General features: G+C 32.9%; 35 protein-coding genes, 4 long non-coding RNA genes and 13 other non-coding genes across 82 annotated transcripts; 25 read left to right on the top strand and 27 right to left on the bottom strand.

Moving 5' to 3' along the window:
• Positions 1-67,722: 67,722 nt before the first annotated feature.
• LOC116774433 (leucine-rich repeat-containing protein 24-like) lies at positions 67,723-86,410 on the bottom strand. The gene is made up of 2 exons (XM_032667163.2): positions 86,285-86,410; positions 67,723-69,855 (listed from the first exon to the last, which is right to left on the bottom strand). Exon 2 carries the CDS (start codon positions 69,834-69,836, stop codon positions 68,091-68,093), a length of 1,746 nt encoding a protein of 581 aa, XP_032523054.2. The 5' UTR covers positions 69,837-69,855; positions 86,285-86,410; the 3' UTR covers positions 67,723-68,090.
• Positions 86,411-155,775: 69,365 nt separating this feature from the next.
• Positions 155,776-157,003, top strand: LOC116774459 (uncharacterized). Its single transcript, XM_032667200.2, has 4 exons — positions 155,776-155,863; positions 155,927-156,084; positions 156,282-156,407; positions 156,818-157,003. Exons 1-4 carry the CDS (start codon positions 155,794-155,796, stop codon positions 156,905-156,907), a joined length of 444 nt encoding a protein of 147 aa, XP_032523091.2. The 5' UTR covers positions 155,776-155,793; the 3' UTR covers positions 156,908-157,003.
• Positions 157,004-172,583: 15,580 nt separating this feature from the next.
• LOC116774424 (leucine-rich repeat-containing protein 24-like) lies at positions 172,584-191,567 on the bottom strand. The gene is made up of 2 exons (XM_032667153.2): positions 191,469-191,567; positions 172,584-174,921 (listed from the first exon to the last, which is right to left on the bottom strand). Exon 2 carries the CDS (start codon positions 174,884-174,886, stop codon positions 173,114-173,116), a length of 1,773 nt encoding a protein of 590 aa, XP_032523044.2. The 5' UTR covers positions 174,887-174,921; positions 191,469-191,567; the 3' UTR covers positions 172,584-173,113.
• A 185,282-nt stretch (positions 191,568-376,849) lies between these two features.
• Positions 376,850-376,922, bottom strand: Trnaa-agc (transfer RNA alanine (anticodon AGC)). The gene has a single exon. It is a non-coding gene; the product is annotated as a tRNA-Ala (tRNA).
• Positions 376,923-379,351: 2,429 nt separating this feature from the next.
• On the bottom strand, positions 379,352-379,424 carry Trnaa-agc (transfer RNA alanine (anticodon AGC)). The gene has a single exon. It is a non-coding gene; the product is annotated as a tRNA-Ala (tRNA).
• A 2,883-nt stretch (positions 379,425-382,307) lies between these two features.
• Trnaa-agc (transfer RNA alanine (anticodon AGC)) lies at positions 382,308-382,380 on the bottom strand. Its single transcript has one exon. It is a non-coding gene; the product is annotated as a tRNA-Ala (tRNA).
• Positions 382,381-386,185: 3,805 nt separating this feature from the next.
• Trnaa-agc (transfer RNA alanine (anticodon AGC)) lies at positions 386,186-386,258 on the bottom strand. Its single transcript has one exon. It is a non-coding gene; the product is annotated as a tRNA-Ala (tRNA).
• A 7,646-nt stretch (positions 386,259-393,904) lies between these two features.
• Positions 393,905-393,977, top strand: Trnaa-agc (transfer RNA alanine (anticodon AGC)). Its single transcript has one exon. It is a non-coding gene; the product is annotated as a tRNA-Ala (tRNA).
• Positions 393,978-395,404: 1,427 nt separating this feature from the next.
• Trnaa-agc (transfer RNA alanine (anticodon AGC)) lies at positions 395,405-395,477 on the bottom strand. Its single transcript has one exon. It is a non-coding gene; the product is annotated as a tRNA-Ala (tRNA).
• Positions 395,478-451,200: 55,723 nt separating this feature from the next.
• Positions 451,201-461,964, top strand: LOC116774326 (ubinuclein-1). Of its 3 annotated transcripts, none has more exons than XM_032667027.2 (17): positions 451,201-451,459; positions 452,941-453,042; positions 453,539-453,646; positions 454,140-454,238; positions 454,866-455,000; positions 455,251-455,338; positions 455,602-455,713; positions 455,838-455,966; positions 456,245-456,378; positions 456,958-457,081; positions 457,888-457,968; positions 458,229-458,459; positions 459,089-460,007; positions 460,251-460,308; positions 460,516-460,564; positions 461,024-461,082; positions 461,159-461,964. In XM_032667027.2, exons 1-16 carry the CDS (start codon positions 451,301-451,303, stop codon positions 461,058-461,060), a joined length of 2,565 nt encoding a protein of 854 aa, XP_032522918.2. In that variant the 5' UTR covers positions 451,201-451,300; the 3' UTR covers positions 461,061-461,082; positions 461,159-461,964. The 3 variants fall into 3 exon arrangements, with proteins under 3 accessions (XP_032522918.2, XP_032522917.2, XP_032522919.2); XM_032667026.2 differs by having other exon boundaries at positions 460,513-460,564; XM_032667028.2 differs by lacking the exon at positions 460,516-460,564.
• A 178-nt stretch (positions 461,965-462,142) lies between these two features.
• Positions 462,143-500,590, bottom strand: LOC116774506 (protein Fe65 homolog). Of its 5 annotated transcripts, none has more exons than XM_061524779.1 (13): positions 500,427-500,590; positions 493,387-493,544; positions 476,724-476,865; positions 470,166-470,204; positions 469,705-469,919; positions 469,301-469,541; positions 468,866-469,058; positions 468,261-468,388; positions 467,400-467,593; positions 466,956-467,158; positions 466,103-466,279; positions 465,165-465,358; positions 462,143-464,646 (listed from the first exon to the last, which is right to left on the bottom strand). In XM_061524779.1, exons 2-12 carry the CDS (start codon positions 493,511-493,513, stop codon positions 465,173-465,175), a joined length of 1,845 nt encoding a protein of 614 aa, XP_061380763.1. In that variant the 5' UTR covers positions 493,514-493,544; positions 500,427-500,590; the 3' UTR covers positions 462,143-464,646; positions 465,165-465,172. The 5 variants fall into 5 exon arrangements, with proteins under 5 accessions (XP_061380763.1, XP_061380764.1, XP_061380766.1 ...); XM_061524780.1 differs by lacking the exons at positions 493,387-493,544; positions 500,427-500,590 and adding exons at positions 479,511-479,583; positions 484,826-484,934; XM_061524782.1 differs by lacking the exons at positions 493,387-493,544; positions 500,427-500,590 and adding exons at positions 479,511-479,583; positions 484,778-484,928.
• Positions 500,591-502,604: 2,014 nt separating this feature from the next.
• LOC116774337 (uncharacterized) lies at positions 502,605-569,646 on the bottom strand. Of its 5 annotated transcripts, XM_032667040.2 has the most exons (10): positions 569,241-569,646; positions 534,933-534,991; positions 531,675-531,784; positions 531,311-531,440; positions 529,717-529,840; positions 519,589-519,702; positions 507,210-507,345; positions 506,785-506,900; positions 506,430-506,529; positions 502,605-506,314 (listed from the first exon to the last, which is right to left on the bottom strand). In XM_032667040.2, the coding sequence occupies exons 3-10, from the start codon at positions 531,766-531,768 to the stop codon at positions 503,118-503,120; spliced, it is 4,011 nt and encodes a 1,336-aa protein (XP_032522931.2). In that variant the 5' UTR covers positions 531,769-531,784; positions 534,933-534,991; positions 569,241-569,646; the 3' UTR covers positions 502,605-503,117. The 5 variants fall into 5 exon arrangements, with proteins under 5 accessions (XP_032522931.2, XP_061380911.1, XP_061380909.1 ...); XM_061524927.1 differs by lacking the exons at positions 529,717-529,840; positions 531,311-531,440; positions 531,675-531,784; positions 534,933-534,991; positions 569,241-569,646 and adding exons at positions 521,023-521,166; positions 525,872-525,966; XM_061524925.1 differs by lacking the exons at positions 529,717-529,840; positions 531,311-531,440; positions 531,675-531,784; positions 534,933-534,991; positions 569,241-569,646 and adding an exon at positions 524,508-524,597.
• Positions 566,604-567,494, top strand: LOC133319688 (uncharacterized). The gene is made up of 2 exons (XR_009753230.1): positions 566,604-566,661; positions 567,302-567,494. It is a non-coding gene; the product is annotated as an uncharacterized LOC133319688 (long non-coding RNA).
• A 201-nt stretch (positions 569,647-569,847) lies between the features above and the next one.
• On the bottom strand, positions 569,848-571,436 carry LOC116774338 (endoplasmic reticulum-Golgi intermediate compartment protein 2). Of its 2 annotated transcripts, XM_032667045.2 has the most exons (2): positions 571,244-571,381; positions 569,848-571,167 (listed from the first exon to the last, which is right to left on the bottom strand). In XM_032667045.2, exon 2 carries the CDS (start codon positions 571,142-571,144, stop codon positions 570,194-570,196), a length of 951 nt encoding a protein of 316 aa, XP_032522936.1. In that variant the 5' UTR covers positions 571,145-571,167; positions 571,244-571,381; the 3' UTR covers positions 569,848-570,193. The 2 variants fall into 2 exon arrangements, with proteins under 2 accessions (XP_032522936.1, XP_032522935.1); XM_032667044.2 differs by having other exon boundaries at positions 569,848-571,436.
• A 311-nt stretch (positions 571,437-571,747) lies between these two features.
• Positions 571,748-577,530, top strand: LOC116774405 (uncharacterized). 2 transcript variants are annotated; one of them, XM_032667132.2, is made up of 4 exons: positions 571,748-571,951; positions 573,897-574,042; positions 574,586-574,787; positions 576,136-577,530. In XM_032667132.2, the coding sequence occupies exons 1-4, from the start codon at positions 571,844-571,846 to the stop codon at positions 576,226-576,228; spliced, it is 549 nt and encodes a 182-aa protein (XP_032523023.1). In that variant the 5' UTR covers positions 571,748-571,843; the 3' UTR covers positions 576,229-577,530. The 2 variants fall into 2 exon arrangements, with proteins under 2 accessions (XP_032523023.1, XP_061380867.1); XM_061524883.1 differs by lacking the exon at positions 571,748-571,951 and adding an exon at positions 571,994-572,260.
• Positions 577,531-578,352: 822 nt separating this feature from the next.
• Positions 578,353-579,792, top strand: LOC116774437 (uncharacterized). The gene is made up of 5 exons (XM_061524908.1): positions 578,353-578,519; positions 578,762-578,909; positions 579,000-579,123; positions 579,268-579,453; positions 579,571-579,792. Exons 1-5 carry the CDS (start codon positions 578,449-578,451, stop codon positions 579,735-579,737), a joined length of 696 nt encoding a protein of 231 aa, XP_061380892.1. The 5' UTR covers positions 578,353-578,448; the 3' UTR covers positions 579,738-579,792.
• Positions 579,793-579,917: 125 nt separating this feature from the next.
• Positions 579,918-584,072, top strand: LOC116774347 (uncharacterized). Of its 2 annotated transcripts, none has more exons than XM_032667054.2 (6): positions 579,918-580,131; positions 580,678-580,825; positions 582,855-582,959; positions 583,063-583,183; positions 583,451-583,636; positions 583,919-584,072. In XM_032667054.2, the coding sequence occupies exons 1-6, from the start codon at positions 580,040-580,042 to the stop codon at positions 584,017-584,019; spliced, it is 753 nt and encodes a 250-aa protein (XP_032522945.1). In that variant the 5' UTR covers positions 579,918-580,039; the 3' UTR covers positions 584,020-584,072. The 2 variants fall into 2 exon arrangements, with proteins under 2 accessions (XP_032522945.1, XP_061380810.1); XM_061524826.1 differs by having other exon boundaries at positions 580,070-580,131; positions 580,665-580,825.
• A 94-nt stretch (positions 584,073-584,166) lies between these two features.
• On the bottom strand, positions 584,167-610,917 carry LOC116774346 (rho GTPase-activating protein 6). 2 transcript variants are annotated; one of them, XM_032667052.2, is made up of 13 exons: positions 609,139-610,917; positions 605,219-605,375; positions 599,247-599,360; positions 595,079-595,206; positions 589,245-589,412; positions 587,980-588,130; positions 587,363-587,585; positions 586,728-586,895; positions 586,430-586,534; positions 586,078-586,161; positions 585,530-585,623; positions 584,822-585,024; positions 584,167-584,502 (listed from the first exon to the last, which is right to left on the bottom strand). In XM_032667052.2, the coding sequence occupies exons 1-13, from the start codon at positions 610,756-610,758 to the stop codon at positions 584,259-584,261; spliced, it is 3,459 nt and encodes a 1,152-aa protein (XP_032522943.1). In that variant the 5' UTR covers positions 610,759-610,917; the 3' UTR covers positions 584,167-584,258. The 2 variants fall into 2 exon arrangements, with proteins under 2 accessions (XP_032522943.1, XP_032522942.1); XM_032667051.2 differs by having other exon boundaries at positions 586,078-586,164; positions 609,139-610,916.
• A 2,371-nt stretch (positions 610,918-613,288) lies between these two features.
• On the bottom strand, positions 613,289-635,298 carry LOC133319660 (uncharacterized). 2 transcript variants are annotated; one of them, XR_009753207.1, is made up of 3 exons: positions 635,139-635,298; positions 616,685-616,992; positions 613,289-613,765 (listed from the first exon to the last, which is right to left on the bottom strand). It is a non-coding gene; the product is annotated as an uncharacterized LOC133319660 (long non-coding RNA). The 2 variants fall into 2 exon arrangements; XR_009753208.1 differs by lacking the exon at positions 613,289-613,765 and adding an exon at positions 616,493-616,515.
• Positions 624,843-628,438, top strand: LOC133319670 (uncharacterized). The gene is made up of 3 exons (XR_009753217.1): positions 624,843-625,008; positions 627,240-627,435; positions 627,507-628,438. It is a non-coding gene; the product is annotated as an uncharacterized LOC133319670 (long non-coding RNA).
• A 2,412-nt stretch (positions 635,299-637,710) lies between the features above and the next one.
• On the bottom strand, positions 637,711-642,352 carry LOC116774494 (uncharacterized). The gene is made up of 6 exons (XM_032667245.2): positions 641,987-642,352; positions 641,802-641,871; positions 641,305-641,410; positions 640,043-640,240; positions 638,143-638,355; positions 637,711-637,871 (listed from the first exon to the last, which is right to left on the bottom strand). Exons 1-5 carry the CDS (start codon positions 642,046-642,048, stop codon positions 638,144-638,146), a joined length of 648 nt encoding a protein of 215 aa, XP_032523136.2. The 5' UTR covers positions 642,049-642,352; the 3' UTR covers positions 637,711-637,871; position 638,143.
• A 2,775-nt stretch (positions 642,353-645,127) lies between these two features.
• Positions 645,128-679,966, bottom strand: LOC116774447 (cytokine-like nuclear factor N-PAC). 3 transcript variants are annotated; one of them, XM_032667181.2, is made up of 12 exons: positions 679,869-679,966; positions 679,744-679,780; positions 679,261-679,343; positions 676,095-676,221; positions 675,806-675,952; positions 670,115-670,315; positions 669,699-669,872; positions 647,133-647,243; positions 646,531-646,674; positions 646,315-646,441; positions 645,815-645,994; positions 645,128-645,380 (listed from the first exon to the last, which is right to left on the bottom strand). In XM_032667181.2, exons 1-12 carry the CDS (start codon positions 679,901-679,903, stop codon positions 645,181-645,183), a joined length of 1,566 nt encoding a protein of 521 aa, XP_032523072.1. In that variant the 5' UTR covers positions 679,904-679,966; the 3' UTR covers positions 645,128-645,180. The 3 variants fall into 3 exon arrangements, with proteins under 3 accessions (XP_032523072.1, XP_032523073.1, XP_032523074.1); XM_032667182.2 differs by having other exon boundaries at positions 646,318-646,441; positions 679,869-679,949; XM_032667183.2 differs by having other exon boundaries at positions 670,115-670,294; positions 679,869-679,949.
• Positions 661,455-665,900, top strand: LOC133319698 (leucine-rich repeat and immunoglobulin-like domain-containing nogo receptor-interacting protein 3). Of its 2 annotated transcripts, none has more exons than XM_061524948.1 (5): positions 661,455-661,784; positions 662,647-664,335; positions 664,415-664,562; positions 664,649-664,801; positions 664,919-665,900. In XM_061524948.1, the coding sequence occupies exons 2-5, from the start codon at positions 662,675-662,677 to the stop codon at positions 665,477-665,479; spliced, it is 2,523 nt and encodes an 840-aa protein (XP_061380932.1). In that variant the 5' UTR covers positions 661,455-661,784; positions 662,647-662,674; the 3' UTR covers positions 665,480-665,900. The 2 variants fall into 2 exon arrangements, with proteins under 2 accessions (XP_061380932.1, XP_061380933.1); XM_061524949.1 differs by having other exon boundaries at positions 661,498-661,784; positions 664,649-664,789.
• Positions 679,967-682,936: 2,970 nt separating the features above from the next.
• On the top strand, positions 682,937-689,876 carry LOC116774304 (uncharacterized). Its single transcript, XM_032666999.2, has 12 exons — positions 682,937-683,124; positions 683,203-684,062; positions 684,518-684,612; positions 684,854-684,981; positions 685,086-685,339; positions 685,813-685,973; positions 686,415-686,592; positions 686,793-687,042; positions 687,384-687,543; positions 688,057-688,145; positions 689,389-689,535; positions 689,720-689,876. The coding sequence occupies exons 1-12, from the start codon at positions 683,013-683,015 to the stop codon at positions 689,833-689,835; spliced, it is 2,550 nt and encodes an 849-aa protein (XP_032522890.2). The 5' UTR covers positions 682,937-683,012; the 3' UTR covers positions 689,836-689,876.
• A 31-nt stretch (positions 689,877-689,907) lies between these two features.
• LOC116774305 (protein YIPF2) lies at positions 689,908-691,741 on the bottom strand. The gene is made up of 4 exons (XM_032667001.2): positions 691,431-691,741; positions 691,117-691,295; positions 690,804-691,004; positions 689,908-690,469 (listed from the first exon to the last, which is right to left on the bottom strand). Exons 1-4 carry the CDS (start codon positions 691,615-691,617, stop codon positions 690,146-690,148), a joined length of 891 nt encoding a protein of 296 aa, XP_032522892.1. The 5' UTR covers positions 691,618-691,741; the 3' UTR covers positions 689,908-690,145.
• Positions 691,742-692,305: 564 nt separating this feature from the next.
• Positions 692,306-704,253, top strand: LOC116774457 (pre-mRNA cleavage complex 2 protein Pcf11). Of its 2 annotated transcripts, none has more exons than XM_032667198.2 (16): positions 692,306-692,543; positions 692,627-692,841; positions 693,675-693,800; positions 693,871-694,023; positions 694,307-694,474; positions 694,692-694,826; positions 695,432-696,104; positions 697,634-697,787; positions 698,205-698,506; positions 698,585-700,123; positions 700,211-700,550; positions 700,937-701,163; positions 701,548-701,777; positions 702,078-702,233; positions 702,491-702,665; positions 703,043-704,253. In XM_032667198.2, the coding sequence occupies exons 2-16, from the start codon at positions 692,689-692,691 to the stop codon at positions 703,402-703,404; spliced, it is 4,893 nt and encodes a 1,630-aa protein (XP_032523089.2). In that variant the 5' UTR covers positions 692,306-692,543; positions 692,627-692,688; the 3' UTR covers positions 703,405-704,253. The 2 variants fall into 2 exon arrangements, with proteins under 2 accessions (XP_032523089.2, XP_032523087.2); XM_032667196.2 differs by having other exon boundaries at positions 693,871-694,047.
• A 66-nt stretch (positions 704,254-704,319) lies between these two features.
• Positions 704,320-706,268, bottom strand: LOC116774458 (probable asparagine--tRNA ligase, mitochondrial). The gene is made up of 3 exons (XM_032667199.2): positions 706,062-706,268; positions 704,974-705,981; positions 704,320-704,648 (listed from the first exon to the last, which is right to left on the bottom strand). Exons 1-3 carry the CDS (start codon positions 706,176-706,178, stop codon positions 704,391-704,393), a joined length of 1,383 nt encoding a protein of 460 aa, XP_032523090.2. The 5' UTR covers positions 706,179-706,268; the 3' UTR covers positions 704,320-704,390.
• A 1,908-nt stretch (positions 706,269-708,176) lies between these two features.
• LOC116774376 (Krueppel homolog 2) lies at positions 708,177-713,978 on the top strand. Its single transcript, XM_032667094.2, has 6 exons — positions 708,177-708,334; positions 709,571-709,734; positions 711,232-711,416; positions 712,588-712,655; positions 712,734-712,867; positions 713,063-713,978. Exons 2-6 carry the CDS (start codon positions 709,574-709,576, stop codon positions 713,286-713,288), a joined length of 774 nt encoding a protein of 257 aa, XP_032522985.1. The 5' UTR covers positions 708,177-708,334; positions 709,571-709,573; the 3' UTR covers positions 713,289-713,978.
• A 3,048-nt stretch (positions 713,979-717,026) lies between these two features.
• Positions 717,027-719,024, bottom strand: LOC116774410 (small ribosomal subunit protein uS3). The gene is made up of 4 exons (XM_032667138.2): positions 718,899-719,024; positions 718,303-718,606; positions 717,900-718,120; positions 717,027-717,237 (listed from the first exon to the last, which is right to left on the bottom strand). The coding sequence occupies exons 1-4, from the start codon at positions 718,929-718,931 to the stop codon at positions 717,058-717,060; spliced, it is 738 nt and encodes a 245-aa protein (XP_032523029.1). The 5' UTR covers positions 718,932-719,024; the 3' UTR covers positions 717,027-717,057.
• A 3,025-nt stretch (positions 719,025-722,049) lies between these two features.
• Positions 722,050-939,252, bottom strand: LOC116774284 (neurobeachin). The gene is given in 56 exon segments (XM_061524874.1): positions 722,050-722,936; positions 723,081-723,232; positions 723,852-724,045; positions 724,544-724,677; positions 724,784-724,913; positions 725,326-725,487; positions 725,769-725,901; positions 726,210-726,313; positions 726,692-726,898; positions 727,441-727,660; positions 727,772-727,891; positions 730,087-730,227; positions 730,393-730,505; positions 736,120-736,235; positions 757,815-757,917; positions 758,421-758,538; positions 813,701-813,837; positions 814,128-814,260; positions 814,573-814,732; positions 814,954-815,096; positions 815,350-815,585; positions 815,750-815,920; positions 815,923-815,941; positions 816,117-816,214; positions 816,721-816,829; positions 816,936-817,046; positions 818,057-818,113; positions 818,372-818,533; positions 819,053-819,141; positions 820,808-820,958; positions 821,032-821,139; positions 822,649-822,735; positions 823,656-823,835; positions 824,210-824,374; positions 825,230-825,375; positions 826,063-827,635; positions 827,731-828,047; positions 828,181-828,371; positions 828,458-828,561; positions 828,635-828,721; positions 829,046-829,188; positions 829,389-829,611; positions 830,995-831,208; positions 834,802-834,944; positions 835,152-835,292; positions 839,992-840,099; positions 840,318-840,611; positions 840,793-840,939; positions 842,853-842,973; positions 843,078-843,203; positions 845,743-845,864; positions 855,725-855,820; positions 857,328-857,428; positions 866,774-866,900; positions 876,300-876,404; positions 939,019-939,252. Coding segments are annotated over 56 exon segments (9,402 nt in total). The 5' UTR covers positions 939,238-939,252; the 3' UTR covers positions 722,050-722,845.
• Positions 732,408-757,017, top strand: LOC116774285 (facilitated trehalose transporter Tret1-2 homolog). 2 transcript variants are annotated; one of them, XM_032666963.2, is made up of 5 exons: positions 732,408-732,592; positions 747,515-747,608; positions 753,831-753,960; positions 754,855-755,040; positions 755,295-757,017. In XM_032666963.2, exons 1-5 carry the CDS (start codon positions 732,561-732,563, stop codon positions 756,431-756,433), a joined length of 1,581 nt encoding a protein of 526 aa, XP_032522854.2. In that variant the 5' UTR covers positions 732,408-732,560; the 3' UTR covers positions 756,434-757,017. The 2 variants fall into 2 exon arrangements, with proteins under 2 accessions (XP_032522854.2, XP_032522855.2); XM_032666964.2 differs by lacking the exon at positions 732,408-732,592 and adding an exon at positions 743,021-743,404.
• Positions 769,609-771,111, top strand: LOC116774287 (protein mab-21). Its single transcript, XM_032666966.2, has one exon. The coding sequence runs from the start codon at positions 769,685-769,687 to the stop codon at positions 770,780-770,782; it is 1,098 nt and encodes a 365-aa protein (XP_032522857.1). The 5' UTR covers positions 769,609-769,684; the 3' UTR covers positions 770,783-771,111.
• On the top strand, positions 854,342-854,414 carry Trnaa-agc (transfer RNA alanine (anticodon AGC)). The gene has a single exon. It is a non-coding gene; the product is annotated as a tRNA-Ala (tRNA).
• On the bottom strand, positions 859,805-859,877 carry Trnaa-agc (transfer RNA alanine (anticodon AGC)). Its single transcript has one exon. It is a non-coding gene; the product is annotated as a tRNA-Ala (tRNA).
• Positions 862,543-862,615, bottom strand: Trnaa-agc (transfer RNA alanine (anticodon AGC)). The gene has a single exon. It is a non-coding gene; the product is annotated as a tRNA-Ala (tRNA).
• On the bottom strand, positions 863,209-863,281 carry Trnaa-agc (transfer RNA alanine (anticodon AGC)). The gene has a single exon. It is a non-coding gene; the product is annotated as a tRNA-Ala (tRNA).
• Positions 865,109-865,181, top strand: Trnaa-agc (transfer RNA alanine (anticodon AGC)). Its single transcript has one exon. It is a non-coding gene; the product is annotated as a tRNA-Ala (tRNA).
• Positions 939,253-952,066: 12,814 nt separating the features above from the next.
• On the top strand, positions 952,067-952,139 carry Trnaa-agc (transfer RNA alanine (anticodon AGC)). The gene has a single exon. It is a non-coding gene; the product is annotated as a tRNA-Ala (tRNA).
• Positions 952,140-954,561: 2,422 nt separating this feature from the next.
• Positions 954,562-954,634, top strand: Trnaa-agc (transfer RNA alanine (anticodon AGC)). The gene has a single exon. It is a non-coding gene; the product is annotated as a tRNA-Ala (tRNA).
• A 44,878-nt stretch (positions 954,635-999,512) lies between these two features.
• On the top strand, positions 999,513-1,004,656 carry LOC116774310 (septin-2). Its single transcript, XM_032667005.2, has 9 exons — positions 999,513-999,631; positions 999,964-1,000,081; positions 1,000,391-1,000,533; positions 1,000,671-1,000,857; positions 1,001,458-1,001,576; positions 1,001,807-1,001,999; positions 1,002,427-1,002,590; positions 1,002,997-1,003,134; positions 1,003,477-1,004,656. The coding sequence occupies exons 1-9, from the start codon at positions 999,599-999,601 to the stop codon at positions 1,003,642-1,003,644; spliced, it is 1,263 nt and encodes a 420-aa protein (XP_032522896.1). The 5' UTR covers positions 999,513-999,598; the 3' UTR covers positions 1,003,645-1,004,656.
• Positions 1,004,657-1,007,805: 3,149 nt separating this feature from the next.
• Positions 1,007,806-1,045,620, bottom strand: LOC116774233 (GAS2-like protein 3). Of its 3 annotated transcripts, none has more exons than XM_032666887.2 (10): positions 1,045,432-1,045,620; positions 1,028,519-1,028,560; positions 1,018,800-1,019,192; positions 1,012,047-1,012,171; positions 1,011,601-1,011,742; positions 1,010,512-1,010,713; positions 1,010,378-1,010,421; positions 1,010,188-1,010,300; positions 1,009,979-1,010,107; positions 1,007,806-1,009,872 (listed from the first exon to the last, which is right to left on the bottom strand). In XM_032666887.2, the coding sequence occupies exons 3-10, from the start codon at positions 1,019,176-1,019,178 to the stop codon at positions 1,008,832-1,008,834; spliced, it is 2,175 nt and encodes a 724-aa protein (XP_032522778.1). In that variant the 5' UTR covers positions 1,019,179-1,019,192; positions 1,028,519-1,028,560; positions 1,045,432-1,045,620; the 3' UTR covers positions 1,007,806-1,008,831. The 3 variants fall into 3 exon arrangements, with proteins under 3 accessions (XP_032522778.1, XP_032522779.1, XP_032522780.1); XM_032666888.2 differs by lacking the exon at positions 1,045,432-1,045,620 and adding an exon at positions 1,033,055-1,033,322; XM_032666889.2 differs by lacking the exon at positions 1,028,519-1,028,560.
• LOC116774234 (uncharacterized) lies at positions 1,013,802-1,033,712 on the top strand. The gene is made up of 2 exons (XM_061524938.1): positions 1,013,802-1,013,939; positions 1,033,318-1,033,712. The coding sequence occupies exons 1-2, from the start codon at positions 1,013,852-1,013,854 to the stop codon at positions 1,033,539-1,033,541; spliced, it is 312 nt and encodes a 103-aa protein (XP_061380922.1). The 5' UTR covers positions 1,013,802-1,013,851; the 3' UTR covers positions 1,033,542-1,033,712.
• Positions 1,037,683-1,043,423, top strand: LOC133319696 (uncharacterized). Its single transcript, XR_009753240.1, has 5 exons — positions 1,037,683-1,037,898; positions 1,039,216-1,039,383; positions 1,040,388-1,040,536; positions 1,041,815-1,042,874; positions 1,042,985-1,043,423. It is a non-coding gene; the product is annotated as an uncharacterized LOC133319696 (long non-coding RNA).
• Positions 1,045,621-1,053,328: 7,708 nt separating the features above from the next.
• On the top strand, positions 1,053,329-1,058,025 carry LOC116774321 (eukaryotic translation initiation factor 2D). Of its 4 annotated transcripts, none has more exons than XM_032667019.2 (12): positions 1,053,329-1,053,521; positions 1,053,607-1,053,865; positions 1,054,179-1,054,342; positions 1,054,571-1,054,706; positions 1,054,914-1,055,073; positions 1,055,402-1,055,525; positions 1,055,693-1,055,789; positions 1,056,266-1,056,483; positions 1,056,553-1,056,694; positions 1,056,918-1,057,094; positions 1,057,380-1,057,523; positions 1,057,880-1,058,025. In XM_032667019.2, the coding sequence occupies exons 1-12, from the start codon at positions 1,053,466-1,053,468 to the stop codon at positions 1,057,970-1,057,972; spliced, it is 1,770 nt and encodes a 589-aa protein (XP_032522910.2). In that variant the 5' UTR covers positions 1,053,329-1,053,465; the 3' UTR covers positions 1,057,973-1,058,025. The 4 variants fall into 4 exon arrangements, with proteins under 4 accessions (XP_032522910.2, XP_032522911.2, XP_032522912.2 ...); XM_032667020.2 differs by having other exon boundaries at positions 1,053,330-1,053,521; positions 1,056,942-1,057,094; XM_032667021.2 differs by having other exon boundaries at positions 1,053,375-1,053,525.
• A 13-nt stretch (positions 1,058,026-1,058,038) lies between these two features.
• Positions 1,058,039-1,060,614, bottom strand: LOC116774319 (uncharacterized). The gene has a single exon (XM_032667018.2). It carries the CDS (start codon positions 1,060,497-1,060,499, stop codon positions 1,058,568-1,058,570), a length of 1,932 nt encoding a protein of 643 aa, XP_032522909.2. The 5' UTR covers positions 1,060,500-1,060,614; the 3' UTR covers positions 1,058,039-1,058,567.
• A 2,929-nt stretch (positions 1,060,615-1,063,543) lies between these two features.
• LOC116774270 (kinesin-like protein Klp68D) lies at positions 1,063,544-1,081,883 on the bottom strand. Of its 2 annotated transcripts, XM_032666941.2 has the most exons (12): positions 1,081,829-1,081,872; positions 1,081,491-1,081,685; positions 1,078,344-1,078,430; positions 1,077,162-1,077,287; positions 1,074,319-1,074,591; positions 1,071,398-1,071,591; positions 1,066,345-1,066,509; positions 1,066,101-1,066,237; positions 1,065,862-1,066,017; positions 1,065,453-1,065,774; positions 1,064,935-1,065,376; positions 1,063,544-1,064,865 (listed from the first exon to the last, which is right to left on the bottom strand). In XM_032666941.2, the coding sequence occupies exons 2-12, from the start codon at positions 1,081,593-1,081,595 to the stop codon at positions 1,064,752-1,064,754; spliced, it is 2,121 nt and encodes a 706-aa protein (XP_032522832.1). In that variant the 5' UTR covers positions 1,081,596-1,081,685; positions 1,081,829-1,081,872; the 3' UTR covers positions 1,063,544-1,064,751. The 2 variants fall into 2 exon arrangements, with proteins under 2 accessions (XP_032522832.1, XP_032522833.1); XM_032666942.2 differs by lacking the exon at positions 1,078,344-1,078,430 and having other exon boundaries at positions 1,081,491-1,081,883.
• A 218-nt stretch (positions 1,081,884-1,082,101) lies between these two features.
• Positions 1,082,102-1,085,891, top strand: LOC116774277 (vacuolar protein sorting-associated protein 26C). Its single transcript, XM_032666949.2, has 7 exons — positions 1,082,102-1,082,394; positions 1,082,477-1,082,620; positions 1,082,751-1,082,993; positions 1,083,327-1,083,485; positions 1,083,646-1,083,742; positions 1,083,935-1,084,060; positions 1,084,559-1,085,891. The coding sequence occupies exons 1-7, from the start codon at positions 1,082,338-1,082,340 to the stop codon at positions 1,084,642-1,084,644; spliced, it is 912 nt and encodes a 303-aa protein (XP_032522840.1). The 5' UTR covers positions 1,082,102-1,082,337; the 3' UTR covers positions 1,084,645-1,085,891.
• Positions 1,085,406-1,089,284, bottom strand: LOC116774275 (protein cereblon-like). 3 transcript variants are annotated; one of them, XM_032666947.2, is made up of 8 exons: positions 1,089,090-1,089,283; positions 1,088,893-1,088,984; positions 1,087,912-1,088,111; positions 1,087,622-1,087,792; positions 1,087,438-1,087,536; positions 1,087,245-1,087,369; positions 1,087,035-1,087,174; positions 1,085,406-1,086,953 (listed from the first exon to the last, which is right to left on the bottom strand). In XM_032666947.2, the coding sequence occupies exons 1-8, from the start codon at positions 1,089,100-1,089,102 to the stop codon at positions 1,086,540-1,086,542; spliced, it is 1,254 nt and encodes a 417-aa protein (XP_032522838.2). In that variant the 5' UTR covers positions 1,089,103-1,089,283; the 3' UTR covers positions 1,085,406-1,086,539. The 3 variants fall into 3 exon arrangements, with proteins under 3 accessions (XP_032522838.2, XP_032522837.2, XP_061380861.1); XM_032666946.2 differs by having other exon boundaries at positions 1,087,035-1,087,369; positions 1,089,090-1,089,284; XM_061524877.1 differs by lacking the exons at positions 1,088,893-1,088,984; positions 1,089,090-1,089,283 and having other exon boundaries at positions 1,087,035-1,087,369; positions 1,087,438-1,087,792; positions 1,087,912-1,088,047.
• Positions 1,089,285-1,089,471: 187 nt separating this feature from the next.
• Positions 1,089,472-1,102,348, top strand: LOC116774274 (transmembrane protein 131). Its single transcript, XM_061524878.1, is given in 20 exon segments — positions 1,089,472-1,089,714; positions 1,090,260-1,090,303; positions 1,090,635-1,090,835; positions 1,094,042-1,094,155; positions 1,094,239-1,094,546; positions 1,094,633-1,094,762; positions 1,094,852-1,094,987; positions 1,095,212-1,095,304; positions 1,095,385-1,095,538; positions 1,095,608-1,095,728; positions 1,095,838-1,096,014; positions 1,096,083-1,096,451; positions 1,096,523-1,096,629; positions 1,096,695-1,096,816; positions 1,097,524-1,097,869; positions 1,097,946-1,098,188; positions 1,098,263-1,098,624; positions 1,098,824-1,099,378; positions 1,099,381-1,100,016; positions 1,100,959-1,102,348. Coding segments are annotated over 20 exon segments (4,515 nt in total). The 5' UTR covers positions 1,089,472-1,089,620; the 3' UTR covers positions 1,101,162-1,102,348.
• A 209-nt stretch (positions 1,102,349-1,102,557) lies between these two features.
• On the bottom strand, positions 1,102,558-1,103,566 carry LOC116774278 (thioredoxin-like protein 4A). Its single transcript, XM_032666950.2, has 3 exons — positions 1,103,338-1,103,566; positions 1,103,110-1,103,246; positions 1,102,558-1,103,034 (listed from the first exon to the last, which is right to left on the bottom strand). The coding sequence occupies exons 1-3, from the start codon at positions 1,103,413-1,103,415 to the stop codon at positions 1,102,821-1,102,823; spliced, it is 429 nt and encodes a 142-aa protein (XP_032522841.1). The 5' UTR covers positions 1,103,416-1,103,566; the 3' UTR covers positions 1,102,558-1,102,820.
• Positions 1,103,567-1,107,512: 3,946 nt separating this feature from the next.
• On the top strand, positions 1,107,513-1,109,539 carry LOC116774360 (uncharacterized). Of its 3 annotated transcripts, none has more exons than XM_061524865.1 (3): positions 1,107,513-1,107,671; positions 1,108,008-1,108,115; positions 1,108,206-1,109,539. In XM_061524865.1, the coding sequence occupies exons 2-3, from the start codon at positions 1,108,026-1,108,028 to the stop codon at positions 1,108,506-1,108,508; spliced, it is 393 nt and encodes a 130-aa protein (XP_061380849.1). In that variant the 5' UTR covers positions 1,107,513-1,107,671; positions 1,108,008-1,108,025; the 3' UTR covers positions 1,108,509-1,109,539. The 3 variants fall into 3 exon arrangements, with proteins under 3 accessions (XP_061380849.1, XP_032522962.1, XP_032522963.1); XM_032667071.2 differs by having other exon boundaries at positions 1,107,515-1,107,778; XM_032667072.2 differs by lacking the exon at positions 1,107,513-1,107,671 and having other exon boundaries at positions 1,107,828-1,108,115.
• Positions 1,109,540-1,110,823: 1,284 nt separating this feature from the next.
• Positions 1,110,824-1,141,856, bottom strand: LOC116774359 (lutropin-choriogonadotropic hormone receptor). Its single transcript, XM_032667070.2, has 17 exons — positions 1,141,412-1,141,856; positions 1,133,255-1,133,326; positions 1,132,745-1,132,876; positions 1,128,409-1,128,552; positions 1,127,698-1,127,769; positions 1,123,131-1,123,202; positions 1,118,398-1,118,466; positions 1,118,153-1,118,293; positions 1,116,958-1,117,098; positions 1,116,505-1,116,570; positions 1,115,882-1,116,025; positions 1,114,353-1,114,424; positions 1,113,787-1,113,913; positions 1,113,415-1,113,613; positions 1,113,206-1,113,319; positions 1,112,934-1,113,128; positions 1,110,824-1,112,818 (listed from the first exon to the last, which is right to left on the bottom strand). Exons 1-17 carry the CDS (start codon positions 1,141,609-1,141,611, stop codon positions 1,111,419-1,111,421), a joined length of 3,360 nt encoding a protein of 1,119 aa, XP_032522961.1. The 5' UTR covers positions 1,141,612-1,141,856; the 3' UTR covers positions 1,110,824-1,111,418.
• Between the last annotated feature and the right edge of the window lie 11,577 nt (positions 1,141,857-1,153,433).

Below are 1,153,433 nucleotides of genomic sequence, written 5' to 3'. Positions count from 1 at the left end.
ACTTTTCAAGCTGGTCTGATTTTGATCACGAACTGAAAAGTGGTTAGAGCTATGTATATTTTCGACTAGACATACTAATATCAATGTTATTTGGTATGGATTAACTATTTTTTTTAAAAACACTACAGACAAATATTGCTATATTATTATTAATCACTGGCTTCCTTAATACGCAAAACAATTTAAGTTTTAGATTTTTTAAGTATGTAGGTAAAATTTAATATAATATGAAATATTTTTTTTATTTTTCATATTTTTTTGTTTCTTTGTTTATATTAAATTCATTTTAAATGATTACTTATTGTATTGCAATGATTCTGGTCATAAATAAAGTATATAAAAAAACTAAATCGTTTATTCTGATCCATGTCACAAGGATAGCACAGTCATAACAGTCTCCTTTTAAATAAAACCTTGACTTTCAGAATATTTTATGAAGTTACGTTCATGTTTAGTGCATCATTGTTGAAATAAGAGGATGCACGTATAAATTTAGCATATCTAAAGTCTGATGTTAATTCGATTTTTTTGTGTTTATATGTAGGTTTCATTTGTTATTTAATTATGAGTCCGGTCGTTGAAAGAGCATCATTAAGAGCACAAAGCCGAGCTCCTGCCGGATACAGTACGAGCTGTGTTCTTTATTTACACAAAAGAATAGTTTCTTTTCGCTATATTGCAGCGTCATTTTCATTGTTATTTCAAATGTTTTTTTCTCCTGTAATTAGTGACATGGGTATATTTAATAATCACAATTTTTCATTATTATCCTCAGCCATGGAATATAATCATCATTAAAAAAATATTTATTTTCATTTTTTTAATTCTTTTATTGGGACAAAATAAATTGTTTTTTAAAATATTTATCACCATGTCAAATTTGTAGCGTTAGCAAATGAGTAAAAAGTGAGACGGAGCTTGTAAACTTTATGTAAATAACATAAGAATTTTTATTCTGTACTTAACTCGCCTTTAATCGTATAAGTGAGTTTAACCACACTTCTATTCTAGGTCTTATAATGATTTCTATGTATAAACATAAGTGTATACATATAATAAATTATTTTCATTTTATAATAAAATGTGTTTAATACAGAAAATACATTTCTTAAATTTTGTATAGGCCTAAACTTTTTGGACAAGTCTTTTCATATAACATGTGTACCCGAACACATTTGACCTCTTATAACGATTTGCTTTACGTCGTTAATTAGTGCTATCATTAGCCTTATGTCCACACGTCCACATGTCTACGCGTCCACACGTCCACACTTCCACAGGTCCACACGTCCATACGTCTACAAGTCCACACTTCCACACATCCACACGTCCACACGTCCACACGTCCACACTTCCACAATTCCACACGGCCAAATTTCCACACGTCCACACTTCCACACTTCCACACGTCCAAATTTCCACACGTTCACACTTCCACACGTGCACACGTCCACATGTCCACACGTCCACACTTCCACACATCCATACGTCTACACGTCCACACGTTTACAAGTCCACACATCTACACGTCCACACGTCCACACGACCACACGTCCACACTTCCACACTTCCACACCCCCAAACCACCATACGTCCACACGTCCACACCCCACACCCCCACCCCCACACGTCTACAAGTCCACACGTCCACACAAATTAACAAAGGTATTAACCAAGGTTTTAACCAAGTATTAAAGCAAGTATCAATTTATAACCCACATATTCTCCGAACGAATTCGAAATTCATTTTGAAAAATAGTATTACGGTTCGATGTCATATATAAGATGATGGATCATATTAGAGTACATGTAATGCTATACATCGGGAATGGCTTTAGATGCACTTCTATTTTCATGACAACAATATTTGAGACGATGTCGAGCTCAATTCCATATTGATAAATAAAAGTCACATTCGTTTTCTTAAAAAATCTATGAGAATAATGATTTTTTATGGACATTTTTGACAAAGTTATGAAAAATAATTCTTTGAAAGCTAAAACTATATATTAATATGGTTACAGCGCCATAACTCATCGTGACTTTAGAGTGTATATTTCATACGGCATACTCAAAGTAAAGTTCCGCAGGTAATGGGTGAAGTTACTTCACATTCAGTGAGAACTGTATAATTGTATATCTCGCATAAATAAATGAAGTACATGTAAAAATACAACGATCATTACATTAATGTATTATTTGATTCATAGTCATCTGTTTAAGTGTGGTAATTAACTCCTGTTTCAAGATTCCTACTATAACCGCAGTAATTTTCAGAAACTAAATATGAATATCTGGATTGTGTTTTGAAAATTGTTAGGCCATATTCACTGTCAAATGAAAGTAAACGAATTAATCTATTTTTACAAAGTATTTTATAGTTCTGGGTATTAAACAAGTACTGTGTAATGATTTATTACTCAATTAAGACTAAAAAACTAACAAAACGAATTATTTAGAAGAGCTGTAGAAAGAAGTTTTAAACTATGAAAGTTTAATCTACGTTTCATGTTTTGTAATAAACTTAGCGACTTCCTAATTAGTTGTTAGTATTTCATAATTTTTGCTTTTCATGGGACCAAAAACTTATATCAATACAAGATCGTGAAAACTCTTAACAAAAATTTTAAATTTCAAGTTACTGAAAATTTTCATCTTACAACCATCAAGCTTATGAAATAACCAGGGCCATAGATATTGACTATCAAATAACGTGGTCATTATCGTTACAAATGAAATTCTAAAGATAATGAATGCAAACATTTGTCAAACACACCAAATTATTATTTGCCCAATAAATTATTGTCGATTTGTCAACGTTACATTGAAATTCGTTTGTCATCCATATTCAATAGTTAGAATTGTAATAGAATAGAATAGAATTCTGAATTCGATCCAAATTCAAACATTAAATTTGAATAAAAAACTTGTAAACGACGATATCATTAATTGTAAATTTATTTGAATATGTGGATATATAAAAATATTTTATTGTGTCTCGCAGTTAGAAAATCCAAATGGATAAATAAAGCTTTATGATTTTTTTTTCCAGGGATTATTTAAATTTATGCTTCGTATAAACCGTTCAGTCAATTCATTTTTTTTAATCAAATTATTTTATGTGAAACTTTAGGTAGCTCTTGAAATAGTACTAACAGTACTATATCGTTAAAAAGCGATTATTTTATTTCTTACTTTTTATATGTTTTTATCATATGTGATAAGAATGTAAAATTATAAAAAAATGTTATAACACATTTGTTTATTAATAAAATTTTATAATTGCCGTATGATTTCGCAAAAGAAATAAAAAATTATATAATGTTTACGATTTTATTAATATATATTTTACGCAGGGATATTTTCATTGTTTTTCAGAAATAGAGAAACATTTTTATTTGATTTTGAATAAAGTATTGAATTAAAAACTAAATTCTCTAGAAGACTGTTTTGTCATTCAAACAAACTTTCGTACAAAATTTTACTACAAACAATCAAATTTAAACATAAAATAGAAAGATTTGACAATACAATATGAATCATTAACACGTAAGAAGAAGCCATTACATTTAATTGCTCTTAGAAAGAAGACCAGAAGAACTTTTTACATAAAAATATTACCCACTATTTTTGCTATTAATTTAATAAATATAACATAAAAGTAAAAACAATTCAAATTTATAACTCTAAACTGTGATCATTTAAATTTATCGTAAAATTAAATCTTAAATATAAACGAGAGATTAAACGCACTCAGAAAACATACGATCGATTAATCTATCATACCAACGTTACGAATGAAAGGAGAGGCCTGATCTACATTACGACTGTTTATTTGTAGTTCCCCCCCTGCTCTTACAGATACTTACACAAAATATACTTATATTTTAAGTGTAGTGTAAATGACTAATCACACTTTTACTACTTATTTCATTCCTTACAGACGCTTTTGACCTATTTGGCCGCATTTCGACTAATAAAAATGTACAAATATTGCATATACATCCTTAGACATATTTTTATAATAAAATTGGTAATTTTGCAATGAACATAGCGTCTTTTGGTTTTTATTTAATATTACCAAGCATTTTTATACGCAACAGAAACGCTACGATATTATTGAAGTAACCACATTGCTGTAAACCTTTATTGTTACGTACAATGGAAGCATTTTTGCTATTGTAATTTTTAGACACATTCCATCCATCTTTGAGAAAGAGCGTGTGCCTGAATTAGAAAATAGCTGTACTTGACAATAGATAAAGGGCAACACTTTCTCATTTTTTACTCCATGATAAATCAATCGGAGAAAATGTTAATAATATTATATTTGTTATGCGTTTTTGTACATGAAAATATTCTAAAAATAGCAAACATAACATCACGCTGATTTACTTATACATATACTATTTTTATTGCAACATGGTTAAGGAAAATCTAGTTAAATGAAAATGTAACGTAACGAAGTGGAGTAATATGTTTTCTGAATATATAAATATTTGGTAAAACTTTATGAGATGCTTATATTTTTTTTTATTTTATTTAAGGTTGAAACTCTTTGTAAAAAAACCTTAATAGTAAAGCTTTAGTAAGAGATATGTGTAATAGAAATAAAAAGTTTTGATATATTTTTTCAGTCTAGTAGTTTATTTACTCCGTTTATAGTAAATATTATGCAAACGGTGGATTTTATGCTATATAAATATTTACCGGATAGCCAAATTCACATATAGAAAATAAGTAACAGTAATGTTTTCATCTGTTGGTAGTTTCGAAATTATAATTTAATAGATAAACAGAATTGTTTTTCTTATAAATATTACGATATGACACAAATGTCACTTGTAGTTCTGAATGTTAATTCATACTATTAAAATCAACTGAAGTGTATGATCAATACATTATTATGGTTAATTGGCCTCAATTCATCAGGTTTGTAAGGCTGTCTACTCAGTTTGATATAGTTGCTAATAGCATTCAATATATGGCAAGGTGCTTCTCCCATAACATCCGCGTGAATTGAATCACTCAAAGTTGTCTACAAATTCTATTCTCTATAACAAATAAATGTGATAGTAGCATTCCTAATATGTTATTTAAACTGAAAAAATCATATTTCGAAAATATTTATTTGGAAAACGAATATTTTTAAACGAATGTTACATAATAAATACATATCTATGAAATTACTTAATAAAAAAAATCGACTGAAAATTTAACATATTTGGAAAGTATTGAATATATAATCTACTAGAAATAATATAAAACTAATATAAAACAATAATATAACGTTTTACTGACACATAAAAAGAAACTTAACCACATTTTTTTTTTAAACAGTAGTCCGATAAAAAACTTCTTTTTAATGTTAAAGATAGGAACTTGTAAATGAAATAGTGGAAGCTGGAATATAAATCTCTTATAAATCATTCTCGTTTTCATAAAAATTCCTCTCGCAACTTCGATGTCCTCATCTCTATGGTTAAATTGAGAGACCCAATATATATATAATATATAGCTACTTGTACCCCATAAATAAAAGTGTTTCGTCCTATATGAACCCATAAAGGGGACGACGTTATGCCCAGTTATTTTTTATGTCTTTCCTATTCAATAAATATATATCTCGACTTTTGGAGGTTCTTTATTATAGGTGCTTTGGATTAAAAAGCGGTAAACAAATGGGTGCTTTAGAAAACCCTTTTTGAGGGTTGGGTGAAATACAATTCTTCTAAAAGATACCTTTTAAAAGGCTGGTCAGGTTGTTCTTAATAACAATAACGTGATTTTTTTCGCTTTGAAGACGTGTAATAGAAATGTTTGTAGAATTATTCTTTTAGCGATATTAAAATCATGTTCTTGAATTGAACTTAATTAATTTACATAATAAAAAAAATGTTAGAAGCCGAAATGTTAAGGGGGAGTTAATACGCGAGAAGATAACCAAATATAATTTCAAGATATTTTTTTTCATATTATAGTATGAAATCTATAATAAGCACATCGGAGCGTTTACCTTTTATTTATTTAGTTAAAAACTATGAATGGTTAAATTAATCAGGCGTTACCTGCATAACCACCGTAGCATGCCACCAATTATATTAACTGGCAACCGGAGGTTCCAGGAAAACTACGAAACTGACTTATATATATATTATAATAAAAATTACATTTTAAAACTTATAACCTATACCTATACCTATACCTATACCTAAGACTACATGATTGCCCCAATGTAAGGATAGCAATACCATTCCATTGCTTGTGTGGTATCAGGAAACTTCTGGTTCACACGGCTTGGTACTCGTTCCGCAGCAACGTAACTCGTAATATGATATTTTATCCATACAACGATGTTGCCCACCCGATGTTCATTTGTTTTATAAGATGTAGCGCGTACGTAACACACCTCTGCAATTGCAGTAACAACAACGAGTATCGGTTGGTATAAATAGTGGCGAGGATACAGATTAAAAACTTCCTCACTCGAGCCGTTGCTGGGATCTGATCTTTTCGAAATAAAGGATTCGTCAAATCGTCGCCGTGGTTGCCTTCAATAGCCTGACGATTATCAAGAACAAAGGCATTTGTGACGTCAGTAATGTTCACGTCACTCTTACTAAAAACAAAGAAGTATTTCTAAATCCGAAAAGTATAATAATTCTGATCTTAGACGTATGCTCAAAATTTTATTACAGTATAAATTTCAATCACTGATTGAAACATTAACATTATAAAACGATTTAACGGTTGCTTACGCGAATGACTGAAAATGTAAATATTATATGATCAGCTATCACAAGCTGAGCTCAGCGCTTGCGAGCATTTACTTTATCCCTACCCCACGGCCGGCTGTTATATGATGCTCAAAAAAAATAAAGTCGTAGTAATAAAAGTTTCACTTCAATAAATAATGTATAGGTTCCTTCCGTTAATTTAACAAAACATCTATAAAAATCTATATCAATGTATGCACTAAAGCAAAGAGCTTTATTTGGTCTTTGAATCGATTGAAGCAAGATTCAAATAAGCAATTCGATAATGTGATAGCTAGCATGTTGCTTATTATAAAATAAGCCTGAAATACAACCTTCTATTCCGACAAATTATTTATCATTACTTACCAGTCCCCCCCCTATTTTAATCAAAAAATCTTATCGTTTAAAATATTTTTTTGCATAAAAGTTAATTATATTCATATTTAAATGAAACTAGTGTTATTCGGATTTACTACGCGGATTTTATTATTTAAAAAACTACATAATCCCGACGTTTCGGTTACTTTGCAGCAACCGTGATCACGGGCAGACGAGGTTGAGACGGTTGAGACGAGACGAGTTCACGGTTGCTGCAAAGTAACAGAAACGTCGGGATTATGTAGTTTTTTAAATAATAAAATCCGCGTAGTAAATCTGAATAACACTACTTTCATTTAAATGAATACTCGCGAAAATCTTAGATCTCATTATATTCATATTTTTTTTGTTTCAGGGACTCTGTAGTTTGCTTCTCGGTCATAAAAATACCCTTTAATTGTATTTGATAAATGCTCTGACTAGGCGCTAGTATAAAAAAATATTGTAATAATAGTAGTAGATTATGGCATATTAAAATAAAAATATGTTCGCACTCATACACTCCACACATAAAATAAATAATTCTAAAACAAAGCACTGAAAACAATAAGAGAGTCTCTCATTTGTGAAAGCAAATTGAGTTTTGCTAAATAAATGTATACTGAAAAGAAAATGACATGCATTGTTGCCGGGCGCTAAAACCCCAAAACGTATGGGGACACCCTCGATACATATCAATGCATATTCATGGGGTTGCGACAATCAAAAGCCTTTTTCCATTGTTTCCTACGCATCCATTACAATGGAGACACAAAGATGTATAAAGTTTCAAATATTTTTTTTTATTCTTGGCAATCAGATATATCGGTAAAGTTTAGGATTAAAATATTACCTTATATTAAAATATTATTAATATGAAGAAAACGACAGAGACTCTATTTATGCTGTTTGCAATAGACAACAAGAAAATGACTCCTCCATTTAAAGAACTATTATTAGATAAAAATGATCTAAATTATATTTTTATAAAACTTTTTTAATTTAATAATTATTTCACAGTGGATTGTGAAGCAAAAATAAAAGGTATATAAACAAATACTTTCAAATTTTTCATTTTATATAAATATGAAACTGAATTTATTTCATATGATGTATTCTAAGTGGAAAAATGATACTTACTACGGTAAATTTAGAGTGAAGTACTTTCCGAATCAAATTTATTAGAATTCGCTACATGACATCACCGTGTGTAGTAACCAACATGGCCCACAAAATACAAGACAAATTGCGCTATTTGTTCGCGATTGCGCGATACGTGGCTTGAAATGAACAATGGCTTGTGGAAAAACGAAACCGTATATAAATTATAATGGGCGTAATCTCCACTATGACGTCGTTTTGAACAAGGTTTTTATCAAACAGTCAGATAATCACGTAATAAAACGAAATAAAACTGGCATCTGTTGGTTAAATTTTTCATATTCTACTTTAATTTATTTTCCTGATGGTGTTAAAATAAAGATGGTTTGAAGTTTTGAAACATTTATACTTAACAACGTTTATTTCAATGTCTCGTATATCACGTAATCTAGTGAAAATATGCGAAAATTATTCTAACGCAAAATTATTTTAGTATACCTTTAATATACAGGTTTAGTACTACACACCGTCAAGACTTACATCATATATCCATCAGTATGTTTACAAATATTATATTATGGATGCTTCATATGAATATCTGGTCTGTTCATCCGAAACACATTATGGTGATGACGCTGCAATCGCTCACGTGAACCTAATATGCCATTACAATTCCACATACCAGTCATTCGATTTTGATTGATAATTTAAGTTAAAAAAGATTAGAGATTTGTGTGTATAACGAAGTCTTTGATTAAAAATGCCGTATGGACTTAGCATCATTTAACACTGAATTATCTACCTACCACAAAGTTATTAAATATATTTTTTTGCATTTCTGCCTACTTCTTAATCTTTTCTCTGTTACATTTAAACTTCTTTTTAATTTTAAAACAGCAAAGAGCTTGGTAAAGTAGCAATATTAATAATACTTTCCACACTAATATGAAAAAAGAAACCGAGATTATTAGTGTCGTCTTGTAACTTAAGCCGTCCCAATAACTTCTAGACCATAATAGCTGTCAATATACGACACCGGCCATAACTCAGAGACATGGATTCCCGTACAGCCTTAACACATGATATACCAAGGTAGTTTGAATTACAATAAGGTAATATATTCCATGTTTTTCCATCAGTGTCCAACTTTGTAAACAACAACAAAATCCACCATACCCGTTCTTCCTGGTTCATTCTCTAATCATAGCAAAGTATAACACAAACAAAACAACAGTTATAAAGTATAATAAAATTTCTATATTGAATAATAAAATAAAAATAATATAATGTATAAATCATTCTCTTTGAGAACATGAGCCCATAGAGGATAGTGTTGCGAGTTTATTTCAACTGAATTGAAGTTGATTTTATCAGCTGCTCAGTTTTCCTCGGACTTGAGCTCTTCAATATATTGTGTTAAATCATGTGTGGAAGTGAAACGTAGAAAAAATATTAGTTGACAAAATTTAGCTTTTATATTTTTTTTTTCTAAAACTGCTCTTAAAGCTTTGAAAGCACTTAGCGTATATCTTTAAGTAAACTACTGTGAAACAACTGCCACCAATAACTTTAGTTTATACTTGTTATTGTTAGTCATTTGTTTAGAATATAATGTTTAGAATATTTTTGGTAACAATTTTTAAATGCAAGTTTTAAATTTATATTATTTGCTTGTACATTGCATTTTTTTAAATTTGACTTGACCGTTCTTCCATTACTTTTATCAAAACATTTTGTATGTGATTTAAACAATGAGTAATATGTTACACTTGGCACTTTAAGGGATGAACAGAAAATTGACCTCCGGAGTATTTAAGGTACATAGAGAATTTTACATAATATTAGCGCGTACTTGATTTATATGAGCTTGCCAAGTTAACTTAGAATTCAATAGAACGCTTAAATACTTTTTTTATATCAATGTATAATAATTCAGCCAAAGATTTTCAAAGGGACAAGTGAGAAATAGTCTATGGGATATGTTTATCTAATAATGTTAAATCCTTTGAATTACCAATGGCTATTTACTATTAATTATTATCACCTTAACAGAATACTAATATAATTAATGTTCATGTATATTGATTATGCACGTATCAGAAATTATTACGTCACTAATATTAGAAGTGATATTACGATATAGTTGTAAAATAAAATCATCAAAATAACTATTTTATTTCATAAAATTTTTATATTAATTACACGAATATTTTATTAATTACAATGTAGAGAAATGTTATTGTAATTCTTATATTTTTAGTGGGGCGTAAAAGGGAACACTTAATGTTTGATTTTTAGAAAAGCGAGGTAATAAATGTCACGTGTATAAGTAATAACACGTGTCCTTTTAAGGTGCTTTCGTACAAATAGGAGCAAGGGTCTAAGAGACCGTTGTAGATAATGCGTTCGTTCCGGTGCGAGGTTCCAAAAGATACTATTATGTCACTCCGGGTCACGTTTTCCTGGAAACTTTTAGTGGAAAATCCCCAATTGAAACCTCCTAAATCACTATGGGTTAAATTATATATTTTTTTCAACGTATAGTTTAATTATTAGGGTGTTTATAAACCGATGAAATACACTAAGCCATATCGTACTCTTATTTTGTGCCTCAACTGTTCTATGTACGATAGTAAATTTATTTCCTTAAAATAATATCAATAGTTGTTGTAATGGACACTAAAAACACAGTGTAAAAAAATATTTGTACACAAGAAATGTTTCCTTAATTTTATATCGCTTCAGTTAAGGAGATGAAAATTTCAATATAAACATAAATTCTCGTAAACAAACAAAACATGACAACTAACATGGGTCACCATAAATCATTTTAATGGTGCTTGTGTTCTTTTTCAGATACTATTATTTAAAAAAAAAACTTACGACTATTTAGTAGTTTCTTGTGAAATTGGTTACTTTTTTCTAGATCAAATGATTTAAAGGGAAATAAATTTATTCGGATTTAAGCGACGAATTGTTTACAAATGGATGCAATGTCACTTACATTTGAAATGGGAATAATTAGTTTTTATAGTTATAAATACACGTTAATACTAATAGGTCAAAAAGTTTTGTTTTTGTTACTATCGATACAGTGCAGGTGCTAATACAGTGAACTTTTCTCCTTTCCTTTGTAATTATTTAAGATTTCCAATGTTTTTTTTCTAAAGGTTTCAAGTTTCAATACAAAAAATATCGCAAATAACTTAATGTTAGAACAAACATCATAAAACTGAAAAATTTTATAGGCGATGAAAAATTATATATATTTTTATTTGTCAAATAAAATTATAACTTGCTGACGGAATTAAAGCTACATTTTCACCTATCGTAAATCGTTTTTAAAGTATAAAAGTTTTTAATGTTATTTTGCATAGTTAACTATGAATTTATTTTCTTAACAATCGTATTAAAAGTATAAAATTATGAAATTGTATGAAAACAAACAAGAAGTGAAGAAAAAATTATCAGATTTATTATTAAAACATAAAGATGACATAACAAATAGTGGAATAATATTAAATTATATTCTGAATATACGATATTGTACGACAATATAAAGCTAAAAATGATATTATACATAAAGCTCTTTAAAAATATTTAGTCGTAAATATTCTATTATTTTCGTAATCTAAGATGAATGTTATTAAAAATTGTTTGTTTACTCTCGCGGACCATCCATCATCCGGATGATTAATGACACGTTGGAAATTATCGAACTTATCGTTAATTCGACACAGCTGTAAGAATCAATATTAGGAGCATAATTATTTTGACTAATATTTAATATTGCTTAAAATAAATATAGACAAAACACCTTTTACATTATGGTAATATTTATTGTGAGTATAAAAATCTAGTGTTAGTAGAATAAATAAAACGAGCTTTTTGTTACTTATATTTTATTCGATTAAGTACAGTGCTTTGTCAATAATTATAGCAAATCCAATACTATTGTTCACCAGCTGTTAAGAAGTCGCAGTAAGTTTTTTAGCCGATCGAATCGTCAACACGTGTTCTAACGCTTTTCATTTTAAACATTCCTTGATTTAATTTCTAAGTTACTTAATATATTTTTTGTACTTCAATAATTCTTAACAAATACGACTTTTTATGTATGTGTGTGTTAATGCATTAAATATTATTCGAGGTAATCCATATTACGGCTTATGAGAAGACCGGATGTTTTTTTTTTTTTATATTTTTGATAATTTATCTAGTGTTTATTGATTTTTATTAAGGCCGATAAGGATTTTATTATATTTATGTATGACGATATAGCTGTAATAGATAATATCATACTATAAGATTACTTGATTTTGCTTCCTTAGTATTTATATCAGTTATTTGATTAATAAATAGGTTATATAAAATGTGACCTATATGTTTATCAAAAATATATACTTAATTTTGTTAAATTTTTAATATATAAGACAATGTATGCACTTTTTCTTATGAAAATATAATTTCATTTATAAACATCATAATAATAATTAATACTATCCTAAGACTTGAAAATTCAAAAATATACTTGTCAGAAGAGATTTTCACAAAATGAATTTACTTCTGTCTTTCTTCTTCTTAGCTTTCCTGGAATATCTAGGTAATACTGAAAATTTGGCTCAAGTTGATACAATTTAACCGAATGTCGTAAGTTGCGATTCTGCTGATAACGTGTATTTCCTAATCCTTACAAAGCAGTGGAAACGGAAGTCAACATAAGCCATATTGCTTGAGTTTGTAGAATATTATCTTAACAGACATTTGTCGAATTGTAGCAATACAAAGCGGTACAAATAATGTAACATGTTTTCCTTAACATTGAGTTTATATTAAGCAGATATTTTAATTGATATCAAGTAATAATATTTACTAAGAAAAATATATAAATTTGCATCAAAAATATTATTTGAAAAATACAATCAATAAACTTGAAATTCATCAATAGTTCAATTCATATCAGTAAAATAATGAAATGCCCTCAAGCGAACTAAATTTGATGAATTGAAAAAATATTTTTCAGTTAAATTATTTAAGAAGACAGAAGGTTATTATTTTTAATTTTACTATGAATAAAAAGAAATAAATTGTGATTGTTTTCTGTAGAGCGTTTTTAGTAATTTTTAACTCTTGCAAACCACATTATTTGCAGTTAATTTATTTATATTGTAATAGTTTATTTACAGAGTAAGTTATATACGATTGATTGCGGGTTCGGTGTTTTATATAATAAAATAGATAATCATATTATTTAGGTGATTGCGGTAAAAATTATCTGTCATTAATCAACGCTTTCTATTTTGTAAAATTTCTGGTTACATTTCTTTTAGTTGATTGAACTATGATAGAAAATAATTCATGAAGTTTTTAATGATTCTGTTATTCTAAAAATATTTACAACCATTGAAAACGTTGCCGATTTCTTGTACAGTTTTATTTTGTTATTTGTTTTTTCATATTTTATATGTATAATGAAGTTTTACATATATGTACCAAACAAACAAATTAAACTTTCTTTAGTGACAAATAGACTTTTATATTAAAAACTACATTAATTAATTATAGGGACAATAGTCAGTCTCTGGATTGAATCAGTCATATTAATCAATTTATTGTGAACACCTTTCATACTATCATTTACTTTACAAAGTGTCTTTTTTGTTACCGTATAAAAGAAAACTCGAACGTTTTTATAATTATGTTTTTATTATACAAAGTTGGCAAGTAAAATTCTAACCAGATCTGGATTTGCATTGAACTTCTTAGTACCATTAAAACTATAACTGAAATAAGCTCAGTTTTAATTGTATAGTTAGTTGCTACAAGCAGAAAGAACAAAAACAACAGTTTGCGGTTCATAAGTTAATAGTATTTTCACGAATATCTTATTAAAATGGTCTATTGGATTATTAGACAGGTTGTTAATATGGAACGACATTTAAAAGTCAAAAATATATAAGCAATATAATCACAAAAGCACATTTACAATGGCATTTTTCGGAAGTTTTATAAAACTGAAATTCGGAATGTTGACATTATTAAAATTTTCTCATTATTTTAACAAGTTCTATTTTCATCTGTTACGTCAAAACATTTTTTTATTAAAAAGTATAATAAAAATTTAGGATAAAAAATAAATATATATTTTTTATGATTCTAAACTATGAATAACGAACCGAAAAATACTGTGTATTATATTCTTAGTCTACTATATTTACTTACAAATAGATCGTTCTCTGTTGTAACAAGTGGCGCATCCGTGCCGTACTAATTATAATAAGTATACTATAATCCTAAAAAATATTTATAGTAAATTTATGTACCTATATATTTTTTTCTCAAGACAATCCATATGTACTGTTTTAATCTATTTTATTTTGAAATACGAAAGTTTTGCTACAGATAATAAATGTTAAAGATATAATAACAACAAATTGATGTATGTTTCAAATTTAGTGACTGTTAAAATAAAATACATTGTAATGCAATTTATTTGATATAGTCGAAACAGTTGACTTCATCAAAGTTCATGCATATGCAATCTTTGACATCGTAACAATTATTATATAACATAGATCACAAATATGTACTTTTTGTGATGAAAAAATTATATGAATTTATTATGGTGGTAATAATAAAAATATTAAAATATTGTTAATTTATTAAAACAGGATATTTTATTTAATTCCGTTATATGTATGTTAATAGTTTTCATGTAAAATAGACTTAAATGAAAGCAATGTATTACACTTGATCATTTATTTTACTCTAATATATATATATATATAAAATAGATTTAATGATGTTTATCTTATATGATCTCATATGAAGAAATGGTCCATCACAAAAACATGGTCTTCCCGAATTCCCGTTTGTATATACATATGTATGTCTTATTGACCGCTCAGAAATTTATTGTTAAGGAGTCAACATTGGTCACAGAATAAAGATTGTGGCGAATTTTAGATCACTGTGAATAGTATTTGTACAAGACAATTACATTATTTTCATTTTATGTTATTTATAATTTAATTAATTTCCTTCACACACTAGACTTTTACATGGGGGAAAATTGCAAATTGTGGTTTACTTTATAGAAACATGAAATTATGCCGAACCTTGACAAATTGCTGGTCTTTTTGATATAAAATATCCATAAAATGTTGTTCTTCAAATTTTTACGATATTAAAAAGCCTATTTGGAAACTGCATCTCAGGACCGCCTTAAACTTAAATGAAGAAACTCTAAGCGAAATGTAATGATTACCTCTGTTCTCGTGACAGCAAATCTGTTTTACTCTGATGAGGAAATCACAGAGTTAAAACAACTTAAAACTTGCTTCTTAGATAAACAAGTTGTCACAAACTTTAATAGAAAGACAGTTAATATACAATTTTAAATCATAAGTCACACTGGTATTTATTTTTAAAGCATTTTTGTATGTATTAATATTAATACTACAAGGATTTAATTTACATTAAAAAACCATCAAAAACTAGAAAAAACTTCTTTGTTTCAAATTTCCTCAAGGGGATAACATATTCTTACGTATATCTGTGCATTAAAAGGTTCGCGGTTTCTTTACCGACTAATTAAAAAGGCTGGGTTAGGGAAATTGCTAACATTACTGTTACAACAGACCATTATTACCTCTTGTTTAATACGTACAATATCATTATATTTCTTATACCCTGTATGAGGAAACGTTGTCCTTAATTGCTTTTACTTCCTTGTTATTACAAACCGTTTTATGAAGGTTACATTATATTTTTGTGAAAAATGTTTCAGATATTTTACTTCGAAAATGAATTGAATTTAATATGATATGCATTTTGAGAATTAAACTTATATTGCATTATTACTATTTTTACAGATGTATCAAAAGATTTTTTATGATTCCTTGAAAAAATATGGCTGATCCAACAGGCTGATGTGGTTAAAAAATCATTCGAAATGATTCGTCAAAGTTTTATTAATGTTTTTGAATATCCAAAATGAAAGTTATTTACTAAGCAGCTGACTTCATTTTCTTTTTAGGGATAACGTTATGTTAAAATTTTATGCGCAATTTCCATCTTTCAACTGTGGAGGTAGGCACCATCCTTTTGCGTTTACAATCAGGAAAGTAAGACATTTATCAGACGTGAATACAGCTCGACTTGTTTATTCAAAAGAATTTTGTTTGCTAGAGATTTTATAAAGAAATCAGTATTGTTACGATATATATGTATATTATTGAAGCATTTCAAAAATAACCATTTAAAGTGTTCTATTCGAATCCGGCCTAAAATCTAATTAGAAAAATAATATGGATCTAATTCTATGCTATGGTCAAGAGCAGGTAAATACCTAAGAAAATTAAAAATTTTATATATTATTCACTATACTTAATATGCTATACTATACTGAAATTAGATTTGAATATTGTCATTCGAAGTGGTTGTACACGTTTATTTTATTGAACTATACCCTTAGTACATGATATTAATTGACCGTAATATCAGACTGTATCGAAATAAAAAGGAGAGTTTTACTTTTTCTACATTCTGAGAGCATTAATATAACTTAGATAAAGTTTTTAGATGTTTTACTGGCATGCATAAATTTGAATCTCAGAAATTTCTATACTATACTTACTTTTTGCAGTATTTTTTTTTTCTTTGTGTTTAAGTAAAAAGAGTTGTATTGTTTTTTCTCTTAGAGTTAATATCTATGTCAAAGGCCGGGTACATGAAAACTTTGTGATCGTCTATAAATACTTTTTCATCGAAATTGTTATATCGTTACGACATGTGACTGGTTATATTTACACTTTAATAAGATATTTAACCTCTTTTCAAAGACCAAATTTCCTGTGAGTTTCAGTCGGATATGATTTAAAAAAGAAACTTCTTTGCCGTTTCGCTTATCAATCAAATGCCGATACCAGGTAGCGTTCGTAGAGTTGTGAATTTATTATTCGTTTCCATTTGCATACGATATTTTTAGAATGAAAAAATTACTGATCGTTTTCTTTATGCACTGAAATATATTCAATGAGCTCTTTTCCCGGATGTTATCTTAAAAACATTCTCAAACTTATGTGAAATTCTATCAAAGGGAAACGTAATAATTCATTTCTCTTCGAGCTTAAAAAATGATACGATTGAATTTAAAAAAAAACCTTTTAAACATTCTCTCTGAGCTGTTGAAGCAGCGTTCGATTACGTTTCGTTTCCATTTAAAATTATGCTACGTTCTAGTACTCGATTTAAATATTCAATCAATTGTAAATAAAAAAAAAATATCAGGAAATTAAGCGATGAATTCACACGATCACGATTTTTTGCCGTCTCATTAGAATGCAAAGGGCCTCTTAGGGGCGGACTTTAGTCATTTCTCAAAATCACAAAATATATATACATATAAACGTGTCACTCGCATACACACGAACGTGATTTATTTTACGTTTCTGGGTGTTTTTACTGCAATGAATACATTATTTATCGTTTATATTTGTATGGTAGTTGTTTGAAAAGATTCTATTCAAATTCAAGTACAAAACGAGACTTGGAGTTAAATTTTATTAAACACATTTAACAAAGTGAATTAGAATCTCAAAGAATGTTAGTATTTCGTTCCAAAATTCTCGATTTCATGAAGTTTATAACATAAAGTGTAAATAACACTAACATTTATGGCATAACCTTAAAGTTAATACTCGTATCGTACATTGCTTATTGTTTCATTATTTCAGTACACACGAAGGTTGCTACAAACATTCGTTTATTTTAAATTATATCGCTGAAATTTAATAAAAATCATACGGGTTGCAAGAAATCGCATAATAAATTGTCCCTCATGTATCAAGAGTCGCTGGAATCTAAAAGAAAAATTCCATTGTTTTATTAAATTTCAAGTTTACGGCTTAGTTTATTGGAACATATATTTGGGATTTTATGTTACAAGTACGCCGTAATAAAAGGTATAATATACGGTTGAATTGAATCGCGGGATTTACGTTTTTCAATAAAATTTTGGTTGTTCATATCGCGACACGCTTTCAGGTATTAGACTGAAGATTATTTTTTTAAAGTATGACATTGAGAAAGACGCTGTACACGTAGTAATATTTGTTTCCTCAATCAAAATGTTATGGATTTTCAGCTCTATACACACTAAATAGTTCTCTACACTATGTCAGTAGTAAACGTTAACCTTGCAAAGCTTAACTACAATTGTAAAGATTCTCAACATTGATCATTAAAACACACTATTTAAAGACATTTACTGGACCACATCCAACTGTAGTTTCAAGTTCGTCTATAAATACGAGAAACTCAATAGAAGTAAATGAGAACACCAAAAGTCAGAGTTAAGTTAGAATAAGCGAGTTTTAAGTTGCTGAGAATCGCGATTGCTGTAATGTCTAAGATAAAAGCGGCTGCCATTTATTACATTTATATATACAAAGAGTTATATTGCTTACTATTTCACATTGCTTATTTATTTATTAAGATATTAAATTTATTACATACAAAATCTATATTAGATTTAGTCTTATTCCTAGGTTTTATTTTGTTATTTATGTTATTTCTAAATATGATCAATGAAAAATCCTAGCTGTCATTAACTATCTTCTATAACAATTTTCCTGACCAGGATATTACTGTCCTGTTCGAGAAGATTAATGTAAAAAAAATACAATTGTTAGTGGAAGATTTTGTTCTAGATTTAGCTGCGTGCAATAATATTTTCGAAAATTCTTCTAAGTACAAGGGTGACGATGTATTTGGATGGAATACGGGGGATTGAGGGACCGTGTGTTTTAATTATATCAGGAAATGAATCATTACAAATACTGAAAGCCATGCCTTAACGAAGTACAATAGCCTCTGCAATAAGGAACAAATATAATTCAGCCTCTGTCTTGCGACGTGACACAAGTTTTACGCCCTGTGGAATCTGTTTTCGTTGAACTTAAATTAGGTAGCTTAACCAATTTGTGATTCTTTGATCAAATTCAAATTGCTATTGAATGTTTCATCAGTTAAGTTTAATTTTAATATCCTCTTGAATAAAATGTGTTTTGGATATCTTTATAATTAATTTATTAAATATAATTTATCATAATAATAATTTTAAATTATTTATAGTCATTTAATATAATAGTTATCTCGGTTTTTATGAATATGAAAGTATTTAAAATGTTCTGAAAAAGATATAATAGGTACATTTATTTATTTCACATTAAAGTTAACAACATTGTTCCTGTATTTCAATTCGAACAAACAATCGGACATCCAATTTGTGCTTTTAACAAAGCAAAGTCAATACGAATTTCAAATAGACCTTCGATATGGGCGTATAATGGACACATTGTAACCCACGCGACTCGTTTTAAACGTTCAACAAAAATGATCAATTTGAAAGGGAATAGCGTTTGTTGCCTAATTTAATATATGCTCTAAATTCTATGTCGTTGTGATTTCACTTGCGTTATTTTAATAGTTATAACTCTGTGAAATTATATTTTATATTAACGTTTATAAAAAAAAAATGTGTAAGATAATTCAAGAAATCTGTTTCATTTATCGTTGAATGTTAAATTATAGAAAACATGAAGCATCGTTTGTTTGGTAAACTAAAAACACAGACACTTCACACATAAAAGTTATTCATTCATTCCTTCGAATGATTTGTATTTATTGTCTCATAAGAAACAGTAATATTCTATATATACAAAAAATACTTATATACATATATACACATATATATATATCAACTGACATATCTTTTTTTTTTATTTGTAGCAATATATATATACTTTTAAAATGTAATCTCCTTTGCATAGAAGACACATTACAATACAAAGATTTGTTGCGGTTTCAGCTAATTGAATAACATAATTGATTGTATAGATGTGAAACGTAAGTAATCCCACAGATGTCTTGAAGATCACGTCTGCTAACGAAGAGTGATTTATGATAGCAAATAGAGAAATTTGTAAACAAAACAAGCTTATACTATCTCAATTCATCTTTTCGTCTTTTAATTTCATTATAGACAAAAACATATCTAGCAATTAGGATATTTAATTATCGGTTCGATTAAAACCTCTTTTAAGTTATTTTTAATGTGATATTATAAATAATTCTCAGTATTTAATTTGGAATAAACAGCAATTTTTCCTATCTCGAGCTCTTGTATCCATTTCAATGCTCTTATATCTTTTTTATTAAATATTTTTTACCTTTTGTTTCTTAATATTTTTATTAAACAATAAATAATAATATTTTAAACGAATAACACAATGAAAATGAATGAAAGTTTGTAGCAAAATTACTTAAATAAAGATATTGTTTTACAATCAGTAATCGTTTCAAATTCATACATTAAGTGTAATCTGAGAAGAGGCGAAAGTTGAGAGGAATTCCATTAAGAAATTGAATTATTTCCAAACAAAATCAGAACCGGTTTTCTTACTGTCCTATCCTGCTTGTAATTATGTAAATTCAAATGAACTTCAAAGTACAACCTTAAGGGAAATTGTGATTCTGTTGATTAGTTGTCATAAGTTTATTTATATACGTATCTTTTAGTTAATATGAAGAGGCAAAATGACTACAGTCAATGACGAACATATATTAAAGACGATTAATTTAATTTCAAAGGTAATTTTGAAGATAAAGTGTACGAAAATTCATTATATAATTTAAATTATGCATGTTTTGACCATTTAGATTATTTGTAATATAAAAATTAAATTATAGGTAAAGCCGCCTTTAATAAAAAAAAAATTACAAATTACTTGCCTAAGTTACACAGAGGAGATACAGAATAGCTGTGTATTAATTTCAAAACCACCAAAAAAAATTAGCAAAAACGTCGGTCCTCAGCGCGTTACGATCCAGTAACGTCGCTGTGAGGAAATAAGCACGGTTTTGCCAACGAAATAACGTAGTGAAATTTATCAGAGTTTTCTCATTAAAGTGCGCTAGCCTAAAACAAAAATTCAACCTGTAAGCATGCTCCAGATTTGTTTTATTTTACGTTTTTAGCCGCGACACTCACTCGCTTAAAAATTTGAATCTCTTTTTCCATGCAGCAAAAAGGAGCTTTTTTAAACTTAAAATATTTTTTTTGTTAATTTTCAGCAAATATTGAAAACTACTATAATATATTAGAAATGTACTCTCAATTACGCTATTGTAGTCTGATGAGTCTAATTTGTATCATGAATACCACTTAAAATGCATAGGTTTTCATGTAATAAATTGCAGTGGGTTGGATATATATGACTTATTGCAATATCATAGTGCATTACTGACCTCGCAAATGATTTAGTTCGTGATTTTCGTCTGCCTTTTGAGGGTTTGAAGAACACCTCGTAAAACTTTTGAGGAATCCTATATTTCGAAGAGGTCCGATCGCCTCGCCTCTATATTTTATATCAACCAATATTCCTTGTGACTGCTCTTGCACAGGTGGCTACGCAGGTGGTTATGCAGGTGACAACTGATAATTTTAAGCATCCATAATTATTAATTACGTCAATAAATGTATTCGCTCCAATCGATATACTATTTTTAAAAGTAATGATTATATATCTGTAACTCTAAACATTTCAATTTAAAATATTGTAAATCTATACATTTTTGTAAAAACGCGAAATTGCAAGTTTCTTTATAAATACAATATTCCACGGAATATATTTTGTATGTTCTCTTTACATGTTTGATCACACAAACAATTCAGTTTCAGTCTCATTCTGTTTTCCCTATAAGGGCAGATTTAAATTTTTCAAACAAGCAATTTTGGGATGCCCATTAGAAAGGTCTGTGCATTTAATTCCAAATTTTTGTTGGCAAGAACCATTACAAATCATACACATACATAATAAAACAAGGCTATTTATCTGGAAAACCTCGGTATAATAAGAGTGGCTATAATAAAAATTTATAGGCAATTTGCCGAAGAAATACAGCCCTGTTCAGTCTTTTGTGTTTTGCTAATGAAAGAATTTTTCTTTAAGGACACTGGTTGTAGTAATTCACATTAAGTTCTTAGAAAATGGTTTGTCGTAATTGGTGTAGGGATGTTCCAGCTGGTTAATGTAAGTAAATGCTTATATTTTAAGCAATTTTTTTCATAAAATGTGATGGGTGGTATTTAAGTCATAGTTTCGGTGTCCGTTCTTGTTTTGAAATGTTTTTACCATTGGTATATCTTATAATAACTATTACACAGTATATCACCATTAGTATTAGGTATTAGATGATTATTATTATAATCGAGCTCTCTATTAAAAACAAACATATTATGTTGCTTAAACATAATACTATGAGATATTCAATTGTTTTCTACATTTTTTATCGAATGCTCGTTTTCTATATATGTTTTGCTATAAATATAAGAACAACTTATTATGCAAAATATATATTTTTTTGCATTTAGTTCGTATAAATATGGATTAAAAACTTTTGATAAAGAAATATTTTTCGCAACTTTACAGTTTTTGAGAATAAAATGCGAAATAACTGAAAAATCACAAGTAAAATGTTATTTTTATTAAATTCAAATGTGTTTAAATTAAGTTGGGTGTTTAAATCACAAATTATGTGAGGACTCTGCTGTATTGGGTTAAAATTCATATTTATGTATAGATTTTGGCTAGGAAACATTTAAGTTCCTTATATAGTTTAATTTCCGTAAGTTTTCAAGAAAAATTGTAGAGATGTATGAAATTTATAGTTTTTCGAGTTTGTTTAGAAAAAAAAGTCTGGCATTTTAATTCAAATTGTGAATATGGTATAAAAATATTATATTTACTACTTCAATTTGAAAGACTTTTACTTCAAGATATTCGACTTCTGAATTCAATTGTTTTATTAATTAAACTATCATGCCATTTTCACCTTTGGGGAAGTTATTAATCACTTTCTTCCGACCCTAAGTGGTAGTCCAAAAGGCATAGTTCTGTCTACATTTAGCTGATTTCACCCAACAGAGTATATCTACTGATCAGTTTAACTATCAACCACTTTTAGTATAATACTTAACAACAACACTGTTTTACCAATCACGGCTAGCAAAGATGAGGAGGAAGAGCATGGAAGCAGACTTACCACAGTTGATGACATACTCTGGACCATCCATCTACAATGCCAGAGAGAAAGATCAGCACCTTACTATATTCTAAAAATAGGAACTCTATCCGTTCCTCGACTTCCTCCAACGAACCCTGGACCGAGATGGATAACCGATGCTTCATGCTCTTGGCAAATACTGTGGAAGAACAAAAAATCATTCTTGGTAACCTTGATCCCCAGAAGATCTATAGGAAACACAACTAGTGTTACTCCAAATGTCGCATTCGCAAACATCCCTTTCCCTACAGTTTTGAGAGCTGCGTTTCGTCCGATGAGTGGGAAAGCCGGTTGTCCTTTCCTGTTTCCCAACCTTTCTTACCCCCTTTCCTTTTCTCTCCCTCTCCCACTTTTTCCTCCACCTCTTCCCTAATCGAGGGGGCAACACATCTGCAAATCTATGTTGCGGGTGTCCATGGGCGACGGCGGTACCTCCATCAGGTAGGCTGTCTGTTCGGTTGCACCCTTTTAGCATAAAAAATATATATATATATATATATATATAATTATTTACTCATGAAACCAACCCACACCGAGTGTTAGGTCATAGTAAACATTAAAAATATTTAATATATTGTATGATTGTAAAAAATTTGGCTTTGATCGAGGCCGTGAAAAATTCGTTTTAATACGAATTTTGTGCAGAAATATTACTTTTTCGGAAAGTTTCCGACTATCGATAATGTAAGCAGAAACTATGTCAAATCTATTTCCGTAAGATTTAAACTTGATACAATGAGAAAATAAATATACATAAACATATACAATATATGTTTTTAACATCTTTAAATAGTCACTTTTATACTTGTTGAATATCAGCTTATATATAGTATTAGGATAAGCTCCTTGGCTATTTCCTCTTATAAATTAAATTTCAACTACCCGCACAACTTGCAGCTTAACCCAAGTAAGCTGGTATCAGGTTAACTTCGTATAATATTTCGTTGGCTGGTATAATTCTGATAATATTGTAATGATAGTTCATATATTCAGTACACTTTCCACAAGATAATTTCTTAAACCGGATAAACTTAATATCATTATTCAATCATAAATTATATTAAATATGAAATTACTTTAAACGCTTTATTGAAAAATTGATTATATGAAAGCTTAGTAATAAAATTTTCCCAACACAGTACCGCCCGCAACATAGTACACTGCACTATGTATGTAAGTGCATCGAAATGTTCGCAGTAAATTTTTGTGTGATTTTTACGACGACCGTAGTGACTGTTAGGACGTGTGAAACAGATTTTAGCTCTAGTAGCTGAAAAGAGATCAAACAACGAGGTTTGAAAAGAAATCAATATTACATTTACGGGCATATTTTATTTAAAGTCCATACTTTAAATAATGGAAAATGTTTTTTTGGTTTGTTTATACAGAAATGATAATATGAATATTCTATATTTCTAATAACAGCGTTTAGAACAAAACGTTTTGTTATTGTTCACAATTATAAAATAGCACCTAACAGGCTAGCAACTGTAAGATGACAATAACAAAAAGAAAATAAGGTTTTATTTCCAACTGTTTCAAACAATCAATCATAGTTTAGATTACTATTAATTAACTTGAATAAGAAATATTTACCTGGTAAAATCCAATTAGTACGGCAAAATAATTTGTGCGAAAAATAATAATATTTTTTTTTGTATATTCTAATTTATATTTTATGTATTTAAATTACATTAGAGACCTCATTATTTAGCAACAATGTAATAAGTATTATTATAAATAAATAGATTTCAATAAATAATTAATAAGTGTGATTTAGTCTCACTAATAATACTATTAATCTGGGGAAAATATTTCAGTAAAGTTCTAGGTGAGACAAACACAATAAAATACCGCTAGTCCGATTGTGAAACATAAAATTTAATACACTTCGATTTAAATTCGAATTTCCAACTTCATAAAATAAGTACCAATAAATGAGCTTTTAAACACCTCGGTAATTGTTTACATTTATACTAGCCATATTAAAGTTATTAATTTATTTTACTATATTGTACAAAATATATGAAACCTAAATAAAAAAATTAAGATATACTTTTGAGTATGTTATTATTATTTTTTAAGCACACTGTGGAACAAATAATGTACAATCTTAAAAGTATCTTAAACCAAAATAAATAATTTATGGCGTTTTAAGGTTTACGTTGGAATTGAATTTTACGGCGTTACCGGAAAGATTTAATGGCGCAGTATACAAATACAGATAATAAAAGCTAAAAGGTCTACATTCGTACAGCCAGAATGGCGACAATAAAAATTGATCAACAATTTATAGTATAACATTATATGTGTACTTCAATTGTTTTTATTTGTTGTGGAAGTGACTGTGATCATGTTTAGTTACACATTAATCGTTCAGCATTACTATTTAAAGAGAAAAGAAGCTAAAAACATATAAGGAGGCAATTTTTTTTTAATGTTAGGTACATATATAAACTATTGATTGATTGTAATCTAGAAATAGCTACTAGAAATCGTTTATTACATAAATATAAAATTAAATGTATTAAAATAAAATAGATTAAAATACTTTATAAAATTAAGGCACTAGTTAAATAATTTTTATATATCTTATACCCAAATTTTATTAAGAAGAAAACTTTTCTGTTTATTGTATTGTAAATTGAAACGAATTGAATATATTTATATATAGAAACAAGGTAAGAATTGACTTTTTAAAAAATAACATTCGATACAATTCCACTGCAAATTTATTAAATTTACACAAAAATAAAAACAATTCTAAATGAATAACTTTCAACTATCTTGATTTAAACTAATCGTTAAATGAAATCCGAATATAATACAATCGAAAGATTTAAACACACTTCGAAAATCTACTAACGACTAAACTATCACACCAACGCGCGTTACGAACGAAAAAAGAGCCCTGATGTCCTCTGACAACGGCTTATATGTCGTTTGAGTCTCTCCTACCCTCTCATATTCCTACATTGATTCTCTTCTACCCTCTCATATTCCTACACGGCCTTTCCTGACATGAGCACGTCCCCGGGCTCCTTTGTGTTTAACTTTCTTGACGTCCAAAACGTAGTATTAGCACCAAGGGCAGGAAATTCTTTTCATTCGCACTAGACGTATTCAGTTTTGAATGTCTTGACATTCCAGACGGGCTTGATTGCGGCTCAGTCCCCTCCACAGGCAGGTCAACCTCCGGAGGCAAGTTGGCGTCATGACACAACTCTTCTCCCTCATTGTCTATGTCTGAAATTGAGAAATATAACGGCAGAAATCTTTTCGATTTTTGATTTAACTCAACAGTAACATCATGGTTAACGTCAATGTAAAGTGAGCTAAACAAACATAGCCCACACAAAGTGGTTGTAAAACATCCCAATAACCAACCACTTGGGGCGGGACTTGTCGGAAGATCGCCCCCTCACACCTCGTCAGAGACCCACAAGGAATTGCTTGAGGCATGACTTGGTGTGTGTGTGAAGGTTATTATAAAAACATGTTCCAAAACATACCATCTGATACAGGCAATGTTGGCCGACCAACATCCCATAAATAAACTCATGATCTTTTACAACCACAGCTCGATACACAACTCACTATCAAAGTCAAGCTTCCAAACATACTAAATTAATTCCTAACCAAGAGACTAGATTCTCAGGATAACGTATCCGATGCACTCCAAGATAAACAATTATCACAGAATCAGCCTCCTACCGAGATAACCAGCCCGATGCACTCCAAGGCAAACGGTTATCCCAACCTAAGCGTCCCCTCCGGGATAACCGGCCCGATGCACTCCAAGGCAATCGGTTATCCCAGACACAACACCACTTCTAGGACAACCGGGCCCGATGCACTCCAAGGCAAACGGTTGTCCCAGGCACAGCGCCACTTCTGGCATAGCCTGTCCGATGCACTCCAAGACAGCTATCCCAGACCCAGAGATCTAACCTCTAATACAGCGTGTCCGATACACTCCAAGACAAACGCTCACATCGTAACAAGTAACTCATGTCTCCTCGCTTTAACCCCAATACATTTAGAGATTTGTGTCAAAACAAAATTAAAATAAATAACACAATGGGATTAAGTTTCAATAAAATCTCAAAAGGAGTTTTAGTCAAAATTTCAGGCAGAATAAGGCAAATACCTCACCATCAAAGAAAGCAGAACACACATCGGGAGTCCATTCTCACTTCCACGGGACCATATATTCCGCAGCTGCTCGAGTCGATTTGCCATATGAGCCAGCTAACATCTGCAGCTCATATCGGCAGTGTGATAGTGTCTTCATAACCCGGTATGGTCCCCGCATACATGAGTCCAGCTTCCTTGTTGACTGAGCCACCTTGCTAACAAAAACTAAGGAATTTAGTTCAAAAGAGTGAGCTGTTTACGTCTCTAGTTAGCATAGGCATCTTGACGAGTTTAGTTGGCACGAAGGAGTTTAGATGCCCTCTGACGACTCATTTGACGAAGGACTTCTCGATTACCACTTGAGCCTTCAACAGTAACGTCTCGTATCAAACTACGTATGAGCGGTGTGGCAGCTTCAGCACCTATAAGCAGGTTTAAAGCAGAATATTGAGTTGTCTTGCGTTTTGTTATGTTTAGGATCAGCTGTAACCTCAACAAAACAGCTGGCCAAGTCCTTGACCCAATTAATAAAATCAGTGCTTTGAAACATTGAAACATGCGTCCCCGATCAGTGACAATTATTTTGGAGTTCCAAAGAGAGACACCATGGTAGTGAAGTGTTGCTTTAGTTCGTCAGTGTCTTGTCGGAACATGGGATACAATAAACAAAATTTTGAAAACGCGTCTATAATAATAAGTACATGACGGTGACCGTCAGTTTCTGGTAGGGGGCCCAAGGTGTCCATATGGACTGCCTCAAATGCTACGTCTGGTTTTCTCCCATGAATGAATGAGCCGTGAAAGAGCACGAGCTACCTTTTATGAGAAAGGCAAACCAAACAATGGGAAATGTATTTTTTTTTCTTTGCAAATGTTCTCAACCCTGGGAACTAAAAGTGTTTTGTTATCAAGTCTACAGTTTTATCAACCCCTTGATGATCATGTTCGTCGTGAAAATACACATAAGACAGTCTATGGCCTTTTGGAATATAACAACAAAAATTAGGATTTTCACCAATAGGTGAGAGCTTGACTTAAAGGATGTCATAACGACTGAGGTTTAACTGCCCATTCACCAGTTTTTGTTTTAGAGAGTGAGTTTTCTCGTCAGAAGCCTGAGCAACTTGCGCCCAATTTAGCGGTCTTTTAATGGTACATAAGTTAACCGGATTGCGGCTAAGATAATCTGCATGGGACAAAAAACAACCTTTTCTATATTCCAGGTTAGAATCGAATTCTTGGAGGTATACCCACCACCGAGCCACCCTTGGCAACAAGTCTTTCTTACGTTGGGTAAGTTTTAACGCGTTACAGTCAGTAACCACGATGAAGTGTGCAACCACAAGATAATGCCTGAAATACTCTAATACCTTAATCACTGCCAGCGTCTTCAGTTCGTACGAGTGCTACTTCCTCTCAGCCCCCTGAGTGAGTCTACTACAATAAGGCAGTACTCGTTTACGATTTCCCTTATGCACTCTCATCATGACGACTCCGTAACCAATCGAGCTCGCATCTGTGTAGTATTTCTATTGGCAGCGTAGGATCATAAATGGCGAGTACTGGCTCACTTGTAAGACAATCTATGATGTAGTCACGAGCGGCCTGTTTTTCAGCACCTCAATGAAAGTTAATTTTTAGTAAGTGCCGCTATGCAAGCAGCCCTTTGGGCAAACCCAACTATATACCGCCTAAAATAGCTAGCTAACCCCAGAAATTGCCTTACTTACTTAAGATTTTTTTTGTTCGGCTGAATCAATTAAGGCCCGCACTTTCTGACGACTTGGCCTATCCTGACCTTTACTAATCGTACGACCCAGGTATTCAATAGTGGTAGCTAAAAACGAGCATTCCTTTATTATTTGCTTTTCAAGCAAATCTGTTATTATGTCACGACCACGGATCGTTTCAGCGTGTGAGAGTTGATATGACCGATTATACACAGGAATGCTGGATTTAAGTTTAATTGACATGCTACCTATGTTTACGGTTGATGTAGCAGTTCCCGTAATCAAGTACCGAGAGAATTCATTAATTATCCTCTTAGTAACCCTCTCTAAATAGTTAGTTACCTACCAGAGGTGTATCAATTGTCATCGAAACATCAGACTGAACACATCACCATTAATTCATAAAATATGTGCATGATTCGAGCCTAGATAACTTAACGCCCTCACTATTTGATAAACTCCCTGATAACCGTTCGATTTTGGGTCTCTTACTACACAAAGCTTCTTTTTGCCCCAACTGCCCACAGAAAAAGCACCTGATATCACTCAGATTACGTTTACGTGAATACTCCAGAGATCGTCTATCTGTCGTAACGTTTCACAATTCCGAACGCGAGTATAGTTGTCTCGAAACACTAATTGTATTTGGTTTAACATAGATTGAAAAGAATTCGACTAAATCATTCGGAAATAGTTTAGCATTTGTCGCCGTAGCCCTAATATTTGGATCAATGACACTGCGAATAATTATAACCGAAATAAGCTCCTCATCGAGTCCTTGCACTATACGTAAGCAAAGTATCGACCGGCGTACATATTACGCGTACATTGGATAGTGATCGGAATTCTTAGACATAACTTCAAACAATATTCCAGCAAAATCTGGTACTTCAGGACATAAAGGTTTGAATTCTTTCTTAGAATTGGTCCAACTACGGTAGCTAGACACCCATTTATTGAGCCAAGATTTCGCATCCCCTAACAAACAATTTCCTATTCGTGAAAGGCATTCTAAATCATTCCAATTGTTTAAAACTTTCGCGCAATCAATTTGTATGCACTAATCGTCAAAATTGTGTAGATTTGGGTCAAAGTTCGAAATATAGTAATACCGAGATTTTTCAGCCGTACTAATTGATCTGATGGCACTAGCAATGCAATCGGTAACACTCGCCTGTACTAATTCCAACGGTATACCCGCGTCGCCTACTTGTCGTGATCGAGCGAGGTCTCGGATCCTGATGATGATAACATTCTGAATGGTAGCTTCACATCAAGTCACATGCGTCGGAGAAACCAGATGCCCTATCGACGATAATTCACGCATTCTATAGGGTACACGACGATCGGAAATGCGAGATATATCGCGGACGCGCGTTGGTGTCTGCAACTGTCGTGATGACTGCCTATTACAAACGCTACCGGGCGTCAAACCTTTGTAACGCAATTCCTCATAGTCGTGTGAATTCACCGACGCGCGGTGCGGCATGGACGAAGCCCTTGTTTTCGCCTCTAACGTTTTAAGACGAGACATCATTGCCTCCATATCAAGTCTCAACATGTTATTCTCATCAAAGGATTACTCACGGGAACTATTACCCTGACTCTAGCTACGATCACGACGAGGATTACTATCAAGACCACTGCGGCCACAATTGCGTTCACGTTCAGACATTTTAGTAACAAAATAAAATAATTAAATAAGTATGATCGCTAGAAATTAACGTATCAACAAACAAACGCAATAAAAGCTTACTCACCGCTTAATCAAAGTAATTAACACAAATTAATATTCTCGATAATAACGTAACACGATATTTAAAATAACTCAGTGTCTAAAAAAAAGTTATAAAGAAATATTTAATAAAACACAAAAAAAAATAATGTGTGGGTAAATTGAAATAACAAGGCCTTACCAAACGGGGTTCTCAAGGTACGTATCCCACTTCTGATCTTAGAAACAAGGTAAGAATTGACTTTTTAAAAAATAACATTCGATACAATTCCACTTTAAATTTATTAAATTTACACAAAAATAAAAACAATTCTAAATGAATAACTTTCAACTATCTTGATTTAAACTAATCGTTAAATGAAATCCGAATATAATACAATCGAAAGATTTAAACACACTTCGAAAATCTACTAACGACTAAACTATCACACCAACGCGCGTTACGAACGAAAAAAGAGCCCTGATGTCCTCTGACAACGGCTTATATGTCGTTTGAGTCTCTCCTACCCTCTCATATTCCTACATTGATTCTCTTCTACCCTCTCATATTCCTACAATATATATATATATATATATATATATATTTATTTTTATAACATAAAAACGTGAGTATGAAAACCAGTAAACAATGCAAAGCAACAACTTCATTCTTCAAAATATGTAAAATAATTATATGAGGATTTTAAACACTGTTCTGAATGTTGAACTGTGGGGAGGTCACGTATTAAAAGTCGCGTATGGCGAGTTGGTTTTACGTTTATTTCTATGCGGAAATTCAAATTCATTTACGGTTTTTCAGAAGAAGAACGTGGAGAAAAACATATGACAAATATGATTTGTGAGATGAAGAATGTAATATCGCTTGAAAATGCTACATTATGCAACTATTTGCATAATCTTCTTTTCATTTTAACACATGATTAGTGAAACAGGTTATTCTACGACAATAATAATAACATGAAATAGAAATACAGTAATCAATTATAGTAACTAGGTATTTTGCTAAAATCATTACACATTTTAAAGCATCCAGTAATTTCATAGTTATGTTTCTCTTATTAAAAATTACATAATATAATTGTATTTAAGAGAGATGCTAAGAGGTTTCGTCTCATTTAAAACGACTGCCCGGAGAGTCGGGCTGACGCTGGAAAGACAGTTGACGCTGGAAAGACAGATGGCGCTGGAAAGACAGATGACTGCTGGAAAGACAGCCGAGGGCAACGGCCTAGCAAGCCCAGCCCGGGATTTACGAAGCTAAAAGTCCTATTAAGAAAAATACCCCTAGGACAGTCCGAGAGGGGGGGCGAAAGATCTGTCCACCGGTCGATGTAAACGGCGAAAACGGCGCGAATACGGATTTGAAATGCCCTACGTGCGGGAAAAATTACAAGAGACGAGCCTGGTACATTAAACATCTAAAAACACATAATGGTGTTGAAGCACGACAATCGTCGGTAAGTTCTTCAACTTTCACTGCGGATAGAGTTGACCCTCATGTATCCCATGGTGAACCATTAACTGGAAACTACCAGGAGTCCATCGACATCCGGACACGTCTTAGCATTCCAAACATGAAACAATCGACTTGGAAAGTTCATGACGACAATTTAGCGGACCTGTTAGAGCATCCGGCTCGAAGCAGGAATTGAACTCGCGAGTAGAAACTTTCCAAAATACTATTTACGACTACTTTAACGAGCAATATCCACCTCGAAATCATTACGCTCGCAAAAATAAAGACAATTCTTTCAAGATAAAAATGAGGAGGAAAAAACGGGAATTAATAAAAAATCTACGTATAGCCAAAGCCCTAGGCGACAATCACCTTAGTCATCAACTAGCTAGGGCGTTAAGATCGATTCTAAAATTAATTCAAGGAATATCGGCGCAAACCGCAGAAAATCGCGATAATTTTGACCGGGCAAAACAGGAAGTAGATTTTGATAAAAACCCTTTTGAGTATTCGAAAACCATTTTTAAGAAAGAACGCGGACAGCTTCTCTTGACCAATGAACAAATTTACGATCATTTTAAGAGCACATACGAAGTGCCTAAAAGTGTAAGACTCTATGCGGATCCCAACGAACAAAAACCTGGAATTCCTCGTTTCGATTTCCACGGCATTCCACCAACGCTAGATGAGATAAGTATTCAGATAAAGAAAAAATCGTCTAAATCTGCGCCGGGACCCGATGGTATCCCATATATAGTCTTTAAAAAATGTCCATCGGTTCGTAAACATCTCACACATATATACGATAAAATCTGGTCAAGGAAGCAAATCCCGGAGTGCTTCGGGAAAGCAATTTTTGTCCTCATTCCCAAAAAAGATCGAGTCACAGATCCAAAAGATACTAGACCGATAGCCTTAACAAATACTATATCCAAAATCTTTTTCTCAGTTCTACAAACGAGAATGACGCGATTCATGCTGAGCAACAGGTATTTTAGGCCAAATCACCAGAAAGGGTTTTTACCCGGAATCTCTGGATGCCTAGAACACAACACTTTGTTGTCGGAGAGTTTAAAAGATGCTAGGAAAAGCGAGAGGCAAATTACAGTTTGTTGGATAGACTTAGAGAATGCGTTCGGGTCGATACAACACGAATTGATGCTATTCGCGCTGAGATGGTACAACTTTCCGCCCCTAGTTACTGATATGATCGCGTCGTATTACTCAAAATTAAAGTTTTCTATAACAACTAAAGAAGGCCATTCAAAAACTTTTAGTTACAATGTAGGACTATTTCAAGGTTGCTGTTTGTCTCCAATTGTATTTAATATTGTAATTAACATCTTAGTAGATAAATTAACCAGCAACGAGAAAAAATGGGGGTATCGGTTCAAGTTTAATAATAAATACACGGAATCCATTTTAGCCTTCGCTGACGATCTCGCAATACTGACACGTAACCCCAAACACTGTCAAGTACTATTAGATGAAGTGGATAGATTCTGTGAGTGGACTGATGGATTGAGGACAAAACCAAGTAAATGTCACTGTCTGTGTCTCGGTAGGCGGAGTACAAGACACACCTCATACGATCCGGGATTATCGTTAGGCGGTCAATGCATTTCTACGGTTACAGAAAATGCACCATTTAAATTTCTCGGTCGGAAGATTGATAATATAGGTCGTACTCCATCTTTGGAAGGTATAGTAGATAGCTTTTTGAACGATCTCAACAAGGTAGATAGCCAACAGATCAGTAACGTTAAAAAAGCTTGGATCTACGATAATTATCTAACTTCACGTTTAAATTGGCCTTTCCTCGTTTATGATTTTAATAAAACCCTTTTGTCAAAGTTAGATGCAGGCGTCATAAAGATGTTGAAGTTGTGGCTCGGGCTCGCGCTAACGGCTGATTCATCGGCTTTATTTAGGGATCGCAATAGTTTTGGGATGAGTCTAAAAAGGCCATCGGAGCTCTATAAACACCTGAGAGTTTCCAAGAGGTACATCTTGGGGAAATCCCAGGATGACGTCGTTACATCGCTCCCAAAAGACAAAGATGCCCCAGAGCTAGAGTCAAGGCTTCAATTCCACAAGCAGTTTATGATAGGAGCGCAAAGTAACAGAGTAGGGTTAGGATCAAGTAGGAAGGTCCAAGATACGGATATATTGAAGTCTTTTATTCGACAAGACGAGAATGATAAATATAAGATCCATGCAATAAGTTTAGAAATGCAGAACGAGTGGTTAGACATAGGAGATTTTTGCATCCCATTAGCACTAAAATGGCGCACCTTAATCCATGATTGGTCGCCAGCATTGCTAAAATTCTATCTCAATGCGTTCCAGATGACTCTCCCAGATCAGAGTAATTTAGTAAGATGGGGTAAAGGTACCGAAAAGACTTGCTATATCTGTGGGAAGGCAGTTGGAACTGCTAGGCATTTGTTAGTGGGATGTAGGGTACTCCTCGATAGCGGTCAATACTCGCGTCGTCACGATAGGGTTCTGGAAATCATACGTGAAGCGGTTAGTCTTTCGGTAGCCAGAGCGCAAAAAGGAATAACCACAAACGAGCGATCAGTAGGTTTTGTGAGAGAGGGCATTAGGACTATAAAAACAAATGTCAAGCCTTACTCCATTCTTAAAGCGGCTACGGATTGGACTATAATGATGGATACGTGTGAAAAACAATACAAAATCCCCGGGGATATTTGTGCGTCGGCTTCCAGACCGGACATATTCATGTATTCGCGAATCTTAAAGCGCGTTGTGATGATAGAGCTTACGGTTCCTTGGGAAACCAACATCCCCAAAGACCATACCATCAAGGTCAACAAATATTACGAGCTCACAAACGAACTCACTCGAAATAGGTTCGTCGTGGATTTATACGCGGTAGAAGTGGGAGCGAGAGGTATAACGGCTAAATCTCTCTACAACCTACTAAAAGACTTAGGCCTGTCCAGAACTCACATCAATTTGTTCTTGGAACGTACTTCGAAGGCAGCCCTAGTAGGTTCTTTTCAAATATGGTTAGGTAGGGAGAGGAGCTTGGACAGTGGAGGTGAGCGTTTAACGCGCGTTAGTTAGGGGCCCCTTAAACCTACACCTGGGTCGCAAGTCCCAGGCACTGTTGAAGCTCCACTCCCTGCAACGCAATGGACCCGGCACCCGCACGGTGAATCCATTGAATGCTAAGAGGTTTCGTCTCTTAGGGAGTACACAATTAAAATGAATCTATGCTTTCCGGATATACTATTTTATTGTTAAGTTTTTCTGACATTTCGATTACTCTAAGATAGTTTGTTCGATGGAAAAATTATGTTTCTTTCATCTCGTCTGCCTTAAATCATGAATGCTGCAAAGGAACCTAAACCTCGGAAGCGTATAGTTTTAAAATAATAAAAACGCGCAGTATGTCTATAAATCTAAGTTTAATTTAAATGAATACTCCTGAAAATCATTAATTAATTGGTAGATGCAACATTTTACTCTGAATAAAGAGAATATTTGGAATTGTCAAATTATTATGTATTAATATATATCATATAAAATCTTACTATCGAGACAGCTTCCAATATGGCTCTACCGTCCCATAAAAGAGACATTTATTATTTATCAACACAAATTCTTTGGAAAATATATCCTAAAACAGTTTATCTGGTCACGTTAAACTAATCCTGAAAGGTGTGGATATTTCAAGAAGGTTTGTCCACTGTTTTGAAATATTTATGAGATCAATGTAAGTGTGCGGCGCGATCTCAGTGAATGGATAGAAAAAGGAAAACACATAAATTACTAGATTTCTTTCACGCATTTCCCGAGAATCTTTTTATATAATCGTCCAAAGTGTATTTACACTTGAATTATATATAAACTTCGTTACTGTTTATAATTAAGAAGACTTTGTAGCATTGCAATAATTAAAAACGATTAAATGTTTGAATAAATCCAACAAACTATTTCTACCTCATATCACCGAGCAACTCGTCATCGGCAGAGAGTCTGTTTTCAAAACTTGCCACGTTTTGGCACGCCAAAACAAAAATGGTCACGCACACTGCTGTTTCATAAGAGTTTTTAAGTGGTAGAGTAATTAGTAGAGTAATCTGGGATCAAGTAACTACAGCTCGAACAGGGGCTGGCTCGACTGGGGAAGTACTGCCTTCTCACAGAAGATCGGCGTGAAGTAGTCTTTAATGGCTGCGTTTCGCCCGATGAGTGAGAGAGCCGACTGCCCTTTCCCTATTTCCACTCTTTCCTGCCCTTTCCTTATTCCCACGCCTACCTCTACTTAAAAAATCAAGGTTGATAACGCATCCGAAACAGAGATGTTGCGGATGTTGCGACGGTGACTACTGCCCATCAAGTAGGCCGTCTGGTCGTTTATCATCTTTCACAAAAAAAAAAATATTTTTGTCCTGTGTACATAAATCGTTTTATATAAACTCCTTAATGCAATTTTCCTGAAGAACCACAATGTGACAACCTTTAAGAGAGGTGTAAAAAGGCGTTTGAAGGAGAGTACGTTGTTCCTCCCGGTGTTGGACTTGTTTTATGTTAGGATGAGTTAATGTCAGTCGATTAATAGGAAGTAGAAAAAAACTGTTTTTTTTTTTTTTAAATAAAATATCAATCCATATATCTAAACTGTATTCCATTTCTAGGAAACATTACTTAAAATGGTTTATACTAATATTCAAAAAACTGTCACTAACAAAAAAGTGCCAACTGTCCGTTTGTAATTTACTAAGCATTTTAACAGTTTTAGCCTTTTGTAATAGAGATACGCTTTTTGATATAGCTACCCAGTTAACACAATGCAAACAAACTTAAGTTATCGATGGCACCAATGTATCGATATTACGGGTAATATATCTATAAATATATAAAATTCATAATTTATCGACAGTAATAGAATCGATAGCCCACATGCCACAGGTTCGAGTACTGAGAAACATTGGTTTTTACATATTTCAACGTTGTTGATATTTTACAGGAAATACCAATAGAATTTGTTTCATTCAACTTAATTAAATACTTGAATGTATAAATTTATTTAAAACTCCCTTATGCTAGTATATGGACTGTGTCATGTCTGCTTATGCTAGTATGCGACTGTGTATGACATTGTGTTCTGTTATGAATTATGTTTGTCAAATCATAATTCCGTGGCTTGACCAACGTGATAAGCATTGATAATAATGATGTGTAACATTGACAATTTAACAAGCCTTGGTTTATGAATAACGTAATCGAAAACAGTTATGAAACTTATATCTTTTTTATTTATATGGCATCATTGTTTTTACAAAAAATAAATTTAAATTTCAAAATTACTTTAGACCATTTTATAAATGTATATTTTAGAAATAAGGACGAAGGAAAAATAGTATCCGAATAGTTTACATATTATATACATTTAAAAAAAAAAAATAATTGCAGCTAGACCGTACCAATAAAAACAAAAGCTACCGACATAGATCCTGGGTCGTGCAGAAGAATCAAACAGATTTTTTTTTATGTAATCTTAAATACTTTATTTAGATTATAGCATTGTCGTGTCAAGATTAGCTGATGTTTACAACAAATACAAAATAAATAATTTATAAATGGAATTATTCCTTATATATAGACTTTTTTAACATTGCTATTTTTGAAAAAGACTTTTCACGTCATAATACCAAACAGTGTATTTTCTCAAATAACAACTTTTGTAAATTTAATCATTCGTAAATATATATTTTACGCAGTTGTGGTTAATTTTTTATCAATTAACTCATTTTCTAGTGTTTTTTTTTATATTTACACTTAAATAAAATCAAATTGGGATAGTAAGAAAATTTATTAAAGTAATGCGAATTTGAAGAACATGTCACTTAAAAGTGATTTTCATACAAAATACATTTTATATTTTATATTTTATTTAAATATTTTATATTTTATTTCAATATTTTTGTAAATTAAAAAACAAAATCATTTATAATGTTTACATATTAAAGTATTTAGAAGTTATTATACCTTACGTTAAACTGTTTGTCTACGATGAGATGACCTCTAAGTAAAACTTTTGATAAAGAGCATAACTTGTAATACCTGGATTACAAAAGTTTAGTCCTAATACTTTTTGTTTTCCCAAAATCTTTGTTATATCAAAATTCTGTTAAATGGATAAAGGTAACAAATTGTGGTTAGATCAATAAGTAATACGAGGCAATTAATAATTCACAGAATAGGAGAACAACATTATATAGTTTTTATGTCAATAATTAGTGAAGTAGCAAAGTATATTTACTATTGTTACAGATGCGTTGGCAGCTTTGTTTTAGCAGGAGAAATCTAAACACTCTACTACTGCTTTTCAAATACCCTTTTTTTACTTCAAGGGAATAACTGAAAAGGGTTTATTTACAACATCCTGGCTGTGCGTAGAAAGAAGGACCAGATATACGTACTATTTTTCAATTAAAGTATCCAAAAAATGTCAATAATATTCAACCTTAAGGTAGCAAGGTGCATAGAGTGCAATGGTAGATTCATGACGATTTCACAATTTTATACACAGTGCAGCAAATAAGTTTTGTGGATACAGGTGATCTCCGAAAGCAGTTGAGTTAGACCCTAGTCTAAAGTACAGTTATAAATTGGGTTCCCTGCTTACTCTGTGGTGTGTTATCCTAGCCAATTATAAACATGAGTGTTGAAAAGCGCTTATGATCTAAATTATTGCCCTGGGAAGTAACTGAACTGTAAAACCTGTAGCTGTCCAAATCAAAAAATTCGATTGATTTCATTGCACGCATTGGTTAAAAAAAATAGCAGCCTATGACAGCAGGTGTTGACCAGTGGTCATAAATGGCTGTAGCGCTTCAGGTACCTCTCTCTCTCTCTCTCTCCGTAGCCGCTTTTAGCTTCTCGTGACGGCATTTGTGTCTGTCGCGAGTGGCTCTTGCGCTGCGATACTAAGTTCTACCATTTTCGATTACACATATATGTCTACATTAAGCTAACTCCTCATTTATCAGCTGTATTTGAATTTTTTAAACGATCACTTAAAAATTAAATGCAAAACTATAGCTTTCAGGTCCATATATGTATTATTTGATATAAGAGATTTATTAATATATCCAATATTGTATTGTATAAATATAGAATAGAAAACAAAAGGAAAAAAAAGTATGTATATTTGTTATTTATTTTAAAAGTTATAATATTATAGAGAATTTATGTTTAAAGAAGAGTTTAGATTATGAAGAAAAAGTTAACAATAAATTCACTTAATTGAATAAGAAACTATACACTTTTCGTTTCATTTTTTATATTTTCTCTATCGACCACAAGGACCAATAGTGTATAATTTTTACTTTTAGGCAAGGTAAAAATTAATTTAAAAATATGACTCGTAACCATCTAATATAAATATATGTAATATAAATGTAAGAGCTATTTGAAATTAGGTAATAGTTAAGCTCTGAACAAGCTGTTAAAGCTATTATAACTATGCTTGCTTAAATAGTATGGATGTGGCTCCAGAGACAACGGTAATTACTTTAACTTCTGAGATTCTCACAATAATGCGCTTTTACATTTTACTTCAATTACTTTATTTTGAATTGGTTTTGGTTACATAGAGTTTTTTTAACTATTTATTGTGAGGTCTAATAGGCGATAGCCTCTTACACCAATTGAAATTTTTAAAATAGTGTAACCTATCTATGAAAAAGTAGACCGATAGTTCATATTGATTAAGGGACAGTTATAAACACATTCACATACATAATGGTGAGTAGGTTATTTTATTCTTATAACCGCAAAAAATTAAGTATTAATAAATATAATCCTTTAATAGTTATTTAAATATCATTGATAATTATTTGACATGCAACGTCTCTCTTATATAATGTTTAATTAAAAATTTGATAACGATAATAGATTTGTGGGAAAGCTAAAAAAATAATACGTTTTTAATTAATCGATGAAATATTCTACGATGCTCTCATTAATTTCCGATAAACTTGTTAAGAATAAATTCGATCATCGCCTAATTTCAAAATAATTTAAAAAGGTTTAGCCTTGGCATCGTCATGACGTGGACAATTATTGCTGATGATAAATATCTCGGAGGTGTCATTCCCAGTGTTCTTAGCACGAGGCTTATCCTGTGACTTTTGTGGTGTTATAAGTAGTGATCAAGTAAGATCCAGCTCATCTGCCCTTTTCGATATAAAGCCGCTATTTGGCAATTCAAATAAAGTGTTACGGTAATGTTATATAGAATTTTATTTTCATTTAAACAACTTCACCGTTAATTTACAAACGATGACATAATATAGGGTTTTCCATTAAGGGCGCTTGATCTTTGAAATGCAAAAAAAAATACATGTAGGAAAGATATTTGCGAAATTTTTTATTTGGAAGGTCTATCGACCCCATTATGTATGGAATATGACATCATTCAAATGACCGCCACGGCTTCGGTTGGTGGCGCGCACACGAAAGGTCCAATTTTCGATGACTCTGGCGCACAAATCGGGCTGTATTTGATCGATGGCGTGGCGTATGTTGACTTTGAGGGCATCGGTGGTTTGCGGCTTGTTGGCATAGACCTGCGACTTAAGAAAACCCCACAAGAAAAAGTCCAGCGGGGTCAAATCGCACGATCTCGGTGGCCAGTTCACGTCGCCTCCGCGCGAGATGACCATGTCCAGAAATTGCTCGTGCAGAACTTCCATCGTAGCGTGTGCTGTGTGGCACGTAGCGCCGTCCTGTTGAAACCACATGTTGTCCAGATCCATATTCTCGATTTCAGGCTAAAAGAAGTTGGTTATCATCGACCGGTATCGCTCACCATTGACGGTGACGGCCACACCATTATCGTTTTCGAAAAAATACGGACCAATCACGCCTCCGGCCCAAAATCCGCACCAAACAGTCACTTTCTGCGGGTGCATTGCCACTTGGAGAACCTCGTGTGGATTGGTCTCGTCCCAAATACGGCAATTTTGCTTGTTGACATAGCCATTCATCCAAAAATGCGCCTCGTCGCTGAAGATGATTTTTTTGCCAAAATCGGCGTCAACTTCCAACTGCTCTAATGCCCAGTCAGCGAACACACGGCGCTGTCTATGGTCATTAACCTTGAGCTCTTGGGTCAGCTGGATCTTGTACGGGTGCAGGCTCAAGTCACAACGCAAAATTCGCCAAGTTGTCGTCTGCGAAAGGCCGAGTTCCTGTGCGCGACGCGGAATTGACTGCCGCGGGTTTTCGAGGACACTGTCGCGCACAGCGGCGATATTCTCGGTAGATCTCGCGTTACGTTGACGCACGGGAACCGGCTGATTGTTAACTGACCCGGTTGACTCGAATTTGTCCACCAATCGACGGATAGTCGACTCGGCAGGACGATCATCGCGACCGTAAAACGGGCGAAGTGCGCGGAACGTTGCTCGAACTGAAGACCCATTTTCATAAAACAATTTTATGATTTGCACGTGCTGCTCGACACTGTAACCTGCCATGGTAGTTTGGGAGGACGGAATGAATATAACACACTGCATTTGACAGCTGTCACTCAAACAACATGGCCGCAATCAGCTGTCAAAGTTCAAGCGTCCCTATTGGAAAACCCCATATTATCTACGTCAATAAAGTTTATAACAAATTAAATATTACCTAACTGTATGAAAATCCACCAATTCTTTTTTCTGAATAAATTTAATTCGGATTTTATATACAGATGTCACATACGAAATTATTTAAATTGACTGACAGTATAATATTTAACCACAGAGTAACAAATCATTAATATTTAGTTATCAAGGTTCATCAGTTTAATATGATTTAAAGAGCAAAAAAATATTCAGTATTTTTTTATTAAATAAAATTAATGTTCACTTCTCGACAATATTTAAATTGTGGTAACTTTTCTTATTTATTTTATTCTCAAGGTAAGTTGATTAAGATTATAGACTAAGTAAATTTTATAAGGAATTATTTGTATATACCAACTACACAAATAATGTAGAATTTGTTTGAATTTCTTATAATAAAAAAGTTTTTAATAGTTTTTATTTAACTAGCAATGTATGTACGAATGTATATGTATGTTTGTTCAGGTGAAATGTTTGAACACAATTTCGAAGTAGATATCTTTAACCAATTGAGCTGAAATGTTTTATACACTTTTAGTTAGGATGACAGTACATGATAAGATATGTGACATCATTCTAACTCCAATATGGCGGACCATCCAAGGTGACGGAATAGATATTTTTAATAATGAGATCTAAGACTTTCGCGAGTTTTATTCATCATCGGGCACATCTCGTCTGCCCTTGACCACGGTGGCTGAAAAGTAACCGAAACGTCGGGAGTGTGAAGTTTTTTACAAAAATAAAGCACTTAGTATATCCGAAAAATATTAGTTTCATTTAAATAAATATTTTAATGCATTTCTCACTATGGATATCAGATGAAAGGGTTTGTTGGAAAAATAAAAATAAGAGTAACTGGAAAAATAATATGGCATCATTTTAAATTCAATAGGGCGGGATCATCCAAGATAGAGGAATAGCTATTTTAAATGTTCTTCTAAAATGTGGCTATAAATATGACAAAGGATAGTCTAGTAGCTTGTACTCGAAACACTGACGTCTAAGATCTAGAAGGCATTATACCATTCGTTATAAACAATCTAAGGAGCTAAAAATATTCATTAAACTCAAGGCGATGTTGGGTTCTAATATATTATTTACTAAGGCTTAAATCTCTTTTCTGTTGGTCAAGCATACGAGCCCTTAAGTAGGGTAAAATATTAGAAAATATTCTTATTGCAGAGTTGCACTGTTCGTCCAGATTCGTCCAAATTGTCCAGCAAACGACCTTGAAACAATGACGCGTTGAATGAGGTGAAGCGACTGAAAGACTTAGCGACAACTAAAAAATTATTTAAAAGTAAAAAAACACTTTTCTACAAAAAGCTTTTATTAAAACGTTCCTAAAGATGAAAATACATTTGTCGTTAAAAAAGTATCTATCAACTAATAACCTTATTACATACAATTTATATGGTAGTAAAAGTTCATCGCGCGATTTTTGCATAAACTAGTACCAATTTAATTATGCAAATTGCTCTGCTATGTTTATTATATTTTCAATTTCAATTTAATTAAATACTGATAGGTAATTAAACTTCGGGACAACCTGATATGATCATATAAATTGTACATAATGAGGCAATAAGTCGATAGTCGAAACTTTTAAGAGAAAATTTATTTTACTGAATATTTTTTTCATTTATGATTACATAGAAAAATATACTTTACGTATAAAATAAAGAAATAAAATGTAAATAAGTAAATAAAATTATAAACAATAACATTTTCTCGTACATTAAATTGAGCGACTTCTTTTTGTTATCTGTATTTTGATAAACACTATATAATGTACAAAATAAAAAAAAATAAGTGGTCCTTTTTATTGGTAGAGCCAGATAGGAACTTTGTAGACTTCGCTTTGTTATTTTATAATATCTCACATAATACAGTTTGAAAAACCATTTTATGTATAAAAATATCTCTTTTATTATATTTTGATGTGAAATAAAGCGCAAAAATATATTATTCTATTAGTGATCATATACATATTATTACTGACATTGTTGATTACGAAGCCACTAGAAACATTAAGAATATACATACATACTGTATGCTTTATGACTTCTTTTGCAAAGAGGGAGTGTCAGACTCTTACTGACTTCTACCCCCTCGTTCCTTCTCCTTCTCCCAGCCAGGCCACGGTACATCATTGTGCTTACACCTGCAACTCTGCTAACCTACTGTACTGAAATTACTTGAGCCGTTAGACATTTTTGTATTAAATATATCACATAATTATCTTGGACTATTAGAATTCTGTAAGCAACTCTATCACTTTATTTATTTTCACATAAATCGTGGTGATTATGACACAAACCAACATCTTTATCTCGTCGTCCCGTGATTTCGGTTAATGGAAAGTAGTCGAAACGACGGATGAAATATATTGTAATAGGATCAAATAGTAAATTCAAAAACCATGGATTTTTTTTCCATAACCCCAACTATGACAGCAGTATATATACTGATTATGCATATAGAAAATACATGTATATATTAAGTCAATATGTGATCTAAAAGAGAGTAAATTATAAATGGGAATGGCGTCAATACTCAATAGTCCTTGGTTTAAATTAAACGAGGATGAGAAAAATGTCAAATAAATCCAATTGGCATATGCTATACGGGTCAGAAAATAAATGTAAGAGAAAGTTGAGATGAAATTTTAGGTTTCCGAAACTACCATTAAAATAAAGTATTACCCACAATCCGATATTAATCTTATTATTCGCCTACAAAATCACAAGTAACATTTTTAAAAACTGTTCTAAATAAAATCTTAAATATCCTTTTTCGGTATAAAGCAATGTTCTATAGTCTCATCTTGCTTTATGCGTTAGAGTTTTTAAAAATAGTATAGACCTTTTAGAAAGTAGTTTAATTGGAAAATAAATAAGTGATGTATTTTGTGTTTGAAAGAGCTTCTCCAAATTTTTTAATAAGAAAACAAACAACAACTTTTGTTTTATTGTGGCATAACTTCGTCTAAATATTTTGTAAAATTCGGTGACTATAGTAGAACAAGAGGTCGTGTCGAACATTAATTCAATATTTATATAGGTCGTACCAACACGCAAATGTGCAAAATTTTTATGGGAAATGTTTTTTAACAAAACTACTTGCATGTTTCGAAAACATCGTAAAATAAAAATAAAATGTTATACTATACAAAAATGCAACCACATGCCATCTCTATTATAAATGTTAAAAGGTATAATAAATGAACATGATTTCTCAATTACAAGTTAATTTTAAAGTTTTTTGCGGATAAAATAAACTTGTTAATATACTTTTATGATCTAAAAAGTAACTAAAAATCTAACATTGGATATGTGAATTAATTCATGTTCATTTTATAATGAAAAACAATAGCGAGGATAAATTTGTTTTTCTACTTTGTCATTTATATAAAGGTAATTTATTAATGACTTTATAAAGGTAAATACATTATTTAAAATCTTAGAGGATACTTTATTCCATACAATTAGGATAAAAGTTTTAATTTATATTTTTCTATACAATACATACGAATGATTTTGTCAAAGAAATGTAATGAAATAAACATTGAGCTGAACGTATTCTTTTTTTTTTAATAATCAAAGGAGTACTTATTTCTATGAACAAATAATGACATTTTTAAAATCACTTGTTATGAATAAAAATCACCAGATCATATTAAATAAAAATTTGTTAATAAATATAATTAAGTAACTTATCCATATAATATTCTTTAAGAAAACTTATCCTAAGTCACTGAGTGCAAAGTTATGAAGCAAAGTTATCCAGTGGTGAACCTGATTTTAGGATGAAAGTAAAAGTTTTTAACACAAGGGGAAGGATTCTCTCGCATGCTTCAAATCTTAAATCTTGTTGTGATTTTCAGTGAAGTCGTTTTTAACCGACGACAGAATTGTTTATGTATTTAAACTTTATTGCACTATTTGCACTTATCATAATTATAATCTAAATTATGTTTATATTTTTTTTGTGTTACTTTAGACTGTAAGTATAATATTTTTTTGTTTTCATAATTAAATTTATTGTTTTTAAAAATATTCAACGCTGTACATTAAATGATACATAAAAGCAACCAGACTTATCCAGCATTATACGTTAAGCTTCGCGTGGGTTTGAAAGGAGTAAATTTCAACTAATTTATTGCTGACTCTACAAACTTTGAATATTTTCGCTGATAACTGTGCTTAATGACGCATTAACTTGTAAACTTTAGTGAATGTGTGAGGCACAAGTTACAGAATAAACACGTAATATAAATGCTGCACATTATTTTCTTGTTTAATACTGAATATCTAATTTCTAATATCTGAATCGAGTAGAATCACCAAATTACTCATCACGATCTCTTTCCCATCTCAACTAACACTACATCCCTCAGTCAATACATTTTGATTGAGGGATGTCTTCAAACAATAATTTTTAAGTACTAACAAATTTTGTACGTGATTCAAAAGTGACGGATTCGCTTACAATGTCTTCAAAGTATTAAATAAAATTAGGTAATTGATTAAGCTGATTTAAAGAAAGAGCAAGAAATGGCAAATGTATTAATCCTTTCAAATTTGGTTGGGTAGGGAGAGGTGCTTGGACAGTTGAGGTGAGCGTTTAACGCGCGTTAGTTAGGGGCCCCTTAAATCTACACCTGGGTCGCAAGTCCCAGGCACTGTTGAGGCTCCTCTCCCTGCAACGCCATGGACCCGGCATCCGCACGGTGAATCCATTGAATGCTAAGAAGTTTCGTCTCTTTATATATAATTTAGAATAGTATTAAGTTTATGATTAAGTACTTTCTAATTTAGTTTTAAAAGGGATAACTGGGTTCATATTAATTATTTTCCCCATAAAAAGTATCATTGTTTAAGATTATCAAGAAATTTATCAGTATTCGATTTTAATTACATACTAACAATAAATAATTTATTTAAAATCGCTACACCCTTGTGTTTTGTATACTTTAAGTAATTTTACAATGTGAATTAGACATTTCAAGTAGCAAAAGATTTAACAACACAAAGTGGTATCATTTTATCAAGAAACGATTTCATTTGTTAATGGTTGTCTGCCAAAGTAAACGGTAGACTATGTACAGATGTTAAATTAGACAATATCTTTTCAGTTTACGTTATAAAATTAATTTAACATTATATTTATATAGGAAAAAGCTTTTATAATAATGAGATCTAAGACTTTCGCGAGTTTTATTCATTTAAATGAACTAATATATTTTCGGATATACTACGCGGATTTTTATTATTAAATAATTTCAGCTTTAATAATTTAAAGTTAAATTTTAAATACCAAATTATTTAATGAGAATACACTGATATTTTTAGCTACTGACGATACTTATTTTTCTATACATATATTATTATAAATATAAACGATTACTATGTACATATGTATAAACCATACAATTTATTTAAGAGAAGCTTTTTAATCTAATTTACGTTAAATAAAGATTTTTTAAATGACAGGCTAAATAACTGATGTCATTACACAAACAAGAGCATTATTGATTATAATCAATAATGATCTTATCTTATGTTATTATCGTATAGAAAATTCGAATAGAAATCGAATCGAATAGAAGTCGAAAAATCAAATAAAAAATCGAATAGAAGAGAATACCACCATAGGAATACAATTTACGAGTCAAATAAAATGAGACCATTTTTTTTTTATTAAAATAATTTTCTTTAGAACATTCATTAATAGTTTAAATATTTACATATCTTCTGTTAAATTGTTAATTTGTACCAGACTGTATAGTTAGTTGGATATTTCAAATGCATTCTGCAGTACCCGTCATTTATCAGTGTCACTATTAAAATCACAAACATCCCGTATATCACTTCGCACTATAGTTCCCCTTTATATTTTGTTACGTATTTTTTTGGATTCTATAAAAAAAAAATTCCATTTCAAAAAATATTAAGTGCTTCAACTTTAAAAATAATGTGAATTGAATGTCACATAGTTAGCGATACTAATATCAATTTGATATTAATTAATACAATATATTAATTAATAAAAAACAGTTTAACAGATAAATAAAATGTAACCTAACCTTAGAACCTTAGCGCTTAAGTAACCTTAGAACTTTGGCTGCCAATAAAATACACGTTTTTCCCCCTTGTTTCAAGATATTCTTGGAAAACGGTTTTAAAAGGGCTACAAAAGTAAAGTTTTTGTAAAAAGCACAAAGATTACAATTTTTAAATTAAAAAAAATTACATTGTTTTATTTTATATTATTATTAAATTATAAACAAAATTTCATTTTTTCATTTTAAAGATTTTATAAAATCTGCAAAGGTTTTTGTTAGTAATGCTATATATAGCTGCACCCAAGGGTTGCTGTATTGTTATTGATTCAGATATCGTAAAGTTCGATATAAGTAATATTAAGTTTACTACGAGTTTTAACTGAGGAACTCACAATTTTATACATCTGTAACTCACTGATGTGTAATCCGTTATAATATACCTACAAATTGTTGTCAGAAACAGACGTGATCTCGGATTATAATATCACTCGTAATTCATTGTATGTTTAACATAGTTATTTGCTGTCTTCAATAAAAAAAACGCTTAAGTTGTGATGATGATTGAAACATCTGTAAACTTTGAACAAAAATACCCTTTAATATATTTTGCTCTGTTACTATTTTTATTTAGTTACTAGCTTTTGCTCGCGACTTCGTCCGCGTGGACGTCAGAGTACTTTTCTGCCATTACAGTCAGTGAACAAGAACTGCACTTCATGGTTAAATCCATGTAGTTTCGGGATCGGGATTTGGATTGGGATAAAAGTTAAAGAAAAACACTACAGCCACTGAATCTGAACACATCTTCATGGTTACAATGTATAATTTCGGGGTCGGGGTCAGGATTGGGATTGGTCTCGGAATCGGTATAAAAGATAACCTATGTCCTTCTCCAGAGTTCCATCTTTATACCAAAATTTATGAAAATCGGTTCAGGGGTTTAGGCGTGAATAGGTAGCAGACAGACAGACAGAGTGACTTTCGACTGTAATATTAGGAGGGATATCAAATAATTCACTGAATTTGCTTTGCGTTGATTAAACATCATAATCAAGGGTTTTGTTAATTAGTATCGCATATAAAAAAGAAAAATCTAAATGACTTTTACATAAAATAAAATTTTAATTAATAAATAACTTAATGCAGTTCCGTTACTAATTATTCTTTATAACATACGACTTTATACATATTTTTATTACGAGTTTTTTTTTATTGTTAATTGTTTTCTGTTGCGATGTCTTTAGAGAGTACACATTTAAATTCCTTATTATGGACTAGCTGAAGTTGTCTAAAACTTTCTGATATCGGTTAGAACAAAGGGGTCAAACGGTCAGTTAAAAACGTAGAATAATGAAAATCATTACACATAATTCAATAATAATATATTTTTAATCGTATTCCGTTTTAGTTTTACGAAGAATTTAAAACCCATTTGAAATCGGCTGTTTACTTTCTGAATCATAAATAGCTTTTAACGGCAGCTTTGACTTTGCTCTGCGTTTGATGTTTATTATCGTTCTTACTTATGTATGGAACTAAATGTAGCAAATATATTATACGAATTCTAACCACAAATACAAACTTTCATAAACTACTTCAGGAGCTAATTGCGGAATTAAATAACATACACATGCCTTATTTAAAAAAAAATCTAATGTAATCTAGCAAGATAGCTCATAACTATTTAAAATCATGTCTAAACTCTTTGAAGGGACTCTTTTTGAGTGCAAAATAACTTTAGGAATATTGAACAACGATTAAGAATTTACCATAAATATGATGATAAATAAGTTTTAATTCAGTGTTTTCTTAACTGTCACAACTGTTAATATATAAAAATAATGTAGGGCATTGTAAATTTCTACTAAAATGTAATTTTCTTACAAAGACGTATTTCAATGCTCGATTACACAAATACATTTAAAGCTAGAATCGTTTCCACACCCACTCGGCCACTACAGTCGACATAAAAATCACACAAAAATTTATTACCAGCGTTAAAGTGCATTCAGATTGCATTGTTCACTATGTTGCGGACAGTACTATGTTGTGCCAAAGCTTTTATTGCTTGTTTTCAACATTTAAAGTTTACTTAATTAAGTTTTGTTTGTTGTGAGAGCAAAAAAAAATATTTTATATCAAATTGATATTCCTGAGGTACCAATACCATTTAAATAAAATGCACAAGTATATATGTGTATGTATACACACACACACACACACACATATGTATATATATGTTTTGTTCAATTTTATCATCTTAAATATTTTATAAGTTATTACAACAATATACAATTAATGTTAATTTTTTTATTAAATCGCATTATTTTACCTACTATACAAACTGTACTTTTATAGCTCTTTTTTCAAATAAAGTAATATTTAAGTACCATTCATTAACTGTTAATATTTCTTAACGTAGATGAATTCAAAATATAACTATTAAGCTCATTATTTATCTTATCTCAATATATAATATGTATTATAAGAAAAACAACTTAAATCAATCAATATCAGTTACTTATTTTTAATTCATTTATATTAATTTTATTTTGTTTTATCAAATCTCTATTTCAATACGTGAAGAAGGTACAAATAGAAGAAATTCTCACAATTTAAGACTAAGCACCATTTATAGATACCTCTGTGACCCTCTTTGATACCTCTGTGACCCGACAAAAAAATTAATGAATGTCATTTTAGTCAAAAAATTAATGGATCACATTCCTTTATATTTTAAAAATATAGAAAATACTACTTTGAGGAAATTGATAATTTTCATAAAAAACCTAATTTTTATCTTTTAGTTTTCCATATTATAGTTTTGTAGGAAAATTTTTGAAAGAAGAATTTCCTACCATGAATAAAATCCTTTTTAAGAATCACTATATCCGGATTAAACATGATGAAAATACCTTAACATTGCCTTAAAATCTGAATAAATCTTTTGTAATTTTTTAATTTGCACGTATTCTGAATTACTAATTGAAAGTATATTTTTTTAATTTATTTCTTATGGATAGTTAATCTTTGATAATATTTTCGGGGACAATAGGTATTTTTCATTAAATAAATTCAACTTATTTTTCTGAAATACACTATTTTATACAGAGATGAAACCTCTGAACATTCCATGTGTTCACCGAGCGGATGCCGGCTAACTGTTCGAAGATTGAACTGATGTTAGTTCTGGACAGGCCCAAGTCTTTTAGGAGCACAAACAAATAGAGTTGTGCTCCTATCTTAAACTGCTTATGGAATTGTAGTCTTGACTACGGCTCTGGGGTATCTTTGTCTTTTGGGAGTGATGTAACGACGTCATCATGAGATTTCCCCAGGATATGTCTCTTGGAAACCATTAGATGTTTATGGAGCTCCGATGGCCTTTTCAGACTCATCCCAAAACTATTCCGATCCCTGAATAATGCTGAAGAATCAGCCGACAGCATGAGCCTGAGCCACAACTTAAACACCTTTATACGCTAGACAAAATAATTACTATTGTTTTTATTTTTATTATATGAAACAAATATGATTAAAAATCAATAGATAAATTCTGTGTAGTTATTATCAAACTAAAATTTGCTAGTTATTTCTTACCTTATGTAGTTAAAAAGTTAGTTAGTCAAAGCAACAAACATCCTAAAACAATATATAATATTAGAAAGCAAAATGCTATAAAAAGAACACAATTTCCTATTACAAAGTTCCAGAAACATAAAATATCCTATGTAAATGTTAATATTTTTTATGAATTTCAACGGACCGTAAAATTGTATGTGAGTAGTTTCAAACTTCTATGTTTGTTCCATTTAACCATATTTTTAGAAGAGTTGACTTGATTAATATTTGCTACTTGTATTTGAATTATTTAATATTTATTATATTTACAAATGGGAGAAAAATATATGAAAAATAATGTATTATATATATACATATTTCAATAAAAATTTTTCGTATTATAGATATAATTTTAAATTATTATAACTAGCATAAATTATATTATTTTTAATCTATCAGTTAATTCATCAGAGAAAAATAGATTTCTATTAGAAAATGCACTAATTTTCTTAATTTTCATTGCAGCCTACTCATTTTATAATGGCAATTTGGTAAATAATTTGCATTTTATTTTGATCGAATAATTTTTAACGAAAAATTTATTAACTTAATCTGTAGAAGTTGCCGATTAGAAAGGTGATTAGATATTAAAAAATTGTATATATTTACTCAGGAATTAAATAAGATTATTGTAAAGTAAATAAAAATTGTGTTCTTTTATCTACACTTCATTGGATGTTTAGTTGATTTTTGTGCAGTTATTTAGAATTTATTATTAGGTAGGTTAAGTTAAAAATAGTATTTAAGTGTAACGATCTTTTTTGCTTCTTATTTCCTATGTTCCCATGTTGTTTGTTTTGAAGTTTTTTTTTTTATTTACATATAACAATAATATCAAAATTATAACCTGTATTAAATTAATCATTAAAGCAGACTTCTACGTTTTGTATAACTAAGAAAAACAGGCCTTAATATAATACGTAATTAGCAAGATGCGAAAAGTTGTATAAGCAGTGTTTCTGTAACAAATTGCCATTATTTTTTTATTATGGCCACTCTTTAAAGGCAAAGAGGTTTTTAAGGCGCTTACACATTTCTTTCGTAGATTGTGTACAAAAACTGTTAAAGGATATTGTTTACATTACGTTAAGGATTGTATTTTTATATTAAATGAGTTATAAAATGGCCCTATTAATATGATCGTTTACACAAAAAAATATTCTAGGAGTAGTTTTAAGGCAGATGTGACATTTTCATCTGGAATTAATATGTGGACAGAAACAAAGTCGATTTTAATGAAAATGTTTATAATTAAGGATTTTCTTGGCTGTTGCTAAAGGATCTTGTATTTTAATGTAAGTTTGTTCATTAACCCGTTGTTAGTCTTTTTTTTTACAAATTACATGTTTGTAAAATTTTAGAAGTGAGTGAATTTCTTTAACGTCATCATTCACTTTTGATGAATGGAATCATAGGCAAAAACTTACTTAGTGTAAACGATTACTTCCTACGAAAAAGCCTGAAAGCGTTTGATAACATTTATATTTAAATGAACTACACAAAATATTTGGTGGTTTTATATGTAGTCAGTTCATTAAAGTAATGATTCAGTCATATATACTCCTTTTCTATTAATGTGGTTTAGAAATACTTAAAGAAACGATAAAATCAAATGATTAAAACATAACCAAAAGTATTCTTACGTAATAGTTACTGTGCCGGACATGTTAACGTTTGTAAAATCGTATAATTTGTTTATCAAAATTCATACTTACATAAAATATTACTAAGCGTAACGAGTTTAATGGTTCATAATAAAGTGATAGTATTGGAAATAAAAATCAATGACTATAAGAAGCCAGTTCTTTGTACAATTGTTTTTTCAATTTAAAAGTGATTTCTTCTAAGTTTTTTATTCCTACAGCTCGTATAATCTCATCGACGTTAGTTTATAAACGAATAATATTAAAAAGGACTATTTTTTATTTGTTTAGTTTTATTTAGAAGTTTTATGAATATTTCGAATGATTTAAATGAAACCAACATTTTTGAGGTTACTACGCGTATTTTATTATTTTAAAAATTACATACTCCCGACATTTCGGTATATTTTCAGCAACCGTGATCACCCCAACCGTCATCATCTCGTCTGCCCGTGATCACGTCTGATACAAAGTAACCGAAACGTCGGGAGTATATAGTTTTTAAAATAATAAAATGCACGTAGTAATACGAAAAATATTAGTTTCATTTATATGAATACTCGCGGAAGTCTTAGATGTCATTATTTCGAACAAACCTTTATCCACATATTTATCTTAAGGATTCAATATAACATCAGTATCTCGAATTGCGACGTGATATTTTTATATGTAAAAGAAAAATTTTTGAGTTCAAATTTCCGAGTTCATAACATGTCTATGAATTTTTAAATCTAAACAAATCATTTGAATTGCAATTCAATTGTTCAGTTAAAGTTTTTATTTAAAAAATGGGTAATGATAGCAATTTCTGATGTAGAACTGCTTTAATCGAGACAATTAATAATTTTTTCATGAAAAAGCAATAGATCTTTATACATTTTTTAAATTATTTTGCAAACACTGCCACGTTACTCAATTTATTAAAACCATTTTTTTTAACAATTATTTTTTATTTATAATATTATTGCTTAAAGAAATATTATTAAGTTGATTGAATTAAAATACATTTACCGTCCCATGCAAGAATTATCTGATCGTATTAAGTAACGCTTGAAAAAAATTTTTGGATTCATTAAAAGTTAGGTTTCCGTCTCGGATTAAGCACAAGACGACAACATGCGAATAGGGGTATTTTCATTAAAGTCGGGGAAATTATTTCTATGGAGATGGTAATAATAATTAACGATCGTCTTAAAACTACGTTTACGAGGGTTCTGACGCTTCTAGCACTCGAAAGGCCTCAAAACAAACTCCTCTGTACCATAGAACTTAATATGTGTTATATAGCAAATTTTAATGCTTGCTCGTTTACTTTGTTATTACCGCTGACATAATATGAAAATTACACTTTGTGGAACTGGCCATTTTGAACCGAAGTAATGTAGCGTATGGTTAAATTCAATATTTTTATTATAGGCTTGTGTAGTTTTATTTCGGAGTAAGTGATTTATTTGTTTGTTTCAATGTGAGCTTATTAATAAAATATTAAATGATATATCAGTTATCTGAGAATTTGACTTGTATCTTAAAAAGGAGACAGACATAAAAATACTAATGTTTAGTGCGAGGAAGATACTTCGAAAAGGAAGCTATATACATATTTGGTGTCGATTCTTTGATTAACAAATTGTTTATGACATAGACAGCATACGGGGTGTTCATACAAACACAATTTTTATTTTTATTATAAATTTCTTTTTTTTTTCAAATAGGAAAATAACATCCTATACATATTGACATCGATAGCATCTTATTTATTTTCAACTATTGTATCAAAGAAATGTTTGATAAATATTATATAAATATATAATAGTTTATTTACTTAAAACAATAAATGTAAAAAAAAAACTTATTTGAAACAAATAAAACCAATAACCACGGTATTACATAGATTTTATTCATTACAAGCTACGTGTAAATATTCGTTTGGACATGTTTACAACTCAAACGTCAGATTTGAATTTACAATTGGATTCCGCCGTTATTTACTTCCATATGATGATTGGTTGTGGACATCTACATGTGCTACTGTAAATTGATTTCCGAAATTATCAATCAATTATTTGAAATAGGTCTTTCATATCTCTCTTAAAATCACCTTTAAAAATGTTGACATCGTAAAATAGGAAGGGATTTTAAATAGGATTTTTCAAATTAAATAGTGATCATTAATTAATTTTAACAAACAAGGAGTTTTTAATAATGCCTTGATTTTTGTTCCACGACATACATATGTATATAAAGCATAAGTTCCACAGACATTCATTAGAGGTCATTTTAGTATTTTGCTTCGTTGACAAACTAGAAAGAAAAAATACCAAAAATTATTAATATGTAGTCTAGACAATTAATCGGAATTAATTATCTAAGTAATGAACTTCTAAAATTATGTAAAAGGTAAAAAAAATGTAATAATGTTTTAGGTTAGTTTTTTTTCAGGATTTTGTGCACTTACATAACAATCTAAACAGTAATTTCACAGACACAAAGTAAATTAAAACTAAAGTAGAAAAAGTTTCAATTTAAGTAAAACATTATAAATCAAATTAAGATTTCCCTTAAATTAAAATTCAAATAAAAATATAAAATGGGAAAATAAAAAAAACATTGGCACTAACAGCATTTGTTAATGGATTTAATACTTCTCAATCGCATTGACAATTACTTTTTATTTAAATGCAGTTTCATTTAAATATCATTCTTAATTTGATTCAATGTTATTTTTCTGTTTTTATGGTAAGTTACATTTTTTTATAGCAATCGCTTAGAAGAATTCTTAGAAAAACAATATTAAAGCTACACTTTTGTAATCCAGGTGTTATAAGTTGGGCAGTTTATCACAAGTTTCCTCATTAGCGGTCATCTCCTGGGCGCTATTCGTTATATTTAGCACGTATAAGGCTATATCAAGTTATAATAGCTTCTAAATATTTTTTGTTGTGATATATGTCCAATATTATCTATAAGGAATTTCTGTTATTTATTTAATTCCCTTCTCTTTTCCTAATTCTTTTATCTCTACATTGCGTCAACTTCGTTGTTTATGAATAGTTTTTAATTATTGTTGCACAAAATTTAACTAAGGACCTTTTCTTATATATCATAAAGAGCTTATAACATAGAGCAGATATGTAGAGATATTTTAGTTAAAATATAAATTTATTCACATACATTTTTGTCCTTTCATTCTATATGAAATTGAGATTACGTCATTACGATCAAGAGTCATTGCTTTAATAGTTTCAATACCAGTGGTAATTTCAACAGCATTTTCACATTAGCAGATTAAGATATTTCGTATTATTATAAACCGCCGCGTATTAAAAAACCTTGTACAGATATTTTCAATCACGAATCTATTATAGAAATATAAAGAAACATAACGTGTTTACTGATTAGTAGTTCATAACTCAGAATATGCAATAATACTTTATTATTTATAAAAGCGAAGATAGAAAAAGTACTCTCACGTGTTTAGTGCTTCATGAACATTAGAATTTTATTTGTGGTAGGTTCATCCAGCTCGATGTTTTAGGAAAAACTACTTTGATTTTGATATTGGCTATCATTTTTTATTTTCAAACGACGAGGTGACGGTAGGACAAAATCAAAAACGACACAATATAGTTGATACTTACACAACGGTAGGTTATTCGTTCTACTTTGTAATATTTTTTATGGATTATTTTTAAATCTTACAATCCAAACTATACACAGAAGTATTTAATTTTATCCTTTTACAATTTTTCTTTAAATTTACTTAAGATTATACAGAATTCTAGTGAAAGAGATAACGTACGATCCACCCATACGTTATAACGAACAAACTTCCAACTTTTATTGCAGCTCTTTATCTTTAAGGACTATCACAGTTTAAACTGACGATCTTTTAAATTGCTCCTATCTTGTTTAAACTTCTCCAAGCACACAAAAGGTGAATTAGGTTTATATTTCATTTACGTACTTAGTTCTCTCCTTGTTTATTTCATTATACCTCGAGCATCGTATATTATTATTTTTATATACAAACTATACATATGTACCTTTTGAAGCAAATAATAAAGTTATGAGTATATATTAGTACTAGTTTTTTAACAAAAAAATTAATTTCGTGAAAAATAAAATTCGTCGACAGAGTGTGTACAAACTTTGAACTTTGATAAAGGTTGCTTGAAGTAAATACATATATAAAAATAATTCCACGTCCATTGCGTCGCTTAAGTTACCTTTCAAATATTCACCAATAATATAGAATTTGTCTGATTTTTCTTCACGTCCAAAATACTCAATCAATTGAAATGAAATTGGAAGTACGCCGTCTTAGATACAAATTATTGTAACATGTACTTGATTTGATGAGTTTTCTACAATTATAAAGATTGCTATCTCTTTTTATTTTGTGAAAATTCCAAACATAAAAAAATAATAATTCGAATGAGAGACATGTTTAAAATATCGTCCGTTTTAGTTTCAAAATTCCACCTTAGACTTTTAAATGTAATCGAAATATTAATTATCAAAGTTGATAATGATCTCGAAGTATTAATTTAAATACGAAATTCCGTCGCTAAGAGGATTATATAAGTGATTTAATTTTTGAGGTGAACCCGGTATTTATAAGTCGATATCATTATTGAGACTGAAATGCATTCACCGAAATGATAAGAGAGGATTGCATAATATAAGCGATCTTTTCCTTTATTAATTGATCCGGTAATTTTTATTAAAATTTTCTTCTATATTTTTTACTTATTGTAATTTGTCTCCCATAAAAATTACACATTTATTTACCTTCCTCAAATGCAATAAGTACGAGATTTGCGAATTAGGGAACAGAGTTACAGGTAAGAACTAGTATAAAAACATAATACAAATTCCTTGCAGCTAGTTAAACAGGGGGAGGGAAAGGAGTCTTTGTAATTTCTTTTAGCCTTTGATAGAATTAATGCTTTGAGCCGATACCGTTTAATGGTGTGTGAATTACAATCAATCGTTTTATAAGAGCAAACTTACTTTTTCTCCGACTTTTATTTGCCACGCCACATATGACCCTTATAATACTTTTATGACATTTACACCATATCAATTACATCCAAGATAATATACTATTTCTTGTTTACTTTTATTTCTAAAATTAAACTTTGTAAAGGGATAATCGCTCGGAAGAGCATATGTGAATGGTTTGTAATAGATGACCAACTAGTATTTACATTTTTCTCATTTGTGCTGGTGTTTTATGGCATAATGTGTGATATGATTTAAATAAAATAAATATGTGTGATGTGATCTAAATACTCATTGTACTTAGTTTTTAATATGTCTATGGCTTTCACATTAAAACATTTGGTATCTTGTTTATTATTTATTTACAATAGTAATTCCTATTTTCTAATGATAAAGTTAAGTTTAAAAAATAGTTAAAGTTTTATTTAACTTTTGGTTTCAACATAATATATAAAATTTTTGTAAGAATGAGTGAATTTGATTGATCGTTTTTATTTTAAGCTCCTTACAGTTTATATATTTTCAAAATTTTTGTAAATTTTAAATAATACATTTTGTACTATCTATAAAAACTGACCCAAGTCAAAACAACCTTCCATTGGTCGCTTATATCATTGTGAAGATCCATACAAGTGTAAACACAAAAGAGAAACACATTCAGCCGTTATGGTACGATTGATTACAATTCACACGCCGTTAAACACGGCTTAGCGCATTAACACTATCTGCAGCCCAAATGGAGGAGGGTCCTTCCCAATTTTAGTGAGTAGAACCCTTACGTTTCTCATAGCACTAAGGAAACGATCACCAAGCATAAAGTATTTTCTTTTTTATTTTGTTTTTCTGTCTCTTAGTTATTTAATTGGTGATATGGTTAAAGATGTCTTTAATCTCATTGAGATCCAATGCGAGATGAAATAATGATTGTCAAATGTCAATGTGACGATACAATCAAGATTGTAATGTGTGTATTTTTGAGCTTTTATTTTTACAAATTATTTTAGGTGACAAATTATTTAGATATTATACAAAGGAAGTCAGAGGTGATTGTGTCATAATATTTTATTTATTTCTTGTATAATTTTATGAAAACTTCAAACAGTCAAAAACATAATTTTTGGGACCAGCTTTTATTATTTTGTCACATAGAATAAACAATAACTGTTACATAATTCACATCTATTGAAAGGAAGATAAGCCGAGACAATAACTCAAATTTCATCCGATAAACTCATTCAATGTCCTCACCCATTCGCTTCCAAAGAAACGTGCGAAGATTACGAGCTATGTGCCAACGGACCCGCGTTACTTGGACACCCCAAGGTCAAACAGGTTCACGACCTTAAAGTTACAATCCATAAAGATCGATACGGTTCAGAGGCCAAAAATGTTATATAAATTATTTTCTGCAACATACCGACATTATCAAACGTTTGGTTTCAACATTATCCAGCTATTATCCGACGGAGCATAAGCGAAAAATAATAGAAGCGTGTTTTCATCAAAAACATTTTATGAGAAAATGATGTGTGAGCTCAACCATTTTATAAAAGTTTATCCGTGACTTATTGAGATGCGTTTAATTTGAGATAGATTTTCAATAGCTACAGTTGTTGACGGCCGTTCCTGTGTTGAGTCTAGTCTCGTTAATGTTTTTTCTGTTACAAATGTTGTTTTATTTCTTCTCGGATGTGTAGTATAAACATTTACTTCGAAATTAGGGCAAACGGAGATAAAAGTAGACAAAATATAATGATTGTGTTGTTTTCTATAGTCACTTTTATTGTCTGTATATTTTTAGGGATCGGAATTTTGTTGAATATGCAAAACATTGGATTCCTTCTATTGCGTTAGCAGTTTTGTTTGTTAAGAATAAATTTATAAAATAAATAGGTTATGTGTGTTAGTATCGGTAATGAATTATTTTATAAAGTTTTAAATAAATATTAGTAAAGTTGATTTTTCCATAGATATTTAAAAGAGTAATGAAATACTCTAACATTTTTTTAAATTGAAATCTATAGCAATATTATCGAATTCAAGAAATTTTTAAACTTAACATAAAATAATATTATAAAAATCCTATATACTATAAAAATATAGTTACATAATATATGCATATTATGTAGTAAATCGATGAAAATTTTATCTTCTATATTTTGTTGAAAAAACTTTGCCATTATGGTATTTGGTGTCAACAGAAAACATTAAAATTCAATGATTCATAGTATAAGCTTATGCTGAACTAAGAATAAATTCTTCTTTGATTACAACATGAAAGGGAAGTTCTTAAAAAACTAAAAAAATATCCAACCTAGGAGTTACTCTATATCAAAATTAAGTATTACACCTTACAAAAATAACATACTAAAGAAAAAAAAACTTTTATTTATTGCATATTTAAAGTTAATACGATTCACAATTTTATAAACAATAGTAATAAAAAAGTAATGATGAGAATAACCAATAGTATTAAAGGTTATAATAGTGTAATTGATAAATCGAATTGACAGTTTAAAATTCAATAATGTATCAAGAAGAACGAGATGGTATGCAAGAACCCCTCTTATTTGAGGGTGAAGGCCTTCTCCAGACTTTTCCATTTTTCTCCATCTTTAGCAATTGCCATCCAGTATTTAAAATATAGTATTATTAATATGTTATTTTCCCAACGAATTATCGGTCTTCCTTTCCTTCTAATACCTGCGGGTTCCTGCCATACTGTCAGTATTGAAGTCCAGCAATCACCGCTCATCCTTGGTACATGGCCTGAGCATCGTCACTTTAATTTCTATGAGAAATTAAGTGTATCTGTGAATTTAGTTTTTTCGCATGAAATTGTGTGGGATTTTTGGTATTTTTCTCTCATTTGAAATACTTTTCTCAATGCTTAGTTGGCAAGATCTGATTTTGTTTCTGACGTGTAGCATGCATTTCCACGTTTGACAACCGTAGGTAATAGAAGGAAACAGGCAAGCATCTATTATTTCCTTCTTTAAAGTCATAGGCATGGTTCCTTTCAGTAATTCTTTAAGACTCCAAAATGTTTACCATGCGCCTGTGATTCTTCTTTCAACTTCTAATTTATTGTTTGTTTTTCAAAGAAAACTTGTTTGCCTAGATGGATGTAGCTATTTATGTATTTCAAAGCTTTCTCGTCGAGATATATTGGCTGTTGGTTAGAATTTTTGTTTTATTTAAATTCATTTTCAAACCTATTTCGTTTCTCAAATTTTTCAAAGAGTGTATCACTATTTCTATCTCTTTAGCTTTCCGAATAGAAGAATAAAGTCTTCGGCAAATCTGAGATGGCTCATAAATTTATAATTAATGTTAAGTCCAATTCTTTCCCAATTTAGTTTATTGAATACCATCTTTAGTACCGCTATAAAAATTCTTAGAAAAGCACGTCGCCTTGCCTCACCCCTCTCATTTTGGACACCGGTGGTCTTATCGTTTCAAGTTTAACTTTGCTTGTGCAATTGTTGTAAATATACTTTATAACAACGATATATTAATGTCCAACATGTTATGAGCTTAAGGCGGTCCATATAGAATATTGTCGGTTTGTGTCGAAGGCTCTCTGATAATTGATGAACACGACATATAGTGGTTTCTCGTATTCACTATATTTTAAGAAAAAAATTTTCGATTGCGTGGATCTGATCCCTTTTAGAATATCCGCTTCTCGCTCAATGGTATCTAATTAACAAGCACATATGACTCAGAAAAATCACATTGATACTTGCCAGCTTTCGAACCCGTACCCGCATGAACAAGAGGCGGGCCCCATAACCTACTGGTCACCACGACAAAATACTCCTTACTATCTTACTAATCCTCTTTTAGATAATTGATGAAAATTATATTTTTATAGAGTGCTGGGCTTGACAATCATAAAGTTTTCTGTACTTCTACTCATAGTGATTTCTTCTACTAATTGTTACTCAGCAGACTTAAATACTGTTGCATTGTATTGAATCTAAAATATTAAATAGAGATACCATTTTGAAGACAAAAGATTACAAAAAAATATATATTACCTTTGGCCTATAATAATAAAATCCTAAAACAGAATGATAGTTATAATTCACTATTAAAACGTTACCAAACTACTTCAATGTCCAATCATAGAAATTGAATTGATTTGTGTTTCCTTCTTAGTATTGTGAATGGTAGGTTTTATAATACAAATTAGTTAAGTAGGCTTGGACCGGCGATCCCGAAGTACAATTCAAGAAGTCCTATAAAATAAACACATTTTAATTAAAGATTTACTAGGACTAGCATAGACTGAATTGCCCCAATCTACAGAATGATAAGTACTAGTGCATAAACATTTATTTAAAAAACTAGCTTAGCTGCATATATGATGACAAAACGATATTTCTATAGATGACTTTGCAAACGATTTTTTTTCTGTATTTAACGTTTCGTTATTCATAATTGTTATATTCATAGTATTGTTCTTTATTATCAGTGATTTGCTGTTAAGATCAAATATGTTTTTATTATTATTTAATTAGTTATACTTTTTAATTAGCTATTTAGTTATAAAGTATTATTTTTTTTTACTTAAGTTTCTTAATTGAAGTTGAACATACAAAATGTGCATGCATATTGAGTTAGTCTTCAAGTGGGATTAACAACTTTTTAATTTTAAATAAGGCACCAAAATAATCTACGTGCACATAAATTTTTAAATAAAAAAATATTACTTTTCTTTGTATGATTGTGTTGTTTCGATCAGTTAAATGACATGTAAAGTTCTCTCTTACAAAAACACACATCCGAAAAGTTTTAAACTATAAATGGAAACAAATATCGTATTATTTTTCTGTAGTATGTTAAATAAATATTGAAACATGTGTTGGACCGGAGCTGCAATGTATTGAATACGTGGACGCATTTCAAGATGAGATAAATCGGAAGATACTTGTGTAGATAGTTGTGTAGATAAACGTAATTCTAATAGCTGCTGATTGTACATTTACTGTTCAGAGAGATTCATAATTTTGAATATACTTCCATTGCTGAGTATTATTTAAGAAAGGTAGATTTTGCATTCGATCAATATTTCTATATTTCTTTATTCATGTCCTATTTGAACCTGAAATAATATACTTAGTTATATGATTTATAAATTTATAAACTTTGATACCCTGCAAAATGGTTCTCTCATAATTTCTCCCACATTTGGCATTTCAAAGCGAATTCCAAAAGATAAAAAATATAAAATGTATCTTATTTCTTCATCGCTGTTTTCTTTTTCAAATGACGAAATATAAAAAAGAGAATGAATAAATAAATTCAAATATATTTGAATATTTCCAAAGACAAAATAATATAAAGATATCGAACACAGTTAGTTATAACAAAAATAGTCTCTAATTTGTCTAACAATAACATAAATCCAGCTCTTACACTAACTTAGGACATGGTCCATAAAGTTCTCTAAAAGACGGAAGATCTAGATGTAGGTCTCAAACGAACCTTAATTTATGTCCTCTGGGAAAATTCTGATGTTAGATCTTTTCCTACGTGAGGTTTTCGAAAATAATTATAAAATATATATTATTTAAGTAACTTACGTAACATTAAAATCATAACAAGCTTCATCGTCATACTTTTGTAGTTAAAAGTTTCTTTAAGGTTTTTTATTTTCAAATTAATGAGTATTCGAAATTTCTAGCTCAATTAGATATGTGGTTTACATAAGAAGTCAATTTATACTCTCATTTTTAAAATACTTTATTCATTATTATAATATTTTTGTACCAACTGCACGTATTAAGTTATATAACCTGTAGTTGTACATACAAGAAAAACAATGTAATAACAACAACTTTTTATTAACAGCCAGTATTTATTTAAATTTAACTGTAAATGTTTATCTTCGTCGCTTAACTCGATTACATCTTTCTCAGTATTGCACTAGGGAACGCAAGACAGTGAGATAGCGACTGCAGAAACTATGAACAAATTGACTTTGATAAATGATTCTATTTGGTTAACATCCGAATTCTAGTGGTGATAACTTTGTGCAGTTTCATGCTGTATTCTACTTTTCTACTGAGTTTATGAGGATAGATTGTTGTCTGATAATTAAATCTTCGTTGCGTTAAACATGTTTTTGTTAAACCCTATTCAATTACACGCATTTTCTCGACGATGAGGCTCTAGCAACAATTTTTTAAATAAAGTTTTATAAAAAAATAATATTTTATTTTATAATAACATTAGTGAATAAAAGCTGTATTTAAAATTAAGATGCTATAATATTTCCTCCTCCTTGACACTACATAAAGAAATTCGTTTACTTTCCTTTTCACAGAATATCATTATACGTAAGCTTGATTCGAATTGACGGAACGAAAGCTATTACTCTTATATATTTAGAAGAGTATAACTTACTCTACGAGGCATACTTAAAACAAGAGATAGTGACTTTACTTGTTTTAAATCTTCAATTCAAATTAAAGTCTTCTATTAAGATTTAGGTATTCTTGATACAAACAGTAAAGTAGGTGTTATGTTATGTTATACTTCAAGAAGTAGGACAAAGAAATAGTAAAAATCAATATTTTTGTTTTAAATGAAACTAATATTATTCGGATACACTGTGCGTGTTTTATTTTTGTTAAAAACTACATACTCCCGACGTTTCGGTTACTTTTCAGCAACCGTGATCACCGGCAGACGAGATCACGTCTGAGTTTTTAACAAAAATAAAACACGCGTAGTATATAAGAATAATATTAGTTTTATTTAAATGAATAAAATTCACGAAAGTCTTAGATCTCATTATTTTTGTTTTATCATAATTCTAGTAACGAAAATATATTTTAATTATAAAATTATGTATACTTTTGAAACGAGTAAAGAATAATCCTTAATCACGTTTTTGGACTTTTAATTTACCTTAAACTGTTGTAATTAAGTGAAGTACTTATTTATATACGTTTGATGTCTGATAGTTAAATAATGTCATTGTAAAAACAAATTCTAAATAAGTTACAGACTTGAGTAAAACGTGTGAAATGAAATAATTATGAGTATAAAACTTTTGATATCGTAAAAGTATATACATATACGGATTATCTCCAATTATCTGGACATATAATGTCAATATTTGACAAACATGTATTTGAAGCAAAACAACAATATAATAGTTGTTATAAAAACGTTTATATTACTTATATAAACTTTATTTTATATAATAACATTATGATTTTTATTTTGTCAGAACATTTATGTTTACTTTGCAATTAAAAATTATTTTTAACTGTTAATACAATAAAATTGTATAGTATTTTTGTAACAAATGTGTTAAATAAATCACGTCGAGGTCACCACTGTGTTTAATCTATAGCACCTTATTTGGTAAGCGTCAAATAACAAGACTACATTAGCAAGACTCCATTTAATTGAGTGTCTATTAGTGTACTGAATAATAAAATCAAATGACATAGTATTTATACTAGGCATACAAACATCACACGATTACTCTGTGATAAAAGATGGAAAATATTTTTATTCATATCACTTCGATTAATTTACTTAGTTTTTAAAAACCCTCATGTTTTAAGATAAATAAAAATATAAATACGACGGACAAGTTTTTCATCATCATCATCATAATCAGCCTATCTGAGCAAAAGCCTCTTCTCACATGGAGAGGTTAGAGCATTAAACACCACGCTTGCTCAAGACGGGTTGGCGATTTCAATCTTATAATTTGAAATTATAAGACCAGGTTTCCTTGCGATTTTTTCCTTCACCATCTGTCAGTGGTGTCTTAATATTCTAAGAAAGTACATATGACTCAGAAAAGATCACATTAGCACTTGCCAGGTTTCGAAACAGCGCCCTCATGTATGAGAGGCGGGCCTTTAACCTCCAGGCCACCACGACGTATAAGTTATTATTTATCTAACACAAATGTTATTTTGCAACTGAATCTGACAATATATATGTATGTATGTATATCAAAACAAAATTTCCTTATATTTTAATAATGGAAATTTAATGTTTAGGAATGTGAATCGTTTTATAAGTGTGAGTGTACATTGTTTGGAGTAAAAAACAAATTGCTTGTATTAATAACATAAAACTAATAAAAAAAATATACATTGTTTTCAACAATGATATCAATATTTATTCTATAGATTAATGTTGAGTAAATATAATGTAAGTAAATAAAGTTAATTTGAAAGTAACTCTGTATGTTACTATTTGATTAATTCATTTTAATTTCATATTTGCGTTCATATTTTAGTATTTGTTCAAAATATGATTGATTACTATATATTTGTTTATTTAAATGTTTTCAAAAGTGGCTCCGTCGGGACTTTTTCATACATGGATGAATATTAAAATGAGGTTAAAAAAAGTGAGATTAAAAAACTAATGCTTGTAAATTTTATAATATAATAACGAAGAGCCTAGTATTTTGTTTTAAGAACTAAAAAAGTCATGTCACGTCCAAACCGTTTAGACCCAAATCATTCAGATTTGTAATGCGTAATCTCCCAGCATTTCTACAATCTCATTCCCAAAATATTCTACGAGTTTTTTTTGTTCTGACTATGTTTTGCTTCACTTTTTCCATTTTCCAGCTGTCCTATTAGTCTGTTTTTCTCATTTTCGAATATAAGACAAGACGTTTTTATTTTGCTTACAAGAAAATATCAGTTTCTTGGAAACGTGAATCTGTTGTTTTGCAATAACTGTGTTGTAAACTTGTATTCAAGTGTTATTTATAATTTTATGGATTCTTTACTATAATTTAAATCAAGATTTATTTCTTTAATTTTTATATCTATTCTAAGTTTCGAATGAGATCCTTATTTTTCTGATTTTATTGTAATAAATAAAGAGACAAAAAAACCATTTTGAATATATATATGTAAACATTATAATAGCAAAATATATTATATTTTTAAATAATTTAAGTCGAAATCAAAATATATATTTAAAAATCATGTGATAACCTGACTTGTCGACATTGTTTTAATCATACCTTATAAGTTATTAATGAATCCACTCAAGTCGCATTTAAGTTAGTAGTCTTAGTACTTTAAGCAGTTATTTGTTGATGGTTGTTTAAGAACTAGCCATTAACTCCTCATGGTTTAGTTTGAGATTGCTAATATATTTAAATATTATTTATGCTAAAGATTTTTTAGAGTAATATGAAGCTGTGCTTGATGTTTAAATATTATTTAAAATCAAATGTCATTTTAATTTTATTGTTTAAATTAATTTCAGAAAGGCAAATTGTTCTCAGTTCGATTTACTTATATATAATTCAATAAAAGGATTCAAATGTTTGTAAAATTTTTATTGTTCCTTGCGTCAAAGTTAAAGCAATCATGATTGGTTTAGAGGCTTACATTAAGTTAACTATTTACAGTAATATATATAAACTATTTTATTAACTTAGTTAAAATTTGCACATAGTAAAAAAACACAAGTTATAAACAAGCGTTGATATGTTTACAAAAATTTTAATTGCATTTATATTTCGTTATAATAAATTTTCGTTCAATAATAAAATTAAAATATTAATAATTATTTTATTATTAAAATTATAATTAATTGTTTTTTTTTAATTATATGCAATTACTAAATTGTTAAAGTTTTAAAAATTGTCTAATACTCTATAGATAAACTGGTTATCACTATTATAATTTTCTAAAGGGCGGTGAATTCAGTAGAAAATTTTGACATAGGAGTTGCTATAGATTCTTTCAGATTCTTATCGCCTTTAGCTCCTGGCAAAGACCAAGTTGAACTGCCAGTGGCTGTTACTCTAGGGCCCATATTATCATATGGTGATTTCAAAAAGCAAGTTCTACTACGTCTTGGTAAGGTTGAGCCGCCACTGAGAAGGTCCGGATATTCCTTATTGTGTCCGGTAACTTGTACCGATATAAAAATATTACCATAAGGGGCTGGTATTGCAAATTCTGCTGGTGGAGGTGGAAATGGCCCAGAAGGTGCTTCTATAGTTATCTGAACCGGTTCTAAGCATCTTTGAGTATCTTCACTTTCCATGGACATGGACCTATCAAACATTTCAAAACCGTAGGAAGATCCCATCTCCGCGCTTGTTCGGTCACAACTTACAGCTAATGATGTATCTAATAGCTTTTTTTCTTGATCTGTAAAACTTCTACTAGGAGGTACTCTTCGGCGTTTTATTTTCCAACAAAAACATGCGGCTAAAAATCCAGTAAAAGCCATTGCAAATACTGCACCGATGGCTATAAAAAACTTTGTATAATCAGGTGCACTGCGAGCAGTAGCAGTTCTTGCTTTAGGTAGGAATAAAGTTAAATATGCATTAGCTTCTCCTGCAGGACTTTTTGCATTACACCGCCACTCACCGGCCAAGTCACTTGTAACGTTACTTATTGATACGTTAAACCATTGCGAACTTTTATTTATAAAGTCATCAATGTATTCATCAAAGTGTTCAAAACTATGTTTATAGATAAAAACTTCACTATCACTATATGTTTTATTAACTATTTCAGAATGACGAAAGGACCACGTCACTGTCGGTTTTGGATCACCCCGGACAAAGCAACCAAAATTTATATCCGCTCCAGTCTCAGTCCTTATTACAGAAGGACTAGATAAAGCTGAGGGTGGACAAACCATGTCACCTTCACTGATATCTAACCATGACATGTGTGCCTTTTTCTCTGGTCCAGTACAAAATACCTCTTCGTTACCAAGATTACTCCTAACAAACCACTTATGGAACTCTCTAAGCCTACAATCACAAAACCACGGATTGTCTGACAACATTAAAGTTTTTAACAAAGGTAAGTTGAATGTATCATGATGAAGATATGAAAGTAAGTTTTGATGTACGTGTACAGTTTCTAGAGCCCGCAGGTTGACAAAGGCAAAGGGATGAACTTTGCGAAGTCGACATCTCGAAAGTTCTAGTTTCTTTAAATGTTGCAATGTCGGGAATTGCTCTGCGACTAATTTACTCAACGGGTTGTCATTAAGTACGAGTAGCCTTAGTCGCTCGTTTCCTTTAAAAGTGTCAGGTGAAAGTTCTGTTAGGTAATTCCTTGACAGGTCTAATTCGATTAAAATGCGCAGTTCTCTGAAAGCATTTTGATGCAAGTACTTCAAGTTTGTTAAACTCAAATTCAATCTTTGTAAATTTAATAATTCTATTTTTGCAAAAGCGTCTTCCTGGAGCTCTAATAAGGTATTTCCGTGTAAATCTAGTACTTGTATATCTGTGGCCAAGTGTGGTAGTTTTGTTAGTCCGGCTGAAACGCATGATGCCGTTTTTTTTCCTGATGACCATTTGCAATTGCAGCTTGTGATATTTCCACAATTCAGCCAATCGCTCTCTGAGGGATTCACTAGAACTGCAAACAAGATTCCCCAACATAGTTCACGAATGCCCATTTCATATCAGTTGATTTACCTGAAACAATGAAATCTGTATAAATATTTTAAATTATGTACATAGATAACTTATATTGTGTTTTTATTTTATAAAATGTGCTAAAGCACATATTGTATATATTAAAAGCAACATATAAGTACATTCTCTTATGTTAATTCAAATAATTACATAAAGAAGGCAATTTTTTGTTTTATACGTCGGGCTGAATTATTGCGAGACTTAATTAATTAAGATCTTTATATTAATTTAGGAGGATTTATCATCAACAATAAATCCAAAGTTAGCACTTTAATATATTTTTTAGTATAAATGATAATATTTTTCTATTATGTAACATAAAACAACTTTTAAATTCGTCCCTACACTTAGTTTTAGTCAAATGTTCGACTACCGTGAAAATGTAACAATACACATATAATAATCTATTTGATTTCATATCAATTAATATTATGGATTTTTATTGTTATATTCAGGAAGATACTCGTCATTAATGTACGTATGCTGTTTTTATTTTTACACCTATTTTTACATTTATGTATTGGTTTTATTCATTCTTGCGATTTCCAATAAAGATTGTTTTATATTTGTACGATGTTAGAACTTTTTAGGTTTTCTCTATTGCCATGAGATATATTGCACCATTTAAGTTGGATTTAAACATCAGAATGGCTACACTAGACACTTAAATCCAACGTCACAGTAAGTTTGTGCTGAATTTCGTAACATCCACAAAGCTTCATAAGTAGAAAACGTGAGTTGCTACCTACTTGCATACGTTACTTCTTGTGGGCAAGCTGAACCATTGTGGTTATTTACATTTCTTTTATACATAAACAACAGTGACAAAAAATTCTCAGTAACCGAATCTTTCATACCCCCACCGTTGCCATCGTAATCATGATGGATCTTTAGCACCCGTTTTAAAACCAAACGAAACAGTTCGGTCCCTTGTCCAACTTCGTTATGTTAAATGCAAGAACGTGCCATAATATTACATGTTAAAATTTTACCTTAACATGTTGTGTTATATGAAATAATGAACGAATAGTAAGAATCCTTTTTTGATTTGTTCCAAACCTTTTTTACAATATACTTGTAGTTTTTACTTAGTGTGACATCTACTGATATATGTTATAGAAATAAGAGTAAAAGAATCCAAAATATCATAAGTAAGAAAAGAGTTAAGGCTGCAAAGAATTATTTAAATTAAACGATAAATATAATATAATATTTTTATAATTTTTATATGTCAAAGGCGGCAAATGAGCAGACGGTCTACTTAGTGAAAGGTAGTCACCGTCACCTAATAAGATTTGCAACATAAGGGATGTTGCGGGTGCGTTGCCGACTTTGTTTGTGGAAGAGGGAGAGGAAAGGGTGGGAAAAGAGAAAAGACAGGAAAGAGGGGGAAAATGGAAAGGTCACCTTGTTCTTTTACTCATCGGACAAAACGCAGCTTGTAAAGACTACTTCATGACGATTTTTTGTGAGAGGGTGCTGCTTTCCCATTGACCCAGCTCATGTTTGAGCTGTAGTATCTTGACTGCAGTTAGGCTCTTCCACCTCCAAAAAGCTATTATTGTAGCTATTTTCATAAGATTTTTGTTTTTTTTTTATTGATAACGCTAAACTTATTATCCGAAACTATTTAAGTATTTTTACGAAACATACATGTTCCTACTCTTAATATACGAAGTGTGAAAGGTATATGGATGTGAGAATAGTTTATCAACTAATTTCTTTGACATGGTTTCTATGGTCCAGTAAAGTTAATTTCCTTTACCAAATGTAAAAGGTTTCTACGTATCAACTCGTTAACATAAATGGGTTCAGTACTATCTGGAGAGCGTGTTGAATAGCCGGAAGTTATATTTTGTTGGCCAAAGTGTATCTGGTTCTAAAGTTGTGTCATTAAAGTCCTGTTTTCAAATATAGTTTGGTATAAACCAACTAAGGGGCCCTCAGGGAAAGTAAAGTCTACGTTCTATCTATCCGGTATCTATCGGGAACAAAAGAAACTTATATTACCGACACTCCCGCCGTCACAAAGGTAAAAATTGTTTGCCAATACATATCTCTGTATGACTGAGATTCCGTATTTTGATTTATCTTTATTTGCAATTCCTTTTATTGATAATATTGAAACTGAACATATTAAAAACCAATTTTTATTTTTATTTCTGTCTTCCTACATATTATGATTTTAAATTTATTAAAAAAGGAAAGTATTATTCCTATTGTTATAAATTAAATATTAGATAATTACGTTTGCTCACAAAGGATGGTTTTGTGGCTTACAGTATTTTACAAGCCTTTGATGCTTACTTTAATTAAAGTTTAACATATTTCTACGATATTGGTAACTTATTTTTTCTTTGTAAAAACATTTTTTTTTATATTTACAAATCTTTTAAACATAAATGTGATCTTTTTGCCACTATGAAATATATCCTACCATTTTATTCAATTTTGAACTTTGTCAGAATGTGCACACCTTACACTTTAAACAAGAACTATTAAACGGTTGTGGAAATAGTGCATTTTATTTAATAAAATATAAGAAAATACAATATGAAGAACATATCGAAATAAACATGCTTATAAAATGAATATTCATCATAACATATATTTATTTGTAAATATATATTTTAAATGTACTCGTATTGTTAAGATAAAGCTAAATACATAATGATGATTTATCATAAAATGTTGTAGAATGTTGCACTTTAATGCAATAGTGTTGTAATTTCAGTGTAGACACTAACTAAATTCATTAATACGTGGTTAGGAGCGGACGGTGTGATATATATTTTAAGGGTGACGGGTCGCGCAATTAGGCTGCCATGAGACGTGACAATCCGCTTATTATAATTACAGTTGGTCAACATATTAAACACAGTGCATTATACCAGAGTAAGTTATTTGTTGATGATTTCATGATATTTCAAAGTTGATAATCATTTTATAAAACGAACTGCACGACGTTTTTTCGTTTCATAAATAATTTTATTTCATTTTAATTATATTTCACAAGTTTATTGCCGATTGAATGGAATCGTAAGAGCAGATGAGGTTACATATAATAAAAAGATTTGTAATGAAACGTGTCCAAATTATATATGGAATAAAAATAGTATGAGTTCTTTTCAAGACAAATTTTGAATGATTAGATGAAATACGTACATTGAGTTAATTACTTTATATCTTGATTTGCATAGTTCATAAATCACATTAAAAGGTTGTGAAGAATTTTGTTACATATTTCAATATAAAATGTGATTTAAATAATTGTTCCCTCAATTGCAACGTTATCTGATGACATTTGAATAATTTAAACGTTTATATGAGATAATAAAGACATTGTTTTATGCTAAAATTATATGTTTTAATTTGAAACTTATTTGTTTCATTGTGTTTGGTTATTTACGTAATATGTTCTTTGTAATTTTATATAACTTTTCAACTCACATTGTGTCTAAGCACGTTTAGACAAACTTAATATTCTCTTCCTTAATTTTAGTTGAAACATTTTCTACACAAGGGAAATTTTAAGTTAGTTAAGTCTTATATGGGAATTTCTTTTAACGTATAATGAATTTCATAACAGATATTAGAAAGGCCTTGATTTGCTGGTGTATAATTTCTTAAAAAAATAAAAACAAAGATTTTTAAAGTATCAATATTAATGTGGCTTTGTTACAAACGTGTCTTACAATGAACAAATACGTAAATTATAATCAACAAATGAAAGACAATGCTTAATAATAGTGAGATTTATGCTACGATAAAAGGATGCAGGACTCTCATCACCATAATATTTGCATCAAGTAGCCCTGTCCAACCATTAATGAAATTAGATGACGGTAACTCCAAAATTCTACAGCATTACTGACGCTGAGTGAATCCACAAACTGAGAACTAAAAGTGGCTTTGATCATTTTAGTAAAGGGTACTCAGCTCTATTTAACTTTTCACTGAATTCATATTACTTACAGGAGAAATGTAAAATTTTTATCTAACCTAATTAATTCATTACCACTACACTTAAAAATTATACTAATAATAGGAATATTTTTATTAATGTTCGTTTTTTAAGGTTTTTTTTTAGCAGCACGTATACGGTTTCATACGATTATACCGATTGAGTCCACTTGTCCTCTAACCCTGAACTGGCACACGGGTCGGGCGTCGTGTTACAGAGAAGCGTTTATAATTGGATACAGCAGTCAATTCCAAACCATAATGACGTTACGACTATCACACTCAGCTAGCCTTAGACTTAACCAGACAACCGCACTCAGCTAATAGTAGATTAATCTTCGTAACATGGAAAGAATAGATAAAACAATTTGTAACAATTGAATAACATGTATATTTTTTGGCTACCGTGAAAATATATATTTTTTAATCTTAATCATATTGACATAATCCTTTTTCTTTGTTCTAAATCATAATTTATGTCCTGGTGGTGGGCGTGATTCTATGATACTTAATTATAAGTCATAAGGGAAGTAGCTTTGGTTGGTCACTCGAGGACCTCCTGTCTAAGAGTCACGTTGAAACGTTCTATAGTGTTTTTGTATGAGCATAAGCTACAAAAAAGTAGCATAGAAATAAAAATTTTGAATCATTGCCTCTAAGAAAGTTTCTTTCGTCTATTATAATTATTATGTTCTCAGTATGACCGTAAAGCCATATAAAAGAACTAATACATCATAAACGAAACATAAGTAACAGCGACCATAAAATGAGTGATTACGCAGTTAGTAATTTTAGGACATTTTTATTGTCGTATATTTATTACAGAATTAATGGTATATCATAAAGATATACAGATATGACAACACTTTTGGGAACATACATATAAAACTTTACTTTGACACAGACAGCGACATAATGATGCAATATTTTCCAACAAAACACACAACCACTATAATATAGAAGTATTTATATGTCATTTGCCAAAATACCGCATGTGTTCAGCACTTTTATAGCTCCCATTATATGAAGATCAGTTGGTGGACATAATCAAAAAGCTTTTCGTTCTTCCGACTATACAATTAATTATGCAGCGGTGTGGATAATGGGCGAAAATTTAATTCAGGGTCAATCTTTTATCAAACGAATATTAAATTGATTATTATATTTATAACATATTTAAACGTATTTTTTTTAGGTTGACATCTGGTTTTGTTGTCCAAGAAATTCTGGGGATGTAGCAAGAAAATTAATAATTTAATTATTACGTCTATTAAAACACATTGAATAAATTGTACCTGTTTCAAAGCATAGTGTTATGATACTAAAATATCTGCAATATCTTTACTCAACTGATTAGACTAGCCCGGTGGCAGTAGCGCTCCTACTGAGAAAAGAAATGGTCTTTCCTTCTCACAGTGAATATTAAACAAAAAAGGTATAAGGGCGTTTCATACATTGTTAAATATCTCTAAAATTTAATTACTACACCAACTTCAAAGGAAACGCTGGACCAAATGATATTAACGTTCAAGATTCGCGATTGGCTTGTCGCCAGCCGTTCTCAGCCGCACTGCCGCATATGCTTGATATATTTTTAGAAAGTCCTCATATATCCTGAGACACTAATACAAAATGAAATTCAATGGATTTATGACTAACCTTCAGTTATTCATAATTTTAACAATTTTTTTAAGTCTTTGGTCTGGTTTCATATCACATTATATCTTTACTGTTTTTTTCAGGAGAAAGTATTTTTAACATTTAAAGTATGTTTTACTTCAATATCCAATAGAAAGATCTTTCATTTTCAAGTCAAGTCCCGTAGTCATTCTGATATTTAAACTTAGACATTATTAATATTACTTTTTTGTACTTAAGGTAACAGTCGTACATATAATTGTCATATTCCACTGAATTTTGTATTTATAAAATAAATAGGATGCTTTCAATGAAAATATTTTGTAGCAACGAATCATCAGTCCCCTTCAAACTTACTCTGTAAATAAGAAGTTGTGACTGTAATAAGAGCGTGTTCAACAATGCTCTGCCGAAGTGCTTACGCGGTTAAAAGGCTTAAGCGATCTCAAGTATACTCCAAATAGGTTAAAATGCAAAGTCAGCGCCAGATTATACAGTGTGGTATTCTACAAAAATGTTAAGTGTTTCTCTTGAATTTAATAATTTTCTAACAAAACAGCAACAGTCTCAACCTTTCGCGCTATACTTATAAGTTATTGTAAGCTTATAAGTTTATAATCAGTCAAGTCATAACAGCATTGTAGTGAAACATTCAAATAGTTTTAACACAACATTGCTAATGGAAATTTTGCATAAAATCTCCAAAATAGGGTATCAAATAAGTCTAAAGTTGTTATGAAGAAGTATCGCTATTAATATCGTTTCATTTCAGCCGCTTTAAGTTACAAAGCAATCTATTGAATACGACCGTCAAGAAAACAGTAGACTTAAAGTTGTAATAATAATTAATGAGACTGAAGTCTTTTCATCAATTATTAAATTGCATTAGCAAGAATGCATTTTATATAAAACATAAATATTTTACAGCAAACAACTTTGAAAACATGTTAAGCTACGACTTTTCATATCAAAAGCACTCTCTACTTCCAACTTTGTAAATAACTATTTATGCCTCGAGAAAACTTCGCTTATTCATTTATATTATGGTCATAATGTAAAACAGAGAAGAATAATGGACTTGCATTTTTTATACTTACTTTGGTTGGACGAAGCTGTTAAAGTTTTAATATGTTTTATGATTACTTGAGGTTTTTTTCACCTTTTGTCTTTATATAATTATAAATCGTAACAGCTTTTTTCTCTTTAAATCCTTATCTTTATATATAAAAAGTGGAAAAAATTTATGGCCTACCGTGGAAAAGTAGCGTAAATATTTAATATGGAAAATTTACGCTAAGGATATTTTATTAATGTTGTGAAATTATTACAAGTATTTAACATTTGTCATAAATACTTATTGCCTAATTTAGATATTTTGCTTACCCTTTTTTTTCAACTAGACTATTTGAATTTGAAAAATAATTACAAGGTTAAATTTTGCAAGGAACAGTGAAATAATTTTTAAACACTAAGCGCACATCGCGTATGGTTAACGATTAATGCATCTATTTGAATTGAACATTTATCAGCATTTACTGCAACATACTGTGGAAGATGCATGTTGAATTAGAGCCCACATGGAGTCATTATAATTACCGTTGACTGAACACAGACCGGTGTCGTTATTTGCTGAGTAATTCAAATCTATGGCTAATTTTCATCCACACACCTTAAGTAGAAATTGTAGTTTAATCATGTGATAACAACAATACCTCCTATTTTGCATTTAGGTAAAAAAAAATATTTTTAAAAAATAATTGTCCTCAACTGGTCCTTTAAATATACATGAAGATAAAATGAGTGTTCTTTGACAATGTGCACACATCACAGTCTTCACATTATATAACAGATAAGTAGGAAAGTACAGAAACAAAATGTCTTGTGAATCTAAAAGAATATTTGCGAACAGAAAACTTGGCAGCGACTCGAAAAGGTAAGAGACATAATACTTTGGATCAAAGCATCAAATAAAGTACTGCAAAAATAGACAAAAAACAAAAAGCATATGAAATTACGATTCGGTAAGTACTTTTGATATTTCGTCGAACTTAAAAAAATATTGTTTTAAATTTGTTAAAAAATAATTCTAATAAATTTGTCTTATTAGTGTCACAATTTTTTTATAACTTAAGCTGAACCATCTTAGTATATTGAAGTTAAAGGTATGCGATTTTTAATTATCATAAAGAATTTTTGAGTTATATACTCTTAATATGTGTCTGTACCTTAAATTAGTATTTACAGATTAAAGGCGAAGCTGCAGGCAAAACAGCTAGTTATGTATATGAAAAACGTTTGTGTTAAAGTATACGATAAGAACTTGTACTAACAGCAACGCGTGTATTATAATTATATAATTCTGTATATTTGGCATAATAGTCAAAACTTCTAAGAAATTCCTAAATACTTCTTTTAAATCAATAAGTAACCATATATTTCTATTAACTTTTTAACTATTAATGTGTCAAACAAAGCTGAAAATCAATTAACTATTACGAATTCCATGTCAATACTCAGAAATCGACACTATTGTGGTCGTAAACTTAGGCAAGACGCCAAGACGCGCTGGTTTTACTTTAAGGTGACTTTATTATTTAAATAGATGGCTTGATTTTATTAAGAAAATTTTCTTCCATATTGTTACCGTGACTTATAGACTTAATTAGCTTCATTTGATATTAAAATTCAACTCTGTCGGTACACATAACATGTATTGAAATATTTAGACATATTTAAATTTTATCTCCTGAGTCTGTTCCCGGTTCTTCCCATTTAAACTTGTATGTTCAAATTTTATACCGAATTATACATATCAAAAGGACAAACGATATTTATTTATCAATATACTCGTTTAAAATCTGGGTAACGATAGGTTTGATTAGATTTTGTAGATAGATTGGTTGTTAGTACAAAAAGATTCCAAAGCTGGCCTAAAAACGATCATGTTTTTGTCAAAATGAATTAAAGTTATACAGAGCGTCTGGTTGGTACTGTTTACATCGACACTATTTTAGGCTTCCATACAAACACTGCAAAGGTCAGTGACCGACATTATATTCTCGACGGAGACAGATTTACGACTCCAACTCGGGAATTTCAATGTTTGTGTAAGAAAATTTCCAAGTTACGTATTTGTAAATGTAATTTTATTTCTTTCTGTGTGACTTATTTATCACTATGGTTTTGGGTTTAAGAAACGGCATAAAATTTTATTACATACAAATAAAAATCATTGACATTTTTTATATCATTGTTTAATGTATAACACTATTCCTGTTAACCAAAAAAAAGCAATTGCGTTAATGTTTTATTCAGATGAAATCAATAGGTCGTCCCTGACAGCAGTGCGATGAGATCAAAGTAGGGTGAAGCAACCGCTATTAATTAGGGGATTCCTTTGCAGTCTTGCAATCTGTCTTGCTACGTTTCTAAAGACAGGAAGGTCTTACAGTAACGGCTAACAGACTGAAACTGGAAGACGGAACTGAAATAGTTAATGGCTTGAATTACACTGTTGTTTGTGTAGGTGACTTTAAAATTTATTATACGTTTTGAAAATTATTATATGAATTTAAAAATATATAAATAGAAAGTATACTGCAACTTTTTATGTAAATTCTTCTTATCTACACATATACAAAAAATAAAAACATATACATATGGGATCAAGGATTTCAAAAAGCTCATAATATGTCAGTTAATGTATGAAGATAGACAAGTTATTTTCCAGTTATTTTATTAGAAGAATAGCAAGACGAAATATCTTATTCAGTAAAAAACATTCAAATGATTACAAATTATTTCATTTTAAAATTTCCATTTACTTTTCAAATTAATATAATATATATAACAGTTAAGACCGTAAAACTGCTCCTTTAAGTTTAAAATGCAATTCAATAAACAGAATTGCTCAAAAATTTAACAACTACTGTTATATTTATATATATAAGAAATAAATAAGAATCATTGTTATAGGGTAAGCCAGACAAGTAACTTCCATTCATGCTTAGCTAATCAAACTTCATGATAATATACCTTGTAATAAATTTTCAAATTTAATTTTAAATTTTTCAATGAAACAAGGACGTTAAATTTGTATCACTCATAACAAACAACATATAAATGAACAACGTCGCAATGCTCAGTGGAACTGCAGTGTCTAACAAAAACAGGGTCGCTTAGATGGAAAATGTAACAGATGTAAATACGAGAATCTTGACACGTGCGCTACGGAATAAGATAGCATTGTTAATTAACTATACAACGAATTTACCCTAATTTATCACGTTGATATAATGAATGGAAGCTTACTATTTATGTTGGTTATCTGTTTTGAAACATAAATATCTATTAGGTTGAAATGAGAGGGAAAGTTGTGACCTTTTATCAAACGTAAATTGACAACTAAACTGTAATTTTTTTTTATTTCTTTTTAAACAAATACCTACCAATAATCAGCGCAATTGATATTTAAAATAAAATAAACTTTGTGACTTTTGCGATTAATACAATCGACGACAAAATTACCAAAAAAATCTCTTTGTACTAGATAATTAAGTCACGAATCGTTATATGCATTATAGTGTAGTTGAATAGATATGTTGCATTTAATTGAAGTGAAATTGTTAAAGAATTATCAATTGATCTTTTAATTATTATTTCATATGGATTTTGTATGAATTAAACATATTTGTATTAATGCTTGGCCACAAAGAAAAATTTATTTAAAACTGACTAAAATTGAAAGTTGCATCTTGTAAAGCCTTGAGTTCGGTGTTTTATATTTTTACTCCGCCATTTTATGGTTCTAGTTTTCTGTACATTACAAAACACGATTTGGTAAACAACATTACACATTGATTTTCATGGTATAAGTGCATTCGGTGAGCGACAAGCAAAATATAATTTCCTTATAATATCCGTACAACAACGGAAAGTCCTGTAATTATTCCTCTTAAAAAAACATGACTTTTAACCCCAGGATCTCGATACAATCCTCACTACTGGCGTTATAGACATTATACTATACTATCATATAAATTAAATAAAGATCAAACTGGTAAGTAGAATCAGCGGTTTTATAGAAATGGCGAGGTAATAATTCTTAATCTGCTATCAGACTGTCTTAACCCCCAGATTTAGTTATTTATAAATCTATATCTGTCAAAAGATGCCTACTTTTTTCATCTTTTACATTTAGGCGCAAAATTTACTAAATAGTTTCGGTGTTTTCTAATGCAAATAAATTTATGCCTATTAAAATTACGTATATTTTTTTGGTAATTTTTCAGTTTATGAGTAATTGGTGTAAGTTAGTATATTGTAGTTAAAAACAACAAAATAATTTACAAACCATACATCTTTTCATATATTTTGATTTAAAACTGGTTTAATGGTTATTGGAAAGGTATTGTGATAAAAACTTGGCTCGTTTTTTATAAAATTCAATATTCAGATCAATGAACATGAATTTTCAATTATGACAACAAACTACACTATTCTACTTAGTCTAAACTCAATTCGAAAGAATACTGTAAACTGAAAATTAATGCCATAAATTTTTCTAGTAAAGTAATCATTTGCTCCATTTTTTTAAATTTATATAATCTTACTTCACTCCACAAAATTAAATGAAAGTGAAATCAAGGAATAGTTAAGTTACAATCGGTCTGAATAATTAAAATGCTACATTAAAATTTACAAATCCTTATTTTGTAAAATTAGCTCGACTTTTATTTTTGATACATATCAAAAACAATGATTTAACGATAGTTTATTTTTATATTATTAAATTGAAGAATGTATTATTTGGCGTCAAAAATTTTCGTCTATCTATAACATGCGGAGTAGTGAAATAAAAGGCGTTTGGCAAAGTACCTAAAACCTAGCGGCGCCAATAGCTCGCAACAGCTAACCGTGAAATATTTACATTTTCACTTATTTATGCTTATGCTCAACGGTATTTCTTTGTTTGTGTCAATGAACAAAATAATTAGTGCTCAGTTTTATGCGTCCAATATCTGTTAATTTTATTTTATATTTTCTACTACAATAGGACATAATTTATAAATAATCGTTGTTCTGTTTTAATTTATAAAGAAAAGTGAAGACATAATATTAATACTCTAAAGTAGAGACATAAAAGAATTATTAATAGATACTCTAAAGAAAATATTTTTATTTTAATGGCTAGGAAGCAAAAGCTTAACTTGAAAGATGCTTTTATACAACAAAATAACTTTTTATATCGCTTTTATGTTTATTAATACGCAATTTGTTATATGTACTATTTGAGTATGGTTGTGGTCAACGGTTAAATTGAAAGATGGTTACAGAAAGCAAAATATTTCCTTTTACCTGTAGTTTTATTATTTTTTTATAAACATGAAAAGTGTTGTTGATATCTCAAAAGCGTTTCCCTCTTGTAGAAGATTTCTATGAAAGATTGTCTTATGTGCATTCCAATTGCTCGTAGTTTTACTCTTATAAGAAGTTTGGATCCAGAGATTGAGAAATTTCGTAGGCTTTGTCGGGAAAACTTTGGCCTGGATGTCATGGAGATTGTATTCTTGGAGTTGATGAAAAACCTCCCTCGCTTTTGTTAATAACTGACTATCGGAGAAATCCTTTACTGTGATGAATACACCAAACTACAAGGTGAGACTTCTAAATCGTTTAAGCTATTAAGGTACAACACAATACAACAACAACAACACAATATACATACAATAATATGAATACATGAAACAATGAAGTTAAAAAAATATATTACCATAAATTTTATTTTCCTGTATGATAGAAAATATATTAATTATAAAGAAACACATGTATTCTATTTACTTGTAAATGTTTGATGACAATAAATTGGAAGTTGTGAGTTAAATTAAAAATGTGTTTATCATGCCATCAATCTCTTCGCAATTAAAAAATAATTGGTTCAGTTTCGTATTCGGACAACTTTCGATTTTACGGTTGATCGAGTATGCATTTATTTCAAAAAAATACAAGGAGGCGTTTTATTGGACGTTATTAAAACATCTGAAATTAAAAAAACAGAATACTCAGCTCAAAAATTATTAAATTTCATTTAGTTTTAAATGAAAAATAAAATTTTGAAACATAATTTTATGTTAAGGTCTATTAGGAACTCCCAACATATTTATTTACCGACCTTTATATACTCGTACTGTGTATGAAATATTGTTGTATTTAAAGATTAATTAAAATTGTATTTTAAATTAATTTTTGTTTTTTTAAATTTTTAATCTGTGTAGTAGAAAGTATATTAAATATTTAATACTGAAACAAAACGTAAATTCAGCGAATTTTGCAATGCAGTTTGCAAATATCCACAATTGTTTTTCCTACATAGCTCTTTTCCTTTTATAAGACAAAATCGCCTTTTATCAGTAAATTCGAGTTCTAGAGTCCTTTTTTGGGCTAATTTATGATTAAAAACCAAATAACGACAAAACTGGAGAGTATAAAACGTATAAAAAGTATGTTCATGTAATTGCTTTAAACGAGTGTACTAATTACAGCTTAGCTTTGAGCTTGGATTTGAATCGTATGTGAGGTAGCGTTTTTGTGATACATTTTTTCGTGTTCATGTAATCAGCTCTCTAAGGAATTAAATGTTTACAAGACAGTAAACATGTTTGAGAAAAAAATATTCACTTAAAATTTATATGATAAATTTATATTATAATTTTATTTTTATAAGAATAGGTACTTAGAACTATTTCTCCAAGATTTTTATAATAATAAATTATTTAGAATTTTTGTTTTGTTACATTTAGAATCATGCCCCTTATTGATATATATTTTATAAGTAAATATTAATGACATAACATATAACCTTTACTGTACAGATAATACGTAGATATTAAGTATTGTCAGACCTAAAATAATAATTCACTATAATAAAGAGAGAGAACTATCACCTCGACGCCACCAGAACAAATATTTGCCCTCAGTAAATTATCTATCCCCTGACACTATATTGCGGGGAACACGCTTGGTCGATGATTTTAATTAAAATCAACTTTGTACGGTTAAATTGAGCAAAGGTTTATAATTTGTAACAGATGTGACCTTTTCATTGAAAATTAACATAGATACATTACACTTTCATGCAAATGAGTTTTGAATTATTAATTTTATTTACTTTTATTAATTTCAGGCAATTAAAATAATTTCATAAAATATTGTAATAATTTCAATATTAAATGTTTCATTTATGTACTTAACTGGAGTGCAATTAACCGACGACTCTGGTGATTTCTTACTTGTTAAATAATAAATAATGTATGTTATTTAAAACATAAAAATAACATTTTAATATATATATTGTAAAAAGTCAATAACTTTGAAGAATTTGTTTATAAAAATACTTAATTACTATTACTATTAATTATTTCATAGTATCGCTTAGAGTTAGTTCCGTAATTTACTTAAGTCCTAATGTCAATCCAGCCAATTGTTGCCGTCTAGTGAAAGCGTAGTTGACGTTTCCGGTTAACACCTTCAATATGTGCCTTATATGAAATGAATTTAAACCCCAACTAAGTTTGAATCTTTAGAATCACATCCCAAATGTGCCGGATCAAGTTCGACTCTGGGCCAAAAGCCTCACTAAAACTAAATTTTACACGACAAGTTTTCCTTCGCCACGATCCAATGTCAGGACTTCATCTGTATCCGAGAATTTTGTAACTCCCGACTTTGAGATTTTATGCTTTGCATTGCTTTTATATTTTTTTAAGTGGGTTGTTAAAGAAAGCTGAGTTGACTAATGTCTGAAGTTGGTAATGTCTTAACTTTAAAAAGCGTTGCTCTAACAAAAAACGTCTTTTTCATTCCTCCTGCTTATTTACAGCGATGAAAAAGATATTGTTGCGCGTTCTTTATACATAACTTAACACCTAAAACCACTACACAAAACAGTAGACTTAGAAAATTATAAATATGACAATATTTTGAGTTTTTAATTTTATATTTTATCGACATAATAAATTGAATAATGATTTTAAATGGAAATATTTAGAACAAATGACACACTACGTGATAAAAATTTTTTTACGTGTCAAATCAATCAGTTAATAATAAATGACACGTTGCATATACAAACGGTTGTATTTGTATCATTTGAAAGCAAATCCATTTGATTTTTCAGTCCTTCATTCGCCCACATCCGTTTTAGGTAATCGGTAATTCAATATTTTTTATTCCTTTTATAATTACCAGTCGTAATTAACAATCCTATTTCGACTCCTAAATGGGATTATGGCTGATTTATGCAAATGGCAGTGGAGGCTTTAACCGTCTCCCCCAGTTTGAAAGTACGTGACCTTAAGCAGACAGAAGTTACTCGTATTGTCCCATTTATTAATATTATAATGCTGCCAAAGATTCATTTTTCGTGCTTTGTTAGAAGAATATTATAACCTAGTGAGCTTTGTATTTTTTTTTTCATATAACATAATTTGAGTTGCATAAACCTTTAAACAACGATTTCGTTTTGCTTCATTTTATTTTTAGTCTCCACATACGTTCATTTAGTTTCCCATGTCTTATAATAATTTAACATTTTGAAATTGATTTGCATTCAGGAATTCCCTCGTAATTAAAAAAAGATATTTGTAAAATCTAAGTTTTTAGATAAACTACACCTATTCATTCGTTATTTTAAAAAGTGGTGGTATAATGTTGAATAATAACAATCTATATTAAAAAAAAATATTGGATCGATAGAATCTTAAGTGCATACGTATAGTCTTATCTATTCACTTTTCTTATTTAACAAATACAAACCAATATATAAAGCTATATTTTTATCGTTTACTCCTGAAAGGGTATATTCTTTTGTTGTACGATTAGCCCAATCAGAATGAGTACAATGAAAATAATGAGGTTCACGAATAAAAAATATTGCTGTTAACGAGTAAACAGAAACTAAAAGAACTGTTGCAAATGCCATGTAGTCTTTAGGCGGAACTTGCTCAATATTTGAGTTCACATAATTTTGTATAAACAAACATTTTTTATATTTATCATTTGTATTTATATTTCCTTGTTCGGTAATCAAGGGGCCGTTTAAGTATCTACCGCTGTTAAGTTTGAGTTCAGCGTTTTTAATTTGTTCCGCAATTTCTCAGCCACTCGGCACGACTTAAAGTGTCATTGGAAATACTTGAGCAACAATAATTAAATGCTGCGGAGTGTTGATTTTAAAGTAATAGTGTTTGTCAGGAAAAATACAGAATAATTTTTTTTAATATTAATGAGTACATATTTCATTCATATTTCGGAATAATACATAAGAAATTCCTTTAAAAAAAAACCTGCCAAAAGGCTGTCGTATTTAAAATCCGCAAATTAATTAATTGGAGTCTTATTCCTTTAAATGAGAGCACGGATCATAATCTCAGAATAACAACATTTTTCAAAAGGTAACTATTTTATCTATCTGATTACATTTTATTTATAGTCGTGGATTACAGTACTGTTTCGATATGGTATGGTATGATTCTGAATGAATTATTAATCTTGAAAAATAAAACAGAATAAGATGAGATAATCTTCATGAGAATAAACGACATAACAAAAAATATCTATATTCTGTATATTTTCTAAAATAGAATATTTCATGACATTATTATGAATTTTTTTCTTATTATTTCATTAAAGTTGACTTTTTATATTATGTTTGTTAAGTAATTATCAATTTGATTTATAACCAAACGCTATGTAGCTTTTTAATACAAAAATTAATACAAAGGTTCATTCCGCTTTTACCACAAATATAAAATTTATAATATTAACTTACTTTTTCACTCCTCTCATAATCCAAAAGGCACAACGCATGTTTGAAATCACTCTATGAAGGTTTAAGCACGCTCCGTAGACGCGCGCACTCGCTACGACAGCTCGCGGCAATCTGCTACAGAAATAGCTTAGCCGTTTCCGATTCGCACAATAGTCTAGCCGTTTCGGTGATACGCAGGTATTATGTTAATGTTCCATTTATGAGAGTGATGCATTAAATCGTTTTGAAAAGAGATTATGGATCTAAATGACTTTCTGGATTTTAATGTATGGCGTTTTAAACGATACGCATACAATATAAATATTTAATAACGAGGTTCTTTTTTATACTATAAAGAATTCTGTAGTTTTATGGAATATAATATATATTTTTTGCTTTTAATAAAACATACTAATAGGATTTCACATTTATAAAGATCACAGTGAACAATATCTTAAGGAATTATAAGCAATAAAAACTGATTGTTTGCTTGGAAGTATAAAATAAAACACAGTTTAAATTGACATCAAACGACTCATCTGGAGCGCTTCAACATCTAAAGAAGTCTAAGTTAACGCCAAGCATCAAACACAATAAACAATAGATCGCTGTGTACATTCTTTAGAACGCTTTTTCTTCATTTTTAAAGTGAGATGTTTTGTTTCTAACTGAAATTTTCCTAGCGATATTAAACAGTTACTTTACGACATTATAGTTTTTTTCCTTTCCGTATTTATGACAATATGCGTAGAGTATTCATTGATAGATAATGTAGTGTAGAGTTATCTTCATAAACAACATCACAAAATATATAGTCACGTATATATATACATTTATACACAATTGATACGTTTTTTGCAATAGTGTAATTATACATATTAAATAATTAATAATAGTAAAATTTTTACCGTCACGTACTTTTTCAATTACATTATTTTTTTAGTTCAATAAAAGACATATTTGTTTAAAAAGAACAAGCAAGTGGTGGTTAATGGAATCCTTTGTTATAATTATTGAGGTCACAGAGGTTGAGAACGATATTGTTATAAAAATAGTGTCATATACACAGCTCACTCAAACCGCTATGGCACTATCCATGCAAGTGTCAGGCCTCATTTAGAAAGTATATATGAAAAAACGACGACTACTACGAGTATAACGAGAATATATTTTGCCTTGATATAATGGCATTTTAAAATGTACGACGCAAACAATTTGCTTTTTACTATAAAACTTATATAGTAAGTGAAAACGAATACTTAATATCATGCTTTATTTTTTAATCCATATAATTAAATTACTTTTTCGTGACATTGTCTTGGATGTACGTAGCATTAAGAAACCGATTTATCGTAAGTAGAAGCCGATAATCTTCTTAGTTTCAGGGTAAACTTAGAAACGTATTTGTTTTTCTATTTTTTAAACAACATAACTAAGTAATACCAGTCATCTATTTTAAATATTTAAATTTAAATGTAAACGCTTTATTGGGATGCAATACGTTCATTACCCTTCGGAATAAATAGTTAATTAGATTGTGGTTAATTAAAATGCAATTACTGTACTCCACTTGTCGGTCCTGATTCCTTATTCTCTTTAATCACGATCCTATTTCAAATTGAGGTTCTTTTTGGGCGAAGGCTTCATTTTTATAGCAAATTCCATACATAAAAGTAAAAGGATAAGTAGTACACTGTTTACAAAGAAATATATAAATACTCACATTTACGTATCATTTGTTATTTTAAAAAATACGACGGTTTGGTCGAAATTCCCTTCATCAATTACACCTCGCGCACTGCGGGTTGCAGTGACTAATCACTGCGACTAAAAGTGCGGTGGGCGAGCACGTGTTTGCATTGCGACCGCAGTCATTAAAGATAGATGTTCATTATATCATTATTAATTTAACTGTGGATTTAATGTGTAAAATTTCAAATATTTCTCCTTATTAGATATTGACGAGAACACATTAAAATTAAACAATCTAAACCTGTTAGTTTGAATGAATGATAAATGAAAATTCTTATCTGAGTTTATTTAATACTATACACAAAAATATCTTATGATGAATCACAAACGGTGACCGAATAAAATATCTAAAATACAGAATTACAATTATTTCTACAAGAATATTTAAATTGTTTAAACCTATACCCGACAATATAAGATTTATTTTTACCACGGGCCAAAAGATGTTACGTCTCACAAAAAAACTAATTTTAAGGATATTTAAATAAACATTTTCTAAAACAAAGAAGAGGCTGAGTTTAAATACAGAATTATATTCAACGGAAAAACTTAGTCCCAATGGAGAAAGCTCAGACCTCTAAATTATTCTATTTTAAAACGTTTTATTCTCTTCACGGTTGCTTGTTACAAACATAGTTATATTTTACCGTTCAAGCGTAAAGAGTAAATAGTCTCTAAATGTAGAAAGTGTTTATATCCTAAAGTTATTCTCACTAATATTATAAATGAAAAGGCTGTTTATCTTTGCCTTTCTCTAAGCTATTGAACAAACTATAATAATATTAAAATATACATAATAAATATCAAAAACATGTTAGAAGTCTAAACATAGAATATACAGGAAATTAATCTAAGTTTTCAATAATATTTTTTTTCACCTGTTAGTTAAATTGGCGAAAATATATTTATATGTATAGTAACTTTTATGTGTGTAGATTTCCCATATAAAAGAGTAACATATTATTTCTAAATTCTTTTCTAGGTAAAAAAATAGTTTTGTGTGTTTGATTAATTTATCTTTTTATTCATGTAAAGTCATTTGAAGGCATTCTTTATGGGGAAAATATTATGAAGACCTTAATCATTAAGTGACGTGTGAAGCCCTACCTTTGCGAAACGAGGTGATACATTGAAAATCGTTCACAATGTACGTTACAATCACAAACGAGTTAAATCTCATAAAAGAGCATCTTAAAACATGTTCTATACATTGAACATGAGAGTTGAAATTTGAATAAAGTAATTCGGTTGGTTTGTTACGAAAAAAATGGTAGGGACATTCAATAAAAATCGGTTTTTATTCCAGTTAACAATTTTGCCAGCTAAGTTGAACGAAAAAGTTGATTTGATGGCTATGAACCTAGAGAAAAGCTGTAATGAAATCTGAAATAAAGAATTGTTATTAGAAAATGTGAAAGTAATGAAGTAAAAACCTTGTCAGTGCAATCAAGTCTTATATTTGAATATAAGAATATATATCTTCTTAGCAAAAAAAAATATAAGGTACAGGAATAAGAAGAAATACGCTAACATAGGATCTACTATCAATATAATGATTACATTCAAGTTAGCCTTTCCTTAACTTCAACCACGGATTTTACAGTTCAGTAATATTCAAACTGTAATTTGAGTATAGACTAATATATAATCTAACTAACTTAACAAGCTTTATAAAAATAATTTTATGAGTTTTTACATTATTTAATATGCAAATATTTTCAAATTATAATTACTGAAATATAAACTAGGACTCACCTAGTATGTCTCCTGTTAGCTCATTTATTTTAAGGAATACTAGTTAATATATTACTAAAGTATTATGTTCTAAAAAACTCATAAATTAATAAACCCAGTATCATTATCACAACCCGAATGTTATTAATCTAGGGTAAGATTAATATTCAAACGGTTTTCGGTAAAGTCTTTTCTAATCTGACCGACTACGCTTCACGAATGACCCGAATAAGGTTGTGTTAAATTTAACTTCCTCTCGTTAAATGACCGATGATTTGTGAAATTCGATAAACTTTGTTAAAAAAATTATTTTGGAATAATTTTGTCGTTTGATATTTTCATATTGGAATTTAAAAGTCTTTGTGACATATTTATTCTTAAAAAAAATAAAATCCTTTTTGTATGTAAATGACAAAGGTACAACTAAGCTCTCAAAAGAATCACTCTAGACCCGCGTCATTATTAAGCCGGATAAGGAAAAAAAAATCTTAATTAAATATTTCCATTCTGACAAATGATTAAAGGTACCGGAAAAATATGATATAGAAATGGATATAGTCATTTATAAAGATTTACTTGGTTTCTTAAAATCACTGAATTTCTTTAGGTCTGAACATAATTAAACATGGAACCATATAGTATTAGTGGAGGCTATCTGGAGATAACGTTCATTAACGCTAACGTTTGAATTTAATGGTAAAAATATAAATATTTAAAGATTAACGTGACTCAATGTATGAAATGAAGCAGATTATCGTTTATACTGGTGTATTCCTTAATACGTGAAACATCGAGGTGTTTAAACAGAAAATATGTGTGTGGAGGGGGCGCTCATTACAATGCAGGATTGCTAGAAGTCTACAAGACGATGACTTTTGGGGTAAAAATAAGAAATTGTCCGGCCAAACACTATGAGATAAAATTTATATACAGAACATAATGCATGATGGAGGTAAATCTTAGAAGCTGAAGTGTTCCTGCTAACAGCAATAACGGCGTTTTTGTTCTGGACTTACCAGTCTGTAATGTAGCGGAGGATGTAAATAGCACTTTGTTTATTAAAATAAAAAAAAATATCCACTAAATAGTCTGATCTTATTCTATGTATAATTAATATATAATCCGATTACATTATTTCATTAAAATCAATATAAATCACTCAGGTTACAAAGCGATGTATATATTTTCAGGTCACTTAGATTGATATCTGCGTGTTGTTCTATATTTAATTTCGCTGGAGATCAGCAGGAGAGAATGTTCTGAGAGATTTATTATGTTTGATAGACATTTTAATATGTTTTGAAATGTAATTTAATATCATATATATTGAAATAAAAACAAAATTGAATATGTTGGTGTTTTGAAACAGGCAACCATTTTCTTATTCATTTTGCATGTTTACAATTAAATAATGATAAGGTATATCTTCAAGAAGGTACACAAATCCCCTGAGGAAAAAAAATGTTTACTTACCACCTTTAAACAAAGTCACGTGCTGTTATAATTTAAAAATCAAGAGGTAAGTCATTCAAGAGATAAAAGGACACGTTAGTAAAACTATGTGGCTAAAATGAATTTCTGTTTAAAAGTATATGTTACGTTCCGTATTTTAGGAGGGTAGGTGTGGTTTCGATTTAAGATAAGAATCATTTATATAATTCCATAATATCTGTATTTGTATAAAACTTGAATATTGGAGAGGAAACGTGAAAACGAACATATGTCTTTCACTGACATGTATAATTTTGTAAATCTTTTTTTAAATTATATAATAAATTTTTATGTGAAAATTAATATAAGTTGGTTTCTCATTATGATTGAAAATTTCATATAAATATGAGGATCAAAAAGACGCGACAGATGCAAGATAAAATTAAACATACTATACAATAACGCAAAAAAAAAATATTGCTTTCATTTCATACATCGAAAGCGAGCGACAATTCGATGACGGTAACACGATTATGGTTGCATGATTTTAGCCTTACGTCACAAAATAAAACGTCGGTGTCAAACAAGCGTATGAAACGCTGGATATTCAGTGGTCACTTTTAGTCGCGTTTTCCGACTTTATTCGTAAAGGTAGGTTTGACTCTGATTTCTTAAACGCTGTACTCCATTCTTGACACAAAGATTAAACAAAAAGTATAAATTAATTACAGACAATATAAATAGTAAATCTAAATAATCGATGGAAGCTATTTAACACGTTTTGTTGTAATACTATTTAATAACTTATAATATAAATCCGCAAAGACCAATATAATAAATAAATACAGCGGCTTTGGAGACATCTCTGTTTTATAAATTATTTACGGAACCCTGGCTCGGGGGAAATCTTTGTAGTGGGACAACCTTAAAAGTTTATTTATTCATCTTTGGATGAGATTATATCAAAATCAATAACTCAGTCGACTTAGGATTTCGATGTTATTTACTTTCTATGAAACGTAAAGATGACGACAGTAATTTATCACATATTTTATGGAATATAATTTAACATTTTATTTATGTTCAGAATAAACAGTTGTTTCGCTATCATAAGGTTACTGTATAATACTAACAAACCAAGTAACGTTCATAGGTGTAATAGTTTAATTTATTCAGTTCACCGTGTTTTCAGTTGTTTTCAGTTGTTTTCAGCAGTGGCTGGGAGAATAACGGAAAGGTATCTAATTACACTTTTTGAAAATATCATAGTTCTACAAACTGGCGCGTATGGAAACCCTAATATTAAATTAATATATGGAAATCCTGCTTTATTATAATTGGATTTAAATCTCATAATATAAAACAATTTAATTTGTTTGATTTTACTTTGCAAACATGCTTTTACAGTTTAACATTGCAGTAAGAACTGAAATAATTCTTTTGGTTATATTATATTGATATCTGAGACTAAAAAAATCGGGAACAAAAAACAGGTAATGGACAACCAAAATGGTAACTTTCTCAAATAGACAGTATTTTTAATAAAAATGCAATATTTTATGTACTTCAAATACAACCGTCTTGTTAAAGACTTCTTAGATAAAATATTTTTTTATTTCTTTTCATTTACTTTCGATCTAGTGTAGCAATAATTTAATTGAATTTTGCTTAAATATTAGACAGGAGTAAGTAATTTGAAACAGAAATTCCTTCAGCTATTTTTTCAAGACATTTACGTTGTGATGCTACTTCATGTCGTCTTCAAATCCCAAAGGTTTTTTCTACTTAATATATTCTTATCTTCAAGTAACCTTTTGTATTTCATCAGTTGCTATTCAGAATATTGTCAATAATTTTATCTGGTTACTCGGATAATCCGAACGGGAATTTATGTGTCATAATGTGTATTGTAGAAACCACGCAGCATCGATGTGAATTACTATATAAATAAATATGATGTACAGATGTATACAGGAACCAACCATGTATTATACTTATTGTTGGGGACCCACGTCTCAAGGGAAATCTCTATAGTGGGACAGTGTGAAACTGTTATATATTAACCTTACTTTTGAAGTTTTATCTTAAGACATTTTACCACCGATGCATAACAAATTAAAAAGAAATATGAAATCGGCACCATTGAATAAGAATCGCTGAGAAGATAGTATGTTTTTAAAAAGGCATAGGTGAAGTTAAACCTTTTATTCGAACCTAGTTCACTTAAAATTTATATATATATTCTGTTTCTTTACTTCCTTAACGTATTTTAACGAAAAAAAAATTAAAATTTACCGTCATTATTTAAGAATTTTGTATTGTGTTATACAGGAACTTGTATTATAAAAAAAAAAATCGAAAAGATATATAATAACAGTATAGAATTTAAACAAATTTGGAATGAGCTGAAATAATATAATGTTACACGCAGCTTCATTTCTAACAGAAGTTATAATAATATGTTCTGTTGAATTGTACAAATACGTAATAATTTATTCCCATTAAAATATAATTGCATGTAGTAACTTTTAATAGGACCTTTTTCAAGTTAAAAGAGTTAATAATGACAGTGGTTAACGGCATCATGTATGTAGTCTAATGCATAAAGTTTTAATGGTCGAGAGAGGGACATTGAGTGCTTTAGGTGTTTTTAAAACTATTCTACTTGTGCAACGTTAGTTCAAAATATCCTTCCTCAATAATACTACTTGTGTTATGAGATTGAAAAAACCATATTATTAATTTTGGGCCTAAAAGTTTTGGTGTTTTCATGAAAGACTACAGTAATTTCAATTAATCGATTGGAATAATATATAGACAAGTAAAATGTGTAAGTATATTGATGATATTCAATAACCTTTTGTTCACAATTTAGTACAATTTTATTTAAGTATTTATACATATAAATTATAATAAAAAATATTAACATTTTAGTTATTTAATAAACAAAATTACTGAAAAGTATTAATATGTGTGTTTGTGGCCAATTTTAACGCGTGATCGTAGCAGATACGAATATTAACCTTTTAATTTAAATACGAATATTTTAAAGGTAAAATCGAATATGGGTTGGCTCGACCGGGGAAGTCCCACCTTTTCACAGAAGATCGGCTCGAAGTAGCCTTTAATGGCTGCGTTTTGTCTGATGAGTGAGCGAGCCGGTTGCCCTTTCCCTATTCCCACCTTTCCCTAACATTCCCTTGTTCCCACCCTTCCCTATTCCTAAAAAACAAGGTCGGCAATGCATCCGCAACAGAGATATTGCGGATGTCCATGGGCGACGGTGGCTACTGCCCACCAAGTAGGCCGTGTGCTCGTTTGCCACGTTTAGCATAAAAAAAAACCTATTTTTTTCATTCTTGTTGTGGTGAGACGAAATGCATAGAATAGAAATCGAAAATATAAAATATTACTGACATTTAAATTTGCATTATTTATTAATATATATATTTATTATAGCGGGGGCAACATGTTAGCGCAACGTCATTTAAAGCCATTATAAGGGATAGTTGTTTGATAATTATCTTACTTTAGAGGGTAGATGTGACATAATCAATATCACGGCGTTAGGGATTTCTTTAACAAAATTATTGATCGTTGTATAATTTGTATTAAGTAAATGTTAATTCTTATCGTGATTTGTAATATGTGAAGATTAGTCATCCTGTAAGCCTTAGTAAAACGAAGACTTAAGTAGTAACCAATTATATTATGAAATTGTAATATAAAGATTGGATAGTTTAATGTTTGCGTTTATTTGAACGACTAAGATTATTCGCCGTAATTTAATATTTAAAATTAATAGAATAAATGTAATGACTTCACAAAAACCATTTATATTTGGAGACTTTGGCGGAAGAGACAGTAGTGTGAGAGCCATCCAGGAGGAAGATAATCTAATTGCAAGTGCAATCTTACTTAAGTCTGAAATAAAGTAGTGGAAGTTATTGTGAGTGTTTTATTAGTTGAATGGAAAATGAATAAGCCGACTGTTGAAAATAGTGAGAGAGACATGGTGTTCGACAGATACTGTTCTCCGTTTATGGGTTCAAGGTAAGTAGATACGTCCTATCTAAAAAGCTACCATCTTTACTAGTTCAGTAAGATTCTACATTGACCTCGATATTTAAAAAAATATACATTTTTTTATAACAATGTTTAATCTAGGAATTCATGTAATTCAAATGACATTTAAGCAATATAAAAGGGTTAACTTTATAAAGAAAACGTCTTCTCGATATCTTTTCCGTAAAACTAAAATTCTAAACTGCTGGTAAATTTACTCTTCTTTTAACGTGTCTGTGAATATTTAAACTGGGTTTAAAATAGAGGTATTTTTGATTTTAGATTCAATCATATTTATTGGACATTGTACTGGTCTTTAAAGAGGGTAAGTGGTCTCATATAAAATATATATATATAATTAACTTACATCCTTATTTTGTGTAAATTTTTAAAGTTCTTTTAAAAATTGTTATTCAGGTATTATGCTCATTTGTTATTCTGAAAACGCAAGCATTTGCTAAAAAACAATTTGACCTTATTAAAGAAATCGTAGCGTTTGCATAAATACTCCTTTGTTTAGTTATAATATTTAAATATATTTCTTAATAGAGAACTAGACTGGTATAGCACTTAATGTTTTTGCACTTTACAAAAACACATTTTTATTTCGTTTTTAAATAAGCATATAACACGATTAGCATAAATATTATTTGTGATATACAGACAAATAAAAACTAAGATAACACTTACCTTAATTTAAAATTAAAATTTAATTTCATGCTCTTAATTTCATTCTCTTTAAATGAAAGAAAGAGTTCTGCCTTGTTTTTACTAAAGGTTATTGTCATTATTCAAAAAAAAAGATAAATCATTCTTAATTCTAGCGTTTGTAGCTTTAGATGCTATTTAAATAAAATTTAGATAAACGTTTATCTGTGACTCAATTTTTATAGGACATTTGATAAGATCTGTGTGAAATTTGGCATAGAAATGAATTCAAACGTCATGTATTATACCGAAAAGTAAAAATGTATGTTCTCATATCTCCTCCAAGGCAAAGAACGTCTCGGAGTTATAAGAATTTTTATTCATCCCCGGGGAAATCTTTATAGTAGAACATAGTTTCATTTGAGTAGCGATCTATCTTTTAGGCTCTTCGGACTTGTTATCTATGACAAATAGTTTAAAAAACGGATGCGCTAATCATGTTTTTGCTCATTATTAAATTGTGTAATATTATGAAAATTATCATATCTATAACATTTCATTGAATGGTCTGAATTAAATGAAGAGAACTGGGCGTTTGAATAATTCATGTCGTGAGTGTTTTTGTCTGAAGATACTATAGAACTTTACTTTCTTATATAATAAAACTAAAGTTTAAATTTATTCCTAAATCATCCAGAATGAAATAGAGTAGCAATAGTAGCTAATAAAATCCTTTCCGTTTACGTTGACATATTTTAACTCTCAACAGTATTCATTTTGATATAATAATGAATAATTTACCGGACTAACTGGATGCGAGCTCTGTACTTGAACCTTTTTGAACTATAGCTATTTGAACTGATTGCAGTCATCGAAGTTTTTTGTAAGACAAACATTTAAAAGTTTTGAAAACAACTTGTAAACATGTCTCAAGAGTGTTATTTTTAGCTAATTCTTTAATAGATTTAAAGTTTTACAAATTATTAATTACTGAAAGGACCCTTTCGAAGGTAGTATTCATTTCTTTCTATGGATTGAAACAGTTTAACTTGTTAGTATAATTTATAAATACCAGAAAAAGTACTCCTTGTATCTTAAACTGCCTTAAATTTTTTTCTTGAATTTTTTTTAAATGTCTTAATTTGGAAAGTTTGCAATAGTTTTGTATGAATGTAATAATATGTGAAAAAAAAAAATGCTTTTTCAATGATGTTTGCTACTTGAACGGCCATCAATTGTTTAGATTTAGTTAGGTATGTGCTATGATGTTTTGATAACAACTTTGTAATTTTTTAATATTTCTCAAAATGTAGTCCATAAATTTTTTAATACGAAATTTGAAAGCGTGTTATCGGAAATATTCTGAAGATTTGTTTTGTGGACTAAACTTAAACACATTATGAATATTTTTAATACCAGCACAGGGAATCAAAATTCCTAAAATATGTCTGATATTTTCACATTTTTTAGCCTAAGTTAACCAATTTGTTGAAGATCAGGTGTTGCAATGACATTTACTATAACTACAGAACACTATTCCTATTGGTTTTTGTGCTCTGAAGAACAAGTGCACGTAATAATAATGAAGGCATATTTATTTATTACACGCAACAATTAACATTTTGCTTTTTATAAATACAATAATTTATAAACACTTCCTTGCAGTCTTACTCATTATCAATACATAGTGCTTTTTAAAAAATCAAAATAACATGACAGTAATTATGATCTAAAAGTTAAAATTTATAAAATATAAAGAACATGAAAAGATAATATAATTAATTTGTGTCAACAAAAAAACCACGAAATCATTAACGTACGATCAAGTATCATTAAAACAGAAATTATTTTTTTATTATAATAATTAAATAAGATTCGTTCGAGTTTTGCTGGAAAAGGAACAACACAATTATAAAATTTGTTCTTGATAACCTTGTCCACAAATCAAACATTTCTAATTACATGAATTGGAGAACGAGTTTATTATATATTCCACACGTAAAGACACATGACTGTCTGTGTCAAAAGTTATAATTGTTTAAATTATCACGTCCCATTTAAATTATAAACAAATTGAAATATGTTATGTGCTTGTTTATAAAAAAAATTATAAAGTATATAACAAGTACGTAACGACTATAATTTAATACTACTAATTCACTCAAAAAATACTTGAAAGGGTAAAATATATATAGGACTATTTTTATAAAATATTAAAAAAAAATTAATAGGTAAATTATTAGATTTCATCGTGACCTCATTACCTATGAATATATCTGCTGGAAGCATTGAATATTAAATTATGCCATACATTTAATGTTATTTCAAATATACTGCTAACGGTCTTATACATTACAGGACTGTCAGTAAACTTAATATTTTCAATTTGAATTACGAAGTAATTTTATTATAATAGAAATAGTGATACCATTATGATCAAGATGTTGTTTCTCGGCACGATACTTTATTATAAATGAAATCGATCTCCGTACAGCCGCAAGCAATGTTGTATCTCAATTAAATAAAATATAATCATAAACGTAATTTAAAACTACATAAGCTGTGATATAATGTTACATAGATTATTTTTATTTAACGTTTAAAATTTTAACATTAACAATATGTAATCGCATGCTGGTACTTTATTCAAAAAATCCCACAACCCAATATCATTTATGACAACCATAAGCTGTCCCCTGTCGCGTTGAGTGACCTTATAGAGAATTATTAATCACGAGACCTCTGCTGTCATATATAACCCTTGTTTGTTTATATGGGTACCAATTTTTCGTTCTTGTCCCCTTAAGAGTATTCATTATCAGCTTGCGAGAGAGTGAAGATGAAAAACTGATTTAGAATAAAAGAATTATACTCGTCTTCTTTTTAAAGGATAATCCGAAAATGATAAAATTTTATGAAATATAATAATGACTATTATATTATATGTTGATTGTTCTTATTTTATTTATAGGTTATTTATCAAGATCTTCGTTGATAAATTAATAACAAAATTAGAAATGGAATATAAATAAAGCAATCCACTGGAAATTTAGTTTTTTTTATAAATCTTTAAAATTAAAAATATATATAGTGAGTCCTTCAAGTAAAACTAGAGTTTCGGATATACTACGCCTTTTTATTCTTTTAAAACCGACACTCCCGACGTTTCGGTTCCTTTGCAGCAACCGTGATCAGGGGAAGACGAGAAGAATTTGCATAAAAAAAACTTTTAAAATGTGTACGAAACTCTCAGTTTAATTTAAATGAAAACAGGCGAAAATCTTAGATGTCTTTATAAAGTGACTTGTTTTTAAAGGACATGTAAAATATTGGAACAATAGTAATTTAATATTCTCTTACAGGTGTATCTACGGACATAATTTTTTGTAAAATTAATTAACTTTTCGGACATCCTCGTAGGTTGTGAGAATTTTTTGTTTTATAGTAAAAATAAAGATGTAAAAGTTTGGATGTATGCCAGATTTATGCTTGCATATAAAAATATGCAGAAATATTTCATAGCCAGAAATAACTTATAAGGAAATTCGTATTTTAAGTTAATGCGGTAAGTTTTTTTTTTTTGTTAGTATCGATATCTATTCGCAGTTAACTTTGTATTTGTGCGATATTTCACATTTTTCTATAGTATGTTGTAAAAAAACAAATTCAATTATTTATAATAACAACATTGTAAATATAATAAACGTATGTGGTTAAAAAAAAAGATAATTTTTTAAAACTCGATCATAAGTTTGGGAAAAGGTATTTTTGTCGTTTCATACCGAGCGTAAAATTAAAAAAAAAGATAGGGTTGTAAGTTAATTACGATCATTTATAAATCGCTGCCTATCGATGGAACGTTTTAACCTCTTGTAATAAGGTTTGTGAGGTGATAAAACATACCATCACATCGGTCATGTCATAACTAAGTATGAGCGAAGATTTCTTTTAATTGCAAGGGGTTATCATAACTAAATCAGTTCGGATCCTAGAAGGGTTGTTTTGTATTGCATGGAACTGTTTTGTATGGATTCATTGAATTAATTTAACCTAATCCCTTCTTAGATATCCGCAATCCTGCTTTCATCGACACCGCCAATTCAGTAAATTTGCTATCTACTAGTGCTTTCAGTGTACATGCAAAAGCTATGCCACGAATTGTATGATATGATATATCATTTATTTTATGTTAAAAAATAATAGATTTTTTAATAAATTATTAAGTTCATTTCATAATACGTCTTTATGTATTAGCTAATTATAATGTTTTCAATATATACGAACATATATAAGGTAGTGTTGTTTCTTTATTGATTTGGCTATTTTAAAGTTATTTTTAATTTCATATTACAATCATATGTCCTGTATCATTAGGGTCACTTTTTAAACCAATGAATATATTTTATTTATATTATAAATAACACGTAACGGTATTATTAACTTTATTGAAAAATAAAAAAAAAAAATATAATAAACACAGGAATTACAAAGAACCGGAATTGATTCAATAAAATTTAAAATATAAATATGTAAAGGTGTGCTAAATCATAAAAATGCTTAGGTTTCCTTAAGATCGTCTTACAACAGGTGAAACGAAACTAAGTTGTTGAAGCTCAGGTGTTGTTGTGTCATTTATTACGAGTAAACAGCGCTACCGCTATTAGCTATAATGGCTTTCGTACTCTGAAGAACGAGTGCAGGTTATAATTCTGTTGGGTTATAACAGATACTTTTAAAATAAATACTGATAATGATAATATGTATCTAACTCCTTTCTAAACAAACTCTTAAGAACCTTTTCACTTTACAGTTTCATAACAATGAATACACCGAAGTTATTTATTTTTTACTTCGAATGCATGAATCGGGTTGTTTTTATTATTCATATTAGGATGATTTTTTTTTCATTGCTTATTTGTCAAATTTTTTTACTCTCTTGTACTTAAAACCTTAAAATATATATCGGCGCTATCAGCATTAATGACGGATGCAACATGAAAATAACTTGAGGCTGTCATCAGTTACTATAAAAATCTGTTGGTATTCATGATCTTTTTTAAAAGTAAAATGAAATCAAAGACTTTTTAAAAGTAGAATAGAACTGTCTGAATTTAATTATAAATACAACGTTTGAAAAACGGCGGCGAAGTTTAGTAGGTGCGGACCATTGAAGAATGTGAATAATACGTGGAATCTTTGAGAAATACAAGAATATTTAGAAAAATTTAAGGTTAATTTTGAAACATTGTGATACGTACTTTAAGAAATGATATTAGTGACGTCAGCAATGCCACCGTCTCGGTCTTTAAAAAAATCGAATTTATATTAATACGAATATAACAAAAAATATTGAAAATCTTGAAACTATGTTCTACAAATAACAATAGCAATGCACAGGTATGAGTATTAAATTTTGGTTGCAAAATATATAGGAATCTTATTTCGTACAAAGTCACTGAAATGGAAATAGATGACATTTTCAGAAAAGATTTTCTCATATAAGCTTAAAAAAAACTACATTTGATACATGCAGATGAATGATAAGAAATTCCCTATGACATAAAATGTATAAAAAAAAACTGATAAGTTTAATTATATATAAAATTCTGTTTATTCACTCATGAGGAAAGGCATTAAGTTTTCATCTCGGTCATTCTTTTGATTTAAATTTTAATAGGATACTCGGTAACTCGGGAATCACAAACTTCCTGATAAAGCCTCTTTTCTTAATTAAGTTTGTTAATGACACAACTTTCAAGTGATTTTGCTCCCAGTTAAGTGTTTGTATTTCTTTGTTATTTATAAAGTATTGCTTTGTGTATTTAAGTTATTTTGTAAAGTAGCACTCAATATAATTAGTAAGTTTGGAAGTATTTGAACGATATGTATTGCCTCGGAAGGTGATAAATTATCTAGAACATTGTTTTAATATCTAATTAACAATGACTTTTCTTCCATGTAATAAATGTATAATTAAGTTTAGTCGAAAACACTGTTAATTAATAAATCAAGTTTTTATACCAAGAAAGAAGTGTTGTACATTACAATATTTGTATGCTCTAAAAGACACTCGGAAGCTCATAGAATTATGATTGTTATCGATAATAAAGAAAATATTACGGCCCTTGTAATAATTCACATTTCATAATTATTCCAATGAAGGTACGACTGCACGGGAGGTTTTGCGAAAACTACTTACATTTTTAAACGGAAGTCACCGTATTGAAAGTTAGCTCGATAAAATATTTTACCGTGTACTTGAATTCAAAACGTTCTTGCTCCTTATAGATTATAGATGTTGGCATAAACTTTCATACACCGATCTATGAAGGAACGTCTTATACTTTAAAATGAACACGGAAATACAATACTTTTAAAATGATTAACATTTATATGTAGAACAATTTTGTTCTGTTTAAAAATCCATGGACTTAAATATTTCAATTATTCAATTAAAAATTTACTCACAAACACCAATTAAATAATAGTAATAATAAAATGTGTTTTTAATAACCGCAAAGCTATACAAATAATTTGAATATCGTAAAATTGCGGTTTTAGCAACCAATTTCATTGCATACTCTTGTGTATTATGAAAACAAAGCATCCACAAAAGTTTTAAATTGTTGCATATTTTCATTATTCGTAATACATTTTTGTTTAAATTGAATTTCCTTAAATAATTTTAAACTCTATTTATATATTTATTTTCAATATTTAAAAAGGATTTCATTCTTAATAGGTTAATCTGTATTATATATATTACTAAAGATTATATATTTTTTTGGTAATATAGAGACAAGAAAGGAGAAGGCAATTCAGCTGAATAGAGTGAAGTCCAGTAGTGGACTAGGAAGTTGAATGATGACGATGATGCTGCATTTAGGATTTATATATATCCCCGTACATAGTATGTCTTACCACATCAATGTAAATTGCTACCACAACTATCTACGCAATAAGATATTAGTCAAAGATTATATATGTTTTATGTAATACACATGACAATGTCGACGACCGTCTAGAGGTAATGTTGGAAAAAAAGTTCAGTTGCACATTGCACATCAATACTTATTGAATAACTTATCTTTAAACTTTTATCATATATTATTCATTGTTAGTTTATTTCTCTTTTTTGCACTCGTATACAAATGTCGTAAAAATGGAGAGCTTAATGCGAAGATCCGTTCTCTACCTTATCCTTACACTAAGAAAGATTTTTTAACTACTGCTAAAACGTTCCAGAGCCGTATAGCTGTTATAATAAACGAGGCGGAAAAAAATTCAAATTGAATGAAAAGTAATTTCAATCATAAAATGCTTGAAGATCAAAGATGGCTGTTATAACATTCAAAGCAAACAGAAAATCTGCATTTTAAATAAATAGGAGTATAATATTTCATTTTGAATAAAAATCAAAAGTAAACTAGTATATTACCAATTATTAAGTATGATTGACAAGCAAGAACCCAGCTAAAATTGGTGGATGAGAAACAGGCAAACATTTTACTAATAAGCTATAGAGAGAAGCAAACTTAATGTCAAAAAATCGATAATCGTGAAAGCGTGATAATCTATAAAACCAGAAATAAAAAAAGAGCTTTTGATGTTGTACAGAAAATAAAAAGGATCACATAGAGTTGGGCTGGGTACACCAAAGGAGGTCATGACAAGTGAAATAAGAGAGTAACATGGCGGTAACCCTGTGATGGTAAAAGAAAGAGGCAGACAAAGAAAAGGTGGGACGATATAATAAGTGACAGAAATGATGTGGAAGTAGAAAGATAAGTAAGAAGTCTAGAAAGATCACACTTGGAGAGATTAGAGTAGGCTTTCGCTGACTGGCAAATAGATAGCAGTTTAAAATATTAGTTAAGTCTTACTTGAGCTTTAGAATAATGTTATTAGGTTAGGTTGACCTGATTTAGAGCGATCATTGTTTATATTATTTTCTAAGCATTTATATTCTAATAAATATAATTAATAAGTCTTGTGATTAAAGAACAAATTCCATTGTCTAGAGCCTTCGTTCCACTGACTAGTGGTCACGTAGACTCTTGTATCACGTTCCGCCTACTCAGTGACTTTGCGGAAGTAAATTTTCTTTTAGGAGTCTCTTTCAGCCAAACCATTACAATTGCAACGTGCAAAGTCATGTAGTTTTAAAGCAAATTCATAATATTTATTTATTTGAGTCTTGAATTTTGACTTTAACAATACTTGCAGCGTCCCTTACTATTTATTATCATAATTAATGTCATCGCAAATATATTTATACAGTAAGCGTATCTTATACTTACAACTCTTTTAACATGTAACTGTAGTATATTTAATACTATAAAATGTATGGGAAATCTAAAGTGAAGTTGAAAAACAAAAGTGTGCATGTAAACATTATAATCATGCAAGTTTTTTCATCTCTGGAATTATATCGTAAATATTTTTTCAACAATAGAAGTGTTATTGTAACATATTCTTATCTAAATATCCAAAGTATCAAGGCTATATTATAATTTTTATAACCAATTTACGTTATGAGATCTCAGACGTTTGCGCCTATTCATTTAAATGAAACCAATATTTTAACATACTCCCGACGTTTTGTTACTTTGCGGCAACCGTGATCACGGGCAGACGAGATGTGAAGATACGCTTAGTATAATCCGAAAAATATTAGTTTCCCCAATTTACGTTTTCTAACAAAATATTTCACAGCATTAATACTTGCCAATGCCGGTTAAGGTGCAAGTTAAATCCTAAAAGTTTCCCTCAAATTTTAATATTGTTTAACTCTTGTGTGTTGCTATAGTTGTTTTTGTTATTTTATTGTCATATGTTTATAATAAATTTCATTTTCCATTCAGCTTCAGTTTGTGGCCATTGTTATATTGTTTGGAAGATATTGTCATTATGCGATATTGTTATTTATATATACAATAGCTCTTAAAGTAATATTATTTTCCTTGTTTTCTCCATATTTTTATTTATTGTGACTTTTTTATATTTGACATTCCTTATTGTGAAGTAATATTTCGAGTAGTGTAAAAATCTTATGTTTAAGGTTCCGTAGCCAAAAGGTAAAACGGGCCCGGGCCCCTAATATTAGAACTTCCCTAGCCGTTAATCAACCAATACTTAAAATTCGCACACCAATATATACGTATATTTTTCGCTGTTTCATAAATACTGGAAGTGATGTGAGCTGAAACTATATAATATTTTGATTTTGTTTCTTTTCTTTCTTGTCATTTTATGGAAAAATGTTGCCGAGTTCCATATTTTTCTTACGAATAAAACGACTTTTGGCAAACATGTTTTATTTTTATGTCAAAATTTTATACATTTAGCGTTTTGTTGAAAATAATTAGTGGGGAGAAATCAAAGGCATAGTAACATGTATTAATTAAAGTTCACAAACGAAAAGATATACAATCATAAAGTGATAAATTCTGAAACAGTTGTGAACAGTTCATAAATTGAGATAAAATTCCTATTTATTTATACTTTATTGTAGAAAATACAATAGTAGATATTTTAGTTAAAAAGTCCAAGGAAAAAAAAAGCGGTCGCCTTATAGCCCCAAGGCAATATCAAACAAGTCCAGAGCTAGTTGTTAACATAAAATTATAATTAGGCACACACAACAATATATATAAATACGACTATATAGACAACGAAATAATGACAAATATCAATAAAAGTTGTTTAGTTAAATTTATCATTTTTTTTGTATCTCAGACGAAAATATATTTATCAACGTAAATTGTCTTTACCAAATTACTGACAATATCTTCCGGGCAATATGGAAAGTAATGGCGTTGAATGAAAGATGAATGGATGGAAGAATTTGTTCTAGATCTCACTGTTTTTTTTCATATATGTAATTACATTGCAGTTGTGAATTGTGAAAAAAATATTTTCAATGATATCACAAATAATAACTTTATTTGTGATATCATTGAAAATATTTTTTTTCAATGAAGTGTAGATTTTATTAATAAATAGGTTTATTAAATGAATTAATGAATGCGGATTCCCAAACATACAATAAACTTAGCGTTGAACGCGAGCCAAAATTAGAGCCTCGGGGACTAGAAACTTTAGATGGGTTTATTGAACTTTTGATCTTGTAGATAGAAAAATCGGGATTCAGTAATGGTGTTTGGGAATGTGATATCTTTCAATAAATTGTATTTAAAAATATTATAATAATTACCTATAGTATAAGAACAATATACGCATATATCGTAACAGGTTTTTTAAAGATATTAAAAATCATTCCTTCAAGTATCCATGAATTTTCCTAAAAGAATAATGTTATGTACATCCTACAAATAATGTAGCATAAACACTGTGGAACAAACAATAAGTTGGTAGTTTAAATAATTTAGGAGATATAATTGTAATTTCGATTTTGATTGAGTTTTATTTTGGATTATGACGAAAGAATAAATTCTTTGATGAAAACTCAAACATGGATGGGTGATTGATAAAGCCACACATGAGGCGGTAGAAGTCGGTACGCTCACAGACCATCTTATTCATTGATATAACAAACTCTTATAGTAAGGTACACTCAATAATAGCTTATATTTTAGCAGAGAAGAGTTCATGGAACAACTTTCACCCTAGGATAAACCTCGTTCAACTTAACAGGATGCAATTATAACTCAGAGTTTATATTTCAAAACGCTTGTCTGGTTAATATTTTGTTATAAAATTAATTAAAATATATTTTTAATTTATTTTATCGTTCATCAATATATCATTAGCCCAAAAATCGGAAATTATTTAAACAACGATTGAAACTATAATCACATTTCTATGGATCTGCCATCAGTTAGTTTCATATAAGATAATTTTGGAAACACAAAGGTAACGGAACAAGAATTTGGACTGTCGTCCATAGTAAGTTCGAAAAAAGTGATTTATTATTTTTTTATTGACTTCCATCTAGAGGAAAATGAAAGTTTATATCTATAGAAAACATTATTTCTTACTTTTAAAAATATTGTAAACGCTTCGTGGATAAAACTGCGATGGGAAAACCTAATTAACCCTTACTAATTTTCATAAATTTGTATTTCTTTTTTTATGTCAGAGGAGGCAAAGAAGCAGATGGCCTACCTGATGGAAGGTAGTCACCGTCACCCAGGGACGCCTGCAACATAAGGGTTGTTGCAGATGTGGTGACTACCTTGGTTTGGGTTGAGGGAGGGGAAAGGTTGGAAAAAGGGAAATCGCAGGAAAGGAGAGGAAAGGGAAAGTGCAACCGGCTCTCTGTCATCGGTCAAAAGAAGCCATTAAAGACTGCTTCATGCCGACCTTCTGTGAGGGGGTGATTCTTCCCTGGTCGCGCCAGTCTATATTCGAGCTGTAGTGACTAGATCACAGCTAGGCTCTACCACTTTAAAACAAAAATACAACTATAACACAACTTAAAAGTCGTTGTTTTGATAATAGGTTGTATTTAACTTACAATATTTGTCTTACTTGTATATTCTATTAATGTTATAGGAAAAAAGAATATTCTCAATAAGTAAATACATTATACTAAAGTAGTGTATCACATTAAAAAATAAAAGACTATTCTAATCAAATCAAATGCAACATTAACCTCATTATGTAGGACTCAATTGACGAATATTTTATGATGTACTCGTATGGGTAAAGGAGATCTTTCTAGTAAAAAGCAAAAAAGACACTAAATTTGTGTCTTAATTCTAAAATCGACGAAAACGTGTTATATTCATGTCTATCCTATTAATTTAATAACATATTAAATTGAGTTTATGTAAATTTGAAATTTAATCTATCCTTATGTCTAAAAACTCTACCGGCACATTTAATAAAAAATATATTTTTCTATTACTTAAATTAAAATGTAAACAGATAATATAAAATAAACAATTCTTTATTCTATATTTCCTATTTTCTACCATTCATTTAATTATGAAAACATCATTGTACAATTTATCAGTGGTAGCATCTTTATTATGTTCTTTCTATACTGCAAAGTTAAAAAAATGTTGTTTTGGACTTCCGTAAGATAACCTGATAGATAACCCCGATAGATAACGCCTTTATTTCCATATGATAGTATATTTAATAGATAGATATATTTATGAAATATTAAATTCAAACATTCATATTTCTGAAACGCTATTAACTCTAGTAATATTAGAAATCAATTAACTATAGACTTGGAAGCAAATAAATCTTTATATTATTGTGCCTTATTTTACATTAAGCATCATAACAATATTTTGTAGAAAATCCTTTTTTCTTCTTTTGAGAATGGCCGCTGATATAAAAATCTCACAAATCACACTACAACCATAACAACTATCTTTACCTGAGCTTTTTCCCGAGGGTCTACCACCTTTGCAAACGATGAAAGAGGTCGAGTCCACAGTATCTGAATGTACAGGGGAAGAGTCAAGATATTTCAATTCTCTCTACCGACCAGTTATCTCCTCCCATAAAGTTATGTTCCTATTATGTTAGCTATTGCAATTAGAAAAAAAAAAACATCTTTACTTCAATTAAGCAGATGACTGTCAAATATAACCTGGAATCACTTGATCAGAAATATAAAATCTAATGTATATGGCAATATTTTTCTCATTAACAAAACCTCAAGACAAAGTCAATGTGTGCTGCTTGCAGTCCGAGTACTGCTTTATAAAATTAATAATTTTTTGCCTTAGATGATAAAAAACAAGACGACTGACAAACACTTTCATCTCATGTACCCGTGTTCTGAGACCATAGTTACCAGTGTACCATAGTATCTGAAAAGCAAGAAAAACGTCAGTTAAAACTTAGAAAAATAAAAATATTCGTGAAGTTAATTTAAAAACAAAATTTGTATTTTTAAAGAAAGCTTATTTTAAATATAAAAATTAATCATAATTATTTTTCAAAGCCTTGCTAACTACACTTAAACAAATAAACATGACCCAAACTATATGTAAATGGGATATAAAAACAATGTTGCTGCATGTTGGGTCTCAGAAAAACTTAATTAAGCAGGTTAACCTGTTGTTTCAGCGCGGATAACATTGAGCTTTAAAAGTTAATGTTATTTGCGTTCTTTGGTTCTAATTAAGCAATTGTGGTGAATCAACAGCTTTTTACAAGAACGAATGAGATCAAAAAGTTGATGCTTTTAAGATAATTTGTTTTATAGTTATTATACTTTAATAAATTTACTACATAACATAAAGTGCAAGATTATATAATGTGATTATATATAAAATAATTATAAAACAAATTATCTTAAAATTATGTAGTAATTGTATTTCTTGTGGAACTGGATATCTATATCACCCAATACATATGCATTATGTATATGTCACAATACATTATTAAAATAAGTCTTTTTTTCTGAAAATCAAATAATTTATCACAACGAAGAGAACTAACTAAGAAAGAAGAACGTAAAACATTAATATTTCAATGCTTTATAATAAAATAGTACAATATTAATTTCATGACTAAATATTATCAGCGAGAACTTAACGTATCATATGTATTTTAATGATAATCGAACGATTCTGAATAGTTTAAAATCTTGAAATTAAGGCATTAATTTTCATGAAGTGCTAAATAGCACGATTTTAAAGAGTGGGCTGAAAATAGTGAGTTATATAAATTCTTATCCAACCCTTAATTCAGAGGGCTAATAGGCCAATAACTATATTATAATACTTTACTGAATTTAACTTTTAAATTATTGTTGAGTATTGTGAATTGTTCATTGTATACTTTTATTTTATGAGCAAACCTAAATTGAAGAATTATCGAAGACCGAGGGAATATTTGTATGGACACTATATTGTTAACATTTTATTTTACTAACGTAGCGTTCTGTTAGTATGTCTCCGAAAAAAATACCAGATACTTGATGTTTAAAACCAACTCTTCTTACTCCGGCCCCTAGATGGGACAGAGGGCGTCCACAGTACCTTTCGGTCTTGAGCTTCGCCTTTTATGTCGCTCTAAGTCTTTTCGATGTTTTCAGCCTCTCCAATGATCGTCCGTTGCCAGGTCTGCTTAGGGCGGCCACGTTTTAGCTTTCCTTGGGGTGGCCAGTCTAGGGTTTGCTTGGTATGTGATATAACACCATACAGTTAGGTGCTTGTATTATATTTATATTTTCTTCATAACTTTATTTTCCATTTGTGTTTCCCGTTTTGTAATACATGATCTTTCATATAATTTTGTTTCTATTCAACTACTTGTCCCTCGTTCTACAAAGGCAAATTATTTGTTAATGTACTTTAATTTTACGAAAGCCCTGTTCTAAACCTTTATCGAATCTTGTGGCTTAACTTTACTTATTTACGGTTGTAAAGTTTCGGTGGGCGCCTCTATAACGTACATTCTTTTGGAAACTCTCGGAAAATTTGCAATTAGTTTTGTGGCACATGATTTGTAATACTTTATCTTTTTTAACCAAACACAATAGAAGTAAATTTTGTATTAATATGTAGGAGGTGGCTGTAAAATAAAAAAAAAAAAAAATATGAACTTTCACATAAAATGTATGTACAAAAGCTAATATTTTAATATTATAATTTCTTACGACGTCTTGAGATAAACGATATATGTATATAAGAAAAATTATTAATAAAAACAACAAGTCAACAGCAGCTTGTCATGTAAGATATATAAATGGTATAATAAAAGAATATTCATTCTGAATGTTATATTTAAATTGTATGAAAAAGAAACCAACGAAAGGAACGACTATATCCGAATTTCCTTTAAGACCTATATTGAAAATTATATGTATGATTAAATATAATAAATATTATTTTATAAGTTCAGTCAAAAATGCTTTGATTCAAATTTAATTCAACTTCTTTGAAATACAAGACAAAAATTAAGAGTGTTGAATTCTTGGTTAGTTAATATGTAAGTCTCTTCTCTTATCTCTTCTCTTATAGACCAAATCAAATATATATACATTCAAAAGGTATAAAGAGTACTAAGCTGCTTGGATGACACAATTGAGTCATTCAGTAAATATAGTTCGTACAATCACCCAAAGTAATGACTCGAATTTGTTTTTCAAAGCAATTGACTTTTTTTCATTAAAGCTCCAATCCCAGAGTAATTGGATTTTAGTTTTAATCACAAAACCTTTTTTTAAATTTATAGTGGTTAAAGGAAATACTACTGGTAATGTGTAAAAAGGATTTTTCGTTTTTTTCTGTTTTCCGCTTTAAAACAGTAATATCGATGTCCATTATTTTAATTATATAATAAGTTAATAAAATAAATATTTTGTCACTATATAAAAACAATAATTTAAGATAAATATCTTAGTTGGTTCGATCTTTAGTAAAGAGAATCAATATTATTTAGTAATTATTAAGTTAAATTTGATTCTTAATCAGCATATAAACATAATAGAAATTAAGTCACGAAAAACTATGATCAACATATGACTCAAGGTCACAATTTTTTTTAAATTTTGTTCTGTGTCTCAGGACAATTTTCTATTAATTATAGCAGTACAATGCGAAAATAATCGTTTTAATGATTAAACTGTCTTACATAGCACGTTTGAATTTGTTAAATTTGGTAACATTTTGCATGATATTTGATTTCTATTACAAATCTATAATGAATGTAATCTAATTAGAATGGTTTGTTTTCGTTTAACAAATAAAGACTCGCATGTAAATCTCATAGACTATCAATAGACTATTGCACAATCTATCTCGTGGACTATTGCACAAACTTTCAATTACAGCAAGTACTTAATAATGTTGTATTTGCACTAGCAATAATTGTCAAACTATTGACATTAAATTGTTTAAATAAATTATGGTTTTAGAATTGCATTTACGATCTAAAAAGGTATATAGAGCGAAAAACAGAAAATTTATAAAAGGATTGGCATATAAATAAATTCTTCTTAGCTTGAAAATTTTCTACTATGTTAGCCTGTTGCCATTTTAACTTAAGCCTTCATTGAACTTTTTTTACACAAAACAAATACTAAACAAAGTCTCCAACTATATTGGTTATCAACTACTATCTCTATTAAAAAACAATTTGAATATAAACTTGCTGAATTTAAAAAGGTTTTCTCTTGTGTAGTTAAAATTTATTTTATACCCTTAAGTTTTGTAATAAAATTTATAAAAGTTAATTAAATTTGAATAATATTATTTTTGATTTGTTCAGAATCGTTGAAGTTCAGATACATAAGACATATTTTTGTTACAAAAAAATTAATTTAAATCAAACACATTCATTTCTTTATAGAAGTGTATAAACCTTTCAAATATGCTGTTGTTTTAAAAATAAATTGAAATTTTTAACAAGTTCTAATTAGTATAAAATACATAATCTTTGAAGCTAAATTAAATATTTACGTTGTGAGTATGATTATGGATGTTTTAATACTTAGGCTTTAAATATTTATGATAAGTGTTAATGTTCTTTTATTAAAATCTATCCTGACTGCATTTTAAACTTGAGTTAATGGTTTTATTCAGTAATATCGAATATTACCTTTACTTATATTTAGTTTTTTTATTTTATGTAGAACAATGTCCTCCAAAAGTTTAAGATTGCCTTAATACTATTAGTTTTACACACCTTTAAAAATATTGATCTGAAAATACACAATAAAACTAGTTTATAATTTCAATTTCAACCCCTAAGAATATATGAAGAAGTTTAAAACAAGGAGGAAAGTTTTCCAACTTTACTGAATTCAATTAAAAGTCCGCTTTTGTTTTTCACATCGCCATACTCATTCATGTTTAATACGATATTAAAAGAAAATTTAAACGACTTGAGTTTTATGAACTATCTCATTTTCAACATTTCTTATTTTGGTCACTTACATCTTTAAAAATTTTGTCTGAGCCTTATTTCCTACAATATAACGAATAATCTATATTATGTATAGTAATTTTCATTGTTATATAAGTATTAAATTTTACGGTTAAAAAACTCCGGAAAGCATAATGATAACTAAGATTATTAGGAGTACACATTTATAATGAAACTACGATTTTCCCATAACTACTAGGTTTTTTATTTTATATTAAATTTTCTCGACGCTTCCTTACCTACAGCAACCGTGATCACAGGCAGATGAGATAAAGAGTCCGTCTGTTAGTCTTGTTATTTGTCGTTTACTGCCAACAATTTCTCAATTTTCTTAAGTACTACTCTGAATTCACGCAGAAAGTTCTGTCTGATAACTCTTGAGATTGTTTTGTGTGCGGATATGGGATTTTATATTCTTGATGAGGGGATTCCAGCTGTAAGATAATTGCCTGATATGTTCTCTATTGAAATTAGGACATGTTTTTTATTCCAATATCCTCGGATTAATTTTTGTATGTACCCGTCTTAGCGAGCGGGATCTGTGGTTTGTCAAACGGTGTGTGCACAGTGGCTTTTGTTGTGCATTGTGGACATCTATCCACTGTGTCACACTGCGGACTTCGACGCACGCCTATGTTTTATATTTTAAATATGTTCTTTGACCCTTTTATTGATAAATTCATTATTTTTAACAAATGTTTAACAAACAAATCATAATCAAGTTCATATAAACTTCGTTTTTGTAAAGGAATAGTACTCTTAATCGGTATCAAGAATTGGCGCACTTATTTTTTTTGGTTTATTGTATTTGAATACGACACTTAACTGCCCATAACATGGTGACATCTTAACAGGGGAAAATTAAAATACTATCACTATGTATGTCATTTATAAAGTCATTTAAAGGGAGTAACGATGGAATTTTGTAAGCCTCAAACCCAAATATTAACCTAATAGGCTTCAAACCTAAAAGTTTTATCAAAAGTATAATTCACCCCAAACAAAACAACGTCATCAATATACATAAAATTTTGTAAATTATATTTAGTTTGGTTTAATGTTATTAGAATACGTAACAAATTTCGTGTTAATAGTATTTTATATTCTATTAGGACGTCTTTATAATTAGCATAAAAACTGTACAGACTTGTTTTAGACATCACGTTTTATAAATAAATTTGAAACAAATAATATCAACAGCGCAGATAACATTTACATTTAAAAATAACAGCGTTAAAGCTATCCTGTTTATTGCAATGTTAATTTATCCCGTTACAATTTATTTACGCGTATCAAACTATACCCTTGGGGTTTTATCAATATTAATTGGAGATATATAGGTATATATATTTCGTAACCATTCAGCGGAAATAAAGAAAAACGTTATGACAATTAACACCAATTAATGCATCCATGCACAAAAAACACATATGTAATAAATATGTATATTTTATAATATATATTCTTTATGATAAAGGGGGGAAAACGAGTAGATAGCCTACCTGATGGGGGTAGTACCGTCACCCATGGACCTACGCAAAATAATTTTGCGGATGCGTTGCCACCCTTGTTTGGGGAATAAAGAGAAGAAAGGTTGGGAAAAGAAAAAGATGGAAAAAAGGAAAGGGCAACCGGCTCTCTCACTCATCGGACAAAACGCAACCATTAAAAACTGCTTCACGTCGACCTTCTGTGAGAGGGTGGTACTTCCCCGGTTGAGCCAGCTCATGTTCGAGCTGCAGGAATTTGACCACCATAATAATATTGCCATTATCTCATTAAACTATGAATTTGGACCTCGATCGACGAGTTGATGACAACGATTATGTTCAAAGTTAAATAACTTAATATATTTTTATTCATCATATATTTTTTAAATACAGTAATAACGATTATTGCCATTTAAATAATCTATTTTTGTTTTATGTCATTTAAACAATATAGTTAATTTATATTATTATATAAATGATGTCACGAAGTAACGAACGCTATACAAGGTACCTGGACCGCTGCCAAAATACTTCTTAAGGTACCTTGAAGATTAGATTAATTTTATCACAGCGGTATTTTGAGCACTCTTGTCGACTCTGTGGCCTTAAATTTACCTACCGCTTTTAATGATATAATTTGGTTTTGTATATTTTAAATTATGAAGGCGTTATTGAAACTAAATTCTGCGCTGGTTGCTCTTGGTTGCTTAAAGGTTTTTATCTAATTTCTTGATTTTAGGAAACCATGCAACAAAATGAAGCCTATTTTTCCATCCATACAGCTGTGTGCTTATAAAAAACTTTTAAATTTGAAATACTAATAGGATTATCTTTATACCGTTTCAGTCTGTTTAAAAAATGTATTTATAAATCGCCTGTTTATTTTAATCCGCAATGCATTAGAAATTTTTTCTTGAATCAACCGTATATTTGGTAGACTTTGTGTAAATAAACATACAGGCGTAAGTGTCAGCCCGAATAAGCACACTAAATGTAAATTCAAATAAACTATGCTGAATGCGGGGTTTGTGAAAAACTTAATTATCCAGAGTCTGGCCGCTGTCCTCTCTCAGATAATATAAAGTGTTAAAAGTTAATTTTGTTGTTTTCTTTGCTTTTAATCAAGTAATTGTATCTTTTCAGAACATACGTTTTCACAATGTTTACGAAGAATGACTTTGTTTATATTTCTCTGTAAATTATAGGAGAGACAAATGAAAAACAAAATTCTTTGTACCATCTGAATTGTAATTAAAGCAAAGCCAACTATAGTTAGCAGTTCTCGCTTTTTTGAGAGTAAGCATTATACATCTCATAAAATTTCTTGACAAGCTATACTAATACGATTCACAGTACTTGCTTTATAACATTTAGATTCAAAAATAAGATTACTGAATGGTGTTTAACTGATTCAGACAATGTTAATATTTAAATAAATAAATTATAGGCTGTGCTTTATTTCATTGTTTTATTTTTTGTTTTCATGCATTAATGGTTTTTCGCTACTATATAAATATAGATAAGAGTGTATTCAATACGAGTATATTTATGTATAAATAAGAGTATTTTCAATGTTCATTTTTGATTAGTTTGCGATGTGTTATACAAATGCTGTAATAGAGTCACATTATCTAAGATGTTTTTTCATTATTTGATATTATTTTTAAATATACCGGCGCTGTTCCTACGATAAATAAATTAATATAAATTATATGGAAATCACATTTGTCTTAACTTGAAAGTGCGCAGTTTTGCACCATCATTAAAAAAGGCAGTATGTTATTTTAGATTTTTGATGTTTAAGGCTTAAGGAAGATGAATAGTAATGAGTTTTACTCATCCCAGGTATTATTAAAACTCAAGATTGGTCCCCGAAATGTGGGAGAAAATTAATACATTTTATCCTTTAACTTTATTCATTTATCCATTAATTTAAATGTTTTTGGACTGATTTCTATTTATTCAGATAAATAGGTCTGGCCTTATTGTTGTCTGGTTACAGTTGAATATTATATTCGTTTCGTTCTTGGTTGGTTGGTTGTTATAAATATGGCCTTCATTTGTTTTGTTTTTGTTTCTCGGTTTTAATTTTATTATAATTTAATTTCTATTGTAAATGTATCATATTGTTTTTGTTATCGGTGGAGAAAAAAAAACTGTGAACATTGTATATAAAATATAGTCGTAATATTGGCCAAATGTTCATATGTTTGTAGGAATAAAATGGAGCTATCAATTTAATTATGTAAATTCCACGGAAGTCAGAATGAGTCGAAGTCAGAATGAGTTAGACTGGTATGGGTTTAATTTACACATACTGATGCTAAGACAACTAGTACGGGGACTAGGACTAGCGCGAGGACTTTAATTCTGTGTCATTTGAACTTATCTAAGGTATTACACAGTAAGATATCGTTGAAAATGTATTAGTAATATATACCAGCATTTTCTAGAATGATTCCTTGTATTATTATTATTTTTTTTGATTCATTCCTCTTTTGCTTAAAACATAATTTGTAATGAAAAATGTAAAATTAGTACAAATAAAAAGAATCTAAAAAACTTTAAAATACACTATAGGATTTTCTATGGCAGGTCATACAAATAACATTTATATTAAGGTTTCAGAAGAAGTAGAATTTTCATTTACTTAAAGACATAATTATTTCTTGTTCTTTGTTTCTTAAATAAATTTCATTACTGTGTAATTCATTCCTGCTGTACTGAAATAAGAACTCGCTAGTAAAAATTCTGAATTGTTTCTTAGATGTTAACGCAAAAATTTTAAAAGAAAAGACAACAATTATGACGTAATAAAAACGTTTTAGTACCTTAAACGTCGGGTCTTAGGTAGTTAAGGACGTTTTTTAAAGATAATTTGATAATTCTCCAAGACTCAGCAATTTTGATCCTTAATAGCCTATTGCCCTAAATTAGGTTAAAAACTATATGTTTTTATATTTATATAAGTAAAAATAACGCTATTCGAGGTTGTTCATAATGAAAATAGTAATTAAACTTTCTTATTTTTTAGTCACATTAAATACTATTGACATAGAACAACTTTAAAAATATTGAATAACTTCGATGTTGACTCTGCGGTATTTGTTTTATGTTTAAAAGTAGTTGTTTAGATTATTTACAAGCTATATATAACGGCGCCAGTTTCTGATGTGTCGGTCGGAAAAAGACCTAATTACCTATTGTTCACAGACTGCTACATTTGCGTTGTGTTAATGTAGGACGCCTTACAAAGTGCCTTTGTTGTCGTAGAAGAAACAGATAAGTGCATTAGATAATATCTTCATTACTTGTTAAATAAGTTTAAATCTGGCGATTGATTTGACTAAACAATTAAAGAATTGGAAACAATTTTTTTCACTAAATATGTAAATAATAATATGCACTGATCAATGTAATAAATTATAAGGGTAAGTAAGTATATACATACTATTAAGTGTACAAAATAAGCCAGAAAACAAATCACATTGGCTATTTTATTAAAAAATATATCTCAAAGACCTCTTGATTTTGTTATATTTTCATGATTAATGTATTCATATTTTTCTTTATTTGAATAATATCATTACCTTATACATCTCTTCAATATATTTTGTAAAAATTTATTTCAAAACTCAAATCCACTTGTTCACGAGTGAAATTGAAGACGGATATTCAATAGAAAATTTCGTGTTCTTTTCGTGATGTGGTGATCACTGGATATTAAAAATATAATATGGTCAAACAAGTTTATTTATGTTTCCATTTAAACATATTCTATACAATCTAACCTGCCTCCCAGTTAGAATAAAAACTGTCTGATGACATATATATGTAAGTTATTTCATTAAGAAAAAAGACTTACTTGAAAAATATTACCATTTCATCGTGTACATGAAAGTAATACGAAATATTTTTTGTTGATTTTTGTTTTTCATGTATAACTTATTAGAATTCGTGATAGAGATGCAATGATATTATAAATAGAGATAAGGAAATTTAAAAATTACGTGAAAGCGTTCATAAATGATCACGGAATTTAGATTCTCTCAATTTTTAAAATTCAGTATGTTGGTGGTATCTTTTGAAGCTGTTATTTATAATGGATATCTATTTTGTATTAACAGTCAAAATATCTGAATAAAACGTTAATTATCCTCGTAATATTTAATCTTAGAAGTAAACTCTTATCATTATCTGTATACAAAGAAAAAAAAACTGAATAAAAATAATCAATAACTATCTACACTACTTAAAAATATATACATAAATATTTATGCTTACATCGTAAAAGGTTTAAATATATATAAAAATACAATGCGTTGAGCAAAAGATAAATCAATTACGTAAAAAAAAAATATATAACATTAATTTTAATGATAAAAAAATATTTATTTTTCACTATCATCCAATGTATGTTTAATTTTCACAACGTTTCAAAAACAGTTTATCATTTAAAGCCTACTTTATCCTATGTATTTATAAGCCCCGAGAGCACAACTAAATTGGGTGTTAATTGGCTTAAATACACCGGTTAGCTATAAACAATAACAACTGCAGGGGTAAACCAATATGAAATTGTTATTTTTAAGTTATTTTTATTTGGTCAAAGTAAACTTTATACCGATGATTTATTTTACGCTATAAAAGGCTGGCAGTGAAACTGGCTTGATAAAAGTTAAGTCCAAATATATGTTAAAGCATGCAAAAACTAGGAAGTATTAGGAATTCAATTTAGTACATAAATTTAAACAGCTAGTGTGTAAAATTTATTGAATCAGACACAAAACAATAACTTTAAGATTTAAATGTATTCTTTAAAATATATTGTTTAATAATTCTTTAAAATACAGAGATTATCAGTGTCAGTGTCATTATTTTAGTTATTTTTTTCTATGCCTTTAAAAAATATATATTGATTTAATCCCACAAATGCTTTTTTACGTGAAGCTTTTCTTATAAAATCATTCTTAAAAATACTCATAATATATAAGGACTTTATACATGTATCTTAGTTATTGTAAGTAAAAAGCAATATAGACCATTATAAAGGAAGTAATATAAACAACAGAATTAAATCTCTAAACCAACGATGATGACTGCTTTTCTTATGATCCGTGGCTAATGTGTTACAGAATTTAACTCAAATATAATAGTGATAAACAGATTATAGCAACTACATTGTAAGTATTGCCACAATTATAATGAGTAAGCATGTGATCGCGGTCAGAGTGACCTGGCCGAAACGTCACACAAGGCCAATCTATACATTAAACAACATTGAAGCGAAGCTTAACAGGTTTTAACTTAAAGCATACGAAATAACACACAATCAAATAAGCCTTTGCAGAAATTTTTGTTCTTTTTGTTGCAACTCTAATCTTGGGAAAGGTTGAACAATTTTGACAGGAGGTAATTTTCACGTAGGTTACATATATGGTACTTCTTAGGCGTCATATAAATTAGACTATACTTTGACCGACTTCAACAACAAAACAGTTCCAAATTCGACTAAATGTTTGTTACGCTGCTTATTACTCGTTGCATTGAAGATCGATTTTCAAAACTTTTTCATGGAAGAGATATTGCTTTAAGATAGTCAATAGGTCCTCGGGTAAATCGATTGGTGCAATCGCTTAAAGACCTTTATCTCAAAGGAGTTTAATATAATAAATCTTGTGAACCGATTGATATGCGGATTATTTAATTTAAAGTCGCGTTTAGAAGCGGTATTTGTATTGTTTTTTATTAAAATTAGTTTAGCCATTAGCCGTTTTCAAGATAAAAATGATGGAAGTGTGGAAAACGATTGAATATTTACCCATAATATTCAATATCACCGCTCTACTGGGATAAAACTATGGAGGGCTGATAAAAGTATGAGTGGATTGTTCACAATAATTTTGGAGAATCACAGAGTAGAGCTCTGGATGCATCTTTAATATTCCTAGAGTTCCCTTTAGATTCCCTCAAAAGTCAAAGAAGACCACCGTGAGTTTTATTGGTATTGTATGGCTCTTTCCGGCACGTGACATCGCCTTGTACTAAAGACGCCTACATAAAAATTTAAAAGCAACGAATTTGCTTTTAACACTGGTAAACAATATAAAGTGATTTCACTTTATTATATAAATCAATACATTTAGATAAGCTTGTGATTGAAAATTCAAGAATTCTCATTAAACTGCTCAACCCAACTGCGCATGGCTCAGTTGGGTTGGAAAGATTTTTTGAGATTCGTTTGAGAGATATAAGTAGCGAGTTCCCAATTTATAACATATGTTCGGAAGTATTGTTTCTTTGATTAAAACAGACGATATATCTAGTTATCACGGATGAAAACTTATTGCTTAGCAACAAAAAGAGCAAATTGGTTCTATACGAAATTTTGACACTGTTTTTAGGAAATAAATAATATTTTGTGAAAATATAAGTTCCTTTTGAAAACAGGTAATTTATATCTCGAATAAAACTAGAATGATTTTTGCCGGTTTTGCTGTACTAGCTGAATGGAGATTTTAAGCACGGATAGATAAATTATATAATAATCTTGAGGAAAAAAAATATTTTACCTTTATAACAAAACAATTTTGAAATTCATTATTAATATTGAGTGATTGTCGTCATTTCTTATTTAATATCTTAGAATTCGTATTGACAACAGAAATGAAACATTTTTGTGTTGTAAGGTTATTTAAGAATTTTGTAGTAATTTATTTAAGAACTTTGTATATTATTATTAAAACTAAACTTTAACGCTGTTGTTTTAAGTTTTAAGTTTACTGCATGAAAATTATATAACTTCGAAGTTTTATGTTTTAAATTAAAACGTCAAAGGTATTTTGGTATTTTGTGAGGTTCATAAAACTAACGTAGAATAAAAAAATAATATAACAACATATTACTTAAATGTTAAAACTAATTCGCTTAGGGAAAACTTAAGACACTTTGTCTATAATGTAATAAATTGTTTTTTTTCATTACTTTTTTTGGGGAGAGGTTCTTTTGGCAAATACATATGCTGTAAATACATTTTAAGGTATCCTATTTATTAGAAAAAAAACATCATTACAGAGCGCAGTAAAGGGTTTTTTTAATTGAATTAATACTAGAATTATAATGAAAACGAAAATAAAATAGAATCTTATCGTAGAGTAAGACATATGTTTATAAGAAATGTATGCATAATATATTGTACTATTGTTTGCTTTACTAATGAAATACTCGTTTATCATCACGAGGGCAGTTGACATTTGATGACAAACTGTCACAAATTAGTTGCGAAGGTAATAAATATTTAATGTATAATGAATGTGATTATGAAAAGGCTCTGATTGCCTGGAAACAGTAATCATCACGGAAGCTTTGACGGCATTAAGTGATAGTGTGAATGGGGATTAAATAAGTGAGATAAATCGATAATACTATACAAAGTGATACATAGTTATATAATTATTGCCAGTCGTCATAATATAAGGAAACTGTGAACAATGTTAAGCTTTTATAAAGCCATTGCAATAGTCATTCCTTAAGAACGATCTCCAATAGTAGAGTGATAATTTAATAGATTCCTCGGCTTTAAGTATTTGATGCGTATTATAAAGTGTCTTATATTTATATTATTAGGTTTTAAAGCAGTACTAAAGTAATCGCTTGAATTATTAAATACCGAATGGAAAAAATAGATTTGGATTATGTTGATATGAAGAACATTTAGAACTTTAACTTTTTTAATATGGCGTAAAATTTTAGTGGGACTTAAGCAGATTTTAATTTTCATTCAAACTTAATAGTAACCAATAAACTGAAGAAGCTTTTAAAATCATAAATTAGCCTCGTTGTAATGCTGAAACTGTTTATTTTGTTAGATCTAGGTATAATAAAAATTCCATTACTTTTATGTTACCAAATCTATTTTTTAATAAAAATATGTATTCAAAAATATCAAAAATTCTTATCTAGTTAAATATAAACCCGCTAATATTACTTAAAAAAAAAAACAACAGAATGACAAGAAAATTTTCCAATATTAAATAATTAATTATCGATCCACAAAGTTTGTATAGCTTGTAATTTGTGTCAGTCGCTGATTGTATAATGACAGACAAGTGACATTTATCTTTAGTATAACGTGCGGTAACGTAAATCGGACAAATACATTTACTAATATTCACTAAAATTAAATATATTACTTATACATAACCATTATAATTAATTTTTCTTAACATTATTCAATAATATGAAATAAATATCCTAAATTTAATTATTCAATTTAAGTTTTTTTATTTTATTTTACGATTTATTTTTTGACACAATTTTAAACATATTTTAATCTTTACTATTATATTTATAAAAGAGATTATGGAAAGCTCTCAGAACGAAAAATTTTATTTAAATTAAAATATCATTTATAAGCTAACAGGCACAGGACTTTTAGTTAGAAAATAATATTAAAAGTGACGTTCAAATATCTATTAATATTTTTATACATTTTCCAGGTATTTCTGAAAAAAAAAAAATAGATTACTATTATAACAAAGAAATGTAAATGTATATACCTATGTTTCTGTGTATAATGCAAAACATTTCCTTAACAATTTCATTTACATGAAGTCGCCTACTTTACTTCTTGTTTTTTTCTTTTAAATTCAGCTAAAATTTAAGACATTAAATTTTTTTATCAAAAAGAATTTCGATTCGTTCAGTATTGGGAACGTCATAAAATGTGTAGCATTGTATGGGGTTTTCCAATAGGGACGCTTGAACTTTGACAGCTGATTGCGGCCATGTTGTTTGAGTGACAGCTGTCAAATGCAGTGTGTTATATTCATTCCGTCCTCCCAAACCACCATGGCAGGTTACAGTGTCGAGCAGCACGTGCAAATCATAAAATTGTTTTATGAAAATGGGTCTTCAGTTCGAGCAACGTTCCGCGCACTTCGCCCGTTTTACGGTCGCGATGATCGTCCTGCCGAGTCGACTATCCGTCGATTGGTGGACAAATTCGAGTCAACCGGGTCAGTTAACAATCAGCCGGTTCCCGTGCGTCAACGTAACGCGAGATCTGCCGAGAATATCGCCGCTGTGCGCGACAGTGTCCTCGAAAACCCGCGGCAGTCAATTCCGCGTCGCGCACAGGAACTCGGCCTTTCGCAGACGACAACTTGGCGAATTTTGCGTTGTGGCTTGAGCCTGCACCCGTACAAGATCCAGCTGACCCAAGAGCTCAAGGTTAATGACCATAGGCAGCGCCGTGTGTTCGCTGACTGGGCATTAGAGCAGTTGGAAGTTGACGCCGATTTTGGCAAAAAAATCATCTTCAGCGACGAGGCGCATTTTTGGATGAATGGCTATGTCAACAAGCAAAATTGCCGTATTTGGGACGAGACCAATCCACACGAGGTTCACCAAGTGGCAATGCACCCGCAGAAAGTGACTGTTTGGTGCGGATTTTGGGCCGGAGGCGTGATTGGTCCGTATTTTTTCGAAAACGATAATGGTGTGGCCGTCACCGTCAATGGTGAGCGATACCGGTCGATGATAACCAACTTCTTTTGGCCTGAAATCGAGAATATGGATCTGGACAACATGTGGTTTCAACAGGACGGCGCTACGTGCCACACAGCACACGCTACGATGGAAGTTCTGCATGAGCAAGCGCCCTTAATGGAAAACCCTATATTATAGTGTTTGTGGGTGTTAGTATTATATTGGTATGCGTATTATATTATAGTATTTATGTACAAAGTATCGGGAGCATCGTGATATGTATACAGGTTTTTTCCCTGTCTTTTATTTTTAGTTAAAGTATTATATTTTAAACTGAGTTTTTATGGCCCTGCGATGCTAGAGTAATAAAACCACGGTCATGTTATGACGCTTAAGATTTTTGTAAATTGTCTTATTCTTCGCCATCTGTTATTTTATTACTGTTGCCATTAGCGGGTTAGTTAGATAGGGATAGCCGATGGTCCTAGAAGAGGCAAGGTTGGGTCTCGACCTTTGAAAAAAGGCGAAATAAGTTAATTCCTAAATATTAACTCAAGCAGATAGTTGTATGAAAATTATCTCTTGTAATAAATTTATTTTAAGGAAAAAATTTATAGAACTGAATTACCTTTAACCTTACTATATAAACCCGATAATACATTTGTGTTGGTTAATAAAAAAAAGTTATACGTTTTTCTTACTTTTTTATAGCTACTGATAACTTTAATTGTAGATAACCACAGAAACTCGTACTTAGAAACAAGCCCTTAAGTACCGGCCAGCATCCACAATGAAAGGGTTCTTCTGTAAGTTATGAAGGACTACTTAGAGACTAAAGTACCCTAACAATCAGCAAAGTTTGCGCCATGTTCATTCCGTCCCTTTATTCCTGATTTACAGTGATAAGGAAATATTAATTTTGTTGTATCCTTTTATTCCTATTACATATCGCCACGATTATAGTGAATAATTTAATTGGTAAATTGGTGAAATACAATGATAAATATCATACAATAACAGCCGATGGCAAGCTGTTAATTTAGAAATATATATTTTATACACGAACTAGTATAAACATGATATAAAAAATAAATATTTGACATTACTTGGCTTTTTCTTTATTGTTGTCACTAAAATTGAGCCTCTTATTAATTAAGAAGAAATTTTACTAGCCGAATAACATCAAGGTTATTTATACGATAAATCTTTTACTCGTGAGACTCGTGCTCAAAAAGTAATCTTAAATAACATTCGTTAAAAAATCTTATTATTATTTTGTTTATGAAAAAAATCATCTTAATTATAATTTTGTAAATATTAGAACAAATTACAATTACAGTTTTCTTTTATTTTATTTTTGTAAGTATGCAAAATAAAATGTTTTGTGGGGGTTAACTAACAAAAGATGTCATGCAATTAGTTCAAGGGTTCATACTGACCAGAACTAGTAAGTTTGTTAAGAACATCCTGATTAACATAACAAGAGATTTAAGTTCACTGTGCTAACTCCACTTCGTTGTCCGGGAAAACTTTCAGGCAACTAACTGGGTCCTACGGAGTCTCTCGCTAGTATAGCGGAAATGTTGAAACACTGCCTTGCAATGAGCTTTCTGTTTAAAGAAACCACCCAATAATAAGAGTATGTTTGTTCCAGAGTTGGAGAAAAAATAATCATTTTCTGTATTTGTTACGTGGACAACTATAATATTCTTAAAGAAAATGACCTCAAATCGATTGTAAATTAATTCATAACTTTTCGATCATAACAAATTATCAATAAAGTGAACCCATAAAAATAAACAAAAGAATTATAAGGCGATTTGATGAGTTAGTTCATGAATGTTCTACTTAACGACAGTCAGAGAGCGTTGCTTTAGACAATTATTTTGCCGCTGACCAAAAACCCCCCGACAGCATTCAATATGATTACACATTGATTCAATGCTAGGTCCTCGGTGTAGACTCCTAGGAGTTTTTGGGGTGTCGACCAAATTTTGCACAGTGCTAGGCTTTGGACATATTAGATAATTTGCACAATATAACTTCTGGTTTTCAAGACTCAGGTGATCCTAATGCATTGATCAGTCGCGTGGTCTCTTACGCATTTAACACAACGCTTGCGTGTGTTTAGGAGAATCTCTGCAAGTTGACATACAATTGATATGTGATATTATCCTGGGGAGACCTGGATAGTTCGCAAAAGCTTTCTATTTAGAATTTTTTCCCTACAGGGAGTTGATCGTGACGTATTAACGTTTTGTGGCGAGTTCTGAGTACTTTCATTGGAAGCACTGAAGGTCCTATTTTTTTTTGCGGATCTTAACTTTTTGGTTATCTTTACTGATTGACCCTAATTTTAATTTGATCCAATATAAAGGGCCTTTTGTATGTAGATTTTTGGAGGCTATTATGGGTGTTGGTGCGGTGTTGAGTGACGGAGCAAGTACGCACAAACCCAGATGTATGCGACGAAGCTATATCGGTAGATGAGACTTTTATCTTCGGCGGTGCTGCCTCAGTGTCTGAGCTATCGATCGGATGCCATAAGCGGGCACGACAAGTCCCATTGTGCGTTTTGTATAGGAGGAGATCAAGGAAGCCCGGATATCCGTGTCGAAGGACGCAGGTTTTGTTGATAGGCATTATTTGTTAAATGCTTCAATAACCTGGGGATAAAAGTAGTGCTAATACATATAATACTTTTCAAAAGTTCAATTATTTTTTAATTTCAATAACTTTAGATAGTCCATTGCGGCACTAATTTAATTTTATTATATTACATTAGTTTATAATGCAAGGTATCTTTGTCGATACCACTTTTAATGAACTGGTGCCTTTTAAAAATATAAATTATAAAATGCATTTAAACATTATTAAACAATAAAAGTTAAATTCTTATTATTAATATTTTGTACTTCTATTTTCATTGATGTTAATATAATTTAGACCCTCAGATATATTTTCAAGTTTAGTTGAAGTAATTGTTATATAAACGAGCTTTTCTGCACTCCGACAACTAAAATTTGCATAAAAGCATTGACGCTCCAACCTTATCATTTTTACTTCACTTGTGTTTGATATCAATTATGCTATAGAAATCTTGATACTAGTTCGTAAAAATGCAATTTTCGTTTTCCTCAGAAACAATAATTATATGGGCGCATTCATTTAAATTTTTCAGAATTTAGAATATTGAAATATTAAGAATAAAAATCTTTTTGAAGATAAATAAATAAGATTATTTTTAAGTAGTTATATTTTGATTAAACAACAAATGTCTATGATTTTCCATTTATTTGTTGTTTAAACTTTGTTTTCACGTTAAATGTTGAAAGGTTTATTTAATTATTTCTTTTTAACAACTATGTTTACAGAGTCGTAATTTTATATTTATATATAAATTTAGTTTTTTCACTTAGGTTAGTGTTGATATGTAAGTCGACTTCAAAAAACTTAATTTTGAAGGCCTAAAAAACTTAAATTAAAATATACTCTAAGATTGATCGTGTTAATAAAGGAGGCAAAAATATCAGTACAATGCTTTTAAAACCCTGGCTTTTATAACAACTGAGTTATTGAATTAATTCATCTCCTAAAAAGGTTCAAGAACTGTTTCTACGAAAATTAAAAATTGTGTGACATCTGGTTTTTATTTTCCAGCGAGACACAGAAATGGTGCTTCTTTTATGCTTTTGCTTTTTAATGTCAACAGGATCTTACTTTAAGCAATACCATAATTTTATTAGATATAAATTTTTATATATAACAGATATTAAATTTACTTTATAAACGAGTTGCTGCAAAAATATATATATTTATTGACTAATATCTCATATGCAGATCAAAAGAGAACAACATTAAGTAAATCAATGTAATACTTAGGTATCTACTTACCTTGTAAGCAGAAAAGAAATAGAAAAAATTAAGCTGTACACAGTTTTAAATGATTAATTGCATTTTAACATATGAGGTCTATTCTTTGATCAGGAAAACAGTCTGGAGTAAATAGTAGATGAACTGAATTGAAATGAATAAACACTGAGTATACTTCCATATGGTCTAATAAAATTGCTTAGATAGTTAAAAAGCAACTATTAAATAAGCGTTATTTCCATAAGAGCGCCTAAAGGAATGACATACCAAAAGCGACATGGTATGTCGCAGTTTGCAAGATTTGTGATAGCAATATACATATCATCAAGAGGATCGTTTGTTTGGTTGCTACAGTATAGTATTAAAAATATCTCGGAATAGTTTAAGAATCTAAACATAATACTTTTATCGAACTTAACGAAGTTTTTATTTAACAGAAAAAAGTTCGCCTATGTGGATAAGTATGAAATTTATCGAAAATAAGATATCGTAGTGTATAATTAAAACTACAAACTCCCAATGTTTCGGTTACTTTGTAGCAACCGTGTTCACGGGCAGACGAGATGAGAATAGTATTATAATAAAATACGCGTAGCATAATCCGAAAAACATTAGTTTTACTGAAATGAATACTCGCGAAAGTCTTTTATCCTAATTATCTAATTGTCATTTAAGTATAAAATTATATATTTTATGTATTAATAAATTTAATCACCAACAGCAACTTTAAACTACATACATTACACACACGATGATGTGTTGTCCGAACGCAATATATAATTTTTTAATATTCAAATATTAATTTAAGCCTGAAATTCCGGAAAACGTAAGGTTAATTTTAATTAAGAATTTTTTATCACAACGCTTTGTTGAAATTATTTCTCTAGAGTTACTCTGCAAACATTTTCGCAAACATAATACTACATACCCACATAAATTTAAACTTCATTTTGTTAACGCCAATTCTCCGAACCTTTTCTAATATAGCACTACAGTAGTTATTGTTATTAGTTACTTACTTTAAGTGTTGCTATAGAGAAATCTAGTAACTTGTCCTTTGTAAAAATATACTCGGTGCACTAAACAATTGTTTGTGTGTATACTTGCTTCATTTGCTACATTTATTCTTATATTGAACGATTATAAATTTCTTAATATATCACAAAAATAACTTATAAAAAGCAATAAATAATTTATATCACATATTAGATATTACGTTTCACACCATATATAAGCTAGAATGACGTCCTACAATTTACGACATCAATCACGTCATGTGTAAACTTATGACTGCCATAAGCAACATATCGCGTTTTAGCTTCCCATTTCATTTTAGTATGCTATATGTATTAATACTATGATATGATTCAGTAGCAAAACTTTTATTAGCAGTTCAAACTAAATTATTTGGACGAGTTATAAGTAATATATATACGTTGTAAGTTATACGTGTATATATAGGTATAAATTAAAAATTAAATGGATAGAATTGTAAACTTATTTTGATAAAATTAACAGGTAGAACCTGAAATAATAGTTGAGAAAAATAATAATAGATGGTCGAATTTGGTAGTGATTATGAACGATTATGAGCAACCGATTCACAGGGTTTGGTACTCGTATGTTGTCAGATAAAGCTGTATTCCGATACGCCAACATTTTTGATGTTCCTTGGTCATGAAAAATAGGGTATTCGGAAGACCACTGCCCCACGAGCCTACCGCTATCAGTGGAGAACCCGATTAGTGAATCTGAAGTGAAGTTTAATCAAAGTGTATACAATCCCCGGGGAACTTTATTACCAAGTGGTTTAGAAGCTACTAACACAGCGGACTCTTGAGGCGTATGCCGCGCGAATGAATCGGTTATACCCAATTCCCGTAACGTCATATGTGTTGCAAAATTGTTGCGATTATTGTACTTTATATATGACACAAAAAGCGTCTCATTCTCCAGAAACACAGTGATGTAATCACAAAACGGCGAAATAGTTAACATTATGAGACTTAGAAAAAAATATATAGATACTAAAAAAGTGTAACTGTCTTTCTTAATCACCATTAGATAAGTTCGGTGAAGCATTTCTTTCTATATAAAATTTGTAATGTTTATTTGTCCACCCATTTATAATAATTATTATTTAACGTTTTTCTATTTTCATATTTTCTAATTTTATTTTTCCATTATGTTCAGAATTCTGAATTCTGTTTGTCATTATAAACAGACACATTAATCGTCTAGTATATTATTTTTTACTAAGTTCTTTTTATTTTATAAAGACTTAGAGTTTGTTTAGGTATAAGTGATTTTAGTGAATTTTTCGTGAATTCTCTTAATAATTTTGTGTTTTCTATTTAATAATCAAATATTCTGGGAAAACGCCTAGAAAATGTGTTACTTTTTACAAATAGTTACAGATGTAATATGAACGAAGTGTAAAACCGTTGGCATTTAAGATTTGAAATACATTTACTAAAATTTATTTTCTAGGATAGCTCATGCACAAAAAAAAAATCCTGTAAGTATTTATAAATATTTTGTTTAATCCATAAAACCGGTATTTATTTATATGTCTTCTCTAATTACTTTTTCTATTGTTTTTATACTTTCCCTTCCTGTAAAGCATTGCATAAACCCCTCGTCCAACCGCTCTGAATTTAACGGATATAACCGATCTATAAACTATTACGGTACACCGCGCCTAGTGCTAAGACTTTCAAATAGTTTCATGTGTGTAGTAATGGTTCTGCCAACTATGTTGCTATCTAGCTGATCGACATAATATTGAACTTGGCGAGTGTCGCTATTGAAAACATAAAATATTATAAGAGCGTTACCGCTTCATCGAAGGTATCGTGAAGAAGCTTCGAGAGGTGCTCATGCTCTTTGCGGATCTCCTGTAATACTAAAATAAGTACATCGGCCTCGCTCCAACTAATACAATAAAGGAAACTGAAAATTTAGCTGTTGTCATGGTGGATGAACTGGTGCAGTTCCTCCGGTCTATGGTGGTTTGTTCAAGAGGAGATTAGGACTTGTCTGTGTGAGAAGCTCAACGTTAAGCTAATCCACACTGCACCCTGCACCAGTCACCCCCCTGCAAAACTTCCCTTATATCCGATATTTCGATTGCCTGATGAGTGTTATGGCTGACTGCTTAATCTAAGCCAGCTAATCGTGAACCAGATGTCGCTCCAGCTCCAACCCCGCCCCTTTCTACTCCAACCCCCACTCAGCAAGCCACCCTCTCCTCTACCGCCACAAGATGTGTTTTTAAAGGCTTTCCGGAAGATTGTACGGGCATCTTACTCCACCACAATATTGAAGTCAGCCACTATACTGACACATAATTCATTTTCCGCTTTAGACGTGGAAAAAAATCGCGACTCATATTTATATGTTCTATAAGAAAATACTTTTATCTACCATGACATAATCAAAACGGAGAGAACCCGCCAGGATTACTAGAGATCTCAGCGATTTTACTAGAAGAGTTCTCCCCTTTCTTCCATTACTAGACGTTTCTGAATTCCAGAGATGAGCTATGAAAATTAATTAACAAAACTGAACAAAGGTATTAAAAGACATAATAAAAGACTAACAAAGTGATGAAGTGCTCAAAACCTTACGATCAAAATCTATCAATCCAGATAAACTTTTTGTTTAAGGCCTAGGAATTCAAATGGATCCGCACAAAGCTTTGAGTAGTCAGCTTCTTTAAAAAATTGAGAAAATATGTTGAAATAATTCTAAAACTAGAAATGGAGTAGAAACGTTTAATTAAGTATTTATTTAGCTAACTGCAAAGTGTAGATTTTAGATAATAAAAAGGTGAAAAGTATACCTATCAAACCATAGTTATTTATACATCTATGATAGGAAAACTTAATTAAATTTTTCGTATATATTGTATAGAAACACTCTTGTGCATTTTCACCATTTGTTTTATTTCCGTTGAGTAAAAATTTTAGGTGATGAGGTCTCACGGTAAGAAACATAAAATAATAAATAACATAAAAAATATAATTGTTTTAACTAGCCTGCACTACTCGGGAATTACTCTATTTGTAAAGAAAATAAAAGTAATTACGGGTGTATTTTAAACGATGAAGATATCGGAATCCTATCATTCTTTAAATAATCTCTCTAAACGCTATCAGAAGCGTCCATCTTGAGTTTTATCCATCGCTTAACAATCTTATTAGTTATTTATTATAAATTGAGAAGTCTGCTCAACACTTGAGAAGTCTTTTACAAGGTAAAACTGTTTTGTTTAAAAATGAAACAGGTCACACATATAAATAACAAAAACAAGTCAATTATAACGTTAAGCCAACATTACGACTATATTTATCATAATATCTTCTCGTGACCCTGTACCAAAAACTTAAAAGATTGTTAATTGAATCAATAATGAAATTCCAACAGTAGTTCTACGTAAGTTTAATTCTTGCATCTGAGAGTTTTAGGAATGTGTTTTTTAATAAACCGCTCGTTACTGAATTCTGTCCCGAGGGATGTAGGATGTAAAATTCCTTTTAACATTATTAAAATTTTTCAGTTTGTCATTTAATAATTGTCTATATTTTTATTTTTCATTGATCACGTACAAAAAAAACTTCATTATAATATATATAATTAGACATTTGTTGTTACATTATATAGTAAAATAAGCTTTGTTAGATTTTAGTCATCATATTAGGTTTCTTACTTTGAAATAGCAACCGTTGAAATCCTGTCGGCCCTTCATACCATATATGGACAACTAGCAAATTTTGATTACTTTAGAGGTTAAATCACAAGTAACATATTATTTTAGATTGAACAAATAAGATTGAAGAGAGGCTTTTTCGATATAATGTGATTATTTTTATTTATGTTGACTTTCTATGCTAAAGAAACGTTTTTAAAGTAATAGTCTGAAAGTTTTCAAAAAAAGTTATTTGCCTATACATTTTTAATGGTGGGCCTACTGGTCAAATATGGCAATAAGAATGTCATTATGATTGGAACCTTTATAACACAAAGTCGGTCGTTAGAGACGAATATCAATTATTTGACGTTTGTGTATTTCCAATTTGCTTAAAACAAAATTTTGACATTTAATAGACAATTAATGGAATAATAAAATAACAAACATATAGTAAAAAGAAGCCGAAGCTAGTCCTTATGACATCACCTATCTTGTAGTGAAAGTCCCATCAAAATCAGTCCAGCCGTTCTAGAGATAAGTCAAAACAAAAAAAAACAAAACAGACAGACAATTTTTTTTTTTTATGTATTTATCGTGTGTACTTTAATAGGGGTTTAATGAAAAACTATGTACTGATGGGATGTGGGTCATATTTATTTATTTTGTTTATGTATATATACATCATCATCACATTAACTTTCATAGATTTGGACAAAGAATTGTCTTTCAAGCCATTATAAGGTGTTGTACAATGTTTTATAACCTAACAATTTTATATGTGCACGTAACGCTTAAAATCTATTTCATCTTGAAACCTACATAATCTGTTTTTCGAAAGGGTCATGAGGCTATAAAACTTTTTTAATTCACTATAGTCCTCTGAAATATCTAAGAACCCGTTTGTCTTTAACTTCAGTGACACTTCAAACTTTAAATAATGAAAATATTCTAAGTCTAATTCTGTACAGAGCTTATCCTAGGCTCAGTTTAAACTTTGATCATTTCATTTAAGTTAGCCTTGCGAGGTCTATACGATTAGAACATATGAAACAAAAGTTTACTGGGTTCACTAGACTTTTTAATTAAAAATTGTTCAATATTAAAATTTAAATAATAAAAAAAAATATGATATGTACCGTTAGGTACAAAATTGTTTTGTGTTTTTAATACAGTCTTATATTATTCTAACTTTTAACAAAACTTGTACATATAGAACGTACAAAATAAATGGACCACGAAGGAAAAATAAAATTTTGCAGCATAAATTCGACATCTGCGTTTATGTATAAATTCTTTTTAGTCTTTTATTAGAAGTTATTACTTAGTTTATAAAGCATTTTAATCACCAATATATAAGTACGCATTATAAATATTAGCACCATCGTATTTAAACGATGCTGTCAAAATGAAGAAGTAAATAGAATGAGAGATACAATTATCCGTTTCCAGGAAAGGAATTTTTACATATAAAACGGTGTTTTACAACAATCTCATACATTGTAATATATTAAAAGACAATAATAATATTACCTTTCTATCCGACGTTTTAATTTTATCAGATTGATTGCTTGATTGCCTGAATGAAATGTTGTAACATAAACACTCCCTATAATTTTGTAATATTTATGTGTTGTATCAAACGTGTACAGTGGATATTGTATGTAACACGCTGTTATTGTTCAAAATATTCTTATATCATTAAGAGAAAGGTTTCTAGGTTAGATGATACGTAGCAAATTAACCTGTTTGAAATGTAATTGTGTAAGTATATAATGTAAATTACCTATGTAACTTAAACACATACACTTACACAGAATCGTTAATATTGTCTAGGTTCAATTTTGCTATTTGTTTTAATTAAGTTTTAGAAAATTAATGTGTACTAAGTTTATCGGAAACAAAACTAATTCTGAGCTTTGTGTTACTTTAACTTTGACATCTCATTTAAGTTAGCCTTTGGTTTATAAGGTTAAAACCCCAATCCAGAGTTAACAGGTAATTAGAATTATCGCATATAAATCACCCTCGTTAAACCGATTTTGAAACCGCTTAGGGAGTGGAAGAAAGAGATAGTGATAGTTTTTCAGCTTCTCTTCCCTTTTGGTAATAAGTTTAATTCTTCAGGAGTAAACAAAATGGTTGAAATTTAAGTTCAGTGAACAATCTGTATCAATAGGTAACGGATACAACTTCTCATATGTTGCTATGGACTTATATGTTACCGTGGGTCCTAAATTATATCTGTAAGTGAACAATTAATACAATTTTCAGTTGATAAACCATGTCATTTGAAGTTTGATGTCCTGATGATTTGGAGAAAGTTGAGAAACTATATTGGTACAATTATTTTTGGTGAAAACAATAATAATATGATGTAACAGCATTGAACATCTGTTGAAGACCAGTACCATTTTCCCAATACGTATCATATCCTATTAAAGTATTTGGACATGGGGTATAAAATTAGTATTATTGTAATGACAGTGATTGCCTCTTGCCTCTTTGTGAAAATAGAACTATTTGTCTACAACACTGAGTAGAGACTATTTAGAGGCACGTCAATATGTAGTTTATGTGTTTTGCTAGATATTTATATAAGTATGCGCTTGCTCGCATTGCATATTTTACTTTTGTAGATACGTATCAAATCGTGAAGTATTTTTAAAAAAACTCCAGTATTGGGGTAATCAATTGATCTATATAGATTCATAAATGGTAATTTTTTTTAGGTAAACAAATAGGTTATCCAAAATTTCCATCTTTCATTTGATAACGGGACATTCGAAATAAATATGGCCTTTGTGTCAAGAAAGAAATCATGACGATACAAACACAAAATGTTATAAACCCGCCTTTCGTTTAAAGAGATAAAATCATTTTGCCTCCCTTACCTATTAAATTAAAGCTTATGGGCAATATGTGATACTCGTAGCATTAGGCTGCTGTAAAAATGATCTTAGTAAATTAAAAAGGCCGGATATTACGAGGAACGTAGTATGTAGGATGTAGTGATACGATTCATTATCTCCACAACTATTTAGTTAATTTTTCTGAAAATTTTATGTCGTATATACTTACAAAGAGAACTTTTTCATCAGGACTTAAAACTTATGGAAGACAGATGATGAATCCCATTAGGTGAGAGGCGGCAACCTCGGTCGTCGACATTGTTGCTATTAGATAGACAAAGTCATATCGTGGACTGATTTGTAGAGTTGGGTATTTTGTCTGATGAAGCCGTATGGAGGAAATATCTGAAAAGGTTTCTTATGATTTGAGCCCAGTATACACCAAGTCAATTTTTTTTTGTTAGGTAGCGGAATCTGAAGTTGATCCATTAGTTAATCCACTGATCTTCCGCAGTGTATAATCATAGGGCTCCATGGCTCCGATTGACGACCTATTGACTATATCGGGGGGAGGGGGTGGAGGGACGAGCGTTCCAAAACTCTTCAAATCAAGCCACAAATGGCACAGTGAGTATAGCTATATTTTTTGGGCTTTAATAAGACGGTCTTGTTCAACTTCCAACTTTCATATTTACTGTTCAATCTATGAATAAATTTAAAGGTTGCGAAAAAAAAAGTAAGTTTAGAGATCGGTTACTCATCAACATCAGAATTCGGCATATTTTTCTTGCCAGTTCATCATTAAGCGGCTAAGTAATCTTAGCTTCCTTTTTTAGCGGAACCTCAGACCATGGCTTACAAATGAGGAGTTCCTTATGTACCTAGGTTACACACTTGTACAACATTGTTTAATGCGTTGAAAATGTGAATATATTAGTAATGACATCTGCTAAATTATGATTTTGATGGTCGACAGTGGATGCAGTAAAACCAAAATTTAAATGAATAAATTTAGTTATAAAACTAAATTACAATTAATAGGTTCGACTATCTTCACATGTCTGTTCACATGGAACTGCTGAGTAAACCCGTATAGATTGACCATTTTACTTAGAAATTATAGCGCAACCTGAGCTTACACCGTAATTCTCTTATTATTTAACTGAATATCACGATAATACTGTCGCGTAACAGCGATCTAATTCCTTCACTTTAAAGTTGCCAATATTTCTACCTTCTGGTTGATGGTAGGCTCAAGTGCCGAGAAATTATTTATATAATTCATGCTAGTGTTTACCGATGCCACAGCGATGGACAAGAGACGACTCCCTTATTTGAAAATCTCAATGATGCCATGGATGGGACCTTCCTTCAGTACCTTTCAGTATAGATGGTCTTTTTGGGAGGCTTTAATAACCAGCATCAAGACAGAGAACTAAGCCCCCTATTTCGCTTATCTCTGAGTCTTTCTCAGCTGGTAAAGAAGCAACAATGAAATTGAATGTAGATACCCAATCGCTTGGCAACAGATCCAAACTGAAACCCTTTTAAAGTCTCATTCACAACCTTTGATCACTGTCTGATTAAGTTTGTGTCGATATTTTTTCTGCCTGATCACAAGCTTCATTTAGAAAGGTAAATGTGGCGGTATAAGTGAGCAAATTAGGATGAGTTGTGACATTTTTTTGCATCTTACCCTTGGTGGCAGGCGTTGCAATTCTTTATTCCCTTTACTCACATACTAACTAGGGGTAGAGTTCGCCCATGGTTCACAGATCAGTGTAGTAAAGCTGCCAACCACAAGTATGTGTTGTGTGTTTCCTTCCTGCTTCAGTTTCCGATAGTAAAGCTTGCAAGTTCATAGCCAAATATGTGCAAATCCTCACTCCTTTGGGTAAACGTGCTGTGGCCTTAATTGATTCAGAAAAGAAGAAATCAATACTGCTCCTTTGTCTTATCTCCCCAAATTCTATCTTGACCGCAGCTTTTGCACACCACGTTCTTTATATATTACCGATATATTACTGCAGTTCCTTTATTACATCCCCATTATAGATAATCAGTTACTGAAAGCTTGTTACTCGTATTAAACTCATAGTTCTAAATTCATATGCACCCGAGTTGTTTCCTGTTTTGATACTATTATACGGCCTTTCTCTAATAACTGGTATGGTGCCAAAATGATGGAAGCTTGCCAACTTTATACCTGTGCCCAAGAAAGGGAGCCCTATATAAAAATATAAGGGGAAACGGAACTCAAGAAAGGGAGCCCTATATAGACCCTGTTAATTATCATTCAATATCAATTACTGAACTGGAATTACTGAATTTGGTTTGGATTTTGTGAAAAGGCATGCAAAAAAGCTTATTGGTGACTACCACTTGGTTAAAACCATTATAATCTACCTTGACATATGCCTAAAACAATCAGCTTCTCAATGTTTTATAGGATACACTTATGAAATTGTGCGCAAGAGTTAGGATAACAACTTGCACATTGTGCCTGCATCCTTTCGTTGTATATTTTCCCCTAGTTATCACTGAGTGATAGGCTTCCTCTTTTCTTGGATTGAAGGATTTGGACAACTTTACCACAGCTGTATTTCCTTCCAGTTATAATTATCGTTTCTTCAAGATAACAGAGAATCAGCTGTTATTATGATAGCGCTTTCAAAACATTAAACATAATAAACGTAACAATATAACCGTACATAAGCAAGTAAGTCAAAATTTGTGATTCAAATTAGAAATATATATCAGGAATTGAAGCACCGTTATTAGTTTTAGTTGTGTGAACACAAAAACTGTTCTAGACTTGTATAATTAAATTTATTATTTCAAAGTCCTATAAATTAGTAAAAATTTTAAATATCACATTCATTTATAACGAATTCAGCTTTAGTATACATGAGGAGATAAACTATTGTGTCACTGTAATCGTTGAACAGAACTGAAGTTGTCAATTTCGACAAACATTGCCGACATGTCACTTTAGTAAGACAATAGTTTTCTCTTGTTGTCTTGAGACACATATACTCGTAGCGTAGGCACTCTTATTACAAGTTCACGTTGTTTACTTAATACTGATAGTTTTAACGTGTTGAATTTTATATTAATACATTCCATGATTTATAGTGGTATTTATTAGAAATATTGTTAAGGTTATTAGAAATATTGTCAACCTTATATTCAGGAACACGTATAACTAAATGACAAATTAGCTTTTAAAACAAGACAATAGATAATTTTGAAATGTCTTTAAATTAAATGAAATCGATATCAAAACAAAATAGTTATCAAAATAAATAAAACGTAAATTTATACGCAAGTATGATATAAATATAATCTCGTATTCAATTTGCAAGCCATTTATCGCAATTGCAACAACTGTATTTTTCTTATCTGCTGTAATACATCACGTTTGAAAATTCCCGAAGTGGCAATCAATATACTATGGCACCGGTCCAAGTGTAAAGCGAGTGAGTCATAATTCAAAGGATATCGCGCCTCTAAAGCGTATCAGCGCCGCTTTACACTTTGTCAGAACGATTTAGTTTATATCAATGAGTTTTATAATAATTTTAACATAATTATACTCTTCATTGTTGTGTATCATTTGATTTTTTTGTTAAATATTTATTGTAAAAACGATGTCACATATTATATCACTTTGATAATTATTTATAATATCTTTAGTATTTCTTTTCACTTCAATAATAAAATTGTTTTAATGATCAAAATTGACTTAAAGTAATAATAATTTTTCTTTGAAAATTTTTTAAAACTTTGTAGTAAGTGTAAAAATTGTAGTAAGTGAATGAAGTCGCTTTTTTTTTCTTTACGGGAAAGAAAAAAAAAATACCTCGAAAATTTCCATTCCCAAGGACATTATTTTGTAAAGATTACATCAGATATGACTTTCCAATAAAATGCCGTTTTAATTTAATATAAGTGTTCGTTTGTCTTGCTTAGTTTCAAACTTTACCTGCTACCGCAAATTTATCAAGTCTGAACATAAGCTTAGTCTATTTTGCTATGTATTGGTTTTAAGGTGAACGAACTCTTGTAAGAGACAATAATCGAACATTAATAGCGTAATGAAAGTTTATTGAACAGACATGTATATAAACGGTATACTGTATTGGAAAAAAAAAACACTTTTATTCTACGAAATCTAAATATATACATTTATTTCATACTTAGTTTTATAAAGTTATTTAAATATTTTTAAATCATAAATTGTTTTCAATCTGATGATCTGTATGTTAATCTGATCGATTCCATAAAGCTCGTTCTTAAACCTCAGTGTTACATTAACTCAAAAGAGTCGATATACTCCAGCGATACTAAAATCACGATATTCTCGCCACTTAGCGTGTAATTACGTAGCGTAGTTAACCTTTAATTATCTTGATGGCGGCCATATTTGCGCGACACAGCATAAATTTTGTATCACCACCTGCGATCAAACGAGCGAGGCGATTAGTCAAGCTAAAATAAAGTCACCGTCAACTTTAACGGTGTTGCTGTTTTTTTTAAGTTCAGAACTGTCGTTTATCTGAAATGATTTTACAATATAGTATGTACTTTTTAATTCCTTGGCAACGATTTGACAATATTATTATTGAATCTATAAAAAATTCATACTACGACATATACATTTTACATTTTATTGACATAGTCTGGTTAAGGATCCGTCGGTGATAGCAATCAAACTAATTTTTCTATCTATTAAATTATCAAAATATTTAGTCACATTATTTTTAGCTCTTTCAATCAATTTTAATCATAAAAATAATAATCTTTGCTTGGTAATCATCAGAGACCCCTTTTAGGTTTTATGGAAATAGTGTAATTTAAACAAATGTGATTATATCTCTGTGACAATGCATTGCTTAATACAAAATTGAATCATGTCAGTTGAAACAAATTTCCCAATTGTGATGCAACATTGATACGCAGTACTAGAAAAGGCACTATCGTAACTTATTAACTCAAACTTTGTTAGATATTTTCATAAATAAATTACATAATTTTGAATGGAAAATGAAATACATGAATACATAAATTTATAAATCAAATATTTTAAGATGAAACAGTCACAATAACATATATTTTGTATGAAATAGAGTTATATTATTATTACGAATACATTAGTGAAAAACTTTTAGATAAAGTAGTATATGTCACATACATTTATTTATTTTTATAGCGATGTTACATGCTAGTTCTCATTTCCTGATCACAATCGATGTTTTCCGATACATTTGACATCTCAGGATATGTAAGTTTAAAATTATATGACATTTTGAAAAGTTAAATGCGTCGTGAGAGGCATTATTAAATATTTTATGGCACTTCATTATTGCTTTGTTTACAGAAATAAAAATTCGATATATTAAATTGTATCCATTTGTCCCAAGAGATTAGAATTAGATTGGATTAGATAAGATTATAGTACTGTGATTATAGAATATAAAAAATTAAGAAAGGAAACGGGACGAAACTTTTCAGCATTCCATAGGTTCACCGTGCCTATCCGGGGTCCATCGCGTTACAGGGAGCGGAGCTTCAACAGTATATATACTTAGTTATCGTAAATATAATAGTAAATAAATATATGTAAGATACCATAGAAGAAGTGTCCTTTGAAGCATAATCATAAGAAATCTTCTAATTTCTACTTCTCGTCGATGTCTGCATTTTTTCTCCTGTTTTTCTTACAATTTTTTTCTAATAACATATTTTCTGAAGTTTAGGTGTTTCCATGAGAGGATTATTAATTCTTTTTACATGCTTTTATTAAGCTTCACGTTTATGTATGTATGTTTGTTGACCCATTTTAAACGGACCGATTTCGCTCAAATTTTGTAGGCTTATCAGGGACCGGTGGCAAATTAATACCTCGTAGAAATTATATCAATTTCATCATTAGGATTGCCAGGATCATCATATCATATCATACAAAGATCCTTTACATGAGAGTGAAAGAGATAGAGCATGCTCCCTCACGCGCTATTGTATTTGTTGGTAAGCTACATAGCTACATTATCAGCAGTATAAAATCAAAAACTTCTGGTAAGGAGAATTTTATATTTAATTTAAAAGTGACTGAGCTGATACTAACTTAATCGCAATAATTACAAAAAATTTGCTAAATTACTAAATAGCAATAATTACTAAAAATATGCTTTTCTAATTAACCCAACTAAAAAGTAAAAAATAATCTTTAACATTAATAATAACAGTGAGCGGAAAATATTAGTATTGTTACGAGAAAAGCATGGGGCCCTTTGTACCATATCTTTCATACTATTTTTGAACTATTACTTTTTTCATAAGATTAGTGTTGATGACAATCTTGAGATTTTATTGTGATTGTGTTATTTAATTTATAGTGAAACTAAAATTGTTTTGTAAGTAAAACCATACAATTTAATTTTAATTTTGCATGTATGCAGCAATATATGTATATTTTTTTCATACGAGGATTATTTACGGAACCAGTGGGCTCCAAGGCAGTACTAGTAGGTTCGTTTCAAATTCGATTCGGTAGAAAGAGGAGTTTGAACAGTGAAGGTGAGCGTTGAAAGCTCGTTAGATAGGGGACCCTTAAACCTACACCTGGGTAACAAGTCCCAGGCAGTGTTAAAGCTCCTCTCCCTGTAACGCGACGGACCCGGTGCCCACACAGTAAATTCATGGAATACTGAGAAGTTTTCGTCCCGCCGGTTTCTAGTTTCAGCCCGAGACACCGAAACTTTCTTCGTTACTAAATCTAAAATTGAGGTTTTGGATTCAGTGAATAAATATTGGCATTTAGAAGAGAAAAGATGTTAATAAACTTATTGATTAGTTTAAGGTTTGAAGTAACCAAGCACGATTACATAAGCAATGAACAAATTTTTACTACACTTTCTACTTTATGGACGAAGCTGAATCTGACATCCGTAACCGAGCGAACCTAGCCACGCTCTTAGATTATATTGTAATAAGAAATAATATACACGCGTAAATGTTGCAATTCCTAGTTTCATTGTCGTAAAAAAAAAACATTTTACAGAAGTCATAAAAATTAAAATTATAATTATTCTTTACATTTTGCTTTAGAATAAAGAAATTAAAAATGGCGCATCTTCCAATATTTTTATGGTGATTTTGTACTGTTGTATATCCAAATCAAGTGTTAGTAAATTCAAAAATTTTGCAGTTAATAACTCTGATAATTAAGTGGACAAAACCTGCAGATTCAAAGATTTATCAAAAGTTTAGGTAAATAGCTTCCTTAGCATTCATAGCCAGGCTATAGACTTTGCCTTGAGGCAATATAATTTTCCTTTAATTAAAATAGCACTCTCCTACACAAATATCTTAAAGGATAATATTTTTCGGTTGTTATTTTGTACATTAATTAATAAGCATAAAGACTCCTTTTTATGTTCCCTTAAATTATTTTTTAAAGATTAAGCATTGAGGATAGACCAGTAGGAATTTAAATAAAAATTGATACGATTACAATTTAAAGCTTCTACTATTTAAACTTAACTAACATGAAAAAGATGGGTAACTAGAGCATTATATTAATTTTTGTAGTCATGTCCGATAATACACAATACATCTAAGGATTCCACGTGATGATTAAAAATAATGCTTTCTTTGCACCTAGAAGATTAGTTTTAGTTTATTATTTTCAAATAAAAAAAGTACCAATCTTTTCACCTCGGTCTCAATTGCCTCTAGGCGCATCTATAGGAGTAATTAACAAACGATGTAATACAAACTTCTAAAACAACTTTACTTTGTACTCATTGTTGATTTTGTTAATAACTTTACCAGTTCAGTATTCCCTGATAGAATGATAATATTTATATAAAATGTTAGTTTTAATTCCGACTTAAGAAAATTATTAGGTTAATTGAATAATTATTGAAAGTTTGAATTAATATTAATTAAAATTATGAATAAATCATGGATTTTTTAATTACTTTTAAACTAATTTTATACAAACGTCACTTTGTATTTCCTTTATTCTAATGAAAATTTTTAATCAATTTCATTGTAACAATATGTTCCTGGAACTGGAGTGATCTAAACGTAAGCTTTGAAATCCGTTCAATTGATTTATTCTAAAATATTTTGATATTCCTCAAGTATACACGTTCAAAGCAAGTTATAAATTAGGTAGCCAGGACACCTGACGCTTTAAGATATTAATTACCAGACTTTAATAATTAAAGGTATTAAATTCGCTTCATTCAGTGGAAACTTGGGACATTATTGTGCCTAACTATGCCATTGGCCCTTTCTGTTGTGATATAATCTCACTTGGTTTTAAACGTTTTACAAAATTAAAATATTCGTAAAATTAAGTGTAAATTAATATCGTTATTATTGTCATTTGTAATTAATGGTTTATTTCAAAAAAAGATTTCAAAACTTTAAGGCCAGGTGTTACGTAAGGTATAATTTTTTACGACGACACGATATAAATTGATATATATTTTTGTTTTACCCAATAATTCTTAATATTATAACTCAGGACACTAGAATACTAAAAATCGTCCTTACTTTAGAGCAATAAATAAATAAAATCATTCAAATAACTATTATCGATTAACCAATTACGAATTACTCAAAAACAAAAGTATATAATTTGAATATGATTTACATTTCAACATAATATATTCGTATCACGCATTTCACTGTAAAATTAATTAATCTGGAAGCCTTCTTTAACCCCGAGTTTAGATTTCCTGGTGATATACATCAATATTTCAATTACCTCTTCATTTTCACGTCGACATAATGAAAGCCATGAGCTAGCGAATAACACGGCTTAATTCGACCTAATTGAAATTCACAGTGGCGACCTCTAGTGTACTATTCCGTACTTGTTTATATGTATTGCATAGTGATGCGGGTGGAATCTATTGTTTTTCAGTTATATATAAAAATGAAAGTGACTGCCTAAAGGGTTTTCACTATCGATAGTCTTAGTATTTATCTACTTATTATTGATAATAAAGAGAAAGGGTTGAGGTACTTTTAACTGTTTTATATAAAATTGGAAATCTAAAACTTAAATTTTCATACAATATTAAAGTAAGGAATTACGCATAGTTCAGTAACAAGAGCTCAAGTCAACTCGAATATTTTTGGTTATAAAACTATTAAAAAAAAAATAACATTTCACATAAATAAATTGTATTAATAAAAAAATTTATCGTTAAAATATTGAAAGAATTTTATTTTCAAGTGAATAGAATTATCTTGAAAAACAATAAAGAAGCTGCGTGGAATATATTTTGTATTATATACTACGTGTGTTGAGTGTTCAATTTAAGTATTATTTTGTTCTCAGCATTTTCTTTCCATTTTTATTTCTACCGAGTTTACTGAGCATTGAAATTATCTTATCTAGAGCTCAATATATTTCATGTTAGAAATCCGTGAGCTGTTACTCAAAATACATTCTTGAGTTTTAAAGAAAAATTAACGGCTTAATTCAGGTAGAGCTTATAAATTTAACAACGTATATATTTTTATAATACAGTGAACAATACCATTTTTGTTCAACTAATACCTAATGTAATATTTGTTTTTCTTGATATTTGTTTTACAAGAGTTCCATATGTTCGTTTAATCTACAAAAACAATAGACGGAACATAGTCTACAAACTGGTAAACATATTCCCTTTTCGATTGTTCTGGATTCATGCCAGAATTTATTGATTCCACTATGTCGGCTCAAATATGACTCGGAAGAATAAGGTATGAATATGAAAGCCTCTCAAAAGCATTCGTCTTAAATATTTTGTATCTTAAAATAAATTTTCATAGATACATTAAATTTTAAATTATGTTTAAATTAATTTTATTGTTATTCATTTATAATTTTAGATTATTATGCGGATAATATTTAAAATAATCACGAATTATTCCTTGATATTTATTTAGTATCGTAAGAGATAAATTTGTTGCAATTAAATTATTTATTATACTTTTTGCTGTGTAGGATGAGTAGGGAGCCTCAATTAGTTGGGTATAGATACTATTATTGAGACTAAATGTGATTATCTGAACATATTACTTCATTCACATTCAAGCTTCAACTTGAACGACACAGAATATTCATGAGGCGTTCGACGTTGGACAAGTAATGAAATTTATTCAAAAAAACAGTGCCCTTTCATAGCACACTTTAAGCAGTTTACGTATTTGTTATAGTAAAAATTTTAAATTAACTAACATACCGCCAAGGTCGTCTGTCTTATATCCATAGATAGACTAATATTTTCTAAAATTCTATGCTTTTATTTATAAAGAATAATATATATTACATGTTTATACATTACTACATAGTATGTAACCTTTTGCCAATTAGTTACCTGGTCGGTACTGCAAAAATAGACGTGTGAAGTCCACAGGGGTAATTTATTTATAACCTCATCTCAGTACTGCGTTGTTTTTAATATCTTCGTTGTGTAAATAAACAGGTTTTTGAGCTTGTAAAACTAAGTATATATTTTAAACGTGTCCGTTGTAATTAAATTGCAACAACTTTATTTATTTTAACTTGTACTGAAAATAATGGTAACACTTCAAAAACTTTCAAATCATGACAGTTCACTGTAAATAAAATAATGTACATGATTTAAATTGCTGTAAAGAGCAGTGATTACCTATTTTAATTGTAGGGTTTATTCCCCACATTCTCGGTATCTATTAATTATACTTTTATTATAATGTTTTTTTTTATACTGTAATCTGGAATAACATATACATGAAATATAAAAATACAATCACTCCCGAATCTCGTTGAAGCAAACGATACTTTGAATTTCACTGCCTGTGATTTTAACACCAAAATTACAGTATAGCCATTCTCATACATATCGTCATGCAAAATTATTATTAATTGTAAATTATTATTCTCAACTTTTGCCATATTTTTATCTTTGCTTTATTAATTCAGATAAGATAAATACCGCCAAAACGTCAATGTACTTTAAAATTTTGTAAGATATATTAAATTCCGATTCCTAAACCAGATTCTTATCTTCAGAAAATATTCACATAAATAAAATATATATATATAAACGTAACACAAATAGAATACTTCCAATATAAGTTCTTTTTAACAGAAACTTTAATCCAATGTAATATTTCGATCACTTAAATGAAAGGAACTGATTCTATTTCGATTGCAATATTCAAATGTAACAAACTAAATAAAAATGTTAAGTAGTTATATAATAATTAATAACTAAATACCTTTTGCCTAACACTCCAAAATAAGGAAAAATAATTGTTTCTGTGAAACAGATGTAATTTAAATCATAAATCAAGTTTCAAGCTATTACCTGTAACATCAGTGGACGAGAATTGAGATAAAACGTACAAAAGGATTATTCTCGCTAGGTTTTCAGTGTGTTCGCTCACACGTCCAGACTACCTGTTACACCGGTTGTTTTGAAACTAACATTATTTTTTATATATGAAAATAATATTTTAAAATTAATAATTTCATACCTCAAGTAATGGGCTGGCGAACCATATTCATTATATTAAATTTAATAAATACATGTTATGGATTTTGAATTAATTTATTATAATGAAAAAGGTAACATATTTTTTTAGAATAACATTTTTTATTTTTGTTATGTTTATAAACTTGGACGTTGTAATAAACATCCAGAGGACGGGCCGCAACAAAATGTCCACACCCTCTATTACTGGGGTACCGTGATGACGTCATTACAGCGGTTGAAAACAGTTATGGCCCATTTGCCTTATATTTGCTTACCTAAGGATAACACAACCCTACTGAGAACCCACTGGACACTCAAATGAATACATGTTTCAGTTAAATGTTTTTTTGATCTGAATCTTAATGACATTATTTAAGAACTATGAAAATAAACGCGATGATTTGTATGTTTTAAATTAATTGCTTCAAAAAACACAGTTTTGTGTTAATTAATAAGCGTTTTTCTTTTGTTTTGGGGCAGGCACTGACTTCAAAAAATCCTTAATTGGTATATCAAAGTGAGTTTATTTAATACATAGGTATTAAATTGAAGTTTGTTTTATGACATAAAATAAATCATGATAATGTTTAATACTATTTAAATGAAACTAACATTTCGGATAGACTACGCGAATTTTATTATTTTAAAACTACATAATCCTGACGCTTCAAGAATGTATTTTGAAACAAACTCGCGAAAGTCTGAGATCTCGTTATTTTTAATACTAAGTATAGCTACAAAATATCAAACAATAATTTGTTTCCGAAATTGGTAATCATTGAACCTAACATCAAACATCAAATGAGTCGATGCATTTCAGTAATTTCTTTAGAATACATGAGAGAAGAGTAAGTTATATTCAGAGGTGGATAACCAACCGACTTACAGAAAGGATGTATCTGGTAAATAGGAAGATAACATAGGAAAGTAACGAATAAATTCAAAAATTTACCTTAGAACTACGGAATAGTACAAATAAGTATTGGAAAACAAATGATTTACTATGTGCTTGAACTATTTAAACAGAAAACATATATCTCATTTCCGTGACCCCATTGCAAAGGTTGCAAATACTGTAATCGCCTTCCCAGCATTTTAAAAAGCGTTGATAAAATATGATCAATTACATGACATGTTACGAAATAAATATCCAAACGACGATAACCTTATAGCAAAATTAATCGAAACACAATAGTAAAATCCAAATATATACTTCTGTTTAAATATGTAGTTCTAATAAAAAACTGACATAACAATACTATAAATAATTATTAATAAAATATTAGCTTAGTCAAGAATATTATGTTTCTCTTCTATATTAAGTTAATATATTAGTGGATATTGGAGATCTTACTTAAGGTGTTATTTCGCGTCCCTTAACAAGACATATAGTGTAACTCTGATAGCTGAGGGTGTAGTACTAAGTAGAACTAAATATTAAATGAAAAATTTAATTCATTTAGCAAATAATACCATAACATTTGTATAATTGATAATCAATAAATATATTTTCGATGTAATATTTTTATATTATAAATATATTTTTTGTTCTTGAATGAAGCGAGCGGTACTCTGTACTGGCCATACAGGTTATTCATTCGCAGAGATGATTTCGGCAACCGAATTTCCGATCAAGTCGAGGTTTATTTTGTTCGATAGTCCAGTTACATGGGGTGTTTTTTATAGAAAAAATGAGATCGAACCACTAATTTCAATTTTATGCCCGGAAAACGGAACCCATTTCCAATAAACGCTTCAGTACCAAAAAGCTGAGGTCACTTCACTCAACTAGCCCCGAGAGTTTTTTTTCGAGAGCCGAGATAGAAAAATGCGAAGGCACATCTCCTAGTTTACTTTCAGAGTACTTTTCTTTAAAAAAAAGATAAAACTTTTATGCTTTCTCGTTTTCATATTGGTTAAATTAATTAATGACTCTCAAGACTTCCCGTATTGTGTCCAATGGTCAGGCCATATAAGCATCGACGATGTCTGAAGACATCGCCAACACCACTTTGCCATGCGACATGTTCTTCACCTGCTCATTACCGTTCATGGTGGACCCTTCCCGGCGGTATTCAAATATTTAAATATAGCCTATGTTCGACCCAAAATTTTTCTAAATGGTCTGCAAGATGAGCTGCCACCACAGACGTCAACAGCTGTAGCGGACTGCTAGCAGTGAACCCCTTTGGTGCTGCCGAGTTTTTCGACATTGACTCTTAGCTCTTAGCTTCGGGTATAATAAACTGATATGTTATGCCCTGCATCTCGGCCTCGGCATTTCCTCGCCCAAAGCCGTCACCTTATCGTGGTGTAGAGGCTTTCCGACTCGGATGATCCCCAGGGGTATACCGGAAGGTCTTACCATAACGTAGTGGCCAGGGTTGAGGGCTAGGGTTGAGAACTAGGGTTGAGGGTTGAGTGACTCATTGGTGTTTTAAGTTGGGTGATGTAAGTTCCTCGGTTCTCATTTACTGTTGCTTCGTTCACAGGGTCGATATACTGGGAACCAGGTTCTTACTTTAATGTCCCAGGTTTCACGTGTGTTTTGTGCTGTTTACTGTTATATGTACCTAATAAAGTGTTTATTGATACAGTTATTATAGAACAAAACTCTATTATTCGTATCATTATGAGCAAATGCTAAAGTTGACACAAACGAAACAATAAATATAGAACAATAGCACCTATCTCAGTACTTGAAATTCTCAATAAACAAATTTGAATTTTATGGCATATACAACCAAAGAATTCTCAAAGGGAAGTTATTTATCATATGTAATATTTATTGGAAAAATATAAAATTTATTGGCAGTTATTCAAAAAGCGCAACTGCGGGTATCGGAAAGTGGCAATAGAAATTTGAATATGAACAATACTATAAAATATTATTTAATACTAACATTTTTGTTGGAAAAAAATATTTAACAGTCGTAAAGTTTTATATTCGGGTCATAGATAACGCATACGGTCGTTTTTGTATAATTTGGCTGGTGATTAAAATTTTGGTTTGGATATTTTACCATTTATATACAATATAATTTTATTTTTATATATCTAAAGTGGAATATAATTATTTTTATAATTTTATATTTTTAATAGTACTTACATATGTATAATATAAGTAATGTAGAGAATTATATAGATAATCTAAACATACTGATGAGGCTTTTTAAGGTAAAACTAAATCCTTTTTACCAAAAATGTCAAAAGGATTTTAAATGTCTTTTACATTCAAAACTAATTTCTAGTGCTTCACTGTCTTACTGAATATCTTTAAAATTAAACTCTTAAATTAGATAAATTTATCAAGAATAAAACATTAATAGGTTAGTTTTTAGTTTATTTTTTAAAATTCATGTATTTCAGGATTAAACATGTCTTTTCATTGGTCCACAATTTGCAGCAAAATTTTCGTATGAAAATTAAACTAAGTAGTCCTACTTTCAGAACCCAGACTAAGAGTATACGATATAAAGCATGGGCATTGGTAAGATAAACTACTTGGAAACAACTCCGTTAGTGTTTATGATGATATGTATACTAACTTCGTCTTGAATATGGTATATTATTTTTATACTCTGTAAAGTAGAATGTATTTAGTATAATTTATAAAATTTTAAAGAAATAAAGCCATACTATGAAAACAAATTTTACTTTATAAGGAAAAAAAAACAATAATAAAGTCATTAGAAATATTTACATGTATTTTTTTGTTAACGTTAACATAATTTTTAAGAGTTATTAATAGGTAAAGTTATAAGAGTATATCACACTTTAGCCAAAAAATGGTTGATTAATTAGCTAACTGGTAACGTTTAGCTCGATATGGCAGATGGCTTGATATGGCAGACTAGATAAGTTTAAGAACAGGTGTTACCACATTCAGTTGTCATAGCTTTCAAAGCTTCTATATAAAGATTTAAGAGAAGTCGTTTCATAACATAAAACAATTTACATAATATAAAATCCTATTGAGGGAAATATTACTCTAAATATAAGCATATAATATATATATACACGGCAAAAATACGGTCTTCATTTTTATACCTTATAAATACATTTAATTGTTTTCTGTACAGTCTAGTGTAGCACCTTCACATATAAAAGAGGTTGTTGTTTCTTTTAATATTTTACAGGCCAAGAAAAAGGGACTGTATTTGCTAGCTATGTACATATGCAACCGAAGGCCAGAATAGGGGTTCCAGAGAAACTGTTTGCCTGAGGAATTTCCCGCATTTTAACACAAAGTTTTCGTAATTATGTCTTGTTGGAAACCTTGGATTAAGAGCACGGCATCAGTGACGTCACGTTTATAATAATTGTGTTTACACCGTGTTGTCTGGGCGATGGTCAATAATTTTTAACTAGAATTTGGGGCATGCGTAGGTTGTAATAAAAGGAAAGTTTTAGGAACTAAAAAATTATTTCTACTAAAATATTCCTTTTAATATGAATGGACACTTCTAGTTGAAGTTTCCATTCATAGTTATTTTGTACACAGTTGAACAAAGTTCAATTCCAATCTTTGCTACAACCCTATGAATCCACGTCGTCTAGTACATATTTTTGTTTTAATTCCTAACCAACCGAAATCATCAATCGTTTCCTATATGATTTTATTGTATTATTTTTTACTGAGTTAGAATTATCAATAGGTCAAATAATTTGAAATTAAATATATGTATCTTTTTTGTATTCTTTGAAATTAGCACAACTTACAAGCTATCATATAGCTATTGAGATGACCTAAAAAAGTAAGCAGATGTCTCCATATAAAAAAGGGGTAGGAAGCAAATATTTATTAAATATATGCATATATTATTACACTATTTACACCATGACTCAACCCATGTTTGTGGGGGGAAAATAAACAACAAATCAATTTCATACCACATTCCAATTTAACATGACTATTATTGATGGAGAGCTTTCAGGGACCTGGCACCGGAGCGAGTTCACAATATATTATGTACATACATATGACATTGATGCAGGAAGTATTTGAAGGGATGGATGAAAGATGTAGGTAATAATTCTGTTAATAAATATACGATTGTATTTAATTGTACGTATTAAATGAATACAAGTATTTTCAAATAATATTTATTATTGACGAATAATATGAAGAGTAAAGTGAACAGAAACAATGTCAAAGGTAAGGCTAAATCAAATGGACTTATATTACCATATTACCTTAGCTACGGGGGCCGAGCTTGTTAGTGATATTTATGGCATTCTCAACTTTCTTACAAAGGGCGTAGTGAGCATATTTCTCTGTAAGGCTTTCTTTATGGTAATTGCCTTTTCAGCTCCTAAATATTGTTCTTACTAAGATGTTTCTAAGTAGGTTGATTATTTTATCTTTCATCCGTACCTGGCGAATTCCAAGAAATTAATGAATTAAAGAATAGATTACATCTAAAGAGACATTAAAATATATCCTCTATAAAAAAATGTGTATTTTATTCTTATATAACATAAAGATTAGACGTTTCATTACACAATTTGTTCCATTACGATTGTTTTCGAAAATATTTACCAATCGGAAGATTATTTCTATTTAATAAAGTATCAATTACACTAGAGAATTTGAAGGTTAAAAAATGTTGTAATTTGGAAATTATTTAATACAAATGACGATCATTAGCAATACAGGAAGTTGTAAAATTGTATATCCTTTATCATACAGTGATATTTAGTCATGTTTTATGAAATTTTTTATTATCTGTTATATATGTAATCATTTGGAAATTATATTTCACTGTACTAGCAAATATTATATGTTTTTTTTAAGTTTTTCAAAATTTCTAATTACTGTCAAATAGAAGCAAATGTTAGTTTTGTTTGAAAATCTTAAATTACCTCAAACAATTCTTTGTTTTGATGTAAAGATACGGTCCCAAAAGATACATTTGCAGTTACTCAGGGGTGCGATTAAACAAAAATATGCTTCACAAAGATTGTGCGAATTTATTTTATAAATTTTGTATTTAAGTATTAATGGTGATACAATTTTATTTTTAATTTTGTTTTATTGTTACAACAAATAGAATTCTCAGCCAACAGTATATTTTAATTGCGTTCTAAGGATATGTGCAGCATTATAGGAACTCGATATCATATTCATAAAAATCCTAGATGAACAAGTACTGAACGTAACATTTAAAAGTAACCACGTTATAAATGACTCAATAAGCTTTGTGCACAACGAATACGTTAATGGTATCATATCTTTGAAAAAACAATTTTCATTATAAGGTCTTGAATAAAAAACCTTGGTCAGAACTCCAGGTATCTTTAATAGGACGTCAATGAAGAAGTTTCATTCTGAATATTTGAAAAATTTCTTATTTATACTTGAGTTTCCAGACAATATTTTATTTATAAGATAATTATGCATTCAGGGTAATCTATAATCAACTTTTAGTGCATAAAACTATCATGAAAATCCTGTAATGTTTTAAAAACCACGCCTTTTCCGTAACGACTCTGATAAAAACATATTGAAATAGCTGTCTTGAAGAACGTGATCCTTTTTTCGCTTACTATTAAGACACTATCCTAACTAGATTCAGGCTACAGACCTCTCTACACCTAGGACTCCAAACCCATAATTTATTGAAAGCTGTTTTAACAGTAGCACCAATCCGTTTCCCCGTTCCCATACCAAATTGCTGTGAACTTGGACACAGCTCAGGCAGCAAAGTCCAGCACTTCTCACGTCAACAGCTTTATAACGGATAAAATGGTAAAATAGACAGGAAACATTATGTTGTCCCTTAGGAATTCTGCGAACTCTAATGCGAAATTAGAGATTTATCAACAAAATATCTATCTGCTGATTACTTTGTCTAACAATTTCTGAAAAATACTCTGAAGGATTCTTTAAACAGTAAAAAGAGTCCCTAACTAACAGTTTGGCTTGAGAGCCAGATGTTGAAGTGTCTATTAAGTGCACCTTTTAACGGAAAATGTTATTTAGAGGCAATCGGGCAAAAAACATAATATGACAGGGGCACTCAACTCAAATGTTACAAAAGCGAGCTATAAAGCCAACACTACGACATAATTTACAAGCTGTTAGAAATAAAAGTATCTTATATAGATCAAACTCCAAAAGGGATTTTATACTCTTTATTCACGAGCGACATTCCAGTATCCTAAATACAAAGTCCTAAATACCTCTCCTCGTATGATACCGCATTTCAAACATCAATATCCTCAGTTTATTTAATTACTAGCATTCCAAAAGCATATAATTGCTGAAAAGAGTACCGCAGTCTTTTTTGGCATTCAAAAGAGACCCATAAAATTGTACGATCGTCCTATTCCTTGGTTAAGTAGAGCCAAGTTTCTCGAAATCACTCTTGATAGTTTCCTCACCCTTAATCTACATATAGAGATAGCTTTTTAAGCTGTTTATACATTTAATCTGCGGTAACAAATAGATGAATCTTGAAAATAAAACTGCAGTAACTACAAAATAAATTCATACACTTAGCAATAAACACACCCTGACACATTTGAACTCAAGTAGAAAGTTGGACACCCATTCTCCAAAGGAATCTCCAACTACCTGTGATATCGTATTATTACCCACTAGATGTTAAAGTAGCTGGCAGTACTTTGGCACCTATTTGTTACTAGACACTAGAGGTTCTGAACACGAAGACTCGTATGTGTGATGATAAAATATTGACACACAATATTTATCCCCCTACACATAACTATACAATCATGACGCTAATACCAGCGAAAACGAGTTCATAATTTATAGATGTCATTCCGACGTTCTATTTTTTAATGCTTTTACAACACCAAATATCACCCTCCCTCCAATATCATCCTAAGCCAAGCTTCGACCTCTTGGGAGGGTTATCTCCCGAACCTTTGAAGTCTGAATTTTAAAAGTAAGTCCCAAAAGGACCACTCAGTGTCCAGTCCAATGATGCTGTTAGAGCCAATTTAGATAACTTCTATTCAAGTTTTATAATTAATGAAATAGAGTCAAACTTAAAATAAAATTTTGCTATCTTAGAAAATTTTTTAATTATATATACTGCCAAATAAATAAGAAGAAGATAAGAATCTTATTGCGAAAATACTCTCTAATCGAAAATTTTCAGCTGGACTCACTTTGATCTCCCACTCTGAAACATTCAGATATAACAAGAGGTAACGAAGGCAGAAGATATTTAGTTTCTTCACTCTTCCACAAAAAAAAGAAACATCTAAAATCTTTGTCGACGCATTCAATTTTATTTAATGACTTTTTAATAAGTTATAAAATGTTTTATAACATATTCTCATGAAAAATCAGTGATTATTATATTATGAGACAGTTGTATATTAATTAAATCTCGTTTAGACAGACAAAGAAATACTTCTTCCCTTCTTACACAAAACAAATGTGAGTTGAATCAATTCATTTATATTGCCTTTTAATTACCCCGGCTCTTGTTAAGCTTGATTTAAATCTAATCCATTAGATTTAACTTCCCGCTATCAAGCCTATTTGATGCCAATCGGCGGAATAATTAGCCGTTTAAATGTTATTTCAAATACAAAAACCAAACAAATTTTTATAAGGGCGATATTATAATATCTAATTTATTTAATAAAGAATAAGTGAATAGATACGTTTAAATTTAGCCTTATAAAATTGACTAACAAAAATTTTCAACATCTATAAAATATAACAAAAAATTACTTTATTCAGTGTACGAGTACATTGGCAAACAGGCTTATATACAAATAGTTTTACCCAGACCTTTGCTATATTATGCTATAGCTACGTCCAATTACAATTTCATACATTTTTAATATGAGTGGAATTGGGTGGGATAAAAGTAATCCACAAGTGAAACGGACCATTAAATTTATATTAAAACATCAATTTAATTAAACTTATATCTAGTTCCAATATCTAATGTATGTTAAAGTCAAAGTTGGTAAAAAATATAATTTCTCAAAAATAATCGTATTATATGTCGTAATGAATTTGTATGGAGTTCACCCATACGTGAAATTATCTCCGGAGAGATTTTATCTTTGGACTGGTAGCTTTGAATGTTAGTATTTTGACCGCGATAAAACTGTGAGAACGTTTGAAATGACTTACACTGTGGCACGGTTTTTATGCTTATTATTTTTAACAAGCACCATTTTAGCAGGAGATAAGGGTAAGATTTAAAACTGAATTGTCATTATTTAACCGCTTTTAAACCAATTTTATAAATTTTTAGATAGTCCTATCTATGCGGTAGTGCACAAGACTCTTTCAATGACAGCGAGGTCTTGCATGGTCAGTGCGAATGCAAGCGAAGTCGATTTGGAACCTCTCCGTGAAGATCCGCCTTTTCCCGAGAAATCTGCGTGTATTTTAAACTGCCTTTTAGAAAAAGTAAATGATACAAAATTTTGTGAGCGAGATTTTTACTAAAGTTCGGTTCAAATATGATTTTTTGTAGTTATGTTTTAGTTAGTAGGCTCAAGTTTAAAATAAAATCTAAATTGAATATTTAAAAAAAATATTTATTTAAGTTTGGACAATCTTTTTCCTTTTACAAAATATACTTCTTTTATATGTTTTTTTTTAAGATAAATATCGTCAAAAGTGGAAAGTTCTCCAAATCCGGGTTCATGACAACAATTAGTCCACTTGTTTTCACAAATAAAAAGAAGATGGATCATATGAAAACTGTTTCTGAGAACTGTGATAAAGAGGTATAATAAATTTTATCTTTGTCCTGAAATTGCATTTCAGTTTAATTGAGTTCGTTAAGAAATGTTCCAAATTTGAGCTATTTTATAATATTTATATGAAATAAAGAAATGTTCATAAAATATTTTTGTGAATACTGCTGAAAATCAACCTAAAGTTTTTTTTTTTTTTTTAAAGCTTTATTGTTTATGTTTAAATTAGGCTATATATGATTAAATTAGACTACCTACATAGGAATTGTTAAAAATATCACCTATTTCGGTTTTGTACATTTTGCAAATTGTTTTGTTCCAGGAAAAATATACACACATATATATCTATATACTCGTATATATGTTTCTTACTGTACGGTATTATTATTTAGAAAATATACATATTTTAATACTATTCTTATGAAAATTTTCATTTTCAGGTAAACCACGACGTGTCTTCATGCGAACTGGCAAATGAAATAACATCATGCATTTACAAATACGCACCCGAATTACATTTCAAAAATTGATGCAAAAATTTGTTGATCATATAATTAAATTATTATTACTTTTTGTTTTATTGCGTTTTGAAAATTCAAACAGAGGAAAACAAACTAATCAGTTTTACGCAGTTAACATTTTTTTTTACGTTTGTATCCTATAATATAATAAAATTCATAAGTATACAAATATCAGAGTTGCTAAAATTCACAAATTCCAAAATGTTTTCCCTACTTTTATTATGAATGAGAAAGGTTATATGAGTGATTGAATGCGATGATGAATTAGTAATCCAAAAAAAAAATATTAAAGGGCTTATTTATGTTATATTTTTTAACTCATTGTTTAAGCACAGGTTTCTATATAACTTAAGAACTAAGAGCTTTTGTGATTTTTACAAATATTACTTCTACGTGACATCAAATGGATAATGGGAAATATTAACAAATTCATATTTTTCTGTCCATTTTTATTTTCCTTGATTCATTAATTTTATAAGTAACATCATACAGATATTTTTAAACACATTATATTTCTATCACCAGATGATTTAATTTAAAATTTGAGGGTTTATTTACTTCGTTAAACTAGCATATTGAAGTAAATGGTATTTTTAAATAATTTATAGATCATGGACAGTAATATAAAAAAAAATCTTGGTGTATTAAAAATAGGATATACTCATTTATTAAAAAAATGGGCGTAATAAGTGATAATTAAAAAGTTACTGTAGAGTCAATATTTATGTACAATTGATGCTGTTGCCGATTTTAAAATCGGAGAGTCTCAGTTTATCTTCATTATATTACCAATATAATATCCCTATCACCGTAGATTCCAAACTAAAATTAACACTTGTGATCCTCATATAAGGAACGAAATTCATTCATGTTTAGTTTATATATATATTGTAACTTCCAACTTCAGCTGACAAATATATGACTTAATCAATGGACTAGTTCTATACTAGTTTGTGGCTAAAGGAAGTTGGGATCGATCTTATATGAAGAATAGAAATACTACACATACCTAACATGTAAATATTTTACGATAAGAAATGAAAAGAATTAAAAAATAATCCATCATAACACATGTGATGACTCGTATCTATTAATAAATTATTTTATTAAGAAAACAATTAAACCTTACGGTGCTTATGAAGGTTGCCCTTATTAATGTTTTCCAACCAAATTGCAATTTCATATCACGCGCTCCCTTTTTATACTATCTTTCTGGTATTTCTTAAAGCGGAAAATTTTGAAAGGTTCTGAAAAATAATTTTCAATTTTTTTTTTTTCGTCAATTCTGACTTTTGGCACAATATTTATCACACAACAAAATTAATATTAAAGCATAGATGTAAGCTAATGTTACTGAAATTACAGTACAATTATGTAGAGATATAAAAGTAGTAATAACACTATTTAGTATAGTTTTTTTAGGCATAATAAAGTTTTACCATCTTTTTATTGCTTACAGATTTGTTATTGCGAAATAAAGTTAAGATATAAATTCATAAACAACTTAAAGCAATGGTAAACTATATCTCTGCCACCAAAAGTGACCTGAAATACGTAACCAAGGAATAGATAGAAAACGTTTTTAAATTCAAAATTATATCGGGTTTAAATTTTTTCCAATGGAAAGAAATATTTCGCGAAATACACCAACGAAATCCAAAAATCCAGATACAGGATGACTGTAACATCACTTACAATTAATGAAAGTGCAACCATAGCTCTATTAATGCCAACTCTACCGTTCAATAAAAGTCGCAATTCGTTAACAAATACTCCCAAGTATGACATCGAATGTTGCGCTATTTTTCTTTATCCGTGAAATTTCGACAGCATTGTAGGAAACTAAAAATAGTATTTCAAAAACATAAAAGGCTTAATTCGTTTTAATGTAAAAGTCACTACAAAAGATAATATTTTAAGTGAATTAGAGCTTTTGAGGAAAATTTGTAGCAGTGGAAAATTCATAGCACAAATGTCTATATGCGGTTTAGTTTCAAAATAAGAAATTTCATCAAAATAGATGCCATTCTTGTTGTATTTCTATGACCACTAAAAATTTTATAATTTTTCGTGCTTTGATATATAGGTAAAAGAATTAACAATGCTAAGTTGATACAGAAGAAAAACTGCGGAAAATTAACATAATATAAAATATTAAATTACAATTTCTCATAAACCTTTGACAACTTGTAAGAACAATACTTGTCAATAGGCGACAACGAGGGATAAAAACGAGGTCTTACAGGATTACATGTAAATTTCATTTACGATGAAGATAATATTTATGTAAATGGTACGCGTGACAGTTATAAGTCAGGTGTGAGGTAGGTTTTGAGTGTTTCCATTACACAGTACAAATTAAGGGTAACATCAATCACGCTTTATATTTCGTTTATATATGTTGTAAGACCAAAAGTGATTTAACTTATAGAACATTTCAAAATTCTAAATAAATATTAAAAAATGACCATGTTATTTATTTAAAAATATATGATTCTACCTACATAGACTTGTAAGTTAAATATGATATGGAATATTTTTTTATTTTGGCAATGAAAACTTACACGAAGATTGAAAGCATATTATAGGGTCACGTATTTTATTATGCCAAAAAACAAAGAAGTCATCTACAAAGGGATGTAAGGCGTAAAAATAATTTTATGAAACTTTATGACACATCGGTGAGTCACTTCAGCTTTGGCTCGGCTTAAAATTACGTCATTGTATTTTCTTACAAAAATTTTACGCAACTAAATTTAATTTTGCTTAAAAAAAAATATTTATAGATGATATTTTTACAACTTATTTTAGTTAAGTATTATTAATGTCAAATATAACGACCGAGTGTAAGAGTTAACTATATACATAATAATACATTATTACCCTAAAGCTATTTAAAGGAGTCTAATAATATTTTTTCCGAAAACACATTGAAAGTCCAAGAAAAATGGATATCTTAAGACGTATTATATATTCCTAGAAATTCTTAAATTATATGTGGTTTTGCCCATTGTGAATACAATATTTTAGAATGAAATCTTATTTTCCTTCACGCCTGACATTTTCTGGGAAAAGCGTGAAAATAAAGAGCGTTTTATAAACCTGCATATCATTTATTATTACTGGAAACACGCAATACAGCTCCCCGACCGCTATCACCACGTTGCCCAATGTATTGAAATTCATTTTATTATAGACAGGGTGTATACACAGTATTATATACACAAGATTATTATATCTGTGTGAGTTTTATATCTGTGTTTGTCGGATGATGAGAAAAAAAGAGAGTAAAAAAAAATCGTTAGACTATTTTTTGCTTCATAGAAGGTACCTGATACATTTTATGTATTAATAATTAAATAATTCACATATGCATGTCTGTAAATTAAATTGAAATAGCTTTAGATTTAATCATAAATTTTATAGGAAAACCTCTTAAAATTTTCTTTCAATTCGTATGTTTTGAATGTCACATTTTGTATTTATAAAGAAATACTTCTAAGGACCTACAGTGTGAGCTATTTTGCTTTTATTCCCACATATACCACTTAGGATTAGAGCCGGTATAAAATTCCTCTGTAATGTCACTTGCGACGATATAATGTACAAAAGCTAAGTTTAAAATCGAGTTCTTAAATTCTTTTTATATGTCTCTACTTCTTTGTATACAAAAATTTAACTAACTCTTACGAATTGCAATCGATGAACATTTTTTTTTAAATTCACAAAATAGCCCCTGAAAAACTAAATAAAACTTGTAATTTTATAAATATACATTGATGGTTTTTTTTTTTATATTTTGTAATTTATTTAAAAAATACCATAAAACAACTTCTTTCGTTATACTCAACCAGATAACATCACTTGCATAAAATATTTATGTAATAATGTAACAACATTGAAATAACAACAATTAAGAATATAACAAAATATCAACATAAAGAGCGAATCAAAAATATCTAATATGTGGTGAAAGAGAATTGGTATTGAAATTAGAAACCTTAAAATGCGGTATACATTACACTTAAAATATTTATCGTATTCAAATCTACTTAATGTTTATGCAAACGGCGGAAGTTTAAATATTGAACACTTAATAAATAAAGAGAAAAAAATATATACCCGAATAAAAAAAATAACTTATCTTTCAACTGCATTTATCAAAGATTTTAGGGCAACCAGTACTTCCAAGAGACCAGACTATTCATACAAATCTGCTCAACAGCTACTAGAGTAACAGGACTTCATACAATCACTTAATAGCCAGTTCTGAAAGGGGACAGTGAGAATAACAGATACGGTCTTTATAATGGTTTTAAGGATTTTATCAATCAATTTCAAGTGAAAAAAATATATAGATTACACAGAACTGTATTTTTTTTAAAAAATACTGTAATTTGTAATACGAATTTATGAAGTTATCGATAACAGTACAGTTGAATTCAGAATAGTTTAAAATTAGAGGGTTACAAGGACTTTCACAATACTTTCACACTAATTTTTTTACCCACTTTTATTTCTGTCTTTCAATAGAATGAGACGAAACCTCTTAGCATTCAATGGATTCACCGTGAGGGTGCCGGGTCCATCTCGTTGCAGGGAGAGGACTTTCGACCCAGGTGTAGGATTCAGGGGCCCTTATCTAACGCGCGTTAAATGCTCATTTCCACCGTCCAAGCTCCTCTCTTTACCTAATCAAATTTTAAAAGAACCTACTAGGGTTGCCTTCACAGTACGTTCCAAGAATAAATTGATATGAGTTCTGGAAGGGCCCAAGTCTTTTAATAGGTTGTAGAGAGTTTTAGCCGTTATACCTCTCGCTCCCATTTCTACCGCGTACAAATCCACGACGAATCTATTTATAGTGAGTTCCTTAGTGAGGTCGTAATATTTATTGACCTTGATGGCATGGCCTTTGGGGATGTTGGTTTCCCAAGAACCGTAAGCTCTATCATCACAACTCGTTTTAAAATTCGCGAATACATAAATATGTCTGGTCTGGAGGCCGACGCATATATATGCTCTAGGATTTTGTTTTGTTTCTCATCCGTATCCGTCATTATAGTCATTTATATTTAAAAAAAAACTTTTTTAATAATAAAAATTATTTATTGAAATTAAATTTAATAAAATGAGTTGGTTACGTTAGGTTAATATTTTTTTGATTGCATTCAATTATTTATAAAAATTAAAAAATCATGTATCACGTTTATAAGCTTAATTAAGTATTAATAAAAAGATTCATAATTCATTAAAATGTTACTGGTATTCGTTATAATCATTATCATTAACATTGCGGCAGCTAAAGTATCCTGAAGAACGCTTCCTGGACCCTCATAATGCGAAAGTGTGAATCTCAGTAGCGCAAATAGGTAGGAGTTCCAAAAAAATATATTAACATTTTCACAAGATATTATGTAAATATTATTTCTACAAAATATCCAACAAATATTTCTTTTTCTGAATAACTAAACAAAGTTTTATTATGGAACTCTATTAAAGAGAAAATACACATTTATTGCGAATAAAAAAAAAATCTTACCCCAAACTCAATATTAGCTAGTAAAAAAAGTGCTTGATGAGTAATAAGATTCAGCGTCGAATTATTATCAAACGGATTATATCTTTGTTTGCACTCTTAGAAAATAGAAAAACAAACTCCACTAACTGTAACAATAGATTAAATTTCGAGTTTAATTTCTTCCTCAAGAATTTTAACCAATATATTAACGTTTTACCTAAATATTAAGCATGATATTAATTTACGCCATCCGATGCTAAGAATCCACCAGCTACAGGTGGGTATTGCAATATCCAAGTATGCATGTGATTTGTATCTGTGACTAAACAAGAGCTTCATTCAGATTGAAATAGTATCAAGATGTATCAATTGTCATATCGGCAGGTTAATAACCAGGTTAGTACTTATTATAATTAAAATTTAATGAACAAGAAAATCATTTCAATAGTGCACAACATGTATAATTATAGGTAGGTCACAATTATATAAAACGCAGGTTATTGGTATTAACGTATTTAATCAAACATCACCTATCGTTATATATTTAAGTTAGTACGAGTAGGTATATTTTTCTATTTTGAGGTAAACCTGAAAAAGTCAAACATAAAGTACTGATTATGTTTTCGTTTAAAAAAGAAATATTATTCGCAATTTAAAATATATTTTTTAAAAGTACCAGTAATCTAGTTGAAAACTATTTATACAAGATAAAACTGCGTTTCTAATCATTATAAAATTTCATATTTTTTTTATTTTTAAACGTGACACAAGTGACGTTATGGTTGTTTTTATAAACCTCAATATATATATATATTATGTGTATGACCCTAAGTGCTACTCGTTACGCATTTCAAATATTAATTTAATTAAACTAAATTAGTTTTTCAAATCTGTATTGTTTCCATAACAGAACATTTCTTTTCATTGATTAAAATATAAAATATAAATGCAATAATTGTACACTTGAGGTTAATGATCCAGTTAAGTATCAAGCTTCAAGAGAAGTGATCTCAATACACGTCAACGATTTGACCTGTAAATATGTCATGGAAATCGAGGCTTCCATCTCGATGTTCTCGTAATTGATACAAAGATATTAATTAAGTTAAGTACAGTACTTAATATGTGATTTATTTAAAAACAAAGTTTTTTTTAATTATTACAAAGCAGAAGCTGGGTGCAAAAAAAAACTATAAGTAATCCATTTAGATTACTTTTTTTCCCTCATTATTATTTTACATTTAATGACGAATACTAACAATTTATTATTTGTATTAGACATACTACTGTTGTTAAGATAACTAACTCATCATTTTACTGCTACTTCGTTTTTTTGTTTCAACTTAGATACGGCGGTAAAATTAAAAACACGAAAATAAAGACTTGAAAAACTATATATTTTTTTATTAAATACAATGTGCGATAAGAGTATAAAGGTAAATATATTTTTAATAAAAAAAAAAACACAAGTGCATGTTAAATTGTGATCCTTTTTAAGCGATACTTTTTATAATTCATAGGTCACTGAATTTCAACATTTTTTGATATATTTTTTTAAAATTTTTATGTACTTTCTCATTGTTTGGATTTCGGTACCTTTTTTTGAAGCATTTTAAGCAATAACATCAATAAAAAATCAATTATTTGGAGTTTGTCACACTTTTAAAATGATAAACTTCATTTAAAAATCACCATAACAGCGAATTTTCATGCGATATTCTGAGGTCAAACTTCATTCTGTTGGATCGATTTATTACAACGTTGCATTGGAAATTGAAATGACTACTAGTACTCACGTTTGTTATCAAAAATAAAAATAGGAAAAAAATTAAAAAATATTTTTTTAAGATATCTTTCAATAAAATGAAACGTTTTGCCCAAAATTACATATAAATAAAAAATGTTATAGAGTCCGATTATAACTTGAAATATATATTTAATTACTAATATAAGTAAAACTATTAATAGTATTCACTCAATTTTTGTTTTGCACGTTAATAAACTGTATTTTTTCTATTCAGAACTTTACAACCACACATCTATTTTAATTTAGAGTGAACTCAAAGCATGTCACATGTAATTCACATCCGAGTCACATTTTACACTTAACCTGAATGTAAAATAGCGTAGAATTTTGTGAGTTGTAGACAAGAATATACTGTAATGACAGACGGGTTATGTACAGATGAAAAAATCGTATGTAGTTCTTCGCGTAATGAGACACCTAGGAAGATAATGTTTACGAGCTTTACTAGGAAACATTATAACATTTTTATAGTAAAAATATAGTACCACCATTATAAGCGTGAATTCGGACGGTTGCATCTTTGTATTTTAATAACTTTAATATATAAACAACATTAAAAGAATTGTTCTTTTGTTAAATATGAAGCAACAGTTTGAAACCTTAACAACATTTTTTTTAAGTTATAAAAGAGTTTTTATAGATTTTATTCCAGAAGAGAGTACGGTGAATATGGGACACGTTGAAAAGATGTTTTAATGGCAGACAACTAGAACGGTGAGAGATAAAAATATAATTGTCATTTTAATGACCGCTCAAGTGGAACTAGGAAGTGTTCTGGCTTACTCATATGCCCGAAGAGCCAGTATTGGAAGTTACTCCGAGTTTATAGTTTTTAAGACAAATCCAATGTTGGCTGAACATTGACTAGCGATAGCCTGTAGACCCATTCCATGTATAATTGTTGTAAACTAATAAGCTACTGAGTTATATTGATCGAATTCCTCCGCAATTGTGGGCCCTAAAAAACGTATTCTGCTGCAACGAATTACTTTTAAGTTAGTCTTATGCATAAACTTTTTTTATAACATTCAACTATATGTTAGTGACAACCATGTTTTAAGATCGTGACATCTTATCAAGATGTCCCTTGTTGTTCACATATGCTGAGTTAACTTCATAAAAATAAATAAGTGTATAAATTTCAACTGACACATTACAGTTTAATTATAACTGCTCTTTAAGATACATATACGGCTAGAGTCACATTCGACATTTGATAGTTCAAATTCATATTAATTGTTTTGATGCATATATAATGACAGTAGTAGTTTAGCGTCAACAACTTTCAAGTAAAAATTATTTATTTTATAATTGAATTTACTTAAGTTTTTGTTTTTGTTAAGTCCATAGTGAGAACTCGAATTATGTTTTTGTTTCTTCATCAACTTAATGAATAAATAGATATGTGAGGCGATATCTATTTAGTTCTCAATTAATAAATACAAGGTGTCTGAAGTAATAACAAATAAGAGTACTTATAAAAAACTCATCTCAACCTCATTATCTATTGCTCTCACCTCCTGCCTTTGATACCACAATCTCACTTAGGGAGTACAGATTAATTAGATCTTTTACTTATATTATTATTTTTATGGCAGTAATGTATTTTTTTAAATGTAATAAGCTAATTTTATTACAAAAAAAAAAACAATTTTCTTTTGCCTAGCTGTATTACAAATACGTGATAAGGGCCAGAACATTCTTTTAATGTGGCCGAATGAAGTGGTCGAGATGAAGTGATATTCAAATTTTATATTTTACCAATAACTTCAATAAAATTTCAGAGCGAAGAAGTTGAACAACAAATTGCTTTTTTTTATAAGCGCGTTGACAGCGAAATGAGAGGGTAGAAAATAACTTTTCTCATTTCGTAGCTGCGAAAACGGTATTGCTAAAAAACGGTTAAATCAAAAGAGTTCTAACAAATCTAAATGTGAACAATAAGTTTCAGCAGTCGAAAGGTTTTTGATTCAAATATATTATATTATACTTCAAGATAAAGCATCAAGTTTATCAAGGTATTAAGAGGGGCTCATTTCTCGTTCCAAGAATTCATGCCCACTTAAACAGATTAAAGAATTTTTTATGCTCATACGATTTCAGTCACAATCAAATGAAAGTTATACTTAATGAATGAAAATCACAAAATAATTCACCCCACTAATTGATTTTTTTTTTATTCTTAATTTTAATGTCTACGTCAATAATAAAAAATGTTGAATATAATTTTTCAAAAACTATTCTGAAATGATAGATATAGTGGAGAAAAAGGTAGAGTAACTTAGTTTATTTTAAATACTGTTTAATTCATTTATTTCTAATTGAAAAAATTAAAACACTTAGTATATAATCTACCTTATGGGACTGCCACAATTGTTTCGTGAAAATATAGCATTCGGCAAAGATCTATATGGAAGGTACATACAAGTAACTACGATCACATCACTTGTGGAGTTAAACAAATTGTTTGCTTAAGTTCTAAATTCGCTTACATGAAGCTTCCATTTTTCCCAGTTAATTTTTTTTTAAATATTTCTGTGGATTGTAGATTTCTTAAATGTTTATCAAATATATTGCTATAATTAAAACAAGGTTACCAGGATAAAAACAATCTTTATCTAATATCTGTATAAAAACACGACACACACACTTAAAAAAACACGTCTTTAGCTACGTTTGGTTAGTTGAGAGTGTAGCGTAAAAGCATCAGTTCCTTTCCAAAATGACATAAGATTAAGATTCGATCAAGTTCTTCACGCATGTTAACATTAACTTTTAATGACAATAAATTTGTAGAGTTTTTTAATGAACAAAATTTAGTTACTAAGTAACATAAGTCTATACTCTCCGCCTTGAATTGTAGGTCGTGAAAAGTTTTTTGATTGGTCGCTTATAATTACCATTTATTATATTACTGTTATGCATATTTTTCAAATAATGTTTTGAGATCTGATGGTATTATTATATGTGATTATAATTTAATTATTCTTGTAAAATTATTGTACGTTATATAATATTTTTTAAATAGTTTTCTACGTATATACGATTGCAACAAACTGGCCTCCACATTTGGTTTAAGTAAATATACAGACTGTTTCGAAATCAGACAGAGATTGAATAAGTGTAGGAGAAAGGCTTTTATCGAAACCATTATGTGAATGCGAGGAGTATTTAACGTCCATGAGATTATTTACACAAACAGCTTAAAATTGGTAAGAGGTGATACGTCGCTATATGCAAGGTATTATGATAAATGTACCATTTCTTAGATTAAATGGGATCTGCTATCTTAATTAAAGTATTTAAAAAATATTTGAGACGATACTTTAAGATACTTAATAGCTAAAGATTGATTCGTGTTTCACATATTATCTTGGAGTCTCACTTCAGTTTACATATTTTCTCGTGATATCTTTTTCCCATACATATGTACAAGTATATTAATCAATCATATTGCTTTAAAATACGCTAAAACAAATAAAAGCATTCGATCTTTTTAATTTAAGTCTATTATACTTCTGAATAAAATATTATCAATATGTCAAGAACATTTACTCATTCATCAAAGTTACTAACGGGTACTCGAATACATCATTAAAAGTTTTCAATTCGATAACGTCTTGTAACAATGACTTCCTGTTAATCTTATAAGTTCTTATTTATATCATATTAAGTTATTGCCATGCCAGGGTGATATATAAGATCAAATTATACGTAAAATGGAACGGAAAGAGATTGAATTAATTGTAAAACAATTTGTTAAGAGTATTTCATTTTGCACGGAATCACGTCTTTTAGTTTGAGGATAAATTTTGTACATTGAAAATAACTTTTTTTATTGTTAACAACACTTGGCAATATTAAAGGATATATGTCTTGTGAATTAGTTTCATATATGTTTTCTTTCCATGTGTTTACGCTCACACACCACATGAGTCTAGCCTGAACACGAAGACTAAAATGTTGCCAGAGTATAAGTTAAAATTTTTAACTTTAAAGAAGTACATAATATAGTATTCGTATTCTTCATCAAAAAATTACATTGTAACTTATGGCTCTATAATACAAAAATAATTTCTTTCATTAATAAAAATGCTGTATTATATGAGAACAAGATTTTGAACGAAGAGGTTATATATGTATGTGTAAGCTATAAAAATAATACCATAACTTAAACACGAGTTTAATTTGTAAAAATATTAATAAAATGTTTGTGTAAACTCACATTCACTTGAGTCAAGGTTTATATAGGTACATAATGTTTTTTAAATTTTTATAAAAATTTACAAATTAGCATATTATTAGGTACATTTGACTCACGTTCGGTGAAGTAAGACAATGTTTAAAAAGTACGACATTACTCAAACAGGTCTCAGACTTATGTAGTGTTATATCTATTTTATTTCTAATTTATAACAGGTTAAATTTTTTTATGTATTAAAAAAATTTTAATGCTTTCATTTAAAAAAATATTCACATCATTCCTTTTCGTAGTAGAAATATATAACGATACTGTCAGCACGTGAATGAGAACTCATCATATTCCACAGTGGCTCTTCATATAATGAGGCTAATGAGACCACCTATGAAGAGCTTGTCAAAGTTTCAAAACAATATTCAGTTACAAATAAATATAAATGAAAGATAAACAATACTTAAAACTCAATAATAAGGGTAATAAAGTAGTTCGAAAATACTACAATATATAATAATATAGATTTCTTATGTTAAGTACCTAGTTACTTCTACTGATTTTTAATAGAAATACTTCTGGTTTAATAGCAAAAAATTATTACACCAGATCCATAAAAAGCAAATCCATTTCTGCTTTTTCGTTTTAACTATGAAACATAGTTTAAAATAATTGATTGAAAGCTACGAGGAAATACGTTGTTTTATTCCGTCTTCAAAGACCGATAATTGTAATAAAATCCCAAAGAACAGAAGGAAAACAACGAAATCCCTATTTTATATACGTATTGACAGTGAAATGGGAAAAGCAAAAACGATTGCTTGAACTTTTCTCATTCCGTAACCTATTACGAGCTATTCAACCCTTGGCCTAAATAACAAAAATAAAAAAAAAACTTTATGAAAATAAATGCTTTCCCATATTGGCCTCATTTTAAACTAAAAATGTTAAATTAGAATAAAAAAATGCATACTCTGTATATTCTCCATATTCGCTTCTTGGGGTTTATAAAAACCTGCATTAACAAAATTTTTAATTTTTTATTCTCATGTGCCTCATTTTTAACGTTCCTGTCCTCCTTGCGATAAATGGGATAGTCAAAAGAGCGAAACATACAATATCGAAATAAGCTTTTTCTTGTTAAATATTATATGACAACTTATAAAGGAATTTTCATTATTGGAATAAACCTGCAACGAACATTCGAACTCGGATAGACACGTGACGCCCAAGGGCAGGTGAAGTTGTTGGCTTAGTGTAAAAGCATTATTCCGTTCCAAAAATAACTGTTTAAAAATCTAACGAATATAAGTATATAAAGTACTTGGTTTGATTCATTACGGTTTAATTTACATTAAAATTTTAGATAAATGTATGTGTATTTTGAAAATCTTCATCAAAGTCATTCCAAAGAAAACCAAAACATTATAATCTCTTGATTTTTTCAAAATCCTTGATTCAATGTTGATAAAATAAAATATAGGGTACAATATTATTTTAGGTAACTATAGAAATGTGATCTGTCAAATAAAAAATAAATTAAAATTTATACTTAAAAAAATTCGCCTGATCAAGTAGGGCCTGGAAATATTTAATTGTTATTTTACATAGATTTTGTGTGGATATAATAAAAATAAAATCATAAAAATATAAGAATTATTCTTAATTCTTAAATATAGATTTAAAGGACCATTCTCCAAACAATAAAAATTAATTATAAATTACTAAACTTACAGATGATTAAAAATTAATTATTATTATTATTTATAACACATAAATTAATAAAACTAAATTTAAATTAATTTTTCTTCTTAATGGAGCGAGATTGATATATGCAGTAGAGGATTTTGAATGAAGCCAGAAATTGCCTACTCCGCGGACAACTTAAGTGACACATTTAAGGCTTAGTTGCTTACCGTGCGCTATTTCCATACAAAATGCAAGACGCCAACGTCATTCAGAACACGATGAGACTCTCTTCACATGCACGCTGCTTATCAGTGGCAATACTTGAGATAAAGATTTTTCAACAATATTCAGAAAATTCTATACGTAACATTCTCATGTGAAAATATATGAATTGTATTTTATATCTCATTGCACAGCGAACACTAAACGTAATATTGTTCGATCAAATCTTCAGTACTTGTAAGTCCTTCAAGGTACTTTGAATGTATAAATACGAATGATTAGAAACAAATGAGTTTTAAGAAGATATTAAAACGAAGTTAAGTCCCTTGTTATTTGTCGTTGTTTATATTTTCAAATATACGTTATTGCAATCTGATATAATTTTAGAAAAAATACCTTCATGAGACTTCACGAACGTTGAATTCTCACCCCTAAAAACTATGTGTTCAATGCAGAAAATACTTTATTTCATTTCTTAATGACTCAGAAAAAGATTTGTAACAGCGTGAGAATTTCACTGATATAAATATATATATTTATAATAACGGTCATCTCTTTATTTGTTAATGTACAATATTAGGAACTGATTTCAGATTGTTCATAATTTTAAATTGCTTTTGAATGTGCCCAAGGCTTAGATCAGATATCAATGTATAGTTCTTAGCATATAGTTGTTTCCATTTTATGTGTGTAACTTATATCATGTGTCAACTAAAACTTGTACAGTATATGTGTATTATACGTATATAACATAATATTGAAATAGTTTCTTGAAACATTATTTAGCAGTTTTTTGAATTCGCTACTTTTACTGGTGTTATACAGGTATTTAGCCAGTCTATGAATTTGTGAAATATATATATATATATAATTTACAATTGTTTGTTTGTAATCACTGGAACTTACATTATAGTTATTCAATTATTATGTAGATATAAATAAAATAATCTTAAGACCAAATTTACTATAAGTTCATATCTTTTCTAAACAATTTTAAAACGTTATCTTACTTTTATGAAAGAACATTCATAACTCACTTAAGTTTAAGCCTAAATGCGTTTTTTATGTCTTTCAATTTCATAAAAGCGTATGTTGAGCTTAAGTTGTTTTGGTACGCTTTGGTGAAAGGTCTACAGCCGAAATAACTTTTAGGTCTGACCCAATCGCTACCATCATTACTTTCCAAATTATTAAAGTTAGGTACAAAATGTTTGAAGTGCAATGAAAGCGATTCAAGAATCTCATTACAAATGATGGTGTAATCTAAAATTTATCAAAATGTATGAAGTATTCAACGCTTTATGTGATTATTCGTTTATATTGAATGATATTATTCTTAGTTCTTTATTGTACGTTTAATTTTATGTTGTTGATATACAGTAATGTAATGATAATATTAGGACTGTAATTAAGATTATACTTTATTGTTCACTCATATTCTTGGACTATAATCTATCATCATTTTAATAGTAGACATGATAAGTGAAATATGACTGTAATAAATTTAGAAACGACAAAAGAAAATGATATATTACAGAAAGAGGTTCCGATGTTAAACTGAATTGGATCCGGGTTAAAGGATAATTAATAGGGAAAATTTGTAAATCACGTAAAGTAGGTCAAAGATTACTACGGATTCAAGGACTATGGAGAAACAGAATGCACTTACCATAATTGTGCGCATTGCGTAACAAGACACCAGAAATACAGTATAGCCTAATTATTTTGAAGTCTTTCATACTCCATAAAATGTTGTTTATGTTAAACCTTTTATATACTTAATGGATTTTCGCATATAAATAGTCCAGAAAAAATTGTTGAGGGTAAAGTACTGCATCCAACAAACATATTGGGGTTTAGATGCTAATAAAACATAATTAGTTTCATTAATCGTAATGATTTTAAACATACGTAATAATAAAAAAAAATGGCTATTCTATAATTTTACGAATATCCTACAACATTAAGATGATTTTTGTTAAAATATGCGCATAATAAGACTATGTAATAATGAAAAATAGATTTTTGCTGTTTAAGTAACCACTAGTAACCAGAATGAATCAGAAATTCCCTTGAATAGAACGCCACATAATTAAAAATAAAATCACTATAAAAATACCACAAAGATTTTGTTTAAATTATGATTAATTTATCATCTGATTATGATTTATTATGTGATGATGATTATTAATATTAGCATGTAGCTTTCAAAAGTATACATTAAAATTTCCAAGGATATAATAAAACATAAAAAGAATTGTAATGTGATTGTTTTATTCGTACAATATTTGCTTTTAAATAAAACGTTCAGAAGCTATCATTTATCTATGAAATACATAGCTATAAACAGTCGTACTTAAAGTTGTTAAAATACAATGAGGATGAAAATAAGACAAAGAGGTCAGTCTTATATTTGGGAAGTTTGTAAACATGACTAAACAGTATTTACAAAAGTTGGGAAGACACATACGCGAAGTCATAAAAGGAACATCTAGTAAAGAAATCAGTAGACTAAATGCTTTTTAAATTTAAAGTCCAAAATTCTTGTAGCACATCAAACTCTGTAATATACATTTCCCCCGAATATGATAACAATCTTACGTATTTAAATCTCACAAGATGTCTCACATCGTTCACACACGCACTATTTACATTTTTCTTTTAAATCACATTAAAATTATCGTATTACAAATACAATAAAATTTGGAAAAAGTCTAATTGACTTAAAAAGTTTTAGGTACTAGGTCACCTCAAATTTGCAGCGTCTAGTACCAGAGGCCTTTGCTAAAGTGAAACAAATTCTGGTGGTGGTGGAGGTAACGTCAGGACTGGGGTTTCCGTTTGTTCAGCTGCATCTGTTGAAGCACCAGGTAAAGACCAAGTCGAACTTCCTGTTGCTGTAACTCTCGGACCCATGTTGTCGTATGCTGGTGCTGTACAGCATGTTCTACTTCTTCGAGGTAACGTAGTACCACCGCTTAACAAATCGGGATATTTTGCTGGTTCACTCCTTCCAGATACTTGGACAGAAATAAAGATATTGCCGTAAGGAACTGGAACTGCAAATTCGGCTGGTGGCGGTGGGAATGCACCTGGTGTGCCTTCAATTGTAATATGAACAGGATCAAAACTACACCCTCTCGGATGGTCATCAACAGACAATGATCTTTCAGTAAGTTCAAAATCACACGGTGAAGCCATATCAGCAATGGAACGGTCGCAACTAATTACAACAGATGCATCTATTAACCGCTTTTCTTGATCCATAAAACTTCGACTAGATGGAACTGTTCTTTTTCTCAAGTGCCAGCAAGCTATAGCTGCTATAAATCCTAATGTCGCTAAAGCTCCTAAAGCTCCAAAAACCACTCCTAATAATTGCGGTATACCTGGAGCAGTTCGAGCTGTAGCTGTTTGTGATCGAGGCAAAACAAGGCTTATTACTGCTCTAGCTTCTCCCGCTACACTATTGGCAATACACGTCCATTCTCCAGCTGCATTTGAAGTCACATTTAATAAAGTAATATTCACCCATCTAGCGCTACCCGCAACTCGATCAAGGGTTTCATCATTTTCTTCGATAATGGTATCTGTTTCCTCAATATCGCAATCGATAGTACTGTTATGAATTTCCACACCATCTAAAAGCCAAGTAACTGAAGGCTTTGGAATTCCATGGACCCAACAACCAAAAGAAGCAGCTAGACCTACCTCTGCTCTAACAACCAGTGTGCTTGATTTGATTTCAGGAGGGCAAGCCATTATATCACTAGGCACGTTTCTCCATTTGTTTCCAGATTGAGATGAAGGCTCCACACATACTAATTCTTCTGTGCCTAAAGTGCTATCCAAAAACCAATCCTTAAATTCGCGCAATCGGCAATCACAACGCCATGGGTTGCCAGATAAAAACATAGTCTTTAAAGCTGGCAAAGATACAGGCTGGAAAGTAGCCAGTTGTAGGAATGTTAATTGGTTTCTTCGTAAGTCTATCGTCTCTAAAGATTTTAAATTGCGCAAGGCGTTGGTTTGAATTTGTCTTAATCTGCACCCATCTAACATAAGCATCCGCAAATGGGGAAGCGGTGGAAACTGGTTCGTGAATAAAACTGTTAATGGATTGTTACTCAATACCACTTGACGTAATCTCTCGTTACCTCTGAATATATTCCGTGGCAATATCGCCAAATCGTTATCAGCTAAATCAACTTCTATTAATATCCTTAATTCTAAAAAAGCATCTGCGTGTATAGATCTAAGTTTAGTTGCTCGTAAATTTATCCTTTGTAAATTAAGGAGCCCAATATTCGAAAAAACTTCTTGTGGTAGATTTCTTAACGGGTTGTCATGTAAATCCAGTACTTGGATATCTGAAGAAAGAGATGGTGGGCGGCGTAAGTCACTGGATGCACACGTGGCCGTTTTCTTTCCCGAGGACCACTTGCAACGACAGGTCACAATGTGGGCGCAATCAAGCCAATCACTGGCCGTCCTTGCGGTGCACGTTGTGAAGATAACTATCCAATACCACCTGGCCCAAGAGACGCGCATACTCATCTCATTTCGGATTAGTGTTTACAACTGCTCTTTGCCTGAAACAACAAACATTTTATATCGGATTAATAAGTGGAAAACTAAATCTTAATTTATTTTTGACTTGAACTTAAACTAAACGCTATAATTTTGTAATCAATTATTTTTCTACGTTTTATATTTCAATTCAGATAATTTAAAAATATTATAGTATTTTAGAAGACGTTATAACATAAAACTAAATTTACAATCTCTATAGAGCCAGATTCATTTTTTTATTTTGACAAACGGGTATACCGTTTCTCCCATGCGGCGTAGAATTCTGTCAAGATTAGAGGGATTAATGGTTGGGAACTATTTGTCTTGTCCACTTGCTTCCAAACTCAAAATTCCTTGACGTATTTAACATATCAATTTGAATTGCACAAATGTTTATAGAACTAAATACACAAATTTTATGATTCACGATTTTATCTGTGCTTGTTGATAACCTTTTTAAAATGAGCTTACAAAGTACATTACTTATTTATTTTATAATTTATATACATGTAACAGACATCTAGAAGATGTTACATAAAAGCTATCCCTGAAGATTAAAATTTTAGCTCCAAAAAAATGTGCTGAATCTAAAACATTTATCTTTGTACTCGTGAAGAATACTAAAAGAAACGTATAAAAAGGTTTTGTGGTACAAATAAAAATGGGATTTTTATATTAAGAGGCTAATATTATGTATAGAATGCAACAAAAAGATACATTATAGTTTGTAATTTATTTAGCATATTCTCATTTCAATTCATTTTTTAATGAATTATATATATTTTTAAATTTATGTATATTTGGACTCTAAATTTGAAAACAGGAGTTTATTTTTAGTTATAATACTATGTAGATAACTAATTTCAATTGAAGTACATATTATTATAAAACATAAAAATCCTGATAATCAATATTTTAGTTTGGTGTGAATTAAAAATTTGTTTAAACTAAATTTTTAGCTTAAAATACGAGAAATAAACAAATAAATTTCACTGTATACAAATTTTATATCAATACTCTTTCAACCATTTATTAAATTCAATATATTTGTGATTTGTTAAGATTTTTTAAATTTGGTTAACTCGAATTATGCATTTTAATTCTAAAAATGCATTCCTATAGTTTATATAAGATCCTACAAGTTATTCAATAAATTTCTGGAAATTGAAACGTTGTCTCCTTAGTATTTGATTTATTTACTACACTCGAAAAATTTTTATCGTGAATTCTTAATACATTTTTGCTACGAGGTCATAAGCACATTTTTAGTTTGTCTTATGTAACCGCGACTGCTTTATCTATTTATTTAATTTAAATTTTTACGGTTGAATTTAACGCTATTCAAAGAAATTTTCTACAAATATTGACGAATATAGAAAAATCCGAGGAAGTTTATATTTTTATTTTTGTTATTCCTTATAACACAAATAATCAAAAACAATTTCAGGTGTAAACAAATGATTTCACATAATATGTATGAGAATTTTTTGTAGCTAAAGCTATAGTTACACAATAATAAAAACGCGTAGTATCCAAAAATCATAGTTTATTTTTTTTTCCTAAGTTTTAGAATATAAAAAATTTTGACAAACAAATATTTGTATAAAATTTTATGTAAAAAGATAAGCATAGATTTACCTTACACAATTATTAGAAATGTAAGTGTTTGATGTAAATTACTTTTCTATACATTTTAATATTTTCTGTCGAGCAAGACCATTTTGTAATAATTATGTACGTACATATATAATACATGTGCTATAAAATATACTTATAAGTATCCAAATCATTTGGAAGAATTTACATTATTAAGTACCAGATAAAAAAAAATACTATTTTTAAATTCCACTAGAAAAATATTTCTGGATTTTAATTCACTTTGAAACATTTCAACTTAGTTACAAACGTGACTTGATATATTAGCTAAGTTGTTGAAATACGTGGTTTTGCAAGTGAGAAGTAAAGTTTTACAGAATAAATACGGCTTAAAGTAAAAAGTATTTAAAAGACTCTTATACCCGCTCTATCCTTTTGCGACAATTTTTTAATAATTTCACTCGCTTAGAAAATTTTTAACTTTAAATATCAACTTTTTGCCTGCTTCAAGTTAGCTTTAAGAGTAAGTATAAAATTTTATTGCATAATTTAAAAGAAACTCATGGTAACAATATTATTTAATACATTTTATCAATTATAGTATTTGATTTGTAATTTGTTTCGACATGCTTTTAATATGTGATATAATTTTGATTGTAGACTAGCTGAAAAAGAACAACGGTATTTTATTTCTTGTAAACGGAACATTTCAAATACATTCGATGCTTCAAAAGGCTTTAAATTATCGTCAACATTTACACTTAAATCGTTTTTTGCCAATACGATTAAAATATTTCAAAAATATTGATATAAAACAAATTTCATAAATGTTACACTTATTTCAAAGAATTTTTGAAATGACCTCAAATGACCTCGGAATTTTTAACTCATGAAACCTGTGAAAAAAGCGTTAAGTGAAGCGGGGTCAGGTAACTGCCATTGAATTTGCAGTAACTTAGATGTTCAATTCAGAAAGAGCCGAGTTTTCATATCGAGGACGTGTTAAGTAATACAAATTTACAGTGAATTGTATTTAAGATATATGATGGAATGAAATTAAGATCTTGTTTGCCATTGAGGTTAATCGCAAGATTTCAGACCAATTTAGTCTACTAATAGTAAGGAATCTCAAACATTTTTGTACAGTTGTTTAAAAACAATATAATCTTTCTTACTATTTTAGTATTACAATCTCGAGGTTTACAAATTGCTTGAGAAGCTCTAAGTGTTTCTTGTCTACCGACTCTTTACTTGTGATTTAATATTTTTTTACCATTGCCTGCTCTTAATGAAATGTTGTTTCATAAAAATATTTCTTCTTCTTATACATTAAAAAAGAAAAACAATAATATAAAAAGGGTATTTCTAATTTAATGATTTCGTCTTTATCGTATAAACAGTGATAAATTTTAGACAGTTAAAATTAATTATTGACGGAAAAAGATAAATGTTACTTTGCTACCTAAATTCATTAAAGTGCCTAAAATAACTGTAGTAATTAGTAACCCGAAAAGGAGTAAATTCTTTTGGATAAAAACCACATGGTCCTGAAAGAAATGTGTGGAAAGGTTCTTCGCCAAAATGATAAGTAATGGTTCGGTAGAGTAATATTTCATTGTCATTCTTCGGATAGATTTTTTTCTAACTTTTTTTCTTCTTGATTTTGAACACTTATAACAAAATTAGAAAATAAATCTCATGTCAGCTATCAAAAGAGTTTTGTTTATGATTAAAATTAGAAAGACTTTGTGAACGTTTAATGATGCGTCAAACACGAGACAGATTTTAATTGAAGTCCAGATTTAGACTGTGATGTTGTTAGGCTATTTTTATAACCATATTCCTTGTATTTCATTATACGAGCACGACATAGTGGCCAATGTCTCACTTTAATGAAGCCACATGCCCGTTTTTATTTCATCCTTTGATTTGTAAGAATGATAAATTGTTTTTGAATGGATGGTATAATACTAAATATCTTGAAATAAGATTTATAACACACGAATGTAATTTGTTTTTTGTATTATGTATGTATGTATTGTATCCAAGTGTTACAAGAAAATAATCACACGGACTTTTTGGTGTCGTGAAGGAGCGACATTCCCGAATAAATATTTTCATAGAAGACCATGTCCAAATTCCGTTTTATATGAATTTTATTGATATGTTATTTTATAAATTGACTTTACAATGATTTCCGCATACCGCATTTGTCTGTTGCGCAATCTCTAATGCGTATAGAATTAGTTCTGCTGGCATTACGCCACGCTATTCCGAGCGTTGACCCCTTTCCTGTTCCTTCCTAGAAACAATGAATATCAGGAGTGCAAAAATTTTTTCGTTTTCGCACTTCTGCAACTATATTAATCAACGATCTAAAGTTACTAAGTGCTTTAATTTTTCCTGGACTCTTTTTGTTAGAAAGTTTCATAACTACTTTATTGTTACAGCATTGTTTTTTGTATCAAAATCTTTAATGAAATTTAGAGAATTTCTTAGAATTTGCTATCACGGTTTTTTAAATGATCCATCAATTGGGCAGACAGCCATTAGTTTGTACTGACTTTCCAGCAACATTCTCAGTAAAGGTATTCCCATAGCTTCAAACTTGCAGAATACACCCCTTAGGCTATTACACACAGGAGTATTATGAAAGTTTATGTCTCCATTAACGATTTACTGTTAATACTTTACCTAGCATTTTGAATTTTACTTAGTAATGTTTTATGTTGTCTTGGTATTTAATACAGTTATTGAAAATGAAATTTCACATATGTTTATATTATATCGGAAACAACGTAAAAAATTAAATATAAAATCCAATTAAAAATCTAACGAAAACTATATATTTTTATAAATTATGAACGTTAGAGTTACGTACAACGAAGAGAGAAAAGGCGAGTTAACTTGAATACAATAATCTTCTTTGCCTTTTCATTTAAAACCTTTAGCCTCAATGCTTTTAAAAATACAGCTGAGGCTCTAATTCGGTGAAGGTCATTGATTCATTATTTAAAGTCATTCCATTCTTTTTAACTTCCACCTTTTTAAGCGTTTAACGAATAATACATTTGTAAGGTAACTACTTATTTAAATGAGTCCCCTTTGTTCGGGATTTCTCTCTAAATTTCCACTGCGAAGTGCAAAAACACCGCAAAGGTCGCTTATGAAAGAACCGACTACCAATTTCCCTTTCATAAGTTCATTCCACTTTGAACGTTGAAGTTATTTAAGATATTTTTCGAAAGTTAAAATGGTTTGAATTGTTATATAAATGTAGTATGTATATAAATAAATATAACCAAATAAGCTCATTAGCTACAAAAATAATTGTCATTGAAGGTCGAATATAATAAGTAGTTAATGAAAAACTGATATATACAGTTTAATTTTATATTATAAGATAACAATATTATTGTAATATAATGTGAGATATGAAAGTATTTATTTAGCACAAGAAAATTGTGCTTCAATGTCTCTCGAACGGATTATATTCATAATAAATATTATATATGCATGTAACAAAACTTACACACATTTATGATTATTTAATTGTCTTGATGTTACTCATAACTTTGTTACAGATTGTTTTTTTAGTCATTAACTTTTGTGAAATTTTCAGTTTACTTTTTTTGCATTATGTTGGATACGATTCATTTATTTATAAAATAATGTTTAAATACTCATTGAAGCACAAACATTTACTATCTTGTAAATAGTTTACATTTTGTACAAAAATCTTCCATCATATCAATCTCGTCAACTGTAACATTCCCTAACAAATAAATCACAGGAGAATTTAATAAAACATTATTGCAGTTTTTATTGCTCTGACGCCAACCATCAAAGTGGATTTACTTTACTCATTTTTACTCTTTAATTATATCCACTTTAAAAATCGTTGATGAAATTGTTTCTCACGCCTTTCATTGAACTTGTCAAACATGAAAATGATACACATTCATTTCTGATATACAATGTCGTTTTCGTTATACGTGTTTTATTTTGGTGATATAAATTTTTATTTTGTTATAAATATAAAGTATACCCTTTACGTACTTTTGAGATTTCAGCGGAAAATCGTATTTTTTGTTGGCATTTCTTCACTTCAGACAGAACTGAAATTTTATATCCCAAAGTGTGGAACATGGATAGTTTTTTAAGCTTTTGTTTGTCCATCCAAACAACATGTCACACCGCGTACTTGTCACTTCAGCGTGCATTTAAATAGATACAGAATCTAGCACGATTCATATTGCGTGAATGAATAAGAATACAAATATTCCATTCACAACATTAAGGGAGTAAATGACCGAATAGAATACAAAGAAGCTTTATTTCACTGAATAATATTTCGTTTTCCTGTTCCAAGAAATACTGTTATCTGCTTGTTTATGTTCAATAAATTTTGGACAAACAACTCAGATCTTTGTACCAATTATTTTTATTCGATTTTATTTCGACGCATCATTCTGTGATGAGGTTTTATCAAACTTGTGAATTGTCATCAATATTTTCTTATCTGTGATTGAATGAGGAATGTGTATGCACTTTGAGCGAGAGGTTCCGGCTATTTTCATGCACATGTGTATATTTGGATTTATATTAAAAATATTTAACTGATTCAGTGTTTGAAATATAATACAATAGATATAGTTTTGGATATTGATAAAAATAACTATATTTTTTTCATGTTCAATTGAGTGCAGAAATTGTTGTAAAGAAGTCGTGGTGGCCTGGAGGTTAAAGGCCCGCCTCTCATACGTGAGGGCGCGGGTTCGAAACCTGGCAAGTACCAAGTTATATGTACTTTCTAAGAACATCAAGACACCAATGCCTGACGGTGAAGGAAATCATCGTGACGAAACCTGGTGTTATAATTTCAAATGATAAGATTGAAATCGACAACTCGTCTTGAGCAAGCGTGGTGATCAATGCTCTAACCTTTTCCATGTTAGAAGAAGCCTTTTCTCAGCAGAGAGCTCCGATAGGCTGATGATGATAATGATGATGATTATCGTAATAGAATAGAAGTAGTTATATATAGGAGTGTTTTTATTAAAAAAAAAGAATAATTTTTCACTTTGTTACAAAGATTATAAATGTGACTACATTTTTTAAGGTTTATTTGATAGGTGCTTAATTCTAGAAACTATTTCCCTTGCGATGGTTAGTAATCTGATACTACTGTTAGGGCAATCAGTGTGAATACTTTCCAAAAAGGCTACTACGACTACATTAGAGATCCTCTATAAAGTTTTTATTTATTATACTAATTATTTACAGTTACTTCCCCTTCATTTTCTTTACTTTATAAGGTTATCACCAAACACTAAACTTTTTCAGTATCACAAAAATACTATTGTGAGTTTTGAAGGATGAAATTTATCTTGGTAATTTTTACTCTACGTACTCGTATACATGGTATTAGGTACATATATTGAAGACCCGCGGTAACTTTAGTTGGAATATTGAGATAAGGTGTTCCTAAAACTTTTTCACTTTTCCTCTAAAGATTAAGTTTATTTCTTTTATTTGTGCCTTATCTTGACCCCGTCTTTCTGATCCGATCACTTGGTACGTAGCCAAACTTTCATGGGTCGTTTTTCGAACATAAATGCCACTGAACCGTTTGATCCTTCAAATAAAGTACAAGGCTTAAATTTTATTTTGTACTGACAACTTGGCACTGAAAGCGTTGTATTTTAATTTTTGAGTAACTGGTTTCTTGTTTGAACAGGTTTTCCTGGAAAATTTAAGCAATCCTGAAACCTTTGATCGTTTATAATTAATACTATTGTATTATTGATATTCCTATTGTTCTAGTCTCTATACATGACATCCCACGTAAGTCACTAATATAAAGCAACTATTTTGATACACACATATAATATAATATAATATATTATTATTTAATTTACTAACCTCCGAAATATATAGCATTAAGGTAGTGGATATTTGTTAACAATTTGTCACAATTTAATCGAGTGGGTAATTTAAACTTATGATTGTGTATAAAGAGATAGTTATTGTCAGGATACATACAGTGGTTAGTAATCACAGAGGCTCTGACAGGATAAAGTGATAGTTTTTGTGTTAGAATTGCATCGGTGATTTTAATCGATTTTCATCAAAGTGATATATAGTAATTGTTAAAAGTTATAAAACAATAAAATGGTGAACGAATATAAGGATTTTATTTGGCCAATCGAACACTTGTAAAAGTTTATTGAAGAATTTAAAAGAATTTTCTCTACATTGAAGGTGAGTGAAGGACTATTCTCCAGGTCTTTGTTATTTAATTTCATTAGGTACCCCTATTTTTGAGTTTCTGGCCTAGCTCGATCGTACTGTGGTCATACGTATGCGCAAAAACGGTAATAATATCCCGGAATTCGCACGTATACCTATTAAAATATCACAAATACATTGATTTACAAAAGCATATTACCTATTAGTCAAGGGATATGAACGTAGCGTGCTTAACAACATCGTTTCAAATCTACAACTCTCAAGAACCCTTACCGTAATAAAAATAAAAAAGGTCTCTCATCTACTAAAAATATAACTAATTTAGTTCACAGCTTATTTTTACAAGTAAATATCATATCAATTTCATGTAATTTTCATTTCCAAGCTATTTATATCCAAAAATAAAGCATTCCTTCACTTATACGCGCTTTCATAAGATTAACCCACAATCAAACCAATATAATTTTAAACAGTACAAATAAAGCATTATTATTTGCACAAATTAATTGAAATTTAATGGATTTAAACCAACACTACACACTAATTTACAAAGCACTCATCGATTTTGTGGTTTCGGAGCACAAACAGAGCTGATATTAGTTCCGTTAGGGAATTGGCTGAATCTTAGTTTAAGACATTAAAATCTCTCTTTATCAATCAATTACTCTAGACTTTACCGTTTTTATTATGGCGTTACTATGTTTAAATTAAAAAAAATCTTATCAAACAGCGTTCAGATACAGCGGCTCAGTTTTATGAAATAGCTGTTTTATTCATAATTTAACTCTAGTATCAATGAAATGGTTAATTTATGTGAGAATCGTTTTATATTCAAACTAATTTTAGACGCGTAACTTACTCACCCGCTAGATAAAACAAAAATATTCGTTTAGTAGCTATTAATTTTTAACTTTTCATAACAATTGTAGTATGAGGTCAACTAATTTGAAATTTAAATATTTTATTTCGTCCACATTTCGAAATATAACGGAAAAATATGCTTCTTTACTTTTCTAAAGCTTTGTTTAAAAATATTCTCTTAAAGTTTCATAAAAGTGACCTACAAATGTAAACATTCAAACAAACGATTGCAAGGCATTGTAATAAAGTTAGTACAACTTCAACATTGCAAACAGAACTAGCTTGTTGCAAGCCAAATAGACTCATATACAGCCATTTTCATATCTTATTATTATATTTATGGCATTCGATGAGGAAAAATAAGTATATTCTGATTACATGGGTACTTTAAATTGCAATATTAATGCGGATATAAAATCCTAGAAATACGTACAAAAAGATTTTTGTAACTAACGCATTTTATAATATAATATTTTTATAGATTTTTAATTATAAAATAATTGTGAACAATGGAATAATACTTGTACTAACACTACCACTGAGAAATGATCAGTTTGTAAAATTGAAGTAATTTAAACTATGTCTTGTAATTATAGGAACCGTGGATTATGATTCGATTCTTGCAATTTATTAAAACTATTTTTTTCCTATAAATCTATTAAATTTTTTAATATGTCATAATCAGAAATATGAAATGCCTAGAGATATTCATTGGAATTGCAGCGAACTTATTTCTCTCAGTACTGCCTATTTTGCGACATTCTTTATTCAATTTGCATTTCAAAGGCATATTTTCACTACAAATAGTTTGGCCCCTATAACATCTCTTTTTAGACTGAGTAGTTCGTAGACACTGTTTTGTACTAATCATGTTATTGAAGCCCGATGTAAAACTATGGGGATGTCGTGTGTGTTTGTTTTTAGCATCGTAACCCTAAATGGATCGATGGGTTTCCATGGAATTTATTTCCTTTGAAAGTCAGTTTACTTGCGATGGTTTTAGCTTTGTTTAGTTAACATTAGTCCAGAAGTAAAAGAGTTTCAGCTATTTTAGAAAATAATAGGTCAGATTTTTTCCTAAACTTAATGTTAAATGAAATTAAAAATATATTTTTTAAATTTAATATAATTTTATTATTATTACTATATTTATTATATTATTAAGCTGTTTGTTATATAATCACGATACATCAGATTTTATAAAACTAAACACTTGAGATGTAAGACATCTGTTTAATTCAATACTTTAAATAAACACCTGTCAAAACCATATTCTCTTGAAGTTTCGTTTTCAGCCATGACCTATTTCCTCTCTTCTATTTCGGACGCAATACGCATCAAAATTAGCGGTTTCACTGTGATTCTTGTAAACAAAGTTTGTATATTAGTTTAAGAGTATTTTTAAGCGGTCATTAACGGCCGCTGAGTATCGAGAACCGAGTACTTCTTTTATTAAAAGGATACAATATGTACATAGAGTTTTTGAGTTTTATAAAAGGAGTCTATGGATATGTACAATATTTATGACATGTACAATATACAAACAATGCCTTCCCTATAACAGTAATTAAATTTTTATCATCACAATATTGAAATACGTATTACATAGAAAACATGTATAAGTCGTTGTATTTGACGATTTTATTCCCTTTACGTATCCTTATTGGTTGGAATTTTTGAGAAGTTATAGTATGGAATTATTGTTACAGTTTCTTTACTTTGGTATACATTAAGTATACATATTTGTATATATATCTATATCTCTAACTAATAACTCTTATACTATATGAAGTAAGAATGGAATTAAAGAAAAAAATTACATATTCGGAAAAAAATATTTTATTAAATATAACAGAATTGAGTTATCTAAAGACCATAGTATTTTGCGAATATTAAATCTAAGGACTTGACAGAGAAATAACTCTGTCAATAAAGTGTCTCGACTTCATATATTTCGTAAAGTATTCTCTTGAAATATCCCATAAAAGTCACCACAGTTTAAAAAACAAAAGTAATTTTGCGTTTTATTAAGCTTCCTTATTAGAGCATCAAGATTGAAGATTGAAGATTATAGCACACTTATTAAAATTTTGACAACTTCCATTGGACCAACAACATTAAAGTTTTCGTCTAAATATTTTTTATACCATAAACGTACATTATATACTTTTCAATTAAAAATAAAAACCTGAAATTCTCTTAACATTCATAAAGTAAAATATTTTCCAGTGGATTAAAATTCTCTTTACTTCTTAAACGAAATAATTTTTAACTTAATGTGTAGCGGATAGCATGGAATGCATGGAAATTTTCGTGCAGATCTTTATACAAAATATTCACTATTCACATTGAAGTTTCAGTGTTTTTGAGTGGTACTGTTGTTTAATTATACTTTTATACATTCGGAATGTACATTATACATTCGTATAGTGGAAGACTCACTTACTCATAAATTTCTTTTAATTTCGAAAAGAGTTTTCATATTTTAGTGTGTTTTATAATCTGGTTATGATTAGACGAATGTGTTGTCGAAAAAAATAATATTTATATGATATTACCAATCGAAAATCTTGCAACATATACGAGTGAAGCGAAAATTTTTGCAGTTAAATTCTTTAATATTTATGATATATATATATATATATAATTTTACCTTTTTGGAACTTTTTCTATACTCATATTTGATAGTTAGTATGAGGTTTCTTTTTTGATCTCCAGAATACTTTTTCTTATATAAAGTCTCACGTAAAAGAACTAATAACGAGAAAACTTTTATTAGAACTGTCTTTCTTATGCGGTTTCTTCTATAACTTTTTGTGTATATTTTATAATTGATAATAAAGTATTTTTAATTCACCATTGAATATGAATTGAAGTGTCAGACTGAAATTAATTTTTTTTTTAATAAAATCCACAAAAAACGCAAAATTTAAAACGCTTATTAATTTATAAATAAATTTATTTAATAAATAAACTGATAAAATAATATATGGATTTTTCTGACATAAAACGTGCAATGAAGGCATGTTATTACTGTAAGTAATAATATTAAATCAATTATTTACATGTTACGATAACAAGATGATTTATTTCTCTTCCCAAACATTCATTTTTTATAGATTTATTATATATATTTTCAATGCTTCATTACAAAAGTAATAAATGCTGTAATTGAAATTTCAAACCAAACTTTTCATAAGATTTGCCAATACAAATTTTACTGTATGTCTCTTATTCGGTGGCTTCCTGAAGGGTTAGTTTAATGCCATTTTTATTTGTATTGATTTCATTGAAGTATTTTTTATACGAAATTTATCAGTAAATTTTTCGTACATTCTTTTATTTAGTTCACCACAAGACTAGATAATATGATCTGATCGTTGGTTGTATGATAGCTGGATTGTTTTGTATAAAACAAAAATACTGTAGCTAATACATACAGGAATACCCTTCTTCTTCTTATTCATTAATACATTTTATTTCGAAGGTTAATTTCCCAAAGGACCAAGTCCATCAGCCGTGATAAATTATTTGAGTTGCATCGTCTTATTATGTAAGGCCAATCAGTCGACCAGCCTCTTACTTAACTAACAATTAAGTTAACAAACGATTTGATTCTTACCTAATTAAAATATGTAAATTAAAATTTTATTATGTTTATAATTTTATAACTGTTAATAAAGGTTTTGTAAAAAATATTTAGAATAAAACTATTTTGTAATACTAATCTTAATCTAGAATTATTTTTGTACAAAAAATAAATTAACACGTAATTACACTTCTAATCTCTTCGTCATGTGAAAATCGTTTATTTTTCCAAAGAAGTTGTTTTAAGATTAACTCGTGATTTCAAAAATTTTCAACTTCAAGCACTATATCACATAACGTTCTTTCAACTCTCAATTATATTTGAACATATTTCTAATAAAAAAGGCGTAGGTCGCTGAGCTTAAAAAAAGTTGAAACGCTAAAAAAGACTAAGACATAAGAGAATTCTCTTCCCAACCGAGAAAACAGTAACAATATATGAGATAATAAATTCAGTTATAACTTTTTATTCACGTACTCAAAAGTAATTTTGAAATATTAAGGCAACCTGATTTGGCATTTTTTTTATTATGACACCTAAACAATAATTCTATGTTACAACATTCGATCGATGTTTAAACTAGAGCTGTTTTTATTAATTTAATTTTCAACATTTTTTAGTAACTAAATAATTTTGATAATGAAATTCGTTCCGTTATAAATTAAGTCTGAAATTAATATGATCCTTGAAAACGGTACGTGATCAGTGTGTTAATATTAATTTGTTATGGATAGTATTAAATTCTTATATAACAATTATTTACAGTGAACTCAAAGAGAGATCAAATGTGACGTAAATGATGACATCACTGTCGGTAATTAATTATAAATACTTGTTTTATGAGAAGATCTTGAGCAAACAGATCATATTATTTTGCCTTACAAATTGCCTGAGGATTTCGTTTCTAGAATTAATGGTGGCGTAATAATCTCAGTGTTAAGTTAATTAATTTATTAAATATACAATTTATTTTATGTTATAAAAACTTATAATTAAAATTAAATTTATTTTATCACTTTTATTTAAAAGTTTTGTATGTCCTTAGCACACATTTTCAAACTTTATTTAAAAATATATAAACGGTGTTAGTAAAAAAAAAATTTCAAAAATGTCACACTTTGTTGGTCTTTCTATGTCATAAAAATATGAAAATAGGAGCGTTGTCACGACAATGAGCCAAGAAAATGGTATATTATCTCATGATATGTATAAAACTATAATAAGAAACAATTTTATTTATCCCCCGAATGTTTGACACCAGTCGATTCAATTCCTTCTACGATCCCCAATAAAAGTTTCAGGTTAGATTATACCTGCTAGGTTGCAAGTTACATCATTTTTACTTTTTGAGCTAAAAGGTACAAAAAACTATTTTTTTTTTTTACGAAAGAATATATTTTTTATTTATAATAAAAGTTCAATCTTATACACAGTAAATAGATATTTAATTCTCTTAAAAACATCCAAATTATATTAAATAACGAGTTCTTGATATTTATATCATTATACGGAATGTTATTTAGAAAAAGATATTTTTTCAAATAAATAAATTTAATGAAATAAATGGGCTTCTATTTTTATATACACGAACATGAAATCTATAACAGTCTCGTTACGTGTTCTATGTGAATAAATATATTTAACAAGATTTTCCATCAGAACCTAAATAAGTGGAAAAATGCGTTATGAAAGATAATCTAAGCTAAGATTAAACGAAAAAAGGGTATCAGTTAGACGAAAAATGCTCGAAGATGTTATTTGCAAATGGGACAGTATTTTGAGTTACGAATTTAAGTTGAAGATAGCTATTAAGAAATGTATATCATGTCATGTGTGAGAGATTTCCAGAGAGTCGACGGACTGTATCTAGACACGAAGTCCTTTATTATAAGTAATTAATTAATACTGTACAGGAACACGATATTAATGTAAAATTTCAGTAATAATGTATTCTATTCATGAACATATGGACAAACGCTCCTTGATTAATTTTATGTAATTCAACTAACAGCACCCTCCCAGTATTTGTTAGTTTTGTTTTATCATAATAAACACTATCTCATTATTATATATTATTTTTAGTAACCTAAATAAAAATTCCACAATCCTGGACAGGAGCTATTTGTGAGTCCGTTAATATACGGGATTATACAAGGATACAAAGTCTCTGTAAGCTTTATTGCGCTCTACAGCGCTGCAAAGCTGATGTGATTCACAAAGTTTTCGACGAACACTTATGTCTTAACTGAAACACGGACCGTCTTAATGTTTCCTTTTGTAATGTTTTATAATATTAAAATATAGTCGAAATATTTTATAAAGATTAACTTTTGCTACAACTTTAATGTTAGGTTGTTTGTATATAAGAATATCAATTTAAATATTCAGTATTCTGGCCGATTCATGAATTTTATTTCATATGTTAAAATATTTTTATTATTTATTTTACTCATTATTATTGTACATTGACGATTTCTTTTTTATTCTACTGTAAGATTGAATACTTTTACTATCATTGCTAAGGCTACTTATCATTTAAAAGGCATATATTTGACGTTAATATTGGCTCCGCAATCTTTTTTAACCAAACATCTCAAAGCTTAACATTAGATATACAATATTCAGATACAGTGAAACAAAAATGACTTTAAAATTGAAATGGATTTTTTTTTAAATATAAAAATGTTAACAAAAATTCTCCATTGAATAACTAAAGTTGATTCCGATTAAAACTTCTGCCATTTGACTGACCAATTTTTAGTGAATATGAATTTATTAAACATTTCCAGTAATTGATGTTTTCATATTTGATTTCAGATCAGAGCTTACGGGTTGTTCACTTAATATTTCGCACATTTAGAAATCTCTATGACCGGTTTTATTTTGATTTTAATTATTTTTTTCGAACTTTTATTAATACTATTTAATATAAAATCTCTGTAATACTATAGAACTCTTTTTGTAGTATTATTACTATATAAAAAATTAAGACATTTACACACACATGGTAAAATTCTTCCATTCTTCGAGTAGACAACGTTCAACCAACAAAATAATGTTTTAAGTTTAATACGAGATGAAGGTAATTTTTTTTAAACACCGAGTTGAAGAAGCCTTAAATAATAAATAACAAATCTTAATTTATTAAATTTATTCTTAAAATTAAATTAATTCCAGAAATATTAAACTGTATTTTGTTTTTTTTTCATGATTTAACTTCTCCGTGTAATGTTATGTCGGCACTTTTTTTTAAATGTTTAAACGTTTCATCAACCTACATGCAACCTTATATTTATTATTTATTTTAAAATTTTAAATTCCACGTCAACACTTACTTAAATTTTCTTAAATATTCATGTTTTATGATTAAACAACCCAATGAATTTTTCATTTCAAGCTTATTCTATTCTCTTGAATAAAAAATTCCGTTATATTAAAGATAACCCTTTGTTTCGTATCGTATTGTACTTCGTACTTGGCTCGTTTTGTAAAACCCTTTGAATACAGCGAATATTATTACTTTTTATTACAAATTTATTTCATTATTTTCACAATTTATCAATAACATGGACCTAATTATTTTGTAGGATACATAATATTATTGGTTCTTAATGGCTATGAAAAAAATATCGAAATTTTTATTTATAGGACTTATTAACTTATTAAATTTACGAGACTCTTAAGAGGCTTAGCTCTGAGCTTGAAATGAGGAACGTAAGCAAAAATTCTGCTACTTAACTTCGATGAAATTTAACATATTTTCAGAATAATGTAAGAAAAAAGTTTAATTCGGGTAAAGCATTTCTAGTTGAAAATTAATGACATCATTAGTAATAAATACAATGTTGTTTATTAGTGATTGATATTAATGTTTATGAATTATTTGAGATAACCTATTGTTATATTAGTTAACGTTCTTTTTTTTTAAATTTTAATTAATAAAAAAAAATTGCGAGTAAAAATGTTGTAAATATATTAGTGCCTAAATATATTAGTGTGTATATTAAATACTTATTAATAATTAAATACAGCGTTTTCAAGCGTATAGTTTTCCAGAGATTTATTCTTATCAGATAAAAACTATATTCTGCTTAAGATATTATAAATAAAATGAAAATAAATAAATTGAAACTGAATTAATTTTATACAACTATTATTTAAATATTCGGATTTTATTATAATTAATTAATTTAAATAAATTATTGTTTGTAAAGTTTCGTAAACTTTTTCTGATGATAAAAAAAAATTAAACTTATAATAATAACTTACCATGTACGGAACGTATTCCAAAAATTACACAACACACACACAGCACATCACTATCGTATCCCGGGATCCGGGAGGACGCTCGAGCGCCGCGGCGGCTGGACAGCGTATGCCGGGATTGCCGGGATTCCCCCCGCCCCAGGAAATAATTCACTTTGCGCATTGCATGAAATGCATGTAGCTGATTGTTTTCCAAATCCCAGGTAATACGTTTTAGAAGATTTAATTTTAATTTATTTTAAATAAGTTTTTTTATTATTTATTTAACAATAATTGTTTTTAAGGTTGCCCCGTAATGTATAAGTATATAAAAGTATAAAATAACAAAAAAATCCTAAAAAAAATTGAACGTTAATATTTATATATTAACTAAAAGAACATATTAAAAATATATAAAAGAAATAGTAATATAATATATGTAGCAAAGAATCAACAAGAATGTCCCTTTATTTAACTTAACTGTTATTCTTATTAAGCTAGCTTAACACCCTAGGTGTTTATTTGGAATGAGTGTAATGAGTCTTAATTAAAAAGAACGTGAATTAGGAAGGAAGAAATTAAAACGTGCTGATCTCTTTAATTTTGCAAGACTATGTTAATACGATGATAAAGATTTATTGCCACATAGGTCCTTTGTTAATCTGTATGTGTTAGTTACATAACGTCCAGCTACGTCCATTGCTTGGCTAAAAGATTCTAATAACAGAGGTATTCATATTACTCTGAAGTTCAAGCTCAGGAATACGGCTTAGAATAATATAAAATCAAATCAAATATCTCTAGTTGTCCATTAATTGAGAGTATTATTTCACAAAATATTCGTTTGACGTAAATAATATTAGCAACTTAAAATCCCAACACTTTCATCTCCAAATATAAATCATAATTCCTTTCGTCTCTGAAGCACATCAAAGGTTTCAAACAAATTGGAAACAGAGGCGAAACGAGTTAATTTTCTTTGATTAACATTATCTTTTTATGTTTTTTTTTAATTTACAACGCACAACATTCTTGATGAGCAATTTCTGAGAAAAAAGGTAGCATAGTTTTGAAAAGTTCTTTTTCTACTTTTAGGAAGCTCTAACTTTTTATACACAATTTTATTTAATAAAAAGTTATTAATATCACTATTTTCTTTGAAGTATGTGCAATACAATATTTTTTTCCATGGAAAGTGGAAAGTGGAAACGAGATGTAACTGTGTGTCAGTTGGCTTTGTTATTTAGCATCCACCGCCAACGATTTCTTAATTTTCTGGCGTACCGCTCTGGATACCGGCAGAATGCGCTTACGGTGTCACGAGATCCTGCGGTGTGGTCTGGGACATGGTTTATCAAACCGAATGTAGTGGCCTGGTTTGTCCATTGTATGTTCACAAACTGCTGATTTCGCCGCGCGCCTATTTTTAATGTCTGAGATGTTCCTTCACCCTTGTACCAATGCTCCTCTTTGCCTGTCCAGTGTATGACAAGCCACAGTCACAATCGAGTTTATATACACCTACTTGTTGTAAATTAATAAATTTATATTGAAATTAAAAAACATCCCAATTTCAATAGAGAAGATGGCTGGAATCTATCCAGCACCTGAGACCCCTTCCTTAAAAATAGAAAATCCCATGTCCTTAACCAGGCCGCAGGACCTCGTGAAACCGAAAGCGTATTCTGCCGGACATTCTGACAGACATTTACAACTCGTTTGCCTGTGATCACGGTGCTGTAAAGTAACTGAAATGTCGGGAGTATGTAATTTTTAAAATAATATTATACGCGTAGTAATCCGAAAACTATTAGTTTCATTTAAATGAATAATCGCGAAAGTCTTAGATCTGTGTATGTTTCTCTGTAATGTAATTTAATATATTTCTCAATAACACGCAGAAAAAAGTGGTTACCTAACTACATTTTACAAACTAGATATATTACAGTTTGTTGTAATAACAAATTACGATTTCGTACGTCAGTGCCCGTTAACCAAAAATCACGGAAAAACGAGAAATAAACTGATAAATAAATCTTTTGCTGTAACAGAGTCCTAAACGAGTTTGAATCAGACAAATGAACGCTCTGACTGTATCAGTACATGTAGGAAGGAAGGTTTTAACAGATACAATAAATAAAAGGTAGTATTTTGTCGGAGCGAAATTTTTAGTTATTTTTAGGATTGGAAAAGTGCCAATTCCGTTTTGATAGTTGCCGACAATGGATTTTACGTTCAGCCTTCTGTTGAATATAAAATTGCGATAAATGTTACAAATGTGGATCTACTAAATCTAAATGTTTTTGTGGATGACGTCTTACTAAACAAATTTTATGAGTTATTGCCTGATGAGTTATTGTAAGTAGAATTTTATATTAACTTTTTTATTATATTTTCAATCAGTAAAAATATTTATGGCATGGCACAATCGGGAAACTAAATCAACTTTATAAATATATGAACCTTTTTGTGCAGCCTCTTAGTTCTTGGAAGATATAATAATAACATAGTTCATATTACATTTAATTTCTGAAATCTAAGTTAACCATTATCTTCCGATGTTAGCGATCATAACTGGAACCGTCTTGCGTCTTGACGTGATTCCCTCTGAGAATCGAGATGATTTTAAATGTAAATTTTACTGCTGAAATGTTGGAAGACAGCCAATATTACTCAATTAGAAATGAATTATACATTTTTTATTGCAATATAAAATCCTTATTTCATTATACTATTAATATTATTAATGTGAAAGTTTGAATTATACAGATTTTTTATAATAGCACAAAAAAAACCTTACCATGCTGTAATAATAGCACTTGATTGTAAGATTTTGTCATCCATAGAAAATCTTCAATGTCACATTACCAAGGACCTTTTACTTTAAGACTGGTATTGGTACTGGTGATTAATTAAATATTTTTTAACAAAAAGTAACAGAACAGTGGATGATAAAAAACCTATTTCTTAACATATTCATTAATTTTTTTTATTGTTTTCTCGAGATAAAATACCCAGTTGAAAACAATCATTTTAAAATATTTCTCTTTCTGATTGTATCTTTAGAATCATCAGGATAAGGGATTATCGGAACTTTCACTGGTTGATAGAAGAGCATATCGGCATATCAGTGTGTCTAAGGTTAATTTTATTTGGTTAAAAATAAACTTGCAATATCGATTGGTGTCGTACTTGATATTAACAATAACGTGCTTAAGAAAAAATAATATCGAATGGCATATTACATCTATTTTAGCTTAAAACAAAACGTTACTATTGTGTTTTCAAGCATTACTCTGAATCAATGACCGAATATTTAACTTATTAAGTATATATTATTTTTATTGGTATTATAGCGCGATACAGTCTTCAACTTCTAGAAGGAGAGTTCCCTGTTAGTAAGCCAACGCCGTGTAGTAAAATTTCTGTAAATCCTAACTCCTTTGGCTAAACGTAATGGGACTGCTATCAATACAACTCAAGGGCTATCTGGTATCAAAGATAGTTAAGTAAAATTACTAGTCACTCAGTATTTTATAGAATACAGTTTGAAGAATCTCTATCCTTTCCTCATACTTTTATAGGCTTCTTTCTTACACAAGCATAGCAATGGGTTTAAACATTTTGCCTGTTTCATTCAAATTGTAATTATAATTTGGATGTCTTCGATGCTAGACTGAAAATATTGTTACTGAGATAGTATCTTCATGATCTGCGACTTCGTTTTAGGTAGAACGACATCGAATCATTATAAAGTTATATATATAAAAAAATTCTAATTTTATATTTATTCTACTTCATGAATCTATTGAATTTAAAAATGAAAAATATATGATTGTTATTCAAAACTAAAAAAAAAAATACAAAATAAATGTGTTGACAAAAAGCAAGTGAATTTAATGTATATCAATACTAATACCACGAAAGTATATGGGAAGTCAGCAAGTATAACGGGATCGAATAGAAAATATAAACAACAAAAAACTGTATAGTAATGCAATTTTGTAGACGATAGAACTATAATAAGGACTAAGACAGGCCTTAGTCAATAAAATATACGACAATGGAAATTGACATTTAATAAATACCAATAAAGTTCATATTTCTATACTACTTCCATAATTTTATACAATTTATGTATGCGAGGAATAGGCAAAAGGTCTTTTACATGTCAATGAATATTGCGGTTGCCATTATTCGGGTTAGGACCCGCCTAAAGATTTCATTAATCATATTAATTCTAGTGTATAAAATTTAATCTGAATTAACATGATTGGCAAAAATATAATTATTACCTTAATATCAATTATAAAAAATATATTATTTAAATATGTTGTATAGTAAATAATATAATATAACAAGGAAATTAAATTATAAAGATTTGCAAAATATTTTTACTGCTCGACATCTTATCGTGATTGTAACTCAACATTATATAATATGTAAGGTTTATCAAATTGTATTTATATTAACTTTTCTCAAAAAACAAAGTCACTTGTGTTTAAGGAATAAATACATTATTAATATATTTTTACTCTAAATATTTCTTTATAATTCTATATGATCCTACCTTATACTACGGGAGGACGGTTGTGGTTAAATAGAAGTCACCGGTGGACCCACCTAGTAAAATACAACCCGATCTAATGGAGTGTCACAAGAATCACGTGAAGCATGCTTCCGAAATACTTTGGTGACGTTACCTTTAAACAACTTCCACAGTAATAGAAGCGTCTCGTGTGGCTAAAGGAACAAGTCTCAGGTTAGTAAGATAATGTAATATTGAAAGCATACCTTCCTCAGAGCAAAACCAGTCCTGTCGCAATTTTTCAAACTTTGAAAGATTATCTAACTGGCTAGAAGAAAGCCTGTTCGGGCTTTTAAATGTTTACAGTGGTCTCCACAAAAAGGTTTACGAGGTAAAACGGTGCAGGTAATCGAAACTCTTACGGTACAGCTTTGACAATATCAAGCTTCATCTACCAGTTATTTTTCCCTTCAAAATCTTTTAAATATCTTCTAACTCGTCAAACGCATCTTACGTGCTTTTTTACTTGGAAGAAAAGTGAAAGTTCGGTTTCATACCCTTAGGGACTGAATTAAATCCTGCATAATCACTTAAATCAGATATTAAGTGAGATGTTAGAAGTTCCCTTATCAATAGAATAAATTTAATAGCCATCGAAACAGTATATGCCCTTCCAAACGCTGTTTTCACTCCATTATGCAGCAGTATTTACAGAAAGATATTTCAATAGATTTGCAAAAAAAAACATCTATTTTTATTTAATTTTTTTTTCATAAATTCCGCTCAAACACAAAATAAAACAGTTTTCTAGAGACCTTGATATTATTCAGCAACTTTATTTAAATGCTCATCGTCAGCATGAATAAAAGATAAATATCTCACCGTATACTTCAACCTTACACTCAAAGAAGCGGCGATAAATAGTGTGGGGTTCATTGTTTTACCTACACCTATTAAATTGTTAGTACTCATCGATACATAATTTAACAGTCGCATTTTGATTGTAAACCAATATAAATTAGATAAATCAAACATAATAGGAGCAGTTTTGTGGGATGACAAATAATCAATAAGAACCTGGAATTTTGGCACACCGTAACTTTGTACTGCCAACTTTACTAGCAATATATAATGTCCGTATTATATAAATTTTAAAATTTTCTAAGACCAACACTTTATATTCAGATATGATTCTAGCATTTTTACTATCATTAAGGTTTGACGGTATCTAAAAAACCATAAGCGCATATTATCTAGTTACATAAACTTACCTTCTTGTTTTTGGGTAGTTGGAATGATTTGTTATATCGTACAAAATTAATGAACGAATGAATTGTACATTAAATCTTTCCCGGAGAAGGCAGGAACCCAGGAGGAAATTGATTTAGTATTATGCCTCTATTTAGTACTATGCTTCTACGAATTTCGAACCACAATTCCACTAGGTTACGTGTTAATTTTACCCTCCATACTTTTTGCCAACATATTATTATCTCTGTAGAACGGTCATTGAGAATAGTCATTGGGTATTTTACATTTAATTAATTGCTTTATCCTTCCTGTAATTTGAAATGTCAATAATATTTTAAATTAACGATGAAAAGGAAGGGTTTTTTAAGTAAAGTTCTGTATGACTAATAAATGTTGATGTTTTTCGTGAACATTTAAAGTAAATATTTTTTTTAATAATGTTTATATTTAATATCTTTTCTGATCATGTAATATTTTACTCTTAATTTTAGTTTTTATGACGTACACTATTAACATTGTAGGTATTAATAAACTTATTCACTTTATCCTATTGCATACAAAACATTTTAATACATGAATAGTCACAATTAATTTTGTTAAGGTAGTTTTTAATCTTATAAAATTACTATAAAATAGTCCCGAAAAACTCTAATCCTAGAGAATGAAGCCTGTAAAATTGGTTAAATTTTTGATATCATTTTTGTGCTAAAACACTTGAGTAAAAAATTTGTAAACCACACAATTTAGTAAACATTGTTATGAAAAGTTTCTATTAAGTAAAAAAAATATAGCAAAGAGAAAAAAATCTTATGTTTCTATTAGACTAAGTTGTTTTTAAATTTATGCTATAATTCATTTCGAAAAAGAATGTCTTTCAAAAATAAGACGTTTCGTTTCCTTCCCTTTTGCTATTAAATGACCTCAAACATCAATAAATTTGCTACTTAAGGAACGAGCTGAAATACCCTCAAGTCGGTCAAAAGTCAAAGACCCTTTTACAGTCCATTTAATGATTACGACAAAAGTATCGAACCGTTGAAGACATAATATTCAAACGCACTTGGATTACTTCGATGATTATTTTCTACTGAATTTTTTTACCAAAAGGGATTTTATTAATGAATAAATTATCCTACAAAATAATAAATCTTAATAATCTTAGATCACAAAATAATATAGGTAAAATTAAGTTATGACGTACATCTTTGGTTGTTTTCTCCCTTAATGTTGGTAAAAAAAATAAAAGTTCTGTAATTAGTTTTGAGTTTTAAGGACTCACAGATAGAAAAAATGTTTGTGCATACTCATTACGCTTGTATACTCTTCATAAAATTTCTGCTTTCACGAAAATTTTTCTTAAACACGATACATTTTTTTATTCATCATAAATCTTTTCACTTTAAGTTACTTTTCATTTATTAATATTGTTAAGAATATTAACATATTTATTAAAGATGGATAAGTGCAAACCAACAAGTACCTCTATAGATAAAATTAGGGGAGTTCAAGTTACCTAATTTAGGTTACGTGCGTGCACTATCAACTAATTAATTCTGCGACAGTCGCTCGTTATGGTTGCCTTGTTGAGGTGAAGGACTCTTGAAGAATATTTTACACGTCAATGTTATATATATATATAAATAAAGTACGTTTATTAAATTTAATTTACTTTTTCTTTATTTTAAGTTTTTATATATACTTTGACTTTGACTACATGCGTCATGAAACAAAGTAAAAAAAGGAAATTTTGTGTAAATTTGTAACACCATAAAAGTTCCTTGTAAAAAAAAAGCTCTTAAAAAAGACTATCATAAAAAAAAAAAACAATAAATATGGTAATATTTTCACTCCTCAAAGAAAGTTCCATACAAAACTCATTTCAATGTCTCTAATAAGAATGAATTTAGTCAAATTTCGTTAAATGCATATTAAACATAATAGAGAGTGGTTTCAATCCATGCAGTTCAATCTCTGATTGACATTCAATCAGAGTTAAAACCTCTAGACTTCATTGGACTCACTCTAAACTGGACTATCAACCTATATATAAAATACAAACATCATGCGTAGCCATTATACGAATCATAAACGTGGCGTCTCAAGGTTGCTCTCACAACAGATCGTCAGATCAATAAGAGCATAGTAGAGACTTTCTTTATTTTTCTATTGTTTCCTAGGGAAATAAACTACGTAATGAGAAATCCCGCAGATAAGAAAATATTAAATATTAATTCGTAAATGAAATCAGTAAATGTGGTTTTATCTCAATATGTTCTCTATCTTCCTTAGGTGATTTAAATGAGGTTGCTTATGTGTCCAAAAAAAATGTAATTCGCTTTATGATAGTCATAAAGTCATCTAAGGTAAATTCTAAGTTAGTTTTATGTATTGAAGCATATTTCAATTTACCATTTATACTTTTTTTATTAAACACATTTTTCTCAAATTGCTTTAATCATTGTTCTTTTAGTCAGAGTGACAAAATATTTTATGTTATATTTTCTAAAATATTAACACACTGAAATTGAAAAATGTCGCTGTAATTTGATTACATACAAATTTTAGGTAATATTCTATGTTAATAACGAATATAATGATATAATAATTTACTAAAGCACTGCAAATAATCATAAAGAATAATTTATTTCTTTTACAAAATAGACGACTGTTTTTTAGACTCTTTACTCTTTGAAATAAGAATCATAATGAATACTACATTTATCATACATACATATATTAACATTATTTAATAAAGGATACAAAGAACAAGAATGGAGATATAATTGAAAATGAAAATAAAATAAAAACTTAAGCTATGATTACACGAAAAGAGAAAATAGTACAGAAATGAATAAATATCATTTAAATTTATTTTTCTATCACACTATACAACTTAAAAGTTACACAACGTGAGCTACGTATGAGGTTTGCCGACTAATTAATTGCACTACAAACTCTTGCCACCGAGTTGAGAAGTGCTCCATAAATTGTGTGAACCGCAAGCTTTTAACATGACTTCATTTCTTTTACATTTTTTGTCATAATATATTTTTTTATTTGCTCTTATTATTACCATATTTTTTGTTTTTATTTGATTGAAACGAAGTGGGTAAGCTTAACCTATTCTTGTTATACTATAGTTCTTTCACAACATCACAAGATTACTGTAAAAAAAAACCTTCAATATTATATTCATTGTTATAAATTTAAAATACTGTACAACTAATTAAAATCAACATTAAATATTATAGTTTTGACTATTTACGAGTTTATTTGAAGTGTTTCGGCTATTACTTGCGTTATTTAGTATATGTGGGTAGGCGTGGATTATTGGGTAGAAAGACGGTATTTGTATAAAAACAAGTATGGCAAAATAATTTCAGACAATATCATTAATTACTAATACTTAATTAAAGAACAAGGCGATCTTTCTTTTGAGAATTTTTTATTTTGTTAACAATATATGATTTAACAAAGTTTTGAAGTTTTCTTGATTCGATGAAATGGACTTATTTAAAATTTATAGTACTTTTTAAACTAAATACATAAACATTTTTTAAAAACTTTATTAAGATGAAACTAGTATTGTTCGGATTTACTACGCGGATTTTATTATTTAAAAACTACATAATCCCGACGTTTCGGTTACTTTGCAGCAACCGTGATCACGGGCAGACGACGAGGTGTCGTGATCACGGTTGCTGCAAAGTAACCGAAACGTCGGGATTATGTAGTTTTTAAATAATAAAATCCGCGTAGTAAATCCGAACAATACTAGTTTCATTTAAATGAATACTCGCGAAAATCTTAGATCTCATTAACTTTATTAAGATTAATATAATTCGTTGTACTTTGTCTTTATATGAGCGTTAAATTAATGAATTTTTTACGAACGCTGAAATTTATGAAATTTTAATCAATATTGAGTAAAATCAATTACTTACTCAATATCGATCATAAAACAAACAGAACACAATTAATCTGTATCTTGAATCGTAATTGGTGTTCGGTTTATACGATTTCTGTAATAATCTAGGTTATATAATAGGTACATAAATTTTAGTAGCTATACGCCAATTAAAATATAAAAAACTGTTATTGTATTATAATTTAATAAAACAGTTCAAGGCTGAAAATGGATGGATGGATCACTTTTTGTATAGTTTTGCATTTTCGTCGTCGTCTTTAAATGGACCGTATTAAAAACTTTGAATTCAAATTGATTTTAGACGATGACTCTTTCTAAATAGTTATAGAAAAAATATTTGTTTGGTATCTTGCCTAAAAGGATTTTGCAATATGCATATATCTCAGATTGGTGATAGTAAATTATTTTTTTGTCATGTAGGTATGGCTAGTTATTTGTAGTAAACTATTTATCTTCTAATTCATTTTGTCTATCCCAGCGTGCTCATTTTACATTAATAAAATGTTTTTAAGAAAAGTATATTAAATACAAAAATGTTACAAATAAGACTTATAACTTTAAAAATTTTAATTAACCAAGATTATCCTTATATTGTTAGTTATGTATACATATCAGATTGTTAGCTGTGCTCTTCGTCATTACATTTAATGTTTATGGCTCCTAATTGTTTCAAAAGGTGAAATAGAATAATATTGTCTTCCAGTAAATCTTAAAATAAAACAATGAACATAATTAATATATATAAGCAAGATTCTTAGTTACTTTTCTTGAACATACATATGTACATTTTATTTTATAAAAAGCATTGTTTTATATTGTCAACGTTACTTGAGATTGTATCAAAAAAAAATATGTTAAACAAAATTACGTAAATGTCTTAAAATTATATGTAATAAATTCTTCGGTTTTAGAAATTTTGATTTAAAACTTCGCAAGTTGTTATTTATGACTAATTTAGAATACGAATTCATCTGCGTCAGCTTAGAAAATTGAATCCAGTTATTAAGTTACGTCATTAGAATAGAAACGTTAGCAATCCTTTGTAATAATTTAGGTTAAATATGAAGCCTTTGCTTACAAGTTATCTGTATGAACACAGTTTAGACTTCTCATACAAGTAATCTATTACTCTTTACATTATTCGAATAACAAATCGTTTATTTCCTTTGTTTTACGCGAATATATATAAATGTAACATTTTTTTGTTGTTTACTTAGAATAGACACTATTTTTATATTTAATCTAAATGTGTTCTATTCTTAATCGCATAAATAATAATATTTTCAACAAATGACTAATTGTTAACGAAAGTGCAAATATCAAGTTATGTTCGTACACTAAACCTATATATATTGTTTATGTGACAACATTGCAGAACTGTTGGTATGTTTATTTTGTAACTTATGTATTTCTTCTCCTATAATAACGCAAACACCTTTTATTTGTATCAGTCTTGTTTGAAAACATTTTGTGGTAAACAAAGGCGTCGAATAGACACGACATTACAGATACATTAACTTATATTATTGCATTACCGTAAAGAGACGGAATGAAAGCAAGTTTACAGTATAAAGGAAGGATTTCTGTGGTACAAATCCTTGGGGTAAAGTAAATCCACTGATCCCGGTAATGCCGCGTGACGTCGAGATATTTCAAGCGACAGGTGCCAGGAGACAACGAGCTCATTGACAATTTCTTTGCTGTTAACACCAAAATTTCATGCTTATTAAAATTTCCAGACAAAGTAAAATCATCCTGGATAAAATCTCATTTCAGTATAGAATTTTTTCGTCTAGGTCTAATATTTAGCCAAAATGTATGTCTAATTTTCATTTATTTGGACGCACGGTAAAGTGCTTATCGCCCAATGTGTATATCTTTTTACGTTGAAAGTTTTAAACATCTCATGGCGGAAGGAGTAAGATCAGTGATATTCCTTATAATGTTCTTTAAGGATGTCTCTTTAAAGATACTACTGAGCGCACGCGTCAAGCTCAAGGGGTAGACGTTAGCAAACAAAATCCCAAAAAATCCAGTATAGCGAAGTTCCAAGCAAGGAAAAAGAAAATATTTTTAATAGGTTGTTACAACATAAGGTTTCTTGTCTAAAGATTTCAGTAGAATGTTTAGGACTCAAAAATAAATACATTTTATAGAGGAGCGGCGTAAATTCAGTTGATGGTGCCCATCACTTACATCACCAATGTATGTAATGGGCGTTGCTGTTTAATAGAAGCGATATGAGTCGTTAAATTAGATATTGATTATATATATTTTTTTAATTTACTTAGTAAATTACATCGAATCATTTCGTACAGAAAAATCATCAACGAAAATTTAAGTAACAATTTAACATGATGTAAAAAGGCTTTCACTCCTTCAAAACCGTGGTGGCTCTACTTTTCTATTAATTTGGCTGGGATTCCCAATATTTCATTTACTTAATAGACAGTTTAATTTAGTGACATCATTATTTTTTTTGCATTTATCTTAATATTTGTTACTTTGAAATTTATGAAATAACAAAGGACTTCCAGTTTTAGGAGAAGAAGATCGACTACGTTTCAAAGAATTGATTTTAAGTGACATTTGTTATATATTTTTTATTATTATAATCACTAAAAATATTTTCAATTTTTGGCTTATTATAAAAAAGTATGTGTTCAATCTTATGGCAGTGGAACTTAGAGATCCTTACGACCTTATTAGAACCTTCTCTTGCTTAATGAAATAGGACATCAGGTCATATGACAAAAGAGAAAGAAGCGTTATTGGCCTTTTTTTGTGAAAAAGTGTTTCTTGAATCTTAATATAAATTTTATAATCTTAATAAATATGCCTGTTTTGAAATCAAACTATTCCTGGGATGGTGCGGTTACCAATTCGGCTTAATTTTTACCAACAATTAGATGTAATGATAGTTAATCGCTTTCCAGTCCGTATTAAAAAAATATTTTCATCTGGTTTTTAATCTAATAAGGTACTAGACATACATATATTATAAATTATTTAATATCAAACATATAAATTTCTTATATTCAAACATCGTTATACAAATAAATTATTATGATTTTTCTATATAACACTTACCAAATGTTCTGCTCAATCAGCACTAGGTTGATATGATGATTAAATGCATTGAAAACACACTCGGTTTTACTATTTTCTTTTTTTGCTAATTAATTTCAATAGTATTTGACGAAATAGTTGAACAGTAAAGAAAATTTAAAGGTAGGTAAAGTTAAGATATCACCATAATTAAAACAATGTTTCTTTATCACCTTCAAAATTTTCCTTAATATTATCCACATACTACATAGTACATACTGTCAAAGTATTTCTTGTGAGATGTTTCATATCTCTTAACATTATCTTTACTGACAGAGTTCGACTAACTTCGTTTACTTTACGCATTCGGTTACTTCAAAAAGGACTTTTTCAATGAGCTAATTACCTGAAGCGTTCTGATATTCTCATTATAAATATTACATTTACATTCATTTAAATGTATTAAAGAAGATATTTTTATGATATACTAGATTTTACCCTAAACTTTGTCGACTTAAACTACTTCGAACTAAAGAGTGCGTGTTTAAACCTACACGTTTCTGTCGTTTATGGCAAATTACTTCACACAAAATACAACCGTTATATTTTGTTCCTTCGGTAACTGTACGGAATGTTGGTATTATTCCCAGCCTACATGTTACTTTCCAAAAAGAACTATACAATTTTATAGTTTCATTATATATATGTCCATAGAATAGTAACATGTAAAAAAAATTGCATTTAGAATATAAGTAATGATTAAATTTAACTAACTACTAATAAATGTTCTGAGCTTAAAGGAGAACTATTGCATTATAGACGAAATCGATAAAAGCAATGGTATTAAAAAAAAAACTTTGTGGTCACTTTAAGAGGAAAAATATCTTTTCTGGATCTTTAATAAAGTATAAGCGTCACTTTTAATTTGGAACTGTTGACGGTATTAAGACCTTTTAGAAACTATAGCAGTTAAGACAAAGCAGTTAACGTTTGCGGAAAGTTGTAAAAATAGTTTAAGAACTGTATAGTTTTTATTTTTAAATTCTTTATAATTTTTAAATGATTTTAAATATATTTCATTTATGTATATGTTTTATCAGAGTTAGTTATAAAAATATCTCCTTAAAACTTTGAAAAAAAATTGTAAATTTCAATATAGACATGTCTTGAGTTCATTAATGATCTAAAGTTCATGTTTATTTCATTTTCCTTAAAACTTTTATCGGTTGTCTACACGCTTTCAATTCATTCCCAATAATTGATGATCTCAAAAGAAAAACGATGTTCCCAATTCGAGTAACGAAATACATGCGGTTTACTATTTTATGGTTTTATGATGAAGTGGCTATGCCACTGAGTTCATCTCAGGTGTGACAATTTGAAATAAAATAAATAAAATCCTTGTGTTATAAATCAAGTATAAGAATATTGTCTTTACTACTTATTTTATTAAATAATTATCTCGTAGAACCTTGATTGCAGTTAGAATATATTGCTTTGATTACCAATCAACCTTTGATGTTCACTCGTAGTCCAATTGTTTCAGCACTGATTTTATAGCACTGTTCGAGAATTTTCATCATGATTTTGGCCTAAAATTTATAGTAAATATAAGGGTTATCTTATGGATTTGCTATAACAACACTCTTACGGTAGATGGACCTCACATAGTGACTCGGATCGAATAACTTTAATCATGTCTTTACTATAGTTTACTAAAATTATAGAAAAAATATTTTAGTCACTTTAAAGAGTCTAGCTTACTAATTCGACTGTGCCATTGACTTTTTCAAGTACAAAAAATTGCCCTATTTTATACTCGTATATTAATAACCCAATTTTTGAACAACAAATTTGTGTGAAAAGTAAAGCTAACAATAAATGCCTCTAAATGTAAAAACAATGCTTTAATGTGAAGCAGCTTTGTGGATTTTGGGCGACTATTACAGCTTTGTTTTTCAAACGACTTCATAATTGAAACCCTTTGGATATATCAAATTTCAAGATTCACGTGGTTTTGATGTTAATTAAGGGAATATACTGGGATTTCAATTTATAATGAACGTTACGATACGACGTAGTGTAGATGTAGATAAATTACTAAAATTATGAAAAATAAGTTCATTGATTGCTAATTTATTTTTACAGGAACTGTTACTGCGGTGTTTGAGTACTTTGAGCTACACTTGCACTTTATCAATACAGCGGCACATAATAAAACCTTATCGACTTCAATTTCAAATACTATTTGATTTTATAAAATGAAAAATATTTCCTGAGGACATCTACCAAAACGTTTCCAGCCTAAGCTCAACATCAGAAAGTAGTGGGCGTTGTAATCAAATAATATTTCATATTCGTCATGGCTTTTCTTCATCGCTACAACGCGTCGTGCGTGTTGTCATTAGAAACACAACATGAATTTCGCAATGTGGACGTTTTACTGTGGTCACAACGCCTTGTGAGCTATTTTTCCATTCACTGAGCGTTGTCGATCTTTGAGCGTAACATATATATGGGGCGCTTAGTAGCACTTAGCTCTTTCAACATTCTGCATCGGGACCTCAATCAATTGCTTCTTGTTGTAAATTTTCTTCAATCCTTAAATTTACGATTTAAGCTTCTTTTGTTTAATGTACATGAAATGATAAAATATGGTAATGTCTTTTATATCTCTTTACTATGTTTATAAACATATTAGTAATTAAAATAATAATAGGTTTGACCGTGTAATACAATTAATTAAGTTGTTATATGTTTCCATAGGGTCATATAACTATACCATAAATTTACAGAGTCAGAGACTAAACATTTAATGTTGAAATATTTTTCATATATCAAGCATCGTAATAATTTTATTCAAATTATTTTTTGTTATGCTTAGATACAATCATTTATTGTTTGATTTTTTTCAATCACAATAGTTCTCGGTATAGTAATGAATGCTATGAAACTTAACTTAACTAAACAAATATTCCTTAACTTACTTAACTACACAAATATTCCTTAACTTACTTAACTTAACTTAACTAAACAAATATTCCTTCTAGACTACAAATCTGTGCAAAAAATAATCTGTGAAATGAACCAACGTGAATAACGCTTAGAAGGCTGTTGCTGGGTATAACTTATAATAACTCATAATATTCGAGGAACGGTCGATTCCTTAATTGAGTCTATTATTGCGATCAGCATTTCCGTTGTAACGTCAAATGCTATTATTTCCTTTAAATTGACAGTAACTTTTGAAAGTGCCGTAAAATTTAATTTTGAGAATTTGGACTTTGTCACTGTGTTACAATTCAGAACGTCCCCGCTTCTAGTTTCTCGGTTATCATAATTATTTTAATAAATATATATTACTTTATCACGTTGCATTGCCTTAAGATATTCTATAACATACCTTAGAATGCACGTCACTGAGAATTCCTATCTTTGAGACACGATAAAAATAATTTTAGGTTATTTTTTATACAATAAAATAGAATATAAAGTTGTGAAGAAAAAATACATAATTGAAATAACGTTAAATTGAGAGGCGATTACAGATAAAAATCCATAAAAACAGTTTCAGATTTTATAGGAAGAAAAAAGAATGTATTTTATTAAAAAAATTGTATACACCATTATCATGCTTAGGATTGTGGTGATCATAAATCTTTCTTATGCATATTTTTACTTTCAAGTGTGATTTTCCACAACCACACTATGTCAGTGAAAATACATTCCAGACATCTCTAATACCCTAATATTTTAATTGCTTTAATGAGACACTATAAACAACACAGTAAGCTGTGCAGCAACATAAATTTGTGTCTCCGTGTTAAGACGCTAAAAGTAATATTTCTTCTCTCGTAATTATCGGCCTTAAATCAATATTTTAATAATTGTTAAAAACTTTCATTAGCGATTAGCGCTGCCTTTCCGACTATAAAAGGCCGAACCAAACTATTATACGCGACAAAATTAATAGTACTATAAAAAAGAAGAGTCCTTCAACAGATGCAGGGGTAAATTTTGCTGTTATCTCATAATATAGATGTTGTTGTAATGCTGTATATAATATGTCCAAGTGTACCTTTCAAAGAAACCTAATTTGTCTTTCGTTTTCGTATGGCCCTTTTAGAACGACACCATGACATTTAATAGACGAGATAGTAGATTGCTCTCAAGTGCTCTTAGATATTTTAAGGACCGGCAAATGTTACAGATAATATTTTAAATATTGCCTTTCATCTTTATTGAGTTCTCTAGACTGATGTTACAAAATAGAAATTTAACGAAATATCTAATATTATACCTTTAGCTATTTCTATTTGAATTTTCCCAGTTTATGATCTCCGTTTATCGAACATTGTAAATGATTGTAAATTATATTATAATAACAAGAAAATTTAATTTACATTTATATCACTATCACTTCTGAATGTGAATAATGTCAAATTATTAATAACATTACACATACGATGAATGTTTGAAAAAGATTAAAAATCTGTACTTTTTTTATTATATATAAATTCTATATACTATGTATTTTGTTAGATAGCACAAATTCGATTAACTTTTCTCGAATGAATTCTTTATCATCATCTTAATTTGAACTGATTTTATCTCGTCAATTTTAGTTTCGATTTAAAAGTTTTTTTTTTTACTTCATTTTAATTTTTCTTTATTTATACCACGAAAGAAATATGGTAAATAATTTTTTATAATAATTGATATTACAAAGGCGATAATCATTACTATTTTTAATATTTTAAGAAATTAATATGTAGATATGTTTGTTTATACACAATATATGATGTCAGTTTTTATTAATAGTTTTGTTATTTCGTGAATAAATGAATGCAAAAAAATTTCAAAAGCATTTTAGTCATTTATACTATTAAAGACTCAAGTTCAGAATTGGATCAGTCTCGTAGATATAGGAAAAAATATATTTATAAAGTTACAAGTATAAACAGAATAATTAAAAAATAATAATTTGTCTAAAAACCAGTGTATAAAAAATGAAGTCTTATAGAAACCAATCTAGATAATACATTAATAAAAAACGGAAGATTAAAATATTTTTAATTCATACAAAGAATTTCTTATAATTTAGGAACTGAAGATAATTGATAACGGGTGCAGCCGTCGAAACGATAATAAATCGTCGAGAATTCAATTTTAAACTATGTAGTTGAATTGCAAATTATTTCGTGCCACTGAAATATTTCGATTTTAAAATAGAAAAGCCGATTAATTAATGAATTAAAGCGATTTTTATGTTATACAAAGTTAGAGTTAAATATCATCGAAATATAATAGTAGTTTTTTTCAATACACATTCTCAAAGTTACATCAAATCAATGTATGCGATATTAAATATTTTTATTGTTTTTTCTATCGTAAATTCAATCGTATGTCATCTAAAAAAAATATGTAAATGTTCATTTCGAATTCTACAATCTAAATATAATGAAAATGTAACGAATCGCTGTCTGTACAAAAAGTATATGAGAAAAATTAATGAGCCTTTATGAACGAAAATAGAACTCAAAATTTGTTGTTAAAATTTTTGTCCGTTTCTTTGTCTATGCGTTTGTTTATGTAAATCTCAGAAATGGATTAACCGATTAAAATGTGTTATTCACTACTATGTTATAGTAAATTTCAATTAATAAAAAAGGAATTCCAATTTAAAGACTTACGTCGAAAATTTAATTAGTTAAAATAATTGAATAACATAATGACAGCCTTACATTTATTTTTTGTCTGTTCGGTAGCATTGACTGAAACTTTACTTCATAATAAATTATGGTTATAAATTAATTATAATGAAATACAGTGGTTAATCTTTGGAAAATTGATTACCAATGTAAGTTGACCTTCGATTTCTATAATCAAACACACCATATACATATAGAGCTCAGTTCAGGCTGGACATTTGTAGCTTTGTACATAAAGCGTTGTGTACATAAAACGAGAGCAAATGTCGAGTCGAGCCGCTTCCTTTATAGTCCTTAATTATTCGTATATTGTATGTATTAGATATATGATAATTTGTTTTGAAATAAGTTTAAGATGTCTTAAAAGATCATCTCCATATAATAAAAGAAACGGAACGCTGACTGTAATATAAATATCAATATTTAAATTAAAATATGAGGCTTTCAGTGGGTTTGTCTCGTGTTATCAATCCTATCAGCCTGTACTCTTTGATGTCCATTGGCCATACCTCTAATATCGTGTATAGAGAAGCAATATCCTAAAGTAATACCAAAACGACTGTGCTTACAATACAAAATAAACAAGAAGATTTAACAAAAAATGCTAACCAAAGTCACTTTTTACAGGCAGACAAAGTTGTGGGTCTAGCTAGCTATAAAATAAAAATTTAATAATAAAATAAAGTGGATATTTGTACAAAGAGTTACAGTGGCACGATTTATATGTTTTATTGTATAAAAGAAACATAAAACAAAACAAGTTATAAGATTACAATTTTATTTTCTGTTATACATTTAATATTTTGTATGAAATTTTCATTAGCCGTCTAGACGATTCCATACCATACACATTAATTAATGAGTATAACATAAACTTAGCAGCTTTCATAAAGAAAAATGTTTTACGTTTCAGAAATGTATAATTTTATAGACATTTTAATAAATAATTTATCAAAAACATATTTATGTGTTTCTAATAATGAAATAAACAATGTCGAAAGTTGTAAAGACAGCATTATAGTATATTTCCGACTATTATTTTGACACAATTATTTATTGGTGTGATATTAATGTATGGTTTTATTTAATTGTGACACTAATAACAGCTCCTATTTTCATTGTATTTAAATAAGTCTTTTACGTTATTTACATACAACCAGAGCAAACCATTATTAAAATTAAACTATGTTTTTCGGATACCTACGCTATTTCATCATTTTATTCAGCACTATCAACGAGTGTGAGCTTCTTCTATATTGAGTTTTAAGGTTTATGATTGTGTCCTATTGATTTTAGACTGGGGTTACTTTAGTTTTCAAGCCTTATTCTAGCCATATAGGAATGACGTCATAATGTTAAAACGAAATACAAAATTTCCGGTCAAACCGTTAGAGTTATCTGCTTTAAAGTTAAGGTACAGGTTTCATTCATACAAACATACATACATACATTCAAAATGAAATAAAAGCCTTTCAAAAGAGCATTATTCCACTGCTATCGTATTACACTTAACGTTAAATTCAATTTGAATTAAGATTCACAATTAACATATTCAAATTTTAAGCAACACTGTTATTTTAAATTAATGTCTTGGAATGCGGAAAATGGCTACAGTATGGACCATATTATACCGTCGGTGAGAAAATAAATGTAAAACATAAAATAGAATTGATTTCTGGAGTCATGGCCAGAAACTTAGTACTCGTAACGATTTATAAGAGGTAAAGGAAAACAAATAAGTTTGTTTGTTGTTGCTAAATTATTTTACATAAATGTTTTTCGTTTAAGGTGAGAATGTTTTCATTAAAGAAAGAAGAGCATAGTTGTAATAAAACATTACATATCAAACTTCACCTTTTTCAAAAATAACAAAACAGATATTTGATTTCATCTTATAATATATGAGTATGGGATAGACAGTGGTAGAAAAAATATTTCCCCCAACAGATGTTACTACGTTATTTATATTTTTTCCAGATAATAATAAAAAATTAGGATTTAGATGTTTTTTTCCTCGACCAGTAAGAGAGCAATATGACTTACATGTTTGATTTATATATGTTTTAGTGTTCTGTGATAAATTTTCATTTTTTGTAAACTTTTTATTTTGAAACTTTTTGCAGCTTATTCATATAAACTTGAAAATCTTATTAACGTTTCAGAACGGATACAATAGAATCGTAATCTAAGGAATGGTTGATAACTTAATTGGACTAATTTATGGGATCTGTGCTTCCATTATAACGTAAATTGCTATTATTCCATACAAATTGACAGTAACTTTTATAAGTACCGGCAAATTACATTTGGAAATTTTGGGATTTCTGTCTCTCTTAATTTTAAGCGAGAAATGTAACTTGTATGTTGAACATTAACCGTTATAATTAAGTTATGTCCTATACATATGATTTACAATATATCTACAATATATCTTTAATATAGGCTTTTTACATTTCAGTTTGTAATCAAAACCAGAAATCCCGTGATTATCTCGTTTGGAAATTCCGCTCAAGTATTTTATTTGCGATTTTCTGTAGTTTCATAAATAGTTGTGATAATATATATTGTTTTAACTTTAGGGTAACAATACATGGAAAAATATCATATGTTAACACTAACTTAAATTATACTGAACAAGACGATCCAATTAAACTGAGATCTTTCAAAAATGGAAAAAATGTTATTGCTGCTCCTTTCTATTGAGGTTGCCATATCACTCTTGGTTTCTCGATCGCGGCCTGTTATTTTACTCCTACCCAACGGCGGGCAGTAACGCGACATGCGAAAGTTGAACGATAAAATTTCACGCGATGCATTTAATATTTTGTTTTAATCAAAAATCACCATTATTTTCAATATTTACATAATGAAAAATTTTTTTATACTTCACTTTTAATTATTTCAAAAATTGTTAAGGGATAATCAAAGGCATAACAGATACAAAAGTTTGAAGCATAAATATGGGGTTTGAACGTGACAACATTTAATCGCTATAGATATGAAAATCTTAAAAAATATTTGTTCCTCGAATTAATAACGTTTTACTGGTTTCGTGTAGGAAGCAAGACTAAAAGTCATATACATTAGTACATGTAACTAAACTTTCCTTAACCTGTCCTGTAACAAGTTTTCCAAGTTACATAAACATCCGAACAATAATAATATTACAAAATCAATATATACATATATATTTAGAAAAATATATTAAAAAAAGTTTCAGTAACTGGAACATCAATTAATTACGTGTACATGAAAGTTACAAAATATTTTTTTACAAAAAATACTCTTGAATTTCGATAAAACTTCAGTTGAATAAATTTATTACTGATTGACGAATATTATTCAATATAAAATATAGAAAATCATGTGTTCAAAGAAAAGTGTGTCTATTCCCAGGGGATTTTATTAAGAAGACTATTTAAACTTTTGAAGATGACATCAACGGAAAATTTGATAAAAAGAAAGGAAAGGTGTTTGAAAATGGTAAAGATAAAGAAGAAAACTTCATTATTACATAGTGAACATTTAGTATAGAACTCTATATGTATTTCATTCACCACCTTATAGATTTAATTTAACTTGCAAAATTTTTTATTTTATTTTAACTGTCGCTACAGACTTTTAAAAACAGATTTATTCATAATTTTTTTGGCCAATTCTGAACAAAAATTTATAAATGACTTTACTTAGCGTTTTTGAAATTGATAATATTAAACACATCATAGAGAAAAAAACAGAAGAGCTAAATATTCTTCCTATTGATTATATCAATAGCGTCAGTTCAATGGTATATTATGAAACTTAAAAGATTACTAACTAAAAAACGAATTTGCAATCATTGTACGATCATCGTAGCATTGTATGACCATTGAAGCCAAGAAAACATATCGATCGTTTCGTATTACAATTTTAACTGCTCTATTTCTGTGAACGTTTTTCATTTCCTAGGCCCTGGAGTTTGATCAGCTTTATAATCTTCATAGAAATGTCCTGGAAGATAAATAGACTTTAACGGAATTAAAAAGTAGAAGAATTGAAATAATTAGAACTTCGGAGTTCCACAGTGCTTTTACTTCGATAAGACTATGAGTAGAAAATCTCTAGACTTCAAGTAGAAGTGATTATTGCTGTAATTACTTTTAAAATAATCCTGCAGGCTGCCAAATTTATTTAATGGTAGTTAGGTATTTTAGTCTTATATCTATTATTTGAGTAGGTGATTGCGATGAAAATTATAGATTTATTATATACACACAAACACACGCATATGTATTATATATTACAACGTAATTGTAGGTAGATTATATTCTTTAACTAGATAGCATTACAGATGTGTCCTAACCTTACCTTTTTCTGTTTCTACTGTGAAGAAGTTGCCAGAATTCATTCAATAAAGTACTTCCAGCTGTAATCCGTGCAGTTACTCATGCGAATGTTATACATATAGTAGCATCAATAATTCCGTATACTAAATTGCATTTCCATGTCTGTTGTCCGAGGACTTGATAATTAAAATATTCCTTACATTATTCCATTTCGGAGAAAAGTTGTTGGTGTTGTAAGTCGTTTGATACAAAATTGAACCTACGTTTATTGGAAGGGAATTAATACTATCTTTTGAAATATAATATCGTTTGCAATGTTTTACGAATATTCTATTTAATATTTTGCACTAAATCCTACTAATATGTATTATGAATGTGAAAGTTTGTGAGAATTATGGATCTATTATATAAAAACATTGGTGTTTGTTCCTCTTTCACGCAAAACCTTCGAACCGGATTTTGATGAAAGTTATCGAAAATGGAGCTTTAATTTAGACTTTAATTTATCCCGAAATTTTGTGTAGTTACCTCAAACAAGACAAGATAGTTGAATTGTGTTTGAAGTGACGTGACTTGGACTGCGGACGTTGCTATCGGCTGGATATCATATCTATTGTAATATTAATATTAATACATTAAATAATTTTCTCTCGATGTTCTTGCGAAGTCAAAAACATATACTTATGAACTTGTGTTTGATAAAAAATATAGTAAAAATAATTAAGTAAACGCTCTTGTTTCAACATCTTTATTAATATTACTGTAAATATTTTATCTAAAGGAAAATCAAGGTAAAGTGACATAAAATTAAGACTCGATCATCAATATAATTTTTTAATCTTTTGCCAACACTTGTATATCAAAAAAACTTAACAATTTTAGATGCAAAGAATATCCTGTCTTACAAAATTTTATGTACTTTTACAATTTCAGTGAGCTATTGTGTGTTTAAAGCAAAACTTTTTATTAAATTTTTCTAGAACTTTATGACAGCAAGTCTTATGCTTTTTATACCCAGAGAATATAAACAGAAGCTTGATGTCTACAAAAATTATATTATTTCTTTATTTAATAAAACATTCTCTTATAAACGTTGCGGTTAAACGACACTTGCTTAGGATAAATGACACTTTTATTTCTTTTGTTATAAGATTAAAAGAGGACACCCACATCCACAACGTATATCGCCAAAAGTTGCAATGATTGTTACTTACGCAGTTCACATTAAATGTACCGTAAAAGGACCTTTGACTTTTAACAGACTTATAGGGATCCGAGATCCTTCCTTCCCATCGATGCTTGAGGTCACGCACGAGTACCTACAAATTTTCCAAATGGTTTTAAATTCAACTCACATATTTTATTTTTTTTAAGGTATTTTAAATATTATTCTTCACAACATAAACATTAATAATGATTTAAAAAAATCCTAAATTTTTAATTTACGATATATACTCAGCTGATTATAGAATACACTAAGTATTGAGTATAAATTCTATATCTGTAATAAATATTCAAGGTCAATTAGTATCAATTAAATATTCCGCGTAAGTTTAAATCAAAATTTTGCAAATAAATATTTTAAAAAGTTTTAAAGGATTTTTAAATGAAATTTTTTTTATCAATGCATCTATTATTGCTTTAAAATTATTTTTAATCAAATCACAAAAATAGTTAACATTTCAATAAATTACGAAACATGTTACGAAACATTTCAAATAATGGAATGATTGAAACTCGACATAAAGGCATACATTATTTCGGATCTCGAATGTGACATTTTACTTTAAATGAGAACATATAATAAATTTCAATTCAAATCCTTTCCACCATTTTCATGTTATTTTTAAATATGTTTGATTTGAACTAACTTTATTAACGTTCTGTCTTATAATATCTAGAATATATATTCAAATGTCATTGACTATCCCGATAGCTTTAACTCTTAACCTGAATAAATTTGTTTCAATTTAATTATTTTGTTGAATATAGTAGGAAAAACTCGGACTTAACTATTATTAAACAGATAATTGTATGGATAATTGAATAAATTAATATCAATATATAAATTAATATAAATATTTCTTATTGCGATGCATTTGTAACAATATAAAGATCGTGACTTTAACGGCTTCATTAAATGAATATATAGACTCGCAATTTAAGCATCATTATATATTATTACAAAATAATTATCAACTCAAGTAACAGCCTACAAATTTCAATATAGTTTTCAGCAATGACATTACTATAAGGTTCGAAGAATAATCGAAAATATTCTATTTAGATAATAAACGTGTATTTAATTATTTAAATCTGTTACAAGTGTTAGTTTAAATAGATGGTTTTAATGTTTAAATTAAGTTTTCTTAAGCTTTCTTTCCTATATGATACGTAAGCGTTTCTGGTCAGAGCTTTGAGTCACATACAGAGAATAATCGATATGCTCGGTTCTTTTAATTATAGTGAAAACTCAGTGACGCTGTCGAATGTTTTTGATTATAGGTAGGTAAATCCTTATTTAAAATTATGTATTGAATATCGATAGAGTAGCTTAACGTTTATGCTCCTTTATTCGTGACTACTCCACGACTTTAATAATTATCTCATTATTGGATAAGGCTTATTTAGAATTATTTTTTAAACATTTTAGTATTTTGCTGTCTTTTTTTATATAAGATATAAGGGGGGTTCTAAAAAAAAGCGATTTGGTCTGAACACAAAACGAAAAGGACGCAGTACATAATAAAATGAATAAAACGAGTATTAAAAGTAATTTGTTTAAAGTTTAACTAAATATGCAATTTTTAACTTCAACAATTAATTATGACATATGGGAAAAATAACTAAAAAGGATATAATGAAATTATGCAAAAATATAAAATGCAAACTGCAAAACGTTGTCTAGTTGTATATGATTTTTTTATGCTAAAATACCTAATGGAGGTAGTTACCGTCGCCCATGGACTTCCGTGACATAGTTTAGCGGATGCGTTGCCACTCTTGATTGGGGAAGAGGGAGAGGAAATGGTGGGAAAAGGGAAAAGACAGGAAAGGATGGGAAGAAGAAAAGGGCAGAAAAGGGTGGTAAAATGTAAAGGGCACTCGGCATCCTCACTCATCAGACTAAACGCAGCCGTTAAAGGCTACTCTACGCCGATCTTCTTTGAGACGGTGGCACTTCTCCAGTCGAGCCAACCCATATTCGAGCTGCAATAACTTGACCACAGCTAGGCACTACCACGTTGTTTTACAGAAATTAGGATATTTCACTTTATCTGAAGACAAATTCAACAAATTATTATAAGACTAAAAATATATGGCATGAATTTGTTATACAATATCTTTCAGTTATGTTACATTTATCTGTCAAAATATACGTAGTGGACATAATGAAATGTCGCATACTCGCAGATATTAAACTTGGTAAGAATTAACTGGCCCGTTAAGTTAAGGAAGCAAGTTTAAACGGGAATCAATTAATCGCGGTCTCAATGTGGCCGATCGTAAAACGGGCTTAATACAATTAATTCTTAGTCTAACTTGATCTTGGGTTTAGGCGGTAACAGTGTTTTGTATTCGTGTATATATAGGTCACTGGAACAACATGGTTTAATATAGCTAAAAAGACGTTAGCTTAAAAAGAATTCAAATAAAAATTATCATACTCGTAATACATGAAGTAATATTTAGCAATAAATGTTTATTTCAATTTCTAAAAATATTTCTCGTTTGTGAAGACAATCATATACGTTCATGATTTAATAAAAAAAATATGAAACCAAATATATATATATATATATATAATATTTATACGAGTATATTCTAAAACATTGAGAAAGTTAGAAGATACTCGTGTGTAAATACAAACACTTCTAAGGTAGCCCTAGTAGATTCGTTTTGGTTAGGTAGAGAGAGGAGCTTGGACGATGGAGGTGAGCTTTTAGCGCGCGTTGTACCTTAAACTTACATCAGGGTCAGAAGACCCAGGCACTGTTGAAGCTCCTCTTCCTGCAACGCGATGGACCCGGCACCCGCACAGTGAGTCCATGGTATGCTGAAGTTTCGTCTCTAAAGAAAGCAGTATTGGGATCAACGAAGATTTTTTCCAGATGAACAATTCTTTTAGTTTTTATATTAAGCGCTAGATGAATAATGTATTTATTATTAATTGCAAATTGCAAACGTAAATAGCATTACTTACTATTTAAGCATTTAATGTTTTGGTTTTAATAATTTGTATATACAATATAAAAAATAATTATTTATTAGTGACATTACTGTCATTCGATTCAAGTCTTATTTATAATTGTAATTTAGTTATTTTTGGAGTGATTAAGAAAGAAGATCTGTAGTCCTAAATTAAATTTCTAACGAAATGATCACGAAAATTTCTTCATTTTATATTTTACGCACATGATTGCATCGAGTGTAAGTTTTCGTAAATTGAAATTACATGTTATTTTTCATCAAGCAATAATTATAGAGAGATAAAAAGTTAAAATCAAAGTTTCGTCCAAAAATAATAGAAACTAGAGAGGACATGTTTAATTTAATTAAGTATTATAAATTTAAAATAACAAAGTTTTTAATTTAATTGCGTATGGCAACAAAGCATAGGTCAGATTTAAATTTAGCTTCCATCCGTAAAATATTTTAGTAGCTGCGTTAAGATATATTTTATACTTATACAAATAAGAACACTAAAAATTAAAAAGTTATTGCTAAAATAATTTTTTAGTTGGAATAATTTGGGATAATAAAATATAACAAACAGCCAAACTGAAAAATTTAGTTCATATTTACAAGAAAGTAATTTTTTCATATTACTTTCTTGTAAATATGAACTTAATTTAAAATTCGTGTTCATCCGAAAAGTCACTCTTTTTAAAAATCCTTTCACAGATACTATTATCGGGTGTTATTTTAGGTTTTTTAATACAACTTTTTGATCCTATCAAACCAAGATCGTCTTTACTTAAAGTAACACATCCCTTTTACGACACGCAATCGACAACAAAATCTTTCAATTTTTTTGAGAATCACATTTACCATAAAATTTTGCAAAGTAATATAAATATACATAATTTTATAAATAAACCTTGAAATATGTCTTTTATATACGTACTTTTTAGTAAATTAATAACCAGCTGTTTTCGTAATGTAATAATAGAGGCGCAATTTCTATAGGTATGCAGTGATAACTTATAATATGTTTTTAGTGCAAAACTTAAGACATTATAAAATATTTCTATGCTATAATTTCTGAAGATGCAACAATTTAATAAAAATATTCTAGTTGAAACTTCTCGTACTTCATCAACAAATAATATTATCTCAAAATAAAACGATTAAACTTTGATACGTTTCTATATTTTATTTGACGACAAAAACGACACATTTATTTTAATTTGAAAATCCGTTTAAGAATTCTGTAAAGCTGTTCTGTAACTTGTAAGCAATATAAATAACGCATGGTATTCTGGCACTGGTTTTGTTATAACTGTGAATAAAATCGAGACAGCCGCTGTTGTATGGCATATTATAATTTATGAATTTTCATGAAATTTTGAATTTTGAATAATAGAAACTTTTTATACGACATGACACCTTGCAGGTCAAAATTAAAATACAAAATTGTTTTTCGTGCTACCTGGGAAACGTCACGCTAATATGATGTGGATTAGTTTTTCATTGTCGTTATTAAATTTTCTTTTAAAATTTTTGTAATAAAAAGATAATGAACATGAAATATTATTCCATAATTTATTCTATTTTTATGGTGATAAAAGTAAATAATGGTTTTGTAATGTAAACTTTGAGGCTTTGAAAGCCCTATTTTAATTTGAACCTGTCATTTTCCTGATATTTATGATGTTATTTTTAAATTAAATTCTTTAAACATACAAATTAAGTTGGGCCTCTTAAATAAGAATACCTTAATATTAATATAAGTAAAGAAAGAAAAAAGAATATCATAATAAGTACATCACAAATGCAATGAGAACAGAGACGCGATTGGCGACTGAAACGCAATTGGATATTTGTAAATGCCATTTATCGTCATCGGGATTTTCACTAAAAGTATTACCTAATACTAAAACTAATACTAAAACCCTAACAAAACACTTAAACATTTTATAAAAATGTACCGATCTTTTCTATTATTATTTGAAATGAACAGCACTAGTACATCTGTTTCCATAAATAATAATCTAACCCTTTTAGTCCATTGTATACTTACGAAAAAATTATAAATTTTTTTCAGAATGTGCAACATAATTTTAACTACGGTTTTTATAAGTTAAACAAGAAAAATAATTTCAATGATTTGTTTTAGTACATGAAAATTAATTTGTATTGAGTACCGCCGACCAAATTCAATACCCGAATAATTTTATTAGTGCAATTAATTGACTATACGATGCTGTTAAAAGAATATTTGCTTATATTGAAACGTGGTACTTAAGTAAGGTATTTAATAGATATTTAAAAGTTTATAAGATATTTTATAGATCAATGGAAGCAGCAGTTTTCTTTTTTTTAATATAGCCATATTACGTCATAATCATTAAAACAGGAAAAATTTTGATGATATCTGACCTTGAAAACAGCAGCTACAAAGGAACCGACGTCAGGATTATGTTGTCATAAAGTAATAAAAACGTTATTCGAAAGCCTTACTTTCATTTAAAGGTGCAAATATATTTTGATGACCATATTTTAAATGGCGAAAATGAAAAGTAAAAAATCGTTTAATATTTTTTTTTCTTAATATGAACTTATTCAGGAATGACATATTGTGGTTGTTTTATAATTATGCAATAATTTATTATGGTTTATTTTATTTTGTTTGTTTGTTACAATTGATAGAACTCTAATTTTTAATTTAGCTAAATCCTATCAGAAAAAGTACGTTTTTATTTATTTTAAAGAATGAACAAAACAACACATTACCTCCAATTCATTATGTCTTATTTGTCCAATAAGTATTGTTATTCATGGACAAAAGGGTACATAGCATTTAGTAAATAAAACAAACATTTTATACTATCCCAGTTAAACTACAGATTTGGAAGGATGAGACGAATCTGTTCCCTGGCAATGAGTTAAATATCCCTCAGGGGAAACTCTCAATCTATCCATTATTATTCTTGGGGTGTTTTGCTATCCTACCCTTATGTCATCTTTCCCCCATACTTACAACGTTTAACACGGTGCCGGGTGCGGCAAGATATTATCTGGATTATACTATTTGATGTTATCTGATCTCGTGCAATAAAACAATATTCTATGCAAAAACATTATGATTTTATTTTAAATAATTTTCTTTGTTTTCGCTTTAACAACAGACTTACAGTACGAGATTAAACTATTAAAATTTTCAATGAATAGTATAATATAGTAATAAATAGGTACCTCAATAACGGTTAAACCTTTTGCAACTGTCAGCAAATAATTTAAATAATGACAAAAATAAAAATAAAAAATTCAGCAATCTTTTCGAAATCTTAAGATATAAAATATATGGTTTTGAACTAATAAAGGTACAAAATTTTCATACCTCTATAGATATGAAGGTAATTTTAGATTGTGTTGTGTGATCAAACATCGTTAATCTTTACTGAAACCTTTAATATATACCTTGCTATAAATTTTATGTTCTACTTTATTCTAAATGAACTATTAAAAATCGCTGTATTTTTTTTTTACTTTAATATTTGTGCTATTTATAGTTATGCAAAACTTTCATTCTTCTGAATTTCTTTCTCATAAATGTAGGATTCGTGTATGGTGTTTCCGCTACGCCATATGACGTTTTCCCATGCTTCCAAAGGATATAAATCATAAAAGGGGAATGATGTATGGGTTTCTAAAACAAACTATTCATTATACGTATTGCAACATTTTAATTCATATAATATAAGAAACACGCGTGCTTAAGGTTTAAAGATCATTTCAAATTTTTTCAACTAGCAAAATTATGGGACGTTATATTTTAGTCTTTTATAAATTATTCTCTGTTTAATAATATACAGTTACATTTTCACATCTACAAAAATGAATCTACGCTGAAAATAGAAAACAAAATTACACTGACCTTTGACATATATATATATAAATCTGAAAAAGGTGATTATTAAACTGATATTTGTTAAGATTAAAAAAATAACACATAGACATATATCAAAAGCGAACGTGGTCCAAGAGTTTTCCATTCGATGGAGCAAGGAAATATATTCATATAAATTTTATTTATAAATAAACAAGTAGTGTGAAACCACCAAGACAAATAGTATGAAACCACTATTTCCTGGCCTTTGATATCAGTTATTACACATGAATACATCGAATAAATAAAGCATTATTGAGGAGAAATAACAATTTAATGTTAAATTTTTCATTTAAAATATATGCAATTATCAAGCTAGCCTTCTTGATGCGGTCTGTTTGAAAGCGACTGTGTGGCCTGATACAATCAAAATAAAAAATATACAAAAATTTATACTTTTGGTATCGAATTTTAATTTCAATATTATATAACTATTAATAAGTACATGTAATAAATTTTAAAGCCACAAATCAAGTGTCAGTTTTGATTTATAACAATAAACAATAAATATATATAACTTTGCCGTTTACATTCCTATAACAAATTTGTAAGAACAGTTGTACAAAATCATCTGTCAGATAGAAAAAACTAAAATTTTATAATCACACTAAATGTCAATAACAAAAGACACTAACGACTTTTTTTTATTAATCAAGAATGCGGTATGAGCAATATTCTACTTGCTATGAGTTACTTCATATTAAATTCAAAATATACGAACAAGTTTTTTTTATTCTTTCGGTAATATTTTTAAGAGATGACATTGATTACCTAATACTGAAATCTAATTGGTTACACATTTGTCTCATAAGTTGTATTTTATTAGTGAAAGAAAAACGTTCTGATTAATACTAATTATTCTTGAGATCTAAGACTTTCGCGAGTCATTTAAATAAAACTAATATTTTTCGGATTTTACTACGCGAATTTTATAACTTTAAAAACTCAAACACATCTCGTCTGTCCGTGATCACGGTTGCTGAAAAGTAACGGAAACGTCGGGGAAAGTAATAAAATTCGCGTAGTAAAATCCGAAAAATATTAGTTTTACTTATTATTCTTCTTAAGACTTCAACTTACTTTACTTATTTAATTCGGTTTGGTTGAGTTCTGTCGTTATGAATAGACACTACGAAGAAATAATAACTTTAAATAATGTAAAATTTTCTATTTTTCGAAAGTAAATAGTACGAAAATATCCTAAACTTCTTTTGTATTAAAGATTTTACCAAAAAAAAGGCATATATTTTTCTCCGAGCGAGAATTAGTTGGTCTTAAAACCAAGCGACTGTGAAGTTGTAAAGTTTGTTTTATTTGTGTGGAAACTAGAATAAAAATTTATTTTTTACACGTAAGTTCCTAAAATCTAATATACTATATTTCCATTTTCGTAGTTACGTTTTATAAATGCTTATAATTTTTTTTTTATTCTTAAAAGCAATAATATTTAAAGCTGACAACAATAACTACTTCCATAAATAAGAAAATCATCTGTCTCGATACCTTTTAGATTGATTGACGTCACTTTATTGAACATATTGTTGAACACATGTTCTTCTTATAAACACAGAAGGTGTTTAAGAGTTATAATAAAAGTAAATATGTAAATAAGTGGGATTAAAAAAATCCTAGTCCAGCCTTTAATGATTGTTTTTCATTCACTCGGATACCTTTTGTATAAATTAATTAAAGAATAATTGAAACTTTTTCTTATTTAATGAAAATATGAATTCAGTTATGGGATGAAGAATTGTTGCTCATATATAACCTTAACATTAAATTGTATGAAATTCAATCGAATGAAAACTACCATTGTTAAAAACGTTTCTGAAGTAAAAAAATATGTTTTGAGTCTTCAATTAGTGATATTATTTTATTCCTCATAAAATCAAATAATCTCCCCATTAACTAATGCTTTAAGTACATTTTTGAATGTTTTTGAGATTTACCAGTAGTTAAAAAAATTACAGGAAGGATATAAGATTTTTTGTTACTGAAAACTGCTCAGATAAATTTTACAGGAAAATATCTTTAAATTTTTTATTACAAAACCTGGTCATTTTGGTCAATATCTTAAAATTACCTTAAAATTTTAAACAACTATAAATTTCAAACGAAATAATATAGTATGTAAGAACACAATATTTACTACCAATGATGGAGAAGTCGGTTACAATTTCTCAGATAAATTTTATTCATTAAATTTAAACTCACCCACCGTGTACATATTTGATGAAACGATAAAGAATATTTGAAATACAATGCATTCACGATCTAGGGTTTTGCGTTACAAGTATAAAAAAAATATAATCTTAGTATTGTTAAAGGACTAGTACGAGTATATTTTACAGATAAACATTATATTAATGATTTCGATTAAAAATCAAATATTTATTTCCATGAAATTATAATACTGATTAAGTTTTTCATATATTTCGGAGGAAAAATATATTGCAATAAAGTAAAAAAGTTCTAAAATAAATAATAATATTCTGGTTCCTTACTAATAATAATGTTGTGGTTCCTTATGGTTCTTGGGAAACCGACATGCCCAAAGACCATGCCATCAAGGTCAATAAGTATTACGAGCTCACTAAGGAACTCACTCGAAATAGTTTCTTCGTGGATTTGTATGCGGTAGGAGTGGGAGCTAGAGGTATGACGGCAAAATCTCTCTACAACCTACTAAAATACCTGGGCCTGTCTAGAACTAATATCAATTCATTCTGAGAACGTACTTCCAAGGCAGCCCTAGAAGTTTCTTTTCAAATTTGGTTAGGTAGAGAGAGGAGCTTGAACGGCGGAGGTTAGCGTTTAACGCGCGCTATAGAGGAGCCACTTAAACCTACTCCTGGGTCACAAGTCCCAGGTACTGTTGAAGCTCCTCTCCCTGCAACGGGATGGACCCGGCATCCACACGGTGAATCTATTGAATGCTAAGAGGTTTTCTCTCGTCTGTCATTACGACTTTCAAGATTTTTACAAGTAAAAACCACACCCGTGGTATTAAGAGAAATATTTGTATCAATTTATCTAAAGATACATAAACATATTCTTACACTTTAGTTTCTTTCGATACTTTAAAAGCTCTGGACGTTTAGCTTATATTTAATGCAAAATTGAATTAAATATATTTTGAATCGTCACAAGATATTTTTTTTTCTTGATATCGTGTTCAAATCGGAATATATAAAGAAAACTTATATACATAGTGAAATAAAAATAGTTTTCGTTTTCAAATCAAGTAAGTATAACCCACAGCCTTCAGGGTTTTAAGCATTTACGAGTCTGATGTATTAAATTTGACATAGCTAATATTATGATATAAAATAGATTTCTGTGATTTTAGTAAATCAAGGATAAAAAGCAGATATATTCCAGAAGTTTATTTTGCTAGATACAAATATGACACCCACACACACACACACACAAACGCATACACACATACACACACACATACACACAACTCCTACACTTCACTTACAAGCGTAGTAATAATTTTCTGAATCCTGTCTGCTAACAATTAATCGATGTCCACGATACAGGCCTAGCCTAGTGTGGATATCAACGTTTACTGTAAATTGCCTTGTAAAGCGTTTTGTTGAAGTTAGAAGTTTAGTGAAATGAAACTAAAGACAATCGTAGAAACTGTAAAAACATTCGTAATTCAATAAAAAAAGTGTGAGCTTATATCAAGTATCAGACAACAGGTGTTTGACTGAGCAAAGGGACATTTTCAGCTGGAGCAAGAGTGAAATCGAAAATTAAACGCTATTATTACTTCTTACAAATTGTGTTCTGTTTCATTGCATCTTAACAACTTACAAAATTAATTCTATCTCACATTTCCACAAATATATAAGAACTGCAACTAATATATATTTAGAGAATACGTTAAAAATGAATTGCTAATGTTATTTTCTTTACAACTTATATATAACATACATTAAAAAAGGTATACACTATAAAATTTCCGAAATTATTATATAATTAAAAAGAACACAATATTTTTAAAAACAAGGTGGTATAGAATCCAGCTTTAAAACCAATAAAGAACTGTCAATCTAAAATTTAAATTTGATAACACGTAACTGAAGCTTTTATATTTTTATTTTGTACTAATTATTTTCTTTTAATATTTGAAACAGGATTTGTTATAAAAGGTATCAGTCAAATCATTTATCTAAATTTGACAATAAAATTGACGAAATCTCCATTCATTTCATTTATTCACCGTGCAAGTGCTGGGTTCATCCCGTTGCAGGGAGAGGAACTTCAGCAGAGCCTGGGACTTTCGACCCAAGAGTAGGTTTATGGGACTCCTACCTAACGTTAAACGCTCACCTCCACCGTTCAAGCTCCACTCTCTACCTAACCAAATTTGAAAAGAAACTACTAGGGCTGTCTTCAACACACTTTCCAAGAATGAACTGATCTTAGTTCTTGACAGGCCCAAGTCTAATAGTAGGTTGTAGAAAGATTGGGCTATTATACCTCTCGCTCCTACTTCTACCTTAAATTTATAACGAACCTCTTCTTATTGAGTTCGTTAGTGAGCTCGTAATACTTGTAGACCTTGATGGCATGGTCTTTCTGGATATTGGTTTCCCAAGTTCCCGTAAGCTCTACTATCATAACGCTCTTTAAAATTGGGGAATATAAAAATATGTCGGATCTGGACATCAACACAAAAAATATCCTCTCGGGTTTATATCGCTTCTCATACGTATCCATCACTATAGTGCAATTCAAAGGCGTTTCAAGAATAGAATAAGGCTTGACGTTTGATTTTGTAGGCCCAATGCCCTCTCTCACTAAACGTATTAACAGCTTGTTTGTGGTTATGTCTCTGCGCTCCTGCTACTGATAGACTAACCGTTTCACGTATGATTTCTGAAACCTAATTCTAAGTACAATAAAAAAATTAGGTACGTACTTCGAAAACATAATTAATGGTAGACATTATTTTTTTTAATGGAATTATTATGTGGAATCAATTTTTAAACATACAAGCCATATACCTACAGAACAAACATAAAAAATCTCCTTCATTATATAGTACGCTAATTTTCAAGTTACTTAATTATTTTATCAATTCTTTTATTTGACTATTGAATCTCGTAACATTTAGAATTTAAAGCCGTGAAAAATTTATAAAAAGAAATCAATTTATTTCTTTAGCTTGCTCTGTTTAAATATTTAAACGAATTCAATTTCTGTTTTATTTGTATTGAATTTGTTATTTTTGTAGGATAACTTTTGTTTGATTGACAAATATTTCCAATGCTTTCAAATATTTTCCTGGTATTGCCTCCATAAGGCTTCCTTCCTTATGAATGGCTTTTGATTTAAGTAGTTACTTAGTAATCTAAAATTCTCGAAGACCACGGTTTTGTGGAATCAATAGCTTAATGTAACCTCCCTAAGGAAATTATCTATCGATCCTCATATATTGCCTCTTAAATTTTATACTTATAGTACCGAAGATTAGTATCTAATAGGTTAGATCTATTCTAGCACGAGTTACGGAACCGCAATATGAATATTTATCAGTATTAAAAATGTGGACTGAATCTGGTCCTAAAATAATATGGGTCTATTCAAAATTACATATTGAATGTTGTCTTACTTATATTGCAAAACTTTGCTCGGCGACATTTTTATTACCCCGGAATGTTATATAATTTTTTCCGTTTTTTTTTCAAGCCAAATTCTATAATTTTAAGCTATTGAATAGTTCTTTTATAAAAGATCCGGCAAGAAAACGCCTCCCTGTTTTGCTCATTAGAACTGGCGGCGGATTAGTTTTAAACTGCATGGTATTTCGTCTCGAGACTAAAAAACATCCGAAATCACGACAACCATTATGGATACAAAATAAACGACAATAATGAAGAGGTTTGTAAACTTTTAGAACATGTACGCCTCCAACACAGGAAAATAAGCATAGAAAATAAAATAAAAAATAAGAGTGCTGAAGCACTTTCTCTTAAGGAAGTAAAATAAATGTCTTATTATATGCACACCATCACGAATATTTTATACATACAAATTACAAAATACTTACGAATTTTCTGTTTACTGTTGAATTATTTTTTTAATAAAATACAAAATATGTCCGTATGTAATTACTTTTGTTTTCATTATCTAATCATTTTTATTGTTTTCATTCTGCTTATCATTTTTTAATTCACTAACTCCACTTCAGCAGTTCACATAATCTGACTTTGTTCGCAGTAACCTGATTGTCAGTTATGTGAAAACACGATGTAGGGTAACGCAAATGTTTACTTTGGCAGACAAGTATGCCAGACTTGTTTATGCTTACCTAGTTAGTCAGTTAATTGGAATTTTATTTAGCATATCTCATTTGTAAACAAAAACCTCAAACTTGTAGTCTCTTTCAATTGTGTGACAAAGTTTAATTATATTCAACAGAACGACTCAAATTTGTGTATAGGTTTTGTAAAATATGTTCTTTGAAGTTTAAAATATATAAAATGTCTTTCAATTAATAGATGAAAGGATATCGTAATAAAATATACAAAATGTATTATTCATAAAATATTATTTAGTATTCTACTCTTTAAGATATTAGCAATAATAAATAATATGAGTATCATTTAATAATTTTGAATTTAAACTTTTCGTTAAGCATAAGTGAAGTTATTAATTTCTCCTTAACGTTTCCTAGTAAAGCCTATAGTGTAGAAGTCTTAAGTTATTTGTGGTTTATTATCAATGTTTGTCATGAACCAGAATATTTTATATCATCTCAACTATCTACCTACTGGTTGTCATTGATAAAGAAATGAAAAAATATTCCGTTCAATACCATCTTGACATAGTCCATAGTCAAAACATTTTTTGTTTAATCAAGTTAAAAACTTTTGCTGTAAAAACATACTACGCTCATTCTTCTTGCATCGGGAAGTCGTCCAACATTTCGCTACTAGGGCACAATAAATAAACTCCACTGAAAAAGGTTGACAGATATTTTAAGCTTCAAAGTAAATTTCGTTACTTTTATTTTTAAATTAACAAATTGTCCCTCGTATAATTTCAGCGGTAAATCTACTTCTTTCCTCGCTGGAAGTAACAGAAAGAAATTTCTAATTAAGAAGTTTAAAACAACATCATGAAAATTAAATTTATAGTTCTATGTTTTCTGTTCTTCGTCAAACCTAATTAAGTTATAATAATTTAGTATACGATACTCTTATTTTTTATAATTATTGTTCTGAATTATTTTTCCTGTAATATTATTCGGAAAAGTAAAATTAAATTGACTTCTGAGTAAATTATTACCTGTACTAAAAATGTTTACAAGCACACAATAATGTGAAATAAGAAGAAATTTATATATTCTCTAAATTGCTATATTAATAATAGTACAATGAATGGCTATATTCATACTTGTAGTAATATTAATCATTTGGTTATATTACAGTTATCAAATTTTTGTTTTTCAATGTACTTAATCAATACATGCAGTGAGAAAAAAAATATCTAGCCAGTTATAAGAAACTATTATTATTCGGATTTTAACGCGTATTTTATTTAAAAAAAAAAACTACATACTCCCCACGTTTCTGTTACTTTGCAGCGGACCGACGAGATCACGAGCAGACGAGATGTGATTCACATAGTAGTAGTAGTTTAGTTAAAATAATAAAATACGCGTCGTAATCCGAACAATATTAGTTTCATTTAAATGAATACTCGCGAAAATCTTAGATGTCGTTAATATCTAGCCGGTTTTGTAACAAAATTTCAAATTGAAAGAAATAGGTATTTCAAAATTGTTCTCAAAAAACTTGAGTTCATTCAAATATATAAATTCGAAATTCAAAATATAATGTACACAGAGGAAATTAGGAAAATTAAGAGAAAATTATTATAAAAGTCGTGTTGGCCTGGAGTTTAAAGGCCTGCCTCACATACGCGATGGGCGAGGGTTCGAAACATGGCAAGTACCAATGTGATCTCTTCCGAGTCATATGTACTTTCTAAGAGTATTTAGACACCACTGACGGACGATGAAGAAAAACATCGTGAGGAAACTAGATCTTATAATTTCAAATTATAAGATTTAAATCGCCACCCGTCTTGAGCAAGCGTGGTGATTAATGCTCTAACCTTCTCCATGTGAGAAGAGGCCTTTTCTCAGCAAGGGGCTCCGATAGGCTGACGATGACGATGATGATTTATTATATTATATAAAAAAAAATAACATCAATTAGTTGGTAAAGAATTACCTATGTATCGATGAAGCCAATATTATCTTCCGCTAAGTTTGCATTTCAACTTTAGCAACGCTTATGAATACGCTGAACTACTTGGTATATTCGGCTTACTAAGCCGACAAAGGTACTAGTACGTAACGTCAAACAAATTATAGCTGTATTATCTCCATTACGCAGAAGATTAGCCAGATATATTCCAATGTTCTCATTATAACAAACATATTTAATGTAGGAATTGATTTTAGTTACATTCAAAATGTAAACTATTTTTGTTTTAAATGAATATAATAATTTACGTATTACGTTTAACATGTTGAAACCTTGAAACGTAAATCCGATATCCAATTTAATGAAGATAAAATGTATTAATAATATTCAGTAATAGCGTGCCGCTATTCGTGATTTGAATATTTGATGATATTATTCAACGGGAGCTTGTTTGCTTCTAGAACTATTTCCTTTCAGAATATGTATTTTACAACATATCTATTTCTAATCAGGAATTAAGTTAGTAATATGTAGTACTAGTGGCTTTACCGGTAGCGGTAACAGAAGTAGAATTAGGCTTATCCTTGTAGTTTATGTGCAAAGACTGAGAGACTGAGAGACATTTCCAACCCAAGGGTGCTTTTAAATAGCTAGATGTGGACAACTTGAAGGGAACGACTGGGACAGTAAAACTCTGAAGCAATATTCAGAAACCTCTTCTTCTTGGCGAAAATGGCATGGCTTTTTTTTCTGGTGGGGTCTGATATTCTATGTTTTAAGCGGTTTCCCTAACTTTGTATTCTAACAGAACGTTTTAAGAGAGGCAAATAGGCAGACGAGTCAGATTTTTTTGTCATCGCTTCGGAAAATATCAAATGTATTGTTCTCCAGCACGATATTTTCAGGTAACAATGATGAGAATGATAAAATTATTTTACTATTCAAATTAATTCCTTTCATATTTTATTATAATTAAACTTTAAATTTTTGAATCTGTATTTATTATGACTATAATTGTGGGAAACAATTGATTGTCAATTAAGAATCATCAATTATTTAAAGCCGACTATATTATAATTCTGTGGCACATCCGTAAATATAAATCACGTGGTCGGCGATCATTAAAACCCTGCCGTGTCTAAATGATGATTAACAAATTAACCTTTAGTATTAATATTTTTATTATGTTTTAGATAAGCAGATTACATTTCTTAGAAATATTTTTGTGTGTATCTTTTTGGTAGCTACAATTGCTTGTTCTAGTATTCTTAGTTTGAAAATAATTCCGTTTAAAGCTGTTACTCGTAAACGTTTATCAATAATATTTTATAAGTATATACATAAATTTAAGTTTAGTTGTATGATAAGAAAATCAGGAATTAAATAAAAAAAATAGAGTAAAATTATTAAAGCTAAATATTGTCATTCATTGGTAGAATCTAATCCTGAAATTATCTTAAAATATTTAGTCCCAATTTAATACTTTTAATATAAGTAAACAAATATTTGTTAATAAATTTTAAAGAGTTATCTATAATGTTTGGGATTTAAAACTTCCATTCGCGTCTCATATCATCAGTTTTTTTTAAGCAATGTAAAAGTTGGTAATCACGAAAAACTTACATTTGCTTTTTTCGTATTACATATAATTAGTGTTGCAATGCTGCCTAAATAACATATGCTTACATGCGTTATCTTAAGATGTGATAAGAAGATATAAATCCTTTTATCGCAGCACTATGTCTTAAGTATCCCTCAGGGGATCTCCTCAATCGTTACATGGCGTGTGTTTACCATGATGTAATGCCACCCCGCTTATCTTTTATCTTATATTATATCCTACGATTCTCCTATTGATGGAATCTAAAGTTGGGCTAAAGTTCTGTATAACAATATATTTTTATTGATTTTATATAACAATAGTATAATTTTTTTAATTAACAGTTTTGATATATTGAAATATAAAATCTCATAGAAAAAAATAATTGAATAGCGTCACCCTCATATAAAATAGCTCCATTATATTTATATTAAAAAAAACTACAAATTTTATTGTATTTTCAATTTTAAAAAATCTTAATCTCCTTTATATCGTCTCAGATCTAAAAAATCTAAAAGATTGAGGAAATTATTTAGACTTGTATTCAAGATATCGAGATAATTAACTTCTACTTCCAAACAGAACTCTAACACGCTGACATTCAATGCTATTCTTTGAAACTAAATCTGAAGTTTCCATTTACTTTAGAAGTAATGATGAAAAATAAATGCTGTTCTCTGGCAGTTAATAATCTTATTTTTCATATCTGTCACCAATGATGTCTCAATGCTGGAACACTCATTGATTCGAAAATTCTCATGGTCTTATCCCTGAAACGGAGGGAGGAGACGCCCGGTTGTCGACTATGCGACGACCAACCCGAGGACACGGTACAGCATACGTTGGAGCACCGCCGTATCCTCAGGGTAGCCATCGGCGTCGGCGACCTCTCGCGTTCGGCTTTACTTCAGGCCATGGTGCGGAGCAAGGGGCACTGGGAAGCTGCCTCCTCCTTCTGCGAAGCAGTCATGCTAGCTAAGGAGGATGCGGAGCGCATGAGGGAACGATCCTCCTCACGCCCTAGACACCACAGCGGACGCTCCAGGCGTTGGGGATCGCGAAATGATCTCCAGCCACCGTAAGTGCGGGTCTGCGGATGGCGAGCAAGGGTAGCTTGTCGCCCGATCAGAACCAGACCTAAGCGTACGGCGCGTGGCGTACCGCGCGCGCCTCAAAGAGACATCTGACCACCACAGATGGGGCCCTGGAGCCGTTGCCAAGCCGGGTTGCGGGTGCAAGCAAAATGATGTACCGCGGCCTGGCTCGGAGCAGGAGAAGGTACGGGGGGGTTTTTAGTCAGTAAGAGTCTGACACTCCCTCTTGCCCCACCCAGGACAAGAGGGGTCATATGATGATTTTTCCCTTTATAAAAAAATCCTGAACAGTTATCACTACAATATATATATAATATACTTATTGCATTAAAAAAATGTTTGATACACCATTTAAACCCGGATGTTTTATTTTATATGAAATAAATGCATCAATATTCTGAACGATTGAATGCTACAAACAATTTTTTCAAAAAAAAAAAAAATAAGATGAACAAGTATTTAGAAAGAATATCATAATATGAACTAAAGCTTAAGAAGTCTTAATATGAATTGATTGTTAAGTACTCTGTTGCGGTAACCCGATTTCCAATTATGCGAAAACTTTGTAAAGGTGAAAGCAAATGTTTTGATTTACACACATCGAAGCTTCGTTACCCCACTTCATTTGTATAACGATATATCAAAGTGACTACTTAAATAATTACCAAACTTTAAATACAATGGAATAATGATGATATTGACACGATAAAAAATACATAATACAAAATAAATTTTCATATAATTGTAATTTTTATTGACTACAAAAAAACTTGTAAAGTGATTTTTTATATGTTATTTAATCTTTTTCTGCGATATAAGAAAACCGAGCAATCCGCTTGTTTTTGTATACGGTAAATGAGAATTTTTTGGTGCCTTTAATACAGTTAATGCTTTTAAAGAATAATTTACAATTTCTCTTCCTTTTATATGGAGTTCAAAGCACGTTTGTTTTAAATGTTATCTTCTTAGATTTTTTATGACCTTCAACATAATATATAGCAAGTTTAATCAGCATTATTTAAGACTGCATTGATTAAAACTGAAACTAATATTTTTCGGATTACTATGCGTATTTTTTTTTTTAAACTACATACTCCCGACGTTTTGTTTACTTTACAGCAACCGTGATTACTGGCAGACGAGATGTGAACTGATGTCTTTAAAATAATAAAATACGCGTTGTAATCCCAAAAATATTAGTTTCATTTAAATGAATATTCGCGAAAATCTTAGATATCATTGATTAGAAGTTTCAGTTTCTACTAAAGGTAAATATATTCACGTGTCATTAAAAAAGGTTTTGGCTAAAACGTAGATGAACAGCAAAGTAAGTGTAATAAAAATAACGATACTGTTTTCTTGATTAACATACAGAATCCAAAAAACTGCTGTGTTTATTGTAAGCTAAAGTATCTGATAATTTTTTGTCCCTTCTCTTGTTAGATATATAAGTTATTTTTTTATTATTTTAGTGTGATAATTTTATAGCAAAAGACATAAACTCGATTAATGATATCACTGAGAACGCATTGCACTTAAAGCCTTTAAGGCACTTTATTCAGAATGCCTAATCCATTTTTTATGCTTATTATAATAAACGATTTACTTAAATAAGAAAAGTTTTAAAATATGAATATTAACAGGTTATAACCCATTATATAATAAGTTATGTTTGTTACGTTATTTTTTAATTTGTTATACAAGAAAACCTAATTTCACTGACACTGTAACGAAGCACGAAATGCACTGCTCTAGTATAATTTTTATTATGTAAATGCGTCGTAAGCACCAGCTGCTGTTGTACGCTACCATTAAATGACACAAGAATACATTTTAGTACTACAAAAATAAAATAAGAGTAAAAAAGGAAAATTACATTACGAATTTATAAGAAAAATTTATTAAATATTTAGCCGAAATATTAAGTATCATATTATAACAAAATGGTAAAATAAACACATTCTTTTTTTAACTAGTTGATAATTTATAATATTAAAATTTCTATACTCTCGATCAAATTGATAGAAAAAAAAATTACAATATTAATAATTATATAATTTAAACCGAAAATAATAATTTAATACATATTATTTTTACCGTCTCCTGAGAATGCCTAAGAACCCATTACTTAATGCAGTAGAAGATATTTCTTACCAGATTTAAGGGAAGATTGATTACTGACTCCATTAAAACTCTAAAATGGATACATCTGCGAATAAACGTTTAAATTTAGTACTTAATTTAATTGCTTGTGCATTTAATATTCTTTAAGGTCATACATCGTTTGTGGAATTTAGAGATCATATTTTTTTCAAGAACACTTATAAATTTATGAGTACTGGAAGCAAAGTTGGATCAAAGAGTATGATTTTATATTGTATTTTTCCTTCTTTTACGTTTTAAAACAAAAATACCCAGAAACAATCCATCTCAAAACAAAATTTTGTTAGCAAAAAAGTAAATACAAAAAAAAGAAATTAAATTTTCGAGGTGTTTCTTGAACGATATTTTAAAGCTCGTAATTAAGAATCTCTCTTCGTTAGCTCCGTCCACTAAATCAGTAGATTTACAGCTTGAATTATAAGAGGGGCCACTTTTTTCACTAGGTTAACAAATTATTTCACTCCCTTGTTAATTTCCAATGTTATCCTAGCTGCACTTAAATATGCTTTTTTTATAATTTAAACGTCCAGTCTCTTTAATAGTATTATAAATTTAGAATACATTTTAATGAAAGTCTACAAGTCAAAAATATTAAGCTGTTTATCTAGGAGATGCTATTAAGTTGTTTTGGCAATATGCGCAGCAGTGGGAAGTCTAGTCTTTGCCTAGTCTTGACTGAAATGCGCGTCAGCCTAATGTCATTATAAAATTGTCAATGAGCATGAGCACTACAAGCTGCTTCAGGAATCTTTTACATTTTCTTGTGATAATTTTCTCTTTACTCTTGAAAAATTTGTTACAGTATCTTTGGTGAAGATTATATGAATCATGATTGGTCTTTTTCACATATTTATATATATATATTTAACTAAGCTAACTTACTTAATTTACATTCACTATATTCTTTTTCGGTGACTATAGTCCTATTATTATAGACCTATTATATGAATTTTGTTTCTTTATCGCTTTTACACAAATTATCTTGAATCTTTATGTATAAATGTTTTATTTAAATGAAATATTTTCAGTATTTTTTTGTAGAAAATCAGAGAATTCTGCTTTTACAATGACTCTGAAAATAACAGAATGAAATGAAAAATTTTACTGTTAAAGATTTAGTTTTTCAATTTTCTGGACCAATTTCTCAATTTCAAATTTCCAAAAAAAAAAAAAATAAATAAATAAGAAATCAAGGATTCATTATATTTTCAAGGGAATTTAAAACAATGTCGTGTTTATTGCCAACAAACGCTTACAACGTTCGTTGGCAATTCATAAGGCAAAAAGCGTTAAAGCAAAAAGCATACACCACCATCTCAACTCATTGACGGTGACCAATGATTAGGCACCTTGAGATATATATGTTTGAAGAATACCAATAAGATTATTAATTTTTTATTTCAAATAAGACTACTCTTTTTATATATCTCTCAACAGAAAGTCCTCAATCAAAGATATTCATACAAAAGCTGAAAAAAATTGTCCTAATCTAACTAAACTGTCTGAATTTATAAAACCCATAACATATTATGATTACCTGATAGTATAAGTACAAGCCATCAGGAATAGGTGGTAGAGCCCAGCCGTGGTCAAATAACTACGGCTCGAACATGGGCTGGCTCGACCGGGGAAGTACCACCCTCTCACAGAAAACCGGCGTGAAGTAGTCATTAATGACTGCGTTTCGTCAGATGAGTGAGAGAGCCGGTTTCCCTTTCCCTATTTCCACCCTTTCAGTCATTTCCTTATTCCCACCCCTCCCTTTTCCTCAACAACTAAGGTTGGCAACGCATCCGCAACATCTATATTGCAGATATCCATGGGCAATGGTGACTTATGCCCATCAAGTAGGCCGTCTGCTCGTTTGCCAACTTGTAGTTAAAATAAGGAATAAGGTGTAATTTTATATGTATTTACATATATGTTTATATTATATACTATACAAATTCCCCAAAACCTTCATAACTTCATACCCGTTCCGAGGATGCTGTAATATCAACAATAGATAGGCTCATTGAGTTAATTTGGTTTTCCAACACAATATTGAAGTTCTGTATATATAACGTAAAGAAGAAACAAATCAATACACATATATATAATTCATAGTTAAATAATTGATGTATGTTAAAAAATGTTGTGAAAATGATTTTGTTTCGATCTGTTTTTATAAAAAAATAATTTTGTAATCAAGTAAATTGAAACTCTCTTTCTTCTATTCCTACTGTTTTATTAAAAGCAAAAAGGAACGAATGCTACAGGTTTTTGAGAACTGGAACCAGATATTTATGTTTCTGTTAAAACTAAAAGCAAGTTCAGTATATTCAAACTGTTCGAACATCGATCAATGACATTGACAATGTTGGCGACGGACGGACGTGTAGACAAATATGAGCGCATAATATGGTGCTTTCCTAAAATGTATTGTCACAGATATATATTGCAAGGTACTACAATGAAGTCGCTTATTTCTTGAGCTATATTTTAAAACTATTTCATGTTAATTTGAGGTTCACTGTATGAATAATATGATAGATATTTTTTGAAAATGAAAATAAGCTGAAAATAAGCTTTGTTGAGCTTGATTCTAACATAACATAAAGTTAGTTCCATCGGCTGTTTGTATTGTCTGCAAAACAGCCTTGATGTTTGTGGCTTCTAGGCTCGAGGAATTAGAGAAAATAACTTTCGATTTCTATTGTATTCTAACAATGGAATATTCATCTAGTCAAAGAAATTGGTATTTGGAAATATAGATAGGAATATCTGATTCGTTATTTAATTATTAGTATTAAAAAGAAACAACTGAAATAAAAGGCTCTTTATTAAAAGCTAGTTTAAGTTATTTGTCTAAGACATGTTTTGTATATATGGCTAGTGAGTGGCGTGAAATATATTTTTAAATAATTAGAACAATATATAAAAATATTAAATATACATTTTATGTTATGAGTACATTTAATAAAAGTAATAAAAATTGCAAGTATCGAGAAACCACTAAGAGTGATTGTTTCAAGGTAAAACTTATGTAAGTAGTTCTCGCAATGATTTTTTAAATAAGATATCTAATAAAATAGTACCATGATTCATCTACTGTGCTTCCTGGATTCAATAAGATATCACCTATTCGATTCGGAAACAGTTTTCAAAACTGTGAAATTTAGGAGCAATTAGTTTTACGACAGATTTTAGTTTTTACATTCATGAATGTAATTAAACTTTACATGCGTAGTGTTCGTGCTTATCAGGAAACGACTTGGACGTTTTCTAATATTATATAATCATAATTAAAAGTAGAAAATTTTAAAATTTTGCCATTGTTACTGACTTCTTTTTAAGTAATGCGGATGTTAGCCACAGATTTAATGCAACGTGGTCAATGTGGCGAGTTTTCATGAGTACTTTGTGTCACTAGCTTGCCCATCTTATTGGGGTAAACTCTAAAGTACATCTATAGGATCAGACAGGTTTAAGAAGCTTATAAAAGGTACCTATAATATTAATAATTAAAATTCAGTTTCAAAATATGTGCAATAAAAACAAAATACCAAGGACAGAAAAGGAAAATATTTTAATAAATATTGAACATTTTAATAATCAGAAAGAGATAGTTTAAGCACTTGTCGATGGTTATTTTAATACTGTAATTTTGCTGAAATAATTAAGGTCCAATATTTGTGTTTCATATATTTTAAAGGCATCAGAAATACATTATCAGTGATATCTGTTTCATTATATAAGCAGAAATTTTATAAACTCATATAATTGATACATTTAAAAATCATAAAAAAAATACTTGTTTAAAACGACAATTTAAGGTATTAAATAAATATTAATTGTAACTATAGCATACATTCTGGTCATGGATTATCACCAGTTTTGTAATATTAATATTATTTTTGACTGTATAGAAGGCCATAATATTGAATATCGGATAGTATCGACCCATCCAACAGAGTCATGCAGCGAACTTATTCGTAGGGTTCGGGTGTTTTGTCTGGTCAATCTGTATGAAACATGAATCTCAATAGTTGCATCGAGATTTTAGCCAAATACGATTAAACCCCCTCTGGTTTTGAATATTTTGTTGGATTAACATTTGAAGACCTCCTTTAACTTCTATGCACTCTTTCAAAATTGATTTTTTTTACAGTTTTTGTCCTTTATCTCACTCAAAGTGTAACTTACAAAATTCAAGTCTCTGTACTTTTGTCGTGCTAGTACCCACATCTAGAGACTAATAAGCCTTATTTTCTTTTTTTGGAGCAGATGCAGATTCGACATCCTGTGACAGGGTATACTTTCAAATGTATTTTTTTACAACCTTGAATACCAAAAATTCTCAACAATCTTGATGGTGGTGAATATTGGTGTGGAGAAAACAATCTATGTATGTGTTTACCGAGAACACAGAGGTCACTAAGATACAGCTTGTTTATTTGAACACCTTTGTGAGGATTTGTATGTGGTTCAACTATTGTATCCTTCAGCTACACTTTTTAAGAGACTTAACATAATAAATACTGTTTATTTTAATATATTTAAGCAGACTGACGTTGACGTTGATAGAAAAACGTGGAATTTTCTCTTGTACTTTAGCTTACATGAGTTAAAAGTATATAGCTACCAGATTGCCAGATGTGGAGGATGACAAGGACATGTAACTTCTGTTGACAATAGATTTACCATCAATATCTATGCCCACTAAGATCCTCCAACCACTGCCAGTCGCAATTTATACCGTCATATATAATTTGGTCTTATTCGTTTAAAAACAAACCAAGGCTCAAAACCCCAAAAAACATGTTCATAAATAATAACATTACAAAAAATATATAAAAACAATTGTTTAAAAAAGGAGAAACGTTTTCAGGCAAGCACGCAATCATAGTATTTATTTACACAATATTTTCTTTCTCTATTAGTTTCACAAAAGTCGACAATCGTTTCTATAAATTAACCTTTTGTGTTTAATATCTAATAATGTCCACCATTCAAACGTATAAGAGCTGCTTGTTGAAAAGGAATTAATGAATACTAAATAAGGCTTTCAAACATCAAGCCAGTTTCAATTCTCAATCAATTGTTAATCTAACACAATTTATGTGCGGTGGAGTCTTTAAGATTTAGAATTTAGGTAGAAGTTTTAAAGCACTAAAACTTTGTTAGGATTAAGTTATGAAAACAAACGAGTTTCCAAAGTAGAATAAAACCTCATGCTTAATTTTAATTTCAGAAAACATTTTCCTTGAAATATGACTTGTAGGTAATTCTTGTAACACAACTTCGTACTAAAAATTAAGAAAAACCAAAACACATATACGACATCCATAATGATCTCGCTTCGTTATAACGCGTATTATAACGAGCACAAAAACATTTGCCCAAGTGTGTCCCGTTCTGTTTTATTTTATGATTTTTTGAGACGTACATACATACGAATAACGTGTCAATTGATATTTTTATTCAAAGATTTATTTTTTAGGTAAGGTTTTTATTTTAAATACAAGAATAGTAAACGTAGTCAGATGAATTATAAAACTTACTTAGCGAGGTTCCGTTTATAAAATTTTAAAATAAACTCAAACTAAAATATAATCGAAACTATCGCAAGCTATTCCAGAGACATAACATTTTACTATCTTATTGAGAGAACACTAATAATGATTGCAAAGAAGTTGGGTCTTATAGAGAAAGATAAAGATAAGTATTTGATAGTTTTTGGTGAAGATCTTCTGAGTCATATATTTATTATAATATTATTCCAAAAAAATCCATACTTTATTCACATGTTAAGAAAGTTTTGTATGAACACTTGCAAATAATAGACTATGAAACGTCAAATATTAATTTATTGGTATTGAAATATTAAAAAAAATAATCTAATCTATGATTTGATATTAATAAAAACTTTTATAACAAATGTTTCTTCAACCGAACGCTGTAGAGTTTATATTGAAGAAAATGTATATAAATTTTCTATGGAAAATTTGAAATGACAGAATTGACAGTTTAATGATATCGCATATCGAATCATTGTTACGAATTAAGTATGGGAATCATTATTATTTTATTTTATTTTTAATTCGTATAAAAAGTTAATGAAAGAAGACTTTCTAGTGAACTTATGAATATTGAAAAAGCCTCCAAGTATACATCGGTATAAACAAAGTCACCTATTGACAATCGACTAAATATTTATCGTTATTACCTACACGATTCAAAATAATAGTGAAACATTTGTGATGAATAAGACAATTTTGACTGTAAGAACTTTCATTTATATTTCTTACATAATATGAAATTTTAACGATTAAAGTGAAATGGTGGGTAAAAATACTTTATTTGTTCACACTTTAATAAGATGAAGGAACTTCAGAATTACGTGTCAATCAGTTTTATTAAATAATCTTAATTTTATTGGTAATATATTTTTTTAATTTTAATGAAGCTATTGCTATTTAAATTTTTATTTATAGTTAACAGTTAACAACAACTACAACTTGTGGCCTTAGACCAGTTGTGTCTTTCTACACATTAACAACTTGAAATCTTTATGTCATGTATTTTTCAGATTGGACCTTTTAAAAAATATAAGAGTCGCTTAAATTATTTAAAGACTTATTTGAAGGTTTTATATTCTTTGATAATTATTTTAGATGTTAATCATAAAATTTATTTATATATTATACTTTACAAATTCTTGAATTTTTCTTTGTATATAAAATGCTTAATTTTAAATTTCCATAAACTTGTGCTCATTTTACTTCACTTTAAGATAATAATATTATAAAATAAATAAGATTTTTTATTTAATTTGAAAAGTTAAATATATATATAAACCTTTAAATTCTTATGACTTTTTCAATCGCAAATCGCCTCTGAGTTCTAATTGGATCAGACGTCAATCTCCTGGTAAATCAGGTTAGCGGTGCAGTCGACGAATACTAAGTGATACGTTTTACCCAACATTTTCCCTTCTAAAGTAATCACTTCGGATTCAGGAAATTTATCTTTTTTTTTACTAAATGTGCTCGTATTTTAATAATTTTTTTTTTATATATTTTCTTAGTTTTACTTGTAAATTAAAGTTACTTTAAAAAAAAATTCAAGTGGTCTGTTAGTCTTTCCACTGTTATCGAGTAATTCGATATAAATTTTAATTTCAATTGGATATTGCTTGACTTGGGCTTGAGCTTGAATTGAGCTGTAGGTTATGAAAGCACAATCTCAGTAACAGCCTATGGATTCTTGCCTTATGGACACCCAAAACGGACAGGGATGCAAGTATGATGATAAAAAGAAGAGGTCGGAATGAAAGCGTCAAATTCCTACGGAACCACTCCAAAACGTAATTTTCCTTAAGAAGACTGAGAGCCTGGCTACTTTAAGCCTGTGCTCAAGGCTGACTAAATTCATTTTAACTTAGTTGTGGTTACTAGTAAGCCTTTTTGTACCTCCCTCTATTTAGTCCAAATCAGTTAGTTGACTTTTGACAGGTCCTTCCCAAATGTCACAGAAATATTCCAAAGACGATGGGACTAGTGCTTTTTTTAGACAAAGACGCTATCTCAGCGTGTAATTCTGTTATACTTTTGCATTCCTTGATAATTTAGATGTATTTTATCATTTCTTTCAGTGAAAGAGGCACAAAGGGTCAATTTAGGCATTTACAGAGGTTGAGTAGTTTTACACAGATTTTTTGGAGATGTTTACACAGATATGTGGTCAAAAAGTCGTTTACTAAAATTCCTTTTTTTTTGCGTTAGAATTGCGTTATCGGCGTGAAATATTTTAATAATAAAAGAGCAAGTTACGGTGGCGCTTACAAAAAATATATTTTTTTTTACTGAATATTGAAATAAACTAAATATTGTCATATATATGTTTTTTTTTGTCCTTGACCCATTTTTTTAAATTGCGATGTGAATAATACGAAATAACGCTCGCACGAGTTTATGAATATCAATGCCGTAAAAGGATTAATAGCAATGACGTTGCAAAAATTATAAATTATTACCAGATATCACGGCACAGATAAAACATTGTAACCTTGAATTTCAGGCAAATCACTTTATTTAATAATTCATAAAGTGAAAAAATTCAAAATTATTTTATTAAAATATTTATGGAATCAAGTTTAATTAAAATTATAAAAATATATATAGATAATAGGAAAGTTTATTTGGTAGTACAACGTACATTATTGATCAAAAGTGTATATAGAATTGTCTATTTGTCTATCACATTTATTGCAATATTAATATAGAAAATATGTACTAGAAAAGTTTTTCTATGGTACTTACATCGTAATAAAGATAGACGTGGATCCTGCAAAAAGATTTATTCCACCATTCATAGTAGTGTTAATATAATTGACAAGTGTTGCCTTGTGACAATGGTCACAGCATTAATGATAGTTTTTAACTTTCCTAGCTACATTATTTAAAATTTTAATAAGAGTTTGCTAAGCTATTCGTACTTCTTTAATTACTTTGGATTTAAATAATTAACATTGTAAACACAAATATTTTAAAAGGAATTAGTGATATATAAAAAAATAAATTTATAAATAATAGTGGTATGATATAATTTTCATATCAAAACATCATTTATTTCCTTTAAAAGGTACGTTTACCGTATTTTGTATACACTTGTGTGTGTGACATTTTTTTCTATTGTTACCCTTACGTGATTGGTAAAAAATATTTACTTGTGGACAAGTTAGAAGGAATTGATCATATACAAAGGAAAATGTAAGCATTTTACCGAAATCTGGAAATTGAAACTTTTACACTTGAATACGCTGGCTTTTAGCCAGACAATATGCTGCAATAATAGAAGTAGGGAAATCCCTTACGTTGCCTGACATAGCTTTTGAATGTAAAGGCTTACTTAAGCTTAGGATAATAATTATACTAAACTCAAAAAATACTGAATATTTAAATAAGACAAATTTGGTTGACGTATATGTATGTACATATGTGACTGATAAAATAAAAGTAAAATAAAACAAAATTTTGTAGATCTTATATGTCTATTATATTGTTAATTTGAATAAAATTATTAACAAGTATAGAGTTGGGATAACAGATAGACTATTTTTGCTGCAGATAGTAAGAACTTCAAACGTATTCTATATATCTAGTATTGGACAGTGCTAAAGAATTTTAATATTTTTTGCAATTTTCGCGAACAATTCGTAGCTTTTTTCAGTCAAATTAAAATCTTATGGTAATTTTTTATGTTATAACACTGATGTTCTTCTGTATTCAGACTTCATACATCAGTCAAATCTATCCAGAGAGCAACACTCGCAAGCGACCTAAGTCGATGGACATTCATCACAGCCAGAAGCAGACATCGGAGGAATATACAATTACATACGGACATACATATATGTGATAATAGAAAAAAAATACGATTATTTATAAATTATTTGACATTTTTTATATCTTCATAAGTATTAAGTATTAATAGTAATTTTTTATCGACTTAAAAAACAACCGTTTTTTCTATTCAACTTGTTTTTTTTATAAATAAATATTACTTCTTTCCTTTACATTAAAAAAAAAAAATTCTTTACGTTACTCGATTTAAATGTATTTTAATATTACATATCACATTTTATTATTCTTGTTTCGCTTATGTTAAAACGTACTGAACCACTTTATTTACTAAATTGGCCGCCTGTGTGTTCTGTAAACTGGAAGTGGCGTATGTGGTTTTGCACGTGATGAATCTAGGCAAATGTCTGTCATTGTCCGCTGGATTTATAACAATGGGATATTAACCCAGTCTATGTCGCTTGGTATTTGTGTCCATTGCTCTGTATATTTAAACAACTTGATTTATGTCAGATGGTTAAATAGTAATGTAAAGCTTCTGGTTAGTTTTAACTAAATTTTATTAGCTTAAATAATTATATAATAAGTTTTTTTTTTAAATTGGTGTCTAAAATAAGGCAATAAAATGTCCTTTGATTTAACTTTTCTTGTCAATATAAAATATTATCAATCCACGCGAAACAATTTTTTAAATTTCAACTGCTAAAAAAGAGTTTAAAATATTCAGTCCAAAGGTGATTACTTAGCCCTCGTTAAAAGTTTAAACTTCCAACGCCAATCTCAATGGCGCTACAAGTGAAAAAATGTTTGCGGTTCCATTCATTGCAAACTGCGAAATAGAAATATCATGCACTGTTTTGTTTTGAATGAAAATGTAAAACTGATGCGAATTAGACAATTGGTATGGGCTTTAATAGCACTTTTAATAATGGCTTCTTTAGATAAAACTAAATTAATAAAAATATTTATGAATAGTGTGTGTGTGTGTTGTATGTGTATTGTGTTTATTATCAAAGAATACTGAAATAGCGTTTGCCTTTTCCATAGTAACTGCAAAATTTTGCTTGTTATTGTTATTTAATTAAAAATCAAAAGCTTTTGAGATATAATGGCTTTTGTTTATATGAATTTATAGTCAATTGTTTGACTTTTTAACATGACATGATGACATGACATGACATTTAAAAATATAGTATAAATATAATTAATTAGTCGCTCCGAACAGGATTCGAACATCCAACCTCCGATATAACACGATCTTGCTAATTGAGCTATCCTAGTTAGATCCAAGACGGTGGATGAGTAATTCTTCCGTGGACTTTCTTACTTACTATTTCTTATTACTATGAGAAAACAGATGACAATCACTTATTTTCTTAACAAAGTTATATCTTGAAAAGGAGACATTCCCTGCCCACTATTTCAGCCTGATGTGAGTCCAATGGACTTTTTATTTTGGGGCTACCTCTAGCCTAAAGTCGACGAAACAAATCCGCGGTCAATTGATGAACTAAAAAAAAATATCAGGCGAAAAATGTCGAGCATGTCCGAGCCTACTTGTCGTGCAGAGATAGAAATTTTAGTCATAGGAAGAAAGAAAGAAATTGCCCCGAAAGAAATGTAGCACGTTTAGATGAAGTAATTAAATTATTAAACAATAAAAAAAAATTATATTGGGCATAGCTTTTTTATAGTTTTTTTTTTTCAGTTTAAAGGACTTATGGGACACCAGTATGTAGCGGGTGAAAGAAACATGGAATACATTTTCTATTTATATTTAAACTTCGGGTTAACATTTAAATGGAGTTATATTAAAAATGTACTGACAGTAAAAATTGCATAAAACGTTATTATAAACAATCTTATCACTAAATGTTTATTAATTTAGTTTTGCATTTATATACTTTTTTACACAATTACCAACTTAATCTAAGATCGGTATTCGTCACCTCATAAGAAAGCGTTGTAGCAAACAAAGAGTAATTCAGCGTAATGTCCAGAATTCATTTTGAAAGTTTCTCAATGCGACAAGTTTCGACCATTCACCCTTAATCCTCGAATTTCGAGTCTGGGGGCATGAAATTGAAACTTTTGGTATCTAACAACAAGAGCCTGCAAATATCCAAGATTAAGTTAAGCCAGCAAGAAAAGTTCTTCGCCTTTTCACCCACACTTTGAAGATTAACTAAGTCGGAATAGTTTGATTTCATTTTAATATCATTAGTTTTAAAAAGCATTTTCATTTAAAGTGAATTTACTTTATTATTACCTAATTATTTTAAAACCCATGTATATAAAATGATTTAAAAGAGGCAGGACCAGATTTTTTGTATGACATTGAATTAAGCATTGGCCACGGTACCGAGAATTTATTATGAAAATTTTTGTACAATAATATAGGATTTCAAAACTACCTGGAGATATAAAACTTTTTTAAACATATTGGAAAGGGTGCTTATGTATATAGTACTATATTATGTATAAATACATATTATATGATTTTGGTTGCGGGTAAGGCGGTCCCGAAGTTTCTATATATATACGGCAACTATTATAAAGCCAGCATATAAATCTCGTGGTTACGACAGTTTCATCGGATTACACGAGATTTCAATATTAAAACTGTTGTTAAAATTTGATATTAATAGAAATGAATGAAAAAAACTAAAAGAAATGAATCCATTCTGCAAGTTGTTGCAATGGGAAACTGCACTTCCCATTCTCTAGTATTCAAAGTTTTGGTTATCAACAAAATTTATGTAGTCCATTAACATCGACTAGACATACAATTGCGAGATCCTTCTTCTTTTTTAACAGCGGTTAAAATTATCGTTACATTAAAATATAAGACGCAAAATATTTTGAGAAGGGTCAAGTCTAATACAGCACGTTAAAATAAGTCGTTTGAATATCACAAATTAATGTTAAATGTAATCATCTAGTGAAGAGGCATCACTAACACTATCAATCAAATAAACACCATTTAAAATAAAATTATGTTTTCAAGAATATTTTTATTAGTTCATAAATTTATTAAGTAATCAAAACGTCGGTAATACGTGAAAAAAATTATGAAATCGAGTAGTTATCCGAAAAAACATTTTTTTTATTTTTTAATATGTACTCGCCAAAAAAATCTTAGATGTATTGCATATCCTGATACGAAACTTCTGAGCATTCCACGGATTCACCGTGCAGGTCCGGTTCCACCGCGTCGCAGGGAGAGGGGCTTTAATAGTGCCCGGGACTTATAACCAAAATATAACGTATAAGGGCCGCTTTAAATACTCCATCGTTCAAATCCTCTTTCTTCCTAACCAAATTTGTAACAAACCTACCAGGGCTGCTTCAAAGTACGTTCTAAGTATGAATTGATTTTAGTTCTGAACAGGCCATTTTAGTTCTGAACATGAAGTCTTTTAGTAGGTTGTAGAGAGATTTAAATATAATATCTCGCGCTCCCACTTCTACTACATACACATTTACAACAACCTATTCCTAATGAGATCGTTTGTGAGCTCGTAATACTTATTGACATTGATGGCATGGTCTGTGAGGATGTTGGATTCCCAAGGCACCGTTAGCTCTATTAACACAACGCTCTTTAAAATTCGCGAATACAAAAATATATCTGGTCTAGTCGCTGACGCACAAATATCCTCTGGGAATTTTTTAACATTTCATTATTTTGTGAATTATTTAGTTATTTAGTAATAGTATATAAATTATGGTAATTAACTTATCTTAAAAGAAGTACAAGGATTGTTCTTATTTAAAATATTAAATAGTATTATGTTAGATATTTATTAAATAATTAACGGAACATAAAATCATATTATCTGGGTGTATTATCATATAATTATAATTTAATATGCTAACATACCAATAAACTTGAGATATCCTATTAAATTAAGCAGTCAATATTAAATCTATTTTAAGAACTTATTAGCATAATGATTATCACGTGTATGTATGCATGTCTCATTTTTTGTTCAAACATTTATATAATATACACTAAACGGTTATTTAAGTGAGGTATAAATATAATTATCACTAAGGGACTCAGTTTCAATATAATAATTCTAATTTTATATAAAACAATTAGCAAAAATACTGTATTATCTTTTTCTGTGTGATGGTTATGTGTAAAGTGTCTTTTATTAGCCTACTTGTATTTAAGACAATAAACACAATAGAATCTATTTTAATATACGTAAGTACTTTCAACATTGATAAATAATCTAATAATGTTCAATCAATGTTTGTCACAAAAATAAAAACACATAAAATAAATCGTTGTGTTAAATATAAAGAAGAAACTTTTTTCATAAATTTAAAGCATTAACATAGAATTTGTGCTCACAAACAGTAATAAAGCTAGTTAGTTGAAGTGTCTGTTTGGACGCGCTTTAGAGTTTTCAAAGCTTACTTTACTTAAAGTTAAGGTTTTCTAGTCGCTTCTAATATCTCACTGGTTACGGACTTAGACACACCAAAGTGGGTTTATCCGTTAGAGGTATTGTTCTCTCAGTAATTCGAGAAAAAATTGTATCAACCGTCGCTTAACTTTTTTTTTATTAATTTATTTCAAAAAAACCTCTTTATCTGTTGATGAAAGATATGATGCTACTCAACTAAGCAGATAGAAAGCCAGTCTGTCATTATTATTGATGAATAATCAGTAATTGTAACAGATACTTCATATGGTACGGTAAAAAGTGTTACATAGGGATTTCAACTCATCTCATTTCAATTAAAATGTCCTATTTACATGAAAAAATAAATATATTTCCCATTTAATTTTAGCACGTTTTCCTTAAAATGAAAGCTGTCTCTATACTTACTTATCTTGATTATCAAAAAATTTCCAATCGTCGTAGATGGTTCCCACTTACGAGCTCAAGCGTCTTATTTCGAATACAATAATGAAAATCAATATACATGTAAACTATCTCTTAGAGGCATCTTCTCGAGTCGATTTGTTAACCTGTTGATTTCCAGCGCTTTCTAAAACTATACAACAATTTGTGATCATTTCTTCCCTCTGAACCCGTATTATTCGATTAATTTTTAAACTTATAAAATTGAATAGCATTAAATTTATTAAATTAAGATGCTTATACTGAACATATGTAGGTATACAATATATACAAATGTTCAACATGTACGTAATATAGTTCAGCAATATATTTAAAAAACCTTTTAGACTCCAATACGACTTATATTCTCTAAATATTATATAAATTATAATAAAACCGTCCCCGATATGTTATTACCATACATATTTTAAATAAAAGTCTATTCGATTACACCAATATTAAATTAGGAATTGATTTACCGTGAAAATGTAATTAATTTATCTCATATATAATCAATTCATAAAATATATTTATAAAAGCATTTACGTCTTTTATTTTGTTATAATTAATAGTATCATGATAAACACTATTAACATCCCAAAGCAATATCTCACTCTAATAAACTCTTGCTTATTAAAAAAAAACAAAAACAATAACTACAATATTCACATTTTATAACAATTACTTCATATTAATTCATACGTTTAAACACAGTTAACATTTAATTTAACACATTTATTTGATCCGCTCCACCCGCCTCGGTTGAAGCTTAAATATTTAATTTCAACCTATTACTCTTTTATTTTATTTTCACGTGGAATTCATTTTTCCTTTGTATATTTCATGAGTCTGATATTCATTAAAGCATCATCAATCACAGAATACACCTTAACGGTTTTTATTTTCTAAGTAATTTAGCAAAGATGAATAAACCTAACCAGAATAATTTTCTTTTAAATTTGTGAAACAAACAGAAAGTAAAACATAAGGATTTAAATAAAACGAATGTATGGAAAAATGTCCTTATTTTAAATTCTATTGAAATAACTTTCAACGAGAAAATGCAATCTTATATTATATATGTTTCTATTGCAAGGATTTTTATATACATCAAGAGACAATATAGAGATACAAACAATTCCTAAAGTCTTTGTCTCTGGGTTTGTTTTTCATTCCGGGTTTTCCGAGACATAACTATCATTGTTTTGTCCAAAAGTAAAATTTAATATTCTAAATAAGGCATTTTTTTATATACATAGGTGAAGAGAACCTTCTCACAATAATGATAAGGTATTTGTATTGAGTTACCATATAACGAAAATGTTTATCACATGCGCACTAACTACTGATATCTAATACTTTGGGATTACATATTTAAATAAAACAAAATTTTCTCGGAATTATTGCTTAAAATTTTACAAAACTTAATTTAATGTCAAGTAAACGTGATCACGAGGAAACTAAATAAAAGTGTCTGTCAAGTAGTGTTGTTTTTTGTCATCTACCGCCTACGATTTGATCTTTCCCTTGCGTGCTATTCTGCATGCATATAGAATGCTTTATGTGAATCTTGAAATCTAGTGTTGTGATAACAAACAGGAAATTTTATATCTTCAATAAGGGGATCCTAGGCATTAGATGACTGCCATCTTCAATATTGAAATCTGGTGTTTTTATAATTTCAATGACCTCACGGAATAGTGTCTCTATATATCGGTGTTCAAGTGCGATGATCCTTTGTTTGTAAAAAGTATGTAATTGCTTGGCCTGTCCACTGTCTCTTCATACAGTGCTAACTTCCATAAAATAAGTTCCTTGACAATATAATATTGCTCCTCGTCGTTGTCTGTGCGACAGGCAACAGTTAGAGTCAAGTTTGAATTCTCTAGCTTGTTTTAAAGGAGTGGTTCTCTTAATTAGACTAAAGAATTGGCTCGCTTTTGCTGGGATGTCAAATTTGTCTAATTAACAGATTCTTCAAGATGTTGCCTATTTTGCTAGTAACTCCACTCATATACAGTAATAAGGTAGGTTTTCGCTCAGCTTGTGGTGTTTGCGACACTAGCGATGCAAAGGTAGTTTGTTAATGGGAAGCAAAATAAATTAAACTTTATTAATTAATAATTATTGCAACACTTATTTATATACCTCAAATGTTAAATTCGAAAAATCGTTGTACTTTCTGAATAATAGACGAATAAATTAATTATATTCTTTGCCTTCTTCCACTTTTAATTTAATGAATAATTTTATAAATAAACGTTGAAGGTGAATACTAACACAACAAAAGAAAATTAGTTTTCTTATATCTAAACTTAGCAACTATGTTACATAAGTAGAATTCAAATCCAAAGGCTTAATACACTCGCTCTTTATACACCAGGATATTCACATGAATAATAAATATATTTTATTTTTGTCGAGGCCTTCCTTTGAGATAACCAGGGACGTTGCTAGATATGGGAGTGAACAAATGCTTTTGATGTGCTATTTCCGTTTAATATGTCTTTTCTTATGAGTTGTGCTAGCAAAAATAATAAATAAATATTTATATTTTATATAAAAAATACCTAAATGTACATACGCAAGGTTCACTTCTATTACGTTTCAGAGTATTGTGTAAATAATATTAACCGTTTCCCACAATATTATTCCTTTAATTTTGAATCTTTCAACTATTTTTTGAACAAATACTTGTTAAAACAACAACAGTCCTTATTGTATTTATAGATCAATTTAAATGTAAACACTCAATTTATAAAAATTGGGAACAATTTCAACAATGCTACAGTTACCAAATAATACGCTGAAAATTAACTCAACTACGTTTCAGAATTGCTTGACTTTTTAAACCTAGGTCAAAAACTTTACGAAAACATTTGACGTTGGCTAGTTGTTTATTTATTTTATATTCAGCTATAACACTGTGAATGTTTGAACCTGGCAATTACTTTATACGCCTCATTATTTCCTTTTAAATAAAAGTTCTTTGTGTCATGGCGTTAATGATCGTATATTTTAGATTATACCTTAATGACAATAAATAAGAAATTACTTCTTATTACCGAAAAACGTGGAGTGCCCAGCAATAACGACAAATACTAATTTTCCCTTTTTCGTGCGTAACTTTTAATGGAATAATGTAGCACAGTTTATGAGTTTTCTCGTAACAACTTGTTGGATAAAGTTTTAATTTACTGTCGCCCTGTAAATTGCAAATTTACGGTAATTAATAGAATATTAAATGAAAACGTAGTCCGCTCTTATGTCTCCGCTCAGGCTAATCTAGGGTTGGGGGGACTTTTTTACTATTTGCAGATTGATATGACGTGTTTTTAATAAAATAGACTCTAAATCAACCTGTCCCTTTTTCAAATTATTTTTTTCAATTTATTCAGTTATTTTATTCTTTGTTTTGAAACAGTTAGACTTTTTAATTTCATTGACAATAAAATACATGATGTTTATGACTTACAAAACACTTTCGACTCTTTCTTATTATATATTTTTATAATTAATTTTTAATATGGATTTCCCGAGTTCAGTAATGCAAGTTGATTTTTACTTTTACTAAGAAAATTTATAGGACTTGTTAAAGAAATATTTTTGAAGCAATTTAAAAACACACAAACTTTAGTTATCTAAAATTAGAATATACAACAAATGGCTGGTTTTGCAAGATATTCTGATTTTGTGCAACTCAACAACGTTGTCCCATTTTGGTTACAAGCTACACAGACTTATGCTGTCTCCTGTGAGAAAGTAATACCTGCTTGTCTAACTTAACTAAATATAAGCCGCAGTCCATTTACAAAGGCAAGGCTTAACAAAATAAAACAAGCCGATATTTACTACCATTTGTAACAGAAATAAAGAGAGTCGTCATGTATCGTAGAAGGTAGGGGAGTGGTGATGAGAATGATTATTTATAAGAGTATGTTTAGTTAAAATTATTCATTATTATAGGGCAATTGCCAATACTCTATCGATTTACGAGGGAGCTGCACTGTTTTAAGTGTTCTTCTTGTAACTAAATTAATAGATTTCTGTTATAAGTACTCAAAGCCATTAACTATATGTATAAGCATACTGTTAAGGACAACTTATGGGAAAACAACAAAATATCTATATACTGTTTTATGACATAATAATTTAGGGGCTTGTTGATCTTTTGGACATTTATCAATTCAATATTGGTTTAAAATAAGGTAACATAAATAATTCTTGTTACACAAGTACTATTTTAGCCTTTGATTGTTATTATTAATATTTATGTCTAAGAAATGGGTCACGAATGTAATCCAATTACAGTATACTATTACTTACCACCGACTTTTTCCTTCTTAGATTTTACGTTAATATTCTTTACGTATTTATCGCAACATTCCCAAAGTTACATCTAAATAACAAAGATTTTGTTCTCGAGCTCGACACACAACAATATTTTTTTACAATACTTAAATCGATCGTCAGAGGAAACATCAACAAAGTTTCCATAAATAATCACATACAATAAATATTCCAAGTAATTCTTAATTGTTTGACGTCTCATTGAGTTTTGATTCGTACAAATGAATTATCAACAAAACAGCATTACAATACATCGAATACCGTATAATTCGCATAATTAAATCATTTAACGTAATCATTCCTCTAACATTTCAAAGAACGTTGTAATGGCTGTCAGATAACAAAACAAATTTTGTGGAACGGTTACGAGTCAAATGATTTACGAGATGGCTTTTAAATGAAAGTGAATTCAGAAGGGGACAAAGGGCTAATTATTACCCTTTGAAGGCACTTTAGTAAGTTCCGGGGTATTTTTAATTGTCTTTATTATTCTATTCTTTTTCATAATTGTTCTATTGCGGAGCTACTGACTTGCTTCTTGATTTTATTATCCTGACACCTTTGGAACTTTGGTTTCATAATTCACGTTCATTTCCACTAGTATCGTTAGCGTTTTTTATAGGATTTTTTATTTTATTTTATGTAGTATAATGCCATATGAGGAAGTCAGTCTCAAGACAGGTTATTTTAGAGCACGTTACGTTGTAGTCACGAAAACATTGATGTCATTGATTGATTAGAGAAATAAGTGGTGGGAGGAATGGGTTTATGTGAGTGAGTTAGGTTGACAAAATCCTTGGGCTTTCGCTTTCATTGAATGTAATTGCAATGAGCTTTACGCTGGTCTTCTGTAAGAGTATTTTACAACAATAATCAAGTCGAGATCCAAATATTTCAACCACTTTCAGAAATACCAAGGAGTTAAAGGTTTAAGAACCAAACTTTCAATAAAGAATAATATAATAAGTTAATTTTATATTACATCACAGTTTAAATTATGTATCTAACATATTTTTAATATTTTATTTTAATTTTCTAACTAACAGAAGTTACGTCATAAGCAACTTTGAGCTTCCTTGTTCATGCGATACGAGGACATAAAGTGCTTATACTGTAAAGAATATGTCATGGCATCTTGCTTTATTACGTAATCTAGGTAAAGAGATGCAGGTTACCTGTGAAGATCTGATGAATTAATATAGAATTAATTTAAATGAAACTAATATATTTCGGATATACTACGCGGATTTTATTATTTTAAAACTACATAATCCTGACGTTTCAGTTACTTTTCAGCAACCGTGACCACGGGCAGATGAGATAATATAATCCGCGTAGTATATCCGAAAATATATTAGTTTCATTTAAATGAATAAAACTCGCGAAAGTCTTAGATCTCATTAATATATAATTTCTTTCTTTAACATATACATGTATAATAATAAAAGTATAACACAGTTGAGTATATTCAATATTAAATTTAAATAGTGCAACTTCATAATTAATTCAGTAACATTATTGCATAATATATTTTGTTATCATTTCACTCCTAACGATGTATTGACTGAAATTTTGCTTTGAATTGGACATGTAATTAAAATATCCCTTTGGTGTTACTTATTTGAATACTTTTTTTTATAGTTTCAGTCTTTAATTTATGTTTACAAAAATATTATCTAACTTCTACCAGATTTACTTCTCCTACACTAATTTGTTCAAAGTAAACTAGTTGGCAACAGTTTTATTCTGCTAGTTGCATGTACATTATAATATTTTGATTTTGAAATCTCTGATACTGCTCCTGATTAATGATTTTATTGGGTAATTTTTTTATTCCCTTACTTTTTTTTTATTGAAAAATATAAATTTACTCGTAACATACAAACATAATCACTAGAAAACTGTTATTAATATAAAAGTATTGTAATAAAAAATCATTTTACTCATTACAAAAAAAAAAATCTCCTACTATTAGAGTGATAAATTTAATTATACTAATAATAAAATTATAGACAGAATATGCAAGCATTTACATCCATATGTTGCCTTTATGAACTTTGCATTCTTAATTTGGGTTAGACTTTTTAATTAGGCTAAACTTGTTTCTAACAGCAATTGGTTGCGTTTGATTTTCCGCTGTATTATGCATGTCTGTTATCAGGTTAGATATACGTGGGACGAATACACATATGTGTCCAGAACTGGTGGTGAACTCAAACATTTGAGGTACCCATACTATATACTACACATTGGGAAATTTTCTAAGATGGTTATATGGTATGTATTGCACCACTGCAAGTATAATACGATCACCAATTGAATGCCTTAACAAAGCTGTTAGCATTAGAGAGACGAAACCTCTTAGCATTCAATGGATTCACCATGCGGTTGCTGGGTCCGTTGTAAAGAGAGGAGCTTCAACAGCGACTGGGACTTGCGACCCAGGTGTAGGTTTAAAGAGCCCTATCTAACGAGCGTTAAACGCTCACCTCCACCATCCAAGCTCATCTCTACCTAACCAAGTTTGAACAGAACCTACTAGGGCTGCCTTCGAAGTACGTTAGATTAGAAGATATAACTGTTTTTTTACGTATATAAGTTTATTTAAAGTAAAATTACCCCCTATCATTACTTTTAGATTATTCTTATTTTCTGCTAATATTTCACATTTTATTGCTGCTTTATGACATTGTACACAAATATGACATAACAATAAATTACAAAGTAAATATTTTTATTTTCGTACAATTCATGTGGAATCCACTTCTCGGCACTATACTTTATCTCTAAGGACGTGTTTTATGTCACACGTACGAGAGAAAACATAGTAATCTGTATTCGAGCAAGCTTCTATTAAAAGTATTTTTACACTACTGTACAAGGAACTGAGCGGTCAAACAAGAAATTTTAAAAATATATAATATATTTTATGTCATTATAGAATATAAATGTTAATCGAAACGAATTAAATTCGATCCAAGCTATGACCTATTTATTGAAATAAAATATTCTTTCAGCTGACATCGAGTATACAAGGAAAAATAATAAAAAAAAACTGATAGTCATAGAATTTTTATAACTACCTCAATATTGATTTAAAAACAAAATGATATACAAAAAACAATTCGACAGAATATGTGCTTGTGTGTACCCAATTATAACGTCCACTATGAAACACCATTTTCAAAGAAAACACTCAAGATTTTACGATTTTCTACATTTACCGGTCGATGAAATAATAATGCTCCGGCATTGTTGTTTGTGATACACAAGAATGTATTTCAAAATTCTGTATATTCAGTCAACTTTACTAAAAAAGTAAATGTATCATTTTAGATCTTTACTTTTAAGCTGAAAGCCGTTAAAAGATGTTATAGATATTATTGGGACTGATTACAGCTTAATATTTTCTCTCTCTCTCTCTATATATATATATATATATATATATTATATATAAAGTTATGATTTCACCTTTTTTTCTCCCATATGTCCTGTAACTTCTTTATTCGCACTTGTATAAATTAGTTTGTAATAATACTGGACAACTAAAGGCCTACTAAGCCGTGGCTTGTTTACAATTTTAGTAAACTCTACATTAATATTTAAAACAGATCATAAGGTAACCTCTAACTAGAACTACCCTTTCCCAAAGAGACTTAAAATTCAAACTTATTGCATTGTAATATAAAACTTATGAAATTAGGTTAATTATTCCATTAAACGTTGTGAAAGAACTTAAGTTTTAGTTGTTCCAAGTATCACAAAACAAATTAATGTACTTATTTTTCTAATTTTTAATTTACGCCTTCTATATCATCTGTAAGGACTTCAGACTTTTTGTACATTTATTAAGTCCGGAGCTAAAATTAATACAAATCTTCGTTATATGTTCTAATTTAATTAATGCATGGAATTGATATAAATGATATATTATTAAATAACCAAATCCTCACTAACATGTAAGTAAGTTGCTGAAAAGTCAAAACTTTTGTCAATACTTTATATGAATTAGAACGTTTTCGTTGAAATTGGGAGCTGTGAATCGCAAATAATTTATTTTCAATTAATAAGAAACCTCTATACATCAAAAGTAAATGTTATACAACATGCGAACATATTTTGCGTTTTGGCAGATCGCAAAATTTAATTATCAAAATGGTTTAATTAATTTTATTTCTTAATTGGTTTTAGAAGCTTAAAGCCCTAGATGTATAATTTTATATGATTAAAATCAGACCAATTTTTTTGATTATAAACCATTTTCTCTGTATATTACTCATGTTATTAAAAATATTATGAAACGTTAACATTCAGGCTTAGATGTCTCCAGTAATTAACGAAAAGTTCAATTTATATTTCAATTATGTTCACAAAAAAATAATTAATAATAACATTGTAAAACATATTTTATAACTTCTATTACAATCTGCGTGTAAGCGAAGCTCAATCAACCGACGACATTTACTTACAACCGCAACGAGAACAATTTTACGATGAAACAAAATTTTTTTCGGCAGGTCAATTTTTTCTTTCATTTATTTCGAAATACTATCGTAGTTTATTCTGAAATCGGAAAAAATACTTTAATACACAACTTGTAAACTGTATATGAATTGGTTGCATTGAATACAAATCCTTTTATAAAGAAGTCAGTAATTGTAAGAAAGTGAATGTTAATGCATATTAACATAAATATATCCTATTTACATATTATTTACATAAACAATTAAGACTGCGATGAAACTAATTAAAAAAAATATTTAAATTATTTTGCATTCTATACGTAATTGGTTATCAGTTATTCATTCGTATTTTATTATACTCAAGTATATTTAAAAAAACACAAGGAACAAAACTGATAGAATAATTGTTTAATGCTATAACAATACTCTTATAGATCTTAAGGGAGAGGAAAATATAGTGTGACTGCTAAATAGCACAAAAACATAAGAGGTACTATAAATAGTTTAATACGCTGGGTGAAAATAAGTTGCCGGGGTTACCTGTGAAGTTACCCGTGAATATGACTTTTAAGAAACCCCATCTTGTTGCTCTTGGCTAAAATCTCGGGAGGTTTTCCACTTCGCGAAACATCTTTAGGTGAACTGGGAAGGGGGTCACGGTATCGAAAATAAAAAAGATAATTAATTATTGAAGATCTGCAGCATAAAATTATATGATGGAAAAAATGAAAATATAGAAGAGAAAAGGAGAGCTGACGGCATTTGGGGAACGTCAGCAGTGACTGAGATACGGTGTTCACCGACATAGATTTGCTTCTTCTATTTATATAGCTAAATAAGGACCAGGGATGCTTTAATTGGATGGGCCAAAGAGGAGCATACTTCTCCAACGTCTTTACAATTGATATATATTCCTAAGGAACCATGCCACATTTGTTATAACAGCAACCTAAGCAAATTTGATAAAATAAGCTAAGAAACTATTATATCTAGATATTGTTGAGTTCTATTGATATAACACTACGGATACTATTTTGATCGGATGATGTAAGCTACGGCTTACATCATCCGATCAAAATACAACGACCACTCTATTTCAAGATCAGCATTGTCTCCAGATACCAACACGTTACCTTGCCGTAACAAACACTTCACGATGCAACTTAATTTTATCCAAACAATAACAATGTTTTACGTAACAAGAAAGAATATCAGCCGTTTAGAGGAATTATCACATTGTTTTTTATTTCATTTGACAAATCATGGGTAAGCAAAATCTTGCTTCTAGATTTCGTTTCAAAACTTCTTAATATATAGAAAGCAGCTAATGCTGGTGCCATAAAAGTGGATAACACAAATGACTGAAAGCTATTAAACTGGAACGCAACATGAAACGTTGGACTTATAGCCTGAATTATAAAATACAAATTGTTTGGAAATTATTCTATAATACAATTGTAAAATTGTTTCAGCTCTTGAATTGAGTAATTATCTGCTTTCTAAATTTTATATAATTGTATGAATCCATGGTTTTCGGAAATGCTACACGATTTATATTATTACAATATTATCTCTTACTACACGGGAACCGTGAACACGTGCACCTGTATTTCGGTTACTTTTATTTCATCTGTAATAGAGGATTCTTTAAACATCCAGAAGGTGTCCTATTAAGTATTTTTCCAATATTTAGCCTTGGGCATACGGGTACGCGACCCCGGATCCTCGAGCCACCACTTTCATACCTTTATCTTCAGTCCATGAAAGTGGTGTCCTGTACCTCCCCCCATTCCCCTTCCTATCCTCTTTCCCTCATTCTCTATCTTTTCTTTTCCTGGTTTTACCCGTAAAACGGGGTTTTGGAGGTCAGACGGCAGTCGCTTCGTTAAAACCACTCCTCGCCACTTACATGGTTGACAACGTTAAGCGATTGGGTACGGCTAGGGCGTCGCCGATAAACGACGCGCAGGCACATCATCCTACACCTGCGATAAGTGGGCAAGGGCTACCGTGTCAAGTATGGGCACGGCTAATGACGTCAGTACCCTAACGGAAACTCCGCTTTGCAACGTGGAATATTGGCTTTCTAACCGAACGATGCAGGTGGTTTTGTTTATGGTCGCCGCAATGCAGAGGGAGAGAATATTCTCAGAACCTGTATGGCATCTGACTTAGCCGTCGTGAACACGTTGTTCCAAAAGACTCCGCAGCACCTTATCACGTATAAGAGCGGGTCCCACTCAACCCAAATAGATTATCTGCTGATCAGACGGTATTATATCGGCAAGGTGACTAACTTTAAAGTTATTCCTAGTGAAAGCCTGACGGCCCAACATCGTCTTTTGTCGTGGACTATGCCGTCACCCCGAAAAAGAATGTAGCCGAAAAACGACTGCGACCGCAGAATACCGCCCAAGCTCAAGGGACTAATATACAAGAGCATAATCCGACCGGTTCTCTTATATGGCAGCGAATGTTGGCCAACACTGTCCAGGCACACTCAGGAGCTTCACGTCACGGAGATGAAGATGCTGAGGTGGATGTGTGGCGTTACGCGGGCTGACCGTATACGTAACACATTTGTCCGAGGTAGTCTTGGAGTATATACATAAAAAACTTTCAAGTAGATAAAAAAAGATGACATCCTTGATAATTGAAAAGTTACGAAAAATATATAAAATAAAATGTATATTTTTAGATTGTACTGGAATACATAATTTGATCTGATTCTTATTTTTAAATCGATGTTTCGTGTAATTTGCTGTAATTATATCCGAGGTAAGATAAGAAAATGTCTGTCTATCGTATTTTTTGACATCAGCCCTTTTAACGTTAAAAATATAATAATTTTTATTATGAGTATTTCATTTTATGTTTAGGAGTACATTTCTAAAACATTATATGGAGTTAGAATATTCGACTTCGCATAAATCATAGTCTTGATCCAGTCACTAATCTAAGATATACATTCCATTTATTTCAAGTTTGCGATATTCAGCAAGTTGTTGCTAAGATTTAGATTTTTATCACAAAATTTCAAATAAATATTTACATTGATATAAGATTCATATTTATTAATTATAAAAAAGTTTTAATATATGCAAAATTTCACTTCAAACTTTTTATTTCTAAAACATAAAATTACAAGTTAATTTTAAAACACATGAAACGTACCATCACAGCTTTACGATCAACACTCTAATAAATATTCTACGAGAAAAGAGTAATTTTGTAAATGAGAACCTTAAATTGCTTACATTGTTTCAATCTGCTTGTATCTGTTTACATTCATAATTATATTGTTGCTTCAAATAGATCGTAAAATAATGTAAATTCTTTGTAAACAGCGATTAAACGAAAATGTTACAATTCAATTAGTATCATTAAGGTTTAAGATTTTTTTTGCTTTTCATACTTATTTCCTCATAAACAAAGTCATAATTCTCAAGTTGGCGTTTGTTTATTAGATGTCAGGTAAATTTAATTTTTAATGCTTTTCACTTGTCTTTCAGCCCTTACTGTATTTTGAATTTTTTCAATTTCAGATTAGTTTATGATTGTGTACTGAAGAATAAATAAGAGTAGGTACTGCATTTGAAACATATTTTTAATTATAATTATATAACAACTTAATATATTTCGTAATGTAATATTTTTGTAAGTGACTTTAGTAAAAACTACAATATTGAAATTTTTACTCCAGCAAATTTCGCGAATCAACAAACGAGTTACACGGTTCAACAATTTGTTTTAAATCTCAACACACACTCGGAGTAACGCCCGAATTGAAAACATAAATTTAAGTATTTGTTATCTACAAACAAAATACAAACATTCATTCGACATGGCTTGATGTAAAATAATCTTTTAAGTTTTTTCTTATATTACTACTCGTAGTTTTAGAACAAATACGGTAGGTAACTATAAGACATGATATATTTATTTATATAGTTGTATATAATATATTAAACAACACTTTTTATATTGAATTCAAATCATCATTTTATAATTCGACACTTATTACAAAACGTTATAATGATGCCAAAGCCGATATTATATTTATATGATTGTGTTTTCCTCATTAACATCATATTAAGTCGAATACTTGAAAAAAGTTGCAATAAAAAAATTGTACTAAAGGTCATATGTATTTAAATGCCGTATTCAATAATCTTAACCATCATATACAATTTGATTTTTAATAATAAAAAAACGCGGTATAATTTATTTGTTTGAAATTTATATTATATTGCTATATAAATAGAATGTTAGGAAATAGTTCATATTTAAATTTGGTTCCTGAAAAAACGATTTGCTGTGATGGAAGATAACAAAATACATCTGCTGAAAAAATATTGAATTTTTTACGAAAATTGTACGTGGTCGTGAGCAAATATCGACACTAGATAGAGCTTCATTTTATTACAAACCGTGTTTGTATGAGAAATTTGAATATTTTTATTCTGTTTTCATATTTCAAGAGTTTCTTTATATAATGAAAAATAATATACCCCATATAATTTAAGACAATAATATGGATAATATTATTATAAAAATATTTTTTATATTTTTCTTCTTTACTGCCTCCTATATAAAAAGAGGCATTGCTCGTATTTTCTCGTAGAAATTAATGGTGCCATCGAGCCCCTGAAAGGCTTCGAGGCCTGTTTGCTTCTAAAGGTTTCGAGATGGCCATTCCACAATTGAAGAGTGGCATGTAGAGAAAACAAACACGGAGCAAGTTATTGAATAACTTTTTATCAACAAATTTTCTACCACTGTCAACAATGCGTAATGAAAATTTAAATCTAAGTGAAAATTGAATTGAGTAGGGACCAACAGAGTTTTTACATTTACTTATAGTTAGTTTTTTTTTTTGTTTAAAAAAAATATTTTATTGTTTATTCATTTAACATTAACATACTTCGAATTGCAATGGCACTGATACATTTAAAAAAGCATTATACTTAACAGAAGCAATATATTTTCTAATAATACAGCCTGTAGTAGAAAAATATTTTTTTATACTAAAATAAATTATTGTATTTCAATATTGCCATCCAAAACCAAATATCTATTTATTTTTTATCTTATCTTCTAGAATAATTTTTAATTTAATTACGCGTTATAATATGTTTTATATTTTTCATTACTAATACACGTTATACTTGTATTTGGATACGTCATGTTCGTTCGTTATCATAATTAAGTTGTAGTGGTGTAGTTTTCCCAGTTCGCAGTCATATCTGAATTTGAATGTAACTAACAATTAACAAAACATTGGTGTAGTGCTAAAATAAAATGAACAATTTCTATAGAAAAAATGGCACATGAATAAAATTTATAACTACTAAAAAAAAGGAAGTATAAAAACGCGTGCTTTAAAAAAATTACTTCTGCTGTTTTATTGAATTTTGTTTCAGAATTATTTTAGTCGTGGGATATAAAACACATGTTATAATGGACTTAAAAGTAACGCTTTCACATAAATTTAGTTTAAATATATTAATTATGAAAAATTATGAATAAATTACGATAAAAGAGTTAAGATGCTATTTCGAATCTTCTACAGGTATTTCGTATTCGTACTGTTCATAAAATACTGCCCCAATAACAACAAGAATTCTTTGTCGTAGAAGTAATATTAAAATTAGAATACGCAAGTTGTAATAATTTTTAGAATAATATGTATTTAAATTAAATTTCATACAATAAATGAAATAAATTTAATAAACACTAAATGTAATACTTTTTTTAAGGTGCAGACACTTTATCTATACGGAACATTTTAACCATTATTCATACAAGCTCATTTTTTCTAAACACATATTTTATAATTAACTTTCAAAATTAGAAAATATTGTGACTTAAAATAATTATCAATGAAAGATATTATCAAATACACAATAAAATATCTGCGTACAACCAGAGCGGTACGCTAGGAAGTTAAGAAATCGTTAGCGGTAGATGACAAACAACAAGACTAGCTGACAGTCAATTTAATCTCGTCGGCCCGTGATCACGATATCTCGAAAGAACCGAAGCTTCGGGGTTATGTGTTCATAAAATAATAAAAACACGTAGTATTAAATGAAAACCTTAGTTTCATTTAAAAGAGAGAGCGATGTTGCGGCATCCAAGCTCTCTTTCTTGAGATCGTGCAGGGTCGCTTCCGGAAATTTTGTCGTTCTAGAATCTGTCCTGAGCTCCATTAATGATTATACCGCGCCTATTTAGTGAATTATTTTTCTAGTTCCAGCTCTTCCTGAAGGACGTATTGACTTTCCACTCTCCAGGTCCTCCAAGTCAGAAGACTCGGGTTAGTGGGTTTGATTACGGACGGTGGGCCGGTCGCCTCTAATCAGCCTTAGACCGAATCGTAATTCTCACTGAAAGTTACCGAGGGTGGTGCCGCGAGAAAAAGACCTCTCGGGTCCTGGCCGCATAGAGTTTTGGGAACCCTCATGAGGTTAACCCTCAGGGCTTAATGGCGAGTAAAACACATTCCTTTGACTTACCTCTAAAAGCGGAGGAAAGTGGCCAAATGCTTTCTGGGATATTAAAAAGGGAAAGTCACTTTATATTTACTCATATTTTTAAAAAGTAAATACATGAACATTTTATTTAAAAGTCACCTACCCTTATGGGCTTCACAAATCATTTCTCAATGGAAGAACTAGGTGTATATAGAGATCTCAGTAAATGATAACAGATATCTGTATCATTAAATTATTCTTATGAAGGTTAGATGATAGATTTTTTTTTTATTTATATAGAATTTTGATTTAAATACAGAGTATGGATAGAAATCTTAAACTCATCATAAAACAATTAACTTCCAGATTAAATATGATAATGTCCCTATAACTAATTTGAAATTCGTCTTTGAAAGAAGAATAAATTCTAAATAGGACAAAAGGCTTATAATTGCCCTTTGAAAACAATTTCTTAGCTTCCGGGACTAATTTGAATCGGTTCCATTGTTACGATCCTTCTAATCCCTTTCTGTTCTGCACTTGGACAACAATGATTGTAGTACTATGCTTTATAACAAAATATAAATAAATCAAGACAATGATTAAATTTAAATAACGACATTATAAAGTGTAATCCTTCGTCGTTTACTTCTTTTCTTATATTTTATTCTCTTGTGATTGATAATAACACAACATACAATAATCGTGTGAATGATATTGACATCTTGAGCTAGTTTTCCACCCTGTCATTACAGGGTTCAATAGTATAAATCGACCTGTTTCTAGTGCTTAACGTATAAAGATCATAAGATGGACCTGACAAATTACTACCAATAAGAAAAAATATTTACAATTATAAATTTTTAGCCAAGAAATTAAATCGAAAACAAAATATCTAACAAAAATAAATAAAGTCAATAGTAGTGTCATTATTTTCTAACCCTGGAGAAGTATCAAGGTAGCCTGTTATAGAAATTTTACGATAAACAATTATATGAAAAGATGTGTATTATTTTAATGAACAAAATGGTGAACCACAAAGAGGTCTATAATCGTATCTCATTTATATATCTTCACGTATCGATATTCGTATGGCATTATGGCAGAAATTGAAGCCCACGTAACGATATCTAAAGAATTCACAAAAACCTTCGTTTTTTAGATAGGGAAGATTAAGGGATAGTCTGAGAGCCAAAATCGCAATAAATCCAATATATTGTGAAGCGATTCCAATTAAATTCAGAGTTAATTAATGCGTGCAAGCGAAAGTTATTTAACAGAATTAATGCCATCTACTGATGCGCTTGCAAGTTACTTTGGACCTATAGTGACGGGAGCTGCTTTTTAATTATCTGCGAGAATAATAATCAAATTAGACATTAATTAATTATTGAATTTTATATACTATAATTGTTCTAAGTCATTTTGTTATTTTGTTTTTAATAAAAAAATTATATTATAAAAAGGCATTAATATTTCACCAAAAATTTTTAGAGATTAATTTTTGTTCTTTGGAAAATAAATAAATAAATTGGATAGTAATCAATTTAAGAATACCAATAGTATTCTAGTTATATTAAGTGCATGAAACCACATTGGAAAACTCTTGTAAAATATGTATTATAATAAGACTTTTATATTATATTATATTCCAAACAGTTTTACAATATACCTGTACAATTTTTACGAATATAAGTGATGTAGTCACCCGTAGAAAATACTTTTTTATTCGAATAATAAATAGTTAAGGTACAAGTAAATTCTGTTTTCCATATAATGAGACTGTTTTTAAATTATAAGTTTTATAAACGTGAAATTTAAATTAACAGTTTGTATATACATCCCCTTGTAAATAATCAAAATATTTTGAGAGCTTTAACTATTTTTATGATAATGACGTCAACTCGGTAACGAAACTAAAATTAAATTCGTCCAAAAAAAGATAACATGTATTAAGAAAAAATACGATATATTAATAATCTGCAGTAACATATTTTTGAATATAATATTCATTCAACTTGATAAAGATTGCATACCAAAAGATATCCAGATAGTTTTATGTAATCACTATTGGTCTTGGACAAACGTGATAGGATATAGAAGATTGAAAATTCTCTGATCAAAATTGGAATGTATATGAAAATTCAAACGCGTTTGGATCTAAAGTAAATATTGAAATTGGAAACGATTGTTCTGTTACAAAAAAAAAAAAAACTTTACAATACAATTTTGTGTACAGGAAACAGATCTTTTTATATGAATGTTATTCCATATGCAAAAAAATTTGTTAAGCAATATGTCTTGAATCCAATACCTTTTAAGGACACATACATTCTTAATATCCTTAATGACTAAATAAAGTAATGTTAATAAATCTGTGTATAAATAATATATTTATTGGAAATGTTCAAATATTCCGAACCACAAAAAACTGCTATCGATTGTTCATAATTTGATACGCTTTTGGGTACGATGTACATTTAAATTTGAAAAGGATCGAATTTCGATTAAAATTATTTTATTATTTAAATTTCTATTATTCATGAAAATTACAATAGTATAAGTTCCGTAATCAAATGAAAATCAGCTATCGAAGTTTGCACGTAGTATTAGCATCGAATTTATCTCTGAAAACCATCAAAAATAAAAGTCAATGTTTATATTGACTTAATTAAAATAAAAACTAAAAGTAAGCATTTCAAATCATAGTCTTATCGAGAAATTGTAAGAGAAATAAATAAATAAATATTATGGCTATAATTAAACGACGCAACATGGCTTATAACATGTTGCCTCCGAGACATTACAAGTCTCGCAACAAAAATCCCTTTGACGCAAGATGCGCACACATCCGAAAATTTTAGCGTAATAACAAGATAAGAGCGATATCGTATATTGCTGAAAAGTAAACAAAATAACGAAAAGATTAAATTTAATTTTAAACAGTAACAGGAGAAACATAGTTAAATTAAGTAATTTCCTAATGTTAAGTAACCTTGATAAAAATTATCATACTTAATAGTGCTATTATTTATAAATTCGTTTATGATACGAATAATGACTTAATTAAACAATATCATCCAAATCGTATAAGTCTTGACTGATCACAGCCTGGTATTAATTCCAAAAAGTTATAAGGAATTCTTATATATGTATACTATACAGCTATATAAGTGTTACAACTGACTCCTCGTGTGACATACATATGTCACCTTCCCACCGTCTAGATGGGATGTGATCTCAAGTCTCCTTATAGCATTTATCATTTTATTTCATCTTGAAGGCATTTAAATGTTAGACATTGAATACTTTATATGAAAACAAGAATATAGAATTTTATAATTTGGTAATGATATTTTTTGTTCTATATTGTGTTCTTGTAAATCTTTCTTGAAGTTTCCAATAGATTCAATTTCTGTTAATGTTATATGTACATATATAATATTATTTTAAATACATTAATTACTTATACTCATATCTAAATCAATGTTCAATGCTTTCAAACTTCCTTTACTAAAATGATTAATTTAAGTTAGCTTTGTGATTCTATAGTGTAAGGCTTTAACATTTTATCCAAAACGGACTATAAGAATCTAAATACCACGAGGTAGCGTTTTATTACATAACTCAACGTTGGTGAATTCGCCAAAATAGCGCTGCGGATAAACTTTACCAGCAGTATTTATGCAGACTCCGCTAAATTCAATATAAAGTATAAAAAATCTTGTAGAATTTTATGTCAATATAAGTAGGATTCCTGGTCATATTATGGTAATAATAAGGTTATATTACTAGTTAAGAAATTGTTAATTTATTTTAAAAACATTTTTAGTCAAAGTTGCATCCGTGAAAAGGAAAATGAGATCACATCATTGAAATTAAATAAACACAAACAGTTCATAACACAAGCCAGTATATGTTGAAGATATCGTTTTATTGTCATGGCCAGACATTGTACGTAGTTGGGTTCTCTGGGTTCTGCCAATTCTGTTGTTGCCAAAAAGACTACTAGGCTTTAAGAATAGTATTATCTTTAATTAGGGAGCGGATGAACTATAAATTCGGCTTCTTCATATAAAAGTTTCTAAAAGCGTCCCGACTTTTTTAAGTAAAAAAGTAGTAATGCCACAGACGAACCAGTAAAAATATAAACTGAAGCATTGACTGTAAGTGAATTCTATAATCCGAAATAATAAGTGTTACACCACATTATCATATATTCGTTTTTATATCTTTAGAACAGTTTGTAAGCTAATATAAAAGTGAAATTAAAGAATATACTAGTGGGGTAACACTGTTGTCTTATTTACTTTAATACCTTAAATGTTTACGACTCTAATGTTTGTTAAAGGTTATGGAGAGCTGTCATTTATGCGATATATGTGTAATACGAGCATAATTGCAACTTTACAATACCATGTAAAATGCCATGTTTTTTTATATTTGCAGTTATTTTTATCTTCACGTATGCCTGTTTGTGAATCAAGTGTTTTTATATAGACATACTATTTAGAATTATATAAAGAAAAGGATTAAAAATGTTTCATAAAATGTCTTGACATAAGAAATTGAAATAGGTAGTGTATTATACTTTAAATAATTTACTCCATACCTATTTCTATATCTTTTTTATAGATAGTATCAGTATGTCACAGGAAATAATTATAAATACAGATACTAAAGTTATTTACAACAAATTCCCAATTTATTAAATAGGCGATTATTTTGAATGAGTAATACATCAAAATAACAGTGTAACATTTATAATTGTTTACGATTATACATTATTTATATGCTAACGAACAATTAATTAGAAAATAAACACCACTTACATAACCGCTCATAATGTGACAAGCCTTCGGGTAATTAGACCGTGATTGTCATTTGTTACGTTACTGTAATATATATTTGTTGAAAATGATTATATGAAAAAACATTTCAAAGTTTGCCTCAATTTTATTTAATAATTAATTATGTAATGATTTAAGTGGCTCTTTTTTTAATGACGTCGAAAATAACAGTAAGTCTGTATACTTTGTTGCTCAGACAATAACGTCGAAAACGGCCTGTCTTTTATCGATGGTTCATATGAATATCTGATGAAGTGGTCGATATTATTATAAACAGAAAAAATTGTTCTTATAAGACACAGTGTGACTTGAAAACATAAGCAATATACGAATTTCAACATAGTAACGAATAATTAGAAAAACTTTCACGCAAGATACGAGATGGATAAAATATTAAAGTTTTATATTCTTATTGCTTCATTTCCAAACCTTTTTAATAAAATAATTCTGTTCCATATAGATAACTATGAACTATTTAAAAAAATATTTGTAACATATAATATCAAAGTAAGGAAAGAAACCTATCAGTTTTAACTTTATTTAATGTTTTATTATGTAAAAAAATACAGAGATACAGAAAGAGCTTTTATTTTTACTTGTCGTGTTTGGTTACTGTGAATGTAAAGTTAACAAAGTTAGTAATTTTATGTAAAACTATTTAAGAGGAACGTTGAAACATGTTTTTTTCGTTGCCTAACGTTTTAAGCATTCATTCTAAAAGTTATTTCTGGACTGACTTGATTGTAATTTTTATGGATTTTATATACTTTGATATGCTTAAATTTAAATGTATTTAGTAGTAGTATTAATGAAAAAATAAGACAAACCTACATTCAATTTTGCAACTTTTAACCTAGTATGCTTACTGTATATTAGCTATAGAAAATCGAAGTAAATTAAACGCCAGTAAGAGTAGGTAAATCAGTTTCGCAGAGAAACAGGCAAGCCAGTTATAAATTCTCAACTAAATCTTTTCGATAAAATAGTGCATTGAAGGTGGAATGCAATTGGTAGTTACTAAAAAAATTAAATTATGTAGACGATTAACGCGTATTTAATATTTCAATACGTAGTAAATTATTAAGAGAGCATTGCAAATGGTCATTTGTTAGGATCATATCGACTATTAAAAACTCTAAGCTGTTGCTGGAATAATACTTTTCCTTTTCATAATTTATAAATATTTTAAATTAAAAATGTTAACAATAAATTACACATTTTGAAACATAAAAAACAAAACTTAAAACATATGTTTAATTAACACTTCTTATAATTTATTGCCAACTATCATTAAAATGTAATATCTCTTTTGAAGTTTGGCTACGTGTATATAAATAATTAAGAATCAAAGTAACATGTAGAAGGTAAAGAGTTCATAATGAAATTTTTCATAATGTAAGACATGAAATAATATTAGAGAGGAATTGAAATTTTTGTTCAAAAATTGAGAAAGCCGTAGCCAACATTTACATCTTAATATAAGTCTTATTTGACAATGTTCTATATTGAAAGAAATTACTTCAATAAAATATCAGTAGAAGTTGTAGATCAAAAAAATACCACTAAAATTTAGTAACACTTCTTTTTTGGTTAGGAAAAATGGTAATAAGCAAATAATCTTCATATTTGAAATGTTTTGCAATTTCAATGTAAAAGAATACAGTTGCCAGTTTAATAAATATTATGATATATATTTAAATACTTTATAATTTAACCCTTAAAATATTCTTACTTCAGTCCCTGACTTCATTATCGTTTTCAAAGAAAAACGATCCACCTTCCACGAAATAATTCGCAACGAAATTAGAAAGTATGATTAAAAATATAACTTCCAAGTTACCAACCGAGTTCTTTGGTTTTTGTGACTGATTTTTTAATACGAAATATTATTTTTATTTAAAGAAACACTTTATTCTTTATTTATATTGTAGATTAAAAAAAATGATATGAATATGATGAAAATAGTAATTTTAATATTTCCAATAGTATAAAATTTTACAAAACGAATGTAATCTGATATATATTTCAGCTCGACAGTATGTTTACTAAGATGTAAACATTCGTAGTCCCACACGTCCATCGTGCATATTGCATGAGGTGCGGAAGCATGCAACACCCGTTCAAATAACCCCTAAGACTCGTTATGTTTGCATTGTAGAAATTCCAGTTCATACAACTTAAGATAAATAAGGAATATAAAATTTTTGGCCGAAATTCTTGCTGAAAATGAAAGAAATATTAAAAAAGGAAAAGTTTTTAAGGCTCCTGATAACATAAAGAATACTCTAATGTTTGTATACTCTTAAAAATCTTATTTTTATCATTGAACTTCATTGTCGTGGGCCAACTTTTCCTATATAAAGTCTAACTTATGTGACATTGTTTCTTATATAATAATTGTTATATACATTGTTTTATTTGTTCTTTTTAACACTAACTTTAACTTTAGATAATTTTCTGTAACGTGATTATCACAGTCAATTTATTATGGATGGGACATTGGTATACAACATAGGCTACATAGACATTTGTATTATGTTGTAGTGTTTACTTTAAATAATAGTTGAAACAACACATTTTTGCCTATTATGCCATTAAATATATGTGGGATAGATAATTTCAACAGGTACGTACTGACTCTACCGTCACACCTGTGCTGCAAACAACTGTTAAATTGACTAAGTCCGAAGGTTTTTTGTCAATCATCTGGATAAGAAATCTGAAAGCACTTACAGGGTGACGGATGATGCATCACTCATTATTTGCCTCAAACTTTATGAAACAGACTAGAGTATTTTTTTACAAACTTAACAACAAAAGAAAGGCCGGTGAGTTATCATGAGTTTAGATTCAAATACTAAGTCCTTGCATAGGAAAGCAGAATTATCCAGTCATTTTTCTAAGAGTGAACTTGCTACCTAGGAGAAGTTATAAAATAAAAACATAAATAGTTAATTAGAAGGGTTAGGGTTTAAAAAAAAAAACTTTCCAATAGCTTTCTGGCTGGTTTGATAATCTGACGAGTTGCCTGAACTGACTGATTATGAAAACCAACTTCTTTATAACCACGAACTTATAAGGGCTTAAAAGATACTGAAAAAAGATAATAATCATAAAATAAGTTAATACTTAATAATCATACATAATAATCTAATAAAAGGTTTACTGATAATATTAGTGACAGATGAAATTACGACACTTCGTGAGGTAAATGCCCACCTCATAAGGGTAGTGTTTATATGCAATACATTAAGAAGTATAAAATACTAGCAGCCCTAGTAACTTGGATTCAAATTTGGTAAGACATTTACAATTACAATTTGGCGAAACAAAACTTCTCAGAATTCCAAGAATTCATCGTGCGGGTATCAGGTCTATCGTATTTAACTTTGGGTTACAAAAATTTTATCACACTTCTGGTTTCCTCGCTAAAACGGATGACTTCACGTTCTATTTCTTCTTTGCTACGATCTTTACAATTCTAATTTTCCTATCTCATTTGAGAAAAGTTACTTTTTTTCGGCTCCAAATTTCACATAACCTGAATTTTCGATCGAGCTATGGCAATCTTTAGTAACGACTATTTTCCATTTACATTTTTTTTATTTTTATTTTGATATGACATCATTGCGGAACGACCTCCCAGAAACATTTTTTATATATTTTTTTACTCTATCTCGCACTTAATGAACACCAGTCAATTGAGGTTGTCCAGAAAGGATTTCTTCTGAATATGAGACCATCTATGTATGCTATTTACGTGGGTAGTTTTTATTTGGATCAAGTTATTCTTATATGCAATACAGTATTCATATAAACAGAAGTAAAAAATCAAGGTTTCTACGAGAAAAAGTTGACTTTTAAAAATTACTTTCGATCGAGTTTGGTTAAGCTCTCACTCGCGAATAATTGCTCAACCCTGTCATCAAAAAGATTCTGTCAGCAAGCAATTTTGATACCATAGCATAATGACAGAAACATTGCTACAAGGGATTTAGCAATGTTTATATTTTTAAAGTAAAATGGTAATATATTCTTTTGCACAACATCAAGATTGTCCATTTTTTTGTTTTCGAAATATATTTAATACTTTTTTTGTCTTGTAAACCATTTATAACACATGCCTGGGGTTTTCATACTCTTGTTGGTTCAAAAATTCTAAAAACAATTTTATTTCATATATGACTATAAACATGAGTGAAATACACCACATTTGTTGCAGGTAATATAAAATATATATACAGGATTTTTTGTTTTTGTCAGGAACGTATGATTTAAAATTATTAGTTTTCTATTATTTAATAATACGAAACAAATGTTTCGTGGGTTGTTGTTTACGTGTTTAAATATTAATACTATTTACCTCTCGTTACCTCTTCAGCCCACATATTCATCACACAAATTCACAATCACTGTTTCTAATTACACGCTGGCTTGTCACATAATTAGCGGTCATGTAATGGGCGTTTATAAATACAATTCTGAAAACTTATATCTTGTTCAAACAGCTAGTATAAATAAATATCAATAAAGTTAATCTTATCCAATCTTAAATTTAAATAATTAAATCTTTTCATATCTTATAACTTAGAAAAAGATATTTTTAAAATATTTTCGAAATTTTGTCTTAGTTATGCTATCAAGGCATGTTTTGATTATTAATAACTTAAAAAAATACAAAACCCGCTCATTTAATACTAAATAAAATATACCAATGTCAAATAGACAATTAAAATTAAAACCTGACGCTGTGAGCTGAATTCATACATCGCACATTCAGAATATTAGAATTGTTAACTTTTAAATTTGATATTCATTAGAAATGAAATATTATTCAAGCAAGTAATTCGGAGCGCTACTATTAAGGCTCAAAATTAATTAGAACTATTGCCAAGGCAATAAAGACTTACAGAAAAATTTATTAGCCAACTATTACTAGACTCGGAGGCTGAAGAGGATTAGTTAAGAGCTTTCTAATTACATTAAAATCAATAACTGTCTGGTGAGAATGATAATGTAAATAAAAATATTAGTATATATTTTCGGAACGAATTTTTAGATCTTTGTTATCATATATACCTACATTTAAAAGTCGAATATCTCAGTTAGATCTGATATTTATTAGTAATAGGTTTATTTTACCTCATTAGGTATAACTATTTTTTCGCTTCATTTATAAACTTTTTATTTATTTCTATGAATATAATATGAATTTTTAATTCATTATCTGCAAGTTGTGCTCGAAACTTTCGAATACTGAAACATATTTTTCTCTTTTCAAACAAACATTTCCCTTTCATGACATTTTATTTCGTGTCATCCCGTTTGATTTCTTTTTATTTCCGTTTCATTCTGTTATTTATTTCAATCAATACGATAATTGAGTGTTCGGTTTTCGTTGATATTTTTTCTACAATCATAAATTGTTATAATTTTCTATAATTTTGGTTGTAAGTTCCATAAAAAGTATAGTATGTATATATTTAACTATACATACCTAATACACTAAGGTAACTGACATACATTAATTCTCGAGGTGTTGAGAATTAGGTCCTCAACCTCATTTCCGTTTTAAAATAAACCGTCTAACCTTTGCAAGAATAATTAGAAGATGGAAAGATACAGTGTAATAAACCCCGTGACCTTACTTAGCTCTCAAGCCAGCTATGTTTGTTTAGGCGTGCGTGGTAACGTCAATATTTGTAGTGAAATTGTTACAGTTTTGTACTTTAGCTAGGAACTGTTATTTGTTTATTATATTAACAACATAATGTATATGGAGAGTTCGGGCTAGAGAACCTTAGAGTTGAAAAAAGCTCTCCCAGTTGTAAACATATCTATTTAAATAATCCATATCAATAATAGGACCTTATGACTTTTCTACCTTCTTTGCAAGTAAGATAAAAACAAAATGCTTTATTAAATCTAACATAAAACTTGTTAGTAAAGAAGTATGTTTTTTTATATTGCTTTAAGTGAACAGTCAGACCTTATTTTCTGAAAGGAAATTGAAACTTATAATTTAATGGATGATTCTCTGAAAACTTTTTAAAACTCTATAGAAAAACCACTGATATAGACAGAACGAAAGCTGTTTTTTGAAACCCTTTATACGCTCAATTGATTTAATTGCAGGACCCTGTAATCAAAAGGGTGCCATGAGGAGCATTCCGCTTCTGATTACATAGCGTAATGACAGAATCACCAATTCGGACAGACTGCGGTTTGTATCTTTTGTGGCAATGAGTGTTGGCCAGTTTTTCATGTGGGCTAGGACAGCTATTCTGATTTTTTGATTTTATCTGAACTAATTATATAATATTTTTGAGAATATGAGCAATGAGCAATAAGCACCAATCTTGTAATTGAAATTTTAATATTCCACTCCCATAGATTATAATAAATATTAAAAAAAATAGTTACTTTTAATAGCAATATTTTCTATAAAGATTAATCTTAAGTTAAAATAAAATTATCTGTATGCTGTGTGTAATTCTTGATTGCGTAAATGGAATTTATAAAGATATTCCTATTTCTCATCAAATATTTTAAGGTAAAAAAATGTTCAGATTTCATTTTCAAATTATGAGTAGTATAAAATTTTATTACCGAAGTTTTAATATTGTTGTCATTCACATATTCTTTTACTTGACACTATTTCGATTATAATTTTGACAGGTTGATCTCTATATTATAGGGATTTGTGTCACATCATAATCACGCCTTTATCACTGTGGTGTAATGTTACTTTATATTGAAAGACTCATGTTATTGAAAAACAATATGTTGGATATTAAATATTTTCAGTTCATTGCAGTTAGAGTTAATTGAAAAGCAACTTTAAAAAGATATTGAACTTTGTGGATCTCAAACATAGATAGGTACTGCTGAATTATAAATTAGAAATCATATCATATTCTTTCTAATTTAACATTCACGAACGTAAGTTAGGACATTTTCAAATAAACCGAATTGTATGAGACAAATGCATTGTTATTAGAATTTTTAAATCATAGAAAGTTTGACATTGTTTCTTTTACTAAAATTAAATAAACCGATGTTTTTATCCTTCAATATGAAGGTTCAGTTTAATTTTTAAATAATCCAGTTAAAATGATTTAGAAACAGAAAGATTTATTGAAAAATTTAATGATGTTTTTTTAAGTACCATAATTTCATGATGGAACTTCTCACTCGAATCATTCACAGTTTTGATTCAAATGGGAAGAATTGTCTCATTTGAATCTAAACTTTAATATTTATAAGATAAGGGACATTTAAAAAGCGTTTATTTAACTTATTAACAAAATTTATAATAATAACAACGCTAATTCCGTGGTAAAGACGATAAAACAATTGATAGCAATTTTGCTTCAATAGAGTATACATGCACGTTCAATTAATTCACTACATTAATGAATATCGTTTAATAATTTATTGTAGCAATTTAATTATTATAAAAACATCACAATTGTACGTGTTATGTTAATCGCGTTATACAAAGACCATTCCAATCACAATAACGCGTGGGTCAGCACACACATCCGAAACGGACGTAAAATGTAAATCTACCCACTATCATAAATTACGATTTCCTTAACAAGACGTCAAGTGAATTCGCTTTGAATTACGACTGTGTATAAATCTTCATTATTGTTCTCGTAACAAAAAATGGATCGTTTCTCCAATAAACTTTTTTAACATTATTGGAATACCGTTATACATCTTCAAAAAGTGTGCATGAAGTGCATTTGTAAATATTATTCGCGAGTTTTATTACTTTTTCGAGTGCACATAATAAAATTATGACTTACCAATGTTTCGGATCCAGACTACATGTGATTATACATTTTAACAGACGTTTCGACTACTTTGCTGAAACTGTGATCACGGGTACACGAAAGGTAAGTGAAAGTATTTTTTGATTTAATGAAACTTATAAGAATTATGTGCGCATGTTACAGCTTATTCTATCACATAAAGGCAAATAAAATGCTAGCGGATAATTGCATGCCTCGATCAGGATATAATAAAAAACGTGTTCAGTCAATTTTTTTTCTATAAAATCAAAAATTTGTTTTTTCATTTCCTTTCATTATCATATTAAAAAATAATTAGTTATTTTAGATACATTTTTTTTATAAATAAATGAACATTATTATTTAAAAGACATCGAGTACATTAAATTGTTATCTTCTGCCATCCGAAATAAACTTAAGTTAACTTAGTTTTTCTTAATTCATTTACTTACTCTTACCTATGGATACGTTAAGGACCACTCAACAGTTATATCTAGGGATTCCATCTTATTTACATATTTATTTTTGTCTAGAAAATATTTTATCAAAGGATAAGTAGCCTCAAAGGAAATTGGAAGCCTACTTGGTATATTCCTTTAAGTTCAAAAGACAGCAAATTACATTATTGGAAACGAAATAAATGTTTTTTTGTATTTTGCATTTAATTTGAATAAGGTGTATGTTTGTGTCTTAATGATACCTCGATATTGAAGTGGCTGATTAGAATATTTCATGCATCGATAAAAATAAGCTTAAAATTTTATGTTTCTTTATCCATTAACGTTATACACAAAAGGCGAGCTAATGATAATATGCGTTCTCTACCACCTCATATTTTGTATTTGCGGTAGCAAAAATTGATATGCCTGATAAATCTTTGTTATTAAAATACTATTCAATATAAAAGAATAAAATTTTATAATATTTATAACACTGACACATAATGCAAGAACACTTTCCTTTTTTCATAGATTAACAGTACCGGCATAAATTTTGTTAGCAGTATTAAAAGATATTTCAATAGCAAGTGTATGCCATTAAAAACACATTAGGTTCGCAAAACGTCGGGGTCTTATAGGTCATTAACTTAACTTGTGTATTGCGGTAAGGTTTTGAACAAACAACGCCGGGACACAAAATGAAAAGAGGTAGTTATTTGTATCCCAGGCTAATATTCATTAGTCGCTTTCATTTATGGAGTGAATGTCCTTTATGAAGACGGTTTTTCTGATTAAATTGTTCGTTTTATAAAAGGGTTATGTGTCGAAGTGCTAAAATTGTCCAGAATATATCACCTTTTTGTCCTGAATAATTAAGAAAAGAATTGTATTGTGACAATAATAAAATTAACTTTGATCTCTAGTTTAAGATTCATAAGTTTTTTTTCGGTTAACGTTCAAGTAAAAATTATTATTAATTTACGTAATAATTGATTTAGATTCAGTCTGACTCTAGAATAAAACATTGTTTTCAGAATTAACGAAACATCATCATAGTTCCTTTATATGGAACTAAAATTTGAATAATGAATATATTTAGACGACAAAAAATACTCAGATACCAGCAGAATTCTAATTAATCACTAAAGAATATCAAATTTGGATTTTAATTGAATGGTGTTTATCAAAATTTCACTCGAAAAATATGTGACGAAAAACGAGTACTATAACTTATAATGATGGTTCTGGAAATCATAGGTAAAGTGGTCAGTCTTTCGGTAGCTAGAGCGTAACGGGAAATGACCACAAACGAGCGATCAGTAGGTTTTGTGAGACAAGACACTAGGGCTATAAAATCAAACGTCAAGCCTTACCTTATATCCTTAAGCAACTTCGGATTGGACTATAATGATGCCTACGTATGAGAAACAATTCCAAATCTCAGGGATATTTGTGTATCGGCCTCCGGGTCGCGTTGTGATAATAGAGCTTACGGTTCTTTGGGAAACCAACATTCCCAAAGACCATCAAGGTCAATAAATATTACGAGCTCACTAACGAACTCACTAGAAATAGGTTCGCCGTATATTTGTACGCGGTAGAAGTGGGAGCGAAAGGTATAACGACTAAATCTCTCTAAAACCTACGAAAAGACTTGGGCCTGCCAGAACTCATATCAATTCATTCTTGGAACGTACTTCGAAGACAGCCCTAGTAGGTTATTTTAAAATTTGGTTAGGTAGGAAGCGAAGCTTGGAGGATGAAAGTGAGCGTTTAACGCGCGTTAGATAGGGGCCCTTTAAACATACACTTGAGTTGCAAGTCCCAGGCACTGGTAAAGCTCTTTTCCCTGCAACGCGATGGACCCGGCACCCGTACCTTAAATCCATTGAATGCTAAGAGGTTTTGTCTCGGATTGATTGACAAAAATTTTTTTTTTTTATAAAAAACAAAATTCATTGCAATTTTAAAATAAAACAATGCTTAAAATATAAAAGGCAGTCTTATAATGCAGCAAAGATGTTTAATAGTGTGTTATAATAAATCTTAACAACGTATTAGGTCAGCTATAAAATACTTTAACTTAAAAACTATTTCCTTTAAAATTCAGTGCACAACGAAGTCCTAGAGTCCATCAGAAACACATCAGAATTATGACGTCTATTATATAGAAATAGGATCTGATTTAGATGTTCTGGTGGATTTCCATAGATAAATATTTCATTGGTATAACAGTCCTATTAAAATAATATATAAAATGAACTCATGTAATGTTAACAATAAATAAATTCTTTTTAAAGTGCTAAAGAGTTATGATTAGAAGTGGTTAATGATATCTATGATTTTCACATGTACAAATTTATATGAAACTAAGATTTTCGAATACTACGCATTTATTTACCATGATCACGATTGCCGTATAGGAACGGAAACGTCGGGAACATGTAGATATATAATAATAAATTAATAGTTTCATTTCCAAGTGGTTATATTTACAGCAATAAGCTGAATTCCATTGTTGTCTGTAGATATTTTTATATAAAATAGCAACAGGTACTGATTATTCTACTTGAATTTTCGTTAATTTATTAGTTAGGGTCCATTGTCTCTGCGAACATACACAAACATACACACATGCACAAGCTCGCTTTAGTACGTTGTTGAAGCACATATTCACGTTAGGTAAATTTAAAATATCTTGAATTTTAAGATGATCGGTACAAAATATATTTTTTAAATGAATCAATCTAAAATAATCAGGAAGGCAACCTAATTCAAGAGGCGACTAATTTACTGGGAGTTTGAGTCATAGCTACGATAATAACATCAAACAGACCACCATAAATAAGGCATGTTCAGCGACAAAGGGTTATTTTCATAAAGCAGTAACTATATTTATTAAACACATTACAATGATGTACCCTAAATTCTACTGCTCGTGTCAATATACATTTTAGTTTTCATTAAATTTAGTATTAATTTATATTAAGTAACGAAATAATGAAAAGGGGAATGAGAAATAAAACTTGTTATTACTTTTTTTTTGTTTTTGCTTATAGTTTTTTTTTTTTGATGAGTCCCTACTTTACTCAGTTTACTCAAAATATATGATAAAAATAATTCCACTTCCAGAAGCTTTACCTTGTGGAAGGTTCTTAATAAAGGTAGTTCTTTTAAAAAAAAAAAAACTAAAGCATAAATGTAACTTAGACTTAAAAAGACGGCGTTTCTTTACAAACTGTTTTACTACATTTGGTTATTCCAAATTTTACCTGTAATAATTTGGCAATCAATCAAAAATGCAAAATTTTTAATAAGAAAAGAAAATAGTTATATTATAGTAATCATCTACATTTTTTGTGTATACACAGTTTTAACGAAAACGATGCCATGAAAATAGTCTATGAAAGTGTAAAAAAAAAAATTTTACACAAAAAAATTTTTTTCTCAAACGATTTATTAGTAAACCAATTTATCGGATTTTTAGTGCAATCTTGGTGATGTACCTGAAATGTTTGTAGTATCTATTTTCTGATTGATTTTGAATTTAAAAAAATTGCAGAGGAGGACAAACAAAAGATCTTTTGGTGATTATCTCGTAACTGAAAGGGTTCTATTACGAGCTAATCACCAAAAGATCTCTGAAACCTTGGGTTTTGACTATACAAGCAAAGATCGGGGTACTGACATTGAAAACTAAAAGTTTTTTTGAAATGTTTAAAATAAAATGCACATATTTCTTAACAGTATATTTCGTATTTATCCTTGTTTGGATTAAAAATATTTTTTAAACTATTCGATAATTTACTGGTAAATTACAATAATTTAACTATTGTATAAGATAAAAAAAATCCAATCCTTTTGAATTAAGAACTATAACGGCTCAAAGATTTTATATTTCTTATTCTGTAACAGTACAGAACATCTAAATATTATCATTTAATTATGTAATAAGATCAACTTTCTTTAATGTTAAATACACATTGCTAGACATTTGCTATTATATTCAATTCCTTTAATCTATTTACTTTTAACACTATAATTTATTAACTTCAGTCTTATTTTCGTTATGGTGTATCTCGCATATGTACAATTCAAAAGGTTTCATTACTAAAGCCTTTGAAATTGACACAAGAAATTAATGTCCTTAAATATAAAGCTACGTCTTACCCAAAATCGTATTAAGAGACCCGAACTCAGCTTAAGATGATAAAATGATATCAAATGCTTATTTTCATTGAAATGACAAATTGAAATTGTTTGAGAACAGCTATAAAAACGGTATATTCCTTGTTAGCGCGTTAACCTTCAAAAAGTTATGACTGAACTGTAATGGTTACAATGTTTTTATTCTGGTCTCATTTTTATAAAGCTAGATAGATGTTTATCTGTTTCATATATTGCGAAATTTAATTTAACTTCGATCATTTCTATTAAGATATTTTAATTTTGAGTTGGGGCTTTTAATTAATAAAAGCTAATCTATGAACAAGAAATGATACTATTTGTATCGAAGTTCGTCTGAGGAAAATAGATAGCTGGAATTAACTTTGAACCTCTTTAGTATACCAAAGTTCGATTAAAATTTTAAGCGTTTCAGCAATAGTTTCCTGCATCGGGTTAAAGTTGTAATACTTAACCATAAATTTATTAAATATTGTTTATTTAAAGTTTAAAGTAACACAATATTTGTACAAATTTCCCTTTAACATAATTCTGTACCTTCTACTTCTTTTTATCGAATATGGAAATTTATCGACACGGAAAATTTTCAGAAAGTAAACGACTCAGGCATTATATTTGTAGAAGAAGTTTTTTTCAATTTAAAAGACGGCCTAGATGTTTAAACACAATAAGAAGATTGAAAGTTTGATTTATCTCACAAATAAATAAATCACAGGTTTATTCTTAACACTAATATCTCGTGGGCGTCTTTGAGTGTTACTTCAATGATTTATAAAACGAAGAGAAAATCTCGAGGACTTTTATCGTTGCGATGTTCACAAATTGACAAATAACTTTAGTTAGTTATTAATGCATTGTGTTGTTTCAAACAGGAATTATTCACTTAAGCTCTTCATAAAATATAACTACAATCAAAAACATATGCAAGGTGTTTAAAAGTACTGGTTTATTTCAGTATCTCAAAACAGGATCACATTTTTATGTTTTGATAACGATAACCGATCTTTTAATAAAATGAAATTGCTTTGTTTACTATATCTCTGAAAATATCTTTGAGCGTCATTAAATAAGTCACTCATCCTTACTGAGTTTGTCCGACATAAAACAAAGAGATTATGAAACCATTTATAACAAATATAACTTTCTTACAATTTCTTATTTACCGTTAAACAACTTTTTCTTTGTCCTGGAAAAACTACAAATCTCTCGGATGTCTGCTACCAAGTTGGAAACTACTGAGTAATTGTTGTTTCTATGATAAAATATTAACTTTCTGTTCTGCTGTTTCTTTTGTGGGCATGATATCATTGTTTTAAATAATTTGTGTATAAAATTATACAAATATATTAACATCGTATAAATTTTTAAATAAATATTTATTTTGACACTCGAATTTAATCTGTGGCTTAATAGATTTTTCATAATATTAAATTATATTTTCGTTAAAAGTAATCGTTTTATTCAGTAACAGTATACAGCAAGGTCCATTCGTCTATACAATGGCCGAGCTGTGACAGGTGATCAATGGACCTGCCGTTTATGAGCGGCCACTCGTTATATAAATACGAAAGTTAAAAAAAACCTACATTACAAAGCCTTTACATAAAATGATTGTCTTAAAGGTAACACACTGTTCATAAAAGTATCAAGCTTTGGTTTTCCTCGGCTTACGAATATTTAATATTAATTATTTTAAAATAAATCACGAAATTCGACCAGATTGACTTTTTAGTTTACTTTTGTCGCCTGCTTTGTGTGTACATATTTGAGTTCGTTTCGGGTTATTACCTATTGCAAAAAAAAAAAACAAAAAGTCTGTATTGAATTTTGGATTATAAATAAAATTTTGTGCTCTCAGGCAACTCGAATGTTGACTGTGTTATAGTTATCTTAGACCGAAACAACTTTTAACAGGGTAGTTAAATCTAAATGACGTAGAGTGTAATTTGATTGAGCTTATAAATGTCAATCACAACTGCTGAAGGAAAAAAAATCACAAAATTTATAACATTAAAAAAAAAACAAATGCATTCAGAACACCGCAAGGAAACTGGTTATCAAATTAAAAAAAAAACACATTAAACAGGCACACTTATGCGCGCACACAGACATCGTCCTTAAACTTACTCTTACAATTATAAAACATTCGTACTTCGTGATATCTTTGAACAGATTCTATATATTAATACTTGACTACTTCAACAACTATTCAACTTCATTTCCACCTTCACACGGGTGAAATGAGACTCAAGCAACAACCAGTCGAAATTTAAAAAATCCATTTCCGAAGATCTTGTTGAGCTAGTGAATAAACAGTAATAAACAGCACGATAGTTTAAAAGATCTATGAAGTTGTAGCTTTTAAATAAATGATAAAGATAAAAATTTGCATTCCGAAAATAAACAATCTGTAACTCAAGTATGCCACAGAGCATGAAACTTTTTCACTAACATTCTAATCTTTCATATTATTCACAATAGGTATGTTTTTTTATTTCATAAGTAAGTATTAAAATATAAATAGTTTTGATACAAATACGTTTATAATCATTAAAAGAAATATACATAAGTAAAACATGTCGCAAACGTAAAGTCTGATATAACGCTAACAGTGTAGTGCGGTCGTAATGCCCGTGGCAGATAAATACTACTTAATTGAAAATTGCGGGAACACTAAATAGTACAGGCTGGCTGTGTGCTCTTTAATATCTTATATTTAGTATTCTAATATTATCGTCTAACAAAATATTTAAATGTATTTTTTTATAAAACTCTTAAACTTTGTCTGATTTTGCTGACTACTTAAATATGAAATATTATTAATTCGTTCTTACTAGTAATATTAGTTTATGTTCTATCATTATAAAAGTAAACAATATTTTTCAGTTTATAAAGGAATTAACCTATAATGGGCTGCAGAGTTGCAGGTCTTTGTACGCTTGATCTGTCCACATACTCTTATCTCACCACTTCTGAGCTTAGTAAAATCACTATCGCCAGTGTAGGTAAATAAAGGTATGGTATAAAATTAAAGCGTAAGCGTTTTGGTGACAATTTTCATATGAATTATTTACAACAAAATTTTTTATGAAGAAAAATTGGGTTTCTGCTACCAATTATGAATCATTTGATACTAAAATTGTGTTCTATGTATTGTAACTACGGGAGCAAATGTAAAATTGTATGAAAATCAACAGAACTACAGGATGTTCATTTTATGTAAAAAAAATAAAAATGTAATATCTCATCCACAGTTTTCCATTCTAAAATATACTATACAAGGCATTGTACGTATTTAAAAAATAAATACAATTATTTTAGTGAAGACCACTTGCAACTGTTCTGGACGAAATAGCTCGTTGCAAGCAAATGTATGTACTCGTCATCATTTCACTTAACCATATTGAAACTAATGTTAGAACCAGATTTTGCAATAACATATCGGAACACAAAAAATTGTAAAATCTAAACGAGTAAAAGAGATAAATGACGAGAAAGACGGAAAAAGTCAATACACATTTAAAATTCACCTAAGCTAATGTCTGATCATAAAACATGAACACAAAACTTTTCAAAAAGCCTGAAATGTATGGTAAATTACCTTATAAGAAACATATTTAGTAGCATATTGAAATTAAATTGCTTAATATATTTTTAATTCTTTCAAGAATCTGTCTAGACATATTTTAATTGCCGAGTATGGACTAAAATAAACCTTGTTATTTTTTAGTACCATTTTAAAAAATATATTTAGACAAATTTTTAAAATCGAATCACAAACCTTACGTTTTAAATACATATGTTATTATAAAAAACACAAATGATCAAAATATAAAAAAATTATTATCAAAAAACTTTACTATAATATATATATATATTTGATATGACATATATCTTTCATGTATTTAATTAACAAAGATTCCAATATTATGTAGAAAGATAACAGCATTTACGCCTCACTCTCGTCGTTTCACGGCGCGGAGTAGAAATTAATTAGAAGAGGTTGGCAAACTTGGCCGTAGTTTCGCTTATTGGGCTCTAAGCGAAAATATATGACGTCAGAGCTGCGGGTGATATCATCTTTGTAAACATATATAAGGTATCATGAAAATAGTGTTCAGCGTTTGGATAAGGTAATATTGCATTTTCCTTGAGCTTATTGCATAATATAATGTGAATCATGAGATATGTTAACTCTTAGGTAGAAGAATAATTTACAAACCATATTTATTCTAAAACAAAAAATGGTTTATTGGACACCAAAAATATAGTTAATTAATTGACTGTAAAATTGTACCTTAAGCTACAGTTAAAGTCACAACGTACGACATTTCAAAGAATTTCTATTTGTCCCTTTTATAAAAAAAGGCTCACTTTTATTATTTTTATTCACATTTTTTGCAAGGTTTTGTTATAGGCTGTATAGTTTATACCAAACCATACATTTTTATAAAAACATTGTATGTTTGTTTTTATTAAATCAGACAATAAAATTTTCTTATTGAATTCTATTTTAAACGTTTATTGGATAAAATCAATGTGACAAGAAATTGCAAACAAACCAACTTCCACATTTAAAATTTTACGCACTTTGGTAATGATAAACAAATTGTTAAATTTAACATTCGAAGATTGTGACTAGAAAGTATTCACTTCACCAGTACATTTAAAAACACCTTTTCTTTAGTCCCTGCTAGCCACAAAATCCGTGTTGGCCAATAAAAGCAATTGCACTACGAAAAAGCACCACAGAAAGTTAGCCACAAACAACTCTATGGCTATTTAGTTGGGATATAACAGAAATAGTCAGGGATAGTCACAGTGAGTGAGTGTTTTGTATTTCTATAGCGTATCTAAAGTAACCAGGCACCATTAACAATGTGGGATGAAACCGGAGCACTATGACATAGCGATTAATTATGCTTTTTACTTTACATGACATTCCAATGCAGTCCTATTGAGGACTTATTTTATATATGAATATATTTTATTGTAAACAGTACTTCATCAATTTAAATACATTATAGGATATGTTACATATTATGATAAGGTTTTTTTGTATTTTTCTCTGAAATAGTATATACACTAGAATATTATGCAATATATATCTTGTTTTTATAACTTTTCATAGTTTCAGCAATTCGCTCCTCTTGTGAATGTAAACACATACAGCTCAGTGTCGCAGGGTGAAACCGTGAATGTAATGAACTAATGATGCTGACGCATTCCTCGTTACCGGCTACTGCCAGCCGCCGTAAGACGAAGTGGTTGTGACTTTTGAAATGGAACTAAAAAGAATCTTTCTCTGTGCGGTAGAAGTGTCTTTTAGAATTTTCAAGCTTTTAATGTGGGGGTGTTTGCGCATATGAGAGTGTTTTTATTCAAGGAATATTCCTATTTATAACTACGACAGCAAATAATATTCTTAAATAATAATATTACAATTACTGTAGTGTGTTAAAGAGAAATATAAAAATAGTATGCACGTTTAATAATATCTTTATATTCGTAATATTTTTCTATTACCTTTCTTAATTCCAGTGAATAGAGAAATTAGAAGCCTTTTTGAAATTGAAAAGTATTCATCTCAATACTGCTTTTACTGAGTAACGATCCTATTTAGTATTGCTAATCGTATTCAAAATCTCATAAAATTCTGCAGATTTTGTGCAGGAATAGGATCTAATAAAGAGAAAATACGGGCAATTAATATGAAGTTATTTTCTTTAAAAAACCGTTAATCCGTTACTTATAATAGTAGTCAATTAATATTTTGAAAATTTTACACAGTTAAAAATATGACCAAATTTAGAACATTTCTTGTTTGAATTTCATTTAATGTTTTTGTAGTTTTTTAAACATTTAATTACACTTAAACTAAATTAAATTTAAACTCGTATGAAATTAAAAAAAAATCAATTACATCAAAATAATTCAAAATATCCGTTTCGAAATTTTAAGTCCGAATTTTGCAAGATTTCTTTAGTTTCGCATGATCTCAGGTTAGAAGCAAAAAGTGAAAATAAAATTAAGGTAGGATAGATAATTCCGTATCATCCCGAGGTTCTGTTGGTAGTCATTATGGTAATTTTATAGAAAACTTTCACGTACCGCTCCATTTTATAACAACACAAAGTTCATCCCGTTAAAAAGCATTTCATTATTATTAAACATATTTTTTATACATATAATTAATAATAATTTAGGTCTTTCATTATTCATTGCTGAATATAAACTCATTAACATTTATTTTTAATTTTATTAAAAGATAACGATATAAAATATAGCTTCACGTTTGTGTTGTAAAGAGTTAAGTGGAAATACATGACCGTACTTATATAAATAAATATTTTAAATCTAATATCTAGATACACATGTTTCGATACTTGCATGGGCAGTGTGTATGGTCCCTTGGAGCTTAACGTGCCTGATCGCTCTCTTAAGGTATATTCAACAGCTCATTAATCGGGACATCTTTAAGAAACGCTGACTGAACTAAACTACAAGAGCCTTGGAGCCATTAGCGGGGCTATATATTATGAAATTACCTTAAATATATTATATGATTATTAAATAAAATAATGAGTAGTATACGCAATAATTTAGTTAGTAATAATTTCCTTCAGTGCCTTATCGTTAGCCTCAAATATGAACGTCAATACGTGGTACTCGTATATGTTTTTTTCATATAGACTTCTATCTGTTTTCTCTTAATGGCATAAATACGTTCAGTCACTGACTATCGCACCCCCATACACTAACTTTATTGGGTTTATATGTTCCATGACATTGGTTTATAGGTTGGCAGAAAATTATCAAGTTTCAAGTCTTCCCTTGGAACATTTGTAATGTTGTATTTCAGTTAAAAAGGTATTAAATGAATAAATTCATTGATAAACATATCATTTTCATCTAAAAATTAATAAATAATGTAGAAATTTTATTTGTTATGGAAAGGTGTAAAAAGATAATAAATAATTTTCATGGCTCCATTAATGTCATTGAACGCCGCTGACGATGCTCTATTGATGACCCAGAAAGCTTACGATGTCAAGACTCGTACAGTGTGCCATCTTATTTGTAAAAAAGATGCTTTGTACAGAATTTCAACCTAGTTTTAAAACAAATTTAAAGTCATGCACAAATATTTTGTTATGTAATTTAATATAGATTTCATAGAAAAGATTTGTAAAGTCTTGGTTACCAATTTATTATTAATATAGATTAAATATTAAAAAGTATACAAATTAAAGATCATTTAATGTAAAAATCATAAAATGTATTGATTACTTCTATTATAATAATTCAGACCTTCGTTTATTGTTTGCTGAGGTAACCCAGGGAAAATGGCGGTAAGAAGTTTTTTGTGTCTAAAGGTAATTCCTTTGTGAATCTTGATATATTCGGCGAATATATATAATAATATTGAGTAAATGTTGTCTTTTAACTTATTCCGTAAAAGGTTAATTTTGTTTATTTTCTGTATCTCCGCGTATGTTAAAAATGTAGCTGTTACAAAATAGATGGATCGTGTTTCTGTAATTTTGTTAGGTAATATTTTTTAAAAGCAATCTTGAACAGAGAATGTTTCCCTTGCGTTTAATATTCGTCTCATTAGCCATAATTTCATACGTGGAGGCATTTTACTGTTAGAATTCCTACCATATTTCAACTTCCGAGAGATCTTTCAGATTACTTTATGTGCAAGTCTCAGGTTTCAGCGAAAAAAACACTGAATTTATAACTTAATTTTTCTTTTTACGTTTTTTCAATTAGCGATTCTAACTATTAATAATGTAATTAAAATGAAAATAAATTTATAAAAAAATTTTGGAGTTCTGCAATTTTTAATAAAATCATTTGTATCGAATTAAGTATTTCGTATTTAACTTTGCTTATATTAAAATGAAAAAAAAAATTTTAACATTCAACATGATCATGATTACCTCTAGTAATAAAATCTGAAAATAATACAATTTTCATGTGAATAAATATTACAATAACATCATTCGCTATCTTTCGTGTTTCAAACCATTCACTTTCTGCCAGTGTTTGAGAAGATAATTTTCTTCTTAATAAGCCCGCTGTTGAATGTTCTATTTAATTGGACCATTGGAACGTGTGTGAAGTGACGGCGCCAGAAACAAATATACCTGTTTTATAAATGAAAAGTTTTATTAAATTTATTTCACATTATCAACACATATTAACATTACTAACACAGTCGCCGACATCGGAAGTAGGCAGCTCTACACCTCCAGAAGGTGACGTTGAGGGTGACTCCTAAATTTTTGGATTTTTGTTTTGCCAAGTATTGGGGAGTTCGTAATTGTTAATTTGTCTATTAGGAGTGCAGAAATGGCAATTTATAGGGAAGACAACTGTAGTTATCTTTTCAGGACTTGTCTTTTTCCTCCATCTTTTAAATTTGAAACTATCCAAGATGGGTTGGTATATAAGGTACCGGGATATCGCTTGCAAATGACGAGTCTAGAAGTTAGCCCTGAAGGACCCCGGCCTTTATAGGATGAAGAGAAGGAAGGGTACCTTCCACAAGATAGTGGAGAGAGCGACTTGACACACTTAGTTCAAATCGCTTTTAAATTCAGCCACTGTGCCAGGTATTGTAAAAGATTACACCACATCAAAAAAGATTGCGCTTGTCAAATGAAATCCTCTACTATATAGTCCCCCGATAATGTGCTCCTTTAAGCAATGCACTGGATGGACCCCCAGCCTTCAGCTTCAAATCCTAACTGTTCGGCCGAAATGATTCCATTTCTTGCTGTTGTCTGGCCAAGACGCTCCTTTCGTAGATTTTTGTTTGATTGCTTAGCAGACTAATCGACCGGTAGCTGCTCAATATCTTCACCGATTAATCCAGTTTATAAACCTATTACAATGGATCCTAAATTGAAGAATATCAGGGCTAATTAATAGATAATTTTTACCTTTTTGTGGTACAATTAGGACCCTTTGGTTATTAGGGGTTAAGTTCGATGAATTTACATATATGTCACTTCTGATAAAGACTTTTTTTTTAATCGCGGCGTCTATCAGCAGTTGTCGCAGCGTTTGTCTCTAAGCTGTGTACTTATCGATTTCAGATATGTAAGTGACGCAAGTCAAATGATTTTGGCTTGAAGCGCACTGGCTCTATTTACTGACCGCCGGGTATTCTTCTGTCTCTTGGTCAACGATGATCATCTCGTTAGTCCGTGATCACGGTTGCTGTAGAGCAATTAAAATGTCGGAAAAATGTAAAATATAATAGTAAAACTGCGTAGTATATGTAAAAAATTTAGTTTAATTTTCATGGTGTAACCGCGAACATCTCTGATAGCTTAAGTTGCAAGTTACTTTTTTTGTAAACAAGCTAGATTTATATTATAACTAGGCACCAGCATCGGCTTCGCACTGGCTCTTTACAGAAAATATAAAACAGTCTATTTAATTTTGAGAATTATTAAACTTATATTATGAAAACTTTCAAATGGTACACCCGATTTAAATGATTTCAAAACTAATTTACAGACACTGATGTAGGGTCGAAAACGAAGTAATTTATTTATTTTTACGTAAATAGCTTTCCAATAAACGCTTTAGGAATGCCAATTTTTAAAAGTTGTAAAATGGATATAGTATGTTATCCTTAAGGTATAGACATATGCCACCGCGGACTTTTCTGTAGGCCTATATAAGATACACAATTCCACCATATATTATTTTGTTATATCTCAAAGACTTTAGACATCGTTTTATAAATAAATATCGTTAATATACACACAAGTAAATACATAAACTTAAAAAATTATATACTAAAACCTTCCTCGAGAATCACGCTATCGAGTGGTGATACCTGTTTGATAATCGGTGCAGTAGTTTTTCCGTTTATCGCGAACAGATAGACGGGCGGACGCGGAGAGGGACTTAGTTTTATAATATGTATTGATTGATGATTTTAGTACATACATATGTATATATACATATATCATTGTAATATTAATTTTGTACCTCAATTTCAAATGCCTTTATAAATTATCATATAAAAAATGACCTCTATTTTATGTAAGTAAATTTCCTATATTTATGTTCATAATAAAAAATTTGAAGTGAGTATATGTAATTGAGATTTGTAAGAGAATAAAATACCCACCTGGCTCAGAATAGATCGGCCTGAAGTGCTGTGGTGGCAAGAGAAGCTTACCATGATCACGTCTCTCAGCCATGACAATACAACGCAAGAGAGAAAAGAACAAAATTACTTTTTATTTTTGATAATTACAATATAAACAAGTGTAATACAAACTTTACCCCTGTTAATAATTCTATTCTTTTATAAATTTATATATATATATCTAGCAAAACAACATCACAAAGCATCATCTTAAGAAGTCTGTTTTTTCTAGACCCTATAATCTTTTATACTTTGTTTTAAATCGAATGTTATTTTGGTTTAATAATTTAGCACTCATATTTTAAAAAAATTTACTTCCAAAATGTCTCCTGTATCCTGAAATTAAAGACCAAACTCCGCTCCAGTATGCGTACGGTATATGTGGCGATTATTTTGGTTTTCTGATGTGGAACCATTTTATAAATTTTATACGTCACGACTACGATAGTCCCTCGTTCCACCGAGCTAACTTTATCATTAAAATTCTCAAATTTTGGTCGTATGAAAATGGAAACCAAATGATCCCAGCTCAAGGTTTATTTTCGAATAAAAGTAGAAAAGCGTTCAAAGTTAGGAAATTGACTTTTACGCGGATATTCAGAGCATCTATTAGAGCAAGGTTTTAGTTTCATGGTTTTGACCTCATTCAAAAGTTAAATAACAATGTTTGAACTTGTTTCATTGTAAAACTTTAAAGATGTTTCACTTCACGACGCTTCATTACTTCTTGGGTTTGTTGATTTCTAAATATTTTTTATATAAAAGATTTTTATGCCGTTATAAGAAATTATCGCCTTTATTGATTTGTGAAAATCTACTTTCTAAAATAAAAAAAAATTCCTGATAACTTACAGGCGAATGAATTACACAGCTAAAGTTCAGACGCAAACATAGGCCCATTTTTCATTTTATATTCTGAAATGCAAATTAATCAACAATATTTTCTTGTCTCAAATTGTCAACATTTTTTAAATTAATTAATCCTGCTCTATGTTTTTCTTCTTCAATACTCAAAGTCGTTTAATATTTCTACAAAAAAAAAAATATTAAAATACGTGTTTTAAGACAACATCAATTAAGTAAGTTATTGTTGCTCGAAAAAATATGGACAAAACACATCGCGTCCAACTGATTTTTCGTTTTATATCTTATTCAAATTTCTAAATAAAAGCTTTTTATTTTGAAACCTTAGTAAGGTGGTAGAGCCTAGCTGTGATCAAGTTGCTGCATCTCGACATGTATTGGCTCGACCGGGGAACTACCACCCTCTCACAGAAGATCGGAGTGAAGTAGTCTTTAATGGCTGCGTTTAATCCGATGTGTGAGAGAGCCGGTTGCCCTTTTCCTTTTCCCACCCTTTCCTGCCCTTTCCCTTTTTCTATCCTTTCCTCTCCCACTTCTCTAATGAATGGTGCCAACGCATCCGCAAAATAATGTTGCAGATGTGCATGGGCGATGGTAACTACCACCATCAGTTAGGCCGTCTACTCGTTTTTCCCCTATAGCATAAAAAAACTTAGCCAAAATTGTATATATGTAGAAAGCGAAACCTTCACCTGTTTTCAAGAATTTCATTTCATAAAGTTTTTTACACCAGACCCCAATCACAAAAATGTAATTCATATAATCCCATCAAATATACGTAACCTATTTACTCATAGGACTTTCTTTTACGAGCCAAAGTTCTGTATTTGGCTGTCGTAAATAACAACCACAAAAAAAAGAGATTAATCAGGTATTGGAATTGAATGATCTGGTAACATAACATGGGAAAGTAATAAGAAACATTATATCACCGAATGGTTCTCAGAGCTATTTTCACATTCATGTATTTCAGATACCATTATAATTTTACTAATAATATAATTTGATTTACCTAGAATTTTATAAAGTGACAAAAAATAACATCCGACTGATAACCGAATGAATAATTGAAAATTTCTTTAATTTTCGACTTCTTGTCAATAACGCGGTTATATTTTAATTTCATTAATTTTGTTCTTGAATTAATATTGTCTTGCTGCAGAACTGTACATTTATTTTAAGCAATGATCTGATCATATTCATGTATGCAATGTTTATTGTTTAATATAATATTATTAAGTGTATGACAAAAAAGAATCTTTTTAACTGAAAGACTTTGCTCGCCTAAATATATCATTTTTACGTATTTTATTTTCGAGGAACGTAAGTAAGTTTGTAATATAAGCAAATCATAAAAATTGACTTAAATGTTATGTCAAGGATAGCTTTCATTAACTCTTAATTTAAATACTTATACATGCTTGGGGTGAAAATTTGTTAGCTGAATAATAATAAAATGCTCAATATTAGTAAATATGGTACTATGGACTATATGTAGGCTATATTATCTATTAACAGAACATTTTCGACTCGTTATATCAATATCATTAGTCTAGGTTATCGCCCCGTACTTGACATAGGCCTCTCCATTGTCAACGCCCGATTTTGTGCCTCAGGATATAATAATTACCGCAAAGTTAATGAAATGCCGACTAAAATGTACTTTCTATACCGTAACTTGGCTTATAACATGTATAATCATGTTAATGAGTGTGATGTGTATTGGTGTCAATGATTTATAATGTCAGAACTTTGCCTTATTGCCTTTTTCCAATTTGTTTACCACACTTGTTTACCATGAATGCATATTTCAAATCTTTGTAAATATTATACATTTCATTCTATAATAAAGCACCTGAATCCCGAATGTAACATTGACTTCCTCATGGAAGTGAAAGTTGAGTTGTATTTGAAACAATAAGGATGAAGAATTGTCGCCCCGGACTGGCACTGTAAAATTTTAGGTTGTTTACCGGTGTGTTTGTTGAAAATAACTTTAATAACAATATTTTATTTATCAAATTAATTTTATATACAATAAAACTATCATTTTTGAAGCCTTTAATAATATTATAATTCAATTTGGAATAGCATCATGACATATTTTTTCAGTATGTCATGTATGATCTTTAGTTACTTCTCTTAATACATGAAAGCTTGTTTCCTTATATCGACTAATATTTTGAAAGGATTTTCAAGCCAATAAAATAAATTATGATTAAATGAATGAATTTTACAAGAAAGAAATTTTTGAAGGTATTCTAACTTATTACAGTTTGTACTATGTACATGAAAAAAAAGTCTATGCAACATAACTTATATACATTTAAATATTCAGTGTTCGTTTATTTTTGTTGAATGAAGAGGAAAATAGAATTATACTTTTCCTTGAGAAAGTTAGAGAGACTTCATTTCTTTCCTCGCTGAAATTGTTGACACCAACTTTTTCTAGGACATATTCTAAGTATTTGTAAAATTTCATATCTAATAAATTATTTTTGTTTAAAATAATAATAGATCATCTAAATAAAAAATATATCACCATGATTCACTCGGTTTAATATTATTTAGTTTTGTTGTACGAAAATAATTTTGTTTAATTTAATAAGATCCTCGGTAAGTTTATTACGGGAACATGATACACATTAATTCACTTGTTTAACATATCAAAACACTTTAATGAATTTATTACGAGCTAGATATAAACAATATCAAATAGAATAAATAATATAAAATTAAAACGATATTAGTTTTATTGTACTTAGAACAACTATTACAATATTATGTCATTTATAAATAGTATTTTCTGATCCAACTAATATACTATTATCATATTAGGGTAAGTAACAGTATAGTTGTGAGGTGACGTAACCCATTTTTATTTGAGATTAAATAAAGCAATTTTTCTTAATACACAATCAAAAGTTATGAGAGGATTGTATAAAAAAAACTTTACATATAAATAACTAATGCTTTGACATCTCTGCTAGATGTTATAAATTCATTTTACAGCCATTCCTGTTTTTCTTGTCTGGTTTTCTTTCTAACGTTTTCATCTACGGCTGATTTATATTTTTAAATTTTTTCCAAGGCGTCGTATATTTTTAAAAGTTCAATTGAAAACATATCACAGAGTAACACCGGCGGTGGAATGAAACGAGTTTGAACGTGTGATTCAATTAGACCGCAGCAACGGAGAGCTATTGAAAAGAGTTTAGAAATACTGAAAACACAAAACTATATGTGAAGTGTGAAAGTGAAAAATTGGAGAGAACATGTAACAAAAAAAAAAACCTTTCATTCAAGTCAAAAGGAATATCCACGTTTGTTTCAAAGTAGTGTTATAATTATACAAAAAAAAGTGAGAAATAAGAACGTAATTGTATTATACATAAAACTTATTAATTATTAAGTCTCTCGTTTGCATATCTTAAGTCTGAAATAGCTTTTAGTCGTTATAATATACCCAGTTTTATTTTTCAAAATGTATATAAAGCATATTTTATCAAAAACCCTTGCTTAATTGTTGTTCGTTTAATGTAATTTTTGGTCATAGAGTTTCTAAAATAAAATATAGCTATTAGTAGTAAATTAGAAATTTTTAATAATATTTTTATCAAGAATAAATAATTTATTCCAAATGTTTTACAAAGAAAATTAAGTTGAGCTTCTAAAATTTTGTATTAAAATATTATTTTTGAAGAATATTTCGAGTCAATCTAAATTGAATATTAATTTTAGTCATTTTTTTATTTAATTTATGAAGCGATCTGTAAAACGATAGCAGTTGTAATAATATATATTACTTATAATATATTAATCACCATAGATCTACTATTTACTGACTTCTTTAATCTAGAATTCCTGAAAAACATCAGTATTTCAGAAATTCTACTAGTACAGTTATTTAGTTCATTAAAAAAAAATATCCCGTTATATTAAAGACTGGGCAATAATATATATATGTATATATCGGATTTATTACAAATTCATTATTTTAAAGACAGGACGCCAGCCTCGCTGACGTCACTAATGTCACTTGTTTCAGTACGTTCCAGATATTTTAAAATGAAACTTCAATTCTTCTAAATGTTCTTGTATTTCTCGAAGGTTCTTCATAATCATAAATCTTTATGCTCCGCACTCGCTAAACTCTGCAGTCCGCTGTCGTGCGTCCAGGCGTCATATTTATACCAGAATTCAAACATAGTTCTATTCTCTTTGATTTCGTTTTACTTTTAACAATAGTAACGACGACCAATAAGTTGTTATAATAATTGATGCCAGTTATTTCCATGTTGCATCCGTCATTGCAGCTGCTTGCGCCGATATATATAAGTGTCCAATTTTATTAAGTGCAGATAACGTTCTTTTAGTAGAATTTACGATAAGCTATACTGAAGATCTTTGATTCTATCAAACTGTACAATGTATGTACATATGTAACGGGTCAGGACTTCGTGGATCCTGATATTGTAAAATCGTCAAGCTATATTCTCATGTTAAAAAAGTTCACGTTTCATCGTTTCAACGAAACAACTATTCGAAATTCAAATGAAATAGATCGTACAAAAGGAGGTTCATCCTTTTTTCTCTGTATTAATATCTGAATAGCGGAACGGATTTCGAAAAAAAAAATAAACAGTCTATCATCTTTTATCCAAACAATTTGTTCAAAATCGCAAAGCTAAGCTACTAAAGAACTGTTATGAGTGTTACAACATCGAACTATATAAAAATATCCAATACTTTTATAATTGTTGGGTTTTAATTGTTTTTTTTTTCAATTTTCAAAGTGAATCAGTTCTATATCTTTCCGGGCACTGTCTTCTAGTACTCCAATTTTTAATGATTTATTTAAGTACATATATATACACGTAATATATAACGTTCATACATAGCTATTAGTAGAAACGAAATATTGTATATTTAGATAATTTCGTAACTGTTACTAGAAATATTTTTTTCGTATGTAAAGTTTATGTCCGTGTGAAAGCGAATGTAACTATTTCTAAATAAATGCCAATAAATATATTTTTTATATTAATGTGTAATAACGGTCAAAAGTGCCATTAATTTTCAAATTTGACGCTTTATACCCATTTACTAAAATTGTTGGCAGACTTAGTTGCTGCAAAGTAACCGAAACGCCGGGAGTATGTTGCTAAATCCGAAAAATACAAGTTTTATTTCAATGAATACTGTCGCAAATCTTAAATAACCTTAGACTTAGGGTAGGATAAAAAAAAAAGATTTAAACATTTGTTTTTAACTTCAATACTATTATATTGAAGTTAAAAACAAATGTTCTATTTCAATTGATACTTAAATTATGTCATTGTCTGTTTTTTTTTTAAATTTGAGGAAATAAAATAATTTTTTTTTTTTTTTTAATTTTGTGGCCAAGATCCAAGAATTGTTTGAATACTAAGGATGGAAAAAAATTGCACGACAAAATTACAAAATAACCACATAACCACAATAAATGGACAAGGAAAAGATATTAAATTATTAAATAATTGAAGATTTTTTTTTTGTTTTTTTTTTAACATTTTTTAATAAACTGTCAACACCAATAAGTAATTTATTGAAAATAATGAAATACTCACTGATTGGATTTTTAAACACATTTTATTACGACGCTTGTAATAATTTTTAATGAATACGTGAATGAACTTCTAAATTATGTTTTAGATAATGCTTCCCATTTTCAGTGGATTTAAAACAGGGATTACAAAGACTGACAAATATTTTAACAACTAAACAATATTAGTTTTTAATTAATCTAAGTCCAATTATATTCTGTTTTGTTTTTGAATCTCTCATTAAAGAACTTAAATAACATTTAATATAATAAAAGGCGATGTATTTAAACTTCTAGTCTACACTAATTTAACAGCAGTTAGATGAATAACAATTTTGTTAAAATTAATTATAAAAAATATTTTATTACAGAAAAAAATAAAAAATATATGGCATTAAAAGTGCGTTTAGAATTCTCGTTTTTGGTACTTTCAAATTATGTATAAGATTTTTGAATTTTTTACAAATGCGTAAGCAAAAAAAAAATCTTAGCACTTCACATCCCCCGAGTGAGGTAAGCAAAATTGGAACATTACAACACATCGCTTTTATTCATTTAAATATTCAAGAGGCTCGGCGTTTGCGGAGAATCCATAATACACTTTATTTTTTATATAACTTGCTTGTACTAGACAAAACGTGGAAACAGAAATATTTTATATAACAAAGTGAGGCTTAGTAATTGGCATGCAACAGCACAAAAAATCAGACACGTTGAACTGTTGGTATCTGTTAAATGTCATAACTTGTTTTTCAGTTTCTATTCTGCCGTCTTATTTTGCTAGTATGCCACATTTTCTTTATTCTATAAATTCTTCTGATACTAGTGACATCCTTTCAATAATCTTTCACTTTACAAAGTTACAAAGTAGGTTATTAAGATCTATTCTGCAAAGTTATGAAGTAAGTTATTAGAATCCCGGAGGACGTCACGATTCAATATAAAGTCGCTAGATCTTTCTCTTTTATTTTTAGTCTTCGCTGTATATAAATATCAATTTTACATTTTTTTTTACAAAACAACCAATAATCTTATAATTTTCTAAAAATCGGTCCGTCGTTTACAGGGTAATAAAATTACTCAAAAAAAAAAATAATAACATTTCTATATACTTTAGCCATGAAAAATCAGCACAGCTAGAGAGTAACAATTTCAAAAAACCTGACTGGGATTATCACTAAAAAAAATATACATAAATAAGTACACGATTTAGTAAAAAAATAAGAAATTACTTTATATTTCAAATAAAATTACTTTAATGCAGTTAGAGTTTCATAATTTCAGCCTGTAGAAGTTATTAAGATTTGTACTTAATAGTATGTAGTTATATAATTTTCTCCCTTTAACCACATCTTAAATAACTTCGGTTCAGACGTCACGTCAAATACAGAGCTAGGAACACAAATACCAGGTGGGTAAATCCCATTGTTATAAACCACGCAAACAATAGGCGTTTTCCTTAATACGTCTTGTACCTACTAGCTGAGCTATAAATGGACATCACAGACTAGAATCTAAATAGTACGTAAAATATACCAAAGCTATAAAATTCATTATCCAAACGATATTAACCTTGTTTTAACTCGACAAGCGGTCGTTTCCGTAATATAATCTCAGTACAATTCCTTTTTGAACTAATTTAATTCTAAATTATTTTTTCAGTTTTTCAATACTAGAAATAGTTTTAATTTATTTAGGCTGAATACTTAACAATAACTTTTATGGAGGCACCATATTAGACTCATAAAAAAAATACTTTTTTGAGCTAACATGAACATATAATATTAAATATAAATTAAAATTATAATATAGATTAAAAAAGACTTATATATATATGTAAATATTGGACATTACTATCACATGCAGAAAACAAAGAAGTTTTTGAAGATTTTAAAAATAATTCTCTACTATAGTTACATAAAAAAAAAGAAAAATCAAATCACAGTAAAAGATTTCACTTAGAAACCACTCGTCGACTCCGCCGCTAAACTGCTTTACCGGAAGATTGACGTCTGATCTCATTAGAGCTCTGAGACGAATCGCAATTGCAAGGATTCACCTTTCATGTTATTTATGTGTTTTATGGTTGCACAAACATTCTTTCAGTCCACTTTTATTATAACTATTGTTATTCTATAATGCACAGCAACTTACAAGAATAAAAAAATACAATATCTAAAAATAATAGGTGTAATAATAGCTGTATTGTTAATTAATAGGGAATTAAGACAGGCAACTTTTGTTCTATATAACATTTATATTATTGCCGTAGATGACGGTAACTTACTGGATGATGATTTTAAGGACAAAATATTACTGCACATCACTTCAGCCGCTCCCCAAAAAACTACACGAATTGAACTGAATAGGTAAATCAATATATGCGAATCTATTGAATTCTCTGATAAATAGAAAAATTCGAACTCAGATATAATTCTCTTGACGATGTTTTGAAAACTCAACTTTATTTTATTTTCACTCATTTTAATTAAGGACTTACTACGCTAACGTTATCAATTATATTAGGGAGAACAGAGTTTGCTAAATAAAATTATACTGGTAACGAAAATGTCACACTTCTTATTAAACTCGGAGATTCACAGGATTTACTGGTAAGTTGTATAATGTATTGAATTGAAAAATAATGTGTGACCCAGTTAAAAACCCATGTAAATACACTAAAAGTAGAAGTTTTGACAAAAATAAAAGAATCTAAAAAATCTAGCAAGATTATATACAGTAATCTACTCATAATCTAACGTCCTGCGTAAAGTAATTTATTCTCTATTCTAATCAACTCTGGCATTAGGTCTTCTACGTTTTTACCTGTTATTACTTATCAATGGGCGAATGTAGCATATTGAGGTAACTTAATTTCCTTATAATTATACATTTAAATTTAGAATACACTGTAGATTATCATAAAATTTAATTTAATTGTCAACAATTCCCTTTGTTCTTCGCTTTACTTTGACATCTATTTCTTAGTTAGACTAACATGATTATTCAACTCGAATACTATTTTAACATCATATTGTTCTAAAGATTTTATAGCATCATTGTAATGTAATGCATCCTCAATATCTATTTTACCTGTTATGCTTTTTATTAAGGAATCCAAGCCATTTGCAAGAACTTTTTTGGCAACATTTTGTTGCAAAGACCTTAGTTCATCTAAAACTTTTAGAAAATATAGAAAGAAAATCCTATTGAAGATAATAAAATAGCAATTTTTTTGGTACTAAAATTGGTTTGAAGAACATTTAATAGAGTAATTAAACGTTTTACTTTGTCCTTTTAACAGTCTAATTGAAAATATTGCAGGAAATCATCGTGGTGAGTCTAACGTCTTATCGCTCCAAGTTTATATAGCAGTATTAAAGGTTCATGATCTAAACTCCCAAGTTTTATCTCTTGAGGGTACGTCACGTGGATCACGTTGATCACCATGGGGTCAACAATACCGGTATTAGCCCGTAGCAACTGTTTAGGACTCATTTCAGTGGGGATTTAGGTACGGAGCCACGTTGTTTAGAGATATAGATAAATACCTACTTTTATCTGAGTATTCGGTGAGAGTATCTGAATCTGATTATATTGACCAATATATATCTACAATAAAGATTGGTAAATCAAATAAAACCTCATATTGTGGATAATAGAGTTGCCTGCAGTTTGCTAACTATTTGCAAGGAGTTTTCTAATAAAGACTTGTTGATGGGGTGAACCTTCAGGTCCACGATTTTTATTCTGTTATTCTGTTTTTAATAAAAGCAATGTTGATTTCGAGGGTTCTTCAATCTTTAAAGATGTCATACACTTTTCCATATTCTCTTTTTGCTTTATTATATATTATTGTAATAAATGTTGTTTCATATTTCCATTTCTGAACAATCTTTAGAATCAAAATGTCCGTTGAACAAATCAAAGAACCTACATCTGGGAAAACGATAAGTGATGTTAATGTAAACTACGCACTTGTACTATACCATGGACAACAGTGCTGGAAATAAAATATTCCATTCTTTCGTAATAGTGTCTGTAATGACATTTACGCAAATCGATGGATCGTGTGACAAAAAGCATTACGTCCCTCCATGGATAGGATGCGAAAATTCTCGCAAACTTGAACTTACTAAGCGCGTCTCGATGTAGACCAGAGCTGGGTCAAAACAGCAAAAAGGCGATTTGAAGGACACCTGATGACAGCCTGGGTGGGAAGTTAGTAGAATATGAAATCAGTACAATGTAGTTCAATACTATAATAGTCTCTTGGAAGTATCTGAAAAGATTATTGACTTTAGTGTTTCCACTATGAGACCTATGCAAATACGCATAATCTGAGTCATCTAGACAATCCTAAATAATTGACCAACATACGGCCAGCAGTGTATCGTTTCATAAGGTTGCCCTGAACTCCATGCCAAGGAAATGTTCTCCAACATTCCAAAAGGATTAACACTACACCTATTGACATCTCGATAGAGGGAAAGCTATGATTAACAAAAGAGAAACCGACTCTCCAACTCCTAAGACAACACGTATTGCAAAACGCTACTTCATGTCGATTTCCTGTGAGAGGGTGGTACTTCCCCGATCGATCCCAATACAAGCCGTCGCCTAGGAGCAAATTTATTACGGTTAGGCTTTACTAATCAAAAAAAATCTGAAAATATAACATATTCAATTAAATTTATTACCTGTTATCAAGATAATACAATGGATTTTATTCATTTATTTTGCCTGAAATCTAATAACATCCAAATATCAGAGGATATAAAAAATTAAGCTATATTTTTTATAAATTCATAGAGAATAATGGGAATCACTTTATTCCTGTTACATTTTTCACAGTGAAATTTATTATTGACGTATATTTTCTACCGTTTTAAAGTTGTTTGCAATGATTTAATTGGTACTTGAATGTATTATGTTCAATAACTAGCAAAATCTTAACATCCTTGTTTTCTTCTTAGACTAATGCATGGAAATAAAAATCTTTATTGATTATTTTCATACAAGTTCTGTTTAGCTATTATTGTGTATTGAAAAAGGCTTTTACTATAAATTTAGAATAACATCCCAAGTAAAAAAAGTTAAATAAAGCATATAACATTGTGAAAAATGATCAGTGATATAGTTACGAAAAGGTAAGTCAACTTTTATTCAACATTTCCCACTGAAGATCGAAATAATGTAAGTTTAAATTAAAACAGGGTATATGAAATATTTTAATATATTTGACTTTTTGTAAAATCAATAGCTTCCACATATCTCTTGAAGAATAGTCTTAACCAAAAAAAATAATAATAATTTAAATATCGAATATATTACGCTACCGTAACGTATGAGAACGAATTTTCATTTCATCTTTGCCACATCCTTTTTCCCAGGTACTTAAGTTACTTAAGTGTATAAGTTGACCATGCAAACTCGAGCTGAGGCTACTTACATTATAAGCGGTTTTATAGACCGTAAAAGCCTTATATATAAAAACCATAATTGCTTGTAAATTCTATTAGCAATAGAACACAAATGTAATGATTAATATTATATCAGACAAAGACGGTCCACCACTTCGAAACGTAAGTTTAAATTCGTATCATCATCGGTATAAATCGAAATTCAAGGATTAAATTTACAGCATTTATATATTTTTATACCTCATTATACAATCACAGGTAATATGGATGATACTAGTTGTAACTACAATTGTATTAAAATTTATTAAAATGATTTGTCCAACATATGTACTCTAACATATAATATTCATTACATATAAGCCGACTCAATTCATTCTATATTTTTATAAAATAAAAAATATACATAATATTTTTTTGTAATACTGTTGATTAGTTACATTTTTTGGGGACCGTAAAATATTTTGATATAATTTCAGTTTTGCAATATATTTTTTTAAACGGTAATGGATATAACCAATGAAATCATTAAGCAAAATTATGTTTTATCGATTTTCTGGTAACAAGTAAAGATTCTAACAAGTTATGCATTTCTAATAATGTGAAATTGAATCAAATTTACAGTTGTATTATTAACACTTGGCATTTATTTCTTTGATTGTTACAATGATATCATAGTTCATTTTGTATAGATATATTCGCTGTCTTGAAACAAGAATTATTTTATAGAACCTGCATACAAGTCTTGCAAGAGTCAAAATTTATTTAGCTCGATAAATTAGTTATAATTTTACTAATCGAAATTGCAAGAAATAAACAGAGTAAGTAAAGTAATTAAAAATAAACCTATGCCTATTTCGCTTCATTATAAAAGGATACTTTGTATTAAAAGTATTTTCAGTGATAAAGAGCATATTATGGAAACGAGATTCATCTCTGTGGATTATTTACTACAACACGACTGGGGACGGCAAACGGCATGTCATAGAAGTTTTCCGGCTCAGATTCGGTTGGTTAGTTAGTTTTCAACGACAATGCCCAGCTCCCTTGCTTCTGACTATTTCATTTACCACTCCACTGCTCTTAGTAAAATATATAGCGTATATTTTAAATATAACGACAGTTGTTTATAATAATATTTTTACTTTCAATTACATACAATAATAAAATGAATTGTTTGAACAGTTTTTTTTTATGGAATTAGTTGTGTTTTTTCTAGAGCTTTACTTCAATATTTTCAATCATAATAAGTATTCTAAAAAACAATTTTTTACTTATTGCAAGAGTTATTTCACGGTAACATGACGGAATCTCAACAAATTCTTTAAAAGTCATCGCAGAGTAATTAGTTGATTTTAAAATTTTATTGTATTCGTTTAAGTTCGTACTTCTGTACTTCTGTATAAGTGACAGGTATTGTTTGTTGAGTTAGTAGCGGTAACGCATTGGAGTTAAAGGCCACACATCATGATGCTCCTCTATTTTATTAACAGCTTCTACTATTAATCGTTTCTTCTCTTTATCATTTGTACACCAACGATCACCAACTATAATAACAAATCGACGGATTTAGCTTTATGTTAAGAAAAAAATTTGTAATGTAAAAAAAAAAAAAAATTTTTTAATTATAAATATAGTTAAGAAAAAAGTTATATAGTACATGCTGATATCTCTGTGATGTAAATTACGGTATAAAGGTTATTCCTAACCAAACTCAGGTATTGTTATCGCCAGGGATAAATTGCTGCACCGCATCAAAAGGTCTTAGGTTTTACCTACGTCAAATTTTTTATAGCGTAACTATATTTTTTTTTTTGTGATCAAGAAGCGAACGTAAGTATAATGTTTGACAAATATTTATTCTTGATAACCCATATTAATGAAGTTAGTGGATTGTTGTTCGGTAAAATTGTTCAATATATCAAAAAATTTTACATCCACTTCTTGACTATGCCGATATATTTTATGTTACATTAACAAAAAATAATAGAACAAGCTTAAAAGGTTTAAGTTAATGTATTTTTCCCATAAGGTCTTGTGGCCCAATTTTGAACTAATCTCAAATTTTCAACTTCTTTGTCTTCTTTATTCTGTCCTATTTAGCCCTAAAAGTCGTAAGAAATAATTCTTCCTAATGGTTTTCATATGCTCTCTCTGGTAGTTTCTTGCCAATGAACCAAACTATCAAATATAAAAAAAAAACAGTCGTATAGCTGTTTTATTTGAACTATAATTACATAAACATACATGAATTCACATTTATTTATTTATATATAGTCCTAACATTCTAACATTTAAACTAGTAGGCTGAACGTAATACGCCTAAAATTTCTTTTAGCCAATCAAATTTCACATAACTATCTTAACTGTTAAAGCAGAAGAGAAATATATAATGTAAGTGACTTGTCAATATTTGAGTTAAATAAATAAATGTCGAAAACATTTTCAAATTGTCGCAACGGCGAATAAAACAATATTCATTACACAGAAGCTACAAAAGTCCCTTGTTAAATAAAGGCCAGCACAAGGGAAATACGAGAGTAGATGATGTGTTATTCAAACCCTTTTTAATTTAAAAAGTTAGGAGTGTCCGTGGCAAGTGTACGAAGATCACCGTGTAATTACGACAGTTATTTGAATGGGCCGTCAATTTAATGCGGGAGAAATTAAGGCTCACATGAACTTTGTTTTTTTTTAAAACCATATTTACATATTTAATTTATGAGACAAATAATGTTAAACTTTTTTTTTAATGCCTAATAAATTGTTATTATAATTGTAGAACTTAAAATATATTCGTTTATTGATTTGAAACTCAAAGAATGAAACGAAATGAAGTGTCCATAAAAACGAAAGACTATTGCACTTTTTCTTAAGATTTTGAGATAACTTAGGTTGTTATATTAAAAGTTAGAAATTATTATTATGCATAACATGGAACTATTTATAAAATCTCTATTTCAGTTATAGTAACATAATGACACATAAATACTAAACTTTGCTCGCGACTTACCACAAGACATAACATAAGCTTGAAAGCATCAACGCAACAACGCTCCGTACATTCTGTCATGCCATTCACTCCTTACCGTGATTCCAGCAGTTAAAGCTATTAGGAACTTTCCAGTAAGATGTTATTATAAAACATATCAAAAGAATTTGTTTTGCATTTATTCGAAAAGAGGATTTATATAATAGAAGTGAAGAGAAATAGCAACGTTAGCTACACACGGACGGCCGAAGAAAAACAAATTGCTACTAAATTAAATGTATTAATAAAAAATTTACTTATCCTTAATTACGACCTATTAAGGCTGTGCACCACAAATACAATGGTTGACATTATATAATGATGAATAAAATTCATAGCTTGTCATGTAGCATTTCCTATAAATAGATAATTTTTTCGTCTTATGATATCCTGTATTGGTTGACATATTGTATTACTATGATAAACACTTATAAGAAATAACGTATTTCCAGCCTCATAGATATATGAACATTGCTTCTATCTACAGAAATCTATTTAGACTGTCTTCTGTGGGAACATGTTTACGTTACTAAAATAATACAACGGAAAAAAAAGTACTACTAAGACTTTAAAATTTCAGATATATAATAAATATTACCTTACAAAAGGATATTATTATTTTAGGTAAACATATTATTTGGAACTTAAAGTATATATTCTTTCATCCATCAAAACTCTTACCAATCGGTATGACGTTCCAAGATCAATTTTATGATTAACTTACGAAGTTCTTTAATACAAGACTATGTCGTAAACCCGGTACAAAAACCATCACGAAGATTACGTAGCATTTCAAATTATGGATGCCTTTGAGCGAAAGTATAATATGAAGACTATAGAACAAGTTAACTTTGCTTATTATGTTATTAAAATATATTAAGTTTTTTATGAAGTAAATGGTAAGGATTAGATATAGGAAACATTATTAAAAGTAAAGGTTTTTAAGTCTGGTTCAAAGGTTTTGCACGAAATAAAACTAGACAAAAACCCATTTAAAAATTAAAAAACCGATATTTTTTCGATTCATTCAATGTTAACAGCAAACTGTAGCGTGGGTCACAGTTCATTGTAATCGACTCTTTACTTTTAAAATTAATATCAATGACATCTCGCTGGAGTAGCCAATATGAAAACGGTTTAGTTTTTCATTAAAATTATTATTTATTTATTAAATCATATTTTAAAACGTATTCATACTTTGACGATAAATGTAATAGAAAATTTAAGACAAGATAAGAAACAAATCATACAGTAAAAAAAAAACATAATTTTATTCTCACAAAATTCTAGTTTCTAAACTTGAAATTTTATATAAGCTTTCCTGTTCTTTACAATAGGTTAATGTTTGGAGAAAACCATCCCTTTTCTTCCATATACTTTCAGATCATCTTTAATAAATATTCGTGTAACGTCACCTGTATTTTTAGTTTTATGTTGGGAATTTTTTTGTGGTTATTAAATTTTATAATTTGATTTTCTTAAAGAGGAAAATATACACTCGTAGTTCATATGAACAAAGCTTCCTTATTATTTACATTTACTCTCTCGAAGTACTGGTAGTATTTAAGATTAAATATTAAATTCGTTAACTTAAAGTTATCCCTTGTCAATTATTCTTGAAGGCGGTCGAAGTGGAAAATCGTATTTTTCCGTATGTAATCCTATGTCTCCCTCGACCTCTGTTGGTGACTTTGATTGATGTCCATAGACTTTACTTGCCCACGAGATTTGCCCTTTTCACCGATTATTTCTACAAAGGTATTAAGTTTCCAAACACCCAACAAAAGCATTCATTTAATGTAGGTGTTTTATGAATTTGATTATTTCTTTTAAATTTTTTTACGTATTTAATAAATAAATGCTCGTTTTTTTTTACTTCTAAATTATGGATGTAAATAAATACATTGAAATTCTTGCTAACATTTTGGTGTCTTGATTCAGTAATGTTCTATTTCTCACAAGAATATAAATTCCTACTCATAAGTACCAATGTAAGCATAAAAGCCACCTAGAATATTGAGGCATATTTGATCTACGACACTTAACAGCCACACCCAATTGTAAATCCGCTAATTCGAAATACTTTATCACGTACATTTCTATTCAATTTGTTATATTTATTATGCTGACAAATTAATTACATTTTGATCCCAATATTCTATACCACAGACCTTACAGATATTTAAAAAAGATTCATTCTCATTTTTTTTTGTTCTCTACTTATATTTATTAATACGTGCTTTATACCCATTACTTAATTTATGACTATCTCCACCAATAAGATACTGATAAAAAAAAATATTTTTAAATAGAACTTTTTTTTTTTCTTTAAATAATATATATATAAAAAAGGACTTGACGTATATTTCCAATTGATTTAATTTAAAACTACTGCCCTAAAAGGTTGAAGTATTAATTTTATACGAACAATCATTTTAAAATTTCAATTTAAAACATTTTATACTTTCATTTATTTAAGTCCGTCAAAAACGTATTTATAAAATTCGTTTCATTTCAGAGCGAAAACTGATCTAATTCACGATCGAGACTTCAAATAATCTAATTATATTATTTTAGTAAAATTGTGTATGTTATTCTCACTTTCGTAATAAAAGTACCTTTATTGTGACAAACAAACGACTTAGAATGAAATAAAATTCAAATGAGCTAAAGAAGTTTCTACGCTTCGCGGAAAATTTTTCTTTGGTGCAATCTAAGAGTTTGAGTTTGATTGCACCTCGGAATATTAAAGAACTGAACTCTTTCATACTTTAACAACATAAATCAGTAGAGAGAATAATGTAAGGGGCCAAGTATGATTACATAGTGACTCTTTATATGTTTAACGAAATAAATATTTTTAACATCTTCAGTAGCATTAAATCATGAATGTGTTCATAGTTTATGACTTAAAAAGACCAAATACATTACGGTAATTTTAATATGTGCGACAAGAAGTGTATTTGACTACAGATAAGATATCTCAACGCCCATCAGAATACAAAATTCCTACCTCTCAACCACCGTTCCAGAAGAGATCTGGTTGTATCAGCTTATCTTATACTTGGTTACTTAATAAAAGGAAAGTTTTATAAATGTAATTAAGATATTTTATTAACATATTGTAACATTATTTTTTGGGTTTCACTGTTAATTTTTCATTAATTTCTATTGCTTTTTTTTATTTGTTCTTTATGACCTCCATCTTCATAGTCCTTAAATAACTCTTCATCACTCTTTCAAACTATCACCGCAACTCAAATGCTGTAATTACTAAAGCAATATGTACTTCGGTTAAATTAAAATTGAAAAAGTCAATAAGTTAAAAGAAAACTATGTATATTTGACAACATTAAACAACAGGTATATTTTTTATATTTTATTTATTGTGGTTTGTAAAGCCTACATATTATCTGAATCCTAATAAATAAGTATAAGAATAGTGGTAAGTTAAAGTTTCAATTAATTACTTATTTATAATTTAATTTAATTCGTGTTTACTCGCAATATTCACATTATATTAAACAAATTAAATTCATTTCACGATATGTAAATAATATAATTGTTTAAAATGAATAAAATTCTTTGAAATGTAATATGAACCAAACATGAAGGGATATTAAAAATAGCGATGGTATAGTATTTTACGTAAATTTCATAGTAAGAGGGAACTCATTTTTAGTCTCGTTACGTTTCTGACAGGTTAATATACTATATAAGCAAATATTTGTACATTTAAAATTATTTACGGAATAGTTAATTCCTTTAAAACTAATTCGTGTTGCCTTTTTATTTTTAAGACTATTTGAGTTTATGTATAAACATATCTCAATATATGACGGCGTTAAAATTTTTAGTATAAAAATAATATAAAATATAGGTACTGTGACACCCAAGTTTTACTTAAAATTTTCCTCTGGAGACTTATATAACGTAGGTTTAAATTAAAAACACTGTGAGTGAAATATTTTACGCGACCCTTTTGTAATATCAATTACTTAAATATTTACGTTGCAGAAATTTTTTAATTAAATAAAGATATTGCTTAAGAATATCACGAATATATATATATTTATATATATTTCATATATATATATATATATACATATATTTCATTTCATTTCATTAGTCCATACCTCATAATGTAATATGGCACGTTATTTAAACCTATAACTATTAAGTGTGAGGTCTATTTCTGTAACTTAATGTGATTTTTATTTTTAATCTGTATTTAATATAACGATTAAAATCTCTACAATTGTATGAGGCAATTTCATACTTTATTCTCCCGATTTGCATACTTAGTTTCTAAACACCACAGTATTTTTCTATAAATTCACATTCTCTTGAATAAAGTCATTTCATACAAGCAATCGTTTCATACAAGTCAGACCGTAACAGCTCCTAAGATCTCAATAGAAATAATACATGAATGTCAAATAGCAATAAAATATCTGAAAAGACCTTAATAGTTACATTGTAGTTATAATTAAAATATGACAAAAAACAATGCGGCTAGTTTTAGTACTTGCTTTATATATTAACAACCGACATGATAATACATGCCTACAATCTTATATACAAAATTCTCGTATCACAATGTTCGTTCCCGTACTCCTCCGAAACGACTTGACCGATTCTCATGAAATTTTGTGAGCATATTGAGTAGGTCTGAGAATCGGCCATCATCAATTTTTCATACCCCGTAGTGATAAGGGGTGTTAACCCTTAAACTTTTTTAAATATTTTTGAAAGTTTTTTTTTTTTATAACGTGGCATCAAAAAATACATACAACCCTGATTTTTTTTTATCACCAACCCCTATTTTTTATGTATATGTAAACACAATACGGGTGTATGTTTGTTTTGGCTTATATCTAAAATGGCTGAACCGCGTTTAACGGGACTTATTGGCAAGTAGCTGATGTAGTAAAAAGTAACTTAAGGTACATGTTTCAAGATCCCGAATGACCATCCCGAAATTATAACGCGCGAGTGGGAGGCAGGGCGTATAAGGGACTTTAAAGTTTTGTCATAGTTTCTTATTATTTTTCTTACGCAGACGTAGTCGCGGCTAGTATCATATAAATGTATGTACGATTTTAATTATGAGAAACAAAGAACTCTGGATCAGAAATGAACTTTACGATGTGGTTTACAAAGTTATTTTTACAGAGAATAGATATTTTTCACTTTTCCTGCGGGATGCGATTAAGCGAATATACATTTATTAGTATTAATTCAGTTCGAGATAAACACACATCATTTACAACTTTATTATTTAAAATTTACTATTATTTAAATTTTATTCACATAGCAGCGAGTTAAATTGCAAATAAAACAAATTGAGCTTTATTATCCATATTATAGCTTACATACGTATTATTTATTTTATAATTTATTAGTTGACAATATTGCGCATTAAAACGACAGCTTACGAGTAAAAAATAACACAAATATCCTAACTTAGGAAATATTATTTAGCGTTATGATAAATTTATTAAAATTTGGTTCAATATTTCTACGCTCAAGAATGCAATATACTGCTATGTTTTTAATTACACCCTTGACTCCTAATCTGACTATATCCTAAAGCATAACTTACAAAATAAGTCTTCCAAGGCCAAGCTAAAAAATTTTCTGCTTCACAATTTTAACGGAATGGAGTGGCATTGACTGGAGGAGAAGCAGTATTAATTGATTAGTTTATGGTGTTATTTCCTTACACGACTGATCAGCCAATCTATTGAACTAATTTTGATTAGAAATTTACGATATATTGTTTATTTTTATTTGTTGTGTTTACGGAATACTTCTACTACTGCCTTGTTTCCCTGAAAAAAATAGAAGCATGGAAACAGCAGACTCAAATATAAAATATTACTCTAAAATCATTGAAAGGAATATTGAAGAATATATTATTGACTTTTTTTACAACTAAATAATACCTTAATAGTTACAAAAACTGTACCACATCACAAATGATGATCCCAACAATTTTTTCTTGGCTATATGGAGGCTTAGAAAACTACATTAAAAAGTAAATTTTAACAAATTTATTTAACTTCTTCGAGTATATTTATTATTATAGTAAAACTGATCTACTTTAAATTATATTCTAGCTTCTTCTACTACAAATGATACTACGTTTTTTATTAAGTTACTTATTAAGCTAAGACAATTCGGTTACCGTCTTCGTCACGTAAGACGCTTTTAATTACTATAGATTTTCGAATTTGAGTAAATTTCCTACATTATTAGGTATTATTTATTACTATTATGGTTATTATCCTTAAAACAAAGCTTACTTAAAAATTACTTTTACTATCGTTGTTCTATATTAAATGGAATTCAGAATTTTATATGTCTCTCTCTCAGTTACATTCACCCTTGCAACATTGTTATCTCAAAACGTTACTTGATAATGAAATAACTATTTCTGTAACGCAGCCAAATTAATTAAATTATCCACTTAATATCATGTAAATAAAAAAAAATTATACACAGCATAAAATTGATTAAAAATTTTCGATTTTCAGATCAATTTACAAATTAATACACATCTGATTACAGCAATATTAATTACAGAGAAGCAAACAAAACTACCCTTGTAAAATGATGTCAAACAAGGGATTTACAGAAGTTAAAACGTAGTGTTAAGAACTTTCATAATTAAAAAATATAGAAATGTTTATATGTTGTAAGTATAAAGATCAACCTGCAATTTTGATAGTTATCTTAATACCGCAAACATTTGATGCAAAACAATATGTCTTTATATAATTATGATAGATGCTTGCTATTATTGTATTTACGTGTACAACTTGATAAGAAATGCAAAACAGGATTTATTTATGTGAAATGAATAGTTTAAATATTGTTACATTCCTACGGGTGTTCATACACAAAACTTGTACCAGGTTTGTCTTTTAAATAACGTCTATGAGTTTATTTCAAAAAAAAAAGATAGAGAAAAGTAATTGTTAAATAGTAAAAATGCAATGATTTAAATTCGCATGTTGCTATTTTGTTTCTGCAAAAATTTTTTTTAAAAATAAGGTAACAGTGTGTTTTTTTTTTATATTGAAATAAAATTTGTAATAATTAGGTAAATAAAAACTTTTTATGTCTTTATATTTCTTATATTCCTTTGGTTTTATGCGTAGCACAGAATTCTCAGGTAACTTGGCACGCTAATATAAATTAAGTAAACTCTAAAATTATCAAAACTAACTTAACTTCTCTTACTTAACTCCGGAAATTTATATCCTGTGTACCACTTAAGTGAATGGCATAATCCAAATATCACTATTTGAAAGATAAATAGACTTAAGAGAGAGTACATAAGAAGGTAATTTTGAGAAAGTGTCTTTTAGTAAAATTTAAGACATGCAAATATCACAAAATAAATTTATTAAACTTTTTCCAGTCTACATTATATCTATCGCAAAAAAATTGAGATTTTAGAACTTACACATCTATTAGAAAACATATTACGAAAAAAAAAAATCAAATCATATTTATAACAAAAACACACACCAAACAAATGAAAACTGAACTTAACTTCAAAGATGACCTAACCATGAATTAAAAGAGTTGATTTTGTTTAGGAAATAATCTGAAAAAGTCTAAAAAAATATATAAAAAATTGCAATACCTCCTGTATTCGATGCATTTACATTAAATAAAACTAAAGTCTTTGATCCCATTATGCTTTCATAACAGTTCAAGTGAATCTTAACCGACATGTAATTAAAAGTAATAAAAAAATATATATAAATGGCAAATTGTAAATAACGATATGTAATTAAAAACTAAAGCCTTTGAAATGTTTTAAATTTAATCATGATTTTGATCATATTTCGTAAGAGGTATGCAATTGGTCAATTACTATGTTTTTAAGGTATTTTTTATTAGCCTTTACACAAACAGCACAAACTCATTCTGCTAAAAGTAACACTATTGAACAAATCCATTCGGGTTTGTGGATACAATATTTTTATTTTATTGAAAGCTTAAAACTGCCGAAGAAGAATATTCACTATACACACACATATACACTACACTAATCTAAGGGGCTTAAATAAGAGATTAACTATCCTTTTTCACGCAACAAAGAATATCTATGGCAAATATATGTGAAATTTGCGAACACTAAATCTGTTGGTTTCTCAGGCTTAGAAATATAAATATTAGATTTTTTTTTGTAATATGTTTTCTAATACACATGTAAGTTCTTAGTCTGTATAAACTTGTGGAAAATATTTTTGTGTCTATTCAACCGCATTTTTTTTTGCGATAGATATAATGTAGACTTGAAAAAGTTCAATAAATTTATTTTGTGATACATCTCTTGCATCTTAATATTTATTTCTAATCAAATATTTACATTTTATTTTATAAGGAAATAAAAATAAAAGTTTTGCTTATTAGGTGTCATTGTAATAATATAATATTACCAAATATTATTTTCGTCTTACAAATAGTTAAAATAAATTAAAAATCAAGAAACAGCAAAATGACATCCATCGAAGAGGCAATTTACCGTGTACGTAATGTCGGTAATTTTTTTTGAAATAAATGGTCATGTCCAATTATAGGTATTGTAAGATTTGTTACATGTAATATGATATTATTTTAGGTACATGTATATATAATAAATTAGAAAGTAAACTGTGGCACATACAAAACCTCGTCTGGAGTTTCATGGACTAATACATATGTTGTAAATGTATATAGGACTCATATTTATATACGTTCTAAAATGTCCCGAAGCATGAAATTATAGATGGATGGTTTATAAAAAAAAAATTAACAATGAGCTAACTTCTTGAACTTTTGTTTTCTATAAAAGGTTTCAGTATAACTATTTTTTATAGAGGGAACGCTCAGAATACGTGAGCTTATAACAGTTTAAAAAGATCTTGGAATAAATAAAACACATATACATAACAGCATCATAATAGCGATCACGCCATATGAGAGGTCATATATATTTAAAATTTTCTTAAAGTCATCTGTGTTCACATAAATACGTACTAGGATACATAAAAATCTAAATTAATCACATTGTAAAGATAATATTGATATTTTAACTATAGTCGTATTGAATTTTCATTTGAAAAAACATTAAGTATCCACAGATGTTATATCGTGAATAAGGCAACTCATTTTAGCTAAAATATTAATTGAAATTACATTGCACTTACATTATGTAAATTTATAATAATCGAAGTGCTTTAATCTAAATAACGTATTAGATGGCTACAATTATATTATTAATTACAATATACGCTATATTACGTTCATCAACACTGGGTATGCAGCTAATATTACATCTACGTCATCATATGTATGACTTTTATAACTAAAAAGAATCTATTTTCTATTAAAAACTAACATTATGATCGTATTTTGAAGTTAGTTTTGAAATTCGTAAGCGTCTATAAGCGCGTACAAATAATTTTACAAACATACTAATAATTTATTTATATCAAAATTTCTCATGGCGTATGTTTGAAAAACAATATTTATTTAGATTGCAGATACATATATTATAAACTTTACCTTATTTTAGACTGTGGAGATTATTCACTGGTTTCTATTTCTAGATCTGTTGACAACATGATTCACTCAATAAGGCCGTGTAGTCGTCCTTACCCGTAACCTTCTAGTTTTCTTTACTATGTGGGAAAGACTTAGCCTCAAACCGAATTACCGTGCCTCTCACCTAGTACGTTATAAAGAAACAGACTGTCTTAATGGTTAACATTGAAAATGTTATAAAGACCAAATGTGCTGAAAGATACGGAAGTTGAGTTACATCAGGAACCTTATTCAGATGTTGAAAAAGTATGATTGTCTTCTGTTGTTAGGCTACACAACTTTGTCCACAACAATATCAGTAAGATATATAAGGAGTACAGATCACTAAAGTTAGAAGTAAGTTAGGTTAAGAGGACTACTTATATGTATATAATTACTTACTTATATGTATATTATTATAGCAATACCATTGTATTACTTGTGTGGTATCAGGAATCTTCTGGTTCACACGACTTGGTACTCGTTCCGTGGAGTCAGCGGCGTCACTCGTAATATGATATTTTATCCATACAACGATGTTAGCCCGGCGATGTTCATTTATTTTTTTTAATGTTCCGCCTACGTAACAAACGTGAAAATATTATGAAGTATAATAACTAAATGAAAAGAAAACATAAAAGCATTTCCAATTAGCAGCACAGCGAATAACACATTAATTGTGAAAAGATACAAGAGTCCGTTGTAAACTAAGGCACAGCACAAAGATACACAAATACAAAAGTAAATAATATATTACTCAGAGGTTTTTAATTTCACATGTTAGGTGTGCCTGTTTATGGCAAATGTGCAAAGAGTAACAAGTAGTTTTGCTTGTTACTTAAATTAATATAGGAGGCATCTACTTTCATATGAACTTTACTTATTTTTAATTGAATTATAAATTATATTCTAACGTCAAAAAAACTTGGATCTACGATAATTACCCAACATCATGTTTGAATTGCCTTCCCTCGTCTATGATTTTAATAAAACCCTTTTGTCAAAGTTAGATGCAAGCGTCATAAAGGTGTTAAAGTTATTGGCTCGGGTATTGAAATATATGGCTATCAGCTGATTCGTCTGCTTTATTCAATGATCGCAATAGTTTTGGGATGAATCTAAAAAGGCCATCAGAACTGTATAAACCCCTAAGAGTTTCCAAGAGATCCTTATTATCCTGGGGAAATTCCATGATAACGTCGTTACATGACTCCCAAAAAAATGATGCTCCAGAGTTAGAGTTTCGACTTTAATTCCATGAACATGATAGGAATATGATAGTAGCACAAAGTAACAGAGTAGGGTTAGGATCAAGTAAGAAGGCCAACGATAAGGATATATTGAAGTCTTTTATTCGGCAAGTCAAGAATGCTACATAGAAGATCTATGCAATGAGTTTAGAAATTTAGACCGAGAGGCTAGAAATAGATTTTTTTTTTTGCATCCCATTGGTACAAAAAGAGCGCACATTAATTCATGATTGGTTGCCAGCACTAGTAAAACTTTATATCAATGCGTTCCAAATGGCTCTCCCATATCAGAATAATTTAGTAAGATAGGGTAAAGGTGCCGAAAAAAATTGCTATATTTGTGGGGATGCAGTCAAACCTGTGAAGCATTTGCTGGTGGGATAAGGCAGACCTGAATACGAACGAACGAAGTCACTAAAAATAATTTCGCCGTAAACTTTAGTACTTTGAAAGAGGTATAAATTTTATATGGAATTTATATGGGGGAGATAAGATCTAAGAAAAGGAAAAAGCTAAGTTTCTTTCAATATTGTCATTCATATATTCCGACGTGTTTAAAAATTTAAAATTAAAATTAATTAAAATAATAATTTTATTTAATTATTTTTATACAATTTATTGGAAATCTCTAACTATTTGTTTTCCATAACATAATCATCGCATTTGAAAAATTTCTATGAGTTAGGTTATCTCAACATTACACAGAATTATTATTTTATTTTTTTTTATTCGTTAACTATATTTATTGGAGCAGTGATGCAAGAGATAACAGCAATTTAAAAAAATATAGTATGATATTTAATATACCGACATATTTTTCGATGAAATTCGAATTTGTCTGTATGTGGTGTATGTGTCTGTGTGTGTGTGTGTTAGTAATTTTTTGTATGCCACTAAGCTCTCAAAAAGGCCGATCTCTTTGATGCGATTTTAACAATAGTAAGTTACTACCTGGAATTATTCTTGACTCTAGTTAGTTAATATCTTTCCAACGTGAATATGAGTATCAGCTCTTACCAAAATTATGTAAGTGTTGTTGTCGTATGATTTCTTGATTAAGTGCATCACGCGTGCGATTATAATCGTTAAATGACAATAAATCGTAGGGACTCAACCACAAATATCAATCAATATACTAAAAACTATTAGATTTAAGGCAACTAACCTCACTTTAATCAAATTAGAGGAAAAACAAACAAATTGCAATGTTTTCTTCTATTCGAAATTTCTAGAAGTTTCATCGTTTGTGATGAAAATATCTTGAATTTAGATAAAGTACACTCGTGATAGCAAATGTTATTTCTAATTATTCCGAGTATCCGAAGCCCTACTGCCCCTTGCCCAAACTATCCACTCCTATAAATCCTCTTAATAATCCTAAAAGCTTAAGGGCAACAGGTCACTTTCAGTAACACCTCTAGATGATTAATGACTGAAACATATATTATTTAATAAACTTTGTTTACAAACTAACATCGCAAGGTAGATCGTCAAACTATCTTCTATCTAACTCACATACCTAACAAAATTTCCAGTTAAATTCATGTATAATATAAAAAAAAATTATACATCATTACACTAATCATATATACTACAGAATTTCTAAACAATTTTGTAAGAAATGTTTTCTCTTCGAACAGAATTAATTCTTTATAACAATATTTGAATGTAACAATAAAATAATATATATTAAGATTCCTTTATTTCATTTTCTTTACGGATGTTTTCAAGTAACTTATCAATATCAAAAATAAATAGCTAAGGGCTAAAAAACATCTTATAACATGGGTTCGTGACAAAAAATATTCTATCTATTCTATTCTATTCTTTATATTTATTGTCTGTCTCTTGGGATCAGTGAAATTAAAATAATGCGAATAATATGTAGTGACGGTGTACTGCAAAATTTATTATACTAACTAAAATAACAGTTGTATAACTAAAAGAAATGTTATTTTAATACATGTCTGGCTGTTTTTATTGACGATAATCATAGTTTTTAGTTTCAAAATAACATACTATAGTATGAAATGATTTATGTTCCGATTTAATTTAGAAAATACGGAGGTGATTTTGTTTGAGTTGGGGGTCAAATTGCAGAGAAAATCGGTCCAGGCATTCGTCCGCGACTCTGGACGCAGGTCGCGTTTGTTAAGCATTAACCCCAATAACGGATATCATCGCCGAGCAAGTTTTACTGTAGGCACTACCAACCGTCCCTGAAAAAACCAAGACAATCATTTCCAAGTTCCGCAATCAATATGAGCAACATTAGGCCTTGCCAGTTAATAACAGACCAATGTTCGATACTATGACAAATGCACTGTCGCCATTATTTGTCAAGCGCAACCATCAACCATCCAACAAATCAATGTAGGGAGGACCGGACTCCTGAAATTCATTATGAGCTTTCGCTTCAGAGACCACTCCACGAACGAGGTACGAAATGGCATAACAGAAGGCCGGCCTTATCCGATGGTCCAACCTATTAGAGGCAGGTAACCATCCGCAAGGTGACCACTAGATGACCCCAAGATTCAACCAACCATTCACCACTGCTATACTAACTACCCAAAGAAGTAACCATCCTAATCTAAACCTGCATAAAAAAATTAACCAGCCCTGTGATCCAAAAAACACAACTTCCACATCCAAACCAATGGACAAAACGTCACCGAAATTTACTTCCCCCCTAGCATAGTTACATACAAAAACTCTCATTTATGGATCAAAATTCAGCATAACCGCATTATTATGTTTAAATATAAGTATACTATTTGAGCCAGCCCAAATCGCTGTCTATGGATAGCAGCTTGGCTGCTATCGGAAAATACTTCACGGACATAGTTTTTATATTATTTTGTTTCAAGGTGAGATAATGAAAGCACTAAAACGAATCTGGTATGTAATTAATTAAATGTCTGTATAGAAACGATTGTTAGTTTTTGTACCTTAAAGTAAATACAAAAGTGTATAAGAATGTGAGCACATTTTCAGTGAAATAAATACGAAGAGGGAACTCAGAATTTATCGAAATCTTCCTCTCGGCACTAAGATAATAAAGTTTATTAGAAAACTTAAAAAATATTTCTACATTCGTATTGAATAATGTGTATAACAAAAACAATAAATGTGTGAGGTTTAATAATCTGTTGTCAATCAATCAATCAATTTAGCTTATCACTATACTCTAATGAACGTAGGCCTATGATATTACATGTTAATTTAATTACTTTACACATCATCGTTTCAAACGTCATATTACACTGGACCAAACTAAGTACTTTTGTTTCATGTCCACTTATACAAACTTAGAACGATTTTCCTAATCAAAATCGACACAATACGTGCCAAGGTTTTTATTTGCGTCTAATTTCATATCAATGGCTGGGAAGCTGCAGATTTTTAAAACTAACAGACAGGGTCGTAGTATAAAATATGTTTTGCCTAAAACTTTGTTCAAGTTGCAATGGTAAGTAAGTTTAAATTAAATAAAAATACATATAATTAGAGGTATTATCATTCTTGGAACGTACGTCGAAGGCAGCTCTAGCAGGTTCATTTCAAATCTGGTTAGGTAGAGAGAGGAGCTTGACAGTGGAGGTGAGCGTTTAACGCGCATTAGATAGGGGCCCCTTAAACCTACACCTGGGTCGCAAGTCCCAGGCATTGTCGAAGCTCCTCTCCCTGCAACGCGATGGACCCGGCACCCGCACGGTGAATCCATGGAATGCTGAGAGATTTCGTCTCAGTAGGAAACTGAACCTAATTTTGGTACAAGCATCTGTGGATCTTACGTAAGACAAAGGTTCAAACATAAAATTTGAACGATGTAAGGTTTATGACGAAAGTGCATAAATTTAAATAATTTATTAGATGGCTGTATTCAAATTATTATCATTTATGATCTACCCGACGTTGTTTTAGTAGCTGCATTGTTTATTAACACTGGATATGGAGCTGATATTTCATACATTTATGTTATCATTTACATGTACGATTCTAATAACTGGAAACAATTTATTCTTGATTCAAAATAGACTTTATGTGCATCTGTTTAAAGTCACGTTTTGTTTGTAGAATTATACTTAACTAAAGCATTAGTTATATCAACATTTCAGCTCAGTGTGGTTGAAACAACAATATGTATGTATCACATTCATTGCAAAGACACCTTTACTGGAATACTCAATTATTTAAAATTCACTTTAGCTTCAGTAACGATATGTAATGTTAAATTTCCATAGATTCTTTCATTGATTTTATATCAACTTTTTGGAATTAAAGAAAAAATATCAATTCATTATTTAAATGAAATATTATGAAGATTGAATTGCTCTGTAACGTATTTTTCTGATTTTAAGGTCTTTCAATGTTTTACATAAACAGTTTCTTACAACTATGGGAGTTTTAGAGTAACTTTTAGTTGAAGAGATTGTGATTAAAAATATGTGTAAAGAAACTAACGATAAATTATTTATTTTCTACTAAAAACTATAAAAATTGTGCAACTGTATAATAACCATTGCATCTTATGTTCATTTTCTTTAAAATTTCATATTTTGTTACATATTTTTTTTTTTATTTATTTAAAGTAGACTTTGAATGATTCTATCTTTTTTGATGATTCTGTCATTGTCAGCTATTTTTCAACGTTTTGATATAATGCAATATTTGTAGAGACTTCTTGGATATCTTCTATATTAATTCATATACCACTTAGCAGCCTCTACTTGAAATGTTTTATCTTATGACAATTGCACATAATTTATAATACGAGTACTATGTGTTCTTACTTCTGTGTGTATATGCTGTTTAACGTAAAATTTACATTCCATGAAAACTTTCTATCTATCAGTCAACTCAGTTTAAGTTTGCATCTTCACACTGTAAAGGCCCTACAATTTCTTATTCAATAACTTACATTAATACTATAATTTACGAAGATTTATGAATAAAAAACTTTTTACCTTTTATATGAATCATGACTTTTTTTTTTTTTTGGTAACGACGGGAAATCTTCTGAAAGACTTCCGACCGAGGGGGAACCCGGTCGGGGTATGTGGGATTTTTACCCACTAAAACCACCTCGACGTTCTCGGCGCAGTGCGTAAGCTAGTGTAACGGGGACGGCCTGCCATTCATCCGTTCACTACGCACGAGCCCCTAAAAGGGGACTCCGCCTTCGGTAGGAGAGGTGGGCCCCACCCACACCCCCCTTCCTTCTCCAAGAACTGCCTGCCAGAACGTAAGGCCTGCAGCTCTCCATTTGCCTGGATCATCGGGCATCGGATTACCCCTCCGACACCCGCAGGCTCCTCTCACTGGGGAGGCATTCGGCGGGCATAAGCCCGCTGCCTACGACCCAGCCTACGTCGGCGCATCGGCGCCGAGGAGGGATCACCTTCCCTCCCCCTTTCGGCAGTCTCCTTCCGCGAGATGACAACCTCACAGAAAGAGACCACCGCCGCCCAGGCCCTCTCACTACCTACCATAGCCTTGACTACGGCCGGCAGCGAAAGGTCAGCGCCAACTTCGGTGATTAGTTGGCGACGCTCCGCTTCCCACGAAGGGCACTCCGCTAATGTATGGTCGGGCGTATCATCCACGCAACTGCAATGGTGACACGCCGCCGTCGGCTCTCTTCCGACTATGTAGCACAGATACCGCCCGAAGCTACCGTGCCCCGAGAGGATCTGCACCAGCCGGAAGGTCAAGGAACCGTGTCGGCGGTCCACCCACTCCTTGAGGAGCGGTCGAATCGCCTCCACGGTGCGCAACCCGGCCACTGGCTCGGAGAGCCGCCGCCTCCATCGACGGAGTAGCTCCTCGTGTGCGGAGCGTCGCCAACCATCCACCGGATCCCAGGGCGGATTCACACCCTGGGATCGAGCTCGTGCGCGCCACTGGTGCACCTCCGCCAGAACTTGGGCGACCAAGTGCCAGGGAGGCGTCCCAGCGAGCACGCAAGCTGCCTCGTGGGAGACCGTGCGGTATCCACGCACCACTCTCAAAGCCATGACGCGCTGCGCTCTGTGCAGCGACGCCACGTTCGGCCTCGAGAGGGCACCGGCCCACATTGGTGCTCCGTACAGCGCCATCGAACGCAACACGCCGGTGTACAAGCGCCGGCATGTCGCGCTTGGACCACCGAGATTAGGTAGAAGCCTTCCGAGAGCGTTCGCCATATATATGAATCATGACTATACCAACTTGGACTAAGCATACGGAGCACAAATGTCAAGTCTCCACGTATAGTCACAAGCTGAAGGTAGGGCGTACTATTTTATTTAAATTTGATACATAAAGCAATCGATTCCTTAGCCCGTGAAAATATCATTATAACTTATTAACATTTTTGATAAACCAGAAAAAATATGTTAGCAATGTTTGAGTTAAATAAACTTGTAATTATGGCAGTAACTTGTACTGGACAAAATTAGACCGACAAAAATTAAGGATCAAATTAACTTTGGCGTTGCTTAGCATAATTAGATACGTTTAAATCATCACACAAGAAATTAAAAATATATGACGATCGATAATGCTACTAAATAAAACATATTTTAAATGTAACAGCTATAATTGCTTCTCTTAAAAAAAATTAATACGGACATTGTAAAGGTACAGTTTATGTCAGCTCTTTTAAATTCATTTATTTTATAATGTTTGAATACTTTTGATAGCCTGTTGATATTTCGAGGGAGATTGCCGAAGAACCGACATCACAACTGTTCAAAAGCTAATCTTTCGTAAAATAATCAAACAATATTTTAACATAAATATGTTCTAAAATTGTATTGGAATCTGCTTCCCTCATTCAATTTCTCTGAAACACCTGTAGATATATCGTATATTATGGTTAAACTTTGGAAAATACACTCAAGTTCATCTAACACGAGTTATAGTATTAAAGCTAATACTATAAAGTATACACATATGTAACTAATAATTTGTAAATTTATACAAAATCTTGAAACCTTTCTAACTATCCAGAACGCAATGAACCCCTTAGAGACTTCAGTTTTTTTATATATACATACCTTTTATATATGTACCTAATTATTAAAAACTAACTTAAAAAAAAGGTAATTGTAATATCGCTGTCTTTATGTTTTTATCTTTAGTTTTTACTGAGACACGAAGAAACTGTTGACAAATAATAAATAAACGACATTATACAAAGATCTCATAGCTTTGAAATTTAATTTCATTTAAATTGCAATCATAATTTGTAACATAAATGATATATTAACAAAAAATACCTATGAACAAAAAGTATTTTTTTTTATTTATTTAAGGCTAAGCTCCGTAATATAATATTATAAAGAATGCGTAAGATTTTTTCTCTGAAGTAGATATAATACGAGTAATTTGTTTTTAATTTTTTTTTTCTGTACATTCTGAAAGTTAAAAAATAGTATATTTAAAAAAAAATTACGATTCTAAAAATAGTGGAAGTATATGTAATATAAAATAATAAAAAAAATACATTTTTTTTTCATCGATCAATTTTTTTTATAATAAAATATACTTATATATTTGGTAGGTCCCTCTAATTTTATTAGAAGTTTTAAATATGCGTAAAATTAAACTCATCTAAATTTAAACAAATTGTGACAAAAGGATAAGGGTTTTGTGTCTCTGACGGTTGAATGCCGGTCACGTGGGATGGGATCATACGTTTTTTTAATTAATGTAATTCCTTTTATCTCACCAATTCATAAATATCATTAAGACATATTAATACAAGTGTCGATCGTAAAATTTTAAATTTAAACGATGATGTTTACGTTGAATTCATCTAAATGCATGATATTTAGGATTACAAGTTTGAAATAATTAATTTACTTGCCGATTTTGCATGAATTGTTTACACAAAAGGACTCATTTTTAAATTTGGTACACGTGTTTTTAGACTGAAATTTACAAATCAATAATAGTAATGACATTATACCAGTTCATTGTTTAAAGTCAAACTGAATTAAAATCGTAATTTAAATATTAAGATACATAAACATACCACTTTTTGTCTCCGATTTTGTTTTACAAATAATTTTTTTTACAATTATATCTATAAATAAATAAATATGTATTCTATAAAAATTGTAATCCCACTTGTTTACTTTAAATATTTTATAAAAAGTTTTTCAAATTTAAGGTTTCATTACTTCGGTCTCTTTGAAGTAAAACTTGAGTTTCCTTTTATAACGATCTGACGGAGAAAAATAATTACGTTAATTTTTTTTTATGTGTGAAATTAAAAAATGCAATTTGTTCCTTTATTCGACTCGAATAGACTAGACTCGAATATAATTAATAGTTTATTTTGAGTTCAATAGTAGTATAGAAATGTTCGATAGAAATTTTCGATATTAAGCGACAATGCATACAAATACTAAATAAATGACTGAAGAATCTTCACGGAGTGACGTTTCACATGGGTGTCACAATGTCACGATAGTATAATTCATATTTATTTTCAGTAATGTAATCCACTTCTAATACATTTTACACATGAAATAGCTTTATTCACGTCTTCTCCGTGTAATGTTTGACTGTGTTATATTCCAAGTAGATCCTTTCTTCAATTTCATAAAAAAGGGATATGAAGTTTTTGATTCGCATATTAATATGGCGATTTTATTATAAAAGTGTAATAATTCTTAAATTTTGTCATTATGTTAATGTTAACAATTAAACAGGAAATAAAAGGGATACATTAATATTCTTTCCTGAAACAAATACCTGCCAGAAAACAAATATATTTGATATTGGATTATTAAAAAAAAATTAAAACTTTTTTTTCTGACTTATGTCATAAGTAAAAAGGGATTTTTAATATAAATTCCCACGCTAAAGTGATGGTAGCTCAAAGTCAATGTAAATCATTGTAACCCTGGCAATTTTGTTACTTAAATAAAAAATACCTTTTGTTTAATTAATATAATTACTTGATTAAATACATAGAATTTGGTACATTGTATTAACATTTCTTTCATTCTTGAATAATAATAACTAAATTTTTTTTTCTCGGTGTATAACCATAACATAGACTGCCAGCACAGTTATAACATTAAGCACTATCATGCTAACTCATATGTTCCATGGTTCCAGTTCTTGGTTCATGGTTCTAGTATGTTGTCTTTTGTAGCTTTACGCAGAATAAGTCTAAATATTTGACTTTCTCTTTATGGTTTATCCCATAGTCTGATTTTACAGATATAGATCCTTCCTCAGAGAACGTCATGGTATCAATTCCACTCTTGAAACTTCTGGATCAGGTTAACTTGGAGGGAGAAGCTAAGGTAAATCGTGATAATTTCAGACTTCTGCCAGTCTTAAAAAAGAAATCCTACATGATATTCAACTATACTATATAGATATGTCTAATGTTAGTCGCAAAAAGTTTAATTGATTTTTTAAAATTAATTGAGTATTCTTCAAATGACATAGATCCTCGTACATTGAAGCAGTAGTTTACCGTTCGAACGAGTAATGTGGACCAGTGGAGCCAGAAGTCGGCGAAGTTTCTGTTCGTACAACTTTAATTCAATTCGGTCGGGACCCACTAAACTTTCAGACTAGTAAATAGAAGTCTCCTACGGGTATCGAATTTCAATATTAGTTTACCGACCATTTCTTTTTGTAGTCAATCAAATTCAAATGATTGTATGTCTATTTTTAACACAATGTGTATTACATATACATTGTGTTAATCATGTACTATTAAATTACCGCGAGTAAATACGTTCATGGCTAATAAATAAACCTATTGTTTGACTATTCATCTGATTTAGAATAGCGTACTTATTTGAGAGTACATGAATTGTGAGGTGGTAATTAATATGAAATTAGGATCAAATCGACGACACTCATCGTGGAGTATTTTGGTTATAATATAAATTAACCTATTGTGCGTTACATATGGTATAGTGTAGTAGACGATCTTTGATTAATACTTTTCATAATAACTATTGTGATTAAAAAAATATATCTAAAGTATAAGCAACATTGTACAATAGTTTAAAGGATTCGTAGGGAATCCTTAATAATAGGAAAATCACACGTCAATCCGGGAAAAAGCTATATATAGCACCTGTACAAAGGCTATATATAGCACCTATAGCATTTCTCACATTTTAGTGCCTAAACTGATTACAAGGAAGTTTTATGTAGAAGAATTCCTTACAAATCACTTTGGCTATATATTATATGCATTATAATCCGTGTTAGAGATTTTTAAATCATTGCCTAATGGTGCGGAATATACGTATGTAAGGTAAAATCCGTTGCTTAGTAAGTGTCATAATAACTCAAAGTATGAATACTTTTTTGCAATGGTCTCATCAATATTTATGTTCCTACACTTGACTAAACTGGACTCTTAAGAGAAAGATTTACTATCTGCAAAGTTTTTTAATAAAATCGGATATTTTATACTTCAAGCGCTTAAAACACTTAACTTATTTAGAGCGACGATGACTAGTTCTTATTAACCAAAAACTAAATTTATGATTCATCTCTTCACGAAAAATCTTTGCATGACTTCTGTAAACATTTTAATAATGTCAAATAAATTATTAAATAGTAAAAGTAAAAAAAGAGAGCGGATTATGATTAGTTGTCCAAAGAATAATATTTTCCGTATTTCTTTATTAACATAATTTTTTTTTAGGATTCAAAGACAAAAGAATTCGGGTAAAAATAATTCGTGTTCTTAAAGGAAAATAATTATATAATTAATTTTTTATATTAAAAAAATAAGTAAAAAAAAATTAATACCTGCAGCGAATATGTGTGTACATATATAACTGGCACAAGGTGCAATGCATTACAAAAATGCTTAGAAATATTCAAGAAAACGCTATATGGCTTACTTTAAGCTCATCTCACAACAGCTTGAGATATTGTTGGAGTAATGGTTGGTGGAATTTAGATAAATTATTGTTATTTATAACTTTTAGTTTTTAAAACTATAAGATTACTTTGTTTCAGTCACGTGTTAATAGAGTATTAGGCAGTAATATATCTAGTTTATAAGTGCTAACGATGTACTCAAAATGCGTAGACGATTCAATTTATCATAAGATTCTGGACAAAAGATTTCAATCATTAGTAGTATTCAACCAAATAAAATTATATCCTTTTAATGGAATATAAAAAATAAGAAATATATTTATTTATTAATATTATTAAGTATAAATAAGATGAAAGTAAAATATTAAAGTTATAAAAACGAAAATAAATGTAAACGTAATAATTTTTAATATTTTCCCAAACTTTGACATAATTTTATTTCTATAATAAAAAAATAAAATGATTTGTATCGCTATCAGATGCTCTACTGAAATCACAAAAGGATTGTGTGATAATTTGACTTTAATGGATTTATTTTTTTATTTATTACTTATAGAATTACGTTTTCTACTATTATCATTAATATTTATTTCACTCTTTGTCCGTCAACAAAGAAATGTAAGTTCTTCTACAACGTTGACTGCCTTCGGATTAAAAAAAACCGAGCCTTACTTTTTGTTTTCAATAGAGTATTACAGAAATTATACTTAGGATTTCTCTTTTCTACACTCCATAAAAGTTTTTGAAGGTTGTGATTTATATATTATTATGTAATATTATTTTAACTGGTAATTAATTAAAAATATGTATACATGTATATCATTATGTCCACTGCATTTACCGTGATGTGGAAATACAAACCATACTTTCCGAACAAACAATTCAAAACGAGTTTTTGTAATCAAGTGTTAAATTAAAAAGTTTACTCTCGGGAATGAAATTATGAGAGTTTTTATTAAAAGCGGCCTACATAAAATATTTGACGTGACGGAAGCCTCTAATTTAAACAACCTCCGAGAAAATCAAATATAACTCAAATAGATGTGCTGTGAAACATTTTGAATTTATTCAATTTCACAAACCAAATGTGTGTTAAACGAGAATGAAAACTTTTTGTTTTATGCAAATTAGTTTCCAACGTTTATATTATGCAAATAAAATAAGTGTCAAAAATATATAGATTTAGTACACAACCTTAATTTAAATATAAAAACGCTATGGGTCAAAATTTATAAGCAATACAACATATTGCATAAATATTTTATTATCGTATTTTACATGTTTACCGGACGTGTCGCTGACTGATTAGCAACGCGTGGTAGACGAAATTAAAGTGGCTGTAATTTAGTCTTGCTATTTGTCATCTTCTGCTAACGATTTCTTAAATTTCTCTCCTACAGCTTTGAATGCACGCGGAAAGCGTTGCGCCTAGAGATCTGATTATGTGATTACAATCATGGGACTTTGTTTATTTGTGAGGATATTTCAGACGCTAGAAAATTAATATAGCCAACTTTTTTATTAAAATTAAGATTATCTTTATACAAAAAAATTTGCTGTCATGAATGAAGATATGTGATTTGTCAAAACGGATATAATACACGGAGCCAATCTCGACACACATCTATTTCCTATATCTGAGTTAATATGTTCTTAGTACCAATGCTCATCTTGGTTTACCTGGTTTATGGCAAACCACAGTCAAAATTACTTTTATAGATGTACATATGTTTGTCTACTTGTTGTAGAAATAATGATGCTTTGAACTGGTTTCATGTTGTTTATATATTATTATAATTGACACAGACTTCAAGACGTTACCTTTTCTGGCAGTAACTCCATCCATACAGAATATTATGGCTGGTTGTTACTTTAGGTGACTTGTAGTGGTTTTTGGGAACCTCTTGAGGCACGGGCAGGTTAATGATTGTGTGAAACATACAAAATAATTGTTTTGTGGTAAGTTTTCTTTTACACTTTTGTGCGCCAAATTTTATATTTACAAATAATAATTAGTTTGAATTTCTTCAGCGTTCCTTGGAAGACTTGGTGATCTATAAGATTTTTCACTAATTTCTATGTAGTTGGTTTTCGAAATTATGTTACTTGAAATTTCCAACAATTTATATATATATATATATATATTTATATATAATATTTCGATTTAGAATACGAAAAATTCGAAATATACTTGGTATATAGTCCTATAGTCCGCAAGGTAATGCTAGTCATCACCCGAAGTATCGTGAACGGTAAGACGAACACTTGTCAATGTCACCTAGTTTGTCATCGAACTCCACCAGGGTCAAATAGTTGAATTGTTTGTTAGGTATCCAACAATATCATATCGAGTAAAAAGGTTATTTATAATGTAAACCTTTTTTCTCAGATAAAAGAACCACAAAAACAGTACTAAGCACATAAAGTGTAAAAAAATCAAATTAAAACTATCATAACTTCAGGGATATAAATTATTTAAGACAACTATAAAAATACAATTTTATTATCTACTTCTAATACTTTTGACTACCTGAAATACTTAAAAACTGTTGGTACATTTACTTTTATGTTTAAAAAAATGTGAAGTCATTTGACACTTACACATATATATCAGATTACACAAGACTAATTGCGATAATAACTACATACATACATGTGAATTGACTATACACAACCTGAAATTAGATATTAGGGACATAAACCTCATTTCCGTCGGAGATTGATTGAGTTTAAATTACAAATATTGTGTAAGATTTATCGATTGATAATTATATAATCTAAAGTCTAAGCAATACTCATTTGATTTGGAATTCAATTATTGTACTAATTTTCAAAAAATTCCGGCTGTCCACAAATTAATTTGACGACAATAAAAAAATTGGTTTTGCACACAGATGATATTTATTTATTTATTTTTTGGGAAAAAATACAGCTTATATGACAATAAATTATTCCGGTAGGGTAGAAACAATTTGCCAGAACAGTTTCCACAGTTATTTTGTCATGGAGTGTATTATACCTTACATTAGAAATAATACTAATAGTAATAAAAAAAAAAACAAATAAAGCGAGAATATTAAAAGCAAGTAGTATCAAACATTTAATTTACTACAATAATCATTTATAAAGGTAACGAAAGAAAAATAAAAACAATAAAGTTATATATACAATAATAATGATGAAAAGAAGTACATCTGAATCTTATTTTACATTATATTATTAAGGATTGTTCTTTAAACTACAATTAAAATTAGAGATATTCAGATTGAAAATTTCAATGTTATAATACAAATCATTATAATTATTACAGGAAATGACACAATATATACATATATGTATATATATATAAATATATATTGTGAAACTGCCTTAATTAAATTCATATTTCGAAATATTTATGTATTTCTCTCCAGTAGTATATAATATTGATCGTAACAGAATCACCACTGTTCAAAGTCGTGTCGCCAAAACGAAATGACGTCTGCTCTCAGCGTCTCCTTCACCTTGAAGTCCCCATGTAACAAAGCTCTGGATAGTTGTGGACACTGGGGTAGATAAAAAATTATATGCTAGTATCTACGAATCATACAGCCGTGAACAAGATTCAACTCAATTATTCGAATATCGTAGTGAGGCTATACATGTTCCCCAACCTTGGTAGACCTTTACACACATTGTCTTTTTGCAAAACTTTATTGCTACCATTATAAGTATCTGATTCCATATAAACTAATGAATCATCCTGGGAGAAAATTGCGGATTTTAACGTTGGAATAAGTCTATTTTGTCTTCGAAAACCCATTCAATACCTCACATTAGAAAAGAAAAAAACATTGTTATCTTCTCTTCTTTCCCAAAATTTACACTATGACCATAAAATTTCAAACCACTGCTCTTAACTGACTTTGCCTTACTAATAATCAGTTATTAAGTAAACACACGTGGCCAGGTAGTATACCAGCCATAGAGGTCAAAGCTTCTATTTGGACACAATTATGCCATCTCTCCTCCTGTCGATAAAGTGGATAAACTTTGTAAGCATGCCATAACCATAACTAAAAATGGAAACCCTGACGATCTCTCTTATTACGATCTGATTTTAATTATTATCAGTGCACTCTATCCCTCTTATATTAATCACACACATCGCAGTGTAACTCGAAAAGATCTACTAAAATCTTCTAGAATCTAGGGTACATCACATATTTATGAATATAAGCGTAGAGAACCACGCTGAAACTTTATCAGTTCAATGTCATGGTTTGAAATCTTGCTACAATTTTACTTACCAGCAGATGAGAAGAGAGTCAAGCACGATCCATTTTTAATTTTTTAAAGTAATATATTATGGAATTGTTTTATTTGGCATCATATTGGTCTATATACTGTAATATATTCCTTGAACAGGCGCATAAGATATAATATTTTTATAAATTAATTCCACATATTAATGAAATTGTTTCAACAAACACTTTTTTGTAATTCAATATACTACAACAATAAAGATAGGTTGATATATGATGATAGGATGTTTACTTAGTCTTAACAAGATAGATAAAATTTGGACATAAAAATAGTTCCATCTCGCAAATTTAAGTGACATTTTTAGAGTTGGCGGTGCCCCAGTTTTAAATCTGCTTCGTATGTCAAAATATTTTGCTATTAGAAAAGACTGAATGAAATTGAAAAACATCAAAACAAAGTAAAGGACAATTTAAATAATATATTTTTTTAAACTAGCATTTTCATTTATATATTTATACTTTTTAAGCATGTACTTAATTTTTTAACACACTTTCCCTAGCCGATTTCTGCGATGGACAGGTAATGATTTTTGCATTCGAAATAATTTATACACTCAATATGTATATCGGTATATAAGAAAGAGGTTTCTGATAGATTAATAAAGTCCTATTTTTTATGGATTTTTTGTTTATGAAGGATTAAAATAATTACGTTTTAAAATATTTAAATTTTCATATCCCAGATATTGAAAAATCTTATTTTTAGTGATGGCGTCAAGATGAAACAAATGTTTAGGATAAACACTTCTTAATAAATTTTCTTTTAACAAATATGAGATCTACTTAATTTTTCTACCTGGAAAATGCATTAGTTATGGCGTCATCTGGCATTGCTACGCTGATGTAGGTTGAACCGCACATTCTACATTCAACACCCTGCTGACAATTATCACTAATATTTATAACAGTGCCTGCAGTGTTTCTAAACAGAACAAGATAGGAAACTATTATATAGATAGGAACTATTCATCAATATTCTGAGACGAAATCATATGTGACAAAAGACGTCCGGGCGAGCAATGGATACGACATTCATTTATGGGTAAAAGCGTTTAAAGCGAGGAATACATCATGACAAAAAAAAGTTTCCCTGAAAGGCCACCAATTGGCCAACTAAAAAACGAAAAATATTTTGTTTATTTTTAAGACTAATGCGCTGACGAAAATATACTACTCGTTCTATACTCATCTCAGTTTATAAGAAATTATTCACTTTCTTGCATTTTTTTTATTCTTTCAACCTGTCTTGACTACTACTTCAAAAATGGTGTTGAAAGCAGGTTATTCTAATATTATTTAACGACCTCTGAATACCCCAAACTTTGCAATTGCACTCGGTTTTTGGTAAAATTAATAAAAACTTTGATATTTTAAAATAAAATAGGCAGCGGTTGTGCTATCGGAGAAGATAAATTGGATTTCTCAAAGTCTTCTGATGCTATCGAATTTACTATTCCCATTTCCGACATATGTAACTTTTGCAATAACTAGTCATAAATCACAAGGTCAAACTTTGAATATTGACTTACATTTGAGCACGTGATGACATGTGCGACTCGTGCGAAGTCGAATCAGGTCGCTAGTAAATTACAATAAATGATTCGCTTATTAAATAGAAATTGTTAGTAATTATTTATATACCCACATTTCTAAGTTTCATTTACTGAAAAACAGATAAAAAATCGATTTTTTTGAGTCAAATTAACAAATTTTTTCCACCAAAAAATGTTTAAATCAAGGGGATATCAAAATTGTCCGCATTTCGTTCGCGTTTTTTTTTATAAATCTTTATCACAGCGCGAACAATGCTCGCTCGTTTATCTCCAATATTTGACAGCTCGGTATTGGGTTATTTGTACTATTATTAATAATTTTCTACCTTTAATCTATTGGACATAACAGCATATCCGTTAAAATGTCGGTTGGCAGACTATAAAGGAAACCTGATATTATATATACACAAATATCGCTTTTTGAGACAAATAAGAATTGAATTACAATTCCTAAATTCCCGATTGTCACTATGTGTTATATGTTTGAGAGAGATATTAAAAAGTCCAGTAGAAGTGCGAACAGCATGAATGTAGGTTTTATTTTGAAGAAGATTTTTTTTAATGAGTTGCTATTATTGAAATAAAATTTATAAAACACAGAACTTGTCTATAAATTAAGAATAACCCAGTCATAATAAGTTAAAAAATCTTCAAACAATTCAAATAGATCTTTCAAATCGCAGAGATTGTAAATTTTTTAATCACATTCCGATGATGTATTGTTAGCTTCCTAACCCTTCTATACTATTTTGGTTTATTCAAACTAGACTTCTTACTAAATCGTTATAAAAACGTATCATAACGAAACATTTAAATGGGCAACATGATGTTACTTATACCATTATAAAGATATGTATCTTTGTAAGTTCCAAACTGCCATTATCATAATAATACTGAATACAATACAATATTTTTTATGCATTTTTTAATAATATTTTAAATCGGGTCGTGTATTTATTAATCGTCATATAGAACTACCAATTATTGATCTTATAATTACCGTTATATTATAACGATTTACGAAATTAAATATCATTAGTATGATTCCGTGAAAAGAAATTATTATTGGTTCATTTAATAATTTTCATAAAACTAGTAAATTCTTAACTCAATTCTCTCAAGATTTGCAGACCAATTTCCTTTCGACCGCAAACCGCGCTCCAAGATTAAAACTTCATTTGCACAAAGGTTGGATGGGTTACCTGTAAGTTATAGCGGAGTTTATTTTAAATTAATGATTTCTAAGATTTGGAATCGTTCATAAACATTAATTCGTGATATAATTTCTTAAAGACAAATATTCTATTGCATTATTTATTTATATAGATTGTTATTAGATCGTCATTTATAAAAAAACCAATCCTGTGATATTACGTTTGCATGTTTGGATAACGATCAGAATGTTATCTGACACAAAAAAAAAACACTGGAATATGAATAGAAAAAAATTAAAAAATCAGAAAGTAAAAATATTTTTTTGCTATCAAAAAATCGCCTGTAGTTGTACCTTACCTCTCAGAAGGTTATTCCGCGAGACGATCTCTTAACAGTGAGACAGCGGATATTTTTTTAATTGCATAAGGTGTTCACTTTTGTAAAATTTTTCATATTTACCATTGGTAATTACAAAAGAAAAAAAACACATAAATAGTAATAATTAATCTCAGTAACGGTCATTTTAGTATAATGTTATTTGTGATAACATAACCACAGTGTACTAAACCATTTACAAATTTAGTAATTTGCTGTCAGTTAAATAGTTATTATACAGACATTAATGAAGAAAATATCAATAATAAAACAGATTTACTTACTTACTCTTAAAGTAGCACTACTCATATATTACAATGTCGTGGTATTATTATTTAATCGCTCGGTAAATGTGGAGAGTCGTAAAATCTGTATGTATTTATTTAAATTATCGAGACCAAGGAAACAAACTATAACACTTACGGGAAGATAATTCGTTGATCGTAATAAATTTTCGAGTTATTCTATATAAAAGATATAAAGTATATTAATTTTATGACATTTAACTGGAGATGGCATGTGTGAGACACTTAATCGTGTCATCATGCGCCATAAATGCTTTACATCATTTTGAAAAAGAGCTGTTACTCTTACATTTTTAGACCAATACAAACCTGAACCCGGTTTTCAAGTAAAAGTATCGGTTGTACCGTTCAAGAAATAGGTATGTTGAGACAGACATAAATAAACACACATGCACATACGCACACACACGCACCGACATCTATTTCAAACTTATATGTTCTTTTGTCTTGTTTCGGGGTTTAAAAATACAAATCAAAATTATTAGTAAATTATTTCAGCCAGTGTCGTCAGTGTGTCCTTACACTCCGGAATTAATTACCGAATCCGCATTGCCATAAAGCAGACAATCCAACGTTTGGAGCGTTAGAAAACAAAAGAAGCTAAAGAAGTTCCGGTTTTTAAACTTGAAAGTTGGCTACAATATCAATGATTCATCCCAAAATAACCTTAATCTTAATGGAAATACTTTATCAACACTTTGATAATTTGACAAAATCGGATGTGTGACATTGAGACAATTAAATAAAATTATAATATTGAGTAATCAAATTGTTTTTTTTTTTTATAAAATTTATATTATTTGGTAAATTAATTGCGAATTCTAATTAACTTCTAAAAATAATTATTTTACTTATCTTCCTCTTATTCAATGTTCGGATGCTCGATCCTAATGCTTGGTAAAAATTTAGGCTTTTTTTATTTCTATCAACTTCCAATGGTAAAGATTGTGTTAATTTGTTGAGAGTATAACAGTGTCACTACGGATCACAAGTCTCATTAGCAATAAAGCTATAATTGTTTAAGATACATCTATATATTTTAGTAAGAGCTTGTTGTAAATAACATGAAAGTGTCCGGTCAATAATAAGTTATTGGCAATAAAAGTCGCATTGTAAAGAATAGTGGGTTAACGATTCTGAAATAAAATTCCCACCAGTTAGACTAATGTCAAATATTTTTTGTATTGCTTTAAAAAATTTCTACCTATTCCAACAATGGATGGTCTCAAACTTCGCTAGATATATGTACTTTTTGTAAAATAAAAAACGTTATTTTGTATACCGATTCCTCTCTAGGTCCAAAAACTATTTCTCATCTTCAAACAAGTCATATTTTCATCAGAAATTTCAATACTGTTATACTTTTATTTTATTAGAATTAAATTATTTTTCTTTTAAATATAAAGAATATTGTAAGAATAATATAAAAATAAAATAACTTTAATTTCTAAGACATATTGCTTTTGTAATTCCTATAAACAGTATGTGTTTTTTATTTAATTCTTGAGACCTATCAATAGTACCATTCCTTTGGAACGAGCGGGAGTATACAAACTCGATTGTGACAAACAAAGAGGAGCATCGGTACAAAGGTGAAGGAACATCTCAGACATTAGAAATAGGCGTTCCTCGAAGTCAGCAGTGTCGTCGAACATACAATAGACAAACCAAGCCACTACATTAGGTTTGATAAACCACAAATCCTCCCTCGTGAAGACAGGTACATACCTAGATAAATCTATTGAAATTAAAAAACATCCCAATTTCAATAGAGAAGATTGCTGAAATCTAACCAACACCTGGGACCCCCTCCTTAAAAATATAAAATCCCATGTCCGTGACCATACAGCAGGACCTCATAACACCGTAACTGCATTCTGCCGGCATCCAGAGCCGTACGCCAGGAAATTAAGAAATCGATGGCGGTAGATGATAAATAACAGGACCAACTGACAGATATTCACATCTCTGCCCGTGATCACGGTTGCTGAAAAGTAACCGAAAAGTTGGGATTATGTAGTTATAATAATAAAATTCGCGTAGCAAATGCGAAAAATATTAGTTTTATTTTTATATTAAACCAGACACGGGTATTATATTTATCTATTAAAAAAAAAAACATTTTAAAATTTTTTTTTGTTGAATATATTTCTATAACAATTAATCACAAGAACACAAATAAACTTTTATTTTTGTCATAATTGAGGAACTGCTTGCTAATACTTCGTTATGTCTGGTCACAATATTTTTAAAATAAAATTAAAATTTCACTGTCAAACTATAAACAGATTAACAAATACAAATGACACGCGACATTTCGAAGGTTGTGCAAATCTTGCTTGTGTCCATGAATTATTCATTTCCATATCTTCTACAAAAAAAAAATATGTCTTTTGTGAAATGATGCCGTGGAAATTAACTTACGGTGACAAATAAAATTAGACTTTACATAATGTTCTCATGTAACTAGTTTCAAAATATTTACCGATGTTTAGATGCACCATTCTCTAATTGCTTCTTGGAATTTGATTGAATAGTCTGCCAAGAGCAACGCCTCAGTGTACCGTCAGGGTGACCGACGGGATTATGTGGTTAAGGCAAATACTAAGCTACTGAGAAATCTCGTTTTCTATATCATAACTATCTTCTTTTAAATGCCCACGCATAAAACAACTTTTGCAAAAATACATTAGTATTCTTTCATTTCAAGAAAAAAGAAAATGCAGCAAAAATATTTTGTGTAACACTATATAATATTATTGATTATTAATAGATGATGATTAAAAAATAATTAAACTTGTACTAGTACAATAAAACAGTAACTTTTACAGTAGTGTATGTATGCTTCCTTGTAATGTTCACATCTCTTATCTTGAAATGACATCAAGTGTGAATGCATTAAAACAAAATGGTCTCGCTTTAATCGCTGGGAATGTGAATATGTATAACTATTATAGCATGGAATTAAAGCTAAAAGTAACTTGCATCACTTTATGGTAAACTTAATTATAACGGTCTTAACACATCAGTGTGCTTAATGTTTTCTGTTAGAGTGTTCTGCGTGCATCCGCAACGTTGTTCTAGAAAATTAAGAGAGAAATTCTCATCTATCTTCAACATCGGCGCGAGTCTGGAAACAATTCGGCTATTGTAGCGTTAATTCAATAAGAATTACTAACTAAACTACATAGTAAAAAGCCAATACGAAAAAATAAAATACCAAGTTATAATATCAAACAATACGTATTATGTATAAAAGTAAAGAAATAAATAGAATTGCAACTATTTTATGTATTATGTGGCAGTCGAATATTTGGAGACCAGTACTGCTGTGATGGCGTGGGCGTAGAGTGGGCGTTGCGGTATAATACAAGGTCGTATTTTTATATCCTGATTAAATAATAGGTTATGACTAGACGTCGCAATTCAAAAATTATGTAGAAAACTCTTATATTACAGAGTATCTTTATGGAATAACGAATATTTTCAACGCTTGATATTACCTAACAACCGACGAAATCTTTACCTCGAAGTATCAGTAATCCTAAATGGAATTCGTTTATCGATTGGCCATGGTCCATTAGGTTTCTCTTACATCAATACCCGATGAATAATCTTGAGACAGAGAAATGTAGACTTTCATTGTTATAAAAAGTCTTAACAGTATACAATAATTGCTTCGTTAGTGTGAATGAAGAACTTTGTGAATTGTGATCTGTTAATCGAATGACACTAAGATAACAAACAATTAGTCGTCCAGCTACGATTAACATTATTAATGTTATATTAGTTTTTCCGATCATTGCTCTTTTAGATACAAGCAAAGGAAAATTTTTAGAGAACCCTAACAGGAAATGTAACAGATACACAAAAAAATCTATTTTTAATCAATTATAAAATTTTCTTATCATTATTATTTATTACCTCATAGGAAATAGTAATCAATATTAGGTAGGTCCTTATGTTTTCCACTTTGATCACAAGTTTTTCCTCTTTGGTTAGGAATTTCAATTCCAAATGTATATCACTGTGGTCGCATGCATTTGTTTTCAAAAACCGTTATCCATAGATTTTTCCATATGTGTTTTTTTCTTTCCTGCACTCAGATTGCGAAATGGAAAATTTAAAATATCGAATTTTTTAGTTCGTGTTATGTTAGGTTTTAATTTCAAAAATCATATTCTAACGTAATATACCTACCTACATATGTACATCACGTGTTTGTAGTCGAATATATTATAGTCTATCCCCGTTTACGGTGCATTAAATACCTGAGAAGTCGGCAGCTGGAATGCCAGGAATGTCACATATTCATAACATTGTGCGGATACCGCATGCACTTCCTGTTAGTCTACAAAGCTAAGTTATATATATTGCGGTTGGCGTATCGCTTCACAAATTGTAATATGCACAATTAATTACATACACTAATACAAAAAATTATATAACTTTAATTTTCTTTGGTAGAAAATCTGTTGATAGTAATTAAACAATTGACTCTCTTTTTGCGTATTTATTATAACAGTCTTATTTTTTTCATGTTTTTCTTTGGATAATTAATTATTTTGTTACAAGATAAAAATTAAAGAACAGATTTAAGTCAGCTTACGTCAAGGTTTCCTTGTTTACCTACCAACTCATAAAATAGAAAATTTTCTGTTACAATTAATATTAATTCTTGTTGTCATGTCTCTTATATTTAACAAAACGTGGAAACGAAATTTATAATATATTATTAAAAATTAAAAAAAAAATCTTTCCAAATAACATTTAAAAAGGCAAACTACATCTGTATGCAAACTATTATTTAATTTCGAGGGTAGGTATAACAAAATTCCCTTACAAAAATTTTTAAATGAACTAACATCCGCATTAGCATTATAAAAATTTAGAAAGATCCCGTTTTTTTAATTAAATTTATGTATTCATTCAATTTTATTAAATTTTCAGTTTTAATAACCTTTTAAAATCCAAATCACGATCACATAAAAATGCAAAAATATTCTGATAGCCTTACATTACAGTGTTTTCTACAAATTTATCGGCGACGGGAATGAAGTCGCGAACATGACGTTAGCTATAAAATGGATATTTTTATGTTTGCATTCGTCTAATAAATTCTGAGGTTTTATTGAATATTCAGCACTTATAAAGGTCATTAATTAGTACTAATGCACTGCATTATTATTTCTCTTATGCATTAGAGCTACGGACCTGTGTATAAAGGGCAAATCAATTTAAATTTAAACATTAGTTACATACCAAAATTAATTTACACACATATATATATATATATATATGTATATTGTATTGTATTTTTTTTTTCATTTTATTAAAGTCTTATAAATAAAAATATCATATTAGAATTTGAAACAGGACGGTCAACTCGTTCAATTTACATAAACATGGGACGGGATATGCTTTAGTTTTAAACAGACGTTTCGTTTCTATTCACCTGCAGTGGGCTTACCATATTTTACACTGCAGTTCTCTCACAACCATCTCGACATTCTAAACCTTGATATTAATGTAATAAGAATCATTTTAAACACGTGCCAGTTTAATTACGATAAATACAACATTGTAGTGAATTTTGGTTTAACATTTAGTCCTATTTACCAACTGCTATATTGCTGTTTGGAGTTCAAATACTTAGGAAATAAGGTAAGAAAATTAACTTCATTATATTCCATTTTTTGAAGCGAAAGCTAAAACTGAACATAACTCAGATAATTTGTAATAAAGCTTTTTCAATATCAACATTTTTCGTCAAAAAATACGATTATAAAATTTGGTTCCATAATGAAATGTTATTTTTTTGATCAAAATATGTTTTTTAAAATATGTTCCCTTAAAATAACGATGCTCAAAATTCACAGCCTTTATAATTAATTATATAGGCTATAAATTAATAGCGATCTCTCAATATGAATACAAAAACAAACTAAGAATATATTTGACTATAATGCCAGCTGTTCGTTTTATAAGATATCTTAATTTTTTTTTTCTTGTAAATATATAAATAAATATTGATATTATTGTTTGCTAATATTGATATGCTTGTTACGTACGCGCAACATATTAAAAAATAAATGAGCAACGCCGGGGCAACATCGTTGTATGGATAAAATATCATATAACGAGTGACGCCGCTGACTCCGCGGAACGTACGCCAAGCCTTATAAAACAGAAGATTCCTGATACAACACAAGCAATGGAATGGGATTGCTATCCTACCATCGCACTATGGGAAAGCCCCATACAAGGCCGTCTCAAAACCGTTTCACGTGAAAGTCGTTGTTATGGAGTAACTCAATTAATTAATTTAGTCTTATAAATAAGCTTTCTTTTCTTTATTTTTTAATTATTTTTTGCTAACAATAATGTATATATCAAGGCATCAAAGCTAACTCATGTTCAATGATGTGATTTTGGCAGAATATATTACTACGATTCAACGTCACATTACTCGAAAGTTTTTTATATAAATGTATAAGTGTTATACATTGTTGAAATGCTTATAATCTCCTCGTAACGTTTCTTTAATAACATTATGTATACCAAATAAATAAATTAAAATTAACCCATATAGTTTAAGATGGTATAATTTTCGAGTTCCTTTTTTTAATGACACTTACCCGTTTGCCGCTGTTTGCCGATGACGAGATATTTATTGTATTACGATATCTTTACATTAGTTTACAAAAGGAGAAAAAAAATTGCGCCTTGCGCCTTTTCTGTCACGGTGCCAAAACATATTTTTTAAAGTTTTGTTTTTGAAATAAATTAATAAACGTAATTTTCAAAATTATAATTTTTTTATTTAAACCATATACTTTCACGTATATGTGCGTAAAATTACAGATCACTTTGTTTTGAAATTATTGAGATACGGAGTTTTGAGACGAAACATGCGCGATTTTTCCATAGTGCATCGGGGAAATCATGTAGTCTTATTTTTAGGTATAGGTTATAAGTTTTAATATGTATTTTTTTTTCATTATTATAATATACATATAAGTAAGTTTGGTAGTTTTCGTGGAACCTCTGGTTGCCACCCTATATCATTTGTTTATATCTAAGTAGCTTATATTTTTCAACGTAATATTTATAATCTCTTGTTGTTTTACTTCGAGCTCTTAACTTAATTGATAAAAACGTAAAGTAAAAACATTCTTTAATATTAATTTCATGGATTTCTAAGCACATATAATCCTGTGATAACAAAATTTAATCAAATTGAGTAACAGGGAAATACGGTACACGTTCGCCATGATCTACGCAAAACAAGGTTTATTGTCAAATTCACGACATTTATAGGCCATTTTCACACCACAAACCGCAATCTTGGATTGAAACATAATTAACACAAAGCAGTATTTAAGAAAATAACTAAAGATGGGATTTTTCAAATAATAATTTGAAAGAAAAATTAAAGATCTTTGTGATTCCTGGGATCGGAATATATTTTATCTACAATTTGAGTTATTCTTTTAAACAATTCTAGGAAAGCATCTTAGTATATTACAGTGTGCTAACATTACAGCATTGTTCTTTTTAAATGAAATTTATACTTTTAGAAATCAATTTTGTACTGTAGTAATTATTGTATATTTTAATTTAATTACTGGTTAGATTTAACCGAGATTTATAACCTGAATCATAATAATAAATAGTTTACATAACTCGATGAAGACGTGCATTTTTTTTTAAAGTTCAACAGATAAATAAGAATTGTCAAAATATTATTCAGATCTTCAAAGACAAATAATAAAATAACGAATTAATTTCAGACTAACGTTATACTAATAACACTTTTAAATTATGTTTTTTTTTGTGTAATTAAATGTAAAATGATAATTTTTATAAAATGTCTACTTAATGTTCTAGCAGTAAGAAAGAAGAAACATTTAAAAAAACTGTGACTCTATAGCTTGATCTATTCTTACACAAACATACATTTATATTTAACCTACAAGTATACAAAAATATTCTTTGTCCCGGATTCATCCTCACAATACAATATTATATTTTCATGCCTTCGCTTTTTTACAAGCAAATAACATCACCAAATTGCCGGGAACATCAAAGTAGAGACACTGTGACGTTGTAGAAAATAAAAATGGTAATAAGAAAATGTTGAAAATGGAAATTACTTAAATTCGTATAATCATTTCTCAACAGCAATAGTAAATTTAAAAACAGAAATAAGATACATAAAATAAATCTTATGCATACGATAGAATATTTATTTAACATGTACAATAATCTCGAAACATTTCAATTGTGGCATTTTTAATTGAATTAAGAAAAATAATAAAAAAATATTTAATTAAGCTTTCATTTGCATCTTTAACTTTTTAATGTGAACCTTCTAATGCGACTTCCAACATGGTTGCGTTAAAAATTCAACGCTTCTGGTAAGGGGAACATAAAAAGACGGAGTGAGAATAAATGGGTGGGTCTATTTTGAATTGTAGGCAATGTTTATAAAGTTTTTCTTAAAGAAGCAATATGAGTGTTCACTATAAATTGATTTCTACCCCTTCCTATTTTCACGTCCACATTACGAAGTTTCAATTTTTCTTCGCGGAGGGTCTCCACGCACTATTTTTTATATTCTAATAGTTACCTAAATAAATTGGTCGGAAAATGTGTAATTTAGAAACTATGATATTGATATCTAAAGTATTTTAAATCACATACAATACTCACCACTGATTATTATGTGGTATTTTTTTTTTATAACTAGTACATAAATAGGTTATCCTAAATATTATTAGGCTGTACGTTATCTAGGTAGAGCCTTCATATAATTTATCAGCGGCGCCAAGAATATATTAAGGTAGACGTTTTTACTACAAAAAAAATATTCTCATTTTTTAATTTCGATATAGAATAAAACCCGTCAAGTGCGAGTCGCGGTCGCGCACAAGTGGTTCCGTATCATTGTCTATACAAACGAGCAAAGAATTCATATTTGGGATATAGAAGACCTTATAATATTTAATCTTTGAAATTTTGTCACTGTTAGTATTTTTAAAAGTTTCCCGTTTTATGATTTAGGTACGGAACCTTAAAAGATAATTTTGTCTTACAAACTTACTGAGAAATTTATTTTTTTATGAATTATTCTTATTTAGTTAACGGAAAATCAGCTGTTCAATATCAGCATAATGTACTTTGCGACGTGTAAACTATATTAAAACAAGATTTGCACACCTTCGAGAACAAAATAGCTTTAGTTGGAACATTCAATGACTAAGATTTTTTTACATCTGTAATAACTGAATGATATTAAATGATATACAACATAAAATCAGAATAAAATTAGTTTCCAGAACGGAGTAGAAAAACGAGTTCATAATTGTTTTTATACTTTGATGTGATTATCAAAAGTAACGCGAAATCATTGGAAAAAACCTCTTGTAATATATATAAAGGGTTAGGAACCGTTTATAAATAAAGGTGCTGTGTCGACATACGAAATACAGGAGAATCATGTTATGTCGGCAAGTGGTACACACACACATATACAGTACACACAGATACAAAACTAATGAATGTCTCATAGTAATCAAAAACATATGAGACTTGTTTCTACTTTAATTCCTATAAAAGTTTACACGGAACAAATATATATATATATATATATATATATATTTGTTCCATTAGCAACCTGAGAAATAAAAGGGAAAGTTTTTACTGAATAAGTAAGTAGCCCCGTGTTCTCACTTTACTTAAAGTGAGACCACGGGGTTATTATTATTTTAAAAAGCAATTTTTCTTCCTCATTGATGTGAAGTCAAAAAGTGAGTATATACATGATATCGTTTTACAAATAGTAATAGTATTTCATCTTCATAATTTACGTATTTTATTTAAAGTTTAATAAATAAAAGTAAACTTATAAAATATTGGATAAAACATAAAATAAATATGGAAAAGTGTCTCTTAATAAAAGTTTTTAGTAGTATTATTCTATCAGTGAGTGAAAATTTAAAACGCATTATTCAGTATTCTGATACAGCATAATAGTTATTAGTTAGAAAGTAATCAGTTAGAAGAGGTAACCGTGATCACGGGCAGACGAGATGAAAAACATATTTTCAATAAGTAGTACATCCGAAAATATTAGTTTAAGTGGATCGTTATAATTGCCTTTTTTACTTGTATAGTTACAAAATTTACGCCAAAAAAGGCTAACAGGTAATGTATTAAATATCAAATAAAGGAAGCACTTCATCAAACATTTTATTCCACTGATCGTTGGTAAACTAACTTTGTTGTGATCGTATTTATGAGTTAACTTGTTTATAGTAACTTAAATTGTTTGACAGAAAGAAATGTGCAAACCGAAATATTTCGGTCCTATTTAGCAGTCTTGCGAAAAGTCAAAATGGACAAAAACGAGTGAGTTCAGAAAATAAAATCCCAAGTCTATCTAGTTAGACGTCCGAGAAATATTTATGTCAACGACTGAAAAATTCAAAGCTACAAATTTGAAAGCCTTAAAGCGCACGCTGTGTGACCAAAGCTTTAGAATACAAGCGTCAGTCGATGAATATGTACTAAAATTCACTTTAGATCTTAAGAATATACTTTACATATATAATTTAATATGTGGAGGAAAAAACCAATAGTTTTTTTCTATATAAAATTGTGCAAAACTATGTGGTCCAATTTCCTCCGTGACTAAAATATTGTATTAAAAATATCCGAATTTTAAACCACGTTACTGGTAAACAAGCATACGGCCTGGGTGATGTACAGCGGTCACCGTGCCTGTATGACGCCGGCCACTAGGAGTGTTATTTCGCACGTTTGCAACCGTATTGTTTCTTTGAGTTTTAAAATTAATTCTTGCCATACTTACACATAAAATAATAATATATTTTTTCAATCTTATAGGCAATGCGTTATACAATTACTGAATTTTAATGAAAATTCTTTAGGTACCTCATTCCCTGGAATAATTTCAGCTGCTATGCTTTTATTATAGACCGTAAGAGCTTTATGTTGGTTATTCGAACAAATTTATTCTGAACAATAAATTACCGGTAATATCTAACATCACTTAACTATTCTCAACCTTTTATAAACACAACACACTAGCGTTATGTAATTTTTTGTAGTTCTATTAAATTGTATCAGTCTGTTACAACCTAATAAATACCGCGACAGCCACGGCCGTTTTGTTGAAAACTAACTATCAAAACTTTCGCACATTGGTAAAATTAAGATTTATAGATATTCTTATACACTTACAATATATTGCAAGTTTAGTGCTCGTTCTCTTGAGTATTTAACAGCCAAATTGGCTATGTTACGAAATATTGTTTTTGGTACCACCATTTATTATATTTAAAAATATTTAACTATAAATTACCCACATTACTTTATTTTGCAATATTGGTTAAGATTAAAAACGTTTCACTATTTCGTTTCTAAATGTTTTGAAAACAAAAGGAAAAAGCTTAATTCGATTTGTCTATAATAATCATTTAATGTTATAACTTCAGAAACTTGTAAGTATTATTTCATTGATTACATTATTTAAATTTGTAAGTTTTATACTTTTTTATAACATTTATGCTTGTACATATAAGATTTTGAATGAACCGATTTTCGAGTTCCGTATGTTTTGAAGACATCCTTCATTGCAGTACAATAAACCGAGATAAACTTGGGTTTAGCAATGGTCCAACGAGCTTCCATTGTTACGCAGTTAAATCGGAAATGCCTGAACCTCGAGCTAATGCGATCCGCTCAAAACGGACTCCAATTATATGACACAGAATGCTCTCAAAGCCAAGTGTGGCCAAAGTGAGAAAATCGTTTCACCTACATCCATTCAATGAACGAAAAGCAATAAAAACTATGACTACTTGTAGATCTACTGACAGAACATTTACGTGCTGGAATATTTACGAGTTGGATGTATTCTCTTTCAGCTGAGAAAGAAAACGTTATTAACAGACATGACAGAACGTTATCAGCTCTATATTTATATTATTCCAATATAACTTTTTAACACAATTATACAAAACAGTGTACTAAGTACAAGTGAATTCCGTAAAGTCCGTAATGCCGCAGATGTTCGGACAAACGGACTTTCTAAATTAAAAAGGGTTTGAATAACATATTATCCACCCTTGTATTTCCGACGGCGCTAATTTTGTTTAAAAGTTGCTTTTTGTCGCTTGAATTGCGCTTGATTTTGTGGCCTAAACCGGATCTATTGTCCTTATTTTGCATCAGTGAATTGTATTTATATGTTACACTCATATTACTCTACCATTTTTTACCAACACAATTTTTTAGACGAAACTTTAAAATTATATGATCTTATATAAACACTTTACTTAAAAAATATATTGCAATAGTTTTGTTTTTTTCTTTTGGTAGCAATGTTTTTTTTCTGGGATAAGATTTTGCAAAATCACCAATAAATATTTGAACAATCTTATATTTATAACTGCCATATATATGTTACATAGTAAATATAAATAACCTGTTTAATTAACAACCTTCAGACAGAGTTAACATGATTTAAAAAAAATCGAAATCAACGTATTCTCAAAGATCAAACTTAATCAGACAAACAAAATTTGAAAACGAAACATTATAATTAAATAACATTAAATTTAATGTTTTTTTAAGAAATTTAATAAGCAATGAGAAAATGTTAAACACAGGCACTTTAATTTTTTGTAGTGTAAATTTAATTATTAGAATAAAGTATTACCAGAAAAATATTATATCCATATTATTTTTTCAGAAATAAAACATGTCTTTTGTACGATTTCAATTAAAAAGAATTGCTTAAATATTTTTTAAGCTTCTTCATTATCTACGTCGTATTTTCTTTTAATTTCCCGGCAAGGTGTCGAGAATAAAATGGTAAGCATTTTCTATACTATGAAAAGGATTTACATAAAACGTTAACAAAATGTCTCGACTTATATAATATCAAGGTCTTTTCGTTCACATAATTAGATTATTATAAGGGTTGAATAAAAAACTACAATATTCAATTGTATTAATATACCGGGAACCGGGAAAAGTTCTATAAATATAACTGTAAAACTTTGTTATTTTTTCTCAATCAAACAACTTGGTGGTAATTATAAATTTATTACAAGATTTATGTTACTTTGTATTGAACAAGACAAGGGAATAATTACTGAAAACCAAGATACAACTCACGTTGTATAATCTCTGAAATTCAATATTGGAATCTGAAACAAGACGGTCAACTCGAGCAATTTACATATACATTGCTCGGGTAAGCTTTAGTCTTCAACAAGCGTTTCATTTCTATCCACCTGCAGTCATAGTATATTAACAAATTTAAAATTAAACCTTAATTTTTCGTTCCGAACGTTCACAACCTTAACGCTAATAAAATAAAGACCATTGTTAAAGAAATTTAATTCATCTATGAACTATATAAAGTGGTAAAGAATTTCAGTGTGACTACATAACAGTGATTTTGTGACATTTCTGCTGGATGCAACAAGACTCTGTTGTGTTGCGAATAAGGTATAATTTCGTGTGAGAAATGGTAATAAAGATAACTAACGTCTGCTCTGGAAAAGACGAGCGAGATAGTGGCGAGCCAACAGCGTGGTCAAAGGCGTTACAGTCGTCAATTTACATTTTAGAAATCCCTAAAATAATGCTATTATTTTGAAATGCATATAAATTTGGTTTATAAATTTGTGAGAAATCTTTAATAGCGCTTTTAATGTTTTTTTGTTTTATAGTTATTTATAGAGTCTAGGATAATCAAAATGATTTATCAAAATGCAAACGTAGAGACATTAAAGAGGCAGGTACCTATCATATTCCATACAGTATCTACTATTCAACAAATTAAATTTATTATTTATAAATAATTTAAATAAAAACTAATACAAATATGCACCAGTCATATTAACAAACGTGCCATAAACTCCTTAAAGTTTTTTATACTACTTAATGAAGATAAAATGAAATCAATTAATAATTAATTAAGTATGATTTGTACAATATGATTTATAGTAAAATTTAATTACTTATTTACAACCTCAAAATAGACTTACTTTGATTTATTTATTTTAGAGGATCAACATAAAAGAATAGTTCTGAAAATTATGTGATATTTAAGAGTAAGTCATTACTAATTAGTATGCAGGTTGTTACAAATAGCTGTTTTATAACTCATTTCCATTACTGATAATATGATAATTACTTTTTTTAATATATCTGCCTGTTATACAATATACATATGTACATAGTTACAGAAATATTGATTTGATTGTACATTGAAAAAATTTTGGTAATACTGCCTTATTTTATAAATTAAGTTCTCGACCGCGAAAGTGTTCTTCAAAGAATTTCTTAATTGATCGATAAGTTTTGGTACCGTATATTTTAATCTTCTCGTTTTTTTAGTCATACTTTTCAGTATTATAATGCATGTATTTGTTTTATTTTTATTATGTCGAAATATTTATATATGTATATATACATAAAGAAAATATGTTTGTCTTTGTGTAGTTTAATTTTCTACTAGTTTCACTGCTTATACAAGGGAACGTCATAATGATTACATTCTATTGATGTATTCAGTCTGCGTCATGTACGAAGAGTGTTGTTTTGTGGGCTTCGATTTGGAATGGTGCTTATATAGATCAGTTTAGTTTTGCTTGTGCTTAAAACAAAGTTACATTAGAGACCATTTCAAAAGATAGGTACAAATCAGTTTGAAATCCAACGCTGGCTTTCTTTATAATGTGTCTGACAGAAATGAGACATATGTCGTCAGTGAATTGAAATATTTCACTTGGTTTAATATATATGTATATATATCTCATTGTTAGAACCTCTCTGTAATTGTTTTTTGTTTTATTTGTCAGCATTGCTCTAACGAAATATGTCTTACGCTTCTAATTTCAGCAATAATATATCTTTATTCTTATCCAAAAGGTAACAGAATTCTTCTAAAATCGCACAAACTGTTGATGAATACTGTGTTAATTTACTATCAATAGATGTGCATTACGTTTGCTATTCTGTTTAATAGATGTATGTGGGAGAATAAACTTTGAAATAATATTCAATATTTTGTTGTAAATTAAAGCTTTATAGTTTTTATTTTAATAATTTATATTTATGAATGATTAACATTAAATTTTCTTGTATAATTAGGGGAATTTGTCTTAAAAAAATGTTCTACGTTTAGAACAGGGATAATTATTCTTAACCAAACTAAAAACATCAGTTCGTCTGACTGTTTGAGTGTAATTTTTTTTTAAATTTTAACACCTTCCTCTTGCTGGTTTAAAATAAAAATTTAAAATATAAATAGAGCCGAAACCTCTTAGCATTCAATGGATTCACTTTGCGGGTGCCTGGTCCATCGCGAAACTTATATACATTAATAAAAAAAAATGTCGTATATTATATTTAAATTAAGTAAATCGCCTCTTAAATATTATATAAAGAATAAATGAAGGCTTATCTAAATTAAGAAAAATCATCCTCCTCCTGAAACGAGACTTGATAGTAGGGAACTAGAAAATGCGTAAACGCATAAAAATAAAATAGGCACCATATCTTTAAAAAAAATTACAATAATTACTAAGAATTCCGATATTTTGATAGTCCTGTCAATTGACTTCTTCCAATTAGTTTTGAAATAAGTTTTGAACGTACTACAATTATGTTAGATAATGTAATAATATATCTATCTATATTTGAGTTGACATGTGACATAGTTTTAAAAAAGTAAATTATTTTGCTTTTTACGAAAGATCTTTTATCACAGCGCATGTAATCAGAGCGTATCCTTCCAGCACTTGTACCAAAGACCTAGTTGTTTTCTTACCCGTTGAATAGCTTATTGCTTTGTACTCTATTTAAACATACTTTTTCTTTTCTCGCTTCTATTCTTGATTATAGTCTTCGCTTTCTCGACGGTGCCACGTTTGTATCCTTTGTGAGCTTAATAAAAACAGCGTTCTTAACTTTCAATTATTAATTTGTTGCAATTTTTCACATTTAATTAATTTTATACATATTTTTTTTTCTTTCTTATGAAATGTAAAATAATAATAACTATAATAAACCAATCATATTTCTTTATTAAATACTTTGTATTCAAATACTTGCAATAAACTAAGTAACGTCCCATCACAGTAAAGAATTAGTATTTGCTACACAATAATTGAATTAGCATAATATAGTTAAGTTAACACATATGATGGGGCTCGTAAAAATATATTAAAAACAAAAATCCTTCCAAAGTTATTTATCAATCCATCAAGTCTTATCAATGATGAATAACGCTTCTGAGAGCATTTTCCTGATTAACTTATGTTAAAAGTCATTGAATTTATTCAAGAGAAGCAAAGTCGTGAGAGTATAAAAATCCATTAAGAAGATTAAATGGATTTCGGGAATATGACTCACGTACGAGCAATTTGTGTATGAAGGTACGAACATATTAATAAAATTATAAGAACCTGACATTGGAATTACTCGTATATTAAAGATATAGTAAACAAAATAATCTAATGCAGTGAACTGCCTCTACAAACCCATTTGTATGTCAAATTGTTGCTTGTCATTTTAATTTATAAAGTTTTTTGTACTTTCCTGTCCTTATCTGTGTCTCTGTCTAGATTTTTCTTCCCAAAAAAAGTAAAGAGATATCAAACAATTCGATATTATTATCGTAATAAAATCAAAGCAACAAACTTATTACAATGTATATTACATATTTATTTACTTTTTAAATATTTAAATGAAAGCAATATAAATTTGTAACAACATATTCTTACTAACAAACCTGTGGAAAGTGAACAAAAAAACTCGTTTATAAGGATTACATGAATTTATCAATAATGAGATTAAGATTTTCGCGAGTTTTATTCATTTAAATGAAACTAAAAACTACAACTAAAAGTTACAACTGAAACTACAACAACTAAAAGTTACAACTGAAACTTATAGCAAGAAACAATGTCTCTTAATAATAAAACGTTAATATATATTATAATATCGTGATTTGGATGACACAGTCAATTAAAAGATTTATTAGTGTTTATGTAAGGGAAGAAAAAACATTTAAAACTATTAATTTAAAATTTCGACTAAAAATATCACAATTTAAATAAATATGATCTATTTTACAAGATCTTTCATTGCAAACAGTTTCAGCCGATGATAATCCACAATATTTGCTGTTTGTGTATGACACGTGAAGAAAATTATATTATTCTTTACACACATATATATAGTCTAGAGTGCTGACAGTACGTATTAATTAGGGTCGCTCGTGCAACGATGACCTGATGGTTCAGCAGTGTCATCGTTTGCCCAATAGGTATTACATGTAATGTGCTAAGCATAACTGGGATCGCAGCATCAGCAATCGCCATATGACATATAAATATATTAACCTGACCTTGACATACATGACCTTTATATAGCAGACAAAATTTCCATATAACTTAACAAAACAAAAACTTTATCCTTTACTCGTTTTAGTTTGATATAACTAGTTTAAAAGCTTTATTGAAACTAATTCCAAATTCTGTCGCCTTTCTTCTGTGAAAGTGTTACACAGAACACAAGATAATATTAAATCTTCTAAGATACTGTTAAATATATGTTATGTATATATCAATGATTAAGTAAAAAAATGTGTATTGATCACAGCCATCAGTATACAAAACAAAATTTGTAATATTAGAGAGAGAAACTTGGATAGTGGAGGTGAGCGTTTAACGCGCGTTAAACCTACACCTGCGTTTCAAGTCCCAGGCACTCTTGAAGCTCCTCTCCCTGCAACGCGATGGACCCGGCACCCGCACGGTGAATCCATGGAATACAGAGAAGTCTCGTCTCATATTATGAACAGTATTAATACTTTTTAATTATAAATACTTAAAATCACAATCACCACAAATGTATTCAGAGAAATTTATATAAAACCAAATTGACTAATACTTTTTAGTTAAATAAAATACTAGTCAATGATCAACTGATGTCAACGACTTGGGTCACGTTTTTTAATAAATTAACAGTGTTTTCATATGTGCAAGAAAACACACAGAACTGAACAAGTAGTGAGTGCTTATAAAAATTATTGTGTTTTAATTTATTTTTGTGTCTATATTAAATGAGCGTATTTAAATATTTTTTTAAATGATGACCCAGTATCTTTGTAACAAGGCTTATACTTGTACAACTGCAGAAGCGTATCTTTTATAGAATGCAATATAATTATATTTTTAGCTTATTTGGTTTCTTTCTTCTATTTCTTCGATTGAAATGAATAAGATACAATATGTTTAGTATCCAATATTATTTAGTAATGTATCATCATCATCATCAGCCTATCGGTGCCCAGTGCTGAGCAAAGGCCTCACAAGGAGAATGTTGGAGCATTAATCACCACACTTGCGCAAGGCGGATTGGCGATTTCAAAGTTATAATTCGAAATTATAAGTCCAGGTTTCCTCACGATGATTTCCTTCACCGTCTGTCAGTGGTGTCTAAATACTGTTAGAAAGTACATATGACTAATAAAAATCACATTGGTACTTGCCAGGTTTCGAACCCGCGCCCTCATGTATGAGAGGCGGGCTTTTAACCACCAGGCCACTACGACTTCATAACATAAGTTTATGATTCTTAATAAGGGCACAATTATTCGTAGTCACTGAATATATTTTATTCCCATTCATTCTGTATTACTTTTAATTTGATTTTTTTTTATCAAAATTAAAATTGTAAATGCGTCCAACAATTATAAATCTAATGAAATAAGACTTTCGTTTCATTTAAATTATTTATATATTTCTATGCCATTATTTATCAAAGATAATTTTAACCTAACATATGTGTAAAGTATACACTGCCTTTTGTGTTAACGAAATCTTAATATTGAAGAACGATTTGCGGTTATTCGATAATTGGAAACCGGCAAACCTCACAGGAGCTGGATTATTTAAATATATTGAGTAATTCAAGAGCTAAAATTAAAACCATGCTTGAGTTTTGGTTGACCTCGATTCAAAGCAATGAAATATAGATATGCAGATTTTAAGACGTCTTTATAGTTAATATTTTAGCAAATTTGTTATGACATACAAAATATAATTTAAAAAAAATTATTCATAAAGAAGAAATTTAAATTTATGGTGATATTATACTAAATAATTTCGGTATGAATTTTATATATGATGTTTGCTGATATTTGCTCTTTAATATTTGCAACTTAACCGCTGAATGGATTTAATAATGAATTCATAATATACCTACGTTTGATTTCTAGAGAGAGTCCTAAGGTAATAGTAATGTTAAAATTTGTCTTGTTCATGATAGGGACTTTTTAGGGAATCTGTGAGGAAAGCAAAAAAATAAGCTCAGAATTGAGTTACACACTTACAAAGACGCAGGCTGGTGTGATTCAAAACTGGACATTATTAATGAACTATGAACATGATAATTAAGTAAAATGATAAGTATAATTTAAAGTATAAACATTATTTTACTACAAATAAAAAAAAAGCAAGTACATTGAATTTGTTACAGTCTTAAGAAATTCTTTTTAACGATTAATATCCTAATTCAAGTAGTACGTGATATTTTTGTTTACATATGATGTAACTAAATCGCTCTCCCAGCTGTAAATTAATTGCAATAAACAACGATTTCCTTGAATACTTGCGTTAAAAAATTTAATTTTCTATGAAATTAAGGACGATAATGTCCTACCAAACAGTATTTTATGAAAAAAAGAGTTAGTATTTCCATTACAAACTATATGTATGTAACGATAAAATAAATCAACATTGTTTAATACTAAATGCATTTATTATTTACATATTAGAGATTGATAAGTAAACAAATTCAATGTCATTTCAAAATTAATCATGTCCCCTATAACTCAATACCGAACTGTCAAATATCGGAGATAAACGAGCGAGCATTGTTTGTGAAATTCATTGTGATAAGGATTTATAAAAAACACGAACAGAATACAGGCGATTTTAATATCCCGTCGGTATAAGCATTTTGTGGCACTTTTAGGATTATTATTCAATAGCTTTAACCCAATTTTTGTCCGAATAAATCTTCCATAATATGGGAATTTGTATACACTGTAAGAGGCGAAACCTTTCAGCATTCCATGGATTCACCGTGCGGGTGCTGGGTCCATCGCGTTGCAGGGAGAGGAACTTCAACAGTGCCTGGGACTTGCGACCCAGGTGTAGGTTTAAGGGACCCCCATCTTACGCGCGTTAAACGGTCACCTCCACTGTCCAAGCTCCTCTCTCTACCTAACTAAATTTGAAACGAACCTACTAGGGCTGCCTTCGACACTTCGACTTTCCAAGAATGAACTGATGTTAGTTCTTGACAGGCCTTCTCTTCATTTAGTTAATATAAAGTTACGAATGCTAGAAATAATAAAGTTTTTTTTTATACACTACAAAAATGTTAAACCGAAACTAAACTTCTTTGGACAATAGCTTTTTCTTTTCACACGTCGCGTCGCTGGCGAACAAGTTCCATTCGCTGACTGGTTTCATAAATAATTCTTAATTTTATACTTTGTTGTTTCACATGAAACACGCAGTATATAAGCTCAGTACAAAAATGTTTGTCGCAAAATATCAAACCAAAGATCATAAAACCCGTAAGTGTAGGTGTATAATTTGCAAAGAATTTGTGACAGCCAAACCACATACCATCGCCAAGGACTTTGGCAGACACGAAATGAAACCTTTCTTATTATATTTAACCTTAATGTTAGGCAAGATAATAGTATCGAGTGTTGATAATTTATGAAGCTAAAATAACAAAGGCAAAACCGCTAACTACTTGTGAAAACTTATATTAAAAAACCATCCATTCAAATATAGACATTTGTATTTATAATATAAAAGTTTTAGTACTTTATCACGTTTTTTGCATCAACTGTATTTCTAAGAGGTCTCGTCTACTAATATGCATATAACATTTTCATCAACGTGTGAATAGTCTAAGTTTCTTGAAGTGGAAAGTTCCTGCTCGTTTAAGTTGCCATACCACTAGTCTAAGTATGTTTACAGAGTATCGTAAAGCTAACTGTGTGCCTGACATGACTTTGCATATTCCTCACCTTACAGTGTCGGTAATGAGGAAGAGTTGTAGAGAAACACTGTTCTAATATCATTTTCTTACAATTCTAGATTAATTCCTTTTAAATTACTTAAATTCTATTAAGCGCGTCTAAGTTACAACAAAAAGACACTCATTTTTCTCAAGAATGCCTTTTGAATTTCAACTGAAACTCTATACTCTACTTAGACCAAAATATCTGTTCTGTGTTCTTTAATCCATCCAAATACATATTCTTATCGAGGAGATGAATTTAAGTTCATTGACATAATAAAACTGAACCAACATTACAAATTAGTACTCAAGACTCCGGATATCACATATCAGACTTTAAGACTTTCAGCTATGGATTCTATTTCTTCGGATATATCGTACCTTTACTATAATGTGTTGCGTGCAAAAAGGTGATTATATATCTTGGCGATTCAAAGTTCGTCTCTGAAATAATCGAATTTATCTCATCGAAAGATGAGATGTAGGTTTACTTTTTTAATCTATCATTTGTTTATACTAGTTAGTGTTTTAGCTGTGCATGTAAAAAGTACATAACATAAATAAAAAATACAAATAATATATCTTAATACATGAATTATTTCCTAGCATATGGCATAACGTCTTATTATCAAAGGAAGCACAGACTTGACAAATTTTTCATCATGAGAAAAAAAATCTTAGAATAGTTATATCGTTTGAAAACGGTAACACAGTGATATAAATACTTTTGTCTTTTATAACAGTTATTTATGCAAATTATAGATCTAATAATATATCATATATGTACATATATACTGTAATATATTACATATACTATAATAGCTTATAAATTACCAACTTCACCATTATATGAGCTGCTAATAACAGTTCACAGCATGCAAGCACTTATACCTTACAATTACTGACTTTACAAAAAAATATATAAAACTTAATAGCCATGAAAAACTCGTATCAATGAAAATAGAATGATTTAATAACATTACATACCCAGAATACCTTTCTTTTTTGAAGGTGTATCATATAAATTGGGCGCGCTGCCCTTTTAATATTCATAACGCATAAAATTTTTTACAATCTAATTTGTTTTTTATTTTTAGTAGGGTTCGAGTACCACAATGGTTCAAATTAAGTTTTCACAAAAATATTTTTGGTATTCTTCTTATCTTTGGTTCGTGATATCTCAATGTAAATGACGAAGATGGGAATTACGTGAATAAGTAAAACGGTGCTTCTATAGTTAACGCTTAAAAACTCGTCCTTACTAAATGTTTCCAAGTGGCAATCTCCATTTTATTATTTATTACGTAGAATTTTTTATTAGCTAGCTGTAATTAGACAGACCAATTATTTCTGCCAAATGAAGTCGAGCAGAAAGCATAGTCTTAATATCATATATATTATTCTTAATTATAATAAATGTTTTTGAACAATTCACAGGTACAATTTGTTACTTTACTTGTACTCGAAAATGAACTATTCCATGAGGGATAATATGTTACTGAGACCCTTTTTAATTTAAAATTTAGATTACGGAGCGAAAACAATTTGGTCATTTTTGTTAATTAAATGCATCGCAATGGGATCACCGGTCCAAAATAACTTTTAGGGATGATTTGTGACGTTTAATATTTTTGAGTAACGAATAATTGATAAGGGAGTTAACATTAAAAACTATTTTTTTTTAAACCTTAACATTACAAATTCAGTCACTCTAAAGTGAGGGCCGTTTAAATTTTTTTAAGCATTAAAGAACCGAAATAAAAAAAAAATATTATAATAAAGAGTATTGCTGATATATATTCATCATCATCATCAGCCTATAGTAGTCCACTGCTGAACATAGGCCTCTCCAATTGCACGCCACTGAGATCTATTTTCGGCCACTCGCATCCAGCTCCTGCCAGCCATCTTGCGCAAATCGTCACTCCACCTTGCCTGAGGACGTCCTACACTACGTTTGCCGAGACGCGGTCTCCACTCAAGAACTCGTTTACCCCAACGGTTGTCGGTTCTGCGGCTAATATGGCCAGCCCACTGCCACCTTAGCTTGCTTATCCGGTGGACTATGTCGATGACCTTGGTTCTCTGCCGAATCACCTCATTTATGATACGATCCCTCAGAGAAACGCCGAGCATAGCCCTTTCCATAGCTCGTTGAGCGACTTTGAGTTGGTGAACTAGCCGTACCGTTAGTGTCTACGTTTCGGCACCGTAAGTCATTAGGTAGGACGCACTGATTGAAGACTTTTGTCTTTAGGCATTGTGGTATCGACGATTTACTTATAAAATCAATTACACTTGTGTTTTTCGGATAAATTTTTAAGAAAATCCAAATTTCACATTATTTATATGGTTTTAAAACAAGAACAGTAAATGTTTCTAAATATGAGTTTATTAAGATAATATAGAATTAAATAAAACAGAAGTGTCAACAATATTGCACAAATATTTAGATCAAATACAAAGAATTGATATAAAGTTACTCATTACTAAACTTTCATAAGTTTAGAATTATTTTTTTCAGTTATAATTTTATCATTTTAAATATAGAAGATCTTGACTATTTACATTAATTGTTTGGACAGTACTTTACCAAACTACAGAACTCAAAGCACCTAATAAGTCAATAATATTTGAGGTAACTTTTGTTATTACCTATTTATTTATGAAACCGTGGGGGCCTGGAGGTTAAGGCCCGCCTCTAGTGCATGACGGTGCGGGTTCGAAAACCGGCGGGTACCAATGTGTTTTCTTAAATTATATGTACTTTCTAAGAGTATTTGGATACCACTGACAGGTGGTGAAGAAAAACATCTCGAAGAAACCTGGATTTTATAATTTCAAATTAAAAGTTTGAAATCGCCAATCCACCTTGAGTAAGCGTGGTGATTAATACTCTAATCTTCTCCATGTGAGAAGAGGCCTTTGCTCAGCAGTGTGTACACGGTAATGAAAGTTCACCATATTATATTAATATTACCCTAATTGTTCAGTTACCAGAATTTATGGTTTGGTAATCAAATGTTCTAGGCACGTAATTTACCACTTGTAACATAAACCGCTTAATAAAATAAATAAGTAAATAAAAGTGCCTCTACTTATATGAATTGAAATTAAATTTATAGGAAATAACATATTTAAAAATAGTGAAACTTTTATTTAACGTTATTTGATGACATACAATACTTCAAAACTTTAAACTATTATTATTAATTAGTTTCTTTCTAATCTAAATTATCTCTAAGTAATATAAATTACATTTAGACTAAAGTTACAAGAGTGATACTGTCTTTTTTAATTATTCTCTTTTCAACGCCGTAATATTATTTCCTGTTTAGCGAAACAAGGTACATACAAAAAAAAATATTATTAAAAAAATTTCACACATTATTATCAACAAATTTGTTAAGTTGATTTTGTTCTTATAGTGTAATACCAGTTTTATTTAAGAGGTAAATATTTTTAAAATTCTCAATACGCTTCAACCATCAATTTATTATTATATTAAAATCACTCTATAACAGTATAACGCAATATGGTATACATCGGATTTATTACAAATTCATTGTTTTAAAAACAGGACGCCAGCCTCGCTGACGTCACTAATGTCACTTATTTCAGTACGTTCCAGATATTTTAATTTGAAACTTCAATTCTTCTAAATGTTCTCGTATTTCTCGAAGGTTCTTCATAATCACATTCTTTATGATTCGCACTCGCTGAACTCTGCAGTCCGCCGTCGTGCGTCCAGACGTCATATTTATACCAGAATTCAAACAGTTCTATTCTCTTTGATTTCGTTTTACTTTTAACAATAGTTACGACGACCAATAAGTTGTTATAATAATTGATGCCAGCCTTGAGTTATTTTCATGTTGCATCCGTCATTGAAGCTGCTTGCGCCGATATATATTTTCAATCATTTCACAGTACAATTTAGATGTTATTGAGAACCTGACAGTTCGTAATTTAGTCTCAGTTTTGCATACAGAATTCATGTTACATAACTCAGTTGACACTTCTGGTGTAAAACAATAAAGCAGAGACCAAACGCTTAGAATTTTAATCTCTATTTTTACTCGTATTACAGAAATATGAACTTTAATTTGTGATGCATAGCAAATAAAATTCTATGATTGCAGATAAAAAAATCGATATTACGAAAATTGTAGAATAAATTTGTTAATTTTTCCTTCCTCTCTTAAAGAATTATGTATTAGAACTAAATAATATGTTACATTTCAAGAAAACCTACTTCCTCTTTATCAGATTTAAACGTTGCTTAATTCTACTTCAGTTTTTCTTTGTCTTTACTTATAATATTACTTCACGATACCTTCCCAATTTCTGTTGTAAAAAGACCAAATCAATGGCTCAGTCTATCTACAATTGAATAACAATCGTAGTGGTTAAGACCATTAAAAATTTTATATTCAGTATCTTACAAAATGTCGTCTAGTTTATTACCTATAAGGAACATCTGTTCTCGAAGTTCGGATGATTAGTAAAGTTGAATCATTTAATGTATCCTTTGGATCACTATCATTCTAAGCTTACTGTTCTATAAGCGACTTTTAATTCCGCGGTTTAACTTTTCTTCTCAATTTAACGTCAATATTCTAGTTCAAAATGCCATGAAACTTTAGTCATCAAAGATTTTTCATTTTTGAAATAATTAATTAAAAAATGTTATTTATAGATTACATTCTAAGACGAATGCCTTTTATAAGTAAGTATTCAAATTTCAATTTCTTGTAAGATTTAGTAGGTTTATGTAATATTTTTGTGCTTTATAATAGTTTATAACAGAATACTGTTATTATAACTTCATTTCACTATAAAGTACAAGAAATATATGTCATCTTTTCTATGTATCCCTATTATTGCTATTTAATAAAATATATAATAAATCGGTTCCTTAGTTTCTGTACGATTAAAATTAATATATATATTAATTAATATACAAATTGAATAATAAGAAAGATGTAATATGCCAACAATTCACATATGCCTCATTGTATGTAATATTCAATATGCATGATGGCGAGAAGGCTGAGGAGCTCGTTCTTATATTGTATGTTAGCTAATACAAAATTAAAAAGGTTACAGAACTTGAACTATCTTGAATATAGTGTCCTACTAGGTAAATATATCATTCGTCTTTTTTAATGTAAACTTATCGTAAGATCTATTTAAATATTCTTCACGATTACTGAAGGGAGGCGCAGAGACTTAACTTTAGTTTTCGTGACTTCTTATTCAGACTCTTCGCTCGGAGAAAGTGTCTACCTAGAGTTTAATTTTCGACCTTTCTTTAAGTTTATCTTTAAAATTTAACAGAAAGGCTTTTTTCTAGTGACAAAGTTCCTGGGATAACGTAAGAACTGAAATAAAATTCATTAAAGAGGGAATGGAAACTTTATGGATAATATTTATTTAAAAAAGAAACGACTTCTTAAATAAATATTCGTACTAAATAATAATAAAACAGACTTCAAAAAAGCCTATTATTCTTCGGGAATGATCTAAGTCCGTGAAGAGTATTAATTTATGCTTTCTTAGACTGAAATTAAAATAGCATAATATATCTATATATTCATTTATTTAATATACCTAATACATTTCAACCTATCTTTTATTGTAACAATTTGACTGTAGCTTATTTATTCGCACGAGTGACAAGGTCAGTATCAAATTCTAGCAGAATATCGACATAAAGATATTATGACACTGTGATTCTTCTGAAAAACAAGAGTGAGATTCTTTCCTTTTATTCTGCTCTTCTTCTTAGAGTATCAATTACTTTCGGACGTTTGACAAATCACAGAAATTCCTAAGATACCAATGCAACGATTCAGCATTGGCTGCAGAGCACCTGAACACCGGTCAAGCCAGCGACACACAAACATTTACTATCAATTGTTATTGTCGTTATTTAAATAGACAACGAATTCCGAATCAAGATATTTACGAATTTACAAATATCAAAGTAACAAAACAGGCTAGCATCACCTTAAAAACATTTCATTACATGTTTCTGTTAAAAACCAGTGTAAATTTTTACGTTAAGGAAGTTTTTTATGGAGAACGAATTGTAGACCTCAACTTATCACCTTTGTGGGTGCGTATTTACATGTACATATTTACCAGTCTCATGATATTCTCACTAATTATCGATGGATTCACAATGTAAGTGACTTATTTATCCCTCATATTAATGCTCAAGGCTGGAAACAGGTTATTAAACCTAAACAGATACTAAAGAGTAATTCTTTACATATTCAGGAACCGACATGTTTAGAAGTGTCTAATGTAACTTGTTTTATATTGAAACTCTTGAAGAATATTTATTAATAGAAGCCTGCGTCTTGTTGAATTTAACCTGCAAAGATCAGAATTGTTGTATTAATAATTATATTATATAGCAAAAGTGGATATTAAACGTTTGTTCGTTAATTGGCCCCCTTAAGTAACAATACCATTGTATTGAAAATCAAGCTCGCATATTATATAACATTGAAAGAGATATTTTCATCTCATATTAAAATATAGGATCTTGAATGAAGTAAATTACCTCACTTACCTTTTTTTTTTTTTTTGATGACGCAGGGAAACTCTTTTTACGAGCCGTCTAACCGGCCTTGGTGGGGCCGGATAGGATGTGTGAGACTCGGCCTGGGCAGGCCCCTACTCACTAAAACCACTGCGAAAGCCATCGGCCGCTATGTTGGTGCACCCCGGATCTGTCAGCAACAGGGCACACCAGCGACTGGCCGGTCCTGGCAAAGACCGGACTTACTCCCTCAGAGAAAGGGGGCGATCCCGGCAATTAGGATCGCCCCGACGACGCCGGGCTTTCACAGGAGCCGGGTTACCAGCCCGACCCCAGCCCGGAGTGTAGGGGCGCTATTGGAGGCGTTGCAAATATCGCCTCCGGCGCACCCCCGTCCGTCGTCTGCGGAGGGAGGGTGCATCAGCCGCATCCTCCCTTTCCCGCTCAGATGCCTCCTTCGTGGACATGACCGTCTCACAGAAGGAGGACACCGCCAGCCAGGACCTGTCACTCTCAAGCATCTTCTCCGCGATACTCGAAAGCGACAAGTCCACTCCGCCGAGAGCCGCCACAAGGTCTTGGCGCTGCGCAGCCCATCTCGGGCACACCTCGAGGGTGTGCTGGGCCGAGTCCACCGCAGCTCCGCACTCATGACAGCCACTCCCCGGCTCTCTCCTGGCCGTCCGACACAAGTAATCACCAAAGCACCCGTGCCCGGTGAAGACCTGCGTCAGACGGAAAGTGAGGGGTTTGCGTTTCCGCCTCATCCAACGCTCTAGGACCGGACGGAGCGCTGCCGTTGTACGTTTACCGTACGGCTGGCCCGCCAGGTCCTCCCCCCACTCCCGCATAAGACGTGACTCCCCCTGCCGGCGAACCGCCCGGATCTCCTCTGATGAAGGGTTCTCTCCGAGAGCCCTCCTACCCGAGACGTAGGAGAACACCTCGGCGAGAACCGACGCCACAAGATCCCAAGGCGGATCGCCGGCAAGAGCCGTCGCTGCGGCCCCCCTAACCACCCTCACCGCGGGTGCCCTTTGCGCCGAGCGCAGTAGGGCCTTGACCCCGCGGCTCATCGGGCGGTCAGCCCAAACGGGAGCACCGTACGTGGCTATACTACGACAGACCCCAGAGTATAGCCGCCTGCAAGCTGCGCTGGGTCCTCCGAGGTTCGGGAGGAATTTCCCCAGCGCACCTGCCGTCCTCATGACCTTCGGCCCCAACTCCCTGAAATGGGGCACGAAGGTCCACCCTCCGTCAAGGGTGAGCCCCAGGTATTTCATGGTCGGGCTCACCCTGACCCTCCCTCCTCCTATGAGGAGGGTGGCACCCGGCGGGGGTCCTTTCCGCCCAGTCCCGCGGAAGAGGAGGGCTTCGGTTTTGTTGATTCTGACCCGAAGCCCCAACCTCTCTATGCGGCTGATCACGAGGTCAGTTCCGACCTCGGCCAGCCGCGCCGCCTCCTTGTAGCTCCGTCCCCGGGATAAGACGAGGGTGTCATCTGCATAGCAAATGACACCCATCCCGGGGAGGAGGCGACTCCGCAGAACCCAGTCGTATCCGACATTCCACAGGACAGGTCCCAAGACCGAACCCTGTGGAACGCCGTTTTCGACTGTCCACCACTCTATGGACCCCCTCCGGTTCTCGATTGCCACCCTCCTCTGGGAGAGGTAGTCGCCTATCAGCCTCCTCAGATACAGGGGCACTCCGAAGTACTCGAGTGCTACCTGTATCGCGCTATGTGGGAGGCTGTTGAAGGCGTTGGCGATGTCCAACGACACCGCCAACACTACCTCTCCTCCGCGTTCCGCCTCTTCCGTCACCACCCTCAGGCGTTTGAGGGCATCGACGGTCGACCGGCGGGCTCGGAACCCGAACTGGGACTCTGACAGTCCCGGGCCCGAGCCTTCCTCCAGGTGCCGAACGAGACGGGTGGCCATTGTCTTCTCCAGGGCCTTCCCCGCCTCGTTCAGCACAACCACCGGTCGCACCGCCGAAGCCGAGTCCGGAGGCCGGCTGCCTTTTGGGAGTAGGCAAAGCCGGCCTTCCTTCCAGGCCCTCGGGAACTGCCCGGACCTCAGACAGAGGTCGAACAGCTCCCTGAGGGCTCCCCCGAGGTGCACCAGGGAGAGAGCGAGAACTCTCCCGTGCACCCCGTCCGGACCCGGTGCGCTCTTCTTACTCTGGAGGCGAGCCAGAATCGCCTCCATTTCAGACTCCGTGACGGTGGGCGGAACGCGGTCGCCCTCTTCCAGCGTCGGCCGGGCCATTCTGGGGGGAGTGAATCCCGCAGGAGCATCGGGGAAGAGTTCCCCGACGATCCCCTCAGAGCAGCCGGCTGGAGCACCTCCGTGATGGGGGCCGACTGGGCGCAGATTTTATTCCGCGCCCGTTTGTATGGTCGGCCCCAAGGATCTCGGTCGAGACCCTCCACCAGCTCCAGCCAGGCTGCCTCCTTGGCCTGGCAGATGGCCTGCTGCAGGATCAACTTTTTCGCCACGTAGATCCTGTACAGCCGGCCATCTCGCTCCTCGTCCTGGGGGCGGCGTCGCCTGCTCCGGGTGTATGCCCCCCTGGCCCCGTTGCAGGCGACCCGGAGGTCGGAGATGTTGTCCGACCACCAGTACACCGCTCCCCGCGGGGGGGGACGTCCTACGGGGGGGCAGCGCCGCTCTGCAGACGTTTTGGAGAACGTATTCAAAGCGACTAGCCCCTTCATCCACCCCCAACTCCTCACTCTCCGGGAGGCTCCAGCGGCCGACAACGGCCGCTTCTTCAGCCAATTCCCGGTTGAGCTTTGACAGCGCCCAACGCGGGAACCGACTTCTCTCCCGGGGCGACGAGGAATTCGACGCTGGACTCCGGCGACCGGCAGGAGAAGCAGACACTTCGAACCGTATGTAGCTCACTTACCTAACCTTACCCTGCCTATTATTACTATTTATTATTTCTCGAAAGTTCTAACTAACTCTATATATCTTTCTATCGAAACATTTCTATTCTGATACCTTTATTTCTAAACCAGTACCGTTTTAAAGGTCCGTCCATCGAGAACTATATTTTATAACAACTTCAAAATTAAAGAATATGATATAAAAGGTACTATGATCGAATATCCGTACTGACAAATCTTGGTTAGTAAAACATCTTGTATAGTTAGTCCTTGCTGATTTTCTATAACAAGCATGATGTTCTAAGGAATAATTATTTGATTTGCGTTTCGTTATTTTGAGTTTAGGTTTTTTTCATAATACATAATACTTTATGGCATTTTATTACATATTTTTTATAAGAGCTCGAATACAGTATAGTAAGTAATAGTAAATACTTTGTTTAATTTTATGAAGTTCTTGGTAACCAATTTCGATTACCAACACCCGCCCCCCTTCCCAATTTTGCAAATGACTAAAATAATATATTAATTCAACATAATTCAAATAACTGTACTCATGCAAACCCAGATAACAGGAATATATAACATTAAATAATAAAGGTTGAAATTTATCAGACCGCTTTCAGTACGTTTGCGGTTTTTGACCACAGTACGCATCACGCAGCCTTTTAACAGTCAATTATACTATTATTGGGATTATTGCAACGTAAAAAATTTTTGTTATAATTAATGTGTTTAATAATATAAAATCTGATTAACCTATTTAAAATTTGTACTAGAGTATTTATTTATTGTCGATTTTAATTACATTAATATTATATACTAGCTGTGCCCTGCCACGCTCTGCTGTGAACGACAAAAGGTATGTTTTATTTAATTTTAATTTCTCAATACTTTTGTATATACAATTTTTTTTCCCATTGTTCGTGTTTTTTGGCTATATATAGGCTCTCTGGTTTTTCGATACGGGAACACGTAACATACGATTGTCCTTGTGAAAAGCAATCCACATCTAGACCACATGTTTTTAAAGATTGACTTTGAGCTTTGGTAATTGTGACTGCGAACGCCAATATAATTGTGAATCTTTTAAATTGAAATGGTGTATCGGTAGGGATCATGGGAATTCGAGGAGCGAGGACATCTTCACCTTTGAAAGGCCCCGTTAAAATTTCCTCACTCTCACTACGTAGGTCATTAATTTTTTTTCAGTGGTGTTGCAGAGTTGTGGCTGTTAATGGCGCATTCAGGGCTATGTTAGTATCGTGAAAAATAGATAAAAACAATCCTCGAAGCGCATTGTATATTGTGTCAAAATTTCAGCTGAGTCGGTGCAGAACATTTTGAGCTTTTGAAGTATATACAAACAAACTTAACATTTATATATGTATATATATAAATTATTATGTCAAGAATAAATTTTCATTTACTTATTTGTAATGTAATATTACTTGACGATTTTACTATTACATATATAAGTATATATACCCGTGAACGTGACGTTTGCTCTGTCTTTGGACAGGGATGTAAGAAGGCTCTGTCAGCGTTAATAATTGTTGTGTCACTACGTAAATCCTGGATCATTTTAAATATATATTAGAGATATACTGCAATATATAAATTTTAAAAATATAGTTGAATATCATCCTAAAGCGTTGACTATTTTAATGAAGCGAACGTTAAAACTGTAAAATTACGAAAAACAAATCTTATTACAAATTAATTACATCATTTGCATCCTTCAAAAATTTGTTAGTGTTGTGAAAAAATATTAATTATACATTTATAAATCATATGTACTAATAAGGCATTTGTGTCTGTAACAAAAAATAATTCATCTAGTATCATTATAGGCATCACAAAGATCGTTACATAACACAAACTCTGTTTTTTAAACTTTTTTATATATATATTTGCTACTTCATATAACTATGGCAAAACAAATGTCCCTCAACAACAAAAAAAACTAATAAGAAAGCTATCATCGGTAATTAGATACTAACGTAAAAGGGAAGAACATGAAAACATCTGAGAGACAAACATTATTAAATAATATATAATTATAGTATTATTTTCTTGATGATAAATAATAATAATAATAATCGTAATAGTGATAAATTTATTATGAAACTTGTATTTTCGGAATACTTCGGTATTTTATTATTTTTAAGAACTACACACTCCCGACGTTTCGTTTACTTTGCAGCCACCCTGATCACCAGCTGACGAGATGTGAATGTCTGTCGGTTGGTCTTGTTATTTATCATCTACCGCCAACAATTTCTTAATTTTCCAGCGTACGGCTCTGGATCAACGATAGTCCGTGGATTCGTGTGACGTTGCTGATCAAGTATACATATATCAATGCATTACATCAAAGTAATCAGATAATACATAACTTATAAATATTGGAAATAATTATAATACAAGTTTAACTTAATTTTTTAGGTCACGTTTAAAACCATAACACTTAGAGTATTTCATTTACACTATTAGTAATAGTAATCATAGCAATGTTTAACAGCTTGAGTTTAAATCGAATGACGTGATTACAAGGTATTAGGCTTGTGATGAATGATGATGACATCAGATAATGTGTATTATACCGTTAACGAGTTAAACGCGTTTTGATTACTGTTTCACATTCAGTTTATGATTAATGGTACCATTTAAGTTACGTCAGACTGTACGTGTTCTAGATTTTGTTTCTCAATAATGCACAGCATATATTAATGGTTTGTTGTACTTTCAACAGAGATCAATTTAAGTCTTATGGTTCTTCGAGGTGTTGTATACGATACTAACAATACAGTTATTTAAGGAAAATGTTTTTTTTTCCGAACTTGAATATCGTTTGTGTTCATTAAATGTTAGAAATAAATTTAGGCAGAACTTCCACTTAGATGTTTATTGCTCCACAAATCGTAACAGAATCCCCTGTCTAGCACTTACATCCTATTTATAATATTCAAAGGTAACATATTTAGGTTAGGGTAACCTATAACATCATACAGAGGGCGCTAGTTCACTATCATAAGAATTCCCAATAAATATCAGAATATAAATAACGTTAAGCTTAGAATTATAAACTACAGCACATTTAAAATTATTATAAATAATTATTACTAACAATAACTAATAGTCGAAATAAGGCGAATAAATTAATGGACTCGGGGATCAAACCCGATACCTCTCGCTTAGTAAGAAAGCGCTCTACCATCTGTATGATCTTTATTTGTTTGAGAGTTTAAGTTTGAATTATAAGTAGAGTTTTATATTGTAATTTGAAATAAAAATAAGTCTCCACAGGCCAGGTTCGTCATACGTAATTCAACACTATTTCACATATATAAATTATGTATCCGAAGCGAAAGTAACTTGCATAGATTCAGTAGATTCATACGAATAGCTGAGTTCAAATTGCTTGTGAATTATTGAACAACATACTCTTTAATTAATGTAATAATAACAGCAAATGTTTAGTTTATCCAAAACATACATACGTGTGATTAAATTAAGGACATGCATGAAATCAGGTAAGGCATGTTTACAATCCAAAATGTCAGAAGAAGAGGGTCCGGGATTATGTGACGTCACTACATAATCCCCATCAAGTGAGATAGGTTTGTTTTTTAATTAGAATTTGTAAAATATGTTCATTCTACATTAAAAATAAAAAAAACTAAATTCTGAATAAAAACTTTGTCGTGACTATTTTTGTTCTATAGTCAAATTTGTCTAAAGCAACAAATGTGTAAATAAGATATTGAAGTCCATGAACATTGAAGAAACTTAACGAAAACACTCAAATCATCACAATTTAAAATTGAAACCTTCTATGAATATATTAATAAAACGAGGTACATTTCACACAAAAATCTTAATGTGCAATAATATTCATCAATAAAATATTTTTCGATCCTGTTTTTAGAGTGAAATTATAATTTTATTTTAAATTTTTCTTTAATCTGTCTTCATGCATTTACATTAATGTGTCGCCAAAACAAATTCAAACTCCAACAAAAAAACGTTAACAAGAGTATTAAACGATTTAATTATGCAAGATTATTAAATATAAATATTCAAATAAATAACTTTTTTCACTGATATACAGCACGCTGACTTTTTTACAAAAACATAGAGTTGTTATACTAATACACCTGAATATGTAGACATTTTAAAGATCATTATTTTTTATTTAAATAAAAATTACCATAGAATGAATTTCCTGAAAATAGTCGGAGTGAAATAGCTCAAAGTAATGGTTCCAGGAATTTTTATTTAATTCCTAAAGGTTTTACTTGAAACGTACTATTTTTCTGTCATAACAGAATATTAAAGTTCCATTTTATAAATGTATATTCTTATTTATTAAAAAGTGATAAAAATATTCTATACTAAGTTAAAGTAACAATTTGGAACGTACAGGTCAGGTACAAACTTTTTTGTAGAAGACAAAGATGATAGACATTGGTTGATTCAGTAAGAAAGTTATAATAAAATACCGATATTTTACTATCACAATCTTGTGTAAAAGAATCTCTTTAATATTACTTGCTTTTATATAAAGCTTGGAGAATGTAGTTTTATTGATATAAAGTATGAAGTAATTAATTTTTTTTAGTACTTTAAGAAAAACTTAGAATAATTTCATTGAGAAATCTCGCATGTTTTATGCAAAAATAACATAATTAAAAAGTGCAATTTGTTTCTTGTGATAGCAATAAAGCTATAACAACAACAAAGACCCAATTCCGCTGAACAAACTCGCTGGATTTCGTTCTACTTTAATGCTCTAAGATAATTTCGTAGCTTCAACGTTTGCGGCTGCGTTTTATGAGGCAAATAAAATTATTTACCAAATCTAACTTTATATACCAATATTTGGTGAAATCGTAGAAGTAAATCTTCAATTTTAAATCCTTATTCAAAACTGATTCGTGGAATTCCTATGCGGTCTCAAAGAATAACTTTCGTTAAAATATAACTGCAAAATTTTCGATTGGTTTTTGAATTTGTTAGTAAATAACTGACAATTTCTCTGAAAATATCAATCTATAACTATTTATAAAACGTCGTTTTAAGGAAAAAACATTTTAGTGTAAAAAAAAATTACCACACATCCTCGCTAGTAAAATGAAGTTTTTCATATCACAAAGTCATTGTTACACTTTCGTGAATTGCAAACTCGCACGATTAGCTCGTATAATAACTTGTTTTGAGCTGAATTTGAGAAATTTCACGGCAACATATTTTCGAGTTATTCTTTGGTGAAGGAACTTTCCTATAAAGATAGACATAAATGCTATTTAAAATTTCAGTTAATTCACTTTACTAAAATAGAAAAACAATCACAAATTTCGATCAAAATAAAAACGTATTTTTACTGATATTAAAAAATATTGATTTTCGATTTACATTATCCAAAACTTTTTTCGTTATAAATACGGTGTCGCAGAAATGAGTTTATAGTGTCATATAAAGTGATTTAACGGGCAAATAAATTTTTCACTTAACTCAAGAGATTGATTCGATTTTGATAGGGATTGATACCTAAAAACATTGTGTAATAAGAGGGGTGAGATTTTGAGAACCTTCCCTACAACAGAATTTCTCTGTTGACTGAAAAGAGAAAAAAGTAGAACTTACGAGACTGTGACGGATATAGAGACCGTTCTTTAAAAAAAAATTATTGTCATCAATAAGAATTTGAATAAATCCTGCAAAAATAAGATAGGCACTGATAAATTATAGCAACTTTAAGGATGAAGATGATGAAAATGCAATAATAATGTAATATTATTATAAATGCATTATTCTTGGCTTCAGTAAATTGCATTAACTATATGTTGCTGTAATACAGCGTGCAAATTTCATATGCTAACTATGTAAAACACGAGCATGTTTTATATGATATGATAGCAGCGTGGATTGGAGGGATTCAAAGCAAGATACTTTATCTATTTATTCACTAAAACATAGTCCACTAGTAACAGATATATAATACTCACCAGTAAGGATTCGATTCAGGTTAGTTATGTTAGTTTAAGGAAAAAATAAATATTTTATCACTGTTTCAACCAATATGGAAACATTAAAATATTACAACTCAGCTAATATTATTATAAAACGAACTACTTTACAAAAAAGTAATATCACATCAAACCCGGTACCCCTCGCTGACCTTATCTGCAGTCTCATATATGAAAGATAACAATTTTATTAATTTGCTATTATATTGATTGTTTATTTATTATACATCTGTTTCAATATATATAAAATATATACTGTCTTTTTCTAGAACTCAAAGACAATATTTAAATAAACAACATTACCATAATATAACGGTTGAAACTCTGCACCCTAAGTTAATGCAGTCTGAGTTAATATATTTACAAATAAATAGATACTAGGTGAAGTGTTAATTAATATTATGTAACCTGGAGCTAAAAGCTCTAGCTAGCTATATAGATAAAATGGGAAATTTTATTTAAAAAATCTTTAAAAAAGTATGACTATTTTGAGGTATATATTACAATCAATAATAATAATTAATTTATTGCTATAATTAGCTGAATAAATTAGTTTGTACAAATATATCCATAAGCATCACGTATGCTTACAAAAACAGGTAAGACATGTTTACAATTGATGTGACAGAAGAGGGTTTGGGATTATTTAACGTCACACCATATAATCCTGCTCAAATGAAATAGGTTTTTATAATTAGAATTTGTGAAACATGTTTCATACATAATAAATATATATATATACATACAAGGGAAATGTTATAAATGGGAAAATATTAGCAACTATACTGTCAACTCCCTTTTTTTAACGTTTGAAGAACGCAATGCTATACCCCCCTCGGCCAATCGTCATGACAACAGGTTCAACACCTACTCTCACAATGAAATCACTTTCTGACTAACTATAACTAAGCAAAAGTCGCTGAATAGAAACAAATCAAAAGAAAATATATAGAAAAAATTTATGTTGTATTTTATAAAATTCTTATGCTTCTGCAGAATGTAATAGTCATCTATTTATATTGGTCATTTTCAGTTCTCTAAGAAAAACTAAAACCAAATTTAATTTCTAATTATTCTCGAATTCTTATCTAACAATACGTATAAATAAAATTTAAATATATTTCTTGTGTGACGTAGATGTTAATGTTTATTATTTCAAACATTTGTCTTGTACAATTTTTTTATAGTAAAGACATGAAATCTTCTATCCAGGTGACCTATCCAACCTATTGAGCTGCGAGTACGTTGTTTTCGTTCATTAATTTGATTACAAAGACTAACCTTACGCTTTTCTGAATAATTAATGTCAAACCGTAAGTTGTGATATTTCTTTTGAATAATCTTTAAAGTTTTGTTTACTATAATTGTAAACTAAATCAATGTTTCAATCAAATCAATGTTTATCAGTGTGTCCAATTGTTTTCTTACTCCTTTAAACATCCCCTTGAAACACGTGTCCTTGCGATCGACCCTGTACCACGTTCTCCGGTATCATCAGCTTTGTAAATATGTCGACAGTTGTGCGTAATTTTTAATTATCCTAGAATGAAACTCAGTAAGTCTGTTTGAAGATTATCTCAAGTGACCCACAAATAACCACCGCTGTGTCTAGCTAGTATTTAGTATAGTTCTGGATAACTTTCTAAATTATGACTAATCTTAATTAAACAGTTGTAAACAGCTGTAAATGGGATTTAGCTAGATATTTTAAGATCTACTTCTTCTCTAGCGTCGCCAGAGTCTTTCCAAACTCGTCGTGGTCATTACGTATCAGTGACCCGCTGCACAAATCGCCGCCACTCCTCACTGATTTCTACCTTTTTGGCACATTGGTGCAAGATGTCCGGAGCCGCTCTGATCTGGTTTCATCTCATCTTTGTCCTTCCTCGTGGTATGGTCCCTCTATTATCCACTGTAACCAAGCGCCCTATAGATTAAGCCATGATATTTTAAGATATTATTCTTAAATGTATAACTTCTTTATTATACATATATCGTAAATAATTCAAATTAGGTTAGTTTTTAACCAACTCAAACCGCGCTACAGGAACGCTTTTGCACGCTAGTGACCATATACTCCGCCGAGTATAAATATAAAAGTACATTAAAATGATAATAAAGATTGACAAAGACGTTACATATATAAACCACATATGTAAGTAATGAATACAATGTATGCTCTCAGTAAATTGTCATAAAATTTTAGGGTCATTTCAATAAGAAAACATCTAAGACTACAAATAATAATTATTATTTGTTGCCATTAATTAGGATAAACCTTACATTGAAGCTAATAAAATTTGGAAGATTTTATTTCAGCTAATTTTCTGTCTATAATCACTCAAATTGCCAGTATATAAACAATATTTTGCTTATTATATTTTTCTGTTTGTTTGTCTTCTTAAAAATGGTGCGAATTACCTTTGACTTTTTTGTAGCTTCCATGAAAACCAGAATATTATGAAGTAAAGCAATTCATATACACTGCTGTCCAAGCAATGTTAGAGCGCTTCTTTGTAAAGTATAATTCAATTTGCCTTACTTTTTAAATATGGGAAGGTTATTTTAAATATCGCTTTGCCATTTTTTTAATATCATAAATTTTATATCAATGATTCACTATTTCAATACGGCGGTGTGACTATTTGAGAAACGTGGCCGGAAGCGGTTAAGTGCTCACTACCCAGCACCGTTGCCACACTTTGTGGAGACTTGAAAGACTTGATTGATTGACTATCATGGTATAAACTCTAGACATATATAAAATAACTTGCAAAATTTTTCTATATCAAATAGAAAAACAAATATATCATTACTTATCACTAGCAAAGGGGACAACTTATAAGTATCTAAAAAAAAAATATTAACATGAGATAAAGTTGTAATTAAGAACTGTATTGAAAAAAAAAAACATAATATTTAATAAAAATAAAATAATGAACATCTACAATATATAAATATTTGTATAAACTTGTATATTGCTTTCTTAATTCCTAATGATAAAGAAACGCGTTGAATTAGGAATAAGATAAATCTCAAAAATTTCATATCGAATATTTTTTTAATCCCGAATTAAATCTACCTTCAGATGTGATTCGTTTTAAACTATATTTTTCTCAAATAGGAAATTTCATAACTAGGAATAGTAATACAAAATTGTTAATTCATTTATATAACATTATAAAGGACCAGTCCTGAACGCTATCCATCTTTTTAAATATTATCCGTTGTCAGTTTTTTAATGAGATCGTGCTGTTTTGTCTGCAAAGTGTATTCAACGCTTTAAAATATTTAGTTGGGTGTTTTTCATAAAAATGTATTTTTTGTTAGAAATAATAGTAGTCTACAATTTTTATATATATATAAAAATATGATTAAAGTGTAGGTATTTTATTTTAAGGAAAATTTACCTTGATAACATTAATAATTCATCTTCAATTTTTCAGATAAAACCTTTTGTTAATATACATTTTATAAATTGTAACATCGAAATTTTTGCCTTAGAGTTACCTTAAACCTTTCATCTTAAGCAAAAAACGTATATTGGAGGCGCCGGGTATCGATCCCGGTACCTCTCGCATGCTAAGCGAGCGCTCTACCATCTGAGCTACGCCCCCGTATATGAAAAACCATGTAGAATTTCTACCTTTTACAGATTAAATTTTTAAATGAATTCAATGGAATTTGTATAAATACACAAATATATTATCTGCTTTGTGGTCTGATCCGAGAATTGGAATAATATTATGGCATTACTTTATAAGTACCTTAGATAAAGATTGATCAATAGTCAATTTGGAGGCTTTGAAAAAATTACAGTATTGCACACAAATCTATCAATTAAAAGTTATCTTTTAGTACACAAACACTAGTTAGAAAATCATCTTATGCTCCTTGGTCTTCTGTTTGTCCTGTCATCGAATATATACATATGTGGTCTATACTTTTGTATTGTCTGGGCCTCGGGTATCAGCTTCTGAAGTTCGGCAGTGTTGTGCTTCTAACAAGTTCGTAATCACTTTCGCATCTTATCTTATTAATATGTACTCTTTAGTCGAACTAATTGTTGTCATAAAATTGTAATTTTTGTATCTTATTTCGACTAAATAGCGGTAGACCGACACTCCACAGTCGTAGACGGTAAACGCGTTTTCTCAGTGTTAGCCTATTTTACCCTTAGATTAAATAATGATGCATATTAATTTTAAGGTTATGTTATTATATAATATCAGAGACAATACTAGTAGAGCAATGGATAAGCATGTAAGAGGTACCTGGAACGAAATCCGACGCCTCAATCCTATTCATATATATAAATAACTAGCTAAACAAAGTTAATTAATTAAATATTAAAAATTATTACTACTAAATCTATTAGAATTTAAAAATGTAAGCATGACAAAGTTGTGCAAGCTCACAGAACTAAGAGTACAACTTTTGACAATTCTAAATTAATTGATAAATGATTTACTTGAACAATGATATCTCAACCAGCGCTTTAAACATCAGTTTGCAAAGTTCGCCGGTTTACTGAAATTACTAACTCAGTAAAATATATTTGAAAACGTATCTGGACTTAAGAATCCTCCGATATTGTAAATCTTATTTTCTTTAAAGTACCAGTGAATATTTAAAAGACCTCCTTGTGTCACGTATCTATTGATTTGCCAACCAAGATCTACGTGTCATTATGTAAACCGCTTTACAATAAAATTACTTTATCACATGTTACTAATCTTTTAACCATATCTGATATCAAATCCAGTTGTTTCTCTTTATGAACGGTATTCCAAAAGCTGGAAGGTAATTTGATTATCGTTAGATTAGTAACCATACAAGTAACCATTTAAGCGCATTAACGAAAGTAAACTGATTAAATAAATAATGTTAAAAGCAATAAAAACTTTTTGATTTTGAACCATAACTTAACAAAAATCTTTGTTAATTTTGAAATTTAAGTATTTCACTAAAGTTCTTAAATGATATAACTTAAAGTAAGGAAGGAACAGCAGTTCCGAAGTAAAATCAAACTTCAAACCGTGGATCTAAATAAACTTGGAAACGTTTATCTAAATATTTCAACACAGTCGTAATATTTGCTTTATCCCGGTTAGACTCATCTTTATTTAAGTTATATCAAGTGACACACACATTCAAGTTATTAAAGTAGTCTGAAAATTACAGTGGATTAATATATTTTAAGGTGGGAACACAATTATTTCTTTGATCTTTTAATATCCCTTATTAAATGAAAAATATATACGAACTATAAAAATGGGCAATTGATTTTTGGGATCGTTTAAATTTGATTTTTCATTTGAAAATTTCTTTAGATTTAAAGACACCTTTTTTGTTCAGGATTGCATGCAACATTTGGATATAATATAAAAGATTCCTAACCAAACAATCTACAAAATCACTCAACCTACTATTTTATGATTTCCTTACCTTCGATTCATCACGTCAACTAGCGTGTATACATGTGTTAGTAATGAACTGAACATAAAACATTTTAATAGCCTAAGCAAACATCATCTTTATAGTTAAGTATTGTATTCTTCATTGTTCACAATAGAAACATATGTTCTGCTTCTTATCCCACAATGGTTTAAATCCATTTATATCATATGACGGATATTATGAACGCAAATCAAAGCAAGTATCAAACACTCACATCATTGAAAACGAAGTACAGAGAATTTATTCTTAAATGTTCTAATATTTGTCCATCCATAACCCACTCTTTAATAGCATCATTCTTATCGATTACACTAAAGTTATCTGTATGAGCTTTAAATAAATAAACTACATATAAATACGAGGTTCAATTAGACTATTGACTTTGCTTGTTGTGCTTTATCAAAAATAACACTTTTCCTACCGTTTTTAAATGAGACGAAACCTCTTAGCAGTCTATGGAATCACCGTGCGCGTGCCGGGTCCATCTTATCTTATTTATTATCACTTTTTTTATAGGAAATTCGATCTAGTGATATTAAATTTCGGAATGCTTACATTAGAATGTTAATTTTTATCAAAATATATTTGGAGGCGCCGGGTATCGATCCCGGTACCTCTCGCATGCTAAGCGAGCGCTCTACCATCTGAGCTACGCCCCCATGTTTGAAAAGTAACGTAAATTTGTTAATTTTATATCACTGTTATATTTTTCGTTTATATTGTCGGGCCGACTTAAAAATCCGGTTGTTATAATGAGTTTGTTTAATACTCTAACAATTAATTAAACTTTCATGTTCCCAACATAATATATAAAATTAACATTATTATTATAATGAAAATAAAAATTGTATGAAAAATCCTACACAAAATAATATTTTTTTAATGCGACTCGCCTCTTACCTGATATCTTGGTTACCGGTGAGCAGGAATTTAAGCCAATGTTGGAATAAAAGTATAAGGTGACAAGAAAAGATATGTTGTAGAATAATTAAACAAGAGAAACTTTGAATGTTCTGTTAATGAAGGACAAACTGACGTGTGAAAGGTTTGAACTGTAGGGATATTTAATAAAAAGAGATACATGACTTATGACAAGAAAAATACTAATTTTCTAATTATTTATAACGAAAGATATGTGAGTTGAGATAGGAGGAAGAATAGAGGAAATGATTACGTAATTTTTTCCCTCTATTCTTTAGATGATGATGGCTGATAGAAAAATAGAGATAAAAACACGTTGTAATACATTCAAAAGAAAAGTCTACCTACTACAAGTATATGAGTAAATTTAGTGGCAATATTCAATTATGGTTTACGAGTCACATGTCTATTTTTTGTTTTGATTATTTGTTCTAAATCCAAAACAAAAATTAAAATATATAACTAATTCGCGAATTTCAAAGCGCGTTGTACTAATAGAGCTGATGGCTCCTAAGGAAACCAACATCCCCGAAGACAACGCTCAACAAACTCATTGAATTTTGTTTTAGTTCAACACTGAGATAAGTCCACTGCTCTTGTTTTAGCGGCTGCATTTTATGATCCGAATATTAATATCTTGCAGTCTCCAACTTTATATTTCAATGTCTGACGACGTTTACGAGGTTAGTTATTTAAATTTCTATTATTTTAATAGCCTACTATTTCTTCTAAAATATACGTCTCTAAGAATCTTAAATTTCCAATTAGTTAGAATATGGATGTGTTCGGGAAACTCATACAATTTTTAATTTTCAAGCATTACGAAGGACGCGGATTTTTTTTCTAGTTATGCTGAAATATTCCACCGTTACTATTTTAGACTTCAATAAATAACAAACTTCAACGAATAGATCCTAAAATAATATGAATGAAGCTGAGTATTAGGAATTTTCATTTCAACCAGATTTGAGATAACATTTTTCTAAACTTATTATAAAAAAATAACAATTTGTTAAACGAATTATATAAGTAATATTCTCAATCATACTTATAATAACATTAAACAATTTAAACCTTACATTAATATGCATATGTCAGTAATTTTAATAAGTTTGTAATTCATAGAAGTAAAAGAAAAAAGTGTATAGGCAAAAAACAACCGATACAATTTAATACATGCAGATTTTCCTGTCATTCAAACTTAATATATCATAAAATATGTAAGTTATAATAAGACTATTAAATTTCATAAACGAATATTGAAAGGCATCGCTTGAAATAAGATATTAAGTTTATAAACTCAAACTAGGAGAGGTTTATTTAAATATCTCAGCGCAATCTTGTGATATTTGCTGTTTCGCTGAGATTCATCTTTATTTAAGCAAAGTACTATTGAAGATATTACTGGTTCCTAACCGTGGCTGCGTTCGTATACAGCGTGTGATCTTACACAATGTTAATTCTTTCTGTTTCCTGCATGGTTATTAACTTAATAAAACATCAGGATTGGCCAAAATCTTTAGCTACTTATGTTTTTCGCCTTGTTTCCAATACATTCAATGAATTGAAGAGGATGGGGTTTTCATAAGTGACCAAAGTGACTCACATCGAATATTTTGCTGTACGTGTCGCAAATACATTCCAGTAATAGTGTACTCATTCTTTTCTTGAAGACAGTACCCATATTGTAAGAGTTGAATAAAAAACATACACAATCAAAATCCCTGACTTTGCGCATGAAGAAAGAGGACGCATGTTACTTCGTACTTTTGCAAAATGCTGAGTTTCTTTATAACTGGTTTAATCTTGGACTCAATGAAACGCCCAAAGTTAATAGTTAAGGACGTCTCCAATAGACTTCTCTTGCCCGTAGAAAGACATGCTTATTTTGTGGTGGCGTTGGATTTCACAATGTGTGCACCGCCCTATTCGAGACTGCTTTTAGTAAGGAAATGACACGCTCTAGTATAGTGATTTTTTTTAACTTTCTTTGATCCCTGTTGACCCATGAGCTGGAATGGCACCATGCCCTTCCTGTGTTATGATCTACGTTATCCTCAACGTCAGACATTATTAGGCTGTTTATGTGCAGCAAAAATAGATTTACGAAACTCGCAGCAACCCCGCAAGGAGCCCGCTGTTGATCGCCACTGTTTCAGATAAACACGTAACGTTATTTACTAATTCAATATTTTAAAGTACTTGTCTTCAACGAAATGTTTCTATTATTTTATTACAACTCAGTGAGCGGTTTTTAAATGAGATAGGAACTTATTATTTCTAAGATGTTTTTAACAATTTAACAAAACAAATGTTAATTTCCCTTTATATAAACCGTTTATATATATATATATAGCTATCCTTAGTCAACTTTTATAGTAGTATTCCTTGTAACATAAAGTTACATATACAATATTTAGTAATTTCAGTTAAAAAGTTTTGTTAAAATAAGGATCTTAATCTCATATAAATATATGAAGTGGGGCAAGAGATAGTATATTTTATTTTACAGTTTTACCTTATAACTTTAAATTTTTAACAAAAGCGTAATAGTCCTGATATTTAGGAATGCTTACCTAAGAATTACCTTAGACCTTTCAAATTAAGCAAAAGGGTATTTTTGGAGGCGCCGGGTATCGATCCCGGTACCTCTCGCATGCTAAGCGAGCGCTCTACCATCTGAGCTACGCCCCCTTGAAGTAGTTTTATATTACAATCAATTACAATGTAGTCAAAAGAGTTATTTAACTAAATTTAATTTAAATCACACAATAAAACGCTACATAATCACATCAATTGATTTCTGACTGCATAGTCAAGATTATTTTTGATTATTAGTTTTTATTTGAGCAACCTATGTATCGAATATAAAAAAACGCTGCAATAGGATAGAGACATTAAATTTAAATGCAAGTCACATCTACTAAGTGACAGTCACATTTTAAATTTTAAACATAAACTATTTCACCCATGTACTGTTTGCTGTATATAGCGTCAATATTTTTTTTTAATTGTACTCGCCTTTAGTGTTCTTTGATACACTATGTTTAGTAAAATAATATTAATGTGAAGTGAAGTGAAGTGAAATAGAAGTATGAAATAAAAAAATAAAGTCTTGTAATAAAGTTAAAACCAGAAAGCTAAGAAAGTGTACGTGAATACAATCTTCCAGATGAGACAGTGCAATTTAATTAAAAACAGACTTATAGCACGTTTAAAATTAGTACTGATTTAATTATATATAATGTAATAAAATGAGCAATTTGTTGTTAGTAACAGCAATTAAGCTATGTCTACATAAATGACAAACATAACACAATTACGCTCAATAAACTGACTGAATCTTCTTTAACTTTATGACTCTTAGATAATTTAGAAGTTTTAATTTTTGCGGCTGCGTTTTATGAGTTAAATATATAAATTTAATAAACTATAACCTTAAATGTCAATATATGTGTTACTAAAAAAATAACCACTTAGATTTGTTGTCTTGTTTAAGACATGACATGTTATTCATCAAGAGCCTTCATGGAATCCTTTTCATGTAAATTATTATAATAAAAATTAATGCCTACCTAAAAAATCTTGATTGTTTTGTACGTTACTTTGCTCATATCTCTCAAAGTGCTTCAGAATCTTAGCTTATACACGTTTCACTTTACTATCATTACAATGCAATGGCACCTATTAGGGATTTGATGATCTTGCAACAGTTATTTTAACAGGAGAATATGTGATTATTCAAGCATGACTTCAGCTGAAATGCTTACTGCAATTCATAACCATACTTGCCAGCGAGCTGAAGCTTTTGCTAGATTTGCTAAAATATTACAACGCTATTATAAGACCTTAGTAAATTACAAACTTTCCAAAATTATCTCAATAAATATACGAGTTTGAGTTCAACATTAGAATAACACTCCAATCAAATTTCAGATTAGCTTAGCATATATTTGTGATACTGAAATAACAATGTATTATATAAAAGTATAGAAATTTATTTTATTTTGATAAGACTTTGACTTTGACTTTTATTATGATAAGACTGTTAATAAGATTAATATGTGACGAAATTCAGCATTCAATTCAGCATTCCATGGATTCACCTTACGGGTGCCGGGTCCTTAGCGTTGCAGGGAGAGGAGCTTCAACAGTGCCTCAATGTGCCTTCAACAGTTCAACGGTATAGGTTTAAGAGGCTCCTATCTAACGCGCATAAAACGCTCACCTCCACTGTCAAAGCTCCTCTCTCAACCTTATAACATACAGAAATTTATAAAAAACATCTTCAGTATCTGTCGATAAGTTTGATGAAAACATTACTCATAAAATGTGTTCAATCAAAAAAATTAAAGAAGATATTCTCTTTTATAACTACTATTGTAATTACGTATACCATTTACTTTATCTTGAAACATAACATTATGATCTTAACATTAATATGAAAAGGATAATATATAAATATTCGTATAGGAATGTTATGTTCGCACAGATTGAAATAACAGTGAAGAAACAGTTCATACAATCGAATTTGAAATCGTTTATCTTAATAACTCAGAGCAATCTTGTGATGTTTACCACATTTGGTTTACACTACTCTTTATTTAAGAAATGTTGGGACGAAAGAAAGAGATCGCTCTTAGATACCAAAACTTCCTATTCAAACGCGTTCAGTTTTCCATATCATTAATTTTCAAATAACACATCACAATTGTACAAAATCAATTTTTCCATATGTAATAATAAACTTAATAAAAGGACTAGTATGCGGCTTTGACAAGTCTGAGTTACTCGCACAGGATATTTAAATGTACTTAGAGGTGCTTGAATATATTGATATAAGAGCGAAGCCACGGGGCGTTGACATAATATTTAAATTATAATGCCAATATTTTATTAGATTAACAAAAATATATATTATCTTAATTCCTAACAATGTCATGTAGTGGGTCTCACAAGAAACAAATTTCTTGACAATTTTTCTCCATGAGAAGTTTCTTTAAACATTCATTTATTTAAAACGGTTACAAAAACTACTTATTAATATGATTTTTTAAACTTTCTCCTAATTTCATTTATAACTTTACCTCAAATTTAAATTAAAAACTTAAATTAAATTATTTAAAAAGATTATTTACTTATAATAAGATTATATGGATCTAATTAAAACACTATGTTTCATTTCTTGTAATTATTCGAGTTCAATATTTTTTAATGATATCGGGCTTTAAAATTTATGTTTGTATATATTTTTTACTAACTGTGCCCGCGATTTTGTTCGCGTAGAAAAAGTACCTTGCTACAAAATTTCTTCATATACAATGTTAGAAGTCGTATTAGCAGTTTCAGTGAGTATAAACAGGCTTCGTGCATTGCTCATCCGAGATAAAGCTAAATATAACTCTCCTTGAGAAAAACAGGGCATTCGCAGATCTACACCAATACAACTCATGGTTTGTCCCTCGAAAATTAGTACATTAATTAAATACAACATGTCATTATTTAACCCATTAAGTGTTCAGTGCAAGTAACTTTACACAAGTTTGGTTCAAAGTAGTTTACAAATATTCCCATGGGAATGAGGCCTTTTTCCGCGGTAAAAGGTACCCTAAATGTGCATCAGGTGATCAGCAACCCCCATATAAAATTTTATTGAAATCCGTCTGGTAGTTTTTAAGTTATAAGTGAACAACAGACAGACAGACAGACAAAATTTTCAAAAATCATAATTTTGGCATCTGTTTCTTTTAGGAATGCCCCTATAGGAATTTATTTTCAATGTACAGAATTGACCCCGTGAACGATTTTATTATATGTAATAGATTTTTACTATAAACGGTTTTCATATTAATCTATGTTGAATTTCTGTTATGGTTCAATGAAGCTTCATTTCCCCTTTTTTGATAAAATACCAACAAATAATTAAAAAAAAATCTGTTGTTCCGTGACACTTTATGCTCAGGATTGGAAGGGAAAAAAATATATGAAATACAGGCTTCACATTTCATTTATTTTGATACTTGCAGAGAATATACGAAAAATTATTATTATTTTGAATTGAAAAGTTCATTATTATAAAAAAAAATTGTATCCTATAACTTAGTACAGTTCTAAACTCTTTCTCTAGTCAAAAAACTGTAATATATATTTTCTTAACCACAAAAGGTTCAATCTCAAACAAAGAACAAAACAAAAGTACTACACAATATTAAGTAAATTATCACAGCATATTAACAAATAAGTCTTATAAAACTAAAGGATTACATAATCAAAGTTTATTTTAACAAGTTATCAGAGCAAAAGCAAATTAACCAGACAAACGAGTACAGCTTTCACTAGTAAGTAAAAAATGTGTGCGCTGCTACTTATATAAGCGATTTACCCCCCACTGGTTCTTCTTTTTAGTCTTTAGGTATCTGTTTATCCAAAGAAATAGACTGCTCTAAGTATGTGTATTTATTTTAGAATATGAGCATGCATATAATTTAAAAAAATAGTTTGGAGGCGCCGGGTATCGATCCCGGTACCTCTCGCATGCTAAGCGAGCGCTCTACCATCTGAGCTACGCCCCCTCTGATAAAAACTTTAAAAAGCCTTTTTAGATTTTAAAATATATAATATCTTAGTTTAACATAAATATATGATATGTAATACAAATCAGGAATGTTTTATAGTTTTTCTTATTACGAAAGCTTTTTTGTCCTCATCAAGTTTAGTACGTTCACTATAAGTAATATATCCTAATGATGTACATCCAATAATTGTAAGTCATAACATGAATACTCTCAATAGCATATCAATATACCAAACAGTTGAATGATAGTTTGTTTGTTTCTCTACATATAACTATTAAATCACAATTTTTCTCACCCCACTTTCCTGGATTTTTAATAATGGATATTACTCGCTATATTAAATAAATACAACGATATGAATGATATAGTATTAAATAGAAAATCTATTTCATGTAATACTAAAATCAATTTCAAATGCATGTTAAATGTTTCCTTGGAAAGCATCTGGAATTCACATACCATTTCTCGGTATTGTAAATTAAACCTTCGATTCCAATACAAATTGTTATTATAAAACAATTCTCTGAATTGATTGCTTCACTTTGTTGTACTGTGTCGTGTATTTCGTAACATCGTAAATGGATATATGTGGATAGATAAATATATATATGTATGTATATATAACGTGACTTTGAGCAACAGGTCGCTTGTATCTTACTGATCTAGCAATAAGCAATACTTTACAATAGAATTTTTTTACAAACAAGAATATGTATGTATTTCTTTTTTTATATAATGCACTATGTTATACTTCGTCAGATTAATAAAATTGAAAATTTATTCTCATTAGTTACGTTGCGGTTGTGGACCACATCACACGGGATATTGAGAGATAATTAATTTTTTGAATATATCAATATATATATTTTCATGGAGATAATAGAAAATAATTAATTTTTATATAGTACTTTAATAGACAATTATAAAACTGATAGCGTATATTCATATTTAATTCGTACGGTTTATAAAATATTACTATATAATAAATAGTGATTTGTAACTCATGAAACGGCCGTGTGTAAGTAACGACATGGCCTCAATTTACACGTTAATGAATTTACACAGATGTTGCAATACTGATGTCTTCATTTTAATCAAAAGAACATTATTTAAAAATATTTAAATTAGAATTGACGTACGAGTATGTGACAACTTTCAAGAAAACTTCCTTTAACACGTATTAAGGAAATAGTTCCCTAATTTTAATGTCCATTAATTTTAATGCTAAATTATATTTAAATATATGTTCAAAGTAATTGCTTTTACTCAAAACAATAATAAAATTATTTCTTAAATGATATTAAAAAAAACAGATTACGTAATGATATGCATAGTGACATCCTTGAAAAGTAAAAAAAAATATAACATTCGCTAGGTCCAACCCAAAGTATACGAATGCATCATAATAAAGACCATAACTTTCCTCATTAAAAACCTCTGAAGGTTGTATAAATTAATGAGAATCACTTGACTTTATGTTATTTAATAAAGTGGCCGCAAAATATGGATAATGAATGAGGGTGTATTAAAACATGAAACAGGTTTTTACAACGTTTTTATTAACATCTTTTGTTATATTTTAATGGCTTGTACTTAACAGCTCTCCCCAAACTGTTTTATAAATTATTTAAAAGAATTCTTTTATTTATTACAGACGTGAGTAGAATAAACAAATTGTAATTATTATTCAAATAAACGAACGTCCCCATCTCACGTGTCGGGGATTACATCCTGTGACGTCATATGTAATCCCCAAACCTTCTGTCTGCATTGTAAACATTTTCCTGTTTGACTAAAATAGCACAAATAAGATACTACAAACATAAGTATAATAAATTTTCACGTGCATATTTATAACTTAGCTAACCAATTCTTACATTCCATCAAGACCAAATGATCCACGTCCTTGACAAAAAGACCGTTGACGAAATATCAATAGAATTTTACGTTTTTATACAACATAGATGTTGAAATATATTAAATTAGAAAGAATAGTACTAGTTGATAAATATTGTATTAAAATTGTAAAACATATTATTGTATAATACTTAGAATTAATATTTTTCTACTTCTTTTCTTAGGTTTGGGACCTCAATGACTAAAATTAATTTAAAAGTTCTTTTGTGTTTACATATTAAGAATACATTATTTGATGAAGATGCGCATACTAATAATCTAAAAAAATTGTTCAAAATCTATTCGCTTTACAACCCCATGACTACCTCGAAGCTTTCCAAGTTTAACATAATTTTAAATTAAGTTAATTACGTTTAATAGGTAGAAAAATTAAAAAAAATACATTCGTATTTTATTAAAGTAAGTTATTTCATTAAGTTTGTCCTATTAACAAATTCAAAAAACTTGTTTTGGTACACTGAATAATTATATGTGAACAATGTATATATAATTTTTATATACTCTTCTTCAATACAACCTTAAATACTTATAACTATATTGCTTTGTTTTGAGTTTAGCTATGTAACCGTACAGACAAATACAAATTTAAAAAAATTATACTGGCCATATCGATAATAAGTTATCAGACTTTAGATCTGTCACACTTTATCGTGACTTCTCTAACGATTATATATATATATATATATACCCCCCTATCCATATATCGGATTTATTACCATTACGTTGCTATTTAATTGAGTGACGTCAGCATAACCGACGTCACAATATTCTAAGTTCTTCATTATCGTCTGGGTCTCAGGCCTTTAGGTTTAACGAATACTTCGTTTGGAAGGGTTCTAATCCCTGCAACAGCTCGAGCGACAATTTTCTTAATCTGCTACCTCGCCTCTATTTATGCAAACCAACACTCATTCTTATAACTCCACTTACAGAAGTGCCAACGCAGGTGATTGTGCAGCTGACACCTGATAATTTTAACCATCCGTAATTATTAATTACATAAATAAAAGGTATTCGCTTGGACATATAGATATAATTAGTCCGAAATATTGATATAAGGGAAATGATTGCATACTTACATAATAATTTATTCCAACATCTAAATATAAAATCACAATAAGTCAACCAAAATTTTATTGCTTTACCAAAATTTCTTAACCCACGTAAGATCTTCTTAATGTGAAGTACCTAACGTTTTCTTTATATAAGTCTGTGTTCCCTTTTTTAAAACGGCACTTGATCGCCCTAATTTGCTTTGACCATAAAACAATTTTGATTTTAATTAGCATTTCATTAACAAAGTGGGTATAAAATTATAAAATGTTTCCGTTGAAAATATTACGTTATTACTGATAATTATTATTTTCGATAATGTTTATATGGATAAATAATGAGCGCTGGAGTGAAAATATATATTATTAATTAAAAAAGAAAAAATAATGTATTTTTTTCTACAAAATAATGAGCGTTTTAATGTAGAGATAGTAACAACTGTTTGGAACAACCCCATGTATGCTATATTCATTATGTTCAGTTGCCATATCATGAGGTAATTAATTTATGAGTCTGAAAAAGTAGGTTACGATACTTCAAAACTTAAGTTTCCATCATTTTTATTTTATAACAAGCAAAAGATCTCGACATTTTAATATATTTGAAGTACATTAAGTAATACTGCAATTGTTATATTAAATTATAAAAAATAATTGCTTTCTCTCGAAAAAGGATGCAATAAAGAGTGGCTGGAATGGCTATATTGTTTGCGGGAATCGCGTTTCTTTGTTGAGGCGAAGTAATATTTAAAAATATATAGTGTTCTCTGCGTCCGTATATAAATTGTTGACTGTAAAATAAATAAAGGGCTTAAAATTAAACTGTTTAAGAAGATTTCACGCCGTTGTAATCTGAAATTATCCTTGGTATTTTATGAAGAAAATTTGCTTGTAAACTAACTTTAAACAAAGCTTTTGAACAAAGATAAGCTTCCTGTGTTCAAAAGCTCGTCGGATTAATAGTGACTGAGTTTGCTGAACAACCGATAGTAACTTATAAGAAAAATAAATTAGGTATCAAAATAATATTTGAAACTTAACTGTGTCAATGATAATATAGATATTTAATAATATTTACATAGTTTAATAATTATAAAAAATAACTATAGCTTATTTGGATATTATAAAATCTACACAACATCTAGATGGTAATAACCATTTTCACATATTTCTATACTGCATCAATCAAGTTCAAAGAAAGTGATAATTGAGAAAACAAAGTGAAATATAAAAAAAGCATATAATTTTATTAACATCTTTTCCTACATTGTTATGTTGGCTCACATTAAAACTTTCTTAAATAAAAAGGATAATACTAATACTATAATTTTACAAATATTTTTAAATCGTTTACTGGAATATATTTTTTCTCATTCTGCTCCCGCGTATTGGATTACATTTTATTAATACCGACATTTCAATTACTTTCCCGTGATCATGTTCTCGGGAAAACGAAATTAGAGATTCTTACTTCTGTATCTATAATTTAATCCTTAAAATATGAAAATATTATATTTTTAACAATTATTACCGACTCAGCGACATATTAATATCGATGTCATTTTAGACACACCGATAGGAATTGGCCAGGTCAAGGTCTTAGGGCTTTTTTCTGGAAAATTGTTTTCATTAGAATTAGTCCCAGAGCCTTAAAGAAGATAAGAAACATATGTTTCTTTATATAGCTACGACGAACGAATTATATCCTAACCTTCGAATGACAATTTTCTCGTTTTTTAACTTTGGCCTTGCAGTCATCCAAGACAATCCTGTAAAAGATTTTACAAGACATAGCTTTCGCCACTATTTTATACATGGCTTCGACCTTTGATAGAGTATAAAAGAAATAACCACGAACCAATTATCAAAAGGTTTTGTGAGAGAAGGCACTAGGGCTACAAAATCAAACATCAAGCCTTACTGTATTATTAAAGCGGCTTCGGATTGGACTTTAATGATGGACACGTATGAGAAGCAATATAAGATCCCAGAGAATATTTGTGCGTCGGCCTCCAGACTGGACATATTTTTATATTCGCGAAATTTAAAGCGCGTTTTACTAATAGAGCTCACGGTTGCTTGGGAAACCAACATCCCCAAAGACCATGCCGTCAAGGTCAACAAGTATTACGAGCTCACTAACGAACTCACTAAGATTATGTTCGTTGTAAATTTGTACACGGTAGAAGTAGGAGCGAGAGGTATAATAGCCAAATCTCTCTACAACCTGCTAAAAGACTTAGGCCTGCCAAGAACTAACATCAGTTCATTCTTGGAACGTGCGTCGAAGGCAGGTTCGTTTCATATTTGGTTAGGTGAAGAGAGGAGCTTGGATAGTGGAGGTGAGCGTTTAACGTTAGATAGGGGCCCCTTAAATCTACATCTGGGTTGCAAGTCCCAGGCAGTGTTGAAGCTCGTCTCCCTGCAACGCGATGAACCCAGCACCCGCAAGGTGAATCCATGGAATGCTGAGAGGTTTCGTCTCTGTCTGTTTTAGCGTACCCTTAAACATCATTGAGAAGTATAATCTGTTCACCTTTATTGCAAGAAACAGTGCCTTAGCTAAACGCCACATTAGTTATCCCATTATTAGATATTCCATGTTAAATAGAGTTGTATAAAATAAAGTTGGTTAGCATCGTGTGTATTTATATTATTGTATAGTATTTTCATCTTATTTTTAGATTGCTACAAGCCTTCCCTATGCGAGCTAACGTGACTTAATTCTACTTCCAATTCCTCAAGATCCTGTTCAGTCGGAGAGAGCGTCCAGTAAGAGGAACCAGATGTTTTCTTTTTTTTCCCTGCCATCGTTTAGAGATCCTTACCGTCCTCTCCACACCAGCAACAGGACAAGTATAGTGACCAGGAATAGTGTGATTACCTGGAACTGGGAGCCTCAACTCTCAGTTGTCTATTATTGGGGAACATTAACTTTGTTCCCACACTAAGTATGCGGCTAAAAGGTCGTAGCTACTGGGACCTACTTTTGATGGCGGTGCTGTCAGTTACCAGGATTTATATGTATAGGTTCTAGCTTTTGTGTATATACCTCCTCAAAACGGTCACCTATGCCTCGTCTATTAATATGTCAAGTGAACCATAAACTGATGAGTTTGACAGTAAGAGCAATCCTCTTGCGTCTAATAAACCTCATAAAGTCAGGTATACCGACATGATTATTAGAATAATTACCGACAGCAATACCTGCTTTATAGAATACGCCCTGAATATAACTTTGAACATAGACAAGAGCGTCTAATAAAGTAGATAAGAGAACATTACAAAGGTTTTCCACTCGAGTTTTATCACCAATTATCGGTGTAGTATTCACGGAGGACATAATCTAGTGATGGCTGTTCGCGAGGTGAGACAAAAATACTTTTGACTAAAGAGCTCTGGACAAAAGTCGAAGTTCCCTGGCAAAACTGGTAAAGATGAAAAATAATCAAATAATCCTGCTGGGCTAGCACAACATTACAGGGAATGTTTTTTATACTAAAGGGGCAAACGAGAAGACGGCCTACCTAATGCAGGTAGTTACCGATGCCCATGAACATCTCTACCATAGTTTTGTAGATGCGTTGTCAACCTTGATTCAGGAAGAGGAAGAGGGAGAGGAAATGATTGGAAAACGGAAAGGGCAATCAGCTGTATCACTTTTCGGAAAGAAAGTAGCCATTTAAGACTACTTCTCGTTGATCTTCTGTGAGAGGGTAGTACTTCCCCAGTCGAGCCAACCCATTTTCGAACTGCAGTAACTTTATCACAACTCTAGGCTCTGCTACTTTGGATCAAAAAATACTTTTAGGATAAGCAACAGTCGAGAAGCTAAATCTTATATATGAGTAGTCAATCCACGAATTTCTGGAGAGCTTTTAACCAGCCTAGCCTACAAAATCGAAATGCATGCAAGCACTTCAGGGCTAGACTACAAATTTAAGCTCACTCAATAAGTTATAGGACGTATACTATATCGAAAACTTCTCTACCAAGTCGAGTTCGGAATAAAGTTTTACGCCGGAGAAAGAAACTAAATTGTTAACTATCGTAATAAAAAGGTTACCTCAAGACGAACAGATATTCTATGGAATCCAAGCCTGTTAGTTTGAATACGTTTAGCGTCAATGTTGCCTTTCTCACGATGGACTAACGATTTGAGAAAGTTAGTGGGTAGGAACTGGTTGCTGGATGGAGAGCTGTAGTGATAAGTTAACTTGCTCTCAATAAGACCTAACAAACTATCGTTGTGCTCTATACAACTCTTAATAAAATGTATGTAAATATTAATTCAAAAACCTTAGTATTTTCCTTATATTTTTAATTTTATATTGTTCATCGTTAAGTCATTAACAGTCTTACATTAAATATAATATCGTACAAATCGTCATTATAGAGTAATGAGAATGAAATTTAAAATGATATTACTTTAATTCTACGGCTTCACTAAAAGTTACAATCCGTAATTTACTTAAGAATTCACTTTTCTATGAATACATCATAAAAATTTTCTTTCCGTTAAACTTTTTTATCCCTTTATTTCAATATTTCATTCTGAAATGCACACAAATTTATTCTACAGTTGTAAAAGCTCCTGAAATTAAATTTCTGTAACATTATTATACAGTTAAAATTTGCTAACTAGTTTCAAAGCTTTCAAAGCTTCATAGCGTCGGGGGCGTAGCTCAGATGGTAGAGCGCTCGCTTAGCATGCGAGAGGTACCGGGATCGATACCCGGCGCCTCCAACAAGAGTTTTGACTAATTTTGTACATTTTTAATTTGTATGAATGTCTGCGGGTTCAAAACATTTCATATTTTAATTTAAGGTTTGATTACTGTTTCAATCTATTTTTTCCATTAAAAAACTAAACTATTGAAACATTAAACCAATATATTCCTATATAACGTGTCTTTTTGTATTTAAATAATATTATATTAAGAATACTTTCTGCTATTTTAATTTTATATGATACTTAACCAAAAGTAGCTTTCAAACTACTTTTATTTTAAACTTTATATTACTATGGAAAATTGAGATATTTATTTTTATAGAAGTTAATGATCAAAACAATACAATTAATTAGTCACTTTGAAACTAGGTTACAACGATGCAAAATACTAAGAGCACTTATCCGTATCATAGCAACCACTATATATTGAACTTTACATTTTAAGCAAATTAATGAACACAATATCGCAAATTTTAATTATAAATATTACTTTGTAATTCGAATAAATGTTATTTTCAATGCTATATTCAGTTATATATTAATAGACAAGTGTTTGTATAAAAAATGTAACAAATTGGATAAATCTGGCATAATAGATTTAAATATAATATCGAATTATATATACTGATAGGCTATTGATGCACTCTAAATAAAATCTGATGCTTTCACCACGCTTCTATATGTACATATTAACCGTTAAAGTGGAACTACAGCGATTTTATGTTAGAAGGATATACCAGACAATGTACGATCCGAGCGATGCTTTTAAGAAATTTATTATAACAATATCCAGATGAAAAGATACAGAAATTTCTACAAAGGTAATGCAGTCGTCATGGTATGTAATTATAGTTTTATCATGAAACATAACTGTGAAGGTTCTATAGATATCTCTTTGCTATTTAAGTCCATGATATTGAACTTGTTTACATAAAATACTTTTCTATAGAGTACAAGGATTCGTTTAGAAGGTTCTAAATCAAAAACCAGTTACCATGTAAAGTATGCACAGTCCATATTTATTACGCTTTTTGATGAACATTTTATGAATAATTATTCTAAGTATAATACTTAATGATTCAATTTATTTTTTTAGTTTTTGTTTATACGCATTTAAACTCTTTAGTGTGTAATTCACACCTTGTTTCTTTTACATTGTACCGTTAACATGATGTGAGGTAAGTTTAAGCTGTTATTGGATCGAGGATAAGTGATATGTTAAGTTGATCAAAGAAAAAGACGAAATAAGACAAGAAAAGTATTTTAAAGTCATATTGTTAAAGAAAAGACGTTAAAAGCGAAATGCATTAAGTAAAGTGAAGCAAAAGGGAAAATAACTTCCGGCTCTTTTCATCTACAAAAGTAATGAGCAACAGTTTTAATAGCATAGTACATTTTCACTGCACAATTTTACGATCTTTTTCATGAAAAAATGCAAAATGTGGAGGCGCCGGGTATCGATCCCGGTACCTCTCGCATGCTAAGCGAGCGCTCTACCATCTGAGCTACGCCCCCGTTGAGGAAAAGTTGCTAAAACCAATAATTAAAAGAGAAAACTGTAATTTTTCCTCACAATCAGGCTTTGTTTTTATGTTTTCATGTACTAAAATGTATTTTAATGACAATCACTCTTTAAATTCTTGGTATAAATAGTAATCTTTCATTATGAATAATATAACATTTCTTTGTTACAAATTAGTGATGCATTATAATGAATCAATTTTCATAAAAACTACAAATTTATACATAATTTTTTCCTAAATGTAGGCTTTAACTGAAAGTAATAAATGTATAGCGTAATATTAAGACCATTGAGTATAAAAACTTTGATATTTTCTTTGTATCACTCATCTTTATAACTTTTCAGATTTCCTGTTCACTTTTTACTAACAAAACATTAGATTATAAAGTTATTTTTATACTAATTATGTAAGGTGCGTTTCGCAGTAACCAGAGGTTCCAGGAAAAGTTATTTATATGTATTTTATAATGAGAGTTACATATTAAAACTTATAACATATACCTAAGACTACATGATTGCCCCTATGTTAGGAGAGCAATCTCATTCCATTGCTTGTGTGGTATCAGGAATCTTCTGGTTCACATGACTTGGTACTCGTTCCCCGAAGTCAGCAACGTCACTCGTAATATGATATTCTAACCATACAACGATGTTTCCCCGGCGATGTTCATTTATTTTATAATATTTTGCATGTACGTAACATAGTAAATTTAAATAAATATTTCCTTCTTTATATGCATAAATGACATTACCCCTTGTTATTGTAATTTATATTTTTGTATAACACAAGAACGGGCTCACTTCTCCAAAACAAACGTTTAGGCTTTGTTCAGACTATTTAATAGACGCTTTATGTAAAGTTTGATAAGCTAGCAAATTAATTTTTTTTTTGTTGTAACAAATGACTTTGAAGTCCCAATTATCATTACTTTTATTATTTCCTTTTATATGTAGCAAAGCGCGTACGGGCCGCTAGTGTGTATATAATATAATATAATATATTAGCATACGTATAACTTCTGTTACACATATGTATAGTGTAAATATGTAATTTGAAGCTGCACGCTAAATCTCTATTACGGTAACCTGTCCATCATTTATTTTTCTATTAAGGTTTGTATACAGCACTTAAAATAAATTTTGTATTTTTAAAAGCATCCTTTTTGTTATATTTTTGTCGTAAGCTTAAATTTTGGAGATTCATTTACTAGTAATTTGAACTATAGAGAAACATTACCTATTACTATTTAGAACATTGAAAACGATGAAGAAAATTAAGCTCTATATTAAGTTTATTATAATAATATCAATCATAACATAATTACTTTTAAAATTATATATCTTTTATGTACTCGTAAGTATAATAAACGTAATTTGATATCATCAGGCTCTTCCCTTTATGTTTAAATAAGGCTTTCGGAGCAAAAGCTTCAGACAAGCATCAGCTCATTACTGTAAGTTAAAGTAGCGAGTTGGGAACTTTATTAATAATAACAGTGTTATAATTTGCAAAACTAACAAATTTGTGAAGCAGCTTATAGGAAATTACTTAACGTTTGAATCTGGTTCAACTTGACAAGCTGGTAAATATTTTTTCTATTATTTCATAAAACTTAGGTACTTTTATAACTTCCTCATACTCAATAATAATAATGGTTTCTCAAAATTATATTGACTACATTTATCACAACGAATATTGAATACAAATTTATAAACAAAAAATTAAAATCTCCTATTTTGTTTTAAATCGTTTATAAAAATCCAAAGCATTAAGAGATGTATCAGCGCGATCCCATACAATGCCATACAAAAAAAAAAAACAGTACAATTTATACTTAATTTTTATTAACGTTAAATTATAAAAAGTATTTACGAGAAGCGAATAACAAGACAATTAAAATAACTATAATACTGATATAAACTCATATATGGTCGATAACAGATTGCATTAAGGCTTTATTGCTACAGGCGGGAGTTATTTATTGAATGTTAAACAACATTTAGAGGAAAATAAACGTAAAAAAGTTTAATGTTCATTTTGATTGAGGACGAATATAACTATGTTTTATGATACGCAATAGAGTTAGTATTGTCACGGACCTAATCATATAATTTTTATATAGTAATAACTAACAATTTAATCAAGCCATATACAACACTTTTCATACCACCTTTTTTAAAGGTCTTTATTTCTTGAAACTGATTTTTCATAATGGAATACTAAAATCTGCGAAGTAATCCGAAAATATTAGTTTCATTTAAATGAATGCTCGCGAAAGTTTTACATCTCATTCTAACAGCTCATAAAAAGTTATGACTCAAACAAACTAAAGTTGACTAAACCGAACAACACGGAATTTCAGAATATATTATATCTTATATGTTATTCTGAGAAACGAGCTATATAATTGTGATGTTACATCAAAATTCATTCAGTAGTTTTTGCTTGAACGAACAAAAAAAACACACATTCTTACAAATTTTCACTTTTCTAATATTAGTAGGGTAAATATAGGGTGGCAATGACGATGACATTTATAACAAATCTTACAACCTTTTTTTTTTTTTTGATGACGCAGGGAAACTCTTTTTACGAGCCGTCTAACCGGCCTTGGTGGGGCCGGATAGGATGTGTGAGACTCGGCCTGGGCAGGCCCCTACTCACTAAAACCACTGCGAAAGCCATCGGCCGCTATGTTGGTGTACCCCGGATCTGTCAGCGACAGGGCACACCAGCGACTGGCCGGTCCTGGCAAAAACCGGACTTACTCCCTGGGAGGAAGGGGGCGAACTTGGCATTTAGGATCACCGCGACGACGCCGGGGTTTCCCTGGAGCCGGGTTACCAGTTCGACCCCAGCCCGGAGTGCAGGGGCGCTATTGGAGGCGTTGCAAATATCGCCTCCGGCGCACCCCCGTCCGTCGTCTGCGGAGGGAGGGTGCATCAGCGGCATCCTCCCTTTCCCGCTCTGATGCCTCCTTCGTGGACATGACCGTCTCACAGAAGGAGGACACCGCCAGCCAGGACCTGTCACTCTCAAGCATCTTCTCCGCGATACTCGAAAGCGACAAGTCCACTCCGCCGAGAGCCGCCACAAGGTCTTGCGCTGCGCAGCCCATCTCGGGCACACCTCGAGGGTGTGCTGGGCCGAGTCCACCGTGGCACTGTACTCATGACAGCCATTTCCAGGCTCTCTCCCGGCCGTCCGACACAAGTAATCACCGAAGCACCCGTGCCCGGTGAAGACCTGCGTCAGACGGAAAGTGAGGGGTTTGCGTTTCCGCCTCATCCAACGCTCTAGGACCGGACGGAGCGCTGCCGTTGTACGTTTACCGTACGGCTGGCCCGCCAGGTCCTCCCCCCACTCCCGCATAAGACGTGACTCCCCCTGCCGGCGAACCGCCCGGATCTCCTCTGATGAAGGGTTCTCTCCGAGAGCCCTCCTACCCGAGACGTAGGAGAACACCTCGGCGAGAACCGACGCCACAAGATCCCAAGGCGGATCGCCGGCAAGAGCCGTCGCTGCGGCCCAGGAGACCGTACGGCACCCCCTAACCACCCTCACCGCGGGTGCCCTTTGCGCCGAGCGCAGTAGGGCCTTGACCCCGCGGCTCATCGGGCAGTCAGCCCAAACGGGAGCACCGTACGAACAAATCTTACAACCTACGATTCGTCTATGTAGTTATTAAATATTTTATCAACATAAAATATTACAAATTTTTCAAAAATAAGTCCAAAATTACTCATTATTATTTATAAACGACAAAAAAAAATGATTCGAAAAGAGCCTTAAGTGTTTGTCATTTTCACATCGCAAGCGAATCATTTTAATTATCATAAACAAGAAAAGAAAATAAAGTTGGAAACCTTGTATAGTAAAAAAAAATTACAACACTAAATTTAAAATTAGTTGGTATAAAACTCAAAAAACCGGTCTAACACGGTAAGTAGCTTTTAAGATTTTTCACATGGAGCTATGAAAATTTGTATATATATTTTATTACAGATCTCAATATCACTATGTAATATTTTTAACATGCATTTAACAAAAAATTGCATTGAAAACGTAGTTTATACACGGTTTTTTTTTCTAACTAAAACTTCAAATATGTAAAATATATTCCGTAGTGTTAGAAAAACAGTTAAACCTCCACCACTTTTTACGGATCAGTCGGAATCGTGTATTCATTGAACCGATTTTACCGCAGCGTTCCGATAGCCCAGTGCATTCAAAGCCTAACACCTCACAATCCTGCATGTTAAAATAACAGGACAGAAAATATGAAATGTAGCATTACGTTAGCCGAAACACGGTCTGCACCGGCTGTGAATTATTACATGCGCTCAATGATTTATCCACTGCGAGATTGGATGCCATTTTTTATGCGCCTACCATTGACACTCCACGTGTATTAAAATTTCGTGTACCACCAAATAGCGTTTGTTAATACCGATTTAAAATATATTGCATGACAAATTAATTAATATTAATATTAAGAATTTATCCAAGATTTAACTTTGGAAAATGTTGCATAATAATTCTTATTTGAAATTTTACTTATTAAATTATTTATATCAATATCGTATATGATAGATTTAAAGATGAAATATTTGAGATAATCATTAACTTAACTAGTGTAATAAATAATGATCATTCTAGACTGCAACAAATTTTACATTCACAAAGTATATGTCATTTGACATCATACATTAACGAGATACGTCTACAGCTTTCATGCGAATATTAAAATACCTTCGCAATAACTATTTTATTTCAATCTTAAATTGTTTTTGTCCAAAAAACCGTAGCTGTTATAACTTTAGCTCATTATGAAATCTTCTAAAACAAAGTTATCAATATTCAAGAACAGACATAAATTACGAAAAGTTATATATAATCGTATCCTTCCTCTAAATTTATTAATTAAATGAAGCGCCTTCCATTTTATGAAATATAAATAAAAATAGACTAACAGTTGGAATAAAACAGCGAATATTCAAATCCTTAACACAAAACAGATGCCAAGAAGGTGACGATGTAAAAACTTGACCCATATTCCAAATCATCTTCAGAGCTCTCATCGTTTGGATTACAACGACACTCGAAGCGGAGAGTTTTACTTTTTCTTTCTGGATGGCGTAGATTCTTTTTTAAATTGCTTATTTATTTATACTTGCCTTTGAGTTATTCTTTCTTTTACGTTTTAAGGCGAAGCCTTTATTACTTTTAAGGTGTTTTGGAATCTCATTAATGTTGAATTTAAGAATCTTTAAAAGTGTATTATTATAAATTCCGATCGAATAAATATTTTGTTAAATTAAAGTGAAATATAAAAATAAGTTTCAATTTTACTTTAAAAATCACTGTCTAAGATGTGCTCTGCTTTTTTATGTAACAATACTTAGCATCTTTGAATTAGCCAGGACGAAATGAAATCTGAGATTGATAACGAGTAATCAAAGCAAATGATGCACAGTTAGCTCCAGATGATTAGTGGTTATTAGAGGAATGTTTAATGTGTGTGGCCATTTTAGTTAAATTGGTCTATTCAAATACAATTGCATTTAACACATGTTATGAATTAATTAATTATTCTTAATTATATATTGCAAACAAACATACATGAGTGTGACAGAGGATTGTTTGCACGTGAATTTTAAATTTGGAAATATTGTAATACATTGGCAAATTGTCGAGAATAACCCAATCTATAAGCAATCAATACATCAAGCTTAAATATATATGTTAATAGTGACTGGAAATGTTAACAAAATAAAATAGGCACTAAAATACAATGTACTCGTATATATGTACCTTTAAAGGGAATTCATATTAAATGTGATTTAGTGACTTTAATTAGTTTATACTTATAACTCGTTCAAAAAGACCGCCCGAGTCTCTCAAATATAATTCCAATAAAAAGAAATCCAAAAAGAAAAATAATTTAATATATATTTTTTATACTTATTTCTTCAAGTTTTTGATTGTCTACAATTTTTTTTTATTACTTAGAGTTATAACGAGTGTAAGAGATCCTAAAAAAAATATCAATTTTAGCATCACTTGTTTGTACTGCATATATGAATCCAGTCGTTGAAGGCCTTTACTATATTTATATTATTATTTTTCAATAGTTAAACAGAGAGATCCTTGGTCTTGCAGGTAGTTGATCTTTCAGATCCTTGATCTTTCAGTCCGAATTCTATATGGAGCTTCTGATGAAATCAGTTTCTCCTTTTAAACAAATCCCTTTTTAGATAAAATTTATTTATGAAGAAAACTATGTATACTTCTTTATAACTAACACTATAATGGGGTACAAAGCAATTTACACCACATAAATGTCGTCGGTTGTTGAATATATAGAATGAAACAGGTGATCAAATACAAACTTCTATAAACAAGGGTGCGTTTAAATTGGAGATTCTTGTCTGTACGCGGATCTACAAAAAATGGATGCGGTATATAAAATAGAAACACTTAATAGGCAGAATTAAATTGAATAAAGAATTCCTTGTTTAAAAAAATATTATTTTTGTTTCGGCGGGAGCTCAGTCATACTGTGAATAGGCTTTTAATGAAATACAGATCTTACTACCCAAGACATCTCTTCTCACTATCTGACTATCAGGTGGGGTAATAACTGGTCACTATCCAATCCTAATTAATGAAAGGATAATATTCATTGCTTGATAGAAATGGTTACTCGATCAATTGCATTTGGTCAACCCAAAAGAAAACCAAATGCTAATAACCCTTAACGCATATAAACGTTAAAGAGAAGTCTCACCTTCAGATTTTTCCATAGTCAGATAAAAATAATTCAACATGTAATGTCCTTAACAATATAGTGTTAATATTATGACATACATTTATATTTAAACTATTAAAATAAAGATATCTCTCACAAATAAAATAGCGAACAGACCGTAGGTGTGACATACTCTACTTCACTATAAAATTTTATTATTAAATCCATTGAATATTAGTAAGGATAAAAATTAAAAACATATTTTCCGATGCTAGTGCTCTTGTGCCAGAATGGATTATAACAATAAGAAAGTACAAGTGAATGTAAATTAAATGAATGGTAAGTAAACAATAGAAGATAACATTAATTAATTAATGTGATCAAACGTTTCTAGCTTTTTTTTAAATTTAGAATCATTTTCTCAGTTAACTCAGCCAAATTTAGAATTTTAAAAAAAAATCTGACCTAGCATGTCCATTTTTTATGTTTGTACATCCTTGTAACGTGTAAGACGTTGTTTACTACTTCGAGAGATGCAAATAAACTCCACGTCGGTGCGAATTGTCGACGCCAAGTATGTATTATTTATGTCATCACATGCATAAAATACCTGCTTTTATATATTATTTGGGTGTATTATGAAAGCTGAGCTCTTCTACGCGTGTATTAAATTATGATGCTGTTTTCAGGCGGATCTCAAAATTAATGTCAACACACCAATTTTAGTTTTGTTAATTAGAAAATACACTTAGTATGGCAAATGTTTTATTTTAATAATTTATAAGTGTTTTTTGTGTATCCAAACTTTGGTTCAATAAAATCAGAAAAACGACTTATAGTCATAGTTCATAAAGACACTTTCAACTAACCTTTAATTTTGGGGAGTGTTGCGATTCCATTAAGCAAGTTTAAATGAAAGATAAAGGCAGACAAATTACTACAGCATTGCTCATCACTGGATCATTCGTAAGCAAAAATTTTGATTAAAAGAACAAATTGAGCTTGTGCTACCAAAAAAATAATCTTAGTCATTCCACATCATAAATATAAATAATGGAATAAAAATAACAAAAAGAACATTTGAAGAATTAAGAAGGTACCCGAAAATGATCATCACGAAAAAAATGTCGCCTGATCTTCAGTTGTTAAGTCAATTATTTTGATACATAACTTATAAGTTTGGAAATTTAAATTAAAATTAATATTTCTTAAATTTAAGAATCGAAACACTGTGTCGGCTTCAAACTAAGTGTAACTTAACTTGTGACGCCACACGCACTCAGCTTTTTTCGGGAACTATCGGTGTGTTTTGAATAGTTTGTTTTTTAAATTATTTATTGTTTTGATAGAATAAAAGTCGTTATATATCTTTTATATGTATTATTTTCATTTTTCACAATTTTTTTTTTCATCTATTCAATGTGAATATAATCTTTGGCATTAGAGCGAAGGAACAATATTGAAAGGATTATCAATTAACTCAAAGATAATATTTGATTCACCGAATTTCAGATCAAAGGATAAGTTAACCTTAAACTAAATTACTTCACGAAATATCCCGTGCCCTTTACTTACCTGGAATAATTGAACGAGCTCATTCGAATGTGTTTAGAAAATGAGAAATTGATTAATATAGCTATACTGTGTGATATCGAGCTTGCATTGTTTGTATGTAACTTATGTAAATTGTTCTTAACATGTTATACCAAATTCACTACAAGCTTGAGTTTCAAATTCACTAAACAGGATCGACTTGAACAAATATCAAAAGTCTGGGTTTGAAGCCAGAAGTTTACGCGTTAAAATCTAAGATAAAAAGTAATTTTACTTTGTCAATGATTTTTAATTTAATTTTGGATAGTGTTACATAATTTGATATGAATATTATTAATAAGAAATCAATGAATATTGATATAATTTAATATTATAGACGTTAAACTACTGTAGCAAGACTTAACTTGGTTTAGAACTTGGATAATTAATCGAGTTATAGGAGTTGTGTTTCCCAAAACAATGTGGGAAAAATAAAGCAATCAGTTAGAATCGATTTGTTCGAGTAAATATTTAGTATTGTATTAAATAAGGAAAATATAAAGAAATGTAAGGAACTTTGAAAGTGTGTATGTCATTGTAATGGTTTGGACAATTCCATTTTCTTATTTATGTCCTTTACAGCACAACATAGGCTTGATCCAATGTGATTTTTTATTTGATTATGTCAACAGATACGATGCTACCTAGGTCTTAAATGAATACTCGCGAAAGTCTTAGATCTCATTAAATGCGAATTACATTGTGACGCATTTCGATTCCATACATTGTCAGATCGCCTGGAAACATAGCCAACCCATTTCCAAGTCAGATTTTTAATTCTGGGAGCGATTTCGGTGACTTGAATTTTCTGGCGTAGGATTATAATTGCAACTAAGGCTACCAGAAAAACTCCAAGAATCGCAAGCTCGCTGAGTGACCTTGAATTTAGTGGCCAATTCGTAAATGTGTCAGAAATTGACCGTTCATATTAACCCTCCATCTGTTTAAACGAAGTCGTGGTGGCCTGGAGGTTAAAGGCCCGCCTCTCATACGAAAGGGCGCGGCTTGGAAACCTGGCAAGTACCAATGTGTTTTTTTTTATTATATGCACTTTTTAAGAGTATTTAGACACCACTGACGGACGGTGAAGGAAAACATCGTGAGGAAACCTGGTCTTTTAATTTCAAAACATAAGATTGAAATCGCCAACCCTTCTTGAGCAAACATGGTGATTAATTATCTAACCTTCTCCATGTGAGAAGTGGCCTTACAATCCAGTTTTAAACCTTTAAGAGACCAGCATTTGCTCACCTTTATTAAAATATAAGCTAGCGCAACCAAAATACTCACACACATACACCGCCAACCACTGCTACTTACACTTAAAAATCCAATACTACCTTTAGAAAAATGTCGTGTAATTTAAGTAAGTGCCTGCTATCTGCTCGTTGATGTAACTTGACTAGAAAGGGCGTAAGGAAGTTAGTTAAGTCCCAGTTTTATGTCACGTGAAATTATACTAGAACTTATTGTTTTAGAATTTAAATTAGAATATATGGTTGCCCTATTATAAGAAATTGGAGAAAAAAATAACTTATGAATGAATGAATGAACAAAATGGAAACATTTTAGTCTTCACCGCCTTGCCTTTTGAAACATAATTGTAACTATTCTCCCCAATGCAAACTCAATGCACAGTTCTTGGAATTAAATAACCATCCTTGTTTCAAAACAATACCGTAAATAGTTTAAAAGTGCTCTGTTTCAGGTTTAATCTTAACCTAAAATATACTATAGCATGAACATGGCACACAGTACTTTAAGTGGTTAGATTAGTGGCTCCTGAGATTCTTTGAATAACTAATTTACTTATAAAGACAGCGAGGCTGACAATATTTTGTAGTTACAAACAAAATAAACTCTCACCTAAAAAGTCTAATCACATAACACTTAGACTTCATCGAGTTTAGAAGTTATAATTAATAATTATAATCTGTTTTTTTTTTATTAAATTTACTCAAAAAAATATTGTATATGTGAGAGCGAGGGGATCCTCGTGGAACCTTGGCCAAGACCCTAGTCCTTTAAAAGGCTTTCGAGTCTGGGCGTTAAGTACCGATGACGATGGACAGGCTTCCATTTCGAAGCCTAGATAGTCTTTACTCAAAATGATACTTGTTTATTGCTAACAAATTGTTACAATGAATGTCAAGAATTGTATAACAGAGATTCTACCACTGTGGCTCCTAAGAGCGACCAACGTAGAATGAATTCAGTACGATTATGCTTGGACTTTTATATGGTAAATTCTGTATTACAATTGTGGGTACTTGGAAAAAACTAATCACCTGATGTATTAATAAAATTATTAACATCGGTGAAGTGGGTAATTTGAAAACAATTATAATGAACGAATACACGAAAAGGAATATTTTCGATTCGAGAAGGCTGTCGGCGCGACAGATATTTCATTTATATCTATGAAATATGTCTTTGTACTTCTAAATTTTTTTCATTATTAAAATACATTATGTATATTATTCATCGAAAAATTTAAATGAACTTAAGAAGCTAGTAAAAGATATTTCCTTAAATTCTATTTTTCATGCTCTTTCACATAACTTATAATTTAGGAACTGTTTCTAACGATAACTATGTTTGGTACGTCATGATTTATGACTTTTAAATATTTTTTTCACAATTTCAACCAATATGTTTAAAGTTTTTATTTTTATTTATATATTAAAGTTCCGTCAAATTAGGACGTGATCGATTATATAACTTTACTGTTATACATTTACACTGTTTTTCTCTCTGATTTTCTATTTAAAATTAATATATGTTAAATACATAAATTTTTCTGATAGGTAAACGAAATAGTTTTGTTAAGAAAAAGTTGACAGTTAGCAAAAACGGCAATCAAAATTAAACATCCATCCATCGGTCGGTAACGCTCCTATCACGCGTTGAAGGACGTTTTGCTAAATACACAATAACAGTTTAGGGTATAAAATATAAAATTGATTTAAAAAAAATACTTTTATTATATCTAGTAAGTAGGAAATGAGTATGAAAGTGATATATTAAATAGTGAACGATCTGGATTTAGATCCAAATCAAAATAACAAAAACTGTTTCATTGAATGAAAGTTTTATAAAAATCAATTCTCAGCAAATATTGACCTGTTCAAACAAAAAAAAAATGTTCAAAATATTAAAGTTGTCAGTTTTTGTATCATGTTAATAGCCACTAGAACATTTTTTCACTTCTCAATTTTTAATAATATAAGGGCTGTTTTCATAATTTCACTGTAAAAGTTAAATTTCTAGATCATCAAACGTTGTAAGAATTGGTTATTAATAAGGAATATATAAAATATAAGCCTTTGTAATTCAATATATATAAATACATACATATATATGAAATAATATTTTCCTACGCAGGTCACCTGCACTTACAAGACTCAAAGGCTTTGAACTTACTTCGCTTTTCTTTGATTATACTTGAGTATTAATGAAGCAAGAATTGGAGTAAAAAAAATTATTTTAAACCTGTTAAGTCCAGCTCCATTCCCTTCCGATCGTATGAAAATATAAGGCACTTCTATGTTATAATAAAATTAGAATGATTAATACCAAACTTCCAATCAACTTAAACCAATCACAAAAATATTACAATAAAACATGGATACTAATTGAAGATAGAATATTATGATATACGAGCATTTGAATATGTCATGTTGAAAGTCAGATAAATGAAACTAATATTTTTTAACCGTGATCACGGTTGCTGAAAAGTAACCGAAACGTCGGAATTATGTAGTTTTTTTAAATAATAAAAATCCGCGTAGTTTATCCGAAAAATATTAGTTTCATTTAAATGAATAACACTCGCGAAAATATTAGATCTCATTAGTCAGATAAATGGTTTAAATTATTAATATAATAAAAAAAAAAAAACTGAAAAATACATCTAGGTATGATAAATAATTATATATCTTTTATCTATACCAAAATAATGAAATCAAAGACGAAATTTATTCTCGTACTACACTGCTCATGTTTGCAGTTATGTCACAAGTTTTTATTCATAAACCTTCCTATATATACATATATACACCTATATATACCTTATCATAACATATCACATCACACCACATCATATCATACTCGTATCATATTAGTATAAGTTGTTAAACGAGAAACGGCAAACGCTTCGAAGATAGTCTGACAATGAAAACTTGCGCTAAGCACCGTAATTTCTGTCTACGAAGGAACTATAAACATGTTTCGTTTCACTCGGCCTTATATAAAAAGTATTTACGGCGAATGTTATATTAGCAGTAAATTATAAGTTATATAATGTTTTAAGCTAATTATAAATTCACATTTTTAATCTGTATTCGATTGTGTTAATTAATATTGTTTCAATAAGTGAAATAACTATTTCAAACAGAAGATACGATCACACTCTAATATTTTTCCTAGAAAAGTGTTGCATCAAATGATGTAAGAAGTGTCATTTTTTTGTAAGCAATCGCCGAATGGGCTTGAGTTTTGTAACAATATATTCATTTAAATTCATGCTATCATTAAAAATTCTTTTAGAAATAAAAAAATCTCATAATAATCTCCGCCAAGTATCAATTGGATATTTAAGTCCACATCTTCATGGTATGGTATTGATCATAAGGTTTTAAAATATTTCGTAACTTCCATTTTATTTTTACGACAATTCAAAATCACCAACTGGACGCGAAGATATTGTACCTAAGATTTGAATATGATATCAAAATATTTCTGATACAATTTGTAAATCCTATGCACTCGAGAGTAGTTTCCTCGGAAAGGTAGCATCTGCTGGGCAAATATGAAATTTATTCTTCATACGTACTGAGCATACTGAGCATCGGAATAGTTAGTAATGGTTTATTACGGTATCTTATGTGTATTATTATTAATATTTTGAAGCAGACATCGAATCTTTTTGTGAGTCTGAATATTAGTTTATTTTTATCTTGTTTACAGTTCTAGAATTTATTTTGTCTTTTTTTTTTCTTAGATATTTTTATATATACGATTCCGTTAAGAAGATATCTTCATTATTATAATTTTCCCGTTTAATAATCTTGCTGTTTTAAAAAATAAATTTCCTTTTTATATAATTTAATTAAAATTACAGTTTAATATTTTTTAAACTTTTGATTAATAAATTCCACAGACGGCAGAGAGATTTTCTAAATAGTAAAAAAAATCTATGTATTAATCTTTGAGATTCTTTCTTCTTCCTGGCAATTATCCCAGCATTAGCCAGGGTCTGCCTTCCTGCTCAAACTCCTCCACTTTGCACGGTCTTTAGCATCCGCGGTGGTAAGTCCATTGGCTCTCATATCCTGCTTCACGGTGTCCAGCCATCGCTTTCTTGGGCGTCCTGGGGGTCTTGCTCCAGGGACCGACATATCAAGGCAAATTTTTCCGACGTAATTCTCAGGCCGGCGTGCAACGTGGCCATACCATCTCAGGCGACTCTCTTGAAGCTTATCCGCTACGTCACGGACTCCAAGACTACCTCGGATAAATGTGTTACGTATACGGTCAGCCCGCGTTACGCCACACATCCACCTCAGCATCTTCATCTCCGTGACGTGAAGCTCCTGAGTGTGCCTGGACAGTGTTGGCCAACATTCGCTTCCATATAAGAGAACCGGTCGGATTATGCTCTTGTATATTAGTCCCTTGAGCTTGGGCGGTATTCTGCGGTCGCAGACCACACCTGTGACCTCACGCCATTTCGCCCAAGCAGCGCTGATCCGGGCTTGGACATCGTAATCGATGCCTCCGGACTCATGCAGAATAGATCCAAGGTACCTGAACGACTCCGACTTAACGGCTGGTTCAGGACCTATATGGATAGTGCAAGAGTCCGGGCTTCCGCAAGCCATGTACTCGGTCTTCGTCACATTTAGTTTAAGACCACCGTTCTCAAGCGTACCCTTCCAGAGGTTCACTCTTCGCTCTAGCGTCAACCTGCTCTCATCAATGAGCGCTATGTCATCGGCATACATCATCAGCCATGGAGGCTGGTCCTGGATGTTAGCCGAGACAGTGTCCAGCACTACATTGAACAAGAAGGGGCTAAGAGCCGAGCCTTGGTGAACCCCTACTGAGATCGGAAAGGGTTTCGTATCGCCAACAGCAGTCCTAACCATTGAAACGGAATCGCGGTACATGTCTCTAATGATGTCAATATAGGCCTCAGGGATGCCTTTGAATCGCAATGCCCACCAGATACATTGACGAGGAACGCAGTCAAAGGCCTTCTGCAGATCTAGGAATGCGACATGCAGAGCTCTCATTTTTTCCCTGTATGCCTCCATTAGAGTTCTGATGGCAAAGATGGCGTCCAAGGTGCCCGATCCTGGCTGAAATCCATATTGACATTCCGAGACAGTACACTCTCGGCGGAGCCTGAGGTCGATCATACGCTCAAAGAGCTTCATGGTGTGACTCATGATCTTAACGCCCCTATAACTACCACAATCTTGAACACTGCCCCTGCCTTTGTATATAGGGGTAATGTAACTATAACGCCACTGATGTGGCATAGTCCCAGTGTTCAAGACGCGGTTAAAAAGGTCCGTCAGTATGAGCACACCAAGAGAGCCCAATGATTTCCACGCTTCGATCGGAATATCGTCAGGTCCCACCGCTTTCCGATTCTTCATGCGTCGAAGACAATTCCGAGTTTCGTCAGGTGTTATCGGGGCAATAAGTCCAAGATTAGGAGGTATTTCGGTTGGAAGACTGCACGGGTGCTGAGTATTTAGCAACTCCTTGAAGTAGCATCTCCATCTCTCCTTCACAGAGGCATGATTACACAGCAACGTGCCTTGGGAATCTTTGACGCTAAGACATTTTGCGATATCTTGCGTCGCCTTATCCCGAGCTCGTGCCAATTTGTAAATGAGCTTCTGCCCCTCCGGAGTTTCAAGTGTATCATATAATGGTGATAACCTATCACTGCGGGCTCTGGCAACAGCCCTTTTACTGGCACGTTTCGCTGCTATGTACTCTAGTCTGTCTTCAGGAGAGTTTGATTGCTGCCACTTCTTAAAGGCAGTCTTCTTTTCACGAATCACCTCCTGCACTTCGTCATTCCACCACCATGTCTCCTTGTCAATGACCCGTCCTCCCTTAGAAAGGCCTAGAACTCGTTTACCTGCTGTGATAATTGCTGACTGGGCTCGATCCCAAACTTCCTGAGCAGTTTCGGTATTAGTCGACAGATTTTGACTCTCAACCTCTGCCCGAAAGCTGGTCTGCATCGTTCCATTCAGCAACCACCACCTGATGCGAGGCTTACGTTTCTCGGCCACTTTCTTTTTCGGGGTAACGACATAGTCCATGACAAGAAGTCGATGTTGGGCCGTCAGGCTTTCACCAGGAATGACTTTACAGTTAGTCACCTTGCCGATATGACACCGTCTGGTCAGCAGGTAATCTATTTGGGTTGAGTGGGACCCGCTCTTATACGTGATAGGGTGCTGTGGAGTCTTTTGGGAGAACGTGTTCACGACGGCTAAGTCAGACGCAATACAGGTTCTGAGAATATTTTCTCCCTCTGCATTGCGGCGACCATAACCAAAACCACCGTGTACACGGTCAAACGTTTCCGCAGCCCTACCTACGTGGCCATTTAAGTCCCCCCCAACTATGATTACTTCAGCAGCTGGTATAGCACGTAGAACCTCTTCAAATTGCTCCCAGAATGACTCTTTTTCGGCCCCGCTACATCCAGCCTGAGGAGTATAAGCACTGATCAAGTTAGTAATCACTCCCTCGATCAGTACCCGCACCCGCATCAGGCGGTCGCAGCGACGATCAACTTCAAGAAGACCATTCTGAAGCTCTTCAGATAGCACTACCGCTACACCAGCTTTACCTGAAGGCGACCCAGTGTATATCAGCCGGTAACCCTGTCCGATGTTCCGAGACTTATTGCCCTTCCAGCGAGTTTCCTGGAGGAACGCACACTGGACCCGACGTCTCATGAGTACATCTGCGAGTTCTCTGCATCGTCCGGTTAGAGAGCCAATATTCCACGTTGCAAAGCGGAGTTTCCTTTGGGGTACTAACGTCTTTAGCCGTGCCCGTACTTGACACGGTAGCCCTTGCCCACTTATCGCAGGTATAGGGCGATGTGCCTGCGCGTCGTTTATCGGCGACGCCCTAGCCGTACCCAGTCCATAAACTTTTGCAACCATAAGAGTGGCGGAAGTGGTTTTAACGGAGCGACTGCCGTCTGACCTCCAAAACCCCGTCTTACGGGTAAAACCAGGAAAGGAAAAGATAGAGAAGGGGGGAAAGAGGTTAGGAAGGGGAATGAGGGGAGATACAGGACACCACCTTCATGGACTGAGGATAGAGGTATGAAAGTGGTGGCTCGAGGATCCGGGGTCGCGTACCCGTATGCCCAAGGCTAAATATCGGAAAAATACTTAGTAGGACACCCTCTGGATACAGTATTAATCTTTGAGATTATAAAAATTTAACTAAAATCTTTAAATTATTTAAATGAAACTAATATTTTTAATTTTACGAAAAATATTAGATTCATTTAAATGAATAAAGCTCGCGAAAGTCTTAGATCTTATTATCTTTAAAATATAATTAAATTTAATTTGGAGATTGATATCGTCTCTAAAGACTCTTAAGAGCCACTGTACTTTCTAAATGGTGAAACTTTAAGAAAGTTATATTACAAGCTCACAACAAGAACTGAATAAGTAGTTGGTTTATTTCTGTTATGTCATTAAAGTTTATTATAAAAATGTGAAACCTTTCAATCCATTCTAAATTTAAATATTGTTTGATTCTTACGTGTGCATAAATAAATGAATAAATCATTTACAATAATATTTAAGGGATTCAAAAAACCTATCTACAATCAACGGCGGTTCGCGTAGACTGACCTGACTAAATATAATCATAACATTGTACATTTATATCAATAGCATTTGAGGCTATTTTAATACAAGGATTTTTCTAAAAACTTCAATCGACTATCAGTTTTGTATTGACTCTTAGGCAGTAATAAAATGTCACCATTCTTTAGTCTCTACGAAAATTTAGATTAATCTATACCAATTAATAGAATTTGAGTGGTTCTAATTTGAAATCACCAGCATTGTTCTAAACGCATGTGAAAGTATATACGATACCTGCATCAGTTATTTTTTTTGTCTCACTGTCTGTCTGTTTGTTTTGGTTAAGCTTGGAAATAGCTGGACGGTTTTTGACGGTAGTTTCACTTGCATAAAAAGCTCCCTTGACTATTTTGAAATCAACTCCAAAACTGAGCAAGTTCTCAATTCGATTAAATTTATTTTACGCCATTACTTTTCAATTAAAAATTGATATTCAGAATTATTATTTATCCGAAAAAGTATTTTACTTATATACTTCCTCTATCGCTTAATAACTATGTAATTAAAGTATCTTCGAGAAATCTAATTTAACCCCAAATAATGATAACCCGTGTATCTAACGGAGTGTAAAATAACATGCGCGAAAGGCAGAGGCGATAACTAGTATTTAATTAAACGAAACATATAAAATCTTAGAAGATTTCATGAATAGGCCATAACAAAAAATTTGAAACAAAAATAATTTACTGTTACACCAAAATTAAAAAAAAAACTTAAGTCGTTAAAACTTCTCATAGTGGTTGTAATTGAATAATGAATTTATTACATAGACTTAAAGGAATGAAAAATGTAAGGAGTTATTATAGGAAGTTTATAAGGTCAATGTTTTAAATAACAAGCTTTTTAAACGCTCTATCTTTGTAAATACTTATTTGAGAAAAATATAAAACAGCATTTACTTAGTGAGATCTAAGACTTTCGCCAGTTTCATTCACTTAAATGAAACTAATATATTTTCGGATATACATCTCGTCTGCCCGTGATCACGGTTGCTGAAAAGTAACCGAAACGTCGGGATTATATAGTTTTAAAACAATAAAATCCGCGTAGTACATCCGAAATATATTAGTTTCATTTAAATAGACATATACTTGAATATTATAAAGTTGCAATTTCCAACAATATATTTTTTAAGTACAATGCTTTGTTATCCCAACAGACGTACCCTAAATGTTTTATCATTCCTAAAATTAACAAAGAACATAGCCCTATGATAAGTATGAAAATAAGTCATTAGATTTCATTATATTTCTTGACTTAATCGATTTGCTACAATCGGAAATATAAACTAATTACCATCCCAATTACGTTTATAGCACTTTAACAGCCTTCATATAATGATACAACGTGGAAAGGGTTTATTAATTATAAATGACAACTGCTTGTTTAAATAAATAAGTGAACGATCCGGCTGACGTCGGAACGAAAGGTTTGTAACTTAAGTTATAGAACTTAATCGTTTAGAAAATGATCTCTAATAAAATTATACTAGAATAATAAAATTCTCGTTTCTTCTAAATATGTTTCTTAAAATACTCTTAGAATTATATAGTTATTTTTTATTTGTTTATTATTCAAAAATTCTTTTCAAACTTACAGATTTTTGGAAATTCTCTTTAGATACTAAATTATACTATCTCTTTGTTTATAATATGATATTTTCTTATAATTTGTGTTTGCTCTTAGCAATTAAATAAAGTTATAGCATATGTAATTTTTAGAGACGCAACCTCTCAACATTCCATGGTTTTACCGTGCGGGTGCCGGGTCCTTCGCCTTGCAGGGAGAGGAGCTTCAACAGTTCCTGGGACTTCCGACACAGGTGTAGGTTTAAGGGGCCCCTATCTAACGCGCGTTAAACGCTCACGTTCGCCGTCCAAAATCCTCGCTATACGTAACCAAATTTGAAACGAACTTACTATGACTGCCTTCGACGCACTTTGCAAGAATGAACTGATGTTAGTTCTTGAGAGGCCTAAGTCTTTTATTAGGTTGTAGAGAGATTTGACTGTTATACCTCTCGCTCCTACTTCTACCGCGTACAAAATTACAACGACCCTATTCTTAGTAAGTTCATTAGCGAGTTCGTAATATTTGTTGACCTTGATTGCATGGTCTTCGTGGATGTTGGTTTCCCAAGGAACCGTCAGCTCTATCAGACCAACGTGTTTTAAAATTCACGAATATAAAAATCTTAAAATTAAATTATTCTGATCTGGGAGATTCGTCTGGAACTCATTGATATAACAATTTAGCAATGCTGGCGACAGTCGTGAATTAAAGTGCTAAGTTTTTGTGCTAATTTGATCCATAAATCTAAGCTCACTGAATCTTATACTTAGAATGCTCGTCTTGTCGAATGAAAATCTTTAATATATCCGTATCCTTGGCCTTCCTACTTGATCCTAACCCTTCTCTGTTACTTTGTGCGCCTATTATTAACTGTTCATGGAATTGAAGTCTTGATTCTAGCTCTAGGGCATCTTTGGCTTTTGGGAGTGATGTAACGACGTCTTCATGGGATTTCAGAGCTCCGATGGCCTTTATATATTCATCCCAAAATTATTGCGATCCCAGAATAACGCTGACGAATCAGCTGACAGCGCGAGCCTGAGCCACAACTTCAACACCTTTATGATACTTGCATCTAACTTTAATAAAAGCGTTTATAGAGATACACGAGGAAAGCCCAATTCAAACGTGATATTAGATAATTATCGTAGATCTAAGCTTTTTTGACTTTACTTATCGGTTGGTTATCGATCTTGTAGAGATCGTTCAAATAGGTATCTACTATTCCTTCTAAGGATGGAGTAAGGTCCGGTATAAAATGTATCACCAGTACTGTCATCTTCATAGCAATGAATATCACCGACTTGCAGCAAGTCATTGATATGCAGAAGGAACAGAGTGGGAGACAAAACGAAGCCTTGTGGGACACTAGCATTCACGGGCATTAAATCAGAGCACAAGTCGATAATGACCTTGATGCTGCGCTCCGTAAGAAAACTGGTTATCCGCTGGCACAATTTCTCAGGAAGCCGTATATTTTGTATTTCGCCTACCGAGATACAGTCAGTGACATTTATTTGGTCTTGTCCTTAATCCATCTCTCCACTCACAGAATTTATTCACTTCATCCAATAGTACTTGACAGTGTTTGGGGTTACGTGTTAATATTGCGAGATCGTCAGCGAAGGCTGATATGGATTCTGTGTTTGTATTATTAAACTTCAACCGATAACCACTTTTTTCTCGTTATTAGTCTATATACTAAAATATTAAATATTATTGGAGATACTAAACAGTCTTAAAATAGTCCCACATTGTAACTCAAAGTTTTTAAACGCCTTCTTTAGTTATTATAGAAAAGTAATGAAAAAAAATATATAAAATTAAAAATATAAACTTTGGATTCAAAATATATAAAAAGAAACTTATCTTCTTTATTATCAAAACCAAACTTTTGCAACTTCCAACTGTCAAAACACAGATTATCTACAGCCAACCGATGAAATATGTCACAAAACTGCAGCGCATCCGATATTCGTGGCCGAGAAAAGTTAAATTCCTAGTTTTGTATCAATATTGAAAGTTACACAACTAAAGCGGTTAAATCGAATAATGACGGTAGAAAATAAAAATATAAACATATTTGATTTATTCTAATTTTTTTTTAATTATGGCAACGCGGCACTGGCATCATGGAATATTATTATTCTTATATTAATTATTTCATAGATATGACGACGTCTATTCGGGTTGACAGACAATATACATTGTGTTTCTGACAGTTCGTGATCGAATATTTTTGTACTTCTGATATAATAATTTATCGGTATAATATAAAAAATATTTTTGTTTACAACGTTTGACTCAGTATTTAATGAAGTTAATATTATGACAAAGGTAAACTCAAAAACAGAACTTAAGAAAGTTAGAGTGCTTATATCAGTCAGCTAAATTTAAAGTAAAAATTCTCACTCACAATGTGTTTGAAATATAATTGATCTAAAAATTACGAAATATATATTCAATTGTATAAATATATATAAATAATGAAACTAAGAACGTTTGCAAATATAATTTAGAGACGTTGACTATATCGATCGAAAGATTATATATGTTATCAGAGATAAACAAATGTGTATACAAAAATATTCCGAAATTTTGCCGAAACAAATGCAAAATCAAAAAAAAATTTCATTCATTCCAATATTTCTTTTGAGACGTTAAAAATTTTCAGCATTAAATAATATAATTTTAACTCAAATTCCAAAAACTTTAAAATAGTTTTTGTTGGTAGTACTACGTTTTCTAGTTGTTCTTTTATATGCTTACACTGGTAGTGACCTTATAAAATGAACTATTTTTTTGCAACTCATTCAGCGGGCTAGAAAGGTGACGTCATAAATTTTGTACGAAACACCTTCAGAGCTTCACAATGTGGGTTTCCCGGGAAGTTCAGGGAGAGTGCTGAGTAACTAGACATTACTGAGGCCTGGATAGCCTGACATACGAGTATACCTGTAGATTTTTGATTGACTATGTGTTATAAGACATTCCGCAATAACATGACAGAACGCGAAATAATTAGCACTCGTTGTCCCTGTCATTAATTATTAAAAAATCTATGTTTTAATTATTCTTAAGTTTATTTGAACAGAATATCCCCATAATCCCGATTCATTTTTAACGCTAAACATATGAGTTTAGATACATATATACCTACGTAATAATGATTTCTTTGTCAGTATTGAACAAATAATAAACAAAAAAATATATATTAAGATTGGAAAATAACGAACAACAAAATGATTTACTAATGTAAGATAATAATTTGTTTGCACGACATTTTAATCGTGTATTCGTATTATGTATATGAACAATGTTTCCAAAGCATAAATAAATACGTAAAGATCTCATTCATTTCATGTATTGATATTAAATTTACATAATCAATTTGCCTATAACATAAGTGTAGAGACCTGCAGAATTCCTAAAGGTATATTCATGAATATATATATATAAGGTGTCGACACATTTTTTTTTCAATAAATCTTTGATTTAAGTTCGTGGTGTGAGTTTCATATCATCGTAATACTTTTAATTTAACTCGTCTGGGCTGTAAATATCAAAAGCAGTGGAGTTTGCAATATATGTGGGAAAATATTTCATCGATTGGTTTGTAGATAATCTGTGTTTTGACAGTTGGAAGTTGCAAAAGTTTTGTTTTGATAAAGGTTTGATAACTTGTATATTTTTGAAGTCACTGCTTATATTTTACATTTTATATGATTTCGTACTTTCATATATTCTTTGTAGAAAATATAAAATGTTTATAATAATAACAAACTGTGTTTCATGTGAGATCAAAATCACATGTTTTGATAACAAAAAAAAACAGAGAATTAAAAAAGAATATATAATGATAAAATAAAAATTGATTTCAAAATAGTTTTGAGTCTTATATAATTTAAAACTGTTAGTTTGACGTATAAGATACCTATAAATGTATGTGAAACATTTCCAAGCATCTTTAGTTTTATTAAGAAAGGTATAAAGTTACTTAATACCGTTTTTCTAATCATTTAGTTTTTAAATATACGACTCTGGAACTAGTTACCAGAGTCTATATTATAAATAATATTAATTTACAAAATAACACTTGAAAAATTAATATGTTAAAAATATTAACAAGGCCCATTCCTGTGATTGGGCTTATTTTTATATTTGGGTTATTTTTATAAACAAGTCTATAATTCTAAGTCACATAGTACGATTTTCAAATAGCAAACTGTCAATAAACTTTGAACAAGGATATAAAACAAGAGTATCAAGGTTTTACTATCCCCACCGTTCGGGACTCGAGGAACTTTCTTTCCCTATCTCAGATTTAAGACGTTATAAGCTAATCCGCCTGTCTACAAAAAATCGCTTCGGATTCATTAGCGACAAAGATACTTTAACAGCTCCAAACTTGAGGTCAGCCATACAGAACACTGCTTCTATTTACTATGACTAGGTAGAGCTAGACTGTTATTCCACCCCTTGGTTTGTGGAAATTTAGTCGTATCTGGTGAACGCACTGTCTAAGTAACAGTCTATCCAATCTATTTTTAAAGACACCCTAAATATTTTTGAAAGGAAACACAGGTGCGAGTAAATTACTCGAAGATTTGTGTGCATGAGGATAAAGGAAGCATATTGCTTCGTCCGGGTGCGAGGAAGGTTTAAACCGAAAACATCCCTGAGGAACTCCTGGGTTGAATGCCATGAAACCAGACAAGTAATTAAACCAGTGGGAATATGACATACCTTATCCATATGGCTATCCTAGTAGATCCTGTCGAATGCTTTACAGACGTCAAATAAAACTGAGAGACCTTTACCGTAATTTCCTATATCTCTCTTCCATGATGTGTCTTATGTACCAGAAGATAGCAAGTCATCGGTTTCGGCGAAACCAGTATTGTCAATCTCTGAGAAGATCATTGTCTTCTAGGTACGCCATAAGGTCAAGTCGTAATTTTGGTGGAATAGAAAAGCGAGCAGTGAACCGCGGCGAGTTTTGCCTTCGTCTCGTGCCTTAGAATAGTGAACTTGAATATCGTTAGAAAACACATCCCAGCATATCAAGTAAAGACAAAGGAAAGGAAAAAATGAACGGATAGAGTAGAAAGTAAGTTAAAATGCCAGTTTCATTATTTTATGTTGTTTTAGTTATTGAGACATACATTATAAGTATGTTTTTGTAGTTTCCCTCAAAACGCCACAAGTAGCCTGTACATATATAAATCATTTTCATCAAAGAAAAATAACAACTTATTAGGGAGTTAAATTTCATTAACTATATTTAAAATCAACCTTGACCTATATAATTACAAAAAGCGACATACACACTTACATTACAACATCGCCTTAAAGGTATTATAGCGCGTATAAATTCAAATATTACGCTAATAATGTTATTAATAAAATGCAATTTTACTAACAATTAATATATTACTCATCGTTAAATAATTTATTATGTTTTCAAACATGTTTTGTGGTACATTTGATAAATAAATGAACAGAGTCTACGTTCCTGACATTTGTGTTCGATCACAAAATCATTGTCAATTATAAATGCAATAATTAACTTACATACATCAAACTTGTTACAAGTTAATATAATACACATTCAATATTCATATTAATATAAATTAAAATTTTGTGATCCAAACTGCATAAGACCTTTGCAAACAGAGGCTCATTCATTGTAAACTGATTTAAATAATCTTAACAGTCACTTTGTCCATTTGAGTTATACCGCTGCAAAAATAACAAAAACTATTGTTACATAGGTGATTGCAACTACAGATATCATGGAACAAACGCACATACACACAGTAAATTCAATACATTCGATCCTTTGTGTCTATTGATAGTTTGTTCGGTACCAAATAACAGATTGTTATTTATGGCTCAAGATCCGCATTGCGTCAGGGCCTTTTGTTTCCTAAAATCGCCGTAGATTTAAAACAAACACAACACGTAGAAGTTATGTTAAGAGGATTATTAATAGATTTTTTATTATTTTCATATCTATCTTTGTACCATGTAGATTGGGAAACAATTATGTAGAGAGCTATTAACATAAATATATTATGTTTCAAAGATAAGTAAATTTGTTTGTTTATCATTCTTTCACTTTTCAAGCATTAAAGTTATCTCAAAGAGATATAAAATATATATTTGGAAAAAAACATAATATCTACACATACCTATGTATATAACGACTTTTACATGACTATGAAGAATATTAAAATACTGTTAATATAAGCTTATCTATATATCAAATCAATTTCAATTCAACCAGTGAATCGTAGTTAATAGAAAATAAATTTAGATATTGTGGGGCATTAACCTGCAATTGATTGTACATGGCTTTGACATCATGAAGAATGAGAAAACGCGAAGGAATATTGATGTTCCAACATAAAAAATATTTCAGGAAAATATCCAGTTCGGTGCTGTATGGAAATACCTGATTGATGATAGCTGGCCATTAGAGGAAGGTAAAGTATATGAGACGCGCTGAGCCTATTAATAATGAGATTGTTATTAAGATTAAGATATTTAAGTGTACTCTTATATAATCATCGTGAAAGCATTAAAATATATTATATTTAATTCCAAGCTATCAAAATAATGTCTTTTTTTGTAATTCCACTTCGATAACATAAGGATATTTTAATACGAAACGGTTAGTTAATCAATAAATTTGCCAATATCAAGTGGTCTTGGACTTGGTATAATAAGCCGTTCGAATTTATGGTTATTAATCAGTTTAGTAAAGAATTCAGTACTTGGATACAACAATATTGGATATGGTATGGTCTTTTAGTGAGATCTAAGACTTTCGCGAGTATTCATTTAAATAAGTAATCATACTCCGGACGTTTCGGTTGTTTTGCAGCAAACGGGATCATGAGCAGACGAGTAGTGAATCCGAAAATATCAGTTTTATTTAAATGGTATTTTGATTTGGTATTAAGAAATCTGTATTATAACTAAACTATGAATTTATTAATGCAGAATTGATAGGTTTCCTTTTAACTTTTATTGATATTTTGCTAGCGTAAAGTACACTTATCGTATAAACATAAAAATTTTCAGAGTCATCTGGGAATTAATCTATTCGAGTTGGTTATTGATATTAAAAGATGTGTAAATATAAATAATATTGCGAATAAAACTTTGAGATTTATCTAAAAGGAATAGTTTATGTAAATCTCAATATTCGAGTTATATGTATCAATAGATTATTATTATTAGAGCAGTTTTGGGTAACAAGGAAATGTGAATTATCGCGCTCATCATGCCTCCAATAAAGTCGTTCGAGCCTGCTTTGTGATATGAATTAATATGGAAACTTTGATCAAAAGGTAAAGTTTTCCAATCGGTGTCTAGCTATTGTATTTTATAATTAATTGTTCACCGTGTCCCACAAATAAAACATTGTTCTTTTGTGTTTACCTCCGAATGAATGGGTGAACTAACATTGAACGAGCACTTTCTATCAGATTATAAAACGAGCAGTTTACAAGTTCCTATCGAAAATGGTGACGAATTCAGACACTTATTTAAAAAATATATTTCAAATAATATATTGTTTAGTATGTCGCAATTTCAGTAAATATTTTCTATCCCAGAACAAGAGACGTATAAATCATTAGTGTTCAATAGAATGAATATACACGTATGTATATACTTTTCATATAAGAACCATGTTTATTTCTTTGTTAACTAAACAAGTTGTTTTCTGCTCTAGTACCGCATTGCGTAACGATCTTTTGTTACCGAAATTACCTTAATTTTAATTTCGCGGATGCTTTTAGGAAGTATGTTATAAAAAATTTATGAAGTAAATGGTAACAATATTCTGTTTCATTCCTTTTTCCTGTTAATACACGTAAGCCGTATATTGTAAAGGCTAATTATATTAAGCCGATAACTCTTATTTTAAATATAAGATAATAATAACAATATATTATGACTCGTTAAAAGTAAAAATACATAAATGTTGGACATGAATTCCAGATATAAAAATATTGAGATCAAACTTGTTATTTATTTATAATGTTATCTTTATATAATAATGATTTGGTTAATTTTTTATCTCATTTGGAAGAATTATTTGTTGCCTGAAGTTTTTCTGTTTCTTTGTGGTAAGTATTACGCCCTGATGCCCTGGTCACTCACTTTGTAAACAACAATTATATTGAAACAATAAACTATTATTGTTATTATAAATAAAGATTTTTAACAAATTTCACAAGTATTCTGTATGATTGTAAATAAATGAGGCTTTAAAACTTAACAGGCTTTAAACTCGTATAAAAAAAAAATCGTTTTGGCAACAGCTTCATTATAAGTTCAAGATTGTTAAGTGACAGCTGACGAGTTTTTTAATTGTAAGTATTTCAACGCTTATCTCGATAGCTGTCAGTTCCCGTTGGACTATCATTTTACGCTAAAATACCCAACTTTTAGAGGATTTATGCTATTTTATTCATAATTTTCTAATTAAAAAATGTATGATTTATTTCACCAACATATTAAGCATAATCTGAATCGTATTCTCCCTTAATCAATAAGAATAACAATCAAATTAGTTATATTTGTTTAAAGCCAGATTTTGTTTTTAAATAACAAAACAAGCTAGATACGAATTGATCTACACTGAAATAACTTTCAAACATATTTTCACATATGATGCACTTTATCACGAAGTTGCTGTAAAAGTTCTGATAAATGAAAATGACAATTTATTCTCGGATACGACAGACATAAAGACTTCAGTTGAAACAAACAGAATGGAATATAAAATTAGAAATCAATTTTAATCTTTTTGTCAACAAAAACTAACGTTCAAGCAATACTTTTTCTCCTAGTTGATGAGATATAAATAACTACTGCAGTCTTATGTAGCGAAAATGTTTTATTAATCAGAAAAAGTAAAACTCCAACTGTTAATTTTAAAACCACCATCGCAGGCACAGAGCGTAGTGTGCACAGCATAAAAAATTAAAAATACAGCTTGTTGCTAACTTAAAATAATAAAGGTGTAATTACATTGTATATTTCTAACAATAGTAATCTTAACATGCGTGTAGAATAGAAAGAAAAGTATGAAGATTGTGGGAATCCATACACAGATATACACCCCCCAAACCTCTACACAATGTCCACATTTTTTTACTGGGTCTCTTACCGGCTCCCTTGAGGCCTGTAGCGCTTTCAAGGGGGCATTATCGCCCACTTTGGGAAAGGCTGATGTAGAAAAAGAATCCAACCACCATCCTTGTGAAGGATGACCAGTCTCAAAGGTAGGGGCAGTTTGATAAAAGCTGCCTCAGCCTGCTTGTGATACAGAGCTCTAATTCAGTAATCCATCCGATATCAATATTGTAGGAGTAACTCACTAATTACCACATAGAAAGTCTCATATTATGGATAAATAAATATTAAACATAATAAGTCATTTTCTTTTGTCAAATACTTCCATTAGTATTTCGTGATAATTACAGGCCCACCAAATTTTAATGCAGGGCCATCAAAAGTATGATCATTTTTTGGAATTTTTACGACATAGCTGTATCGAAGTAAGTATCTCATTTTAATTAATTTAACTGCTTATTGGTATTTGGTAATAGTATTTTTTTTTATTAAATAATAAGTCGTACCACTATCTTGCTGATATTCCTATTTCAAATAATTAACTAACATTAAGTAGTGGGTTTTGTAATTTAAAAAATATATATTTTGTGGGTGGAATCTACTGATCTAAGATTAACAGTGTAACTCTTTTAAAATAAAACCACAATGTCAGTTGACTGTAGTTTAAATTCGTACATAAATGTAACATATTTTTAATTCATATAAATGAAACTAATATATTTCGGATATTCTACGCGAATTTTATTATTTTAAAACTACATACTCCCGACGTTTCGGTTACTTTTCAGCAACCGTGATCACGGACAGACGAGATGTGAGTGTCTGTCAGTTGGTCTTGTTATTTATCATCTAAATATATTTTTAATTATTAGAGATGTTTTACATTTTGTTACGTCTGTTTAGCACGAATCCTACTGGATCTTCTAAAATGGACCAAGCAGTAAGATAAAATAAACCTGTCCAATTCCAAAATAACAAAGATACATAATAATCACAGAGTGTTATAGTAAAGAACATAATGAAGAGGAAGAACTCGTAGATTTATAGGAATTCGATAAAGTCTGAAACACGAAGACAAGGGTAAACAATCTAAATGTTAAAACAATATATAATAAAAAAAGTCTCAAAATAGGTTGGATCCAGTCTTCAGGTTATCTTAATTGGTATCGTAAAACTCTGTACTATAAAAAATCATTTAAGGGACTTCTAGAGCTATTACTGTGTTAGTTTTAGCGTCCTCAATTAATTTTGCTTTTCGCTCTAGTTAAGGCCTTATCGAAGTCCAATTTGCCTAACACATTGTCCAAATTACAGAACCAGGTTGGTAAATTGCGACAAAGCTCGGACCACGGATTTCGTTGTTAAACAGTTTATAACATAAAACATGTTGATTTGTCTGGTTATTTTTTGTAATTAACATTATATGTAGTTTAAAAATAATAATTCGTATTTGTTTGAAAATAAATCAGACCATATTTCTAGACCATCCTACAATGTGTCTCTTTCTTGTTATCACCGTGTGTACCTTTTCTTTAATAACGCAATAAAAACGTTTTTTCTCGTTAATTTATATGAAATAAAGAAACAGTAACAAGCGGATCCGTGAGAAAATTGTTGAGTGAAATAAATTGCTTGGCCCCATAAAAAAATGGTTTCTAAAAGACATCAAGGTCAAATTTGTTCTCGTGATTGATTAATGCCGGCCATTAGACGGAGATTGGAGAAAATGATATCAAACGACATAATTCAAATAATGTGATATAAAAATTTTTGATTATTATTATTTCATTAAAATGGTTTTTAAAATAGGTGAGTAAAGTTAAATAAAATAAAAATTATGTATAAATATTCTGCATTTACTTACTAACTTATCAAACGTAATTTTCCCTCAATTTTCAAATAATTTTTTCATAGTTCGCATACTATTTATTTATGTTTTACATACAATCTTGGTTGTAACGCATCCGCAATATCTATGTAACGGATGTCTGATTAATGACTGCGTTCTGTTCGATGAGTGTTAGAGCCGGTTGCCCTTTGCTTGTTTCCCCCTTTTCTTCCATTTTCTTATTCCCACCCCTCCCTTTCCCTCAACAACTAAGATTGGCAACGCATCCGCGACATCTATGTTACGGATATCCATGGGCGACGTTCACTACTGCCTATTAAGTAGGCCGTCTGTATGTTTGCAACCTTTCACATAAAAAAAATAATATATTTGTTAAATTATTAATTGAATTAAAATGCAAAAAGAACATAAACTAAAAGTTGATCGTCAAAAGCAAGATTCGAATCTAAAAAAGTATAGTATACTGCGTTCAGTTGCTTTGCCAAATATCTGTCTAGCCAGTGCAATGATTTAGTGGTAGACAAATTTTTTGAAGACCTGTATTAATATAAAATAGGTATTATATACAACAACAAAACTGTTTTCCACGAGCCAATTCAAATAAAGAATGTATATATTTTTGAGCAGAACATCAGGTGTAAAACTGAAACCGTTTGCATCTGCTATAATTTGAGGGTACATGCAAAATGACCGATAAATACATTCGGTCTGATTAAAGCGGCATTAAGCGAGTTTAGAAGCGAATATTGTGCACGCAAACGGTCCAAAACAATTGTGGCCCGGGAAATCGTTCGACCTTTTTAACACGACTACATTTTTCATTTCTCGTATAAAATAAGTGAAATTGATAAAAAAAATAATACATAGCATGTACAAATGCTATGTATTTATATACCGAATTCGCTATACTTACATTTTTCATTTTGCTGGATTATTGTATTATAGAAGTGATAACTGTAGGACTTACATCTATGATGTAAAAGTCTGACAATAGACCCATCAATTCTGAATGTCTTTCTAGCAAACTTACCTGCATTAATAATTTAACCGTATCAAGTGTTTTAATCCAAGTAAATACATTTTTTCGTAACTGTATGATACAATACGAAATAAACATTATTATTACGAAATATGAATTCGCCTTGAAATCTGCATAGATACAAAACCCTATTTATTTTGCTGTTAAACAGAAGTCTACATAAACCTGCCTCAGATTATTGAGGAGTTCAGGGCTGAAAAGATAATGGCTAAATTGCTATATTTTTATTAAATGAATGTTGAAAGACTAGTGGTTGGAAGTCTCAATTTGTAATTTATTAGAAGCCACAACGAGTACAATTCTTACTTACAATAAAAAAGCGTGTCTGTTTATAAAAGAGTAGTACTTTCTATTGAAAGTTGGTTATTGTGGGAAGAATGAATGTCACTAGCTTAAAACATTTCTGCCATTATTAGGTTATATTTGATCGAAGTTGTGTTTAAATAGTGAGTTGATTTCTTTAAGGAACTCGTCTTTTATTATTATTTATAATTAATTATAACACTAAACCTATGTTAATTTTGTGATCACAACGTTTGGGTATCAACTTGTATTTGAAAGCTACAAATACTGTTTTCAGCCATTTTGTAGGACAACTAGAATAAACGCCCAACATTAAGAATCAAGACTGAAACTGTACCCCCAACACTCGCACACACACTCACAAACACACATCAACACACACACACACACACACACACATCAACGATAAAACAAGGTATTTCACCTTGCTTGTCTTATCATTTTATATTCCTCTTAGTTGCCGTCATAAACTTGTGAGATGTGACAAGGATATTTCATCACATAGTTTTATTAAATCCTGGGCTCTCGGTATGTTATGTATTGGGTAACTTTAAGGTTTACATTCTACAGTTACAAAGTTAAGAATTTAAAGTTAATCGAAGCTTAAGCAGGCTATATATATTTCTGTCGAGTCATTTGTTCACAATCATTGAAATTTTCTTTATGATAAATAATTTATATCGTAAAATAACAACTGCTTTAGAAATGTGATTCTAAAATTTTACATACTCTTTGTATTAATTTTAAATGTAGAAATTTTGTCCTGATAATGCTACATTAGCCGCATTGAGATAGATTGAAATTTACGTTTGCTCTAAATCTTTGAAAAAACTTAAAAAAAAAACAACTTACTATATCTTTATCTTTGCTTACTGTGTTTTATCCAAAATATTACTTACAGGTAATGAAAGATAAGGATAGTTGATCTTATGAAAGTTCATCGTCTCAATTTAAATTGATTTTACTGATATGTTATAAATTCCGATAATCTTGACTTTAGGTACTAAAACTTTTATCACAAATAGGGACACGACTGGACATTACAATTTGTGTGCCGATTTTTTATAAATGTCATGAAAATATTTTGTAATATTTAAAACCTTTATATTTGAATTATAACATTTTAATCAACCTTTCCATTAATGAACAGCAACAATCACTTGCGGACTAGCTGATAATGTTTTTCATATCGTCTAAACATGCCAAAATATAGTTTTATCATATGTGTTTACTCGTGAGAGTCGTGCATATTATTTGTATATCTTTGTTTCTGTTCCGTGTAAATATTTCTGAAAGACTTCTATAAAACTCCTTTCATGCAACTATCTACTGCTATATTACAAATTTAACGTGTAATATACACAAAATACATAGACACAAAAACTTATTTATTTATAAAGTTAGTTTCAGGCTTTAAATATAAGGCTCTCTATGGACATGCATATCAGGAACAGATAAAACAAATATTTTATTTTAAATATGCGATATGTTTTTATTTGGAAAATATAATGAATTCTATAGAAGTATCCCAGTCTTTTCCGTTGTTATATAATTTTTATGATACTTTTTATAAATCAGACCGCATTAAATAAAAACCTAAATCAGGCTAAACGCCCAATCATTCAGCAAAACCACAAATGGTGACAGACGCAATATTCGCTTCAGAACCAGCTTAATGACGCTTCAATTAGACACACTATATTTATCACACCATTTTGTATGTAGCATGTGTAGGTCAGGTAATGGCACGGATTGACTACTATTATGCACCTGGCTTTATTTTCGTAAAATTACACCCATGTATTCATGTTTGCATTAGGTCATGTATTGGAACGCTACAGATTTAAAGATGATAATAATTTCATTTATATTATTATGAAAAATACAGGCTTTATGTAACAAATAAAACAAGGTGACGTCATAGCTTTAGTGGCAATGTTATGCTACAGTATTTGATTTTAACATACACTACAAGAACAATCAGTTAACGAAGCAAATCTACTGCATAATTTTGCAATAGCTAAAGCTGTTGCCTGATTTTATGATGACGGCTTATTAAAGTAACAAAAATTAAAAAAAAAAACTTTTCAATATCAATTAAGTATGCAATTCTAGCGGGCCAGAAAAAACTCTCAATTGCGAAATTGCATTTAAAATGAATCACGTGAACAAGAATTGCATTAAAGGCCAGAACCAGCACAGTACGGATGAAATTTATTATTCTTTCATCTATTTAAATGACTAGATCGTAAAATGTTATAGTTAAATCCAAGCACGCAGATGTCGTCACTTGAATAGTTAATCAGGTTACATACGAGTCCATTCAGAATGCAAATATGTTTAAATTGACCGAATTAATTGTACATTTCCCAGCAATTAGGAATATAAAATAAATTAAATATGTTATGAGTCTAATTATTCTATGTATATATTTAACCAATGCAAATAATAACAAAATGTTGTGTATTTTTGTTGTATTATTAATAAGGATGTCCCACAAGCATAGCTGAGGTATAACTCTATGTAACAACATTGGTGCTATGCATCAAATGCTAACCCTGAGTCATCGGTTTGAATGGAAAAGGGTTTTGCTTATATTGAATCTCGAGTCGGTGACAAGGTTTTAAAGGTGGAGCCTAACTGTGGTCAAGTAACTACCGATTGAACATGAGCTGGCTTTTCGACGAAAAGCTACAATATTTTATAATGTAAATCCTATTAATTGTTCTTTGAACAGACTTTTCCTTTACGACGCCTCATTTTCTGAATACAATTTAATATCTCAACGCTTCATACACTAATAAAAATAAATGAGTATTAAAGTGATAATGTTTCAATACTATAATTGATAAAAAACGTTTTATCAACATTTATTAGGTAATTATAGTAGCGTACTACAATTCTGATGAAGGAGCAGGTTTCTCTGTTCGGGAAACTAACTAATAAACGTCAACTATGTCAGGAGGTTGAAATAAATGACGCTATATTGTATGACAACAAGACTTGGATTAGTTAAAGTTACGTATTAAAGGCGGACTTGCAAAATATATTTTAGATAAGTACTAATAGGAAATTCAGATTAATGTATAATTTTATATAAATAATAGTATTTATCATGTATATTTTTTCGTTCCTATATGTTTTGACATATATGTAGGTAGTGATTACAATCATCATCAATCAATCATCAATACATATTATAAAACAAAATCCCTCGCCGCGTATGTCTGTCTGTCTGTTAGCAATAAACGGAAAAACTACTGCACCGATTATCAACCAGTCATCCCCACTCCTTAGCGTGATTTTCGGGAAAGGTTTTAGTATGTAATTTGTTAAGGTTTTGTATTCACTTGTGTGTACATTAACGATATTTGTTGAAGATGTCGGGAAAACATGAGCCGTCTGAGAGCTTTTAACGAAAACGCTGCCTAAAGTCTTTGAGATATTACAAAATAATATATGGTGGAATTGCGCATCTATATATATATATCTTAAGGATAACATACTATATCCATTTTACAACTTTTAAAAATTGGCATTGCTAAAGCGCTTATTGGAAAGCTATTTACATAAATACGGTATTAAGTCTTATCAAAATAAATTTCATTTTCAAGCCTACATCAGTATCTGTAAGTAACTTTAAAAACTATAACTTTGGAAAAGGTTAACCGGCGCTCTCACTCATCGGAAGAACATTAAAGGCTACTTCATGCCGATCTTCTGTGAGAGGGTGACTTCCTCAGTCGAGCCAGACCATGTTCGAGTTGCAGGAACTTCACTAAAAGTAGGCTCTACTACTCCTAATACTTTCATAACTAAAAACTTTAAAAGAAACTATTATCTAACGGATTAACTTTTCGTCTAAAATTTCAAAGCATTTCATTTGTGTTAACATAAATTATCAATTGATGTTACTTATAAGTTTTTAATCTATAATTATATAGATGTCAAACCGTTCTAGATTAAGGCCTTATAAAGATCATTAAGGATATTTCTATGATACAATGATAGGTTAGAAAATATCGAGCTTAGTACTTCTACACATAGTTAGGTGCCCTTTTTAATTATCATTCTACTTGTACATTGCTATTATTTTGTATTTATATGTGAATTTCCTTACTATCAAATGTTCGGTAAGACGATACTTAGTAATAAATAATAATATAGGCTGATTGATCGTCATAGTTTTTATATCTTAACCACACAGTACATCATAATTACATACAAATAAGTCATTGCTTAGTAAATATGAAAAATCGCAAAACCTGCCACTTCCAATCACAAAATCAAATGCATGTGTATTGCATGTTGATTATATCTGAGGAAGTGGTTCAGTTGTGATCGAGACAGATCATATAAAAAGTGCCTTGTATCGCCTCCTCACAAATGTAAGAACTAATTGACAAGATTAGTTATTCCACTTGACGTCTTTGCGTTTCGATTTAACCCGTCCACTAACATATACATATATATTGCGTAAACTAAAATTAACCCAATTTTAATTACGATTGTCCTTGAGGATTTAAAGTTATTAATTTTATTACTCTAAATATCATTTTCCTTCCCAATATAAATATATGAAATGTAATGGAAACGTTATTTTTATTTTATTGTAACCATATTAGCGCTTCACACACTCACAGCGAAAGTTCAACACAGAGATGGTGTTACTCGCGCGGGCCATTAATTTTGGTTACAATGGACCCCGATTGGATAACTTTACGTTTTGATCAAAGTTTTCATATTAAAACCACTCATAAAACATTTTGAACATTAATCAGAATCAAAATTTATCTTCGATTTTTACATTGACAGTAGAAACCACAAACAAATACTTACAATTGGCCACAAATACGTCTAGACTAAACCAAGGGCAAGGGCTTTAAAACAAAGTGAAAATAATGGCTTATATATTATAATTTATATTCTATATAAGCTGAAAATTATTATGTCGTCAGTTAAATTTTTTTATCGTTCCGAGGTGAGTTTCATATAGTTTAGGTTTTTACTTTGGCAACATTCAATATCAAGTTATTAATTTAAATATAAAGTTATTAAGGGCTTATTTATAATGTACTACTTCTGGACTCAATCCTCCTATGCGATCATGAAGAGGGTTTAGCTCTTAACCCATCATTATTTATAAAATGTTACAGAATTCTCATAGAATCCGTAAATTTAAGACATAATTCTCATTTAACAATCCTAATCCTTAAAATACTTGTTTACTTTTGCCAAGTTTTGTTCTTAATGAGTGTACAAAGACACAGCGTAGGTCTCGGGCGCCTAATTAAAATCGTAATCTCAAGCTAGAACTATGCCAGCACTGTTTTTAGATCAAAACGCTATCTGATTGCGAAGGAAATAAATTAATGTACAAAAACAAATTCTATCTGTGTCGTAGTTTTAACATCATTACGCTTTTTTCTTAAGATTCCATTATATCTTATTCTTTATCTTTTAGGACAATCTTAATCTAACTGGAAACTATACCTTGTATTTCAACATTATATATTACGTTTATCATCGTACACGTACTAATTTAGGTCCGTGTGGGATTATATCATAATATATTATAATGCTATAAGTAGCTAGATTGTAACTTATACTAAAATGAAGATTAATTCCACTTAAACATCAGTACACTTCTTGTATTTAATGTATGTTGTGTTATCCAGGATTAAATTGTCGTATTAAAGCATATTACTTTTAAACAATTTATGCTGAACTATTAATTCAGTGCCAAGTGAACAAAAATATTGTATAGTAAGTACGTTAAAATTGTTAAGAAATTTCGTAACTTAAGAGTTTAAATAATTTTTAATTTCATTACGAACCAACCGATGTTTTATTCAAGACGAAGTAACAATTTAAAAACAGTTCAACGTTTCTTTTAATTTTTATCAGCTTCCAATAATGGAAATATAATGCAGAATATTTTTTTTCTATGAATGAATTTGAAAAACAAATATCCGTTCAGTATTATATATTACAATGACATTATTAAGATAGAAAAAAAACGTTGCTCACAAACGTAGTACGTAATAGCCATTGTATCAGTTTTGATCTCGAGAATTCAATAACATTTTCTATGATTGATAGATATTTGAATTAAAATCTTAAACAATTTTAATTCAAAATGTATACCTGATACTACAGATGCTGTTTCAACCCGTTTTCAGATTAATTGGTATGTTCTAAACACGCTTAATGCCTCCTAATTCAACTGTTTGGTATGTGTCGCCCCATTTTACATGTCCAGTGAAAATTACATAGAACGTGATTGGTTAAAATTGAAAACCTGGCGCTTGTTTATTTGACATCGATATATTAAATAAAATTTCAATAGGTGAATATAACAAAGAATAGTATTTTTCAATGTTGTAGTAATTAAAAGGCGTCTATTTAAAAGGATGCTCTGTATATAAAAATGTTTACGATGGTTCCGTCAATTCATTTTATAATAGTTTATTTTTCTGTAAATCATCTATTAGTCAGATAAATTTGTTATATATGTTTGTCTAGCTAATATTTGATTTATCATAATAAACACGCGCGGAATAATTCACTCGTTCGTAAATTTTCCGCGTGTATTGCCAATAAAAAAAATATTTATTTACTATCATTACGGAATTATCAAATATTTTAAAATTATGGAAAAACTTGGATATGCCTTTGATACAATGTCTTTAACGCCATCTTATAATTTCTCTCCCCACAGATTATTAAATTCCTCAACTTCCCCCTAATGGCCAACGATCATTAATCAATTCTGCTTCTAACAAACTTGAACTTTGATGTCATTTAGTTTTTTTTTATGTAGAGAACAGCAATTTATTCCCTTCAGTTTTATAACAATATATTTTAAGAATGGGATCCTAAACTTTAAAAAAAGAACCATTAAAAGATTTTAATGCTTTCACTAACTTCGTCATGTTATGGAGTATACTTGTTAAGATATCTATACATATATATAAAAATGTTAAGTTGGTTTGTGGTTGCTTTAAAAACTCAAAATGTTCGGCACCGATGAAGCTGAAATTTTGACAAAATATACTGATTGTCAGTTATGATAAATATAGGATTGTTTTTAGCTATTTTTCACGATACTTATATACCACCAAGTGCGCAATCTGTTGGAAGCGCGGGGAACGCTCACGGTATTAGGTTACGACAACCGCAGACTTTTCGTGTTGCTGGAGTAGATTTGTTACTAGACCAACACCGGAACCAAAAATGTCATTAAAAAATTTTGTCTGTCTATCTGTCTGTTTCTTCCGGCATCGCGCAAAAATTACCTATTCGATTACGATGAAACTTAGTATAATTATACTCTAATGTCCTGGGTATAAAACTGATTACTTTTTATACCGGACAAATATATGCAATAAAAAAACAATTTTAATTTTACTGTTAAATCCCTAGACCACTTACTATACCAACCGCAAATAATAAGTTTGTCGTAGGTTAGGTCACCCGCTTGGCGTCGGGACGTGACGACCCCATCGCCCACCGGGGAACCGGTGCAATCAGTCTCGGGGGGGGAGGACCTTGACCTCCGTGTGGGGTCTTGGTCCAGGGCTGGGGGTCAGCCCATGGAGGAGGCGGCCGTCCGCGGTTGCCGCGTTTAGCGTCGGGACGTGACGACCCCAACGCCCACCGGGCAACCGGTGCAATCAGTTACGAGGGGGGGGGGTTCGCCGCTGAATACGGTGAACGGAAACTCAGGCCTCTTCGGAGGTCCGGGTCGCTTGATGGCTGGTCTCCGCTCTGTCTGCCGTTGGACGCTTGCGCTCTGCGGTGGGTGGTCGGAGACTGGCCGCGTGGGCTTGAGTGGGAGGGGTAAGGGATTAACCCTCTCGCGATTAAGCAAGCTCGCCAGGCGGGGGGACGCTCCTTGTCACGTGGAGTGAGCCCTCGGGGAGAGGTGGCCGTTCGCGGCCTGCCGCCGGATCGTCGCGGATGCATGCCTTGAGCGATTCCCGCGTCGATCCACCAGGCGGTGAGGAGAGTGACCGCTGGTGTTTTAGTGGGTACCATGGGCCCTTCTGGCCCGTGAATCCCACATAAGATCCTCCTAGACGGAGGGGTAGGTATAAAACCTTTCACCGCGTTAACAAAAAAAAAAAAAAAAAGGTTAGGTCACCCGCACTGGAGCTCACTAAGGGACGGTGCACTACGGGGCGGTATAATATAGGAAAGACAATTTGATGAATTTAAAACGTTTGTTTACACAGTCATGTAATCGATAGACCGTGGAAAAGGCGATAACTAAGTGAAAAACCCAAATTCCGCCGAAAGTTATTACGCGGACGAAGCCGCGGACAAAAGCTAGTAGCTTATAATTTGGCTTCTGCCAAACTCTTTCTCCTCCTTTCTAGTTTAATGCAAATATGTATGTCAAAATTTATCTCTTAGTTTGAATATAAACTGACACCTTTGGAAGATACAAAGAAAAAATTATTTTAGTAAAATTAATTTATTATAAATATCGTATCGAACTAAGTTTCTAATAAATAAATTAAAGATAAATAAATAAAGTCTGAAGGTAATATATTTGATTATAATAATTAACTCATTAATATGGTAATGATGACTAAGATTTTCGAGTGTATTCATTTAAATGACTAAATTTTTAGGGTACGAGTTTATTATATATTTTTTAACAACACAACCCCACGTTTGGGTTACTTTACAGCAACCGTGATCGTGGTTGCTGTAAGGTACATATTTAGCTTTGGTCATATTTTTCTATACCAAATTATATAATGAGATCTAAGAAATACTCGAATATTCTTTTAAATAAAACTAATATTCTTCGGATTTACTACGCGTATTTTATTATTTTAAAAACTATTAGGTTAATGTGTCTTAGACATTCACATTTAATCTGCCCGTGATCACGGTCGCTGAAAAGTAACCGAAACGTCGGGTGTATGTATTTTTTAAAATAATAAAATACGCGTAGTAAATCCGAAAAATATTAGTTTTATTTACCAAATTATAGTTTTAGCTATAATAATATAATAACCATGAACTGGATCACTATATTTTTTAATGTCTTTGGTAATACTTATTTAGAATCTTTGTTGTTTTGAAAGTTGTTACCCATTCATAACTAAGAAATAGAATTATTGTAAACTACAAAGTAAATTAGGCCTTGTTATATAATAAACATACAATTTCCTGTCTTTATATAACAAAATCATTATTATTTGATGACATTAAATCAAATGTAATGTGACTACATTCCTGTTTTGATTCCGAAATTGTCTAAGATTCGCTTCATAGAGACGAAACCTCTCAGCATTCCATGGATTCACCGTGCGGATGCCGGGTCCATCGCGTTCGGAGAGGAGCTTCAACAGTGCCTGAGCCTTGCAATTATTGCTCATAATTTTACGGGAATATTAACCTGTTTTCCTTTATTATAGTGCTTTATATAGATGTTTTAGTTTTCTTTTTTAAAAATTACTATATCTATACACAGGTATTATTAATGATTATTATCTATATATACCTATTTTTTTAATACCTTCCAGTTGTATATATATTCCATGAAATCGATTACTGAACTCACAAATGCATAATGACAATTGTTTGTTTACAAGTTTCGTTTTATACGTGTCATCAGCTGTTGTTTTTTTTTGTATCCAGAAAAGTATATTATTAAGGCGAGTAAAGAAAAAATATACACTGAAAAAAAAACGGAAACCGTAAAAATACTATTGACACTGTAAATATATTTAAGTCGCAATTGAATCTTTTTGTTTATAACATAAACCGGGTCAATAATATTATAATCATACGAGATAAATTTTTAGGCTGTATCTACACAGTGCAGGTGTACAATATTTTTATATATAAACAATAGAGTGTAAAGGCATGTAATGTTATGTAAATCCATGTGTGGGATGAATCGGGTCACGAACGGAAATAGCAATATGCACCTGCACAAAACAGACTAGATATAAAAGAGGCAAACTAGCAGCACACTGTATGCATGAATTTGCAATTCGGCATTCGGTAGCATGTTTTTGCAATAGCAATTAATCTATTCAATGGATATTTTGTACGTAAATTCTTTATAAACATGTATAAATAAATTTTTTGTATTTCTATATTTTAAAATACCTTTTCATATAGACGATTTCGATATTGGGAATATTTAAAAAATCTTGCAGAATGAAATTTCATGATAACAAGTTTTAAATCAATTCTTAGATTATCATAATTCTCAGATGATTATGGGAATGATATAGAAAATAATGATTATTTACTGATAATATATGACATTAACTATAAACTCTGTTTACGACTACACTGTAAAAGAATCTCTTGAGGATTCAAGCATCTGATTTTCTTTTCAAGTTTCTCTTAATAAAAACATCACGTGTTTCCAATACAGAGAGCTTAAGGTCCTATTGCCCTGTTTATGTTTATAGAATTCAAATGTATTTCTGTAACATTAAGCCAGTTAGTGTTTACATATATTACGCTATCAAATGTCCATGTTTTACCTAAAACGAAGCTACGACGTGTTTTACTAATGTTTTGGTAAACATTTCCGACCAGATAAATAATACCATTCCTATAAAGGATCTATTTCAAACGGTTTATACTTCTGTATAGTCCAACTACATAAATGTAGGCCTTAAAAAACTAATAAAACGAGGCATTTGTTCCTGCTAGTTTATCAAGCCACCCAAAGAAAACTTTGTTTTAGCGAGCAGTCATTAATTATGTCTTGATTAATTGTTTTGTAGCCATTACTTTTAAACTACTGAACATTTTTCTTAATAATGGTATTGACTTATACGTAATTTTAGAGTGAAATAATCAGGGCAGACTGAGACCTTGCATTATAAAAAATATATAAGTATTAAATATTTTGGGAAGTCGCTTTAAGTTCGACAACAATTTGCATTAATTAAAGAACTAATAATATTTTTCATTAAAAAACAACTATAGCGTACATTTCCGAACGAAACATTTATTCAAAGTTTTATTAGGATAAATAAGGATGAAACTATAAAAACCTTGTATATAAGGAACTCAGTGGGAAAAATGTCTAGGATCGGATCAAGCATCACGACATAAATATGAATTTAAATCATAAATCAAGTGTTCTACACGAGTTCATTCACCATTACCGTCTTCATTCTTAATATAAGAATATTGGTTATAATTTCTTCTTTCAAACGCCAACAACCGAAGTGAGATTCGTATTTGTGGCACTTAGATAACATTGGATACTCTTGGATAGCGTTGGATAACATCGAACAATATTGGTCAACTCGTACAGCATATTTCATTGTTCTTAATTCATAATAGCCGTTCTGTCTGTTCCATAAATAAAGCCGTAGTTTCAGGGAGTTAAATTTATATGTACAGAGGATCTAAATATGTGATTATTTATGGGATTCGTAAATTATAAATTAGCATACGAAACTCAAAGCGCTAATAAAATCCGACATTTTGATTTGTTGACTTCTTCTTAAACACTAAAACGAGTTTTAATAAATTCTATCAATTGCAATGAAATATCTAACTTCCTGAATTGAATAATTCGAAATATTTTTACCGTACAAAATATTTTCTGAACACAATGGGAAAAAAAATATGTTTCTTACACAGTAAAAAAAAACCAACGAATGAATTTCTCATGCAATTTTATGATATTTTTTTAATGTAAATTCAACTGTTAAGAACATCATTGTTTATTTTAACAACGTCATCACGTGGTGTAGTCAGTGGTAAAAAAACTGGTTCGTGCTGTCAAAACCAGAACAATCATTACATATAATATATGTATATGATATTTTTTAATCATTTGTTATATAGAGTCGCAAATCGTATGTTTAAAAATTAAAAAGCAGAATTACATATTAAATATGTTTGAGATAGTCTTAAAAATTTACAATATATAGCGCACGCAAAGACATTTCGCTATCCTTGAAATGTTTTAATAAACATAAAATTAAATAACAATAAATTTGATTGTAAAGTTAATATTTTAGGATTTACTACGCCTTTTTAATTTTTTTAACTACATACTTCCGATGTTTCGGTTACTTTGCACTTTGCAGCAACCGTGGTCACGGGCAGACGAGATGAGAATGATTCTCATGACTCAATTAATACTCTGGAAAGTCTTAGATCTCAAATTTGAATATACCTCAAGCATTCCATTACAGGCAACACAGGACTCAAAAAGCGTCATAAAATCCGTCGAAAACATTCTCCTATATATAGGAATTCTAACACTAGTTTAATTAACATGGAATAACAAAACTGTATTATTTTATAACTATAATATTAAAAACCTATAGCAAAACAATTTTCGTCACATTTCCCTGTGAGTAAATAAAAAATCCAACACCTATAGAGCCGGCTACACCCAGCGATCTAGTAGATTGGAGAAAATATCCAATGCAAATTCCGTTTGCGTTGATTGAAGAAAATATTGATATTCCTTTATACGTAAAACTCACCAAATAACTCTCTCGGTATTCGGACCGTCGAATTAATATTAAAAATGACAAAAGTAAGACTAATTCAAAGAATATATAACGACAAAAAATATTTCGTCTTTATATGTATATTGAATTAAAATATTAAAGAGTATATTCAGAAATTTATAAGTTATTGTTTTATACAAACCGGATATACCACATCCATTTTTTCGAACATCCCAAGTAATTGCAAAATGGCGAAGAAAGAAAGGGTGAAATTTCAGTCACGTGCGAAGCAGAGCTCATAAATATTGTAATCGGGCGCAAGTGTGTTTCATGAAATTTATTTAAATGTCTGCTTCACTGATCGATGAATAAATCATGTATTAATATTAAACTACATCCACATTTTTTATGGATTCCGATACTTTAACAGCGTTTAAATATTACTAAGTTAAATACGGATAAATACCTTGTGTTTCAACTGAGACTTATTTTTAATTGTCCCGAGCGAGTTCTTAAAACTAGTCTAGTTTTTATTGCTCTCGTCTATTTGGCAGGCGTTCAATATTTTAATACTCTTGTATAGGAATCACGTTTTGACTATAAATTTTAAAGTCAATTAAAACTCTTATTAAGCATTTTATTTTTACTTTAAGAGTATTTTCTTAGAATAAGGATGCTCTAAAGAGTAATTATAACAAAATATAAGACGAGACGAAACCTCTTAGCATTCAATGGATTCACCGTGCGGGTGCCGGGTCCATTGCGTTGCAGGGAGTGGAGCTTCAACAGTGCCTGGGACTTGCGACCCAGGTGTAGGTTTAAGGGGCCCCTAACTAACGCGCGTTAAACGCTCACCTCCACTGTCCAAGCTCCTCTCCCTACCTAACCATATTTGAAAAGAACCTACTAGGGCTGCCTTCGAAGTACGTTCCAAGAACGAATTGATGTGAGTTCTGGACAGGCCTAAGTCTTTTAGTAGGTTGTAGAGAGATTTAGCTGTTATACCTCTCGCTCCCACTTCTACCGCGTATAAATCCACGACGAACCTATTTCGAGTGAGTTCGTTTGTGAGCTCGTAATATTTGTTGACCTTGATGGTATGGTCTTTGGGGATGTTGGTTTCCCAAGGAACCGTAAGCTCTATCATCACAACGCGCTTTAAGATTCGCGAATACATGAATATGTCCGGTCTGGAGGCCGACGCACAAATATCCTCGGGGATTTTGTATTGTTTTTCACACGTATCCATCATTATAGTCCAATCCGTAGCCGCTTTAAGGATGGAGTAAGGCTTGACATTTGTTTTTATAGTCCTAATGCCCTCTCTCACAAAACCTACTGATCGCTCGTTTGTGGTTATTCCTTTTTGCGCTCTGGCTACCGAAAGACTAACCGCTTCACGTATGATTTCCAAAACCCTATCGTGACGACGCGAGTATTGACCGCTATCGAGGAGTACCTTACATCCCACTAACAAGTGCCTAGCAGTTCCAACTGCCTTCCCACAGATATAGCAAGTCTTTTCGGTACCTTTACCCCATCTTACTAAATTACTCTGATCTGGGAGAGTCATCTGGAACGCATTGAGATAGAATTTTAGCAATGCTGGCGACCAATCATGGATTAAGGTGCGCCATTTTAGTGCTAATGGGATGCAAAAATCTCCTATGTCTAACCACTCGTTCTGCATTTCTAAACTTATTGCATGGATCTTATATTTATCATTCTCGTCTTGTCGAATAAAAGACTTCAATATATCCGTATCTTGGACCTTCCTACTTGATCCTAACCCTACTCTGTTACTTTGCGCTCCTATCATAAACTGCTTGTGGAATTGAAGCCTTGACTCTAGCTCTGGGGCATCTTTGTCTTTTGGGAGCGATGTAACGACGTCATCCTGGGATTTCCCCAAGATGTACCTCTTGGAAACTCTCAGGTGTTTATAGAGCTCCGATGGCCTTTTTAGACTCATCCCAAAACTATTGCGATCCCTAAATAAAGCCGATGAATCAGCCGTTAGCGCGAGCCCGAGCCACAACTTCAACATCTTTATGACGCCTGCATCTAACTTTGACAAAAGGGTTTTATTAAAATCATAAACGAGGAAAGGCCAATTTAAACGTGAAGTTAGATAATTATCGTAGATCCAAGCTTTTTTAACGTTACTTATCTGTTGGCTATCTACCTTGTTGAGATCGTTCAAAAAGCTATCTACTATACCTTCCAAAGATGGAGTACGACCTATATTATCAATCTTCCGACCGAGAAATTTAAATGGTGCATTTTCTGTAACCGTAGAAATGCATTGACCGCCTAACGATAATCCCGGATCGTATGAGGTGTATCTTGTACTCCGCCTACCGAGACACAGACAGTGACATTTACTTGGTTTTGTCCTCAATCCATTGGTCCACTCACAGAATCTATCCACTTCATCTAATAGTACTTGACAGTGTTTGGGGTTACGTGTCAGTATTGCGAGATCGTCAGCGAAGGCTAAAATGGATTCCGTGTATTTATTATTAAACTTGAACCGATACCCCCATTTTTTCTCGTTGCTGGTTAATCTATCTACTAAGATGTTAATTACAATATTAAATATAATTGGAGACAAACAGCAACCTTGAAATAGTCCTACATTGTAACTAAAAGTTTTTGAATGGCCTTCTTTAGTTGTTATAGAAAACTTTAATTTTGAGTAATACGACGCGATCATATCAGTAACTAGGGGCGGAAAGTTGTACCATCTCAGCGCGAATAGCATCAATTCGTGTTGTATCGACCCGAACGCATTCTCTAAGTCTATCCAACAAACTGTAATTTGCCTCTCGCTTTTCCTAGCATCTTTTAAACTCTCCGACAGCAAAGTGTTGTGTTCTAGGCATCCAGAAATTCCGGGTAAAAACCCTTTCTGGTGATTTGGCCTAAAATACCTGTTGCTCAGCATGAATCGCGTCATTCTCGTTTGTAGAACTGAGAAAAAGATTTTGGATATAGTATTTGTTAAGGCTATCGGTCTAGTATCTTTTGGATCTGTGACTCGATCTTTTTTGGGAATGAGGACAAAAATTGCTTTCCCGAAGCACTCCGGGATTTGCTTCCTTGACCAGATTTTATCGTATATATATGTGAGATGTTTACGAACCGATGGACATTTTTTAAAGACTATATATGGGATACCATCGGGTCCCGGCGCAGATTTAGACGATTTTTTCTTTATCTGAATACTTATCTCATCTAGCGTTGGTGGAATGCCGTGGAAATCGAAACGAGGAATTCCAGGTTTTTGTTCGTTGGGATCCGCATAGAGTCTTACACTTTTAGGCATTTCGTATGTGCTCTTAAAATGATCGTAAATTTGTTCATTGGTCAAGAGAAGCTGTCCGCGTTCTTTCTTAAAAATGGTTTTCGAATACTCAAAAGGGTTTTTATCAAAATCTACTTCTTGTTTTGCCCGGTCAAAATTATCGCGATTTTCTGCGGTTTGCGCCGATATTCCTTGAATTAATTTTAGAATCGATCTTAACGCCCTAGCTAGTTGATGACTAAGGTGATTGTCGCCTAGGGCTTTGGCTATACGTAGATTTTTTATTAATTCCCGTTTTTTCCTCCTCATTTTTATCTTGAAAGAATTGTCTTTATTTTTGCGAGCGTAATGATTTCGAGGTGGATATTGCTCGTTAAAGTAGTCGTAAATAGTATTTTGGAAAGTTTCTACTCGCGAGTTCAATTCCTGCTTCGAGCCCGGATGCTCTAACAGGTCCGCTAAATTGTCGTCATGAACTTTCCAAGTCGATTGTTTCATGTTTGGAATGCTAAGACGTGTCCGGATGTCAATGGACTCCTGGTAGTTTCCAGTTAATGGTTCACCATGGGATACATGAGGGTCAACTCTATCCGCAGTGAAAGTTGAAGAACTTACCGACGATTGTCGTGCTTCAACACCATTATGTGTTTTTAGATGTTTAATGTACCAGGCTCGTCTCTTGTAATTTTTCCCGCACGTAGGGCATTTCAAATCCGTATTCGCGCCGTTTTCGCCGTTTACATCGACCGGTGGACAGATCTTTCGCCCCCCCTCTCGGACTGTCCTAGGGGTATTTTTCTTAATAGGACTTTTAGCTTCGTAAATCCCGGGCTGGGCTTGCTAGGCCGTTGCCCTCGGCTGTCTTTCCAGCAGTCATCTGTCTTTCCAGCGCCATCTGTCTTTCCAGCGTCAACTGTCTTTCCAGCGTCAGCCCGACTCTCCGGGCAGTCGTTTTAAATGAGACGAAACCTCTTAGCATTCAATGGATTCACCGTGCGGGTGCCGGGTCCATTGCGTTGCAGGGAGTGGAGCTTCAACAGTGCCTGGGACTTGCGACCCAGGTGTAGGTTTAAGGGGCCCCTAACTAACGCGCGTTAAACGCTCACCTCCACTGTCCAAGCTCCTCTCCCTACCTAACCATATTTGAAAAGAACCTACTAGGGCTGCCTTCGAAGTACGTTCCAAGAACGAATTGATGTGAGTTCTGGACAGGCCTAAGTCTTTTAGTAGGTTGTAGAGAGATTTAGCTGTTATACCTCTCGCTCCCACTTCTACCGCGTATAAATCCACGACGAACCTATTTCGAGTGAGTTCGTTTGTGAGCTCGTAATATTTGTTGACCTTGATGGTATGGTCTTTGGGGATGTTGGTTTCCCAAGGAACCGTAAGCTCTATCATCACAACGCGCTTTAAGATTCGCGAATACATGAATATGTCCGGTCTGGAGGCCGACGCACAAATATCCTCGGGGATTTTGTATTGTTTTTCACACGTATCCATCATTATAGTCCAATCCGTAGCCGCTTTAAGGATGGAGTAAGGCTTGACATTTGTTTTTATAGTCCTAATGCCCTCTCTCACAAAACCTACTGATCGCTCGTTTGTGGTTATTCCTTTTTGCGCTCTGGCTACCGAAAGACTAACCGCTTCACGTATGATTTCCAAAACCCTATCGTGACGACGCGAGTACTGACCGCTATCGAGGAGTACCTTACATCCCACTAACAAGTGCCTAGCAGTTCCAACTGCCTTCCCACAGATATAGCAAGTCTTTTCGGTACCTTTACCCCATCTTACTAAATTACTCTGATCTGGGAGAGTCATCTGGAACGCATTGAGATAGAATTTTAGCAATGCTGGCGACCAATCATGGATTAAGGTGCGCCATTTTAGTGCTAATGGGATGCAAAAATCTCCTATGTCTAACCACTCGTTCTGCATTTCTAAACTTATTGCATGGATCTTATATTTATCATTCTCGTCTTGTCGAATAAAAGACTTCAATATATCCGTATCTTGGACCTTCCTACTTGATCCTAACCCTACTCTGTTACTTTGCGCTCCTATCATAAACTGCTTGTGGAATTGAAGCCTTGACTCTAGCTCTGGGGCATCTTTGTCTTTTGGGAGCGATGTAACGACGTCATCCTGGGATTTCCCCAAGATGTACCTCTTGGAAACTCTCAGGTGTTTATAGAGCTCCGATGGCCTTTTTAGACTCATCCCAAAACTATTGCGATCCCTAAATAAAGCCGATGAATCAGCCGTTAGCGCGAGCCCGAGCCACAACTTCAACATCTTTATGACGCCTGCATCTAACTTTGACAAAAGGGTTTTATTAAAATCATAAACGAGGAAAGGCCAATTTAAACGTGAAGTTAGATAATTATCGTAGATCCAAGCTTTTTTAACGTTACTTATCTGTTGGCTATCTACCTTGTTGAGATCGTTCAAAAAGCTATCTACTATACCTTCCAAAGATGGAGTACGACCTATATTATCAATCTTCCGACCGAGAAATTTAAATGGTGCATTTTCTGTAACCGTAGAAATGCATTGACCGCCTAACGATAATCCCGGATCGTATGAGGTGTATCTTGTACTCCGCCTACCGAGACACAGACAGTGACATTTACTTGGTTTTGTCCTCAATCCATTGGTCCACTCACAGAATCTATCCACTTCATCTAATAGTACTTGACAGTGTTTGGGGTTACGTGTCAGTATTGCGAGATCGTCAGCGAAGGCTAAAATGGATTCCGTGTATTTATTATTAAACTTGAACCGATACCCCCATTTTTTCTCGTTGCTGGTTAATCTATCTACTAAGATGTTAATTACAATATTAAATATAATTGGAGACAAACAGCAACCTTGAAATAGTCCTACATTGTAACTAAAAGTTTTTGAATGGCCTTCTTTAGTTGTTATAGAAAACTTTAATTTTGAGTAATACGACGCGATCATATCAGTAACTAGGGGCGGAAAGTTGTACCATCTCAGCGCGAATAGCATCAATTCGTGTTGTATCGACCCGAACGCATTCTCTAAGTCTATCCAACAAACTGTAATTTGCCTCTCGCTTTTCCTAGCATCTTTTAAACTCTCCGACAGCAAAGTGTTGTGTTCTAGGCATCCAGAAATTCCGGGTAAAAACCCTTTCTGGTGATTTGGCCTAAAATACCTGTTGCTCAGCATGAATCGCGTCATTCTCGTTTGTAGAACTGAGAAAAAGATTTTGGATATAGTATTTGTTAAGGCTATCGGTCTAGTATCTTTTGGATCTGTGACTCGATCTTTTTTGGGAATGAGGACAAAAATTGCTTTCCCGAAGCACTCCGGGATTTGCTTCCTTGACCAGATTTTATCGTATATATATGTGAGATGTTTACGAACCGATGGACATTTTTTAAAGACTATATATGGGATACCATCGGGTCCCGGCGCAGATTTAGACGATTTTTTCTTTATCTGAATACTTATCTCATCTAGCGTTGGTGGAATGCCGTGGAAATCGAAACGAGGAATTCCAGGTTTTTGTTCGTTGGGATCCGCATAGAGTCTTACACTTTTAGGCATTTCGTATGTGCTCTTAAAATGATCGTAAATTTGTTCATTGGTCAAGAGAAGCTGTCCGCGTTCTTTCTTAAAAATGGTTTTCGAATACTCAAAAGGGTTTTTATCAAAATCTACTTCTTGTTTTGCCCGGTCAAAATTATCGCGATTTTCTGCGGTTTGCGCCGATATTCCTTGAATTAATTTTAGAATCGATCTTAACGCCCTAGCTAGTTGATGACTAAGGTGATTGTCGCCTAGGGCTTTGGCTATACGTAGATTTTTTATTAATTCCCGCTTTTCCTCCTCATTTTTATCTTGAAAGAATAATAATAATAGATCAAAAAATGTCCTGTATAAATTACCAACTTAATAAAAATATTAATTGTGTGAAATTTATTAACACAAATAACTATTTGTCCACACCCGCCGCGTAAGCTATAAGTTAATAATGACTTTAATTCATTATACGCAGTATACGTATGTAACTCTTTTAATAATATAAAGAATATAAATCGGTTAAAACATTATGTTATAAGGAACAAAAGCCCAAATAAATATGATTTTATACAAAATTTAAATTCATTTATTCAAAAATGGTACAATTATACAGAAACCGAAAATGAAAAGGAGCCGTTAAGGTTCGTTCAGAAATCTAATCACATTACCCAAAGCTCATTCAAGATGATAAAATTTTAAGGAGTTTAATCAATTTACCGTGACATTAAAACTCCTTACAAATCTTAAACGCTCCGCTGACGTTTTCCGAACGACGAATCGGTGGGAAAAATGGCGTCGAGGCGGCCAAATTTTCATTTTTCGTAATGAATAATATTCTCAATGCCATCGTTTATCTTAGAATCCCTAAAATAATGTCTACTTTATGCTTCGTTTTAAAGCGTTAAATTGTTTCCGATTTACTCTCAAGTTACATAACGGATAGTCGTTTAATTTGAATTGTAGATAAAGATTAAAAAAAAAACCATAGACTTGTTATTTAATAGAGATTTCTTCACAATGAATGTATTCAAATCTTATATTTCGTTGACTCGCATATGCTAACCTCTTTGCATAATAATACCATTCCAGTAACACTCGAATGCCATAGGTATATTGGTAAAAAACGACTGGTTCAAGTACTATCCCGACTAAAACGTACAAGGCAAGACTAATGTCCTTTATCTTAATAGAAATCTCGGTTTCATAACGTCCAACTCATCAACCTTGGGGCCCATTCCGCTGATAGTGTAATTTTTTTTAATAACACACTTTGATCTGATGTCTAATTAGTGAACTAAGTTTCCTTAAGTACAACCAATTTTTAAAGTACCGTTCAGAAACGTTGAGAACTCTTCTTAATGTATGTTTGTAAATACCTGTCATAGAGGCCAGAAATATTTTGTTGTAACAGGAAAACATAATTAGATTTATAAAAATCATCATAAATCCATGTAATAAGTAAGCTAATGAGATTTCATTAAAATTATATTAAATTTTAATGATAATAGATATAAATAATACATGATTTATATAATAAATAAAATAGGTATATCTCTTTTAAATATATTTCATAATATAATGGCCTACCGACATTTAAAACATAATAATTTTTCGTGTCTTTTATCATGTCTAATTTAATAATTATAAATCATTTCACGATACTTTATAAAAAAAAACATTGCAATACTATTTTTTTTTTTTTAGAAAAACAATTCAAGTTTTTCTAAATAAAAGTGGTTTTTGTGAACTTAATATGAACTTTATTTACCTGCCGGTGTCAAAGAAACTGAATAAATCCCTTATTTGAAAGATGAAACATGGGAAAGTTTTAAAGAATTTTCATTCGCAGACCCTCACTCGCAGATAACTGACGTAATAACAGTAACAGAGGCTGCTTCAACAGTGATTGGGACATGCGATCCAGGTGTAGGTTTAAAAGGCCCCTATGTAATGCTCGTAAACCGCTCATTTCCACCGTCCAGCTCCTCTCTCTGCTTAACCAAATTTAAAATGAACCAACTAGGGCTGCCTTGGACACAACTTCCAAGAATGAACTGATGTTAGTCCTGACAGGCCCAAGTCTTTAATAGGTTATAGAGAGACTTAGCTGTTATACCTCTCGCCCATACTCAATGTTTATTGACCTTGATGGCATGCTGTTTGGGGATGTTAGTTTCCTAAGGAACCTTGATCTCTGACATAAGTGTATGATAAAAACCAAGTTAACCGACATCCACATTTACCGACTCGGCGGAAATGTGTAATACGACAACGACGGATAAACGAAAAAGTAATGTGATTGAAATTGTATGTTTTCAAAATAATTTACTGTCACAGATACTCATGCACAGAAGCCAAAAATATAAGCTTTTTATTAGGTAGTATCTGACATTTTATGTTAAATATATAAAGTAACAAGAAAAATATATTAATATCAATGTCAATCAACACTTGTTTCGTGTACTTTTAGATTTATTCTCAAAAAAAAAATCTGCTAGATTCATGATTTCTTTTTTTGACGAAAACATAGTTGATGTTTTCAATTACATTATCTATGTTCCTAAGAATATCTTTTAAACATTACTTTTATTTTTAGATTAATTATCTTTTAAACAAATAAAAATTCGGTTATTTGATATACCTACAATCTAATGAGATCTAAGATTTTCGCGAGTTTTATTCATTTAAATGAAACTAATATTTTTCGGATAAACTACGCATGATTTATTTTTGTAAAAAACTACATACTCCCGACGTTTCGGTTACTTTTTAGCAACCGTGATTACGGGCAGACGAGATGTGAGTGTCATTATTCACTAGTATACCTGTTCTTGACTGCATTGAGATTGTAAGAGGTAAGTTAAAGGATAAAAATATGCCTATAGAATATGCAGAGCTATTAAAACATTGCCTAACATCTGGCTACCTCATGTGGAAGGATGAATTCTACATACAAGTAGATGGAGTTGCAATGGGTTCGCCGGTTTCCCCCGTTGTCGCTGATATATTCATGGAGGACTTCGAGGTGCGAGCCCTTTGCTCACCTCCAATAAGACTTTTAATATATAAACAGTATGTAGATGACACCTTCACAATATTAAATAAAAATAAAACATCTGCTTTTCTGAACCATCTTAATTCTATCAATAGCAAGATTCAGTTTACTATAGAATTAGAAGCAAATAATTCTTTAGCTTTCTTTGAAATCCTTGTCGTTAGGAATCCTGACAATACTTTGGGACATACTGTTTATAGGAAAATCACACACATACGGATTGGTATCTCAATGGTAACACAGACCACCGCCCTATCCAGTTAGCTACCATTGGCAAATCTTTGTTAAAGAGAGTCCAACGCCTTTGTGATGCTGACCACCTAGAGGCCGAGCTACAGCATGTAAAACATGCTCTCACCATCAACAACCTGCCCATGCCTCGCCAGCATCGCAAGAACCACTTGAAGCCACCCACATTTGAACGACAACCTGCGATACTACCATATATGAAGGGAGTTATTGACAGAATAGGCAACATTTGAAGAAAGTACCATCAAGACTATTTACAAACCACATAAGAAAGTGAGCCAATTCTTGAGACCAATCAAGAATAACATTCCTTTGCAACAAGCGGGTGTATACAAACTTCATTGTGACTGTGGCTTGTCATACATTGGACAGACAAAGAGAAGCATCGATACAAGGATTAAAGAACACATCTCAGATATCAAAAATTGGCTCGCGTCGAAGTCAGCAGTGTGTGAACACACAATGGACAAACCAGGCCACTACATTCGGTTTGATAAACCACAAATCCTCCCTCGTGAAGACAAGTATATACCGAGGTTAATCCGCGAGGCTATTGAAATTAAAAAACATCCCAATTTAAATAGAGAAGATGGCTGGGATCTAATAAACACCTGGGACCCCCTTCTTTAAAATATAAAATCCCATGTCCGTAACCACACCGCAGGAGCTCAAAACACCGTAAGCGCATTCTGCCGACATCCAGAGCGGTACGCCAGAAAATTAAGAAATCGATGGCGGTAGATGATATATAACAGGACCAACTGACAGACACTCCAATCTCGTCTTCGAATTACGCGTTATTTATCCGAAAAATATTAGTTGCATTTAAATACCTACAATCTATTAATTTAATTTGAATTTCATAATGTAATAATAATAATATTATTATTAATTTATAAGTCTTGCTTTCAATTCTTCCAGTGGAGTTAACTTCATTTTATGCATAACGCTTGTTCATGTTAGGTTATAGTACATCGCAAGAAAGGATATTTTAAACTGCAATTCATTATTTTTAATAAGTGAGAAAGTAGGTACAAAGAACCGTACAGCCAATTGTGATAAGTTTTTAATGTACTGCATTATTTCTAAATTATATTTAAAGAACGTTATATTCAACTAAATTATATAAAAAAAATTACAATCATTTTAAAAAGGCAAGATTCTAAATCTTTTTAAAATGTATTATTGCCTATTAAAGTAGATTTATTTTAGTCACGAGTATTGAATTACAGTATTCTGTTTCTACAAGCAAAACGGCAAACGACGACATAAGCCGTTGTTCAAATATCTAACCAACTACATAAACATTTTAAAATAAAAAAATACAGCTGGTGGATAAATGATTAGGTACTTTTTGACAACAACTCAACCTATAATATCATTGAGCATGTACCACCTCTTTTATACCTATAAGCGAATTGTATTTTATAATAAGAATCCGGAGAATTATTATTTTTTATTTAATATTGCTATTACAGTATTTATTTTCTTATTTTTATTTAATAAATCTAAATATTGTACATAGGTAAAACAGTTCATTCTTAAATATATTTTTCATCTGTGCACCAAAAAGGCATCTGTTGGTGGAACTTTAAACTACGTAGTTATTATGCAAATGATGCTAGAGATTTGACGTTCGCTAAAAACAGCTGATGGTGATTCTTTAAATAATCGTAAACAAAGCATAAATTTCTGAAATTATTATGAACTAAATAGTAAATCAATACAGAAGAATCATATAGAAATCGTTTATATAGACTAAAAATATTCTAAAACTTGATATTTTCAAAATAGATACAGTGCCCTCTATTGCGAACTATAAAATATGGTTACGACATCTGACGGCAGTAGGAAGAAACTCATTTGTAGTTTCAATTACGTCCGTGGCGCTCACAACCCAAACAATAAATTTCAACATGGTGGCAATGTGGTACACAGTTTGAAAATGCAGGCCGTGTCATGCTTTGAAAAAAATCATTTTATACTTGATTTTGGTGGAAAATGTCGGACCCTAAACGTGCTAGTCTTATAACAGCGGGTGCTCCAAAAAGTGCAAAGAATAATGTAAATAAAACATTGAGATTGTCTATAAATTTAGACGTAAGTGACGAAACAAAATATCCAGAGCTGAATTACAAGGAACTATACGCAGCAGCATTGGTAAGTTATAACAGAAAATCATAGTACTTTACGCAACCATACTGGTTTTTCAGGTCTTTGTAATGTAGAGAAGCATATGAAAAAAAATATAAGTGATAAGTTAATTCGTTTGGCGGCTAGACACACTTGTAAATAGGACTGTGTCGAAATCGTTTATGATATTTTTTGCTTACGTTACACTGCTTTGCACTAGGTTTGTTACATGATTTTGTGTCCACGGACTCTGTGAGAAGCCCAGATATCGGTCGCCATGTTTGCAACAATCTAAGAAGAACATTGTCAACCTAGGATGTCGTTTAGCGAACCCAATGTTTTGACCTCTATCATCGACTTATTTGATTATTTTTATACATATATTAATGAGAGAAAGAATGATTTTCTATAAATATATAATTCCGATAAACTGATGACATCACAGATAGTTTGTTATGATAGACAACAGAGCGAAAGTAGTCAACTTGAATGACCTAGGTTAACCCGCCTATTTCATTGTTGCTTCCGGAACAGGGTTATTTTAGGTTACTTTCTGATAATTAGATCTTTATATTTTTTTAATATTTTCATTGACATATGTTAGCAATTATATACATGTATATGTGTTTTGTAACGCTAAAGGAGATAGCAAGACGTGTATGTGTGCGTAATGTATTTATTTACGTGTGGCAGTATTGCACTAACTAGTAAAGGATTATGAGGATAATTTTTGCAATATTTGTAAGCCTGATTGTGATGTATGATAATAGCGTGTGTACATATATATATATGACTATGTATTGCTTAGAATTGCAATCGTGATTGCAAATAATGCCGAAGGCTAGTATATTAAGCGTCTGGGGTTTAGTACTGGTAGAATGATTAGAGTGTTAGACATTTGCGCGTATATGAAAGCTTTTGAGCCATTACACTTAAATCGATAGATCTTAGCAGTATATAGGTTATGTTATGTTGCATGTGTTAGTTTTTATGTCGATATGTTACTGTAGTGTGAGAATATGTCCTTTGTGTGACAGATGTATGAATGTTTTTGTACGAAATATTTGATTTGGCATTGTTTTAGGTTATTTTATACCTCGTATATCAATACGCTCCATCGCGTCTCTAATAAATAGTCGCCGCTGGGTCAACTCGGGTTAGGAAAGATAATCATTTCTTTTAACTTACGCGTGTTGAGCGGTTTTTTATGCATTGATTTTTTTTTTACTTACGCGCCAATTTCGTTGTTTGTTTTGATTATTAAAATTGTTTGATTTTCCGTTTCGCTTATTATATTGCCTATTAGTTATTATAAAGTGAATCTTTTACTTAAAAAAAATTATATAATATAATATATAAGCTATAGTTGTATCAGTAATTGCTATCAGTTTTTTTTTTCGATCCTTAATGTGACAAATATAAAAACAATTCACATGAATGAAAAAAAATTATATTTGTTTATTAAATATAATGTTGACATTTTATACAGACTATATATATTTTTACAGAAAAAGAAGCGTGGTGAGAACTGTAAGACATCAGGTCTTGATCCTTTCTCCGATAATGATGATGATATTAAAAGGGCTACGAGGAAATTTGAACAGAAATATGTAAGTTTATCATGGTAATTATTATGAAGATAATATTAATGTTTAAGAAGTATTTCTTATCTTTAATGTGAATATATCATTGAATAATTAATGAGATGTAGTGATAGTTATAATATAAAATGTAAGTGATGTATTGTATTGGGATAACTGTGTGATCATTTTGACTAGGCCAATTTGGATAATGTTTACATTTGTATTGACTATAATTGAAGTTTAAATGAAATTATTATTAAAATTTAAGTATTGGCCCAATTGATTTTCAAAAAAATTTATGTTCATACATAGTTTTTTTTTTTATTACACAATAATTAGTTGCATTCAAAATAATTTAAAAAATGCTAAAGTAACTTATTGTAAGTAACAAAAAATATGCCTTTTCTTTGTTTCGACCTCATTGTGCCAAGTGTGTTTAAATATCATAAATCTTATTTTATATACATATTTAAAATAACTGTTATGAAAGGGAAAAATAAATTTTATTTTACTTAAATTCCAGGGTGGAAAAAGTACATATGGAAAGAAGGGAAGGTCGAAATATGATGATTTTGCTGACATTGGAGCTGGCTATGATGAGAATGACTCCTTCATTGACAACACAGACGGTGTAAGTTAGTAGTTAAAAGTTAATCAGTCAAAGTAACAACTACTGGAGGAAATTTTGTCCTTTAGTTAGTTGAAGACTAGTAATGGAATGCATTTTATAATATTTACTGTTTTTTTTTTTTTACAACCGTCCATGTAAACATATAAGTGTTGCCATAAAATGCATTATGCTTTGAAATTAGTGTTACCAACTTTGAAAAAGTTTGAATAATCAAAACAACAAGAATTTATTACTCAGAAATATATACTGTGATATTTATATTCTTGCAATTATAATATATCACAGTTTTTATTAGAATTTCATATAAATCTAGGAATAATAATAGATAAAGATGTATAAGCATGTACATAATATTATTATTGTGGTAAATTACAAAAACAAATTTATTATTGTATGATATATACAATACATTTAATTAATTAATTTTTTTAGAAATTAATTTCTTTATATATATATTAAAATTATTCCATACATTTTCTGGTCTATTTTTCAGTATGATGAGATAATGCCACCAGAATGTGACACAGAGTATGGAGGTTTCTATATCAACAGCGGGGATCTTGAGTTCAAGACTGTACCTGAAAACAATAAGGTATTTGTCACTCTTAACGATGTTCTGCTTTCTGTTAAATTACATATTGAAATAAATGTATTTAGTTTTAATATATTGTATTAATTATCTCAGTAGTATATATTTATAATTATCTCATTGCTTATACTCAAATCTGTTTAAATTCATATAACTAATATTAAGTCAACCTCATACTAAATAGACAAATATCTATACTGTGACTATTCTCTGTCTCTTTGTTTATTCAGTATTCAGTCTTAATACATGGAATGCTAGATTTTGATGAGACTTTTACAGGAGAACAGTTGATGTGATAGAATTTAACTTACTCTTAATAGAAATTGTAAAAAAAGACCACTCCATGGCCTGCCAAGTGACAGGCACAATTACTTAAGTGATTGATATATATTTGTATGTGCCATGTATTAGTTATACTTGCTCGGTATTGTTAAATAATACTATGATGTTAAGTGTTACGTAGATATATCACTTTATTTTATTAGCTTCGGTCATTCAGTCTTGATACTTAGCACAGTAAATATTTTACGAATTTGTATGTAATAAATTTAACAACTTTAAAAAAAATATCAAAATTAAGAATTACATACACAAATAATTGATACATTAATGTAATGTATGTATATCTAGCGCGGACTATCATCAAGCAGTAGCGAGGAGGAGTCGTCTGCGAGTTCTTCGGATTCTGATAGTCAAGAGGCGAAAGACACAAAGGTCATCACCAATGGGAACGTCGACTCACATAAGACTGAGCATCGGAAAAAGGTAGATATAATTTGTCTAAAGAATATTAAAATATATGAAAATAATTACATAAAATTGTAATCAATATTAATTTTTCAATATATTAATTGAATATAGTATGACTAATGTAATTCTGATATATTTAATTCTCTCCTGTTATAATTTTTTCAACTAATTTCTTTATAAATATAACAATAATAATGAAAATCAGTTATATATAAAAAATTAACATAGCATTGATGTCACTAAAGATATAATTCTAATATTCTAGAAGAACAAGACTATTGACAAGCAGAAAGCAAAGAAGATCAGAAGAACAGATTCCTCAGCAGCTACGTCAGGGAAACAGACATCGGATGGTAATATTATTCTTTATATTTAATTTATTATATATATATATATATCATCATATATATATATATATATATATATAAACAAACCATATATATATATATATATATATATATATATATATATATATATGGTTTGTTTGTTTGAACGTGATTAACACATTAATACATAGTTTCAAATATTAGATTAATATGTAATCTTGTGAATATAGAAAAAAATCAACACTAGCAGGATGAAATATATATGTGTGTATGTTCTATTATGATAACAGAGAACGCCCCCGCGGATGGGTCGACCGGTGATTCAAGATCGTCAGCTTCCGATTCCCTCACCTCTAAACCAGCTCCTAGCTCGGAGAACAACGCCACATCTGATAGTTCGAGGTCAGTTCATACATCCCTTACCAATAACATTTCCATGAGTTACTATATAAGAGATATCTTTGAAAAAATATTACATAACACATGTCTTATAAATTTATCTATTTCTATTAATAATTTTGTACAGAGATGCTGAAACAAAAGAAATCAAACTGCCGGCCTCCGTGAACCAAATACTGGAAGAGCTGGAGACGCTGAGCAGGTTCAAAGAATATCTCGGGAAGGATGATAGCAAGACTGAAGCCTGCATCGTTAGGTTAGTATAATTAATATTTACTCATTTCCATCCACACGAAGTATAGTGTAGAATTGAAATGTTCTCTCATGTGATTTGTATAATGTCTCAAGTATATGTTTAAAACACTTTTACATTAGATGTATTGTCACATAGTTCTTGTCTATGGATCAGACGGTTGGATTGATGTTATAATTCATCATAAAATATATATATATATATTCAACAATCATATATGTACCTATCTCCTATAGTTTTTAAACATTCAGCTTCTATACAAATCAAATCATTAATTCCAGATTGGATAAAGCTCTCAAGGAGGTTGTGGATAATCGTCTGTGTGAACACGCCTGGTCCAGAGCTGCTAAGATGCTGGGAGTTGGACCGGATGTCATCACGCACAGGGCGAGAGAACGAGAGAAACTTGACAGTGGTCAGAATATGTGGCAATTAAAACATACAACATGTTCCTACACCCTGGCTACAAGACTTTATTGCCAACTTATACATATATAGAGTTTGCCTATCATTTATAAACTATCTCACAAAATAGTCTTTGTCTGTTAACAATGGAATTGAGCAATACGTATAATATTAGGTGATCTTATATGATTATCATTTGAACTAATTTGTATATATTTTGTTGATTTAAAATTGTCATTGACTTAAACTACCTGGTACTTGGACTTTCAATGTAAGTCTTGATTAATTTAAATTGCCTTCCATTGTATATGATAACTGTTCTCACAAAAGAACTACAAGTATAAATTTATATATATAAGATTTTCGTGTTTAGTTTTTTCTATAAGAACGAGATGAAAGGTTATGTTCACGCACATCTCGTCTGCCAGTGATCATGGTTGCCGTAAAACGATCAAAACATCAGGAAAATATAAAAATAAAATATTAAAATCGCTCAGTCAACCAAAATACATAGTTTAATTATAACTAACTTCAGGTCAATAACGTAAGTTCAGAAATTGATATTCCAAAAAAATATTATTATTTTCAGTCCCGGTACAAAACTCGCAACCTCAGCCCATAGCGGGTACTAAGAGGAAACTGGACGAGCTGTTAGATACAAGCACTATGACGCCCGAAGAGAAAGAAGCAAACATAGAGGATGTTTTAGAAAGGTAACTATTTAATACATGACAATGTACCCAATATATTGTACAAGCCTTTCCTGAAGTGGACAGTAACGTCCTTTTGGGGGCGCTGTAGGCCTAAACGAGAGTGGTCATAGAGATCCAAAAAAATAGGCCTGTTAAATTACATAGAGGCCTGGGAGTGATTTGTAATTTCTTTTAGCTGGGATCAATGATAATTGTCTTAGATACGCGAAGAGATTGGGATGCTGGAAAATAATTAGTTTTCAAAGTTGGCGACACAATATAAGTTTGGGAACCTCGGCATTAAAATAACGTTTTGACCTGAGTTCGGTGCTCACATTCCGATGTATTTTGTAAAGTCAAGCGATCTCTACCCTAGCCACAACATTCATTGTCAAACTAAAACTATTTTCAGTTTGACACTAATATTAATACTATCGAGCGTATTTATGAATGACTTACAACACCCTGTACTTAGTTAAATGTAGCAGACTAGTTAAAATTTTTACAGTTAGTCTAATATTATATAATTTTGAGAGAGAGGAGCTTGGACAGTGGAGGTGAGCGTTTAACGCGCGTTAGACAGGGGCCTCTTAAACCTTCGCCTGGGTCGCAAGTCCCAGCCGCTGATAGACCATGGAACGCTGAGAAGTTTCGGCTCTTCTCATACTAATCAATACAAAATTTAATTTAATAAATAAATATTCTATACGCAAGAAGCGGCTTAACAATAATATAAGTGTTAATGAAAAAATAAGATTAAATTAACTTTCCACCCCTTATATTAGTATTACACACAGCTTTTTTAACAAAATGTATGTACTTTTCAGGTTAAAGACATTAATAAAAGAACGTGAACCAGGAATGATGGCTACGTACAAAGCTGAATGTGAACGAGTAGAGGAAGAGAGGTGCGACTCTTGTGGATAATATATACACAGAATTATCACAGTTACTATTAATTCCTCAGAAAAACCTAATTTCAATATTAAATCATCTTCAAAATTCAAGTTTCAATACTATAGAATTTAGTTAATCATACATTTAAAATTCACGACTTGTTATTTCTCTATCATTAACATAGACAAGACTTAATTTGTCTACTTGAATTCCTTAAATACTAACTTACGCATAGGACACATATGTCTAAAATGAATTTCTATATATCCAGGAAGAAGCTGTCGATCGGTTCAGTTTCCGGTGGTAGTACAGGGTCTGAGCGCCGTCGTCCCAAGCGTCGTTTCCCGTGGTGTGCTCGTGCCCGGGCCCTGCTGGCCCGTCTCGCAGCGCTAGGGGGAGCCCCGGAGCACCCGGCCGCGGCCGCAGCCCTTCTCACTCAGAGAGCCTTCCCCCTGTTCCCAGACGGCTTTGTACGCCTGCCCACACTACTCAAGCAGGCCGAGTAAGTTATAATTATATTTATTTCATATGCTTATTTAAACACAAGGCAACGAATTTAAAACTGTCACAGATCTCTATTATCCAATCTAAATCTATAGACTTAGATCAGTTACTGAGATAGATTACTTAGATTATTTGACTTAGATAAGAAACTACTGAAACTAGGTCAATAAACCAAATGTCAAGATTTTGTATTACATGAAAATTAAAAATGATTATTTAAGTAGTTATGTTATCACCATGCTAAATAACAATTGTAATATTTAAGCTACAAAATTAGTTTATGCATTAAAAAATGTTAATGCAATAAAATTCAAGTTATTATTCTTCTTACATTTATTAAGTATGTAAGCAATAAATAATTCTAATTAGTTGGGACATAATAGTTAGTGTATAATACTTTGGCTTCGATCTGTCCAAATTATTTAACTTTAACCGAACTACTAACCTCATGTAACGCCAGTCCTTACTGCTAAAAACATTCCTATAAGTCTAAGTCTTGAAAGACACACTTAACCACTTAATAAAATTACTATATAATAAAACAAAACGATTTTCATAGTAATTATAATAAGTTGTTTATCTTGTATGTAATGTAATGTTAACTGAATATGTGATTTTCCTTCGCAGTCTCAACAAAGACATCAAGGTTTCAGACTTGAAGAAGCAAAGAGTCAGTTCAATATCATCTCAGGCGGCGCCACAATCTCAGCCTTCACACGCAACTCAACCAGTACAACCTATGATGACCTCTACACAGTTCACTGAACCCATACAGTTCCCGAGCTCGCTCACCGTCACAACCTCCGTCAAAAGTATAGACAGGAGCGAAGACGACAAATACAAAGTGAATCCAGCCATCGGCGCGCTGATAAACTCGTACACGCTCAACAAAGACCTAGTTATAGAAAAACCGGAAGACAGGAAGACCGACAGGAGCAAAGAGGAGTACATCCCCGCGAATAGTATAGGCAGCATCACGATAACACCCGTCGTCGCCAAGGACAAGAAGGCGGACAAGGCCAAGGAACCCCTGCTGAGAGTTAAGTCACCGGCCGCCTTGAACGAGATGATACACAAGAAAGATAAGCCCAAGAAACCAGAGAAGAACGTCACCCTGTATAGAGATAAAAGATTGGAGTCCCCTCTGCACGTGGATATCAGTGGGAACACCAAGAAAGATTCCCAGAGCCCCAAGCTCAAGGAGGAGATAAGTCAGAAAGTCATCGAGAACATGCGCTCAGTAGAGAACAACATACCCAGGCCGGCCTTGATATCGGTGCACCACTCACCCACCTTCGTCAAACCTGACAAGCGGCCGCCGGAAGTCAAGAAGAAGAAGGAACCGTTAATAATATCGGACGAAGACCCGCTCAGTGACGTGCGCGAGACGAACGAGCTCGATGATAATAGTGATGTGGTGTTCATGGGGGAGGTGAGGGACAAGTGTGAGAATAGTGATGTGCCTTCGGACGTTAAGAGTGACAAGTGTGAGGACCTGACTGACGAGACGGCCAATGAGGTTATGAAGAACTTAAGAGAAATGGCGGTAAATTATTACACATTACACGTTAAAAGAGTTGGGTTATTTTATTCACATTCAAAAAGAACCAGCTCGTTGAATTAATACCAAATCTATAATAAGAATGTCTTGTACATATTTCTAAACCAAAATGTTGAATGTATGTCTTTGTCTACTGGATGTCTAAACTGTACATACATATGTTATATTCATAGTGCAGAAATTATTAAATATTCAATGTATATATATCATTACATTATATTGTTCCAGCACTCACAGGAACCCGCGAGCCAAAACAGCAGTTCGTACGGCGGGGTCATAACAAGTGGTGAGGCATTCATTATGACATGATTTATTATATATAAAACACACACACACACACACACACACACATGTACCGTTCACATTACTTATTATACAGATGTTAAGATTGAAATAAATTGTATTGTATACGAGTGACATTGAAGATATATATAACTTAGTACATTAGCTGCGTCGGAACACACGAATAAATAGACATTTATATATCAAGCAGGCAAGATGTCTTCCAAGAGCACAGGGCGGGCGGAGTCGCGGAGTAATCTGTGAGTAACTCTATATAACGCCGGGGCAGATATCAAAATCACTAAATATAAATATATATATATATATATTTATATGAAATTCACTTGCAATTTCCTTAGTTATTTTTTTTCTTTAGCATTTAGCATCGACCATCACATTGGATCACCATAACTCCCTGCCGGCGGCTTAGTCTAGCTTTGTTAACACCGCTCATCACACACCAACGCATCTGACATTCATTACCGTTCACTCTAGATGTGTGACCATTATATTTTTCATATTTATCATATGTTAATATTTCTCATTGTAATTATAACAAGTTTTGTGTATATTTTTTTTCTTAACTATTCCATCACTTAAAGCACACGACTCACGCATAATAAGTCACTCATCACTCTTGCTTGCTATGTAACTACAATAATCAATGTTGATTGTTGGTTTGATTAAATTGATTAACTCATTTTTTAATTATGTTACAGAGAAAGCTTCTTTGAAGATGGAGGATGGGTGGGATGAAATATGGGGAATATAGACGCAGGTTAGAGAGATACTTATATATATATATAATAAGTGTGTATGTGTAACATATATAGCTAACGACGTATCTGTTGCAGGCTGACTCAGACACGAAGGAATCATATGATGATTCACCAGTGGTCGTCCGCTGTCGGGGACGCTTAACACTGTAAGACACATGTTCAGTTGTCTGTCGCTCTGTTTGTACGACAATGTGTCCGTATCTAACGCTGGTTACTTTTAATTTTCTTCCACATTTTCATGAACATTGTATTCACTTATGATAATTGTAAATCTTACGGTGTTAAGTATTTTTCGCCGGATCGTCGTCGGGCTGTCTGAAGGTTGGTTAGAGTGATCCTGAATTGAAATTATACATAATAGTTGTGTATAGATATTTTGTATAAAGTAATTAGTTATACAAGGACTTCTGCATCGGGACTGCTCCACGGACGCGTGTGACCGGTACTTGTCGCTCGTTGATGTAGAATCGATTTATTTATTATTTTTAACTAATGAAGTAAAAACCGATTCGTCGTGTTTAAAATTCTAAATAACTCTAAGATGCACTACGAGTTCCGTTTATAGTAATATTGCATAATCAATTGTGATATGAATTTGTAGAATGATTTAAAATTATGCATAATATGAATTTTAAATCGGTTTTAAACTAAAGGAATTCGGTCCCGACATGGCGAACTATATTTTGTCTGTCGATCAAAATCAAAGCTACTACTGCCAGTGTATTCTATGTCCAAAGTGTGGAGCAGTTATTTTTAATACTGAGATGAAAGTTTATTTATGCCAAGATTATAATTTCAGTTTGTAATTAAAATGTGAAAAAAATCTGGATATCAAAATTATGGCCAATGTAATAACGAATAAATATTTATAATAAATAAAACCAGTTGTCATTTACGTCTTAACAGACCTCCAAACTACCGAGCTCTATAATGAGCCAGAGAAGGGAAATCGACATCCTAGTTTATAATATCGGCTTAGATGATAAATGTAATATTTACAGTTAAAAAAAAGTATTTGGTGTGAGGGAAAATAATGACAAGGAAAATAAAATCCACACGTGTGTTTATAATCGATTTTTTTTTTATTAATTTCACAAAATTATTTATTAAAAGCCACAATTTTAAGGCTTTTAAGCTGTCAAGCGATGACGGTACAAATTGAACTGCCGTCTGTAATCGATCCTTCCCTGAACTAGACTTGTCACATCGAAGCTAGTAACTACTTTATAAAGGTTTATATTCCATAGAAAATATCGACATATATTTCGACGAGGGGCAGTCAAAGCTTGCGTTCCATGGCGTCTAAAGGCTCACGAGCGATCGACTTATCGATTAATTAATTAGTCAAAATTTGGATATAAATTTTACTTCTTCCATCGAGTCCCGTCAACAAATCGACCGCTGCTCGTGCCGCCATACATGAATATCATTCCGTATAAACAATGACATTGAATCGCTTAACATTAATCGTGAATATAACTATTACGTATGAACAGCCCAGTGAAGTTAATCTCGTAAGCAACATTGACCACTAACAGGTAATTGATGTATTCGAAGCTAATCTGTGATAACTAACGAACGCCTTACGCTAAAAGAATGGCAATGACTCAGCGCCGCGACCTTCTAGTGTACATTAAAAAGTGAACTACTTTGAAAGCAGGCCGTCAAGGTCATCGTGAGAAGATCGCCATCCCTTACAAATATATATAAAGTACCCTAATTACGAGTGTTACAGACACAAAAGATTATTATAGTTTTCAGATTCAGTGCTTTTATTTGTTTTCTTTTTAACGTGGATCCTATATACATATTACATAACGAGTATTTAGTTATAGATACGTCAGATGTCACTTAAGCTGTCAAACGAACAACATCGAGTTATTATTTTTTTTTATTTTAATTTTGCATGTCTCTATATCGCGAATAATTTATGGACTTTAAATACGTTAATATATATTGAAAGCTCAACAATTTCCAACACCCTTGTTATATGAGGCTCGCATTATACAATATTAAATTCTGGTTCCAGCCAAATTGGCAAATAAATATCGATCATTCAGTGAACAGTCGTTAAAAATTACATTTGTATAAGACATCTTTATGCCAAAACTAATTTAGATAAGCTAGACAGTAAATATAGGAATATATCAATACATACGCATATATTCACTGCGATGTGTTACCAAAAATATTTATCTTCCGCAATCCAATACGTATTTTATACAAGCTTAAGCAAAAATAAACTCTTCCTATACACGTACATATATCATTAATATTCTAACTACTCCGACGCGACAGACCAATCATTAAGAAATCAAGTAAGAGCGGACGCCAAACTACCTGCCGATGACAAGGACGAGACAAGCCGATAGTGGAAACGTCGCTTTAATTTACAAGTTTGATATATTATTTGAAAGAATTAATACACACATTAAAATCGAATCAAACAGTAGCCAAGTTTGCGACCGCCCTAGGTGTCAAAATTTCTTCATACCGTGCTCACGAAACCCAGCCAGCGAACTGGAAACCCATCAATCCATTTTGCTACACTAAAATTAATCAAATTCCACCGAAGTTTACACTTTATTTACACTCCCCTTATCCCGACCGATACTCTAACGCTGCCGACTTAACCGTCAGCCGCAGTTAAATCATATTCGTAACATATTGCAACTGACCTCCTAACCTCGTAGTGGCCATCGTCATAACATATTCGTTTCAATAATATTTGGGTTACAGACTATAGCCGAAAACAACCGCTAACTCTATGGTATAAATCGCCTTAACATTTACAAAACCATAACGCTCTACGACTAGTATTTTATATGGTAACTATAACGAGACCAACTCAACCACAATGAACACACAGCTTTATACAGATGCCAAGTGACGCGCGGCGAGTGAGGATGACACGTCACGCGTGACAGGTGACAGGTGACAGGTGACAGGCGACTATGAAAGGTAGTTATAAGATATGTATAATATGAGTACAAATAAATTATAATACATGTCAATTCAATACTTAAATTACTCACGTTCACTACGGAAGGTAGTTTTCTTACATATAACGTGTAGGGGCCTGTGTCAAGCATTTTTTATTAATACAACGTTTCCCTCGTCTGCCGGGTCAGGATTTCATTTGTGCTGTGACTGTCGAGATGTTTAACGCACTCGTACAAGACTATGGAATGGAGCGGACACCGTACACACTACACGTCACACTGCTTCGCGTACTAGACGCTTACATTATGACCGGAAACAGAACCTGCTTCACCGCGTGTGCACCACCAACCTGCACACCGACCGTTCGCAGGTTTTATACTCAAATAACTTTAACATACGTCCATTGAATACGTCAGAACTCGTGTCCAAGTTGATATGCACCCGCAGTAAGTACAAGAGTAATGTAACCTCTACACATTACGGACAGAGGTCACTGTCTACCGACACGTTCCCTACAAACGATACATTTATTTAACTGCTGATACATATATTAAACGATACGTGTGGAGACGCGGTGGGGAAGCGTGCGTGCGGAGCGGCCGGCGACCGGGGGCGACGCGCTGGAACACAGTAACACTTATGTATAAGGTGTTCAACAAAATAATATAGAATTCATGAACAAAAACAGCGATAACGTGTGACGATGGGGAACAGCTATTATATTTAGAGTATAATTTTCTCTTTAACTATATACTATAGAACCTGCGTCTTAGGCCTCGCCACAAAAACAAATAATCTAATGACAAATGGATCTAAGTTATGTTGTAAAAGATACGTCTCTATATATTTTTCTGGTCAACCTCTGAGTCCAGTCTTAGAGCGGGCTTTATGAGCCTACCACAAGGCGGCATCGTCACACGTACGTTACATTAATAGTTTTTCATTCAGAAATCTCCATACAGAGTAGTAACGTAGATTACTGAATGAGAAACGGGAAACGCTTCGTATGTTGTATGAGGGTAGTCGACACCAACTGGGACTATGGATACATTCCGCTGGAGGAACTCGCGCTGATTGTGAGTCATATTAGTTATCAGTGCGCACAAGAACTGAGACCATGAGATCATCAGCGTCTCACCATGTCGCTCAAGAAGCGCGTCGTCCAGTAAGCGAGCCCACGAGCGACTTGAGCGCTTGTCCGAGCGTGGCGCGTGAGTCCGCCCCTCCGCCCGCCCCGCCCGTGCCCGTGCCTCCGCCCGCCCCGACACCGCCGCCCAGCCCCGGGAGCCCCAGGGCGCCGCCGTGCGCATCTAAACACTTCTGGTAGCGGAGCTGTTTGAAGAAATAATATATTTATATATGTATACATAGGATGATTGTTATTGATTTGTGTTAGGAGCTAGGAGCCGCGGACGCGGTGAGATGTGATGTTAAGATGTCTGTGTAACTTTAATACATATTATATAAACTAAAGACATCATAATTTATTTAGTGTACAAAGACACATCTGAATCTGTTCAACAGAATGTACCCGATATATTAACATCATATATTAGGATTTTGTAACTGTCGTATGTAATTTAATCATTTAAAATAAAAAATATTACTTAATGTAAACCTGTTCTCATAACTTCGGAATAAGCGTTTACATCACAACAACATCGGATAGATTAAATGAATTAAACAACAAGCTGCAAATAAAACTCATATGTTCGGATTAACTGCCGTCATCTCGGCTGCTGGACGCCAACCGAAACATCTGGAGTATACAGCTGATAATAATAAAGGACACGCCAAGCAATTCGAAAATATTAGTTTTACTTAAATGAATCGAAAGTCTTAGAAGTCATTAAACAGAATATAACTCTGTATACGGAGGATGTGACGAGGAACCTCTCAAACTTGTTTATTTAATTTGGATAACAATAGATGTCGCACGCTCAGCACTGCGTTACTAGCGGCGCTCCCGCGGCCCGCGGCCCTGCGTTATTGCTCGCATACTTATGGCAGGCGCTTTAAGCCAGCTTTCGTCCGCACCACTTACTGCACGACGGATGGGTCCAGGGTATTCCTTACCTTGCAAGCTGCCTCTATAGTCTTACAGAGCGCGCCGGCCGAGGGCTCGGCGTGGAAGGCGTGCGCCACGAACACGTCCCGCGGCGAGTGGACGATGAACGCACAGCGACGCACGTCCCGCCCGATGCCCAGGAACGACAAGTAGCGCACGCGACACTCCGCCAGCGGAGACACCTCCTGGGAACACACAGACACATGCTGTTCTAGAATATAAATTAGTCTAGCCCAAAGGTTCCCAAAGTTATATTGTATCGCCCACTTTGCTTTTTGCGTATTCAAAGACCACTATCATTGATCCCAGCTAAAAGAAATTACAAATCACTCCCAGGCCTCTATGTAACGCCCTATTTTTTTCTGGGTCTTTTACCATCCTTTTAGGCCTGCAGCGACTACAAAGAGTACAAAGAGTATCGTCCACTTTGGGAAAGGCTGACTTCGGCTGTCTATTTTAGTGCATTTATTTCAGGAAGATCATTCGAAAATCCCTCCATCAAATATAGCAAAGTTATCCAGGTAAGAGATACTGTGATTTGGTGTTTATGAGCTGAGCAATTTCGACTGCGAAAACCGCCGTCATTGAAATATTTCGGTCGGACTGCAAAATGTATGACTGACTATGAATGTAACGAAATATACTATAGCCGCAGCGTAATGAGACTAGCCGAGTCTCTGTGTGATAGGATGCTATCCCTTATATGTTCAAGGTGTTTCGTTAGTGATAATGTAGTATAGTCAGAGCACAACTAATAATCTAATAATCTTAGTTTCCTATCAATTGGAAGACTATAGACCACTATAGGCCTTTAAACATAATATTTGCATCTCTTTCTTTCAGTGTCGCTGTTTCACTCACTCCTTCCTCAGTGATGGTGATCATAGAGGGCGCCACAGCGACGGCGACGGGTCTCCAGGCGGACGGGGCCCTGGCGGCGGCCAGGCGGTCGATGGCGTCGTTGAGGACCGACATGCCGGTGGCGCGGGGCACCTCCGCGCTGCCCAAGTAACGCGCCCGAACCGTTTTGCGCGGCTCCTCCATTGGGGTCGGGAACGAGGCGCCTGAATCAAAGACCATTATAACCTGAACCATCACACACACACCTTTTTAAAAGTTGAAATGTTATTAAAAGACAAACAGAATTTCCATATCTATCGGCGACGCGTTCGATTTGTTAATGAATTCATTCTTACAAGTTGCAAAACAAAAAACAGCCTCAAGTTAGATATTTATATACTATGAAGTTCGTTTGGCGCAGATTCTGCTGAACACTAAGTCGCTTTTAGCAAAGTCTGTAGTCACCTGACAGCGGACGCGGTCGCCTGGCGGCCGGCAGGTCTGTGGGTCTCGGCGGCGGCTGCAGCGACCTCTCTATCATGATACGCTTGCAGATATCTCTCAGCGCGTTGGCGATCGACCGGGCTGGGGCCTCGCAGCGGAACACGTGACACATGTGCTGGCGCGTGCTGCGATCCCGGGCGACATACGCGAAGTCCCTGACGCGAGAGGAACAAGGTGAGAACGCCTCCCGTATATGATTCAGATTAAGGTCTATGCGACTTCTAATAGTAGACTTGAATGTTCAATACAGAACAAGCCGATGAGGAGTTCTAATACTTTATCAGCATTGCCTGGCCTGGTCTTTAACAACAATATGATGTATGTACTCGTTCAGTCAGATATGCTAAATCTTCCGAATCTGTTTGGTGAGGACTGTCTCATTACTAAAATATCCTGAATTCTTAATTTAATAATATATATCAGTTGAGCTTCCGTGAAGCCTAATTTATTTTACATTGAATTATCATCGAAATCGTTTAAGCACTATTTTATTGACTTTGTGGTTTGCAAATTTTCGAATAAATTTCCCGGCCTGTCCCCTGCGTCCCTTATCCCAGTCACTTGTCATCTCGTACGGTATACTAAACTCTGTTTCATTAACTGGTGCATGTGCCAGTGGTCTGTGCAAAGAACTATTCGATCTATTCATTGAGTTACTAGTAAATGTACTTAATGATAACTCCATACCTTTCACTGTTCCGAGAACGCAAAATAAAAGAATTATATATTAGTAAGGGTGCTGCGCTACACAACTAGTTGTATCATCTGACTTCGCCCGCAGCTCTACATATTTCATGTTATATATATCCTAAGTTTTCTCACCGGCCGTTGTCTCTGCCCACTCCCCAAACACGAATAGTGTGTATTGGTTGCGTGTGCAAAGTGTTCAAGCTCTCTGGATCTATCAGCTTCAGGGCGCCGTCGTCCAGGTCCATGAACAGATCTTTACCCTGGAGATGAATTACACACATTTCACTTATCAAGGACCACGTTGTAAGACGAAGATAACGTCCTAGTCAGCAAACTATTGTAATGAACAAAATCAATTTTTATAGAAAATTAATGTGATAAGTCTGATACTAATCAAGGCATCGTAGCAATTACTGTGGAAAATTTGATACCCTAAAGATGACATCTAGGAGTATTCTGTTCTATTTTATACAAAAGAGCATACTACAGCATTAAGGAATATTTGGATGATAATAATCTTTAAATTATGATTTTTTTAATACTTGTAATACTTCTATATACTTGATAGAATAATAGAATTAACATATAATAAAAAAAAAATTAATATTTAATAATAAAATTATATAATTTGTACGCCTGTAATGGCAGGGCATGTTGATACCTACACATACACATGTTTCATGCAAATAATAATCTTTATCTTTATTCTGCGTCAACCAAATAATATCGATACTCACATCGCCCCAGCGGCCGACCTGATCGAGGAGGTCATTTCTCCCAAGACTGAGGTCGACGATGCACTTATTGACAGCGCGGCTTGACCTCTCAGGGGTCAGATCAGCCTCAGAGATCTCCACCCAGCCCAGAGAACGCACGAAGAAGCGAACCGCTCTGCCCTCGGAGTCAGGGCGAGCGGGGTAGCTGCGACGTCTGCAGATAAGTCACGGGTAAAACACATTTTGTAAAGAAATACAAAGTAAACCGTACTTACGTATATTAAACACTCGTAGTGTTCAAGAACAAGTATTATAACTACTCAAACACAGATTTGGAACTACACCTTGACAAGGCTTCTATTTTCTGCATGCAGATATCAGTAGGAAAAATCTTTTTTGATAGCTGGCGTACACTAATCTGTTTTGATATTTGTATTTATTTAAACACATTCTTACTTGTAAGCGACTTCCTCTCTCCGTTTTCTCTCGGCGTCTTGGTCCACGTGATCCAAGGCTCCACTGGTGGTACTCCTGGTGACGGACGAGGTCATTGCCCCCTCGTATTTGACATCCGACAAGTTGGAGCAGTCCCTCACCATGGAGATGCGAGACTCTCTAGCCTCTATCGGCGGCATCTTCGGGATTTCCCTCTGAATTGTGCCGCTCTTTATGTGCCAGTAGTATGGGCCGTCGTTATCTAAAAGTATTAGTAACCATTACTACTGCAGGCTGGTTGGCGCTTTCTGGAGAAGATCCATGTTCCAAAATGGATAGATGGATGTAATAACCGAACATTTTTCGATCGGAAGTAAAAAGGAAATACATTTTAAAGGTTAAAATGAGTATTAATATACTCGTACCTTCATGTTTTTCCCATCCGGGAGGCAAAGTTTCTTTCTTGGGTCTCAGTTTAACAGGGATGGCGTAAAGATCATCGTTGGGTCCCTCGGCACAGTGAGGCACGGGTCCAGAGTGTCTCTTTTCCGTGTCCTCTTGGTCAGCCCTCTCTTTCTCGGGAGGGGGCGACTCCCCGCCGCCATTCTGTTGGGGCGGCGTGATGAAGCCGCTTTTATCGCTGGGAGATTAAAATTAGTTCGATATATGTTTTTGGTAACATTAAAGAATTTAACTGTGCTGTCTGCGATTCGGTTTAATTGAAGTTTGATAATTTTATTTTAGTTCTTTGTCCGTAGAAATAAGCTTTGTGTATTTTAATGCGGGACTCTTAGCGACAAAAAAATGATTAACGCCTTACAGTTTTATTATAAACAACTATTTTTCTTTAAAAAATAAATACTTAAGATAAAAAAAAAACACTTACTTTACTTTATTAACTGGCGAAGACGCTTCGTCTTCAACTCTGAAAAGATAAAACACATTTTTATAACTAAAAAGTCTATATTAGCATGTTTCAACGTAGTTTCAATATAAAAAGTGTCGTCAAAATAATAAAAGAGACCACTTGTACGATAAATCGAGAAAGTTTCGTGAGCACGTTCTAATTAACGTAGCAAGTTTATGACCAATCCAGATGATAATTTGGCCATCACAACATTTATAGCCTTGTTAGTGGTCTAAAGAAGTGGTTTGGGAAATTTGTAAAGAACCTGGAAAACTAATAACGGTTAAGGCCATTTAAACATGGGAAAAGTAAGACTTAGTAGTGGAGGATTATATAAAAAAATATTAGGTATATATGAATAATAAAGACGACGTTAATGACGAGGACGTTCGATTGTAGGTTTATATGTAATTGTTATATTCTTTGAGAATTAGTTATATTTATCAGCTAATTCAATGTATTGGCGAGATCAAGCCATCAACTTAATATTCCGTTTCGCCCAATCCTTCTAACCGCCTACTAAATATTTGTCTACTAAGTACATTAGTTATTCTGCCAGCGTCAAGATAATTCATAAAGATACATGTGCATACTTAACATCAATACAAAGTCTATTCGTTAATTGGAGCTATTTGGAACTACAATCAAAAATAAATTTTCCTAATTAAGATACTCGTTTGAACATATTAACGATCTCAATTTAAAAAAAAATGTTTGTATTTTTTTTTTTATTTATATTTGAAAGATAATAAAGAATATTCTAAAAATATTACATAGGAAAGAAAAAAAAAGTCTTTGTTTATTGAACAATACACGAAAACATTCTACAAGCACTGTGTATATACGTTTAAAAAATTATAATATCGCGTGTCTCTAATCAACAAATTATTTTCCATTCATCTTTTTTCATCGCGATTTAAATGTACCTCTTCGGAGTTACCTATCTGTCCTTGTAATCAATATGCTAGCACACATAAACTAACATTTGGTTCATTTGATAAAATCTTCATATTTTCTTTGTAAATTGTATTCCATCTCATGAATAATTCCGAATTATGTTAATGCCGCTGTTGACTTCATCATGATGTATGTTACAACGTTAATTCAAAACGAAATATCCACTGAAGTTTAAATTAAACAATTTAAATTATATTTTCGCTAATAGATTTTCTCGAGACCGATCGAGTATTAATTTGTTAAAGTCCGAGAGAAAATAAAAAACTCCCACACCAGACAGTGTAATAGTGTCTATTCTAGTAGAATTATTGCTCCGAACTTAAAACTACCTTCCATTGATTCCAGATTAACAAAAGTATTTCATTGCAGTTTAAATTCATCGGCATTTAACTTAATCAGTAACACGGTATATAAAACTGTATTAATATAGATAACAAATAAAAACACTCCTAAGACCTCTGTAAGGAGTTTAAGATTGCAAATCGGGAACATAGTAAGGGACTCACTTGACTCCCTAAAGCAGATAGATGTGCTAACCCCAAAACGCAATCCACAGCTGCAGATTCCGAAGCTATGTAAACGAGCCCCATTTACGCTCTGTTTGCATTCAAACAGCTCGTAAATGGACTTACACATCCGTTTCTATGCTAACATTTCGCTGCATTCGAAAAACTCTATCCAGGTGTTGCCGGGAATTTCCTTTGCATGCATGCCTTATCCGTGCTGTGAAATCAGGTCAAGCCTGCATATTCTGCTAGTATATTCTATCACGCTCGATGATAAATCTTGACGTATACACCGCTATAGAGTTTTCATTTCGTTTGCATATATTTAGCATGTAACACATCCTCGTTGCGTAAAGGAAGAAAGTGATGTATGTAGTTGGTATTATCACAGCGTACGTTCTCTCGCTGTGATGTGCATTTATAAGTCTAAACAGTCAAAAAGGAATACTTTATATCTTCGAAACATGAAATAAAAGACAAAAAATACTGTGTTACTAAAAAAAAAACAAAAAAAATATTTAATTTCTTTTGTATCACAGACGTCTATGTAGAAATATATTCTCAGGAATGTTCTGCTACCGTTTCATTAACTGCGAGCTGTTGTAATAAATAGCTTTTGTTGTAAAATGGATCGCTGAACCGTAATAGTTGTTTTGAAGCCACAGCTCATCGCGGTACAGTCACGTAGATGATTCAAAGGCAAGTCGAATATAGTACATTCGTGCACTCCGAGGACTGCGATATCATTTCGTTTGTTAGGAATTATATTTCACCTGTTAAAGTAATATATAATATTTCCTTACTTTTTCTTTATTTATTGAAAACAATATTATTTTTTTATTATGAGTAGAATTATACTAAATTATTTTACACATACCGAGTACTTTTTGAATGTCTTAAATAGAAATAGTGTGAAGTTTATTTTAGATCTAACAAGTGAATTCTTTTCCAGATAAATTTTCTCAAATTTGGCCTATTTAAAAGATTTCCCTGATAGTTTTTTCAAAGAAACCTCTTTGTCTATTTAACATTTTTTTATTTAATCTTTACCTTATAAAATTTATTTTTTAAAAACATTTAGAATAATTTCGTTACGCTGTTCTGTTCTGTTCTGTTCTCATATTAATTTTAATTTAAATAACAGATTATTATATTGTTTTTAGTAGAGAACATTGTTAGTGGACTCCGTGTCAGTAAAAACCTGATATCCTTAGCTTAAATTACATTATTATTATAATATTTTTTTACGTTCAGTTTTTAAGATGTACCTAATTATTAATGAAATCATGTTTCTTGGTTTTTTGTACCTAATTAAAAAATTATTTAAAAAAAATCTAGACAGATTATATTTTCGGACGAACAATATTAAATACAATATCTATGCAATATTTAGAACAACCTTGGTATTCTTCTTATAGTGACGTTCAACATTTGATTTATATATACCGGTTAATTTCGACAACAAAATAAAAAAAGTATAGAGAATGAACTTAAATATGTACACTTGTGTCATACTTATATGATTACCAAACGTTTATTTGTTAATGACAGATAATGACATTGGAGTCATTTTTAATCTGTTGTTAACCGAATTTTCGTATGAATCATAAATCACAAACACTGACCGTTCACGTAAAAATAGATTTTATATCATAGTTTAAAAATAAAATTTTATTTCCACGTCTACATTTAACGGATATTCGGCTATAAATAAATTTTTATAACATCCGACGTTTTGACACGGAAAGATTTATTCCAATCAAATCAAATAAACATGTACCTAACATTGTATAGATTCAAAATCTATGTTGTTTCCTTTTCACGTGAAATAATGAGACAAAAACCTTTATAATATTTAAAAATAATTAAAAACTCAAATGTTTTCCGTCTTTTTGAGATCAATATGAGCAACTTTGTTATACACTTATTATTATGTTGGCAACATTGCATACTCTGTAGTTCACTGAAAGACTAAGATATTGAGTCGCGCTGTCTCACGTACGGTAATAAAGAGACTAGTGTTTGGTACAAGTTAACAGAATTCAGATTATATTTATGATAATTAAACTGAGAATTACATTTAATAACGAATTAATTTTTATTTGTCAAACACCTATTATCAGCCAGCTGGTTATTCTCCTTGTTGTATCAGATAGAGTTTTGACAAAATTATTCTTTTTAGGTTTATTTTATTACACAAAGTAATAATTGCCTTTTCAAAGTTTTTCTCTGTAGATACAAATTCAACAACTATGATAGACGATACTATAGATTAGTGTTCAGTCATAATTTTATTCCAAAAATATTTAGAGACGCAAAATCGAACGCTCTTAAAAGATAAATAATATTATATAAGGATTTTTATTAATATAAGATTTGAGGAATACTTCAATAGTATTTTTTTACTTCAAAAATAAGAAAATCAACAATAGGAATGATTTCGAATTAAAGTGAATAATTTACGAATGAACACCAAAAAAAAAAAACAGTCCATCCTCTTCCTTAATAAAAAATAAAAACCCGAAACATTTGACTGTATATAGAACGCGCTTTGTTGTAATTTCAAAAGAGCTTCAAAATTAGGTCGCAAAAATACGATTCCATTGTGAAAGTTCACTATAAAATAAACGTTTGTTTTCCAATTTGACCGAATAGCATGAGTCGAAGCTAAAAACGCTGCATCGTGTCACTTGCACCACGCCACAATGGACAAACGCTGTCCTTATATAACTTGTAATACAAATATTCGTTTAAAACTTTCAGATAAAAGCGGTGTAGTCATAAAACATGTTCGTGGAGAGCTTTTAAGCTAATTTTAAACAACATTTATAATAATTTTGTATATTGTTATAAGCGAGTCAAATTTTAATTGTTTTAATCAGAATAAATAAAAGGTTAAGTTCAAACGGATCTCAACATTAACTAAATAACAAAATATTCATAAAATAACTTAGATATGTTGGATTCAAGCCAATGATTCTCACAAGGGTTTCAGGGCACTCCAAGTTATCTGAGAGTTCAAGAACAATGTCTGTTATATATAAATATGTTTCATAACTTTTAACAAAAATATTTTTTTCCCAAATAACAATGAAGCATGAACGAAGATATATTGAGTTGAGAAATATAATTAATTATTATATAATCGATGGAAGACTTTTTACAGTGAAAATTAAAAAAAAAATGTTTAATTATAATAATGCATGAAAATGAAAGCATAAGCAGGCTGTACCGTAAATACATATGTCAACAGTGTTACCTCAATAATTTAAAAAAATGCAGTACAAAATACGGGAAATCCCCGGCCATGAGGCGGCACATGGCTGCAGTCGATCGATGAAATGCAACTGCGCAGTTGGCGGGTCAGCGCTCCCGTGACGTAACACCATTGTTGGCATTCTATAGAAGCTAGCTTGTAGCTAGGTCTTATATAAAACAATATATTATATATAAAAAAAAACCATCGCCTCTCAACATACTCGTTGGAATTCCAACTCTAAGATTCCTTCGTCTTAGTTGTGGTTCTAAAGGAAGAAATCAATATAATTTTCTTACTGTTTTCTTTGCCTAAAGTTCGTTAATACGCCGGTTACTCATATTTTTAAAGACACATATATTAAGAGAATTCATCGGCTGGAACGTCATGCCTCGATGGCGTGAGACAGCTGAGTTAACGGTAACACATGCACCGATGGTAACGAGTGATGGCTATCAATATAATCATGAAGCGAAATGTATCATACGAGAAGGCCGAGTAAGGCGATGAAAATGTGTAATATTATCTATAATCATTTATCATAGAAATATTGTCTTTGATTAGAAAAATCTTATAATCATGTCGGCAAGTATTTAACAAACGCAAATGGTTTAATAAATTTGTCAGCAAAACTGAGGTCATGAACTAGTACATTTTTATAATCATACCGATTAGTGTAGAATGGTATGCGAAGATCGCTAAACGGTAGCATGAATGCCTTATATATATATATATATATTTCATTACTTACTTGAGTCACGATTTATAACGGTCAAGTATAGGACGCAACCTTGTGACGACATATCGTAATGAAAGTAATTTTACCAATAACTAATAAAACAAATCTCTTAACAAAATTTTGTGTTAACGAGATCCAATGTCCCCTAACGTTCAGTCGAAACGAATATGTAATTTCCAAAGTTTCCGGTGACTCGAAACACTCGTAAATTGTTTCCGTTTCAGGGAAATTGAAAATGTATATATTTTTTAACAATAGATTTAATTAAAGCTTTTTCTATCAACACTATTGGTATTGAAGTTTATCGATGGATATATTTAAATAAAAAAAAATACTAAAAGGGCAGGACTCGAACCTGTGACATCAGGAATTGCCGTCCGCCCACTAACTAAGCTATCGCACCTGGCTGTAAATTACTGAATTCTTATAATTATCTTTCTTAAAGATAAAGATATCCTTAAAATCCAAATTCTTACTAATATCTTTACAAACCATCGAACCGTGTTTCTAAGCCGAGCACCAACTTCCGCTTTAGCAAAATTTTACAATCGAATGGCCTCGAGTGTTTTAAGTCACAATTCGGGTGTATAATTACATCTGTTACTGTTTTCCGTCTTAATTACAAGAGATTTGATAAAACGAGAATGATTATTACCAAGTCCAAATGAAAATAATGAATTAAAATTAAAATTTGTGGGTAACAAAGAAATATAAATGAAGGAAAAAGACGAAGATTCTAATTCGCTAAGACTTTGCTTTATACATGAAGACAATTGAGATTTCAAATAAAATATCTTAAGTAGAGACCAATTTTTTTTGTTAATATAATTGTCTTCTTCGTCAACATGATATGAACGTAAAGAAATGAAAAGTGGATTGGACAAAGTGATTCCTTTAAACGATTTTTTATTTTATTTTGGAGGTAATGTAATTAAAATATATTTTTAGTATTAAGTAACAAATAAGGACTGTATAAGAGTAGATTCCTTACAGAAATATGTTTCGATGGTCCTGTAGGGAAAATTAATAGGAATTCCTTCATCACCAGACAAATATTCATAGTAGGGTATCTTGCTTACCTTCTGTTGTCGAGGTAGTTGTCGTACTCTAGAGGCATGCTCTTGTCCTGATGCATGTCGTAAAGTTCACTGTAAATGGCAGACTCGAGTCGCGCCGGGTCCAAATGGTAGTTTGGATTCTCGTAGGAGAGCCGACCATTCTCTGTTGATAAGTAAGTTAGTTAGTAGCGTTATATTCGCCCACGGTGTATTCAATCACAATATACATAGCGTTTATAGGTCGTAAATGTGTGATTACACCAAGTTCTATCCCGAGACATTAGTTTTATTGGATATTTTAAGTTATTTTGATATTCAATTCATTTTTAGATTAAATAATTAAAAATGAACGCTTACTAAACGAATAGTAGGTTCACTACGACGTCAACAATAGATTTAATAGTAAAATCGATGTATATTTTTGAGACGGTTAGCAACATCGTGTGTCCTTGTAAAGGCAAGTCGGTTTTAATTTATAAAGTCTCGACGTGCACTTCGCGGACTTCATGTCATGCGACGTGGAAGCCTTATGAGTTGATCCTAGCGATTTCCGTCAAGTGTACGCTGTTCACAATCATTCTTATTTAATTACAACTAACGATTGCCGAGCATAAAATTATGTCCAAAATCATTATACTTAAAGAGACGTAAAAGTTAAATTTAATAGAAAAAACTCAATTAATACTGTATATATTTGTTACATTTCCTGTTTTGAAGCAGCTTATGATAGAGCTTAAAGTACATCAGTATGCTTACTGATGTACTTTAAGCTTTCATTAAACAAAATTTCGATGTATTATAACACTTCAGATTTTTATTCTGTTGTTTCCTTACTTATAAAACTTAGATTGGAAAAATTTACAATAATTTTATATCAATACCGAAACATGTTTAATTGCGCCAACAGACAATAATAAGACGGTAGAAGCATCACCTTTAATGTCATACAAAATCTATATACAAGGAGTTGGTAAACGAAACCGCATGTACAAGCTAGTTTGTAAAGTATAATAAAAATACGCTGACAATACTCTGAAAGCCCAAATGTGTCCTATTTCCTTATACAAAACGGTTTTATTACAACACTCATTATGAACCGAAATTATCGTTAAGGTAACAACATCCACCCTCTTAACGACACTGTATAGTGTTACGGACTACGGTATTTTTTTTCGTTCTCACTTTAACATTGATATGTTAAAGGCATTTTATCTGGAAATTTTATCCAAGTTGTTGCTGTCTAGACTGAAATAGGATTAGTAATTCATACTGTTTGAAAAGGCCTACTGCCGACGGGTGCCTACTTTATGGATTCCCGTATATAAATAAATAACCAACATATGTTTATCTATTTAATCAACATTATAATTTTAAGTCAATCTATGTTACTTCTGCATCATTTCAAATCTCTCTCTATACCAACAGAATTTATTAAGTTATTTTACTCACATAACCCAGCCGAGACGGCTTTAAGTGTTCTTAGCTTCAAAGTAACGTTTTGAACTTAAAAAATTGATCATAATTTCTTTACTTGTAATTCTTATCTTATAAAAATTTAATTAATATAAGAACATTTAATGTTCAGAACCTAATTTTACGTTTATTGTGTATATGTTCTTTTGTAAACTAGTAGTAGTCTGAGCTTATCAACACAATTTTATATTAATAAGTCTAATAAGACCCATCTAATGTTCACTTATATCATTGCTTTCGAATATTGAATAATTTAATAAATAATATTGCGTACATAGACAGAGAGATCTCAAATTAAGGTGATGTCTCTGAAGCCTTATACATCCAGCTTACTTATGCAGAGAATGGGAAAGGTTCATTATTAAGGTACGACAATTAAGTTAATTTGAAGCTCTGTGTTAACTATAACTTTATTTATTTTATTCTTTATTATACCGAACTGCACTAAAACTGAATAGGGAAGTAATTTTTTTAGCACATCTGTGAATGTGGATTGTGTAAAAAGCTCGCATATGTGTATGAAAAACAAATAAATCGATTTTAAGAAATCGTACGACGTCATTCGTCAAATTCTTGTTTCGTTGCGAATTTGTAACCAGTCACTTGAATATAAAAAGTATAGAGATTTAAGACAATGTTTATATTTTATTGTCAGCATATAAAGGGTACATAAAAATATAGAAGACAGGAAGGTTAGTAAACTTCATATATACAAAAACATTGATGTATAAATAAGGCGTCTTTTAGCTAAACAACATAAATATTTTTTCCTTAAAGTTTACCATACATTTTATTTGATTAACAATGCAATTTTGAAAAAAAAACACAATTTATTTTCATACTGAATTCATTAAAAATTTTGCAATAAGATTTTTGTGCTTATAATATTTAAAAATTACTATATTTGGTATAGAACATTGTATACGTGACATCAGACAGCTCAGACAAATGTGCGTCGTTAGCGCGCACTCTTATTTACTTATCCACTGACAATTGACCGCAATTGCAATTACATTCAAATTGATATGCAATTAGAGTGAATTGGACATACGAGTCATCCCTTTATGATAAAAAATCGTATTAATCCACTTACAATGAACTTTGTCGATGTCCCTTAATAATGCAAAGGACATTACCAACATTATCAAAATACGATAGCAAAAATTTACATTGATATATATATTCATAATAAAACATGATTATATGTATATGTTACTTGAAAATTTTCATATATTTTCATATATATGTAAGGAAAACTCAATATAAATAACATCAGTGTAATATGCATATAAAAATATTTCCTCTTTATCTCAGCAATCTACTGGTGATACTCACTTGTTCTCTTGTGAAGTCCCATGTTGTATCACTAGTCACATACTACGGTAAGGTCTACGTTCAACACACGTACCTATCGAACATCCACGGACGAGGTTATTTTAAGATGTTAAGGGAATTATGATTATAATTTAGTATAGAAACAAAATTAAAAAATTAACATAAATAGGATTTGAACCCGCGACTCTTTTTAAGTTCCAGCGACTTTTCTATATGAGCTATATGTCTTGCGAGTTTTTTAATAGTTCTATTTAAATCTAGTTTTTGTACGGATGACATTTAAAGTGTAAAATAATGTTACTGTTGTGAATTAATATCTGATGACGAATTAAAAAAAATATGTATGTATAAATGGAGAAGTATTTAAATGTAGAATTCAATAAACTATAGATGAATGGTGAATATCTCTCGTTCGTTAATTTTTTTTATTTGATTATTTTATTATTAAATCCCTTGGGTCTAGATTTGTGTAAGTCGTTTTATCTATTGGAGAATATGAAGATTCTTCACATTGAAACATGTTCTTCACTAATTAGCGCTGTGTGAAATAGTTGAAATGAAAAGTTCCACATGTCTCGAGTTATTTATTAAGAAATCTATATAAAAATGTTCACTTCTAAACTGTTTTATTGCTTAAAGAAATAATATATTTTTTTTTTATAAAATCGTTGCTTAATTAACATATATTCATAGAAGCTTACTCTATATGTAGGTATATATGATAAATATTTACTTTACTTAGGTATATACCGAAATATTTACAAAATGCATTTAAAAATAGTATGTTTGTATTTTAGCGTGAGATGGCACGAACTAAAGTTAGTAATAATTAAAATGTGTGCCGTGTGAACTCACGACGAAGTAAGTACACGAATTTTTTAACACCAATTAGAGACGCGAGGAATTAAGGAAAAGTAACACTTATATGACACGTAGATTGAGATGATTTTACAAAAAAATACTAGTCGTGATGTATTTCTTGGAAAATTTCATTACAGTCTATAGTTTTGGGGAGTAATTTTCTTATAGTTTCTGAAAATAAAACATACAAAAATATACAAAAGCCTTTGTTTTGTCCATGATTACGTTGGGTAAATGTTAGTAATGCTAATTCTATTTGCAATATGCAGACCGCATTGCACCAATTATACCTACACTACAAATTAGGAAACAACATATAATTGTGGAGCGTTATGTCGAAGAACAACAAATAAACAAAGTGCAGTTTTGAAATATAAATTAGGATTACATGACGGACGTAGACATCAAATCGGATGTAAATAAAATATATGCAATATATATTGTTGTAATTCAGTGTATTTATTTGGCGTCATGTAAGCCGAGTTTTACTTTTAAATGTTATATTTGCCGTTAATGAGAATACCTCGACACTTCACGTAATGAGAGTGGGTATTTGAAAGCGGAAGTGTCTTTATATTAGCATTACATATACCCGGTGTTGTTATTGTGGGAATGTATTATTGTATCATTTTTAATAATTCTATTTTTTACGTTTTAACTTAAAGTTTAGCTGTGATGGAAACACAATACTGATCTTAAGACTGTATTGCGCACTATTACATTAATATTTAATCGTTCTAATGTGTAGGAAGAATTAATCTATAAAAAATCCAAAATTTTGTACACGACGGAATTAATACAATCATATTGAGGATCACGAACAAAAAAGACTCATTTTGAGAACATAATATCGAATATTTTTTGCAAAGGTTTTTTATATCCTTGATATCAATTAAGTTTTATGTTGTATTATTTAAACAAATGAAAATGTATTTTCAAGTCTCCCGCAGCAACCAGTCCACAATTTATTCGTTTTGATTATAAAATACGAGTATAATAATAATAATCACACACGTACATGTTTTTATAAATGATATTAATGCAAATTTGATTCTGTAGTATTAAAACATAAAATTATCTTAAATATTTAATCTTTTAAACATTAATTGTCTTGAATTCTAAGAATCAGACTTCTAGAACAAGATTGTAAATAACGAGGTCATTTCTTTATACAAATTTTTAATTAGTCTATTGCTTGCCCAATCTAGACTTGCTCACTTTAATATCGTTAACCTGATTTTGATGGTGTTTATACTGAAATTTGTAAAAATATTTACATCGCCATTGTTCTGATAAAAATAATCGTTTAAGATATTACTTTACTTATTTATGTAAACAATATAATTATTATAACTTAATAATTCGTTAAAAAGTTTTTTTATATTTCACGTATGCTTTGTGATCAATATTTTTAAATATCTTAAAATTTGTACAAATTATGAATACTTAATGTATTTTTATTAATATAGATAAATTATATACATTTGTTATAATTAAAATTAAAAGTTTCTCGTTAATAGCAACCTCGGAGTATCACGTGATGTGTTAAATCCTGCACTAAGCGCATATCGACCTACATCCAAGCCTTCCCTTGTATCTTTGTGATTAGTCTCCTTTTCATTTAAAATTATATTTGTTTGAGATGAGGTTTCGTTATTTAAAGCACGTATATTTCTTTGTTTCTAACTTGTTTTACAAATGATTATTATTTTAGAGGTCGTTTTAAAACATAGTTCTCGTATTTATTGCAGTTTTTTCTAGTGTTTAATCTCTCAGCTGATTTTTATATTTTATTTAGAGCAAATTTACCAATTTGACAACAGAACTAAAGAAAGCAAAACAATAATATTAAGTCTTAAAATCACTTACGACATATCTTATAAATACACTTTGATATAAATCGCGTCGTTTTCAAATTATAATAATAGCAAATTTATGAATATACAAAATCCTAGGAGTATATGAGTTATAGCTTCAACAAACAAACATACATTTCAGTTTAATATATTACACGTGATGCTTTGATAACAATAAAAAGTCTGAAGCTAGTTTGAATGCTAAATGAGTAAAGGAGTTCTTTGTCTGAATGCATTAACTCGTCTGACCTGATCTCGCGTCTGTATGGACCCGGATCTCAGTAATTATTATCACATTTCATAATTTGTAATTATTTTATCGAAACATCTCAATAAACACACGGACCGTTTCCATATAAACATGATTATCTAATAAAAATGATATCTCATGTGCTCCCATCCTGTACAAATAGTTAAAATTAAAACTAATATAATAATAAATTATAATTCCTAGAATTTATATTTTTATCTTATTTTACTTACGTTTAAAAATCGTTTGACATATCGTGTAGACATTTAATGAGATCTAAGACTTTCGCGAGTTTTATTCATTTAAATGAAACTAATATATTTTCGGATATACTACGCGGATTTTATTATTTTAAAACCACATACTCCCGACGTTTCGGTTACTTTTCAGCAACCATGACCACGGTATTATGTAGTTTTAAAATAATAAAATCCGCGTAGTATATCCGAAAATATATTAGTTTCATTTGTGTAGACATTGTTATGTATAGGATGCGCCTTGTATTCAATATAAAATTCTTATAATTTATCCGTTAAAATCTATGGAATCCTTATTAATTTTCAAAATAGTAATTCAGTTAAACAAGATATTGTTTAATGAACTATTATTCTGGCAGTCAGGGTATGAATAGTTAAAAAGCATATTCCTTAACAAAGCGTCAAATCGTCCAGGCTTTATACTTTGTACATTTCCATAAATAAATGGGGTCAACAAACCCAAACATTATGCCCCAAATTCTATACGCAATTGATGTTCTAGATTTGGCAACGTAAATGGGTTCGCTTATAAGCAAAGTAACTATCAAGCCAATGATTTATGAAATGGCTAAAGGAAAACTTAGGAAAATGCTGAAGGAGAAAATATATTCAAATTTAAAGAAAGAAGAAGTTACCGGGATAAGAAACATGTTTAAAATTCATTATAAATAAAATGTTTTATATTCGAACAATTCTCTGTTTTTTTTTATCAAGTCGTATATTTATTTATAGACTGTTATACACAATTGGATTGTATAGATAAAGCAAACGCCCTAATCCCCATTGTATGAAATCAAAGCTATTCATCATTAGATCGGTAGACCTATAATTGTGTCAGTAATTACCTACCTCTGTGTATCAAACTGTGGGTATGTGATTTAAGCTATTATTTATGAAGTAGCTGTGGACTTATCATCGGCATCGCAATGGAATGTTTCGAAGTTTTTAATTATAATTGATTTTATAATCTGTTGTTATTAATTCTTTATTGCAATAAAACGCTCCAACTATTTCTTAACAGGCAGTTTGATAGAAATATAAAATCGAAATTAAATGGTTTAAATGATGGACGGGGATTAAAAATATCGTCAGAACCACCGCTCCGTTGCAATATAAATTTTTTTTTGCGTCACGAATTTCACCGGTTTCAAAATGGCGGATAAAAAAAGGGTTCGAAGTACTGACAATCAAAAATAAATAGTATTCAACTTGAATGGAACATTATTATAGATTCTACACTTAATTGGAGATATCTTATATTAATATTCAATATTTTCCATGTAATGTATCGGCAGGAGTTTTTTGCCGATCAACAGAGGTGCATTCCGTTATTTAGAACAAGTGAGATTCCTAACATGATTATAACTCATAAACATAATTTGTAAGTGTTAATACTTCTTTAGGAATAAAATAACAGACAGAGTCACAGGCTTTAACATGTAAAATGAAAGCTTTTAAAGCCGGTTACCTAAAGAGTCGTGGGTTCAAAACAATTTCACCCTTCGAGTGATACGTCATTGTTGTGACGTATTTGGGTCACTAATGGGAAACTAATTGATAATGACTAATTTGTTTTATTCATTTATTGTATTATTAAATTTCAAATTCAAAGCGATATTTTATGGTTTTAAAATTAGCTATTAATTAATTTTTGATATAATGTTAATTGAATTAAAAACGGTATATTTGTTTTTTTTTTTAATATACTCCTTTAAATATTTAAATGGACAAATTAAAAAGATTCGTAATAAAATTTTCATCCGTCTTCGTATATATTTCAATTCCATGGAACATCTGATATGTTTTAAAATACACATTGTTACATGAACAAACATACACCGAGTCCTCGTTCAATCCGTTCAACCGGGATTAACCCTGAGTAATTGGATGATCGGATCATCCCTAACACAGATTACATAACAGAATTAAACAGTTGTGACATAAATACACAGACTCATAAAAAAATGCATCGAAGAACAATGAAAAATCAATACATCACAATCAAAATATTTAATGTATAAAATATCCTTAATTGACCCAGACCCGAATAAGTCGAGCGGATCACGCTAACAGAACACAATAAATCTGAACCTCGTACGCCGATGTAATCACAGTTTCACTTGGATTTAAATCTGATGCTTTATACACTTTAAAAACAAGTGCATCGACGCGATGTCCGCGGCAGACTGACGTGCGGGTGCGGAGCGGGGAGGGAATCCTCTCCCCCCACTCTCCTGCTAATACAGATATAATAAAACTTTTTGGTTCATTTCGGCTGTATAGTCACACAGTGTATACAAATGGTTTCTGTGATTCATAATGTTAGAACGCTAACGAGATGCTACATTAATCGTTACTTTTTAATTCTATCAATTATTTCGTTTTCGTTTTTTTTTCAATCATTTCACAAGTATCTAGAATGTAACTAAATTTGTAATTACCTAAATTTGTTCTGATTTCATAAAAACGTTTTTATTATTGATTGATTTGACAAAAATTTAAAAGTAATGTGTTGCAGGGCTCGTTATAAACAGTGAATTGACAAATGTGGAGTCGTTGTAGAGCTGATGAGGACCGAATTTTGGTTGTGTAACGAAATATTTTATAACCACTCCACCGATTACGGATTATTGATTTAAAATTGTACATAATAAATCAATAGAAAAACTAGGTACTATTATAATGTGATTGAGTTAGTATTTTATTGATAGTTTTAAATGTATTTGAAGTTAATCAAATCGTTTATAACCTTATAGGTATAAGTATTTTTGTATTTTTTTTTTACAAAATCAAACTCTTTAATTTAATGAAACTCTGAACTTCAATTGAAGGTAGTTTTTCTTATTTTTGTTTAAACAAAATATAATGGTAAAATCTATTTACAATTTTGTGACAAATTTCAGTAACAGACGCTCTCTTTGATATACTTGTATAGTTATTCAGAATTTATTGAAACATGGACAGGTTGACTATTTTTGATGTGACTTTAAAAAAAAAAATTTTAGAAAAGAGAAAGAGAAATGAGTTTAAAGGTTTTTATACAGTTATAGTTTGTAATCGATTGCTGAGATCTGAAAATGAAGACGAGTATTTCAAAGTGAATCCGCGGTCAAAACATATAGAAACAGATAAAAATATTATGTTTATTAGAAAAGTTTATAGCGGTCAATAAAAACCTATTTCTCATATTATATCCCACAAAACATATCAGCACATACATAAGTTTAAAACAAAAATAAAAACGCTTTACGTTACAACAAAAAAAAAAAATTATCATATCGTTCCTTTTAGTACATCCGCCATATTAACGATATTTATAAAGAACGAATGACATTCAAAAAATAAAGCAACAATCACACTACAATCTTTTTCAATAATTTTTTTAGTGTTAAATGTTGTTGAGGACAGATTATATTTTTTACAACCAGAATATTGCAGGCGCTGGAGTAAAAGTATCTCGTTTAATGTCTATGACAAACCGACAAATATACAAAGCGTTATAATCATAATCATCATTTAATGATTTAATGATTTCTATGATATTAAAGAATCTATTTTGTTCTCTATGAGATTTCTACTTTACTTTATTCTTATTTATATTTTTATAATGTTTTTAAATAGAACAAGGTTTAGAAAATTTCATAATCTAAAACAATAAGCTTTTATAAATCAAATATTCAAATCTGAAACGAGCTGAGAAAGGTATATTTATTTATCGGGTAATATACAGTTATATTACGAAATAATATATCATATTTTTTAAATTATAACTGGATTTCTAAACGGAATTTAAGTTATCTAATAGACAAACATATACATTATCTGTAAATACACGAACGGGGCACAATCAAGGTTAACTTTAAGCCTTTTGAAATAAAACTCACACGACCCGGTCCAGCTCCCGGTGGAACATTTTATCTAAGTTGCTCTTTGACCAAATAAAATGGTTTGCACTAATCCGGGACTTTTCTATACCCGCCATTTTGAGCTCTGAATTGCGAAATCCGCTTTGAAATTAACACTAGTACGGCTGCGTGATGGTACCTACAGTATGATGAATTATTAAAACATAAAGAATTCCTGTAATTAATTTCTAATCTATGACGTCATCGTGATGTCAACATAAGCTCCTACGCCAGGTCTGGTATATGATTATTTCAACCTTCAGTTATGACATGTGACATTTCAGAAGATTTACACATAAATGGACAGGTTTTTATGTTAATATTAACTTAAGTCTATAGACTAGTTGATGGTCTATGAACCAGATCTAGATGTAATGAATTTATCATCAGCGCTGGAACTCCTTAACGTCGGTTCTTTGTTTCTGTCGAAATCATATTCTTTCCCTATTCTCCCTTAATCCCGATAGTTCCCAGTTCAATAACCTCGAATCCTCTCTGAACTGAGGCGGTCACTGACAATCACCTGGAAAATCTGCTCATTCATCACGATGTTTAAAAAAAATTTAACTAACAAAGTATAATCAGTAGTTTCTGTGCTTAAAGTTACAACCGTACATTGTTTCATACACTTTAATTTAAAGGTGTTAAAAATGGATGGATGTTTGAAATAATAGCGACTATTTAATATTTTGTTGTTTGATTTCTATAACAAAAAACTTATACAAATTCATATTTTTTTTATACAAAAAAATAAACAATAGAAGAGCTTTTAAACAAATTCAGTTTCTCAACAATGAACAGAAATAAAACTATATATTGCCAATAAAATTCTTACTAAAAGCACGGTTTCTTACAACATATTAAACCCAAACGAACCCAAACAGTTATTTACACGTTTTTAAAAAACCGAAAGTCCTCAAGGGTAATAATATATATAATACATACGAGAGTAACAAAACGACACCAGTTACAACATACATATACAAACATACTACACTAAGTAAGAGTTGCCATCGCGTACTCAAACACCGATAGTATTAACGTTATCAATTCTTAAACCAGCAAATCAAACAAATGAATGTAATGAAAGCAAATTACGTTAAAACTGTCAGTATAAAGTTTGAGATGTGGACTCGTTATAACGACCATTGAAATAAGTATAACAGAACAATTTACACAAACAGTCAAAAGGTCGTTGAACCGCTTATTAAAAGCCGAACTTTTCCCATTAAAACGTTTTTTAGTTACGGGATAATTATTTTCCCAATTACGCGAAGTGTTTTTTATTCCATGAAATGTCATTTTAACGCGAATTTAATTAAGATATTTCACAGCGCAACGCGTCACCTAACGCGTTGAGAGCGTTGAAATAAAATTTAAATAATATAAATAATTTTATTTATACGTAGAATCAAAAATGTTTACTTCCAAAAATCTGTTACCGACTGTATCAGAACCTAAAAAGTAAATGTCTTTAACCTAATGAGAAGTTGTATGTATGTACGTACTTGTTAATCTCTGTATATCTACTTTCTCTGTTTTTTAGTAAATAAATATCTAATTTAATTATTATATAAACATCTAAAAAATTTGTCTTAAAAACGTATAATTCAACATTTTCCTACAAACCATGTAAATTAAAATAAGTAAAATCTTATTTATTACATTACTATTCCCTGAAATTATTTCGTCATTTATTTATTTCATATGAAAAATCCTGAGATATTTTATCACATAGAGTATTTTTTATATTATATGTGGGTACATATTTCACTGTTCTTAATAAATACACAATTGTAATACGCCAAAACAAAACAAAAAAGAATTTATTCAAAAAAAAATAAGAAAAAAAAAAAAAAAAAATATATATATATATATATATATATATTAAATTTTCCTACCAAACTCCACTAACTGAAATTCACCCTAATTATCTGTTTCCATTTGAACGATCCAGAGTTCACGGTTGGTGACGTAAATTTATTGAAATCTGGTCAAGCGCATACAAACGTCCGACTTTTTATATACAGCGCAAGTTAAAACCTGTTTCTTATATACAAGCAAATTAACCAATACGTGTTGCATACATAGTCACGTTTACGAAGCACTTTTAACTGAAGTGAAAATTTTGGTTCTGGTCTTGTTTATACGAGTACATGTACTTTCTGAGTTATATATTTGTAGTTATACATTCATATTTCTAGAGATCCGATCTGTACAGGGATTGCTAAGCTCGTCGTTATAAAAATAATCCTTTTAGACAAATGAAATCATTATAATAATTTTCAAATTAACCACTTTATGAATGCCAAAAATTCTACTAATACATGAGGTGATAAATTTTGTATAGAATCCCACAATATTTGATCACAAGTTAGTCATACTGATTTGTAATAAAAGAAAAATAAGGTAGAATATCTTCTATTCTAGACAGACACTGTTAAGAATTTTGTTAGCAATAAAACTTGTACTATTTTAAATAAAGAGTATATTTTCTTCAAGTTCGAAAACCGTCCTTCGGCATCGTTCCTAAACTGTGACTGGAAGGCCTCCTAAGGAATAGGGGTTTTGCAAACAGTTCCACGAGGACCGCCTCGCTGTCACAAACATGTTTCAATGATGGACAGTTTAATTGAATCAGTATATAAAAATTGGTTTTTAAATAAAAAAATTAACAGCAAAATCTTCAATTTTCATGTTAAATCTCACCGTAATTGAATAATGAATATAACTTATTTTATTAAATAAAATTAAAAATACTTTTAATAAATTGATCATCTGTACCGACATGTATTGATTATCTATTAGCGAGTGAGTGAAAGAGGTCATTGACCTTTAAGCTCTTGTGTGTTATGAAATTATTATGTTTGTGCTTTGCGTAGTATATGTTCATACGTATTTAATTGTAACTTATAAATAACTCTTAGAATGACCTTCCAATATTAACAGATGTGACGCGTATTTATAATAAAGCAATGAAAAATATACTTACAGGAAAGGTTTAATATTGACCAAAATTTTTTGGAAATTATAGAAGACTTACTTAGATTGACGAAGATTTCTTCTATAGTCATAAATAACTTGTATTTGAATAAGAAATATGATATACTGAAATTATTCATAAAATTCAATTAAAACTGGTCATAATCTCGTCTTGAAGCTTTTAATATACAACTGAACTTACTCAACTTCATCGGAACATTGGATAGAGAATTCTCAAAAACGATATAAAGACACATACCATTCCGATAACTGAATGACTGTTTGAAGCCTCGGAGGCCTACATTAAATACATTGGATAACGACCCTAACGGCCTCGTCATACGAACGACTTTCATTTAAACTCGTGATCTGACTTATTCATGGCGAAATGGGAAAACACGTGAGTCACCGCCTCACTGAAAAATACGCTTCCTGAAAACAAGTTCAGTAGAATTTCGCTGCAGTCGCCGATGAATTACAATACTTGTAAATTACACTCAAACGTTTCTGTGACTTACAAGAGTGATAAAACTGCAAGCAATGCCCATTCACGATTTGCACTTAAATATATACAGAATCCTCTCAAGAACATAAAACTGCTTCTTTAATACTATACATTTATTATATAAGTTATATATTTTTCTGATCCGTAGTTTTCACCTTATTATTCCGTCTGATATTTTTTAGAGTTCATTAAACTCGAGGACGAGCGTTTGAAACAAAACCTCTCAGACATAGAAACTTCATACGATTTAAATTCAAATGAAACTAACTTTACAATTAAGAGTAAATACAAAACCTTTCTTATTATCGAGAAAACATCGGTTATCTGAGTGTATGAAGGAGAGCAAATTGATGAATTTAGTTTGATTTTATCTTAATTGAATCAGCGCCTACAGAGTTACGATAGTTGTCAACGAAGGGAGTTAATAAGGAGAGAGAGAAGGGAACACAGCCTGTTCAGATTACTCATTACTTTAGATACCTAAAATAATCTTTGAACTATGAATGAGCTCATATATATTAATATTCTAATTTAATATATTCTACTTCCGACTACTTTCTCGCCACGTTATATGTCATTCAATTTTATATGCTGAAGTGCATTGAGGAAGTTTTCTGTTACAAGACAAGTTGAGACAAAAATTTCTATTTAAATCTGTCAACTTGAAACAATAATCGTGTGAACAGAAAGGTTACTTATAATAGCATAGCAATTAAATGCGACATATCAATAATATACTTAAATTTAGCTAGCATTTAGCTCTTTTTTTGTCGGTATGAAAATTCTGTATTTATTAAATATTATTTTTTTGTTTACTGCCATTTAAAAGTCAGTTACAAATATATATTCTTTAAAATAATATATAACGAGTTAAAATGGAGGAAACAAGGTTTGGATTATAGATGGTAGAGTCCAGCCGTGGTCAAGTAACTACAGCTCGAACATGAGCTGACTCGACCGGGGAAGTACCACCCTCTCACAGAAGATCGGCGCGAAATATTCATTAATGACTGCGTTTCGTCCGTTGAGTGGTATGATGACACGATGATACGATGAGCCGGTTGCCCTTTGTTTGTTTCCACCCTTTTCTACCATTTTCTTATTCCCACCCCTCCCTTTCCCTCAACAACCAAGGTTGGTAACGCATCCGCAACATCTCTGTCACTACTGACCTGCCCTACCCTGCCCTGTTTGCTACCTTTCACATAAAAAATAGTAATTGGAAAACTGTTTTTAGCCGGCATTTCTTTTTTTAACTTTTTTATAATAATAATAATCGATAGCTTATAGAGAAGGAGAGAGAGAGAAAGAGATAGGTGGATAGATTATGATAAAGATTGATTTGAAGAGAGACAGATGTTTTAAAATATATTGTAGAGTAAAATACATTTGTAAGTTTGTAACCAAATGTCGTTTGACTATAACTTGGATGGAATTATATATATAAATAAGTTATGTTATACACATTAAAATTATTTGTAATTCGTTATCGTGAACCGGAAATATTATCAAACATTTTAAGACACACAAATTTATATAACCATACAATTAACTTAATAATTTTAATTTCTTTCATAAAAATCTACTCGATATTTTTGTGTAAGAATTTATAATAAAACAATTTATATATGTTAGACATCACAGTCAGTACATATTATATTTATAACCATCAGATCGACATAACATTCTGAGTACAAATATAAGGTTAATTTATGTTAAAACCGCCGTCTGGTCACGCAAACTTATCTGTAGACATCTCGGCGCCGACTGGGGCGTATCTTAGAGTTATTACTTGTATAGAAAAATTCCACTTTTTTTAAATTATTTGTATTAAAATTAACATTATTTGAACATGTGTACACAATATAAACTTCAAATTTTAACTCGTAAAAGGATTTTATATTATGATGAGTTACTTACGTGAAGAGGGATTTAAATCAATCGTTTAAATTATATGACGTCATACTTAACTTATAAAATATTTAAATCGGGAATCGGAACTAGCGAAATATATATTTAAAATATCATGTCTGCGGGTTGTTTAGAACGATTGTCCCTGAACGTACACAATAAAACACTTGGTATAGAATGAGGTCACGGAATTGTAACACTTGACCTTCACAGTACCAGCTCCTATAACGTCTGCATGTGTCTCTGTTTGTCAACGACCTGGTGTTTAATCGGTCTCGAATCTAGAGAAATGTAGGGTTTAAATGATATCAATCAATCAATACATATTATAAAACAAAGTCCCTCGCCGCGTATGGCTGTCTGTCTGTTTGCGATAAACGGAAAAACTATTGCACCGATTATCAAAAAGGTATCACCACTTGTTAGCGTTATTCTCGAGGAAGGTTTTAGTATATAATTTGTTAAGGTTTTGTATTTACTTGTACATTAACGATATTTTTTGAAGATGTCGAGAGCTTTTAACGAAAACGCTGACTAGTCTTTGAGATATTACAAAATAATATTTTGTGGAATTGTGTATCTTATGTAGGTCTACAAAAAAGTCCGCGGTGGCATATGTCTATACCTCAAGGAAACATATTATATCCGTTTTACAAATTTTAAAAATTATCATTCCTAAAACGTTTATTGGAAAGCTATTTACTTAAATACGGTATTAAGTCTTATCAAAATAAATTACTTCATTTTAAAAACCTACATTAGTTATCATAATACAAATTTATCATAATATAAGTTATCATAATATAAGTTTAATATTTCTCAAAGTTAAATAGGCTATTTTATATTTTTTGTTAAGAGTCCGTGCGAAGCCGGGGCTGGCTCCTAGTATCATATATTTTTAGATTTACTTGTACTTTATATGAAATTCAATAGTCATAAACAAATGTATCTATATATTTGTTATTAATTGACAATTTTATATTGAATCGGTGTAAAAAATATAAATCTTTTTCTTTGAAATCAGTTTTCTTTATACGATATACGGTTGTGACATTTTTCAGGTATGGCCCCTTTGTTTTTACTCAGATTCTTTATATAAACTCAAAGTTTCCGTTCTTTACTGATGTTCATGATTACATATTAAAACATTTTTAATAAGAAGTTGCTAATATTGTTCAGCGAAATTTTATTAAAATAATTCGTATAATTTCTTGTCTACGCGTATAATATGAAATATGTTTCCATTTTACCAATAAGCAATACCTTATCACTTAACTCTGCTTGAGCTGTTCATTGTCTTACAATTAGTAATTCCGATTTCCGTGTACGGAGTAACTCCACCCACTGACCTATGAAACTGTCCTCGTCGCTGGCGTGCAGCGCTTGCATCACGAGGGCCAGCAGCGCTGGTCGTGGCAGCGCGGGCGCGGGCCCGGCCTGGCTCAGCGCGGCGGACCGGCTGGACCCGGTGGGCATGCCCTAGAGGACCTCTGGACTGATCATCGCACTGCACAGAACATTCGTCATTTAACACGGACCTCGCTGGTGACGATTGAGTGAATTTAAAAGCGATACATGAGCGATGATTAGTGACTTTGGAAGCATACATCGGAAGGTTCTGGGAACATCAAGAAGCAAAGTCAGGCACATATATAGTGTATGTGGTTCGTGAGGGTGAATTGAAAATGTGAGTTTCCAGTTAAATGCATCTGGTATCCTAGAATCTAGATAGCTGGTGCCCTATTGATCTAGACCTGCGACATCTAGTTACTGTGTGTGCCACTACAGCTCTTCCAATTCCAGCGCCCAGGGTATGTTTAACAGTTGCATTTAAGCACCATTAAAGTTACGAGTTCCCAATAATGTGTCTGTATCACGCCACGTATTAATGATGCCAACGCCATAAGCTTAGTGGAGCTGCGTGAGACGAAATGACAGACTGAACGAATATGTATTGTTATTGAAAATCGATAACTGCTACAAGTTGAAACATGATCACTGTTGATTTATTACAGCATTACAATACAAGTATGAGACAGAGTTGTCTGGGTGAGATCTTTAAAAATTTGTCATATATTAACCTTGGACAAGAATGTTGAGAATTGCTCAAGAATAACAGGAACCTAATCAACAAGGTTGATAATGAAATCATTATTTTTAATGACATTTTATGTTAATGAATTTTCATATTAGATAAGAATGTATGAGACTGATTTTGCTGTGATATTTATATAGGAAGGCGTGTTCCTTCATTTCATAATTATTATATCAGATCCCCGCAATGCTTTTCTACTGCATTAGCTTTTGGCTGCCAACCAAGAAATGTTAGCCACATCAGTTTTTAATCCATACTCGACAGAAAGTTACATCTCCGTATCGATATGGCAATGAATCTTTTTCGTATACATAAAATAATCCATATTATTATTAATATATATTTTTATTTTTCTTTAAACTTAAGTACATTAAGAGATGCTTACAATTTCTTGTGCCTGTATCGCAATATGTTAATGTAACTCGCCAACTAACACAATGCGGTCATTGTAAAGTTTTGGACTCATTAGTCGTTCGCCATAGGAAGAGGTATTCTTATTTTTACGTTTTTTTTTAAATTAAAAAACTGATCTTAATAACAGTTAAATGTCTAAATCACAATTGTCTTGTTGATTTTGAAGGTTGTATGACAAAAAAATTACTTTATTTTTATATTGATAATTAAGATATGTCTTTCAACCACCAGTGTGAAGTTTGAGCGACTTTATAGTTAATGATAAGCCCTTGTTCACAGCGGATCGTTCTTACGGCTTCTGTAGTACATAAAAGCAGGTGTAGCAAGCATTGGTAATGACAAACGCTTCAGTTTCAATGACTATAAAAATAACAAATCAGATTCTATTGTGACAAAATCTTGTGAAATACTCTTAATAAACGATATTTAATATAAATACTTCAGAAAGTCGTGCATTTCAAACCGTATGAATGTAGTTTAAATGATTTATAAAAGCTATAGTGCAGTACGGCGTTCCATGACACATGTAACAGGCATGGTGTCTGCCGCTAACGAGAAAGGTCAGAATACCATGCGTTCATACACGATTCCGACAAGCGCTACTTCCCAGTAGAAGACCTTGAACTTCATTGGCTACATTGAAATGTTTTAATTGTATATTTTGAAATAAATATCATGACGCATGCGGTTATTGGTTTAATTTTACGCTGACTTTAACTATATCAGTTTTATACGGTTGCGGTGGAACGTAAAGGGCTTATGTTTTAATTTCTTTCGATTAAGAAGAATATTAAGAAGGGACTAATATAAATGATTTTTTCATATTAAATATGACAAAACTTTAAATATATATTGTCGAGTACAATGCAATGTTATGCTGATTTTCGAGATTTATTTTTTAAATAAATTGCTTCTATGTCTGAAATACTGCAATACATTTTTCCTTTGAACATCTTTAATAAGATTTTAAATCGTTAAACTGAACGACCATTCATACTTTTTCTTATATAATAGGAACGTTGGAACAGTAAGTTATAAGTATGAGAACGTGAATTCGTTCTAAGGCTAAACGATAACGTGCGCAAATATAAACACACCTTTATTGACACACGAGCTTCGTAACCATGATCGACTTTGTCACAAATAATTTAATATTAATAAGAAATTGAAAAATAAAAACTAATGTGGTAAAATACAAAAAAATTAACCAACACTGCGACTAAGTTGACAGAGATGTATTTTTTTTTTAAATGTCGTGTCCTTGTTACTTGATGTAAAGATACGCTCTGTTTTGCTTATATATTATAATACTTATCTATAATAAACATGTCAAAACATAATGTATGTCATTTCACAGCGGTTTTAAGAAACGAGATTACTTATAAGAAAAAGTGATACGAAAGTTAAATTTTACAAAATAAAATATATCACTTAAATTATAATTATGTTTATATATTTATTTATTTTTTTACCTACTATATTTATTTTTTATTTTGTGTGTAATTATGTTATTCATTCAGCTAATATATAGGAAACATAAAGATTAAATTTCCTATTTTTATACAGGATTGAAATTATTAATTTGTCCAACTTATATCCAAATAGTCACTATAACTAAAAATCTCGAAGGTTAATTCATCAAACTTGTAAAACTAATTTAAAGGCTTGATAAATGTATTGTATAAGGTATATTTAATTCCAGTCCATTAATTTAAAGGACGGAGTCATATTTCTGTAAGTGTCCCGTAACAAGTTAATAGGGACTACACAATGTAAGTCTCGCTTACAAACTTTCGTTGTGCTTACAATGGGTTGGTTTTGTGTCTCCAATCATGTTGTTCCTACCTCTGTAGCACGTGACTTAGTATAGCAAAGTAATTTTCAATTCGTAACAGTATACAGATTTAGATGCGAGGTTTAGGATAAAAAAATATTTCAAGACAAATTAATCTATTAATTTTCGATCTCTTTGGAGTTTTTATCGAGTAGTATAAATAATTTTAATCTTTAAATATAATCCATAAGAGTAAAGTTTTGGAACGTCGTAACGAAATTTACAAAAGTACCTATACCAAAAATCAAACAATGTCAAGTAATTTTTTTTTATAAAAATATAATAAATAAAGCGCAGTCAATAAAAATTTTCTATCAGGACATATCAAAAGTAATTAATTGCAAGTGAGGCAATAAATAATAGGTACTAATTATAAAAATTAAATGATAGAACTAAAAAAATATTTAAACATTAGACTGAATTTCAGGATTAATACTGGACATTCATTAACAGCAAAACTGAACATTTTAATGAATTAGTAATAATAGAAAAAAAATTATAACCTCTAAATTGCACTTTATATTTTTCAATATAAATCTTATTCATTATTTTATATTTTTTAAAAGAAAAATCATTTTTATTTACGTTGTTTTAACCACATCAAATATTACATTATAGTAATCACGTTTAGCACGCCACATCGCAGCATCACCCCCGTAGCTCCTCCCGTAATGAGATCATTAAATCCGTTTAATTTGCAACATGCTCTCGTTACATTAATGAAATATCGCAAAAAACCTCTTCCGTACATACGAGTCCTTCTTATGTAAATTATAATTTTATTAAGTAGACACGTGCTGTCATAATATAAAATCATTTACCACACTACAGTACGAAGTTTGATACAAATGTATGGCAGGAAGGCCGTCTTTACTATTTTGATTGTTTTAAAACGAGATAAATAAACAATAGTTCTTATTATTCGAACTAAATTCTAAATGAGGATTGCTTATGACAAACAAAAGGACAAAATTGAGGAGTTGTTACTGCTTTATTGTAACTTATATTACATAATTAAAATTAACATTGTTACAAATTAAATGACAGTTCAAATTTACGATGGCCAAATTACCATTGTCTACATACAAGATAAATAGATCAATACGTAAGTGGAACGAAATAAATGCAGCCGTTATAGTGCAAGCCTTAGGCCTTTGACTGTTTGTGGGTCACTTATCTGCTAAAAGCCTGAGGCCTGAGTGATTAAAAACGTAATACTGAGAGGAATGTTAGAGAAATCGTTGAAGAGATAGATTATATGAAAAGACTTTCAAGTACTTAGACGTATTCCATTAAAAACTTCACATAAATATTTATTTTAGCGCAAAGAAATAAAATGATACAGCCGGAGTTATTTACACGAAAAAATATGTATTTTTTAGTAAATGGAATAGATTTATTTATAATATTTTATATATATACTGTATTTAAGTCTCTCAGCTGTTTTTATTCAATTTTATAGGTTTAGTTGTATTCGGAATAAATATAAGGAAGTCTGTAGATTGAACTTATATCAACGATTCCCTTAATTTATTTGTCGATCAATAAAATGATTATAATGTTCCGTTTCTTCTTATATGATATAAACTTAAAACTACGACGGTTCCGTCGATCGATAAAACGAAAAGTCTGCGGGCGCCTTTATTAAAACAAAATTGTTATTAATGGTACATTATGCAAAGTTCACGGCTCTCTTAATTTACACTCGATACGCATACCGCTTTCAAGATGTCCAACTAGCAGCGTAACTTATATTCAACTTTGAAACTTTGAAAGTAAATTAATTTATAACATATTGCATTCTCAAATTTATTGTTTAAACCACTTACTGGAAAGGTTAATTGAGTTAAGTATATACATAGACCAGAAGCTTTCACGAGACTTATAAGGAAACTGATGAACAGGAATCAAAAATATTTTTTTTAATTAATAAATTTCATATTACAAACATACATATGTAAGAACATATAGCTTTTTAAATAGCATACGAGTATTTTACCTATAGATTATGTATAAGCATGGTTTTAGAGAACCGTGGAGATACATAATTAATAATCAAATACATAACCTCCGTGTTTAATGTCGGTTAATGACTTTAAGACATTTCATCTCTTTGTCTATACCCTTTAGACGTTATCTTGAAGTTTTAAAAACTTATTTTCGACTGGTTAAATAAGATAAGTTTAATTATACGTACATATAACTTTGTTGCGGGATTCGATATCCTAATTTAGGTTTTCATAAGGATCAATCGGAATAATTAATCTGATCGTATGAAAATGTGTGTATTTATCAATTATCTCATACTAAATACATGGGGTTATAGCGTAGAATACTTAGCGAATGGTATAAAGCGATGAATATTATTCTGTACAATTTAATTATCAAGTAATCGGACTGTTAGCGTTACTTATTAAAACAGATTTTGTTTATAAAATATTTTTAAAGTTCAAATATTTTTATCATCTATGTTAACGTAAATATAATAGAATATAAAACATATATATCCAATCATTTTCATTAAAAAAGCTGACCATAATGGCAATAAACGCTGCTAAAGTCCTTTACTGTTGTACCGGTGGAAAAAAAATTGCACCAAAGTGATTGCAGGTCCTCAAAGCTTTCATTGGAAGCACGAGGGTGTCAAGTATCTCTACTGTCGGACGCTCTACGAGTCCTTTACCTTCTCTTGTTCACAATTTAATTAATTTTACATAGACTTTATCAGGCATACAAATTTACTATAGAATAATGTATTATAAACGTCACAAAGGTGTTTGATATATACGCTCATTATTACCATATTAATTGTAAATAATTATTAATAATACTTCCAAATTATTGTAAATTAAAACGACAATACAAAAAAAAATTAGATGTTGTTTTGTATGGAATTGAAACTTTTATATTAAAATATATCTGTTATGAAGTTTTTTCTATCCAGAGTGATAGTATTGGTTACATAATAATCTGTTGAAACAGTATTCCTAAATTGATATTAAAATATATATTTTTTATTAAAACCAATATTATTATATAAATAATACTAAATTGAATATTTATTACAATTTCTATTGATCGTATTATATATACGTAGCGAATCTTAGTTATGTTGTTTTTGTAATCGGATTGTATACATAGGTTTTCTTAAAGGTTCCGGAAGTCAAAGCGGTTTACTGGCTTATTGGTTCAGGGTTATTGTATTTTTAGCTCCTTGTTTTATTTCTTATATATATAATTTTATTTATATTTATTTGTTGATATCACGATATTATACGAAATTTAAAATTAATACCTGTCACATACTTGTGCCTAACACAGTATTATACTCGCATATTTTAAATCATACTATTATAAAGATATGATTATTGAATGTTATATATTCAATAAGGTATTGTAAGTAAATATTCCTGTTTGAAACGGATATATATAGATTTATTTATTTTGTTTAATTTGAATGCAAGGGATGTTATAACTTTTTGATAATTTTATTCCGATTTATTACTTCATATACCTAAAATTATTATTAATATTAATTGTAGAAATAAAATTGGTTGTAAGTGCCGCTGACATTTCTTCTGATATATTTATGTATGTATGTAAAATTTCAGCCAAGACGCATTATTCATAAGGTCAACGGCGATAAAATCGATTCTTTACCAACATTCAAAACAGCCACAGACCTTTTTGTACACATTTCTAATATTCTATACTTTTTACGTCGCACAAGAGGTGCCACCTTAAGGAATAGAAGCCGACATTTTTAAGACGCAAATACTTTTACAAGGTCATTATTTGTTTTTCTTATTCTTTACTATATTACGTAACAATGTATCATAAAAGTGGATATAGTCTCTTGGGTTTTTATTTAGTTATAACGGTATTGGGACTTCAAGAGATTAGTTGAAAGTATATTTTCATGTAGCACTCCGAATATTAAAATGAATAATAATAAATGTTAGTTTATAAGCAATGTTTACCTTGATATTCTTTGCATTAATTAAAAAAAAAAAAAAAAAACAAAATATAGGTTAAAAAAGACTTACCTCTCTAATCAATCGCAACTCCCGATATTTAATAATATTATGTAATTTCAACAAACAATTTCTCCCACAGGAAATATCACTCCACTGTATAAAATTGTCTCTATATTAGTAATTTCTGTATCTTGAACGATAGTTTGTGACGCAAGAGATATAAATGGTAAAATAAAATGGACTCCCAATTTGGGGTAAGTGAGTCGAATCGGACAGCGCATGCGCGGAGCGGCCCTGCGTTTAGAAACACCCTTTGCGTATTTCATACGGGCACGAAAACAAACAATGTCGTACACAGATAGAACAGAATATGGAGCGGAAAAATAACTACAGAGCGCAAGAATACCGTTTGATCTTATAATAATCAATAGTAAAGACAGCTTTTGTTGGCAATTACGTCGTCGTTGCGAAACTGGTGAACCGGCATTGGAAGAATAATATTTTTTTTTTATATTTATCCATATAATAAGTTGCGCAGGCGACTTTCAATTGTTAAACTTGAAGTAAATACAAACATAAAATGTTTTAAAAGGACAAAAAGAAATTTTAGATCGAAATAAAATGATTTTATTAATTTTACTTACCTCTGGACACTTCCGTTGGTTGAACATGTTAAGCCTTGCTCTCTGTTTATTTTAATATTATAAGTAATATCGTAACTCCTTAAAAAGACTGAAATAAATTTATCCTTTCAGTCATTAATCGACAACCTTATCAATAATAGTCAGTAATCGACTTCAGATTACTTCCTATTATTATTAAATATCCTTTCAATAAGTTACTTTCTGTTAACACATGTATTTAATGCTACAAAAGGAAAATAAATCAAATACTTTGTATGAATAAACTTATAGAAATATTTATAAATATTTAATACTTATAGAAATATATATATATATATAAGAATTAGTGAGTAATTAATCATATTTGACAGAAAGACAAATTATGATAAGTTATAAAATTATTTACAACACCATCAAAATAAAGTATTTACAGTGATTAAACTAGGAAAAAATATGTCGAAGAACACAAAGAGGGACAACAGATATAAATGTACCTACAATAATTGGGATCCCTAGTATTGAGTTTGTTATTCTTGAAAAAACCTTAAAATAATTTCTTGAGAAGGACCTGAGGGCTGAGATTACATTGAATTAAAAAAAAAACGAAGATATACTTTTTCTAGTCTACACAATTCTTTTATTAGTCTTTCTCAGTCATTACTTGTCTTGTACTTGTATAAGTGTGTTCAAATGTGTACTCTTATCTGAGACACAATTTACAATATGATCTTAATTTTGAATTTGCATTGTAAATCCAATATTATTCGTTCTTCCAATATTCAATACTAAAAAATTAATATAAAATAAAAAAAATGAACTTTATTACCATTCGTGTAAATTTTAGTGATAGTTATAAGAGCTGTTGGGAAATATGTCCAAAAAAATACCTCATTTACAATGAAGGGAATACTCAATAAAATAAAATAAATAAAATTAGTTCGTATAGAAAACTTAAGACAGCTGTTGACTATATTTTTGTACAATATAATGAATTGCTAGTTTTGCCTTCACTATAACGTGCTTAAAATTATCAAAATTAATGTTTTTAATAAGTTATTTTCTAAATTTCAAACATATTTAATTATTAAGCAGACTTTGATGATAATATACTAAAGACATGAAAAAAAATTATACGTGTAGTTTTCGCTGTATGTGATACCTGGCACAGTTAGAAACTATTTATATTTAAGCAACTTCTAAGAAATTTATTTCTCTAATACTTTTGTCAAATTCCATTATTCTTTGGCTTGTAGTGTTGTTTATGAAGCATGAAATAGATACATATTTTAAATTTGCAGTTCTTTGCTTAAAAAATATTGTTAATTGTAGAAAATATTCTGAAATCCTATAAAATTATTTAAAACGGTACCATTAATTTTCATTCAGAATAGTAATGTTTTGATTTAAATGTGAAATGTAAGCAAATTATTGAAATATATTAATAATCTCGTCACCTCGTCTGCCCGTGATCACGGTTGCTGCAAAGTAACCGAAACGTCGGGATTATGTAGTTTTTAAATAATAAAATCCGCGTAGTAAATCCGAATAACACTAGTTTCATTTATATTAATAATCGTTCCTAAAGGATCAGAGGACAGCGCAGGTTAAAAACAAAACAACAAAGGAACTATAGGAATAAAATTTGTATTTCACAGTTCAGAAATGTTTAATACATAATGTAGTCTTTAATAAAATATAACTATTCGCTATATCAATGCAATAACACTCAAAAATACACGTCTTAACAACACATAGCCTACGATACATGAACCGTCTACAGCACTATGGGACTAATTACGACTGCGTCTATACTCGCGTGTACAGAAAACTATCTTCTGGTTAGATGTTGGTATTCAAAATATACTCCATGTGTGATCGCTAACAACTTCATTAATAACATATTTCATAGTACCGGGTACGCTCCTCTAATACGTATTGTGATATTTTCAACACGGATATAAATAATCTGTAATGTCGTCCGTCTGTTGGATCGATAAAAACTGCGATAAATGCAACCTTTATAAATTTGGCTATCGCTAAGTAACTATATAAATGTAACCAGACCCCGCGTCTAGCGAAGTCCTTAAACGTTAATTAACTAAATGGTTATTAAAGTTATTTATAATCAGCACCGTATTTATTTGGTCATCCCTTGAGCTCGTCTCTCCCACTCCGCTCTCATTTGGAGTATACCTTTGAACTGTGGTGAGGCGTCCGCTTCTTCCTTCTCTTTCCCGCTTTCGCTTTTCTCATTGTTTCCGTCCTTTTCTACCGCGGTAACGTCTCGTTTCTCTTTCTCCACCACCTGTCTGAACTCGGTCCTCTGCCAGGGTCTTTTGGTGAGTGTATCCGCTTTATATCCCATGGCTTCATTCTTGGTAACGTTTTTGATGTCCTCTCTATCGTTGGATGAGTCGGGGAACGTTCTGTTCCTCAATCTCTTCTCGGGAGTGGAGTCGGATACTTCTTTCTTGTATTTGTTCACGTCGCTCCTGAAGGCGGGCGCGCTGTCTCGTTTGGGCGTCACACTGCTGATGCTGACGCTCCTCTGGTAGTTTCCGAACTGACTCACCCTCGCCGCGATGTCCACCAGCTTATTCTCAAATGCTTGTTCCTTCTGTTCCTCGTTCTCTTTGTCGCTGTCCCTAGATTTGATGGAAGCGTTGAACTCGTTCTTGAGTATTTTAGATCTGGATACGTTATCGTTTTTGTTGGTGTCGGCTATGTCCTGCGCTATGTGGTCTGCTTCCGAGTCTTTGAGTTTGAGGGACCGCCTCGCGAAAACCTTCATAAGTTCTGGTTCGTCGTCATGTTTCTTGGAGTCTTTGCCGAAGGGTTTTCTTCTGTAGACGACCGCTTCCTCCTGTCTGTCTTGTATTTTGTTCTCGTCGCTGTCGATACTCTGAATGGAACTTTTGCTGCCGAAACTGGAATGTGACTTTTGGTCCATGGATATGTTATCGATCTTCTCGATGCTTCCTTCGGTGCTGACGGAACTGGTTCTTTGTTTTTCTATTTTTTCCTGTGAGTCGACGCTGAGTAATTTCTTTTTAAAGAAATGCTTCGGTGTCATGGGACTCTGTGGCGCGGGTGTGCTCAGTGTTCTGGCCACGACCACATTTGGTTTCTCCTCAACTTGTACAGTCTCAGTGTCATCAACCGTTTTCGTTATTTCCTTAGAGGTTTTCACATTCTGTGATATTTGCGTATCAGGGGCGGCGAAATTTTCTACGATCGGTTCCTTCTCTGGTTGCGGACTGTCAATCTTTTTTGGGGACACATTCGCTGTCAACACAACGTTAGTAACCGGTTTCGCGTCAACCTTGTTCAGCTGTATATTGAGGAACTCCGGCACTCCAGACTTAGCTACAGTTTTTTGTATCTTCTCGTCGCTTTTATTTATCTTAGATATTTCAACAGCTTTAATCACAACTGGCACGTTGTCTCTATTTATGTGTGTCACTGAAATAAACCCCTCCGGCTCTTGCTTTAATTCTTTTTGAATATTTTTATTACTCTGTCCTATAGCACTTTCTACTGATATGGTCTTGCGTCTGTCTGCGGCAGGTTTTTCGGGACTACTTTTAACGCTATCTAACGAACTAGATTTGAGTATTGGAGATATGATAGGCTTTGGTGAGCTGATGATATCGTCGATTTTAGCCTCGATCTGAGAGATATCGCTGTCGCGTTTGTGAGTATCTATTGTGATTTGAATGCTGTTTGTAAACAGCTTTCTTTCCTCGCTCATGTCTTGTTTGAGGCTGTCTAGGTAGCTGCTGTCAGTGCTCGGTAGACTGTCGTAGTTTGTCTCGGATTCACCGGACAGGATGTTATAGTTTCTGGCGGATATGCGCTTGGAGTGGTCGTGTCTCTCGCTAACGTTCCTCCTATAGTTGACTTCCCAGCTTTCAAGCAGCGGTTCAGAGATGCCCACGATGGCCGGTAGACTCGGCAGTTGGTTTTCCTGGGAACTGATCGAAGATGATTGGGACGCGTAACGAAAACTGTGAGATTTACCGATACTGCTTCTAGTTTCCACGTATTCGTCACCCAAAGATCTCAAACCGGAAGCGACGTATGGTTCATCAGTTTTGCAAACATGATGAACGTTTTCTCGTTTGCTGACTATTTCCATCCCGTGGAAATCTGCTTCCGTGGAACGGCTCATATACTTGACGTTTTCGGAGCTGTGAGTCTTGCTTTTCACAGGTGACACGGAGACAGAGATGCTCGGATTGAAGTACGGTATATTCTTGGGCATACTGCCGCTGTGGAACACGCAATCGTTATTAACGTTTTTTATTCTCAGGCCTCTAATGGAATCTTCGTCGGAAACTTCGAATGTAGGAGACAGACTGTCTTCGTCCGTCCTGTTAGCGAGTTCGTTGGCGAGAAGTGTTTTTGTTGAGAACGGTTCGATCAATCTCTGTACGGAGGCGGGTCTTTTCGATTTATCGTGATGCAAATTGAAAGATTCCCTCTTGTCATCGATCGCCTCTTTGGACGAAGAACGTTTCTTTTCTATCTTCTCGCAGAACTCGTCCCTCCTGCTGAATCTGTTTTTCATCTCGTAGTTCAACATTTTATCGGTTTCCTCGGCGGCTTTGAGATCTATGCTGTAATCGAGGCCGGTGACTTTGGCAGCGCTGTAGACGTCTTTGTACGCGCCCTCGTGGACGTAGGCTCCTTTGTTATCAATTCTCTTGTGCATTTGATTAGCGAACGCCTTCTGGCCGGCTGATTTATAGGACCTGTCTGTGTGTTTGTATCCTTGTTCGTAGTAACAGCCCGAGTCCACTGGTTTGTATTGCGCCGTCGTCTTCTCAGTCTTCGTTTTCTTCACGTCCTGCTGCCCGTCGCCGTCGGTTTGATCCTTCTTAGATTTCTTTCCGCTTTTCCTCAGAAGCAGTCTGCTGAAAAACGATTCCTCTTTTTTGGAAGACCGTATGACTTCGTTCTCTACTTTCTTCTCTGACTTAGTTTTCTTTTCGAGGCAAGGTTCGTCGGCTTGTTTTTTGTCAGAGCGGTGTTTGTTCCTATCCTCCGGTTGTCGGCTTTCGTTTAGTTTTGGTGAACTCTCTCGTATTGGTTGTTCTTGTGTACTGGATTTGCTTCTTTTGATCGACGATCTCGGGGTATTATTGTCAGCGATGCTCAGTTTGACAGGTGATTGGCCAACGAGTTGACTCAGAGCCAATCCGGGCGGTAGGGACGAGGACTTCAGTTTAGTGTCGCTCGGTGTTTCCAGAACCTTTTGGAGTTCCCGGTTCAGCTGTTGGTGTTGGTCCTTAACGATCATGTGATGCTTCGCAGTAGTCGAAGAGAATGATTCTGAAATAGTCATAGAGAAATATATCATTATTTTATTTTCATACGTACCTTCTAAAATATGATTAGTTGAATGGCTACTTTCATATATCTGATTATAAAGTTTGACATCACATACCAGTAACGACTTCTGAGGATTTGAGGATGACTTCAGGAGTAGTGCTTCGTGTCATTTCTTCGTTCAGCTCGGGAGTTATCGGCAAGGCTGAGGCAGCGATCTGGAATGAGAATGTCATACATTAATAAACTGAAACAAATATTAAAATAGCCTCTTTTTTGGTTTTGCCACGCGTAAGAGAAACAAATAAGAAATCTCAATGCTTTAAGCGCTTAAAAGTAGTATTTATGTTATTTATAACTAATATCTGTACACGAAAAGCTCAACAGTATCCAATAGGAAAACAAACAAGTGAGTTTTTTATGTAAATATACAGTAGTATATTGTTAGAGCACATTCATAGTTAACATCTCACCGAGTTGTTTTTTTTCCTCCGTGGCAAAGCGTGGTTGCGTCGCGGCCTCACCGCCATCTTGTGTCGAGCGGCTGAGTGCGACAGTGGCGCCACTCCAGAGGGAGGCTCGGACGATGCTGGAATTAACACAATTAATATAACAAAGTTATTAATGCAGCTATTAGTATGGCATTTTATTTTTAAAGATAATTTTCTCTAAATTCTGTAAAAACTAAGTTGGAAGCTGTTCATTGTGCTCATCTGAAGCCATACTATAGTATAATTAAACAATAATTACAACACATTCTCGTAAGGGACTGCGTGTATTACAAAGAAGTTTGTTACTCCATCTATAAATATTTCTAATACTTTTATCCCTGATAAATCTTCATATCTGATTGTAACCGATGCCTTACTCCTTATACTTAATTATTTCCAATACTAACTGTAGACTTCTGAGTGCTCGTGTCGTGTCTGGTCCAGCTGGTGTCCACTGCTGCTGTCGTCGTCCATCTCCGAGGAGCCCACACTGAGCAGAGAGCCGTCACTGCACGAGGACTGGGATATACCGGCATGATGACGCTGAACGTTTACATATAGTACATATTAATCGGGTTTTCAATATTAATGTGCATCAGTAATCAAAGAAAATATAGTTTTATTTGATATAATATATGTTGGCATGCTATATGTATACGCGGTAAAGCGAATTCAGATATATACATAGGTTTTTTTAATTACTTTTATCGAGAAAAAAATTTAGTTGAAATTAATATTTAGGCGTAATAGTTATGTATTCCCTTAGTACCACCTTAATGTTGGCGCTGATGTGTCGCCTCCGAGGCGGTCGACGGACCACATCACTATTACTGGTCACATATAACATCATATTGATAGTTTATTTTAATCGATTTTTTCTTACAATGTCACTGTCACTGTCACATCACTATCCTAGAGATTTCACTATTCTAACTATATCATAAACGTTAATAACACTTAACCTGTAATTTTTATTTCGTATTTATAGGTTTTTAGCACAAAGATACCCATTAAACTATAAACGAAACTGTATATAATAATTTTATTGATTGTATACGTTTACAAAATGTCCGTCAATTCGTAACGGGCTGTTAAAATTAATGAGTTTAAGAAATACGATAACTTATACGTTAAGCTGAGATTACATGACACTTCACGTTGTGTTACTTTGTTTAAACGAGTGAATAAAACTGTTGTGTTCAGTGAAGTAAAAACTTATTTATTATATTATAATATATTATAATGTATTGAATGAATAGTGTAAGTTTTTTATAGAATTCTAGCACAGAAAGGATCTTGATACGGTTCCCGCTTTTACGGAATGAGAAAAACACGTTCCATTTATAGCTGACAAGTCTTCGAGATAATTGCGAAGTCAGCGAGTGGACTTGAGCGTTCAGAAATTTAAATTCAGAATTAAAAACTTCATACTGTATAAAATAAGTACAGCATTTGTTTTTACAAGACATATATTTTTTTTTTTACCGTTAATTACAAACCGTTTGACACACATAATTTTTAATCAAATCAATCACCCGATCAAACTGTAATCGACACTCGTAATAACGAATAATGATGAATGATGCGGTCAACGACATGATTGATGATCGTAATACGATGGCATGTCATGTTAATGAAGGTGATCCGAGCGGCTGTTAAATTATCATTGTGAACGGATAAACTCCGATCGTGTACGTAAAACATAATGTGGTGCTATACGTGCAAAGATTTGTTTTATGTATCGCCCGATATATATGACCGTCTGTCACGCGATGAGAGTTTTATTAACAAAATTCTCATTGAAATAATCGCGTTTAGAATTTACTGAGTATATAGGCCGAATGAAAAAAATAATAAAATAATAGTAAAGAAATGAAATACTCCCACATATATATTGTAACTGTTGCTGCAACTTTACAAATTATTTATAATTCATATAGAAGTTTATGTTACGTGTATAATATACAATTATATAGAAATAAAAGTATTTTGCGTATTCAAAGAAACAAATATATACTGTAATACAAGTAAAGTTTACTAGAATAAATAATAGTTGTTAATACCAATTATGAACATAAGTGTCATTTACAATATGCAAGATAATAAATATCTCGTGACGCGTTTAAAGTGCTCTCAATACACCTGATAATAACCGATAGCAGAGATACGGTGTGTGTTTATAATGCATTATTTATAAATATAAAAAAAAACTTACGTAATATAATTACAAGATACATATGATGGCATAAATTGTTATAAAAAAAATATAGAATGGACCTAACCGGGTTCTAACGTGATCCCTGTGGAATTATTTGTCATCGTGTCATTGTTTAGAACTACTGATTATAAGATCATTAATGGCGTACATTTTAAAGTATTTTTAACCGACTTATTAGAAAGCGTGGTCATGAATTCGATACGTACCTATTTATTGGGTGTGATAAAAGTCATTTAATTTATGTACAGCTATGAAATCACTAAATATAAAATTAACATTAAAACAGTAGTCTTTATTGGTGAGATATAACCATTTCCAGCCCTACAATCCCTAAATATAACTTAAACAAACAAAACATGGAATATCTTGGATAATAATGCATATAGTATGATGATTTTCAACATTATTTGGTGAAACGCAATAAATCTAGGTTCTACAATGTGACCTTGAAGTTATAGCAACAAAAATAAGTTGTTTTCAACTTCATTTTGTATTAAAAACTTATAAAGACCATCTTGGGACACGACCACAACACCTTTCTGATACAAAACACTTTAGAATACATTTATATACATATTAAAATAATCTTGTATGATTTCTTTTATCATTATTACTTGTTAAAACTTCAGTAAAAATTCGTAAATACCTACATATTACGATAAGGAAAGGAATATGTTTCGTTGTTGTCTGTTTAAATAGATGTATTAACAGGTCAGGAAAGGGATATTATGAAGTTTTTTTTTTTATTTTTCCATGTATATACACGAAATAAATTGTATGCCAGAAATGAACCGTTACTATTTATAAATAATTAATTGTTTTTTTTTTTTTTTTGAATGAATAAAATGAAACGTCCACAGTTATATAATACAGGTAGGTAGGTGAAAGTAGGTACATTTTAAACTAATTTGCATCGTCATATTCAAACAACGCCCTTAGTTTTTTCAGTCTGACACACCCGTACATTTTATATTAGTTAACAAGCTCAGTATTAAATACATTATAATTTTATGATATCATGTTTAATTATATAAATGATACTTTCATTACAACGAAAACTGAAATACTAACATCATGAGTGGCTTGTTGTGAGTTCACGCTCTCACTCGACAGAGTTTCATAATGTATCTATTATATGTAGTCTAGAATAAAGAGAAACACAGAGGCTTCATAGACAAAACATGTTATCTCTGGTGATATTGTCACCTGAAATAAAATAAACACGTAAACGCAGAAGGTAAACCGCGGTTAACATATAGTTTAACTGTAGCTATATAATTTTTAACACGACGGTATTAAAACAGAGTTATATAAAATAAAAAAATAATATCTTTATACTCGAAATTAATTGTCATTTAATGATTACATTGGCATACGTGAAGCACCTCATCGAGTAATTATACGCCAACTTGTTTATTTCGACTTAGTTAGTGCTTCACTGACATTCCACGTTGGAAAAAGGAAATTAAGCCTAGGTGGTGAACGCATCGTCTCAGTACTAGCCTATTCACCCTTTTTTAGAGACACCCAAATTATAACTCGAAGGGAACGCAGACGCTGGCAAACTGTTCCAATCCTTGCTGTGCTCACGAGGAAGGAGGAAGCGTATCGCTTCGTCGGGATGAAAGGAAGGTTTACAACAAAAGGATAGAGACCAATCATGAGTCTTGTTGTCCGATGATAAAAAGAAGATGCGGGACTAAAATCATGTAATCCATAAATCAAGTTAGAAAAGAGCTGATACTCTTTCACCACCGGAGCGATATTAACCAAAAACAGCTAAGCACCAGCTCATGTAAATTAGCTTTTAAATTAAATAAACCGCATCGAAATTGGTGAATCTTTTTGAGAGGTATAAAGCCACATACACACTTATTAATTTATTGCTTGTGGTTACAGATAATCAAATTTATAAGAATAATTCAATTTATTATTCAAATCACATCGTAATATGTATGAACACGGACAAATTAAATGTTTGATAATCAGATTATGAGTAATGAGGATAAATTAATAGTTAACAGATTACGATAATTTCGTTCCCAGCGACGTGTATACAGCGGTGTGTTACGAACATCGGAAGATAGTCACTGGGAATACTAACACAGCTGCGTAACGGCTTACCGAACGTTACATGACCAGTTTAATTTATATTCAGTTCGGTGTAAAGGAAATCTTTTTACATATAACAATGTAAAATATTTATTCTTCATTCGGAGTCCCATATTTTTAATTTCATTATCATCGTGTCCTCGGCGCGTTACTGACACATACAACCCGACAAACCGTTTTAAATATATTTTAACGTTAATGATTAACGTTATGTTATTTAAATATAAATCTCTATATTTGCTCGTCAATAAACACGGATTTATATAAATTATTCATATACTAAAATCATATCATCTTTCAAATCGGAAAATCGGCTTAAGAGATTCGACCTGTTGTACCGATTTACAATGGAAATAAAACAGTCAAGTGACGTAACAAAATGTATGCAAAATGCGACGCAATTCGGTTAGAAAGCGGATGTTTGGAGGCAGGATGTTAGTTACAATGAGATTATGATTTTTATCTCTGTTATAACTGTATATTACTGGTGATGTCCAGGTGAGTAACAATAAAGGCAGACAACTGCAATAAAGGTCGATGGTCATTTTTTAAAAGTAAATTAATTCTAAGTAATAGTCCATGCTTCAAATATGCCAATTTCAAATTTCAAAGGCATGTACATACATACGTATATTAGTGGTTAAGGTACAATAAAGTCATTGTTATATTGATTTATTTTATATATTATTACAAAGATATGAAGGTACAAAGTGCCGTCGAATGATATTCAGAGCTTTCCTTAGTAGGAATTTTCATCGGCTACTTAAACACCGACAGTGTGAGCGTTTTTCATTAATATATCCCCGTGTTTATATTGCTGATTTTTATTTCCTTTAAACGTTCGAACTGATTCATTTAAATTGTTAATAATCACTGTTATTGTGGTTACACTTAGTCGATGTTTTCATAGGTACACTACACACGAAGCGTTTTACGTTTATCATTTAATAAACTAATTAATTACTATAATGTGTCAAGATTTAGTATTAACGAAACTGTTAACGCTGCGCATGAAGTGACGAGGCAGACTCAGACTAAGCATACTGATCGCCTCATTAGTATTTCGTTGTTTTACAACTTGATAGTAGGGCATAAAGTCTGTGAAGTACTTAGATAACTTATCAAGCAATCGATTCAACGTTACGTCGTATATAATTATTTTAAGTGCTATTAATAATAAAACAAAAACATATTGCATTTCAATAAAACCTTCTTTTCAATATTAAGTTCGCGTTTTCATTATTTTCCACTCTAACAAAGGTTTCGACTACTCTGCACTATTTATGTGTCAGATTCCATAAATACTTAAAACAAATAAGAATCTTAATTTCAACAAACAGATTATTATAATCACATTTCTTAAAAAACAATTACTACATTTAGTCAATTGAAATTTCTTCAACCAAGGTATCTTGTGAGACGTTAATTTTCGAACAATCGCTACTTCGAAACCGACGTTTACGAGCTATTGGTTATCATTGATTTAGCGACTTTCTATACAAATATATAAATAGTGTACAAGTTAACCGCCGGTTCGCAGTAACTCAGCGCCGATCGTCGGTTAAACTCTAACGTTTAAGACAATTGAACTGTGGAAAGCCGGTAGAAAGCGTGCGTAACCTCCTGCCGAGTCTCAGTGACACTGACATTTGTTACAGGGACGGCAGTATATTATTTTCTTACAAACAGACATATGTATAAGATATAGAAAAGATTGCTTCTATAAATTATATTCTATCTTCTATGAAGATTGTTTGTGTATGATATTTTTTATTTTATTTGTGAACAACAATATGGTACCCGATAACGAATGACGTAATCATAAAAACGAAGTAAGAGAAACAAAAATGAGTAAGTTTTTTGAGATTAGACGACAATTATAAGGAAAAACTTAACAAGCAAAATGAACTCTGTATACTTTAATGTCGGAACGTTGTCAGCCCTATCTTAAAGTGAAGCGGTTATTTGATCTCTCTATTAGTTCAGTCAGCGATAAACCCAGTTAACTATGAACCTTACGAACACAAGAACCGCACACACAGACACAAGAACAAACGATCGAAATAACTTTGATTACTTAGTAATTAAGAAATATTTTCATCATTCAATTAATAAATATGTATGAATGTAGTCCATAGCCTTTGCAAATATTAAACTTATAAGCAAACACTTTGAAAGCATCACATTACAGTCGGAGTAACATAAAGACCGGATGTGCTGCCGTCATTTGCCGAATGTATTTCAACATACGTTTATTGTTAACGTTTTTGAAAACACACAGAAGCGAATTATAATAAAAGTAGCGTTAAATAACACAAAGCCTTGCGGATATTTTTTATATGTCAATAATTTAAGAGTGAAATAAACAAAACTAGTCATCAGGGTCTTATATGACTCACAAGTGAATGCATTGTTTTAAATAAAAATGACTTCGATTTAATGAAACGTCGTCAGTTCAAACTGCCAATAGCGATGTCCGACGAGATCTGCTGTTACAAAACTATCGATACAAGTAATATGACATCTTTAAGCAATATTAATATCGTTTAATAAATAAGGCGTAGTGCAGATGTTGTGGGTGGAGTATGTGTTGTTATTCGTTATAATTCTTAGTACATAACTGTAGATAACGAGACAAAATGAATAGTCTTATTTATAATGCACCCGTTCCTGTGTATTCTATCGAAAATAATCTTAATCAAATCCGGATTAACTAAACTTAAACTACACAGACAAACAAGTTCTCCTGTAACATATATTTAGTAGAACCAATTGTTGGATGTGTAAATAATTACTCTTAACATCGTAGTAAGTCTTAAACGTAGGTAATCACGATCATCTCTGGACAGGTACGCGTTGTTGACAAAAACACTATCAACTGACAAGTGGGCCGGTGTCAGAGATATAGCAAAAACATTTAATTAATAGACCCTGACATTTCAGCGACTGAGACAAAGCGGCTTTGTTAATCGATCAGAGAATCCTTGGGATGCGATCCGACACACTCTTACTATTGATTTGGAAATATTATGATTTAGGCTGCGTTTACAAGTGGTACGGACTACAGCGTTACTCGTTAGAGATACACCTTATAAGATCAAGAATAATCGTGTACACGCACTATACACTTAAAGGAACACTCGTGTTCCTAAATTGTAAACCAAATCAGCGAGCATCAGCTTATAACATATTCTGTACTAGCCTTTACAGCGGCGTTACTCCTGGTCGTATGGGATTCAATTTCTACTTACAGAATTGCATACAAATTGTTTTGTGTGATGTCGTAATAATAAACACACACACACATACATACATATGTAAATTATGTTTACAGTACTCTTGTAATATCTATAAGTGTAAGTAGATTTAGTTCCGGCAGAACAGATGCAACTTAAATCTTATATGACGTCATCCTCTCGTATTCTTTATCTTATATGTCTTCACTAAACATATTATACTAAATATATTTAAGGATGTATGCACAGTGACGCGAATAGCTGCGGATTAGCTGGGCGAAGAGATTCAGTACAACACTACAGGTGCTTCAAGTATATACGGACATACATAGGTGCCATGTATTGAGTTTATACGATACGAAAATAAACAGCGTTTTATATGTCGTGGACTTAAGTAAATGTTACATTTACGCATATTTATATAATATCTTTTAATTAGTTTAAGAAAAAAAAATTTAATTAGTTTTAATTGCGAAAAAACATCTGTAGATCGACTCGACTTCAAAAACATAAAAAATACATAAACATAGCCATATAATTTTAATGGTCTGGTTTAGTTTTTCCACATCAATAAAACATTGCTTAATGTACATAATACGATAATTAAATGAAGTGCACTTTCACACAGACTAGACCTCCGCGTCACGTGAATCCAGATGACTTATTACGGCATGTTGGAGAGAATTGTTACAAAATGAAATATAACATAACCCGCAGGCAACTTCATATATATTTATATATGTTTTAGTTATTTTATTTAACACGGAGAGAATACAAATAATTTTGTATGTATGTATATATATAAACCTTTGATAATTTTTTTTTCGTATCAGAATCATGGTTTAGATAATTCTTAAACTTATATAAAACTCAATATCACTGTCCGCGGACATGATTGTATTTATATCATAGTCTGTTTGAATTCAATGACATGGCATACATTTAAAACATTCTATTTACCTTGCGTTTGTAACAGGAGATACAGGCAACACACAGGCGTACATACAAGATCACAGACCGTGACCGCCGTGTGAGCCCTTAACCTCATTTCGTGTGGATTTTCATTTTATATCACATTTCACAAACATACTAGAAATGTTCGGACCTCTAACACCACAGATGACAGAACCTATGCCATTATTATATATATCTATAGAGTGAGTGACTGAGAGAGAAAAAGAAAGTGAAAGAGAGAGAGAGGGAGAGAATTGGTTGTTAAATCATTATTGGGAACAAATACATCTGTCATGATCTTTCAATCAATTGTTGACAAGTCACTTTCGCTGTGTGATAACTTATCAGATTTAAATATGCCATTCTGATAATACAAATCTCTTTATGTAAAATAAAACTCAATAAATTTCTATCTTATTACAGATGAAATCGTTACACGGAATAAAAACTTGAATTATAAGTAACATTAATATAGAAAAACATAAAATTTAATAGGGCCTCTCATTGTTTTGTTTCATTCATTGCGACAACCCAAGACCCAAGTATAGTAAGGAGAAAAATAAAATATAAAAAAAATTACATTAAAATAGACGCGTCTCAGCATAAGCATCGTATAACTCAAAGAGCAGTCAATGACACGAGGTTTTTTGTACCAGCACCTGTTACTGTTCTCAATTAAGAAACGGCGATAAATTGAAATGAAAATGTTCGTTTTTATTGACTCCGGTGGAGCAGGATCTTAATAACACAGCGGACAGCAAACGCTGAGTTCTCACGGTTCTTGTGGCGACGCGCTGCAGACGTCACCTGTTGAGTCGTTTAGAACGAGGGTGATGGGACAAACAGGTGATTAAGTTTTCATCACAACAGCTACATAGAACTGACGTATTCCTCTTTTGTTTTGATAACAATGGAGGTTTTGAAGGATCTAATGAGGGTGTTATGTTAGTATGTAGCGAGGTGCTGAAGCGGGGATGGTCGGAACAGCGCCTGATAATTATAACCACATTATGGTGAAGAAATATATAATGCCCCTTAATTTCCTCTTACATAAAGAGATTTATGATCCTTCAGCATATCTTTCGAATTGTGATATAATCTGTAGGATATCGAAATTTTGGAAATGTTAAACGAATACTAATATATTCCAAGTAAATATATGTAAAAAGAAATTTTCTTTTCTTTTAAATAATAATATTTGGTAAAAATAATATTATTTTATTGATTTTGGTAATCGGAAGTTAGGTTTATACAAAAACGTGAAATATTACAGCGGTGAAACTTTGCTATAATATATATACATATATATATATATATGTATATATAATTTCGAATAAATAATTAATGACACTTAACCCTAGCCTTCATAAACACATATATTTCTCTATCTATAAGACCTGGATCATATTCCTCAAATACAATACTATCCTCAAGTAATAAGTACACACAACATGTAATTCACTTTTCACTTTGATACGTAACACCCCTAACACGAGCACACCGTTTGCCGTTTGGTTCACTGTCAGATAACCTCACATTAAGACCATGGGACACATCCATCAGCTCACTGAACACGTAACAGTTATTTACTAAATGTAATCTATATATTATTTTATTTGTTATAAAAATTACTTCATTATTAAGTAAGAATATGTTATGTTCGTGTCACGTTTTCGTATTGGCTGTTATTAAAGATATTCTTCTGTCATATAATTAATTAAAAATCTATTATTTTTTAATAAACTGTATTTATATAACGGTTCATATATAATAAAATGGAGATATAAATTTTATAGAGATTTCTAACTGTTATTTTCTGTGAACGAATGTACCTAGTTGTATTTACTATTGAAATATTCTAAACATTGTGTTGTATGTGAGACTGCGTGAAAAATGAAGTGTATTCTGAAACATCGATACTTGTATATCTGATAATAACTCTTATAAACTTTCTATGTCACTTCTGTAAATACGAACGAATGCGTGAGGTTTTTTCCTGTACACGTAAAACTAAAATATAAAACTATAAATCAACTCTCTACAATGGAGACGTAATTAGCACAAACTAACACTAGCACTATATCCAGGCTTCGGCAGCGCGTGCGTTCTCAGCGAAAACCGCGGATGCACTGAGACTCGGTCTCATAGACAAAGGCACATCCTTCGCAGATTTACATAATACGAAAGCGATTTTTAATATCTTCCTTAATTTAAAACATGTTATTATGATTAACTTGTATTTTATGAAATTAATTCCTTATTATGTGAATATCGCTTATATTAAAATTAAAAACTAGTTGATGTCAACTCATACAGTTAACGGACGGAAATTGATATATTATATTGAAACAGAACGTCGACTCGAAAGTTACAATTTTTTTTTGTTTAATTTAGTGATAAAAATATAGTAGTTTTTATACGTATCAGATAATTTCTAAAGCAAAAACTAGTGATGTTTGTCGTTCTGTCCGGTTGGTCTTCATTAAATAAGATGTTCCTCCATATATCAGACTAATATCTTAACATTATTGACAAACGAGATTTATAAGTACTACAGGGCGTTTTATGTTAATATCAAAGTTAGGATGAAAGTCATGTTTGTTTATCTGTTGATAAATAACAAAAGGAATACTAATAATTTGTATATATATTTTTAATTTCATGCTGAAAAAGGTTAAATTGCTTCGTGAATAATGTTATGTAAAATTCAATCGCATTGAAATCAAATTCGTATGATATAAATATAATTACATTTTTTTTCAAGAAAATCGTTCATCATGAAAAATATCGATTATTCTTTATATTTAAACAGAACAGTATAGTTTTATTGATATAAACAACACTGATGTGTTAATAGTGAAACGCTAAAATCATTCGCGTTACTCCGCTCCTACATCATTAACGCTTTATTGATAAATTATTAATGTACTTTATATAGAGTACACAATATAATGAGTAGCGATCGATAGGAAACTATAACATTACCATATAAGGGAATGTCTGATACGATAAGTTGTATCTTATATGAAGATATCGCAATACGAAAATGCAATCGAATTATGATACGTTTATTGCTATACGATGTGAATATACGTTGGACAGTTTAAAAATAACTGTATATATAAAAAAGATTTTGTTATATTAATTAACTAAGAGATTTATATAAAAAAATGTCGATATCAATATTATTATGCAAAAAAATTTAATAATATTTTTGGTTTTAATTTTAAGGATTATTTTGTAATAGTGCAGTTCTCGTGTAAATTGTTTTAAAATAAATTTACCGGTCATACATTGAGTTCTACGGTTCATATTACGAAAGATGATACTGAATTTTTTTTTTAATATTAATTCGTATATTTTCATTATAATGATGAAACTTTATGGTAATGAATACATACATATAATGTTGTAAGTACGTTTGTATCACTGAACCAAATCGATCTGCGAAAGTACGTCCGAGGTCGCCTCCGTACACCTATTGTTCGTATAAATTTACTTGCTATATGTACACTTGTGTAGACTCGAACAAAACCCGATTTGTACTCAAATATTATAATTAAGTGTTAAATAAATTCGTATGAAACGATATTACATTGGATATTTTATATTTATCAAGTAAGTTCATATACGAGCGCCTAAATAAAAAAAATCGGTGACATATTTGACAAAGTATCGTAGAAACAGAATGATAATAAATAATACATCCCTAAGACTGTACAAAATCATTTCAGATATAAAAATTGACACAAAGGTTTCATTTATTTTGTCTTATATTTTTTATATTTTAAATTATTTTACTAATATACTGAAATATGTATTCCGAACTCTGTAACGAGCTTTCAGCGCCATCTATTGTAAACAAGATGAATTTATTGTTCGCTCAAAAGTTACTCGATAATAGCACAGATGTCACTATTTGAAATTTGTATAAAAATTTAATTCTTATAATATTTATGTAGTTTATATATATTTATTTAAATTTTAGATCAAAACATAAGAGACAGCGCAGACAAAAGAACCAACAGCATAAGTTAATTAAGATATTTTATTATTACATAGAGTAAAAGTTCTCGCATACGTTTTGTATGAAAAAAGCAACATTAATAAAATCGTATATACAGCCAGTATAGCAATTAGGGAATTAAAATAAAACTATATTTTCAAATTAAGTTTAACCTTAATGAGAAACGTTACTCAATACAAGCGAGTAAACTAATAAAATTTTAATTAGATGTGTAATCGTGATGTATTAACTAAACTAACCTTCTCAGCCTTATCTGTGGGCGGGGAGGCTGGCGGGCTGTGAGGCAAGCCCAGATCTTCATCCTCATCGCTGTCACCCCGACCTCGTCTGCGAACAGCTGCGACTAACTCCGCCTGGGAAATACAGTCCTACATTAAAGATTATATCAAAAAGATTAGTGATTGAGTAAGACAATAAATCAGATAAAAAGTCCTTTCATATAAAACAAAAAACTTATTAATTTTTTATATTATATTCCAATTAATTGAGAACAGCTGCGTCTGTAATGGCCAGTACTCTAAACATATTATCAAGTATTGTATCATGTATGCGAACAATTTGATGACGATCTTGGATTGATACAGAAGATGATTAGTTGTCGTTACAAACCAATGTATATCGTATACATTAAAATATTACATTTAATCATATTGATCGTATACATTAAAATATTACATTTAATCATATTGAAAAAAATATATACTGCAATAAAAACACAAATGAAATTCCGTATATTTATAGTCCGTTAAGAATGTGAAAAAATAATTTTGAAACGAATCTTTTATTAATATTCTCACTTACCAATTTTTAAATATAATATGAGCGATTTAAACTTTAAATACAAGACGTTTGTGAGTAAAGTTTATGTAAAAAAAAATTCAGTATTTTGTTTAAAAAAAATAATACTGAAACTAAGTCTTGTATTAATCATTTTTAATCTGTTTCAAGGATAATATTATAATCAGTGTTACCAGTTAATTATACCTATCATGAAATCATTTAAATAGTAAAAGTTTATTTACATAATACACATGACATTCGTAAGAAGTATATTGTGTTATGTTACAAATTAATAATATAAGTTTAATAACTAAGTGTGTCGGTGAAGGGATGTGATAATATTATCACTCACTTCCTGCACCTTTTAAAATTAACGCATTCAATTAATTAAAACATACAATTATTAAATTAAGTAAGAATTCATATATATAAACATATTTTTTTGGTCAGTTATGAGTCAATGGCTTTATTGTGTTTGATCGACTAAGCTATTTGTTTTCGAAGTAAATAATTATGAGAAAAGACACGTCATTATGATAAATAATAATTTGCGAATATTTTCCTCAAAATATTCATGGAATATATATTATACTAATATATTATTAGTTTTAAACGATCAATGTTGATTATAGGTTTAAAATATAATTAAAATATATTTCCAAACTTTGCTTAACAACGCCATCTATTATATAAATATGACACTAAATTGTGAAGTATTTTTTGAGTTCAGTAAAAAAAAGTTTTCTTTTTAAATATTTACGTTTTTCCAATTATCTGCTTCAAATATGAATAAATATCTGTGAGCGTATATTCAGGTAATCATTTATATATATAATAAGGTTGTTATTATATTCTATTATAGTTTTTTTTTTCATGCAACTATAAAAACCAACCCATAATCTCCCGATCCTCGTCTCTGTCACCCAGTGGAACCTCCTTCGCCATGCTTGATTCATGCCAGCTATTTTAGCACACTCTTATAGTTGACACCATTTCACTGATACTTATGACATCTATTATTAATTTCAGTACACTGACTAAAATAAAATTGTCCGTTAAATTTTAATACACTACCGTTCAGATCAGTTGCTTAATTCTAAATACGAACTACAACCAACAGCTGACTTGTGATCCGTGATGTAAACAGGTCGGCCATATTTGTTTTACATGTAATATAAATGACTTTTTGGATTATTTCGTAAGCAGTGTATAGTGTTAATAATTAAACAGCTTCGTCAGCTTTAAATTTGATTATTATTTCTAGTTAAAATATCTCATTACAGTAATAGATTTAAGTTTTGAATTTCGGCAGTTTTGAAATTTGAGCAATCATAACGGAGTTATTCTTATAATATGAATAAATAAACCTATCAGTATGCTTTTCAAAAGTTGGCATACGTCTTTGCATAGTATCTAACGTAGGGAAAAAAACGCTTTGTATGTAGTTTGCGATGCAAACTTGTACTAGGCCAATATATGCAAGCCACATACAACTTTTTACAAGCTTGTCCTTCCAAATCAAGTTACAACAATCGAATTATTGAAATCATCCCCATAATAAAATCTTTCGTTTCAAACGATTAATGAACATAACAACTCACATTTTATATCACAGTTAAAATAACTAAAAAAAATCGATGTTTTATATGAGAAGTTATTCCGTATAAATCTAAACTAAATATCTTATTACACGAAAGATAAGTAAGAGAATAATGTAGAAAGTCGAGATATATAAATGGCAGCACTTTCTTCGTGGTCAGTAACTTACCATCCATTGTAACATGAGCCATAGCGTTATATAAACAGTGAGACTTATCGGTCCATCACTATTGTTTCATAATAATTACCATAAAAGTTATATTTTAAATGATAAATATTCAAAGTAATTAAATATAAATTATAATATTCTGCTGTAAATAATTTGTATACGATTTTCCTTGTTATTTGTTAAGCAATGTCCATATATAGGCAGGACCGAAACAGAGCTCGTTTAAGCCTATTAATATTATAAACATGAAAGTATTTGTTTGTTGCTTTTTTACGCATAAACTACTAAACCGATTTTAATGAAACTTTACCCTAATGTAGCTTAAACATCAGGATAAGACACAGACTATAATTTATTCTGAAATACCGTGCAGTTGTCGCAGAATCAAAACCAATGCATAAAAGTTATGAACTGTATAGTATGTAGTTATGTGATACAGACAATAGATGTCGCTGATGGTTGGTTACAACATCAATTCTGTTGACACACTTAATACAGCCAAGCGGACGAAGTCAAGAAAAAAAATTGTATTAAATATATTATCAAACAGGTTTAAATCATAATATGGAATGAAAATACTTTGGCGAAATACTAACGACTGTCTACGATATTAGAGAATCATTGTTTTTTTAATCAATCACTAAATCTAGTATTATAATACGTCTTAACGTATACAAACATACAAATAGATCTCTTTGTATGTTTGTGTAAATTTCTCGCTACATCCAAATTTGTAAGGACCGGCGTTTTGTAACGCTGATATTAAATATTTTGTAAGAGCGCGTGGGCGGCTGCTCGGGAACATTGTCACGGAAAGTAAAGTTTGTATATATACAGCTTTATCGGTTGTTTATAATGCTTCTATGTAAAAATTGAATTTTATAACTAATGTTTTTATTATGCTTTGTTCCTATATATGCTTTGTTCCTCATTTCGATAAAGTTTTGGTATCAAAAATAATTATCCTTAAACTATAAAGAAGGAAATACACTCAATTTATTTGATTTTCGTCGGAGTAGCGCGTGTCGAGCTTTTTTTAACAATCTCTTAGTCGTTTGAATGACAATAAAGATTTATTTTTCAAAATCTTAAATGAATTACAAAAATACTTACATTATATAATATACTTAGGACATTAGTTTCCAAATTAAAAAAGTTAATACAAACGATACGATTCAATTCTCCCAACATCGTCACTGAACCTCTCATATGATTTAATTAATTAAAAAAATATATATTTAATATACAAATACTTCGTTTTATACATTCCTTGCCATGGAATCTATTTTCTACGCCTACGATAAACACAGAGTTACATTAACCACTATTGCTTAACGAGGACTTTGATAACAGCTAACACAAACATCTGTCATAAGTTAGGACACGATGGCTCAATTGAAACAGTGACCGGGATTGGACATACCGTAAGTACCAGGTTCAAATCCGGCAACGTCGAAGAATTTTCTATTACATAATATTAATATATTTTAGTACATATGTTATTCTGTTATATATAATTTTCATAGAAATTTACACAGTAGCTTTTGTGTATCAGACATATGAACATGCATATACATTATTAATACACGCTAACATTTCCGTTCAAAGAGGACACAAAAGACATGTATACTATAAAATTTATTAGACTGCAGTCATTATTGTATATAATAAATTAACTAAAAAATGGACATTTAACATATCGTAATATACAAGTTTATACAAAACTTTAAATCCTAGACATCTTTTAAATGACATCAAGCTATATCAATCATCTGTATATTAAAATAAAATCTCAAAGTCATAAGAGGCTGTGATAAGAGCACTATTGGTGCACTGATTCCCTATTCTCGACCTAATTATCAGCTGTTGTAAGGAAGTTATTGTATTGTAATGTATTCTAAGTCTTAGACAAATCTCTAAAGCTTATCATTAGTTAGGAATTATTTTAAATCACAGAACAGGTTTAAGGAGAGTTCTAGTGACGTCACATCATTATAACATCGTGACAACGGTTTTCAATATACAGGTTTTAAATATACTTTTACTTTTATCATGGAGATCTCATATTATGTGAGATCTTTATTTTAATATTTAATTTATTGCATGCTTTCTGATTGTTTTCGTATGTTAATTCAACGACATTGTGTAACAGTGATGAAATGTTTAAAAAATACTTGAGAACTGGGATATTCTTTATAATATTATTTTATGTATGCCTTTCGTACAGAGGTGGAGCTGTTTAATAACAATATGAAAAAAATACATACAAGATAAGTAGTTAAGATATGTATAACTTAAGATTAGAGGAATCATTTTGCTAATAATATACTATAACTCTTCGACGAGAGCTATCACACGAGACAATCAGTTAAAAATATATCAATGCTTTATACCAAAGAATATGTACGGTCAGAATGTGGGTGGTGTCATCAAAATGCAATAAAACATGAATATTTCTAATTAGCAAACGAAAGCATCAAGGAAGATTGGATGATCTGCGGATCTGGACCGTGACAACGTTACTTTCTACATTTTAATGTACCCAGAAATAATATTAAACTCCTGGAAATAATTCATTAATGAAATCCAATCTGAAAAGCCTTTATTTACCAGGAACACCTTCGTAGTGAACAGCCAGGCTATGTTCCAGAAATTCCGAAAAGTTTCCTTTATAGATCGAGCCATTATATTAAGAATTGACGAACACTAACACATTACACACATCACAGCACAAATTTTATGTTACTGGCAGTAAAAAAAAATATTATATAAAAACTTTTTTCTTTACCGAAAAAGACGAGAATAAAAGTTTTTGTATTGAATAATTATTACTGGCACTTAAAAAAAATATTTCGAACGATTATTACTGGCACAAAAAAAATATTTCTAACTATTATTACTGGCACAAAAAATATTTTACTAGTCTTCAGTGTTCGGATCACACGGACTATTCGAATACTAAAAAAAATATATAAAATAAACGTGTACAGTCGATGTTTTTGGAAAGTCTGAACGGCGAACGAAACGGTACTGAGCATTCAGATTCAAACAAGCATAGATTTACTTTCTAAGCACGAGATCATTATTTTATGCCTTTTAAATTAAATTTCACATATGTTTATATAACACCGGTCCATTATTATGTTGATTATGTTAATGTGTAATATAAATTCACTTAATTTGTCTGAATACGAAATATGAGTAATATTTTTTTTTATAGCTGTACTAATTGATTCATTAGTACTAGGTCCAGAGCTATTATTCCAAAGCAATTGACACGTGTCCAAACAAAGCTTTATTGAGTAACGAGCGGGGCTGTATTGAAATGGAGTATACAAAACATGTTATATAAACAGTGCACTGCGACTGGACTGTTCTTATAATATTACATTATTAAGACTTTTATATGTACGTTATTTTAATTAATAGCACTATAATTGCATCTAATTTTTTTAAATGTAACTTTCTTGAAAGGTTTCAGTTTTATTTTAAAGTTAAAAGTTTAGACACAGTTTTTTGCAATTTGATGTTAAAAAATCGTAAAAAAATATTATTTTTATGCAACATTGGAATTTATAATAAATTGAGCTAAACTTTTAAAACCGGTTCAAAAAACTGGACATTTTTAGTGACTGCCGATAATTATTAATAGATAGCATATGAGATCACTTATCTTAGAATGTTCTATAAATGTGTAATTTTGAGTTTTTCTAATTATATCTGTTTTTGTATTATAAAATAATAATGTCAATGTCATTCAGCCAAGCTTTATTGATTTGGCATCGTATGAGTCATGGGCATTACGCCTGGAGCTAAACCTACACATCGCCTTATTTATTACATATCCAGCCTTGCAAAAACTCTCCTACACTTAACATCTCACACTGCTTCTACAAAACTCAAGACCAAACCATCAAAATATATGACAATGACATATGTCATTAATCTTAAAAAAATTAATAAACAACTAAAACCTTTTTGCGTAAACCTCAAAATTCAAACACTGGTCGTATATAAATATGTAGAAAGAGAAATATTAATCGCGGAGGCCGGCGTCGGCGAGCGCGCTAGGACGGCGACTGCATGATTCATCCCATCTCGATGGAAGGAAAACAAAAAGTTGTTATCCGAGCTTCCAATGACGTAATGTTATCATACAAATATGTCGCATATGTAGCTTATATAAAGATCATATTCCCGTGATGTATTTTATTAAGGTCGGTGTTGATTGTGCGAATATGGTGAAGCCGGATGATATATGGAATTAAATAATTGATATAAAACACTAAGTGTCGATGTTATTTTATTAGTCACTAACTGTGGACGCTGATTGAGATGTTGAAATAATTTAAATTCTATAATTATATGGCATAAAGTACAAATTTGTATTTCAAAGTTAGGGTTTCCTTCTTGTTAGTTATATTTTGCTGGTAAATAGAAAACATTGTCATCGTATACGTATATTAGTGCAACATAAAATGTAATAAGTTATGATTTTAATTATCTCATTCACCTTTTTCACATTCTCATTATTCAATAAAACTAATATTTTTTTCATACAACCGGAACCTTTCATCCAAGCAGGTTAAGAAAAGTTTGTTAAGATGTTTGTCTTTATTTGTGCGAAAATATTTTAAGAATAAAGTTATAAATTTTATTTTTTTTTAAATATAAATTTGTTAGTAAAACAGCATTAGTAGAAAGTAATTTATTAAATGTGTAAAGTAAACACCATTGAGTTAAAATTTTTATATATTCAGGTAATGTCGACTGTAAGCCGGGCCGATATTTTAAACCGCCAAGCAACGGTTTGCGGTCACATTGTGATATAAATTAAAACCTTACACATGAGAATAAATAAAAATAAATAAGACATTAATTTCTTAATATGAGTTCGTCATTTAAAAAAATAATCTTAGGAGATGATTATTAAAGTAACAAAATAATAAGTTTTTAAAATTTAATACACCGAATACATACGGATTGAGATAACATAAATAAACAGAATTTTGCAACAGCACACTACATACGAAGTTTTTCCCGTTTGCAAATAAGTTTATAAAACAAAGAATCTTTTACTTGTTTTAGGATACAGGCAACGAACTATCGATAATTTTTTTTTTTTTAAAGAATAAACGTTTTAATATTAAATTTTTTTATTTTAGTCGTATGTGTTGATTTTGTGAAAATATAATTAGAATTAATTTGAATAATATTGTTATTTCAAGTCATTATTATATTGTGTTTATATTTGAATAGATCTGAACGCTCGCTTTCCACTTATCTGACGGTCAGCTGGTGGAACGCATGTGACCATTAAGCTCTGCCTTTGCGCATAACATTGATAAGCAAGGGTGAAATAAAGAGACGAAACCTCTTAGCATTCCATGGATTCGCCGTGCGGGTGCCGGGTCCATCGCGTTGCAGGGAGAGGAGCCTCAACAGTACCTGCGACCCAGGTGTAGGTTTAAGGGGCCCCTAACTAACGCGCGTTAAACGCTCACCTCCACTGTCCAAGCTCCTCTCCCTGCCTGACCAGATTTGAAACCTAACCGTATTAAATCTTACATTTTTACGAACTCATTTTAACCGTACAGTGTTTAAAATGTAATTATTATGTTTGCAATGAAGGCAGATCAAAACTGATTTCGTCGTCCGTCAGTGACAAAGCTTTTCATAAACTTTCTACGATGAATCGAATATTGAATAAAATAATAATAGCTGTTTACTTTTGCTTATAGAAATCGCGTTACATGAAGCTGATTTTACTTTGTAAATATCGAAGTATATTTTATTATGCTCTTTAATTACTTTGTTCATATAGACAGGCTAAAGAGCTTTCGCTGTTAAGGTTTACGCCATCTATGGTAAGTTTTGGGAACTAATTGAGCTATATAGTATATCTTTTACATTGGTAACTTCATTTATTTTATCCTTAAATGTATGTAATACATAAAATTAGAAACAGAAATCATTTAAAGTAATAATTGATTTTCCTTAGGGTAATATTAAATTATTATATATTTGTCTACAAAGTAGAAACATTAGGAGATTAACCTTTATTTTAATGGTTGTAACGACTTCTCAACTATTTGTAGATAGCTAAGATTTTTAAGAACGTGATATTTTTGAAAATAGCGTCACTATGAAATCCGTTATTAAACGTTCTGCTTTAAATACATCATTTCGATGTTTTATTATATTTTTTAATGATATCCAAAAATATGTGAGAGAAAATCAGTAAAGCATTATATTGTTTATATATATATATATATATATATATTATGCCACGTTCTATCACATATCAATCTTATTAGTGATACATTTTAACGAAATTATTATGTGTTATCTATATTTTTAGTTTACGACTAAGAAACGTTCGAAAGATTCTGTATTTTAAGGCATCTCAGAGATTGTAGATCAAATCGGAAATAGAACCTTCTATGAGACGTCGCTCAATACTGCTGTCAGAAATGTAACGAAAACTTTTAAAGTTTAAATTATACAGGATGTTTACTACTACTCTTAACTTCGTTGATTTAATTCAGATTTCACATTCAATATATTTTATTAAGAGAGTGACTTTATTATGGTGTAAATAGTTATTATGTACAGACATTATACAACATTAGAAATGTTATTTTTATGTATATAACAGGCGTTCCATATATATTACTGGAACATCTTCTTCAGCTGGTTGACTTGTCAATTTTTTAGGGAAATATTAATAAAACGATTTTTTGCGTTCAAAGGGTGACAAAGAAACAAACAGACAGACATACAAAAAGAGGAAAAATGTACTTTTTATGTCTAAAATATCATAGGACTATTCGTCACATTTTATGAAACAATACTGTGACAGTATTTGGCATGTTCTTGATATGCTTCTGAATGATTAGGTCATTTCATTGCTTTATTTATATAAGTTAAAATATATAATTTATTTATATATTTTTTGCAAAAATATTCAGTAACTGTGAGCTTCGACATGTGTCTTAAAACTTAAAATATTCAAAAGGAATGTCCAAAAAGCGAGTCCTCTCGTGTGAGGGTATCTATATCAAAAGTATCTCGGTTTCTCAATAATATATTTTTCTTTACTTAATTTTTCGTAAGTTATCAGATTCACTCGGTTTTTATCTAAGATTTGTCTATTGACAATCAACTAGGCGCTCTGACTCATTTAACCCACCACTAGACACTTAAGTAAGGTCCTCCCACCAATCATAACCGAAAGAATCATTAGCTGTCATACACACATAAAGAAACCATTTTTTCGCTAGCTGTCGGATACAACTGAGGCTTCTGTGTTTAAATTCGTGGTGTGGGGACAGACAATGGGTTGTGATGGTTGAGTTTGTGTCCTAAGAAGTCCCTGGAAACATTTTATCTCAACGATACAGTTTCTGCTTGGTATACTGTTAAGTTAGCAGCGGCTGCGTCTCTCCGTACGCTGCTGGGCGGCATTTATTTGGGAGGCTCAAGTCTTTGGTTGTGATTTTTATCTAACTTTATATAGCTGATCATTTATTTGGTCGAATGTCATTGTACTGTCTCTTCAGAGTAGATCTGGCTGATTTATGTTGTATCGCTAAAGAGTGGGGGAGGCTGGGGGTGATGGATATAGGGCTAAAATCGTCATTGGATTCAGATGGTGTCCCTTACTCTAGGAAGATTTGGGAGTCATATTTAATCTTTGTCGCACGAACTACGGCTACATTTTGTATATTAATTTTTTTTTAGTTTTGTGTGTGTCAATGTATGTTTATTTAACTGACTGCGTATGTGTGTGTGTGTCTTTGTGTGTGTTTGTACTCACTCGATGCGACGCGACGTGTGATCGTGTGTGTGTGGCTCGCTCGTCGCTGGACTCGTCTCCGGAGCGCTCGCCGGTGAACACCGAGTCGTGAGATACGGACAAACCACTTCCGTACGCACCCTCTCTGTTAGAAGATACGAAGATACATATAAAATTAAATTGAAATTATGTCAATTATAACATACAAGTAAAAAAAATGTTGACAAAGTAACTAGTTGCATTTCGTTTACATTTAGCTTACTTTTGTTGGTCTAAATAAATGTTACATTAAACAATTACAAGTGAAAATCATGAGATAATATTTTGGTATGATCCAATACATACGATTCTCTTAAAGACATGAGTTAATTCATCATATTATTTTTAGTTTTAAAGTATTGCCTAAAAATTATTACTTGGAAACGACTTCAGTTTTTCTATAACGATAGATATATAAATAGTGATGTATATGAGTATTTTTACAAATTATCTAAAATACTTTACTAAGAATTAAAATTACTATTTCAGTTGTTCATATTATCTGAGCGAGTTTATCATTCAATCTCAACATGTGTGAATATTAATGACTATATATGAAGTACTACTAATTAGAATACATTTTAGATGTCATGTTTGAAAATGCTCATCCTAATAATAGAGACAATATTTTTATTACTGTCGCTGTAAATGCTGTTTGTAAAAATTATTTATTAAACGAAAAATGCTTTCAACATTTTCAGCGCCATCTTGTGTTTACTATACGATTTCCGATCTGTCCCACAGATGGCGTTAGGTATCGGTTGTTTTTGACGAAAAATTTATTGTGGCTAACAACTGTTTAAATAAATGTTAATTTATTGTATATATGTATCTATATTTTTAGTATGGTATATTTTTTCTAACATGATGTACGTAATAAATAAAACATACAACCGTATATAAACCATTTAACTTTTTAAGTGTGATCTACAAAACAAATGACTATTGTCTTGGAGTACAGTTATATTTAAGTTTACCTTTGATATTTAATTATTTTTTTTAAATAAGGGAAAATAAAAAAATTGGCGATAAAATACTTCGCTCAATGTTATAAGATTGTCTTAAAAGTTAGTTATAAAACTTAATTTCAGGCAGTTATAATTTTCGGAAATGTTTATTACAAAAAATATATTTTAAAAAATAGTTATCAGTAAGCGGATATCAAAAGAAGTTTTACCAAATAAAAGTTTCAAATTAAATGCTAATAAAAGAGGATAACATGCCATTCGCCGCCAAAACTTTTACATCCAAAATCGTGACATTCAAATGTCCATATTTCTTTACGCTAACCAACAAACCGTCTGTCATGTTTATAGTTTGTATAATTTAACGCTGACAGGAAAGTTATCGACTAAGATCCCATTAGCATGCTTAATCTAAGTTGACATCGTCACTGCGTACGTTGCGTTAATAGTTTTTCATTCATAAATCTTGACACATAGTATTAACGTAGGTTTCTGAATGAGAAACGGGAAACGGTACGTCTGTTGTATGACGATACGAACTTATACTAAGTATACTGATGGTGAATGTTATATCAGTGTACGCTATATGTAACTGCTTCTGGTATACTAACTTCCTCCTCTGTCTCTCAGGGTCCAGGAGTTCGCTGGTGGAACTGCTCTTGTGGTCGGGCGAGTCGGAGCGCTGGCGTCGCTTGAACATGCGACGCAGGCCGCGCAAGAACCGACCCGTGCGACCCTCGCCTTAAATTACATATCAATAGTTATAAAAACCGTCTAGTATGAAAGTTCAGACATAGATGAGGTGTCCTGATACTTTTATAGACGCAAATAGAAAAAAAAGCATACAAATCGCTTCAATAATAAGATCGCTTTCATTTATCAATTGATGAGAATTATTTAAATTATAATTCTTATAAGTTGGTAACTGATAATGGCAAAATAACTATAATAATATTGAGAATGCTATCTCCTCACCATGTGTGTTTGTGTCGGCATGCGGCGGTCGGTATGGCGGCTCGAGGGAGCCCTCGCGCACACACGACATTAGCCCCGCGCCGCCCACCGACATCCGCACCGCCTGGGACCTGGAAATACACACACATACATACACCACGCCTCGAATCGAGCTGGATAACACCTGGACCATATTTAGAACACAGTGGAGAAGAACGATATACTTTTATAACAGTTTCATATTACTAACTAGTTCTTAGATTCATAAACACATAATCGATAATTAAAACTAGTTTACGAGCTGTAGCTTGAACGAGTAACGTACATACATACATCATGCAACGCGTTTAAAACATGAAGACTATTCGTAGGAGACACTATTGGTATCAACATAAGCACATTAAAGTGGTGTCGCTGTAAATGAACTACTTATGATTTAACAATGAGGATATTTCATATTGGGTCTTTGATTTTAGTTGAAAATTAATATTTATTTTATTTTATTGAAGTTCTATGCCGTCACACGGTTGACCTGGGTATAATATTTTTCAATTGCATTCTAATTCTAGTTGTATTATTTAATTCTCTTTAAAATATCGTTAAGTTATATTTTTTATATAATTTTACATACATATATGTACAAATTCTTAGTAATAATTAAAATAGTACAACAGTCTGTTTCTGTCTATTCTAACGTACATTTAACCGAACATTTATAATTTTCCTAATGAGGTTCCGTGCCGGTGGATCTTATTACTAAATGCATTACGTCTCAAATATTATATAATACTTCTGGAAACGTAAATGAAAGGAAAGAATGACCAGGGAATATCTTTATTACAATACATTCATGTTATTTAATAAATCTAATACACATTATAAATTATATTATAGATAATCCACATATAATGCTTACTAATAAAAACTAAATTGATCTTCATATTTCACTCAAGACTTCTGTACACTAACTTCTATACAATGATCACGTGACTTCATGATAGAGGAACAATGGAACATCACAGTAATGTAATCCCGTCCAGGACCTATCCGGCGTCAAGGTCAGGGGCGTGTTTACCCGCAGAAGTTCAAGGGCGACTCACAGATCGATAGGGATGCTGCGAGCGAGATCGCGCTATACGGATAGCACGCGATAGAAAGAGACGCCACATCGCGTACCTTCATCTGAACGTTTGTCAAACGTGACAGTGACATCGTTATGAACTGTTTTCTATGAATTACGGGTTTTTTATATAGAAAATAGTTTTTATTTGTACTAAATATATTACTTTATAAGTTTAGTACGTAAAATGAAAATCAGATTCAATGTGAGATCTTGAGATATCGACAACAGTTATTAATGTGGCCACCTAAGTATGCTAATTTAATAATTATTATTTAATGAAGACAAAAATAAATACTTTTTAATAAACCTTTAAAGTAATTTCTAAAACACTAAAAACAGCTTCATTCAGAGGTTATTTATCTTAAAAATAATTGAATATATATATATACTATATGTATAATATAAATGTATGTGTGTGTGTGTGTTATCTTTAAATGAAGCGTTTTCGTTATATAGTTGTTGCAAAGCAATAAAATTTTTAAAACTATTTTTAAGTAAAATTGCAAAAAAAAATAAATGTACCTAATCCTAAATAGTGAATTCTCACAAATACAATCATTTTTTTCGAGCAGTTAGTTCCAGCTTGAGTCACGATTACGTGAACTCATCATCGGGAATCGTGCGTTGAATTTAAAAAAAAATTGTAGGCAATCTTACAAAAATTGTAAGTAGGTAATATAATGAGCGGGTAGTCAATATTTTTTATTACTTTTTGATAGTAACAACAATGAAATCTAAGAAAAAATCATTTCATGTCACAGAGATTCATAGTATTATCAACTAATTAGTAATTTTTTTTATTTTACTAACTTAAGTATTACAATTTTAAATAAAATATTATCTGTTTACAGAATTATAAATAATAATGCTTATTGATATATACTTGTGTGATTCTTCCGAGTGATGTGTACTTTACAACAGTATTTAGACACCACGGACAGACGGCGAAGGACAACATCGTGAGGAAACCTGGACTTATAATTTCTAATTAAAAGTCGCCAATCCGCCTTGAGCAAGCGTGGTGATTAATGCTCCAACCTTCTCCATGTGAGAAGAGGCCTTTGCTTAGCAGCGGGCTCCGACAGACTGATGACGATGCTGATGATGGTGATGATGATGACATATATATATATATATATATATTATCGAGCAATATCATAATAGTAAACTATTTTTAACGTCTCGGTCAAAAACACTAATATTTTAAAACCTTTTGAATCTGGCCGATGAAGTTTTTTACACATATAATTCATACGTTAAAATTATATTTCGTTTGTTTAAAGAACATATATTAATAAGACAGAGCGATATCATATATATAGATCGGAATTCTCACAAGTACGAATCATCACATACATACAGGGCATTTACAGTTTTTCGGTATGTTGCAAATGATTGATCATAAATATAAACTTGTGGTAAGGATATTGACGTTCGAGTGTACTCACAGTATAAACGTAAGAAGCTCAAAAAAAACTCAAAATAAATCGTCATTGAACTCTAGATTAAATTAATACAACATTAACAGAAACTCGCGTTTCATACGAGTACTGTTGCTTGTTCCGTATAAAACTGTAAAATTATAATTTAAAATTTAAATTAATCTGAAACATCCGCTTTAATGATCTCCGTTGAATATTAAACGGATTAGAATCTTCTCCGTCTTTAATTATATTACATCTTTACAGTTTGAAAAACGAAAAAAAAAAGACGAAGAATTTAACATTTCATACGAAACGTTACAGGGGAATAATTTGTTAGTAAAGATTTAAATTGTAGCCATAAATAACATTACATTAGTTTTGAAAAATATTCAAAATAATTTGACGTTGCTCTTTTTATACATCTATAGAAGATAGATTAATGAGAATTAAAAAATAACTATCGGTTTGCAATAATAATGTAGTGTTGTATGTATTTTATAAAATAAGCAAGGTTTTTTACACAATAAAAAATACTTCATCAGTAAAGATGTAAATATAGATACTGTTCAAATAAAGCCTTAAACCACGTCTGTGCAAGTCTGTGCAAGTCTTACACAACTAAAGAAAAGGGCTTATTAAAATTCAAATCACCGAAAAGTTTCAGTCACGAAGCTCGAGTCAGACCGACCTTGGTTTTACCACATAAAAAAAAGATGTAATTGTTTTACTCACCCGGTGGTTTATGGGTTTGTTATATTTCCGGTTGCCATAGTAACCAGCCACCCCACGACCTGCGAAAACAAACCATTATCAACGCTGAAATTCATATAACAGAAACTAGCTAGCTTGTACACCCGGAAGGTGTTGTATTGATTGCTGCAAATATAACACTTAAAAATTATTCAGACAAGTAAGACACTTCCAGGATTACCATATGTCAGTATCGCCACACCTCATATGAACAGTTTTTCATTCGCACGTAGATAAAGGTAGGCTGTTGAACGAGCAACGGGAAACGCTTCGAACATTCTATGACCAGGTAAACTTGTTACAAGCATATTACTCATAAGATAGAAGTTTCAAAACTCAAAACTATCATAGTTAGGTGAGACGTAATCATTCAATCCATATAAAAAAGTGTACGCTCATACCTATAGTAATACGTATTGCTATTTTTATGATGTGCAAAACTATAAACAAAAATTAAGCTGCCTTTAAATGAGAACACAGGGTAAGTTTAAGTCACACCTAAAGCGTCGAAGACTGTAATAATATTCATAAATTAAATAGCTAGTATTAATTCTACAGCTTTGGCTGTTTTTCCTATTGTATATCAAATAAATGTTCTTAATCTCATCTTTAATCATTAAACCTTTATTTAAAAGAGTAATCCACACGAACATTATTGTGAAATTCAACATAATAGAATTAAGTAATCCTAGTAACGTCCGCTCTGAAAACAAAATAAATCGTTCAGTTTGTAATAAAGAGGTCCTCGGAGTTATATTTAGTTGGAAGAATCAAATACACTGGCTGTATACAGTGGTGTCGCTTGGAGACGTAAATACAAACATATTAGTCTGAATAGTCGTAGCGTAGAAGACTTACAAGTTTTTTATATTTCTAATTGACAACTGTTATAGTACTAGCAGAAAGTTTAACACATTTCAGTAAATGTAATAAAAAGTATGTGTATAATATACGTACATATTACATTTAGTTGTTTCCGGCCAGACGTAACGTTGGGATTATTTTTCATTGAAGTATTATATTGCGAAGTAAGCTGATATTATGTCAATGACTCACAGGCGGTCAGACAGATTTGTGAAACAATTTAAACCTTAAGGAAAAAAATATTTTAATAAAATTAACTTGTTCGTGAATATATTGAAATATTTATCCTGGGATGAAAATGTTGTTCGAGACAAACAAAGCGGACGAAGCGGTTTCATTGTTTAAAATATTCAAAGAGATCTTTACATAGTAGAATGAAAAAAACATCTTAACGATATATTTTTTTGCAGTAGATTTATAATAACGATATACAATTTGTTTGGTCTGTGGTCTCTTAGCGCTCAGATCTCCGTAGATGTATATCTTTCAGATCCATTATATTTTATAATTGGATACAGAATCTGAAATTTCTAAACCATTGAAATTTGAAATACAAATCAGACGCGCCGCGAGGAACCTCCGGATAGAATTAATTCTTGCCCTCTATGACTTTATTTAAATCTTATAATATGTAAATGCGAACTCTTGATATTTTAATTAAGATTTTGTATAATATTCCGTTTAGGTAAACAGAAAAAGAAATTGGGATGAAAAACGAGGTTTCACTTTTATAAAAGGATTTTTTTTATATTTTCCTACCAAGCCGGTATTACTTAATACTGATCAGTTTGTTATATCTATCGTAATGTTTACGCCAAATAAGCATAACTTTTGAGATGCAAATCGTGTTAAGAGAGAGTCGAATGCAAATACGTTACAGAAATACATGCCAATAAAGGAATTAGTAATATCATTTCATATTATTGTAACTTTTAAATAATCACAAAAAACTATGACGGAATAAATTACGTCGAGAGCAGCGGCAGCATCATAAATAAGCATAGCTGCTGGAACCTTGAACTTAGCTGGAAACCAAAACAATGTTAACACTGAATCAATCGATAGTAAACTCTACTGCTCGGTAACAAGGGCTACAATGAAATAACTGTAAATTAAAAGTTCAGTGGCAGAAGTAATAAACAGAACCTTGATGTGCCATTGTGAATTGTGATCGCGCTGCTTACTTCATGTAGCAGTTTTTGCTATTTTAAATAAATACATTAAATTACACTTGCATAATAACAGTTTTTTCCCTCAGTTTAATGACCTCAAAGCGAGCAAGTCTAACTCACGATCGATGTCGTAGTTTTTTTAACCGCTCGTTACACTCTCTGACTCCAGTTTTATCGTGCACGCCTGATGTGAAGTTATGTATCGGTTGCAAATTTAATAATATTTGGTTATTTTTATGAAGCTCCCTATATTCAAATTCTCTAATTCTGTACTACACGGAAACTAAATTTCAACAATAATAGAAGTTTCGTAGAATTCCAAAATAATTTAAACGAATATTAATTCTAAATGTATATAGCAAATTTCAATATATTATCAATAGATATATAATCTTTCATATTTACAAGGAAACTATATACAAAGAAAATTATAATATATTTACGTGATGGAAATCTTCTGATTGTTCCATTCTCATGATACAGCTGACAGCCCTGGGTGGGAGCTCGGCTTATTCAAAGCTTTCAATGTCGCAAGCAGCAACCATTGTCAATTGACAATGGTTGTGACATTGGACCACTTACGCAACATTTTAACAACGTTCTGTGAGAATCTACATTATTTTATTTTTAACAATTGGGGATTACTTTAATGGATCCGTGGATAAAAAAAAGGCATTAACATATATAGAGAGTGTTATAATCGATACGGTCTAATGAGTTTTTATGCGACGTGTTAATAATTCTGGATGAAAACATTTTAATTTTGGATTAAAAAAAAAATAGAAAAAAAAGTCGCTAACATAATAAATATACTGTCTTTAAATATAATTTTGATGTGCCTTGAATATAAATCAGAGTTATAATTTTCATTTAATTCTCATAATAGTGAATAATCTCTTATTATAATTGAATATGCATAAAACTGAAGATGAGTTAAAAGTTTCCTCTGAGAGTACAGCGCTCAGCAAAACAGAATGCTGAATAGACTGCTGATTAGCTCGTACTGAACCTACTTTATATGTAGATTAAACTTTACTATTAGTTAATGAAAGATCAATCTTAATATATATATAATATTCACGTACAACACCGTTATGTATCTTAATCATATGCATTAATATACTGCTTGCGTGTTAGTAGGGATTTAAGAGTTTTATAGGTAATAGTGTTGGAATTTGAGGTTAATGAAGGTATCCCCTTATAGAATTTGGTACCGTAACAAAAAGGCGGTAGAACCTAGCTGTGCTCAAGTTATTACAGCGCAAACATGGGCTGGCTCGACCGGGGAAGTACCATCCTGTCACAGAAAATCGGCGTGAAGTAGCCTTTAATGGCTGCGTTTCGTCCGATGAGTGAGAGAGCCGGTTGGGATTTTTCTGTTCCCACCCTTTCCTGATCTCCTCCTATTCATACCTTTTCCTCCTTCCTTACCACTCAAGGTCGGCAATGCATCCGCAAAATCTTTTATGTTGCAGATGTCTATGGGCGACCGTGACTACTTCCTATCAAGAAGGCCGGCCGCTCGCTTGCCACCTTTCTTATTAAAAAAAATGGATTTAAGGAGACTGCCTTCATTATCACTCTCGTTGAACTTAACGATATTGTAATAGCTAATTCAGGAGTCAGGATGATTTTCTGATTCGCCTGAATATAGACCACCACGATTTGTTGACCTTCACATGTACATATTTCAATTGATTATACATAACGTATAATAGCAACTACCAACTTTTACGAATTTATGAAACAAAAACTATCAAATAATAACGATAAATTTAAAAAAAACCTTTTTAGTGGTAAAAGTTTAATATGAGATAACCGATTATTATTTTTCTCGTGTATTTAAACAGATTATAGTACATCATACACTGAACGTTCCGTCTTATGTAATGTCCATACCCCATAGTAAACAAAATCCGAGCAATAATTCGCGTACGAACCGCACGCAACGCGTAAGTCCTGACGCGTGACCGTTTTCTCTCGTCTTAGACCGTTGGCCCACCAGCCGAGCATTTCTCTTTATAAATTATTTATTTTGTCATAACATTATTCATGATAAGTAATATAATATCTAAAGGTTATATTCCTTTGAAAAGATTTTTCTCGTATATAATGGGTTATATAGGCAGTTAGGAATATATATATTATTATTTTTAAATAATTTTATAATTTAATTTTAGAATTAAAAATGATATACGCAATACATTAATTTCATAGTGTAGTAAAACACAGAGCTTTTAAAATTAATGTAATATATACGTATTTGATATAATTATACTTAATGTGTCATTTTCTTCATATTTGGTGTGTATTTTAATAATTTAAAAATAAATTCTAAATGCCGTTAAAACTATAGACGTTAAGAGTTATTCTCGGAGCGAGTATCGTCTTGAGAGCGGAGTGCTTCTTAAAATGCTTGACTCGAGACAAGCTATTTTAAGAGAACTTAAAAATTAATAACATTTATAACTTTACTATGTGATCATTCAATACCGCGACTATGTTTGTTTTGATACAAAAATGGTATTGCTGTAAAATAAATTTAAACTTATTAAATATTTTTCTTATATTTCTAATGTGTGTAGGTAATAATGAAAAGTTTTAGAATTAATATACGTACTTATAAAGATATGGATTGGTGTATAAAGATCTATTTGAAGAGTGCGAGGAATGCGATGAGAGGAATGTCTGGAATAGATGGACCATAGACAATATACAGATATATCATAACAACCTCTTTATAAAAGACATCTATTTTTCGTTTGTTTTTGTTTCCATACATAGATAGTTCAAAAAGTATATTAGAAAATAAATAAAATTCAACTAAATTTATATTGATTTAATAGGATAAATATAAAAAAATAGAAACAAACGTCTCAGAATTAAAGAAAAAAAATTTTTTTGAACAATAACAAGCAAATATTATGTATATATATTTAATATAAAATCTATCATATCTTAGATTATTTTATGTATCAAAGAATAAAATTTTAGTTAAAACAGGGAAACAACATATGTCAGTTGATATAGCATCAGTAGCCTATCGGAGCCCACTGTTGAGCAAAGGCTTGCTCAAGACGGGTTGGCGATTTCAATCTTACAATTTGAAATTATAAGACCAGGTTTCCTCACGTCGTTTTCTTTCACCGTCCGTCAGTGGTGTCTAAATACTCTTAGAAAATACATATGACTCGGTAAAGATCACATTGGTGCTTGCCAGGTTTCGAACCCGCGCCCTCACGTATGAGGCGGGCCTTTAACCTCTAGGCCACCACGACAGTTGATATTTAATAACCTTTAATGTTTAGTGTACAATTTAAGTCACCTATACAACTACGACACGCGAACAATGACCTTTTACTGATATTTGACGGCCCATTAGGTAAATATATAATAAATAATTATGAACTATCGTCTCCATTACACTATACTAAGCATTAACTTATATCCTTCACTTTATACTTTGAAACTTTAAGTCGATAGTAATTTATTTGTATTATATTAAGTTGTTCGTCTTTAAGGAAAATTAAATTAAATGGGAAAGTAATCGACAAAATGTCAGAGTAAGTACCAGAGGATTTATGGACGAAAATAGTTTGTTTTAAATTAGATTTCTAAACGAGCACCAACCTGCTGGATGGAGCTGGGTTTAATTAAACTTTGGCTAAAACAAAACAAAATAAAAAATGAAATGTTCTTGATTGAATTCAAATACAATATAATAGAAGTAGAGAGTACAAGATGAAAATTCTATTTCACGTTTAAAGTTAAACTTCATATTTTATTAACATATAAGGAAGATTGACATTTGTCAGCGGTTCACACACGCTTAAAGCTTTTTTAAGTAAGTATTATCGTAATGAGTTATATCCTCGATGCTTTTACAACTTACGCAAACTAGGATTCTAATCAAAGAAGTAATTGGATTTAATGGTTCACACATTTAACATAAATATCAAAATTACACCGGCACAAAAAAAAAATTGTCTGTACAGCGGCGCCACGTACGGCGTATCTATGAGCATATTTTTCGACCCGCTGAATACGAATTTCAAGTCAGTTTAGGCCGTCCAGAATTCAATTTCGAGTAAATTGCAAAAGAGCCCAAAAAATAGGGAAAATTCGATGTTTTGGCAAGAAAACATTTTTATAGATTAAGATATAGATTTAAGGCAAGCATAATTTTCGTGTGTTTTGGGCTGTCCAATACAAATTTTGATCTTACTTTAATCATAAACTCTTTAATTCTAAAAAAAGTAGTCAAATATCCTTGAAAACTGAATTACGTCGATATGTGATCAAAAATTAAAAAAGAGCATTTTTAATGGACCCCAAATTAGAACTGATGCTAATTTTATAGATAAAATGAATAATACGGAGAGATCAGCTTGGGTAAGTTTCAAAAATGTGTCTCATAACTTTCTAGGAAATAAATAATACAAGTGGAAATTACAGGAAAACAGTCGAAGTATTATTAACAAATAAACAAAAAATTGGATGCTTAATGAATCTAAAATTACACTTCCTTGATTCACATCCACCTTTGAGACTTTGGGGGATTTACTGAGAATCTTGGGGAGTACAGTGAAGAACAGGGAGAACGTTTTCATCAAAGCATAAGTGCAATGGATAGTAGGTATCAAGGAAATCGGAATATTTACATGATGGTAGACTATTGCTGGACACTCAAAAGAGATATAGCAAAAAAATATAACAACCGAATGTTAAATCCGCTCTGTAGATTATTTGAAAATAAAAGATTTCCATACCACCGGAAAACAGTTTAAAAATTAAAAAATCATTTTTCTAATTCTGTTTGTACGTCATTTTCATAGATTTTACATATATATATTTTTTTGCATTTAAATATTTTAATCTTGTATTTTGTTAATAAAAAATACAAGAAATTTATTTAACTGTGTTAAAGAAACTGTGTTTTTATTTTTAAAGCAGCAATTTTCTACTATTTATGCAATTTTAAGAATGTTTCTGGGGCCAATATTTTTTTTTTTGCAATTAACACGAAATTGATGGCTGGACGGCCTAAACTGACTTGAAATTTGTGTGTAGCAGGTCGAAAAACATGCCCGTAGGTTGGTGGCGCCCGCTGTACAGCAAATATTTTTTTGTCTGCCAGTGTTATTGTTCAATCTCAATTTATTTTAAGAACATATACCTAATATAGTCTCTAGAAATAAAATAAGGAACTTTTTGTAATTTGGGAATAGCTTTCGTTCGTCCGAAGACGTTAAAAAAAATCAGACTTAAGAAGAGAGGAAATGGATGATACAATTTCTCTTATTTCACGAAAAAAAAACTTAAATTTAATAAGTCACTTTATTTTATGATTTTAGGTTTGGTTCTCCAACAAGGATAGAAATTTAATAGAAAAAGATAAAAGACATTAAGTTATTTCTATATTATGTAACGTGTTACGTATGTATATAATAAAAGTTTCCTAGGGTATATACAAATGTATATAAAGATTATATGTATCATTAAATTCACGCTCCACCTACCGAGAATATTGCTTCATCTTATCTCCGGAGTAGTTCGACATGAGGCAACAAAAATATACCTCATACACACTCACGATACGGACGTTCTATTCAGATAGTTCGGCTTAGGTTTGTGAACAGGATGTTCATGTATACATATATATATGTATATGTATACTTTGTTATTCTGAGGAATTACTTTCGGTAAAAATTAAAGCCTGTGTTTTCTATAGCATTCTAAATGGAAAATTTGTTAACTATATTACGTTCTCACTGATTTTTGTGTGAAATTTAAGAATTTTGCATTTAGAAACCTCAAAATTTCAGCAATAAAAGCTATCTATATTATACTTTATAAACTTTTATGTCAAAATAAAAGTCTCATTTAAATCGGTTAAACTAAAAAAAAAATTTAAAAGAAGCAAAAAAAAACTATCTGTTGCAGAACACCTTGCATAAGTATTTGCGAAAAGCATTAAAGTGTACAGTCGCAAACAAATCCCATATCATTTGTTTGTAAAGAATATAATCATAATATTAATTATAATCAAGAAGTCAAATTGTGTAAATAATATGGCAAATGGTACACTTATAGTTTTATGTATAACAATCTCATTATGTGTTATGGAACAAATCTCATCGTGTGAGAACAAAGAAGTGTAGATGGGTCTTTTATCTATTATATTATATGTACACATACATATTATTATTATTTATGTGAAAGATGGCATACGAGCAGACGGCCTACTTGAAGGGCAGCAGTCACCGTATGTGTACCGTAAAGTTCAAATATACATAGTTTTATTTGTTAGCCCTTATTTATAAAAAATGTGATATCTGAATTAAAATAATTTATTGAAGAAACAAACATTTTCATAAGCTATGTATGATAAATAATATGTGCATTGCAGATACGAACATTTTCATAATATAGGTTTTCCATTAAGGGCGCTTGATCTTTGAAATGCAAAAAAAAATACATGTAGGAAAGATATTTGCGAAATTTTTTTTTTATTTGGAAGGTCTATCGACCCCATTATGTATGGAATATGACATCATTCAAATGACCGCCACGGCTTCGGTTGGTGGCGCGCACACGAAAGGTCCAATTTTCGATGACTCTGGCGCACAAATCGGGCTGTATTTGATCGATGGCGTGGCGTATGTTGACTTTGAGGGCATCGGTGGTTTGCGGCTTGTTGGCATAGACCTGCGACTTAAGAAAACCTCATAAGAAAAAGTCCAGCGGGGTCAAATCGCACGATCTCGGTGGCCAGTTCACGTCGCCTCCGCGCGAGATGACCATGTCCAGAAATTGCTCGTGCAGAACTTCCATCGTAGCGTGTGCTGTGTGGCACGTATCGCCGTCCTGTTGAAACCACATGTTGTCCAGATCCATATTCTCGATTTCAGGCCAAAAGAAGTTGGTTATCATCGACCGGTATCGCTCACCATTGACGGTGACGGCCACACCATTATCGTTTTCGAAAAAATACGGACCAATCACGCCTCCGGCCCAAAATCCGCACCAAACAGTCACTTTCTGCGGGTGCATTGCCACTTGGTGAACCTCGTGTGGATTGGTCTCGTCCCAAATACGGCAATTTTGCTTGTTGACATAGCCATTCATCCAAAAATGCGCCTCGTCGCTGAAGATGATTTTTTTGCCTAAATCGGCGTCAACTTCCAACTGCTCTAATGCCCAGTCAGCGAACACACGGCGCTGTCTATGGTCATTAACCTTGAGCTCTTGGGTCAGCTGGATCTTGTACGGGTGCAGGCTCAAGTCACAACGCAAAATTCGCCAAGTTGTCGTCTGCGAAAGGCCGAGTTCCTGTGCGCGACGCGGAATTGACTGCCGCGGGTTTTCGAGGACACTGTCGCGCACAGCGGCGATATTCTCGGCAGATCTCGCGTTATGTTGACGCACGGGAACCGGCTGATTGTTAACTGATCCGGTTGACTCGAATTTGTCCACCAATCGACGGATAGTCGACTCGGCAGGACGATCATCGCGACCGTAAAACGGGCGAAGTGCGCGGAACGTTGCTCGAACTGAAGACCCATTTTCATAAAACAATTTTATGATTTGCACGTGCTGCTCGACACTGTAACCTGCCATGGTGGTTTGGGAGGACGAAATGAATATAACACACTGCATTTGACAGCTGTCACTCAAACAACATGGCCGCAATCAGCTGTCAAAGTTCAAGCGTCCCTATTGGAAAACCCTTTAGTTATATCAAACAACGTAGACGAAGTCGGAGATATCAACTAGTTTTTAATTATTCTAGTTATATAATAACTATTTATATTTTATCCGATAAACAATACATGGGATACTTTGCTATAAATATAAATTAACTGACCAAGCCTGGACTTAACTCGCAAACTATTCAGTCGGTGTATGAGTCAGCTTCAATTAGTTTAAAGTATGATTGACCCTTGTTGAGTATCAAGAGTCGAGTTTTCAATAAGTGTGACTGAGCAAACGGTTTGTGTTTCGTTTGTTTTATTAAATATAACTGGTACAGAGAGAGCACGATAAAAAATGCATGTATTATAAAGATTTATTATAGTCTATTCCTTATATTGCAATCAAAATTCTTCGATGTGTTCTTTGTGGCTGTTAGCACGTAATCATAATTAATTTTAAGGTAAAATGAGCAAAGAAAAACATAAAGAAATCGAACAAAGTCATGATTTAAACAAGAACCGGGTACAAGTTAGTGTTAAAAGTGTGTGGCTGAAATCTATGATGTTTACGACCGGTGAGTCACAGCGGTGCACTGTACAATATCCTCATTGAAACCAGAGATGGAATCAATCCTGGTACTGTGATTCATACTGTGTGAAGTGGGCGGTTTGGTGTATTGGAGCTAAATAAGCCTTGGTGGAGATTAAGACGATAAACTAATGATATTGGAACCTTGAGATTCAAACATAGTACCAGCCACCGGGTTGAAATAGTTAAGTTCTAAGTAAGTACTACTATGTTATATGTAAAGAGTTTAAACGAGGTGGAATTCTCCATGAATAAAATGTATTAACTATTTGTACTTTGACGATAAATAGTAATACGAAATAAGAGATTTATTTTAAATAATATTTGGCTGAATTTAAATAAAACTAATATAGCTAATATATATAACAACTAATATATATAAAACCGTGATCACGGTTGCTGCAAAAGTGACAAAAACGTCGGGAGTATATATGTAGTTCAAAATAATAAAAAACTAATAGTTATCTGTAAATATTAGTTTTAATTTGAATGAATACACGTGAATGTCTTAAATATCGTTACTTGGGTAAAGAGTTGTCAGACATCACAAGCGGATTAATACGAGTACATTAATGTTCAAAGTTTTCGATCAAAAGTTACATATTATTCTACTTCAATAAGAACTATCGTTCAGCTACTTACTATTGTTATGAAAGCATTGTAATGCTTAGAAAATAGTTTTTCTGTTATAGGTACTAATATTTATTATAATAGATTTTTTTAATGTTCGCAATAGTGTTTGTTCTACAAAAATATTTAAAGAAAAAAATATTTGTAAATAAAATATTAAGCGTAAATAATACAAAGCGCTCAGGAAAATATTTTGTTTTAGAAATCGCTTAAAATGAAAAGTTCGAATGAAAAATACAAGATGAGTTCAGTTCGAAAGATCTATCAACCTATTAATATATTTTAAAACAATTTCCAGTTATCACTTACTGATAGTTATTTTTATTCAACTCTCAATACAAACAGATAACCCAAGTTTATGTTCTTTATAAAGTGCTGCTAAAAATAAACATTAATGTTTCCATTTATTTTTTTTAGTTTAAATATATTATTGAGAAAAATACTTCATAGAAAAAACTGTTCACATGAGACTTTCGTAATAAGATTTAGGAAATTTTAATATGTTAGTTACGTTATTGCAAAAAAATTTCACTTAATACTTATTCGTTTGCAGACTGGACGAATAGAAACCAAGGCTATTGAGATACGCTAAAAATTATGTCAATTACTCGTAATACTGTGTTTTTAATATTAAAACAATTTTGATAATTATTCAAATAGAAAATATAGAATATCGAACCCGTAACTAGCGGAATTTGGCGTTCCAGTGTCTTTGTGAACTAAGCCATCGTGACTTAACTCGAGTCGGTGAATTAGGCATTTGTTACCCGTCATATGGGGAAAAAGGTACCATAACAGTGCAGCGTAAGATAGCATATTTGGTATTAACTAGAAAATTGAAGTACAGACACGAGTTAAAGTTATTTAACATTTTGACATTCACAAACTCGGTGTTGCCATGTAAACGGACAGTATTCTAATAGATATGCTTCTATTGTTACAACATTACCATGACCAGTATGGATTCAATTAATATATATTTCGCGTAAATTTACAGATAATATATAAGTATATAGTTTGTCTAACTGATTAGTATATGTGAACGCTCTACAGAAAGTACAGAGCTTCTGTTAGGACTAGACTAATATTATGTTAAATTCATTACTATACAGAGCTCAGAGGTTAAAGTACGACAGAGCCGCAGTCAAACATAGAATTTCTATATAGAGACCCCGGCTTACACTAATATAATGGTTTTTTATGCAACATATCAAGCCAATTCCACTGCATCCATCGGCTTCAAACGCAGAATACATGAGATAAATACTATACTTATCATACGAAATGATACAATTGCAAATTAAAGTATAAATTAATTTAAAGCGACCGACTTATCATAAAATATAGCTTATATTCAACGATTTAACGTTATTCCCAAGCAAATCCACGGTCAGACGCTAGTGAATAGCGGAAATAAAGTCGAGCAGATCTTACACGATCGCATTCCGTCTGAACTATGTGTGTCAACATTTATAGGTTGCAGAAGCTGTCGTGTTGTATGAAGGGACCGGCTGGAGGTACCATGATTGGCAGTCTGCCAAACTCTCACTTGATACCAGTTTACAACACACAAAGGTCCACAGAACTGTACCTATTATAGACAGGGCAAGTGGGTTTTGTCTTTAAATACCCCACTAGAATCATAATGATGCCTCAATGCATATATTTTATTTAAATTAATTAGTGATATTTGAATGAAAATAGGTTTTTCAGATACTACGCTTTTTATTATTCTTAAATATAGGATGGTGCCTCAGGGCGGTCTTGGCTGTTCATATCCATCATGGGCGTTGTAACGATTGGAACTCAAAATAAAAGCACACTTGTACTGTCCATAGCATAATGGCCGTCCTGACTCTCAGTGACAATAGCTACCCTATTCGGAACTGGCCGCTCATAATTTTTATGAAACAAATCGGCTGAATTACTTATTAGGTTTATTATTAAACTAATACAAAATCGACGCGCCGTCATATATATATCGTCCGTCCGCGATCACTGTTCCTGTTAAGGAACCGAAACGTTAAAAACATGTATGTACTAAAAAAATAATAAATCGCATAGTATCCAATAAACTTAATTTCATTTATAAATGTACACGCGAAAATCTAAAATATCAATTAATTATATTTCTCTTAATATATGAATTCCTCATATCTCATACGGTGATGGGATATGATTTCCTTTTAAATCCCTCAACTGGTACGGACTGAGTCATAGAGCGTGGCTAAATTTCTTTGCTAATTATCGCTAACAGGCTTGTGGTAAATACGATTACATTTGGACGCTCCATTAAACAATCTCCTAATTTGATTACAGATTTCTAGTAACTGATATTCAAACTTTAAAATATATTGGAAATTTATGGAATCGATATATGTATTAGGTTGTTCTCGTTGACTTTGAATTGTCTCATAATAATATAGTATCTTATAACTAATAGAATAAATAAAGAGTTATATATATGGACATATTCACTTGTATATTTAGTACGATAGTCGAGTGAACCGTTCCTAGTTGCAGCCCATCCTCAACCTTGACTCATAGAATAGCGTCAACCATTGTGCGCATGCGCAGCTCGTATTGTATACTGTAGATATACACATCCACATCGAACACATGTATGTTTTATCTATAAACACTTAAACCACTTAAATATCTAGGCTTTTGTGAGATTAAAAACGTGATCTTCGCTCGTTTAAGAGATATACATTACGTCATTATTATATATATTATATTAATATGAGTATATACTTTATATACTAACAGAGGTTTAAATGTATTGGGAGGAAAATAAAAAAAGTATAGATTAATAAAGAAAATCATATAATTATAATAAAATGCTTCATTAATCTATAACAGAATAACTTAAGGCGGACTGCAAGCGAGACTTAATCCTTTTAATTTTGACAGTTAGCTAAGACGTATCAAGTAAATTTTGAAACCACGCCGAGTCTGTATTACGAGTTAAATACGGAAAGGCTTACCCATAAAGCCTTAATTCTCAAGATATTAAGAATTAACTAATCTATTATAATTTTACAGATATGTCTGATATTAGTGAATTAAATAAAGATATTGAAATTAATATTAAAGTTAAATTAAACTATTTTACAGACGTGAAGGAATTAATTGATGGAAAAGTTATGCAGTTCCCGTTTATGGTCAAACAAGTGTTAAGTAAATTAAATTCGCAAGTTAGCATCTAAATATCTCCCGACTATTCCTTAATCCGAGCTTTAAGCGGTGTCAGAGATTCGGTTTGAAATTAAAATTCAAGGATTTGTCATAAGCCCGTTATATCGGCTTAGATACATAACGCTTTTGTTTGCTCTGCGTATTTTGGATTATTTTATGATAAATTATAGTGCTTTGTTTTATGATATAAAGACTTTTTTAGTATAACCTGCATGGATTAAAACAGAAAAATATGTATTTGTTCACGATGTCATTTAAATAAAGAAATTTAACAGTTTTTTATGATTACAGTACATGGCGTAGTGTTTGTTTAAATGTAACTTTTGGTCATATATATTATTTGGTCGAAAATGTATTAAATTTATAAATCATCTATTTCAATATCATACCGAATATTACTTAAAAAAAAATGTAAGATAAGAAAATGAGAGTTTTTGTTTGGCTTTAAAATAAAATCATTTTCAATAATTATTTTTTGTCTGTGATAGTATTTTTTTATGATATTTCAACAGAATTTATACACCGAAACCTTAACGAGATCTTAATTAATAAAAAAATAGCTTTAACAAATGTATAGAATGAATTCATACTTTATTTTGATTAATTAAAATTTAGGAATTTTCATTACATCAAAGTTAAAGGGATAAAATTCTAACCCGCGCTTAAAAACCGAAAAAGAGCAAGCACTTGTAGAGTCTAGTTTATATTTTTCGTTGGTTATACACGACTTAAAATGAACTCTGTTGGTTGTTAATAGGGTGTGTTTTACTATGAATATGTAGTACATTTTCAAATCAGGTTAAGGGCACTACACGTGTGGCTTCAGATGTTCAGCTAACTGAAGTTTGAGCCTCTTTAAATATATATACATACGAATTAAATGACACAGAACGACAAAGAATTTGAAGTCCGAAATATTTAACAATCTCATAATATAAATAACTATAACAAATTAAAATGAATATTAACTGTTTAATATTTAGTAATATTTATCCCGGTAACCGTCAGTATAATGGTTGGAATATAACGGTAATTATTGTTGCTTTGTCCAAGAAAAAAAAAATACAGTGCTATCGACGGGAGATTACAACAAATAAAGATCTATTGAATAACAACACGATACAATACGGTTTTCTCAAGAGACGGTTCCTACAAATTAAATTGACTCCATTATACGTATGTGTGTGTGGACGTATATATGCGTGTTTGTGTGTGTAAATGTGTACTAAAATACTCTTAAGTTTTTGGTTCGGGTCTAAGCCTCGATTAGAACCTTGTTATAACTTTAATATATGTTTGATTCAATTCCAAACGAAGTCCCGATAACATACAACATAACCAACCAAGTTTTCATTGAATGACGTTTTTCTGTGAAATGACTGAATGATTGAGTGAATGAGAGAATGATCGAACTATACATTAGTTTATACTTCAAAACACAGTGTCAATTTAAATAAAGAATTCAATGAGACTATAGATATTTTCACAAAGATATATCTGATCGTAAAATTTTTCTTTACAAAACAGAATGTTGGCAATAAAAAGTACAATGTATCAATATATAATAAGCGTAACCGTGCACCGAACATTCTTAAACAGAGAGTCCCTGCCGTAGCTCGAGCAGATTTAATGAAGCACATGATAAGTATCTAAAAGGTTTTTTTTGTTTATGAACATTTCGTCATTATATTTATTATATAGATGACAATTATTTTAGCACTAAATAAGTTATAGTAACAAAGTTATTATATCAACTTATTACTTATAATATCTCAATATCTATCTACTTTACGATTTCCAGTATCCTTAGTATTAACTATTATCCACAATAAATACCGATAGAAAAAACTGATCGTTCATCGTTTTCCATTCTTAAATCCACATCAATACGGTTAAGCTCAGAATGCTTACCACCAGTTTGAATCTTCGCACTACGAACGGAGCGTTAACAGTTAATCATTCAATCTTAAGACATATAAAAATCGATATGGGTATTGAATCGAAAAGAGAAACACTTCGTGGACTACGGATCAGTATGTAGATGAACAAACAATTAATACTGTCGGTATGCACGTATTGCAACTCGTAGTAATTGTAGAGGTATTAATGTGATATAAGGGATACATCAGGCATAGCCGCAATCCTATTGTAACAGGAGTCGACTTTCAAGCCTCCGGACGTGCGGTCACAAAACCTATTATTATTATAGGATATTGATTTCTTTTGATTTCATTTATTGTATACTACCTTTTGCCCGCGACTTCGTCTGAATTAGAAATGTCTAGCTGACCAGGAGAACTCTGTTTCTCCTTAAAGGCAGTACAATTAGAACAATTTAGATTTTTTCAAAACTTTTTATTTACTTTTTTGTGTACGCATGAATGTCCTTTTCCTGGTTCTAAGCTACCTTTTCACCAATTTTCAGCCAAAACCGTACAGCCGTTCTTGAGTTATAAACAGTGTAACTAACACGACTTTCTTTTATATATAAATATATAATAAATAATGAAATCGATGTCTTCTTTGAATAAATAATAAATACATACATTATAAATATAAAGGAGTGTTTATATATACTATATATAAACTTACGGCGTTCATTACAACATCGATAGTTATGATAAAAATTCTAAAATGAAAGTCTAACTTATACTAAGAAAAAAAAACTACTAAACAAGTTGTAGTTAGTCGTTTTTCGTTGAATGTGTTCACATAGAAATCACAACATACAACTATTGGTTTTTCATATAACGCAATTCGAGTATAATCCACACAATGCTAAGTGTGAACGCGTTAAAAAACTCTCACGTAATTATAACCCGTTACATTTACAGTAATAAAGGCGTTAAGACACATTCACCATTTGCATTCGAAGAATATATTATGTTTTTATAATTACACTTACGATTACACACCAGTCGACTGTCGAAACTTGGACCTAAATGGAAGAGAACCAAGCATAACAACAGAGCCATATGTCCATTAATGTTTTTCTAAACATAAATCGTATAAAACAATATTGATTTGAACTAATAAATGTATATGTTAAAATAGATTTCAAAGTGAAATTTTGTTCTTTTATAACTGATAATATGTTATTTGCTATGTTCAAATGCAAAATCATCACGGATTGTAGACGCGGTGAAATTGTCACGCGATCGGTTTTTCGCTTTCCAAGTAACTGGGACGGCGTGCGATACAGACTGACTTCAACAAATATAGTGTAAGAGATACAACACAATAATAATAATTAAAACGGTACAGACAGACCATATACGGTGGTCCAGCGAAACAAGATAAATTTTGTAAATAAATTGACTCTCAATTTCTGCTTACTTTGACTTTTATTTTTGTTTTAAATCAAAAAGTGTGGATTTTTGAAAATTTATAAACCGATTATCGATAATATATAAATAATATGGAATTTATGGAATAACTAAAATCTTGACCTGGTTCAATTATTATACATAACATCTTAAATGTAAGCGAATCAACGTACAAAAGCTAGTTTACAATAGAACGTATTACATACTAATGTATCAGTATATAAGACGTTCCTGGGAATTACTATATCAAATAATTTACAACAATTTCAACAGAATATTTAACAACTTTTTGAATAGTTTATAGTGTATTTGAGAGCGTGCGAAGTCGGGTGAGAGTTATGATATTACAAAATTCAAACAATGATCGACTTTATACCGATTGCGAAATATCTTTCGTTCGCAAATAAACATTAATGAGGCCGTCCTCGATGTAAATCTGTTGCTTACATGTATTTATTTTATACACTAGTATCATATTACGACTTCACACTCTTTTCTGTCAATCCACACACTATATTTTCACAGATTCCTATAGACTTCGTATTGGTTTTTATTTATTTATTGCTTCATTGAAATGCTTTATAATTCTGTACAAAATCTGGCAATAATTATGAAACAGTAAGTTTATTCGACTTAAACTTTCATATTGGCAATATTCAGTATTAAAATAAAATAAATATATATATATATATAACGTCAGATTATTATTATATGTTATTATGTGATATTTACACACGATTATATGTAAAATAAAGTCAGGGGCATTATTATTTAAACATACTCGACAACATGTTCTCTGCGTTCCCCTCAAAATTAACATGTTAATAATGAAACAATGATGGAACCAATTCAACTTAGATATTTATTAAAAATATCAATTGATTCAAATAAAAAACATGTTTACTTGCTTTAGGGAAATCAATTTCGTCCAGAAACTGTTTACGATTGAAGTCACGTCTTGAACGTTTGGAATAGATTTCTTGGATCAGCTATTTTTAGTTATATTGAATTATAGAATTCGATTATTTATTACTCAAATCTAGATAGTAGTTAAGAAATATAATACACCTACGCAGATAAAATTTTTACCCGCCATTAAAAAAAATAAAAACAAGTTTATATCACAGGTTAAAAATATGAATATATAATGTTTATATTTGTTTACTTGAAAGTTTATTTAGTTTTTGATTAAAGACCAAACAAACTTTAAACAACTTAAGTGAATCAGACGCAACACGACTATAAATATTTGGCCGTCACTTTCTTATACATTATCCGTCCTTGTCTCTCTCGTAACGTTAATCGTCTGTCTCTTTCTCTCGTCTCCATTTCGTTGCCGCCGTAACTAACTGACACGACAGATCATTTCAAATAAAGAATATTCTATTATTATTACTTTTAAATATATATTTTATTTTATAAAAATGAATATCTTCGATATTTAAAATCGTTTCAATTTTAACTTGTATAAAACTATTTTCAGCTATTCATTGTTTAGTTTTTTTTACGTCCACATTATTGAAAACCCATATTTGAATATTATTCATATTAACTTGCCATGAATTCCTTGTGCCAGTATTATAGACTAATACTGTTAATTATAATAACATTGTCAAAGAGATAACTAATGGCTGTATGATTATTAATAATGTTAAATATATATTATCAGTTATTTTAACGTTTCTAAACAAAATTATAAAGCTAAATATGTTGGCTGTTTATTAAAATTTTACTTCTTTGCAAGAGAGGACGTGGAATGTATTTGACTATTTTATTCTCTATATCAATTTACCTATTGCTCAAAACGTTGTTTTTAATTTTTGTAAATATTTCTTACATGTATGTTTAATCCTTTATCCGATTAATATTTTTAATTCTTATTAACACTTGCTTATTCAATACATTTTGTGAGATTATTTTTAAACATAATTAAATATAAAGGTAAAAGAATATTTTGAGGACATAATAGTGAATCAACATGAAATGAATTTTAAAAATTTATCTTTTATAATATAAATTCAAATTTTAAACCTTCGCTTACTTAATTATTGAACTGGATATTCACTTGGCGTGAAACGAAACGTGTTCAGAAGAATACTTGAGGGGCATCGCTTTTAAATTTTATAAATGAAAAATAAAATATGGTGTTAATTTGATTCTTTTTCTATGAAAATCAAATCAAGCTGTTAACGTCAACCAAAAATATATGCATTTGTCATGAGTGATGCCAATAATAAATACGTTTTTTAAGGAAGATAACAATTATTTTTTATATAAATAATTATTTAATTATAATTAGTAATTACTCGTTTCTTTTGATATTTTCGAATATTAATGCTTCTATGTACTTTTCTGTATTCTTGCGACATGTCTGCATCATCACACTAGATACGAAATAACCAGTATCATTCACGACCTTACATCGATACTATCACGTGCGAACATGCATTAAGAAAAACTCTAAAAGCTTCGTATGTCGTATGATGCAAACTTGTTGTAGTCTCACTGATCAAAATTTAATGGCTGGCGTTAATTAGAATAAAGTTAATAATTTTTTTTCTTACATCACAACTCGACTCAAACTGTTTGATGCGAATCCTTACCTGAAACACAAGAGTAATGTTAGAATCACATGTACGTTCTTTGACGTGATATCTCAGAAACTAATAAGGAAACAATGTCGAATAATAATATAGAATAATTAAAAGACTATCCAATTGAGATGCGTTCTAAAGAATGTAGGATCATGATACAACAATCTTAAATCCATGTATTTCAAGAACAAAAGCAATTTTTTTTTCGCTCAGTCGGGATTCAGACAGCATCTTTAAGACAATAGTCTTAGATTATATTTTATTTATAGAACCATTTCCTTCCTAACGCTACACGTTAACATTTCTCACATCTATGTTCAATTTCGCAATTCCCAGACAGGAAAGGGAGCTCTGCGGAACCGAGTTTCCGATACACGTGCTAACGAGCAAATCAAATAACATAAATTTTATTCAAATATCAATTCTATTCGGAATGATATTGAGTTTGTATTTCTATGAATCTTATGAAACATATTTCTCCTAATTTATATTTTAATCTTTCTGTCAAAATAAAGAGATTGTGTCCTATCATATAAAATATCCTAGCAAGGTATTAATTTAAATGTTTAAATCACCCCTTATTTGTGACGACCACATTTATACCAATATATTATATACTGTTCATGGTTTTTTATTGTCTCAGCAATGGCGATCTCAAGTTAAATCTTAGTCACCTCAATGCTTTAAGCTACAAAAGCATATTTATTAGCTATTGGTCAAATTAGTCCTTTGCTTTAAACGAAGCTTGATAGTGTTAAGATGACTTAATATATTATAAGTAAACCTTGACTGGTTATAGTAAAGATATATCAAAACATTACCATAAACGCAGTATGTGTGTACGTGTGCAATCGTAAAGTGTTGTCACGTAACGGTCAGAGGCGACATCAACATGTTTACATTACAGTGCGGATGTTGTAAAACATTTGTTGATAGCGGACGTGTCTAGTAGTTTTGTAACACACCAATTCTGACTTACATATATTCCGTCATCGATCCTTAATAATAAGTACTTTCTTATAATTTATTTACGATTAATAAAGTTTAATATGTGTCTTAGTTCCATAAACATACAATAACAATAGATAAATTGACCCACTTTCTATGTGAAGTGTTTAGAGATATGAAGAACATAATAAACATGTATGAGGTAATTCTAATAATATCATATAGCCATGAATAGTAGTTGAAATGTTAAAGAATTAAAGTTACTTGTTTGTCACAAAGCAATTTTTGCCTTCAATTACATCCAATTTAAGCTAATATTTCTGTTTACTACCCTCTGTGATGATTGAAACGACTTCCTCTCATACTCCGGTGTAACAAAAATGATTTTGTTGATAATAAAATAATCTCAATATACACAGTACCCTGGTCGCAAACCTTCCTCTCAAGCGCCGTCTGGTTGGGATCACGTAATTTCAAACATAATACAATTCCCAGGCCGAGCTCCCCCAGGAACTGGGCTGGAGAACATTATAAATTATAGCCTATTATTCGGATGTATGACCTATAAATGATGAAGTTTTCATTAATACTGATGCTATCGTTTTTGTGCGAAAGAGTAAGAAACGTCTTAAATAACACTATTTTTTTATTTTATTTTCACATTTTCTCGACGGTTCGAATAATTTTCTGTAACCGTCATCACTGGCTGATGAAAATAGATATATATGTATATATATCAGGAAAGTTTGTTTTATTTGCAATGTTTAGGTATATCAGAAAATATTAGATATCAGTAACAGACATCCCCACAAACAAATATTACACATATTAGTACCTCCCAAAGCCTAACTTTTAAACCCGGCGTTGCCCACATAATAATCCCAATATAACGAACAGGCAAAGACTAATTCTTATCTGTTGCAGAAGTTTAAATTTATCGACTTCTATGACGACGTATTGACGTTGTTAAAATTAAAAGTATTTTTTGTCATAAAACTTCCTATAATAATTAATTCATCATCGCTATTTAGTACGATCAATTAAGTGTTTGACAAACGTGACGCTCAGACACAAGTCATTACGAATGCCGTCTGCAGCACAATTGCTCGCCGCTCGGACTGGGACGCTTGCGTTACACATGTCGGTGAATATTTTGTTCTATTTATAGCGTCCCTCAGTTTGATTAACGACGAATGGTTTCGATGCTACGAGAATCCTTATTTAAAATCGAAGTCTGCATCAAAGGTGGCGAATCATAATGAACGTAATTCGAGTACTACCTTCACTTCCTTTAATTGAGATATTTAATACTCAGTTCAATCTCATATTATACAATCTGATTCCCTTCTCTTCGTTAGTTTTTGTCGATCGCTTTATTTTATATAATTTTTCGTTCAAAGTATTCTATCGAATGGATTTTTTTCATACAAATGTGTACTCGTCATGACCAGATCCAGGTTTAACAGCTTCATTGTGATTCAGTCAAGCAAATTTATAATGTATATTGACGGTAATAAATTCCATTTTATATCATCAGGTTTGTTAGTGCAATGTTTGTGCAACAGGAAAGATTCAATTCAATTTTATTACAAACAGCAAAGGGATCGCATGCGAAAATATGACATGCGATTTTCAACTTTATTCACATAGGATTTCATATAAATAGGTCTTTGTTTGCAATATAACGATAGTATTTTAAGGACAAATATACAAATATTTTGACGCGAAAAGCTGTGAAATTAATGCCCCATAAAAAATTAAGGCAATTTTAGGGCAACCTTAGACTTTTCTCTGTCACTGAATTCAAAAAAAAATAAATAATAAATCTAGTAAACAAATAATATATAAAATTGACTGTAACTTACTAACGTTCCAAATTATAGAACCAAGAATATATTTTACTGATCTCAGGATATAGAGAAACTAATACAAAATATTAAGTATTGCATTGCTTTGTGGATTTACGAGGAAGGGCATACGGGTTAGAGACAGTAGGAAGTTAAGTAAAAAGCATGTGAAACAGCACGGAACAACTAGTGTTGAATAACTTAAAACTGCGAATCGATGGTTCTAGTTTCTACAACCCAAATTTCGAAGACACGTGACGTTTTATTTATGACTAGAAAGTACTTAGTACTCATTATTCCGCACACAGATTTACCACTTATATGTCTTAAGCATATCACGAATATAATTCTCATATTCGTTTCTTGTGTACTAAATAAAGAAAAAACTTACCACCAGCCACCTGTTTTATCTTTAAACTAAATAGCGACAGTTTAAAATTTAATATTCATGAACCTGTGTTGACACTTTCATAGCACGTTAAACTAAACTGTGTGAATATGGTTTGAAAGCACAAACTGGAGGTAGGTGAAGTAAGTTACACACATGAGATTATCGAAGATCAATGTATTGATTGAAGGTATTTTTCACGTCTTTCAACTAAGTACTCAAGCTCAGGATATTAATTTTTAACTTAACATCTGAATCCTATCACAAGAACGGACCTAAATATGTTTTTGTTTCCGAGATACGCGCATACATACAAACAACTGACTAACCTCTTATGTATCCATGACTATAGTTACAATTTTACTATATATATATAAATAAAAACTGCAACAAATCTGGCCATCGGTCTGGTGATATATTAAAGATTAATCACAATGTATTTTACTCGCGTCCTGACCTTAGCTAGTCACGTCCACTCGACACGCTATACTTCATGTACTCGACTATAAACAAAGAAAATGCGAGTTAATTTTTTAACATATGCAGCATAATCTTGTTTCAATGTTTTAATATCTATGTACATATACCAATTGTAACCCAATTATGGTGATACCACATACATATTTAACTAATTGTTTTTCGCGTCTTTAACAAAACCAGTCTGAGATTTTCATCAGCATTTTTCGATTTGGTTTAGATCCAACAGAATAATCTGTACCATAAACAAATCGTTATATATTTCTTCATTTATATTAATTATAATTAACGCGATTTGTTATTGAATTCTCGATAAATAATTAATAAATATATCAATAAAATACTCTTTATTTAATAATATGTGACGCTAATAACTACAGGGCTATCTCAATTTACTCTCCGACATTTCAATAGTCTCCTTGAACCACGATAGCAATTTAAGATAAGCTCATATTATTCTATTTAATTAATTATTTGATTACAATGTTTATAACACTTTATTAATATAAAAAGAAAAACAATATATTTATTTAATGTGGTATGTGTGATTAAGTTATTTGTTCTGATAAATATAGAAAAAAAAGTTTTTATTTTTTAGCTGGATTTTATGGTTGATAACAATTTTGAAAAAAGTACTTTGACATTGACTTTGCGATAAAATATAGTTTATGACAATTGGGTCTGTCCTTACAAAAAAAAAACAAAGGTTTTGTCATGCGAATAAGTCAAACAAATTGATATTTTTTATTATCACATATAAAAAGATCCACTGATGCATAATTGCATCTTAAAATATTGCTTGCGATACAAGTCTTCGTTTCAAACCGAACACGATCTATTTTATTGACACACGTCAAAAAATCAGTTTGACAAGTGAAAATGGCGCACTTACAATTATAGATTGCACAGACCAACTAATGTTAATGTAGACAAAAGTTTACCACACGTCACAGTTATACGCTAATTGTAAAGTTTCTTGTATTGGATTTGAATAAATAATTGTCTGGCATTTCGTGAGAGTTTTACTTTATGTCATTTCAACTGACACATTTCATTATACAGTACATACATTTGTTGATACCTAACAATTTTTAATGAATCCAAATAAGTTTTTGACTACGTAAATCTTGCTCAGTGTAACTAATATGACTATTAACAAAATGTGTCGTCTCTATAATTATTTACTCTATATTTCTCAACATTGAGGAGAGATTTTCGAAATGGCATTATCATATAACCGTACAAAGCAAATAACTTACAATTTTTTTTTAACATAAAAAATTGTAATCTCGCCCGTAAGAAGTAAATTTAAAATGAATACTAAGAGAAATAAAGTTCACAATCGTATAACAAAGTATAAAAAGTAATTTTTCGATTTGTCATTGAAGAAAGTAAAGAGATATCGACAGATCAAACATTATTCGCAAAAAACGACTTCCGTTAATATTATCTGTATTGTCTGTAACTACTATTAGAATCGGGCGTGTGAGACATAGGGTTTCGTACTTGTGAATATAAATACTATTTACACCACAAGCGCACCCAAATCGTATTATAATCCTCAATAATTCTCGTATAAAAGTATTTAAATATTCTCCCGTCTAATTCATTGAAAAGGTAATATTTTTTTAAATGTATTCTCATAACATCGAAAACGAGATCCGAACCGCAGACGAATATTAAAAAAATGCAGACGCAAATATTCATATAATCATACATGTAGATAATAATTGTTGAACACAAAACCACTTATACTAATATATTGGCAAGCATAAGTTATAAATCTAAAAAAAATCTCGCGTTCAGTTTTAATGAAAGAATTCATGTGTGTTATTAAAAAATATATTTAAATTTAAACAGTGATAGGCTCGTTTTTATGTTTCGAGAACATGGCGGTGTATTACTAATTAAATAAAAAAAAAAAAACAAATCGAACTCTTGAAAATTTATGGTTAATAAGTCACAATAAATACTATTCTTTTTTTTCGCATACCTACTTAATTCCCAATGTCAAAGTCATTGCTAGATAAAAGTATAAAAAACACAAGTAACATAAACCGGTAAGAACTTTTCAACAGCCTAAGCTTGTTCAGTTAGTACAATAAAATAATTAGGCTTTTAATATATGTATTTACAATTTTGACAGTTTTTGTTCTGAATTCGAAATTTTATAATTTTAATATTTTCACAATTCTAAATAATCTTAATTTTACATCACTCAAAGTGGCTGTAGGTAATGCAATATTTTTTTCTATATGTATGTTATAATAGGTTTATTATAATGTAAAAAGAATAAACAAAATAATTTGTAAACGTCACCTACATGGCATATTTGACAGGATTTTTTAAACTTAAGAATAATAACCGACCTTTCTAAACTTTATTCCATTTTATTACAAATCAATAACAATACGAACATAAAATGTGTAATATATAGCCCTTAATATTCTGATTGTGGTGATGCCAATTAATAATTCGTCAAGTTTTGAAAGTCTGTAGTCGTGTGGCCGCCATCTTGAATCTTGACTTGAGACATAGCAGTGGTAACGGTCGCTGCTGGGGTAACACAACGAGGTGTTGTATAACATGTATTTGAATTACAAAATTAATACAGAATAATTATTACAACAAGGATTTATATTAATTATTGAAGTATGAACCGTATGTAACAGCAATATAAGATTTACTTTTTATACATAAATCATCGTTTATTCCTCTCGAGAAATATGTTTGATAAATCGGTTGATTCTATAGTGTTTCATAGAATGACGTAAGGTAATAATAATATAGCAAAATTGCACACAAATCAGATGTAATAAAACAGTTCATAATACGAGATGAGTATAGCTTAATAACGATAAAAAAAATTGTATAAGTTTTTATACTTCCTTTCTATTCCTTCAGAATCCACGTCATTAACATCAGATGCAGAGACCACATGTACACGTCTGAATATCCACGTATTAATTCTTAAACAAAGTCATCTCATACAACAACTTTATTGTTCCTGTTAGACCAGTTACAATAACATTACACGGCAAAAACCACTCAGACGAGTTATCTTTTATAATATAAATAATTCAGAATAAATATTTATACATTAAAAAGTGATTATGTAACATCTTATACATTAAAAAATATTATAAATTCATTAATATGTAATGAGTGAAAGTATGTCAAATATTGCAATTAGTGTAAAATATGTATTGTATGAAGAAAAAATGTGCAAATCATTAAATTGCGATATAGCATTATTGATAAAAGATTTCCAAAATGGCGTCTTATTATTTTCACTTTTAAAAAAATTTATTGTTGGAATACTCATGATATTTTGGTCACGGCTGGGTATCGAACCGGCGAGCGTAATCAAACATACGCTATTATATGTGACAAGACAACAAGGTCGAAGATTTAGAGCGGCTTACAGACGAGCTCATTGTTTACATTAGCGAGTATGTAAGAAATGACTTGTAATACATACTTTAAACTGTGAAGGAAAAAAACGTGTTCTTATTGAACAAAACAGTCCGCAAATATTTTCATTGTATACAGAACTAGGTTATTAAGAAAACGTGACATATTTAAGATTAAATAAAATGACACATAATATTATTAAACATTTTATGACTTCACATTATCAAATCTCGACAGGACGCTTAAACAATGACAACTTTATAATTCAAAAAGCGCGGGTATTTTATAAATCTGTCAAGTTGACGTTTGAAAAAAAATAAACAATGAATTAAGGATTTCCCCAGTGGGACATGTAAAGGCGTAAAAACGATCCTAATTATAAATTTAAACAACTATCTCTTTATGAGTGAAAATATAAAAAATGTGTACATTAATTTCACTACTTATGTAATATGGACTTTACTTCATAACAATAAGTCTTATTTTCGGATAGCTTTCTAAAGCAGGTCATTTTTACATTCCATGACAATTGGGTTACATTAAATCCATTGATAGATGAAATAACATTCTATCAGTTGAAATTTAATTCAATTATCAAATTAAACTGATTGAACGTGTTAAGTAAGTAATTGAATTAAATTGTTCGAATCATTAATTTGTAACGTAATTTGTTAATAGTGAGTACATAGTCGCTTTACGATACGCGCCAGCGATTTTAATGCAATTCATTATTTGAGTTTTATTATAAATAGCGTCGGTGATAAAATAGGTGAAAAAAATATCACCATCGGGAGGGATCTTCACTTTATGTCCATCGTAAAGTTCAAGGGTTCATGGGAAGTTCCCAGATCGTGCATAAATAATGCGAATGACATAAGTCACTTTGAGAGATGGCCATTTATCTCGTTAATAAGTAAAGCTGTATACTGTTACAGGTTCAACGAAACTCGAGGAATTAGGTTATTGAGGGTAGAATTAAATTTTATTTGATACTAGCTCGCTGTTCGCTTGATATTTTGTAAGCGTTTTATTCATAATTCCTTCTATGTTATTAGTTTTGTTATATGTCACTGATTACTTGAAGTCTATGTATAATTTACGAATTATAATTTTATATTACTTGCTGTCTATATTTAAATATGGTTGTCATTAGACAATAAAATAGATGCCTGTTGAGGTGCATTGAGATATACGATGTAAGAACCTCTGAAGGATTGTCAATAATATAGTATTGTAATATAAATATTTATAGAATAATTGTTATCTGTGCATCACACGGTCTTTGCATTTTAACTTTTAGATATTAAACGACGGTTCTAACTAGTCCTGAGAAGAGAGATAAATATGTCTCCGCTGGGAAAGTTTTGAAGACAAAATATTTGTGTACTGAAATTAATGTTTAGCTTAAAATATAGTAATAAATAATATATATTATCTAATAATATCTATGAGACGCTTGTTCCGTATTCCTTATCTTAGTATTTCTATATAAAGTTTCAATAAAATACGCCATAAAGATTATAAGAGCTGAACCGGCGCGGGTCGAGGACGCTTGCATCACAACGATGTGCCCATAACGTGAATAAGTTCTCGTCACATATCAAACACTAACGGCACAGACGATATTCAATATGAAACATTAAAGTGAACAACACATATATTGATTTATGTAGAGTTTAATTAAATTTGTCAAACGTAACACGGGAACGACCGCATTTATATGTCATCATAATAACATTCGTACAAATTACAACGATGACTATAATTCCTCATTGGCTTCACCGTTTTAGAATAGGGCCTGGTATCTCATTAGTTCAGTTCAGTTAACATGAATCATGGAAAGAATTATACGGATATTTAATTTGGCAAATATTTTTTGGTTCGAATAAAGTTAATATTATTAATAAAATAAACTACGTTTCTAATACAGGACACGGGTCAAGGTTAGTTAGATTTGTGTATAACGATAATTATATTGTTTTTTAATTATAAATAAACAATTTTTGGATTATTTTATGATTCTACGTGAAAAGGGAGAACCTTCCTGTGGACTCCACAGACTCCAAGTTCCAAACTCCTTTGAACCTGAGGACCCTGATGAGTCGACTGCTCCAAGGGTCAACATGGCACAAGTGTTTGATAATTATATCATCATGATACCTGGATAAGTATCTGAGTAAAGGAGTCGTGATAAAGAAGCGTCTTTAAGAGTTCCCTCTAGCTCAAGCTTATGAATACGTTCCCTTATCTACTTATGATTAATTGTATGCTGCAAATACTTCAATATTGAAGGGATAACTTTCCTGTCTCTTTTTATAATACAGCCTTGTCGCATCTGCTTTGTTAAAAACAATGTAAAAACTTTTCCTATTATGCAAACTCTTTAAAATCATAAAACCGAAAACAAAGCATTCTCAACACCAGGAGACGGAAACTAAATGAACAAAGCGATCCGGAGTATTGCCAAATTATGTTAAGGCCACGACTCACATTAACGGCCGATACTTCGCAGTAAGGGCCCAAACAAACTATTATATTGGAATGACTCATTACAGCACCAACCTAATAAGGACATTGATCTTAGTTATAATGTCTAGCTTAACTTTTTAAATACAATATATTTTGTTCGTTTGAAGAAAGGACAGCAATGAGCGTTTCCATACATCCAAATATTTATCATCACAGACAATAATTAAAACATAACTCATCGGATGCTATTAAAAAATGTTTTAATGGAGTAAAAATCAGAGAGATACCTAATTAGAGAATACAATTACCAGCTTCTTGTTTATCAGACCGTGATACTTTGGCGAACCGAACGCTGTCTTCTGAATTTCAAAACGCATGTAATACTTGATATAAGAATATCAAGATGATATGACGATGGATGAATAGCATCTACCAGGGTATGCGACGAAGTTTGATGGAAGGGATGGTGAGCCTTTGTGAATAATCGATTTGTTTTATCGTAAGTATCACAGTAGTAGGTATGATAATTTAAACAAGAAGATTGATTATTAATATATAAATATTCGTCATAACAATTATAGTCAAAGGATTTTAAGGATTTAATTTGCTTATTTTCCTATGTTCAATAGATAAGTTATTATATCCATATAATTCTACATCCGAACACGATAACCATTTGGTAGGTTGGAACACGTCTCATGATACCCGCAGATTACTTCTCGTATTCCCGCCAGCATCCTCATCTACAATAATGTATCCAATATCCCATTTTCCGCAAAATTTGAGGCTCTCGTGTAATTTATTTCTCGATCAGGATTTGTCGAGACCTTGTTCTCGTTCTGGTAAAGGATTGACTTTATATTTTCGGGTGACATTTGAGTTTTTTATTAATGTTTCTATTTCAATAAGAATTGGGTTACTTATATATATTATATTTTATACACTCTTCTTTATCTGTGATGATAATAATATTTTAAAATACATACGTTAAAATTTTTGTTCCTTGATATAATTGTTCTAGAATGTATGTTGCCCTCACATTCTTTTACCATGTTAAGACTTTTCTCGAGAGATTTCTTATAATGGCTTGAGAAAAATATGTCACAGTGTCTCATTATATTTTATCGATACTTTGTTTTGTCGATGTTTTAAGATAATGTACGTGATATTCAATTGGATATTTAGTTACTTCTCAGACAGACGAGTGGCTGAAGAGGTTGCAATTTATGGAGGTCGACATATTATATTGGGGTTTTTTGCGAGTTATTCGTCTACTTTCATATTAACGTGCGAACATGAAACTTTTTAATAATTCACTATTTAATACTATAGAGTGAAAATATTTAACTTTTCTTTCAGTTTGAAATCTTTTAATCCTTTTTTTTTCATTGATATGTTTTTATTTAATCTGTCCTTGTCATTTACACATATTTGTATAGCCTGTACTCTGTAGGAATTCTTCGTTAATTGTCTATGGTCGTGTTGCTCTCTAACGCGTGTATTGCTGACTGTTTTCTTGAATCAATCGTCCATAACGATGGCTCTCCTGCGTGGTGGCAGTTCATAATTATTTTAAATACAAAGTATACATTTATCATTACTTTGTAGATTTTGCAATTAATTTTTTTTTTATAGTAAAAAAAAGAAAGCCTTCCATGTCAAACCAAAATTTATTGCCTCACTACTGCTTGAAATGCTTTATCAATTTTCAAATAGGTTTTTATATTTATTTATCTTTTCATAACCAATCATTTTATTGAGTATTTCAGTAATAATTAAAGTAGAATTATTATTATAATACAAAATTAAGTACATATATATATATATATATATATATATATATATATATATATATATATATTACAAATGTATATTTACAAATGTCCTTAAAATAATTTATAATTTCGAAACTAAGCTACGAACAAAGTAATGTAAAGATAACAAAGGGAACCTCTTACTAATGACGAATTGTACACCGGTAGTAATTAAAAACTACTTATGATAAGAACAATTCTCGAAAACAAGTGATAATATATAGAGGAAGCTATTTTACTCATTCATTAATATGTACAGTTAACATTAACGACTGTGAAACCTTAAGGTAAAGTTTTTATTATTAGTAATTTAATAAAAAAATAATTCGGGAATTTTACATAATATAGCGGCATAATCATAATCACGATTTTAAAAAAGAAAATCTTTACTAAATCTCCTTAGTTGTTTTTTTTTTGTTTCAGGCCAAAAAAAATCTTTACTAAATATCCTTAGTCCGAATTCACGTTTAATTGATATCGACAGTTGGAACCTTTACTATACTATGATATACCAAGAAACTGCTAAATTCTGTATTGAAACTCATATTGAAGATTTTTTTTATTAGTTAAATTAATTTTATTTAGTAATTTTTGTTAACAGTCTCGTAATCAATAGCAGGTATTATTTAAAATTATATAACAGGGAATATTTAAGAATATTTCATTGTGTACGTAAAATATTTTGTAATAAATACAACAATGTGTACATATGAAAATATCTTTGAAATTCTTACATAATTCAAATTACGTAGCAATATGCGTTTGTATTTTACATGTCATTGAATAACAAAAGTATGTGGGAAAGGCTGAAAACACGAGTAACAGTACTCAAAACAAAGTGGTCGGAATTGAATTCAGTTAGCAGGTTCAATACAACGAGACGCACGCACAATGTACGTATTAAGTTTCAACAGCCTTTTGTTTCAGGCCTGCAGTATCCATTGTTGGCTCACCCACTTACATAACACGTGACGACCTAACAGAACAATGGAGCGATACTACAAGAGTCGCGGGAAAAATGCACACGCCTTAAAGAGGTTGCATTTCGTCAAGTTAATTTTAGAACGGATTACAGATAAAGTTGTTTGTTACGTAACAAGGATTATTTATGTTATTTAAATTTATGAATCTTTTATTTGTTTTTGGACGAAGACGCTTAATGACAAAACGGCGTCATTAACAATATTCTTAACTTTTATGGAGTGAAATTAAAAAGAATTTACATAATTAAAAAGATGCTTTTTAAAATACTTCAATATATTTTTTCATTATACGCAATATAATATTCTCGTGAAAATATTTTTTTTTTATGACTCATAAAAAATGCTTTATAGATTACATATTAACAACTTGCGAAAAGTTTTGCTCATGATGGGAACGGAACAAAAAGCGTCTTATCGTTGGCACCTTGAGAATTCATAATATACAGCCATTGTTATAGAACATAACGGGTGACATTCAATAAACGCTGCCCGGAGACACGGGAAGAATGTGTTTCCTTTATCATTAACGATTCGCATTGGACTAATAACGTTCTCAAGAACGCCATTAGTACTATCGTCATTGCATCGGACTCACTATCACAAACTGAAGAATAATTTGAACTTAATGACAAAATATTGTGGCTTGTTGACATACATTTACTCGCCTTCCCACGATTACTGTTTATGCGTCGGCTTAAATACAACAATCCGAAGATTTTTTATTTTGTAGTATATGTTTATACGGCAGTTTTTCTGCTTTGCCAGTGTCTTTTTTTTCATGTTAGTATAGGCGAAGTCCCAAAGTATATAAAAAAAACTTTTCACCAGCCAGTAACAAATGCATATCGTGTTACTAGAACCCGCATCCTTCTCTTTAAATAAACTTTACCATTTCATCCCTCTTCAGATCAAGAGGCTGTTCAGACAGTGGAGATGACAAAAAACGAAGATAAGTTTAAACATTGACATTAATACAGTAAAATTAATATAATAGTCTAAAAATTTTGTCAATCGACGAACATGTCAAGGATGAAAAATGCTGGTGTCGAAATAAAAAACTAGGTCACATTGAAATACTGGGTTAAAATATAACACTAAGAAATATTTAAAACACATTAAATCATATCAGGCACGTGTTATATTATTCATCGGTACAAGCATGTGTACCAATTACTGTGCAAACATTTGCGACACAGCCAATATTTTCGTGTTTTTGATAGTTAGTTACACCCATTACCAGGGCCCAAAACAACAGTTATTCTTTACATATTCAAGGTAAGGTTACTATGTAGATTTTAATGAGTCAATTGTTAACCAATTGAGAGGTAATAGGACCGCGAATTAAACTTGCATATGTGACTTAAAGATTAAATAAACTTTAAATAGAAATATCAATAAAAGCACTGTGTCCGCATAGTTAACAATAAAGTATAACGATTTTTAAGATAACCAGTGTAAACTATTTTGATGATGTTACGTTAAATATCAGCTGTAATACACAACAAACGAACATTTGTCAATGTCAATTGCAAGCTGACATTTCATTACATCCCGAGGCAGTGGGAGAACCGGCTAGACAGGGAACGAGTCAACAGGTAGGGTAGTGTAGGGCACTGACCTACAGTTGGCTGTTCACGGTATGAATGGTATCATTCAAAAAGTTTAACAACTTTAAAATACTATATATAAGACCTTATTACCATAATATAGTCGGAAACATAGTAAGTAGCCATAACGTATATAAACAACGCACACCATATATAAAAATAGGAAGCGTAAGATATTTTATTTTAATTATAAAACTAACAGTAAAACTTCAATAGCTAACTAGTTTTAACTTTAGAACTTTAGTAAGTAGGTAATTCAAGCGAAATGCCACTCACCTTCTTCTCGCAACTATACGCGAAACGCTTCGTTTCGAGCTAGTTGCGATCGTGTCGTGTCCTTATGAACTTAACAAAGGTCTACTTTCACCTGTGAGCCAGCTCGAGGAATCAATTTAACCATATACGGCCCTCGCGTTCAGCACAACTTATTATGAACTTTTTTCTTTAATGAAACAGTAACGTCCGTCTGAACGGTAAATCGAGATTGCAATAAAAAATAAACCACTTCACAGACACTAAACGCACACGTTCACCGCACTGTTCAGTTTGTAGGACTAAATTTAGTTTTTACTATGTGCCACAAGTTTTAAGTTTAAAAACTTTTCGGATGTCGGCGTGAAGGGAGGACGCAACCACACGTCGTTTGCCGAAGACGCCGTCGCGGGAATAGTTGGCTGTATGCAGCTAGCTCGTCGACCATCGGCTCCCTCCGGTGTGAGCGATAAGAACAAAATGATACTCCACCGAGAAACGGAGCGTGTCAGAAGAGTACATACATCATACTCGTGAGTTGGAAAGAGACAGCATCATTTGACCGTTTTCCAATCACTAGCCACCCTTCGGATACTGAATCGTAAAATTAAAACGTTGAAATAAAAATACCTTTATAAAGTCTTAAATAATTTTATTATCGGTTTCTATTTACACGTGTTTGGAGTTTCATTATAACAATAAGATTAATAAATATTGTTGAAAAAAAAAATTTTGTAATTTAAGTAACTTATATAGAAACATTTAATATACTTTCATACATAAAACATTACAAGATAAAAAATTACATACAAATTTGGAAGAAACATACAAAAGATTATGTTTATAAATTATGACTAATTAGTCAGATTCAATTTGATTAACATTTAAAAAAGTTCTGGAGACTGAAACTTTTCTTACAATAAAATAACAATCTTATATACATATATCATAAAAGTCATAATAAAATGGAACAAATGTCATTGATTTGATAAGTCCAACGGGATGAGATCAGGTGTTGTCAACAAGAGATTCTTCTTCATATACTTGGGTGAAGAATCCTCATTCTTCTTAACTTCTGGCTTCTTAACTAGCAATGTCTTAGCGGTAAGAACTATAGTGTTAATAAAACTAATTATGACATAAATGCCACCAATTATAGAGAATAGACGCAACATAAATTGCAGTAAATTTTCCCTTTCTTGGTAGACTTGTACCTTCAATGCTGCCATATCATATTTGAAGAACACTCCCGGCACGCCATGTGAGCCTTTGCTATGGCTGATAGGCCGTGCCAGTTCTTTGACGGAGTACTGGAAGGTCTTGATAGATTCGAATGTAGTGTCAACATCAGTTGGCACAACTTCTAGAAAATACTGATATAACATGCTCTCATCTGAAGTAATTTTCTCATCTCCTTCCAATGGATATATAATACCATTGGCGGGACTGCCAAAACTCAGTCTATTTATTCTGTGGCTAAAATTTTGTGGGGTGTCATCAAAGAGCATATTTAAGTGTATGTGCCCTCTTGGTAAATGTAAACTTTTACCGGCTGTTATATGGAAGTTTCCAGCAACCTTATTCAATGTGAGCACTCCATGTAGTCTACAGGCGTCTGGTCGCCGATTAGGTTTAGTTTTCCGAGGGGGAACAGTAGCTCTGACAGACCCATGACCTTTTTTCCATAGTAATTGCCACACAGAATGATATTCCTCTCTCAAATAAGAGTTCATATATTTCACTGCTTCAAAGGCATTCTTTTGCTCTGGTGTAAGTTCCCACCAGGTATCTTCTTCCTGCAATTCACCGAAGCCAAACACACTTTGTGAAGTAGAGTCCAAAATATCAGCCCCAATATTGGAGCAAGGCATTGCAATGGTGATATCTATATTTATTCTTAACTTTTCATCCATATCTGTGTCTGGCATAAACCGGAAAGCCAGATTGCTGTCTAGAAAGTATGAAACTTCACTATAAACGAGCCACATGATAATAAAAAACGTTATAATTGAAAATGTTCCTCCTACCGGCGTACTGTCCACGTATTCATCAGGAACCTTTGAAAAAGCATCTAATTCTTTCACCTTGTCTATTACCTTTTTTTTGCCACGATATCTTATCATCTTTTATTCAAAAACAAAAACTAAAGTCTAAATAAAAATCACAATAATATTAAAGTGTAGACGTGTTTTTGACTCAAGCATCAAGAAGAGTAACATTAATGACATCTGTCAACATAAGGAGAGTAGTATAAATAAGACAATGAAATTATTTACTTAGACAATATATATTATTACTTTTTTATATTTTTTCTGTTTTAATTATTTAAAACAAAAAAAATATATAAAAAAGTACTATTTTATATTATTTTATTTATATTATATTATGTTATTATTATGGTAAAGACTTTTTGATTATTAATTAGACGAATTTTATTAACTTCTTTAATTAAAGTGGTTTCATTTTAACATTTTAAAATAATCAACAAATATGTCATATCAAATTTTGACATTGACATGCGTCAGTTTTGATTGTCAGTGAATTGACGTGCTATTAGTGAGTGAAAATTGTCCTCTTGGAATAACGAAGTTTTCTATTTTTAACTACATTTAGCGAACACAATATTTATGCAGGCAGACGGCGAGGAAAATTTGTTGCATTCATGCTTCGGCTCACTGAAGAGCGCAGTAATGGGTTGCTGCTACAGTATATGTCAAAAAGAATCGGATCCTCAGGTACAGAATTTCAATTAATTCCACGTATTCATCGACTTATTTATTTTAATGAGCTGTTATTGAGCATTATTCACTAACGTATTAGCATATGCAATGTAGACGAATGTAAACACCAGTGCAAAGTGAGTGTGGTTATAGACAAAAGGATCGTTGTATTTGTGAACCACAACAATGAATGATGATATTATTATCGCAAATTTTCAATAAATTTGCTCTTTTATCACAACTGAACCTGGAAATGTGTATTATCGTGGTTTACGTTAATTATGACCTATTGTAGCGTTGAACATATTTTTATCATGCTCAATGGTAATTAATATTATATTTAATATTGGTTGTGCAATTTTTATGAGTTGTATATCATGTATCTGACATCATATTTGTCAATATTTTATTTATACCAGGAAAAGGTTTTAGTTATTATTATACATTCAAGATGAAGTGCATTATAAATAATCAAGTATAATGAGTGTGTATTGAGATGAGGAATACTGATATTAAGATTATGCTGAGAGATCATTTTTGACACGTAAAATAATAAGACAATAGTTTTATAAGTTTGACATCACTGTCTTTGTCCGTGTTAGAGGCAACACAGATCAACTGATTTTGATGTAGTTCATTCATTTTGAAAGTCAGATTCCTTGTGATGGTTTAACTATGTTTAGTAAGTATCAGCGGAGAGCTAACAATGTGTGATGATAATGCATTTTTGGCATTTTATTACTTGATAAGGTTTTTGTTTAAGATATGCTTATTGTAATGTTATTTATAAAACAAGTGCCACTAAAATTTTTTGTGTAGCATTTATATGAAACAATGAGCATCCATCATTGTGTTATGGCCGTTTATTATATTTGCAATTATAAAAATATATATAGCAATAGTTACAGATAAGTTAGTCATACATATTTGCTATTGCAGAGATGAATTATTGCCTCAAACATTTGTTTTTTTGTTTCAATTTGTCTGTTGCTGTTAGCCCTAATGGCTGTTACAGCATCACCGGGAGGGGTGAATGGCCCGATGGGACCAACCCATTTTAGTTTGGGCCCCGACAGAGGGAGCCTTAAAAGTTTTTTAACTTATAACAACTGGTTTTGACACCATGTCGAGGCATACAGGTCGAATGAAAAAAAACTTGTACATACAGATCTATCAATAATTTGTTTGACTCCATCATCACCGTCACAAGAGTCTTTGCAGACTCTTTGTGGTAGTCATATATCAGTGTCCGTATACATAATGGCTTTCATGGGAAAATAGTAGCAGTGGTTTCCCCTTGCCTTCTGCATCAGTACTTTTTGGAGCTATTTAGTCCCCAAGGCTTGCTGTAGCCTCTTCCAGCCAGTTTCCCGGCTGGGCTTGTGGCTATCCCGCCACTGCTCGGTGACACTGTCTGTCAACTTCTGACACTTGTTTGTCTTACTCCTAATTAATTTGGATATTTATTGTAAAGTCTATTGTTTTTTTTTTATATTTGTCTTTGAATAACTTTCTGTACAATACCAGCATGAGCATAGTTTGTGTATCCTATAACATTAACAAATCTTTGCAATCAAATTGTTTGTTGTAACTAATAATTCTCATATGTGAATTGTGCCTTATCATTGCATAATTAACAATTAACACTATTATGTTTTGAACTTTAAAAAGTTTATCTCATATTTTAATTATAAAATATAGATTAAAAAACGTGAATGCAATACCTCGACGGTAGCAGGTTCGAGTCCTGCTCGTGTAGATGAATTTTTCATTGCATGTTAACTAATTTTAATGTGACTATTCGCACAACTCAGCCGGCTGATGACGGTTTAATTATGTATATTTAATAATTTTTACTCATTAATTAAAGTATTTCTCATACTATACTAATGTAAAATTCAATAAATTATTTGTTTTGATAGACACTAGGTATGTGTTTGATATTTTCTGTCATGGACAGGAGAGTACCGTGAATGAACGGACCCATCTGTTGGAGGTGTCCGAGCAGCAGCATGAGACGCCCTCGCCCACCGCCTGTGAGGCGACTCCGCCCCGGAAGCCGGACGAACAGAGCGCCCTCAACAGGATACTGCATGAGACAGCCACGTAAGATACGGACATACAAACATACATGTACTCGAACATAATGAGATCTAAGACTCGCAAGTATTCATTTATCTTGGTTGCTGCAAAGTAATCGTAACGTCGGGAGTGTGTAGTTTTTTAAAATAAAAGTACGCGTGGTAATCCGAAAAATATTAGTTTCATTTACTCGAGATAGTTCATTATATATATATCAGTTAAAAAAGGGATTTGGAGAATGTTCTGAATGGTACAGCTTCTATTCCTGATGGTTTTGTTAATTCGTTAATATTCTTTGCGTTAAAGATTACGCCAAGGTCAAGTTTTTTCTCAATGTATGTTTGTAATAATATTTTTAATCAAACATGCTTCATTTTTGTTTCAATCAATGTCTTGGAACTGTTATCAACATTTATTAATGTAATCGTTTTTTATTTTCTAAAATTTGTTATCAAAACACTGTAGCTCTATACACTATGACTGAGCCTCTGTCTAGTTTCATATATACGTTATATATCTCCTAAGAATTTAATTCATTATATCACATCAATAGTCATATCTGCCTAGTAATGTAATCGACGTGGGCGCTCTTGGCCCATACTCGTTGGAGGCTGGCGCGTACAGCGAGCGAGTGCGTGCTTACACCGCCCGAGCCGCCGCCGCAGCCCTAGCGCCGGCCGCGCCGGCAGTCCTACTGGCGGACCAGCCTCCGGCGACTCGACGGAAACTACTGGCGGCCCCGCCAATGACCAGCGCGGACAGAGAACTGGTAGATCATTAATATTGCGAATTCATCAAGCCTGTAGTTGTCATAGAACCGGCATAGTTAATTAGTTGCTTGTACGAAGAATAGTACTGTCTCAAAATTTATTTTACTTGTCTTAAAGTCGTTTTGCGAAGGGTTATAAAATATAAATTGTACCAAATGTTGAGAAAACACGAATATACCATGACCTTAATAATACTTTGAACTTTAAAGTACTTATCTATACGGGCTATAGTTGTGGATGGCCAATTATTCACGGCTCTGACATGTCCTAGGTAGGAAAAAGTTAGTCATTCCTGTGTAAAGCGTAAGAAAAGCCTCTTCACTGTAATACACGTATAATAACCATTGATTATATTATTGGCGACGCTTTATCAGCACCTGAGATGGTACAATGTTGAAAATTAAATTAATAAGTTAAAATATGTCTGAGTTATGACCGTTCGTATATACTTATTGGAATCTACTTTAAAGTCCTCTTTAAACCAGACATTAGGTACTTCATTGGAACGTTGTTTAAGAGTTCTGCGACAGTGAAAACTAATATAGTAGTATCAATACATATTATAAAACAAAGTCCCTCGCCGCGTCTGTCTGTCTGTATGTTCGCGATAAACGGAAAAACTACTGCACCGATTATAAACCAGTTATCACCACTCGATAGCGTGATTTTCGGGAAAGGTTTTAGTATATAATTTGTTAAATTTTTGTATTTACTTTACATTAACGATATTTGCTGAAGATGTCGGGAAGCATGAGCCGTCTGACAGCTTTAACAACAAAGTCTATGAGAAACAAATTAATATACAGTGGAATAGTGTATCTTATATAAGTCTACAAAAAAGTCCGCGGTGGCATATGTCTATACCTTAAGGACAACATACTATATCCATTTTACAACTTTTAAAAATTGGCATTGCTAAAGCGTTTATTGGAAAGCTATTTACATAAATACGGTATTAAGTCTAAATATCAAAATAAATTACTTCGTTTTCAAGCCTACATCAGTATCAGTAAAATACTTTTTAAATCATTTAAATCGGGCGGATCATTTGAAGGTTATCATAATATAAGTTTAATAATTCTCAAAATTAAATAGGCTATTTTATATTTTCTTTAAGAGCCCGCGCGAAGCCGGGGCTGGTGCCTAGTATATTATCTACTTATTTTATTAATCACCTATAAGTAATATGTATATGTATATGGGACATCCAACTGCACAACACCTAATAATAAAACTATATCTCGAGATCCATTCATCTATACTTCTTCCGCCGTCTTAGTTTCTTAGTATTAAAATCTGAGAATACTTTAGTTATATAAATAATTTTCAATGTGTTATTGTTTACAGATAACGAACGCTGTTAAGAAAGCCGCCGCCGCTATATCGGAGCTGAGGGTGGAACACCACGAGGACCTGGTGGTGCCGTTCAGGGTCCCATAGCATCGGAGTATATCCGAGTGTTCCCATTGAATGAACTTTGAACTATGGGAATTTGTATATAGTGATATGTTCTTGACAACGCCATCTATGTCGTGGTGTGAGCGTTAGGTGTCGCTTCAGTCGGTATTTGTGTTATTCGTATATCGTCTAATGTATTCCCTGAAGCTAACTTAGTTAACGATATATATAAATATCAACTTCATTGTAAACGTACAAGGTCGGCGATTGTAATGTTTGCATCATCAGTTTATATGTAAAGATCACCAATGCCGTACAAGACCTACAGAATTTTATATTTATTTGAATTAACATGAAAGAAGCCACAGTAACGAGACGGTTTAAATATTCAAACGCTTGCTGACCTAACTAACCGTGTATCATATTTTATATTGATGTTATATATTGAATAATTTAAGATGTTCAAAGTTTTAATTACATAATTTTCTATGAAACATTGTCTCGCTCGTGTTACGTACAGATATTAAATATGCATATATTACTTTTATACGAATCGCAACGACTTCTTCAAACGAAATTATTGCGATCTGTAGGTAATCGATTAATAATAAATAATGGAGCATGCACTGCATCCTAGTAAAAAAACATAATTAAATAAAAAATTACTTAGAATAATAAAACACTGATTTTGCATGGCGTGAACTGTAATATCGTTAATGTTCTAATAAAATCTTTCAGCCATCAATATACACGAAGTAATTCAACATGACTCGAACAGTATTACAAGACAAACGTAATATATAACAGACTTCATAAAACCTTTTTGTTTTTATCTATAATTTAAACTCTATTAATTGTCAGTTTGACGGGTGACATTTTTTTTTTCGTCCCGCTCTACTTACGTGTAAACTTGCTATGTGTGAGCGAGATAGATAGATATAATCCCGGCTTCATAATTCGCTATTCACAGAGTGACAGCTGTATTCATATATATTTGGACGAGACATTTTGAATACAAACACAGATTATCATAATTTTATATATAAATACGATTGCATAAATATTAAATTGTCATAGGTTTATTTTACAAAGTTTTGCTATGAGTGCCAAGTTGACGCTTGACGTGGCGCCAAACAACGGAACTAATGTTATACTACACCACATATTAATGATCGTAGCTCTTAAGGTGGTATTAGTTGTTACTTTAATGTTTATAAAAAATATATTTAGCAGTCTGTGTTAAGAATGTAAAAGTTTTTTTTTTTTTTTGTGGAATTCAATTATTTTTTATGTGAATTGTATAAAATGTTGATTATGCCATTATTAAAGTACCTATTAAAATAACATTTGTATTATTTTTCCTTATCTGATACGTAATTTACTTGGATATCATGATTCTTCAATCGTCCGTGACTGCTGAATCACTAAATTAGCAATGATAGTTTATGTGACATAGTATGACATGACCAAAACAGAAAATCATCTAAATTTTATTAAAAAGAAGACTTATTTGATTTTTAAATTTTCCCTACTTAAACAAATTTACACATTGTTATTACGTGGCGACATCTATTATCAATATTACGAAATAAAGTTACCCTTATATAGAAAATATGTTGTCAGTAACATCATTAACACGTCCATTGATATTTATTTATTTTCCTAACGTTACAATTACAGGATTACTTATTACTCAGATTATATTTTGAAACATAATTAAAAGAAAATATTAGCAATATACATACCTATAACAATTTTTAAAATTGTAAATATCTTCCCACAGATCATTAATCACTGGAAGTCTGTACCCGACAATAAAATACAAGAGAGATTGGTTTTGCTTGATTACATTAATCGTAACCTTTCTATCAAATTAGTTTGACATAGAGTTGATGGCAAGTAAAACATTATATAGTAAAATAAAGCTTGTAGTAGTAATGACCTGATAAAGATCAAAGCGTATTTTTTTAAATTTTGTACCTTTATAAAGTAGTTTTGTTGTTCTCATTTATTAAACTAAATTCTAAAGAATATTTCAATAAACAAGACGGCACAAGCACGCCATCTATTATTGTATATTGTACATAAGTACTATATGTTGTGTTAACTCTTTGCTTAACTTTTATTCTTATTACTTTTTCTTATATAATCTATATATGACAAAAATGACTGAATAAAAATTTACGTTTCAAACAGTTTTATCTTACTTATTATTTACATTTAAACGCCGTTTGTTAATATTGGTGAATAGAAAAAGACAGAATGTCTGTTTTCGATGGAGAAATCGAATATAGATCAATGTACATGGTGGATTTCGTTAAAAAAGATAAACCGTAAGCTAACAATAACAATTATATTTCATTTAAGCTGTTAAAATAGTTATTATGGTAAAAGATGACATAAAATTTCACTAAATAACCTTGAATTAGTATGTTCAAGTAGTTAACGCGATCTAATTCTCAATTCTCTATTTTATAGATAACATTAAAGACAGTCATAGAATTAATAAAGAAATAAAAACAATTTATTTTGTGAGGACCTTGTTTTTATAAACGCTCATAATTTTGTTATGTAGAAAGAGTCCTCGTCGGAAAGCGATAGACGATGACTGCCTCATCGTGGGAATCAGTCGGGATTCCTTGAAGGCGAGAGACCAACCGCGAAAGAGTCCCGACGTGCTCTGTCCTATAGATTTCGAGTTCTACAAGAAAGCTGTTCAACGAGTAAAGTTTCAGTTTATACGCTTATAAGATGTGATCCGAAATAATTGACATCGAGTTCACTCAAAATTACAATGAGCTCTTAACTTTTAGTTCGCTGACGACCATCCGAAGCTGACGCAAAAGTACATGACCAAAGATGTCGATCCGATACCCATCGATCATGAGATACAGGACCTGAAGAGAACTGAATATCTTACTAAGTACTGCTCCAGAGGTCATTGATCACTCCAACAATTTAATGAATTTAATCTAAATTCAGTTTTTTTTTGTAAATACTTCACGATTCGACATTTACGTTTGAATTTTCACTTGTGAACCAATCACTTCTACTTTATATTGATCGACGCTTTTTTTCCAGAATTACCTTTTATGTCTGTGAATCTAACACGTCGAGCTCGGGCCCTTCAGACCCTGCGACTCCCGGACGATATATACATCCCTGACACGAGTCAGAAGGGGTCTTACCGACATCCAAAACCAGAGAAATATGCTGATCCTCCCTCTTCCCTGTCTATGAAGCCTAAATTTGATCCTTCGTTACAGAGTGAGATATCTATACATATGTTATTAAGACTACAGATTTTTTCGCCATAAATTGTTATTTCCAATTGTAGACTCTAGTTGTATTGGACTTAATGCTATTAAACCTTGTTTGTTTCAGAGGAATTGCGTAGAATTCTCCGCGTTAGGACAGGAGACACCAGCTACGGTGTCGCTCACGGGTTACTGGCTCAGGTTGTACTTGAACGTAACCCGTTCGGACCGGCTCGGGAAGAACCGAAATATGGAAGATGGAAGAACCCTTACGGATATACTTATAGAATTTGAATACTTTGAATTGTGAAACTGATTTTATTCTTCCAAATAAAAGTTTACTTTTGGATACCATATTTTTTTTAATGGCATATTCTACAATTTATTTCGTGTTGTCTCGTTGGTCCTTTACGTATTTGAGTTATTTGACATCTGAGCAAAAAGTTTATACAACATATAATTCAAAAACATCAAACGAATCGCGACGACAACGACATTTCAGAATGACACGAAACACTCGTTTACATATATTTTATAGATAAATTTTGTTTACATTTAGCTCAAAAACTCAGTAATATGATAAAATAGCTGCAAACATGGATCATTATCTCACAACATACAGGAAAGACTATCTATGGCCAAATTTACCCGGATCCGGGTCTGGTGGCGAGGGCGGCGGTCTCGCTGAGTGAGTATCGTACGGAAATCATAAGAAAATCGATATTTATTATAAGATTTTTCACAACAGGACAAATTAAGGAATGAGAGGGAAGTAGGTCTTTTCCGTTGCGGTCTTTACGTCTACAAATGTATCAGGGATCTGTGTATTTTCGAATCATTATAGTTATGTTATTTTAAATGATGGTTTACTTTCCATGGAGACAAAACGTGTCAGTTCGTCAGTATGTATTTCCTTTCGTGGAACAAATCTGTTAATGGTTGGACAGATTTAAGTAGAGCTTTTATTAAATGATAGAAGAGTTTTTTAGTCTATACCTAGATATAATTTGATTTCTATATGCAAAAACAAAGCCTCTCAAAAAAGTTAAATGTTTTACAAAATAGCAAAGCCATGAGCAACGGGGTAGAAACGACAGTAAACCATGAAACCTGTTAGACCTTCAATATATCCCAGCTTCAGCTATCCACAGCAGGCTAGAACTGATTTAATAGATATCTTTGAGCCAGCAAACAACTCTTCCAAGACTACGATTTAACCAGATGTATCATAAAGGGTCCCAAAGCTCTCTGGTCAAGAGTTAGCCTTCTACCAAGCATGCATGCAACACACACGACCTCCAGACTGCCGATGTCCGCAGTACTCCGGTGGAGAAATGCCGCAACTGCCTCCAGGGAAAGAAGGAGGATGGAGCAGGAGTGAGGTAATGTTGTCATGTTAGTGACAAAATATGGAAAAAAAATCCGTGTGTTTTAGACAATATGTAAGTCACTCTAGAATAGACGATAAGAATGATTGCGCTTTAGTTCACAGACAGTAAAGTTTTTTGGCACGTTTAAACCATGTTTAATCTGAGGATTATATATTTATAAGAGCGTCAGAATGGTGCCTCTTGGCGGTCTTGGTTGTTCATATTCACTCTGGACGTTGTATAACAAACGGAATTCAAAAATAAAAGCAAACTTGTGCTGTTCAATATCTTATTACTCGATTGCTTTACAAGTTTATGTATTTAAAATCACACTCGATTAATCGAATGAAAACGGATTACGAGCCTATAGGTTATACTTTTGTAGTTTGTACTTTGTTTGACTGCTGTCCATAGAACGACCGCCGTCCTCACACTTAGTGACACTAACAACCTTATTCGGCAGTGGCGTGCACAGAGATTTGCGATAGGGTAAGCAGAATATATTTGAAAAAAAATACCAATTTTCATCATAATTTCCTCCTCTAAACCAATGATAATAATGAACTCTTTCGCAATTATTCATTTAAATGAAGCTAGTATTTTCAGATTACTACGCGTAATTTATTATATTAAAAGGCAGACGAGATGTTTGCCGTGTTCTCGGTTGCTGCAACCAACCGAAACCTCGGGAGTATGTAGTTTTTAAACATACTAAAATACGCGAAGTAATCCGAAAATATTAGTTTCATTTAAACATTGATAATATTCGCGCATAAAGTGACAGCAGTCCGATCAGAACGAACATTTTATGAATCTCTCAACTACCTCTGAGCCACGAAAGTACCTTAAAACGATTACAATCTGCTCATCACCGCTTTATAAAAGTTATTTAAATCGGAATATCCAGTGGAGATCCAAATATTCTTATTAGTATTTAAAAACAACAGACAAATAACTTATTTGTGTGTACACATCCTGTTAGCTAATTAAAACTATCATAATACTTTTTATAAAAAAAAAACATTACCTTTCTTTTAGTTCACTCTCAACTGTTCACACACATTCCCTTTGTAATTATTTTAATTTTATTATCAAACGACAATATTGAAAATCTAATCGTCATTAATTTCGATAAACACATATCACCAGCACAGAGCTCACAGCTATAATTTTCCATAATTCGCTAATAAATTAATTCACTATTTACTAATTAAAACTTATTCACTTGCGCTGAGAAAGACAAATGAAAATATTCAATAATAATAAAATGGCGAAAAAAATATATGAATAGTTTATCGACCAATCAGAGACTCCCGTTTCATTTGACAATTAACGGACTTTCTACGTAATTTTGAACGAAAAAAAGTATGCAGTGCTTCTCGAATACAACTCACACATAGATTTTCGCACACACACATGCAAACATTTCTGCATACAACACGAGATTTGTAGATCGTCCTTGAGAATTTTTGTATGGAAAATAAGCACAGAGTAGTTGTGCCTACTTCCGCTCTGGCTGCATAGCGGCGCTAGCAGTTAGCAGCGGCCGATCGAAAATGTTTTTTTTTACGTTGAAAAATGACACTTTTAACAATTTTGCTATATCGTGACTCAAAAGATATTAAATGTCTTTAAACATTCGTATTGCGTAATGTATGATTAAAAGTATGCAAGTAAGAATTAAACAATATAGGTTTAGTTGTTATATGGGTAGGGTATGTAGTGCTTATTTGCATATATGGAGTGCACGCCACTGCTATTCGGGATTACCCGCTCATAATTTTTATGAAACAAATCGACTGAATTACTTATTACACTGAATTATCCCTGAGATTACTGATAAAGTGAAACAATGTTGACAAAATGAATTATAGTTAAAAATAAATTTTAAGGCATTAATATTCATATTTATATTCCTTTTAATCAATACCTTAGAATTTATAGCAACTAAACTGTTAAATTATGTGACGAAATTGATTGCAAATTTGTCTTAAATATGGATATTATTAAATAATCGTAAACTAAAAATGAATGGTTTTAGTTAATGGGTCCGATGCTAGATCCAAAGCTTTATCCAGTGCGTGTAGCAGCGAGCCCGGAGACGACCACATCACGCTATGACCAACCGAATGCGTTCTTAGATAAGGTAAGTATTTTAGTGTTGAACTTTGTACTGATTTTAAAGTGCGATAAAAGTTGCAATTTAAACGACGAAGAAAATCGGTACCATCGTTATTTTCTATTTCCAGCTGCAATCAAAGTATCCCATGCTGTACAGCATTCTACAGAACGAAGCGTCTCCAGAGCTCAAGCAGCGTATAGACAGAGATCGTAATAAGACGACCTACCAAAAGGATTACTGTGAATCTGGTAATAAAACAAAATAGCTCTTAAAATGATACCTGATTGTAGTTATGTTTTGACGACATTTAACAGTAATTTAGTATTTATTTACTCCTAAAGTTTCATAATTGAAGTAATTAATACGAATAACTCATAAAAATTAACAATTCTGTTGTTCTGAATAGATTTTTATTTAAAAATAAATTATAAAATTAGTGTCCTCTTCCATCGTGAACTGGAAATACTTTTTACAATGAATGGTATAACTAATAATCTAAAACAAATCATGTTAAGGTCCAGGAGCTAAATTCGAGGGTCTACAACGGGCGGCCGACGAAAGCGGCACAGGACCCTGCGCTCAGCCGATGCGCCTCCCTGGAGACCCTTGCAGAGTCGGACCGAAGCCAAGGAGATCTACGCCGAGGACCATGTCTAAGCAAGCCGGAGCGAGCAGCGGCGGCGATGCCAGGACTAAATGCGGTATTGGAACTAAAGCTGTTGTTGATAGAAAAGTATGAACGGGTGCGGTTTTTGTTTGCTTATGAGAGGGATTTATGAGCAACTGTAACTCGAGTTTGTAAAAAATATTTCAGTGTGAAAGATGACCTAAGAATGTGTAGTTGCTGGTTAAAGAGGTACATATTAACAGTGGATAAACAGGGACTGTAGAGGCAGTTCATTATTATAATATTTTATTTCTTCTGAATGATACGTCCTTAATAATTAATAGTAACAATATATTTTTTATTTATTCTGTCACAGAAACAACATCTGCGGTGCCTCCGCTGGGTAAAACGGAATATCAAGACGGAGTCTCTAAGCTCGGCGCCATCATCATGCGGGACAAACTACACAGGAGATAAAATGACACAAACAATACATTATGTGACAATAATATATATACATTCAACAATAACTTCCTAATTTTCATTATTTAAAACCATTCACTGTCCCCGGACTACATTTGTTTAGAAGTTGTATTTACAAGGAAAGTCGGTGAAATAAATCCATAACTGTAGAAATACTTTATTCCTCTTAATATATAAATAAAACACAACGTGATAAGTAGAGGTTTATGTATAAAAGCGTGTGATACAATCTGTCATGCGGGCGGCGTCCTCGCGCTTGAGATGAGTTCGCCTCTTTTGTAAAGCATCGTCCCTTCTCTTTTGTCTTCTCTTCTGGCGTTGTGATCTTCTTTCCTCGTGTTCTGGTCTTCTCTCCTGATGACTTCTTCTCGCCGTACGGTGTGCTCCTGTCTGGACACGCGTGTGCTTCTTGAAACTGTCACTTCTTCGTGAGTTCTACCAACGACCGCCGCGCGGGAGTCGGAAGTGTTCCGTTCACTGAAAATATACATATCATTTATTCCACATAAAAACATCCAATCGATCACTTTGTACTGCTGTCTGTTACTCTAATAAAGATAATTTGAAAGAATTTTATTAAGAAAACCAACAGCATAATGTCATAAGTCCACAAAACCGACCACGTCTCTAATTAAAATCATATTTTTCAATTAGGAAGACATCCATATTTATAAATAATAAAAATACTAAACATATTACTACATAGTATCTTAGTTCTATTTGAGTTTAGACGGAGGAGTTAACTTACAAGCATATGCGTGTGCTATGGCTGAAGATAAGTATATGGTAAATTTACCGCGAGAGGCCCACGAGGCGGTCGATGTCCCGCGCCGGTCGGGGCGGCGGAGAGGAAGGCGGCGAGCACGACGACGGAGACGCCGCTGACGACGACGAGCCCACCGCCGAGTCCCGCTTGGACGAGGACACGGAGCGACGCCGGAGCGCCGGGATGTGGAGCGACGCCGTGATCACCAGCTCGTCCTCCGACACACCGCCCACCTGGGATTGTTATAATGCAAGCATAGTATCACCAAACTGGTGATGATTCTCTACTCTATATCATTTATTTCAAATTCTTTTCAAGTATATTACTATTTTTAACAACGTTCTCCCGACGTTTCGGTTCATTTGCTGCAACCGCAACACGAAGACGAGATGAGAAGTTCTCACTCATTCATCACGTCTTCTATTAAAAAAAATTAGGAACGCGAAGTAAATCCGGAAATATTCATTTCATTTCAATGAATACTCGAGAAAGTCTTACATCTCATTATGTATTAACCTATACATTGATGTTAACTTACAAACAATCTATCAAAAGAATATCTTTAACTTAAAGACACCACGATGTTTCAATTTTAATTTTGTTACTTGTATATTATGGTATCTTAACTATCGTTGTGTTAAAAATATGTACTCGTCAAATCTCCGTGACTATGACCAGCGCTTTCTTCTGACTTGAGTTAGGACGTGTTGTGTGTTAAGTATCAAGAGAGGTTCTGACCTCGTTGTAGTCGCTGGAGTCGTTGGAGTCCGGGGCGGAGTCCCTGTGACCGCTCACCACCCCACTGCTGGCGCGTTCCTCGCTGCTGCGTAACCTGAAATGTCCAGGTCTTTTAATCCTCCTTCCTATTAAAGGATCATCCGGAGGTCGAATCCATAGTCATTTTCATACACTAATGGGGTGTCGTTTTGTTTCTAACGTCATTGGACTCCTGCCTGTGTTTGTTGTATTGTCTCAGCCATACACATTTATATTAATGTAGCAACTTACTAACTGCTCTCCCCGGCTCAGATGTGTACCCACACTTCATTATATTTATCAATCGTCGCAATTTACAGCTATAAATTTATAAACCTACAATGCGCCGTTGCAAACTCTGGTACACCTTCAAATATTTTTTCTCTAACACATTTATTTTCCGAATCAAATGATTTTAATGTAATCGAATAGAAATACTCCATAAAAAAAACTCATTTTGAATTTAGATTCCTGCATTGTTTGGTACAGTAATATGTCATATTTTCACTAACATACCGAACACAACTTACCTGGTCATGAGCATAACGGCAGAAGACAGTGATGCGGAGGAGGCGTCCGAGTCTCTCGCCCGCCCGCCCTCCGTCACACTACTCCTGCTAGAATAACAGATACGATTAACCTCCTTAACACTTTAAATTTGTTGCAAAACACGCTGACAATTCCTTTTATATCTAATAAACGAACAGCTTCCTGCTTGACGTAGCAAATTCTTTCAGATCTTTGAAGATGAAATTCAACATTTCCATATTCAAGTTATTTTGTTTACCAAATTCAGAGTTTTCTTGTCTCTGGTCAGAATATTAAAAAAAAAACTCGTTTAACGGCAGGTAACTTATAAGTTTGGGATTTTAGTTTCTATACCTGGAGACAGCGGGGACAGTGTTGGCGGCCGCGTGGAGGAAGCTTTCACGAGACCAAAGACGTTTGGCGCCCTCTGCATTGGCCTTTTCATTTTCTGCTGCTGTTCTGAAATATGTTATTATAAGTTAAAGACGAACACAATACTAACCAAATTAATTTTTTCAGCCGTCATCTTGGCTTCTCGGTCTTGTGCCAACGGTCAAATCAACCCAATCAATCAATTATTGGTATTTTCTTCAGGCATTACAACCTATTGATGTTCCCGAGCTACCTTCAATCCCCCACCAGGTATACTTACTCTGCCCTCCTAAGCAGCAGTGCGTCAAGCCCTGCCGGTGCGTGGTGTGCGAGATGTATGTAGGCCTCATGTAGTAGTTCGGCCGGCAGCGACCAAAGCTCACTCTGTCGCTCCACCAAGGTGCGGACCACGTTGATGACGTCAGCTCTCTCCGACAACTGCTCCGCACTGAAGTTATTTTTAATGATAAATAGCATCACGTTTCATATTAACGAGTTTTATTGTCCTACGTGAGACATTTACATATGCTGTAAAGGAAAACGTATACAGAAATCATAAATCGTTATGTAATGGATATAAATATATAGCGGAAGAACCATTCTATGAAATATGTTACTCATAGCCTAGTGCCACGTGTTTACAGAAAGAGACTTAGACGTCTCCACAGAACACACGCAGCCCGTTTTTTGTATTTATTTTGGCAGTTCATCAAGAACAATGCAGTTTAAATATTAGTCATAAATATTAGTTTAAAATATATTTTAATATTTGTTTTCACAGCAGTTTTCCGCCGAGGATCTGTTTACCTTCGACTGTGAAACAAATTAGAACATCGAAAACTTTCTGAAAGACGTGCCAGGTTTAAGTTTAATTCATTTTATACGAAAATTCTCATAACAAACATCAATTCTCACCTCGCGGTCTCGTTGGGTTTGTTCTTATGCAGTATATTGGGTGCGAAGATGGTGGCCAGGTTAGCGGCATTCATCTTGTTGCCGGGGGTGTCTTCGTCCCCCGCGTGTGATGCCAGCTGCGAGAGGAACGCGAGCAGTGCGCTGAGAGTGTCGCGATGAGCCGCCGGCAAGAGCTGGACGATCAGACGGAGCGCCTCCCACTGAAGACGACGGTTACGGATCTCTGGAAATAAAGAGTACAGAACATCAGTTGAGATTAGTACATTACAAACTTACTGATACTTTATAATTCTGTACTTGTCCTATTTGCAAACTTTGAAAATAAATGAACATTCTATATTCGAAAGTTGAAAAATTAATATATTTATAGATAACGTTATGCTCAATTTTAGATAATGGACAAACATACTTAAACTTACTAAAATAATTATATTACAATATAACTATATCGAAAAATATAACCTCGTCTGCTCGTGATCACGGTTGCTACTAATTATTCGAGACGTCGGGAGTGTGTTGTTTTTAAAAATAATAAAACACGCGAAGTAATCCGGAAATATTAGTTTCATTCAAGTGAATACTCGCGAAAGTCCCAGATCTCATGAAATATAACTTACTTTGAGTCTGTAGAAATGCGGGATATAGATCCCTGCATAGCAATGGATCTGGTAAATCCCTGAGGAATTCCTTCAATAAAGTGGCTACGTCGTGGGGGCATACTGCCGCGTCTAGAGCTGCCTCCTGACCTCGCTCCCACTCCTCGCGGAGCTGAAATGTTTTATCGAATACATACTTTAAAAGAAGCAATTGAATATAATACGTGCAAAAATATATAATACAAAAAATAGTTCAGGTAAAATCTTGTGATTCCTTGGTATGTTAAAGGTCAAGGGTTAAGTCATAAAACGAGATCTATCACAAAGTATCCGATCAGTCCAAATAGTCCATCATAACCGGGTCAACTATGAAAATCGATCGCTTGCTGTACGTCTAAAAACATCTAATTTGGTCGATAGATGTTTTATTCCCACCGCGCGTGTATGGACGTATGATTTGTAAACTCGCCTTGGATAGATTTACTACAATATTTTCTGTCATAGCAACCGCTTTAAATGTGTGTTTGCGAAATAAAGTTTACGTTAGCAGACATTGTTTCAGGAGTCGAGTGCTAGAACCATCAATCTTATGCTCTTTAGCGCTAAATATTTAAGCACAAAAATGATTTATCACTATATACTTTGAACATATTTAATATACTTTTAATACAGAACGGCGATATTAATAATAATGAAAGGTATGTATAATTGAAGAATAATAGAATTGTAAAACTAAATAAAACAAATGCTTTCTAAAGCTTATTTCACGAACCCTTTCTTTGGCTGTCGAGTTATTAGACATTCCAAAGTTATAATAAAATGTAGAACAGCTATTTAACGCGAAACCAATTTCACAGTCCGTAAATAAATTTGCTGTTGTTGTAATGACCTGATGGGACGTTTGACGACGCGCTCTAATAAAACATTCATATATATTTATAAATATCTCATCCTTCCTCTTGTTTTTTTCATAAATAAATAAACAGACGAAAGAAATTGTTTTTTGTAACTAAATGATTATGAGTTAATTTAATATAATTTTTTAATTTATATTCCATCTTTAAATGATTGTTATGTGTATATTAGTTGCCTATATCAAACCAAAATGGAATTTTAAGTCATTTTTGTAGGTTATGACGAACACTTAAAATAATTTTCCAAAGACCTTTATGATACCTCCTCACGTAATTGTTCAATACATTATCTCTTTTATATGAAACCATAAAGGTTAGGTTAGTTAAGGTTTAATGATAATTTTGTATATTATTAAAAGAAAACGCAACTACCTGTCTCACTCTCTTCTTAGAGGCGGACACTCTGAAGAGCCCGAGTGTGTCGAGACCGTGCCTTCGGAGGTGGGACAGACAAGAAGATACTAACGCGGGGACCTTCGGCCCTCCGTTGCCCTCGTCCACCCCTGACCAGCCCCACTCACCGGAGTCACACGATTCACTCTGAAAGCAGATTTACATCAATAACGACTTACAATAATAGATTCTTTAGCTTGAAAATATCAAATAAATTTTTAACATTTCAGCAAATAAGTCTATACTGTAATATACATTGTTCAATTAGTTCGTCATATTAAAGATATGTAATGATGTATTTAGAAATACAATGTTTCAAGTATTCTGAGTATATGTAACGTATACAACAGTACGTTGAAGAGGATAACAGAAAATGTATTTACTGCGTCACAACATTATAAATCACAAAAACAGTAAGAAGTGAATACTGTTAATGCTCTTGTTTCATGAATTGAAGAGTATTTAGAGTCAATCAAGTTGATTGAACACTTAGCATTATTGAAGCAGAATTTTACGGATGAAATGATGTATGCTAGCAGCAAGCGTAGCACTTACTGTGATTTACACGTAAACAAATGTTGAATTTTTATAGCGAATAAATCTCTTTTGTCAACAGAACAAGCGTTTTTATGCACATGCCTTGATTTTGCATTAAACATTGAGATTTAGAATACTTTTACAGAGATAGGACGGTTTCTTTAGTAATTTAAATTTGGAATCTTTGTAGTCTTCTATAAATAAATAGGAATTAAAATAATAGCAACTTATCACCGACAGGTAATAACAAGCATAACAACACATTTATATAAATCGATAGTTGAGTTTTAAGAGCTTAATCTTAACATGTTACGCTCGAGACAAATATGGAAAATTTAAAGAACACATATCTTATAACAAGTAACTAAGGGGCACGAACATCAGGGCTTGAGAACCAAAAGATTCCAAAGACCACACTAGAAATGAGATGTCATCGCTGTTCTAGCATCAGTTTAATCGTGTGGTCTTTCGTATCGGTTATAAGCATTATATCAGCATTTCGCAGTCTTCCTGAATCCTCTGACTGGCCTTGACCAAAGACACTACATAACACTCATATCAATAATGACATTCATCAAACAGTCCTACTTTCTATCATACAACAATTTTTTACCCGTACCCGATTTTATATTGGCTTATTTATATTTTTTGGTACTAAGTCCATCAGTAAGGTCCATCTAATAAGAACAGCCTGGCGTTGCTCGTCTATTTCAGTCTTAAGATCGGGATGCTGGAGCGTCATACGATAAAATTATCGTGACCTTAATGAAACCATCCACTAAGGCCGCTCAGGTAACCAGATACGTCGTACGTCATGATGACGTGCCGTTACGTCAAGTTTGACCTATTGCGTCCAAATCGGAGTCGGCCCGTTAAGTTTTTATAGTCTGTTTTGTTAATTGCTGCTGTATAAAGTATGGAGGCAAGTGGACATTTGTGTACAAGCCTTACAGTTCGTTAAGACGTGGATTTATTTACCAATATAATTATGTTCATAGTTTATCTTCCAAGTTTATCGTTCATATGATGTTTGAGTTCATATTTTCTATCTATTATGTCAACAACCCCATCTATTTGATAGAGATACCTCAACATACCTTTACTTACAGGCAACATACCTCCTTTATCAGCTCTTTATTGTTAATATAACATTCTTCCTTTTGTATTGTCTGGAAAAATCAAATTTAGCTCAGATGTAGGAAAAACAATAATGTCTTGAAGGTCAAAAAGAAATAAGAAAAATATGTTTTCGCGTTAACGTCTGCCCTTGATATAAATTTATGCAGTGTGTAAAATAAATATTTCCCTGTTATTTATTACATGTCAAATGTAAAATTAATATTTTTTAGGAAAAATTTATATTCTCATCAATTACAATTGTTAGTTCAAAAACAGAGTTAACATTAAGAGTAACAGATGTATTGAATACTATATCGACTGTCAGACTAACAGGGATCATTCAAAATACAGAGAAATACACCAAACACTGTAATCATACATACGGACATAAATCAAAACAGCTGTCAGTAGTCTGATGTATTGAACACACAGGCGATTGGCTCAGTGATATGTTTCCGCCTACAGTATCTGCATAGTCTGCATAGCGTCTACTCAGTACTGAATATTAGCCATTGTCAACATCAGCTTCCATATTACACACGGTCTTTCTAACTTCCTTCAGAATATATGTCAATTCGTCTGTAATCTCATGTCGTTTCCCATGATCGTATCTTGAGATTTAATACCATTTATAGGATGCCATTCATATCATCAAAACAATTTGGTATTAGTGAAATGCTTTGACAATTACAAACAACGTCGTGACCAGTACAGCACATTGCAACCGAAATTTTCTTTTTCACTTACATCTCTTGTAATAAATGAATAAAAATTAAAGAATTAGAAAAAACTACAGACGAGTAAAATCGCAATATTAATTATTATTAAAATAACGGTATCAAATTCGGAATATACGCTAACCATGACCCTTTGCAGAGTCTATAAGGACCGGAATGAAAGCTAATATAACAGGAGATTTTAAGACAAATACTCATCTTCGCCGAACTTCACGGATCATTAAATGTGCCGCAAGCATAAAGCAGTTGTCTCGAGGAATGTCCGTACAGTAAATTTAACGTTCCCTTTAAAACGTTTCGGCCGCGGCTGTGCGTCAAACTAATAATTTAATCTGTTTTAAATACATAAAACCAAAACAAAGGTGAACATTATGTGTATATTTTCACGGGTGTTTTGCGGAAAATCGAGCCAGAAGTGCTAAAATCGCGCGACTGACGGACGTAAAACGCAATTATTCAATTTGCAACTGTTTATTTACTTAGAAACGATATAAGACCTTAATACGAAGCAACCTCTAACGAGACGATTTGCGTTTACTGTTTTACGTTTAGATTTTATGATTGATTGCTTTTGTTCGGAGAACATGTTTTGCTCTAATGATTTATTTATACAACGTTCTTATTAAGACGTCTCATTTCAAAAGTGCCAACTATTCGAACGGAGAATTTCAACATATTTTCAGATCCATACAATACAGATGGTACATTATTAAGTCGTGAAAGCTTCTTGTACTCCAAACAAACATTTCACCTCCCGCCGTCCAACAGCGCTCAGATTATTCTCTTGGACAATATTATTCCGATATCTGAACAATCCGATGTCTATCTCGAATTCCTTACATTTGTCCAATAGTGGATAGGTCCAGGTGCAACTAAACTGTTACGTGTCTTGGCTTTCAGTAGCGGACTATTTCTGCACCTCGAATATCGCATGCCAAAACACTTAGCTTTTCCAACCATTAACCAAAGAACTCCTGTTCTCATAGGTGCGTCGAGTACAACGAGTTATCCCTCAGATTCGGAGGTCATTTAACACTGGTGGGCGACTAGACTGGATATTGTGACGTTGCAATAATTTATGTGCACCAGTTAGTTGAAAATCGAATTTATCGAGACCGTTTATTTTGTATTTCGGCTTAGAGCAAATAAATTGTTGTAATACTTACTTCCGAGACCGTGTCAGTCATCAACGTTGAAATATATCAGAATGTCCACAGAAACAATGAACAAGAAACTTTTGTTTTATTGTTTGAAGGTAGTTATAGACATTCGAATAAATTTCATGAAACACAATAATTAAAGTTTGATTAAAATTAAAGACCCATTTAAAGTTCTTAAAAGATAAAACTTAGGATAAATTATATTTTTTTACGAATTTTATGGTAGATGAAAAACGGGGATGATCTAAACCTACAAAAAGTCGATTAACAGTTCTAGCAGTTGAAGTTACATTAATAGCAAAAAGCGACTATATTATCAAAGTGTTAAAGAAGTAAAATTTGATGGAAACCTCAATATTACGTTCCTGAAGGGTCAAATATTCTAATTCAAAATACATAACCATAGACGCCTGAACCAACATTAGACCATGGACTCTTTAATACAGATGTGTGTAAGACGAAAGAAAGGTGTTCTAAATTCAAATTACATGTTACTGTATATAGTAACTATATGTATATAGATTGTTCTTGTATGTTGTATTAAGTGTACACTGTACATCGTTACACTTAAAAATGAAAAATTTGTAGACGTTTGCTATGTAGTGTGGCTATTGACTCTGTAGTCCAGTTGTAAGGTGAAAGATTATAAATAGTAAAATATGTTAAAAAAAGTCTCGACATACCATCAATAGAGTAAATAGAAATAAACACGAAATATATTTCATTGATTTATTTACAAAATATATATATTTATTTTTCTTGTTTAATATTATTATATGTATTGAAGAAAATGTAATGATTGTTCTCCTTCCTGACTTAATATTTATTTTCTGGTAAATAGCTCGTATGTATCATAATAATATTATTATGGTGTTAAACAAATGAGATCCAGTCAGAGCTCACATATCCTGACATATTTTTGAGCATTACCTGTTTGTGAACATTTTTTAACCACACCTTGAAGCTATAATAAGTATCAATAAAAATAGTATAGTGCTATTTCTATTTCTGTTCAAACGCTACTATTGTGGATTCGCTAGGTTTATGCGAGCCGCGTTGAGAGATGAACGGCACGTGGATAAATTTCACGGGCACGTTACTCACGTTATTCAGATTTGACAAGCATTTATATCACAAACGAAATAATTTCACAGCTTCATATATCGGTATAAATCCATATTTATAGCGATATACTCATAGTCATTTAAATTTTCACACGATTCGAATGGCTTCAGTTTCTCGGTAGTACTTGAAATATACAATATTTTCTGAAACTTCGAGCAGAATGAAACTCTCACCGGACATCGATGTTGATTTTTAAATGATAATCGGAATTAACATCACTTACTGAAGTATCGTCATCAATATCAATATAAAGCAAACAAACAAATACATATTATAAAACAAAGTCCCTCGCCGCGTCTGTCTGTCTGTATGTTCGCGACAAACGGAAAAACTACTGCACCGATTATAAACCAGTTATCACCACTCGATAGCGTGATTTTTAAGGAAGGTTTTTTAGTATTTAGGTACATAATTTGTTTAGTTTTTGTATTTACTTCTGTGTACATTAACGGTATTTATTGAAGATGTCGGGAAACATGAGCCGTCTGAGAGCTTTTAACTAAAACGCTGCCTAAAGTTTTTGAGATATAACAAAATAATATATGGTGGAATAGTGTATCTTATATAAGTCTACAGAAAAGTCCGCGGTGACATATGTCTATACCTTAAGGAGAACGTACTATATCCAATTTACAACTTTTAAAATGGGCATTCCTAAAGCGTTTATTGGAAAACTATTTACATAAATATGGTATTAAGTCTTATCAAAACAAATTACTTCCTTTTCAAGCCTCCATCATTATCTGTAAATTACTTTTTAAATCATTTAAATCGGGCGAATCTTTTGAAGGTTATCATAATATAAGTTTAATAATTCTCAAAATTAAATAGACTATTTCAATTTTTTTTGTAAAGAGCCCGTGCGAAGCCGGGGCTGCTACCTAGTCTTATGAATAATTCTAGTTTGAAATTTTAAATGTGTGTTGGGAGTTATTTCTTAAACTTCTTCACTGTATTTATATATTAATATACCAAAAAGTAGAAATAAATACAGTATTATGAAATAAATACGACGGACCAATGATAACTTAACTCTTAATAGATATCTCTACCAGAAACCCTCTTTGATAGAGGAAACCAGAGCAGAAATATTCTTATAGAAATATCAAATTATTTTATTATATTGCTAACTCACATCGTCTCCTTTCTCCAAGCCTCCAATGGAAGCCAGAGACGCCCTGGAACCTCCATGTTGTCTCCTCAGAGCTCGTTCTGTTTCCACACATTGAGACAACGGCACGCCGAAAACGCTGCCCGTGGACTCTGAACAAAAAGCAATCAGTTTAATTTTAAGGTTTATTTGTACTCAAATCAAATGTACCTGAATCACTTCTTAAGACATAATTTGAAAAAATAATTCTTACAGATTGTAATGAGATAAAACATTTTACTATAGAAAGTATAAATAACTATCATGTCCCGAAGCTGTTTATGTTTATGTATAAATTTATATATATTTTGAAACTGAAACCTTTATTCTATATTGTTTATATTAATTTTTGTTTAATCTGTTCCCAACAATTACTTTTACTCTGATCAACATAAAAAAATTATTCCTATATCGAAAACAATCGTAGACATCATTAACATACGTACCTACTTTTTCACTGGAAATTTATCTTTTTCAATGACATTAAGTTCGATGATGTTTTTTTTCAAAATGGGCTCTGTGTTCAGGACGTGTTCGCGGATCATTTAGTAACCTAACGTTTATTATAACACAGCCCGAATTAAAACGAAAAACGAAGCCCTAGTGACCCACAAACCCAAGAAGGCATATTTAACACCGGTTTAAATCCATTAACTAAGATCTCTGAAATGTCCATTGCGATAATATTTTTAAAACTCAGTGTTTTATTGTATAAGTTGAACATTTGCCAATTTCGTCGCTGCAACTAACAGGTTCAGCGTTTTACCTTATTACAATATAAATTGAGGTCGCGTTTGTCAGCACTCACATATCTTGGCTGTTGGTAATTAAAAAGAACTCATCTTACTCAACGTTTTGATCACACATACCTACACTATTCAGCTCACTCTAACCCGTTTAATACATCTGGAGAAAATCTGTCCATTGAAGTTATATTACTCTTATAATAAATAAATTTAATTATAATATAGTACACGTTATGTTCATTAGCCTATTTATATATCTATTTATTTTATGATTTTAACATTCAAAATTCCATTATTAAATCCTTCAAACACTTGTGATTAAAAAACGACAAATCCTTACTAAAGTATCATGCGAGTGTTGGTGCTGATTTTGAACCAGATTCCATTAGTTTCTGTAACTTTGCGGAAGTAGCTGAAGTATTGTACACGAATAAACAGTCGGGAATAGACGCCCTTTGCACTTTAACAAAGCTGAGATACGCTCACCAAAACGTTATAACGATTTATTAAAAATCAACCTTGTTGCTATTGATTTAGTTTATTTATATTTATAAAGCTTTTACTAATTTTGATGCTAACGTTAATTTAATTTTGTCTAACAATCCATACAGATAATTCTAGCATTGAATGTTTTATTGTAATAAAGGTTTTGAAGTAAACTAGTATTTAATGTCCAGCAGTTTAAACCGCGTTTTCGTTCGCTTGACATTATACGCAATATATATTTAATAACAAGTCGTTATCTGTGTGTCTTAGATTCCATTAAAATACCCGTCAGTTAATAAAACGATATATTTAGGAAATGAACAGTCGCACCTACTCTAGTTATTATAGCAATATTATTCGTAAGCATTACGATATTATACAATTTACTTTTAGTGTAACGTTTAAAGCATCCTGACGTGTCTTTGGACAGTTAAACCCGACCTTGGTTATGAAAAAAATATCAATAAAATATATAAGTTCGGAGCAAGTCAAAGTTTGTTTACCGCATAACAATATATAGAGCCGATGACGGACAAAGCTCACGAACAGACATCGCTCTATTTATACGTGGCGCCTACACTATTCGGAACGAAGACTTTCAAATTCTCACATCTTTAGTCATTATTGTTGCTGTGGTCAACGCTCTATTCTGATTGTACAGTTGTATAAAACTACTAAACTACTCTCCCCACTCTCCTGCACTCCTCGTCCATGCTCTATACGACGCGGTTATAAGACGGACCTCTTTAACTAATCTAAATCCATGGCTCTGCAACGACATAGTATCTCACAAGAACGTGTCTATATTGTTGATTGAATTGAATTTGTTTGTGCGTCTATTTTACAATCAACGTGCCGGCTTGATATTTGGTAAACAAACAATAGTTCGATTTTGCACAAATATCGTCTAAAATTATCACAGAATATTACGTAGAAAGAAAAAAAAATATCGAAGAGTTTGTATCATATTACGAATGTATAAATATTGTTTTTTATATCTTTATTTCGTAGTTATATTGACTAAGGTCCAGATTTAGCTTCAGGTTTATATTTAAATATGCAAAGAGCACAACAGATGGTTCACATCCAGCTTGTGATGGTGATATCGAAGCTCTATTATCTTCGTAAACGCGGACTGTTCGCATTTTATTCACTATGAATTATAACAGCTTTATGTTTATATGTCTCTATTCTTACTCTTTTCTCTTATCATGTTTTATATAAAATCATAAAAAACACAGTAACTGGAATTAATAATAACTTTGTGTTTACAAAAATGTATTTAATATATTTTTAAAAGTAGTGTTTTCCGGGACAAACGCCACAAGCAAGTATAGGACTATACTGAATACATAACATTTAAACAGTTTGGGGATTGGTAACATCCAACTTGTGACTTCCTTAACTCAAAGTTTTAGTTCGACATAAAACATTTGTAACGACATGTCCATACGAGAGATGTTCTGGATATCGTACAAAGTTGTTCAAGTTATCTTAACAGTTTTCAAAGTACTTAAGTCGAAACAAACATTAAACTTTAATACGAATTTACGTTTTTAAATGCATTAGAAATTTTTTTCTTCTTTAAGTATAAAAATAGTACACATATTTTGATATCCTCACACATTACTATCGTGAATTTATCGCTTAACGCAAATATTTGTAGACTTATAGTGAGTAATTTGTGCAATAATATTTGGCAATGATTAAATAATTCTAATAATTTTTAAATGCCAACATACCCACAATATTCGTATACAAAATGAAGGTATTTTACGATACACATATATATATACAATACATATACCAAATGCCGTGAAGCTGATTCATCTGAATTATATTATACGAGACCAATTATAACTCAATCGGATGTTCGTTACTTCTATTTAATGTTCGTATAAGAATAGATATTTTCTGGACATTGTTACATTTTTTACAATCCACGGAATAACGCCAGGGGGATTGGTTTTAAACAAAATGAACGCTCAAGGTCGCTGTGTCGGCCTGTTTGAGAGGAATGTTTGGTTCGGTGTTTCTTTGGATGCTGTAACATTTGGGTTAGTAAACCAATAGATATTGTGCTGTAAGTATGTTTATATGATCCTACACATTGTGTCTTACTCATTGCATTTTCATTATTAATATTCAAATAACATTAACTAAGTTCATTTTAAGGTGTCAGAAATTTTATCTTGGCGATTACGTTGCATGAGGATTTCACACACAAGGATGATAACTGTGATAAATGTCCCAAAGAACCTTTAATTAAATCCATAAATTAATTTCACAAACTACCTTCAAAGATTATGTTCCTTCAAAACAGAATAAAACGAATAAGAAAACGAGAAATGATATGTAATAAAATTATTATCTAGTCTAAGTACCTACAAGCTCAAACTGTATTCCGAGAAGATTTAAAATGAATATTAATTGAAACATAAAACATTAGTTTGAGGTTACATTCATAGAAAATCACTATACAATCAATCTATTATTATGTCTTTAAAAAAAATTGTATTAAGCAAATGACGCTCATTGATCGATCCAGTAGTGTTATTTAAATTAATCAACTCAATACACTAACTGCCATTGACATCGATATTCATATTAACCGACAATACGTCACCCACCAGCTATGGTAAACCCAATGGTACACCCTTGACAACCAGCCAACAGACTAGAATTTAATAATTTAAATTCAATTCCAAACCGATTGTTCCTATGTACGGGGAATCAAAGAATTATGAGTGACTAAAACGTTATAAACATTAGTATGGATTGGCCTGTATTTTATAAAAGACAAGCAGGTTTTATAAAGTTGATTGCTGTAAGCAAATAATACTTACACTTAATCTTTAACAGAATAAAGTTAAAATTAATACATATTTTATAGATTTATGTATTGTTAAATGATATATTACCTTTCTCCTTCTCAGCGTCTTTGGGTCGCTGGTCGAAGAAGCCAGTGGTGAGCGCCTTCCTTTTCAGAAGGTAGGCGCGGCGCTTCGGCTTAGTCGCTACTGTCGACGTGTTATCTGGACATGAGATTGGGTTGTTTAATAAGATAGGTGTTATAAAATGGTGCTGTTTTTCGAAAGTTGCAAATATTACTATTTCAAGTCGTCAATTACTTCCTATGCTATGACGCTGCACTAAAAACCCTACGTATTATATTTTTTCAGAATATAATTCTACGTAAAATATCTTTCTCTGACTGAAAGTCGTCACGATCAAAATAAACAAAAACTATTTTAATACTCAACAGGAAAACAATGAAATCGAATTTTTATCTTCGTGCTTTCAAGGAACAACAATAAAAGATATTTAAAAAAAAATCCGCCAGTAAACAAAAGAGATGTTGATGCGTTTTGCAACACGACACTTGTTTTGATGAGTGTCGGAGACATTGATACGGAAGGATTCAAGCATCCTTCAATCAAAACAGACTTGATATCGAAAACAAATTAATTAAAACGACTAATGCTTAATGTAATCTAACTGTTGTTATTTCACATATAGTATTAAAAATATTTTACCGCGACTTTGTCTATGTTGTCTATAGACAAAGTCATATATGTAACATGGTGATCACAGAGTTAATTTAATAAAATGAGTTAATAATCTGTGTTTAATAATTAGATGGCTTAACAAACATCAGCGCCATTTTTCGTCTGTGTCACGTTACTTCATGTAATATACAACTTGTAGATGAAAAAAATTATTTCGTTATTCTGATGTGTTCGTTCATTATATTTATGAAATAATTGCAAGCATTTATAGGTGCAATATTACTTATTACTTATTAGTTAGGTAATACATAATATATCCAAGTTCTGACGGTTTATAGTACAAAATTGCATCAAAGTTATTTTATATAAAACAAATTTCATTAAAACAAAGTTTAGAATAGATTTTAACATTCTCTGGATGACAAAAACTGATCTATTTCCAACAAGAATTTAGATTGAAAATGCATACCGTGACGGGCGCGACCTCTCACAGTCACCAGTCACCAGCGGAGACAAACATTGTGTCACGTGTCAGTGTCGTCACGATCACATCAGCGATAATCATTACGTATTTTGACAATTTATATGTGAAATAGTCTTTTTGATACAAAGAATACCATAAATGATTAACTTATATAGGTATAATGTATAAAATCTAGTGTATTTGGCAATATCTATGAAATTCTTGTTGAATACATTTCAAACTGATTTCGTATAAAAGCCGTTGTGAACCGAACTCGATCATATAATGATTGCGTGTTGTTTTTGTTTAAGCTCAAAATAAACACTTATCATTATTCGTTTAAATCAAAGTTTTTACAAATCACTAGCGACAACACTAAGAGCTTTGTGACACGAATATAGAGTGAACGACAGAAATAACCCGAGTAACAAGATTTTGCAATAAATTTATATTAAAAACTATTTATATATTGAAATCACTAGTTTGTTTTTGATGTTCCCTCACTAGACGTAAATTTACGTTGTTGAAACGACCTTGACTTAATTAATAATTTATTGTTAGAAACCTGCTGTCTGGTTGTTCAAATATTATAATAATATAACATTCTTAATGATACAATTCATTCAGAATAAATATTATGGTGATAGATCATAAATTTAAATAAATATAAAATAAATAATAATGAAATGAATCTTCGAATGTAAGTTTTGATTAATTCTCAGTTATCTCCCGTTATCTTTTATGCTACACCTATAATGTTCTCCATTTCCTTGTTACTATGACAGTATAATCAGATAATCTCGAGTCTGGCGCTAGCTGGTCGTGGGCGAAGTAATCTGTCTTCGTAAAAATATCCGTCCGTGATTCAAGTCCAGCTTTTGTTTTATATAGTGTCGAATAAATATTGTTTAGAACGTATTTTATTCACTTGGAGTGGATCTGAAATATGTTGGTAAGTGGCAGAGCTTGGGAACTGAAATAGAATGATAATTGAATAGAGATTTCCAAACACATTTTTATAATACATTCATGTTATTTTTTTAAATGTTACCTCCATCAATTACTATTTTAATATTAATGTTGCTGTGTCGCAAGATAATGGGTCGGAATGTTCTATTTATAGGAATAACTCGACGTGTACACACTTCCAACATTATGTTTTGTACTTGAGAATGTAGTCCACAAAAATACGGTAGGTAATATTCAAAGTTGTATTGTATTTGGATTATTTCTTACTCTTATTTATCATGTTAAATTGATTCCAGATTTTCTTAGTATATTATTTAATATTTTGTTATTTAAATAAAAATTTAAGTTTAGATCAATCTCTCCTTTATCATTTTATTGGTTAGGCTTTCAAACAGATGCAAAAAAACTAAAAAAAAAAAACTAATATAAAAAAAGACACTTAATGGCCGACGAGCGTAAAATAATTCCCACAAGATATCGTAAAGTCAAGCTCTATATATCTTCAGAACAACAACTGCCACGTAACGATTCACGTTACCAGTTCTGATTGACGTTTGTTATCGAGATGCTGACATCGATCTACCAAACTAAACTGTAGACAGTCCGGGAGAGACGTGTTTGTAAGACTCGTAACTAATAAACATTACTACCTCGGACGAGAATACTTCTAAATGTACGCATACTTCTGCAAATATTACGTTTTCTACATGGTACTATCTCATTGGGCCATTTTATTTTTCTCTGTTTGGGTAAAAATGTTCTGTCTACAAATCTAAAACTGTCTCGTTAGTCTGTAGGTTGTGTTATAATTTTTAAATAACATTAAAGCCTCAACTACCGGCACACTTCAGTCAATTGGAATTAGTGTATTCATTGTAATAAATAACATAGATCTCATTAACATAGAATCGGTTCTTCTTACCCGTCACATGATCCAATTATTAATCGAATTAAAAATTAATCTAAAACATATTAAAATCGCACAACGGATGATCAAGACCCGGATTAAAAATGTATATAAAAATGTTAACATTCCCGAATTAAAAGTGATAAACAAACAAGTCGCTGATTGCGGCCTCTGCCAAGTCCGGAGTACGTTAAAATTATAAGCCACCTACAACGAGAGGTAATCAGAAATAATCTTAACGAACTCATCGGGTATCATGTGATGGGTTCAAGAGACATTTCCAGCGCTGCCAACTGTTATGTTATATAGAATTATTTTTACAATAATATATCTATTTTTATAACAATCGAAACCATATTATACGCAGCGACGTCAAAAATAATTCAAGTATTTGCTTATAGTCTATTGAGTTCTCGGTTCCTGACGGGGATGGATTAGCCCGAGAATATTTGTCCACTCATTCTTCTTGGCAAGCACAGACGAAAAAAGTTACTGGAGCCGACTAGTATTTATTATATTAATAATCGCCAATACAGGAACATAAAAGAAGGACTGCTTACATCCAAAAGGGTATTAAAATATTGACCTAAATGTGTAGACCGAATTAAAATCAAAGCTATTTCATAAATTACGCTCTGCAGTAGTTGCATATTCTTAACTGTATTAAACCTCACTGTATTATATAAATAATAAATAAGGCGCTATAATGAATAAATATGTATATTTATTTGAGAACGATTATTTCGTTATAACATGATAACACCAAAGAAAGAGGGAGAGTGTTCTTTAATAGAACGACTGGTCTTTACAGGCTTCATTTTCCTTAAAAATATTACGTTAGAGCGAAGTTTAACATGTATATTAGCTTTGTTTGTTAAAAATATTCAATTTTTTATTTGACATATCGGGGATGTAGACGAAGGAAGATGACGTTGAATCCTGTCAGCTACAGCCAGATACAGCGTTTATCATATATCCATAGTCCGAACCAGTTCAAATGCATTAACTTAAAGCTAACCACTCAAGTACCGTTGAATAAAATCTCAGTGTTAACATTATGGGGACAAAGGCTGTATTACTGTCACTGTGTGTACAAACGAATGTGATTAGAGGATGAAGTTTTCCCTAATTTCCAGATACAAACTGAAGATAGTCCTCACAGTGACGTCATACAAGATGAGAAAATCAAGTAAATGTACGCGTAAATTGAGATAGAATATCTATAATACCAGAAACATAAGCAATAAGAAGGTTGCTATATTTATGATAAACATACATAGTATTCACTATTCTTTGATCAAATTAAATAGCAAAGGTATGAAGTGTATTTAAAGTACTCAGAGACACGAATCGGTCAAAAATTTTAATATTTCAAGTTTAGATACATCGATATAACGACTGATATATATCTTCCAGTGCCTCAAATCCTTTCAATCAGCCTGTATAGCCTGTGCTACGAGGTGGGGTGTCGCTGACGTCACTCGGCGTCACGCTCGCGTAACAGATGGACGACGTGTATATTTGGAGGCGGTCATTTGCAAATAGCGCATGTCTTGCATGTGTCAGTGTATTTATAGAGACGCTCCACTGGGTCACCTGTGCCTTCATTTTTTAGCTTCATTACGTTCCGTACACATACTGCTTGATATATTTAGACTAGCTACATCTCATATCAACCAGGAAAGATTTTCAATACGCTACTTGCATTAAACCAATCCTCTGGGTACATGGGTTATTTTACTATATAATAATCATATAAATGAAAACAGAAAAGCAATTGACATCAAAATGTATCACTGGATTTCTTTGTACTAACTTTCATCAATGACAATTCTTTTGTAAGAACATTCGTCGATTCTGAAATGAGTAATGCCGTCCCATGCATCCGATGACAGGAATTATTAAACCCGTGTAAATCTCTGCTAATAGGTAAAAGATAAAACACTGGCAATCTACCAAGTTCTGACTGATGGGTTACTGTTAACTCACACCGGGACACTCGAACAAATCCTAGCTGAGGCTTTATTACGTAAGTGATACACGAATGAGTTTCAGTTGGCTATTTTAATAATTATGTCAATTTAGACTTATTATGTTATTAAGACGGGATCGTTTTAGTTTTTATGCTGTTGTGACATAATCCCCGGTTATGACAATTTGTCTACTATAAATATATTGTTAAGTTTGTTCGGTGAAAGATATGATCTTGTTAGAAAAATTCTAGATTTGATATAATAATTTGATACCCTTCCGTTCGTCTCAGATCAAGTCTGTAGGTTAAACTTCAAATCCGTTCCGTATTTAGATCGGAACCTAGCTCAGTTATGTAAGCGTATTTTTAAGTTAAGCTTATAAGTAATCTCCAAAAATATGCACACTAACAATACTTGGAAGACTTCGTGTGTTGATTAAATGAACCGAACACATGTGTGCTGGTTCACAATCACTATGATCCATATCAATTCAAGGAATAGAAGTTAAATACAGAATAGAAGATTATATCGAAAGCTTAAAATTTATAAGACATATGCTGAAAGTTGATTCGTTAAGTCTCGCTTCGAGTATGTAATTTTACCGAAACTCTGGCTATGCGAACTGATTTCTTCATTAATACGTACGATTTTAAAGCCGGAAAGTATAACAGTTCACATTTCCTGTCACAGAATTATATTAATATTTAAATGTTTATTTAAGTAGTTCGTGACGGGTTCTCGCGAAAAACAAGTTTTTGTAACATTCGTTGAAAATATTATTTCAATTTATATGAATGACAGTTTTGATAACGAAACAAAATGTATGTATATGAAAAGGGTGTACTGAGATTCTTTTCACGTAATACCAAAGGTATTCAGATTAACCGATATAAAAAAGTCAGTAGTTTTAATTTACTGAATGGAAAAAGCTTAGCTTCTTTACAAAAACAGAAAAAGTATTATTAAAGCTGTTTCAGAACACAAACTAAAACTGTCAAAGTTTCCTTTTTCTATATTCTATTTTCAAATCTAGTAAACAGATTCTCTCATACAAGTTGCTAGTTGTACTAACCCTCAGGTATCTTAATAGTAGTTCCAAGGTTGAGCTGCTGCAGCCTGGCCAGTGCCGCCTGCTGTAGCGCCCTCCTCTCCACCTCCGTGAGAGACAGCAGCGAGGTGTCCGTCAGCTTCACGCAGCGCCCGGCGCCGTCTGTCCAGCAACAACTGCCCTGCACAAAAATAACATTAACATACTCAAAACATCACAGAAGCCTTTAAACTATGTAAAGGTGACAATACCAAATATTTTGCTTAAATCTAAGAAAAGTTGGTCCCAGATAAAAAGTATGGCACGATTGAGAATTGTCAAATATTGAACTTTAAATTTAGGTACGTTGTGACGACCATTTCCAAAAAATTTACGCGGTAAATACAAGCTAATATTAATGGTTATCTTTTTATGATAGCATTATTTGAAAGTATCTTTATTCTTACAGATTTTAAGGAAACAGTTTTAATATGTTAAGGCCAAATTGAAAAATCTGTCTAATGTTTGGATCTTCCGTCAAGATATTTCACAGGAGTCCAATATAAAATTTTGTCATAGCAGAAATTCTCTAAGAATTATAAGTCAACCGTAACTCATAAATAAAATAAACCATTTTCAAAACGGTTTCCTTTTAAATGATGATCTAATCGAGAAAAGCTAAGCATTTAAAATAATGATTCAGATAGATTTGCAAATAATCCGTCTCATTATCTGTGGTATTAAAAATGTTATAGGGGAAAGGCCAAAATAATACTAACAAAGATCTCATGCCTGGAAAAATTATGAAAGAAATAATGAGTTGATCAACAAAATATCTGAGAATATTAAATCAGTGTTAGTAAAAGTAAAAATGTTTATCAAACCTTTCGATTAAAGGTTTATTGTTAACAAAGTTGATGAAGTGGTTATAGAGGTGACAGATTAAAATATTGCTATGTTGGAAGAGTTGTAATGACTCGGAAAACCCTTCAGTGAGCGTTTACCAGCTGTTAGAAAGGAGGAGTCTCTCAGTTCAAGATACTCAAATTATAATATTACAGATCTATTTTTTCATTCCATAGAGTTTTTTTGTGAATTGGTCACAAATAAGATTTGATAATATTACATAACCCGACCAGTATATACGGAGGTCCAACATCAAAAAATACATTGTTTACTTCAGATTTCTTTTAAACTATTAACAGTTAACGATCACTCATTTCACATCAGAACCGTTGTCTTCATTTTTTTTAACGTATTTTTCATTTAAATATGAAAAATTGTAACTTATTGTCAATAATTACGTAATATCACAAGTATATCAAACGCGCTGCATATTGTTTGTTACGGATACCAGCGACGGCTCAGATTCTATCAATAAATGCGTAAGGAAACTCTTCTAGTAAATACAAAATATTATTCTTAGTTTCTCCTAATAACTTACATACTACTATTTTTAAATTGATATTTCATTTGTCCAACAAAAACCATTCTGTTCGTACATATAAAAATAAATGCAGAGAACGATAATTGATACATTGAATTAGTACTAAGATATAAAATGAATGATAGTACTTAAGTCAACATTTATAAAATATAAGTGAAGTGTGTATCTAAATAAATATAATAAGAACAAAAAGTTGCATTGCCTTTAAATAAATAAAAGGTATGACGTGTACTAGAACACAGCTGTGGAATCTATAAAAAGACGAAGCTCTATGGGAGTTATAATCAAATCTTTTATCGACGATCCGATAATATTAAGATAATAGTTTTGGAGATATAAAATCTGACATAAAAATAGTTCGTCACTCGACGTATTCTGAGTGAGTGAGTGAGTAAGCGAATGACTCAGAACAACCGATCTATACGCATTATTTTTTAAGAATTTGTTTACCGGATTGAAGTATCTTTTTGATGATTTATTAAACGTAGTAATAACTTTCATATTTGAAATATTTTTACTTACCGTTGCGTTAATCATCGATATATTTTTATATTTAGGTAATTAGATGTACCGTTTTCTTACCTTTTCTGTTAGCTCGTCGTCTTTCAGTATTTTACATAGTTAATAGCACTATTTCAATATTAAATACCCCTTAAATATTTTCCTGAGCTATCAATTCAGTCATTCATAATAAACGTCTTGAACGACACGTAATACACTATCAAAGAGAAATATATAAAGGAATATTTTTCATCCGTTAATGATATAGTATATAAACAATATTACGTTATATGTTATGTGCAATCTATGTCATATGTCGTCAGATCGTAACGACGTATGCTTGGGGTGTCAACAAACTTAACCCATAACATCAAAGGCTACGTCGCCCGTAACATAAATCTCGCAATAATAACACATTCAATTTAAAAATAATTTATTAAATGGCACGTCTCTTATATTCAGAGTTTATTTTAATATAAACTTTATACTGAATTTACTAAATGTATTCGATGTTGTTGTATATAAAGTTAGCATGTATGGGAAGCTCACCGACATTACAATCTTTTATTTAATGTGTGTGTTGTTGACGTAATTAAGAAATATTTACAATTATCAGATAATTCGTCGCTTAATTAAAACAATTATTTCTTATTCATTTGGATATTAGTGCGGTTTTTGTATAAAATAAATAAACATTAATTATTCTAACGCGAACGAAAAAGGACTCCACGGTTCAGTTAGCGAAGGCGCCTGGAATTTGATATTTAGAAAAGAATCAGGTTCACATTCTGCTCGTATCTATGATTTTGAACCATACATAATTAATTTTTGTTTGACATTTCAATTACAGTTTTATTTAATGTACAGAACCTATACAATCTCAATATAATGAATTACGTTCATATATTGAAAACTGAAACAAAATAATTGTCATACAAATCAGAAACTTATTAATTTCTTAGTAATAATAATACTGTTTGAGGATCCGATAAATGTTCAAATTTTTAATATTATTTTTACTAAGAATATTTTTCGGATGCACTAAAACGAAGACAGACATATTCACTCAATATAGTGTGTATTTTAGAAACTAGTTGTGACTAAATTGACAAAGATTTTGTTAAAGAAAATTAAATTTGGACCACATTTCAGTAATACAGAAATTAGATTTTCAAATATTTATGTAAAATATATCCAAAACAAGAGACATGTCTACAGAAGTATTTATATTGGTCTTTCTGTAGGAAAAAAGTGGAATTGAAAACGTAGAGAGATGAAAAGATTTTCAAGTCAGGTCTTACTTTTTATTAAATATCAAGTAAATTTATATGAACTAAGCATCTAAGTATTCATTTATTTTATTGACAAAAATATATCACTAATTGGAAAGTAGATATTTAGAAAATTAGAAAGTGAAACATTTCGAGGAGATTATTATCTTAACTACTATAGTATATAATTAATACAAAGTCGATGAAAAAGCTGAATATATTAATATGTAGACATATACTTAGCATGTAGTATATCTTATTACAAGAGCTACGCAATGTCTACGAGATTTTTGGCGAAGCATGAATTCGAGAGCCTGAAATCTTTGGTCCTATTAAAAAGCTGTAAAATAACATAACTACCACAAAAAAATCTTTCAATAAAATTCAATTAAAGGAACGTATAAAAATAATACGTGGTTTAAATTTATACTGTCACAGTATTAAAAATATACATACAAATATGAGACTTAAATCATTCATAACTTTAATTCATTTATCATATTTAATTTACTATTGGATTTTCATAATTTTTGAAGGAACAATGTGTATTGTAGATGTTTTGTTAACAGTTTGGGCAACAAAGTATTTTTATTACAACTGCAGATTCATTATCACCGCGCTACAAAATATTAGTATATTATAGGCTCTATCAGTTAAATAGGAATGTATATTAGAAGACGCTTGTTAAACAAGTCGCATGGGACAGACAAACAGCAAATATAAGTATGTAATGTTAATCGACTGACCTGAGGCGTCCATGATGCTGCGACGCGGCTCGAAGATCGGCTCCTCGTGCGCCAGAGTCGCTTACTGACGCTCTGCACCACGCTGCTCGAAGACCGAGACTTTTGCATGCCACCTGCATTAGGAGCCATTGATGCATTTCGACCCAAAAGGGTTGACAGAAAAGAGTGCGACTGAGACGGGGACGGAGGAGAGGTCGGGGTCGATGCTACAGACGCGAATTGTAAATCTCTGTACGTTAATATCCAAGCCTCATCTGTTTGACATCCCTTGTGAGGCCCGTCGTCGTCAACGTCACCCTGCTGACGAGGTTTTATGTTGCGTAAGTTTTTATCATAGTTTATACGCTTGAAGCGATCAGTCTTTTCAGCGTCAACGCTCTTTTTGCGCGCCATCCTCAAATACCGCTTGATGGTGTCGCTGACTGATTGTGAGACGTCGTCGTGGTCCACGCTGGAACGTCGCCGAGGTCTTCTCTCGGGAGGTGGACTCGTTGGACTCGTTGGAGCCGTAGCGGCTTCCAACTTTTCTCTATAACTTCGTTCCTGCTCCTGTAATACCTCCTCAGGTATAGGAAGTGTTTGCGTTCCAACGTCGACGAGTTTATCCTCCATCGATTCGCCGTAAACTTCAATAAGAGGTGGAGGAGACATTGGTGGTGATGAACAGTTCTCATCGTTAAACTTTGAACCACCAAAATTTCGGCCAAAAAACACGCTACGTGAACTAGATGCACTAAACCCACTACTAGACCCGAGCGAACTCGGACCACCGCCACTCCTGCCACCACGATAAGGCTTCGGTTTACGAAGGTCATGGTACAGGTTTTTCAACAAATTTTTATCGTTCAATAAATCTTGCACTGTATTGTCTCTATTGGAAGAACGGAGGTAGTACCTACCAAGGTTTTCACGGAGAATTCTTCGCGTGGGATCTGTATCGGAATCTGTAGGCTCACGTTCCGACAGACGTTTGAGGTAGTCACGCAGAGCTCGGATAAGTTCCTCAGACTCTGACACACGAGGTGGATCCCTAGCATCTTCAACTTTCAGGTACTTACGTAGTAAATCTACTAAAATTCCTTCATCATCCTCAGAAATAGATGGATGCGGGCATCCATTCTTAATAGCACTATTATTAGTATTAAAAGTAGCACTGACTGAAGGAAATCCAGTGGAGGACGGAGAAGGGGGAGGCGCTGCGAAAAAATCTCGCCGTAGCTTAGCGATATCAAAGCGGCCACCCGAGGTGTGAGGAATATAGAGATCGGTGGGCCTCGTGGGTGGAGGCGGAGCGTCATCCGAAGGCGAACGTGCCCTCACAGAACCACCGCGCGCTCTCTTTTTGCGTCGGGGTTTCGGCAGCACTCCCGGGTAAGAGCTCTTTCTCCATAGCAAAAACCGCGGCTCCCGCTGGCACACCTCCTGGAAGTAGGCCTCGATCCGTGGCACATCGTCCGCGCGGTTTTGGGCGCCGTCTGGGATGAGCCGGCGACCGGCATCGGACATGTACTTCCAGGTCTTGCGAGTGAGGAGCCATCTCTCTCGCGGGCGGTCGCGGCGCCGCACGGTCTTGGTCATGGGGTCGGCGAGGTCGAGGCGCGCGGGCCGGCGGCGCTCCATGTCTCCGTCAGGGGGGACGAGCGCGCCGCATCGCTCGGCCTCGGTCGCACCTGCCCACCACCAACTGATCGCTCCTCCGCACCGTTCGGTATATTATGCGCCGAAATAGACGTCCGGTAATAGAGCGGCCGTGAACTGAATACAGGGTGCGCGAGCGGCGGCGTTCGGCTCGGCGCGGCGCGGACTGCCGCTGCGTAAACAAATAAGCGCCCACGACGACCAGCTGCGCCTGCGCGGATCGCGCTCTTGCTTTTTGTGTCCCTTTACAGGTTTATACTCTTATTAAAACTAAGTACCGTACCCACAGGTTGAAATAGATGTCGACTTGGATTTACTAAGCACCCGCATCTTTAAGATAATAAAAAGTAAAAAAATATCCGTAATCATACTCGTACTAATGATATTCATTCTTTAGGAACTGGTATACCACATAGTAATTTAATATATTTTATGAATGTATGACTGTGTCGTGATTATTCGTAGACATTCGTAGACGTCCGTAGACGTGGTTGTCTCAGGTGAAGGCGAATGTACAATTTATTATTCGTCTTGAATAACAACCAGATAAGACCAAAGCAACGTCGAAACCAAAAGTCAATCTTTAAGTGTAATGCACACGGGATTACCAATTTTAAAAGATGAGATAACTTTCACTACTAGTTAAATAGAAAAGAATTATTAGAATGGTCAAATTTAAACAGAAAATATATTGAAAAATTTCATAGACAACAATGTATAAACTACATAAATATATTTCATATCTTAATCACATATTTGGCTAACTGTCGATTACAGGAGAGAGTTGAACATATAGTTGCTATGAGATGTTGGAGCCATTACTAAATATATAATTACTTCATTTATGTCTATTTTTTAAACATACACACATATATGTGTGTACTTATTTATTGATATGTCGATTTTCATAGTTTATTGACCCACATAGCATTATATATTATCGTTAAATTTACATAATATGTATAAGAAATATATTCTAGTGACCTAAAATTAGATTTACCATGTTTGATACTCGTTTATGAAAAACACGTCAATCAGAACGAGGTTCGTAATAAGAGATCGTTATTAAACAATTAGTCCGCTTTGTATAACTTATCTTTAAGGTCAGATTTTGTACTCATTTCAATGAAACTAATGTATTCGGACACAGCACGTTTCTTAATATTTTATAACTACGCGATCCCGGCGATTCGGTTCCTTTATAGCAACAACATCTCGGGCAGACGAAACGAGTGTGACTTAGATGTTATTGGTACTCATTTTCTAAACATGTTTTATAATTTTAGTTTTGTTATTATTATACCATATTTTCGGTTAATTTGAATCGGGTTTTTCTTTTTTTTTATTTATTTCAGTCACTTTATGTGTATGTTATGTTTTAAATGTCTTTCGTTAAATTTCTTATTAAAACCAAAACTTTATTTAAGAGACTGAAATGTATTGAAAACACTTCAATGGTTATTTTGTTGTTACTTTAACTTTAATTTTTTGTTTTTGACATAATGCCTGTTATAAGTAAACGGATACCATTTTTATAACTTATCCAAACTCGTGTTTTAAGATTTTTATTTTATAGATATCAATTAAATTAGGTATATTTTAAAATGACAACTATATCTATCAACTATATCTATAGTTAGACGGACACGGTGATCTTTTTAATTTTTTGTATGAATTGGAATCACACTGGAGTATTTTTTCTTCTTTTAATTATACCGTTTGCGTGTTTAAATTATAGCACCGCGCTCCTCATGCTACCATATTTGTTCTGCGCAATCTTTATCAGTATCGAATTACTGTTATATTTAAAGTAACACTGTATCAATTATGTTAAATAACAGAAAAACATTAACACGAAATATTCCTAATCAGGCTTATATCATTAACAAAACTATCATCTTAAATTATTAGCTCTCGTTATTTTTTACAAGCACTTCGTTTCTTTATAAAGAAAAACTTATTATATTTACAATATTATAACTATCTACATCGACAGACTAATATCGATAAATAGAAGCGAATCCATTGTTTTCGTTATGAAAATTACAAAAACAAAAACAAAATTTTATAGTAACGAATTTTATGACCTGGAAAAATTCGTATATTGCATCTTGCACGGGTGTCAAACATTAACATCCTAGGCCACTTATAAAATGCTCGGATACAAAAATAAACTTACACTTTGTTTTGATAAAAATTAAATCAGCGCCATCTGTTGTCAATGATGCAAACGAGGAAAATTCAAAGCTCGCCAGTTGCGTTTTCCAATTCTACGTCACGGTTTGAGTATGAGTCGACTTTGATGCCTCCCACTTTACACAGATGGCGTTACCTTTTCAGGTGGATTTGTTAAGTGACATATAGAATTACTTGGTGACTTTTAGCAGCGTTAAATCAATCTATTTAAGGATTTTAATACCTTTATTTGTTGTTTGTATTCAGAAAAAAATTAAGCAAAAAGTTAGAAATAATGTAATATAACAAAATATATATATTTTTAAATTAATTATATAAGTATATATTATAACATGTCATCAGTCATCTCATTTGTTAATAAAGAGAAAATATTAGATTTCTTGTATAAAAGAAAACAACAATATAAAAACACACAGTGCTAAAGGTAACAATTTGGACGAATTGGGGCGTCAAATAGAACCAGCACATAAGGGCATCCGACATACATTCCATTATTGACGTCACCGTTCAAGTGCCAGTAACGCTCTATAAAGATATAAATATTAGCAATGCAAATGATCGATAACAATCGAAGTCCCATCACTAACATTGCAACAACATACAATACATTAAAGTATTGTCAGTGCTTATGATTCAATCGGTTTTGTTTTATGTCATATATCGGTCGATCGGAAACGTCATCACTAATGACCAATAACCAGTTGTACATTTAATTCTTCTTATTTTGTAAGCTTAATATTACAAAGTAATTTAAGGAACCAGTCCAAGGTACTTTGGCACTAAGCTGAAATACCTGAAACGATTAAGTATGAGGGTTAAGCAACATAAAAATTTAAAAGTAATTTCCCCGTCATACAGACTTTTTTATCGGGAAGAATCACGTCGAAGCCTCTCCAAGCTCGGTCATCAAATGAAAAAAAAATCTTCAGATGTTTCCGTAGAGTCTAGGGCAATGTCAAGTGTACAAATATGTATAGTCCTTGACAGCACTTTCAAGATGGCGATATTTAAACAGATCTCAGTCAAGTAAATCACATACTGAGTTTCTTTTGTAATTTTCACAGGTTTGCTATTAATTAATATTGCGGTGACGAATCAATCAAGCCAACCAGCTCATATCGAATATCCTACTCCCGTGAGTCATGTCGGAATCATAGTTTTTCTACATCTCAGTGACATATATTATAGTACCTCAAAGATATCGGATAACAGAAGCTTCTGGCCTAGAATCATTGGTGATTGTATTTTTAGATCTTAGTCATAAACATTAAAGTTCAAACAGCATTTTGTAACAATTTTTTTGTGCGGGAAATATAAATGTTATAATAAATTATTACAATTTATAAAACTCTATATTAATTGTAAGAACATGTGTCTGCGTGTCATATTTTTTCAATGTTTAGGAAGTGTGACTCCGTGAATTATAACTGTGACTGACAAACGGACACTATTAGTCACGGGAATTTAGTTTGCTTTTATTTCTTTTATATTTTATTAATTGCATAAGAATCTTTTTTCATTATATCATTTACTGTATATAAGAGAATACGAATTAATTATTAATTAAAACCTACTTAGTGTTTTTATCATTAAACATTGGCAGAATAACTTTGAGTAATATGCAAAAGGAAAAAACACATTAAATTAAACAATCTCTACGACATGTTGTTTGTAATGAAAAAATTTTAAAACCTACTGATTAAATGTAAATTATTTTATCTTTATTTGTTTCTCCTACAATTACGTTTACCGCAAACCGCGAAATCCGAACCGGAAATGTTTTCATTGTGATTTAAATCATAAATAATGAATACGCTTATAAAACAGTGTGACAAGATGTATTGCTGTGGGTTCAATACACTTAGGAGACACGAATACTTTGGTATAATAAATCTTTCACATAATTCCATCGCGAGGAATCAAATTACCTTTGATTTCTTTGGGGACAAGTATAATAAGGTTGTATTCTATACAATATCGCTTCATTATTGTGACTCTAGACAAATAACACTAAATGTTTCGTATATCTGCCTTAAATAACATTGAATGTGATTGTTTATGTTTTCGTATATCAATTACAGTCGAATATGAAGCCCTTCCCTCGCCAGACTGACACGTCTATTTGTACTCCTCTCTCTACTACATCACTGATACACTCGATTAGTTTGTAGCATACCGTTTACTTCATACAGCCGACATCAAAGAAATCACTAGTTTGAATAAGCAAACATTAAAATAAGGCAAAGGAAATCAATAAAAATCAATCGATTGTAAATAATAGGGAAATTATTGAGAGCTCTACGGTGTTCATAGTATCAGTGATATTCTTATTTATATATATTATGTATATACAATTTTCGTTATATTAATTTTGAAGAATTGCTTTCTGGTTTTTTCATAAACCTTTTGTGCATTACACACACAAATCTATAAAATTTAAAACGTACTTAATTCCCAAACTAAAACACCAATTTCTTTAATTAGATTGAAATATACAATATACATACAACAGACGGAAGTATAACATCTATGTTACCGTCTAGCAGCTGAAATACATCGAATCCAGGATGAAGGCCATCTCCGAGGATACCTTGACGTATCAGATTAGCGAATCCTCATCTCGTTGTAACAATTTATGTCTATCAATATCAATTTACTGAACACGCGACTTTATTTGACATAAATTCACTTTCCGCCATATTGTATAGTATTATTTACGTTTTTTTTTATTTTATGTGTTAAGAATTTCAGTTGTCATTTGTATTCAGTTAGTCTTTATAAATAATTCCGATTATATTTTTAATAAAAGCCTTAATTAATTATGTATAACTGATAAATTAGCGAATTTTAATTGAATGAACAAGAAATCCAAACTATAAAATTTTTATACCTTTCAATTTATTTTATTTTCAATTAAAAGTAATTTAACATACCTTATTGTTAAGTAGATTCGTTCAAAAACTTAAAAAAAAAACAAATTTGAGGTTTGATATCCTTATGCCACTATCATTCTTATATCATTACTATCCGATGTTTTATCCAATTATTATAATTAATATGTAATTCTAACAGTAATTTATATTGACAGTGAAACTAAATGAGAGTATTTTTGTATATTCGCCAATTCTACGCCCACAAACTTAAACGTCACTACACTGTGATCCGATAGTATGTGACGCAGCGTTATGACATCCATTATTAATAATTAATAATAGATTAATTAATAATATGTTATAAACAATATTATGATGACTCGTCATTGAACAATGTTCCAAAAAGTTATTAAATCTAACTTAAAATTAAAACTTATACAAAAGAACCGTCAAAATCCGTGAGACATTTAATTCCGAAAAGAAAATCTTTCAATAATCTTGATATGATTTTCCTGTTTATAAACTTTATTCACTTCCTTAATATCTAAAGATCTTAACCTACATTTAATATAAATATTTATTTGTTATTCATATAAAAAGCCGTCTCAGTCGCCCTCCTTACTTCTAGGTCACTAACACGACATTGAACTTCGGAAAAATAACCAAATTACTGAAATAGACAACATTATATAGATGCAGCCAACAATCTTTCATCTTTCTCGTTAAACACGGGAAACATTACGTTACATTGCATTTTGATATAAATGACATTGCTTTAATATAAAAGAATGTTGCCAACTAAAAATATTACGTAATGCAAATAATTTTACTCTACTTACATGTGTTGCTATAATTTACATTATTTTCCACCTGTATGCCCATGGTTACTAACAGGAAAGGCCACTAGAAGTCATCACTGCACTTTAAACGCGACACGCGTTCACAGACACTTTATTCACATATCTTATCCAAAATCACTATGACATCTAAATTTTAATAAATAATTCGATAAGGTTTCTATTTCAATACTAATCAAATAAGTTTTTTTGTGTTGGCATCACTTGTCAAAGTTCGCCATTATGATTTTTGGCGCGCGAGTCACAGGCACGTGCGGGTTCTCGCCTCGCTTACATATCACTGCGTCCATCTGAAATGAAAACAGTTTCGAAGGTGATTATGAACACGGAAACAAAAACTCAATTTTGACATATTTTTTTTATCATCGTGACACTGATTTTTCAATGTACACCATCATTTTATGACATTACGTCTGTATTGTCCGAGATAGTTGAGTTTAGGAATAACCTCCGAGGCATTTGAACTCTCTGAAGTCGGAATACATATTGCAACTCTGTGGTGAAAATTTATTATAGATTATTCTAAAAACAGCTGTAAAAAATAAACTCACGATTGTGCCATGAAACGGCTCAATAAATTTGACACATTTAGCGAATGGATTCATTATATCTGTGTTTCTGGTGAATTTTTTGTTAGAATTTTTCATGTTGGCAAGTTTACTTAATTCTATTAAATTAGGCATATTACTATATAATTGGCGTTCTTAAAAAAAACTATACGTAATTGATGCTTAAAAAAAAAAACTATACGTAATTGATGCATAAGTATGATTATAGGATCGATAATTTTACGCAATAATATTTTTTTTACTTTTATAATGGGAAAGGTACACTTTTCTATATTTTCTTTTAATCTTGTTTACAACTGTAATTTATTAATAAACTTTATAATATTATAATAATTCAGGAATAACATAAATAATCCATCCCTATTGTACATCAGAGAATAACGATTTCTAAGCAAAATAACTGAGTCTTAAGTCTTACTTTAAAACATAAAAGACTTAATTGCATTATCTTTTACACTATTAAAACTATAATTATTTTAAAAGTTAATTAATGTAGTATGAGATTAATTCATAAATAAGTTTCCATTGACGACAAAATTATAATTTATGTATAATTCAACAAAATAACAAATCATGTAAGGTGCGTGTTACGTCAACGGCGGGCTGTGGGCGGGCGGATGATTATTAATACTTTATATAAATCATAGATGATAATAAAGGCTATGATTGGATGCATCGCGTTAAATAAATTATATAGTTATCACAATTATACTATTAGAGTGTTGTAAAACACGCCTTTGATCGAAATCCTTAATACACAACAAATATTATTATATTATGTTCACTTCTCCAAAGAAATTTCAATGTTTCAAACAGTTACTCGAACCTTGTGGTGTTTAATTTACTGTAGAGAGAGCAGAATGTTGGTTCGTTTACTTTGAAATAAACGTTTTAATAATTTATATATATAATAATATAATATATCAATATCTAAGAGGACAGGGTAACGACTGTTGTCTGTATATTTAGCGGAGGCAATGACATTGCCGCTCGCGCGCATGAGCCAGCCTTGTTTTGTTTTATAACATTCATCAACACGTTCTTAATATGTTATTGGTGTTGAGGTGATAATTATTTATGTATAAAATAATGTCGCCTGTTATAATTCAGTGATAATCTGTGAAGATAAATAAAAACGGATTTATAACGACAGGAACTTTTGAATTCAATCACATCAAAGATACGAGTATGGTTGGTCAATTACAAACTATTCATTGCTGATTTTAGAGATGTATGTAGTATGCGATAATTAATATTTGCTATATGAAAGATGTTTCTCAGTCATGATGACGGTAGAACTAAAAATATGGAAAAAACTTCTGGCCAGTTAATGTTATAAGTCATATTTTTCAGTTAATCTTAAACATATCGCATGCTGTTGATGGATAGATGTTCCCAATCATAGTGTTTTAAACATTCTTCTCAGTAAGCATTGATTTATGTAATCAGTGGGTTAGTATGTGATGGCCAATATTAGAGAATCTCTTGGTGTTCGAGTGTGAATATCTTTTTTAATAATTGAATATATTATAATACTTATATACTGTATATATTTTCTTCAAATACTATTTCGGTGTCAGTATTATTTGATTTAATAAAACCATAGTAAATAGTATAGTAGAAACAAAACAGGACTGTCCTACAACTAACCAGCAAGATCACTACTGCCAGGGAATTTTGGCAGAGACAGATTTGGGATAAAAATAATATAATACTCATCGGGCGAATGATACTCGCAAAAAAATGTCTCCTGTCACATTTTATCATATCGTAACGTTAGGGTACTCTGGTAATTTGGATATATTCGTAAATGACGTCACCGCTAACCTCCGATCAAGAGAAACCAAACTGTCATACGTGACATATACTCGCATATATGACAGTATGTATGTGTATACTTATATGACATTATTTTACACTATGTGACATTGTTTTACATTATAGTGAATTGTACACAACAAATATGATAATATAAAGAATTAGAAATCGATGGAAATCATGCAAAAATTACAGTTATAGTAAAAATGACACAAAGATATCAATAATATTTATACAAAAATTAGGGTTAAATATTCTGTTAGGTTAAAACTGACTGAACGCGTAGTCGAAAATCGATTGCAGTGGCGTGCAATTGGAGAGGCCTCTGTGCAGCAGTGGACTTATATAGGCTCATGATGATGATGATGATGAAAATTTACTGTCATGCTCTTGTCCCAAATAAAGTTTTTCCCTACCCTTCCCTACCCCGCCCTAAACTTTTCATAAGGGTTACTTCAACCCTAGAAAAACACACTATCTACGATGTCAGGTGCGTGTTCTAATTAGAGCTCTTGCTATTGTTATTAGTTATGTATTGTTATATTTGATTGCGTTTATATAAATTCAGATGACCAACATGGATATAGTATATCTGACATAGTGATATAATTTTACAATTACAATGAAATGAGAAATTCAAGTTCAAGGTCGCTTTTAGCCCCAAACCAAAAATATATATATGTGGTATTAAATTTGGACACTTTCATAAATACCTATTGTAATGGTGCATATAATGCCTACAATCACTTTACCTATTACTTATAAGTTATACATATATGCATTAAGACTTCAAAGCTTTTATCGATTATTAACAGTTATTAAGTTAAAATTCATACAGAAAATATATAATGAAGGTCATTTGATTACAGAAGCGCGATGTTCCGATAGTTACAGCCTTGAATCCTGCTTGTGTGACGAATTTTTCATGATATATTTTCCATTTAAACTTCAATTCATGCAATACCTCAACATCGTTTAAAGAACACCCACGTAATAATTTAAAATAGACAAGTTAAATTAATATTTATAGTAAATAAAATTGATATAATTCATTTCTGAATAATAAATTTTTATTAACACATATTTTTTTATATATTATAAATGCAATTGAAACACAAAATTTTAAGCATAAATACATTAAAACATTCGCGTTATTTCCGATTAAGAATAGACATAAACACGGAGTGACCGGCCGCGTCTGCTTTAAATTAATGTTAATTTTAGACGATTTCCAGACGATAGCGAGTGTCGTATGTGTGTTGCATCTAGTACGTGCCTTATAAACTGACAACGTTACTCATAACGAAATATATAACGTCATATAGTATATATTTGCACTATAAATTTACGAGGATTTTTTTTTATTTACTAATTTTTCCTATTAAGACTTAATTTCCTAATTCAGTACGGACCCCTATTTTCCACCCTATATAGTTATTTTGCAAACAGCTTTTAACTATACACATATATATTTTCTGTCCGTCCATCAATACCTTCTTTTTAAAAGTATTGCTTATAATGTTATAAAATATATTATAAAACAATGAATTAATCCTGAACCATTTTTATTTAGATGAATAAAGACACAGTTTTCCATATATCTTTTCTCTGTAAGACAATTGAAACAATGCCAAAGGAAAATTAGAACGCTTACATTTTTCCAGCGATAAAGGAAACGGGAAGATTTATACGATACACGACTCAGCGTCATTTTGATTATATTTTACATTGATAACTTATTTGTGAAGTCGGATAAAAATATTTGATATATTTTATTATATTTAAGAGTGACTTTTTAAATAAGCGGGCACCGGTCACGTGACTTACGCTATTTTATTTTCAGCATCCTTACCACGAGTTTCGCGTGTTAAACTACATACTTCTAGTTTAAGATCTTTCATACGAAAATCATCACATTATGAATACAGGTTTATGAATAAGACGCAGAAAATTCTTTCTATTTTGTATGGAAATGAGAACGTGAACTCAAACCATACTTACATAATTTACGGCATACGACGAAAAATAATTACAATCTTCGATACATCAATGTTACATATAATTAAAATTAAATTTAAATCTCAGAGAGACTTTCAAGACGAATAAAGACTGGTGACGCAAACGAGACCGATGATTTACGTGTACTCGATACGTAACACTTAAAGTGTATTAGAAATAAATATGGCGGGTTTATTACTACAACTAAAACGTCTCCCGAACACTCGAGGTCGCCACGACATTTACTACTGCTTTCTACTATTGTTCCGTATACATCATCCAGCTAGGACTATTTGTATGAATTCCATGAATCTCATTGCTAATGACAGTGAAAATCTTTTATTTCATCAAAATCAATCTTAAATATAATTCATAACAATCTTCTGCAGATTCCCTAAAGCTGCGACTTTGGTTAAAGTTAAGACTTAATTGTTGTATTGGTATAAGACGCAAAAATGGAAAATTGAAAGTAGTAACTAATATAGTCCTTACATTTAAAGTATGAAGTGTACGTTTTCTGAGTTAAAATTCTTGTAAAAATTATCAATCAAATTATAATGAATGACAATCGTTTTCGTCCAAACGTGGTCACCGTGCTAAAACTCCTTAGAAGCAGTTATTTGTAACTTAAAACTGAATGTTATATAATAAAAGGCGTTTAAAATATTCCAAATCCCGTCATACCGTCATTGAACGAGAGGATTGATCGTAAAATGCATGTTTAAGTGTCATTTCAATTTCTAGACTATAAACAAGAAACTAGCACTCTTGCGCATATCACGGGCGCCGCTGTTTCACGAATCTGGAATCGTAAAACCGCAGTAATCTAGACATTCGTTATTCCTTACAAATAACACAATAGCTGTGTTGGTTTTGAAATAATAAAAATCACATTAAAAACAAAGAAATCTTATTTAAACAATTCCTCGCTTCATTAAAGTATTCATAGGATTTATAAGAATTGGATTTTCATATTTTATTCAAAAAAAAAAACAAAAGATTAATTCTATATAGTTTTTTAAAACCAAGTCAGTCAGTCATCTTTACTTGGGTTCAAATGTAAGAAAATCAAATTATATTTGTAATAACTTCTCATCTTCTCTAGTTGTTTCTCTATATTCACTTTCACTATGAAAACTTACTTGAAAAGACTTTAACCGAACAATGAATTGACGCAAAGCAACATACATCTCTATCTCCTCAACTCTTCAATTGTAGTGATGAGTCTTTAAAACCTGTGACTAATAATTGTAAACTAATGAACTTCACTTCAAGGGACTTCACTTCAGGTGAATTTTAAGTATATATGCTATATTTATACCAATACTCCTATAGTATATGATATATTAGTCACATTTATTATAGCCGTCTGTGGGTCAGTCTGTGAGTCATGACGCAGACGTCTTGTAAGTGTTTTTAATACAATATTTGGCCACACAATGTACTTATACTTTTATAACATTATCCAAAATAAATCAAATTACATAATACATTAAAATTTTCATCTTATTATATATTTTTCTCTAAACGAATATTATTTTTAAACCTTTTGACGTATAAAAAGATTAGTCGTTCATTATTTTATTTATGTACATAACAAATATATATATATATATATATATATAAAAACAAAGATTTTAATTCACCTCATCAATTTATCAAAGAATATCAAAAGAAAAGGAAAAAAAAAATTACAATAATTATTTGTTGTTGAACCAAACCAAAATAAAGAAACATAGTTTAGTCGAAGTTATAATTCGTAGTCTTTGTGATATAACGTTAACAATAACGCATAAGACGAAAAACAAATAAGATCTCTATATTACGAAGATGGAAAATTTAATTTTCATCGTCTAAATCTGGGATAGAAATGAGAATAACAATCGTGATTGACGTGTGTGAACAACATTCGAGAGTATTTAAACATTCACAATAACCGTCGGAGGATGTTACGTTATACAACAATAAAAACAAAACACAGCCTACATATAAACACGAATACTATTAATAATAAAGAGTACGGCTGGATCAGGCTGAATCACACGATTATTGGTAACGTGACTTAATATGAGTTAGGAGAAAAATTTGTAACTCACCAACAACCCTGTCCTCAGCAGGCCACGCCCCTATCGTCTAAAATTACGCATCCGACTCATTACTCTAATCTTTCCTCGGATATTTCTATCCAGCATTCGATACTATGGAATAACTTATCGAAACAGTTCTAAGACGCAAAACATATACGTGTATTTTATGAGACTCCACAAACACAGAAAGGCTTTATTTGTTTCATATAAAAGTTATAAATAAAAAAATAATTATTATTATTATATAAAGAATCAATTGCTGTTTCGTTTGATGTACATTAATAATCAAATGCTGTATACAATACTACACATATAGTTCTATAGACCTATAGTTTATGTGGGAAGGTCTTTGGCAATAGTCTGGAAGCGGGTTTACGATCGCTAATAAACTGTGGGGATGGCTGGCTTCAACAGCGGACTACTATTATTGAACAGTTTGTGTAGAATTAATCGATTCGAAGAGATTTTTCTTATTTCTATCGAATTATAGAATGATTGTTGCCAGAACACACCAGCTAAGACTCGTCTAAAAACAAGCAGCTGGTATCACGTACATTCAAAATTACAATTTATCGCCTCAAAAATAAGGTTTCTTATAAAAAGAGACACTACAATAGCTATTTTTGATGGCACCATTTCTATTGTATCTTCACTTTCCCCATTATTTGCAATTGTATGACAATAACCGCTAATAAATATATCATAATAAATACTTCTAAATATGTTTTTTCATAAGACTTAAGTTACCTTAATCTTTTTTCCAGACTAGTTTTAAAATACCTCTTTTTAATTTCAACTACAGTTCTCCCTTCTTGTGAACATGATAAATAAAAGCTTAATAAAGCTCTAAAACATTTAAATTTTTTCTTTGAAATTTAGTAATATTTTTTCATAAATATCTTATTTGTAACCGCTACCTCTCCGCTGTCAGTGACACCCATCCCTACTTTCTACCACATTGACGTCATTTATTACAACACGCTAATGCATTCGAGCAATGAGTGATTCTGTCAATGAGTCTTCTGCATCGTATCTCCCGAAGCCGACAGTTTTACAAACAAGTCTTTAGCGAAAATTGGACCATCTGAATCATTAATTGTGCCACCAGATATAAAGAACCGTGCGTATTCTAAAGAAAATCATCTCGGTTTAAATGTTTCTAAGAAGAAATAAAGATTTTTTTACTAATAAGTAGGTTATTATGTCACGTTTCTGACATTTACCAAAAATATATCTTTAGAAGTTAGGTAACCAAGCGGGGATTTGGACGCTCGATGAGTTTCCAAGTTTACGCTTAAAATGGTTTTATTATTACGCAGAATATTAAAATGCTTTTTAAAAACAGCAATTCATATACATTTTATAATAAGGATACATTTTATTACGTCGAAGAGACCTGTTAAAATATATAGGTCTTCATAAAAGCTTTAATTAAATATGTGTCTCTCGTGATAATTTTGAGAATGCTTTGACATCTAAATTCCTTTAAAATTAATAGTTATTTGGCTATAACATTTTAAATGTGATTCATATCTTATCTGATAAGCTCTGAATCAGGCGGGGGCGCGTAGGGTCTCGAGAAATAGTCGACGCTCGGTCACGGCTATTTATATTATTTATTTGTAATATTAACCCGAATAACAAGTCGCTCAAAGATTATTACTGAGCCCCAAATCTAGTATCTATGGACTACTCCGTCTATATATACTATATCTACAGATAGTCTACCTTTTTACTCCCGAAAACTATTAACTATCCGTTTATAGTGTGCTGATGCGATTTGGGATAAACATATCGTTTAAGCAAAGTATTCGAAATATCTTATTAGAGAAAGGTATGTGATATATTAATTATTATATATTAATTGATATATATTATTTGTTTAACTCGTCCTCGCCGGTTCATGGAGTCAGCGTGAGCATGCTTTCATTATACAAGCGTCTCGAGTCATATCTTGAACATGTTTCAATGGACGGAAACGCATCTGTTGTCTGGCAATTTTATATTTTGATGATCGCCGTTTGAGTTTCAGTATCTTTCAGTTATTATTCGGTTGCGTTATATTCTAAATATAGTTACACGCATTTCCCTATTTCATTATACACGTCAGCGGGTTTCACGAGCACAATACAATTCGTTATTAAGTCATGTCAATAAGACGTTGGATGAAAAAATCTCTGAGGCGTCGCCCCATATAGATTTGCAAAATTATCACAACGTCATGTAACAGTTTCAATTGTGTTATTTTTTTTTTTTTACTAATCGGTTATTTAGATGTCAACAGTTACGTGTATAATGACATTTGCGGATTCTGTTTAACAATAATACAGTTGAATGTTGCACTTGCGAGCTTATTCAATAAGAGTAACGATGCTGATGTGCCACAAAAGATCAAAGATTTAAAGTAATGATACGGAAGTGTTTCCAAGACTGTTCCTAATAGTGATTTATCGATTACATTTACAAATCTCAGAATTTTTTACAAATATATTTCCTTGGAGACGTTTTCTTTCAACACAAAATCCTGACAAGTCTAGCAATACAAATTTTTTCGAAGATAGGAAAATATTCTCGTATCTTCTTTACAACAATTCTATTCGAACGTAAATTTTTTTATTACAAAGTTTTCATTGTACAAGTATTTATATGGTTGTTCGTGTGTAACCATCCTACATTAATTGGCCGGTGAAATCTTTGTCACATCTGAAGCCACCGTCATCTTTCAAATCTGACATCCAGTAATGAAACTTCGACCTTATTATCAGATATTCGAGTCTATTATCGCATTTATATATTGTCGTCTTGTGATTCTTAGCCTGCATATAAAACGAGACTGTATTACAACAGCATTTGGTGTATTTTAGTTTATTTGATATAGATTACTGCCGACGTCACGCAGTGCACCGTCCCAATGATGTAGGCGCTATATTTGTAGAACTAAATATAAAATGGTCGCAAACATTTCATAGTAGTGTATAATAATAAAGATACTGAACCGAGCGTTTTGCGACAATTAGATTCCAATTATTAACCTTAATATTAATTTAAAATTTCTGTAATAAAGCGAATCAACGAATCATTAATATACGTATCTGTTTTCATACTAGCTGTGGCAAAACTAATGTCTTCATACAAGAACTTTGAACACTACTGGAAACGAATTAAACGAGAAATATATTACAAAGTTAAGTAGGTACCAAGTACCAAATATATCTTCTTCTTTATCGCTTAGAAAAATTCTAAAACATTTAAAGAAAATAATTTCTTTCCGATTTCATGTCTGTTCACATGTATGTTATTGTTAGTGACTTTTAAAGAGTACGGAAAAGTTAAGATAAACTTCTATCCATCTAAAATGGTATAAAATTATATTACAATAAAAACTAGGTAATAGTCAAATAATAAGCTGAAATATAATTAGTTTTATACTAACTGGAGCTGTCATTTAAATTTCTTATATATACAAATAATTTTCGGGGTCACACCAAGCTGTCAAAAAGCTCTTACTTATTCATTGCAAGCATTTGTTCCGTAAATAACTTTATCAGAAATAATTAAATGATGATATGTCATTAAAAATAAGTTAAGTATTTAAACAGCAATTATACCTAAACACGTTGATGAACAGTCGCGAAGTAGTAGATTAAAATTTATAATTTGCTTAGAATTCAAAGTTGATAAATACCGCCTGATATATTGTCCGCGTCAAACGTGACAGACTACATTGAAAGTATTTTATGTTGAAGTAAACATTCTACTATCAAATTAGCATAGCCGAGACTTATCGGTATTTGTGAGATTCCATTAAAAATAGATGGAATGCGCAACATATTTATAATTATTTCGCAGTTACCTTAAAAGGAAAATTTCGAACCAGAAATCGGTTGATCACAAATTGATATAAAACATAAAAGCTATCATGAAAACATTATTACAGAAGAATATCAAGAAAAATTATGAATATATATATAACTTTCTTAGACTTAAATTTGTTTTAAAATAACTTGTACGTACACTATATATAATATTTCCCCGAACAGCGTTTACCTTCCCATTAATTTTCAGAACCTGCCTATAAATCAACCGGCAGCCGGCCAAGTGCGGTGTGATTGAATCAAATATTTAGATAAACGAATGTACAAGTAATTTAGATTTAGAAACAAAGGATCTGATGAGGGAATCGTACAAACGCATCGCCAGTAACACGTCCTTTATATAGTTGTGGAATGTACATCTCTAATCATTACAACAGATATATAATGTAATGCTCTTCTATACACAATGAGAGTGCGATAAATAATGTAGCGAATAAAAAAAATATTTCATTTTAAGGTGGTAGAGCCCATATGTGGTCAAGTTACTACATCTCGAACGTGGGCTGGCTCGACCGGGAAAAAAACTACCCTCTCACAGAAGGTCGACTTGAAGTAGTTTTTAAAGGCTGCGTTTCATCCAATGACTGAGAGAGCCGCTTGCCCTTGCCTTATTCTCACCCATTCCTCTCCCGGGATGTTGATGTGTGCAATGACCTTCTATCCTGCATCAGACTAAGTCTAATTGGAGGTGATAAGCGTCTCTCATTGGCATTGGATGCAAAGAGACCCTGCAACTGCGATTCGTATCGGGGCCTTTCTGTTTATCATGCCAGCAACACACAAAACTCGACTCTCAATTCAGCCCAAACGCAATTCACCTCTTTTAAAGGATGGTTGTTGAACCATCAGCATCCTTTCATCCTTCCCTTCACCTTAAGGCTGACAACTCATCCACAACACCATGCTGCAGATGTCCGTGGATAACGGTAACAACCTCCCATCAGTTTTAAATTAAAAAAAATACTTAGATTCTGCAAGATTGTCTTATTTCAAGATTTCTTCATTGTTTAGATCCAGAGTGGTTGTAGGAGTTATTATTCCAAGCGATGTGTAACTCTAATATAATTCCGCTATAGCATATTTTAGACCAAACCAAAAACCTTTTAGAAAAGACTACATAATGCTCTGTCCTTTTTGCAAGTTTAAAATCTATTCCTTATTAATAATCTTTATATTTAACACATCAAATCAAATGTAATTCTATAAATGTAGATTATAATCTCATATAAGTTAGTTGGAGCGATGTATTATTGCACCGACCTTTATATTACAATAATATGAAGTCATCGGTTCTTCGATCGTTCTATAAACAGTTTACACACACCAAGAATTATAAGACGTGTTTTATATACAATAGATAATATAAGAATTACTTTAGCGTTTTAATAAATATCGTTAACTGCAGAAAATTAACAAGGAATCACATATACACATATATAAAAAGATCAAAGTATTCCAAATGCAATTGTATGAATAATTTCTATTTAAATGATCTTCTCGCAGAAGTTGTGAGAATCAAGAATGTTCGCCATCGAAGGTGGCGAATCAGGATGTTATGGCGAAATCAAACAATGCGCAAATATATTATAAACTGTGTTATTCCGACACGTGAATGTTACAAAATCATAGTTTTTGAGTTACAGAGTAACGAACATACGTTCATAAATACGTTTTTACCTAAATAAATCAATCTCTACAAATTTCTCATTCATAAATAGTATGGTTTTGTAAAAATAAGACAGTGTGTGGAAGTATGTATAACTAGTACAAAAACAGGTTTTAGAGATACGGTATATTAACCCTTAATAGATTAAAAATATTAAAATATATATTATAACTTCAAAACTGCTATAATAAGAAACAGAACTCCGAGGATAATTCTGAATTGCTCTATATAATTAGACTTCAGTCGAAGGACGTTCAGTCAAAACACCCTATCTTGTAACTGACTCGCTCTAATATAAGAAACGTCTAGATTTAAGTAACAGCAATTTTCCTATATGTACCTAATCTAAAAACATGCTGCTCTAAAATTATAAATTTAATAAGTTTATATGTATAGCAACTACTCTATTCAAAATTGTTAGTTCTTCGTTATATACATTGTATATTTAGAATGTATTGAATGGACAAAGTCATACGATGGTAAGTCGATACGCTGGTTGTGTCCGGATCGCTCGTTGGCCGGATCGCTCGTTGACATGACACTTTGTTATGTAAACTAACCAACGTCAACACAGTTATTACTTATTAGTTAACAATATGACCTTTTTGTTCGACAGTCGTGTAATTCGTTCACCAAGTGACTTGATTTTAACATCATTAATTTCGGTAACAATTATAAAAGCAGTTAGTAATCATCAGACTGCTAACAGTTAAAAGAAACAAGTTTTTTCCGATAATACGCGTATTTTATTAATTTGACGTTTCGTTTCCTTTACAGCCACCGTGATTATAATAAGTGTAAAAGAACAGATAAATAAACGTGTAAAAGAACCGAAACGTCCGAATTATTTACTAAATAATAAAAAATATATATCCGAAGAAACTTAGTTTAATTTATATTTTATATTTTAGAGTTCAATCTTTATTGTGTAAATCTATATAATTAGACTTGTGAAAGATCTTACATTTTCACTAGATCGTCAATGAAACTAGACAGACACGTTAGATTCTTCCTATTAAAAAAAAAATGTTATATAATTTCAAATACGTTGCTTGTTAATATTGTCTATAGACATACATAACATTTCTAGCTTTAAATTGTCTTTTAATTAGTTTGAGCTATAATTTATGCAACTTAAACTTTACCAGAAATATTAAAAAAAATAGTTGAGCAAATATTAAAAAACTAATTGAATGAGTGCATTGTTAACGTTCGTAAGGCATATCAGTTTATATTAAGTGTGGTGAGATATCCAGTAGATCGGGGATTAAGGAGACTATTACTAACCTGTTGTATAGAAACAGCAGAAAATATTCTAAAAATACACGAGGATTACAGGAGACAAAATTTCTTACCATTCATTGGTTTCACGTGTCAAGTCGGGGTGCGGACCTTGATGGCATGGTCTTTGGGGATGTTGGTTGGTTGGTTTAAGGAACCGTAAACTCTTTAAAATTCGCAAATACAAAAATAAGAATGTTCTGGAGGCCGGCGCACGAATATCCTGTGGGATTTTGTATTCTTTCTCATACGTATCCATCATTATAGTCCAATCCAGAGTCGCTTTAAGGATAAAATAAGGTTTGACGTTTGATTTTATAGCTCTCGTGATTTCTCTCGCAAAACCTTTTAATCGCTCGTTAGTGGTTATTTCTTTTTGCGCACTGGCTATCGAAAGACTAACCGCTTCACATATGATTTCCAGAACCCTATAGTAACGGCGGAAATATTGGCCGATATCCATGGCCTTTTTAGATTTATCTCAAAACTATTGCGATCTCTGAATAAAGCTGGCGAATCAGCAGATAACGCAAGCCCGAGCCACAACTTCCACACCTTTACGACGCCTGCATCTAACTTTGGCAAAAGGGTTTTATTAAAATCATAGACAACAAAAGGCCAATTTAAAACGTGAAGTTGGGTAATTATGGCAGATCCAAGCTTTTTTGACGTTACTGCACGGTTCGTTATTTACCTTGTTGAAATATTTTCAAAGCTATCTACTATTTCTTCTAAGTACGATCTATATTGTCAATCTTGCTACCAATAAATTTAAATCATGCATTTTCTGTAACCGAAACGCATTGACCACGTATATATAATCCCGGATCGTATGAGGTATATCTTGTATTCCGCCTACCGAGACACAGACAGTGACATTTATTTGGTTTTGCCCTCAATCCATCCGTCCAATCACAGAATTGATCCACTTCATCCAATAGTACTTGACAGTATTTGGGGTTACGTGTCAGTATTGCGAGATCGTCAGCGAAGGCTAAACTGGATTTTGTGTATTTATTATAAACTTTAACCGATACCACAATTTTTTCTCGTTGCTGATTAGTTCATCTACTAAGATATTAATTACAATATTAAATATTATTGGAGATTAACAACAACAAAGAGTCCTACATTGTAGCTCAAAGTAAATAGAAAACTTTAATTTTGAGTAATATGACGCGATCAAATCATTAACTAGTGTTGGAAAGTTGTAGCATCTTAGCGCAGATAAAATTATTTCATGTTGTATAGACCCGAACGCGTTCTCTAATTCTATCTAACAAACTGTTTTACCTCTCGATTTTCCTAGCATATTTTAAACTCTCCGACAGCAAAGTGTTTTGTTCTAGGCATCTAGAAATCCTGGGTAAAAACCCTTTCTGGTGATTTGACCTAAAATACCTGGTAAGAATCGCGTCATTCTCGTTTGTAGAACCGAGAAAAAGATTTTAGATATGTTATTTGTTAAGGCTATCGGTCCAGTATCTTTCGGATCAGTAACTCGCTCTTTTATGGGAATTAGGTCAAAAATTGCTTTCCCGAAGCAATCTGGGATTTGCTTCCTTGATCAGATCTTACCATATATATTTGTGAGATGTTTACTAACCGATGATCGTTTTTTAAAGACTATATATGGGATACCATCGGGTCCCGGTGCAGATTTAGACAATTTTCTATTTATTTCCTCTACTTATTTCCTCTAACGTTGATGAAATGCCGTGGAAATCGATACGAGGAATTTCCGGTTTTCTTCCGTCGGGATCCCTATATAGTTTGACACTTTTGGGCACTTCATATGTGCTCTTATACTTATATTTTTTTAGATAACAATACAAATTTCGTATTTTTTTAGGGGTCAGAATATATTAAAGATTCTCAATTTCTTCTTTATTTTAATCGAAACTGGAATGTAATATTTAATGGTGAAATACATGAACTACTTAAAAATATAATCAAAGATAAATAGCACCATACATATTTATTTATCATATGATATTTTAATTTTTAAGTTTAAAATATTTATTCTGTGTTAAACAATGTTACTTTGGTTACAACAAATACTATCATCAAATATTGGAGACTATTTAAGATTTAGGTATAAAACACAAGTAGAAGAGACATACGAAAAGCTATGACGTTTCCTGTATGACTTTATGACCGATACAGCAAGATAAAGTAAATATAATGTAAAGTCTGGCGCAGTAAGCTGTCTAGATACCATAAATAACGGTATAAAGAATAACACCAACAAAATATATATAGATCACAACAAAACAACAGTCGTGAAGGCGCTTTTAGACTAACTTTATGTTAAAAAATCCACAAAATACGTAATATATGAATACTGGACTCCATTAGAAGACTATTCGTGCGACATTTCTAACAGCATCTCCAGGGGAGCAATGTAGAGAGTTTTGATTTTAATTTAATAAGATTCCTATCTCTCGTCATAGATTATAATTGTAAAAACTTCCTGACTCTACTATTCCATTACGTTTTTACTTATTAGGTAAAGTCACTTCATCATTTAACTAAGTTAGGGTTTAAAACCAACTATTTGCTTTAGTTCATGTGTTATAGCAAAACAAATCAGTCGGTATGAATTTCATTCACATTTACATATGAAATAAGTGGAATATTATAAAACTTTTTATGTTGCATATCACAAATCTAGCGGTTAATATTAAATACGTTATGTTTAAGAATTGATTATTGATAAAAGAAGAATTAAAATGTACTAGGAGTAGGTCCCTGTGAAACACCCACCTTACGAGGATATCCACTTACTTTTAAGGTATGCACATGACTCCTCTCCACCCTTTAACTAATAAATATTATTAACTTGTCAAAACAACACAATATTTTAAGTAAACCAATATTTTTTTGATGTTTTCCATAATCAATGGTCTTTCAAATATGACATCAGTTAGACCGTCCGGAAATTTACCTTTTGGCTGTGAATCATCGTAAGTTTAATGAAACCATACAGCAATCATTACCATTATACAAGCCGTAGCAATATTTGGATCGGAATGATACAACAATATTAAATTTTTTTATTAAATCCCTTAAGACAAATACACCTGTCGATTAAAGTAATCAACCTAAAAAGAATCATTCCATTATTTCCATTGTCTATACATTATAAAATAAAAATATATAACCTATATGGATCAAGCTTATTTATATCAAACAATACTAAACAGTATCGCTGAAGCAAAGCCTAATATTTACATTCACATTATTATAAAACGAAAGTGCCGTAAACATAAATCAAATGTTTTATTGGAGAACGATCGAAAACCGTTCAAACGAATTCCAAAATAATCGATCCGATGCCACGGGATCCTTGATCCTTGACAGCAGAGATCAAAGAGACTAATATCATACGGAACAGATTACGAGGCTTCATTATTGTAAGATGAGATTAAATTCATATAGCAATATACAGTAAAAAACATACGAGCAGGGTGCGAAACTGCGACTTACGGGACGACTATGAAGACGTTTTTATAACTAAGCTATCCCTTATACTGCTAATAATATAAATAAAAACGTCGTTATAGTGAAATACTAAATAATGAATAGCCAGTTAGATGGCTTATGATAATATACAATGAACTGTGGTCTGCACATATGACATAAGGTTTTGTTACTGATGATCGAGTAGCTAAGATAATAGAAGGGAATCATAACGGATGTGCAGCGAAAGACAAAGAACGACATGTCATAATTGAAATATCATTACACAAACATGTTCTAATATGGAAAGTTTAGTAAGAGACATGAGACGACACCTCTCAGCATTCCATGGATTCACCGTGCGGGCGCCGGGTCCACCGCGTTGCAGGGAGAGGAGCTTCATCAGTGCCTGGGTCTTGAGATCCAAATGTAGGTTTAAGGGTCCCCTATCTAGACGCAATTAAAGCTCACCTCCACCGTCCAAGCTCCTCTCTCTACCTAACCAAATTTGAGACGAACTTACTAGGGCTGCTTCGAAGTAATACTCTACCCGTATATCAGTTTTTACTTCACAGTATAAAAAATGTAAGAAGAAATATTTGATGAAATAAAATTGCATATATTAACTACACATTGGTTATTCGATGATTTCATTGAATTATATTTAGACAATAAATATCTGAGTATGAAGCTGTCCGTTTGACACAGTCTGCACTAGAAATAACTCTATTACATAAGTAATGGTGTATATTATTGATACTGGTTTATGAAAATCAAAAATAAAGCTGGCGTAGTCATGTTCATGTTCAGTCATGTGTACTATGCACAGACGCTGCTTTCAAATAATAGAAATATTGTGTTAGAAACGATTTACTTGGGAACTAATGTTTATCTCTTCATAATGCATATGTTAGACGTCTGTTGGGTCTTATTTAAAAAAATATCTTAATAATATAAGACAAAGTAATATCTTTATTAATGACGTCATTACTGTTTCCAACAAAAAATGGAGGAGAGAGATTTTATAACACATTTAAGCACCTTCATAATGGACAGACGACTTGTAAGAAAATTTATTTAACAAGATAAATAGCAAAAGAAAGAGTGCTTCTATTAAAAATGTAATATTAATGTTCATAAATCTGAATTCGTACATTTATTTAATGTTGTTTATAAATTTACTATTTAATTAAAGCGTTTCTATGACCGACCACCAACCTGATAGACTGATGGATCGCGGGTTCATTACACGGATTTCATTTATATTACAAAATCAGAAGTGAAAATAATTTTCGTGAAAATTCATTCAAAAGTTAATTTTTGTGTCAGTTATAAACGATTGACCTATGGATAGATGTTGACGAGTAAAACTAACGGCATGTCACTAATTCGTGTCTACATTGATTATTATCGTATAACAATAAACTACGAGACTTAACAGTTAACTGAATATTATAAATAACTTTAATGTTCCAATGTTCTTCTCCACATATATTACACTCGGATGCGATGAAAGAATTATTAATTTTAATCATATTTTTGTATGTACTTAGTACTATTTTAAATTATTATAAACATTTATAAATATACATAATAAAGGATATTTAAGAATGATATAACGGATATATTATAAAAAAATAATAAAAAAAACTGTAGGATAAAAATTTAAAACCAAATTACCTGCTAAATTATTTCCCTTATTGTATGATTAACAATAATTATAAACACAGTATATATAGAAACTTTGATCACTTCACTTCCGAACGATCGTTAGATACGACACTGATAGCAGCGGCGGACCCGGCGCACGCGCAACTGCCACTGAACAACCGTGCCAATTCCTGCCAATGCCGCCAACTCCGCCAATGCTTCCATCGCTGCCAGATGCCACTGATCCACGACAACGGATATTCAACCAACGCCAATGAACATTGGACCAACATTTTCAGGGACATTTTTTAATCCTCACCGCAATGATTTGTTTAGTAAATTATTTATTATTGACACAATATTCACGATGGAAGGTCACGACTACACCCTTACAAAGAAATTAACAGTGGAGTCATAATAAACCTGGTGGTTTAAGACGTTACGGCTATCGCAAATACACAAATGTTGGTCGAAGTCGTTAAATGTTATTTTGATAATTTTCCTCTCTAAAGCTTCATATCGCTGACTGAAAGAAAACACTTTAACCGACGTTTCTCTACAATGAACACAAAGTATTCTCTTCAAATCAACGTACAATTTATTGCAATATTTTATGTCTCATACTATTCTCTTGCCCAACTTTCCTCACGCTCACTAAGACTGTCGTTAGCTATGTAACTAGCACTAGCTATTTAGCAAACTTTTGACATCGTGATAAAACAATCAGATAATTCGATGATATAATTATTATATAAATTATTATTATGTGTAATACATATAACTGTTATCGGAACTATCCGTCACCAATGACGCAGCGTATCATCAAATTTATTGCGAATACAATATAAAATTAAGCCAACACTACTGAGAACATCCCAAAACAAACTCTCTCACGTAATAAGCTGACTGTTTCCGGGAACTGCAAGCCAATGTTTGATGTCAAATCTTTGTCTCGCTACTCCTGAATCCTCAGTCGTACATGATGGATGCTCATACCCGCCATCTTGACGGATTTATTGGTTATTGTTGATTTGAGAAAGAGAGACACTCAATGTTTACACTGAAATGGACAGATATCTGTCCAGACTGGAGTTAGTGGTCACATATTATTATATGTATTGCTGTTAATTGTGCCGGCAAAATGGTTTATTTCATCCAATGTAGCTGATCATTATTAATATTAATATTATTAATATACCAAGCTTCTCAAACAATTCTCTGGCACCACGGTTGGGCCATTACACCATCACTTGTAAGGGATAAAGAACCAGCAAACTATATACGCTGCCTTCCTATAAAAAAATATTAGTTTATAATCAGACTAGCTCATGACCTCAAAACGTTGTCTTAGAAGCAGTAAAACGTTTTAAAAACTCATTCGCCGATCCTGGGTTTTAGGAATCATAAATTTTCGTTGTTTCACAGATTTCAGGACAATGAAGGTACTTTATATTTCAACAACAATTTAAAAACATTCGAGCATATTGACACACCACCTCAGAATCCCAGTCATATAATTTTTCTTGTCCCGACCAACTGGACATTAATATTTATATAATATATGAACATAAATTTTCAATAACCCCGTTTCCTTTCATGTTTCCAAATACAATAATTCAGAGTCTGCGTGCATAATATAATGAAAATTCAATTCAGTTTGTGGTGCGGTCAACAATTTTACTCGCCTTAAACTAAACAGCATTTATAATGTACGACGTTCAATAACGAATTGTTTTTCATATCAAAGTCCTCGTTGAGGGCAAAAAGACGGAAATCGGTCATCAAGTGATGAAAGACATTTGGTGGAGACCAATAAAACTTAACAATAGGCGCAGCATTTTGGATGTCGGCCAGCAAAAATGATGCTGTGAGAGAAACAAAGGATATAATACCTTTGTTATCTTCTCATCCCATGCCCTAAATCGATTCAAATGTTCTGTGAGCACTTATTAAGATCATTGCTGTTTAAAACTGATTCATCTTGTGAAAATATACATCGGTTTAATAAATTCGGTCCCTAAGTACACGTTTTTTGAAAATAAAGATAGTTTAAAACATTTTACATTTTAAATTCTAAAAATTATTGAAAAATATATATTAATCGCTCTTCTTAAAAATGAATTAGAAATACAGGTTTTGTAAGAACTTTTAAAAGTTGTTCTCGTATAGTTATTCCCTAAACCTTCCAAAATGTGCATCAGATTTAAAATCACTCCTACATGTTCTGGATCTCAAATCTATAACATTTTCCTCCTCGAAGGAACAAAGAATAACTAGTGACTAAAATTTTAAAATAAAATATTTTAAAAAATATGCGATATGTGTTGGCTGTTTTAATACAATAGAATATATACCACAATATATGTGCTTTGGTTCGTAACTATCATAACATCTAAAAGCACATAATCAATACATATTATAAAATTAAGTAATAATTCTAAAAATCAAGCAGGCTATTTTATATAATTTGTAAAGAGCACGTGCGAAGCCGGGGCTGGTACCTAGTAATAATATAATCTATTTATTTTCAGAGAATTTCATCAACGACAGTGTCTCGCTGCCAGCAGACACGTAATAAAAATATATATTTCAAAAGGAAATACAGTATTAATAACATAATCGTGTATAATAAAACAATCATCAACATACAATATTCAACATTCTCATTAAAATCTGAATATAAAAAATATACATCATTTCACCATCGCCAAAGGCCGCATACTTTTTTTGTTGACTTAAAACTGAAAAATTTTAAGTTTTCATCTGTGAACAACAGTAACATATTTATTTGTAAATTTTTCATTGTATTATAAATTATTATAATTATTTAATAAATCATCTTCAATTTATGAAAAGTAATAATTTTATATCTAACTATCGTTACCGATTTCATTACGTTCATATCAGTAAGAGGAAATAAAATTCTTGAGTATAAAAATATTTACATTTATAAGTATGCAAATGAATTAAGTAAAATGGATGTCAGTAACGATTCAAGTTCTTCTAGGGGACAGCACTATATCGCTATACACACCTCAGTACAGTCTTTCTCCGTCGTACGGAGCTCCGTCCAGCTCCGGCTGTCTGACACCTTCAGGAGGAAGACCCCAGTGAGGCCGACATCCGTTGTGAGCGACATATCTCGGGATCCTGTCGTCCCTGATCATCTCGTACGCCAAGCGAGCTATGCTCTCCTGGTACTCACTGATACCAGTTTTGTATAAACACGGCCGGACGTAGCCAAGAACTAGATATTTAAAAGAATGCATTAAGTTACTTTCGTATAACAATCTGTAAGTATTATTTATGAGATTTTATGAAGGGTTTCCTCTTGAGTCATGGTGTGAACATATATATGATAACTTTAACAGATTCTACACAGCCACGCTATTATTAACTCCTAATGACGCATCATATGTTCACTATATGTTTACCCCCTTTTTAACAATAGGAGGTCAAAAAATGTACGAGTTAACAAAAAGCAGACAACTTTCGTCATCGTGATCACAAATGCTGAAAATTAAATCAGAAAACATTTCTATAAAGCGGAGAAACCTCTGCATCAGATGGATTAGACTAAATACAACTCAACATATCGTGTAATGACTGTTACATACAATCAAATAATATTCGATATGACAAGATATTTGTTGCTGCGGGTGCCGATGTTATCATTACAAAGAATAACAAACACATACTTACAATACCAGATACCTCACGACTCACGACGCTCGACTCGACGAAACATCTTACTAAATAATTAACTGAGATAATCATATAGAAATGTTTAGATTTGTAATGGTATGTTTTAAAATGTAACTGATTTTTTTTATTTAATAATGAAAACAGCCAACATCAAGGAGATGATTAAAAATGTGTACTCTCTGCAAGCCAGCATTTAGAGTACTGATGGGATTGTGATGAGGAAATAGAAAGCACAAAGAAACACATATAAGGTAAACGAAATAGAAAAATCAAATACCCTGTTCATAATATAACCAATTTGAAATATTCAACTATAATATATTTCCAAACCCCATTATTCAATTATTTAAGTTTTAACTATTATACTGGCAGGAGTGAGCTGTGAGGCACTTGATAGAGTTATCAGAAAAATGCCTTACATTATGTTACAATACAGCTGATACTTCTTATACTTCTAAACGGATATAAATCTAAAATAGCTATAAACAATCTCAATGAATTTAAATTAAATTTAAATGAAAAAACCGCATCGAAATTGGTCTATCGGTTTGAGAGCTACATAACACAGCCATGGACATCTTATACCTTATAACAGCCTGTTTCTGCGTCGGGAATTTATTAAAGAAAATGTATATTCAACTCTAAATATTTTTTCCACTACACATCTACAGCGTCGTCAAAGATCTCAAGTAATTGATTTTAATAAGTTACCATTCCGTGTAATCAGAACTTTCTGTGTAAATCTTTTCATGTCCATCAAAGGTATAATCAATTATGAAATTAAACACGATGTTTGGAATTATTAATTTATTTTCTGCTACAAAACGTGTCGGCGGCAGAAAATGTTGCTCATAAGTTTCTTTTTCAAAATGTCTTTATCTACTATTTCAAATTTACATCAATATATAACAACTATTAAAACATTAAAGACAGATTGTAACTAGACTAGAGTTTAGCTGAACTGTCAAGTTATTACAAACGATTATATCTGTAAATAACGACCTACGATTCATGTAAACAAAATGAACAAGAGCCCAATTTTTAAGTTGGTAATACATGTCATAACATAGTATATAAATAGTGATTTTAACACAAAGGTCTATTTACAAAACATATCTATCTAATTAATAGTAATTATGTATTAAATACACCAGACTGTGTGATATAATAAATCCTACTCTCGAATACTTCTATATCTAAACTAATTACCCTTCCAATAAGACACTAACCCCTCAAGTGTGTAGGAAGTGGTTCCAGGGTGGGCTTGTCCATATCTCTCTCGTACAGTTCCCGGGCTACTTTCATCAGCTCTGTATCCTTGATGGCGAGCTTCGGGGCCGGAGGAGGAGGTTCATCCGTCACGACTTCTCCGGCCTTGCTACATTTTTTTTTCTTCTCACGAGGTTTGAACGGCCTGGTCTTGAACTCTAAAGTATTAAGTAAAGTAAGTTATAATAGTATTATCCAATTTAAATGATTGCATGTTATTGCATATTGAAATTGGAAAACCAATCTTCGCTGAAATTCGAGTGTAAACAGCGTCTCATTGAAAGTTATATATAATGTTATAATTAATTTATCAGATACATGAAAAGCTAGAAAAAACTATTTAACGACAAAACCGCAGGAAAAACTTCTATTGCACTAAACGATTTCGTAAGAAATGTTCTATTGTAAATAGCACCTATTGGAAGGGCTAGCTTTGATGTCGTTTTTAAAGAACACAGAACCTTTGTCTATACTTGGCACTCGTCCATTCAGTAACCGTCTTATTATATCTTTTAATTTCCACGTATATTCGTCATTCACACCACAAGGCAGACAGCCCGTCGACACAAATCTATATATTCCTGAATCCAATATTCTCATGCTGTACCGCGAAAAACACATTAATCTTTGACAAGGAGATATTGTCCTCAAAGCTGTGGGGACTGAGGTTAAGATTAATTATAGCTCGGTCGTCATGTTGGGGTCGAATTTATTCATAGCCCTATAATAAGATCATAATAGCTGGTAAATTTAGCAATACTTTGAAATTCGACATAAGGCATAGTTGTTTCTGTAAAATTTTATTTCAAGATCCCTGTTGCAGCGCCCGTTCTTAAATGTTTTATTACTTATCTTTCCTATATTTGCTGTAGTTGCTTTGAGATCTTGTAATGCTTACAAATAAAATACAATTAAATTGACACGGATTCAATAAATATATTTCTTTGTGAAAAGAAAAAAAAATCATAGCCAAAAGTTAGTTTTTTAATTGATAAGAAAATGCCATTAAACTGGATTTCCACTATAAGGGTAAAATAAATAATATGTATATATAAATACGTCGCCAAGCTATAATTACTTCGAATTTACTTATTCAATATTTCATATAACTTGTTAGCGCCATTATTTTTGCACACCTCCGCTTTAGTTAGAGAAACATCGAACATACCACCTAAAACATAAAAAATATCACTGAAACAAAGTGATTTTCAAATATATTAACCTTGAGACAGGTGAGCACAGTAGTCGTTGTAGTAAGTCGACTGGCCCCGAAGACTCTGCATTGTATTTTTGATAAACCCCTCCACCTCTTCTTCGGACCATGCTTTCTGTGTGTACAGTTGCAGTTGGTGAAATAACAGTTCAATACTTTATTAATTAAATGGCCTAGTTCATTATCAACAACATCTTCATAATACTTGTATTTTTTAATCATACGAGCAAATGAATGAAACCTTTTGAGATTTAAGTTTCGTAAGCATGTTGGGTGAAGTTGTTTATTCAATGCTCTGACTACCGGGGATAAAATTTAAAGTTCTTTTTAATTTTATATTGGATTTAGAAACAGAAAGTTTATAGCAAGATATGATTACCGCCTCAGTAATCTCTCGCTGTTTTACTTTTGACTATGCGTTGGTAACACAAATTGCGCACCAAACAAAACCATAACCCATGTTTTCTTTTAAAGTGTGACACAATACTAGGTACACTGTAACTCACGTCTTCTGTTCCCACTTTAGGGTCCAACCACTTTCCTTCCAATTTCGCCCATCTGTTTTCTGGGCGACACCTGTAGACATTTTTTTAATCAATTTTTCAAGTTACAGTAATCCTATATACATTTCCACGCATTTACTTACAGGTTTGGAAGTTGTACATTAATTAGAATTATTATAATTACTTACATTTTAGTTTTCCTAATGGGGTGTAGGCGGTATTCATCGAAATATTCTGTTAGAAACGACATTTTTATCACTGCACTTATTAATTTTTACACTTAACTCTAGCTTACCTACTAACTGATGAATGTTAAGACATAACTGTCAAGTCAAATATTTTTTCTAATGAAATATGAAACCTTTGTGGTTGATTTTTTCAATGACAAACCGATTAGTGCACCGCCTTCATGTATTGTGCAAACCTCTGTATACCGCTGACATTTCCTAATTTCTTATACAAGTTTCTTTTCTACTGTTATCACGGCATGGCATGTTTTATGATCTGAAGGGTTGATGCACAATTGGAGAAGTAACTTTCTTTACATCGGAAATTCTATTTTTAATGGAGAATAAAACACCTGATTTTATTACGTTGAGATTAAAACCTTTACATAAACCTTGCAATTTTATGATACGATAAAGAAAACTGTTACCAAAAGAATACAATTCCTAAGTTATTCACGTTTACAAAAATAATAATAATAACCCTGAAAACTTTGATTATTATGAACAAACAAATTCTCAGAATTTGTATTTGTTACTATAGACCAATGGTTGGTTCTCTCTGTTTGATAAACTTCGTTATAACAAGCTAAACTGGTTCGTTTACATCGCTCGTACAATTTTTATGTGCGCCGCTAACCACAGACAGTTGGCGTGTCGGAGCGACGTAAATCAAGCTATCGTATTTTTAGACGCCACTAATTTGTCGTGATTCTGCAGTCGCGAAGGTCACTATCATAAAAGATATCGAACCAAGGTTGCGGAAGATGGGGAAACACTCTAGGGAGCGATTAATCTGTGTGACATTATATTTTTACTGTTGTTCGAATATTTAAAAACTTCTCTACACCTTTATCATAGTAATTTATTATTTGTATATTTGTCACTATGGCATGGGCAATGCCATTTCAGCCAATTAGCGTTAGACTTACAGAAAATTATAGAACATAATATCAAAACACCAGTAACTGTAAGCCACCCTTTTGGCAGTACCTAACGTAAAAACAAAAGGAAACATTACACATAGGCAAGTTTTAAGTTCTCTGAACACCTTTGTTTCTTCTTCTCCCTTAGAGGATTGTTATTAGAAAACTACGCACCTCTGTTTGGTATATTCCTGCGTAAACGTCAAATACACTCAATCTCCTTTCATCTATTAGCTTCCAATCAATGCTGAGATAAACGTCCACTTTTCACTTTCCATCTCGAATTCTTTCCTTTAGCACGAGTACAAGGGACAATCTATAACTGTAATCTGTCGAATCCCATTTTACTAAATGGTGGTATTTGGCCTTCTTTCGGGCTTTACGGCAACATATGATAAAACATTCCAACCTATCTCTTATGGTCTATACTACCGTCACTTTGGGGATGTAACCCCTTATAGCCATTCAAGTAAATCCTTGAGCAGGCTTACCGATGGAACAGGTTATTCCATAAGACAACCATTTGCTGCAAGAGAAAACAAACTGAAAAAAAGATTGAGCGTTTTAACATATTCAAGTTGGTAGCGAGTTGTGAATTTTGGGAAATTTAAACGCAATCATATTTTTGAAGGCTAATTCTCACTACGAACAGATTAGATTTTAACTATAATAAGATCTAAGACTTTCGCGAGTATTATTCATTTAAATGATACGAATACACAAGACCTCGGGACACCGTAAGCGCAATCTGCCAGCATCCAGAGCGGTACGCCAGAAAATGAAGAAATCGATGGCGGTAGGTGATAAATAACAGGACCAACTGACAGACACTCCCATTTCGTCTGCCCGTGATCACGGTTGCTGAAAAGTAACCGAAACGTCGGGAGTATGTAGCTTTTTACAAAAATAAAGCACGCGTAGTATATCCGAAAAAATATTAGGTTCATTTTAATAGATTTCAACTGCACTTCTTCTACAGTTATTGCCACAACATAAAACATGTTTTCTACTAAATTTTATTAAAAAAACCTCTTAATGAATAGGAAAAAGAGATTTGGCAAAACTATTTCGGTGATATCAATAAAGAAATAATATACTTTAATTTTCCTAATAATTAGCGCCGAGTAACACATAGCGCTCGTAAATAACACCTAAATACCTTCCATTAATATGAGTGCTAGTTCGATTGGCCAGCGCACAATAACATTCCTCAGCTAACGGCCATTAAGGCCGCTTATTACAAGGTTTAATTCGTATACCAAATGATATTCACTGGAACAGCGCCGACGGCCATTATTGTTTATAATATGGGCTACTTCAATCTGTTGTTAGATGGAATAATCTTTACAGAGAATTTGACAGTATTTTTTGATGTATAGAGAGAAAAATACGCAGTATTGTAGGACCATACAGGACGGTTATGCAAATACCTTCTCATATCTCACGTAAGGTCCTTCGATGTTCCACATTAACGCGTTACTTCAGTATAAGTTTTTAATGTTAACCAATTTAAATTTCCACGTCATTTTATTCCAAGCTGTTCTCATATAAACGTTATAGAAATAGGAATGTAGGCAATTGAAAAAATACTTGGGAAAGACTTCTGAAGTTTTTATAAATTTCTTTATTTTAAACAGAAATCTGATTGTGCCCTGTATCCATTGATGACGAAAGGGATTAGTCTGAGACTAAAGTAAAATAAAACATGTTTTGGGACGTAAGGACTATTTAATAAAATCATAATAGAAATTAAAAATAAAAACATGTTACATTAGCTCTCACACAACAGTGCACTTCGTTATGTCCTAATTTATTTAAAAAAATATCTTAAAGCTAGACATACAAGTATCATATTATTCGCTCGATACAATCCTAAACTCGAACATCGCCCCCCCTTAACGAGGTGTGACGTCACATCAGTATTCGCCAGTCCAACAGTATGCGCCATGTCGTCTTACAACTACCCTCCGTTTGACATCGACCTGTGTCTCGATTATAGTAAAGTGAACATTATAATTATATTTAAATGATCAAATAACAACTAACCGCCGACGGTCGGCGGCCGGCGCGCGGCCCGCAGCTCGCCGCCGGCGCCGACACAGTCTGCCACTGGGCGGGCGGCGAGCATCAACAACAATTTATAAATCTCAACATCAACATCGAAATAAAACATTAATGATTCCTTAGATCGATTTTATTACATTTCATTATACATTTCGGTTTCAGCGGGCGCTAGAACCTGGCGCGGATGTAGACGGCGGCCACGTCATGGTTGGCGTAGCCGAGCCGCTTGGCGTGCTTGAAGATCTCGTTGGTGGTGGCGGTGAGCGGCAGGGACTGCTCCAGGGCGTCTCCCAGCCCCAGCGCCAGCTTCAGGTCCTTCTGCATGTGGCTCAGCGGCTGGTGGGTCGAGTACGACGACTCGATCATGGCTGAGGGACGGGGCGGGGGAAAGGTCAACATTATAACTTATTATATATGTATATATACTATGCGAGTGTTCGACACACCAGACTGCTCGTCTCTTACATTATTACTCTACAAGTTATCAAATCCTACTTCCTGCATGTCATATCAAAATACTTTAAAGCATACATTTATAAACCAGTTCCAGGTGACACTTTGATATCGACAGAAATCTGATGTAAAAATATCATCACTAAGCTCAGTCTCAAGCATAATGGATTATTATCTCATATAGACGAGTTGCATCTCTGCAGGTCTGATTATGTGGTCGAGGTTACAGCAGGCGGCATGCTAAGTGTAAGCAGGTGATTACTTGGAGTATTCATGATACTTGGAACCGATCAACGGAGCGTCTCTACATTACAAGAGGGATGTCATTCTATAGGAGAGCGGGTCAGACCTCGTCCCTTGAGTATGAGGTGCGGGCTGGCGAGCGGCGTGAGCGCCAGCACATCCAGGAGGTCGGCCTGGCTGAGGCCTGCGCGGTCCGCCAGCGCCAGGCCCTCGGCCAGCGCGCCCAGCGACACTCCGCCCACCACCTGCAGCACCGAGTTCATCTTGGACGCGTTGCCTATCTCACCTGGGAAACAACAAACGACGGCTGTAGCAGAACAACTTATGCAACACGACCAGTGTGATTGTAATGATGTTTTGTCGCTCGATTAAATGACTTGTTACAGAAAAAGTATTCTATGACTGAAGAAAAGCTTTAATGAAATACTGGTCAAACTATAGACAGTACCACAGACAGAAGCTCCCTAATCGATATCTCTATAAAGACATTAGTCTGTCTCTCTTTCTCCATTCTCAGTGAGCAAGACTCATACTCTTTCTTCTAATACACTGCCAGAGGTAAATGATTATGTTGTAGTAAGTCGGACCATTGAGAACGCGCACTACTACCGAGGTAAAAGGAGTTCTTGCTCATGGCCTTGAAGCACGACTGACAGTCGTCGAACAGCGAGCGGTCCCCGGCCGCCAGGATGATGAGCGTACCCTCCTCCGCCTGGGTCTTGGAGCCTTGGATCTGGAACGGGAGGAGACAGGGAAAATGAGCGATACATTACGAGTCGAGTCAACACAGCGATGGCAGTGTATCATCCGTCTCTGTCTAACCTGTGCTTCCAGATATCTCCCTCCCTTTCCCCCGAGCGCCTCTACTATGTCGTGTGAGGTGTCGGCGTCTATGGAGGTCATCTCCACGTAGCCCTTGCCCTCCAGGGTGGGACAGTGCAGCACTCCGCAGTTGCCGAACACCATCTGTCAATGACATTCGTTATATAGCCTATCAGGCTCCATCCGGTACAAGCTAGTAAACGAATATACGTAATAATTATTTTTACTCAATAAAACTACTTTAAATTATGATACAAGTCAGTGGGATCGTGATATTGATATGAATTATGAATATATAAAATCTATTTTAAAAGACGTTCCGCCCGAGCGTGATGTGTCCATCGTCGCAAAGGCCACAGCATAAAGGCCGTTAAATAACATTACAGCGACCTCCGACATTATATCATATTATTTACCAACGAAATATAAAAAGGAGCATCTAATAATAGAAACAAATTAATTTGTTTAGTAATCTCACAATATTTTCAATATCTATTGATATATTAGCTATAACATTATTGACTCATGTCATCAGATTTTTTTTAACTAATTGCATTATAAAGTTGCTGTGATATGTTTAGTATAGTGTTTGTTTGAGGCACCTCTTTGGCCGCCTGAGGGTCCGCTACGCACGAGAAGGTTATGTCAGCCTCTTCCACCACATCGCAGGGAGTCACAGCGATCGTAGCACCGACTTTCTCGAAGTCTTTACACTGAAACAATACAATTCAAACTTATTATAACTGTATATCCATAATATAGATAGATTGATCACTTTAAAAGCCATTCTTAATGGTTTGCTATTCAAATTTATTATGATGACATTAATTTTCAATTAAATATAATAAAATATATTGGTTATAAATAATAAAGTATAGATAAATATATTAAAAGATCTAAGTTTTAAGCGCAGCGCCATCTAGCGTGTATTACAAACACTCCTAGTTTCTCATGGCCTCACTGGATGTCTCTAGTTGTTTTTTATTCGTCCTCGAATCGATACCCGCGCCGCGCCAACGTGTACGGCGTCAACGACCCCACGCTCTGAACGGCCGTCTGGTCGCTAGTCGCGCGCCGCCATTTTGATAACGGCTCTTTATAATGGCGCACAGTCATGCACTGCTCAACACCGTGTCAGGTTAGGAACTCGTTACATTAGGAATCTAACGACACAGTGGCGAATTTCGTCAAGGTGGAATACATCAGTAAGCAGCAAAACGGTTAAATCGCAACACGAGATAGAGTAGACACTAACCACTAACAATTCATATACTCTTGATTAAGAAGAATAATAGTTGTAATTAAAACAATTTCTACGAAACAATTATCTTGTAGGTAATCATTAACAATCTAGAAAATTCTGATCCACGTGCGTATGAAACGTTTTAATATGATGCTGTTTTAAAAATTTTCCATGTAACATTAACCTCTGCGAGAAAATCCGTCAGCAGAACTTAAATAGAATTCCGACGATCCTCGGAGTGTATCCGCGCGAGCCGGCGAACATATTTATAATATCATCAAACAATTGAGACTATAAAGTGATGTTTGGAAATTACAAGTCGAGCGATGTCTGGACTCGGAGAAGGTCAATGGCGAAGTTTATACGAATTATATGCATGGTTACAAAACAGCAACGCTTCTATAAAGACATAAAATACTCAGATAAATACAATACTTACTAATATTAATAAAATCTTAATTATAATTTTAGGCTCTTATGATCTCAAACCATGTGAGATCCTACTAGCCGGTCTGTTTGTACTTCAAACGTAATACATTTCGTGTTTGTTGTATCAATGTATGTGTGTCAAGTAATACAATCGCCACCGAGCCCCGTCACAACTCACAGTTAGGCAATATGGAACATACATTTTTAGATCGCCTATAAACTTTAAGTATGATCGTTTTATAATGTTAACGTTCGATTCTTCGCCGTTACTTCTCGCGTACACGTATCGTGTTATAAGTCAGGTAATATTTGTTCTGCGGGATGTTTGTAAGCCAGGTAAGTGTCTATTGTACTACGATGACTAAGGTTTAAAAACCGGTCGAGTGAAAGTGTTCAGTGTCGCTCAAGGTTGTATGAATTATATTAATCCTATTATTATCTACTTCATTATATTTCTGTATTATTACTTTTATTTTCCTCTGTGTTTACAATTGCACGTAAAAATAACTTATTTTAGATACAATTCAATGACTATTATTGTAATTTTTATTAATATTACTACATTGGAACATAAAATATGTGGTAATATATTACAAATAATAAATTATTAAATTTTATCATGTTAATGAAAACATCAAATTAAAATTTAAAACATCGTTAGTTAAAGCATATATGACAAACAAAGTATATACATTAATATAATAATTTTCACAATGGAAAGTTATAACTATGACGCATATGTTGAATTAATATTTAGTTCAATATGTCTGTGTACATATTATAGAGTATATGTCATCATATGTCGCGGTATGCCACAGTCGTCAGTCGTCACACATATCTTTATCATATCATGTATAAGGGAACGGTAAACTTTTACCCCGTCATTGTTTACGGCCTGATCGATCTCACACTTCGCATTCTTATCTCTTCTGAGTAACGGTGTGCGTTATAACACACACAAGCATATATGTGCTATGGACACACTGTGCTGTTAGTGTATGTCACTCCAATAATAAAGACAACTTTCATAATGCTGCTAAAAATTCAAAAATAGTATAATTCAGAATATAAACGTCCACATCACATTTCCATAAAGCTCATTATGTCTGATGTATTTCACGGAGACCATCAAACAAATGATACATAAGGATTAAACTGACATCATCAAGATAATCAAGATAAACGTTTATTATATCTAATAGTCATATCACAGATAACAAAGACTACAGACGTCCTTACATTCAGTTATCACCAACTGATTTATTTTAGAGGTTCATTTCTCGTTTATGTTTAAACTGTGGTTACGTGACTTATTGTTAGATATATTAATAAGACAATTAAAGCTGTGAGAATACCTCCTATATAGATTGGCGTCCAGAATATAAAGTGTACTGACGTGAAGATGATACAATATATCTATAAAATAATATTACTAAATAAATATTATCTGTGTCCGTCTCTATCCACAACAGACATATTAAACTTCCAACTATCAGTGCCAACTGAGTGAAGTAACTCCGCTGCACTGCGGGGGTCAAAATAAAAATATAACAGGAAAAGAATCGAACCGTGTAGATTTATCAAAGAGTTTTTCTCTTTCATGGATATGTCATATTTTCAATTTAATTCAAATAAGGCAAATGTTTCTTAATAGCACACATTTAGCCTCCAAGGATAACTAGGTGCCACACTAATAATCTCTAATGTAAGAATAATATGAATTAAATAGATTTTTTTATACTTATTCTGAAACAAATAGTAATAGTCGTCCGACGTATCTAACGTTTCTTTAACGATTATAGCAGAACACTATAAACTAATCATACAATATTTCTTTTACATTAAAGACTTTTTTATTTTAAGCTATGTATTTTAATAAAGGTAACGGTCAAACTCATTCAACCACGTCCAGGGCAAGCTGTTTGCATCACACATTCGTCTGACACACCTGCTCATATACAAAAAGTAACAACTGTCACTGTCAATTAACATTACGAACCTGTTCCGAGTTTGTGACATATGACGTGAACTAAATCCCGCGAATATATGGAATTGATTGTATAATGTACGTTCTATTTAAAATTTTGGTGTTTTTAGTCAAAGTCTTTCCAACGTCATAACATACTGAGGAACGCTACTCTTATAATATTATTATCTTATTATATACAATTCTATATATATTATCCAATGATGTTAAGTCACTGCACCGTCACTAGTGACAAGCTCTACACCTGAATGTCAACGTACAATTTATTTAAAATGTTCTTATTCGTCCAGCACATAAAAACGTTGACATTGGCAAAATATTCCACGATTCCAGTTCAGATAAAGCCACAGCATAAATTTAAAAAAAAATCTTCTATACAAAGTGTTTTTATAAGTGTCGTTAAATCGCACAGACGTATGATTTTAATAATCCGTTATTCGTTGTCATGGAGAAAATAGAAAAACGTGTCAACTACTTGAAATATAAATATATATCCTTTTTTTGTATATGAGAATTATGTATTTTAAACTTAGTAACTACCCGAGTAACATATCCTAAACATACTGCAACTAGTCTCCGAGTAGTCGCTAGTGAAGTAGACCGACACAAATATATGTTTGAAAAACAGTCAAAATTAATTATTTTTTAAGATCTAAATGTGACGGTTCACGTTTACAAATACAATGAAAATCAGAATATTTAGTGAGAAGTGTTAGTCGTATACTGTTAGTGAAACTACACTCATGTCTTCCAAAGAATTGAATGCTCAGAATGTTAGCTATATAGTTTATAAGACATCCCTCGCCGCCAGTCAAGGTCATGGAAACCAGCGATCGATGGAAGGCGCGAGCTGCTTCTGGGAGGCAATGATGTCACAGAAGGAGGACGAAGACCGTCTTCCGACTAGCTGGAGCAGGGGGAGGCGCAGGCGCGTCGGATACTATCGACGCTTACCCCTCCCTGTGATGGAGAGGGGATTCCGCCCCCCCAAAAGAAACAAAGCTGCGAGAGTCAGTCCAAATGCTCACCTTTGTTTGGAAAACACATGACATTCCCAGGAGAAGTGTCTTATGATACATGCTACTGGAATTTCAATTGTGTGAAAAGAATTCCTGTCAGATCGTCTTTTCTCATCAGATTCAACCGACGTTCAAAAATAGTGCGATTTATGTACATTAGTCCTTCAGAAAGGGAGAGGAGATGGGTGTAAACACGAGTATGTTAATAATCTGTTTGTTGGAAACCTAAGATAAGAGAGGACCTATGCTCGGAGGCAACAAACACATTTGAATATCTTATTTAACCTATCCCAGTCATGTGACCGTCACACGATACCCACGTCGCATGTCTGCACAATTATTAAAAGTCTTAGCAATGTCTTAACTGGGTCAATATACATTATTCGTTTCTGAACATTGCACAACCATCTGCAATGCAACAAAATATATCCAGATAGAATTACGTGTAATGCGATGTATGAATATTTAATTCTTAGTTTTTCTAACATAATTGAGTTGATTTTTATTGCGTTTTATTTGCGTTTATGCAGTCTTCCGCTATCTTATATATCTAGAGAATGTATGTTACTTACATCACATGTTTGAGAAATGATAAAACTTACTTTAAATACGTACTTGTTTTGAAAATCTTTTGTTGATATTGAAACATACTGGATACGGGAGTTTTTAGTTTTAGAGTCCTAAGAAATTTTAAAGAAATATACATGTTTTTTTAAAGTGAGATCAGCGAAAATAGAACTTTCGTATCACCAAGTCTCAGCGGCTTCAGTCGACCTTGACACAAGCCTTTCAGGTGACCGTGGGCGGAACGAAGCCACTTCTGATTATCGTTCCAAATTTCTTTATACATTAATCATAAGTAAAAACCATACAAAAGTTTTAAATTTCGTCTTCGTTTCGAAACTGCGGATGACGGAATCTGATACGAAATTTAACACTGAAGTATTCGCACCTAGGCCATACGTTACATAACGTCGTACATGCATTAAAATTATACATATCGCAATCAACCTAATTTATACAACAAAATAACTACAAACAAATTCTGCATGAAATTATAAAACCCGAACAAGTCCGTTGCTATAATCGTAACAAAACTGGGGCCATTTTAAAAAGTGTTACAGAGTTATATGTGATGAGATTCGGCTCAGCGTTGACGGACGTTAGCCGGCTCCACGTCTACACTGTTAATTAGAACAACGGTTGAATATATGAACTTTAATATAAAATTATCTCGAACCTTATATGGTAAGGAAGATTTATAGTGACTCAAACTGATGAGCACAGAAATTAAACTTTTTCAATTATTTAAAGATAATCTCTGACATTTAAAATATGAATGTCAGGACTGTGCCAACAAACGGACAAACAAACATCACTTTATTATTCAAATTATTCAAATAATTCACGAGCGGACCGATCCCCGCTCGTAATCTATACGCAAGGTCATCTGAAAGATAAGATAATATTTGCAGAAGATCTGGATATTTTAACATTGAATACTTTCAACTATAATTAAAACTGTTTTAACATAATGCACATTATATAAACTAAAAGTTGAACAATGTTTGTAACGTGGTACTCTGTGTGGGGACTCAGTGCCGTTATTATCATACACATCTCACCAGTATTATGTAAGTTTCATAGTACCTAATGCTAATTTGTTAATAAACATGGATTACGTGTTTTTATGTATCAGAAAGCATGTATTGTACTTTGTCATGTATCGTTGCTACATCCTTTCAACTATATGAAATATGGGAGTTATCAATTTACCTTAATTACAGTAATCCTGGGACAAACGTAAGCTTTATATATAAATATATTATTACGCATATCCTAAGTCATTATAATCACGTCATAGATTTGGACGATAACACTCATATCAACGAATAAAACTGTCCTATTTGCTTTACATTTTGCATATTATGTTGGTTTGAATTTTTTGTCGTGTGTTTGTCGATTTTTTTAATTATTTATTGGGTAACAATCTAATCTGCTATCGAAGTATTAAGTGTGTTCGGCATGAGCGTATCCAATAATAACAATAACAAATAATATTCATATCCTTTTATCAAAATCTAAAAAAGTATGTTTTTTTTATAATCATGACGCACTTGTACACTCTATTTATATATAACCTTCACCTCCTATATATTAAGTGTGAACTATACATAATGTTTTTAGCAAACAAATATATACGTAGACGCATACAACATAGTATTAAGAGAAAAATAGTTTTAAAGTAAACAGTGCTCTGAGCATCCTAAGATCAATGTTTATATATGCATGTATAATTTTACCAGATATTTCTAGTCTGAACATTTTAAACAAAACTATGTTTTTCAAATAAACTACGCGATTCAAATATTTTTATTTTATATTTTCCCTACGTTTCGATAACTTTACACCCACCGTAACTGGAGACGTATCTCGTCTGCTCGTGATTACGGTTGCTGTAAAGGAATCGAGACTTCGGGGAAATTAAAAAAAAATCCGCGTTGTATATACGAAAAAATTTCTTTTATTTCAATGTCTAATATTATGTTATCAAATATTTAAATTAAATCAGTCGATTATTAAAAGTTTCGGTGTTCGTAGATGTTAGGATAGAATATTGTCCTTGATCCATCCCTATTCAGACTATTCAAATCAAACAAAATGTCTACTGAATCATATAAATACCCAGTACTCTTCTAAACAAACATACAAATACGACGTAAAATACCGTTCCGACGTAAAGTACATATAATATATTGTAGCATTGATTAATGAATATATTTCCTGTTACAAGGTATTTTCTATAGGGAATTTAGAGAGGATAATTTGCAATAATATATATAATGTCACAAAAATTATTATCACCACTTCGTTAGTATTATGTAATAAGAATATAAGAATTAATATATATATATATATAAAAGGATATAATTATATAACAAATTATAGATTTCTTCAAGATAACCCGATTAGACGTAACAGATTAAAACGAAATCTGTTTAGATAAATACTTTATTATTATAAATTATACATGCATATTAATGTTCATATAGAATGAAAAATATATAAGTCTCAGAATCATCAAAATAATTTAGTTATTTGAAAGAAAAAAAAATATATAGTGTATATTAAATTACATTATATTATTAGGATTGTCAGCAGATTTAAATAATCTCGAACGACAACAGTTTTATTACAAAGAACAAATTTGTTTTTAAAGACATTTAAAACAAGAAAGATATGTAGATCAAAGTGGAGAGGTAAGTTGTGGACTAAACTATGACAGCCGGCGGTGTTGGAGCTGTCCTTATACGTATCACTCATGCAGTTCAAGGTCACTCACATCCACAACTGTTGCAGAAAGGAGAACACATTATGCGAGCTTCATTTGAGAGGTATCGACTCGACTTTTGAATTTCTTAATAAGTTGGCGACTTGAAACATTTATTATATTTAGGAAAATATTCGATACTATTGAAAAATATAAAAACGTTAATATATAGTACTGTCTCCATACCTTATAATATATAAACAACAGGGACTGGCGTATAAAGTAACGTATGAAACGCTCACTGAGTATCTTTAAATAACGATTAATATTTATCAAATATCGATCTCCGTGGCCAAATGAAACATATGCCTATAGATTTTAATTACAAATCCCTAGTAGCCGTTACTTCGTCTGCTTGTTATGTATATTAAAAGATTTTATATATAAGAAACAAAAACAAATAACTAAGAATTTAAGACTTAAATGTTATTTTATGAATATATATTTTATAAGGAAAAATACAGAAAGAATTGTTACAGCATTTAATAGAAATCTATCCAGTAGTTTCGTTCATATACATTATTTTATTTTTAAAGACACGCGAGTACTGAAGTTTTATTGAAACTTGCAAATGTTTCCGTTCAAGTGTTCACCCTAAGATATTTTCTCATAATATGAATCAATACCTCTGACGAACTCGGCTCATACCGAGACGTCCCGGTCTCTATGACGCTCTTCAGTTGTTGGTAACCTGTTTGCATTGTCTATATAACCGGCTGCATTCGTCTATATTATTCTTTAATTGAATTATATTTTATACACGTGTCGCATTATTTCATTTTGATCTAACAACAATATGTGATGGATTGTTTTTATACGAGAAATATATTTATAAAAAAACATAAAATTAAAACCTTCAACGCAGAGTCAAAGGTTAATTATTACTTTATAGCCTCATACAAGATGATTAAATAACTTGAAAAATCAAATATATATAAAGACACCTTAAACTATATGTTTACAAAGCACTAAACGATACATTGAACCGAAACGAAGGAAAAAACAAATTAACGACTTATGGTATACTATGAATTATATTGTGGTAGAAGGAATAAACGATGACATAAACAGAAACTTGGTTGGGGGGAATGAAGCACAAGGTGTGTGTGAAGCTCACTATCAAGGCTGGGATTACACTTCAGATGTCAATTATTATATAGTAATATGAATGATTAGTCTAATGTGATATATTTTTACGTTTGTCCGATTGTTGTAAGCATCTCGCTAACCTAGTTTCATTAGATCTCTGAAAGTTCTGCGGCGATCGATAGTTGTTGGTGTAACGCTAGGGATGGTTACACGACTATGTTCAAGATTCATCTGACATACAAAAATGTAATTCAAAATTAATCTTTGCACTACAATCTGCTTATAGTAAATATTAAACTTATGAATAGTAACAAATAACTTTAAAGTACATATGTTTGAAACAAATTATGTCGCTGTCCATGTTAGTTGAAAATACGAGTATGAGCCAGTATCAAGCCGTTCGTAACAGTTATAACATTGTAGTTAATAGTTTTATATACCTAAGCCATACAAATTTACAACCAAGTTGAATTATAAATTACATATGTATAATATAGACGTTTTCCAAACGATTCTTTGTACTGAACGTTCAATGAAAGTTTGTTTCCAACAATTTATCAAACGTTAATTGACATTTTACAAGTGTTATCTATATATGCGATGAGTTTGTTTATTTAAAATGCGATTCTCTACACCGGGGACACATAGAGGCTAGAGCGATGCTCATTTATTAAGGTAATAAAAAATGTATACATCTCCGTTTGACCTCAAGCACACCCGGCCAAGGCTCAAGGCGAACAAAACAAACACTGACATCTGAACGGTGTACATAATACATAGAAAACTATCATTTACATATAATATCCGCTATATATAAACAAACGGATTGATGACGTGTTCGTTATAAAAAATAGATTTAAAATAAATAACAACATCGGAGATACAACATTTTGCTTTTCATATCACGGAGAGATAACGATTACAATGATAACATAATTTCACTCGTACAGTTTCCTAAACAAAAGATAAACTGTCTATTGTCCCCTAAACGACGTAATGATGTCACCAGAAATACATCCAGGAAGTTGTTCAATAAATAATATCTCATCATTATTAAAATATAACATTAAAAATGTTCCTTGCATTATATAATCATTTGAGAGCTAGTTTCATAATAAATTAGACAGAAATACAATTATATAATGTGCATATAATAGTTGAGTGTTATAACATGTATAAGTAGAACAGAATACTTTATATAATTAATTAAAAAATAAATAACTTACAAGGTAATATCAACAGTTACAACATAGTGAATGAGCTCTGTTATATATGAGATAGTGATCCAGGCGATAAAAAAATAACTGTCATTCAAATTAAGGTATTCCAGATAAAATTAAAAATTGATAAATCTTTAATTTTCTACTTCAATACGATATTTTGTAGTTTAAGAATACAAAAGGTGTAATTGAGAATTCAGAAACTAAATATAGATGCGGTTATTGTGATTACAATACCTACTATTAAAACGTATTCCTTTAAATGTGTAATCATTAATGAATGCCCTAAATGATATAAAAAAATAATATTACTTTTAACTTTATATGGATTAATTATAGAAAAAAATAGTAATCGTACTAATTGTAAGTAATAAAAGTAACAATAATATTTTTGGAGACAACGAGACGCGTGTACTATGAGTATTGATTTACATATAATGATTTGAAAACACTTCACCGTACTAGATATAAGAAAAATAACTAAAAAAGTTTTAGGAAAATATGAAGAATAGTTGCATCATAATAACAGAGTATATATATTACTTGATAATGATGTATTTTTTGTAAGATTCCTATTTTCGTCAGAAGCGTTTATATTTCCAGCGATCCCGAATTGATTGTCTGGTGTCTAGACGAGTAAGAGACGGTGCTGTGTCGTCTGTAGGAGTGGAGTAGCGGACGAGCCATATCATATAAACACTATCGACAATTCCAACTTCTGTACCAATTTTGGTTTTTCTTCACAATGCCTGCGTGTTAATTGTAATAGTAATTAAGGTTAACGCAATTTCATTTCCTAAAACGTTAATATAACCCAAGGTCCGTACATTAATGGCTCACCGAATTGTGAATTACACGTTGTTATTAACAAACTGTAAATACATCGACATACACGATATTTAATACGAATTTTAAATATATACACTATTTTTTACATACACGACTTCGTTATATGTAAATAAGAGCATATAAAAAGACAGGTTGAATATAAGCGATCAAATTATAGGTTTACAAATCGTATAAACTAGCAAATACCAACGAATTCGTGCGCATAAACGGAGTTCTTAAAGACGACAACATAGATAACTGGAAGCGTGGCACTTAAAAAACTATTCGTAAACATCAATTATATTTTTAGATAAGGGCTAAGTCATAAATGTGTGAGAGATAAAACTAACTTAATTCAACAGTAATATATTCAGTACTGTTTGACTGTGCAGACCTGGGTTTATTTTAAGCTTCTAAAAGGAGGTTTTATAAAATATAAACAATGTAGTAAGTAAATTAAAATATTACTTTTCGCATCATAGAAATGTAACAAATTAAACATGGCCCGAATTTGCTTTACCAAGACTCGTTTTACAACTGTGATGTTTGATGGCAAACTGGGTCAGTTCTGGACTACTTTACTTATATGAGGTTTATATAGAATATTATGAATATATATATAACACCTAAAACAAGTGCTCAAGGAGACATGACATATAATATATAAGGGATATTATATTTAGAAGCAGTACAAGTCTTAAAGAATCACAACGCCGATGAATCCGAAGCCATACGACAAGGGCAAGAAAAACACAGCTGTTGGATGACGTCACAGCGGTGACGTCAAGGACCAGCTCTCCCGTTTACACCTCCAGCCGTCTCCCTCCAACACAATAACAACAACATAGAGGGAATACAAAGCATTGAATAGAAAAATATATCAACTGCATAATATATTGAAGTATGGTATTGTTTAAACACTGAATTGTACTGCTTGTCCTCATTGTATGCGATCTTAGCTAATGAATCCTTAAATATAATGTATAAAGATATTACTGAGGTGACGGGTCTCATTACTTACGTACAAAATTCAGGCGTGAAAAACGATCACAAATGTATAAAATCTTTCATGGTGACATTTTTTATATAACCACAACCCCTTCCAGTTGGATCTACGGCTGCTCATAAAAATAACATTAACACAAACTCACACACACTTAACAGTCTCAAACACGACCTCCTCACAGAACACACACACAATGCAACATGAAATATACCACCTGTGTGAAACCCGCTTTTTGTTATATGAGAATTCTAATTAATTAAATATAAATATATCATAAAATTTCCTAATTAAATTTTAGACGATGATCCACTTTCTCTAGCATTTCAAAACATTTATGTAGGGCGGGTTAACAAAGGAAACATTTCCTTTCCCCTTACGATAAACACCACGTGTTACGTTTACAGTACGACCGACCGAGACGACATATCGTTTATCCGACATTACATCACCCAGCCATATCTAATTCAATTACAATCGCACACAATACACATGAAGCTATACAAACATGTCGATATTTTGTTACGATTTAATATCCTAGACATAGAACTAATATTCCAAAGTTATGCACGTGATTTCAATTGTAATAACCTATCACGGGTTGAGAGCCTGTTTACCTGAATACTTTTTGTACGCAGGTAATGCACAGTATACAATTGTCATAGACACTTGGAAATCCGCTTTGAACATTCCGATACATATTGAATCATATTATAATATATTTATATACAACACACACACGCGCACACACACACAGACACATAACAGGTAATCAAATAGAAATTCATGTATCCATAAAAACACGAAAGAATGTTTACCATAAATTCGCAACGTCACACAGCACACTACATACGGAGCGTCTTCGGTTTGTTATTGGATGTGATGTGGGAAACGCTTCGTATGCAAACATATAGTTAGCATAATTAATGAAAACTAACTGCGAGACACTTATAATAGTATTAATTTAATCGATTCAATAGCACGACTTCTGCTCAGTTATGAATTATAATACAGGGACCTCCCGCCACGATTTGTTTACAAACCCGTCATCATGCATTTGGTGGAATTAGTTAATTTATATTCACTGTACATGAAGCATGAAACATGATGGCAATACAACGAATATTGGAGACCTGCTGGTATAGCTTAAATCACCTTACTTAATTTTATTTTTTTATTTTTCATACGGTAGCAGAATTAAGGTTCTGATCTTAAATTCATCTTAATATCTCAGCGTTTCTGAGAAGGCCACCCCGACGTCTGTGTGTCTCGACAGTCCGCAGTGATTATTTAAGCCGTAAGGGAGACATTTTTTTCCCATTAACCTACAAAGGCGAAGATTTAGAAGAATAGAAGTAAATTTTCGTGTATGGAGGTCATGTAAAGAATTGGAGTGACTGGATTATCTGGACCTACATGAACAAAAAAATATGGAACCGATTTGTTGGAAAATATTTGTACATTAAATAATTTTAAATGTGTGGTAGCATTTATTTAAAAATATGATTTATTGAAATATATCTATATTGCATTGTTCGATATATTATATGTGAAACACGAGCCCAAATTTAAAGGACCGCAGTAAAGCTCACAAATTCCACCACAAGGTGAACAGTTATCAAATCAGATGCCAGCAGACGGAAGTATCCAGCTGTATAATGTACTAATAAATATTAAAATTATTTAATCCCAATAAAAAATTGTAAAAAAGTCATTATTACTCTTAGCGTTACTTTTTTAAGCACTAATTATGAGCTGCCAAAACTTTATTTATATATCAAAGAACGCAAAGCCACGGGATTTTAATAGTGTCTTTATTTCTTTTACAGTCTCATATATCCTTGAATAGTTAAAAGCAACATAATATATATCGCCTTACATTAAACAAATGTACTATTGGACTCATTTATCAAGGTCTGAATGTTTTCCACTAAATTTGCAAATTCGTTTAATAGCGTGACCTTCGACAAAATCCATTCCGTGTATATTTTAGTTATTCATAAATCAATTTAAAGTTAATCGTTTAGTTACGCGAATAAAACAAATAATGTACAGCACCGTCGCAGCCTCCGACATCTTACATTAAGAGGACACGGTTCTATATATATTGTAGAAAATTAATCATATAAAATTTATCGTAATAAGAAAATAATCATATCAATTAATATTTATGTATGGGAACACCATAACCAATAAACCATAGGACCGTTAAGGTAAATATATAACATAGAGCATGTTTTTGTATATATAATATATAATATAATAATAAAAACAATACTCCAAAGGTCGTGTTTTCTTCTATAAGTACCTATAACGCGTCAACTAAGACCCATTGTCTTAGTGATCTGTGTAAGGAACTAACAGGTAACGTATAAAAACTGTTTTATTTATACATTCCTTTATATTGAACGCATATTCGTGAAGCGAGTCCGTTATAAATATTCATTTAACGAGCTTTTAGTTTATCACTAGCATTTAGTACATTCGAAAGATAATGTGTCAATAAAACACTGTCTTTTTAAATGTAAACAATGTATCGTAGAGATGTTAAGGAACATAAATGTCACATAACGAATCGTTAGTTCTCATTTTTATAAACAGCTGAACGAACCCTAAAAATAGTTAATTTCTCTCAGATAGTGATGTAGAAAACCCAGGCATAATGTGTATGTCCACAGTCTGGCGGACGCGCGACGCACTTCCGAACACTTTCGTGGGCTTTCGGCATCGCTCGGCCGGACTCGGTGCCAGCTGACCGTGCGAGCGAGACGGCGATAGCGGCGTCATGCGCGTTAGAGAGGGACCGCGCGGGGCGCACCACCGATCGCCGCCATTTATTTCTTTTCAGTGCTCGACTCCGTCGTAGTGACAGCGTCTTGATATAATCGCGATAATAGTTCGTTTTATATGTGAAGATTGTATATTAAGTTCAAATCACATATTATACAAGTGTTCCCTAGTTGTGATAATATATAATGGAGTAGAGTGTATGATGTGTATAATATGACGTGGTCGAACGCAAATATGTCTAGCGTTCACACATCTGTTGTCATCACGAAATAACTTGGATTATGCAAGTTGGAATGAGATGTGGAAGAGTATTAGGTAAATAATGTACATTTATATAGTGCCCGACGTGTAAAACATATAAATAATACATTATGAGTTGACGATAATTAATTATATAAAGGCATTAACTATGCAGTCAGGTAACACCGATAAATATTAAAGTGATAGATTTATACTGCCGTGTCTTAATTAATTATTGAAAGGAAAATACATCATAGTTGCTCCATTTGTTGCTATTCAATTTTAATACATTAAACCCTTACTATCATTGTAGAATACAATAAATACAGTATGTTGCCCAAGTTCATTTAAGTAAACTCAGTAAAAATGTACCCACATACACTAAATAATTTTAATTCAGAATTAATATAAAATGTTCAGTTAAAATAATTCATTATAATAGTGTATATAGTAACAGTACTTAAAAGTAATGAGAATAATATGAATATTCATTATAATTTATTTAGTTATTGTAATTTAAAACAGTCGGTTGATAATAGTTTCATACAACCAGACTTATTGCACCACTTTATCAAGGACTTTATTTTTAATTAAGTCTGTAAACTTGTTTGTAGCTTAAATGCTATAAATACTTTATTTATTACTCATTTCAATATTCATTTTGAGTTTCAAAGTTGTTGACACACAATTTATCTCACAAAGAGATAAAGAAATACAATAATATTAATATCAAACCACAGTGAACAACACAAACTACAATGAATATTAGTATCCTTCATTTAAAGTAGTTCTTTAAAGGTAATTAACATTCATTACCATTATATTATGCTGAACACCATTTAAAATTAAAATAAGTAATACAAATGTTCGCTTTGAAACAAAATAAGATTCGAAACTAAGAAAAGACTAATACTAAATATGTGTTTTCTCTTTCCAGTCAATAAGACTATGACGGTTATAAAATAATGCAGTGGCTGCACAAAATATTGACGCTGGCAATAATTTGCGCAGCTGTGGAGGGGGGAGTATGTCCGTCTTCGTGCGTGTGCACACCCACCACACTGGTCTGCAGTGGCACGGCGGTGTCCGGAAGTAGGATCGGCAAGGCGAACCTCGCCGGCCACGGAACAGACCTCCGACAGATAGTATGGACGGGTTCTAACATCACCGCTACCGATCACAATCTATTCGAGGGCTTAGTGGATCTGGAGTACATCGATTTCAGTAGAAACGAAATAAAGAGAACAGAGCACGGCCTCTTCTCGAGGTTGATCCGGCTGACGCATCTGAACCTATCGAGGAATGAAATAGAAGACATACCTCGGTTCACGTTTGCCGACCTCGAGAACCTGGAGGTCCTGGACGTGTCTCATAACAAACTACAAGCGATACCATTCCAGGTCTTCGGGCCGATGATTAGGTTGAAGAAGTTGGATTTATCTTATAATAGGATCGCCACTTTCTTAGATTACTTTTTTAAGCCTAATAGCCAACTGAAAACTCTGTTCCTAAATAATAATAGTCTAGTTAAAATTACATCTCATTCTCTAGTCAGCCTTAAGGAATTGGAAACTCTCGATCTATCTAGCAACAAATTAGACAATATTCCTAAATCTATATTCGACAGCCTGGAACAGTTGAAGGATATCAATCTAGGTTACAACAACTTCGATAACATATCACAGGATATATTTAAAAAGCTGAATAAGTTAGAGACGCTTAATTTAGGTGGAAATAGACTTAAGGTGTTGCCCCCGACGCTGTTCCAATATAACGAAAACTTACTTGCAGTCTACCTCGAACACACGGCAATTACCGTCATACAGAACACCAACTTTAAAGGCTTACAGAAACTCAAGCGTCTGTACGTCAGGTACAACTCCATGTTACGGGAAATAGAACCCTTCGTGTTCCAAGACACGCCGGCCTTGACTCATCTGGACATTACTGCCAACGCTCTGACATACCTGCCGCTATCCCTGCAGATGTTAGAGAACTTACAGGAGTTGAGAATAGGGAATAACTCGTGGGCCTGTGACTGTAGGATGGCCTGGTTCGTCAGCTGGATAGAGAACAGAAAAGATATCGTGAGGTCGGATCTGAGTTGTCGGTGGGCTTACAGGGACGACATGCTGAGGTATCTGAACAGCACCAACTGTAAACCGCCACAGTTGATAAAGAGCAGTCCACTGTCGTTACACAGGCTCCAGACGGACGCACTGCTGGAGTGCAAATTCGCTGGCAACCCAGCCCCATCCATAACCTGGATAACGCCAACGAGAAACGTGTTCCATTGGAATCCAGATTCATCCCCGCCGGACATATTCCAGAAACATGGAATAGCACACGATCAGTATTACCGCCCCTTAGATTACAGTAACTCGAGAGTCAAAATCCGCGACGACGGTTCCCTCTTCATAGCCGACATCCATCGTGAGGACAGCGGCACCTACCTGTGCCTGGCCTCGAACCCCTCGGCCAACGCCACCGCCGAGGTCGTCCTCAACATAGATCCCATGACCATGTTAGAAATCAAAATCTATAGTTTGCTGTTCGGAGCGATGTGTGCACTGAGTTTCTTGGGTCTCACTTTGCTAGTGCAGGCTCTGCGTTATATATTCTATAGGTGAGTTTTATACATTTCTTGTTCAATTGACATAGACATATCGATGTTAATCATATTAACGATGTATTTTAATTTCCAGATATCGTCTCCTAGAGACCTGCTGTAGCTGTTGTACTTGTGTGAATCGCGACGCGCCGCGAACCAGACAGATATATCACATGCTGGACAACATCGAACAATATAAGAGACAACAATTGGAAAAACTCCGAGAAAACTACGCCGTTCAGGTGAGAGGCCAATACCTCTAGCGCTGGAGACGGAACAGTGTCAGAACGTTCGATATTAATCAATATTATACCCGTTCTTCTATTAGGTACATCGAATCAAAGAGAACTGCACCCAGCAGATGGAGTGGATTCAGAGTAGCTACTCGACACAAGCGGCTCACTTGAGAAATATCAGAGATATCGGAACCAACCATTTGACGTCTATGAAAGATCAGTACTACGATCAGGTAGCTATAGATGTAAATATATCTCATATATAATACACTAATGCTACCCTACACACGTTGCTTTATAAATGACCGCTCATAGCGAGCGCCACACAAAGTCTTATTAATAACAGCCGTTATTCAACAAAGGTGAAACGCGTCCGCGAGTACTCCACGTGCCAACTGAACTGGGTCAGAGAGAACTACGTGTTCCAGAGGAACAAGATACGGAAATTCAGCGCGCACCAGATACTGAGGCTGAGAGAGTCGTACAAATATCAGCAGCAGACGCTCAACAAAGTGCTGGAGAACCTGCCCAGTCTGTACTTCGAGAACTGCAGGAGCGGTTCGTGCGGCAGGAGCGACTCCATGGCCTTCGACCCCGACGTGGAGGTCATCGACATGTACCTCAAGACCAAGATCGAGAAGCTGGCGCGTCTGCCGCCGCACTTCGACGACGAGAGCAAGGTGTCGGTGTACTACACGCCCACCGAGCGCTCGCTGGAGTCGCGGCGGGGCTCGCTGGCGCGCGCGGAGCCCGAGGCCGTCCACATCAACATGATCGAGCGTCCCCCGCCGCTCGAGCTGCTGGACAGGCCGGGCAGCTCGCCGCTGCTGGGCCGCGCGCGCCTGGCCGCCAGCCTGAGCTCGCCCGAGCTGCGGCCGGCGGGCGGGCGCGTGCTGCTGGCCGTGGAACTGGAGCCGTCTTAGTGGCGGCCTCACACGCGCGTTTTGTTATACGCGCCGGCCCGTCTGCGCGCGTACTTCGTCTGACCGTGTGTGTGTTACGTCTCGTGCGATATGTTCGTGGACTACTTGCTACTGCTAGTGCGGTGTGTCGGTCTGTCGGCCAGTTCGTGTGTCGTGCGAGTCGGTAGTGTCGTTTGTTGTGACGGTGTGTGCACTGGTCGACGGCCCTCCCCCCTCTCCCCTGTCGGCCTGTCGGTGTCCTTATTATTATTACTATTAGTCGTAGTGTCACCGTCTAACTGTTGATCGCCAAATAGAACAACGATCGTTATGATGTGTAACGTTTCTTAATATAAATTATACAAATATTGTTGAAAATTTTCTAAATATTATAAATAACGAGAGTAAGCAAATCATGAAGAATAAATTATTTTTCAATGTACCGGTTTGTTTGATTTGTACAGAAAATCATCTAAACAACATACTGGTGATACGTGCATATACATACATATACCACTGTAGGTATGGGCATGCACGCACTATAAACATTGTCAGCGCATGGTTTCAAATCGAGCCGTTAAAGATTTTCAATAAAAAAATAAATAATACATAAATAAAACACCCACATCATGATAAAATTTTATTTAATTGTAAACGTATCAGTCGACCAACACTACGAGGTACTAGTAGGGTTGTACCAGTAATACATACATTATATACTATAATTATATATATATTCATAAGTAATTATTAAGTAATATTATATATTAAGTCATCGACTCGGCCAGAGAACATAATGTGACGCTTATGAGAGTACCTCACATGCTGTCTGTTCGCCGTTGACCTAACTTCAAGAGTTGTCATTCAGACGTGACGTGAGACGTGAAACTACCATCAATATAATCACATATATTTTTTAAACGGTTCAACTAATTGCAATATTTTTGGAACTTTAGATCACACTTATGATTATAAATTTCGGGTTAATATTATTATTATATAATATAGTCTTTATTTCAAAGCCGTGTAATAAGGGTTCCGTTACGGTGGCCCTTTTTATAGGAAACCAGTAGTTCAGCAATTAATCAAATATACGGAACACGTGCGACTGAACACTATAGAAGAATAAACAGGAAACGGCTCGTTGAGCTGTTTTGATGAACTTGCTTGGATCCCCCTGAATTTGTTGTACCTAGTTTGTTGGGTCCGTTGAACTGAGCGAGATCTACATCGCGATATATTTAATGAATAGCATTGGCGTCGGGTTATGTCCGTTACTTGAATATTAAAGAATGCTTTTTGCTGATAAAAAGCTGTTATGTAAACATCACGTGACATGAGACAGGTTATTGACGCTTTCTTTACGATAATAAATATATTATATGTTAAATTTTTTTACTTTCTTAGTTTGGATATACACTTCCAATGTCGTAACTGTATGAGATTGAAAATGATACATTGCACTGTTTTACGATTACAAATTTTGAATGACCTCTGTGGGTGTTAGATAAATTTAAATTTTTCCAAATATTTGTTATAGAAGAAATAAAAATTAAAAACGAAGAGCCAATCGTTTTGTGGCTTCCCGTGTCTAATACAGATAATTCAATGTATCGAGAACTGGGCGATTCAAGTTATCAGAAAGCGATGAAACAAAACTAGCTATTAAGTTTCATATAAATTAATACAATGAAGGTCTAACAAATTATATCGATAAAGATGCACACGACACTAGATGCTCGGACCGCGGACATGAATCAGTGACTTCCTACGAATCGTGATAATACTTAAGGTTCTATATGAGAAAACAATTGAGATAGATTTATGACATATCCCTATCCGGTTAGAAAATATTAAGATTTAAAACCTTAACCAGAGGTGTGTCCGATTTAAAAATTAACACTTGTTAGACGCGAAGATGACAAACATCGAGTCTTCTAGACTAGCACATCAGTTGATTTGTTGACGTCCGAATAAGTCTGAACGTAAAGATTTGAAAAAAATATTTGGAATAAAGACATAATTAAAATTAATTGAATTAAGAAATGACATTTCGATATTGAAAAGAAAAATAGAAGCTCCACTACGACTGAGTATAAATATCAATGAGACAATATTACTGAATAATTTCATTATGAGATGCGAGTCGCTGTAAACCAGAATCAATCAAAAGATTGTTTTGGGCAAGTCTAGAAATCGGCGATATTTAAAGGAGAGAATTAACTAAATATAGCTCAAAAGTTATGAATACAAAACTTCTAAACAGATAAAGAAATACCAACGCTCTGCCGATGATAAAAAAGAGATCTATGGAAGTAAATGTATTGAAACAGGGGTTGGATCGTATTCCATGACACTGGGAGACAGCGGGTCCTCGGCGACGTTAAGGAAGGTTGATAAAAAACTCTTTAAAAACACTGGCAGCGATCACAGAAACACAGTTAGACATGTGTTTGTCGTTTTGTTCCAAGACATACGATAGACAAAGAGATTTAATTCATGATAAACACATTTTAAATAAATCTCCTCATCTAAATGAATATGTACGCACTATAGTTACAAATTTTTGTCCCAAAAAAAAACGAATAAAATCGCTTCGCCCGGTCGAGGGTTATTAGGTAACTAACATAAAAAAATACAGACGAATTGAGAACCTCCTCCCTTTTGGAAGTCCGTTAATAATAACAGCACCCTAGAAACATCCAACCCTCGCAAATTCAGCTGAAACTTTTAACGATGGATAGAAGTCTGAAGCTGACGGAACCCGGTTAATAAATACACCTCAATCATCACACGAAGTTAATGGACTCGTCTCTTCTTGGAGCGTTTTCTAATACTCTGTATTAATGATACACTTTATCAATGTACTCTCTCTCTCTCTTATTATCATTATGGCTTCAATCGCACGAAAAGTATTTATTGAAAGAATTATGATACAAATGTTGTCTTCACTGACCACATTTCAATAGACTATCAGTTTGAGAACCGTCTGTCAATTGTTGAAACAAGCAACTCAACTTCCATGTTCTATAGTAACGTTCTGATATATTTGAAGGACTTCATCATATAAAACCAGGGCCTGTATTAAAAAGGACTGTATTAAAAGTATCTGTGTCTGGTCGCAACGATACGTTTGCTATAACAGGACAACGTCTGTCAAATATGCTAGTTCAATGAAAAGTAATTTAAACGCTCGTGCTATGGGAAGGTAATTAAAAATCATTATCTAGAAAAGCCTAGAAGTTTCGATCGAATAATAAACGACACAGCTATGAAGAGTGGATAGAGATTTCGCCTAAGTATTATGAAGTAACAAGTTCGGGTAATTTTACGAAAATTAACAACGGACCACAGTATATTTGGCTTTCAAATAAAATAACACCTCTGTAGGAAATACATAAAAATGAAATCTTTAGATGAACGTTATGCTTTAAAAAACTTGATAACTATGAATATTAGATACTTGCATTACACGAGAGGGACAACAATACAAAAACAAGTAAGAGAAAGAGGGATAAGATTAAATATAAATAATTAATAGTTTTAATACTATAGTTTAAATGAAATTGTTTACTAGTCTTTGTGCTTCAATATGGACTTGCGAAAACGATATTTTAAGTGAATCAGATGGTTTCAAATCTACCCTCAAATTAAATAATCAACATTCGAGCTCACTTGTAATCTGTAAACATAATTTCGACTAATATTTTAACTAATGAACGACATTCTATATTTTTAACCTTTTTCTTGACTTATTCAAAGCCACATCTGTGACCTGGTCAAGTATGATTCCTGACCACGACCTTGAACTTATAAATATGAGTCGTCGTATTTTGATATCTATAGTAAAGGTTGTATAAGTTTGAATTTCAAACCACGACCAGCCATCATGAGCGGTGGTGTGCTCTCAGCCGGGAGCCGCCCCTGGCAGCGTTTGTCACGTCACGTATAGTCAAGGAAACAGCGTCACGATAAACTTGTCCATCGATTTAAATTCAAACACAATATATAGAATAAAACATTTCCGGCACGAGCGAGCCTCGAACCTACGATACAATAAGCATCTGGGAAGACGGTGCCCCGGAGCTAGCGGAATCGTATTCAGCTCGCGCTCTTTGAAATGTCATTCTATAACTCCTACGTACATATAAATTCCTGTATCAACTCCGACTCAATACTTTGGTACTGAAAGCATCTGATCCGACCCTGACCTCGGTACATATATAAAGTGATCACTGACCTTGGCCGCCGTCCTGTTCCACACCAGCACCTTGTGTCCGGAGTTCAGCAGGTTCTTAACGATGCCGCTGCCCATGATCCCCAGGCCGAGGAAACCGAACTTCATCTGACTGGCCTTGATGTTCTTCTCCAGCAGGGTTTCCGACACGTTCTCCAGGTCTAACGGCGGCGTGTCCTGGGAGGGGGAGCGGATTTAGTGACGATAAGCATGAATCAATACAATCTACATGGTATATTCAGAAAAGAAGGAGTTTTTTCTTTTGAAGTTAGAGGTGAAGAGCTGCAAATTGAACGCAGCGGCACGATATGGGAAAAGAAGTCTTTGTCCAGCAGTAGGCTGATGATGATGGCGAAATGAAGGTGTTCCATAACAATAGTTGATGAGCTAAGTGATCTCAGTTACCAGATATGACTTACGGGTCTCAATATATTGGAGGGGCGGTGCAGCAGGCTGGACTTCTTGGAGAAGGAGTGGTTCAGCATGGAGGGCTTCTCGTTGGCGATGTCCGTGTCCGTGAAGGAGCGGGAGACGCTCTTCGCCTTCTTGCGGGGGGTGGGCTTCAGGCCGGCCGACGACGACCGCTTCACTGGCTTCACCTTTGAAAATCCATAACGTATCTATAAATCGTAAAACGAATGAGTGCTTGATGTTCAGTTGTATGAGGGACGCATTATGATATATGAACGTATATAGCAATAAGTAAGACCTCTAAAACAAAAGAAGTTAATAGTTATTCCTCGTTACACCACCAGCCATCTGCCCGTGAAAGTTCGATCATAACGGGTCGATCCTTTTCACAGATTAGTCGGTACTAACGAATACAAATTAATTTGATATATAGACATCTATATGTAATGAGATCTAAGATTTTCGCGAGTATTCATTTAAATGAAACTAGTGTTATTCGGATTTACTACGCGGATTTTATTATTTAAAAACTACATAATCCCGACGTTTCACGTGACGTGATCACGGGCAGACGAGGTGAAACGTCGGGATTATGTAGTTTTTAAATAATAAAATCCGCGTAGTAAATCCGAATAACACTAGTTTCATTTAGACATCTATGTGTGTTTAATTAAACAAAGTAACTTTTTATTATTACAAATAAACGGACCATTATTTTCTTATGTCCATAATAAAACTTCACATCCTGTATCATATTAAAGCGGGCTATTAATATTTAAAACCTATCTTTTTAAAATGTCGAGAAACTATTTTACGTCTGTATTTTTAACGTGACTAATCTAACACGTTACTTAAACTTTTTATAACACTGATGCTTATTTTTGATTTTAATGTAATATTTTATGGCGTCTCTTAATTTCACGTTTCGTTAAGAATATAATAATATGAATTTTATATTTATATATACTATATAAGTAATGTTTTTGTTTTATTTTACAATTTAAAATAAAACAAAATGTTTAATAATTGTTTATAACTTTCGCCAGCGGTGGTTTAAATAGATGTGTACATGAAAAAATATAATTAAAAATATTTTTTTAGAGACAGAAACGAAACCTCTTAGCATTCCATGGATTCACCGAGGGGGGGCCGGGACCATCGCGTTGCAGGGAGAGGAGCTTCAACAGTGCCTCGACTTGCAACCCAGGTGTGGTTTTAAGGGCCCACTATCTAACTGCGTAAACGCTCACCTCCACCGTCCAAGCTCCTCTCTCTACGTAACCAAATTTGAACCGAACCTACTAAGGCTGCTTTTGAAGTACGTTCCAAGAATGAATTGATATTAATTCTGGACCGGCCCAAGTCTTTTAGTAGACTGTAGAGATTTAGCTGTTATACCTCTCGCTCCCACTTCTACCGCGTATAAATCTACGACGAACCTATTTCTAGTGAGTTCGTTTGTGAGCTCGTAATATTTATTGACCTTAATGGCATGGTCTTTGGGGGTGATGGTTTCGAAAGTATATTACAACGCGCCTTAAAATTCGCGAATAAATAAAAATGTGTGATTTTGTGGGATTTTGTATCGTTTCTCATACGTATCCATTATTATAGTCCAATCCAAGCCGCTTTAAGGATAGAATAAGGCTTGATATATAACACCAAACGAAGTTCAACAAAAAGTTAACTATTTTTATTTTAATTAATTTACTTTTTGTTAATTTATAAATTTATTGAATATAATAATTATCGTAAACCAACGGTACGTATTCAAATATTATCAAAGCTAAATCCTCGAACACGTTTGTATGAGCTGGTTCTTAATACGAGAATAATTTCAAAGAATGTATTTCTATTTCTTTATTACTGTAAAAGGCTCATCTTATAATACCAACTGCGTCTGAAGTGCGCTTACAATTCATATCAGGTTAGATGATTTAAATAATACGAATTTATTTCCGACTCTACAATTCGTTGCTTTATCCATTTTTCAATAGACTTTTATATTTTAATATGACTTTATTGCTACCATTCAAGAATAATTTTATTGAGAACAAAACGTCTATGAACATTTACTGGTCAATAGAAAAACACAAATATATAATAAAGCATATGTTGAATAAAGAAAACAAGCGTTTATGACTGTTGTGTCCTGTTCATATTAGTTTGAATGCTTGTGCAGATCCTACTTGGGAACAAGCCGTCTGAGTGTATACAATTCCATTAATCACTATGGAACATTCTCAAACACGGAACAACACGTTTTAATTTTATATTCAGTTAATTTATAGTATATAAATCTCAGACTAATGGATCAAATTTAAATTTGTAATCAGTTTTTTAGGCTTATTATACCTAGTTTTAATATAATTCTCCTGTATGAAGTGTTTGTAATATCTATGTACTTTCAAATTGAAATCATAAAACATACAGTATTATTGTCATAATAAACAAACCTACGCCCTTATATACTACTTCTTATAAATGAAAGAAGACAAAGCTTACTCATAATAAGTTCATACACTACTCGTTCATTCTAGTTCATCAGATACTTTTAAACACATACAACAGGTGTTATTAGTTAGGTGATGGTCTTTACCATTGCATTTTATCTTCACACATGGAAAGCTGACATCACAACATATACCTCAATTAACAAAGAGAAATGTTATATTGTTTATCATTCCCGGACATTAAAAAATAATATTGACGACTTTGTGTTGTATAACATTTAAGAGAGTAGAATAAATAAAAATTTACATTGAATTTGACAATTTTATAAAAACATTGATTTCATTGTATTCGTACGTACTGTATACAACGAAAGATGTTGAAATAAATCAAAGCCAAAAGAAATATTAAAAATAAACCTCGCTTAGAATGAGAGGAAAATGTATTTCTTTGTATCAGATAACTGCTCAAACGGGTTCAATTGAAATACTATACGGAGACGAAAAACTTCTTAGCATTCCATGGCTAGAGTCTAGAGGACTAGAGTCCCCTAGCCCCTGTCTAACGAGCGTTGAACGCTTACCTCCACTGTCCAAGCTCCTCTCTCTACCTAACCAAATTTGAACCGAACCTACTAGGGCTGCCTTCGCAGTACGTTCCAAGAATAAATTTATTTTAGTTCTGAACGGGCCCAAGACTTTTAGTAGGTTGTGAAGAGATTTAGCTGTTATGGCATGGTCTTTGGAGATATTCGTTTCCCAAGGAACCGTAAGCTCCATTAACACAACTACAACTAAACTTCGCGATTACAGAAATATGTCTGATCCTCTGGGATCTAATATTGTTTCTCATACGTATCCATCATTATAGTCCAATAGTCAATGAGTAAGGCTTGACGTTTGATTTTATAGCGCCAGTTGCCTTCTCTTATAAACCTATTGAACGTCGTTTATGGTTGTTACCCTTTGCGCTCTGGGCACGGAACGACTGACCGCTTCAGGTATGATTTCCAGAATCTTATCGTGATGACGAAAGTATTGACCACTATCCAGGAGTACTTTACATCGCCCCAGGAAATGCTTCCCGGCGAGTTTTTTCCGTACCTGTACCCTATTTTCCCAAATTACTCTGACCTAGGAGATTCATTTGGAACGCGTTGAGATTAATTTTTAGCAGTGCTGGCGACCAATCACAAATTAAGGTGCGCCATTTTAGTGCTATGAGGCAACAATAATCTCCTACGTCTAACCACTCGTTCTGCATTTCTAAACACATTGCTTGGATCTTATATTTAGCATTTCGTCTTGCCGAATAAAAGACTTCAATATATCCGTATCTTGGCCCTTCTTACTCGATCCCAACACTATTCTGTTACTTTGTGCTCCCATCATTAACTGTTTATGAGATTGAAGTCTTTCCTCTAACTTTAGGCCATCTTTGTCTTTTGAGAGTGATATAGCAGAGTCATCATAGGATTTCCCCAGGATATGTCTCTTAGAGGCTCTCAGGTGTTTATAGACCTCGATTGAAAACTATTGCGATCCCTGAATAAAGTTGACGAATCAGCCGACAGTGCGAGGCTGAGCCACAAGTTCATCACTTTTATGACCCTTGCATCTAAGTTTAACAAAAGGGCTTTATGAAAATCATAGACGACGAAAAGATTACTGATCGGTTGGTTATTTACTTCGTCTAGTATTTATTTGATACGTATGTAGACTTACATTGCTATTGTTTCTCTTAAACTGTTTCTACAGCTGTCTACTTCAACAATATAAATGGTTTCCAGCACTAAAGTTAAACGCAGGTAAGTCTACCAGACGATAAGGCCGCCTTTTGTTTGATCTGATATTTATGTTACAAAGATTGTCTCTTTGTATTTCTCTATATTATATATTTTATCCATGAAAAAAATGATGAACACGAACGCTCATTTAACTTAAAAATACCATTTTTATTTACAATTTTTGTTTTGATATTAAAAAAAACTCAAGTATGATTTCGGAGCTTGCTGATTAACATCCTAGTCGTGTGTATTAATTTTACTTTCTATATTCCCTATTTGAATTTGAATTAAAATATTTATATTTAATGGAAAACAATACATATCATACGTATTTTTATTCTTCAAACACTAACTTCTACTTCACTTTTAACTGACAAACGTGTCTTTCTACGTATTTTTTAAACGGTAAATTTTTATTTCATCTCCTGGGTAACGCTAGTGTCATCATAGCGGAATTGGGTTAATTCCAACGCAGAGCTTATACGTTAAATAAACTACATGAGATTTTTAATCTACCAGTAAACTAACAACCTAAGTGAATTATGAAGCGTAATCATAATTATTACTGATAGTGAACTTTTGACTGTAAGAGAATTATTTTTAGTAAAACAGGTTGGGAACAATTTGTTTTACAATCAAAAAAATATGAGGCTACCAATGGAAACTTTGGAAGTCTTATAGAAATTATAAGAAATGCACTATTTGTTAGCCATCAATACATGGGTTTGATTTGTAGAACGACAGCACATCGCGCACAAAACAATCAATGTATATTAACAAATAAATATATTATTTACTTTTTGTTTTAAACAAGTTTCCTAAAAATCTGTGATCGGAAGGCGTAGGAAGTCGTGAGATAATAATAGTCAGTTCTGATTTGCAGTAACACAAACGTAACCTTTTCGACGACGAAGTGTTTTATTTCCAAAGAAAAATATATATGATGGAAAAATATTTTGTATCCAAATATAACATAAAAACAACGTGATCCTAAAATTAATATCAAAATTTAAAAGGCAACTTTAAGGCACATATTACTTACTATATATGTATTAGTGTTTTGTTTGTGTGTGTGTCTTGTATGTGTGTGTTTGTATGTGTTCCATCGGACATTTTAAAATAAATACGCCATTTATTTCTTTTACCTCAAATCATATTATTTAATCTGAATAATTATCTCCTTAACTGAACCATGGAACAATTAAAAAAATTAATTTATTAATGTTTTTTGTAAATTAAATTAAACCCATTCAAGACAGCCTGTATTCTTTTGACGCTCTTGAAATTTTTGAAAACTACCTTCAATTTTTTTGACCTTTCAGAACGAGAGAAACTTGTGAAGAAACATTAACTGAATCACAATATATAGTGAGATACAAAACACGTGTTCCACCAGCAGTTAATAAGACGATAGTACAGCATCACAACAAATACAAGTGTATACAATAATAGACTTTATTACCTTTGGTGTGGAGCTCTTCTTCTTCACCTCGGGCGAGGGTTCCTCTTCCTGTTGTTTCTCATCGGAGCTCTCTTCTTTCATGACATCTTTTAGTTTGTCAAACTCCTCTTCGGGGTTACGGACGTGCTCTTCGAAATCCCCCCATTTCTAGATCAAACAAATTACTATATATACTTAGCTATAGAAAAACTATAAGGAATTATTTTCTTATTCGAAGACGAAAAAATATCATATGCATAATTATTTTATGAGCCTATACAGTATATGTTATAGATAAGTCTGAACTGACCTCAGGGTTCTCGATGTACTCTTCAATCTGCGCCACGGCCTCCTTGAAGGCGGTCGTTTTACACGACTTTATCAACTGTTCTTTGTGCTCCTGGTAGGGCTTTATGTTGTGCTCCTCGATCCACGCGCTGGAGACAAACTCACCTTCACTCTCACATACTTAACATCCCACACCGATGCCGGAGCGGTTCATTAATAGTATACAATGAGGAAGTGTTTAGTTTAACCAGAAAAAATCAACGGAATATAGCGTACTGTTCGTAAATTTTATTTTAATTAAGATATTGCATGTCAATAAAGATGTAGCAAATTGCAAAATAATATCCGCGATTAAATTTAATTTAAATCTTTAGCATGTTTATAAGCACGCCGAGTGTACAAGCTATGTTATAACTTATGTGTTGTAATAAATTGCAGCAAGTGTTCAATCAGCACTATTTCTGCTGCTCCAGGCTCATCGCGTTATCATTTTTTGTTCACTATAGTCCGACACTGGGGAATCTTTGTTTTGGTCACATTCACATCTTACTGAATAGCAAATGTTGTGTGTATGCATGTCTATAACAAACACGATTTAATTTGGAAACGGACTTTATGAACTGATTTACTTTTCCTTTTCCCGTTTTATTCGTTTTGAAATCGAGTTTCTTGTTAGTTACATTTATTTTCTAAAGACATTAATAGAACTTGTATCTAATGCTTAGTGTTTTTTTTTTGTGCGCACTGGAAAAAAATGCCTTACGCATCCCCTTCCGCCGGGGGACGGAGAGGGGTATGTGGGACTCCCCGGGAAATAGGTTCCCAGTATATCCACTAAAAGAACCCAGTAAAATAAGTATATAATAAGTAAGAAAAATACAGAATAAAATATATATTAAGGAAGCCGTACAAAGCGGCTTTTTTTCGATATTGTTGATAAACCCTAAGTCCCGTATTCCGATCATACTAGCACTTTGTGAAGTGAAACTTGTATACGTTCCAACAAGGTTGCGTTACCGTTTAACGCTGTGGGGGGGGGGGTATAAAGAGACGGCGAGAGGGTATGCGCGCAGCTTGAACGCACGTGGGCAATCCATCGTAACTTATAAATGATTTAAATAAAGTTTGTCTTAAAGAAGCACTAACAATTTCTTAACAATCACTTCTACCCCTTCCCGTTTTCATGCCAACATTACGAAGTTTCTCTTCCAGCGCGGAGGGACTCCCCGCATATTTTTTTTTGTTATTCTTACATACAATCGAGTTATATATGAGAGGTTGATAATCTTTACTTCTATATTAATGTTGCTCTAAATCTGTTCTTTCGAGAATATTCTTAAGCTTACTCATTTAAACTGATTCCAATTTGAAACTATCACAAAATAATGAAAAGGAATGTTTTTCTTAGTTATAAGCCTTTATATCCCTTGAATGTCTTTTGATAAATAATGTATAGTTAATATACTTGCTTGAAGTAATTTATAAAAACGATTTTTTTGTTTCTAATACATATGTACAAATAAAACATACACACATATATCATATGTGTATATGTGTAAGGCATGTTAAATCATTCTATAAAGTCATTATCCTTTTAAAGTTTCTTCTCTGTTGAGCTACAGACAGACAGACCAAAGTTTCTACTACAATAGATTTCCGGTTTTCATTTTAAGGAGAGAGAGCTGTCAACCATTGGTCCACTTTGATCTATTTTTAAATTAAAGGGGTGAAACGGGAGGGGTGGGGGGAAAAGTTTTCCAATGTCCCTCAAATGTTAGTGAAATAGAATATATACAGAGCTGTGTAATACACATAAAGTCATACTCAATCTCATCTGTCAGTATGAAGCAAGTTAAATATATGAATGTGTGATATTAAGAGGGAAAACGTATCGACAGAATGCATACCATGAGACAATGAGATGCTGAAAGAGAAGCTCACAGCACAGAATAAATTATAATTATATATTACAATATATTTCTCCGACTGAGTGCTCGATGTGGGACTAGGAAATTATTATTTAGGACCAATAAGAATTGTTGAAATTTAAAACTACATAAAATGAAAACAACAGATAAAATTGGAGATAAATAATTTAAAAGTCCCTGTTTAGTTTTAAGTTGATTGTAGAAATAACCTATATATATATATGACATATCACTTGAATGTATACAAACACACTAGTTGGTAGTTTTCTTAAAATAATCATTTAAAGAAACATTCCACTATGATGTATGATACAAACATTTGACAAAAAAAAAAGTAAAAACTATAAAAAGGAGGTGTTATGCATGTGTATGTATATGTAATAATCATGGTTCAAACTCCATATGTATGAATAAATATTGCTATTCCAATTTTTTCAGCATAACTTCACAGTTATAATTATGCCTTAATATCAGCTGATGACCAATAAAGAGCGGAGAGCTTTCTCGTTAAACAAACATTGCCTTAAACATCCATTACACACGCTTTAAATATTCCTAAAACGATTCTTTGGTAAACATTATGACTTAAATTACTATAGAAGCTTATGAAAATAGTTAATGAAAACCTAGTGAGGTATACTTTGAAACAACATACAGGTATTAATTGAACTGTATCAAGAACGTTAGTTAAAAATAACTGTGATACATATTAAACTATTTCAGTAACTCTGTTATATTTCATATGATAATAAACCTAACTATCTCACTTAGCTACTTGTGTCTCGTACAAATATTTTTTTAAGGTACTTTAATAATTTATCTACATATTGTTCCCTCCAAAAATATTATAAAGTGGACCTAAGAAATATTTTTATATTATTCATAGCAACCTCTAAGATATTAGAATTTCCATATAGGATGAACCCTCCACTCGTTTATAGTACATATAAGTGATAGAGAATCACAAAATAACTTTTCTCCTCGCTCATCATGAAAGTGTCAGATAGGTTCCGGTGACTTAGATGACATGGATAAATAAATATTTTAAATGATACAAACTCAACATTTTTGGTTTAAAGGGGCCACATAAATATAAGTGAATATTATATGAGAAATATTATTTTAATAGTTTAGTTTTGACATACATCCGTTCATTATAACCTCAAGCGTACTAAAATCGTTTTGTAGATATATATTATTCCATAACTGTATAATTTTTTTGGCATTTTTACTACTTAATTTAAAATATCTTTTACTTACTAGTTATTTGTACCAAAGAAGTATATGCATTGTACATTCATAGCTTTCTTTGGAGGCTTTAGTTCTGGAGTAGGAATGGCCACCTGGAAACAGATACCAGTAACATCATTAAATTACAATAAACACCCAAAAATAATATTTTCCATCTCTCCCTCTCAAATATATTCTAGTTGTAGAAGAGGACACAAAATATGATTTTGGTTTATTATTACAAGGAATATATAAGTAACTTAAATTATGGCAAACTTTCACAGAGCGTTCTGTTCGTAAATAGTCCGTAATGTAAGAAAAGATCTGAGTACGACCCATTAGCGTCACATACAACAAAAAATTCCCGCTCATAAGTTTTTACAGTGATAACTTCACAATACATAACTTAACGTTTAGCAGGATGAAAGTTAGGAAATTTGATTTCCTTGGGCAACACTTACATAAATTTTAAGAAGGTTTTTAACGTAAAAATAGGATAATAAAGACACTTACACGGCCGGGCCAAGGGCTGAACCCCTTCATTTTGGCCCTGAAACAAAATAATATATAGTGCAAAATATCAACAATATTATGTTATATTACTTCAAACTACTTAAAATATAGTTTAAACAACATACCAAACTAAATCACCAAGTTTATAAGCAACAGACATTGTACACGTCCACTCTGAACCAATTTCCACGACGAACTAAGTCACAAACAATCTACATTCTACATCAACATATAAACTTTTCAGCGTCCTGTTGTCTATGGTTACAGATAAACAAGACAAGACTAATAATGTTATTATAATGACTAAAATATAAAATAATCTAGGTAATGTATATGAATTAGTTATATTTTTTTTTATAAAAACATAAATTATGGAAATTTTAATACTTGTGTTTTAATCTTTCTTGACAAATGTTGCCACCTTATATTACCTCTCCGGTTGTAAGGAATACTTCCTAGCGAATATGATGGAGTACACCCATACCTCGGAGTTACGATCAAAACAAACCATGTAATGATCGAAGATAGGCTTACGAAAATACTACCTTTTAAAAATAAAATTGAACAAAGTAAAATTTTTCGAAAAAAAATAATACAAAAAGCGTTTTCTATTAAACAAAATAAACAACATATTAATTTAATTTATGAAAGTTTAATTAAAATTAATCACTGTCTGATGAGTCCATGGTGGCTGTTGTCGTAGGTCGGTTTTCTTTCACAAAAAATTGGTCCAATGTTTGTTGAACAGCTTTTTTTTTCAACGTAAGATAAATTTCCTTGTAGCAATTGATATTGGTATCTACCGCCTAGGACACTTTTAAACTCCTTTCGCTGTCATGATCTTTTTTCAAAAAATCTCCATAGCTTCGTTAATCAAACACATAGCTTTAAAAATTTGTTTGGAAGTAAAATTTTGTTCTTTGGAGATTTCTATTAAACGGTCACTGTCATCTTCTTCATTAGCAAAATGCAATTCCAGTTGCAATAGTTTTTCATGAGAGAATTCTTGGTTGTGCGAGGTTAGCAATTCATTTATGTCGGTCTCCTCCATACCTTCAAAATTAGACTCTCTAGCTAAATTGGAAATTTCATGACAAACAGCTGGTGTACCATCAACTTCGAAAATTTAACGACGCACAGTGAAAATCAGTAAAAATTAAGCAGCAACGCAACTTCGAAGAAAACGCAAAACAAAACGACGCAAAGCGAGGTATATGTGTACATCCTTTTGCACAAAAATCCAATATTATGTTTACTATAAAATTGTTTAAATTAATTAGTAAATAAAATAACCAGTTACGGGGAAAGATAATCCACAAAGCAAAATATGTTTTCTTAGGCTTTTACGAACAATCATAATTTAAGTATTGTATTTTAAAATGACAAGACTGTACAGCAAATATATTAATTAAAAAAGATTGAAATACTGCTTGCTCACCGTTGAGAAAATACAGTTAAGGAATAGAAATATGTTTAAGTTTTAATTCCAAATTAACAAATCAGTTAAGTTATTACTTCAAATTAACAAAACAATAGTGAATGAAATTTTCTTAGTGGTAAACCAAAAAACTTAGACTTGCTGAGGTTAAATTGGATCAAATTATCAAGACCGCTATTCAAATTAGATTCTGGGCTCTGGATAGAATATTCTCGATTTCAAATACAATTTATGGAGACTTTATTCCGCAGTTTGTGAGGTTTAATAAAATAACCCGTCTAGAAGGTTTCTCCAGTACTATCACCCACATAAAAATAAATGCTACTTATAGACAACATATCATTGATATGTAGCAGTAACGATGTCCGAAATATCGTATCGTTGTTTTTTCTATACACTTAGAAAACATTGACTACTAGTCTCGTAAGAAAACCTTATAGACGGCACCTCAGTGCCGATAGGACTGTTAAATATATGGTATGCTCAATTCACCGATTCGAGTCAGGACATAATACCTTAACTGGTAAAACAACTGGAACGCTATATTCCACGCTTGCAGATTCGAATTCTATTTGTGTTTATAAATCTTTTATTCTATATTTTGAAATTTTAATTTAACTATAGCGATAATCCTGTAATCCGATGGACCTTATCGGTCTCCCTTTTTAGGGTGAGAATGCTTGCGGGCAAAACATGCAACCTTCCACGGGCAACCTTCCACGAGCAAAACTTGCATAGTGCAGTAAAAAAGTATCAGAGAACGAGTTAAAACATGGTATAACTTCGGATCACACATTTTGAGCATCACTAGCCAGCTCTCCCCGTACATCTGTCTGCGAGATGCTGATAGCAGGCATAAAGTATCCACAGCGTAGGATGATAAAGGGAGCGGTGGTACTGTCATCTTACAAGGTCAAGTTCAAGGCTGAGAGAGAACCTAGTAGATCGAATTTCTCTTAAGCTCTGTTGGCACGATTAGCATTGACTTTTGGTACACGATGGTAGTAAGTTATAATGTAATCAGAAATCAGAAATCTTTGAGTCCATTTTAGTTTGTGTTAAGGTCTTAAGTTCAGAATCCAGCTTCTTTGGCCTTTTCATCTTCATTACTTCATTCATTCTAGCTGCCCATGTTTTGTCTATAGATTTGAATGCGCTGAAATAACTCCTCTTTTCCCTCTTCTTAATCTTTTTTAGATCTTTGAAGTTAGGAAGAGAATGAATCGAATGTATCACTACAATACAAATTCTTATCATTTTTAATTACTACATACTACATATATATATATAATTTTCAAAGTTATAAAGTAATTATCGATAGTCATCATTAAGTTCATAATTTTCATTGAAGTTTTATCACTCTAGAAATTGAGTCGTATGATAAAAATAATAATGACCACTCACGGCCTTATAATAATTGTAAATAGACTTATTACATTTATTTTAAATATATTTCTAATTGTGTATTATTCACAGAATAATTAAATCTACTTTTAAATAAAAGTAACTTATTGCTACATTTTAGCAAACACGATGTAAAAAATATTCTCCAAATAATGCTTCGGTTATTTCCAATAAGAAATTAAGGTGATAAGACAATATATATTTAAATCTTTCGTTTTTGGGACTTTTTTCACAATGTTTGATATATTTTTCAGGAAATTTTGATATGAGACTAGCAACATTGCTGGACCTTTTGACAGTTCATACTATTAAGATTGATACCTATTACCTTCAAATTTCAAAAACTTTGTTCAAACTTCAAAGTGGTTTGATTGTGAACGTAGAAAATATTAAATTGACTATTACTTGCTGTAATAAAATTAATAAAATGTCCAAACGTTATATACCTCAACAGAATGGAATTCGTAAAAAAGCAAAACTTGATATTACTGTTTCGGATCATAACTTTCCTCTGAGTCAAAACACAGCACCAGCCACAGGTTTTAGAATTATATTATAATTTTTATTACTCTTAAATTTATTTAAAACAATATACTTTACCTTCCACTGTTTGTCAGAAATTAACGAAAGTGATATTTGGGACGACGAAATAGATGACGAAGTGGTATTACTTGCTAGTCAAGCTTATGAAAAAGCTATAAGTGGGCAAAACAATAATGAATTACCAAATTATAGTGTCTGTATGAACCCACCATCAACAAGTACACAAATACATCCAAAACCAAGTGCAGCACCAGGTTATTTACAGAATAAAGTTCCCAATTCAAAAGTTACACCTGCCCAATTAAATGATAATTGCGAAAGAAATTCACCTGTACAAAGTTTGTCCAATAAATATATAAATAACAATAATCTAAGTGAAAATGTAATTTCCGATGATTTCTGTAGTGAGCTACCAAATTACAGTTTATGTATGGATCCATCGTCAACAAGTACACAAAAACAGATAGAGCCGAGCACATCTCGAAATTGCTTTCAATTTAAAAAACCAACCTCTAATCAAGTGTTCAACTCAGTCTCTACAAAGTTAAATGATAAATGTGAAAAAATATCATCTCCATTGAGAGCCATGTCTAAAGTGTGCAAGACTGATAATGTGAATACAAGTGAAGACCTAATTTTCAACAACGTGATATGCAAAGGGCAAGACTCCGATCAGGTTTACCGACAACTCCTGCAGTTAAAGGAAGAAAATGAAAAATTGAAATTGGAGAATGGCAAGTTGCTCGAGAAATGTGTCACCAAAGAAGGTGAGGCATCAATATTAAGAACTCAATTGAAAACGTGCCAGATAGCTGTAGACAACGCTAGGATGGAGAAAATTAAAGCACAAGAAAAAGTGCAAATGGATTGGTCCGAGAAATTAAGTGCAGCAAACAAACAACTTGGGGAGCTACGAACACAGTTAGACTTTAAGGTAAATATTCAAAAACTATGCAGTATTATTTAACAGATAATTAAGTATTGGGTTAGATTTAAAATATAAAATATACACCAATTCAGTCCAAATGTCCTTTTAAAATCTCATATATCCTTGTACCATATAAACTTTTTTAAACAAAAATCCCTCCCAGACCTGGTACATTTAATATCTTCCTTTCTTAAGTAAGTTAAAACATTGAGGAATAAATTGTTATTATTTTTTTTAATCACTTGATAAATACATGAACACAACTCAATGAGTTTTTTGATTGCTATGTTTTAGGCCATTAATACTCTATGAATTGCTTGGTATCCCGGCCCTGAGAGATAGGTTACTATAGAAAATAAGTAAATATATTGTAGTTTATAATACCAGTTCTCTTAATACTGTCATAAAGCTGATGTTATTGAGACAAAGTCGTATACATTAAATTTAACTTAATGTTTCAGAATCTAGAAATAATAAGTGCAAAGGAGAAATGTAAACTTTTAGAATCTAATAAAGTGAGGCTCACACAAGTCAAAGCTGGAAGTGAAATGATGAGGTATCTGCTTATATACTCAATTAATGTATATACATGTACATACACATCCTACTCGTGATATAATTTGCATATTTGTCAATCGCACAGAACCTGAAACTTTTAAATTAATTTTCATATAGCCGTGTTGCAATGATATTAGGGTTAATTCCCAAAAACGTAACACAAATATTGCATAAACAACGCCATATGAAAGGTTAAATTGTATAAAAAATTACAATTACTACGTAAGCTTACATTACAGTCAAAGCTACAACAATAACAGAAGCGGAGTGATTAAAACACAGTCGAGGAGAGTCAAGAAAATATCAAGCGCCGTCCAGACAGATGACAGGACACATTTCCTTAAGCTCAACATCAGCTACACTAAAGGTGTTGTCTTAGAAACAAATGTCTTTTAAATAATTTTATTTACAAAACTTATTTAAACTTAAACCTTCGTGTCGTAAATATGAATGATAACAAATCTGTTTCAGAATACTCAAAACTATCAGACATGCTGCCACATGTCATGGATGATTCATGCAAACAGTTTTCAATATTAGAGTACAACGAGAAGCTGATGCAGCAGGATCCATCGGACAAATGTCGCATCTACACAACATTCCACAGACTACCGATCACATCACAGGTTAAAAAAACCAGGAAAATGTTCAAGTTGAACTGTCTGTATGAAGATCTAAGCCACATATCGACATCACAGGAACCGGATTTAAAGAAATGTCTCCATGTTAGTATGCTATTCACTACCCGCTTGCTCTGGCTTTGCTTATCATTTAAAACAAGGGCTTCAGCTTTAAGTTCCATCATTCCTGAATCAATGAGCAAGATATTACTTTCGAGCTTATATTAATACAGAAACAATTCCTTGGATATAATTCAATTATACGCCATAAGGTTTCACAATTAGTTGCATGCAAATCTTGAAGTATCTCATAATAAATGAATTACTATCCGAAAACGATAGGAAGGTGTAAATGTACTGATTAAAATGATTTCCTCTTGTCATCCTGACGGTATCATTTTATTATTTGCTTGTCCATATATCATGAACTCCTAAGTTTTTATTAAAATATAATCATTTCCCATTACATGTGATGTCTCATGGTAATGCTACTGTACCAGGCAACACATCATTTTCACTCTAACAATATTCTAATTAACATGTCACATCGTAACGGTCTTAATATTCCCTGTGTGTAGGTTATGAGAATGGCCAGAGATGTATTACAAGAAGTTCATCAGGATTTGGAGACGATCCAAGAAAGGATCACGACAGCCTTCATCAAGGATATGGACGAGGTGTACATGGAGACTACGGGGACCGTCATAACCGTCACGCACAAGGAGCTTTTGTGTGGCAAGTATGTTCTGAGACACTAAAGAGCTCTATGAATGATTTTAACGAACTATTTGTTGTGATGACGGATCAAAACGTATCCATTCTTGATGTTTTTTTCTTTTTGCACGACTTTTTTTATAACCTCCAGTTAATCTGAGTTTTAAATCTAAACATTTTGTAGTTTTTCACTAATCTTCTGCGTTCTCAGTATCTGATAGTAAATATTTCTGTATGTGATTCAGTTTCCTTTTCCTACCCTTTTCTCTCCCTCTTCCACAATCAAGGTCGGCAACACATGCTATCCTTGTGTAGCAGATGTCCATGGGTAATCGTGACTACCTTCAAACAAGTAAACCGTCAGCTCGTTTGCCATCTTTAATATAAAAATATATATACTGTCGTAGTACTCTTTTATATTAAAAAATAGTGAAACAACAGTTTTAACATATTTTGATATTGGCAGGTCTCTTTACAAGGAGGAGCAAGGTGTTCAAGCGAGGCGGCTCACAGCCGTTCTAGTATACATTTTAAAGGATGCCAAATACAAAGAAGTTAAGAATTCAATGTTGCAGGATGATAGGACGGTCGAACAGATATTTATTGAGTTAATCAACAAAATATGTGTGGCTCTGGACCGCACGGTAAGACGTCACCATTGTTATAAGTAATGAACTGTGTCCAATGCAAGCATCTGATATGCTATATCCCAACTTATAGGTTACGAAAACCCGAAACCTACTTAATTCTTAGTTTAAGCAGCATACGTTAGATGGCGCCACTATCCTATTATTGAATCATAGTAATAGTTGATGCTCTAATCGTACTTTTCTCTAAACTTCAGTCAACGTCAACTCTATACAGCGGATTGCTGCTATCAATGACGTTTCTACTTCAAGCATTTGTGGGAAGAGACACACACAAGATGGACGTAGTCAAGAATATAATACTGTGCCGGCCGATGGGCTTCGTTATATGCGAGATAATAAAACAAATTGGATCTCATCACAGACAAGACATTTATGACATGTGCGACGGAAACGGCGGAAATCTGAAATTAGACCACGAGCAGGGCGTGCTTTTATACAGAAGAGGTATTACTTAGTCTGTTATTTTAAAGATATTTGTTATTTTTAATCTATGGTTGAATGTTTTCCAGTTCAATGCTCTTTGGGTTACCTTTTGTTTGCTCTCCGGATTCCTTTACTGACTATGTTAAGACAACTGACGAGTGTTGGTGTTACATTCCCCTTTATGAAATAATTCGCGCCTTTCCTGAAGCCGGCTGTATCGCTATAAGACACACAATGAGTCCTAATACTTTTTGTTCTACGAAACAAAATTGTAATATTAATTATTTTTTATCTAAATCCACAGCTCCTGCGATTTCTATCATTTTCATTTCAAATTTAATCACAATAAATTTTTTTGTCAGATTCCTGTGCATTGCGGGTGGTACTAGAACAAATGGAGGTAGCACTCAGATGTATAGAGAGACAATGTTTAGTGACCCAGGCCGTGGAGTGCGGCAGGGGTGTACTGAGGCTGTACAGCACAATGAACAGCTGTGACGGACAACAAGATAAACGGTCGAGGTGAACAGTCATCCAGCTTACGGGGATACAATGTGTTAGGGTGGTCAAATTGTTAATATGGCCAAATTAATTATTATGATCAAATTTTTATTTATGGTCAAATTGTTTATAATGGTCAAATTATATTGATTTATTTTAATGAAAGGTGATAGTTTCCTTTATATTTCTGATGTGAGTCAGGATATAACCGTTTTTTAATAACATTAAAATTTTATTTTAATTGTTTTATTGTTACCTATACTCGTACTTGCAAATTTAAATGGTTTGTCATATATCATATAAAAAATGTAAATTATTGTTCAGAACCAAATACCGTATGTTGTTCCATATTATAATCTATCTCTGTGTTAAATTCCTTCCAAATATATACAGCCTGACCGAAATCATACAGTTAGAAACATTATCTTATATACACTTTTAATTAATATAATTGGTAATGCTATCACATACATGTACCAAGTGAAGTCGCTGTCACTGAAACTCATTAACAATGTATTTGACCGTTTGTTACAGATGTGAATGCAGGAGCGTTCTGATGCGAGTCATGGTGTACACATTGAAGATATGCGCGCAAATGTGGACCGACAGAAGCAATACCACAGGTACAAAGATCATAAATGCTCACTCTAAGTAGATGCTGCTATTAAACCAAAAAAATACCATCATTTTGATTGAAAATGATATAACGTGACCAATATATCAAGACACAAAACAAAAAATAGAAGCCTCGCAAGGCACGAAACACAACTTGGGTCACTCTTAAAGCTAAACTGACTCATCCATCATGTACTTATAGTAAATTAGAATTTTTAGTAGCAAAGATCTGAAAAGTACGCTGTATCTAAAATACTAAAAGATGCCCAAGAATATAACAAAAAAGAATAGTGCGTAGAGTCCCTCCGCGCGGAAGAAGTGAGGCCTCGCCATGTTGCAATGACAATAAACCAAACTAAAAATATAACGAATATTATAGACAAATTAATATAGAACTACAACTACGTATTTCAGTCGCTCACACTGTTCACTTCACTGTATAGCAAGAATACCATGCGCATGCGCTTGCATTCTACCGACTCATTCTCTTTCTCACTCCTACTTTCTTAATTTGTGTATCTTTCTTTCTCTCTCCCTCAGCGTGAACGTTTAATGCAACCTTATTGGAAGTCACATAGAAGTTTCACTTCAAAGAGATTTGACCATAGACTACGGTTTCATGTGTCTTTGTACCGTTGATTTTAAATGGAAAATGTTAAGTGTTTTTTATATAAACAACAACGGACGTTAGAAGTTGCTTAGTGTGTGTAACACATTATACAAGTAAACTGGTTTTTGTTCTATATTCAAGTGGCAATAAGATACATAGTTGTAGTCATTTATTTTGTTCAAAATTTTCAGGAAAAAAGCGACCGAAATTATCAATAAACAGGCAAAATCCGCTCCTCTTCTAGTACATATCCTTATATTATTTTCTTTATTTAGTTGTTTACATGATTAAATTCGTTAATTTAAATATGTTATATAACTTAACAATTATTTCTCCATACCACCGAAACAAATACATAATTATATTGAAATGATTTGTTGACGTTCTTGTATTTAGCATAACTGTGTCTGACTATAAACAATACTTTTATTTAAATATCTCAGTATTTCAACAGAACCTATGTGTATTGACTATCATTATTCTCTGATTCAATCAAGAAATAATGTAATAAGAATTACATACATGTGTGTATGTATGTACATTACTCATTAATCTCACATTATTGCTTTTCCAGGGAATATTTTTGTCTTTACATCAGTTTGACAGTTTTATTAATATAACTATATATTTATTCTCACCAGATGTTGAATCTCTCCGAGCGGTCTGTCAGTATGGCGTACAAGTATTGTACTTAGTAGTGAGTGTTGACACGGACTGCTTGACTAAACATGAAGGACCCCTAATACAGATGTGTCACATGATAAAATTACACTGTGAAGAAATGTACTGTGAGTGTCCCTTTATATAAGACAATATCTGAACATAATTGTTTTCTTCTACAATATTTTTTTTATTAAATAATTGTAGTATCTATTAAACTATAATAATCCGTAATATATGTGGTAAGTAGCAAGACTGTGCTACCGGCTTAAAAGTTAATTAAAGAACTAATTATGTATTTTTTTATTTCAGCCAATATGATATCTGAAATAATAAGTGCATTGCAATCAGCGAGCGACGAAACTCCTCAGAGCTACAACAAGCAGGCTTGGATCCACAGCTTTCAGACATTCGCTATCAACGAATGATTTACATTTGTATATATTATGTAATATAATACTTGATTGCACATTGCTTTTTATTATACAATAACACAAATATATCTCCATAAAATTTATTTTTTACTTATAATAAATAACATAGTCAATTTTAATACATCTAAATGATGTACTTCAAAGTGGTTGAAACTATTTATGTACGGGAGGAATGTGCATTTTGTTTAATTTGATATAACTAATTTAATTCCTAAACCGCACATTATATATTTTGAATCTTAGTCGAAGGAATCTGTTTACAAGCTATACATACTTGCATATTAAATAATAGATATCACATCATTTAAACTTTAACAGTAGTATTGGTGACAACGGTTGTGGGATCAACTGTATTGGGCACATGGAAGAAATACAACATGAAGCCGCTAGCGAGGAGGAAATGAAATCCTAGTATAGAGCCGATTAATATTAGAGAGTATTTGGATTTCTTCAAAGCTGGTAAAAGCCAGAATATAAGTACGGCGCCAGAGACCAAGGCCGCCATTAGCACAAACAGCCATTGCAGCCAAGATACTTGAATGGTCCAGAGAATCGCCACCGGGATGTAGATGGACAATGAGTAGCCGTACAGACAGAACAGTGATATCATTGTTGGTGATGCCGAAGCCTGCAAGATAATATGTTTATACATGAGTAGACATTAGTTACAATCCTATATTAGTGAAATGGTTTCAATTTCCAGGTAAATTTGAAAAATTTCTTATTTTCCTGCTACTTCTGACAAACACTGGTGAAATAAACATTAATTGTATGTAATTCTAGAATATGTAAAATATCCCTAGTATTAGTTCTGGCTCAGTTTTGTCATTAAAGCTTAAAGTGAGTTTGGTTCATACATTTATATATTTATTTTTGAAGTTTATCTTCATTGATGTGAAGTTAAGAAGAGAATTTTTTCTGCCGATTAGGGATACCATTTTGGATTTATCGTGAACTATTACCTGAGTTTCGATTTCATCTTGGCCATCGGGAACTACAGACCATTTAAGAGCAGCCCATAGAGCCAGAGGCACCAACCACACATAACAAAAGATAGCTGTGGCTGCATATGAAACAAGATGGTAGTTGTACCTCCAATGTACTTCTTTATTAGCATTTTGGAGGTAGTTGGCTATGTTGCCGCTTACAGCAATAGTGAAAATCTGTAAAACAAGTATCATATACACATTACAACTTATATTATGGAACATTAACTTAAACCAGAGTTAAGGTTTTTCATCCAAAATATTAGAGATATATTATTCATATACCTACCAAAGTTACTGATATCCAAATAGGCCCATATAAATCTGGTTTCCCCTTGATCCGCTCGTCAAAGTAGTTGCGAGATACTTTCTGAGGCAACACAGAAGATACAATTCTTTCCAAAACTTCACTTGTCTGGACATCAAAGTATTTTTGATAGTACTCTATAGTCCAGAAGTTATGATTAGCTAGAAGTAAAATACGAATTTCTTTAAAGTGATATCAAGTGTGAACAGTCTGTATAGTCGTCTAGTAACTTAGGTCAACGTAAAAGCATGTAGTTTTTACATTAAATTCATAATTGTCTTTAGGAGTTTTCTTACTCTGAGGAGCAGTCTCCTGTTCTTCTACAACGGTTTTGGGCTCTTCAAATGTATAATTCGAATTTGTCACAACATTGTTGTATTGATTTGTGTGAACAGCTTCCACGTCAATTCGAGCACTTCTCCCGTTGTGTTCAGGGGAGTAGTCTTGAAAGTTTAACAATTCACCAGTATTAACGTTCGCCATTGCACTAAATTCAAAAATATAGGTAGAAACGTTTTTTTTAATTTAATGGCTAAAATTGAACAAATAGGTAGATACTCGATATCACATATTAACGTTAAACGTTAACTGTCAAATATGTGTATACACTTTACATGTCAACCTAGTTATCAAAAACGAAACACGAAACGAAAAATTATTGTTTTTTCTGGGTCATTGATAACTATGGAAACCTATTAAAATTATTATTTTTTAAATTCTTGTAAAACAGTTCTTATAGGTACCAGTACTTGGAAATGAGTTTCTGAAAAAAAATATTGAATTTTTTACTATAATAATCCATTCTCAATATGATATAATCTTCTTGTAATTTCAACTACGATTTTGATGAGTATAAATAAATGGTAACTTTATACATAACAATTTTAATTTGACTATTATTGTCACTTTAAAAAGATAAAAGTTCCTAGTTATAAAAGTTAAGGTAATTATATCATTTTATGCAAGATATTGTAATTGGAGATGAATTAGGACTAAGTAAATAAGATATCTTTTAGTCTAATTCGTTTAATAAAGCAGTTATTTTGAATTTTAATTGATTAATTAGGCTTTATGCATTAAAAAACATTTTTAAAGACTTTAACATCATAAAATAAGGGCATGAATATAAAATACAAAACAATTTTTTTAATCTGTGTATCCTACTATCTTACATAAACTTTGCGTCCAGCGTAGTGGACTGTGGATCGTGAAATATGAAAAGTGAGACGCCATTTTGAGTTCAGAAAAGCTTGAAGCTAACACGTATCTACGTCTGGATAAACTTATTATTTGTGTTGTATTACACTAATACGTGCTCTAATTTAATTTGTTATGTGCATATCGATTTGTACGTGAGATAATACTACAAATTAGGTGATAATTGCTCGCACGTTGGTACATACGATAACGTAAGTTTTTAATAAGGATTTGGAGATTTCAACGCCATATTGATAAAATTAGCCACGTAACATTGAATTAATTTTAATTACAGTGATGTGCTTTAGAAGATAGTATTTGGCATGATAATTGGATCTTCGGCGGCATCCAGGCGTCATGGCGAAGGAAATTGCGGACGAGTACGCATCAAGCCTGGCGGATTTGACTGTAAACAGCAAACCCCTTATTAATATGCTGACTATACTCGCGGAAGAGAACATCGAGCATGCAGGAGTTATCGTTGAGACAGTGGAGAAACATTTGGAGAAGGTGAATTTAAATTTTTACATTTCGGGATCGTCGTCGGAAGGGCGCGATATCACGTGAGCTTTCGGGGAAGTGTTACAAAGTTGGGATGGCCAATGATGACGCACACTCTGTGCGTGTTGTGTTTATTGCGGCGAATATCTTTGTAACCAGTAGCTGGCGTTGAAACAGGTATCTCCTAGGCCAGTCGTTTATCGACGATTACAATCTGTAAAGCTTACTTCGTTAATTTTTTAGGACATTGTTTTGTCATTTACTTGGTAGACTTCTGGTATCTACTACTATTTTAAATTTGCTGAAATCTATTTCCTACATGACAATTTTCAAGAAATATTGCAACATATTATTGAGATCCTATCTGAGTTATCATCTTTCGAGTGATACTTTATTCAGAATATCTTCACCACCTTATGTTACTGTTAAGTAATATCATATATTTTGTATTGTTTTCAATATAAATAATTTAAAAGAATATTTTATTTTAGAACATGTTTTCATTCGGATTGTATTTTTTTGTTTGTTTTGTCATCTGTAGTTGTTTCTCATGATTTCTCATAGGAGATACCTGTATGTTCAAGTATAGGGTGCTGTTACACTGGTATGTAATTGACTACCATACCTGCTGATTAACCAGTTGTGTACTGTGATGTATAATAAAGGTTTTTTTAAACTGAGTTCTTATTTATTTTCAAGTGTCGTAACATTAAAACGGTTGACAAAAGAAAATTTGTATTATTCTATCCTATACCACAATACCAAGAGTTAAGATGCGTTCTGGACGACTGGCCTCGACTTTGTCCCAGGATTTGGGATTAGACAATATTTTCTCCACACAGGTGCCCCCGGACATCAAGCTGCCTGTACTGTATTTAGTAGATTCCATTATCAAGAATGTTGGTGGTGCATACACACAGAAGTTCTCACAGATCATCGTTAATATGTTCACAAAGACCTTCAAACAGGTATATATAACTAAATGTATGATTTTGTTTACAGTTACCTGAAGAATCTATAATGAGAGAATGTTCACAGGTCGATGAAAAGATTCGTTCCCAAATGTTCAAGTTACGGGAGACGTGGCATGAAGTATTCCCGTCCACTAAGTTGTACCAACTGGATGTGAAGGTGAACCTGATTGATCCCGCTTGGCCCATCCAGGCTCAACCACATCAGTCTAACATCCATGTAAATCCAAGTTTTCTGAAAAAGGTGTTTTTTTAGTTGATTATGTTGGATATAAGTATTATGTATAGTTTGTATGAGTTGTCTTTATATATAATTCGTTATTTTTGTTTGCCTTTGTATTGTCCTTTTATTATTATTTATTATGTGTATTTTATTTCTTATTCATTGGTATGTCAGGGTATGAGGTTAGCTAAATAAGGCTTTGAATAGTGAGAGAGTGTAGACAAACAATTGCTAGACCATGAAACAAAATATATAATAGTTTTGTAATGTATTCCTACAGCCAACTCCGACAACCAGTGCTGCAGCCCTATCAGAAGAAGAGGAGAAAATGCGTGCCATACTAGCTAAGAAAGAACAAGAACTACTAATGCTGCAGAGGAAGAAGGTCGAGATGGAGCTGGAGCAGACTCGGAGACAGTTACAGATGGCTGAAAAAGTTCACAAGAAGGTAGGCTGATAATGAGTTTAGGTGAAACATAAATTCATTGTGCGACTTAAATTAATGGCATACTGTAAATATATAAAATAACAATCATTAAACAATATCATAGTCCAGCTCTTGGGTTCGTCAAACAATAACCACCATATCTGTTTTCGTAAAATTGTGTACATTAAGCAATAATTATCATACGCAACTTCGTCAACTTATTACTCTTGTTCCTCAGCCGCCCTTGGTACATCCCCCTGGGCTCCCCGCGCCCCAAGCGGAGGCCCCGCCGGTCCCTCTGGCGCCTACATCTCTTCCTCCTCAAGCGCCCATATCGTCGCCAGTACTGTCCATCAAGCAACGGCTTGGACCCGTGAGTATCATTTATTTTATATGTAAACATGTAATTCAAACGACAGCAAAGCCTTTGGTATCATATTCCTGTGATGGTTTTTATTATTAAAGTAATTAAAATTTAAATAGAAGACGGGATAAAATATTTACTGATATGACCAGCCCTACAACAAGTTGTTCTTTGAACAGGCAGTTCCCATAGTATTATTAAAGCATGAGAGTAGCAGGGTCATCACCTGCCTTAGTTAATTAATTTTTCTGAGCTACTTCCTCTATAAATATTTTGCATAACACTATCCAAACGTCATCAGGAGCTTTGCCCTTTATACAAAGAGAAGGCGCGCTTTACATCTTTACTGTATTTTGTGTTATAACAATACGGTATTCTTTAATTTGTAATTACATACATATTAAATTATGTAGTGGTAAATTTTAAAGAATTTATTGAACGGAATTAATATGAAAGCGCATGAACATACACTTACATTACGAATGTTAAGTCTACACGATCAAATGTTTGCTCTAGGATGGAATTTAACACACTAATCTGATTAAGACATAGCATGAATGCTTAATTTATTAGTTGGTCAAGTTCAGAGTGTGAGTGTTATTTGGTGTTTGCAGCCTGTTAACAAGTCGGCGGGTCGTATCGCTCCCGTCACGGGTCCGTTGAGCGGAGCCCGGCGTGACCCGCGGCTCGCAAGGAGACAGCCGCCACCGCAACGCCCACCACCTGCCACCGCCCACACCACCCCCACCACCGCCGCTACCACAATCGCCCCCAACGTTTTCGATATCAAGCCACTCCACCGACCGGCCAAGCGGAGCGCCGTCATAACCATCGAGGTGGCGACCGACTCGCGCCGCAAGGACAGAAAGGAAACACGCACCAAAATAGAGAACGGCAACGGGGACTCCGTACACACATACATCGACAGACTCAGAATACCCGACCCCAAGAAGATAAACAAGCTGCCACCCATACCCAAGATACGGCGGGACAGAGACGATCCGCCCTCCAAGAAAAAGAAGGAACTCAGAGAGAGGAAGAAGCGACGGGACAAGGACGGGTCGGCCTCCTCCTCGCCCGACAAGAAGCGAGGCAAGGACAAAGACAAGAAAGTTTATAATAAAGAAAGGATGGACGTCGACGACCAGCAGTACGCGCCCGAGACGGTCTCCTTCAAGGAATTGAAGAACTTCAACAAGAAGCACTACATGCGGAGAAATAAGGAAAAGTCGGAGAGTCCAGAGAGATTAGACAAAGAGGAAAAGAAAACGTCAGAAGAGGCTACAAGTAAGATTTCATTATTTAGAATGCGAGGGTAGTTACAGTTATCGTGTCGGGAGAAAGTCTGTTATACTAGGATGTAAGCTGACACACTGTGTTCAAATAAAATGTTTTTCAACTCTTTGAGTATTCATATTAACTAAATGTTAGGTGATTGTACCCTCTAACTGTAAGATTTATAAACGGACCTAACTTTTCTAATTCTCTTGTACTAGTTTAACGAGCTCGTCACAGCTGATATTGTTTAAAAAACATTAAACCCATTTTATTGGAGGATTTTGTAATAATTTAGATTTTAAAGGGAATTGTAAAAACAAACATGCAAATAGTTGATCCAGTGAGCTGTCCGGGACACTAGGAAACCATTAAGACCCACGACTAGTCTAAACAAGAGCAAGAAAAATTTGTTATACAAGCAGATTATCAAAGATTATATATCTTACATCAAAGGACATGTCTCATGGACACATGATAAAACACAAAACGATCTGGTTACAGTTTACACAGTAATGGCCATTAAAATTGCCTTCATCCTGGGAAGTCCTGAATACCGATTGATAATTTGGATTGTCGTTCTGTATGATGAGAGAAAATCATAAAACAATACCTGGATGATGACAGAAACCCCCGAGCTAGAGATTGAATGTTCAGAAAGTCCCAAATATATTGGAGCATGTACCATACTTGATATTTGTTAACTTAGCAGCTGAAAATATTGAATTGAGATTTTCTAACCTGTTCTAACATTTAAAAAGCGATAGCTTGTAATGCCTAGAAAATAATATAAGCATTTTTGTTCTAAGGACTGTTGTTTTATAAATAACATCAATAGTATCTTAGGGCAGAACAAAATATTAAGTAATTTGTTCACCACAAATACTTTACTGATATTGATTCAGCTCAATTTTATTTTAAATTTATTTTTAAGGGTTATTTTTCAAGTCTCTGAAATCATCTTTATCGTTGAGTGTAAAGAAATGCATTTGGTATTGATGTTTTCTCTGAGACAGTATATGCATTTACTTATGATATTAAATGTTAGAAAATACTTAAGATATTGCAGAACTATTTTTACAATATAATTTGCTCGTAGTCTTCACAAATTATTTAATTTTTGGTTCATAAGAACTTATTTGGTCAATTATAGATTGTTTCGTATCAGTTATTCTCGTTTATTTCATAAGCATATAAAGGAATGTGCTTCTTGTATCTTAATTTATTTTCATCACAAAGGTAATATTAAGTCTCTTCAAAGTCATGACACAAGACACGTTGAACATTCAAGTTACTATTATTCTCTATTATAATAGTCTTCGTCGCCAGCTCACTGGATCGTAGTCGTTAACATTGTACAGGGCCCAAAGCATATCCAAAGCGAACCCTAAACTAATTGTTTTTTGTAACATCTTGCGACGCATCGAACAAAGAGAAATATAAAAACGCATCGCTTTATGTTCGAGTGACAAAGGATCAGGTAATGGATTCTGAACAAACGAAAATAGATCTTAGTCTGCAATAATAGAGTTGTTTTACAGATCCGCCTGAGATTATCCCTGAGACTAAAGATGTAGATCTTCGTGTTTTGCATCCCGTTATTCCAGAAACTGCCAAGGCGATCGCCCAGAAAAGACCGTCCACTGAGATGCTCGAGGGCAAACCTAAGAAAAATAAACTCGATAAATTCGATATGTAAGTACATTTTCTTATAAGGCTTCTTTGAAGGTGAAATTCGAGAAATCTCACTCTATCCGACTTTCATTTTGCTAGGCGTTTAAGGTCATTGACTGCCTGATTGCTATCACTCGTATAATTTATATTTTAAATATGCATATACTTACTTATATTCTCTTACAAAATTATTATTTATTAGCACTTGCATATTCATTGTTTATAAATCAATCGGTAACCCAACTTCACATAAATTTACTTATGCCCAATAAATGGTCACCAGAAAGAAATACTTTTAAGTCACCCCTAATAAGTTCTACGAAACTGTTATTTTTTTGTTAATCTTTTTTATTGGCCCATAATAACAATATCGCATTGTTTATTATTTATGAAACCACTCGTAATACTTTTTTCTTATATAGTTTAATTACCTTATAGCCTTTTTGGAAACGAGGACGTAGATCTTCGTCAGTTGCCTCAAGTTGAAGAGGCGAACGCACCACCGCCACCGTCTATATCTGAACCAAATTCTGTATCTAAGGAGGAAGTAGATCCAGAAGAATCTGACGATGTAATTGCGTCGCCTGTACGTTCTCCCAAAAAAGATTGGCAAGAAGTCAAAGAGAAGGAAGAAACTAAAAAGACACCTTCGAAGTTGGATCTCGTGAGAGCAAAGTTGGCGGAAGCTACAAAAGTTAAAGATGGCTTAGGACGTCCGTTACTGTTCAGTAAGTCACCAAGTACGTATCAATGTTTTATGCAAAACGCTTTAATACATAAACTAAACAACTTTTAAATCCTTAATCATGTTTTCGTAGGCATAGAAAGGGAAAGACGTCGAACATTCAGCTCTGATGAAACTGAAGTTAAAACAGATAGCAACGAAGAATTTGATGCCGATGATCACAAGAAAACTATATCTATTATCATGAATCAGGCCAAGGAACAGTTCAGTGACGGTCAGCTGGATAAAAATCAGTACAACACATTGATGTACCAAGTGTTGCAGCTCAATGAGAAGCTCAAATTAAAGGAAGCTAAGCAAAGGGAATCCCTAGAAATATCAAAACGAAAATTGAAAGCCCACGTCTCAGAAGATAAAAAGGTCCCTTCACCGAAATCTTCCCCGTCGGAGAGGAATAAATTCGGGGACATCGATGAACGAGTTCCCGTCGGTGGATTTTCTGACTCAGAAAACAACAATCAAGACTCTGATATGCGTCAAAATCATCACGACAATATAGATGGGAAGAGTGGTTTTCCAATGCCGCCTATGATGCCGCCGATGTACATGGGGCCTTTCCCGATGTGGAGGGGTCAACCGCGGCCTAGAATGGAAGAGTTCGGTCCTCGACGGTTTAGAGGTCCATATTTTAGAGGAAAGTTTGATAAAAGAGGCCCAAGACCACCTTTCGATATGAGAATGCCTCTACTTCCCACTCCTAAACTCGGTATGTGCCAAGGCGAATGTCCTCTAAAGCCTTATGAGCGGTCAATTTCCCCTCCACCACTCGGCGCTCCCGGGTATACATTGCCTCCCACTGATTACAAAATATTGGAATATATCGATCAGGATCCGGTCAAAACTATCCAAATAGACGGTATTCCCAGAGAAATAAGATTCTACGGCGAGACGGCGATCATCATGCTCGACTGGGACGATCCTAGAGTTATCAAATTCTTACCAGGTTGTCGGAGAGTCACATTCGATAATAAAGATTCAGTGGTATTGACTTTCAACGAGGGTTACAAGAAGGTGGAAATAGACGATCAAGTCTTCGATATCAGGTTCGGTGCGCCGACCAGGGAACTGTTCATAAATGGGAGGTGGTATGAATGTTTCTTCGGGGGTCAGCCATTGGGCGTCATAATAGACGGCAAACCGCGATTAGTGCATCTAGAAGGGCCCCTGCCACAGGTCGATATAGGGAAGACGAAACGAACAGACTTAGTAGCGGGTAAAATAAATGTGATAATAAACGCGACAAACATTTGTCCGGTTTACCTGGATGCTAAAGTTCAGAAGTTCCACGTAAATGGACATTTCTTTACGATACGTTTTGTCGATTCCTTGAAGACCGTTCTAATTAATGAGCAGCCGTTCAAAGTGGAGTATGGGGATCTTCCGAAGCCGATATTCGTAAATGGGGAGAAATATTTTGTACGATTTTCTGCACTGCCAAAGAACATAAAACCGGGCCAAGTGGAGATCGCTGACATGGAAGGCTGTAAACCATCGACGGAATCCGAGAAGCCGCCCACAGTGCCGGAGAACGAAGACGTTCCGATGGAAACTGATTCTGAACAACCGCTCGAAGCTCCAGTGAAATCCCCAAGTCCTGAAGGTGAAATGAAAGGTAAGTAAACAATGCAGAGTCATTTGCTCCACTCTAATATCTAATACTATATCTGCAGTTCCAATATTAATATGAGCTCGTTTACAGGTTTGGATATGCTAGCAAATTTCATGCCGAGTGATATGGCCCCGGCTTCCAGCTCAGAATACAGTTCTGCTGAGCCGCTGTTCACAAAACCGGAAGTGATCCCAGGATTGGAAACTCCCGCTGAAGAGAATCCAGCCAGTTCCCTGCCTCTTTTGGGCGGAATCAATGTCAATGACCTGTACGCCAAATTAGTTGCGACCGGTATAGTGCCAATGTTGAACGAAGTGAAACCAGAGAAGAAAACTGAAGTTCCTGAGATCGAGGAGACGAAAATGAAACCCAAAGATGATAAGAACGTCATCCACAAAGTCGATATACTGAAACCGGAAACACTTCGGATGTGAGTTTGAAATAGATTTTTCATAAAAAGCATATAATGTAGGCAATAGTTATAAGAAATAGGATACTTGTCAGGCTTTGTTGAAAACATGTATATCAATTAATATTATATTATTGATGACCACTTTGTCTATCTGTTGTAATAGCAGTGTTTGTGTGACCTTGGATTGGATTCCGGATCGCGGAATTCTGTGTATGAATTTGTATGACCATAGACCCATACACCAATAGTCGTTGCTGGGAATCATTGAGGAAACCCTCATTTTTAACATGACGTGTGATTTTAAAACGTGTTTCCCAATTTTTGATGAACCTTTAATGTCCATACTATATTGCAGTTTGTCATTGTTACTCCCTATATATAATATATATATGTTTGTCTGTCAGTAAGCAGCGCGGTCTGGTGCTGAAACTGTACAGCGGTATGCAGTGCAGTGGTTGCGGGGCGCGGTTCCCTCCCGAGCACACGGTCCGGTACTCGCAGCATCTCGACTGGCACTTCAGACAGAACAGGCGGGAGAGGGACTCTGCGCGGCGGGCTCACTCGCGACACTGGCACTACGATCTGTCTGACTGGCTGCTGTACGAGGAGCTAGAAGACCTAGAAGAACGAGGTGATATATTCAGGCAGAACTGTAATTTAGGGAAAATGAGCTTGACTACTTGTTGTACACCTGCAACTTAGAGAAAACAGTCTTACAAGTTTTACTCAACAAACTCAATACCGTTTCCAATTTGTCATTTCTAAATAATTAAATAAGAAGTGCTCACACATGTTGAAAAAGCTTGGAATGATGATATCAGACAAGCCTTTCATGACAAGCCACATTTGTTTATTATGACAATATTCAGGAAACCTTATTATATTATGAATGATCTACATACACTTTGTATTTCTAACTCAGCTATTGTTAAATTCTTATATCCTGTTAAGTGAAAACCCAAAAAATAAATGTACTCATATATAAGATATAACTAAATTATTTATTATATTTCAGAGAAGAGTTGGTTTGAGACGGGAGGTTCTGAAGAAACACCAGCTCAGGTAGAAGCTGTTGTAGAAGAAAGTCCAAGCACCGCGGCTGGTGGAGCTCCGCAACATAACTGTGCCTTGTGTGGAGACAGATTCCATCAGTTCTACAATGAGGACCAAGAGGAGTGGCATCTCAGGAATGCTGTCAAACATCAGGACAGTTACTATCATCCACTGTGTCTGCAGGATTATAAGGTGAATACGACACACACACGTATATATATACATATATACAAAGTGTACCCTAATGGGTTAGAATAACCACTAAGATGTATAGTTTATATATTGATTTTGAAACCTGTATAACACATACCCTACATTTGTTATAACTATAAATGTCACCAAAAATATTAATTGAAGAGCAACCATTACATATACATAATAATCATATTTAAAACCTTTTTCAAATTTAATAATTGTTTTCAACCCATGTGTTACATACGAAACCCAATAATACATACCCAAATATGTATTCACAATGATTTCAATTCTCAGGCTTCTCTAACAAAGGAAGAGCCACAGGCTGAGGAAGCGGCGGTGGATGTAGACGAGGAACCTCCGGCTGCTATAGAGATAGGAGACACCGCTGAGCTGTCAGACACTGAGTCTGTGGTTGAAGTGTTGGAGACTGAACCATTGGAACCCGTTGAGGTGAAATAACCATGATATTATGCAAGCAATACAAACATCTTAGACCAAGGTGAAATCCTGCTTGTGTCTATGAATGTTTTATTCTGTATTTTCTGTCTGAATTTATATCAATTCTTAGCTCAACATAACATTAATGTACAGTAATGATAATATTATAATTTTACAATGCGATATTTTTAGTTTTGATCTAAAACGAGAACCATCTCACAACCTGTGACTTGCTTGTTAGTGAAGTCTAATCTAATTATTAAAACCAGATTGAAGCTGATGACGGTGATGATGATGTGGTCCTGAACGCCGAGCCCGTTGAACAGCTGGAGGTGGACGACGGAGACACAGACGATGAAACTACTGAGACGAGGAGGCAGAGAGATCACCTCGCACAAGTTGATTTTGCTAACATAAAGATCAAACAGGAACCTATTGATCCAGGTCAGTGTTATTTCATTACTTGATATTGAAATCAGAATACTTGGATATGGTTGAGATAAAAACATTCTTACTAACAATCCTCTTAACTGTGTCCAGTCAATTTATACTGAGTAATGTTCAACCGAGTACAACTACAAATCATATATTTGCTCAGATTGATAGTTAGTTACATTTGAGTGTAGCCATATTCAATGTTGTGACGAAACTTGTGTACCGTATGGAAAGGAATCACTAATGTTGTACGCACAAAGCTTGATGATATCTCTTTTCTAAATCCTACATTCATACCTAGTATACTTAATGGTACCTAACTAAACTGGTAAATAAACTTGTTTAATATATTTTTACATTATATTCAATATAATGTTTGTTTTCAGACGATGAACCAATTATAACAGCAGAAGTAGAAAGCATTCCGCCGACAATCGACACAACACATACGACTGTTACATCATCCATAGACGGGAACGTTCAGCTCGACGACGCTACGCTGACTCCAGCTCTACCCATCGGTGGCATCAGAATTAACATATCCAAAACCATAACCAGCTTTGCTACCAATCAAGATAGTCCGGATAAGTCCCTCGAAGACATCAGCACCGAGGACGAGCCCTTGCCTCCCGGAGAGGAACCAGAAATGGAGTACGAGTTGAAGCCTTCAATGAAAGACGTGAAGTTCAGCAGACAACCACCCGTCCAAAAAGGAAGTGAATTGTCGGGGTTGTGTTCCATAATGTGAAGTGAGTGGGTGTGCTAATATTAAACCTCTATATTTGTATATTCTGTGGTGCGCGAACACTGTGTTGTGTTTAAATACAATGTGAGAGTTATACGGATCCACATAACCGAACTACTTAGAATACTTTGATGTTAAGAGTGTAATGGCGACGGAATTGTAACCCGCGTAAATCATACTAGAGGTATGTTTGTAATTAATTGACGTGTAAACATACGAGTGTATCCCTTATATACACGTGGAGTGAACATGTCTGTGGAGTTTGAGGAATTTAATTTAAATGTGCTCAAAAATACATTTATAATTTATATCTCGCAGGGATCGTTGAAGGTGAATTTTCAATTTCTTTAAATATTAGGAGGTTTTTTTTGTTAATTTGTATGCTCGCTTTTCCTATATCCAGTTTCTCTAAGATGCCTTTCTTTGTCACTTTATAGAAGATTATCTTTGTCATTGCTGTTACTGACTTATAATGAGTGTAAAGTGATATTATATAAATAAATCATACATTTAATGAAATCTTTCGTCGTCAAGAATATTGAATTCATTACTTAGTTAATGTTACACAAACACATACTTCCGCATGTTCTGTTCTAAAATGTGATATTAAATTAAGATACTTATTAAATATAGTTAAATGTGTAACCGTTGTTGATTGTAAATAAGCAGAATGTAAATATTTCTCTGTCAGATAATGATAAGGTTTCGAGTTTAAGGTATAGTTTAGACTATCGGAAGTAATCTCTATTAATCACCTTCCCGGAATGAACTATTTAGAAACAGATTTGTATGTATCAGTAATGGAAATCAATTGTGATTTATTGTTAAAAAAATAAAAATGTTTTTCATGTTCATGTCTTGTTTCAATTATTTTTAGTTGTGTCACTTTATTATGTAGTTTGAATTTAAATAAAATAGTTTTAAAACACGAAGCTTTTATTTACTCTCTCTAACTCTAATTCGTCTGTTTTATTATCAACGATTATCGTCTATAGATCACAGTTGTGTGGCCATCTGGGGAAGGGTAAAGTATCCTTTATGTTCGGTACATTGCATAATATTTGCATTATCCTTTCTAAGCCCAGGCCATATCCACCAGTAGGTATGTTGCCAAATTTTCGTAACTCCAAGTACCAATTCAAAGCGTCTGATGGTAGCTTCGATTTGAGTTTGTCGAAATTGTCTTCTCGAAGACTTCCACCAACCACCTCACCGGTGATCGGAGCCAGCAGATCTAAAGCATCAACCTGGAAAACAAATTTAAGGCATATTACACACAAATAAAGGTTTCTGTGTTAAAATTAATTGTACTTTTATGATTAAGTACAATGTTTTGGACAAAAATTTAATATTATTGCAAAATCAATGGTATGTTAATTGAAAAAGTAACTTTTAACAATTTTTTGCCTTGCTTATATCAATGATTTTTTTATTCCATAATTTAATTGAATCAGTATTATTTTAATCTAGGAAAAAGTGTTTTCTTAAAAGCTGTAACCAAAACTTTCAAAGAAGGATTTTAAAGACTATCTTTATATCTAAATAACTATAGTTGAGAAGAATATTGAATACCTTAGTATCATCCAAGGGCGACTCCTTCATATAGAATGATTTTAAATTCTTTGGCCATTGTACAATAAACACAGGAACTTGACAATGTTCCACTAGTGCTAGTTCTTGTTCCTTGTTAATTCCATCATCGAGCACAACCAAACCTTTCTTATCTAAAATCCTTCTTGCTTCATCATAAGTGATTGTAGCAAAATCTCTATTGATCCAACTCGGTTCTTTATTATCTTTGCTGATCACATACAGATCTGCCTCATTTGTTTCTCTAGTTTTAATGAAAATATATTTCAGTAAATCTTCTATATTATACTGTAATGTGTCTATATTGTCTACAAATGCTAGTTCTGCTTCTAGCATATAAAATTCTGATAAATGCAATCTTGACCTCGAGTTCTCTGCTCGGAATGTTGGTCCGAGAGTGTAAACATTACCCATACTTCGGCAGATTGCTTCTAAGTGGAGCTGGCCCGATACAGTCAAGTATGTCTTTCTTCCAAAGTAAACAGTATCTTTATTTTTTCCCTCTTGCATCATAGCTTTTATAGTTTCTTCATTTTCTGGTTGTAATTTAAAAACTTCGCCGGCGCCCTCGCAGTCATTGGATGTGAGGATTGGTGTGTGGATGTGTAAGTAGTTTTGTGAGGCAAAATATTCATGTATGTGCCTTGTGAGAGCATTACGAACCCTTAATATAGCAGATATAAAATTCGTACGAGACCTCAAGTGCAAGTACTGTCTTACATATTCTGGCGGATGAGCAGTCCGAGGATTGAAGGGATATCCATCCAAAACTACACATGGACCCAGTACCTTCACATTGTTGGCTACTAATTCGATTTGTCCTTTAGGACTTTGGGATAGCGTTCCAGTTACGTGAACGGAACTACCGTACGTTAAATCTTCAGTCTTTAAATGCTTTGGAATTAGAATTTGTAATTTTTGTGCGCAAGACCCATCATTGATATCTGCAAAGACATATTCCTTCTGAACTCGTAAGCTTTTAATCCATCCCTAAAAATACTAAGAAATTATTTATTGCTTAAATTGTATAATTCATTTAAAATTATTATGATATTTGAATTATATACAACCTTAATTTCGGCAACCTCTCCAACATTCGGTTTTTTAAGGACAGATGCGATAACACTATATTTTTTAATAGAATATAAATGCTTATTACATATATTAAGAATTCTCTTACAAAACATTTTTATTTATAATACAGTTTATATTAAATTTTTGATTATTATGTTTACATCTAAGTCCAACTCAAGTTTGACATTTTACACGAGCCATAGTATCTGTATATATATAAATATATATATGACTCATATCTGAATATATATGGCTTATATATGAGTATAACTTTCAAATTATGAAAGTCATAATTTAAAGAAGTGAACTTGGGAATTTTATCAAATTATTATAGTCAATTATTTTATGAGTTATGAATAAAATTAAATGCTTTATTCTTTTTCCTCACCAAAATTGTACAACATATTCTGCCAATGTCACATGAAATGAAAAAAATATGTCCCCATGGATGAAAACCAATCATAAATGTTATACAGAATAACCGTGAGATGCTCCTTCACATTTTTTTCTCGCACCACTCGAAAAAAGCTATCGGTGCAAGTTCAGTGAAGTATCCTCAGCATTTTGGTACCGAACCGTTTTTTCGGACATGGTCTGATAATATTTTTTTTTTTGTTGATACAGACTGCCCCATACAACTAGACTATTGGATAAGAAAAACCTCGACTCGATCGGACATTTAGTTGCCGAGAACATCGGTCGATTAAATGTGTGCGGGTGATATCCGCATTCGGGATAACGACCAATGAAACTAGTCAGTCGATAACTCGTTCGATACACAGCATGCGCTGACTCCATTCTAATGCCGGATTCAAGTTCTCACACAACGTATTAGAAGCACCGTGCATCTTTCTACTTTTAAGTAAATTTCGCATCCAAAATCTCTTTTTCTTTTTCTTCAAAGAAGTTATTAATTTCTTTTTTAATACACCGCAAACAGTCAAAATTGCTCCACAAAGCAATAATTGTTGATCCATGGCGAGTACGTCTGCTTATCTCAAAACCCACTGCCAAACTTTAGGTACCTAATTCTCTCGCACTTCAAATGCGGGCTCTAACGACCAGTGAAAATGGCTCCCCGCATGCGGGCCTTATCGCCTGCGTTATAGAAATCACCCGCACCCCGTATGCGGGCTCTGACGACCAGTAAAAACGATAAACTCTTTGCGGGCCCTATGGCATGCGTTACAGAAATCTCCCGCACCCCGAATGCGGGCCTTATCGACCAATGAAAATGCGCCTTTATTCAATTAAGGATCTGTTTGGTGTAGTTACTCTTTGTATTGATGACTGTATCCTTAAAGCCTCAACTTTTAGCCTTAAAATACATGAATAACAATAAATATGACAGAACAATTTTTGACGGTTTGAAAAAGGATTCAACCTCATATATACATGTCCCTTCTTCTTTAATTCCAATATAAAGGAACATACCCTGTGTTAATATCCGTTTGAAATAACCATTCAATTGTATGATTTTCTATATCTTAAAAACTCTAAACTTACGGAAAATTCCCCGATCAGAAAACAACAGCGTATATATATATATATATATATATATATATATATATATATATATATAAAAGGATCCTTATGGTCCACTCAGAAAGAAGCAATTTTTTTAAAAACCCATTGCTAGCAAACGAACGAGTCTCATAACGAGAAGCGTTCATCGTAGCATATGGACGCTACAATAAAAAGAAACAACAACAAAAAATTTATATAAAAATTATATTACAACACAGTTAAATTTTAAAATTGCCTAAATAATTAAAGAAACGCATAGTGCTTCAGTACTGTCTAAAGCAATATGGGTTTCTTTAATCATTTAATTTAAAAAAGGAAAATGACACAGTAATTTTACATCATTCGAAATAATGCTGTTTAAAGTTAAGTTTCATGGTGAATTAAAAACTTCATATTTACTCGACTTTTATGAAGTGAATAATTATATATCGTGTATGTCATTATAGGTTTAACTTATTTTATTGATATAAATATTTGTTGGTAATTTATATGTTAATAAATATTTTTTTAACATTTAAATCTTATTCATTATGTTTATATACATAAAAATTGTCTTTGCTAAAAACCATAGTCGTCAGAGATTATAGATGTAAGGTGATGTGACGTCACAGATAAGACGTGTGTCACTTTCCGCTGTCATTTCTACAAATCATGTTCATGGATTGCATTTCATACTTTTTAAATTAATTACGGAAGATAAATAGTTGTTATAATTGTTTTTAAGGCGTTGTTATAATATAAGGTGAGTATATTTATAAGCCACATATATCTTATTTATTACAAACGTATAACTTTAACAAAGATTGTGATTTAATTTAATTGCCTTCTTAAAACTAGTTTTTTCTACGTCGAGGTAATGTGTGAAAATGTGTTTTTCTACAATGCCAGTTATATCGTATTCAATTTCCTATTTTTGATAAAAAATAAAATGTACGTTATTCATAATTAATTGTAATACAAATCGATTCATATCCAAAAAAAATAAAAAATAATGAAGATTGTATCAACCCCATTAAATATATACGGTTTATTTTATGACATTTTTAAATTTAACTATTTGTACTCTTATTTAGCAGATCCAAAATTGGATTATGACCTATAATCAGTCACTTCACTATCTAGTGATATGAACAACTTTTATCTTAAACTGAATCTATAATGTGTGTATGTGTGTGTTTGTCTGTCTGTGTATGTATTGTATATAAATATGCAACATTTTAACAACTCTTATCTGTATGTTCATCATTTTTAATCCTTGATATTCATATAATACCTTATCATTGAAATATAAATAATTAATAGTGACAATTTAATGGATTTTCTTCAGTTTATAAAGATATTATCTTCTTCATTTTTAGTTAGTGGTGTCTCATAAAGATATTTTTTTTTTTATGAAATTGTATGTTCCTTTATTAATATTTTATATATTTTTTGTTTAATTTCTATGTTTAAGATTTTTTAATTGTTTACCTCCAAATAGATTTTGTAAATCTCAGTGACCTCAAAAGTTACATTATTCGTCTTGTGTAGCCGGTCATGCTTCAGTGTCTTAAAAGAAAGTGAAATGATGGTTGTGACACACTTTACAATGATTATGCTGCCATTTACATTTTTCATTGACTTTCTACTTTAATGTATCTCGTTGCTTCACACTGTATATATATTTTCGATGCCTTATTATTATAAGAAAAGCATTTTTCAAATACTGTTGTATTTATAATTTAGTGTAGAAGAACATGAAATGTGAACTTACTGTTTATCAGTTAATATATTTATAAATATATACATAAATGTAGTTTAAAACACTCCCACAATAAAAACAACCAGATTATTGCATTGATCGGTTCATTATAAATGAATTTTTATTCATCAACACACCATTACATTTTCTAAAAACTATTTTTTTTTTCAAACCAGTGTAGTAAGTTTTATATTTGTTTATCTCAAAAAAAGTTTGCGATCATTGTTTGTTATATAGAACATGGCTGAACCCAATCCTCAAGCGGGAGACACCGGCCCACCAAAGGGCATCCCAGCTCTTAAAGCACATGTGATCGCCAACAAAATAGATGTGGCCCTGTGGGGTATCAGACTGCTCACTGTATTATGTACTTTCGGATATGTACTGCCGGTGTTCAACAAGTGAGTATATATTAATGTTTATTAGCATATAATGTTTATTTTGTATTGAATATTTATACATAGACAATATTAACTGGTTATTATTCCTTGAATTATATAATAGTTTGTATATGTATGTATCATCAGAGCCAGTTCTCTATTTTTCTATTCACAGTATTATATTATTGAAGCTGAATTCCTGACTACTTTATTGAATGCATAAATAATAACATATAAAAGCTAAATGACATTAATGTAAGTACGTACGGCTGATTAATGTGATGTAGCAACAGTGTGTATTTTTATAATTTAAGTGGTATGTTTTTTAATGCTTTCATTATCTGTGAATGATACCAAATGTCATTTGTTATATATTTTTAGTTATTTTCTACTAATCGGATTCTTTTTCTCCTTGCTTCATACTTTCTGTTACTGCGAATCAAATTTAATCAAATTAAATGTCTTCTGACACAAGAGTTATATTACATATTCTGTTATGCATGTTTTTCCTTTTTTTTTTTTGTTATAATGAAAATGTTCCCTGAATTTGTGCTTCCTGACCTTTCCAATTTATTCAACAATTCCTTCTATGAAAAGTAAAAAAAATCATACAAAAATTTTTGTGCAATATTACTCATTTCTTTCAACAAATTCCTACTTTTAGTTTAGTTACTTCTATTTATTGAAGGATTCATGACCCAGCTCTCTGACTTTTGTTTTTTCATTGTTTTTATAGCTTTAGTTGTTTCTGTATTATATATATCTATCTCCCTCAACCTAGTTCCTAAAATCATTTCAATATTCGTCCTTTTCTTCATTATCTTTCCAAATCCATGCCAGAATGACTCAGGTTGCCTATTATTATTGAATTTTTTATTTTGAAATGCTTATTTCTTGGTTTAGATTCGATGTTGTTCAGTAACGCGAAATTCCGTGTCAGTAATTTAAACAATACAAAAATGTCTACCCAACATCTCTCGTTTCAGATATACTGACAAGTTTTCCCGCTTTATATCCAACTCAAACTTATATGATAAATCAATCTGTCCCCCTTTATGTCTTCTCCATTATTGATGTTCTTAAAAATTTCCTACATAATTTGTAAGACGAAATTTACGATGAATATAAAATTGTGGATTAAATTTATAATGACATCACATGATACTCATTTAATGAAAAATATTATAGGCTATATATTTCAACAGAAAATTGTTAAAGCGTAGTAATGGGCTTTAAATATTAATGGCAACCAAGCAGTTTAAACAATACTGTCCATATCTTTCAATACTTTTTGTTTTGTAATTATCAATCCAGTCCACAGTAGTTAATTACCAGATCGATCAATACGATATGTTACGTACATTTTGTCTTCCATAAAGCGGATTTTAAAGTGATTATAAAATCCTATTTAAAATGTGCCTTACTGCAGTATATAGGTATGAGGTACGTCAACAGTACTTTTCTCCTCCTACTGCAGCTATGTAATCTGAAGCGACACCTTTTTCTCTGTATCTTCAGTTCCGTATCAGCTTTCTACAAGGCGCTCCTCGCCAACGCGGCCACATCAGCTCTGCGGCTGCACCAACGTATCCCGGCGAGAGAGATCTCTCTCTCCCGGGAGTTCGTCAACAGGTTCTTCCTTGAAGACAGCGCTCACTACCTTTTCTACTCGTTGATATTCATGAACGTGGCGCCAAATTTGTGTATCCTTTTAAAAAATTGTGTCCTTTGACCTTCAGTAAAATTAATAGGATTTAGAGTCAACTTTCAAACCGAACTTGAACTGAAATCTGTAAGGTATTATTAAGAAAAAATATAATGGGACTTGAGATTTTTATCGATTATGTTTTATCGTAGCTGTAGATAAGAATGGTGAATAAGTAAGTAGTAACAGTTGTGTCGTGCTATTTTTCTAAATTATCTTTGACGTGTTAAGATGTTTTAAACGTCGTTATTCACGTTTTCAAGGGAGCATGATAGTCTCTTAACGAAACTGAATGTGAGTCGAGCGACGCTGCGTACATAGCATAGCTCGGTTACACACAAAAATAAATAAAATGTATATAAAAGTTTTACATTATATGTAAAATTAATGTTCGTCGGAGATGTCAAGGTGAACCGGCGCGGCGTCCGGCGATAAACAAACGACTTATGTACATAAATAATAAGCAACGTTTTTGGGAGACAATGTTTAAAAAATATTTCTTTTTGTGTAAATTATACACAAATTAGTTAAATTCAAAATTGGTCGCTTGCTACGTGAGGTATCTTATATACATAATATAATTCCTTAACGTCTTAGCTTCTCACATTGCTACTACATATAATAAAAACAGTTCCCGTGTTGTCACGTCTATGAATAATGAATGTGTATCTTCGTCTGTGACCCCGTCACACAACGGCTTCACGTTAACCTAATTGCTAATGTAAATATCGATTCCAATTTAATTCGATACAGCATATAACAGATAGTTTCCTTTAATGTTTTCCTCTTGTTTAAACACTTGCGAACTTTTAAATAACTATGGAAAGATAAAGTCTAAAAGATTCAGTCGCTATTAGTTTCTTGTTCTTGCATTGGATTGCAGTCAAAAGACTTGTCGATTTTACTACATGCGACGCTCGAGTCATAGCGACGAGGCAAATTTGTGGATAATGTGGAAAACTTAGATATTAACATTTAAATGAAGTAATTTTGATCAAATTATATATTATTAAAATCGGAAAGTTCTCTTAATACTGTAATAAAGATAATACATTCGAGCGGTTGACGTGGAGAAGTATAAGTTGAATATAATAGTAACATTAATTAAGGTGTGACGAAAGAGTAGGTATGTAATAATCATGAGCCAGTAGCATCCTTCACTGACACAGTGATACTCACGCCGATCTTCCTATTCGCTCTGTTGCACGCGGCGTCCTACTCTCTCACGATACTCGACGTAAGTAATAACTTGAGATACAGAGACTTTCAATGTATTATGAGTGTATGATACTGATCTCTGGATGTCGTGTTGTAGACCCTGGGACAGAACTCGATGTGGGTCGCTCGTCTCCTCATCTCACTGGTGGAGTTCCAGTCCAGGAACATCCTGAGAGTGGCCGCCCTCGCTGAGATCGTGCTGTTCCCGCTGGTGGTCTTTATGGCGCTAGTGTGAGTATATATATGTGTGTGTGTGTGTGTGTGTGTGTGTGTGTGAACACGACACCCGTAATGTTACTTAAATAATTAATAAGGCGACTCGAAGGTCGAATATAGAAAATACATAGACTGTGACCCGACAGCACAGCACAGTATGTGATGTTTAGCAGATAGAAAAATTCCCATGTTCACACGTGTGTCCGTCAGGGGGTACTGCGGCCTCATGACGCCGTTCGTGTACTACTACTTCGTGACGTGGCGCTACACGTCCCGCCGCAACCCCTACACCCGCAACACGTTCCGCGAGCTGCGGGCGGCGGCGGAGCGCGCGGCCTCCAAGCCGGCCCTGCCCGGAGCCCTGCGCTCCGCCATCCTCGCGGCCGTGCAGCTCGTGTGCCGCCTCGCGCCGCCCGCCGAGCCCCAGCCGCAGTGACACGGAACAGACCACACAAAACACAGATTCGAGGTTCACAGCCACAGATAATAAATATTTAATATACACACAACAACCTGCTCGTCCGCGACACACGAATACCCGGACCTTATATGACTCGCCTTGTGACCCGTCACACACAGGGGAAGAGGTGTCGCATACACAGGGCGTCCCTAGTGTGGGGTGTACAGGGGGCTTATGCAAAAAATAATTCAATTGTATTTCTACACTAGTGCTCGTGGACTGTGATCGTTTGTTCGTCTTATCTTTGATAGGACTGTCCCAAGTTTCAAACCGCTCTGTAATCAGTTCGTCTCACTCTCGGTCCATCGTCCGCTAGCGTCCTGTGTCGCGAGTATTTGCAAGTATTGTTAACGGGATAAAATGGTATTATGTTAAGTTTAATTTAATTTGTGAAGCGAGCAACGTTGGTCCAATTTAAGTTAGATGATAGTGGAATATATTATATACACCGCCGCCGGCCGATAATGATTTTACTGTACGTGTCTTATAAATGAAGTCGCCAGCCGTCCGCGGGTGCGCGGGCGCCGCGGGGTGGGGACACGGGGGACACGAGGCGGCGCATGTTGTACGAGTCATGAGTTACATTTTTGTAATTTGTATTAAGTATCATTGCACGTGGTTTGGGATGAATGTAGCTTGGATTTATAATAAAATGTTGGATACAAATAGCCTTTTATTTATTACGATCACATCCAGCGACGGCTGGATGCATACAAACATACTATACATACATGTATATACTACACTCACATGAAAATATAAAAACAAACGAGTCTGGTTGCCATATACGAGCCAGCTGACGGTTTGATGAAGGGAACTTATTATACGAGTTTAATTTGTAGTTGCAGAACGATCTAAGATGTCCGACAGCCCGTGTAGATATAGTAAGTCCTTTTGATGTTACTAAACGTGTGTAAATTTAATAAAATTATTTTTTTTTACCCGTATTTTATGATAAAACTTTTGTTTACATTCTTTTGCTTATTTTTATGAGTCTATCAAAGATTTTATTTCCATATCCAGCGACGCCCGCTCCGTCGTGATGGTAGATTCCGACACATGTAAGAACCAGTCACTATCGCTTTATTCTGTAACGAGTATATTCTACTGTTCTCTGTCACACCCTTTCATCACGCCAGTACACCTCTTTTTCACCTTGCCATGGTGTCTACTATATTTTTTTCTGTTGTACCTGATTATCTCTTCTATAATATCCGTAGACGTATATCCAGAGGTTAACTCTTGCTACGTTGCTTTGGTAAAATGTCAAGAATCTATTTTTGAGCTCGACTTTATGACAGACATGAAGCAATTAGTTCAGCAAAACACTAACCAGCGCCTTTGCATACCGATCAACTCAAGTCATTAATGAAAGGAAACAACAAGAATCTAACCCGATGCTAGTTTTGGGCTGGTCGTGTAATCAACAAGTCACAGTTTTAACTTTATTCGATTTCATCAATGCTTTTGATATCCCTCATTATAGCACATTTTTACAACACACACGTATTCCTTTCTTTTAATGTATTCGTACGGCCGTCCGAGCTAGACTGTGGTCGAAGCTACATCACTGGTCTCCGTCAACATATGGACTACTGACACCTGTCCGTCCGGATCCAACGTCAGAAGTGACCCAGAGCGACTTGCTGCTCCTTTACTTTTCGTATTATCCGTTAGTAATATAACTCATTCCATCACTTCCCACTATCATCTGTATGCAAATGTCATTCAAATATAGTCTCATTAAAAAAAAAACGATCTTTTCTCTACAATAGACGAAATTAACTGAGAGTTGACAGTGACTTACCTGTGTGTTAAAATTATTACCTCAAAGTTAACCCAGATCCCAGACCAATGTCTTGTTATATGGTATGTATCTATTAATGAAGATTAAGTGTAGCCACAATATTAATTTAGTAGGTATCTGTGCTGTGAACTAATAATAATATATAAAGATTCTATCACAACTTACCCATTAATTTAATTATTTTTATTCTTTATAAAAAGATTTATTAAATAGGGAATAAGCAGAGAAATAAGTACGTGTATTGACGTATTTATCACATTTTTATTTGTTATTTTTAATTGTGGTGAGTACAATTCGGACATTATTAAAATACTTTTCGTATTGTGATCAGAATCTGATGTAGAAAAGGATTGCTTTTTTAAAATAGGTATTTGTTTTAACTTGCGGAAGGTACTCTCCAAAAATTTGCGTGCTGTAACACTGGGCAGAAGCTATTGTCAGTGAATAATTTTGTAACTTGTAAATCACACCAGAGTATTTTAAACACAAAGGTTGTCTGTGTATTTGTTTATCTAATATAGGGAATATAGTATTTCAAGCCAAGTGTTGCAGCCCACTTCAAGCGTCCCGGGGTATAAAGTCCCGAGTGTAACTTATTAATTACACATACATATTTCCCATTCTACAGTAAATTAAGGTGTTAATATATTGTTCGAGGTACAGTTTTAGTCTTATTTTTAATGATCAGTTACTTCCAGTAATGTCCAACAAAAAGACAAGCCAGTATTTATAGATTTCAAATACAAGGTGATACTTAAATGTTGCCATTATAAAATTACAATGGCTCAGTATTATAATTAATTATGGGTAGTTTATCAATTACTCAGTTTTTTTAATGCGACTCGGTGGCGCGCAATGCCGAAGTGTGCTAATGCTTAATTGGAATATGAATTAGTTTTCTAGTGCACCAGCAGAGTGCGCTGAGTTCAGTGTTGAGAATAAAAATAGTCATACAAAAGTATAGGTCTGTAATAGAATATTAAAAAAATAGTCAATGTTTATACCTTCATCCATCCTCATATTAACTTTTTAACGGGTTCTGAATTAACTTTTTGAGTATTTCGAAAAAACTACAAGACGAAAGCTTTACAAATATTCTCAACAATAAACATTACTAATCACTCACGATAACATAAGTAAAATTTCGATCAATACCAACTTAAAGAAAAAAAACCTGTTAATTTTCTGTCACTGAGGTTGGTATCGATTGTACGCAACGCGAAAGCAGTACTTTTGAGAGTGCTTGATCGTGCTGTGGTTGTAACATTCAACGTGCTGTAAATGGGAAACTACCATAATCAGTCATAACAATTATTCTAAGGATTATAGTAGATTATAATTAGTACGGCACGGAGGGCGCCACTTGTAGCAGCACGAGTGTAGTGAAACCAGATTTAATTATTCTAAAGGCGTTATTATTATATTCTATAGGCATTATGCTTTGAGTTGCTTATTAACCTGGTTACTGCTGTCTCGTTCCGAGCTGGACTTTTCAAATTAATTATCAACCACGAAAGCAGTCACTAATGTTACTTGACGATCCTCAAGTGGCCGTCCGACCATCACCCCTCCAGCGACTCCTTCTGTTAACTGCGCTTTATAAACTCCATCCCACTTGGCTATTAACATTTATTACACGGCAGTATTTCACAAACGTCCCTTTAGCGGAGACGGGTTCTATACGGACAAGATGTGTTTGCCGCCACCTAGTTTTTTGGAATTTCCGTCCAAACTTAATCTTAAGAACAATTTAAATTATCCTCAAACTCTGTACTACTTTTTCTTCAAATTTTAAATATTTAAATCACTTTTATCTACATCTGGACATGAATAGTTAAGAAATTGTCTTGAGTTTCAAGTTTCAAACTTAGATTTCTGATTCAACGAGTTAAATGAAAGAGCTCGTGTATGTTTTTATATAATATATTAGCCTAATAGCTAGACAGCGACAGGCGCGGGCGTTGGTGCGGCGGCGGGCACCGGGGCCAACGACCTCACGTCCGAGGTGGGCTCCAGGGGCGCGGGCTCGTCCTTGGGCTCTGTCACCAAGATGTGGTCCGGCTGGGGCTTCTTGGGTCCGTTCTTGCCTTGTTGGTCCCACGGTAACATGATCTTCACCTGTTGTTTCATGACGGTTCATTTAATATTATACTCACATACACAGCAGTACCAGTTTCCATCGTAGCGATGGGTTAACCTTCATTAATTTCACTTCAACTATGAATGATTTACAGATTTTTATACATACAATAAGCCACTCGTCAAAAAGCAATTTTGTTATAAATAAATAACTAATCTTAATTTGGCCACTTACTCTTACATTAGAAAACTTTTTATAATCTGTAAATATATACAATAACTGAGCAAGTATTAAATAATTCTAATTTAAGTCTTGCTTTATGTACACATGTCATGATGAAGAACCTTACGGTGTGGTCTGGCATATATAATGTTTATACACTATTTTATACTTTGTATATGGGACATGTCCAGCCTGTACCGTCAAGAGCCCACACTGATGGACCCTCCAATAAACAAGCTGGTCACTCTACCACAAAAATTAGATTCCACACCATGGAGACGTGTGCAATCCCTGATTTTGTGGTTTTAGACATATATAATAAGACAGCGTGTTTTACTATTAATGATAAGTACATGAATACTGCTACTGAGGAAAAAAGTTGTGATAATTATAATCTGCTCAAGTACTTCTTATATCTACTAACATTTTAACTACATATGATTTATTGTATATAATGCTAATGTTATATATTGCGTACCTTAATACCGAGTACTCCTTGTCTGAGCAGTACATGTCGGGTGGCGGTGTTAACGTAGTCATTGCAGGGGTCTCCCGAGTGGATCATGAGTCCATCCACAAACTTCATAGACTTAGCTCTCTGACCTCTCAATTTGCCGGAGACTACGACTTCACAGCCACGAGCACCAGATTCCATGATGAATCTCAGCACACCGTAGCACGCACGACGGACGGCCAATCCTATAATTGATGTTCAAGGATCAACAACAACATTAGACTTGTCAAGAAGTTTTAACATACTTCACCAATAATAATGAATAGCTTTCCAAAGTCATGAAATGTTTCGTTATTAAGGATGTTGTTTAAAGTCTGTTCATGTTAATTTCTCTTACATCATGATAGTAAAATATTTAGTGACATACCTCCAATGAGTTTGTAACGTAGGGATTCAGCTTGAGCGATGGCACAGAGACCGCGGGTGGCGACCTTCTCGGCGTAAAGCTCGACTGAATGCTCGGGGATATTAAACCTCTTTTGTACAACTGACGTCAATTCACGGATCCTGCGACCTTTCTCTCCCAGTACGCTTTGTGTCCTGGTAGCCATAATGATGATTTCTGATCGGGTAGGAGTGACACGCACCTCCACGCCAGAGTAGCCATCTTCGGCCAACTCTCGAGTAAGGAACTCGTTCAATTCAGCCTTGAACACTCCGTCCCCGACGAACTGCAAATATACCGATAGGTTATGTTTATAATATCACATTAAGAGCTCTTCTACCTTATTTGCACTACGCAGACTTGTGAAACAGCTCAGAATTTTAGAATCTAGTGCGTTTTAAAAGTAAAGAAAATATCGTGTAAAGCACTGTTTGTTAAACACAAGATATCACATCCACTAACATCACAAGTAACACTACAATAATTCGTTTCATATCAACCCCTAAAACATTAAACGGTATGAGGACTTCAATCTAAAGAATATATTTTAGTAATTAATTGACGAAATTCTAACGTACTTTTCGCTTTTTGGAAATGTTGTTCACCGCCATGATTGCAAAAGGGAGCGGAGAAACTTAGAAAGACAGGATACAGAGAGTTAAACGTCAAAGTCACTTTACAGTATACGTTCAGAAACAAGTAACATACAAGTCAGATTAAATAATATATATATTTTTTTAATATAATATGGATATTAAAAATTACCAATGTTTAATAGTAAATTAATAATTACAAAAACATGTTTTAGATTAGGTGCGTGTTGCATTAATTATAACGGTAATGTCAGAGAATTTTTTTATCCGAAAAAAAGTTTTAAGGTATAACTTAAAAACGATTCATATTTGAAAAATTATGGAAGAACAAATAAAATCACTTAGTTATAGATCCGATTAAAATATTTAGATAGTATTTTTATTACTTGTTTATGGATATTATAATTTAATTAAATATTGACTTTTAAAACATTCTTTTGACATTATGTCTAACTTAGTTTTTAATGTTACAATGGTATAAAATTTTCTCTTTTCTCTTACAGTCTCTTTTAATATATCGTATCATTTTATTTAATTACTGGAGCTGCCTTTACGCCTAGATAATGAATATAATAGTTGCTCATTTCAACAAGTAGCAATAATTAAACAATTTTGCAAAATTTCACCTAAATAAGACAAATGATTTTCATATTTTTTTCTTTCTTTTCATAAATCTGAAACCTAAGGATAGGTTGGATTTGAACAACCCACCCCTCCCTGATAACTATATCAAAACAAACCTATAACAGTAACAGACAAGATAAAAAAACTAGCTCTATTGATATTTCACTTTAATTATTTTTTTTATACTTGTAGACTTATATTAATACTTATAGTCTTAACCTTAGTTTAGGGCTCCAGTATGAGATCTTTACTCGCTCTTTAGGATTCCAAGAGGATTAATTTTCTATATAAATCAATGAAAGCTTTTTGGTCTTCCCAAAATGAGTTAACTATCCCAGTCATTGGCGGCCCGTATCCTGTCATTTTCCGCCACCTTTTATATCCACTGTTGTAGAGGGAGTTTCTACCTTACGCTTACTCTAAAGCAGTTTTCACTACAAAAATATCTCGGGAACATCGATTATCTGTTCGTTTGAAGAATGACCGGCAAATATCCAATACACATTACTAATTCTTCGAGTACTTTTCTCAAATTCACATTTTTTTAATAAGGGTTCAATGGGGAAATAAAAAAAGACTAAGACATTATTGAATGCATTTTATTACATACGACCCCTTTAATACATACAAACGCACCATATACTTAGCATAACAATTCAATACAGACATTCGTCCAAAAATTAAATAACAGTAAATTTTCCAATAATTACGACTTAAACGAAATCCTCGCAACCAAGAAAAAATACATTTGATGAACTTTTGCTTATTTGTCTAAAATGCTCGCAAATCACATTTATATTTGTGATTTATTAAAAGCATGTGCAAAAGATGTTTTCAATTGTGTTATAATTAATTATTTGAATAATAATTATCAATTAATCAACTCTAAATTCGCTACACACGTCAATATAAGTACAACATATATTTTTACATGTCCATGTAACAACATAAATTTAATCGTAACTTTAACAATAGTTTATTAACTAAAATTTTTACTTAACTATATTTTCGACACTAGAATTATAATAGAAATGAATGTTTTGCAAAATTATATAAAATAAAGACACTTTCAACAACCTTTGCAATGATGGTCATTTAATCTATTCTCGGTAGCGACTACTACTATAAATTATTCTAAACTATGATTGACTACATGTTCAATAAGTTTATTACATTATAAATATAAACCTATGAAACAATATATGAAATGACAAAGGCAATCCATATAAAATCGTAAGCATATGATGAATATTTTTTACGCGTAATAAGCGAATCCTGAGGTAACTGCATCTGACGCCATTGAAAGCCCAGTTAGTAGATCATGAAATGACAAATGTCAACTGTCACGTTAAATATGCCAATAGCCATACACTAAATGAAAACTTCAAAGTGATCTGTCGCAATAGGCAAAACTCGTTGAATAGAAATATGATTATAGTATTATACAAATGTCCTTACACTATTAAATAAAAACCTTAAGTTGTAAGTCAACATTACTCTTATAACTATCCTTATATTAATGGACAGAATTGCGTGTAGCGTGCTGTTTGCGTGCTGGTGGTGTTTTATAATTAGTAAGGGAATGACAAGAAGCAGTTTTAATTTCGTGTTCTTTTCTATATTTAACTTTAAGTAAACCCTATCTTAGAAGATATTTAACTAGAAATTGTTATCTAAGTCGTTACTAAACCGAATATGTGGTGAAGATTAGAAGCGATGATGAATGTCCTAGAGCAATCTATTAATCCACTAGAGATTTTGAGCAGGCGAGACATATTTTGAGTTGTCGGAATAGGTTGCAGCAACTAGTCACTAACAATCTCTTGCAGCTCCTTATAGAAAGTAAGCATCTAGCAAGTTACAAAAAAATTTAAATAATTGCTAGTGATTGTAACATATAGCTATCATAAGAACATTATTATAACTATAATAGAAGTAGAGCGCCAGCTCGGAGGCCGGGCTCTTATAGAGTAGACACTACAGTGGGACGTGAGACAAGGGTTCAAGGATTATTTGTACAATTTTCTAAAAGATACTAAGAGAATTTGTAACTAGAATTGGCTAGAAAGGATCTTAACATCTTAACCTAGTGTCATAGATTGGGGAAAGTAGGCAGAGAGGTAAATTTTACTATTATTTAACCAATGTCATCTGTAATTTACAATAGTTTTGGCACAGATATCAGAAGATATATTTATATTTCTAGTGTGCATTTAAAGCCTAAATCACAGAACGGAAGGAGCGGTGCCAGTGTGGATGCAAAAATATAGCATTTAATTGTTTTTTTTTTACAATAAATACAATTGCATAAAAAACTATTCTGGTGTGTTTTTCCCAGCCGTGACATATTAGCTTAACAATATAACTAGTCTAAGTTATTGACATTTGCGAATTATATTTAGCATTCCGTCTACGCTATCAACAACGTTAGCACATTCCTGCCACACCAAAGTAACAGAGAACAGATATAAAAAGAAACATAAAACAAAAGGAAAATAAAAAAAATACAACATAAGTCAATATGACCATTTAATAAACTAAAAACAGAATAAAACAATACAACAACAAACTTTATTAAGTACTAGCCGACCCACCACCGGTAGAGGTAAGATAGAGGGACTCGGAATGCTTTGAAAATAAATAGAATACTGGAATAGGACAGAATCGAGTAAATCATTAAGTTCATTCAATAAATATTACTACATTATTGCACATTAAATATAATAATAAGAACACAATCTCAGGGCTGAAGGACGTCAGGGAAAATTAATCCTACTAGTAAATTATTCACTACGATTTTTGCAGTCAATTAATTTGCATGGCACTAATTAAAATAATCTTGATAAAAGAAATAATTCATTTTATACAAATTAAAGTAAACAACATAATATTGGAATGTTATAAATATAAAATTTCACTTAATACTACACGCGCACCCGGCGGCGGCCGTGCTCCGCGGCTCGTGTTAACGGAGTCAACATTGGTTAGATCTAACATTGACTTTGTTTGCAGTTCTTCGTTAAATTTAAATTGCACATCGATTACACGAATCCAAAAATCATGTTTTTACAGAGGCATTGTGATAAAATATTATTATAACAATGTAACGGATGAGTGCAGTTAATGTTTTCAGGCATTCTAATTGTTTTTACGAACGCTTTAGCAAAAATAAAATAAATATAAGTGTTGCCATATAAGAGTCCTTATTATAAAGCGTCGTTCGAGTGAACGGTGCACGCCGATGTCGATCTTATGTTAAAGCAGTAACAATCATAATGTCTTATCAAGTTTCCGTAACAGCTAACCGTCTAATATCGTTGTTGGTACTCGTGGTGCCATCTGTTGAAATCTATATGGAACACCACGAGCGAGCCGTTCTCGAGGCCGGCCAACAGGAATCTGGAAGGAATATTTATTATCATTTAAGTATCTCCAGTCGTGTCTGAGGGCGAACATTATTAAATTTGTGTTTTTACTCATAAAACCACAAATAGCCTTAGTAGACTTTTCGATGTCTTTGTGTGTGTGTATGACGTATCCTACCTCTGGTCATGTGAGAGCGCCAGGCTGGTGACGGGCGCCCCGGCGGGCGGGAAGGCGTAGAGCGGGGCGAGGGTGAAGGCGCGCCAAACCTCCACCACGCCCGCGTCACCACCACACACCAGGTACTCCCCACAACGGGATAGTACCAGACACTGGAAGCATATGACACATTAAAATGGAAATTAAAAATGTTTTCCATATATCGCATGTCGCATTACGACTGGCCGCGAAATATGGATACAGGAAAATATGTTTGGCAGAGTCAACAAAGCCAAAAGAGAAGCGGCAGTGATCAAATCAGTGGAAGTAACATTTATATAGTTGTAATATGTAGCTCATCCGAGCGAGTTTTAAACATTATTTTTGTTTTTTGGTCAGCGATGAATAAACACCCCAGTCAGTTGTATGACGTGTTACCGGATGGATCATTTAGTTCAGTAATCTTGTTCTGTTACGATCTAAAAACAGAAACTACTGATAGAACGAAATAAAAAATATAATTTGAGAATTTTCTAGTCATTCGTGTGTAAAACTACGTACAATGTGATTAGTAGCTTTTATTCGGTTAACAATTTTACCGTTTCATACAAAATGAAAATATTTCTAATAAAAACAAGTATATTCTTAATATTTTTGCAATACATTCTTGTAGCGACATCTAGTGACAACTATGGATCACTATGGCAGACGGCAGCTTCCCAACTAGCTACAGAGTTTTGGTTTTTAATTACTCATAGAAGCTCCTAGTATATTATTCTTTCGTAAACTGACCTGGAAGTTGTCATGATGCGTCTCGTGCCTCAGCTTCCTGCCGTTGAGCGTGAAGGCGGCGAGGTGTCCTCGCTCGTAGGCGACCACCACCACGCCCTCGCGAGACAGAGCCAGCTGCTGCGGACCACTAGCGTCCCGGCACAGGAGGGAGCGGAGCAGCTCGCCGAACGTGGTGTGGATCAGCACGGGACCGTCTGAGAGTAACACAGAGAGGGACGACAATATATAAGTACCTTTTATTAACTATGTGTGACTAAGTAATATATCACAGATGGTGTTATGGGCTACGAGAAGAGCCGTTAAGTGAATCAGTATAACTAGCTGGTGATGTAGTACATATTATAATGTAGGAATGTATGGCCCTTTCTCAGCTCATCTTCTTATACGAGTATAAAGCCGTACAAGATATTTCATCGAATTACTGAAGAATGAAATTTAGCCTAGCCTGCCTTAAGGTCTTAATTGAATAATCACAGTCCAATTTTTTTACATCCTTTTGGAAAAGAGATGATACTCTTAACAAATATAAACAAAACCTAGAACCACCGCCAGGAAATTGGCCTTCAGATAAAATTATCGGTGCGAAATCGGTCGGTTCGTTAAGAGAGGTGCGACGCCACGGTCAGACATCCGCATCACACTCAGAATATCTCTGTTCTTCCGTCGGGTGTTAAACAACCAGTACTACTAACTTATAGAGGATGATATGACAAGTCCCAATTCCGCGGACACCAGAACTCCGTTGAGGGCGGCGTCGTGTCCAGTCAGAGACACGCGGGGGGCGGGAGTGTCACCCTCACCCACTATACCGCCGTGACGAGCCGACCTGCGGACAAAAGCGAGGGGAGGTCAGACGAAATGGCCAACGTTGTGAGAAATAATTGCTCCTAAGTGTTATAAACGTCAAATCGGGAATCAAACCCGTTCCTCACCAGTGCCACAGCAGCACGGTGCAGTCCTCCGAGCCGGACGCGATGTAACAGTCCGAGGTGATGTTACACTCAGAGCGCGACACGCACGTCACCACGCCGTAATGACCGAATATTATCTGGACTATTTTGGCTGGAAAGGTCAATGACGGACAGGTCAATATGACTTGTAATAAATTAATGAACAATCAAATAAGGATTTCTAGTATTTGTTCTTTAGGTATGTGCCACTGTTTATGCGCATAAGTTAATGTGACTATAATACATCAGACTTCAATAAAGGTAACGTCATGTTAAGAAATTTCAAACTTCTGAATTTGAAAATAGTTTTAAATGAACACCTTTGCTTTGCTTAGCTTTCGGTCCAAAGTTGTAGCTGATAGAGGATCATAGTAAGCCTGTTAAGTAATCTGTGTCAGGTATCACAATAAGGAAGATTCCCTCTTATAGATATCAGATAACCTAACCTAATCTAAGTCTCTCAAAGAACAAAATTTAGAATTTTTTGGCTGAGGGTAGAAGTTATAAGAACATAATTTACTGACCGGTTTCCGTAGAGAAAACTCGGAAGCTGTTATCCCAGAAGCCGGCCGCGATCAGAAACCGGGAGTCGACTGTTGTCACGAAGCAGTTGCTGCGAGCCTTCACACGCTGAGAGAAGTTATCTCCCAGTTGACGTCTTGATAGAGCTTGAGCGCCCCCGGCCGCTGGGGATATATTAAATATATGGATATATTCCAGATGTAACCAAAATATATGCTTAGAGCTCTATAAGAGAGCTTCTGGACTTTGAAATGTCAGCCACAGATGTTGAAGTAAAGAGAAAGTCTCTCAGTATCCAATATCCATGGCAGATTGCTTTGCTTCTTGCTTTTTTGCTTATCATTATTGTAAGTAATGAATACAGTAAGACCGACGTGTGGGTAGCGTCGCTTGTGTCTTTTCTTAGAAACTACAAACTAAAGTAATAAGTTTAAAGTGTACTCACCCCAGACGGGGTCCATGACTAGTGGGTGATGTTGTTGAGGGTGAGGAGGGTGATCCGTGTGGCGAGCTGGTGTCGAGTGAGCGCAGCCGCCGCCCGACCAACGGTGGGCCGCAAACGCCCTCGCAGCGGACACCTGGCGAGGAACGAGCGAGGGCGTCACAAAGCAGAATCAAATATAATTGTGTTCATATTTTTCTGCGCCCCAATATAAATAACTAGCTTTATTTTTATCCGCGTGGTGTTTGGGTTGAGTTCAGAAGAAGATATAACGCGTGCTACAAATATGTATATGTAAACCAGTAGCGACATCTATCGTCTGTTTCAGGTGACTTCATACAAAATATATTACAACTGTTGCAATGTATTTGCGTGTTACAGCAACAAAAACATTCAGATAACTTCCCAATTGTAATATAGGAATACGAGCTATAGGATACATACAGTGACCGCGGCCGGCATCGCCAGCTGAGGGTAGGTGTTCGCTGACACGTGAACCACCGCCGCGTTGGACGGAAGCTTCAGTCGCAGACACACGTCATCAGGAGCTGGGATTGAGATTAAGAAGTGAGTGAGCTGGGCGGAAAGACGATAGGATTGTCTTGTTGGATTGTCTTTTATTACAACGCAACTATTGCAAAATTGCATTACATGGTTTCTTGCTGACTTCCAAGAGACCAAGACGTAGTTTAAAATCTTTGGGTTGTCTCTCACTTACATTTTCAAAATATATCATAGTCTTATTTATTATTGAAAATTTACGTAATTATAAAAATTTTAAAGAACACAAAAAGACATTCTAGAAAATAAAGAACTAAAGAAGTGAGTATAGATGTAAAAATTCAAGAAGATTAACAACACTGTTAAAAACAATTCAGCCTTCGTCGATGTTAGAGGCAGGTCACGACGACTAACTAACTACTAACCAGCAGCGAACATGAGCGGTGCGAGGTGCATGGTGGAGGCGCGCGGCGGATGAGGTTCCGCGAGGAGCTGTGCCGGCGTCTGGCCGAAGCTCCTTATCTGGTCCTCTACAGCGGCCCGAGTGAGGGGGTCGGGGATCTGGTCGATACGAGCTCCTCCCTCGTACGTGAGGTAATAGAACACGTTGGTCGCTCGGACCGCCTCAGGGCCTGGGTCATAGAGACGAGTCAATTAACATTTTTATAATGCACTAATTCTGAATATATTCAAATGTCGTCACCGCGATGACTGGTGAGTAGCTATTACAATATTTACATTAAAATTTATGACAGCTATTTTTGGTTCATCTTACCTAACTGAAGGGTTACTCTATATTTGTGGTTAGTCTCTATATTATATATATATTTTGATCAAAACTGCGTTTGTTAGAACATTTATAAAATATGTTTAAGTATATTAATAAGGAATTTAATAAAAGAAAAGTTTAATTCGTCTCGTTTCCAATGTACATGTCGGATGAATATTTTTTTTTAACATATAATCGGAGCAGTTCATTTGATATTTAAAAAAAATTGATATATTTGTGGCTAAATTGCTAAAAGTTCTAAAGTTTATTTACTTTTCTTATCTTATTTAGATGGTCTTCCTTTCATTAATTTTTTGAAAGACTAGCTCATATATAACTATATAAAATATATAGTACAGTATATATATATACTTTACATCAATAGGTCTTATTAAAAAATCTTACCTCGTTGTTTATAGCCAAATATTAAATCTATCCACTGGTGTAGTTGGCAGCTGACAAACTCAGACTCCAAGGCCATTCTGTTGATCCTCACGAACTCCTCGGCTGACGATGCCCAGGGCGGGAGCAACACGTCACCGGAGGGAGACTCCGCTATCCCCAGCTTGTATCCAGAACTATTCACAAGCATTTCCGGTAGGAAGAATAACTCTGGAATGAGTTCCTGTGAAAATAAAGTCTCATTAAACTTTCAAATAACACAAACAGTAAAATGAACTTTAAAATACGTGAACTCTGACAACATCAAAATCTCACACAACGAGAGTTTTCCTACCTTAACATCGGAGGTGTCTCTCTGACAGTTCTTCCAAGACATTGCGATGGATGAGAACAGTCTGTTTGGGTGATCGAATTTTCCCCCGTGCAGAGCCAGGAACATGGTTGTCATCGGTTCCTGATACAGGACACCAAATTATGATAGAACTCTCAAGTCACAAGTCAGTGATACTATATTTTTGGTCTCTTTTTAACAAGCTTGTGAGTCGGAAGGTACAAATTAAAATACGTAAGCGTTTGTATTATAGCAATAGATATTTTTTGTATGTTTCCATACATTCTCTCTAACTGTCATTTAAATACGAAGTTGATATACTCTTTCACGATCTCAATACAAATAATATATTTCGTCTAAGAATTAGAAAGGAATCAAAATGGAACTTCATCAAAGTGAACGGCTCTCTCTTTATATTCTGTCTTAATGTTTGTAATAAATATAATGAATACAATGAGTCATTCTATTTTCATTACATCCAAATAAGCGGACACTTTTACTTCAAGCATCACATCCAATAAGCGGCCTGCGCGTGCGCATCTGTTCACAGCCGTCGTCGCTCGCCGTGCGATTGTTTTGACGTTCCACAAGTCGCATTCAATGAATATAACACGTAATTCATTATGATCGCTCCGCGGTACGCTTTGACTGAGATTATATTAACGTAGGGAATACGTACTAATAGAAATACGAGTATATTCTCGGATCAAAAAAATATTAAAGTCGACGAACTCTCTATATATAATAATAAATTTCTCATGACACACGAATTATTGGACGAATCAGAAATTCAGGCGATAAATATATATGAGTTATTTAATTGCTCTCAGCCATTAGAGTTAAATGGTGGCATATTTAAAGGAGCGTTTGTCGTGTTACATATATCAGTCTCAGTTTTTGTTGCTGCGTCGTGTGAAAATGAACGAACGTCGGTCGTCTCTCGTAAATCATGATCTCCCCGCTCATACGTCATTACGCTTTTAATTTTACGATGAACGAACATAGCGGTGTGGCTCCAGTTGCAGCGAATACAGATATACATTTGATATATATTAAAATCGATGGTATATTATATTTAAAAATGTATAATATTCCTTATCAAGTGGAACTGATTCAGTAGTTTTATTCTATTAAGGTTTATAAAAATCAAGCAGTAGATTGTTCGAAAACTTTGTTTGCTCTTAAAATCAAAATCATAAGCAATTTTTATATTTACGAGTATATAAAACAAAAATTCCGTTAGTCCAACCTCTCACATCATGTAGGAATATGTGTATATAGTTGTTGTGTATGTTATGTAATGAGCAAGTAAATAAAACTATCTCCATCGTTTTATACTGTTTTGTTTACAAAATATTATAAGAGTCACTTAATCCCGTCACATTTAACGATGTGTATTATCTAGAAAACAAAACAATGATAACAGCAAACTATATATAAAGAGAATAATCCATATTGAATATACAGGACAAAATTCTTATCTTTTATTAACTTGTCCATCTTAAACTCTCAACGAACCCTAACTAGTCACCTTAATGGCGTCTGGGGAGTGTAATAAGACAATCACATTTCTAAATGTGTTAGACGCACTGAGATCATTTCCAGCGCAGGAAAGGAAAAGATAAAATGAAGTTATTACACCATTTAATATATATTCCATGTTACGTCAACAACTTTTATAATTACACACCAGCTAGGTGTTAAGAACTGCAATTAAACATGATTGTTTGATTACGAAGGAAATTGTGGACAATCAAAAAGTAGGTATTTTTATATTTAAACCGAGAAAATAAGTTGAACTATTATAAATAATTGTGTCGTTAAATGTAATCGAGAGCCGTCCGGAAAGCAGATTGTTTGTATTTATAAAGTTTAAGGAAAATAATGAAATATCCACACTATTGTACAAAAAACAAGACCCTGGGATCCTAATTCCTACAAAAGAAAACTATATGTAAGAGTTTCATTATAAAGAGGTGAGTATTTTCCGCTATTAATGTCTGTATAAATGAAACTTTAAAATATAAACTTAAAACAGTTTCATAATTTGGTTTCTACGGAAAAAGTATCGACAAAATTGTATTCGTGTGGTTGTTGAATCACAATAACGAGGACTCCGCAATAGATCGGATACATCAGAGTGTCAGCTTTAAAAATTAATATCGATCTTTGCCATTGATTCTTAACCAAAATAAAAATAAGGAGAAAGGTTAGTGAGGTATAACAAATAATAATAAGATTCCGTTATGTATGTGGGACGAAAGACTTCACAATTTATATGAAAAATTCAGATTAATATAAAATATCTGTATACATACAATTCGTACGAGCCAATTGAGGACGAATGCGGCGGTGGAGTAGTGGGTCCCGTAGTGGAAGGGCGGCGTCGACTCGTGCTCCCACGTGTTGTAGCGATCCTCGAAGTACGCGCGCCGACTTGGGTTCAGGGCTCCGATGGGCTATGGATAAGGAATATTCTTTGCCGGTTATATCAATAAGATCATTTTTGAATTTTCTTCAAAAATTATATGAAAAAAATGTATATGAAAAAAATATTTTCTGTAAGAACATTTAGTTACTAATATTTATACTGACGGGCCGTCCACTAGGTTAGTGTCGCTTACCTTGGACAGATCTCGGTAGTTGGAGGGCTGGCTGAGATCCAACTCTTCGCTCTCGTAGTTGGTCAACACCCAGGGGAAAACCGGGTACTGATTCAGGTCATTGTAAGTACGGCCTGTCGATAAGGTCACCGGTCATTTAATGATAACATAATTTGTTGTTACATTCGACCAGAATGTAGAGGCGTTGTGGCGTTTGGTGTGGGAACATCTCAAGTGCAGAAGCAGCACTTATTTGGGATGATATGATGAAGATAGTAACCTTCTTAGAGAAGGTAGTGTCAAAATAGTTATGACGACAGCGTGTTGTTTTGTGATAGAACGTATGTTTTTGTCTCTTTATTAAAACTTTTGTGTTCCCTTTAATCCTGATTCTCCATGTTGCATATTCCACAACACATCTGGAGCTACTTCTACAGTATCTCTACAGATGGTCTAAAAACTTACAACGTACAAATAAATTTTGGAACTTGTCAAGAATTTTTTTTTTGTCATGTAATAGGTGGTAGAGCCTAGCTGTGGTCAAGTAACTTCATCTCAAACATGGGCTGGCTTGACTGGGAAAGTACCAACCTCTCATAGAAGATCGGCGTGAAGCAGTCTCTAACGGCTGCGTTCCGTCCGATAAGTGGGAGAGCCGGTTGCCCTTTGCCTGTTCCCACCCTTACCTACCATTTCCTTATCCCCATCCCTCCCTTTACCTAAACAACCGAGGTTGGCAACGCATCCGCAACATCATTGTTGCGGATGTCAATGGGCGACGGTGACTACTGCCCATCAAGTAGGCCGTCTGCTCGTGTGCCATCTTTCACATAAAATAATGTCAAAACTAAACTATAGAAATACATGCGTCATATACTGAGACATACTTTATCTTAAATCGGACCTGCATCTCGCCGAGCCGCGGGTAAATGTCATTTTATTTAATTACTGCAGGATTTGCATTGCGATACAATGTGAGCCAATCGCTATAGTGTTTATCACTGACATAAATCACCGCCAGTTACATAACTGTACAATGATACGTTTCTTAATTTTTAATTACATTTTTATATTAAAAAATTAATACAAAACGCCACCGACACTACGGATTTATTACTAGCAATAAGACATTAAAATTAATTTCAACAAATCCATGCCCACTTAGTCACAGAATTCTTTCACCTTTATATTTTATATTTGTTGACTGATAACCATTATATTGTAAAAGAATTATTTATCCATTAAAGACATTTAGACAGATTAAAGAAAATACAAGTGACATTTAAACAGAGCGATATGTCTTTAATGCTATTGAATTAAATGTTACTGCAATTTAATGAAATTAGAAGCAAGTATTTTGCAAATAAAATATTTTGGGTATAAAAATTGTAAAGTAATATTTAAAATAAAAAAAACAATAAATGAGAAATTATTTTTGTATACTCTGTACACTGTATTTTACATAACGGGTATTAATTTGGTTATATCTTATTATTTCTAATCACACAAGTAAACAGCCTTAGAAAATAAGACGTCACACTTAGATAATGTTTATAAATTATTTAAGATATCACATTTTAATAAATAAAAAAAGGGAAGAAAACGTTATTACTATAACAACACCTTTTATATTTTATAATAATTTAGGAAATAAAAATAAACAAATTAATAAGTTGTAATTCCTAAAAGGAACGTCTTATATAGGAGTTTTCAAAATTTACGAACTATCTTGTGACATTGGCATTTTGAGTTAAAAATATGAAAATAAATTAATAATTTACTAATATCCAATAATCGGCATCACATAACTTACAAATACTTCTAATTTTAAAACAAGACTGATAATAAGTTAAACATGAAAACACCAATACGTTAGCAATGATGAACTTTGACCTCGCGCGGTCACGAGGTGCCCGTGGGTCATGTACTGCATGCTGTTTATTATCAGTTGTATGACTATTGTTGTTTTCACGTGACCCGCCTCTCCTTTTCCCATCTGATATCCAAGCATTCGTCTGACTGATGCCTACTTTCGCAGTCGTATGCGACGCCAAACTAAAATAATACTACAAAAAAAGTGCGAGTGTTTCTAAACGAAACTTAAGAGTTTCTCGTCCGTCAAAGTCAGATATGACTTATTTTTGCGCGCGAAATTCGTCACGGCGGCAATTGTTTTTGTGTTTTGTGTTATGAGATCGTGTATTATGGAAGGATGTCAAAGGTAATAGATTATATAAGTAATTATTAATCTTTCTGTTCACATTTTCCGCACGCGATATTCTTTGACAGGATAATTCAATGCAGATGTCATTGGCCTTGCTCGATGTAGTTAAATGTTGCACTACTTTATGCTGGTGGTATAAGGTATCATAAAATGGGCTTGTTTTATGAAAATATGTTTATTAATATATGTATATAATATATTCAAATTACATTTATATAATGTGAACGCTCTTATTCGTATATGAATTACAATTTATCTCTAAGTTAATTTATATCTTACGAAAGAAAATATTTTACGATTATCGCGATTTGAAATACGAGTACTTTTAATTTCCAACTTAATATTTTTTTAAGCTCCTATTTCTTGCTTATGAAGTGATTGTCGTCGGAGTGTAACAAAACGATAAATTTAGGTTGAGAAAGAAGTCTTTCGTGTTAGGAAACTTGCGAATTTGTACACCGCATAATCACTGTAGACGTTATAATGATAGCGGTGGACTGATAGTTTATATTATAATAACCCAATGGAAAATAACCAACAAAACACCTACTAATATTAATAAAAATAAACAAGTCACCTCTTGTTGAAATTTAAATGAGACACCAAAAGAACATGTAAATAGCGTTATCGAACATTCTCGTTAATAAAACGAGAGTGAGCAGCTAATTGTTTGTGATAATAATAATTTAATTTATATTGCACTTTATATCCTTTATTGTTTTAATATTAATTAAATAATAACAATTAACATATCACACTTTTTTAATAATTATAAATGTTGAACGATTACACATGACTTAATTAGATGGCCGGTTCAATGAACGCTGCATTATAAATGGACGTATTAAATAAATTCAATTTATTATAAAATGAAACTTATAATACTATACTACAATTCTATATTGGAAAGTGAAACTTTTTATGTTAGAAGTATTACTGCTAATGAATCTAACGGCATATATTGGTAGGAGGAGTATAATTATGTGTAGGTACATAACCAGGCAAAGAAAGACGTCGTTCGGGTTGATTGTATTACATAATAGTGTTGCCCTCGTCATCAATAAGCCGTAATTATTGCGTTAAGTCTGTTACGAACCTGTGTCATCATCCGAAACAACAGGATCCTCATCAGAATAGAAAATTGCACATTCAAGTGGTCATTAACACATTCGGTTCATTGAAGACAGCGAAATGGCTGTTTAAGAGGTAAAAAATGCATACGGTTTTTACATCCAACAGGAAAAAGGATCAACCTTCGCTTCAATAAATCATTATTAATAAAAACCTTAATAATATCCATCACCAAGGTTCGGTTGTCATGTTGTAACGAACCGCTATTATAATAGATGCGGGAAATATCTTGTCGCGGGACCGCATCAATTAATATACTGATAGTCTAAGGGCATATTACTATTTCATGGTAGGATTCAATTGAAAAACTACGACTCACAGGAGGAAAAATACTGAAAAATAACTTAGTTATCATAGGTTTATATATTAAATGTAACAGTCGTAGTGACGTTGTGTGTTAACGCTGTGACGGTAAGATAGTTTTTGTTTCGTTGCTAGTAGGAGTACCTCCGTCTAAAAGAGGTCGGTGGTCACGGTGATAGCTTTATTAGAAAATTATCCCTCAATATGCATCTCAGTCGATTCAATTGTTGACTATCAAGATAACGACGACTCGTTATATCTGTTAATTGTCTATGTACATTCAATATATTATGTTATAAATAAATAAATAATATTAAGGCACTTTCAGATTGTTATTTAATTTAGTAAACAGAGGAATAGAAAAAAAATTATATTACAGAATTTATAGTGGTTGATTGAAAGATTTGATTGTTGAATAAGTAATAAGGTTATATGCACGGAGGACTGAGAGTTTGTTACAGAATTATTACAACACCATCACACATGTAACTAAACTTGAGGTGATAAAAACACACTAATAATGTATATAAGTGACATGTTTCCCGAGAATGGTTCTTACATGAATCTATTTAATAAATTATTATATAATGATCGCACGGATCCTTCATGTATCTGTTTACGTATATTCATTACATAATATATCTATATATGCTTTGGACATTTCATTAATAGCCAGTTATCGTTTTCACAAGCAAGGTTTCCTTTCCGTTTGTTTGTGAGGTACAAATTATTACCTTGCTATTATATGTAGTATATATATTCTGTGGACTTTCTCACATCATATAGATCGTATCTAAATTATTTTATATGGTCCGGTGCAAATGCATTTTATTAGTCATATAGGTTTTTTCTTTCTTTATTATAAAAAGATATTTAAATTTATGATAAATTCACCTTGGTTCTGTGTGAGTTCCAGTTTTAAATGTCACCCGTTAAGAGTCGATCTCGAGCGGAAAACAGAAGCTCTATTAGACGATAATGATAGGCTTATGCAACATTATTATGTTGTTATATCATAAGAGTTGTTGTTATACGAGCAACACTTCCTAAGAAATATGACGACGTTATGTAAATAATACATAAGCACAAATATACATATATATATAAGGGGGTAAACGAGCAGACGGCCTACCTGATGGAGGTAGTTACCGTCGGTCATGGATATCCGCAACATAGTTCTGCAGATGCGTTGCCACTCTTGATTGGGGAAGAGGGAGAGGAAAGGGTGGGGAAAGAGAATAAAAGGGTGGGAACAGGAAAAGGTGCAAACGGCGCTCTCATTCATTGGACGAAACGAAAACTAGCTTGACCGCAGCTAGGCCCTACGACCTTAAACTAGGCTCTACCACCTTAACTCTTCCTTCGCCAGACTCCTATATATGATATGGTTGAGAGTATTTATCTAATACATATTTACATATTCTCATGTCATAATAACAGGTCACATTAGTATTTTTTTTATTGTATATTGATTGCACAAGTGGCGATGCAGTTGCTGAGATATGAATAAACATTTTCTTATATTTATTGCATTTTTAACATGCGCAGACGCAAGTTCTACTACTTGGGTAGTAATCGCTGATAGAGGGGAATGCTGAATAGAAGTGATTTATGCTGACTGAGTTGGAATGAGTATCAATAAGGAACTGGTGGATTATAAGAGTGTGATAAAAACTATTCGGCAATATCATCGGTGAAGGAAATTTATATTATTACTATCACAGCCGACAGACATTATCGTGATGAATAAAATATATCATATGGCTAAAGATTCTAACTCTTTGTTAATACCGACAATGGATGAAGTTAATATGATGAAGCCCTATATTCAAGACAACTGTCCACGACTGACAGTAATTTCATGTGTTAGCAAAATGCTTAGCACAGACTGCATTAAAAATGTTTTCATTAAATTTATCGTGAATTTTATCATTTCCTACGTTATTTTCTTCATTTCATTGTAATATGCAAAATTTTTGGGAATTGTTTGAAATCTTTAAAAAAGGACCGAAATTGGTAAAGCCGTCCTCAAGTTATAATGTTCAGAAGAAATGGGAGTTAATTTATATATATTACGTATGGATACTTACCGGCGATTGTGTTGAGGAACATTAAATACTCGAAGTTGGATATCTCCCTGCGTTGCCACTTCTGTGTCATGTTTGAGTTGCGCATCAGTTGTCTGGGAGACATCATTGAGGCGCGTCTGAGGAAGACAGGACTTGTTAATAATATTTGTTATGACAACTAACAGTTATTTACAATATCAATTTTGTATGATAAATGTATGTTTATATAACACATTTGGAAAGATGTCAAAAATGTCCTACAATAAAATATAATTTAATAAAGAAAAGAAGTATAATAAGTGGACGAAAATATAAAGAAAAATTACAAAGAAATAGTACAATCTAAGTAACAGTATTTGGAATACTTGTAGTTAGGGTAAAGTTTTATTTAACAAGTCAAATGTAATATACGGCAGGGGGGATATTTAGCAGTCACCACCATTGATGGTGACAGCAAAAGATGGTACCAACTCAGTACACGACCATTCGCATTGTAGCGGAAGTATCGAAACAAATCTCGGACATAAAGCCGCGAGAGTTAGTTCAAAAGTTTTTTTTGTTAATAATATCCATAAACAGAAGCCGAACCAAGTTCCTGTTCTCCGGAGGAATGTCAAGGAAATACTTAAATGTTTCGAAAGTAGTTTTTAAATACTCTCAATAATAACATTGCGATAATCGAATCGAACCATTGCAATGCATCGAGATGTTTCCTGTTTCCTAAATCGGCTTATTTTAAAATCATTCATAGTCCTAGATAAAACATACGACCCGCTCGGCCAAGGTTAGGCTGTGGGCGCGGAATCACCGATCAATCCAGATTTGCGTAAAGGAACGGCGGAGACCTTCGCATTTGAGGTCTGTTCGAATATATATATTAAGGAAATTTTATCGTCTTACTAAATGTTGGGCCCTTGACCGAAATACTTGACCCATTGGCGGCGTCGCTGGATGAAATCGGACCTTAAATAGATTACACCATTGTCATTGTTAAATTTTTTAACGACTCGGACCGACCAAGACGATAATTGTAGATCAGATTATAATAAACATCGCCTTGGAGTTAACAACTGAAAGTGGTTGATTGAGACAACATCGTTTGCTGTCGCGGATTGATGGAAAGTTTTTGTGGTGGTCATTGACGGCGGAGCTGGAGCCCCTCGTATTTGTGATAATGATTTTTTTGTACATATAATTGTTGTTAACCTCACAATTATATAAAAAATAAAATTAAAAAGTTACACATTGTGTTCCTGTTCCTTAGTTCCACTGTTATATAATCTTACGATTTTGTATTGTATATGTAAATTTTTGAGAATTACTCTTATGTATCCAGCACAGTCATTATTATAGTCAAAATTGATACATTTTTTATTTATAATGTTACTGTGTTAATATAATCAAGGTAAAAGTGACGGTAGCGGTCATTTCCTCCGGTTGTATGACGAGAGTGGGTCAGGGTCGTCGGGTCGACGACCTGCGACGCGCTGTCTGACAATATACGAACAGCGAATAAAATATTATATAGTATATACATATAAATATATAAATTACGGTCAGTCTCAATACATGTTCTCTTAACTGTTTGAGTAACATTTTTGACATTAAACAACTTGCATATAAATTTTAATTAAATCATTATTATTTATTGTTTCCATGATAATGTCAAGGTGTCGCGCGTTAAGAGCGGGAGATTATTAACATCGTTATTTAACGTAGTAATTACAAATTTGCGAGCGCGTCACGGGTCATTGGAGTCACGAACGTTGCACGGCTTAAGGAGAATTCATTCATAACATGAAATAAGAACGCTCCTTTACAATAATCACAAGAGACATTAAATTCAGTAGCAACACCCTCGAGATGGGACTCGTTTAAATAATATCAGATTTTTATTACATAAATTCAATATATATACAAAGATGCCATGAACCTTGCAGGTGTAAACATATTGAAGGGTCATTGTATTACAAAAACCAAAGTTCAATGGTTGCAGTCCGCGACCTCACCTGCCTAGGTTTAACATAATACAGATCAACATTTTACGGAAGTGTTCACTTCCTATAGAATCGAGCAATTTATCTCATAGCCGGAAACCGCACGGATAAGGCTGTCTATACTTTAACGACTTTCTGGACTCTATTGTACGGTCATAAATTATGTTATATTTTAGTTTTAAAGCTTTAAAAGCCTTTATTGAGTGATTTATAGTTATTTAATAAATATTATAGTTTTATATTTCACTTATGGATTCCAGGAAATTGGTATTTATGTCTTAAATCCGGTAACAAAATTCCTTAATAACTTGTTTTAGAGTGTAACGCGTTAAGTTAAATGAATTGTATTTGATCCAAGTTTAAAATTGCATTGTATTAAAAGGTACAATGCTTGCTCATTCGAGAGCAATCATTAAAACTGTACTCGTTACATGTAATGGCCCCGGTTGTCATTGACAATGAGCGTAGTGTATCTTAACCTCTAGACAGATAGTGTTGCGACGATTATCAAATAGTCTTATCAGATTATCAAATCAAACAAAATGTTTATATACGTTTGTTCACATAAACATGTTTAAATTAAAATCATATTTGTTATAATAAAAATAATAGGACAATCTTTATTTTATTCAATATTAAGTCTATTCTTAGGATATTTCTTTCAAGGAAAGTTTAAAACTCAAGAGGATTCAGTCTCCACAACCACAAGCATCATTCAATCTCTATCTGTGGATAGAGTTATTTTAAGAACCTCTAAAAAAACTCCACGTACTAGTTTTCTTGTTAAAATGAATCACACCACAACAGCCTTTGTTAGATTCTGAAGCGGAGAACTGATTTAAAATTAATCAAAACCTCATATACATACAATACACATACATCTGCTGTTTATTTGTCACACGAATACAAAGTAATTTATACGATAAATACTGTTCTACTGTCTACAATTGTATTACAGAACCATTTGACATACGCGGACGTTGGCAGTGTTCAGTATTCACCCACAACAACTGTTTATAACACAACGATAATAATGAAAACCTTTGTTACTAAACAAAGGAAACTATTACCACCTATATGATGATAATATAGCGCTGACCCATACAAGGAGTGAAATTATGTACATAGAAAACAAAAACAACCAGCCATACATTATGCCTATTTACTTTCATAAGTTGTTCTATAGACATTGTTACTGTCAAAGCAATCAAGAATTTGTTAGGATAGAAAAATTTGCAAATACATCTTTAACTGATATAAGCTAATGAAATCGAGAACCAATGTTAGTAGGTTTGTAGAGTAAGTCTTTTGCGACAGTTGATATTATTGTCGGAGATATTACTTCAGATAGAGATATGAATAGCTTTAGATGTCTTTGTGATGCTAAAATCATTTATTATACTTATCAATATGTTTACAAAAGGCTATTACAAATGATGTGCAAATGTTTGTATTTGAAACATCAAAATACGTGTAATTTTAACATAAACCGTGGAAATTGTTATTTAATATTTATCAGTCCACGGAAGTCCCGTGCAAATATAATTTATCAAAACAGTAATGATTACCAAAACTTTATTGTTATTTCAATGTCATTTTGTTTACTATTTTTAGTAAAATTGTATATTTTTTAAAAGCTATATATATTTGTAACCGGTGAAAGCGTGGGCAGCGTTTATTTTTTATGGAGTGCGGAAACTGGCATCACTTATTTGACGGTCCTTAAATAATAATATCCTTGCAATAGATTATATATTTTCCAAAATATATTTGTTTTGTTATAGGTATTTTTGCTTGTGTTTCTACATATTCTGTGACGTATACATGTAGGTTAGTGTCATTTATTACTTAAAAGATTAAGTAAACGAAAAAACAACCACTGTAACGGTCCGTTCATTTCAATTGAATTTTTATACGCAGCTTTCAGTAAACGTATGACAATAATTTACTTTGAATTTTCTGTGCCAGTAATTGAGTCATTACCCACTTTAACATTAACCACTTATAATGATTTTTTGAGGCAATGATCAAAGGATGGTTTAAACGTTGCGTCTCATCAATAATTCGTTCCTAATATTTCTGTGTATATGAATTTATCAACAAAACCATTTGAAGTGTAAGAGTTTATGTTAATGACGCAAATTTCTCCTAAACTAAATGCTGACAAACATTACCTAAACTGATTATTATAATTCGCTGAATCAGTTATGTCATTTCTTAAAAATATGCAAACAATACTTTAAAACCAATCATTTGTTTAAAGAAAAAAAATATATGAACCGCAAAATGATGCGTAACATTATTATTCGCACGAGGTGAGAATTAAGAACTAACGAAAAAACCAAAACAACACTTTAAAGGAAAAAAATAAATAAAAAACATTTAGTCATCGGTTGCACGGTTACAGGTTGTTAGAAAGCTGTTAAATTGAACAATTATCAAATAAATATATTTTTTTTATTTTAAACTTTGTTAGTTTAAATATTATTTGACGGAATGACAGTCATGTAAATTGATTAAGAGCTCTCTAAACATTTGACACAACACAAGTTATTCTCAAAGGTGCATCAGATGTCGGGGTATGAAGCCTGTGTCACAGCATCTATTAATTACACTGTGCGCTACACGCTCGCCGTATTTGATTCAATCATCTTACGTAATTTATAGCGTTTTATTACAAATATCGCTTTACGTCTCGAATGATTTGTCTTACCGATATTGTTTACAGTTAAATAATATAAATAATAGTAAATACATGATAGCTATAAATAAAACACATCACTTATACACTTCCATGGCTCACGTACGTTACGACATGTACGTACCTAATTATATCATCAAAACGATATGACATCGCTCTCGGACTTTACTTTCAACTACAGTTGTTCAGAATTTGATATGATAAAAATGTCTATATTTGTCTTTGAAAATTAAACAAAAGACTTATATCAAATGTCATCGGAGTTGACTGGAGGTCTTGACTGTCTTGTAGTAGACTCGGAGGATAGGAATATAAATATGGACTATAGATATCACAAGGATAGGGCTGACCTTGGATAGCGCATATAATACAGAGATATTAGATTATTTCGATTGAGGCCGATTTATAATACGAGCTAAAAGCGTCTAAACGTAGGTCCAAGTTCTGCATATAATTTTAAACCGCTCGGGATAATAAAATATCACCCCACAACGAGAAGCGAGTAAACATTAAAAAGTAATGTTATACAACAGGTCTACTATCACGAGGATTAGAGTTTAGACGATAGACGGAAACAATAGCTCAATTACGTAACTAGTTTTATAATTAACTCGATACGAACCTGTCAGCGAATGAACTCGAAACAGTTATTTTGCCAAACAAATAGTTGTTATACTTAGCTGAATATTCAACTTTTATAAAAATTGTTGTACGGTCTATGTAGTTGGTGTATACTTAGTTCGTTCAAAGAGTTTGCATGTTCAACCTGAAAACTTTTCTTTTAAAGGTTTCTATTTTAAAGCCTTCAACGATGCAATCCTTGACAAAGATTTATGAATGAAAATTTTACGCATACTTATAATAACAATTCGTATACGCCCATTCAAATCTTAAATAAGCCATGGAAGTTTGTCTATGGTTACATTGACTCGGTTAAAGTTATCAATATTCGGTTACTGTTTTACTTCAATACAGTAACTAGTTTTCATATTTAAATAAAACTTAGAACAAAACGAAACACAGAGATTAAGAAAATTTCCTTACTCCTTATAATAATTAAATAAAATCATTTCAGTTCTTTTATAAACAAAATGCATTTTTCTTAACAGCACATACCTTTTCATAATTCTCTTTCTATATATAAGGAGTTAATTTAAAATTAAATTAAATGAAGCATTACAAAGCATGTTCAGAGTATGTGTCTGAAGATAGTATAAATAACCTTTAATGACGACATTTCAAAACAATTTTCGTGAGATTTACAAGCCTTTACATGACCAATCCTCATAATGTTTAAACTAAGATCAGTTTCACTCATCAACTGAACTAATATGAAAGACAAATCTTTATTCATTCGCTCTAAAAATATACATTTTTCTCTTTACACGAACGTTAACTGCGCTACTATTAAATATAATAGGAAGATAGATAATTGTGAGTTACAACCAATTTGATGTTCCAACAACAATGGCTAAATAGAAAACCGACAAAGATTCAGATTACATAAAGGCTTATATGACGTACGTCAGATCAGTAGGTACTGATTACTCTACTATATACATATGCTTGTTAAATAAACTTAATTGTTATCGTGGAACTGTTGCATTGTTTAATATATTTATCATACACTTTGTAGGCGACTGTGCGGACGTCAGTCTCGTTCCGTTCATCTCAATTGTTGGCAATCGGAACATAAACAGATTTAAAAAAATATCTGAAAACATCGTTTAAAATAAGAACAGAATCCTCGGACGTCATCTCAATGAAACGCGCGATATGATAATATTGACGTTAGAGCATTTTTTAAAGAAATAAAAATATATTTTTCAATATAATATATAATTGTTTATTTGCGTCACGTGTGTTATCATTTTCTGTTGTCGCTGGCTCAGTGTTTAATGCGACTCTATCACATAAACGTTATCACATTTATATATTTACTATTAACGTTACTCTATACTTCAGTTGAGTTCGATTACTTTTAATGTTTTCACATAATACAAATACTATATAAATGCAATTTTATAACCAATTCTTGTAAGATAGACTTTGCATTAGCAAAAAAAAAATTCACTTGGTCGTTAAACTTCAAAAATAACATATATTTTTTTTATTATTAAAAATAAATTTTAATACAATAAAAAAAAATATGTTAATTATGATTTAATTGTCAATAATAATTGGTTCGCATTGTCTGGCGAAGCGTTCGTCGGTGGCGCTAGTAAAAGTTGCAACAACAAATGTGCGTTATAAAACACGACAGTTGAACCGAAAGATACTTCAGTTGGCCGGAGAACAGCGCAAGGTCAAGAGCACTAAACCTATAGCGACCACACGGCCCGGCTGTGTTCCGCTCTCACGGGCAAACGAATAAACCATATATATAATGAATACAGAGACGAATTAAAATAGAACTAATTGGGTGTCAAACGAAGACGACGGGCGGACTTACTACGGACGGGGACGAGCTCGTGAACTGATCCCCCGCGAAAAAAGACGTGTTGGAGGAAATAGATTTGTGAACAATATTTTATAAAACATAATAGCGTTGTGAACAGTGAAAAACATTTCCAGTCACATTGGGCGCCCAAAAGGATACTGGTCTACAGTGAGTCGCGTTTACTTTACTACTTATATATTTAATTATTTTTTAATAATCTTATAACATATCAGTATAAATTCAAATTGAAAATATATGATTATTTTATTTGTTTAGAGTATTTTTGTTTTTTTGAGTTCCTGTATGTCAACGTGTCATATATAGAGCACGTATCGTGTTCAGCTATCATAAATTGGAGACAATCTTCTCACTTATATAAAAATATAAAATTATGTTAATTTTGAGTCGCAATTTTTTTTTTTGATAACAATATAATATTTATAATATTTTAATGTAAAACAAAAAACAAGTTTATTTTGTTTATGAAATTAAATTTTACATAATATATAGCACAATAAAAGGGTACTATATTGTCCTTAAGAATAAAATTTAGTAAAGGGATCAATAAAATTATAAAAGTGTAATTCTCAATAATAATACACAATGTGTTGACATACAATCTAAAGAAACTATTAAAAAAGGAAACATACATTTTTGATAACATTAGATTTTTCTCTAAATATCTTAGAATGAGAAACTTCGAGAATGTTCTCAAATACATAAAATACGACGCCTTAAAATATAAAGTTATACGAATCGTCTGCTATAATAAGTGAGCGAATAGACGGACAGATCGGCGTGTTGTCAAACATGTTACGGATTACACATACAGACATACATACATACAACAATGTCTGTATTATATAATATAAAAAAAAAGAACTATCGCAAACAGTGTTTAAGGGTCACCGACCCCGACGGTTAATTTCAACTTTAAATTAAACTTTTTTCTTATAAAATAATATAATATTTACATTTCGCATCACCGATCCATTATTTCTTTACTCCGTGGACGTAATTCTTTAACAGGTATAAATTGATTAGTTCTGAATATTTGTCGAACTGTCAACTAATTGAACTTTCTTTAATACTTGTGATTAATATAAATAAAGTCTCTCAAAGCTAGATGCGTTTACTTAAAGTGTTTGCTATCTACCTCCGAGTTCTGGTCACACTATATACAGTTTCAATATCATTATTTGAAATTTAGTGACACTGCGTAGAATATAATACGTTCATTGTCTCAAATGTGAGAATGGCATTTTGATCTTATTCATTCAATAAAAAAACTATGATCGTCAGTGTTCCGTGAGGTCGCTTTCTGTATTTTAAATATTATATTATTATTAATAAACGCCATATTCTTCTGTTACATCTGATCTGTGATCATGAGTTGTTATATTGCTTATTTAAGGTTATAGTATAACTAGTCACTCTGTACGATTCGAGAAGAGTCGCCTGTGGAAACCATTTAAGATTTACATGAAGAAAAAACGTGTCATATTTAAGTAAATCGAGCACGCTTCACGGCGACTCACGAGGACGTAACTCACAGCCGACGAGCTGTGATAACACGCATTTATTGATATACATACAAATATTACTAATAATAGAGAATTTAAAAAATTACATTGTTCACTCAGAAGAAATAGGTAAATGGGAAATCAGTAGCAGATAAGGCGCCCTCGTATTACATGAGTTCAATAAATTGCTATATCATTTAAATAAACTATTTTTGAATTGAATGCAGTGCTTATTATGTAAATAATAGACATTTTATTTAAGATTTCAATTAATTTATAGTCATAATTGATAACGATCAAGCGATTCATATTTAATAAAAAGAGTTTGTTTTCCGAGCACGATCGTCAGATAAGATCAAAATATATATAAAAAAAATTAACAAAAACAACTGTTAATAAATGATAATATAGATTCTGTTATTAAAGAAGTGAATCAAGGCGGAAAATAATAAACAAAATACAATGTAAATCACAAAAACCAATTTTATCAATAAACATGGCCAATCAAAGTTATCTGAAAGCTGTAATTATAATTTTTTTATCTTATTTTGTTTTTACAACAGAAACAATATTTTTCTTTCCTCCTTATTCTGATAATAGCGTTAGAAGCTTTCTTCAGAGTGACCAACATACATTCAGACACACTAATAATTAATAATTTCTATGTAGATATTAATTATAATGATATATATGACGAGGACTAGATACATTTTTGTCTGCTGTCATATCTTTAACATCGTATCTATTTTAAGACGTGACTTTTTTTCTAGAAATACCACTGAGAATTAATCTCATTTTTTGTACGGTCCTCGGCGTCCCAATTAATATTTATATGTGTTAAGACATGTATTTTAATCTAACGTATTAACATAATAATTTCCGTGTTGGTGGCATCTTTTATAATTTTTTTTGTGCAAATTTATTTCGTTTCATTTCTCTAGAGGTCGTTGCGAATACTGTGACTGCGTGGGTCGGCTAAGTATTAGGTAAAAACATAATAAAATTAATAGAGCAGGCATAAAAGGTAATTTCTTGCTGCTGTTGATGATTTTCAGCACAATTTTATGAAAGATCATTACATCTGTCACATTACAACACGGCATAGAAAGCGATACATTATTGGGGCCTCGTTACACAAGTGGAAGTGACAGGCCCATCATGGGAATAAGTTGCGCTACGGACGGGTCAGTTCAGAAGGGATATTTCCTTAGTTAAAATCATGGTTGACCCAGACTAAAAGAAGGAAAGCAATATTCGGATAAGTATTTTAATCTGTAGCACGTTTTTATCTTTTTCAATTATCTATTATTATCTTAGTGAGCGGGTTCTGCGCGTGTCTATGAATTTTTCACTTAAAATAAATTATTAAAATTTTAGTATTCAGTTTAAATTGATTTGAATATTGAATTAAATTAAAACAGAATTGAATTTTTAATAACCAACATATTCATTTCTTAAGTTTAAATATATTTATTTCTTAGTTTTTATTTCGTTAATAAATTTAGACACTAAAAGAAAAAGACAAACGATACATGTAATTAGGTTTTTAAAATTAACGCAAAGTATAGATAATACTTTAGTCAAAATTCAAATAGAAAAAATAGAATGAAAAGTTCAACGACACTGTTATTAAAAAATCAATCGAATAAGTGTTCCAACGAAAATCCTAATCAATGCTACGCTTCCTAACATTGTAAAGATGCCACCAGCAATTTCAAATTCTTATAATAATATTTTTAACATTAAAGCAACATTTAAATTAAAATTGAATTACAAAATAGACGCTTAACAAGTTTAATAAAATTTAAACAAAATTACACGTTAAAAAAAATATTTTTTTTGGAACACCAACTATATACGTGGCGAGAAGAAAATGGTTTGAAATTTATATAAAAAATAATAATTGACGTACAGACAGGGTTCCAACGAATCCGAGATCTCACATAGAGAATTCACTTTGCAGCGTCTTACTTTACTAGCGTTAAAGTTATTTTGGTTTTCTAAATATTTAATTATATATCTAGTTAATAACGTAGTCTAACAGGTTCTAAACACTTCCTCTTCTATGACGGAAACAGACACATTGGCAAAGGAAGTGAATGTAGAGCTGCGTCATGTGGTAGAAATAGATCATAAGATATAAATAACTTTGGAAAAAAAAAATCAAACACCGTAGACGACTAGCTCTACATAATAAACATACGAAGCGTATTGTCTATCACAAAGTTAAAAGTAGGTCCTAAAATTCAAAAGTATGGGATGTCATGAAAAATATTGAGAGACACCACTTTAAAGTTTTATAGAAATTAGGAACTAAAACATGTGAATTTTTTGAAAAAAAAAATGCCTGTTCTATTATTCTCTTCTATACCTTGATAATAAGTGGGAAAAGTTTTGTTACATTCGTTTGAGACTCGATTAATAATCGAGCATAATGAGCCGCGACGAACGGCTCCTTAAAAAATGAACTTTACATGTGCTATTAAAAAAAATCTTGGTAATAGTTAATGGTGCGAGTGAAGGCGAAGGAAGGGTACAGTTTATTGAATAATAAAGTTATCACATCTACATTAATACTAATACCATGATTATTGTGAGGTTAACAAACCTTGAAATTGAAAATCTTTTGGGATATTTTCATAAGGAAAAAGATATAAATTTACATATAAATTATAGAATATTTTTTAGTTCTTATTATACCTAAATATGATGTTGTTTATGTATATAATGTGTGTTTGTTTGTTTTGTTTACCAGGCGAGCGGCGGCGGTGCGACATCGGCGCACGCGCACCATGTTACTCAACATCAAAGGGTTCTGGAAGGTTTGCCGCTATGGAGATTTATATATGGTGATTATACTAGATTATTTTTAAAATAGGGCTATAATAAGTAAATATTATTGTTAAATTAATTTTCATGTCTTAAGTTAATGTGTCAAGGAAACATTTCCCATTATCCGGAATATATTAAAACTACTAAACAAAGAACGCAGTGCTCTCATTTTCATACACAACATCTGCAATGTTCAACTGTTCAATCTAAAGTATGAAGACGTGTCCCATATTAAAGAGCAAACCTATAAATCATAGCCACGTAATTTAGCTTTGTATAAAGTGATAAAATTATTGTAGTCAAATGATGAGTCACCTTAATAATGTTTTTGTTAGAAAAATATCATTCATATACCTATTATATAATAATAATTTAAATATAATATAAAACAATTAAAAATTCACAGTTGCGCTGCGTTTATGCTGCTTTGAGATTTTCCTCTTATTTAAGTTAGCTTTGTAGGTTTTGCAAGAAGTCTTTTATAATAATTATTTATATGTTTTAGTACAACGAACAATAATTAAGTATTATGCAATCCGCTCCATCGACGTAAAAATTCCATTTGTCATATCAAACTTAATTATATACATCATGAGCGTGTCTGCGCTGTCTTAGATATAACTCTTCCGACGATCCCGCTGACGGCGACAGTTTATAAGGGAATACACTCAAAGTGACACAATCAACAAAAAAACATTATACTAAAAATGTATTTCTATATTTGTTTATCGTGTCAAAAATAATTTTGGTAAGCATATAGAATATTCTCGTTATTCATTCAAAGTCTCATGTCTTGGAAAGACCGAAAATATTTGAGGGTGACCAAACTATTAATTTTAATGGTGGTTATGTTACAATTTTTTTCTAAGCTGTACATCAAATTGAGATGGGCAGAAAAAATTTCACTTTTGTCATTAATATTGCGCAACTATTCGAGAAAAAAATGGATTTTTTTTTAACTTAGATATCACTTCTTTCGTCAAAATTACGAAGAATGAAAACAATATTTCTTTTCGATTCCTATTTTTTTTTCCATTAGTGTATATTCAGCTTCAAATAACCTCATGAATAAACATCAATTTAACATGGAATTAGTTTCCATTTCCATCGTAATTATAATTAGTAATAGTTGAATTTAATTGCACTTAATTTCAAATCAGACATTAACATATCCCTGATGAAAATTCATAAAAGTTAGGAAACGGCGAACAAGATGGATACTAGAAACACGCGGAAACAAAACATTCCCCCGGTGCTACTCGATAATAATAATAATATCTATATATATTATTATTTGATCTTTTAATATTTATTCATATTAAGAACTAAGTAACAAATTGACAACAAACTTATTTAAAAAATATATATATATTAATCAATGATTCTCGATGACTCATATCTAGAAGACGATGAAATTTATTTCTTTTAATATATGACTTAGATTAGTATACATTAGTACGTTAGAGCGGGTTTCAACCTAACTCCACCTAACCCAACAACCTAACTCGTAATACGTCCAGTATTATAATAGCGTTCCAGTCGTTTTCTTTTCCATTACATATTATCGCTCGCTCTAATAACGAAAACATAATAATTCGATTGATATTCACTCTGTTGTTTTTGAAAGATAAAATTAATTTATATATTTAAATTATTTACATAACATTAATAAAGGAGTGTTGAAAATGTTATAAAGATATTATTAAAGTGTAACTAAAGAACTTAGAATAAAACAAAAAAAACGCAGTTATTGTGATAATGGAAATCTAATAAGAATATATTTTGTACTAAACTGATCGATTGTTACCTCACATATTAAAGCAAGGGATTAAAAGACACGTTGTAATATCTAATGAGACGTGTCTTCGTCATATATTTTATACGCGAAACACATCAGTCGTCAGAGGAAGAGGCTTCGGCTTTGGAATACCTTTACGTCTTTACCTAATAAAATTCTGAACACATTGTAAACATTACATATTTTATCCTCATCTTTAAAGACTATTCATTATTATGTACTTTTATTAACTGTAAAGTTTTTTCTTGAATAAACAATTACTAATAAGTTATTTTATATAACTCTCCGATTACGAGCCAGCGGTAATGCCATTCAAACGTATTAGGATAATATGGGACAGGAGTGTATTAAAATTCTTACAAGATTGAAACCTGTTTTTGAGATATCATTTTGTATGTATATCGCATACCTCGTGTAAGGTGGAAACGTCCAGAACTTTCGAAGAGACGAGTTCTTCTCATGATCACGATATCCTCATAATATAGGTATGTATAAACTTCACAAGTGTAATGGCCGTGCAACAGATAGCAATCTATTTTGATCGTCCACAATAAACTCATGTTATAACGTTATTATAATCACCGTCGATACCTAACACTCTAAGTTGTGACTTTATTACTCCAAGGTCGCATTTAACACCACTACCTGAAACACTATCCTTACGATTTAGACGAGGAATTGATATTATTAGCTTCACACCGACATTAATTTATTTTATATGCAAGTTTATTTCTGCATGATTTTCTTTGTCTCCCGGTCTACGCATAATTTGCATATCTAGGGCTAAATAAAAACAAACTCACGTTTACTTTGATAAATCTGAATATGTAATTTTTTTAACAAACCCCATACTTTATACATTGAGTCATCGCAATTGTATTTCTGTAAGAATAAACATTATAATGGAAGTAATTTTATGACAATCTTTCGTAATTGTATTATCAAAGTCGTCATTTAGCGGACGTAGAGAAAAAATGCCAAGATTATACTTTGATTAATAATCGGAGGGAATAAATTTATTAATAAAATGTATTTAATCACAATAGCAGTATATCCTGCGTCCTTAGACCGCGTTTAAAATGTCTCACTATAAATAGTTTCTGGTACTTAGGTGTCAGTCGTGCTTGAGGACTTTAAAAGTAAAGGTGCTATGACCTCAAATGAACTCAATGTGTTTATGAAGTGGAGACTTGTTCGTTTAGTTGCTTGTCGACTACACCGTAGAATGCCAATTTCCACAACAAACGATATCCCTTTAGAATCTGTCGGAGTCAACATCGCTGTAAGTAAATGTGACATTATCAGTTTAAACCTACCCACAAATTTGGATGACTCTATCCAGTAATTTCTTTAGAGTTTAGCCTTTTGGTAGATTCAGTAGGACGTGCTGTAGATTTATTGATGATTGTTTTCTAGATTAGTCTCCTCGTTGCTGTGTACAGTTTGCGCCCTTAGTCCTGAGTGACTCCTGATAACTGAGTTATGTGTCGTGAACAGTTGACACTCTTGGTCTTGTATTTTTAATTTCGTTTAAAAATTCACATATTAATTAAAAAATTGTCGAAACGCACAAACGCTCCTCTACATTTAAGATTATTTATTAAAAGTAACTTCCTTTAATATATTTTTTATGAGATTTCTTCATAAATTTAATAGATCTTTTGTGTATATTATGTAAAGTTGATGATATGATAATATTTTGCCGTCTGTATGCTATGTAAGACAAACAATAGCTTCACCAATCGGAACCCGCACGACACTGATAACCAGACTGTGACAGATACGTTTTAATATAACAAATATTATTGAAAGAAATTTCAAACAAATTGTGTTTTATGAAGTCGGTTACTAGTTTTGTCAGATTTTAAGACCAAATTTTTAATTTTTAATTTTAATTCGCAGCAGTTACAAATAATATTATACTTTTTGGGATAATTTAAAAATAATAAAAAAAAATATACATGAAAATGTAGAGACACTTTACAAAGAAACGTGGACACTGTTATTGTATTAAAATTAATTATTAATGAAGTCTTGTCTTTTCATTATAACGTTAGCGAGTGCTCTGAGATAATAAGTTATAAATGATCGTTTGACTTAAGGAATTAATAATTAACTAGAAGCGAGTTATATTCACCCACACGGAAGGAACAATCATTTGTTGTGTTATTAGTATTCATATTAAAACGAGAAAATTTCATTATGATTATTAATTGTGTTGCCAATCGAAAAAAAATATTTTTTTTTTATGTTTCACAAGTTTCTATTTAAATTTTATATTTATTGAGAATGGTATCACTGGAAGTTTAAAATTGTTTTTTAAAATCTAGCCGGCATTGATAATTTAAATAAATAAATACATCTATTGAAATCTAAAAAAAATAATAGACATATTATGTATTACGAACGATTGTTATGTTGTGTTACGGAATGTTTTTGTGTTCAACATCCGCGAAAACAAAACGAACATTTAAAGCTTGAAGATGGAGAGCTCGAAAAAATTAAGTAAACAAGAAATTCACATTGTATATAAGATATAATGTTTATAATGACATTACAGCGGTTCACTCGTTATGGTAGTCGCATGCCGTTAATAGAGATGAACACTACGTATGTACATACATACAGACACACACACAGAGAACTGCAACATACAATAACATATTATTTATGATAAGAATTTGACAAGATATTAATAGATTGATAGATGCGACGGCGGAGAGGTCGCGAGCAAAAAATAATAACATTTGTGACGTAAAAACTCCGCACAAGATAAGATCGAGTAAACATTTGGGAAGCATTTGAACAAGTTCGTAGTGTAACTGAGATCGAACGATTCATTCCTACTAAATCTAACTGTTTATAGTGTTCACGTCGAGTTTATACGAGAAAATTGTTTTATTAAAACATGCTCATACCGTTACTGATGATAACGAGGAAAATAATTTCACCGATTTACAACAGCGTCATAATATTAAGGAACGGCATGTGCAACGATGATTCCTTTTCCTTTCGTATATTTTTTCACGTTCCGGTCTTTATTTCGCTCAACTTCAGTATCATCTCTACGAACGAGTAATTTCCACAGTAATAACAGCTAACGTCGGCACAATAACACATCAGTGAGTCCAATTAGAGACGTCGGACACAACAATCTCGAGACACTGTCATGCGTTTCTAATATGCCAGCCAGCTCTAGGTATTGTGAACTTACCTAAATGCTAATGAAACACTGATTGAGTGTCAGTAAGGGCTCAGTTTTAGATATTTTTTATTCCGTCATGACTTTGACATGGGTGGCGTGGTCGGTGGATAAACCTTGTTTGGATGCACGCGGCGATTTTTTTAAACATTTAATTATCAATAAATTATTCATTAATAAAAACCTGTGAAAAACCTTAATTCCCAGAGTTATTAAAGATAACATTTAACTGTATTCGCAATATTCATATATGATGATGATTTAGAAGAGTGTATATAATGTTGATCGACGTCATTAATTCTTGTTTTATACTAAATATTAAATAAATTACAATGATCTAGATATACAATTAATTATGAGATGTCACAAGATAAATGCTTCATTTATTTGCCGCACCACGTGCTGCACTGTAATTTAATTCACGTTGTTGACAAACACACACAGATTGTGTGTTTGTTCGTGTACACGTTAATATAAAATACGCGTGAGTTATTGAATACGTTTTGTTAACAAAAATACTATAAAAAAATTAATTAATTTGTGTATCAATATTAAACGCATTGATCGGCATTACACGCTTGATAGACGCTCTTGCCAGAATTTTCTATTTATTATTATAATGTATTTTTAAGTTCCACGTAGCTAGGTACCTACCTACCTGCCTACCTGCCTCGGTAAATTCGTTTAGAATATATTGTCTTCTTGGCAGTATGTAAAGGAGACGTAATATAATATATTTTCACAGTCAGTGTACCTTAAAATTGCCGGCTGGCTTTTATAATGCAGCGGATTATTATCGGACGGAAATGTTTAATAGAACTTCAAGACAATGGGAACGAAAAAAAATAATGTGGACACTTTGAAAATATTATTAGTGATGACAGATTCATATGATGATCAGAGGAACAAAAAATCGTTTGAGAAAACGAGCCGATCAAATTGTTCACCGTCGCCCGTCACCCGTTAAGTGGAAATAATAAGGTTGCTAATATGTTTTCCAGCTGTATAATGTATTTGAACATTAGTTATATAAAAATATAATATGTCGCAATACAATTGTATGAAGAAAGCTGTTCAGGTTTCCACTCTGAATAGCAAAGTAGATTATTCAACAAAAAAATCTATAACTCTTGTTCCACTCGAGCAAGTGTTGCATATTAGTTTTCCGCTCCGACACCATGAGCGAGCGTTTGCTTGTGACGTTTGTATTGAAACGTAACGGGACTTGGTGACTTTCAGGTGCTGGCGGCCTTGGCGGCGCAGTCGATAAACATATCGGTCGGCTTCTGCCAGGGTTTCTCCGCCGTACTGCTGCCCCAGTACACCAGAGACCACCCTGGCATATCGTCAGAACAGACCTCATGGATTGGTAAATACTTATGCTATCATAATTAATCAAATGTAATTAATATTTTCTCTCCGATTATTATTTATATTTATTCTGCTTCTCGTTTTTCAATATACAGTTTATATATTATATAAATGATACATATTATAAGTATATAAAAATAACGTCATCCGATATTAAATCGATTCGAAATCGATATCAAACTGAAATTTTAATTTAAATTTTTTATTACATCATCACCTCGATATGAAAACTAAATTCATATGTTATAATCACCTGATATATAGAAAATGAAATTTTTATTTCGTAGATAAGGACATTGAACACCAAAAATAAAAACTAAGGAGATTTGTTTCAAATGATAGGTTATAGCTAGTAGCTTAGTTGGTCTTATTACAAACTTCTGTAACAGTTTATAACACAAGGCTGGCAGACATCGCAAACGAACCGACTTAATCATGTCACAGTGATTTAGTATATTTTATTAAATATTATCGCTGTGTACAAAGAAAGTGGAAAAGTAAATGAAGCAGAGCGTGCAAACATCTGATAACAGAAATTGTTTACAGAATGTACTAAACAAAAGAGATAAAGGGGGCACTAAGCCTCCGCATTTATTTGCAAGCACGGCTCTGTAAACTGGGTCAATATAAACAGATAATAATAATTGGATTTATGTTAATGAAACTACAGATAACAGAAACGGTACGGAGAAGTCACGTGACAATCGACGAATTACTAAATAATATTAATATTTTTTATTCCTTCTATTGAATTTGAAATAAGTGATTTTATTTAAAGCAACGCGTTACTTTTGTAACCTAGTATAAACGTCGAATACAGTAGGACGAAATGCAAACATTCCTGTTAAAACATGAACCCGTATCCTTCTCTTATTGAATCTATGTTTTCCAGCAAGCCTTGGTGTTATATCGAATCCCATAGGAGCTCTCTTGGGCGGTATGATGGTGGATGCCGTCGGTCGAAGGTTACTCCTTCAGTCGATAGTTCTTCCGAACCTGATCGGCTGGTTGGTCATAGCTTTATCGGATACATATGTCTTCTTGTGTGTCGGAAGATTCATCACTGGCTTCACTATCGGTTAGACTCATAGCCCTACTTTGTTTACTTTTAATAAAATTATTATATTTGTATATATATTAATTGTTATTATTGTATTTATTGACTTTTTCCCGCTTAATATTTTTTGATACGTAATAACAATCTCTTCACTAGTAATAGTCCTTTTCTCTAGAGTCTGTTTTCTTAACTGAATGTTTTTTTGTGAGTGTAATTTGATTCAGTTGATATTAGACTATTGTTCCAAAAAGTAAAATGTGTTAATTTCTTTATAGGAATGTCCACGGCATCTTATATCTACGTAGCTGAGATTACGACTCCCGAAAAAAGAGGAGTACTAAGTGCTCTGGGTCCGGGGTTGGTTTCCACCGGTATATTTATAGTGTACTCATTGGGCGCCTTCATACATTGGAGGACGGTTGCAGCGATATGTGCTGCAGTGTCTTTATTGACGCCGTTCTTGATGTACTTCGTGCCTGAATCCCCGCTGTGGCTGGCCTCCAAAGGGCAAATGAAGGAAGCCTACGACGCAATGTTCTGGCTGAGACAGAACAATAACACAGCCCAGCAGGAGCTCATGGAGTTCACCAAGGACCGAAAACAGAACGAGTCGATGACTTTCAAACAAAAGCTTGGGTTGTTTAAGAGGAGGAGCGTTTTGAAACCGTTCGCTTTGCTGATCATATTCTTCATGTTCCAAGAGATGTCTGGAATTTACGTTATATTATACTATGCTGTGGACTTTTTTAAATCTGTTGGGACGAGTGTTAACGAATTTACAGCTTCCATAATTGTAGGAGGAGTGAGGGTTTTTATGGGGGCCGTAGGAGCTTGTCTCATCAATAGTTTTAGAAGAAAAACTTTAGCTGCTGCTTCGGGTCTCCTGTTGGGAGTTGCGATGTTGGGAGCCGCCGTTTGCGACAGTTTGAACGGCCCACCGTCTATTAAATTGGGTTGTATTCTTCTACACGTTTCTTTCAGCATGGTTGGCTTTTTACAATTACCATGGATTATGTCTGGTGAACTGTATCCTCAGGATATTAGAGGCATTATGTCTGGAGCGACCTCGTGCTGTGCTTATGTCCTCATCTTCTTCAATATTAAAACATATCCACAGTTGGAGTCTCTGGTGACCAGTAATGGAACGCTATATATTTTCGCTATTTGTGCTATACTCGGAGCAACCTATTGTTACTTGTTCTTGCCGGAGACGAAAGGAAAGACCTTGACGGAGATCATGAGGCAGTTCGACGAAGAGAAGAAAGAGAACGATCCAGAAATAGGATACATGAAACATGACAGTGGAGAAGTAAAATCGATCCAAAGAAGACACAGCGCGGGAGCAGCTGTCTCATTGGAGAAGAGTAAGGAATTGGTGAAGCAGTGGACGCAGAATAATAACGACAAGAAATAAATAGACCTCTTTGTGGTTTTAATTAAGTTATGAAGTTATTGTGCTGAATTATTATTTGGTGAGGGGCGATTTGTGATTTTATGTAGTCGGTTTAAGAGTTAGATTTATTTGATACAGAGTTAATTTAATTTATAAAGATACGATCAGTATTAAAGTCCGTATGACTGAGTTAGGTTAAGTGAGTGATACATTCCATTGTGATAAATATTTTACATTGTTACATACAGATGATAAATGTATTTAGATATTATTCTACATTAATATTGTTATAAAGTATATGTATTTATAATATTCAGATAAATATTTAATATAATACATTAAGTAATATTGAAAGGGACATAAAAATGTAGCCTTCAAAGACTGTTAAGAAAATAGAAGGATCAGACAGATACTTCTAGAAAATTTTATATGCATTATATGTAACTTATTGTGTTTCAATATGATACTTATGTAGCTGTCTTTAGAGCTCTTTATTTTTATTAACAGGGTTTACGAATTTAGTTACCAAATTAATGTAATTTAAATGAGTTTTGTGATGATTTGTGTACTATGAACGAGTATTAAATTAAATCATGTTTCTTAAAGGTGTCTGTCATTTTAATATTCTAATAATAAAATTTAAATTATTAATTACTTCAAACGATACACAATCCTTTATGTCGCTCGCAAATACTTTTATATCCTTAATATAAAACGAAGTTACTTATTAAATGTGCCGTTAAAAGTTTACATGTCACTATGGGGATTTATTAATAATTTTAGATTTAAAAAATAACTGCAATATAAAAAGGTTCAGAAATATTTTATTCGCAACTACTGAACAGAATTTAAACATTCAGTTTTCAGTTCAAAACTTTTACCCGGCAATACAGCGCCATCTTTTGACATGGTAAAGAAACTATTACAAACTGCTCATGACTCACATCTCCTTGAAAGCCTTTTAGTGCTACATTCGAAGAACAGATGTCACCTTTACGATGTCACCTTTACGATGAGATACTAAGAATCGCGAAGTGATCTTTCTTAAAAGTATATATTATTTAGTGAATAACCTAAACATTATTAAATATAACCGAATTTTGAGACAATGTTTTAAAATATGAGATTTTATAAATGAGAAAAAGTTGGCAATTACATAATAGTTGCGAATTAATGTCCATCTAGTTTATTCATAAAGTTTTCTAAGACGTACATAAAAAACGAAAATCGTAAGTAAAGAAACTGTTTATATTTATTAATGTGAAATGTGTGAAGACGTTATCGGCTAGATATCACGAAGGTTTTCTCCCTAAGCCAATGTTAAGATCTTGTTGGTTTTGTTCATATGTGATGGGCTGTCATTCAATATAACTATGTCGTGGTATACAAATATTTCACTTACCTCGTCTGCGGGATGCCGTACTTGATGCCGACGCCGACACGAGGAAGTGCCTTAATTACTTTCTTCACTGTGGCCTGATCGGGGAAGGCGAAGAATATGGAAGCTGGAAGAGTTAAAAGTATAGACGTAATTATTACTGTCCACTACATCATGGTATTAGTGTGAAGAGATCTTTGAAACGGTCATTTTCATTCAGAGCCAAAGAAACATCTACTTCATATTATCTGACGATGTAGGAGACTTCACTGCAACCTATCCTCATTATAAGGATCAATTAAATACTCACTTCACTCTATTGTCAACATATTAGAGAATAAAACGGTCGGAGTGTAAGGGCGTCGTATTGATAATTATTGACAGTCAGCATTAAAAAAGACATGCGAATAAAGATATTTGGTTCAATGATTGGACTTGAATTTACAAATACCACGCTTCCAATATTTGTTCTGTTCGTAATGAACAACTGTTGTGTCGTTAAAGTTTTAAATATTTATTTCATAAGCACCTTCAGACCCATTATACTTGAATTTTAAATATTTTATGTGATTTAACTGGTAAAGATGAAAATCTACTTGTGATATCAAAAATGTTATATATCGTACGTACTTCGGCTCGCTAGGAACATCTCTATAGCGACACTCTGTAGTAAGTAACGTCTGGAGAATATGGCTCGTATCTCGCTGAAGTACCATTTTCCGTGCAGATGCTCGCAGTACTTCAACACCTGGAAGTAAAGAACAGCTGTTTAGTTCAAACTGCTGGTAGAAGAGTTAAAGCAGGCAGTAGTTATCACATAATAGGGAATATAATATTTGCACTATAAATAAAAGCCTAATGTATGTTATTATTACTCAAATCTTAAAAATCAAGCAAAAAAAATTTACAAAATATGGCAAAGTTTAGTTATTTTACTTAATTATATTATTTTACAGTCGTTTAGTCACTTCTATACAATAAATAATTTAGATAAAACCAAAACAAACGTATAATTAATTGTTAATGATCGTACGGTGGAATACTTTTGATCCTTAGTGTTTAAGCGTTACTATGCCATCTTTTATTGTCAAATTATACAAAATTTTACATATTATGTGATCGAAGATAAACTAATGAGGAGAGTTTGTAGTCAAAGTATGCAATATATCACGGAAATAACAAAAGAAAATCATTAAACTATTATAATTAAAAACTGTCGTGAAAATTGGCGTTAAAATAACGTTACAAGTATAAAGTAGGCTCACAACACAGACAACGAACGGTTCCGTAAATTATAATAAAACAATTACCCTATACTGTCATTTGAATATAATCAAGATTCTATTGAGGATGTTATCTCGTGCCTCAGATACGTTACAGCTCCCGATAACATCTTGTAACATCCGTGATAATCGAATGGGACCCAATTAAGATAATTTAACTAAACGGGTACACGTCTCGGCGTGGAGCGAGCGTCTTATTATTCTAAGTTGATGACTTTATGTTAATATAATAGTAAAATTCTTATAAAAACTATATTCCAGTGAGGGTTATTATTTATATTCTACTATATATTGTGGAAGCGTTGTTGTTCGAGCGTTTATAAAGCCACATTACACTTTTTACTTTAAGTTTTTATTTTTGCTTTAGATCTTAACTAAGTGCCGAGGAAGTCTATAAATCGTTTCTTTTATAATGTTCTTATATTAAATGTTTTTAAAGAGCTGCATATAACAGAGCGGACGCCTCAGCAACTCTATTAAGAGACTGCTGTTCCAAATAAAAATAAAGGCGGAGTCGTAAAAAAAATTCGTCAAAACGTGCGTGTTCATTAATAGTAACTATAAAAAATATCATCGGGATGATAAAATTAATTGATATCTACATAGACATTTTCTTAATTTGTAGGAAACTCAGTTAAAAGATATTTTAAAGATGGTAATCTTTCATCGGTGTTGGGTTCCACATGGTCATTTAAACATTTGAATTATAAGTATATTAAAGCGAGACATACCTCAACGGGTCCCGACGTGGGATGATTCTGACTCTTATAAGCAAACTAGGTTATTAACTGTCGCTTTATATTAATAAAAAAATTAAATAGTTTCATTAAAACTACATTTTATTAGATTTCTTTGCGTTTCGTCATCAAGTGACACAAATAGAGTGATGAATGTAACTATAAATACGCGACTTAATTATCAAATATAAAACAACCGAGCTCGTCGCGTCTGTTGTCCCCTGGGACGGAGACGAGGCGGAGTGTGGACATTGTTTACTGACAACATTACCAGCTCCTCGCTGGTTAGTCTGTTAATCATCACTTGTTTTGTAAAGAAACATTCCTTGCATATATCTTTTTATAACATTAAAGTGTTATTGTAAGACTTTTGCGTCATATCACTCAATACGAGGCTGAGTGTAAATCTATGTTAAGTTACTCGTTTGTTTTCCAATATGAAACAACGCACTTGGAACTCACATTGTAAAGTAATCTAATAAATGTAATGTTGGTATCCATTTGTTTGCAATCAAAGGCCGGGGGGAGTATAAAACGTCCGATTCAATTGTAATGCAATTTGTCACCCGCTCTCTCGCCCTCGTGTACGAGCGACCCCACGACAAGAGGGTTGTAATTATCCTTCTAGATGTGAACAATGCAACACGCACTTAAATATTACACACAAGAGGCTCACAAAAAAATGTGATGATGAGGACAAACAGATCTAAGTTAATAAATGCCGGAACAGGAGAGCAGCCGATCTAACTATTCGAATTTAATTATATAAGAAAGATTTCAATGAACCTGTACAACATGGTGATAACATCGATTGAATGACACCACCATATATGAGAGTTCCGTCTGTACGAAACACTAGATGTGTTAGTTTATAATAAGTGGTAATAGTAATTAATCTCGGGAACTCTCTCCTCATCGGACGGTCCCGTATTTCGCACATTAGCGTCATCTCTCGTCTAATGGTACTTGATCACGACACTGCAGTGAATGGGAACCGCTCAGATTGTGAGAAACGACACGTGTCTGTAATAGTTGCTGCTGGTTAAGTTCCGTTCGGTTTCATTTTGCGGGGATTTGTGATTTATTATTCAAATTATTATTTTTTATTTCGTTAATTTTCTGGGACCAATTCCACTGATGGATTTTATTTAAATTATTTGAATTAATTATTGAGACATATTTTAAAAAGCTCCAGCAGTTCTAGCTAACAATTGCAACGAGTACCAGGAGCTAATAGATTGTGAAAATAATTCTATTCCCAACTCATTAGTATTTGGTATGCGTAGGACGGTGTACGATAGCCAACAAGCTCACATAAATTCTAACAACTTCACAAGTTTTCTAAAAGATTCACAAACTGATTACGCTGAGTTATCTTTTAACTGCGTAGAGAATACTAGGAACGCAGAAGCTACGTGCAGATTAACTTAATATAAATTTTCTCACGATCGCAATGTTTTTCGCATACTAAGCCCGCAGACATACCTAGAATACTTTTACTATGGTGAATTTATACCTACATATAAATAATTGTGAATGTGTTTGTGAATCTCAAATAGATTGTTTTCTCAAGCCTAGCTTTATTTAGACAAATATACAAACAAAAACAACATGTTTAAAGATTATTTATCATAGAACATTTCGTTAGGAATCTCGGAGACGGTCCAATGAAGGAAAACGGCGAGATCGCTAGAATGAAAATAAAATGTTATCTAAACATTTTGTTAAAATATAACAAAGACCTCGTCTAAATCATTAAAAAAAGCTAGTGAAAAGCGAATCAGCTTTAATCTATATATAATAAATGCCCCGTAAAATTGAGAAATCCAATAAGATGTTTATCAATATTATGTGGGTTCATGTACCAGGGTATCAGCGCCGCTGAGGCGGTAGATGGATATCGCAGCTCGTAAATAAGTCCCGGCCTGTGACAAGTGCACCCATTAGGAACCGGCGAAAAAAAGACGAACAGAAGATCGACCGACTTCTGTAACGACCGCACGAACAAATGCGACTCAAACATCAACGGCACCATTGTTCAGATATGTTACGTTGTTTAAGGAAGGTATTAAAACATATAATGTACTTAACATAAATTACATTTCAACATTTTTGTTAATCCTGATATGTAGAAGTATTTTAACAGCAAAATATGTTATCTTAAAATTTTTATTTTTCTGTCGCTACACGATGAATGCGAACGCTCGTGGATAGGAAATGTGAGTTACTATGAATCGTCACCGTACTGTTAACTAGTGTCCGACTATCCGACCACAGTAACGTTAGCACAACATAAAGTTTGACACCTTATTGTGATGTCATTGATAGAGTTAATATTGTTTAATGTGACGAACAACACTATTTATTACGTCCGGATCCGCGGTCGAGGCTGTGCCTTTATTTCATGATAGTAGTTTATTTTATTTCGACTAACATGTTTCATCGCTGCAAAGTGTTATAAAAATAGATTAAATTGTTTCGTCGTAAAGACAATCCACTGAGATTATTTATATTATAATAGTTGTTGATATAAAGTTTATTTTTGGTAACAAAGACCCAGAGACACAAAGGTTTCGTTAACGGTACTTATGAAGTCTCAAACTTTGATACTTCAATGTTGTTAATGAAACAGAGCAGCACAGCTAGAGTCATAGATTACATTACACCTTACAACATGTGTTGGTTAAACTATTATACGAGATGTCATCTCGTGGGACAGTCCTCGCCGCACTGCTTCCACGTCTCCGTTGGGAATGGCGAGAATGCAATATTTATGTTACATTTTATACACTCACTATTTTATATTATAACACTGTAAATATACAGCGCGAACTATTTTCTTTATACCCTAGACTTTGTGATAGCTGCAAAATATATATACATTTGATAACGATAAATATCCTACACTTCCCTTTACCTAAAAGGGACGCGGAATATATTATTATTGAACAACATTTATGGAAATCGAGCGACACGAGGAACGGAACGAAAAAATACCCGCTTCCAGAAATATATGTATGATGATGACAGGGAATTTATGAACCATTCAGGGTGACAAACTGCGACTCCGGGCCGGCTACTACTACACGAATATAAATGTGACTCGCCAGTGATAAAACTGTGACTTTGTGAATATAATATACGTACTCTACTGACGGAACAAGTAATATAAGTGTATGGAACTCGAAGATATAATGTGAGTTTTGAGTAGAAGTATTTTTTTTTTTACATTAAATCGATATTGCAAGGATTATAACAAATCCTTCTTTTGTAGTTAAGATGAAAGCGTCTTTTGTTCGCGAGTGAATATCGATCGAGATGTCTTAGTAACAATTCCATTAATAGTCACCGGAGTCGATTCTCGACGGTGATGTACGAGTATTTAATTAGGACTTCCTTTGACGGCCACCGAGCTCACTCCACTGGAATTAGTTTAAACGCAATTTAATTATTGCTTGTTTTCTTTGCCACGGACAGACGCACGGTGTGTTTATTTTTATTATTATTAAACAATTTAGACGTGACGAGGGCCGGTGGAAGGATAACATTATTATGTTCAACCGTTCGGTTACACATCAATAAAAGTAAATAAAATATTAAACCGCCGACACAACTTGTGACCTGAAGCTGTAACTCGGATTGAAGTTAGTTAGTTATCTGTTAACAAATGCAATACCTACAACAGACGGTGCGTTATGTAGTGTCCATTTCTTATATTGAGAGAATATTCTAATTACAATGAACATCCTATATACATGCAAAGGTCAATGACCTATTATAATAATATTCAATTTAATTCAAATATTCGACATTTTCGAATCAATATATTTTCTATTTTTATAGCTTTTTATCAAATTACTGAATATTTATTTGGTCGCGGCCAGAACGATTTTAACGACTCCTTTCATGATAAAAACTAAGATGTCTCTTAATTGAGATAGTTTATTGGGATGCGATTGTGGATTGTCACTGATAAGGAGTTATCATTAAAGATGGTTATTAAAACCATTCTATAATATTAATATTTTAAATGTATGTGTCTTCCTACTTAATATATTTTCTTATTTATAATAAAATTTTGATAGTTTTTGTTACTGAACGAATTTGACTAGAGAAATTTATGATTAAATTATTAACAAAAGTAAATAAAATCTCACCGAAGTTATGTTAATTACTCTTTGTGTCGCCTTTATCAGGTCCTTTGGTTTTACAGGTTTATAATATTATATGAAAGATAAATCGTGTGCCTAACCCTTATCGACCCTAACAGTCAGAAAACTTACTTATACTAATTCAAGATTTCTTTTATTTGTTGAATGAAAGTTTTGTTATTCTTGTTAAAAATTTATGAAATTTTCGCCTAGTATGTAGATAATAGTCTTGCCACTTTTTATTACAATAAGTATTAGGTTCAAAAGTAATGGACCTAAAAAAACATATAAGCACAAAGTATCCACTTATACCTAACTGGCATTAAATCTATCTTAAGAATTATCCGTAGTTTTAAGATACTAAAACAGTTCATAAGTCATAATCGTAAATTTCAGACATTCCCCACAACAGGGTCGTAAAGAACGTCACTGTTAAACCGAGGATTCAGCTCCACGCGTCATGACGAGATCACACGACGCTCACTGACACCCACAGATACCCACAGATAGCCACCTCAGGAATGTCAAGATACGGTGATCACTCATGTCAGCGTTATACACATGAAAGTTAACATTTCCATGTGTTATGCTTATCGTATGAGCCTGTATGTACAATATATAATAACAGTTCATGAGTAACAGTTGAAGCATCGGTAAGACGCGTGTTGGCAGAAGTTTACTTTGTTGAATGTACAATTACCTACTATTATTTATAAATGAAAACGTTATTTCCAATATTGATGTCTTCTGTTTAAAAATTATTTAATTTTTGTAGCAAACTCTAAATATATGATTTAAAAAATTAAGTAAGATTATTTATTATAATAATTGGAGTTGCGTGAAGAGGCCTGAGTGTAACAACAGCACGCTATGTGCCTATCAGTTTAGTTATTAATCTGTGAACGAGTTTAATAATACTTTAGAAAGCAAATTTGAGTAATATTAAGTGTATTAGATTCCTCAATATAAATCACTAAGCAACTCAACACACATTACACGTACAACTACATAGTTTATAGTTAAGATTAAAAGTACAACTATTTCAATGGATCGTCGATAAATTAACGAACTGCTAGTTAACAAGCGGTCAAAGATAACTGCCGGTTACGTTCGGTTCAAGTTTACGAGTTAATAGAGATTAATCCTCGTCGTCCTGATAACGGGGAGTTACACTCGCTACCATTGATGCTACTACTTTATCTGGAGTCGGGTGGATTATGTACGACACACCTCTCAGTTAACCAGAGATGACTTATAAGAAAAAACAAACTTTTAAAAATTGTGTTATGATAAATATTTATCTTTAATATTTCTTTTAATATAGGATTTAGTTTTTTAAGAAGAATAGCTCCTTGTACTGTTCCTAATTAAATAACTAACTGCTCTAACATTCAGCGACCAAAAGGCTATGTTCATAACAAAAAACGCAATAAAATATGATAAGTAACGGTTTCTACCTAATATTAATGAAATAGTTTAAAGACGCTGGTCTTTAGTACCTAGTATAATGTAGACAGTGAAAAGCAAGATTTGATTATATTTTAAAAACTTCAATGTTGTTCGAAATGTCTTTGAACGGCTGACCATATTATGATCATAGAATCACTTTAAAAGAAATACACGAAACTAAAAGTGCGTGTATTTATTATGTAAATAGATTTATTTCAATATTGTACGTGTACCGTCTCACTGGGTGTGTGTCTGTCTGTGAGAGCGTCCGTACTCATTCTATACATAAATTAGTTAATTCGACACACGTGTCGGGACACATGCGCCGGCGCCGCTCGCTTCCGGATTACAGGGAAATTAGACCTACCAAATAACATACACATTCTTAATTGAATATCATTAGCTGATTATTTGAATTATCAGGAAAATAAATAATGTTACAAAGCGATTAAAAGAGATATAATGTCTAAGAACAATCTAAAGTTAGACACGAAACGGATAAAATATTGTTCTCTTTCTTGTAACAGTAACAGTAACAGTAACAATGGCAATTTTAACTGACATAAAAATTTGGAAAGAGCAACTGATCAGAATTGATGCCGATTAAAAGTATTTATATATATAGGAAATAAATACATACTATCACGGACGTATTTTGTTATTTTTGAATCCATAAAAACATATGTACCATGCGTTTTAATAAGCATTGTTCATATTACATGTTATTCGCAAACTTTACTATTACTAACTTCTAACAATTCGTTAAACACGAGTTAACTTTAAAAAGAAACGACAATTCTCACTAATGAATTTGTTTCCATAAAACATAAGTTCGTAACAAAAACGTCAATCAAATAAAAGATAAGTAACTTAGCGTCGAGAATGAGTGAATTTAAATTGTTATAGTATAACGACTTTAATTACATACCGAATAAAAAGAGTGATAAATTAAATGAGCGCTAGTGTCGTGTGGTCCGTGGTGTGTGGAGGTACACCACAAGGATTCGCTTTATAACTATATCGAGATGCATTGTTCAATATTAAATTTGTTTTCTTTAAAGGACCGCTAATAACGCTCACAAAAAGACGAACACAGAGACTTTTATCTTTTATCTGGAATCTTTATAATAATTACACCAGACGGGACGACTCAATCGACGCATAACTTTACAAATACAAATATGCACTAGGATCAAACCGAGCACACCGTAATCGTCTCTACCGCTAAAGTATTACAGTTGAACTTTGAATTTACAAATAAGATTTTAAAATGCATCGGTGTTGTACTCCTGAATCCAATTATCGTACCGCGGACCGAAATATCTTTGCATTGCAAGAAAAATAATTATTGAAAAAAAGTTACGTGTCGCACAACCCTAAATGTTAAGAATAAATTTTGGGTCGATGGAAATGAAGCTTTATTGCGTCACACTAGAGTCGAAATCGTCTCATAGAATGTTGGTGTAGTAGCGTCCTTTGTTTCCAGGAGTTTTCCCTCGACTGGGCGGCGCGTGATCCCCTCTTCCAGTTCCCAGGGTGGACCGCTGTCAGTCGCTCGCCGGCGGTGGGGGAAGACAGATGTTCCGTAGGAGCCATCTCTCATACAACACGATACCGAATCCAATACACAATAAATATGACCGCGAGCTCCTCCACAGTCGGCCGAGGCGTCCGATTATGAGAGTCGATTCTTTTTTTTGTATGTAGTATCTCTGATCTATTTCCGTGATGACGCGGTCGACATGCAGACAGTTTAGTCGTATTAATAATGGGCGCACGTTGTGTCGGTACACCCATCGTAAATTAGGCAGCCTCTAAGAGCCATATGTTCAATGAACGTGATTTTAATAGTCCATGATCGTCGATCGTGACTCGAGTCTCCGTCGTTGGGTAACCTTAATGTATGTTAACGTTCCTCTAATTATTTTATTGGCCGGTTCCAGTCTACTGTATTCGTTATTCATCGTCCTCGTGGACTCAGCTCATGATCAATAATATTCCGCTCACATCATTTTCATGATAACGACCGCTCCGTCAGGGAAATAGGAATGCGTTTCTGTCGGCTAGAATTGATACTAACATTATTCTATGTTTTAGATAATGTAGATGTTTTGCTCATATTATACGTCGGTCAAAAAACGTTATGTAAAATAAACAAATAAATAATATGTGTTCAGAGGGTGAATTATTTATAACGAAAACTTAAAACAATTTGTTACATTTTCTAATTCAGATTAAAGGCCTGAGTAAACACACCGAAGATAGAGCTCAATGTGATCAGTGGCACGATATTAACGTTAAAGGTTAGGCTTTAAGGGGTGCGGACATCCGGCGGAAGTGGGCGGAGTTTCAACGTCGCCATTTTGAAAACGCGGCACATGCGCCGACGGAAACGGGCAGGGAAGGTAGTGTAGAATATATACCTTCAATGGTTGTAACTGAAAAGATTAAGGGAAAGAAACGTCTATATAAGATTCCTATATGACATAGACCATAAAAACGTTCGATTGGATAGGAAATATGTATTATAACGATCTCTACTAATGTACCGTAATAAAAATTAAGTACAACTCCACGATTCCACGAGTACATGCCATATACACTGAAACAGAAAATTCTTATAGGAATATTCAATAGCTTCTACAGCCGTAAGTGAAGTGAACATATGTATAAGCAGCATCCAGGTACGAGGCGGCCATGATACGGGCGAGGACATCGTAAATCAGAGAGACTGGAACCATCCATCACGACACCGCCCGCCATCAATTGTGTACCAAAATAGGCAGTCATTTGAAGGGGCGACGAATGAAAGCGAACGTTCGCCTAGATCACTACCTTAGGAGATCTTTAGCGCGATTACTGAGATAGAGACGGAACAAATAAAATGTTACGTCGTGACACCATTAACGATATTACACCTTTCTGTAACGTTAAGTTACGTTCCTATGAAAACGGATAACGAAGAATGTTAAAGTATTTTTCAATAAGTAACGGATTTTAATGTAAAATAAATCCATAACTTCAAACTGGTAGTACGTACGTTAAAGCGTTCATAATTATGTGTAATGCACACCATAATCATTACATTTGTCAGAAAAGGCGATTTCGTTCGAAGAGGTGACTACAACAAATTATTTGATTATAGATGTTTTTAAAATGAAAACAATATTGGAGTACAAAAAAAATTGTATAGCAACCTAGGTACTTAACTTTGGTCATTATTAACAATAAAGCAATGTAGTGTAAATGGTATGAGTGGGTTGGAGTGCTGAAGTAGAAAAGTGCCCAAATAACAATAACAAAAAAAAAAACATTATAAAATTAGCGAAATAGAAATGAAAATTAATTTTCAAATGTTTGTCAAACCGTTAGGGAATTATAAACATATATAGTTAGGTACACGTGGAAATAATTTAAATGATTTTAAAATTTTATTGCAATATTCAAGAACAATTAAGAGATGTTACGTTAAGAGCAATGACATAAAATTTTATTATATGAGTAATTTACATATTAATTACAAATATAAAATAGTTAATAAATAGTTTGAAACGAGGAATTTAATTATAAGACATTCTGAAACCGTAAATCGACTTCATTAAAAACAAAACAGACTTACCGCAAGTGACTTTACAGATTTAAGGAAACGGTCTTGGAGGGGAAGTAACGGATGTGTGAATAATTTATAACACGAAATTTAATATTATATGAAGTCGATTCTAAAACCTAAAAGCAAAGTTTGTCTCTATTTATAAATCTAAATATACATATATATATACATGAATCACATGACGAGGCGAAGACGTTTATATGAAAAGTTATGACATTCTTGTCAACATCAAATTAGATGAGGCGTCATAATTGAAAACATGAAAAAACGAAAAACGGCGAAGACGTCGTCATTAATAGCGAGGAGCTCATCCCGCTACTGAATTAACGAGGATCATTCTAAACCGATCAAATAATTACGACCCATTCGACCTCTGAATACCTATCGCGGTGAGGCGGAGTCGTGGCGCGATCAATACCGCGGGGTATAACTAAGTACACATACAGTCGCCGAGATGAATAGCTCCGTCTCTCTCCCGTGGGGAGGAAACCACGCAGGCGCAAGCGGGAGGCGACGCCTCTCGTCCGTTCCCCGGCGTGGTCCTCCTCGTGGGCGTTCACTGCTCGCTCACCGTTCGTCCGGTAGCCGGCCGTGTTCAGTCTGTGAACGACTCCGTCCGGTGCGCGTGCGTGTGCCGGCCATGATCACCGGCTGAGCGGCCACCATGCTCGTGCCCCCTGAGATGATGGCGGCTCAATCCAAACTGGTCTACCAGATGAACAAGTACTACAACGAGCGTGTCGCCAATCGTAAGGCGCAGATCGCCAAGACTATCAATGAAGTATGCCGGATAGTTCAGGATGTACTCAAGGAGGTGGAACTGCAGGAGCCCCGGTTTATTTCCTCTTTGACGGATTATAACGGGCGGTTCGATGGTTTGGAGGTGGTTTCTCCACACGAGTTCGAAATCATCATTTACCTTAATCAGATGGGCGTCCTTAACTTCGTGGATGACGGCTCTCTGCCAGGCTGCGCCGTGCTTAAACTTAGCGACGGAAGGAAACGTTCCATGTCCCTCTGGGTGGAGTTCATCACAGCCTCTGGATATTTATCCGCCAGAAAAATACGTTCAAGATTCCAAACGCTGGTTGCGCAGGCCTGCGACAAGTGTTCCTATCGTGACTGTGTTAAAATGATCGCCGAGACGACGGAGGTGAAGTTGAGGATCCGCGAACGATACATAGTGCAAATAACGCCGGCTTTCAAATGTGCCGGCTTGTGGCCTCGCTCGGCGGCGCACTGGCCCCTACCAACCATACCTTGGCCGCATCCTAACATCGTGGCCGAGGTCAAAACTGAAGGTTTCGATTTACTTTCTAAAGAGTGTTTGACTTTGCAAGGAAAGAATTCCGCTATGGAAGGCGACGCGTGGGTGCTGAGCTTCTTTGAAGCTGAAAACCGACTCCTACAAGGCGGTTGTAGAAAGAAATGCTTAAGTATTTTGAAAACTATAAGGGACAGGCATCTCGATCTGCCCGGGAATCCGGTGACATGCTACCACATGAAAACATTACTTTTATACGAATGTGAGAAACATCCACGAGAACATGAATGGGACGAAGGCGCTATAGGGGACAGAATAAACGGAATATTCCTCCAGTTGATATCCTCACTTCAGTGTCGCCGATGTCCGCACTACTTTCTTCCTCACGTGGACTTGTTCAAAGGCAAGTCTCCAACGGCAATGGAAAACGCTGCGAAGCAGGTCTGGCGGCTGACGAGAGAGATGCTCACGAATTCGAGGGCCTTCGAGAAGCTGTGAAGAGTAGTGTGGAGATGTGAAGTTCTATGTGATGTGATGTGTCGCTGATCCCGGAGTCATATAATGTGTAGTCTCGTTATGTAGTGCGTTAGTATGTAAGAGTAGCGCGGTAGCGACCGGTCGGAGCGAACAGACAGTAAGTAGAAGTGATACTTCTAACGTTACGTTCATTCAAATATTATTTGTGATATAATGTAAATAGCTTACTTATTGTACAATTTTAGTGATATTTATTTCGATGGAAGCGAAAATTCGTGTATTTATTTGACTGAAATCTTTTAGAGTAGGTGTATAATCTATATTATAATAATAAATATTTCGAAACTATATTTACTCTTTTTATTGCTCGTCCGACGTCTCCGACACTATCACAAAATTATTCTTAACTGTTCATTTATCTTAATGTATCCAATAATGTGGAAATGAGTATTTTATTACCGTTCCGAGATCTTTTAAATTCAACTTCTTGCTAGACTTTTTATTTATAGACAATAATAAAACTTTATATCTAGTGCTAGTGTGCAGGTAACATCACTTCACTCACAGGTACCTACTTATAGTAATGTAAGTATGGCCGTACAAAATTATATTACAAGCAACAGTTTCGAATTACCATTCCTATTAAATATAAATAGAATATTATCATGTGCAATAAATATCTTACAAGTATATTCTTTGTATAACATTAGTTATGTTGTCGAGGGACATTACTTTATTTATGTATTATATATATATCTCTCAATATTATTTCCTATTTACTTAACAAACAAGGAACACCTCTAACGCTACATAATCCTGAAATATTTTGGTACATAATATTGGCACTAACGTCAAGAATAGTAAAATATTAATATACAACATTTAAACGTGTCTGTATTTATGTAAGTAGTTCATACAGAATAGATTTTAGCAATAAAATCATGGACAGGCGACAGCACAGATAACAAAAATCTCATTGACAGAATAAAAAAAAGCAATCAGTGAATCGTAAAATCAATAAAATATACAATCTGTATATTTTTGTTTGTTAACGTACGAGTATATATACATCTATTAACATATTATTACTGGACTGTAAATTAATCGTTCGTGATTTATGTGAGTTTTATTAATAATATTAAGGTTTTGTTGAAGGTGTGTTCGTCTTTTTATTTAAGAACTGGTTGACATTGTTAATTTTGTACCGACAATATAAAAGGTATGCACATATAAATATTTAAAACGTTTTTATTATAAAACAGTTTAAAAAAAAATAACTATCTCTATTTGTATAAAGATCGATACATTAAAAGCAGTATGATTCATATATTATAATATCTAAGCCTAAATATATTAATATTGATCTTCGTCTATCAGTTCCTAGTACGTATCTTTCAATTGTTTGAAGTATAAAGCTGTAGTTAACAATACTGTTAACATATATATTTTCTGTAATAATCAATCTAGAAATTGTATTATTCATATTTTTTTATTATAATTGAATTTTATAATTCTTCAAAGTTATACCGAGCGACAGGGACGTCAAAAATATGTTCGGAAGGCGACATTTTTTGTACAATGTTTAATAAAGCATACCAACTGAATGTTCGTTCATGTAAAATAAAAGCAGTCCGGGAATTCAATCCGCGGAGCTGGTGTCGTGTTTCACGACCATATATTATAATGACTCTTGAATAAACTATTCAAACCTATATATATAGAGAGAGAGAGAGCCGCCTCCACTACAAATTACTATTAACATTTATTGTTGTATTAAATTTATTAAAGTACAGAAAAATGCAAGTCCAGAAGTTATACGATAACGCTAACATCATAAACATTACATAGATGGCATTTAATTTTGTGGTATTATAATTTGAATCATCGCTGTGTCTGAGAAAACATTGAAATTGATCATGAAACGTCTCCGCTATCAATATAAAGCGTCGCAAAAACTTTCAAATAATTGCATTTAAAAATAACCCTAATAAATTACTTTCAATTCCCAAATAGAACCTCTTCTATGACAGGTACAAGAATTCTTAGATAAGGGATATCAATTTAGGGTAAACATTTAGCACAATCAACCGTTCCTATATAAAGCTGATAGGGAAAGTGGTTGATTCCAAACACTATATGTTCTTTATATATAGATGCTCGTGTTTATATACAGTCCTATATATATAGTTCAATATGTTAGTAACCTGTGCTGTTGTCCGCGTGTCTCGCTCCGTCGGACGTTACCACCTACGCGTCTTGTTTTTAGCTTTTGTCCTCAAATTTACGATCACATCAAGTTAAAAACTTTAACGTGTGCCGTATTAACATTTAACATTATACCCGTTTATATCCGAGCACTAGTAATGATCATTTATATGATGATAGGTTCAATTAAATAGATGGAGAGCAGGCTTCATTGTCCATTTGATATGAGCCAAGTATACAATTTTGTTGTGACGTCACAGAAGTAGCGAATAACTAAAAATATCGAGTCGTATTTAGTTGTGAATAAAGTAAAAATAACTCATAGACATTTAAAAAAAAACATATGACAGGCTTAAGAAGACATTGTTTAGGATTTGTTATATGTATTAACATTTGTAAAGTTCATTAAAATGTCATCAAACCTTAGTCCGTGAGATCAAAGCTTACTCACAAAGCGTAGGTGTCGGTACTGACTAACTATTTGAGGCGATGCAAATATAGTAATATAATATACTTAGCCAAAAATGTTGAATATACTCTCAAAATATTGTCTCCTTGGACCGTATTATTGATAAGAACATGTAAACGTGAGTAAGTTTGTTGCCAATTCATATGTGGACTACATAGCGTATCTATTGCCTTTCAAATTGTATTGAATTTATTAAAAAACTAGAAATATTAAAATAAAAAAAGACACGGATGAGACACACTGTAATAAAAAAAGAAAAAAGTTGACACAATCCACAGATAACAGAGCACTTAAAACAATCAAGAAGAAGGCACCGTTAATAATAAAAATAAAATGAAACCAGTTAAGGATGTCAAAAATATAGTTACATACAATCATCTGAAATGATTCAATTCAGAATTTAAAAGGGTTCTAGACTTTAATTTTATGTACGTCTTAAAATTAACATTACCTACCGTTTAAGATAAGACGAACGATTCGTATGAGATAAGAAGATTATATGGGAGTCTGAGCGTCGCGTTTAAACATAGGAAGGTAATAGTTGTGTCCAGTAATGACCAATGATATTAACGTTCAAAGATTATTGAATTGTTCGTGTTCTGGCTCATTAAGATACACAGACCGATTGTAATAGTGTAGTTACTGTTAGGGTGTATTATGATAATATATATAAATTGTATTTATAGTACGGAAAAGTAAAAAACGTTTAATCGAAAATATGTTCAAATTGATATTTTTGTTGGGATGTCAAAAAAGAAGACTGTTAATGTATTAAAATGTTTGTATTGTAACCATAATGAGGGGGTTGGATAGGGCGTGGGGAAGTCGCGACGGGATGCTGCGATGCGATCACATTGTAGAGATGAAACGAACAATATGTGAGAATGTTTGTATGCATAATATTATGTAATGTCATCTTAATACTAATATTAAAGTCGATCTCGGTGGACGTTTGATACGTTTTATTACAGTGAATTTTTTTCTACTATCGCAATATTAGTAGACTCGGAGCCCGTTGAATCCTTGATCAAATTATATGGTTATCCAGCTACTTATTAAATACTTTAATAGTTATATTTATAAATAATTACTTCACAAAAAACAAAGGCATGAAAAACTAATAATGTACTGTATGTTATAAACAGTATAAAAATATTTCTCATAGATAAACTACCTTACTAATTGTTATTATAATAGACGAAATAAATGAGATAACGTTCGTATTCTAACTTCGGACAGAAGATGAGTAAAATGGGATAAATGAAGGCAGATACAATTAACAGCCAATTACAGATATCGGTCGTTAATACGTTCAGGGATTTATGAGATGCGCGTGCGCAGGCCGAGATGAGTCCCCATCCCAACTATAAATGGCATCGTTTGAGATATATTCGACTATTTAAATAGTTATTCACTTGTCTTCGTTTTGAAATCTACTGTGATTTAAAATTCCGTTTAAAATTAATAAGACAAATAAATTAATATGAATGTGAATTGAATTGAATATTGTTACGTAAAGTAAAATCTGCATAAATGTTCGTGTTTAGTAAAGTCACACAGACAAAGAAAGTGCAGATGATATGTATTATATGATCTTATATATTTAGCATACTTTAGGAATTTATAAATAAAAAACATATAATAGCATACATATATAATATAGAGCCTGGTATCCACGCTGTATATCTGTCGTCTTTCGATTACTATTCTGTAAATTCCATATGTTTTGGAGAACTATACTTTGTTGGTCACATTCTGATATTGTGGTGTGAGCAGTGAAGTGTATTATTGACCAGTGAGAGACAGAGCGTAAGATGTAAGGCAAAAATAAAATAACATATTAGATATAACATAAATAACTTCAACAGCCAACTTTTTAAATTAAAATTATAAAGTATATTTAATTACAGGTTATTTTTCTACACTTCTTTTATATTAAACCATTAAATAAAAGGAAATAAAACATTTCACTGTCATGTTGCTATTATTGAAATCTAGAATAGATATCTCTGATCAGGAATCACTATATTTGTTATAACTTGTAAATATACTTATATATCAATGATTTTCATTGTTATCATTTTGCAGACAATCGTTTATATGAATTATGTTTACCTGAGCGCATAGAGCAGGTTCCGAATCTAAACTTTAATATATAATTAGCTACATAAATAGGAGCTTTCAAACAATCTCCGTGTCGTATATTCAATGGAATATAATACGTATTTAAAATTCTCCTATAAATGTGTTATTTCAGATACGAACTGTGTAATTCTTGCCCATAGTTGATAGTATAACAGTCCATAAAATTAATAACTAATTTGTATGCATCGTCACATGCCGTGGTGGCGACGTGGTCGGTTTAATTTTTTTTAACGGAACTTAAACGGGAGGAGTTTGTTAATAGTCTGTATATATTTAAATATTTATACCTAATACTTTTAATGTAAAAATAATGATTAAAAAATATATATATGAGAGTAAGCATAATTACAATATTGCTGGAAAATATATCTATTATTTTTTATACTACGTTACCATAAATTTGTTAAATAATTTATAAAATAAGGTTATAATAATGGCCGATATATTACAATCTGCGTATGGAATATTTTTGGCCCCGCATTATCTCTCTGATTACTTAAACCTAGTGTTATTTTTACAATGCTTATAATAATCATATATATCTACTTTTGTTAGGTATAAAGTTTTAATACTCGTAACAATCGTGAGATTGTTTCAAAAATTAAGTCAATTAGCGTTAATTTTTTCGATGGAAAAATATAGTGATTATACTGTCTACAAAACAAATCCAAGAAAAGGCAAAGCTCTATTAATATATAAACGCAGTGAACTTTCACGTCATACCGACAACCAGTCTACCCTATTGTGATTAAGTTATTTGCAAAATTCGTGACAATAAAAGATTCTAAGCGTGTATCGTGCGAACTATCCTTAAAAAACCAAATAGATTTTATTGCTTTAATAAATCGTTTCCAATACTCTAAAATGGTGATCTCAGTGAAAATAATTGGAATTATTTTATATTCTAATATAATAATTTATATTTTTATTACTTTAAACTGGTAGACTAATGATTGAACTAAAACAATAAGTCTCTATATGAAAGGTAGCTCGGTCTTAATAGGTAAGGCGTAAAACCGCTCGAAACACAAAGCTACCAACATGCACCAGTTATAAACATTTAAATCACATTTCCAACGTAATATTAAAACCTTTTAATACTAAACATTTGATAGAATAAAATATCAATAAGCTGCTGACGGCTTATTTTATGTTGTGTTTATCCAAATTGTTCCAATAACAGTTTTCACACATCGCGTGAAGTTAGTGAGCCGTCCGTCGAGATGTTCGTGTAATTTGTATAATATTACAATTCCTTGTATGAATTATTCAGTATAGCCGCGGAGAGTCCATCTTTATTCGATTACCGCATCACACGCGGCTACCGCTACGAGTTTTGCTAGATGCTTCAGACGTGTATTAAATTATCTCACATATCAAAACGGCGGCTCGGTCTGGAGGGGCAGGGTTAGCGGATTGCATACGATGTGCTTATGATGTGTCCGTTCACAGGTTATTGCACATATTTAGGTTAAATGAATAAAATGCGTTTATTATTATTACATTCCGTTTTAGGTTAACTATGAAGGATATATAAATATTCTAATTTAATAGATATTTGCTTGCGTCCAAAGTGAATTCCTTTCGATTCAGTAGTGTCGTTACACACATTTAGCTGTTTCTTTTCATGAGTTATATAATTGGAAGGATATTTTATGTATAATGTAATTCACAGCTAATGTTTTCTGAACGCGTTGACGTCACGCTTCACCTGGATCCTAAAACCTAGTCGTCGGTCCGCGTTAGTGTTCAGTTATTGTATTACAAATACTAGAATACATTACGCTGTCTAGACATTCAAATATTAACACGCCTAGTGATCTTCGGTTCCTATGCACCGTTCAAGTAAAGGAATTAAAGACAGTTTTATTTATTGTAAATTAAACAATAACTTAAGGATCCTATTGTTAAATTTATATATTCGCCTAGTTTCGTGATATATATTAAGTGAAGATGCAATACTTCTCACTATCTCTGTTATGTTTCATTTAGCGTATTTTCTTGATAATCAAACAGCTGCTTCCCGATGGGTTCTTTTCCCGCTCGATTGTATAGACATTGTTTATTAAACCGATCTATAAGCTGTATTGTAATCACCACAATATATCCTGTCAGTTTGTGTTAATAAAGAAACTGGGACATTGACTCTTATGATTTGATATATATTTACAATTTGTATAAAAATCACAACCGCCTAAAATTATTACAGTTTCTGTCATATTCAGCATGTTTTTTATAAAATAAGCCTACATAACATCCCAAAATATAATAAACAACCTTTTGTCCCGTAAGACAACACCGCAACATTTAATATTTAGCAACAAGCCGAGCGGAAGCGAGTCGCTCGAGCGAATGATGTGGATCGACGTCGATACGTGTGGACTCACTTACAGCGGGTTATATTAATTAACATATAAATATAAAAAAATATATTTCGATATCATATTCATAGTACGTTTCTAGTTCTTGATAATTTAATCGCTTACGGATTATCAAGACTGCTGAGTTAGTTTAATGATGACTAAGATCTTCGAATGTACCTACACATACAAAAGAATCTAAGTACGTCGAATAACTTTGCGTTTTTAATTATTTAATTTCTACTTTTACACTGAAGGTGTTTTTCATTTCGTCTGCCTATAATCACGGTTGCTGAAAAATAAAGTAAACGTAGGGAAAATTTTTCATACTTTTTAAATATTAAAATCAACGTAGAAGGCAATTTTCTATTCCAATATTCTTCAGTATTTGTGATAATAGTATACAGCCTCATATATTACATGTCTATATTATAGATAGTAAAGAGCGCTTTATTTCCCGCTACAAGAGAGACCAGAGCTCGACTTAGTTCACACAATGCGGTATATTATTTGAAATATGGATCAACTTACATAATTATAATAAAGAATTATGTTTGTTACAAAAAATATAGGAACGTATTCAAGTTATCGATACAATAACAAATAAAGGAGGGATTAGTTATTAGCTATTATTTATTCATTGTTATAGATTTGTTAATATCGTTACTTGTATTGTTGATGTTTCGTGCGCACGATGGCGTCTTTATAAGTCGAGGTAAGTACAACTATTTAATGGAATCAAATATAGTATATCACATACCTTGTACTTGCTCATATCCCGTACAGGCCTATGATAATAATAATTATAAATCCACGAAATAAATAATATGTATTAAGTTTGTTAAAGATTCTGGAGAAATAGTTCAAATGGAAGAGTAAAAATACATATTGTAAATATGTACATGCTCGGTTGAAAAGTAATAAAAAAATGTTTTGTATATAAGAATATTTTAATACAATTCTTAATACGTGTACAAAAAATACTTTAAGTGGAGTAAAAAATATATATGATATAAATAGGAATAAATGAATGTTAGTTATTGGAGTGTGGAATTATTCAAGTTTTCACTCTGCCCTTTTGGTACATAAACTTCATTTATAATTTCTGTTAAATTTTTTAATACGGACCGTGTAAAGTGCTTCGACGCTCACTCGCAAACTTTTTATAAAGCTTGGCCGATAGCGGCCGACGGCTAAAAAGCATTTCTGTGTATTTCGTTCAAAAGTATACAAAAAAAAATCGTTTCGCTCGTGACGCAAACGACGACGTTTTTCAATATCGACAAAAAATATAAACAGATATTAGGCGAAATATAAGTTTAAATGCGGACCGATATCGTGTCTCGGATGACATGACTGTTATCGGAGGGTGATTTTTAAAAGCGCCCAAAAAGGAATAAAACAAAGTCTGTCATCGCTAAAAAAGATTTGAATATCAAGAAATACGTCTTATTGAATTTCCATAGTTATTGTTTTAAAAAGACGAGAGGGTGAGAGAGAGCACATTAAACCTTTCAAAACATCCAAAAGAGATGCACATATGTCTGTTAGTGTGTATGTGTAATAGACGGCGTCTGTCCCGGCCTATGACGGGGGCCGTAGCTCACGGCGCGCAGTCCCGAGTACTTTCTCATATATATATATATATACTAAAATAAAACACCATTCAGTTTTTATGCTCGCCTGGTATATTTAGACGACAATGTCGTGGTTTTCTTTGGGACAAATAAAGAAGTGTTAAGTGGATGATTTATTTAAAGTGCGTCGTATTACGTCTTCCGGTGTAATTATTATATAAAACTGTTAGTATCATCGTCGACGACAGCACGGAATAATTCAAAGCATATTAGAGTGCGTTCCCTTTGTCGGCCCGAACGGCTTCCGTATAACTATAAAATAGTCACGTAACACAATTACACCACTGTCCACGGAACGTAAATCCACAGAATACACAGTTCCTATTACTATTTAAAAATGGAATTTAACTTTTTTTCAGTACTTATTCAGTCAATAACGTCAAGACTGGAGTTGTCTTCTTGATTTTAGATAAAAAATATACTACACAGCTAATACTTTATTGTTATTACAGTACTATTGACAATTTATGATCAACCCCACCATAGAAAGAAGTTGTAAATAATTGTGAAGAAAAAATTTAGCAATTTTATTTTATGTAGTCATAGATAAAAAAAAAAAAATGGAAAGTAAAAACCTTATTAAATATATAAATAACCACATAGGAGTAATTAAGGTAGTACAGGTGATAGTGGAACGACGGAATCTTATCATAAAGAGCTGCTCATTTCCTTTATAACTGATAAGGGAACTGTAAAAACACCTCGTATTTTTCGCAGGTGTTTTTGTTTGAAATTAGTTTAGTTAAAAAAACTAAAAAATAAAAGACATTAGAACGGTCAGCACTTACAATATATTTGACTAAGTGACATCAAATAAAGAGGTTGTGAGTTTTATATGTCAGGATGTAAAATATCATTAGTTTACTGACACGATGCTTGAATTAATTAAGTTGTTCGGTTTAATGCGAAAAGGAAATACTTTTGCTTATAAGTATGAAAAGACACTTGATTAAGTATATATGTATACTCGTACATACTGTGACGCGTATTAAACGATGGTCACTATAGTAATGGTTTCTGATAAGTGTCACACCTACAATAATTGATAATAATAGAGATCCTACGTGAAGCCGTTAGTCTATCGGTAGCAAGAGCGCAAAAAGAAATAACCATGAACCAACGATCAATAGGTTTTGTGAGAGAAGGCACTAGGGCTACAAAATCAAACGTCAAGCCTTACTGTATTGTTAAAGCGGCTTCGGATTGGACTTTAATGATGGACACGTGTGAGAAGCAATATAAGATCCCAGAGGATATTTGTGCGTCGGCCTCCAAACCAGACATATTTTTATATTCGCGAATTTTAAAGCGCGTTGTACTAATAGAGCTCACGGTTCCTTGGGAAACCAACATCCTCACAGACCATGCCATCAAGGTCAACAAGAATATGTTCGTTGTAAATTTGTACACGGTAGAAGTACGAGCGAGAGGTATAATAGCCAAATCTCTCTACAACCTGCTAAAAGACTTAGGCCTGCCAAGAACTAACATCAGTTCATTCTTGGAACGTGCGTCGAAGGCAGCCCTAGCAGGTTCGTTTCATATTTAGTTAGGTTAGAGAGAGAGAGGAGCTTAAACAGTGGAGGTGACCGTTTAACGCGCGTTAGGTAGGGGCCCCTTAAACCTACACCTGGTTCGAAAGTCCCAGACACTGTTGAAGCTCCTCTCCCTGCAACGCGATGGACCCGGCACCCGCACGGTGAATCCATGGAATGCTGAGAGGTTTTGTCTCTCTAATATCATACTTAAAACAAGATAATTATGGTTAAATGTACTTCACGATTGACATTATTGAATATATTTTAGAAAAAATGTTATAAGGTTAGGTGTTACTTCACTTTCTTTAGTTGAGGTGGAAATTGTATGTTTGCTTAACTTGTCATTTAGATTGAAATCACGTGAAATTAAAAAGTAAATTTTTATATATTAATTCATATTAGAAAGACGAGAGATTTTTGAACCCTTTATATCATACTACGTTCGAAGCGTTCATCGTTTCTTATTAACCTACGTTTATAGTATACTGAGCGAGGATTTACGAATAACTTTAAACGCTCCGTATGTATGGTGAAGATGGCAACTTTGACTAAGCGTATTGTCGTGGTCATTGAGATTCAAGACTCGGAAAAGGAGATAATATAGTTTCTCACAAATATCCCTTAGAACTGCGGCAAATTAGTAAAATATTATTTACAAAGTCGAATTTGCAATATTAGTGATGTTAACAAGTGCTTATGAAATAACTTGTATATCAGTATTAATATATGAAGTCAGTTTCAAAATCATATATAAAACATCTTAAGGTTTTTGTATATGTATATAATAGTATATGTTAAGAGGATAAAAGCATTCGATGAAGTAACTACTTCTTCATCATACCGGCAACAATATATCTAAATGATGTGTTATAATGATTTATTTATTGTAAAGATAATAAAATCATCATTTGATTATAGACTAATGTAACAAGTATGTTACGATTTCCTTAAACCAAGACCGAATGAGATATGCAAAGGAAAAATTATCTCGTTACCTTGAATTGGTAATTGAATTATTTTACTCATTTAACACGCATCTTGAATTAATGTGTTTTGAAGTTTTAAGTTGCGTACTTATCTGGGGTTCTTTCTAATTTGGTTCTTCCTATGCCTTTTTGAAACTCAGTTTTAATGGTAGCACCAAGCCAAAGAAAGGAATTAAAGGAAGGAGTAACACCGGCTGACCTAACAAGTTCTTGTCATAACTTGGTCACGTATAAAGCGACGAGCACACTTTATATTTAAGCTAATATTTTGCTTATCGTTAAGCTAATCTTAGATGATACCGTGCGAGAATTCCGAGATCTATGTCGGTTATTCAGTAGTAGCAGATGATTTGACATGTTTTATAATGTAACATCATTACAATGTAATCCAGTGTTTGTTACACGACCTAATATCTGTATGTAATGTCATGCCACTACAGGATCTCCTCCGAGTCCGTCTGTAGACGCGCGGCAGGCGGTAGGCGCCGCTCGCCAGACCCTACTGCTGGCTTCAACATAAATCATCACTGTTTGTTTTCACCTATTACACATATTTGGATGGAATTCTGATAATTGATACTTAATATCATTTAAGTTTTTTATTTTTTATTTTACCGAGCCTCTTCATGATATGGTTTAAGTGAATAAAATACTGACATATATTAACAACCACTGTCAGTGATATCAACCCTCTTTGGATGTGGATTTTTTGGTTTCGGGCACTTATAAAATACATAAATGGTTACTAAAATTGAAGTCTGACGAATCTTTTTTGGGGAAATTCAAATAAAAAAATTTGTTGTACAATATAGCGACATTCGATAGCCGAGTATTTGCAAATATATTAGAGTAATCTGATGAAAACGTTCATAAGAATAATAAAATATATATTTTGGAGCGCAGTGCAGTTCAGCTCGAGTGCTGCTTTCACGAAAATTGATTGTAAATTTTACACAGACTTTTAGTTTAAACAACACCAGCCAACGTATTTAGTTAATAAGCAACACAACCAGGACGACATAAAATGACTAGAGAATGGAATGTGACAAAAATATCAATAGCATCTGTCGGTTTGTGTGTGTTTTGAGCGCGACCCGCTCTTAGAAAGTATAACAGTACTCGAGATAAGTGCTCTCGAGCGCAAACAGCAAACAATATGATTACGACGATGGCCTTCTGAATTTCTAAGTGGGTGGCGGCGCGTGCCCTCTGTTTATTTATTGCTCTATGCATTTTGAATTATACGCTAATATCAAATATTCTTATATTTGTATTCAATAAACAAAGCCTTTTATAATCTTCATTTATTTCCAATTAACAGAAGCTGAGCAACATAGGATTCCTAGAGACCGGTAAACAATTTCGAAAGTACGATGAGATTAAGGTTTTCCTTAAACACAATTCTTAAAATTTGCAAACAGAAATAAAATCCAGATGGAACAGGATAATTGATAGCGTGTAATGAAACCACTAAATAATATGTATTTATTTAAGAAACTCTGATTCAACGAAACATTAAATGTATTGTTCAAGATGAAGAAACATTTGGTGTTTGTAATAAAAATAATGCAGGGAATAATTCACTTAGCAGTCCTCGTAAATAACGAGAGGATAATTCAGAGTTTGGAAAAAATGCAAACATTTTTCTTAAGGGTGCTCGAGTAATGGATACAGATGACACGAAGACATCCCTGACACATAAAATTATAAATTTATTGTTGAGAGATGCGAAAGAACGTCCACAACATAAACTAGAATTATGTGTTGATATACGTTTAACACATTCTATTACGAACAAACAGTTAGCATGTGAACGGTACCCGACTATAGGTGTTGAAAATCATTAATGTTTAAACATTGTACACGCAGTTGCATTATTCATGAAATAATTACTAATAGAGTCATATATTATAGCAATAAAATTGGAATTGCAATCGATTTCTTTGCGAACTCGGACGCGTTTCGAAACACTGCACGGAACGTACGGTTATAATAAATTTATAAACCTTTAATTCCCAAGTTATCTATCAACGTCTACAAATTACATCAAAACTGTCAGTCAGCGGAGTTGAGCAAGCACCAGGCGTCCATACAGCCTAAGTAGGTTATAATTTACTGCGTCTCTTAATGGAAGGAACGCATTAAAAGCGTCCTAAAACGTTTAACGTATTAATAGAATACGGCGACATAGCGCGGCCGCCAGGTGTCTGCGGGGAAGGTTGGACGGTTAATGGACGAAGACACTTACGAAATTCGGGGGTGAATGCTATTTTAATACGGCGCGTAACAGAAGCGGCGATACTTTTATAATGATGTTTACTCATTAATGAGCGGAGTTGCTTCTAATGATTTGAGGGATATTAGAAGATTAGCGAGCTTTATAAACGAGACGTTTTAAATGCGAATATATGCGGCCATACAAGAAATGAATATAATGTTATTTCAACTCACCGCAAACACCATCAACTTCGCTTTAGTAAAACAAATTTATATATGAAGCAAGAGGGGAGTCTTCGTTAACCCTTCTTCGTTCGAAATAAAATTACTCCGCGAATTAACCCTTACCTTGAACCCCTTCGTGTACATTTACTAACCCTACCTTTTTATATTATGATATATTACCGCCGGCTGACTGACAGTACGAATATCGATATTTTAATGCAAATTTCAGTCTCACCTTATTTCTTTCTATTTATTTATTTTCCACTTTAGTTAATCTTTGCTTTCATTATGCCTCAGAAAACATATATAAATTATTCATTATCTACACACATATGAAGGAAACTAAAAAATAACTGTAAAATAAAATACCTCCCGTCACCTGTAACTCCAGAGGAAACCAATTTAATCCCAAAGTGATGGGGACAAAAAGCGAAATCCTCTAGAAACTTGCCATAATACAAAATGCACTATACGGTCTTCAGTTTAAAGCTTAAAACTCAATACTAGACCGACTACCCTCGAGAGTATAATTCGGAAGAGCCCTTGAGATAGTGGCGCTCTCCCGCGGGAGTTACTCTAACAATTTGCAAAAAGCTTTAGGGTTGACGGTAATAAACATTTTATTTTACGATGTGTAGTTTAAGGGAAACATTGTCGGTTAGTTAATTGTTGAAAATTATCAAGTTCCAACTTACCTCGCCTGAAGACCGAATATAAGAAAATTATTAGAATAATTTTCCAGATTGAGAGACAGATTATTTGCAATTTAAAAAAAATAAATCATAAAAGCAACGAAATTTTGTTAGTAGTTTGTTTTGACTAAACAAAAGATTCAGTCACATATCAGGTATTGATATAATATAATAATATAGTTCTCGTAGTACACCCCTGTCTGTCTGCCGGTGTACCGTCTGTTATAACATAAAGCAAACATCTCTCACCGAGCATGTTTTGACTCCGCCGTTTCCCGCCTATAAATCACACGCCTAATGTATCGAATCGAAGCAGCTAGTGTGTAACCACCTTTATCTATATCACAGACAACAACACATCCTATTGACACTGGATAGAGTTTAAAATTGCGTTTCACGAAAATCTAATCACTATAGCGATGTCCTCTTTAGTTTTTCATGCAAAAAAAAAAATAAATTCTAATGTGATATATCAAGGTTGATATTTGGTTGGGTTTAAAAATAAATCTGCAATCCGATAAAGCTGGTGCATAGTGAATTTTGAAAATGAAATCTGCTTCGTTGCGTTGTGCTGTTGTGCGTCTATTAGAAAGTTCCTATTTAAGCGAGATAAGGTTCTAAATTGAACTTCTCGTCGAGACTTATCGCGTTTACTTGGTTGCAAAGTTCAATCCACATGAAAGCTTCCAGATTAGTGTTTGATGACATCATTATTTTTCTGATGTACTCGAGGGTGCTGCACGGACCCAGGGCTCGGGGGTGATCGTATTTTAATTCATCCGTCATTATTCTGTGATTTATTGATGGAATGTAATAACGTAATGGACGAGCTTTTTTCCTTTGAATTAAACAATTCTGCAGATAATTTACGTACAGTGAAGTAAAATGAATCGTACATTTTGAATTTCTTGTGACTGTTATATGTTTAAAAACCAGAGTTACAAGAATTCAAATTATTGTTGAACCCCTACACAGACTTCTATTCTAGTTCTTGCATTGTAAATAACGTTCTATGATACATGTAACTATAAGTGTAACACCATTGGCCGCTTCATGTAACAGAACAAAACAAAACAACTGATTTATTTCCTAATAACCATTCTAAAGTCTTCTAAATCTCGTAAAGCTCATGGGACTGCAGCATCCCTACGCAACAAAAATTAAAAGCGAACAAAAATACATCTTATTACACTCAGGATACGGATGTTATCTTATTTCATATGAACTTTACGTAGTGAAATGTTAATGTTTATTACAATGTTAAAATAAACCTTATCATGAATGGCATTGAGGCGTCGCGGAACGTAAAATAATACTGTAACAAATAACAAGGAATGCCCCTTGTTTCAATTTTCCAGACCAACGATCCCAAACGAGCCGGAGATCACTTCTATATAACAGATAGGTCTTAACTTGCGGCGCCAGCAAAAATATAATTGACTTTTAAAGTTGCTACCATGTATTAAATATTATTCGTCTCTCTGTTCATAATATTACTTTTACGAAACTGGGCCAATATTAATGAAACATCAATATTTGTAACCCATCAAGTGAAGATGGACAGATGCAGCTAAGACTGATATGATTTTATATAAAAAATAACTTAAAAGCAATAACTACATACGAGAGAATGAGATGTAAGTTCGAGAATAATTATATCTAAATTCAATAAGACCAATTCAACCAGAACACTGGAGGCTTGTATTACACTTATATATTTAATAGCGTCGAGAAGTTATTTAAATCCTCTTAGAAATATTCGTTACCAGTGATATTAACAACACAACTCAGAGTATAGAGGGTTGTAATACTCACCCTCGGGACTCGTAACACGAGATAGACGAACAGGCAGGACGATTTGTAGCAACATAACACTACATCTAACAACTCCGACGTAGTACAAATACATCGTATATTGATTTAACTTACATTAAGAGACGATACTGGAAATACACGCGATGGATGCACACATCCGAAGCTAAGTAATATTTAAGACAGAAAAAAAATAACGATACGACTGTATACATTTTAAACTAGGTAGAACCAGCGCGAAGCAGTGAAATATATCTGACAAACATATTATAACATACTCATATTAAAACTTGTTTGACATATATAAAATTTAAACAAATGTAACGATGTTGTGTGTGATGTGATTATCAAACAGCAAAACTTTCATTACAATCAGTCTAGAAGTAGGAACAGAGACGGTACAAACATTAAAGAACTATATTCGTGTTATTTCTACGTATGTGTGCATGTAAGTTAAGTTAAACTTTATATTAAACACGTTCAGTAGGTGTAATATAACAGAGTGTTCGTCTTGGAACGCATCACGAGTGACTCACGCGATGTCAATTACGACTAGTATTGATTTCAATGTAATCAATTCAAAGAGTTTACGATCCTGAACTTTAGCTGAAGTTATTTATGAATCATTCTACATCAGAAGCTATTCGTTGATGTAAATAATGTCTATCTCCTAGTAGGATCTCTAGTAGCAACATATTACTTCACGTGATAAATTAAAATACCAAGATGTACATTAAACATATAACATTAAAGAAGGATTTCGAGTAACAGTATTCTGTAGTGGTTGTAATAATATTATATAATTCGTTTATTTTTATTTTGGTAGTCGTGAAAGGAACTAATTAATATGAATATTAACAAACATTAAACACAAACATCAGCTCTCTCCCTCTCTCTCTCTCTGTGGTATGTTACTAACTGCAGTCTACCTTCCACGGTATGATAGCCCGATGGTATTCACCGTTAATTGTGCATTAACTAACTTACCTGCGACATTATCAAATCATCTCGGATCTCTGTGGCTATGTAAATAAGTTAATACGAGATTCCCGTGAGTTCTAAATGTTATCTGCGATCGTCTGTAGGGTGAAAATGATTTGTTTTGCTTTAAACGACGAAATTTAAAGAGTCTTATACTTTCAATCGTTATTAATAATAATAGTTTGTAAAATGTGATTGATATATAAAAATTTGTATATGTAAATAATTTTAGAGTCCTTGAAAGTGTTACCTGATGGTTACTCGAGTGCTGCAGTTCATATGCAGTATTAGTTACACGGTAAGCTCGGATTTCGTCAACTTACCTGGAACAGATAAAAACACAATTTACAACACACCGCACTCGCAACGGCAACAAATTATCATCAAAATATTGTGTACGAGTGTACACGAACCAAACGACCGGGGTGTTTGTCGCACTCAAATGACTCGGTTTGATATATACTGGAACACTTTTTACATAAAATACTCAAAATAAAAAACAATACCAATCACAAACGTTGAATGCGAACATTTTGAACTGAGACTTAATCGATATATTTATTAAAACCATTGACTGCATTATAAATATCATCTTTTATACGCACGTTCGTATATTTTATTATAGACGCTGTTCTTTAATCATCAAACCTACATCATTGGTGATTTTCATTTGAGTCATGGTTACATTTTTGTATCGCAACTTTGTTATTCCTCATGCTTATTATTTAAATACAAATAAACGTTTTATGATTACAATCGATCGCATGTAAACTTGTCATACAATTTTCAGCCGAAATTAAAACGATAATTTATAAAAGAGGTATAACTTTTATATAAATTAGTAAATCTCAATTATAATACAACTCTATTTCAATGATAGCATGAATATTACCTACTTTCTACAATTAGCGAATTTCACTGATTGATGAAATAAAGATAACATGACTTTAGAAAAAGATTTTAGATAATTCAGTAATAAAATGATAAGTCAATTAGAATTACAGCTTATTTATCAGGAGTGGGCTGTCAGGACAAGGGGATGTTCCATTTATTGTGAGGTTTTATACGTGTCGTAAATAACATACGGTTAAACGTATTAACATTTACATTTCACTTCTTAATTACCTTATTTGATGCCATAAAATAATCTCCAAGATTTTTATTTGAATTCTGTCGTAATTATAAAATTATAGTAAAAAACGTATATCTTTAAATAGAATCAAAATGTTGAATATATTATGATTCGTTATAATGACGATAAATAACGTCAGCGGTGAAGGCAAACGATGAAGCGTCACCAGCACACCGAATAAAAGGAGACAAACCAACAGACACTCAAACAAAGGAACGCATAAATATATCAAAAGGAAAACAATAGGAGACATCGAGATATCGAGGCAACGCATCACACACCGCTCGCTACCCACGGGCATATATCAAAAATGGATACAAAAAATATTTTATAAGAGAAAAAAAACAACAACACGATAAAGCGAACGTCGAAAAAAATACGTGATGGGCATTAATTAAAACGGACCCACGACCAGGATTCCAGAAAAACAAAGAAGTTAAACAAACCTTCACAGTGGGAGCCCTCGCAATGATCATCATCTCACATTTTTAATCATCGGACCAAAAAAATATACTCTGATGCGATTTCGACGTTACCGGAGATCGGACAGAGTCCAAAATCGTTCGCCCACGATGGTGTGGAGCTGTTAAAGAATATTTTTTGGTTTGTTTGTCACCGTTGTTTTAATGGTATTACGCATTGAGGAAGGGTTATCTCGCGGATCCGATCTCGAGGCAGGTACGGACCAAGATTGATTGGACACGACCCGACGTTTTTATGGACACGACTCTCGGGTGTCGACGACATCCGACTCTGGACCACGGCTTATTAAATTAGTTAGATCTATCAAAGCCTTAACGACTATTAACGTATCTCTCATAGAATATGATTATAATTCTACATCTCCGATTAAGCATTGGCTTGTAAGAGCGCGGATTACATTTATTATGTTGCTTTGATGTATTACTTTGACATCTATGTGTCATTATTATTTAAATTAATTCAAATACACGTGGCTCGAGCGAGTCGTTTAACAGGTATTAAGAATTTAATAATGCTTGGTTTTCGACTTTGAAACAATTTTTCTTTTAAAAATAATGTATGCCTTATAGTTTTATTGGACATTTAATATCAAATAAAAAATATAATGAAATGACGATAAATGAATCGTTTCCCTGGATAAAAACTGCGCGGGCGCACTACAACAATACTTGTCAACACAAAGTCATTGTACCTTCATAGTACGAGCGGGATTTGACAGACAAACGAACAAAGGAGCAACCGCTTTTAGCGGTTAGGGAGAATTAATACATATAAAAAGCTCGTAATAAAAATAAAACCTTTTTAAGTACTCATATTTTGATTGTTTTACAAATAGTTTATTATATGAATGACACGAATTGCAGACGAAACTAAACATTCAAAATTTACAAGTGTCATAAAAACCTTTTACACAACAGAGACATTATAGCAGTCTGATTTAATATGATACCTTTTAATATATACGAGTATTTAACATTGACGCAGTAAAATAATTCTGAATATATGAGATAATATTAAAAAGGGTTCGACAACAAAATGTACAATTCTCTTTATCCAGGTGGTAAACAAACAATCCAACGGAATAGAAGACTTCAAAAGACGATCCTTAGTTAAAATCTGATAGCGAGACAATGCAATATAACATTACCGCCAAACATTATATAAAAGTGAACAAAAATGTGCAAACAATACTCAATGGATATTTAAGACGGGCTTTGGATTCAAAGGGATTTCGTTTTGTTTCTGAACGGCTTTTATAAATCCGAATCTTGAGGTAACTGGATGGGAAAAGGTCGAGTGGCAGTGCCAGCGTTCTTTAACGTTGATATAGTATTACGTATATTACTCAACCGAAAGTATCCTTTAGTTAATATTATTTATAAAACATCGATGTATCACATTAGGAGTTAAAGGAAGCTACTAGGATATTAAGCATGTCTAGTTTCATAGTTGTCCCGCTTACAGTCCGGTCGCACCTTTTCAACAGCCCTATTCGTCCTGAAGGTCTTTTCACCGGTCGGCGTCTCTTTGTGCAAGTCTTCTCAAGGCGTCTGATCGTAATACCGAGTAATGGCCATTTTTTTTTGCGCAAGCGCGATCAAAAGGCGGCGCCCGATCTCGCGCGCACGCCCAGACAATAATCGAAAGACACTTCTATAAACAATCATTAATATATAATGCAATGAATAATTGAATCATGTTTGATTTGTAGTTTTTAAATATTAATTATTCAAATATTATTTGCGTGCATAAATAATTACAACTACCAAACTGCCCCATGAAATTGAAAACACTTTAATGTTTGATATATAAACGTATCGGCCTTTGTCTAAGGCATTAATATATTTGAGGATCGTCTGTAACCAGATCTGATAACGTCGCTCCGATAAAACTCAACGGTTCATATGCGGAGTTTGATTGTCCGTGAAATACGATGGATGTTCTAACATGAAGAGATCTAATAGAGTGGAACCAAAAAATCTTAAAAATATATTGAGTAAAAAAGGAATACTAAGTATAATACGATAAGTAACCAATACAAATTTTGTGCCAATAAATTCTTACTTCCTCGTTATTTATCTGTTATTGGCAAATATATAATTTTCAAATCTGAAAGGATATTTTTTTCTAATACCAGGCTGTCATGAGCATGTAAGCGTGTAACTTGAACCAGCATGCATGCATTATGCAGTGCAATAGACCATACACATGCACCAGAGCCGACGTAATGCCGACGGCGCCGAGGAGATGGCTCGCCTTCAGTTCATAACATGATTATTCTTTGTCTCTGATGACCAACAATGTAATATTGGCATCTCTTATACCTGGATGGTGTCATATATAGAGAGCACGTGGGCGGCGTGCGTGGACTACGCCCAAGGTGGCTAAGACAAAACGAGACCTAGCATAAATTGTACGAACTGTTTACATTAAGCGCGATGAAAATAAACTCAACTTTACATTATGTGTATAAACATCGATGGAATTTTCAATTGATATTTATCTTTATTTGCAACAGGATACTCGGTAGTAACGACCTAGGAAAATATTAGCGTATACGATTTTCTTAATGTCGGCGTCGCTCGAGGCCTTTACAGTTCGCACCGAGTCACATTATTGTTTTAAAGTATAGTCAGAATTTTCTGTTTATTTTGTTGAATTCCTTTATTAATGTTGTTTATAAAGACAACACTCGGCATTTGTATGCAGATGTTAGTGATTAAGACCTCCGAGGCATAAATACCGAGCTTATATTAATACCGCCGCCGTTAAAGGAACTCGATTATTGTTCTTACATTTGTCATATGAGACTTACATTTATAGTATATACGATATGATGTTTGAGATGAGCTGATCTTGAAAATATATAATGCCCCTTAGACTACCACCTCCTCCTTCAAACTACTTATACATTCAAAGAATATTTTATGTAATGTTTTCTTAACTCATAAGAAACATTGTTTAATTGTCATTATGAAGTTGGTCAGGAACATTCCGGTACTAACTGGCAGTTATAAATAACTAAAAAATAGTAAATAACATCTTGCGGAGTAATTAAAACCATCCAGCGTCACCTATAAAGTATCTAAGAGTAATTTCACAGTTTTCTATGAAGGAGCGCCCCGTTGAGATTTTATGCGAGTGATCAGGTCCGTGGGCAGCGCTGCGTTTACTTGTTTATGAGTCAATTATACAGCATACCACTACTGAATAGTAAAATACTTATATTTATTCAACAAAGACTTGAAGGGGACACCTAAGGATACCGTCACCACATACCTACATTCTTCATGTATACGGATTCTTGTTCAAGGACACGCGGTATATATTACATACATGTGTATCATTCAAATTTCGGCGGTCCGACATTAACGAAGACATACATACAAAAGCTAATCTACAAAACGATCACGCCGTGATCTGGCACGGTCGGTGACACGCTCCGCCCATCGACAGAGTGCGAACGACTCGTCCCACTCCGACACCACACTACTTAATTGCTACCAATTATACATGACCCGAGAGTAAACTATGTACTGTAACTTTATTATGATCGTACCGAGCTGAGAATGTCCGTGGTATGAGGTCTAGGATTTAAGCTTACTAAATTATTGGTTGTAAAATTTTATGTGACATGCATTCCACCAAAGTTATACTAATAAAATGTACGGAGAAGAGATAAAGTCGGTCGACACAGATGTCACCGCTGGATGTTCCCTGGGTGTCGCTGACAGCTGGCGACAGTATATCATAGCATCGAACAAATCCGAGGATTAGAGACGATTAGCGAACAGCGATTTGTGGCCGTGATGATGCACAGGCTCGACATACATTATACAGGCCATTACACGTTTAAAACGTCGCTCTCTTTGGTAATCCGCGCTAATCCTGATATATTTCTTACATTTTTTTAAAGCGAAATAAGACTTGATGACAACGGTTCATTGTTAAATAGTTACTGATAGATATATTATTTTTATAACATTCTGCTATGAATATTAAATACATATTTATAAAGAAATTGAAAATAATCACAAGATATTTGTTATTGAGAAGGTTGTCTATTTTCCGATCTATGCCTTAAGTTATTCTATTGCTTTCATAATGTAATAAACATTTTGCGTATCGTATTGTTGCCCAAACAACTATCTCATTTCACGCAGACGAATCGTCACACTGAGACGGATCAGAGCACGTGCCGCCAGCCAACCAAGCTCGCTGTATATTAGATCTAACTTCGAAATAACGATTTATATTTGAGAATCATTTTGTGTATAGTTTCTTATATACATATTTTGATTGTTAATAAAATTAAAAATTTATAGTTAACAAATAAGTATAAGTTTTTATTCATTTTTTTTACATTGTGTTGTAGTCTTCACTCTCTTGTTTTGTTATCTGTTAATTATTTCAAAAATAAAAGATATATCGACTTTTATTAAACTTATTTCAAATGAAGTGGGAGAGCGAGTGTTGAATCAGTAGTAAACATAACCTATATACAGATATCTGTATACAAACATTGAGTTGTGCGCTCAAGTGATTTAATATATTGAATAATATCTTTAAATGGGGTATAATCACAAACAACAATTGTCATTTTCTTTTATAAAATAATCATCAAATAAAGTGATGCATTCCATCGCTCGTAATCAGATCAGGGAGCACTCCAGCTAACCCAATAACTGCGACGGAGACGCAAATGAAAACTAATGTCAGTAGGGGGCTCCGCGGGCTCCGTGGACCGGAAATAATACGGCAAGTAATCGAATATCCTCCACCCCCACCTACATACATTATATTACATTTGACAATACTTCATGGAGTTGTATTCAAATATATTAAAACATTCGTTGGCATTAAATCAAGTGGTCGCATCCCGCGAGCACCAGGACTCGATCTCCCTGAAGATATTCCATGCAGAATAATGATCCATTAGGTTTTTTGTAATTTTAAATGCATACAACAGTCTACAGATAGGTCCTAAACAATATTTCACAATTATTGTATTAGTAACAACTACAAGTACCAGTATGAACTGGTAACGTTACACTACATATTGTTGCTACATTAAATATTGTAAACCTGTCATCAGATTTCTGACCCTCTGAAGACCCTTTGAAAAGTAAGAGAAAATCGATTTTAGAATTATTTTTGATTTCGCACATGTTTTCAAAGATGGAATGGGTTTTCATACAAGTTATAAACTATTAGTGTAATTAAAATTAGATGTTTGTATTTGCACTTCCTAAAATGCACATCACCAATCGTCAGGTCTGAGTTATAACAGAGGGATCTCAGGACGGAGTAATCAGTTTGTGAATGCAGTGTAATCTCGTTACAGAGCCGACCCCGGCTCATTAGATCGACTAATCGAATTTAGATTTCATTACCGGCGACCCTCTATTATTTTTAGGGTCTATGTTCTGTTTGTCGACATGGAAGCCCCTCGTGATCTGCTTCCTTGTTTATTATTAAAGTAACTTAGTAATTACTGTATCAAGTTATATGATTATGATTAAAAATCATATTAATTTTTAACTTTAATTTATCTAGTTTTATTAATGGTCGTGAAGCACAGTTTTATTATTTAATATGGCTGAATAATTATTACAATACTAAAGCCTAACATGAACGGTCGGTATGATCAAAGGATGAACGCTGCGCCGGCGCACAACTCTCGCGTATTGATTGATAAATCAATGAAGCGCTGCAATTTTTACAACGCTGTCCATATACGAGGATTGGTTAACATCGAGTATATTATATAAACTTAGTTCGCTTAAGCGTCGTGTTAGACGTTATATATATAAATATATATTACTGAATTGTTTTTAATGTACAAAATATAACGCCATATAAAATATATATAAAAAATGCACTCCTATAAATACAAAACATATTTACATAGCAAAGAACCAGCAGTCGTGTCTACATAGTAGTACATAGTCGCCGTAACATTGTGTGTTGATTAATAGAAGAACCGCGTCCGAGCGCCTCACATACATTATTATAAAAGCATGATTTATTATTACAATAAACGGTCAAATTGATTGAGCGATTGAGAAATCGCAAATAACATTGATTCATGACTTAGAGCGTGAGGTACACCAACAAAGTTACGAGCGAGTAGGGAGTGTAGTGTTTAGAAAACTATATGACTGATACATTAAATAAAAATAATTCAACCTTCCAGCTGTACGTATATTTGTAACAAGTTTCAATAACTAAAGCAAAAGATTATGACTCGATGTAGGAAGATAATAAGTTTGTACAAAAACCGAATGTACGATTATGACATTTGTGTTAATTTCTCTTAGTGTAAATAAAGTGCCTCGTGCCGTCCACGTCTTGATTGTTTGGATATGATTAAAAATGTAACATTTTTTGTCACAAATCATTTAAAGAAACCGCGCGGTGATTTAAACTCATTAAAAATTAAGAAATTTTCAACACGTCCAAAGGTAGGGGCAGGTTTCCCGTTAAGGCTAGCCCTTGAGATTCTTCGGTTGGTCGCCTGCTCGGGTATTTTAATGGCGGAGGACGAGGCGCGGATGAAGTTATTATATTCGATGGTTTTTTTCGACCGGTCCCAGTAGCGTCGTGAAAATTCAACGGAAAAATTCTCGCAATGCGAACGTTTTACCATCCTTATTGCTAACAGTTATGACTCCATATAAAATAATATCAAGAACCATTTAACGTCAACAGTTCGGTAGAAGCAACTCAACATGCAGTGCCTTTTCTATTATATCATAATACTACGTGTCGTATCTGAGGATGTTGGTGTTCGGTACTCGGAGTCATAAAATAAATCCTACTCGATGGTATCAGATCTGGTCGCGTCTTTGTAAAAACGCAATGTTTTAATTCCGACCTCGAAGGAGTCTCGATCGTCGCCAGATAATTCTTTTTTTTAACTATATTATTTTTTAAACACTAGCCCGTCGGTATGCGCCGGCCGGAGTATTTATTTTGGATTTAAGAATTCCGTGAATACTGACATTTCTCGTTTAATTTTTGTTTGTTTTTGTGTTTTTTTTCTTATTTTGTGTTTAATATTTATGTGTTGATTGTTTGTATAATAAATTTGAATATATGAGAAAAACAGTCCTCTACAGAACAGATATTTTTAAATAAGAGAACTTTCAGTAAAAAAAATAAATATATATATGGCCACATATATTAATGTATGTAAATTTTACCTATTAGATAAATACATTCAAATTTAACGATTAGCTCTCTAGCGGATCTCTGATCATTTGATGGATGACGTGTTCCTGCACACAGACATACAGATACATACACACATATAGGAAGATGTATGGATTGTAATCAATTATTATGTGAGTTAGGCTTTCTAATAAATAATGATAAAGAACCGCGCCTTGTACACTTTATAAGGTGAATTAAATATAATTAATTTTTTAGAATAACATTTGTATTAAAGAAGCCATTCGTCTGACGAGCAGAGGTTTTGCTGTTTAATATCATGTGGAATCATTAAGTAATACAAACTAAGGGAAAGTTCTGCAAATTAAAGTATTTGTCATCTAATCTAAGCCTCCCTGTAAATAGATTAATTTCAACCTTAACATTATAAATATGTCAATAAAAATATACAAAAATTTTATTCATTACGAAGAAATTCTCCACAATCAGCGAACATGTCAATGATTTATCAAAGAGGTACAATTTTTCTTTATTTGAGTTGTGCTTTCTGTGAAAACAGAAGTAATATAAAAAATAATTACATATATAGTGTTTCGTCGATTTTCCGACACACCGTCCCGACTCTATTGTATGTGACGCCATTATTAGTGAGCGATTATTTAAAATAGATTAAACTGAATAAAAGCAGTTTAGTTTCTTTTTACATGAATTTGCAGATGACATAATAATGTTATTACACGGAGACACGTTTGTATATATCCTATAAGACAGAGTTTCCGTCGTATCGCTTCTTTGTAAGTGAGATGAGATGACGGGAGATCTCCTCGGCTTTTTGTGGTCATGATTAAAAGATGGGACACATGTCCGCATCATTGTGTCGACACGCAGTCTCTGTTTTTATCTAACGCCTACGACACCATTGTATGTACCGCGATTATTGTTATTAGTGACATTATCATTTAGATGCTGTAGGAATGTAACATAACTGATGCCGTTTCAATGAAAGCTTTTTCCGACGATCAATTGATAAATATTTAAGATTTGATATAGTCGAATAATTAATTATCTTAGATCTGTATATCAGTCCAGTACAACAAGTTTAACTGGGTATGCATCAGTTATTTTCATGCATGAATTTTTCAATAAATAATTTCAAAAAATTTCACCAAATATCTTTTAATGCACCATTTGAGGAGAACAAATCGTTTATCAAGTGTCTTAGATATTATTCGCTAATATGTACATATATTTAATTTTGTTTCAAAATGTCCTCAGCTGGTATTGTTTGAGGTGAGATTAGTTTGTTCAATAAGAAACCCAAACTCACAATTAGTATATTTTAAATATTCCCAAATCTCATACGTAAAATTACGTTGCTGATAGTTGTGTCTGCTTCACAAGAATTTTAACTTAATAAATAAATATAAGGAGCATAAAAGATATAATGATGTAACGTGTTGGTCACAAGGTTTATTGAATTCTTAAAAACTGGAACTATTGTTTAAACTTTTTCTGAATCCAAAGTTTAATATTTGCGAGGTTTCCAAAACTGTTCAATTTGTTTGCCGCAGCATTTTCTAAACAAGGTATTTTATGGATGTCCAAGTGATGTTAGTGAATGGTGAGATTTCGTTACGAGAAAATTATGACTCAATCTTTACACTGGATCATATATACAAAGATATTATACGTAAAAGAACTAGGGCGCCTTTATTCATATTAAGTAGTTGTCAAGACAATCCCATTATTCCAATAAGATTTCAGTTAACGTGCGATTCTTACTCTCCCATTCAAATTATCATAATATTCTACGTGGCTCGTGCGTCAAGATCAAACAAGAATACATACAACTTGTCCAAAGTTATTATATTCCTTATTGCTCCATTGTCAGTAATTTAAACGCAAAACCACAATATTTTAGCATGAAAAATCTGTGAAAATTTTAATTTAACTTGAATATTTATGGACTACAACTGTATGGAGAACTGAACTTATTTATTTAAACATCTAAGAAGTTCAAAAAATCATTTTCAATTCGTCAACCTTCTTCATATTATTTGTAACTAGTTATAAACAAACCTTCTAGTGTGATCTTTAAGTATAGTTTCCCGACACCGATCAACATAATGTGCAACTGTGTGCAAATTCAACTTAAGAGGCAACTCAAACAATCGAATCTTAGATCGTAGAAATTAGAATCCAGCAATAAGCTGGGAGAGTGTAGACCGATTATAATGTTGTGAGAGACATTATGAATGACATTAATCATTTTATTAATTGTATTTTGTGGGAAGGTTTATGGTTATCTATTATCATAATATTAACATAAAGAGGTTTTAAATCTTACATATAAATGGAATTCTTTTTTTTGCTTTAATATATCATGAATGTGTAGCCAAACTTTTAAAACTATATGATTGTTATAGATATTTAATTCTTTTCGGCACCTATTATTGCCATTTTTTTTATCACTGCGTTACTCCCTTTAATATAGAAAGTCTAAGAGGCTAGTTTTTTAGTCAAATATACCTTCTAATAATGGTTTTGAGATTCCGTTGTGACTTGTTATCACTCATCGTTTATAGTTTTTCATGGTTCCGTGGTCGAGGGACAGGCTTCTGATTTATAATGTATTGTTTGTGAATTCCGAGTTGAGATTAAAAGATACATATAACTGAGGCTAACGAGACGAAACTTTTATCGATGTAGAATAGACACTGAGTGGGTAACATAACTAAAACTATCAAATGTGTGGTTAAATTTTAAAAACATGCAATTCTTAAATAAAAAAATATATTGTCCATTCAAATTCATAGATGTATGGAACAAAGTTCATTAAAATGTGTCTGCTTCCTACAACGAATTACTTACGGATGTTAAAAGGTGGAACAATTCTTATTGAGTAATAAAAATATAAGCAAATTTTTTGCATTAACAGATCATATAACACGCCATTGTAAGAGATCACATTAAGACAGAAGCTAGTAAAATTTTAAAGTATCGTAAGGTCAAATAATCAACAATATCATACGAAATAGTCTTTCAAGATATATTATAAGGGAGGGCAATAAAACATTATGTTGTTAATAAATCAGAGTATGAAAGAGTTGAAAGCGGCCGAGCTTGGCGTGATCGGACGGTGTTTAAGCTGAGGCGCCATTATAATTACGATCAATATTATATATGATATATATAAAGAATGTCTCACATTAATCTACCGCTATCGACGGGTTTGACCCGAGATGCGAATTTACCAACAGATATGTTAAAACAAAACAGTTTTTAATATGAGGGGCTTAAGACACATAATGAAATACACAGGATCATTGGTCGATTAAAATAAGACGGCCTAAAGTGATAAATATTGTTAAGTAGCTTCATAGCGATACGTGAGAATGAGACAGGGCTATGTGTGATGTAGAGTGTGAGAGACAGAGACGGAGGTAGAGTCGAGGAGTTAAGGTTGAACAAAACAAACATAGCGGGGCAATTACATGCGCCCGCGGAGCGTGCACTGTACTTAGGGTGATCTGAACAACGAAGTGGTTCTCGTTTAATGTAAATATAATTCATATTTAAGATACACCCTGTACAATAAGAAAGATACTCTAAGAATACATTTAGCAAGGAATAGAAAAAATATTGAAAGTTGAAAAGAATTATTGTGATATATTTAGATGTCAGTTACTATAAATATAACAAACATATACTTTGTTTAAGTTTTTCGACGACTTCTATATAGCAGATGTTCCTTTTACATTTTATGTTGTTGTATACTGACAGCTCCGTGAAGTAAATAAAAATACATTGTAATTCAGGATAAAGGCACGTATCTTATATGAAAAGCAAACTGAACTGATATAAAGACAATTAATTAAAATGATTACGGAAATAGAGATAATGAAAACACAACTCCAACAAATTGAAACGTTTGTAAAATAAACAAAGTTAATTTGATGAGATGTTGTTTATTTGGCCAAATCCCATTTAGTGGCTCCACCTAACTTAAAGTTATGTATTGATACAAATTCCAAGTATATTAGCAAAAATAAAGCAATCGTAGTATATCCGAAAAATATTAGTTTCATTTAAATGAATAAAACTCGCGAAAGTCTTAGATCTCATTCTAAGTACATTGCTTAAGACAAAATTTGCAACGTTTATTGAAAAAACTTTTAGTTTCTTAAAATAATAAGTAGACATGATTCACGATCGCACACCTCTGATGCATTGTTTTCTGAATTGTAACATCTCACACCGGTCTCTGGCAGATCGCTCAAGAGAATGTTTGTATCCTGAGCTACTCCAAAGTTTAGTAATAAGGATTGGAGACAAACAATTTGAACTTATATCAAAGTCTCGCATACTCAATAAAATATATTCCAAAAGTTCGCAAAGTAATCTTTTATTTTAATTAAGATCCAATACAAATGTGAATGAACAGAACTTAAGTCAACGTGAGTTATGCTAATATCACTACATATGCCCAAAAGCATTTTATTTCAGCAACCGACGGGCCGGCTGACCGCTCTGCATCGACTTCAAACAGACCGCTAATGGCCGATATTTAAAACATCTATAAGCTATATACATTTGATTATATTCCTTAAAAATATTCAACATTGATACAGAAATCCCCTGCTCGTATCACGGCGCGATTCATTAACCAAACAAATATTTGTTTTAGCACTTCGACATAAATATGCATTCGGATCGCCGCGAAACTACCGCAAACGAATAAACGCCTTACTCTCGAACAATACAAGCGTAAATGGCGTAACGAAGACATGTGCTGATTAGAAAAGTGCGTTATTTAAGATCGGCGCTGTATTATTTTTTCGCATGGGTTTTTGCTCCTAAAAGCATTATTATCAGTTACAACATTGATAAACGCTCGGGAAATATTAAGTAAGATCCAGTACACTCAGCCCTCTTTGTATTAAAGTTCGTGTAATTTATTCATCTTCTGTCCGTTTATCTCGCCGCGGTCGACGTGTTGCATTCAATGTCTCTTAATGTATACTCCGCTAATAATATTTTGAGATTATCAGCAGAATGGGACTTTATGAAGCTCTCACATTATTTTTGTTTCCCATACTCGTAATCGTTGTTTAAGTTTATCTCATAGTTTCGTCACATACATTTTAGTAAATACCTGTATCATTAAATATATAAGACAAGAGTTCTTAAAATATTTTATTGACACAAACTATTTCCCACTTCAGATTACTGACGGTATATACAGACAAATCCGATTTATAGCTATCCTCGATAGTACGGTGATATTTCACAATGATAAAGACAAATATATATGTGTATAAACACTCATAGAGAATACGTACTAAGTGAAACATAGGCATCGAACGGCACTTGTATTAATAGTTCGATAATAATGAGAATTTAAACCTGTTGAACAAAATATAAAACGCACAATAATTGGGAACCATTAAATGAACATTTAAGTCATCGTTAAGAATAACTTAAAATCGTAATAATTGAGAACATTTCAGAAACCTTTATAATGGCTATGGTTGAGTCAACAACCGCTCGCGCATCACTCAGAGTGTTTATTTTTCAATTGAAGCCGTCAGCGGCTGCGGGTAACATCGGACCAGGGAACTGACTTAGGGTCGCCACACACATCGCCGACAGTTTACACACGCCCAGTACGACCCCGAACAGATCCTCACAGGCCCACACTGAGCCACACAGAGCCCACAACTTGACAGGGATAGGCCACAATCATTTCTGGTTGTTTTTAATTGATATTTGTGAACGGTGTTGTGGACCGCGCGCCGATTAATTGTGTGTTTGGACATGTTATGATACAGAGCCGTTATTTATACTGTTTGGGTTATTGATTTGGAGCATGATTTATTTACTTTTTATTTATATCACTTCAACTAATCGTTTTTTTAACAGAAGCTTTATTTAGTTTTATTTGAATAGTGCGTCTATTAGTAAATACATAATTTCAATTGAGAAAATTTTATAGGCAGCCCTTAAATCGGCCGCGGCGTTTATACGAGGCGTCGTGAACCTACAATTAGGCTCTCGCCAAAAAGACTTCGACGTTCTGCTAATACGCACTTCACTAACTAGTTATACTGTTAACAATATTGAAGATTCAGTCCGAGCGAGGAACATAAAACTTTATCTTAAACTGTATAAGGAACCGTTCGAAGTTTGCATGTGGAGAGTACCACCGGAGAAGTGAACAGGACTGAAATGCGTTTCCACCTCGAAAGGAACACTCTTGTTCCTAAACAATAAAGTTCAAAATCTATCGTACATTACATTTTGGATGTATCGGTTAAGTTGGACATCATTGTTTATTATTAGAGACGATCTTAAAGTTATTACATCAAAATTTACCGAAAAAATTGCAGGTGAAAATTGATTTTTATAAACGGGCTGAGACGTGTTCATTGCAATAAGTGCCGGTTAAAAATTGAGAATAATAAGTAGTGCTTATAAAAAGCCATCATTAAATATGGCAAGAGAGTCTTAGGTGATACGATCTTTAATGTTTGGTAGCGAATAAATGTAGTGCGTTAGTAATTGACCTTATAATAGTTCTTAAGACTGACAATCGATTAGTCAGTGACATAAGTTACATTTCAGTCGTACAAAAGTGTCAGTAGTTTCAATCTGAAGGTAATTTAAATTCAATCTAATATATTCAGTATCGTTGGTAATAACCGAAATTTAATATCGACCACACAGGAGGCAGTCACCGCTGCGGGCTACGGCAGTTATAACGAACAAGCTCATTACTCGATTACATTACACTTTATTATCAATATAATGCTAACTATATAGATTTGATGTATTTTAATATGGTATAAGAATTGTTGAATCATATAAATACAATGATTACACAACACGAGCAGTTTAATTAAATATTGATAAACAAATATATATATATATATATATATTTCAGTCATGAACGGGGCACGTCTCACAAGATTCACTTACACGAGAAGACAAGACATAGCCGTTCGTTAAGAGGAACCTTACAAAAATCATTTTGTTTTGATTCACTGTAACAGTGGCTTTGAAGGATTTAACCATATATTGTATGATTTTTTATTGAGAATTAAATTATCCAAATTAGTACTTTGTTAAGACAACAAGAATGAGACGAACAAATAACGGTTTTTGGTTAACTTTTATTAACATTCATTGACTATAAAACTAATCATAAATTTTACCACACGGACGGATTATAGTATATAGTAGATTAGAGATCAGAAATCCGTAGTGAAGTTTGTTCACATTATAAAAGAAATAAATGTTCAGTGTTAACTTAACAATGAATAGTATTATTATTAGTCTTATCATTTATATATCTTAGTATTGTCAGTGAACACGTTAAACACATACGTAATACTTACTGACTCGCATCATCACAAGGATTTGGTATTTTTATATGACTTACCTGAAAAGGAGAAATAAATATTAAAAAACAAGGAAACTCTCATAAGACACCTCATTAAAATCCAATTTCTTATAACAATACGGCGAGAGATCTTCAAATCAAGTAACTCAGACGGACAGTGTTCAGACCTCAGAGGCATGTATCGTGTATTTAAATAATTAAAAAGCCATCATGTGTAATGGCGTCAAAATCAATTGTCTCCCCGGACAGTGCCACGAGCGCGGCGACCGAACCATGATAATAATCGGATTGATTTGTTGTGTTTATATAGCATAGAACAAGGTTGTAAACGCCGTGGGCTTATTGTTTTTTAATGGCCGCCCCGCCCCGGATCGCCCCCCGATCCATCATACCCGGTTCTCGTAAAACCATCTCCGCACCGAATTCCCCGCGGCGATTCGGACATTCCTTAGAAAGTTTTTAAAAGTACATTTAAATTAATAACAACCGAGTAACGCGATGCTCCGGCACGGTTTGGAAGGGGTCGCTTTACGGTCGCTTTACGGACGGAAGGTTCTTCATCGTTACACCTACATAGCATAAACCTAGCACTATGACACTGACGTACATATGAAGAAATATATTGTTTAGTATTGTTTACACATCTCTGATCGCTCACAGAAATACAGTGAATATAAATATACAGAGCAGGCCGGACAGTGCTTAGAATAAGGTCCAGCGACGACCAACGGACCTCTCAGAGGAAACGCAAAGTATACCTTGAATAATTAATTGGTTGCTTTAACATAGTCAACATTATTAAAAATATATGATTTGGGAAGATACAAACAATCTGACTGTAATACTAAAGAGCTAGCGTTGTTTGAATCGTTACTATGAGAGACCTCCGCTATATGAACAGGGTTCATAAATATTTATCAGTATTTCTGTTATCAGCGGATCTTAAAGCGCCAGCTGTTCTGCTTGTCACCAGTCACCAGCCAACATGCAGGAGACAGCGGACCGCTAGTTTATTGCATTATTATATTCACGACATCACTTAATGCTATCATATTTTAGTTGATTTAAGTCATTTAACACTTATGTACTCACATTAAACTTTTAACAATATAAAGTAAATTATATTAGTTATTTTTTATTTCGCTTTTTATTGGACAACTGTTCGATTTTAAGCACATTGCTACTAATATATGTACTAAGTATGTAGCTGTTGTTGATGTTCTATCATCCATAGTATTGTGTTATGTATAAGGATATCTAGCACGCTTTACTTTTCTGTGTTCTGTGCTCAAAAGATGCAAACATTCTAGGATTTGGTAACTAAGCTATAACAAAATTACAGATATGTGACAGAGATTCGTTTATTTTACCCGATCTTATTATTGTTATTGCAGATGAATCGAGGAACCTATTAAACAAAATCATTTGTCACTATTCAAATTCCCACACTTTCAATACTATTTAGAAGTTAAAATATTACCACATATAAGGATATCGTAAAAGCTAAAACAAAAAGCGATTTCTTCTCATATTAAGATATTGAAAGTGACCCTAAAGTACTGCTCTTTTTGAGTTTTGAGCGCGGGTCAAAGAACCGATACATTTAATTAATGATCGTTTTGTTTGTCCGTCGACATGTGTTCGCAATCAACTAAACCGTGGTGACATTCAAAAGGGAGCGGGCACCTGTCGCCACCAATTTCAGGTAATATTGTGTGTTTTCTATCTATCAACTAATTAATATAAAAGCCTTTATAATTTAAAGTAATAATATACGTCGGTTTTGTTAATTTAAAACACCATTAAAATAATATATGTGGAGCTGTCGTCGGCCTTGTACATCAATCATAGCGATTAACAACTTCAACATTTATTCTACTTTAATAGATTTAAAACTGTGCTTTTTTGAATGAGTACTTTAAGGAGCACTTTTTAAAACGGATAATAATGAATCGATTTTCACTTGCAAGTTTGAATTGTAAAAAAATATTAAAAAATATTACAGTATTCTAAATGCGAAAGTGTGTACGGATATTACCTGTTACGGAAAATCTGATATCTCTTAATTCACAAAAACCAAGGTGTGCCCAAATTTTCAGGTGTTCAAATTTTTTCCAGCCATATAACTTCCATGTTAGAAAGAAAGCAAGGGAAGAAAACTGGAACTCATTTTGTTTGTTCTCTATGCAGGAGCAAGTTACTCTCGAATGGCAGTCACAGAACGGCAAAACCGAAATAAGACAACTCTGATATATTTTTCATGTAAAGTTCAAAATATTAACTTCTATGGCAGTCACGTGAGTGGGAAAACAGTGTTTTGTATTAGAACGAGTCCAGTGAATGCGAACGAACATAAAGTTAACAAGTCGGTTTTTACAGCGCCATAAAACGATTTATCGGAACCACACCAATTACGGAATATCGATTACTTATAACGTTTTATAAACAACAAACAATTAATAAACAATTTGTTAAAAAAAATATACGGGTCTCGTTAAAAGTTTCACGAGCACCTGCTAATACGGCCAAGTGAATACACTCGTATAAACGAAGCTCTCTGTTGACTTGGAAGACTTTCGTTTAATCTTATGCTGGTTTAATGTTCACGTGTTTTATATTTATTGCACTTGTATTTATTTATGATTCAAAGTAAAAAAAACGTTCACATTATTTCGTACATGATTTATAACTCTTATTTTTTTGCTATTTAATAGAGGACCGCCTGTTTAATGATCTATCTTGGACAGATCAACAAAAAATAATAACATGGTCACCATAACATTATTAATGATGATGAAAGGCTCATTGATATTTAATATGAACGCTTATTACTTGTTGTTATAGCAGTCTTACCACGAGTCTTTAGTCGACACACAATTGTTTTATATCTGTCAGTGTTGGGAGGTAAGCACTACACCTTTAAGAATGACTATCCGTTCTGTTACACGTGTAATATATTATGTATACTTGATCTATAAAATTAAGTTGAATAAGTTCACGGAACTCTAGGATCGTGCGAAATTCTCTGTACAGTTACACATTATGTTGTCTATTTTATAACATACTAACGTAAATAAATTGTTATTATCAATAAACAGCTATCACACGTACATTTTACAGTTAATTCAACATACGAAACGGTCTCTACTGACACTATATACATGTATTTATAAATGTGTATCAATATACGAGGAAAATAAATAGGAAATCAATTTAAAATGTCCTAAATTATCGACAAACATTTGTTATAGTCCGTATACATCGAGTAGGGAACCGTTATCAGTAGCTGTTTCAAATAATGAGTAATGAGTTACTCAGTCTGCAGGATAATGACTAGCTGCGGACGAGACGAACGCACATCCAAAACACTTAAACAAACACGCTTAATTAGTTGTATGATTGATTTTAAACCAGAACCGGGCACAGAAGCCGCTACCGACAGTCGTGCTTCTAATTTAGATCGTAATTGTTCTATGCATATCATTAAAGATACGTCAATGTCAAACAAAGAGCAAAAAATATATCATTGATCTTCATTAGTACTACGAGAGGGACCGTAGAGGATTTGTAATAGACAAACTGACCATGTTTATGGAAGTTGGCTTTTAGGTAGAATAAAATTTAATGATTTATAAAATGCAAACACCATTTTTTTCGATAAAACCATATCAAATTAAAAAAATGCAAAAGAAAATGAATACGCGACGGGAATGCATGATTTCTCCTTCAGTGGGTTGTTAAGATTATGTGATGGAATGTTTTAGCGGTGGCAGAAGCCGGCGTGCGACTGTCATACAAATAGGATAGATTCAATCACACCAGACCGACGCGGAGAGACAGGAGGTGGTTAGCGAGCTGGAGGAAGACCACCTACGGGCACCCTCCGGCGAACACGCGCTTCAAAACTACAACTAGTAAATAGTGATGTAATTGACAAACGGTACCAGCTACACCGAGATCCTGTTCAGGTAAAGGGCTCGACATGTTAATCGTACTAACGGATGTTGGCAGCGATATTATTCGTATCATCGACTAAGTTCTTGAAAAAAAATTTATTGAGGTATTAAATTTCGTCTATAACAGTTCATTACTCCGAAGAAGTCACGCCGAGGAATGCATTCCGAATCCCGAATGTCACCAAATCACTGATATCACTACCAGGAATGTCCGCATTAATTCCATAACTTGTGTCTCTCGTCACGTACAGAGATGACTTTATTTTGATATTGCACGCCCGTTTTTTTATTGGCTATTGTTTTTTTCACAGCTACCTGCAACGACGCTGGCGCCTGGCACTTATACTTTACGAATATATTATTAATAGTGAGTAGGTTCACCAGCCTGACCCTCGCCGAGGACACGTTCCCGACGGAATCTAACAAACAGTTCGACTTCAACAAACGACACGAATAAAGTTCAATCGTGGTTTTGAAAGAAATTTTCCATTTAGTACATTTCACACTGCTATGAAAACATATATGAACGTCTTTCACATCATGGCCAACTGAATAAACTAAAAACAAGTAATTGTCCAAGTGTACGTGAATTATTGTACGGAATGATTTACAGTTTTTATTAATTTAAACTAACTTACACTGTTTTAAATCAGAGACACGTCCGTAAGATACAGTTATGAATAAAATAACTTTTAATATTCCTGTGACATTTTATTAGGAGGACGGTTCACTTCTTATACTCGTAATACGAATGCGCGGTTGTTTGGATTCGGGATGAATAATTATACATCGAAGCTTTATGTGTTTACATCTACATATTATAGACATAAATTAACAACAGAGACGTAAGATACGACTACACTAATATAAAAATATATCATATTCATTAAGAGTCGGATATTGGGTTGCTTGCATATAAATTAAAGAAGCGATGTGAAACTGAGTCGAAGAAAACGCGGTAGGTGTATCGAGTTATTGTTTGACACGCACCGACTGAAACAAGGTCGAAACAAAAGCTATTTATGCCTTTATGTGTGTATGGCACGACATTTTCTCCTAAACTTTCGATACACGTGACAAATGTTCGGATTAATTTATGGTCAGGCGCTTTTTATGGTATTCATGGCATGTCATGAATTACGTGTATAATGGTCTTTATTATTTATGATAGAGTCATAGTAATTGGCAATAAAAGATTGTAATGATAGTTTTACTCGGATAATACATACTTTGTTAGTGAATAACATCATTTAAGATCGTGTTTAATACCTCCGTGTAGATATAACCCTCCCAGAGTCTACCGGTTCAGTCTCTACAGCATACTCACTGCCTACATACATATATTATCAAATTATAAATCTAAAAGCTGTATTAATGTTTATATCGTATTTAGTTTTGAGAGACATTGTATTGAAAATAAAATACCCTTAATAGATTCTAATTAAAATATCTCCCCGGGGAGCGTCCTTCCTCTGTAATCTGTCACACGTGAGCGACAAATCCCCGTTTTTCCTTCGTTTCTTGTTGATCTCAATTAGACGAAACACGTTGGTTCCGCCCTAGCGTCCCTGCTAACTGGCATTCCGTTACATTTACCATACCAATTAACATTTTCAGCGTGGCCCGCACCGCGCCGCATATACATTATAACAAGGTGGGTGTTCCTGGTTATGTTAATATTATTATTATATTTCATTGTGATAGATTTATTTATAATCATATATTTTTTCTATACACTGGTTGTGTCATTAGAGTCATTCGTCAAACATGTCTCATAATAAAGTTATAGATACTCCATTAAACTGAGTACATTACTTAACATGCACTTATTATATATATTGCGCGTGAGGTGTACACGTGTGTGATCGAGTATTATGTTATCCTCATAGCGTCTAAACAGAACATTAATTCATAATTATTAATTCTCTGAGTCAGTTGGTCTAATATCAATCTGAGCTCACATGCCGGGCGCCCCGCGGCTACGCGTTCCTCGCATAACTCAGATCTTCCCTCCACAGTAATTAGTGTACAGCACACACAAACACACTACTTAAAAGGATCTTTTTTATATTTGTTTATAATATAAGTAACTTTTAGGTTTCCCCTTCAGTTTCCACTGCCGTGTGTGTGTGTGTGTGTGTGTGTGTGTGTGTTTGTGTCCTGTAGTTATTACGATACAACTGCTATTTGTAGGATTCTTTTTTATAATATGTGTTTTTTTTTATATATATTAAGAAACTTGTACATCTATAAAAAAAATTGGTGCTTTTTCATCTTAATGTATGAAGTATTATATTTTATTCTTTTGGAAAACAAACATTAAATCTTTCTTCTTCCAAAGAAAATATAACGTGACCGTAATTCACATTTACTTGTAGCTCAATATTTTTAAGAGAAATCAAAAATATCATAATGTGGTATCTCAACAGGGGCAAAGTGATGGGAAAATACCTTATCGATGGTAGGATATGATGTCAGGGTCGCAGCGGGAGCTCTTATCGTTCATATCTGGCGCCTAAATTCCTGAACGCTCTCACACCGACTGTGAAAAAGAATCGCCACTGACGGACGGACGAAGACGGGAATCACAAATATATAACTTATATGAGTTAAAAACATAGTGTTAGGCACTATAAATAATCGGTTAAGCATACTGACATTCAGAGTCTCTCATGGGTCGATAGAAGCTCCCATAGCTAGGGATCAAGACAAGGGAAAGAAGGAGTCGCAGAACATTCATAGTAGAGAGTCGTAAAGTGTACAAACAGTATCAGAGTTTACGATCAAACGTTAAATGTGATGCAGAAACGACAGGTACCTTCTGGCGTGCTCGAGGAATATGAACAAAAAAACTAACAAGAGACTTACTCGACCGGTAGCGATCTAAACTCGCTCTTATATGTTTGCATTATGACGTGTTTTCGTCTACAGACTGGTGTGATAATAAATCATTTGCTATGATGACACGTGTCAGGTATCCCGGGAGCTGTCCCGGTGACGTAATGTGTTTATTTATGAGGGGGCACGTCACTGATGACGTCACGGGCGATATGGACCAAAGATGTAGACAGAGAATGAAAAGTTAAAGAGCGGGAAACAAGAACAAGACTTAGTGCGTCCTAGTATATTGTTAATCGAAATTACATTGTAAGATTGGCTGTAGCCATGACTGTTCCGGCGCAGAATGATTATTGTTTTTTTTATTTATATCATTAAAATATTATATTATACACCTGAATTTCTAAAATCAAGTAGTCTAAATAAATTCATATTACGTCAGCTACTGGTCAGTTAGAGTTCCGTCACAACTGGTCTAGCAGTTTCAGAGTTTAGATGGAACAAACTGAAAAAAATTGTGATAAATGACATTCGATATATGTATTATGGGCATCTAGTAAAAAACCGTAATTTTAATATTACAAACAGACATTATAATTTAATTTATTTGTAGATAATAAATACAACATTCGTTAAACGGCCGGACGATCGGACATTTATATTATATATAATTTAAGTACGTTATTATGTGGAGGTAGTTTAACAGCGATCAGCGCTAAACGATCCACGAACATTGATCACGCGTCATTATAATGCTGGGCCTGCATACAGAGGCCGACTAATGAGATAGTAATACACGGGGAAGGTCCGTCACACAGCCGAGACGCTAGTGACGATCTACTCTATGGGTCAATAGTGACAGACGGTCTGATAAATCAAAGGTTTTTATATATAACACCAGACGCTGCTCGCGTAGCATCCGCCGCCACTAGGCTGAGGCGACACGCTTCATTAAAACCACGCATTAACATAAACAAATAAAATGAGCTATTACGAATTCAATTTACAATCTCGAGTCTTTTGAATTAGTCGCAGTAAATAATATCTGTAACAGGCGCGCTGGAGATGAACCGCGGGCCGGGTCTACACGCACTATACACTATACGGTGCAGTGACTGAGAGCGCCGCACTGTACTGAACACTGTTTGTTGTACGGTTTGTACAATTTCACGAAATATATATATTATAAGGTAATGAAGATGTACCACTACTTGCACATCTTAATTACCTTATAATTAGAGTGAATTTCAATTCAATCGTCTTGGAATTTTTTTCGTCAATTGAGTTTTAGTGGAGTTATTGAAATTCTACTAGATATTGCTTAGTTGGAGAGTGCATGTGTGCATGTTTGTACCCGTGGAGGTCTGTACGTGGTTCTAGGAAGGATGGTCGTGAAGTGCCCTCCCGCCGCGCCCTCCCGGGGAGGGACACACCGCTCGGTACTAGTGATGCGGGTATCGATATATCTTTTATCGTGAAGACAAAAGTTTACAAGAGCCAAGAGTTCAATTAATTATTACATTTCAAATACATATTATACAGTGTTTAGGGTTACAGCGACACTCAAATATATGTCGAAGTTATAATTAAACAACAAGATACTATAAAATCAATGAAGCATCTCTCGTGTGTATTTAATATTACTAATGTATATATTTCAAAATGATCGATACATTTCCATGGTGACGGTCGTGTCCCATCCCTCCCGCGGCGCCTCCCGGTCCCTCGCCGCAGGGCTCCATTGTCCGATCAGTTAAAACTGCCTCATATTCGGTTACCCTCCGCCACACTATCGATATCTCACCTCTATCTGCCCGTAAACTAACCGAACTCGATCTCCGTCTAACCTAATCGGTCCTCTATTCCCTGAACCCTAACGTCTAATCTCCCGTGAGCGCCGCCAGCCGAGCGGACTCCATATAAGACATCATTTTAATTTTATAACATCTTGAACAAACACCAAACTCAATAAATTACTTAACAATGATCTAACGTCGCACCTTATTTGTTTTCGCTTTTGTTGGATTTATTTTATGTTATTTTGTACTAGAGATAACGTGATTCTATTACAAATAACGTTATTCGACAACAAACTGAAACCCGTCCAAGACGCTGATTGTAAGTTATCAAAACATTTAATTTCAGTCGTCCACAGCACCGCAACTTGTCATATAACAAGCCTCCAAATGAAATTGTATAAGGATTCATATTCAGGCTACATGTATTAGCGTATCGCAGATATACAAATCGTTTATTTAATAGCAAGGATGGCCAGCACGCAGTGTCTGTTGTGTATACATGTGTGTGTGTGTACTTTAATGTCACTCGTGAGATCAAAACAGTTTACTTGAATAATAGTATTGTCCGCGGCTCCGTCCGTTGAACATCACAGTTCGGCTCAGAGAGAAATTTATAGTGTTTTAAAACAATACAAATTCTAAATCTACGTTTGGAAGCGATTGCAGCGCTATCTGTCGGCCTGATTTGTAAATATGTAGTAACTATCCGGGGCGGCACGCAAATGCATACAAAAAAAAAAATCATTAAAATTGGTACAACCGTTTAGGAAGCGTTCAGTGACATACACACTTATAATAGAATTATATATATAAAGATATCCTTGACAGCAGTGGCAAATAAGTGTTTTATATATGATGGATGTATGTATGGTTGTCAGTATGTACATACCTCGGGGTCGATCTTCTTATACTCGGGGTCCTCCTCGTCCACCTCGAAGTACATCTCGGTGGAGGTGAGCGACACCGTGCCAGGAGCAGCCAGACCGGGCGCCACGAGTCGGGCGCGAGTACTGATGTTCACAGGACCTGAGAAATACTTAATATATACTAATTGTTTATATACCAGATATATTTTATTTTAGTATTATTTTTAATTTAAAAATTATACTTAGTATTAAATAACATGTATTTCAAAGTATCACTTTATATACGCCTGCTAATTTTACATCAGCAAAAACATCGTTCAGGAACATGGCTATTAAATATTCGATTTATTTTATTTATGGAATTTGCTTTCTGACGTACTTTTTAATACCTTCTTATTAAAGAGACGTTATTTGTTGGTCATTATATTTAATGGTTTTGTATGCACTCACCGCTGACGTCCTGGTCTGTGTCTCGTTCATCCAGCAGTAGTTCGGCGTCATCCAGGAGCTCGGCCGCCGGCGCCGCCGCCAACGACGCGCCGCCGGAAGCTTGTGCGATACGAGCGTGAAGTTCCTCTGTGGCCTGTTCAATAAAATTACGTATCTGTATATTTCTAGTGACACTTATGATATATGCTGACAGATGAGCCAAATTCTCTACCCATTGGAATATAAAAGTACTAATGTATGCTATACTGAGTGTTTTTTTAAAGGATTTAGGTGTACAAGAATTTCACCAATAATCGGAAAACAACAACAGTACCTCTATTTTAGGGCACTCTACATCAACAAAAATATCTCCTACGAGGATCCGTCCTTTTGAGAGCGATTCATTTGTATAGAAGTCCATTATGAGACACTACCGACTAAACAAGTACTATATATAGGTAGTGACCTGTAGTATAGCATCCGAGGGTGGTGCTGGAGGCGCGTGTGTTCCCCGTGCGTGTCTCCGCCCCTTGGCGTCGGGCACGAGCCGGCGTCGTCTCCTGGCGTCATCCTCCCACGAGTCCAGCTTCCAAAATCCACCGTCGATGGACTCGCCTTCGCTCACACTGAATGGAAGTAAAACATTGTAAGATTATTTCATTGAAATGAAGCAATCACAATAAGAAAGGGAAAATAGACATCAGGTGGAAATCCATTGGGCGTGAGTTGTCTCTAACAAAATGATGTCATCATCCATTAGCTCTTCCAACGTATCCAATCTCTGTCAAAGTTTATGGGTATATATGTGACGTCACAATGGATCATCTAGTCTTATTGCACCCCTCACCCGGTCCTGGCGGCGGCGGCGTGCTGCAGCCTGTCCAGCAGTCTCCGGGCGGCGGCCTGGTCCCTCCTCCTGGCGGCCGCTATGAGTCTCTCGCACGTGCGCTCCTCCTCCGACCTCTCCTGACACGTGCTCGCACACAGACACTACACAATGAACACGGAAATTAGTACGAGGCAAGTATTTACAGAATTTAATTAACAATGTTTGAGTAGCTAAGGTAAACTTATGAGACCAAACACTGAGATATAACCCTTCATTATATACAAGCTTTGATACTTAAGCGTATCGAAGTGGATACTACTTCGGTTTCTCCATAGGTCTTCAAATAAAATACAACACTCTGGCTGACCGCCTAATTTTAATGTCACATCGAAAATAGTAATCTAGTCCAGTAACCTCAAAGTCGGCATGTTTCAGTACATCATCAGCCCTCATCCGGTTCAAGATGAACTCCGCTTCATTTGCGACCCTCACGATGTGATCCCTCATGGCGTGCGACAGCAGCCGGCCCTCGTTGATCAGCTCTATGAAGGCGAGGCCGGCGTGCTTCTGTAAGGAGTTCTGCCACTCCTGTGAGCATAGCAGCATCACCAGCTCCACCACGGACGTACTGGACTTGAACGTCTGGAGACCTGGAAGTAAGATAAGCATGGTTTAACATCCATAAGGATTAAGTTTGTGATTTTAATCTGATAGAAGATTCTAAATTAATAAAGTACACAAATATATAATCAGCAACTATTTCTATCGACACTAGCTCCATGTGATGAATAGATATGTTGAAACACTGACTCACCTTCCATCAGTAGTTCCTGCCCGTGGCTGCCCACCAACGTCTTAGAGAGGAATGGCGCAAAGTCGAGCATGATCTCTCGGAGCAGAGGACACACTGGGCCCAGGGCTGTCTCCAGCTTGTGGGTCAGAGAGGCCTCACGAGACGCGCCCTCGCACAGCGGGGACAAGGACAGCCGGCTAGTGCTTCGTTGTCCTGGAGGATTAAAGAACAAATTAGTCTAAGTTTAGAAACAGAAATGCAAGTAAAAATAAATAGTTTCCGACAAACAGGTTTTTTACGACAAGCATTTTGTCTGGATTAAGTTAACTTTACAGATATTGTTGTAAACATTCTTTTGTGAAGTTTCATCAATGTTTTTTTTCCTTACCGAGTGTAAATGTCTCTGTGCTGTTTGAAGGCTTCGATTCTGCCTTTGAGCGATGTGATGGTGCTCAGTATTCCTCATGTGAATTTGTTTATCAATATCTGGAAGGAAAAATAGTTTGAAAAATCAAATTGGAACTGGCTACACTTGTAGATTTGTAAAAATACCTATGACATACTCAAAGTTGTAAGGGTAATTAGGGTATAGCTTAAAGGTATGTGTGCAAATACTTATTAAAATCATAAGAATTGACGTCGTTAGTCTAAAGTTTTTATTTGTTAAGAATTTTTATTACATATAACTTCAGAGAGTATCAAGGACCATTCGTCTAAGAGGGGAGTTTTTTTGCGGTCAAAGATTGAAAATTTGAAACGGTTAAAAGACTTAAGACGACAACAATATCACTGTTTGTTTGTTTTGCCTACTGTTGCGACGCTACTGGGATGAGCACTTGAATCTCTAAGTATAAAGGATCTCCTCGGTATTATTAATAAGGTTGATCATGAGCAAGTGAGCAGGGCTTCCTGCATTCTCTTTCATCGCATGAAAATCAGCTGTAATACTTTCCGTAAATATAGTTTCCCAGGTGAATTCTTTGGTTCCTCACCTTCATGCACATTTCCGTCGTGTTCCCTGCCCCTGCCGGTGATGGTGGCCGGGCCTCTCTCTCCTTCCTCGTTTAGGTTTACATCTGTCCAGGACTCATCGTTGCTGACCTATAAAATAATATTTAATCCATGTTCGAGCCTCTGACCTCTGTGTCAAACATTAAAAAATTAAAAGTTCGATTATTTATAATGTTTTTTCGTCTCGTTTACATACAGGGTGTTTGTTATCATCCAAGGCCACGTCGCTGGACGTTTCCGGGTCGTTGTTGGTCGTCTCAGTCGAGTTCAGATGAAATGAGCCGGCGTCCTCTATCGAGTCCACACTCTGTGACACATAGCTCATTACATTATTTTATTACAGCGAATAAGAAACGTGATGTTATTTTCATTTATATAACATTATAAGAATAGTTTTTGATCTTGTCTTATGAAAAAATGAAGAACCTATTAAATTAATTGAGAAGTAAGTAACCTTTCAAATAAATTATTATTGATTTGTATTCGTAGTTATCTTGACTGCCTTTTGGTCATGGTTCTTCTAATTTTTTAGTTACGATATAACATAAGAAAGCCTTGATAACTATTCATGTTCATAGCCTCCGTGTTTGATTTTTTTTTCTCTAAATTAACGAGCGCATCCACACATTCATACCGAATATAAAAGCTTAAAGAACTTAAATTTATATAAGAATTTTATAATAAGATGATGTTATGTTGAGAGACATGCACAAATATGAATATATTATTAAAATGATGAATAAGGAAATTCATGCAAACTAGATAAAGGTGAAAAAGGCAAGCGAAGCAGTAGCATGCATTATATACTTATACCATACTTGGATAGAACAATATTTGAAGTTACGAAAACATATATGCAGAGAAAGGCAATAGTGAATACTTACTGATTAATTTTTTTATTGCTATAGTCCTTATTCATTTTGCAGTAAAACGACAGTTCCGACATTTGAGTTTTAACAAGTAATATATTTTTATTTATTATACAAATAATCGGAGTACATAAATATATAACTGTTATAATTACATAGTTTATATAGGCAGTGTTTGTGCTGTGACGTCATAATGTTAATATTTTTTATGTAATATTTACAACACATTAAACGTGAGCCTAGCATTAGCTCAATACCGTGTTAGTAAAAGACCAGATTAATTTCACTGAAAAGCCTGTGTGTGTTCCTGGTGTTAGCGTTCAGAATGAATTTTGGAAGCCAGATTATACTAGGTCAGAAATTTAGTTACAATAGCATAGTACCGGACTTCCATGAATATGTGAGAGGTGTTCACGCTAAAACACGTGTGTAATGGAATGTTACAAACCAGATTCACAACAGACACCGTGATCCCCGATAAGGTTTTGGACCTTGCGGTGGGAGGCTTACAACAGGACAAAAACATCATTCTTTAATATCATATAAACCATCAAACAGTAACATTCATGATAACTAAGCTTCCGGCGGTCTAAGGTCAGTGTATCGGAAGCCGGAGCGCCTATTAGCTAACGATGTATTCTATAAAGGATGAGATTAACAGACTCCATGGATCTAGAGGAAATTAGACACCAAGAGTTTCAAAGACCACCAACGAGAAGAAGTCGCCTAAGCTAATAGGTCCAAGTCCTCCCGACCAACTAACCTTCTGCTTGAGCTGAGTTCTCAGCCGCAGACTGGATTGGTACAGCGGCACCTCCCCGCCCGCGGACACCGCCAGCTCCACGACCTTCGACCTCTCACCCGAATTCGGTTTCACCTCGTCCGTGCTCGTCTCAATCTTAGCCACTCCCTCCTCCATCCCATCCTTTATTTAACACGCGATAGCAAAATAAAAACGATCGTGATAAGCCAATGTAACGAGGAAACCACGTTGACCAATGACAATGAAATTTTACTAAAACATACCAGCAACTTATAAATGCCAACATATTTCATGATACACCTACTCGTGTACTGTTAGGGGGAGAGGAGGGGTCCATGCATCACAAGAGGATGGGGGGATTGATTACTATACTATTTTTTGTATTACTATACTACTCCTTATAAAATATACTTTTAGAATGTAATCAACACATGCTAAAGATTCATCTAAAACATTACCGTACTTTTCATTGGAATTTTTAATAAGCGGTCATGTTGAACAACTTCACATATAAAAAAAAATATCTAGATTATACAAAGATTAATGGAACAGATCTATGACAATCATATAGAGGAGAGTAATTAATAATATAATTAGCTATGTCGACACATGCCTAGTTATAATAAAACACACAGGTACTGAGTAGAGACAACACACAAAGCGGATCGGAGTGTTCCTTACCTTCATGGAGGGCGAGTCCAACTCATTCATAGTAGAGTTGTTCTCGTCAACTACAATCATTGCGTATTCCACGTCATCACCGTTGTGATCTACGGAATCGGAAATTAAGACATTATCATACTGTACGATGTAACATGTTCATGATGAAGCTTAAAAGAAGCAGTGGAGATTCTACTGGTATCGGTAATGTCTTTGTATCGTGAGAAAAATCTATATCGCTTCTTGATGCTTAGACAATGCTAAAAAATAAGTCAACATACAAAAGCTTTTGTACAAATCTTACAAATTTGTCAAATAAGTTTATAAAAAAGTGCAATATTTGAAAAAATCTATTTCATACAAAACTCGGACTAATTCATATCTGTGATCTTACAAATCATGCATATTTCGATGTCGGTGAAGTAAATCGATAGTTTAGACGATGAAGCAAATCATATTAAATTAAATTAAAATTATACAGCGATGCTAAGCCGGTGCTAAAACACTGTTTTGTCGAAAACAACAACGAAGGTTTAGAATTTAGTCGCGGTCGTTCGACATAAATAAAGTAAGTTTAATATAGCAACCGGATGTCCAACTGTCCGGAGCAGTTCGGTCCCGTCGAACGAACGTTCCAGTGTTCACGGACAAAACAGTGAGAACAAACATCGACCACACTGACGTCAGAGAACGTTCGCATTAACAACACCATGACAAGTAAATGTATCGGAGGCACAGCGCCGGCACTGGGCGAGCAGGTCGGCGGCAAACACACGTCACGGGCGCAGTCGCTGCGAACGTCCGGTCGCGTTTACCTGCGTGCGCGCGGTGGTAACTAGCGAGGCGTGCGTGCGGGTGCGAGGTAGTGTGCTGGCCGCAATCGAGTTTGCAGTGAGAGTGGCGAGCGGGGTGCCCACCGGGCAGGAACTGGGGGTACACGTGGTGGGACCACTGGGGGAACAGGGGCCGCGAGCCTGGGGGCCCGGGAGACACCACGGACCACGCGATAGGACAGCGCACGGGAAGAAGGGGAGGGAACGGAGAAATATGTGGAAGGTGTTGTGATGTATGATTAAAGAGAGCAGTGTCGACGTGTGTCGCGTTGTATGTAGACGCAGTGTAGCGGAGTGATAGTAACCAAGGTTTTACCAGTGTCCAAATCGTGACGCGATTTCAAGCGGCGTGAAAAAGAATCGAAAAAAAAACACCACTTCAGATATATACAGCTTGATATAGGTTCATCTCTCCTTTGTATTATGACAAGAAGATGAAGTCGAAAATTCAGATGTCATATCGTTCAATTAAGTCACTATTGTATCGTTTCGATATTCTTATAATAATATGTATGAATACACTATTTAATACCTATTAAAAGAAATTTCACAACAATAGGTGCGACTAAGCGTTTCGAAGAAGCAAAAAATGATTCTACAAAATAAGGTTTGATGATTTATGAAGAATTTATTTCACAAACTTTCTCATAAAGAATATAAACACGCACACGTCTACCAGTCAGGGTTACAGATAAAGAATAATAACAGACAAATATATCATGTGGTGATCAAACAGTCTAATGATACATTCCTGATTAAGTTAAATGAAAATGCTACATTAATTTGCTCTTTTATTAAAAACCTTTACGAATCAAATTAAGTTCGAATCAATAGAAAAAACTATGGTAACGCTAAAAATCCTATACGATGAAAATAAAATAATTATTAATGATAAATTAACATATTCGAAGGTTAGTGAATGTAATAGCGAAAGTAGTTTTACCGTGATGTTCGTGGGCGGCGTGCACGCGTCTGTTGCAGTCCGGGGCGGTGTGAGGTGGCGGCTCCAGGATGTCGCGGTACTTGGACACCATCAGCACGGAGATGAAGTACACTATCGCCAGAGACAGGAACTGAGCCTGCTTCGTTTCCTCCTGGGGACGTCATTGTACAATGGTATAAAAACAATAGGTGAATAAGACGGACGTATTGTACGTGGTCACTTACGACGTCTCTGTATATGACGGCCCTCAATCTGTTCACATCCATATCTTGCAGGAGTCTCTCCGGATCCTTCACAGGGCTGGTCGCGTCCGCTAAACTCGCCACCACGCTCTGTAATACACACCAGTACTATACGTACATAGCTATGGTATAAACGATTCGATATTTAGTTCATGATTCGTTTTCGAAACCTGATTCTATCATATACTAAGTGTTACCATAAATAATAAAAATTTTTTTTACTGTACGTAACATTTATGGCTATTATAGTATGATTGTTAAATAAATAAAAGAAACATCAAACATATATAAATATAATTTCAAGCGAACTCTGAAAAGCTGAAATACAGTCCTTTAAATCTTGAAACCACTTATCATTAGCAGCGCGCCTCGAGTATGTCTATTTGTGGGCAAATTCTTTACTGCTGGTCGTATGGATTGTTATAGGGCGTTCAACCTATCACGGTGTCTAGAAGCCCTAGTAAGCCCTACTTCATAAAACTGAATATAAATCATAGTCAAATGGATCAAGAACGGGACTAAACAACCGAGATTGGTCGAGTTTACTAAGAGGACCAACCATTTAGATAAGCTAGTATCAATAAAAAATTGTGCTGACATTTTAATGCCTTCCTTTAAAAATATGGCTCAGTTCGTCCTTCATATTACAGGCTGCCCCATAAAAACAATTGAATCCGGGTAACGGTCATGTTGTACTGTGTCGACTGATTGGCATGCACCCATATGGTCATATTGTTTATAAAATATTGGTCAATTGTCAAAATTTTCTCATCTGTAAACGAATTTTTCTATTTTAAACTAGTCTTTTTGATTTTGTCAGTCTTATTTTTTAATTATCCGTTAAGGTGTGATCAGTGTGTCTCTTATAGGTTGTTAGTCCTAAGTCATCACGGAGTCCTGTCACATAGTTTTGATGCTATCTTTGTCTCTCGAGATAAAAGTCTATGCCCTCGGACAGGATTTCTTCCAATTCTTTTCCTTGCTGCTTCGACCGCTTTTTCTCTATTAACTTTTAAATGAATGGTCAATTTTTTTTGACACAACATTTTATTTCTTCGTTGTACCTGTCAAGGCCCCGTACACACACAAATTTTTGCCTTATACTAATCGTGTGAAGGATTTTTAAAAACTACTTGCCATACCTACTTTATGTAACCAAATCACTAAGACTTGGTTCTCTTTATCACTCCACTCCATTTTAAAACCACTCAATATTTTACAATATATTGGCGAGAAAATAAACAAAACACATAAAACAACCGTATTAATATCGTCGATCCCAAATAAAAAGCGCGTTTTCATTTATTTTTAATTTAGTTTTAGTTTTTTTATTCAAAAGTTTTATTCAACAAACAAACAATCTGAAAGTGATTTGAATAATGTAGGGCAGTTTACCAGGCGATCATAAACATGAAGGAAACACCTTGAAATATTTAATCTTTAAGTTACTTTTTGTGATTCAGTAACGGATGTTACTTATTGTGCATTAATGTCGTCATCTTAATAAAAAAAAAAACTATTTAATCATATTATACTGGATATTAAAATTGACATCTAAATATTAAAATACCAGGCGGCCATAAGCGGATAGGAGTTTACCTTAGGCGACGGCGAGTCGTTCCGTCGAGCGCTGCAGCGCTGTCGCTCCTTGCACTCGAGACAGTTGCGTACAGCGCACGTGCACACCTGCGACATTGGGCGCTACAACTACCGCTACACTAACGCTACGCTATCACTTTAACTCTCGCAGACTTATGCGACCCTAGTAGCTTTTAATCGAAATTAACTTAATCAATTTTATAATAAGGATGCGACAGATCATATGTATGTATGGGGGATAAATAAAATAAGCTCTATAATTAATTAATAAACTAACAATTTTTGTATCTTAAATTGTATGGTCAAACTATAATTACTTTTCATATATTTGACAAGTTTCTAATCTAATTGGAATATTTTAAAAAGTTCTAATAAGTCTAATTTCGAAAGTAAGTCAACCATGACACAGAGACGTAACGAAGTAACTATTACGGAGATGAATTATAAAGACTTCGAGGACGACAGCTACAAATAAAATAACCAAAGACTGCTTTTCTACGAAAATAATTGCTTAAGGTGGACTACTATTAAAATATGGAATATTGAAGGTACATGGATGTGACAGTTGACGGGTATTATATTTATACAGGTGTGTAAATAGATTATAACAGGAGATCGAATCTATGGGCTTATGGATATTTTACTTGTTGTAGTGCAGCTGAAGTCTTAAGCTAAATTCATCACTATGTCCAGCTTTGTCGCTTGGAATGGTTATTGTGGCCAGACGAATGCAGTGTAATTGTATATTTTAATAACCCTTCCAGGTACTATGAAGGTAATCTATTTATATAATTTACTCACTAGAACAATATAATTCGTCTGTATCGTATGTTACATCTCTAATAGAATCTAAGATTAAATGTAACAATGAATTATTACGAGAAAGTCTTAGATCTGTTTAAAAATTCTAAACTAAGTATGAACCTTCGATTGATTATGAGTATTCTATGTCTACAGAGAAAAGTAAATTGTCGTAAACGCCTCACGTCTCACCAGTCTGTACTCACCAATCTAAGACACTGTCTCAATATTCCTCCACTGGACATGTTTTTCTCTGCCTCTAATTCGGCAAAGTTCAACGCACTCGCGAATATCAGTACATCAGCCATTGAAACCAATCGCTGTAAGAAAGTGACAGCTACTTCTACCGGCATCCCCTGGGTGGGCTCGATCACGTCCAGCTCATTCTGGAGGAACAACACATTCAGAGTAAGTGAAGCTAAAAATTTGTTAAGTGGGTAGTTTAGTTGAAAACATTAGTAATAATTCATATTTACATGGTGGACTGTAATGTTATAAAATTGGGATTAAAATGTTGAATAAAAGAAACAAAGATATGGTAACAGCGCTCCAGTCTGTTAACAAACATAGAGTTCAGCTCCGCTAGCAGCGACACGACAGTTCAAATCAAACTACGACTAAGACACTATATCCTAGAAGTCAATAGTTCAAATCCTGTTCTAGTTAAAGCAATTTTGATTCTTTTTACTGATTAGAATTTCCTAAACAGGGTATAAATATTAGTTAATGAAGAACAATGTGTATGAGTTAGGGGTCTAACATTTGGCGATGTCGCCGAGGCCAATAACGGCAGCAGTCCTCCACAGGCGATGATGAGGTTGTCAGCGAGCTGGCTGATGAGGTGCACCGTGTTCACCACGAAGATGGCGTTCTCGCTGCTGTTCACGAAGTCGATCACAGATTTGGTGGAGTGACTGCGCCACACCTAACAAACATCACGTTATTTGGTATGAGCCGAGGCAAGGACTGTTGAAATATAAACTGGTTTATCGTTCTGGCGAAGAAACCACAGGTCAATTAGAACAAACATTGGGGCTAGCAGCTTTCACTAAGCATTGTACTTGTTATGTTTATTCGATGGATTTTTATAGAACATAACCTGTAGTGATAGGTCTGACTTGTTATTCTAAGGTTCATCAGGTATCATTATTGGGTTCTGGCCATTTAGTTTGGAGTTATAAATTATAATTTTAATATTAAAATAAATATTTAGAAAAAGCTTTTGAATATAGCGTTTAAAGTGACAATTAAACATTGCCGTTGGGATACTAAGGACCTCCTCTACAGACAAAAGTTTTTTTACCAGATGTTATTAAGTCAATCATGATAGAATAGTAAAATTGAAAATATATTGGGTGTTGTACCAAATTTAAAATGTTCCTTGTTACATGTCCTAACTCCTACATAACTTATCGCTATAAGCCAGGACTCTAAATGAATTCGTTTAGATTAGGGTTTGACTCTTTGCAAGCAAAAAATTCAACACCTTTGGAAACGCTCTCGTATTCTATACTAATTTCAACTTCTCCCAACAAAACCGTACTTATTTATTTCACTATGAAAAACTGCATTCACATAGTCGTACAGTTCGAAGAACTGGGTCTACCGTTAAAGTTTTTACGGTACTCTAAATTTACGCGAGACCTTACTGACAAGTAATATATTCTCATGTTAAAATATTTACCTGTCACTCACTATCAGAATTAACTACCTTTCGAACATATTCCTCCTGTAGGAATTCTGTGACCTCATTTTTATTGTAAGGAGATGCATGTCTTACCTGGATGTCCGTCTCCAACGAGAACAGAACATCAGACAGTAGTCTTTGGTGTATGTAGGACCAACGGAACTCCGGTATACGGAATGGAGGACGGGTGGGGCCCGGCGAGAACATGGGACGGCTGCACTTTGTTGGACGTTTCTTTTCTGTTTTTAATATTATACTAAGTTATTATCCAATAATTATATGATTAATGATTATAAATTTTTGGACGTTAACATTTTAATTTATATTAATAAATAAAAATTATTCTTAAAGGAGTCATTTTATATTCGCTGTAATTTCTGTTGATTTTGATGAAGACCTATATTTCCTTCTCTTTGGATTTGTAAAGTGTATTCTTGTAAATCCTCTGTAATTTAATAGGTAGTTAACAAAAATATCGGTCCAAGGTTGTCCAGAATCAAAGAAATTAGGAAAGCATGTGGACTATATATAGAGACAAAACGTTGCTTTCAATAGAATTAAACAAAATAATGTCAATTGAATCTTAAAGCCAACTTCATAAAAGAAAATGTATTATATATTTAATATTATGACTCATATTATATTTGTATTTTATATCATAACTTGAGTTACAACTATCATGCTCCTACATATACACTACATCGAAATATACAATATCATAAAATAAAATTCAAAATATATTATTCCTCAAAATATTTAAGTCAGGGATGCTATTTATTTTAATATAATGAACAACGTCAGCAGCATGGAAACAATAATGTGTTACTTATGGTCTATTTCTTTTGTTTTCTTTTGTAATTAAACCAATTTAAAGATGATTCACTTGAAAAAGTCTTTGTGAAATGATGATAAAAATATCAACATACCAAAATGATTCGAGTCCACTTGAGTGCTGGTAGACGCACTGCGCGGTCTCTTCGGTGATGTGGAGGTATTGGTGCCTGTCGAGGCGACGCCCTCGCCCCTATTGCCGTCCTGCTTCATCTCGTTGTCACCCGGTAAGCTGACCCGACGTTTGTCTCTGTCAGTCTCACACATCCTATCTTCCTCCTCTTCTTGCTCCTTTTTATTTGCAAGTGAAATGTTTTCGCTTATTGTTGATATTGGATTAATTTCGGGTGCGTTTTGTTCCATCGGTATCGGTTCGGATTGTGGTCTTTCGCTTTCTTTTTTATCATTTTCTTCTTCCGCTTTGTCGGCGGCCGGCAGCGGTTCTATTTCGGAGATATCTTTGGTAGTGACAATAAAATCTCCATCTAGTGGCAGACCGTTTCCATCGTGCAAAGATTCTGATTCTACAGCTCCTTTGGGACCGTCTGTATCAACGTCAACATCATTTTCATCCTTTGAGGCAGCTTTAGAAATAATATCCATTACTAATTCGCGCGCGATGGCCTCTGCCGCATGTTTTTCGTCTAAAATGTCTTCAATGTCTTGTTCCAAATCATCTCGGCCATTCGGTGTATTCCCTTCAGAGGGTATTCCTCCTGATATGGCCCCCGAGTCAGTGTCATCGTCATTCTTTAATCTCACAGTTTCCAAAGCGACCGTGAGGACGTCATTCACGATGTTTATCGCAATATGTTTTGGATCATCATTTGTAGAATCGTCTGGAATGCTTGAGTTAATCGAGTCAGTCTTATCTAATATTTTTCTAGGACTAGTTGCTTCACTCGGCGTTAAGTACAATTCAGACGGGTCCGATAGTTCAGATTCTCGTTCGTTAGCCAAATTCAAAGCATCGGCGACTCGCTCCGGACTGGCTGTTTCACTAACAGACAGGCTAGAGGGTAGACCTTCACTTTTGTCAGTGTTGTCATCCTTGGCAGCACTGTCACCGACATCCCTAACTGGAATATAATCTAGACTGCCCTGTCTAGTTAATTGTTTCTCAGTTTTGTCCAAATCAGTTCCGATAGTTCCGATTCCGGATTCTGAACTATCTAAAAGTTTGTTTTCTGTAATGGATTCCACCAATTCTGTGTTTGGAGTGAGAACTTCTGATTCGTTTGCTTCTTCATCGACAGCATTTTCAGCTTCTGTATTACTAACGTTATCACAACCTTCTTCATTGGGTTCTTCAGTTTCCACAGTTTTCACAGGACTATGCACTTTACACACTTCACTATACACTACGGAAGTCCGACTTTCATCGATTGGTTTCCTACAACGACAGGATTCTACGTCTCTGAGGGAGAGTCCTTTGCCTATTTCAGTTTGTGCTCCGTGATTGACATTATTCTTTTTATTAGGGACGTCGTCATTTTCCTCCGCATCTGTTGACACTTTACTTTTGACATCTGAGTGTCTGTCCCAGCCGGATATAGTCGAAATGGGTTTCTGTTGCCTCTCTTTCGGATCAGTTATGTTATCTGCGCGTCTTTGTTCATAATGTTCATACATTTGCGCGAATTGGAGTTTGAATTCCTCGTAGGACACCTGTAAAATATTTTTTATTAATTTTCACAACCCACTTTTACTTAAAAATAGCGGAGAAAGGAATAGTGTTTGGGCAAGTTATCTTAGTGTCATACCTTAGAGTGTACGATAGCCAACGTATCAACCCAAACCCTCCACCCGCCGTACTCATGTTTGATGGCATGATGCAGCAACATCCTGAACAGTGAGTACACCATGTCCGATATCTTCTGTTCTTCTGCGTTCTTAGGATGTATATAGGCCATGGCTATTAACCATTCTTGCCATACTGACATTTGTAGCACGGTCCTTCTATTTTCACGATTGTTGCTACACAATAATGTCATATCTGAGAGGAATAATTTCTTAACTTCCAGCAATTGTTCCGTTTGTTTTGATTGACGAATTAATGTGGCGACTACTTTAAGGATCACTGTAGAGAAAAAAAAACAATATTTTCAATAGCACTCGGCAAAAAAAAGCAGATTTAATAACAACTATATATATATAGACATAATCAAGTCGCAACTTCAAGATAACCAGCAGTAGCAAATAATGATACTAACTGGGGTTCTCAAGACGGAAATGTGGCTGTGGTTCAGGATGACTCGTGTAGAGTATCTGTTGTCCGACGTGTTCCGTCAGCAGCTCATATAGAGCGTTGTAAACCGCCAGCGCCAGGGTCTCCCCGGCCGCTGCCAGCCTCGTAGCCAAGAGCGTGTACAGGTTGTGGGGGGACATGACGTCATACTTTCGTCTGAAGGAGGAAAGATATTAAAAAAAGTTTAGATCAAATTTATAATGCAAGTATGGAATTTATAATATCTTCAATGTCATATTTACTTGTGTGTACTTCTGCTGAGGAAGAATCCAAGAAGTTTCAAAGCTTGCAGTCTGATGAGCTGACTCTCTGACGCCAGCAGTTTGAAGATGGTTCTTACTCCGCCCTACAATAACGATAAAATGTTTAATGTACCTCGATCAATCTCAACATAATTTATAAACCCTCGTTATGATTACCTTAGCATCGAAAGCTGGCACCATCGAACTGGGATGTTCAGACATGAGGGAGATCAACATCTGAAGCACGTCGTGGAGGTTCTCGTCCTGAAAACATACAATAACAGCACATATGATATTTAATCGATAAATTAAACGAGTACACGATCTATACAATAGTTGTCGCTTTTAATTGTTATTGTTTTGTCATCGTAAATAATACTGGTTATAAAGAGTGCCTAACGTCATCGCTTCAGCTGCGTTAAGTTGGAAGAATTTTATAAAATACTGTTAAGTTACTTGTTCTTTATATTTATTACAAAAAAAGCAGCTAATGCCACCAATTAGATAAAGGTTAACATGAAGTAAGATCGCAACAATAACAACTATACAATAGTTCACGCTATAATAGCCTTAAGATCTGATAGTGACCTCATGCATGGTGGTGAGGTAGTTAAGCATTGCCTGCAGCTCGTCCTCCTTGACCCCGCTGCCAACCATGATGAGTTGCTTCAGGAACAGCAATATGTAGGCGCGAATCGTTAAGATGTCCTTGTGCTGCGGGCGAGGACCCTCTGGAAAATAAAATGTATTTCACGGTATGAAGATCGTTCATAACAATACATTATTCACTTTTGTTGACGTTTTAGGTTTCTGGATTCCTTATATGGAAACAAAATTCAGTAGTAAGAATAATACCGAAACTGAAATATAGCACTAAATATATAAATTATTAAAAGACAATCAAAGTTTATTAATGTCGAAGGCTACATACCAAGTCCCTTGGGAGTGATTCCGCTTTTCGTTCTCGGGTTCACGACCCAATAGTAATACTTCAAAGTGTGCACGGTTTGCAGGACCGTACTAACTCGTCTCACACTGCCGTATATATGAGCATCTGCCAGAAAGTCCGTGGCTAGGTAGCAGTACAGCCTCGCCTGAACCGCAGCCGGGGTGTGGATCCACAGGGCAGGGTTGAAGAGAATGTGGTCCAGGAGCTGCCACGTGATGAAAGATTGACAGAACGACTGATTAGCAAAGTTTGTGACTGTCCGATGATTGTAGCTGTCGCTTCTCTTGCTTCGGGATTTCCTACATTCTTTTGATATAATTAACCGAGATAAAATAACCTTATCAGGGACCAAAAGTTATTGAACAGGTGGACTAAAAATTACAATTTTTGTCCGTGAAGCTTGAAATTAACTTACTAAGACGCTTTTTAGGATACGACTATGTTCAGAACAAGTAAAGCCTCCATAAAACAAACGGAATTGCAATATATTAATAGAATATACTTTATATTTTACAAATTTTAATTATAACATATTTATGTAATCGTAACAGAGACATAGATACTGAAACTTAACAAATTCGGTAAATTAAAAAATGAAGTAAGAAAGCCTAAATTATTCAATCTCTTTTTGTAACTTCATTGACAAGTTCCATTGTTATAAGTGTAGTGTCTTTAAAATAAGAATTACTATAAATTAAATAAATTATCATTTTATTTCTAAGTATACACATACTAATATCTGAAATATTGCAACTCGCATTTGACCCATAAGCATTTTGCAGTGCATCAAGACGGTGCAGAAACTTATACAACATTGTATGTATTATATTGTGTTCATTGCAACACCGGTTTCATATGAAAGCACAAAATTAAACGATACATAAAATATTCAGATAAAAATAAATAATTGTGAACTAGGTGCAGTAATAACAATATGGAAACAGTCAGAGTGTTCGTTGATATAAATTGGACTGTAAAATATAACACCGAAAATAACAGAATGGGGTGAGAAGCAAGAGTAGCATGCGCTACAACCATCGACTGAGGAAAACCAACAGGGAATATCGTGGCAACACATAATAAAGCATACGTAATGTATTGTTTATTACAATAAAATAATACGTAACAAAGAATAAAACAGTCTGGAAACAAAAGAAACATGCCAGCGGTGAAACAACATCCAGGAGAAAAACAAATTGAACGTCCAAAAGTTATTACGAACTTTTAAATATTCATCATAAAGTATATCAAGTCAATATATCATTATTTATAGATCGATTGTTGTAACACAATTACATTTCCAAATCACAGAAGCGAAGATTTTATTAGAAATTAATAAAACAGTACTGTTTACCAAGTCATTTATTATCTCAATATTGTACGAGTTCTTCCGAGTGTGAGAATAAATCGTTATTAGGTGCTAACGCGAATTTTGTTTTAGAGTATGTTTTGTGGGTGAGAAATTCCACGTTAAATATCGCTAGGGGAATATAATGTGCGGTTTTAAGTTATTTACAGTCGGCAACTGCGCTAATATTAATTTTGTTCCATTAGTGACGTTTTATTACAAAATATTTATTTCACTTACCTGTTTTAATAGAAGATCGCTATTAGGCGAGCAGCAGGTGACGAGGTGTTTGGTGAGATGTAGGAAAGAGGCGAGGGTGTCCGGTGTGAGGTGATCTCGTCCACACCTCGTCAACATGTGGGAGATGACGAGAAAGCCGCGGCACTGCAGCATGTGCTGTTGGACAGTGCTGCAAGACTCCACCAAAGAACACACAAACCCCAACAATTTTGAACTGCAAAGGACAGAAATACAATTTTATAAAGAGTATGTATACTTGTAAGTGTGAGTGCCAAGTCCGATCACAAAAATCTTTTCTCTTTGACCTCCATGACTGTAAGAAGGGAGTTAAGAGAACCTATTTCAGTCATAATCAGTAAAATTGCTGCCGAATTGTTAACTTTGGTATAACAATGCATACATTTTGGAGAAAATCTATGTATCCTAAATAAACACCGAATGTGATCCCTACGATGTGATTTTAACATATTAACAAAAGAATAACTGTAATGAATTTGATTACTTTAGGGATGTTATTATTGGTATCAATTTGGAAGTCATCACACTGCAGATCAAAGGCTAAATAAATATACGGACTTTTTATAGTTAAGGAAAGAGAATTTTATCCAAGTGAACACAAATACACTGTAGGGAGTAGTAAAAAACTTTATTCTTTGATAACAACGACATTTATTTCTCGCTAGTCATTTTGCAGTCCAATGACTCAGATGCAAGGATGTGACGTGCATAACAAATTGTAATGTTTGATACAGGGTGTGTAAAATGTAGAAAAAAATATCTCAGGGAATAGAAGTATGTCTATAGCTTGGAGAACTAGCAACAATTATTGATATCGTTATTTGTAGTACCGCAGGTTTAAAAGTCTTAATTGTACAATTTTAATCTTTTTAAAAACCAAAACAACTGAAGTAAAATTTATCGAACAATAGTGCGTCTAAGGCGAAAGACCGGTACAGATGTTCAGTGTTGTGGAATGAGATTGAAAGATTTATCTTTTTGATATTACTTTTATGTATCTTCTTAGCTAAATGAAATTTTGACAAACTTTCTTAAAATGATTTCCCAGGTTTTAAAGTCTTAATAATAACAGGGGGTAAGAAATCCTACTAATATTATGAATGCTTTAGTTTGTGAGGATGTCTGGATGCTCGCTTACGCCAAAAGTGCTAAACAGATTTTGATGAGTAATGTAACTTGGACAGCAGAATAAGTAAAAGGTTATAACTTGTCCCAAATTCCGCGTCGTCACGGCCGTATTAAGACAAAGTTTTATTGTGTGTCAAGTCATGTCGTGCAGACTATAGATGTCGGTGACGCTTGGCTTTCACATTTATTGTTTTACAAAATGTATACGTTGCTCTCTAACCCTAGTTCCGAGTTTAAACTAGACTTAAACATTTTTGCTCATCCTGAATCGTCACCTTTGATTATTTCATACCTTTTGTGTTTTCATTGACAGTATTTTTTAAAATCAGCTGAGATCTCCCTCACACATTTTTTTTAAAGAATTCTGTACATAAAAGCTCAAAAGTGTTTAATTTTTATATGATAAAAGGAAGCGTAAGTGTCTAAACCCGACACATTGTTATTGTAAAATCAACTTGTATTGTTAATATACTTATGTGGATTTTATTATCGCTTCACGAATTCTAATACAGTTGTACTATTTCATTTATTTATGAAGACCAGATATAAAATAAAAATATGAGTAAATTGAGTTCACAAAGGATAAAAATATCTTTCTAAGAGATTCAGCTATACCTTAAGCAGAGAAACAGATATTTAAATTCGCTGAAATACTATAAATGTATATAAAATTGCAACATAAATACACTGAACGTAATAAATAAAATCGGATTTATACATGCATGTTAATAATATGTAACACAATGTTTGAAATAAATGATAGAGCTACGATCTCTATATAAAAGTAGCAGTTAGTTGTGAGGTTGGTTAGAGATTCTACGAGTATCACGCTACAAGAACAGCGAACGATTCTTACAAGGAAGTTGAATTGTAGGAGAGGACTGTGAGAGCTTTCACTGCCACACAAAAACGCTTAGGACGGGTACTAGGGGAGCAAAGATGGAATCGTTCAAATATGTAAATAGCAAAGTGATAAATACACTGTAATACAATACAATGTAATTGTATTCATATTTTGTGTAATTGTAAACCAAAGAACATAAAACACTCGTATTTCTGGAGTCTCTCGTTGGCGTCTGAGCTCAACGGACATAACAATGACGTCACATATATTTGTTCATATAGAACTGTGTCTATTTTTTATTAACGACTTAAAAAAATGGAAATTTTGATATTCTCGTATATAATCAAAATGACTTTAAAACAATTCGTTCAAAAATAATGTAATAACTGCATGTTGCTGTCTTAGGTGCCTCAGCTTATTGAGTATATTTAGATAGAATCAATCCAATCAATTTTATGATTGTAATTTGCTGTGAAATCCATCTTATTTAAGTACCAAAATGAATAAATGATTCCTGTCTATTATCTTAATTAATACCTAAAATACGCCGAGGCTCGTTCACCACACTCACTCCATAGTAACGAACTATGTTTCGTCAAGTATTATATTCAACCTTCAGCCTTCAGAAATCAAAATCCCCTTGTATTTTATTCGGCACATCACAGGTAACTTTTCACCTCTGTTGGTATTGTTTGTATAATCTTCTAAGAAATTCCAGTTTTAAATCAAAAATCTTCAATGATTCACTCTCAAAATGAACGTCTCATAATAAAGTCTGCGACTGTCTGAGGGCTGTGAAGGTTCACGGTCTTCCGAATATCCTAATCCGTCATAATGCTCTGATTGACAGAACAGACTCCGACAATTAATTCTGGGATCAGGGCTGAAACTTGGTGAATATCTTACACGAAGGTTAAAATAATTATTAACTGCTATGTCATCTCAGACGTTCAAGTGAGCCCATGTTATCCCCTTATTTGCATCTTCCTCTGTAACATTTCGACATATTTCGTATGTTGTCTTAAACGTTTTATGTCGTTTACATCGGCACAGATTGAGATGACGGGAAGGAAAAAGCGCCGAATAAGATTATATATATAGAAAAGTGAGGATAATTTAATAATATATTAACAATAAGGCAAAAGAATATTGAAAGTAAGCATTCAATATGAAATACTATGTTTATAAAATAACTACCTAGTGTGTACAATCTTTAACTACACATTTTAAATATATTCAAATGAAAAACATTTTGAATAACCGTAATTTATATCATTTAATATTCGGAGAAAGCGACTTTTATAATAGTTTAGTTAGTTAAATAGAGTAAGTAACTTGAATAAATCCGTCCGTCTGACCGAGGATGGCACCAGGCAATTAGGAGTTGAGAGGAGTTAGTTATTACCCGACCGACCGGGGATGGTCGGTTAACTTGACGAGCGATTAGGTAACGACATAGAAAACGCATTTAGCCGGGTTCGCGGACCTTCTTACTACGAATATTAATGAAAGGACTAGAACTATGATTTAGTTTGAAAATTTTAGAGCTATTTGGTTAGTTTAGAGTAATAGAAGTGAGGCAGGCAACTCGGGTCTCTTGTTACATAACTATTACTATACATCACGAACGGCAATGATGGGATAAGACAAATTGGCCGTGGGACCAAATGAATAAAACTATGGCTAATTAAATATTTATCATAACAAGAATAAAAAAGACCTATGGAAATATTTATATATGCATGTAATTTTCTACAAATAATTACAGGTATAGTGGGGTTCTCATTGATGACTTAATATATTTAAATCGTACATACCATAGCATGGGGTCTCTCTTGGGGTCAGTGGCGGGCGCGTCATGAGGCAGGTCCAGCTGCGAGAACAGTGGGAACAACACCTGGACTCCTCCTATAGAGTTCAGAGCGCTGTGGATAGAATGGGTGACTACCGCTTTCACTTCCTGAAAATAATTAAAATATTGTTATAAAATGAAACATATATTGGTTTATTGGGAAAAAATAATTTAATTAAACTCTAATAAGTAGAATGAAAATAAATTTGTTTCAATACAATGAATACAGCAGAATAACTCTTGTTATTTAAAATTTTATTTAAGAAGATATAACAGAGGGAGTACCAGGAGGACATGAGATTGTTGGAGTGTCACCTGTAACATGAGGGCGTGAGGTGTGTGCACGAAGTAGGAGACGTTCCCTTTGGGAGCCGACTGGAGACAGAGCTGGCCGTCAGTCGCCACGGGGTTGTACATAAATACAATCGCTGATGATAACTTGCCATCGTATAACACCTGGACCGTTACACATATAAATGAAACAAGTTTAATTTACTTACGAAACGTACACGAATTATTCATCAATTGAATTCTAAATTAATCTTATCTCCCAAAGCAATATATGATCGGAGAGGGAACATTTCATTTGCAAGCTTTCAAAGGCAGACAAGCTCGGCACTATATGCAGGTACATTTAAATTACTCGATAAATATATGGAAATGTTAGTATGGTTAACGACTATTGACTAGTACAGAAGAGTTACTATAAATAAGAATTAACATCACATATAAAAACCCACCAGCAAACATATCAAGCAGTTATTAATACATAGACAGGTGCGGAAACAACATATTAGAAAGCGACCGAACAATAATATACAAACAAACATGCATCACTAAAAATATAATGATTACTGACACCAATCAAACATTAATATTTACCCGTCATGCTATAACATGTAAAATTTGGCACTATCCTGAGCCCAAATTGAACCTTTAACCTTTAGTTTCTCAATAAATAGACCACAAATTAATAATTTGTATATGTTCTGAGATTCAATTAAACTATAAATAATAACCGGGGTTCCAACTCCGTCCTGCGGTTGTCGTGTGTACACAGACGGTATGTACATATTAATAATTTAACGACTGATTAAATTATATTGAACCACACTCATTGACACGTTACGAGATCTCACAACGGAAATATTTTAAAGCGATCACCTGCAGCTGGACATGTAGTTTGATTATAATAGAGGCGATGGAACTCTTCTGGACATTAACTTGGGGCCTCGAGTTAGTGGCAAAACATTAAGAGTCTTCTCATTCATTTATAAAGTTCATTATATATTTAATATTATTTATATTTAACGCGAACTTTTTTGCGTAGCAAAAACCTGTCACTGTTATCCATATCCATACTAATATTATAAATGTGAAAGTAACTCTGTCTGTCTGTTACTCAATCAATCAACTCAATCACGCCTAAACTACTAAAAAAAAATTGCACGAAATTTGTTATGGAGATATTTTGATACCTGAGAAAGGACATAGGCTACTTTTTACCCCGGGAAAATGACGCATTCCCATGGGAAAATTCAGGCGGGCCGATCGCTTTTACGCCTAAACTTCTGGACAGATTTAAATGAAATTTGGTAAGGAGATAGTTTGAGACTTAAGAAAGGACATGAGTTACTTTTGATCGCGGGAAACAACGCATTCCCATGGGAAAAATTACTTTTCTGGCTAAGGAAGGAAAAACAAAAATCATCGTATATAAAAATGTATTGCCCTAACCTATCTTCTTCTTAAAATGTATTCACCTCACCTAACCTATGACAATCACACTTAGTATCAGCCTCATCCCATCTCGGCACCATTCAAACATACGTACAAAAAATTACAAGTCGCGGGTAAAAGCTCTATATTACTAATTCTGAAATTTACGCGGACGAAGTCACGGGCAAAAACTAATGCTATATATAAGTACTAATTTTTGCCCGTGACTTCGTCAGCATCACTTTTAGAATTAGAAATGTGTAGCTGACCGGCGATCTCCGTTCCGCTTTAGACAGTAAAAAATCAGAATTTTGATTTTATTAGGCATTGTGTTGAGATCGAACGGGATGAAAAGTATCCCATGCCCGTCTCGTGGTTCTAAGCTATCTCTTCACCAATTTTCAACAAAATCTGTACAGCCGTTATTGACTTCATTATATATATATATCACGTTATTAATAATAAACATCTATTGATCCTGAACACAAACTACGGTTAATATTTAACTTTATACCGATTGTTATTAAACCAAAGAAAATTAGTAACAATTTGTAACAGAATAAAAGTTAACCAATAGTATTCAACGCCGCCGGGATATTTCAACAGCGCAGCGCTTTAAAAGAAAAACTGCTCAAGTTCTGAACAAGTTGTAAGTTGTCGGAAGTCATTTGATACACAGCAGTTACTGTTTTTGCGAGGATTTTATCGAAATAACTTAGCAATAAAATGCATCCGATGTAGACCGTAGTGAAGTTAATGTTGCGATCCCCTACAAATGTGTTACGAATTATGTTTTTCCTTGTTTCTCACTAGGCACCGGATCTAAATGGGCCTGTTATGGTTTTCGTCTGACTGAGTTTGTTTAAATATTCGATCGTAATTTAAAAGCTACTTAATCCGAATTAATTTATAATTTATCGTTCAGATATCTACTCAGACTGCGAGGTAACTACGGTTGTGTTATGTTTTACGCTCAAAATTTTTTTTATTATGTAATCATAATTTTAAGCCGAGTATTTTACACATACGACGAACGCTTCAGATATATAGATATATACACAATTCTTTTTGCTTTAAAGTTTTAATAACGAGTAAAGTTTTGATAACTCGTACTGTGTTAAAAAAACTTAAGCTGATGAAATGCTTTACTGCGACAAATCTATTTTACGCTGACATCCGATACTTTTCAATGCTGCCACTAGTATTTCTAATAATATTATCATAAGATCAGTTCACTTTAACGGCTCCTCGTACAGGATTATAAACTAGGAGTTCAATAAACTTATATGAAAACAATATAAGCAACACTGACAACATCATTTCCATACAATAAGACACACCTTATAATACCTTATAATAACTTCCCTTTAAAAAACCTTTTATTTTAAATTAATTTATTATTTGAGAGGTTTCTTATAGCATAACAAACATTTTTAGTAAATTCTTGTCCGTCTCAACTAGACGTCTGTGTGTGGAAATAAATAATTACAATGAAATTACTTGAGAATTAAATTACATTCGAAAAGTTCGCCCCAAAATTCACGAGGTTATGTATCACATGCTCGACGGGAAATGAGTTTTGGAAACCCAGAATTCATTAAAGCAATAATTAATTTTTAAAATTCAATTAGCAAGTTTTATTGATAATTAAGTCGGGAGTGACCCCATCGAGGAACAGAGGTCGTGTACTCGACAAACTTCCAATAACTCATGATAAAAGATTGTTCGGGAGCTCGGTAAGTAATATAAAATGCTGAATGTTTCTTATATTATTCATCAAGTTTCAAAGTATCCGAGTTAATTAATAGGATAAGTAAGTGGGGAGTTTATTTTTATATTAAGGTCAGTGTACGTCACAGAGGTAGCTGGAAAACACCAGGACGTCATAAATATTTAAGAAGCGAGAGCGTTTGAGTGCACTGCGGGCTTTCGCATCGCCCTGAATATTTAAGTCGTCGTAGAACCTTCAATCAAGGGACCTCCCTTGAGGGACCTAACTATAAAAGATAAAGAAAGCTCTTTTTACATCCCTAATGTAAACGGAAACGTCTATTTTCACAAACAAACAAAAAACGTACATCTTTCTCTTTTGAAAATTTTCCGCTTAAACAACACTCCGTCACAAGAAAAGGCTTAAAAAGAATATAACATATTTTTTGGAAGGGTTTCGAATCAAGTTATTGTTATTTTATAGAATAATAGTTATATAAAAACGAAATGTACATTCAGATGGAGGGCGTACTTCGGGATGTCATCAAATAGATATAACAGTTTAAAACGTCAAAGCGAGCGTGAACCGACCGCAGCCTTCATCGTGAGACAGCGGAGACGAGACGGTCTCTATTGTGAAGCAGTAAGACTTAAATTCGCGTATATACTCGAACGTTGGCGTATGTAGCAAAAGAGTTATATTCCACAATGAGGCATCTCGGGAAGGAAGCTGTGTCGTCACGGAAGCTTACTTCCCGACTGGTGTAATTACGCGTGCCGAGAGCGGTGACTCGGGGTTGGAGGTTTGTCAAGCGACAATATTATATACAACGTAGTCGCACAGCTGTATACATCTGTCGAACATGTTGTTTGATATTTATAATATTGTGTACAAAAATACGTTTTATTAAAAAAGTCTCTTAACCACTTATATAAATGAGTCCTTGTAAACTTCCAAATCCTAGTATCATAAATAACGGTTGTAAAAGGCGTCGCCTCATTACAGAGTTCCGAGTATTCTCTTAACAAACGACACTCTAAACTCCTTATTGAAGTAACAAATTAGTTTAAAAGTGTTACAGATTCACCTTCGCAAAACAATAAGACTCAGCTGAATAACAAAATACAAACAACGCTCTCTTAGACTTTTAGATGAATTTGTCACAAAATTTTGTTTCGTGACTAAAGAACAAATTATTACTAGGCGTCTTAATTTTAATTTATATAATGAGACCGTACAAACTTTCCCCCTGTGCATCCGTCAACACTTCTCACGGTTCCATATCTTTTGTTAACAGACCGATATCTATTTCATTAAGTCTAAATTACTTCATACGTTTTATATTTGATGGGTAATAACAAATTTGATTTTCTTCTGTAACATAATTCCTCTTAGGATTATCATATATAAAATAATTTTAGTAGAAACGTCGGAGCTTCAGCGGGATTTACTTTAAAGACGTCTTTGTTCCTGTAGCGGGTCCTTTGTTGTTTTTAATGTCCCTCAAAATGGAGACTTATTTATCTTCCAACTTGAAATATATACCGTTTCTATTCAAAATGTTCTTAACAAAAACGAGAACCTCATTTACGTTTGTTACGCATGCATTATAGAAATTCATCAAAGCGAAGTGTCAGGACGCCGTGTTAGATGAGAGTTACATTATTAATCGTATACCTTCACCCTCCCGTCACAAAATTCCTATATTTGTAATGACAATCTTACGTCGTGAATATTTTGTGTGGGGTCATGGATGAGCTCCCCGAAGCTGTCGACACGGACCTCGGCGGTCGGCAGCGGCACTCGAGCCTCCGCGTCGAAACGGAACTGACCCTGGCACCACACACACACACACACATATGGTAACAAGCACTGTCATGGTGTACAGACACGTACGGACGCGTGATGTGATCCAATTCTTCGATTCGTTAAAATACATGAAAACCGAACACAAGTAATGTTCCTTTTAACGAACCGAAGACAGTAACTACAGAAGCGGGACGGACATATGTAAATGTTTGGTATGTGAGCGAGCGGCGCGACATGCTTACACGCTTGCATGCTTCAACATCTACGAGCAGGGCAGCATGCGCGGCCGCCACGGAGCGGGCCTCGTCGGCCAGTCGACGGCCGTGCGGCGTCTCGTCCTCCTTAACTACGCAAGCCGCTTCGAGCCCGGAATCCTGGTCCCGAGAAGCGGGGTCGGGGTTAGGGGTCTCGGGGGTCGGGGGTTCGATTTCGGGGATCGGGATGTCGGTGTCAAGCTTGGGAGCCGCCGGCTCGCTCACCCGTTTGTGGTTCTCCGGCAGACTGATGTTGCATTCGTTGTCGAAACGGAACTGACTCTGTGTCCGAGGTTAGCGGGGAACAGAACACATACCACTATTAACACAGATACCTAAATCATTTATCAATTAATAAACCACGGTTCAATGTTTGATAAGTCGTTATAATCCTTTCGGGAGTAGTTTAGTCTTCCTGGAAGTGTCTGTTATCTCTCTAGTGAAGAAGTGTTACTAGTCCTACCTTATATCCTGGACCCAGGCGATGCATAGCACATATCTGGTGTGTAGATAGAGCCTCCCCAAACAGGTAGATGGCAGCCATCTGTCCACAGAACACCCGTTCCTCGTCCAGCTCCGCGGTCGCTCCAATGTAGCATTTGTCGAACGGCTGAAAGAAAATTCTGCTTAAGAATGCGTCTAACCAAATAAGAGATAACAAAAATATGATAATTTAATTTGTAAAACAACAAGACATTTAATATTTTTAATAATAATAAACATTAAGAAGACGAGCTATTTTGGCGGGTCTGAAGTGTCAGTCGTAGCAGTCCTCGTCTGAAGCAGCCTCCCTCCCTGGCGAGAGATTAGCGTCTTATATAACTCTACAAAATATTATTAAAGGTGAAACGCTCCGCACTCCGCGCTTTAATAAACAAAGGACATAATACACTCCATAAATAAATGGTTACTCGAGCGACAGAAGTTTCAAATTCTACAAATGGATTTTAATAGGACAATACGAAAGTCCCTTTAAAAGTAATCTCGTCTTATCAATTTACTCTAAAACCAGACAAAAGCCGACAAAGGAAAAAGATAATAAACAATATTTTAGACAAAGGCACGGTAATATCTAAGAGTGGCGCTCCGCTAAGGTGTTAAACGAAGTCCGTTACATAAAGACGGCTACGCGGCGAGCACAAAAGTTATTGTACAGACAAATTTCATCTCACGTTAGTTCTTCAAGGTTGCGAATCTTTTAGAGTGGAAAGATATTACAACGGAGAATATAAGACGGTACGTGAGAGTTGAAGGAGCTCGAGGAACACTCGACGTTCGAAATGTTATCATATTACGATTACCGTATACTACATGAAGTACCTTTACCAATAAAACAATCCTAAATTTGCCAACAGTATACTATTGGTACAAACGATTCTGTTTAAAACTTAATATTTTGAAACATGACGCTTAATGATTCAAAGTTGTCGTAAACCAAAGGACCCCGAGCTGGAGCCTAAATCGTTAACCCTAAATTAATTTACTTTCCCTTGTTCGATCGATCTCGTAATATATGTAATAATAATCAATTGAACGATCAACATCATTACGGCTGGGGAGAGGGGAGAGGGGTGAGGGAGGAGGGAAAGCGGCGTTTTATTTTAAAATATATTTTAGCTTATTTATAATCCGCCATCAAAGAGTCGCGTCAGCGGCGTCACTGTACTCATCCCAAATCTAATGAAATGTAAATTCGTATTTACAGCCGAGATTTGATCATTAGGGCTCCTTCTGAGAGCCGTGTCGGAGGGGCGGAGGGGGGAGGGGTGGAGATTTAGGGAATTTCAGTGTCTTCAAATACGTGTTAGAAATATACATACTCGAATATAAGATTAAAATTAAAAACCTTTATCAAAATAAATAAATAAATTATACTTGAACGTGCTAAACCGAAAAAAAATATTTTGAGACTAACTTTCACGATATAGTAATAAAGTCATTACTTAATGTATATGAGAGTTTGTCACTTGTAGATTTTAGTCTTACTTATTCACTTAAAATATTAAATATATAAACAAAGGACAAGTGAACTTCACTGTAGGCGTTTCCTGAGCGGGTGACCGCGTGCTTTAATATGCACACAGCGAACACAGACCGCAGTGAAATGCTACCGCACGGTAATTACGGGGAGAATACCATGTGTCGTAATGATCACTCTATGAATTATCAATAACAGATACAATCAGATGCACTAAGTTGATAAATTATATTCATAAATACTTTTGTAAGCGATAAATCAATATTAAAATTCATAATTTTCAACGTACAGGAGTACCCCAAGTACGGCACTACTATTTAAGTTCCCCTTACAGATATTTTTACACAACTCCACTGATTTCATAATCTCCTGGTACTTTAAGAAACTGCAAGGAACCTGTATTCATTCTTTAATTTGAGAAAAACAAATAGTATCTCAAAATAAAGATAAAATATTTGATCATGAACTGTACATACACATACGGGTATATTCGTGTACATATATAATAACACACACACACACACACACACACAATATAAACTCACATCATTCGTGGAGACGAACCAGGCCATTTCAGTGCTGGACGCGAGTTGCCCGTTCACTAGACACTTGATCTCACTCTTCGTCCATCTGTTGTAAATGTACACGACGGCTATGGCGTACCATCTGTATACAAATTGTATTTGTTTTACTTAAATAATAACTTGACAAACGGCAAGTCGAAACAAATTATATGTCACTATTCTATATGCATCTTATGTTTTTCATACCGTCTCGGTTGGAACTCGTATTTGACGCAGTGCTGGAATCCCTTCCCCCTGACCTTCATGGAAGTCAGTACCAGGCAGTTACCGACGAAGTGTGCCGTGTAGCCGACACCCTTGCTGGTCTTGAAACTGCTCATGAATAAACGCGACCGATATATAACACGTCGAGGGAAATATGTGTCATTGAATAATATTAATTCAAAGATAGCGTTCACATTCAAAGTCACACTCTGTGACGAATTTAATTATGTAAGAGCCTTCCTCGATTATGAAAAAGCTAACGAAATATTTAATAAAATTTAAGTAGACCACGACCCAGTTCTCTAAAATAATGTAGTTGCAATCGGGAAAAAATAATAAAAACATCGGTAGAGCTACGAACTTGTTGTTTAATTAAAAAGGAAACTTTCATCAAACAATTCATGAAAGTGTTAATTACGACGCACAATAAACGTGAAATTTATAAGACAATGTAAAGTAACTCAGGCAATAGATACATAATTAATAACGAAGGGAGCTCTTAGACTTCAATAAGTATATAGTTATAATGAAATCTCCTGAGAGACGCGCGACTATCAAATATATACAGATTTTATTTCAACGCACTTTATATTCAAATGATATTCATGTAAGGAAGAAAATGAAAAACAAGTGGGTTATTGGAACGTATAAGAAGTCGGCGGCGTGGGAGTTAAGGAACAGTACCTGGAACTATCGAATGTACCGAAGTATAAAAAAAACGCCTTACGATTAAAACGAATATAGAAATAGGCCGTGAATACATTATTTAATAGAATGACCCTTATTTGTTGTAGATTTTGAAACCAACCAATACCATAACGAGTATATATTTACAACGAGCTTATAAATTCATCTAACTCATACGTAGCAGTGAAATAACCGCGGGGGATATTTGACATAACACACACAGAGACAACAATATAAACGGCCGTTACTACAAAACAGTAAACTACATTTCGCAATTCAGAAATAAACCTCTGGCATTCAGTAACATTTGCATTCGCTTGAATCGAATACAAAATGTTTTATAAAATTAAATAATTTCCAAGTATAACATCCCCGTCGGTAGTATATTTTTAACCTACATTTTGAGAGTGCATAATGACAAACTTAAGTCGGATAATGACACCCTCGGAGAAAACACGGCTGGGCTTACAAAGTAACCAAGTAAAATTATAGTCATTATGTTTTAAAACCGCGCCGGAGTGATGAGCGCGCTACACTTCTCTCTCCACGTTTCCTGAAAGCTTTCTTCAACAACTATCTGGAAAAACCTCTATCGCTAATTACTTTACAAAAACTACTCTCTGAAAAAATAGAAACTTGATCATTCGCAAGGATCGATGTCTTTGATTGTAGACCAATGGAAAACAGAGATGTTGGAGCGGAGCCAAGGAATCTATATACTCGTAGTAATTATAAAATTGCAGTTTATTTTTTTTTGTAGACAGCGCCAGCCCTGGGAACCAGTGGTCTAATATTTCTTCCAGCTCGTTTATAGAACAACATTAAGCTGTAAGCCATCAGACCAAGACAAAGAGAAATATAGATTTTATAAAATAAATAAATGAAAACAGAGAGATATTTTAAAAAGTGACTGTGCTAACAGACCGAGTACATTACTTAATGTTTTAAATAATGATGTATAAAATTCTCGAGAGCTTTATTTTAATGTTCCTCTCTTACTGATAATAGCGTAATGTACTTAAAACAGCTTATTGTAGGTACTTAAGATACAACAAATATTTTCAATTTGTCAGTGTACGAAATAAAAGCAGTTGTTTAGTAAATAAAAGATCTGATATTATCATATGCTTTAGATGAAATATAAATAATCGTCTTACAGATTACGATCAGTAATATTTGCTTATATAAAAACCCTCATTAGTACAACCATTACAAGCACATCCCATATTATTATTTCGGTTTCATCAAACAATTCACTCTGTGGACCGTTCTCTCATTTCCTGTATTTTTTACCTCATTTCAACTTCGTTTACGATATTAGCGAGCGAAAAACGGTGACACCGGTCGTGTTTATGACACTACAAGTTAATGGCTGTTTATTGTAATGAGTACTTTATATTATAATAATAAGCCACAGTTTAGTGTAAATAAAACGACTATAATATTTTATTACAAATTTGTTTTTCCAATGTATTGAGTAGAATCCGAACTATTTGTATAATGTAAATATATATTTAACACAGGATCGTGATTTGATGCCATCAAAGTAATAGATTTTTTTAAGTTAAAATAATCACGAGTGGGAAATAATTATACCTAACACCTATAAATGGCAACTTCTGACATGGGCCTTTTTTATGGTCTAAAGATGAAAAGAAACGTCCATCTCGTATGTCCGTGATCAAAATCCATAGTTCCATATAAATGAATCTACGCGAAAACCCTTGCTATCATTAATATCCAGTAAATTCTATAATAAATGTCTATTAGGCGCAAATTGCAATACGCTATTCCATTAAGTCTACGCAATTACAATTCTAACTAATTCTAACAGCTCCATTGACTGTCAAGATGAGGCTCAGAATAGCATTAGAGGGATCTTACGTTAATGATACAGAGTGATATGTCAATTCACCATGAATAGTGTAACAGTCACAGGCCACGACATTACAAACATTACCAATATAGATAAGGTTTCTCTCGTTCGATGTTCACAGAGTTGATGGGATCCAGTCGGAACCAGGTGGTGAATGTGAAGCCGTTCTCGTACGGCCATCGAGCCAAAGGGGGAAGAACGATCGCCTGGAAATAATAACATCATTAGTACAAGTCGATGAGCCGATACAAACAATCAAATCCCCCGTCCAATTTTAACGGTAACAATATAATTTGCACGGTGAGAACGTCAAAGTCGTATAAGTAAAGTGAATCACTATTACAGAATATAGATTGTATTGAAACAGATCCCTAAAAACATTACAACCTATGAGAGCTCCAATCCGAACCATCTCTTGTGTGCAATCCTTTTCTTATATCGTCAATAAAATCTGCATACGTTCCCTTTATCGCTATCCGAATTCGAACATCCCCATCTCACGGATTTATTCAGAGGTGGGAATCTAAGATAGACTCGGGGAGTGTGAATAAATGATATTATCACGAAAGGTAAATAACAATCCAAATAAAGACAATTCTTTATAATGATAATTACAAAAAAATATACATACAAAATATAACGTCGCAAATATTTCTCACGGTAAATGAAGAAAAGTTTAAAATTGAATCAAGTTACCATAAATATGCAACAAAGTAACCAGGGGAACATAAACGAGAGCCAGTAAAACGAAAACCCTCTCGTACTAAACACTGCTATTATATAATGGCGCTATACCTCTCCGTGAAATATGCTCTTGGCCTAGCGCTCCGCATATTGGGATCCGGCACGTTAACCCCATTTTTATTTTTTGACGAAAATTTATGTTAAAAGATTGTTTTAGGCGGTGTTTATCGGCACTCGGTGGACGGACGATATATTACACAGGTCTCGAGTGCGTCGTTCAGATATAATAATATTAATATTAATGTGCTCTAATAAATACACCAGAGAGCAATGCACGTCCGACGTCCGTATTTAAACCAGATAACACAATACGAATTTAATTAATTTGGGTAGAATGCCTCATATAATACTGACATTGGACATGTGCTGTAAACGACTACGTTTGTTTTGTTGTTCATAATATATTTACAATTTCAACTAAACGTTAATAATTAGAGTTTACAAACCGTCTCTGTGAAGTGATCAGGCCATATCAATGATGTTTAGGATACGTAAGAACGTTTTTAATAAGAACGAAGTCACGGCAAATAACTAGCAAAATATTATAATACAATAACATGACATACATTTTTTTGGTCACAAAATTTGTATGTTCTAGAAAATAGTTTATCCCTGATACATATTTGTGAATCTTTAATGACTTTTCTTAATGTCTTTATTTTCCTCATTCCTTATTTAATATTAAAAACATGTTAGTTAACAGTAACTTTTTCATTTCAACAAATATATTTATAAATTTATTTTTCTAACAATTTCTGTCTTTTAAGGATTTCTTTAAAGAAAATATACTCACGTTGCTCTGTAACCAAAGATTTATTGTTAGAAACTACATAACTAACCCAATTCACACATATGTCTTATTGCCTATTTACGTGGAGAGAAACAATGTTTTTTTTCTTTACATTTCCACCCTCGAGGAAGAAAATTTCCACGGATATTTTTTTAAAAGAGCCGAACTCCTTCTTCACCTCTTGCTTTTCCTTGTATCATTAATATTGTAATAAGTTTTGTAAAGTGGATTTTTTTTATTTCATTTTCTTGTGTCCGTGATCCGGCAAGGTCCGATTTTCAGTTCTTCTAATTTTTTTCTATTTAGCATATTACCATTTATTCTGTATACAAATCTCACATTTTGTTTATTTTTTTCGTTAAATTCATGTGTATAAAGGACTAATTGTCTTCTGCAATTGTTTTATTCCAATATGACAAAGGTTTCATGTATGTTTTTTAAAGTTTTGATACTGAATTCTTCTGACAAAGTTATTTTTTCTCTGTTTCTAACTTTCTTATAAAATATATCTTGTTTATTTATAATTCTTTCTTTATTATTTTGTATTTCTTCATTTTTATTATGATCTATTGTAATTTCTTCCAGATTTGATATTTAGATCTTATTTTCAATTGATTCTAACACAGGGTTTCTACTCAAGCAATCCGCTTCCAAATTTTCCTTTCCTGGAGCATATCTCATAACAAAGTTATATTGGGACAAACCGTATGTCTATTCACACAATTCTTCATCGGGTCTTGATTTCAAATTCAAGTTTTCTAATGGTTTATGATCCGAATAAACTGTAAATGTTTTGCCTATCAATTAATACCGCAAGTATCGCACATTTTCTTTTATACCTAGTCATTCCAAGCATATTGCTTTTTTCTTTTCTTTTAGAAAAGTAAGCCAGCGGTTTTTTTCCACCAGTTTGAGTTTGCTTTAAAATGGCTAGAACACCCTCTATAGATGCATCTGTGTATATTTTTATAGGTTTTTTTTTTTTGTCAAAAATAGCAAGCACTGATTGCGAGCATAGGAGAGCTTCTATTTTCTCAAATGCTTTTTGGCATTGGTCAGACCAAATAAATGGTTGATTTTTGCTAAATAAATTATTTAATGGATCTAATATTATTGCACTAGTTGGTATGTATCCATTATAAAATTTTATTTTCCCTAGGAATTGTCTTACGTTCTTCTGCGTCTTCGGAGTAGGAAAACTTCTACGGAATGAGATTATTTTTAATTGGATTAATAGAATTATTCTCAATTATGTGACCGAGGTATTTTACAGAGTTTCATGCAAAAGTGCACTTATGAAATTTTAATCTGAATCCTTCAGTTTGGATTCCTTCCAATACCTGTGTTAGGTGAGTAATATGTTGATCAAAGGATTGACTAAAATTAAAATATCGTCTATGAAATTTGCAGCAAAATCTGTAAGTTGTTTCTTTCTCAGTATATTACTTAATATCTGTTGGAAAATAGCTGGTGCAGTTTTCAATCCAAATGGCAAACAAGTCCATTGAAAATGACCATCCCGAGTGACAAATTCTGTCTTATCTCTGTCTTCTATTCGTAGGGGAATGGACCAGAATGCAGAATTTATGTCTAGAGTTGAATAAAAATTGCAATTCCTTGTTTAAGTCATCAAGTCTTCTATTAAAGGAAATGGTTGAGCTTCTGGCACTACTATCAAATCCATGAAGTCTATGCATGATCTAGATTTTTTATTTTCTTCTTTGCTAAATGCCAGTGTCACTAGCGCAGCAAACCGACTGTATGATTCTTCTATTAGTTTATTATCTAAAAGTATTCCTATTTGTTCTTCTATTTTTTTATCATTTATTGAACCGCTATAAGGCCTTTTACTGCAATATTTGTCTACTAATAAGTATTTTAGCTCCGTATTCTTTAACGGTTCCCACATCATATTTACTCTTTGCGAAAACTGAACTAAATTTATTAATAAGTTTATCTATTTTTGATGAACATTTAGATGATTAATTTACATTTTGAATTGGTCCTCTTGTACATGTTCATTAAAATTAATCCTGAATTCTTGGATATTTATATTTTCTATTCTTTCTTCTTTAGCATTAGTTATTATATCTGTAGTTTCTTCCACTTTTTTATTGTTTATTTTCTTTTCTATTGTACTTGATTTTACATTTGTAACATTTTTTTTATTGCTTTTGTTTCCAAATTATGTTTCTGTGTGATTTCTGAATTTTCATTTTGAATTAACTTGAACCTTTTTATCATGTCTAATCCAATCAAGAAACTATTTTTGAATTTTGTTCATCTATAATGTACCCTTCAACATTCTTTTCTATTTCAAATATTTTAATTTTTAGGCATGTCAAACCACTTGACTTTTTGACACCATTAATAGTTATTGACCTTGCTTCATTCAAACTGTTTGTTTTTCCATTTAGTTTTAATAGCTTCGAATTTATTAGCGAAAAATTTGATCCGGAATCATAAACTCTATAAATTTCCAAAGTATCATTTATTAGTGGTTTAACGTTTATTAATGGTGTTTTTTTTTGTTGAGTTCCATGTAATTTAGCTTCTTTAACAGAATAGTTTAGGTATCTAATATTTTTGTCTTTCGGTTTCTCCTCTTCTTTTGTTCTATACCAACAAGCGGACTCGGGGTGGTAGCGAATTCCTTTATTTAAGGTTTCACAAATTTTACATGTGCTTTTTTCCTCATTTCTATTATTGTTATTGTATCCTTTTGAATTTCCGGAATATTTTCTATAATATTATATATTTTTTTATTTATCAAATGTTCAAATTTTCTCACTTCATTAAAAAGTCTAAGTCTTTTAATGTCTCTCGGTCGATCCTTTTTTGTACATGTTCTGGTAGACCCAGCGCAGTTAAATATATCGGCGTACCTGTATCAATTGAATTTCTCATTTCTAATAACATTTTCTCTTTTTTATGTCATAATCCACCAACAAACCATCTTTATATTTGAACCATAAAGCATAACTAATTTGTTCGTAAATGTTTCACAAAAACTGTTTCTCCCTCTTTTCCATTCTGAATCTATGGTATATTTTATAATCATTGAATTTTACCAATCTATACAGCAGTTGTCCATGAACAATCTGAGTGCTTCAATTTTTTTACATCTTCTGTTACACCGAAGCGTTTGCATTATTTATCGAAAGTGTCAATCCACCGACTTGCATTAAGATTTTTTCCAGTAAATTTTTTCAATCAAACTTCTCAATGATTTGCTTCAGATTTTGTTGTTTAAATTCCTGTGTGTTCTGAACTAGGTTTTTTAAATAATTTATTTATAAATTTATAGACCTGTTTCTGTATCCTGTGCTGCCGAAGTTTTTACTTGTACTTCCTGCACTTGCTGCTTTTTAAATTGCAGGTTTTCTTCCTCAACTAAGTAGGTTTTCTGTGGGTCTCCTACAACAGATATGCATACTCTTCCCGTCTGGTGTCTTTTCTTCAGGCTGTTTTTAATTTGTTGAAGACTGCAGTTTTCATCAATTATCCTTGTGATGACTCACAGATTGAAGCTCTTCTGGTATAGCATTAGAATTCATTCAACTGTCGCTATTGAGGTGAAACAACAGATACTTGATTTTCCATTACTTGCGGGCTGTACAGTAAATTCGAAACAAAGCTTTTCCATCTATCTCGTTATATATAAAAAACTTGTTTTATAAGACAATTTCTACCTTTTTAGGATTTTTTTTAAGAAAATAAACTCGCGTTACTCTGTAAGCAAATTGTTGTTAGAAACTACACAATTAACCTAATTTACACATTTGTATTATTGCCTAAAGAAAAAACAATGTATTTTTCTTTACATATTTATAAACTTATTTTTCTAGCGACATTTTAGGACATATAAACTTATAGAATATATAGATATGGTACGTTACAGAATAAAATAGTAATGGTTTTTGCACAAAAAGTGAATATTTGAAGATCTCGGAATGTACATAAATCAAGCCACTAAAAGCTGAAGGGTAAACAAAGATGTTTTATCAACAGTAAACACTTAGAGAGTTACTTTTGTCTTGTTTCTAAAATCTTTCCTTGGCTCGTTATTTTCTGAATACAAATATTTGTTCCAGACTTGCTTTGTTTTTGTTAAGATATCTTTTAGATGATACTATTATATTTTGAGATAGACTTAATAAATATTATGATTAAATTGTTATAATGACCATTGTGTAAATATCTTTATATATTAGCACAATCTCTGATGCCGGTGAAAATGTAGTTTAAACATAATATTACAATTAAACATCTCCACAAACATTGAACTTTTTCGTTAAGTGACAAATACTTTTTTCGTTGAGTACCAAATTTTTACTCATGAGTCTAAAGACAAATAAAATTTTGCGTATATCTTATCAAAACGTTCTGCCTTAGCGAAAATATATACCAGAGAAGATTTATAATAATTACTATAATTAAATCATTTTGCATGAAAGACGAAAATCTAAACATATCATTTACAGTAGCCAGCTTCCCGTATACATGGACGGGGTCAACGCTTTGATTAGCGGACATATTTCATCCTCACGTAACATGCCGCCCTGGTATTAGAGTAGCGGGATAAGATGCGTCAGACGGCCGTCAGATCCCCGGATAAGGGAGACAGAGAGAAATGGTGGATCAGGGGCGGGGCCGTCCGGGATAAATAACGAAAAAAATAGCTACAACCCAGGAAGATTATACCACCGGAGGGGTTCAGTACTTTCTTAAAATAAAAACACCTTGGAAGATCTTTGTGAAGGACAACTGTTTTATTATTTTATGTCTCCCAACTGAGAAATTCTTTTTATTAAATTCTCGAAAAAAAGTTATACAAATATACCGAGTCAAAAAAATAAAAGTTTGATCCAGCAAACATTTCCAAGGATCCCTAAGTGAAACGGACATAAGAAGGCCCACTGTGTCACGGATTATGTCGGCTGGCCGTATTTGAATAAGAATTGCCAATAAGGAGGGAGAAGCCGCTTAAAGGATACTCCCGGAACGTCATGTTCGCCTGGTATTGATCTTTTCGGAGGTTCGTCTATTTATTTATTGATATTATTATTTATATCGATCTATTTGATTTGCCTAATTTTAGCATTATAAATGTATAATCCAAGCAATCTGATCTTTATATGAAATATATTTTTTTAATTAATTTAATTCCCGTGTAGGCTTTAGAAAATATTACTCCTCAGGAAATTCGTGAAATATTCAAGAGTAATTCCTGCCCGGAGTTGAGATAAAATTTTAAATAGTGTCCGTGGAATCCATTATCAAAGTGTATTCATTAGTTCCATTTAGGCGCGGTCCGTCCCCGTCGTACGTTGAATTATACTCTCTCTATATTAGATTAGCAACAGTTTTAATTAGGTGACGCCTCGCAGAAGTTGAGAGGAAATCTTTTTTATTAAGACATTTTACACGAACCTTTTAATCGTTGTTTATTTGAACGTCAGGAAGAGATACGAGTACCTAATATAATATAATAATTAAAATGAAGACATGCCATGAGACGGCAATATTAAAGTTGGAGTGAGGTCTTTGTGTTCTCATATCAGTATTGAGTGTTATATTTTCATAATTATAATATATCGTAGTAAAATTTCCCAATTTTGAGGAAGGCACTCGTTTCCATTTCCATGCAGCGGACAGGACTTTTCTTTCCACCGGCGCTCCGACAGAACATCTTTATAAATAAAACAGTTGCTAATAGCCGGTCGTTACTCTTCATTTGGTCTAAATGATCGTCTCCTCATAGTTGGAGGCTCCCCGGGAGGTCCCCGCGGGATCCCCGGGAGCGATCTTATTAAATTCCAAAACGATTTCTTTCAACTCTCCTCGTAACAAAACTTGCTGAATGCGTTTCGTTTTTCTTCTTTTCAAGTTTTACAAGTTTATTAGGAATTCGATATTTGCCGCTATCTCAAAGACATTGCTTTGATAAAAGAAGAGTTAATAATACCAGCTAAACACTACAACATCGACAAGCTTCTATGATGGGTATATAATGTAATGAAAATAGTGAAACAATATAAATAATACTTCTTTTATTAAAGCGATCCTAAGCTTCAGTTAATATTGTATTGATATTTCTCATATTGAAGATACGATTTATTATCTATTGGAAGAGATTTAGATGATATGGGATCGTATTTTGGCAATTGTCTCGATTGTAAGCATTTACTTTAGGGAATGTCTTTCTATCTTTTATGAGATCGGTATCAGTGAGCCAACAAGGGTGTTTTTAATCTCACTGGCATCCGTGGCTCTATTGGCATACATTTTATACTGGGATTATGATAAAACGGTTCACAATTATTATAAAAATCAGGCTTTATTTAACACTTGGAGAAAACACTTAAAAAACTTCAAGAATTTAAAGAAAATACAATGAATATTGGTACCAGCCCCAGCGTCATCACCAGGACATCATAAGGAGGTTCCTTTCATCAACAACCTGTTACAATCACCTCTCTAACTAAGCTAGGTTATTATTTTAGGTTAAACTTCATATTAAGGTTAAACAAAACTGTCTAACTCATAACTGTAGTGACATTTTAGCAATTTTTGTGTAAAATAGAAAGGGAATACGTTAAAAATATTGCGGTTTATATTTTTAGTCTACAAACAGCGATTCTTTATCTTTAAGTTTTTCGTTGAACGGCACTGTAACGTCCATCTCACAAACCGCATGATCATTTTTATTTGTATGATCAGCGTTCCCTTATGATTGAAAAAATTATACATATATCAATACAGGTCTAACTATTTTTTTTTTATAAAAGTAGATGATAGTGTCGTGAGGATGTGTATGGTAATGATTTTTTTGTTACTATTCAATAGAGAAGTAATGTTCGCCTACTTGTTACCACACATTATCTAGTCGAAAATTCAAATATGTAAAAAAAACTACATTTTTAAGTCGTTACTATATTTCATCAGCTTCGTTGCTTACACTTGTATTTTAATAAACATTTATCAGTTGTCAGTCTGTATCAACCACATTGGGTTGAGTTGCTCGCAGTGAGTGTGTTCGCAGTAGTCGCATGACAGACAACAGACGTGTCGTGTCGCGTCACACTCAGTGAACGAAAGTATGACCGACATAAACATTCATTATTATTATACTGCTTTACTCACAACGGGGGCGTAGCTCAGATGGTAGAGCGCTCGCTTAGCATGCGAGAGGTACCGGGATCGATACCCGGCGCCTCCAAACTATTTTTTAAGGTTCTCATTGCGATTTTCACTTCATACATTTTTTATTTTAGCTAAGTTACTTTATAAGTTGTTGGTAATAAATCCACTAGTAATAGTATTACGATATAAATTATTAAGTAGTGTTAGTATAAGATGAGATGTGGAGATTAAAAGAATAGTATTTGTCAAATAGTATATTCTATGAGAAGACGACTGTGTCGAGGGATAATTGTTACAGAGAGATTATTATTTATTAATAAAGACGACGACCACAAAAACTATCTCATAAGACGATAATCATCTAAATAAGGCTATTACGATAAAGACTACATGTGACAGACGTTATATTGTTTATTTTATTTGTAGGTAAGTTAATAAATACGTAGTAAATTGTTGTGTAGCCAATTATTGTTTAACAGTATTAAAAGACACCATTTTAATTTTATTACTTTAGATTTTTAATGATCAAAAGAATTTATTTTTTTATTGAAATGCATTGGTTTTACTCACAAGAGCAACGAGGGTGTGAACACAAAAAGTCGATAAATTATTTTGTTGAAGCACTTCGAATGGAATACTCATATATTCTTATATTTTATGTAGTCCTGGTATTCATGAGAAACGGTTTAACCCTTTAGGGATCAGACAACCGGGATTTATCAAAAACGAGCAGCTGTTTCGAGACTCGAGGAGCGAGTCAGGTAGGTAGGTAGCTTGGTCTGTCAATGAATACAACATAGTTATGCTTGCCTGGTACTGTTCGGAATGTTATGAATACTACCAAACAAATTACCTTTTCCCTTAATTCAATAAATATCCTAATAATCCTTTCGTAATTCCAGTGGTCAGCACCAAACCAATCGTTAAGACAATATTAATTACTAATTGTTAATTATGTTAGTACAAAAAAGTTGTTCACAATCTATAATTGAAAAAACTATGTAATCTATTTATTTATACATATATGAGTCTAGTTTGGTTGGAATTATTACTTATGTATGACAGAGCATTCCGATCGGAATGCCAGTATCGACAGTAACATTCTGCGCTTAATTTAATGACATGTAATTGACTACATTTTACAACCATACAAGCAACACAATAATATAAACGACTAATCAATAAATATCCCAATATATATTTCCTCGTTAGTCGCTACTCCAATTATATCAGCTCGTACAACACTCCAATGGAGGCTGTACTAATTAATTGTACTAGTTTTTATTTCTTTATAGTCACGTCCGTTTGAGAGAGACTTATATCTTAAGCAATCCTTTAATCTTTACACTTAGATTTTCGTTTAAATGAATACAATCAAATACTCACGGATCCCTTCCTTCCGGGGAAACTGAAGAAGACGTCGGGTCCATTGCGGTGAGGCATTTGACGCAGAACATTCAGCAATTTAGCTGAGTGTCGCGGCTGGAACAAACACACAGGCCTTACAGTTACTAACATACACACAGTTATAATAACATACTCGCACAGAATACATTGATGAACTGATTACATCACTAAATCATAGCTATTTTTATTTTCACCTGTATTAATAATGAAATGTTGTAAGCAATTTATTATATAAAGGGAATCCCGAACCCCTCACGTGTAATGAAGGCCCTCATTACGGCGGTATATTTCCTAGTTAAGTAGCAGAGAGGAAGAATAATGGGAACAAATCAGCGCTAATTTGCTAAGTTAACTAGCGTCGGACCAAAATGCAATAATAACGTACAAGTAATTCCAAATATACATATATACATGTTGATCAGAAAATAAAATGAAACATTAAAACTAGTCACATGTTTAAAAGTCAAACTAAATGTAAAAAAATAAAACTGTTTAATTTGTAAAAAAGCTCCTAGAACAGCTTCAGTTAAATTAAAGCGAATTAGATACTTATTTATACGGATAAAATAAAAGGGAACATTTTATAAATAACCTGCTTCTGGCGGAATGGCAACAAACAACAAAGCCAGTTCTCGCAGAACATTCGTAATCCCGCTTTAATCGAGATAGCGATGGCGAGCGAGCCAAGCCGAGATAAATTCCACAGCCTCCCCCGCATCGCGTCTCTCGTGTACCAGGGCGACATCGACGAGAGGAGACAATAATATGCCGCTAAGTAGAAGGTTGCTGCTTCGCGTTCAATTAGTGAAACCGCAAACGCTCTTCAAATTTGCATCGTAATATAGCAGACTTAAATTAGCCCGGGTGAAGTGCCAGGGCTGCCTCCTGTTTAACTTCACTTTGTCACTGATGTTGTCTGTTATTTTTCCAGGTTGGTTTTATTCTATTGGACGTTGCTTTGAGATCGACCGTGTACATTTTTATAATGAATTTAAAGAGCGCTTAAGCAAACTAACACACGTTTAAATTTAAATTATAACGAAAATGTTTCCTTTACTATAAACCAACCAGTTAATAAGTTTTTCAAAAAATTTCTAAGTATATTTGTAACGATTTGATATAATCATGTTTATTACTATATCATATACTACATCAAAGCATGTTTATTACTATACTTAAGAACTCGACCCTTTTTGGAATACTTTTGGTTAAAATAAGTCCGTCGAAGTTGACAAACAATATTAACAGCAGATTCGCTAGTTTGATGACAGATCCTTGAAGATGTATATGTACGAGTACATAGGGAGTAATCTCATAGTCAGTTGAAAGTTTTGTAATGACAAGGAAAATTACGGACGAAATTAAATGAATTTAAAATTTGCAAGTTATTAATATTTTGAACTGAGTTACTGCTTTTTTCTACGAAAATAAACATTCATAGCTGGCAAATATACTATTAAATCGCACATAGAAAAAAAAGCCAAAAAGTTAGATGAATCCTAACCATCTCATCATATAAATTAAATACTAACCGATGAGATTCATTGATCGTTGATGTAATATGATTACTATGAAAGCTTACCCATTTCCCATTAACTGCCTTCATAGCGTTGAACAGCTGTTTGAGCTCCTTCACAGTGACACTGTAGCTCGCCAACACGCCCAGCATCTCTATCAGTAGATCTGAGAAGAAACGGAATTTATTAATAATTTACACGAATTCATAGAATTCAATTTGCTTTGAATGAGCTAAATTTAAATAACACAGTTAATGTTTAGTTACAAACATATGGCGAGAAATTTATAAAAAATATATACAATTAAAGGCCCAATTGTGTTGAGATCCGCAATTTCGTACGAGAGATATTTCAATAATCAACATATTCTATGTTTATTTTATTTAGTTTTCATTTATAACGGAGTTTTCACATATAAATAAAATATTAAACCTAAAATAACAGTATAATTCCATCCTAGGAACTTTAATTTGTTCAGGAAGGTTACTATGGTGCTGTTTACCATATACCACTCAAAATCTACATCCACCTACCTACCTATGTACGTACATATATTATTATAGCTAACCTAATAAACATATCTGTATCATACATTATTCAAGTTTATCTCATCTGTCATTCTAATCTCAGCCAAAACTCCCACCATCGATGTCATAGTATATAGTGTTCTAGCGTCCCCGTTAAGACAACATCAGCAGCCGCCTCGCCGCCTCCTCACCGTGTAGCGAGCATTTGCATAATAGAATCAGTTCGCCGCTGTATCGCGTTACAGTGTAACATAATGCTCGCCAACCAATTACGAACTCACACTAATAATTCAAGTGAAACATTACTCGCCATAGCGGCTTACAGGAACGCTGTGCGAGGCGGAGCGAAATATCTAGCAATCCGCTAAAACTCGCAGAGGACTGTTTGGAAGCTCGTCTTATCACATTCCTCGGACTCTTAGCTGTGCGTTTCCAGTTCAATTATATTTTAATATCATTATAGTTATCATATACATTTATATATTCACAGTTACTTGTCTTGATTTATTTAAATGACATTTTACATGAGACTAAAAGGAAGAAAATTAAAGTCTGTGAAATGTACAAAAAGAAATATACCTGTATTACCTCTGACGTTAACCGTCTGTGTTCCCATCCGGAGGATTGTTGTCATTCATCTAACAACATTATCTCGTGTTAACAAAAATTTATTAAAAAAATATAATTGGCAATAAACTTCGTTGGATGCAAATATAATTAAAATCCAGTTCTAAAAATAATGACGAGTCAAAATACATGAAAATAGCTACGTGAGATAGTTGAAAGTTTCATTATATTTAACAATAACCAACATTCGGGCGCTATTAGTTTGTCCGGCGACTGAATTCACCGGTCGGACTCAAACCGGATTATCGCTTACAATATTGTCACCGATGTTATACATAGAGACTGTTTGCATACTAGATGTTGCAGTAAACATAGTTAAATTTGTGTAAAGTCAAACCAGTGGAAACAAAAGGACAGATCTACGAATCGAGTAGCAGGACATGGTTACATTATATTTTTCACCCCCAAAGGTAATAAAAACACAAAGTGAAATACGTAGAACAGGGAGAGCGGTGCCTTCCTAAATAATTAAATCAATCCCCGCTCCAAAAAAAATATATAAGACGAATGGAAAATTATATTACAGAAAATATTTTCCCGTTCGTTAAATGAGTCCGAGACATTTCCTCTGCGGAACGTTTTATGATGTACATTTATTTATCATAGCGTTAAATCATTCGACTCTGCTCCGTCAGTAGCCTGGTACTAGGATCTCAATGATACATTTACAACTTCCGTCACTACTGACGACGTCTCACGCAGCATGCAAACATTGTTTCAATATTGCTCTAGGCTATGTTTAATTGTATCTCCTTTTATGCACATTGTCGTTGGGAATAGTTAATTTATTAAATAGTCAGTCGCACAATAACGTCGTCATTGTATCCCGGAATAATCCCGGCTAATCCCGGCGTATCGTAAAGCAGCTCGGGATTCTGTGCCGACCGCGCTTAGCAAGTTAAAATCAGGGTTTTACTTTACTGAAATATTTGAGTTTTGTTGTTTGCAGGATCGTTATCATTTTTATAATAATAAAATTTATTTATTTCAGTGCATAAAGTTATTTATGTCATTGATTCACAAATATATATATTATGTAAAACATATTTACATCCCAAATAACGAACGATCAGCACACAGGCCCGGCAGACCTGCGTCCGGCCCCACGGACAATAGACACTAATGAACTCATTCTGTTGACATAACCATGGCACTATTGATGCCATTGTTTTATAATTAAACAACGCCGTCATACAATAACAAAGCTATTCGTATAATACGGAGAATTGGTGGTTATAGTTACAAAATTGTTCAAGCAACCCCACAATACTGGGTGCAAGCTATAAATTTTAATTACAAGAGTCATACTTTTTCACTTAACTTATTTACTACCTCATTTGATTATTTGTTAGAACCTCATTCATCGCATCGGGTGCAAAAAAATAGTTTGGAGGCGCCGGGTATCGATCCCGGTACCTCTCGCATGCTAAGCGAGCGCTCTACCATCTGAGCTACGCCCCCGTTGTGAGTAAGGCAGTATAATAATAATGAATGTTTATGTCGGTCATACTTTCGTTCACTGAGTGTGACGCGACATGACACGTCTGTTGTCTGTCATGCGACTACTGCGAACACACTCACCGCGAACAACTCAACCCGATGTGGTTGATACAACTGACAACTGATTAATGTTTATTAAAATACAAGCTTAAGCAACGAAACTGATGAAATAGCTTTCTTACATAATACGTTGTGATCTCTTAAATCTAAATATTTTTGGTGATACACATTTTTTTTAAGTTAACTGTTATGTAAAGGTATCAAGTCATTAATAAACTTAATAAATACTTTGTTCTATCTAATAGATGGCTCGCGGTACACAATTAGGCTATAAACCTTCGAACATGAAAATAAACTTTAGTCAGAGGAAAGCCGTTGAAACCCGGAGTTGTTTTTCCTTCATCCCGGCTTCAATTTGCCACTGACACTATTCCTATCGGTTACCCAGTTGGTTACGTTAATCCATTTTGCCCGCTATTTCTACTCCGGTTCTATTGCTACATTATTTAAATATTACTTTAAAAAGTTTCCAGGCCTTCCTGTAACTGATTTTGTCATAAAGCATCATCATGGCACTTAAACTTAACTTTTAGCCGTCGAAATTCACACTTAGGAGAGAGTGATCCATTTTAAGGATGTAGCGGGAACAAATCTTGTCTGATCTCTAGTACTAGGTTTCCCTGCACCTCCGCCCTCGTGGTCTGTCCAGCGAGTGCACGGATTGATTTTTGTTGGCAGAACAGTAACGGTATTGTTTCCTGCCCTTTAGTACGATTCAGCTCAGTTAATAATGATTACCCATTTCAATTTTTTGTGATAAGTTATATATAGAAACATATTGTTAATTCAGATATCCCGAGCAAAAAAAGGGATTGCAGGGAGATCGTAATGGAATTTTTATAAGAAATAATGATGACAGTCGATGACAAAAATACGATATTTGTATTTTAAAACATGACCAGCTAAAAATGAGGCTAAATCCGAAACAATTCGTAGCCTCGTCTGTGACGTGATAATACTAAACTTTCTCACAGCTAGTATACAGACCAAGATTTTAATTTTTATACAAGCAATAAAAATTTTAAATTCCATAAAATTTTTAAACGGTTTATGATAGAGGACTTACAAGGGCTGAAACGACTAACACTACTCACTGCTGTGCTTATAAGAATTCATAAACGGACGTTGTTTGAGCTGGAATAAGATGCGCTGAAAGATTTAAGTTTGTTAGAAAAAATTGTTGTAAATATGAGTGCCAACCATTACATTATTTGAATTATTGCCATTGATTGGTTGGACATAAAAAAGATACAGGAACAAGGCTATACAGATTATATACATATATTATCTAGGTTCGGAATAGACTAATGAATTGTGTCACATCATTTTAATTTTATTTAGCCACCCACTGGATCGTAATATAAATAATATATCTTCTTTCTTTAAAAAAATATAATAATAATAGGAACCTTATGACAAGACATTACATAGTTTAAAAAAAATAGCAAAATAAACGTAGGTCATCCAAAATAAAAAAAAATATTAATATAAATATTTTTAATTATTTATATATATTGTATCTTTTTTAAATACTACTTACTTATGGTTATAATTAGTAGTTTTATTATTAAAAATATATAACAAATACTATTCATTCAATTTATACAATTTGATAAAAAAGTCTAAAACATTTTAGAACATTAAATGACGATATGATCATTAAAAACTTTAACATTATCTTTTAGATAATAAATGTGAACTACAAAAGTGAATACTAACATTGTGACGTCACTAGCACTCTGATTATTTCGAACTATTGACGTGTTTATTTAGGTTTTAAAAATTACTTATAATAAGAATGAAAAAATATAAATAGTTTTGTTGTAAATCTGAATTTTATTAACAATTTATCAACATTTTTTCAAATAATTTATTTTTCAAGCGACGCAGCCTCTCCTGTGTAAGTAAGCAGAACAGAAAAACGAATTAAGAAATTATTCTGAACAAAGTTTCTTTTTATGATAAAAAATAATAATTTCTCGTAATTATTTTTATTGGTGCCAGATTAGTCATTGATTATTATAATTTTAATGAGTCATAATTATTCTCATAACTAACTAACCGAGATAACTGTCAAATAAATAAGCTAATAAATAGAAGAAAGCAACTAACTAACTTCTTCCCAAAAAAGTCTTATAATATTATAATTATTCCTACAACTACCAGGAGATCATAAGCCAACAAGAGCTTAAAAAGGTCCTTTTAAAAATACATAAACATCCTTAGCATCTGTTGTTATAAATAAAATGAAAGGTCGGTCGGATTTTACTAAGCACATAAAAACGGTTAAGTGACATTTGGAAGGGTTGTGTTTGTATCCCACGTGTACCAGGAATACATGAACAGCGACGGTGGCTCCCTTATAAAGAGATACAATACACGTTTATTTAAATGTCCAAGAACTTAATTTGAACCTAATTTTGAAAAAGAATATAAAAGATTATATAGAAATTATAACTAACCATAAATAAATTCGACTCTATCAATCATGCAAATAATTTGAATACCTAAAGCAGTTGTCTGAATTGATTTTTAAAAGAATCTTAAAAATCTATAAAAGGATTTTTGGAGGCGCCGGGTATCGATCCCGGTACCTCTCGCATGCTAAGCGAGCGCTCTACCATCTGAGCTACGCCCCCGTTGGTATATTATCAGATTTTTTATGGTGATTTCAAGAGGCAGCGCAAAACGAGAGAAACAAGTAGCCTCGAGCAGGGACAACGTTTGCTACCTCCGCAATGCTGCCTTTCACTTTGATCACAACTTCAAACAATAATTTGTAAACATTCTGCATGCCTTTGAAGTAAATATTTCGCGTTCGATGTTGTTGCATGCATTTGAACAGTATTTAAAAAACAACCTTGGACAGGTGAGAACCGAGACAAAAGACTTTTCGATACAAAATATATATCGCTAAATATTAAAATTATTCAGATTTCCATTATATAACAGATTTTTAGATAAATATTTCATTTGAAACGTAAAGGTAAAGTAAACCTTAGTTACTTAACACGTCAATCAGATGGTAAGACTTATTTTACATACGGACGATTTGTTCTTGTCACTTCTCATGACCTTATTTATGAAAGTACTGAGACCTTCCGAATATGACAGACTAAAAGAACCGCTTTCGATAATTCTTCACTGACATATTAAAAATAATTTAAAAACCAAAATTTTAAATAACAACGATAATCGTGACACTGAAAATGGCCACCAAAAACAGAAATGTTGGAGGCGCCGGGTATCGATCCCGGTACCTCTCGCATGCTAAGCGAGCGCTCTACCATCTGAGCTACGCCCCCGTTGGCAATACATATAAAAAAACTTGTTACACAGGAAAAATAACTCTTATTAAAAGTAATTGGTGCACACCGACATGAAAACAACGTCTGAGCTCATGTCATCTGAAATCTATTATGGAAATTACATCATTCTATTATGTATCTTCTCTTACTCTTTTCAAATTTGGTTAGGTAAGGAGAGGAGTTTGGATAGTGGAGGTGAGTGTTTAACGCGCGTTAGATAGGGGCCCTATAAACCTACACCTGGTTCGCAAGTCCCGGGCGCTGTTGACGCTCCTCTCCCTGCAACGCCATGGACCCGGCACCCGCACGGTGAATCTATTGAATGCTGAGAAGTTTCGGTTCTTATATTGTTATAATGTCTTGTTATCAAGGCCACAGTATGAGCATTTGGTTAATACTATATTAATAACAACATCTAAATTAAACTTCTATAAACGAAAGTTACAAATGACATACGATATACAACAACCCTTTTTGTTCATTCGTTTCAATGAAAAAAATATATTGATAAACTTTGGTACAGAGAGATACGTCTGTAGTTAAAGCCTTGTTTTGTAAAACGAACTGTGGCTTTTAACAAATACATCGGACTGTTTAAAAAAAAAAGTACGTGTATTATCTTTCTACCCCTTTTTACTTTATCGTTCGATTATGACATATGATACTAACTTTATTGTAATTGTCTTTATATTTGAATGTAGCCTCTAGAGTATAAAGTATATTTTTATGTATTGTAGGTTACTTGATTATTTAACTACGTACCTTACTTAAACGGGAGCATAGCTCAGATGGTAGAGCGCTCGCTCAGCATGCGAGAGGTACCGGGGTCGATACCCGGCGCCTCCAAGATTTTTTATAAAAATGAACTCAAAGTATTGATTTAATGTACCCAAGATATATAGATTGCCATATTGTAGATTTTTGGATAATTATCATTAATTATAAACTTAAAAGGTAACTTTACTTCAGCAAATTCGAAATAGTTTTTAGTTTTACAATTCATGTTGATAAATTAATTGATATATGAATTATTAATAAGCGTAACGTTTGACAGAAACACTCCATGTTATTAATTCGTCTATATTGACTCCGTAATCTACTCGACGTACACGTATGTACGTGACACACATTCTGTATCATCATGAATGTTGGTATAAATAATGGTATTATAATAAAATATATATACGAATATTAAAGAAAAATATATAAATGACATAAATAAAAAATATTATTATACGCTTGAATTTTACAGAAATAAAAGACAACAAGTAATTGAAAGATTAAAGTACTCAAATAAAAACATTTTTGACACATATAACGATTCTATTGTATGAACAAAGCTTGGTAGTAATGAGAACTTCATAGAATATTCGAACGACGTCAAGAACAAATTGTTTGCATATCATAAAAAAAATTATCAACTTAATGTAGACCAAAATATTTTATGAGTTATTCAAAATTAAATCTAAATTAAAATATTAATGAAAATGTGCGGATTTAAAAATAAAAATCATCAAATTAAGAATCCCTTCGCTGGATACAGTGAAACGTATATAATTGTAGAACCAGGAACTAGTACACCCGACAGACCTTGTAAATAAACAGGGTTTGCTTTTAATACGTGACTTTTTTCTTTTATTGGTCAAACAGGATTGAAAAGTATCTTGGGACCCTCTCCTAGTTCTAAGCTACCTTCCCCGCGAATTTTCAGTTATAAATAGTGTAAGTAACACGACTTATATATATAGAAGGCCTTTATACGTGTACATATCACAAAGTGTACATTTGAACTAATAATTCATGCATTGAAATTCATTTCACAACGGGGGCGTAGCTCAGATGGTAGAGCGCTCGCTTAGCATGCGAGAGGTACCGGGATCGATACCCGGCGCCTCCAACTTTTTAAACTATCAATTTTATTTGACATGCAAGCATTTAAAAAACTTCATTATATATTATTTTTAGCAAAATAAACATAAGGAGATATCTATCGTTTCATTTAACCACAAGTCTAGTCAGAAAGACCGCTAGGACCTTTTTCTCTAAGCAGCCGCCGTATCTCTTAGGTAAACGATCCGCCTACACTCTCGCATCATGACGGATAAGATCGTGATAAATATCTAATTCGTAATCAACCTTCAGATTTTCTAAAACAGCATTTCGGTCAGCTTCGTCTTTTTTTATTTATAGGTATATATATTTTTTATATATATTTCTTTGTACCACAAAATGTATCATTTTTCAAGGTACCTTCAGTGTATTTTGTTCAAGCTCGTTGTACGGCGCTTTGTACAAAAGATTTATGTCGTCGTATTTACGGCAGAAATATTAAAACACTTTTGATTCTGTTACCTTTTCCCGTGCCTTTGTCGACTCGAGCACATTCGACCTTCTATGTAAATGCAGTTCTGAACGTTATGTTTAATACAATCCCTTTGTAAATATTTAGTAACTGTGTCTTTTACGGTCCCCTGTGATCGGCGGGAATTTATTCACTTATATACATATTTTATTAAAACAGTCTTTTATCCGAGCCTCAGTGACCTGGTTTCGTTGTGAAAGAAGTCTATCAGACACTATCAGACTACAATAGTGTTGAAGGTCGGAGACACGTGGCAACTATCATATACTGAACATTATTATCATTCCATGCTCAGGCATGTCAAAAAAAAAAAATACTTTTAAAGCAGCTATTTAATTATATTTCAAAAGTTGTTTTTTTTTCAAGAAATCTCATTTTACTTAACTCTTATAATACATACATTTTTTGTGAAAAGTTAAAAATAACAGCGAAAAAATATATTGAATATAAAGCTCATAATGACCGAGGACACATTATGATTATGACATGACAAAATGAAAATTACTACAGTCATGACACTTGAGCGACGAGCGCTGCATTCATCACGGATATCATACACGGGATGGAGAGCCTCTTTACATTTTATACAAATAAATAGAAATATATTTATATAACAGTATTCCTTGCATTCATAATTTAAAAAAACATGGTTCGTTTCAAACGTGTGTACATTTTATTTATTTCCACGATATATATAATAAATAAAAAATAATATGATAAAAATTACCCGTTCCTTCACTTCCATTAAATTTAATATATATATATATATATATATATATATATTTCAAGATTGGCGGCTATTTAAATGAAGTAATGAAAATTCAACACATCTTAAATCCTTTTCTTAATCCTTTCTTAAAGTACCAGGAAATAAGTAACACGGTGGAGATTAACGAATGCTTCAAAGGAACTAGGTGGAGGAAACATGCTGACTTTAAAATAAGGGGAGAACGAATCAAAGGAACTGTTCGCCGTAAAAAGGGCGTGTCAATATCAAACTTGAATACTAGGCGAGCAGAAGTTACAAGGCGTTTTATAAAACATAGCTGACATCCTTTTTGTTTTCATAAAATTGGTGTTGTTAATTGTTCTATATCCGTCTCTTTGTTCGCTGGGTTCATACTGACCTGCAACTACGGTTTCCGCTTTTGGCAGTCTCTGCAGCACGTGATGGATGAGACCCACATCAGTGCAGGCCTGAAGGTTTCGGACGCTCTTACGGAGGATGGCGATGAAAACAGACCAGATCTCCGCCTGTGTAACAAAATGAATGGTAATTATAATGAATGTATATATCATTGTAACTTGACGTCCAAAAATATTTTATTGATAATTTTTTTTATCATTGACATTTTTTAATTATAAAAGAACAATAACACGTTGATTGTCAAAGTAGAAACTATGAAATTCGTAGAATTCAGGTATAAAACACGGGCCAGTTACAAGAACAGTAGTCGCTGGTCCGCGACGGAGGATATAAAAAAAAAATGTCATTTCAGAAGCCAATTTATTTAATATGACAGTGTTAAACTCAACATATTATATATATTTAATATTTTACCTCTAATTAAAATAAAAATACATCAGTTTTCATCCAGCCCAATTTAATTTATGCTCATGGAACTCATTAAGTAGCACACGCCTATTAAAGTGCCTAGCATCATTCATAAATTGTAGTTAGTTTGGAGTCTGATAGCATGAAAATAATAATAATAATAATAATAAAAGAAAATGAAGGAATATAGAATGTCTCGTGAAGTAGTAATGTTCACGTGGACGCGATAATAATAAAAGCACAGTAATAGTCCTTTCACAAATCCTACAAAAGACTTCATAAAAGAAAGGAAACAAAACCATTCGGATTTGAGTTTAGTTCGTTTTGTTTAAATTGCAGTCATTAGTGACGGCGGAGCTTCGTTCGCATTATTTGTACTTTTTTTTCACAACCAAAATTTGGAGTGGCCATTTGGACGGTTAGCAGGTTCAAGTACCAGGGCAGCAGAAACAGTGAACGAGTGTAGAACAAAGGTGGCGCCCTAACGAGGCCCGCTGTAATTAGGTTACATTCTGGAGCCGTTACCGGAACAATCTCGACGATATTACAGCGCACGGGCGGGAAATCGCACGACTCACAACATCCAGGAATGTCGAACAGACATTACAATTTGATAAATCACCCCGAGGTAACCTTGTTACTGTGTGAAATACAATATTAATATACATATATCTAACTTGGCTCTTAACCATTTCATAATAAAATATTTATATAAATATACAAGGCAGTCAGCTGTATAAGCTAGTTTCATACGTTTAATTAATGACTGATAACATTAATGCACACCAACGTCTGTATGTACGTATATTAATGTAGGCTCTGAGACGTTCGTACGTGTGTATGACGACACTGTCAGCATTACTGGTATTGATTGATTATCATCTATACTCGTAGATATTGTGAAGACTCATTCTCGTATTAGCGCGACACAATAATTATATTACAATATCTGTACGAAACAATATCTACCACTTCAGACAAGCGCCGCCGATAATTGGTTGAAAAATTATGTTAGTACATAATTTTTCAACCTTAGCGACCCGAGACATTGAGTCGTAACAAGAGGTAGACATTTTTAAAAGTCTACCTTGGGCCTAATTTAGAGCAGGACAAAAATACCCCAAGAGGATGGTTAATTTCTTGTCATTCGATGATTAAATAAAAATAGCAATACTAGTGGCAAAACAACAAAAGGTTTTTATGAAAATAGCACAAAGTTGAACGAACCCGATATTGAAGCCAAAAAAGAAAACTCTTACAACTAAATAAACCATGCATTTTATAATTAAACATTAATCTCACTAGTGAAACCACACACGTATGATAGTAAAGAGCTTAAAGGAAAGCTAAATATAATTCTATAATATTTCAAATTAAGAAAGCAAAAACAAAAGAAAATAAAGAATCTATAAGCGCATAACAAAAACAGTATAAGTTTCCCGATAGGGAAGTTTCTTCATTAAACGTCCGTGACCACAGCAGCAGTTTATTACAGGGCGGCGGTCTAGCCGAGTTGATTATTCCAACTACTAGATATAAAGTGAACTCACGAGGACTTACAGATCATAGAAGATGCTGCGGATTCTATGGTTACAGAGTTCAACGGCATAAAGTTCATACAGCATACATAAAGTGTCCACTCACTAAATGATGTATCGGCTGATAGGTCGACAGAATACCACAACAAAGTATATAACAAAGTACGTCAATTTGTATGATGCTTCAACTTTGAAAACAGTATAAAACAATGTCATCATTCGTGTACTCTAAACCCAAATTTCTTTTTATAGCTACTAAAAACTTTTCAACAAAATTCCACACCTAAAATGGAGTCGGATAAAAATTCAGGTAAACAATATGCTTCGCTGGAACACAATGTGGTGGGAGTTGGGACATGATGAACCGTGGAAGACGACTTTATAACTTAGCATTTTAAACAAACTTTTAACAATTTACTACATAGCTGAGGACGGTTTGACGGACCCTTCACTATAATAAACATTGAACGTAAGACACAAAATAACTTTCGAGAGTTAGTTATGAAAATGACGTCAAACCTCTAAACTGACTATTGTATTGTATTGTACAAAACGAAGTATTAGCAAAAGGAATAGAAAAAATTCATAGCCGACAACATGTCATTTAAATTATAACTTCGTCTTCATCATATCTATTCTCTTACAAAGTATTTTTCGCACCCATGGCGTCAATACAAATGTTATCAAAGAATTTGTTCATCAAACTATGTATCATTAATTCATATATTAAAACTGTCTGCATTAAGATATAGAATATCTACTAAATCCGTGTAAAATATTATAAAAGCTAACAATGTTAGGGAATTTTACAAGTGCGGTGTAAGGGTTGACTTGTTCTACCTATTACTAGGGGCTCATAAAACTAGAAGTAGTTAGCAAACTAGTATGAAAAGTCTACGTGACTTACAAAAAGTTACTAAAACTACTATCTCGTTCTTTCTATCCAACAATAAAATAATAATAATGGCTCATGAAGTTGAGGGAAGGGGTCACTTTAGGGATATTGTTATGGATTTAGATATTAAAATATATAAGATACCATAATTTTTCTGTAGAATATATAAAAGTTTTAATGAGACTAACGTGATCTTAGATATCATTGTGTTAGTAGTCTTTTATACCAAGACAGTAATCTCTGGTATCTATCTAGATTCCCGACGGAACCTCGTGGTTGACCTCGGACATCTTGAACTTTAGATGAATGCTTAATATAAACAACACGTGGTTTTAATATTCAAATAATAAAGAGCAACCTAATTTCTCAGTTATTACTTTTCATTTACACACTTTTAACATTCAGAAATATAGAACATATAGAATATTTTTTCAGAAAAATACACATTTCTTAAAGCCTAAGTAGGATATCACATTTAAATACAACATACTTAAACTAACTGAAGTGTATCCGGTATCAAAAAATCACTTAAAAGCAATTTAGATGACAGAGACTCTAAACCTCTCAACATTCCATGGATTCACCGTGCGGGTGCCGGGTCCATCGCGTTGCAGGGAGAAGACCTATAACAATGCCCGGGACTTTCGAACCAGGTGTAGGTTTAAGGGGCCCCTATCTAACGCGCGTTAAACGCTCACCTCCATTGTCCAAACTCCTCTCTCTACCTAACTAAATTGAAACGAATCTACGAGGACTGCCTTCAACGCACGTTCCAAGAATGAACTGATAGTAGTTTTGGACAGGCCCAAATGTTTTAGTAGGCTGTAGAAAAATTTGGCTGTTATACGTTTTGCTCCTACTTCTACCACATACAAATTTACAACGAAACTATTCCTAGTGAGTTTGTTAGTTGCTCGTAATGCTTGTTGACCTTGATGGCGTGGTCTTTGGGGATATTGGTTTCGCAAGGGACCCTAACCTGTATTACCACAACGCGCTTTAAAATTCGCTAATATAAAAATATGTCTAGTCTGGACTCCGAGGCAGATATATTACTGAGAATATTTTGTGGAATACCTTTATGAACCTCAAATTAACTAAAGCTAATCCTATAAAAATAAAAACTACTTTATTTTTTACAATATTATTCATATGTACCGTAAAGCTCAGGTCGTTGTAAACTCTTAAATAAGAAATGTCTCATAGACTTAACAAAAATATATTTTTCTCGTTCCATACAAAATATAATAGCAGCCATCGAAATTGACTATCATTTTAAAAATTTGAATTTGTTCTTAAATTCTACCAGTTCAGAAATATAATGAAAAATTGATGAAAAACATTCTGTATTGTGTACAACAAATTGTAAACTACTGAGAATTAAATACGTTCGCATTTTCATCACGAGAGGGAATGTTTTATTGTTCATACTGTAGCTTGACTTACGTAAGGTTAATAAATAAAGGTATCTTTATATATCTAGGATCTATCCTGAACAGAAGAACGTACATATGTACACACGTGTGTGTTCTTCTGTCTATAAATTATTCTACCCTGACCAACTCAAGTCTAAAATTCTAATTGTAAACGCTTTGTATAAAGACACGTTCTTTTATATTAAAGAAAATTTTCTCGCAAGGTTTTTGCAAAATTTGCAGATTTGTTAAATTCCATTGAAAACTAGTATAATAGTTAACTATATACATGTATTTATTTATTTTAATAATTAATTCATTGCAGCTACATAGTTCTAGATAGATTTAAACAGTTTATACTAGTATAGTATGAAGCTGCTAGGATATCAGGAAACCGAACAGTAATGTGAGGTGGCAATTGCTAAAGGATGCCGTTCCAAAGCTTGTTACTAAGAAACAAAGATTTCGGTCCAAGTAATATAAAGTGACAATCCATTTGAGTTGCATTCTCTGATAGTCTTGTAATTTCGAATGAGTCTGTAGTTGTATAGACAATTGGAATTAGGCACTATGACAATTAAACTACTTAAATTTCTATATAATAAGATAAAATATATTTGTTCTCAAATGACTGTTCAAAAAATGTCACCAGCGACAGAAAAAAAAAACAAGTTAAGTACTTACCCATGTACAAAGCCAGTATCAACAACGTCTCCAAAGACATTTTTGAATTGCTCTATAGATTTATTTATTAAACATGGACAATGCACGAGAATACATCAGTCAATAAATTCAGGTAAAACTGGAAAACTCCCCTCAAGCCTTATTCTACCAGTTAATATTGAATGGACTTTGTTTTGGCGTATCAAAAACAACAAAGTTGCTTAACACATTCATTGAAGAAAATAAATTTTGTTAACAATTAAAAAGGAAAAAATTGATGACGAATATAGTTTTATGTACCTATTAGTTACCTACTTTTTTAAAATAATACTTCACTTTCCAAAATGTGTTCTTTCAGAGTATTAGGAGATATACTATTATTTATAGAATTTATATATATATAACATTTATAGAATAGAATATCAAGCAAATGGCTTCATTTTACATAAACCTGGTTCGATTTCGTTGATGCAAACTTTAATTCCCCCGTAAGGAACGAGTCGTTGTAAGCTTATTGACATGAACCTTTAACTTCAAATAACTTCAACTTCAACTTTAAATTCAAATAATCTAGAGGGACAATTAACAAGCCATCAAGATAAAAATGTTCTCATCGTTTAGAATCATTTTACTCGAAATATCATAATCAACATGCTGATGCTCAATTATCTCTTCAGCGAACTCTCTCAGCCATGAAGCTTTATAGTCTTGTTCATTCAATTTTATAATCATAAAGACACACACAAGTGAGTATGTGCTGTAAAGCACGTCTTTGGTAATTATCATCCGTGGTTTCTGTCGCGAGAGGATGTTCCTGGATTACCAACAACACTTCCACGCACTGCTCTGATATTGAGATTATAACTTCCTGAGTTTGCCGACCGTTGTTTCAGTATCAATATCCCTGAGTAATCAAGTATTCCAGAATTATTCAGTTCATCTCTTTACAGTTCAGTAAGTTAAGACACTACATTGAGCATGTCCTATCCGATTATTTGGACTCCAACTGCCAAACCTTCATTATTTTTTAAAATATTTTTTTCGTATAACAATAAGTTCCTCTATAATACAATTTAGATTACAACGCTTCATATTTATGAACCCTAAGCTGTCTGTTGTCAAATTAGTACCAGTGATGACGTTTAGAACCTTGATTTAACTTTGAGAACCTTTAAAAGAATAAAATCTTGAATAACAACTTTTTCATCCATTTAAATAAAACTAATATATTTCGGATATACTACGCGGATTTTATTATTTTAAAACTTCATAATCCCTAGGTTTCGGTTATTTTTCAGCAAACGTGATCACGGGCAGACGAGATGTGAGTGTTTGTCAGTCGGTCCTTGTTATTTACCATCTACCGCCATCGATTTCTTAATTTTGTGGCGTACCACTCTGGATGCCGGCAGAATGCGCTTACGGTGTCTTGAGGTCCTGCGGTGTGGTCACGGACATGGGATTTTATATTTTTAAGGGGAGGGGGGGTCCCAGGTGTTTGATAGATTCCAGCCATCTTCTCCATTGAAATTTTTATGTTTTTCAATTTCAATAGCCTCGTGGATTAACCTCGGTATGTACCTGTCAAGAGCGAGGATATGTGATTTATCAAACCGAATGTAGTGGCTTGTTTTGTCCATTGTGTGTTCACACACTGTTGACTTCGACACGCGCCTATTTTTGATGTCTGAGATGTGTTCCTTCTGTAACAAAGAGAGCCCAACACCTTTGTGATGCTGACCACCTAAAGGCCGAGCTGCAGCATTTAAAACATACTCTCACCACCAACAACCTGCCCGTGCCTCGCCAGCATCGCAAGAACCGCTGGAAGCTACCCACAGTTGAGCGACAACCATTTTACCATATGTGAAGGGAGTTACTGACAGAATAGGCAACATCTTGAAGAAGGTTTCGATCAAGACTGTTTACAAACCACATAACTGACAAACACTCACATCTCGTCTGCCCGTGATCACTGTTGCTGAAAATTAACCGAAACGTCGGGATTATGTAGTTTTAAAATAATAAAATATCCGAAATATATTAGTTTCATTTAAATGAATAAAACTCGCGAAAGTCTTAGATCTCTTTAACTTTTTCATCCTTCTAATTTATGAGGACACTGTATTTTATGTTTTATTTCACTTGTTTTAGCAATTTTTATAATATTATTCATTTTTCTGTCTGGAGATTAAAACTACCTTATAATATTTTATTTTATAGTTGATTGGACTTATAAATTATGACTTATTTTCGCGGATAAAATTCTTTTAACGTTTAGGACGAGAAAATGTTAACTGTTTGAGTCTAAAAAAAAGACGTCTTCCAAAGTTTCTACAGTAATTTACTGAGCACAAAGAAATTTCAAAATCTATTAAACATGTGTGGGTGTCTCAACTACGAGGCTGCCAAATTATTATGTTTCCACTCTAAGAGATTTGTGAGTAATCTTAAAAATTTGCTTCTATCATTATTACTACAATTATTATCGCTGCATTCATACCGAGTACCACACACCCGTCCTTTAGGATGAGATGAAGAATATAGAACTGAATTAATAACTATCCAGACATGACACCATTTATATATTATAAAGTTTCCATCATGTACAACTACATTTTTGTTCATAGTTTCTTTACAAAAGTATTCAAAGTTAAAACTATGTGTGATGATATCGCTTTCCATTTATAAGTATTCTGTTCTTTGTGATTTATGTACTTTTTAAGTGATGTTTGATTTCCACCAATTCCGTCTGAACTGAGAAGGTAACTAACTGTAAATGACTGTGACGAAAAACTAGTATTCATTAAATTTTATAATTGTAAATTACCCGATAAAATAAATATAAAAAAATTAACAGGCAGTGTTTAAGTACCGTAGTTGACAGACGAAGCTGCGAAAAACAAGCCAGTGACAAAATATTTATGGCAGGTTTTTATGTTCTACTAAAATATAAAATGAAAATTTACAAAACTTACCAAGCAAAGTCGTAAAGAAGCAAAACTTCTAACAGCTAACAATATAATTGAGTAGACACGTTGCAAGTGTTGAGTTAAGATACAATTTTTCAGAAAGTACTTCAAGAAAATCTGACTTCGCTCTATGGTAGCGTTACATTAATTTTAAAGTACAAATTGCTCACACTTTTCTAACAGAGAAGCGCAATCTTATTTTATATTGTTTATTATAGGACGGTGGCGCAAACATTGTTAACTAAATCGTTGTTAAAATATCTAAAACGTGGTCTCCCTTGTTAACTTTTCAGAATATTTAGTACGTGGACAAAGAACTAAACAAAATAGAAGGCATTTATAGATTAACAAAACATATAGAAGAGAAGACAAAGTGTTAAGGCTTAAGATCTCCGAGACGACATTTCTAAAGTTTGTGAAGCTGCGCTCATATTGTCGTATTAGTGCCGTTAGATGAAAGCGTGATAAGGTGTAGAGACATTCGTGTCACGTCAGCGTCGTCTATCACGCAACGCTTCAAGTATTAAGAAAAGCCCCACATCTCCCGCTTACATAACGTATCATATAACGCCGACCACTTAAGAATAATAACTGATACATTATTTATCATAAGACCGACTAATGTATATTATTTATTGTATGAATATTTAAATAGTAAATTAATTCCTGATAACACCGTAGCTCTCATTCGGTTCACTGAATTTACTCTTAAGCTGCTACTTTATAGAATCCGCTTATCTTGCTTGAGCCACTTAAAACCTACAGTTGTTTGTATTGAAATGTTAAATATATAATTTACTCATAAATCCAATCAAATTTAATTTTCCAATAAATTTAAATTCAAAAATATATTCTCTCCGTCTACTTTAATACTAGGACAACATAACACACTATGAGGTATAATTTGTTTTGTGGTGCAACATTGTACTTGTCTCTTTCTAACGTTAACATGGACATGTAACAGTTTTTTTACTCAAATTCTTTTTTAACATGAACTCTACAGGTATATAGAGGGTTTTGTGTTAGTTTCCACCCCTATGGTGTTAAAGTACTAGGTGTTCATAAAAATAAAGGAGTTACTTCTTGACAAGTAGGATTGGTGGGTTGGTTGGTAGGTAGCGTTCGAAGTTCGCGTTCGCGGTTCGAGCGTTATGCGAAGGGTTGTATCGGAAGTATGGTGTTATACAAAACCGATGGTGTTGACCTTCCACAAAAAAGTAAAAGAAATACTTAGCAATTAAATATTTGGATTATGAAAAAAAATAGTAGAGCGGTAATTACATAAATATAATTTATTACGATCGTCGAGAGGAATGTCCTTAATTTGATGATTTTAATATAATTATATTGTCAAATCTCGGAATCTAATTATATAGAAATATCCACTGAATGGATAAGACAAAAGATTCTATCAGCATCCTAATTAAATTTCAAAGAATGATTAATTGATGTTTTAGTAATTCATCCTTGATGACAGTTTCCTTCACATTTTATTATATTGACACAATCTTTTTAATAATTTCTAACTAAAGTATCTCTACAAACACACGGAAGACTTTTTAATCATTCAACGTCGGGACTGTGTACAGCTGTAGTGTTACTGTATGTATCTGACCTGGAGGCTGGGCGGACAGTGGTCCAGCAGTTCCAGCATGTGCTGTATATTCTGTGCGTCCTGGATCACGAAGTTCAGCTCCATGTCGAACTCGCCGCCTACCAGCTGAAACAATAACGGCCATGTTAAAATATCCGTTTGTTATAAAGAACATTACACACGTCACGTGTGATATAACACAGTTTGTACATTCAAAATACATATTCATAACCGAAAACAAAATTTCATCATGTTCAGGCGACGGGTGAAATGGAAAAAAAACACCGAACGAAAATACGCTACAGCTTTTATACGAACCGTTGTACCCATCTGAATCGAACTTCGGACGACGGACGGAGACAAGCAGCAGGAAATAAACCAAATATGTATTGATCATAATTAACATATATTTTACGTTGTTATTAAATAATAACAAATAGTTCCACAGTTGGGACCAATACAAATTACTTGCCTTCAAACTTAGTTTATTTTTTTACTATGCCAGTATGTTACGACTGTTGACGCATTGCCTTGAATGTTTTTGATTAAATAAATTATATGTGATGAAGTTGTATTCCTCAAATCATTGTTGAATTTATCATAATAATAAAACGTTTTTCTAAATCAGCGTTTATCGTAGGATTTCTATTCTATCGTAAGAATATTTTCCGTCGTCGTGATATATTGGCTGTATGTTATAAAGCCGTCGACACAATGGGGAGTCGTTCCCGTCGCGTCGTGTTCAACGGACATTCAATTTGCACGATCGGTCAATCTCTGTAAGCCTCTGCTCGCCTGGTACATAACCCCTTTGTGTTCGTCAACAATGGCTTCGGCGAGAGAAGGAAAAAAATTGTAAGTAGAGCTTTAAATTCATATACTTTACTTACTGAATGATTTTTACGTAATTCAACTTAAATAAGAAAAACAAGCTTTTAAAAAACAACGGACAATATCAAGAGAGCTTCAATGTACCAGGATACCATGAACGACTAGGACGCTGTCGTGAACACGCGCCCTATAAACTAGGAGGGGTGTGCGTGCTACAATGGAATACTTTTGCAACCGACCCCATAGCCTATGTTAACAATAGATTTTTTACCCCCATGGTGTCGGAGTACTAGGTGAATATGAAATAGAAGAGGTAAACTAAACGGACTCAACAATCGGGGGTTGAAAATATGATAGAGCTTGTTCAAAGCGATGTAGTTTTAAACTATTTCATTAAATGGTATTTTGATATGTTAGTAGTTAGTAGGAAGGTAATATCGACATTGGTTACATTGTTATCAATATATGATAATGACATATTAAACGGAATCATAAGCTAGTTTTTGATTTTGAAGTCACCTTATTCAAAAGCTATGTGTTGTGAAAAAAGGGTTAAGAAAACTAAGAGCACTTGTATTAAAAATTAATCTCATTATCTTAATACGCGACCCCCGTTATGTACTCTATACGTATACACCGGCGCGGCGATAGACCGAAACAATAATACCACCAGTTGGCCAAAGTGACCCACAGCCAACCAGACTGTGACCGTCCGGTTATTTTTATACCCACAGGCTAAGGTCGGATTGATTAATCCTTAATAATATTATACACAAGATTATAATATATTATTAAAATCGAGCCGAGATTTCTTACTAAAAAAATATTATGAAGCATTTCCTCGATATCAATTTTCAATTTTGAGAATGCATTACCAAAACGATTAAGTAATTAATGTTTACAAACAATATTACAAAACAGTGTCGAATGTTAACAACGCAAAGGAAAAATATCTCTTGATACAATAAAATAATGTGAACTTAAAGTTTAAAAATTTTACAGGAAAAACATCCAATCTAATTTTCTTCCAAAAGAAAAGAAGCAGTTGCCCGGGCGTCATGACGATGGAGGAGGTCGCCGCGGTGAGCTGTTCATATGATGAGTCTTGCTGTAATTACGGAGAGAGGCCGGGGACGCCGGGGACGCCGGGGACTAAACCCGCCAACCCGGTATACAGAAACGGGAGCACGGGCCGCATTCGGATCATTTTTAATTCAACGAGACTAATTACAGTAATAAAAACTAATCAATTATGTATAAACTACACGCTACATTCCTTTTGAATCGGTATTTGCAGCAGTAATGTTACTACATCAAATACATTTATTATGTCAGTTCTAGATTTCATTTTAGCAACAGATGTTAGTCATATTAAAAAATAACTCACGTCAGTACAATTTATGTTTAATCGTAAACTGAAAGCGGTGACACAAATGGCCGGCTCTTTGTAAATATCGGAGAGCGCCGTGAAAGCGGTTTGATGGAAAAAGGCGTTGTCATACGCACATTAGTTACGGACAGTGCGGTAAGATAAAGTGGCCCTAAAGTCACCAACAGACAGCGCCCCCGGAAGGTCGCCGAGTTACAAGTTTTCACGGTACGACTTTTCAAAGCGAAATCTTTTAAGTAGCCCTTTGTTTGACGTTTACCTTTTATCATTGTATATTTATTCAATAGACTCGTGTTTTATAAGTTGGAGTGTATTTCATGTTTGTCGTTGAATTAACTCGTCTTACTCGTTTTTGTCGGATCAGCGGTGTTGAGTTCGTTCGCCCTTTCCATGCTCTGCGGCCGAGGGAGCCTCTCCCTAAGGGTTACGATTCCTGAGCATTTATGTGATCCTGGTACCGCGATTAGAAAACTTCTTTGTTTCTAGTCCCTAGTTAGACAGACGCATAGCTTAAAATGTTGTGTGGGTCGGTCGGTGTTAGCAAATTCATTTTAAAACTAACTTTCGATAAAAGCTCAGTCGACGTTTGAAAAGGGTTAAAATTGAATAAGTCCTACTAAGGTAACAGAAATCAATAGGCGGTAGAGGTTGATGCCTCAGGAACGAGTTCCCGCGGGAGTTTATTATATTTCACATGATCACCAGGACAGCAGCGAGATATAGGAGTTATATGGGATGATGATCTCGGACGCAAGCAAATAAATAAATACACAAATATTCCTATAATAAAATTAATGGCCATCCTAATTTCGCAAAAAAAAAAAAATACACAGAGACTAAAAAGTTGCGGGTCTCGCAGTATTCAAAAAATGTTTGCGAAAATGTAATAGGGGCCGAAATATGCAATAAAAGTACCAGGGTTACATAAATGTAAGAGGGTGAGTTTCGCCAGTCGGATGCTGCGGCAACGTTCGGATCGGTCCTTCTCTTTAGGGTGCCGGGGGTCGGCGGGTGTAGGGCGCGCCGTCTACAGATGGATCCCTTGTATATTTTGCTTGGGACATAAGTGTATAAGTGTTACAGGCGATTGAGCGCTCGCTCGGTTCAATAGTTCCAATCAATTATTTAGATATGATTTGTAATTAATAAAACGACCGGCCTTTATCTAATTTCAACACGCTGCGTTGGGACGACACAAGAACTTTGTGATAGAATCTGCAAAAAAAACTGTGAATAACCCACATTTTTATATCTTGTCACATTATTAACTCTGGTAATATTGTCGGTTCGTTTCATGGGCTCATTATAAAATTGGGCCAAAAGCTACCCTCGGGCTGGCGTGTTAAGGACGGTCATGGTGGCTCATAATGAGAGACATAAGAGTGGTGCTCTTTAAACTACTCTCCCTCACTCCTCATTCTGTTTGACTAAAGCTTTGAGGAGATATCGTTTACTATGATAGTGATTCAAACAATAAACAAAACAATAATATATACTCGTATACACAAATAGCAGGAAATTCTCAGAACCAGAATCTATTAGTAAGACATATTTCACTAACCATATCTTGCTAGCAGTAACTAATGAAATTTAAAACAAAAAGTTAAACAAACATTCGACGCTGCAGCCGAATTTAAAGCAATGAATAGTTTAAGAATTCACATTTAAAAACTAAGATGCTATTGGTAAACTTTAAGTGGTACTCTGAATGAAAAGTTGTTTAAGCAATTAAAAATACGGTATTTACATATTTATACTTCAATTTACATAAATAACAATACTAGAACATAGTCGGATCAAGTGTCGTCATGATGTAAGTGGAATGTGTCCAACTGATCGATGCCAAACAGATGATTGTACATTTCCAGAATAATCAGCTTCGCCCGAGACCAGGAACTTCGTTAGAAAAATAGCTTAGATAGGCACGAGCATCTTATTGTTTGAGTACAAGGCATCTTCACTACAGTGATATTCGTCTTAGAATAAGGCTCCTCCACAATCCAAGACCTTAGAGATATTAGCCTCACCCCATGTTGTCATTATATTTTAGGGTAGTAGCTTCTCGTATTTGACGTTATAATAGATAATTCTCGACATGTATAACCACGTCGAGTTGAATTCAATTAAAAAGAATATTATACATCAATTATGAATTTGTTTCATTAAATTCGTTAATGTCAAACAATCACTTTCATTCAAAAAAAAGAAAACATTAAGCAAACATAACGAGATCTAAGACTTTCGCGAGTTTTATTCATTTAAATGAAACTAATATAAACATCTCGTCACATCTCGTCTGCCCGCGATCACGGTTGCTGTAAAGTAACCGAAACGTCGGGATTATGTAGCTTAAAATAATAAAATCCGCGCAGTATATCCGAAAATATATTAGTTTCATTACATTAAATTAAGCATACAGTTTCAGGTAGCTCACTGAATATTTGCAATTTATTTTTGTCAAAATTTTAATGTTTCAATTTAAAATATATATATGCCTTATTTTAAAACGTTCTTTGAACAACAAACTATTTTTACGGAGCGTCTCGAGACTGCCGAGACTTGAGTAAGAGTAGTTTGCAGATACTAATTAAATCAGTGCGGTGCATATTTAACGAAGACATCAACAGACTGTGCTCATTGAAATTCCCGTGATTCGACTCCGGGAACAAGTTGAAAGGATCAAGAATGTGTAGTTTCTGGAGTAATTAGGACTCTTAACGAGCTCTCCTGTAACACGGAATCATAAAATAATTTAAAGTAAACTCGGAAGTCTTGCTGTTTTCTTGAGACAATTTGGTTTCAGCCGCCGGCCTGAAACGTGATTTCGAGGAATCACTCCGGTTATTATACGAGACTGGAGAACGCGGCGCGATATTGTTCCCCATCCGATAGTATCCGACTTTTTGTGGTTTTACATAAGTAAATTTTCATTTCTGGAACAATTTCACTAAGAATATTGAGTACATGTATCAGAAATTACTATAATTTGACTATAAATTCTAGTAATTTCATTCATAACACACAAACATCTCACACATGGGGGTAATGTAATTTTTGCCTTGCCAACCGTACCGGAACCGTACTTTTTATTAGATAATGGAATATTAAATATGACAAAGCAAAAATTGAAGAGACCTTATTGCAATTTATACAACCTCATTATAAAGGTCGGAGTAAAGGCCGACCCTTGATCGCCGAGTGCCACTCCGGTCATTGTGGCCCATAAAAGCCTCCTCGGGTTATACTCGTTAACGTTTTGACGCCATAATATTGTCATTGTGTTTTAAAATGGCCGGGGACTAACAGAAATATTAAAAAACTCAAAGTGAGCGTCTGACAAGGATGTCTGGTTAGGCCTGTAGGGGTGACGGGGGAGCAGGTGTTATATTATGTAAATGGGTCGATTTGAACACGCATATTAATGGTTAGCATTCTTTTTTCGGTTTCTATTTAATTAACATGATCTAGGACAAAACAAAGTTTTATTTACAATTTTTTCTACAATGAAAACAACAATACTGCAGAAATGTAGATATGGCAACAAAAACTCATCTACATTACTGACTGTAATGTGACGCCATTGGTTGAACATTATACAAGGGGAACACTCCCTCAGGACTGGAACTGGTAAATGCTCTTACAAATTTATGCTTTCCTGGTACTATAGTAATGGAAATAGTTTATAATAAAAAAATATTTTATTTTTATCTGTATTTCTAAGTAGAAGAAAGAGATTGTTAGAGATTTTAATTATTTATGGAAGTAACAATAATATGACTACTCCTAATAAAATCATATATCTTTAACAATAAGCACACAATCACAAAATATAAATAAACCATATTAAAAAACCTTACAAAAGAATAGTATATGTATCAAATCTCCAAGAGGCATTCAATATGAATTCATTCGTAAAACCGTGTCATATCATCACTTGCGATCTATGATTGCAACGATTTCACTTCAAAAACTGAATCATGACGCATCAAGTCATGAGAAAAGAACGGGTTGAGGGTTATGAAGTGTGAGGGAGGAGGAGGAGGAGGAGGAGGAGGTTGGCTAATGCGAGATATTGCGATACTAATATCGCGAAATTGCGACACGTGCATTGAATGCAGTCATAATTCACATGTTTGGCGTTCCCGGGACGATCTCAGACAGACTGACAGATGAATAAAAACGCCATCGTATAGAGGACCAGCTGCTGGTTGATTTACAATACAAAGTAGATGACACTACCGAGGAAGTATTTAGAAGAGATTGAATGAGATACCAGAGTCGACTGTGTGAGGTCACCGTGTGGTCTCGATGCTTGAATATATGTATTTATTGATATTGGATTACTGTTTAGATAAATACTGGCTTAAAAAGACGTTTGTATTTTGTATAATTATAATACTACTATATGCAGTAAACCCACTGTGGATGTGTTGTATTCACATGATATTGGTGTTTTAAATTATTGACAACCAGTAGACTGGTTCCGTGATCATTTGTGACAGGATTTATATTATGATATTAATTAATGAGCTTCCCTTCATTAATGCGGTTACATGAAACAACAAACATACAATTAAATTAATTAATGATTTGCTTTTATCTGAAACACTTTTGTTTCTTTTGCATTGCAAATTATATTTGTTCGTTGTTATTCAAATAATTTGATAGCATCAGAATGTTGTTAAATGAAAAACCTCTTCTGTGAGAAGGTGGTACTTCCCCGGTTGAGCCAGCCCATGTTCGAGCTGTAGTAATTTGACCACAGTTAGGCTCTACCACCTAAAGTTCCTTTGCTACAGATTAAAGTTTGCTACAGATATATGCTGATGAGGTGTGTTTACAACAGTGTGCCAATGTCCCATACTAAGTTTATTTCTATTACATATTAGTAGCGTCAATGAGATTAAACAAAAGAAAAAACTTCATTCCCTTACTTATCTTTGTATGTTTATAATTGTTTTTAGATTTAGCCAGTCTTGTCTTGTCGATAGAAATGAAAATCTAATTTCAAACGGTTATTGAAATGGAACGAGGTTTTTTATTTGTATATGAGTTATGTAAATATATATGATAAGAACATAATGAAGAGGAAAACAAAACAAGTCAGTGAGAGCGATTGTCTCAATAAAATATACTAATATATATTTAACAGATAGGTCACTCTTAATTAATTGTATTTCTTTTTAAGAAATTCTTAACAGAGAAATTATAAAATACTCCCAAGAAATAAGTGTTTGCTATTACTCGGAGTAAGCTTCAATCTTCAACGCTCTACTACAGACTTAAAGAACTGAATGAAAAATTTTCCTTTATAATTTAAAAACTTACATCAAAACTAAACAATATTTTATAATATAATAAATAATTCAGAGAACTTTATTTAAGATAAAAAAAGCAATACAGAATTTCATTAAGTAAAGACTGTAATTAATATTTAATGAATATTTCTGCTTACTAAAGTTAGGACTTAAAAAAAACGTAGCATGTTGATATCTGAGTCACATCAACTGTAACAGAGAGATATGTTAAAAGACAACAAACAAACATCACGACACTATACATCGACACAACACATATAATTATTTCCGGAGCCAGATCATTAAGCTTAGCAGCCGGAGTGATTCAATTAAAATTCAATTTCACGAAACAATAACCGTTTGAAACGAAAAACAAAGGCAGTATATAGCCCGGGGGTATTACACTAATTGGGCGTCATTACGTAGACAGCTGCGATAACCGATCACAACCAACGGCCGACATATTATAACAGGACGGACGCACGGACGGTTTTTATTATATAACAATATGTTGCGTTAATTTGGCTATGCTCTCAGAAGAGACAACAAGTTGGTTCCAAAGAAGTTTTGAATAGACAAACGAAAAATAAGTGTCTTAGCTTTGAACATTTCTTATTGATCGAAGTCTCTGGATCATTTTTTTGAAAACATCATATAATGAATGTTGTTTTCGCCACGTGAATTTTATGAAAGGTGTTCATTTACCGTCAATCAGTTGTGTCTTGACAGTAACATACTTAGTGAGAATGAATGCTCTATTGTAATGGAGAAGGTTCAGTGAGTGTCAGTGTCATGGCGGAGTCGTGATACATATGTATATCATACATACATACATATATACATACCGACATACATACATGTCAAAGGCAGCTCTGAGTGATTATCACTGGACAAAGATATGTAACATATACAAATGTATGTCTAGTAATAATATACATAAAATTCGAGTCAAATATGTTAAGATAAAGTTATGACATGCGCCTACTTGTATAAAATATTTAGGGTCTTTTTTAATTGCACATTTACAATTAAATGGTTTAGGATTGAAAAAAAAATTGGGAGCACAGAAATCCTCTTTACAAGTTTAAATAACTAGCTAGTGTGACAACTTTTATAAAAGAGCAAGAGCGTGTTTCTTACAAAAACTAAAAAGTAAAAATTAAAATGTTAAGTAAGAACTAAATGATCGATAAATCGAGTGTTTCTCTTGATACAACAGATATCCAATCCTGGTTACGAAGATTATATAAGAAATCACAATCAAAATGATTACAAAAGTCTGATTTATACCTGACCTCCGAATGTTCTCTTCTTTATAATTACGTCTACATATCCCCCGACGAACGGGACCGGATTCCTTTGACGAGAAACCATCATTTTGTCAGAATATTCTTGTTTACTGGAAAAAAGGGACTTCTAAGGGAGGATATCCGCCGTTTCCCCGGGGTTTTGTAATTAAGCGATTTCCTACTCCTTTTAAGCGGTTGTAATTCCGAATGAGAAATTTCAAAATGTTCAACTTGAAATTTCAATGTTACTTTCCGATTAAGCGATTTAAATGATGGTGAGGGGAATTCTATCGTTATAGGCGTTATTACGATTCATTCCCGACGAGATTAAACCGAATGCTTTATGAGTATTAAGTAATGGTTATGTTCAATATTGAAATAATTTTAGATCGTACAGAGGAACAAGGAATAAAAACTACCGAACAATTAATAGATATGAGTGTATATTCCGAGGGTAAATCAGGATATAGAGCCTAATCATAGTCAGAGAGAATGGGCTCTTAAGCGGTTCAGATTTATTAAACAAAGAGAAAGGGTCTGGGGTCCGCGTCGGGCTGGACAGGAGAGAGGTATTATGATACGTTTATTATTAACGGCGATAAAGTGTTCCCAGGGGACGGAAACCTTTTTTGTCGCCTTAACCTGTCACTTACGGATATATCCAGATATAAAGAAAAAAAATCAATTGTTATATTTATTATAGGCAGCTACAAGACGATGTGTAAGTACTTGCTTTACCAACATAAACGAATAATAGTCGATTGTAACGGGAAGGGCTGTTACAACAATGGCGTTAAATCGCTCCAAGAGAATTAGTCCGAGAGGCCGCACGGTCCGACCACTTTGTTGCAATTTGCGGCAATTTACCACCACTATCTCGGAGCTATTCCAATGTCCCCGGAGTACGTTGTAATGTTCACATCAAAGATCGTGACATAACTACACAATGAGAGGAACGAAATTTCAAGAGAACAGAAACATCCAACTATAATAGGAAAATATAATCAAATTTACAAACAATAATCACAAAATATTAATACTCGGCGACTAACAGATCCGGTTTAACTCAGATGACCGCTTCTAGAATAACCATCATAAGTTTGTCTGAATCATGTCAGAGTCATCTCACTCCTCGTTACTGAACATCTAATAAAACTTACTTTTCACAGTCGGTAAGTAATCTAAGGTCGATGCCTGTCAATTACCGGGACGTTAATTATATATATTTAAAGTATGAAAGAGCGGCTGTTTGTGAGATAACGAGCTGCTGTCAGCGACTTCGATGAAATCTCTGCCTTTAACAAATTTATCAAATAATTAAAACGCCTAAAGTAAATTCGAATAAGACACTTTAAAGATATATTATAAAGAGTGTTGACTATAAATAATATTTAAATGAAAACGAATAACCCTAAGATTAGTCGTTACTTGGCGATCAGATCTCATGGCCGTGGCAGAGGAAGCATTCTCATGTACCTTGACACCGGAAATGAGGCTACGAGTCGATCGGGCATCGCAGTTAAACAAGGATTCAATTTATGTACAATATACTCCTTATTAGAGAAAACATTTAAATCATAAACCTAGAATACAACAACATCGAGAAAAGTTTGTAAATTATACAGCAATTTATAATTAAATAAAATTTTAAGGCGGTAAATAAATAAAGTCCTTAGATTAAGAAGTCTTCGAGTTTGGTACGAGTTATACTCGTCGTTGTAACTCTACGTCACTCAAATAATGATGATCAAATTTAATATACATACTAAGGATTACCACAAACATAAATGCATATTTATGTAGATATTATTTTTAAATTAATTGAAATTGTAAAATATAATTTATTCATTATAAAATATACCAAATATTCTAAGGTTAAATGATAGAGACTTAAAATATTTACACTACACGACCCCGACGATAATGTTTTATTCCGTAAAGAAAAACAAAAACATTAAACGTGGTCGTACATTCTTGAGAGCCAGCAATTAACGGTGGCTTTATTCTTTATTTTTTAAACAGTACTAAACCACTTGTAGTTCACGAGTGAGGAGCTACGAGGCCACTTAAGACGCATCCCTCGACGAGGGCATTTAAGACGTCTCGTCCGCCGACACTATAAAATATCACTTGTACCAACTCTACATGTTACCAGCAACATTAGAAGAAACGTTTCCAACGATCTGACTAACTAGATCATTTAACAATTCCGTTGTTCCTAAGATATCAAATGACTTTAATTTATTTTCATATGTATATTCATTGCAATATTATATGCCGGGTTACTTTATCATTTTAGTTATCGCTTTACCAAGTCCGAAAGCTTGAACATACTGTCGCGAATAAAGTCATACATTGACACCCGAACTGATTCTGTATACAAAGTTTCTGATACATTAATTGAAGATATCTGCTTCAAAACCGACATTCAGATTCATCCGAACAACATGCATACATACATTGCAAGTAGAATTGGAAGTGTTAAAAGGTTCAAAGTAACTTCATGGAACAGATACTTACATGTAGAAAAATATCCTCTTATTGGATGATCGTTAGGTCACATTTGTTTTTCTATGAATCTACATCAATCAGTGAATCGATTTTTAGCATCGATCTATCACTGTGTTGACATCTGGCTTACAATAGACATCTAGCCTGACCACAGACACTGATATCTTTGCGTTTCAATAATTCAGTGACAAATATTTTTGTTCGTTTTTTCAAACAATATAATAAAAATGTTTTACCACTAGTGTGTATGCAGATTACACGATAGGTATATTAAAATTAATTGGGATTCAACTTTTATGAATTTCCTGAAAAAAATTTTACTCCCGTTATAAATATTCCTATGTTTAATTGAAATTACAAGTACACATTTATACTCGTATATTAAAGTGTAGAGAACAAAAAGAAATGTATTCATATTATAATATGATTATAAAACAACAAGAGACGAAACTTCTCAGCATTCAATGGAATGGAACGCGATGGAACCGTGCGACTGCCGGGTCCATCGCGTTGCTGGGAGAGGAGCTTTAATAGTGCCCGGGATTGGCGACCCAGGTGTAGGTTTAAGGTTTCACCACCACCGTTCAAGTTCCTTCCTCTACGTAACTAAAGGGCTGCCTTCGAAGTACGTTCCAAGAATGAATTGATGTGAGTTCTGGATAAGCCCAAGTCTTTTTGTAGGTTGTAGAGAGATTTAGCTATTATACCTCTTGCTTCCACTTCTACCGCGTACAATCTACGACGAATATTTTCCCGGTGAGTTTGTTAGATAGCTCGTAATAGTTATTGATCTTGATCGCATGGTCTTTGGGCATGTTGGTTTCCTAAGGAACTAACTTTAACGTCATTTCAAAAGTGGTTCTTAATTTTTCACATTTTTCATTAAATTTTCAAACTATGACAGAGTTTGCTCTTATATATATATATATATATATATATATATATATATATATATATAGTATATGATATTGTAATCTGTAATATTCATGAAGATGACTTCTGAAAAAATATTATTCAAAACGGGGTTTTTTAAGAAAGTTTACTGGAATATTATTTTTAAAATTTCACAAGATTTCAAGTGATTTTTTTTATTCTTTACTTTGAGGTAGGCAGCTCGCTACAATTCCCTCATCGAGCTCCATGGCCTTAAAATTAAAAATGCAAAACAATTACGAATCCATAGCGAAAGACTTCAGTTTTAAATGAAGATAAATAGATTTAGATGCCTGAGTGCCACGAATGAATCTTTTTGTTGACCTCTTTATTTCTGTCATTAAACACAATAAAAACCAAATTATATATATATCCTGAATTGTAAAAACAATGACGAACTAAATATCATATCGAGACTCAAAGTTAGTAAAACTGATTGTTCATTGTCTGTCAAGTTTGTGTCCGCGATTTCAAACGAATCATTTTTATTTTATTCTAATAACAAGAATCACCATGCCACATATGAACAAATACTAAAATACAAATATGTGATAATCATTACAGATACTAGGGCTCCGTTTTCTGATTCAATTTAAGATGAATTTCAAAATATTAGCTGTAACGATTTACATTGAAGGCTCACGTTCCTGGTAAGGAGAATAGGCTGTATTGTTAATCGTATCTTACGACCCAATAGAACGGCACAATGGAAGAGATATATCACTTCGTAAATAATACAATGAATAGCCTGAAGTATGTATTGCATAGCAATGTTTTAACATTGTACCAGTATTATATATGTATGTATGTATGTATGTATGTGATGTAACTTAACCTCTATAACGTTTAGGTGTACTATACGGGTGCTATTTGTTTACAGGTCGAAGGCAGAGCGAATATGGCGCAGAATCCTGTAGACAGGCCATCTTCCGGTCATCAATACAGCTACGTCACGATAGTCCGATCATGTTACTCTACAATGTACGTATTTCGATATGGGAATTATTCATGTTAGACTTGAATAATGTTACAGATAAAGAATACGTTATAAGTAGCTTTTTTTATGTGAACCCAGCCAGCACACGAGCAGCCGGCCTACTTGATGGGGAGAGTTACCGTTGTAGTAAATGTTGCAGATGCGTTGCCGATCTCGAATGTTGAGGAAGCAGTAAAGGGTGGGAATAGGGAGAGGATAGCAAAGGGTGGGAACAGGGAAAGAGCAACCGGCTCTCTCCCTCATCGAACAAAACGCAGCCATTAAATGCTACTTCACGCCGATCTTCTGTAAGAGGATGGTACTTCCCTGGTCGAGCCAGCCCATGTTCGTGCTGTTGTAACTTGACTACAGATAGACTCTACCACCTCAGAAATAATATATGTTATGTACCTATATAATGCTATTTCACTTTTGAGAGCCATTCAGAAGCAAACTTTGATTTATAACTAAATTTTCTTAAAATATTATTATCTCTCTTTTTGTTAAACATTAAAAATGTAATACACATATAATAACCGCATTTTAAATATCGGTTATTCATCAAATTATTTAATTAAACCGTAGCTTAATACAGGATTATCATGTCAACTATAAAGTATAAACTAAAAGTATTTATATAAGTTTATCCTAAAATATATAATTTAATATTGAAAAACACGTTTCGAGGAATCATTTGTATAAATAATTATAATGGAGGATTAATTAGGAGGATAAATTAGGAGATAACTCCTTAATATAAATATATTATAATAGTTTGTCAAAGCTTCATAAATGTAAAACTTCTCAAGTGCAGTTTGTTAACCCTCCAGTGAGTACGAGGGTCGTTCGGTCTATCGGTCCGTTGGTCTCATTTGCAGTGATCAATCAAGTGGTCATGTTGGACTTTAAGCCGACCACCCTCAGAGTTTTATGAGCTTCCTTCTGATTTATGTTGTTTGGAGCATGAAGCGATTTGAAAGCGGTGTGGTTTAATCATTGAGCTTTTTTATATTACATAATGTCGGTTGTTGTTTATCGTTGGCTGAATTCGAAATAAGCTTTTAATACATTGTTTCCTTTTCACATAGCTACATAGAACTACAGGGAAAATACTTTATACACAATGCAACAGCGGAGCTAATACAGTTTTTCTTTCAGTACTGACTGTTTCAAGCTCGCTGAAAGGGAAATCATACAAGCGCATATCGTCAGATCAAAACTCTCAACTCGATTTCACCACAAACGCTCGCTACACACACTGCACTGTAACTTTTAACCGCTACTGTGATTCTGTTAAAAATTACTGCAAACAACTGCACTCCAGATATATCAGAGGACACTTTCCGTTCGGCAATAATTTTCTTTGACTAAAATATAAAACTGAATATTAAAAAAAAAAATAAGAAAAGAATATTTTTTTTAATGGATAATATAATTAATATCAGTTTTGCTCTATGCATTCGCTTGAAACACGATATATATTTAAAAATAATTAGAGCATTTAAATCGCATTTAAATAGATATGTAAACCTTTAAATTCTATGAAATGAGTAAGACGCTTTCTAAGACGGGAACTTATTGCTTTTTATTCCTGTGACATTTAATCTTTGTAAATATTGACGTAGTGTTTTCTGTGTAATAAATTATGTAATTCATTAAGTATACATTGATGGCATCATTATCCATACATAATCCTTCAAGTTCCTGCGAGACTCTGATAGTGACACTACAATATTCTGAACAATAACAGAGTGCGCCAACTATATATTGGCCGCTCTCCAATCTCATGTACTCTACAACACCCAACAATTTCCAAGTGACAGAAGTCAGTAACTCAGTCTCAACTGATCTCAGTCGCCAGTTTGCTTTGGACACTTTGAAGGCAATCCACATGTTCCTAATTTATATCTACGGTTACCTTAAAAACCATTTTTTTTAATAATAGTTTTTAATTAAAAGTTTATATAAATTTAATGCATGTTTTCATACCGCTATGACCGGAATAGCAGCTCCAAATCGCGATGTACGAAAAAATATATAAACCGAACTGAATGAATCAATCTGCTCGTAGAACATTATTGTTTGGGAAGTGTAAGCCCTTATATTATAATTATTATTTTTTATATATATAGTTCCACGTACGTGCGGTTGTCACTGAACTCCTCCTAAACGGCTGGACCGATCTGAATGATTTTTTTTTAAATGCATTCGTGTGCCGCCCCAGATCAGATGGTTTAGATTAACAAACCATCCTGGCTGGCGTTGCGATCGCTATCTAGATTATTTAAAATGAAAAGCCTGCAACGTAGGTACTTACTATGTGTGGTGTTTTAAACACATTTTAGATTTCTATCTGAGAACACCTCTGGTGTTCACTTGGACTGAGTTGCGAACAAAAACTAGTATATATGTGTATTGTGAAAATGAATATCGTTAATTCAGGAACTACAGCTTAAATATAAACATGAAAAATCAACATTCTAGTAACATCTAACTGAAGCACACTACGGAGCTTAGCGGTATTTGAATCACTTGAACTTGGCCAACTAATTTCCACGTGCTAACTTAGTAACTGTACCGAATAATCGAATTTGTTTGACGTCACTTGACGACACGCGAGCAACACCAACGACACTAGCGACACGGTACACAAAGTAACTGGAATATTTATCTGTCTTTGTTCATACAGACTTGATGTCCTGAATTTTATAAAAAAAATGAAATAAATTTTACAAAATGAAATATTATAAACACGATCATGTTGGACCAGCGACTGCCGTGATATTGTGCCGCAACGTTTATATTATAACCACATTGTGTCCAAATTTTTATCTGTAAATACATGAATTATTGAAAAATGTCCTATTTTGAGATTTATTTTACAAAACTAAGCATATTCGGAAATCAAAAGTCTTTTTCTGTTGCATGTGCCACTTAGTGAACTTCATATTACATTCTGTACCAGAATAAATAAGGAAGGAAAAAGTTATGAAGCCAAGCAACAGAAAAGCCGGCGTGAACAGTTACCAATACTAAGAAGTTTCAGTTTAATTACAAAATTTCTCAGTAAACGCTAGCGCTAAGGTATAAACACTCAAGCAAGGCTTTCCCGAGGGACTGCTGAATGGGATTCTTCAAGAAACGAGTGAAAGTGTATTTTTTTTATGAGAAATATTGAATTTGAGGAAGAAAAAAATTTAATTGGTTAACAACAGGCGGGCCGTACGCCTTGTGTGCCACAGTCATGCTATAAAAAATAGAACAAGGGCATTAGTAAGTCTGTGTTGCAAACCTTAGTGTCGAGTTAAAAAACAACGGAGAAAAGTATTGTTGCAACACAGATACAACTAGATCACTGAGATATTGCTCCGTCATAGTGTCTAGAATTGACAACAGATTAAAATAACTATACCTTCTGTACAATATTATGAAATCAAACTGACTTACACAGGGGCTCATCATGAAACACCCAAATAAAGTGGCTTACACTTTAAGGTATACGTTATGAAGAAAGGTATAAGAAAGCTTTTAGTGGGTACTACCAGAGATGCAGACTAAGACCGCACCACATCAGTTTCGTGACCTCAGTGATCCGCAGTGATCCGTAGCATCAGTTTCGTGACCTCAGTGACTCGTGTGCGGTCCTGTGGCTTAAAGACAATGCTAACCAAAGCTTTGAGTGTTTGGTACTACATCGAAACGTTCAATGCATACCTGCTCCATTCATTAATGTACAAACATTCAGTAATGTCTTGTCCTAAACTAAGAGTAAACATGTCTCTTTATTGAAAAAGAATTATAAATAAGCTGAATGCGAAAAAAAATTGTATAAACGATTATCAAAACTGTTTTTTTGACTTTAGTATCTAAATCATCTTCCTTATTTGCATGAAAACGAACACATTCATTATGATAAATTCATGTTGCAAAACTATGTTTTAAAGATATAAACAACATATACAATATTAATTATATATATGACTAGCGTATCTAAATCAACATTAACATTAACATCAATCAGTCATTCCCATACAATTGAAGACTTCTACTCGGATCGAGCATCAATGCTCTGAAAAGTCTTTTATCGAATATTTCTATAAAGTCAGAACGCAATAACAGTGACAAAAAAAAGCAAACCATCGAAACAGACATAAACAAATAACATGTTAAATACTAACCCCTTGATGTATATCTAGAAAATACAAGTTGCATTCTAAAAGAAGTCACTTTCGGGCGTTTGTATGAAGACGGTTCGGTTTAGTGATTGTGTGTGTCCATAAAAATCAAAGCGACGTTACATTATGAAAAGTCACAAGGAATAAGTTCTGAGGGTTCATGAAGGCGCGAGATGGTGTTGACGGCTTGTGAATTATGCAGTGGCTCCCTCCGAGCGCCCCTTATGTTAATTTAATTTCACGACACGCTCTGCAATCTTGTTATTGCCCTTCGCTTAAAGAAGTAATTAATATTTTATTATTTTAATATCTATAACAAGCAATATATAGATTCCATAGGCTGAGGTGTGTTCCTTACCAGATACATTAAAGAATATTTACTAAGCACTTACTGTATGTGTATAACATATAAAAGTAGCGTCACTTTGAATTAGAATTCACCGTTTTTATATTCAGACCGGTTTATCCTGATATTAACAAATGGAACTCCTCGCATATCACGTTATATAGGAATACGAGTTCCACAGCGGCATCGGAGCGGAGAAAACATTTCCAGAGATAAACGTAACAGAAGCAAATCTTTTGTTTTGAAGATTTTAATTTCCGAAAATACTCCGACATTATAAATTTAATTTCACCAAAAAATATATATATTTCAGAAAGTAGGAACAATTTCTGTAGCATAATATTAAGTTAAATATACATACATACATACAAACATACGCATATACATTGGTTATTTACATGTATATTTAAAGTGTAGTAATGTTCATTACAATTTTAATACTTTTCTAAATTCATTATTTGTCAAAAAATTTGGCTTTAGTTTTACTTGAATATTAGTGAGTTTTTATCCTTGTCTAAAAAATCAATTCATATTTAGACGACATCTTTATTGTACAATAAGATATTACGCTTTAATTATTTTTAATTCACAATTATATGATCAAGCAACGTTCAGACAGCTTTCATGTTTATTTTCGATTTAATGTGTGTATTTTTTTTATGTCTATTGTTAATATCTGCCTTCAATGTTGTGATGAAGTTGCTAATCATATACGAATTATTAGATTTCAAGCCCCTTTCCGCCCTAAAGGTGAGCCAGACATACTAAATGAATGTAAAGTTTGAACGATAAAATATTTAATGATTCCTCATGTAAAGGCAGCAGACACTTTTTGAGGATTTGTCTGTGTGCAAAGAATAAGTTTATAAAGCTATCGAGCGAAATCGAAGATAACACATTTACTGCAAATACTTGACGGAATTGAAGTTTTAGTTTAAGAGAATTCTGGATAGAATAACATATCTTTTCCTTTTTAAAACATTGACGCAAGATGTTTAGATAAACTTAGTATAGTTAAATGCAGATTTTACATTATCCTAACAATAAGATTAAGAAGAAACAGTCTTACTATCACAATTAAAATAGTAGATAATATGAAGAACTATAACCAAATTAGGTAATACTTGATACGTGAAAGGAAAGAGGAGAAATCAAAGCAAAGACGAGGTAGTTAAATGTAAAATGCATGTGAAGGTATACAGAGGAACACTAGAATAAACGTAAAACCAAAACATACCGACTATGATTAAGACAGAAGTTATATCTCGGTAAGATATCTGCTGGTGTTTGTGCTGACTTATCAAAACAACGTTTGGCGTAGTTTGACGCTTCTCTCTGTCGGAGTAACTGCATCAGACAACTGTTACTTCATATTAGCGGCACCATAGCCATTCTTGATAATTTGATCATAACGGACGTCCCATCACGGACATCTCACAGACAAGACAAAATACAACAACTACATAAGAGTTTTTTTATTGCAGTTTCAATAATCTAATACCGGATACTTTTAGCTCGTTCAAAAATAATTGTCTTTTGTCTAAAAATATAAACAAAAAAGGATATTAATTATTTTAAAACAATGCACGAATATGTTATTAAAAAAGTTGGAAAGGTATCAAAATTATTTTCTTAATAAACACGAAAAATTAATTCAAAGTACATTTGAAGAGTCCAATTATTGATTCTTCCCAAACACAAGACGGAGGCTCTCCTCTTTATACACCGTCTGTACAATAGTTATATGAACTGCGCTTGCAATGTATCGTAGAATATAAAGGTAGGTATTCACTGACAGAGTGATGGCGTCCGAGACTAGAATCCATTCCCTCTGTATGAAAAAAAAACTGATCTTGGAAACATAGCGTCGACGACCTTTTGGTAGTAAGTAGGTATTTACTTTAAATGATTATCGACAAAAATTTATTTACATTAAAGTTATATTGAATATACTTCTTGTATTATATGTACGTCGATGTGATCACATTTAACTTTTTTTTTATCATCAATATGTCATAATTTACAAACCAAATTATTGGCGAAACTGTATTTAAAAGCATCTCTTTGATTCCGGACACACTGCCATCAATCTATGACTTGATGTATTTTTTCCGTAACAGAGTACTGTGACGAGAGTGTAAGGAAGCCTTACGGTGCACGTCGGATAGTTTGCTTTCATTCATTAATGCGTATATTCTTAATATGCATCGATATCTTATCCCTCTACTGCTATCACACAGAACTTATAAAACCGTACTGTTTTATACAAAACAAAGCTAGTTATCTAAATTGTTAGCTTGTTGTAAATAATGTAATTAATTATTTTATGTAAATAAAAGAAAAAGTTTAGAATTCTAAACAACACACAAAGTTGAAAATACGCCGAAGTTGTAAGTCAGAAAGCTTAGTCGACAAGTTACGCCCGACAACTCCGTGTAAGAATGTTAATGAGTACGCAAACTTTTAACTAATTTAAAACTAAACGTTTCTTTATATTTTGATAAGAAAATCACGACAGACTTTTATTTCAGTATGACTTATTAATACTACGTGTATGACGAGAAAATTCCCGCAGAGCTTAAATCGATTACAAAATATCTCTGTGTTTTATGTTTATGAAACGTAAATGTTTCCATTACATTAGAGGTTTATATAATTTATTGACATTGTTGTTTTCATTATTATAGAATGATAGGAAATATAAACCGAATAGTGAGAATATAATGCTAGCCACTGTTCATTTTTGCTAAAAGGTGAGAGGGCGTGTGACGTCATTCGAAGACGCCACGGCGTCGCGGCGCCCGAATACAGAGTAGGGTTCGACGAACAGACGTGACGCTACAACCATCGCCAGCACACACGCACACACACACACACACACACCATATACATAATATAAATACACACAGTCATATATGTAATACTTTAAAATAATACAAATTAATATCTCTGAAAATATTGCAATCTCAACAAAGGGATATCTTATTGATATGTTCATAACAAAAATAACAGGTTATTGATTATAAATGACGTCAAAATGTTTTTCCTAAAAAAGCGACTTAAGAAGTAATTTTTAATAAAATTTGTTATTTGACCTACGATCTCCTTTAGACTTGAAAATGATGCTGTAATAAGAGCATCTCTCTCTTAGTAAAACTGAGATTTAAGCTCCGTTTTAATCTCTTAATCTAGAAGCTTCATTCTACTTTAAACCTGCAGACAGTGTTTAAATTATATAATCATTAAAAAGTAACTTGTTAAGTCATAGGTTCTCGTGAATTGTTTTGTGTCGCCTTTCAAACGGCCCGGCCGGGCGAGTGGGGCGGGCGAGTGAGGACTTCAATCCGAATCCATTTAATGATAGCCGTATCATAACAATATCATTAATTGATTAACAGATTCAACATCTCAATATTAACTAGGATAGTGAAGCTTCGGATAAGATTATAGCCAATTAGATGCACACATACCTAAGCTGAACTAATTAGCCGTAACGAAGGTCCTGAACCTCGGTTGAATTGCAAAGCGACCACATCCCCGCTAACAAGATTAAGCCGACGCAGGCACGCTTCGAATACACTTGAGAAATACGTTTTTAATTAAGGAACGTATTACCATCTCAGAAAAATTGTTTTTTTTTTGTGTTAGCTATGAAAAAGGAATAGATCTTGGGTCTTGTGACTTAGTGACGTGTTTGTAGCGTAAAATCTACATGACAAATATATTGACACGTCATCACTTACAGGTTAAGACGTTGTAGCATTATATTCAATACGCCGAAACTTGAATTAAACTTTTGACATACAGTATATAATATAATATTATATGAATCGTTTTGTTCCAAACACCAAAAATGTAGTTTCGTTGAGTTTTTGATTAAATCTATAACACATTTTCCCTGATGAAGTTATTCGTTCTTCCTAACTTACTGACAATGACAAACGAGAATATGAAAGTCGTCGACCACCGAGGAAAGTTTTGTATACGGAGAGAAGAAGCCTAAAAAGGGAGACGATTTGCAAAATATGAATTTAGTGATGTCACAATGAAACGTAGTTGAGACGCAATAGAAAAATATATCTATTAGTAGCCATACTTTACTCTCTCTCTCTTTCTCTTTCTCTCTCTATATATATACATATATCTAATGGTATAAGCTTTTGACGCGTTGTACTATGATTATTGAAGTGATTTTAATAACAAATACATTTTCACATAAAGTTGTTACTCACAAACTAAAGGTTTGAAAAAAGGTAAATCAGAACCGATGGCAACAACCTATGTAATATAATAAAATTCAGCTCTCTACCCAGTAATAAAATACAAATTCACGTAGCTTATATTTAGTTTCTGTAAACACCCTAGCCTGGTGTTTTATTTAGTTTGCAAAAAAAAAGCAATATTTTACGGAGTTTTAGGCAATCCAAGAAAATCTATTTACGGTTGAGGATGACACGTTCCATCAAACTGGTTGGGGATTACGACAACATATTTCGATATTGCCGGTCTTTTTACAAGCCTTTTTTCAGAGTTACGATCCAACTATTAATACACTCGTATATTATTTCCCCACTAAATTATTATTTTTTGTTATGACAGATGTTCTCGATATTTTAGACGGATAATTCATTGAATGTATTACAAGAGCCGATAGATAATAAAACTTCTAATGTAGTCCAAACCCATATTTTCAACGAAAATACATTGATGTGGAATTTTTTGAGATTTCAGCACAAAGTGTTATGAATATAGGACCAACATATCGTATCAACTAACAGATTATCAGAATATTCTTGCGTTGATAGTATATTTAAAAAGTTACCAGAACAATATTTTATTCTGTTTTATGCTACGAATAAAGTGTATATTGTAAGCACATCGCCGGTCGATCAGTGTATGAGGTCATCACCTTTGCTGTGTATCATCATATTGGCTGGGCCCAGTTAGTGTGTTGATGGATGGGGGAGACCTGAGAGGTGCCGCACTCGACTTGTTTACTCTTGAGAAAGCCGAGCCACGACTTTCTACTGGAGGGTGTAGTATCATCCGCCTCGTGTGTTAGCAGAGCACGGTGTTCATGTTTACTCGCTCGTGTCTCGTAATCACAAGTTTCATTAATATTAATTCCATAAAGAAAATCTCACCACCAAGTTTTTCTTGTCAATATAATTTTGTCCTTAATTATTATTACAGTAATAAGTGTGTGTGTGTGTTTCAAAAATAAAATTTAACTTATTAGTTTATTAGCTTCTTTCTCCCTTCGTTCGATTTGTACGAAAATGCCTTAATCATTTTGTATTGCAAAATAAATCACTTAGTGATATCGTAAAATGAAATTCACAAAAAAAAAATAATGAAAAACATTTTGTGACTAACCAAATTCTAGAATATCTTAGAACACAAGGTAAAACTTCGAATCGATATTTTAATCAGCAAACATACTTTTGACCCCAAACATATATTTTCCTTCGATTAGTAATCTGTTAAAGGTTTTTGTTAAACGTTAGCCTTAATCTTATTACATAAACTAAATCATAACATTTGACCCAAAGGTGACTGGTCCGCAAAGACCTCATCTAAGTTGACGCGAGGTTCTGATAGTGTTTTGTTTGGCCGACTCGGCCCAAGTTTAGACGGCGATATGGGTTGTCACAGTTGATTAACGATATATTCTCATGTTACGCTCATTTTCAGCATCTTCAACATATACAGAATGATACCAAACAAAATTAATATTACATACGATTTAGTGGATTTTTTTTTACAGACTCTAGAAACTTTTATTAATAACTTTTAGAAACAGAACCAGACAAAAACCCAATTCATTTGGTCACAGTAGTTGTATCGATTTGTACACAATAGTAGTAAATCATTTGAAGGCGAGGTGCTCATCAGATCTCCATAAAGCGTCGACCTTCCGGTCGCTGTAATTAAAAAACTTCCAGTATTATTTCCATCAGGAAGTCTGTTCCTCTCTATTTCCTGTCCGCCTCGTGTTTGTTCTTACGTATCTAACTTTGTTGGCAGACTGCTCTCAAGCTGGAAGTCGAGTCTATTGTGCCTCTTATAAATATATAAAGAAATAAAACTCTAACTTCTTACAAACGACTTGCTTCATTATAATTAAAGAGAGTGATTTCGAGATCATAATATTAGTATTATAAAAATTATATCACATTCCGTGATCAGTGTGTACAATGTATTTTATACGTTTTAATAAATTAATTTTGTAAGATGGGAGTTAAATATAGACTGTATGAGTTCGTTTTAAGCGACGTCAGATTCGTTTAATTCCTATTCGTGTGTAATTATTCTTTGTCGTAGTTACCTGAGGGATATTTACTTACGGATTAGTCTTTTTTAAAAACGATGTACAATAAAAAATCGTTAATTGGTTTAAAGAAATTATTTTAATACGAAACCTCAAAAGGTTCATCAAAATACGTAATGAAATAGATTAATAGGAAAAATTTAATCTGTGAGTAACAGGATCAGGCGAACAGGCGGTGGCCGTAGATCGAGTTTACGAGTTATATAGAGATTACAGTAAATGAACAGAGTTCGGACAAATTTCTTTGAAAATAAAAGATCACGCTTCTAGTTTAAAAAGTGTTAATTCAGGTAATTAGGATTTAAATTCCTCTTTAATTACTTTTAGAATTAAAGCATACCGTAATGAACAATACTATTAATAATAAATATTTTCAGAGAAAACTATTAATGTGTCCGAAAAAATGTCCCTCTCGGCCTCTAGATTGTTCTCTATTATAACACTGCAACTCTGGCGTGATCTATTAATAAAAAAAACACTTGCATCAAAAGTTTTATAAATGATAACAGCAACCAGATTCATTTTTTAAATTTCACAATTTCAATATTAAGGATCGTTGATTAACATTAAACACACGACACTCACAAGACTTATAAAATGATTGTGGGCAATAACAATATAATATGAAATGCTTCCGCGGCAGTATCAGGCCACTTCTTAGACTCGTAAATCCGTGGATGAGCGGCACATTAAACGAAGAGTGGAGCGCGTTCTGATCCGTGAACAGGTTGTAAAAATTGAGATTTTTATCTGTAACGGTGTATGAACGTCGAGAGCCATCAAGGGCCATCTCTGGAATGGTACTCCTCCACCACCAGCTTTACTCGGGAGAGAGCAATATTATTAAAATACGTATTTAGCACTTTATGAAAAAAGTTTGACAGTAAAAATTGGGAAGAGCTATAAATTTTGAATTATCGTTTATCAAAACCCGATGGATAGGTCCTTTTATATTAATTTAAACTGAACGATATAATGAAGAGAGCCTTGAGATATTAATAATTCCCATTAAAAATTTAATTATATCAAGATTAAATAAGAAGTATCTTTTAGTCTTGATAAACCTCACAACCAACCATTACACACACGCTGAGCGAATGATACTATAAACATGTTATTTAACAGATCGATGTATTATGTTATGACCCTTATCTTTCGCTAAATCGAATATTCCAGAGAGTTGCCGAACCACAATTCGTTTTAGAGACGAAAATGTCTACACAGGTGTAAAATTGTGCACAACCTATGAACCGAAAGATAGAAAGAATAAAGAGAATTTTTTGCATGTGCCTAAATCAAAACAAAAATATTTATCGAGAGAGTGTTCTAACATATTATATATTTTATATTGAGAAATACAAAAACATATTATGCCATTTGAAAAACGATGTAGATTAATGTTCAAATTTTTTTTGCTTTAATATCGATTCTAGGACTACCATCTCAATAATAGCTCGAAATCCTTTTCTATAGACATATTTAACTGGTTATCTGTAGCATCAACAAGCATTCGTCTTAATCAATAAACCCACTAATACAATATTCAAACGTAATATAAATAATTTAGGTAGAGTGATCCGACGCGGGGTGTCGGGTTCCCGTGTCGGGTTACAGCGGAATCTGTTATTTCAATAAAACACAAAACTAATGACATATTAGGCTCTGTTGTATTACAAACACATTTTCACGGCATTTGTCTTTTTTTAACATACGAACGCACATTACTCCTACTTATGCGATTATACCATATATCTTACTTATATATATACTACCAATGTATATAATGTTTCTGTCAAAGTGTATACTTCATCAATTCGCAAAAGTTCCAAGACCAGATATTAAATATTTTTAAAATATTTCGCTATAAAGCCTGACCACAATAGATGCTGTATAAGATATTGTCGAAAGAAACGGCTGCCTCTAAAGAGAGGAGGTATAAGTCGAGGTGCGTGCAGTGACCCATCAAAGTTACTGTATAACGTATAGTCGCAACAGATGCGAGCTATCGGATTTTCACGAGATAGTGAATGATTTTCATATTATTACTGCTACAGTTTTTTCCTTAAAGTTTTCTTTATGAATTATTCGATATTCTTGTTTCTACGTTCGTTTCTAAGTATCAAATAGGTTTCAGTTTCCTCTCTATATACTTAAAGTAAGTTTCAGTTTCCTCTCTAACTTAACGTCACTGTACTCGCGAATCATTGGATAGCTCGTACAAGCATCTTGTGTAATGTGGCATGCCAACTCGAATCACCTTCGTTTAACGTTTGTTATTCGATTAAGTACATTTTAAAACGAATGTTATCTTTCCAATATGCACAATTATGCAGAGATAACTGTTACTATGTATATCGCTCATTTTTGGGTTTTTATCACCTCTCCGTCTTAACTCACAGAAAAAAAATGACAGATCAGTACAATCTAGTAGTTTTCTAATTTAAGGCAGTTTTTTGTCCTAACGTATGAGTCACTCATTACGTTATCAGTGGTAAGAAATCATAATGGGCCATTAGTTCATTTCACGGGCCACTGGCCGTAATCGACTATCTCCTTCGATCAAACGACGGTGTTCTTGGTCCGTTCCGATAACGAATAAATTCCTCCCATGAGATTACAGATAATACTTTTAGTTTCCTCCATTGATAGTATATTGAGTTAGAAAGAAATAGGATATTGTTTCTTTACAACGACGATGACTGACCAATAAAAATTGAATTTGGCACTGATCGGGCGAAATAAAAAGTTTTTTTATAGATTTCAATGAAAAGACAGTGTAATGAACTTTATATAAAATAATATTAGATTACCTCTCTAAACTTGGAGGGCTATGTTATGGCGATAAAAAATCTGAAGAATTAATTAATAGCAAGTACTAATGGCCTTTTCTTGCTGTGTGTTAAAATACACTACAAGCGAACTTTAGTATCTAAAAGATATAAAACACTCATTCATTAGGAGTTTGCGACTTCAAATATCATTAACGCACTCGTATCAATTAAGGCAAACGTGTTTCGAATATTTCGAAGCAGAATATTAGGAAATTACTTCGAAGCCGGGACTAAGTATTATAGCTATTTAATCCTGGGACGAAATGATATTGAATGATATTGGAGCTTATCAAGACTACGGACAACAAAATAGGCAGAGTTTGCGAACTGCGGGGTCGGATAACGGTCGGGCCGGAGATGTTACCGCCGAGGTATGAACTTATACACAACAAGAGATGGTTCATAATAGGAAGTACATAGACGGTTCCATTATATTAATTAGTTAGGCAACAGTGATCATAACGCATGATGAGAGATCTATTAGCGAATGGAAAATGTTAACGTTAACGAAATAGAAGAGAACAAGCAGAGTTGTGTTCGCGTTATAATGTTATACATCTTCTTGGTGTTTGCAAAATCTTATGATCATATCGATGCTAGAAATAACCCGGCAAAGGTGATTCAAGTATATCTGGGTACCTTATGTAATGCCTCTGAACATTCACTATTCCACATAAATAGAGCACATGGCTGAGACGGAACATGTACTTTTTGGAATAAAATCAAGTCTCAAAATGTAAAGAACTGCCTTGGCTCAGTAGCTTTTGTTTCCTAAATAAAATGATTTTCTTTTGATCCATCGCATCTAGTAAAGCAAGTACCATTGGATCGCAAGAAGGGCCAGTATGTTGGTCAGTCAGTATATCATCACTGATGTCTTAAATAATTTCATAACTAAACATTGTCACAAACATAAAACCACCCTTTTTTAAATTTTGTGTAGATATAAGTTAACGACTTAGAATACAAGCTGAACTAAAAGAGCTAGTATCATAATAATAGATAATATCCTCGCCACAAGTATCTCAAAGAAACTGAATAATGTTGGAGGGTAACATACCAAGTGACGCAAAATAACTAACTCAACAAACAATGTGTTACAGCGAGAAGTTTCCTGTAGTTGTGCGTACTTTTCCGACTCGACTCGCACGTGCTTGCTATGATCGAGTTGGAAAGTATTTGCAAGAGAATTCGCGATTGTAATATAAATTTCAAATCGGAATCCAATTTCAACATTAATTTTGTTTTACAACTATTCGATCCTTTTGGTGGTTTTCCCGAGACACTGTTTACTTTATTTTTCAAGAGTAAATATTCAGAATTCCACTGGAAGGTCAAAACCCTTGATACCGACACAGTTACCACCCATTAGACAAAGTCATACCGACTACCGATTGATGTTTATTGAAGCCGTATGAAAGATGCCTCTGAAAAACGCATGTGCATGGAGGGCAGCAGTATCCGAAAATAGGGGTTGAACTGGCTTGTCGCTGTGTCTAGGGGCCAAATAATAGGTTAGTTCACCCATGAAATGGGTTTTTTCCACGGCGTTTCCATTGTGTTGGTTTGCGATTGGATGAAAGGACCCGATGGCGATCTCTGAGGAGGTTCTGGAATTCCCCCATTCTCCAAATCACGCCTCCATTGGCAAAGCGAGTGTGGTTGTATTGTTGGTCTATAATTTTTAGACCTCGTTCATCTTCCATACTTCATAATTACTTATCTTCACTGGGAACACTGGAAAGTCCATCAAATTGTTACATCTGTTTGCATTCCTACCACCGGAATTTTAACTTATTAACACCGAAATTTTGTACTCTCCAGTTTATATTAACAGTCTTCAGATAAATATTAGTTTTTCCGGAAGTTCATACATTTTAGTGCTACTGTTTTCAATTTGACTGAGTTTTTCTATATTAAATTTTACTAAACGTTTAGTTTATAGCAATAGTTTCTTGTAGGCATCCGTGGGACTGCTTTATCAAGATTTTCAGACCCCATGTTCACAAGGCCCACGTTTCAAGACAGTTAATGCGTCTAGCGCATGTACTTGCATCATAGTTGACCAGATACCAAGACATAATAACACACACTTTTAAGTCAAGATGACTCAAAAGTAAATGAAACGAAGCTTCGAGTTGAAATTATAAAGTATATTAATACACAAAACCTAAATAGTTTTTTTTTATATACAACAAATATATATATGTACTTATACGTAAATAAATTAACTGACAAGCTTTTATTTCAATAAATTTTATAATTTAATATATTTGAAGCACTCTGCTTTAATGAGAAGTTTAACAACACAATTTGAACAATTTAAGAGCGTTTAATTATTTCATAAATGACATTTATTAACATCGCGAAATTATTGTTCTTGAAACTTTGCGGGCATGTGTTATAGGCATATGAAGAAGAGAACTACAAAGTTCCAACAAAATTGGTTAAGCCTTAAGATAGCTAAGCAGTCCATTATACCGTGGAACTTTCTTTTACATAAGCATAAATATTTCCACATAAGAGAAAAGAGCTCTCATATCTGATCTTCCTCTCGCTCCATATTCCGTTTTTTTCATTACAAGGTCCAAAAATTATTTTGGCAATCAATCCTAAACTTACGATAGATCACCAAGAACACGCTAATATATGTATATATATATTTCTGATTTTACCTCGATTCGTTTCATTAACACCCGTATGTGCAGGATTGTCTTGTCTTATTTGTCACCAATGAGACCACACGGTGTACCGCGCGTCTGTTTGTCAGTTGTTTTGGTATAATCAATAGCCGATCCTGATTACGCAGTAGTGTTTATCATCTCATCTGTATTCAGCCGTTTCTCATGCTAATCTAATCTTTGTTTTTGTTCTGACCGACTTCAGCTTCATTTGCTAGTCCGGTCCTAAGTAAACCGGTCTTCGGGGAAACGTATTAAGTTTAGAGTTGCTTCAAATTGAGGACAACGTTTTGAATATATGTGTTTACTGAAGCCGATGTTTCAACGCCTAGATATCACTTTTTGCTTTTTATTAATTAATAATTTACACTCGTTAAAGTTATGACCTAAATAGTACTATTCACAAATTTTAATTTGTCACTCACTTAATATAATAACTTAATCCTGTTTCAGGTCCCCTTGAATTTCGCCGGATGTTAAAAGTACAACTTTTGAAATGTTCCAATGAAAAACAGACTTTATCCTACAAGAAAAATTAATCCGTCACTAAATGAATGAATACTGAGTAAATGCATTTAAAGTTAAAAAGATGAATTCAACATTTTAACTATTTTATGTACCCGCATACCGCTAAATTGTGTTTTTGAAATTCCTTCAAATGGAGTAATTATACTTTATTTCAAAATATACCATACTGATGAAATAAAATATCTTATGTATATCCAAAAATAAAAATGATATTATTCAAAAGCACATTAAAATATAGCCTCAGTTTATAATATGTATATTTAGCTATCAACTAACAAGTGATTATATTTTTTTTATTATCTAAATATTACATACTTCCATTGTTTGTTTTTCATCGCTTTTTTAATGTGTACAATATTATTGATTTATACAAAATTATTTCATGACAATTTCTAAAACTGGATTTATTATATAAAAAATCTAGCGAGTTAATAAAAATAAGCTAAAAGATAAAAACAAACATTGGGAAGGAATCTCATGATCTGAATATCAATAGATTCGGGAAAACAAGGAAGCTCAACAATAAAACCAATCACATACAATGTGTTCTCTGCAGTCTTTTGTGTTTGTAACATTTATTTGATACTATCGAGCTATCAACCGAAGTATCTTAAATATAATGTACAAAACGTATAGTCGCAAGTCGACTGGGGCGTTAAATTAATTTTGTATGACAAATTATAAGCGTAAGGGTGGTAAAAACCCATTATAGTGAACACGTACCCTTAGTGTTTTTCAAAATCCAAGAACTTTTCTCTATGAGTATGATAAGATAGCCATATATGTACATATATACTAAATGTAACTTAAAACCTAGATGTTATCAAATGAAACTGAAAACTGATGCAGGTCACTGCTCCTATAAATTTGTGCTCATCAGGTTTAGGGGAGCAAATTTGAGAAAAATATTTCTCGTGAAATTTTTATTAGATTTCCGAATATTCGCAGCGAGGTTCCTGTAAGAGATCGTATTCGTCACCCGGGGCGGGAATCGAATTTGGGGATCCCGAGAACGAAAATTGACTTACACCGCGCCCTAACAGACGCTACGTCCGACAGATTTTATAAATTCATACTCTGTGATGACGACAGCGATGGACTGCTAGATGAGTGAGGTTCAAATTCTGTTGGTTAGACTTGACTTAGTTAAACAAAGACACAGCAATTAGGAGCTACAAACATTAGTAAAATTACTGTAGACATTATCTTTAATGTGTTTTATTTTCAATCATTTAGATATTTTTACGTTAATTAAAAGTCAAATGTATCTGTAGGTAGTTTACTCCTAGTCCTATAAGTTTATAAAGATTATTTAAATTCCTAATTTCTCATAAACTCATAAATGGCTTAGCATCAATCAAAGTCAACACGGCCGATTGCAATAATTGAAGGGACAGATTACGAAATTTCTATATGGCGACGTCAATTAAAATTGTTGATTTATTGCGTCTACAGAGAAAGTTGCTAACATAAAAGTCACTAAATATATATATATATATATATATATATAGACAATTGATTATCCAGATCTATCTCAATTATAATCTTATACGTTTTGCGTACTGGCTTCAAAAAGGTTAATTCATTACACTTAGTAAAACTACCTATCTTCAAAGTTATAAACTTGTATTTGTGATACACACATATACTGATAGCACGTCTAGAGATGCCAAGCGGTCATCTGTCATCCAGTCACTATCCGTGGTTAAGCCAAAACTGTAAGATCAGTGTACAGTTCAGGATTGTCGACGACCATTATTCATTAACAACATAACATTAAATATAATACTAACAAGGAAACATTGGAACGTTTGATAGAAAACTGTCGATATTATCGGGAATAGTTCCCAACTAATCATTTCTTAATTACGACATTTGTCTCTCTGATACGGTCCTTGGAGTAACCGGTCTCATTAACGTACTGTCGAAAGTAAACCAGAAATAATACATAAAACTAATCACAAGGTACGAACAACAATAATTCATATACTTATAATAGTAACATCATGACCGAACCAACAAACTCGTATGTTGATAAAACGGTATCATTTATTAATACTAAATCCAATGACATCCTTTTAATTTTAAAACAACTTTATGATTGAAGTTGTCAACATAATTATAAGTTCATAGACATTCAATATTTTACCGCTGAGTTTGAAAAGTCCAAATCTAAAGTACATAGGAAAAATTAAGAAGAAAAACTTTTTTTAACACAGAGTACTCAAAATGTACGAAAGACACGATTCATATGCGACTCGATGCATGTAAATTTGATTGAAACATATAAAATCAAACGAGGCAGTCGCAAATGATTTAAAGAATAACGACGAGGGCGCCTTAAATAACAACATTTTTAGTCTCTTTTACAATCTGATATATACCTATGACGTAACGGTAGATATGACTAGTATCTCAACGTTTCAGTAGTCGGTCGTAAAGGCATTTCTTAATATAAGAATATTAATATGAACATAAATCCCTAGACAAGATTTCATTTATTCTTTTATATATTTGGATTACTTTCATATAAAGGAGGATAACAAACTACTCGCAAAAGGAATTTAATTAGAAAATGTTCAACAACGTTTTTATGAAAAATTATATATAACAAAACATTTCGTTATTACCCTGAATGAGATTCCTACCTCCTCTCACACAAACGACATGTCTGAACAAACGTTCCCTGAACGTTCTTGTGAGAGGGCCTCTGGACGTCCTTATGGTGTATTCCCTTAATATAAAGTTAAGTAAGTGCCCTATACACTCACCACACTCGAGAAGTATCTGATATCTTCTATAATGTATTAAATATATTGCAAACGGTTAATGTTTTTCTAATTTCATATGTATTTGTTACCATCCATCAACAAACAGTCAGTGCTCGACTTGCATAGAGCATTATACGTCAAGTATGAATCATAGCTATAAAGTACTCATAGTTTATTCACAGTAAGTTTTAAGTTAAATTTTAAGGTTATTGCAACTTCCCAACGCCGCGAGGGTACCTTTGTTCTCTTTGTATGTGTTTTAGAAATGAAACTGAAGGCACGTAATATACACGGGATACATTAAGCAATTCGTTATTCTAAATACGGACTTAAAAAGTTTTCGATATATTTTTTTGACTTTCAAATTATTATTCGCTGTTATAGAATTCATTATATCATCTACCCAAGCTCTCTGTAGGTGATTCATATTTATTAATTTAAAACTGTAATTGATGAGAGATTTATATTAATATTACAATGCGATGCTTTACAAGCGCCTACAGAACATAACATTTTAATGTATTGCGAGTTAAGCTCCTTTAATGGTATTTTAATTTAAATGTAATAAAAGTAATTACATTATTTCATTATTATTTAATTTAAAACCGTCCACATGCCTTGCTTCCAAATATAATCTATAATGGCGTCGTCAATGTATTCGACGAACATTAATTATTTCTTATAAGAATTCCACGGAACGTAAAAATATATTTATTTTAAAAATATGACAAAGGGATCTGGGACATTGTCTCCTGTCAAGCAAAGGGATTAAAAAAATGTAAGTCACGAAATGACAAATTAATTTGAATACAATCATTGTGTCGTTCAGAGACGTTCTTCTTATTCCCCTTCATATAAAAAGCCTCGGTCACAATGAGCCGTGCCGAAGAAAGGCAAGACAAATATGTAAAAGAAGTAACGCTTCATTTGAATCCAACGGCTGGAACACCTGTCCCAGCCGTGCTCGACACCACTTGGATTATGATTATTACAATCAACATTAATTAATTAAATGAACGTTATCCTAATTAATGCAAATGTGAGTATTGTGCAATAATAAGAGCATAAAAAAGTAATGTGCGCAGATCCGAATCTATCTAATGATAATTATATAAAAATGTCTTATTTTGTTCCCGTTTATTGGAGAAGCCCCCATTGTATTCGTTGGTACGTTCAATATCTAGTCTGTTTAAGTTCAGACCTCGGTACAGTACAAGCGGTCGCGCTCCATTCTCGTACTGATCTACTTACACCTATCATCTGCTCTCCTGGTACTTTAACTGCAAAAATATGACGTCATGACCTTTCGAGTCGGACTCCCCTCGACGTGTCCAATGAATGACACTTACCTGGAAAAGGAAACATTTGAAATCAATATGAAGCACTCGTTAAATCAGTATTTTTTTTAATAAAATACATATGTATGGCTGAACTAGACAAAAGAATTCAATAAACAATAGACGTCGTGTTTTTGACGTGAAACATAGTGGAATAAAATATGACTATTGATTCTACAACCATTATTAATACAATGTATTCAAAAAGTATGTATGTAATGTATTCACTTTTTTTTCTTGTTAGAATGCTTAAATTAATTATTTTTTCTAATATGACACGTACAGAACCTGTAAAGCTAAACTGATCACATTGAACTATCTATAAAAAAGATACGTATATACTACAAACTCCTCATATATTATAATCTGTGCTCTATGAAATAAACAAATTAAGTTTGCTGAATACACAAAATTTATTAAAGCTTTCAAATTAAACTTCTTCATTCGATGGAAACCTTTGTGAGAAGTCTCTGGAGCTATCAATAAGACAATAATACAACATTCAATACAATTTGATACATATCGTATTAGAGGATAGATTTGCTATTAAATGTACATTTCACGTACTGTTTATAATTCATTTCAATAGAATGTGACAGGTAGTATATCCGACATATATTAGTTTCATTTAACAGAATTTGACTATCCAGGAGTAACCTACATCCCACTAGCAAATGCTTAGCAGTTCCAACTGCCTTCCCGCAGATATAGCAAGTTTTTTCGGTACCTTTACCAATCTTACTAAATTACTCTGATCAGGGAGGGCCATCTGGAACGCATCGAGATAAATATTTTAGCAGTGATGGCGACCAATCATTAATTAAAGTGCGCTATTGTAGTGCTATTGGAATGCAAAAATCTCTTATGTGTAACCACTCGTTATGCATTTCTAAACTCATTAAAAAAACACTAATAAATACCTAACAAACTATGAAAAGTTACAGTATTTTTTTATACAAATACTTTAATATAAATACATTATATAAAACAAAGTCCCTCGCCGCGTCTGTCTGTCTGTCGGTTCGCCATAAACGGAAAAACTACTGCACCGATTAATTATCAAACAGTTATCTCCACTCGATAGCATGATTCTTGAGGAAGGTTTTAGTATATAATTTCTTAAGTTTTCGTATTTAATTGTGTGTACATTAACGGTATTTGTTCAAGATGTAAGGAAACATGAGCCGTCTGAGAGCTTTTAACGAAAACGCTGCTTAAAGTCTTTGACATATAACAAAATCATATATGGCACAATTGTGTATCTTATATAGGTCTACAGAAAAGTCCGGGGGGCATATGTCTACACCTTAAGAATAACTTTTAAATATTGGCATTGCTGAATCTATTTACAAAAATACGGTATTAAGTTTTGTCAAAATAAATTACTTTGTTTTCAAGGCCTACATCAATATCTGTAAATTACTTTTTAAATCATTTAACTCGGGCGTACCATTGGAAAGTTATCATAAGTTTAATAATTCTCAAAATTAACTAGGCTATTTTATATTTTTTGTAAAGAGCCTGTGCGAAGCCGGGGCTGGTACCTAGTTATAATTAAGATTAAAGTATCTTAAAGATTACTCACATTACCCGACTGGCATAGACAAGTCTCTGTCAATATCAGCTGATCACGTTTGTTTACAAGATTATTAAATTATATTGAAATGAGGATAGAACAGATTTTTAAGGAAAAAGTGTTTTTAAGTTCAACTAAGTGTTGTTTTTTTTGTTATCTCTGGTCCTTTGATTGATTACAAGTTTTATAAATAATGTTATGAACATATGATAAAACGACTATATGACATTCCTATTAATGTAATTGGAAGAATTTAACATTTCTTTACTACTAAGAATATATTTTATTAATCTGTCGGACTGTTTCTATTTTTAAAACTTAATGCTCCAGACAGAACCTGTACGTACACTCGATGCCTTTCCTGATTTTCCCAACGGCCAAAACCACAAAAACAAACTATCGTGTTTTTATCAACATGAGTTTGTCACATTCAACATTGATATATAATATGTAACTATGGTATGTACCTATCGACTGCAACTTTAATAAATACAATTCCTTGTACATATATATTACTTTTCCTGTTTATATAAGATGTCGTGTAAGATTGTTCTTAGATAATATTCAATTTTCAATTTATGTTTCAATGTTTGCATTTCTTAGTGTTTATTAAACGCAGGCTTTATTTTACGATGTTCAAATTGATAAGACGGCGGGTAACGGTCTTCCAAAGCCTTGTTAATTTCCTCTTCGACCTTCGGCTCACGAAAACGGTATCCTTTACAGCGTTATTAATATCTGGTCATGGTTCCCGCGGGATCGTGAAACGTTACAAATTACAAATAAAATGTTGTTTAAAAAGTCAAATTAGAAAAAAAACATCTGAGGTTAAATTATGTAAAAAAGGTTTATATATTGAAAGCTCTTCTAGCCCATTTAATTTGAGCGTGTTAACCGTGATTAGCGTGACATGATTTTCTAAATTCATTTAACGGATGTGCCAAAAGCAAAACCGTAAAGCCATTCCCGCGTGAAGAGTAGACTCACAATAGAGAGGGGTCGGCTCGTTTCACCTCTCACACAACACTGACATCCTGGCAACACGGGATACTAAATTACACGCATCACGATCCGCAAAAACTGTAGTCGCAAGATACACCTTTAAAAACATTAATTATACTTATTCATAATATTATTTTCATAAGGAACATGTTATTTTGTGTTTTCTATATTAACTATTATAAAATAATACAATATTTAAGACACGTGCTCCCTGATATGCATATTTTAAGTGTATGACAAAGGCTATAATGAAACAACGTGCTCCGTTGGAACATAGCGACGTCGGTGAAAAACTCATCTAAGTTGACGTTTCCGGGCGACAGAGGTGGAAAATTGGTCCAAATTAATGCGAGACCTCGCCAGTATCTGGTGCGAGCACGTGTCCTCGATTTACATACAACACGTCAGCTTCATAACTCCTTGTATTTAATTTATACACACATCATAAAACTACATAGAATGATATTATAATCCTAGGTTTAAGAAGAATAAATTATGAAACTATTAACAAAACCTCAACTTTGACGGCTATTCAATTGAAGTATTTTATTATGGTATTCATGACATGAGACGAGAGTCAGTTGCGGTGAGACGAATAATATAATACTTGAACGTAGTCATGCAAAAAAAAGCCCCCCAAGTGAGTGAGGAGGCCGCATTGCAGCTGACAGTGCAATATCGTTGCGCAAGTTATTGCGGAAGCACTCTACAACCGCATCCATCCCCGATCGTTACCGCACAGGCGACGGCGACGTTATACTTTTTTAAGCCCTGTATCGTAATAGTAACTGAACTTTGCGAACAATGGCCGATACGGTTGCTATAAACGAATGAGTCGGCTCATTAATTAAACAGAACAACTCAGATCGAGCGAGGTTAAACTTTCAGACCGTAGTTTGCATGTGCAGATGTCGTATTGTATCGCTAGGGAATGTGGTAAGAGTACATATACACAACTACGGACATTTACCAGCGTTTATATTGAAAGCCAAGCTTTAACTACTGCTGTATATTTAACAATATATACTGTCGTCCGATGTCGTCCATTACAGGTAAGCGCTTTGTCTCATGGAATCTACACTAAGACATTGAATAAAAGATAAACGATAAATTAATATTAGTTTGCATTTTGAATAATCAAAAGTTGAATATAATTATTTTTCTTCAAAATAAATTGATGTCACGAAATGTTTAATGACACATACACTTTATGCTTTTGAATTTTTCAAAGTGGCCGTTTCCTCATAGCATACCGGGGAATGTGGAAAGTACATTCATTTATTTTTTATTATAATTTCTTTCCATATTGTTTATCAGCATCAGTGGAGTGTTTAAATCAGTTCAGTGAATATTCACTTTGTATTAGCGACAAAAAATACAGATTTATTTGATTTGTCTTGTAATCACTGATTTTTGATAAAATAAAGGTAAAAATATCTTGATAGATCTCCCGTGATCATGATGAGCTACCCACATATAAGATAAACAGCTGACTGTATATATAATCATGGAACAACTTTCAATAGTGTTAAAAAATATAATAATGTTGACATTAATTAAAAAGTAAAGTGATTCCAACAACTTCGTCAGTAAAAAATGCTTTTAATATGATAGATTAAATGTTGGACGCGATTTGGTAACGCACTACAAAACTTTTATATCGAATGGAAGCTATTAGCAGACGATACACATTGTATACATATATTTATTACTACAAAGAACAATACGACTCACAATCTTTCGCGTGTATTAAGAGATTAAATCTTGAAAAGCATACATTTAAAACAATTGACTTGAATGAATGACAGCTTTATCATTCGTCAAAACATTCAAAACGTGCCCAATCAAACAGCTTACACTGATTGTACCTATCAGTGTATATATATATAAATGTTGTTTGTTGTACCCATGTATGCGTTCTAAGTGTGGTTCCGTCGTTTCGTAGAACGCAATATTCTTGATCACGTAATGATGGATCTCGATAAGCGCCGGCGACAGCGTTGCTCCTAAATGATAAAACTTTTCCAATTTCCACAAAAATATACAGCTCGGGACGTCTCCTGGCGCACAGAACGACTGCAATCTATATAAAGAATCTTTTAAATTGGACATTTAAATATTAAGTGACTTGTGAGACGGAATATTATCACCGAACATGTTTATGTTTAAACACTATAGTTATGTTCCCGCCTGGGCCAAAATATTTTTGACAATATCTAAACTAGATATTAAAATGTCGATATTATATTAAACGAAGTAAAGAAATATATTTCTTATTTTTATAATGTTTTATAGTAAACAGTTCAATATAATCAATTCAAACTGCGTCCTGTATTGCTCACAATCGTCTCTCTTATGTAGTCGGAAAGGCGGTTCAAAAGAATGAGGAAATTCCATCACAATAATGGAGCACATGCTCCTCGGCTATTACATTTGCATAGCATCGATTGCATGTCTTTTACATGAGACCTCTCTCGTTATTGTGTGGTTAAACGTAAATTGACATCAAACTTTCATGTGCATTCAAAGTACCGTTTAGAGCACCAAGTAGAGTCGCGTCACTCTCATGTCATGGTCATGCGATCGTTAGGAAAATAATGTTTAAAACATAGAAAGTTGCTTAACACATTATACAAGAAGAAATTGGAACTAAGTTCCCCAAGAGGTAGATCGCCTAATCGTGCTGGGCTATATAGCAAAAGAATTGATTTTTACTCGGACTAGACTAGAGTCAGACTACACAATAAAACACAGAGTTTTATTATATAGTTTTGGTCTTAAAATCATAGCAGGTAAGATAAAGTGCTATTTAATTTTTCTAAAACAAACAAGAAAAAAAGGTGTCACATATACAAACGAAAATTTAATTTATTACTACGAAATAAAATGACCCAAATTTTATGTGTGTATAGCGTGTTCTGGTCACTCTGGGCTATGTTTATTACGAGATCACCCAACGACCGTGAAGCTGTATAATATTATCCGGCTCCGCGTAATTCGATTAAGTTTTAAATTGTATCTGTAATTTTTTATTTAAACATTCCCCGACTGGATCCAATTAATGTAATATATATTAAGTCAAGTTTACATTTTTCACAATATCAGTCCAGCTGCGGCAAACGATATGCCGAGCTCAGTTTATTAACTTGAAACCATGATAGTGGGAGCGTGTATCAGCTAACGAGCCTCCATCAGACTGTGGAGAATCCATTCAGCTCTTCAAATGGAAAACTCTCGAAGGCTTTCATCTGACGGGAACTTTAATAAGAACAATCACAAGTTTTGTCGACCCACTGCAGTATGTACGGTAATATGTAATGGACTTTGACGTTAGAAAATACTATATTAATTAATTCAAGAATAACTTGACAGTTAAATGAAACTAATATATTTCGGATATACTATGCGAATATACTACTACTGTACTACTATATACGCGAATTATATTATTTTTAAACTGAGATGAGTCGACAGACGAGATGTCTGTTCGAGATCACGGTTGCTGAAAAGTACCCGAAACATCGGGATTATGTAGTTTTAAAATAATAAAGCACGCGTAGTATATCCGAAATATATTAGTTTCATTTAAATTAATAAAACTAGCGAAAGTCTTACATCTCATTTACTTGACAGATTTTTTTATTAAAGTCCATTAAAGAAAGGAAAGTCCATTAAATTTAAAAATATGAAATTAAAATAATTTTTATTTTAACTTCATATTTTAATAATCATGTGCAGATCAAATATTAATATTGTTATTTTGGAAGAACCTTTAGACTTTAAGAACCATTCTATTAAATAACGAAGAAAAAACAAAAAGCTAGATATTGTAACATCCCCTTAATTATAATCTTAATACAAACAACTAAGTTCCTTGAGTTTATTAAATCAATCAATCCTGTAATTTATCAAATCAATCAATAAATACGTACACATTACATACAGGTATACGCGCATAGCATTTGTAATTATTATACAATGCACACATTTTTGTTTTGATAGTTCAGTTTGGTCAGGTTCTCCTTCTATATTTGTAGCTGTAGCCGGTAGTGAATGTATGTCAGTATCAAGAACGCAAATGCGAGCCTATATTTGTTCAAGGAATTTAAATATTATTTTTTTATACTAAAGCGGGCAACCGAGCAGACGGCCTACCTGATGGAGGTAGTACCATCGCTCATGGACAGCCGCAACATAGTTTTGCGGATGTGTTGCCACCCTTGATAAGGGAAGAGGGGTAGGAAAGGGTGGGAAAAGGGCAGACGCAGCCATTAAAGACTACTTCACGCCGATCTTCTGTGAAAGGGTGGTACTTCCCCGGTCGAGGCAGCCCATGTTCAAGCTGCAGAATCTTGACCACAGCTAAGCTCTACCACCTCGGTTTACTTCATCTATAAATGAAGTAAACCTTGTTTTTAATAGAAGACTTTAGGTTTTAAGTTATTCTTATTTATTAAAAGAATTTTAGTCTATTGTAAATTGAAAAAAATATAAGTACTATAAGGATTCGTATGAAAAAACCAAAACAATTTGTGAGAAGACTGGCATCACATGACACATCAGAATAGCATCATTTTTAAATTGAATATATAAAAATGCGTGGTTTACCACAGAGTAATATAATATTTTAAAAAAACGTAATATTTGTTATTGATAATATTTTGAAAGTAATACAGAGTTTGTCCAACAGCTATCACGAGTGAGGGGCGCTCTCTATCTGTATGTAGGTCTGTATATATTTGCGTTCCTAATGAAGTTGCTATGTTATACCTTCTAAATAAGACTCACTGAACTTATAGCCGGTAGCTCAGAACGCGATCGGTAATCCGTTTTAGTATAAAGAGATTACTGCTAACATGAAAATAGCTCGAGGTTATTATTATAGAGCAAGAACTTTATGTCCCCTGTAATGAAGTAAACATTGAGATGAGCTTAGCGCATGTTAAACATGATGTTCTACAAGGATTATTACAAACTATTATTTAAATACGTAACCATTTAGTATAATTTAATCTCATTCGACAATTTGGTCATACAGTATTTGAAGAGTGTACAACGGCGACTGATATTAAAGTAACAACTCATTCAAACCTCCCAACACAAAGAGGGATGCACTTCAAAGTTGATTCAGTTTATGAATTCAAAGGAACCCTGCTCCCGCACACCGCACACCGCACACCGGACACAAGACACGAGACCCGAGACACGGGACACGGGACCAGACTACCTAAAGGAATTAATTATAAAGAATTTTAGTAATGTACACAAAACGGCTTCACGGTGACAGTGGCCACACAGAACTTATAATATTGTACAATGTTAAAAGCATTTTGTAGTTTTGGAGAACTTTGCTCATTGTAATATATATTAAATATTAAATTATTTAATAAAGCAATTCATATTCATAATATTTATATTTTAAACAGTTCATTCCATGATTCAGCTCGGTTCAACGACAGCCTCAATAGGTACATTACTTTGAAAATAGAATATTCATAGAGAACTTTTATTATATATTTCAATATATCGATAAGTCAATAATAAAGGTTATTAGATATCTGAAGAGTGACGTGAACTGTAAAAAATATAATAAGGAGATACAAGTAAAGATAAAATATATGTACAACTAACCTAAACACAAATAAAATGACAGAAATACAGACACACAGTACAGTAAACAAAACAAACATAACAACAATCAAGGAAACAAAATTTACTCTCACACTTATATTAATAATTTCATCATAAGGATTAGGACGATAAGGAAAAAGAGCAGAAAACTGCTATGAAGCAATTAATTGTGTCGGAGGACATTTCGCCGTGTCCAATACGTTCTAAGCGAAAGGGAAATATCATTCATTAAGGGAATTAAAAGGATCGACACTGATAGGTTAAGAGTCTGAAGGAACACGGAACAGGCCATGTAATATTAACGGACTTTGAGTTTACCTGAAGCAAGTTGTATGGACAAATTTAGGAGCTATCCTGAGGCCGTAAAAACAATAGTATAAATAATTTAGTAACCTGCTCGACGCTGCCGGAGAAACTTTCAACTTAGCAGAGATAAACTTATATCAAGTTTATTTTACTCGGAAACTGAACGATAAAGGAAAAAGCATAATAAATTAAGCGGAAACCATTTTCATTTACATGTATAAATGACGGACTCCCCGGTCGATCATATTGGTTTTAAAGGGATGTTTTTAAATTGGACGCCCGTTAATATTAATATCTGTCGTTTATATATGTACATTTATAACGTAAAGTTTGACATGTATATAACTCACTAGCTAGAAACACATAATATTTAACATTATATTTACACGTTAAAGTACGATGAGCAAATTTATTACAGTCACTTTGTCTTTAAGCCTATCATTTGATATCCTGTTGACCTTTACATCGATAAATATATAAACTATACTTTCAACCACTTGTCACAGATTCCTTAGAATTTATAAATGGACAGTTGACAACTATTATATAGGTAACTTATTATAATCTTGCTGTCACCTGGAACAATGTAAATAGAGCTTACAAGCATCTTAAAGTGGACCTGTAACGAAGTCATTCTCGAAGGTGTTTATCACGAACGTTGAAACTTGATTAATAATAATGATCGCTCGTCTGATCCCCCAGGAGCCGCGCTGGACGACTGCCTTTCAACGTTTAATAATAAACATACTAACCTACCTTGTACTGACATAATTTCGATAATTTCAAATGAACATTTTCCATCAAAGTTCGATTTAAATGTGAACCAAATATAGGTCAAAAGCGCGGAGTACAGTAAACCATTTAAAATGACCAATAAAATGTATCAAACAAGTATAAACAAACGGTTTGAATTTACTTAAAATGAAACATAGAACTAGAAAACTCAACAAAGGAAAATATCTAATATATAAAGGAAGTGTCGCTCCGAATACAGAATAACAGAAATGCACCTGTCTTACTATTGAAAATATAAAATCGCTTTTCTGTTTTATAAACACAAACGCACACTCACACACACAACACAGCACACGCACACACACAACACACGCACACTCCAGAACTCCTGACTCAATACTAAGAAAATATATTACTTTATGTTGGAACCAGTTCTTCAGTAGAAATTATTTTTTAAGTTCTGTTATTCTCAATTCTATAAATTGAAATCGCTAGCCTTTTCTTCTTTTGGATGCATGCGAAAAGAACAAGCCGAACAATGATCCAGAAATATAAAAGATTTTCCAGAGAATTATTTTCTTAATACTGACAATTATGTTCTGTTGAATAATCTCAAAGTTGAGATTTCATTGTGACGGGACAAAAGCTAAAGGCACTGAATAAGTTCTAAGAAAGAACTATAATAAATACCAAACAAAAAACGCGTCAGCGTCCAAGTTCGGGATTCATTCGAATTGAACCAGTTGAGTGTTAACTTGTATTTACAAGATAATAATAGATGCTTCATGACCAACAACATATTCATATCAAATTAATTTTTTACAGCTGTTCAATAAATCGAATTTTTTTATGAACAGAAACACTCGTATGTAACCTTAGTACAAGTATACCTTTCCTTACGGCGAGGGCAAAAAATAAAAAAACTATAGAATATACTCAGTAACAGAACGCACATCACACGATTAAACTTTCCTCATAACATAACAATTACAGTTTGCAACATTAACTTTCTCGGTTCAGACTGTCCGCATCTAAAACATGAAAGTCTTGTTTCGGACGGCTCCGGTGACTTGAAACTAAACGATTACAATGTTGCCAGATATATAACAACATACACGTCGACGGTTTATATATATACTTAAACCAACGTATTAACAACATAAAGAAAATAAACTATTAGATAGTAAATATATTGTCTTTATAAAAATATAATAATAAATCGCTTCAGTGCTTTTCGAATTTATAGCAGGAAATTGCATATAAATATGAGAGGACCAATACTCATCAAAAGAAACGTTCCCGATGGCGATCATGTGATATTGAATTAAAGTTGACAATTACGACATTAATGTAGATTCATAATAAAGTCGAACCAATGCATCCGCTGATACTGTTAAGAATATATCACAAATTAGTCCATGAATAGAAAAATATTGGAAAAGAAATCGGTTGAATAAAAAATACTTGTTTTAGAAATAGTTAAAGCATGACAAGTAGCAAATTAAAAAAACAAAAGTGGGCGAGTTAAAGAGAACTTTGATATGAGGTGATAACATTAAGAGAAATCTGAAGGGAACTTAATAGAAGATCTTGTCATTTATTTTAAAAATGAATCAAAAATTGTATCATTGAAACTCAACATGATATATGTACAGTTCGCCTAACTGACTTCATGAAAATAGTTTCTTTTAATGTATTCCTTCACTAAGCAAATGGTGGAAATACGTAATATATATTTTACTATGTTTTTTATGATGATGGTTAAAATTTATATTTTTATATAATGTGTTTGTCGAACGAAGCTCTAAATTATCTTATACTTGCAAAGGTTTTTGTGGAGTTACATTGGGTTTGGTACGACGTAGGATATGTAATTCATTGCCTTTTAGTTACGGCCAAGGTCTCTCTCCATTAACCGGACGGATCTCGCAGAGAGGCTGACTGTGAACCGTTGATGAAATGGAAACGCTTTACTATGATAAACTGTTGACGACATTATTCATTTAGTGACGATTGATCTCGGTCACATCATTTAACATCGAAAACTGACAACAGCTTGTACAGAATATATATAAGGCAGAAAAGTATTATAATTTTATTGTGTTCATATAATATATGGTGATAAAACAGTACTAACGACCTCGTATGCTTGAAATAGATTTAAAAATGCCCTCATAATTGTATTGTGAACTTTACCTTGACATTATTTTTTCCAATATTTGATATAATATTGAGATAATAAAATACAAAAATTTTTTTTTCATTGTTACTTTCTATTAAACATTTTTGTGAGTTCCTCACTCACAAAAATATACAAGTTGATTGAACACATTTATTGTAACCGATTTTAAGTTTTACATACTGTTCTATTTATAACTCCCGACCCAAACAACATATACACAGTTCACCGCTGTATGTAACATTAATTGTCAGACGATTGTTTTGCAAATTTTGATTATACACTTAGGGCCGGTTTACATATTACTTGTTCTACTTTTGAATCTACATCAGTTCGTTACAGACTTATGGTAATAATGCCTAATTTAGATTAAAACCTCCTCCATTACGATACAAGTGTTATAAATAATTTAATATTACAAATATTAATCTCAGCGTATAGCCTCAGCGGGAATATATTATTTACATGATGTTTTTGTAAAAATATAGATAATGTCATGTTTCCCACAAATCTTGTGTAAAAGTAATATTTTCACTATCGAATAAAAGAAATAACCAAACAAAATATACGGCTTTATAAATAAGACTAAGAATATAAGAAGAGTCACAAAGTGAACAATTTTCTCGTAGCGAGAAAAGTACGACAAATGTATTTGGATAATCCAATAACAATGTAGCACATCAGACGTCGAGTTAGAGACGAGAGATTCGCGGAATATAATCTGCGAGGGAGGATGCTACCAACACGTGAGTAAGACTCGCACGATCACTTTAATAAAGACGGAGAGGGGCCAGGACGGGCTTGGACTGGGTGATGTTTTAAAATATACCACACGCCACCTGCACCGCTCAGGCTAGGCAGCTAGTGATTAGAGTTTCATAAGCCGAAGATGTATGTGTGTCCTTTCTAATAATAATTTCATTTTTTATGTGTAATCTCGGTCGACTCGCTGGAGATCCATTTCATGCTATACGGTTGACTGGAGCCGCAGTGGCTAAACCCTGATTGAACTGACAGATTAGTTCACTGCCTCTGTTGTATATATATCAAGAAATAACGAAGACGTATCTCTGTATATTTGTAAGACTAGTGGTCACCGCAACAGATTGTTTGATATTGGATAAACAAAGGTCAATATACTTGACGCTCAATGGGACGGAAAAATATTGATTTATCTTGTAGGTATACATATAAACAAATGCATAAACAATTTCAAATCATAACATTAGCGTTCATTCTAATTTCCGTTTTTTTAATCTCTTGTATATTACAATAAATCTGATTTTATTAAAGTTGCTCTATAATAAACCCTTGAAACCATAAAAAAATTGAATATTCAAGGGGGTTCAACTACCATTCTAAATCAATAAACAGACAGGCTCTATCGACCGATTGGAAACTATTCATAGAGATGAAGCTTGGATCCTATAGAAACGAAAACTGATAAGAAGCAGCGTCATCAGAGAGATGTTGCAGATCTGCGATTACGAATCAGTGTTACTTCTAGTGGGGAAATTAACTGTCCCAAGATGGCGATGGATTTTTTAATATATAATTTACTCAAGGATAAGGTCTTATAGTTTGCCGGTGTGTCTGTTAGGTTAGTGAACCTTATATGATGAAGATGAGCACCCTGATTTGTTCAGATGTCGACTAAAACAACCGCAGACCCTGACGAATACGTCAAGAGATACGTATTAAAACGTAGCAAAACCTTCATCAAATTAAAATTTTAATGTACAATCAATCGCAACAGGACCCCAGCATTCCGGCTGTTACAGGTTCAAATTGTGCTCATATCGCTGAATTTTTAATGCCGTATTTTATAATTTAAATTTAAATTTGTATAAGCTCAATATTGATTTAAAGTTAACAACATAATTGTAAGATATTTTATCTCGTACGAAAATCTTTGATAGGATAGTCATTGGTGGCTTCAATGAGAAAATTGGAATACACGAAGACGGCGAATTGAAGGAAGAGTCATTAGGCATTGGGAACAAAAATCAGAGTGGACAGGACCCGGTTAATTTTCTTGAGGTTAAAGGCTATCACTGATAATTTCCTATTTTTAAGAAAGCCTCAACGTAAGCGGATGTAAATAATCTTCAATGGCGTGTTGAGAAACGAAATCAACTTCATTACGCCTAATAAACGCCTATATTAAGGAACGTATACTATGAAAAAGTCTTAGACCCTATCACAATCTGGGCTTTTTGCCTTTTTTATTATCGAATCATTCAAGTGTAAAGATATTCATTGAATACTGCCACAATGTCGGTCCAAAGTCTCGGGTTAAACATTGACAAGGCCAAAGTTATGGTTAATATAATCATGTGTCGCCAAGGCTAGTGTCGGAGTTCCTTTTGAAGTAATGTATGTTAGCATTAGTGTTGCCCAAATGCAAGAACAAGCCGAAACTTGACCAGTCTTGGTCTTGGTCTTGCCTCACTACACCCGACAGTCTTGGTCTTAGTCTTGCAGAAAGAGTCTCGCAAGTCTTGCAATTTCCTATTAAGTCGTTATTTATTAAACTTTACTTTAGATATTAGTACACTGCAACTGAGTATGTACATTTTGGGCTTGAATTAACAAAGAGACGGTACAGACCAACCAAATTAATAGATGTCTAAACATTTCATTAGAGATTCAAAAAATCTACTAAAGCCGGATGGGCTTTGAATCCACGACCTAAGCGATCAGATCAGATTACGCATATTCTATATAGTTTATTTTTCGTTTTTATTATATCGATATTTAAATTAATACTTGCTATATTTAATGTATCATTTTTGATTCACTTATTCAGTCTGCGTCAATTTATTCTTCCACTAAAACGCATGATAGTCATTCATATTATTACATCAGTACTTTACGTCTTCCTACATATTTTCTGCCTATTTCCTTCTTCAAAATTCTATACACTAGCACTTTCTTTGAGTTTCGTTTGTTTTCTATGTGTCATTTTCTTGTATTATGCAGGATAATTATATAATTTAAATTAAACCTGTCCGGTCCACTGACTTTGGAGTTTCCTCCTCGAGTTAAAATTAAACACTTCTCTCAGATATTATTATTATTATTATTATATTCGGGCTGCCAAACAGTACATAAATCTTTTTTTGCACGCTTTTTATATTATTCGAGCCCCTAAGCGTATATCCTGAACTCCTATACTTACACCCTGACACGACACTCAGTCCTAAATGTTAAAATGAAAATTGCGTTTAAATAAATGTAGTAAAAGACGGCCTGCAGCACAATAGACGATTTAAGCAGTGTTGTAAGTAGCGTCTAGAAGCGGACTAGGCCCTAGACCTAGGCCCGTGCCAATTTGCGCATTTTGAAGGAAGCCACAATTCAGGGGTAAGTAATGATGCACATTATATACTAAAGAAGATTTTGGTGCTGAAGACAGTAATAACAGTGATCGTCTTTCAAAGGACACTTGATCCAGGCTCATTCACCAAAGGTTACCTTTCCACCCGCCTAAAATCAAAATATAATTCCTAGCCAAATACTTCTTTATCATTCAGAGACCATCAGAAACTCAAAGGATTCGAGAGCTTAATTTACTTAGGATATGGTCGTCTTTCATTATAACCCTCGTCACGTGTCATCCGATGCTTGGCTATACTGAGGACATATCCTAAACATATTAGTATGAAATGTTTTGATTAACCTGGTGACCTCACAACTTACTTTCCTTATTCCCGTTCTGCTTTATCACAAGCATTGTACAGTGTACTTTACAGACACAGTACAGTACAGTGTAAATAACACTAAAATTATCATTCCATAACCGAAGGATAAGTTATAAATATCATTTTAGAATACGAATTTCTTATTCAAATGATCCCTTTATAGTCTTATAGGATCCCTGACGACCATTTTTTTACTAAAATAACTTCCCTTGTCATGTTAACGTCAAAAGGCATTCAATAATAATGAAGCGGATGATGCAGCTATATCGGGAAACTAAAATTCGTTTATATTCTTCGACTCTCGCAAACTAAACATTTACAACAAACATGACGTATAGAAAGAAGAGCTTTCATTTCAAAGTGTCGTTCAAAAGATACTTTTAGATGAAATATCACTTTGAGATGTTGGTGAGAGATTCGACACGCTATATCTCGATAAGACGTAGCACCGCACTTTGCTAGCTCGATACAATAACGCTTTCTCAGTATTCCGTGGTTCCATTTCACAGATGGAGTTCCATTAATGAAAATCCAAAGTCGAGTACCAACTCTTAATGTTATGACTTCGTATCTGTGACTAGTATTTGTCGAACATTCTATCGTGCTATTTTTAAAGTTAAAAGGCTTCCTTAAATATTTGTGACACGTAAACAATATTCTGACTCCTATAAAAAATTGCTGATCTCAAGACTGATGTCACTCGAAAATCAAAGAAATTTAACTTATTTCTATCGTCAAATTTAAAACAATAAATGATTGAATCTGAATTTTTCCACAGATACTGCAAAAGCAAATATTCATTTCTTTTCAATTTCGTTTAATAAAAAAATACTGACCGAAGTAATTAAAACCTGCTATCAATCGCACAGATATCATAAAGGAATCAGTCATTGATATCTATTCCCTAATTTTGTAACCAATACCGTTGGCTTGCTTTGAATTATATCAATACTATCAGATTTCTGTATTACAAATGTTAAAACGGAAATGTAAAAAGCAAACACAAACAATGGGCTGGGTTTTAGGGATTACCACTTAGACTACTTATAATCTTTTTAGAGGCTTCATTTTTAATATTCCGAAAAAAACACGTCTCACTAAAAACACGATGGCTAAAACCTGATCAGAGACTTGAAATAATAAAATATTTTCTATTTCCTGAGAGAGACGAAACCTCTCAGCATTCCATGGATTCACCGTGCGGGTGCCGGGTCCATCGCGACCCACCCATATTACCTGCTAGATTTGAATGAACAAATTACCTGAGACCATATAAAGTATAACAGAAGTGTAAGCTCAACTATAAAAGTCCGATCTGTTGTCCAACTTGACAACAGATCGCAGTATCGGATCTGGTACAGTTTTCAAATGATGGATGCCACCTAACATCCCCACACCACCCGTTACAAACATTTGACCCGACAGCATGCCGAAACCAAAGCTGTCTATAATAATAAATACAAAGAAGTTGTTTTACTTAATGATTATCAACTTCCCTCGCCGCGTCTTTCTGTCTGTTCGCGATAAACGGAAAAACTACTGCACCGAATTTCAAACAGTTATCACCACTTGATAGCGTGATTCTCGAGGAAGGTTTTAGTATATAATTTGTTAAGTTTTTGTATTTACTTGTGTGTACATTAACGATATTTGTTGAAGATGTCGGGAAAACGAGCTGTCTGAGAGCTTTAACGAAAACGCTGCCTAAAGTCTTTGAGATATAACAAAATAATATATGGTGGAATAGTGTATCTTATATAAGTCTACAGAAAAGTCCGCAGTGGCATATGTCTATACCTTAAGGACAACATACTATATCCATTTTACAACTTTTAAAAATTGTCATTCCTGAAGCGTTTATTGGAAAGCTATTTACATAAATACGGTATTAAGTCTTATCAAAATAAATTACTTCGTTTTCAAGCCTACATCAGTATCTTTAAATTACTTTTTAAATCATTTAAATCTGGTGTACTATTTGAAAGTTATCATAATTTAAGTTTAATAATTCTCAAAATTTTATATTTTTTGTAAAGGGTCCGTGCGAAGCCGGGGCTGGTACCTAGTTGTGTATAAAAATGACTAAGATAAAATCAAACGTAATTTGTTCATCTTTTTAAGGGACGGAAAGACTTCTCCCATGATGGAGATTACATTAGCCAAAAATAGAATTAAGACAAAGTGTGAAAAAGACGAGTCGTCAATCAGCCCGTGTCCGTGCCCGTCACCCGTCGTCCGTCCTCGCTCTCCCGACGGTATAATTTGCAAATTTAGTCAGTCATTCAATGGTTCACTCTATCCATCCGTCTTTTGAACGTTAAATACAATAAAATATAGAGTCGACTTTAACAAATGAACATTTGTATATTTATCTCATTGTTCAATAATAAACCGTTTGGTGATTTTATTTTGATATATCTATATTTATTTGTATAATACCCTAGTGGAGGAAAAAGGAAGAAGATCCTGAGACTAAACAAAAAATTCGCTGAACGTTTCAATTGGAGAACATCTCTAGCTAGAGCCCTAGAGAACTAATTATGACAATGAAAACCAGGTATTGTATTTAAGTATTAGATATTGTCAATTAAATTTACAACAACGAATTAAGTAAATCAAAGATACACATATAATATATGCTCATATAAATTTATAAATAGTGTATATTATAGGTTTCTGAAAATGTCACATTGAAAACCGTTTCATTATACGAGTATATATGTAAAACGAGACAGGGTATATAATAAAAAAAATCGTCAAAGTTTTTATTTATGCAAGCCAGCCAGTGATACTGATCGTCTCAGATTGACAGATCATTCAGCGGAAACACAATCTGAAAATAAAAAAATACAATACTGTGCGTGACTCATAGAACAACGACCCATAGAAGTCGTCAATAACGCCAGAGATACAGAGTAACACTGAATATAACTTATATATTTAATATATTTTTTTTTTGGGAAACGTAATTAAAAAGTATTGTTTATGATAATAGAAATTGAGTACAAAAAAGTAAAAAATTTAATTAATATGTTTTAAATTAAACACAAAATATCCAAGTGAGCAACGTATTATATTTATGTAAATAGTTCAACGACGGTTACATACATAACATTAAGTCGAACTGTTTTTGACCGTCCGCGTTTTATAAAAATACTGATTAGATAAACATAGAAAAATCTTTAAGAAGTTAATGAATTAGTGAGAAGAATGCACATCTGACGTCTTACATAAAACTGAAGCTGGGGCAACGACGATACAATGACTTTTATGGAAACGTATCACCGAGACAGAAAATTTTAAATTCATAGAAAGAAAATGTTATCTCATCTGCTTTTTACAATTGATTCTTCAACTCTCGAGACAATAAGAAACCTTCTAATACATCGAATACCTAAGGAGGTAAAAAATCATTTTATGGATGTATCAGACATTGGTTCAGTATGAAACATCATTTTACTTTTGCCCGCAACTTCTTTTAATATAGAGCAAGAGCCCGCGGACTCCTGAACTCCATCATTTTATAAAAGCTGAATGTTTGTCAGACCATGACCATCAACACAGGTAAGGACGATGGCCCATTATGAAGTTTAGGTTGCAGTAGCTGTGTGGCTGTGACAGATAAACATTTTTGATAGTTCCAACCCCTGCCACATAAGCGTGTACGACTGCTGGAACAGCGAACGCGAGATGTATATATGTAAATATGAGTGCCAATGAGATGGGAGTCCTCCATATATCATCATCATTTCATCACCAAACCTTCAGCTTTTATAAAATGACGAAAGTCCGGAGTTCACGAGATCTGAGGCTAACGGTAACATTCTGTCCATGTACAACGTTCATACAAATTTTAAATGAAGTTGTTGATATTCATATTTTTTTACTTTTAAAAATAATCTGTTGAAATCCCCAAGTATTCATCCGTCCATTTTATTGCAAAAACTTTCCTCCTACAAATCTATATTTTTGTTAACAACCAAATTCTACAGGATTTTAAATCTTTCAAATTCTCAACTTCATTTCTACTTTATAATTTAAAAACCTCTCGTGGGACAAAATTTCCAATTCTCAGCTTCGGTCGTCGGCGTCCAGCCAATATAACGAAGCCTCGTCGCCAAGATTCGATTTACACTGCATTCGTAAAATTCTCTGGCATTTTAAAGATTAGTCCGGACTGTTGGTTGATAACAAATTTATATGGACCTGTCCTGTAGAGGTTTTACTTTGATAAATTAAGTTTCATTATAATTATTACGTTCTGAAGTGTAGCAGAGGATAAGTTTTCTAACAATAAACAACTAGAAAAGCTTTCATTGCAATGATATTAATATAAAATATAGCAGATTTCATTAAATGGCTTATTGTATTAAAGCATTGTTGACTACCAGATACCTCAAAGTATCTTAATAAATTTTATCGTAACAGATTGCCCGTTATTTTGTTTCCCAATTGAATTGTATCAAACAAATTGTTAGCCGATGGATAATGAAAACAAATAAATCCTTATTTATTAGCTTTCCGTTTGTCGAAGAGCAACTTCCTCGGCGGAACAAAAGTTATTCTATTAGCGAAATGGGAGCAATACTAACAGTTTAGTTGAGACCCTATACTTTTCAAGTTAAATTTATAATCCGAATGGTAGTATTAAGATATTTACACTTTAATTAATATCCATTACATGTTGGTAAGAATCTCAATGAAAAATTATGAATTATATTTTCAAATACATTCTTTTCTTTTTTTAAAAGTAAAGATAGAGACACATCTGACTGTCATTAAACATAATATTCATGACCGATAAATAGTCTTTATGCTTAATAATGAATACCCATCACTATTTCACCCTCTTATTGATATCTTCGTGTCGACGACCGAGAAAACTATACCGGTATACTGATGTAAGCATTCTGCGATCGTCTTCAGGCAAGATACATATTACATGTACAATAATTATTTTGATAATAGAATATAATCAAAAACAGACGGTACCTCAAAGTTCATTTATCGATCTAAATTAACAAGTTCAGGAGAATCATATTAATTTGAAGGTCGTTCTCGTGTTACCAGATACGGTTTATTCAAGTAATTTGTGTTAACAACTTACCTGCGAAGAAATTTCAGAACCGTGAAAATTGTTTGGCAATGGTATATCAAATGACCAAAACTTATTTTAATTATTGGACATGATCCGACGCCTTGTATAACTAGTCAAGTTATGTGAGCGACGAAAAATTTATTACACAGATTTTATTTATCTGATTTGATGAAAATATTGACATATTGATTTGTACATATTAATTTGTACAAAGAAGTGAGGTTACCTAAAAGTGTTTTTCCTTCATCCTATTTTTAGGAGATTGGTTGGCGATTGCAGGAATTTGATACTCTGCTAGCTGAGGACTAGGATGTTTAAGTAACTTGTAAAAATCAACTATTAGCATGGCTTGGATAATAAATGTTTGTGTATTGTTATTTATAAACATGATACTATAAGAAATACATGATATATGATATAGAATGATACAAAAAAAACGTCATTAGGAAACTACCTAAGACGGACTACCATAATTATCCTAACGTCTACGGGATCCCGTTCAACATATGATTATTTTTATAATTTATGTTATATTTTATAATTTTTTATGTCGACTTATAAAATATTTTAATTACATATGAATAAAAACAAAACAAACTGGCAATTGAAATACTCAAAAATTGAGGTCACGAGCGAACTCCAGAACGCCTTTAGAAATGTATTATTTACTTATATTCAGCTCCAGGCTCATTTATATATTTATTAAAATAAATCTATAAATATATGGAAATGACAATTGTGTGTACGTCATCGGCGGTGGGATGAGATCAATACGCAATCAAGCTGTCACTGACAGTGGCCGCAAATATTTTCCTTTAACGCTTCGGTTCGGTAGGAAAGTAATTTCATTTGGAGAGGAAGTCCAAATTATTTCCTATTACCGAATTTGATGGTCTCGACAAGTTTCCGTCATACGACACGATAAAAACGAACAAATTGCCCCAAATAAGTCAAGGACGGTTTGCTCACAATATATTAAGTTTGGTAAATTTATAGAAACGTTTTACTTTTTACTATACACCGACTAAGCAATGTTTGGCCAGAAAATGTTATAAACAGTTCTCAGCATTACAAGTACTCGTACAAAATATACATTAAAGGGATTAAATGCATGCAACAAATAATATTTGGACTTTAAAACTTTTACTATCTCCATAAGTATAAATGCTCGGCCGCATATTTTAGTTGGATAATATTAATAATCAGAATCAGTCCAGTAATACAATTTATTTGTTTTTCTCATCCAAATGTATGTATTGGTATCAACATTTATGTTGTATGTATTGGTATCAACATTTAAAACTGATCTTAGATCACTGCAGGTCCGTCATGTTCGATTCAGATTGATTTCATTTGATTTTCAAGTTGTTCTTAGCAAACCCATTAATTGTATAAGCCGGCCCATGTTCGAACTGCAGTTATTTGACCACAACTGTGCTCTACCTCCAAGCCAGTGGCCATACATTGACGTCTAAACTGAATCTGTATACAAAACTTCAGCTATATCCATTGAAGATGCAAGTACATTAATATGCAGTATGTAAGTTGTATGCCGTAAGAGCTGCATCCACTGTTCGGTTCGCGACGTCAAGTGTGTTAATAAGTTTCTTAATATATGAGATGCCGAATTATTACCATCGAGTTATTGAACAAGAACTCGCTCGTCCCGCTACTGTTCAAAATTGTAATAATAACTAATCAAACTTCACCGAAGGGTAAGGGTGAGCAATAAATACGCCGGAGGCTACAACTCTGATGGAAAGTATCCCAGCGAGCGACTGACTAACCTTATTATGAAATTATATTATTTTGATGGTATTATAGCTGAGGGTTGAAGATATTTCATTTTATTCACATTAAATATACCGCCGTCACAGCAGGCTTACCGGTTTTAAGAGACCTCTCCGCATGTTATTACATCTCTGAAAGTGAAAAGCGTAACATAACGTCAGTCAAGTCGGTTGGTTAGAAAGTCCATAACAAAACGGCGGTCACTCCGTATGTCAATGGACACGGAACATATGATATTTATTATAAAGAGTACTTATAAATTGTTAACAACTACAAAGATGTTTTTATAACATTTCATATTAAAAAAAAAAAAACAAACGAAAAAAAAATTCAACATTTAATACCAGCATAAAATGCATGCTTTTTATGAAAGGTCAACAGTACAAATGGAAGAAATATCCCAAATGGGATAAGAGGAAAATATTACGGGAAAAAAGGTATTTCCATGGAGTCAAAGTTCAAACAAATAAAGATATTATTATATTTGACAAGCGCAATAAGTCGATTCCATATAAAAATGGAATGATCAAAGAAATTATATAAGACGATAAATTTCTAAATATATGTTTGTTTTACGGTACGTGCGTCGTTGGAGAGAAACAAAGAAAAACGGTGGAAATATTCACTGGTATATTATAAAGGCCGAGTAAAGGATAATCCTTAAGGAACCACATTACACATTAATACGAATAGATTTCAAAACCAAATCAACCGACCTCAAGATAACCAAAATTTATTTTCCATTTACTAACATGCACATACTTATACTATTGAATTTAGACAAGTCGTTGACATTTACATGAACGTATAACGTAACCTTGTAAGAAGTATAACGTTGACGCAAAAACCGATTTCTCTTAAAACACTAACAGTGACATGAATAATATTAGAAGTGGAATTATCTACTGAAGCCCCTCACTTTTTTAAATTGTTAATACACAAAGAAGCAATTATAAAAATGTAAAATAATATTTAATATAAAATCAATATACTTTTTAAAATATACATTTTTAAGATTTCCCATTATTATAGGAAAACTGATAATAGAAATATGTGAGGTCTCTAGTATACAATACCCATTTAAAATATAGTTTTGTAAACAATGAATTCAACATTATGAATGATGATTCAACAATGATCGGAAACCTACAACCAGAGTGACCTTTAAACTAAGAAGAATTATATTAGAAAGGTCTACTTAAACATTCATAATTCATCATGGAGAAGACAAACAAGTGAGACTGCAGTAAGATATTTGCATGGCACCGAGTGTTAACAGGACCTATAAAATAATAAGAAAAAATCTTTATGTAGATATATATTATATAAAGCCTTGATTCCTAAAAAATTATAATGATAAATTCAGAAATATTTTGTAGTGATATTATTATAAATATTTTAATAAGATGGCCGACACGGTGTAATTAAAACCAAGAGTCGTCTCCTTAGTCTGTTCTCAGGACACTGGTGTCCAGACATCGTTTGTTGTTTATAGTTCCTTTAACTAAAACTAGTAACAGAAACAAACTGAAAATTATTATAACGATATGTTGAAAAATATAAAAGACGGTTAAGCAGACATAACCATTCTTTGACTGGATGTCAACTATGTGTGACTGGGAGATATGGGAAGAACACAAGACGTTTCTTGTTACTGGCAAATATATTAAGCCGACAATAAGGATGTAATAAAAGCCGTGACTTTAAGTATAATTTTATAATCTCTTTAGAGCAGACGGCAAATTGTTAAATAATTAATAAGTCATTAATTAGACCGGTAACAGGCAGGTGGGCGCTCGGCTTTGAAGACAGGAATTTCATCTGCCGATAAGAGATTTCGTCTATACGGTAGTTTAAAATATCTCAGCCTTCATCTTTTATTCATAATCTAAGCAAAGGGATCCAGAACAGCGATTTGATAGAGTCCATTAAAATCCCGCCACAGTGAATTTCAATTTGAATGGGGCAGTCACCTCTTAAGTGTGATACAAGGTCGCATTCACCTTCACGCCGGGGACAACGCTACGTGCTTAATGAACTCAACCGAGACATTTTAGCAATCTCGATCAAATCGACTGCGACTGTCTCAAGACAGGGTTGCCGTTGTTTCGGCTACATTTACGTTTAGATCTAATACTTACATAGTCCATACATAATGAAAAAATATTCAGTAAGACGATCGATGGACAAATTAGATTCCAGCATCCAGTGGGGAAGATCGATAAAACCATTACAAACAAACATTTTCAACATGGCAATATATATATTTATAATATAGGTAGTAGGAGTTTCAAAAGCGTTTGCCTTTTGTGGGTCGTGATCCGTCAACTGTCACTGGCGCCGTGCTGCGAGTGTTTTAAGCTGCTTTGTTCGATACACAGCTAATACAATACACATATACATATATGAATGCGGTTTGTATTCACTATGAATTTCGAGTATTTATTCAATTGTACAATCGTTGTGTTCACGAGATGCTTGTTAAAAAAAAGGAATTTCGCCGAGGCAACAACGTTGCTTGAAAAATATTGACCGACTCCGCGAAAACCTGACTTAGCTGAACTTAACCAGGAGGTTTCCTATATCGTATAAGAAATGTTGTTACATTGGTATCCCAACATCAAACAAAGCAACTACCTTAGATGTACATAGGTTATAAGTCTGAGTATTCAAATTTTTGATATACCAGCGTCTCGGCAGGTCTTCCTAGCTTGTCTGGAACTGATGTGGAATTAATATAATTCAAGTAACAATTTGAAGAATATAATTTTTTTATTCAAAAATAGATTTTAATTTTACTGTCGATATTACTAAACATGAGTGACATGTTTTATGGAACCGACATAAACACATCATAGTATTGGAAACTCTGAAAATGAAAACACTTTAATATTTTTTTTCCGTAAATTTATATAAATTCAATCAACTGTCTGTTTATATTTATTTGTTAATGAGTATGATAACTTGAAGTATTTGGAGGAAAATAGATTTATTTAACAATAAAAGAATATCTATATTAAATCCAACATAAAACAATATACAACAATCACCGCTATGACATTATTACTGCGGACAATGCCGTCCTAACAAAGCTGTTGTGCCACTAGTATAAGTAATAATAAGAGCCCATCAGAATCTAGAACGTAATTTCCTCATTCATACCTCTCATTTACTAACAATACATGTTTATATGTCGGTATACATTCAGGTACAGGGCTCACTTCTACTCAGGGGTCCATTGTATTCCGAACACACGTGAAACAAAAGCCCCCCGTCCTCAGCCCGTCGAATACCAACACATACACTTTCAGATTAGGAATACGTACACGTAACCGCCAATTAATAAAACATAACTTTTGCAAAGGCACCGGTATTAACCTAAACTTACTTGCTAATTTAAAAGACTTTAAGTGGCATTCAGTTTACATATTTTTTATAAAGTTATATTGAACTATACGGTATTAAACTTTTATCATGAGAAGTCGCTCGCAAGTAGAATTCCTAACAATAATCATAATTTGATACATTACGATCAGATTAAAAAAGAAGTGTAATTACAAAAAAACAATATCGTACAAATAAAGTTGTCGTTTTATTCAATGGATTGATGTAGTTGGTTATTATAATTTTAACAGTTTAATCAATACACTTATAAAAACACAAATGATGGCTGCGTGTTTTAGGCTTATTAGGTTCAATTTCAGTCGTTCTAAGAGTGTTTCGGGTGTGTTCATATATTAAGTGTGTGTAAGAGTGTCTATGTTAGTGTGCATATTTATGTGGATATGAGATAGTGAAAGAGAATGGTAAAGATACTGGAAGAATAAGAAGAAAAGAAAAGAGAAAACTTGGGAAAAGACAACGTAGCCTTTTGTGTCTGGAGATTTAACAGCAGGACCCTTCACTGTTTCATCTCCGTTCAGGATTTCGCAAAAGTACAAGTATCTACTTTTGAGTGTCTGTCTGTTCTTTAGTCTAGTCCAATAAAAATAAATTCTACTTGTCTTTAGTTCTCACTTATCTTTTATACATATTTGAATATAAACAAACTAACAGACGTTAAACATAACAAAAATAAGATAACAGACATGGAGCTGCGCATCCAAAAACAAAAACAAGTAAGACTCAAAATAAAATCTTGAGTAAATTCTCCTGGATGAACAGTGAAATCCCTTAATCGATACAAGCACTCCTAGCTCTGACGCTCTGAGAACAAGGCGGATTAAATGAAATTCGACAAGAAGGAGCGCCGAGGAGCCGCCGCCGCCTGGAACCCACCTGGCCCTTATCCACTTGGAAGGAACGGATATATACTTATCGTTTACTCCTAGACAAGCTTTGAGATATTTACATACACTACATATACTCATATGAATATTTTGGAATTCATATCATATTAAAGATTCATCCTTCTATGATTCTGAATCGTAAATCTGCATGAAATGACATGCTATTGATATTATCATCATTAAGAATAACATCCTCAGCGAACTCGAGAATTGATTGAGATAGAACAGGTTATGAGAGACACTAAGAAACGTTCAGTCGTTAGTCCAGACGCGAAATATTCACTGTATTGACACGATCAAACTGAAATGATATTTTGATGTTCTTTTGTTACGAATGTTGTTAATTTAAAATTGTTGGCATTAGAATAAAGTTTTGTTTGAAATATCGTTATCCCCATCAAATTCTTATAACACAATATATATGACGTCAAGGTAGACCGACGTCACACAATGTACAACTTCTAAGATGAAGCACACAGATGATGACAATACATCGTAGGAACATTAACACTTCCCAGTGACACCCCACTGGTGGGTATTACCGACTATATTTCATTAAATGTCAGATGTATAACTGTGTAAGTTTAATTTGATCCATTCTGCTCTAAATATTTAGACGTGCCGGGTGTTTCAGGGGACTATATCGTGATATGAGGTTTATTTGTTACCTTGTGTAAATAAAGACAAATATAACATTAATATCCGGTTCAAAATGTACAGAGTTATATATTAAACTAGCTGATTTCATAATTCCTTTGGCAATTGCCGCTGTTCTTGTTTATATTTTAAGCAACTTTATATGAAATGAAGATATTGCAATATCTTTAGATACGAGCCAAATATCTTACAAATAAAACTAGAAATATATAGTAATAGTATCCTTACGAGGTGATTTCTTTGCAAAAGATTCCAGATGAGAATGCAAACTTTTCAATATAATTCATTTTATAATATTTAATTTTAGTTTATAAATACTACACCAATGTGTAAAACATTCATTGTATTAAAGTAAGTCACATTTTCCTTTGTCATATACAAGTGATAAAACTGAACATGCACTGGTCGTACAGAGGTTGTCATCAATCAGTATGCCACCTTTTTCATATTGAGAGACAGCTATTCGACTTCCTATCGCGACACAGACCTGTTCCTATAAATAATTTTCGTTGTTTGATTCCCAAAATCTCCGCAGCGTCTCTAACAATAGAACACACTTTTCTTAATGACGGGCTCATTATAGATATCACTACAACACCAGCTCGCTGTCGGCAGACACACGAAATCAGAATACAATGTAATATTTAACACCATCTTAATACAACAACACTCTAATTTATAAAATATAATGAAGTGTCCGACTCAATACTTTACATTCACTTATTGCAGATTTTGCTAACACCCTTCTCGAGTAATTAATTAATTGCGACTCCATCAATATATATATAATCCATGAAGTTCATAAATACGTGTAAGGTGTTGTATCATTTTTTTAAACATTCCACACAATTTCACAGTGAATTTATTAAACTTACATACAAATAAAAACAATTTAAATTAATAACTCTAAACTATCTCGATTTAATCAGATCGTGAAATTAAATGTGAATGTGAAACACAAGCAAAAGGTTTAAAACGCGCTCCGAAAATCTAAGTAGGATTAATCACCCGCACCAACGCGCGTTCCAAACGAAAAGAGAGTCCTGATCTCCGTTGACAGCTGTCATGTGGTGCGCCCCTCTCCTACCCCCACATATTACTACAATATGTATGTGTATATGATATCAAGTGCCGTAAAGTCGCGTAAACCCCCCCTCAAGTGACTAATTATTATAAACGCACGAATCCGTATCAATTCTACTTTTTTCATTAAATGTCAATTCAATGGACACCAATAGTTATATATGTATACGATTATGCAATAACAACATGTTCATATATTATTTATTCCTTATAACCGTTATGTCTGCTACGCACAACGAAATTAATTTGAAAGAACAAATATTTGTAAAGGTTTTGTTAGGTACTAATTTGTAGGTTTTAGATTTTGGCTGAATTTCAGTTTTAAGTTAAACTTGTAGACTAAGTTGATGAGAAAGTTATTTCGCGTCGAACAGCTGTAATATAATAACTATACATTTCTCTGTGTCTATAAACCTGACTATACAGCTTTGACCGTATAGTTATGTCCAAAGTACAACTTACCGAAAAAGCCTTCAAAAAGACGAGGCACTGTATGATCCCTTCCATAGTGTCACCGGTGAGACAGAACGTTCCAGTGAGGTGTCTCCCCTTCTTATCACCGAGGTGTGGGGCGGCGGCGAGGCTGGCATGCACCAGAGCACCCCGCGGCCTAGCGTCCCTGGTCGCTCCGAGCACACCCGGCAGAGGAGCGCCCTCCATCAGCCGCGCGAGCGGGTCCATCGCCCGCAACCACTTATGATCCGCACATCATCCACGCAACACAACACAACGTTAACACCGATGTCTATTACTATTGGCACATAAACACAATAACACCGAAGGAGCAAACAGGAACAGTCTTACTTTTGACACATTTTATCAATCTTAAATAGCCGATATAATTGTGGTTCTTTAAAAAACAATGTTTCAATGAACAGTTCTCTTGTTACGCGACAGTATATAAGTAAAGTCTTACAAGATATCTACTATGGTTGGGATGTAAGTATGATATATTGTCACTGTTTTACTGACGATTAAGATCGGTCGAAAACATCAACGCGAGACGAGACAGAGACGACGGAGGGTGTGACGATGCGGTTCACACTGTGACACAGAGTCTTACACTCCTCGCAGCTGCACTTCTCCTCGGGCCTCCAACAGTCGCAGTTGATCAACACCGTCACCAGCGTGTAGATCAGCACCGCCATGCCGACTATCAAGTATATTTCCATATTGAACGCCTCGTATCGGCACTTGTTTCAAATTGTATGTCATTCATATTATGTACGTTATTTGGCACTCATTATTTACAATGGAAGATCTAAAATCACAGAATACCTGGTCTGACAAACAACTATATGATATTAGATATAAACGTAATGGCTTCATTTACTGCACATGTTTTACTATGAAACTGTCTTCCTTATGACGTAATAAGATTAATGACGTAATAAGATTGTCTCAATGTCAAATGTACTTAAATATTAAAAATATGAGAAAATACAGACAATTGTAAAAGAAAACGTTTTCAATAAACCAAACAACAACAACTGAAGACATCTCGAGGGATACAGACCAGCTGAAGATTAACAATTAAATGCATTTTGGAAGAAAATTAAATTAAACTCTAACCTTAAAGTAAAAAGCATTAACATTTTATAGTATTATAAAGTATTCAATAGTTTTACCTTTCAGATAATTTCAAACAATAATACTTTTACCCATATTAATTTATATTTCTATCATTCCTTACTAAAGTTATAACACGATGTTCAGGCTACAAACTTTAGATACTTTTGTCGTGTGTCGACGTCGATATATAGCGTTAGTCAATAATGTTAGGTTCAGTGTCCGCTTGTGGACGATTGTGTGGTGAGGCGTAATACTGGTGTTTGATTTGACATTATAACAAACGCGTTGAGGTCCGATTGCTTCATTGTGCTGGTTCAATCTCGCCTCATTCATGCGGCACGTCCTGAGACTACCCTCGGTATAAAGAATATAGCTATACTGCCACAGAGGTCTAGTACAAGTCATTCCAGTGCTTTCAAGTCATAGACAGTATATTGAGAGGATTCGTTGTATTAGACACATCTCAAATGTAACGGTGACTTAATCAATCATAACATTCAAATATATACGATTGATGACCGTTCCCATCGACATACAAGACACTTCACCACTGAGTTAGAGGATGGTTCTTTGATAAACTTAATCCTGCCTTACTCCACACGGTGGTTGACCGCTCGTTGGTTTACAAACATATCTCTTATACTTCACATATTTATATTGCCTGTTGTTTCCCCTTATTGCTTTATTATTGGAAACATCTGCTGCCTCGAAATATTTCATTAATAAAAAATTTATACATAAATCTATAATGTATATTTTTAAAGAAATATGGTCCGGAATATAGACACAGAGACAAATGAGAAAAACGAGTATCGGAATGAATTTTATTACCACCGTTGGTCGCTTGTGCTCGTCTGATTTGTATCAAACTAATAGACGGTTAATAAACTTTAACAATTTGCCGATAAGAACATTTACTCACTTAAGAAATCTGGGTAACAATAAAGTAGTAATTAAATAAGAAAGATGTATTTCGACTTTATTAACATATCATTATTTCCTTTGAATATTGAAGCAAAAATCCATATGTAGTCAATTTAAACTATTTATAAACATAAAATGTAACTTACTGAGTTTATTATCAATAAGGTTGACAAATTTTAGTTAAATATGATCAAACAAAACATTCACAAGTGATTTTCTGATTGTAACATTATGGATAGTTAGCCTGTGAAGTCAACACCGACGTGATATCAAGAGCCAGCTACTTCCGTGACTAATGAACTGTTGTAAATGAAGTCAGCTTATTCAATTCGTAGCTTTTGTGCTTTTGACACGGATTATTCCTGGTTACTTATTGTCTTCCAATGTCAATATTTAACACATAGATATATTAAACAATATTCAACATTGTTATTAACTACAACACTAACATTACTTAAATTTTTCTTTAGATGTAGCTCAAAAATTAAGGAAAAATATCCATTAAATTAGTTACTTCAAAGAAACATGATGTATGTGGGTGAATTAAAAATACCTAGATATCATTTTTACTAAAGGCGAAGCTTGGCCACGCTGTGAAGTCGGAAATTAATTGAAGAAAATAGTGCAAAAGGAGGTAACTGGAAAGTGACGCTAACGTGATAACAGAGTAATCTGAGCACCTGATGCTACTGAATACAAAGTAGAAATTAGATATTGAAGTCTATTACGCTCTCTAAACAGGCTCGATAAGAATGAAATGGTACAAACAAACCGATGAGGAGAATTAAACCCTTTTATTATTATTAGAGAATAAATACAAACAGACGGACGGTGACCCTCATAGAAAAATCTGGGACTCTGTGGACGGCCATCGGTTACGACATTCAGAGCGACCTTCATTATTAATCACTTAATGGGTTTCCACCCGAAGGATTTCCATCGAAATAAACGTCCAATCGGTAGTTTATATCGGTTAAACAACGCAGGGTAGAGGGTAGAGGGTAGCGGGTAAAAACAAACGCAAGCCCATAGCAGTGCGGATCCCCGCGGGTATTGATCACAACAATCCATTCCCAACTTCCGGCCATCTCTCAATTAATCCTCTCCGGCGTCATTTTTAATGGCTCCATTCTGATATTACTTTGTTGTTGTTACTCACCTCACCGACTCCATGTATTACAATTTTCAGTCGACTATTTCGTGATGGGTTGGGCGACCCTTAGCAACAACTTATAAAAAAATATTTTTTCATATTAATTTCAAATTTTTTCATCTTATATAGAAGTCTATTGCAAAGAATCTATGTCGGACCGTGTTTTGTAGGTCTCCTTTCACAAAATCAATCTGCCATCAACATCTCGAGACATCCAGGAAGGCCATCATACCGTAATCTGGAAGGGGACGAACACCCGAAGGACATCCGTTAGAACGGCCTTTAAAGAAATTTTCGCGCTCCGCTAAACTTTCTCAATTAGGACCGAGGGGCGACCGTCGACGCGCAGCCGCCGGCGTCTTCCACACCATACTTGGGAAAAACTTACTCGCCCAAACTGTCGCTCATTCAAATTGTCTATTCAAATCTCGCGTCCTCCGATTTATCAAATTCCCAAGTATTACTCACATATTCAATTACGAAAGTAATATTTTATATACTAGAATGGTGTAGATATACTTAGTAGTAGTGTAATTTTACTCGAACATCAATCGCTTGTTATACATGTTAGTTGTTTTCCTTGTGTCGACAATATTATCCGAAATTTATTCGGTCACATGTGAAGTGTTGAACGAAAGAGCCCACAATCTCGGGTTAAGCAGCACTTAGCGGGAGCAAACACGCCGCAGTTCGTTTGATGTGCGTCTTTGTGACGGCTTGATTAGCGCTCACTGCGAGCGCGGTCCTAATTGATTAGCGCTGGAGGCACGCTTCATTACACACTTGGTACACCCTTTGTTATACATATAACTGACAAACGTCAGAACCGGATTGGGAGGACGGAACAAGACACATGTCACTCTAAATAAGGAGACCTTTTTCAAATATTTTAAAAATATCCCTTAAGCTTAAGGAAACCTAACAGTCTTAAAACCTAACCTAACAATTTTAGATGTTTATAGAATTCATCCTAATGTAAATGAAATGTATGCTAAAATGTTCTCATTCAATATACATTGTATATTTTATTATCAATATAAGTGATAGAGAGCACATGTTAGCACATAAGCGGTGCCTAACTTTAGAAACAAAGATCCGACTATTCTAGACTTATTTAATGTATTATGTCTTTAACCTAGTATTTATACACAATTTTGGTATTAACTTGATAAACTATTTTAGTCCTTAGAAATGTAAAAAGCAGCAAACATATATACGAAAATATATTTAGAACACACATTGAATATGGAGTTAATCGTACTTATTACAAAATGGCCTACAGAAAAGAATCATGTCACGGATAAAGTTATACAAAATAAACATTAAATTTTTAAGAGGATTAAAAATTCTCCAAATCCGCCGGGAAAAAAACATATCACAATAACTCCCACAACAGTTTAATGAAGTTATATCCATATGCAGGGTGGCGACAATTTTATCAACTTGTTCAAATATTACTTTGTCTGTTACATAATTATTCTGATACTAATAGATGAGGCTGCCTGCTCTTGATATTCATGGGATTTAATTTTAATATCATTTTTCCTTGTTATTGTAAAAATAATAATATCTCAAAAACTTTATCATTTCATCACTATCAATGGTTAGCTTTTATAAGCAATTTCTAATAATATGTTGCTATTATAAACCATGTATTTTTTAATTCTCAGTCAGTCAGTCAGTTAATATAAAAGTCTCACGGCACGACCTTCGACAACTCCCGGAGGCCGGAACCTGAGTCGCTCTCACGGGTTACATCTTTTAATATATCATAAATATTCAATGGACTCATAAACAAACAGACAAAAGTGACTGATGGAACGAAAACCGTTCCTCGACAGTTCCTTACAGAACTGCGAACATGAGGAGCTCGTTAATACGACCAAATACATATAGAATATCGGAGCAGACAAAGCAAACGGTCACATGTCATATAATATATACATACATCATAATAATTATATATTGGTATGTATATAAAAATCATGCTTTTCATTTGGCAAATGCGATTGCTTTTTCATAAAATAAATGTAAACTTTAATCAAGAATTTCCTTCTGAATTGAGGGCGGTGTATTTAGATATAATAATTGAAGATATATAAACAATTTACGTAATCTATATGTATATGTATACCAAAATGAAAGCCTCCTTTTCCTGGTCACGTTATAATTTGAGAAAGGCTTAACCTGTGTCGTTCACCTTTTTCGTTCACAAAAACAATTTGACTGCGTCAAAATTTAAATACAACTTAACTTTGTCATGAACTTTATTATTATAGTCAGCTAAACCTGTTTCAATAAAGCTGCAAGTTCTTGGTCAGTTGTCTGTGAGAGGTTCAGACGGATCGCATACACATACCAAGCGTTATGTGACGTATTATTGGTTGAAATCAAAAACTTTATTATAGAGAGTCATGGTCGGCTTAGAAACGAATTGCAACCCTCAGCCATCTCCTTGGTCTAAATGATAACCCTGAGATAACAGGAGGAGTTCGACGGGTCTGCCAGTGTATTAAACCTCTAGGCGATGACCCAAGAATATTATATTATCTCCAAAAAACATATAGTTTCTTATAATGTTGAAGTTTGTTATTAAGGACAACATAAGTCCTGCGTTGTATGAAATTAAAATGAAGTTATTTGAGTTTGTATAAATTAGTATAAAGGAAGGCGAAATTCTCAACGAATTATAACTTAATTAAGAAGAACATTCTAGAATCATCTTTGTGTTCCATATTTTTTTTTCCCATAAACACTGATAAAGAATATTTAAACACACGCACAAGTACTCCAAAAACAACTGCACTATAAAAGGACATATTTTTACAAAGCAAAAGATTATATCTTAATTCAAAAATAACGCTGTAGAAGAAGCGCATACTGAATGTATACTGAATACGTATGTCCGATCAGTGAGTTTTTATTACGGCCTATCTATATTTTAGTTAAAGAATTTTAATTTCACAAACCAGTAAAAGAACATTATTAAGCGTGTCCAAAAACTACAGTTGGCCTAAATGTTAGTAGAGAATAGGGTTTTATTTTCTCGTTCGGTAATTTGTGCTATGTCCAAATTCTAGTCCACGTTTATGCAATCACCCGTACACTCTAATACATTTATTGTCATATCTCCCTGTTCATATTTAATTTAAACCTGAATTTGAGTTTGGATAAATTTTTAAGTTAAAATAAAAAAGAAAAATAACGAGAATTCATCCAATTATTGAACTTTTCCGTAAAATATTGGTATTTGCAAAAAAAACTTGCAGATTCCGTAAAACAAAGGTACTTTTTCAACGTTTGTTCGTCGCTGTATACAAAAAAAAAAACAGAAAAATATGAATTACATCACAAAGAGCAAACGGCTGGCATTTTATTAAACGAAATGAAGTGTATTCAATAGAAACAAGCTATGTGAGGTGTACAGGTTCAAATACATATATGAATAGATTACACGGGAGTTGAAAAGAGTTTTAATAAAAAACACTGCTCCGGCATAACCACCTTCATGGAGGAAAGGATTTGTCAAAATACCCTTTTATCGTTCCAAAAACAAATATGTGGAAATATGTTGAATGGTTCTTTTTGGCGAGATTAAACGCATTCAATACATCGATATACACGCGAGTATTTACACCGTGTGTAGTTTAAAAGCAAGTAATTAGCTTACTACCAGGTCAGGTGTCGATTATAATTACTGGCATGTTCAGTTAATTTATAGCAAAGTGTCATAAGAGAGGAATTAGAACAAAAACTAGAGTTCGTTGAGTTTAATAAGACGGAGCGAGTAAATATGGATTAATATAATAAATGCACATATTTTATTTAAACCTTCAACAAAAATGATCACGTTACATGTTTTAGTAAAATCACAAAGGAGAAAATTAGTCCAAAATTTGTATTTTATCTCATGCTCACGTGTTTCATCTGTGAACTTATATTAGCCAGTGTAATAAGACAGTTAAGACAGAAAACATTGATGCAGTAAATATGCCATTATGTAATTTTAATATTTGTCAAAATTGGCGCAGTTATAAGTCATTCGCTACTGATGAAACTATTGCATTAAAACGAAATAAACCGAAAACAGTCTCGTATAATATAAAAAAGGGTTTCCCAGCTATACTAATGTTCATCAATTAATTGCGACATATGACTGGATGGTTGTGGACGGATTCAGGAGGTCCGATGAGACACGTGGCGTGGGGCACATTAAGGACAAACACGCTAATATGAGTGATGTACCGAGATCACAGCTAGTCAGCGAGTGTATGATGTCGTCCTATCATCACACGCGGCGAACCTGACGCAGGGCGGCGGCGTGCAAGCGCCAGGGCGGGCGGCCGATCACTGAGGCGTCCCGGGCGCCCCCTCGCCCCTCTCGACATCCCTCGAGCCCCGCACACCCGATACAGAATCTCTCAATTATTTTATTGGGAAAGTTAATGAGACGAGAGTCATCGACCGGGTCGTTTTGTGATCCCTATGGTTACATGGAAAGCACCGTTTATGCCAAGTAATGTAAACAACGCACTTCAATCGAATGGGCCAGGTTACGTTATAGATATTATATATTTAAAATAACAGTTGCTTTTGTTTAAAGGTTTAATAGGAGAACCTGCAAAACCTTCAAAACTTGCAAGCAATGTAACATAGCACCGAACTTGTTATTGTTCTATGAATCAATATACAAGGTTGTTACTGAATCCTCTATGTATGTTTAATGAAGAGAATAGTTTTGCTTCTGTCATTTACACTTGGCCACTGTGCGTACATCTAACTTGGAGATGGCTAAGATGTCAAGTTTCATGATATTTTCAGGACAGCGTGTCTTAATATTCTTAAATTGCAGTTTTTCCTCTAATACATCTTCATAATAAATAAATATTATATGTGAGACCTGCTTCATTACTCCAGACAGACGTTTTCCATTAAAATACTCTTCGGGCTTCACTATGATTAAAGTAAGACTTGTATTCGTTCGTCGAGGAAGTGGCAATTTATTAAAATATTACATTATATACAGCTCCGTGTGATTCTACATTATATATTTTAATTTAATTCATAGTAAAAAGTCAAGTATCCATACATTCATACTTGACAGCTAAGAAAATGAAGTTCAGAGTGAACGATTCCTATAAAATGTAGTTATTCCACTAGAAAATATAAAAAAAAATACAAATATATGAGAATATCTAGATCTTCGAGTGAACAAAATTTTCATTACATCTGTATATTATAATACAATAGATCCGATTTGTGTCAATTTCTTCAGACGTATGTCCGCGGCCTCCAAGGCAGCCGTCCGTCCGGGGAAGGGACAAGTATTATACGGATTAAACGAGGGAATCTTTTATATTGAAAACTTATGTTTAGAGAAAAAATGTCACCGTTGTATATAATACTGAATCTTATATCTACACTATACACGAACATCACCGACAGACTCACACACGCACACACTCACTCACACATACACAAACACACAGTTTTATACACAATACCAAAGATTAAATTTACTAGGAATAGAGAATGCCAACACACTGGAACCTTTGTCACTTTCACATTTCTTGGATTGGTATTGATTTCTATTTAAAAGAATCACAAGTACAAATATACGCTTACATGCCTTCAATAACATTATGTTTGTTATCATCCTTGTCGTTGTAATTATTACATTTCTTTAAAGGAGAACGCTTCACATTTTCATCGTACAAAATAATAATGTGAATGATAACTTATGGATTGAATCTACAAGAGTGTGTAATCTCAGAGTAAACTTCCGTCAGATATTACTACTGTCCAATGTACCAGATTTTTTTTTCTTTTACTTTGTGAATGTGTTGAGTTTTTGTTGCAAATATCGGGAATAACGTTGATATGTCACTGCTCTGATGATCGATTCAGTATAATACTTAATATAGCCTCATTGCTTTGACAGTTGAGTAATGTAAAGCAGTACAGTTAATGCGTGTTTGTTGCTACGCCTCAGTTAATTCATGCCTCATCCATTTATCAAGCTGTTTCATTATAACAATTTGTTTTTTATGTATTTAAAATTTCTCTGTCAAACTCGTCGAAGCAGAGCCTTAACTCTAAGTAGATTTCGTAAGGAACGCTTTAATCACCTTTCATTTCTTCATAGGCAATTTTGGTCTCCGACTATCTCGTAGAGGATTTTAAGAGGTAAAAATTTTTAAAATAGTAATATTAAAGACCAAACACGTACCTACCGTGCTTTATTTCACAGTAATTTTTTCCCTTACACATTCTTAGACCTTCGGGCTATCTCTTTGAGCTTTAGTTCAACACTAGGAATAATGAACGTATATAACTCGACATTGCAGATCTTTTCTTACTTTAGAGACTTTTAAGAGAATGAAGTCAAGGGAGAAAATAAATGGCTAGAAAACAAATGAATCACAAAATTTTGAACACAAATATTGAAGTCTCAAATTTTCTATACATTTGAATTGGGAATTCTAAACTCAACGCCGGATTGTTTGAGATCGAAGTGGGGAATCTTTTGTTAGAAAAAAAATCTCCGCTGTTTCAAAAGTAAACAGCGTCTGTATTCAGGTTAACATACCAGGGTGTCAGAAGTGTGGCGTATACTATATACTCGTATGTGATATGTAGAAAGTTGTAGTGTTCTGTCGTCGGCCGTTACAGCTTTAATGATCGTCTTTATGAACGTGTATTTTATCAACAATGGCTTATGGAATATCATTTCCAGATTTCATTCTTATAAAATGTATTTATTGTTTTATCTTTATAATGTCATCAAAAGACGCCACTCAACGTTCGGAATTTGTCTTGTTCGAAATATGTCTTAAAATTTTAAGCAATTATTTTGTACAAGTATAAATTATTATTGTATGAATTGATGAGAAATAGGTTTATGAACAACGGAGATTTCCTTCCTATATGACGAAGTATATCATATTGAACGTCTCTTATGCAGACGCGTAATATTAAAAATAATTAAAAACAGAGCCACACAAATTAAAAATGCCAATTAATCTGAATGTTCAAAGCATTCCTTTCCGCTGCTGTTATTCTGAACACGCGTACAGCGATTGTCGATACCTGCTCTGGAATATGTTGGAAAACGTGCGGGAAATAATATATGACAGTTTATAAATAATGATAACACCTGGACGGTAACGTATATTGATTTTATACCAGTATATAAAACTATATGGATTTGGAGAAAGTTATTTTTTCAAACAATACCTTTAATAAAAGGATTATAATAATGTTAACAAATTAATATTCTAAAGAAAATATATAATAATTGAGACAAAAGATTCATAAAACCTAACAAGATGCACAGGGTCACGATTGTTAAAATAATATGCCTTGCCGTTGACACGTTTCAAACATCCTTCATCGACTAATAATATGTTATATGACATGTATTTACATGACCGCTCTCATGAATGAATTTCCATGACGTTATTTACTTAGCTAGCGCGTGTTACAGCTGCTGCGTATTTTCCTGGTACCGTTTCCCAGAAGTACGACAGAGACTCCAGGATCAAAGAAAACCAAAACATATTATGAATATTCAGTTATGTATGTCAAACAGAACGTTGGACTTCACAGACGCAGGAGTTGACAAAAATAATAGAAAGATACCCATTGTGACAAGACAGGTGGATTAAACATCAAAAGCTTTCCATGTTCAGTGAAGGTCAAAGGTCAGACGTGGGACGCTATTAAAGACTAATTTAAAAACCCAAAAAAACTGTTATCGCGTTATGACACTGGTGTGGAAATAACAATCATAACAAACTAAACACTAAGTTACTAACGTGAAATAATGTAACTAGATTAATTTCTGCATTACATACATATGCAGAAAAGCTTTTAAACACATAAATGGCCACAACAATTAGCTTGTACGAACAACGCCAAATGTAAATATAATTTCATCGTTTAAATTATAAAATAAATACATATCTAACATAGTTTTTAACGTATAAACCCATCGTGTAACGAAAAAAATTAACAATAATATTTAAGTACGAATTTATTATTATTATTTTTTATATTTTAGTAAGTATTCGACAAACGATAGCTCTATTTACATACTGAGTACGAAATTTGTACATAAGAAGGTGACTGAGGTCGCTCCACGGGGACTTACAAGGCTCCATTGAATATAAAGACCAACTGACTGGCTCAAATGAAGAAATAGAACTCCTCTGATATCTCCAGGCTTAAGGAAGGAGAGCAGTCCGTAGTGGGAGACAGACGGACGGTAGCTTTGATAATAACTCACTCAAGTATAGGAACCAAAGGAACCGTAATCATCATCCTAAAAATACTGAAAAGACTTTACAATTTGCTGAATATTTCCTATCTTATTCGGTTTTATCATATAATTCTGAAATAAACCTACCTATGTATGACTTATCTGTTCGTTCATTATTCTTAAAATTTATTTTTCTTAAAATTTAATTATATCTTTCACCATAAAATACCTTCCAACATGTTATCGACAAGAAATCGCTTAGTACATACAATATTTATTATATGATTATGAAACTGTCTTTTTAAATAAAATCATTCAACATCTAAAACTATTGTATACGAAACAAAACATCATCGGATTATTACCGCTGATGAATACGCTATATACCGGTACAAATACATTGCTATGTACAGTTTACAGAGATCGTATATAGTGTATAGTGTACTTGAACGAGGGCTCGGTCGCATGGACACTATTATTAACACAGCTGTACGTTAAAATTATATTTTGTTCATTTACTTTCTTTTGTATTCGTTTATAAATTCCGTACAAAATCTATTTTGTAATTACTCTGTATATGGAAATGTCCGTTTTAGTTTCAATCGAGGCATTTACAGAACGGTGTTAGAGGCTATCTGCAGTCAGGGTTACATGTGTGTGTCTGTGTGTAATAACTGAAGCTGTAACAGCCTTTCAAACACATTAATAGAAGACAGTACGGTGACGACTGAAAACGACAAAAGCCTCAAAACAAGTTTTGGTAAACTCAAATAACTTCCAACAAAAGTCCAAAACATGTCTGTCTGTGTTGTTTTGCTAAACAAATCTCAAATTCAGTCCTTAATTTCAATATTTAAGATTTGAAAATTATGATGAGGGGTTTAACGATATAGCTACAGAACATGAGAATATAATGACCTGGAAATATAAACCTTATACAGACTATTTAAACCTGTTTAAACTGACCATTGTTAACTTTTACTAAAAACACTTTTAATGAATGAATGAAACAATAAGTAGAGTTTTCTTTTTGAGTAATTTGCAAAAGAATAACATATAAGTGATTGCTATAGGAGGGATCATTAAAATAAGAAACTTATTTAGTGTCAGTATACCTGACGTAACCTATGAACTGTGATCATATTCTACCACTGCACTACCTAGAGATCCAGGCTACCTCAACAAACGCATTTCTGTAAAGGATCCGTTCCAAACTAATTAAACAAGGTTTCTAAACAACGTAGAATGTTAATAAAATTATAATATTTTTTTTATGTAATAATTATTATATATAATATATTGGAAATACTTTTGTTGGAAAACCACTTTTGAACATCGTCTAACAATTGTTAAGTGTTTTATCATCGTTAAAAATACATAAGGAAGATCAATTTATTTAACATTACGGAATTAATCAAAACACAGAACTGGGAATGATTCAAATTAAAAACCATTTTATTGAACCACTAATAACAAAATAATTTCAATTACACTTTAATTGAAGAATAACGTGAAAGTGAAACTGGTCAAGTGACCTTATTACATACTGTGTTGTATAACTTTAATGTTTTTTGTCGTTTATTTGTGCCCTAAGTTACAACGGGGGCGTAGCTCAGATGGTAGAGCGCTCGCTTAGCATGCGAGAGGTACCGGGATCGATACCCGGCGCCTCCAACAATTCTGTTTTTGAATCTAAGTAATTTTAAATCTTTTGCATCGATGCTAAAGAACTAAGTCCTCAACAGACCCACATGAAGAGTTGACATACGTAATATCACACTCCTCAACGTCGGCCGATGCTTCAATAAACACGGTGACGCAGTATTATATAAAATGCAGACATAACCGAGGAGCTCTTCTTAAACCGTAAATATGTATATTATTGTACCAACTAATGACAGACAACCACTGCACGACACTCCGCTCATAATGATGTTACAAACTATACAACACTATATCATCTACCTCCGACCCCTCGCACCATACAGTTCAAACTCGCGCTTCCTAAACAGATATATCGGTAGTCATGTAATCGGAGGCCTTCTTCATTATATTTGAAGAAAACCTATTGATGAACGAAATTATAAGCACACAAAGTAAACTACGCATCTAATGAGTAACTTACGTCGCTGAGACACATATGTGACATTAAAGAGTCACGAAGCGTTACAAAGTTTGTTCCAATTGTTTTCTTTTACTTACAGACATTTCCTTAACAAAAAAATTACATTATATAAGCAACTAACTTCATTTAGACACAGTTTCACCAGTCTCTGTTTGTTAAATCTAAACGAGGCATTTACTAAAGAACCTTAAAAAATATAATTTTCTGTCAAAATACGTCAAACGATTAAAAAATAACAAATGATTATTGAGCCGGCCACTTGCCGGCTACCAAATTATTCTTTGTTGTTACAAGACGACCAAATTGAAGTTATAGCGGTTAATAGGACGTGTTTGCTACAATGCACCACTTTATCTTTTGATCGTATAATGCGATCCAATTTTATCTATCGTTGATTGCATAGATTTGGCAAACAGAAATCTTTCTTTTCATTTTACTAGGTGTAACCTGTCAAAACCCTATTGTTAATTTATTGACATAAATTGTGTTCAAGTTATAAATAAAGCAAAATGTACCTAATTAGCAATGTCAAATATTGCGTTACTATGGCTACAAATATCAGGGATGGTATTTGCCGTTTGAGTTTTAACAATACAATAGATTAACAGTCCGTTAGCCATTAGACGGACCTCTGGAGCAGGAATGAATATTAATGTATTATTAAGTCATTTAGAGGGACATTAGTGCGTGGTGGGACATGCGATACATCTAACAGTCCATCAAACGCCTCAACAAGACATCGTTTATTTAACATTGTTTGGCAAAACTTGGTCTTAAGATCACATATTTAAGATTAAATTAAGAACTACGGTATATTAAATATAAATATGAAGCACAAACTGAGATGATGTCACAATATACCGAGCCAAGCCGTAAAATAAGGCTGTCACATTGTATACAGTAAACAGTTTTAAAACAATACAATGAATCCAAATCTAGTTAGATAAACAAGTCATCCCGCAGCGAGTCATAACGTACAATTCAATTAGAACCGCAGACTGATGTGTGTTTAAACACAAACATCACTTTACTATTTACAGTCATTATTAATAATTTTGCTACAATTATAATCTCACTGACATCCCAGAGGAACATGGCACTTTAATTTTTACACAATATACGTCCGATATAATTGATTCTAATTATTGAATTCCTGCAAACGGACGAACGATTGACAACAGCTATAATTTAATATACATATTTACAATACACAGCACTCTCGTGCATCGTATTGACAATTAAATTGTATTTTAAATTAAAACATTAATCTGAATGTTCAAAGCATTCCTATCCGCTGCCGTTATTCTGAACACGCGTACAGCGATTGTCGATACCTGCTCTGGAATATGTTGGAAAACGTGCGGGAAATAATAACAAGGTGTTTTTAAAATCTTTTATCATTTCTATTAAATATAACACAACAACAACGCACGACGGCACAAAGTTTACACACGAGGACAAGGTACCGATGTGTAACCTCTGTAGTCTGTACTTTACTCGGAACACCGGGTACAAGACACAACAAAACCCGATATTTTACGAAAGAAACAGAAAACGACAACCAACGACAGGATACGTTCTGGTATTTTTATTATTGTTAACCGTCGGATCATATTTCTTTATTACATCTGATTCATTACAAGACGCCATCACTATAAACAAGCAGTTTCCAGGTGACGGTGTCGTTGTCGCAACCTAATTTCTTGAGGTCTGATGGATGTAGATCCTGGCTACTGTAACTTAATATTCAGTTTAACGTTTCTACGGACATCGTTAATTCAGTTCATGATATACTCGTACCATCCTCGTTCTGATGCCAACTGAACTCTGAATGATCACATCGACACAATGATATAATTAAAACATTCTATATTAAAATCAAAGTACCGGTATACAATCATTATTATATAATAATACTTCCGTGCGCTTTGTTTCTTCTGTGTAGCAAGTTTTTAAAATTAACATACCAACGGGGGCGTAGCTCAGATGGTAGAGCGCTCGCTTAGCATGCGAGAGGTACCGGGATCGATACCCGGCGCCTCCAAGATACTTTTTTTTGTAATCTCAATAAAGGCGCGTTTCATAATAAAAAGCAAAACTAAGTAACTATAATTGACATTACAATACGCAGAATATGGAAACTTCCTACTAAAGGGAACTTATACTGCAAAAAAAAAAAAAGATCTTACTCAATTCAATTTAGTGTCTTTAACTATGATAACTTGTGAAATATGGAGCGAAATGAATAAAAATAATAAACACAAATATGTATGTCATTAATAATTACACATTATGTATAACAGAACGAGATTCAAAGAAGAGGCTGTATATATAATAAGGTAATAAATATGTATTATATGAACATAGACTCGCAACTATAAAGAACGTACATATAAATTCTTTTACATTAATTTCTCTCTTTAAAAACCGTATTATTTTTGAAGCAAAAACTTTCTTAAATATAACAGAAAAGTAATATTGAAAGAACTCTAACAAATTTTCAACTCTTAAGATTTTACAAGTTTTCCGAATTAAGTTTTTTTACTTTCAAATAAGTTTAAGCGAAAGCTTTTTGTTGACAATAATTTTCCGTTTGAAAATAGAGGAGATTGTTTCTCAGTGGACGTCATTATTCGCTTCTGTCACTACATTATACACAATGGTAGTTGTAATAATAATTTAATGTCATATAATCTAATCAATTACGGATCGCTTGAATAAATAATGATATCTGCCCGCAGGGAGGTCGCTCCATGCAAATTAGGAACACGTATCCGTCGAGTACCAGGCCGTCAGAGATGACAAAGAGTTGAGTGTGACGGTGTGAAGGCATGAGACACACTCGAGTCCTTCTTACATACCATATATATATAGAACGTCTTTCAACTACACGCGAGACTCGTGTTACATTTCTGAGACTAAAAATACCATCTAAGAAGCAACAGAACGTCTTCACAGTTTTTCTCAAAAATATTGGAACCATCCTCCAGGTCATTTCTTCTACATCCATATGAAAACCGTTCTATTGCACCTCTTTTATGATTTATTGTTACAGACATCTGGTGAATTTCATGTTAAACTTGTAAAATTTGAAAAACCCTACATTCAAGTCAATCGAACCATCAGCGCCATCTCTGTCACAGCGAACGAATGATGCGAGTTGCACGAGGCTTTCGCGTTAAGTGAACTTTCTAGAGAGAAGCTTTTGTAGGCAGTTTGAAATATTTTCACTAGATGGCGTTATCTAAAACAATTTTTAAACATACCCCCACACAATATTTTTTTGGATTATAGCACCATAGCAGCAACGATAATACTTACCTGTAACAAACAAAAGGTAACATTATTTTTCGTATTTTGATAATAAAAATAAAAATCATATCAAAACTTTTTTGATATTGAAGTTAACCGTTCGATCACAAGGGATGTATAACGAACGTTTCAGACGTTTTATAGACCTCGTATAAATCCAGATTAGCGTTAAGACATGTTATAATACTATTAAGGCATTTCGTTGCTGTAACTGTAACAAGTTTTCTCTATAATGATATCCATTAGATGACGATCGTAAATATGTAAGAGGCCGGTGCGAACCCTCGGGACGGTTCTTTGTGGAGGCGAGCCATTATGTATGTTGTGAGTTAATGTTCCACTGAGACTTTCATATAATATCGCTGAACATTGATACCCAGACAACAGGCGGAGCGCGAGCAACAATCAACGTATTCACCGTTTACTCCAGTCTAGATCAGTGATGGTCTGGATGTTCAAGTGACGTAATACACAAAAAAGGATTGGGCCACAAAAAGAACGAATGAAGGCGGCGAATCCTGATATGTCTATTAGTAGAAATGTGAATGGTCAGAGAGCTGTGGCAGAGGGCGGGCGGAGGGCGGACGGTGCTTGACTGACACTCCACCATCATTTATCACTATCAGAGATCTTCAACAAAATAGAATTGACATTTCTTTGCTGTTCGACGTCTTCACATATTGTGGCGTTTCAATTGTGCTAAATTGTTGTAATAAAATACGTGAAGTGATAACAATGACTATTTAAATAAATTACGGAGCTAATAGACATTTAAAGTAATGCCGTCGACCGTTTCGATAGTAGGCAGATACATATACCGGTATAATTAACGTTCGTAAAAAATATAGTCAATAACACTTTTTTTATAATTATTTATAATTTTTCTTATATTCTTTAAATAATATGCACGTGTTGGAAAGTGTTAATTATGTGATATGTAAATATAAAAGTAATTTCTAAAGTTATGGGCACTCGAATTGTCATATGTCGCTCGTGTCATGAATTATGACGAAAATTCTAGCGGATGTTACACAGACTGTGGATACACATGAAAAATATGATTCTGATGACTCCCCTACAATAAGCACACCTGACACAAATTACTAAATCATGACAGTTCTACGGATGACATTTATATAAAAGTCATCTTTTCAATAAGTACGTGTTTGAATAATTATCCTATATTTTGTCGTCTTCCGTCGGTCAATCCAACACTTTAAAGATTGTTCAATAAACACTTTATAAGTTTATTGAAATAGATAACTAAACGAATTCTCAAAAATATCGCAAATACTTTCTCGATTCTATAATGTCCAGTCTCTATATTTACTATCGTCTATCGATCGACACGAACAGTTAGTAGTGTTAATATGAACTATAACCACACAGACGTCCATCAAATATCAATACGGTTGTTTTGTTACAGGAACTAGGTTCGTTATTCAAATTATTTAACAATGCCTCTCAATTGTATTTCATTATTTAATGGCTTTATTAACTACTTATTTCAGAAGTTGAACGCAAAGAAATATCTATCAGACTTGTAAAGAAGGTCCAGCGATACAGGGATGACGTAGGTAACGTCTCACGAGGTTAATTCAGACTGTTGTTTTAATTTTGATTGATATGAACATGTACTCCTGACGTTCAGCAGGATTCGTATGTTTCATTGAGTCATGTCCTGGATGTGAGTCTGTTATATCAGGAGTACATTTATAGTTTTATTGAATTCTATAAACAAAGTAAAAAATCAATAACGGCCAAACGCCATCGTGCAATCATAAAGAGGTCAGAGCCAAGTCTGGCGATCTAATTATTAGGAAAAATATTATTACACATTGATTAACAAGCACGTACGTATACTAAACGAAAAATGTATTTCAGTAACAAATATTATTCACGGACATGTAACATATTCACGTATAAGTTAATTTAACAACACACAAACTTTAAAACATTATATAAATAATATAATAATTAAATAAATCAGCTCATTCATAACCAGTTACTGATATTAAAATAGCGATGTTACTTAGTGCCTACATTTTTAAATGATCTCACCTATTATACGTTTCGATACTTATTACACATTTCCCAAGAAAGAAAAAATACAATATACAAGATACAAATTACGAGACAAATTGTGTTTGGAATTCACAACAATGAAAATGATAATTTTCGAATCAACGCGAATCACTAAATGTTAAATCTGCTAATTATATATTCTGGCGAGATTCTGTTGTAACGAGGCAGGCTAATGACAGACACGGAAAGAAATATTTCGCTCCTCTGTGGCGCTTGTTTTTTAACGATTGAATAAATCTTACGGACTTGTTTTTATGTTCTTTATACAATGTCCATAGTTTCAGTCACTACAAGAAGACCGTTCGTATCGTTCTAACACTTTCTGCTGCTGCTCTATGATTAAGTCAAGGATGTGAGTGACATTCGTCAAACCTCACCTGACGACCTGGCACCGTCAGAGTAACGAGCGGATTTAAAATATATTAAGTACTAGAAGTAATATTCAATTTAGTGTCAACTTATTTCACGTAATTCCGGAGTTTGCCGTTTGCTATGAATAATAATCTCCCCAGGCGTGTCTTAGTTTTCTGGGAGTGTGATATCGATTATGTTGAAAGACACCAAGAGTTCATCAGACGTATGCCTTCAGAGAATTGATATTTCAGCGATCAACAGACCGCCGTACTTGACACAGCAGATGTCTTGACCACTACCTGTCATTAAAGAGTTTAATCGCTTATACTAGGAATTAAGCTGTGAATTTATCTGTAACCTTCTTCTTGGTTTAGTTTTTGAGAATGAAAATACATATGAACATGAGAAATAAACAATCACTTCTTTAGTGCCTAAGGTTGGTGGTCGGAATTTCGTTTTGGGTTGATCACAAGTACACGTGCTTGTGACGGTAAACTGCTGATTGTTTCAGGCTCGTCTTGTTTTATGTTTCGAAAAGCACTTTGTGATTTTTTTTACATTTATTTAATATATAAAAAAAACACATGAGCTATTTAATGTTGTTCAAGTCACGGATGTGGTCTCGGTCTCAACCTCACTCTGAGGATGATGACTCTAGCCTGTGACCTTACTACTAGATTCCATATTATAACATAAAATTTCATACTGTCAATATGTTTCTAAACTATATTATTCTGTCAATATCTGTGTAAATCTTGATCATAATTGGAATTCAGTATTGTGAATCGTGTGAATTTCTGTCCCCAAACCTGACATAAAGGAAGCCACAATCGAAGATTTTAATTATGTTCTACATTTGACATATGATAAGGTTGGAAAACAATCTCGTGTTTACGGTTATACGTTATAACAGTTCTTCTCAAATTTATCTTCAAATATGATAAAAGGTAAACCAAATAATAACTTCGTTATTTGTAAAAAAAAAAAAAATGGAAAAGGAATTATAATCAGTTCTTATGTGGTGTCAATCTACTTGATGGAGAGCTAGACCCACTGTTATATATTTCTTCTGTTTCGATCAAATATTAATTAATGTAAAAATTTGTTAACAACATAACTCCTGTTACTTCTCTGAGAGGACAAAACGTGATCACCGATTCTAAATATCAAAAGGGAAATATCGATTTAAATTAAAAGAAATAATGAGTTGAGCAGTTTAATTACTATGGTAATTATAATGAAAAGTTAACCTTCAGAACAGTCATTACAAAAGGTACTTTATGGAATGAAAAAAAAGATACTTTCATAGCACAACAAAGTATTGAATAATAAATGTGCATTTATTTTCCTATGTTTTATATTAATAACATATGTACATATGTGCAGAGTTAGTTCAGAACGCCGATAGTCTACAGTGAGAAATAAACATTTCATAAGCTTCATTCCTTACATTTGTTTAATAATATATCATTGTATGACTGGCAGTTTATAATATTTTTGAGTTTAAAGTGACTACATGTTCATATAATAGAAAAGTATTTTAAAAGAGCATAGTTGTTAATTAACAATTTGAATTAACAAGTCATTTCAAACAAAATAATATGCTTAAGCTAAAAAAAGTATTCGAGTCTGTAGAACTGACGGTTAAAATATAGAGTCGGATGCTGTAACAGACAACGATGACGAGAAAGTAACTGTTAGGCGACAGTGGCTGGCTAAATAGGAATCATGAAGATTAAATCAAAAATACAAGGAAACTCGGCCGGAGCCTCAAAGGATAATGACTTGAGCTTATCATAAATATTGATGAAATGGAAAGAAAGTTAACAGGATGGCGTAATAAAATCTCATCTAGCGGGATGGCTTCTGGTGAGGAGTCGACAGTCGGCGGACGGAGTCAGTGAGCTATAGGCCGGCTCTAGAGATACCTCGTTAAGAAGTCCTCCCAGCGATCCATAAGAAACTTTACAGAGGACGGCTCAAGGCGGCTTGTTCCACACGAGTACAGACGACAGGAAAGAAATACAGCTTCAAACTCTCAGATTAAACTGCTGGATTCCGTCTAACTACGTAACAGTCGGCGGAGCAGGCTACATGCTGGCGTGTTAACATGAAAATAAATTGTACTAGAGACATTCAGAAAAATATTTTTTAAATCTAAAACTATTAACCTGAAAACAAATATTACTAAAACATGAAATAAGTAATAAGAACGATATTATATCGTGGGCCAATTTCAAGAGCGAGAGCTTAATATAATATAAAATAAAAAATAATATCGGGGGATGTAAGATTTAACATATATTTAAAGCTAATGAAAACAAATGGAAACAGGTGTGTTTTCATCACGCACAAGCGAACAGTGAATCAAGTTCATATACTTATTCGACCGGGTCCGGAGTCCGGACAGACAGGACAGTACTGAAGCTGTAACAACTGTAACATTCAGCCGAGGGAATGTATAATAATGTAAAAGTATTATACTCAGATTACCTTAACAAGCTCCGTATGACATTGGATGTAACCAATGAGTATGTTATATTTTAATTTCCGATACAGTACTAGGCATTGGAACAGTACAATGGGTAAGGTTTTTTGTAACATATTGTTATCCCCATGTAATAGTGATCGTCTCGTGTCGAACCGATTATGAATAAGAATCCTGTACGCGGCACCGAACTAAAATAACAGAAGATTATATTCATTCCGATGTTACAAAAGCAATATGATTTAAACTACTTGCCTTTTTAGATAAAATTGCTATAAAAAGGATAATATATTCCTCACGAGATTGTATCCGGCTCTATTGTTGTTTCCGACATCAAAGCCGGTTCGTCTTTTCGTTCCACACTCATCGTATCGCGACCGTGCGTCGCTCTGCACACTTTACATTCGACCTTGTTAGCCCGAATTTATCAGGACCGGTCCTTATTTCCATTCAATTGCCTTCTTGTTGTGTCTTATGTACATATATGATATAATATGTATATTAAATTCCGATTAATAATATCAATATTCAACAATAGTGTAATAATTTCAAAGATAATAACGACAACAATGAATCACAACACGGCTAAGAGAATTAAGACTCAAAACTCCTCATCCGACTTCTGGTGGGTGGGGGTGTCGGGTGAGATGTTGGGAGACAGAGGGGGAGGGGGGTCTTCGGGGAGGCGAGGGAGGGAGTACATCGGCACAGGTTATTGGCTCCCGATGAAATATTGATGAAGTTACGACCACTCTCTAATGTAAATATAGACCTTCCGCTCTCAACTCTGTTTTCCACTTGAAGAGCAAATTTGCCTTCCTGTAAAATGCCTAGTTTCTACATTCCTAAAGAAAATGGGATCATTAAGAAAATCCATTGTTATATCCCGTTTTCTCTAAAAGATAGTATAAAATATGATTTATACAGTTCTGTCACTGAAATAAACTCGCTTATATTTCACAATATGTAAATGTCATTTCCCATTAATTTGTAAAGCTCCCTCCTATTTAGTCCTGAAGTGTCAACTCTAAAAAATGTTACGAACATTTCAAAAAGACTCCAATTAAACGAGTCTAATGGAAGTTTTAAAACTAGTTCAAGCATTAAAGTGAGCAAGTGATTGTGAAACAACTACAGCACGATGGCACTCGGCACACGGACTGTTTAATGTTACTCACAAACAAATGAACAGCGGAATAAAACACCTATTACATTTTAATCTTAACTAGTTTATCTAAAATAGTTTGAGCAATACTGAAACTAACGATTAACGGTAAACAATAAACTCAAAGGGACATCACACTATAAGGAACATAGCAATTTAAAACAGTGTCAAAAGATTCCTCATATAACGGGCACCGCGCGGGATGTAAATGTTCATTGTATCAATCTATAAATGTATCGGTGCGGAGTGTAGGGTCACTGGAACATTGCGTTGTTGAAGGTCCTCAATACAAACTCAGTAAGCTGATGTTCTGCCTATGGCGCCGCGGCTCACAGGTTATCGCCGACCCTCTCTTTACTGACACTCCGATACTTTTTAAAAACATTTGTACGGAGCTCGCACGAGAACAGGTCAACGAGCTATCCCGAACCGGTCAGAGTGTAGCTATATTGATGGCTCGTCAACAAACTAAATTGAGTCACAGAGGAGAATTTACATTTTATTTGAATAGTAAACAAACAACGTTCGTAGAGAATACTACAAGTGCTCGACGTTAGAGAAACAAGTGAAGTCGAGTTATAAAGACTTAGTTGTAATAATGAGTCGATGGATGCAATACATTACAGGCCTGTTGTATACTACGATACTGTACATATATACATTAATATGTTTATAATAACAAGGGACACTATGAAGATAACAAACATCAGGACATGCTGAAAAAGAATTGTTGTGTAACAATTATATTTATAATAATTATTATTTATTTTAATGGAAAAAAAACAATTCCCTGATGTCTAAGCGCAACCTCATAAATCCACCTCGCTGTTATACAATTAATCAAGACAATACGTCATACGTGTGTGAGAAGTATAGGTGTGTGTGTGTGTGTGTGTGAGAGATGTGTTTCATATAAGTGTTACAATCATATTAAATTACTGCAATATTTCATTGGAAGAAACGATGTCAGGGTCCATTATGGTAGCATTGTAGGAAGAACTCAGACACGGCAATCTGAGAATCCATTACAGTAAGCTTTTATTTCATACTTATTTTTATAATATAACATTGGCGCAACACCCACCGACCACATCAATGTTGTCGCTATGTTTGTTTAGTGGTTTCCTTTACATCTTAATTTTCTTGATTTCTTTGTTTCTTTGTTAGACCAACGATACCAACGATAATTGTTTTCAACAGAATGATTCTGCAACAGTCTCATATTTTGTTTTATTATTATCTGTAGAGGCGTTATTTTAATATTAAAACTTCTTTTCAAAATCTTTAATTCAATTTTCATGTCTCCTGCACATTGACGTCGTAGCGCTACGACTGTAGACGCCGTAACGGTTCGATATGATGCCTGATAAGACGGCGTAGCGGCCTCACAGCTACGAGACTTCTATAGACTTCATCTCATAAGCTCTATAACGTAAAGGCGACAGCCAATGACATCTATAATAATATTAAAATAAGTATGTCATTAAAACTAAAGAACACAAACACTTTAAATGATAGAAATACGACTACATATATGTATATAACATGAGCGGTGTATGACACTGGACTTGTGACCTGTGAACGTTTTCATAATCAACTTACGAGATATATATCAACTGTAAATAGTTATCGATGATTAAGTGTCATATTAACATTTCACCAGTATTTCAGATACAGCACCGTACAGAGGAGCTTAAATACAACATACATAAAATATAAAAAGTTGATGGACATTTTATATTATTTTTAATATTTTCAAGAGTCGTTGCCGGTGTAATGTGACATGGACCGTCAACGGCCGTCTGACCGAGACCCGGAAAGGTCACTTGAGGTGGGGATGGTTGGGAGGAGAGGGTCGTCATCACACGACTGTTAGGGAGGGATGAAGAGGACTTATCCCTTTATCTTGTTATTTTTAAAAGCCCCAGTTAGACTTACATTCATTTCATTACCGACACAGTTTTGAACAGAAAATACGACAGTTGTCAAACATGAATGCTGTCAGCTATAGAAAACCAGCACAGATTGTGTCAGAGAACTATCACAGTTAATTGAATAGTTTACATCGAAAATACTTTAAAATCATTGAAGTATAAGTACGAAATCTATTTACAGATAAAGTAGACGCGGAAAACTTACAATTATTATTTTTTTAAACCTATTGTACAATGTACGGTATGAACCATTCAATACAATAAACGTTTACCATCGACTCGTCAACAACTTAGGAATTGAAAATCATAAGACAACCGAGACACTAATAAGAATACTAAAACGACCGGTCCAGGCATATTTCACACATATGTTTACTAACACTATTATTATCACAACATATTCGGAATAGAACATGATCAGATTTTATTTCGTTGTTCCGAGTCTAAATTAGCAGAACTATTGCGTTTCTGAAAATAAAACTCATATTTTGATTAAAAATTAATAAAACAAATTGACGATAATTATTTATAAAGGAAATTGAGAACGAAAAACGAAGCTAAAGATGTCTGTTACTGAGTGCCGTGACATACAAACACTACATAATTGTTTTATAATAGATGTGTACAACGACAGTCAGTTTCATTATTATCAATTGTGTTTTATCTGATTTTAACACATGATTTTTGAATGGATGTGATTAAATCCAGCTTTCATAATTAACATGTCTTAATTCTTCGGGTCAATCAATATGATGCGCTGTTTATGTTTTTTTTTTTTTATCAAGCTCAACAGTGAGTCATTTTAATCATTGTCGTTAACAATGCGCTTAATGCTTTTAACAAAAAGGATGTCTCCCTCTCAACTCTCTCATCATAATAATTGTATCAGTCAGTCCTCTATCACAACAAGTACACTAATATTATACATCCGTTCGACAATCTTTCTTTGGTAGCCGTCATATTTCAGGAACACCCCCCCCCCCCCTCCCTTATATAATAGGAAACATTTGATTTAACTAAAATCCTCACGGACTGGAGGCCGACTTACAAATTATTGAATGATGATCATTACGAAACATGCCGTACACCTTTAAATTACTTTTCAAACAATAAATTGTATAAGAGCTTCATATTCTTAGAAATAAAAGTAAAAGTTGGTACAATTATGAACCATGGTGGTAGAAGCTGACACGCTAAGGTCTTCCGATGATCGACACCTATACAATGCGATCAAACAATTTTCGTTTCATTGGTGTCTCACGAGATTATGTCAGCTCTACTGCCTGAATATTCTTCTCTCGTCTTAGAACTTTGATAAAATTGGAAATCCACGAGACTAATATTAGATAACTAGCTGTTGCCCGCGGTTTGGTCGGTTTTTGCATAAGCATACAATTATTAAACTTAAAATAATAACAAGGAAAAGAGATGATAACAAATAATAGACAACCACAACCAACTAACAAAAGAAAACCAAATGATAGACAACCACAACCACAACCAACAAAAACAAAAATGAATTTTCGAACCGCATGGTAGTGATTACACAACGGAGAATCTTAACACCGCGATCTAGGTTGATGGCATATTTTATCAACGCCATCTATCCAACACTTCAACCGCGCCCGCGTGCACGGCGTTATTTGTTATTTTTGTTACCTCTCCTAAGTTTTAATATTAACATTAACATATATTAGAACATATTTTTTAAATGACTAATTAACTATTAACTAATATATAACATATAACTAAGCAATATTAAGTTGTAGTGTTTAAAAGTTTTGAAGCAGTGCTTGAAGTAAATTTTCAATTGAACATAAGTTTTTTTCCCGAAACCGATTTTGACGAAACAAAGTTTTAACTATGAAAGAATTTAATATAAATATACCTACAATACCTAGGTAATGAATACTTCTTTAAAATATGAAATGTCCCGAAAAATTGCACTAAAATAACAATAATAAATACAAAGTAATGTGCTTAATATCGGCTAAATATTACTGAGGATTTTATTTATAAAAAAGGGAAAAAGCTATATTTTCACGAAATAAAAATAAAACAAGATAAGAAAGAATAATTTCGGCAATTTAAGAAAAGTACCCGTAAAAGTTGAAGTTGAAAAGTGCTAAGTATTAAGAAACGCCAGCCGCCTTTCAAACTTGTAACAAAACGGTCCGCCTACCCTCTGATTTTTGTTAGAGCTCTAAACTTTGAGACCTTTGTTCATAATTTAAAGCGAGCCTCAGAAAGTGAGAAAAGAAACACAATGTTCTATTAAATGTTTTGTAAATACGTTTGAGTCAGACTGCAGTCTGGGTTAAAGGAATGGTAGAGAGTTTGAACATGGGAGGCATGAAGGACCGTTCCACATCCTGTTTCAAGTACTATAATTCTAAAACAAGTCAGTAGTGTCTAGTTATACTGACGGTCCCTTTTGAAATAATTCTGTTTACAGGAATCAAACTGTCTACCTTCCAGTGGTGCTCTTCGACATTAAATAGACATACATGTAAGTAAAAGAAGAGATCGATCCTTTATCATGAAACTTCAAAGCAGGTTTTATAATTTTGCTGCAGATTATCGATCGACATCGAGGTATCTTTTATTACTAACCAAAGATAAATTAATAAACGCCGGTGTCGAGGAGCGTCTTCCAGAATTTCGTAGTTGATACAAGACAGTAACTTTCATGAACGTTGTCAGTTGAAGTTTTAAGAAATAAAAATAATCAACTTCAAGTAGAAAAACTTTATCTATGTATGTGATCACAGAAATATAGATAGATTAGTATGATCAGTTAGTATCCCAACCTAATTAAAGACAGACTACAAAGCTATATTTATATTCAACGTATGTAAAACGCCACAAGTAATTTTAGATTATTTTTTTTATATCTTTTTATCTGAAATACGAAAGAATTTATTGTTCGGTTCGCTGTTGACCTCTCGGGTTTGTGATGACCTGACAAGTAATATATTATACAGATACGTTGTACCTTTATTTGACTTTTCTATCCTTTTACCACACTGCGTGGAATATTTATAAATTAAAATAATAAAACGTATGTCACACAGTTTGTGGTACATACTACTTTTTACTTTTATTGTAACGTTGAACTATTTCAATATCTTTGTTAATTTAAAGGTATTTGTATTACATCTACGAGTCTTTAGAAAATCCTGAGCATTCAAACATTTTTATGAGATAAATAATTAATTCCCTCAAAGCTCGTACCGTGACCACAAGACCTCCTCCATCTCGCATCAAATCACTTTCGTTAGCTTTTTATTAAACTGCTGCTTCATCAGAGGGTATTTTAATACTGTTTGAGAAAAGATTTGTATCTCAGTAATCATAAAAGGTTTTATGTTATTTATGTGAAAACGCCGTTGCCCCGACGATGTTCGTTCTATTTTCAATAGGTCTCGCGTACGTAACAAACTTCAAAATAAAAGTTGTATATTTATACATTTTATACTACAAACAGTAGGGTTACGTCGCGCGTCGTTCTTATTGCAATCGTTGGGCTTCAGTCAGTGACATTTAACAGTCTAGTCTTTGTATGCACTGGATAATCAGTGACCCTTGTGACGTCACACGAACACACATCTACGTCATTTATTTTAAAGATATAAAAAAAACTGATATATGATAAGAAGCTGTATAGGCATGCCCGTCATGACATTATTGAAATAAACAATATTGATAAAAAAAAATACAAAAACTGGGTAAAACTGACAGATTCAATTGCCGTACACTTTTCAATTTTTATTTATTGAACAACGCTTCGTCCGAAATATAAAAAATAAGAACGCTTAGTTAAAACTGAAGCAAACTCAAGTGACAGTTCTCATTTGAAAAATAAGTAATAACAAAGTATAATGATTACTTTAATACTACACAAGGCGATTATATAAAAAACAATATTATTATAGTGGGAAGATTGATTCACAGCCGACGACACCCTCTAAAATAAATATATTCATAGACCTTTTGTTAAAACTAAACTTTCATTCATTACTCCTTGTCCTGTCTCTTGAAGCTTGTAAATCGTTAATACATACTACAGCGGCAAAGGATACATTATTTTCATGAGGATATTGTAAGGCTATATAATATAAAGGCTACTTAAACATATTTAAATTTATTTGCTTCATTTACGAACATGTATGTCTTCGTTTTATCATTGTATTGTGTATTTTGAAATAACAAAGAAAAAATGTAGATACTTGGATAAAAAGATGTATAAAAGAAATCAAAAAATCTCGATTTCTTTAATAGAGTAGTCAAAATTACCCTATTTAGAATATGACAATAAACGCTACTATAGCGAAGGGAAATAACATAGAAGAACAAGAAATTGAAAAAAATCAACAATAAAACATTAAACGTACTGAGAAGCACTTAATGCTTATGTATATAAAACTAAGTAAATAAAAAAAATGAATATATGTTTACCTTTTATATGAACACACCTTCGCTAGTATGATTATATGACAATACGATATACTTCCTGAACGATTTTTTCCAACTTAGTATTATTTTCGTAATGTTAGTCTTAGCGTGGAACTCGGAAGAGATGAGCGCACCGACAGGGAACCGTGAAAATCTGTGTTTTGTAACCTAAAGCAAGACGTATCAATAATTTTTAAATGAAGTGTTTATAATATTGGTTTTGTGAGGGATTTTATTTTTTATATAAAAGATAAGTCATTGAATATAAAGAAAATAGTATAACTGTAAAATAAAATACTAAACAGTTTTTACTAGTTTACAGAACTACACGTACTTTAATCACACGGTAAAAACTTTACGTACACGGATAAATGCTATCGAATAAATATACATATTGTAATGTGCCGTATGTCTGTCATGTTATCATTAAATAATGCAACATTGACGGTAAATGCAGGAGTCACTTGATATCGTGACAATAGAACCACGAGCCGGGCCTCAAGCTACCCTCGAATCCCTAAATATTATCCGACCAATATTGGTAGAGCCCATTGATACAGCCCTCGAGTTTCAATTTTTCCCACAAGCAATGTAAACACAGCTGAGCGTTGATCCTCTCAACATGATAACCTGTACGTACAAACTACACACTACACACTGCCGGGTCGATCCTTCATAATTAGTGTTGTATATCACGCTTCTTGTAACAAACACTTCTAATGTATGCGACACTATCTCGCTAAATAGAATTGTATTGTACTATAGAATAATACTTCAACAGAATACAGTGGAGAATGAGCTACCGAATACATTTTAACTGTATTCCTGGAAATAAATGCGATACAATACTACACTGAAATGGTATTTGAAGCTCGCCTCTCACTACATTTATACCTTTTATTAATCAATAAGTAGAGCCTTATTATCTGTGAGTCTCCTGATTACAACCCCCGGAGCTGAACCGATTCACTTGTTACTATGGTCGTTGGAAACCACGTCACATATTGATCACTTATAAATGACAACGTCACGCACAATAAACATGTATCTTTGGATTGGTTTAATTGTTATTCAAGTCTCTTTTCGATCATTATTCCATATAAAACACAATTCATTCCACCCTGTATATCTCGGTGCAGCATCTAATGAGAGCCTTCCCCGTCTAGTCTCTAATCGTCTCGAGATGCCAGTGTTCCCACCCATCCCGCCTCTGTATAATTCATTTATTGTTCTGTGTATCGTACGTAATCTGGGAAACAATCCGCCTGTAGACGACGAAGACGAACACGGAGAAGAGCTGCGTGAATTAATTAAATACAAGTCTAAAAGCGACTGATTACAATATATATATATATATATTTATTGTCTCCACCCATTTCGATATAAAGTAATTATATTTATTATATATAAGTGGATGCATATAATATTGTACAGAATTCGCTCCGTCGCAACGTACATGTATTCATCAAAGGCGCTTCTCTCGGAGGAACGTTAGAAAAACAAATAATTTTGCATCATCGTAGACCTGATGAGCTAAGCGTGTGGACGGCGTTGTTTGGCTGTTTATATGTATTTAGTTGTATACTCGCTACACTACTGGTGCAACACACCGTCCGTGCCATTCAATTAATTGAACACTCGAACAAAAGGAACAATTCTCGAACTATCGAAACCATAATTAAATGATATTTAATTTATAGGATTTTCTTTATTTCAATTTAGATATATATTTATTAGGACTGAAATTTTAATCTCATATTTATGAGTGCAAAACTAAAGGAACTGTTGAGCCGTACCTAATGGTAAAAAAAGTAGAATAACATCATTTTTTGAGGGAAAAATAAATCACATTATAAACGCATCACCGTCTATGTAAGATTACATGCGAAAAAAAATCATCGTCGAGTTTCATAAATAATGAAGTTCTCCAAAAACAAGACAGTAGGCAAAGTAACACAATTCACCGCAGAGGTAACACAGCCTCGACACAGAACTCGACATTCGAGAAGCTTATTACCTGATTAATGACACACGAACTCATAGTGATATGAAGAAAAAACATTAAAAATATATTCTGAAACGTTGAACCTTTTTTCACTGGAATAAAGCCGGGACACGAAATTGAATTTCAGTCACGCACTGCGATAGGCAAACCTCGCGGCTAACCCGAATGTTCGAGTGTAACGATTTGTTTTAGGCGTGTTACGTGTTACATTTTATATTTCATCGTTTTGAATGCGAAGGTTTTTATTAAATATTAATATATTAAAGGATCGGTTTCATTGTGATGATGGATCGAATAAACCGATTTCATAAATGTCTTAACTCAGATTTTATTTACATTATTTATGTTCATTTAAAAGTTTGTTCTTCATTGAACGTGTTTTGTCTGATCTTTGATTTTTTTTCAACTCACATTGTATTTCAAATATCTCTTAAAATTTTAACATTGATAAACCGTTTTTTTTAATAACACTTTTCAAATTAAAATAGAGATTATATTTATAAGCAGATTACTGTTATTTTTAGTAAAATTTTCGAAAGTCCCGGGACAAAATGCAATCGCAAAGGTCTGATAAAACTGTTCAGGTAATTGTAAAGAGGGCGGACGGTCTCCGTACATGACGATGGGAGAGAATCAAAAAAGATCATACATTTTGATCCATTAACTTTTCACAGAATTCTTTTATTAAAATATTATATGAAGTATTTTCTTTTGCCGAAATCAATACACAAGTAGAATAAGAGAAGAATAAATATTCTCAATACAATATTTATTGTTTTTGAATGAAACTGTTTAAGCGTCGTTTTTTTATTTATCCGATCTAAAATAGCTAAGAGCATCATCAAACTGAATCCTAAGTCATGTCTATGTCATGTCTATGTCTGAGTCTCAAACTCCCAGTACACAATTTCGTTCAATAACTCAGTTACGCTGCGATCGAAACAATGCATTGATGTTCGTAACAACTATGGAATGTCAATAGGACGGAGCAGTTTGTTTATGAAAACAAATCGCTTCCATTTTAAGACAAAGCTATGTTTAATACTGGATATCGTCGACACACTGTGGCAGGCTTTGTTAGACGAGCAGAAGAATAAATGTACCACACCCAAACGTCTGCCTTATGAAAAGAAGAAAGAAATGAAATGAACAAGAACAATTTGTTAATATTTAATAAGAAAAATTTAGAGATTTAATGGATGAACAGTAAGTGCACCATGTCGAATAATGAACTGTATTTGTCCTTGTTGCACCTAGTTCACAATGTGTAACCACTTAGTGATTTACGGGAAAATACAAAATTAACTAGAGCGGCATCAAATGGAACCGGCTGCCACAAATACAACGAAAATCACGCCGCCTTTTGAGCTTTAAATATACGAGTTTATTTAATAAAGCATCTTTAAATGCATTACAATATGTTACTCAAATAACAGTGAAACTAAATGAAACGAATATTTTTCGAATAAACTACGCGTGATTTGTGACTCACATCTCATCTGCCCGTGGTCACCGTTGCTGAAAAGTAACCGAAACGTCGGGAGTATGTCGTTTTTTACAAAAATAAATCACGCGTAGTTTATCCGAAAAATATTAGTTTCATTTAAATGAATAAAACTCGCGGAATCTTAGATGTCATTATGTGAAACAGTGAAACTATATCTCTGTGTGAGGTCTGTGAGTGGTAGCCGAAGTGAATGAAGTTATAAACTAATCCTAACTGTGGGTGTTGCTTCACCGTACCGAAGTGTACCGTCAGTAATACGTCTCGAGCTTATAAAGTGAAATACATACAACACTATTACACAATGTAATCACTCAATGAATTGGATTCATCAAGAAAGTATTTTCTATTGGTAAAACATTTAGTTGTATTTCTTTCAATGCGGCGTGTTAATCGTATAGCCCTGTTAAATAACAGGACTAAGATAAATATCTTAGATATATATGTATATAGAACAATAATAATTGTATGTATGTTGCATCAAACTGTCGGCAGCGCGTTATCTCTCGGACAGATACAATGAAGACGTATAACAGATTTATAATACAGCTTTGTAGACATGTCAGTCGATCTAGACACAAACCCTGAATGGTGAACGTTACAGAGACATACCTGAATATATATATGTAGTCCTTGACTGTCATGTGGCTACAGTCATATAAGTTTTTAACTAACCTTGTTTTGTTAGAATATACAGCAACCTAAACATTCCAGAAAACATAATTATTAGGCAATTTACAACACGAGAGTGAATCAGGTAATCAGGATTTATATTCTTGAATTCATTATACGCCTCTCATGACTTAACACTCAACTAAGATATGGCAATACAGCATATTTTTGGGTAATCGGAACTGACCAACATTCCTTCTTCTGTTATACCAGTCTTTTAATAATTAATTCCAGTAGTCCCCTTAATTTTAGTTGTTTGGAAACCTGCTCCACTGAAGTTTCCACGTAAGACAGAACTTTCATCCTACACTATTTGATTAGTTCCCAAGACATACTTGATAAGTGTAGGAACGTCTCTTCTTACTGTCTTTATAACATACTTGCAGGCGTGATCACTAAATGTTTCAAATTAAGCTGTTGACTAAACTACGAAACGGTTTTTAAGTAAGAACCACTAAGGCAGGTTTTTATAAGATTTAGAAACGGCAATATAATCTTTTAGTCTAGGTAGTCCCAGAATACTTCACGACTAATACCCAAACCCAGATTAATTATTAAAGCTATTTCGAAAGTCATAATCTTCCTGGGCTGGCTGGGCTGAGAATTTCCGATTGCGCTGACGATGGAATAAGAATGAAACAACTTCAACTATCTCTGCACATCTCGAGAGTGCCTTACGATACAAAAGCATATCATCTTCACAGTTACGCTTAAAATATTGGTGATCAAGCATAAGTCAAGTCAGTACTTGTGCCAGAATCAAAACTCCGACATAAAGTATGCCTGGGAGGGTGTTGATAATGTTGTACCAACCCTGTCAAAGAATACTGCTTTGAGCCAGCACTTCAAACCAACTTCGATTAATAGAATACTGAAAATATTCCTCACCATTAGACGTGTTGTTTTAAATTAGATTACACTTTAGTCTTAATCTGCGGCAAGACCCATAGTGATTTTTCTCTGGAGGTAGGATAAAGTCTAGGAAGTCTATATATATATATATATAATAGGTCTAGTCGCTTGTACGTGGAATGAAATGACCAGTAGACGGATTACAACAAAAATTTGTTGTCGGACATTTAAACTCGATAACTTACATTATCGAGAACGCTTACCAAAACTGATAAAGTTTGCTACGTTAGATAAGATAAAGCGCGTTGTTGTTTCGCGGAAGCTTTATATTTATGACACCCGGATATGTACTTGGTGACATGATTTAGTTGTATTCCTTTTGATTTACATTCTCTGAATATGAAATAATCATATCAATAGATATACTTATATCATTGACATACTTGAATTAAATAAAAAGTTACATATTCATGACGTAGGCTGGAATTTTGTGATAAAAGTACGAGCAGTTTATTTTTCCCGGTACTAAATTGTCCGTAAACCGTGAACCGTTTTCAATCAACGGCCGCCGGCGTGGGGACGGCATGAGAAGAGCTGCAGGCTATCGTAAAGTCTCGTGAGGGAAGAAAGAAATTCACTATAAACATTTTATAGAGGATCAAGGGATTTGGACAAGTAATAACAAGCCAGCAGACGGTAAAACGTTATCAACTATTGAATGAGAAAACTATCGAAGGCTTCATTTTATATTAACAGGAAAGAATATAGTCGTAAATAAATTAAGTTCGTAGACTTAACAAAACACAAGGACAACTATGATTCTGGTGCACATGCACTTTGTAAAATTTTATGTTTTGTAATTGACCCTCTGAAATAAAGAAAGAAAAGAAGGACATTTTCTGTCCCATAGTAATTCCTACATAAATATCTTATGGTTCTCGAATTTGACGTACACTTTTTAACATACCAACATATTAGATAAAAAAGGGCAAAAAATAATAATTAAAAATGAGGAATTATTACACATAGAGCACATGTTTATGCTCAATATTGTACAAGTTTTATAACTTGACCGCCAGTGGCCCGCCGCCCGGCACAGCCTGTCCAATAACTGAATTGAAAGTACCATCATCAACATGTTTTTCTTCAAGTTTATATAAAGTGGACGCGTTGTAGGTCGTTTAATCTTTATAGCGTGATGGCATAATATTATATACAAGTGTTCACTATTGCTGTCGTTTCTAATTTTAAGAAAAAAAAAACAATAAGAATTGATCGAAATTAAAACTTTAGTAAATGTTCACTGGATTCATTCTTACTAGATATAAGATCACTTAAAAATTTATTGCGATGTCTTATTGTTTTAGAATACCAACAGTTTATTACATTTCTAAAAGGAGGATCAATGCAAAGGAACGGTCTAAATTATTCAAGTGGGATCCACAACGATGAAACTATTCGACAGATCGTCTATTATTACCAGGACGACAGGGATCGAGGGATGAAGGCGGATAGAGCGCCGAATACCTGTTACAGAATCGTGAACGATATAAGCCAGTTGAAACATGCAACAAACCAACACGACTGAGGTTAATGAAAAACCTTTATATTCTCACGGTTCAAAGAGAAACTCGCGTAAGACGAAGAACCTAGTGGCGGCATTCAAGTATTGAATACGTTAGTGTGTACGAAGGGCGGTGGTGAGACGTTACGTGAAATGTTAATAAGAGACACGTGAGCGTCACACGGCCCCCAACAGAAGTGGGACGAGGCAATCATTTTAAAAGGCGAAAGGGAAGCCAGCAGCCGTCAAAGAGGAAAACAAAACAACGCTTTACTGGCGCGGACGGAAATTGTATCATGGATTTTTTTTACCAGTATGAATGTACTTATTAGGAAATGTTCACTTAAAAACCTTTATCCACGGTTTTGTATATTTTTTATTTTAAGCCGTAAACATTTTAATGTCCAACTAAAAATAAAACACAGGACAAGGAAAAAGTCATTCTCCGGTTAGTTTGGCTTGATAGAGTTGTTGTCATGTTACAAATTTTGACGTTTTTATCATCCGATTGAATCGTTAGAAACCTTGAATATATAGAAATCTTAAATTTCTATTAGGTACATTAATATCCAAATATAAACTAAAATGTTATATATTTGGAATATATATGGAATATATAAATATCCGCGATATATGTATAGCGATACATCTTGACATCATTTTTCAACCGTAAAAGTCAATTCTCATACAAACAATATTTTCATTTCAATCTTTATCTTTAAAGTGACATTGGATTTTAAGCGATAACTTCTTTCTTCATCCTATAATGTCTTACAATGGTTAATAAAATTAATGTAGTGGAGAGGTAATTTCAAGGTGAAATAACTTCTCTTAAAGTAATTTTGATTTAAAATAAAAAAAGACGTAACATTTCTTTAAAAACAAGTAAAAATAGCCATGATGCAAGTCACGTGTATAACGCATTAACTGCACGTGATCAGACAATTGATGCCCACAGCCAATTGAAATGTGAAGGAGTAGAGGAGGCTTCGTGAGGCGGCTAGCTGGTAGCTTTCATTTCAATGGTACGGGGTTTACGTGATTACGTCATGTATCCTAGAAGGAAATTGATGTATGAGACTTTGTTTTTCGTCTATTGAATAAACGACAAAAAATTATATACAACTTTACCTTTTCATATACGTGTGGTATAATTATTATATTCGGCAGAGAAGGTTGCTGTTACATGAATTTTATATTCATTCTGACATTGTGTCAAGAGTGTGTGTTAGGATGTTTAAGTATTGCCTATTTATATTGTTCTCATTTAACTGCAAGTTGCAACCCAATGACATCAAATGTTAATTATTGCGTCATTGAAACATCACACTTTATAACATTATAATAAAAACCTCAGTAAGAAAGATCATTTGCCATTCAACTATCTAATACACAATCGTATGTAAAAAAAAAAGGTTTTTTGAGACGATATTAAATATATAAATTGTAAGTATAACAATTGTAGGTATTATGACAAGCGACACGATCTACTACTTGTTTAATTATTGTTTATTTTTTTTTTATAAACATTAATAGTATAAAATAGTAAAAGACACAGTTTAGGTTATCGGACGGTCAGACCAGAGAAATAAAAATTTAAAAAACGTTAATTTAGAGAAAAGAATAATTTAAAAAACTATTCATATATAATGCCTTTATTATAATAATAATGTCAAAGATAACAATAACTATAATAAGCAAAATTTAATCAAAATCAAACTAATATCTTAAGAGTAAATCAATACAATGACAGGCTCTTCAGCCACAACAAACATGCAGAATTACCTCGACCAACACGGCCATATTGTATTATACAAACAACAATTACTGTTACAACACACAACAGAGACAACCGATAGAGAAGGTTTAATGATCTTAAAACTAGTAATCGAAGCTCCAATGAACCAGAAGCTGTTAAATGGGAAGTTTGAAAAGAAAAATTCATTACATGAGCCAGTGGAGGTGGGATGAAAGCAAACTATGGACTTATTATAATAATAATACATTTATGCGTGTAGCGATAACTATGAGCAATCAGATTCATGCCACATGTAGCAAATCCGAACCTGATTATTTTTTATGATTGTTCCATAGTACAGTTATGTTTACGGTCTAAAATCCCTTCATTATAGGCCTAAAGCGACGACCAATTCAGCCTGGCGAGGCCGAGTGGCGTGACTGACCGCTGTAAGAGCTTTGACGCATCGAATTGAACCACTCTCGGTCTCTGATGGATTTATGTGCGGGATTCAGGGCGATGGTATTTAAACATGAATACGGAGCACTCTAGGCCGTATATTGCGGATGGCCTTTAGCTCGCTCAGACGATCGAATTTGAAAATAATAATAGTAATATTGACATATTACAATTCTATTTTACGTAATATAATAAATGTAGTTGAACACTATGTATTTTTTTTTTGTTGCTAACAAGAATGTAAACAAATTTTGACTAGACAAGTCTTCCTTGAAGATTCTTCAGGTAGCATCGAGACGAGACGGAATTCATTCAAAATGGCGGACGAACAGGTGCTACGGTAGAGCTACGAAACAAAAATTCAGAGACGTAGCACCTCTACGACGTGTTAATGGTAGATAACACCAAACAAAGTTGTTATAATACAGCACCACGAGAACCATATAACAAATACAATGACTTTGCGACTTTTTCTTTTAAGTAACGTCTTTGTCTATAAACAAGAGAACCAACAACAAAATATACGAAGGTGTGTAAAGTTTTGTGAATTACAAGTTATAGTACAACCATATAGTATGCAACAATTTACATAAGTAAGGGGATGTATGACGTATCATTGCGGACTGTTCCCTATGTATAAATTGAACATCAACAAAACGAACGAATTGAATATGGTATTATTGAAGCATGTTGGAGATTCATCTCGACATACCTGGCACAGTACATGGCCGGGGTGACGTCACCCACTGAGCCTCTGTAGTGTCTACTGACACGTGATTGTAAATTACAATTTGCTTAAAAAACATTCTGATATTATTTCATGTTAATCGTTAAATCCCCGGTGAGATGTGATCAATAACCTGAGTCGTTCCAAGTGAAGGTCGTCTTATATTAATTGTCCCGCTGAGATCACCTCATACTGTGTAATCACTGTGTTATAATCCTTATATGTGTATATTTTCACACGTTAGAGTGATTTAATCCTCCTTCATTTTTTGTATACAAGTTATTTTTTTAATATATATTTCTATTTAAGGATCGGCGTGGGCTGTAACCTCGTCCTGAACAATCTCTTATGTATGTTGTATTCTATTGTGTCAACTCAAAGGAGACAACATGAACGACATCAGTTCGTATGAACGCACGGACAGTTGTCCGATAATGATCTATATAGCATCCACGCAAACTTACAAACTTTACGAAATATCAGTATGAACTTTAGAAGCAGGTCGCGGCGGCGCAGAACTCCCTCGACTGGTTAGAGGGGTAATAAACGCTGAATTAAAACAACAACATAATAAATACATATTAAATTTAACAAAAAAAATACTATGATTCAAAGGAAATTGCCTGTGATGATATAAAATATAAATATTGACGATAAGAGTTAATGGAATGGAAATCCTATTTCTTTCCAATAATCCGTGATCGGAGACGTCTCTCAATGGCAGCGACGCTGTGCTGTCCGAGACGTGTAGTGCTCTGTTAATTGCTTCTCCCCCGACCGCACCCGACCACACTACTTCAATAGGAATCACTTCATCTTCTTGTAATATGCTGATATCGGTTAACAGCACCCTGCACGGCACGACGGTGGAAATTTATATACATCTTTATTCCTTCTCGACACGCCATGTCCCATACCTCTGGGATATAAAATATAAATACAATAACGTACTCAAATAAATGGCTGTGATACAATATTACAACATTCTGTATCATTTTTCATCCTTTCAGTGACGACGTGGAAAAGGATCCGAAAAAATATTTAACGCAAACAGTAAGGTCGCTTGTTATAAAAACTTCATAATTTGTATTCCGATACACTCTACGTCGAAACAGATACATGTCTCTCTACGGTAATTAAGCGAATTTTTATTAAAGAATTGTAATTATACAAACTGTGTTACAGAACCAACCATCCGACTCAGCCATCGACACATACTCTCTTTTGTCTCACGGTGTCCTTAATAAACGTATCTCTCGAAGCCGTCTCTGATAGACAATCTCGTTAACGGGAGCCGTTCAATGATATTATCAGGGACCAAACATTTTACTAAAAGTTGTTTTTTAATCGTGACGACATCTTTTACAACAATAACCATATATTTACATACATTTGTTATAATCTTTCAAAAAATAATTACTAATACTGAAATGTGAACCGTCTTCTCATTCGCATCTAGGACTTGAGTCTTCTGAGATGTTAACGTTTGTATGTCGTAAGTCGGTGTTACTATTATAACGTTATATCCCTTCATGGTAAATGTTGATATATGAATGTAAAGAAAAAGGTAACATAAAATAATGATGTCTAAGATTTTCGAGAGTAAACATTGAAATGATACTTTTACCTCCAAAGCTCGCGTTAGTTCCTGTAAAGTAACAGTAATTTCGGGGAAAAATTTAAATTAACATACAAATGACAGAGTACAGTTCATTAGTAAACAAGTTGTGTTGTTGATATAACTCTGTAAGGTTGACATCTGTTATACCGCTGTGTTGTTTAGTTGTAGGTATTTATAAACTATTACTTTTCTTTTGATATTCAAATAGTTCACGTGTTATTCATATTATAATCGTCTTTCTGAATGTCAGAATCTAAAAATTATAGCATAAAAATTTAAATTAAATCATAAAAGGAAATATACGGTTTACTCGATGTGAAAGTCCGACTCTCAGTGGTCGGCAGTTCATTCATAACATTTATTCATAACTGCCAAAACTTCTTAATTTTGTAAAGCCATCCACAATGAGCACGTTTATTGTAGGTACTTGTAGATAGTCATTTGGTTCGTCGTTATGAATTACTATGAAAACTATATATTAATTATTATGTAAGTACACTGAAATACAACCGATTCGTGGCCACACACACACACAAAACTAATAAAAAAATATAATTTTATTTAAACATATTTTTAAGCGTTATTTTCTTACGTAACCCTTTTTTTTATTGGGGTCATCTACATAAAGCTATTTTGTGTTTGAATATCCATTATAACCTTCGCATTTTTCTTTTCTTACTTAATGTATAATATTTAAAAGCTAAAATTCCATCATAAGTTTTAATGACATGTGACGAACGAGGTTGACAGACATCATGTCGCTAGTGTACATGTTTAATATAATATCATATATTATTAAGCGAAATATATTAATATTAGATGTGTGTATGAGCTAGCGGAAATATCGTCGTGATCATCTCCCAGTGACTGTAAATGAACCATCAGGAAAAACCCATTTAATATAGTTATTCAGAGTCCGTTATAAAAACCCAACCGCGACCTCCCCCTCAACCAGCTTTATGTAAGAAATTCGTTTCTCTGGCTTTGAGGTTTTCTTTAAAGCCGGAATAAATTCCATAAACCATTAAATGTGTATAACAATAGCCGACACTTAAACGTTATATAAATATTAATACAAACACCTCAATTAGATCATGTTTATACAAGTTAATATTGAAAACAGTGAAATCCCACAGAAGAAAATTCAAAACTGAGATGAGCACAATATAATCCATCCTGATTTACTTCTTAATACTTTCGACAAATGACGAAAGAAGAGAAACAAAGGCATTGTTATATTAATGGTCATCGGAATAATATCAAATTAAAAGAGGTATATTTTTCAGAAGTTCCTTTCCGTATGAAGCATTCTCATTACGTCAGAGTAGTAAACGATTCCATCATTTTTCAGGTAGTTGTAACCTGTAAAAATCATTCGTTGTATTTTTTGTTATTGGAATCAGAACCGTCTTCATCTTAGATACTTAATAAAATCATTTTCTATTTTAAAAGATAATAACTAATCGTTAGTACACATCACCTGGCACCATACAATATGCCGAATATAAACCATAAACCTTCCGATGTGGACAACGTGCGACAAAATTACATTTATTATTATAAAGAAAGATATAAATAACAAGTGAATTTCTCAAGCTGCGGGTGTCGACGGATCTGCCTCGAGCGATTCCTCCACACGTTCCACGAGAAATATAAAACTGCGGGTGATTTATATTATATCCACTTTAAGTTCCACCTCCGGGCTCCGGCCGAACACATGCCTTGGAGACGAGGAGGCGATAAGCTTTGGCAGGTTTCAGTGAGTGAATCCACCGTAACGAGCACACGTGCTAAAAACCAATCCCTCTTATTTCAACAATTACGTAATTGCATTTTGAATTAACCTACTTATTATTATATATTAAATGAGAATCATCTATTACCCTAATAAACTCCATTTTTAATTATGTTCTGTGTTTTAGAACAATAATTGTATGTAGTAATATTACAAGCATTTACATTACTGAGGCTTGAACTATCATGTTCTATGTTGATTAGAAAATCACGTATAATTTTACTATAGAGCTAAAATTTGCTGTCACCATACACAAAGGCGAAAATGTACATTGCGCTATTTTAAAAGACGGAATGAAAACAGACGATATAAATAGATGCAGTGAAACACTAATCTATTAAACTGGCGTTATTGTAATGTTAGTAAACAGTTTAGACGCAGGTCAAACAATGTCGACGAAGTTTATTAGGTCTTCGTGCATGGGTGTGTGTATGTATGTGTATATCCGTGAGGTCGGAGGGTGGGAGGGTGGGAGGGGTGGCGGGGTGTCACAGCGGCGTGCGACAGGTGTGGCGTGTCTGACTCTCCCTCGATAATCCCTGACCCGGTACTGCTGGCGACAATCGATCGACGATCATATCATAACTTTCATCCAAACGACTGTGACATCATCAAAGCCAGGATCAAGATGGCCATTCAAGTTATTTAACTTTCAATCGTACCACCCACTACCGTCAACATCTCATTTAAAGACAATACAAGATGTGTACCTGCTGTATGTCGAGTATCGTACTTCGCCGAGTGGTGGCAAGCGATTCAGTAAAGAACGTTGGTTGAACGGTAGGTATTATACTTTGAATGTATTTCTCGATAATTGTACGTAAGGGGAATATCATTAAATAAAAAAATTACATTAGATTACAAAGTTTAGACTGATCTCGTTAGGAGTGGCAAGTGTGTCACAATTCGTTCCCATTTGTAAAGTATGTATGAATCCTGGTGGTCTCTTGAATATGTAATAATCTACTGCTCTCGTGATATTTCTATAACATTTGTACCGTTTTCACGTACCGCGTTGTGAGTTATGATCCTATCCATACTCCGCAAATAGTTTTCTACATTATTAGAGTTGTATCAGTTATATGAAAATGTTTGATTTTGTAGTAATGCGTCATATTGTTTAAAACTTAAAGAAACAAAAGACTTTACGCATTTCAAATGTAATCTTTTTTTAATTAGTGATAACCTTATCCATCACACTATTGACATATCTCTCTCTGATGACACCGCAAATGACGGAGTAGGAGATGTTACAGTAAGCGGTAATTCTGCTTCAATTTGGAAACGGAAGGAATCAGCTGTGGTTGAACATTTTGTCAATTACAAACGGCACATCTCTAAATAATACAAAACCTTACCTTAAATACATCACTAGATAAAATAAATATATGTGGAGACACTTTGCTTTTCAAATAACTGACTTAAAAAACCAAACAAATTTTAATTGTCATCGCCTTGTCCTTCATTATATTGTCATTCCTACAATTAAATTAATTTAATTTTACGTGTTCAATATTACGTAATTATTTAATTTATTAATTTAATATTAGGTGTTTTAATCAACAAACATTTTACATTTTCATTATTAGCGATTTTATGCCAGATGAAACTTTATCAAGTAATATAATGAAAACAAATTTTCAGTAACAATATACAACTTGTATTTCTCTGAAACATTGGAACAGGTGATAAAAAGTACTTAAATATAAATCACTTCAGAAACACACAAAGCCGGCTCTGTAATCTGTACACACTGGCTGAGCAGAGATACTCTTGTGTTGTTTACAGTTCGTTAATATTTTTCGACGCACCCATTTAAACTACCTAGGGCACTTCCGTCCGTCGAGGGTACTATGAATTTGGCCAGTTAGAAAAACGTACACTGAATTTGGTCGTTACACTCGTCGTAAATGTTTTTTTGTATTAGAACGAACACAGTGTTATAAAAACTTTATACAATCAAAGCTTCGACGGCAAAGTATATTTTAATTAAAACTAAAGTGCCATTCAACTCCAGCCAACTTTTACAACATGTATGTGTGAATATGAAATCAAATAGAGCCATATACGACGGAACACACACTATACCGCTGAGTTTCTTAACACTATATATACTATAACATTTTCTCCAGGCCCTGAATAAAGATAACATTGAGACAGTTAAATAAAAATAGAAAGCCATATATAAACAATCCGTGTCCGGAGTTCCTCGGCGCAGTCGTTACAGGTAATTTAATTAGTCCTAAAGGTCTCTCATCACGCTTTGTTCTCTACCTGTTTGAGGGTCATTATCCTTGTTTATCTTAATTAGATCATTAGATTTCATTATGACCCATTTATTTTCTTTCTAATTTAAATATAAAGCTGAATATCGTCCGAACATTGTGACTTTAGTTAATCATTAATACAATATTCACCGCTGGAATATTTAATAACATGGTATCTTAATTCAAACTGTATATGTTATACTCGGCACAGTGTTATTACTTATTATAGCTATCCGCGTGTTATTTCTAATTAAAGAACGTATAAATGTTCAATACAAGTTCTCCAATAAACCTTTATAAATATTATTATAATAGTATATCAGCCGACGGCTGCTCTCTCCTTCTCTTCCATCATACTCAGATCTGAATGGCTACCGATCTCTAGACACTAAGCTCATGCCATCATATAATTACATATTATCAATTTGTTCAATTTATTTATTGATAAAGTTACGTTTCTTTTTTTTATCAAGTTTGTACTCTTGATATACATTTATGTATACGTTTATTTTATTATTATTATATGTTTAGTGAGTCAGTTACAAAAATGGGGTTAAAGTAGACCGATTCTTTATTCGTCTAGTTGGTGAGGCGTGGATCAAGTTACTTATATTACAAATACCTTTTCCAATCGATTAATGTTACTACATTACATACTATGTGTACATCTGTATGAGTATATGATGCTTGACGCCTCACCTCATACGTGTCATGTGAAGGCGGGGAAGTACAGTCTACACTCTACATACACAATGTAGGTATGTGTTCATTATAATGTATACAGCGATCAAAAAAACAAAGTTGTTGTAACAATGACGTCACAGATTGATTGATCTGAAGCAGTAAACACTTATTTAATAATTCGAAATACACACAGTTTAATGCATTTTATTTATATGAACGAAAAAAGTTTAATAAATGGGTCACAAAAAAGACAAAATTTTTGAAAATTATTCGTTGTAAGAATTATAATATAAAATAGTAGTACATGAAAAGCGAGAATCATTATTTGAAGAATACAGTGATCAAGATTTATAACAGCCTCATATTAATAATTGAACGCAATATTAATTTAAATCATCGAAAAAAAATCACGTATAACAAGAATGCATGTGAATATGGGCAAATTTAAGGGAGGGATGCAACTGATGCCGCCATATTGCTGTTTTACTGTAATACTGTAATAGGGTCCACTGTAATACGACTTGCGCAAGATGAACATTAAAAGTCAAAGCAAAATTTTTTATTAAAAAAATTAAACCCAACGTATCGTCGCCCGCACTATGCACATTGTGAGGTCGCACAAACATTGGCACATCAGTTTCAGATTACCTTATCGTGAGAATATCAGATAATAAACAATAATAATAATGTTAATGTTGAAGGCATTGATCCAGCCATTTACAAGGTAACACATTCCCTATAATGTAGCTCGTCAGTCGATCAGTTAGTGAGTTGGATCCATTCGAGATCATCCCCCTTAAGACTTTTGATTGATTGTTACGTCATTATGCAGATGTTCACAGTGTCATCTCTTAGCCGATCTAATTAAATAATTCAAAAATTATAAAACATTTAACATTTATGATGTAATTTGTTAAATTTTCTTATCGATTTTTACAATAATTTTAAAATAATTTTTTTCTTTCTTTTAAAAATTTAGGCAATTATCCATTTCCATCTATATAACATAACTATAATATCTAGACAGAGACTAAATAAGATACACGAACATAATACATTTATACCATTTAAATTCCATACGAAAAACAACAACAAGCTCGAAGGGGTCACGGACCGCTGTAATACCTACATAAGTGGTAATGATGTTTGAGGTGTGACTGACAATTATCATTTAATTAATTAACGAGTGCGTCAAGTTGCCCTGTTTGAAGATAAAAATACAGAAACAGCGACGTTTTAAAATAAAGTTAACTAAAATATAACACGTATGATAGTCGCGGACAAAGCACGCAAAGCGTGTCTCGTTCGAGATTACTTTTGGTCGTCTGTAATGTGTATATAACGTTATCATATTTTTGTTCTAGTTTTATCTAACAAACACCGCAAACCGCCCATTTGAGCTATTGTCCTGGTCTTATTCTTTTGGATTTCACCTCAAATACCTCCTCTATTAAAAGTACTAAACGAAGTTTTTAAAACCTTTATTTATTATTACATCATTATATATAAAAATTATATCATTCTCATCTATGATCATTACATATGTTTTACATACATTTATCTCTCAATAGCAATACACATGTAAAAATACCTAAACATATTGTGAACATTTGTAATAATTATATAATGTGTGTAAACTATCTGCATAAAGTTAGTTAGAATTAATAGCTTTAAGTTGTTAGAGAAGAGCATCTACAAAAAGATTATAATGAAAATTGGGCCAAGAGCCAAAATATAGCGGAGTCGTTGTACTACATTAAGTGCAATTTAAATGAGCGCATTCGTGCCAAAATATGCTCACAGCAAGAATCTAAACATAATATAACTTACTATATTTACAGGATTCACTAACTTTGTATATATATACACGGGTGTGGCAAACCTGTAAGCGACCGTTAATTCGTTTTACATCGATAGCCAGCAATCATTGATGACCGTCACACTAATTATGAACGACCTAAGTGTTTATAAAACTGTGATCAATAATATACATGCCTCTTACCCACAATAACAATAATAAGGACACAACTAACATGAAAGAAACCTTATACATCACCTTGCAGAAAAGGTCTGCTGTTTTAAATGTCCGCCAAATAGTAAAAATTATCCTATGATAGATGAAAAATGCGGAACACACACCGCACTAGCTTAACACGTCACATGCTGAAACTAGTCCTCGTAAAGAGAAGAAAAAACATTCTTCAAAATAATATTCATAATTATTAATTATTATATTGGTTGAACCTTCAGTGATACGTCGAACACAGTCATCTGTAACATCCGCCCCGTTCACGTCTATCACGAGCTCGCTTCTTCATCGTCTTATAACATCATCAGTTACTCTCCACACTTTTATGTAATAAAATATTTTACGAAGGAAAAAGGGGCCACATGGCCGGCTCCAAAATAAATAGACGCCATGAACTTTTATTATCTAAAAAGGTTTTTCCAACTGTTTCGCAATTGTTTTAGACTTTTATATTTATAGCCTTATTTTGATACTTTAATGATTCATTTACAAAATGAGTGAATATGAAAGTGGTAAGTTATATTTTTTATTTTATTAAATACTATATAAAGTTTTGTGTGCGTAACAACGAAAAGTTTAATATTACCCACCTACAGTAGTATACATATGGATCGTTCGGAGAATGTAAAAACCATTTTAAGTGCTCCCTATCCCAGGGTTCATACAGCATTTTCGTTGCCTTTTGCCATAATCTAGTTGACACGCGAGCATGACGAAATATTGTCTTAACTGGAAGACGATCAGCCACGTTTCTAAGATCGGTCCGACTTGAGGAACTTTGGGGAAAGATTACGTTGAACATTGGATGGTAGACTGACATGATACGAAAACTAAAAAAAGAGTATTTGTTGTGTGACGGAAAAAGAAGCAGCGTGTTTAGAGCTAAGGATGTTTTTATAACGACTTTGCGCACAATATTGTCAACCTTAGTACTAAGTTTAACATCTGACCAGTACAATGAACCTATTGCATCTATATGTAAATAAGATCTAATAATTTAACTCTCTATAAACATTGATGTTTTGAGTCTTGTCACTCATGGCCATCAGTGTCGAAGACTTATCTTTGATTAGTTTGTATAAAGATTGGAAAAAAATTTAGGTTCTAAAATTCAGAAGGGGACAATACAGACACAAAAACGATTTGAGTACCATTTCTTACACATGTTGTATATTATAGTGAAGTAAAAGTAATTCATACGATAACGTTGACATTCGGATTTTATCTTTTTTCCATAGACCAAAACTCATAAAATAGCAGGGATATATATTTTCTGACAAACTTTCAAATAAAATGTATTTTTTATGTTGGTCTTTCTAATTCGTCAATATAAAAATTCACTTTAAAACCTTCTCTTGTTATTTTAAAGTCAGTCAAAGTTAAAACAAAACGATAAGACATTTATTACCTGAAAACTGCAAAGTAACTATAAATAGAGGGTACCAACACTGCTTAATACTGTTGTTGTCACACAAACTTGGAAGGGTTTTTTGTTTACGTCAGTAAAACCTTTGTTTCAAACTTCCATCACATCCAGTTTTTGTGACCGCTACATTTTCATGACTTCGTATAAGTTCCTTTGTTTTGATGACTTCATTAAGCGACTTTATAACTGTTATATTCAATAAAATTGCATTTTAATAAATTGGCTCAGATTGTGAATACGCTACTACAAAACTGTTCTAAAATCCCCGAAAATATTTGTAGTTTGCTATCGTTTCTCCTCTTCTTTTTGCTGCTTTCCGTGTTGTCGGAACAACAGGATCCAATCCCTCATTCCTGTCTTAGCTCTTCCATTCTAGCCTGTTTATCCTTCACCTCAAGAGCCTCCCGTCTCGTCATTATTCGCCCAACCTATCCATATTGTCTTTTTTCTGTCTCCAACCACATCTCCCCTCACAAACCTTTTTCCATCTCTTAGTATTTTCCCCTTAATTTTAACGGGAAGGCATTATTCACAGGTTCGTTCGTGTGATCCGTGGTTATTTTATATATCCCACATATATTTAACTCCACAACATGTCGCTTTGCACTATCGTGTTGATCGAAGCAGTCTTCAATTAATATATCTATCTACAAATCAGGTACTTCCTCATGATGCTTTTCATGTCTAGTGCAGCACTCAAGACTATCTTACAATTTTCCAAGCCTTCTTTGGATCTCATTGCGTTTACTGACTCATCACCGTAAGGTATATTTTGGATATTTTAAACGGGAAGCAACCGCAGTGACGTGAACGCTAAATACATTAAAGTCTAGCTTCAGTCTTCAGCATACCCACGAATCCGTGTGGCTATGGTGTGCCCAGGGTGGTGCCTTTCATTTCCAAACATTTAACAGGAGCCACTAGGGAGAGATTTTACATTAACAACGACAGCATAGTCCTGACACTAATATACGAGTATGTAGATCCACTGTCACAATAATAAGTCGATAATACCCAAAACATAACACTATGTGTTTAAAGGAAACTAATATTTTTCGGATATACTACGCGTGCCTCATTTTTGGTTAAAACTACATACTCCCGACGTTTCGGTTACTTTTCAGCAAGCGAGATCACGGTCAGACGAGATGTGAATGGCCTCTCAGTTCGTCCTGTTATTTATCATCTACCGTCATCGATTTCCTTATTTTTTGCCGTACCGCTCTGGATGCCGGCAAAATGCGCTTACGGTGTCTCGAGGACCTGCTGTGATCACTGACATGGTATTTTATATGTTTAAGGAGGTGTTGGATAGATTCCAGCCATCTTTTCTATTGAAATTGGGATGTCTTTTAATTTCAATAGCCTCGCCGTTTAATCTCGGTATGTACCTGTCTTCACAGGATTTGTTTTTTATCAGATCGAATATAGTGGCCTGGTTTGTCTACTTGTGTGTAGAATTCATCCTTCCACATGAGGTAGACAGATGTTAGGCAATGCTTTAATAGCTCTGCATATTCAATAGGCATGTTGTTATCCTTTAACTTACTTCTTACAATCTCGATGAAGTCAAGAACAGGTACACTAGTGAATAATGATTATACATCGAAACTGACCATACTGCCATTGACTGTCAATTTTAGGTGTTTTATATCATTGACAAACTGGTAGGAATCCCTAACAAATTACTTTGTGTGGCCCGGAGTGGTGATAATATCTTTGAAAGAAATTTAGCCAGTTTATAAGATGGTGAGTCAATCTGGCTTACAATTGGGCGTAAGGGAACATTTTGTTTATGGGTTTTAGGTGACCCATACAATTTCGGTGGTTTTGCACACGATCGTACAAGTGATTTGATATTTAAATTAAGTTTAGAACTATATTTATTTATTAAGAATTTTGTATCTGTTAAAATTTTATTTATCGGGTCTTTGTTAATTTTTTATAAATCGAACTATCCGAAAGAATTTCTATTATTTTACTATCATAATGACTCGTATCCATTATTACGGTCGCGTTCCCTTTATCTACACGGACGACAGTCAGGTCTTCATTGTTGCGAAGGTGTTTGAGTGCAACCGATTCTTGACAAGAGATGTTTTGTCGAGGTAATTTGCTCCGGCGCAGAACATACGATACATCCCGCCGGATTGCTTCAGACTCTTCTTTCAAGACATGATTCTTATGAAGACATTCCTCAACGTTACAGATAAAGTCTTCGGACGGTAATTTTGATGGTACTGGTGCTAAATTCAAACCTTTTTTAAAGATCTCAATGGTTTATTTATTTAAAGTTTGCTTTGACAGATTGATAAGTTACTGTTGTCTGGGTTGCCCGACTTATATTAATATTATAATTATTGCCATTACTATTACTGATTTTAATTTTGTCCGTTATTTTTTAAATTTTATTATTTTTCGACTGAATATAAGTAACTTGTGTTCACGTTTACTAATTATATCAAAACACTTTTGCCAATCTGTCTTTGACAAACATTTTGTATTTCGTGACTTAGAGCATCAATTTGAAAATCTAACAGCCGTGTATCTGACCGATGTTGTTCAATAAGATCAAATCTGCTTTTCTGGACCACCTTAATTCTATCAATATCAAGATTCAGTTAACTATAGAATTAAAGGCAAATAATTCTTTAGCTTCCTTGATATACTTGTCATTAGGAACCCTGACAATACTTTGGGACATACTGTTTATAGGAAACCCACACATACGGATAGGTATCTCAATGGTAACTCACACCACCGCCCTATCCAGTTAGCTACCGTTGGCAAATCTTTGTTACAAAGAGCCCAACACCTTTGTGATGCTGACCACCTAGAGGCCGAGCTGCAGAATGTAAAACATGGTCTTACTAACAACCTGCCCGTGCCTCGCCAGCATGGCAAGGACCACTTGAAGCCACCCAAAGTTGAGCGACAACCTGCAATATTACCATATGTGAAGGGAGATACTGACAGAATAGGCAACATCTTGAAGAAGGCTTCGATCAAGACTATTTACAAACCACATAAGAAAGTGAGCCAATTCTTGAGACCTATCAAGAGTATCATTCCTTTGCAACAAGCAGGTGAATACAAACTCGATTGTGACTGTGGCTTATCATATATTTGACAAACAAAGAGAAGCATCGGTACAAGGGTGAAGGAACACATCTCAGGCATAAAAATAGGCGCGCGTCGAAGTCAGCAGTGCATGAACACACAAGGAACAAACCAGGCCACTACATTCGGTTTGATAAACCACAAATCCTCGCTCGGGAAGACAAGTATATACCGAGGTTAATTCGCGAGGCTATTGAAATTGAAAAAACATCCCAATTTCAATAGAGAAGATGGCTGGAATCTATCAAACACCTGGGACCCCCTTCTTAAAAATATAAAATCCCATGGCCGTAACCACACCGCAGGACCTCAAGACACCGTAAGCGCATTCTGCCGGCATCCAGAGCGGTACGCCAAAAAATAAGTAAATCGATGGCGGTAGATGATAAATAACCAACTGACAGATATTCACATCTCGTCTGCCCGTGATCACGCTTGCTAAAAAGTAACCGAAACGTCGGGAGTATGTAGTTTTAAACAAAGTTAAAGCACGCGTAGTATATCCGAAAAATATTAGTTTCTTTTAATTGAATAAAACTCGCGAAAGTCTTAGATCTCATTAATACTATGTGGTTAATTTTTAGTAATTGACGTCAAGAATTAAAATATCCTATGCAACTCTAGCTCCTGGGGTCATGAATTATGTGAAAAGTGTGTAAAACTCCTGTCTTGTTACACCTAACAGGAACCTTTGCCATATGCTGTAATATGATTGTAGATGTAGCTAATTTAAATTACAGTAATTTAATTCACTGAAACCCTATCACATATCCCAACTTATCTTGCGTCAACAGATCTATTATAATATATTTTAGTACGTATCTAAGCTTCAAAATAGATGGGAAAATCAGAGAATATATTTTTGTTCCTGAAACAGTAACTCCTCATACTGAAAACTTTAAAACTTTAAGAGATAATATTAGTACACACAAAGGTTTACCAAAACATTACTTAATAAGTTATTCTTCGATGGCTCTGAGATTTTTCAAAATTGAAAATACGTTTTACATTCAATAAAAGTTTAAAATTTTTGTAAAAAAAAGTTATGAGACCATAGTCTATGGAGTTAGGAGTATATGCAGAGATCTCATCCTTTTAATGGTTATGGTATTTATAAATTTAATATATTCTCTCAGAGATAACGGCTACAATCTCTTCAAACAATAGCTAGTGTATTAAGTATCTCGCAGTCCCCGGGGTACTCCCGTCCTCCGTCGCCATACTAGCAGTATTTCAGCACTATAATTTAGATCCTAAGAGTCTCCGGTGAAAAACAGTGCCCGCGGGCCTCGGTTTCCAATTAAGATTCGTACGTGAGGATTACGACATCTTTGTCCCTCGGCGAGTTATATTAAATTGATACTGTGTGTGTACAATTTCTATTATATAACATTTAAGATCGAGTTTATTTCAGTTTTTGGTACCTATGAATTCTAATTCGTTGACTGTGGTAAGAATATACGTGTGGTAATAATATGTGGTCGATTTTCTAAGTTGAACAGAAAGTCCTAACAATTAAATATATGTTCGCACATTTGGGGTGATATATAATTTAGCGAGACATGTAACAATAAAGAGTCATCTATCACAACAACCTTTAACTTTTACAAACTTGTCACCAACAGAACCGAGGGTTTATCATTTTTCATTTTTTCGTCTGACACTTTGGTCGGTTGTCACATTCGATGTCAAAGAAGTTTCAGCATCCGGTTAAACAAAAACTACGATAGAGTACAATAAAAAGAACAATTTGATAAATGTCATTAACTTTTCTTTCTAAAACACTCATATTTTTGCTAGAACTCGTCGAACTCGTTTCAGTGAACGTAACCGACGAGGATTGATTGGACAGTTGTTGGAAGTTTATTCCGCTTCACAGTAACACCAGCAGGGGGAAGGGTCAGCTATCAACAGCGCACCGACACGATCGTTGACGACTTCAGGTGCTAGAACCTCGACGTTACAGGTTCATCGTTAACATAATGAATTCTAAGATAGAACAAGCCAACAGTTTAAATGAAAAACATCAAGAGATACCACACCAGACGATAAAATATATTACTTTCTACTTTTTATTACTTTTTCGTTACTACTACTTCTGACATTAAACTATTTATAATTTCTATTAGAGATCCAAAGTAGATATTAAAAACGAAATTCAATTTATAAAAATATTTGTAAAGAAAATAAATTCCATAACCAATTATTTATTCTATGAACCCCTTAGTGTTTCCAAAATGTCCTAGAATTCTATGTTATAGTACTGTGATTTTCTTTCTATTGTTTTCTATAGTTTATAGAGTAATGTGATCGTACGAACATGTCGCCAAGTAAGACAACGCTGGAGCGGCAAGCCTGACAAGTGCTACTGACGACAAAAACAAGTCGGAGATGTTCGATCGATAGACGACCGGTCACAGCTCACTCGGTACTTACCCATCACCGGGACAAATAATATGCGGCACGCGTACAATAACATACAACTAACCCAAGACTCAGTCACTTGTTAGTTTATATCTTTTGTCGTTACTATGATATAAACTATCTGCATCTGACCAATTAGAACATAGAACAACACTAATCATGTTATTGGAGACCCTGGAAGTGACACGATAGATACTACACATGCTAAAAGGAGCCGCCGAGCCACCCGTCAGCAACGCTGCCAATGATTTTTTTAATAATATGTTTAATATTTATCATCCTTCATAGGTGATTTAAACACTCTCCTTAATCACAGTACATGAATTAAAATGTATTATTTATTTTGAAATCTCGAGGTGGCTTAGGGGTTAAAGGCCCGCATCTCGTGCATGAGGGTGCGGTTTCGAAACCTAGCAAGTAAGTACCAACAAGATTTTTCCGAGTTATATGTACTTTCTAAGAGTATTTAGACAACAGTGACAGACGGTGAGGGAAAACATCGTGAGGAAGCCTGGACTTATTATTTCGAATTATAAGTGAATTCGCCAATCCGCCATAATGAAGCATGGTGATTAACGCTCCAACCTTCTCCATCTGAGAAGAGGCTTTAGCTCAACAATGGGCTCCGATAGTGGGATGATGATGTATTTTAAGTCAAGATTAACATATTTTATTGTCATGTGAAGGTGAGGTTGAATAATCTCTAGTTGTTAAAAGTAAATGTTCGGAACGTGAGAGTTATCCCGGTTACAGTAAGGAGCGTGTACCCGGATATTTGCAAAACTAATAACTATATGCCTCCTGCGCCCGAGGTCCCGAGGCAATCCCCGGGCCCGGGTCACCGTTAAGACCCTAACATCTGTTTACTTGGTAATCAGGATCATTATTTAACTTACACGCTTACGAGAGTTAATTTACGATCACATGAAGGTAGATCATAGGATATCGGCGGCGGGATAAGATATGATGTAAAATTTATTTACATGTCGTTTATTTACAAGTGTTTTTATTGGTAACATCCATACGTAAATCATAATATACTCGAAAATTCCCGAACTTATTGTCGTATCTTCGTCTCCACCTCTTATATGAAATATTTTTATTATTTAAATATCATAAGGTAAATATCATACCTATATAAGTTATGAATACACACAGGGCCACGTCAGGTGTTATAAATGCACCCTAGCGTAAGCCTCTGAAGGATCGATCGTCGTCTGACCGACTGGAGCTGGTCAGAGACGCCGCGGAAGGTCAAGCATTATCGTCATTATTTAGTGATTGCGCTGCCAATGTTTTGTTATTTTCCATTGTTTAATAACAGAAATTAAAATAACCGCTGACCATAGGTCTCCATTGTAGCCTGAATGAAAACCATTTATACCAAGTATGAACATTGTGAACCTTATTTTAAAGTTTTTTGTTCTGTTTTATAACAGTTACATGGTATGAAAAATATCCAATAAATAACAAAATGCTTCGCTTGTAGTAAATGAAGTTATCAAGTGTTATCGCTGCATCACAAGGTCGCCCGCGCCGTCGAGAGATGCTCTGAGAGTTGAAACTGTTGACGAATAAAAATAAATCTCTCACAATGAGGTTTTGCTTTTGTGAATTCTGTTTTAAGTCGTTGTTGTTTAATACACACACGTGTTATAAAATGTAACTGTAGTCAAATGTACGATTGAACAATCTTGTACGTGTCGTATACCAAAGACCTTCAATAGAAGTGTAAATAATTAAAATGAGAAAACCTCATTTCGTACGTCACATAATTACCATATGGAGAGTGCGCGTCACACACAACATAAATATTAATGTTATGATTCGAATCGACGAACAAAATATTATACGAGATACAGACAAACATAAAAACTATGTCCGAACACGGTCCCACAACCCACTGTAGTATTATGACATCGTTTTATTTAATATTTCTATTGCACAACTTAAATCCCTAAAAATTATTATAACTACAACACTTTAATATCTTCATAATTCAGTAAATTGCTTATTGAGTCAGTAAGTAATTACCTAATTATAATTTGGCTTTATTTTCTTTTATAATATAATATTTTCAAAGCTTCACAGATTTTAGGAAGTGTCTCTGGTGATAATAACTCCACGTCAGTAACGAATAAAGCCCTTCCGTGAACCAGCCGAGCGTGAATGAAACGGTGACATGAGATTATACCTGCGGTTGTATCGAGGCTGACCCTAACACACTTATAATATAACGACTATGATGGACATTTGGAGTATATACGAAATCGAAACTAACATCATCATTTTGGACTCAGTCAAGTTATGACTCATACTGTACTGTCAAACAAAGACGAACACACAAGCCGAATCAACGGCACACTGATAAATAATACAGACAATAATATTATAGCGCAAAATGTTAATAGAGTATTGTTACGGTTATGGAAACATATACAAGAATGAATTATGGAGTTGTGTGCATTGTGAGCGCAGTCATTTGCTTGAAACAAAGTTTTATATTTGGATATGGACATTTTCAAGACTTATGGTCGGCCTGACAGTATATATAAGGCATTGCTATTAAGTATCGTTAGGCGTCAACACTGGATTCAATATCTACATTAGAGACACAGCACTCGAGACGAGTTCTCGATCTGCCATTCGTCTCGTCACATTTCTATCACAGATACGCGACATGTTCAGTGCTCCATATGTTATAGTCCGTCATATAATCACTATAGTTTCCCCGTTACTTACTCTGCGGTCTTAGCATCTTTCCGTAAATGAATTAGTTTTAAATCCTTGCGACCTCATCCTATAACAGTGTGAGAACAATAGATGTATTAGAAGTACATTACACAACTATCTTTATGACAATAATAATTTATTTTATTTCTATAATAATAAGTAATTAATGATTCACAACCGCGAAGCATCAAATAGTAGATGCTTGTTGTGGTAAGGAGACGTTCGTACTCAATCGACACATCAGAAGCCGCCTTTTTGATGGGATTTCAGGTAAAATGCAATCATTAACTCTAGCGACGGAAGGTGACGTGGCTTTATACTTTGAATTTGAATTAAGCCCAATTGTACTATTGACTGAACCAATCACTGTCTTATTCTAGATTGTTAAAACGAAGTCTATATTAACGTATAAGTAAACGTTTCTTGCTTGTTTCAGTTACTATTTCCTTCCGTATCAGAGAACTATTATTTCGTTAACCTAAATTTTTAAATCTTTATTGTATCCTGCCGATCACACCTTGTTCCTCACTTCAAAGTGGGGAAAGTATACATACAATACAGTACAGTTGTTAATGGTAAACCGCTCTATCTTTGACTGTAGTCTACATACAGTAAGCATTTAATCCAACGTATTATCAAAATTAAACAAGTTACTTTCTAAGGATAATTTAGAATTATTATGATAAAATATATAATACACAGGAATTAATAACTTGCATTTGTATGGGAAACGATCAGAACTGAATTCAATGTTAAATATAATTGTAAGTTAGAACAGATATTGAGTAATTTTCTACAATTAGTTGTATGAATAGCTAAATCGAGTGTTTCCTAGATGTAATGAAATCGCAAATTAATACAACCAATGTTATTTGTAGTTTTAAAGTTATTAAATATAATTTTAACAATCTATTTATGCAATTATATTAGTATTACAGAGATTCTTAAACGCCTTAAAATCGAAGCATTGGTTTTCAACTATCGACAACACGGTCGGCGTACGTGAATTGACTTTATGGTTATTGCAATACTTTGTTATAGAGACATTTTTATCATCGTACCAAAATAAAAAACATTCACTCATTTTAAGAAACTGTAAAACAATACATATACGAAGCATATTTATACTCAAATTATAATAGGAGGTTAGACAATAATTCGTTCTACATGCGCCATAAATAATCTGTAAATGGACATTCCTCGTATAAACTCCATGGGGTCACGCAATAAAATCAACTTTCCTCTGACCGGCGACCGGAGCGTCCTTAGTTACGTAACCGTTTCTTGTTTGAACTTAGCGTGAAGGACAATGGAAACGCATTCATGTGTTGACGACAGCTTATTTTATTGCTATGACCATATAATATGTTTTATAACGTATAACACAAACGACGTCCGCATCAGGAGCGGCTTCACACACACTTCATAACTCGATAAAGACATTACGGAATATCTTATAGGACGCTACTTTCATGTAACCCCTACAGCGGAAGGACTTCCTCGATTCAAATGTGAATATTATTAGCGTATGTTCACTCGACTTGTGTGTTGGTGTATCGATTTTTTTTCATCATTATTGTGTTCGATACAATTTGATTCAAACAAAAAGAAAACGAACCACGTTTTCTATTTGAAGTCTGTTTTAATATTACTTTGAATATTTTATTGAGTCCTTTGACAATTTAAAAACATAACTGCTCCATGTCTCATACAAAATGAGACGATAACGTATTTAAAGATAACAATCCACATGTTAATTGATAAACACAAAATGAAATAAATGTCCATTCTTAACTGATACTGGATTATTGAATATTTACTGACGTACGACAGTTCAGTAAAAGAACACTCAGTTTGTCCTTAAAATGTTGTATACATTCTCAAAAATAAATTTGTATTATTAAACACATCGCCGAAGAAAGTATAATATTCTGCTGTGAACTGATAACGAGCGACTTTATTTTAATACGGTTACACGAGTTCTTTAATAGCACACCATTAAAATAAATAACGATGTTTCGAAATGATAAACACTTTGACAAGTAGTGTTAGTGTGTATTGTATGTTTTGCATCGCTCATCACATATACATATTTGTATTTCGTCACAAGTTTTATTTATTATACTACAATCAAGAGATAACAATCACCAAAACAAAATTAAATTGATTAGGAGCAAATAAGTGAACGATCGAGGAGCTAATGCTAGAACCCTGATTGACTTCTCTCCTTGCTAAAGTACTTTGTAATTTAAGTTTTAAGAGACGTTGTATTCATTTAGATAATATAGGATGAATTATTCTCTTTACAAAAACATTTAGTAAATAAAAGTCTACACGGCACGAGCTCAGCTGCTTCATTATAAGAGTAGTGTGTGAACAACGTGTCAAACGACAATGCAACGATCAAAACAAACAGCTCGCCGGCCGCTGTCGCCGGAGCCGCGGGCTCCTCCTGACATTCCCGACATAACACGATCGATAAAAACAATCAAAATAGACGCGACACTCTACAACACTAGATTTACTGCTGATTCCATTGTTAAGGTAAATCTAATAAGGTCCACTTATTAATGTTTAACGATAAAAATTCGCTTACAACTCTTCCAAGACGAATCTGATAAGACTCGAAAATTTTTTTACCTGCAAATAGACTGGTAATATTTGGAGTACTTACCAAATGAAGTACAGTGTTGACCACCTCTCGGTTGGTTACCTGTCCAACTTCAATCAGACCGATGAGAACTGCGAATTTCAGGCTATCGTTGGTCGTCATCCTGACGACTTCTTCAGGTCTTTTAATGTCACTAAAAGGTGGTGATTTTAGATCCACCATGGTTCACAAGGTCACAATTCACTTATTCACAAGATTTATTATTCACTCACGACGAAAAAAATCAAGAAAACATCATTTCATCGGCTCACATGATAACGCACCAATGTCGCTTCTGCCATTTTGGATTTCTTCGGTGTTGCTAACAATAACATGATGGAGACTTAAAAATTACCCAGAAAATCGATAGCAGATAGAATAATATAATTTAAGCACTGCTTATTCTCTTTAAGTACGATAAATCAATTCTTTAAATTTTTAAGTCATTTTAAAATTTCCTTTACCTTGAATATGTATTATTTTTCAAAGCTTTAATAAGAACCCCTAATTATCTTAAAAGTTGATAATATATTTATTTATCTCAACTAGATAGAATACTCTATACATACATTTTTATTTTTTTAATCATTTCATTATTTTAAGAAATAATATATAAATATATATTACCCTTAATTTTTGGTAAATATTTAAACTTAGCAATAGTCCTGCAGAACTGCCAACTTACATTAATAATTACAATAAATATTCAAATTGGATATTGTTTGGATATTACTAATAAACTTAAAAAATCCTATTTATTCTTATCGTTGTTACTTTTATTTTAATCTTTAAAACTTTAACTTTCTACGAAATCATTATGGTATAGTTGTATGTCTTGAGGCCTGAAGTTGCTGCATATAACAAATGTAGGGACTGGGAACTTCAAAATTAAATTTAGACAAACTTCACTCAGTGTTAGTCACTATCTGTCGTAGAAAGGATAACATGGCGGCTATCGATACTAACGGCCCTGTGAAAGTAAGTTTTATTATTTTTCAAATTTAAGTACAAGGAATAGCAAAACAAATATTAAATCTTTTTTTATATATATCTTTACTGTTATATGTAACTAAAGTTAACTTTAACTTGTTTTATTATTCATTTCAAAAGTTGCAAAACCTGGGCGTTCTCCATTTGTTTTTTGTGTTTATAAAATGCAATCAGTGTTTGTTAATTCGTGAATAGTGGAATGGAATGTTATCCTATTGAATAACATTCCGTTTACAAAAAACAAACAACGGACTATAAAATTGTTTGTACATTAATGAAGCTGTGTATAGAGTGTTTACGGTTTTTCTGATCATTAATAGATTGAACCTGCAATGCGTACCCTGAAGTTGTCAGGGCATGTCGGTTTCGACAGTCTGCCAGATCAGCTCGTTAATAAGAGCGTTCAGAATGGATTCGTATTCAATATCCTGTGCATTGGTAAGTAATGAATCACTTGTCCGCTATCCACCGGCTGCATTAATCTGTTTACTCACTAATTACGTGTTCATTGCTTAAGTTTGATATGGCCCGTGCTAATATTAACTCATAAAATTAATTGATACACTTGCTTAACTATACAACAAATATTCTTTGTTTTGTTTAATTATAAGTCTTTCCTTATAAAGTTAATTACAATATCTATTCAGTAATTATATTAATAGCATTGTTTCAATCTAGTTTATTATAATGTTAGATTTTCCTTAAATATTTGTAGTACTGTAGTAACAAATATTGCAAACTGTAAAGGTGAGACTGGTCTGGGGAAGTCGACTCTGATGGACTCACTGTTCAATACTAACTTTGAGTCAACTCCAAGCCCCCACAACCTACCTACTGTAAAGCTGAAGGCTCACACATATGAACTGCAGGAGAGCAATGTCCGTCTTAAGGTGGGAGTATAGTTCAATCAGGTTTAGCTATGTTACTTTGTCCACATAAGTTGAAAACAATAAAAAATTTTATCATATTTAAAATAATTGATTGGATTAATATTTACCATAAAGAAATCTGTGCTTCAATATTTCAGCTGACCATCTGTGACACCGTGGGTTATGGAGATCAAGTTAATAAAGAAGACAGCTTCAAAGCGGTGGTGGATTATATCGACGCTCAATTTGAAGCCTACCTCCAAGAGGAGCTGAAGATCAAGCGCTCTCTACCATCCTATCATGACAGTCGTCTTCATGTCTGTCTTTATTTTATTTGTCCTACAGGTTAGTTTTCATTTTCCTATTAGGCAACTGTGTGTTTTCCTCAAAGATATGTTAACAGAGATTCTAGTAAGTTTTCAAAAAAATGTTTTTTATATATTATAATACTCGACAATTTAAACCTGGTTGTCATCTAAATTAGTTAAATATGTCTTACTACTGCATTCATTTATCGTTTAGTATGTATGCGGCATGTCCATGTAGCATCAGAACACACACAGCATGTGTGACCCCAAAGTGACTACCAAATGGGAAGTGAATAATGATTAGTAGTTCAGTGGGACGCGACGTGATTGTTTATTGTCCTTGACTTTCGATTATACAAACTAGAGCCCATCCGCCATTAAATATATTTATAAATAATAATGTAACTGTATTTTTTAAAGTTTGAGATTGTATTTTAAGGGAAATATATTGTAGTCTAAGATTACAAACAGTAACGGTGCATAATACATACACAGAACACTTACTTTACAGGACAAGCGGTGTGCTCCTTTCGTTGATTCATTGCAGGCCATTAATACTTTTTACATTTACTCATTCACTAAATATCAAACTATTTTGTGAATATTTTATACTAAAATGTTTTAATATTGTTTTTAGGCCACGGGCTCAAGTCCATCGACCTCGTGTGTATGAAGAAGTTGGATACTAAAGTGAACATCATTCCTATCATAGCCAAGGCTGACACCATATCAAAGACTGAGCTGCAGAAATTTAAGGTTAACTCAAAATTAAAAACTTAATAGTTACTTTTGCTTTAACTTACTAGTTTTCCACATTTTTTAATAATTATACATATTTGTAATAGGAATTAATAATACACTAAGATTATCGCCCAAATGGAATAATATTGAGCTATTTAGGAGTCCCAGTCAGGGGTTCCTGGAAGTCGTAGATGTGAGTAGGAATTTTGAATGTTATTTATTTAATTGTCAAACTGTAATTCCAGTCGAAGATAATCCAGGAGCTTCAGGCCAACGGAGTCGAGATCTACCAATTCCCTGTGGACGACGACTCGGTGTCGGACGTGAACGGTGCCATGAACACACACATTCCCTTCGCCGTGGTTGGCAGCACGGACTTCGTCAAGATAGGAAATAAGACGGTGCGGGCCCGCCAATACCCATGGGGAACCGTGCAAGGTGAGGCCGGACACGAAAACATACGTGCCAGGGATCTTGTTAAAATTTTACAGCCTACGCTGTATAGACTATGTTAGATAGCTCTCACGACAAGCCATGGGTTATTTATCCAGAAATTTCGTGTAGTTCTCGCAGGACCACGGCATAATCGTAAAATTATGTTTGAGGTCACGTGCTCGGTGTATAGATGCCGCTTCCGGTTGGTTACTGTATAATATATATTTATGTAACAGTATTCATTTCTCTCTGACGCTAATTCCGGAACTCACTCGGTCGATGTCAATCGTAAAATTTAGTGTTAGTAGAAAGTGTATTATTAGTAATAGAAAACTAACTATCAGTCGAACTAAAGAGAAGTAACTTACATATAATGTTATTGAACTTGTTGACATATTATTGGAAAGCTCTATACGGTACATGTTTACAGTTGAGAACGAGTCTCACTGCGATTTCGTGAAGCTGCGAGAGATGTTGATCCGCACCAACATGGAGGACATGAGGGACAAGACGCACGCCAGGCACTACGAGCTGTACCGGAGAAGGAGACTCGCTCAGATGGGCTTCTCAGACGTAGACGCTGACAACAAACCTGTGAGGACGAGGAGTATAGTAGCATGGGACTCGGACAGATAGGATGTACACACATACTACACAGGGAACAAGTACATTCTGAACTGGCAGTGTTATATTATAAGAAATAGTAACATGTTGTTTAAGAAATGAAAAGACTTACACAGCTACTTTATTATGATTTCATCTGAGACTTGGAAAGTACTCAGCTCACACTAGTCCACACATCAGAGTCCGTCGACCGAGACTCATCTCTGCCATTTATAATTACACACAGAATCAATAAACATTTAAATGGACGTCAGGCATTTGTTTTCTTATTCAGATTTGTATGCATTAATGAAATGCCCATAAAAAATACTCGTCTCCTTAAATTACTCTAAGATTATGTGTGTCATTTCAATGAGATGTTGTTTGTCTGTTCCAGGTGTCATTCCAGCAGACGTTCGAACAGAAGCGCAGCGCTCACCTACTGGAGTTACAGCAGAAGGCGGACGAGGTGCGGCAGATGTTCGTCCAGCGGGTCAAGGAGAAGGAAGCCGAACTCAAGGAGGCCGAGAAAGAGGTGTCTCATATACATATATTATTACATTTTAAATAAATCACATGTACACTCACCTGTTCCATGTTTGGCAACAGGTTTGAACCCAAGATTTACATCAGTATTTATTAAAGAAATGTCTTTAGAATGTGCTGTCGTAAGGGACAGTCCCTATTAATATACATAATGAAGATTCATGTAATGGAATGTGTTGGTTGTACATGGTATATATTGTATATCATTTGAGTGTTGTGTTCTTGACGGGTGCTTATTTTGTTTCTTGGGAATGATTTTTCAGATATCTATAGTTTTTAATATTTTATCTTTATATTATAACTAACCTCTCTCCCACTCATCCGTTTCCAGCTTCACGCCAAGTTCGACAAACTGAAGAAAGAACACACAGAGGAGAAGAAGCGCCTGGAGGAACTCCGGAAGAAGATAGAAGACGACACCATAGAGTTCAACAGAAGGAAGGCGCAGAGTGCACAGAGCACGCACACACTCACACTGGGCAAGAGCAAGAAGAAGTAACGCCGCCCAGCAGACACAGAACACATGCACAGATACAGCACAGACCGACAACACTGTGTTTACATTGGATTACCTGCGTCTTGTATGTTTGCCAAATTCGTATATAATCAAATGTAACATTTCTCTTCACTACATATTTTTATGGTAAAAATAGCGAGTGATACCCGACGAGGACAGTCAGCACATTAACTTTGAAGCACGCGTCGCGGGCTGTAACGTGGCACACCTCTAGTTTATGTTCCGTGACAGCCGGCTGACCGGCCTGCATGCCGCGGTGTGTGAAGGTTGCAGACCGAGGGGTTTCTCCGCACGTATCCTTAATAAGTCGGAACATTTTATACCAAAATATATTTTATTCCTTAGAATTAGTCTTCATTACTGATAAGATAGTGGTTAGTGCTTCTGTGTAATCGATTAATGATAAATGTATTTTTCAATATAACGTTGAATGCTTATCGAGATGCTTTAAGGACTATAGAGGTTTGAACGAAACTAACTTTGGTTATGTTTGAATAGTTTATGAATCGCCCCTAGCTAGAGGCGAGTTCGCCGCTATATAACATTAAATAACTTAGGTATAAAGTAACATAGGTATTAGTCGTCAGTTGCCGCCATCAGAGGTATATTTGTTTACTGAAATCAAATAATTGTCTGACTTTGTGTGAAGTGGTTGGATCGTGAGAGTTTGATATCTGGATTACATTCCACAACACAAGGGAGGCGATGTTTATAAATATTTACTATCAGTATATGTTCAATGCCTCGGCGAGGCTCCCGGCGAAACTAAATTCCTTAATAACAACGATTAAAAGTAGTGATGTCGTAAAGTGAATAGTTCGTGGCTGGCGGCCGGCGGGACAGCAATAAGGATTTGTAACATCGTGTGAGCTCTCTTAACAGTTTTGGATTCATTCCTCTTAGTAATGTTTGTACTCTGTCTCCTCTCCAGTCTGTGTTACAATGATTTGTATTATTTTATAGATATTATTTAAATAAAACGTAATCTATTGTACGTGTTTATTGTATCTCCGCGGCCAGTCCTGCTCAAGTCCAGTAAGTTTTTTCTTTGTTCAGTATCTATTTGAAACTGGCTCATGTCGAGTGAGTTGCACATATTAAAATATTTCTATAATGTATTATTCTTAAAAATGAAAGAATCTTACTCTTAGTCTCAATTTGTGTAATTGATAACACTAGTTAACAATTTTTCTTTTTCTCTATAGCCCGCAATATATATTTTTTTCAATGTCAATAGGAGATGTTCTTTCTATCCAGAGTATATTTTATTATTCGTTCGTTAGCTACCAACTATAATTAGGTATCTTGTGTCACATTTTTTGAAAACATCGAGTAGTAAGTGACACCAGAGTTCTGTAATCTCACAAGAAGCTACAACCGGTACACATGGAGCGTTAATCTCATTCGTTCATCAATTTAGCATTCATTTAGGTTATTGAATGAGAACCAGGAAAAAGTGCTATACTTTTTCAATCGCTGGACTGAGTGTGTCAGTAAAAACTGTTTTTGGCTTTTCCAGATAATTTTACCGAAATTATTAATAAGAGCACAACATTCATCTGAGGTATGAAAACGGTGTAACTGTGTGTCATTTTATCTCTAACAGACTGAAATAGGGGGAAAGAGTAAATCATGGCCATATTTGGTGTCAAGGGAATTAGCGATCGACGCAAGACATCGTAAATCATTGGTTTATATCGTTGTAACAAAATCGTTTGGTAGGAGATTTCTATTTAAATGTACATATTTTAAGAATATTTTGTTAAACCTATCTCTACAAAAAGTAGCTGATATTTCTCAAAGTTTTTTTTTTTACAACTGTAGGTACGGATATATTTTTATAAACGAAAAAAAATAATTACAATTTAAATATTAGTTTTTCATACAAAATTGGCATAATATTTAAACTTAGTATCTTACAGTAATGGAAGTTACGAATGTATACCTAACTTGACAAATTAGGTAATTAAAATATTTTGATTAAATGTTCTAGCAACATTGGTTAAGTGATATCAATATTGGGGCTCTAAAGGACTCGCATCCACACACCAGAGCCGTTAAAACATTAAAAAAAAAACAATATTAAAACAATATTGACTACATTTTATTATAATAAACTAATTCGCTTAACACGGTGTGTTGTAATTGCTCAAGAGTTACATATATATCAAACTAGTGAAACAGAGAGCGGTGACGGCAGAGTGTACGTTATGGGGGTGAACATCTTGTTGTAGTAGGTGTACCGCCGTCTGTGAGGAGTCACTGACGCTCGCATCGGCACCACGGGCTGGGACTCCGGCGTCGACACTACCATCTTACGACACTGCAGACAATATACTTTTGTTCAATATTATTTAACAATAATAAATAAGTGGACAATCTTTTACATCCTCGTTACACAATCTTGTACTCAACTTTGTAGTGTGCAGTGCTTTGTCTTTCCATATAATAAATTATCATCTGTATAGTAGCTGGCACGTAACTTGGCAAGGTTTTGGCGTAGTGGGGATAAGTTTGCGAATGTATACTGAGTACAACAAAAAGTGGTCTTTTGATTCTTATCAATAACAAAAACTCGTAACAGAAACAAAAACAATGAGTTTAATTTAAGAGCTCGCAAGTGTACTCTGGAACGAACATCCGATCACGCGCACAGGATGGTGCCGTCTTGTTCCTCGCGTCCCTCATGATACCTATAACCTAGGATACCTAAAAATCGTATTCTTCGCATCTATCGTCTCTAGCCAAGTTACGTGCCGGCTAGTTTACCAATGATTAAAGAAGTGTGTATTGTAGACGTATGTAAATACATTTTGCATTATTTATGGTGTTTTAAGAATTTTTTCGTCTTCAAACTTTGAGTATTAATATTAATCTATATGGATTTGTCATCGAACACAAGTATTTCAGATATGAGGATATTGACCAATGGGTGTCAAGATCTGTTTTATACGTATGCTGACTCGGTCTTTTTAATTTTATACTTTAATAGAGGCATTGTCTCGTATTGAGTTGCTGAGGTCGATATACTCCTCTTTAATTTGTACTCTCAATGGTCGTAATAGGGTGCCGAATGGTACTCTTAATAGGTTTCAAGAATTTCTTTATATTAGAATCATTAACAAATGATTTTCTATAGCCCCGAAGTGGCACCAACTTTAAACTGTCAAAATTACTTTGAAAGATATAATCATCATTCAGATATCTGAAGAGAGTTACTGACAAAATTGGCAACATCTTGAAGAAGGTTTCTATCAAGATATCATATACACACCACACAAGAAAGTGATCCAATTCTTAAAATCTATTAATAGTATCATTCCTTTACAACAAGCGGGTCAATATAAACTTAGTCGGGACTGGTTCTGATCAGACATTGGACGGACAAAGAGGAGGATCGGTACAAGGGTGAAGGAACATGTGTCAAACATTAAAAATAGGCGCGCGTCGAAGACAGCACTGTGTGAAAACACAATGGACAAATCGAGGCACTACATTCGGTTTGATAAACCACTGAGTCTCGCTCGTGTAAACAGGTACATTACCGAAACTAATCCGCGAGGCAATAGACGCGAGAGACATACCAATTTCAATAGATGAGATGGCTGGAATCTACCTACTACCTCGGACCCCCTCATAAAAATATAAAATCAAATGTCCATGACCACACCGCAGGACTTCGTGACACAGGGAGTGCATTTTTCCAGAGCGGTACGCTAGAAAATTAAGAAATTTTTTCGGTAGATGATATATAACAAGATCAACTGACAGACATTCTCATCTCGTCTGCCCGTGATCACGGTTGCTACAGAGTAACCGAAACGTCGGGAGTATTTAGTTTTTTTAAAATAATAGATAACGCTTAGTAATCCGAAAATATGAGTTTTATTTAAGTGAATACTCGCGAAAGTTTTAGATCTCATTGTAATAGAAATTCACTTGATTCTATCAAACTGGAACGGTTTATAACGCTAGGTTGGATCGCCTTTGGGCTTGGAAATGAACCATCTTACATATAGATCATTATAGACAGAGTCCGAGTGAAGTCTGAAGCAGTCAACCTGGTGCTCGTGGACACTAGTATAATTCGGATGCGAGTGAGGTGTGATACTGCTGACTGCATGATTATTGAAACGACAATGCTACGATATCAAAAGATTTATTTTCAATTAAATACAATAATAAAAACTGTTGGCACAATATTGCAAAATGATAGTATGTCAGAAGTATATATTGGAAGGAGTATCATAAGCTCAGTTTCACTCTGCGTGGAATTTTACAGTAAGAAATAAAAGCCACAAGCATTTTACTGAGTTTCAGAAACAGAATCGTCATCTCGAGAAAAATATGAGATGAGATTTGTCTAGTCAACTGTGAAGTTTAAGATTTACAAGGTGTGGTGTATTTCGTTAATTTATAATAATGTTATCAGAATCTATCTAGTGCTTGTCTATCTAAGTGCAAAAATATTTATATTCCATTGTACGAAAATATATTTATGATGGGTGACTTTAAAACTTACAAATTTGTACACATTGAGGTCGCCGGTGTGAGGCCACGAATGGTAACAGTTCAATCACACAATAAGCTCCGGTTATATTCGAATATTAAATTTACATAAATGAATAAATACCCCAAATGATGACAACACAGCGAATCAGATATAGAAGAAGATACATGGATGCAAATATGTGAGTTATTCAAGAACGCAGTACTAAGGAATATATGTGTACCAATTTCCAACATACACAGTTCACATAATAATGTTTAATGTATGGACTTAAACATAATCTTAAAATTAATTTAAATACAAAACATTAGATAGCGATTGGAAGATAATAATTAACTTACATAATGGTTATGATTACAATTAATGTTACATGAGAAATTCATTATGACTAGTCTCCCCACGACTGGAGTATTGCTGATTGTTCATTAAATAATAAAGACTACTCGCTACTGGTTGATAAATATGAGATGCTTAGGAGATCTACATAACCCTCTGTGAATACTTTATCGGAAAGATTAATCGCGTCTAGTGATCGAACATACGTCGGGTTCCAGAAACATCCAGCGGCAGCCCGCAGCAGCCCGCGCCAGCGCCGATATAAAGATTATAATAATGTCAAAAGTTTAAACTAATGGAATGAGAAACTGCAGCGTCCGAGCTTATCTCGGGGGAACCTCCCGCGGCGGCGGACTACGATATTTGGCTTTGATATGCAAAAATGGCTTTTTCGGGGAGGTATTGTCGGCTATGCTGGCCTCCAGTGACAAGCGGATGCTCTCTTCGATGGCGGCCTGAGTGAGTCCGGTCGCACCAATGGAAGCGCTCTTTGTGAGCGGTTTCGAGAAATCTATGGGCGTCGCCAGGCTCATGCTCCGAGTCTTCTTAGCGAAGCTATTGGCCAAAGGTTTCTTGGGGCCATTGACGGGGGTAGACGCGAGGCTCTGGCTGCGAGTGGGGCGCGCCACCGACGACTCACTGGGGGTACTGGCGCCGCTCATGCTGCGGGTCTTCTTGGACTGATTCAGTTTATCCGTCCCACAAAATGATTTCCTTTCATTGTTGGGGGCGCTCGCTAGACTCATGCTTCTCGATTTTTTAGGTGCGTTTATTAATGTGTTTGAAGTGAGCGACTTGCGAAGTTCGACGGGAGGAGTCCGGATGGACCTTCCGGTCGGCGTGTTCGGAGTGCTGAAGCTAGCTGGTGCGGATTGCTTTCTAGCTCGGGGTGCTGGGGACTTCTTTTCGGTCGAATCTTTGAGGGGCAGTGTCAAGGCAGATCTGTTCCTGGATGAAACTGGTTTATTGGGTGTAGAAGTGCGGCGGAGCGGGGAGCACTTTCCGCTATCGGGCTTGCCAGGAGTTCGAGTTTTATCGAGCTTAGGATCAACGGGAGAGGTTTTGCCGCTAATAGATGATGCCTTGCTGTCGATGGGAGAGACGGTGCCGGCAAGAGAGGTGCTGCTGGGTGCAGGTGATGGGCCAGCGTGGGCTGGAGAAGGCCCGGCGGAGGCTGGGAGAGGAGAGGGACTAGGTGAGTGTGAATGCGCCGGAGAAGGGGAGGGGGGCAGCGGCACAGGAAGCACGTCACGCCGGCCCTGCGTCACGAGGCGCACCTGACAAGGCTCATGACGCGAGAGGAAGTGCTCGAGGGTGTCCCACCCCCCGCCCACGCGTACCATCATGTGGCGTCCTTTAAGTAACTGAAATGAGATTACGCCACCAATAAGTATATTTTAAAAACGATATAAAGTGTAGATGAGGGATGAATAACGTATTAGATGAAAAATTTATTTTATAAGTACTAACTCTAATAAAGACGTTCCTTCCAGCGATGTTGTATCTTCCTTCGCCGACTTTTTTCACCTTCAGGAGCTTGGAACATTTTCCTGAGCCGCAGTTGCATCCTCGCTCCATCAGACGCGTAACGAGTTGTACCTGATAACATAAACAATGTGATTCTGCAAATGGGTGTATTCAAGATAAATTAAATAAGTAGTGTAGTGTTTGGTCTGTACCCTCTTGTCCAGTTCGTTGGTCGGTCTTAGCGGAACGTCGGTATCAGAGCTAGACTCGGTGTCCACGGATCTCGTGCTCTCTGCGTCGGTGTTGTCCTGCAGCGAAGGACGAGCTGTAAAGGTATGATAATATATTTATATCAGTTTCTTAATTTACTAAAAGTTTTATAAAACAACAAAATGTACTTACAATCATTTGGTTCTAGCGATAAAACAGCGTCTTCTTTCTTAGACCTTCAGACAAAAATTATGTTGATTAAATTTTGCAATGTCCAAATAAATAAATAATTGGACAAATAGTTGAGGTAAGTATTTATAAGTTACTTGTCTCTGATAGGCGAGGGTGAGCTGTCTCTGAACTGCCAGGCTGCCCCCGACATAGCGGAGTCTAGTCCGGAATCGCGTTCTTCCAAGGCAATCTCCTTCTCGAGCTGTACCAGCCCCGGAGGTTCCACGTTGAACCTGGTCGCGAGCCGGGCCACCTCTAGTAGACACAGGATGACTTGTCGCGGTTGGTTGTGTAACACTAGAAATATATATGATAATTACGAATGTTATCTAACCAGAGACCCTTCCGCTATTTAATATCTCGTAAAGGCTATTATCTTCATAGCATTGTCAACAATATTTACGGACTGGCTATAAAGATAAACTTTTAAATTATCTCAAAACTGTATTTTCCTGTGTATTAATTTGGACACCTTTAAGAAATTAAAAAAAAAGAATTTGCAAAGTTTCCTCTTACCTAGTTGAACATACATCAGTAACGTATAATTATGCCCACAGTATTATACTTTTAGGATGAAAATTAATAAATTTAAAATATACTTTTCAATGGGATATTAAAAGCACTTCTGAATCTTCAAAATATATGTTGTTAGCGTAGTAAGGTTGGTTTAATATTATATGCGCTTCCCTTGAGAAGAGACGCAAAAACTCACGGTTACTCTTAATAAAAGAAATTATGAAAGCTGTCCCGCTTAAGGACTACTCAAATTCCAATGATAATTATGTTCACAAATTTCCGATATTACATCAGGTATGTAGGTAGGTCTTACAGGTCAAAACTACAAACCTGGCTTAACTTGGGAGAGTTTTGAAAATGGAAATTTTAATAAAACATTGATAAAAAAATAACTTTATCGTAGTATTGAGACCGTTGAATTAATTCCATAGACTACATTTATACTTCTAAAATCAATGAATTGTATGTGGGGCAGAGCATTCCGTTCGCTACATGACAACATGATTTATGACTATTGATAATACAAATTCAAGAGGTGACGAAGTAAAATAAAAGCCTACCTACATCAGAAACAAAATTAGAATAACCACCTATCCTTGGGGACGGTCCTTCTCACGATACTTGTGACTTGTGCTAAACAAACAACAAATAATATTATAAAGCCTCACCCAGGTCATCGCTCTCGAACAGCAGATTCTCATGTACACCGAGCTCTCTGCAGAAGGTGATGAAGTTCTCCGCGTTGTCGCGTGAGAAGAAACTGCGACGAGCTGCTCGCTGCCAGCAGCGCCCGCGGATCGCTGGCACCGGCTGAACATACAATTAATATGCACGCCATTACTTATCTGATGAAGGAATTTGAACGGCGAGCAATTTAATACACATCGCCCAACCGAGGTATCGAACCCGGGAACGATTCTCCAGAGACTAGCCCTGTAACTGCTCACCAAAAGGTCCTCAATATTGGTTGAAAACGTCATTTCCTAGGTTGCTTTCATCGAACCAATTAATTAATGGTGGTTTAAAAAGACATGGTTTAAAATGATCACAACAAGAAAAGAACAATATTAACTTGTATATTTAAAATAATGTAGTGTGAGTTTTGTAATCTTACTCCGACTATGAGTCCCTGGTGGAGCGCTTCCCTCGCTCGCTCGTGTATCACCACCGCCAGCTGACACAGTTCCGCGCCGTTGTCCAACACGTCCAGGAAGTTCTCCCCGTTCAGGTAGGTGATGCCTTTGACAGACAGATGACTTGGACTTTATATGGACAAGCAATGTAACTTGACTTGTAACATATGAATTATACTTGAGAGGCTCGTTTTAAATAGTCCATTCATAGACGGAAAACCTCTGGAGCTGTTCATCACAGTTATAAGTATGTATACTAGGTAGTAATTTACCACATACTTGATCCGTATTCTGGGTAGTTGTAAATTACTGTTTATACTATTAACACGTAACGTCAATGGTCCAACGCGCTCGTGGCCTATCGTCCGTTATCTAACCGTATGCTCATGTTGTCACGCTCGTCTGACGTGTGCTCCATCGGACACGCTCCCGTGATGTTAACGTGGCTTAATAATGTATCATTTTTTATAAACAATAAATCTCGAACTAAATTATTCTCGTATAACTTAATCGAGTGGCCTTCCAAGGTGTTGTATGAAATAGTCATTTATAATTCTTAATCAGCTTGATTGCCCTGTCCTAAGATGTAGTTATTTTATTTATTTTCTAGAACTCGCCAAATGGCACGTGTTTTTTATATAATGTACGTGATAACATGAAATAAATACATGTATGGGTTACTTATAAAGTATTTTAATTTATCTAACTAATATAAATACAACCAATATGCGTTATATAAATACAACCGTTATGTTCGAGGTCCGCTGATAAATGTAAAAAATAGATGACATAAATATAATGTAGAGACCATATGTTGTGGCGTCGTCAGAGGCGGCCGCTCAACTCCAGCGAGTGTAAGTAGAGTCTCGGTCTCTCGGTGCATGGGTGCGGTGTCGGTGTACATGGAGCGCGCCCCTTCATCTCATGCATTATTGATCGCTCGCCTCACAGCGCTCAGATAACTTTACGATAAATGATACCTTCGCCTTGTTATTATACTGGAATAAATTCCCAATAAACAGCCACGACCGAGAGTATGACTCTAAGTCATTTCGCAGCTGATAAAACATACTAAACTTAATCAAATGCCGTAATGTACTTAAAAGGTACTGTGGTAAGAATGTCTTCGGAACTGTTCTTAATGAAATCCTCGTTTGCTAAGGTCCCGTAACTTCAGACCATAATAGACTGTGTTTGTCACTTTTACCGTAAGAAAGCCAAAAATAATAATCAAAATGGGTTGATAAAAAAAAAATTGTAACCGTGAAGCCTTTTTTAAATAAAAGATAAAAGTAGCCTCTAATAGACCAAAAAAGGATTTCGACAATTCGCCTTACTTATTTTCAAAACAAAAAATAGACTAAATAATGGTCAGCGCCCAATGGTTTTGTGAAATCAAGATCTATATGAACTTGTGTTTCGGAGAGTAACGTAAACGTCGGGCTGGTAATTTACGGTATTTAAAGTGTTCAGTTAAGAATACTCGATTGGTTCCTGGATATTTAAAATTAGAAAAAGAGAACGATAACTAAAACGTTGAAACTGAGAATTATAAAGCAAAATAGTGGGATTATCCAGTGTACCAACCAACTGGTAACCAACTGTATATTTTGTTTTGAATCTTGGTGCTATATTATGCAATACATAATACATATAAATTACCAACATTCAAGTCATGTTAGACGCATGAATATAATTGCACGGTCAGCCGTTACTGTCGTCGTATTGTCATTGAACGCGGGTTCCTCTGTCTTTGAGCCTACTCTGCGGCCGGTTGTAATGCGACATGAAACAGCTGGGAGAAGAAGTGTGGGGACTCATTGAAAAAATGTCTTGCATGAAGCGAATAAACAAGATAAATAAAGTAAGCTCAGGTTAGTAAACTGAGGAAGTGAGGAGTATATTTTGCTTTCTATTTATTTATTTTTCTTGGTTTGCTTATTAAACAGTGTGGTTTTCATTTTTGACTCATTTTGTATTAATTCTTCGTGATGGTGTTGAAACAAGTCTTGCATATATTACCTACTTTATTTTTAATTACATGTACTTAATAACATTTTCGACAGCGAGAAGAAACATAGCAAAATTAGTTTATTCAATGAACTTACTACTTTAATAATCTTTATAGAACTTCTAAATAATATGACATACATGTATACCCATATACATACGCTAATAAATATTGTAAAAGAAGTCTCGAAATCAATTCACCAGAGTGTTGAGTTTATTTCAATATGTCCTGTCCTATTCGACTGGACCTTCGTTTTATTCTGCGTACATACCTCTCTCGTCTATTATTATCGTATACATATTTTCAAGCCATTCATACAGCTCCCAGCAAGTCGCAGCGCATTTCGTTATACTTTAACTAGTAATTTTAAGGCATGAAGTTGTCGATGGCTCTTTATTATAACCGTTAACGGACATGTTCCATGAACTAACAAACTAAATAATATTAATATCATTAATAATAGATTGCTCTATTTGTAAATAACAATTACTGAGACATTGAACAAGTCCCAGCAATTCATACTGCATTATAAAATTATCGAAATTATACGAATTAACTTTAAAGATCTTGCAATTATTTTAAAGTATTGACGCTGGAGCTACATTGTGTGTATAGCTTCTCGGGACGGTGGTATTATAGAATACAGGTATTTTATTTAATACTTCTTAATATTATCCGGTAAGATATATTTTATAAAAAGCTTGATTATTTCAAAACTACTTCGTGGTGGGTCTCTCGGTCGAAGGTCGATTGCTTTTCTGCAAATAAAAATGCAGCGATCGACGACACGCGGTCTTACAGCGGTCTTATAGCCTCGAGGTACTCGAGCAGAATGTGTTGCAATATTAACATACATAAATGTTATGTTGTGTTATATTCATAGTTATAAGTTACCACATTACACGACATGCTAACAGATTATTTCACTAAAACTGATAGGAGAATGATAATATAAGACTCCAGAGCAGCGGCCAAATAAAGCCATAATCATATCCAATTATACATTGAATGATTGTAAGTGATGCGGCGTCATAGTTGACTATGTGAATGTCGCCGGCTCCGCGGCGGCTGGCAGTGGCTGGCAGTGGCGAGTATTTATAACCAGCGACTTGATACAACAGCAGCACGAGTTGCTTAAAGAAAAGATGTTATAGCGTGCGCGGATAGCGATATACTTATTAATAGAAATTTATTACTTAAATAAAAAATTATCACGACCTAAATCAAAACATATAATGACGTTGTCTTTTTTGTAATTGAAGTCGTCCACGCGTACGTTTACCTAATTGTGGCAAATTGATAGTTATGTCAGAGATCTCGGTCCAGACATCCGCTGTATGTAAAGAGAGCCGAGCACGCGACGCCGATCGTGAGCAGTTATTACTGTAGCAGTTCTGTTACCTCACCTTGACTTTATCCAGCACCGAGTGGACGCGCCGCCCTCCCCACTGCGGTAGTCACACAACCGGTTACAGGAATTCAGGTTTTTCTTACAAATAATTAGTTCTGCTACATTAATAAGCAATAAATATAAAAAAGATTGCACCAATCAAAGGGATGTTTAATATTTTAAATAACCGTATCATATACTCGTAATCAATATCTTAATCTTCCGTTAGGTACATTTTTCCCTTACTAAGTTAAAATTTACTAAACCTGTATAATATAACAGTATCAGGTGATTAGATCTAAATGCGATTAACACGTATAATTGTAGATCTAATAACGGGAGTCGTAATTGCAAATTGTGTCAACGCAAACGTTCCACCAACGGGACTTTGGTATCTGAAATTATTATAATATAGCACTCGCCGGCGCCGGCGCAAGCCATCACCTGTAGCGATACTCGGGGACTGATTCATTTTCTGCTACTTCAATTGTTTAGTGCCGGTTATATTCGACCTACTAATTTATTACATTCGAACGTGACAGTTGACAGTCTCACCATAATCACATCTGTGACTCATTTGAAGACTTAAAAATACAATTGTTATCTAAAACACGTAACCATCAAATATAGAGACATACGGATTGCGATACGGTTCGGTTCGGTACGTTACGGTATATCCTCTATCATAACATTATATTATTTGTATTCTGTACTCTTTCTCCTTGAACGCCACCATCCCTTTGACGGTCAGCTGTCTCTCAATGTTTGTGTATTCTAATGGCAACCTCCGCGTCGACTCGGCTAGCGTCTGCCGAGCCCCGCTGTTATAAGTATTATAATCCACAGTGATTCGTCACAACTTTCCTTAATTTTAGCTAATTGTTATGTTTAGCTAGATAATGATGTGAGATGTTATTGGCTTTAAATTGTGCTTTAATATTATTATAGAATGAAAATTATAAGATGCCTTTAATTTTGTTCTCTAAGAGTTTATGACAAAAAATAACTAGCATATACCAAATTAATATTTTCTACGTATCTGGGGTTTGCAAATATAAAACCAAATATTTAATACAATTGCTGGAACTTAATAATATGTATGTATAACTCGTCGACGGATGACCGCTGTCGGGATTGTTTTCTGTAAGCTGTGCATCTATTGCCTCGTTCAGTTGTAACAATCATTCGTCGTACTTATTGTATAATATCTGTAGTCGGCATTGTTGTTTGTAGCTGGGAGTAGTGTGCGTGAAGATAATTGTTGTGTACAACATCCATACCCTTGAAACTTTAATGAGCTCATTTGTTGGTATTATGATAGAAGTGTTATTAAGGCAGTAGGATCATTTGGTGTAAAACTAATTTCTCACCACAACTTCGCTTACAAAGTTGGTTGCTGTGACGAACAATATAACTAAAAAAATTATTATAATTACTTTGAGTCAAAAACTATACTTCGAAATAAATAATGACAGCTGACTTTGGATAGGTGGGACGAAGCCCGTCCCCAGGAGCACGTGGGCATGAAACGAGACGACTACGACGCGGGACCGACAAGATACACAACAATAGACGTTAGAAGCAAATATTATGTTGTGGAATGTGCTGCAGTATGAATAATGTTGCTTAAGTTACAGAGACGATATACTCGTACCTACTCACAGTGCGATTTATAACGAAAATAAAACGAAGGTTGAGGACTCTTTGTATAATATTAATACATGATATAAGATTATGCGATACTTTTCCACTTTCAGTACCTTTACAGTTCTAAAATAAAAGTTTCATAAAAAAATCAGTAAGTTAGTAACCGGACCGTTAGTGGATCGTGGGGAGTTTGTAATACCTATGACATTATTGTGATTCTAGAAACATTGTTATATATCACGTTAGTGACGTCATTTCGTTTTTTTTTATGAGAACGAAATTATTTATAAAATCTTTAATTATAAGTTTCATTTTATTCCGATTAATCGATAACTCTACGTACTATCTGAAAACGTTGGACCTGTGCCTTCAGGGGCGTTACAGAGACGAGGGAACTGGAATGCTTTGCTAAATGATAATTATCATAAATACAGTCGTCGATAAATATTCAAGACTGCACTATAACGACTTACGACAACCATCTGTAATTCAAGCTGCGACGTACATTTTGCTCCACGAGCCTGCTTTCCTCCCACGCGTCCTCACACACTCCGGCTGTAAACATCACAATATGGCGCGATGACATAACCTACACGTGTTAAACGATAACTACATTGTACATAACTAACGCCGGTTACGAAATAACCACATTATTGGATGAATTATGATGGCGGGCCACGGTCCGAACTAAGACGCTCCTCGTTAAAAACTTCGTACGGACGGTGGGTGTTGAACTCAATAGGAAAATTACTTTGACAATAATTGATCATGAACAGACTACACAAACAGATGATTATTTATAATTTGGTGGAACATTTATCTGTGAACATGTTACTACAATAATTGACTATTGTTGCTCAGAGAGGCTTTGAAGTCATCACTTACAGTATAGAAATGTACAGAAGCGTCGATCGCTGACTTGAAACGAATCGTTCACTTGGTTAAGCGTTTATAAAAATAATTGTTTGTTAAATTTATACGTGCACCAAATTCAATATTTAAATTTAAGTACTTTATTTTTATATTTACTTTCACAGATTAATAGAAAGTTTTCTGAGCAGTAAATAGTAAAACGAAATAATTAAATAAAATTTATTAATTAAATCTATACAAAACCTACGCATATCTATTTATGAAAAGAAATACAATTTTTATATTATTATTTATAAAAGTATCCTCCTTTTATATTTAGTGACTTGTTAATATCATTAATCATATATGTATTTAATTATGTGGTGTACGCTTTTTACGCTTTTAATTCTAATCTAGTCTTGCGCGAATCGTCGCTAGCCTGTTATAACGTTCGTTATTCAGGACAGAGAAACTCGTAAAATCAATTGTCACGCTGTCGCCGGCGCCTGTCACTTGAGACTTATCTAAGTAGGAGTCTAAACACTAACATACATACAGGCCACTTACATGTGTAACGATTTTCACTGAGAAAACAACCGCGGGGGGAGAAAGAAACCTATTATGAAATTTAAATAATGTTTATAGAAGAATTCCACTAGGAATTTTAATTATTACAGAATTATATTTTTCGTATCCTTCAGAATGATGACCCAGACTCAGTGGGAGCCGGCACTTACTCCAGGAAGTCGACTCATTCACTAAATGTTTTCTGTGTCTTAAATTATAAGAAAGATGACGTTCCCTTATCTTATTGTAGATTCAAAGCCCACTCACCTATAGTTTTATTGATCCAATCAGCCAAATCTTCTTGCAGAGGAAACAGCTGCCTGGTTTGCGAGTACAATATCTTCTCCCTATAAAAGTCCTCATCGTCAGAGCAAGGCGTCTGCGCGGCCAGGGCGCAGTCCGCTCGTTCAAAGCTACTGGACATCTTCCTATTAACCACTACGTCTCCGTGTCCAACATGCCTCTCTTCTGGTTTCCCTTCGAAGGTGCTCCTGACGTACTCGAAGGCGTTTGTTCTCTCGAAGGCGTTGAAGATCCTGTCGTAGTTCCCGCTGAGAGGACGCTCGAAGGGTTTGCTCTCGGGAGTCGTCACCGACCACGACGCGCGGCTGCCGATAGCAGTCGGTCCACAGCGGTAGTACGCCATGACGGCTTATGAATCTAGAAACAAAGAGTAGGACGTTACATTAACAGAAGAACAATCATTTAATTCAAAATTAAATGCTGGTTTGAATACAAATATTTGTGATATTTATCGCAGACAAGTATATCCTCATACCTCGGCGCCAAGCGATTTAATATGCCTTTTATGTCTCTTAAGGAGTATTTTGTTTATCAATACTAAGTAGTACATTTTAAAAGTTATCAGTAAGTCAATTAGGTTAAACCTCTAAGTGTCGATATAATCAGTGAATCACAAACGTGTGTTTAGAACCGTCCGCGTCAGTAGTAACTATAGTGTTATAGCTACGGAGGAAGTGACCTTCAGGCTTCGACCTACTCACCAGATCATGACAGGAGGTTTAAAGCCGACGCTAATGTGTGTATCAAGGGACGTTTTTTTCATAACAAAAACTTAATGAAGGCTATTCAGTTAAATATGTAATTAACAACACTTGTAAAAGGTTTAAAACAAAAATTCATCCGAGTAAGGTCGTCACTTTTAATTTACTATCGATAATTTGATTCGTTTAGCTTTCCGCCGTTAGTCTTCTAATTAGTCTTGAAGAAGGTAAATCATTTTTTATTTGTTATCTATGGACAAGCCTTTATTATTTTGACCAAAAGTTGAGATTCGTTTTCGGATAAACCATTAGCCGATAAAAGAGCTTAAAATTGTTACGGGTTTGTAGACTACACACCAAATTATATTTTCATAGATAATTTCAATTTGTAATATTTCAGTGTTCGTTCTATGTAAACCATGTAATCGATCAATATTAGTCAATGAGGTGAACGATTGGTTCTGGGAACAACTCGGCTCCAACGGTATATCGGCGCTGTTAATATTATTTGATGAACCCAGTTAAATTTCATGATATAAAATTTATAATTGATATCGAGATACTTTTGTGAGTATCTTTGTCACGCGAATGTTTTCTGTTCTCCAAATATCAAATGCTAACCAAAAACTATTTATTGGTCTCAGTTTTACTTGAAGTCCTATGACTACGATTATAAGTGATACGTGAATGGTTCGTGTGGAGTTACATTCTGGACGTATAGGGTCGAGCCTTGAACCCGGCCCGAGCTGGAGGCGGCTTCACTGTATGTCCATATAAGAAGTCATCGTGAGAACAGCTACGTGAGATAAGGATAAGTGATTTGTGAATGGTTGGAGCTCGGAACAAATTGACAATATGTATTTGAGGCGTATGCGTCGTAAAAGCTTATTTGGTTTGAACTATAAAGAAGTTGCGGTAAAGCGAGCGAAGTACTCGGCACGGGGTCTATGGACAAGGAATGAGTTTTTTAAAAGGGATTGAATATATGAGCGACAACAATATGTAAATGCTTTGTTATTTTTTCCCCGTGATTTCGTTAGAGTCCATTGTGTTCCGTCCTGCGTGACTCGTTCTGTACATACCCGTCGTGATTTTGCAGCAATAAAAAATATAAGTACCTACATTCGATACCAGTTATTAATAGAACGCTTCACAATAAGCCTTCGGTATGGATTTATAAAAAAAGGAAATAAATTACTTAACATCTCCCATAAATTATCCTCATTATATATGCAGCTCGCCTCAGAATTGTTTTGAGGAAATTGGAAAAAGAAAACCCTACTGGAACAGACCGGTACGGAAGAAACAGCGCGCTGTCACGATATAAACACATAAGCCTGATGAAGTTGAGCTCCGCGGCTTCTCACGCGACATCATAGAGGGACAGCAGACGTGCTTTCAAATAACTCCCTCCTTGTCATGAATACAAGTTACAAGGATACCAACAAACACATGTGAGGCTTCCAGAGAGGTACGCTGTATCGATTTTTTGTTATAAGGGGTTGACTTACTACTCTTCCTGATACATTATTTCCTAATACTCAATGCAACGTTTCGCAAATACAGTGTGGCCTTATAATTCAAATAGAGGCCACAACTCAAGCATGAAACAATGACAATATTCATTAAAAGATATTTATCAGAAGTAACTGTAACGGCGTGAAGTGAACATTTAACACGACACCTACGAGCTCGCTGAAACGAATGTGATAAAGATGTCGGGCGAGAGACGGAGGCCGGACCGCGCTACCAAATAAATAGAACCCTTCACTACTCTAAATACGATGTAATTTTGACTGATAAGTGATACCAATTTTTTTTGGTACGTAAGGTCAGCCCACGCAAACCTACGAATAGGTCAAGTTGAGCAAGCGTCCGCGGCCGCGCCGCGCCGCGCTGCAACCTTATTTATTACCATTTACGGCATATCTTCGCGTCCTTTACGAGATGCTCTGAAGTAACACCGGCCACAGGATATACTGTCGCCTTCTGATATACTTTTAGTTATTATATTATGGTATTTTAAAATATATATTAATCAACTTGAGTAAGTATAAAATAGTTTTGTTATTAGGTTAATAACGAGCTTTTAAAACAATAGCTGAATGTCGTTTAATAACACCTGAGGGAATAGTCAACAAAAACGATGATTATTTTTAATTTGAAAACAACCCCAGATTCCATAGGGACTCGTTAGCGGCCTAGAAGGACAATCATTTGTTAATTAAGAGCAACAGAACAATACAATCGGTATTAGCATTCGTTTCCTCATTCCACCAGATATGCAAAGTCTTCATAGGTAATTGTCGTTGGTCAATAGTCGAACGTTGCTCCCGCCGGCGACTGGCGACTGGCCAGGCGGGGTGGCGACTAGCCTTAATTGGATAATAGTAATGTGCAAGAGTCCCTGTGTAGCGACTTGCAACACTTGCACTTTTATTTTAGAAGTTTTGATTTAAAAATGCCGCACACTCCTTAACTTAGTTTTATTACATCAACCTTCTTCTGCATATTTGACATTTATTTATGTCCTACAATAGTTTGAGAGATTATAAAAAGCAACCCTCGTTGGCGGTCGCCGTGGAGATTAGAGTATTGATCAAATTATGATTGTTCGACATTGATCGGAGTTTCTTATATAACTTGATTTGCATAATCCACAAGATTAGTTTAAAGTCTAAGCTACAAATATTCAGACGAGGAGGAAGTTTATTTCTCGGCAGCAAATCTCGGCAAAAAAAACAAAAAAAAAATTTAGTTTGAAGTATGTGTAGTAAATTTTGATAACATTTGACGGTCGTGAAGCTGTCTGTTTAACACATTAATATGCATTATATGTACAGAAAACATTTAGAGATTAGTTTAGATTTAATAAGAAATCTAAAATTGTTTATATCGTTAGCCTTTGAGACCTAAATTTCAGCTCATCCATACATAATTATATTGCATACATGTACTACTATTCAAAACAAGTCCAAATTTTAATATTTTTGTTTGTTAGATATGCTAATAGACTGAATGTATAAAAACCTGAAGGTAGTTTTTGCGAGTCGTACGTCGACTTCCTGAGCGGACGACTGAGTGAAGTAATTATAATTATTATGATATATTCACAAATCATTTAGACTTGAGTTAGTCCTATAATGGTTATCATACAAAAGACGAGTAAAGACAAAACACGAACTTAGTATTCTCTACAGAGCTGCGTTCAACGACCCCAAAGGACGTAGGAAACTGTTATTGTGCCAATATTGCGGGTTCAAACGAGCGACACGTTTTGAGATCCTTATATGAAACAATTATAAAATACAGACAAATGTTCTTATCTTGTTATTATTAATTTTCAATTATTGGATCTGTTTCATTATCGTCATAATAGTACCGAAAGAACGATCTCCGTACGACACCAAGAGTAACTTAACCTGATATGTTAACAACCAGAAAGTATATCATGTGTCGGTATCAGTGGGCAGGCTCGCCACAAACAGTATAACACAAATTTCTCCATCAGCCACATGTACTTAGGTAAGATATTTCATCGACACTTCCTCCGTTCACCACGAGCTATCCTTTTAATTGATTCAAATATATAGACATATAACTCTTTCAGTATAAAGTAACAAACCAATGCCTTTTCGATAATGTTCAGGTATGTTATCTTTTGTAATAAAATTTTTTACTTACTATTATTGCGCATTGAGTTCGGTACCTATATATGTTTTATTTACCTTATGTAATACAAACTCAGTTTATAATAGTAAGTGATGAGGACACAAATTTAAAATAAAGCAACAGACCTCCATGTATATTGTAAAAGCGCTCGCGATTCAAAAATAGTGTAGTAACGTAAACAGTGCGTCCCCGATGTGTAGAAATAGTTAGACAAGCATACTGAGTGAAGGCGGAGTTGCAGTCAACAGAGATTACGCTTTATTATGTGCTGTGAAGTATTAGGTACGAGTTAGTAGTTACTACTGAGTTGAATACGACCGCCGGCGCCGACCGCGGACGGCACGACCGTTACTTATATTGTATATACTTTTGGGGAACTTTTGCCATAAATAAATAGCGATAACATGAAACTTTGAAACTATATTAAAAGTCACTATAAGATATAAGAAAAACGGGCGTAACCGCGACAGATGAATAGTCTCATAAGTTCTTTAATTCATTGATGGACCGTAGTGTAGGAAACACCTTTATGAGAAGGAGCTTAGCTAGCCAGAAGTACGGCAGCGCATATTGAATAAAAGGTTAGGTAGCGAGAGGAGCTTGGACAGTGGAGGTGAGCGTTTAACGCGCGTTAGTTAGGGGCCCCTTAAACCTACATCTGGTTCGCAAGTCGCAGGCACTGTTGAAGCTCCTCTCCCTGCAACGCTAAGGACCCGGCACCCGCACGGTGAATCCATGGAATGCTGAGAAGTTCCGTCTCTAAACTTTAAAGAACAAATTAAGTGCCGAAGGTGAAGTCTTATAAGTAAAGCAATATCTCTTCATAGGATCATATAACGATATTAAACTTCCTACTACTTGGATGCCTAATCGGCCGCGCCAGTGCACACCGAACTAACATTTTTTACTGTAATGTTGTTGTTCCGTGATTATCGCGGCGCCGGATAGCGCCGGGCATTACCTCGTTTAGTTATTAAATACTTTCGATATGGATTTCACTTTTTATATTTTATAAGTAACGGCCATCGCGGCGAACTGTCTTCTTTCTGTTGGTGTGTTCAATGTTGTAACGTCAAAATGTTATTTTGTTCATGAACGTAAAGAGCATCTCTTTAAACCAGACTCAATCGTAAACAATTTACATATGTAGGTACTGTGAACTGGAGTAAGGGAAATGAACCATCATGCAGTCGAGGGATGTCTAACGACTCCTTGATGACGTCCCATTGTCGACTCACGACTAACTCGCTTATAACTCAATTACGCACAACCTTTATCTAATCGAATTCTATAAAATTCAATTGGCAATGTTTCTTGCGCTGATTGTTCCATTAAAAGGACAATGACTGATTTATTAATATTGTTTATTTTTTCTTCAATCTAGTTTTGCGTTTTAAACAACGAGGAAACAGTCGCTGGATGTAACTACTCTCGAGCCGTTCTAAATCATCTCACCGTATACATTTAACCTAATAAACATCTTATATTGTAATACAAAGTCCGATAGTGTGTCATGCGATGGGTGGTTACAACTCACAACATAGAAAGTAGTAGGCTAGCTGTGCGCTCTGCATACAAATACAACGGTGTGTGGTTCTTTACGATATGGGACGGTCCTCTGCAGGCGACCGCCGCGAATGCGGAATGTTTACTTTATGGCTTGTGGCGATAAACGCTCATTGTTATACACTATTAAATAATTATAGAAACTTGAATAAATATCAATTGTATCATCATTAAATAACAAATCGATTTACATCATAGTAAATACGGACATGTCGCGTTAGTCAGAATATATCCGTGGGTTCAGGGTTGTATAGTAGTGGAGTTATCGTAAATTAAGTTGTATCAAAGAGTTTTAGATATCTTTCTAAGTTATTTTTTATTAATCTTGAATAGTCTTAATATTGAAATAGTATCAAGATTCTAGATGCAGTGTTTAATTTTGCTTCAGTTGCGGTAAAGTGCAATAGAAAGAAATGAGAGTTCGTATTTTTGTACATTGTTAAATTTAGATAAGGCCTGGGGTATTGCGGGTTATATGGATTATTATATGGATCTTGTACTTGTGTTGGCCGTTGACCTGTGACTTTATACGACAAAAATACAAAATGCTTTATTAGTTTTAAGTCTCTATTTATTAAAAAAAATCTTTCCGCAATAAAAACGAAAAATTAATATGTATATATATATTTCTGTTTTGACATTGGCTCTGCTTATTAAAGGGATATCGCGACTAATGCGTCTAGGTCCTAAAGAGGTTTTTAAGAGGCTTTAATGAACGAACTAGCACAGGCTGTGATGTGAAAAAGTCACGATATATTAGAATAGTTCGGAACTATGTGACTGAATATGAATGATAGTCTAAAGGTCGAGTAAATAAAATCTCACGAGACGTGTGGGTCCTATTATGTTAATGATGTAAATCTATCACCAACTGGTCGCTCGTGACCTGAAAGATTGACTGATTGACTGACTGACGACCTTATACTGCCTCCCAATACTTCATTCAATTTTAACCGTAGCATTAAAATCTCTGTCGTCACAAAATAGGATTAGGAAACAAATGACATATTCATCTTTTATAAAGTCATAAGTCAGTGTTTTATTATATTTATCGATTTCATTCATTGTCATTCATTTCCTAAATAAATATAATTTATCCAAAAAACTGCCGTTACTTTAAAATGTTAAATCATGTTATTTAACTTAATATTACACACCATAAGAAATCCAAGTCACGTGCCCTGAGGTCTCCTTAACAATATCATTATTTTGAACGTTATCGTTACGCAGTAAACTACATATATTATTATATTGTCATATAACTCTCTATGCTCCAACACACGCTCCGTCTGTCTGTGTGTCTGTCACCTCATAAGGAGCGGTCGTCGCTCGGAGCGCCGTTGCCTTTCGATTCCAGTTTCTTCTCGTATTAACTCTTTTTATAACATCTTTGTCTTTTCACAAGTCAGCTTTAAAAATAACTAATATTACCGTGGAAGTTAAGTTAATTTCTAAATAACGCGCTCCTTGAACACAAAGTTTTTTCTCATGAATATTCCGCTTGTTTTAATTATTTTTTTTTTTGGTACAATGTAATAAAAAAAAATAGTTATATCGTCATATGGTTTGAGTTATCCTCGAGTTATATGAATCAGAACATCCGTAATAATAATGATACCAAAACTGATGAGTGCTTCACTAGATAAGAAAAACGAAACGAACTCATGAAACATAAAGCAAAAAGCTTTATTTAAATAATAAGACGGCGGCAGCGGTTAAACACTGAGAAGGCTAGCTAGGAATAGTTTACGATGGAATGAAGTCAACCACGCTATATAGTTTATTAGTTAGCTCTGTTGAGACGATAAACTTAATGATTAATTCTCGGTACCATTCTGACACGCTACGAACTAAATGATAAATGTTTTTAATTTAAATCCAAGTCGAGCCGGACCGAATGTGTTGAGATCTAGCGGCCGATAAGGCGGCTTTCATCTAATTATAACGAGCGGCGCGAGCGGAGCGGGCGGCGCGTGCGCGTGCGCGGTGAGAAAGTGCGCGTCAATTAAATTATCCTCGGACGGAAAGCGGAACCATTACATCACAGTACATCGGAACATCGGAGCGTCGGCACATGCGGACACGAGAGCATCTGTCTGGTGAGGGCGAGGCGGGTGATGTAAAGTGTAAACAATCGAATGTGGGCCACTGACTTCCCGTTCACCGACTGAGACTGCATCTTCACCAATACGTATTAGTTAAACACTGGCAGATACAGCCTGGCAGCCCACCTCGCGGCGAGCGACGAGGCCGAGTGTTATCAGTCTTCATGAGAATACGCAACTTGATACAACTGCAAGCTCACAAATAATCCAACTGTCCCTGGCTTGTTGGTTTGATTGAAAAAAAACAGCACTAAAAAATATAATATGTATATTATTTTTAATTTTTATTTCGGTCATAATACAAAAATCAGAAAGAATATTAATCTTCCTTTACTTTTACACTGTCCGTTATATACTGTTAATATAACGTCTTCTAATACCACAGGGTTTTGGTCAGTTCAAGCTCTGTTGCGGATTTTTGTCTATTTCACAAAGATTTCAGTCAACACCATACAAGAACACAGCCGTAATCATAACATTAGCAACCCTAACGCTGAGCTCGGCCGGCCACCAAACATGGTGAGCTATTTGAGGACAGATAATCCGATAAGTCATTATTCAGTCCGCGTGTAGAAAGTTTACATTCCCGAGAGTGCAGTTATCAACTCTATTCCCCCGACATAAGAACTACTCGAAGGGTTTCGTAACGATACAAATAAGTGCAGCATTATGTTAGGTCACTTACATAAATGTGTCCTTATAAGAATGTAATAATTTGTTTAATCTTACGCTCACTGTCGCTGTTGTCAAATGGTAACGACACTTTGAACCGCTTCTATAGCTCGAGGGGACCACACCATTCTTAAACCTGGTTACTAACAGAGACAGAGAGAGAGAGCACTAAAGTACGAACGTATTAAGAATGTTTCTCAGGATACTTAGATGTGATGTTTATAAACATTGAAGTCTGTGCGAGTCCTTGTCGTAGTTCGCTACGTGAAATGTGTTTTGAGAGCACTCGGACCGCCATCTACATACGGGGTCAGTGTGTTGAGGTGTGATGGCGTGAGCGTCACTACACAGACGACTACTTCGTAGAACATTAAATTATTAAGTATTAAACTTCTTTGACCATCAGTTTTTCTATGATATATCAAAGTATTGCTAGTCAGTCTGTTCGTCGATCTCTCTCCGCCTCTCGAAATTTATATGAAATATTCAAGGATGCCATCTCTGCAGCGAACCTTCCATCACTTGATGTTTACTTCATGTATATATTTATCAATTCATTGTTTTTAAATTCTTTAATATTTTATTCCTATTTGATTTTTTTATTTTTCATGCCACTAATCTCTCCACATACCTAGACATATATTGTAATACATCTTTTCTGATTCAGTGACTTCTTTATGTGTAAAATGTATGAAACAATATAATATGAGGCAATAGTCGTCGAGATAAATGAACACTTTCAACAATTAATGGAAGTAAGTGTCGTGCGTTCACAAGGCATTCTTAAACAGCCGTAACAATAAGCAGCCAGTCAGCCAGCCAGCCAGCAATCACTGGATTGTGTAAGTCAGTCATTATGTTTTATTAAATTTGTTTTTTAATTACCATATCACTTTAATACGACTGTGAGAGAGTCTTGTTAACTAACAAGCATAACTAACATGCAAAAGTGGACATACGTACGTACCGATTGTCAAATCGATTCTGGCATTCTTCGAAGGACAAATATCTGAAATAAACATACAATGCTTAAAATAAAAAAAAAATGTTATTATACTTAAATAAAAATATTATCGATAGAATAAAATATTTCGTCAAAATTACTTAAATAACAGTTGAGACACGGATTGAAAACCTTAAATAAAATCTATATTAAATTAACCCAAAAAAACAAAGTCATCAACGTCTGAGCTCGTTACGTTTCCAAATGATTACCAAGTTTACTCAAAATGTGAATATCTGTCAGGAGTACAATATCTCTTTAAAAAAAGAAAGTCGACTTGGACATCTTTGTTTAATATTTTATGTATTTTATTTTAACACATTATCGTATTATTTTAAAGTTATTTTTAACAATAACTTTGGCAGATCAATTCCAGCGTGCTAAGGACTATTTGAAGGAAGCCAGAAACGTGTTTAGAATTTAGATAATGATGATTCACAGGAGTAGAGTAACAGCAACATTTGCGTCAAATTTTCTCGTGAACCCCTCCGACCGGCTTCAATCGCCTCCTGACAGCTTTCACCAGGTTCTTTCCTTATCATCATAACGACGTCGTCCAAACCTGATACAGCACGACTACGGGGGACTTCACTTATCTAATGTTATTATGTGACGGTCTAGCGTATTCTCATGTAAATATGGAATTTTTCCTTTCAAGTAAGTTTTATCATGCGTAAAGACAAAAACCGTTGTGAAAAAATAATAAACCGTCATCAGCAAACGAGAAATAATGAAGAAGTTCATATAAATGAAATCAATATTTTTCGGATATACTACGCGTGCTTTATTTTTGTAAAAAACTACTTTCCCCGACGTTTCGGTTACTTTTCAGCAACCGTGATCACGGGCAGACGAGATGTGAATTTCTGTCAGCTGGTCCTTTTATTTATCACCCACCGCCATCGATATCTTAATTTTCTGGCGTACCACTCTGGATGCTGGCAGAATGCCAGAAGCCAGAAGCCACCGTAAGCGCAGGTAAGCGCATGCGCCTAAGCTCTGACAGACATTCACATTTCACATCTCGTCTGCCCGTGAACACGATCGCTGAAAAGTAACCGAAACGTCGGGGGTTGGGAGTATAGAGTTTTTTACAAAAAGCACGCGTAGTATATCCGAAAAATATTAGTTTCATTTAAACGAATTAAACCCGCGAAAGTCTTAGATCTCATTAAATGAGTAGTTCCCATATATAATTGTGATAAATAAGAAAAGCTGTTGTATTTAAGTTTTGTGATTTGTGAAGTAATTTCCCAAGTATTTTATATTATTTCTTTATTATAATATTTCAATTTCAATATCTCTCGTGCTAAAACAATGTCTCGTTCTGAATAATTCATTGTGCCGCCGGCTTTGAAGCCAGGGCCCTTTGGGGTATGCATTATGCATATATGGGAAATAGCTGAGGTCGCTCCTAGCAGCTGCTGTGATTGTATAGTAGTATTTTCACTTTCATCAGATGCGTCTCTTGTGACTCACCGACAGGTAAAAAAATCAAATACATTCATGTAAAATGTAAAAAAAATGTGCATTAAAAAATAATACATATTTTACAAGTTTTTCATGTAGATAAGGTCACTAGCAGTATATATTTCTACAAAAAAAAAAAATAATTAATATTTGGCGAATAAAAAAACGTATTTTTCAATTATTACGATACTATTTACGATATTTATAATTAGCCTAGTCGTGTCTATATTAAGTTGAAGTGATATGTTACGCAATCATTGAACTTTTGATAACACTTTATTAGTTATAGTTTTCCGATGGTTAAGCATCGTTCAGCAGGTTGCCTCGCTCCAATGTCCTCCTGTACCAGGCACCAGACACGACGTGGCGTTGAATATATTTGTATGTACATTACAATTTCAGTTACGTAAAGTTTCTTTCCTATTAAAAACTAAATAACTTTAAAACACGGAATTAATCATTACGTTGTTTTTAAGTTAATGAATTTTAATACGAGACCATCATTGGCCAACTCTTACGAAGGCTTCAGAGTGCTGTTCAGTGAGTGCTCTTACTACTTTTAATGCGTATACGACTTAAAAGAACTTTAATATTCTGATTATTTCTATAAAAGAAAATGTTGCTTACGAACTAATTACAAAAAATTTCAAGAAAAAAGAGGAAAAGTACTATAAAAGAATACAGAAATAAAATATAGGTTTATATAAAACTCCGTTTTGAGACTTTACTCGATCAGAAAAAATGTTCCATTATACTCAAACATATCGACGGGATACAACTTAATCCAATCACGGGGAAAAATATTTTATTGAATGACACGTTTCATTGAAAAGCGCCTTTAAGTTAACAGACTTTAAGTTCAACTTTAAGTTTGCACTTTCTTTGTAAATAAATTCCTCTCGCGCGTCTTTTTTTATCTACTACAAATTTTATTTACCAATTAAATTGTCTCGATCCAACGACTGTAATAAAAACCAACGAATTTTAAAATCTCATCCCAAACAGATTTCATGCTTTCCGATCATCTCTCATTGCGACTCTCGATTGAATAAAGTTTCACTTTTTGTAAACACAATAATATTTATAATTTAAATCGAAATACGAAATCGAGATACTTATGAATTGTATGTTTAGATTGGATCCAGAAAAAACTCCGTAAGTAGACGGATACTTGACGAAAACTATCTGGATACTATCCAGATATTAGACGAATCGCTGGTGTACACTCGACCGTTATTCCGGTTAATGAAACGTCCCATCAGACCTCAACCCTCTCCGTTTTTTCTTATAACTGTATCCAAAAAATAAACCCATCACCGTATGGATTCTTTGCAACTAATCTGCGATATTAGTTTTATAACTCACAACTCATAGTACACATCAAGAACATTTGTAAAATTTTAATCAATGAATAGAACAAGTTAAATCTTTTTAATTCTTGAGTTTCCAGACCACTGTGATGACACAACGATGTTATAAGGAATGTTACATATCGCTCAGTCGTTTTCAGTCATGACAACATGGTCAGGTCTACAGTAGCGACGTGAATGTTGCCGAGGACTGTACTCGCTAACTCGGTTCGCTCCACTTGTTAATGTTTCGATAGTACTCAACATTATGGAATAACTCGATACGCTTTTTGATTTTTATGACTTTATCGATAAAACCTAATCTCGCGATCGTTTCGCCTTTGACGTCGAAGTTTATTTCCGTCTATAAACATACTCAGTTTTTGAGAAGACTGAGCATTTACTTGGAGGTTCCATAACGTTCATATTAATTAAAGACAACTTGCCAACGTCCGGAACCCTCAACTCGGACTCGACTACGGTCATGTTTATTATGGCATAATATTATTATTATAACCATAAAGTATTCGAGAGGCGAGGTCGATCACTTTCTACACAACAATAGTCGTGACTACATCACAGTAACTCGACACGCGGTTAACGCGTTACTTGTTAATTACAATTAACCATTTGCATATTTATCTCTAGTACGCAACTCAAGTTACAAAACACACGGCGAGTTTAATAATCAATTTACTTCATAAACGTAACATTTATCGTTATTTGTCCACTTCAGAGCGATAACTGAAAGCGTGTCCGAGAGTAATAGAATTGTTCTCAGCACACACGTACAGCGATCCTTTTAAGTGTAACCGACTAGTTCTCTCGTTAAAATTTTGTATCTCAAACTGACACCGGCGGTGACATGATGAAAACTTGTTAGTTAGTTTAGTGTGACGATGAAGACTGTTATTGATAGAGATGCGCCGGGTGAGACGATATGATGATGATAAACGATATTAAAGATACAACCTTGTGACTTTTAAATATAAGTACGAGAAAGAACTTAAAAGCAATGGTCTACTACAAGAGCTGGTCATTTGTCAGAAAATCGATTATACTAAATAAGTCGATACAAGTGAAATGAATCAATAATGATATATTACGGTATGTAATCAGCGGCAACTGTATTAAGCTCTGCTTCTATTATTCTGTATGAATTTCATAATGATCGTGTAACGTACAGTCTGTTCGTCTGACTGTTCCTCTGTGTGTGTGTGTGTGTGTATGTACGGTCGTTGTTTCAGTGTTATGGAAGGTCTGGTTTCAGTGGTTCGTGATCCTTTCGTCAACATTCAGTGACCATGAATGTATTCAGTCTCATGTGAGTTAAACGTGTGTACGAATGCTGTTATGTGTGTGTGCGTGTGAATGTTTTTCAAAAAATATTTGTATTGTGCAAGCATTACAGTTGTATGAACAATGAACGTACTTTGAATAACCTTCAGAGGAACTATCAGCTGGACTAATATTAACAAAGTAATATAATAGATGATGACAACCTTTATATTGTTATGCCACAATCAAAAGATCTCATATAACTTGATACAAATAATATCTTGTAAATTGTATCGAATTTAAAATTCAGCTATAATTACAGCCTACTGTACCTATACTATACAAGTAGGTGCTCCTAAATAATATGGGTATAATAAGTAATAACAATATTATGTCATCTCACCTCATCTCCCTCATCTCTCATCTCTGCGCTTCTCGTCAGACTAATGGAACTGAATTTAAATATTTTAACACATTCTGTTTCTAAGATCAAGATTACACAAAAATATCAAATATCCTTCGTACTGGACAATACGCATTACAGACTATTGACCTTAAAAAAGACTGTCTCATGAGAAGTTTCACTTGTAATATTCACTAATACATCATAATAAAATATATTCTATTGAACGACCTGTATTATTAAAACGGATTATAACTCATCAGGGTATAAGTATCGCGTCGCGTGTCGTGTCGCGTGTCGTCTCGGGTTGTCCCCGCGTCGTGGTCGGCGCAAACTCCGTGACTGGAATCGAGTCTCTCCCGTCGACGTTCCCGAGAAAGTGAACGAGTTGTTGCAGGAGAGAACACACAAGGTCAAGTTCAATGGGAAATTGGATGTTTTAACTTTTACTTGTATTCCGTTCTTCATGAAATCGATACAAAAATAACAAACGTCGGCTGCTTACTAGTAGTATGTTAAGTCACAGTAATGACAATGAGAATATGTCAAATCGTGTTTATATCCACCCTTGCCGATATTTGTATTCCTAACATTTAAGACATATTGAACGTCGGTCGTCTGTTGGTAAACTATATTTCTTATTCTCTTCTGAATTGTTCTTTTTTAACAAATAAACCACAAAACTAAATTCTCAAGTCTTTCTCTTAACGCATAAAACAATCCCAGCATCCTCGCTTCATGAATCAATCTGTCTCCCCGTCTCCGTCACCCCTGTGTGATCCACCCCTCGTGTGAGGGTGACGGGTGGTCCTCGGGAGGGCGTCCAAAGCGCAGGTCTCCCTCGACGCTCGTTCTCGTATCAGCAGACGCTCTCCGACCTCGCAATCGATAACTCGGAGCTTACAATATATATTACTGTTCATAAAAATGTAATCTGTATTAGATATTATTAATATTAGGTGCCTTGCCATGACGTATTCTCCTAAGGAAATTAAAGTCTTATTATTTGTGGTCCCTTAACACTTTGCTAATATTAATATTTATAAAGATAAACAATTTATCTTTTTTAACTTTTCTCTGCATCCTTTCCTTTTGTTTTAAACATGTTTATATATCGTCACTTCTTACTTGTACAGTACACTCTGTCGCTGTAGGAACAGGACAAATCTTCAAGTGCGTGCCAAACATACACACAGACAACACATTAAAATATTTTAACTATATTTATTCCGAATTTTACAAAAATTATTATATTAACCAAACACTTCGATCCCTTTACAACAAGCAACCCTATTTTTATTGACATAAAGGATGCTATTGCTGTAGGAAATTAAAATTAATCGCAACTGAGATTCTATTCTTAGTTTTTACTTAACTGGGAATAAACTTATTTACGAAGTAAATAATTATAAACCAATAGTTATCGGAGATTAATTGCGTTATATATTTCACGTTAATGATAAGAAAAACAATGAAAAAATACTGTTTATTTGAATACAAGTCATGTTCCCGGGGCTCGGACAGGCTCCTTAGCACTATGAAATGTTTATTTAACAATCTCTCATAGATGTCAGCTCCCTGCGAGTTCCCACGCTCCTAGCGATATATTACTTTAAACACTTCTACTTAGACTTGAACCTAAACATCTGCTTATACGATCAAACGGTCACTCTGTTAAGATTAATCTAATCTACATATTAATGAGTATATGTTACTAAAAAACTTACTGTCCGAGACAAATATACTTGTATATATATCTGTGAATGGGCACACAGAACTACTGCTAAACATTGAATAAGTCATTCTCTCAAATTAGAAGCTATAATTTACAATAACTACATCTGTCACGAACAATTCAGTTCACAAACTGTTCAAATTATGAAGACGGAATGACTACTGGAACAATTGTAATTGAAGGACTCGATGACGTCACAACTATAGTAGTGTAACGCGTCTCTGTCTGTGTTAGAGGTGAGATCGGTGAGTTAGATGACGATCGAGACAATTATACGGTCATAATTTAAAATAATGTTTATCGTAATAAGCATCCTACAAAAGAATTCTAGTAAGAAACCACCGACATAATTCAACATTCATATACATACATATATAATAGTTATATAATTAATACGAGTTTATTCTGTATCTTGTCAGATTACTTGGTTTACAAATGAAACTAGTTATTTGAAAATGTATTGTTGTGACGCCTGGACTAGGGAAGCGGACTCGGGACTGTCTCAACTTATATTAAAAGTTTAAAATTCAATTTCAACTAAAATGATAAACATTCTGCATCTCGTATAACTGCAATGCGTCAAACAGCTCTGTTATACTAACATCGAGGATCCACTTTACTGTTCTTAAATTAATTGCCTCCGAAACACATTCAGAACGTTAATGTATTAAATATAGCGATGAAAATTATTTAAACAGGTGAAAAGTCTCCGAATATACCTAGTGGTGTTTTACGGACAGACTGCTCGCCGGTTTTTAGACGTTTCTTAAATTTCATCTCGGTGTTTCTGGAAATTCATTTCCTAATGACGTTATAATGAGACAAAAAACGGCTGAAAATTATCTATTTATATACAACGCATAGCGCGTCGTGATGAGAGCACACACACGCGTGTTATGGATTACATTGATATTATTTTATTATATTTCTTATAATAAGGCGATCAGTTTACTTGAATTTCTGTCTCGGAACATTGGTTTTTGTTATTCTTCGTTATGCACAATTAGACAGAAGCGGGGAACTATCACAGGCGGGCTCGGTTCAGGGATCGAAAGTGGTATTGTACGTGTCTAGACACGCGTGACTCCAGCTACTGGCGTTGGTCCTACTGAATACTGATATATTGCCTCCTCCGTCCTCGAGCTCTCTTATCTCCTCGTACTGCGACTGCAATGCGCGTGGGGAAATTGTAGTCTTTGTTAGAAATGTTTTTGTCTCCGGTTTTTTTTCATTTGGAAGGAGCATAAAACATAGACCGATTATGTCATATAGCTAAAGATTTAAAGTAAACTGACAGATTAATCTTTTAATAATAATGTATATATTGTTAACAGAAATATCTGAAAAAGTCTTTGTTTAAAATCAATATTTATAATATAAGATCTAATAGTTATTAATATCGCGGACTTGACTCTCATTCACCGTATATACATGTGGACCTCCCTCGTGGCACGTATAATATTCTGTCCGTGGCGGTGAACGCGTTACTCTTTACGATGTCTAGTCTCTAATTCGTTAAAGAGCTTTATTCCGCCGACATCTTTGATCCGCGGTCTACATCCGACCGTTGATTGATATCCCCGCAGTCGGCAGCCAACAGTCGGCGCTTCAGACTCCGACCCACCACTTTTAGAGCACCGTCTACTTCCCGTTTATAAATACACACATACATCAAAAAACCACATCCATTTAACCACAAAAGGATGTGCGTGTCTAGTGTGTATCTCGATCGCAAAGCTTTTCGTTATAACGCCATATTTTTGACAGTCGCCTATCGACCGCACAGCGCCGGCTCACAGTTTTTTAAACCGATAACATAACTTCATTACATTATTAAACCCGTTCCCTAATCAACAACACTCGCTCTTATCGTGCCGTCAGCCTCAAGGCAGTCATTTTTCGGCGCTCACTCCTCAAGTTATATTAGTCTGTCGATGTTCGTTGTCTTCAGCTTATTATTACAGTTCTGAGGTCTTGACTCTTGACAACGAACTGTTACACGTTATGATAGCGACCGGACGCCTCACGAGCGTTTGATACAATCACGGTGCAAACGCAGCAACATTCATTTCACTTTCAAAATTGTATTAAATTTCTAACATAATACTAAATAATATTTTATTATTATGATTGAGAGAAAATGATTAAATTGTCGTCTGTAGTCAATGTACAGTCCAATACATGAAACTCACAAATTGTTTTTCATAACCAGAACTAAAAAAAATTAAATGATAACTATCAAGGTAACGGGTAAGTTAACAATCGTTTAACATGCGACTGGAGTATTATAATGCGCCTATTGCGAGAGGGATGACCGGCTCTCTGTTCTAGTATATTTTTATACCAAGCGTACCTGCATCCTCTGACCCGCCAACACTAACAACTTGTTAATAACCAACAAACGTAAAACACTCCTTAACAAAAGTCGAGCCGCACTCTGAACCATTACAAACCGTTTGTTTTATATCCGTACATTAATAGATATGACCTTAATGACTTCCGTGACAATTAGATTATAATCACTGTACGAAGTTTAAATTGTAAATATAATATCTTAATATCTACATTTATCTTTATTTCGTGAGCGAGGAAGCTGATCTAGACGAGGGGTGGTCGGTAACCCTCCCGGCTCATGAATCAGATACACTCCGACGTGTAAACCTTCAACAGGAAACAAAGATGACTGCTATAAAACATGTGAAGCGCATCTAGTGTGAAGGTGGTCCGCGGAATCGCGCACGACTGTCGATACACATATGTACATATATTATATTATTAACATATTGTTTAACTTTGTCAGCAAAACTCATCACAATGTTTGCAAAATAATTTGCACGAGCTAATTACATGAGTTCCTGATTATTTGTTTTATGACGAACAATAAACACTATGATAATGAAGAAAGTAAACAGAACTGGTTAATGTAGATTCAAGTTATCTCAAGAACAATTAACATATGATATTAAGTTAGTCCCTCTCTTGTATTTTCAGAGGCTATCACGATCAAAGACGTCATATAATGTGAGACTATCTTACTACTTAGCAAATGAAGCGACTTCATCAACGAGGAATATGTCGCTCGGGTTATATATGCACATATGTATATAAAGTAAGTAATGTGTGTGTTTTAATTGTCAAAGAGCGTCACCAGGATGCGGGCCCTTTACACCCTCAATGCTTCCACACAGTCCCATCTGAAGGGCCCCAGCGTGTCATCCCGTGTACAAAGCGTGCACTGTACAACTTCATAAGTGTAATTAAAGAAACGTGCCCAATGGGTAAAAATCGATGCGCTAATTGATCTAATTCGACCCTTTTACCCATTTCCCTTTTAGCACATAAACGCTTTACATGTCTATATAGCATAACAATTCATTATTTGTGTTCGAATGTTATAATGACTTAACAGTTTATTTACTAGGTGTAGAGTTACAATTATTGATGCAACCGTTGACATCTATAATGTACAGCAGAGTCCCGGTAGAGTTTCACTTAAAAATGTAACATCCTTAGAGAACTCTATTTCCGTCCGTCACGGGACTGCCCTCGCACGCGCTGTTGACTCTACACTTCCCTCACTTCTGTGTAAAGGGAAGTCACAGGGGAAATATAAACATACAGACGTACATGTAACATACACCTCCCACCTCCACGTCATACTTAGAAACTTAATAATAATACCATCAATGTGTGTGATCCGAAGACATTCCTAAAAATAGTGTTAATGATTGTTAAAGCTTCCGAATAAAATATAGTCTCAAATATATCGATTGATTTAGCCCTAACATATAATAACAAGTGATGATTATATATATCACAGCTATCAGCTTCAATGACGGATGCAACATTGAAATAACTTCTGTCATCAATTTATTATAACAAATTTTGGTCGTCGTTACTATTGTTAAAAGTAAAACATAATCAAAGACTGTTTAAAAAGAGGATTAGAACTATGTTTGAATTCTGGTATAAATATGACGTCTGGGCGCACGACAGCGGACTGCAGAATTCAGCGAGTGCGGATCATAAAGAATGTGATTATGAAGAACCTTCGAGAAATACAAGAACATTTAGAAGAATTGAAGTTTCATTTTAAAATATCTGGAACGTACTGAAACAAGTGACATTAGTGACGTCAGCGAGGCTGGCGTCCTGTCTTTAAAATAATGAATTTATAATAAATCCGATATATACAATATTATAAAAGAGGTCTTGATGTGGCCGGTGCGAGAGGCATTATCGTAAACGGGACAGTGTCATCACTCATACATTGGAAGTCAATTTAGAGTACAGTTTTACATTTACAAGGAATGCCATTATGATATGTTTTATTTTATTTTAATAATAAGTTGTTCTTGTAGTATATTCCATATGGACACAAAACTATTTGTATAATATTATTTTTTAAAAATCAATTTTATTGCAGTCCGGCCCTCCGGGAGACGAGGAGTTGGGTGAGCTTCATTTATGTTTATTTCCGCGACGTACTCGTACAAAGACAATAACAACACACACAGACAATGTGACCAGATTCCCCAGGAACCGTAGACACTTGACGCGGGATACCTGACATGAGACAGTACAGGGTGACAGGGTGAGGAGCTACTATAAGCGGAGACCTTAACTATAAATTGAACTTGATCATTATTATATTATATGAATCGTCGTAACATTTAAGTGATTTAAATTTTAATATCTACTGCTAAAACCGAAGTGAATTTATAAAATAAAACCTATAGAGTAAATAAAAGTGTTTCTATATATAATGTGTATGAAGTAAGATCTATTATACAATGCGAGGTGTTTGCGAGCGCCGTTTACGAGGTCATTGGCCTCCGTTCGATCTAATAATAGTACCAAGCATTAACTTAATGAATATTTTTATGAAATTTTCACAATATAAAAATATATTTGAATATCGTGTTCAGTTGTCCCGGGACATTGTTCTCGTCACAGACAGACATACGATCGCAATTGTATTGTAATAAAATATATCACTCGATTAAACAAAACGTACATAACTAATAGTACCCAAGGAGAGTTACGACATTTTATATTTGTAATTTATTTAGCGATCACATTTCATTGAAAATGCTTGATTATTTATAAAAAACAATACTCTAACATGAGTCCCACCCACTTCCACAACTCTTTTATTATTCGATTAACCGACGTCCTACTATTTTAAAACAGTACGTTTTTTCTTTTTATTTAATTATAATTTTAACTGTTCTTAAGGAAAAATAAAACGATAGATCTCATTTTATACAATTATTATTTACTTTCAATTTAAAAAAAAACCTTTAAACACAAACTTCGAGTTACTTACTAATGATCCACACGTGTCCATGTGGTCACAATGAAACTGAAATATTTCTCGGTACCAGGAGACGATGACCTATGAGGAGTTATCCTAAAGACCTTATACGGACGGACTTTATCGACAAAGTATGAGTTCTAGCCTCTGTTATTTTTAAGCTCAAATCTTCTCCGCTTAAAACTATTTTCAGTAATTAATATTTTTTTGTCATAAACATAAGAGTCAGGGGTCAGGTCACTCTCTTATTCTTTTCTTTTAAGTCGTCACAATTTTTTCAGATCACTTTGTCGGCCAGAGATAAGATAGCTGATAGACCGATAAATATATGCTTTATAGTATTCTCGAGTATCAGTATCCATAAAGCTCTCAGCGATAACCCGAGGATCTCTGTACTGGATACCGATAAAGAGGACAGACTAAATCGTAGGTACGAAAAACCATTTTTCCATACAATAAAATCCTTCAAAGTTGCTATTCACAACAGGTGAATGTTAAAAATTAAAAAAACTGAAAACGTTCACTGCAGACTTTGTAATACATTGAATTAAAATAGTGAAGTGTCATCTTAAAAAACATAAACATCCGAGCGCAGCACGCTCCGTAAACTGCAACGCTTCCGATTATATATAATATGTTGTGTGAAGTTTCCAGCGACAAGAAACAGACGCAGCGGTTAACATTATACAAATAAGGTTTCTTTTAAAAGCAGTCTTCTCACAGAGCGGGTTTCAATAGAAAACACCAGCCAAGGTGTAGTCGTGTTTTTTCCGTCGCGCCAGCTCGCTTGAACTCCTACTATAGTTGAACAGTAATCGACGCACATAATCCTATTAACACTCGACCAGAGTGACCCGACGCACGCTCAGTACGTTATAAGCCACTGTTCATAATGTACCCATTAGCTACAACCAAATTCATATTTTTATGTAAATTATGTACATAAACTTTGTTATTAGATTAGTTTTGTCAAATTTCATTTCGGAAAGACGAAAGCGAGACGTCAGTTCGTATCCTTATTTGTTGTTTATCTTGAGGATTTAGTTTATATAATTTTTTAATTTCACCCTCGGTGTATGTCTTCTGGAGCGAGGATCTGCAGTTTATAAAAACGGGAGTAATGGCTAGGCTTGTCCACTGTTCACACACTGCTCATTTAGACGGACGTCTATTTGACTGTCTGATATATTTTACACGTTCTCTAACACTTGTCCCGAAGCTCTTCTTCTTAGTTTCAGTCAAGGTCAGAATCAAACTTATAAACGTTCTCATTTCTCTATGTGATTAATATATTATTCGATCAGAGAATTCTTCCATATGTAGACATATTTCAGACTGCGACTGTAATGTTAGAGGCTTCCTAAGCTCGTAAGAATTACAAATTACGCTTTTAGAATATGTATCTACTTCAAATATCGAGTAATCTATAATGACTTAACCTGCTCTATAAAAAGTTTTGCGACACTTGAGACGGTCGGGATGTAATATTTAGTAATAAAAGACTTCAAATGAAAGGTCTGTTATTTGTAATGTTTACAATTCCTCGCCCGACAGCGAGGCGCGAGCCGACTACGGTTCCGTTTTCTTAGTACTAATTAGATACCAAATCCATAAAGTGAAGTGACATTATAAAAATAACTTTCCTTGAAACGTAACTAACGAAATTTGAAACATATTTTCCGGTCCACTTTGTTTTGTGATTTGACAGACGGAAGACGAGCGCCCCGAATTTATGTGGGACAATGGAATAACACGACATGGGTGAAGATATCACACACACACATACAGGCTGTGCTGAGATTGTTATGAGGATCATTATTACAGCCCCTGCCTGGTGATCTGGAGGGAGGTACCAAAGAAACTTAATTATAACAAATTAATAGATTTACATGAGATGTAAAACAAAACCCCTGTTGAGGTAACAATATACATTACATACAAATCGCTCACTCAATTATAGGATTAAAAATTATATAATCGAAGTACTTCAGAGAGTTCGTTAAGAATGTATGCCTGTGTGTGTGTGTGTGTCTGTATGTGTGCGTGTGTGTGTGTGTGTAGTCAGTTGACAGGTGACGCGGAACGTTGGACGTAATGTCTTCCGGTGCGGACGCGCGCCGAATTAATGACAGGACAGCTTCCTCCTCATCCCCGGCGGGTTAACGTTCACCAAAAACAACATTGTCACTCTGCTCGACACACTCGCTAATACGAGACTCGACCAACATTACAATTAATTAATTATAAGACTTTAGTTACCGCCAGTAACAATAACAAGACCGAGACAAGAGTCATGACAGAATAGTAAGAGATAATAAAGTGATAATTGAGATGACATTACATGAAGAGTTCCCACGGACCGAGGCCACGGTCGACACACGCAGCACACGAACGTAAGGAGGCTGGGGAGGTTGTAATGAGGCTCGTCACAACACACGCAGTATATTAAGATTTACAATATAATATTAGTATGAAATGACAGTCAGGAATCGTTATTATTTATATGTAAGAAAAACTAGGTTTTTTATCATTTTACAGTACGAACATTTTACATCACTACATAATCATTATCATATATTTTAATTTATTTTTAATTTATTTATATATGAGACAGTTGTCAGTCAACATCGCTAATGATAAACAATTACAAAAATTAATCGTCAGATAAGAATATGACAAAATTAAGTCGAACGAAAGATAAACGGGAGCGAGAGATCGAACAACAACGGGCGCGTCATACACAGAGAAAGACACAGAAGCTGGACGAGGTGCTCGAGATATTTCTTGATTCTTGATTGTCTATTATATTCTTATTGCATATTAATATACTACTTCGTTCACGATCAAACCAAAGTAATCTATATGTTTACGGCACTAGGTAGGCGCACCGTCCCCGTCTCCGTCGATTTTATAAGATGGAACCGTCAGCCGGGGAGGAGTCACTGCGGCACAGAGTATACAGCCACGATAAGAGACGTGTCACTTATGAGATATGAGAGACGTAAACATTCTACTTTAGTGATCTTTCCACAATCTACGTTAATATTATCATGGGCCATGGCGAAAATGTATGTATGATATACAGACTCTCCGTATGTAGTGTGACCATGAAAAGGTTTTAGTGAGGGTACAGTGATGGTCCTGTGGAACGTCCGACGTCGAACTGACGTGAACTGACAAAACCGCGGAGCATTAATATACAACGAGAGAGGAGATTAAATGGAACCGTTGAAATAGAAAAGACTTTGAATATTACATAAAAACTGATAACATTATGTAACGTGATGTAAATAATGTGACATTAATAATTAATATACAACGACATATTATTTTATACTATTAAATAAAATTTATTAAAATTTAAAACTATGTATATGTAACTTTGTATCACAGTTTGTTTATTGACAGAATCCTCGGTAACATTACAATGCATACGTTCAATACAGCACTTCTATAATTTTAATTAGAACCTAAATTATCTCTTTAACCCGTCCAGGTTTTAAGTCTTCTTATCCTAGAAAAAGACATTTAAAAATCAAACAGAAATGTATATGTTAAGTTTTACAGTTAATAGAGACATTAGGGGAGCACGATACCAAATGACACATTTAGATGCCATTTATTACGGACATAAATTTTTGTGTTATATAGAATTAGACCTTTAAACATTGAAGACTATGGTTCAAAAAATATTTTCACCCATTTTTGGGCCTAAATGTGACAAACATTAAAATAAACCAATATTCTGAGGAGCGTATGAAGTGCAGTAGGAAAGTTAGTGTTAGTGTCCGGGCTAGTGTTTTCAATAATATGAGAACATGTCACAGAAGCCGCTTCATCTTTATTAAATATAATAATCGCTCAATATAATATCTTTATAATGAAATGTAAACTAAAAACATTCACCGTCCACATTAAAATGTACGCTTTCACTTAATATATTTCATATTATCTCATCTTTTTATACACTTTTTTTCTGCAAGTAGTCTAACAATATTTCGAATAGTTAATTAATAAATATAATTTGTCTTTCAAAATCCGACATGAAGTATATATATCGATTAAACTATTTTCTCAGTTCTATATACATATTTATGTGTATTACGAGTACATTGTACAACACAAAATGAAAGAATATCAATTCATTATATTACAAACGCTAAGGTTCTGTGTGTGTCAGTCGTCGGAACTGTCAGACCCGAGTCTCCGCGACACCAGGAGCTACTTACTCTGCAATGTTTTTAGACCGAGTACCAGGATCACAGCACGGGAGAGGAGGTGACATTCAGCGGACAAAAACATACCCGTACAGATTGCTGTACTTACTACTGCACTGTATTCTGATCTCTATTACTTAACAGTGCGAGTCACTTACGTGTGTACACGACTTAAGGGTTGTGGAATTCCGTCTCGAGATAAAATCTTGACAATCAATTACGTTCACTATTACAATAAACTTACAAGTGTAGTCTTGTGGTAAGTTACACATTTCCAAAACCAAAAGCTGCCTGCTTTCAACTATAAATAACTAAAATTCTGCCACATTGAGTATTATGACACGTTCATGGTTATAGCCGTTACAAGTTAATAATGGTATCGTTTTACTGACATTTAAATTAATTTGTTAATGAGATTTAATTTTAGATCGTTTCTTAATTATTATAATTTATAAATACAACTGAAATAATGTCAATGAGTCCCTCCATTACATTCATTATTTATTTATTGCTATGATTTTTATGAATATGTATTATATTATTATGGCGTCACGTCCAGTAACAAAAAAGGTAAATAGACAATAATTTTTACAGAGTTGTTCTGGAAACTTCTTTCATTGGAATTCCAGAAATGTGTTTTAAATCTCAGGTAACGAGGACCGATACAATGAAACAATCGCCTTATCTTATCAGTAAATGAAAGACCGTTATTATTATTACTTGCAATTCGTTGTTCACTGCGACAGAGCCTGTTTACACACACAGAACTTTTAAAAGATTTATCATTATTGATGTATTTTTAAATATATATGTGATTATTATTAAATTGCCTGTACGTACGTATTAGCTATATGATGGAACTAAAATTAAAAACTAACATAAATGTTTGTCCATTTCAAACTTATTATAAATAATATTGAAATACAAATTGCTTTCTTTATATTGCAGTCATATTCTTCTTTTTCTTAAAGAAATTGTTAAGTCTGTCGTTTTAATATTAAAAACAATAACTATATCAGCCTGTCGAAGAAAAAGCCCAAGATAAACAATAACTGCGCGTACCCACAAAAACTTTAATATCGTATTTTTTAATAACTTTAATACTTACCGAAATTTAAAACAGCATGAAGTCTCCGAACATAAATAACTTCAGTTCCACAACAGTGCTCAAACGTCACTAAACTCTCACTAATTAATAAATTCAAACTTTTAAACAATTTGCGTGAATTATTACGACACGCTTATTACTCCAAGCGCTCTCCGGCAAACTCATACACGACCTCCCGGCGCGACCACCGCGTGCTATATGAGCGCAGAGTGCAGACTGCAGAGCGGCGAGTCCGGCCACTGACGACCGGCGACCGCAGTCCGACGCTCGGCCCGTGGAGTTATACTCACTGACACAATGTTCTTTTTCAATCAGCTTTGCACATAGTAGAGACCAGATGTAAAGAAAATAATCACTTTATAGAAAAATACTAAGTTTCATAATTAACAAAACGACGTCAGCGAATTCCGAGGTGGGAAACCGTGACTGAATGTCTTACCTCGGCTCTTCGTAACAGAAGTGGCTTCATTGTGTTTAATATTATAATAATTAATTATTTAATTGTATATAGGTACGTTGTGACAGGGCTCACTAAAATACAAACACAAATACTTTAAGATAAATCAATAATCTCGTTATTCAAACGAGAAATAATAAAATCTTGGTTTAGGGGACCATGTTGATGTTGAAGGTTAATATTAATATAATATGTATATAAATAAACTTGAATGCCGCTTCATTTTCACAGCCGAGAACCAAGACACGAAAACGTCAGCAAAAGATTCCAATTCAAGTAACGAGACCACTGAAGTATCAACAGTAAGCAGTTGGATTGTTCTCCTTTGTGTTGTAATATTGTACTACAACTTAGGACACTGTTAACTATTTGAAAAATTACATTAAACTAAGGTTCAGAACAGTCGTTTCTGTAATAGCACTTGCCTTAATCTTTTGCATAACGAATATTCCACAGATTATGATGTTTGCTGTCAGCGATACACGTAATGTTATTCGAGTAACCGTAATATAATATAATATTTAACGAGATAAGAGAAAGAGCACTTATGAGATAAAGAAGTCTTTCGCCGTGTTGACGCCTTGAGAAAAAACTGCAGGTTAATTATTATCAGTTTAATGATATAACGAGAAACAAAGGACGTGGATGACACTGGAACAATAAACACGATCAACGAAAGACGAACAAAATATCTAAAGGATAATTGGACGATACAAATTTTATTAATTTTATAAATCATTCAATTCGTCCAACATTTTTTTATATTAAAAATGAGTTTTATTGTGTAATTATTTTGAAAAACCCCGGTGTGTTCACAGTTTATATCAAGTATCTCTAGAGTGCTTTATGTTTGAGCTTGTTGGGCGTCTTTTGAAATAAATCTATAGAGCTGAAGGCAATGATTAAAGTTTAAATGTCTACGTTATAATAATGAATAAGGTATGAAAGCGCTTTTTTATTAAATTATATTAAGATTAAAATATGCATTTATTTTGAATTTCTCTTCTTCATATAAAAAAAAAACTTATCTCGCTGAATAAATTATGTAAAATTTTTTGGACCCAATACGCTATGCGCCAAGTCGTTGTTTTCTTATTTAATTAAAAAAATTATGGTCAATGGATTTTATAAATTTTTAGGAAAGACAGACTGTATGCGAAATTGTAATCTAATATTTCGATGCACAATAGACCATGTGTGAGGTCTGACTCCGCTCTCGACAGGGGTTTTGTATCTTATTTGGTAAGCAATAAGGTCTTAAATGATATGTGTAGTACATGTGTACACGTCAAGTACAGTCTGAGACTGCGTGGGAGCGGAAACACAGAACAAAACCAAACGTTCTCAGTCGGTCAAAATAACAATATAACTCATGTCAGTGACGTCCAACTAACATAATGTGTGACTTCATATTGTTTTATCCTTTTGTTAATTCACTTTCGCTTATTATTTGCTTTTATTTCGTGATTGTTAACAGTCGGCGGGGTCGACGACCGATGTCTCACACGGATCTCAAAACTGATGCCTAATGAACATTGCACATTCAACTCCGATAATTAAAAACCGAACTACTTATTTAATGATTTAATAAAATCAAACGTTTTCTGTGGTAAACTAATCATCAGTTACGAGTTCAATTAATAAATGTTTTTCTCGAACTAATCAGTTAGCCGGTAAGGCTGTGTCGTGTCACAGTTATCAATGACTGCTGACTGTTGAGTAATCTTTAAATAATCATAATTACAATCGGTATTATTCAACTCGACGACTTCGCGGTCATTTTCGAGAATTGACACGAGGTTAATGATAATTGGATTACTGACCGGTTCGCTGGGGTGATGTGGGTGAAGTAGGGTGTTAGGGTGTTCACGGGTGCGGCTCGCCGGCTGAGGGTGCGACGGGTGTACTGGACGGGACACGCCCCATTAAAAAGTATGGTTATAACTCATTGCACTAATGGAAATAGAAAAAGTGTCGCATGTGTGTGGACTTTTATGAAATGCACGAGTTTGAGAGCTCCGACACTGACATGCACATGTTACATGATACATGGAAAAATCGTTTATTTTTATTATTTATTATTTCAAATTTCAATTTACTCAATAATTTTGAAATATAAAAGTTACAAACGAGAACTTATATCCCTAAAGACACCTTAATAATCTTGACTTATTTTGAAAGCACTAGTACAGTAATAAGCTAGAACATTCGCATGTTTGTAGGTATACCCCTAGAGATGACTCTCGTGTGCCGCAGCCTCCCGCATTGCAGTATCCGCCGTAATCGACTCCAACATTTCTTAATTCGCTCGCTTTCAACTGATGAAAGTTTATGTCTCTGGAATGTTCACACGCCAATAACACAGCGATAGGGGTTGTTACATTCATTGAATAATGATCGGAAGCATTCCACCCAAGACGACTTTAGACCTTTCTACAGTACTTACAAGTTACAGAACAAACAGTAATTCTAATATTTATTAATATTTATTAACATTAATATATAATGAAATTTTATTACATTTATCTTAAATGAGCCCTTGGACAAATAGTTTTGCTATTTATAGGTATATAAATTTTAAGAAATGTATACATATTTAATAGAGTGTATATACACTATTTATAATTCAAGAGGCGGACATAGGATACTTTTCACCCCGCTCGATCGAAAAAAAACTGAATAAGATCCAAAATTTGTTTATTTACTGCCTTTAAGGCGAAACAAAGGTCGGCGGTCAGTCATTAATTAATTCTAAAACTGACTGACTGGAAAAGTAGTTATGAACTTATGCAATATCCTAAAACTACTCGAAAATCCAGATCTACATTCAGATGCGACAGTTAGTTATTCGTGATCTGTGGTAGCAATAACAAAAATATCTTTCATTAATAAAGCAACATAGTTCTTGAACATAATATTTAAAACAATAATCAGTAGTCGTTAACATTGAGCTTGTGATTCGTGCTCACTGATGACTGTAAAGTGATTATTATAATGTCTGTACTCTATAGTCTAATCGGCATATAAGTATGTAGGATACACATAAGGTTTAAAAGAAACAATAAATGTGTATTTCAATAGAAACTATGTTATTCTTGTCTTGTCGATATATATTTCCTTCTGAAATATATAATACTTTGTGTCTTAGTATAACTTGTGGTATTTCGCTATAAAGATGTAAGTTTAAGTCTCGTATGAAACGTGCACTACTCAGTATGTCTAATTACGGATATTGAATTTTGAAACTCAATTTTTGATAGCGATCGATAACTTAGGGATTGAATCTTATTGTTAGAAAATATTAGTGTTTGTATAATACGGACTGAAAAATGATACCCAAATCGGAATACATTTGATCAAACTTTGAAACAAACAATTGATATTCTTAAAGTTATGATAACTAGAAATAAGTTATTGTAATCAAGAAAATTATTAAAAGGCTCTTCAATATTTCTCTAACTTAAGGCGAGGATGATCGACACTAATCACTATTAAATTCTTTATTTTTCAGTTCGTCTTAAATACAATAATGTTTGTATTTACATTAACAAACACAGTGTATGTCTGGTTAAAGTGAAGTAAGTCTCACTATTCATATCGTCTAACCAAGGCCAAAATGTTAAAGTGTTCTTACACAGACCTGTTTTATTTCATGATCAGTAGAATAACTCCTGGAAATATTTTTCGTCCACATTTAGAACAATCAAATGATGCGCATACCGTAAATAAATTGCATTGTCCAAAGTATGTTACATCTGATCTAGCCTATAAGCGGTGTTTTTAAAACACGACCTATTAAATGATTTAAATCTTAAGTAAGTATATAGTCATATATTTTACGAGAAGATTTGCAGGTAATGGAGTAACCGTAATGTATTGAGTTAATCATTACTATCCAGCTTCAACTCACCAAAGTAGCTCTCCCGTAATATTAACCGTGTTTTATTTCTTCGCAGTTTGTTTTTAAGTTAGTAATTATTTTCCACGACGTGTGCGTCTCAGAGCACCCGTTAGCCGCCGGCTCCACTTGACTCCATTACACTAAAAGCCTAAGTTTCCTTTTACGCTCACGTTTTCATCATCCAGAGTCTCTTTGAGCTCCTCCAGGCCAGTGGGCCATAGCACCCAAACATTTACTCATAACTTTTTGTTTGCACTAGGAAGTTCTGTATAAAAGATTTATGTTACACTTAACGAAAATTTTCATACCGGTTCAGACGTTAATATTTATACAATTAATTACTAAGATAATAATCATGTCTGTTTATATTAAATGTTCGTTTCTAGATTCATTTATTTCGCTTATAGTTAAGGTAACGATATATTTAACTAACAATTATCCATTAAATTAAACTTATACTTTTCGGATTACTACGCGTATTTTATTATTTTCAAAACCACATACCCCCGACGTTTCGGCTACTTTTGCAGCAACCGTGATCATATCTCGTCTGCCCCTGATCACGGTTGCTACAAAGTAACCGACAGTTCGGGAAGGTCGAGAGTACCTATGTAGTTTTTAAAATAATAGAATACGCGTAGTAATCCGAAAAATATTAGTTTCATTTAAATGAATACTCGCGAAAGTCTTAGATCTCATTATAAGAAGTATCAAGTTGTTTAAGTTTTGTAATTCACATAATCGGCTGGCATATGTTGTTTGCGGCGTTTCCTGTTCGCGTGGGTTTATTTACTTCGTAAGTCACAATATTCCCACTCGTCAAGGGCACGGCGCAATTTGCTAATTGAGATCGTATCATTCAATAAATATTTATAAATGTTAGATACAACGTATTATACAGAGCGGTTTGTGGGATGCTGTAGATGTCATACGATGGATTTGTGTAATAATGTTTAATACCGTTCAGATATAAGCATTGATCTTTTCTTCACATTTATCGCCAATTTCAGGCCTTGCTAGTCGAACGACTGGAAGTTAAATCAGTCGCGGCATTAGTGCTATGGATGTCTTCACTCTTCAATTCGTTCTCTATTGTGCATTAATAAATAAAAAAATGTTTTGTATTTTGCTCTCTTTTCATTACATTACATATTTTAAATTATAATTTTTTAAATGTTAACTTCTTGACAATTATATGATTTAATCTTTATCATAGTTGAGAAACAAACTTGCTGTCGCATATTTTTATGATTCACGTACCTAAGAGTAAAAGTAGTCTCCTCGAATGTGATATAATCCGTCTTCTGTTTTACGATCCTCGATATTTCCCTTGTTTTTTTCAAGCTGTTTAATACCTGTCTACAAAAATACACATAAAAAACTTCCAAATATTCATGTAAATGAATTATAATGTTCTTCCTTCATACTTGTTACATACCGAAGTGATAATAATATTTTAATGAAATAATTTTACAGTCATTAACTACAGAATAATTCATCCTCTTTTTTACTTAAAAAAAAATTAGATTATGAAGGACACAATCATAAAAAAAAATTCGTTTAATTACGAAATGAATATTCATTGTCATTTGTCTATCGAGCTATCGGGCATGTCTTCAGAATGCTTTGGAAACATTTGCATAGTCACACTCTATACAGAGCGTTACTAGTGTTTCGTTCATCACTCTTATCACATTAGATATTAACGTATAACGTAAATTATTAAATGAACCACGGAAAACATTTCGTACTTAGTATAAAGTAGCAGACTGGTGATAAGAGCACAGTATAATTAACAATACTGTACTACATAAAAATAGGGTACGTTTTCAATAAAATTTTTAACAAAAATTACATTTTTATTATAAGTTAAAGCCCACGTTCGCATGTGTTGTGTGGCGTGAATTGTGATATAGTAGTGGCGAAAGAAATTAACTGATCCGGATATTGTTGTTAATGTTCTTCGGTGAATTTTCTATTTCTTCATTTTATCTTGTTATTCTACTACTTTAAGTATAGTAACACAACATTATTAACATGTAACAAACAGCAAAAAAAAGAAGTGATTACTAAACAGAACCTGTTCACAACGAAAACGAGTCTTTATACATGTTAACACTGATAAGTAACCTGAAAGGGAATTGCTTGTAGATACATATGTACATAGGTTTAATTCAAACCACATGTCATTTGAATAAAACTATTATTAACAAAACATTTATTTAAATGTTTTCGTAATTGGGGTTTGATGATTTAATGGAATCCTCTTTGACATTGATGTATTGTTAAGAAAGATTGCGCCATTCAAGTACTATTTGCCAATAATATTGATTTTTAAAAAATTTTAAAAAATCAACATTAATGAAATCTAAGATTTTCATGTGTACGCATTCAAATGAAACTAAGTTTTTCGGCTCACGAGACCGTTATCATGGTTGCTGTAAACTGTAAAGGAACCGAAACCTCGGGATCAAGTTCTTGGATTAAAATAATAAAAAAGCGTAATATAATATTGAATATATTCAATAAATATAAAAGTACATTTATTTGTTGTTTCTGGTTGCTACTACTTTGTTTCCATTGCTGGAAGTTGTAACAATTACGCTGCAATTTATTTTATATACCTATAATTAAATACTATAATATTAACGGAACCAAATACATCATATCACTTCAGTTTTATTTAACTTTAAAGCTATTAAAAAATATCCTGACAATAAAATATGATTCGATAATGTAAATACCTACTGTAATTGTAAGTAACTGCCGCCTCTAGCTAGCAGAAGACGCTGCTAGTGCTATAGATCTAATATAGAAATGAATTATAAATTTTGTTTCGTAAGATATTAGGGGATTAGTTTTCTTTCATTTATGTAACTAATAATATTAACAAAATACAGTAAGTAATGTATACATAAAGTATTATATATATATCACAGATGTGTATACTACTTTATTTATTTTTATAACAATATTGTAATTGAGAAAGATCGTTAATTGTTTTTTTATATCAGCTTTAAAAAAATATTAAAACTGAATTTTAAAATGGCTGGGAACTTTATTAATTCTCTCAGTCGAACTGCATACTGAAGCAGTGGTGGGCTTCTAAAATACCTACCTTACCATGTATAATAAGAAGTTTGTTCATATCATATAGTTCATAATTTTTATAGGAGGTAGAACCCTAGCTATGGTCAACTTACCACATCTCGACCATGGGCTGGCTCGACGGAGGAAGAACCACCATCTCACAGAAAATCGGCCTTTAATGGCTGCGTTTCGTCCGATGAGTGCAAGATTTCCCTGTTCCCACCATTTCCTGCCCTCTTTCTTATGTTGTAAATAATATCCATGGGCGACAGTGACTACTTCCTAGAAAGTTAGCCGCCTGCTCGTTTTCCACCTTGTATACATTTTAAAAAACTAACGCTAATAAGAGTTTAGTTGAATAAGAAATATTAAAGAATCACATCCAAGCATTAATGCTCCTAAGAAATATTAATAAGCATGTCAGTTCATAAACGTGACTTAAGTCGTCTGACTCTGACATAAGTCACAACGGCAGCTGTTCCTATTGATAGTGTCAAAAACACCGCGCGCACAGTATGGGTATTTAAAACTCATTAGATACTAAAATAATATATTTTTTTACATTTGTTTTAAATACCCAGTAACTATGTTCGCCAAACCATATAAATTAAAATCAAACAACACATTAAAAAACTCAGGGAAGTAGGTACCTTTGCGTATTCGTTTAAGTTAATGTGTAATTTAATTTCATGTCAAGACTTCAGCATCTCAAGAATTGATATTTCAGAAAACAACTTGCGCAACGTATACAGTATGAGTTTCCGGCAATTACTGAAGAAAAAGTCAAGGAATTGATTCCGAACAAGTCAAATGTTAGTTATATGGAGGTGGTGCTACACTCCGGTGACACTGCAGGAGTGTACGTGGTGGACGGAGTACCAGTTATGATAGATCTCGGTGAAAGCTTGCTCCCAACTGTCTGTGCTCTATGGAAAGCCCCAGATTTGGTGCCAATCATTTGTATACACACCCCAGTTCTAAGTAAGGTAATGTGTGTATTTAAATGATTTTAATCAATATTTGTTGTGTAAGGAAAATACACTCACCCTTTAATATTATGAAAGTTATAAGTTTTCCTCTGTGCTCTCACTTTCAATGGTAATTATTTTGCCATAACCTCTCCTAATAGGACGTCATATTTTGAGTTGTTCATGCCTTGATGTTATTGGACAGTGTTATTTCTTCCAAGAAATCTCTTTTGTTTATAATTAGAACAGTGATGTATTTAAATTATTTCCTACAACATATCAAAGCGCCAAACAGAGAAAGTATGTACAAATGAGTATTTTAACTCTTCAGATCCAAGGAGGGGCCCCTCTCTATGTTCCTGGTGTAAACACACATGGTCAGTTCCCCCAGTACCGTTCAGGGGCAGTAGTGGCCGCTTGCACAGGAGACAATGCTGCTGCCTGTATTGTTGGACGAGCCACAATATCCTCTGCTGAACTATTGAGAGACAGAATGTAGGTCAGGTGTCAGGTTTCAAAGGTTGTTAAGTGCTTCATCATGATGGCTATAGCTGATAGAAAATTTTTTAAAATGTCTATAGATCTTCTCTGAAAAACTTTGCATGATATAGTTAATGATACAGAATTTCTACATTCCTAATAGTATATATATACTTTGTTTATTACATACACATCTATATATATGTGCTCATTATATCTAAATGAGGCTTTTTCAATTGACAGGGGTGTTTGTCTGGAAATCCTCCACGTATTTGGGGATCAACTGTGTAAAGAAAAGAAATTCATGAGAATAGAGAGACCCAAACTAGATCCAGCGAGCTACAATGTAACAGAACTATTGACAAACGAGATCAACAAGGTCAGACTTCATCATACTTTTTACTGTTTTATTTTAAAAAATACTTAGTATTTGATTGAAAATTATGAATCTTACATTATCTTGTTTATTTTATGATTTATTCATTTAAAAATTTAAAGCAAATATAGGAAAGTGCAGGAAATAAGAAAATAATTTACTTGAAATTGTTTACAAAGCATATATGTATTGTATATATAACATTCACAGTTAAACATTCAACCAGTGAAAGAGGAATGGCCAAGTCTCGTGAAGGCGGAGTCTTCACCCATCAATGAACCTGCGGTCATAGCAGACTCAGGGCCTGAAACAATTACAAATGTGGCACAAGACGAGGAGAATAATGACCTCGATAATACAGCAGACTCAGGTAGAGAATAACACAAGTGAAGGGGTCGGAGATAGATGTTCTAGAATATGATATTAATGTTTATTTTGTAATTTCTTAATTTCATTAACACAATTCATTAAAATTAGACTACATTAAAGATATCAGAGTCACGTCAACACATGCCTCTCTTTGCCTTAACCTGGAGTCTGCTGACTGTAATGGAACAAACTTTACATCATTTTTAATATCATAAATGTCAATATCTTTCAGAATTCTCACCAGTGCGCCTTTTAGTGGCGTGACATTATTTCAATAGTAATGATTGATATATAATTTTTACTTATAAATAATACATGGTATCTTTCAGAGCTGTCACGTGAAGACTCCATCCCGAGTGATATGGACGGTCTCCTTCGTTGGTGTTTACTTTCATTTCTGAAACTGGAGGCTAAACACATTGAACTGCCGCTGAAGACGAACTTACTATACAAGTAAGACGAACTGACTATACTAAACAATTATTCCAGACATTTAAAAAATGTATTAAATAGACAATCCTGTTTCCTATTAACAGACTACTATAAATATCCATTATAGAGTATAATTCACATCTGTAGTATCTGCTGTGTTAATGTTATGGTGGATGTGTCTGTTTGAGGAACCACCTCATGCCGCTGTGTCCGTCCGACCGAACCTTAGATGTTAAGAAGTCGAGCTTCAAGAAGATGGGGAAGTTCCTGGAAGCCATGCAACGGGTACGGTCCTTTATATTACATACATATAGCGTTTACATTACAGGATGCAAAAACAAGAGCAGAGGTCGCTTGATCGCGACATCTACGTGACATTTTGTTATATTAAAGCATACTATTTATATATAAACTAAATGTTTACAAAATATTAACAATATTGGAAGTATTACGTACATACTCAAAATAAGCGATTTTTAATTTACTGTTACTGTTGTTGTTTTATATTACTGTTTAATAACTAATGGATAACGAAATGGATACTATGAAATTTAATTAATTGTAAATTTAAATGAAACTGTCTTTTTCACTTTTACTTTATTTTGTATTTGGCCTTTCGGATGCTTGTGCCATGTCGTTTGCGGAGTTTACATATATCACAATAATAACGTGAGGAGCAAAGAACAAACATAATATTAAACATATATGACGTAACATTCATTCTTTCTCTCTTTTATAATCTTCACAAAATATAATTTAAGGAAGGCCTCATCGAAGTGCGCGAGATAGAGAAGGGCGTGGACGCCCTAGTGTCCGTGGCGACCTCTCACCCCCTGGTGACGTCACACCGCGCGGTCAGGCCGAGGGCGGCGGAGGCGGGCGGGGGGGAGCGGGCCGCGGAGGACGACTACGTGCCGCCCACCATCAGGGAACTGTACTGTATCACGGCCAACGTCGTGGACCTGTTCCAACCTCTCAAGTTAGTAGCGGGTTTGCTATTTTTTTATTGAAGACCGGCGGAGATGTGATAACGTTTGTGTCGATGAAGGAAGGGCACGCCGCTGTCGGCGGGCGAGGTCCGCGCCACGCTGACGGAGTACATCAAGAGCCACGAGCTGGTCGCGCCACAGGCCCGCGGCTCGGTCGTACTGGACGGACTGCTCGCTAAGGTCACCGGGAAACGGCCGGAGGTCAGGATACACACGTTTAGCGTATAGTTTCTACAATATTTAATTTATTCAATATATCCTCTATCATTCGCACCGAGTTGGCTTCTAGTAACTTTTGAGACGATTAAACTAAAAACAGTAAATATATATTTATTACTTTATTGAGTTTTAACATAGAAGAAAGGCTTGAAGAGGAGGGGGAGGGGGGGCTCGGTAATTATCTGTTGTTTAATAATACATGTAGTGTGAGCGTCACGTGTTGTACCAGGAGGTGATGAAGCGCGAGGAGGTGACGTCATGTGTCCTGGGGCGGATGACGGCCGCCACTGAGACGCGCTTCGCCGACGGCACTCTGCGCCTCAGTAAGGTGCGCCTGCAACCAGTCAGCATGCAGGTCGTCATGCGCAGCGGAAACAAGAAGGTTACTCACACTTAACACTCACACAGCTTTTGTTGTAACAGCTGCGTCTAAAATGCTAAACACATAGGTTCCAGTAATGGGACATAATATTCCTTGATAAGTTCGTCGTTTAATTAAATGAAACTAGTATTATTCGGATATACTACGCGGATTTTATTATTTAAAAACTACATAATCCCGACGTTTCGGTTACTTTGCAGCAACCGAGATCACGGGCAGACGAGATGTTTGTTAGTCTAAAGCTCGTCCCTCATCGTCAGTTCATAATAATGTTATATGTGGTAGGTGACCCTGGTGTCCAACCTGCAAGACTACGGTCTAGACCTGTCCTGCTTGGCCCGCCAGTGGCAGGCCGGGGTGGGAGCGGCCTGCGGGGTCACGCGCTCAGCCGCCAGCAAAAATGACCAACTCATGATACAGGGGGATCAGGTACATTATATACTGATGGTTCAATATCTATTCAAGTAGAACAACCAACCTCTCTTTGAAACGCCTTCAATTATTCCTTAATAGTTTTTTTAATTTTCATGTTACTTGAAGAAAATATAAGTATACATTTCATTTGTCTGAATTAAAAGTTGTATTTCCGCAATTTTGTTTTGTTTATTATTTTTTGAGTATTGTAAAATATGAATGGAAAAAAAAAGATTTGTTGAATTAGGGACATACATTCTGCACTAAAAAAAATTGTTTTATTTAAAAAAAGTTTACTATGTAAAATCAAAGAGACATAACTTGGTAAACTTAAGCTTGTTATATGAGTACAAGTACAATAATGTTTTCAGACTCATTTTGTGGCAAAGATGCTGATAGAGAAGTATGGGCTGCCCAAGAAGTTCCTTGAGGGAGCCGACAAGGCCTTGAATAAGAAAAAGTAAACTTGTTGCTATTGTATTTGTTGATGAATAAAACACTCCAAGGTTTTCCTTAACCTTATTATTTTATTTATAATCCCAGTTATTCTAAAACATTACATATAACTAAATATAGGAGCTACACAACTAACACACCTACAGCTACAAGTATGGCCTCAAAAAATCTTTATCCAATAGTACAGATAACATATTACTAATTAATATATAATGAAGATAGATGGAAGACCATAGACTAATGGGTTCTAGACCAACACCATAGAGACAGTGTCAGGGCACTACAAATAATATTCTTAACATAATATATATTCTATTCAATAAATTGAGACATTTCACATAACATTTTATAATAATTTTTATTATAAAACAATTTCATTCTACTAACTAAGATTAGGGTGGGTTTTTGTCCGTATCATTCTTATATACAAATATAAAATAAAAAAAATATATTCATTTTAAACTTGTGTAAAATGGGAACTATTGAACTAACTTAACAGACTTACTGACTACCAGAAGCTCAAGATACCACAACCAGTGTTCCTATACTATTATACTTATAAATGATATTTATGAAATGAATTGCATCTCAAGAGTAAAAAAATTACACTTTAGTAGAAGTCTTAAATTTAAATGGTGTTTTAAAAGGCAACAGAGACTTCCTGCGAGACTTCTTTATGTCAGGTGGCGCTTTAGGAGTCAGGGATAACTGCATCTTGTGATCTGACAGGGTTTCCATACTCTCTGGACTTACCTTTGATTCACCACACCACTGGTTTTTAGATACAGCACTTCTACACACAACACTACTCTTTGATGTAACACTGCTCCTGGACGGAGTTTTCCTCAGACCCTTGTTTGTAATATCACTGAACACTTTTCCTGATACCTTTGCCTGTTTTGATGGAGACGAATGATTCCACTGCAGGGCAGCTCTTTTCTCAGATGTGATTTTCTCCAAATCTAAATACTTGAACTTTGTTATATCATCTAGAATCTTCTCTTTCGGTTTGGTTTTGGATAGACCGGGGTTCACATTCTCCAACTCATAAAATGTCAATGTAACACTGTCATCACTCTCAACAAAGGGATTGCTGGAGGTGAAGTGAACTTTCTTAGAGGAAGTTTCAGGAAATATATTCCTGTGAGGCATATTGTCTTTAGTGATCTTAGCAGCTGTTATGATAATGCTGCTGTCCCCAGGATCTGCTGACAAGGAGCTGTCCAGGTCTTCATAAGCATAACTCTTTCTTCTGCTCCTAGTTCTGACCGAGCATGATCTTTTTTGGCGCCGCTGGTTTCTATCTCCATTAGCTTGTGTAAACAGTGGTGGCAATGTTATACCATTGCTTTCCATATGGCACTCTTCCTCGGAATCCTCATGACCTGCCATTTCAATACTTGGGCTATTTACAATTTCTTTTGCAATGAGATTTCTCTCTCTAACATTTAATGATTCTTCTCTCTGCCTCAGAGCAATAAGTCTAGACATCCATTGTTGACTCAGTGTTTCTTCTGAAACTTTCCGAGGAACATTGTACATTTCCAAGGCTTCTGTATATGGCTTCCTACAGCGTGGGACGAAACCTGGTAGCTCCAGTGCTAGGGCAGCAATAGTAGGAGACATGGGTGACATTATAGGAGATTTCGCACCAGCACTATCTGTATTCAACTTCCATTTCGGACTCAAATTACAATACATAGGGCTGACATTACCATTAAAGTGGGATCTTGGAAGGGGTTCAACCATTCTCATCTGTTCAACAGCCTTTTCAGAATCACACTTGTTTCCTTCTGAAACTTTTCCTGAGACTTCATTTGACATAAGAATACTTTTGAGTGTAAGACCTGTTACACTTTCTGTATTTGTAAGTACAGTAGGATGGTAAAGTACGACGTCAGGGCGGAGGTTGGCATTTTTGTCATCTGTTATGAAACTTATAACATCCTGAAGGTCGTCACTGTAACGAAACTCGCGGATTTTGTAATCGGTAGCTCCAGGCAGGTAACACAATGTTCGTATAACTTCTCCAATTTCTTGCATTAGATTAGACCCAAGAGATTCTTCGAATAGTTCGAAACAATTTATTCGCAAATCACCATCCTCACTGACGAAAATCGAAGTTGGTTTTATACTTTTCTTCAAAGCAACGAAATTTAGAGTTTCGACCGTCTTGCATAAACGAGCCAACTCCAGCAGTAAATACCATATAAAACTCTCTGCAAAATGCTTGTTGTGCGTCTTGCATTGTGCGATCAGTTCCTCAAGACTCTGCCAAGAATTGTATTCGAGAACAAAGTAGAGTGTCTTAGTCGGACCATGTAATATCGTATCGTAGTAACGTAAGAAGTTGCCAGATAAACCTTTGCTCAATATTTTCACTTCATTATCCACGTTTTGTAATTGTTCATCGGAGAAGGAGGAGCAATTGTAAGCCTTCCACAAATGTATACTATTTGTGACCTTGTGCCTTACTTTATATGAGCCGTCGCAAAAAACGTCAAGCACTTGATAGTCTTTTAGTTTTTCCGACATTTTAGTATAGTTAAAAAAAAAATTAGGAAATTTCACATTTTTTAACCGAAACAAAGCCCCGCACTTTTTAAATTGAACGACCGTTAAAATTAAGAGACGTACGTTGCATCGTTTAAATTGACGATTATTTTAGTGTTGTCATTAAAAAAAATCTTCCATTTATTTTTAGAAAGTGCCAAATTTTAACAATACTTATTCTTTTCTCTTATCTTCTATTTAAATTAAAATAAATTTCTTTCAAGAGTTCGACTGACAAATAATTCATTAATTATAATTATTTAGTTCCTGATTTTTTTTTAAATATATAAGCCCAAAAATATATTTATACACAGGCGTATAAATATCGCTACTGACAATAATACTAAACTTTTCACTGTCCATGATATTAAATTATGAAATGCTTTCCCTACATCAATGAAAAAATGTAAATATTTTATAAAAGCTTCAAAATTTTAATATTTAATAAAAGCTTCGTCACAAAATCTTATAAAGTTTATTTATTTAAAAATAACTAAGACGACTCATATTCATTATCATTATAATTTTATTACAACTATAATATTATTGTTACATGTTTATATAGTTAAGATTTTTATATAGTATATTTTACATGTATATGTAGTTATACAATATTTATATATTATGTGGTGTAATGACTTATATGTTATACGTTTATATATTATTATAGATTTATTCACAACCTACCATTTCCCTATGAAATAGATTCAACCTTGAGGTTGTCTGGAAGAGATCGCCTATAAGCGGTGGGACCGCCTGTATTCCACAATTATTTTTTGACTACTTTCTTCTTTTGTTTTCCCTAATTGTGGCGATAACATTAAAAGATACATTAGACATAACCAAGTTTCAGCTGACCGGTTGAAACTTAAAAATATTTGTTAGTGATCGCCACGCCGTCTTTAAATCCATGAATCCGCTACAAATGATTGTAATTATTTTATTTCACCACTAATATATCATCACAAGTCAGACAGAAATGTGTTGAGAGATTAAATTATGCGTAACGTGAAAACAACCGCCAGAGAGCCAAATTGAAGATTTTCATGGCATGACGCCATAGCACTAGTAAGACATTGTAATACTTGTGGGAATAACTACGTTCGAATCGGATTTAATAAAATACGGATAGATATTATATTTTATCTGAGGGGCTGTAATCTGTACAAAAACCATCACCAAGATCAAATATAGAAATATACAAGGACATAGTTTTATATTCTATTCGTGCCTGACACTTTCCAAGCGTCTATTGTTAATGTTTTTATAATTGTTATTTACTTAAAAGATACTTTAACCCCTGACGAAAAAGAAGGATGTTATAAGTTTGACGGCGATTAGTGTGTGTGTGTGTGTGGCCGCTCGTAACTCTCAAACAGATCGACATATTTCGATGTTTTCTGTTTTCATTGTGATTCCAATTTCTTGGCGGTGGGTCTTGGCTATGTTTGGTTAGTATTGGTAAAGCAGTACATCAGTATCAGCTCATTTCCAATATGTTGGAAGGCATGGTGGACCTTTGACTAGTCGATTAGTGTTATGCGTGTCAGTATAATTGTGTAATGACAATTAATGCGGGGACGGTTTTTTTATAGTTTTATAAAATTTTTATTGCCGTTTAGAATTCAAATATCATCAAATCCATTCTTGTATCCGTTGTACTGATCGATACTTATTTTTTATTTCATCTTTTCGATTGTAACAAGTCTATAGGTACCTACTTAAAGTCACCTCTCATTCTTCAATGAGTGTCCTTATTTAATTTTAATAAAGTTTATTGTATTTCACTATATAGAGTGGTGGGAAGTTACGTCGAGTCTTAACATCGTCGAACCCATAATGCCTAAAGACGAAAGTCTTCAATCAGTTCGTCCTACCCATTATGACTTACGGTGCCGAAACGTGGACACTAACGGTACGGCTAGTTCACCAACTCAAAGTCGCTCGCCGAGCTATGGAAAGGGCTATGCTCGGCGTTTCTCTGAGGGATCGCATCAGAAATGAGGTGATTCGGCAGAGAACCAAAGTCATCGACATATTCCACCGGATTAGCAAGCTAAGGTGGCAGTGGGCTGGCCATATTAGCCGCAGAACCGACAACTGTTGGGGTAAACGAGTTCTTGAGTGGAGACCGCGTCTCGGCAAACGTAGTGTAGGACGTCCTCAGGCAAGGTGGAGTGACGATTTGCGCAAGATGGCTGGCAGGAGCTGGATGCGAGTAGCCGAAAATCGATCTCAGTGGCGTGCAATTGGAGAGGCCTATGTTCAGCAGTGGACCAATATAGGCTGATGATATAGAGTGGAGACGGTTAACGCCTGTCAGAGTTTTGAGGCAAATATGCAAAGGTGTAGGTAATTAGAAATAAAGATCCAATCTGTGATATTATTTCGTACAACCGAAGCGAGACTCGCTCTAGTTTTCTAATTCATATTAAGAAACTATAAAAAGTTATATTTTTTCTATATCTCTATAATCTTTGTTAATCTGACATTAACACTTAAAATTTTATATATTTTATAAAATCAAAATATTGTAAATATGTGAATTCCTCCCCCTCCCCTAGTTCAGAACATCTCGCAAGGTGACCTGGCAAATACAAAATGACTAGTTTAATTTCTATATCGTGAGATGTCTGATGCCGTTCAACAACAAAATTGATATTAAATATCAATCAGCAAAGTGCGTGAACAGCTGTTTTCGTTACATTAATAAGAAGTCCGGAATAAATAATATTTAAAAAATTAAAAACTAACCTGTGGAGCTAGAACATGAAAAATATTGATATCATCGATATTCACAGATTTCGAAAATTTAGTATATTTTATATGTAATTCATTATATGTAATTTTAGTAAATGTACATAATAACTTAAAAATATAATATTTTGGGAAATTTTGTTGTTATTGATTTAGTTTGAGTTAAAAGGAAGCCTTCACCGGTGACCGGTATGTAATAAGATTTATGTCTAGTTCGTGTCTCGACCTTGAAACGGATTTACAAGAAATAGGAATAAATAAAACAAAAATAAAAATTAAAAATGTTTATTAGTGAGTGTAAGCGTGTATGGGCACAGCTGACTAGCGCCTTCCAGTATATTATATATATCACGTGACACCCGACCCGCTCGGCCAGTCGACTCGAGTCTCAGCAGCCGACTCCGAGATTATTGTGCGAACGAAGCTCTACTTACGCTATATATTTTTCCGTTTTTTAAATAACTACAATAAAACATTTATTTACATAATATTTGTATATAAAACATCATTGACTAGAAACCGAGTCTGGAAATAAAATATAACGAATCCGATAATTAAACATTAATATATTAAGAGGAACTTGCTCTGACGGCGCGCGACGCGTTGGAATGGACCGTTTCCATCTTTGGTAACATTTGAACAGCTCACGAGACCGACCGCCGACCGGCCGGTCATACGGACGTACGGAAGTACGGACGTACGGACGTACGGAACGCCCGTACGCGTTTACAGCGATCGATACGGTTGATCGACCCGCACGTTAGGCTGTTCTGGCCGTCCGGCCAATCCGTCCGTCCGTACATTCGGTTCGGACGTCCGTCTTTTCTACGACGACTATCTAATATCACTAGCTTCGACGGACGCAGCGTTGAAGCAAAAATAAAATTGACTAAAAACAACAAAGGTAAAATATAATAATACAAAACAAACAAACGAGCACGTAAAGAGACTAAAACCAATACTCGTAGAAAAAATACGCAAAAACGAAACGATTCACAGCTGCGGATAACATGTACTGAGATCAACATCGCCCTCCACTCTCCACGGAATTTGTGACGAGCACTTTAAATAATATTATAAACATTACAAATAACTAACGCACACAAGCACAAAACACGCACACACACGCGCACACACACTACACACGATGAAATACAGAGGTGTGTGTGAATGTGTGAGTGTGAGGGGGCGCGGGGGCCGACCTGTGTGAACCGGAGGAATGAGGCAACGCGGCAACAGTTAATGATCCGACTCCATCTTCAATATATAACTATCTATTTAATGTTACGTTACATTATAATTCGTTAACTTTAATGGACTCAAAGAACAGTCTGGTTACACCACTGGCTCGCACATCGCGACCAACAGCGGCCGAACTGACTCACGGTCAGCGATGTCGGCGAGAGTGCGGGCGGCGGCCGCTCTGTAAAGGGGGTGAGGGGGTGAGGGGTGTAGAGGGTGAGGAGCGGGGTGACGTCTACCGAACGCCGGCCGTGCCGAGGCGGTGGTGAGCCGAGGGTGCGCGGGGGCGAGCCGTGCTTAGCCGACCACGGTCCACGGCGGACTCCTTGCGGCCGACCATCTCCAGAGACTGGAAACATCGACAGAGGGTTAGTGGACCTGTCTAGGGAGAGCTACCGGCTCTAGTAGTGCGGTTCACCTTGAGAGGTGCGTGTGTGCGCGGAGCGGGCGGGGCGGGCGCCGGTGCTGGCGGCGGCAGGTGTCGGCGCGCGGTGGGGGGCAGCGGCAGCGGGCGCAGGTCCAGCAGGTTGTGGCTGCGGCGGCGCGGCTCGGCAGCGGCCAGCGCCAGCGCGCACGTGGGCCGCCGGGCGCCGGACGCCACGGGCCGGGCGGTGAGTGGCTCGGCCCCGCTGTGCGCGGGCAGCTCCCAGGAGTCCGTATCGTCGTTGTAGCGGAGCCGCAGCACGGTGGCGCGCCCCGCCTCCGGCACGAAGCTGTCGGCCAGCAGCAGCCTCCTCCTCAGCTCGGCCAGGAGAGCGGCGTGTAGCGCCTCGTGCTCGCGCCTCTCTGCGTCATGTGCCTCGCGCTGCTCCACGCCCTCCTCCCGGAGACACGCGTACTTCGACAGACATTTCTTTAACCTGTGGGACAGTAATCGTTGATCTTCCAGGTCTCTCAACTACGTCTCCTATGTATGTCGTGCAACTACGCCTGTACCTCTGCGTCTTGTGGTCGACCTCTTGCTGTAGCGTGGCGAATGTGTTGGTAACGATGGCGGTGGTCTCCTCCTCCAGGTCTATCTTCTGCTGCATCTCTACCTCCCTCTTCTTCCTCTCCGCTATCTCAAGGTTCCTCTGCTCTAGGATCTGTTGCGTCTCGTTCAAGTTGTTTATCAGGTCCTTGCCTCCTCCACCCTGAACCAGTCGCTCCTCCAATGCCTTTATTTGCGACTCTAGCTCCTCGGTTTTATTCTTTTCCTGTTCTATGGTTGATTCTGCCAAAATATGTTCGTTCTCTATACTGGTCGTGTCTTCTTCGGCTGTAATCAAAACGGAACACTTATTAATCTATGGCTTCTATCAATACGTCCACTCACAATGATCCCTCAGTGAACATTTCCACTCACACTCCGCTCTGTTCCGTCTCTGAGGTCTGTTCTTCTTACGTCTCTCGGCGGCTTTCCTTCTCTCTATGAGCGTCCTAAGCCTCTCGATCTCCGCTTGGTACTCCCTCAGCTTAGCGTCCTTGGGGTCCTCGTTTCTCACGGGCTTGTTCTTTATTGCTGTGAATGAGCACATCCAAGTTTGTTATTAAATCAGATTCAAAGTAGGTCACAACAATACTTAGAACACATCTAGAAGATACCTTTCGCTCGATGCGCGTATCTGAGTGTGGTGATGGTCTCGTCGTAGTTGTAAGAAGCCGGTCCGATGTTCGCTATCATTATGGTTTTGCTGTTTCCTCCCAGGGAGTCCTGCAGGATCCGAGTGAGTTTGGAGTCTCTGGGAATGAGAGCGGTCCCATATTATAACAACCAAAGATTTTGTGAACTCTGTCTTGTATACAATACAACAGCTTTAAGAAATTTTATCTGTGCCTGGGTCTATACCTGTAGGGCACGTGCGGGCTGTTCTCGGCGAGGGCGGAGATGACGTTCCCGAGGCTGGAGAGCGCCTGGTTGATGCGGGCGGCTTCCCTCAGCCGCTCGGCGCCGGCTCCCGTCTTCCTCTGGCGCTCACTACCCGCCAGGTCCACCAGGTTCAACTTTCCCACGCTGCGTGTCATACGACATAGCGATGTATTGATTTTGTTACAAATGTTACTCTCTTTGAATGATTTCGAAGCCAAATTAAATTTAAAGTATCGAGGTTTGAAAAAACTGTGTTGCAAACGTTTGCTTATAAGCGAAGTTATTTTATATAGAAAAACATAGTAATTTATCTTAAGCCGCCGCACGCTTCTGTGTTCTCAGCGACATCATATTAGCCTCAGTCAATACATATCAGTGATACAATAATCCCTTCTCGACCCATATAATGCCTCGTGTGAACTCAATACTATAAACCCATCGATTCTCAGCGTCGTTCTCTCGGAAGTGTTTAGTGAATACATTGACCGGACCCTCGGCGGGCTGGAGTTGGTGTCTGAGCGCGATTCTATGAGCACTTCCGCTCGTGGTCACACACACACACACACACACACACGTCGAGGGTGTATGTGGAGCGTGACCGAGTGTGTGTAAACGCATCCAAATAATGATTAAACACTCATTACTACTTCTAACATCACATTGAATTAAAATGTAGGACGACAATAAAATATCGGCCGTAATTAGTGTTACTAAGTATCTTGATATGTTAAAATCACATCATTATATTAAAATAATTATGTTATGCTAAAATGTAAATTATCTAACAATATACAAAGTAAACAAAAAACTTGTCGACCATAGAGACCGGCGGAACAAATATCCATGCCGTATATACGCATGTTGTCATTGTTTGAAGTCCCTTCCTGACGAAGACTGGATTACCATATCAGATTTGACCGTTGTCTATCTTCTGAGGTGTGTGTGTATTTGTTTGTCCTTGTCCCGTGTGTTGGCTCCTTATGACGTCATTGATCACTTGCATAATGATCAAAGACGCGTTACGATCGATTGTTATGACGTAGGAGTTAGAGACTGGCGTAGGACATTCATTACTATGAATTAGTTATGAATAAACATATAGTATTATGTGTTGGGGAAATCGAGTTGGAAAAATGAGTATTTTATTTATAACATTACGAGTCAATTTATTTACTTCTAGTGAAGGTCAGAGTCGTTAGGTAACTAATCAATGGATAAATAATATGGTGTATAATAAAATATGTCATAAATCACACGTCTGTTAAGACGGACACAAATAAAAAGTGTTCGCCGCCGATCCTCGAGGTAACGAATATAATGTGTTTTTATTCAGTCGTTTTAAAATGTTAATTTTGTTTGTTTCTTAGCTCCCTTGATGGTAATGTAATAAATGCATCAACAAAAGACCCTGAAACAATTTTAAGCTTCTAAATGAGAAGTAAAAGTTTTTATTGAGGTCAAGCGAGAGTATCAGAAGGACTTATGTTGTAGCGGAGCGGACTCGGCTTATATTGGCTTCGATGGACTGCTCGGGAATCATTTAGGGTCGGAATGACTTGGTATTGATCGACGATGAATAGTTTACAAGATATACGCGGTCACAAAGATAACTACGAGTAGCTTTGAGCGCCTTCTCCGTTCTTTCGAATATCTGTTGCTGTAATATACTTTATCTCCAAGTCTCTATCTCTCCACATGAAACTTTATAGTATTATATGTTTACAGTAGAAGACATAAAAACATGTCAGGACGCATACAACTAACTATATTTTTTAGTTGGTACTGGGGGTTGTTGTTACACATTCACAATCATTAGATAGAAAATTATTTTTTTTACATTAATATAAAATATTTCATTTCTCTTGTAATAAGATATCTTGGGGAGGTCCTCGATGCTCAATGAATGGTATTAGTTATTTATTAAATATTGTTAATGCGTCAAACATCACTTACTATAAGAATTATATTTTTTTATATTTCTGTCGCTACGCGTACATTTTACATATTTCAAAGCCTCTCTCGTTGAGGCTTCACTTTATTACAAAGACATATAAGTGTACGGAACGGTGACATCTGTCGCTCACTGTAGGAGCCTCGTGTTACCGTCGAGTGTCAGAGCTACCCCGGCTAACAGGTACGAGTATATCATAAATGAAGTCGTAACCGTTATCAATGTAACATTAAATTGTTCCAATGATAATGACACGATTTTAATGTTTCGATTATCACTTGACCTTGAGATAACAAATTTGATAGAAAGTTATCAGTTAACAATGAGTTGTAGCAGGTACAGGCCAGCAGGCACCCGACGGACACCGAGATAGCAAATGTATTAATATTAATCGGTTTAAAGATAAGGGATACGGGGTCGGAAAAACAAATTTTATATAAATTCAATAACGTTTTCAGGCCGGGGACACACCGATCATATCTCACTGACAAAACTGGTGATTCTTTTCCGTAACTCGTCCATACCAACCATCGCTATTGAAATTTTATTTAAAAAACACGAATTATAAAAAAAACATAAAATAGATTCATCATTTAAACAACTGTAACATGTTCATTACTTAATACATATTTTATTCGTCTGTACCACAATGTTTTTGGACGGCCGCAGCGGTTTACTCGCGGTGCGTCCTCCGCGGTACGATGCACTACAAAAATGCGATTACGAAAGATTTCTTACGATTTCTTTTTAAAATAATTGGTTTTATTAGAATTACTCAATTAATTACCTGAACATTGTTCTATTACACTTTAATATATATAACTTTAGCCTGCTTCTGCTTCTGATTTCTTTAAATGTTCTCTCATTGTAATGTGTTGAACCTCAAACCTCATCACGGAATCTTTTAGTCAACAACAAACAAATCAAAAAGTCAATGAAATGATTGCACAGCTCTGAGCGGCCGGCGTGGTCGGCGGCGGGGACTCGAACGTTCGAAAGATTTCAACAATTGTTTGTAAAAAAGCGAAGTGAAAAACACCAGCCTTCGCGGGTGAACGAGCGTCGCCCGCCTGAAGACTGCTGAAGACGGGCAAACAGCAACTTCACCGCACATACATATATAACGAAAATATGTGCCTCCTTAATTAGTTGTCTATTTATAGAATTAGCCGTAGAATTTTTCCTGTTCAATAAGAGATGAATTTATTACATGTTCTTTTTGTGTGCAGCTGCTGAGTCTATTGTCAGCGTTTTCATTTTAAATTCCTAACTATCATTTGTGATTTGAGCCGCTGTCGTTTGGTTTAGTTTATTTGTGATTCTAAGAGAGAAGCTGAATTGAATCTGATCGAGAATGAGAAACGAAGTTCCATAAGTAACGATATAAACAACCCACGACATCGGACCGCTATGTAATACGTTATTTGATAACCGGCAGCTCGTCCCTATGGAGAAATTAAAGTCAAACAAAACATGAGGTCACCGTCAGAAGAGAGGCGTACGCGAGTTCAGGAGGACGGGTAGCGGTGGCGAAGGTCAGGGCGAACCAACGAACATTAACAGCGTGAGCAAACATTGCGATCGAGATTATATTTCAATGTCAATCCAATTGGGTCAAATTTAAGAAACTGGAAATTGAAGTAAATGTAGCTCCGTCGACAGACAGCAGACGTGACGCTTGGATTATATCGTCGCTGTAGAGTTTATTATGCAAACTATTCAAGGATATTAGTCACTCATTGTCTCCTTTACCTCGACAAGTCGACTTCTCGTAAGTAGAATCGGTGACACCAGCTCATCATGGACACGCGACACGCGACTTATTATAACGAACATTAAAGATAAACACAACAACTTGTCCACTCAGACACCGCTCGGTCACACGAGTCCCTCCTCGGAACGAGAAGTCTGATATCGCGGCACCTCCTCCGTCGTCAGGGAGTCGCTGCGGCTGCGTCGACTGACTCACTTGGAGCGTCGCCCACAGACGAACGTAATAACAGGAGTCTAATAGATGACCTCATTACACATTCTACACAATTTATTATAATTTGCACTAGAGGACGTGCTCGTCGGAGAAGCTCGGTCAGGGTCGGAGTCGGTCACGGCGTGATGTTCACTAACATCAAAGATGATCGCTCAGGAGACAGGCGAAGGCATCACTATTCACTACATATACCTTAATACACAATGTACAAGACGTATATTATTTTAGCTCTGCCGTATGATGTATTTTGTCCCGGAGCGTCCCTTTGTGCTCTCTCCCTTTGCTGAATTACTTAATTTGAATAACAAGCCGAGGTCAGTGACACACGAACTAAACTCTACAAACGAGCTGGTTTCTGTTATTTATATCACAATTAACGATAATATCCCTTGCGATTATTGTTTTAAACTTTTGAAATAAAATAAAACGTAACGATACAGACGATATAATACACAATATAAAAAGACAGTTTTGTGAGCAACTCTTTAAGGAGCCGAGATAAATGGTCAACCATATAAGCAGAATGTTTTCACAGTACACAGTGCACAGAACACACTCGGCGTTTGTTGGATCTGACCCGCATATGGTCACGGACGTGGTGTGTGTATGTTATGAAACAACTTTTATTGGCCAAGATTTAGTTCGTCCATCTGTTTGTTGAAAAGTTCTCAAGGATAGTATCCTATAATATAATAAAGAAGAATAACAGTTTATATAATAAAGAAAAAATTTTTAATGTTGACAACATAAACTGTCAAGAATTACGATGATCAACGATGGTTCGTGTGCCAGTGCGAGGGTGATGAAGGTCGTCTTGAGGGAAACAGTTCACAGCAAGCGCCACTAACGTTATATAAGATGAATTAGATCGATCTCCGCCACTGCGGCCGGTGGGTCGGGTTACCCGAGTATGGGCGACTACGCACGGGGATGACTGTCATACAACTCATAGGTTGCGATCATAATATTCGTTTAATTCGAGCACATTTATAACGTATGGTTAATATATTTGAAACAATGAGGTGTCATGAAAATATGACTCATGGTCGTTCGATGTGAACAATGACCGCGGCGAGAGCTTCTCATATATTTACCGAATCCTGTTGGTGGCGCGGTGAGCCGTCTCCAGCGTGACGAGGAACACAGCGTGCGAGCGTGAGGAGTGCTCGTTCATGTCGGTCCTGGCGGCGGCGCGGTGTTTGTTGCCGGACGCCATCACCCTCACCATCTCCGCCGCGGATTTGCACACCACTGACGTCATTTCCGGGATGTAGAACCCGTTCAGCTCCTATGACACATGACCTCATGAACCATATATCATACACTAGGCTCTGCTGTGTGTGTGTGTGTGTGATGAATTTCGATCGTTTCTAACAAAAATCATAATCGATTTATTGTTTCAAATTTGAACGATAATAATCGTCTATAAAATACAATAATATACAAATGTACATACAATACAGAATACCTCGGACAGTATTTTATTCAATAATATCATTATTAATGTCTCATGGTCGTCACCTCCAACTTGTTAATTTATTCCTCGTCTAGAACCAGTCTTTTAATTATCTAGGAGTCGATGAGTTAGACAATGAATCTGAGGTGCAGCGTTTTATACTTACAAGACGATCGGACACTTCACCGCCTACATACCCATGAAATAATATCTTTAACTCAATAAACATATGTGTGCTGGGAGTGCCTGCCTCCGTCTATACTATCCGTAGTATATTGTGGAACATTAAACCGTTTGATGACTTCCACCTCATCCAGCTCGGAGACCTTGGAGTACGAGATTCGAATGATTCACGTTTTACGCAATGTTTGTAATGTTGACTTCAATCAGTTCTTACACAACGAGACGGCTCTAATGTTAGAACGCAGACGTTTTGTGTCTCGGCCGCGGCAGGCGATCTCGCAAGCCATACATTACCCCAAATTCAACGAATTACAAACATTTTACGTTATAAACACGTAACGCGTTATCTCATTATACATATAACGAAGTGACTTCTGTTTTGTTGCTCTCTCTGTATAAAGTTCTATTTGAAGCAATATCGATGACTGGCTGTGAATATTTCATGATGATTTACAAATTTTAATCTGAATCTTTACGTATGACGACCCGTATCACAACTCCTCCCAAAGAATCGCTCCCTTTAGATTTTCAAAGTTCAGAAGTCTCTGAATATATCAAAAGCATGAAAATTCTCGTTAAACAGAGAATAATAGAAAGTCCCATAAATGAACCGCACGACTATATTTTTCCGACGTTCTTTATAAATAAAAAGTTTACAAACATACAATCAGTGTCGCTAGTCAGTCTTCGTGTTGTAGTACACAGTATAGTATAGTGTAGTATAGTATAGTATAGTACAGCGGAGTGAGTGGTTCATGAATAATTCATCAAATGAAAAGCGAACATCGTCGGTAATTAATTTTAACAAAATGACGTTATCGTTAGCACCACACGCGGGGACAGCACACGACCACTCGACCGGCACATAATACAGCAAGAGACCCGTGGACACGTCGGGGACGACTGGACGACGGGATGACGAGACGACGAGTAGACCGGGATGATTTAATATTACAATAACGTTCGCTATTGATAACTTTCATACGTATTGGGTTCAGGTTCAATATTACGTACTGACCCATGTGTCCGTCTTAATCGACGACCTACTTTCTAAATATGAGAAAACAGAAGGTCTTTGCCATCTCCTGACGAATGATGATACTCGTTGCAGATGAGGTTATAGACATACATATTACATACACAGTAGATATCACGTCATGTGAGTTATGAAGTGACGGAATAAAAATTAATAAATTATTAGTGTTATTTAAATTAGTGTTAAGCGAGTCGTCTTTATGAATGGCTTCATATTGTTTGTAAATTAATTCACGACTCTCATCCTAAGCGGTAACGCTATCGAGTGACTTCGTTGGATCGGAGCCAAACGCTTCACGATATTCCAATTACACACAATGATGGATCGAAGACCGAAACCTGAGCGTTATCACGACGGTAATATTATCGGAATTATCGAGATGCTATCAATAACATAAGTTGCTGATATGGATGGCGCGGGCGCGGGCGCAATGAATCAACACAGAAGGAACCAGTAAATATATTATACTCTTATTATTAAACAACTTAAAAGATAGTTATTATTTCAAATTCACACGTGGAACATTATGTTAATATATGCAACGGATGGATTACTTTAGTATCATATGATTTCAAAAACTATTCGACATCCAAAAATATTCATTTCTAATTTAATTGGCAAGATACCAAACACGTCAAACGTTCTCGTTACAAGAGTATCTCTAATGTATGGACATCGAACTATGACGAAGGAATCAAGAACGCCTAAGAACGCTTAAAACAATTGCACACTATTTAGTGCACATAGGTTTAAGATTTAAGCGTTACAAGATGCCTTCCCTTAAACCTCGGGTAGAAATGAAAACTGTAATTCATATAAAATATATACGAAGGAGATGTAGAGCGTTTTGTTATCTGTGCTCACTGTTCTCACTGTACTCACTGTACTATACTATATATAAAAGGAACAATGTGCGTGTGTCGAGGCATTATGTACGTTACATCAGTGTTGTTGACTATGACCACATGTACTCGAAGTTAGCACCTTTTGTGTTTATTTTTAATTTTATGACACGAAAATAAACATGAATAAATATTTCCTGTATTTATTTCCTCACATGTAGAAAATATTGAGGACAGAATGATCAGTAGCGTGTTAGGGTTTCATTTTTTTTACTTGCTGTTATGGATGTATCGTGTGGTAATATAGTTTCTTATTTCCGGTTCATTTCAAAGTAACTAACTTTTTATTTTAAACATAACTTATAAGCAGATGACTGAATGCGCTAGGATATTATGTTGCGTACCTTTTTGCTTAACAATTTACAGTGGCAAGTCACCCGGTGAGAAAAAAATACCATTGGGTCAATTTAAAATAAATAATTGAGATCCACTCCCCACCTGGCCTCGTATAGTGAGCTTCTTGCAGTCTTTGGAGAGTAAGTCCCGTATGTCCTCGAGGTAGAGCTCGACGTAGGAGCAGGACACGAGGTGTGTGACGTCAGGCGAGGCCGTGTTCTCGATGTGCGCCCAGATGTGTCTGAAGGCGCGCGGGATGATCCCCTCGTGTTGCGGAGTGCCCTCCATGGTGTGTGTCTTACCGGTGCCCGTCTGACCGTAGGCGAACACACAGCCGTTGAACCCGTCGAGGACGGACGCCACCAGCGGCCGGACCTGGGTCACATCATTTCTCGATGGATTAAACGCTTTTCACTTGATTACTTTATAATTAAATAAAAATGTTCTTCAATTCTCATCTCATCTGCTGGATATTGTAAATGAGTGTCGCAAAAAACTTAATCCAGAATATATTAGTCGTACATATAACGTTAAGACATATTTGAACAGATATAAATCAGTTCACAGGTTAGTTACAATATTCAATGGGGTCGAGATCGAGGAAGATGACGTCAAGGGAGAGGAGCTGGAGACTATCATCCCTGAAGCAGACTCCACGAACATATGTATATTATTTGGACAACTCAAATATAAACAACAGTAATTGTTTACAAACTAAAATACATAGTGAACATCCTTAATATCGAGTAAATGTAAACAAACATACTTCGACTACATAAACGGGTTTGTATATCAGCATTCACCAACCACTTTGGTCCACACGAAATATTAAGAAAAGTGAAGTATACAGTAAAATGCCAAACTTCTAGATTGCTAACATAGGGTTTTCACCTAGTGGAATCAAAGGAATTTTTTATTAAAGAAAAATTCAAATATATTTATAGACGAAATGACGACGAGCGACCTCGAGTGTATTATTTAAATATATATTATGTAGTAAATGAAGTGAAGCGTGGTAGAAGGTGAACTATTGTCGAAGGTTTGATATTCGGTATGATTTTCGGTGATTGTGTAAACTGACGTAATTATAAAGTATTGTACGCGTAGAGGCCTTGAGTCGACGGCGCGAGCAAAACGCGAGGGCTTCGAACATACAACAATCAAGTGTTTAGTAACAAAAGGCGATTATATATTTAACAAAGGCATATTTTTCCTCAAGCGCAGTGTTTATTGAAAACATGTGGACATTTATGAATCATTGAATTATATTTACATGCGACGAACTAGAACTCCTTACCGGCACGTCATGTCCGCCGCTGGGCTCTTTTTATTATGTTGCAGTCAGAAGTGATTTGAAGAGTTATTCAATAAAATAAAAACCTTTGAACGGGGTCATTAGTAAATGTTAATGTTGTTATTTTATTGTTACACATAAAAGGTAACGATGCACCGAAGTCGGTCACATTCGGCGAAGGTCGTTTCTGAAAGCCTTCGCCCACCCTCGTGAGTCAGTGTGAAAAATAAACCTTCGTTATTGTCAAGGCCCGTCATTGAAATGTACTCCGAAACGTCCGCGTAGGACGCGCTTTAGGAAGCGGAGCCAAAACAGAAATATGTAACGAGAAATATATTCATAATATTAAGATAGAGTTAGAATATCGATGACGCAAACGTGGAAATCGACTTTAAAGATATGTTCAGACGGGGGCGGAAACACATTTGAAATTGTAAAATATTATGAATGATAGGAATTAAAACATGTCTGTTGGTATCACTTCCTCTATAGTTATAGTACTAGCGGTTTTACTAGCTTTAGTTTCGATTCTTCGAAAATCGGAATGATTATTAACATCTGTATGTAAGTGAAAGAATTAACATTCATTGTTATAAGTGTAATCGTTTAAGAAATACAAACACACTGACACGAACCTCGCCTTTAGAGGATTTTTATTAACGGCAACGAAGTAATCAATCTGTTAATTTCGGATATTTGCTATGAACACGAAGAACGCATACTTACATCAGCTACCTGTGGACTGTGCAACATTTTAAGACAACATTTATTCTTGTAATCCAACAGTCATATTCGATGCATTCTATGGAAAATTAATTTGTCAAATCATAAGAGATTTTTTTGCTCATCAATTAAACACTCTTACTTCCACTTAGGATTAACTTATTGCATTTTTCTTACAGATCTGCTTAATTTTATTGAAGTCTAAAAAGTAAATGTTAGTCTACATTTTCTCATCAGCTAGTCCAAGCGAATCAGTGCCACTGGTCGTTCTTGGCAACTTTTCAGAAAAATAAAAGAAATGTAATAAAATTTCGAAGCGATCGGTTGAAACAACAACAGCTACTTGTAATATACGAGTTTATAATGTTGCGTCCCACAACAGAAAACTATGAGCAAACAATAAAGATAATATCCGGATGTTACTTCGCCCGCATTACTTGTCTATGGCCTTATTTTGGAACTAACAAAGAACTGCAAGGGTACATACGTGTGCATATTGAATTTAATTCAAGATCGACCAATAGAAATGTTTGATTGATTTAACGGAACGGTTTTTGAAACAAAGTGTATTAAAAAAAATGTAAATCTAAATAGTATACTATTGTTACAGCGACGCATTTTAGGTGTCTGTTTTCTAGGACATGTTACAATGTCTGGGGAAAAACAAATACAGAATTACGATGTGATCCTATTGTTATCTGATTATAGACACTTTACGTCATAGGGTGGTTATATAAAAGATATCTGTTTTAAGATAAGGAACAGTCAGTACCATTCAGACCAGACCAAAGAATAAATAGTAGGGGTTCCAATTACCCGTTAGTAGTCCACACTTGAGTTTATACTTGGATATTTTTGGCAACAGGTTTTTTGACCCCCATTCTCTACAAAAACAGAGTGCAGTCTCCGTTCTCCTCTCATAACTCACCATTTCATCGTAAATGGTCTGTGTGTCCGCGGTGCAGTCGTACGCGGCATCGTATGTGAACAGTTTGTCCTCGCCCTTGGGGTTGTAGACTTGCACCGCGCCGCGCTCCGCCCAAACCTTCACAACCTGACAACGCACAACATAAAAACAATGTACAAGTAGACACAATTTATATTATAATATAGTATAATATACAACCTTAGCACGAGACCACTGAGGTTCCTCGCGGACTGAGTCCGGTACAACATTTTAACACAGATATTGGGTTTTATACGGAACACATTGGATTGCTTCGGCTTGATTAAATTATAGGAAGTTAAAACACGTACACTGCACAGTCCGCGAGGGTCTCGGCCTTCCCCGCGTGTTATTAAAAAAGCTTCTATTTATATAGTAAATAAAGTATGACATGTTAATGTGGATCAGTGAATCGCCTTCCCGTGTGGTTAGCAACGACCTTTTAATTGTATTCATTATAAACTAAGTCAATAACTAAAGTAATTTTGTTAGTGAACAGTTCCATAAGTACACCCCTCGGTCACGTTTTGTGTATTGGTCACGTCCTTCATTACTTCATATTTTAATTATTAAAAAAAAACAACATAAAATAATCTAAAAAAATTTTTTCCGTTTTTGTTTTCCAAATTTACCTTAAAACTTTTTATATATTTATCATTTGAAATCAACGTCTTTTACTTTCTATAACGTATACCGTTACATATAAATGATTCAAAAATCTTGTAAGAGCAAATTACAAGAATCTAAAACATTTTCTAAGGTCCTGTGTAGAAGCATCTCCAGACAAATATAACGAGCTGAATGTCATTAAAGCCATCGTCTGTAACCGTCATTGGCGTGCGCGCGCGCAGCGTGCGAGGTGCGCGTGCTCATACTACAATAAACAGCATCATAACACGCTCCATTGATACCATCGACATACTGTGACGACCATCCAACCACCTCACCACCTCGCCTCAAACTGACCAACGTTACTGTCCCAGGACTAGTCGATGTTGTAATCATTAAGTTCGTTAATATTTTTCTTGTACACAAATTAGTCGCATCTATTGTTTAAACCGTCACCAAACTACGAATGATGAATGCTCGAGTAAGTTTCCCCCTCCCTGTTATTGCTTCAAGCCCTCGCCAGTGTGTCGGGTGTAGTGTAGTGGTGCTCCAGACCTGTAAGGGAGCGCTATGTTTCTTATAGTCCGAGTTCTTGGTGGACAGACGCTCGTACCATTTCTGTTCGGGACGGGCCTTCCTCACCTACATACGATAAATAGCACTGAGAAATGTCAACATTATGTTTTTAACTACAATGTGTGGAGGAATTACCATATATAGACAAAATGAACGTCACAGTCTGCATTTAAGAAAAATATTTCTTTTTTAATTTACTATTTCTATAGGTTAAACTGATTGAGATGATCCTTTATATACGAAATAAATTAAACTCAGAATATCATATTACAAGGGCTAGTTCAAAGCACGCGCGGTATGGGACAGTCGTCACACATCGCATGTCATACTTAGTGCTAAGATAAAGAAGTGCACACTTAATAACATGCAGGCCTCCGCCCCGCGACCCGCACTGGCCGCGATCGTTGTACAAACAGTCATTAATGTTGAATTATACATAAAAAACCGGCGCCACGGCTCTGATAAAGTAAAGCGGGAAGTCGTACAACGCTGATATTAATAATGTATTAGAACAAAGGCGAGAGTGGCGCGTGTCGACGGTCCTATAAAACATATCTCACAGACGCAAAGACTTGGGAGGACTGTGACAATGCGTTGGTCGCTGACCTTACACGACTATTACTTTAGGAGGGACATGAAATCATCTCAGTTCTAAGATTCAGTGTTCTGAGCGAGAACAGCACGCGGCCGATGTTCACTCATAAGATAAGAATAAACTCACATTACTCATACTATTATTTTAATCTGAATAACAACGAACTCAAAACTAGTATTCCCATACTATTGATTCTGTTTGTGTTTGTCACGTTTTAAGAGTATTCCGACATGACTTGTGGGTACTTTAACAAATATTTGTTCGGGAAATAACAAGTGAGAGATATCAATGAATTAATTACGTATCAAAACACATCTGCATCATTTAGTAATAACCGTTTAATAAAAACCAACGAGCAGATGATGACAACGACTCCTTTACAATAAGTGCAGGTTAAACTGATTGAATGGGTCGTTCACTCTATATTTGAGTATTGAGACTTATATCGGATTACTTTTAAGTTACTGTTAATTTAATTTATGTTTTAAGTGCAAATCTGGTGATAAATCACGGGCCGAGTATAGCTTGCCATTAATCAGATCTCGTCATACAGAAACCTTACGGGGCTCAAAGAATTCGGTCAGATTCAATAAAAGGTAAACGATAATCTAATGGCTTTAGAACTGCAGTGGCTCGTGAGTCACTCGAGGAGAGACGCCCCCGTTTGCGAAATACTCTTAAGATGGCGAGCCTCGCGGGGCTCCGCAGATAAGTTTCACCCATTACGTACACACTTATCGTGTTGCAAATAACGCATTGTAATCTCGACAACTGTGCAATTAAAATACATTAATTAATTATAGCTACAATTAGCTAATTAAAAAAAACGAGCGATTCTTTTGAGTATGTTAAGGATCATGTATAATATAATATTATAATACTATTCTAGTTTTTGGGTTCAACTACAGCTAAGCTGTTCCTAACCAGAAGACGATTCATAGTCGTGTATGGTCAATATGCTACGAGCCAGAAGCGGAGTGCGGGTCAAGAGCAATACCGTGCGTCCGACAGACAATCGATGTGTGCTCTCCACATTTATTTTAAGATAATTAGGACGAGTGTACACAGCACGGACACGGCTACCTCACAGGAGATAGCTTTGGGCATTACCGAGCTGTCATTGTCATGAAACATTTCTGTTATGCAGATCGTTGGAATGTTTTCAACAACAGCGCGAGTCTCCGACGTTTAAGAAAGAGATCGGAAGGTAAACAAACAAAAAACGCGTAAATGGACGCTTGGGTCACCCCCCCCTACCTCCGCCCCTTGGTCCCCCCATCTGACAAACAATTCAGTTTTTGTAACACTCGACAGCTATCTCGGGTATCTTTTTCATTTAACTTCAGTATTTTTTATAAATAATTTTAACTGATCGATGTTAGCGACTTTAACTACGTTTCCAATAAACTTCAACTGTTGTAGTCTCCTAGTAGTTTACACATAGAAATTTTGAAAATATTATCCTTTTTTTATTTATTACATAGTTACGAAATTAATAGTATGCAAAATCGATTTTGATCTCACAAATAGACTAGTTTTATTAACGCATATTAATTACAAATACTTACCGATGATATGTAATGATCAAATGACCTCTTTAATTTTCAAAGTTTTTAATCTACATATCAAAGTAATTCCTTGAATCATGTTAAAATCGTAAAAACCATCATTAACACTTGAAAGCTAATTAAATGCAGCATTTAAACTGCCATGACTTCTTTGAGAGATCGTGTCGATTTTAAATTAATTACTGTGATACTTTGTAAATGGTATTATTTTTTATAACAATATTATCGATTTTTTTAAAGCACAAGAACGTTATCTTATATATATATTTTTCCAAATGTGTATAAAAAAATCTTTATTAGCTTCATAATATTTCTATTCAATTTGCTTTTTTCAACGACAGCAATGGTAATAAAATGTTTACCAACAAGTAGACGGTGATCAAACACTTAAATGTTTACATTTTGTTTTGTGTAGTGTATTTGTATAAAATGAAATTTTGTTTAACATTCATAAAACCAGTGCCTTCATTTTATAAATACGATTTTATCATTAGCAAAATTTTAATTATTACCTGTCAAAATAATATTTCTAAACACCTTCTAACAAAATAATGACAGTGAGATACTTACTGATGGTTGTTGTTGAAAATGCCTGCTAAGTTTTCAGGAAAAATAAGATTCGTGAAGTTTCCACTCGTATGAATCACGAATGTTTGAAAAACAACGAAGTGTATGATTTAATATAATTTTAGAAATCATTTTATGAAATGAAAGATATTCTTACATACTCAATCTACTTTCAAGTACTTCATTTGGATTAGTTTATGGAATAAGTTCCACAGTTCGAAGGCGACTGATTTACGAGAAACGGAACATCTATATTTCATTCCATCCAAAGCAATAAAAATTGTTTTCAAGTCCTGGTCTGTTTGTCATCTAAAGTTGTGTATAATATAATCGACGCACTAGAGCTGCGCATCACCTGCGGCCAACATCAACAAATCAGCGGCGGCCGAGTCTCACCTCATCATGGCCCTCGTTCTTCTCCTTGTCTGAGAGCGGGCGACATCTCACCACCACCTTGACACACTCGTTCAGAGCCGTCCGTGGTCGTGCTGACTTCTCCATCTTCACTCACCCCTCGGGACGCTTTAATAAGAACCGAACCCGAAGTCACCGATATCGATCCATTCGGGGTGAACCGAACATCGGCATCACCTGTTTAAATCGATAATAGCAAATTTTTATCACTTACACTTCACAAGCGTATTTAAAGTTAATACCCAAATATTTTTTCCACGATTATTAAATATATTTTTGAAACGATGCAAAAAAAATAAAAATCGTAATTTGAAACGAACTGAGTCAAATACAACCACCCCTGACGGACATTACTGCACAACTGACATTTTCAATTTTGCGATTATTCAGTTTTGAACATGCTAAGCAGTTTTAGTTGAGATAGTTGTACAATGTTATCATTCTGTATTGTTTAATGCTCAATTTATCTTTTTTAATAATTAATAAAAACCCAAAAATTAATTTAAATTTAACAATTATTTGATAGTAAATTCACTATGTGTTATTACCTTTACTTTGTTGATGTCAAACGTCAATTTGACATATCCGATTTTCACGTATTATTGTTTCTATCAAGTAATTTATGAAATTAATATCATATCATATAAATTAATAACGTTACGTTAAAATAAATAACGTTACGTTAATTTCATTAAAATTTGACTTTAATTTTGATGATAACATAAGTCTGATATGAAAGGTAACTAAATCGTTTTTGTAAATAATAAATAAGAAACGCTAAAATAGAGATGCGTGTTTCAAGTTTATTATAAATAAAGAAGTTTATATAATGTCAGCAAATTTGACGATCAATCTCAAAAGGGCGAGTAAGGTTTACTATGAAGGAGTAAGTGAATAATTACAATAAAAATTAGTATAAACAGTGATTACCTCAAAGATATTAATTACTTGTATGATTTGTATGAAAGGAAACCGTGGCTGGCGTGGTTGTGGTTGACACCAATGCAGACCTGCGTCATGAAGGGCTCTCCTTAACAATGGAGGGTTGTGTGAATCTTCAGTTAAACACCAAAAGTGCTGGCATTTTTGATGCGTTTTCCAACACTATAAAGGTATCATTTCACAAAAGATGCAAATATTAACCATGGGCAGTTTTTAGAATGATCAGTTTAGCAATCCAACTTTTATTGTATATAAGCATAAATAGTAAATGATTACTCAAACTTGTTTTGTTGATTCTAGCCAATCACATTAATAAATACAACAATAGAGTTAGCAGCAGCTGGTAAGATCCCTGTGGGTGTCACAGAGATACCATTTGAGATGCCTCTGGTCTCCAGACAGAACTCTATAGCCCCCGCACTACTGGAGACCTACCACGGGGTGTTTGTCAATGTTATATACACTCTCAAGTGTGGCATGAGAAGATCCTTCCTCAACAAGCAGCTCAACACTAGTTGTCAGTTTTTTGTACAACACAGACCTGTGAGTGAACTTTTATATGTAACTGTGACTGAAGTGTCAAGAAGTTAAATATTTAATGATTTCAATATTAAATTTGGTCGTTTGGAATCAGATTCTATTCTGCAATATGGAATAAAAATCCCTAGAATAAAATTAGAATAGTCACCAGGTTAAATCATTTACAATGAAAATATAAGTTAAGGCAACAGATTTTACATTCCTTTTAAAAGTCATATTGTTAAAGCATTTTAAAATTTATTTTGAAATGCACTATGGCAGTTAAAACAGGGGATAAGATGAATACTCTGTTTTAATAATGTAGGCCTTCTAATATATAAATGATTGTATGTTCAGCAAGAACGTCCAGTGTCGAAGCCTGTGCGGTGTGAGATTACGCCGGCGACGGTGAGGGGCGGAGCGCCCGCCGGGGGCTCCCGACACATGCCGCACTTCCAATTGTACGCCGAGATCGACTCCACTGTCTGTGCGCTCGACAGACCCATCACCGGCAAGGTGCGCCTCACACTCACTGTTGTGTCAGAAACGCCCTCAAGTTTTATGAGACACTCAATTGACTGAACACATTGTACCTCTGACTGCCGAGTGTAGATCTTTTATAAGAATCGTTATATTTTCGTTAGTGATGTTGAATGTGCGTGTGTGTGGTGTGCAGGTCCGGGTGGACGAGTGCTCGGTGGCCATCAAGTCGGTAGAGCTGCAGCTGGTGAGGGTGGAGACGTGCGGACACGCCGAGGGAGTCTCCAGAGACGGTACTGTGATGTCCCCGGCTACAACCAGGGGTCCCACTTCTCATGTCTTTATTGTATAATAAAACGTTTTTGTTGCCTTTGAGGGAGTCGGTGCAAATTTTTACGTGTGAATGCTTTTTGGGGTTTGTTTTCGTGCATGTTCATGCAGTTCATGGGTGTATCCTGTATCTTGTGTCTGTTCCATGTGGCCAGCGACGGAGGTCCAGAACATCCAGGTGGTGTGCGGAGATCCGCGGCGGGCTTGTGACGTGCCGCTGTACGCCGTCCTGCCGCGACTCTTCTCCTGTCCCACCACCGCAACACACGCCTTCAAGATAGGTCGGTACGCAGGGACTCGTCCGGAGTGAAGCGAGGAGGAGGGGGGGACTTGGCCCTGTAGAGGATTATCTCGATTTAGTCTAGAGAAGCCGGGATAGTACCGAAGTTGTATTGGCGATGGAAAGTGTTCACAATACGTAGTCAAACATATCAAAATCATATTTTTTTGTTTTACTTCTGCGCAGACATCGAATATTTCAGTTTTAAGTCTTGAAGCAGGTGGTTAAACAAAGTTATACTTATCTTTTATAAAACGAACAAGGTTGGCACCTTTGTGAATAAGTTACCAAACTCTCAATAAATATGAGGTATTCGATCTCTTTAGAATTATTCAGATAAACTATAAAAAGACTACATACAATAACTAAAGAGACCAACGTGTAAGGATAGCTACTCGTATTTTTAATTTAAATTGACCAGAAGCTTTATAAATTATCGATTTATTTAAAAATAGTTTTGACACCGAAAATGGTGGAATACATTAAATTTTCATTCCAGAGTTCGAGCTGAACATAGCCGTCATCTTCGAGGACGACTTCCTGGTCACCGAGAACTTCCCCATACTCTTAGTGAGGAGCAAATGATACACGGCGCTGCGCTCGTATCGTCTCTAACGAAACTACTCATACAACAACACCCGGCTCTCGACTTCTACCTTCCGAGTCGGCTCCAAAGACTCTCGTCACGACACGAGCTTGTGTATATCGTGCGACTTGAACCTAATAAAACATTATTATTCCATATCACACATGAACCGGGCCGAACTTAACTGATAATATATTTTGTACAATACCTTAATAGTAAAGCACGCGCCGTCTGCTGTAAACATTAAACTGATAATGTGCAGGAAGGAAACAAAACCGCACGGGAACAGAGCGAGCGACATCTTATTTTTACTACCATGCTCCAATACTGATGTTGTCGAGACACGACTGATAGAATTTTAAAAATATTGTCTCACACGTGAATGTGAACCGCACCAGAGTATTTAATCGATTTCAAAATCAAAACTGCTACCTGGGAAGTCAATGTGTCGTCACACACTTATTTTTCTAACTAACCAGATCTTCACATAGAGGAGGCAGATCCCGTCCCGCCTTCCCCTTGTGCCCGCTTCCACATAAATGTACGTTGAGTACTACTCTTCCAGCCACACTTGCCGCGCGAGGAGAGGAGTCACACGTGCTGCGTTTCTATATGTTCTGTCCGGGTCCAGATGTCATACGATACATTACATTATATTTAACGAAATGAAAGTAATCAGGAGACATCTCATAGCAGACTGCGACTGTCTTAGGTCAAGCTATATCATCTAATTACTGGGAATTAAAATAATATTAATATATTTTGGAGAAGAAAATATATTTACTATACTATATAAACAGTTAACCCAAGATATGAGCGCAGACATCACAATTATTTTATTTCAAGCTGCCAATAGAATAATAATAAAATATGTCATTTCATAACATTCATATTGTTTCGGCATGCAGCCGACGTGCCGTGGCGCCATCTAGGAACGATGGTGGTAGATTCATGTGAAACAAGTTTTATATAATCCTAATGTGAATTTTCTTAACAATAATATCTGTGTGTGTTGGTGCGGGCGCGTCCGTGGGTCAATATCCGACTTCGACAAACAAATAATGACTTTTTGTTTCACAAAGCGATTGGAAATAAAGAGAACGCAACTAATACAGAGGAGACAAGAAAAAGATTTATGTTCTAGTAGCACCGCACCGGAGTCTGAACTCCAACAATTTGTGAAATATGAACAATAATTCAAACTACGTATTTAGAAATTATTTCATTTTACATCTACCGATTTCTCCTCTGGTAAAGAAAAAATCTATATCAGTAACAGTCGTCGGCGGCGTCTCCTCCCTCCTACCCTACATTTTGTGACGACGTCTTATTTTTTTCAGGATATACATTTTTTGGTAGCGACTCATCCTCCACACTTAGATTACTGTTTAAAAACAACTCGCTACATAGTGTTTTAAATACAAAGTCGACTTACAAATAAAATATATAGAAAGTTAAACTTAAAATAAAATATATAGATATAGGTAGTGCACAGGTAGTGTGCGTCACATTCAAACATAGATTTTTCGCGACTAACTATAAAATGTTTCGTCAGAATTCACTCAACAAGAAGATCGCCAGCAGATGAATATTTACAAATCATAATATTAAAACCTCTAGGTGTAGGGATATTTTGATTCCTTTTATTACAGTTAATGTAGACCTCTAAGTATATCTTTCGTCCGTACCCCAATTTGTACCGACCGTATAAAACTGTTCTTCACCTCCGTATCGTATTCAGCTCGCGCTCGCCGTGGACCCGCCACATCCCGCCGTCATCACATTGTATGGTCTGAGCCGCGGTACTTTCACAATTTCACAATAAAGCGTAAAAAACGAGGTCATCCGGGACGCCGTTCCTCGAGAGATCGTCTAGCAACCTGCCGATGATCGTTCACGAGTCTCGGAGCGACTCGTCCTCCGGCTCGGCGGCGGGCGGGGAGGCCGAGGGTGTGGGGGACGAGGCGGGCGAGGAGTCTCCGTCGCACCGCGGCCGCACGAAGTTGCGACACAGGCCGTAGAAGTGCTGCGGCCGGAGGGTCCGGCGCCGCGCGTCGAACCTCCAGCCCACGTGCGAGGTGCACGAGGAGCACAGCGCCACCGTCCACGAGTAGCCCGGGAACCACGAGAACTCGGAGGAAGGCGCGCCGCCGGGGGCCGTGTTGGAGGCGCGGGACACCGTCACTATGTCGTGCATGTAGCCGCCCGGGTTGCTGTAGTTGGCATGCACGCCCTCGCTCGACATGGCGAAGATGTCCTCCCGCCGAGCCACCACCGTCGCGCACGATGCGCAGCACAACACGCTCTTCTGTGGACAACCGGCATTGCGAGTGAGTGGGTAGGGGGTTTTGGGCAGAACGAGGGGGAAAAGGGGGCTGCGATCACTCACCCTGGTGATGAGTCGCACCTCCATGTGCAGGCGGAGTAGAGCGTCGTCCACCACGAACAGGGCCAGGCGGTCGCGCGCCGACAGCGCCAAGTTGGACGCCGTCCAGAACGATAGAGACACCGCCTCCTCCGGCAGGTTCTCTGAAACGAAACAGAGCGTAACGCTTGTATGGAGCGGCAGAGAGGAGCTGCCGTCGAGAGCTGTACTGACCTAGCGACATGGTCCTGAAGTAGTCCTCGATGATCCGTCTCATGCGGCGGTAGTCGAAAATGTCGTACACGAACAGCGGCCACGGCGTCACGGCTGCATCCATACAGCGTAGGCGACAGTCCGACCTGCGACAGGGCCATCCAGAGAAAAGGTCAAGTCGTTGATGAGGGAGGGGGAGGGGGAGGACACTCACGTTGACCGCCTTAGGGTGTCGAGGCTGGCGAGTCGCGCGTGTCTCAGGGGCTCCCCGAGTCGGACTTCGGGTAGCACGCGCACGTCAACGGCACGCATCCTGAAACACGAACATTGTTTAAGTTTAGGTTGTTGAGAAGCGTTGTATACGATGCGCTTACCGACACCCCGCGAGAGGCTCCTACCTGGAGTACATGTGTATGGGCACCGAATGCTTGGGCATGTGGAGGCAGCGGAAGCGATGAGTGGCGCGTGCCTTAAAAGAGAGCGTGCGCGGGGGCTCGTCGTCGGCACCCACTCCCGCCTCGAACACCTCGCACAAGACGCCGTACCCGGACACCAGGCTGCCAGTTTCACTGATGGTAACACAGATCATTAGTTTATGTGACAAGTATCATTTATGGAAAATTAATTTTGATCGGAACTTGTAGACGAGAAGGGGACGTGAATAATTGTTTAACTTATTGATACTTACTCAGGACAGAGCAGGCCAAATAGCTTGTTATGCTTGATGGCACGCGTGATGATGGCGGCGTCGTGGGGATGGGTGAGGAGCATGGGCACCGTTTCGCCAGGGAATACTGTGCCATGGTGTGCTGCCACCGGAACTCGGCCCACCCAACCCGCCTCCAACACTGAGCGACCGCTCACTGCTACCAGGCTGTTTCCCATGTACTGTCAGTGTTTAAAACTTAAGGCTGTTATTGTTGAATACTGTACTGACACTCTTGGTTTTCTTGCAACCATAGAGCTATAAAATTTTATCTTAAACCCAATGTAACATAAATGTATAAAGAAATTAGATTTTTTTAAGTTGTTTGTTTAAAGATAAACAGCTCAGGTTTACACATGATTATGAATAGATGGCGCTTCTGAGATTATAATTGGCAGTGTCGTTGCAGTAGATAAAACAGGAGGTTTTAATATGGAATAGTGTTTAAATAAAAGTAAATAATTAGTATATTGTAAATAAGTGAAAGAGGAATTCACTAGTTAATTAATTAACTTTAAATATTGTTGTTTCTTTGATATTTCCGGTAGGATGATGCATTGGTATTTCTCTTGTATTTGTCGTTAAAAGTGTAAACTTATTTTAAATAAAAACTTTGATATTTCACAGCAACACAACCCACTTATTAATCCAGCGATTCCTAGATTTTCTGACTAATTGTCTTATAAATGTATTTTAAAATTAATTCAAACATTAAAAATGACACACAAGCTGTACTTACACAAATAAACAAATTAACAGATTAATTCATAGTAGAGATCCCTTTGTAATAAACAAAAGATATTTAGTGACCAACTAGGTGTGTTGACTGATATAATTGTCTATTAGTAAAAAATGCCTAGAACTCATTATTTCTTTATTGTGGCATCAAATTAATAACATTTATGGAATCATAACATGTATATGGGTACTAAAAATGAAATCTTAAAAAAATGAATCACTGACCGAATGTGAGGCTGCAAGTGAAATATCAAATTGCTCCTCTTCAGATTCGCCATTACCTTCACCATTTCTCTCTTCTTCCCCGTCGGAAGCCACTATTAACATTGATAATATTATGATTACAAATTAATAAGGTATAATTAGAGTAGAAGACTAAAAATAAACAATTAAATACGGCTATTTCAGTCTAAGTTTAGTACCATTGTCCTGCATTATTCGTCTCAATAATTCTCTTAAAAGTGAAATTTTGAATGATTAATTATAAACTTGGTAGAGGAAAAATAATGTTAACAGTTTGGTTAAGCAACAAAAATAGTTGTAAACGAATATTTTTAATCGTAAAAGTATTTCTGATCACAATTGACAGTTGAATTTGATAACTCATATTTGACAGATATTCAAGATGATTTTAGTTGAGAAATCAGCGTCTAAAAATTATAATATATTACTCATTTCGATCTAAAATATTCAAGTTATTTTACTATGTTATTATTAATATATATTTTTATATATTATAGTCACTTAGACAAGACATAACGTATACTACTTGTGATTTGATATTTCGATATTAGTGTATCTGTGAATTGTAGACTGTGCGTATTATAGAACTAGGTTTCGACTTACGTCTCGTGAACGCACATCTTGTGAATGGAAAGTGAGACTGATTAATTGTAAAGATAAATTCGAGAATAAGAAATGTGTTTAAATACTGTGATTAATAAAATACAATAATGTGTCGAAAATATTTGTGGTGTTATGTATTTATACTGACTCTACTAGATATTTCACTCAACGTTAAGCTGACGGCCCAGGGGGAGAGCCATGGTAAAATCGATTTCCTTAAATGTGTATATAATATATGTATTTTTATCACTTGTAGATTTTCATAACAATAACGGTTGTACGATAGTAGAACATATATTATTGGCATATTTCGCGGCAAACGCATCATTGGCCGTTTTCCCTATTTAAGGCGGACGTTTATACATTTTGTCGTCTTTGGGATGGTCTTTTATTTCGATGTAGGATTGGATCGGTCAGCGGTGCTATCATCGGTATCATCTGTATATGTACCGGGTGCAGGACGCCGGAGGTGCGTGCAGACGATGCGCGTCCGCCTCCACACTCCACAGACGCACCGCGCAATTTTAACGATTGAATCACTTATTGCACTCCTGTTATGTCATAGGACTTACAATTATATTATCTGATATAAACAAAACAGTCTTAAAGAATGTTTTTTAAAATCAATTATTTCTGTAAAATGTGGGTATACAGATACTGGAAATATGTTTTATCATGATATTCTTTATAGAACTCTAGTCTTAATGTATCAGGAAGAAATCATTCAGCATCATATTTAATTACAGGTGTCTCAATTCACAACTCTCTGGTAGAAGGAATCACCTTTCAGGTAAATATGCTAATTAAGAGAACTATGTGTACATATAGTGATTTAGTTAATTTTGGTTTTACATAAAATTGAGATTAGAGATCCTTGTGTTTATAATAAAAATAAAGAATTTTGTTTTAAAATTTACAATTTCTTCCACTGGCATAAATTGTTATTTGTTCTGATTATTGTTACATTCCAAATCTAGCTGGTTCTGAAGAGATTAAGGTTTGTCTGTGAAGTGCATAATCTGTAATAGTTCTGTAGGAGAAATAGACAGAAAAATAAGACATGGATCTGCAATCATGACCTATTAATTCTGTTTCCTGTTATGTTCACTTATGTTTGTTAGGAATGGGGCAAAGAATCTGTGGGAGTGGAGTCGGTGGAGGGTGTGTCTGTGACTCCGGGCTCCCTGTCGTTCGGGCGGGCTCCGCTGGCGGCCCCGCACGTGAAGGTCGTCACGGTCACCAACACCGCCAACTCCACCTTGCATCTGGCTTCCGTGGCTGGAACCACGCCGGACTTCCACGCCTCCTTCTTCGAGTCTAAGGTATTGAAGGTTCCGGAAACGGGTTCCGCCCTGCCAGCGTCCCATTTAGAACTATTCAAGGATTTTGATGAGTACTATTAATTTAAATTATTAAACTACATACACATGTAATATTTTCGTATATGTCATATATTTGGTGCAAATGTAATTTCTGACAAACACCTCCTCGGACCGACAGACTGATGCAGACAAGTCATGTACGAGTCCGCTTAAAAAATTATATTACGAACCGAATAAACCGTTTATTGTTTAAATTATTTTTGACATGCGTGTCGTCGTCACTGATGATGAGTACTTGCTCTATGTAATGTCAGTCACCGACTCAACAGTTATTTGTTATAAATATCCGCATCTATTTTGGAAGTCGTGCTGTGCTTGAACTTATCTCAGTCTAAACTCTAACGTCATAGTTTGTCTCTGCGGGAGGTGTGGAGCGAGATCCATGCGCCCCTATTTTATTACTCAAGGCATAAAAAGTAAGACTGAAAATTAGATATGATTCAATGTATAGAGTAGCCAAGTGATCAACTGACTCGATATGTCAATGATCGTAGTTTTTTATTAAAATCCTCCAATTGCTTCATGTATAGTATAATAAAGTCACGGCGTTATCTGTCTTTCCTTTGTCTTTTCGCTACCGAAGTGGTTTTAATTCGTGGAGATGGAAAGAGGGAGGAAGCTATCGGTGTTATGGTTACATGACGTTTTAAATATCAAACAATACACAAGTGTGACCGACCGATGTTGAGGCTCCTTCTACCACTCCCCAGCTGTACCACGAGTCTGCGGCGTCACACTACACACGGAGCGTTTCCAGTGTTTCATTCATAAATCTTACCACGTTGTAGTATTAACGTAGGTTATTGTCGGAGACGCATGGTTGGGTACAGTTGTGTGTTTGTTAAACTATGTAGATCTGTATAGTATCAATGTTATAGTTTCGTGAAATGTAGACCGATCCTCATTATAATGTTTATCTAATTATCATTTCAAAGCATCTATATAACTAAGTACTGATAATTTGTCATTTTCGTGACATTTCAGTTATGAAAGTAGATGGAGAGAAAATATTTTATTATTCATCATCTGTAAATAATAAACTATGACATAGAGTAACTTTAAGCCAAATGAACTCAACAGACGACTCGTCATAATATGTCATACAAACATTTATATAATATTGATATTTGTGAGTACTCGTTACGTCATCGTCTTCGAGATGACAAACAATGTTCTGGAAGATTAACAAATTTGTGAATTGTTGAGTGAATGTTTACTGTGAGTGTGAGTGTGAGTGTGAGCAGCTCGCCGGTGTTGAATCGATAAATATGTATTATGGTAATAAGAGAGGCGGCGGAGGGAGGAGCTCCTCCCGCACTCGCGGAGACAGAACTGAGATATCGGTAGCGAGTTATCTGACCTCGAGACTTGGATGTTTGCTGTCATTATTATTAGAACATCGAAATGTTAAACTTGTCTCATTGGTGTCATTTAGGAAAACTAAAGAATTATAAATGAATTTAGCTTCTGAATAGAATGCAATTGCGTTTTTTAATTCCATGAAACTGTCTTACACAAACGAGTACAGAACGATATTCGAATCCCAAGTGTCACCGTGCCATACTGCCGACTGCTAGTATGACTGTAATAGTTTTGACTATCATCATGTTATCACACGGGACGCGGTCGCCGACCTCCCACCGACCGCTTCTGGCATTATATCATCGATCGGCTGACGGAACTCTCGAAGTGTTAGACAACACTTGACTCACAATGTTATAATGGAATGTGTTGTAATGATAACGGGTTCATGTCATAATACCGGGCTCCGCGAGACCCCGAGCTTTATGGGGTCCGCGGTTCGTTCAAGGCCGTCTCGTCGTCAGCCCCCTTGCCACATATCATGCTCATTCCATGAAGGTGACCGCTGTATTGGGTCACCTTTCTTGCCGGCTTGTCTCGGACCGGTCGGATCAGAAGTGGGTCACTCGGGCTGGGGGTCGAGGATGCTGATACTCGCACCGCACTGAGTAACATTTGATGGTTCCTATACTTATCGACTGTTAACAAAATTATATCGAAGATATGACGTCTCACTGTCTTCAGTTGTTTGTTTTACTTATTAAGATAAATTATTAATGTATGAGATTCAGACGATGACCTTGATTTTTTTAGTCTTTAGAGACAGGGGAAAACAACACGACCGTTTGATGTTGTGTACTACAGATACGATAGATTTAATATTTGACGAACTATAAATTAAATACATACATATCTGGTACCAGTCGTGCTCGTGAAACAAAATAGATGATGTTGTTAATGAATGTCCTTGTATAATATTAACATAATTTCTTTAAAGTATACTTCAAATAATAAAAATCGTTCATAAAGATAATAGTTGAAGTCCGCTTGTCAGGCCATGCTGGGTCCCACGTTTTGTTATTGCATAGCGAGGGTTTTTCTCATTTAATTTAATTCATAAATTGCTATCTAATCGGTTTGGGAAGGTTCGTTATTACGTAAAAAGGAATATATCAGAAGAAAATAAATTGTCGAATATTCCTCATAAAAGTCGGTACAGATGCTTCACTTGCAACCTCCGAGAATAAGAATGTGTCCTATCATAAGGAGATAATCTGAAATATAATACTATATCTGAAATTTTGTCATACAAATGATACGGCATAAACAAATTATTTTTATTTAATTGTAATATACATATGCATGTCAGCTAGGTTTGTTATTTTATTTTCAATACAAATAAAACAGGAATACATAATACTCTACTTGTCGTCCGAAAGAATAAAACATAACTAACAATTCATTTGTGTTTAATACTGTAATAATTTTGCGTTGCCTATAAAAAAGAGTTCCAAGAAGAGAAGTGAAGAGAAGAGAAACGGAAGCTGGAAGAGAAGGAAAGAGCGACGCGGGCGCGGGAAAAGTTCGTATTTTGACTTGGTGTGGAGGGAGTCAAGCTCGAACTTTTCCTGCGTCGCTGCGTGCTCGCGAACGCCGGTACCTCGCACCTTGGAGACGAGCAGCGGTCGTGGCTGGGACACGCGGAGATGACCTGTTGTAATTTGCTCTCGTTGTGTTCAATTGTATTCAATGGAATTGTATGACGGCTTCAATCCTTAGGTCGTCCGTAGTGTCGCTAACATCAGTCTCATAGATGTATCTCACTGGTATGTGTGTACATGCAGACGCTGCCGCCGCAAGCCAACACGACCTTCAGCGTGGTGTACCTCGGCCGGCGCGAGGGTCCCGTCTCTGCACACCTCTATATACACACGTCGCTCGGTGTTCATAAACTCCCCGTATGTACCGCGCCCTTAGAACCGAACGTTATCATTGACGAGAAGCGACTGAAACGCTGAGGTCGCCTCCCTCCCGTCGACAGGTGTCGGCCGTGGGCGTGGCGAGCGAGTACGACGTGTGGCCGCTGGTCGGACTGCGCGTACCGATGAACGCCAGCGTGGAAGCCGAGCTCAGGTTCCACAACCCTACGGACGCGACGGTGCAAGTGAGCGAGGTGTACTCGACCGGCTCCTGGCTGGGTCTCCGCCTGCCGGGCGGCGGGGAGCGCGCGCCGCGAGACCTGTGGACCGTGCCGCCTCGAGCCACCCGCGCACTGGTGACTCTCCGCCTGGCGCACGCCGCACACCGCGCCCTGGCCGACCACAACCGACCGCTCACGGCGTACATCCGGTACCGTCCTCGTCCATCGAACGCTCTCCTGGACTGGCCCGGGCTCCGTCTTCGTATTGTCTGACAATCAGTCTGTCTGTCTTCAGGGTGCGCGCGGACATCCCCGGGGGTGGGCTGGTGGTGGCGGTGGAGGCGCGTGGTGCGCCGGCCGGGGAGCACGCGCGGCCGCTCCACGTGCGTCTGCGGCCGAGAGGATCCGGAGATGCCGACTACACGGTGAGAGCCTGCGACTCGTGACACACTGATGGTACTCGGTATCCATCCGCGGCGCACGACTCACCGTCCTTAACCCGGGTCGCTCGCAGGTGGAGCTGGAGGCGGCTAATAGTGACGGGGCTGGAGTGTCGCTGGAGGGAGCCGTCAGCGCGCGCTGCTCACGGACTGCACCGCCGCCCTGCGTCCCGCCCCCGCGAGCCCTCCACGACACCACTAAAGCCAATGGTGAGGCCCCTTGATCATATCTTCGTACAAATGTGGAGAATTTATTAATTTAAATTTTAAAATGTTTGGAAGCCCCACACCCGATCTGACGGTGAAAATATGTAATATGTTAAAGGCCGCAGGTTCGAAAGCTGCTCGTGATGATGAATATCATTGTAAATTTTTTAATTTCATTGTAAGCGGTCTCCTTTTACTCTATAATATGAATAGTGATCCTCCCTCAGGCGGCACGGCGCCGGGCGCCGTCCTCACCATGCTGCGGACGCATCTCGAAGCCCACCAGGAGTTCGTTCGCGTGGCGCGACTCAAGCTGGACTGTAACTAACATAGTAAATCGATAGCTCGAATTTATTTATTAGCCGTTCGATGTGTTTATGACGCGCCGTCCTCCCACCAGACGCCGAGCTCTGGTCGCAGGTGTCTCAGGCCGGCGATGCGGACTCGCCGGAGGAGGCTTGGTGCTCCGGCTGCGTCCGTCTGGGCCGAGCGCTCGTGCCCTTCAGCGTGCAGCTGCTGCCCGGCAGCCTGAGCTTCCAGCCCGAGCATATAGAGTGAGAACGACGATATAATATTCCTTTGTATCACGGCATTGCTCGTTATGCTTGTATGTGTGTGTGCAGCGTCATCACCGCCGAAGAGGACATGATGCGCGAGCGAGAGGTGCGCGCCCACAACACCTTCAGACGCGAGCTGCGCGTGCTGGCCGTCACCGTCACCGAGGACGTCAAGCGATTCTTCCATGTGAGTGATCGGTTGAGCCCGATCGATACATTAAAATAGACGCTTCATGTCTGTTTGAAGCTGTGAAACACGATCACGGTGAGGTAAAACGTCTCGACTTGAACCGAAGGTGGTGGACCACACTCCGCTCCGCCTGTCTGCGGGCGCCTCCGGGAGCCTCCTGCGACTGGCGGCCCGGGACCCCGCCCCGTCCTCGGCCACCGGCCTCGCCGCCGACCTCACCATCCACACGGATCTCGCCGACTACACGCTGCCGCTTTTCATGTATAGCGGAAGACTGCTGCTCGTACGTCCTCTTCCTCGCCCGTCTATTCGACTCTGGTTACGGGATGACAAGATGTTCGTTTTTGGCAGGAGTGGGAGTGGGCGAACGTGACGTCCTCGCACGTGGAGCTCGGCACGGTGGGCGCTTCGTGGACGCGGCGGGTGGGCGTGCGCGTGCGGAATCCGGCGCCCGCCTCGTCGCTGTGCGTGAGTCGGCTGTCGGCCGTTTTATCCGGGGCCGCCGCCTCGCTGGCGCTGGCCGAGCCGCGGCGGCGCTGCGTGCCGGCGGGGGGCTGGACGCGCGCCTGGCTCACCGTGGTAGCGCCGGCCGCAGAGGGCGTGCTGCGCGGGGAGGCCACGCTCGACACCCCACACGCCACCACGCGGGCGACCCTGTCGCTGCGCGTGCGCGCCGGCTCGCTGCGCGTGTCTCCCCCGGCCGTGCCCCCGGCGGCGCCCGTGAGTCCCGCCTTCTGTTCTTTGTTCGTCGCTGGTGTCCGTGTATGATAGTACCGTCCTCGTGTCCGCAGTACGCGAGTTCCTGGTCAACTATAGAGGTGGAGAGCAGCATGTCGGTGGTCATGAGGGTGACGTCGGTGGACCAGCCCGCGCCGCCGGACCCCGCCCTTTCGTTCACGTGAGTGTCGTCTCCGGTCCCCTCGCGTCTTCTCCTTTCGTCCCTGACGGATATTCGTTCCTCAGATGGTCGGGACCGGGCCTGGGCGAGGTGTCCCCGGGTCGTCAGTCCGTGGCCCGCCTGCGTGTCTCTCCAGAGGAACACTGCCGCCCCGACTGCTACACAGGCCTGTCGCTCGACACCCCAGGTAATGAACGGTCTGATGGTTCAATAATATTATTTTTGAGATCTGAGACTTTCGCGAGTTTTATTCATTTAAAAAAAAAAGTAATATTTTCCGGATATACTACGCGTGCTTTATTTTTGGTTAAAAGTACATACTCCCGACGTTTCGGTTACCCTTCAGCAACCGTCACATCTTGTCTGCCCGAGATCAACCAATCCGAAAAGTATTAGTTTTTTTAAAATATTATTTTTGTTCTAGTCAGTAGTTACTATGACAGATTTTAAACTTTGCCCACAAAACCATATGACTGGTTTGACTGCACGGTCTGTTGGGGTCTCATTAAACTATATATTAAAATGTTGTTATAGTCGACGTGACATCTTTTTATAAATTTACTATTAAAGTCTATTCCACTCCAGCCTGGTGTCCACAGGCAAACTGTCCAGTCATAGGGTAGCTGTTTATCGATTACTTTACTTTTCATTAGTAAATTATGTTTGTATAGTATTCGCACATTTCTCGTGCAAAGTGTATCAGACGCCGTGACCGAGACGTAAAATACGTAACCGCTTTAATGACTTCAGTAACGATAAAGATATTCAATGTGTTGACAATCCCTTTCATACATAACGATCCGTTTCTTCCTCGGCCATCCGAGGAGGAATGTCCCAGAAGTCTCAATCGACTCGGTTCTGTTTAATACGAGCGTGTCTCTTACGCACCGGCAGAGGGCGCGGCGTGGGCGGCCCTCGGGGCGCGATACGACGAGAGCGCTCAGCGTGAAGACATGGCATTGCTTCAACGACGATTGGCTCTGTTCCGGGAACAGGCCGCCGGCGGGAACTTTACGCTGCACGTCCACACGGACGAGGTGCTGCAGCTGGCGGCCGACGGAGTGTGGACCGCGCACTGGCCGCGACTGGCCGAGCGCGGGGCTGGCGGCGCACTCAGAGCCGGCGTGGGTCGCGCCGCCACGCTGGTGTTGACCGTGCGCTCGCCCGCCACCGTCCCTATGCTGCTGCACGCCCTGCTGCCGCCGCACACCGCGCCGCCGCATCCTCCTCTGCCGCCCCTGTAAGGTGTTCTCTTCCCTTCTCCGGTCGCTCGCGAGTCTCCGCCGATCTCACTGCGTCCGTCCTAATGTCCCCAGGGTCGGCGGGGAGGGCGACCACTGCACGAGTGACGAGTGCACGTGGTCCTCCAAGGCGTGGCGTCTGTCCGGGTGGAGGGTGACGCGCGGGGCCGTGAGGCTATGGAACGAGTCGGACTCCGAGCTGCAGGCGGCGCCGCACGCCCTGCCGCCGCTGCTGCTGGCGCCGCGGACCGAGCTCGAGCTGAGCCTCTGGTTCACGCCGGAGGACGCCGGCGCCTTCACCGCCTACCTCTACCTCAGGTGACGATCGCCGAGAGCCTACCCTTCCGTGGGTCGCAGAGTTTCATGATCGGCGTCGTGTCCTTCTCCTACAGGAATAACCTGACCGTGCTGGAGGGCGTCCGGCTATTCGGCGAGGGCGAGTACCCGAGCTTCGAGCTGGCGGGGCGGCGGCCGGGCGCGGCGGCTCCTTTCTCTTTCGAGGTGAAGGAATGTTCGTGGGGCGGCGGCGGGGCGGTGGTGCGGCGGGTGGTCGCACGGAACGCGGGCCGCGTCACGGCCGCCCTCGGGGGCTGGAGAGTCGCCCGAACGGGCTGTGTGGCCCGCGGCTTCCGAGTTTCGCCCTGCGCCCCCTTGGCTTTGGCGCCCAACGCTTCGGCTCCTGTACATTTAGCCTTCTCGCCGGACTACTCGCTGGCCCGGGTGTCGGCGGCGCTCCAACTGGACACCGACCTCGGTGAGTGATAGACGGTGATTGCCATTGACTTACGTAACGTGGAGAGACACAGAAAATGTCATAGATTTTTCTTAGCATTTAATCTTTTAAAACGTGACATCGCGCTCCCCCCCACTTTTCCTCTATTGTCGAACACTAATCACACGTATATAACCACATATCTGCAATAAGATTTTCTAAAGCCGACGACCATTCGCAGGTCCTGTGGAGTTCACGTTGCTGGCCACCGTCCCGGCGAAGGTGCTCGCTAAATGTGCCGCGAAGACCCCTCGTCCGCCCTGGGATGGCATGATGAGAGGTGTCTGTTTGTTGGTCTCCATCGCGGCCTTCGCTCTCGTCCTGGGCGCCGGGGCGCTGGACGCCGAGCGCCTGTTGCGCAGAGCACGCGCTTCTCGCGCACCCGCTCCGCCGCCGCGTTCCGCTCCCCTGGACCTGCGACGCCTGGCCGCCGAGCCAGCGCCCGCCCCCGCCGTCCCTCGCGCTCCTCCCCGCCGGCGCCGCTCCACTCGCCGCCCGCTGCCTTCGCTAGACCCTCGCGCTGAGCGCCGCGCCTTCGAGCGCTGGCGAGCCGGCGTCTTGCGCGGAGACGACGACTCCTCGCGTTCTAGCGAAGACGTCGACCTCGACGAAGTCTCCCCCGCGTCTCCGTCCGAGCGCTCCTCCGCCGACCGCCCGGCCGAACCCGGACCGGAACCTTCCTCGAAGCGGGCGGAGGGTGAGCCGCCCAAGGAGGAGAGTCGCCCGCAGCAGACGAAGAACCCAACTCGACGGGGTCAGACGCCTCGACGCCGGTCGAGGACCGGGACGATGAGCCCTACGGCGGAGACGTGGAGCCCGACCCGAGGGATGACTCGCCCACGGACGGGCCAGAGGAGACGCCCGTCGCGACGCCCATTGTCCGACCCATACCGCGCTCGCCCCCGGTAGAGACCGCGACACGGGACGCTCGTCCGCGGCGGGAGGCCTCGGAGAGCTCGCGGCGGATAGAACGATCGAGAACTGCGGACGGCGGCGACCGGCGGCCCGCGCCCGCTCGCCACACGCGTAAAGAGCGCGCCTCCAAGCGCCGCGGGGAGCGTCGACAGCCGAGTCCGCCGCCGCAGTCACCGTCGGGCGGGCCCGGAGCCCCGGGGGCGCCGGCGGAGGCGGGCGAGGCGCGCGGCCTTCGGTGGGGCGCCTCGTGGAGCTCGGTGGTGGCTTCCCGCGGGGCCCCCCTAGCACCTATCGGGTCCGACGTTCGGCGCCGGGAACCCGAGCGCCCGGCCGACAACTCCCTCTTCTACTTCAACGGCACGTCGGAGACTCCGCCCCGGCCGGAGCCCGAGTTCTCCTGGCGGCCGCCGGTGTCCGCCGACCGCCCCGCTTTCGTCCCCGCCGCTAGAGACTTCATCGGTGAGTTTCCCACACAGCGTGTGTCGCAGTCGGTCATAACATCATTATAGTCAATAGTTTCAGTCTGTCGGTATTGTAACTAAGGATACATATTTGTTTTTGTATTCCTTGTGAAACTGATGAAAAAGTGTAGGAATTAAAAGAAACCGGATATATATTTCAAATGGCTGTATCATAACCTATCGAACTGTTCTGAAACAATTTTCATATCGCAAATACAAATGCATTTTGAAACTGAAACTAAAACTTGTTTCTTATTTACGGTACTTGTATGAAAACAAGAAAAAATCAAACCCCCGTGCCGGCATCTTTAGGAATATCACAAAAGATGTAAATGTTTTTATCCTTCTTATTTCTGATGTACGGACCGGAGAATGTTGACAAATTTCACCGCCTCACGGTGTGACCAGTCGTTAGTTCCGCTGCAGTTCGTCGCTCAGCTTCGAAACTTTGAATAAACGTTAGTCGAATCCACTTTGTTCATCGATATCTCGGAAACAAATGATCCCTCGATCAATATTGTTACATCGTGTAACGTTACACATATTAAGCGTCCCGTTTATAAGTCATTGTACCTACCCCCCTAAAAGCTCGACAGAATTCAAATTGACTTATCAATATATTTTTTTATTTTTTTCGATTGAGTCTATAATTAATTAAAAGATTCCAATTTGTATTTGAAGCTTCGCTAATGCAAATACTTCATCTGTAAAAAACTAATAATATTATATATTTAATGTTATCGCAGACACCGGTACAAATCATAAAAACAGTAATGTAACAAAAACCACAAGATCTATTTCGTTCACAGTCCGTACACCAGACAAAGAGAAGGAGAAAAATGTTTTTTTTTTTCAATTGTCTTGATTTCTATGTAAGATTTCACTATAGGAAAGTTTTAGCTTTAAATAACGTTTTGCTTTTCTCTTTTATCATCCTCAGAAGAAGCTCCATCTTTGGTGTGGGGCGGTGCCTGGGGCGCCTGGGGCTCGGGTGGCCTACGCCCCCCGCCCGGCTTCTCCCCCCCGGAGCCCCCCCCGCAGCGCTCGTACGATCCCTTCCGTTCCCTGGCGTCCATCTGGGCGCCGGCTCCTCACGACTGGCGCGCCGCTGACCCTCGGCGGGAGGACGCCGACCGGCCGTAGCCCGACGAGTGAACCCGCGCGGCGGCGCTAGTCACGCTCCCCGCCGTCCGCGCCGCCTCTTCCGTACAGAGCTTTTCGTTTGCGAGTGGATTGTGCAGATTAAGTTTAAGTTTTCTTGTGACGAGCCTCCTGAAGATGGCCTGATCGTTCCGTTGTATGAGATCTGAAGTTGTAAAAGGATAACGACGCCAGTGATTCGTTTCATTTGCTCCGCCTCGGCCTCCCTCGTTCCAGTTTTTAAGTTTTTTTAAGGACCCCGAAAATAAAACATTTTTTCTTTCAACTTAAATTCTGATTTGTAAGGGATCGTTTTTTGAAGACGGCTAATATATTTAATCTTCATGGGACAATAACGTGTGTCGCTTGATCCGAGAACTAAATTTAATACAACATTATTGCTTACTTCAGTAACCCAGTATTAGGGATATTGTAAAAAGTTTATCGAATTGTTTTTAATATATCGCCAATCCAGAAAGTGCTGCATACATTTCTGCTACTGCTACTGCTACTGCTACAACATCCCTTCCTGCTCGACACCCAAATACTAATAATTTATTTCAACTAACATTACTCATAAAATCATTATGACTTTGTGAAGTTAAAGTAATGGTAACGATAATAATGGAATTTAAGGAAACATAAAAATTAAGATGAACTATAAAGATTGAACAGCGTAAATAACAGAACGAATAAAAAAAGTAAAAAAATCAATCCCAAGGACGATGGTTCTTATATTGATAATCTGACAGTCAATTACCATCACCTTTTATTGCTCTAGTAGTCTGTCTTATATCAATGTTTTTTCACAGCAGTGTTGAATGTAGGGGCAGTGGAGCCTGGAGCTCGCCAGCTCAAATGTGATGAACCGAGCGTCTTTCCCAGACACAAGTTTTATTATTTAACAGTATACAAAATGTCCATGGGACGGTAGCTCAGTGAGACTATTAACACTGAAATATGTACCTACTCTGTAGATTCTATTATAAAATACGTAATTATGGTATTTTTAGAAAGTCTCACTGGCTTTACATCTCATAAATGATACCACTAACACCAGTTAACACAGATCTGATGGGTTTGATGATTCTCCTCAAATTTTTAATTCAGTGTTTGATTCTAAACGCGTCAAATGATGTATTTTTCTTAGAGTCATTGAGTTAGTACGAAATAAAGAATCAACTAGTAAAGACGCGTTGTTAATACCTCCCAATATCTATAAGCAAATGTGAACTTTAATTGCAAGGACTAAGAAAATCTTCAATTCTGTAACTGGAATCAACATGATAACTTTATTCATGATTATTTATAAGGTCAACTGTGTTTTCTTTTTCCTGTCTTGCTTTAGAAGTCACAGTATTTCAAAACATCTGTTATTTGTTTAAAGAAAAAACTTGGATAGAGTAATTCATTTGTAATTTATTTTAATTAGTAAATTATTTTTTATGATACAACTAAACATAAATCAGTTCCATCAGAATTGTTCCATTTGGTGTTGGCGACAACAGCAATTTGATATTTTCCTTTTTCATGTATCAGTAGATTGCTTTGTTAAACAATGTCTGTTGAGCAAGGTAGCAGACACCTTCCATCTCTACTCGGTGAAGAGTATCTAGAGATCATTTCCATTTACAGAACAAGTCTATAAGAGTAACAAACAATTCAGTATCTGTATTTAGTGGAATAGTCTTTTGGAGACACTACAAGACCACGGCCTTTGCGAGCACCACGATACACCGTCTCGATGATGTCGATCATCTCCTGTTTGTCTTCTAGAGGCCAATTGATCTTATTGTTATTACCCGTGCCCAAATCTATCATAATGTGTTTGTTACGAAAGAAAAACATAACTGTGCAGGGATCGTATAACTCGTACCTGTAAAATAACAAAATATTTCTTTATGCATGTCTTATAAGGTGGATATCTAAGATTACAAAGGAATGGCCTTACATTTTATTAAAATCTGGAACCTCGGTGATGTCCACCAGATAGATGACGGCAAAATTTTTTACTTTTTCCGCGATACTATACAACACTTCGTCCATTTTCATACAGGTAGGATCCCAGTCATGGCCAAATCTTATCACCTTTCGATAAAAAAATATAAGTGTGTTAAAGCTATAGAATAAATACAATTGTTCTAGAAAGAGAATATTCTCGAAGTGGGTTATAACTTACAACAACGCGATCTTCTTCAGACAAAATAGCTTGGTCTACTTGCCAGCCGTTGTGTAAATGTCCTAGCATATAACTCATTGTCAAAGCGGTTTTTTCCTTTCTGTCTTTAAAATTTGTGTTAAATTCCAATACCCAATTGAGTAATTCGTGTAAATAATACAAATTTTTATACTAATCCGATTTTTAATATTCCCGTAGTGACACTTGAATTCATATTTATAAATGTCAAGATCATTGCATGTCAACCGAATAGATAAAATATATATTGCTCATATAAAATTGAAGTAATTACAATTTATATGACACTAGAGAATTTTATAATTTTGTATTATAAATTTTATTTGAAATGAATAAACTTCATGTTTAAAAGAAAAAAATTTTTTCTAAAAAATATTTGTTTATTTGTAAAAATATTAATTTCTAATAATAAACTTAAAAATCAATGTAGACAAATAGGATTATTAAATTCTAACAAACCAAACGGAAGCAATAATATCTTAGTATAAGATAAATAAAAACCAGTATGCTTTAGACCACACTACTGAAGTAAAACTTCTTCGCTCCATCTATAGGTATGTAATATGTATATGCATATGTTTATATATGTATAATGCAGACATGTATATACATATACACATATTAATTTTGTACAAATAATTGAATTCATTATGGGTTATCATGATAATTTTTTTTTTTTAAATATATACCTCTTTTTATTTATTACTTTCATTTCATTCATCATCGGATACATCTGTAATTACTGTGGTTGATTGTAAGAACGAAACAATAGACATATCGTATGAGAAATAAGATACATATGTTACCGAATGAAGATTAGAAAGTTAAATTCGGTTCAAATTAAATTAGGGATGGTAAAATCGATTCAGGGCACACGTATAAAATGTTTAGCAATACAACTTAAACAAAGTTATTTTAACCTCTTTACTACAACGAGCAAACCTGTGGGCAAACAAATTACATTTGGCGGCAAGTGCCCTTCGTTCACGTTCAATATCTGCATGGTCTCTAAGATATTTAAATACTTTAACCTGACTTAACTGTTTCTCAATAAGTTTTAATGATCGATTCTATAATTTGCATTTAATTGTACCTTTTACCTTATTAAACTAGTTTTATTTCTTAAGAAAAAAAACTATACAATTTTTATGAAAAAAGAATCTTATTCAGAATTGATTCTTGAAATTGATTTATCGATTTTGAGAATCGACATTTCTAAAAAAAAGAATTGAAATCGAGCATCTATTCTTCAGCTTCTGTTTCCATCCCTAGATTAAATGTGTCATTCCCCATCATCATCATTAGCCTATAGGAGCCCACTGCAGAGCAAAGGCCTCTTCTCACATGGAGAAGGTTAGAGCATTAATCACCACGCTTGCTCAAGACGGGTTGGCGATTTCAATCTTATAATTTGAAATTATAAGACCAGGTGTCCTCACGATGTTTTCCTTCACCGTCGGTCAGTGGTGTCTAAATACTCTTAGAAAGTACATATGATTCGGAAAAGATCATAGTGGTACTTGCCAGGTTTCGAACCTGGTGCCAGGTTTCGAACCCTGGCCCTCTCACGTATGAGAGGCGGGTCTTTTAACTCCAGGCCACCACGACTTATTAAATTAAATGTGTCTTTCTTAAATAAATATATTTCATGCAATGGCTATGAAAGAAAGCGAGAAAGAAAATGTGCACGCGCATTCTCTCTCCCTTGCCCCTACAGTAATATACGAATCGTAACACTCTCTCTATCGATCTTCACTAACTTATATCTCCCTCTCACTTTCATTTGCCTCGCCCGATCACACTTTTCGTAACGCTATCACCAGCTTACCCACAAGTCAAGCGTGCGTTAAGAAGTTTTACTTCAAAAAGATATACTTTTATCTAGATTCAAAAGAAAGTAAATTAAGAATAAAGAGAAAACGTTATTTAAGGTAGATGCTACCTAGCCAGTGATTTGTTTTCTAGTGCTTATGAAATTTTCTTAATTATAGAATTAATATTGAACCGAATTTGGGACAAATTTAGAAAAAAAAGAAATTCAATACCAAACCACTGACAACTCCATTCTTGTGGGTCTCATCTAAACATTTAATTTCAGGAAGTATTTCAAGTTACTACGTATTTATTCAAGTAGTTATACAGATCTTTTGAAATGATCTTGAAGCTTCAAAGTTTCGTTGTGGCGTCAAATTTGAAAGTATTTTACTAGGTAAGACTGCATAATTCCGTTTTAGATTGCTGGAAGACATCCATGCTTAATGTTGACTTCATGTTAATCATATTTCACTTTTTTAAAACTTAGTGTTAAGCTTTTTCCTGAATAATAAGTAATTTCTCTTTTAAGTTCCTAGAGTCGAATTTCCAAACCATCTTCCTAACATTTAATTAGCCAAAAATTAGTTTATTTACATCACTTTCTATATACAATGAAAAATATTATCAAGAATCTAAATTCCATGAACACTCGCCGTAAATCTTGGTTAAGTGGATCCTGCAAAAGGTCAGTACCTATATTAGTTTTGGTAGTTCCAGTATTTATCCTTAAATGTGCTTAAATGTGTTCAAGTGCAATTCACTGACAAACATGAAAACCTAGAAATAAATATAAATGAATCTCTCCATCCCGAGCCCCCGCATCACACGTGAACATTGAGCGGCTAGACCGACGTCACTGTTTTTTTTATTGTTGTTTTTTATCATACTTATTTATGAACAAAAAAAAATTAAAATTTGGTAGGAAAATATAAAAATTACGGTTATTATTAACTTTTTATTATTCTTTTTGCTAAGCATATTCTAATTAACTGCCAGTTGTTAGAGAGTTGTCTGTTAGTTTTTTAGATAGATCGCCTTCAACATCGTTTACGAAGATGTTTTAATGCTTAAGTAATGTTGTGTAATTTTTTGTTTTAATTAGAGTTATATTAATTGGAAATAAGGATTTAATTATTGTAATCCAAGATGGTTTTAAAAACAACATCCCTCTATCCATCTCCCCGGTCTGAATGATATCTTTGACATGACCGGGGAATATTTACCGGGTCTACTAATATTTGATAATTTCCCCATCACCTGTCTTGGGTGATCCTCATATTGACTGTTTATCGGAAGGATTTTTGATTCAGTCAATTTGTTAAGCAACCTGAGTCATTTTTTACCAACTATCTATGTGTAGAAGCGTTGTTAAGGACTCTCATGACCGTTATCTTCGTTCTTCTAGAAATATATTTTAAAATTGCTCCCCACCACGCATCTTTTTACGCCAATTCTTTACTTTCAAGCATTTCGCCTACGTGGAATTTTCTGTGCGATGATCTTGGTTCATTTGTTCTTTAAAAAAAAAAATTATAACTCATTGACTATTCATTATGAAAATATAATTATGACCAAATTTATATTCGTTACAACTTAGTCAGAAGTATTTATGACTATGTACACAATAAAATATGTAGAGATGGATAAATAATTAACAGAATCTCAAAACGTTTTCAGAGGATGAAGATATAATACATTCTAAAATACCGTTCACTATTATTGAATGACATGCAATAATAATTATTATAAAATTTACAACCAGAAATGATAAAAATGAGATACAAAAAGAGATAAAAATGTGTAAGTTTGTTTTATTAAAGTATATAATAATAGAAATAATAAGCCTTAAAATAAAATCAGAATTGAATAATGCACGTTATAAGAATTAGGAAAAAAATTAGAATTTACGAAGCTAAAACATTGCAGATAAGGTAATGTAAAACGGCGATAATTCAATTATCGAAGCGACTGAGAGCTGTCATTACAGACTCTTGGGCTCGATCGTTCTCTTCTTGAATTTGTTTTATTGTATGTTAATTTGTTTAATTTTAAGAACTAAGCTTTAATTTCAGGGAGTCTAAAGCCGGCGTTGATAAATTAAAAAACAATGATATTGACAACGATGCTTGGAACCCGTCCGATGTTTGAATTTTCAATGATGATTTCGTACTGCTACATTTTAAATACAAACAATGAATACTTGTGATGCTAAAATAACTATAGCTATTGATAATGTTTTTTTTATGTTTATCGGCTATGTGTTTGTTTACTTAAGACGGCCGTGACGGCGGGAGGAGGATGGAGGGAGGGTGGGAAGAGTTGAGAAGGAAAGGAGGAGGAGGAGGTGGAGGCCGGCGGTCTGTTGGCAGCGAGCCAGGAGCCGCCGGAACGCGGTCACACACCAAAACATGATGTTTTCTCGAGAGAAAATAACGATTCTGGCCGTAGCCATTTCCTTAGAATTCGATTAAAATTTACAAAAGTAAATATTACAGTAAAATGTAAGTACATACATCTAGTATCGACATCTTGAGGTGCTACTGACCACTCACGCAGTTTAAGTGTTCCGTGAAAAGTAGTTCATATCGCGTTAGCTCTGTGAATACCGGTTTGTATTACAAATATATAAATTATATTGTACTTATATTTTTTATTATCAACGTCGTTGACATTGCACATTCAGAGAATAATTAAAGTGACTACCAAAGTGATTAAATATTTTTGGAGTTTGTCGACGTTTTGGGTGTGGTTACCAATTTCAGCCACCGGCGTGATTCTAATTAATAGGGCTACATACAGCTATGTTTCTGTGTGTACTAAATTAGCATCTCATTTAGATCGTTAGGTCGAAGATAATGGACGCCGTGTATCCGCGCGGTGGTCGTTGGAGACGAGTCTCTCGCCAGAGACACCGCACCATGCCCGTCACTTTCGCGGAGATCAAGGTGACTGTCTATGTCTTCGTGGGGATGGATGTCAATGGTTATATGTAGAAATGAGCTCGTCTTGCTACACGTCCATCGTCACCGTTTCAGGAGGTGGATGAAAACTTGGAGACAGAGGACACGTGCAGCGCTAGCGGTGCGAGTGTGGCGAGTGCAGCGAGTGTACGGAGTGTGGAGACTGTTGTGAGCGCGGCGGAGTGTTGTCCAGAACTCCACCGCCAGTTCGCGGAGTTTCGTCGGCGCCGCGTCCGCCGCGAGCCTCTTCACAACGTTCCCGAGCCGCCGTCCTCCACCACATCCTCGTCGGTGTCGCACGCCGTTCCCTCTCTGGATGCTACTATTTCGTCCTCGTCGAGAGCTTCCTCCGAACCTCTCCCTGCGGCACCCTCGTGAACGCAGCCGCTGTGCCTCTTTTATTTGGGATAAAATACTCGTTCCCGATATTTAACCTCAGGTTGAAGATGAGCTCCGACGTTAATGTTTTATGATTTCATTCATTTTAGGAAAAGATTTTTTAACGACGAATATATCGATACATATAGTTCGACTTCTGCGTCGTTATGAATGTTCACTTGTCATAGGTCACAGGTCAAGTTAGTCCAGATACGACATTCGGTTGTCGTCGAGCAAATAAAAAAGTCCACGAAGCAGGTCTCTTGTACGAACCCGTAGTGAAAAAACGATGTCACGATGAATGGATATAAGTATTTAGTAATTATAATTCTATTAGTATTATTCAGGTGTTTCAGTCGTAATATACACGGGTAGATATCGTCAACAACGGCCGCTTGTTTCTCTGTATATCATTATCCGAGTACATCGTCTAATCCGCCAGGGACCGTCAGTGCTGCGTGTGTTGTGTGTGAGCCGTTCGCCGTGACATCGTTGTAAGACTTTCACTTTATTCTTGGTCGTATTCACCGTCTCATACGTTTCATTGTGATTGTAAACGCTCGTCGTTTATCGTACATGTTCTATTATTTCATCAAAGTTTTGTCGAATAATAATTTAGGCATCTGTTATTTGTATTTAGTTTGTCCAAAAGTTCGTGAACAGTAGTAGCTTTGCCATTTCTTCTGGGCTGAGAATAATGAAAGTTTAGTTTGTGTTTCTTCCATAATGAGTTTTTTTAGAAATCCTGCGTTATAACTGTCTTACCTTAAATATTTATAAATTAAATGTCGATACAAACAATATATTTGTTAACAAATAAATTTGAGATATACTAACTGACTAACGAGTTGTTAACCCTTATTTAATTACTATTAAAAAAAAATATACGTATTTAATGTTTCTGTGACTCTTGGTCTAAAGTCCTTTCAAAAAATTAGGACCCGCCGACGATTTCAATTAATTTTTAATTTCTAGAAGTATATAACTTGAATTATTTCATACAGAAGAATTAAAAAGTAAAGGATTTTAAATGTGTCTTTGATTTAACTACAATTTATTATGAATATAATAAAAAACACTAATTTCTTGGCTGAGCTGGATCAGTGAATGTTCGTTGCCTGAACGAACTCACATATACATGTTTTTGAAGTTCCCAATATTATAATAGTTTTGTAAGAAGTTGTACACCAGGAAAAAAAAAACATATGAGTTTAGCTCGTCACGTTGTGTTATATATATTATACATAAAGGTCTCGGTGTTATAAAATAATAATCAGTGAAACGTAAACAGATCCAGTTGCTCACATGTTTAATTTATTTTATAATAAATTATTAAATATATCTGATTGACTTCGTTAGTTTTGTCTGTCGCGACTCGCAGCTCGCAGCCACGACAGTGACAAACAAACAGACCTTAACATTCACCTAACATTACACACGTTTACAAAATTTGTCAGTTACGATCGGTAACCACTTCACGTGAATTATAATAACATATCTTTAGATGTGGTCTTCGTAACAATGTGGAAAAATACATTCTAGGTACAAAAAAATATTTTCAGAGCTTTGTGTCACACCAACAATTTGTCGCTTTTTCATATGTTTAATCGTGTAACGATTGGTTTTAGTTTTGTATAATACCAACATTAACAGTATGCGTCCCTGATGCACAGACTACTGTTATAAACTCACGGCACAAAATAGATTTCCCAAAAACGTTGAGCGAAACATTGCAAATATAACATACAACTGGTAACATTACGAATTTGAGCAAAACTTTATAAATAATTCGTTATGGTTGTTCCTTAACTAGTTCCGTTGAAATATTATTAATGAAAGGAATCTTACGAGCGAGATACTAAATAATAGAAAATATATTATTCCGAGAGCTGGCGAGGAGCATAGACGATTTTATTATCAGTAATAAAAATAATTACTAGTGTTTGTATATTATATTATCACTTACGCTTTGGAATCTCGGTAATGTTTGTAATAAGTATATTATAAAATAATGTTGTTTTCTGTTTCGTCAGCATTGTTTGTGACGGGTAAATGCAATCATTTAAAATATTTATTGTCTATGAAACGATCGCATTTTCGCCCCTCGCCTTCGATGAGGCGGGGCGGGACACCGGACAGGCAGGCCCCGGCGGCAGTGCTTGTGGGGTTGACACGGTCCCACAAGGTCTCCGGCCATAAACAGTAAGTAGCTTCGGAGCCATAACATCATTCCCTTTACGATATAAAATCTAATGTACCATTTAATATACAACTTACAACTAAGTAATAAATTATTTATATACCAGTACTATATACCTACTGTAGTCGAATACTGTTCCACGGCCTCGGAGGCCTTACGCTAATTTCGTTTTTAATTTAAACAACAATAATAGCACTTAGTTTCTAATCAACTCTTTAAAAAGTTGTAACACTCATTATAAACGAATTAATGTGAATATATTAATAAATAATTTACCTATGTAATAATTCCACTAAGTAAATATTTCCTATTTCTATGCTGAACAATCCGTTATGGTAAATATATTCGATTAATACTTCAAGTAAACAGTATAGAATAACAAAAACATCGATCCGCAGTCCACAGATCGAAGCTGAGAAACTTTTGGTTGTCTTAATATTAGTGTATGTTAAGAACGTTCGATAGATGTTTTTTTTTATTCTACATCATTCTTTGAATCTAATCGCAGTACGTAGGTTAACAGTTCTTAAAAATTAAAACAGAATTTTCTTTTAATACTGTACAATAATATAAGTAGTCTTCCGTTGAAATTTATACATTTTCTTGGATAAAATTATTTAGGCGTCAGCGGAAACCGGTAGAGTCGCGTAACTTTTTCAAATTTGGACGGGTAAGATAAGACACTGTTTAAACAGAGTGCTGGAGAATGATCAGCGCACGTCAGGTTCCTCCAACGTGGCCTCCGTCTCGGCCGCCGAAGGTATCGTGTGCAGCAGACGAGGGGCGGGCAACGCTCCCGGAGACAGAGGTGGCTCGTCTGCCATCACAGCCGGCTGGCGCGTGAGACGCGGACGCCCACTTGCCACTCCGGCGCTTGGCACGACGGGCCCACCAGCACCCCCGGCCCCGGCCGTCGCACTACCTCCTGATCGAGATGTACGCCAAGTTCCCGTCGAAGCAGTAGCGTTAGATCCAGATGAGTCATTTCGGGATGAGGATAAGTTGGAGTCCTGAGAGGTCTTCCTGGCCACTAACCAGGAAGCAGCGCGGCGTGGCGGCGGTGGAGGCCGGCCGTACGTACGCCAAGAATCCGAACGGGATGATGAGAACTCCACTGACGAGGAAACGGAGCCAGTACGTACGGGAGCGGTAGGTGGCTGACGGGGCGCAGGTGGGGCTGGGGCCGTGGCGCGGCGGCCACACGCTCTCAGCCAGCGTAATAGTCGCTCGCCGCCGGGCTCGGTGGGTGCGGTGGGCCCCTCGCCAACACCGCCCGTAGGTAGCAGGCGTCTGCACGCGCATGTGGCTCCGTGCTGGCCGCGAGACGATCGCTCGTTTAAACTATTCGTGTTTGCGGGGGTCTGGCGGTTACTGAAGTTTGAGGAGTGGCGACATCGACCGATGCCTCGAGTGACACGAGACTCCTCGATGGCTTTGCACACTAGGGCGCAATCCTTCTTGAATTGTTTTGTTAGAATGGCGTATAAAAAGGGATTGCAGCAAGAGTTTAAAGGCAGCACAAACACCGTGAACACTTTCGCCTCCTCCAGAGATACAAGTTGAGCGCCGAAAGCGGCGGTAAGGGCGAAGAATGCTATAGGCGACCAACACAAAAAGTCTGTAAACACAAGTAAAGCCATACGCTTTGCAATGCGTGAATCGTTCGAGTTCCAAGCTTGGGAACCGCGAATAGCACAATACATTTTAAGATAACATCCCAAGAGTACTAAAAAGGCAAATCCATTTATGATGAGCAAAGAAACGACATATCCGAGCGCTGCGGGCGAGCTTGTTTCGAAGGGTAAACATACGGCGAATTTGCGGTAGTCGGACACGCCTAGGAGTGGTAGCGCTGCTGCTGCTAGCGAGAAGGCCCAGCCTGCTGCCATGACCGCGGCCGCGTGTCGTAAAGACAGGCGCTTATTAAGGTGCATAGCGTGAGTTATTGCATAATTGCGCTCGAGCGTGATAACGGCGAGCGTGTAAACGGATAATTCGGAAGAGAGCACGCCCAGAAAGCCTGCAAGCCGGCAGCCACCCGACATCTGCCAGGCTATAGCGTGAGCGCGAAACTCACCCAGAGTGCCCGCGTCGACCACAGCCAAGAAACCTACAATACAATAAAAATCTAAATAAAACCAGTAAATAAAACAATCATTAAAATTTATTTAAGCTTCGCAGTTCCTAGTTATGGATTTTTTGTCAGATGGTTTATATTAAATTACCTAAATAGATTCCCATAAAGAAGTCTGCTGCCGCCAAATTGGTGACCAGAAATCTTGGGACGTCAATTCGACTGCGACTGAACACGAGCACAAATACGACGGTGCCATTACCCAGCAAGGCCAGTAGGAACACAGCCCACACGCCGCAACGTAGCGTCCACCAGTCGAATAGATCCACACACGGTAGAAACGGTCCTACGTTATGAAATCACTTTAATAATGCCTCACCGCCAAATGTAATAATATTAAATATAGTACTTATAAGATCATACCAGGCAGTGGTAAGCAGCGCACGCGACGGTTGCCTCCGTATTTGAGCTCGGCCGCGCTGACGTCGCCCCAGCCGACGGCAGCGAGTCGGGAACTACTCTCACCAGTCGCGTTCACTTTTGTATAATAAAGAATAATAATTTTAATAACATTCATTGTACTGAGTCTGATCAGAGAAGATGCAAGTTAATACTAATAGCAAGTTGATTACGGTAATGTGGCCAAATATCCGTGGCGTTAGCCCAGGCGGCGAGGTCGACGTGTGCTGGCGGTAGCAACACCAAGTCGCTGAACTGTTCGGGTTCCTCGTCTCCGCTCTCCGCCGACTCTGCCGAACCCGCCGAGCTCGACCCGCCCTCCATAAGAGGCATGAACTCGCAGCAGTGGTAAGCGTATGATAGGACTAGAGTCTGGAAGTAATGGCAAATAATCATATAGTTCTCTAAAAGGATACGATATAAGTAAAAGTCATTATCATTCTTGCGTTGCGTTGACTGAGGCTTTATAAGTATTATGCTTGACCTATCTTAATGCAATCTGTAACGATTCTAGTATGTACATAGTTTGAAATTTTTCCAAATACCTGTATCCTGGGGAATGCCTCAGGCGGGTGGAAACGTCTCAGTGCGGGGTTGTTATGAGCCTTGAGGTGCAGCAGTCGCTGCAGTCCACTGGCGGGGAGTACAGGAAAGCGGTTGTTCCCCACGTTTCTGTTTGTAAAGATAATTGTCGAAGAAAACATTTTCATCTAAAAGCTGAATTTTGTTTTAAAATATTAATGGTTCTGTAGAGGTGTATAGTAAATACACAATATATATATTATTAGATGATATTAAAGTACAATATTATTATAATGTTATCTAAGATTTCGCGTGTACTCATTTAATTGAAGCCAATGTTTTCGGATTGGTTAGGTTGCTGTTAAAGCACCGAAACGTCGCGATTATGAACCTAGTTATAAAATAATAAAAAGTAGCATCCGAAAAACTTAGTTTCATTTAAATATTTTTCGTTTTCTTAGTTTTAATCGATCTTCGATTTGACAATAATATGAGGTTTTACAGGGGCGAAGGCAATGTTCTTTATGTCGAGAGTCACTTTCAAAGTGATCGTAATTTAAAGTTATACACAGAATAAGAGGCAACTTACAGGTCTTCTAATTTATTAATGGGGACGAACGCTTCCATATCGATGTGCTCGATTTCATTGTCCTCGAGATCTCTGCAAGTAATTTTAATTCAATAACAAACAGTGCGACTGAGATAACACAAACATGAAACGTTACAGAACAGATGTCAATTAATGATAACAGATCTTAATATAAAAAATTCATCTTGAGTTGTGTTGCACAATGAGTGACAGGCATTTCAAGAATAACAACTCAACAATTAAATGTAAATAAAAATTCCATTACTGAATTGTTTTATTTCGTCATAGTTACTTCAAAAATATTTCTACTCTTTTCGTTGATACACGAAATGTTCATATATGTACACATATATACAACTTTTCTGTTTCTGTCTTTCTGATAGTCACTAGCGTGATGTACTCGGGCAATTTATACAAAATATTGTGCTCATACACAACTAATATGTAACCTTAATATAAAACAAAACATTTCTTGCAGATATTGAGAAATATTTGGAGCGTATATATTCCTTCTTCTTGTTGGCATCATTTAATACATTCAATAGCGAAACTTAAGAGATTTCGGTTTTTTCAGAATTCTCTGAGTCAATTAGATTTCCTTAATGTAACTGTTTTATATTTATTAAATAAAGAAGGAAAAGAAGATTGTTTGTATGATGTATTTTTTACCAAAGCGACGTTAAAAGTAACTCAATTAATATGAGCGGGAAGAAGTCCCTTCATATTTTATTCCTTTTAAAACTCATTTTCAAAAACAAGATGATTCAAAATGAAAACAAATATTAAAGAAATTCATTGTGAGTTCTTTACACCTACAGAATACTTATGTGGTACAAGTCTTTTGATAACGGCCAGACGAGATGCAAAACTCTATTTTGTTTGAAAACTATTTCATCAACGGGAGTTATATGAGTACTCGTATTTGTAATTAAGAAATAGTGTTGTTTCTGGAATTCTGTTTGAAAAGACAGCCAACTTAATGTATGTCAGACTGACAAACTCTCCTATCTCAAGTAAATTGCAAACCATTTCGTAGGCAGTTTTAATAACTTTAGGAAAGCTTTCTGTCACGCCTCTATATGCTATATTCAATATGTTACACTCTACAATTTTCTGCATCTCAAACATGACCTTTTATTCTTTAACGGATTTTATTTCTATTTCCTGAACTCTGCATTTGAAATAGAAGAACATAATAATAACTTTTAAATTTTCTAAGACCTTTAAACAATTCTTTGAAATCAAAATAAAAATTTTATTGATAATTATTAATAATATGGTAGTAGTTCAGAGTCAAATTACTATTGTTTAAAGTCGAGTATTTCTATCAGAGCTAATACGTCATTCTGCTGTTATTGACACTATTATTCCATTGTTATATTATTTGACTTAAACAATATGAAAATCTCAAACTGGTACAGACGATGCTTGAAATCAAATATCAATTCAATGATTTGAATTTTCAATTCAATAATTTTAAGTCCATACGAACTCGACCTCAAAATATAAAATGTAAGTGTCTCACTGACAGCAGCTGGAGGCGTGGCGTGTGCACGAAGGTGTCTGCAGAGATTCGTCTCAGACGGTTTCTGGCCACCAGCAGGTCGTGCAATCTCCTCAGTCCCGTCAGGGCTCCCGCACCCAACGAAGACACTTGGTTGTCCGATATGTCCCTGAACGAATGTACAAACTACTTGAGTAGTTCTTTACGTATTTTAAATAATCAGTACCTAGTTTTATAATATGTAGAATTTGTAACAGTTTTTATAACTTTGCATGTCAAGGAAAAGCATTCGGTGGGAACCTCAAGTTAAAATACTTTTATAATATAAAAAAAAAGAATAATTGAAAGTGGATTTTGTTAGTAGTAATAAAGAAAGGTTTATGATCGTAAGCGACATTAATGAAAAGCTCGCGTGCCACTGCGGACATGTTGGAGACTGGCAGAGGGCCGTGTAATTTGTTATCGTAGTAACACGGGAAAGTGTGCGATAACGAATTACGCTGAAAGTAAATTTATATACCGGAGGTTGACCTTTCTGCAGGGCGGTGCTGTTTGTAGAGATAAGTGGTTATGTAAGGACCATCGTTTGGACAGTGTCAAAGCAAAGGTATCCTTATTTATAAGGTACATTATATTTAAAACACTCACAGGACACGCAACTCGGAACACTGCTGAAGATCTGGAACATGTTCCAGCTTGTTCGACCGCAGATCTCTGACCAACATACAAATATCATACTGAATGCTGTTTTTCACTGAACATTGAATTGATTATTATTTAGATTATTATCGCCGTTTGTTTTGTTGCCAAAATGTTAAACTCAACAGACACTGATTGCAAAGTGCAATTAATTACGGCCGTCTCACTCGGGGCCAAGCAATGATAAATGATAGGAGCGATTTAAAGGCATCTAGAAAATCTGATCTGTGAAATATGTTTTCAGCACTTCAGCGAGTATAAAAAAACCCAAAAGACTCAGACCATAAGCAAATAATATTTTGTATAGCGGAGGTCGGATTCTAAAAGTGTTTTCTTATGACATAATTTTTACTTTCTTTAATCGTTTTAAGTTTTAATAATAGGTAAACAGACGGTACTGACAGTGCTCTCAGGAGGGGCGCGTGCAGACACAGGTCCGAGGGCAGGCGAGTGAGGCGAGCTCGGTCCAGGCGGAGCGTGTTGAGGCGAGAGGAACCGTTCAGGGAAGGAAAAACGCTCAGACCGCGTGCTTCCGACAACACACTGTAACATACCTTACTTACACTTTCGATATACTAAAATTTTATTGAGGTGGGTTGTTGTAAAAAATAAACTCTGGAGTCTGGTGTATTATAAATGTATGATTTAGACATTTCCTTTATTATTGTAACAATTTGTATTAAAAATTTGTTTGTGATTTACTTAAAAAGTATCTTGTTGACGAGGAAATATAAACATGTATACATTTATTACAGTCAGAGAAATAACTTTATTTCTAGTTGAGTCATCTAACGTGTGTTACATTTGAGTTTAAAATTTATTTCGTGCATTTTGTTGATTAAAGTAGGTACCTATAAAAATAATGTTTCATATACAGCAGCTTAAGTTACACACATAGCCTGTGTGTAGGCAGTCAGGTCAGGTTAGCCGATCTCAAGTCGCATTATCTATAATTGGACACTCGTCGCACGATATCTCTACATGTGTGAGTGTGTGTCTTGCACTTTTCATAGCATCTATGGCCCCCTCCCCCTCTCCATCCCTCCTCTCCTCCGCCCCTAACTCCTGACCTCGTTCAACGAAGCTTGCAGCAATCGGGACGTGAGTCACACCGAGGCATGCACACGTTGCGGTGCGCGTCGTGAATGACGAAAAACAGTACTCTCATTGCGTATATGACGAGTTCATTGGAAAGCTCAATCATTAGAATTACTTTATATTTAATTATATGATATAACAAAGTACGATTTAACTTTAATTGTGTAGAGAACATCACGAATGACGTTAAATTAAAAAGAAAGAATAAACAGATTCGTAATTATATTATAGTCACTGTAGACTCGGTTCCCGCCGCCGACCCGTTGTTAAGAGTTCCCAATAATATTACAAAGTATCTTTCGTGCGAGCTTCGACCGACGACAAATAAGATAACTTGTCTTATGAACTCGGAGTAAACTAGGGCAAACTCCCAACCCCTCCGAGTCCGCCTTAACAGAATTATTATTTTATTTTTAATAACAAAACTTAAGTGGTGTAATCTGTGCAATCCGACGGTTATCTTCTGCAGTAATAATACAAGGAATGTGTATTTACTAACAGCGTGGTAAGTCGGGGCAGGTGTGTGAGAGCGTGAGGCTCGAGCGCGGACAGCGGGTTCCCGCGGAGCTCCAACCGGGCCAGGCGAGAGCAGGCCCGCAGACCACCACCTACCACCTCCACCAGGTTGTTAGATAACGACCTGATACAGACACACAAATGTAAACAGATCTTACTATTGTCATAAAAGCAAATAATCTTTTAATGAACTTCAACTATATGTATGCATATATCTGTTCAACTTACAAATCCTCGAGCGACGGTAAGAGGTATATCGCCGGAGGCAGTTCGGTGAGCAGGTTGTCTTCGAGACGTCTGTGCAAAAAATATGAATCTGTTAATTACATCGCATGTCGCGTCGCTACATTTACTCATTGCATGGTGTCAAGGCTTCGTCTGAGAAGTTACGAAATGATCGGAGAAGAGGAAAAAGAAACATCCAAAAATTTTACTCCGAAATAAGTCGCGGAAGGTCACGAATAATAATACGTAACATATTAAAATAAATATCAGAAGCGATGTAAAGCCTTCCTCGCTTCGGAATAATTAGTCAATACTTTCTTTGCGGGAACGATTTAAATTATATCAAATATATATACCAATAATATTTATAATAAAAACGAAATCCTACTTGTTGATTTTATGTAATGTGAATTATCAAAAAGACTTCACATATAAATGCATGTTCGTTAGTTTGTTGAAGTCTCATCTATCACGGATCTCTTCAAACTAGTTCGTGTTCAGCCACTCGCATTCATCACATTCCATTAGGTATTGTTCGCATTCGCGAGATAAATCAAACACTCCTTGTGAATAACGACACATGAATTCATAACTGACGACAGATCCCTGTTACACTCGTTACATTTTAAATGTTTATAGCTCTATGTGCGACGTGTATTCGCCGGGTTTATTCTATTTGATTATAAAAACTAATCAATGGAACTTTTATGTTTATGATGAACGGAAGGTTTTAAGTTTTGTGTCAAACAAACACTTAAAATATTAATAGGATTATAGCACGGTTTTTTTGAATTAATGAGATGATTCTATTTACCAATAGTTGTAATAAAAGTAACCTGGCCTCCATAAGGTTCGTATTTTACTAATTTTATTTAGGTACTTTAATTAAATTATCATCATATTGATTGTCCATGGTCCTCATATTTTCATCTTAAAATTAGCTTTCAACGGCTCTCCGAGGTCAAGCTGCTAATAATAAATATCCTTATCATATGCAATAACTAAAATGTGAAATTTCAGTAATCTGAACATGGGTTAGTAATGTAGACTAGTTATCGTCTAAGTGACTCTTTTGGACTTCTTCTTCTTCAGTGGAGAATTAAAATGTCGTCTTTAAAACATTGTTATTAAAAGAGAAAAATTCTCAGTAAGTATTTCTTCTAAATTGTTACAGCTTAAGCTAAGCGCTTAGTCGCTTAATGTTCGCTCGGAAAGCCGAAGCCCAAACTTACCACAATATCTACACAAGCTCCGTAATGCTTGCATCACTAATTATAGAATTAATTTAAAGTTCATCGACCACTCGCACTCCTGGCTCTTATAAAAATAGACTGTCACTTTTATAACCCCGCGTCGTAGAGCGCTCCCACCGACACCAGGCACTGATAAAATCGATAACTTGCATTGTGAACCACACGCACGCCTAATTTAACATGTTTGGTCATCTGTTAAGTTATTGTGTACACTACGAGTGTGCGATAGTTGTGCAGACATAGGGAGAAACCTGTAGGGGCAACTAATAGGGCCTATTGGGGAATAGAATTGTGACATAAATCAAATGAGCGAGTAATTCGAAATGAATTCCTCGGGCCGCCGGATGTGTTCATTACGAGGTATTTAAAGATTATTTGTTATTGCGTTCCCCATACTACTGACTGTACGTAAGCTATATTTGGAGCGAGTATGATTATATTCAGAGATATTAATTCCTCAGCGATCCGAACCGCCGAGAGGTGGTTTAGTTTTCATTGTGAAAACAAAAACCGACGTTCTGTTTAAGGTCGAAGTTTGAATTATATTTAATCTCTCCTTTGTACCACATTGAGAGGACGGCAGGGATATATGTTAAATTCCATGTCTCTACCGTCCATACCAATGAATACTCTGGATATTATACTTAAAGAAATATATTTTAAATGCTATTAAGTAATTACGATATTAATCATCCACAAATGAGTCCCCATTAATTAACTATTATTATGTTGGGCGTACAAAATTGTTATTAACTGCGATGTTACCTCGAACCAACGTCGTTTGAACATAAATTAATTAAAAGGCAATTCTGGTTAGCGCTTGCGTCTGCGGCTTATATGACGTGTTACTAACATATCGAATCCACGAAAACACTCGTTTAATAAAATAAATAAGAATGTATGTAGAACACGATGTAAAAATAACATTAAATCATACAATAGTTTCATTAAGACAAATAAAAAAATTTTACTTTTACTACAATTACTGTTACACTTCTACTTGAATGTCAGATATGTCACTTGGCTTAGTAACAGAAATATTTAAACATCGATCTGTAAACGTAAAACTTAAAAGACTCTTAACAAGGTTCTGTAACTATTTTAATTGTTTGAAGCGAGGGTTCTGATATCATAAAGTCATTAACCGGCTCCGTGATTGGTGAACAGTGACTCTAGTAGGTACAGTCTGCTGTCCCGGAGCATCGATCGTCCCTTTCTTCAGACACGACGCGCCGACTGCGGCGACGGAGGCAGCTGTCTTATCAGTACAGTTCGTCTCCACGATCAGAACAAACGACGTACCTACAACCCATCAGTGAGGAACCTCGCCCACGGAACCTAAGATGGGCATTTGACAATGAAGGCAACGTCACACGCTCAGTCAAAGTGATAAAAATAACTTTACTAAAATATTAAATTAATTTCGAACGATTCCAGTAAATCTGACTAATTTATCGGGTCGAAGGATTGAGTTTAAGAGTAATGAGTAATAAACACTGAAATAGGCAACAAAAGCACTTTATTTCTGGTTTATCATTTAATATACGTCAAAAGAATGAGATTAAACGTAAAGTGACAAGATTATGAGCGACACTGAATGCCAAACGTGTGTAAGGACTTAGCGCTAAAGACGGAGCACGCAGAGATCCGAGTCTAATAACGACAACGTTAACAGTTCAATCAGTTTACTGGAACGAGTTCTCCTGCTGTGTCACTCTACGAGAGTTATCACAGCTCGCCGACACGCGACTAATACCCGGCAGGGTTTCGCTAATGGAAACACACAGGCCACTTACACAGTAGCTACTCGCGTAAAAGACCGCAGTATAAATGAATCGAATTACAATTTAAAACATCAATTAAAATTGAGACAGTTTTATAACGTGACACAAAATAAAATGATTACGAGTTTATAAATATCTCGGAAGCCGCACGTGTCGCGACCTGCTCCGCGGCTTCCCCTATAACGATTGTAAAATATTATTTTTTATGTCGTTTAATGTCTATTTCACGATTGTTTTATTTTTTATATTTTTATAAAATATAAAAAAACCGTACCAGTGTTCCGTTATAGAAGGGAAAAGTTTCTGAAGGTAAATAAATAATGTTATTGTTTTGACGTGCGTCATATTGAAATAAAATTTAAAGGTTTTAAATTATGAGATAAAACTTGTTAGCTAGAACGTAAATGTAAAACTGAGATTTACAATATTCTTAAATTACGCTGAAGTGGGGGTTCTCTCGGTTATAACTTTTTTATTCGAACTTTCCAACGATGTTATTTTACGATTCGACGTTTTATATCTCGGTAAATAGTGACATGAGCTATTTGTAGGGAATGAGAAACACGCACTTTCGACGATACCATAAATATGTTCCGTTTAAAATTTGTTATTTTAATGAAATCTTTGTTTATTTATTTGCGATAGTCCTTGATATTTCGAGTACAATGCTCGTTATCTCGTTTTATTTTATAATATAATATCTGTTTGTCGAAGTCATCTCCAGGGGTCGACTAACGCGACTCACACTATAAACTACTCCGTTGTTTTACGGCGAGACATAAAACTGTCCTAAAATTAATATAGTCACTTACGAGGTCAGCGGAATGTGTTATACGTCGAATGTATTCAGATGGACTGACATCTTATAAGGATATCGAATTTTTACACCGCATCATACGATACACTATTGCTTTTACAATAAATATATATTTTTGTTTAAAAAATTATTTACTTTTTGGAGATTAAATACTTTTGGAGATTGATAATTGTTAGTGTATATATTTTAAATTTAATAGCCTGCACCTAACCCCGCCGCTTTGTATTGATAAGGTGATTGACTTGGATGACGTATCTCTTTGTAAAGCCTGAGAGTTGTGTGATCCAGACGAAGCTGCGTTAGATCTTTTACGAGTTTCAAATATATTTATAATAATAATATATCATAAAATCATTCAGTTACCCTCTGCCCAAGTTTGACCTCTTTAATTTAAACCAGAGCTATAAACTGTAATGTAATAATTAAATAAACTTAACTTTAGTGAATACATTTTAAAAACAAATGTCTACAATCCAACGTACTCGGGGACTTTGAATCTTTTAAGTTAAATAAGAATGAATTATAGTTCTAAAATAAAACTTAGTTTGGATGAAAATACATTGAAAATCTTGAAAATTACACATTGTTATTAACTTCTTGAGCGAATGTTTTAAATTGTGATGGGCATCTATCAAGGGTAAATTTTAAAATGAAATAACCATTTTCATCACGATATTTTGAATATCAGTTCACATACTAGAAAGTTAAAGCCCTTAGCACAGGACGACCTGAGGTTATATTAATCTTACTAAGGAGTCTTTCGTTTTCAGAGGAATTAGCCGATACAACAGACTAAAAAGATTAGCTATTAAAGTAATTAAATATGACGAGACAGATAAGATAAAGCTTTGCTATGAATGTAACTTGTTACTTGTTACTTACAGTTGACGGAGCGAGGGACAGCCGGAGAAGGCGCTCTGTTCTATATGAGTGATGCGATTCTTTTTTAATATTCTGAAAATAAAAACTGCAATAAGTAAATTAAAAATATTCAAAACGTAATCTAATTTTTATAAATCAGTTTTTCTGAAAATGAAATCAAAGAAATGAGGGTTTTCCTTTAAAACAATTCTATGACTCAGGATCTACGTATGTACAAATATTATAGAGGTGATCTGTTCTGTAGAGTTAGGTTTCCTCGAGTTGAGTAATGGCGATCATTCCATCCTTTGTGTATGAATGAGGCGGATTGCCGAGGACGGCTACGGGTTATGGTAATGGAGGGTAGTGAACGAGCGACCCGTCAGAGATCGCCCCGGTCCCGAAAACAGCCGGCGGCTACACTAGACAAACAAAAGACGACTGCCCTTTTCATAAGCAGATATCTCTTTTGAATTCCTTATTGAGGATTATCATTACACGGTCCGTCGGCTATGAGTCATGCTCTTCTGGACTTGCGTTAAAGAATATTAATCCTAACCTAATTTAAATCGCTGAAACATTAAGTAAGCCTGCTTGCGACGTCATGCGCCACAACAAAAATTACTTATTGCGTTTTGTTTTGTTGACGTATTCTGTATATACTTATAGTCGTGTCCATTATTGATTTAAAAGAATATATATCATACAGATTACTGGAGTCAAATAAATATTTAGTTGAATAAATATGACTTTAAATTTATTCGATTAAAATCGTACAAGGGTCATAAGGGGCACGAGGGTGGATTGTACCGAGATTGCGAGATAGGTGGAAGGGGGGAGGTGATGGTTACAGTTGCGGGGGGAAAGTTGGGGGTGTGAGACATCCAGCAGCACCTCGTAAATCAGACAGCGAAGCGCTTCATCGATGTTCTGAGAAGGGTTGGTGTGATGGATTAGACATATACTCCTATGACACCCTTGAGATAACTAAAATCAAAAGTATTCTGGAACCACATACATACATCCACATACTAAAAAGAATTTGTATTTTTTGTATCACTACTTAACTTATTTAAATTTTGCAATTTATTTTATAAAGAGATATGGAGTTTATCCATTTACAAGTCGTTCTAGACCTGAGTTGTAAAAGTTTCCCTAGAGGCCGTCGACCCCCGCGTTTCCTAACTGCACCAGGCTCCGAGGGTCGATCCAACGCTAAATACAGTCACTAGTCCACCATTGGTTGCATTTCATGGTTATGCGTCTATATTTTATAAAAAATTGTGCATTTATTTCCAATTATTTTTGAAACAGGACTATTTCGAATTATTAGTAAGTTCCATTGCAATTCAGTTTGTCGGAAATGTATGTGTCAGGTACAATTAATTTAAGTGTTTCTAATAGACTGTACCTAAAGTAGTCCCCACTCGTATGTATGAAGTAGGAAAAGGTTTTATAGTTTTAACGACAATGAAAACATTCTAAAACACAAAAAAAGGACATGACGATGTGTTTGTTTGTCATTGTCATTCGGGGTCACAGAATTCTCTTTATTATTAGCACCAGATACTTACATTTGCATTTTAAGTGAATATTTGTGTTACACAAATCTTTTATCTAAAGACTTCACTGAGGAAATCCTATATATATGTAGATATATGACTATGAGATGTTCCAACAGCTCTTGTTTTTTTTTTATAAATAAATAATAGTACTAAAAACACAAAAGTAAAACTATTACTGGCAGTATTGTGAAATCGTCTCAATTGATATTTTTAGGTCAAAATAATATTTGTACCTGGAACACTCTGTGGGGAAACTGTTAGGAACAGACATCTTTTAAAGACCGTGGAATATAAACTCGTCATGTAAATAAAATCTACGACATTAAAGTTAACACGACCATTTGTATATTGAAATATAAGCTTAAAAATAGTCATGAAGGAAGAAACCGAACTCTATCATTACGATACGAATATTCGTGAAAATTAATACGAAAAGAAACTCAAAAAGAGCCACGACGCGGGAGCCTAAGATATGTATTTTTTGATGATGGTCTTATACCCAGCGAGTAATCCTATACATCTCTGACACGTGTCCCGTACACAGTATAATATTTGAATCGGAATTAATAATATTTTATTATATAAAATGGCCAATTTTTTTGCATATATTTTGTCTCTATTAAGTATGAATCTCTCCCCCTAGCGGAAACTTACTTTAATTAACATTCCATGACATGTCAGACAAAGTAATAACTTTTAATATTGAAAGAGTTTTTATCTTAAATAAGATTGTTTTTAAAACTTTATAGTCTGAAGTAAATTTGAGTAGTTCTGTTATAAAAGTCGCTTGTAGAGACTTCGATTTAGATCAACGTTAATCATAATGTTGTCATAGTAGGTTGAGGATAATAATGTATCATATAAAGATGAATGCGGAGCTTATAACAACTAGTTAAAACTACCTGCGACAGTGACTTTGTCCATCTTTAATTTAACAAAAAATGATTTGAATGTTTATGATTATTCTCCTACTTATTTTTTCTCCTTCATCTGCGTGGACTTCGGCATCAGCTCAGAGAGAAACATAAAAGTGTGTTAAAACAACAGATGTGCTTACATAATGGCGGTGCATTCTAAACCTGATGTCACGTGACTACATACACCATACAACTAAGCATATCAGTCTAAAATTAGCATTACTTAGTGTGCTACAAATGAACGAGTAACTTCAACGCCAGCCGATTTCGAAGTATTTATTTACAGAGGTAGACTTCCCAGATGGTAGCATGATGATTACAAGGAGAACTGATTATGAAATCCTGGGAAAATTATAAGGAAAATCCTTAAAATGTGTAGGCATACATAATACTCATTAAGTAACCGCATTACATCAATCAGGTTTTTATAAGATCTTCAAAACTTGGAAGGCAAAAATAAAATGAGGAAAATCGAAACAATTGAGGGAAATCAATTGTTTTTATAAACGTAACCACGCAAAAGAAAAAGACTTTCTCAAAATACTCTCAAAGGGGTTATGCTGTATTTCTTTCTCTTTTACGTTCAATTTTGACAATTTCAGTCTTTTAAGCTCAACTTTTCTTAAACGAGATGCACGCAAGGAAGATCACTGCATCTAGAAACAGCTACTCTATCCCACGTACTATTTTATAATAACATTAAAAAGGTAGAAAGAAAATCACTTTTTAGGTAAATAAACGACTTACAAAAAACAACACAGGAACGAAATAGCAAAAAATTCTAATTTTACACTTAAACACCATATTTTGATTTAGTATTCTATTACTATATAATAGTGTTTAGTGAAATAATCTGTAGAAGGCACCGACCTCTAAAGGTGATAAGACATTAAGAAATTGTATATATTTTGTTTGTGATTAAATTATATTATTGGAAAGTAAATAAAAACAGTGTTCGTTTATCTACATTAGGTGTTTAGTCGAGTTTTGTGCAGATATTTAGAATTTATTATTAGATAGGTTAAGTTACGAAGTAGTATTTAAGTGTTAAATGACTTTTTGCTTTTTAGTTCGTGTTTTGTTTTTTGGAGACGGTTCTTTTTACTTAAAAATAATTTTATTTTCTTGTAGATATAATATATTTCGAGGAACGCTATAACTATAATATATTTTAGCATACAGTTAATGAGGTAATATGCAAAGGTATTTCCTAGACTAGACGATGTAAACGAGTGCTCCGAAAGTGACGGCGGAAGTGTGGATTGTGGAGTGTGACGAGCTTAGTGCGTGTTACCTTAGTGTTGTATAAAGTGACATGTCTTAATATGAACATCTTAATTTGCCTCTAATTGGGCAGTTGCTTCGTAATGTCTTAATGGTATGGAGACTAATGTTACATTAAAAATGTTATGTATATATTGTATATATTAGTTATATACCTAACATATTTTTTATCACTAATATTTAAATTTGTTGGACATTTTGCGTTAACAATAAAATGACATTAGCTTTATAAGAAAATTAAATGTATTTTTTAGGTTTGCTTCAGAATATCTAAACTTATGGTTTTATCTTTCTGGACATTAAAATGACATAATTTTTTTATAATGACCTGTGTTCTGGGTCTTCTAGAGTCTAGAGTAATTTTTAATGATGAGATTTGTCACCGATTTTTTTCTCAATGGCCTAAAACAGTAACTCTCGTAAAATGGCTCTCAATGTTTTCAACATATCTTAATGAGCCTTAGGGCAACTGAACACTACTTAATTGCGGATTAAAATTATTGGTTCCTGTATATTAAATTAATATTAATATATATTTAGAACATTCATTACGTTATAGTATTTAGTACCAAGAACCAAGAACGTCATTTTATAGTATTCGTGTCTAAATGTTACGTGATATAACGTGTGTGATCATTCACTCCGGCGCCGCGCGTCGTCGACCTGATCACCTTCACCGACGGCCGCAGCCTCGCCCTCGCCCTCGCAGCCTCCTCTGAATCCCCCCACCCCTCCCTCCTCCTCACCACCCAGCCTGCAGACGCTCTGCCGATGTACTACGAGGGTTTCTGGGGATAATTGTCTTATGCAAGTGGTACTAACAGAGTATGCAGTGACGGTAGTTCAGGCAGTGAGGTTGCGGTCAGCTCGCTGATGAGGTTTCCGGCCAAGTTGCTGGTGAAATAAAAAAATGGTTTTAAAATATTTGATGAAAGAAAATTGTGTAAAAATATGTAGGAAAAGTTTGAATGTGCAGGTTCCATGTTTTTAAAAAATCTTATAAGTTTGCGTCACACTTTTCGAACATTAAATAATATAATAAAGTTGCTAGTGCCTCGACCGGCGATTGTTGGAACTTTTACATTTAATATTGACAGATTTATCTATTAAGGATCGTTTATAACATTTTAAAAGGGACAGATTGACATATTTACTATTGTTTTGAGTGTAGAATATGTTTGATGGCGTCTGCGCTGAGCGATATATTTGAATACCGGAAAATGTTTTTGGTAATGTAATTTATTATGTCTCAATGTAGAGACGCCGCCAGGGCGCCGGCGCGTGGGTATGCTCTATTACGATAGAGATCTTACTGTGTGTACGGTGTGCCAAGGTGTGTTTATTATTGTAATATGTAGAATCATGCTTATATCTTGCGAATACCAATAACCTACATATTTATTTCTGAGAATGCTTTAGGTCAAACATACGACGTAATGACAATAACATGCCGTTACTAATATTACTTATTATATTGGGATTATAAAGGTATGATATTATATACTTAATATTAAAGAGTATCATTTTACGTACAGTGCCTGCAGACGAGTCAGCGTGGCGAGGGCGGCGGTCGGGACCTCGGACAGCTTGTTCCGGGACAGGCGGAGCACCCTCAGAGAACGGCATTCGGACAGGGAACCCTTCGACAAGCCAGATAGAAAGTTGTCCTCGACCGACCTGCCGACGATGGTTACCACCATGAGATGTTCAGTGATATGATACTGGCAATGATAAGAATGGTAGGGAGACAACACGGTTCACAAGATAGTGTCGTGTGTGTGGGTGGGTTGATTTCACAGAACTATTGTAATTAAAATAAACGGCTTCTTCAGTAAAATAAACTAAAATTCGAAAATCATAAACACGACAGCAGTTATTGAAATTAAAGAGAGAATCGACCTTATGGCATCAAAAATAAAGCTAATAATGTTAAAACAAGTTCAATATAAAATAATTTTTTAAATCATCGAGGACAAAGTGATCAACATTAAAAATATTGTTGTTTATTTTGGATCGCATGTTCGTGGAGTGAGTTTTGGTACGAATTGTGTGAATGAAGACGTAGGACGAGCGGCGAGTGGGGTACAGGTCGGAAACAATTATGAATTAGGGACATTTTAATATTGATAGTAGTAAAAAATATGTTGCGAAAATTAAAAATTTATACGAGCAGTGTTCCTAAAGACGAAACTGATCATTATATCCATTCAGTTTGAGATTAAATAGCTAGTCTGTGTCGCTTATTACGTATTGCTAATACAAAATCAAATTGACACATTTGACATTAGCTTTAGAACGGAATGCTGTTTGAACATTGTACCATAACCGAGTCTTGAATCAAATTTGTCCTTTTTTGTACACAACCCGTGATACTCTAAACCCTCGGATCCTCCTTCCTCCCTCGACCCTTCCACCGACAGTGCGTCTCTGTAGACGACATAAGTAGTGCTATTTATCACATTTAACGCCACAGCGCGCTCCGCCCCGACATATTTTGTGTCTCAAAAACATATTACCGTATAGCAGCGATATTTTGGTGTAATTTCAATAGTAATCTATTCAAACCCCGTCTCGTGTGTGCTCGTATCAAACGACCTTAATTCTATCATCAACATTACGTCCGCGTCTTGTTTTGCGAAACGTAACTGAGTCGCGTTTTAAAGCTCCGAGCGGTAATTTCGCTCACACGCGTCGGTCGCTGATATTGAATAGTAAGTCGTATTTATCGATATGTAACCTTTGTAGTAGTAGTAGTGTTGGTGTTGTAGTGCGACCTCGCGCACTCGCTTCACACGCATTTGCATTTGCCCGCGGCCCTAGACGGAGGTCGCGTGTGCGAGTCTTCGCCCCGGTCCTTTTGCTATGGACTAGAAATATACAAGACTCTTACCGAAGTTCAATGAAATCGTTTGTTCAGGTTCCTTGATGATCACTTTACAGTCGCTTCCGTCTCATATTCAGATTAGTTTTACGCCTCCATTGTGTTGACCGGGTTTCATTATCGTTATAAATTATATCTTTAATGGGAATCAAATACTAAATAAGTTGTTAGAATGCTATTTAAAAAATAATTGCATCAGTTGTACCAAAAAGGAACAAAATATAAAAGCCATAATGTAACAGTATCGCTATAGTCGTGTAGACAGAGCCTTATATAAAAACAAACTCTGAACAAAAATAATTATAACCAAGTCTTCATAATATAATATAATTAGGCACATGTTTGACTGCTTACTACTAGTAGAAGTATCTCTGTACTAGTCAGCGGACCATTTATAACTTGTGACGATCTGAAACATTGAGTTATATTATAATATTTAAGAGGAACTTTCACTTTTAAACAGTTTTACAATAACACATATGCATAAGTAAGCAGTGTCTAGGAAGACACGATGGCTGCTTAAATGAAACATATATACCTGCTTATCGACTCTAGAAAAACAAATAGGAAAATTATATGATTATACAAAAATGAAAGAAAAACAACGAAATGTAATTTATAAATAAAATGTTTAATGATAGCAATACTTCACATTATGTCCGTCAGAGAGAAAGAGGACTGATGACAAATAATATATTGTTTGAAGAAAATTATCCTTTATTGAACGAGTCAAGCGTAGGATTGATACTACTTGATACCACAAAAGTCTTTAAACATTCAAGGAAAAACATTGAAATCACATCTAATATATTTTTATAGCTTTTCGTAAACTCAAGTTTATTGTTTATGATTTAGTCTTGTTATAAAAAATGACCGTCACCGAGAACAGACCAAAGTTGACTTCCTAAAACATAACGTGTGGATATTTTATAACCCTGAATTTAAAAATAAAAACTAAACACTTCTATTACAAATGTTTAATTGGAATTTTTTTGTATTAAACTCTGTTTCAGACGCTCGAGTATAAGAAGCCCAGCTGTTAGCACTGTTAGTAAACGCAAGGGACAGTTTCATTAATTTACACGAATTTCGTAATATCTTCCTCTATTTCCCAACCATCGAAGCGACACAACTCTCGACCGTACCAGTGTCTGAACGGTCGTTCGGTGTCAACGTGTCTCTCTTAATTAATGGTGTCCAATGATTGTGCTCGCTCTCTATAGAACGTGTCCGTTATTTGGAGGAATTCAAGTGAACGACCTTTGTGACGCGAATGAATCGACGAAGCGTTTTTTCCAGACCCCGATGACTGAGAGTGGAGACGGAGGTTAGAGACCGACCGCTTCACATAACGTCGTGACATGTACCGTCTTCAGCATATTCATCTCTACACACATTAGTACTTTAAAGTTGCATGATTTAAGATTTTTGTAACACTAGGTCAAGAGAAAAAAAAATGCAAAGTTAAGGAACCTACTGTGCTTGCTAAAGGAATGAAATGAAGTTTCAAAGATTAAGCAATGGGAGGTGTTTAGAGACGGATTTGTTAAAGATAAATTATAATATAATAACATCTTAAACCGGATATCTTTGATCTTTGTATTTTATTATAAGTAATGAGCTTCGTAAATAGTAAAATAACTGCCATTTTACTCGGTGTACCGACTGCCATACACGACACAGTTAGAATATATACAAAGATATACGTAAAAATTATTAAAAAATAACATATTTGACATGTGTGTGCACTTTTGAATGAAACGCTCGTCAGTCGTTTTGTATATATTGCTACCACTATTGTTTCTTTTATTTTGGTGCGCTTCTTATTTTCTTTATTGTAAATATTTTTTTCTTTACAATTGTTGAGGTTAATTTTACTGATCACAATAATTTTCTTATGATTGTTAATTTTAATAATGTAGGTATCACGACGGAACAAGACATGATATTTCCGTAACAATATTAACATAATTATGTTTATTTTAAATTAAAATAAAAACTTCTTTATGTCTTTACATCCTCTAAATATTGTGAACTAGAGAAAATGAAAGGATTTTATAATACAGTAGTGTACATATATCTGTGATGGCAGAGCTATTCACGTATAAAGAATTTGAATAGGAGACATAACGCCTCACACAATCCTTGTCTTTTACTGATAGATATATTTTCAATTCAATGGAAATATTTAATCGCGTTACCGGGGCGTTAAAGTCAGATGTCAAATGTAATGTGGTTCGATTGATTTTATATCATTATGTGTATCCTAGGTTTCAACTTTGCATCACAATATACAATTGTCAATATCTGTTTAAACCTAACACAAACACATCGCAGTGCTCTTAAAGTACTGTTTAGTTGGCTATGTTTCGAATAGTGGTCGAGGTCATAGTTTCTACGTCGAGGAGTTTCAGTTGAGATAACGTCCATAAAATAACAAATATTAATCACCTATGAGACTTCGAGCTATAAAATAATTCCTCATGCGAGCCGATACTATTTTTAATACAATAAATTAATCATAAATTTGTAACAGAAAACGAACAGAAATCCGAGCAGATATGAAAGGGAATAATAAATTTGAAGGAAATTGATGGATTCTTATTGAAAAGATATATTATTATCTTGTTTCGGAAAGGAAAATGGGATGGGTTCGTTCAATATAGCGGAGCTAATTTGAATGATATTAAAGCCACACGTCGGCCGGTGACGAGGCAATATCGGAGATTTACATCGACCAAAAAAAATATGTCCACACTCCACACACGTCACACGTCACACCACACAGCACACGCGGCCACCAGCAGGCTCCAGGCGACATGAATAATTTATAATCGATCTATCATAGGAACGTCGGGCGGTGCAGACGACTATGAAACTGCTGAGGTCATCGTCATCAGGGCGACCCGGGTTCAATGTGACGCGATCGATCGACACTGCATGTAAGACTACATAAGAGTTATGTATCATGAGTGTGATCACACTCACAAGTGATGGAGGCGCGGCATGCTGAGAGGCGGGAGACGAGCCAGGCCGCAGCGGTCCAGCCATAGGCGAGCCACGGAAGAGCTGACCAGGGAGGTCGCCGACACCACCTCCAGCAGGTTGGCCGACAGGTTCCTGACATATAGACGACACGTTAACTTGAACTTTACCCAAATTATTATAATATAAATTTTTGAAATTGAAACATTGTTTTTATAATATTATTATATTAAGGCTACAATATTATTATATAGACGGTTACGTATCATTATTCTACGGAACATTAAATTTTCTAGTCGCCGGTGAAGCGGTTTGCTTTCTGTCGTATTTGCGAAGTAATCTCGAGTCTAACGTTAATCGTATTTGCATAATTCCTGCTTCCATTTTCGTGGCTGCTTTATGTTAGCGTCTAATATATTATTTTGCCCCCAAATTATGAATCTATTTCGCTGAGTTCAAGATAAATACAGTTCTAAAGAAACTTTAAGTGCACGTAATGAGACTGTTACTTACAAGTCTCTAAGTCCAGCGGCGGGCAGCAGTGCGTCGTTCGGTAGAGCGCTGATGTTGTTGCCAGAGACGTCACTGAAACAAATATATTTATAATAAAATCTAATTGTTACATGTTTTAGTTGTGTTCAATTCCGTACATAATTCATTAAAAAATAAACTAAGTAAAAGCGTTAACTTAATTTTCATAAACCTATTTACTTTTATAGCAATAAGAACTTATTATACTTGCAAATAGTTACGTGTGTAATATTTCGAATGTAGTAGCGATTTCAACGTAAGAAAACTATGATGGATTACTGAACGATTCCTGGGTTACCAGCTTGTATAGAAGGGTTTGTTCTGTTTCTTGCAGTAAAATACTTTTATAAAGTTCAGTTTCCGCTTTATCCCGGAAAAGAAATCAATACTTACTCAACAAACTACTTCCAACATCATTAAGACTAAAGAAATATAATAGTATTGTTTCGGTTCCTCTAATTTGGAAACTTACATTTAAAATAGTCATCTGGTAATTTGGAAACAGGAATCTTGTTAAAGTCTAGATATTAAAATATAATGTAATAGGAAAAATATTAAACTCCAGCAGCAATTCTCATGACATCATTCGTTAAAATTAATTAACACAGTAATATATTATTTAATTAATATTGTTATATTTTTGTACAATATGAAATACTTACACATTTAATTTTAATTTCTGTTTGAAAGTATCGGGTTGTATGATAAGTAGCGAAACAAATAAATGTATATCGGCGCAATTGTTATTATTTGAATTAGTAATAATCGAGGGTTGTTACGCACAGGCAACATATTAAAAAATAAATGAGCATCGCCGGGGCAACATCGTTGTATAGATAAAATATCATATAACAAGTGACGCCGCTGACTCCGCGGAACGAACACCAAGCAGTGTGAACCAGAAGATTCCTGATACCAAACAAGCCATGGAATGGGATTGCTATCCTAACATAGAGGCAATCATGTAGTCTTAGGTATAGGTTATAAGTTTTAATATGTTATTTTTATTATCCATACTAATATTATAAATGCGAAAGCAACTCTGTCTGTCTGTCTGTCTGTGACGCTTTCACGCCTAAACCAGTGAACCGATTTTGATGAAATTTGGTACAGAGATAGAATAGACCCCGAGGAACAACATAGGCTTTTTATCGCAAAAAATGGGGGAGAATGGGTAAAAAGAGGGGATGACTGTTCGTATGGAAAATCGACATTTTTGGAAATATAACAGTGAAACTTTGTATTTAGATACTTAATGAGGAACGAAAGAACATAGGCCACTTTTTATAGCGAATAAAAAGGGTAGAAGGCGTAGAATGGTTGATAGAGGAGATTAATGTTTGCTTGAAAATTCGTCATTTTTGTTAATACTGTTGCCTGTGGCTTCACTCGCGTTCGATTCGTACCTACCTAGTTATTTTAATCGCCAATATCCCTACTACCACACTAATATTATGAATGCGAAAGTAACCCTGTTTGTCTTGAGGTTACGCTTACACGAATGTTTTTTATGGAATATGACAACGAAACAATGTATTTTTTTATTGATAGGCAATACATAGGAAATTAAAGGATAATAATATAGATAACCTTGGCTACTTTTCATCATACTATCCATACTAATGTTATAAATGCGAAAGTAACTCTGTCTGTCTGTTTCTCAATCAAACCTAAACTACTGAAACAATTTGCACGAAATTTGGTATGGAGATATTTTGATACCCGAGAAAAGATATAAGCTACTTTTTAGCCCGGGAAAATGACGCATTCCCATAGGAAAATTCAGTCTTTCTCTTCTCAGGTGACCAGAGAATCTTAATCAAGTACGTCACGTACTTAACCACATCGGCTGCAAACGCAATATAGCAAAAAAAGTTTTAGGACTGCAGGATGGTGCAGAGCGCGCACCAACCGTCAGAATGGCCGAATCGGCGCAATTCTTATTATTTGAATAACTAATAATTGAGGGTAGTTGAAATTATCAGGGGTCACCTGCATAACCACCTGCGGAGCCACCTGTGCAAGTGTTGTCACAACAATGTTAGTATAAATAAAGGCGAGAGTATAGATTACGCGGAGTCTCGCTCGAGCCGTTGCAGGGATTGGACCTCTTCGAAGTAAGGTGTTCATCAAACCATTTACGAGGTTACCTTCAAGAGTCTGAGATCCGGACGACCTTCTAGAATATAGTCATCAGGTCAATTATGCTGACGTTACTCTTTTCAAAAACGACTAAGTGCTTCCTACTCCGACATATATATTAAATTTAATTTATTAAATAATAAGTGTTGCCCGTTTGTTTTTACTATTATTTAATTATCTTTTGATATAAAGGAAAAAATGTAAAGCTGAAGATATACAAAAAGTACCTTATCTATAGCGGACAAGTGTTTATGACAAAAATTCCAAATTGAGACAAAATAAATAGAATACAAATTAAGTGTACCAAAGAACCCCCGTCATTATGATGATTATTAAAACCTTGCTGCAAATAGAGGTTGGTTCGTTATAAGAACTAATTCGTAAATGTCATTTATATTCTGGAACTGCAAGATGACCGCCTTAATTAACTACCAATTAACCAAAGTACTTTTCACGACAAAACTCATAAATTATAAAACTTAATTTGTTGTCTGACTTAGGCACAATAAAAGGGTCATTAAAAATTTAAAAAACAAAACCCTACTGAACTTTTACTTTAAGAGAATTAATTAAATATTCGATGATTAAAACACAAATAAATTTATAATTAATATTCATCACATTTTACAAATCTTATAATTAAAGTACTACGAATACCAAAATCAAAAAGAAAATTAAAACCTCTTTTATAAAGAGAAAGAATATTGTGAGTCAACATTATTTTACAGTGAACAAGAAAATTCAAATTGTTTCAGTAAATATGTAATACATATTATTTTTATTAATTGTCCACAGGGAGCTCGCTCGGGTGATAACGAGCGCGAGATATTGCCGTCATCCATCATCGCCTCCCCACCAATCTCCTACCCCCGGAGTAACCCTACCGCCCACCCCCCACACACCGACACCCCACGCGCACCCTTCACTAGCCAATTTAATATCTAATACTTACAGCAATCTTTCATTGGGTAACCTTAAACATTTCATCATAATGAGAAGCAACACCAAATTTTATTACGCTACAAGGAACATTACAAAAAATTGAAGTTGCGCGAATTCCTTTCGCTTTATTTTAGTTTTCATAGTAAAAGGAATGCTATGAAAATAATTATAAAACAAAAATGAGATGTGAAAGTCAACTTAAAGTAAAGCCCTTGAATTACAACGACAAAGTCGGTGAGTCTCCGAGCGACTCCATCACGAGCCAGCGGCTACCATTGACACTGACACGCTTATAAGATCATCCCTTCCGGTTATATGTCCGACAATTATATCTGTGTCATAGTATTATAAATAATTAGTTTATTCAAAATCCCAAAGTCAACGCTCACAGATGATACATTAAAATCAATTTTGAGAGTCGTATAATAATCATCTGCTGAGCGTACTTATTGACTGACCCGAGCTCAGGTTATCTCGTGATGTTCTTATTATTTACTTTTAATACTTTCTAAATTATAGATCGGGTGGTGACGGCAGTTTGGTGTCGACAGTGTCTTTGGAACGGAGCTTCATCATAACCACTTAAAATTCTATTGGTTTAGATAAATAGTTTGAATAGAAGGTTTATTTAATCAATTTCGAATAGAAGGTGTACTTCATTATTATAGCTTTGTTTAGATTGTACTTTAATATGACAGGTAGTTTTCTTATGTTACAAGTATATATTAAAATATTACTTTAGAATTGATTCCGAGTACATAAAGAAGTGTGAAATACTTAAAAATTAGTTTAATCACTTGCTACAAACGCGTGAGCTACTGCGGCAGTTCCTAATTTTTATAATGTAACTATTTCAAACAAACGAAATCTTTCCGTTTTGATTAAAGCACGTATAAATGGGCAGGCTAATTGCTTTATCTTAGTTTTTCCGGTATTAATGCGGTGATTGTATTTATAACTGAACCTTTTTTTCATTTCTTTTTCCATCTAAGAAACTTTTAAACGTGTAAGTTTTAGTCTCGCCCTCAAAGTTGACAATAACGGATTGCCTCGACTGTACTCGTGTCGGCGAGACATAAGCAGTGTGGAATAGGTTTTTTTTATTATTCTTTATATTTCCTTATCTGCTCAGTGACCATGTGGTGACCACTTTTCGCTAACCGCCTCTCTCTGGGTCGGAGCCAAAATATATTTTATGAACTGAGAGCTCACCAGTAACATACCTTAGCTTAGTGCCCGATTCACCGGCTTTCATTTAAGCCTAGAACATTTTAGACTGTTTTTCTTTTGTGCTTCTACCTAAAAGAATTACTAGTTCTCTTGATGCACGTACATATGTTGTACTTTATTTAAGTGTATCTGTCACAGCCTTTTATTTATTATTAATGTATTAAATATTTCAGATAACAGTTTTAATCATTATAGCTTTTTTATAAATTTATCAATGAGTTACAACATGTCTCGGACGCGTATTTTCTCACTTCCTGACAGAACATCTCGCTACTTCCTTATTTGTTTTCTCAGCTCCCGTTTACTGTTATTGTATTGATTTTCTTCCGAACATACCTGCTCTAAATCTATAAAGAAAACAGCACAATACTCGGATATCTAATTGGAGCATCATGTTTTTATTTATTAAAATGGAATAATCCAGTCCGTTAGTGCCATAATGTTCTTTACAATATAATGAAATTACTAACATGAGAGCTGATGTTACAGAATTTTTTTTTTATTTACAACATTTATAACTAATCTCGCCCTACTCCGCCAACAACTGTGTTTACTTCATAATAATATTTTGTAATTTACTAGTTTTTAAGGTCTGTAGACAACGGCAGTGCTTTGATAGATCTTCTTGCGAGAGATTGTTTGTCAATCCAGCAAGAATCAGTTTCATCGGCTTCCTCGTACAAACTGCTCTCATTATTATAATAAGCGGACAATTACTGGTGCCTTTTCCATTGGAATGAATCTAAATCGGATTGATACGAAGATTCGTTAATATCACTCAGGTCAGTTCACAACAAATTACTGGTAATCACATATTAGCATCAGTAAATTATTAGGGCCTAGGAGCGTAATTTTCTCTTGGCTATATTAATATGATGTGTGATAACATTCCCTTTGGAATTATCTGTGGTGTGAGATTTCATAATAATGTACGAGTGTGTATCCAAAGCGTTAGAAACTAATTTAAGAAGAGGGCGAGGTATTAAAACAAACATTATTATTCTTAGGAATTCAATAAACCTTGGAATTTGTTGGACTTGACCTCGACTTTAAATATTTACGGTGATTTCAGAAGCTTCATGCTGAAAAAGTCGTTATTATTTTAGCTAAAGATGCGCCGCTAAGCACGTTATCAACATTCAACTTGCAACAAGATGTAGCCTTCGAATGGACAAGTAGATAGCAGGGCGACCGTCCTCAACTGGCGTGATATTACTGGAAGGGGCAGGGAATGAGGATGAAGGAGGATGAGGAGGCAAATGGTCCTAGAGGGTGTTGTGGGGGCGACGAGGTGCATCCTGCAGCAGATTACCCCGAGTTCTATAAATAGCCAGCCTCGATCTCGTTACGCCGTCCGATGATACACCACAGGACACTATTGACTTTAGATTATTCAGGTTACAAAACTCTAAATGTACTATTTACGCAGTATTACAATTCATTGAGCTCTCTTGATTTCTGATTATAAATAATTAATTATACTTCAGACACTTCTATGAAATACCACCATTATAAATCATGATATTGTTTGACCTACTTTTCATATCTATGGGTCGAGCGAGCAACCGAAATATAGTGATATTTTATCGTAAGTAAATTTATTGTTAATTTTTTTAATATGAACTAGGAAGCGAACAAGCTGCCTATATAGTTATTATTACATTAAAAGATTTCATAAAAAGATTATATAGTAGTATTTTATATATTTTTTTATTTCCTTTAACACTTGTTTAGACACGTTGCGAGTGTCATACAATTAAAATAGAAAAGGTAGTCGGATCCTTGATTAAGCTTGAAAATAACGACATAATGTACAAGATACTACAATAACTGAAAATGTTGATGAAAGTTACTTAGCTTAGAACCGTGTTTAGATTAGTTATAAAATAATTGATTGTATTTGTTTAATATTAAGGTCAAATTTTGATAACCATTTATGGAATCACCTTCGCTCTGTTGAGAAACACTGACAATGAATTGATATCGAGTAACTCGTGATAAGAGGAAATGTTTTTCATTAAAACTGACTTTAGTAAACAACACTCTGTATCTGACAAGTGTTCTGATTTCAGCATATAAAAAAGTTTCATTAATTTCGACTTCAACTTCAACAACATTATTTTCTTATATGTTGTTGCACTTTCTGTTCATGTTCATGTCCATGAGTAAATGTTACAAGAAACAAAATAATACCAAACTTTTTCCCTTACATTATCAGCAAAGGTGAATCTTTAAGGTTTAGAAATTAAAATTTCAAAACTTCATTGAAAACATTTTATGTCTCTGAAGCTGTGGATTTCGTATATTCAATTTAAATTATAGTAAATTTATCCAAAAAAACCTTTTAACGCATATTATAATCAGGATATGTCGTTAGCGCCGCGTCCTTTTAATCACCAGGAACCCCTCCTTCTATCTCCTCACTTCTCAGTTTTCTGGTCACTCTCATCAATCACAGCGAGAGGCTCGTATCCGCCCTACTATCTTCTATATAATATTAAGTACAACTTACGCAAATCTATTAAAATAAGACCTTTGCCCTCTCTGCTCATGAAATATGTGCCTTGTTAAAAGTTGTTTAACAACTTGCTAACTAATCATATCGCCCTGTCTTCCTAGCGTAAATATTTAAACAGAAACAATTATGTTACAATTCGAACATTGGCTTCCTATAGGATACTAATAAATGAAATTGAAGTGTCTGTTTGTTATTAGAATCAGGGCATTTCATTAAAGGCTATATATTTGATAACTTCAACACATGCAATTTTGTTGTCTGATTTTTTGTTCGTTACCTTTCTTTCTGTTTGTTCCTGCAAATTTCTGGAACGGAAGGACCAATTTTGACGGGAATTTACTCGGTGGTAGATAATGTCATAGGAACTAGCTAAGACTATTTTAATATTTTTTTTAAATCGAAACAGCATTGTCCTGAGACACTTTCATTCTAAACAAGTCTGAATTTGTTTAAAGGATTTTCGAGAAATCGAATGAAACCAAATAATGATGATAATACGTATATGAAAGAGGATTTAATGTTCGTTCAAAGCTGAAGGCAACAGCTCGTGAAGTGATATAAATAAAAAAAAGTGTATTAATTGATATTTTGGTTAAACGAGAGGCAGGTCACATTGGAAACCATTTGTTTAATGGGAATAGAAAACAAATAAAATACTCCAATAAATATTAAAGTAGATAATAATCTTGGATCACTGCATGGATATTAATTTAAAACATAATAGAACACAAGGGATGACGTCACGCCTGGACCACAGGATCTATGTTCTTGGAAAAGTTGATCAATATAAAGATAGATCTCGCAGCGTATTAACATCATCTGCTCTGAACACGTTTCTCGTAAGCAAAAGTTTTTGATAAAAAATATACTTTGTTCCATAATTCATGTTGTTGGGATGTCATGTTCGATATTAAGACTTGCTCCGAAGCTCTCAGTCGTGGTGTCGTTCTTTACAAATAATATTTATATAAATATTTAGTGATTTTAATAGTGAATACTCCGATAAAGTGTTGATAAAAAAGTTCACTGTAAACAAAAGACATCAACGCGATATAAAAAATATATGTCGCAGTTCTTGTTCAATGAAAGCGAGCTATCTGTAGTATTAGTGTTATATATTGTAACATACCTAGTCATAGTAATGTCCAAATGTCACGTTAAAGACTGCCGTCTGTAAGACCGTATGTTTCATTTCACATACTTTCTATTAAAAATTCTAATTAATTGAAATGAAAAAAGCGATAGAAGACACTTAATAGTTCATGAAGTAAGCAACGGCTTTGGTATGTAGATTCTGTTGTACTCACAGTACTACCAGACGGTCGTATAGCGGAGGTAGCGCGCCCAGGCCGGCGGCGCGACACGACACGCGCGTGCCTCCTTCCGAGCACGTACACCCTGCGGCCGGGCATGAGAGACCCGCGGCGAGCTCCGGGCCCAGCCCGGCACCCACGCCGGGGCCCGCCAGCGCCAGCGAGACGAGAGCCAGCGCCAGCGCCGCCGCCATGGTTCACCTGGCCGCGCCACACGCGCCGCCCCGAACTGCCTTCAGACGCATGGACATCCTCGTCACTGACACTACACCTGATACACGACCGGTCGCCTTTCAATATTATCGAAAGTATCAGAACTTTAAAAAATGCAATAACGTCACCGATGTTGAATAAAGTGATCGGAGATCGTGAGTGTGTACCGCGATAAAACCCGCCGCGAATAATCACACGGACGGCCGACACGACGCTCCGAGCGAGGACTCGGCGCGGACTGAGCGAGGACTGAGGACTGAGGAGCGTCGCCGTCCTCGGAGAGTAGGAGGAGGAGGGAGACGAGGAGCCGGTGCCGACCAGTCTGGAGGAGCGTCCCGGACAAAAACAAACGCTTGAGAAAAAAAACTTTATTTTGTGTCTTATTAAACAGTGCATACAAGTTTATTGACTACATCTGATTTAATGGCTCATTAAAATGTCGTTCAGCTTGTCGTATTATTTTGTTATGTTATATATATTTGTCCGTCATCGGTTTTATTATAGATTAAAATTTAAATGTATTCCTTTATGTTTATAATAAATTAATTTTCATCTCGGCGCGGACAAGAGGTCCAATTATTAGTGATAATATGTAAATGTATGTACATATATCTAATTTAATTATTATTAGGTAAAGACAATTTTCGTTTAGGATTTAATTCATGTGTCAGATACTTCTATCTGGTCTCATTATTCCCATTCACACCTTAGGCAAATTCTTCGTATTAATAATAATCGAGTTATATCATTATCATCATCATAAATATTGCAGTTTTATCTATAACTAAGGGAATATTAATTACGTTTACTTTAGAAGTGTATATTGTTTTTTTTATTAAAAGTTTAGGCCGTTTGACAGGGAATCAATTTAAACTATCACGCCGTCAACAATAACGAATAAAATCGCAATATTGAAAATATTAGACATGCCTTTCATTTTAACATTTCCATAATTGATGGAAGTCATCACTTTCTTTAGACAGAAATTATTTAATATTGTTTATCAAAAATAGTTTATTTTTTTCATTTGTATTTTTATTTAAGTATAGTGAAGGTATGACGTGGATTGTCTGTCATATTCCACTTTAAAACTTTTCTCTTGATTTAGTTTGGATTGATGATAATGATGCACTGCATCCTCTCTTAAATTTTCACTCTGGAAAGTGCTCGGTAAACTTGACCTTTTCTTAATATTGAGCAGCTTATGTCGTGAGAATCCGTGACAAATAAAAGGCTTTTTTTGTTGACAGATATTGCTCATACTTTGTACCATTATACAATGATAACATTGAAATAAGCTGTTTTAACACTTGATCTCACAAAGACGGCAACTACACCCTTACGAAGTTTTTAAGCGATCTGTTGTCAAATATCGCCAGAATTATCATAAAGGGTTTACTTACCCTCACCTCATTTAATTTATTTTCTTTCCTTAAATCTCATTTAAATTCATGACTGACAATAATAAGGTAGTTGTTTTATACGAAATTACAAATTTGATCATAGCTCTCTGGCTGGTTCTTAATTTCTGTTGTTATTGAACGTAGTATTTTAATGATCAGAGTTAGTTTTATCGCGATGTTTCCGCGCAGACTCGGTGCGAGTAGACTTCCATAAACTAAAATAACGCAATTGTTAAATATGGACTTTTATTTAAAAGTACTTTGTATTTTTTTAATAGTGAAGTTGAACAAGAATCTGTGTTTGTATTTAAATAGTTTAAGGAGTCAAATTTTTCAAAAATAATTACATCACATTTAATATATGATCTTAAGCTATAATTACGTATTTTACAATTTTTCATAATATTTAGGCACGTCTTGCATCTATACATATAATAAGACAGTAAAATCGAATGTCTGTATATTAAATATATTTTCGCAAAAAACTGATAGGAGGCAATTAAAGAAGGGTCATAGAAATCAAAAAAAAACATTTTTGGAATTTTTGTCTGTCTGTCTGTCTGGTACGTTATAACTTCAAAACTACTCAATGGATTTGAACGCGGTTTTCACAGTTGGATTACATATAATTAGGAGCATTGTCAAAACTTTCTTTCGTCAAAATCGGTTAAGGAAAAAAGAAGTTATGGTCGATTGAAAATTTACTTCAAGCACTGCTTCAAAACTTTTAAACACTACAACTTAATATTGATTAGTTATATGTTATATATTAGTTAATTAGTTATATTAGTTATATTAGTTACTAGAAAAATGTTCTAATATATGTTAATGTTAATATTAAAACTTATGAGAGGTAACAAATAACGCAGTGCACGCGGGCGCGGTTAAAGTGTTGGACACTGTGCTTGATAGATGGCGTTGATAAAATACGTCATCAACCTAGATCGCGGTGTCAAGATTCTCAGTTGTGTAATGACTACCATGCGGTTCGACTGTTCAATGTTGTATGTTGGTTGTGGTTGTCTATCATTTGTTATCATCCTTTTTATGTATGTAATTATTTTAAGTTTTATAAATATATGGTTATGCGAAAAGCGCCCAACACGCGGGCGCAGCCGCGGGCAACAGCTAGTATTAAATAAAGAAGCAGCGTCCTGAACTATCAGCCGTAATGTATTGATTGAACATTCAAGTGAACTTTTGCTCAATAAAACAATAATCTCTACGGGCAGTTTCAATGTAAACATCAAATGATTAAATTAAAAACTATGCCCTTTCATGTAACGATTTGCTCTGAGTTTTCCTGTGAACATTATGATTTGAAATGGATAAAAATACTAATGAATTCCAAAAAAAAAGAACAATATGAAATAAAACTAATATTTTTCGGTTTTACTACGCCTTTGTTATTGTTTTTAACAACATACTCCCGACGTTTCGGTTACTTTGCAGCAACCGTGGTCACGGGCAGACGAGATGAGAATATCTGTCAGTTGATCTTGTTATTTATAATGATAAATGTACTGCCAACTGCAGTAAATGTACTGCCAACAATTTCTTAATTTTCTAACGTACCGCTCTAGATGCCTGCAGAATGCACTAACAGTTTCTCGAGGTCTAGGGATTCCAGCCATTTTCTTTATTGAAATTGGGATGTTTTTTAATTTCAATAGTCACGCGGATTAGTCTTGGTATGTAACGGTCTTCACGAGCGAGGATCTGTGCTTTATCAAACCAAATGTGGTGGCCTGGTTTGTCCATTGTGTATTCACACACTGGTGTCTTCTTCTGACTTCGCGCCTATTTTTAATATCTGGAACATGTTTTTTTAGCCTTGTACCAATGCAGTAAGCTCCTCTTTTTTTGTCCAATGTATGACAAACCACCGTCTTAATCAAGTTTGTATACTCCCGCTTGTTGTAAAGGAACGGTACTCTTAATAGGTCTCACGAATTGGCTCCCTTGCTTGTGTGTTTTGTATATAGAGTCTTGGTAGAAACCTTCCTTGAGATTGCCTATTTTGTCAGTAACTCACTTCATATAAGGTAATTTCGCAGGTTATCCCTAATGAGTGGATTTCTCCAAAGGGTTCTTGCGATACTAGCGAGGCACGATTAGGTTATTGGTGGTGAAAGTATGTTTTACATGCTGCAGCTCGGCCTCTTGATGGTTAGCATCACAAAGGTGTGGGGCTTTTGAAACAAGTATTTGCCAACGGTAGCTTACTTTATAGGGGAATGGTGTGAGTTACCCATCCGTATGTGTGGGTTTCCTATTAACAGTATGTCCAAAGGTATTGTCAGGATTCCTAATGACAAGTATATCAAAAAAAAAACTATTTGCCTCTAATTTTATAGTGAACGGAATGTTGGTATTGTTAGATATTGTAATTATTTACTGAATTATAGTGGTAAAATGTTTAATAATTGTTAATATTACTTTGTGAATTGATTAACTGTTGCAAATGTAAATAGAAACTATAAGAGAGTAGTTTTTTTTTAAACGACTGCCAATTTTTATAATGTGCTTAATGCAACATTCAGTCAATTCCCATCGTTTAATCGGCGAAGACTCCATCAAGTGTGAATTACATTGTGAATATATACTGTGTTTCAACGAGGGCTTATACTTTGTAAGTATTTTTTTGCCTTTCGTACAATGTCCTAGCTATTAGCATTTCACTAACTGAATTAATGACGGTTAATTAGTAAAATGTGATATAGTGTAGTGATTTTGAAACTTAATCCATATATAGAATTGTGATAAAGAAACATTATCTTATATATAAAATTCTCGTGTCACAGTGTTCGTTCCCGTACTCCTCCGAAGCCTCTTCACCGATACTCATGAAATTTTGTGAACATATTGAGTAGGTTTGAGAATCGGCCAACATATATTTTTCATACCCCTGTTGTTCAGCCTTAAACTTTTTTTTTTAATTTTCGAAAAAAAAATTTTGTTTTTTTTTTTTTTTTAAATGTGAAATGTGGCATCAAAAAATACATACAACCCTAAATTTTTGGTTTTTTATGACCAACCCCTATTTTTTTATGTATGTTTGTTTCGACTAATATCTGAAATGGCTGAACCGCGTTTAACGGGACTTATTGGCATGTAGCTGATGTAATAAAAAGTAACTTAGGGAGGCAGGACGGGGCTTTAAAGTTTTCTCATAGTTTCTTATTATTTTTCTTAGCCAGCCCTCTAACGGCCCCGAACTCGTTGCCAGCTTCTGTGTACGGCTCGGACACCAAGGCTACGGTTTGTTCGCTGGAAGAGAAGCTTGTGATGAATTCCTTGAAGGAGTATTTTGATCTATCTAGGTTACACTGACTGAATTGTTTATTTTAGCAAGGACGGAAGTTAGTATGGGGGATCTCTGCGACGTTGCCTTGTGTGTGATGGGGTGTTTATGATTGAATTTGGTGTTGTGTTCTGTGCTCTTGTAGCACTTAGGTGCATGTGGTGAGTCCTTGGTTGGGCAGTGGTCCTGGGTGTGATTGGTAGCAGCGCAGTGAGCGCAGCGTGTAACCTCAGTCCGGCAATGTTTTTTAACATGACCGAAATTGAGGCATTTCTGGCACTGCAGGCATGGGGAGAACTCTTCCGCATGAACCCGCTGGTGGTCCAGACGAACTCTCCCCATCTTAAAGATGGCGTACCAGATGGCTGGATTGGCCACAAGGACGGCGTTGTAGAGCTGGGTGTGGAGATGTTTCCGCATTTAAAACGGAAGGTGATGTCACTGTCTGTATAGGTGTAGAGTTCCGGATTCTGGTGGAGGAGGGTACTCACCAGATTCTGAGGCGACATGTCCGAGGTGATCCCTTTGAATTGGAGCATGGGCTTCAATCACAGCGGTCACTGCGGCGTCTGGCTTGCCTCGGAGTCGTTTGAGGGCGTCGTCGCAGTCGTTGACCTCCTGGGTGTCGAACTCGATTCTTAGCTTGTTGTTGGAGACTGGGGAGACCTTCGCGGGAGCGTAGGTATACTCTCTGAAGGAGATGCTCTTACAGAAGGCCTCGACGGCCTCCTGGCGGGATTTTATGGTCGTCTTAATAGCAACGAGGATGGCGGGACGGGCGGCTGGTAGGGAGTCCGGTAGTGGTGAGGATTTTGTGCGGGAGGACGCGTTTGGGGCCCGCTTAGAGGGTTGGGGAGGTCGGCTGGCCTGCTGAGCACATGTAGCCGGGGTGGCAGGCGTTTAAAAATATCAATATATATACTATGAAGCTATGTAAACTAAAGATAATGAAACAAAAACTAAAGAAAAATATTAATAAATGAAGGAGTTATGAATTTCTAAAATTTTTAGAGAAAGTGCGTTACGTAAATTATATTGTGAAAGTTGAGTTTTTGTTATTAAAGGTAAATTTGATTTTAATGTTTTATTTCCTTAAGTGTACTATAAAAATGGTTTTGGCTTTAAGTAAATATCCGGAGAAGTCTTGGAATTTTTTTTATAACGCACAATATGTTAGAACTAATGTTTTAATTTTAACAGTACACTGTGGGTCACTTATTGCTTAAGGCCTAATAGATTACTGGTCCGATTTTCAATTTTTTTTCACTGAATTAAAGCTAAGGAGATGGGGAACACAGCTAAGTATATAAAATCCACGTGAAGAAGAAACTGTAAATTTTTTTGGCGTCCGAACTGCACTATAGTCAACTATCACTATGGAAATATAAAAAGTCTTATAACTTACAAACTAGTGAACTTACAATAATAAAGTAAATGCTATAATTGAATGTACGCTAAGGATAATAAAATAACAACTTAAAAATTTTCAAATGTCCGAGGAGAAACTTTTTTCACTCAATGTGGTCGCAACGTGGTTTTTAATAATTGTCTAATAACTTTGCGGCTATTAAGCGGAAAAATCCAAATGATGTATCCCCAGATAAATAGATGTAGTAAAAACATGCACCTTCGCGACAAATCGCCAATCGATTTTAGGTGCAAATTTTAACTTTTTCCGATATAACTCGCGGAATTTTGCACCGATTGATTATTTGATATAGCCGTTAGAAAAGTGGAAAAGAGACGCGTGTTTTAGATATAGACCACAATTTTACGAGCACTTTTTCCGCACACACGAATTTTAAAAGTCGGAGCTGGTTGAAAACGATCCGATCGCCACGACAGTCGGGCCAAGACTTTTTTTATCTGAATACAGTGGTTTTTGGCCTTGACCGTTGGTGCTTATAGTTGACTGGTCGGCCATCTGATAAGCACCGGCAACCGCAGCACTTAATGGCAAACATATTATTTTAAAGTAATTGCTAAGTAGTTGTAAATTAAAGTTAGGTATATATAAGGTAAATAAAACTAAATGATATGCAGGGGCTAGAGGCTTTGCGATTGGATACAATGGTCCTCCAGTCCCCGCTTGCAAAGGGTGATGATCGAGTGGGATGAATGATCTGAACAATGTATTTTTTTTGGTATAAATTTAAAAATACTGAGTCTTAGCCGACATATGAAGTAAAATAAGTAGTAAGTACAACATATAAAATAATCAAGACGAAACAGAAAAATTAAAAAAAGAAGAACATGAGGTATCTCAATGTAAATAATAATAAGAATAATAATAAAAAAAAACGGAAAAGATCAGTAAATATACAAAATTAAAAGAAGAAATAATTAGATTTTGGAACTTAAATAAGGTCTATATTGCCCCTATCGTGCTTTCCGCTACTGGAATTATACCTAAACACTTACACCAAAGTTTAAAAATTCTGGATTTACCACCACTCTCATACATCACCGTGCAAAAAGCTGCTATTTTGAATAGTACCTCGAATAGTACGTAAGCTTTTGGAATCTCATAATGAGTTATCTGACTGTACTGACTGACTTTTTCACATCCCAGAAACACTTGGTCACTGACACGTGTGACTGGAATATTGGCCCCATTATTAGGGAGATAAAAAGTATAAACTAAAAATAATAAAGCCTTTATTTCCATGCCTTACAATATAAGAGTATATAAAAATAAAATAAAAGGTAAAAGTTTTCAAGAAGACGTGGCCCCTTCACGGGTATAGGCCTCCTCCAGCTGTCTCCATCATTTCCTATCCTTTGCCTTATGAGTCCAGTCACTGCCGGCAGTTTTATGTATCTCGTCGACCCAGCGGTCTTTAGGTTTTCCTACACTTCTGGTTCCGCTTGGGTCTGTCCATGTGGTGATGCGTTTTGATGTCTCGCGTCTATTATTTTGGTTTTCTTCGTTTTTTTTGTTTTTGAATTTGTTGTTGTAAATCCAAGTTTGGGCACCATGTAATAAGCACGTCAGGAAGCAAGAGTCCATAACCTTTCTCTTCAGCTTTAGTGGGTGTTTTAATTTTAATATTTCTTTGAAGCTCCAGTATTTCTTCCAGGTAATGCTGATTCTACGTTCTATTTCATCTTCATGCCTTGTTTTTTTTTTAAAGTTATTTGCTTACCGAGGTAAATATAGTCGTCTACATACTCTATGCGTGCCTCGGTAACCGTTATAAGTCTCTGATAGCTATTTGTGGCGACTTTCGTTTTCAAGGTATTCAGTTGTAATCCAACACTTTAGCTGGCACCGTTTAACTCTTCAAGCATCTTTTCGAGCTGTTTTGGGGTGTTCGCGAAGAGTATGATGTCGTCTGCGAAGCGCAGGTTACTAATGAACTCTGTATGCATTTGTATACCAATAAATATGCCTTTGTTATTCCAATCAAAATCCTTCATGACGTTTGGGAGTACAGATATAAACAATTTCGGCGATTGCGGATCCCCTTGCTTTACTCCTCTTCGTATGTAGAATGTTGGTCCTAGCCTATCTAGATTTACTCTAACTATACTATTTTCGTATATAACTTTGATTATATTTATTTATATGGTTGGTATATTTTGTTTATTTGTTTCAGTGCTTGCCAGATTCTTGCGTGGAATATTGAATCGAACGCTTTCGCGTAGTCTATATATGCGAGGTAGTGCGGTTGATTAAATTCCAGGTGTTTTTTGTCACTACTTGGTCTAGTGTGTGGATATGATCCATAGTTGAGTATCTCGGGTTAAAACCAGCTTGTTCCACTGGTTAATTTATCTCTATGATTGGCGCTATACGTTTTTCCAAGCGCGTGGCAAACAGTTTATACATGGACGGATAAAGGGTCTATAATTGTTAATATCTGAAAGACTTCCTTTTTTGTAAAGTAAAATAATTTGAGACTCTCTCCATTTTTTAAGTATCTCTTGTCTTTCCAATATCTTGTTGAAAAGAGTTGTGATATGGTCTGTGAGTACGTATTTCCCAATTTTCAAGGCCTCGTGGGGGATGTTATCAGTACCTGGGCTTTTTTTCGTTCTTTAGTTTTTCTATGTTTTCCATTATTTCGCTGTTCTTAAAAGAATCAATTGTATTGTCTAGTTGTATTTCTAGTTTTTTGTAGTCGTTACCGGCATTGTTTTCATTTTGTTAAAATCTCGATAGAAATCAGAGCCAATGTTAATAAGGTTTTCTCTTGTTTGTGATTGACTCGTATCAATAGGATCATTCAGAGTTGGTATCCATTTTTTTCTCCGTATTAAATATTCTGATTTCCTGTGGTGATTAGGTATTTTTCTATTACTTCCATCCTGTGGTTTTCGTCATTTTTTTTAACATTTTATTTGTGGTTTTGTAAAGAGCTGACAGTTTCTTTCTTTCTTCTTTGTTTTTCGATAGTTTTGACTGAAGTGCAATACGTTTTCTGAGTAGGTGTTTTGTTTCGTCGGTTATTATATCCTTTGATGTTTTACTTGAGCTGGCTGAGTCAAGTCTTTGTTTGATGGCCGTCTACAGCTTCCGATAAAAAGATTCTACATCTTCTTCGTTTTCCCACTTGATTGGCTTTGATTTTTCTATCAGAGCTGTGCGATACGCCTGTTAGTTTATGTCGTTTTGTTAGAACTCCCCGAGGATTCGTTTTTTTTTTTTTAATAGTTTTCAGAATCAAACTATTCTAGTCTGATTCTGAAAACTATTGTTTATTTCATAAATAATTTACTTAATTGATTGAAGTGAGATAATTCGGTAAAAATGGTATCGCGTAAGAGAGCTGGGACTGAACTGAGGATCGGAGGATCAGGATGGTCATATTATAGAAGGAAAAGGAGCTAATTTGGCATCTATATCTGGAACGTAATGTGAACGACCTGTGAGCCCTAAACCAGCATGTTGGGTAACATTCTACGGTTATAACACGGTTACAACGTATTTTTAGTAGGAAAAGGAGCTGATTTGACATTCATGCATGGAATGTAATGTGAACGACTTGTGAGGTCTAAATCAGCATATTGGGTAACACTCCACGATTATAGCAACCCCCCGGATAAGATAAAACTTGCGCAACTAAAAGACATTATAATTCTAAAATTCATTTTTCTTTGAAAGGTTGATGAAGCATTTTTAAGTCCAAAAGGGATTCTGGTGAATTCAAAGTGACCCTGGGGTACATTAAAGGCGGTTTTTTCAGGATTACTAACTCTAATTTGATGAAAACCGGAAGCTAAATCTAGTGTAGTAAAATATTTGCTTTTACCAAGTTGATCTAAAATTTCATTTATTTGAGGTATGGGATATATTTCGCCTCTAGTTATAACGTTGAGTTTACGGTAGTCAATCACTATTCGCTACTTCCTTTGACCAAAGGCGTCGACCTTTTTGGGTACAACCCAAATCGGTGATGACCATGGTGATATGTTAATGATAACATGATATTAATTTGGAATTCCACCTCTTTCTTGTGGCATTCAGGGAAACGGTCAGATTTGGTATTGATAGGAACTGAAGAGTTGGTTTTAATTTCATGCTGAATTGCATTTGTATCAGTTAATTTATCACCAAGTAAATGGAATATGTCTGAATATGTGGAACACACTTCGTGAAGAGAGTTACATTCTTCTTTATTTTAATGGGAACTTGAATGTCATTCACATATCGTCTGCCCGTGATCACGGTTGCTGAAAAGAAACCGAAACGTCGTAATTATGTAGTTTTAAAATAATTAAATCCGCGTAGTATATCCGAAAACATATTAGTTTCATTTAAATGAATAAAACTCGCGAAAGTCTTACATCTCATCAACGATAAATAGGTTTTGTGAGAGAAGGCACTAGGGCTACAAAATCAGGCGTCAAGCCTTACTCTATTATTAAAGAGCGGCTTCGGATTGGACTTTAATGATGGACACGTATGAGAAGCAATATAAGATCCCAGAGGATATTTTATGCATTGGCCTTCAGACCGGACATATTTTTATATTCGCGAATTTTAAAGCGCGTTGTACTAATAGAGCTCACGGTTCCTTGGGAAACCAACATTCCCAAAGACCATGACATCAAGGTTTAACAAGTATTACGAGCTCACGAACGAACTCACTTAGAATATGTTCGTTGTAAATTTGTACGCGTTAGAAGTAGGAGCGAAAGGTATAACAACCAAATCTCTCTACAACCTTCTAAAAGACTTAGGCCTGCCAAGAACTAATATCAGTTCATTCTTGGAACGTGCGTCGAAGGCAGCCCTAGCAGGTTCGTTTCATATTTGGTTAGGTAGAGAGAGGAGCTTGGACAGTGGAGGTGAGCGTTTAACGCGCGTTAGATAGGGGCCCTTAAACTTACACCTGGGTCGCAAGTCCCAGGCACTGTTGAAGCTCCTCCCCCTGCAACGCGTTGGATCCCGCACCCGCCCGGTGAATCCATGGAATGCTGAGAGGTTTCGTCTCATGCAGTTGGCTAAAAGTAAGGGTTCTATTGGACTTTGATCTATAATAAGACCTTCTGACAGTTCAGGATTTAAAACTGTACACTCAATTACAGTTTCAGTTCTGGAGGGAATTGTGTAAACTGGTTCATTAAACAGTATTTTAAATTCAACATTATTAACTTTGAGAATATTGTTCATATAATCTATATTACTTTTAAGTTTACTGAAAAAGTCGGTCCCCCTTATACCGTGATAACCCTTACCTCCCTAGGTCAAGTTCCGGAATTATGTGAAAGTCATGTAAAGTAGTTTTGTTATCAGATAATAAGTGATATTGATTTATGACCCAAAGTTGTAACACAATTATCGCTGTTAGAGTCGATGCCTTTTATTTGAAAAACATGATTATTAATTTTAGGAATTTTGTCGATAGATGATTGTTTAATTAAACTCACAGAAGCACCTGTGTCAATAAGAAAGGTTAAACGTTTTCGTGAAACGGATATCGATACTCGTATATGAGGTAAGTACTTTTTCGTAGATTTTTTTGAAATTTCATATATATACTCGTTATTTGGTTCTGCTACAGCAGATGGTTTTAGAGAAAAATACTATTTATTAGGAGCGCTTCCGTTTTGGGACTGGTAACTCTTCTTTTTTTTAATAATTGGAATT

The sequence above is a fragment of the Danaus plexippus genome, chromosome 26, assembly GCF_018135715.1.
Source record: "Danaus plexippus chromosome 26, MEX_DaPlex, whole genome shotgun sequence".
Lineage (NCBI taxonomy): Eukaryota > Metazoa > Arthropoda > Insecta > Lepidoptera > Nymphalidae > Danaus > Danaus plexippus.
This window is presented reverse-complemented; position numbering and strand designations above follow the sequence as displayed.

Excerpts from the sequence above, each read along its gene's own strand:
- LOC116774433 (XM_032667163.2), bottom strand. The coding sequence starts at position 69,836 with ATGGGCATTCGTGAACTATGTTGGGGAATCTTGTTTGCAGTTCTAGTG.
- LOC116774459 (XM_032667200.2), top strand. The coding sequence starts at position 155,794 with ATGACTTACACTGTGGCACGGTTTTTATGCTTATTATTTTTAACAAGC. Across the intron at positions 156,085-156,281 it reads TAAACTGCCTTTTAGAAAAA|ATAAATATCGTCAAAAGTGG; the intron begins GTAAATGATACA and ends TTTTTTTTTAAG. Across the intron at positions 156,408-156,817 it reads CTGAGAACTGTGATAAAGAG|GTAAACCACGACGTGTCTTC; the intron begins GTATAATAAATT and ends TTTCATTTTCAG.
- LOC116774424 (XM_032667153.2), bottom strand. The coding sequence starts at position 174,886 with ATGAGTATGCGCGTCTCTTGGGCCAGGTGGTATTGGATAGTTATCTTC.
- LOC116774326 (XM_032667026.2), top strand. The coding sequence starts at position 451,301 with ATGTCGGACCCTAAACGTGCTAGTCTTATAACAGCGGGTGCTCCAAAA. Across the intron at positions 458,460-459,088 it reads ACACTACTCAAGCAGGCCGA|TCTCAACAAAGACATCAAGG; the intron begins GTAAGTTATAAT and ends TTTCCTTCGCAG. Across the intron at positions 460,008-460,250 it reads AGAACTTAAGAGAAATGGCG|CACTCACAGGAACCCGCGAG; the intron begins GTAAATTATTAC and ends ATATTGTTCCAG.
- LOC116774506 (XM_061524779.1), bottom strand. The coding sequence starts at position 493,513 with ATGCCCACCGGGTCCAGCCGGTCCGCCGCGCTGAGCCAGGCCGGGCCC. Across the intron at positions 470,205-476,723 it reads AACTACCTCGACAACAGAAG|AGTTGAAGACGAAGCGTCTT; the intron begins GTAAGCAAGATA and ends TTATCTTTTCAG. Across the intron at positions 467,594-468,260 it reads GTGGGCAGAGACAACGGCCG|GGACTTCGCGTATGTCGCCC; the intron begins GTGAGAAAACTT and ends CTCTCGCGTCAG.
- LOC116774337 (XM_032667040.2), bottom strand. The coding sequence starts at position 531,768 with ATGTCGGTGGGCGGCGCGGGGCTAATGTCGTGTGTGCGCGAGGGCTCC. Across the intron at positions 519,703-529,716 it reads CACACGTCGCGTCGCATCGA|GCGGAGTTAGTCGCAGCTGT; the intron begins GTGAGTACAAAC and ends TGTATTTCCCAG. Across the intron at positions 506,530-506,784 it reads GGAGGAAAAAAAACAACTCG|ATCGCTGCCTCAGCCTTGCC; the intron begins GTGAGATGTTAA and ends TTCTCATTCCAG.
- LOC116774338 (XM_032667044.2), bottom strand. The coding sequence starts at position 571,339 with ATGATAAGATATCGTGGCAAAAAAAAGGTAATAGACAAGGTGAAAGAA.
- LOC116774405 (XM_032667132.2), top strand. The coding sequence starts at position 571,844 with ATGCAGGCAGACGGCGAGGAAAATTTGTTGCATTCATGCTTCGGCTCA. Across the intron at positions 571,952-573,896 it reads AAAAAGAATCGGATCCTCAG|GAGAGTACCGTGAATGAACG; the intron begins GTACAGAATTTC and ends TGTCATGGACAG. Across the intron at positions 574,043-574,585 it reads ATACTGCATGAGACAGCCAC|TAATGTAATCGACGTGGGCG; the intron begins GTAAGATACGGA and ends ATATCTGCCTAG.
- LOC116774437 (XM_061524908.1), top strand. The coding sequence starts at position 578,449 with ATGTCTGTTTTCGATGGAGAAATCGAATATAGATCAATGTACATGGTG. Across the intron at positions 578,910-578,999 it reads ACAAGAAAGCTGTTCAACGA|TTCGCTGACGACCATCCGAA; the intron begins GTAAAGTTTCAG and ends CTTAACTTTTAG. Across the intron at positions 579,124-579,267 it reads TACTAAGTACTGCTCCAGAG|AATTACCTTTTATGTCTGTG; the intron begins GTCATTGATCAC and ends CTTTTTTTCCAG.
- LOC116774347 (XM_032667054.2), top strand. The coding sequence starts at position 580,040 with ATGGATCATTATCTCACAACATACAGGAAAGACTATCTATGGCCAAAT. Across the intron at positions 580,132-580,677 it reads GAGGGCGGCGGTCTCGCTGA|GGTCCCAAAGCTCTCTGGTC; the intron begins GTGAGTATCGTA and ends TGTATCATAAAG. Across the intron at positions 583,184-583,450 it reads AAAGGATTACTGTGAATCTG|GTCCAGGAGCTAAATTCGAG; the intron begins GTAATAAAACAA and ends AATCATGTTAAG.
- LOC116774346 (XM_032667051.2), bottom strand. The coding sequence starts at position 610,758 with ATGGAGCGCCGCCGGCCCGCGCGCCTCGACCTCGCCGACCCCATGACC. Across the intron at positions 588,131-589,244 it reads CTAAGAAGAGAGTGAGACAG|CTCCGCGAGGAGTGGGAGCG; the intron begins GTAGTTGCGTTT and ends AAAACATTTCAG. Across the intron at positions 584,503-584,821 it reads CGCCTCGTGGGCCTCTCGCG|TGAACGGAACACTTCCGACT; the intron begins GTAAATTTACCA and ends GTATATTTTCAG.
- LOC116774494 (XM_032667245.2), bottom strand. The coding sequence starts at position 642,048 with ATGTCGTTTCTAACAGAATATTTCGATGAATACCGCCTACACCCCATT. Across the intron at positions 641,411-641,801 it reads CTAAAGTGGGAACAGAAGAC|AAAGCATGGTCCGAAGAAGA; the intron begins GTGAGTTACAGT and ends CTGTACACACAG. Across the intron at positions 640,241-641,304 it reads CTGTGCTCACCTGTCTCAAG|AGTTCAAGACCAGGCCGTTC; the intron begins GTTAATATATTT and ends TTAATACTTTAG.
- LOC133319698 (XM_061524948.1), top strand. The coding sequence starts at position 662,675 with ATGCAGTGGCTGCACAAAATATTGACGCTGGCAATAATTTGCGCAGCT. Across the intron at positions 664,336-664,414 it reads CTGCGTTATATATTCTATAG|ATATCGTCTCCTAGAGACCT; the intron begins GTGAGTTTTATA and ends TTTAATTTCCAG. Across the intron at positions 664,563-664,648 it reads GAGAAAACTACGCCGTTCAG|GTACATCGAATCAAAGAGAA; the intron begins GTGAGAGGCCAA and ends TTCTTCTATTAG.
- LOC116774447 (XM_032667181.2), bottom strand. The coding sequence starts at position 679,903 with ATGTCTGTTGCTTATAAACTTGGTGATTTAGTTTG. Across the intron at positions 675,953-676,094 it reads AGTACATCGAGAACCCTGAG|AAATGGGGGGATTTCGAAGA; the intron begins GTCAGTTCAGAC and ends TGTTTGATCTAG. Across the intron at positions 645,381-645,814 it reads CCTCATACTCAAGGGACGAG|CCATGATCGAGTCGTCGTAC; the intron begins GTCTGACCCGCT and ends CCCGTCCCTCAG.
- LOC116774304 (XM_032666999.2), top strand. The coding sequence starts at position 683,013 with ATGTCCAAACGTTATATACCTCAACAGAATGGAATTCGTAAAAAAGCA. Across the intron at positions 687,043-687,383 it reads CGTGCTTTTATACAGAAGAG|ATTCCTGTGCATTGCGGGTG; the intron begins GTATTACTTAGT and ends TTTTTTTGTCAG. Across the intron at positions 687,544-688,056 it reads CAACAAGATAAACGGTCGAG|ATGTGAATGCAGGAGCGTTC; the intron begins GTGAACAGTCAT and ends CGTTTGTTACAG.
- LOC116774305 (XM_032667001.2), bottom strand. The coding sequence starts at position 691,617 with ATGGCGAACGTTAATACTGGTGAATTGTTAAACTTTCAAGACTACTCC. Across the intron at positions 691,296-691,430 it reads ACAGGAGACTGCTCCTCAGA|CTAATCATAACTTCTGGACT; the intron begins GTAAGAAAACTC and ends TTTTACTTCTAG. Across the intron at positions 690,470-690,803 it reads AAGATGAAATCGAAACTCAG|GCTTCGGCATCACCAACAAT; the intron begins GTAATAGTTCAC and ends ATTATCTTGCAG.
- LOC116774457 (XM_032667196.2), top strand. The coding sequence starts at position 692,689 with ATGGCGAAGGAAATTGCGGACGAGTACGCATCAAGCCTGGCGGATTTG. Across the intron at positions 700,551-700,936 it reads AAACCGGAAACACTTCGGAT|TAAGCAGCGCGGTCTGGTGC; the intron begins GTGAGTTTGAAA and ends TTTGTCTGTCAG. Across the intron at positions 701,164-701,547 it reads AGAAGACCTAGAAGAACGAG|AGAAGAGTTGGTTTGAGACG; the intron begins GTGATATATTCA and ends ATTATATTTCAG.
- LOC116774458 (XM_032667199.2), bottom strand. The coding sequence starts at position 706,178 with ATGTTTTGTAAGAGAATTCTTAATATATGTAATAAGCATTTATATTCT. Across the intron at positions 705,982-706,061 it reads GAGAGGTTGCCGAAATTAAG|GGATGGATTAAAAGCTTACG; the intron begins GTTGTATATAAT and ends TAGTATTTTTAG. Across the intron at positions 704,649-704,973 it reads CGCCCTTGGATGATACTAAG|GTTGATGCTTTAGATCTGCT; the intron begins GTATTCAATATT and ends TTTGTTTTCCAG.
- LOC116774376 (XM_032667094.2), top strand. The coding sequence starts at position 709,574 with ATGGCTGAACCCAATCCTCAAGCGGGAGACACCGGCCCACCAAAGGGC. Across the intron at positions 709,735-711,231 it reads GTACTGCCGGTGTTCAACAA|TTCCGTATCAGCTTTCTACA; the intron begins GTGAGTATATAT and ends CTGTATCTTCAG. Across the intron at positions 712,868-713,062 it reads GTGGTCTTTATGGCGCTAGT|GGGGTACTGCGGCCTCATGA; the intron begins GTGAGTATATAT and ends TGTGTCCGTCAG.
- LOC116774410 (XM_032667138.2), bottom strand. The coding sequence starts at position 718,931 with ATGGCGGTGAACAACATTTCCAAAAAGCGAAAA. Across the intron at positions 718,607-718,898 it reads ACATTTCCAAAAAGCGAAAA|TTCGTCGGGGACGGAGTGTT; the intron begins GTACGTTAGAAT and ends GTATATTTGCAG. Across the intron at positions 717,238-717,899 it reads AAGGAGTACTCGGTATTAAG|GTGAAGATCATGTTACCGTG; the intron begins GTACGCAATATA and ends ATGAAACAACAG.
- LOC116774285 (XM_032666963.2), top strand. The coding sequence starts at position 732,561 with ATGAGATCGTGTATTATGGAAGGATGTCAAAG. Across the intron at positions 732,593-747,514 it reads ATTATGGAAGGATGTCAAAG|GCGAGCGGCGGCGGTGCGAC; the intron begins GTAATAGATTAT and ends TTTGTTTACCAG. Across the intron at positions 753,961-754,854 it reads AGAACAGACCTCATGGATTG|CAAGCCTTGGTGTTATATCG; the intron begins GTAAATACTTAT and ends TATGTTTTCCAG.
- LOC116774287 (XM_032666966.2), top strand. The coding sequence starts at position 769,685 with ATGCTCGTGCCCCCTGAGATGATGGCGGCTCAATCCAAACTGGTCTAC.
- LOC116774310 (XM_032667005.2), top strand. The coding sequence starts at position 999,599 with ATGGCGGCTATCGATACTAACGGCCCTGTGAAA. Across the intron at positions 1,000,082-1,000,390 it reads ATTCAATATCCTGTGCATTG|GTGAGACTGGTCTGGGGAAG; the intron begins GTAAGTAATGAA and ends CAAACTGTAAAG. Across the intron at positions 1,003,135-1,003,476 it reads TCAAGGAGGCCGAGAAAGAG|CTTCACGCCAAGTTCGACAA; the intron begins GTGTCTCATATA and ends ATCCGTTTCCAG.
- LOC116774234 (XM_061524938.1), top strand. The coding sequence starts at position 1,013,852 with ATGAAACAGCTGGGAGAAGAAGTGTGGGGACTCATTGAAAAAATGTCT. Across the intron at positions 1,013,940-1,033,317 it reads GATAAATAAAGTAAGCTCAG|GGTATAAGTATCGCGTCGCG; the intron begins GTTAGTAAACTG and ends ATAACTCATCAG.
- LOC116774233 (XM_032666887.2), bottom strand. The coding sequence starts at position 1,019,178 with ATGGCGTACTACCGCTGTGGACCGACTGCTATCGGCAGCCGCGCGTCG. Across the intron at positions 1,010,714-1,011,600 it reads GTTCGAGAGCGATGACCTGG|TGTTACACAACCAACCGCGA; the intron begins GTGAGGCTTTAT and ends ATATATTTCTAG. Across the intron at positions 1,010,422-1,010,511 it reads CCCTCGCCTATCAGAGACAA|GTCTAAGAAAGAAGACGCTG; the intron begins GTAACTTATAAA and ends TTTTGTCTGAAG.
- LOC116774321 (XM_032667019.2), top strand. The coding sequence starts at position 1,053,466 with ATGTTCGCCAAACCATATAAATTAAAATCAAACAACACATTAAAAAAC. Across the intron at positions 1,055,790-1,056,265 it reads TCCTGGAAGCCATGCAACGG|GAAGGCCTCATCGAAGTGCG; the intron begins GTACGGTCCTTT and ends ATATAATTTAAG. Across the intron at positions 1,056,484-1,056,552 it reads GACCTGTTCCAACCTCTCAA|GAAGGGCACGCCGCTGTCGG; the intron begins GTTAGTAGCGGG and ends GTGTCGATGAAG.
- LOC116774319 (XM_032667018.2), bottom strand. The coding sequence starts at position 1,060,499 with ATGTCGGAAAAACTAAAAGACTATCAAGTGCTTGACGTTTTTTGCGAC.
- LOC116774270 (XM_032666941.2), bottom strand. The coding sequence starts at position 1,081,595 with ATGGAGAAGTCAGCACGACCACGGACGGCTCTGAACGAGTGTGTCAAG. Across the intron at positions 1,078,431-1,081,490 it reads AGAACGAGGGCCATGATGAG|GTGAGGAAGGCCCGTCCCGA; the intron begins GTGAGACTCGGC and ends TATCGTATGTAG. Across the intron at positions 1,074,592-1,077,161 it reads AGACCATTTACGATGAAATG|GTCCGGCCGCTGGTGGCGTC; the intron begins GTGAGTTATGAG and ends GATGTGACCCAG.
- LOC116774277 (XM_032666949.2), top strand. The coding sequence starts at position 1,082,338 with ATGTCAGCAAATTTGACGATCAATCTCAAAAGGGCGAGTAAGGTTTAC. Across the intron at positions 1,083,743-1,083,934 it reads CGAGGGAGTCTCCAGAGACG|CGACGGAGGTCCAGAACATC; the intron begins GTACTGTGATGT and ends CCATGTGGCCAG. Across the intron at positions 1,084,061-1,084,558 it reads AACACACGCCTTCAAGATAG|AGTTCGAGCTGAACATAGCC; the intron begins GTCGGTACGCAG and ends TTTTCATTCCAG.
- LOC116774275 (XM_032666946.2), bottom strand. Across the intron at positions 1,088,112-1,088,892 it reads CACTTGCAGCCTCACATTCG|TACATGGGAAACAGCCTGGT; the intron begins GTCAGTGATTCA and ends AAACACTGACAG. Across the intron at positions 1,087,793-1,087,911 it reads TTTGGCCTGCTCTGTCCTGA|TGAAACTGGCAGCCTGGTGT; the intron begins GTAAGTATCAAT and ends TGTTACCATCAG.
- LOC116774278 (XM_032666950.2), bottom strand. The coding sequence starts at position 1,103,415 with ATGAGTTATATGCTAGGACATTTACACAACGGCTGGCAAGTAGACCAA. Across the intron at positions 1,103,247-1,103,337 it reads CTGAAGAAGATCGCGTTGTT|GTGATAAGATTTGGCCATGA; the intron begins GTAAGTTATAAC and ends TTTTATCGAAAG. Across the intron at positions 1,103,035-1,103,109 it reads GTTCCAGATTTTAATAAAAT|GTACGAGTTATACGATCCCT; the intron begins GTAAGGCCATTC and ends GTTATTTTACAG.
- LOC116774360 (XM_061524865.1), top strand. The coding sequence starts at position 1,108,026 with ATGGACGCCGTGTATCCGCGCGGTGGTCGTTGGAGACGAGTCTCTCGC. Across the intron at positions 1,108,116-1,108,205 it reads TCACTTTCGCGGAGATCAAG|GAGGTGGATGAAAACTTGGA; the intron begins GTGACTGTCTAT and ends TCACCGTTTCAG.
- LOC116774359 (XM_032667070.2), bottom strand. The coding sequence starts at position 1,141,611 with ATGGCGGCGGCGCTGGCGCTGGCTCTCGTCTCGCTGGCGCTGGCGGGC. Across the intron at positions 1,116,571-1,116,957 it reads GCGCCCCTCCTGAGAGCACT|AGATCTGCGGTCGAACAAGC; the intron begins GTCAGTACCGTC and ends TATGTTGGTCAG. Across the intron at positions 1,112,819-1,112,933 it reads CTTTATGGGAATCTATTTAG|GTTTCTTGGCTGTGGTCGAC; the intron begins GTAATTTAATAT and ends ATTGTATTGTAG.